The sequence below is a fragment of the Cetorhinus maximus genome, chromosome 4, assembly GCF_964194155.1.
Source record: "Cetorhinus maximus chromosome 4, sCetMax3.hap1.1, whole genome shotgun sequence".
NCBI classification, from domain to species: domain Eukaryota; kingdom Metazoa; phylum Chordata; class Chondrichthyes; order Lamniformes; family Cetorhinidae; genus Cetorhinus; species Cetorhinus maximus.
Genome location: NC_135882.1, coordinates 155,304,032 through 156,333,367, shown reverse-complemented (window position 1 = coordinate 156,333,367; position 1,029,336 = coordinate 155,304,032). Strand labels below are relative to the sequence as shown.

Genomic DNA, 1,029,336 nt, shown 5'->3' with positions numbered 1-1,029,336 from the left:
GGGATGGGGAGGATGAGGGAAGGAGGGAGGGGGAAGGGGAAGGAGAGGGGGAAGGATTGGGGAGGGCGAGGGATGTTAGTGGGGTGGGGTGGGGGCAAGAGTAGGGGTGCGGTTGCTCTGGTTGGCGTTCCATTCGTGTCAGCAAGGTGTTGCAACACTTGTCATTAAGATGTGTGCCAAGTGTGTGTGTGAAAATTGTGTGTTTGTGTCTGTTTCTGTGCATGTACTGTTCATCACATGACTTAAGCTGTGTGTGTGCTTTTGTAAAGTAAATTATATGTGTTTGGGTGTGTTAAGAATAAGGTGTGAACAGACTTTGGGAAGTCAGGAGGTGAGTTATTCAGCCCAAGCCTGGACCTTATCCAGGTCTCGATGCATCTGGGCACAGGCTGCTTTAGTATTTGAGGAGTCGTGAATGGTGCTGAACATTGTAGAATAATCAGTGAATATTCCCACTTCTGACCTTCTGATGGTGGGAAGGTCATTGATGAAACAGCTGAAGATGGTTCAAGAAGTTCAATGCCATAGTGACTTTGACAGCTATTGGCAGGGCATGGTGAATGGTACTTCAAGATGTTAGGTCTCCATAACAAGGATACAAACCTTTAAACAATTATGAATATAATATATATATGTATGAATATAATATATATATATTATATATATATATATATATATATATACGAATACATATCTCCAAGAACTATTTTTTTTTTAAAAATTGGAAGGACATTGAATTATTTCGACACTTTCTTGGAAACTGACCTGGATGTTTTTTAAAAGGTTGTAAGTTCACTTTGGACTATGAGCAAATTGCCTTTTCCATGAAGTCACATGACTTAAGCTAAATGACCAGCAAGGCACCTGAGGATATAAGAACTATTTATTTATTTGAACTTTAATTGCTAAAAGAAAGGTATTTTTGATTTCCCCCTTAATATGTGGTGGCATATTTTCCCCAACCCTTCAGTTTTTGGAGTGATCCAATTCTCTATTAATAACTTGACAGCAAACGCGAGATAGGGTAAAATCAGAGGGTTAGTTTATTTTACACATCCCGGTTGGGGTTGGGAGACATACATAGAAACTAGGAGCAGGAGTAGGCCATTCGGCCCTTCGAGCCTGCTCCACCATTCATTATGATCATGGCTGATCATCCAACTCAATAGCCTGCTGCCGCTTTCTCCCCATACCCTTTCGCCCCAAGATATATCTAACTCCTTGAAAACATACAATGTTTTGGTCTCAACTACTTTCTGTGGTAACGAATTCCACAGGCTCACCACTCTCGGTGAAGAAATTTCTCCTCATCTCAGTCCTAAATGGTCTACCCCATATCCTCAGAGTGTGACTCCTGGTTCTGGACTCCCCCACCATCAGGAACATCCTTCCTGCATCTACCCTATCTAGTCCTGTTAGAATTTTATAGGTTTCTATGAGATCCCCCCTCATTCTTCTGAACTCCAGCGAATATAAACCTAATCGACTCAATCTCTCCTCATATGTCAGTCCTGCCATCCCAGGAATCAGTTGGGTAAACCTTCGCTGCACTCCCTCTGTAGCAAGTGCATTCTTCCTCAGATAAGGAGACCAAAACTGCACACAATATTCTAGGTGTGGTCTCACCAAGGCCCTGTATTATTGCAGCAAGACATCCCTGTTCCTGTACTCGAATCCTCTGGCTATGAAGGCCAACATACCATTTGCCTTCTTTACCGCCTGTTGCACCTGCATGCTTACCTTCAGCGACTGGTGCACAAGGACACCCAGGTCTCATTGCACATACCCCTCTCTCAATTTATAGCCATTCAGATAATAATCTGCCTTCCTGTTTTTGTTACCTCACATTTATCCACATTACACTGCATCTGCCATGCATTTGCCCACTCACTCAGTTTGTCCAAATCACACTGAAGCATCTCTGCATCCTCCTCACAGCTCATCCTCCTCACAGCTCACCCTCCTACCCAGCTTTGTGTCATCTGCAAATTTGGAGATATTACATTTAATTCCCTCATCTAAATCAATATATATTGTGAATATCTGGAGTCCCAGCACCGATCCCTGCGGTACCCCACTAATCACTGCCTGCCATTCGGAAAAAGACCTGTGGTTATTCCTACTCTTTGTTTCCTGTCTGCCAACCAGACATCTCAAAACACTACCCCCAATCCCATGCGCTTTAATTTTACATGCCAATCTCTTATGTGGTACTTTGTTGAAAGCCTTCTGAAAGTTCAAATAAACCACATCCACTGGCTCCCCCTCATCAACTCTATTTTTACATCCTCGAAAAATTCCAGTAGATTTGTCAAGCATGATTTCCCTTTCGTAAATCCATGCTGACTCTGTCCGATTCTGCCACTGTTTTCCACGTTCTCAGCTATTAAATCTTTCATAATAGACTCTAGAATTTTACCCACTACCAACGTCAGGCTGACTGGTCTATAATTCCCTGTTTTGTCTCTGCCTCCCTTTTTAAATAGTGGGGTTACATTAGCTACCCTCCAATTTGTAGGAACCTTTCCAGAGTCCATAGAATCTCGGAAGATGACTACCAATGCATCCACTATTTCTAGGGCCACTTCCTTAAATACTCTGGGATGTAGATTATCAGGCCCCGGGGATTTATCGGCCTTCAATCCCATCAATTTCTCCAACACCGTTTCTCTACTAATTCTGATTTCTTTAATTTCCTCCCTCTCACTAAACCATGTGTTCCCCAACATTTCTGGTATGTTATTAGTGTCCTCCTTTGTGAAGACAGAACCAAAGTATGTATTTAGTTGGTCAGACATTTCTTTGTTCCCCATTATAAATTCCCCTGTTTCTGACTGTAAGGAACCTACATTTGCCTTCACCAATCTTTTTCTCTTCACATACCTCTAGAAACTTTTACAGTCAGTTTTTATGTTCCCTGCAAGCTTACTCTCGTCCACTATTTTCCCCATCTTAATCAATCCCTTGGTCCTCCTTTGCTGAATTCTAAACTGCTCCCAATCCTCAGGTCTGTTGTTTTTTCTGACCAATTTGTATGCCTCGTCCTTGCATCTAATACTATTTCTAATTTCCCTTGTAAGTCATGGTTTGGCCACCTTTCCTGTTTAACTTTTGTACCAGACAGGAATAAACAATTGTTGCAGTTCACCCATGCACTCTTTGAATGTTTGCCATTGCCTATCCACTGTCATCCCTTTAAGTAACGTTTCCCAATCCATCTTTGCCAACTCGCGCCTCATACCTTCATACTTTCCTTTATTAAGATTCGGGACCCAAGTCTCAGAATCGACTACGTCACTCTCCATCTTGATGAAGAATTCTATCATATTATGGTCGCTCATCCCCAAGGGGCCTCGCACAACTAGATTGCCAATTATTCCTTTCTCATTACACAATACCCAGTCGAGGATTAGGAGCAGGAGTAGGCCACCCAGCCCCTCAAGACTGCTCCACCATTCAATAAGATCATGGCTGATCTGAATGTAACCCCAACGCCACATTTCTGCCTACCCCCGATCTTAAAGGTTTCAATTAAGTTGCCTCTTGCTCTTCTAAATTCTAGTGGATACAAGTCTAACCTGTCCAGCCTTTCTTCATAAGATAAGCCGCCCATTCCTGGTTTTAGTCTAGTAAACCTTCTTTGAATTGCTTCTAATGCATTTACAACTTTCTTTAAATAAGGAGACCAGTACTATACACAAAACCCCAGATGTGGTCTCACCAGTGTCCTATACAACTGAAGTATAACCTCCCTACTTTTATATTCAATTGCCCTTGCAATAAATGATAACATTCTATTAGCTTTCCTAATTACTGTACCTGCATGCTAGCCTTTTGTGATTCATGCGTTAGGACACCCAGATCCCTCTGCATCTCAGAGCTCTACAATTTTGTCACCATTTAGATACCACACTTATTTTTTATTCTTCCTGCCAAAATGGACAATTTCACATTTTCCCACATTCTGCTCCATTTGCCAGATCTTTGCCCACTCAACCTATCTATGTCTCCTTGTAGCTTCCTTATGTCCTCTTCACACCTCACTTTCCAACCAAAAGTCCCAATGCAACTCTTAGATGCATTATAAAGCAAAATTTGATACCGAGCCCCTTTAAAAGGGAGTACAGAGATCTTGGAGTTTATTAAGGCTGGAGGAGATTACAGGAATCATTCCCCTTACTTAGGTAAGTGGCAGCAGGTGTCGAATAACCACCCAATTTTGGTGTGGCCTGCTGCTGCTTCCCATCCCAATTCCCGCCTGATCTGAGTGAGAGGTGGATCAATGACCTTAACGTGTAGCCAAGTGGGAAAGTGACTAAACCAGTTAAAATCCACCACCCTTCTCCACTATATATAGAACCATTGATCGTGAGGATACAGGTCTAAGTTCTAAACCAATTAAATTTTTAATTCTTCTTTAACTGAGTCCGGAGGTGACAATGCACGTCAATTTCTTCATCTGCTGTGATTGGTGTGAAATTTTTTTCTAACAGGAAAATAACTGAAATCGGTCATGGAAACTTGGACCAAACAAACATCAACCAAACAAAGGAATGGTTATTTGTATACTGTTGAATTGGTTTGCACTAAAACACAATACAAATTATTTGGTTTCATGTGGAGAGAACGGCACTTTTGTGTCTGAATAATGAGAGGAATTCTGGTTGCAAAAGACCATGGTAAATTAGTCTTAATATTAAATTACCCCATAAGTGACCAATCAGATGAATTGCAGTAACTACAACGGAAACTAACAAATGGGTAGATAAATTAACAAGTGCTGTTACGACCGATGCAGTTGGTAAAGCAGAGTTATTTAAAAATCCCAGATGGAAACTTTAAACAACTGTCATAACCTATAATTTTACGTGTTATGTTTGAGATGCAGGAATCAGATCATAGGTTCTCGAGGCTTTACGTTAAACTAATTGAAACATTTTATTAATTTACACAGGTTAAATTATATACACATGGCTACAAATTACTACTATCATAGCTTTTAACAAATTCCCAAACTAATCTCCATTAAGGCAACAGCAACCCATAGACTTAACCAAACACCAGGCAAAGTGTTTTCACCTTACGAATTCAAAATGAGGTTCTTTTCACTGTGGAGTCAGTTGGAGGCTTGCAGCTGCCTTTTGATCTTACATTTCCTCTGCCTGCACACCAGAAAACTACTGAAGTTATACCTACCACCACTGATTATCTCACCAGCCTCTTTGAACTTCATCTTTTAACAATGAATCCCCTTTCAGAGTACCAATTTTATTAGTAAACATATGGCTTGGTAGCTGCTAGATAGGCATCAAGTCTTCACCCCGCCTCTTGAATGCTCTATTCAAAAAATGCAAATAGACGCTATTTCTCTTACATATCAAAACTTGTACATATCAAAGCACCCAGACTAGCTGGCTTTAATCCAAGGTGGGGGCTGCGCGCCTGCTGAACTGTCAAAGGCCTATTAAGGCCATTAACAAAGTAATTAAAGCTGTTAAGAATGCTGCCCATCCAACCTTAAGGTTGGTGGGTAGGTGAAGAGCCCAGGCGGACTTCGCATTTTTCATGAAACCTCATCCACGGGCAGGGTGAGGTTTCATGAAGGGTTTATTAATTACATAAAATTTTTTGAAAAAAATTAATGGACATGTCCCAGCTAATGTGATAGTTTCACATGAGGGGACATGTCCTTAAAATTTTTTTTACCTTTATTACAAATTTCAAAGCTTAAGCTAATCTCCCTAGATTTCTGTGCTCTTTCGCACGCAGGCCCAGACTCAGGGAATCCCCCCTGCCGCCCCGCCTGTGCAGAGAAAGCTCAGCGCTTCCGGGTGTGCGTCATGCTGGGCGCCCCCCCCCCCCCCACCCCAAGTAAAATGGCGGCGTGCCCCCAATCGGGGGCCGCGGTCATGTTCGCATTCACTCCATCCCACCCCCCGCACAACCCCCACGACGGGGGGAAATTTCTGCCCATTCTTTCTGCCTTTTTATTCTTGGGACCAAAGTGAATAACTCCACATTTCCATAGCAGTTGGTGAAATTTAAATTATCAGTAATGGTGACCATGAAACTATCTTTATATAAAAGCAAAAACTTGCGGATGCTGGACATCCAAAACAAAAACAAAAATACCTCGAAAAGCTCAGCAGGTCTGGCAGCATCTGCGGAGATGGACACAGTTAACGTTTCGAGTCTGTATGACCCTTCAACAGAACTAAGGAAAAATAGAAGAGAGGTGAAATATAAGCTGGTTTAAGAGGGGGTGGGACAAGTAGCGCTGGGTAGAGGCCAGTGATAGGTGGAGATAACCAAAAGATGTCATAGACAAAAGGACAAAAAGGTGTTGAAAGTGGTGATATTATCTAAGGAATGTGCTAATTAAGGGTAGAAAGCAGGACAAACAAGGTACAGATAGCCCTAGTGGGGTGGGTGGGGTGAAGGAATCGAAAAAGGCTAAAAGGTAGAGATAAAACAATGGATGGAAATACATTTAAAAATAATGGAAATAGGTGGGAAAAGAAAAATCTATATAAAATATTGGAAAAGAAGTTGGGGGGGGGGCGGATTGGAAAGGGGATGGGGATGGAGGAGAGAGTTCATGATCTAAAATTGTTGAACTCAATATTCAGTCCGGAAGGCTGTAAAGTGCCTAGTCAGAAGATCAGGTGCTGTTCCTCCATTTTGCGTTGAGCTTCACTGGAACAATGCAGCAGGCCAAGGACAGACAATTTCTCCTTAAACTTCTCTCACTTCCTCCAAATAAAAGGTGTGGCTATGGGTACCCGCATGGGCCCCAGCTTTGCCTGTCTCTTTATAGGGTATGTGGAACATTCCTTGTTCCAGTCCTACTCTGGCCCCCTCCCACAACTTTTTCTCCGGTACATCGATGATTACTTCGGTGCTGCTTCATGCTCCCGTCTGGACCTGGAAAAATTTATTAATTTTGCTTCCAATTTCCACCCCTCCGTCATTTTCACATGGTCCATCTCTGACACTTCCCTTCCCTTCCTTGACCTCTCTGCCTCAATTTCTGGTGATAGACTGTCCACCAATATCCATTACAAGCCTACCGACTCCCACAGCTACCTCGACTACAGCTCCTCACACCCCGCTTCCTGTAAGGACTCCATCCCATTCTCTCAGTTCCTTCGCTTCCGTCACATCTGTTCTGATGATGCCACTTTCAAAAACAGTTCCTCTGACATGTCTTCCTTCTTCCTTAACCAAGGTTTTCCACCCACGGTGGTTGACAGGGCTCTCAAATGTGTCCGGCCCATCTCCCGCGCATCCACCCTCACACCTTCCTCTCCTTCCCAGAAACATGATAGGGTCCCCCTTGTCCTCACTTATCACCTCACCAGCCTCCGCATTCAAAGAATCATCCTCCGCCATTTCTGCCAACTCCAGCATGATGCCACCACCAAACACATCTTCCCTTCACCCCTCCCGGCGGCATTCCGCAGGGATCGTTCCCTCTGAGACAGCCTGGTTCACTCCTCCATCACCCCCTACACCTCAACCCTCTCCCACAGCACCTTCCCATGCAACCGCAGAAGGTGCAACACCTGCCCCTTTACTTCCCCTCTCCTCACCGTCCAAGGGCCCAAACACTCCTTTCAAGTGAAGCAGCATTTCACTTGCACTTCCTTCAATTTAGTCTACTGCATTTGTTGCTCCCAATGCGGTTTCCTCTACATTGGAGAGACCAAACGCAGACTGGGTGACCACTTTGCAGAACACCTTTGGTCTGTCCGCAAGCATTACCCAGACCTCCCTGTCGCTGGCCATTTCAACACTCCACCCTGCTCTCATGCCCACATGTCCGTCTTTGGCCTGCTGCATTGTTCCAGTGAAGCTCAACGCAAACTGGAGGAACAGCACCTCATCTTCTGACTAGGCACTTTACAGCCTTCCGCACTGAATATTGAGTTCAACAATTTTAGATCATGAACCCTCTCCTCCATCCCCACCCCCTTTCCGATCCCCCCCCTTTTTTTTCCAATAATTTATATAGATTTTTCTTTTCCCACCTATTTCCATTATTTTTAAATGTAATTCCAACCATTGTTTTATCTCTACCTTTTAGCCTTTTTCGATTCCTTCACCCCACCCCACCCCCACTAGGGCTATCTGTACCTTGCTTGTCCTGCTTTCTACCCTTAATTAGCACATTCCTTAGATAATATCACTACCTTCAACACCTCTTTGTCCTTTTGTCTGTGACATCTTTTGGTTATCTCCACCTATCACTGGCCCTCTATCCAGCTCTACTTGTCCCACCCCCCAGTTAAACCAGCTTATATTTCTACTGAGTTCTGTTGAAGGGTCATTCGGACTCGAAACGTTAACTGTGTCCCTCTCCGCAGATGCTGCCAGACCTGCTGAGTTTTTCCAGGTATTTTTGTTTTTGTTATGAAACTATCATCCTTCTTCAGCTCTGAAGAAGAGTCATACGGACTCGAAACGTTAACTCTGTCTTTCTCACCACAGATGCTGTCAGACCTGCTGAGTTTTTTCCAGCATTCTTTGTTTTTGTTTCAGATTTCCAGCATCCGCAGTATTTTGCCTTTATGAAACTATCATTAATTGTTATAAAAACCCATCTGATTCATCCAGGCTCTTTAGGGAAGGAAATCTGTCGTCCTTAACCAGTCTGGCCTACATGTGACTCCAACCCACCATAATTTGTGGATTACTCTTAACTGTCCTCTGACTTGGCTTCGCAAGTCACTCAGTTCAAGGGCAACAAATGCTGGCCTTGCCAGCAACGCCCACATTCCATGAAAGAATAAATATTTTAAAAATTCTGTTTGACTTTGGATGTTATCCTTTTACGTGCTATTTCAAGCAATACAAAACGCATGTTAAAAATTCAAGGCAAATAACATTTATTGTCGTAGGGCAGAATTTTGACCTTGGTGAGCAGGCACGGGAAGCCCGCGATTGGGACCGGACCGCAGTTTCATGCTGGCGGACCAAAACACGAGTGGTGGCGCTCAGCACTGCCTGTGCGGGGGAGGGGGAGGGCAAGCGGGCCAAGCGCAAACTTCACCTGTGCGTGTGAGTGAGCGCTTCATAATCTCCCTGAGGCACAGCGCTGCCTCAGGGAGATGAAGTGTTGTTTAAAAAAATAAATAAAAATGTAGTAAAACATCTCCCCTCATGGGACTCTGTCCCATGAACAGGGACATGTTATTAATTCAAATTTAAAACTTTTATTTGCTTTTGGAAACATCATGCCGCCCACGGATGAGGTTTCCAATAAAAAACGCAAAGGCCGCTCACCAACCGTTCGGCTGGACCGGCAACAGAAAATTTAAGTTAATCGATTATTTAATGGCCTTAACAGGCCTTCTAATTGTCGGCGGGCACGCTGCCGACTCTGGCACCGCCTGGCAACTGAACAATCACGTGACTGTGTTGACGTTGGCACGCTTGCCCGGGGGTTTGTTAGGGTGGCCACCGGGAGGATGTTTCCTCCTGTGGGGGAGACTAGAACCAGTGGACACAGTTGGCACGCTTGCCCGACGTCAATACGCGTCATTTCACATTCGAGCAGGTCGGGCGCACACCTGCCCGCCAAGTGAAAATTTCTGCCTGTAGCTTCTTAAAGGAGTTTTCAATGTTTGAAAACGTTGATATTTTCACTTAAAAGCTCATTTTGCTGCATTTAATTATAACATTACTTTCTGTTCCCGTATACAACCTGATGCTTTTATACCATGAAACATTCAATTGGAGATAACAACACCTTGCATTTAGGTAAAAGCAAAATACTGCGGATGCTGTTCTTGTACTTAGCTAGTGCCTTTAATATATTTGTAAAATGTGCCAAGAGTTTGTGTCAGACTAAAACTGACGCCAAGACAAAGAATGAGGCATAAGAAGAACAGGTATCCAAAAGCTTGGGCAAAGAGATGTTTTTTAACAAGCCTTTTGAAAGAGGAGAGAGAGGTGAAGAGGCAGAATGGATTAGGGAAGGAATTGCAGATTTTAGGGTCTAGATGGCTGAAGGGACAGCGGCTAATACTGGGTTAAAGGAAGTTGTGGGGGGAGGTGCGGGCGGGTGCACAAAAGGCTAGAGTTGGAGAAATTAATTTTTGAATGGATGGAGAAGGTTAGGTGGGAAGGGTGGAGGCCATGGAGGGATTTGGATTTCAGGTTGAGAATTTTAAAATCAAATGGATGGAATGGAAGGTCAATATATATCAGCGGGTACAAGCATAAAGGGACTTAGTCCAGATTAGATTATCGGTGGCATGGATGATGTTGCACTCTACTCATTGCAGCTTTTTCTTTCTCTGTGTCATTGGAACATAGGACTTAGGAGCAGGAGTAGGCCATTCGGCCCTTCAAGTCTGCTCTGCCGTTCAATAAGATCATGACTGATCCGATTGTGGTCTCAATTCCACTTTCCCGTCAGCCACCCCATAACACTTGACTCCCTTGTCTATCAAAAATCCATCTAACTCTGCCTTGAATAAATTCAATGACCCAGCCCCACTGCTTGGCGGGGAAGAGAATTCCATAGACTAATGACCCTCTGAGAGAAAAAATTGCTCCTCATTTCCATCTTAAAAGGGAGACCTTTTATTTATAAACTGTGTCCACTGGTTCTAGTCTCCCCCACAGGAGGAAACATCCTCCCGGTGGCCACCCTAACAAACCCCCTCAGGATCTTATATATTTCAATAACATCACCTCTCATCCTTCTAAATTCCAATGCACATAGGGCCAACCTGTTCAATCTTTCTTCATTAGATAAGCCCCTCATCCCAGGAATGAATTGAGTGAACCTATTCTGAACTTCTTTGAATGCAATTATATAATTTTTCAAATAAGGGGTCTCACCAAGTCCTTCTACAGCTGTAGTAAAGCTTCACTAAAATGCCTAACATTCTATTTGCCTTCCTAATAACTTGCTGTACCTCAATACTAACTTTTTGTGATTCATGTACCAGGACAACCGGATCCCCCTGTACTGTGGAGTTCTGCAATCTCTCTCCACCTATTTAGTAAAGCCCTTTTTAATTCTTTCTGCCAAAAATGGACAAGTTCAAATTTTCCCACATTATACTCCATCGGCCAATTTTTTGCCCACTCACTTAACCAATTTGCAGACTCTCTAACTCCTCTTGACAACTTTCTTTCAAACCTATCTTGGTGTCATCCCATTTGGTCCCTTCATCCAAGTCATTGATGTCCCAACACTGATCCCTGACACTCAACTAGTTATATCTTGCCAACCTGAAAATGACCTATTTATCCCTACTGTCTGCTTCCTGTTAGCTGACCAATCCTTTATCCATGCTAATATATTATCCCTACATCATGTGTTCTTATCTTTTGTTGTAATCTTTGATGTTTTTGGATGCCAGGAGAACACAACAAGGCATTATTAAATGGAAATTCTTTCCTTACATGATGAAAGTGAATCATTACAAATAATTCAGATCAATGTTTCTGGAGATGTTTCAAATTCATCAGCAGCCCAGATCCCGGAATGAAAGGATAATGTCCCAGCAAGTGTCTAATCGAGTTCCAAAGTAAGTTATTACTTCAAAATCAACAATATCTTTATTAAATGTTAGCTATTTAATTGCCCATCCCTAAAAAAAATCCGCATTTCTAATTCTGGGGGATGAAGCCGTGCAAGTGGCTGAGGTGGTGGTGGGGGAGCATTTTAGCGATAGCGACCACAACATGGTACAATTTAAGCTTGTTATGGACAAAGAAATAGACAAGTTGCAAGAAAATGTTTTGGATTGGAAGAGAGTGGATTTTAGTAAAATAAGGCAGGATCTGGCCAAGGTAGACTGGGAACAGCTACTTGTGGGGTTTTCTGCAGAAGAGCAGTGCGGGGGGGTGCATTCAAAAAGGAAATGGGGCGGGTACAGGCTCAACATGTTCCCTCTAGGGTGATAGGAAGGAGTAACAAGCCCAGAGAACCATGGATGACCAGAGATATTCAGGTTACGATGAGAAGGAAAAGAGAGGCTTTTAGCAGGTATAAGGGGAGCAAATCAGCAGAGGCATTAGTGGAGTACAGAAAGTGCAGGGTGGAGCTTAAGAAAGCAATTAGGAGAGCAAAGAGGGAATATGAGAAAGCTCTGGCTGGTAAAAGTAGGGAAAATCCCAAGATATTCTATAAGTATATCAATGGGAAGAGGATAACCAGGGAAAGAATAGGGCCCATTAGGGACCAAGGGGGCAATTTATGGGTGGAGCCAGAGGACATCGGTAGGGTGTTGGACGAATACTTCACATCTGTCTTCACCCAAGAGAATGAGGATGAAGGTATCAAACTCGGGGAGAGAGACTGCGAGGTTCTGGAGCAAATTGATGTAGGGAGTGACAAGGTATTGGAGGTGTTGGCAGGCTTAAAAGTGGACAAATCTCCAGGTCCGGATGATTTGTGTCCCAGACTGCTGAGGGGGGCAAGGGAGGAGATCGCAGAGGCTCTGACCCAAATTTTTAATTCCTCTCTGGCCACAGTGGAGGTGCCAGAGGACTGAAGAACAGCTAATGTGGTTCCGCTATTTAAGAAGGGTTGTAGAGGTAAGCCAGGGAACTACAGGCCAGTGAGTCTCACATCAGTGGTAGGGAAACTATTGGAGAAAATTCTGAAGGAGAGAATCTATCACCACTTGGAGAGGGATATGATCAGGGATAGTCAGCATGGCTTTGTCAGACAGAGGTCATGCCTAACAAATCTGATTGAATTTTTTGAGGAGGTGACCAGGTGTGTAGATGAGGGTAGTGCAGTTGATGTCGTTTATATGGATTTCAGCAAAGCTTTTGACAAGGTCCCATATAGAAGGCTTATAAAGAAGGCAAATGCACATGGGATACAGGGTAATTTGATAAGGTGGATTCAAAATTGGCTTAGTTGTAGGAGATAGAGGGTGATGACAGAAGGATGCTTTAGTGACTGGAAGCCAGTGTCCAGTGGCGTACCACAGGGATCTGTGCTGGGGCCCCTATAATTCGTCATTTATATAAATGACATAGATGACTATGTGGGGGGTAGGATTAATAAGTTTGTGGATGACACAAAGATTGGCCGGGTGGTTAACAGTGAGGTTGAGTGTCTTGGGCTACAGGGAGATATAGACGGGATGGTCAAATGGGCAGATAAGTGGCAGATGGAATTTAACCCTGAAAAGTGTGAGGTGATACACTTTGGAAGGAGTAATTTGACGAGGAAGTATTCAATGAACGGCATGACACTAGGACGTTCTGAGGAACAAAGGGACTTTGGCGTGTGTGTCCACAGATCTCTGAAGGCAAAGGGGCATGTTAGTGGGGTGGTGAAAAAGGCATATGGAACACTTGCTTTTATCAATTGAGGCATAGATTACAATAGTAGCGATGTCATGTTGGAGTTGTATAGAACCTTGATGAGGCCACAGCTGGAGTACTGTGTGCAGTTCTGGTCGCCACATTATAGGAAGGATGTGATTGCACTGGAGGGGGTGCAGAGGAGATTCACCACAATGTTGCCTGGGATGAAACATTTATGTTATGAAGAGAGGTTGGATAGACTTGGGTTGTTTTCATTGGAGCAGAGAAGACTGAGGGGCGACCTGATCGAGGTGTACAAGATTATGAGGGTCATGGACAGGGTGGATAGGGAGCAGCTGTTCCCCTTAGTTGAAGGGTCAGTCATGAGGGGACATAAGTTCAAGGTGAGGGGCAGGTGGTTTAGGGAAGATGTGAGGAAAAACTTTTTTACCCAGAGGGTGGTAACGGTCTGGAATGTGCTGCCTGGGAGGGTGGTGGATGTGGGTTGCCTCACACCCTTTAAAAAGTACCTGGATGAGCTCTTGGCACGTCATAACATTCAAGGCTATGGGCCAAGTGCTGGTAAATGGGGTTAGGTAGGTAGGTCAGGTGTTTCTCACGTGTCGGTGCAGACTCGATGGGCCGAAGAGCCTCTTCTGCACTGTGTGATTCTGTGATTCTGTGATTTTCAATAGTAAAAGGCTGAAAAAAGTTGATGAATTCTTACCAAATTCTAGTTTTATTTTTATTGAATCTAAGGTGTGGTGGTGTGTTACAGTTCACTCAGGGAGTCTGAGTTGCTGTGGCAACATGCACTTTTAGATGCATGTTGTAGTCTGGATCCATGAAATTCAAGATGTAAAACAGATCAAAATTCACATCAATGGGTGAAAGTTTAGAATATCAGTCCCCTGCAATGGGAACAGATTAATATCCAGGCAATGCTTACACAACAGGAATAAGATTGGAGATTCAAAAAATTCTTTTCATAATCTACTTGATTGACCTTTAAATAATACGTGTGAAATTTGATTGTGTGGTTAAAATATATGTGGTTAATTGTCTCCAGGTATGGAATTTAGTCCTAAGCATTTTTGTTATAGTTACAGTTACGTGACTACAATTGCTAACAACATTTCCCCATTGCATTTATAAAGGAGGATTACGAGCATTCCCCCAAGTAGCGAAACAAGATGAAGACTGTTTTATCACTTCTGTTTATGATTTACCTCTTTGCTCGTCCAGGTAATATTTTCTTTTTTACAAATTCAGAATTGAATTTAATATTGTACTTCTCATGATTCAGTAATTTAAAAATTAATCTTTTGGTGCTTTACAAATATGTTTTGAGAACACTGAGCACTGGGGATAGATATGAGGGACAATCGAGCAAGTTTTCTCTGCAGTTGGGAACCTCACGTGATGGGTGTTCATATCAGGAACTCACCTCCTGGTGCTCCTATCCATCTGTGTGATCATTCTTAAACTCAACAGGGATGCCCTCCTCCTCCTCCTTTGCTATTGGTATAAGTGATTAATCCTTAGCATTAGTTAGGACAAACTCAGACTAGCTGAGTTTCACTTTCTCAATGACTCGGGATATAGGATAGTTTATGTGGATGATGTATTTCATGGGGGGAGATTTTCATGCTATTGTGCTGAATCGTCTGGACACAGCACATTGAGGAAAATCGAGCAGCAAAGATTGCATGCCCTCAAAGCAGTCGATTCAATTTTCTTCATGCATTGCACCCAGGTTTACCTGCCCCCTTCCAGTTAGCTCCTGTTGCCTCTGGTGGCCACACCGAGGACATGATTTTGCCCTTGGTGGGGGTGCTTGGCGGGGGCGGTCGCAAAGCCAACTGCCACCCGCGATTAGCACCACACCGCGATTTTACACGGGCTGGCCAATTAAGGACCGCCCAGCGTGGAACGTGAGCAGCAGCGCTCAGCGCTGCCTGTCCAGGCGGGGCGAGTGAGCCTAGCGCGAACTTCGTGCATACACGCGGAAGAGCACTTCAATCTCCCTGAGGCGTGGAGCTGCCTTAGGGAGATGAAGCGCTGTTTTAAAAAAATAATGAAGGGAATAAAATTGTCATAAAACATGTTCCCTCGTGACTCTATCACATGAGCTGAGACGTGTTATTAATTCAAAAATAAAATTTTTATTTGATGTTTATTTGCTTTAGGAGACCTCATCTCACCCGTGGACGAGGTTTCCTAAGAAATGTAAAGGTCACTCGGCCTTTTCACCTGCCAACCAACCATTAGGCTGGACGGGCAGCGTAAACTTGAATTTAATTCGCTTCTTAATGGCCTTAATAGGCCTTTTAATTGTCAGCGGGAGAGAGCGCCCACCGAATAAAATATTGCGAGAATGCATGATGACGTCGGAGTGCTTGCCTGATGTCATCGTGCGTCATTTTATGCTCAGGCGTGTCGGGTGCATGCCCACATGCGCGTAATATTCTGCCCCAAAATTCAGCTCCCTAGGCCCTAAGCTCCGGCATTCTCTCCCTATACCTCTCCTCCTCTTTACCTCGCTTTCCTCCTTTAAGACGTGCATTAAAACCTACCACTTTGACCAGGTTTTTGGTCATCTGATTTAATATCTTCCGTGTCTCCGTGTCAAACTTTATTTTACAATGCTCCAGTGAAGCGCCTTGGGAAGTTTTAATCCTTTAAAGACACTATATAAATATAAAAACAGAATTACCTGGAAAAACTCAGCAGGTCTGGCAGCATCGGCGGAGAAGAAATCAGTTAACGTTTCGAGCCTTCATGGCCCTTCGGCAGAACTGATTTCTTCTCCGCCGATGCTGCCAGACCTGCTGAGTTTTTCCAGGTAATTCTGTTTTTGTTTTGGATTTCCAGCATCCGCAGTAGCTTTTAGCTTTTTGTTTTTAACTATATAAATATAAGTTGTTATTGTTGATAGAGAATGTTTGTAGGTGTGTGATGAGGGTGTGGTGAATTGAACAGTAGCTGAGGCTAGTAGTAAAGCTGGTAAGATATGGATTTGAAGATGCACTCACTGACCTTAACTATTCGTTTAATGTCATTGAATTTCTTGTGACACTGCATCCAAGTATTGGAGGTAACTTCTGGCATTGACCTCCAAGATTATCTGTTACCCACTGTCTTTTGAGTGAGTGTCTGGAGCACCACTGTGGATACAGAGCATCTTTTCTGCACAACTACCAACACCTGCTTCAACCAGTGCAGCCTAGCCTTACCTGAAGCTAGGAAGTTACGATTCTGGGTTGTCTGCTGATACATGCAGCCAGTGAACAGCATGGTCAGCCCTGGCTGCGTGCAGTAATCATGCAAATTTGCAGGCAACAGAAAGTTGCTGCTTGCATTATATTGTACAGATGTGAATGAATCATGCATTGTAATCACCTCGCCTATTTCCAAGAGCAAACCAATTCACCACCTCCCCCCTTCACCCAATATAGTTTCCACATTATTCTATTTCTTTCAGGCATTCTGGCACCTTTTTTTTTTACTGGAATTGCATAGTCTGAGAGTGTGTTGGAGACCATTCAGTTGTGGCTTTCAAAAGAAAATTGATCATTATCTAAAGAGGAAAAGTTTGCAGGGCTATTGGGAAAAGGCAAGGGAGAGGCAGGAGGTGACTTACTCTTACAGAGGGACAGCACAGACAGAACTGGCCGAATAGCCTCCTTCGGTGCTGTGACCAATCTATGATTCTATGATTCTCTGTTCCTTTTCTCAGGGTATATTCCCCACTCATTGCCATATGGAATTAATGGATTCCATTGGGAATGGGAAGACTCCAAGAGTCACATTTCAGTCTTAAAACCAGCACAAGGTTGGTCTTTCTGAATTTCCTTCTGTACTTCTGAGCAGCTTTATATCAAGTGTTTAATATGAAAACAGCAGCATTTACCATTTAATATTTTTTGTTCAGGGATTGATGATGCAGAAGAAATGGTTAGGATTCATTACCTAAAAGATATTAGAAGGGTAAAAGTTATCAAAATTATTATAGTTGGATTAGAGATACATTCTTATGCTCACTGGATATGAGTATAAAGTGGGGAAACCTGTTATATACTCACACCTATATCTTCTTCCACTAAAAATATCAGGGCAAAAGATGTGCCATGATTTAAAATCCCACAATCTGACCTGTAGAAGATGTTGGGATCGAATTTCCATGGGAGTTCTCCCTAACTTTGGCTGTTTGGCCAAATGGCTGTTTATATCATTTCTCCAGGGTTTCTGTTGATCTCCAAGGCGGGAAATTGGAAAATTTTACCTGGAAATCCCAGGCACTTCTTCATAGGTGAACTTTGAAGGTAATGTAAATTGCATTTTAACTTGAAAAACCAAAGGCCTGAATTTCACGTTTAGCGTGCGCACCAAGTTGGCGGGAGCAGTAGCGGATGTGGAATCCTCTCCCAGCCACAGTCGTATTGCAAATGCGATTTCACGCTGGATGACCAATTAAGGTCTGCCCAGTATGAAACACGCCCTCTCAGTGGTCCAGAAAGACCGGGTGGGGACGGGAGCCTGTTGGGTGCCGGGTCCAATGGCGACCCAGCGGGCACTTTAAAACCAGCAGAGGCAGCTCCCTGAAGGCTGCCAGGGGAGAATCTTTGGAGTCTGTCCAGGAAACCATTTCTCACCAGTGGCTGGAAACATCAGGCAGGAGGGCAATTTGGGTGGGCACTCGGCCCCCCTTATTTCTTGGATGAGTGCCTCGCGGTCCTTGTGGAGGAGGTCAGTGTCAGGCAGGACACTCTAGTACCCAGCGATGGAAGGAGGAGGCCACTGCACCTGACCAAAAAAGCCTGGGAGGAGGTAGCAGCCAAGGTCAGCAGCCACAACATTGTGAGGGTGCACATGGGTGCAGTGCCGCATAAGGTTCAATGATCTGCTGTGCTCGGCAAGAGTGAGTACCGAGCTGGCATGGATCAGTGTGGAGAAGTGTTAAGGGCTAGCCGCCCCCCTGTGGAGCTCAGGGGTGTTACAGTCTGAGTGCCAACTGTCAATGACGCCAGAGCCGGCCAAGCGGGTGAGCCCTGGCTGCTTGGACTGAGTGCCTTGCAGGTTGAGGGCCATGACTCGGACATGCCCTGCAAGGTGTCCCAGAGGTGGGGGGTTGCCAGGCTGCAATGGTGCTGCATGCATCCTCTGTTATTTCAGGAGAAGAGAAGCCATAACACCAATGAACGAACGAGGTGGACACCTTGGAGCTGGAGAGCAGCCACCCACCCTCGGTCAGCTGGTTGTGGAGAGGCAGGGGTCTCTGACAAGGGTAAGAGTGCAGTGCACAGAGGTGAGAGTGTTGGATTGTGCAAACATTCCTGTGTATTCTCATCATTGATGGGAGCCTCAAACCTGGAGTCCCCATTGATCATTGAAAGACAATGGCACCATGATGCAGACTCCATTGGTCACCAAGGTGCTTGGCATGCACAGTGACAGTGTGATGACTAAAGTAATGACATGTTGTTGTTCTCCCCTAGAATCACCAGCTCGCCCTCAAACGCTGGACCCCGAAGAGCCATCCTTGACGTCAGAGGACCACTGGGCTTTAGATGCACCTGCATCACACCCCCTCTCTGAACCAGGCACCAGCACCAATACCAGCGCCTTGGTGGGCATTAGATCCTCAGTTAGAATGTCGGTGCACAGCAGTGAGGGCACTTCACACTTGCTTGAGGAGCAGGTGGAGGGAGAGAGTGCCCAGGGTACCAGCAGTCGAAGACCAGGATGATGCTGAATCAAAAGCAGATGATGAGCTTCTGGAGTCATCCATTAGGCAGCAGATGCTGGATGTTCAGTGGGATGTGTGGGAGGACCTGACAGAGATCCATGAGGGTCTGCGTGCCATGGTCTCTGTTGTGGAGGAGTCCGTGCGGAGCATGAGCACTGCGTTGACCCTCATTGTCGAGCGCACTGTCTCCTCCTTGGAGAGAGTGGCCACTCTCATGGACAGGCAGCTCCAGGGACAGAATCAGGGGTTCCTGGGGTTAAGCTCGGACATGCAAGCCGTCAATACAGGCAATGACCTTAGGAGCTCAGTGCCAGTGTGGGGGATGGAAGAGGCACCCAGTATCACAGCTAAGTGCCTGTCCATCACTGGTGAGCAGGGAGGTCTAGAGCGACCTTACATTGGTACACAAGCTGCCTGTCATCTCTGCAGACTCTTCTCAGGACACTCTGGATAACGGCTGCAGCTCCTTTGTGCCTCTGCCAGTGACCGTGGCATCTGATGAGGCTGCGACAACTGGGGAGATGCCAGCCGTGGCACTGGCTGCTCCCACCCAGGCAGGGCCAGCACAGGCTCCACTGGCCAGAGGACGACTGCCAAGGTCATCAAGGCCAACACAGTCAGCAGGCTGTCTCCAATGCCGCTGCCAGCGAGGGTGTGGGGGGTGGGGTTGTTGGAGGGGCAACAAGACATAGCATTCGCAAACGTAAGTTTAAGGCACCATGAGCACAATCCCTTCCTAACAGCACTGTGGGTGCACCTACACCACATGGACTGCAGTGGTTCAAGAAGGCAGCTCACCACTACCTTCTCAAGGGCAATTAGGGATGGGCAATAAATGCTGGCCCAGCCAGTGATGCCCACATCCTGTGAATGAATAAAAAAAGAGGGACTGTTCACAGGCGATCTTCTGTTCTGCCATGTTTGGCTAATATGTTTACTGCTGTGACCATTAACATCGTTTGTTATGTTCATTTGATGTGAGTGCCGACATGATATAAATTTTGCTTTTATCGTAATGACTTGAGTATGCTTCACTTGTTTTGTAGGTGCAGGGCACCCCAGTATCCCATGCTGGATGTGAGGGGCTCTAAACTTTATTGTACAGGCACTGAGTGGACTTTGGGTTCAAAGGAAAGGGCCATTTCGGACATCCAGGATGGAGGCAGCACCCCTGGCATGAGGTGGAAGCAGATCTTTAGCAACCTAGCCGAAGGAGCATTGGATCAAGGCGTCCCTGAGTCCCTGAAGGATCGAGAGGTCTGCCTCCACGTCCTTGCTGTTCTCCTCACCGGGCTCCTCTTCTGACTTACCACTGTATTCATCCCCTGTGGACTTTGGAGCTGCCTCAAGATCCTCCTCCTTCAGTGAGTCCCCCCTTGCAGAGCCAGTCTATGGAGAGCGCAGCATGCAACCACTATCAGTGTCACCTGCACTAGGGGGTATTGTAGTTCTCTCCCTGAACGGCCCAGGCATCAGAAGCGCATCTTCAGAAGGCCTATGGTCTTCTCTATCACCGCCTTTGTGGCGGCATGACTCCTATTATAACGCTACTCTGCCTCTGTTCTTGGATGGCGGAGAGGTGTCATAAGCCACCTTTTCAACAGATAGCCCTTGTCACCCAGCAGCCATCCATCCAGTCGGGCTGGAGCACTGAAGAGCCTCAGCACCTGGGAGTGTCTGAGGATGTACACATCTTGGGAGCTGCCAGAGTACCTTGCACAGACTTGCAGAATCTGCATCTTGTGCTCACAAACTATTTGGATGTTCATCGAATTGAATCCCTTCCTGTTGACGAAGGCACCCGACTGACCCGCTGGCGCCTTGATGGCCACATCTGAGCAGTCGATTGCACCCTCGATGTGGGGAATCCCAGCAATCGCTGCAAACCCTCTGGCTCGCTCAGCCTGGTTGGCCTCATCCGTACGGTAATGAATAAATGTCCTTACCCGCCTGAACAGAGCATCAGTCGCCAGCTTGATGCAACTTGGACAACTGATTGGGAGATACAACAAAAGTCCCACACTGAACCCTGGAAAGAGCCAGAGGCAATGGAAGTTGAGGGCCACTGTGACCTTCAGCGCCACTGGCATGGGGTGTCCAGCCACACAGTTGGAGGTGATCTCAGGCCCAATTATCTGACAAATGGAGGTCACTGTCTCCCTTCAGCATTGCACCTCGGACATATTGAGGTAGTTGCATCGCTGACTGTAAACACTGGCAGCAGGATAGTGGTGCCTTCTGTGGCCCCTTCCGCCTTGGACAACCTGCTGGCCCTGTGCCCCTTGTGCCTGCGTCTCTCTTCGCACAGGTCACTCCCATGAAAGCTGCATAGGGACACCTGGCCTCCTCTCCTTTCTGCCTCTCTCTTCCACCTCAGAGGAGGTACCACCATCAGTGAGCACAATCCCCATTACCAGGGTAACAAAAGGCTGTCTGGTGCCTAGAAGGGTCCACACAGACAAAATCCTCTGGGGGCCTTGGAGACACCAATGAGTCCTGAAATGAAGCCTAGAAATGCCTCCTAAGCTCCTCAGTACTCACACTGGCAATGCTGCAGACCCTTTTTATCCCACCCTTGGATGAGGTTTCATTAAAAGTGGGCTTGTTTTGCCCGTGCAATGAGTGCTAAATTGCGTGGGCAACATGAAATCGGGATCATTTGCATTTTTAATGGCCTTAAGTGGCCCTTTAATTGTTGGTGGGCGCAGCTCCGACACCCACGTGTGCCTGCTGACCTGAAGATTGCTCGTGTGCGGGATGACGTTGGGGCGCTCGCCTGACGTAATCTAGCGCTATCTCATGTTCGTTCGGGTTGGGCGTGTGCGCCTGACCGCGCAACGTAAAATTCTGGCCAATGTATTTTTCAATAGATGTACAATTAGTGACCTAAGATGATTAAAGATCCCAATGTTATGCGTATATGTACAATTAAATATCCGGTAATGGAACATTTTGTGTTTCAGGCTGCATCATCAGTCACCATTTAATCATGATATTCGATTTATACCACGCCAATAGTAACCCAATTTTTTTTAATTGCTAATCATTTTATTTTGACAGTGACTGTTAAAATCATAAATGATCAATGTTTCATCTTACTTCAGTTACTTCATGTTAGGAGAACTGGATGGTGTTATCTTTTAACTCTGGGAACCAGCCTTAAATTCCACTCTGTCTAAATGGGCGAAAAGTCCTTTCACTGTCGGCTGTAAGAGTCCTACTTGGAATAAGTTTGGGCTGTCTCAGTTTATCTTCTTATTTATTTGTCCACAGGATGTGGGCATCACTGGCTAGACCAGCATTAGTTGCCCATCCTTAATTTCCCTTGAGAAGGTGGCGGTGAGCTGCCTTCTTGAACCGCTGCAGTCCATGTGGTGTAGGTACACCCACAGCGCTGTGAGGGAGGGAGTGCCAGGATTTTGACCCAGTAACAGTAAAGGAACTTAGTGGGTCACAGGACATAATTGGATATAAGAATCATATTTTCCTTTTTTTTTTAACTAATAAAATAATCTCCCTGCTTTATACTTACATTTACTGTTTCACTAAACCCAATGAACAGAGAAAAACTGTCCCTAAATTGCCAATCCCATTCAATCAGCTGACAGGATGAATGATGTGGGAAAGGAAAAAATGGTTCACTAGCATAGAGGGAGGGGGGAGGTGCTTTTGAGATTGGGGGTAAGGTACATTGCTTGTGTGAAGAAAGTCTTACTATGCGTATAACTGTACTATACGTGACCTGGAAGTGCTGGATGCCCAAAACTGGAAGTGTTCCATTCTCTAATATCCCTCTAATATTATATAGTCAGAGATGTAATAGGTTTTGAGCAAGGAATAGGTGGGACAAGGACAAAAGGAAGGTCCATGATAGGGTGGAAGACAGGAGAGATTGAATAACAGAAGAAATGATATCTGCAGCTTGTGCATTTGATAGATCCTGCAGGTTCTTCTCTCTCTAAATGTTATCTTTCCATGTGACTATACACTGACATGCTAGATTCTTCCAGTCACCTAAGAGGCTTTTCATTGTTGTTTTGTATTTAGCCTAGACCCTCACAGTAGAGAGCCACAGCAGCCTGATAATTGAGTGCACTTTCTAAAAATACATCCCGAGTATTTTTTACTTATATACTTCAAAAATTTGTTTCAAAGTGAAAACATTTTGGAGCATCAGTGTGTGGCACTTAATCTGCAAAGTTCTGAAACTGCAGGGCAGTGCCAAACAGGAGCCAGGTGCCATTACTATTGTTACGTGGAAAATTGAAGGAATATTGCCAGCTTTCACAAAACCCTTGGCAGCCAACTAACAGCAGCTTTGGCAGAGTCCCGAGAACTGACTGATTACCCTTTGTTCTCAGGCAACGGGGGTCCCAGAAACTTCTCTTAACTCCTCACAACATTGGGGGAGGAGTCAGAGAAAGTAAACTATTGGGAGTAAATAAATAAATGTATGATCCTATTGGGATCTAATTGGGAAGACAGCCAATCCAAGTTTAAAAATGTAAATGGTAGTTCATTTCAAAGAATTTTATAATAAGCATTTCCTTTAAGAATACTATTAGTTCCCAATTATGCCTCAATTTGTATCTTCACTGCCAACAACAATTATAATGTGGCTTTTAACTTAGTTCACAGGAGCCTGTCCATCATCTACAAAGCACATGTCGGAAGTGTGATGGAATACTCTGCCCTTGCCTAGATGAGTGCAGTTCCAATCATGTCTTCCAAGAGAAGCAGCCCACTTGATTAGCCTCCTATCCACCACCTTAAACATTCACTCCCTCCACCTTTTAGGTGACAGGAAGAAATGAGTATGTCTGCGTATAGTCACAGGGAGGGACAACATTTAGAGAGAGAACAATCTGCAGGATCTATCGAATGCACAGCGCAACAGTGTATACCATCTACAACATGCACTGCAGCAACTCACCAAGTCTCTTTCAAAAGCACCTTCCAAACCTGTGATCTCTCCCACCAAGAAGGACAAGGGCAGCAGACACATGGCAACACTATGTGCAAGATCCCTTCCAAATCATATAACATCCTGACTTGAAAATACCTGATGGGTTGCATCCTAGGATATTAAAGGAAGTAGCTACAGGAATAGTAGATTCACTGGTAGTAATCTTCCAAGAATCCTTAGATTCTGGAAAAGTCCCAGAGGATTAGAAAACTGCCAATGTAACACCCTTATTCAAAAAGGGATGGAGACAAAAAACACGTAACTCTAGGCCAGTTAGCTTAACATCTGGGAAAATGTTAGTCCATTATAAAGGATGTAATAGCAGAGCATTTAGAAATGCATAATTTAATCAAGCAGAGTCAGCATGGCTTCATGAAGGAGAAATCATGCCTGACAAATTTATTAGAATTCTTTGAGGAGGTAACAAGCAGGATAGATAAAGGGGGTAGATAAAGGGGAACCAGTAGATGTAATATATTTGGATTTCCAAAAGATGTTCAATAAGGTACTGTACATTAGGCTAATTAATAAGAGCCCATTGTATTTGGGGTAGTATATAAGCATGGATAGAGGATTGGCTAACTAATAGAAGACAGAGAGTTTGGATAAGGGGGGCATTTTCAGGATGGCAACCTGTAACTAGTGGAGTGCCACAGGGATCAGTGCTGGGACCACAATTATTTACAATGTAAATGACTTGGATGAGGGAAGTGAATGTACTATCACCAAGTTTGTGGGTGACACAAAAATAGGTGGGAAGGCAAGCGGTGAGGATGACACAAAGAGTTTACAGAGGGATATAGACAGGTTAAGTGAATGGACAAAAACTTGGCAGATGGAATATAGTGTGGGAAAATGTGAAGTTATGCACTTTGGCAGGAAGAATAGAGGAGCTGAATATTATTTAAATGGAGAGAGACTGCAGAAAGCTGCAGCACAGAGGGGCTTGGGGTCCTTGTGCATGAATCACAAAAAGTTAACATACAAGTTCAATAGGTAATAGGAAAGGAAAATGGAATGTTGGCCTTTATTTCAAAGCTAATGGACTATAAAAATAGGGAAGTCTTGCTACAACTATACAAGGCACCAGTTAGACCACACCTAGAATACTATGAACAGTTTTGGTCCCTTTATCTAAGGAAAGATATACTGGCATTGGAGGCAGTCCAGAGAAGGTTCACTAGGTTGATCCCGAGGGACTTTCTTATGAGCAGAGGTTGAGTAGGTTGGGCCTGTACTCATTGGAGTTTAGAAGAATGAGAGGCGACCTTATTGAAACATATAAGATTCTTAGGGGGCTTGACAGGGTAGATGGTGAGAGGTTGTTTCCCATTGTGGGGAGCCTAAGACCAGAGGGCATAATCTCAGAGTAAGGGGTCGCCCATTTAAGACAGAGATGAGGAGGAATTTCTTCTCTCAGATGGTAGTGAATCTGTGGAATTCTTTAATGCAGAGGCCTGTAGAGGCTGGGTCATTAAGTATATTCAAGGTTGAGAACAGATTTTTAATCAGTAAGGGAATCAAGGGTTATGTGGAAAAGAGGGGAAAATGGAGTTGAAGATTATCAGACCAGCCATGAACTCATTGAATGGCGGAGCAGACTCGATGGGCCGAATAGCCTACTTCTGCTCCTTTGTCTTATGATCTCGTGGTCTTAAATTTATCGCTGTTCCTTCACTGTCACTGGGTCAAAATCCTGGAACTCCCTCCTTAACAGCACTGTGGGTGTACCTACACCACATGGACTGCAGCGGTTCAAGAAGGCAGCTCATTGCCAACTTCTCAAGGGCAATTAGGAATGGGCAACAAATGCTGGCCTATAGCCAACAAAGCCCACATCCCATGAACAAATAAAAAAAAGGGACCTACTTCTGGGTCTGGTACTCGGTTTGGTGAAATCTATCACACACAGAAAACCACTCCGAAATCACAGGGAGTGACTGAAAGACAAAACCACTCCGAAATCACAGTGAGTGATTGACAGACATAACCACTCCAGACTCGCAGGGAGTGACTGACAGACGGATTCACTCTAGACTCACAGGGAGTGACTGACAGACGGAACCATTCCAGACTCACAGGGATTGACTGACAGACAGAATCACTCTAGACTCACAGGGAGTGACTGACAGACGGAACCATTCCAGACTCACAGGGATTGACTGACAGACAGAATCACTCTAGACTCAGAGGGAGTGACTGACAGACGGAACCACTCCAAAATCACAGGGAGTGACTGACAGACGGAACCACTCCAGACTCACAGGGATTGACTGACAGACGGAATCACTCTAGAATCAGAGGGAGTGACTGACAGACAGAACTATTCCAGACTCATGGAGGGACTGATGGACTGATCCTGATAACAGAAACAGACTGAGAGAAGGTGGTTTGGCCTTTATCACTAAATCATAATTTTGCTGCCTCACTTTATAAAAAATGCATTCTTTCGTGAGATGTCAGCATTGCTGGCCAGGCTAGCATTTGTTGCCCATCCCTAATTGCCCTTGAACTGAGTGGCTTGCTCGGTAATTTCAGAGGGCAGTTAGGATTCAAACACATTACAGTGGGTCTGGAATCACATGTAGGCCAGACCGGTTAAGAATGGCAGATTTCCTTCCCTAAAGGACATTAGTGAACCTGATGGGCTTTTACAACAATCAGCAATAGTTTCATGGTCACCTAGAACACATTCTCCTCCTGCAATCTGCACGTTTTGTTCTATCCCACCTTACTTCCTCTTTCAAAATATCTGATAGCATACCTGATGCACAACAGGTTTTCCCGTCCATCACTAGATCCAGCTAGACCACATCAAGGATTATTTTGTCTCATTATCTTGTCAAAACAATCTCCTACTCCTGAGTCATTATGAAGAGCAAAGATAACCTTTGGCTTCTCTCCTCCACTATCAGCCATCTCCTTAAACAATAAATCTGATGTAGGGTCATCAAACTGAAATATTGGGCAGAATTTAATGATCTCCCTGAGGTGAATTTTGAGGCAGGGGGACATTTAATCAGGGGTGGGACCCCGTCTCCTTTCCACCTCTGTCCCAAGTAAGTAATCAACCAGTGGTGGGCGGGGAGAGGCGCCACCCAGGGAACCCGAGAAGCAAAACCCTGTCGGGCTCGCTTGCGGAATCCCAGGGGATCCCTTGTTCAGTGACTGGTCGAGGGACCCATCAGTGGGCCTCTGAAGTCCAGCCCTTCTTCCCCTTCCTCTTTCTGCCCTTCCACCAGCCAGACCCTCTCCCCGCGATCCCTAGCATTCCCTCAACCAGTGGCCTGGGTCCCTCACTGATCCTAGGCCTCGGGTGGGTGCGTTGCCAAGGCTGCCATTGCTCCCTGTGGCACAGCCTGCAGTGAAGCAGCTGTCCTCTGATTGGTCGGCAGCTTTCAGGGGCCAGGTCTCTGATCCTGGGGAGGCCAGCCACTGGCCACTTAAATGCTTGATTGGTGCTTAATACAGCAGGCCTTCCCCAAAGAAATCGATGCAGGCCTTTCATTGCCTGGATTAAATTCCTCCCATTAACCCTGTTTCTCCCTCTCTGCAATGGTGCCAGACTTGCTGCGTACTTGCAGCATTTTCTGTTTTTATTTTTAGGGGAGCTTTTCTTCTCAGTTCCATTCATTTTTGCACCTGTGACGTGGAACATTCTCATCTCTGCAAATTGTTTTGTTTCATTGTAACTTCAAATATTGTATTGAAGCACGATTAAAGCACTTCACACAATTAAAAAACATCATGAGGACAGCTAAGGTAGAAATAACATTTTTACGACAGGCAGGAAATTTGCTTTGTATATGAAGTGCTAAGATTGTTGCTGTGTTTATTCTATTTGCAGTTATCGCTTTACAATGTTACTCTTGCAACAATGTGGAGAGCAATACAGTCTGTAATCAGAAGACACCTCAAAACTGCACGGGTAATCAGGACAGGTGTATGGTATCTAAGGTCACCACAGAGATCTGTAAGTTTACATTCCTAACTGTTCTATCAAAGTGCTGCAAAATCTGCCATTTAAAATCCATTCTTTCTAATGTTGAACCTCATGAGACGTCCATCAATGTTGTAGTTTTTTGTGGCTTCAGATTGTTGCATCAACCAATTATATAGAGAGGTTTTTCAATTCCAGTAGAATATACAGAGGTGCATGAGGGAAATAGGGTTCTATTGGAGACAATTCTGGTACTTGAAATGGTTAGATACAGGGAAACAACCCATAACATCCTCACCTTCACCATCATTGTCTGTGCCTGTTCTGAATATATTAAGGGAATTTTAAACTCTACAGATTAGAAATTTGTCTCAGGCCAGGGTGCAGAACAGGCTGCACGTTACACACAGCAGCTCATAATCAGTTCCACTCTACTGCAATGGAACTGAATATCAGGCTTTGTGTATAACGGGCAGCCAATACGATACCGTGTGTTTCGCTCCACTGTCTGAGATCAATTTCTGGCCTTTTAAGTGTTTTTCCTTTTGGCAACATAGATAATATTCAACAAACATCAAGAGGATTGGTGATTGTCTACAGTACTGAGTTTAACTATAAACTCTGATTACTAATGTAAATTTTTTTATTCATTCATGGGGTGTGGGTGTCGCTGGCTAGGTCAGCATTTATCACCCATCCCTAATTGCCCTTATTCATTGCTGTGGGTCTGGAGTCACATGTGGGCCAGACCAGGTAAGGATAGCAGATTTTTTTCCCTAAAAGGCATTAGTGAACCAGATGGGTTTTTATGACAATTAGCAATGGTTTCATGGTCATCATTAGACTTTTAATTCCAGAATTTTATTGCATTCAAAAATTCCACTATCTGCCATAGTGGGATTCGAACCCAAGACCCCAGAGCATTACCCTGGGTCTTTAGATTACCAGTCCAGTGACAATACCACTACACCATTGCCTCTCCCTAATATTAAATTATACAACACAATAAACTTCCAAAAAATGTTTTATATACTCTCTCCATCTCTTCTTGGCACATAATAACCTTGAGTGGAAGGTGAATTGATGGCCTGGTCTTATGCTTCTGCTAATTATGCCTTTTAATTGGCCACTGGACAATGCAAGAAAGCAGCCATAGTGATTTATTGCAGCATTCCTGTCCATCTCTGTGGCACAGCACCCAAAGTGCCCCTGGTTATTCTCCTAACAGCAAGGCTAAGATCAATAATATTTTGTGAGAATCATATGTGTAAACCTGTTTCCTGCTACTCCAGGTCACCTGTTTTTGGAACTTCCATCCACAACCAAGAGCAGTCTGATAGTGTACAACCCTGATTAAAATATTAGCATGAGTGATGCTTGAAAGCTAACAGGAGTTTAAATTATTTTCCCTCCCCATCATTCAGTTGGACAACAGATAACTACTTTGAAAAAAGGCTGCATTGAAAGCTCGAAGTGTACTGGATCCATCAGCGTCATATTCATCAGTGCTGGGACTGAATGCTGTGAGACCGACTTATGCAACGTGAATGGCTCAGCTACTTTCAGTGAAAGCAAATTGATGCTTATAGCTTCTGCAAGCTTCCTTTACATAATCCTCAAGTTGGTAAACTAGTTTGAGTTTTAACATGTAGAATGCAGCATTTGCTTGAGCAATTTAAATACAATTATTAATTGCATACCATGTTACTGATTTTACTTACAGCTCAGGTCCATCATCAAAATTAATTGATTCATGTTGAAGTTTCTATCTTGGTATTCATGCTATGGCTTACGACAATGATCCCATATTAACCAAAATGCACCCACATGTCACCAAATGCTTACAATTCTGTTACACAACAGACAAAACAAAACAAAGATTAACAAAATAAGTTAAAGAAGCCCGGGTATAAACTGAACACTTACTGTCCTCATGATCATTATCACTCATGATCATGGCCAGGAGAACTCAACTTGTAACTTTGGATAAGAGTTAAAGTGGGTGTTATTATGGCACAATTAAAATAAAAGACTTAAAGCTTCCACTAAAATAGCATAAGGACAAATTTAATATTAGTATTTGTACAAGACATCACTGGCACAAATATTTATCTTCATTTTATTGTAGAGACATGATTGCATTCAATTGTAATGTAAAAAAATTGTACATCACTATAGCATGCTATGCATTTGTCATTCTTTATTAGAACTGCAATTAAAAACATATAATTCTCCTGTTTGTGAAGGATCTTTTTTATCAATTTTACTAGAACTATCAATATAATTTACTATGGTTATAACGTGAGGGAGAAGCTAATGAAGATGATGTAATAGCCTTGCCCATCCCTATTCTGTAACGTTCTCCAACCTTACAACTCTCTGAGAACTCTGCATTGCTCCAATTCTGCAATTTTAGTCAGCTGCATAGGCCCTAAACTCTGTCATTCTCTCCCTAAATCTCTCCACTTCTCTACTTGTTTCCTTTCTTAAGACATTCATTAAAACCTATCTCATCAAGCTTTTGGTCATCTGTCCTAACATCTCTTCATGTGTCTCGGTGTCAAATCTTGTTTGATAACACACTTGTGAAGTGCCTTGGGATGTTATATTACGTTAAAGGTGCTATATGAATACAAGCTGTTGTTATTTTTTGGCAATAATTAATAAACACATAACAATAGCTTTGAGTGGTTTTATTCATTTTAAGTATTGAATGTATAAAGTACAGAAGAAGCAAAGGGCCACTAAGGCCATTCCCTACACAAGCCATATACAATTTGTCCTATTGCAAAAATATTTGACCAACTCCTGATTAGGTTGCAAAGGGTATTGGGTATGGTAAAAATATTAAATGAGTACTTTTCATTGGTCTTCACTCTTGAAGCTGATGCTTGACTATTAGAATTGAATGATTTTAATAATAAGACTAGTAATATTAAATTAGATAGACATATTGTTTTGAATAGAATTGAGCATTTGAAAACAGATAGAATAACCAAGCCAGATGATAGCCACCTGAGGGCCTATGTTTTTAATAGTTCACTGCTCTCTGAGATGATTCCTGTAGATTGGAAGGAGGTTAATGAAATTTTCATCATTAAAAAAGATGACAAGAAGGTCGCAGGTCACTATAGGTCCATTAACTTGACACCTGTAGGAAAAAGGATTGAGGGAATCATTAGACTAGACTTAAAGGCTTTCCCCCGTCTAAGGACATAAGAAATAGAAGCAGGAGTAGGCCATTCAGCCCTTCGAGCCTGCTCCACCATTCATAGCTGATCTACTTCAACCATCTTCCTGCACTATACACAAATCCCTTGATGTTCTTAATATGTAGAAATCTATTGATCTTAGTCTTGAACATCCTCAACAACTGAGCCTCCACGGCCCTCTGAGTAGGAAAATTCCAAAGATTCACCATGCTCTGAGTGAAGAAATTCCTCCCCATATCAGTCCTAAGTGGCCTGCCCCTTATTCTGAGAATGTGTCCCCTGGTTCTAGACCCCCAGGCTGGGGAAACATCCTTCCTACGTCTATCCTGTTGAACCCTGTAAGAATTTTGTATGTTTAAATGAGATAATCTCTCATTCTTCTAAACTCCAGAGAATAAAGGCTCAGTCTATTTAACCTTTCCTCATAGCACAGTTCCTCCATCCCAGGAATTAGTCTGGTAAACCTTCACTGCACTCCCTCTATGGCAAGTATATCCTTCCTTAGGTAAGGAGACCAAAACTGCACATAATACTTCAGGTGTGGTCTCACCAAAGCTCTATATAATTGCAGTAAGGCATCTTTACTCTTATACTCAAATCTTTGTGTAATAAAGGCCAACATACCAGTTACCTTCTTAATTCCTTGCTGTACCTGCCTGTTAGCTTTCAATGACTCATGAACAAGAACACCCAAGTCCCTTTGAAGCTCAACACTTCCCAGCCTCTCACCACTTAAGAAATACTTGGTATTTCTATTTTTCCTACCAAACTGGATAACTTACATTTCTCCACATTATATTCCATTTGCCAAATTGTTGCCACTTGCTTAGCCTCTCCAAATCTCCTTGAAGTGTCTTTGCATCCTCCTCACAACTCACTCATCCACTTCCATCCAGTGAAACATGAGGCAGATAAAGCACATGCTTATGTCTGTTTCCATGGCTAGTTCTTCCTGGAACAGGTCGCCAGCCTTTCTCCAGAGGGAATCATTTGGAGTGCAATGATTGTTTACATAGAGACAGAAATATTAGGACAACAAACATGGCTTCATAAAATGGAAGTCTTACAAATCTAATTATATCTTTTGAAGTGGTTACAAAAATGGTGGAAAAAGGAAGCACAATAGACATGGTCCAAACTCGCCACCTCAAAGGCCTTGCTCTTATGCTATTGGAATTTTGGAATGGGAAGCTGGTGGAGCTCCCTCTTTGGGAGAGGCCATGGTAATGCCACCTCTGTTCTGTTTGCCAATTGAATGTATGTGTCAGCTGTGGCTCAGTTGATAGCTCTCATGCTGATTGAAACTTACAGAATACTGAAAGGCCTGGATAGAGTGGACGTGGGGAAGATGTTTGCATTAGTAGGAGAGACTAGGACCTGAGGGCACAGCCTCAGAGTAAAGGGAAGAGCTTTTAGAACAGAGATGAGGAGACACTTCTTTAGCCAGACAGCGGTGAATCTATGGAATTCATTGCCACAGAAGGCTGCGGAGGTCAGGTCATTGAGTGTATTTAAGACCGAGATAGATAGGTTCTTGATTGGTAAGGGGATCAAAGGATATGGGGAGAAGGCGGGAGAATGGGGTTGAGAAACTTATCAGCCATGATTGAATGGTGGAGCAGACTCGATATGCCGAAGGGCCTAATTTCTGCTCCTATGTTTTATGGTCTTATGCTGCTGCATAATAAGGTTCTGGGTTCAATTCTTTATCTGGTAGTTGAGCACAAAAATCAAAGCAGTATTGAGGAAGTGCTGCAATGTTGGAGATAGTGGGCTGTATTTTACATGCCCCCGCCGGGTATGTTTTGGGAGGGGGAGGGCATGTAAAATAGGGTGGGTGCCCAACACAGCACCTTCCCGCCTAGTCCCGAGCTCACCCCATAATACGGTGGGTGAGTGGGCATCAAAATCGGCATTCCACCCACCATATTCAAATAAGTAATCAAGGGTCAATTAGGCTTGTTATCAAGCCAATTGACCCTGATAATATGCCATCCATGCCACATGCCATAAAAGGTTTGGCATGGGCAGCTGGGCAGGAGTGGGCAGCCCAATTTTTAAAAATTCTTCAAAGGGCGAGGAGCAAGGGGGTGGAGGGGGGGGGCCCAATCTTCAGGCAATTGGACAATCATCAACCTGAAACATTAACTCTTCTTCTCTCTCCACAGATGCTGCCAGACCTGCTGAGTATTTCCAGCAGATTTCTGTTTTTAACGAGATAAACTGATGAATTGTTTATTGTTTAATCTCTGGAAAAAAATGGTTATTTAACGTATTTTCTATCAGCACACAAATAGTAAGAGGGTGGTAAAAGGAGGAGTAGGGCCGATTAGGGACCAAAAAGGGGATTTAGACATGGAGGCAGGGGGCATGGCTGAGGTATTAAATGAATATTTTGCATCTGTCTTTGCCAAAAAAACAGATGCTACCGAGACCATGGTGACAGAGGAGGAAACTGTCACTCAAAGGGTTCAAAATTAATAAGGAGGAAGTGCTGGATAAACTGTCGGTACTTAAAGTTGACAAGACACCAGGACAGGATGAGATGCGTCCAAGGATATTGAAAGAAGAGTGGAAATTGTCCATAATCTTTCAGTCTTTCCTAGACTCAGGGGAAGTGCCAGAGGACTGGAGAATTGTAAACATTATGCCCTTGCTCAAAAAAGGTTGTAAGGATAAGCCCAGCAATTACAGACCAGTCAATTTAGCTTCAGTGGTAGGGAAGCTTCTAGAAACAATTATTTGGGAGAGAATTAATAGTCACATGGAAAAATGTGGGTTGATAAGAAAGAGCCAGCTTGGATTTCTAAAGGGGGAATCGTGACTAATTAACTTGCTGGAGCTTATTGAAGAGGTAACAGAGAGGGTTGATTAGGGTAATGCTGTTGATGTGCTGTACATGGACTTTCAAAAGGCATTCCATACAGTGCCACACAATAGACTTGTAAGAAAAGTTATAACTCATGGAATGAAAGGGACAGTAGCAATGTGGATTCAAAATTGGCTGAAAAATAGGAAACAGAGGCTGATGGTCAATGGATATTTTTAGGGCTGGAGGTAGTGGAATTCCCCAGGGGCCGGTACTGAGACCCTTGATTTCCCTGATATATATTAATGATCGAGATCTAGGTGTGCAGGAGACAATTTCAAAGTTTGCGGGTGATATGAAACTTGGAAGCATTGAAAACTGTGAGCACAAGTTGGCGGAGTGGGCAGATAAGTGGCAGATGGAGTTTAATGTGGAGAAGTGTGAGATGATGCATTTTGGTAGGAAGAACATGGAGAGACAATATAAAATAAGGGGTACAATTCTTAAGAGGATGCAGAACAGAGGGACCTGGGTGTATATGTGCATAGATCATTGAAGGTGGCAGGACAGGTGGAGAGAGCAGTTAATAAAGCATACAATATCCTGGCTTTTATTATAGGGGCACAGAGTACAAAGGCAGGGGGGTTATGTTGAGCTTATGTGAAACGCTAGTTAGACCTCATCTGGAGTATTGTGTACAGGAATGATGTGAATGCATTTGGAGAGAGTGCAGAAGAGGTTTACAAGAAACTTCAGTTATGACGATAGATTGGAGAGGTTGGACTGTTCTCCTTGAAGAGGAGAAGGCTAAGAGGAAATTTGATAGAGGTATTCAAAATCATGAGGGGGCTGATGCACTGTCAGATTCAAAGCAGGGAGAAGTGAAAGATTTTTTTATAAGGTGAAAATCTTGGTGCCTAGGGGAATCATGCACCACACATTTCCTCTTATTTGGCAGTTTGGCCACTTTTGTATGCTGGGGTTAGGCTGCTGACCATAAGACGTAGGAGCAGAAATAGGCCATTCGGCTCATTGAGTCTGCTCTGCCATTCAATGAGATCATGGCTGATCTGATGATCCTCAACTCCATTTTCCTGCCTTTTCCCCATAACCCTTGATTCCCTTGCTGATTAAAAATCTGTCTATCTCAGCCTTGAATATACTTAACAATTCAGCCTCTACAGCCCTCTGCACCCTCCAAGGTGCTGCCTGCTCTCTTCTGCAAGGCAGCAGGCTCCATCGTGGCTGTTGTCTGCCTTTGCCGCTTACCCTCTGCAGACAGCTAACCGCTTCCTGGAGATGTTGGGCGCCACTAATTCAGCACTGAGCTGAATTGCCTTTGGTCCAATTAGGGCATTTACATTTCAAAATAGAGTCGCATAGGTGACACAGTTGAAGCATGGTGTTGGTAACTTGGAAATTATCTGAGGATCGAATTCCCAATTCCGAATTAAAAATTAAGCCTGTTTGCAAACTGGCAATCTTTGCATTGCTTGCTTGAGTTTTTTGATGAGATAACAGGGAGGGTTGATGAGGGTAATTCTGCTCTTGTGGTGTACAAGGACTTGCAAAAGGCATTTGATAAGGTGCCGCACAAGAATTGTGAGTGAAGTTACAGCCCATGGAATAAAAGGGACAGTAGTAACATGGATACGAAATTGACTGAGTGACAGGAAACAAAGTGTAGTGGTGAACACTAAGATAAAAGCAAAATACTGCAGATGCTGGAAATCTGAAACAAAAACTGAAAATGCTGGAAAAACGTAGCAGGTCGAACAGCACCTGTGGAGAGAGAAACAGAGTTAACGTTTTGAGTCCGTATGACTCTTCTTCAGAGCTAAAGAGAAGTAAAAATGTGATGAAATTTATATTGTTTAAGGGGGGTGCAGTAGGTGAAGATGGATAGAAGGCCAGCGATAGATGGGAGCAAAGGAGAGATTGACAAAGCTGCCATGAACAAAAGGACAAAGGGGGTGTTAATGGAAGTGGTAAGGGCTAAAGGAGGTACTGATAGTGGCATTAAGGTAAGAAAGCAGAATGTGATAATAGCAGGACCAGGGTAAGTACTCTGAAAAGAACAACATGAACAAGTGACAGATGGCTCTTGTAGGGGTGGAGTTGGGGGAGGGGACAGTGGTGGGGGAAAAAGACCGAAATTAGGATAAAAGGTGGAGATAAAACAATGGGCAGAATTTAGACCTTGGTTGGCAGGCAGGCCCCAACGGCTCAGCGGTGGGCGGGCAGCCAAACTCCGCCGCCGAAACAGGGCCCGCTGCCATTTTGAGTGGGCGGGCCAATTGCACTTCCTGTTCTGGTGGGGGAGGGAATCCCCAACTGTCAAAGTGCACTCTTTCACGCATGCGCGTGAAAGAGCACACTGCTCCCTGAGGCAAGGTCCTGTCTCAGGGAGTTTAGTGAAAGGTAAGTAAAGTCAAAAAATAGAGACATTTTAAAATTATTAACATGTCCCCCTCATGTGCCAATGTCACATGAGATGGGACATGTTGATAACAAACTCATAAAATTTATTAAATTTGTACAAAACGGGAATGAAACTTCATCCCGCCAGTGTTTCATTAATAATCTACAGGCCGCTGGGGGCTCCTGGCCTGCCCGCCAGCCTTAAGGTTTTTCTGCCCCGCCATCCCCTCCCCCAACCCCACCCCATCCCACAAGGGCCATCTGTTTTTTTTCTCCACAGGTGCTGCTAGACCTGCTGAGTTTTTCCAGCATTTTCTGTTTTTGTTGTAGTGGTGAACAGTTGTTTTTCAGACTGGAAGAAACTTTTAAAAAAATTATTTCATGGGATGTGGGCATCACTGGCAAGGCCAGCATTTGTTGTGTACAATACAATTCAAATATGTACATAAATCACTGAAACTCTCTTTCGAGTTATCAACGGTCACAGATTGTAATTCTTTCGAGTACAATCACAGTTCTTGGTTTCCCGGGAGTGGGACATGAACCCACAACCCTCTGATTCAAAGGCGAGGGTGCTATGGACTGAGCCACAGCTGACAACTCTGTAACCATGCTACGATGTTGCTCAAATAAGTTATCAGAATGATTCATAACAATCTGCTCAATGAAAACCCCGATCCCTGCACCCAATAATATTCCATTGAAGAGGACGCTCTCCCGGCCGGATGTGTCGTAGCACTGACCCAGACGTGACCAGGAGCTAACCCGGAAGTGAGTGAGGTGACCGGGAAGTGACGCCGATGATCCCTCTATATAAGGGGCCTCCCCGGCCTTCAACTTCCTCTCCTTGCTCTGCCCGGTTCGGAGGTGCTCGGTTCTTCTGATCGAAGCTAAGGCCGAGATTCCCCCCGGCGACTAGCACTATCGGACCCGCAGAGATTCAGCGCCATGGCCTCCACCTCGGAACTCGCCTGTATCTACAGCGCACTCATCCTGCACGACGACGAGGTCACCGTGACTGTGAGTGAGGCGGCCCCGGGCCCCAGCGCCATCTTAGAGCCGGCCGGGTGGGCGCCATCTTGAGGGAGCCACCTGGCGGGAGAGAGAGAGGCCCCGGGGCGGGGGGAGGAGAGAGGGAGGCCCGGGAGGAGGAGGAGGGGGTGGGGAGGAAGAAAGGGGCCCGGGAGGAGGGGGTGCGTGGAGAGGCCGAGCCGCGTGAGGAGGCGGCAGCAGCCCCGGGCCTCGGGCTGAGCCGGAGCTCTGCACACGTGGGGCGGGATCCAGGTTGTTTCCAAGTTTGAGCAGCGAGTTGGGAGCATGTCTTTGGGGATTGTGAGGGGGGGATATTACCCCTCATACTGGGCCACTTCCAGAGATCACCCATCGGGAGGAATCCGCCCATCACTGATCTGCTTTGTCTCCAGAAAGGCCTGTTCATGTTGGTAGCCAGTTTCCACATCACACGCTGAGATTTCTAACTCGCTTGGTGACTGTTGGCTGAAACTAGTGCTTGTGCACCTCTGCCCCTGATCATCTCCTCGTCCGAGTTGTGATCTAGCTTCCAGCACTCAACTAATTTATCCAGATGCTCACCTCAGAATACTTATTTTCTGTAATGTCTTCGGGGGCTGGATTTTAAAATCCTTAAAAGTCTTTTCCAAGCTGAACTAGTTGTGCTCCACTGAACTGACACCCGGGTGGATCATCTTTGTTTTCACTATTCCACTCTTGACATGGGGCATGTCCTATCTGGACTTGGAATTCCCTTGTTTTTGAATGAACTGCTCCTTCTGTCTGCGGCCGGTGTATTAATCACTACATCCATTCTAACTGTCACATTGACCATTCCATTGCTACCTTGCCCCAGATTTGCCATTTCATTGTTCTTTGATTTGTAAATGTGCTTTTATATGGCTACTTAAAATTAGGTAAAATTTGCGCAAATAAATAACCAGATCACGATTGTACTATTGTGCTAACAAGTATTTACTCTTTTTAGGAAGACAAACTCAATGCCCTGATTAAGACGGCTGGTGTAACTATTGAGCCTTTCTGGCCTGGTCTGTTTGCCAAGGTAATATCAAAATTCTTGCTGGCAATGTATTAACTGATCGCTTCTGTTAATTTGGCCCAGGACAAACTGACACCCTGCAAAAATAATTCAAACTTTTTGGCCTTGGTATGGACAAAGTGTATTTACATTTATATAGCACTTTTCATGATCTCAGAACATAGCAACTTGTAGACTGTTTATATTGTCTTTAATGAAAGGTCCCTCAAAGTACTTCACAGAAGCATTGAAACAAAGTGACAGTGAGCCACAGAAGATTATGTAAGATGACCAAAAACTTGTCTTAAAGGAAGAAAGTGACAGGATATTCCAGAGTTTGGGGCCTAGTTGCTTGAAGGCATTGCTGCACCATTGGTGGCTATTAGAATTGAGGGTTTATGCTATGACCGGTGAGACTCTGGAAAGTACTGAAGATCAGGGACCTTTGTGTGCATGTCCACAGATCCCTGTAGGTAGCAGTGCTGGTAGATAAGGTGGTTAAGAATGCATATGGGATACTTGCCTTTATTAGCCGAGGCATAGGATAGAAGAGCAGAAGGGGGTTATGCTGGAACTGTATGAAATGCTGGATAGGCCACAACTGGAGTACTACATGCAGTTCTGGTCACAACGTTATAGGAAGGATGTGATTGCAGAGGAGACTTACCAGGATGCTGCCTGGGCTGGAGGGGGGCCTGAGCTATGAGGAAAGATTGGATATGCTGGAGCAGTGCCAGTTGAGAGGGGACCTGATTGAAGTGTATAAGATTGAGGGGCATAGATAGGGTGGATAGGAAGGTACTTTTTCCATTAGTAGATGGGTCAGTAACCAGGTAAGAGGTAGAAGGCTAAGAGTGGAGTTGAGAAATTTTTTCATCCAGAGGGTGGTTGAGTCAGAAACTTGACATTAAATGTTTAGATATTCACTTGTATTGCCATAGCATCCTGGGCTATGGAAAATGGGATTAGTGTAGTCAGATCTTTGTTGACTGGTGCAGACGCGATGGGCCGAATGGTGATCTCGTGCTGTAAATACCTGAGTCCCCTGAGGATGCCCAAGAGGCCAGGATTACAGGAGGGTTCTGGGTCTGAAGGAGATTAGAGATGGGGAGGTGAGGGGCCTTGGAGGGATTTGAAAACAAGGGTGAAAATTTTGAAGATGTTCTTTGACTGGGAGCCAATGTAGGTCAGCAAGCAAAGGGTTGATAGGGAAATGGTTCGTGTTGTGAGTTTGACATGGACAGTAGAGTTTTGGATGACCTCCAGTTTATGGAGAGTAGAATGTGGGAGACCATCCAGGAGTGCATTGGAATTGTCGAGTCCAAAGGTATTGAAGCAATAAATGAGGATTTCAGCAGTAGATGAGTTGAATCAGGCAGAGGTGGAAATAAACCATCTTAGTGATAATTTAGCAACAGTCTTGCCTATGTAAACACTAACTTACAATTTTTTTTTAGGCATTGGCTAATATTGACATCAATAGTCTGATCTGCAATGTTGGTGCTGGTGGGGGTGCGCCAGCTGCTGCAGCAGCTGTTTCCACTGCTGCCCCTGTTGCTGGTGAGTGTTTTGAGAAACATTTAAATTCTGAGTTGTGGGACTATGAATTACTTTGGAAGCAATTTGGAGAACAAAGTTACAGTCATTGATGGTAGTGTGCTTGTAGAATATGTTGTTGGGATGTGTTCCTTTAACCTTCAATTGCCTCAGTACTGTATGCTTTAATAAATGTCTACCTTTTGATGGGTGAGTGGTTGAGGCTTGTTAATTTTACTCAGTGCTGTGCAGGTTTGTACTGAAGAACTAAAATCACTTTTCTGTCCTGCAGTTGAAGAGAAAAAGGAAGAGAAGAAACAGGAAGAATCTGAAGAGTCTGATGATGACATGGGCTTTGGTCTCTTTGATTAAATGTACCATGCAACATGACTTTTACAATTAAAAAAAATATATAAAAATTGAATATGTTTTTGTTTCCTTATTACTAGAGTAAGGTCCAGCAGCCAAGCTTTTTCCCCTTTCTATGCCACTGCTACCCAACATCCTTCTGTGGTCCAAATTTTCACCGGTCTGCTTGCCAGCTAGTGCATCATCTTTAGATTGTCACAGCAGTCAAGATTTTTGGGGGATTGGTTAGTCAATATAAGCTGAGCAGATGCTTTTTACAATGCTCAGCTGATAGTTACTGCACTTATTTTTGATTGCTCCAGTGGGTTGTGCCTAAGCTCTGGAATTCCCTCCTTCAACCCCCCTATCTGTCTTGGTGAAAAATTTTATACTTAAAATGTACAACAATACTATATAAGACGACAAAAGTCTGAAATAACAATACAGGAAGCACTCAGCAAGTCTGGCAACATATGTAGATAGCATATCATTTCCAGTGTCCTTAGTATTTTGCTTTTGTACGTGAAGCTGATGTTCTCCATTCAGAATCTATAGAAAACTGAGCCTAAAGTAGCAGAGCACTATTAGGTAGTAAATAGAAGCTCCATTAATTGTGCTTCAGGTTCCTGCAATATATGATGAAATTAAGACCTAAACAAATAATTTACTAATTTACCTTGTATAAGTTGACGTGGGTTTTTAAAAAAAAAAAATACCAGTCTCTGATTTTGGAGCTAATTTGTTCAGCAAAGTACAGATAGTTATAAGTTTTAACACTGTCTCACAACACTTCAAAGCAAAGTGCATGCAGGAGAGACTGAGGTGTTTAACTGGTGGAAGTTGCAGCTCATCCTAGACTCCACCTTGGACAAGCAACCTAACAAAACAGGTTCCAGAGAGATTGAGCTGGTGGTGTCGAGGCAGGATGTGGATGAAGTGGGAAACCAAGGTAATGAAGGATGCCTTAAGCACAAAAGCAAAATACTGTGAATGCTAGAAATCTGAACTAAAAATGAAAAATTCTGGAATGCTCAGGTCAGACAGCAACTATGGAGACAAACAGTTAACGTTTCAGCTTGCCTTTTCAAAAGAACTGAAAAGTGTTTTTTTAAGCTTATAGAAGGATGGGAAGAACAAAATGGAAGGTTTAATAGGGTAGGAGAGATTAACAAAAGAATGCATGAAATAGAAAGTGAACCTTGAAGAGCAGAACTCAAGTTGGGGGTTCCTAGGAGAGAATAGCAGTGATTTTAACATTAACAAAAGCAAAATACTGTGAAGAGGCAATGTCAACATAGAGCTATAGAAAGGGAAGCTAGACATGAAGCAGAAGCTTGAAGGACAGTATTTTGAGGAAGGGGTGGTGAGGAGAGGTTGAGAACCACTAACAGTATAGGCTGTCATGGGGAGTTTGGTGATCAGCAGTTTAGTGGGAATAGGGCACTACAGCAAATCATTTTCAATAGCACCTTTCAAACCTGTGACCTCTACCACCCAGAAGGACAAGGGCAGCAGGGGCATGGAAACACCACCGCCTTCAAGTTCTCCAAACTACACACCATTGTGACTTGGAACGAGATCACTGTTGCTGGAAAATCTTCAAAATCCTGAACAGCACTGTGGGTGTTCCTATAACAAGCTACAGTGTTTAAAGATGGTGGCATCACCATCTTCTCAAGTGCAATTAGAGATGGGTAATACATGCTGACCTAGTCAGTGATGCCCACATCCCATGAAAAAAAAATCTTGGTGGATGGCTAAACCAATTTCAGCCATATCCATTGAAGTCTGCACCCCTTGGACATGAGGAAACAGATGAAGGCTGCACTAGAGAGAGCTCTTTTAAGGACTCAGGCATCAAAGGTAGAACTGAGCATGTGGTTGAGCAAATCAGTAGCAGCAGAAATGTGACTTTGGAAGTATAATTGTAAGTGAATTGGGAGAGTTTTCTCTAGGGGAGGGAAGAAATAGGGTTGGGATGTGGAAGTGGGGTGGATGGAGAGTGATACAAGGAAGTGATCATAAATAGTCTTGCCTGTGGTTGGGTGTAGCAAGGCTATGTGAGAGCAAGGTCAAGGGTGTGGCCATAAATATGGGTTTGGGAGTTTACATGTAGGGACAGATTTAGGGAAGATAAGACAATTAACTGGAGGGAATATGATCAGTTGAGATGGATGTTGAAATCACTTGATCAGAAATCATTTGGTGCAGAGGGAGGAAAACTGTAAAGATATCTTAGTGAGAATTTTTTATTGTGTTTGGCTGGGCATGGAAACAAGGATTTTTAACAGGTGAGTGGAATAAGGTGACATGCTCAAAGAAGGAGAAAGTTGCCAAAGGAGCAGGGAAGTCAGACCAAGGTTGTGAGTTGGTGTTAAGAGCTACATGGGGAAGGGTCGCTGTCTAAGACCTTTCTACCACAGCGCACCGAGAGACTGGGAACTGTTTAGAGCCCCTCGGGCTGTACAGATCAAAATGAAAGGCTGTAAATGATTGTAATATTGTTTGTACTGATGCACCTGGTGATACATTTTGTAAAAGTGTAACCTGGATTGTACCCTTGTAATGTTTTTGAAATGGTTTGGAATGTGAGTGAAGATATTTTATGAATAAAGTATATTTTTACAAAAAAAAAGTTAAGAGCTACATGGCCACCATGATGGTCTTGGTAGGGCAGGTATAGTGAGGCTTTGTTTAGAGAGATTGTAAAATAATGGTAACGAATAATATATGCCGTATTCTAAAATTAATTCATGTGTTGAAATGCTAATTATCCTAATCAGCCCCACTAGGTGGTGCTAATACTCTTGAAAATTAAGATCACTTACAACAATAGCAGTGCTGCCACAGTTAACTTTTCAAAGGCTTAAAAGACTTATAGTCATAGAGGTCTACAGCACAGAAAAAGGCCCTACGGCTCAATGGGTCTGTGCCAGTCAAATAAGTACCTAACTATTCTAATCCCATTTTCCAGCACTAGGCCCACAGCCTTGTATGCTATGGCATCGCAAGTGCACATCCAAATACTTCTTAAATGTTATGAGGGTTTCTGCCTCTACCATTCTTTCAGGCAGCGAGTTTCAGATTCCCACCATCCTCTGGGTGAAAAATTTTTTCCTCACATTCCCTCCAAACCTCCTGGCCCTTACCTTAAATCTATGCCCACTGGTTATTGATCCCTCCACCAAAGGGAAAGTTCCTTCCTGTTTACCCTATCTATGCCCCTCATAATTTTATACACTTCAAACATGTCCCCCTCAATCTCTTCTGCTCCAAGGAAAATAACCTCAATCTATCCAATCTTTCCTCATAACTAAAACTCTCTAGCCCAGGCAACATCCTGGTAAATCTCCTCTGCACTCTCATGCAACCACATCCTTCCTATAATGCGGATTCCAGAACTGCATGCAATACTCTAGTTGTGGCCTAACCAGCATTTTGTACAGTTCCAGCATAACCTCCCTGCTCTTATATTCTATGCCTCGGCTAATAAAGACAAGTATCCCATATGCATTCTTAACTACCTTAACTACCTGTCCCGCAACCTTAAGGGACCGGTGGACATGCACACCAAGGTCCCTCTGATCCTCAGTACTTCCCAGGGTCCTACCATTCATCGTGTATTCCCATGCCTTGTTTGTCCTGCCCAAATACATCACCTCACGCTTATCCAGACAAAATTCCATTTACCATTGATCAGCTCATCTGACTGGCCCGTCTATATCCTCTTGTAATCTAAGGCTATCCTCCTCACTATTTACCACCCCATCAATTTTCCTGTCATCCGTGAAATTATTGATCAACCCTCCTACATTCAAGGCTAAATCATTTATATATACCACAAACAGCAAGAGACCCAACACCGATCCCTGTAGAACCCCACTGGACACAGGCATCCAGTCACAAAAACACCCCTCGACCATCACCCTCTGCTTCCTGCCACTCAGCCAATTCTGGATCCAATTTGCCAAATTGCCTTGGATCCCATGAGCTCTTTTGTTATCAGTCTCCCATGCGGGACTTATCAAAAGCCTTGTTGAAGTCCAAGTAGACTATGTCAAATGCATTGCCCTCATCTACACACCTGGTCACCTCTTCGAAAAATTCAATCAAATTGGTCAGACATGACCTCCCCTTAACAAAACCATGCTGACTGTCCTTGATTAATCCCTGCATCTCCAAGTGTAGATTAATTCTGTGCCTCAGAATTGCTTCCAATAGTTTCCCCACCACTAAGGTTAGACTGACTGGCCTGTAGTTTCCTGGTTTATCCCTTCCTCCCTTCTTGAATAACAGTACCACATTGGCTATCCTCCAGTCATCTGGCATCTCTCCTGTGGCCAGAGAGATATTGAAAATTTTTGCTAGCGCCCCTGCTATCTTCTCGCTTGCCTCACTCAACAGCCTGGGATACATTCAATCCGGGCCTGGAGATTTATCTACTTTTAAGCCTGCCAGACCACTTAGAACCTCCTCCCTTTCTATGCTAATTTATTTAATTATATCACAGTCCTTCTGCCTGATTTCCATACCCACGTCATCCCCCTCACTTGTGAACACCGACACAAAGTATTAATTTAGAACCCTACCTACGTCTTTTGGCTCCACACACAAGTTACCACTAGGGTCCTTAATGGGCCCTACTCTTTCCCTAGTTATCCTCTTACTCTTAATGTATTTGTAAAATAACTTTGAATTTTCCTTTATTTTACCTGCCAATGTTTTCTCATGCCCCCTTTTTGCTCTCCTAATTTCCTTTTTAAGTTCCCCCCAACACATTCTATACTCCTATCGGGCTTCCGCTGTTTTGAGCCCTTGGTATCTGCCATAAGCCTCCCTTTTTCTCTTTATTCAATCCTGTATATTCTTCAACATCCAGGGTTCCCTGGATTTGTTAGTTCCACCCATTACCTTTACTGGAATACGTTGCCCTGTACTCTCCCAATTTCTTTCTTGAATGAGTCCCACTGCTCTGACGCAGATTTACCTAAAAGTAGCTGCTCCCAGTCCACTCTGGCCAAATCATATCTGATCTTATTAAAATCGGCCTTCCTCCAATTTAGAACTCTGATTTCTGGCCCATCCTTGTCCTTTTCCAAAACATCCTTGAATCTAACAGAGTTATGATCGCTATCTGCAAAATGCTCCCCCCACTGATACCTCTACCACTTGCCTGACTTCATTCCCTAAAATTAAGTCCAGGACCTCTCTTGTAAGACCTTCTACACACTGGCTTTAAAAGCTCTCCTGGATGCATTTTAAGAATTCCGTTCCCTCTAAACCTATCACACTATGACTAACCCAGTTAATGTTGGGGAAGTTGAAATCCCCCACTATTACTGCCTTATTATTTTTACACTTCTCTGAAATTTGCCTACATATCTGCTCTTCTATTTCTCTCTGACTGTTTGGGGGCCTATAGTACACTCCCAGCAACGTGATTGCTTCTTTTTTGTTTTTAAGTTTTACCCATATGGCTTCATTTGAGGAGCCTTCTAAGATGTCATCCTTCCTTACTGCAGTTAATTTGTGCCCTTAACTCATCTGCCTTATTCGTCGTTAAGACTCCTTGCATTAAAATAAATACCATTCAACCTTGCCAAACTCCCTTGTGCTTTAACTGGCCTATAATTTCTATGCCTTCCAGACTCACTTGCTCTCTCTTCTAATTTTGGCTGTACATCTCCGCCTGCTGAACCTCCTGTCAGGATCCCATCCCCCTGTCAAGTTAGTTTAAACCCTGCCCAACAGCACTAGCAAACCTCCCCGCAAGGATGTTGGTCCCATTCAGGTTCAGGTGCAACCCGTCCGCTTTATACAGGTCCCACTGACCCCAGAAACAGTCCCAATGTCCCAGAAATCTAAAGCCCTCCCTCCTGCACCATCTCTCCAGCCACGCATTCATTTGGACTAACCTATTTCTATATTCACTAGCGCATGGCACTGGAAGTAATCAAGAGAATACTACCCTTGAAGTCCTGTTTTTTAACCTGTTTCCTGTCTCCCTAAATTCTACTTGAAGGACCTCATCCCTCGTTCTACCTATGTTGTTGGTACCAATATGTACCACGATGTCTGTCTGTTTGCCCTCCTCCTTTAGAATGCACTGCAGCTGTTCAGTGACATCCTTGACCCTGGCACCAGGGAGGCAACATACCATCCTGGAGTCACGTCTACGGCCGCAGAAACGTGATTGCTCCTTTTTTGTTTTTAAGTTTTACCCATACAGCTTCATTTGAGGAGCCTTCTAAGATGTCATCCTTCCTTACTGCTGTAATTGATTCCTTGATCAATATTGCGATACCCCCTCTTTTACCTCCTTGCCTGTCTCACCTGAAGACCCTATATCCTGGAATATTTAGCTGTCAGTCCTACCCCTCTCTCAACCTTGTCTCTGTGACAGCAATGACATCATACTTCCATGTGTTAATTTGTGCCTTCAACTCATCTGCCTTATTCTTCGTCAGACTCCTTCCATTAAAATAAACACCATCCAACCTTGCCAAACTCCCTTGTGCCTTAACTGGCCTATAATTTCTATGCCTTCCAGACTCACTTGCTCTCTCTTCTAATTCTGGCTGTGCATCTCCGCAGTCTGTTCCCCTTACTATTGAGTCTCCTACCACTATTGCTCTTCCCCTCTTTTTCCTCACCCCCTGTGCAGCTGAGCCACTCACTGTGCCACGAGCGTGGCTGCACCCCCCAGGGGAACCGTCACTCTCACCGTTTTCCAACACAGAAAAACGGTTCCCAAGCGAGATGCACCCTGGGGATTTCCTGACTACCTGCCTGACACCTTTCTTCTGACTGATGGTCACCCATTTCCTCTCTGTCTGCACTTCCGTAAGCTGTGGGGTGACCATGTCTAAAAACGTGCTATCCACGAAACTCAGCCTCGCAGATGCACCTCAGTGCCTCCAGCTGCCGCTCAAGCTCCGAAACTCGGAGCTCAAGTAGCTGCAGCCAGTGGCACTTCCTGCACATGTGGTCGGTCAGAGCGCAAGGAGCATCTAGGACTTGCCACATGTTGCAGGCAGTACATAACACGGGACTGAGCTGCCCTGCCATGCCGATAGTTGAAAAAAGAAACCCTTACTTTAAGTATAGTAAAAAAACATTAAATTATTTATGTACTTTAAATAAAAACTAGAACCCTTATGTTTCCTTAGCAATCTATTTTAAACTAGAGAAAAGCACTTACCCACTACTCACCAATCAGCTCTCACCTTTGTACTGACGTCACTTTTTGAAGCTTCCCCACACTCGCGCTGGTTCTGATCTCTCCACTGCTCTCTTGCGCTGTCTTGTGATGTCACTCTTGGTTATTTTCAACAAGAACTGACTGCAGGACACTCTTCCCAGACTGCTTCACCATGATGCTGACTGCAGGATGCTCTTCCCAGACCGCTTCACCACGATGCTGGCTTCAGGATGCTCTTCCCAGACCGCTTCACCGCGATGTTGACTGCAGGACGCTCTTACCAGACTGCTTCACCGCGATGCTGACTGCAGGAAGCTCTTCCCAGACTGCTTCACCACGATACTGACTGCAGGACACTCTTCTTGAAGTTATGTTACCTATCCCTTGATTTACAAAATTCAGTTAATTTGAATGAGACATTGAACCTCTCAAGTTCATGCAAAAGATCCCACAACACTATTTTGAAGAGGAGTAGGGAAGTTCTGCCCGGTGTCCTGGCCAATAATTTATCCAGCAGCCAACACCTAGAAACAAGTTATATGATCATTCTCACAATGCTGTATACAAATTGGTTGCCATGTTTCCTACAGTACAATAATGAATATACTTCAAAAGTACTTCATTGGGTGTAAAGTGCTCTGGGACTTCCCGCAGCTGCGAAAGACTCTATAGAAATGCAAGCTTTCTTTAATCAAATGCAAGCTTTCTTTAATCAATTGCCAGCTTGTTGAAGAGTGGTTAGTTGAGTTGCTGCCCAAGCTACGACTGCACAGCATTAACTTCTTTCATCACCACATCAAGATTAATACGGAAAATAAAAGCGCATGGTGTAGCGGTAACACATTAGCATGGATAGAAGATTGGCTGGCTGGCAGAAAGCAGAGAGTTTGCACAAATGGGCCTTTTTCTAATTGGCAGGATGTGACGAGTGGAGTCCCACAGGGGTCTGTACTGGGGCCTCAACTTTTTACGATTTACATCAATGACTTAGATGAGGGGAGTGAAGACATGGTAGCTAAATTTGCAGATGACACAAAGATTGGTAGGAAAGTATGTTGTGAAGAGGATATGAAGAAGTTGCAGATGGATATAGATAGGTTGAGTGAGTGGGCAAAGATCTGGCAAATGGATTTTAATGAAGGAAAATGTGAAGTTGTTCACTTTGGTAGGAAGAACGAAAAAGCGGAGTATCACTTAAATAGAGAATGGCTGCATAATTCTGAGGTGTAGAGGGATCTAGATGTTCTAGTACATGAGTCACAAAAGTTACTATGCAGGAACAGCAAGTAATTAAGAAAGCTAATGGAATACTATCCTTTATTACGAGAGGGATTGAACATAAAAGTAAGGACGTTATGATTCAGTTATATAGGGCATTGGTAAGACTGCACCTCGAATACTGTGTGCAGTTTTGGTCTCCTTATTTAAGGATGTAAATACATTGGAGGCGGTTCAAAGGAGGTTTACTAGATTGATACGTGGAATGAGTGGGTTGTCTTAAGAGAAAAGGTTGGACAGACTGGGCTTGTTTCCACTGGAGTTTAGAAGAGTGAGGGGTGATTTGATTTAAGCATACAAAATCCTGGTCGGCCTTGACAAGGCAGACCTCGAAAAACTTGCGGGCGAGTCCAGAGCTAGGGGGCACTGTTTTAAAATTAGGGGATGCCCTTTTAGGACAGAGATGAGGGGAATTTTTTTCTCTGAGGTTTGTGCGACTTTGGAATTCTCTGCCTCAGAAGGTGGTGGAGTCGGGGTCATTGAATATTTTTAAGGTAGTGGTAGATAGATTCTTGGTAGGCAAGGGAAACAAAGGTTATCAGGGTTAGATAGGAATATGGAAATTGAAACACAAGTTGATCAGCCATGATCTAATCGAATGGCAGAGCAGGCTCGAGGGGCCAAATGGTCTACGCCAGTTCCTATTTCTTATATTCTAAGCCACTCAGTTGTACTTAACAGCAATGCTTGCAGTGGTTCAAGAAGGCAGCTCACCCCACCTTTTCCAGGTCAATTAGGGACAGGCAATAATTGCTGGCTTTGCCAGTGATGCCCATATCCTGTGAGTGAATAAAAAAACACTGGCAAGACAATGTCACCTGACTGTTATCCACTATGTGGCAGTCTACTACGATTTTCAAACACTACCTAAACTGTTGTTAACTCATTCCAACTACATGCCTTTGTCACGGGATCCTGGCCCGATTGACATTGGTTCCCCCCACTCTTCGATGAGTCAGTTTTTAAATCATTGTACTCATTTGCAAATCCCTCTACAGATTTGCTTCTTTCTTTCAGCTGAACCTTATTCATGCCTGCTCACAACATCTGCTCTTACAGCCCTGTTCCCAAAACTTCCAAATGTGTTTCAAAGTGGTGTAATTGGAAATAGGAGGGGGCGATCAAAAATTTGTGTCGATTTACTGAATTTTAAGGAAGGTCATAAAAAAAGTGACGTCAAGGGGCTTAGGCAGGAAATCCAGAGAATGGGTCCAGGTGGCTAAGTCTCTGTCTACACTGTAAAATCCAGGCAAATGCACCCCATTAGAATTGAGCCTCTGCAACGCAGAGCTGCCATGCACAAACATCTCTCATGAGCTGTATTCATTCTTCCGTGTCAGACTGGCTCCTGGGATCATGAACCAGACCCTCCGCTCAGACATGTAGCAAAACATGAAATAGTCAATATATAATCCACCACCGTCCATTTGCTACCTTGTCTTTACAAATTGCTGCTGGCAGAATGCTCGGTTCCAGTCCTTACAGAAAATCACAGAACCTATATAACTGATCTAGCCATTGCCCACACACAGCACTATGAAAATTCAATCTGCTGTTGGAAAGCCGAGGATTAGCCGCTACTTGCAAGTTTGGCCAGGGTTCTTGCCCAACAGGAAGATCGAGAAAACTTTTCTCTGCTTTGGCACCACTCAACGCAATAAACAAGTGTGTACATAGATTGCAGGAAACATCAGAGGATTCAGGCACCTTGGCTACAGACCAACCTCATACCACCAAGCCACACTGTAGCCTCTTAGTTTAACTGCTGCTGAAACCGGCCCCAGTACTCTGCTCAATCTCCACAGGGGCGCGCTGCTGCCACCTTAACATCATGCAACGACTCGTAACCCCTCCCCTGTGATCACCCAGTAATGGTAACTAGGACTGACTGGTTCTGCCATTGAGTACTCCTGCTTTAATATATCATAGAATCATAGAAGGTGGCCTTTCCCCCATCATGTTTGTGCAGGTCTTTCAAAGAGCTATCCAATTAGCCCTCCTCTTCTGCCTTTTTCTCCATAGCCCTGTAAATTTCTCCTGGTAAGAGCTATGTAGCTGAAAGTACCATGTAATCTCTAATATAAGTGTGTGATATTCTCTGTATCAAACCCTGACTTGAGAAAGTATGTGAAGTTCTTGTAATAAACATTTTTGAAAAAATACCTAATCCTAACAATTATTTTTGGTCCCAGTTTACATGTTCATCTGCTGCATTACACCAACCATTCAGCATTTTACCCAAACGCCCCTGAGAAAGGAAATAAATGCTATGCAAAATAACATTGCAATTGTGATGCCCTTTTCCTAAACAACTATGGTTTCATGCTTCATTATGAATTAATTTTCTTCCACAGAAAAAGATTCACGAGAATGGTTCCAGGGATGAGGATTGAAGATAGGTTGGAGAAGTTAGATAAAAGCAAAAAACTGCGGATGCTGGAAATCCAAAACAAAAATACCTGGAAAAACTCAGCAGGTCTGGCAGCATGACTCTTCAACAGAACTAAGGAAAAATAGAAAAGGGGTGAAATATAAACTGGTTTGGTGGGGGGAACATAAGAAGAGCTGGATAGAGGGACACTGATAGGTGGAAATAACCAAAAGATGTCACAGACAAAGGGACAAAGAGGTGTCAAAGGTGGAAGAGGTTAGGACTGTTTTCCTTGAAGGAGGCTGAGAGGAAATTTGATAGAGATATCCTGGGGTCTGGACAGAGTAGGTAGGGAGAAACGGTTCTCATTCGTGAAAGGATTGAGAACAAGAGACAAGGGTTTAAAATAATTGGCAAAAGAAGCAATATGAGGAAAGATTTTTTCACGTAGTGAGTGGTTAAGGTTAGAATGCAATCACTGCCTAAGAGTGTGGAGGAAGCAGGTTCAATCGAAACATTTAAAAGGGAATTAGACTGTTATCTGAAATGGATGATTGTGCAGGGTAATGGGGAGAAAGCAGGGCAATGGGGTTACGTGATTTGCTCATTTGGCGGCTGGTGCAGACACGATGGGCCAAATGGTCTCCTTCTGCTTTGCAACGGTTCTGTAATTGTGACTTCTGAATTGTAAGCAGCCCATTGTTCTGAACTGAAAAGACTGGACCAAATCAACATTGGTGACAAGAACAAAATACTGCGGGGGCTGGAGATATGAATGTTATTATATCTCTAACTTTTCCCAATTCTGAGGAAAGGTTACAGGTTTGAAATGTTAACTCTCCACAGATGCTGCTTGACCTGCTGAATGTTTCCAACATTTTCTATTTTATTAATAATGTTCTTTCTCATTTTACAATAATTTTGGAATTGATGGTTCATCATAGCAATTAATCTCTATCAATTAGTTTACAAGAGATCCAGACATGAGGTAAGAATATTCCCCAGTGGTGAAAAGCTTTGGGAACCATGGGTCCAAAGTTACCTCTCTCCCAAGCATGCCGCACCTAAATCGTATCTCAAATTACTCATCTACTGTATTCCAAAATAGTGTTTTCTAAAAAAAAGGTACAATTTGCACTTAATGAATCAATTATATCGTCTTTCACCATCCCCTTAGAGATTTCAGACTCACTCGCTGAAATAATGTTAATTTTGAATTGACCCCCACTTTGAGTGCAGGCTATTTCCTCTGGCTGCACTGTTCTGGATAAGGTGATGCAGCATCATGGTAAAATTGGCAAATCTCCAGGACCTGATATTTTTCTACTCTGGATGGTACACTAAGGAAACAAAGAAATCAAAGTGCAATAGTCATAATTTTCCAAAGCTCTCTAGATTCAAGAATTGTGCTTTTGGAATGAAAACTTACAAATGTCATTCTATTATCTAAAAAAGGAGAGAGGGGAAAAACAGTTAATTATAGACCCATTAGTCTAACATCAATTGTGGGAAAGTTACTGAAATCTATCAAAGACAGAATGACTGAGCATTTCAATAGTATGAGCTGTTCAGAGAGAGTCAGCATGAATTTGAGAAAAGTAGGTCCTGTCTGAAAAACTTAGTTGATTTTTTTTTGAGGGCACTAGCTTGGTGGATAGGGTAGTGTTATCTATATGGACTTCCAGAAGACATCTGGCAAAATTCTACACAAGAAATTATTAGCAAAATACTCATGTAATTGGAGGTAACCTTGTGACCTAGGTTATTTAATTGGTTGGGAGGTAAGAGACAGAGGATTAGACATTAGTATGCATTGAGCTCACTTACCAAATGCAAACCAGACACAAAGCATATCAATTTAGTGCTGGATCAGCCCACGCCAATTTGTGCAGGCATTGGTTCCATTGCTAAATTCACAAATGATACCACATCTGGAGTACTGCATAAGGTTTTAGTCTCCATACTTGTAGTATTAGGGTATTTGAGACTAAGGATTAATGTGGGACTGGGGAAACAGTACTGCCCAAATTATGATGTACAGAGTCACATGGGAACAGTAGTGTGTAGGAGTGAGTTTGGTAGAAGTTGGCATGAAGATAGGCTACAGTCCTCACTAGGTGCTATGTATATAGTTATGTTTCATTAATAAACAGTTATTGTTCAACCATACAAGCCTCTAGACCTAAAAAAAGATATACTTACCTTAGGGACAGGGTGCAAAGAAGGTTAACTGGATTGATTCCTGGAGCTTGAGGTTGTCCGATGAGGAAAGATTGAATAGAAGGGGCCTATGAACTTAGAAGAATGAGTGGTAATCTCACTGAAACACAAGATTCTGAGAGGTCTTGAACAGGGTATATGCTATGAGGCTGTTTCCTGATTAGATAGTCTAGGACTAGAGGGGTGGTCTCAGGACAAGGGGCCTGCCATTTTGGATTGAGATGAGGAAAGATTCTTCCCTCAGAGGGCTGTGAATCTTTTGGAATTCTCCATTTGAGCGGGCAGTGGATGCTCAGTTGTTGAGTAAATTTGAGGTGGAGATCGACTTTTGAACTCTAAGGGAAACAAAAGACATGGGGACAAAGGTTGAAGATCAGCCATAATCTAATTAAATGGTGGGTTAGGCTTGAGGGTCCGAATGATCTACTCCTGCTCCTATTTCTTATGTTGTTAGGAAGTTATGAAGGGGCACAGACAGAGTGAGTGAATAGACAAAACGATGACAGATGAATGTGAGGAAGTGTGAGCTCATCCACTGTGGATTTAAGGAAGACAAATTAGAAATTTTCTTAACGGTGAGAGACCAAGAGCTGTGGTGGAGCAAGAGGATTTAGATGCCTCGGTAGACAAACCACTAAAAGCTAGTGCAAGGGTACAAAATGTAATCAAAAAGGCTAATGGAGTGTTGACCATTATCTCAAAAGGATTGGAATACAAAGTGTACAGTGCTTTCATCAGACTCCATCTGGATTATGGTGTTGGAAGGATATAGTGCAGATTCACTAGAATAACATCAGGGTTTATTGGATTAAATTATGAGGACAAGTGCATCAACTGGATTTGTATTCCTTTGAGTTTTGAAGGTTGAGGGCTGATCTAATTGAGGTATTTAAAATTATAAAAAGATTTGATGGAGTAGATGGAGAGAAATTACCTCCCCTCATGGCGCAATCCAAGACAATAGGGCTATATTCTTAATACTTGAGCTAGACCATTTAAGAATTAAATCAGGAAGCACTTCTCTCACACAAAGGAGATTTGGAACTCTTTTGTCCCAAAAACTGTAGATTGATAGATTTTTGTTAATTAAGGGTTTCAGGATATATGGAGAAAAGCTGATAAAAAAGAGTCAAAGTACAGATCAGCCATGATCTAAACGAATGACAAAATAGGCTCCAGAGGCTGAATGGCCCGTTTCCCATCTTCAGCTGAAATGCAGCTCCTGAAGAAAATTAGGGCAGCAATTTTCGGTTTCTTGGTTACTTTTGAAATATTTAGAAAACTCTGCAAAATTACAACGCTGTTGTTTCATCTTACAGTGCTCAAATGTCCTGAAGAAATCTTTTCCCAAAGCTATATTGCTTAGAAGCAGCAACATAGTTAGGATATAGGAGTCACTGAAACCAGACTCAACAAGGACATCCATGTTCAATTATACAACCTTCAGAACGCAATCCATGTAGCGACAGAGTTGTGCAGATACTGAGAGATTTCACCTACTCTCCAGAGGACAAAGAGAAACACAAGGTGAAACAGACAAAAAGATATATGTTTGTAAATCAAAAAGTTGTTGAGGATGTTCAAGTTCACAATTTTTTTGTTCTTGGGACGTGAATATAATTGGCAAAGTTACATTTATGTCCCAGAGGGCATTAAGAGTCAACCACACAGTATGGGACTGGAGCCACACAGTGTGGGACTGGAGCCACACAGAAGCCAGCTTCCCTTCCCTTTAGGGCAGGAGGATATTCGTGAATCAATTGGATTCTTAAGCTCTCGTGGCCAGTTCTTTTGGTGTCAGCTCATAAATCATTCACAACTTTGGGTTGCTTGTCCAGTCCTATGTTTAAGTATGATTTCTAATAAAAATGGAAACGCGGTGCAGGTGCATGTCAGATAATCTGCAGAAAACATTACAAGGTCATGTTTTTTGTTAACACCTTTTTAATAGGTCAAATAACTGTACAGTTCATTATATTCTTCCTGAGAATAATTTATACCCCAAAATGAAGGAGGGAGTTCCAGAGAACAGGTAATACATATGGAAAATAGAAATAAACATGTACCACACCTGCATACTACGCTGTTCCCAACAAACTCCTAGACAAGCCAGAAACAAGATGGTTAGTAACTATTTTGTTTTTAATTGTGATCATGGCTTTTGTTTTAAATAATTAAAAAAAAATGAAGTTAAACAATGGTAGAAGAAATATTAATACACAGCACTCAATTTTGCTGCATCTGCAAATGCAGCACAATCTGTTCCAGGTGTCCTCTAAACAACTGGCATGTATTTCTGCTTGAAGCAAGATACAGTCTCAGGTCTATTCTACATGCTAGTCTTTTAATTAACACTTCAGAGTGTTGCTGAAATACAGGAGCACCTCCATTCTCCACATGAGGTGGTGTAACGAAGAAAGGTTTTTTTTGTTACCTTAAATGACTTCAGTCTGAAAATATAACATCTTTGTTCAAATCCTGGTTGATGTATTGCAGCTAAATATTGGTCTGTTTCTATTCAGTGTGTTCCAGTCTGGAGTTCCTGTACTGTGGAGCAAGAATTCTCAGCCCTCGGGTGTCCCGGAATCCTCGACTTGACAGTACTTGTTCTGCTTTTTATACATATCTAGATATATAAAGTTTTTTTTGGCTCTTTGTAATTCCACATGCTGGTGGTAGATTTGATCACATGATCATTTCAAGAACCCCCAGAGCAGGCTTCGGATGGCTAGAGGGGTCTAGGCTGACCTCCAATCATTTTCAGTCTGGCTTGGTCAATAACATCGAGCAAGTTTTTGGCATCCACGGCCAATGCATGCGCAGCTGTCAGCATCTGCTTCTTATATTCCTGCTGGAGAGTTGTCATCACATACTGTTGGGCCAGCTTCATTTTCCCAATTAATTCCGCTAGGTCGGAGTTCAATAGCTTTTGTGCCATCTCAATCTATAGAGGAAAAATAAGGATTAGAGGTTTCCACAACCAAATACATATTTAAAAGATAAACCGTGATATATGAGCATAATTGTAAAAACTGGTATCAACATCTCAATGATTATATGAACTAAGCAGTATTAAGTTGAATGAATAAAATTCATCCTTTGCATATGCTAAGATGGGAGCATAGTTTGTAATATGTTAATAATAATGTGCTATTATAATGTTAAACCTAACAGATGATCAAATAAAAACTTGAATTTGCAAAAAGAAAAAATATCAAGAAAAGAATGCAGTCAAACATAGGGCAGCATTTTCCCGTCGGCGAGTGGGGGCGGGGCCTGCTTGCTGACACGTAAAATGATGCGTGGTGACGTTGGGTGGGCGTCATCGCATGTCATTCAGATATTCAGTTCAGCGGGCACACAGCCGAGTCGGCTGCACACCCGTCAAACTGTCAAAGACCTATTAAGGCCTGTTAAAAAGTAATTAAAGTAATTAACAGAGCTGCCTGTCCAACCTTAAGGTTGTCGGGCAGGCAAAGAGCTCAGGCGGCCTTCGCATTTTTCATGAAACCTCATCCATGGGCGGGATGAGGTTTCATGAAGGGTTTATTATTTAAATAAAAAGTTTTGAAATAAATAATGGACTTGTCCCAGCTCATGTGACTATTTCACATGAGGGAACATGTCCTTAAATTTTTTTCCCCATCTTTATTCAAATTTCCATAACTTAAACAAATCTCCCTGAAGCACCTCAGTGCCTCAGGGAGATCTCTGTACTCTTTGGCGTGCATGCGCGAAAGAGTGCAGGGAACCACTCAGGGAATCCCCCCCACCGTCCTCACAAGGAGCGCTCAGCGCTTCCGGGCGCACGTCATGATAGGCGGGCCTTAATTGGCCCGCCACGTAAAATGGCGGTGTGGACCTGATCGGGGGCACTGCCTCTGCACAACCCCCCCCCTGCCGACAGGGGGAAATTTCTGGCCATAAGATCGATAGAATTTGATCTAATGGCAATCTTTAAAATGATGAAAGGTTTTGATAGAATGGATACAGAGAATGTTTCCTCTAGTCAGCAAGAAATCCAGAATTCAGTAGAAACCTCTTCACCCAAAAAGTGGTAATAATGTGGTACTTGCTACCACAAGGAGTGGGTGAAGTGAATGGTATAGCTGCATGTAAGAGGAAACTAGCCAAGCATCTGAAGGAGAAAGGAATAGATGCAATGGCAGATTTAGATGAGAAAATATAGGAGGGGGGCTCAAGTGGAGCATAAAAACCAACTTGGATTGGTGAGTCCAAATGGCCTGTATAATCTATGAGTTACACAATAGATGAGCCCTTGGGGCTTTTGTTTTAAGGCTCCATTTAACTAAAGAAAAATTAGGCCAAATCTTCCTGGAAAATCAATGACGACTCCATGGATGCATGCCTTTACTAATGCGTAAATTAAGCACTGAGTTCAGGCAAAGAGGAGTTAATAATGAGCTGCAAATCTACATAACTTTCTGATCGATTTACACCGCTCCAACCTTTTCCTCACACAAACGGCAGCTTACCCTGCTCCTGTAATTTATTTTTTAAGAACTTGCAGGATTTACACATTAATTGGCGATTATACTTTGTGCAGAAAGTTAGGACTTGCCCTCAAAAGTGCAGGTATCCTTTTAACTGTTTTAAAATTGTTAATGCAAAACCAATTAACTTATTTAACCAGTCGAGTCTCATTCTCACATACGGACATACGAGTTAGGAGCAGGAGTAGGCCACTCGAGCCTGCTCCACCATTCAATAAGATCATGGCTGATCTGATTGTAACCTCAACCCCACACACCTGCCTACCCCGATAACCTTCCACCCCGATCAACAATCTATCTAGCTCTGCCTTAAAAATATTCAAAGACTCTGCTTCCACTGCCTTTTGAGGAAGAGAGTTCCAAAGACACACTACGCCAGAGAGAAAAAAATTCTCACCTCTGTCATAAATGAGCGATCCCTTATTTTTAAACAGTGACCCCTAGTTCTAGATTCTCCCACAAGAGGAAATATCATATCCACATCCACCCTGTCAAGACCCTTCAGGATTTTAAAGATTTCAATCAAGTTGCCTCTGACACTTCTAAATTCTAGTGGATACAAGCCTAACCTGTCCAATCTTTCCTCATTAGACAGCCAGCCCATTCCTGGTATTAGTCTAGTAAACCTTCTCTGAACTGCTTCTAATGCATTTACATCTTTCCTTAAATAAGAATACCAGTACTGTACACAATACTCCAGATGTGGTCTCACCAGTGCCCTGTACAACCGAAGCATAACCTCCATAATTCTGTAATCAATTCCCCTTACAATAAATAATAACATTCTAATAGCTTTCCTAATTACTTGCTGTACCTATATACTAGCCTTTTGTGATTCATGTACTGGGACATCCAGATCCCTCTGAATCTCAAAGCTCTGCAATCACTCACCATTTAGAAAATAAGCTTCTTTTTCATTCTTCCTGCCAAAATGAACAATTTCACATTTGCCCACATTATACTCCATTTGCCAGATCTTTGCCCACTCACTTAACCTATCGATATCCCTCTGCAGCCTCCTTATGTCCTTTTCACAATTCACTTTCCCTACCTATCTTTGTGTCATCAGCAAGTTTAGCAGGCATTCCTTCGGTCCTTTCATCCAAGTCATTTATATAAATTGTAAAAAGTTGAGGCCCCAGCACTGATCCCTGTGGCACATCACTCGCCACCTTCTGCCAAGAAAAAGACCCATTTAAGCCAACTTTTCCTTCCTGTTAGGTAGCCAATCTTCTATTCATGCCAATATGTTAACCCCCCTACGCCATGAGCTTTTATTTTCCACAATAATCTTTGATGTGGCATATCAAATGCCTTCTGGAAATTTAAGTACAGTACATCCACCAAGAACTCAAAAAAACTGGTTAAACATTTTTTCTCTTTCACAAAACCACGTTGACTCTGCCTGATTGCCTTGAATTTTTCGAAGTGCCCTGCTATAACATCTTTAATAATAGCTTCTAACATTTTCCCTAATGACAGATGTTAAGCTAACTGGCCTGTAGTTTCCTGCTTTCTGTCTCCCTCCCTTTTTGAATAAAGGAGTTACATTTGCTATTTTCCAATCTAATGGAACCTTCCCTGAATCCAGGGAACTTTGGAAAATTAAAACCAATGCATCAACTATCTCACTAGCCACTTCTTTTAAGACCTTAGAGTGAAGTCCATCCGGACTTGGGGATTTGTCAGCCCGCAGCCCCAACAGTTTGCTCAATACCACTTCCCCGGTGATGGTAATTTTCCAGAGTTCCTCCCTTCTATTTCCTGATTTACAGCTATTTCTGGGGTGTTACTTGTGTCTTCTATAGTGAAGACCGAAGCAAAATAACTGTTTAATTCATTCACCATCCCCCTACTTTCCATTATCAATTCCCCAGACGAACTTTCTATAGGACCAATGCTCACTTTGTTAACTCTTTTATTTAAATATCTATAGAGACTCTTACTTTCAGTCTTTATATTACTAGCTAGCTTTCTCCTGTGCTCTAATTTTTCCTTCCTTATTTGTCATTTGCTGTTCTTTATATTCTTTCCAATCTTCTGACCTGCTACGCGTCTTTGCGTAATCATATGCTTTTTCTTTAAGTTTGTCATAAGGTTTATGACAGGTTTAAGGTTTAAGTCCTAATTTCATTTTAGAGACTTACATTTAAAAAAAATATTTTTCCTTTCTGCCTCGTTTCCCGCTTAATCCAATCTCTCTATTTTTCTTTCTGCGTCTGATTTGATTGTAATTCACCCTATTTCTCAGCTGCTCTTACATTTCTTTCTCAAACCTTAAATGTAATTGGTTAAGGAGATAACACTAAAATCCCTGGTGCCCCATTACCCTTGATGTGTCATTTCAGCTCACACTTCCAGCAACGTAGGATGCAAATTACATTTGAGCTGAAGAGTGCATTGAAAAGTCCAAAGGTGCACACCATGAATGCTCCAGCCCTGCAAAATTTGACCCATTGACACACAGGAATTGAGGAGTTATAGTGATTTACAACAGTACCCCTTTCACATTGCTGATGCTACTAAATGAGGGCATATGTTGTACACTGTCTAAGAATGCAGGATGACACAAACAGGTTAGCAGAGTGGTGGCAGATGAAGGTCGACGCATAACATTTTTGAAGTATTACATTTTTGGAAATAGAACAGCGAAAGCATGTACCACCTAAATGGTAAGATTATTGACAGAGTGGAGAAACAGAGACCTAGGAGGCGAGATACATAGATTGTTAAAGATGGGACTATAGGCACAAAAGATGATAGAAAGGCAAATACAATTCTGAGTTTTATACATAGGGCTATTTATGATAAAAACAAAGAAGTGATGTTGTATTTGTAACAAGACACTGGTTAGGCCACAGTAGGAAGATCTGGGCAACTCATTATAGGATGGATATTAACACTATAGTAAGGATTGATTATAATATCAGGAACAAGGGGTTACAGCAATGAAAGATGACTTGAACAAATGGTGCGTTAATATGTCAGTAAAATATGAGCAATGCCAGAAAGGTCTCATTTGTTGCCCATTCTTTACGACACTCCTTAAAACTTACCTCTTTGACCAAGGTTTTGTCATCAAGCCTAGCATTTACTTTTGTGGCTTGGCTTCATACTTTGTTTTATAATCCTCCTGTGATGCGCCTTGGGGATTTTCATTATGTTAAAGGTGCTATATAAATAAGTTGTTGTTGTTATCCCTGACTGGTCCGACGCTGAGTGGATTGACATTCAATCACAATGTGGGACTGGAATTAAATGCTAATCAGGCAGAGCGGGGTTAGCAGATTTCCTTCTTCGAACATCATTTCTTTTATTGGAGTCAGAGATCATTAAGGGTGGGCGGGGGTCAGACTTAATAGAGGTTTTTTAAAAATCTAAAAGGGTTTTAGGAGGATAAGCACTGATTGTTTGTACTAGCTGGAGATTTGGTAATCAAAAGGAATTCACAAAATTAAATGACAGAAGAAATGGGAAAGTTTGGAGTAATTTTTTTAGGGTTATTAGAGCTTGAAATGATTTATCACCAATGGCTGTGAGGCAGACTACAACATCATTTAAAATGGAATTGGATAAGTCTTTGAAAAGAAATGACAAAAGAATATAGAAACAGGCAAGGGACTGGGATTATAGTCAATAGGTCCATTTGAAAAGCTAGCAACAGCAGTTATGATGGGCTGAATGTTCTTCCGTGTTATCTGTGATTCTACTTTTGTGATCAGCTGAAATACAACATGCACTAATTGAACTAACTATCTATCTAATAACTTCATGTGAAATTTGTCTGAGTATTCTTAATCTAGTTTATGATGCATAATTCCTAGCACCAAACAGTCCACTGATGGGCATTAATTTGTCTTTTCAATTATAGAGGCCAAGTACCAGGCACATGAGCAACAAATATCAATGCTGGTTCAGTAAAGACTCTTCTGCACGTGGGGTTAAGACATATTGGTGACAGTTGTGTAAAAGGAGGTTTACCCCAAATCAGAACTCAGCAACCTTAATAACAAGAGGAGCCATTTTAAAAATCTATTCAAAAATATTTTTAATGTTTAATATTTTAAGAGCCACAATGCTCAAATGTCAATAATAATGAAAAACAAGACCGAGGCACATTTCAACAACGTTTTAAAGGTTTTTGCAAAAAAGTTGTTAATTAAATGATACTTTCTCAAAAGTACAATGTTAATAAAAGTTCAAAAAAATGTAACAAGCCATCTAATTACCATTAAAATGGGTTTCATCAATCAATGTCGGGAGCCGTACGAGCCCTTAAAGAGCCGCATGCTCCGGCGTCTCAGGTGCAGACCCCTGGACTGCATCTAACAGTTGCCATATCTGTCTGCAATGTGCTCGATTCCAAGAGTAAAAACCAGAGCATGTTCTAAAATTTACACCTCAGCTGCATATTTTTTTTTTTAAAAAAAAGCTAGAGGTTATACTAGAATTACCAGTCACCTATGATCGTACACACAGGGAGTCAGTATATTGTGTTGTTTTCAATTGAAGCAAGGTTAGTGGTGCCACAAACGTGTAATTATGATATTACAGGTTTTAAGGACAACTGTTTTAAAGGTACATTTCTGTTTTCAAACCTTTAAACTGAGTTTAAAAGCCTTGTTCAAAATGGAAGTATGGATAGACAACCTGGCATCTTTCTGTTTGTTCAAACTTGTCAGACACTTATCTCTACAGCTGGCTATAAAGATGAGTCCTTAAAATGCAAAGACTCCTCGAGGGATGTCCATTGAATCTTCTAAAAGGCGTGAAAACCTTTTGGCTTCTAAGGGAACAGGACAGGAAGGGACTTAAGAATCTCAACGTAATTAACTTCTTTAAAAAACTCAGCAGGTCTGGCAGCATCTGCGGAGAGGAAAACGGTTAACGTTTCGAGTCCGTATGACTCTTCAACAGAATTAAGTCATACGGACTCGAAACGTTAACTGTGTTCCTCTCCGCAGATGCTGCCTGACCTGCTGAGTTTTTCCAGGTATTTTTATTTTTGTTTTGGATTTCCAGCATCCGCAGTTTTTTGCTTTTAATTAACTTCTTTGTTTGTTTGAAACAGTGACTTATTGAAAATTAACATAGAAGCCATTTTGTTTTTTAAATTATATAAAGCAGACTGTAAGGAGCCATTTTGTGTGGCAGTGTGCAGGGAACCCAGAAGACCTCAGGAAGTCAGTTCCAGCCCTCAGCTCAACTAACTGTGAACACCATGTGAAAGCTGTGTTTCTCTCTGCTACTGGGAGTTACAAAGTAAGGCATCCAAAAAATGATCCCTGGTCTGCAGAGGCAAAAAAAAGGCAATCTTCACATGTCGGTAACGGCAGTTTCCCCAGGAAGGAAAGGAGCCTACCTCCCTAGTTCACCTACGAAGGAAAACTCCAACTCTTTGACTTTACAAGCTATCGCAACTGATAAGCCAAACATCAAGTTTCAACCCCTTCACTTCGGGAAAGAAGGAATTCAAGCTACGGGCCCGCAATGATATCTCACAAAGATTGATTTGAACTCTCATCTTTAAGCATATTTTTTCCTTTATCTGCATTTTAATCTTTGTATCTGTACTTTAGATAATGACTATCACTTTGACTTAAGTAACTTTCGGCAGTAGTTTTATAATAAACTAATCTTTGTCTTGTTGAAGATTAAAGCTTTGCCACTGGTTATTTTAAAGTTATTTTTGGAAAAGAAATATACTTTATTCATAAAATATCTGAAAGAACATTACAAAACATTTCAAAATGGTCATTACAGAAAGTGCAATGATATCCAAATTTTCTACATCGATCATGTTGCACTCTGAGGTGCTTCAATACAATTGTGATACATGTAATAAATACTGTATACATTCAATGTGAGTCATACAACCCATGGAGTTCAATACAATTTCCAGCCCCATGGTGTTCTATGGCTGAAAGAGCTTGGACAGCGACCTTTTCCCCATTGTGCCTCTGTGGCGGCTGCCTCAAACTTTAGTGCAACCCTCAGCACATAGTCCTGGATCTTGTAGTGCGCCACTCTGCAACACTCGGTCTTTGCACTGGAAGACCAACAAATTTCGGGCAGACCAAAAAGCATCTTTCACCGACTTGATGATCCTCCAGCCGCAGTTGATATTTGCCTCAGTGTGCGGCCCTGGGAACAGCCCGTAGAGCACAGACTCCTGCATCATAGAACTGCTCAGGATGAACCTCATCAAAAACCACTGCATCTCTCCCCAGACCTTCTTTGCAAAAGCATGTTCCAGAAGGTGGTGAACAACGGTCTCTTCTCTACCACAGCCACCTTGAGGATGGGTGAGATTCCAGGCGCGTAGGAAGGATCTGATAGGGAGGGTCTTTCCCACAACCAGCCAAGCTACCTCTGGGTGCTTGTTTGTAAGTTCTGGCAATGAGGCATTCTGCCAAATGATTTTGACAGTCTGCTCAAGGAACCACCCAACAGAAACTACCATCTCCTTTTCCTATAGTGCCTCTAGGATGTTACGTGAAGATCACTGCCTGATGAACTTGTGGTCAAAGGTGTTTCTCTGCACAAACTTTTCCAAGATGGATAGGTTGTATGGCATGGTCCGATCGCTTGAGTCTTCACAATACTGGGGACAGGTAGAACCTCAGCATGTAGTGACACTTGGTGTTTGCGTCCTGAGAGTCTACGCACAGCTTGATGCAACCACACACAAAGGCTGAGGGCGCTGTTGGGTATGTTTGATTCCCCCTTTATCCAGGAGGTTTGTACATCGTGTCCCTGTGAACACGGTTCATTTTTGAGCTCCAGATAAAGCAGAAGATGGCTCAGGTGATCATCACAGCGCAGGAGTGAGGAATGGATCAGACCTGCGCCACGTACAGCAACACCAAGAGTGCCTCACACCTGGTGACCAGATTCTTACACATAATGGTGAGAGAGCGTCACTTCCACATGCCCAGTTTTTGTCTGACCATGGCGACTCACTCCTTCCAGTTTCTAGTGCATGCTCCAGTCCCTCGGAACTTTATCCCCAGCACCTTCAGGCAGTCTGATCTGATAGTGATGGGGACAAAGGATCGGTCAGCCCAGTTCCTAAAGAACATGGCCTTGTTCTTGCCGCGATTTACCTTGGCTCCCAAGGCCAATTCGAACTGGTTGTGGATGTTCGTCAGTCTGCGCACCAACAGCGGATCCAAGCAGAAGACGGTGACATCATCCAGGTACACCAGGTACAGGGAGGCTTTGACCTGAGTGCCTCCACCGTCTGGGAGTGTCACTCCTCTTTTTCCAGAATCCTTCCTGATGGACTCAGCAAAGGGTTCTATGTAACACACGGACAAGACAGGGGAGAGAGGGCAGCTCTGCCTGACTCCAGATTTAACTGGAAAGCTTTACGATTCCCACCCATTGATTAAAACTGTGCTACTGATGTCTGTGTAGAGCAGTTGGATCCAATTGCGGATTCTCTCCCCAAATCCCATTTTGGAGAGCACATCCATCGTGTGTGCGCGATATTCTGTCAAAAGCCTTCTCCTGGTCCAGGCTGATGAGGCAGGTGTCAACACCCTGTCCCATACATAGGCAATCGCTAGTTAAAAAGTGGGTACATACAAACCCACAAAGGATCTTAGCTCACGGACCACATTGAGGAAACGCCTTTTACGTGGTCGTGACAGCAGGCCAGTCTCCCTTCTGATTTACTGTCATCATCTATTTTATCCTGACTCCGTGTGCACTTTGATAGGTGACTGACTGTTTTCTAAATAATACACATATGAGTAGGTCCTTTGTGTTATAGTGATTTTCATTGAAATTGATTCATTAGTAAATTCCAAGAATGTGGTAATTCTAGTAAAACATGTTTATTTTCCCCATCATAAACTCTCATTGTCCACAATCATAATGGTTGCAACTGTGCAATTAATGTTCCTGCCCGATGGTAGTACTGCACTTTTTCCACTGCAGTTGGGGGAGGCAGGAAGGAGAGAAGAGAGCGTGTAGTTGTAGGTTAACACGTTTACACAGGCAGTTTCCTTTATAAATATTGACGTAAGAAACGATAATGAACATGCTGACAAGAAGTGAGCTCAGTTGCATTTTATATATATACAAACACAGACACACATGAGATTTACTCATCAAGTAGTAAGTGTTGCTTTGTCAGTAGCAATCAATTTGACCAATCAAACACTGAAATATGTATTCGCTTACCTCTCTATGGGTGCTTGCTGGAAGTGAAGGAATGGTTTCATCCACTGTAGCCAATAAAGTTCTTAATGCCAAGCCAACCTCCTGAGAATATATTTACTAGAATCAAAGCACTGCTGACAATATACTGATCAATTTCGTACAGGACATGAACAGTAAGACTCTCACTTCTTTATCCTTGTTCAAATTTAATTAAATTGAGCGGCGTTTGGCAGACCATGATTCAATAAACATTTTATTCTTCACATAAACATCACTGATTTGTGACATACTCAAGCATTTTATTTAGCTAATCTCATTTTAATTGCTCTTCAGCATGGTGAGCTGAGAAGAAACAACTGCAGAATCCCCTTCTATTCATGGTAGCAAGCTGATCATATTTGGTTACTTTTCATTCCACTTTCAGAATGGCATTATGTTTTGACAATATTTTAACACAAATGATCTCACTACTCTGGGAAACATTACAGAATCATTAAAGTTCTGTGGTTTATGGAAATTAAAAATTTGTAACATCAATATTTCATAAATGAATACAAATGCCACATTTTACTGAAGACCACAAAATTGCCTTGAATCAGCTCAACAAACAATCTCTCAAACTTTGGGAGTCGAGTGAATTTTAACATGAAAAAGAAAGTTAGGCTTCCTGCCAAATGAACTAAATCAGAAATCCTTTTTTTGCATTTATCTCTATATAGCCATGTAGAAGGGGTGTACTAGCAAAAGTCTGAGAACAGCACATTTGGCAGGCAATTTGGAGATGGATAACACTGAATTGGTAATTACCCCATCAATTTTTGCTTTTAATGTTCTAACCCTCTTTAAAATAATTTTACATCATTTCCCATCAGAGTGGCTTGGGCTATTTTTGCTTTTTTCTGTTAAAAATGTACGTGACATTTTCCATGTCTTTCTATGTGAGATTGTCAATTCAGTGCCAATTAAGTGCAGTGTTGTGCTTGATAGGAAATGCCCAAATTCATTTCACAAAGGACCCTTACAGTCAACAGATAGTTTCCAACCATCAATCTGTGTTTGATTTGATCCCAGAGTTGAAAGGACAGTGTCTGATTTTTTTGTGCTCATCAATCATGCTTGTTTATACTTTTTCCAGAGACTTAGTGCTAACTGCAAGTGTAAGGGTATCCACAGTACCAAATTTAAAAGTACTTCTCACCTTTACCATTGGTATGTATTCCTCTGGAGGTGCTGGCTGGATTTTACTAGACATTTCTATCACAGCCTTTACTAATCCAGTTACATTTTCATACACTTTGTCATTGGAACGGTCCAGGTTTGCAGTGGGTGGAGGGCTTATTTCTTGTGGTTGAATCTGGATTACAAGAATCAAGCTGGTTAGCATCATATTATAATCCATTTCTTCAAATTACAACATATCATCACTGATTGTCAGGTAAATAAATCTTCTTAGCTTCATGAGAATCATAGAATATCATTGATTCATAGCATATGCTGGACAAAATAATTCTCAGCTGTTAAATACATTTCATTTCTAAACAATGCCACAATGGTTGGTCTCTTGTGTGAACATTTTCACACATCAAGGACTTGTCAGTCAGCCTTTGTAAAGAAGTATGCTGTAGCACACCATAAAACTAGAAAGACTGCCCTCACTACAGAATTAATTGTGAATAACAACACAATTTCAAGGCTGTAATTTAATTATGGGGTTCAGTTGATCATTACATATCTCGTCAGCATTGCTCACATAGCCCACAGCACCGTCTCCTCTTAATGAGATTACAATTATCACTCTCAATAATCCATTATTCTCAAAATACCCATTCATTTGAAAAAGTGCATCAATGTTTCAAGATTACACCAAATGCACTTGGTGTGGTGCTGGGACCCCAGCTATTCACAATATATATTAATGATTTCAATGAAGGAACTAAATGTAATGTCTCCAAATTTGCAGATGACACAAAGCTGGGTAGGAGGGTGAGCTGTGAGGAGGATGCAGAGATGCTTCAGTGTGATTTGGACAAGCTGAGTGAGTGGGCAAATGCATGGCAGATGCAGTATAATGTGGATAAATGAGAGGTTATCCACTTTAGTAGCAAAAACAGGAAGGCAGATTATTATCTGAATGGCTATAAGTTAAGAGAGGGGAATATGCAACGAGACTTGGGTGTCCTTGTATACCAGTCGCTGAAGGTAAGCATGCAGGTGCAGCAGGCGGTAAAGAAGGCAAATGGTATGTTGGCCTTCATAGCTAGAGGATTCGAGTACAGGAGCAGGGATGTCTTGTTGCAATTATACAGGGCCTTGGTGAGACCACAGCTGGAATATTATGTGCAGTTTTGGTCTCCTTATCTGAGGAAGGATGTTCTTGTTATCGAGGGAGTGCAGCAAAGGTTTACCAGACTGATTCCTGGGATGACGGGACTGGGATGAGGAGAGATTGACTTGGTTAGGATTATATTCGCTGGAGTTCAGAAGAATGGGGGGGGGGGTCTCATAGAAACCTATAAAATTCTAACAGGACTAGACAGGGTAGATGCAGGAAGGATATTCTCGATGGTGGGGGAGTCCAGAACCAGGGGTCACAGACTGAGGATATGGGGTAGACTATTTAGGACTGGGATGAAGAGAAATCTCTTCACCCAGAGAGTGGTGAACCTGTCAAATTCGCTACCATAGGAAGTAGTTGAGGCCAAAACATTGTATGTTTTCAAGAAGGAGTTAGATATAGCTCTTGGGGCGAAAGGGATCAAAGGATATGGGCAGAAGGCGGCAGCAGGCTATTGAGTTGGATGATCAGCCATGATCATGATGAATGGCGGACCAGACTCGAAGGGCCGAATGGCCTACTCCTGCTCCTATTTTCTATGTTTCTATTTATCACTCACCACTTGAAGATCCATTGTAAGTTAACAATCAGGCTTGATACAGAAATCAGTTGCCATATTACTTTGGTACAGTTGAAACATTTTACATTGATGAATTGAAACAGAAAATTACTTTTAACTCTCACCCAAAACTGAACCAAAACTAGGAAGATGATTTTTAAAATAAATGGGAATTCTTGCAATTTGTAGGACTAAATAAGCTTCATTAACTTTCTTGAAAGCTCAGAAGAAGAGCCATACGGTCTCAAAATGTTAACTCTGTTTCTCTCTCCACAGATGTTGCCAGGACTGCTGAGTTTTTCCAGCATTATTTGTTTATGATTCATTAACTTTCTAACTCATCAATTTAAAACTTTTAAACACTGGAGCTTAATATATTGAGCATTAGGAAAAGTCTCAGATAAGCCAACAAAAAGGGATGACATTATAATTAGGTGAAAAATAATGAATAATCTAGAAGAATATACTTTATAAACATTTAACTTAAAGCATTAATCCCTTGGGGACTAAAGTTGTCTCTGCATTTCTCCTGCCCCATCTCCAAACTCGCAAAATTATGCTAAATTTAGAACTATTCACAGCACAGAACTTTCAACTTCAACCAGTGGTGTTGTCCATGATAGTCACCGTTACATAGAGTCTCGAAATTTAATTTTAAAAACTCTCGAGAATGTAGAGGGATTTTCCATCCAAATAATAACGTAAAAACTTGATTTTTTTTTAATAAGTAAACTTGTCTGTACATTTTTCTGCTCATAGAAATAAGTGCTAGAAAGTTGAACTCTCATAACTTTTAGCACCAAGTGCCAGGAACAACACCATTCTTGAATTAAGGGCAGCAAGAGTCAGTTGTAGAGAAAAGATCCTCTGTGCCAGTAGTGTGCTTCAACTCCTATCTCCATGCAGTTACCAGACCAATTTCTTAATTTCCCATGCAGCTTTTTTTATTGCTGCAGAGTAAAACCATAATTTAGTACCAATGAGTGATAAAAATAAGGGTGTAATTGAGCTGAATTTTCAACAAAACAGTCTGCCAAATCACATTTCATATAGGGCTCTCTCAACCTTGAAACCATTTTCATCTCTGGATTGGGCTGAATTTAAACAGAAGTTGAAAAGGTGTTGTGTTCTATTTCATTGCACCACCCAGTTTCTCACTGACTGCTAATTTTTATGATGATCTGTACTTGAACAATACATCTTCATTGGAGACATGCAGAATTCTGCAGTAGGCAGATAAATCGGTTTGACAATTTAGAACTTTATCAAGCAGAACAGACAAGTAAAGAGAAAGGTTTATAACTTCTATCAATGTAATATTCATGTAAATAATGAGACAAATTCAGTAAGAAAGGTTAAACAAGAACAAAACATAACCACACTTAAACTGAATAAAATGAAGAAGTCTCTGTCCCACCATAACTTTGGAGAAAACTCAATAACCATGTGCTTATGTGCAGCAAATGGTTTTAAGTCTCAAATGATAAATAAACTATATGACTCTTCTATATGAACTGGTTAAGTAAAAGTGGAAAAGTTCATTCAATATTATGTAATTATAAGCAAATGTTCAAATCAAGCATCCTGAGCTCTGCAGTAGACAAATAAACTTTGCAAAACATCTGCCACCTACCTGAAAAGTTTGACATCATTTGCATTCAACAGTGTTCATTTGCACTCATTTGATACCAATTGTGCTCAAGAGCAATCATTTAGCTATCATTTAACATTAATTATACTCAAAAGCAATTATTTAACATCAATTATACTCAAAAGCAATCATTTAACTATCATTTAACATCAATTATACTCAAAAGCAATCATTTGACATCAGTTGCACTCAAAACCAATCATTTAGCTATCATTTAACATTATATGTTCCATAACTGACAATAATGTAATCAAAGTAAAAGCAAAATACTGCAGATGCTGGAAGTCTGAAACAAAAACAAAAAATGCTGGAAAAGCTCAGCAGGTCTAACAGTATCTGTAGAGAGAAAATCAGAATAAATGTTTTGAGTCCTGTATACGTTAACTCTGAAGAAGGGTCATATGGACTCGAAAAATTAACTCTGTTTTTCTCTCCACAGATGCTGTTAGATCTGCTGAGCTTTTCCAGCATTTTCTATCAATGCCATCAATTGCCCCAAACTACAGCACTCAAACATTTGCAATTAGCAATATCACTTAAGCATTTAGACACCAAAAATGATCATAAAATTTATTTCCATATTTCTGAATTTCGATATCTTCAAACATCATAAAACTGAGCTACCTTAGAAAAGCAGATCCTTGTTTGATACGGTATTTTTATGTTTTTCTTTATAACCTACAACTTGTGCAGCACAACCCTGCCCACTGCCACCCCCATCCACCCCACCAAACCCCTGAGCTGCAGCAGTTTTCTCCTGTCAACCCTCCCAGAGCAACTTTCTCCCCCATAACCCCGACGAGCAATTTTTGCTCCCCATAAACCATTTTCTTCTGCAACCTTGCCCCCCCGCCGCTGCCCTCAAATCACCCCCGAGCAATCTTCTTCCTCCCCGCTGAAACTTTTAAGGTAGGATGAGCCAACATAAGGCAGTATTAGGTCATATGACCAAAAGCTTGGTCGAAGAGATAAAACGGGTTTCAAAAATTCAGGGAAAATCACGGACCCCCTAGGTTGCCCAGGTTCTCTTCCTTCCTCTCCACACCCACCTCTCTCTCTTTCACTCCTCCTCCTCTCTCTTTCTCTCCCCACCATTCTTCCCCCACTTCTCTTATTCTCCTCCGCCCTTATTCCCCTCCCCATTCCCCCTTATTTCCCTCCCCTTTCCCCCTTATTCCCTTCCTCCTCCCCCTTTCCCCCATTCTCTCCCAATTACCCTCTTTCTCCCCACAATTCCTCCGCCTTCACCGTCCCCAATAAACTGAAGATCTCAAGGGGGCGGGAGGAGGCGGGAGTGTTTGGAGGCTGGAGGGAGAGGGGAGGGTTTGGAGGCTGGAGGGAGAGGGGAGGGTTTGGAGGCTAGAGGGAGAGAGGGGGAGGGTTTGGAGGCTGGAGGGCGAGAGGAGGAGGGTTAGGAAGCTGGAGGGCGAGAGGAGGAGGGTTAGGAAGCTGGAGGAAGAGAGGGGAGGGAGAGAGGGGAGGGACAGAGGGGAGGGAGTTTGGGGACTGGACGGATGGAGACAGGAGAGTTTGCACCCTCAGACTGGAGGCGAGGGGTGGGACGGGAGAGTTTATACCCTGAGACCTTGGGAGCGGGTGGATAGAACTTATAGATCCTGAGACTAAAATTAATCAAGAACTGATGGAGATCCACCGTGGTGCTCTCAAGCATGTACTTTATAGCGGAACAATTTTTTTTGGGCTAATTGAAAAACTGAATAAATTCAGATATTACTGAAGTAATTAATTTCCTTGTAACTTTCAATGCAGGTTGTTGAGTGCATCTGATAAAGCTATCCAGCTCACGGAAAGCTGAGTGCGCTGGTTATAGTTTTGAGCGTACTCGATAGCTTTGAGCACACTATCAAAATTCATTCCTAATTAGAACCATTGATGTCAAATTGTAGTTGAGAGCATTGAGTACACTTGAAAGCAAAAATGATGTTCAAATTTTTGGCTAGGGCAAGCCCCATGCTTAATTCATTTCTTACTTGTATTTTAGTACGCTACATATGGAATCTCATTCAAGTAACACGTTCTACCAGCAATTCATCAAAACAAGGCCACAGAACATTAATAAAAGTAGTTTACCTAGTAAGTGATTCAAAATCAATGTAAAACATGTTAGTAAAAGGGTGATTACAACCACACAAGTAATTCAGTTGAATGTGTTGTTAAATACACAACAATTATGTTTAGTTACAAGGTCAGAAGGTGACTAGAAAAGGGAGTATCCATTTTCTGCAAAAATGATGCCTAAATTGATCTCTAACTTTTTATTAAAAGCTTAATTTCATTATTTATTTCACTTGTAACAAGGTACGTTTGCACAACATTTCGTAAAGTACATGTTATTGTGGAGCATAGAATCTTATGGTTATTTTTGAATTATGTGTTATTTCAATACATCAGACATGTTTGTCACATGGTGACAGATTCTATGGCACTTTCCCTTTAGGTTAGAAAATTAAATACTAAAAAGCGTTTTGTGAAGATTATTCAAAAAGTTGTACAAACTCCAAGATGCATAATGCCTGAAAAGCTGTCAATGTAAAGCAATATGAAATTGTTTTGCCTTTTTTAGTATTTGTACTTCAAAAAAGTGCACAGTTGTGCTAATATCATATAATTTGACAACTGTTGATATGCTGAAAATTGAGGGGCTTGGATGAACCAAGTTATAACCATACCAATTTTAAAAAAATGCCTGGGAGGAAATCATTTATAACTTTGAGTTTAAAATTTAATGATACGTTAACTTCAGATTGCAATGTCATTGTCCATAAACTCATGCTCATCTGCTGGTATAGTTTTCAGTTCACCTCTGAGTGACAAGAATGTTATTAGAAAAACAATGTGGCATTCACCTACACAGACAGTCAGAATTTGACTATTCATAGCAGGTCTGTTTTTAAACATATTGCATGAAGAAAGGAAATTACTAGTCAAATTCGGTGAAAATCCCAAATTTATTTATTTTTTGGTCAATTTACTTTGTCTAGGTTTCTCTCTCTCTCTCTTTCTCCAGTCCATTGTGGTACACATAAAGCTTGAACAAAAATGCCAAGGAGGCAAGAGAATGGTCCTTGTCCTTTGTCTCTTTCACCTGCAGCAGCTCAAGTTAATCAGTTAATTAATTTTTTTACTTCAGCAGAAATACCCAGCCATCCCAAATGACATGGATAAGATGGAGACCAAAAAGTGCCGGATTTTACCAAAGCAAAATATTCGGTATTCCTAAAATACAGTTTTTAGTTTCAGGTGATAAGACTACTACGTAAAATACATGGCAATAAGGACCAATGATGGTTCTAAACATGCTTACTTTCAAAGTATCTGATGAGAAGAGGGTCAATGAGTGCAAAGGTCAGTCAAAAGCAATATTATAATCACCAGAAAATTTTATAACTTGTGCTTGGCCGATTTTTTATTTGAAGTGGGAAATATGGAGCGTAATTAATACACAATAGAATTGTTCTGCACATGAAGTAAAGCCAAATAATCTTTCCTTGCTGATTACCAAAATAGCAATTTGTTCTGCGCCTTCTTATCGCTGGCTCCATTTTAATTGTCCATGATCAATCATCCAAGCTAGGAGGACTGTAAAGCTCATGCGACCAACACTATGGTTGTTGTGCAGTTACAAGACGATTGCCAATGCACAGAGCACCAGCAGTAATGAACTGAAATTCCTGCTTTGATTGTGTCCAGTGCTCATCACCAAATTCACAAATTTCATTTCAGAATTTTAGCAGTGAGATTACAATCCTAATTAGTCGTTGTCAAACTAACATAATTTGGTTACTGTTTGGCCATTAATTTCTGATATCTAGGATTCTAACATGGCTGTTTAAATTTCAAATGTGGTATCATATGAATTTTTACACGGACATATAAAGCCATACTGTAACAATTTTTCATTTAAAAGCTTTACTGAAGCCCAAAGTGCACAATTAACTGAACCAAACAGATCTTTCTCATCCTGTCCTTCAACCATCTGGAATGTACTGCAGGAAAGGGTGCTGGAAGCAGGTTCAACAGTAACTTTCAATGGGAATTGGATATAATATATACTTGAAATAAAGCAGTTCAGGGGTTTTGGGGAAGGGCAGCACAGTGGGACCATTCAGGCAGCCTTTTCAAAGAGCCAATGTAGGTACGATGGCCTGAATGATCTCCTACTGTGCTGTATATTTCTATGAACCACTCTTTTTTTAAACCCTTATTTATTCAAGCATAGATTCTGTGGGAAAGTGCACTACTACTATAATAATCGAAATGTTTAACTGTTTTCAAAGAAACATGTTGCAATCATACAGCCCTTTTCATGTCACCTTGAAGGAACAGATACAATAATTACAAGTCAGACAAAAATTAAAAAGAAATACACATATTATTTGCTTACCCTCCATGGCTAGTGGTGAACACAATGTGAAGGTTAAAGCAATTTACCAAAAGGGGAAAAAAAGGAAAACAATTATTAAAAATGCAGCAAGCAAACCAATAATGCAATGTGCAGTTAACAAAACGATGTTAAAAGCTGTGAAGAAAATGGCAGCCTAAATATATCATGCATCATCAAACTTGTTAGAGTGCAATTTAAAAGCTGCCGTGTACATAATTACATTTTAAGAGGTTATTTTGTTGAACTAAAAGCATTATTTAAAAATCATGCAAATCAAATCACTAGACCATACCAAACAAATAATAAAGTCCATCCCTTGGTTAAAATTAAATAGTTTTACTGCATAGAAAAGAACCATAAAAGCAGGAAACTGGATGAATGTTTGACTTCATAATGAAGGCAATAAAAAATTGCAGCAGCTAGCAATACAACCCAAGAGATAAAAAAAAACTCAAATGAGGTAGAAGGAGAAACTGTAGACACAGATTTGTGCACGGACAATCACCCAAGCTTACTGTTATACAATGGTATGTCTAAATTCACACCAACAAGTTATTTCTTATTTTTCTTTTTGCATCTACCAGTAGAGGTGTGAAGTAGGGAAATTCTGCTTTTAAGAAACACAGGAAGGACATTCAAAGAATTCTCTTCCCCAGAAAGCAGTGGAGGCAGGATCATTGAATATTTTTAAGGATAAGTTAGATTGACTCCCTTGTCAATCAAGAATCTATGGTTATAGGAGTAGACAAGAAAATAGAGTTGAGGTCACAAGCAGAACAACCATGATCTTATCAAATGGAAGACCAGGTTCAGTGGCTGAATGGCCAACTCCTGCTCCTAATTCACATGTTCGTATGCAAGTAGAAAATCATATGTTTTTATGCCCTATGTTAAACTGCTTCTGAAAATATTTAAACTAAATAATCTTCTAATTTTTTTGCACGAAACCCCTCCAATTTAATCTTTAAATTTATTTTCTAACCTGTTTGTACAAAAGTGCCAATAAGAACCCATTCATCCTTTGTTAATGCCACCTCTTCCCATTCACTCAATGACATTTCTATGATCTTTGCATACTTGTTTCATTGGAATTAAAAAAAAATCTTCTACCTCTACCCTGTGTCACTTGTACAGGTAAGATTACTTACTGCTAGGATATTTATATAAAGTTTCTAGTTTTGGCTTTTCTCACAAACAAAATAAGCATCGCTTTGCAGACATTTGATCATGATTTAGAGGAAGATTAAGAGTGAAATGTGAACTCACTCTGACATGCACAACTTAAAAGAAAAATGTAATCAAAACAGATAACCTCACACCAACCCAAGGCTTGCAGGTCAACATATCGGGTTATATTGTGGAGTCATACGAGTCATAGGGTTTACATGCCTATCTGTACCATGCTTCATTGCCCGAGAGGACACCCTTATGAGTCATTTTGTATTACATATCATGCTTCTTTAAAATACAGAATAACACGTAAGGGTATATGCTCAAGCAGGGAAAAATTAAAATTTGGAATGACATTGATAAGTAAATTATCAGAAAGTACATGTGTGATTGTGGCACATGGCTTAGAATAGTCATATTTAATTGTGCAACTCAAACTGTGGTGCCCATGTAGTTTGATAGGTAAGCATACTGTACATAAAATAGGCCAACTTCTAAATCCAGACAAGAATTATTATTTTTGTGGAAGCTGTTTATATAATCAATTCTGCTTTCTAATGCATTCACCATTGCGAGTTATTAAATCATTCAATAATAGTCTAGTTCCCACTTCTTTACAATAGATAGCAGAGTATAAGTCGAACCGGCGTAGACGACAACCCTTGTTTTTGGATGCCAAAATGCATGTTTAGGCCTATGCTCGGTCGACCCCCCCCCCCCCATTTTTTTAGCTAATAAATGCATGTTTTAGGGCTATACTCGTATTAGGAGTTGGCCTCAATTTTTCAGATCAAAAATACATGTTTAAGGTTATGCTCACTATACAAGTCGGCACATGGGATCAAGCAGGCGATATCAAGTGTAGCCAAGAAGATGCGTAGGAGTTTAAGACGCGCCCAAATAGAGCAGACAGTGCATGGCGACTGAACAGAAATTTTTCTCACATTTTCAAAATGGCTATCTTCTACACCAACACCGGCAGTTCACATTTATACATGGGAAGAATTTTTCGAAGCTCCAAAGGTTGACTTATATGTTTTGATTTATGGTAATAATAACAAATTTACCCTTCAAGTCAGAAGTTTCAAAATTTTAGAAAATATGTAACACCATATGGGTGAATTATAAAAATTTACTGTGGCATGGTAATATAAAAAGTACAAAATTGAAACATGTGCCTAGAGTTGTGAGATATGGGATATTTAACTAGTGCTACTACTTCAGAGATAAGTACATCATTATCAGATAGGTCCAATCAAAATGGAGATCAAAAAAAGTTAATATTTAAGGAATTGAGGGGAAAAAAATCCATAACATTTCTTTGCTCAGCCAGCCTTCCTACCAATACAATGCAAAAGTGAAGGCTAGTTTGCTTCATGAAGTGGTTGTTTGGAGAATCTGACTTTCAGGCACAATAATTAGGTCAACAATTTTGAACTATATTTTTGCTTCACTGGTACAAAAAGAAAAATGTACAAAGGAGCACAAGTTTGCCCTTTTAGGTAACGTTAATATGCCCTTTCATCAAATTCCTGTACAAAGTACTTGTCATAACTTGATGAGTTGATCGTTTAATTGTTAACATTGATTGCAAGGTATTTTACTGTAATTACCTAACTATTTTAAGTTTTAATTACTTAAAATATCAAAACTGCAAATTAAATTGAAGGATTGTTAGTACAATAAAGTGATTGGGACTGGTTTTAGCGCAAGTTACAAAAGGAAAACTAAAATCTGAAGCTTGGTAACTGTAAGGAGCATAACGGAAAAGACATCACTAAATACCTTACACATTAGCAGTTCAGTAGACTCAAGCATATTGGATGCGGATCAAGCTAAACAAAAATAGATGGTACTGATGATTAAGTTCATAAGGGGATTTTAAGAATGCCTTTCTTCTTTTATGTAATTTATTCTTGGGAGCCACTGCAAGGCCAGAATTTATTACATTCTAGTTGCCTGAAGGTCGTGGTGGGCCTTCTGCTTGAACTGCTGTAGTCCATATTTTTTGACTGGAGTTTACAGTTGTAATGACAGCAAAACTGTCAGCCTTCAAAGTCATTACTCAGGAAACTGATACCAACTTCTGGCATCCACGCAAATGTAATTAAACGTGGAAATCCAAAAGTTGCTGTCAGTGATCTCCTGCTCTGGCACAGGGAATGCTGTTGAAGTCCCTGCAAACGGCAAATCTTTAGAAATGACTGAACTGATGAGAACCTCGCCTTTTACACTGTAATATCATTGTTAAAACCTCCAAAATAATTACACTTTGTTAATGAGGTGTAACTGGGTTTTTAACAGTATACTAAATCATAACTACTGAACTCTTGGCCCTTGATATTTTTGTAATGTCAATTTTTTCCATTATAATAAAATTCCCATCATTTTTAATAAAAGGTTTTTAAAGTTTATGATATTATGTTGGAAGTTTGAGTCCATGATCTCATATTTCTAATCTCAGGCACATCACAACCGAAATATGATGGGGAGTCAGTTGCTTCTAATGAAAAAGGATGAGGGAAAAATCAAACAATTCCATTCCTAGCCTTTGCTCGCCTATTCAATAGCAAATGGTTTAGCACCATTAAGTACCACTCAACAGAGCTTGTATGCCAGATGTTCCAGCCACTTGTACAAGAAAACTGTGTCGGGGTACTACAATTTAAACATTTAAATAAGGCTGCTGCCTGCTTTGGGCAGGAATATTTTGACTGAAAATTGAGTTGGGTGACCTTGATCATCCAACGGGTGAGATTTTTTAAAAGGGGGCTTTGCCTGCTGACTGTCCTGACTTTAAGCGTGATTGGGGCAGACAAAAATAGCCACCAGTGAGTGAGTACTGGCGGGTCTGAGCCTTAGCTGAGTTTTTTTGCTTCCTTTTCCCACTGAGGCCAATTGGAATAGAGACCAATTAAGTGTCCACAACTGTTAGCCTGGCTGAGATCAACTTACTTTACACAGACCTGTAAGTGATTTTGGGAGCTTAAGATCTTTAAACTTAGTGCTAGGCTGGGTGTTGCCTATTCCCACTAGAAAAATTTGAAGAAACAAATATGGAAAAGCTGGATAAGTTGAATAGCATGATATTTTAACTTAGTGTGGTGAAATAGGCCATTTCACAGCAGATAAAAAATGGCAAGACTCTTCAAAATTATTTTAAAATGTTGTTTGTTCTCAAAACTGTGCATCTCTCCAGGATAACACTCTTAAAATAAAAATGTTTATTTTGCTCCCTGATGGTGCCTTTAAGTACACTCCACTCATTATATACTCCATGGGAACCAAGCAGTTTTATTTATTTTCATGGAAGAGCCACAGTCCATTTTCCATACAGCTGCACAGAATATACCACATAAACCCCAGTATTCCAAGTTTCAGTACAACCATCACTGACAGCTTTTAAACAGTGATTCAATTCCTTGATGCTTGTTCCCTTCCTCCTCATTGCTTATTTTTATTTGACTGATATGTGAAAGTAACTGCTGGTCATCATTCTTGATTATTGGCACAGCTGTGTAACGAAACACTGGACCATGGCTGTTTCATGTTTGTTGATTCAGGTTTATGTTGTTCAGTTTTTGTGACAAAGGGTTGGGATTCAGCATGTTTGAAACGGTCTGAAAGCAAAACTTCAATATTTACAGCTTGTCCTGTCAAAACATCTAAAAACATACACAGATATTTAAAAGCTGCAACACAAAACTAGGCCCTTTGGCCTAATCAGTCTGTCAGCATTTACTTTCCTTCAAGCAAAGAGTCCTAATCATATTTACCGTATGTTCTCAAATCATCTCGTCCCTTTTCCCTTCATCCACCTATCCAATCTAATCTTGAATGTTGACATAGTTTCTGGCTCAACCACTAACCCTGGAAGTGACTTCCGCAGCCTCATAACTCTCTACATCTTGCCGTCTGTTTGCAATCATTTACCAGGGTCCCTCATTATAGACCCTTCAATCGCTGAATACAGACCAATTTTATGGGCCTGAACTTCTGCAGAGTGACAATCAGAGTCTGATTGTCACTCTGCTCCTACATTTTTAACCTTTAAATCTTCTCGATCCTGTCTCACCTGACCTTCTGGCTCAGTCCGGGCGAGAACTGTGAAGTGGGGCATACTCCTGAGGCCTTCAGTTGAGCGCTGCTGCATCAGAGGGAAGGAGCCCATGTCTCCTTTTTTTATGGCATTAGCTGCTGTAAAGCAGGTAAGTTTAAAGATCCAGCCAGATTTAAAGGTCTTTGATAAGCCAGGAAGAAAGGGGGTGTGGGGCCGGGTCAGGTCTGGTAGGGCCTTGGGGATGGGATGAGGGTCGACCCTGGCTGGAGAGGGGGATGGAGGTGAAAGTCAAGAGTCAGGTCGCGGGGTGGGTGGGGGGTGGCGGTAGGTCGTAGAGAAGGGTTTCATGTGGGGGAGGGGGATTCCGTGGGGGTGGGGAGTCCCCATTGGGGAATAATCGGAAGTTAGGGGGAGGCCCATGGGGTGGGGGGAGTCCTGTAGGGGATGGTAGTTGGGGTCCCTGGGGTTTTGGGAGTGTTGGGGTAGTCCTGTGGGGGCTTGGTGTGGGTCTGTGCAGTAGTTACCCAGAAATTAGAAGTGGTATTAATTCTTCTAACTTTTTCTAGGTAACTATGGATGTAACACAGTCGGAACCATCTGAAGTTTCCGACTTTAAACCGCATTTTTGGATGGTTCCCAGTGCAGGGCAATTGCCCATGAGAAATTTGCACTTCCCAGGCAATTACTGTGCAAACCTTACCGGGCAAGTTCCGGGAGGGTGGGGTTCCCCAGTGCTTCTTTGGGGTACCCCCCCCAGTTACACTGCTTTGGATCTCAGATGTTATGGCCCCATCTATCCTGTCTCATCCTTTCATAATTTTTAACACTTTTCCCATACTGTCCTGTAATCTGAGTTGTTCCAGTCTTTCTTTATGTTTGTGTTTCCTTACACCGGACAGCATCCTAGTAAATCTGCTTCGCATCCCTCTAAAGACTCAATTTCCTTCCACACGTGATGTACAATACTGCACACAGCAATATAAAACTTAAGTCTTATTATTTTAATATATAGCTTCATCATCATCTCTCGGCAATTGTATTCTGTATCTCATGATTACACTTAGAAATCTATCTTTTTAATGGCCTTATCAATCTGAGGTGCGGCCTTTAATGTCCTGTGTTGTGACAGGTCATCTCCAAATTATTTTGCTCACGGACAGCATCAAATCTGCTTCCATTCAGACAATTATTCCTGATAGTTTTTAAAACAAAAATGATCACCTTACTCTTACTGGCACTGAGTTCCAAGAATTAACAGTTCCTATTTTGGCATGTTCTGCAAATTTTGAGGCAACTTCCTCTCGGCCTTTTCTATCTCCACTCCCACCTTTAAGATCTTTATAACTGCATTCTTAGATCTTTTTTCCTCCGCTCGCGTAAGAGCCAGAAACAGCCAAGGAACAAAGGACAAATCTATTTTATGCCAAAGAAATGGCTGTGGGAGGAATATTGGCTGGGACACAGTAAGAAGTTCTGCCTCGTCTTCACATATCATGCATTTTAAAATCTGTCTGAACTGGCAAGGACATTCATTTGACATCTATCCAAAGGACAGATCCTTGAACAATTCAGCACTCCTTCAGCATTGCAACAGAACGTCAATCTAGATTATGGCCTTGAGGAAAAGCAACGAATGCTAAAATGTACAACAGGTCCACAGGCATCGGAAAGTGGATGAGTGCAGCTTCCACAACACTCAAGAAGCTTGTCCAGGACAAAGCAGCCCGCTTGATTGGCACCATATTCACAAACATTCACTCCCTCCACCACCGACGCACAGAGGCAGCAGTGTACACCATCTACAAGATGCACTGCAGGAATTCACCAAGGCTCCTTAGGCAGCACCTTCCAAACTCACGACCACTACCATCTAGAAGGACAAGGGTAGCAGATAGATGGGAACACCACCCCTCCAAGCCACTCACCATCCTGACTTGGAAATATATTGCCATTCCTTCACTGTCGTTGGGTCAAAATCCTGGAACTCCCTTCCTACTAACACTGCAGATATATCTAAATCGCATGGACTGCAACGGTTTACGAAGGCAGCTCACCACCACCTTCTCAAGGGCAACTAGGGATGGGCAATAAATGCTGGCCCAGCCAGCAAAGCCTACATCCCATGAATGAATTAAAAAAAAGGAAAAGGGTTAACATTTTGGATGCAGATCCTTTTTCAAATGTCATGAAGAGAGATTAGTGTCTATAAAATTATTGGAATTTTTTTTTTAATTGGAATTGCAGTAGGATCTGTGTCTATATGTGTGTCTGTTTGCGGCTTAATTGGATTAAAGCCAGCTAGTCTGGGTGCTTTGATGTTTTGAGATGTTAATTAGATAAACGTAAGGAAGTTAAAAGGTAAAGTGTAAATTTGCATTTGTTGAATAATGCATTCAAGAGTGGAAGTAAAACCTTACACCTAGCTGGGAGATGCCAAGCAATATTACTAATAAAATTAATGAGATGAAAATATTATTGTTAGAAGATGCGACATTAAAAGCCTAGGATACAATGGAAAATTTACATTCAAAGGGAAAGCTAGGTATAAACAGAAAGGAGTTTGTGTATGTCAGGCAGAGGCATTTAAGATCTAACCAGCCTGTAAGCCTACAACTGTGTTTGCAAAGGAACAAATTGAAAGGAACCTCATTTTGAATTTGTATGGTCAAATGCGCTTTGGTGCCTGTTTAAAGTCGATGGGTTACTGTTGCCTTGGTGACGATTTACCTGGGAGTGATTAATTTGGGGATTTGTTTAAAAGTTATTATGGTAGTAGTTTGTAGACATGTGTATGTGTTTAATTTGTTGTTAAATTAATAAATGTTTAATTTAGTTTTATATAAAAAAGCCTCTGGAAGCTCGGTTTCATTTCTGAATTCAGAGCTGCATCTCAAACATACCAATTGAAAATATAGGTTATGACAGTTGTTCAAGTTCCCCTCTGTGATTTAAACAACTCAGCCTTTACCAACTGCTGTGTCATAACACAGAAGCAGGTCCCATACCCAAAAACCTTAACCTATTCTTCAACTTTCCAGCTGCATTTGTAGAACGTGTGTTTTTTAAAATTTTGAATCACTGGGCACAACTTCCTGGTGTCATGATACATTGGGTTGCATTTAATGGGGAACCTTAGTGCTCAATACCCCAGATAAAAAGTTGGGGATTCCCACAGCTGCCCATCACAGATTTAACAGAGTTGAGGTGAGACTTTCCCTCCTCAGCAACAGCAAGTCCTGCCTCAGAGAGCTTCCAGACAGAGGCTGCCAGCTCTCCAGTACTGGCAGTGCCACTGAGAGCAGTGGCCATCGACAGTACTGTAGTGAGGTCCATGAGGAGGCATGCTGTGCTGGATCCGGGATTTGAGGTCAGTGTGGCAGGCCCTGGCGAGGAGGGAAGGGGGTGGGTGCCGTGGTGGGAGGGATTGGGGGGGGAGTGGACCCTGGGGAGTGTTACACATTGGGAGGACCCTCCAATGGGTTCAGGGGGCCGTTATCCGTTAGAGAGGAACTCCCCCACTATTTGCTGGAAAAAATGCTTGGCGTGGGCCTTTCCTGCCGCTGGTTAAATGCTGGCAGTGGTGGGATGAGGCCCTCAGGTGGGCATTAATTGCTCACTTAAGGGCCTCAATTGGACAATGGGCAGGCGGGCTACACAACAAGCTGCCCTGCCGCTGGTAAAAGTGCAGCGGGGCAGGGGTGAGTAGGTAGGCGGCGTGCACAGTGCTCGCCAGATTTAACATATACCCCCCACCCAACCTAACCACCTTCAAACCTGCCAGCGGGGAAGCTTGCCCATTAAGTTTGTTCCCAGACTGTCTTTAGTCAGCAGTACAATAATAAAAATAAGTGACTGAAAGGCATCAGTAATTTTAAATACCTCCCTTTATATTGTTGAAGAATGATGAAACAATTCAGTACCCAATGCTTCCACCTTATTTAAGTAAATCATTAAAATTGTAGCACATGCAACAGACCAAGACCACCCAGTCCTTAAGAAGTATCATTACAGAATTAGCTTCCTGTAAAATCAAATACATGATCTAAAAAAGAGTGAATCTCCCTGATGACTCAGTGAATAGCTGATTAGGTTTGGCCTCGATGCACCCTGAGGCAAAAATAGCTTAACAAATGTCAAGGTTCATAAATGAATAAGAGCAATATATCAGAAGTCAATTGGTACCCACGAACCAAATACCAGCAAGCAATCAGCATCTTCAGGAGGGGAGAAAATAAGTGTTAACAGTTTACAACAGTATACATGGGCAGACAATACAGAGAAAGAGCTCCAACTCTTTCACCATGAAGTGCTGGTAAAAGTCTGTTCAGTTTTCCATAAGGGCACAGGATCTCTTTATTTTCCCTCCTTTTCACACTATTGAGGCTTGCTTCCAAAAACCAAAAGCGCCAAACTGCTTAGCAACTCCCCATAGCTTAACTGAGAATTCAGTGGAGTTGGAGATTGAAATCAATCTACTCATCACTTACTAGTATCCATTTGCAGGCCAACACCACACCAGGACTTGAGCACAAAAATCCGGACTGACACTCCAGTGCAGTAATGAGGGAGTACTGCGTTGTTGGAGGTGCTATCTTTTGGATGAGACATTAAACCAAGGCCCTGCCTGCCCTCTCAGGTGAACATAAAAGATCCCATCTTGCACCATATTGAAGAAAAGCTGGGGAGTTACCCCCGAGTCCTGGTCAAAATTTATCCCACAATCAAGGTCACAAAAACAGGTTATCTGATCATTATCACATTGCCATTGTGGGAGCTTGCTGTGAGCAAATTTGCTGCCGTATTTCCTTTACAACAACAGCTACACTTCAAAAGTAACTGGCTGTAAAGTGCTTTGAGATGCCTGGTGGTTGTGAAAAGCTGCTATATAAATAACAGTTCTTTCTTTCTATTCTGGTGATGGCTGTAGAAATTGTTCTGAACACAGGGACTTAGAAACAATACATATAATTTAAAACCACAAGGAAAGAGATACTTTATTAAACTATATGGCAGTTTGAGGGAGCAATTATGTGAATCAGCTTTCTTCTTCCTGGTTCTCGCCAACTTATTGTACAATTCAAACATTTTCTGCTTTTATATTATAGTGGTTAGAAAACCATTTGGTTCCCAACTACCAAAGCTTTTATAAGAATTCACCTGCAATCTCATAAAACTATCAGCTCCTACTCAAACTATTGTCTCAAATGAAAAATGCATATAATTATTATTTCAGACATGATGGCTCATTGATTAGAGGTGCAAGCTTTCATATAAATGCTAACCTTCACTCCTTCATTGTAACTGTCAATTGGACTGTTTAGGCTGGCGATGCTTCCTCCATGGCTAGGGGCACCGGGTCGAGGCGGCTTCTTTGGTGGTGCTGCATGCTCTATTGGACAAAAAGATAAAACAGAACAAAGCCCTTATTTATATTGATTGTTATGAGACTGGCAACTTGGAAATAGTACATCTCTGCAAAAATGAAGATAATGGATACTCAATTATAAATACTTTCACAGAATGTAGGATAGACTTCTTCAGAGAGCGGATGTTGTGCATCTGACCAGTGGAATGCTCGATTGCCACAGTACGAGGCCTGGTCAATTGAGGACTTGGCCTCATTTGTATTGACACCATCCAGGACAAAGCAGCTCGTTTGATTGGCGCCCCTATTCACCAGCTTAAGCATTCACTCCTTCCTCCACCAGCACCCCGTGGCAGCAGTGTGTACTATTTACAAAATGCACAGCAGCAACTCACCAAGGCTTATTTGACAGCACTTGGCAAACCCGCAAGTTCTACCACCTAGAAGGACAACAGCAGAAGCAGGTGCATGCGAACACCACCACCTGCCAGTACCCCCCAAAGCCACACACATCCTGACTTGAAACAATATTGCCATTCCTTCATTGTTGTTACATCAAAATCTTGGAATGCCTTACCTAACAGCACTGAGAGTGTACCTTCACCACAGAGACTGCAGTGGTTCAAGAAGGCAGCTCACCACCACCTTCTCAAGGACAATTTAGAATGGGCAATAAATGCTGCCCTTGCCAGTGATGTTCATTGCATAACTGCATGAAAAAACCCCATAACTTCTAAGCTTTTGTACTTTTGCCTCTATTTATAAAGCTCAGGATTCCATATACTTCATTAGCTACTTTGTTAACCTATCCTGCTACTCAAGATTTGCACCCAACCACTCCCATATCTGTTTATGCATCCCTTTTAAAATTGTACCATTTAAATTTTATTGGCCCTCCTCATTCTTCCTACCAGAATGCATTGCCTCACACTTTCCTAAATTGAATTTCATCTGCCTCCCTATGTCCTCCTGAAGTCTATTATTGTTTTCCTCACTTGATTTACGACATTTCCGTTTATGTCATCTGCAAATTTTGAAATTATGCCATGCACCACCATTGTGGATGGATTTGTGTTGGTTACATTCCTACAATTGGTATGAAGACAGTTTGTGCATCTGACTGCTTTATGCCTCAGTTCTCCTTTATGTGCTTAACTTTCATGAGAATCCGATCTCTACTGCCATAACCTCGTTCACCACCCTTCAATGCTGCCTACTTCAAGATATTAATGTGCCTCCCCTTTCCATGTTAAACTGCTCATTTAATCTGTCTCCAAAGACATTGGTACCAATTTAGGTTAGTGGAAACCCATTTCATTTGAACAGCTTTCTCCTGCCTCAGACTTGTCCCATTGATTTAGGAATCTTCAACCTCAATCCAAGTGTGACATAGCTAATTGTGCCCCTTACTGCTCCTGACTGTGGCATTGAAAGTAATTCTGTTACTTCACAAGTCATTGTTTTTTATTTTAATCACAACACTTGACTGTTTCCCCTCGCCTTCTTAAGTTTTCTATCAAACTAAGTTTCTTCCTCTGATACAACGTTTGGGACTCCTTGCTGTGGCTACAAATCAGGCTGCTTTTACATTTTTTAAAATCATAATTGCTACTGAAGACTATCAAAGCATTTGCTCTTTTTGTGCTGTATCGAAAGAGTGAAAGGGGAAAGCATGTATTTTATCAAATACCATAGTGATGCCAGCATGAGTTTTATTTGGTTTCTCTGGCGGAAGCACAAATATAGGATCTGAAACCAGTCATTAAAATTTTATTCTAAAATCTATCCCCATTTATTGAGCAAAAAACACGAACTTTGTGCGGAAGGTAGACTTCAATTCTTACCTTGTTTACCCACAGGCTGATATATGTGTTGATTGCCACTCTACCGAAAAAAGGAAAAGAATGAAAATACAAACATTGTCATAATAGAGTCTATATATCTGATTGGCTTAATTACATTAATTAATTACATTTAATTGCACTCCTTAACATAATTAATTTTTTAATGCTAGCTTTTAATAGCAGCTCTTTAAAAACAAGATTGAAAGTTATTCTTGCAGCTTCCTAGGCAGCAAAAAGCCCAGACATTTTTTTTTTGTCCTTTCAATTTTAGGTAGCACATTATTATCCTAGAGGTGGACAACTTGCATTTCATCTTTGCCACTCTGACCATTTAAGCTGTGGATGCCAGAGAATTTTACAATTGGAACAAATTTGTCTATCTTAGTGTCCCCTAGAATAGTCCGGGCAACAATTCAGGAATCTCTGGGCCAAGATCCCATCATTTTCTTAACATATTGACCTGCTGTGATCCACCAATAGCCACATCCAGGTGATATTTTCAAGTTGCTTGAAAAGTATTTTCTGAATTCTGCAAACTCATAAGCTTAACACTATAGGATGCAATAAAAATGATACATGCACATAAATTTAAACAACAAGAGTAGAAAATTTGGAAGTTGTGCAAGAAATGCTAATGCACAACACTGTAGGGTAACTGGCAAAGGCATTTTAGTGGGGAAGTTGGTTTGTTTATAAGACTGATTTGGTTTTTCCAATCAAAACTTCTGTTTAAGTCACACCATGCATATGGCAACTTCAAACAAAACTCCCACATCATATCCTGTGTAAACTTACTGGTAAAAACCATCTGTGATTAAAATTATAAACAGGTCACACATCTTTCCCTCCCATGATCAGAGTAAGAAGGTCTACTTGTGCCACAAACAGCGTACTACAAAAACTTACTGGATCCAGGAGACCACCGTCATCTCGATCAACATTGTTTCTCATGGACCTTGGATCGGGTTTCTGAAAAGGGAATTAAAAGGTAGAGATTAACATATGCAGACAATGTTAGCCTTATATTTTTCTGCTACACAGACTGCAGTGAAATCAATTCAGCAAAATCTAAATGCAAACAATTTAAATTCAAAAGTGGTTACTTTACCAATTTTCCAACACATGACCTGAAAACCTCCATAGTATAATATTTGTCTGTGAGCGACACTGCCGCCTATTTTCCCCTCGCAGCAGAAATTACATACACAGGCTAAGGATAACATGCATTAATCCCTGTTTCCTGCCAGAGGAAGGCTTACTTTGCTGCAGAGATACAGAAAAAGCATTCAATTACAACTTACAGACACTGCACTAAAACCTTTTAAAATTAAACTGATAACTTGTTAAATTCAACAGGCTCTTATTTAGTTAAGAAATGATGATGGTGCTTCACTTCATCAGTGTGGGAACAGTAAAGATCAAAGTGCAGTGAAAGAAATAGGGTCAATTCTAAATCCTAACTTGAGTTCTTTTTGTACTTCTGACATAGTCTGTAATCAATTTGTCCCAAGCCTCATCCCTATGGGAATTTCTTGTTTGTGATCTATTAATTATTTGCCTCTTCTTTAAACTCATACTTTAAATATTTGGTTTGTGACCAATGTCTTTATTTGGATCAACTGTTTTTCCTTTCTATTCCAAATGTGCTGACATGAATACAGTTTTAAGAGCGATTAAACTATGTACTTGAAATTGATTTCAAGCAGAGTTAGAAATCTCCATTCTTGCAACAGCTTGGTATATTGAGATTTGCTACAGTTTGTCATACTTTTTTTTTTACAAATCTTGGTTGACACTCCTAACCTTATAACGGTACTTATGTACCGAAAGAGAGGCCATTTCTCTATAGAATGGGGAAGAAATTCAACTTGTGCTGAGATGCACAAAGAGAAAGGTTGCCCAAAGGCATCAGAGGCCCAATCGAAAATGGGCCTTGGGTCTCATTTAGATTAAACAGGTAAGCCTAGATGCTATTCTGGCCAGCTCCAACATTGATCTAGCCCCCAGTGGGTCCCAGGGTAGTGGTAGGGGTGCAGCCAAGTTAAGTGGGGCATGTGTGGGTGAAAGCGCAGTACTTTTATGGAGGTAGGAGCAGCACTCCTACTCCTCCAGGCTCCACAAATTAAAAAGAAATTCTGTATGTTTTATCAGCAGCTTCCACAGTCTCTTTACCTAGCCCTGGATAGACTGAAGATGTGGAACAACTGGCAGTACTTGTGTGACACAACTGCAGACCAATTCTGAATGGCGTCCAAGAACTGGTGTTAGGACACTGATTTGTACATGCAAGATACATAGTGCTCATTACAGGCGAATGACTTGCGGAACTACAAGTCACTGGATTTCAACGTGGTCTTCGGTGCACTTCCGGGAGATCAGGCGCAGGAGATCGCTATTGTTTTAATATGCACAAAATGAACATAATGATGTTAAATTTCTGTGCCCGAAGTTTCTGTGAGGATGATGGAGACATAATTAAAACTACTGAGGAGATGGCATGAAGATACATTAAGAAAAGTATCATATTGTTCGTGTTTACGTTCCTTGAATTTGTATGAAGATGCCTGTAATGCTGCTTTTGCACTGAATTTTTGGAGCATTGTCACAGATGCTGCCTTTTGGGTAAGATCTTCAACCGAGGCCCTGTCCATCCATTGATGTGGATTTAAAAAGTTTTGAAGAGAAGCATGTTGTTCTCCAAGCATCTGTCCTTCACATTCCTTCCTCATCAAAATCATAAAACATGCTTTAACTCGGCATTCGTCTCATTTGCTTTTTGTGGGACCTTAATATACAAAAATGTCTTGTTGTGTTGGTCTACATAATAACAGTTCAAAACTAATTAAATAGATGTGAACACTTTTTTATTGCTTGAAGGGCACTATGAAATATTATATAAATACAAGCTCTTCCTTTCTGGAGTAATTGTTTTTTGAATAGACATGTGGATATCTGGCTTCCTCAACTTCACTGCAATGCTAGTGGGAACACTGTAAATGTGGCTTTGCACTTGTATTGCTGTGACTTAGTGCAGTAAACGGGTGATCTAAATATTGCCAACAAAAGCTCACCTACAATTCCAAAGTTTTCAGATCATTTCGAAGAAAGCCCTTAAGCAATAAGCAAAATTTTATCAACTTTTGCAATAGCCGACAAATCAATTATATAATCACACTCTCCACATGCCACACCCATTTGCCTGGCAGTGTCAGCTCCTGTATTCTGTGCATGTCTTAACTGTAAAGTGGTTAGCACTGCCATTTCAAACGAGCTTCAGACAAGAAAATATGGTTAAAGATTGTGTCATTAACTTTGGTCTCCAATGGAACTTACTGGTCAGTTGGTTTCTGTATTTCTCATATTCTGGGATACAGGACAATACTTTCCGCCCAAGATTATAATCCAATTATGGTACAAAACTAAAGTAGAATTAGCCCCCTCTTTAAATGCACAAAAATACATGCAATCATAATAGAAAACATCTCAAAAGGTGTATTGGTTGCATTAAGACTTCACTATAAGGAACCATTTTGTGGCTGGAATGGTCTGGAGAACCCGATGTACCATTCAACAAAAGACCATGATTTCGACATTTTACAGAAAAATTTGTGTTATCTGGCACTCTACCGGGATTCTCCACTAACCAGAATTTTTGATGTTCCCCTAATATGAATTGTTACTTTACCAACCCAAAGCAATTACGAAGTTATCCAGAATCCGTACCTGTATACTGTAATTATTTTATACTTTATGTTTTAATGTAGTTTTGAAGATTAGAAGTAAAAAGAATACTGTTCTTTACTTCCTGAGTACTTGCATATTAGTTCATGCTGCAAGTATTGTGCTGTATCTATTGCACACTGGTAAATGGAATAAAGCTACTGAGAAATTTACACCCGAAGATTCGATTGATACGGGGACTGCACTCTTATGTCATCTGGACATAACTCACTTGTCCGAATCCGGAAAGTTTAGGTTCAGATTAGCTGAGAACTAAAGCTTATCAAATCCCAAATGTGTATAAGGATACTGTGAGAGCTTAAGCAGATAAACTGCATTGGTACAGAGTACTGCAAACTTGCTGTCATGTCACTCCTTCTATGACAATCTCTAACCATTTCTCTTTCTGGAGGCCCAAATCAAATAATTAATGATAATTTCTTTAAGATGACAGTCGCAGTATTGCAATCTTCCTGTTGCATGTCCAGCTGTGATCACCTTCCTTTCGAACACTGGCTTCCTGGTTTTTCTGAGGCCAAGTGGGAGAAATCTTGGCCATCCACTGACAGGTCTATGCTAGCAGCTCAATACTGCATATGTTGTCAATACCACAACTATCATCATAAAGAAATTAACTTTAATTATTTGATTTATGCTTCCAGAAAGATAAATGTTTAGAGATTGTTATAGAAGGGATGACATGATTGCAAGTTTGCAAGAAATACACATTTTTCACAAAGTGCACATTTTTCTTAAAACCAGACATCGGACTCCAGTTTTATGAAACACATAGATAGATAATACAAAAACATGGTTATCTTGGCCCTCGACCGTGTCTGTCCATTTTCCTGCATTACTGCTCTCAGCCCTTCCCTTCCTTCCGAGAACCTCTATAGGTTTCTCCTTGACCATTTCCAACTCCACCAGATCCCACATTCAATGCCCCATTTCCGCTACCTAAATGTGATTCTGCCACTAAACAAATCTTCCCATCCCTTTTCAGCATTCTGAAGGGACTCTCTAAGGAATTCGCTAATCACCCCAACACCCCCTCCCTTTCCCATAGCATTTCCCCATGCAAGCAGAGGTGTAACACCTGCCCTTTTACCTCCTCCCTTACCACTGTCCAAGCTTCAAACATTCTTTCCAGGTAGAACAGTGGCCGGTATTAAGTGTTTCTGGCAGGGGCCACACTGAGGGGCCCAAAAGCGCGGGGGGATGACCCCATTTTAACAGTCAGTGGGACCTGAGGCCTCACCTGGTCAGCAGCGTTGAGGTAGCTGTCCCTACAAAGGCTGGGCGAGCGACTCACCAACCTCAACAGTGACCATTGATGGGGCTGTACCTGAAGAAAGAAGAGGATGTAGCGATGGACGTGTGCCTCATTACCAGGTAAGTGGGATCTGGTGACCCTGGGGCCAGTCAGGCAGGTCCAGTGAGACGGGGGGTTGGTAAGGGAAAGTGGGACCATTGCTGTATGGACAGTCATTTCCGGCAGGTGGGGCCCTACATGGGGTCAAAGAGTTCCTGTAAACAAGGGTACCCCCTGGAGCCTGCCAGGATTTGCCTAGAGGCCACCCCGCCCCCCCCCAAAACACTGGCTAAATGCCAGTGGAGGCGGGAAGAGGCCCTTAACTGGCCACTTCAATGGTTCAATAGGCCTCTATATGGGAGGGCTGTCTGCCAACTTCCCCACTGCTGGCAAGTTGGCATGGCAACGGGAAGACAATTGGCACGCCACAAACCCCTGCCTTCCCATGCTATTTTATAGCCCCTCCCCAGTAGGCTCGTAAAATCCAGGCTAGTGATTTGCTATTACAATACTGTATTACTGGGGGCACCAACACAGATTGGTTCAGTCTGCAAACATGACCTTGGGCTTCCAATTACCTGTCATTTTAAATCTCCGCCTGACTCCCATTCTAACCACTCTATTTTCAGCCTCCTACACTATTTTAATCAAGTTCACAGGAAGTCTGAGGAACAACACCTCATCTTTCGATGAAGCATTCATGCTCAAGGACTCAATATTGAGTTCAACAATTTCAGGTCATAACCACTGCCCCATTGTTTCGGGCAGCAGCTGTTGCTAATGATTCTGCTATTCCCATTTACACCTCCTTTAGACCATTATTTCTTTACTTGTCCCTTTTGGTTTGCACCATCATACCTTTTGTCATTTAATCTCTCCTGCCTTCCACGCCACTATGGACATTCCCATTTGGCTTTTCCTCCCCTCACCTCTTTCCCTGCCTCTGTACTTGCTTAAAAGCCATTACATCTCTCCCTTTTTCCAGTTCTGATGTTGCAATTCTAAATTTTTTCAGGCATCGACCTGAAACATTAAGTTTTCCTCTCCACAGATGCTGTCTGACCTGCTGAGTATTTCTAGCATTCTCTGTAGATAAATGATAGGTTTCTGCAGCAGGATTTATGTTATGTTTTAACCCATTATCAACAAACCTGTCTCCAATCCAGAACACTCTGCCAGCCAGATGTGACCACACATTCCAAACTAAGACAACATCTTATTTTGCCAAGATAACTTGTCAGCACAGTTGTATTTCTGGAAGTAGCACTTCCAAATAGGGAGAAGTTGGGCATAACTAATCTTCGACATTTCAAACTTTCCTCACAATCTGGCATTTCCAGATTGCATTTATAAGGAAAGTAAGTTAGAATTTGTTTAATTGTTGTGGTAGTGAAACCATAAACTGAAAGTCATAATCTTTTTTTCCATCCAATCTGGAAATAACATTGGTACAGGTAAGAAATATAATTTTATATATTAGAAGCCAGTTCAAGTTAATAAAAATGAAAATCTGACAAAAGGGAAGGAGTATTTTACTAAGTATTTACAGATGTTGTGAGGGACTATAATTTTTGAGGATATTTCTCAGCATATTTTCCAGGCATAATTCCAAAACCCATAAAAGTCTGTGCGTAATTTTTAGCTTTGGCAGTTAAAATGTGTACAGAAAAGATTGGGTTTATTTAAAAAAGAAAAACTTTTTAATTATAGGTACCCCAACCATTAACACCCAATGTACCTTGTTTAAAACCACCACTTCTCAACAAGGTACAGCTGGTCTTTAATCTAATACAGTAATCTATTAATATTTTTGTTGAAAGGTGAGACTAGTTTTAAAAAATAGGGTAAAATAATTTTCTTGCTCCTTTATGTTCAGGCAACCTTCTATTCAGCTGAAAAAGATTTGTGTTCGACTTAATAGTGCCATACATATTCTTATATGCAAGTGGTCTAGAAACACCACAACCTTGCTGCAGTTCCTCTCTTATCTCAATCCTATGAGAGTCACCTCTTACTTTTCTGATCCTCTTTTCACTTAATTCTTGATTATCTAATTTCCTCTCCTATGCCAGACTCGCCGACACTATTCCACTTCCCTTGAAAACTGCTTTCTCAAAAAGCTCTCTACCCTTCTGTCTGCCATTTACTGCTTCATCTTTAAACTCCACTTTCTTTCCAACATCTCTGAATGTGTCAACACCTCTCAGTTGCAGTGACACCTACCTCTCCATAACTCCCAGCTTGAATCTCTCCAGTCTGGTTTCCATGCTTCTCACAGCACAAAATGACCTCAAACTAAAATATGACAGTGTTGCAGTATTCCTCCTCATTCAATCTTCAGTAACTGATACAATTGGCCATTTTCCTCCAATACCTCTCCTTGTTCAACCCTTCTTGGGGCTGACTATGCATGGTTTCATTCCTATGAAATCAGTGCATCTCCAGAAATGCTTCCCTTTTCCTCTCTCCCAACATCGCCATTTCAGAGCCTTTCCAGAGCCTGGCCTTAGTTTCCACTCTTACTCACTGGTCTTGGCAATTTGATCCACAGACAGAAGGTCACCTTGCTCATGTAAGCCAATAGCACTCAGCTCTCCTCTCTGCTACATGTCTGACTGCTTTATGCAGTCTAGTCAGACTGACTGGCTGTCAGCCAATCTTGTAATGCATCACACTCAAGTTCTTTGTTTAAAAGGCTGAAGCCATCATTTTCAGCCTCGCAATTCCAAACTGTTACCACTGATTTCATTCTCCTCCCCAGCTACATCTCAGGTTCAACTAAAACTGTTGGAAATTTTGGCATTCTGTACATCCCTCAGCCTAGCTTCAGACTCTACATCCTTTCCATCTCAAATGCCACTTATTCCGCATTTACTTCCCCCACATCAAGTAAACATGAACGTGTTGGGCTTCTGCAAAAACCCAACTGGTTGGCTAAAGCCCCTCAGCAAAAGGAAACATCACTCTTAACTGGCTTAGAAAGCCACTCAGTTGCATTTATAAAGAATATAGACAACAGGAGGAGGCCCAACAGCATCTTCTCAGGACAACTAAGAATGGGCAATAAATACCAATCTTGCTAGCAGCACCGACATTCAGAGAATATGAAAAAGAAAATTATTGGTGCAGAGCCTCTAGCCAGTGTGTCCTGAAATTCCCTCAAAATTCTCTGCCACACCCTTTTATCCTTTGATAAATCTTTTCAAAACTCATATCCTTAGTCAAGCTTTTGACAGTTCTTCCTAAACCCTTCTCCTTCTAGCTCAATGTTTTAGTTAGTTAGAGTTGTATGTGAGCACTTTAGAAATTTCTTTCGAAGGCAAGTTGTTGTTCCGGATGATACTAGATGATTTAGGTGACCCGTTCCTAGGCCTGAAATTCCAAGAAGCAGATCTGACTTACCATCTCGGATGTGCTTAACCTCTGCTCAGCACTGCTTACTAACTCCTAATAGTACAACTGAGGTCAGGAACATGCTGTACGGGAATCTGTGGCCACAAATCTGCATCTGCAACACTGTGAATTGGAGAACACATTGTACCAACCAATTCTAATCCTGGCTTTTGGTAAGAAAAAAATGCATGGAATGTCCTCAATTGTGTTGGTGACTTAAGTCTTAACTATTCACTTAATTTAAACCACAGAATCTTCAAACGCATTACATCCACAATTTTTCTGTTTTTTAAAAAAAAAGTCACGTCAGTATGACTTTGGAGATTTTAAAGTTTCTAGTAATCCAAAACTTTGTTAATTTTTGGGGGAAGAATTACAGCATAATTGAAGTAACTGATTAAGTAAAAAAAATAGTAGTGGAGAAGGACTCATACTTTATTCTGATCACGGTTTTAATAGAAATTCATCTCCTCCGTGCTGAACAATAAAAAAACTACACTCCTTTTGAGAAACAAAGCATTAGACCTGACAAAAAACTGATAATTTGATCTTCTGTCAGCTTTAGCTGGAGATCAAGTCATCAACCACCTAATTTGGTATTTTCTGGCACATGAACTAATGAAAGGCAGCCTGCTAAACAAGCCCTGGGGAATGCACTCAATTAAGGTCACCCTGCCCTTTACAGAATGTGATCTCTGTGCTGACAACATAGAATCATGCAGCAGAGGAGGTGACCATTTGGCCCCTCATGCCTGTGCCGGCTCACTGAAAGACTATCTAATTAGTCCCAGTTCTTTGTCCTTTACTCGTAGCTGTGCATTTTTTTCTTTCTATTAAGTACTATTGAACCTGCTGCCGCCACCCATTCAGGCAATGCATTCCAGATCATAACAGATTGCAGGCTAAAAAAATATTCTGGTTACCAATCATGCTGTCAGTGGAAATAGCTTTCCCTTATCAACTCTATCAAACCCTCTCAATTTTGAGCACCTCTATAGAATCCCACCTTAATCTTCTCTGCTTTAAGTGAAACAATCTCAGCTTCTCTTTCATCCTTGGTAGCATCCTGGTATATCTCCTTTGAAAGGCTTTGGCATCACTTCTAAATTGTGGTGCCCAGAGTTGATTCAAGAACAGAAGTAGATCCAACAGTGAGTTTATGAAAATTAAATGGACCAGGGATTTATCTGACAGTTAAAAACAACTTAGAGTCAATCCAGTTGCCACGGGTTATATCCGAAACATTAGCATTAATTTCATAAATGAAAAGGGTCAAAAGTTCAAAATCATATTGCCCTGTATCTGCGAGGTCTTTTATGTCAATCTGGCTGAGGGTGATCGTGTGGCCTGCTCCAAAGACCTTCCCACCCACTCATTTAGAGCCAAGCACCAACACCAGTTTTTAAATAGCCTGTTATTTGTTTTGATTAATTATTTTGGTTCTCTTTCCCAATGGTATGATCGAATCAGACATTTACCACACAGGAGGGCATGTGGCCCACTGCACCCATGGTAAGGGATTACAACAGCCCACACTGTAAGAAAAATATCTCCCAACCTCTCTTCATTCTTTTGATAATGATCTTACATCAACGTCCTTTAGTTATTGATTCATTAAGGAGTAGATGAGATTTTTTCTGATTTACCTTATCAAAATTTCTTAATTTCAAAAAACATTACTAAATCTCCTAACTTTTCTCCTAATGAAAACAGCCCCAGTTTTTTCTAACTTTGCAGAACTAAACCCTCTAATCCCTGGTATCATGTTTGTAATTTCTCCTGCCCCCTCCCCATAATCCTTCCTAAAGTTAGGCATTCAAAACCAGGAAAGTCCCAACTGTAGTCTAATTAATGATTTCAATAGGTCCAAAATTACCTGTTCATTTTTGTCCTCCAAATCGCTATTTTTAAAACCTAAATGTTATGTATGTTTTTTTCTTTACAGCTTTATTAATCCATCATGGAATTTTTTAAAGATCAACGTCTCTCTACACCATTTAGAGTATATCTCCTTTCCTTATCCTTCCTCCAAAACATGTCACCTCAAATTTCTCTGCATGAAACTTCATCTGATATCCACTTCTCCATTACACCCTGGCACAATGTCTAAACTCAAGAAGCTTGGAAATGTTACAGTCAACAGCTCAGATATTTCTCCTAACTTCCTTCAGTATTTTACTGAAGATGTACTGCAGGAGTCACCAAGCCTCCTTAGACAGCACCTTCCAAACCCACAACCACTACCATTTAGGAGACCAAGTGAATACCACCACCTGGAAGTTCCCCTCCAAGCCACACACCATCCTGACTTGGAAATATATCGCCGTTCCTTCACTGTCACTGGGTCAAAATCCTGGAATTCCCTCCCTAACAGCACTGTGGGTGTACCTACACCAAATGGACTGCAGCGGTTCAAAAGGCAGCTGCTCACCACCACCTTCTCAAGGGCAATTAGGGATGGGCAATAAATGCTGGCCTAACCAGCGATGCCCATATCCCATGAATAAATAAATATTTATGGCGTTATTAGGACCCAGGACTTTTCAACTAAGTTCCACTATTCCTTTTCAGTACCACTTTCTCAGCTGTTGTTCATTCTTATTACCATATTCTTCTATGAAAACTGAGAGGAGAGGCACAGAGACAGACAGGAAACCACACAGAAACAGATTGGAGTGAGAATTTTTTTTGTTTACACCTTTCAAGGGTGGACTTGTGTGAGTGAATCGAGGATGAAGATAGCCTTAAATAATATTAAAACATGCAATTCTGTTCCTGAGGTTTGGGTTTTCCTCAACAAAACATGCCTTTGATTTCACTTAAATGGCTTAAATCAGAAAGAAAACCAGATTACAGGAGAAATATATTCCACTATCAACAAGAAAAAAAACTAGCCAATATAAAATGCTCTGAATCAATAAAGAGATAAAAGCAAAAGTGAAACAAAGGAGAAAGGCATAAACTAAATGCGTAGGGGACGAAGAAGTTAGGAAAGTTGTCGAAAACACAATTTGTAAAGTAAAAAAGAATTATAAAATTAAACCAAGGAATTTAAAAAGAAAGAGTAAAGAATTCTAGGGGCACATAAATAATTCATAAATAGGGACAAGAGTAGAGTCACTAAGGTATAAACAAGGTGAGCTCTCAGATAATGATGGTGAAACTGCAGAGTATTTACCAGGGAGACTAACAATAGAAGGGAAGAATGAAAAAAAAGTTAATATAGATAGTGGTGGGGGGAGCGGATAATTGATAAAATAATCAAACAGAGGATAAACCATCTGATCCAGATGGATTACTTCCTCACATATTAAAAGAAGTTAAGGAAGAGATAGCAAAGGCACATCACATAAATTAAGCTCGACAAACCTAACTGAGTACCGTGAAGTAACACAGAGTAGACAGGGTAATACAGTAAATGTAATATATCTAGATTTTCAAAAGGCTTTCAGTAAGTTACTATTGCACAGTGGACTCATGACTAAGGTTAGATCATATGGTGTTTGGTGGGGGCAGGGGAAGGTAACAAAATAGATACCAAGCTGGCTATTGAACAGAAACAGTGAGAGGTTAAGTGTTGCTACTCAAGACTACGAAAAAAGGGGGAAATGACGTTCCACAGGGATTGGTGCCGGAATCACTGCTGTTCACAAATTACATTAACTATCTGGTCTTGGGACGTGGAGGCAAAATTTGAGGACAACACCAAAATTGGGAGGTGCAGTTAACACAAAGGAAGAATGTGACAAAATACAAAAGGATATGAATAAACTTGCAGAATGCACATCTAAATGACAAACGAATTTTGATACAGATATGTAGGAGGTGGTACATTTTGGTAGGAAGAATTGGGAGGCCACTTTCTACCTGGACAATAAAAATGCAAATTGGGTAGGGGAACAAAGGGATCTAGGGCACACATTCACAAATCGCTATAAGTAGCAACTCAAGTTAGCAAGGCCCTAAAGTACAAATCAAGCTCATTGGTTTTCTTGAGAGATTGAATTGAAAAGCAAAGAAGTTATGTTAAGCGTGTACAATCCTTGGTTATATCACACTTGGCAGTACTGTGCACAGTTCTGGTCTTCATATTAGGATACATATTAGGAACATTTTCTCAAATTTACCCTATCAAACCTTTTCAGTATCTTAAAGACCTCTATCAGTTCACCTCTCAGCTTTCTGTTTTCTAGAGAAATAGAGAAACCTGTTCAATCTTTCCTCCCAGTTCTGGTTTCATTGTTGTGAATCTTATTTGTATCTGCTCCAAGGATACAAATAAGAGGAGAGGATACAAATAAGATTCACAACAATGAAACCAGAACTGCGAGGAAAGGTTGAACAGGTGTCTTTATTTCTCTAGAAAAGAAAAAGCCGAGAGGTGACCTGATAGAGGTCTTCAAGGTACTGAAAAAGTTTGATAGGGTAGATTTGAGAAAATGTTCCCACTGTGGGGGTAGGATAGTCACTAATAAATCCAATAGGAAATTCCTGAGAAACTTTACCCAAAGAGTAGACAAACAGTATCACAAACAGTTGGGAGGAAAATATCATAGATGCATTTCAGAGAATACTAGATAAGCACATGAAGGAGAAAGGGATAGAAGGATAGGCTGATAGGTTCAGCTGAAAGGAGGCTCATGTGGAGTATAAAAGCCAGCATAGACAAACTGGGCCAAATTGCCTCTGTTTTGAAGACTCTGTGCAGCTATATAAAATGGGTACAAGACATACCATATTTGTGGCTTAAGCATGGTATAGACAAACATTCAGTCTTTATTTAGCAAAATGCTGTGCCATTTCAGTAGCTTAAATCATTCTGATACAACTCTCCTGCCAATTTCAGAATGCTTGACTGTGCTCTTGGTTGCCAAAATAAAGTCCTACAACTGCCTTTGGGTATGAAAGACTTGAAATACACAGTTCACTGGAAGGTTACTACAGTGCATGGGAAACAGCAAAGTTGGGAACTGACCACCAATGCTGTTCTTGTTGTCAGAGACTATTTGAACAAAACACAAAAAAACACTTTCCCCTCATTGTAATAGAATCATACTGTGTAACTGAAGACTCCATTAAGTTCTGAATAAACATGAAAATCACTCCATTCATCACAATCATCCAAATAAACTTTCAGAGTCTTCAGTTTCCTCAAAGATAAGTGGAAGAAGCATGGAATTTACAAAAATATAAAAAAGCAAGCAGTTTGAACATCTACATATTGAAAGCACAATGCAAGCTATTCACCTCCTGCCCATATCCACATCTGTACATTATGTAGTTTTTCTCAGCATGCTGCACTTCCATTAAATTCTGTTTCACCCAATCTCAGGGCGAGCTAAAATTATCCCAAGCTTGAGCACATCAGACTAAGGAGGAAAGAACTTCCATTTATGTAGCACCTTTCACAACATCAGGGCATTCCAAAGCACTTTGCAGCCAGTGATGTGCTTTTTGAGTGTGGTCACTGTTGTAATGTAGAAAACATTATGCCCATATGTTCACAGCAAAGACCAAGAAACAGCAATGAAATAATAATGATAATCGGTTTGTGATGTTGGTAGAGGGATAAATATTGGCTAGGACACCGAAGTGACAGCTTTGCTCTTTAGGACAATAGAGAGATTAAAGCATCTCATTTTGATTCCAGTAGGGAAAAAGAACACTCAATTCTTTGCCTGACTCGATTCCATAAGACCATAAGATGTAGGAACAGAAGTAGGCCATTGGGTCCATCGAGACTGCTCTACCATTCAATGAGATCATAGCTGATCTGATAATCCTCAACTCCACTTTCCTGCCTTTTCCCCATAACCCTTGATTCCCTTACTGATTAAAAATCTGTCTATCTCAGCCTTGAATATACTTAACAACCCAGCCTCTACAGCTCTCGGTGGTAAAGAAGTCCACAGATTCACTACCATTTGAGAGAAGAAAGTCCTCCTCATCTCTGATTTAAATGGGTGACCCCTTACTCTGAGATTATGACCTCTGGTCCTAGACTCTCCCACAAGGGGAAACAAGCTCTCAGCACCTACCCTGTCAAGTCCTTTAAGAGTCTTATAAGTTTCAATAGTTCGCCTCTCATTCTTCTAAACTTCAACGAGTACAAGCCCAGCCTACTGAACCTCTCCTCATATGAAAATCCCTCCATACTCCTCCTGGCTGCTGACTCAGGTAGCCAAATAGTGCACAACTCTAGTATTTTCAACAAAGTTGAACTTCAAACCTCTCAACTTATCCATTACCAAAACAGCTTATTACTAATTTCTACAAAGGCAGAGCTGGGCGTTGTTTTGTGTCACTCTGTAACTGCTGAAACCCATATCTATGCTTTCATTTATCTACAGATTTCTTTTCTGGAATGTTGATCTTGCTGACCTCCCAAAATCCACTGTACGCACATTCAAACATTGCCAAAACACAACCTCCTACATTAAGTCCCACTTGTCCATCGTCTCCTTCAAAGCACTGAAATCAAAATCTTTATTACTCTTCACGAATCTCTCCATTTCTTTGTCCCATACTACATTTCCAACCTCCTCCAGCAATATACTCTAGCTTGGTCCTTCAGTCCTCTAAAAATAGCATTCTGTGAATCCTCCTGTTGTCTACTACATTCCACAAGTGCTCGTCTAGCTTTCAGTTGTCTTGACTTTATTTCTGGCTGGTCATCTCTCCCACATTATTTTTCAATTGCTTGGCAGCCATCTCTTCTCGAGGGACATTAGAATGTTTATTAAGTTAAAGAAAATTGCTGTTGTCACATAGTAACCCATTTCAAAGGCACATAAAGCATGTACTATTACTTAAACCAAATAACCAAACATAAATACGTCAGAAATACAGGAATGTCCAAGCGTAGAAATTAAACTGTGTAACATTTACACAATGCTTCAGGGTATCACTTGATGTTATTTTTTTCATCAACTGTTTTCCATTGCAGCTTTTTCTTAAACAGCCCGAAAACAGGTAACTTGATTAATTGGGATGACACACAATCGACATCTATAGATTCTATGCAGTTTCATGCTAACTGCTGAAAATACCCCACATCAATGTATCTGATATATGTCATTGCACAGTATGTTTGGCTAAAGACTGAAAAAGATAGCACATAAATGAGCTTACCAGAAACTTCTCTTCCTGTTCAAGCCATCGTTGATCCTCCTCCATTTCCTGCTGCTGCCTTATCAACTGTTCTTCCATAACATTTGCTGGGAGCATCTGTCCCATTCCACGCATGTCCAAAGAACTAGAATCCTGAAAATTTAATTAAACTCTTACATGCCATGCCATAACAGTTCTTACTCATGCAGTATAAGATTATTTTAGATATTGACTGAAGCATTAGAGCACTGTTTTCTTTTATTCATTCATGGGATGTGGGTGTCGCTGGATGGGCCAACATTTATTGCCCATTCCCAATTGCCCTCGAGAAGGTGGTGGTGAGCTGCCTTCTTGAACCGCTGCATTCTATGTGGTGTAGGTACACTCACAGTGCTGTCAAGGAAGGGAGTTCCAGAATTTTGACCCAGCGACAGTGAAGGAACGGCAACATATTTCCAAGTCAGGATTGTGAGTGGCTTGGAGGGGTACTTGCAGGCGGTGGTGTTCCCATGTGTCTGCTGCTCTTATCCTTCTAGATGGTAGTGGTAATGGGTTTAGAAAGTGCTGCCTAAGGAGGCTTGGTGAGTTCCTGCAGTGCATCTTGTAGATGGTACACACTGTTGCTACTGTGCGTTGGTGGTGCAGGGGGTGAATGTTTGTGGATGGGGTGCCAGTCAAGTGGGCTGCTTTGCCCTGGATGGTGTCAAGCTTCTTGACTATTGTTGGAGCTGCACTCAGCCAGGCAAGTGGAGAGTACTCCATCACACTCCTGACTTGTAGATGGTGGACAGGCTTGGTAAAGTCAGGTGGTGAGTTTCTCGCCGCAGGATTCCTAGCCTCTGACCTGCTCTTATAGCCACAGTATTATGGTAACCTCCAGGATGTTGAATCCCCCACCATCAACAATGGTAACGCCAATGAATGTCAAGGGGCGATGGTTAAATTCTCCTTTGTTGGAGATGGTCATTGCCTGGCACATGTATGGCATGAATTTTACTTGCCACATGTCAGCCCAAGCCTGGATATTGCCCAGTCTTGCTGCACTTGGACCTGGACTGCTTCAGTATTTGAGGAGTTGCAAATGGTGCTGAACATTGTGCAATCATCAGCAAACATCCTCACTTCTGACCTTATGATGGAAGGAAGATGATTGATGAAGCAGCTGACACTAGGACACTACCCTGAGGAACTCCTGCAGTAATGTCCTAGAAGTAAGATGATTGACCTCCATCAACCACAATCATCTTCCATTGTGCTAGGTATGACTCCACCCAGCTGAGGGTTTCCCTTGATTCCCATTGACTCCAGTTTTGCTAGGGCTCCTTGAGGCAACACTTGGTCAAATGCTGCCTTGATGTCAGGGGCAGTCACTCTCACCACACTTCTACAGTTCAGTTTTTTTTGTCCATGTTTGAACCAAGGCTGTAATGACGTCAGAAGCTGAGTGGCCCTGGTGACACCCAAACTCAGCGCCAGTGAGCAGGTTATTGCTAAGCAAGTGTTGCTTGATAGCACTGTTGATGACACCTTCCATCACTTTACTGATGATTGCGAGTAGACTGATGGGGAGATAATCGGCTGGGTAGGATTTGTCCCGCTTTTTGTGCACAGGACATACCTAGGCAATTTTCCACATTGCTGGGTAGATGCCAGTGTTGTAGCTGTACTGGAACAGCTTGGCTACGGGCGCGACAAGTTCTGGAGCACAAGTCTTCAATACTATTGCAATAAAATTGTCAGGGCCCATAGCCTTTGCAGTATCCAGTGTCTTCAACCGTTTCTTGATACCGCCTGGAGTGATATTGGTGCAAAATATTGAAACACTTGCATTTTTGTGCAATTTCCACCCCTTTCCAAATGCTTAATCTAGCTGGAGCCAATATAACTTCAGATCCTACATCTGAAAGATCAGTAACACCCCTTTCTTTTACATTAACATTCCATTTTCAAAATCTATTACATTACCACTGTGAACCAACAAAAAAATTGAAATTTGGCCCATGCTGTAATAAAGTTAATTAACAAAACTACATATTACAAACAGTCTGATAAATGAATTTAACACAGTAATCAATCACAGCACTCAAGGTGATAATATCATCTGAATTTAGAGATTATATTATTGCTTTACAATTCAACCTAAAATATCCAATACTTATTTTGTTTGGATCACATTGTGAAGGATCTCAAATCTTCAGTTCTGTCAAATTCAAGAGATATTTTGCTGGGATCTGGATTAGAATGGATTTATATTTTTTCCAAACTTTCTACCATGAGTTGATGATGGGTTTTTCGAAGTAAGCATCAATAATCACTGCAATGTTTGAAGGACAACTATTGTAAGCTATCAGTATTATTCCAATTAAGCTTCACTGCATTGGATACCTTGTTCACACAACTATATTACCTCCATATTTTGTGGCCAAATTGGAATATCCTGAGGCCTATGGTGATTCCAGGAATCGTGAGCATCTAGTACACTTGCCTGTGCAGTATAAATACTTCCAGGCATGGACGAAATTCCATGTGAACCAGTATATCCAGAAACCTGTTAACAAACATAATTGACTGGAATGATCTTCAGTAACTACATCTACAGATTAGTTTAATTCTGAATTGTCAAGGGAACATGGAATTTTAAACAGTGGATTCTAGAATTTAATACTAGAGTTATATGTTTAGTGGGCTGCAACAAATTTTAAACAGATTGAAGTAGAATATATAAAACATACACACTCTGAACCCCTTAAATTATACTGAGCCAATCGTTTCTTCTCCTTAAGGTCTAATGTACAAGGTATGTAACATAATAAACTTTTATTATGTTGGTAACACACTACAATACTTCCATTGTAATTAGTGGATGTATGAGATTTTCTTTTATGCGTCCTTAATAAGTAAAGGACAGTTAGTGCTGGAAAAAGATGCTTTTTGCCTAGTATTCTGTGGAAACCAATGTTAAGATGACAATATATCATGACAAGCAACATCAAAAGAATGGTTATTGCCAAAATAAAATACTCTTGGTCCATGGCCTCTCAAGTATTAGGTGCTACATTTGGGGAAGTTTAGAATTCCATGTTATACTTATCTCTGCTTTAGACTAGATTAAGATACCACAACTGATCCACTCACATTTTTTCATCAATTTATCAAAATAATCACCAGTCTCAATGAATTTGGAATTAGTTCAGCTGAAGGGAAGTAACAAAGTTATAACGTTACGTGCTCCCTAACTAAGGGGAACAAAATTTCTACTTTATTTTATTACAAATATTTGGTACCTTAGTTTAAGACAATATACAGTGCTTGTTATTTACCTGATAATGATTGTGTTGTACCATGTGTTGTGGACTGGGGAAAAAACCATCACTGGATCTTGGACTTGGGTAGCCTGGTCTACTGGGCTATTGTAGAAAAAGAAATGAAGAGAAATGCATTCTAAGTATCATCCATTGTTACAACTGAGCACAAAGAGACAAGTACTTTCACTGTACAGATAATAGAGGAGGTTAGGTACATGATGTGTGCATTAAGTATGAAAGAAAATTGGTTATTTCAGACAGTTGGCTGGAATATTCCATGTTGGCTATAAGGTTCAAGGTTGATTCGTACTTTTAACTTTCAAGTAAATTTGACTATGAGTCATAAGTCAAATTTTTATCAGATGCAGTTAAAGTGGAGAATTGGCCCTTGCAGGAAAACAGACACCATCTTCTGCAATTATTCAGTGCAGTGGTAGGCAAATTTAACCCTGTTAACTGCAGTAATAATTGCTCGTTCAAACTAGAGACCAGTGACAAGGGTCAAAAAAGATCATTTTTCGACTGTGCTGTCTTTAATCTGTTTACCTGCTGAAGGATACTTTGGATAAGAAAGGATCTGTTTTAAGTAATTTTATTAAAACAAACATACACTTAGAATGTATGTGTTTTAATGTATCATGCAAGGTATTGAATAGTTTCTTTCAGCATGCTAAAATATCATTTACTACTGAGGTAGCCTAAAAAGGTAAAAGCAAAAAACTGCGGATGCTGGAAATCGAAAACAAAAACAAAAATACCTGGAAAAACTCTGTAGGTCTGGCAGCATCTGTGGAAGGGAGCACAGTTAAAGTTTCGAGTCCGCATGACTCTTCAACAGTTCTGTTGAAGAGTCATGCGGACTCGAAACGTTAACTGTGCTCCCTTCCACAGATGCTGCCAGACCTGCTGAGTTTTTCCAGGTATTTTTGTTTTTGTAGCCTAAAAAGGCCCTTGAAAGAAGCCTATATTTAAGCAAAAACATGTTACCAGTAGTTTTTTCAAAGAACAGGATTCTCATCTAGCCATGTTTCAATTGCTGCAACGCTACTAAATTAGTCTTAACCACAATATTTTGGCTGTCTGTTTAACAATACAACAATAACTTCCATTTATAAAGCACCTTTAAATGTATCACTGTGTCCCAAAGCACTTGACAGGGGCATAAGTAACAAACATGAACAGCAAGCCATAGAACAAGAGATTAGGAGTGATCAAAAAGCTGGTCAACGATTTGGGTTTTCAGAAGTAGAGGATGAGAGGTTTAGTAAGGGATTACAAAGTATAAGGTCCAGGCCACAGGAAGCATGGTTGTCAATGTTAAGTGAAGGAAGGAAAAGATGCACAAGGCGGCAGAGTCACGGTGCAGAAGGCAGAGCCAGGGGAACAGAAAGGTTTTGTGGAGGAGGTGGAGAGGGGGGCGTTATAGCTGATGGAAGTTACAGAGATAAGGAGAAGGAAGACCATCAGACACTCAAACATGAGAATTCTAAACTGGAAGATTGTGACCAAATGTGATGTTATAGGAGTAGAGTAGACAGTATTTGATATGGAGAGGATATGGGGTTGGTAACATAGCTCAGAATCAAATAAGGATACCAAGATTGTAAACATTCTGGTTCAGCCAGCAGTGGTCAGGAGGGAAATGGAATCAGTGGCTAAGGTATGGAGAAAATGGCAGAAGCGGAAGACGATAGTTTAGTCTTTCCGACGTTTAACTGGCAGAAACTGCACTCATCTAAGAGTTGATATAACTGCATACACAGTGAAGTCTTAACTGGTCACTGTGCTGCTAAAACTCTAATCTGACCACTGCCAACAACTTCCAAAAACCTAGTGAGGGAGGGAAGGAACTTACATTTATAAATCCTCAACATATCCCGAAGTGTTTAATAACCAATTCTGGAAGTGTAGTCACTGTTATGTCGTGAATGCACCAGCCAAATTGCTCAAAGAAAGATCCCACAGCGAAATGGTAACAAATAAATCAATAATGGCCAATAACAAACATTAGGTGATTTACTAAAGTCATCTCAGCCCTAAACACTAAATGTATTGCTAGAGTTTGTTGATGCAATGTTATTTTCTCTGGCAAGTTTTCTTTTTTGTTTAACATAGGAAAGAGGAGCAGGAGAAGGCCATTTGGCCCCACAGGCCTGCTGCATCATTAATTAGATCATGACTGATCTTCTACCTCAACACCATTTTTTCGTACTATCCTCATATCTCTTGGCATCTTTAATTTCTAGAAATCTTTTGATCTCTGTCTTGAATATAGTCAATGACTGAGCCTCCAACAGCCCTCTGGTTGTAGTTATCATAAAACAGTAACAGACACAAAGCAGTGCTGAATAACCAGCTAACCTGAAGTTAAGTGTCATTCTATCGCACGAATTTACCCCATATCACAAGGAGAACTGAGCACCATTAGTCAAAGCCAATGATTACATTAAAGGCTCTAGGGTTTCATAAGCAATACTAGCAAAAGCTTAAAACCATAATTATTAAATTCTTCTTCCATGGCAATGCACAGAGGGTGATTAGAGGGAAGAATTGGGTAGGAAGTAAAATGGCCAGCTTATTTGTTACCACTTCACAGAATCACACAGTGCAGAAGAGGTCTGCACCAACACGTAAGAAACACCTGACCTACCTAATCCCACTTACCAGCACTTGGCCCACAGCCTTGAATGTTATGGCATGCCAAGTGCTTATCCAGGTACTTTTTAAAGGGGCAGCCCGCCTCCACTACCCTCCCAGGCAGTGCATTCCAGACCGACACCACCCTCTGGGTAAAAAAGTTTTTCCTCACATCCCCCCTAAACCTCCTGCCTCTCACCTTGAACTTATGTCCCCTTGTGGCTGACCCTTCAACTAAGGGGAACAGCTGCTCCCTATCAACCCTGTCCATGACCCTCATAATCTTGTACACTCGTCGTCCCTCAGTCTTCTCCGCTCCAACGAAAACAACCCAAGTCTATCCAACCTTTCTTCATAACTTAAATGTTTCATCCCAGGCAACATCCTGGTGAATCTCCTCTGCACCCCCTCCAGTGCAATCATATCCTTCCTATAATGTGGCGACCAGAACTGCACACAGTACTCCAGCTGTGGCCTCACCAAGGTTCTATACAACTCCAACATGACCTCTCTACGTTTTTAATCAATGCCTCGATTGATAAAAGCAAGTGTCCCTTATGCCTTTTCCACCAACCCACTAACATGCCCCTCCGCCTTCAGAGATTTATGGACACACACGCCAAGGTCCCTTTGTTCCTCAGAACTTCCTAGTGTCATGCTGTTCATTGAATACTTCCTTGTCAAATTACTCCTTCCAAAGTGTATCACCTCACACTTTTCAGGGTTAAATTCCATCTGCCACTTATTTTCCCATTTTACCATCCCGTCTATATCTTCCTGTAGCCCAGGACACTCAACCTCACTGTTAACCACCCGGCCAATCTTTGTGTCATCCGCAAACTTACTAATCCTAACCCCCACATAGTTATCTATGTCGTTTATATAAATGACAAATAATAGGGGACCCAGCACAGAACCCTGTGGTACGCCACTGGACACTGGCTTCCAGTCACTAAAGCATCCACTTGTTCTGTGATCCTGCTGAAGTATCATATCAAATGCTGTCATCAGGTTAAGGGGATTGGAGAAAGGAGCTAATTGGGACAGGGCAGGCAGATGGAATTCAATTCCCAGTTAAGTCATGCATTTTCTCCTAATTTTAATATTTCCATTATAAATGCTTATGTATACAAAGTCAGGCAGCAATTACATCCTCCGTCAATTGAGGTTTTTGAAACAACTCCACTGGCAGAACACCAATGATAATATGTAAAACTTACTTGGCTCTGTTCCAATATAAATGTGCACTCAGGGATTTATAATGGTGCAAGGCAACAGAAAATGTATACATGGACTTAAGATTTTTTAATTTTCATTGGTTGCATGAAAATATTTACACAATAGCATACACTTTCCTGCTCCATCTGTGTCAGCACGCACACCAACTTTCACTTGGGGCAGGATCTTCCGATCGGCGAGCACCCTGCTTCTTTTCTGTTTTCAGGTGGGCGGGGGCGCAGCCGAGTCAGCCGTGTGCCCGCTGACCTGTCAACTGCCTATTGAGGCCATTGAAAAACTAATTAAGGTCGTTAATGGACCTGCCCATCCAACCTTAAGGGCGGGATGAGGTTTCATGAGGGTATTTAAAATTTTAAAGAAAGGTTTCAATAAAACTTAAGGACATATTCCAACTCATGTGACACTGTCACATGAGGGGACATGGCAGGGAAAATTCTTAAACGTGTTCATTAAAAGTTTTAAATTGGAGCTGATCTCCCTGAGGCAGCTTTTAGCCTCAGGGAGATCTGTGCACTCTTTCGCGCACATGCGCAAAAGAGCGCGCTGCCAGCTGAGGGAATCCCCCCCCCACGCCCGCACAGGGAGCACATAGCACTTCCTGGCAGACATCACGCTTGGCGGGTATTAATTGGCCCGCCCATGTAAAATGGCACACCCCCGACTGGGGCACCGATCGGAGGCGCGCCCGCTCCTGCGCTTCAATGTCAAAAATCACCTGATTAGGTAAAGTCACCTGTCAAGGTTGAAAGTCTCCTGCAACATTCATGGTTAGCAAATGAGGTGCAGAGATGCTTAACGTTATAGTTTTGAACTGAAACACAAAATGGTGCCCTCTGGTACCTCATCCAGGCTAATTTATCATCCTTTTAGTTTGAGGCCAAATGCTCAATGATGGAAGGGCACTTGACAAATTGAGAGCACTGCAGCAGAATCCATCCTGTCCTCACCTAACATCCTTGAGTGTTTACCGTCCTTGAAAAGATGGATAGCAAACAGAAGTAGGAGAATCTTGGTTGATTTCCACCCCTTGCCCCTTCTTAATGAAGAGCTGCTGAAATCCATTTCAACATCACAATCATCTTTCCATTTAGGATCAGCTGATTCTGCATAGACCACAACTACTTCCCACCAACTGATTTTAGCAGGCAAATGAACAAACACGGATGCTCACTGATAACATTAAGTACAGGCTGAATGCATTGCTTAGAATGATAAAAAAGTTATAAAGGGTATAATAAGATAAATACTAACTGAAGTTCAGAAAAGTAGATTTTTGGTGTTTAGTTTTTGCTAAGCTTCATGTTCTCTCATTCATTTCTTTAACTTTCAGATAAAACATTTGCTGTTACAATAAATAAGCTGTTACCAGTATCTGACTCATATGTAGAGAAAGAAACTCCATTATACCGTATTTATTATACACATGCACCACACATCATGGCATGGCAATAGCTTTCATGCTAGTAGATAAAAAATTATCAAGTTGCACATGTGAAAACACCAATTCAAGTGAAAAATTATTGCCATCGGTTTCACAGGATCAGAAAGCAGGAAGAAATGATGTAAAGATATATGGATGCACAAAAAGACAAGCAATTAAAAGAAAGAGAAAATTACCAATCTTACAACAGGTTCTCTGTGAAAGGGAGAGCTATAATCGACATGCTGGGTTAGACTGAACACTTAGTTCACTCACTGCATTCAGGAAGAAATAATAGTTGGCATGGACATTACTCAAAAAGCTGATAGTTTTCATAACTTCCGTCAAAAAAATATTTTGTCAATTGGTTAAAGTTGTGGCCGCATTATCACAACAGAAATATGATGTGCCAAGAAGCGGGTTTATGAATTTCCTCAAAAGCACCCTCAAATCTATTGAAGAGTGTGTGAATTTCATCCTTAAGGTGAAGGATGTAAGTGCCATTCATTTTGAGCACTCCAGGTTATGTGTACCACAATTAATTGTGGAGTGAAGTTTTTTCTTTTTTTTATTCATTCATTCATGGGATAGGGGTATTGCTGTTAAGGGCAGCATTTATTGCCCATTCCTAATTGCCCCTTAAGATGGTGGTGGCGAGCCACCTTTTTAAATATCAGCAGTCCATGTTGCGAAGGCACTTCCACAGTGCTGTTAGTTAGGGAGTGGATATTCTTTACTGCTGCAAGAGTGTGCCTCATCACCAGCTTCAAAGCAGTGCAACATTTTACCATTTTCCACATCAGTTGTTTTGTCACTTGTCAATTTAATACCAAACAGGGGTAGTTACCTGGCTAGGCCCACCAGGAAACAGATCAATACTACGAAAGGTGATTTCATATGGAGCACTTAGTGTTCAGACTGAGGAGATACACATCCCATCAATCTGGGCTGGATATGAATCCAAATTGGAGGAATGAAAGGCCAGCGTTGAACTCAGCTGCACCACCCGGTCATTCCCAAAGATGTGCTAATGATCTATTTATTGTTTGGAGAACTTCTTGTTAGTGCATTTTGAATGCAGAACCATGTGTAGCCAAAAAAAAGGGTGTACTAATTGCACTGTGTCAGAGAGTGGTAACAAATGAGTTTGCATCCACAATTTCACCACATAACAGCCATCTATGGAGATGTCATATAGAGGTGAAGTGTTTCTCTGCAGAGAGTGAGGGGAGAAGATTCTTCTGAGATACCCTTGTGACATCTGGGCTTAAAAAGGAAAAAATGAGCTAAAAAGGTGATTTTTCAATTCAATACATAAGGTTGGTGTTAAAGTGCATTACTCCTACCCAGTATGTGCATCAGGTGTAGAAGTTAAAGTGCACCATCATTTAACAAAATTTAGTTCATTTATGTTCATCCTTAACTGGGTGACAATGTGTGTGTTGTTGTTTTCTCCCTTTGCACAGTGAATCCTAACCATTGCATCTCCCTGGGCTCTTCTCCATTTTTCAGGCACCAGTTGTTGTTGCAGATTTACGTTCAGCCTGTCAAAATAAAAGGGATGCAGACGAGCACTCTGTCGGTATGCTGAAGGGGGCAGAGAAGGTCTGCGCCGAGGACACATAGGAAGAAGCCTGTCAGAAGCAGACGCAGTGAATGGATGCTCATAAGCTTTTGATGGCTGTTCTAGACATAAACAAAACTTGGTGTTGCGCTGGGAGAACTCAGGAAAAGACAGACTGTCCAAGCTAAGACTGTGTTGCAAAGATGGCCGACGGGCTGGCTGCAGACAGACACAAAGCAGATTAAAGCAGAAAAGCAGCATGAATCAGTGATTACAAAAATGCGATTCCAAATATATGTGATTACTTTTATGATCATATGATTATTATGGATGACCAATAAACAACGCAAACCAAAATCAAAGACATGCTGCATCAAAAGCATAGACAGCAAACTCAGCTTCATATTGTACATTTAAATAAAGATTGTATTCCACAAATAAAATTTAACACCATAAGCATTAGATATTCCTAGAAAAGAAGGGACTCAAAGCTCCACCCTCTTTTTATCCTAAAGACAAACAGTTAAAATTTTCAATACATACTATTAACATCACAAATGCAGTAGAGGTTTGGCCATTTGGATTTATATATAAAACACACAGATCACTGAAAGGCAAGTTATTTCATGGTACAAGAGTGGTCATTAGTTAAATTAGCTTTGTTGAATAAAAGATCAAAAGAAATAGATGTATCCTGAACCCTGGTAAGGAAAACCAAGCCCGAGAGCAGAGCCGGACCAGGAGGCAGCGAGAGAGGAGTGGCAACCTTGGTCAGATTTAAAAGGAGCAGGAGCTTGAGAGTCAGAGCAGAGATTTTTTTAAAAGTGGGAAGTGAGAGACCGGAGATTTAAAAAGAGCAGGAGCTAGACTCGGGGCTGAAGGCGGCACGAGGACAGAGCGAGAGTTCCGGGGAGACTCGGGGCTGAAAGTGGTGTGACGATGTCACAATTCAAAAAGTTACGCGACGCAGAGGAGGTAGCTGATTGGTAAGTAGGGTCAGGTGAGTACTTCTACTTTTTATTTTAGTTAAACTGCTGCAGTCCATTAGCTTAAACAAAATAAAGCGAGGACTTTGGACTGCAGTGGAAGTGTGTGAAGTGGAATAAGGCCCCTAGCATAATTAGTATTCTTTAAAGGGAGCAACTAATGAGCTTAATCTAAAGGGAAATCATGGCAGCAGAGCTTGCACCCGTGATTTGCCCCATCTGCACTATGTGGGAAGTCATGGACACTTCCAGTGTCCCTGGTGACCATGTGTGCAGGAAGTGTGTCCAGCTACAGCTACTGGCTAACTGTATTTTGGAGCTGGAGCTGCGGGTGGATTCACTGGGGAGCATCCGCGATGCTGAGATTGTCATGGACAGCACTTTCAGTGAGGTGGTCACACCGCAGGTAAAGACTGAACAGGGAGAAAGGGGATGGGTGACCATCAGGCAGACTAGAGGAAGGCAGGTAGTACAGGAGTCCCCTGTGGCTGTCCCCCTCTCTAATAGATATATTGTTTTGGATACTGTTGGGGGAGATAACTTCTCAAGGGAAAGCAGCAGGAGCCAAGTCCACGGGTGGCTCTGCTGCACAAGAGAGGAAGAAGAAGAGTGGCAGGGCTATAGTGATAGGAGATTCAACAGTAAGGGGAACAGACAGGCATTTCTGCGGCCCAAAAGAGATTCCAGGGTGGTATGTTGCCTCCCTGGTGCCAGGGTCTAGGATGTCTCGGAGAGGCTGCAGGGCATTCTGAAGGGGAAAGGTGAACAGCCAATGGTCGTGGTACATATTGGTACCAATGACATAGGTTAAAAAAAAGAGGTCCTACAAGCTGAATATAGGGAGTTAGGACGTAAATTAGAAAATAGGACCTCAAAGGCAGTAATCTCAGAATCAGTGTCACGTGCTAGTGAGAGTAGAAATAACAGAATATATCGGATGAATATGTGGCTGAAGAAATGGTGTAGGGAGGAGGGATTCAGATTCCTGGGACATCGGGACCAGTTCTGGGAAAGGTGGGGCCAGTACAAACAGGACGGGTTGCATCTGGGCAGGACCGGGACCAATGTCCTCGGGTGAGTGTTTGCTAATGCGGTGGGGGCGAGTTTAAACCAGAATGGCAGGGGAATGGGAACCTGAGCAGGGAAACAGAGGAGGGGGAAACAAGGATAGAAACAAAAGACAGAAAAGAAGCAAAAGTGAAAGGCAGAAAAAACAAGGGCAAAAAACAAATGGGGCCATGGTGCAAAATAAAGCTAAGGTGACTAACAAGGTTAAAAAGACAAGTCTAAAGGCATTGTATCTTAATGCATGGAGCATTCGCAACAAGGTAGATGAATTAACAGTGCAAATGGATATAAACGGTTATGAGATAGTTGCAATTACAGAGACATGGCTGCTGGGTTACCAAGGATGGGAACTGAATAACGAGGGGTATTCAATATTTAGGAAGGACAGACAAATAGGGAAAAGAGGTGGGGTAGCACTGTTAGAAAAAGGAAGAAGTCAATGCAATAGTGAGGAAGGATATTGGCTCGGAAGATCATGATGTGGAAAAGGGTTGACAGTGGATAGGCAATGGCTAATATTTAAGGAACATATGCACGAATTACAATTATTTATTCCTGTCTGGCACAAAAATAAAACATGGAAGGTGGCTCAACCATGGCTTACAAAAGAAATTAGGAATAGTATTAGGTCCAAAAAGGAGACACACAAAATTGCCAGAAAAAGCAGCAAGCCCAATGATTGGGAGCAGTTTAGAATGTAGTAAAAGTGGACAAAAATATTGATCAAGAAGGGGAAAATGGAGTATGAGAATAAAGTTGCAAGGAACAGAAAAACTGACAATAAAAGCTTCTATAAATATGTGAAGAGAAAAAGATTAGCAACGACAAACGTAGGACTCTTACAGTCAGAAACAGGGGAAATTATAATGGGGAACAAAGAAATGGCAGAAGAATTGAACACATATTTTGGTTCTGTCTTCACAAAAGAGGACACAAATAATTTCCCAGAAATGTTAGGGAATCAAGGGTCTAGTGAGAGCGAGGAATTGAAGAAAAGCGGTATTAGTAAAAAAACATGGTGCTAGAGAAATTAATGGGGTTAAAATCTGAAAAATCCCCAGGGCCTGATAATCTACATCCCAGAGTACTAAAGGAATTGGCCCTGGAAATACTGGATGCATTGGTGGTCATCTTCCAAAATTCTACAGACTCTGGAGCAGTTCCTACAGATTGGAGGGTGGCAAATGTAACCCCACTATTTAAAAAAGGAGGGAGAGAAAAAACAGAGAATTAAATATCAGTTAGCCTAACATCAGTAATGGGGGAAATGCTAGAGTCTATTATAAAAGACGTAGTTACAGCACACTTGGAAAGTATTAACGAGATTAGACAAAGTCAGCATGGGTTTATAAAAGGGAAATCATGGTTAACTAATCCACTGGAGTGTTCTGAGGATGTCACTAGTAAAATAGATATGGGAGAACCAGTGGATGTGGTTTATTTGGATTTCAAGAAGGCTTTTGATAAGGTCCCACATGAGAGGCTAGTGGGCAAAATTAAAGCACATGGGATTGGGGGTGATATACTGACATGGACTGAGAATTGGTTGACAGACCAGAAACAGAGAGCGGGAATAAAAGGGTCTTTTTCCGAGTGGCAGGCGGTGACTAGTAGTGTACCACAGGGATCAGTGCTTGGGCCCCAGCTATTCATGGTATATATAAATGACTTGGATGAGGGAACCAAATGCAATATTTCCAAGTTTGCTCTTGACACAAAACTGGGTGGGGTTGTGAGGAGGATGCAAGGAGGCTTCAAATGACTTAGACAAGTTGTGTGTGTGGGCAAACACATGGCAGATGCAGTATAACGTGGATAAATGTGAAGTTATACGCTTCGCTATGAAAAACAGAAAAGCAGAGTATTATTTAAATGGTGATATATTGGGAAATGTGGATGTACAAAGGGATCTGGGTGCCCTTGTACACCAGTCAATGAAAGTAAACAGGCAGGTGCAGCAAGTAATTAGGAAGGTAAATGGTATGTTGGCTTTCATTGCAAGAGGATTTACGTTCAGGAGTAGGGATGACTTATTGCAGTTATACAAGGCCCTGGTGAGACCAGACCTGGAGTATTGCGTGCGGTTTTGGTCTCCCTACCTAAGAAAGGACATTCTTGCCATAGAGGGAGTGCAGCGAAGGTTCACTAGGCTGATACCAGGGATGGCAGGACTGTCGTATTAGGAGAGATTGGTTCGACTGGGCCTGTATTCACTAGAGGTTAGAAGAATGAGAGGGGGTCTGATTGAAATGTATAAAATTCTAACAGGGCTAGACAGGCAGGGAAGATGTTACCCCTGGTTGGGAAGTCTAGAACCAAGGGCCACAGTCTCAGGATACAGGGCAGGCCATTTAGGACTGAGATGAGGAAAAAATTTTTCACTCAGAGGGTGGTCAACCTGTAGAATTCTCTATCACAGAAGGTTGTGGAGGCCGGGTCACAGAGTATATTCAAGAAAGAAATTGATAAATTTTTGGAAATTAGGGGCATCAAGGGGTATGGAGAGAAAAATGGCGTTGTGATAGAGGATCAGCCATGATCATATTGAATGGCGGAGCAGGCTTGAAGGGCCGAATGGCCTACTCCTGTTCCTAGTTTCTATGTCTCTAACTTTCTTTGTACTATCACATACTGGTCAGTTTTGATTTTTGTTTTCAAATTAATGAATTCAACCAAATAAATTAGGCGCTTATTAATTTCAAAGCTTCAAAATGGTGGTGCCCTCTCTCCAACTTTTTAAAATTTAAATTCAAGAATTTTGAGGGGGGTGGGTGGTGGGAGGTGGTGCATGGGTGCAGTGCAGTAGTGAAAAGCAGGGTAGGGGGTTCCTCTTGGGGTAGCCTTCAGACGTTGCCTCTAAGCCTGCCTGCAGTGCTGCCCACAGCCCACCCCTCTCCCCCAAATGTAATCTGCTGCCTCTCAGCGTTAAACTGGTCCCAGTCAGCCCCATTCAATTGTCTTTAATAAGCTGCTAGCGACCTAGATTGGCTAATGCCACGTGCGGGCAGGTAGCTCTGTCATCCAGAGACCCCCACCCCATCCTGCCTGTCTAAAATGACCCATGAAACCGACACAGGCAAGCAGAGTAATTTTTAACTCCTACCCATCTCTATTCCTGGCCCCAGAATTTCTGAAATTAAAAATCGTGTGCAAATAGGGCCAGTGGCTCGTTATTGTTCTGCCCTTGCATCAGCTCATTTGCTGCTGAAATCCTCATGCATTGTCTTGCTACTCTAGGCTTGACTATTTCAATATCCTGGCTGGCCTCTCATCTTCCACCCTATATAAACTCGAGGTCATCCAAAATTCCGCCGCTGGTATCCTAATTTGCATTAAGTCCTGTTCACCTATCAGTCTTGTACTCACTGGCTAACATTGGCTCTACTTCATCAATACCTCAATTTCAAAATTACCATCTTTACCTTCTTTTCAAATATCTCCATGGCCTTGCTCAATCCTCTCTCTAGATTTACATCCCTCCTGAGATCTGTACACTTCAATTTTGGCTCTTGGGGTCCCTGATTTTAATTGCTCCACAATTAGTGGCCATGTCTCTAGCTGCCAAGGTCCTAAGCTCTGGAATTTCCTCCCTATTCTCTCTGCCTCACTCTCCCTTTTAAGTTGTGCCTTAAAACCTACCTCTTTAACCAAGCTTTTCGTTAGTTGTTATAATACCTCCCTTCTGTGGTTCAGTGTCAAATTTTATTTGGTAACTCTCCTGTAAAGTGCCTTGGGTCATTTTACTACATTAAAGATGCTCTATTAATGCAAGCTGTTGCGCCTACTGATTTCATAAATACAAACCTATCCAAATATAAAATGAAGTTTTGGAGAAATGTTATTTCATATTTTCCCACCACTCATAGTCAAACCTGAAAACAAATACTGTAGGGTATTTTCTTCCATTGTGGCAAATGGAAAGATAGTTACAATTATCCTATATTATTTACATCCGATCCATCAACGGTAACAAACATCTATTTGCAATTGTAATAAACATATCATTTAATCAATATTTGCACATAAACCATTAAAGTGTTATGGCTTGAAAAGATGCATTATGTCAAACAGGTAAATGAACAAGCAACCAAAAAACACTGCACGATAGATGAATCTTAAGACAATTAGATGTTTTTAAATAGTACAGATAGCTAGTTGGGTTGAATGCGCATGATACCTTCGGAGGGGCTTCATCTGATCCTCCTGAATCCCAGGAAACTGTGATCTGTCGTCTCTGCTCCATTCTCATTCGCTCTTCCTGCTGCACTTTCTCTTCTTCTAATATTGTACTGAAAGAAAGATGATAATATTTATTTTATCTCATATCAGGAAAACAACATTTCCAAGCAAAATCCAGACAATTCACAAATTATCATTTGCATTCTTGCAAACAAATAGCAAATAATGGTGCTAGGAAGCATGAAGTGACCAAATTACTGTTATTTAGCATCTTTATCATATAAAAGCATCTCAAGATGTTTCATAGAGTTGTAATCAGACAAAAATAGACATGAATCCAAAGAATGAGACATTATGAGAAATGACCGAAAATTTGGTTGAAGAGGAAGGTTTTAAGGAGGGTGGTACAGGAGGTAAATTTAGGGAGAGAATTCCAGATCGTGCAACTTAGGCAGTTGAAGGCACAGCTTCAAATGTTGGGAAGTGGCTGATGCTCCCTCCTAGGTGATAGCTTTGAAAAAATTTATTAAGTTTCAAAAAACACAAAACTGTATTATGCTTCGTGACATCACCCTATTAATTGCTTGAGCTCAAAATGGGATTTTGCAACAGTTTTCATCGAGTCACTAAACCCAAAACAATTTTGGAGCAATTCACCCCGAGTTCCAATTGAAAGGAGCATGCATATGCCCTATGCAAACCAAAAATAATCTTTGCACGGACTGATCAACAAAGTGACTTGCACTTTTTACAGTTACATAGCAAAGATAATTAGGCCAGAAAATTGTTTAGGGCCTCTTTTTCGGATGTTATAAAGTGATGTCCTTGAGAGTATAAGCCAAGAGAAACAGGGTCATCCAAAAATGGGCCTCATCAGCATATTCCCAATCGGGGTCCTGAGGCAGTTTGCTGGCTTGGAGAAGGATTACATAGGAATTACAGCATAGAGGCAGGCCATTGTGTCCAACTAGTCTTTTTTAATTCTCTTATGGTATGTGGGCGTCGCTGTCTAGGCCAGCACTTTTTGCCCAACCCTATTTTCCCGCGAGGTGGTGATGGTGGGCCGCCTTCTTGAACCATTGCAATCAAAGTGGTGTAAGTGCACCCACAGTGTTGTTAGGAAGGGAGTTCCAGGATTTTGACCCAGCAACAGTGAAGGAACGATGGTGATATGGTTCCAGGTCAGGATGCTGTGTTGGCTTGGAGGGAAGCTTCCAGGTGGTGGTGTTCTCATACATCTGCTGCCCTTGTCCTGGGTTTGGAAGGTGCTGTCAAAGGAGGCTTAATGAGTTGCATCTTGTAGATGGTACACACTGGTGCCACCCTGTGTCGGTGGTGGAAGGAGTGAATTTTTAAAGTGTTGGATGGGGTGCCAATCAGCAGGCCTGGATGGTATCGAGCAACTTGAGTTTTGTTGCAACTGCACTCATTCAGGCAAATGGAGAATATTCCATCACACACCTTAATACTGTCTTGTAGATGGTGGACAGGCTTTGGGGAGTCAGGAGGTGAATTACTCACGGCAGAATTCCCAACCTCTGACCGGTTCTTATAGCCACAATACTTATATGGCTGGCCAGTTCAGTTTCTGGTCAATAGTAAACCCTAGGGTGTTGATAGTGGGGGGGTTCAGCAATGGTAATGCCAAACAGTAATGCCAAATACATTGGTGTTTAACTGCACCTGGACCTCCTCCCACCCTACTTCATTTAACCCTTTCATCCTAACCTTCAAAGGGAGATTTACGTTGTATCTAACACCTCTATTCAAAAAAGAAGTCAGAAAGCAGGTAACTATACACCAGTTAGCCTAACATCTGTCATAGGGAAAATGCTTGAACCCCTTATTAAGGAGGTAATAACAGGACACTTAGAAAATCATAATACAAGGACATTTAGAAAATCATAATACAATCAGGCAGAGTCAACATCATATTGTGAAAAGGAAATAGTGTTAGAAATTTATTAGAGTTTTTTATGGAAGAAAGGAGCAGGGGAATCAGTAGACACAGTGTATTTGGATTGCCAAGAGGCATTCAGTAAGGGATAAATAACAAATACTAGCCTTGACAGCGATGCCCACATCCCAATAAAAAAATAAAATATAAAGTGCCACATAAAAGGTTACTACACAAGGTAAGAGCTCATGGTACTGGGGAGTAATATATTCGCATGGATAGTGGATTGGTTAGCTAACAGGAAGCAGTCAGGATAAATAGGTCGTTTTCAGGTTGGCAAACTGTAACTAGTAGAGTGCCACAGGGATCAGTGCTGGGGTCTCAACAAATTATGATCTACATTAATGACATGAATGAAGGACCGAGTGTATGCTAAATTTGCTGTTGACACAAAGGTAGGTAGGAAAGGACAGGACCAGATCTGGTGAACCAAGCAGTAAGATCTCGGTCAGAGATCACTTCTAAGCGTCCGACAGTCATCTCAGATCAATCGCCTAAGTGATAACTATGTGATTCAAAATTGTTTTGTTTAAAATTCTCAATAAAGGTGCTGGATTTGCTGTGGGATTGTGTCAATTGTAATTCTTGCTCTTCGAATCAAAGGAAGAGGTCATCACCTATAAATGATTTGCAACATCCAGTTCTAAGCTTGATGAATTCTATTTCTTCAAAACCAAAAGTACAACCACAAACCAAAGCCGATACCCAAATCTGTCAAGTAATTCTCATTTTGAAAGTGTGCCAGAAAATTCACCAGTAAATTATATAACAGCTGAAACATTGTTGGAAGTTGGTATCAGATTCAGTGCTCGCGAACCTTTTGTCTTACATTTGGATTGATCAGGTTCACAAACAAATAAGATGGTCCTGGAGTTTAAATCACAAAGACTAAAGGATCTATTTTGGATGAATGGATCTGCCTATCAAAGAGTTAAAGCACAAAGAATGCACAGAATAAACAGAAAGGTAGATTATGGGCTGAATTTATGTTGTGATAGTTTTAAGGTGTACAACAGTTCAAGGAAATGCGCCACACTGCAAGCCTGACTGACAATCTTAAATTGGTTGTCAGTGTAATTTTTCGCACACTGAGGATTATTTAGCGAATGTTGTCCAATCATGGAATCACATCTAATGTTGGACACTGTGTTTTGAGTTTTGGAAGCACGGGCTGGTTGGGTATGGTCTGTACCTTGCCCGTAGCGAACAGCAGAAGGGACATGCTGCTTGATATGATCCGCATTCTTTGGGACATATGGCCTACATACCTAGCATCATACTGGCACTGAAACTCATATGCACATTACTCATTTGTGTGTACTGGAAGCTACATATATTAATACACAGGGCCCTGTTCTTTGCAAACAGAAAGAACATGTACACACACTGCGCCTGTTTCAGCTTAACAAAATAAGTGATAGCCATTCGTTGGTTCATTCTTCAGGGAAATGCCTTGACCAATCAGAGTCAAACTGGTTTAAATTTAAAACAATACTTGGCAGTTAACTGTCAGTCATTATTAATTGGTGCATTCTCCATGACAACGCCTCTATCAATTAGCTTCCACTTGCCAACCAATCAGCACTCTTTTTCATACAGTAAAAAGTTGTTGCTTCCTCTGACATTGGTATTCTTGCAACTGTCCTGATGGGGGCAAGACAAAAAGCTTTGACAAAATGTCTCTTTTCAACAATACTAAAGTGAAAAATGTCAAGATATTTTAATCCAAGGTATCTGGTAGAATAACTATCAATGTGTTTATTCTTTTCAAAATCTACCTCCTTTCTGAGGTAATTCTACTTCCTACTAAACATTCAGTTCTTTACAAATTTTCTATTTCATTACTGTGACAGCTAGCCTCAGGAGCTGCAATCTGGAATATTTTTCATTTTCTCGCCTAATGTTCTCCCCTCGTCTCTGCAAGGTACTGACTCGCACAGTTACACAGACACTAACGCCCTCTGCTACCTCACCCAAATCATCATTCTTGATGTTCAAGCCAAAACAACGAACAGCTGCAGGCTGTTCTGCAATAAGGGCGTCATAACCAAGCTCGAACATGACATTTGCACAAACATTTTCTAGCAGTAGTCACTGGCTAACAATTGACAGTAGGAAAAGTAGCTGATTTTATTCTCTCTCTTCCAGCACAAAGGCAACAGTAACACCTAGGATCAGCTAACTTGGGAATGTATGACTCAGAACCACAATATGTGACTCATTTACAGAGTCTAGAGCACAGGAACAGGCCAGTATGTCAACTGGTCAGTGCCTGGTGTTTATGCTCCACATTGGCCTCCTCCTAAACCACCTGCATCTAATCCTATCAGCATATCCTTCTATTCCTTTCTCACTCATGGGTTTTATCTAACTTCTCCTTAAATGCATATAAGCTATTTGTCTCAACAACTGCTTGTGGTAGCACATTCCAAATTCTTATCACTCTTTGGGCATAGAAGCTTCTTCTGATTTCCTACTGAATTTATGAGTGGCTTTCTTTTCTTTATTACCAAACAGTAATCTACAGCCAGCTGAGCACAGGAACCTGCTCCACAGCACCTCCCAAATTTAGATTTAAAGACAATCTGGAAGCCAACCTGTGGGCTTGCAAGCTGGATCCTTATACATGGGAAAAAAACCCCGGACAGACCCAAATGAATGTTTTTTTTAATTAATTCATGGGATGTGGGTGTTGTTGGCTAGGCCAGAATTTATTGCCTATCCCTAATTGCGCTCGAGAAGGTGGTAGTGAGCTGCCTTCTTGAACCGCTGCAGTCCATGTGGTGTAGGTGCACCCACAGTGCATTAGGGAGGGAGTTCCAGGATTTTGACCCAACGGCAATGAAGGACTGGCAATATATTTCCAAGTGAGGATGTTGAGTGGCTTGGAGGGGAACTTCTAGGTGGTGGTGTTCCCATCTGTCTGCTGCCCTTGTCCTCCTCTATCCTGAAATGATTTTGACATTTTAGGAGAACAGAGTCAAATGCCTTGAGGACAAGCGAGCGCAGTGCTAAGCCAATGCCTCCACCCATCCCTCCATATGCAGTATTTGCAATCGGTTATGCAAATCAAGACTTGGTCGAACGTCACACATGAGATGACACCAATCTAGACTGTAAACTGTACTTTTTAAAAGCTTGCATCCATCAAAGCGATGGGAGAATCCATCATCTAGTTTTGGACTCCACCCAAGTGTTTTTATATTTTTGAAGTTTATCAGCTTGTGTTTCGGGACTGTATCGTTAAGGTAAAATGAAAGGGGGGTCATGTGACCCTCTTTTGAAGTTTGTCTGACAGCAAGCCTAGGTGGTGCGATTGTTAAAGATTAAAGGGGGCTCAGAATATTTACTGGGAAGAATATGCAAAATGTTTGCACTTGGAGACAAAGGCAGAAAGCTGTGTGCTAACAGTGGATAGGCAGAGTCGCCAAATCCCAGAAAAGTGTTGAGAAGGTCAGGTTGCAAAATGTTGGGCTTTAAACTTTCTATTTAGTTCCAAGATAAAAGAAAGTTGGGGTCTCACTGATAGCTAACCAGCATTTCTACCTTTCTACCTGGACACAAGGCTCATGTGATTCACCTTGCTGTGGAAATGAACTTTGAGAAGGGAAACGTTTCTAAGATATCCCTGAAAACTCTGAGACACAGTTGGTCTGTCAGAATCCCGGAGAGGGAGAGTGGCTATAGGCAGCGAGGCACTGTGGTTCACCGTGCAGGAATGTGGGTGGGAGCTCGTGCTCGGATGGAAAGACGAAATTCATGGAGAGTTAAAGTGAGGCTGCAAGATTTATGTAACTTTAGCTAGAGGGAGAAGTCTACAGGAAAATTTTCACCAAGATAGACAGTTCTGGAGTTAAAAGTTTCCTGGCAAGGAAAGGAAAGGATCGAAAGCAAACCTTCGGCAGCTAAGAATCATTTTGAACTGGCTCTGGGACAACTGAATGTCTACTTAAAGGAGTGTTACATAAACCAGATAGCAGTTCTTTTTCAGTTATGTTAAAAGTTCTGTTCTGCAGTTCAAAGTTCTGCAGTTCAATTAGTGTTTAGTGAATAGTGCTTTTAGTTTGTTTGTTACATTAAGTGTCTTAAAACATGAAATCTTGTGTCATCTGTTCAGCTATTAGCTGAAAGTTCGAATTTCTTTTTTAAAAGTTATCAGTTTCTACGGAGGTCATAAGAGCTGAAACATTTTCCTTGTGCCTACCCTATCAAATCTTTTCAGCATCTTAAAGAACTCTATCAGACCACCTCATCAGCCTTCCTTTTTTTCTAAAGAAAGCCTTCCTTTTTTTCTCCCAGCCTGTTCAGCCTTTTCTGATAAGTGCATTCTCTCAGTTCTGGTTTCATTCTTAACAAATTTATTTCTGCACATTCTCCAGTGTCGCTACAGCCTTTTTGTAATATGAAAACCACAATTACATATAGTACTCCAAGCATGGTCTACCCAAGGTTCGACTTCACTACTTTTCAATTCAATCTCTTTAAAAATGAATCCCAGTGCTAGATTTTATTTTTAATAGCCTTATTAATCTGCGTTACTACTTTGTGATTTGTAAATCTGTGCCCCTAGATCCCTTTTCTCCTCTACGCCATTGCACTCCTATTATCCATGCAATTTGCGGGCTATTTATTTTCTACCAAAATGCACCACCTCACACTTGTCTACACTGACATTAATTTGCCAACCAGGCGCCCTTTCTCTTTTAAATTTTGTCACATTCTTCCTTTGTATTATCTAAACCCCCTCAATTTTGGTGTCTTCAAAGTTTGAAATTATATTTCTAATTCCTGAACCAAAATCCTTAATGTAAATTATGAACAACAATCATCAATCCCTGTGCAAACCACCGCTCACCTTTTCTCAGTCTGAATGACAGCCCTGAATCCTAACTCTTTATTGACTGTTTTGTGGTCAGCTTGCTATCCATTCTGCTACCATTCCCTCAACTCCACATGCCCCGCCCCTAGTCATGAGTTTATGATGTAGCACGGAAGGTCTTTTTGAAAATCCTGCTATATGAAATAGAATATTAGAAAGAATCATAGACTGATCTTAGACATCTTATACATTACACTCAACTACTCTGTCAGTTCTTATACAAAAAATTCAATAAATTTGCTTAGCATAACTTTCCCTTTTGAAAAACCGTACTGACAACTTGAGTATATTTTTAGTTTCTGGGTGTTTTTCAGGTATAGTTTGAGTAAAGATTCCATTACCTTTCCAATACTGACATTAAGCTAACTGGTTTATAGTTCTCTGGATTTGTTCTGACTCCTTTTTTTCCATACCAGTTGTCTGCCAAACCTTTGAAACTAATCCATTTCTAACCAACATATTTAGTGCCTCTTCTAACCCTTCCCTAACTTCTATTAAGTGTGGGTGCAATCCATCTGGACCAGGGGTTTAATATTCTCTAAGCTTGATTAGTTTATCTATTGTCTCTTTCCTTTCTATCCTAAATAATTGGATAACATTTTTGCTTTCTTCTAATGTCATGCGTACCGTGTTAGTCTGCCTGGTAAATACTGAGGCAAAGTAACTATTCAATATTCTTGGCAGCATCTGCGGAGAGGTATACAGTTAACGTTTCGAGTCCGAATGACCCTCCAGTGTTCTGTTGAAGGGTCATTCGGAGTTGAAACGTTAACTGTATTCCTCTCCGCAGATGCTGCCAGACCTGCTGAGTTTTTCCAGGTATTTTTGTTTTTGTTTTGTTTTGGATTTCCAGCATCCGCAGTTTTTTGCTTTTATTCAATATTCCTGTCAGTTTGCAGTTATTAGCGAACGTTTATCTTGTGCATCTCTTAGTGACCCTAACATTATCCTGATTTTTTGAGTTATTAAATGCCTGTAGAACAATTTATGATTTCTTTTTACATTCATTGATAACTTAATTCCCTAGGTCCTCTTTGTTCTCTCAATTCTTTTGACTTCTTTCCGAACATCCTTGTATTTGCTTTTGCCATCCTGTTCTTAATGTCCACCTATTCAGAGTGTGCCTTATTCTTCAGTTTTCATTTTACCCATGCCTTTATTCATCATTGTATTTCAATAGAGGAATTTATTTCTCTGGAACTCTAATGATCTCCATTTTAGATATTTCTCATTGCTATTCTCTCTCTTTCTCTGTCATTTTTTCACCAGTTTTCCTTCTCTAGTTCCATTTCCAATCTTTCAAAATTAGCTTTTTTTCCAATTTATTACGTTGGTCTTTGCCTTACCTACTGAGTCATCAGCACAGCTCTTTGCAGAGATCTGTTCACACACAAGTATATATACATGCTGCAGCAAGGCTGATAGCGAATGCAATTTTCATTCCATAAATAAGAGTAACTAAGTAATTCATGAGAAAGTTATGCAGCTCTCTGTCACAGGTACAATTAAAAACTACTATTTAGTGCTTCTGGTTACACAACCAATAATTAAAGAAAACTTCATTTCAATAGAGGAATTTATTTCTCTGGAACTCTATTGATCTCCATTTTAGATATTTCTCATTGCTATTCTCTCTCTTTCTCTGTCATTTTTTTCACCAGTTTTCCTTCTCTAGTTCCATTTCCAATCTTTCAAAATTAGCTTTTTTTCCAATTTACTACGTTGGTCTTTGCCTTACCTACTGAGTCATCAGCACAGCTCTTTGCAGAGATCTGTTCACACACAAGTATATATACATGCTGCAATTTTCACTCCATAAATAAGAGTAACTAAGTAATTCATGAGAAAGTTATGCAGCTCTATGTCACAGGTACAATTAAAAACTACTATTTAGTGCTTCTGGTTACACAACCAATAATTAAAGAAAACTTCATATCATAAGACATCAGTTTTATACTGTGGCTCATGTTCACGGCCATGTCAAGCTCCGGAGGCCTCACTTAAATTGAAGGCAAACTATTTTTCATGTCTTATGAATATAAATAATCGTGAAATGAAGAGAGCCAATTGTCTCACCGAGTTCAATCCTTCCAATGAGCCAAGCTGGGACTGCAATTTAAAAGTCTCCTCCATTTACTGAACACAGTGGGACTGGGGGTCTGAAATGCATTTGTTTCAATGCGAGAAGTATAACAGGCAAGGCAGATGAGCTTAGAGCTTGGATTAGTATTTGGGACTATGATGTTATTGCTATTGCAGAGACTTGGTTGAAGGATGGACAGGATTGGCAGATAAACGTTCCAGGATTTAGATGTTTCAGGCAGGATAGAGAAGGATGCAGAAGAGGTGGGGGAGTTGCACTGCTGGTTAAGGAAAATATCACAGCTGTACAACAAGAGGACACCTCCAAGGGCTCATGCAGCGAGGCAATATGGGTAGAGCTTCGGAATAGGAAGGGTGCAGTCACAATGTTGGGGGTTTACTATAGGTCTCCCAATTGCTGGCGGGAGATTGAGGAACAGTTATGTAGGCAGATTTTGGAAAGATTTAAAAGCAATAGGGTTGTTGTGGTGGGTGATTTTAACTTTCCCTATATTGACTGGGAATCACTTAGTGCTAGAGGTTTGGATGGTGCAGAATTTGTAAGGTGCATCCAGGAGGGCTTCCTGAGACAATATGTAGATAGTCCAACTAGGGAAGGGGCAATACTGAACCTGGTATTAGGGAATGAACTCGGCCAGGTGGTCGAAGTTTCAGTAGGGGAGTATTTCGGGAAAAGTGACCATAATTCAGTAAGTTTCAAGGTACTGGTGGATAAGGATAACAGGAGTCCTCGGGTTAAGGTGCTTAATTGGGGGAAGGCTAATTATAACAATATTAGGCAGGAACTGAGGAATCTAGACTGGAGGCAGATGTTTGAGGGCAAATCAACAACTGACATGTGGGGGGCTTTCAAACGTCAGTTGATAAGAATTCAGGACCGGCATGATCCTGCTGGGATGAAGGATAAGTATGGCAAGTTTCAGGAACCTTGGATAACGAAGGATATTGTGAGATTAGTCATAAAGAAAAGGGAAACATTCATAAGGGCTAGAAGGCTGGGAACAGATGAAGCCCGTGGAGAATATAAAGAAAGTAGGGAGGGCTAAAAGGGGTCATGAAAAGTCATTGGCAACCAGGATTAAGAAAAATCCCAAGGCCTTTTATACATATGTAAAAAGCAAGAGGGTAGCCAGGGAAAGGGTAGGCCCACTCAGGGACAGAGGTGGGAATCTGTGTGTGGAGCCAGAAGAAATGGGAGAGATACTAAATGAGTATTTCTCATCAGTATTCACCAAAGAGAAGGACTTAGCAGTCGATTTGTCTAGGGAAGAGTGTGTAGATAGCCTGGATCATGTTGAGATCAAAAAAGAGATGTTAGGCGTATTGAAGAATGTTATGGTGGATAATTCCCCAGGGCCAGATGGGATCTACCCCAGAGTACTGAGGGAGGCAAGGGAGGAGATTGCTGGGGCCTTGACAGAAATCTTTGTATCCTCACTGGCTACGGGTCAGTTCCCAGAGGACTGGAGAATAGCCAATGTTGTTCCATTGTTTAAGAAGGGTAGCAGGGATAATCCAGGAAATTACAGGCTGGTGAGCCTTACGTCAGTGGTAGGGAAATTATTGGAGAAGGTTCTTCGTGACAGGATTTAATATCATTTGGAAGCAAATGGGCTTATTAGTGAGAGGCAGCATGGTTTTGTGAAGGGGAGGTCGTGTCTCACTAACTTGGTCGAGTTTTTCGAGGAAGTGACAAAGATGATCGACGATGGAAGGGTAGTGGATGTTATCTACATGGATTTCAGTAAGGTCTTTGACAAGGTCCCTCATGGCAGACTGGTACAGAAGGTAGTAAAGTCGCATGGGATCAGAGGTGAGCTGGCAAGATGGATACAGAATTGGCTTGGTCATAGAAGACAGAGGGTAGCAGTGGAAGGGTGCTTTTCTGAATTGAGAGCTGTGACTAGTGGTGTTCCGCAGGGATCAGTGCTGGGACCTTTGCTGTTTGTAGTATACGTAAATGGTTTGGAGGAAAATGTAACTGGGCTAATTAGTAAGTTTGCAGACGACACTAAGGTTGGACGAGTTGCAGATAGTGAAGAGGATTGTCAAAGGATACAACGGGATATAGATCGGTTGGAGATTTGGGCGGAGAAATGGCAGATGGAGTTTAATCCGGACAATTGCGAGGTAATGCATTTTGGAAGGTCTAATACAGGTAGGAATTATTTAGTAAATGGCAGAACCCTTAAGTGCATTGACGGGCAGAGGGATCTGGGTGTACAGGTCCACAAGTCACTGAAAGTGGCAACGCAGATGGATAAGGTAGTCAAGAAGGCATATGGCATGCTTGCCTTCATCGGCAGGAGTATTGAGTATAAAAGCTGGGAAGTCATGCTGCAGCTGTATAGAACTTTGGTTCGGCTACACTTGGAATATTGCGTGCAATTCTGGTCGCCACATTACCAGAAGGATATGGAGGCATTGGAGAGGGTGCAGAGGAGGTTTACCAGGATGCTGCAGGGTCTGGAGGTTACTAGCTATGAGGAGAGGTTGGAGAAACTCGGATTGTTCTCACTAGAGCGATGGAGATTGAGGGGCGACTTGATAGAAGTTTACGAAATTATGAGTGGCATGGACAGAGTAGATAGTCAGAAGCTTTTTCCCAGGGTGGAAGAGTCAATTACTAGGGGACATAGATTTAAGGTGAGAGGAGAAAACTTTAGAGGAGATGTGCGGGGCAAGTTTTTTACGCAGATGGTAGTGAGTGTCTGGAATTCGTTGCCAGGGGAGGTGGTGGAAGCAGGTACGATAGTGGTGTTTAAGAGGCAGCTTGACAAATACATGAATAGGATGGGAATAGAGGGATATGGACCCTGGAAGTGCAAAATGTTTTAGTTTGACAGGCCATATGTTCGGCGCAGGCTTGGAAGGCCGAAGGGCCTGTTCCTGTGCTGTACTTTTCTTTGTTCTAATTTATTTGTCCCTGCCATAGAGTTTTGATATTTAGCTAAACTGTGCTCCCTATAGCCTGTTCCTTTAGGGTCAATGTGCTCCCTATTGGGTTGTGGTCTAAATAGGTAACCCAGGATTCAGAGGCTCGTGCATGAGGGAATTTCCTTCGTTAATTGGCACTTGCCTATAAATCCTCAGTTCTTCCCTTGTAAGAGAAGGCAGGTTATTAGTAAAACAAGCACAGTATCCTAGTGGTCACGTTGCTGGCCTAGTAATCGAGGGGCCTGGACTGCTGACTCAGTAACATGAGTTGAAATTCAACCACAGCTGTTAATTAATTAAATCTGGAATAAAATGCTAGCAACAGTAATGGCAAGCAGGAAATTACTAGATTGTCTTAAAAACCCATTTGGTTCACTAATGTCCTTTAGGGAAGGAAGTTTGCTGCCCTTACCCGATCTGACCATACGTGACTAGACTCTCAACAATGTGGTTGACTCTTAACTGCCCTCTGAAATGAGTTAGCAATCCAACCACCACCTTCTCAAGGGCAATTGGGAATGGACAATAAATGCTGGCGGCCATTCCAGCAATGCCCACAGACCATGAATGAATGAAAAAATCACGGTCAGAAGAATTATTGGTTACTGGTTTTCATTTCTTAAAAATAACAGTGCATTGTCTAAAGTGTCAAGGACACAAGTTACATAAATCAAACTAACTGTAAAATATTGAAATCTTTCTCTAAACTCAAAAGAACAGGAGGAAACGAGGAGCTCTGTTTATCCCAGTGTATTCATTAACCAGCCTACAGGCCAACTTAAAAGGAGGAACATTTATATAAGACCTTTCACGCTACAGAACATCCCAAAGTGTTTTACAATCAAATGAAGTAATTTTGATGTCTAGTCACTGTTGTAATCTAAGAAAATTGGCAGTCGATATGTACATAGCAACTTGTAAGTGAGCAGATCATTTGCTTCAGCTGTTGGTTGAGGGATAAATGTTGGCCAGGCATCAGGACAATGAAAATTTTATTGAGCGCAAATTAAATGATTAGCCTATAGACATGGAATTAAGGTAGATGCTGAAATATTAGAAACAATTTTTTAAAAATTTCTTTGATACGAGTTTTCTTCACAATGGAAAAAATTTGACATGACACAAATATAAAATTAATTTTTCAGGACCAGTAAGGGTGGTTTAGCAGTAATTATGAACTTAAGATAAAAGCAAAATACTACAGATGCTGGAAATATGAAACAAAAACAAAAAGTGCTGGAAAAACTCAGCAGGTCTGACAGCATCTGTGGAGAGAAAGACAGAGTTAACGTTTCAAGTCCATATGACTCTTCTTCAGAACTAAAGAGAAGCAGAAATGTGGTGAAATATATACTGTTTAAGGTGGGGTGGGACAGGTGAAGCTGGATAGAAGGCCAATGATAGGTGGAGGCAAAGGAGAGATAGCAAAAGATGTCATAAACAAAAGGTCGAAGGGGTGTTGATGGTGGTGATACTGGCTAAAGGAGGTGCTAATGGTGACATTAAGAGTAGAAAGCAGGATGAGCAAGTGACAGATGGCCTTAGTAGGGGTGGGGTGGGGGGAGGGGACGGTGTGGGAGAAAAGATCGAAATAGGCTAAAAGGTGGGGATAAAACAATGAATGGAAATAAATTTTAAAAATAATAATAGAAATAGGTGGGAAAAATATATATATAAATTTAAGAATAAATATTTGAAAAAAGGGGATCAAAAAGGGGTGAGGGTGGAGGAGAGAGTTCGTGATCTGAAGTTGTTAAATTCAATGTTAAGTCTGGATGGCTGTAAAGTGCCTAATCAGAAGATGAGGTGCTGTTCCTCCGGTTTGCATTGAGCTTCACTAGAACATTGCAGCAGGCCAAGGACGGACATGTGGGCATGAGAGCAGGGTGGTGTGTTGAAATGGCAAGCGACAGGAAGGTCTGGGTGGCATGAGAGCAGAGTGGTGCTTCACTTGCACTTCCCTCAATTTGGTCTACTGCATTCGCTGTTCCCAATGCGGTCTCCTCTGCATTGGAGAGACCAAACGCAGACTGGGTGACCACTTTGCAGAACATCTTTGGTCTGTCCGCAAGCATGACCCAGACCTTCCTGTCACTTGCCATTTCAACACACCACCCTGCTCTCATGCCCACATGTTTTATCAGAGGTACTCTCACCAACCATTGGCTGTTTAGCCAGATGTTACAAGATTGTGAAACTCGCTGTACTTCCATATCGTACTGCATTTTGATGACTAACTCAGGGAACTGTATTGAAATATTTTTTCAACTGTGTGATGAGAAACAACCTTTAATAGATCAGAACAGGCAAGATGCTTCTGTATTGCAGGACAATGAATGGCTTTACATCCTGTCAGGAAGATATAATAATTTCCATAATGTTATTGGAATTTATTGTAAAATAGGGTAATAGCAGGTGGGGGGGGGGGGGGGGGGGGGGTGTGTGTGTGTGTGTGTGTGTGAGTGAGTGTGTGAGAAAGAGAGAGTGAGTGAGTGAGTATGAGTGAGAGAGAGAGACTTAATTGGATTAGATCTGGGTGCTTTGATGTAAGAAGAGAAGTTAGATTTGAAATGTTAATTAGGTAAACATGTGGAAGTTTTAGAATGTGAAGTGTAAAGGGAACATTTACATTTTTAAACAAACTATAGTGGCTTGAATTCAAAGGAAGTGATGTAATGTATACCTAGCCAGCAGATGTAGTAAGAAATAGTGTGTTTATTTATTTTTCCCAAAGACTACTGGTGGAATTGATACTATGATAGATTTTTTTTTATTAGTAGAGAGGTAAAATTCAAAAGACATAATGAAACAATGGGAGGAAAATATGTATAAAGGAGAGAAAGCTGTTTGTATGGGAGGTAGTTTAAGATCCAACAAGTGTGAAAAGCCTGCAGCCTGTATGTACCAAACTGTTCCTCCAGGGACTGAAGTTAAGAGAACTCACTTTGAATCCAACAGTTCAGGGTATTGTTTACTTTGCCTACATCTTTTAAAATCTGTGTGTCTTACTGTTGCCTTAATGAAAGTGTAACTGGGAGTTAAATTAATTTGGGGATTTAAAAGTTATTATAGTAGTAACTTGTAGACATGTGGATGTGCTTATAATCTTTTCTTTTATTAATAAAAGTTTAATTTAGTTTTATGAAAACCTCTTAAGACTGGTGGTCTTATTACTGAATTCAAAGCCCGCATCTCGAAACATACAAATTGAAAATTAGTTGTGACAGTTGTTTACCTCTGGGATTTACCATCAGCTCAGCATTTACCATCTGCTGTGTCATAACAGCCCTATATTTGATGGTGCATATTATGGAGCATCTGAACTCCCTTAATAGAGGAATGTAGGAGCACAACCAAATAGTGGCAGGATACTGTGACAATATCCAAGCCTTTAAGAATAAGCTTTAGTTGTGGGTGAAACAACATTCTCAAGCACGTTTTCTCATCTTGAAATCACCAGGTATCACTGATAGTGCTCAATGTGTTGGCATCAAAAAAGGATAATTGGGAAAAATTACTGAACTGAGAAGAAAATTTCAAGAACAATTCTCAGATTGCAGAAATCATGAAGAAATCCGTTCAAGGCAAATTTATAATATTGGGGTGAAGGTGAGCACAGAACTATCTCAAATTGAAATATGTGTGGCATCATGTTTGTGAGTGTGAGTCTGTATTCGTCCTTCAAAGTCAAAGATGACCATGACATCAACTGGAATTCATCCAGTTATGTTTCAGGTGCGATGTGTTCGAAGATGATTGATCAGTCTCATTTGAGCACGAAAAGATCTGTTGTATGCTGAGCACATGCATATTGTTGGTGCTGAAGATGTGCTAGTGACTCTGAACTTGCGAAACTCGCATTTCCTGTTGGCCAGTGTGACTCTGTTCTGTTCATAGGAGCCTTTGCTGATGAGACTGCGCCATATTGTGAGATCCTGTGACAGGTTCTCTTATGTCTCAGGGGTGATGTTGAAACCTCCAATGAGACTTTAATGGTGCCCTTGAAGTACATTTTCTGGCCAACATATGAACATTTCCCTTCAATTGACTTGGAGAGCTTTTTTTGGAAAGCGCTCATCAGGCATTCTGGCAACATGTCCTGCCCATCTTATCTAATCTCTTTTTAGCAGAGTATGGATGCTTGGTATGTTGGTCAGGAAGTGAATCTCAGCATTAGGAACCTTGTCTTGTTATCTGATCTCGAGTAGTCTCCAAAAGTAGATCATGTGAAAATGGTGTAGCTTGTTTGTGTGCCACATACAGGTTTGAACAAGTTGATATTCATGGCTGGTAGTACAAGTTTAAACCACTTTCTCAACTCTGACAAACCTGAAGTCGATACTCAAGACATCCTCAGTCCAGTCATTCGTTCCAAATGTTGATGTAATGATTTAGGCTAAGAGGTGCCAGGTATTGTGGTGCTGCAGTAGCAGTAAATAAAATCTAAACGCAGGTTTAGTACCAGTAAGGTTTGTCTTTATTTCTATTTAAATAACTTCTGGTGAATGCGACCCTTGCCAAAAGCAAGATATTAGAGCAGACCACCATTTAAATGAACTCAACACTCTGGCAAACATACATGGTACAGGAGATAAAAAAAAATGATAATGTGTCTATTGGTGATTTTTGACTTTTGAGGGGGAGGGCCTTGTGCGATACTAAGTTTGGGTGTGTGGGGAGGAGTCAACATGGATGGTGAAGTTAGAGGAGGAAAGGAGGGGAGGTAATGTAAGATAAGTGCAGACTGTGACTAGTTGTTCAGACCAAGCTGAGTGATGACAGAAGGGAGTAAATTTTGTTTAATCCTCTGAGTAATAATTTGTCAAGGCAATTTACATTACATGAAAATTTTGAGTTACCACAATTACAAAATATTCTTACCAATTATACTGTTGAAAACTACAGTAAAATTAAAACAAGATTTAGATATTGTGCCTTAGATGATTTCCAATTGTGATGGGAAGAAAAAATCAAAATGCTTTTCTAAATGTTTAATGATATAGTTTGACACAGGAAACTGCATTTAAAATCAATTGATTTAAAAGCCAATTTAAAAAGGTTGAAATGCAAGATGGCTTTAAAGAAGACAAAATAAAACGAATGAAGGGAAGTATTCTTCTGTATAGGGTTATGTTAAATTACATTGCAGCTTTTAACTGACAGCTAATTTCCAACACTTAAAACAGAATTGAAGAATTCAGACTTGCATGAAAGGTATACAAGTACGTTAAAAATAGAAAATGTTTGAACTTATAACACTGATTTTTATCCACTTATAAGCTCTAAGCCTACACAAAAGAAATAGTGAATATTTACTAAAGAAACAGTAATTGAGATCTCCTTGATCTGTCACCTCTGCTCCTTTTCAATTTGCATCAGCAACATATATTCCAAATGATTATGTACAATCTATTCTATTCATAGACATAAATCTCAGCTGAGTTGAAGACATAATGAGAATGCAAAAGGCCTTGGTCAGTTAAAAGCATTTCTATGAGGGTTGTTACAAATTTAAAGTACACCAAAACACTTAGTACTGGAGTTCAACCTAATGTAATAAGATGGAAAATATGTACATATATTTGAAGTTACACAATTAATGTAGTAGATTCAAAGTAAGCGTGTGCAAGGTAATAAATGCTGTTTCAGCTGTGCCAGCCATATTTCAGTTAGTAGCACTCTTGCCTCAAACTAGAAGATTGTGGTGGTTTCAAATCTCATTCCAGAGACTTGAGAACAAAAATGTAGGATGACATTTCTGTGCAGTACTGAGGCAGCACTGCACAGTTAGAGATGCTGTCTTTTGGATGGGATGTTAAACTGAAACTTCTCAGGGAGACATAAAAGATCCTACGGTACTATTTCAAAGAGCAGGGGAGTTATCCCAGTGTTTTTAAATCAATAGTTATCCCTCAATTAGCATCACTAAATCAGATTATCTGGTCATTATCACATTGCTATTAGTGGAAATTTGCTTTGTGCAAACTGGCTACTACACTTTCCTACATTATAACTACATTCCAAAAGTATTTAATTAGCTGTAAAGTGCTTCAGTACATCCTGAGGTCATGAAACGCACCATATAAATGCCAGTCTTTCTTTTTTTGCCCCTCAATACCGAGGGAGTCCTGCCCCCATATCCGGTAGATCCCTATTTCGCTGGTAGGAGAAATGGGGTATGGGTGTGAAGCTCATAGGCGCAAATTATGAATTGGCTGTGTCATTTAAACTCAGTGCACAGGACAAGCAGACCAGATTTTTACTTCAGGAATGGCCTCAATCCACAGTGCAATTTCCACAACTTCATGGTGGAGGCATAAATGCTCTCAAAGGGGGATTAATTTAATTTATTCTTTTACAGATGTGGGTGTCACTTGCTATGTCAGCATTTATTGCCCATCCCTAGTTGCCCTTGAGAAAGTGGTGGACTGCTGCAGTCCATGTGGTATAGGTACTTTCACAGTGCTGTTAGGAAAGGAGTTACTTGGTACTAATTTGGTACAACTGAGTGGCTTTCTCAGCTATTTCAGAGGGCATTTAAGAGTCAGTCGCATTGTTGTGGGTCTGGAGTCACACATAGGCCAGACCAGGTAAGGATAGCAGATTTCCTTCCCCAAAGAACATCCATGAACCAGATGGTTTTTTTACGACAATGGATTCATAGTCATTATTAGTGAGACTCACTTTCAATTCCAGATTTAATTAATTGAATTTAAATTCCACCAGTTTCCAGTGAGATGGTGACGCAGTGTAATGTCACTGAGCTAGTAATCTGGGATAAGGTATGTAGAGCTGTCGAGTTATTTAAATCTTCTGCCCTTTAAAATTTCAAAAAAATCTGCCTGCCTGTGTTTGTGAATAAAAAAAAATCTGTTCTAGCAATTCTAATATCTGTTTGTTGACATAATCCTAAATTATATTATTACAGCACAGTTTGACTGTTTTTCAAAACCTATCAGCATCACAGTAGAGGGCTGTAAATTCACAATTTTGTGACAGCTTAAACAAGCTGTTCAAGGATTAGCTGTCTTTGATGTGGGTTTATGAATAAAATGTTTCTTTTTAAAGGGATTAAGCACTGAGACATTAGCTTGGATGGGGCATGGGGATTTTGGGGAGGCAGTGGCATAGTGGTATTGTCGCTGGGCTAGTAATCCAGAGACCCAGGGTAATGCTCTGGGGACCCGGGTTCAATTTGAATTTAATAAAAACTCTGGAATTAAAAGTCTGATGATGACCATGTAACCATGTTGTCATAAAATGAATGGGGACTCATTGGCTGTAAGGGACCATGGGGGTTTGTGGGGGGCATGGGTTGGCATGGATGGGGCTTGGGGAGTGGGTGGGGGTTTGTGAGGGATGAGGGCTAGAGGGCTTAATATTTAATGAAATAACTGGGACAAAGTCCCAGAAAATTGAGGTGGGCCATTTAACTAGCCCACCTTGGCACTCTGCAGCCCATGGCTGCCTCCAATCTGTGTCTGGGGGCACTGGCTCACCTCCATCCCACCCCCCCCACCCCCCAAAGCAAAAACTGTGTGATCCAGAGCATTTATTCCCATTGCAGTTGTGTCGAGCTAGGAAATTTCCCAACTTGAGCTACCTCTCTCAGAAGCGAAAATCCGGCCTATATTGCCAGATATCTGATACCTAGTTTCCGACAAGTCTGCTTTCTGCACTATTATGTGACCAGTGCTGCTAATATTGGCAATTTACCATGGTCAAACTGTTCAGAATCATCATTATAGCAACACAACATTAAAATATTCCTGAATGATACAACTACTGGTTTGTCAGAGCACAATCTATTTAAATTAGATAACCATTTCAAAGTGAAGCTGAAAAACTGGTTAATTCAATTAAAACAGTCAACTGCTTTAACAACGATTTTTTAATTCATTTACGGGATGTGGACATCTCTGGCTAGACCAGCATTTATTGCCCATCCCTAATTGCCCTTGAGAAGGTAGTGGTGAGCTGCCTTCTTGAACTGCTGCAGTCCCTGTGCTGTAGGTGCACCTACAGTGCTGTTAGGGAGGGAGTTCCAGGATTTTGACCCAGTGACAGCGAAGGAATGGCAATATACATCCAAGTCAGGATGGTGAGTGGCTTGGAAGGAATCTTGCAGGCGGTGGTGTTCCCATTTATCTGCTGTCCTTGTCCATCTAGATAGAACCACAGAACACTTATGGTGCTGAAAGAGGCCATTCAGCCCGTCGTGTCTGTGCCGACCAAAAAGAGAAAAAAGAAACTAGCTGCTCATTTTAATCCCACTTTCCAGCACCTGGTCCGTAGCCTTGCAGGTTACAGCACTTCAGATACAGATCCAGGTACCTTTTAAATGAGTCGAGCGTTTCAGCCTCAACCACCAACTTAGGCAATGAATTCCAGACACCCATCACCCTCTGGGTGAAAAAGTTTTTCCTCATGTCCCCTTTAATCCTCCTACCAACCAACTTAAATCTATGTCCCCTGGTAATTGGCTCAACAGCTAAGGGAAACAAGTCTTTCCTGGCTACCTTGTCTAGGCCCCTCATAATTTTGTACACCTTAATTAGCTCACCCCTTAGCGTCCTCTGTTCTAAGGAAAACAACCCTAGCCAATCTCTCCTCATAGCTGCAATTTTCAGGCCCTGGCAACGTTCTTGTAAATCTCCTCTGCACCCTCTCCATAGGAATTATGTCCTTCCTCTAATGTGGTGACCAGAACTGTACACAAAATTCCAGCTGTGGCCTAACCAGTGTTTTATACAGTTCCATCATTGCATCCCTGCTTTTGTATTCAATACCTCGTCCAAGAAAGAAAAGCATTCCATATGCTTTCTTGACCACCTTGTCCACCTGTCCTGCCACCTTCAAGGACCTGCAGACATGCACTCCAAGGTCTCTCACTTCCTCAACTCCTCTCAATAACTTCCCATTTATTGAGTACTCCCTTGCTTTGTTTGCGCTCCCAAAATGCAATACCTTACACTTTTCCGGACTGAATAGATGGTAGTGGTCATGGGTTTGGAAGGTGTTACCTTTGAGCCTTGTCCTGCTTACTTTTGGTCAGACATGTCTGGTCTTTTGCATTGTTGTTGCAGAAATGATCAGGAAGGGTGCCAAAGTGGCATTTTTGTTGCAAATTTTAATACGCACAAACGTACATATGAATTAGGGGGAGTAGTAGCCCACTCGGCCCCTCAAGCCTGCTCCGCCATTCAACAAGATCATGGCTGATCTAATTTTAACCTCAACTCCATATTCCTGCCTAACCCCGATAACCTTTCACCCTTTGCTTACCAAGAATCTATCTAGCTCTGCCTTAAAATATTCAAAGACTCTGCTTCCACCGCCTTTTGAGGAACAGATTTCCAAAAATTCTCATCTGTCTTAAATGAGCGACCCCTTATTTTTAAACAGTGACCCCTTGTTCCAGATTCTCCCATAAGAGAAAACATCCTTTCCATATCCACCGTGTCAAGACCCCTAAGGATCTTGTATGTTTCAATAAAGTCTTATACTTCAAATTAATACTTTACCAGAGAGCAGGAATCTTGTACAATTTACCTCACAAAATAACTAAATAATCAACAGCAGCCTTACTCAACTTAGGACAATAATTCTGACATGGTAAGCACTACATTAGGTGCATTACTGGCAGCAGTATTAAACCTCTGAATTCCTTTCTAAGGAGAGTTTTGGGTCTGAATGTCAAATTTTACTGCATTTGAAGACATCAGCTCTCACTGTGAAAGCTTTAGCAATTAAGTATAATAATAAATGGCATGATTGCTCAATAGCAGGACACTGCATCTCAGGGAAGAAACATCACAAAAATAAAAATAAAAATACCTGGACAAACTCAGCAGGTCTGGCAGCAGCTGCGGAGAGGAACACAGTTAACATTTCGAGTCCGTATGACTCTTCAACAAAACTAAGTAAAAATAGAAGAGAGGTGAAATATAAGCTGGTTTAAAGGGGGGGGTGGGACAAGTAGAGCTGGATAGAGGGCCAGTGATAGGTGGAGATAGCCAAAAGATGTCACAGACAAAAGGTCAAAGAGGTGTTGAAGGTGGTGATATTATCTAAGGAATGTGCTAATTAAGGGTAGAAAGCAGGACAAGCAAGGTACAGATAACCCTAGTAGGGGTGGGGTGAAGGAATCGAAATAGACTAAAAGGTAGAAATAAAACAATGGATGGAAATACATTTAAAAATAATGGAAATAGGTGGGAAAAGAAAAATCTAGATAAATTATTGGAAAAAAAAGGGGGATCGGAAAGGGGGTGGGGATGAAGGAGAGAGTTCATGATCTAAAACTGTTGAACTCAATATTCAGTCCGGAAGGCTGTAAAGTGCCTAGTCGGAAGATGAGGTGCTGTTCCTCCAGTTTGCGTTGAGCTTCACTGGAGTAATGCAGCAGGCCAAGGACTGACATGTGGGCATGAGAGCAGGGTGGAGTGTTTAAATGGCAAGCGACAGGGAGGTTTGGGTCATGCTTGCGGACTGACCGAAGGTGTTCTGTAAAGCGGTCACCCAGTCTGCGTTTGGTCTCTCCAATGTAGAGGAAACCTCATTGGGAGCAACGAATGCAGTAGACTAAATTAAGGGAAGTGCAAGTGAAATGTTGCTTCACTTGAAAGGAGTGTTTGGGCCCTTGGACGGTGAGGAGAGGAGAAGTAAAGGGGCAGGTGTTACACCTTCTGCGGTTACATGGGAAGGTGCCATGGGAGGGGTTTGAGGTATAGGGGGTGATGGAGGAGTGGACCAGGGTGTCCCTGAGGGAACGATCCCTGCGGAATACTGCCGGGGGGGTGAAGGGTAGATGTGTTTGGTGGTGGCATCATGCTGGAGTTGGCAGAAATGGAGGAGGATGATCCTTTGAATGCGGAGGCTGGTGGGGTGATGTGAGGACAAGGGGGGACCCTATCATGTTTCTGGGAGGGAGAAGAAGGTGTGAGGGCGGATGTGCGGGAGATGGACCGGACACGGTTGAGGGCCCTGTCAACCACCGTGGGTGGAAAACCTCGGTTAAGGAAGAAGGAAGACATGTCAGAGGAACTGTTTTTGAAAGTGGCATCATCAGAACAGATGCGACGGAGGCGAAGGAACTGAGAGAATGGGATGGAGTCCTTACAGGAAGTTGGGTGTGAGGAGCTGTAGTCGAGGCAGCTATGGGAGTCGGTTGGCTTGTAATGGATATTGGTGGACAGTCTATCACCAGAAATTGAGACAGAGAGGTCAAGGAAGGGAAGGGAAGTGTCAGAGATGGACCATGTGAAAATGATGGAGGGGTGGAAATTGGAAGCAAAATTAATAAATTTTTCCAGGTCCAGATGAGAGCATGAAGCAGCACCGAAGCAATCATCGATGTAACGGAGAAAGAGTTGTGGGAGGGGGCCAGAGTAGGACTGGAACAAGGAATGTTCCACATACCCCATAAAGAGACTGGCATAACTGGGGCCCATGCGGGTACCCATAGCCACACCTTATATTTGGAGGAAGTGAGAGGAGTTTAAGGAGAAATTGTTCAGTGTGAGAACAAGTTCAGCCAGACGGAGGAGAGTTGTGATGGATGGGGATTGTTTGGGCCTCTGTTCGAGGAAGAAGCAGAGAGCCATCAGACCATCCCGGTGGGGGATGGCGGTGTAGAGGGATTGGATGTCCATGGTGAAGAGGAGGCGGCTGGGGCCAGGGAACTGGAAATTGTTGATGAGACGTAGGGCGTCAGAGGAATCATGGATGTAGGTGGGAAGGGACTGGACAAGAGCAGAGAGAATGGAGTCAATATAGCAAGAAATAAGTCCCGTGAAACATCACAAGTTCAGCCTCACTTCACAATAGTGCACTACCTCTAACATAGTAACCAATGTGCAATTTCAATTATCACCGTTAAAATTTGAGTGAGATACAAGGTGGATAGGAGAAAGCAATAGACAAGTTCCTGGGGTTCTGAGGGGTGCTATGGAGAGTGTAAGAGAAGAATAAAAGGAGAGAGAATAGCGGAGTAATTTTTGCGTTATTGGGATATGACAAAATTAAGGGAGCTTCTGACGAGTGCAACATCCACGCACTTAACTGTTCAAGCAGATCAATTTGTTTCCAGTTTTGCACAAACACAATATTTTGTATTATAAAATTAGCACAGCTTTGGATATGTAAAGCTTCACTTGGTTAAAAAATGAAATAAAACAATAGAAGCTCTGCTTTGTGATTTTTTTTCTCTCCCCTGAAAATTCTACCTTTACTCCTCATCTGTTGAAGACAGTCAGTGAAGTGGAAGTGACAAATAACTGATGACAATGTGGTTATTGAAGTGACAAACTTGATAATCGCAACACTTGTCAAGAACCTAAATAAAAATGTTGCATTTCCTCAACAGAAGGAAACTAACAACTTGTATAAGCAACTCAAAACTTTACTGCAACTCAAAAATAATACATCAATCTCCACCCACATGTCTCAACGGTCACATTAAATTTTACAACTGCTTTTAAACACACTCATTGGCAGTTGATGCATTTCTGCTCAGCAGTTTCTCAAAATAAAGAAGCTTTTTTTTTGTGAATTAAGAACGCTCCTTCGACATGCACTTTAGGTCACGGGTGACTTAAGAAAATTACACAGTCTGATCTAACTAAGTCAATAGAAGGTACTTACTTAGAGTTGGTGAACTGTGCTTCATGTTTATCAAAAAGTTGCTTGACTTTACGCTTCCACTGCATTATCAGCATTTTAAAAAATGGCCCACAATTTTTCTTTTTTGAAAAAGAGTGCAGAGGAAATAAACCAAGACTGATTGAAGTAAAGTTGCTTTGGGAACATTTATGTCATCATTAGGCAACTAAATGTCTCACTGGAAACATGGTTCCGAAAAAGCAAAAGATTTTCTGTCCTGCTGCATGATTAAAACTGAGAGCAAAGAAAACCTGGGAAGCAGTTGAGCGATAGCCACATGCATTACAACTCACCAAACCCATTATGATGAAACAGGATGTGCTAGCGGCTGGCAGAATGAGTCATTTTAATGGAAAATTATTTTTTTTTGAGGTATGCAAGTTTACAGCCCCAAGCAAATCCAAGTGCTGACTCCAATCTTGCATCCAAGGAATGCCTAAATGACAGCACTTCCAATTCAAATTCATGTTTAAAGTTTCTCTTTCACTGTGGGAAACAGATGCAAAACTGCACCAACGAGGGGGACGCAGTGGTGTAGTGATATTGTCACCGGACCAGTAATCCAGAGACCCAGGGTAATGTTCTGGGGACCAAGCTTCAAATCCCATCACATCAGATAATGGAATTTGAATTCAATCAATAAAAATCGGGAATTAAAAATCTAATGGTGATGATGAAATCATTGTCCATTTTCATAAAAACCTATCTGGTTCACTAATGTCCTTTAGGGAAGGAAAACTGCCATCCTTACCTAGCTTGGCCTACATATGCCTCTAGGCCCACAGCAATGTGGTTGACTCTTAAATGCCCTATGAAGTGGCCTAGCCACTCAAAATTATAGAATCTTTACAGTGTATAAGGAGGCCATTCAGACCCATCAGGTCTGTACTGGCTCTCTGAAAGAGCATTCTACCTAGTTCCACTCCCCTGCCTTATCCCTATAACTTTGCACATTCTTTCTTTTTAGATAGCTATCCTATTCCTTCTTGAATACCTCGATTGAATCTGCCTCCACCACCCTTTCAGGAAGTTCATTCCAGACTCTACCCACCCTCTGGGTGAAAAAAAATTTCTTCACATCACCTTTACTCCTTTTGCCAATTATTTTGCATCTATGCCCTCTAGTTCTTGATACTGTCTTGAGTGGGAACAGTTTCTCACTATTTAGCCTATCCTTACCTCTCAGAATCTTGAATGTCTGTTTCAAGTCTCCACTCAGCCTTCTTTTCTCCAAGGAAAATAGTCCCAACCTCTCCAATCTATCCTCATGGCTACAGTTCTTCATCCCAGGAATCATTCTTGTGAATCTCCTCTGTACTCTCTCCAATGCCTTCACATCCTTCCTCAAGTACAGTGACCAGAACTGGACGCAGTACTCCAGATGAGGCTTAACTAGTGTCTTATACAAGTTCAACATGACCTCCTTATGCTTGTACTCAATGCCCCTATGTTTTATTAACCGCACTCTCAACAAGCCCTGCCATCTTCAATGACTTATGTACATATACACCGAGATCCATCTGTTCCTGCATCACATTTAGAGTTTCTCTCTTTATTTTATATTGTCTCTCCATATTCTTCCTGCCAAAATGAATCACCTCACACTTCTCTGCACTGAACTTCATCTGCCACTTGTCTGCCCAATCCACCAACATGTCTGTCCTTTTGAAGTTCAGGACCATCCCCATCACAGTTGACGATTCCAATCTTCATATCATCTGTAAATTGTGAAATCATGCCCTGCACACCACCCTGGGTCATTAATACATATCAGGAAGAGGAAGGGTCACAACACTGACCCCTGGGGAACTCCACTACAGGCCTTCCTCCAATCTGAAAAACAACCATTTATCACTACTCTGTGTTACCTGTCACTCGGCCAATTTCTTATTCAAGTGCCTATTTTCCCTTTTATTCCATGAACTAGAATTTTACGCAAATCTGTTGTGTGGCACTGTATCAAATGCCTTTTGAAACTCCATAAACACCACATTAACAGCGTTTCCCTTCTCAACCTCCTCTGCTACCTCCTCAAAAAACTCCAGCAGGTTAGTTAAACATGATTTTCCCTTAATGAATCCATGCTGGCTTTCCTTAATTTCCTAAGTGGGTCAAAATCCTGGAACTCTCTCCCTAACAGCATTGTGGGTGTACCTACGCCACAGGGACTGCAGTGATTCAAGAAGGCAGCTGACCACCACCTTCTCAAGGGCAACTAGGGATGGGCAATAAATGCTGGCCCAACAGCGAAGCCCACAACCCATGAATGAATAATTAACAAAAAAATTATCCTGCACTTGTCTAAGTGACTATTGATTTTGTCCCAACTATAGTTTCCACAAGTTTCCTGACCATTGAAGTCAAACTGACTGGTCTGTAGTTGCCAGCTTTATCCTTCCATCCCTTTTTGAACAAGAGTATAACATTTGCAATTCTCCAGTCATCTGGCACCACCTCTGTGTCTAAGGAAGACTGGAAGATTATCACTAGTGCTTCTGCAATTTCTACTCTCATTTCTCTCAGTACCCTTGGATGCATTTCATCCTGTCCTGGTACCTTATCAATTTTAAGTTAAGATAGCCTTTCTAAAAACCTCCTCCTTTTCAATTGTAAATTCTTCTAGAGTGCCAGTTACCTCTTCTCTCACCTCAGCCTGGGTAGCATCTACCTCCTTTGTAAAGACAGATGCAAAGCACTCATTTAATACCTCAGCTATTTCTCCTGCCTCCACTTGCAATTCCCCTTTTTTATCCCTAATCAGTCCTACTCTCTTTTATCACCCTTTTATTATTTGTATGTTTCTAGAAGATCTTCAGATTCCCTTTTATATTATCTGCCAGTTTCTTTTCATGTTCTCTCCTTGCTTTTCTTATTAGTTTTTTTCAATTCCCCTCTGGTCCTTTTGTATTCAGCCTGATTTTCCATCGCATTTAGCCTGATTCTAAATTGTATTTTGTACCTGACATCTGTCATATTCACACTTCTTCCTTTTCATCTTTACCTCTATCTCTCTCGTCATCCAGGGCGCTCTGGATTTATTTCCCCTTTAAGGGTATATACCTTGACATTACCTGCAATAATTTTCCTTTGAAGGTAGCCCGTTGTTCAGCTACCGCCTTTTCTGCTAACATTTGATTCCAACTCTCACAATTCTCATCCCATCAAAGTTGACTTTCCCCCAATGAATTATCCCTGCTTTGGATTGTTCCTTGTCCTTTTCCATGGTCAATCTAAACCTTATGATACAATGACCCCTGTCCCCTAAATGCTCTGCCAATGATATCTGATCCACTTGGGCCAACTCATTCCCCAGAACCAGGTCCAACAGTGCATTCCCTCTTGCTGTATCAAACCACTAGAAAGCCTATAAGGAATGAAGCTGGAGGGACCACCTGGCATCAACTTAGGTACTGGAAATGACCATGGCAAACTCAACCTTGTCGATCCTGCAAAGTCCTCCTTGCTAACATCTGGGGGCTTATGCCAAAATTGGGAGAGCTGTCCCACAGACTAGTCAAGCAACAGCCTGATGGTCATACTCACAGAATCATACCTTACAGATAACGTCCCAGACATCACCATCACCAATTACGGATATGTCCAACAGCAGGACAGACCCAGCAGAGGTGGCGGCACAGTGATATACAGCCGGGAGAAAGTTGCCGTAGGAGCCCGCAACATCGACTCTGGAGCCCATGAAGTCTCAAGTCAAACATGGGCAAGAAAACCTCCAGCTGATTACCACATACCACCCCAGTCAGCTGATTAATCAGTGCTCCTCCATGTTGAACACCACTTGGAGGAAGTACTAAAGGTGGCAAGGGTGCAGAATGTACTCTGGGACTTCAATGTCCATCACCAAGAGTGGCTTGGTAGCACCACTACTGACCATAGTGGCCAAGTCCTGAAAGACATAGCTGCGAGACTGGGTCTACGGCAGGTAGTGAGGAAAAGAACAAGTGGGAAAAACATATTTGACCTCATCCTCACCAACCTGCCTACCGCAGATGCATCTGTCCATGACAGTATCAGTAAGAGTGACCTTGTGGAGACGAAGTCCCATCTTCACATCGAGGATATCCTCTATCATATTGTGTAGCACCATCACTGTACTAAATGGGATAGATTTCGAACAAATCTTGCAACTCAATACTGGGCATCCATGAGGCGCTTGGGACCATCAGCAGCAACAGAATTTTACTCAACCACAATCTGTACCCTCATGGCCCGGCATATCCCCACACTATCATTACCACCAAGGGGATCAGCCCTTGTTAAATGAAGAGTATGGAAAGGCATGCCAGGAGCAGCACCAGACACACCACAAAATGAGGTGTCAACCTGGTGAAGCTACAACACAGGACTACTTGCATACCAAACAACATAAGCACCATGTGATAGAGAGAGCTAAGCGATCCCACAGCCAATGGATCAGAAGTAAGCTCTGCAGTCCTGCCATGTCTAATCATAAACGGTGGTGGACAATTAAACAACTCACTAGAGGAGACAGCTCCACAAATATCCCCATCCTCAATGATGGGGGAGCCCAGAACATCAGTGCAAAAGATAAGGCTGAAGCATTTGCAATAATCAGCCAGAAGTGCCGAGTAGATGATCCACCTCAGCCTCCTCCGGAGGTCCCAGCACCACAGATGCCAGTCTTCAGACAATTCGATTCACTCCACATGATATCAAGAAACGGCTGAAGACACTGGATACTGCAAAGGCTATGGGTCCTGACAATATTCCAGAAATAGTACTGAAGGCTTGTGGTCCAAAACTTGCCGCGCCCCTAGCCTAGCTGTTCCAGTGCAGCTACAAAACTGGTATTTACCCGGCAATGTGGAAAATTTCCCAGGTATGTCCTGTACACAAAAAGCAGGACAAATCCAACCCGCCAATTACCGCTCCATCAGTCTACACTCCATCATCAGTAAAGTGATGGAAGGGGTCATCAATAGTGCTATCGAGTGGCACTTGCTTAGCAACAACCTGCTCGCTGAAGCTCAGTTTGGGTTCCGTCAGGATCACTCAGCTCCTGACTTCATTACAACCTTGGTTCAAACATGGACAACGGAGCTGAATTCCAGAGGTGAGGCGAGTGTGACTGCCCTTGACATCAAGTTAGAATCTGACCGAGTATGGCATCAAGGAGCCCTAGCAAAACTGGAATCAATGAGAATCTGGGGGAAAACTCTTCACTGGCTGGAGTTATATCTAGCACAAAGGAAGATCGTTGTGGTTGCTGGAGGTCAATCATCTCAGTTCCAGGACATCGCTGCAGGAATTACTCAGGGTAGTGTGCTAGGCCCAACCATCTTAAGCTGCTTCATCAATGACTGTCCTTCTGTCATAAGGTCAGAAGTGGGGATGTTCGCTGATGATTGCACAATGTTCAGCACCATTCGCAACTCATCAGATACTGAAGCAGTCCATGCCCAGGTCTTGCTCTATTTGGACAATAGCCAGGCTTGGGCTGACAAGTAGCAAGTAACATTTGCACCACACAAGTGCCAGGCAAGACCATCTCCAACAAGAGAGAATGTAATCATCACCCCTTGACATTTAATGGCAATACCATCACTGAATCACCACTATCAACATCCTGGGGGTTACCATTGACCAGAATCTGAACTTAGCTAGCCATATAAATACTGTGACTACAAGAGCAGATCAGAGGCTAGAAATCCTGTGGCGAGTAACTCACCTCCTGATTCCCCAAAGCCTGTCCACTGTCTCTAAGGTAAAAGTCAGGAGTGTGATGGAATACCCTCCTCTTGCCTGGATGAATGCAACTCCAACAACACTTAAGAAGCTTGACATCATCCAAAGCAAAGCAGCTGCCTTGATTGGTACCCCATCCACAAACATTCACTCTCTCCACCACCAATGCACCGTGGTAGCAGTGTGTACTATCGACAAGGTACACTGCAGGAACTCACAAAGGCTGCTTAGACAGCTTACAAACCCACGACCACTACTATCTAGAAGGACAAGGGCAACAGGTACATGTGAATGCCACCTGGAAGTTCCCCTCCAAGCCACACACCATCCTGACTTGGAAATATATCGCTGTTACTTCACTGTCACTGTGTCAAAATCCTGGAACTCCCTTCCTAACAGCACCGTGGGTGTACCTACACCATATGGAATGCAGTGGTTCAAAAAGACAGCTCACCACCACCTTCTCACGGACAATTAGGGATGGACAATAAATGCTGGCCCAGCCAGCGATGCCCACATCACATGAATAAAAAAAAAAAATGTAAAAGGAGGAGAATGTTATGGAGCCTTTAAGAGTGGGAAAAGTGTTGTGAGGGGTGACTTAATCAGGCAAATTGCGAAATCCTGATTTCCTGACGGCCAGTTGACATGCAGAGATAAAGGCAGTGGTGCATTTGCAGCATTTCAAGCCTCTTGCTGGCTTGTGGCGGGTTCATTCTTGTAATACATATGCATGCCATAAATATTCATTTGAATAAAATGTTTTTTAATTATGTCCTAACGTCAAGATAAAGTCAGCAGCACATGAGAATCTCATGGCACCCAGTTCACGTTTATTGAAGGTGCTGTGCATTAGTTGGCTTTGTGCGGTTGCGAGTAAGATCATCGGTTTTTTTTTGTTTAACTCTATGGCACAAGGGAGGGGAGCAGGAGAATGGCAGCTTGCATGGAGGCTCGGGACCGACAAGGGAGAGTAAGTGGTGAGGAGAGGGGGTTGCAGTGTGGAGTGGGGTTTGGGGCATGGAGGGGTTGAAGAGGGATCCATGGGAGGACAGGCGGTGGGTTTGGGATCATGGAAGAGTGAAGTGCGAAGGGCCTTATGTCCTGGGTGAGGTGGGAATAGTCAGTCAAGGTATGAAAATGAGTGGCTTAAAGTCAGTGTAATTACTGTCCAAATGAGTGTCGATCTCAATGTGTTGGCTATCAGTGTCCTTACAGGGCTTTGGGTTCACCTACATTTCAATTATCCCCACTGAGAGTGATCTTGGGCAATGTCCTTTACAATGCATAGAAGGGAGGGCTGGCTGACTCTGCAAGTTCAGCCATGTCCCACAGAGTAACGAGTATAACATGGACATTCAATAAAGAGTGAACAGGAGAATACAATGTTCTTTCTTCCACAATAAAGGAAATACCCCTAATTCCTCCATAAGCATAAATGCACTCCAAACATGAGGAGTGCTAATACATTAATCACTCAAAAAATAACGACGATTCACCGATGAATAAAGTGAAACCAATGTAATATGAAATATTTACAAGTGAAATATAATATTGAAAGGCCATCTCTCAAAGTCTTATGTCAATGGCAATGGAGTTGGGCAGAAAAGTTGTGGCAGTGATGAAAAGCCTCCCTGTTTGTCCAGGAGGCTCTTTTATAGCCCAACCGTAGCTGCAGCATTGTCAGCTGATGGCGGGTTTCACCACTGAAAACCTGCCCATCGCAGAATTGCATGTGTCTCCAGTACACAACACTGGCGCTTTAAATTCAAATTGTAAGCGCTTGAGGAACAGGGAAAAATCAAGAGCATGGATGCCTCACGTACTTCTGGTTCCATCTTTGGGAACAATACGCCATTGACAAAACTCCACGCCAAGGGTCTACAGCACAGAAACAATCATTCTGCACAATTGTTCTATGTTAGTATTTATGCTCCACATGAACGTCCTTTTCATGAACCACCCCTCTTCATCTAATAAGTAGCTAACACTCAGCTTAGTTATTGAGAAATAATCTATTGAGTTGACAATACCTATTAGTAAATTTAATGGTAACTTCTTACAGAGAATCAAAGTTTTCAACAATTACTTGAAGGTGGAAAAACAGCTCAATATGTTGGTGTGTAACATTCTGTGCTTCTGATAGCACCAGGATTCATATGCATGACTTCTTCCTATCAAGTTCATTTCACATATGCCATCGGCACGGATGTCGAGAGGAGGCACTTCCTTGCAAGGATGGGATGAGGATGAAAACAAGAAAGGACAGATGAGCCATCTATCACACTGACCTCTTTCACACACTATGAGAAGGCAATGAACTGATGGCAGCAGATAAAGCAGCATTTTCCGGGTCAGGAAATTATAAAAACAGTGCTCACATGTTCAAGAGTGAGAAAATTAACTTTCAGGGTTAAAAAAAACTTGCAGAAAAGTAGATAGAAGAGTGTTGTTTCAACAAACTTTTGATGCAAGACCCTTCTCCATTGTGTGCAATTTTTGTTGGTTCGTGAAAATTTTCTGTCTCATTTCTAGATTGTAAAGGACATCTTGTAGCATTGTGGATAGAGTTGCTACCTCTGAGCCAGAAGCTCCGGGTTCAAGTCCCACTCCAGAACTTGATGACCAAGAAAAGTGCGTTCATAACATGGCCAAACAGGTTGAGTATCAACTTGTAAAACCATACATACGCCAATATATTCAATGGCAGGTGGTAAGAGCAGGAGACATTCCTGGAAAGCCATGTGATGGAAAGAAATTGGAGCCTCTACCATTACTATTCATAGCTCCGGATTGCAACATGCATATAAATCGGGGGCATGGGCTGGTGTGAATGAAATTGGTGCCAACAGCATGGGGTTCAATCCCTGTTCTGGCTGGGGTGGATTCAGGACCTGCCTCCTTGCCCTACCTACAGTGGAGACTGCTGGCTTCAGGCAGGGGGCTTAAGAATAAGATCATGATGATTCTAGAGCGGAAAATGTTTATAGATTTTGCTCTTTTGTTTCATGAGCACTGAAGAGTTTTATAGAATGAGGTAAAAATCAAATCAAAAGATTATAAACACTGTGCGAGTTGGATTATTTAAAAAATTCCCTTGCAATGATTTTATACAAAGAACATGAATGGGGTGACTGCATGTTTGCCTCCTTCAGAAGCTATGCTTCATAGTTGGAAGAAAATTAATATATTCCTTGCTCATTACAGTCATAAAGCTGAAGTTGCCCAGGCAACTGATAGAATTACATCATCTAAGGGATGAACAGTTATGCAAGTTCTACTGTCAGTCACTGTTAGCAAAGCCCAACAAACTGGTCTGTATACTGTCAGTTTAACCTCCAAAGTGACCAGCATGTTCATCAACTGAACAGAACCATATTCTGGATCATTTTTTCACTTTGGTTAAATTTAATAAGGTTGCATCTCTATCCTTAATACTCACAGATGTGGAAGTTTGACTTTTTTAGGTGGGAAACGGAGATTCTGCACCCCCTCCCCTTCAATCATTTTCTTCCATTCCACTTTCTGCAGTTACAGCATAGCATCTTACTAAATAAAGAACAACTGTTTTCATTTTGAGCTTTTCTAATGTAGTGAAAAATTCTTAAGTTCTGATTTTGCTGAAGGTCAGAAGTCATCACCCTTCACACATTCCCTTTCAGTGCACAAGTTAAAACATCTCACTCTCCTTTGACTCAATAAATCAATAGATAACGCACAGTGCAGAATTACCTCATTAACTTTGGGAATTTCCAGTTTAGACACACCTTTATTTAGATCCTCCACAGCCTTTGTTTCCAAGTTTTCCAGAGTAAAATGACTTCTGCATCAGTCACCTCTTTGCAGACGTCAATGTCATTATCCACCAAAACAAAAAGATCAACCCCTGCTTCACTCAAGCACCCAGGAATCCAGTCACTTCCCTCCTCCACTGGGGTCACTACATTCCAAATCTACTGTTTAAGTGCATAGCACCCATCAGACTATAGTTTTTCATAAACTGTGAAACGCTGTTTCCTCAGTAGAATCTAAAACAGACCATGTGCAGAAATTGCTTGTGTTTCTTAATACTATAAATAATACATCCTCTAGTCCCTGGAACCAAGTAAGTAATATTAGATTACATTAAATTTACAGCACAGAAAAAGGCCATTCGACCCGACTGGTCTATGACAGCATTTAAATAACAAACAAGCCTCTTCTCACCCATTTTCATCTGACCTCAGCATAACCTACTATTCTTTTCTCCCTCATGTGCTTATCTAGCTTCTCTTTAAATATGCCTATGCCACTTGCCTCATCTAATACTTGTGGTAGTGAGTTCCACTTTCTTGCCACGCTTTGGATAAAGATGTTCCTTTTGGTTAAAGATAAAGAGAAACATAATATCAAGCGACATTCTCTATCAAAAGCACCATGTAGTGCATTCTCATCCTGGCATTCAAAGATTGTAGCTGTCTTCCAAAAACTGTTTGCATCCTTTCAATCAGTTGGTCAGGTTCTCACATTTTTTTAGTCATGACAGTTTGTGTTTTTCCTATCTCAGGAGGTTTCCACTTGCCCAAACTCGCACAACAACATGGGGCACTCTTTCCCCAGTTTGCTACCGTTCATCTTCTCTCCTTCGTTTGCAAAGATTTGATCAGTAATGACATGACAGAAAACATGGCTTATTGCTGTAATATGTTCACAGTCACTCTGCTAACAAACCTGGCAACACTTCCTCCGTCCGTGCATCTGCGGCTAGGTTGTCACTCTGTATTTTCACCAGACAGCTTGTTGTATTCAAGGTTATGTCTCTTTCCAGCAGCACAGGAATCCATTTGCTGCTTCAAAGCATTCTATGCTGAGCTCACTAGCTTTCAACAGGCTGCCACAAAGCAGGATTTTCAGAGCTCTCGTGATTAAACCACCTACACAGTGCTTCCTAACGCTGGCCATCTTATTTTCACACTTTGGCTTCCTAGTTCAGTTCTCATTTCTCGCCCAGTTTTTTCAAAATGTTTGAACTTATCAAAATTCTAGAAACCGGAAATTCATAATGCCAACTTCTAACTGACCAGCTTTTGAATCTCCAATCCAATCTAATTGTTCAAAGTATCTACCTGCTCATGAAGCAAGTCATGATGCTTTTCTGACTTCTATTTCTCCTCACCCATATAATGCGAAAAAGAAAGTGGAATTCAGGTCAAACTGGTTCTTAAGCATGTTAAATACTTGACCCAACCAAATTGAGAGGTAAGAGTCCTAGATGCTAAAGTGTCATGTCACATTAAAGCAACTTTTGTGGGAATCAAATTTGCAAACAAACAGGAACTGCAATAAATGGAACTGAAATAAGAGGAACTTTTCACAATTGGGAGGATAGGGGGGAAAAAAGGATCTTAGAAATGGCTGTGGGAAAACATGAAATACAATCACAGATGTTAATCTAATTGGCCTGTAATTATCCAAATTGGCTTATTTTTCCTTTCAAAAAATGTTAGGTCACTTTCCATTTATCTGGCACACTTCCTGGTCCCTGAGATACAATTTCTGCAATTTCTTCCCTCAGGATCAGACACTTGTGCTTTTTCTTCTTATAGCTGAATTAATTTATCCAAAATATAATTTGCATTCATAATATTATTCAGCTTACTCAGTCATATCAGGATCTGTATCCTCTTCCATTTAGTAAAAACTGCTACTAAGTACTTTTTAAACAACTGTACCATTTTCTGATCATCATCTGGTCCTCTCAAGGATGCCACTCGCTTTTAACAATCTTCTTTCAACTGACATACTTGTAAAATACTTCAGTGTTGGTTTGATATTTTTAAAAATTCCTCATAGTCTTTAGCTTTCCCAACCCACGAATAATCTTGTGTGCCCTGGGCTTTACTGGGTCCCAACATAGTCACCCGCCCCGGTCAGAGTTTAGCTGGAATATCCTATTTGCAAAGGAGTAAAATCACTGATTTCAGCAATCATTACATTTGAGGTTCTACCAGGAAGTGATGTGGATATTGAAGCTAAACGCTGGACTATTTAGCAGAGATGAGACAAAGACTGCAAAGGGAGAACGCAGGTTCTGTTAACCCAGCACAGTCATCTATAGTAGGTACTGACATCATGGCACAAGAATCACTCACCTGACCAGTGCCAGGCAGCAGCATGCTCTCAGGCAAGGAAATAGAGCAGAAACATGTGGAGCAGTGACAAGTCATGTGCTTAATAGGTGGTCTAGGAAAACCAAATGGTCAGACCAGAGTAGAGCTGAAGGAGGTACAGCCTTTTGACCCCACCAGTGAGATGGCAGACAGAAATGTAGGCAGAGACCTCAGAAAATAGTTCAAGCTTAGAGATGCGCTTTATACATTGAAGTGTTCGCCATTTACTTTGGTCCATGAAATGGCACAGAAAACAAGTCACCACACCTTGTACTATACAAGGTAAACTTGTGCGTTATATTCAAGGGAAGGATGCATGGTCCAACCCCAGTACAGCTTTGGTGGTAGGACAGACCCTCAGGGACAGGTAAAAACAAAGCTTATGTGTAATATATAGCCTCTGTCAATGAACAGAGTTAGTGGATTAAGAAATTTGTCCAAGAGGCAAATGTGGCAAGATGGTGTCAGCCAGGCAAAACTCGCATCCTTTGTTATGCAATGCAACATGACCATTGCAAAATCAAGTACAAAGGGTGCAGGCACAGGGGTGGCATGTCTGTCAAACAGCTTTCCACAGAGCCCATGGAATATTAAAACTTGGGAGTGTTTGCAGCCATTATGCTGTGCTAAGTATGTGCACACAGCCCTCAAAATAAGGCACTGGACTCGTACAAGAGGAAGCTTTGGAAGTGGCAGTCAGAGGGAGCTGATGTGACAGTGCCAAAGCACACTTGTCTGTGATGGGTTAGTTTATTGGACCTTACCAGATGATGCACTTGGTGTAAATCATATACATTTACTTGCAAGGCATGACCCTTTGAAAAACTATAAACTACAATATAAACAGGGATTAATGACCATCAGTACAGAGCCTTAGCAATATTCTATCCAGCAGGTGACAGACGTCTGACACAGTGCATATTCTTCTACCCATCAATAATAGAGGGATTGCACAGCAGCACATTATTCCAGTAAGATGGAGAACAATGACAGAGGTTCTCTGATTGAACTCCAAGGCCTACTTTGCTTACTCAGATATTGGACAGCTTCTTCAGGAATGAAAGATCTGCTCATGGGAGTGACACTGAAATCAAGGAAAATAATTTCTGCAAAAATTCAAGTGAGGAATTAAACAGGAGAGGACCAGATAACCCTTTCTGCTTTTCAAAACACAGTCCTATAGCTTTTATACAATCTCCAAATCTTGCGAATAATCAGATTACTTCTCACAAGGTTAAGCAACATTAATGTTTTCATTGGCTAATAAAGGAGACTAAGTTCTGGTTCATTTCAATTTTCTGTACAGATCAATGCCAATTTAGGTTTACTTAGGAAAAGGTTGAAAGAAAACATTTTTCAGTGAGTCAGCAATGAGTTTCTTTGGCATATTTTGACTGATGCCAAAAAATTAGTTACTCAAAAGTCAAAAGCAGTACATCATAAGTTAGATGCAGGGCTTATGGAGAATCAAACTGAACCACAAGTATAGACATAATAAAAGAAAATTGTCAGCACAACTCTTTGCAGTTTGGAGTTTTATTAATGGTTTTATTTATATTATCCAAAATCAGGCTGTCCGAAAGCCAGAATGGTCTGAAAACAAGACGTTTTTGATACTCTTTTAAATTGGTGATGACTCGCCTGTTTTGTAGGTGTCCAACAAGGCAGGCAGTGCAGACACATTCTAAGGCAGACTTCTGTATGCAATATTGGTATTGGCATCAAAAGAGGCATCTAGGGCCTGTGCCTCAAACAGGCATGAGCGTCTTTGCATCTACCAATAAGATGCCTAATGTCTATTTTATGCTCCACCCTCCTCATATGCAATTGGTTTGCTCTAACTGCAGTTGCCAAGGGTGACAAACAGCTTAAGCAACATTCTTTAAAGGGACCATTGCGAGTATCTATCAGAAAAGGTAAAAATACTTGCCTGAATACAAAACGTGGAGGTGAAGGAGTACATTGAAAATATGGCTGCTGTTGGCCACTGGTCGCCCCCATTTCTGATCGCTACCATCACCTCCTTCCTGGTCCCCATTTCCAGGCCAACCCTGTCCTCCAACACCTACCCAAGAGTTAGAGTGGCCTAAAATTAAAATAGTCTTCACTGAGCTGCCTGGGGATACACAGCAGGCATGTGCAGTTGGCCGGTCTGATTAAGGGTCCCATCTCCAAAATCGGGAAAACCATCCAGAATGGTCTCGGTTCTGATTTTGGACACTGGACCTGTGAGCGAAGCAGCCCTCTTCTGTGACTGTCAATGTCAAAGATCTAATGCAAGCTTTAATGCAAGGTTAATGCTTTTCTAAATAAATACATTTTGGTTCTTCACAACTTCAAAACAGGGCACATTTGAGATTTAGGCCTTCTAAGTTTAAGTGTCTTGGTGATTTTTTAAATTACACCCCTTTAAGTAGGCAGAAAAATGCAATGTAGGGCTGTTAACAAAAATGAGGGTACATGAAACTGGAGGCATCCTATTGACATGCGTACAGAATTGATGACAGAGAGTTGGGGTAAAGTGCTCAAATTGAGAAAAAGTGACTAGTGGTGCCCCCCAAGGTACCTGTACTGGGGTCTCAATTTTTCAGTACATTTATAAAAGATTTGGATGAAGGAAGAGAGAGCCATCTATCCAGGTCTGCTGTCGACATCAAGTTAGGTGACATAGGGATATAGATCGGTTGGAGACTTGGGCGGAGAAATGGCAGATGGAGTTTAATCCAGACAAATGCGAGGTAATGCATTTTGGAAGGTCTAATACAGGCAGGAATTATACAGTAAATGGCAGAACCCTTAAGTGCATCGACGGGCAGAGGGATCTGGGTGTACAGGTCCACAGGTCACTGAAAGTGGCAATGCAGGTGGATAAGGTAGTCAGGAAGGCAAATGGCATGATTGCCTTCATTGGCAGGGGTATTGAGTATAAAAGCTGGGAAGTCATGCTGCAGCTGTATAGAACCTTGGTTAGGCCACACTTGGAATATTGCGTGCAATTCTGGTCGCCACATTACCAGAAGGATATGGAGACGTTGGAGAGGGTGCAGAGGAGGTTTACCAGGATGCTGCATGGTCTGGAGGTTATTAGCTATGAGGAGAGGTTGGAGAAACTCGGATTGTTCTCACTAGAGCGATGGAGATTGAGGGGCGACTTGATAGAAGTTTACAAAATTGAGTGGCATGGACAGAGTGGTTAGTCAGAAGCTTTTTCCCAGGGTGGAAGAGTCAATTACTAGGGGACATAGATTTAAGGTGAGAGGAGAAAACTATAGCGGAGATGTGCGGGGCAAGTTTTTTTCGCAGAGGGTAGTGAGTGTCTGGAATTCGCTGCCAGAGGAGGTGGTGGAAGCAGGTACGATAGTGGTGTTTAAGAGGCAGCTTGACAAATACATGAATAGGATGGGAATAGAGGGATACGGACCCCGGAAGTGCAAAATGTTTTAGTTTGACAGGCAATATGATCGGCGCAGGCTTGGAGGGCCGAAGGGCCTGTTCCTGTGCTGTACTTTTCTTTGTTCTTATAGTAAGTAGCACATAGGGCAAGAAAGTTATGAAGATGATTAGGTGAGTGGGCAAAACTGGCAGATAGAGTTAAATGTGGAGAAGTACAATGTCATCTACTTTGGCTACCTTTCCATTTCTGTTTCAAAATGGTTAACTGACATAGAATTAAGCGTTTTTGCTAAATTCCTGTTCCACATATGCGTCTCTCTGCAGATTTTAATCTTGAGTCTCAGTTAATGCTGGCTAATCTCTGCATCAACTTGTTTTGTGATCACAGACCAAGTTAATTAGCCTTCTTATATTGATAACATCATTTTGTAAATGTTTTACAAATAAACCTGGATTATTTTCATCTCAATTCAGTTATTCCTTCTTTGTAATTTAGAGCACTGCCCTTCTCTAAACTTTCTTTGTATCATCAGCGGGGATAATTTTGAACTTCGCAATCTGGGTGATAATCTGGCAGACCACACTGCCAGCATTTTAGATCACATTCCATGTTGATTCTGTTGACTTCAATGGGATAAAAATTGGACAGATTATACTTTTGATGGTCAATACTTTTCCTTTCATACTTGTGCTAAATATACTCCCATTCATGATTCTGCTTCCAATGTGCATTATCTTCCATTTATTAATATTAAAATCCATCTCAATTCATAAGCCCATGTACTATAATCAATTGCTTCCCTACCTGAAGGGAAATAAATTAGTTGTAAAGAACCAAAATGTATTTATTTAGAGAAGCATTGACCTTGCATTAGATCTTTGACATTGACAGTCACAGAAGAGGGCTGCTTCATGAACAGGCTTTCAACTCGAGTGTTGGTTGGAAGGGATAAGATGTTCTATCAATAACACTGATCCACATAACTGCATTAGTGCAATAAATTGTAGTTCAATGAACAAATGCAGGGAAGAGTACTGTAATACAAATCCCAAGTGGATCTATAAATCACTTCACAATGAATAGAACCTGTTAAGGTAAACTGCTGAAATAAATCATAATTTAGTGATACAAGTTTTCACTTAATTATTTTGCAAGGTGATAGCAATACAAGGGCAGAACTTAAAACTATTTTAATTTTCTCTCTGGTACGGTGACAGGCTACATGCTACTGTGCTCTCATTACACTGGTTATAAATACAACATCCAAATACTATAATTGCTGAATCAATGCTATTTGACATTCTAAGAGCAAAATGCCATTCCTCTCATTGGTTTTAATTATATAGAAATACCAGAACCCTTCGAGAGTTCATGAATATATTTCAAGAATAAAACATTGATTACTACTATTCCTTTGGAATGTCAATACACCCTGTAGTCTCTTTTTAAACTTGCACCCCTTATATTTGTATGGTTGCCAAATAATGAAAATTCTAAATTTCAAATCATCAGGTTCTACACATCGAAGGCATGAAGCATGACATTACAAAGTGATATATGATTAAACTTTCCCAGTGTCTTCACTAGCTTATTTAGCATGCAGCTAATGGACAAAGATTACATGATCGAGGAAGACATTCTAATGAACAGAATGCACAATATAAAAAGTTGTTTTGAACAGGGATCCGTTTTGCTTCTTTTATTCAATGCAGGGCTGCACCCTTATCAGTCACTGTCTCATTTTTGTATTCCTCTACAACAGACTTGTCCAACCTTTTCCTTGGGGGTGGGTGGGGCACATCTGCATTTTTTTCTAACTCAAGATGCTGACGAGCAAATTTCGGAAAAATAAGATTTGGCACAATAAACTGAATTTCAACAAAAAAGTTGAGGTATTAAGAAAAGAAACAACTGCTGAGCAAAAGTAGAAAAAGAGTAATTAAGAAAAATGACCAGAGTGTGAGAGGATCAGTGTGTGCGTGTCCAGCTCACTCCCAGTCTCAGGTTGCGCGCTCACTCACCCTCTGTGTGTGGGTGTGTTTGCTTGTGTTGGTGTATGATGCTGAGATTGAGTGAGAAACCTGAGGCTGGGAGTAAGGCAGACACACACAATCTGCCATGCGGGCTCACTGACTCTCCCCTACTCACACACTCCCTCCCTCTTGTATGCTCGTTCAGTCTCGCGCGCGCACGGCCACGCCTGCCCCACACTCTCTCACGGCCTCGCCCGCCCCACACTCTCTCACTGCCACGCCCGCCCCACACTCTCTCACTGCCACGCCCGCCCCACACCCTCTCACTGCCACGCCCGCCCCACACCCTCTCTCGCTGCCACGCCCTCCCCACACTCTCTCTCGCTGCCACGCCCGCCCCACACCCTCTCTCGCTGCCACGCCCGCCCCACACACCCCACTCTCTCTCACGGCCACGCCCGCCCCACACTCTCTCTCACGGCCACGCACGCCCCACACACTCACGGCCACGCACGCCCCACACTCTCTCTCACGGCCACGCCCGCCCCACACTCTCACTGCCACGCCCGCCCCACACTCTCTCACTGCCACGCCCGCCCCACACTCTCTCACTGCCACGTCCGCCCCACACTCTCTCACTGCCACGCCCGCCCCACTCTCTCACGGCCTCGCCCGCCCCACACACTCTCACTGCCACGCCCGCCCCACACTCTCTCACTGCCACACCCGCCCCACACTCTCTCTCACTGCCACGCCCGCCCCACACTCTCTCTCACTGCCACGCCTGCCCCACACTCTCTCTCACTGCCACACCCGCCCCACACTCTCTCTCACTGCCACGCCTGCCCCACACTCTCTCTCACTGCCACACCCGCCCCACACCCTCTCACTGCCACACCCGCCCCACACTCTCTCTCACTGCCACGCCCGCCCCACACTCTCTCTCACTGCCACGCCCGCCCCACACTCTCACTGCCACGCCCGCCCCACACTCTCTCTCACTGCCACACCCGCCCCACACTCTCTCTCACTGCCACGCCCGCCCCACACTCTCTCACTGCCACGCCCGCCCCATACTCTCTCTCACTGCCACACCCGCCCCACACTCTCTCTCACTGCCACGCCCGCCCCACACACTCTCACTGCCACGCCCGCCCCACACTCTCTCTCACTGCCACGCCCGCCCCACACTCTCTCTCACTGCCACGCCCGCCCCACACTCTCTCACTGCCACGCCTGCCCCACACTCTCTCTCACTGCCACACCCGCCCCACACTCTCTCTCACTGCCACGCCCGCCCCATACTCTCTCTCACTGCCACGCCCGCCCCACACTCTCTCTCACTGCCACGCCCGCCCCACACTCTCACTGCCACGCCCGCCCCACACTCTCTCACTGCCACGCCCGCCCCACACTCTCCCTCACTGCCACGCCCGCCCCACACTCTCTCTCACTGCCACGCCCACCGCACACTCTCTCACTGTCACATACGCCCCTCTCTCCACACTCTCTCACTGCCACACCTGCCCAATCTGTCCCTCTCACTGCCACGTCCACCTCGTCTCTCTCACGCCTGCTCTCTCCCTCTCTCTGCCACGCGACCCCTCTCTCACTCTGCCACCCGCCCTCCGCCCCCTACCTCTCACTGCCGCACCCAACCCCCTCCCGCTGCCACACGTACCCCCTCCCTCCCTCGTGATCCCCCTCGGCCTCTCCTTGCCCCGCGCGCTCCGCCTCTCCCTGTCCCGCGCGCTCCGCCTCTCCCTGCCCCGTGCGCTCCGCCTCTCCCTGCCCCGCGCGCTCCGCCTCTCCTTGCCCCGCGCGCTCCGTCTCTCCCTGCCCCGCGCGCTCCATCTCTCTTTGCAGTGCGCGCACAATCTCTCAGCCACGGGCGCTCAATCTCTCAGCCACGGGCGCTCAAGCTCACTTTCTCTCTCTGCCATGCATGCTCTCTCTCTGCCACCGTTAGAGCAACAGCAACAAAATCTGGCCATTTGTACTACCATCCACCTCATCCGTCTCTGAATTTGATACAATAAATGTGTGTTGCATTTATATTTTCTGTTTCATAAGAAAAAAGAATGTGCATTTATAATATGCCTTTCATGAACTCAGTACATCCCAAAGTGCTCAAACAGCCAATGAAACATTTTAAAGTCTAGTCACTGTCAATGCAACAGCTTGTTTATATGCACTCGTATTCTGCAAACAAGAATGTGATAATAACCTAATAATTTGTTTGTTTATTAATGCTGGGTGAGGGATAATCATTCAGCAGGGCTCCATAAGAACTTGCCTGCATTCCTTCGAAAAGTACAATGGAAAATTTTATGTCCACCTGCAAAGGCAGACAGGATCTTGGCTTAACATTTCAACTGAAAGACGTGACCTCTGACAGTGCAGCATTTCCTCAGTGCTGCACTAATTGCCAGTCTAGGTTATGGGCTCCAGTCAGAAAAGGAAGAGAAGTCATAACTGCAATTTATTTTGTTCAAAAGAAAACGGGAATTGCTTCCTACCTGAGCTGCTGTTTCAGTTCATTGAACCGTGGTCTTCTGCTAGGGTCATACGCCCAGCATTTTGTCATAAGGCTGTAGAGCGTTGGAGGGCAGTTTGGAGGCATTGGCAGCCGCTCACCATTTTCAATTCTACCAATTACATCGTTATTTTTTACTCCTTGAAATGGTTTCACTCCATACATTAGAATTTCCCACATACAAACGCCTAAAACGTAGAAATAAAAAAAATTAATAGCAGAAAACATTTTAATTCAATATTAAACTAGTGTAGCTTAAAAGTGAACTCTCTTTACAGTAGTTTGTCTAGAGAATTGAACTACATAAATCATATCTGCCAAAACTAAAGCTTACAAGGTGCAAGGATTTTTTAAAAATTCATTCATTGGATGTGGGCTTTGCTGGCTGGGCCAGCATTTATTGCCCAACCCTAGTTGGCCTTAACTACACCTCCCAATTTTGTGTAGTCTGCAAATAATGAAATTGTACTTCTGATTCTCAAGTCCAATTTGTTAACATATACTGTGAACAACTGTGGTTCCAGCAGAACCTCCATGCAACGCCACTTCCCAACCTTATGTCCGTCAGAGTAGATATCCTGAACTGCTGCTACTCAGTTTTCTGTTTTGTCGCCTGCTTGCTGTCCATTCTGCTACCTATCCCAATTCCACATGCTCTGACCACAGCCATTAGTGTGGTGCCTTATTGGAGGCTATTTGGAAATCCAAAGATCGTCGATCTTTTTTTGTCATTAGGAGTTTGTGTTGAAAAGCAGTACTACTATAGTAACATGCATCAGGCTGGCTGGAGAGAACTCAGTCAGAAACTTCAAATGAATGGGTTGACGTGACCCCTGAAATTTTCTGAAAGGATGTAACCAGCAAGTTACATCAAAGGAGGGTCTTAAAGGAGAGAGGTGTGGAAATGCAAAGTGTTTATGGAGGGAATTCCAAAGCGTACATCGCAGCCATCAAATGGTTGCACAGAAGGTGAGAGTCCCAAAAATGTGAACCTTCATTGGGTTTGGAGGGGTGACGTGGGTTAAAGGGCAAGGCTGTGGCCAAAAAGGAATATGAACACAATGATGAGATTTTAAAATTGGGAGCACTGGGGCAAACAGGAGCCAATGTAGCTTAAAACACACAAGGGTTTGAGATAAGGAGCAACTGGTGCAGTATAAATGTGTGCAGCAGTTTTGGATGAGCTGAATGAACACAGGGGACTGATCATCAGGGCACTGGGGTTGTCAGGGCTGGAAGGAAGAATGAAGGTTTAAGCAGGGAGTTGAGGCAGGGGTAGAGATAGGCAATGTTAATGGCGATATACCCCAGTGTTCTTTATTATGAAGAGCATGAAATCAGTTTGAGATTGAAATGGAAGAAGAGATTGTGAACAGTCTGGTTTGACTCGAAGCAATGGAAGCATGCATCAGTGGGAAGCTAGAGAAAAGAGTGGCAGCATGGGTCAAAGACCAAAGCTTCCGTCTTTCCTTCATGTTACCTGGAGGGCGTTGTAGCCCCACCAACACTGGATATCGGCCTAGTACTCTGACAACAAAGCGACAGCAAAAGGATTGAGACAGGCTGTGGAGAGGTAGAGCTGGATGTTATTAATGTACATGTGGAAGTTGACCCCATGTCTCAGATATTGTCACCAAGGGGCAGCATGTAAATGAGGACATAACTAGAAACAGATCGTTGGGGAACTCCAGAGGTTATGGTGCAGGCCAGGAAGAGAAGCCATTTCTGGAAATGGTCTGGCTTTAATCAAATTGCTAAGGGTGGAAGCAAGTGAGGGGAAACATATCTAGATGAGCAATGGAAGAAAGACAGTTGAAAAGAATGTTGTTGTTAGCTAGGTCAAAAACTACAGAGAGGTCAATGAGGGATCATGCATTCTGGTCACAGTCATGGAAGACGACAGGGATGGAACCCTGATTGTAGTAATTGCAGGAAAGATGGACATGAATTTGGGGATGAGGCAAGGGAAGTAGAATTTTCAAGAGCTTTGGGAGGTTTCATTCACTTGATATGTTTTCCTTTCGTTTGTATGGTTATTGGGTGGTCTGATCAACATCTTTCAAATGATAGAGGGATTTAACAGGGTGGGTATAGAGAAACTATTTTCTCTGGTGGGAGAATCTGGAACAAGAGGCCTTAATCCTAAAATTAGAGTTTGGCCATTTAGGAATGAAATCAGAAAGCACTTGTTTAACCACAAAAGGATAGTGGAATCTGGAACTCTATCCAAAAAGGCTGTAGATGCTGAATCAATTGAAATTTTCAAGCCAGATATTGGTAGATTTTTGTTAGGTAAGGGTATTGGGAGATATGGACAAAAGGGGGTTAAATGGAGTTGATCGAAAAGAATGATAGTACAGGCTCCATATGTTTGAGATGGAGCAACAGTAAGGACAGGGAGGGCGGGGTTCAAGGTGGGTCTTGAGCAAGGAAGGAGGCGGCTGGTGATGCTGGCCATTTTGAAAGGGAGGGGGACACTGCCTGAGAATAATGAATGAATTACTATGTCGGTTAGCATGGAGACCAGAAAGGGAAGTTGCACAGTCAGTGATTTAGTGGATGATATCAAGAGAGCAGGTGCTAAATCAAATGGATGATGAGCTCGGGCAAGAAGGTCAGAGAGAACATAGGAAAATAGGATTCAGGCTGGGGAAGGTTTAGGTTGGTGGGCAAGGGATTTTAATTCAATATATAATTAATTCAATATAATTCAGTTTAAAGAGAAGTGGAGGGGAAAACCTTAGAGGCAGTTGAACAAGTTGTCTGAATCTTAATGATACAGTCGTCCTTGATCTTCTTGCACGCCTTGTTGGATGTTAGGGTGTAAAAGGTATGGGAGAGGGGTTTAAAGGAGACAACTATATTTCATTTAGGCAGCAGCAAAATGTACATGAATGGAGTCAAAACAAACTTACCAAACATCCATACATCACTAGCTGAGGTAAACCGGCGGAAGTTGATTGATTCAGGAGCCATCCATTTGATGGGTAGCTTCCCTTTCGAGGCTGCCAAGAGAAGGATACAGGTTCACAAATAGTACCATCTATGACTTAATTTCTGTATCCAATCCTGTTCATCAATTATACAAACTTAAAGTAAGCCCTCACAAAGCAAGATAGTGCAATCCACGTGCACAACAAAAGGTCTGAGTTTCTGTTTGGAGTGCAATCGGGAAAACGCGTCTGCTATTGGTTGGTTCCAATGTTGGTTTTGCTAAGGTGAAATTAGTTCCAAATTTCTGCTCAAGCTCCATTGCAGAGGCCAGAATGTAAAATCTCCCTTCAATCAGCGCAATTGAAAAGCGTTATTGAATGTAATTCATTATTGACTGGAACAGGGGTACAAGTAGCATAGTGGTTGTTATTGGACTAGCAATCCAGAGGCTTGAATAAATGATACATAAACATGAGTTCAAATCCCACCAAAGCAATTGGAGAATTTAAATTCAATTAAATAAATATGGAATAAAAAGCTACTATTAATTAAAGTGACCATGAAACTAATGGATGGTTGCAACAACCCATCTGGTTCACTATCTCCTTTAGGGAAAGAAATCTGCCATCCTTATCTTGTCTGGCCTGGCCAATTTGTGACTTTGGACTTGCTGCTATGTGGTTGCCTCTTAAATGCCCTCTGAAAATAACCTAGTAAGCTACTCTACTGTATGCAAGAAGGTAGCTCACCATCACCTTCTGAAGGGCAATTAGGGAAGGGCAATAAATGCTGGCCTTGCCAGTGGCACCCAAATCCCATGAATGAATTTTTTTTTTAAATGGCCAATGAGGCTTCAAGATAATTGAAAACATATTCAAGTAATTCAAGGTCTTGCTGCAGTTGGAGAAACAGACTGCTGGTCACAGTTCTCATGTACCAAGGACAGATCAATTAACTGAATTTGAACTCATTTAAACTGAACTTAAAATTATCATAGCAACAGAAATAGACCTGTGTGAAATTCAAATGATGGACCACTGGAGCTACAGGTCATCGGTAATGGATTAACATGACCACAGGTGTCTGTGCACCTGAAATTCTGGATGTAATGTGATAAACACCCCTGAATGGGTACAATGGACATAAACTTGTCAAGCCAAACTGGGGGTGTGGTCAATTTTGAGGGTGGAGACAACCTTGGTTGAACTGACTTTTGAGCCAATGCAAAAGGTTGTGGAACCTCACAGTGGTTATGAGCATAACTCACTTATATTTTAAGTTCTGCAATCTTTTAGGTTATTTCAGTTGTGTTTATACCTGGTCAGCAAATATGTGGAGATTCCAGGCTATTGTACTTACTCTGAGGACAAAGAAAACGCAGGTCTTCCTTTTTCAGGCCATATGCCATGATGCTGACATAGTTTTACTGGTAATAATGTGACTCAGGTGTTAGTTTAACATACCCGTAATAAAACTAAGGTCCAGTTACTAAATTGATGAGATTTTTTGCTATTCTGCCAAATGTTTCATCTTCAGGCTCCTCACATCTTCATTGTGCAATAATTACTTACAAGGACCACACAACAAGAACTGAAAATTACTATGATGTGAACAGCCAATAGTACTCTACTCGCATTTGCATACTTGTAGAGATGGAGAATGTATTCTATGTAAGATGAGTGTTAAAGCATTTCAAGTAAATGGTTAAAGATTTGATTCTGTTGGACCAGTACTAAATCAGACAGGTTTACAATCTGTTGTGTCAAAAATCTAATTGTTTTCAAAACACTTCATATTTCAAAGGACTCACACAGATTATCAGAATGTTATTTACAGAGTAAGAGCAAAATACTGCAGATGCAGGAGATCGGAAATATAAAACAAAGTGCTGGGAAACAGCAAGTGTGGCAATATCTGTGGAGAGAGAAACAGAGTTGATGTGTTGAGTCCAATATGACTCTTCTTCGGAACAGTTCCAACTCAAAACGATAACTCGGTTCCTCTCTCGCAGATGGTTGCTGAGTTGTCCAGCACTACTTATTGCTATTTACAGACACTGCCGTATCGAACCTTTATAGTTTTGTTTTTAATATGATCCCCACCTTTGTAGTAAGTGCTGTCTTCCATGTATCTCGATAAACCGAAGTCTCCTAGCTTTACACAGTCCAATGAGGATACCAATACATTTCTGGCAGCGATATCCCTGTAAGGAAAAAAGAAAGTATAGATTAAAATACTCAAATTGTTCCTCTGAAGAGAAGTTGCTGATTTGGTCAGATTAATCCTTTTCAATTCTTTCAGGTGAAAGTACCATTCATATTATTATTTTCATGATGATAATGATCTTTATCTCTATGTAAATTGCTTTTCAAATGCAAGGTTTCTCTTTGCTTGTAAATTTGAGAATGATATTAACACAGGAGTCAAGATCCATCAAACTAAACACCCATAATTTACTGAATACAATTTGCTGCAATAGAACACAACTTAACATAAGCCTCAGTGAACAGCCTTTACTGCTGTCCTTCTGCTCACAAACCACTAATTCCACTGCTCATGGGCTAATTCTACCTTCTACTTTTAGTTTATCTCCTTTCATTTGCGACAATTGTTACTGTCTACCAGCTCTGTTAGACGGCATGTTCTTTCTCATCACTGAAGAGCATGAAACAAGCCATTAATAATTTTACTTACATAGCAGAAAAATACATTGGTTGGATGAGTCACACAGAGAATTGATTACAACTCATCTTTTTCTCTATTTTTAAGGAAAAACTCATCCTAGTAGTAGACTGTTGCTATGTAATATTTATTAAATATACCTCAGTGAGTGCTTTGCATTGCCTTGATTTTAGTGCTAAGAATAATTCTCAGAAAAGTACATTTTTAAAAATAAATTGCCTTTAGCATTTTGTAAGTAACGAAGAAAACAAACAAGAGCACAATATAACACAATTTGATGAACAGTTTCTTTCCAATCATTGAACATATGTTATGTAACGATAATGAGGTTTTAAAAAAGCTACAAAACAGTTCATTTTACCCGAGACAACCCAAAACCACAGTGGAAAGATCAGAAACACTGCTATCCAGCTCTCTAATTAAAGGTAACTGCTACTAAAGCCTCAATAGCGAACAAATCAGTGATTTTACAGCAAAATTAAGTTGACATTGAGTGACCTTTGTCAGAAGGGTAACTTCTTTCAATTCTTGGTAGCTCCCAGAATCTAATCTCCATCTCAATGGCTACTGAAGGGTTTTTTTAAAGACTTTATTTTCTGTTAGATTGCTCATAATTCTTTGTGCATTTTATGCTGCTCACTTATTTAAGGTGATGTCGCCAAGAAGCAAAGATTAACTTTTTCTGTCATTCATCTATAATCCAGCAGGTGGCACTCTTATTCCAAAAGGTAATTTGTTTTCCTTCATACGTAGGGATATGCAGTCTTAGGTTAAATTATGTTTATTATTTTCTTCCCATTTATGTCCTCCCATTGCTTTTTACTAGGAAAGATAAGCAGACTGAGGGGTAAGCATGTGGTTTCCACGCAAGCATCTATTAATGCTGAAGATTAAGTAAAGCGTGCAACATTAAAAATTAAGGCTGCTCATCTCTGCCAGTAGTCAAGCACTTAGCATATATTCAGTGTCTCAAATAGAAAAAAAAATCTGAGATTTGGAACATGCCACGTAACAGTATGGTACACAGCACTTCTTTCAAACAACCTTAGAATCCAGGAGCACTTTGTTTCTAGTTCAAACACTATTATATCCACTTTTAATAGTAAATGGTCAACAATGCCAGCGATACCCACATCCAAATCAACATTCCTACAGTATCCTTTCCCCTAAACAACTAGACTAAATTGCACATTCACTCACCGATGTACAAATCTCTTACTCTCCAGGTAAGAGAGCGCTGTGCTGAGCTGGTAAGCATACAGAATTAAGGAGGCCAAGTCCAAGTTGTATTTTCTTACTTGTAAAAATGACCGTAACTGAGTGCAAAATAAAATCCAATTAAAAAAAGTCACTTTTCTGTTAAAAAAGCAATTCTAAAAGTATTATTCTCTTGACAAAGACCAAAACCAAATATATTGTCATTGCATCAGATTGTAAACCTTCTGGAAAATCACTTCTTCGTATTTTGTGCAGGCTTAACTCCAAATTAAGAATTTTAAAAAGTCTGAATCTCATCTCGTTATGGCATATGTTACTCTTCAATCCACGTAAATCTCTTTATAATCTACAAACAGCTGATCAAATTAAATGACTGAACATAGGTCTGACGAGAAGTCATGAATTTTAAATGATAGAAATCACTGGTTACATCATATTTAGGATACTGTACTGTGTCCAATTTTGGAAGACTTACTTCAGGAAGGATGTGATAGTTATGGAGTGGGTGCAGAAAAAATTCACTGAGATGATGCCAAGGCTGGGGAACTTTATTTATGACAGTCGAGAGAAACTGTGTCTTTTCGCTAGAACACAGGAGGTTAAGAGAAGATCTAATAGCAGTATTCAAATTTTTCCAGATTTGATAAAAACAAATTGTGAAAAATGTTTCCATGAATTCACGAATCACTAAATCTTTATGGTTTAAGGCAGTCTTCTGTCTTGTAAGATGCTGGTTTGCGCCGTGGTGGTCAACTCTGTGTTAAGCATCACCTGCTGTGACTCAGGAACCCCACTCTGACATGGCAGTCGCTGCTGCCTTGCTGCAGATGAGTAGAGTGGCCTGAGAAGGTGCACAATTCGCTGGCCTCAGTTTTCTCTGAACCCTCTTCTTGGCCAGCAGTTCTTGTTTTCTGTGAGCCTCTTAAAATGCTTTCCAAACAGTCAGCCTGCAGAGGGCATGACCATCAGCGACTGTCTCCCAGTTGTCAGTGTTAATTGTCTGCTATCTTCATATCTTGCTTGCAGGTGTCCTTGTAGCAAAGGTAAGGGTGCCGAGGAGGTCATGACCCCGTGGCCAGTTAACCGTCCAGAAGGTCTTCAGGTATCATCCATCTGATGAACATGGCCAAGCCAGCACAGACATCGTTGACTTAGCAATGAGTGTATGTTGATAGAATTAGCATGCGCCAGGGCCTGAGTTGGTGACCTTGCCCTGTCAAGAGATGCCGAGGATACGTCTGAGACAGCAATGGTGGAAACTGTTCAGTTTTCCTCCTGTCTAGCATATGTTGTCCAGGTCTCACCACTGTAGGTGACTGCAATGAGGATGCAGGCTCGGTAGACTTGGAGTTTGGTGTTCAGAGTCAGGTTGCTGCTGTTCCGCGCACACTTACTTGGCTTGGACATTACAGTTGCAGCTTTTGTGATGCGCGTGTTTATTTCAGCATTAAGTGACAGGTTGCTGGCAATCGTGGAGCCTAGATATGTGAAGCTATTAAAAAACTCCAGCGTCACACTGTCAATGCTGATAGTTTTCAGCATTGCAATGTCCTGGACCATGACATCTGCCTTCCTGATGCTGATGGTCAAACCAACTCTTTATGGTCTGAGAGAGTCCGTCCATTTGCTGCTGCAGGTGTGCCTTGGTTAGGAATACTGGTAAAGCATCATCAGCAGAGAACAACTCTGATGAGGACTTGGCATACCTTTGTCTTGGATGTCAATTGAGCAAGGCTAAACAGTTTTCCATCAGTTCTGCTATGTAAATAGGCACCTTCTGTAGATGACTTGAAGGTATAGGACAGCAGCAAAGAGAAAAATATGCCAAAGAGTGTGAGTGCCAGAACACAACCTTGTTTGACCCCGCTGCAGATCACAAATGATTGCAATGTTGCCCCATCATAGCTGACCTTGCTCATTACATGGAAAGAGGAAAGAGATCATGTCAAGCAGCTTTGGTGGGCAGCCAAATGGACCTGTTGCCTTTTTGATCCCTTCATGCATATCCCTAGCATTCTGTGTTAAAGGACATCTGGATATTCTGGCAAAGTTGTAACCAGTAGTCATTGGTGCACCACCTAGCAGTCTGTTGGACTTAACTTCGAGTGGCTCTTAGTACATTCAGAGTCTTCTCTACCAGATCAAAAACAGAATTACCTGGAAAAACTCAGCAGGTCTGGCAGCATCGGCGGAGAAGAAAAGAGTTGACGTTTTGAGTCCTCATAACCCTTCGGCAGAAGTTCTGCCGAAGGGTCATGAGGACTCAAAACGTCAACTCTTTTCTTCTCCGCCGATGCTGCCAGACCTGCTGAGTTTTTCCAGGTAATTCTGTTTTTGTTTTGGATTTCCAGCATCCGCAGTAGTTTTTTGTTTTTTTCTTCTCTATCAGATCCCTCTTGTAGTTAATGACAGCAGACTGCTTGGCTTCAATAACTGGTTACCAATCAGCGGTTTTCTGCTCCTGCTTCCCATATGTTAAGAGTGTGGGGTTGTGAGAACACACAAGAAATAGGAGAATTAGACCATATGGCCTTGCAAGCCTGCTCCACCATTCAATATGGTCATGTTCGATTTTGGGCTTCAATTCCATTTCCCCGTGTGTTCCCATATCCCTTAATTTCTTGAGACACCAAAAACCTGTCTAGCCCAGCCTTAAATGTATTCAACGATGGAGCATCCACAACCCTCCGAGGAAGAGTGTTCCAAACATTCACAACCCTTTGATTGAGTGAAGTAATTGCCCCTCATCTCAGACCTATATGATCGGCCCCTTATCCAGAGACTGTGCACCCGCATTTCAGATTCCCCGACCAGCGGAAACAATCATGTAAATGGTGTCTCGAAATATTTTGCATCTGTACCCTGTGTTGGAGTGGCTTAGAGTGCCTGTTCAACTGAGTTGAGGAACTGTTGATTTTTACCTGGGCAGGTAGGATAGCTGATGTTGATATGAGGACATCATTTTAGTTTGAATGAAAAAACTTCAAAGGTTACATTCCAACTCAGGTGTACACCAGGCAGTGATCTGAATCAGTCAGCGCTATATCGGCTCTTGGTGTGTTAAGAATGCTGTTTAGAGTCGTCTCTGGTGATGATCAGATCCAGCTGATGCCAATGCCTGATCTTGGATATCACCTGAACACCTTGTGACATGGCTTGTTCTGAAAGGTGTTAGTTACAGAAAGCTCATGGTAGCTGCAAAATGCATGTAGTCTTTGTACATTCTCATTTATCTTTCGCAGGCCATGATGTCTGAGGCAGGAAAATAAAACCTAAGAATACATCAGTAGTCAAGATTAGATGTTACAAGGATAACAACAAGACAAAATTAAAGGTTCTGTATCTGAATGCGCACACTGAAGTAAATAAATGTGATCTGATAGCCATTACGGCGGCATGGCTGCACGATGACAAGGACTGGGTTCTGAATATTGAGGAGTATATAACATTCAAGAAGAACAGGAAGCTAGGTAAAGGTGGAGGGTAGCACTGTTGACCAAGGATGGGATTTGTGCAATAGTTAGAGATGACTTTGGTTCAGGAGATCAGGATGTGGAATTGGTTTGGGTGGAGATGAGGAATAGCAGGGGAAAGAAGTCACTAGTGGGAGTGGTCGACAGGCCCCCTGCCACAATTTAAGATGAAGTGTACAAGAAGAGATATTGGATGCTTGTGATAAAGGGATGGCAATAATCATGGGCGATTTTAATCTATATATAAACTGGAAAAATCATATTAGCAGTAATAGCCTGGATGAGGAGTTCTTAGAATGCTTTTGAGATAGTTTCTTAGAGTAGCACATTCTGAAACCAACCAGAGAGCAGGTTATTGGTATTGTGTAATGTGACAGGATAATTAATGACCTCAGGGTAAAGGCACCCCGAGGTAGCAACCATCACAATATGACTGAATTTTACATCCAGTTTGAAAGGGAGAAGAGTGGTTCTAAGACTAGTATTTTAGACGTAAATAAGGGTAACCATGTGGGCATGAAAGCTGAGCTAGATAAAGTTAACTGGGATACTAGGCTAGGGAATAGATCAATAGAGAAACAATGGCAGACATTGAAAGGGATATTTCAGAATAAACAAATTCCTACTATAAAGAAGAATGCTAAAGGGAGGACCCACCATCTGTGGTTAACTGAAGAAATTAAGGAAGGCATCAAACTTAAAGAAAAAGCATATAACTGCGCAAAGATGAGTGGCAGGTCAGATGATTGGTCAGAATGTAAAGAACGGCAGAGAATGACTAAAAGGTTAAATCAGGAGTAAGAAATTAGAGTATGAGAGGAAGTTAGCTAGAAATATAAAAACAGATAGCAAGAGTTTCCACAGGTATTCAAAAAGGAAGAGATTAAGGAAAGTGAGTGTTGGTCCTCTAGAAGACCTAATGGGGAGCTAATAGTAGATAATAAGGAAATGGCAGATGAAATGAACAAATATTTTGCTTCTGTCTTCATTTTCTTGTACAGGGTCTGAATCTTTGCATCACCCTGGGGCACTGCCCCCTCTTTCCAGTAGAGACAGAGAAGTTTGTGCAGATGCTCCAGGAGTGTTGGTTTCCCATGCTTGATGAGTTCTGGCAGTATATTACCAGCACTTGGATTAGGGGTCAGCTCTTTAGGACAGAGATGAAGAGAAATTTTTTCTCTCAGGAGGTTCACAGAATCTCACAGTGCAGAAGAGGCCCTTCGGCCCATCGAGTCTGCACCGACACGTAAGAAACACCTGACCTACCTACCTAATCCCATTTACCAGCATTTGGCCCACAGCCTTGGATGTTATGACATGCCAAGTGCTCATCCAGGTACTTTTTAAAGGATGTGAGGCAACCCGCCTCCACCACCCTCCCAGGCAGTGCAACCAGGCCGTCACCACCCTTTGGGTAAAAACATTTTTCCTCACATCCCCCATAAACCGCCTGCCCCTCACCTTGAACTTATGTCCCCTCGTGACTGACCCTTCAACTAAGGGGAACAGCTGCTCCCTATCCACTCTGTCCATGCCCCTCATAATCTTGTACACCTCAATCAGGCTGCCCCTCAGTCTTCTCTGCTCCAACAAAAACAACCTAAGTTTATCCAACCTCTCTTCATAACTTAAATGTTTCATCCCAGGCAACATCCTGGTGAATCTCCTCTGCACCCCCTCCAGTGCAATCACATCCTTCCTATAATGTGGTGACCAGAGCTGCACACAGTACTCTAGCTGTGGCCTCACCAAGGTTCTATACGACTCCAACATGACCTCCCTACTTTTGTAATCTATGCCTCAATTGATAAAGGCAAGTGTCCCATATGCCTTCTTCACTACCCCACTAACATGCCCCTCTGCCTTCAGAGATCTATGGACACACACTCCAAGGTCCCTTTATTCCTCAGAACTTCCTAGTGTCATGCCGTTCATTGAATACTTCCTTGTCAAATTACTCCTTCCAATGTGTATCATCTCACACTTTTCAGGGTTAAATTCCATCTGCCACTTGTCTGCCCATTTGACAATCCCGTTTATATCTTCCTGTAGCCCAAGACACTCAACCTCACTGTTAACCACCCGGCCAATCTTTGTGTCATCCGCAAACTTACTAATCCTACCCCCAAAGGGTTGTGCGACTTTGGAACACTCTGCCTCAGAAGGTGGCAGAGGCGGGGTGATTGAATATTTTTAAGGGACTATAGAGGATAAAAAAACATTCCAGTAATAGCTGTAAATCAGGAGGTGGAAGGGAGAGGGGAATTTGGTGAAATTGCAATCACTTTGAAAGTGGTATTGGGCAAACTGATGGAGCTGCAGGCTGACAAGTCTCCAGGTCCTAATGAACTTCATCCTCGGGTCTTAAAAGAGGTGGCTGATGAGGTAGATGTGTTGGTGCTAATTTTCCAAAATACACTAGATTCTGGAAAGATTCCATCATACTGGAAATTAGCAAATATAACCCCTCCATTCAAGAAGGGAGGGAGCCAGAAAACAGGAAACTATAGGCCAGTTAGCTTGACGTCTGTTGTGGGGATGGTGTTAGAATCGATCATTAAGGAGGTTACAGCTGGACGCTTAGAAAAACACAAGGTAATTGTGAAGAGTCAGCACGGCTTTGCAAAAGGGAAATCATGTTTAACCAACTTATTGGAGTTCTTTGAAGGAGTAACATGCGCTGTGGATAAAGGGGAGCCTGTAGACATGCTGTACTTGGATTTCCAGAAGGCATTTGATAAGGTGCCACATCAAAGGTTATTGCAGAAAATAAAAGCTCGTGGTATAGGGAGTAACATATTCACATGGGTAGAAGATCGGCTGGCTGGCAGAAAACAGAGAATATGCATAAATGAGTCTTTTCCTGATTGGCAGGACGTGATGAGTGGAGTCCAGCAGGGGTCTGTGCTGGAGCCTCAACTTTTTACAATTTATATCAACGACTTAGATGAGGGAAGTGAAGGTATGATAGCTAAATTTGCAGATGACACAAAGATAGGTAGGAAAGTATGTTGTGAAGAGAACATAAGGAGGTTGCAGACAGATACACATAAGTTGAGTGAGTGGGCAAAAATATGGCAGATGGAGTATAATGTGGGAAAATGTGAAGTTGTTCACTTTAGCAGGAAGAATAAAAAAGCAGAATATTACTTAAACAGAGAATGGCTGCAGAGGGATCTAGGTGTTCTAGTGCATGAGTCACAAAAAGTTAGTATGCAGGTACAGCAAGTAATTAAGAAGGCTGACAGAATGTTATACTTTATTATGAAAACATAAAATTAAGGATGTTATGCTTCAATTATACAGGGCAATGGTGAGATCACATCTCAAATACTGTGTGCAGTTTTGGTCTCCTTAATTAGGGAAGGATGTAAATGTGTCGGAGGCTGTTCAGAGGAAGTTTAGACAGACTGGGTTCGTTTCCACTGGAGTTTAGAAAAGTAAGGGGTGACTTGATTGAAGTATATAAGGTCTTGAACGGTATTGACAATGTGGATGTGGCAAGGACGTTTCCTCTTGTGGGTGAGTCCAGAATGAGGGGACACGGTTTTAAAATTAGGGATCGCCCTTTTAGGACAGAGATGAGGAGAAATTTTTTCCCTCAGAGGGTTGTGCGACTTTGGAACACTCTGCCTCAGAAGACAGTGGAGGCAGGGTCATTGAATATTTTTAAGGAGGCGGTAGATAGATTCTTGTTAGGCAAGGGAATCAAAGGTTATCGGGGGTAGATGGGAATGTGGAATTTGAAACACGAACAGATCAGCCAGGACCTTAATGAATGGTGGAGCAGGCTCAAAGTGCCGAATAACCTACTTCTGTTTCCTACTTCATATGTTAGTGAGGCAATCCTTTCCCACACCCGTTCTTGTGTCGAAAGCCCCCAGTAGGTTCTGATTAGGTATTCTTCTGATAGCAGCTTCAAGCTCCTCAAAGAACTCGTCTATCACCTCTGTAGTGGGGCATAGCGCTGGAGCATAGATACTCTTGAAGTTAACTGGCACTGTTATAAGTGTTTTGAGTCGGGGATGGGGGGGTGTAAGGAACACATTGTTAAACATTTGTGAAGGGTTCTATCATTGAGAGTAGAGAGTTCCTTACAGTGAAGCCTACACCTTGTACATATGTTTGCTCTGAACTCTTCCCCTGCCGGATGAACATGTAGTGGTTTTCTTTCAGTGATCCACTCTCCGTGAGACTGGTCTCTTGTGGGGAAGCTATGTCAATGTTCTGCCTGTCATGTTCACATTGATCACAGCTGTCAGGCACACGTTATCAACCAGCTGAAGTCATCCGTCAGTTCCGTGCACATGGTCCTGACATTCCAGTTTACCAATCGAAGAGTTGGCATTTTCTTTCTTCTCATTTGTTTTGTTTGTTTGTCTGGTGCAATGGATTCTGTCCATTTGTTGAGCAGAGACTCTTGAAGCTCCACACATCCATTGAAGCAGATGGACGATGGTGAGTCACTTTACTAGTCAGGGGCTGCCCAACTTGAGATGGACAGTGGTTGACCATGGGGTCATGATGGTTCCTCCCAATGTTAGAGATAGCCCATAACACCCATTCTCTATGCCAATCAAACTAGGCTTATCACTCATAACTGCTGTCTCCTGTGTTGTGTTAACGCTCCAGCGAAACTGGGCCGTCCTCTCCAGGGTGCAAGTGTCGGCAAAATTTATGTAGACCCTGGACTGCCCAAACGTCAGTGTCTCCCTCTTGACCTCCCCGGTTGAGCCCAAAGGAATGCAAAGAGTTGCCGGAAAGATGATGTATTTAGATGTCAGTCTGCCTTTGGGCTCCACTCCAGGTTTTTTCTCAGGGTTACTCCCTTAGCTTTCAACTCTCCCGAGGTAACCAAAAGGCAGTGAAGCTATTTACCCATAGCTGGGAGTTTGGTTCATGAGTGTCAAGTGTGTGCACATGCCAGTGGACCTGCACACTGCATGCCTGGGTGCCAAAACATTCAGAATTCCTCTGATGCTTTAACCTGGGGCCACATGGGATCCAGTTTCCATGTGTCACTACGAGGAGGCACAGCTGAGGACTTGCCATCGGAGAAGTCATACTGACAGGGAAAGACTTACACATTTGGTTCTCTTTTTTGCATTACTGCTAGCCAATGATATGGGCTGAAAGTGAGAAGCAAAGTAGCACACATAAACAGAAAGCATGCTAACTTTCTTCACCCACACACTAGACACATTGGCCAGTTGGATAAACTTCACTAAATCACTAAATAAGGGGGAAAAAATTTAAGATCACATCAAAAGAACAAAGGGAAAGGGAAAGGCTATATTTCTTTGAATATAGGACATGGAATACATTACCAGAAACAGTGGTAGATAAATACTTGAATTCTTTAATACCACACGCAATGTCAATCAGCCACCTTTGTAGCACCTTATTGAATGTCGTTTGATAATTTAGGTACACATCACGCACTGAGTAATCTTCATTAATTCTCCAGTTTGTCAGTCATCACTTTTTACAAATACATGCTGGCAATACTGAACTAACCCATGTAATTCTAAATGAATTCATGATAAAAAATACAAATAGACTCTATCATAAAATTCACATGTTCCCGATTGCATTTGTCAATGCATATGATCATACCTCTCCAAAGGTACACAGTTCCATTATTATCCAGACCGGATTTTCTGTAATTACGCCAATCAGCTTCACTATATGAGGGTGGTCAAACTGCCGCATCGTCACTTTAAGAAAATAAAAAAAGAATTTGTTATTTTTTAGTGAAGGCATTTTTTGTTAACTGAATCAAAGAGGAAGGCCAGAACCCTAGCAGAAACATAAGATCAAGAGCAGGCTATTCAGCTCCTTGAGTCAGTTCAGTCAATCATTTAGAATGAGGATGATCTGTATTTGAATTCCACTTATCTGCCTTTGCACTATGTACTTTGAAATCCTTCCCTAACAAAAATCTATCAATTTCTGTCTTGAAAGGTTCAATTGACCCAGCATCTGCAGCCTTTTCAGGGAGAAAGAAAGACTAAAAATTAACCAGTGCATACTGGCCTAGAAGTCTATATCAATCAGTCTATATCAAATACTGTACTATATAATGGTAAAGTATCTGTTTGCCCCAACACAGTTCTTGTCATCATCAATATCTATATTCAGCTGAGCCAGCAGGAAAAATTGCCAGAAGCCCAACTATTCCCTCACAAAAGTACAGGAAAACAACCTCCATTCAAATCAGCTGAATTTGCTATTCTATGCCTAATCAGAGTGTTCAAACCTAGCCAAAAACAAGAGACTGCCTGCATGAACGGCACATCAAATGTTGAAATATGAGAATAATTACTAAATGTATATGCAAATGGAAATGTAACACTAAAGCCAGTTAAATTAATTTGAACAGTCAGTCAGTCAGCTATTTAACCTTTGTGATACAAAAAGTTGGCCAAACTAGGAAGAATTTATTTGGTCAAAACAATCTGAGCATTTTTTTGTAAACAATTGTTAACAGCTGAATTACAAAGTCAAAACAAAATTCCAGTGAAGTGACACTATCCCTACCATTATATAAATGCATCTCTCAAGCGAGTGCCCTGGATTGATAGAGCAAAATCTGTTTTAATAATTATGAAATGACAACTGATGTAACTGTGCCTATAGGACAATACTACTACTACTACTACTACTACTGCTACTACTACCTAGTGTCATGGAGTGATCAAACACAAGTTCAAATGCTAAAGAGAAGGTACAGCATCTCCCAATAGGGAAAGTGGGTGAAACTAGACCACCTGGGCAATACATTTCCCCTTCTAGGGCTAAGCCAATTAGTGAAGTACCTCTGTCTGGTAGCGGAGCCAATCTTTACTCAGTCTTACATTTATCTACAGAGTGAAACATTACAAGCATACACCTTCTAACTCAGCCACACCACAGTTTCAATAAGTGTCTCTTAATATGTGCTTAAGTGAAACCCCAATTAATGCCCTCATTTGCATATAATTAAACAAAACTGAAATGCCATTAACAAGGGGGTGGCCAGCAATGAAAGTCTGGGGCAAGTTATTTTCAATAGTGTATGAAATATTTGTTTTCTTTGGTATTATTAAACAGAACTAATTATAGCCTATATGATGTGACAATGTAGAGAGCAGAGTGTAAATCCAAAAACCTGTTCTGTACAAAAAAAAATGCACGATTATAACGAATCCTATCACATCTCCAGGAGATCCCCAAGCAGATCATAATTTTTGAAATAGGATTACTTACACAGGCAAATGTGGCAGCCAATTTGTACGCTACAAGGTACAGCAACAGCGCACAAGAAGTTACCAATTGATCTGTTTTGGGAGGAATGTCAGCCAGAGGGCACTTTAGGTAGCTTAATGGGACCTTTTACATCCACCATGGTATAATGCCTCACCAAAAAGATCCAACAGCAACAATGAAGTATTCTTTTCGTATTTATGAATCAGATTAACTTAAGTGTGCTTAAGTGCTGAAATAGGAGGCTGGGTTTTATGCTTTCCTACCAGTGGGTTTGAAGATGAGCGGCACGTGAAATCTAGCACAAGGCCTTCCAGTCACATAATTGTCTGCCCAAAGCCTGAAATTGGGGTTGGCGGAATGGGAGTGGCGTTGTAGACATTGGGCAGCCTGCCCATCCTTAGGCCTATTGCCTCCCACTGCTATTTTACCCACGCCAGATAGGAAGAAGTCCGTTGGGGGTCTCCTGTGCCCATCAGAGGCACACTCCCACTCCTCAAGATCACACTTCTCACTTATCCCCTCTGGCTTCTCAAACCCGGCCCCCCAATCCCCTTACCCTGGCAAAATCTCCCTCCACCAACCCCCACTTCCCTTGATGTCTGCCCCTAGTGACAATCTCTATCTTTGCCATAAAGGCCAAGACAAAATTTGCTTTCCTAATTGTTTGCTGTATGAATGTTGCCTCTCAGGTGCCAGGGAGGGGATTATACAACAGATATGTGAGTTTGGAGGGTGAAGAGATACAGCCAAAAGTCTTGGTTCACGTTTGAACCAATGGCTGATGAAGGAATAAAACTGTGATCTTCCAAAGGAAATTTCAGCAATTAGGAGCTAGATTAAAGTTAGATTAAAGAAAAGGATCTGTAGGATAATAGTCCAAGGATTACTCCTGGTGCCATGTTTAGGAATTGTTAATTAAGGAAACTAAATGAGTAGCTACAGAGATGACATATGAGTGAAGGGTTGAGGTTTCTGGGATACTAGAACCAATTCTGGGGCAGGAGTGGCCTATACAGGTGGACAGGCTTTACCTGAACAAGGCTAGAAGTAATGTCCTTGCTAACTAGACTAACTAGAGTTGTGCCTAAGGATTTAAGATAATATGGTAGGGGAAAGAAAAAAACAAAAGGTGGATTAGAAAGGAAGGCAAAAGTGACAAGGAGTGTAGGAAAGATAAGAGAAAAAGATCAGAAGGAGGGCAGTGTAAAATTGCTAAGAGAAAAAAAGAATGTGGGGGCAAAGGGCCAGGAAAGGACCATAATGGACGAAGTATTGTCAATTTGACCAATGAACTCTCAGCAAAAATTACGTAGAAAGGGCATGATGTAATAACATTAATGGAGGAAGCATTCTCCCTGTGAGTCAGAAAGTTGTAGGATCAAGTCCCACTCCAGGGATTTAAACACAAATTCTAGGTTGACACTTCAGTGAATCACTAAGGGAGTGCTGCACTGTTGGAAGTGCTGTGTTTTGGATGAGACGTTAAACCAAAACCTCGTCTGCTCGTTTAGATGAAATAAGAGATGGCATGGTGCTATTTCAAAGATGAACAGAGGAGATTTCTCCCATGTCTTCACCAATATTTATTCCTCAACCAAGATCGCTGAAGTAGATTATCTGATCATTTATTTCATTGCTGTTTGAGGGGCATTGCTATGTGCAAATTGCCTACCATATTTGTTATTTTACAATAGTGAGTACACTTCAAAAGTACTTCATTGGTTGTAAAGGGCTTTGTAAAGCCCCGGCCAAGAACCGCACTGTATATATGCAAGACTTTCTTTCTTTATTCTTGAGCATTGTTAAATTAAATTTAAGTCTTGGTATCCATCTTAAGTTAATCACAATGGACACTCATAATACAGCTAATTTACAGTCCAAAAAAGCAGGTGGCAAACTCACTCACATGCCGCCTCGTTCAACATAAATGATAATAATGGAAGGCCTGTGACTTTAAATTTTTGACCATGGTTTATGTTGATCTCAACATTTGCAACTCTTGGCAATAATGTTTGGAGAAGGTATTGGGATTTGACTTTTTTTGCAAAAAAGTAGGACTTCAGCATAAATGGGTTTTAGATACGCGGGTAGCAGTACATAGGCGACTAGTAGAAAAGCAATAGAAGAGATACAAATCAAAAATAATGCACAAGGTCCAAAATACTTTAATTGGATAAGAGTAATCTTAGCAGCAAAGAAGAGGAAGAGTTTCTACAGTGTGTTCATGATAGTTTTTTAGATAAGTAAGGCATCTGAATGGGAGCTTCTGAACAGAAACCATCATTCCAACATGACACCCAAATGCAGTTAGTAAATACAGGACTAGTAATTCCAAGGCCTGGATTAACAATCCAGATAAAGCAAATTCAAATCGCACTATGGCAGTTTGAGAATTTGATATCAATTTTAAAAGAACTCCAGAAATAAAAAGCTGGAATCAGTTAAAACGACCGTGAAGCTCCTGGGTTGCTGTAAAAACCCAACTGGTTCATTCATACCTTTTAAGGAAGGAAACCTGTGCTTATCTGTGACTGTGACTCTAGTCACATAACAATGTGGCAGTGACTCTAGTCACATAACAATGTGGCTTGACTCTTAACTGTCCTGTGAAGTGGCCTAGCAAGCCATTCAATTTTATCAAATTGCTATGCAGTGGTTCAAGGACACAACCCCACCCAGCACTTTCTCTGGGCAAGTAGGAATGGGCAATAAAAGCAGGCTTTGCCACTGATGCCCATGTAAAATAAACCTTGGCCTCAACCCTCCCCAGCCCATGCTGATCAAAACTTTACTCAGATATAGAAAATGATTTGCGCAAAAGCTTCACATGGAAAAAATTATTACCTTGTTAGATATAATTCATCGTGCACTTCTGAGTCTCAGAATAATATCTGGCACAGTATATGAATGGCTGTGTTCTCCATTATAATTTTAGGCTCGCCACAAGATATTTCCGTCTGTATATTTTACAGACTCCTGCTTAGCTGAAGGCAGTTTTTGTTAAGAAACCAGAAGCTTGGGGCTGCTCCCAGTCAAAGAAACACAGCACCGTAGAGAAGGAAAAAGCAGGCCTTGTTAGATTGCATGATTCTTTTCTCTTACCACATCTTTGCTATAAAGACATCAAAAGCAGCCTCACAGTTAAAAAGGGGCCACAAGATTTTCAACAGTTGTATTAAAGAGCAGACTTGCTACACAGCAGTTTGCCTGCCCAGCTTTTGAATAATGCTTTCACTATGCTAAGTTGTTGGCTTAAAATCCCAACTCTCAGTTTCTTCACCAGTGCTAGCTTGAACATCACGTTATGGTGAAAATAAGATGGAGTTAGGTGTTCAGTCAAATGTTATTTCAAACCTCTAACTGTAACAAACTGTCTCTGTAATCATAAAATAAACAGTCACAATTGTTAACACAGCAATTCAAATTGTGGTGAGAACTCTTCATTCAAGAGAGCTCTTAATGAGGTAGCATGCCATAAGATATGTTATTGACAAATGCAGGCAGCAAGTCCCAGATAGATAAATAAGTAAATTGATCACCTGTACCTTTCCCAATCGTGAGTTGGAGAAAATAATATTCCTCAATGACGGGAGTTTTCCATCATGTAATATTTAGCCTATTCAGATATAGTTTGAAATACCCAATAAATATTACCTTTCTAAGGCTGAGAATATATACGTAGATAGGAGGCAATATGGAATAGGTTGAAGGTTATATACCTCTCAGGGAGGTGCTATAACATGAGCAGTTGAGAAACACAAGGAGGGACTTGAGATCAGACAAAAATGGACTGAGGAAGGGTTGCTGCCAGGTCAAAGGTATTGAAGCTGAAGTGTGCGAGAGAATCATAGCTTCAGGTAGAACAGGGGTCAGGGGGAAATGTTGAATGTCGGAGTAATCAGGCTTTGAACATTTCTCTCTTTTCACCTACCTCCCCAGATTATTTGCAGTCTTCATGCTGGCTTGCTCACCAAGCCAGTCTTTCACGTATGGCCACTCGAACTGCTTCCTAATCTACCTTATCGCAAGAATGTATATACAAGATGTTGTTGTTTATGCAATTTATGCTTCTTAAAGCAGCAAGATTTTTATTTTTTGTTTCAGATGCAATCTTGTGTTGCTGACCCCTGTATCGCTTCCTTGTATACTTACTACACCCAATCAACAACTGAGCAGTTTGAACAATTCCCACACTACCTAACCAGCTCATACTTAGGCCGTCCTAGTGTAATATACAAAAAACGCAAGTTTATTTTTTTTTAACCTTCAAGGCATCATGGCCAGTTTACAGTATTGTTATATCCCATGACTTGACAGGCTTACCAATAGCAATTTCTGTATACCCTGTGAATGACCTGTCAACACCCAAAACAATTTCCAGGGTAATGTGTATATTTGCCTGCCACTTCATCCATTCTCTCTGGTTAAGATTGATGCCTCTGGAAAAGTCCTAACAAGGTACAGATCATAGCTGTGCAATAGGAGTGTTGTATGTGGACTGTAAAAACAAATAACCAATTGAGGACTGGTTTATTTTAAACTACTTTTTAAAAAACAATACTTTTGAAATGCATGTTCTTCTGACAAGACAGAATTTTTGCCTATTCGTAGTTGTCCTGAAAGCACCAAGAGACATTCATGTAAATTGAACTGGAGTCACAGTGTAGGCTAGGCCGAGTATGCGTGACAGGTTCCCTTCCTTGAAGCAGTTTAGAAATCAATTGCGTTTTCATCACAACCTGGGAGCTTTCTCTGTTATTTCCCTGGTTATACACCCACAAATGTTCAGATTTATTGAATTCAGTTTCACTTTGTTGAACTCATGACCTCTGGCCAGTACCATAACAATTTTGAACCTTTGGTGTAAAAATTATGATGGGCATATGTACTTAATGGTTGAAAATCTGTTCCATTAGAAGATGGAACGAGCTCCAACTGAGAAATGAACCCACTTTGCAGAGCAAAAGCTGAAATGGTGTGACCATATACCAGAAAAGTGGAACTGAAGAGTAAATATAGGTAGATTGCTGTGTTGCTAACAAAGAATGTAACAAAAAGATCTTGTGACTATAGTCAGCATTATGAAAAGGTTGATCATGGTTATTAACTCCTTGCCAAGATAAGGTTCCTTGAACTTTAGTAACTCTGCATTATCTCATCCAAATGGTCATTACCCATGAGTATCAGTAGGCTATTCAACCAAGTGAGGAATCACAGCTCAAATAGATCCTATCATCATCCAACATATAAACACATGTTACCAGATAGTGATCAGGAACAGAAATATTCCCCCCTATCTCTGAAGCACTAAAGCCAGTTACAACATGGCAGGCTGGCTGAAATCAGCTAATCTAGTTAAAGGATGGTGATTAAACTTTGGAGACCAGTGAAGCTCAGATTTTCATTGGGTAAGCCCTCAGATCCATTGAGACAGCAAGTATGGTCCCAAGCAATCTCAAGCCTTAAATGGGTCAGTCACACCCATCATAAATTTAAAATAGTAGCACACTTAGCATGCCAACATCAAAGTAATAGAGCCCTTATAAGTGGGCAGATAATCAAGCAGGATATCTAGAATGATGATAGTACAGGATTGCCCCCTCACCTATATTTTCTAAATATAATAAAACAATTATTAGTTAAGAGTAAGGTTTTAGAACTCTTTTCTGATGCTTCCCCCTGAGAAAACAAATTGAGAGAATTTGAAATATCAAGATCTCACCTTTAGAATCTTATGGCAACAGTGACGTGGAGTTGACAAAAGTAGCACAATTCTAACTGTAGGTGTACAACTTGAAATCTGTTAAAGGGTTATGGGAAGTCCTCTTCTTCTGTCGGTAACAGACCAATAAAGTTAATTTATCACCAGGAGCCTAAACGCCAAGTAGAATCCTTGGCAATTTTATCAAAGGATAAGATCAAAGCCCTGCAGTCCTGCTACATCCAGTCATGAATTGTTCAGTGGTGAACAATTAAACAGCAAGTAGGAGGAGGTGGCTCCATGAACACCTCCATCCTCAATGACGGGGAAGCAAAGCACGTCAATTCAAAAGTCAAGCTTGAAGTACATGTAATCATATTCAGCCCTAGGGGCCGAGTGTATGATCCATCAAAGCCTCCTCTTGAGGGTCCCCTTCCATTGCAGATGCCAGTTTTTGCCAATTCTATTCACTCCATGGTCTCTTCATCTAAATTATTAATATAGATTGTAAATAATTGAGGACTCAGCACTGATTCCTGTGGCTAGTTACAGTTTGCCAACCTGAAAATTACCCATTAATCCTAACTATTTCTTGTAAGCCAATCCTCTATCCATGCTAATATATTACCCCCAACATCATGCTCTTGTCTTGTGTAGTAACCTTTTCTGTGGCACTTTTTAAAAATTATTTTTATTGGAATGTGGGCACCACTGGCAAGGCCAGCATTTGTTGCCCACCATGCCTTTTGGCAATCTAATTATACCCCATTTATTGATTCCCTTTCTCCACCCTACTTGTTACATCCTCAACGAATTCTAATAAACTTGTCAAATACAATTTCCCTTTCATAAAACCAAGTCCTGCTACTACCTCCTTAATAATGGATTCTAGCATTTCCCAATGAGATGTTAGACTAACTGGCCTCCAGATTCCTGCTTTCTGTCTCCCTCATTTCTTGACTATAAATGTTACATCTGCAGTTTTCCAGTCCAGTGGGGCTTTTCCACAATCTAGGGAACTTTGGAAGATTACAACCAATGCATCCAGAATCTCTGCAGCCATTTCTTTAAGGACCTTAGAATGCAGGCCATCTGGGGACTTGTCAGCTGTTAGTCTCATTAATTTTCTGAGTACTTATTCTCTTGTGATAGTGATTGTTCTAAATTCCTCCCTCCGTTTTGCCCCATTATTTTCTCTTATTATTCAGATACTTTGTTTTCACGATAGAAGACCCAAAAGTCTCTGCCACTTCCTTGTTTCCCATTATTAATTCCCAGTCTCATTGTCTAAGTGACCAACATTTACTTTAGCGACCCCTTTCTTTTTTTATACTTGTAGAAGCTCTTATTGTCTACTTTCATATTTCTTGCTAATTCATGCTCATATTCTAATTCTCACTCTTCATTGCTTTTTTTAAAGCCATCTTTTGCTAATTTCTAAAATTTTCCCAATCTTCTGGCCTACCACTAATCTTTGCAGCATTGGACACTCTTTCTTACAATTTGATACCATCCTTAACTTCCTCAGATGGTGCATCCTTCTCAAAGGACAAGGGCAACAGGTGCATGGGAACACCACCAGCTCCAAGTTCCCTTTCAAGTCACTCAGCATCCTGACTTAGAACTACACCACTGTTCCTTCACTGTCACAGAGTCAAAATCTTGGATCTCCCTATCTAACAGCATCTGGGTCCTCTAACATCACATGGACATGTGGTTCAATATTTGACTCATTATCAACTTCTCAAGGGCAATTAAAGATTGGCAGTAAATGTTAGCCTTGTCCCACAAATAAAAAAAAGGTTGGTCTTATGTATTTGAAGTTCTGACCATCATAAACTTATAACTGAAAACATAGAAAATAGGAACAGGAGGAGGTCATTTGGCCCTTCAAGCCTGTTCCATCATTCGATATGATCTTGGCCGATCCTCTCTCTCAAGGCCACACTCCCACACTCTCCCCATACCACTTGATGCCTTTAGAGTCTAGAAGTCTATCTATTTCCTTCTTTAATATATTCAGTGATTTGGCCTACACAGCCTTCTGTGGTAGAGAATTCCACTGAGTGAAGAAGTTTCTCCTCATCTCAGTCCTAAATGGCCTACCCCATATCCTGAGACTGTGAGCCCTTGTTCTAGACCCCCAGCCAGAGGAAACATCATCCCTGAATCCAGTCTGCACAGCCCTGTTAGAATTTTATACGTTTCAATGAGATCCGCTTTCATTCTTCTAAACTCCAGTGAATACAGGCCTAGTCGACCCAATCTCTCCTCATACAACAATCCTGCCACCTGCCAATCAGTCTGGTGAACCTTCCCTGCACTCCTCTATGGCAAGTATATAATTTCTTAGGCAAGACCACCAAAACTGCACACAATACCCCAGGTGTGGTCTCACAAGGCCCTGTACAGCTGCAGTAAGGCATCCTTGCTCCTGTACTCAAATCCTCTCGCAATGAAGGCCAACATACTATTTGTTTTCTTAACTACTTGCTGCACCTGCACGCTTGCTCTTAACGTTTAGCGTGCAAGGACACTCAGATCCCTTTATACATCAACATTTCCCAATCTATCACCATTGAATTAATACTCTGCCATTCTGCTTTTCCTACTGAAGTGGACAACTTCACACTTATCCGCATTATACTGCATCTGCCATGTATCTGCCCGCTCACTTGTCTAAATTGTCTTGAAGCCTCAACATCTTCCTCATCACTCACATTCCCATCAAGTCTTGTGTCATCAGCAAACTTGGAAATATTACCTTTGGTTCCCTCATCCAAATCATTGATATATATTGTGAATAGCCAGGGACCCAATCCCTGCTAATCACCACTACCCCAATAGTCACTGCCTGCCACTCCAAAAAAGACCCATTTATTCCTACTTTGTTTCCTGTCTGCTAACCAATTCTCAATCCATGCCAATATATTACCCTCAATCCCATGCGCTTTAATTTTGCACACTAGCCTCTTATGTGGGAATTTATCAAAAGCTTTCTGAAAATCCAAATACACCACATCTACTGGCATTCCCTTATCTATTCCGTTAGTTACGTCCTCAAAAAACTCCAGTAGATTTGTCAAACATGATTTCTCTTTCATGAATCTATGTTGACTTTGTCTAATCCCATTGATATTTTCCAAGTGTCCTGTTATCACATCCTTTATCATAGGCTCTAACATTTCCCCTACTACTGAAGTTAGGTTAACCAGTCTGCAATTCACCGTTTTCTCCCTCCCTCCTTTTTTAAATAGTGGAGTCACATTTTCCACCCTCCAATCTGCTGGGACTGTTCCAGAATCTACAGAATTTTGGAAGATGACAATCAACGCATCCACTATTACCATGGCCACCTCCTTCAGGCCCTGAGGATTTATCAGCTTTCAGTCCCATTAATTTCTCCAGCACTTTTTTTTTTAGTAATACTAATTTCTTTCAACTGCTCCTTCTCACTAGACCCTCGATTCCTAGTATTTCTAGGAAGTTATTTGTGTCTTCCTCCGTGACTGTTTAATTGCTCTGCCGTTTCCTTATTCTCTATTATAAATTCTCCCATTTCAGACTGTAAGGGGCCTAAGTTTGTCTTCACTAATCTTTTTCTTTTTACATACTTATAGAAACTTTTACAGTCTGCTTTTATGTTCCTTCATCTCCAACACTATTGCTCTCCCGCTCTTTTTTCTCACCCCCTGTGCAGCTGAGCCACTTGTGGTGCCACAGACTTAGCTCTTGCTGCATTCCCCTGAGAAACCATCTCCCCCAGCAGTATCCAAAACGGAAAATCTGTTAGAGAGGGAGATGGATCCAAGGGGCACTACCTGCCTAGTGCATTTACTCTGCTTGACGATCACCCATTCCCTTTCTGCCTGTCCCTTCAAGTCAGTTTTTAATGTGGATTTTCAATGTACATATTACACTGACCCATATTAGTCTGTTGCATCATGAACCAAATTAGCCAAAATGCATTGCTGAATTACAATTAAATATTTGGAAGGATAGATATCACTCAAAGAATTACTGAAATTACAGAACAGGAGGCAGTCATCCTACCCACAGCATCTTTGCTGAGCTACCTCTTCAAATCAAATCATCTGTTCTAATCCCACATACATACAGCAGTTGTTTGAAGTGTTACATTTAAACTGCAGAATAAAAACATATTTTATAAACTTACAGGCTTCCTGTAGGAACTTCTCTCGCACACTATCTGAAGTGGAGTTTTTGCATGTTTTGATGGCAACTGCCATTGCAGGGTTTTCCTGTAAGGAGGAAAAAATACAAGTAGTTACCAATGCATGCTAAAGTAGTTTGAACTAAACACAGAGCTATACTGTGCCATTTAAATTGTTTAATAATCCTGATCCAAACAGATAAACAGACAATTTCTGGGTAAGCCTATTATAAATTACACAAAATTTCATTAAATGTAGACAGAAATACTCTTCAGTTTAAAAAAATGTATTCATGGGATGTGGGTGTCGCTGGCTAGGCCAGCATTTATTGCCTTTGAGAAGGTAGTGGTGAGCTGCCTTTTCAGTTAAGACCTGACTTGGCATAAAACTGATAAAGACTATCTCTGTATTTTCTAAATTTCTACAGTATATTCACAAACATTTTTAAGCAATGTGTATGGTAATGCATTGAGCAAGGCCAGTGTTTCAACAAAGCACAACCTCTGCTGATGCCACTGCAAGTGCAGTCTTTAGCCTTTACGATTAACTGATACCCCTGGGGTCCCGTTGACAGGGCAGACACAGGACAGTATGTGGTCAATGTACAAAAGTGTAGTCTAGATCATATAGTATATAAAAACAGAAAATTCTAGAAATACTCAGCAGGTCTGGTAGCGTCAGTGGAGACAGAAACAAAGTTAACATTTCAGGCTGCAACCTTTCATCAGAACTTCTCTTTCCAGATCAAATAGTGTTGGCCCTGTACTACGTGCAGCCTGTGCATCACTCATGTTTGTTGTGCGGTACAGTGTTACAAAACATCAGTAGAACTGACTGACTAACTAAACAGAACAGGACAAGTAAGGTATCTTTGTATCGTCTGTTCCATGTTCCTTACCAAGATCCTGCCAACCTTGACTCAGTTGGTACCACCCTCCAAAGAGTCAGAAGGTTCGTGTTTCAAGCTCCACTCCAGGAATTGAGAACATAATCTAGGTTAACACTTCAATGAAGTGCTAATATTGCAAACATTGGCAGAGATGCCATCTTTCAGCAAAGACATTAAACCCAGATCGCATGCCTGATTTAGTGACTCAAGTAAACACTGAATACCCACGGCACTACTAAAGGGTGATCAGGAAGTTCTCCTGGCTGCCTGACAATAATTTTTCTTCAATTAACACAACAGATTGATGTCATTTTTGTTACTGCTCTTTGTGGGATTTTGTTGTGCACAACATAGATGCAACTTTTGCCTACACAAAATAAACTCACTGCACCAGGGAGTGCTCAATTGCATGCAAAACACTTCGACAGTTATGAGCTGTCCTGAAGAACTAGGTAAATGCAAACCTCTGAAGCAGTTTAGTCTTGTAGTGTCACCTTCAAGTTAGGTGAAGTACTTGGGACCATAAAAAGCCACTTGCAGCCTCATTCAATCTGCTTCATTACACATTGTGCAAATTTTGATTTAAGAGGAAGTCTAACATGATTTTCAAATGTATCCAGACTTTCTGACTGGTTCAGCTATGAAAATGACACCTTGTTGTTTTTTGAATGAAACTAACAATTACGAATTTCATACCAAGCCCTGGCTATAAAAAGGAATGAACATTTAACAGATCTTATAGTGCAACTGCAAACATGTTTAGATCTTCACAGAGGAGCAGGCAGATTTCAGCAGGCTCTCAGAACTCAGGGACAAGGAGGATAGAAGCTTCTATATTGCTTTCACACATAAGCTTGTTAATTGCAACATTATCATTCACTATCTTGTCACCGGATAATTGCATTGACATCATAGCTTTGATTGAAATTTGAACACTTGTTCACAGGTGGAAACAAAAACTTGCCTTTTGCTGAAGCCTCCCCATCTGGTTATACTTATCATCATCAGCCCCACCCAAACTGTATCAATGATGATCTGGCTAGTTATGGTAGAAAAGTGTGTGTGGACTGGACTAGTAATCCAAAGACCTAACTTATGATCTGGAAACATGAGTTAAGACCCCACCAAGGCAGCGTGGAATTTAAATTCAATTATCTAAACAAATCAGGAATAAATCAGTAACAGTGACCATGAATCTACTGGATTGTTCTGTTTATTAATATCCTTACCAAGTCTGACTTGAGATTCAATGCAATTTGGTTGACACTTAACTGTCTGTAATATTCTGAACGGTAATGAGGGATTGGCAATAAATGCTGTCCTTCCTAGTGGTGTCCCCACATCCCATGAATCAATAAAATAAAATCACCAAATCACATCATGGTTTCTTCCCCTACTTTGTTACCTATAGACTTGGCTATTCCAACGTATTCCTGGCCAATCTCCCACGTTCTTTCCTCCATAAACTTCTGGCCACCCAAATCTCTGCTGCCTCTCTTTGTAAGTTCTAACAAGTTCTGTTCGGCTATCAACCCTATGCTCACTGACCTACACTGGCTTCCAGTTAAACAACACCTTGATTTTAAAATTCTCATCTTGTTTTCAAATACCTCCATGGTTACGCCCTTCCCAATCTCCTTCAGTCCTACAACCGCCTGAGGTGTCTGTGCTAGGATTCTGGTCTTGAGCATTCCCAATTTCAGTTACTCCATCAGTGGCGGCAGTGCCTTCAGCTGCCAAAGCTCAAAGTTGTGGAATTCTCTCCCTCAACGACTCCACTGCTCCATTTCTCTTGCCTCCTTTAAATCCTTTCTCCATAAAGCATACCTCTTTGATCAAGCTTTTAGTCACTTGTCCTCATGTCTCCAGAAAACAGGTTACCTGATCATTTATTAATCACCGTGGGACCTCACTGTGCAGTAACTAGCAGCTGCGTTTTCTTATAACAGTGGCTACAATTGAAAAGTACTTTGTTGCTTCTGAAGCACTTGGGTACATCCTGAGATCATGAAAAGTATGTTGTCCTGGTTAGCATTCTTCCTTAATGGTTGTTCACTTCACTGCATTTTTGTGGAGTTTTGCTGTGCACAAAAAGGTGTCATCTTTGCCCATACAATAACATTCACCGCATCTTCAACTACTCAAAATATGAAATGCTTTGAGATGCTTCAGAGAGTGGCGCTATATAAAGGCTAACTATTTCTTGGATCTAACAGGGTACATAGACCATAAGACACAGGAGCAGAAATTAGGCCAATCGGCCCATTGAGTCTGCTCTGCCATTCAATCATGGCTGATAAGTTTTTCAACCCCATTCTCCCGCCTTCTCCCCGTAACCTTTGATCCCCTTACCAATCAAGAACCTATCTATCTCGGTCTTAAATACACTCAATGACCTGGCCTCCACAGCCTTCTGTGGCAATGAATTCCATAGATTCACCACTCTCTGGCTAAAGAAGTTTCTCCTCATCTCTGTTCAAAAAGGTCTTCCCTTTACTCTGAGGCTGTGCCCTCGGGTTCTAGTCTCTCCTACTAATGGAAACATCTTCCCCACATCCACTCTATCCAGGCCTTTCAGTATTCTGTAAGTTTCAATCAGATCCTCCCTCATCCTTCTAAACTCCATCGAGTATAGACCCAGAGTCCTGATAAGATCTATTTCATTCAGACTAAAACGCTAAAATTCTGAGATTGAGAGAGGATGCCCACCACTCTGCAGTCTTGTGGAGATGCTGAATCAAAGTTAAGTACTTATCCAATGGGAAGGAGGTAAAAACTCAGAGCAAATTTCCTAGGCACTCACCCAACCGAATTACTGGTCAGAGTGTAGCTAAATCAGACCAATTTGCCAAACTTTCACCTGGGAACAAAATGTAGTGTGCAAAGCCCCTAAAAATAACTGAACATTTTTTAACAAGAAAACTATCAATCCAGAATGCTGAATGTTTAATTCTTCTCATTTCAATTCATTTTAAAATCAACATCATCACCAGGGGTTTCTTGAAAATTGCAGAAGTGTGTTCTGATCTTCACAAAGTCTATTACTTCAGGCAGTACAACTTTTAAGATTATAACACAATCACTGGAAGTTATTCACTGAAGATTCTTTTTTCTCAAATGCAGCAAGTGAAACAATGAAAATTAGTTTTAAAAAGGTACAAAAATATTTTTCTTAAAAATGTAGCATGATCCAGACATGACAGATGCCATATGCATTACCTTGTGAGGGACAGTTTCATTCACATTTCAGTTCAGACATGTACACAGCATTCATTATTAATTTCACCAGCACACACTCTGTGCTGAATCTATTCAGAGCTTTATCCAAAGTGTAATTTTTAATTCATCTGACAATTAAATTGCTCATATTTTGTGTTGATTTAACATGGAAATGACAAACAAACCTGCTCGAGTACTGACATTAATAAATCAGTCTCGGGACACAACAGCATATGAATACAATGGCACGGGAACAAGAAAAGACTGCTTCTGTTTGCCCATTTCTGTTTCTGGACCTCTGGTCGCTTTTTTCTACTTATACTCAGCCATCTCCTTATTGAAGCAGAAACTGATCTGATTCCCTATCAAATGTTATAATTTAACTAGTCATTATCGTATTTTGTGCTCTCTCTTTCATGAATTAATGATCTTGTAAGGTCAAAGTTATTGCTTTGGTGGTGCAGACAAATGTGGTTCACCTTTTAGTTTTTGTCATCATTACAAGATAAACACTTGCAACATTTGAAATAAATGTAAACAATAAGGGCTGGATTTTTGTTAAGTCAGGCTGATTCTGGAGGCCTTTAAAAATAGCAAGCAGGACCCGGATGCCCCCATTTCCAGCAGATGCCATTTCTGCTGGTGGGGTGAAGGGGCGGGGCATGGATAATGTAGGAGAGAAACCCAAACTCAGCAGGGCCATTTGAAATTAGTGCTGAGTTCAAACAGACTCCATTTTGGTTGCTCCAAGGGACTTAACCTGCAGTGTGGCAGTCACCATTTTCAGAAGACATGAGTGCTCTTGAATGGCAGAGGAGATCTGTTAAGTGTCATCATCTGAAGTTATTTAATTCCCCAGCCCTTTAAAGAAAAAGAACAGGCTACAGCTGTCAGTTAAGTGTAAAAAAAAACACACGCAGTTGGAGTGCATTGGTTGTCAGGGCATCTGGTTAACTTAGAAAAAAAGCATCATCATCTGTTTCTACAGTTTCAATAGACTTCATTGTTGACATTTCCCAACACTGTTTTAACAGCTAAGCTCATTATGAATTCTTGTCTGAGTTTCAAAAGCTCCAAAGTCACTTATCTCAGCAGGGGGTGCTGAGTTCATATTTTGATTGACAGTTTTAAAAGGCTATTAAAGAACTGTCAGTTCTTGATGTGGTTAGTGAATAGAAGTTTGTGTTTTTTTAATGGACTGACCACCTGAGGGGATTAAAAATCTTTTAATGGGTTTTAAGGAATGAGAGTTTTTTTTAGCATCAAGTGAGCAGGAGTAAGAGCTCTCTTAGATTGTAAGAAGTTTAATGTTTTTTCATCCCACATGGTTCCTGAGGTCTGTCCATAATGGATACTGAATGAGTGGTTATGGAGGTGGCACAGCAATATGAAGTAACATGGCAAAGCATGGAAGTGACATGTGGGAGTGTGGAGGTGACATGTAGGTGGCATGGGGTGACAGAGGAGTGAGGGCCAGGGGGTCCAACAGCCTTTTATAAAACTGGGCCAAAGTCTCAGGGAAGCAAGACTGGCCTTTAACCAACACACTTTGGCACTTGCCCATCTCGGTAGCGCCCTCTAAACTGCCCTGGTGGCAGCTGGCCAGACTCGGTCATGACCGCACCAGAATCCGTTTGGGTGGAACTCAGAAACAGGAAGGGGCAGCAAACATCGGTAGGAGTTGTTTATAGGCCACCAAATAGTAGTGGTAATGTTGCGCATGGTATTAATCAGGAGATTAGAGAAGCATGTAGCATGGGTAATACAATGATCATGGGCGACTTCAATCTGCGTATAGACTGGGTAAACGTAATCAGCAGTCATGCTGTGGAGGACGAGTTTCTGAAGTGTGTTGGGATGGTTTTGTAAAGCACTATGTTAAGAAATTGACTAGAGAACAGGCTATTTTAGATCTAGTATTATGTCACAAAAAACGGTTAATTAATAAATTTGTTGTAAAAGAACCTTTTTTTTATTCGTTCATGGGATGTGGGTGGCACTGGCTAGGCCAGCATTTATCTCTCATCCTGAATTGTCCTTGTCCAGAGGGCATTTTAAGAGTCACATGTAGGCCAGACCAGGTAAGGACAGCAGATTTCCTTCCCTAAAGGATGTTAGTGAACGAAATGGCTTTTTACAACAATCAACAATGGTTTCATGGTTATCATCAGTCTTTTAATTCCAGATTTTTATTAAATTCAAATTTTACCATCTGCTATGGTGAGATTCAAACCCGGGTCCCCAGAGCATTATCCTGGGTCACTAGAATACCAGTCCAGCAACAATACCACTATGCCACCACCTCCCCCCTGCAATTAGGGATGAGTGATCATAATATGATAGAATTTTACATGGGCCGGCACCCGCCACAGGAGATTTGGCGGCCCAGCCAAAAGTCCATCAACTTTCGGAGGGACCAGATGATCCCGGTGGTAGGCGAGGCTGGAAAATCACGCCCATTATGTTTGAAAGTGAGGTGATTCAATCCGAAGCCAGGATGTTAAATTCGAACAAAGGAAATTATGAAGGTAGGAGGGGTAAATTGGCTGAAGTGGGTTTGGAAAATGCATTAAAAGGCATAATGGTACATAAGCAATGAATAGTCTTTCAAGGATTATTACATAGTTTACAACAACTATATACTGCTTCAAGGCACAAAAGCCCAAAAAAAGCCAGTCAACCATGGCTAATAAAAGAAGTCAAGGATTGTATAAGATTAAAAGAAAAGGCCTAAAAAGTTACTAGAAATAGTAGTAAACCTGAGGATTTGGAGGATTTTAGAATACAGCAAAGGAGGACCAAGAAAGGGAGAATAGAATATGAATGTAAACTAGCAAAAAATATAAAAACGGACTGTAAAAGCTTCTACTGGTACATAAAAAGGAAACGTTTGGCAAAGACAAATGTGGGTCCATTACAGGAAGAGTCAGGAGAATTTATGATGTGGAATAGAGAAATGGCGGAGAAGCTAAATGATTGCTTTGTGTCTGTCTTCACAAATGAAGATGCAAGAAATGTCCCAGAATTAGACATCCAAGGGACTAGGGAGAATGAGGAATTGAAGGAATTAGTACTAGTAAGAAGGCTGTGTTGGAGAAATTAATGGGACTGAAGGTTGATAAGTGCCCGGGACCAGAAATTCTACATCCCAGAGTATTGAAGGAGGTAGCTATGGAGATAATGGATGCATTGCTGATCATCTTCCAATATTCTATAGATCCTGTAATGGTTCCTGCAGAATGGAAGGTAATAAATGTCATCCCACTATTTCAGACAGGAGGGAGAGAGAAAACAGGGAACTACAGACTTTTAGCCTTATATCAGAAGTAGGGAAAATGCTATATTCTATTCTAAAGGATGTGATAAATGGGCACTTGGATAATAATGATCTGACTGGGCATAGTCAGCATGGATTTATGAATGGGAAATCAGGTTTGATAAACCTATTGGAGTTTTTTTGAAGATGTTACTAACAGAAGGGGAGTCAGTGGACGCAGTATACTTGGATTTTCAGAAGGCTTTTGATAAACTCCCCTCCAGGAGGTTGGTTAGAAAAATTAAAGAACATGGGATAGGAGGTAATATACTGGCATGGACTAAGGATTGGCTAACAGGCAAAAAACAGAGTAGGAATAAATGGGTCATTCTCACATTGGCAAGCTGTGACTAGTGGGATACCACAGGGATCAGTACTTGGGTCCCAGTTGTTCACAATATATATCAATGATTTGGATGTGGGGGCCAAATGTAATATTTCCAAGTTCGCGGATGACACAAAGCTAGGTGGGAATGTGTGTTGTGAGGAAGATGCAAAGCGGCTTCAAGAGGAGTTGAACAGACCAGGAGTAGCAAAGTCCTGCTTCAATTGTATAGAACCTTGGTTAGGCCGCACCTGGAGTACTGTGTGCAGTTTTAGTCCCCTTACCTTAGGAAGGATATTATTGCGATAGTTTCTTTTATTCGTTCATGGCTAGGCCAGCATTTATTGCTCATCCCTAATTGTCTTTGTTCAGAGGACATTTAAGAGTCAACCACATTGCTGTGGGTCTGGAGTCACATGTAGACCAGACCAGCTAAGTACGGCAGATTTCCTTCCCTAATAGGCATTAGTGAACCAGATGGGTTGTTACAACAATCAACGATGGTTTCATGGTCATCATCAGATTTTTAATCCCAGATTTGTTTTTTTGAATTAAAATTCCACCATCTGCCTTGGTGGGATTCGAATCCGGGTCTCTGGAGCATTACCCAGGGTCTTTGGAATGCCAGTCCAGTGAACGATGGTTCACCAGACTTGTTCCCGGGATGACGGGACTGTCCAATGAAGAGGGATTGGGAAATCTGGGCCTATATTCTCTACAGTTTCAAAGAATGAGAGATGATCTCATTGAAACCTAAAAAATATTTAAAGGGATAGACAGGGTAGATGCAGTAAGATGTTTCCTGTGGTTGGGGAGTCTAGAACCATGGGACACAATTTCAAAATAAGAGGGAAGCCACTTCGGACCGAGTTGAGGAGAAATTTTTTTGCTCAGAGGGTTGTGAATCTTTGGAATTCTCTACCCCAGAGGGCTGTGGAAGTTCAGTCATTGAGTATGTTTAAAGTAAAGATTGACAGGTTTCTAAATACCAATGACATAAAGGGATAGGGGGACAATATGGGAAAAAGGCACTGAAGTGGATGATCTTCACGATTGTAGTTAATGGCGGAACAGGCTCAATGGGCTGAGTGGCCTACTCCTGTTCCTATGCACACCCTCCCCACACCACTCCCAGAGACATTGCAACTCGAGCTTCCTGCCTCCATTGCAAAACGTGGCCCAAAGTTTCAGCACTTATTGAAAAAGATTTTTGTCATTAGAGGAATCCATTTTATGAACATAAGAACACACCAGGAAAATAATGCTAAAAGGTATTCTATTCAAATTCCCTTTCTTTTTGGCTCCAGAATGTCCTTAAGCTGTAAGAGTGGATATTCTGGCAATAAGACAGCCTCCACGGTGGCTGTCAGGAGACATTTTCCAAGGTAAGATATTTCACTGCCAATACTTTTAGCCCTGCAATTTGGGGCCTCTTCAACAGGAGACTTGATCTTATGGTCCACTCAAAAAATTGACCTATTATGAATATGAGGCAAAGCTGGAATTTGAAGCTGATGTTCCCTAATGAGATTCCACTCTCCCACTGGAACTACTGGGCTGCTGTTCACATCAATTTTCTGTTCGACCATATTGTCCTTAACCTTGTCACAAAGCTTTAATTTCTGAATTACTCACAGGGCTCGTGTAAATTCCTTGGTGCACATCACCGAACTGCCCCTCTCCAATGCAGCGCCCCAGTTCAATTCTCTCCCTCTGTATCTCATAATCCCTGGCTGTAAAGAGTGAAGATAATTAGTTATTAAATCAACTTTAGTGACAAATGGCTTTTGCTTTTTTTTAAAATGAGAAAAGGTTACACACTAAGTGACAAACAACTTGGCACGATTATATTCATCCAACAGGCAGCAAGCACAATAATCAGGCAACAATTAATAAACAGTTTCATTACCTTCATCTATCCCATAGCTTTCTGCATTGCAATTGGGAATAGGGGAAGAAAATCAAAAAGTAGTGTACATTACAGTTTCTGTAGTGAAATACGGAACAATGCAATTTATGTAGCATGGTAGTGCAATGAATGCTGAACAATGGATTAAGCCATTATTTCTTCTGCGCAGAAAGCTAAAACAATTAAACGAAAATAACAATTTAGTGTAAAATTTTTATGTATGGAAAAATTGAAACAGTGCTTCTCACTCCTTACAAATTGGTAAAGAGAAAAAAGAAACACTTGCATTTACACAAAGCTTTTCACAATGTCAGAATGTCCCAAAGTGCTTTACAGACAATTAAATACTTAGGAACTGTTGTAATGCAACAAACACAGCAGCCAATTTGCATACTGCAACTTCTCGTGAACAACAATGTGATAATGGCCAGATAATCTATTTTTCTGATGTTGATGAGGTACAATTATTGGTCAAGACACCAAGAATACTCTGCTCTTCTTTAAAATAGTGCCACAGGATCTTTACGTCCACCTGAGAGAGCAAGTGGGGCCTCGGTTTAATGCCTCATCCTGAAGATGGCACGTCTGACAGTGCAGATAGGGAAAAGGAATTGTGTTTGGCACAATTTCACTAAGTGATTTTTATTTATTGTTAAATTTATAAAAGCTTCATCAAACTTTGAGCTTGAATACTGACCAAATAGTATGGTGTTAAGGGAAAAATCCTTCTGTGGAATAAAACAAAAATCGTAGAAAAAGCAGACAGAATAACAACACTCACCTATGTTAATATATAGTGTCTTGAATATAATAAAACAATCCAAGGCACGTCACAGAAGCAAAATAAAACAAAATATGACACTGAACCACATAAGGAGATATTAGATCAGCAACCAAAAGCTTGGTCAAAGAGGTGAGTTTTAAGGAGTTTCTTAAAGGAGAAAAATGAGATTGAGGCGAGGAGAAGGGTAGGGGGAGATTTCCAGACCTTGGGGCATAGGCAACTGAAGGCATTGCCACCAATGTTGGAGCAATTATGATTGGGGATGCTAGATTTATAATTGAAGGGGTTAGAATTAGATGAGCACAGATATATTGGATAGTTGTGAGGCTATAGGAATAGGGAGGGGTGAGTCCATGGAAGAATTTGAAAACATGAAAAGAGGATGAGAATTTTAAAATTGAGACTTTGTTTGAATGGGAGCCATTGTCAGTCAGTGAGCATAGATGTGATAGGTGAACGTAACTAGGTGCAAGTTAGGACACAGGCAGCAGAGTTTTGGATGACCTCAACGTTACAGAGGGTAGAATGTGGCAGACCAGCCAGGACTGCATTGGAATAGTCAAGTCTAGAGGAACAAAGGCACGAATAAGAGCTTCAGCAGCAGATGAGCTGAGGAAAGGGCAAAGTTGGACGATCGAATGAAGGTGTAAATAAGCAGTCTCAATGATGGTGCAAATATGTGGTCAGAAGCTCACGTCAGGGTCAAAAGCACATCAAGGCTACAAACAGTCTGGTTTAGTCTTAGGCATTTAATTATGAGAAGGATGGAGTCAGTAACTAGAAGTGGGACTGAAAACAATGGTTTGGATGTTTTATTACGCTAAAGGTGCTATAAAAAATGTAAGTTGTTGTTTAGTCTACGCATTATTTAATTGGAGGAAATTTCTGCTCATCCGGTACTGGATGCTGGATAAGCAGTTTGATAATTTAGCAACAGTGGAGGAGTTAGAGAGATGGTTAATAATAAAACCATACCGCAAAGTCACATTAAATGATTTTCAGCTTTGGCAATTAACTATTCCAACAGAAAATCTTCCAAATTTGTCAAAACACTATATATTTAAATAAATCTGTTCACCAAAAGGAGGGTGTTCTGCATATGCTACACAGAAAGAAAGTCTAATGAGGAAGTGGAAATTAATGCATAGCCTAAAGACAGAATGGTACAATATTTAGGTTAGATTATTAGAGCAGACAGTTGGCAGAGACAATTATGGGAAGGGAAGATCGATGGAAAACATAGGAGACGGAAGCAGAGGAGAAAATAGGTGATGGATATAATGGACTGGATGCAACTGACTTACGTTGAATGTGTAAGGACAGTGCAGGACAGACAACGGTGGAGATCCATGGCAGTCAACCTTCTGGTAAGAAGACGACACCAAAGAACGAACAAACAATCACCAAATATTAATCGAATGGACACTGCATTAGCAATGCTGTAGAATTGCAGAATTAGTGTAGAATTAGCAGACACCAATCTGCATCTCTTTCAACAAGAAAAACATGAAGTCTTCACTTGAAGTCTGAACTTGGATCAATGTCCCCTCTTCGGTGCTTAGGGAATCAATAGTACACGGAGTTTCAGAGGTCTGGGGTCAAAGGAGTCAAAGGGTGCATCATGAAAGTATTAACATTAATTTTAACTGTAACACAGAATGATGCATTTAACCAATTTTCATTGTGGGCATTTGGATTTTCCTCAATTTGTATGCAAAACTTCAATTATCTATCTTCCATTTATCAGGAAAGTCTACTCTGCCTTAATGTAAAAATGTGCCTAAAGTTACTTCTAAAGAGCATTTTGCAATTTAGGTGAATTGGACCACATGATTGATGTATTCTTCCAGAATTCTAAAACAGAGGCTGTTAGAAGGTAAAAGGACACATGGGGTTTGGAAGATAAAACCTAAGGTACCAAAGTGGGGTACCTTGTGGCGCAGTGGTAGTATCCCTACCTCTGAGCCAGAAGCTCCATGTTCAAGTCCCACTCCAGGACTGGATGGCCACAAAGGTGCTTTCATAATGTGGCCAAACAGATCGATTATCAACCTGCAAAATCTTGCAATACACTTATGGTAGGCAGTAACAGCAAGAGAGTCTCCTGGTCAGAAACTACAGAAGGCAACAGCAAACTACTGCAGTACCTTGCCAAGCATAACCATGGACCACCACATGGAAGTCCATGGTTGCCAACATCCTCTAAGGGCATGGTACCTGAAGAGAGAAACAGAGAGAGTATCCTGACCAACGTGCTCACATCAGAGTCCCTAACTCTACATAACTGACATAAGTAGTAAATTCAGTCTTCAGCAATGGTTTTCGGCCACGTCAAAAGACAGGTTTAACTGAGTGGAGATGAGAGAGACGATTGTTATATCTGTGGAGTGTGAGGAGCTTTCCTGGTTTCACCAAATGCATATTGTTGGCTGCTGTTTCCCACATTACAACTGTGACTGCGCTTTGAGAGTACTTCATTGGTAGTAAAGCACCGTGGGACATCCTGACATCATGAAAAGGTTATATATATGCACACATGCAAGTATCTCTTTTTTTAATGTCTTTCAGTTCTTCCTGCCTCCTCTCCTTCATCGAGCACCCATGCCTTCCCCTCCCCACTGCCAACTTGATCGCAAAATACTCCTATCATTACACTTTTATTCACACTTGGCAACTCCCTTCCCCCACATCTGCTCACCATGATCCCAGTGCTTTCATAAACTCTCACACACCATGATTGCCCCAATTACTGCAATATCCAACACCCCTCTGCTAGTTGAACTAGATCTTTATAGCCCTTTCCATATCACAAGTGCAGTAACTACCGTTCCAAGTGGTCTGACATACCACAATTTCCATCTCAGTTCTCCCAGGGCTTTGTACCAGAAGCAATGTCCATGACCAGCTCGCAAATGTCAGCATCACCTTCCAGATTCCAGAGACTTAGATAAACCCCCAAATCTCTAATTATATTATATGCTGGTCCTATAGCCTACTATCTATTTATCTGCAACAATTCTCATAGTATTTCCCCTGAGTTTCTTTATATATAATGAGGTAAAATTAATAATACAGGGTAGTTAAATTAGTTTAATAGCAATCATGGATTTAGTTTTAATGCAAATATACATATATTTGAGCCAGAAAAGATCAACAACATTCCTACTCTGTTATGAAATAGTTTAACTTAATCATTGTAAATCAGTGGCTCACATATAATACACTCCATACAATAAAACTACATACTTGCCACTTCACTGTACATCACAGGCAGTTAGCATATATGTAAAGAAAAAGGTGTCATTTTTCCCACCTTCTTCTTTTCCTATGAGCTCATTGATGTGTACTGATCATATGATCATGAAGCCTGGGCTTCATTCATTCATTGATACTTGCTTCTAATTGGCTGCTGCTAAGCATGTGCTTGGTAAGAACTATCAGATGCTTGGCCTAGGACACCACTAGCCCTGTTCACCATCATGAATTGGAATAACTAACTTACTGGGAGGCGGTAGTGTATTGCTAACGTCACAGGACTAATAACCTAGCGGCCGAGGCTAATACTCTGGAGGCACTGGTTCAAATCCCACCACAGTAGCTGGTGGAATTTAAATTCAATTAATTAACACATCTGGAGTCGAAAGCAAGTCTCAGTATCACTAACCATGAAACTATCAGCGATTGTTATAAAAACCAATCTGGTTCACTAATGTCCTTTAGGAAAGGAAATCTGCTGTCCTTACCTCATTTGGACTATATGTGACTCCAGACCCACAGCTATGTGGTTGACTCTTGATTGTACTCTGAAATGGCCTAGTAAGTCACTCAGTCGTACCAAACCACTACAGAAAAATTGAACCAGATGGGTTGTAGCAGTTCAAATCTCAAGGAGAATTAGGGATAGACAACAAATGCTGGCCTTGTCAGCGATGCTTACATCCCATAAAAGATTTTTTAAAAATTATTTCTGAGTAAATTTGGAACAAAAATAGAACTCAGAAAAATGAACACCAGTAATTTACTTATATTACATTTCCATCTACCTTTTACTGGGCCAATAACATTGAATCCTTAAGAATTAAAATATATGAGCTAAGGAGACAACTGCTCAATGATACAGGTAATTTTTTTTCTATCTAGCAACAGGTTCACAGGAGGTCAAATAATTATAGATAAAAATTAAACATATGCTAAAAATCTGAAATAAAACACAGAAAATCAGAGGTGGTCAGTCAATATGAGAGCACAAATTATATTTCCATCCAAAGCCTTCACCTCACTTCTTCATTCACGCACTGACTGACTTACTCTACATTTTCAGCTTTATCTTTTTCATTTATTGCCAATTTATGATCGCTCATGGCAACTGTTTGAGATTGAAGCAAACATATAATACTGGTATGTTTCAAATCTTTACAGACTCTTGCTCCTCCCAATCTCTGTAATCTCTTTCAGCCTTACAACCCTTCAAGATATCTGCACTCCCTCAATTCTGGCCTCTTGAGCATCCTCGATTTTAATGACTTCACCATTGGCATCTGTGTCTTCAGTTGCCAAGGACTTAAGTTCTGGAAATCAGCCCTTGCCCGCAGCCCCTCCCCCTACCTCAACACCTCTCTTTCCTCCTGTAAGCTGCTCCTTAGAGCCTAACTCTTTTGTCCTCATGTGGCTCAGTGCCAAAATTTGTTTGGTAACTCCCTGTGAAACACCTCAGGATGCTTTAATTCATTAAATATGCTACAGAAATACAACTTGCTGTTGTATACTGTTTGTTATGAGGGACTGGCATAACACTGCTTTTTCTCCAGCGGACATCAAACATTTGATAAATTTTCCAATGGACTATGTGGCAATATTGATCTGTCTCAGAAAATACATCAATACTAGTAATTAAATAATATAATAAACTGAGAAGCCAATAGGGGATTTTAAACTGTCCCATGATGATGCATTTCTTTTTCCCTTGCATCACTCATGCAGAATGGCCAGTCAAGTTTCACACTAGATGCTACCATTAATAGATATAATAAATATATTTGAGGGAATTTAATACCTCAAATACCAGGGTATATTATGGAAAACACTACCCACCAAAATTCAGTTCACAATTGTAGCCAAATCTACTGTCATGCTTCATATAATCTGAACTATTCAATTAGTCTAGTCATAAATGACTTCCAAGTATCCATTATCCATTCATCACTGACCAGTGACCACTGTGAAATTTGGATGAATCACTGAAGAAATTCATTCACCCTCAGTTTTCCCATGATCAATACCCTATTACATCAATACTGCAGTGCTAGTCACACAACAACGGTCTTTCATATTTTAAGGACTCGGTCCAAAGAAAAAACATGGAAACAGAAAAAAGGAACCAAATAGCAAGCACTGTACTGTACCACGGGCTTTGAAAAGAAGCAAATGTTAACAATTTATCAAACGTCACTGGATTAAATATTAACAAAACTAACCAGCTGTGAGTAATTTCATTCAAACCACACAAGCTTCAAGTAGTACTCAGTACAAGAAGCAAACAGATTCCTAAAGATTTAGCTTTTGAATAAGTGACTATAAAATTGAATGACATGTTCTATACAACAGCATTCTAAGTATTCCTAACAATGTTAGAAACTATTTTTAAGCAAGTTAAGCTTTTTCCCCGCTGTAAATCCAGCCAGCATTTGGACATCAACTAACTCTGAATGCCTCAGATCAGACGCACTTGTACAAACCTGATGCTTACGTAAACATTTACTATTCAACAGACATTTAAATATGGGGCCCATATAGCCATTACACAAGATCAAATCTACTTACTGGAGGGCATGGTATATGTGTCCTCTTCATCTATGATCTCTGCATAGTCATCGGTTTCTGCAAGTGAAGAACCACGCATTTTAGTTGAGTTTGCTCAAGGCACAAACCGTTTCTAATTAAACTTAGACACACAGCATAAGGAAGGCATTAGAAGATGAATGTCCCCTTTCCTTTTAGACAGGGCTGAAGCCCACGCTTTTGAAAAAAAACTACTCTTAGGTTTCACTCAACCGCTATTACAGAAAATGACGTCTGTGGACAGCCAGAATGCAAAGCTATTTCTGGAGAATAAGATGACATCATCCAATCATAAGTACAGCCTTCCCTCTAGAAAAAGGAAGATCAGCAAGTAGGGGGATGACCCCTGATGGGATGGAAAAAGCATCAATAAATCTTGAACAAAATAGGAAAGCAGTGACCTGTGTTTGAAACACACTGAAGCTTAATTAAAGAAACTCAACATATAAAGTCTGTATGCCACGGCAAGCTCAAAAATTGCAAAACCCTTTCTGCTGGCCCCCTGTGATTTACATAAAATGTCAAGGCTCTATCTGGCCAAGGTTATTATCGAGCAGTACAACACAAGGGAAAACAAAGGTGGTCTTTGCCCAGAATTCAGTTCTGATGACTTCCCACACATTAAAATTTCTGGCACTTTGCCTTGTAACTATGGTTAAAAAGAAGCATTTTATTTGGAACATTTACGCTGGTTAAATGTAACATAACTTAAAAAAATAGATATGCATGGATTTCCTCAGGATTCATTATTTTTAAATACGCATTCTGCAGTGTTTCAGGATTTAAGTAAATAAATTTACTTCCCAAAAAAATCTAAGTATAAAATCTATCACTTGACGTGCATTAACAACTTGCACTTACGTAGCTGTTTCAAAGCAATAAAATGTCCCAGCCAAAAATCATCAGGCTTAGAGTGAGTAAAATAGCAAGTTAGGGTTAGTATACAAAAATTAGATGAGAGATAGATTTTGAGAAGTTTTTGAAGCAGGGGTAGCAAAGTAAGGCGAGGGTGGTTAAGAAGAACATTCTGAAATATACGGCTGAAATGGTTCTGCAGTCGAAAGTGGAGTGAAGAGGGAACGCAAAGTGAGTCACAGGGCAAAATTTTACGAGTTGGCGAGTGGGGGTGAGGCCCGCTCATCGACACATAAAATGACATCGGGGGGGAACACCCGACGTCACCGCGCCCAATTTAAATTTTCAGGAAGGCGGGAGCGCAGCAAAATCAGCTGCGCGTCCACCGACCTGTCAATGGCCAATTAATTAAAGGAACTGCCCGACCAACCTTAAGCTTGGCGGGCAGGCCAGGAGTCCCGGCGGGAACTAGAAAAAACATTGTCACATGAGGGGACACGTAAGGGAAACTTTATTTTTCTATTTTTTTTACACGTACAGCTAATCTCCCTGAGGCTGCACTTAGCCTCAGGGAGATGAGTGCGCCTTTTCGTGCGCATGTGTGAAAGAGCGCACTTTCGATTTTGGGAATCCACCCCCCCCCCCCCCCCAAGCCTGCAGAGAGAGAGCATAGCGCTTCCGTGCAGACATCACGCTGGGCAGGCCTTAATTGGCTCACCCACGTAAAATGGCACCGTGCCTCCGAATTGGGGGCACCGATTGGAAACGCGCCTGCCCATCAACTTCCCCCCCGCCGACGGGGGGAAAATTCAGCCCATAAGAATGAACGACACGTACAGGAACAGAATCTGAATGAGGTGGAATGATAGGAAGTAGTGAGGCCATGGAAAGAATCTGCAGACAAGTACAAGGATTTTTAAATCCATGCATCAACTGAAAAGGAGCCAAATGAAAGCGAGTAAGCACAGGGGCAAAAGGGCAGCACAGCAGTGCAGGATGGGATGTGGGTGGTGGAGTTTTGAACAAGTGGCAATTGGCGATTGAGGACTTTTCAGTGGTGCCACAGAGGTTTTTTTTATTGGGAGTGGGCAAGGTCAGCATTTGTTGCCCATCCTTAATTGCCCTCGAAAAGGCAGTGGTGAGCTGCCTTCCTGAACACTGAAGTCCATCTGGTACAGCATATATAACTCAGATGGTACCATAAAAATCGATGGTGTTGCCATAAAGTAGCACGAAAATGGGAAAAGAAAAATTAAAGCCTGGGGATACATCTGATGAAATGTCCAGGGCACTGGGGCAAGCAGGATGGAACCAAGGTATACTGTCCGCATTGGTCAGATGGTGGAGGCTGTGTTTAACAGTCCAGAGTGCTCAAGGAGAATATGTGACTTCAACCATGGCAACCTTGATGCTGTGAGCAAAAAGCAAATTGAAGGGAGTCAGGAATCCAGTATGGAGTGTTGGGAGAGGCAAGTACTGAGCTGAGTGTTGACAGCTTTAGTAAACGCCTTAGGGAGGACAAGGAGGTTGGTGATAGGATGTTCTGTGGAGAGCAGGGCAACGGCACTATTGTGGGAGAGGGTGCACAGCTTGAAGAGGGGAAGAAGTTGGTGTCATTGAGATCAGCTTTGTGACAGCGTGGCGAAAATAGAGAAAGAAGCTGTAAGATAATTATGCGGTTAGGGCAAAGGGATGGATAAATACAGAACAGTGGCTGGGACGGGTAGAGAATGAGGCAGTTGAGAAAGCTGAGTTAGTTAATCTCTTTCATGCAGTTTATAAGATTAGTACCAACTCTGAATGTATCATTCTGCATGAATTTTTCTAATGCTTTACTTTCATTGTCTTTATTCTCCTTCCATTAATACCAGACAGAGGGCAGGATTTTATGGTCCCCCGCTGCAGGTTTGCATTGGGGGGTGCTGGAAAATTCCCCATGTGGCCCTCCCACTGCCCCAGGCCTGTCAGAAATTTTACAGAGGGCGTGGAAGGCCTAGGGCTGTCCACCCACCCTCGCCCCAACTGAGGCCCTTAAGTGGCCACTTCCTGCTCTGCTTCAATCTTGAAGCTGAGGAGAGGAGTTCATGGGCCGGTCAGAAGCCCAGCAGGTCACCCTGCTCAGGCCTAGAGTGGGAAAAGGGCATCAAGGGCCCCCTTTCCATATTGGGCGCACTACTCCCGCCCCCGCCATGGGTGCTCTCTCCCCACTGTGGTTTCCACCTCCCCACGCCCCGCCAGCCTCCCCTCCCCATCTGCTCTCCAGGACTTAGAAGCTGTGGCAGCTGCTGGGACTGCAGAGCTGCTGGCCAATCAGATCTCTGAGGCAGGACTTCCGACCAAGTGAGGGAGAAGTCTCATGTCCTGCTAATTAGCTTTCCTTCAAGTGTTAAACGGCATGGCTGCCATGATCTGTGGGGTGCTCCACCAACCAAGTCTTTGGGTGGTGGAGCGGGAATCCCACTATCCGAAAAGTCCTACCCATAGAAATATTGTGCCCTAACAAAGTCCTTATACTCATGTGCTCAACAGTCTATTTTAAAATGCTATAAATTTATAATGCATGAATTCAGAAACTTAGACCAGAAAGACAAGCAAAATTATTGTAAAGGTTCCAGTAATTTGTGTGGTCAGGGCTCCTGTGTGAGCACCATTGATACACATAAAGGTAGTATTAAGTTTGCATGTGAAGTTAGTAAAATATTTTTAAAAGCAGGCAAAATTCCACCTGCTCAGCAGTTTGTCCTAGCTACAGTAACCTGGACGATTTTCACTACAGCGACAACTTTCCAGCGACTAAATAAAGAAATATTTAAGAGGCATGAACTATCAACCTGTACTTACGATATTTTATTAATCCATTACTGTGCAAATAAAAGGAATAGGTTTAAACTTCAAGTTGAAAAATCATAAAATTGCTACTCAAGTTAACCCTTTTGTGTTGAGAATAAATGAGTTACAAAACCCATAGATCTAGAAATTCCTCCCCTTTCTCCACATCTCTGCTATGCCTATACAACCTGAATTCCCTATGTTCACTAGTGTACACATTTTGCCTATCTCTCCAGACCATAGATCATTACTTGCATCTTTTTTGATTTCTTTGCCTCTCTCAAATCTTCCACTGTTGTTGCCTCCCACTACTTATACTCACTCATGTCACCTTTCTTTCTTCCCTCCCTAAAAAGTTGCTCCTTCAATCTTTACCCTAACCTATCATTCCTTTGCTTTCCTACTCACCTTACAGGCTTGAATCTCTTGAAGAATGCTGCAGATAGCTCTGTGACTTTCTAAGAATTCTCCAAAAGGCCCATTGAAGCATCAGTTTCTGCCTCCTGAGCAGGATTTCTAACTGCCCATTCTTCTCTTGCACTGACCTTGACTAGTTGCAGTACACCCTGTAGTTCTTAAACACTGCTCTAGCTGTTGCAATATTTATGTGGTTGGTCCAGATGAATTTCTAGTCAATGGTGATTCACATGATGTTTATGGTCAGAGATTTGACAATACCACTGAATATCATGGGTAAGTGGTTAGGCCCTGTCACAAATATTACTTGCCACATATTGGCCCAAGTCTGGATATTGTCTAGGTCTTGCTGCGCGTGGCCTGTCTCGCTTTGTCTCAGCCTTGTCTTGTGCAGTCCCATGCTGGGATCTACCATTATGGAGGAAAGAGAGAGCTACTACTGGAATGTACTCCACTTAAGCTGGATTGGGAACAGTGTCCTTACGAATTGAGTAACTAGGACATTAGAAAGACTTCAAACTAATAAGGGGGAGGGAAGCTTCAGATAAAGGTTCACCTTTAAGTCTGAAGAAAAAAATTCAAGGGTGTAGAGAAGAGTAGCGATTTGGAAAAAATCAAGCAGATGCTTAAGGAAAGGAAAAAGAACATTTGCTACTAAGGTCACATCAGGGGAAAATAATAAGTTAAAATTAAAGGTGCTAAATTTCAATGCACAAAGCATTCATACCATGATAGGTTAATTAATGGCACAAACAGAAATTTGATCTAACAGCCACTACTGAGATGTGGTTGCTGGAAGACCAAAGCTGTGAAATAAATATTCCACAGGTCTTGACCATTGGAAAAGATAGGCAAAATGGAAAATGAGAGTAACTCTGATAACAAAGGATGAGATAAAAGCTGTATGGAAAATCAGGTGTATCATCAGTATGTATGGAGCTAAGAAACAACAAAGGTCAAAAAAACACTGATGGTAGCAGTTCATAGGCCCACAACCTTAATTCTGTTTCTACAAAAGCTGCCAGACCTACTGATTATTTCCAGCATTTTCTGTTCATATTCAAAAACATTATGTCGAGGAACCCACAAAGGAACAGGCAATTTTCGATCTAGTATTGTGCAATCTGACGGAGTTAATTAGTAATCTCACAGTAAAGGACCCTCTGGGAAAGGGCGATCATTAAATGATGGAATGTCACGTAATTTTCAGTATGCATACTAATTCAATTTCCTTGCATGGTTCATCCCGAAACCTCAACACTCACTGTTCAAACAAAATAATAAATAGAAATAGAAATGGAAAAGAATTATTAATAACTATTGGGCATGGCAATTTAGAACATTGTGCCTGCATGTCTAACCTGGATACTCGGTGATATATGGCAGCGGCATGTGTCATGATGAATCATTCAATGCGAGTTGGTACGAAACTGTTTCTATATCGCAGGTAGCAACATGATTTTTAAAAATTATATAAATGCTCCTACAATAAGGTTTATCACCTAAACCACTTGCATGAGCCTTGAACTACATCATTCGCGTGAACAAAACAAAATGTGAGAGAAATTAGAATTGCTTGTGCCTATTGTCTCGTGAGTTATAAGTGCCCCAAGAGCTTCAAAAGAGTGCCCACATCATAAGCAACTGTTTTGGGGTGAATCACAATGGTCACCATATTAGTGAGGGCATGGCGGGCGTAGAATAAACTGTTGCAGGGAGTACGCAGCACAGGCAGATCATGACAACCAGCATGCAACACTAATCTGACAGCACTGGTACCATTTTGTAGTTCAACATCCCAGCTAAATCCATATCTTAACCTCACACAACTGAACAAGGGTTCGCCAACAGGTAGGAGCCCCACCAACTCTATTTAAATGGATCAACAACTACTTAAAGGAGATGCTAGATGCTTTCTTATAGCTTTTATTTTTATTCTAAAAGTGTTTGGTGCTTTCTATACTTGTTTAAAGTTGCAAAAATTTACAAGGAGTTGTGTGCCAGGTGCTGAAGCGCTTTCTGCTGACTTCAAGGTTTCTAGACAAACCAGTTGCTTCCTTGGAATACAGCATGATTTGGAGAATGGGCAAAGAACCTCAGAGTAGGACAAGCTGCTCGAAGAGAGGATGGAGAGAAAGAGGCCATATCCACCCAGTGAGCAACTCTGCTACTTGAACCCCAGCCACGAACAATGGGCTACAATTTACAGTCAACGGCAAAGCAATTGTGCTTTAGAATGACCTCAAAGATCTAGCAATCTCTATAGCATGGGCATCTGCTTTCCTGAAGGCAGTTTAAATCTGCTACCTATTCAAGGGATCTCCAAGTGTACAGCAACAGTGATATCAGCAAGCTGAGTAAGAAACCAATCACATTGAAGTATTCTCACAGACAGCAAACCAGGAAATTAAAATGCACTTAAAAATTTTCTGATAGCAAAATAAATGATACCGATTGGACTCAGATAGAAGATAAAACAAATGAACTGAAGGAAAAAGACATGCAATTTATATTATATTATTTCATAGATAAATGAGGCATTCCACAAAAATAAAACAAGTTTTTTTTGAGCAAGTGAGGGTATTTAGCAGCAAATATGAAGTCAGTTCACCATTAAAAACGCAGTTACATCTCATTTAATAAAGTGCAACTTTTTCGAGCATTCTTACAGTGAGGCTAACAGCACAAAAGTGGAAGTTTTCATTAGTTTACTGATTGCTTAGGGATTGCAGTCTGGTCAACCTCAACCTATGAAGGAACATAGCATCACTGACAGCAACAGCTGGAATTCTGTGTTATTCCTCAAGTGTATGGGCTCGCAGAGTTTCTGTCAGTTTCTGCGGAGTAATGTTGCTAAATGTTCATAGTTTCAACACCATTACCACTGAAAAATCCAGGCCAACATGCAAGACATCGGCACTTCACTAAGGACATCCTCACTTATATCTACCACCTCAGTGCAGGGCAAGAACCACGTTGCCATTTGGTACTGCAATTTTATGCATTGGCTCTTGCTAGACTGGAGCTGGGGGCATTTCTAACATCTTGCAGTTTCCTATTCACTGTTGTGTAAAGGAGGTCACTGAGACTCTATCCTCAAAGAAAGCTAACTAGATGTAGTGAGCACACAGCTTTGCTAGGACTGCAGGTTTCCCCATAGTGCAGGGTGACAATAGAATATCAGGATATAGGGATATCTTCAATGGTTTTAACCACTCCGCTGGCAACAGCATCAGCAATAGCTATCCCAATAATGACCAGCACCATCTCCTCCATGGGGTTTAGGACAAGTAGGCATGACTGTCCCAGAGTTAGCTCCTGCTGTCTCTGGTTGTGCACCATCTTGTCCTGCAAAAGAGAAGTGTTTTAGTGAGTATGGCTCACTATCTGTTCTGTTGAAGGGTCATGAGGACTCGAAACGTCAACTTTATTCTTCTCCGCCGATGCTGCTAGACCTGCTGAGTTTTTCCAGGTAATTCTGTTTTTGTTTTGGATTTCCAGCATCCGCAGTTTTTTGTTTTTATTTATGGCTCACTATCTGTTTGGTGATGCAATTGGCTAACTGACAGTGTGTGCAAGCTGAGAGATATAGGGGTGAGCCGCGATGCTAAGTGTTTTGGGAGCAGTGAAGCAGATGAATGTCAGACATGAGTCATGATTGATAGGTATGTGAGTGATGGGGGTGTGATGAATTGAGCTGCATCTGAGGCTATTGAGGAATTTGGTAGAATATTGCATTTGACGATACACTTACTGACCTGAGCCACTTGTGTGATGTCACTGATTGTCTTTGAACTGCTTCCAAATCCTCTGAGTTTGACTCCTGCCAATGACCTACATGGCTATCTGCTCCCACTGCCTTCTGAGCAGTGTCTGGAGAGCTCCCTGGTCCCCTGCAGATACAGAATCTCTCTCCTCATTTCCATCTCATCCAGAAAGCAGCATCCAAAAACTTTGCAGTCTGCTCTCTCCCATGTTGTGTCATTCTCCAATGTTTCCTAAATCTTCATTCCTGTACGACTACCGGCATCTGTTCTTGCAACATTGCACTTCCCTTGAAGAGAGGCAAGCTGGTTTTAAGTCATGCTAGCCTATGCTATTGGCCCTCCTCATGCATTCAGCCAATTGACAGCGTGGCTAGTGCTGGCTGGATGCATGAAGTTGGCCTGCAGCCTGCACTGTATTCAATGGGAGGAGGTTAGTTGTGCATCATGATCCCCTGGCCCGTTCTCAGACATTATCAAATTCAGCCCCAATGAGGGGAAGGGCTCAGAAACATTAATATGGACTCAAGTAATTTGAAGGAGCGACTGTATCAATGTCAGGGTGCCAGCATCATTCAGGTTAATGGTGCACTCTGGTCCTCCCAGCTATTTGCTGGGCCTCCCAGCTATTTGCTGGGCCTCACCTCCCAAGACCTCACAACCCTGCTTTTTGGTGCACCTCACTGTTTGAGAACCCCTTTGATTTAATGACTGCAAACAATATAGAAAAGCGTTTTGACTTATTTTGTTGCAATATGCCTTGCTAATGGGAACATATTTAAACCTACGCAGTCCAACCTGTTTTTGTGACAATTTTATTATTAAGGTTGCTTATTATTCCCTAAATTCCTCCTTTGATACATATGGAATATCATTTTTTCAAGCATTCACAGCCTGTAATGATTCGGTGCCTAACAATTATACATTGTGAAAGAACATAGTCACATAATTCTTTCAAATGTTCTGATGATTTTTAGGCACCTGAAGTTAGCAAACACATGTTAGGTAAAGCATAGAGAAATGTGAAGTAAAACTTAAGCTATCCAAAAATAAGCCTCAGAAAAATTTGCCCAATGCAGTATTTTTACAACTTATCTTGCATGATATCTTGGCTGGAATGAGATTGCCAACTTAGTGCCAAACATGAACCAATTTTGTACTATGCTCTGAGCCGACGAGGAACTGGCTCAAGATTGCTCAAACTTTTCCACCAGGGCCATTCAGCTCCTGACCTCATTACAGCCTTGGCCCAAACATGGACAAAACAGCTGAACTCAAGAAGGCAGGTGATAATCACTGTCTTTGATATCAAGGCAAGCACTGGCAAAATTGAAGTCAACAGGAATCAGGGGGAAAATTCTCCACTGGCTGGAGTCATACCTAGCACAAAGGAAGATGGTTGTGGTTGTGTGAAGTAAATCATCGCAGTTCCCAGGGCATTGTTGCAGAAGTTCCTCAGGTAGAGTCCAAGGCCCAATCATCCTCTGCTTCTTCATTAATGACCTTTCTTCCATTGTAAGGTCAGAAGTGGACATGTTCTGTACCATTCACAACTCCTCAGATACTGAAGCAGTCCTTGCCAATATGTAACAGGACCAGCACAACACTCAGGCTTGGGCTGCTAAGTGTCAGGTAACATTTCTGTCACACAAGTGCCAGGCAATGACCATCGCTAGAGAGGATCTAACCATCTCCCCCTGACATTCAATGGCATGATCACTACTGAACCCCCCACTATCAACATCCTGAGGGTTACTATTGACCAGAAAATTAACTGGACCAACCATATAAATACTGTAATAAAAACAGAAAATGCTCGAAAAACTCAGCAGGTCTGGCAGCATCTGTAGAGAGAGAAACGGAGTTAACGTTCCGGGTCTATATGACCCTTCTTCAGGAGAGAAGTAAAACTGTGATGGATTTTATACTGTGGGCCAGTGGAGCAAATTAGAGGGTCAGGAATAGGTAGGAACTCAGGAGAGTTTGACAAATATGTCATGGACACAAGACAAAGGGAGTGCTAATGGTAGTAATGAAGACTAAAGAAGGTGCTGATAGTGGCATAAAGGTAAAATAGCAGAATATATTAATATTAGAACAAGGGTCAGCACTCTGAGAAAGCACAACATAGAAACAAGTGACAGATGGCCCTGTTTGGGGGGGGTGGGTGTTGGGGAAAAATATTTTAAAAATTAAAAAATAGAAAAAAGATGAATAAATAATTAAAAATTGGATTAAAAAGGGGGCAAAGATGGAGGGGAAAGCCCATGGTCTGAAGTTGTCAAACTCAATGTTAAGTCTGGAAGGCTGTAAAGTGCCTAATAGGAAGGTGAGGTGCTGTCCCTCCAGTTTGTGACGGGCTTCACCGGAACATTGCAGCAGGCTAAGGATGGACGTGTGGACATGAGAGCAAGATGATGGTATGTTGAAATGGCAAGTGACAGTAAGGTCTGGGTCATGCTTGCGGACTGAGTGAAGGTGTTCCACAAAGTGGTCACCCAATCTGCGTTTAGTCTCCCCAGTGTAGAGGAGACTGCATTGGGAGCAGCGAATATAGTAGACCAAATTGAAGGAGGTGGAAGTGAAGAGCTGCTTCACCTGAAAGCAGTGTTTGGGGCCTTGGACAGTAAGGAGGTAGGAGGTAAAGGGGCAGGTGTTGCACCTTCTGCGATTACATGGGAAGGTGCTGCAGGAAGGGGATGAGGAGTTGGGGTGATGGAGGAGTGGACCAGGGTATGACAGAGGGAGCAGTCCCTACAGAATGCTGACAGGAGGGTGAGGGGAAGATGTGTTTGGTGGTTGCATCATGCTGGAGTTGGTAGAAATGGTGGAGCTTGATCCTTTGAATGCGAAGGCTGGTGAGGTGAAAAGTGAGAACAAGGGGGACGCTATCATGGTTCTGGGAGGGAGGGGAAGGAGTGAGGGCAGAGGTGTGGGAGATGGGTCGGTCATGGTTGAGGGCCCCGTAAACCACGGGGGGAAACTTCGGTTAAAGAAAATGGAAGACATGGAAGAAGCGCCATTTTGGAAGGTAGCATCATCGGAAAAGATGCGACAGAGGCGGAGGAACTAGGAGAATGGGATGGAGTCCTTACAGGAAGCAGGGTGTGAGGAACTGTAGTCGAGGTAACTATGGGAGTTGGTGGGCTTGTAATTAATATTGGTAGACAGTCTATCATCAGACATGGAGACAGAAAGGTCAAGGAAGGGAAGGGAAGTGTCAGGGATGGACCATGTGAAGGTGAGAGAGGGGTGGAAATTGGAAGTAAATTTGATACATTTTTCCAGGTCCAGATGAGAGCACGAAGTGGCACCTATACAATTATCGATATACTGAGGTGTTTGAAACGGGGGGGGGGGGGCGCTGAGTAGGACTGGAACGATGAATGTCCACATACCCCACAAAAAGACAAGCATAACTGGGGCCCATGCAGGTACCCATAGCCACACCTTTTATTTGGAGAAAGTGAGACAAGTTAAAGGAGAAATTGTTCAGTAAGAGGATAAGTTCAGCCAAATGGAGGAGAGTGGTGCTGGATGGGGATTGTTCAGGCCTCTGTTCAAGGAAGAAGTGGAGACCCATCAGATTGTCCTGTTGGGTGATGGGGGTATAATGAAGAGGAGGCGGTTAGGGCCAGGAAACTAGAAATTGTTGATATGATGTAGGGCATCAGAGGAATCATGAATGTAGGTCGGAAGAGACTGGACAAGGGAAGAGAAAATGGAGTCAAGATAGGAACAGGCTGACATGATGGGTCTACCAGGACAGTCCTGTTTGTGCATTTTGGGAAGGAGGTAGAAACAGGTTGTGTGGGCTTGGGAGACTATGAGGTTGGAAGCTGTGGAGGGAAGATCTCCAGAGAAGATGAGGTCAGTGACAGCCCTGAAAACAATAGCTTGATGTTTGGTGGCGGGGTCATGGTCCAGTGGAGGTAGGAAGAAGTATCTAAGAGTTGGCGCTTAACCTCTGCAAGGTAGAGATCATATAAATACTGTGGCTACAACAGCAGCAGCACTGTGGGAGTACTTGCATCAGATAGACTGCAGCAGTTCAAGAAGGTGGCTCACCACCACCTTCTCAAGGGCAATTAGGGATGGGCAATAAATGCTGGCCTTGCTTTTATCCCACATCCCATCAAAGAATTAAAAAATAAACTCCTCCTAGTTTTAAACTATGTTTCAAAAATGATCACAGATAACACTAGAAACCCAACAGACCAAGACCAAGACCACCTGCATTGGACCAGTTTGGGCTGGAATGAAAGTAAAAGGGCAGAGTGCAACTCACTGTGGTAGCCACGGCCTCCTTATTTACTTCATTAATTTTGTGGAACTTCAAAAGCAATCATAATCCGACAAAAATAAACACTAAACATGCCTCCATATTTCTTTGAATTACTCAATACTACGATGCAAAGTTTGTTGCATTCATTTACTTTTGGTGCTGTCGGACTTACAGCTACAACTAATACCTTAAACTTATTTTAGATTAGAAACTTTGAACCTAATCATATCCAGATTGGTTTACATTTATAGCTGTTCATTGACAAAGAAAATTGATTAACATAGCTCAGTAATTAATCAGAATTGGAGGACATTTCATTCTTCCTCCCAGTTAAGTAAATTGGTAAATATTTTAAAGTAAATAAAATACCAGGTCTATGCGTTAAAGCTCCATTCCATGATGGTCATGATTACACATAATAGTCAGATGTCATTTATCAATGTCAGAAATAATCCAATAGCCAGTGTTAATTTTGATTAAGGCACAATTTCACATGGATGGCACAGCATGCTGAAGTCACTAATGGTGGTATTTTGAGGGACCACACAATTGAGCTTCCTAATCAATGATGTCCCAATTTCAACAATATTGTTATGGAATGCTGTTGAGCTAAGACCAGACACCTTTCAGGAAGAGGAAAGGCATGAATGGCTGCCCTAGGTCATTCTCACACACCATTAGTAAATGGCAGCATTGTCAGAAGGCTGACATAAAAATGGTCCTCCTGACCCAAAATATGGTACAAGGAAACTCAGCAAGCAAATAACATAACTAATGCAAACAACATCCAAACAATACTGTGGCATTTCTTTTGATAGCAGCACTTACATTGAGAAAGCAGTTAGTACATCTTATTTACATGCAAAGAATGAAAATTTTGATTGTAAATATGCTAGACTTTTAGTTTAAAATAAGTTTTTGAAGAATAGTCTGCTGTGAGACACATATGCAAAAGCTGGGCTGTACATGTTCCTAATATCTAAACTAAAACCAAAAACTTCTAAAACATGAATTAAATGTTGTTAGCAAGTTCAAATGTTTGTAATTTTAAGCATAACAATTACCGTCCCCACTAATTTCATCTGTGAATCCAGGCAGCAAGAGAGAAAGAGAAGAGAAACAAGGAGGGAAAAAAGTGGAAACATTGCATTATTATCAGAGGCAAGAAACAAAGGCAACAATCAACTTTCAGGAACAAAAGGAACAGAAAATGCAAGAAAATATGAATTCCGTGTGATGGCTACAATAATTTAAAACTGACTTAAGGGTTGGTTTAAAAGTAAGTCTTTATAAATCCAATAAGACTCTTAATGTTTCATTTTCCCATCCTTAAATTTTGGATGAATTAGTAAAGATGTTAATACTGGAAATTAAACCAATTTCCACAACCAATTTCCACACTTGGCAGCATCTGTCAACATCAACCACTCACTCCTTCTTCAAGTACAGCGTGCCCAGATACAGAGTAAATCGCTACCTTGCCTATCAATAAATTTGAAAGCAAGACGAACCTTGCTGTCTCAGAATGTTTCATACTCATGTTGACCAGCTTTTATGCTGAGGATTCACATCCATCAGAATGACAAAACCAAAAACCAATAACTTGGGACCCAGAAGGCAGCAGAAAGAGGAAACGGACATTCAATTAGTTTGGGCTGGATTCAAACCCAAATGTTGAACAATTGCAGTGTGCTGAATATGTTGGCCAGGTCCCTCAGGGAAGTAATATGATGCATTCTAAGCAGCAAAATCTGGGCTCAAGTATGCAAAGGAAAAAACAAATTGAGCAGCATGTTGCCATGGGTTTCTATTGTGCAACCTGTGATTACCCCAACAGCAGCATTGGAAAATCTTTGGAGAGGGCCTGAAGCAGGAACTGGACCAAGCACTTAATCAGGAATAATCATTTGAGAAACTTTGCAAAGTGCATGAAAATTTTGTCCATAAAGTCCTTATACTTGAGGTAGGGAAATTATTCAGAACGTGTTGAATGCTCTCAGTGGATTCCTTATATTAAAAAAACTGGGCATACCAGTCATCACATTAGTTTGAGTATCCAAAATGATTTTTTTTTAAAAGTACAGCAAGATAATTTTAATATTGACAAGTTTCTATGAGCTCGCTTTGGTTTGAAAGGAATAAGCATTGCTAAAATAACTCCAAAGTATCAGTACATTAGTTAAAAAAGGTTAGAAAAAAAAACACGGTAATAAATCAGTTGGCACTTTATGACATTTTGCTCTACTTTCAACTTAAAATGGAAAGGGGCATTAAATACAGAATTTTTAATTCCATATTTTCAATAAAGATCTTATCACTAAATATAAAATTCTCAAATTCCCTCCAGGAAATATGAATCTAAATGTGAGATTGAACAATTTATAGCTGAAAAAGCAGAGTGAATGCAAGATATAGTATTAGTGGACAAGCAAAGTATCATAAGTGCACTAAAATAAAAGCAAAATACTGCAGATGCTGGAAATCTGAAATAAAAACAGAAAATGCTGGAAAAACCCAGCAGGCCTGGCAGCATCTGTGGAGAGTTAATGTTTTGAGTCCATATGACTCTTCTTCAGAGCTGAAGAGAGGTGGAAATGTGATGGATTTTATACTGTTTCAGAGGAGGTGGAGCAAAATACAAGGTGAGGGATAGATGGGAGCTCAGGAAAGATTTGACAATGATAGCATGGACTCCTCACTTCCTCCAAATAAAAGGTGTGGCTATGGGTACCCTCAGAGGCCCCAGTTATGACTGCCTTTTTGTGGGGTATGTGGAATATTCCTTGTTCCAGTCCGACTCAGGCCCCCTCCCACAACTCTTTTTCCGGTACATCAATGATTGTATCAGTGCCACTCCATGCTCTTGTCTGGACCTGGAAAAATTTATTGATTTTGCTTCCAATTTCCACCCCTCTCTCACCTTCACATGGTCAATCTCCAACGTTTCCCTTCCTTTCCTTGACCTCTCTGTCTCCATTTCTAGTGATAGGCTGTCCACTAATATTCATTGCAATCCCACCAACTCAACTACAACTCCTCATACCCCGCTTCTTGTAAGGACTCCATCCCATTCTCCCAGTTCCTCCGCCTCCGTCACATCTGTTCTGATGATGCTGCCTTCCAAAATTGCGCTTCTGACATGTCTTCGTTTTTCCTGAACCGCGGGTTTCCCCCCACTGTGGCTGACAGGGCCCTCAACCATATCTGACCCATCTCCCACACCTCTGCCCTCACCCCTTCCCCTCTCTCCCAGAACCATGACAGGGGTCCCCTTGTTCTCACTTACCACCCCACCAGCCTCCGCATTCAAAGGATCATCCTACTCCTTTTCTGCCAGCTCCAGCATGATGCCACCACCAAACACATCTTCCCCTCACCGCAACCCCCCCCCCCCCCCACACACCGTCAGCATTCTGTAGCAACCGTTCCCTCTGTCACACCCTGGTCCACTCCTCCATCACCCTCAGCTCCTCAACCCTTTCCCACGACACCTTCCCATGCAGTCGCAGAAGGTGCAACACCTGCCGATTTACTTCCCCCCTCCTCACCGTCCAAGGCCCCAAACACTCCTTTCAGATGAAGCAGCACTTCACTTCCACCTCCTTCAATTTGGTCCACTGTATTTGCTGCTCCCAATGCGGTCTCCTCTACATTGGGGAGACTAAACGCTGGGTGACCACTTTGTGAAACACCTTCATTCAGTCTGCAAGCATGACCCAGACCTCCCTGTCACTTTCAACACACCATCCCGCTCTCCTGCCCACATGTCTGTCCTTGGCCTGCTGCAATGTTCCAGTGAAGCTCAATGCAAACTGGAGTAACAGCACCTCATCTTCCGATTAGGCACTTTATAGCCTTCTGGACTTAACATTGAGTTCAACAACTTCAGATCATGAACTATCTCCTCCATCTTGACTCATTTTTTAATCCATTTTTTTCCCCCCAAACCCTCAAACCACCCCCACCCCCACAGGGCCATCCCATCACTTGTGCTTATGTTTTGCTTTCACAGAGGACAGACCCTTGTTCGGTTATTAACACATTCTGCTATCTTACCTTTGAGCCACTATCGGCACCGTCTTTAGTCTTTAACACGACCATTAACACTCACTTTGTCTTGTGTCCGTGACATCTTTCTCAAATCTCTTCTGAGCTCCCACCTATTGCTGGCCTTCTATTCTGCTCCACCCCATCTTAAACAGTATAAAATCCATCACATTTCTACTCTTTAGTTCTGAAGAAGAGTCATATGAACTCAAAATGATAACTCTGTTTTTTACTCTCCACAGATGCTACCAGACCTGCTGAGTTTTTCCAGTATTTTCAATTTTTATTATACTAAGTGCATGTTGGAAGTTAAGCTAAATCAAAATGCTGTGGTTACAGGAAATCTGAAATATTAGCAGAAAATACTGGAAATACTCAGTAGGTGTATCAGCACAGGTGGAAAGAAAAACAGGTTAATGTTTCAGATCAATGCCCTTCATCAGAATTGGAAAAGGTTAGAGATGTGACAGGTTTCAAGCAAGTACTGAGGCAGGCAAAGAAGAAAGCAAAAAAGGGAAGTCTGAGATGGAGCGAAAGGCAGGAGTGATGAAGTGACAAAAAGGATGGCAGTGAAAAGCAGAAGATGGTAAAGGGGCAAGTAAAGAATCAAAAGATGGGTCTAGAGGCGATGTAAAGGGACAAGCAGAACCATCACCGACAGCTGCTATCTGAAAAGAAAACCAAAGAAAACACAAACAGAAAAAATAATAGAAAATGGGGGCAAAGGATACGATCTGAAATTGTTACACTCAATGTTGAGTCCAGGGGGCTGTAAAGTGCTGAAAGATGAACCGACTCCGTCCCTCTCCCTGACAACAATCTAAGGCTAGTCGGTTTGCACCCTGATATCACATTTGATGAGATGCACTTCTGGACCTCATATTCGTGCCAAACAAAAACTGCTTATTTCCACATCCGTAACATCGCCCAACTTCACTCTATGCTGCTGAAACCATGATTCCAAAATTCGTTGCCTCTAGACTTGACTATTTCAACACATTCCTGGCTGGTCTCCCACATTCTACCTTCTGTAAGCATGAGGTCATCCAAAACTCTGTGGCCATGTCTTAACTCACGCTAAGTCCCGTTCCTCTATTGCCATGTGTTCGCTGACCTACATTGACTTAGTTTTAAAAATCTCATCCTTGTTTTCAAATCCCTTTGGGGCCTCGCCCCTCCGTCTCTGTAATCTCTTCCAGCCCCATAACCATTCGAGATACCTGCGCTCCTCTAATTCTGGCCTCTTATGCATCCGGATTTTAATCGCTCCACCAGTGGCGGTTGTGCCTAAGTCACAAGTTCTGGAATATCCTTCCTAGACCTCTCTACCTCACTTTCCTCCTTTAAGACACTCCTAAACTGACATCTTTGACTAAGCATTATATCATTTGACCCAATATCACCTTAGGGCCTTGGGACATCTTATATTTATATGCTTCCTTTAACATAAAAAGTTTTGCTGTTGTTGATGAGCTACTGTTCCTTGTGCTTATGTTGAGTTTCATTGGAACAATGTAGGAGGCCAAGGACAGAGAGAGATCAGGTTGGAGTGGAATGGGGAATTAAAATAGGTGACAGGAAGCTCAGGGTTATACTTGAACTGAATAGAGATGCTGCACAAAGTAGTCACTCAATTTGAGTTTGGTCTCCTTGTGCAGAGGGGATTACATTGTGAGTACAGTATACCAAACTGTAAGAGTATAAATAAATTGCTGTTTCTCCTGGATGGGATTTTGGGGCCTTGGAAGGAGAGAAGGGAATAAATAAACACCCCACCTCCATGCCATCGACCTGAGACATTAACTCTGTTCCTATTTCAACAGATGCTGTCTGGCCTGCTGAGTATTTTCAGAATTTTGTTATCAAAATATTATATTATTGATATTATTGCTAGTTGTACTACCAGGCCATCAACTGTAAGCAATTGCAAAACAAGCAAATATATGTTACTTGAAGGTGATTTAACATTCCTGCACTACATATCTCCATGTTTCTGATGACACTGGTCATATAATTATTTAGTCTTCTCTATTGCAAGAAGACATATTCTTTTTCTGTTTTAAGATTTCTCCTTAGCATTTATCAGTAACCACCAACAGTAAAGTTCAGTTTTTGGAAACTAGACAAACATTCGTAAATAACTGTTTAGGCCATCCATCTATAGAAAAAAATGCATCCCTTTATATAAATCACCTTTCAATAAAAACATCGCATTCAATTTTATTGGATGAATAGCGCTGGTTGATCAGACAGGTTATAAGGTACAAACGCCAAATAATAATTTGCATAAACACTACAAATAGAAGTGCTGTTTAAAGACTAGTGCAATCTCAATCACAAAGCTGAGGTGTTAGACTGCAGACTACAATTAAATTCATCAAGGCAATGGTCTAGATTTTTCATGAAGTTAAACAACAATCCAGTACCCTTGGGTGTATGATGAGAGCAGAGGATGAAGGGGAGAAAGCGTCTGGCTTTTTTAACTCTGGGCTGCCAATGATTCATTCCTTCAGTGGTGACATGAATAAAAGGAAAGATTGGAGATCATGATGAAATACAAAATATTTTCAAGCTGGAAATTCATTGAACAAAGAAATCTTAAACTTTTATGAAATGACCAAAGTTTTCAAACGTCATTAAGAGCTGCTTCAAAGACATTAAGCAACAAAAACACAGAATTACTTTCATGGCCTTTAGCTTGAGATGTATATTTTCACTTCAACAGTGCTGTCCTTTACCGGTAAGCAGCCACTCATAGTTGCGAACAACTGTATCCAAAGCTAGATCTTCACTATTACTGAAAAAAGACATGCTGTCAAAGCTATTCGTCTTGCACTCAATCAGGTTAGATGCAAGAAAAGGGATGCTGAATCTCATGCAGTATAAATTGTTGTTCCCTTTGAAATTTGGCACTCTTGAATCTGCTCTGATGAGTGCAAGGCAAAAACTTTGACAGCATGAATCTTTTTCAGCAATACTCAAGTTCTGTACTACCAATAGACTATTTCTTCACTCCCTTCCTTACAGCCACTTCAGTAAAACATATTCCAATAAATTTTTTCTCTTCAATGTTCCATTTATACATCTAGCAGCTATAAATTTTGATTATTCTTTTCTATTTTTAAGTGGATTTTTGCCTGAAACAAAACATTTATATTAGTCCTTTCCTGATCTCTGTCCATCCATGTTCATCACTCTTTCCTTCCCCTTCCCAATCTCTGCAATCATAATCTTCCCTAAGAGGGTACAACACAAAATTCAGGCTCAGAGGATTGGGGGTAATATATTAGCATGGATTGAACATTGGTTAAGGGACAGAAAATAGAGTAGGAATAATTAGGTTATTTTTGGATTAGCAGGCTGTAATAAGTAGTAGGTTACCAGAAGAATCAGTTATTTCCAATCTATACTTATGGGTTAGATGAAGGTATCCAAGCTGGTTGATAATACAAAGTTAGGTAGAAAGCAAACTGCGAGAAGGATGCAAAAAGGCTGTAAAAGGGACATAGGCAAGTTAGGTGAATGGGCAAGAACATGGCAAAAGGAACATAATGTGAAGAAATGTGGGGCTGGATTATAGGATGAGGACAGGCTCCCCGCAGCCTGAATTTTGGGGTGAGCTCACCCCACTTGGCCGCCTTGCCCCACTTGAACTTATCAGACATCAGCCTTTAGTTAGTATGAGGCAGGGCTTCCTCTTGGAGATGGATGGAAGCCCTGCCTCAGGACTGCCAGACAAGTGGAAGCTAGCAGCTCTGCGTCACAGCAGGAGTAGTTACCACTGCCATTATTGCAGGATGCCCGAGAGGCCGATGTCCCCAAACCCAGGTAAATCCAGAATCTCACCAGGGTCGGGTTGGCAGGCCCCAGTGAGGAGGGTGAGGTGGCATGTTGGGCAAAGGGGGGAAAAACTGTTGCCGTCAGTGGAGGGCAGGGGGGGTGCTCCGATTGGCACATGGGGCCCAGGATGGAGGCACCCCCGCCCTTTCACTGACCAGTACATCACAGGGTTAAAGCCGTCAAGTTACATGTTGGACGCAGGCCTCATCCGCTGTCCGTTAAATTGGAGCGGTGATGGAATGAGGCCCTTAATTGGGCATTAACTGCCCACCTAAGGGCCTCGACTGGGCCATGGGTGGCCCACCTGACACCGCCCCAGCCGCCAATAAAATTGTGGCAGGGGCAAGGGTGGGCGGCTGGCAGTGGGCATGCTGCTCAAATTTACAGGTCCATTTTGCTGTCTGCAGGTGGCTCATAAAATTCAGTCCATGAATTTTTCCACTTTGGTAGAAAAGACAGAAAAGCAGGATATTTTTAAATAGTAAGAAATTGGGTAACTCAGAGAGACCTGGGTGTCCTTGCCACAAATCACAAAGTTAAACATGCAGATAGAGCAAGCAATTATGAGCGCAAATGGAATGCTAGTCTTTATCACAAAGGGATTTGAGTTAAAGGTAAAAACGTTGTACTGAACTTAGATAGCATCTTGGTGAGAACACACCTGAAGTACAGTGAACAGTTTTGGTCTCCATATCCAAGGTTGGACATGCCTGCCTTAGACACTGTGCAATGAAGATTCACTAAGCTGCTTTCTGGGGTGCGGGGATTGTTTTATGAGGAGAGGTTGAGTAGACTGGTCTTATATTGCCTAGAATTTAGAAGAGGGGTGATCTCATTGAAACAAATAACATATTGACAGAGTCGATGCTAGATGTTTCTCTTGGCTTAGAGGTCTAGAACTAGGGATCACAGAATAAGGGGTCAGTCATTCAGGATCAAGATTAGGAGAATTTTTTTCGCTCAAAGGGTTGCGAATCTTTGGAATTTATGACCCCTGAAAGCTGTGGATTCTCAGTCATTAAATATACTTAAGCCAGAGATCGGCAGATTTCTGGATAAGAAGAGAATGGGGATAGCATAGGAAAGGTGGAAGATCAGTCATCTTCTTGCTGAATGGCAAAGCAGCCTTAAAGGGTGGAATGGCCTATTTCTGCTCCTCTTTCTGATGTTAGATTCTTATGACTCATTTACTTGGAAGGTAGGACTTGTGGACAGGCCAATGTTGAAAAACATGCTGCATCTTATCAAAGTGTCATGTAACATCATTTTGCTCACAAGAACCTTGAGTGTCTGAGGTTTTCTTTCCTCTTTCAACAGAGTTAATTAATACATATTATTTACTAAATTAAATGACCCAACTAGTTTAATTACTCTGGAATGTGCTACACAAAATTACAATCATTTGTTTTATTCAAGATATGTATTTGCAGCTTTCCCCTGGAAAAAAACTACCCCCCAAATTTAGTTAGGACTGATTCACAAAATTCTAAAGGGACTAAGGTTTAGCCCTCTATTCACCATGACATTTCTGCAGACACTGATTAATTCAACCACACTCACAGCTCCACTTTCAATGCTTTAGTCTCCAGTAAAACATGACTGTCGCTGACCCTGGCTAATCCCCTAGTACAACCACTCCCTTAAATCCATGAGGTGCAGACTTGAATGGTTATGGGTGACAGCTTGTTTAGGCATTAACCTAAGACCTAATTAAGATCTGGCTGGATCATTTTAATCACTGTTGGGTTCTGCTCTCATCTGTGAAAACTGCTTACTATTCCAAGTCATCACTGAATACAAAGTTAAATCCTGGCTTCTTTTCTCTATTGCAAACCGGATTCTTAAGCCCCTCTTTGCTGTCTCCTCCACTCCTCTCTTCCAACATGTGTGAGGAGCTCATGAACTTCTTTGTCACCAAGACTGAGGCTATTTAATCAGCTGTCTCTGCCACTTCGCTCCCTTCCTTTAGCCCACTGGGCCAAACTTCCTCTTAGGCTCCCTTGCCCTCATCCTGACCTTGTATTTTTCTCTAGTTTCTCTCCTATCTCCCTAAATTTGAACAAAGGAAACTATGAAGGTATGAGGGGCCAGTTGGCTAGGGTGGATTGGGAAAAAGCAATGGCGAGTAGTTAAAGAAATGTTACATCGTCTACAACAAATATATATTCCTCTTTTTTTTGATTCATTCAAGGGATGTGGGCTTCGCTGGCTAGACCAGCATTTATTGCCCATCGCTAAATGACCTTAAGGTGGTGGTGAGATGCCTTCTTGAACCGCTGCAGCCCATGTGGTCTAGGGACACCCACAGTGCTATTTGGGAGGGAGTTCCAGGATTTTGACCTAGCGACAGGGAAGGAATTGTGATATAGTTCCAAGTCAGGATGGTGAGTGGCTTGGAGGGGAGCTTGCAGATGGTGGTGTTCCCCTACATCTGCTGCCCTTGTCCCTCTAGATGGTAGAGGTCAGGGGTTTAGAAGGTGTTGTCGAGGGAGGCTTGGTGAATTCCTGCAGTGCATCTTGTAGATGGTACACACTGCTGCGACTATGCATTGGTGGTGGAGGGAGTGAATGTGTAAGGTAGTGGATGGGTGCCAATCAAGTGGGCTGCTTTGCCCTGGGTGGTGTCAAGCTTCTTTAGTGTTGTAGGAGCTGCACTCATCCAGGCAAGAGGAGAGTATTCCATCACACTCTTGACTTGTGTCATGTAGATTGTTGACAGGCTTTGGGGAGTCAGGAGGTGAGTTCCTCGTCACAGGATTCCTAGCCTCTGACCTGATCTTGTGGCCACATTGTTTATATGGCTAGTCCAGTTCGGTTTCTGGTCAGTGGTAAACCCCAGGATGTTGATAGCAGGGGATTCAATGATAGTAATCCCATTGAATGTCAAGGGGCGATGGTTAGATTCTCTCTTGTTGGAGATGGTCATTGCCTGGCACTTCTGTGGTGTGAATGTTACTTGCCATGGGTCAGCCCAAGACTAGATATTGTTGAGATCTTGCTGCATTTGGACATGGACTTCTTCAGTGTCTGAGGAGTCGCGAGTGGTGATGAACATTGTGTAATCATCAGTGAACATCCCCACTTCTGATGAGAAGGTCATTGATGAGACAGCTGAAGATGGTTGGGGCCAAGGACACTACCCTGAGGAACTCCTGCAGTGATGTCCTGGAGCTGAGATGACTGACCTCCAACAACCACAACCAACTTCCTTTGTGCTAGCTATGACTCCAACCAGCGGAGAGATCCCGATTCCCATGGACTCCAATTTTGCTTGGGCTCCTTGATGCTGCAGTCAGTAAAATGCTGCCTTGATGTCAAGGGCTGTCATTCTCGCCTCACTTCGGGAGTTGAGCTCTTTTATCCATGTTTGAACCAATGAATTAAGGAGCCCAACTCAGCATCAGTGAGCAGGCAATTGCTAAACAAGTGCTGCTTAATAGCATTGTTGATGACCCTTTCCATCACTTTACTGACGATCGACAGTAGACTGATGGGGCGGTAATTGGCCAGGTTGTGTTTGTCCTGCATTTTGTGTACAGGATGTACCTGGCCAATTTTCCACATTGCCGGGTAGATGCCAGTGTTGTAGCTGGACTGGAACAACTTGGCTAGGGGTGCAGCAAGTTTAGGGTGCAGCAAGTTCTGGAGCACAAGTCTTCAGTATTATTGCCAGAATATTGTCAGGGCCCATAGCCCTTGCAGTATTCAGTGCCTTCAGCCGTTTCTTGATATCACATGAAGTGTATCAAATTGGCCGAAGACTGGGATCTGTGACACTAGAGGACTCTGGAGGAGGCAGAGATGGATCATCCACAATGTCAGGCTGTTGCTTGACTAGTCTGATAAGCTCTCCCAATTTTGGCACAAGCCCTAGATGTTAACAAGGGGAATTTGCAGGGTCGAAAGGGCTGAGTTTGCTATTGTCGTTTCCAATGCCCAGATCGATGCTGGGAGGTCCGACTGGTTTTATTCCTTTGAGACCTTTTAGTGGCTTGATACAACTGACAGACTTGCTAGGCCATTTCAGAGGGCGTTTAAGAGTCAACCACATTGCTGTGGGTCTGGAGTCACATGTAGGCCAGGCCAGATAAGGACAGCAGATTTCCTTCCTTAAAGGACGTTAGTGAACCAGATGGGTTTTTACGACAATCGACAATGGTTTCATGGTCATTATTAGACTTTTAATTCCAGATTTTTATTGCATTCAAATGTCACCACCTGCCATGGTGGGATTCGAACCCTGGTCCCCAGAGCATTACCCTGGGTCTCTAGATTACTAGCCCAGTGACAATACCACTACACCTCCTCTAAGACACAAAAAAACAACAGGAAAGGTGAATCAACCGTGGGTAACAAAATAAGTTAAAGATTGCATTAGATCAAAGGAAGTGGTTTACAAAGTTGCCAGGAAAAATGGTAACCCTGAGGGTTGGGAGCAATTTAAAATCCAGCAAAGGAGGAAAAAGAAAGAGAAAAGAGAAAATGAATGCAGGCTAGTGAGAAACATAAAGGAAGACTGTATAAGCTTTTTTAGGAATAAGACCATAAGACAAAGGAGCAGAAATTAGGCCATTCGGCCCATCGAGTCTGCTCTGCCATTCAATCATGGCTGACAAATTTCTCAACCCCATTCTCCCGCCTTCTTCCCGTAACCTTTGATCCCCTTACCAATCAAGAACCTATCTATCTCGGTCTTAAATACACTCAATGACCTGGCCTCCACAGCCTTCTGTGGCAATGAATTCCATAGATTCACCACTCTCTGGCTAAAGAATGTGAGAAGGAAAAGGTTAGCAAAGATAAACGTACATCCGTTACAGGCGGAGACAGGAGAATTTGCACTTGAAAACAGGGAAATGGCTGAGCAACTAAACAATTACTTTGTATCTGTCTTCACAGAGGAATATACAAAAAAGCTCTCAGAAATATTAGTGAACCAAAGGGCTTGTGAAAACGAGGAACTGAAAGAAATTATTTTAATAAAGAGGCAGTATTTGAAAAATTAATTGGATTGGTGGTGATTCCCTGGGCCTGATAAGCTACATCCCAAAGTGTTGAAGGAGGCAGCTAGGGAGATAGTGAATGCATTGGTGGTTATCTTTCAAAATTCTATAGATTCTGCAAAGGTTCGGCAGACTGGAAAGTAGCAAATGTAACCCCACTATTTAAGAAGGGAGGGAGAGAGAAAACTGAGAACTACAGACCTGTTTGTTTGATGTCAGTAGTAGGGAAAATGTTAGACAAACATGTGGTATATTTGGATTTTCAGAAGGCTTTTGATAAGGTCCCACATAGGAGGCTGGTAAACAAAATTAGAGCACATTGGATTGGGAGGTAATATACTGGTATGGAAATAATCATTTGGTAGTACAGAACTTGAGTATTGCTGAAAGAAGAAGACATGCTATTGAAGCTTTACATCTTGCACTCATCAGGACAGTTCAAAAGAACACCATTTGTAAAGGGAACAATTTATACCATATGAGAAGCTAATTGGTTGGCAATTGGGCTCTGATTGGTAGAAGCGTTGCCATGGAAAATGCACCAGGGAACAGTTAACTGCCAAGCTTCTGTCCAAATTCAAACCAGGATGTTGTTCCCTTTATAATAAGTATTCTTGGGAACTGTCATGATAAGTGCTTCGACAGCACATCTCTTTTTTCAGCAATACTGGACTGAGAATTGGTTAACAGACAGAAATCAACAAGTAGTAATAAATGGGTCATTCTCAGGATGGTAGGCTGTTACTATTGGGGTACCACAAGGATCAGTGCTGGGCCACAGCTGTTCAGGAAATATAAAAATGATTCGGATGTGGGAACCAAATTGGCTGATGATACAAAACCAGCTTGAAATGTAAGTTGGCTTCAAGGGGACTGGATAGGCCAAGTAAATGGACAAGAATATGGCAGATGGAATATAATGTGAAGAAGTTGAAGTTATCCACTTTGGCTGAAAAAAAAGAGAAAGACAGAGTATTTCTTAAATGGTGAGGGGTTGGGAAGTGTTGATGTTCAAAGGGACCTGGACATCCTTGTCCATAAGTCACTAAAAGCTAGCATGCAGGTGCAACTATCAATTAGGAAGGCAAATGCTATGTTGGCCTTCATTGCAAGGGGGTTTGAGTACAGGAGTAAAGATGTCTTACTGCAATTATATAGGTGAGACTGCACCTGGAATATTGTGTACAGTTTTGGTCTCCTTATCTAACGATGGATATACTTGCCATACAGGGAGAGTTTAGAAGAATGCGAGGTGATCTCATTGAAACTTACAAAATTCTTACAGGTCATGACAGAACAGGTGTAGACAGGATGTTTCCCCTGGCTGGGGGGGTCTAGAACTAGAGGGGACAGTCTCAGGATAAGGGACAGGCCATTTCAGATTGAGGTGAGGAGGAATTTCTCCATTCAGAGGGTGGTGAATCTTTGGAATTCTCTATCCCAGAAGGCTGTGGAAGCTCAATCATTGAGCACGTTCAAGACAGAAATCAACAGTTTTCTGGTATTAATGACATCAAGGGATACGAGGATAGCACGGGAAAGTAGCATTGAGGTAGATGACCAGCCATGATCTAATTGAATGGTGGAGAAGGCTAAATGGCCTGCTCCTACGTTCCTATGTTTCCATCATGCCTTCTCCAAGCTTGCCTCGTCCACCTCCTGCTCTCTCACCTTATTCCCACTAAACTACTGACCACCCAACTTCCCTTCCTGCCTCTCATGTTGGCTGACATGGTTAACCTTTTCTCTCTCTCTCCTCAGAATCTGTCCTTATCTCCTTCAAATCTCTCATAATCCCCCATTCTTCCTCCTTGGAAACTACTGCACCCATCTTCAACCTCCTTTCCTCTCCAATGTCCTCGAATGTGTTGTCACCTCCAAAGTTCATGCCCCTCTTTCCCAGAACTCCATGCTTGAATCCCTCCAATCAGGTTTCTGCCCTGCCACAGTACTGAAACAGTTCTTGTCAAAGTCACAAATGACATTCTTTGTGACTGTGACAAAGGCAAACTACCTCCTACCTCCTCTTCTCAACCAATCTGTAAACTTTGACATTGTCTGAAAAAACAGCACCAGTTTCCACAAGTACAGTGACGATACCCAGTTTTACTTTACCACCACTCATTAACCAATGACCTACACAGGCTCTTGGTTAATCAACACCCCTATTTTTAAATTCTCATCCTTGTTTTCAAATCTCTCCATGATCTCACCCCTCTCTATCTATAATCTCCTCCAGTCCTACAACCCTCCAACATATCTTCATTTTTCTAATTCCCGTCAATTCAGCATCCCCAATCTTAATTGCCCCACCATCGTTGGCTGTGCTTTTAGTTGCCTGGAATTCCTTCCCTACACCTCTCTGCCTCTCCACCTCACTTTCCTCTAAGGCACTTCTTAAAACCTACTTCTTACACCAAGCTTTTGGTTACCTGTTCTAATGTGGCTTGGTGCCATATTTTGTTTTACAATGCCTCTGTCAAGTAATAAAACGTACAAGACACTTCAAAGATGCAATATAAGTATAAGTTGTTGTTACTAATGCTGTCAAAGCAATTAACAAATGAATACTTTAAAAAAAATCATATTTTTACTCTCATTCTTATTTTTTCCTTAAGCTTCACAAGCTTTCCTGATTGTTTTTGAAGGAGCTTTACAGGAAAGGAACTGAGCAGTGGTATATTGCACTCTGATGAAAAAATGAAAAAGCAGGAAATGATCTCACAAAAATATTTTTACTTGACTAATTAATAATGGTGATTAGAACAAAGCAATATACTCAATTAGTTAAATGCCAATGCTTTCAATTAGTTTTTCAGCACTATCTTATCAAGTCTGTTCTGTACTTAGAATCACCCAAGGTAAATCAAAAAAAGCTAAACACTGCTGAAAGGAACTGAACTACTCTGATTTTCAGCTCCTCCCAACTCTGTAGTGCCAATATAGTTAATGTGGCTGATTGAATACCAGTAATCCTTGCTAACAACATGTGAATTTAAGTCATCAATATGCAATCGTAAGTTTGGGAAATTATTTTAATGCTGCTGAAATTTTAGAAGGATACGAAAGCTGATTTCAGTAAAAATGGTTAATTAATTTTTGAATTGTAATTTTATAGAATATAACAATGTAATATATTGGGGGAGTCAGAGAGAATACTTCTGTTGGGCATCTGAAGCAGTCCTTTCTCCCTCTAAAATGAGGCCCTTCATTTCAACAAGCCAGCTTTTAAATTGTAATTCATTTGGAACAAGGTCAGACCAACCTGGTGGTGGAAGTCTCACCCTACAGCATTTCTCCATGGCAGAGCAAGGCTCCAGGATTTTCAGACCCAAAACTCTTATTGCAGAAACATTACTCAGAACTTGCTGAACAGAATTTAACAAATCATACAAATTTTCCACCCCAGTCGAGAAAAATCCAGAATCATGCTGATATACAATTGCATGGATCTGTCAGAAATCCAGTAAGTCACCCAAGTGGCCATTGCTTGTGTGTGAGCCCTGACAGTGAATGTTGCCAGGTAATTTAACCACTGGCGTTGGAGGCAGTACATTTCAGTTCAGGTCCTATCCTCAATAAATACCTGCACTCTCCAGGAGCAGTTATTGAATCGAAGTCATGGACCCAATATTGATGAGGCGGTTGGGAGCTCAAAATAATTGAAGAATCCGGCAAGTTCAGATACATGGTCATGTTGAGCTGAATGGCAGGGCCTTATAGTGTAACCTGGACTCCCACCTGTCAACAAACCAGTTGGTCAACCTGGCCAGGTGGAGAGAGAACAAGGTAGTGGCAGGAGGCCATTGCCAGGGATCTTTAGAGGCTATTCTCCACAATCAGTGGTTGGGGGGTTAATTGGTGGGGGGGAGGATGACAAATGGGTGAGGAAAGAAATTCCAGTTGGGAAATGGTGAAGATAGGAGGATTGAGATTGTGAGGGCTAGGGGCTGGGTGAGGCCGAAGGGTTCCTTGAGGGGCCTTGGGGTGGGGGTCGGGGGGGGGGGGGGGGGGGGGGATGTGACAGGAGATGCATTTCTGCTCCTCTTGGACCACAAGGAATGCCCAGAGCAGCTCCCGCCTCCATTTCACTGTCAAGTTTCTAAACCCCTGGGGAAACCTGTGCAGCACAAGTTAATTTCAAATCAGGCTCACAATTGCACTGCAGGAGCTTCATTCAAATCAGTTAATAAGTACTCAGTTTGTCTACAGTGGCCATTCAAGACACCACAATACATGTGTAAAATAGGTGGCAGGCACTTGCACATCAGGGTCAGATTACATGCATTTCTATTCCCCGCTCCCTCTTCAAACGTCCCTCTGCCCTCTGGGGGGCGGGGGGGAGGAGGCAGTGGCATACTTAAATTCTTGGAAGTGTTGACAAATTCTTTTCCCTTCTTAACTGAGAAGTATTGGGGCCAATTGCAGCACCCATCCTGCCACACAGGCTGAGAGTAGTACAGATCAGGAAACAACTTTTTATCCTTACTGGCCTGTGCGCCTCACTGCCATGGATGGAATAGGGAAATGCAGAACCAAATAAAAGATTGGTGCTGGTGAAGATACACAAGCAAAATAAGTTTGGAGAAAGTCGATAAAATGTGGTTAATAATCTGAAATGATCTTTAAACATCAGCAATGTTACTTAAATATAGATCTAAACTCTAGTCAAGAAAAGTAATTCAAGATTGGGCTTCTGCAGAGAAAATTAATTTCTCAGGCTTTTGCTGGGGAAAATTCATTTACTAAACAGTCATCCAGAGGTCACTCGGTCGGTAGAGGGCCAAGCACCGCCATTAATAAACTCTAGCTGGTCATCACAAATCTGAACGGCATGGCAGTAACAAGCCATTGGGCTGCAGAACAGCCAGGCAGGCAAATGACAAGGCAGTATTACTGCAAGAACAGCAATGTGTGAGTGATTCAGTGAGGGGAGCTAATCAGCGGCGGGCAGAATATCCCAGCAGCTGTGGCAGACATTTAACAAACAGGCGTAACAGTAGCAACAGCAATGCTGCTGTTGAAAAGGAGGATCTGGCAAGACAGCAAACTCAATGCTAGCACAAATAGGAGCGGAGGGAACACTAAAAGACGGACGTATGTCAGGCCAGCAGACTTGCCTTTACTTACCTTCAGCAAGATGTCACTTTTCCACCAGGCAGTGCACCACTAGAGCGCCATCCTATGGTGAATGTTAAGTAATGCCATTAGAATTTACATGAGCTTCAGTTCAGTTGATGGACAGTCATGTAATGTGAGGTGGCAGAACATAATGCTCATAATGTCACTAAATGAAATACTATTAGAATATTAAACCAATCGCCATTTTATATAATAGGCAAACTGGTCAATTGGACAAATTTGTCAAACTGGATCTTTGGCTTCATAAATCAAGGCATTGAGGACAAAAGCAAAGAAGTGATGCTAAACTTTTATAAACCACTAGTTAGGCCTCGGCTGGAGGATTGCATCTAACTCTGGGCATCACACTTTAGGAAGGAAGTCAAGGCCTTGGAGGGGATGCAGATGAGATTTCTAGAATGCTACGAGGGAAGTTGGATTACAGTTATGTACAGACTAAAGAAACTGGGATTGTTTTTAGAAAAGAGGTTAAGGCAAGATTTAATAGGGGTGTTTCAAAGTTATGAGGGATTCTGAGTAAATAGGAAGAAACTGTTTCCACTGGCAGGAAGGGGGGTAATCAGAAGTGACAGATTTAAGGTAATTGGCAACAAAGCCAGGGGAATAAGAAAACTTTTTTTATATATACGAGTTATAATCTAGAATGTATTGCCTGAAATGATGGAAGCAGATTCAAGGGTGACTTTCAAAAGAGAATTGGATAAATACTCAAGGGAAAAATAGCAGATTTATGGAGAAAGAACAAGGAAGTTGGACAAATTGGATAGTTTTCACAAAGTGCTGGCATATAATTACTAGGTTGAATGACCTCCTCCTATGCTGTAAAATTTTATGACATATAATGACACATTGGTATTGTGGTGGCTAGGCGCTCATATTTCCACAGAACTGTTAAAGGTGCTAAAGGCTGCCCAACATTTGAATGACCGCCTGAGTTTTCCTGTTGCTCATATGGGTCGAATAGTCAGTATTCTCTTGAGCTGTTTTTTAAAAAAACATTTCAAAGTAAGAAAACCAATCCAAAAATGCACATTTCCAGGTATTAATCACATCTGCTCTTGATTCAGTTGGTTATACCAATGCTGCAACTATTGACAGCTTGTACCTCACTCATCTGATTTTCAAATTTTCTAGATCTTCTGTCAAGGCAAAAACCTTTCAGAGTGGTCTAAGTGAAATTTTACTAAAGATAGTTCAACAGAGACTAAGATGCTTTTTCAGTGTTGCGAATTCTCTAAGAATGCAGCAGCTATTTGTGAAATCCGCGATTATGATTTGCAAATTATATTTTGCCTCAGCTTGGCACAGGATAAACGGCATGGGTTAAAACAGTTGAGATTTGGTACCTACTCCTGTGGAACTCCTAAGGAGGAAATCTGAAAGCAATTCCTACACAAGAAGTTCTTTCACATCCAATAGTAGGCCTCATCATCATCTTACCACTGAGGTCACAATACACAGCTCACTCTGTGCTTTGACTGAAATTTCAATAAACTTCTATTTGTCCTCAGTAGCCTGGCATTTAACATTCATCTGTGATCGACCTGAAAGTAGGATGGAGCCCAGTGACATTCAAAAGAATACTTTTTATGTTGATTGCTATTCAACAGAGCTAATTTGGCCTATGGCTTATTGAGTCCAGCCTTTGTGAGAGCTTAGTCACTGTATAGCAGCAAGTAGTTCAATTATGATCAATGCAATTTTCCACATCATAATTATATGGGTATTCATTCTGCCATTCTATAAAGCACAAAATCAATGAAGCAGAATTAAATGTTGCAACAATTTCATAAGAGTAAATTAAGTTAAAAATTGTAGTCCATTTTCTTTATTGGTAAAAACAGCTGGTGAAATGAGTACCAACATGCACGTGTTGACGAGCTTAAAAATATCAACTTGTTATTGTTCAATTATTTAAATGTTCTATTTATATATAAAATATAACATTGTACAATGAAAGCCTCCTAATATTATATCAGATTTTAACTCATTTTTACACACTGGTTGCCACAAATCTGGATTTCCTCATTCCCAAACCTTTTTTAAAAGTGTTTTTCAATTTTTTACTCTATATTCCACATTTGATAAATGTGATAATTTCAAGGAAAATAAAATAATTGCAACTGATTAACACTTAGGAGTTGACATCACACCAAGGATGTATTTAAAATGAGCACAAAATACTATTAGTGATGCACCAAGAATTCCTTTAGTCATTTGCTAGACATCATATATTTAATGAGTGAAAATGTTAACATTATACTATCATCAATGGATTGTCAATTAAAAGTGGTAAATTATAATTAATAACCAATGTATACTTTCTTATTTAAGTTGAGAATTTTTAAATGCATAAAATACTGAACTGCTTAAGTGTGGATTCTAAAAGACAGAATAAAGAACCTATTTTCTTTTAATAACAAAAACAAAGATCTGGAACAGGAATTTTCCATATCTAAAAATCCTCAAGTGCAAAAGATCAACTTTGAACAACTGACAAACAATGAAAGGAAAATATACAATTGTTCCCTCTGCACAGGTCACTATTTTCCATTAAATTTGAAGGTTTTAGAAAGTAAAAACATTTTCCTAACCCCAGAAAGTCCTACCTGAGACTGAGACGGTTCGAGTCCTCAATCCTTGCTTTTCACTGTTTGACAACCTGAAAAATGAATGTGAGAGATGCTGAACGTTATACATTTTCTGCAATGTCTACTATGAATTCATTGCTTCCACCCAATGGCTGCCTACAATAATTAGCAGGTTGTACCATTCCCTTTTTGGCATAGGGAGATTGCTATGAATAGGAGCTACTATATGAAAGTTTTGGAGGGTGGATAAAGAGAATGCACCATATGTATCAAAGCAAACATAGACATTCAACATGCTTAAGCGAAAGCTGAACACATTTGTGTCAGGTTGTAAACTGAATTTCTGATCTGCAGGCAAGCGTTACAACTTAACACAAAACTGTGACTCAATCATATATCCTGTAAATGCAAGGGGGAAAACATACAGAAAATTACTGACTGAGGATCATTTGCTTGCACTGTGAGCAGACAAAAAGTTGACTGCAATATAAAAAGCCAAATAGGAAGCATAAACCAGTTTCCAACTTTTGTTGTGTTGAATAAAAAGTAACTAGTTAGTTCGCACATACATTGACAGGAAAGAAAAAAAAGTTACAAGCACAATCACCATAATGAGCCCCCCAGGCTCTACTTTGAAATTATTGTCTGAACGTACTGCTTGGCGACCTCCCTATCTTCCTTAAAGACCCTCCCAAACCTCACCACTTTGACTAAGTTTCCAATCACCTGTTTTTTTCCCTCATGCCTGTGTGAAACGCCTACATTAATGCAAGTTGCTGCTGTTTTGTATACTCTTTTAAAAACAACGGTCAAATTGGGGTAATATTGGGAGTGAAATTTGTGATCAGAAGAATTGAGCCTAACTGCAAATCCTTCTAAACTTAAGAGTGAGAGACATAAAAATAGGTGACATTTTTGGACCAAACTCAAAATCAGCCTGCTTTTAAACATGGAAGTGGAATGTGCATGCTGAGTGAAGTAGGATTGGAGCAGGCAAGGAAAACTAGTACTGGTCATAACTTTCTGTAGGAATGAATTAACAGCATTTTCCGTTAGTTATACTTGCCCTTTGCCGTTTAATCTTGATAACCCCGCATTGCAAGTGGGAACAGTGAGGGAAATCAGACAGTTTGGACCAAAATGAACAGGGTAAGCACCTCCATACCTCTTCAACCAATCTGAACAATTGTGAAATGAACAACACAAGGACTGATAAGGAAGTATAGCGTGCGTAAATTCAATGTTAATTAAGGTGCTGAAAGAGAAATAATAAGAGGCAAATAAAGACTGGGTCAACAGAGAGAGAAAAAAGAAAAGGGGAAAATTAAAAATGAATTTAACTTTAAATTTCATATTTTAAAAATATTCAGTTAAGTTCTGAAGGTATAAGACCCCTAAAATGAGTTAATTTTCAGGGCCAAATACTTTCAGTGGCAGTAATTAGCACATTGTTAAAAGAATCTCTGACAGCTAATCCAGGTTTAATTAAATGTGCACAGTTGGTAAATAGTTCCAAAAGAGGCTCCTTGCCTCACTTCAGACCAGCTCTAACATTCTGTGGTTTGTATCTACCAATCAAGTACGGTAACTTCATGACATTCAACACATTCCAATCATGAGTCAGCAGCACACAAGGGAAAGCAACTTTTTGATTTCTGCAATTAGTCGGGTATCTGCCCGTGCCTGAAGCTACTGTAACATGCTAGCCAATAACAAAGAGCACTATTAGCCTCACCATTATTTTAAAATAATGGGCTATTAAAGTAACAATTTACCTCCAGACAAAATAATGTATAAAATATTTTAGAGCGGTATTTTAGATGATTCCATCATGTCTGCTTTGCTCAGTACTACCATAAATTTCAGAAATTGCAGAAAACATAGCCCCAAGCTGGATTTTCCTTTTTTAAAAATGACAAGTGCCTACTTTATGGTGGCACATACAGCACTATCTACTGTATTTTAATATAATGAGGGGGAAATAAAGATTGGGCTAAGAGTGGAAAAAAGACAAAGGAAAAGTAACTACTGTAGTGTGATAGATGGAATAAAAGAGGAAACAGCAGCATGGATACAAAATTGAGGGGGAGGGAAAACAGTGCAAAGGTGAATAGCTGTTTTTGAACAGGAGGGAGGTAAGAAATATTGTTCCTCAGCGTTCAGTACAAGAATCACTACATTAATTGCTTGGACTTGGGGACTTATGGCACAAAGTTTCAAATTTGGAGATGATATGAAACTTGGAAGCGTAGTAAACAGTGAGGAAGACAGTAACAAACTTCAAGAGGTAGGCTGTTGAATGGGCAGACACAAAGCAGGAGAACTTCAACACTGAAAAATGTGATATATTTATATATGTAATATATTTGGGTTGGAAACATGAAGAGAGACAATACAAGCTAAAAGGTTCAATTTTGAAGGGGAGCAAGAACAGACAGGCCTGGGAATGTTTGTCCACAAATCTTTGAAGGTAGCAGAACAGGTTAACAAAGCAGTGAATAAAACATATGGGATCCTGAACTTTATAAATAGTGGAATAGAGTACAAAAGCCAGGGACTTATGCTAAACCTATATAAAACACTAGTTCAGCCCAAACCAGGGTATTGTGTCCAATTCTAGGCACCATACTTTAGGGTGGGAAGGTTTTGGAGAGTGAGTTCTCAACATCGACCTCAAAGCACTAGAGAGGTATCATCAGCAGTGTCTTTACAAGATCCTCCATATCCAATGACAAAAAAGGTGGACAAGAACAGCAGTATTCTCTTCCAAGGCAACTTGACCAGTGTCGAGGCGCTAATCACTCAAAACTAACTCTGCTGGACAGGCCATGTCGCTCATATGTCTGACACCAGACTCACAAAGCAACTGCTCAACTCAGAATTCGGTCACGGCAAGAGACTCCCAGGGGAACAAAGGAAACGCCTTAGGGATGTTCTCAAAGCATCCCTGGAAGAGGTCAAATGCACCGTTGACTCATGGGAGACCCTGGCTTCTGACTGGCCAACATGGAGAAGGCTCATTTGGGAAGGCACCAAACACATCGAGAGACTCCGTCGGGAACTCGAAGAGGTGAAGTCGAAACTTGGGAGGGAGCAAACAAGCCTCCTAACGACCCTTCAAGCATTACCTTCCCCACATGTGACAGAGTCTGCCGATCGCACATTGGACTTAGCGGCCACTACAGAGCTCACTGAACTGGATTGGAAGCAAATCATCCTTGACCCCCAGGAACTGTCTAAGAGAGAGATGGATTCTGCAAACTTATATATGATTATCCAAATTTTTTTAAAAATCATCCGGCAACTGTTTTAAAAATTTGCCCATTGGCAAATGAATGTATTTATATGTACCATTCTCTTGTCCTCCACACAATGGTAGTACAATAATATGTTGTGCAATACATCTATAGCAATTGAATAAGGTTATCATAATAGGACAAAAGTTAGCTTTTGATTGCCCAAAATTATTTGCTATGATGCCAGTTCTTGTCAATTTTGCGCAAACAAATAAAGGAAGAGCAGAAACCAAATATCTTAAGTGAAATAACAAAATAATCTGAATTGTTTCCACTGGCAAGAAGGTCAGTAGCCAGAAGACACAGAGTTAAGGTAATTGCCAAAAAAGCTGGGGGGAGTGGTGGTGGTGGTGGAGGGGAATGAGGATGCTTTTTTAATGCACGAAGCTATAATGATCTGAAATGTACTGCTTGAGAGAGTAGTGAAAGAAAATTCACTAATAACTTTGGAAATGGAACTTGAAACTGAAACATTTGCTGGGCTATGGAGAAAGAGCAGGGAGTGGGACTAATTGGATAGCTCTTTCAAAGACATGGCACGAGTATGACAGGCTAGCTTCTGTGTTGTATCATTCCATGATTCTATGAATTAAAGCATGATGAAGAGTAAGGTTAACAGATAGGCCTCAAGTTCAAATTCTTAATACTCTGCAAGCACGGGTACAGGCAGGTAAGGCCAGAAAAAAGCCAACAGCATTTTACCTTTTATAAATGGGGTTGAACTCCTACAAGCAGGAGCTGAGCTTGTTTCTGGCTGGAAGGGGCTAGGGTGCAGGTGATCATCTCGTACAAAAGGTAGGCACTGCATAATATTATCCAGGGCCAAAGTGATCCCATAGAAAAATTTCAATCGCCTTAACAGATCACAAAATAATTTCCTGGATCTCACCCGCTGCCTCCCCTCTCCCCTCGAAATTGGCCTGGGTTTTTAGCTTTTTTTTTGCCAGAAGCAAAAATATATCAATACGTAAAAGTGTACATATTGCCTTTTCTCCCACCACCAAGCTCCTATTACATGAATCACTGACCAAGGTGAAATTGTCCTCTAGGATGATTGATACATTATCAATAATATATTATATATATATTATATCACCATTTTGCATGCAAAGTTCCTAAATGATTCTACACTTTATGTTTTTGTCAATATTAACAGTCATGCATTTCAAAAGATAATTGTTGTGTTAAGTACATTGCAGCTTTTGACAAGACAATGAGCTATAGAAATGCAAAAACACAATAGCTATCCTTGGACATGAACAGTAAAAACAGAAAAAAACAATGTCTAAGATTTTGGAGTAGGGAAACCAGTGAGGCCATCAGTGCTCACAATTATTATGGACTAAATCAGACATGAACTTTCAGGGTCTTCACATGTGCATTCAAAACAAGAAGATGCTGTCTGCGTTGCCCCACTCTTCTGCAAGTTTCGCTCTAACAGTATCTTGCCGAGATATTTAGCATTTAAACAAGCGGATGCGCGTGAAGTTGCAGTATTTACCTAGTAAGCATGCCAGAGCACGTTAGGGCTTGCCAATCAAGAGCAAGTGAATTTTCACAGAGTTAAGTAGCAGCTTTCTGTCTCCAAGACAGTGGTTTGCACTGTGGTGGTCAACTCTGTGTTAAGCTTGTTGTGGCTCAGGAGCCCACTCTGGCAAGGCCAACTCTGCCACATTTGCTGCAGATGAATACAGTGGGTTGAGAAGGTGCACAATTCAGTGGTCTCGGTTTTCTCTGGGCCCTCTTTTTGGGTAGCTGAGCTTTTCGTTTCCACTCTCCTTTTCCAATGCCCTTCCAAACAGTCAGCCTTCAGAGGTCATGGCCATCAGCGACTGTCTCCTTGTTGTCAGTGCCAGTGTTTGCCATCTTCATATCTTGCTTGCAGGTGTCCTTACAGTGGAGGCATGGATGCCCGTGAGGTTGTGAACCAATGGTCAGTTCACCATACACAGGGTGTTTGGATGTACAAACATCATGCATCTGATGAACTCCCTCACTTCCCAAATTCCTAGATTTAAGCATTTGGTCTCGCTGCACTCAACCTCCACCTGCACCTTTGTGTGACTTCACCAATGGTCAATACGAGGACCACAGATTTTTTGGATCTATGTTAATGACCTAGATTTGGGTGTGCAGGGTAGAATTTCAAAATTTGCAGATGACACAAAACTCGGGGGCATTGTGAACTGTGAGCAGGATAATGACTAACTTCAAGTTGACATAGGCAGGTTGGTGGAATGGTGGACAAGTGGTAGTTGGAATTTATTCAGGGAGGTGTCAAGTGATACATTTTGGTAGGAAGACTGACAGGGGGCAATATAAAATGAAGGATACAATTCCAAAAAGGTGCAGGTGCAGTGGGACCTATGAGTATGTTTGCACAAATAATTGAAGGTGGCAAGGCAGGTTGATCAAATGGTTAATTTGGCACCCTAGGATCCTGGGCTTCATTAAAAAGGGGCATAGAGCACAAATTACAATGAACCTTTATCAAACACTGGCTCGGCCTCAAGTGGGGTATTGTGCCCAATTCTGGGCACCACACTTTGAGGATGTGAAGATGTTATAGAAAGGGTGCAGAAAACATTTCCAGGGATGAGAAACTTCAGTCACGTGAATGATGGGAGCTGTTCTCTTTAAAGAAAAGGTTGAAAGAAGATTTGATTGAGATCTCTAAAATCTGGACAGAGTAGATAGGGAGGAACAGTTTCCAATGGGAGAAGGGTTGTGAACCAGAGGACGCTGGTTTAAGGTGAATGGCAAAAGAACCAAAGACGACATGAGGAAAAACTTTTTTAAGCAGTGAATGGTTAGCATCAGTAATGCTCTGACTGAATGTGTGGTGGAGGCAGATTCAATTGTGGCTTTAAAAACAGAATTAAATAATTACCTGAAGAGAAAAAAGAGCTACAGGGAAAGGACAGAGGAATAAGACTAGTTGAATTGCTCTTAGAGAGAGTCAGCATGGACGCAAAGGGAAAAATGGCTTCCTTCTGTGCTGTAACCATTCTATGATTTCACATTATACTCCACGGTTCAGAAAAACATTTCGTTCTTTCAGCAAAAAGGAACAAAACTACAAATTATTCTTAAAACATAATTTAACTTAAATGATGCACTGCTAATTACTTGAAACTCTTACGTTTACTTACTTGGGTAAGGAAGGCAAGGCTCGCTCTCCTTCTGTGGAAACAAGAAACAACAAATTTAAGCAGATTATCAACATTTCTTTCTTAGAGCTTTTATTAAATTAGCGTGCATTGTTTTAAAGCAAATTATAGGATCAAGAACTCCATGAAACATATGTAAATGATTTATATCTATCCAAAAACATTCTGCAACCACCAGGATATCCAAACTAAACAATAAATGCATCATGGCCAGTTGAACCCACGAACGTGACGTAGCACATCATGGGTTAATTCGATCTTCTGAAGCTTGAATGTGTTTATTATTAAACTCATTCAATTATTTTTTAGTTTAATGTTAATTCATTCCTAGTTCTGTAAAGATGACCGGATATAAATAAACAATTTCCATCAAACAATTCTCAACTACATAACTTACTACAGAAGGTTGAAAGTATCACTTACAACATCAGAGGAACAGAATAGGTTATGGCCTTGCAAATAGTGTTAGCTCTCTTAATTAGGCTTGGGTGCCATATGCAGATTTGCTGTTCTATGTGCATTTCAGTCTTTGAATTGCAGTCTGCTGACTCTGGGATTCCAACTAAGCTGATATTCATTTTCAAACTCTTTATATGTAGAAGTTGAAACAGGAATCATAGAACTGAGCAGCTGTTTCAGCTACAAACAGCAAATGTAGGGGTCCCATTAAAATAAGATGGTTGGCTCTAGATATTTGTTTTATCCTCTGTTTTCCAAATTCAGTGCTCACCAAGTAATAAACCATAAGCTATCGGTTGTCGGAAGACATGAATATATATATGTGTGTAGACCCATTCCTAATTGCCCTTGAGAAACTGATAATCTGCCTTCTTGAACTACTGCAGACAGGGTGGGGTAGGTACACCCACAGTGCAGTTCGGGAGAAAGTTAGAGGATTTTGACGCAGCAATGATGATGGATCAGTGATATGTTTCTAAGTCTGAATGGTGTGTGACTTGGAAGCAAACTTGGATTGGGTAGTGTTTCCACATGCCTCCCGCCTTAGTCTCCGAGGCAGCAGAGATCACAGGTGTGAAAGGTGCTGTTGAACAAGTTGCGAGTTGCTGCCGCGCATTTCGTGGATCGCACAGATTGCTGCCATTGTGCATCAACGGTGGAGGGAGTGAATGTTTGAAATGTGAGTGAGGTGCCGATTAAGCTCATAATGCTGTATATTAGTGCAATTTATTTACATTGCAGCAGTTGTCGCCCCAGATTTTAAAAAAATTTTAATATTTTTTTCCACCATGATCCTGTTCTAACTTCCCAAGGCTGGTTATTGCTCATCCTTGCTTTTGGCCCTGCTGATTCACACTTGTTTCCATAATAGCATGTTTCCTCAGGCAAACAGATGGATACATTATGGATAAATTTGAGATGGGAAGGATCGCAACCAAAGATTGAGTCACAGAGTAAAACAGTTTATCCCAACAGCCAATAATTTGGATTTTTTAAAAACCCTTTTTAATTTGGAGCAGATTGTGATTGTTCATGCATTTAAGTGTTTAACCAAGAAAGGAAGACATATCAAGACAGAATATTTAAAATCTAACATCTTGTGATTTCTGCCCTAAAAGTGCCTAATCAAAAATAGAGAGAGCGCATGAACAAGAGCAAGATACTGAAGGTTACTGTAGTCTGAACCAACCACAATCAGCTGTTGTTTCTTGACAGCAAAATCATGGTCATGGTGCCACTCATTCCCCCAAGGAGTAGCAAGAAAGTGAATTATAGTATTTCAGATCCAAAAATATCAAAGCTTATCTAAAGAAACTACTCACGTCAGAGAACTGTTCTCTCTATATATCAATTATAGTTCAGGCGGTTTGTTATCAATGTTTAAAACAGTGTTGAGAGTGAGGAGGCCTATTAGAAATACTCAGGAAGTCTTTATGAAGATCTGTGTTGAAGATGGTGCAAGCCAAGGAATTTCTCTTGTAGAAGGTGAATAAGCTTCAATTTCAGAGAATAGTAATGGTAAACAAGAAACAAACAGAGGTTAAGGCTCCATGAACATCCTAATCCTCAATTATACCAGGGCTACTCAGCTCCAGACCTCATTACAGCCTTGGCCCAAACAGAAAAGAAAGAGCTGAATTCCATAAGCAAGGTTGCAGCGAGACAGCATTTGGTTGAGGGTTACACCAGGAAGGCCCAATAAAACTGAAATAATGGGGATCAGGGCAACTCCCTTCCTAACAACATTATGGGTGTACCTACTCCACATGGACTGCAGCGGGTCAAGGTGGCAGCTCACCACCACTTTCTCAAGGGCGGTTAGGGATGGGCGATAAATGTTGGCTTACCCAGCAAAGCCCACAGCCCATAAAAGAATTTTTAAAAACACCATCCACAACAAAGTAGCCCGCTTGATCGGCACTTCATCCAACACCTTAAACATTCACTCCCTCCGCCACCAGCACATAGTGGCTACAGTCTGTACTTTATACAGGGTGTAATGCAGCAACTCACCAAGGCTTCTTCCACAGAGCCTTCCAAAGCCTTGAACCCTACCACCTAGAAGAACAAGGGCAACAGACACATGTGAACACTAAGTTCCCCCCCAAGTCACAAACCATCCTGGCTTGAAAATTTTTACTATTCCTTTGCTGTCGTTGGGTCAAATCCTGGGACTCCCTCTGTAACAGCATTGTGGGTGTCCCAACACCACATGGACTGCAGTGGTTCAAGAAGGCAGCTCACCACCACCTTCTCAAGGGCAATTAGGGATGGGTAATAAATGCTGGCCTTGCCAATGATGCTCAAAACCCATGAATAACAGAAAATGACATTCGTGACTTTGGTATTGTGGCATGAATGAAAGCCTGATTGGAGAAGTTCTATCCACTTAAGTTACAACTAACTTGTTGCAATATTATTTACCCTGTTCACCAACTATTTAAAAATTAGAACAAGTTTTTCAACTTTCAGTGATTAAGTTATTCTCGTTCACCGAACTACCACTGTTCATCAATGGCACCAAAACAGATCAACTGAATACTTATTACATTTGATGTGTACCTTGTGAGCAATTTAGTTATGACATTCACCCATATAACAGCAGCAATGACAGTTCAAGGTAAGGTAATTCATTGGATGTGAAACTGTTAGGGAAAGCCTGAAGATATATAATAAATTATATAAACGCATGCTCTCTCTTTTTCCAATACTGAGTAGATACTCAATGTTGTACAACAAACTGTAAATTGACAGCTGCAAAATAGCACCATAGTGAGGCAGTGTGAGCAACTATGTCCTTCACTGTTCTCCTGAAATGTGACAGAATGATCTGTTTTTCCGGATTTCAACACAAGTAGCAAAGACAGATAGCTTAGAACATGTCACTTGGATCAGATATATATGTAATCAATTTTACTAAAACATATTTCTAGCTAGATGCATGTTTCTGCAAAACAAGTCTTGAACGTATTCCTCAATTTTAGATTTTCATGAGAAAAGACAGTTGCTGAACATCAGAGCTTCTCATTAAAGTCTGAAATGCAGCTGCCAGATGGCACATGTGAGAAAAAAAACAAGAACTTTGTAGGAAACCAAAACCTACCTTTCTGGGATCTAATAATGAATGACTGCATGATTCCATTCACTAGGCGACAATAACCATCTATCAAGTCTGCCATGTTCTCTGCGATGTTCAGTGATGGAGTTGTTATTGTCAAAGGCTGAAAATAAGAATGTAACATTATTGCCATAACTTGTCCCAGCTGCCAATTCCCATCAGGACACTTGGTCCCATTCTAAACAAGATGCCCGGGGTCAATACATCATCACGAACAGTCAACAGGGGATGACACTTGTCTAACTGCAGTTTCTGTTTCTTGTGTACAAGTCATTGACAACTCAGGCTCAATGGTTTGACAAAAAGGAAACAGATATAAAATGAAAAACAAATTTCAAGTTTATTTTAATAAGACAAATAGTGTTACAGGAAGAAATTTAGCAGAAAAGGTTATTTTGAAGATCAAACACAAACTAATCACTTTTGCTTATGCAAAAATATAGTTACTTGCAGTGAAACAACAAAATGTGCCACACAAAATCAACAATTGGGATCTAGGATCTAAGTCTTCTTCATTATCCATTATCCTGCTGATTACTAGGTCAATGAGCTCTGAAACACTGATAAGTTACACACATTTATGCATACTGTTAAACTATAAGAGAGCATAGAATATTTGAAAAAAAAAACTATTAAAATTCCAAATACATTATTGTGAATAAGTATAGTATGGGTTTACAATACAGTGGTACTGAAACATCAGGGGTAGAAATCAATCCTTGCTGTGTTCGTTTTCCAGTGGAAAACTGGGTGTGCACAGAATTATCAATGTCCCAGGGCCTTGGCCCCCAAAAATACCTGAAATATGGCCAATACCATTTCAGGGGAGATGGTGGTGGCAGCATAGTGGTATTGTCGCTGGATGAGTAATTCAAAAACCCAGGGTAATGCTCTGGGGACCTGGGTTCGAATCCCACCATGGCGGATGGTGGAATTTGAATTCAATAACAATCTGGAATTAAAAGTCTAATGATGACCATGAAACCATTATCGACTGCTGTTAAGGGAAAGAAATCTGCCGTCCTTACCTGGACTGGCCTACATGTGACTCCAGACCCACAACGATGTGGTTGATTCTTAAATGCCCTCTGATCAAGGGCATTTAGGGATAGGCAATAAATGCTGGCCTGGCTAGTGACGCCCACATCCATGAATGAATTTTTAAAAAAAGCTTCAAGACAACAAGCTTAAACAGGGGCCCTTGTATGTCAATGAGGAGCTTAACATCTGTTTGATAGACCCCTCAGCAAAAGTCATTGACACGGAATGAAAAAGGCTCCACTCCTGCCTGATTGCTGCAGTAATTTCTTTCTATTTAAGCTTGGAGGACCAGCTCCACTGAACTCTTGACACACCTGCATCTCCTAGCAGGACTTACCTAGGATCAGTGCTGGTGAGACAAATTGGGTCTGGCTATATGGGAGAGCTGGCCAAGTTCAGACTAGCCTCAGGGCTCGCGGTTCAGGTACATGCTGTAAATGCATCACCAGTTATAGGCCCGAAAATGGATTATAAAGAATTTCAACCCGATACATTTCAGTGATTTGATAAAATGCTTATCACTATTGTACATAAAAATAAGAATCTAAGAACATTTCCCATTCTTCCATTCACTAAAAGAATATGTATGTTACAAAAGAATCTGGAGTTGCATGAGCCAGCACCATACACGCCAAATTGGAAAAGCTGATGAATAACTTCCATAAAGTGGACACAGCCTCCAAAATGCTGACAACACAAACGAAATCATATAACTGAAAACAGCGCTGAATAAAGGTCTGGGGCCAAAACCATTGCTTTATAACAATTTTCAAAAATTAGATTGGATTTGAGGATATTTATTGCTACTTTGAGATCCCAATCATATTTTCATTTAAAGTTCTGAGAAACTAAAACCTTTGGAATTGAAAGCTAGCCTCAGTAATGGTACCATGAAACTATTATTGATTGTCATAAAAACCCATCTGGTTCACTAATGTCCTTTAGGGAATGAAATCTGCCATCTTTACCTGGTTTGGCCTACATGTGTCTCCAGACTCAATGTGGTTGACTCTTAACTGCCCTCCAAAATGGCCTAGCAAGCCACTCGGTTGTCAGTTCAAGGCGACAGCTTACCACCACCTTCTCGAGGGCAATTAAGGATGAGCAACAAATGCTGGCCATGGCAACAATGCTCACATCTGATGAAAGAATTTTTTTTAAAAGTCTTGGTCGTGAACAGGAGTTTCAAAGCTCCTAAAGCAGAACAAAAGGTCTTTGACACAGACACCACTGAGCAGTAATAACTCCATTCGTAGGTATGATATAATTAGCTTACTTAGTTTTTTTTAATGTTAAAAGCCCTATATAATTGCCAATTTTGTTGTTGTCTCCCTTCCCGAGTTTTTGGTGCAGTTCCACTGATGGTGAGATCTTTCAAGATCACATTGCAATCACTAATGGCTCTATTTTCTTCTTTTTCACAGGTTTGCATTCCAGGATTGAGTTGAAAAAGCACACAAATGAAATGCATATTGTCCAGCTGACCTTGGAGTACTGACCTCCTCATCTAGTTCATGTTAAACTTGCTCAAGAATAACGTGCTGTTACATCAGATGGTTTGACCCAGTCTTATAAGGATTCATTAATAATAAAATGCTTGTTGAAATGCAAATTCTTCAAGATGATTTGATCTTCTGTACTGAAACAATATCCCAATGAAAGCAATTTTTTCAGAAACAGAAAACAAAAATAAAAATAAGTTCAGGATAGCTGACATTCAACAAAAAATGATGTTGGACCTTACCTCTGCTGCTCCAGCTATTTTTAACTGCAAAGTTCCTTTTCTGTCTTTATCATCACTGTTTGAATACTGAATGGTCTGTACTTGATTAAAATTAGCCAGGTGAGTTGGCTGTAAAACAAGAATAGTGTTCTTTAGTAAATAAAAACAATAATAAAGACTAAACTATAGTGTGTCCTTTCACCCCATCAAAAAATGTCAAAGTGTTGCATGTTATACTGTTTAGGATTACATTTTCCACATACCAAACAAGATTCTTCTAAATTTTTTTTAAATTTGGAATATAAAATGTGGGCAGCTCTCAAGTGTAATCAGAAGACAGACAGGTACAAATATATAACTGAAGATTGCAGCCCATGACTCACTACCAACATCCTCAAGGGGATCCAAGGTTGCAGACGTGGATAATTCCCAGAAGATTGAATAAAATTAAACAGATTGGATACCGTAATAAACTTCAACATTATTGCTCTGATGAGCAGCTATAGATCAACATTGTCAAACATCTGGGAGGTCATCTATCGCACTTGCTGCACGGGAAACACAATCATCTAAATTTACGCTTATATATAAATACATACATTACTTATTAATAAATGTGTGGGTATGTACTATATAAGCCATCTCAATTATAAGTATCAAGAAGGTTAACATGAGAATGAAAAAAATTGGTAAAGCTGCAGTGACTAAAGAGATACCAAACCTTCTAAATCACTTGCATTAATCGAGACATACAAGTTTGAAACAAGCTACCATTTGGAGAGCTGGCAATATAAAGGATGAATCGTTAGTACAGGGCTAATGTCAAGCAATCACAAGAGGTGTGAAGTGGGAAAGAATGGCTTTTTTTAAAAAAAGCCTTTTGATTCTTTCTTGCCAATCAATGGAGAAACTTATTTTTGTAGAGTGCCTTTCAAGACCTCAGGGAGTGAAATAGTTTTGAAGTATAGCCCTGTAGGTGAAAGCAGTAAGCAATCTGCACACAGCAAGTCCTCACACACCAAGAAGATAACGACTCGATCTTCCGTTTAAGTGATGTTGTTTGAAGGTTATGGCCAGGACACTGGGAGAAATTCCTTACTTTATCCACCAAAAAAATCAGACGTTCAGTCTAAAACTTTGGACTGAATTAGCCACCCCGGCAAAAAAGTCAGTGGGGGCAGGAGGCCAGAGCCAATTGGCTGTTAATAGGCTGGAGGCGGAACTTTCGCTCTTCAGGATCATGAGGTTCTGCCTCAGAGAACTGTCAGCCAATGAAGGCCAGAAGCTCTCCAGCACTTCAGGACAGAGGTATATAGGATTAACATGTGTTGCGACTGCAGAATGTGAATGAGGGGGAAATTTACCTGGACATTTTATTCCAGGAATGGTCACACCCCTTAGGATAGGGCCATCTGATTTGGTCAATGGTCAGGGACAGGAGGGTGTGACTGTGAGTGAGGCAGGTAGAGAGATCAAGAGGTAGCAGTGGAAAAGCCTCATCTCTTGCAATTGTCTAACAGTTTCAAGGTTATTGCAACTTTTGTGAATGTGAGCGGGAGCTGCAAGATGGATGACAAAACTGACCATGGCACCGTGGTTCGGGAAGCCATTAAGGCAGGAGGAGTTAACAAGAATAGAGTGGTAGTAGGAGCAGTATAGTCAGATGGATAGACACCGTTCTCTGCAGCTGAGAGTGAGAGTCCAGAAGGTTGTGTTGCCTGCCCGGTGTCAGGGTTCGGGGACATCTGCTCGGGGTTGGGGAGGAACATGCAGTGGGAGGGGGGAGGATCCAGTTGTCATGGTCCAATGATATAGATAGGACTAGGAAAGAGGTTCTGCTTTGGGATTATGAACAGCTAGGGGGTAAATTAAAAAGCAGAACGCTATGTGAGCCATGAGCAAATTGGCGTAGGGTAAGTAAGATTAGAGAGGTGAGTGTGTGGCTCAAAGATTGGTGTGGGAGAAATGAGTTTCGATTCATGGGTCACTGACACGAGTTAGGAGGAAAGTGGGAGCTTTCCTTTGAAACGGTCTTCATCTGAACCGTGCTGGGACTAGTGTTCTGGTGAGTTGTATAACGGGGTGGTAGGGAGGGTTTTAAACTAAATAGTTGGGGGGAGGAATCGTATGAGAGGAGATGTAGTAAATGAAAGGGAAACAATGAGATGGAGTAGAGTAGTTCATAGGAACAAGGAGCAGGAGTAGGCCATTCAGCCCCACGAGCCTGCTCTGCCATTTAATAAGGTCATGGTGGTAACCTGAAATCTGTATCCCACCTACCCCCTGATAAAATACCACCCCCTTGCTTACCAAGAATCTATCCACCTCTGCCTTAAAAATATTCAAAGACTCTGCTTTCACCACCTTTTCAGGAAGAGAGCTCCAAGTACTTACAACCCTCTGAGTGAAAAAATTTCACCTCACCTCTGTTTTGAATGGGCGACTCCTTATTTTTAAGCAGTGACCCCTAGTTCTAGATTCTCCCACGAGAGGAAACATCCTCTACACATCCAGCCTGCCAAGACCCCTCAGGATCGTATATGTTTCAATCAAGTTGCCTCTTACTCTTCTAAACTCCAGCAGATACAAGCCTAATCTGTCCAACCTTTCCTCATAAGACAATCCACCCATTCCACGTATTAGTCTGGTAAACCTTCTCTGAACAGCTTCCAAAATATTTACATCCTTCATTAAATAAGGTGACCAATACTGTACACAGTATTCCAAATGTGGTCTCACTAGTGCCCTCTACAACTGAAGCATAACCTCCCCACTTTTGTATTCAATTCCCCTCGCAATAAATGATAACACGCTATTAGCTTTCCTAATTATTTGCTGTATCTGCAAACTAGTCTTTTGTGATTCAAGCACTAGGACACCCAGATCCCTCTGCACCTCAGGTCTTTCACCATTTAGGTAATATGCTTCTCTCTTATTCTTCCTGCCAAAATGGACAATTTCACATTTTCCCACATTACACTCCATTTGCCAGATCTTTGCCCACTCACTTAACATATCTATGGCTTTTTGTAGCCTCCTTATATCTTCTTCACAACTTACTTTCCTACCTATCTTTGTGGCATCAGCAAATTTGGCAACCATCCTATCCATCCCTTCATCCAAGTCATTTATATAAATTGTAAACAGTTGAGGTCCCAGCTCTGATCCCTGTGGCACACCACTCGTTACATCTTGCCAACCAGAAAATGACCCATTTATGCCTACTCTCTGCTTTCTGTTAGCTAGCCAATCTTCTATCCATGCCAATATGTTACCCCCTATACTTTCTGCAATAACCTTTGATGTGGCACTTCATCAAATGCCTTCTGGAAATCTAAGCACAGTACATCTACCGGTTCCCCTTTATCCAAGGCACATCACTTGCTCATCCTACTTTCTACTCTTAATGTCACCGTGAGCACCTCCTTTAGCCAGTCTCACCACCATCAACACCCCTTCAACTTTTTGTTTATGACATCTTTTGCAATCTCTCCTTTGCCTCCACCTATCCAGCTTCACCTGTCCCAGCCCCTTTAAACAGTCTATACTTCACCATATTTCTACTTCTCTTTAGCTCTGAAGAGTCATATAGACTCGAAACGTTAACTCTGTTTTTCTCTCCAGATGCTGTCAGACCTGCTGAGTTTTTCCAGCAATTTTTATTTTTGTTTCAGACTTCCAGCATCTGCAGTATTTTGCTTTTAGCATAATCATCTTCCTTTGTGCTAGGTATGACTCCATCTTCCAATGGAGAGCTTTCCCCTTTATTCCCATTGGCTTCAGTTTTGCTAGACTTCCTTGATGCCATACTCAGTCATATGTTGTCTTGATGCCAAGGACAGTCACTCTAAATTCACCATGAGTTCAGCTCCACTGTCCATTTTTAGACCAAGGTCGTAATGAGGTCAGGAGCTGAGTGGTCCTGGCAGAACTCAAGCTGAATATCAGTGAACAAGTTATTGCTGAGTAAGTGCCGCTTGATAGCACTGTCAACGACCCCTTCCGTTGCTTTGTTGATGATTGAGAGTAGACTGATGATGCGGTATTTGGCCAGGTTGGATTTGTCTTGCTTTATGTGGACAGGACATCGCTGGGCAATTTTCCACATTGCCGGGTAGATGTCAGTATTATAGCTGTACTGCAACAGCATAGACCAAAAAATAAAATAGTATTCAGGTACATCAAGTGATTAGGGAAGCAAATGGAACATTGGCATTTATTGCAAGCAGAATGGAATATAAAAGTAGGGAGGTTTTACTGCAGCTGTACAGGGCCTTGATGGGACCACATCTGGAAAACTGTGCACAGTTTTGGTTTCCTTATTTGAAAAAGATATACTTGTGAGAAGCAGTTCAGAGAAGGTTCACTCAACTCATTCCTGGGATGAGGGGCTTATCTTATGAGAAAAGGTTGAACAGGTTGCGCCTATACCTATTGGAGTTTAGAAGAATGTGAGGTGATCTTATTGAAACATGCAAGATTCCAAGAGGATTTGATAGGATAGATATCAGGAGGCTGCTTCCACTTGTGGGAAAGATTAGAACCAGGGTACACAGTTTAAGAATAAGAGGTCTTACCATTTAAGATGGAGATTAGGAGAATTTTTCTCTCTCAGAAGGTCGTCAGTGTGTGGAATTTTCGTCCCTGCAAAGTGGTGAAGGTTGGGTCCTTGAATTTATTCAAGGCAGTTACATTTTTGATATGCAAGGGAGTCAAGGTTATGGGGGACAGACGGGAAAGAAGAGTTTAGATCTAAACCAGATTAGCCATGATCTTATTGAATGGATGAGCAGGCTCAAAGGGCTGAATGGCCTACTCCTGCTCCTAAGTCCTATGTTCCTATGGATCAGGGGCTGGGGTTTGAGTGTCCATGGAGGAGAGCAATCTGAGCGGCTAAGGAGGGGTTCCATCCTGCAAGTGGAAAAGCTGGGTTAATCACTTGGCATCGGCCTCTCCCACCACAAGTTAAATCCAGGGACATGGGGAGGTGGTGGCATAGTGGTAATGTCACTAGACTAGAAATCCAAAGGCTCAGGCTAATGTCCTGGAGACATGGGTTCAAATCCCGCCATGGCAGCTGGTGGAATTTAAATTCAATTAATAAATTGAAAGCTAGTCTCAGTAATGGTGAGCATGAAACTATCAATTATCACAGAAACCCATCTGGTTCACTAATGTCCTTTGGGGAAGGAAACCTGCCACCCTTACTGGGTCTGGCCTACAAGTAACTTCAGACCCACAGCCATATACTTGACTCTTAACTGCCCTCTGAAATGGCCGAGCAAGCCCCTCAGTTCAAGGGCAATTACAGATAGGCAACAAATGTTGGTCTTGCCAGCAACATCCACACCCCATGAAAGAATAAAGAAAAAAAACGAGACCCTTCAGTGGACATCAATTGCTCACTCAATGGCCTTATTTAGCCCACTGGCGGGCAGGTCGCCTACGCCACCCCTGCTGCCAGTATAATTTCAGCAGGGCAAGCCACCCTCTGAATTTAAGGACCCCCTCGCCTTCAAATCCATCAGTGAGGAAGCATTAAATCCAGCCTCTTATTTAAAGCTGTGAAGCTATCGCTTATGACACATTTTACAAATCAAATAAATCCATCTTCAGATGAGACATTTGTTTAATAAGCAAATGAAAAGATAACCTCAAATCATGCTTGAAAATGCACTAAAATTTCTTTGAGGAAATCTTGTTTACAATATGATAGTTAAAGACCAAATGTATTTCAATAAGTTGGAATGGTATTTTTTCCATTTTAGCAATAATCAAATTCTGCCTAAGGAAAACATACTAATTAACATGTACTGAGATGCATTTTACCACAAACACATTTCTCTGTGGAGAATTCAAGTGAACTTTCATTCAGATGTGTGTGTTTCAATCCACTACAATGATACAAAACCAACAGCAAAACCTCACATATCATACTGCTGTCAAAACTCTGCACTGTCCCAAAATGGCTATGTCCTTGAAAGTAAGCATTTTTAGCTTTAGAAATGTTTTAAAAATTCATTTACGGAGTGTGAGCATCGCTGGCTAGGCCAGCATTTATTGCCCATCCCTAATTGCCCTTGACACTGTGGTGGTGCGCTGGTTTCTTGGACCATTGCAGTCCTTGTGGTGCAGGTACACCTCACCTCACAGCGCTGTTAGGGAGGGCAAAAGGATAACATGTTTAGGCATTCTCCTTGCACTGAGGTCAATGTCACTCTATTTATTGCACAAAGAACCATCACCCTATTATCAGCAGTTGGGGTCAAGGACAGAGGCTTCCCTGAACAGTAAACAGCTGAACAGTTTCCCTGACTGGAAACCAGGACTTAAAAGGTGTAAGCACATTATCACGAGAAGCCAGATAAGAATGAAATTCACTTCCTACAATGATATAATGCTGTATTCCTGCAACCTGCACTGCAATTATATTTTTAACTAAAGCCTGGGGGAAATCAATGTATGTTTTGCTGAAGAAATCAAAACATCGCCACTCAAAGTGATTCCTTCAAGTTGGACGGCTGTATTACAAGCAATAGTTTTTTTACAGCCATAAATAAAATGCTCCACGGGGTGGCACTGCAAACATAATAGTGTGGTTGTGGTTGGAATTGCAATTGCAAATTAAGGATAAAGAATAGACATTAAAATACCCACTACTCGCTGTGATCTTTGAATAGCTCTATTCGTGCAGTAAGTTTACAGTAAACATTTCGTACTTTAGAGAATTTAATGTCAGATAGGCCTTTCACACAAATTAACTGCAGGAAATGTCTAGAGATGTGGTGGACTCTTTCTAAATGTGAATAAAGCTTTCTTTTTAAATGCCATGGCCATTTTGTTTGATTCAACTGTTTTTGAATTAAAGTAGGACAAAATAAGATACAATCCAACGGGACCACTGTACTGACTTTAATAAAGATGGGATTTCTCTGTATTGCAATGGTGATAGAAATATCACATAGGCCTGGAGTTGCTGCACACTTTCAGCCCAGATATCTGGACAGAACTGACTGAAATAGAACAAAATTAAAATCCCAGGATTTAAAATGCAAATGAGTTAAACCCATAGCCATTCATGCCCAAGTTTCCATGATCTTGTACAGTGGTCCATCCACCCAAAGTAGTCCCCGTCCACAAAGCTGACCACGTTCCCAGCTCGGCATGCCAATTGTTGACTGTCTCCCTGTTCAGGGGTGCTCACTGTACTGAGCCCAGAATTTCGAGTACACAGGCACCAGTGGTCACATTGATCCATCATTAATGACCTGCAATTGCAGTGACCAACTATCAATTGAATCATGCCTGTTTCTCAGACTGGTGCTACAATTATTCCAAATTCAGTTTAAATGACTTCAAAATCAAATTGATCTTCCTTTGGTATTTAATATCTGTGATCAGCAGCCAATTGAAATCACTGGTGCTGCCAGGTTTCTTCAGGTGCAGCAACTGCTTGAACATATTTTCTGTAAGAATGAGTTTAATTCTGTAATCTTCAGGCCCCACTGACCACGTTCTAGTTAATAATCAATTACAAAATCGCTTGGATTCATGGGAGATTTTACATTCAGGGTTAGGCAAATGAGTTTGAGTGGAAACCTGTGTGTCACTTCACTTTGGTAAAACCGGCACAGGGTCCAGTGCATTACAGGCATATTTTCGTGACTGCACGCCTGGCAGAAATTGTTTTAAATTGCCAAGTTTAAACATTGGAGGGGGCAGGAAAAAATAATGCCTAATTAAAGCAAAGAATTTTTTGCATGAATTTCATGATAAAAATGAGAGAAGAGGCTGTTTTTGACTTTGCAACCTACCAAAGTCGGACACCAGAGCGAGATGCTCTCGAGTCAGAGAGACGCATCCTGCAGCCTTCTACAGATCCCGGAAGATTCGCCCTGGCATGCCCAGGAGGGAAGAAAATTCATTGGAACAGGCTTTACTGTAGGCAGTGGATTTAAGAAAATCGCCAAAAACTGAAGAAAGAGCTGGAGATGGTCACTTGGCAAAACAGTGATAGGGGAACCCATTAGAAGTTGGGAACAATTGTGGACTGCTTGCTGTAAGGACTAATTCCGTGGAAAGTACTATGTATAATAAGTACAGCAAGTTACTTCTTTTGATGTAAAGTTTGTCTTCCATTTGGTAACTGAAGGGTTGCAGCCTTTGCCATAATCTTGCATACTGCTGTGAAAGAATGGAAGACCACATGAAATGACAAGGAATACAGCCAAAGCCAAGTCCACAGTACCATGGGTGGCTCAGCTGTGCAGAGTAGGGGACAAGGAAAACCATGGAGGCAACAGTGGTAGGAGATTCAATAGTAAGTGAGGCAGACAGATGTGTCCACAGCTGCAGATGTGACTCCAGGATGGCATGTTGCCTCCTTGGTGCCAGGGTCAAGGATGTCACTGACTGGCTGCAGAACATTGAAAGGGGAGCATTGTGCCTCATTTTGGGAGAGGTGGGGCCTATTCAAGCTGGGCACTTGGTGTGGAGGTTTGTTAGTGTTATTGGGAGAGTTTAAACCTGTTTGGCAGGGTGATGGGAACCTGAACACATAGTTAGAAGGAAGAGAAGCAAAACTGGAAAAATGCAGAAAATTAGTAAGCGAGCATGGAAGGTTGAGGAAACAAAGGCTAGAAAATGGACAAAGGACTTGGTCAGTGATTAGTAGCATCTACATCATTGCAAGGAGGGAGGTGGATAAAGCAAATGAGCCAAAGGCACAGATAGACAGTTGGAAGTATGCAGAATTCTTAGAATGCATTCAGGACTTATTTTTAGCCAGAAGGTAGCATGCTCAACAAGAAAAGCAGCTCTTCTGGAGTTTCTGAACTTAGTTTTAAGGAACCTATATAGGCAGTTGGAAGTAGTATTAGTGGGAGAGCATCTTAGAAGTAGTGATCATATTTCAATTAGATTCAATGTAGTCACGGAAAAGGATAGAAGTAAACCAAGAGTAAAAAGTTGTAAAAGTGGAGAAAGGTCAGTTTTACTAAGCTGAGATGTGATTTGGCAAAAGTAGACTAGGAACAGATCAGTGTCAGTGCAGTATGAAGCATTCATAGAAGAACTAAAGAGGATTCAGAACAAATGTTCCACAAAAGAAAAGGGTGGGAATCACAAATCAAAACAGCTACCTCCCCAACTTGCATGTCTAAGCACATAGACAGTAGGATAAGGCTGAAAAAGAAAGCTTGCATCGGATGGCAAAAGCTCAATACTGCAGAAAGCTACAGGTGTATAGAAAGTGCAGGGGTGACACTAAAACGCAAATTAGGGAAACAAGTTCAGGGGAAAAATCAAGGAAAACACAAAGACGTTTTATAAATACATAAAGATCAAGAGGAAAGGTAAGGGCCAATTAGAGACCAAAAAGATAACTCGCATGTGGAGCCAGAAGACACGGGCATCTTAATTAATGCTTTACATCAGTTTTCTCAAAAGAAAGAGAGGGATGAAGCAGAAATTGTAGTTAAGGAGGAGTGTGAAACATTGGCTAGGATAATGATAGAAGGGGAGGAAATATTGAAGTGTTTCGCATCCTCAAAAGTAGATAAATTACCAGGCCCAGGCTCCTAAGAGAAGCAAGGGAAGAAATAGCAGAGGCTCCGACCATCATTTTCCAAACCTCTCTAGCTACAGTTGTGGTGCCAGAGGCCTGCTAACATTGTATCATTGTTTAAAAAGGGATAGCCTGAGTAAGTATAGGCCAGTCAGCCTAACCTTGGTACCAGTAAAATTATTGGGGAAAATTTATTTTGAAAAACAGCATGAATCATTCAGAGAGGCATGGGTTAATCAAGCAGAACTGCGCAAACTGGAGGAACAGCACCTCATCTTCTGACTAGGCACTTTACAGCCTTCCAGATTGAATAATGAGTTCAAGAATTTTAGATCATGAACCCTCTCCTCCATCCCCACCCCCTTTCCGATTTCCCCCCCTTTTTTCTCCAATAATTTATATAGATTTTTCTTTTCCCACCTACTTCCATTATTTTTAAATGTATTTCCATCCATTGTTTTATCTCTACCTTTTAGCCTTTTTTATTCCTTCACCCCATCCCACCCCAACTAGGGCTATCTGTACCTTGCTTGTCTTGCTTTCTACCCTTAATTAGCACATTCTTCAGATAATATCACCACCTTCAACACCTCTTTGTCCTTTTGTCTGTGATATCTTTTGGTTATCTCCACCTATCACTGGCCCTCTATCCAGCTCTACTTGTCCCACCCCCACTTAAACTAGCTTATATTTCACCTCTCTTCTATTTTTACTTAGTTCTGTTGAAGGTTCATTCGGACTCAAAACATTAACTGTGCTCCTCTCCACAGATGCTGCCAGATCTGCTGAGTTTTTCCAGGTATTTTTGTTTTGGATTTCCAGCATCCGCAGTTTTTTGCTTTTATCTGAGAATTGGTATGGATTCGTTTAGGAAAGATACAACTCCTGCCCTTTTACTTCCTCCCTTCTCATAATTCAAGGCCCTTAACAGTCCTTCCAACTGAAACAGCAATTTACTTGTACTTCTTTCAATTTAGTACACTGTTTCACTGCTCATGATGTGGTCTCCTCTATACAGGGGAGACCAAACTCAAACTTGGTCCGCCTTTGTGGAACACCTTCCTTCAGTCTGTGAACATGTCCCTAGGTTTCCTGCTGTTTGTCATTTCAATTCTCTCCACAGATGCTGCCCGACCTGCTGCGTTTTTCCTGCATTTTCGTTTTTTTTTTCAGATTTCCAGCATCCGCAGTATTTTGCTTCTTTTAAGGGAAGGTCATGTCTAACTAACTCAATTGAATTGTTTGAGGAGGTAGCAAGAAGAGTCGATGAAGGTAGTGGCTTTGATGTCTACATGGAGTTTAGCAAAGCTTTTGAGGAGCCATATGACAGACTGCTCAGAAAATTAAAAGCTCATGAGGAAAGTGGCGAGTTGGACCCAAAATTGGCTCCATGGCAGGAAGCAAAGGTTTCTGATTGATGGGTGTTTTTATGGTTGGAAGGTTGTTTCTAGTGGGTCTGTAGAACTCAGTACCTGGTACCTTTCAGTTCATGGTATATATCAATGATTTCAACTTACATGTCGCGAGTACAATTGAGAAGTTTACAGACAATATGAAAATCAGCCTTGTGGTTGGTAGTGAAAGCTGTTAACTGCAGGAAGATATCAATGGACTGGGCAGTTGGGAAGAAATGTGGCAAATGAAATTCAAATTGCAGACATGTCAAGTAATGCATATAGGGAGGGCAAACAAGGCAAGGGAATGCGCAATAAATGGTAGGATACGAAGTAGCGTACAGGAACAGAGGGACCTCGGAGTGTACATCTACTAATCCCTGAAGACTGCAGGACAAGTAGATAAGGTGGTCAAGAAGGCAGAAGACATACTTTTCTTTTCTGGCCAAGTCTAAAGTTAAAGAGCAAGAGTATAAGACATGGGTTAGACCACAGCTAGAGCACTGGGTACAGTTTTGGTAACCACACGACAGGAAGAATGCGATCACATTAGAGGGAACACAAAAGAGATTTATGAGGATGTTTCTAGGAAGGAGAATTTTAGTATGAGGAAGGATAGGCTGGGAATGTTTTCTTTGAAATAGATGAGGCGAAGGGAAGATTGATTGATTAATTGAGGTTTATAAAATTATGAGGGGCCTTGACAGACATGCCCAGCACCCTCTGGGTGAAAGAAAATGATCCTCAACTACCCTGTAATCCTTCTACCAACTGATTTAAATCTATGGCCCCCCTATTGACCTCTCTGTTAACAGAAAGTCAATTTAGCATCTCACTACTGCAGTCTTAGCACCCATGCTATTTTAATGTACAACTCTAGGTTTTATTTTTTTTAAGTGCTACTGTTTCTGGTAAACATGTGACATTCTTATATTTTTAAAGGAAATATCATTTTATTATTAAAAGAAAACTAATTGCGGGACAAAGCGCAAGCATTTGGCGATGCGAATCAAGCTCTTAATGTCTCAACATATCTATCAGTCAAACTACTAAATGAAACCTAGCACAGCTGATTCATCTCACTTCGAAGAAGAATAGAGAAAAACTATTGTCAGACCAGTATCAGATTGCAGAAGGACATCTACAAACTGATCAAAACCATTAACGGTGAGTAAAGAGAAGTATTACAGTTATACCAATAAGCTCAGTGGGTCATGATCCATTTTGAGCCCTACGGATTCACACTCTGCTGAAGCAGAAACAATAAGTGCCACAGATACAAAGTAATTCCATTAGCATTTGTAAAGATAAAAGATGGATTAATATCTCAGATAAAACATGTTGCCAGCACTCAAAACAGCCAATCTTTTCACTTTATAAATACTGACAGAACTGCTTTTCTTTTGCCCCCATCAGTTTACCTCTGCCAGCAGAAACAGTTTATTTTCATTTGCTCTTATCAAAATCACTAATAATTTTGAACACCACTATTAAATCTCCCTTAATTATCTCTGCTTCAAGGAAAAAATTCACAGCCCTTCTAGTATCTCCAGATAAATCAATATGAGCAAGAACTCACCAAGGCTCCTTACACAGCACCTTCCAAACCCACGACCACTACAATCTAGAAGGACAAGAGCAGCAGGCACATGGGAACACCACCACCTGGAAGTTCCCCTCCAAGCCACACACGATCCTGATTTGGAAACATATCGCCGTTCCTTCACTGTCGCTGGGTCAAAATCCTGGAACTCCTTCCCTAACAGCACTGTGGGTGTGTCTACACCACATGGACTGCAGCGGTTCAACAATGCAGCTTACCGCCACCTTCTCAAGAGCGCTAGGGATGGGCAATAAATGCTGGCCCAGCCAGTGATGCCCACAGCCCGTGAATGAAAAAAAAAGAAAGCCTTTCCTCCAGAGTATCATTCTATTAAATCCCATCTGTGTCTTTTCCAAGACTTTCACATCCTTCAAAAAGTGCGGTACCCAGGAATGAACACAATACTTTATCTGGGACCAAACCAGTTTTTTTAATACAAGTTTAGCTTTATTTTCTGGCTTTTGTGCTCTATGCATCAAATAATAAAGCCAAGGATTCCATTTTTTCAAAAGTTTTATCATCTTGCCGTGCCACTTTCAAAGACTTGTGGACATGACTCTTCACATTTCTCTGTTCTTGCAGTCCTTTAAAATGGTTGAATTGGTTTATATCCTCTCCAAATGCCTTATTTGACACTTCTCTGCATTAAACTCCATCTGCCATGTGTTTAATTTCACCAGTCTATGTTCTATTGAAGTCTGCCCCCATCTTCCTCACTGTTTACTATATTTGCAAGTTTGTGTCACTTGCAAACTTTGGAATTAGGTACCCTATGTTAATTGTATGCAGATGGTGGGCATTAACTGGGCATTCACTTTAGCTCTTATAAATAGACTCAGATTAGAACTGTGATTGGTTAGGAGATATATGTTTGTAATGTGTAACTCTGTCAATAAATACTGAAGTGTATAAAGATTGGCTCCAGTTCTATCCTTCACCAACAGGCTTTTTGCAAGAGAACACCCTGCACTCAGGTCCAATTCATTAATATATAATCATTAAGTGTTGCAATACCAATCCTGACCCCTAGGGACACCATTGTTTACTTCCCTTGGACCCCGCAAACCGAACCTTCCCTCCCAACCTGTCTGAAAAACAACTGTTCACCATTACTCTCTACTTACTGTCTCTTAACAATTTCATATCCAAGCTACCACTTTCATCCCTTGGGCTTTTATTTTGCCAATAAGTCTGTATGTAACACCTTACCAAACACCTTTTGAAAGTGTTAATAACATCAACTGTATTTTCTTCTTCAATCCTCTCCATTAGTTCACTGAAGATCTCATTGCAGCTTGTCAGGTATTATTTGCCTTCATAAAAACCGCATTGGCCGTAATTTACAAACCCATGTTTTTCCAAGTAAATGTTAACTTGAAAATACTACAACTTCATTTTGGTGAGGAGAAAGAAAGGAATACATATACTATTTGGGTGAAACAAATAATATGAAGATATGTACCATAGAGCCTTTGTCTGTAAGATAGCTGATGCCTTCTTCGGGTCCAATTGCTAATTCCACCGAAATTATCCAGCTTGACTGTTAAAGATTGAAAATAAAACATAAAATTGAATGATAGGAACTGCAGCATTTAATGAATTCTGTTTTAAACCATGCATATTACTAAATTAGGCTCTTCAAATACCAAAATAAATTATACGTTCACAAAATCATTACATATATTAAGTATTCCACAACTATAATGGCAACACAGATAGATCCACTGTGACATTACTTTTAAATTCCAAATTAAATTAAAACTGTAGGATCAAATACTCGATCTATTTTACCAATTAATACTTGACTTGCCAATCCTTTTCTCTTCAAATCTATTTTGTCCCGAGTCTTAAAAATAAATTGCTGACTACATTAAAATTTGGAGACATGGTATTTGAAAGAAAGAACTGCAGCTTCAAATGCAGGTTCAAAGCATGTTCAAAGATGTTCACAGAAATTGAACCCCGACTGTTTGCATCACTTAAGCTCACCATTTATTACAAGTTTTGCCTTCAACTAACTCAACCTGTATCATTGTGCCATAATTTGATCCAAAGAAGCTGTTAGTTAATTCTAAACGAGAAACATTAAGCAGACAATACATTTTGGCCACTTTAATGCCTATCATTAACAGTGAATCAAGGAAGGGATCTTACTTCTACAACATGAATTCAGTCACTTTCCTAATAATGTTCAGTGCACAATTGTGTCCAATCATCACATTTATACTGCAATGCATGTTTTGTTATCAAATATATTCTCTGATAAATTCCATATACCAGAGAAGACCTTCTAAAGTCCACATATTACAAAAGAAGAGGTTTATAATATTGCCAGGACGAATAAAGGACATTAAACAAACATTTTGTGCCTGTTTTCACAGCAGAAGACATAAAAACAAAACAGAAAAAGTGCAAATGAGGGTGTAATAAGCTTGAGAAACTTAAAATATTCAACATTAAAGACAAAGTACTGAAGAAATTAGTGGGACTAAAAGCTATTAAATCTTCTGGACCTGATTGTTTACATCCTAAACTGCAGAGGTAATGAATACACTGACTGTGATCTTCCAAAATTCCCTCAATTCTCATCGGATTTGAAGGCAGCAAATGTAACACCACTATTCAAGGAAGGAAGGAAGGAAAAGGAAACAGGGACTACACAGGCTAATTAGCCTGACCTCAGCCTTCTGGAAAATATTGTAATCCATTATCAAGGATGTGGTAACAGGTTACTTAGAAAATATGATTAGGCAGAATCAATATGGTTTTATAAAAGGTTTGAGGATGTAACTGCAGGTCGAGTATCCTTTATACATAAATCCAAAAACTCAACACATTGAAGACCCCACTTTCTTTGAATCTCATTGGTCTTTAGCATGGGAAGTCTGTGACCCAAGCTGACATGAACCTCGCTGACCGCACCTAACCTTTAGCATAGGGAGTCTAGTTGTTCATCTGCACTGTTTACCTTGCAATTTTTGTCTGCGCTGTTTACCTTGCTCCATGGGTGAGAACTTATTACAGGTAACGTGTAATTACTATTCAGTGGTACATCTTATTTTTCTAGCCAGTTTATTTATTATAGCTGATAGCTAGCCCAGGCTTCAGCCATTGTAATGTAAGTAGGCTTAAGGCTATATATGGTATCCAAAAACTGAAATGATCCGAAATCAGAAACGCAATTGACTCCGAGGGTTTTAGATAAAGGATACTCGACTTGTAGCAGGGTAAATAAAGGAAAACCAGTAGATGTGGTATATTTGGATTTTCAAAAGGCATTCAACAAGGTGCCATACAAAAGACTGCTGCATGCAAGATTGTGGGTAGTATATTATGGATAGGGTATAGCTTAAGGGACAGAAAACAGGGAATAGGAATAAACGGAACTTTTTCAGGTTGGCAGACTCTTACTAGCAGGTTGCTGCAAGGAACAGTGCTGGGTCCTCAGCTATTCACAATCTATTCAAAGATGTAGGTGAAAGAACAAAGTGTAAAGAATTCAAATTTTCCGATGATAATAAAGCTAGATGGGAAAGTAAGCTGTGAAGAGGACACAGAGTCTGCAAAGAGATATAGATAGGTTAACTGAGTGGGCAAGAATTGGCAGATAGAATATAGTGTGGGGCAAGGCAAGGTTATTAATTTTGGTAGGAAGATTAGACAAACTTTTTTTTAAATTGTGAGAAACTATAAATGTTGGTATTCAGAGGGATTTAAGGGGGTCTTTGATGCAAACTACAAAGTTAGCATGCAGGTACAGCAAGTAATTAGGAAGGCAAATGCTATGTTGGTCTTTATTACAAGGGGGTCAGAGTATAAGTGTGGAAGTCTTGCTACAACTGTACAGTGTTTGGTGAGATCACATTTGGAGTACTACGTATAGTTTTGGACTCTGTACCAAAGGGGGTTAATACTTGCCTTAGAAGGGGTGCAACAAAGCTTAACTGGGTTGATTCCTGGGGTGAGAGGGTTGTCCTATGAGAAGAGATCGAGTACAATAGGCCTATATTCTTTGGAGTTTAAAAGAATGAGGGGCAATTAAAATGAAACATAGAAGATTCTGACATGCTAGATGCTGAGAGACTGCTTTCCTCAGCTGAGAGAGTCTAGAGCTAGAGGGCACAATCTCTGGATCAGGAGCTGGCTATTTAAGGCTGGCTTGAGAAGAAATTTCTTAACTCAGTTGTAAATCTATGGAATTCTCTAACCTATGTTGTGATATGAGATACATGCACCTTTAAGGGGATGTATCTTAAACTATTGTCAATCATTATGCATATCGACAGGTTGTGATGTATTAATCCCACGAAATGTAGGCAAGCAGCAGGGTAGAGGTCAGATGTACCATATTTAGCCTCCCAGTGAACATCACCTGTAAATAGTCTTATCTTCGAATAAAGAACTCATTTTTTTCACCAATCCTTGTACATGATTGGTACGGTTACATCGAACAGAAGAACATATGATGGCAGGGTGGCAGCACAGTTTTTGAAGATTTGCCTAAGCAAACCTCAATCCTTCACATGCAGAGCAAAATAACTGGTGTGAAAGTGAAACAACCATCAAGCCTCATCATGTGTAAATGATTCTGCAGCTTTGTAGGAATCCCTTCATTCTGGGATCACACCTTGCTCCAGCCAGGAGGCTTTGGGTCCTGGTGAGATTGTTCAAATTTGGAAGAGCTTAATTAGTAAAAGTTTAACTGCTGCAAAGTTCAATCAGGAGCAGAAATTAAACAGTAGACTGCAGGTAGTTTCACTTTACGTAGACAGACAGGATAATTCATTATTGCTGAAGCTAAATACTGCAGGCTGGGCTGGGAAAAAGAATCCATCCAGTAACAGCTTCTAGCAAGCAGAAGAAGCTTACAAAAAAGCTTTTTTCACTGTTTATTTTCACTTTGGAAGCCCTGCAGCCATGTTCCTAAGGAAATCACTGTTTTATGGGTGGAGCTTCAAGTTAAAACCAAGAAAAATAAAAAGATCTACAGTGCCCCCATTGCAGTCAAGCAGTAACCTATGACCAGCTATGGCAGTGGCCACTATGAGTACTGCAACTTTGAGCTAAATTAACACTAAAAGAACTATAAGTAACTTGAATAGACATTAAAAGCTCTATAAAGCATTAAAAATGCTGCAAAATGGTAAAAGATGGCCACAAAGTTTCCAACACTTAGGCAATGGATCTCCTATCTGAGTTTAGTTTGTTCTGATAACACGTCAAGCTGTGTTTTCTGGGCCTCAATATTTCCAAACCAAATAAACAAGCCATAAAAATCAAAATTGCTACAAGCAATGAAAGGCCTCCACAGACTGAATATGTCAGGTCTAACTGAAGGCCACCTTAAGAATCCAGATAAAATATGGTCAACACTCAAAAATAAATTATGTGTAAAGCTCAACTTCAGAATACATCGTTTGGAATTCATGTCTTTGAGGCAACAGCTGACAAGGACCACTGAGCAATTCATAAGTAGATGCAGGGACAAAAGGCATGATTGTGACTTCACAGGAGCAGAGCCAGCTGACAGAATAATTGAGGTTGTGATAGCATCTAGCCCAATGGAAGCGTTCCAAAGAAATCATAGACCAACCTAAAAGTTACATCTTCAAAGCACTAGTACAAAGCGGATGTAAGTAAAAAGCCATATTAACGGGTAGACAGTCCACAGGCTATGCATAATTTGTTCACCATTGGCACCAAAGCCAATGCAGGCAAGCCTAGCAACCAATGCGGGCTGTGTGGCCTCACACACACACACACACTCAGAAATTGTCCAGCTTTTAATGCTGTTTGCAAGGCATGTAGCACCAGAGGACATTGTAAGCGCCAATGCAGAAAGCAAAGGCAAAAACAACTGGTTTGATGGCACGAGAAACCACAACCGGAGACCAGACAGGTACACCATTCTAATCAACCAAGAGTGTGTACCAAACAGCACAAAGGCAAGATCCACACAATGTCCAGCCAAGCTATATGGTCAAATGATGAAGATGATCAGATCGTCGACACACAAAGTAAGCCAACATTCAGCATGGTGAACATCAAAAAATGTATTGATACAGTGGTTCAAAAAAAGCCTTTAGCACTGTCCAGATTATATGCCCAAAGGTGAAGGGTCAGCACAACTTATCTGCAAGACTGGATACCAGTGCAGTGAAAACATCCTTCCACTTGCACACTGAAATGCATGCATTCATCGAAGTGGTAAGCAATGATTCAACCAACCAATGCCAAACTCAGCACCTCAATTGACCCCGAGATTCCATCCCTGCGATCCATAACATTTAACTGTCGCTACAAGAGCTCACTCTGGTCACCCCAGATATTTTATATTGTGAACACCACAGGTCCAGTTTTCGCAGGCCTACTAGCGTGCAAGGACTTGCCCTAGGTCACTATGCATGGTATCATCAAGACAATGACAAGGACCAGAGACCACAAGGAGCACCACCTGGAAAAACTGTGCTTACATTGGGAGAGCATCACCTAACTCTGCAACGTAAATCATCAGCCAACAGATAACATGTCACTGTTTGAACCAAATACGTATACCCTGACATGAGTATAATAATTTTCATAATATTTTTTCTGGTTTATTGTAAAGTAGGTTTATGGGGATTGTGTTGTTCTGTCTGTGTATGTGATTTCATTACATTTTGTGGCCAAGCAGACTGCGAGTTGAAGTTATCAAAAGAATGAAGTGTCTTTTGTAAAGAACGTATCTTTTTATTTCTGTTAGACTGTTGTAAAGAACATAACTTTTTATTTTCTGTTGGACTGTGGATTAGAATTACAATGACTGCAGGCTGAAAGACATGTCCAGGATGAGGAATATATACAATGTTGCAGTCCTGGAACAGAGTGTACCATGAATGACAGGATGGTGCTAGAAAGGAGCCCTAGACTAAGGGAGCTGCCTGACAACAACGTTTTAATTGGTTCCTGACCAGGCGGCCAGGTTTTGGGTGAAAAATAGTGCAGCTGAATAGCTCCTAGCCTGAAAAGAACAAGACCTAAAACCTCTTCCTCCTTTGTGTGGAAGACTCAGTAATTCCACAATAATAGCTAGTTGGCTTTTTCTTCTCATCTCTCTATATCCTGCTCTCTCTCTCTGAAAACCCCTGTCAAGAGGCAAAGGGGGAAATCACTGTTAGAGACATTGAATGGCAAGTGCTCAACCAGTGAACTAAATACTGAAAGTGCTAGACAGCCATCTCGTGTCATCAACAAGAACTGAAAGGAATTTGGGAGACATTGATCAAAATCAACCCATCAAATCCTGTATTCCGGAAATGGTGCTACTGAACTGTTTTATCCCACCCTTAGAATCCATGTTTTTGTGTGTCTTATGCGTTTTGTATGTCTATGTACAGTGGTAAAGTTTAAGTTAGAAATTAGCAGTTCATATTTCTTTCTTTTGTCACTGGTTAATGACAACTTGTTCAATAAACAGTTACTTACTCATTTACAAACCTGGTGCTCGTATTCTGTTAACCTAAATTAAACAGTTAAGTAGAATTGGGGAAATCTGGTAGTTCGATCAAATTTTTTCACATTTGTCGCGGCTCAGGGAACAGTGGGGCTTAATACCACAGCACACTATCCCCAGTGATTCGTGACACTTTAATATGCTAATGAGTAAGCATGGTTGGGGCCTTAGCATGAAAGGTGTAAAGGGAATTTGCATTTTTTAGTAGATGAAGGGGGATTTAAATTTCAGAGGGGTTAATGAGAATAGTAGCAACATGAAAAGATCTATATTATGTGAAAGGTAAAAGTTCCAAAGACATATGGAAACAATGGAATTTACATATTAAAAAGGGAGAAATGTATATAAAGGAGAATGAGGCTATGTGTCAGGAGAAGGCATTGTAAGATCTAACAAGAGTGTGAGAAGCCGCCAGCATTTATGCATAAAACTGCTATCTACAGAAACCGGAGCTGGAGAGAGCCATTTTAAATTTCACTGTGCAGGGTATTGTGTTAATTTGCTGGATCTGTTTAAAATCTAAAAATCTATTTTGGACCATTGCCCTAAAGGGGCTGTAGCTGGGAGCCAGGTTAATTATGGATTTTAGGAGTTACTATAGTAGTAATTTGTAGACCTATGTATGTGCTTGAAAGCTCTTCTCTTGTTAATAAATATATTATTTTAGTTTTTTAAAAAAAATCTCAAGTCTTGGTGGACTTATTACTTCTGAATTCAGGGCACGCATCTTGAAATAAATACAAATTGCAAAACCATTGTGATAGGGCGATCATGTTTCCATCGTGGACTTGATCCGCCTGGTGAACATCATCTGCCGTGTCATAACAGCCCATTGTTATGAAACTCAATTTACCTTAATCTTGAGTGCGGAGGTTGGAACTCCAATTCCCAACACACACACATACTGGCACTTTTACTTTCTTTAGGGCTCAGTGCGCCTGCACTCAGAAAAAACCGCTCAAAAACCTGTGTTAGGTGGCCAGGTGCAGAGCGCCATAGCTGGCAAGTGTGCCAGGTAGGGAACAGGGAGAGGTCCCAAACAGGGGAGTGGGGACAGGGAGAGGTTCCAGAAGGATGTTCCAGGTAAGGGACAGAAACAGGAGACTGTAACAAGTCCCAGTTCAGTTAAGGAAAAAGAGAGGAGCAGAGAAACCCTCCAGCTTACAGAAAGGGCTGCAGGGAGCAGGCCTTAAGTAAAGAGGGCTCAGAAGAAGCCCTGGTAATTGAAGAGGGTCACTGGGGCAACGGTGCCCCTTTGTAGCAGTAGTATTCTGCTTGGAGTAGCTGAAGAATTGAAATTATGCTTGTAAGTTATGTTTGATTATACTCAGGAATCCAGGGGACTGGAATCTCAGAAGGTGAGATTGAAACCCTGCGAGGTGGGCTGTCATTTAAGCTGTCCGAGTCTGGCAATTGAAAAGGGCTCAGAAGAAGCTCTGAAGATCCAAGAAGGCAGCCTAAGGATGGTGACCCCGTGCTGCAGTCCACTGGGGCAAAGATACCCCTTTGGAGCAGTAGTTTTTGCTCACCGTGGCCGAAGAGCTGAAAATGTGCTTGCAAGTTGATATTTAAGTGTATTCAGGAATCCAGGGGAACGGAATCTTGGAAGGCGAGATTGAAGCCCTGCGAGGTGGGCTGTTGTTGAAGCCGTCGGAGTTGGAGCGACTTTTAGAGAGAATGCCAAGGCAAGATCTTCAATAGTGATGACTGGAAACTCTCGTGAGAAACAGAGTTTCAGTGAGATTGGCTGACTTAGTGTTACTGATGTTGGGGTAGTCTGTTGGGAAATCCATGGAATCTGTTTTGGCTATATTTGGCATTTATTGTGCAATGTAGTGTGTTCGACCACAGTTTGCCAGTCAATTCACATGTACCGCATGTTAACCTTGAATGTTAGAGTATAGGATAGACATTGTAAATTGCTTTATCTTTCTTAACAGTGGAATCTCGCAGTTTTATTGACTTGGGAAGTGTCTTAAATCTCAAACTTTGTCTACCTTAAACAAAACGTAATTGGTCCCTAACCAGATCCCACCAACAAGTTGGAGGTCTGGCTAAGGATCATAACACATTTCAAACTTGCAAACATTACAATGCCGAACCAATGCAGAATTGCTAATGAGCAGGGAAGTCTGAACAAACCCCCCCAGTCATCACTCATCAATCCTCCCAGGAGTACATGATGCATTCCCCGAAAAACAGGGGAAGATGAAAGGAGCCCACAACCAGCTTGCGGGTAATGAACTACCCAAGCTGAACATCAGACAGAAAGTTTGTGTACAACACCCAACTGATGGTACCCGGAATCCAGCCAAAATCGTCAGCATAAGCCAAGAACCAACATCGTTTCAGATACAAACACCAAATGGCATGATAGTGCGACAAAACAAAGCCAAATAAGAACAATACCAGAAACCCCAAGCAGTCCCATTGCCATGAGAACATGGTCTAATACACAACACGAACAAAGCAACCCTAACTAGCATTCTGGAAACACACAGCAGCTTCCTGCAAAGATCACCATAACTAAAGCTGGACAGATAAGCAAACCACCTATAATTTTCAAACACTTGTAAGTTTATTGCTCTGTGATAAAGTACATTCAGAGGCAATGTTATTATGCTTTGCTGTTATGTGACTAATTTGATTCTTTAAAAGTAAACTTTTAGTTAGAAAAAGGGGATGTTGTGATTGATGTACATACACCTCTAACTATCTTGAATTAGTGTTAGTCATTACACACCTAAACAGTACATGACGCATTAGTCCCATGACTTGTAGGCAGTTGGCAAGCAGCAGGGTAGAGATCAGATGTACCATGCTTAGCCTTGCAGTGAACATTATCTCTAAATAGGAGTTGAAATTGGAGTTGAGGCCACAGTCAGATCAGCCATGATCTTATCAAATGGTGAGCAGGCTCGAGGGGCCAAATGGCTTACTAATTCGTATGTTCATCCAATGAGAGATTTTCCTAAGGGAATTAAAAGACGTGAGATTGGGCAATAAAGTGGAGTTGAAGTCGAAGATCAGCCATTATTTTATTGAATGGCAGAGTATGCTCAAGGAGCTGTTTGGCCTCCTCCTGTTCTATTTTTACATGTACATTCAAGCAGTCTTGATACAGATCTCAGAAGAGTGAAGCTATTGCTATGAAATCTGTAGTATTGTTGTGTTACAAAGAACACTGACATAAAAGGGGAAAAAACAGTCCTTTGTTCAAATTGTCAAAAAAAACAAATGGACATGGCTGAAGCAATTCTGAGCTACACTGCTAAATTAAATGCTTGATGAAGCTAATCCATTGTGACTGCTCCATTTTAGTGTGATTCTCAAGCATTTTCACACTGTGGAATTGTTCCATTGTCTTTTGGTATTTATTTATTAGCTGTTTATTAACCTGCTGGTCCTTTCTGACATTTTTATTGCTTACTTTCAGCATTTGTGTTTTTCATTTTGTCAATTTAATATGATGTTGTATAAGGTCATTACAATGGGCCGTAACTTCCGAGCTCCAGGGCATCGTATTGGGAGGGTACCCCTAAGATGTGCTGGGACCACACTACCCCGGACTTTCACAAGTGAGGTTTGCACGGCAATTGCCCAGAAGTGCAAATTTTCCCTGGGCAATTGCCCTGCACTGGTAACCATCCGAAAGTGTGACTTAAATCGCAAACTTTGCATGGTTCCAACTCGGTTACATGCACAGTTACCCAGAAAAAGTTAGAAGAATTTAAACCTCTTCTAACTTCTGGGTAACTATTGCATAGACCAGGCTTGTCCAACATATGGCCCATGAGCCCAGGAAGTCCTTGCGGCCCCACCGGAGCCCCAGTTTTCAAAATTGCAGTCATCAACAGATGAGTTTCAATGGAAGATTCTGCATTGAGCTGCTCCTCCAATAAGAGGCTGCTTCTCTCCCGCGTTTGCTGCTTATAGACTCACTAGTCAGCTCATCAGCAGCAAATGAGGGAGAGAAACAGTCGCTGATTGGAGGAGCAGTGAATGCCAGAGTTGGTGTGTGCTGAGGGCTGTCAGGCCAAGGAAGTGAGGGGGCATTGGGGCATGGGCCTGGGCAGCCAGGTGCGTCGGGGCTTGAGCCCAGGGAGTCATGTATGTCGGGCCCATGGATGGTGAAGTTTTGGTGGCCCGGGTGGGGAGGAGACAGATCGTGGCATGACCGTGTCGGGGAGAGCAGGGGGGACTTCAGCTGAAAAAGAACAGGGGGGACTTAATGTGAGACCAGGGGCGGAGTCACGTCACGAACCATGACCTGATGTGAGTGCAGGGAAAGCAGCTGATTGATGAGTAGGATTGGTGAGTATTTCTAGTCTTTAAAAAGGACTTGACTTTGTGTTTAGGTCTCTGTCTTTTTTTTCCCTCTTTTCTTAAAAATAGCTTGTTAATGATAAAATACGATAGTGATGGCATGACCAGTGATGTGTGGCTGCTGCAGCATGTTGGACCTGCTGGACACCAAGGTGATCCAGAGCGAACACATCTGTAGTAAGTGTTTGCAGCTCAATGAACTTTGGATCCGAGTTGGGGAGCTGGAGTCCGAGCTGCAGACATTGTGCTACATCAGGGAGGGGGAAAAGTTACCTGGACAATTTGCTCCAGGAGGCGGTCACACTCCTCAGATTACGTAATCCAAATTTGGCTTTTGATCAGGGACAGGAGGGTGTGACTGCAGGTGAGGCAGGTATGGGGGCCCAAGGAGACTCAGCTCCTGCAATTGCCCAACAGTTGCGAGGTTCTTGCCAGCTGTGTGGATGAGAGTGGGGACTGCAAGGATGATGAGCGATCCGACCATGGCAACATGGTACAGGGAGCCATTCAAGTGGAAATAGGAAAGTAGTAGTGGTAGGGGACAGTATAATTAGGGGGATAGATACTGTTCTCTGCCTGTCCAGTGCCAGGGTTAAGGACATCTCCTCAGGGCTGGAGAGGAACTTGGAGTGGGAAGGGAGGGATCTAGTTGTCATCATCCACGTTGGTACCAACGACATTGATAGGGCTAGAAAGGGGGGTTCTGCTGAAAGAATTCGAACAGTGAGGAGCTAAATTATAAAGCAGAACCTCCAAAGTAATAATCTCGGGATTACTGCCTGAGCTACAGGCAAACTGGCATTTAATAAAGTCAAGGAATTAAATGTGTGGCTCAAAGATTGGGAAAAATCAAATTTGCAGAGGTAGCCACAGTTAAAAATTCAGAGTACATTCGGGACAGTTTCCTAGAACAACATGTTGTGGCTCCAACCTGGAATTAGGCAATTTTGGATCTGCTAATGTGTAATGAGGCAGGTTTAATAAATTATCTCAGAGTGAAAGGTCCCTTAGGAAACAGTGACCATAACATTTAGCATTCAGTTTGAGAGTGAGAAACTTGGGTTGGAAAAAACTGTGCTAAACTTAAATAAAGGTAATTACAAAGGAATGAGTGCAGAGTTGACTGGAGTGGACTGGGAAAGGAGTTTAGCAGAAAAGATGGTTGATGAGCAATGGCAGACGTTTAAGAAAATAGTTCATGACTCACAACAAAGGTATATCTCAGTGAAGGAGGAGGATTCCAGGAACGGGGTAAACCAACCATGGTTAACCAAGGAAGTTAAGGATATTATCAAATTAAAAAAGACATACAATGTGGCAAAGATTAGTGGTAAGCCAGAGGATTGGGAAAGGTTTAAAAACCAACAAAAGATGACCAAAAAAATGAGGGAGAAAATAAACTTTGAGGATAAACTAGCAAGTAATATAAAAACGGACAGTAAGAGTACTTTAAATATACTAGGAAAACTAATGGGGTTAAAGGTCAATAAGTCCCCTGCACCTGATGGGTTGCATCCTAGGATATTAAAAGTATCTGCTACAGAGATAGTGGATGCACTGGTAGTATTCTTCCAAGAATCCTTAGGTTCTGGAAAAGTCCCAGAGGATTGGAAAACTGCCAAAATAACACCCTTATTCAAAAAGGGAGGGAGATGAAAAACGGGTAACTATAGGCCAGTTAGCTTAACATCGTCATTAGGAAAATGTTAGAGTCTACTATGAAGGATGTAATAGCAGAGCATTTAGAAATACATAATATAATCAAGCAGAGTCAGCATGGCTTCATGAAGGGTAAATCATGCCTGACAAATTTATTAGAATTTTTTGAGGTAGTGACAAGCAGGATAGATAAAAAGGAACCAGTGGATGTAATATATTTGGATTTCCAAAAGGTGTTCGATAAGGTACCACATATAAGGCTACTTAATAAGATAAGAGCCCATGGTGTTTGGGGTAGTATATTAGCATGGATAGAGGATTGGCTAACTAATAGAAGACAGAGGTGGGATAAGAGTGGCATTTTTAAGATGGCAACCTGTAACTAGTGGAGTGCCACAGGGATCAGTGCTGGGGCCCCAATTATTTACAATATATATTAATGATTTGAATGGGGGAAGTGAATGCACTGTCGCCAAGTTTGAAAAATAAGTTTGAAACAAAAGTAGCTGGAAAGACAAGTGGTGAGTATAACACAAGGAGTCTACAGAGGGACATTGGCAGGTTAAATGAGTGGGCAAAAACTTAGCAGATGGAATATAATGTGGGAAAATGTGAGATTATGTACTTTGGTAGGAAGAATAGAGGAGCTGAATATTATTTAAATGGAGAAAGACTGCACAAAGCTGCAGCACAGAGGGATTTGGGAGTCCTCCTGCATGAATCACAAAAAGCTAGCATACAAGTTCAGCAGGTAATAGGGAAGGCAAATAGAACGTTGGCCTTTATTTCAAAGGAAATGGAGTATAAAAATAGGGAAGTCTAGCTAAAACTATACAAGGCACTAGTTAGACCACATCTAGAATACTGTGAACAGTTTTGGTTCCCTTGTCTAAGGAAAGATATACTGGCATTGGAGGCAGTGCAGAGAAAGTTCACTAGGTTGATCCCGAGTATGGAGGGATTTTCTTATGAGGAGAATTTGAGAAGGATGGGCCTGTACTCATTGGAGTTTGGAATAATAAGAGGCGACCTTATTGAAACACGTAAGGTTCTTAGGGGGTTTGACAGGGTAGATGCTGAGAGGTTATTTCCCCTTGTGGGAGAGTCTAGGACCAGAGGGCATAATCTCAGAGTCAGGGGTCACCCATTTAAGACAGAGATGAGGAGGAATTTCTTCTCTCAGAGGGTAGTCAATCTGTGGAATTCTTTATGGCAGAGGGCTGTAGAGGCTGGGCCGTTAAGTATGTTCAAGGCTGAGATAGATGGACTTTTAATCAGTAAGGCAATTAAGGGTTATGGAGAAAAGGCAAGAAAGTGGAGTTGAGGATTATCAGATCAGCCATGATCTCATTGAATGGCAGAGCAGATTTAATGGGCTGACTGGCCTACTTCTGCTCCTACATCTTATGGTCTTGTGAGTGAGAGAGTGTGACTGTAGGATGGGGGTGGGGAGTGAGATAGTGTGACTGAGTGATGGTGTGTATGTGGGGGGAGTGAGAGAGTGAGACTGAGTGACTGCGTGTGTGTGTTGGGGGAGTGAGAGTGTGTGACTGTGTGTTTGGGGCGCGGGGGGGAAGGGGGGGCAGGAGTGAGAGAGTGGTGCGACTGAGTGACAGCATGTGTGTGTTGAGGGGCAGTGGGAGAGTGCAACAGAGTGACTGTATGTGTGGCAGGGTGGGAAGCGAGAGAGTACAGCTGAGCAACTGTGTGTGTTTGGAGGGGGAGTGAATTACTGCGTGTACACGTTGGTGGGCAGTGAGAGTGCATCTGAATGACTGTATGTGTTGGGGGAGAATGAGTGTGTGTGACTGTGTGTGTTGGTGGGGAGCGAGAGAGTGCAGCTGAGTGACAGTGCGTGTGTGTGTGAGACGGAGGGGACGGTGGAGTGCGACTGAGTGACTGTGTGCGGGAGGGGGCAGGAGTGCAAGAGACTAAGTGTGTGTGCTGGGAGGAGTGCGAGTCTGCCTTGCGACCAGTTTCAGGTTTCTCACTCACTCTCACCAACACATACGTATGCACCGACTCTCAGTGGGTGAGCACTGAGTCTGGGAGTGAGCCAGGCACACACAATCTGACCCTTTCACAGTCTGGTCATTTTGATTAATAACTATTTTTTAAATGAACAATTATTTGCTCTGACATTGCTGTACTTTTGCTCAGCAGTTGTTTCTTTCCTTAAAATCTCAACTTTTTTTTGAAGTTCAATTTATTGTCGTGCCAAACCTTGTCTTTCCAAAATTTGCTGATCTGCCCCTTGAGTGAGAAAAATATGCAAATATGGGCCTCCGAGCAGAAAGCTTCGACATGCCTGGAATGGACCCACACCAGGTTTCGCCTGGCCAGAGTCAGAAGGTCTGGCGAAACAGGATTTCGGCTAAGAAACTAGGAGCTAAGTGGCAATCTGACATTGATTGCCACTCCGAGGAAGTTCAATGACGTGAGAAAAAACTTTTTCACACAATGAGTGGTTCGGGTCTGGAATGCACTGCCTGGAAGTGTGGTGGAGGGAGGTTCAATTGAGGCATTCAAGAGAACATTAGATGATTATTTGAATAGGAACAATGTGCAGGGGTACGGGGAAAAGGCAGGACAATGGCATTAAGTCATAATGCTCATTTGGAGAGCAGGTGCAGACACGATGGGCTGAATGATGTCCTTCCGTGCCATTACAATTCTGTGATTCTGTGAATGTATTATTAGATTGGTGCTGCCTTCTAACAGTCATAGAGCCATAGAGTCATCATGACACAGAAGGAAGTCATTTGGATTAAAATCATATCATGTTCTTCCCCATTTGTAAAATCACTAAATTACTTTGGCTGAAAAGATCATCACAAAGCTATTACAAATTTAATATGACAACTGAGATTGCAAATTCAAAAACATATATATACCTTGCGTCTGGGGTCTAACCCACTCTCACAATATATTTGTGCTATATAATTTTTCAATAATTCCCTTATAAAATAGATTTATACCTGAAACATTAAACTTCCTTTGTCTTTCAATAATCTTACTAGCTCTGAAACAGGATAACATATGCTTAAGGGTCTACATCTATATGAGGGAATACTCTTTGTTATTTTAACACAATCAAAATTTCTAATATTGTGCAAATAAACTGCAGCACTTGGATTCTTTTATTGAAACATCTTACTGCATCTGGAAAATGTTAAATTCTTATTTTAGCATATATATTTAATGTCTGAGTAATAAATCCCCAGATAGAATTCACAATGTTAGCTCATTGAAAAATGTAATATAATTGTAAACTAATAGCTTAGATTGATACAAATCTGAAGACTAGAACTTTTACTCAACCAATAATTTACCTGCTACATTGTCACTCTGTCACCAAGAATCATGATACAGGGGGGCAGGACAGCGGGACAAAGATATAAATCAGCAGAAATATTCACAAAACACAGTTAATTAACACAAGACCCCAAAAGGTTCCAAGTGGAATGACTAATACGCTGAAGACATGGCAGTTTTCAGTTGCATAGGGGGAAAAGAATTAATCGTAATAAAAGTTGATGAGTTATAAATGTCCAATGATCTTAATAATCTGAAGTTATTGAATCCAGTATTACGCAAAACTCCCTTCTTGAAGTCATTTTTTCTGTATGTTGTTATTGGCTTACTAATTATCACAATGTGAAAGTAACCAAACTAAACCCTGAACTCAGCCCTGCCTCTTCCGGGGACATGGATAATTTACATTCACGTTAGAAAACTTTTTCAGAATTCATTTACAGGATGTGGGCGTCGCTGGCTAGGACAGCATTTATTGCCCATCCCTAATTGCCCTTCAGAAAGTGGTGGCAAGCTGCCTTTTTGAACCACTGCAGTCCCTGTGGTGTAGGTACACCCACAGTGCTGTGAGGAAGGGAATTCCAGGACTTTGACCCAGTGACAGTGAAGGAACAGCGAATTGTTTCCAAGTCAGGATGGTGAGTGGCTTAGAGGGGAACTTCCTGGTGATGGGGCTCCCATGCATCTGCTGCCCTTGTCCTTCGAGATGGTAGTGATCTTGAGTATGGAAAGTGCTGCCTAAGGAGTCTTAGTGAGTTCCTGCAGTGCACCTTGTAGATGGTACAAACTGCTGCCACTGTTCATCAATGGTTGAGGAAGCGAATGTTTGTGGATTGGGTGCCAATCAAGCAGGCTGCTTTGTGCCAGATGATGTCAAGTTTCTTGAGTATTGTTGGAGCTGCACTCATCCAGGCAAGTGGAGAATATTCCATCACAATCCTGACTTGTGCCTTGTAGCTGGTGGGCAGGCTTTGGGGAGTCAGAAGGTGGGTTACTCGCTGCAGGATTCCTAGCCTCTGACCTGCTCTCGTAGCCACAGTATTTATATGGCTAGTCCAGTTCCTGGTCAATGGTAATCCCCAAAATGTTGATGGTTGGGGGTTCAGCAATGGTAATGCCATTGAATGTCAAGGGGCGATGGTTAGATTTTCGCATATTGGAGATTGTCATTGCCTGGCACTTGTGTGGCGTCAATGTTACTTGCCACCTGTCAACCCAAACCTGGATAGTTGTCCAGGTCTTGCTGCATTTGGACATGGACTGCTTCAGTATCTGAGGAGTCGTGAATGGTTGCTGAACATTGTGCAATCATCGGCAAACATCCCCACTTCTGACCTTTTGATGGAAGGAAGGTCATTGATGAAACAGCTGAAGATGGTTGGGGCTAAGGCACTACCCTGAGGAACTCCTGCAGTGATGTCCTGGAATTGAGATAATTGACCTCAAACCACCAGAACCATCTTCCTTTGTGCTAGGTATGACTCCAAGCAACGGAGAGTTTCCCCCCTCCGATTCCCATTGACTCCAGTTTTGCTAGGGCTCCTTGATGCCACACTCGGGCAAATGCTGCCTTGATATCAAGGGCAGTCACTTTCACCTCACCTCCGGAGTTCAGCTCTTTTATCCAAGTTTGAACCAAGGCTGTCATGAGGTCAGAAGCTGAGTGACCCCGATGGAAGCCAACCTGAGCATCAGTGAGTAGGTTATTGCGAAGCAAATGCCGCTTGATAACATTGTTGATGAACCCTTCCATCACTTCACTGATGATCAAGAGTAGACTGATGGGCGGTTATTGGCCGGGGTGGATTTGTCCTGCTTTTTGTGTACAGGACATACCTGGGCAATTTTCCACACTGCTGGGTAGATGTCAGTGTTGTAGCAGTACTGGAACAGCTTGACTACGGGCACGCTAAGTTCAGGAGCACAAGTCTTCAGTACTATTGCCGGAATATTGTCAGGACCCATAGCATTTGCACTATCCAGTGCCTTCAGCTATTTCTTGATATCATATGGAGTGAATTGAATTGGCTGAAGACTGGCATCTGATATGCTGCAGACCTGTGGAGCAGGCCGGGTGGATCATCCACTTCGCACTTCTGGCTGAAGATTTTGTTGCAAATACCTCATCTTTGAATGATATTCGAAGAAGAAATAAGCAAATAAAATGAGAAACATAGCAACACAAGCAATGTAAAAGAGGAAAATTGATCAATGACTCGCTATTGATGAAGGTTTGTGGTGACAATATAGACAATGGGATCTACATAAATGAGAGACAGGAAATTTTTAATAAAAAGATTGTAGATTCACCTGTGCAACTTTTATTTGAGAATTATTCTTTCATTGTTTCACGTACGTGATTCAGCTCATATGTTGTAAGTTGAAATTTATTAAAAGCATTTCACAATCTATAGTGTGGACAGAATTAATTTCTGTACAGTGAACAGTTACTCTCTTTCTCACAGTGAAGTTGTGGGAGGAATGAAATTAACCAAAATAGCACAAGCTGAAGCAGCAAAAATATTATACATGGATAAGGAATGAAAAACACAAACCTGAATGTGTTTGGCAGAGGAATTCAAAACCAAATCAGTCTTCTGCTACATGTAAAGTATTCATCTACACTAGCATTAGATCAAAGTAAACATGAAAGAATATCGTCCATTTTGGTAAATTATCAAAAAATCAGTGTAAAAGCTTACCCCAAGGGCACATTTGAAGCACTCCTTGTCAAATCGGTAAACTGGAGACAGAATCTCAAAGAACTTCAGAACACTTTGCTCTTCATTCAAATTGGCAAACTGTCGAAAAGACTGCTGTATCAACTTTCTTAGCGTTTTGGCCTAAAACAGAAGTTGGAATTAGTTAGATTGATCAGGAAAATCTAGATTTCACTTGTCCAATTCAAAAATGTGGCTGCCGATAAAGTTTGTTTTTCCTTTAAAGATGTTATTGTCATCCTTTAGACTTTGCCATCCTAAGAGTAAGAAATGTGGGCTCTTAACGAAAAATTATGTCCCGTTATTCCAGTTAGTGAAAGGTACTCAGAGCTTGACCTGTGCATTCGGTCAGGTCTTTAAATTTTCATACAGATAATTACCAAGGATTTGTCAATTGATTTTGAATGAGAAAATTATTGGCTTTTAGTTACAATCATAAACAAACAAGGCAAAGATAAGATTGAAACCCACCGAGTTAACAGAATTGAAAGGTATTTAACATAAGAAGTGGACAAATCAATTACAGTTCTCAAAGCACTATTAGCAATTGAAGAATTGGGAAAATAAAAAAATCTTCTTAAAGACTACTTTTCAGGATCATGTTTTGGCATCATGATAAAAATAACGCTAGTAATACAGAAGAAAAGCAGCTGAAAACGGCAGAAGAGCAGAAGTGCAAATAAGGGGGATTAGAAGGCCGATGACAGAATATGATAAGGCTGGCAAATTGCAAAGGGCAACAGTGCCTAGTACAAAGGAAAATGCTACCATCCTTATTTAAAACAGATAAATCTTAATAAAACTATTAGCATTGGAAAACAGAAAAAACGTAAATTTCCATCAGAATTAGAAAGCAAAGGTTTAAGACCCCTCAATTAAAGAGCAAAACAGAAAATGATGGTGAGTCAGAAACAGTGATGATATCATCTAGAGGCAGTTAATGGTTTCACGGCTGGTAAATCGGTTTATGGAAGAACTGATAAGCAGTATAAACTGGCGGATGATATAAAAATATCGTCCCAGTGAAGCAATGAAACAACAACTTGCTTTTATGTAACACATTTAAGGAGTAAAACATCCCAAGATGCTTCAAGGAAGTGTAATTAGACAAGAATTGACGCTGAACCAAAAGAGGTGACATTAGGGCAAGTAAACAAAAGTTTCGGAGAAATGATGGGTTTTAAGAAATGTCTTGAGGAGAAGAGGGGATAGGGAGGGATTCTAGAGTTTAGGACATTGGCAGCTCATGACACAGTCACCAATGGTGGGGTGAAGCAAGTGAGGAATGCACAAGAATTGGAGGAACACAGCATTCTTGGAGGACTGTCGCCAGTTACAGAGTTAGGGAGCAGTAAGGCATAGATTTGAGGTTGGTCAGGAGAGTACTGGAATAGTCCAATCTCAAGGTAACAAGTATGGATGAGGATTTCAGTAACAGACTGGTTGAGGCAAGGGCAGAGACTGGACATGTTATAGAGATGAAGTAAGCTGTCTTGGTGATGGAAAGTATATTGCTCATAAGGCATTGCCAAGGAGAAGCATGCAAATGAGAAAAAGCTGTCAAGGATGAATTCTTGAAAGAATAGTGAGGGAACAAGAAGAAAAGATTCTCAGACAACTACTGGATAGGAGAGTTGCAGGGCCATTCAGCTGGATAAGAGAAGAGGCATTGGAAGAGGATGTTAGTGTACACCATGGTTACTGTCACCTAGGATGATGCATGACTTTGATCAGGGTTGTTTCAGTGCTGTGGCAGAGAAGAAAGCTGACTGGACAGGTTCAAAGATCAAGTTGAGGGAAGATGGACACTGATTTGGGAGGTGACATGTTTAAGGACTTTGGGGAGGTAAGGTAGGTTGGAAATGGTAGGGTGGTTTGCAAGGAGAAACGGGTCAAGGACAGGACACTAGAGTATTGTAGAAAGGTACTGACAGCAGATTTGAAAGGCGATAACCAGGTTCGTGGATTAAGGTAACCTGATAGCCCCTGTCAACTGGCCTTTGGAAAAGCTTTTTGCAAGAGGCTTTTCTACAAGATAGGATGGTGGCATTAGGAATAATCTGTTGTGCTGGATTGAGGACTGGTTAAATTTCCAAAGGCTGAACGTGATTGTCAATGGATTTAATTTGTAATGATTGTTACAATATCTAAAGATTACAAGTTTTCAATTTGGCTGCCTTCCTCTCTTCCATAATACAGTGGTGCAGATTAAATGAAGCTCTATTCCAAATTAGTCACGGGTAAGGGAAACTTCGCTCATTTTCAAAGCTTGTTTTGATGCCATTTACAAGTGTTACTCATTCTGCCTACAAATACCTATTACAGGCGATAATGTATGTGTTATGCTGTTAAAAATCTGCTGGAAGTGGCAGAATTGACATTCTGCAATATTACAATTAAACAACTACAACCCATGTTCCCTAAACAGACTTTCCAAAGGACAAAATGTAATTTTCAGCATATCAGCTACTTTTAGCTAAAAGTCAGATCTTTGATACACTGTATCGCATGCCTTCTAATCACTTACCATGATTAGCACTTTATTAATTCACATTTTTTTTGATGATTTATCAGATAGTCACTGTTGATTTGTTAGTTTGGGAGACTGGGATTTACTTGGAGGTTCATAGAAAGGGTATTAGCTTATTTCTTTACTCATCTGTCATGTCTGCATTGATACACAATAAGTATTACTTTGTTCTCAGATCCTTGTTTGGCATAAACTCCATAATTTACACAGTATAGGTATGGTAGTGTAGTGTTCATGTTACTGGACCAGTAATCTAGGGGCTCGTTCAAATTCCACCATGACAGTTTCTGAATTGAATAATTCTAGAATAAAAATCTGGTAATAGTGACCATGTAACTCCTAGATTGTCATAAAAATCCTGCTTGGTTCACAAATGCCCTGTAGGGGATTGCTGCCCATCCAATGTTGACTCTTAAGTGTCCTCCGAAATGGCTAAACAAGCAATTCAGTTGCATCAAACTGTTATAAAGAACAAACTGAACAGCCCACTGAGCTTCAACATAGCGTTGGATTCATACACGGCAAAGGCACACCCAGCCCACCCTGCAAAGTCCTCCTCACTAATGTTAGGGGACTTGTGCCAAAGCTGGGAAAGTTTCTCTACAGACATGTCAAGCCCCAACAGCGTACTCGTACTCAGAAACATACCTATCAGCTAATGTCGGAGGTGGCAGCACAGTTTCAAGGAAGTGGCCTTGGGAGGCTACAACATTGAGACTGGATCCCATGAAGTCTCATGGCATTAGGTCAAAAATGGGGAAGGAAAACACTAGTTGATTACCACCTACTACCCTACTGCAACTGATGAATCAGTATTCTTCCATTTTGTTCATGACTTGGAAGAAGCACTGAGGTTAGCAAGGACATAGAATGTTATGTGGGTGGAGGACTTCAATACCCATCACCTCGAGTCACACAGTAAAAACATCATCACTGACCAAGTCTAATCTGTCACAGATGCACCTGCTCACATCCGTATTGGTTGAAGTGGTCACCGTCCAGTCCCTTTGGAGACAAAGTTCTGTCTCAAAACTTAGCCTACATTGTGGTGTGTGGCAATGCCACCAAGACTTAGATAATGGGATAGAAAACCACATATCCATATTTGCTAATGATAGGTGGCATTGCAAGCAGCGTAGATGGAATCATAAAATTACAGAGAGAAATTCATAGTTTAAGTCGACAAGCAAAACTGGCAAATGGATTTCAATGTAGACAAAAATGAGGTCATTCAGTAAAAAAGGACCAAACAGGGTACTTTCTAAATGGAGGAGTTCCAAAGATATTTGGGGGTTCTAGTACCTAGATGACTAAAATGCCAGAAGGTAAAGAGCATAAAGAGAAAATAATCAAAACCGCTAATGAAATGCCAGCCTTCATATTTAGAAGACGAGAAAACAGGGGGATAGAAATCATGCCTCAGCTATACAAAGTCCTGGTTAGACCATACCTGGAATACTGTGAGCAGTCCTGGACACCACACCTTAGGAAGGAAACACTGGCCTTGGAGTAGAGGCAGCATAGATTAACAAAAATGATATCTGGACTCCAAGGGCTAAATTATGAAGTATTCCCTGGAATTTGGAAGGTTAAGGAGTGGTATTAAGGGATATGGGGCAGCGACAGGTATGTGCACTATGTTCGTAGATCAGCCATGATCTCATTGAATGGGAGTACAGGCTCTAGGAAAAGTAAATGCCTTTTTAAATTTCTTTCATGGGGTATGAATGTTGCTGGCAAGTCCTTCCCTAATTGCACTTGTGAAGATGGTGGTGAGCTGTCTTCTTGAACTGCTACATTTCATGGCGTGCGGGTACAATGATAGTGCTGGAGTTACAGGATTTTGACCCAGTGACAGAGATGGAACTGCAATATGGTTCCAAGTCAGGATGGTGCGTGACTTGGAAGGGGGCTTGCAGATGGTGGTACTATCATATGTCTGCTGTCCTTGCCCTTCAAGGTGATAGAGATCAGGGCGTTTGGAAGGTACTGTCAAGGGAGGCTTCGCGAGTTGCTGAGGTGCATCTTGCATATGGTACACACTGCTGCCACTGTGCTTTGATGGTGAAGGGAATGAATGTTTATTGCGGTAGATGAGGGGGGGGCAATCAAGAGGACTACTTTGCCCCTGATGGTGTCGAGCTTCTCGAATGATGTTGGAGCTACACTCAGCCAGGCAAGTGAAAAGAATTCCATCACACTCCTGACTTATGCCTTGCAGATGGTGGACATGCTGTGGAGAGTCAAGAGGTGAATTATGCAAAATTCTCAGCCTCTGATGTGCTCTTGCAGCCATAGTATTTATGTGGCAGGTGCTCCTATTTTAACATTCCAATGATAGACAAAAAGTGGTCATCCATGGGGTGCTGTGGATCAGTGACACAGTTGTAATCCACCACTACCTGTAACCTCATGGCCTGGCAAATCTCTCGTTCTACCATTCCCATCAAACCAGGCAACTAGCCCTGGTTCAATGAGGAGTGTAGAAGAGCATGCTAGGAGCAGCATCAGGCGTACCTAAAAATGAGGTATCAACCTGGTGAATCTACACAGGACTGTATACATGGTCAACAGCTGAAGGAGCATGCCATAGGCACAGCCGAGTGATCTCACAAGCAACAGATCAGATCAAAGCTCTGCAGTCCTCCCACATCTAGTCATGAACGCTAGTGGACAATTAAACAATTAAATTAACAGGAGGAGGCCCAATGAACATTCCCATCCTCAAGGGGATCAGAACCCAGCACATCTCAATCATTGGCAAAATGATGGAAGGTGTTGTTGACAGTACTACCAAGCAGCATTTACTCACCAATAATCTGAATAATCTGCTTGCTGATGCCCATTTTTGGGTTCTGCCAGGACCACTTGACTTCAGATCTCATTACATATAAACATACACAATAGGAGAAGTAGGCTATTCAGCCCCTCGAGCCTGTTCCACCATTCAAGAAGATCATGGCTGATCTGTTTCCGTTTCAAATCCCACATTCTCATTTATCCCCCATAACCTTTGATTCCCTTGCCTAACAAGAATCTATCTACCTCTGCCTGAAAAATATTCAATGGTCCAGCTTCCACTGCCTTCTGAGGCAGAGAGTTCCAAAGTCGTTTGGTCCAAACATGGATGAAAGAGCTAAATTCCAGGAGTGAGATGAGGGCGAAGATTTAACATTTAGGCAGCATTTAACCAAAAAATTAAACCCAGGTAAAACTGAAGACTATATGGATGCGGGGTGGGTGGGGGGGGATCTTTTCATTGGCTGAGCCATCCCCATGCCGAGCGCAGACGAAAACTGGTGTGGTTGTTGGTGGCCAAGCATCTTAGCCCAAGGATATCTTTGCAGAAGTTCCTCAGGGTGGTGTCCCAGGCCCAACCATCTTCAGCTGCTTCATCAATGACCAGTCAGAACTGGGGATGTTCACTGATTATTGCACAATTTTCAGCATGGGAACACACCACATGCAAATTTCCCTCAAGTCACACGGCATTTTGACTTGGGACGTATTTCGCCATTTTCTCATCGTGACTGGGTCAAAAACATGGGCTGCAATACTTCAAGAAGGCAGCTCATCATCACCTTCCCTCACACAACTAAGGGTGAATTCCTATTCCATGCAGCAGACTCAGAACTGAATCACAACAGTTGATAACTGAACTGACCCAGCAAAACTAAGGACTCAAATGTGTCTAGATTACATTTATTTTGGTACACATTGAGTCAATTTTACATTTCATCTACAGGTCTACAGCAACATAGTTTTTTGATTTCATGCACAAGTAACACAATATATGCTGTTTTATTAGTGAACCTACTTAAGATTACTCACTAAATATTTAAATTGTTTTATAGAAACATAGAAAATAGGAGTAAGTCATTAAGCCCTTTGAGCCTGCTCCGCCAATCAATATGATCATGGCTGATCCTCTATCTCAATTCCATACCCCCCGACGCCTTTAGAGTCTAGAAATCTATTTCCTTCTTAAATACATTCAGTGACTTGGCCTCCACAACCCTCTGTGGCAGAGAATTCCACAGGTTCACCACCCTCTGAGTGAAGTTGTTTCTCCTCGTCTCAGTCCTAAAAGACCATTAGGCAGAATTTTGATATTAACCTTAGGAAATGTATTATTTTTCAAACAACTGACAGGGCTAAGTTAGTATCCTTCAAATTAACTGATTTCGAAGAATGAGCAGTTACTGTAGCCTGTTGTACTGCCTTTCACCACCTCAGGATATCCCATAGCACTTCATAGCCAATGAAATACATTTGAAGTGTCATCTCTGTAGATGATTATGAGACCTACCTTTAAAAATAAAGCACAAGCAATGAACTGCAAAAGGAACACATTAGCCAGATCTTCTGCGCCTGACTTGACTGTTGCAGAATATTGTGAATAAGGAGCATCCCAAAACAGCTCCAGTGAATGCAATAGCTTAAGGCTAACCAGAAAGCCAATCAAGAACTGCACGACCTTAGGAAGTGATGCAGGCAAATTGATGTTTTGCACTTCTGGCCGCCAGTGTGGTTTCATGGTTGGATGGATAAGGTTGGCTCTCAGGTCACGCCAAAGTCCAGACTGCTATTGTTTTCAATGAAGCTGCTACAGGACATTCTCATGAAGGAAATTTCCATGCAGGGAAACCATAAGACGTAGGAGCAGAACTAGGCCATTCAGCCCATCGAGTCTGCTCCATCACTCAATGAGATCATGGCTGATCCGATAATGCTCAACTCCACTTTCCTGCCTTTTCCCCATAACCCTTGATTCGCTTACTGATTAAAAATCTGTCTCCGCCTTGAATATACTTAATGACGCAGCCTCTACAGCCCTCTGCGGTAAAGAATTTCACAGGTTCACTGCCCTCTGAGGGAAGAACTTCCTCCTCATCTCTGTCTTAACTGGGCGGGCCCCTTACTCTGAGGTTATGCCCTCTGGTCCCAGGCTCTCCCACAAGTGACAACAACCTCTCAGCCCCTACCCTATCAGGCTCCCAAAGAATCTTGTGTGTTTCAATAAGGTCGCCTCTCATTCTTCTAAGTTCCAATGAGTACAGGCCCAATCTACTCAACCTTTCCTCATAAGAAAATCCCTCCATATCCAGGATCAACCTAATGAACCTTCTCTGCACTGCCTCCAATGCCAGTATATCTTTCCTTAAATAAGAGGACCAAAACTGTTCACAGTATTCTAGGTGTGGTCTATCTAGTGCCTTGTATAGTTTCAGTAAGACTTCCCTGTTTTTATACTCAATTCTCTTTGAAATAAAGGCCATATTTCCATTTGCCTTCCCTATTACCTGTTGGACTTGTATGTTAGCTTTTTGTGATTCATGCACAAGGACTCCCAAAACCCTCTGCGCTGCAGCCTTCTCCAGTCTTTACCCATTTAAATAATATTCAGCTCCTCTATTCTTCCTGCCAAAGTGCATAAACTCACATTTTCCCACATTATATTCCATCTGCCAAGTTTTTGCCCACTCACTTAACCTGTCTATATCCCTCTGTAGGCTCCTTGTGTCATTCTCACCATTTTCCTTCCCACCTACTTTTGTCTCATCTGCAAATTTGAGTGATAGTCCATTTACTTCTCTCATCTAAGTCATTAATATATTATATATATTAATATATATATATAGTAAATAATTGAGGCCCCAGCACTGATCCCTGTGGCGCTCCACAATAGGTAACTATAGGTCAGTTAGCTTAACATCTGTCATTAGGAAAATGTTAGAATCTATTATAAATGATGTAATAGCATAGCAACTTGAATTACATAATCTAAGGCTGCCTTCCTGAAAATGACCCCCCTTATCCCAACTCTCTATCCTCTATTAGTTAGCCAATCCTCCATCCATGCTATTACATTACCCCCAACACCATGGGCTCTTATCTTATTAAGTAGCATTATGTGTGGCACCTTATCAAACGCATTTTGGAAATCCAAATATATCACATCTACTGGTTCCCCTTTATCTATCCTGCTAGTTACAGCCTCAAAGAATTCTAATAAATTTGTCAGGCATGATTTCCCCTTCGTGAAGCCATGCTGACTCTGCTTGATTAGATTATGTAATTCAAATTGCTATGCTATTACATCTTTTATGATAGATTCTAACATTTTCCCAATGACAGATGTTAAACTAACTGGCCTATAATTACCTGTTGTTCTGTCTCCCTCCCTTTTTGAATAAGGGTGTCACATTGGCAGTTTTCCTCTGGGGCTTTTTCAGAATCTAAGGATTCTTGGAGGATTATCCACTATCTCTGTAGCTACTTCCTATAGTACCCTAGGATGCAACCCATCAGCTCTAGGGGGCTTATCGGCCTTTAGCCCCATTAGTTTCCCTAGTGATAGTTATTGTATTTATTTCCTCTCCCTCTTTTGTCCCATGATTATTTAGTATTGGAATGCTATTAGTGCCTTCTACTGTGGAGACCGAAGCAAGGTATATATTCAACTCCTCCACCATTTCCTGGTTCCCCATTATTATTTCCCCCACTTCATTCTGTAAAGGGTCTATGTTCACTTTGTCTCTCTCTTCCTTTTTATACATTTAAAGAAGCTCTTACTGTCCGTTTTTATATTACTTGCTAGTTTACCCTCAAAGTTCATTTTCTCCTCAATTTTTTTTGGTCATCTTTTGTTGGTTTTGAAAACTTTCCCAATCCTCTGGCTTACCACTAATCTTTACCACATTGTATGTCTTTTCTTTTAATTTGATATTATCCTTAACTTCCTTGGTTAACCACGGTTGATTTATCCCCTTCCTTGAATCCTTCTTCCTCACTGGTTTATATCTTTATTGTGAGTCATGAACTATTTTCTTAAACGTCTGCCATTGTTCATCAACTGTTTTTTCTGCTAAAATCCTATCCCAGTCCACTCCAGCCAACTCTGCCCTTATTCCTTTGTAATTACCCTAATTTAAGTTTAGCACAGTTATTTCCAACCCAGGTTTCTCTCACTCAAACTGAATGCTAAATTCAACCAGTGATGATTTAAAAACTCTCAAATCCTTTACAGCGATATCATATCTAAAATTTATATCAGCACATCTGATCAACTTTTTCTATTATATATTTGTATATCCATATCTATAATGGAAACTGCTTACTTGCCGTATTGTAATTACACTATTCTTTTAGTGGAGATGGTGCGTCACCACCATTGCTGGGAGTGTGTAATTACAGTATGACAAGTTGACAGAGTCAACTCCTTAAACAAATAAGCCTAAAAATCAAAAATAAAATTGAGATCAGACTGTTTGATTTCAAATGTGAACTGAATTACATCAATGCACGAATGGATATATACCAAAATTACTTTGAATTAAAAATAATGGCTCTTTTTTTTTTAATCTGTTAAGGTTTTTAAAGCTGAAATCAGTCTAAAATCTATAATTTTAATTTCCTAATTAAAGCATTATATTTTTAAAAAAAAACAAGTGCTGTATCCTGCAGGTGCTGGAAGATGGGATTAGAATGGACTAAAACATTAGAATGTTTTCCAATTTTTTTTTTACATTCGGCGCAGACATGATGGACTGAATCTTTCTGTGCTGTAACTTTTCTATGGTTCTAAAATCTTTTTTAAACCAAGGCGACAGTAAAACAAATAGTGATAGCGTCAGCAGAATATCATCCATAATCTGGACTACACATTAGAGGTATAATATGCTGTACAAAATAAATATCTATGCAAGTCCCATACCGAACTACCAATGCCAGGGATTCCACTGTGGGCAAGTATAAGAAACCATATGCTTCCCACCAGGGATTGAGGAGAAATTGGAAGTGCAACTCACCTGAGCCCAATCTGCATTTCAATGCCACTAGATACACAGCGATATTAGCTGAGCCATCGAAGCAAATTGCAAGTCTATCAGTTACAATTCGTATGTTGCATGAAAACCAAAAAAGCTTATAAAGCTTACTCCTTTGCTCATTTGTTTAAACACTTCCAATCAATTTAACTAACAATCTCCTTTTTTTAGATTTGTCAGTGCCATGTTAGCAACAAATCTTATAATTTTCCAGGCAGAACCTTTTTTCATGCAATTGAACTATCATCAGGGAGGTGATGGCATAGTGATATTGTTGCTGACTAGTAATCCAGAGACCCAGTGTAATGCTCTGGGATCCTGGGGACGCAGGTTTGAATCCCGCCACGGCAGATGATGGAATTTGAATTCAATAAAAATCTGGAATTAAAAGTCTAATGATGACCATGAAACCATTGTCAATTGTTGTAAAAACCCATCTGGTTCACAAATGTCCTTTAGGGAAGGAAATCCGCCGTCCTTACTGGCCTACATGTGACTCCAGACCCATAGCAATGTAGGGATGTAGGGGCAATTAGGGATGGACAATAAATGCTGGTCAGCGACACCACATCCCATAAACAAATTTTAAAAAAGGATAAGAGCAGAAAATCCATGAAGAGCACCGAAAGAGCAATCAGCATCTCAGTCAGAACACATCCAAAACCATATAGAAGCAACAATTTGATAATATGTATCTTGCACATCTTAGCAAATAGTTGAATTCTAAATCCTCATTGAGATATTTAATTTATTTTTTTGAATTTTAATCCATAAACATTGAGCACATGTGTGAGTATCAGATAATGATGATGCACAGACTCTACCAAGAAGAGAAACTGCACTCAAACTTTAACCCAAAAAGCCTTACCTTTACTGAATCCAACAAGCTCTTGGGAAAGAATCTCTTCAAACCCACATCCTTCCTGTTCAAAATAAAATGAAATGTGTACATAATTCTTAGTACAATTTTAAAGACTCTACTCATTGACCAACAACTAACAAAAACAGGTGTTAAAATAAATATTCCACAACCAACAAAATTGAAGTTTAAGTATTTTTTCTGTAAATCATGTCAATAACATCACACAGTCCTTTTTGTACACAGAACTGCATGCATTCCTTCGTACATATTGCATCAAACAATGAAAGGCATCACATGTGGTGCTACAGTCCACAGGAAGAGTCCTCATCATTCCTACTCAGCTGCAGAGCATTTGTAATAGAACATCCCTGTTCAAAAGACTGCTCGCTACTTGTTAAGGAAAAGGAAATCCATGGAATTAAGAGGAATGTGGCAGCATGGATACAAATTTCTCAGTGACAAAAAGCAGAGAGTGATGGCAGATGAATGCTTTTCAGGTTGGAAGGCAGTTACAGCAATGTTGCTCAAGGGTCAGAATTGGGTCCAGAACACCTTTCAACATTGTATAACTGACCTAAACACAGATGTAGGGAGCAGCATTATTAAGTTTGCAAGTGGTACAGAACTTGGCATCTCAGCAGACAGGCATGGGGGTAGTTGTGATTTCCAGAAGACATAGACAGGATGGTTGTGCTCCTCTCCGCAGATGCTGCCAGACCTGCTGAGTTTTTCCAGGTATTTTTGTTTTTGTTTTGGTAAAATGGGTAGAAGCAGATGGAGTTCAAATTGAGGAGTGCAAATTGGTATACTTTGGGAGGACTATTACAGAAAGACAGCATACTATAATTGTTACAATCTTGAAAAGGAGAGATAAACAGAGGGATCTTGGTGTCTATTTACACAAAATTTTGAAGGTTCCAGGGCAAGTGTGATAAAGTGTGAAGTGGGAAAAAACCATATGGGTTACTTGGGTTCACAAATAGAGGAATCAAATGTAAAGAGAAAGCGATAATGTTAGGACTCATAAATCAGTATTTAGGCTTCAGTTGGAGCAGTGTGGAGAATTCTGGGCACCACACTAAAGCAAAAGTGTGAAGACTTTAGAAAAGGCACAGAACAGGTTTACCAGGATACCACGGATGCAGAGTGGTTGAAAATGATAGGACTGTTCTCCTAGAAACAAAAGGCTTAAAGGTTATCTAATAGAGCTTTTCAAGATGATGATGGGTTTTGAAAGAATAGATAGAGGATCTCCCTCTGGTGAGAGGGTTAATAACTAGAGATCATGGATCTAAAATATTGATAAAAGATGCATTTGTTTTAATTTTCCAAAATTTCCTTGATTCTGGAAAGGTCCAAATCAAATTTAATCCTCTATTTAAGAAAGGAGGGAGACAGAATGCAGGAAACTACCAGCCAGTTAGCCTAACATCTGCCATAGGGAAATGCTGGAATCTATTATTAAGAAGGTTATAGCAGGAAGCTTTCTCTCAGACACCTTCCACGCACTCTCTCTCACCGACTCAGCCATCAACAGTACCACTGCTTCACATGCCCATTGCAAAGAGTTACACACTTTCAGTTGTCTCTTTGGACCTTCTCGCCCCTTGCAAGCTGCTCACTTTAAATCTGCTTTCTGAAGCTTTTGTCTCTTTAAACCTGACGCTTGGAGCCTTTCTCTCTGCCCCTCACTCTTAACTTCACTTAACAGGGCCTTTTCCAGGTTCCTGTCCTTCCTTTTGGCTAGAAAGTCTGCTTGGGACTTTCCCCTATTCCACTCCCCTGGATTTTGGGTCTTTTCTTTAGCTTCGGCCTGGCTATCTATCCCCTTTTGCTCCAGTTTCTCTCTCTGGCAGCTACTTTCGACCAACTTTAGCTTGGAACTGGCTATCTGCCCCTTGTAGGCTGCTTCTCTGCCAGCTATCTTCAAAACCAGCTGAACTCCAACAGCTTCCAAAACACACTGCTGTTTCTAGATTTTCTGTGTGTTTGTGGGAGGGACCTGCCTCTCTGGACCCCTGTTGCTAGGCAATGGCCCAATTCTTCTACCCTTATTTGCTTAACTTAGTTTAAGTCGTAAAACTCTCATTAGAATTGCAGGCACCTTTTTAAAAGTGAAGCTAAAACTCAATTTGACTTTTTTTTAAAAACACAGATACAGAAATACAAATCAAACTTAAACTTTAAAGCTAAAACTCATTCCTAACACCCAAAAGTACAAATATAACTTACTTAAACTATCTCTAGTTCCTAACAATTGGCAGAAGGATTAGAGGGGACATGAGGAAAAACCTTTTCATCCAGAGGGTGGTGGGCATCTGGAATTCACTGCCTAAGTTGGTGGTTGAGGCTGAAATGCTCCATTCATTTAAAAGATACCTGAATCTGCATCGGAAGGTGCTGTAACCTGCAAGGCTACAGGCCAGGTGCTGGAAAGAGGGATTAAAGTGAGTGGCTCGTTTCTTTCTCTTTTTGGCCAGCACACACACGATGGGCTGAATGGCATCTTTCTGCACTATAATCTTTCTGTGGTTACTGTTCTATGAGCAGGTTAGCTCATTCTACTTCCCTGCCCTTTTTGTGTAGCCCTGCATTTTTTTCCCTTCAAGTGTTTCTCCAATTCCCTTTTGAAAACCACAACTGAATCTGACTCCACCTTTTCAGGCAGTGCTTCATCAGGGTCACACAACAGTACACCACAGAAGAGACCCAGTCGGCTCATCGAGTCAGCAATCCAGTTAGTCCCACTCACTCACTCTTTTCCCACAACCCTGCAATTTTCCTTCTTGAAGTGTCTACCCAATTCCCTTTTGAAAGGAACTACTGAATCTGTTCCCACCACACTATGAGGCAGTGCATTCCGTATCCTAACCACTTGTTGCGTAAATCAATTTCTTTAGCTTGGCAATTTTGCTGGATTGTTCCAGCTGTGCTTGTTGCCCAACTTGTTTATGCTACATATTAATGTTTATAAACAACATAAGTGAACATTAGTTATTAATAATAAAGTGAAGTATTTAACATTTGTTGCTCTCTACTTAATTTTCTAGTTTAAATGAAACAGCAATTCTTGGTCTGGTCAACTGGCTCTATTGGTAACACCCCTGTCTCCAAGTCAGCAATCCACTCCATGAGTTAAGCATGTGTGCCGACACACATTCAGCACTGAAGGAGTGCTGCAGTGTTGAAGGAATCATCTTTTTGATCAAAAATGTTAAACAAAGGCTTTGTCAGCCTGTTGAAATGCTCTGACTGTACTTTTCATATTTTTCCTGAACATTTGCCCACATTTATTTTGGCACACTGTACATGCCATAACTCCTCTCCCCATGCCCCTGATCCATCTCCACATAACTGTTTTAACTAGGGCGCCATTCAAATAAAAGAGAGTGCTCCTGCTGTCCTGACAAACACTGTTTCCTCATCCAGTGCCATTTGCGGGGAATTGCAATACATAAATTGGCTGCTGCCTGGACTTCAAAAGCTGTGAATTCACAATTCATTTACTGTATATGAAGCATTTCAGAACATTTCTGAAAGGCTTCACACTGAATAACTGCAAGTTCTCGTATTTTTTTATAAACCTAAGCCACAAGAAGAAACATTAGCAGACTACTGACCTACATGGGCATCAGAGCTACTAGGCTTTATCCCATATTCATCCTCATTCACACACTTCCTAGATAATATTTTTCCGAATTCAGTTTTATTTTCCTTTCCAGCCTTCTAATTTTACATTCACACATTTTTCAAATGTTTCTTCAACGTGTGTCTACATTCTTTTTGGTTCGAAAACCTGATTGCTTCCTTTTGATTATCACAAATTGTTGATTTAACTAATGCCTCACAAAGTCATTTGTGCTGATATAGGTGATGATATGGCTCATATTCAACTGCCACACTTGCTTAATTTTCCTTTAGTGAAGTGAGCATTTCTCTTTATGTTGTTACTTACAATAGGAATCATACTTTCTCATGAGGCAATTAACAACTTGTATTTATATAGCATCTTTAACATAACAGAATGTCCCAAGACATTGCACAGGAACGTTAAAAAGCAAAATTTGACGTCAAGCTACAAAAGGAGACAGATGATCAAAAACTTGATCAAAGTAGTAGGTTTTAAGAAGCTCCATTGAAGAGTTGAGATGTAGTGAGGTGGAAATGTTTAGGGAAAGAGTTCCAGAGTTTGGGGCCTTGGCAACTGAAGGCATGGCCAATGAGTGGTGCAACAATTAAAATGAGGGGTGCTCAAGGAAGTCAAAATTAGAGGAGCACAGATAACTTGGGAGGGTTGTGGGGTTCAGGCTTAGGGAGGTGCAAAACCATGGAGGGATTTGAAAACAAGGACAAGAGTTTTAAAATGGAGGCATAGATTAACCAGGAGCCAATTTGATTAGCTGTCAGCAAACAAAGAGGTGTTGGATGTCTGGAACTTTGCACGACTAAGCACTCAGGCACCTGAGCTTTGGGTGACCTCATGTTTACAGAGAGTAGAATGTGGAAGGCTGGCCAGGAATAGTCAAATGTAGAGGTAACAAAGACATGGATGAGGGTTCAGCAACAGACAAGCTGAGCAAGGGCACAGTGGGGTAATATTATGGAGGTGGAAATTGGTGGTCTTAGTGATAATGCAGATATGTAGTGGGAAGCTCACCTCTGGGTCAAGTATGACACCCAGTTCAGCCTCAACAGCTGCTGGGAAATAGATGGAGTTGATGGCTAGGGAACTGAGTTCGTAGTAGGGAGTGAAGACAATGGCTTCAGTCTTCCCAGTGTTTAACTGAGCAATTCCTTTAATAGGAAACATTTATTTTCCAGCTGCAGCCAACAATTGTACTTGAAATGTTACATCAATGCTCCAAAGCTATATTCAGACATGTTTTTCACCCAACATGTACGACAGACATACAGTTTCAAAATTGTATCTTTTTCATAGCTGCTCAACGCATCTGCCCATTTCCTTCACCAAAACACTTATTGTTCTGTTTTTAAAGATTTTACAAATGATCATACTTTGAAATATCTCATTCGTGCACAGCATTGGTTCAAGTTCTCATTTCTTGAATCACTAAAATCTCAGTCTTTGACTAGCTATTCATTAAAACCCCGAGGAAATGCACTCATGCACAATGTATGATTAAATACCATGATATTCACCAAATGCTGGAACATATGCAATTTCAACAGCCACAGGGGCAGATCCACTTAAAAAGAAAGCAAGCTTTGACATCTGACATCCTGAGAACAGTGGGTCAGCTTAAGGGAGAACATTTATCTACAAGCCACAAAACAGATTTCAGAACCATCTGCTGATATAGTGTGAAAGTGTGTCTAACAAAAAAAGACAACTGGCAACGTTCCAAATCAAACTGGTACAAATTACAGCAATCTGACCCATAGTCACAATTGTGCAAACTCTCAGGAAGTTCAACATTATAGCATTGTTTCTTAAAAAGCCTTGCAGAATTTGTACTAGAAAAATGTTAAGCTAGAAATAATTTGTCTTTCTGCATACATCCTTGAAACTCCAATCCAGAATACTCAGATTCCTAACTTCTTGACAGCTGTAATATTTCATTATGCAATAAAGACATCACAAAGTAGCACACATATTCGGGCTTCACAACTAGGCAATGTTCTAGGCAGCCTAATGATTAAAAAAAATACACTAGCTGCAGAATAATTTTATTCAGCATGGAAAAAATATCTTTTGAATCTCAAGTTAAATGGTAAAAATTGGGGGTGAACAGGACCAACTCTGTCACGTGAGGAATCAGTAGAAACTAGAAGGAAGAATTGAGAATGTTTATAAAAGGCACCACGAAAGTAGTTGGAGTCATAACAAATAAGCCTGGGGAAGTGGTGCATAAATAACTGCACTGCACCTAATAGATTTACAAAAGATCAAGTTACCAATAGAAACATAAAGGTTCTATAACTACTAAAAATGCAAGATGAACTACCTTTGAAACAAGATTTCAGGAAATTAAAACATCAAGTGGAGCATAATCATCGTTTGTCTGCAGACACCTGTGTTGGGACATTGTAGTTGGCCCTTTGCTAAAAGAATGGCTGCAGCATCTATGATTCTCATTAAATGTTACACCTTTGAGAAACCCAAGAAAAATCTATACTTTCGTTTTAAGAAGAGAAAAGCTTGAAATACTCAGCCAGTCAGGCTGTGGAGAAAGATAAAACACCCAGTTAACCTTTCAGGGCTGCGATTTGGAATTGTTGGGATAGCACAGTGTGCAAGAACTAGAGGTATGCATTTCACCCACACTTCATAGAAACAAACATGATTGTATGCATTTCTTTGCCTGTCATTATCCTTGATCCAGAGAGAGTACAGATTGAGGTAACCAACTGGATTAAGGCAGTTTCATTTTATTTTTGTTATAAATACCTCATAGACAAAGGCAATAAGGACAAGACATTTTTAAAAGCCTAGCAGTGATAAAATGTTGCTTTTTCAACATCAACTAAATGAACATACATGTAACAAAAATCCCAGTTTGTCCACCACTTAGTCAATATTTGTAAAATCATTACGTTTACTCTAAGGCAGCTTGTCTGTTCAAATCTATTAAGTACAACAGGATTCCATACTGAACGTGTTATCCATACCACCCTGGGGGACTGTGCAGATTCTAATTAGCAAGCGTATAGAATGGATGGTAATCTGATTTGCCTTCTAATTGACCAACTTGACCATTATTAATTAGTGAACATTCTCCTGCTGCTGATCATTTAGTTCCTAAAAGCTACTCTAGGGAAGGCATAAGGTATCGCATTGACCATCTGGTGAATAAAATGCAAACTGGACTTTACATCATTGCAGGTCTTTCTATTAATGAAAGGAATAAATTTAATTTGGTTCAGAAATCAAAAACTATACACGACAGTTACTGCATTGTTGAAAATATCTGGTCATCCAGAAATAAAGATTATTTGGAATCTCTTCACAAAGAAATGAAGTAATACTCAAATTTTATGAACAGGGAGGAATTTTTTGCATTCTCTGGCAATTCAACTGTACAAGGGAGAATTGGTGTATTCTCCAATTTACAAACCTTGTTTTATCAATAATATTACCATTGCAGTCTTATGCAGGTTTATGACCTGATTGTAATGCAAAACAATGTCCCACTGATTACAAGTCTTTAACGATTTGATTGGGCTGCATAATTGTAATCATTAAACAATGTTCTTCATCACACAATTGCATCTGTATTGTACATTTGTTAACTCATAAAAAACCAAACAAATCCGATACACCAAAACAATTGAAGATTCCTCTATCAAGGCCTAAGGTGACAGGGAAAGAAGCAAAATACAGAACAGAGGAAAGACATATCAGTATATCTACATATAAGACATAGTGAAGACCATTTGCTTCAAAAAGCAATGCTAGTGACAAATAAAAGATGCTAAGTGGCAAGAATACTACACCCACAGATTAAAACTTCATCTTCAACCAGTTATTGGCAAGAATATATTATTTTGGACTCTTGTACTTTAGATGTATCCACATTTGTTTTTGTACATTTCAAATATACTTTCATGGTGCATCTCAAATTCACAAAGCATGTGGACAAGCTTCCTGTTCAGATGCAGCCAAATTTCTACTGTGTAAACATTGCCTATATCTGAACAGGAAATATGCATTCACATGTGTATCCTCGATTCCAAGTTGCATATATTATTCTAAACTTAGGAACTGCAGCACAATTTTAAAATTTGCAGACAACACCAGGTAGTGGTTGCAGTTAATACACAGAAAGAGACACAATAAAGGAAGATGTTAATAAACTTGCAAAATGGGTATGTGATTGGCAAATGATCTTTAATAGGATATATCACAGGAGCATTATAAAGCAAAATCTAACACCAAGCACATATGAAGTATTAGAGCAGGTGACCAAAAGCTTGATCAAAAAGATATATTTTAAGGCAAGTCTAAAAGAAGGAAACCAAGATACAGAGGCAGAGGTTTACAGAGAGAATTCCATAGATTAGGACCTAGGAAGTTGAAGGCACAGCACCAACGGGGTTGGGATGAGGGGTTGTGATTAAAATCAGGTTTGCTCAAGAGGCCAGGTTTAGAGGAATGCAGACATCTGAGGGTTGCAGAATGGAGATTACAGAGAGTTGAGGTTACATGGAGGTTTGAAAAAAAAGATGTGAATTTTAAAAACCGAAGCATTGATTAAACAGGGAGCAATGCAGGTCAGCAAGTGCAGCGGTAATAGTGATTAAGACCTGGTGCGAGTAAGGACATGGGCAGCAAAGCTTTGGATGACCTTAAGTTTACAGAAGAATGTGAGAGGCAAGTAAGAAGTGCTTTGAAATAGTCAAGGCTAGAGGTGTATAGATAAGTGTGAGGTGGTAAATTTTGGTAGGCAGAATAAGGAGACCACATACTCCTTGGAAAATGAGTGTCTGAATGGGGGAGAGGAGCAGAGGGATCTGAAAGTGCAAATACAGTACCACAACTAAGTAAAAGTATTGATGCAGGTTAATACATACAAACATAGGGCCTAGGAGCAGGAAGGCCATAAAAAGAAACAAACAAGGCACTGGGGTTCATTTCTAGAAGGATTTATTTGGAAAACATTAAATTTGGAAAAACCTTGGTTACACTACTTAGGACAGTTCTAATTTCCATATATATAAAATTGTAGAGGCACCAGTGAAGCTGCAAAAAATACTTTAAGAATGATACCAGAATTCATAGCTTATGTCTGTCAGGAAAAAATTTAGGTTAGGGTTCTTTATATAGAGTATTTGTAGAGCATCTGCTTTTACTTGTGGGGGAGACCAGAACTGCGGGCCACTAATAAAGATGGCCACCAATAAATCCATGAGGCAAGTCAGGAAAAACTTTATCCGGAGAGTGATTAGAATGTGGAGCTCATTGTCGCCAGGAGAAGCAAATAGCATAGATTTAAGTGGAAGCCAGATAAACACAGGGAGAACAAAACAGAATAATATGTTGATGGAGTTGGATGAAAGAGTGGGAGGAGGCTCACGTGGTGTATAAACATCAACATGGACCTGCTGGGCCAAATGGCCTGCTTCTGTACTGTGGATACTATACAATAATACAATATAAAATAAAATGCCATCCTTCTGAAGCAGCACAGAAGTATTTTTTTTCCAATGAACAGTTTTGTAAACACTGGGTCTTAAAATCTAAAATTGAATAGCTAGCAATAATTGGTCTAATTTTTACACCTATAAACTAAATTGAGTTTCTTTATAGGCTGACAGAAATCAAATTTATTTAGATCCAATTTTCTCATAAGATTTCAGAATAAAAAAGAAATAATGAATCCCACATTATAGCTTGTACCCTTCTTGAAATATTTCAAGACAAATTGCAAATCAGCTACTTATACACTGAAATAAATACTTGCACATTAAAATACAACATGCTAGCCCTTAGTACAGGAACACTTAAAAGTAACTCACTCCAACAATTCATAATTGGATTTCTTTTCCAAGGCATTTCCCCGCATTTCCCTATAGAATCTCCTATTAAAAAAAGGAATAAATTGTTAAATCAAACTATCTCAAAACAGTAAGATAAAAGCAAAAAACTGCGGATGCTGGAAATCCAAAACAAAAACAAAAATACCTGGAAAAACTCAGCAGGTCTGGCAGCATCTGTGGAGAGGAATACAGTCAATGTTTCGAGTCCGTGTGTTCTGGTGAAGAGTCATACAGACTCGAAACGTTAACTGTGTTCCTCTCCGTAGATGCTTGTCAGACCTGCTGAGTTTTTCCAGGTATTTTTGTTTTTGTTTTGTACCTCAAATCAGTGATGTGTTAATTAAACTATTATGCATTTGAATCCATATTGTACTGAAAATGATTACAACCATAGAAAAATATGAACTTTAGAAGAAAATGATTTACATGGACTGCAATACACAAATGTGGACGGAATGAACACAGTAATACAAGAATAAAATCAAGACATTTCTATTTGTTAAGGGTATCGAGGGATGTGGATCAAAGACCAGTAAGTGGAGTTGAGGTACAGGTAAGCCATGATCTAATGGAATGTTTTAAAAGGCTCAAGGGGCTGAATGGTCTACTCCTGTTAGCATAGGTAATATTGGAGATTATTTTTCCAATGCAAAGTTTGCTGCATTTAAATATAGTATGAAGGTCTGGATATACATATTCAAAATCATAAAACACATCCAGCTATCTCCAACAAAAGCATCAGAAAGGATTGAACAAGCTGGAGACTCTTCTCAGGAGGGAGGGGGTTGAGAGAAAACCTGTTAGAGATCTTCAGGACTTAGACAGCTTCAACCGAATGGACGTGGAGAGGATATTTGGGAGAAGTCCAAATCTAGGGGCTATGAACATGGGATGGTTACTGATGGATCCAATTGGGAATTCAGGAGAAACTTCTTTGACCAGAGAGTGGTCAGAGTGTGAAACTTGTTGCCTCATGTAGTGGTTGAGTCGAAAGGTATATGGTTGAGTCAATGGGAGGAAGCTAGATAAGTACACGGATGATAAAGGAATAGTTGGATTTCAAGGCCGTATACACAGTAATGTGGTTTACCAGGAATGAGGGAGATAAGTTCTGTAAAACACTATTTCAGCACAAACATCATCGATGTGGTCAGTAAAAACGATACAAGGGCAGCCTAAAAAAGAACCTTACAAACCTCTGCATTGCAGACCACCTGTCTTGGCAAAACACTGCAACCAACCTGCCCATATGGAGGCAAGCGCTAAAATTTGGTTCAGCATGCTTTGAGGACCTTCTACATCAAACTCAATATTCAACATGTCCAGAAGGCCAAAGGTGACGCAACTGTACAAGTTCTCCCAAGCACCAATGACAATATGAACTACTAATTCTGTGGATGTCCATGGTGATCTTGTGTTGGACTCTTCAATCATGAGGGGACCCACAGGAGACGATGAAGTCACTTACAGCTTGGACATACTCGAATAATGAAGAGTCTATCACAAGCTCAGTGCCAGCTGGAGTAGTGGGTCCAATTCTGAACACCAAACTTCAAAAGAAGGACATGAAAGTTTTGGAAAGGGTACAGAAGATATGTACTTGAATAGTTCCAGGGATGAGTGATTATGGTTATGTGGGTAGAGTAGAGAAGCTGGGATTGTTCTCCTTAGAATAGGAAAGGTTAAGAGGAGATTTTACAGCGGTGTTAAAGGTTTAGATGGGGTAAATAAAGACAAAATCTTTCCAATGGCTGGATGGCTGATGATGAGAGGGTTCTTTGAAAGAGCCAATGCAGACTCGATCGGTTGAATGACCTTTTTCTGTGCTATACTATTCTATATTTTTATGTTCTTTTGGGAACTACAGAACAGCAAAACACAAAAAGGCTAAACTCTTGACAGGCTTTGTGGTGTGTTGTGTCATGTACTAAAAGCCTCAGAGAGGAATTCTTTCTTGAAGTCTCTATGTAACTTAGAAACTCTTGACCATTAGATTTCAGAAAAATCTGTATCATTTTCAGGTACCTCTTAAGAACTGGTTCAAAAGATTTTCGGAGAAAAATCGGGAAACTGATTATTTGCTATCCACTCAGCTTGTAAATAAAGCAAGGATACTTAACGTGGGCAGAGCAAAAAAAACTAAATAATCACAGATTGGTTACAGCACAGAAAAAGAGTCCATTCAGCCCATCATGTCCATACCGGCTTTCTGCAAGAGAAACTTAACTTGGAACACTGTCCCACTCATTCCTCATAGCCTGCAAATTTTCTCTCTCCAATTTTCCCTTAAAAGTCACAATTGAATCCACTTGGAAGATGGGAAGCTGGGAAAACAATATAATGACCGAGTTGAGGCAACGAAAGCATGAAAGTTTCAGTGGGAGATAAACTGAGGGAGAGGCTGAGATGTACAATATTGTGGAGGTAGAAGTAATCGTTCTTTCTAATGGAAAGGATATGAGATCAGAGCCTTAACTCAACATAAAACAGGAGATTGAGGCTTTGAACAGTCTGATCGGCCTGTGAAAGTGGCGAGGGAGCAGGTGGAATCAATGACAAGAGAAGGGGCTCACGGTGGGGGCTTTAGAGAGTTAAATGGCTGAGGGGCTACCGATTTTAGCAGGGATACATTCCTCAGGAATCCCAACATCTGAAAAATCATGCTTACTACATGTGCAGATCCCCTATTTGGTCCCCTATTTTGTAAAAGGGAAATCATGTTTATCCCATTTATTGGAGTTCTTTGAAGGGGTAACATGCGCTGTGGTGAAAGGGGAACCTGCAGACATGCTGTATTTGGGTTTCCAGAAGGCATTTGATAAGGTACCACATCAAAGGTTATAACGGAAAGTAAAAGCATGGATAGAAGATTGGCTGGCTGATAGAAAACAGAGAGCATGCAGACTGGCAGAATGTGATGAGTGGAGCCCTGCAGGGGTCTGTGCTGGGGCCTCAACTTTTTACAATTTACATCAATGACTTAGGTGAGGGCAGTGAAGGCATGATAGCTAAATTTGCAGATGACACAAAGGTAGGTAGGAAAGTGTGTTGTGAGGAGGACATAAGGAGGTTGCAGACAGATATAGATAGGTTGGGTGAGTGGGCAAAAATCTGGCACATGGAGTATAATGTGGGAAAATGTGAAGTTGTTCACTTTGGCAGAAAGAATAAAAAAGCAGAGTATTACTTAAATGGAGAATTTAACGGCTGCAGAATTCCGAGCTGCAGAGGATCTAGGTGTTCCAGTGCATGAGTCACAAAAAGTTAGTATGCAGGTACAGCAAGTAATTAAGAAGCCTAATGGAATGCTGTCCTTTATTGCAAGAGGAATTAAACATAAAAGTAAGGATGTTATGCTTCAGTAATAAAGGGCATTGGCGAGACCACATCTTGAATACTGCGAGCAGTTTTGGTCTCCTTACTTAAGAGAGGAGGTAAATGCATCGGAGGCAGTTCAGAGGAGGTTTACGAGATTGATACCTGAAATGAGCAGGTTGTTTTATGACAAAAGGTTAGACATACTGGGCTTGTTTCCACTAGAGTTCATAAGAGTGAGGGGTGGCTTGATTCAAGTATATAAAGATCCTGAGTGGAATTGACAAGGTGGATGTGGAAAGGATGTTTCCTCATGCGGGTGAGTCCAGAACCGGGGGCACTGTGTTAAAATTAGGGGTTGCCCTTTTAGGACAGAGATGCGGAGAATTTTTTTCTCTCAGAGGGCTGTGTCACTTTGGAATTCTGTCTCAGAAGGCAGTGGAGGTGGGGTCATCAAATATTTCTAAGGCGGAGGCAGATAGATTCTTGCTAGGCTAGGGAATCAAAGGTTATCGGGGTAGATGGGAATGTGGAATTTGAAACACAAGCAGATCGGCCATGGTCTTAATGAATGGAAGAGCAGGCTCAAGGGGCCAAATGGCCTACCTTTGCTCCTATTTCTATCTTCATATGACCTCTAACGTCCCGTACATACTATTTATATGCCTTAAGAACACATGTGTATTCTCTTTTTATGTTAGCTGCCATAAATTACAAAGACAGCATTTGGGATAAAATTATTTTATAAAATGACACTTCATTGTGCATTCTCCCTTTTAAGTTTAAAGAATAAAATAAGAGCATTCAGGATCTGTGACAGAATCAATTCAAGCTCAATTCAAGGTCAAAATGAGCTCAATTCAAGGTCAAAATGGGGTAACAAAGTCAAATTGAAGTCAAAACTAATCAAGAGAACAACACCTCGCATTTATATAGGATGCTTAATGTTATAAAATATTCAAGGAATTTCACAGGGGCAATATAAAACAAAATATGATGCCGAGACACATGAGGCGATATGAGGGCAGATGATCAAAAGCTTGGTCAAAGAGGTAGAATTTAAGGAATGTCTTATGAACAAAACAAGGTAGAAAGGCAGAAAGATTTAGGGTAATAATTCCCAAGGTTGGAACCCAGGCAACTGAAGACAAAGCCACCAATGATGGAGCAACTAAATGCAGGAATGCAAGGCCAGAAGTAGATGAGCAGGGATGCCTTGGAAAGTTGTAAGGCTGGACAACATTAAAGAGATAAAGAGGGGAAAGGCCATGGAGGGACTTGAAAACAAGGTTGGAAATTGAAAAATCAAGGCGTTACTTAACCAAGAGACATTCTAAGTCAGCGAGTACAGGGGCGATGGCGAACAGGTATTGGTGCAAGTTAGGACAAGGTTTTGGATAACTTCAAGTTCAGAGGGCAAATGTGGAAGGCCACCCAGGAGTGTGCCAGAGCAGTCTAGAGGTAACAAAGGCATGGATAAGGGCTTCAGGAGCAAATGAGCTGAGGCAGCGGCAGAGTTGGACTATATCACAGAGGTGAAAATAGGCAGTCTTAATGGTGGTATTGATATGTGGTTGGAAGCTCATTTCAGGGTCAAATACAGCACCAAGGTTGAGAAAAATCTGGTTCACCCTCAGTCAGTTGCCAGAGAGAAGGCTGGAGTCAGTGGCTAGGAAACGGAGCTTGCGGAAGGGACCATAAACAATGGCTATGGTCTTCCCAACACTTAATTAGAGGAAATTTCTGCTCACCCTTTACTGAATGTCAGGCAAGCAATCTGACAATTTAGAGAGTATCACCAGTATCGTGTTGTAGATGAGAAATAGAAGGGGACCAAGGGTACATCTTGTGGGAGGGCACCAGAGTAACTGTGCAGGATTAAGAGGAGAAGCGACTGCAGGTCATTCAGCTACGTTAGATAGATAAGAATGGATCCAAGCGGGTGTAGTCCCAACGCAGCTGGATGACAGTGGAGAACCATTGGAGGATGATGGTGTGGTCAATCATGTCAAAGGCTGTGAAGAGGGATTGTTTACATTTTGTCACAGGTCAGTGCTAGAGCAGGAGGGAGCCTTAGGGGAAGTCTGGACCAATGGGACAGTGGAAAGGAGGGAAGCATAGAGGCAGCTGATTGGATGGCCTAAATCTTACAAAGAAATCCATGAACTCCTTACATGTTGTTGGAAACGAGGGTGGAGGAAACAGGGGAGAAGAGTTTAAGAAGATGGCTTGCAGTAGAGAAAATAAATCAGGGGTTACCTTTAGATTCCAGGATCCCAGAGCTATGAGCAGTTTTCACACACGAGGTCAGGGCCCAAGAGTGCTCTATGTGGTTCAACCTGATCCGGCAGTGGATGACTAAACCTGTCCATCATATCCATACATGTCTGCATCCCTTGGACTTAAAGGATTGGTGATGAGGGCCGTACAGGGGGAGTGGCCAGGGTCACAGAGATAAACAGTTTTAATGGAGACAAGTGGATCAAAGATGAAGCTGGAATTGCGATTGAGTAGATGGTTAGCTGTAGAAATGTCAAGTTGAAAGGAGGACCAAAGGCTAGGTTGTCAGGATTTCGAATGTGCAGTTGCAAATGATTTGGGGGAGCTTTTTTTTCCAAGGGCGGACACAGAAGGAAACAGGGTTTGGAGGGGGAAGTGGGATGGGGAGATGTCTTATGATAAGCATGTTTATATCATCTAAGTTACATTACACCTTTACTTGATGCTTGCAATTGCCTACAAGGGTTCAAAAATCAAGCTTCTCAACCACATCAATGAAACATCAAAATGTAAATTGGTTCAGGTCAAGGCTTGACTTGCGCAAGGCCATACAAAGTAAGCTTGCAATATTGTTTAATATTAATTAGTTACGGTTCTTCACATTATGAGCGACAACAGAGGCTTGACTATAAGTAGTAACTAAGTTCAAAATCAAGAAGAAAAATAAACGTCAAAAATGCAACAGTCGTCATGGGCAGAATTTAATGCCCTCCCCCAAAGAGAGTTTTCATGGTTGGGAGTTGGCATTTATCAGGCATGAGGTTGGGTCTATACTCATTGGAGTTTAGAAGGATGAGAGGTGACCTTATTGAAATCTAAGATTCTGAAAGGGCTCGTATGGGCAGATGCTGAAAGGATATTTCCCCATGTGGGAAACCTAGAACCAGTAAGCATAATTGAAAAATAAGGGGCTTCCCATTTAAGACTGAGATGAGAAGAAATCTCTTCTCAGATGGTAGTTGGTCTAAGGAATTCTCTTCCCCAGAGAGCAGTGGAGGCTGGGTCATTGAATTAGAGTTAGACATATTTTTGATCTACAAGGAAGTCAAGGTTATGAGGGGCAGGCAAGAAAGTGGAGTTATGGAGGCATTCAAGAGGGCATTAGATGATTATTTGAATAGAAACAATGTGCAGGAGTACGGAGAAAAAGGAGGGCAATGGCACTAGGTCATAATGCTCATTTGGAGAGCCGGTGCAGACTTGATGGGCCGAGTGGCCTCCTTCTGTGCCGTTAAAATTCTGTGATTCTGTGGAGTCCGCAATCAGATCAGCTATGATCTACTGAATCACAAAGCAGGCGCGAGGGGGCGAATGGCCTACTCCTCTCTTATTTCTTATGCTCTTATTAGATGGTGGTGGAGCAGTAATGTCACTGGACTAGTAATCCAGAAACCCTGGCTAATGCTCTGGGGGCATGAGTTCAAATCGCATCACGGGAACTAGTGGAATTTGAATTCAATTAATAAATTTGCAAGTGAAAGCTAATCTCAGTAATAGTGAGTACAAAACAGTCATCGATTGTCATAAAAATCCATCTGGTTCACCAATGTCCTCTAGGGAAGAAAATCTGCTATCCTTATCTCACTCCAGACCCACAGCAATGTGGCTAACTCTCAACTGCCCTCAGAAATGACCTTGCAAGCCACTCAATTTAAGGGCAATTAGAGATGAGCAACAAACAAGAACATAAGAAATAGGAACACGAGTAGACCATTCGGCCCCTCAAGCCTGCTCTGCCATTTAATAAGATCATGGCTGATCTTCTTGTGTTTCGATTTCCACATTCCCATCTAACCCCATTGATTCCCTTGCCTAACAAGAATCTATCTGCCTCTGCCTTAAAAATATTCAATGACCCCCACCTCCACCACTTTCTGAGGCAGAGAATTCCAAAGTCGCACAATCTTCAGAGAAAAATTTCTCATCCCTGTCCTAAAAGAGTGACCCCCAATTTTAGAGCAGTGCCCCCTTACCAGCGAGGCCCACATCCAGTGAAAGAATAAAGAAAAAGAAAATTATGAAAAATAGCTACAAATTCACATGTCCCAAGCTGTGTAAATTCTAAAAGCCATATCAGTAAGGCTGGAATTACTGATTTCTTTAATAATTTGAGGGACAAAACATTTATTTTCAATTGGTTCATGTGCTGATTAGGCTTTAGTTTATTTCATTATATTTGAATGAACATTTCCACAATGCCCAATTAAGTAACAAACCATCAAGTATAAAATCTTTTAAATGTATTTTTTTATTAATTCATGGGATGTGGGCGTCGCTGGCTAGGCCAGCATTTATTGCCCATCCCTAATTGCCCTTGTTTAGAGGGCATTTAAGAGTCAACCACATTGCTGTGAGTCACATGTAGGCCAGACCAGGTAAGGGCAGAAGATTTCCTTCCCTAAAGGACATTAGTGAACCAGATGGGTCTTTACAACAATCGACAATGGTTTCGTGGTCATCATTAGACTTTTAATTCCAGATTTTTATTGAATTGAAATTCCACTATCTGCTGTGGTGAGATTCAGACCTGGATACGCAGAGCATTACCCAGGATCTCTGGACTACTAGGTCCAGCGACAATACCACTACCACTGCCTCCCCGTATCAATATAGGCAAGGTTACAAAGATAGGCTTACCTGATCTCAAGGCAGCCCAGCTTCAGTGCAATATCCTGGTCCACTTGATCTGCTATATCCATCATATAGTCATTCTTAACCTAAACATGAAAATACATTCACTAAGAGCAAATATTTTGAGATTTGCCCTGCAGATTAACCATATGACATCTAATGGTAAAACTGTTTTGCATAGCCAGAGATCTGAAGCTAAAACTTACATATATTTAGGCATAATTAATAAAAACATGTAATGTGTGTAATCTCACTTACACAATCAATTTCAAGGGCAAAGAGTTACGCATAAATTTCCATATAACATAGAATTCTTAAAACCCCATTGGGCAGAATTTTACGGCAGCGGGATTTTACGTTCCCGCTGAAGCCAATGGGGTTTATAATGGCTCACCGCATTTTACGGCCCCGACCCCGCCAAAACGAGGCCGTAAAATTCTGCCCATTATATTTTCCATAACATCTTCCTAGGGAACAATAGTAGATTTAACTAGCAAGTAGTCATTAATTGTTTCTTTCCTGAAATGATTAAAGCATGGCACATCTTCCAATTCGCTTTATAATATACTGCTCCAGAACTTTTTTCAGTAATCAACAAAACTACTAAAATCAATTCAATCTAAGGCTTGTTGTACACCATCATTTGTGAGCTCAGAACTCAAATGGCCAAATGGAACTACAACTTGTAGTACTGCTGGACGCTGACCACGCTGCTGATGCAAGAGCACGTAATTTGCCTTGGCTGAAGTGCACATCTGCACTTTTTGGCCAGAAATATCCAGCACCCTTTTTGGAGTCTAAAATAAAAACAAAATACTGATGCTGGAAATCTGAAATAAAAACAGAGGTTGAAATAAGTAGTCCATCTGTAATGTATCAGATGTTTGGTTACAGGCCAGGGAGCATGTATCTTGCCAAATGCAGTCTCACATTCTTGCTTTAAGTTTGCAATAGTACAACAGTTCATATTAAAATATTTATATTGTTTACATTTTATGTTAAGCTGAAGTATTAAACTGACTTTTTAGATCAGCAACTAATAGGTTGGCATTTGTAAAGATTAGCTTTGCACTGTGTGCAAAGTTGTATCTGTTGTTTGAAGGAAACTGCGAGTTTCACACTTAGTAAGCTTTCACAAAAGCAAATAATGTGATGAAAATGTAACTGACAGCAATTGGCTTAAGCCATATTCCCCGCAGCCTGAATTTCTAATTATGGTTACATCATCAAGTCACAGGGGCCAGAGTCCAAAAAAGCAGAGAAACAAAAGAGAAAGCAACTTAAACCACTCTCTAACAGTAGAAACTTTGGAATGCTTACATAGCAGGTTTTTAAAAGGGGGGGGGGAAGAGAATGGGGGAGGGGCATGTAAATATATAAATTACCTAATTAACACTGAAATTGCAGGGTTCAATAAAGAGAACCCTTGCATTTCTGGTCCACAGAACAGGGTTTTAAATTAACTTTGAAGTCCATTGGGGAAATTTCCCTGGGTCTGCACCCAGGCATATTGGATTGTCTGGGTGTAGCGAATATCAGAAATCAGGCAGATGAAGCACATTCAATGATTCTGGGTGGATTTCTTCACAGGTATGTCCTCATATTCATCCAATTTTGATATTCACTATGCTCAAATAATCCAATGTGACTGGAAAATCTCTTTTTATTTGTCTTGGGAAGTGTAAGCCTTACCAACAATGCTAAGTGTTAGCCAAGTGTATTTTTGGCTTAGTTACATGATATTATTAATAAACTAATTTTTTTAAACCTGGAATTATTACCCTACACGTTTAAATGCATCTCATCCTTTTGTGAGAGATGCTCCAATGTTTTGATCAAAGCGGAAGAATACTCTTCTGATTTTAAGCTGATACAGTCGAAGTGCACTTCTGAAGCACAGCTACACCATACAATATACACCAGTGCAATAAAACATCCACAGTCTAAACAAAAATGTGCACATACATTTGGGATCATGCAGTCATTAATCTCCACAGGTCAGCAACGTTTTAACACCATTAGGTCATGAGAACAGCAGAGGAAGTACAAGACAAATCACAAAAAAAAAATCTGTTGTCAATAGCAACGTTGGCAGTTTGCAGCATATGGTTGACCTTATCGACATTCGATAGAGAAAATCATTCCCCTCCCACTTTATTGGATAGAAATATGCTCTAATTAATGGTTATAATTACAAAGTTTTCTGTACTTTTAATGCACCTTGTGCACCTGTGTTTTGTGAACCAATTATTTATTTGTATAACCTGAATACTGCAGGTTATCTAAGTTTGAGGGAGGCCTTGTAAAGCAGTGGGTAGCATCCCTGCCTCTGAGTCAGAAGCTCCAAGTTCAAGTCCCACTTCAGGACTTAATCGCCAAGGAAAGTGCGTAAGTGCATTCATAACGCGGCTAAACAGGTTGAGTATCAACCTGTAAATCTTTCCAACATACACCAATAGCAGGTGGTAAGAGGAGAGATTCCTGGGTAGCGACGTGATGGAAAGAAAATTGAAGCCTCTACCATAGTTCCAGGCTACAACATGCATGTACAAGTGCAAGTTGCCACCAACTCAGACCGGGGTGGGGGGGGCAGAATTGGTTGGCTCATTTGGCTGGACGGCTGCTGTGGATCAGATTGGTGTCAACAGCATGGGGTTCCATCCCAGTTCCGCTGGGCTGGATTTGGGATCTCCCTCCTTGTCCTAGCTGTGGTGGAGGTTGTGGCGCTATGGATCAGACCTGCTTCAGGCAGAGAACTGAAGAAGAATTTAAGTTAGCACATTATTTCTGTAAATATTTAAGCAGACTATTTATTTCTTTTCCCCAACCCCTTATAAATAGGAAGGATTTCATGTTCAAAATTTCTGAGAACAGCACTGGCAAATGTTAAATAAGTTAATATGACTTAAAAGCTTTAGTGTACCATGCAATTAACATTGTTATAAGAAATAAGAATAGGCCATATGGCCCTTTGAGCCTGCCTACCACTTAGTTAGGTTACTTTTCTGCCCAATCCCCATATACCTTAGAAACCAAAAAGTCTATCGATCTTAGGCTTGAAAATGCTTAATGACTGATCACCCATAGCTCTCTGGCATAGAAAACTCCAAAACTTCATAACGCTTTAAGTGAAGCAATTTCTCCTAATCTCCATCGGAAATGGTCATCCCCTGATCCTGAAACCATGACCCCTAGTTCTAGATGCTCCAGCTAAGAAAAACAACCTCTCAGCATCGACCCTGTCAAGCCCTCTCAGAATATTATATGCTTCAGTGAGGTCACTTCTAATAAAAGGGTGGTAACAGAAGGAGTTGGGCCAATCAGGGACCCAAAAGTGTGTTTACACCTGAGGCATGGGGAATGCCCGAGGTATTAAATGAGTAGTTTGCATCTGCCTTTAACAAGAGGATGCTACCCAACATATGATGGACGAGGAGGTAATTCAGACACTAGAAGGGTTTAAAATTGATAATGAGGTGGTGTTTGATAGGCCATCTGCACTTAAAGTTGATAAGGCACCAGGGCTGGATGAGATGCATTCAAGCACATTGAAGGAAGTGAAAGTGGAAATTGCTGAGGCACAGACAATAATTTTTCAATTTTCCTGAGACTCAGGGGTGGTGCTAGAAGACTGGAAAATTGCAAACGTTGTACCCTTGCTCAAAAGAGGGTGTAAAGATGAGCCCAGCAACTACAGGCCAGTCAGTTTAACTTCTTTTTGCTTAACTTCTAAACTTTTAGAAATAATAATTCAGGACAAAATTTAATAGTCACATAACACCATAAGACATAGGAGCAGAAGTAGGCCATTGGGACAATTGAGTCTGCTCTGCCATTAGATGAGATCATGGCTGATCTGATAATCCTCAATTCCATTTTCTTGCCTTTTCCCCATAACCCTTGATTCCCTTACTGATTAAAAATCTGTCTATCTCAGCCTTGAACATACTTAACGAATCAGCCTCTACAGCCCTCTGTGCTAAAGAAGTCCAGATTGACTACCCTCTGAGAGAAGAAATTCCTCCTCATCTCTGTTTTAAATGGGTGACCCCTTACTCTGAGATTATGCTCTCTGGTCCTAGACTCTCTCACAAGGGATAACAACCTCTCAGCATCTACCCGTCAAGCCCCCTAAGGATCTTATATGTTTCAATAAGGCTGCCTCTCATTCTTCTAAATTCCAATGAGTACAGACCTAACCTACTCAACCGCTCCTCATAAGAAAATCCCTCCATTCCCGGGATCAACCTAGTGAACCTTCTCTAGACTGCCTCCAATACCAGTATATCTTTCCATAGATAAGGAGAGCAAAACTGTTTACAGTATTCTAGGTGGGGCCTAACTAGTGCCTTTAGTTTTAGCAAGACCATTCTATTTTTATACTCCATTCCCTTTGAAATAAAGGCCAACATTCCATTTGCCTTACCTATTACCTGCTGAACTTGTATGCTAGCTTTTTGGGATTCATGCACGAAGACTCCCAAATCCCTTTGTGCTGCAGCTTTCTTCAGTATTTCTCCATTTAAATAATACTCAGCTCCTCTATTCTTCCTGCCAAAGTGCATAACATCACACTTTCCCACATTATATTCCATCTGCCACGTTTCTGCCATCACTTAACCCTGTCTATATCCCTCTGGAGACTCTTTGTGTCATCCTCACCTTCCCACCTATTTTTGTGTCATCTGCAAACTTGGCGATAGTATATTAATTTCCCTCATCCAAGTCATTAATATATATTGTAAATAATTGAGGCCCCAGCACTGTTCCCTGTGGCACTCCACTAGTTACAGGCTGCCATCCTGAAAATGCCCCCTGTATCCCAACTGTCTTCTATTAGTTAGCCAGTCCTCTATCCACCCCCATCACCATGGGCTCTTATCTTATTAAGTAGCCTTATGTGTGGTACCTATCGAACTTCTTTTGAAAATCCAAATATTGGTTCCCTACTACTGGTTCCCCTTTATCCATCCTGCTTGTTACCTTCTCAAAGGATTCTAATAAATTTGTCAGGCATGATTTCCCCTTTATGAAGCCATGCTGATTCTGCTTGATTAGATGATGCATTTCTAAATGCTCTACTGTTACATCCTTTACAATAGACTCCAACATTTCCCCATATTAAGCTAACTGGCCTATACTTAGCTGTTTTTTTGTCCCCTACCTTTTTTGAATAAGGGTGCTACATTGTCAGTTTTCCAATCCTCTGGGACTTTTCCAGAATCTAAGGACTCTTGGAAGATTACTACCAGTGCATCCACTATCTCTGCAACTATTTCCTTTAATATCCTAGGATGCAACCCATCAGGTCCAGGTGACTTATCATCCTTTATCCCTATTAGTTTCCCTAGTAATTTTTCTCTAGTAATAGTTATTGTATTTATTTCCTCCTCCATTTTGCCTCATGATTATTTCGTATTTTTGGTATGCTATTAGTGTCTTGTACCATGAAGACTGAAGCAAAGTATTTATTCAACTCCTCTGCCATTTCCTGGTTCCCCAATATTATTTCACCAGCCTCATTCTCTAAGGGGCCTATATTGACTTTGGCCTCTCTCTTCCTTTTCATATATTTAAAGAAACTCTTCTAAAGAAACTGTCCGTTTTTAATATTACTTGCTAGTTTACCCTCAAAGTTTATTTTCTCCCTCTTTAAATGCGGGTTAATTATGAAAAGCCAGCGTGGGTTTCTTAAAGGAAAAGCATGTTTAACTAACTTGAAGTTTTTTGAAGAGGTAACAGAGAGGGTTGATGAGGACAAAGTTGTTGATGTGTATATGGACTTCCAAAAGACATTTGATGCAGTGCCACACAACAGGCTTTTGAGCAAAGTTATAGCTCATAGAATAAAAGGGACAAGAGCAACATGAATACAAAATTAGCTGAGTGACAGGAAACAGGGAGCAGTGGCTCATGGATTTTTCTTTGGGCTGAAGAAAAGTTTTTGGTGGAGCTCCCCAGGGGTCAGTGTTGAGACCCTTGCTATTCCTGATGGCTCTTAAATGGACCTAGACCTTGGTGCACGGGGCACAATTTCAAAATTTGAGGCTGATATGAAACTTGGAAGCATTGTGAACTGTGAGGAGAATAATGTAAAACTTCAACAGGACATAGCAAGTTAGTGGAATGGGTGGATAGGTGGCAGATGAAGCTTTGGGCAGAGAAATGTGAAGTGATTCATTTTGGTAGGAAGAAAATGCAACGACAATATAAAATAAAAGGTACAAGTCTAAAGGGTGTGCAGGAGCAGGGGTAACTGGGTGCATAGGTAATTGAAGGTGGCAGGGCAGGTTGAAAGAGCAGTTGATAAAGCATACAGTATCCTAGGCTTTATTAAAGGGGCATACAGTACAGGAGCAAGGAGGTTATGTTGAACTTATCTAAGATACTAGTTCAGCCTCAGTTGGATTATTGTGTCTAGTTGGGTGCCACACAATTTGGGAAAGACGTAAAGGCTGAGAGGTTGCAGAAATGATTCTCCAGGATGAAGTTCTTCATCTCTGGGACCAGTTATGAAGATATTTTGGAGAAGTTGGGTTTGTCTTTCTTGGAAAAAAGGCTGAGAGGAAATTTGATAGAGGTATTCAAAATCATGAAGGGTCTGGACAGAGTAGACAGGGGGAAACTGTTCCCAGCCGTGAAACAGTTGAGAACGAGAGGGTACAGATTTAAAGTAATTGGCAAAAGAAGCAAAAGCAATATGAGAAAAATTTTTTTCACATGGTGAGTGGTTAAGGTCTGGAATGCACTGCCTGAGAGTGTGGTGGAGGCAGGTTCAATCAAAGCATTCAAAAGGGAATTAAACTGTTACCTGAAAAGGAAAAATGTGCAGTTATGGGGCGAATCGCATGAAGTGAATTGTTCATTTGGAGGGCCAGTGCAGACATGATGGGCCAAATGGCCTCATTCTGCATTTTAACAAATCTATAAAATCTATTGTGATCCTTCAAGACAAGTATATTCTCTCTTTATTATGGAGGCCAAAACCCTATACAATTGTACTAAAACCCTTGCAATAAAGGCCGAGTAAAATAAGCAATTTAAGATTCAAAAAATCATCTGAAAATCAATTGAAACCCAAAGTGTATTTTTTAAATTCTTACAATTAATTACTAAACAAATCAATCCAGCAAACTTCATTCTGACAAACAAAATAGGAAAATATATCACAAATAAATACACTGCTTACTGCCATAACACTGCATCTTGCAAAATCTATACAACCCTAATGGAAAGTGTGAATGGAAGAGTAATGATACCTCCTTCCCTCAACTAAAGTGCATCAAATCTTCCACTTTCCATAACATCTCAAATACTGTTGTGTTTTCTATCAAATCCTTTGACCTCAACATTGAAGATCATTTTTTTTGTTGATCTGGCCTAATTTAATCCCAATATTATGCATTTGCATAAATATTATAATGAGGAATCATTTGGTTAATTTTAGAAAATAAATGTCACAATTAAGAGGTTTAAAAATTGACCGCAATGAAACCTCTGAGTACAAAAATGTAAAAGCAGAATTTGGCACATTTACATGTAAACCTTTGCATTTTCAAGTCAAATTCTTATTTCCAAGGGATGCAGTAAAGACCAACCGAACAAAACTGTTCATTCTGGTAGACTGCACTTTCTGTAGGATGCTGAGTGCAGAAACTAGTGCAGAATCTCTGTACCAACAAGAGTTCATCTGCCATTGTCTGAATTAAGGTTCCATGGATGCTGAGGATGCAGATAATCTGAAGTGTCAACTCCTTTTTACATTGTGCTTCATGTAATCAGCTGGAAGCATTTGTTTGATTTCAATTGTTTTTCTAATTAAATCTAAAGCTTTATTGACTAGATCAGTATTACACTGAGTTTTTGACTTAAAAAACACTTAATTGCTCCCAACTGATTTCCTACCACTCACTAACCGAAGGGCACAGAGACTAGTTTTAAGCATCATTATCCCAACTGAGAAAGTTAATTCAGCACTGACAAGTAATTGAACTTTGGTCCTTCCTTGTTTGTATGGTTGGAAATCAATGTGAGAAGGGTTGACGGTGGAAAGTGTTTTATACTAATGTTTAAATTGTTATATAAATGTTCCAAGAAATAATATTTTATCCAAGACAAGAGGATTTTGCATATTTTAGTCATGAAATTAGAAGTCCAGAGTTCACACACTAAATAAAACAGTATTCTGTGACTGCTCAGTGGTAGGCCTGTGCCTGAATGGATTTTTCTAACACGATGGCTATGGTGTTAAGGCCAATTTCCTTTAAGACTACAGGAATAACTATTCAAAGATTTGTACATGATAGTGTTTACCCAATAGTATTCAGGGTGGCTGGAGCTGGAGTTGGAGTTTCTTAAGGACTTTTCTTATGCATTTAGAGGTTTAAAATACACTCCCATTGCACTTCTACCTAACCTACTTCACAAGAATGACTGCATTTCTGGAGTACGTCATTGCTGTGAAGTACTTGGAGATATCCTACAGATGACTGCTCTATGAATACATGTTCATTCTTCTTTTTCTTCTTACATTCAACGGTGGTCCCCTACATGGTAGGATTTTAATTTATCACACAGCATAGATTAATAGTTATGCATAACTGGCTCACCAGTTAGCCAACCTGGGTGAGGAATGCATTTGAAGTAAGGTTTATTAAATCATCTCATATAAGTCAGCAAGTTGCCACAAAAATATTTCGCAAATTCTTATTTCCTAGAGGTGCAGTAAAGAAGCATTTTCAGAATGTATGGCAACCTTTGGATCCCTTGGACCTAGAGAACTTTATCCAGCAAGAAACCAACAAATTGTACTTTGTGGCAAAATCTTCAAAAGGCATTCAACAATCTGAACGGAGTATAATTTTCATAAGGCAAGCACCTTACTTCATTCAATGCATTCTCAGCAACTAGTAATATATGGATGAGGTTGATTCAGTGAATTTTTTCCATAAATTCTATTCTCTATCCCAAAAAATGGCTAACAGGTACCTGTTGGAAAGAAGGTAACACTGGTATTCAGAAGAAGTTACACTTAGTCACTATTATAAAAGGAAGCTGTGATGGATTCTGCAGGCAGGGCAGAGGATACAGCTACTGATTATGTTCTAAATTGTGTTAATAGAGACGAATACCAAAGATGAAAGCTCCAGTTTTCACACAGACTGATTCTATTAGCGTCAGTTGCAGCAAGGAGGCTTTCCGGAAGTTGCAAAGGATATTATTCGCAAAGATCAGAAGTTGTAATCCTCCAAATCCAAGTTCAGTCTCAATTTATCTTTAACCTCTCTTCCGGTTGCTTAATTTGAGCATGTATTCCACTAACTCACCCAAGCATCAAATAGAAAATCTCTTGTGCTGCATTCAAAATAACTACAATCAAGTAAAATTAACTGGTGGAATACCTGAGCTAAATCAGTCAACCAGCAAAAACTACAAGGACATTTATTTTCTCAGTTGATATAACCATACATGCTGCACTGAAAATGTAAACAATTTGCCGATGAAGCAGAATTTTTTTTTGCTAGTTCCTTATTCAGTCTTATGGTTTTAGAAATTTCTCTAAAGTGCATACAATGTCATTCATAATCACTATATGCAGGAAATGTTTTCCAACTGGAGATGAAACCTAACAGTTACAAGATGTTAAATCTGACCTAGTTTATCAGTCTTGACAATATTTTGATCTATACAAACATGCCTACTGATGCAGAAAAATCACCAGAGTCCACCCTGCTCTAAACATAATATAAGGGTAACCAGCACAACCCTTTTCAATTTGAAATCTGTCTCGCATCTTGGAACCACTCTGGAGTATGTCTAACCAAATTTAATTTGCAGCTGTACCTATCCATAAGATTGGCCATTCATCTGTTGACATACAGCGTGTCAAAATGATGGAAACCACAGAACGGAACTAAACAATCTAAATTACTTTGAAGGAAGTGAACATTCAAATAAAAACTGTACCAAAATTTAGATAAGAGTTCCCTGAAATGTTTGAAAATCTTTACACCCACAGGGTCTGGCAGTTTTGCTATCAAGGTTGTCAATTGAGACGGCATTTCCACTCACCTGATGGTAAAAGTGACTTTACATAATGGTAAAGTCACCAGGAAACAATTTGGGTGACAAACTAGTTTTCAAACATAGATCAGCAGTGACACAAGAAATGTTTTTAACAACTCAGAATGCATAAACATGCAGTTAGGTATTAAACAATGTGTAATTCCTTAAGTTGTTAAATTTAATTGTAAAAAATGATCAACATTTTTCTGAATGACACACGAGCTGAAGAGGATGCTGTGCTCACCAACATCAGCGATTACATTTAGTTTTACTATTTATAACTAGGACAAAACTGTGGTACTTGGACAACAAATTGCATAACATTAGTGAAGTGCTGTTATTCCCAGGTCTTGTCCCATTGCATAAATTTTATTGTCTTCTTATAGCTGTTACATTTTGAGTTGTAAAATTAACTGAATGAAGTGATATTAGAGAGACTTAATATGTTAACATCTTAAAAACTTTGATGAAAGTCTGTTAACTGTCAAGGAAGTGATTCTTGTACAAAAAGAATTCTTTATAAAACAATGGAACAATAAGCAACTGTCGATAATTTATATCAATAGCATCAAACACAAGAGGCTTGTGCAAATACAACAATACATCTGTGAGCTGCCACCCAAAAATTATATTATTCATTTCCCCCAAGGTGCCACTCAGCAAGCTTTCAAGTGATAGCTTTCAAATCAGTCTGACTAAATGCTTTGATGTTGGCTCTAACCTGGTGATTTGTTGCATAAGTGACAGGATCATAGTGACAATCAAAGTTAACAACTTGGTGAAGTAAACGGACTAGTACAGTAAGCTCTTCAATAAAGCTATGCTGTCATAGCTAAAAAAACACTCCAAGTAAATTTATTAAGGTGCATTAATAAAATCAGTATCAAAGATATTGAGGTTCTTGAAAGAGCATAGCAGAGCACTACAGATTAATGCTGAGTTATCAGATAGACAGAAAGGGTCTGTATAATTTGGAAAAGCAATGGCTCAATGGTTTGTTGACTGAAGTTCAAAAAAACATGAAGGGGGTAGATTACTTTAAAATGTCTAAAAGAATTGGAGAACAATTTTCCAGACTTTCCTTTATCTAATTGGCCTTAGTTTGAAAATCAGGCTTTTTACTTCTCTCAGAAGATTCTATGGCTTCAGGCAGGTGAGAATTATCTGATACACTAGCCATTCTAACTGAGTGTGACAGGCTGAATGGAGCGGAGAAGCAGGAACAAGATAATTAAATAGAAGGATGGAATAATTAAGTTATGCATACAGTAGTTACTACATACACGCAAGTACAATAAACTCAAGCATAAAAGCAAAACACTGCGGATGGCGGAAATCTAGAACAAAAACAAAAATACCTGGAAAAACTCAGCAGGTCTGACAGCATAAGTGGAGAGGGATACAGTTAACGTTTCGAGTCCGTATGGCCCTTCATCAGAACTAAACAATATAGAAATGAGATGAAATATAAGGTGGTAGAGGGAGGTGGGAGGGACAGGTAGAGCTCGATAGGGCGACAGTGATAGGTGGAGGCCAAGAAGAGACTGCCAAAGAAATCATAAACAAAAGAACAAAGGGGTGTTGACGTCGGTGATATTATCTAAAAGATGTGCTAATGGGAGCATTTAAGGGTAACAAGCAGCACAAGCTAGTGGCAGGTGGCCCTAGTGCGGGTGGGGTGGGGGGAAGGGATCGAAATGGGCTAAAAGGTAGAGATGAAACAATAGATCAAAATAAATTGAAAAATAGGTGGGAAAAGAAAAATATATTTGTAAAAAATGTATAAATTATTGGAAAAGGGGGGGATCGGGAAGGGGGGTGGGGATGGAGGAGAGAGCTCAGGATCTGAAATTGTTGAACTCAATATTAAGTCCGGAAGGCTGTAAAGTGCCGAGTCGGAAGGTGAGGTGCTGCTCCTCCAGTTTGCGTTGAGCTTCACTGGAACATTGCAGCAGGCTAAGGACGGACATGTGGGCATGAGAGCAGAGTGGAGTGTTGAAATGGCAAGCGACAGGGAGGTCTAGGTCATGCTTGCAGACAGACTGAAGGTGTTCCGCAAAGTGGTCACCTAGCCTGCGTTTGGTCTCTCCAATGTAGAGGAAACCGCATTGGGAGCAGTGAATGCAGTAGACTAAATTGATGAAAGTGCAAGTGAAATGCTGCTTCACTTGAAAGGAGTGTTTGAGCCCTTGGACGGTGAGGAGAGGGGAAGAAAAGGGGCAGGTGTAACACCTTCTGCGGTTGCACGGGAAGATGCCGTGGGAGGGGTTTGAGGTGTAGGGGGTGATGGAGGAGTGGACCAGGGTGTCCCGGAGGGAACGATCCCTGCGGAAAGCCGCCGGGGGGGTGAAGGGAAGATGTGTTTAGTGGTGGCATCATGCTGGAGTTGGTGGAAATGGCGGAGGATGATCCTTTGAATGCGGAGGCTGGTGGGGTGATAAGTGAGGACAAGGGGGACCCTATCATGGTTCTGGGAGGGAGAGGAAGGTGTGAGGGCGAATGTGCGGGAGATGGGCCGGACACGGTTGAGGGCCATGTCAACCACCGTGGATGGAAAACCTCGGTTAAGGAAGAAGGAAGACATGTCAGAGGAACTGTTTTGGAAAGTGGCATCATCAGAACAGATACGACGGAGGCGAAGGAACTGAGAGAATGGAATGGAGTCCTTACAGGAAGCGGGGTGTGAGGAGCTGTAGTCAAGGTAGCTTGTAATGAATATTGGTGGACTGAGAAATTGAGACTGAAAGGTCAAGGAAGGGAAGGGAAGTGTCAGTGATGGACCTCGTGAAAATGATGGAGGGGTGGAAATTGGAAGCAAAATTAATAACTTTTTCCAGATCCAGACGAGAGCATGAAGCGACACCGAAGCAGTCATTGATGTACCGGAGAAAGGGTTGTGGGATGGGGCCTGAGTAGGACTGGAACAAGGAATGTTCCACATACCCCATAAAGAGACAGGCATAACTGGGGCCCATGCGGGCACCCATAGCCACACCTTTTATTTGGAGGAAGTGAGACGAATTTAAGGAGAAATTGTTCAGTGAGAGAACAAGTTCAGCCAGACGGAGGAGAGTAGTAGTGGATGGGGATTGTTCGGGCCTCTGTTCGAGGAAGAAGCGGAGAGCATTCAGACCATCCCAGTGAGGGAGGAGGTGTAGAGGGATTGGACGTCCATGGTGAAGAGGAGGCGGTTGGGGCCAGGGAACTGGAAATTGTTGATATGATGTAGGGCATGAGAGGAATCGCAGATGAAGGTGGGAAGAGACTGGACAAGGGGAGAGAGAATGGGGTCAAGATTGCAAGAAATGAGTTCCGTGGGGCAGGAACAGGCTGACACAATCAGTCTGCCGGGACAGTCCTGTTTGTGGATTTTGGGTAGGAGGTAGAATCGGGCCGTCCGAGGTTGGGAGACTATGAGGTTGGAAGCTGTGGAGGGAAGATCTCCAGAGGAGATGAGGTCAGTGACAGTCCTGGAAACAATGGCTTGATGTTCAGTGGTGGGGTCATGGTCCAGGGGGAGGTAGGAGGAAGTGTTTGCGAGCTGACGCTCAGCCTCTGCGAGGTAGAGGTCAGTGCACCAGACAACAGCACCACCCTTGTCAGCGGGTCTGATGACAAAGTCAGGGTTGGACCTGAGAGAACGGAGCGTGGCAAGTTCAGAAAGAGACAGATTAGTGTGGGTGAGAGGAGCAGAGAAATTGAGACGACTGATGTCACAATGACAGTTCTCAATGAAAAGATCAAGAGCAGGTAAAAATCCAGAGGGAGGGGTCCGGGTGGAGGGAGAATATTGGAGGCGGATAAAAGGATCTGACGAATGGGGAGAGGACTCCTGTCCAAAGAAGTGAGCACGGAGACGAAGGCGGCGGAAGAAGCATCGTGCCGAGCCTGAAACTCAAGCATAATCTCACTGCTGCATGCAAATTTGGCTGCCTCGTAACCTACATTACAACAGTAACCACACATCAAAAGTAATTCATTGGCTGTAAAGTGCCTTAAAACATCCCAACGTTGCTACAGGTGTTACATAAACACAAGTCTTTCTTTTTCTTTCTAGATCCCAATGCATTGTCAACTGAGAAATAATTTGAGAAACAATACTCCACTTTTAAACATATTCTAACTTTCAGTCCAGACCACATAGCAACGTTATTGTTATATCCATCAGTTCCCATCTGTGCACTTAAATCTTGGGCAGTGCAAGATGACTTTCATAAAACTAAGATACTTTGACGACTTAGAAGAACAACTGATGCCATTGAATCGGAAAACACATCCAAGGCAGACCCAAATTTGTAACAGCAAGGATGGAACACAATTCTGTCACTCGATTATTTTGTTTCATTGTTAAGAGTTTTAAGACTTGTGTGCTGCTTGACCTTTGTTGATTGCAAATTCTATTGATCATAGGACAGCACAGTGGGTGTACCTACAACACATGGATTGCAGTGGTTCGAGGCAGCACAAACACCTTCTCAAGGGCAATTAAGGATGGGCAATAAATGCTGGCCTAGCCAATGACACCCACATCCCATGAAAACACTTTTTAAAAATTATTTGTTGACTGTGTGTTAGACAAATTTTCAAATTTCTCGTCAAACTCATTTCCAGCCCTCACCAAGCTCATTTCATGCTCCCTCAACCAAATTCCTGGCAACCCAACTTCCCTTCCTGCCTCCTAAGTGAGTTGATGTTATAAATTTTTGTGATAAATAATCTCTCCCCTCAGGAGCTGTCCTTCTTCCTTCCAAGCCACCAGTCAGAATCTCCCTCCCCAAAAACCGCAACCTTGACCCTCTAGCTCATTAACCCATTGCAAAACCTTCTTTCCTTTCGAAAGTCCTTGGATATATTGTAATTTCCAAGATCTGTGCTCATCTCTCCCACAAGTCCATTTGAATCCCAACAAATTCAGACTCTGCACTGCCAGAAACTGAAACCTAATTAGTGTCACAGGCACTATGACTGATACACATAGGAAACTATAGGCCAGTTAGTTTAACGTCTGTCGTTGGGAAATTGTTGGAATCCATTATTAAGGAAGCAGTAATGGGGCATTTGGAAAGTCAAAATGCAATCCATCAGAGTCAGCATGGTTTTATAAATCGTGTTTGACTAATTTGCTAGAGTTCTTTGAAGATGTGACAAGCAAAGTGGATATTGGGGATTCTGTAGATGTCGTACATCTGGACTTCCAGAAGGCCTTTGATAAGGTGCCGCACAAAAGATTAATACACAAGATAAGATCACACGGAGTTAGGGGTAATATATTAGCTTGGATAGAGGATTGGCTAACCAACAGAAAGCAGAGAGTCAGGATAAATGGGTCTTTTTCTGGAATGGCAAGCTGTAACTAGTGGGGTGCCACAGGGTTCGGTCCTTGGGCCCCAACTATTTACAATCTATATTAATGACTTGGATTCAGGGATAGAAGGTACTATAGCTAAATTTGCAGATGACACCAAAATAGGTGGGAAAGTAAGTTGCAATGAAGAAATAAGAAATTTGCAAATGGATATAGACAGATTAGGTGAATGGGCCAAATTTGGCAGATGGAGTTTAACGTGGATAAGTGTGAGGTTATCCATTTTGGTGGGAAGAATAAAAAGGCGACTTATTATTTAAATGGAGAGAAACTTCAGAATGCTTCAGTGCAGAAGGATCTGGGTGTCCTTGTGCATGAATCGCTGAAAGCTGGTATACAGGTACAGCAGGTAATAAGGAAGCAAATGGAATTTTGGCATTCATTGCTAAAGGAATAGAGTATAAAAATAGGGAAGTGTTGTTGCAACAGTATAAGGCATTGTGAGACCGTACCTGGAGTACTGTGCACAGTTTTGGTCCCCTTACTTGAGGAAGGGTGTAGTTGCATTGGAGGCAATTCAGAGGAGGTTCACTAGATTGATTCCAGAGATGCAGGGCTTGTCTTATGAGGAGAGATTGAGCAGTTTAGACCTATACTCGCTAGAGTTTAGAAGGATGAGAAGAGATCTAATTGAGGTATATAAGATGCTAAAGGGGGGCGAATGTTTCCCCTTGTGGGGAAAGGCCATAGTTTCAGGCTAAGGGGTGGTAGATTTAAATCAGAGGTGAGGAGGAATTACTTTTCTCAAAGGGTCGTGAATCTGTGGAATTCAGAACCTCAGGGTGCAGTGCATGCCGGGGCGCTGAATAAATTTATGGAGGAGATAGACAGATTTTTAATTAGTAACGGGTTGAAAGATTATGGGGAGGGGGCAGGAAATTGGAATTGAGGCCGAAATGAGAACAGCCATGATCGTATTGAATGGCGGGGCAGGCTCGAGGGGCTGAATTGCCTACTCCTGCTCCTAGTTATGTTCTTATTATCCTTCCTCATCCTCTCAGCAGATTTTGACTCGGTTAACTTCATCATCCTCTTCCAACACTTTTCTGGTGTTTTGGGTCCTTGGAACTTCTTTTGCTTGATTCCATTTTTACCTATCCAGTTATTCCAATGTTCCACAGCATCATTAGCAATGGTTCCTCTTCTCATCATTGATTTACCTCCAGAATCCCCTGAAGGTTTATTCTTAGTCACCTTCATCTACATGCTACCCTTGAAGACATCATTGCATATGTTTGATGAGCTTACAGTGATGACAGCCTGCTCTACTCTTGTAACCCATCCACTGCTTTTGTGCTCCTTGTCCAACCTCTTGTTCTGGATGGGCCACCACCTTCTCCAGCTATCACTACGAAGAATAAAGCCATCAACTTTGATCTCCACCACAAACTCCCTTCCCTCTCAACAAAATCATCCCTGGCCACCACCACAGGCTGAAACTGACTATTTGTAATCTCAGTGTCCTGATTGATCCCAAACCAAGTTTCCACCTTATATCCTTTTCATGACAAAGAATGTCCATTTTCTTCTGTAATATTGCCTGCTTCCACACCTACCCCTCCCCATTTTCCAGAGGCATTCATAAATGCTTTTGGCATCTCCTGCCCCAATTATTATAATACTCTTCGGGCCAGTCTCCCATCCTGCACCCTCCATAAAAGTCAGCTCATGCAAAGCTGTGCTACCCACATGCCATCCAACTTGATCATAACCCCTCTCTTTGTTGATCATGTTAGCATAGAAGTAAATGGAATACAAGTAAATTGTCTCAAAATCGGCGACCTTGGGACTGAGTCCATGTTGGATTTCGGATCTTGCCGGTTTTCAGCTGGGGCCAGGCATCTAGAGTGTTGAGGGCACATTTCTCAAGAAAGGAACGCAAATGACAGCTTTGAAAGAAATCGAGGCAGTGCTGCAAGATAAGCCAGGAAATTCTTTGGGGCTGCTTTAGGTCAGTCAGTTTTACTTTCCTGGAAGCGTGGCAAAAGCTCCGTTTATGCATGCAAACAGTGTTCCCGCTGCACTCCAATGAAGTGTTGGTGGTAGAGTGGGAGCAGCTCTAAAGAGTTTCCCAACCATACATATAGAACAAAGATGTCGGTGAGGAGGGAAAGGCAGTGACGGCAGCTTAAAAAAATGCCAGGTTTTCTCACATCGTTGGTTTTCGGATAGCCAGATTTGAGACACTACTTTTATATAGCACAGAAACAGGCCATTTAGCCCAACTAATCAATGATGGTGTTTATATACCACATAAGTCTCCTCCCATTCTATCTATTTCATTTCAGCCATTCAGTATATCTTTTACTCCTTTTGCTCTCATGCACCTTCCAGTTTCCTTTTGAAAGCATCTGAGCTATTTGCCTCAATCGCTTCCTGTGGTACAGAGTTCCACATTCCAATCACTTTATGTAAAGAAATGTCTCTTTATTTCCAAAATGGATTTATCAGTAACTGCTTTGTATTCATGGTCCCTCATTTTGGATTGCCCCACATTTACCAAGTCCAACCTTTACCTAATTTTAAAGGCCTCTATCAGGTCACCTCTAAATCTTCTGTTTTTGAATTTCCTCCAATGTGAAACACTACCTTTTAGTCCTACTCTTTGCTTTCTTCTGTTTTTTTAGCCAATTTGTGTTCCATTCATTTCACATGCAGTAACTATTGTCAAGAGATCCCAATACCTTCAGAGGTTCAAATTTACTATTCTTATCCTTGTTTATCAACTCATCAATCAGCTTATCCTGCAACCCATCTCTAACATTCTCCAATCCAAAAGAACTGCGCCATATCTCCTTCCTAAAAATGCTTAACCTTCTGATATCAATGCATTGCGCACTTCTTCCTTCCTATACTAGACACTGAGTACATTACCATTTACATCCCACAATGTGTAATTTCCTCACTTACCCCTCTTTTTTAAAACATCATTCTTTGCCTAGGTTTTTGGGCATGACTCCTAATCTCCCTTTCTTCAGCGCGCGTGTGCGTGCATGCGTGTCCATTATTAATTAAACTGGGGGGTGTTAGTAACGACAGCTCGTCAATGGGAACTGAGAGGTGAAAGGTAAAGGTGCTAGGTGCAAGAATTTGTAATGAGAGGCTAGTGAAGTTGGAATTACAAGTAACTAGGTTGGGTTTTACAATTTGCATTAGGTGATAGATAAGGACTTGATTTTTCAGCAGCTAACTTTCAAAGGGAGTTTAAGAGACTTTTACAACTTAAAGGTTTCATAAGTAAACAAGGAAAGGTTATTAAATTTTATTTGACCTGAAAGTGGAGGCAATCGGAAAACAAAAGATTTTTATATTTTGGAAAAGCGAGTTCAAAGAGGTGCTTAGGACAATGGAGTCGAGGATGAAATGGGAAAAAAGATATTTAAGGAAAGATGTTTAGTTGAGTTGAGGTGGCTGCATGGGCAAGGTGTCCTGAGACCAGTGCTGTGCTGAGAAAAGTTGTGAATTTGAAGCAACCATCCAGTTTCAAGCCAGAAAAGCCTTTGTTTTCAGAAAGTAGTCTGTTTTTGAACTTACTTTGGATTTCCACAGCAGAGTGGAAGAAAGTGAAAAGTTGTGGGGTATACTATATTAGAGCAGCAGCAGTTTTTGCCTTGGGTAATATTAATGGATTTTTATGGTTAAAAATCTATAAGGGAGCTGGTGCCAAGTCGTTTACCTGTGTGTTCTGACCAAGTGGGGTTTTTTTGGGGAATGTTTTAGAAGGCTGTTTCAACTGTGTAATTTTAATCTTGCATGTTTAAGTTTTTTTTTCCTTCTTGTTAATAAATCTTTTAATTTTAAAATCCTATAAGCATTACTGGGATTCTATGCTTCTGGGATCAGTAGTTTTCCCCTCATTTTCAAAATACAAAAAAAAATTATGATCAGTAAGACAAGCTTCTCTCTAGGATTTGGCTTGCTCAGCAAATAACATCGGCTGCAGTTGTACTAACATAGAAAACTTTGGGCGATCATTTAAAAAACTAAGCACTTCGATCTTCAGTGCACCTGTAAGGCTGAGGAGGATCTAGTTCATCGAAAAAATACAGCAGTTACCAGGAAACATTAAAATCAAAATCTGCACACAGCACTAACTGCACTTGTCACAATTTTGTTTGGGAAAAGATACTAATTTGAGAATAAATGCAGATCTTTTCCACCTTTAAATTCATTGAGATCCCAAAAAGTTATTCAAACATCCTCAGCCCACATAAAATGCATATTTCAGACATTAACTCACCTGTTGATAAAAAAAATGTAAACATGGTTTGTCTTCATTGAACTCATTCAGGAATCCTTTAGGTAGGTATCTGATTCGTAACTCATATCTGTAAGGAGATAAGAAAGCATTAATTAGCTGTTGATTTTAAAGCAAACAACACTGTTGAATACTTTTTAATTCACATTTAAGAAAGCATTGTCAAACCTATTAAACATTGAATCATCAAGTTGGAATGAATTAGCATTTTAAAATCTTATTATTGTTATTTATGCTCAATGAAGAGTTCAGGAGGGCATGCCAGGAGCAGCACCAGGCATACCTAAAAATGAAGTGTCAACCTGGTGAAGATACAACACTCAAGAGCTTGACACCATTAAGGACAAAGCAGCCCGCTTGATTGGCACCCCATCCACAAACATTCATTCCCTCCACCAATGATGCATGGTGTGTACTATCTACAAGATGCACTGCAAGAACTCACCAAGCGTCCTCAGACAGCACCTTCCACGTCCATCTAGAAGGACAAGGACAGCAGACACATGGGAACACCACCACCTGGAAGTTCCCTTCTAAGCCACTCACCATCCTTCCTTGACTGTCATTGAAATCTTGGAGCTCCCTCCCTAACAGCACTGTAGGTGTACTTACACCACATGGACTGCCTCATGAAGGCAGTGCAGCGCCATCTCTTCAAGGGCAATTAGGGATGGGCAATAAATGTTGGCCGAGCCAGCAATGCCCACATCCCATGAATGAATTTTTAAAAAATGCACGTGGCTTGCTGCATTGAGAATAAACACGTGATTTACAGCAACTACTATCTGCATTTATATAGAGCCTTTAAAACATTCCAAAGCACTTCATAAGGCAAGAATCAGGCAAAAGACAGACGTTCAGCCAGAGGAGGAAATAATAGATGGGGTGAATAAAGGCTTTATTAAAGAAGTAGGTTTTAAGGAATGACTTAAAGGATAGGTAAAGAGGCAGAGATATTTAAGGGGAAATTCCAGAGCTCAGGAACTATTATGAATAAAAGAATGGCCCCCAAAGAGTGGGGATAGGATCAGTGTCCACAGAATTGTTACTGATCTGATGTAACCAAGTTAATTAACTGCCTCGAATCAAGAGCAAACCTCTGTCTCTTCCTGACCTCAATTCCAAATTTCATTGTCTGGTTTACAGGAACTTCCCAGCGTCTATGCTTCATATAATAGTGCTGGAAGGACACAGATCTAATGGATCTATGCTTTCATAGGGATTTTCACCTTTGAACACCAGACCCCATGTAGTCCTTCATTGCTCATGTTGCTAAGCTGATTTTCCTCAGTTCTTGTTCACTACGCCCATCTGATGGCAGTTTGCTACCTGGGTGGATGAGATTGTTTACTACCTCCATAATTTGTCCACAACACAAGTTGAATGTCCTGTACCACAACTTTGAGCGACACAATAGGCTTTTGCCTTTGCCCATGAAAACAGTAGCCTAAAGGTGGCTGCCTCACAATGTTAACAACTTGACTTGAAGTAATGCCAATATTTGCAGAGCTGTGAACAGGAATCAAATTCACCGCAGAACAGAACAGGTTTGAGATCAGAAAGCATTTCTGTCTTCCTCCATTGCTTGCTGGATTTCAATCTTAGGACACTATCTGTGGCTTCTCAGATAGCTGTGCTATGGCTGTCCAGGTTGATTCTATGCTGTCTGGTAGAGTATCAAGTGCACCAAATGTGCTTGCACTGTGACAAAGCACCTTTTGGTAAGTTTTAAATTTTCACAGACACGTTTTATGTCAGGTGTCAAAAAAGGTACACAGTCAGGGTGAAATCGAGGGGCAATTGTTATTCTTGCAATAAGAAGTTATGATGAGTATTGACTGGTGCTTCTGTACCTCAATAAAAGCAATATTATTTTAACTATGTTGCCATGATACAGTCCAGCTTCTTTCTTGGCTGATCATCATTGGACATCAGTTGCTTGATGGATGTTACAATGTCTGAACCAAGTATCTGTGATAGTAATGTTATATGATGCACAGAACAACGACTTGCACTTATATATCATCTTCAGCAAATTACTCCAAGGCGCTTCACCGCAGCATCAACAAACAAAATTTAACTCCAAGCCACATAAGGAGCTATTAGGATAGGTGGTCAAAGAGGTAGGTTTTAAGAAACGTTTTAATGGGAGAAGAGAGAGGCAAAGAAGAGGGAAGGGAAAGGAGAGATTTTGGGAGAAAATTAGAGTTTAGGGCCTAGGCAGCTGAAAGCACAGCCACCAATGGTGGAGTGATTAAAATAAAGGATGCGCAAAAAGCCAAAATTAGAGGAGGGTAGGGATCTTGGAAGGTAGGACTAGACAAGGTTCCAGGGACTGGGAGGAGCGGGGTCATGAAGGAATTTGAAAACAAGGTGAGAATCTTCCAACTGAGTTAATGTTTCAGAGGTAAATGTGCCAAAATTAGTTTTGATGCAGTCTGATGTGGCAGTCATGTCATCAGGTGTAACCAGCAAATTAACAATTTCATATGTATTCATAGTCCATGTCCTTTTTTTTGTTCTTTGGATGTGGGCATTGCTGGTTAGGTCAGCATTTATTGCCTATCTCTACTTGCCCTTCAGAGGGTGGTGGAGTCACCTTCTTGAACACAACTGAGCGGCTTGCTCGGTCATTTCAGAGGGCATTTAAGAGTTAACCACATTGCTGTGGGTCTGGAGTCACATGTAGGCCAGATCAGGTCAGGGTGGCATATTCCCTTCCCTGAAGGACATCAGCAAATGAGATCGGTTTTCACAACAATCCAGTAGTTTCACAATAATTATTGAGACTTCCATTTTATTCCAGGTTTCTGATGGGATTTGATTTAATTAATGGGTTGAACTATACAAGGTGCCAGATCCCCACACCCTCCCATCTGGTGGCGGAACCCTCTGAAGGAATCTGGCTGCTCTACACATTCAAATCTGTCAGCGGGGAGTGTAAAATCCAGCCCATATATCTCTGAAGCATTAGTCCAGGCCTCCGGATTACTCGTCCAGTAAGATTATCACTACACTACCATCCCCTCATGATATGGATAGTAAAATGGTTATGCTGTGCTGGTGGATATCTAATTTAGTTAAATATCCAGTTTGAGGTACGTTAGTCTCAGTTCAGTAAATCCAGTTTAATTTGGAATTGCTTTGTTTGAATCTGAGATTACAGGGATTCAGCAGACACTTTAAAACATGTTTGTATTCATTGCCTGCTAACATGATACTCCAGTGCTTATTTTCTTGGAAAATCAATAGCTCTAGCTTTGTCAAAGCAAGATTTACTTTTTTTTTTTACAGATCAGGGCTCGTTCAATGTGGATCAGGGTATAGTACTTCTATGTATATTACAAGTATTCGTAATTTCATGAGATTATTACATTTGCTTTTAGTTTAACAGCTTCATGGTTCAGTGATCTGATCAATACACTGATTTGTGTTTCTACCTGCTTGATTGTTCTTAATATATGAAATATTCCTCAAATTTTAGGATTTTTATTGGTGAACAGTTTGCCTGCTTCAAATTAATTATTTCATTCAGTGTTATATCTGTTTCCATATCAAGTCTTACGATATCCATATTGTTTTATCATTACTAATTCAGCATTGTCACCAAGGAACTACCTTGTTTCTTCAGCGATAAAAACAAAAAGCTAAAAGCTACTGCGGATGCTGGAAATCCAAAACAAAACAAAAACAGAATTACCTGGAAAAACTCAGCAAGTCTGGCAGCATCGGCGGAGAAGAAATCAGTCAACGTTTCGAGCCTCCATGGTCCTTCTGCCGAAGGGCCATGGAGGCTCGAAACGTTGACTGATTTCTTCTCCGCCGATGCTGCCAGACTTGCTGAGTTTTTCCAGGTAATTCTGTTTTTGTTTTGTTTTGTTTCTTCAGCTCCTATTCCAAGTCACAATACTTCAATTAAAGTTTCTAAGGGCCCAATGCCAGGCAATTTCAATTACAATTACTGTACAGTGGCTGGAAAACATTTTGAACTATTATTAATCCCAGTGTCCCAAAGCAGCTAGTTTAAATTCTCCATTCTGACATTCTAATTAACCTAAAAGAATTTGCACTGACAGCTTCGTGCAGATTAGTGAATGTTTACTTCACTATATTTCCATTAAATACAAATGCAATAAAGGTCAGCAGTAGGTGCACCCTCAACATTTGTAAACTCTAAAAGCCTGCTGCAGATTCTTTCCACTTTGTCCTCTCCTTTCCTGGCAGCAGTGACTCATAATGGAATGTGTTTCACACACTAGAGATGGGAGGGGAAGGGAAAGGATGATATCATTTCCAACATTGGTCTGTCATCACCGAGTATGATGTTCTTCACATTTCTTAACAACAGTCACAAGGCAGAATCCAAAACAGGAACCACTGCTGTTCCGCACCCCTTCCCCACCTTCTGCCACCTTCCCTATTCCAGGAATAATAAACTGCATCTCTGCTACTGACAACCCAGCTCTCATTAACTAACTTGGTACAGTCTAGCAACAAACCAGTAGCTTTTCTGCTTTGGAATGACTCAATATCACATTGAGCAAAACCGATGGACTGCCTTAAATTAATTTTCAATTTAAATTTCCATGTATCAATGAACATTCACATTACAAAACAACACAAATTTTATTTATTTGGATTCAGCTCGATATAAATTATTCCTTATGCAGAGTGAAGGCAAAACTCATGTAGATCATTTTCATACTGAGCTGACGGTACTGTACTTAAGATTGGCTGCACAATAGTCATATGTTTATACAAGTTGGTTTTAGGGGTGCAACAATATATAAAAGTGACCAGTGTAATCCAGATTACCCACTGCATAGAAACCATAAAATGTAAAGTAAATATCATCAAAATTCAAACTCATTTACCCCATGAAGTTGTTTTTAAAAAAATACTAATTTACTTCTTTGATGAGGTAATAGCAAGGGTTGATGGGATTAGTGCAATTGATGTTCTACATCTGGACTTTCAAGAGGTTTTTGACAAAGTACCAACAAAGCTGTTAGCAAAATCAAAGCCCATGGGGTTAAAGGGACAGTGGAAGAATGGAAAAGTGGCTAAGCGACAGAAAGCAAAGAATAGTAGTGAACAGTTGTTAATCAGACTGGAATGGAATATATAGTGGTGTTCCCCAAGGAGCTTTGCTCTTTTTGATATGTATTAATGATCTGGATTTAGGTACACAGAGCACAATTTCAAAGTTTGCTAATAACATGAAATGTTGTAAACATTAGGGAGGATAATAACAGACTTATTATCTCACAGATACACTGGTGAAATAAGAAATTAAATTTAACACACAAGTGTGAAGTGGTACATTGTGGTAGGAAGAACGAGCAGAGGCACTGCAAACAAAATTGTATGACTTGAAAGGGCTGGTTCAGGAACAGTGTGACAGGGAGATGCATGAACACAAATTTATGAAGATGGCAGGAAGGTTGTTATAAAGATGTTACTGATCCTTGGCTTTTATTTTTATTCTTTCATTGGATGTTGCATTGCTGGGAAGGCCAGCATTTGTTGCTTAGGCAAGATACCAAGAATGCAACTTTGAAACTGTACTCTAAAATGGAGTCAAAACCTTCAGTAAAGGCATAGTGTGAAAGAAAGAAGATTGCAGCAAAGAAAGAAAATTCCCAAGAGTAATCCATTGTATTTAAGAAGCTTCTTGTAAGGCTGTTCAACATGAAATTGAAGACACTGGTGTTAGTATTTAGGCTTTCTCCAACACATTTTCACCTAATCAGTTTGAAGGTGAAAACTATCATCAAGTTATCATCAACTTTATTCAAACTGAACTGACGGTCAAAGTTACTCAAGCCTAAAACTTAGAGACTAAAGCAAACATAGAAAATAGGAGGTGTAGGCCATTCAGCCCTTCAAGCCTGCTCCACCATTCATTAAGATCATGGTTGATCATCCAACTCAACAGCCTGCTCCCGCTTTCTCCCCCACATCCTATGATCCCTTTCGCCCCAAGAGCTATATCTAACTCCTTCTTGAAAACATACAATGTTTTGGCCTCAACTACTTTATTTCTCAAACACATAAGCCAAATAATGGATAACACAATACTTGTGTGAGAGAACTGGACTTATGTGAAATGCACTTAAAATTTGTCTACAAGTACCAGAGTAATGCCACAGTTTCTATGCAAATCAAGCAGCAATTACTTAATACAGCTTATTTATTTTGTTCTAAAATCTATCAAATTAAGGTAAAATGAACATATGTAAACAACTGTGGTTGTCATTTAGCAGGGTTCAGGAAGCCATTCCTCAATTTGATAATCTTGGATCAATATTGGGACACATTCTTTCTAATTTTATTGCTCAATTTTCAACCTTAAAGGGTACACCAGCTATATTCCAAATAGCATGACCCCAGTACCCCAGTTCTACCTTGATGTAACAGTTTGCATGAAGATGACTCCTTTGTAATTCTGTCAATCAATCAGAACATCCAAGAATTAGAGCCAACTTTGAGGAAGGCTTAGCCAAGTTCATATTATCAAAATGGTTAGCGATTTGTCAGGTATTAGTTTTGTTCCTGAACAGGAAGCTCAAATTAAACATTTGGCAAAAGTAATGCAAGTTGTTGTATTGTTTATTGTTGCTGTTCATCTTTTATTTTGATGAATGTTTAAATCCCAAACCACAGGCTGATAGGATTTGACCTGCTGTTTCTTGGAAATGCAAACCAAATACAGTAAACATTTTTGTACCCGACTCAACTCTATATTATGCAGGTGAAGTCACATTTCATTTCAAAAAGAGCAAGGTCTCATGAATGGGAGCAGTCAGCACAATGCATAAGAGAAGGATTTGCCAAAAATCGAACAATGAACAGTCTACAAGGAGTTAATTTGCAGTTTTCAAAATTAAGTATTCTGTTTTCTTAGTTTCTGAGAATGGAAGTTTTTTTTATAAAACAGATGAACCTTTGCTTATTTGTGGGCACAGTGTGCAGTCTTGAAATAAAATGGTGGAAAACATGACCCAAAAATCCTCTGACCACCACCCCACCCCGCCAACCTTCCTCTGAAAAAGAACAATTCTTTTTGAAGTCATCAAGTAAATAAATCTTCAAATCTTTAACAGCATTTAAATTTGCAAAAGCGAACAGGTAAAATGCCTTACAATTACAATAAAAAATAAAGATATTGCATTTTCTCTTAAATTACATTCATCCACGCAAATCAAAAATGCAGCATTCATACACATCCTAGAATACTTAATCTATTAGGCTGATATTTACAGAACAATTCCAAATCTTTTATTGTTACACGCAAAATGCATAATAGTATCCACATCAAGAAGAATCAGTAGGCACACAGTTTGCTGAACAATTACATTTTATCATTCATTCCTGAATAGCATTTTAATTGACATATTCTGTCATTTAACAGGTTCTAATGAGTAAATCTGAAAATAGTGCTTTGTGATTCCAGCAAATCTGTCAGTAAATTTATCACCTCCAAATTTGGCATATCATTTGTGAAATAGTACACACACTAACATAAGCCAGATGGAATATTTTAACAATATGAAAGCACACTACTGATGCCATCTAGAAATATCTTTGAAATTTGAATTATTCAGATCACCTCCACAAATACACAGGTAACATTTGTACATTTTGTACATGTTCTTGTAGCAAGTAGCCCTTTGTGTTGCAGTGTGTTGGGATGCTAGAAGCGGATAAGGCATTAAACTTCCTAAAATGTTCAGCACAGGAGGCCATTTTGCCTAACTGGTCTGTGCACGTGCTTATACTCAGCACAAACCACTTCCCATTCCATCTATCTGATCTCAGCCTTTCGGCGTAACTTTCTGCTCCCTTTTCTCTTATAGTGTTGTTTTGTTCCTTCTGAAAGCATCTATTTGCCTCATCCACTTCGTGATGGACTCCCACCACACCACCCCCATCCCCAACCCCGCACACACAAGTTCCTGTTTAATGTCGCCCCATTTTATGTTGCTTTGCTTTCATGTTGGTCATTTAATGGGTCTTGTATTCTCCTTTAGCACACAAGTTTCATTTTAAAGTCATTTTGTGCCAGTCTGACTAAGGGTCACGTGACCTGATCGGCGCCATCTTGGAGTGGCCTCTGCCGCTCCCTAACCCTCCCTCTCACTGTGAGCGAGGGCTCTGGAGATTAATGGGGCAAGCAGGAAGTTGGGGGGTGGGGGGTTCGGCAAAAGGAAGGATCGGGGACGCCTTCTGTCTTCCTGGCTGAATCTTCTCCATTTTAGCCAGTCACAAGCCACGGATTCCAGGAGCTGGTGGGGATGTTTGACCTCTTCGAGGATATCTCTAAAGTGTTTCCTTTTTCCTCCTGGGAGTCTCCTGCCATGACCAAGTTCCAAGTAGAGCAGTTGCTTTAGGAGTCTGGTGTCAAGCAAACGAATGACATGGCCCAACCAATGACCAATGGAGCTGGTTTTGAGTGAATACCACCTCGATGCAGGGCACATGTCTATCAAATCACCAAGTGACCTTAGCATTTCAGTATTCAATGCAGTTAGTGCATGTAATACAGGTTAAAGTCCATAATAACAACAGAATGCGACCTTGCTGGATTATGTACATGCAAAGCAATGCACTACGGACAGTGTTTCGCAAACTATTTTGCAATGTGACCTCATTTTAACTCGCCACCACTTTGTTAAGGGCAATTTGAAATGAGCAACAAACGCTAGCTTTGCCAGCAATGCCCAATCCCATGAACAAACATATAAGAAAAAAAATCGAGACACCAACAAAAATACAACAGCAATAAAGCAGCTTAGCAACATTCAGTATATGAAGCACACCTATTATAGATCAACATATAATAATACATCATATAATTAAGAAAACCTGTGTTTTTGGAGTACTTTGAAAAACTATTATTTTATGTGGTTATGTAGGTTTCAACCAAGCTCTCTGTATTCCCTGGTGACAGAAGACTCTAAGGCCCTTCTCCCCCCCCCATCTCAGGCGCACACACACTCAGCAGCCCCCCTTCCCAAGCCCACTCCCCTCACTCACTCAACAGCCACTCTGCCCAAACCCTCTCCCCAAAAACTCACTCAGCAGTCCCCTTTCTCAAACACGCTCCCCTATGCATTCAGCAGCTCCTCTTCCCAAACTGCCCCAGTAACTCAGCAGCCCCCCTTCCCAAATGCCCTACCTACCCACACACTTACTCAACAGCCCCTTTCCCAAACCCCACTACACCATCTCTCTCACACACTCTCAGCAGCCCCTCTTTTCAACTTTCCTGCCCCCATTCACTCAGTAGCCGCAGCCCTTCTTCCCAAATCCCCTCCCAACTCACTCACTCAACAACCTGGCTTGTCCAACATATTACAGCAAAATGAGCTGCCATGTGAGCCTAAAGACCCCTTCATGGCCAGGCCCCTCTTACTAAAAACCAGTGTCAATTTAGGACAACCAGCTGAGACTGAGCTGCTCCCTCCTCCTCCTGCCTGCCGAAACCCACGGCTCCACCAAGTGGCCAGCAATAGAGCACACCCTCCTGGTGGGATGAGTGATGGCAGCCAGGTCCAGGCATGAGGAAAGCAAATGGCATTTTGGCCTTTATTGCAAGGGGATTGGAGTACAAGAATAAAGTCTTGCTACAGTTTACAGGGTTTTGGTGAGACCACCATGTGTGCAGCTTTGATCTCCACATTTAGGAAAGGATAAACTAGCACTGGAGGCAGTACAACATAGGTTCACTAAATCAATACCTGGGATGAGGGGGTTATCCTTTGATGAGAGGCTGAGTCAATTGGGCTTTTCTTCTCTGGAGTTTAGAAGAATGAGAGGTGATCTCATTGAATTCTACAAAATTCTGAAGGGGCTTGATAGGATGGACACAGAGATTGCTTCCATTGCTCGGGGAATCTAAAACATGGGGGCACAGTCTCATGATAAGCAGCCAATCATTTAGGACTGAGATGAGAAGAAATTACTTCACCCAAGTAGGCTATGGTCTACTCCTGCTCCTGTGGCACAAGTTCTTATGGCTCTCTCGGGCCTTGCTCCTTGCCTCATTATTGATGGGAGATTTTCCAGCCTTTCTCAGAAGGCCACATTGAAGGCTCCGAGATGGAGGCAGATATCGAAATAAAGTTAAACGGTTGGAATTCCGGGGTCCAAAAATCATATTTCTACCAAACAGTGGAAATTTCTCATTCCTGATGATTACAGGGCATTTAGAAAATCATGACATGATTATTATTACACAGATTTATGAAAGGGAAATTATGTTTGACAAATGAGTTTTTTGAGGATGTAACTATTAAGTGGCTACCAGTGGATGTTGTGTATTTGGGTTTCCAAAAAGCATGCAACAAGAGGTTATTACACAAAATTAGGACTCATGAGATTGGTGCTCATATATTAGCATAGATCGAGATTTGGTTAATGGCCGGAAAACTGACAACAGGAATAAACAGAGTATTTTGAGGTTGGCAGTGTTCTGCATGGATCAGTACTTGTCATCAGCCAACTATATTCATGACATAGATGAGGGGACCAAGTGTAATGAATTCAAATTTGTTGACAATGCAATGTTAAGTGGGAAAGTAAGCAGAGATTAAGCAAAGAAGATACAGAGGGATATAGACAGGTTTGCCATGTGGCAAGAATATAGCAGATGGAATGCAATATGGCAAAGTGTGAAGTTATCCACTTTGGTAGGAAAAATAAAAAGGCAAAGTATTTTTTGAATGGGGAGAGACTGGGAGGTATTTCCATTCAGAAGGACCCAAGTGTTCTTGTACATGAATCACAGGAAGTTAACAATCAGGTACAGCAAGGAAGGTAAGCTAGTTTTTGGTGCAAAGGAGTTAGAGTACAAGTGCAAAGAGATCTTACTACAATTATACAGGTCATTGCTGAGACCACAGATGGAGTATTACGTGCATGTTTTGATCGCTTTACCAAAGGAAGGTGTTACGATCCCAGCTGATGTTACGCTGGGCAAGTCAAGTTCCAGAGTGTAACCTGGCTTGATAGATCCGAACTACTATTTTTCTTTAGAAACCGTGGAGGTGAGTTACTGAACAAATTCACACTTATAACAGAAAGAATAAAACATTTATTAAACAAGAAAAATGAACTGTATTACACCAGGCAAAAAGATTGGGAAGATCTCAATACAAACACAAGAAAATGATTTAAATATTCACAATTCCTTCACCCTAGCTATATCTTTACAGACACACAAAAACTTGGAAAGAGAAAGCAGTTTTCCACATAAATCTTACACTCTGATATTCAGAGTAAGTATGCGATACATGTCAACCAACTGGCGAATAGTGGTCAGTAACAGATACGACCAAAGCAGATTCTCTGGGTTTTTCACAACAGCCCACTCAGATGCTTGTCACGCCATGAGCCAACCGGTTTTACTGAAACTCCGCCTTTCTCATGACGGTTTCCAATCTCCACATTTGAAGAACTTGCCCTGGAATTCTCTTCAAAAGTCACTCCCACTCAGCCGGCTTCCATAAGGAGCAACCTCCAGGGTTTCAATCATAGCTTCCAAGATTCCTTTCCTGTGGATCGCCGAGTACACTCAAGCTTCACCTTCCAAGCACATGTTAAAATCTTTGGCCATGTCAAGCAGAACACCACTGCTCCAAAAGGGTACCTTTGCCCTCACAGCCGGCAGCACAAAGTCACTAACCTTTAGTTGCCCTCTTGGATCTTCTGGGCATCTCTCAAGCCTACTTCGCATCAAGTCTGCTCCCGGCAGCTGTGTCTTTAATTTAGAGCCTTTTCCTCTGCTCATGTCACTTATCTCTACTCAATGGGGTCTATCTCTGATTCCTGTCTTTGTCCTTTACCTGGAACTGTCTTCTGAGATCCTTTCACAGAATCACGGAATCTCACAGTGCAGAAGAGGCCCTTCAGCCCATCAAGTCTGCACTGACACGTGCGAAACACCTGACCTACCTACCCAATCCCATTTACCAGCACTTGGCCCATAGCCTTGAATGTTATGATGTGCCAAGTGCTCATCTAGGTACTTTTTAAAGGATGTGAGGCAACCCACCTCCACCACCCTCCCAGGCAGTGCATTCCAGACCGTCACCACCCTCTGGGTAAAAAAGTTTTTCCTCACATCCCCCCTAAACCTCCTGCCCCTCACCTTGAACTTATGTCCCCTTGTGACTGACCCTTCAACTAAGGGAAACAGCTGCTCCCTATCCACCCTGTCCATGACCCTCATAATCTTGTACACCTCCATCAGGTCGCCCCTCAGTCTTCTCTGCTCCAACGAAAACAACCCAAGTCTATCCAACCTCTCTTCATAACTTAAATGTTCATCCCAGGCAACATCCTGGTGAATCTCCTCTGCACCCCCTCCAGGTGCAATCACATCCTTCCTATAATGTGGCGACCAGAACTGCACACAGTACTCCAGCTGTGGCCTCAGCAGGGTTCTATACAACTCCGACATGACCTCCCTACTTTTGTAATCTATGCCTCAATCGATAAAGGCAAGTGTCCCAAATGCCTTTTTCACCACCCCACTAACTCCGCCTTCAGCGATCTATGGACACACATGCCAAGGTCCCTTTGTTCCTCAGAACTTCCTAGTGTCATGTCGTTCATTGAATACTTCCTTGTCAAATTACTCCTTCCAAAGTTTATCACCTCACACTTTTTAGGGTTAAATTCCATCTGCCATTTATCTACCCATTTGACCATCCTGTCTATATCTTCCTGTAGCCCAAGACACTCAACCTCACTGTTAACCACATGGCCAATCTTTGTGTCATCCGCAAACTTACTAATCCTACACCCCACATAGTCATCTATGTCGTTTATATAAATGACGAATAATAGGGGACCCAGCACAGATCCCTGTGGTATGCCACTGGACACTGGCTTCCAGTCACGAAAGCAGCCTTCTGTCATCAACCTCTGTCTCCTACAACTAAGCCAATTTTGAATCCACCTTATCAAATTACCCTGTATCCCATGTGCATTTGCCACCTTTATAAGTCTCCCATGTGGGACCTTATCAAAGGCTTTGCTGAAATCCATATAAACTACATCAACAGCACTACCCTCATCTACACACCTGGTCACTTCCTCAAAAAATTCAATCAAATTTGTTAGGCATGACCTCCCTCTGACAAAGCCATGCTGACTATCCCTGATCAAACCATGCCTCTCCAAGTGGAGATAGATTCTGTCCTTCAGAATTTTCTCCAATAGTTTCTCTACCACTGACGTGAGACTCACTGGTCTGTAGCTCCCTGGCTTATCTCTACAACCCTTCTTAAATAGCGGAACCACATTTGCTGTTCTCCTGTCCTCTGGCACCTCCCCTGTGGCCAGAGAGGAATTAAAAATTTGGGTCAGAGACCCTGAGATCTCCTCCCTTGCCTCCCTCAGAAGTCTGGGACACAAATCATCCGGACCTTAAGATTTGCCCACTTTTAAGCCTGCCAACACCTCCAATACCTTGTCACTCCCTAAATCAATTTGCTCAAGAACCTCGCAGTCTCTCTCCGAGTTCCATACCTTCAACCTCATTCTCTTGGTTGAAGAAGGATGTGAAGTATTCGTTCAACACTCTACCGATGTCCTCTGGCTCCATCCAGAGATTGCCCCCTTGGTCCCTAATGGGCCCTACTCTTTCCCTGGTTATCCTCTTCCCATTGATATGCTTATAGAATATCTTGGGATTTTCCCTACTTTTACCAGCCAGAGCTTTTGCATATTCCCTCTTTGCTCTCCTAATTGCTTTCTTAAGCTCCATCCTGCACTTTCTGTACTCCACTAATGCCTCCGTTGATTTGCTCCCCTTGTACCTGCTAAAAGCCTCTCTTTTCCTTCTCATCGTATCCTGAATATCTCTGGTCATCCATGGTTCTCTGGGCTTGTTACTCCTTCCTATCACCCTAGAGGGAACATGTTGAGCCTGTACCCGCCCCATTTCCTTTTTGTACACCCCCCCAATGCTCTTCTGTAGATTTCCCCACAAGTAGCTGTTCCCAGTCTACCTTGGCGAGATCCTGCCTTATTTTACTAAAATCCACTCTCCCCCAATCCAAAACAATTTTTTGCAACTTGTCTTATTTCTTTGTCCATAACAAGCTTAAATTGTACTGTGTTGTGGTCGCTATCACTAAAATGCTCCCCCCCCCACCACCTCAGCCACCTGTCTGGCTTCATTCCCCAGAATTAAGTCCAGCACTGTGCCATCCCTTGTTGGACCCTCTACATATTGACCTAAAAAGTTCTCCTGTACACATTTCAAGAAATCCACTCCATCCAAGTCCTTAACACTATGTCTATCCCAATTAATGTTGGGAAAGTTGAAATCACCTAATATAATTACCCTATTGTTATTGTTTTTACACACCTACGCGAATTGTGCACATATTTGCTCCTCAATTTCCCGCTGACTGTCTGGGGGTTTATAATAAACACCTAACAATGTGGCTGCCCCTTTTTTTATTCCTAGGCTCTACCCACAAAGCTTCATTCAATGCCGAAGCCTCCACCAAGATATCGTCTCTCCTTACTGCAGTAACTGACTCCTTAACTAATAATGCAATGCCTCCTCCTCTTTTACCCCATCCCCTGTCTCGCCTGAAGATTCTATATCCAGAAATGTTGAGCTGCCAATCCTGTCCCTCCCGCAACCACGTCTCTGTGATGGCTACTATATCACGATTCCACATGTTCACAATTCCTTTCTGTCCCACTCCCTGGTTTGGGGCCTTATTCGTGGTATGGGACCTTCTGTCCCCCTGCCCAGGATACCTTCGCTCAACTGCCACTTCTATTAAGGTCACCTGACCTGCAGTTTCCCTCTGTTTCACTCCTCTCCCTTCTGTGCATCTGCACAGGGCCAGTTCCCAGCTTAAAGACGATGAAATCAGCCAGCTTCACATTTGTGACCCTTTCCTGTCCGGCACATGCATGAAAAGCCCGAACTACATTATAAAAAATGAACTGCCATTTCCCGGCCAGCACACGCGCAGAAGGCCCATTGCCCAGTGGGAGCTAGAGTTTCCAGCCTCCAACTACCAATCTAAAACTAAGATAAGTTTTTTGGGTTTCCCAGGCTGGCCTCGAAGGGAGTGCAAGAAGCTTCAATAGACTGGTTTCCGGAATGAGGGGGTGACCTGAGGAAGGATTGAGTTGATTCCTCCCTGGAGTTTAGAAAAATGAGAATTGATCCAACTAAAACTTATAAAATTCTTAAGCAGCTTGAACAGGTTAGGTGCTGAGAAAACGTTTCCCCTGGTTGGGCAATCTAGAACATGGGGGGACGGAGGGGAGTCACAGTTTTAGAATAAGGATGGGCCATCAAGAAATTTCTTCACGCAAAGGGTTGTGAATGTTTGGAATTCCCTATCTCAGAGGGTTGTGGATGCTCAGTTGTTGGGCACATCAAAAGCAGAGGTTGATATATTTTTGGGTGCTAAAGGAATTAAGGGGTGTAGGGATGGCGCAGGAAGGTGTAGTTGAAGTATATCAGCCATCCTGTTGAATGGTGGAAGCAGGCTCAAAAAACCTTATTTCCTATGTTCTTACACATTGTTCAATTTAGTGTAGCTGGGTTTTTAATGATGTGATTAATAAAATTTGATGAGCAGAACTGGCCCTGTAAAAATAATTATATAACCGTGGAATACTGTTGAATGCCCAATTCGTGGATATGAGGTAATTTTTTTTAAAAAATATTTTGGCTTCTACCTTCATCCCATGTGTTTGCCCAAATCTTTAACTTGCTCACTAAAAATTTTTACAAGTGATTTCATTACAGTGCTTTTTGTTTCCTGTTTGGGGAGCTGTGAAAATCCTTTAACGTGACTGGCTACTCGGGCAGCCTGATGACATCACCCCAGCTTGGGAGTGCTCAGCACTGAAATCAGTAGCACTACAGTGTTAAGGTGAAATTCCTGACAGGGATATCTCTCAGCAAGGCTTATTGAGAGGTCAGCGTCAAGGACCCATGCTTCACCGCGAACTATAAATTCCGGGCCAACATCAAACAGGAGGAGAAATGACGAAACTGGAAAACTCAGAGATAGAGATAGCAATTGACAGGAAGGCTGCTACTTACTTTTGTTAGCATATCAAAATCGTTCAAAACCATGTGGATATTGAAGTTAACTGATTGTTTCATGTGGCACAGAATCATATGATCCAATGTGACAATGCTGTATCTTTGAAAGAGCTATTCAATTAGTCCTACCCCACCAGCCCTGCAACTTTTCATTTGCAAGTGAACAATTCTCTCCTCCCACTCACTAAAAAAAAGTAACCAACAAACAGCAATAAGTCAACTACAACTGAGACTAACATAAATGAGGTAGAAATGAAAACGAGTAGATACTCAGAAATGGATAAATTACCAGACAAATTTACTGAGCCTACAAGTGAACAGTATAGTTATAGCAATTAGAAATTCTTACTAATTTACTCTAAGTAGCAGAAGAAAGAAGATACATTTCCTGAACTAATCCTCAAAAATAAAACGATTGTCAAGACACTTGTAACATGGCCATTTAATACCATAGAGCTCTATGAGGCTAGTAGCCAGGTGGCTTCAGTCTGACGAGAGATCTGAGCATAGGCGGCCAATATAAAGATACGAATCAGTATCTCTTGTCCCTGTTCCCCTTTCAAACCTGATTTTGATCTCAATAAATATTTACTTACCAATTAAACTTATTACTTTCATCAGATTGCTAGGATGAAGCTTGAATTGATCAGCTTGCCCTGTTTCTGAAACATCTCATGATCTGATGCGGTTCCCCTTTCAAACCTGATTTTGATCTCAATAAATATTTACTTACCAATTAAACTTATTACTTTCATCAAATTGCTAGGATGATGCTTGAATTGATCAGCTTGCCCTGTTTCTGAAACATCTCATGATCTGATGCGGTCACTTAAATCAACCTATGATTTCAAGATCTCCACCAACTGCAGCCAGTCTTAAGGACCACTGATAGACAGAATAATACTAATGGCTGTATTCAAGAAATTTTGCCAGATTAAACTATGGTTTGTCCACAGGGACACAGCACTGATACATATTGAATGCATTGGCATACCAGACCATGAAGTATATTTCTGTACAGCTGCTATACTGTAAGATGCTATGATAACAGCAGTACAATACAGAAAGAAAGGCCAGAAATGACAGCTATAGGATGTGCAGCACTATTAAACAAAATGCTTCTTGTCCTACAATGACAACCTAGTTCTGATTTTTAAACAAGGGCAAGAATGAAAAACCTAAAAACTTCCAACTATGGTCCCATTAGTTTGATTTCAGTGGTCGGTAAGATCATTAAAAGTCATCATTGGAACTGCTCTATACCACACATAGACAGAGAAGGTCTCACCAGGAATACCTGACAGCTTCTAAAAAAAGGATGAGTTTAAATCACGAGGTGAAATGAAGGGAATTAGTGGCAATGTGCTGCAATAGATTTACAATTTTCTGAATGTTGGTCAGCAGAATGTTGCAGCCAAAGGTTTTGGATTCTCTCAGAGGCCAGTTACCGGAGTTTTGTTTTATTTCTTTGTTCACAGGATGTGCGTGCCACCAACTAGGCCAGATTAATTGCCCATCCCTAATTGTCCTCAAGGTGGCGGTGGTGAGCCGCCTTCTTGAACCGCTGCAGCCCATGTGATGTAGCACCCACAGTGCTGCTAGGGAGGGAGTTCTTTCCTTTTAGACTGTGGAGCAATTTGATACAGTGGCTTGTTAGGACTTTCAGAGGGCAGTTAAGAGTCAACCACGTTGCTATGGGTCTGGAGTCACATGTAGGTCAGACCAGGTAAGAACAGTAGTTTTCCTTCCCAAAGGAACCAGGTGCTTTTTTATGACAATTGATGATAGTTTTCTGGACACCTGGACTGAGACCAACTTTATATTCCAGATTAATTAATTGAATTTAAATTACAGCAACTGCCATGGTGGGATTTGAACACGTGTCCCCCAGAGCATTAGCCTGGACCTCTGATTTAGTAGTTCAGTGACATTCAACCCATCTGGTTCACTGATGTCCATTAGGGAAGGAAATCTGCTGTCCTTATCTGGTCTAGCCTACATGTGACTCCAGACTCACAACAATGCAGTTGACTCTTAAATGCCTTTTAAAATGGCCTACCAAGCCATTCAGTTGTATCAAACTGCTAAAAAGTCTGAAAGGAATGAAACTGGACTGACCACCCGGCATTGACCTAGGCACCGGAAATGACAATGGCAAGCTCAGCCCTGTCAACCGTGCAAAGTCCTCCCTACCAACATCTGGGGGTTGTGCCAAAATTGGAAGCTGTCTCACAGACTAGTCAAGCATCAGCCTGACGTAGTCATACTCATGGAATCATACCTTACAGATCATGTCCCAGACACCGCCATCACCATCCCTGAGTATGGTGTGTCCTGTACAACCAGCAGGCCAGACCCAGGAAAGGTGGCGGCACAGTGGTATACAGTCGGGAAGGAGTTGCCCTGGGAATCCTCAACATCAACTCCAGACCCCATGAGAAGTCTCATTGCATCAGGTCAAACGTAGGCAAGGAAACCTCCTGCTCATTACAACATACCGATCCCCCCACCTCAGCTGCTGAATCAGTGCTCCTCCAGGTGGAACACCCATTTGGAAGAAGCGCTGAAGGTGACAAGGGCACAGAATGTACTCTGGGTGTGGGACTTCAATGTCCATCACCAAGAAGGGCCCAGTAGCACCATTGCAGACTGAGCTGGCCAAGTCCTAAAAGACATAGCTGCTAGACTAGGTTTGCGGCAGGTGGTGAGGGAAACCAAGAGGGAAAAACATACTTGATCTCATCCTCACCAACCAGCCTGCTACCGATGCATCTGTCCATCACAGTATCGGTTGGAGTGACCACCACACAGTCCTTGAGGGGACGAAGACCCATCTTCACATTGAGGATACCCTCCTTCGTGTTGTGTGCCACCACCACCGTGCTAAATGGGATTGATTTCGAACAGATCTAGCAACTCAAGACTGGGCATCCATGTGGCACTGTGGGCCATCAGCAGCAGAATTGTACTCAAACACAATCTGTAACCTCATGGTCCAGCATAACCTCAACTCTACCATTACTACCAAGCCAGGGCATCAACCCTGGTTCAATGAAGAGTGCAGGGGGGCATGCCAAGAGCAGCACCAGGCATACCTAAAAATGAGGTGTCAAACTGGTGAAGCTACAGCACAAGACTACTTGTGTGTCAAACAGCGTAAGCAGCAAGTAATAGCCAGAGTTAAGCAATTCCACAACAAAGGATCAGATCTAAGCTCTGCAGCCCTGCCAAATCCAGCTGTGAATCATGGTGGACAATTAAACAACTCACTGAAGGAGGAGGCTCCACAAATATCCCCATCCTCAATGCTAGGGGAGCCCATCACATCAGTGCAAAAGATGAGACTGAAGCATTTGCTACAATCTTCAGGAAGAAGTGCCAAGTGGATGATTCATCTCAGCCTCTTTTGGAGGTCCAAAGCATCACAAATGCCAGTCTTCAGCCAATTTGATTCACTCCACGTGATATTGAGAAATGACTGAAGGCACTGGATACCGCAAAACCATGGGTTATGACAATATTCCGGCAATAGTACTAAAAGCTTGTATACCAGAATTTGCCACGCCCCTAACCAAGCTGTCCAATACAGCTACAACATTGGCATCTACCCAGCAATGTGGAAAATTGCCCAGTTATGTCCTGTACACAAAAAGCAGGACAAATCCTCACCAGCCAATTACCACCCCATCAGTCTACTCTCAATCATTAGTAAAGTGATGGAAGGGGTCATCAGTAGTGCTATCAAGCAGCACTTGCTTAGCAAAACCTGCTTACTGACGCTCAGTTTGGGTTCTGCCAGGGCCGCTCAGCTCCTGACCTTTTTACAGCCTTGGTTCAAACATGGACAAAACAGCTGACCTCCAGAGGTGAGGTAAAGTGACTGCCCTTGACATCAAGGCAGCATTTCACCGAGTGTGGCATCAAGGAGCCCTAGCAAAACTGGAATCAATGGGAATCAGGGGGAAAACTCTCTGCCGGTTAGAGTCATCCCTTGCACAAAGGAAGATGGTTGTGGTTGTTGGAGGTCAGTCACCTCAGCTCCAGGACATCACTGTAGGAGTTCCTCAGGGTAGTGTCCCCAGCCCAGCCATCTTCAACTGCTCCATCAATGACCTTCCTTCCATCAGATGATCAGCAGTGGGGATGTTCGCTGATGATTGCATAATCTTCAGCACCATTCGTGACTCCTCAGGTAGTGACATGCATGACCATCTTCAACAAGAGAGAATCTAACCATCGCTCCATGACATTCAATGGCGTTAACATCACTGAATTCCCCCACTATCAACATCCTAGGGGGTTACCATTGACCAGAAACTGAATTGGAATAGCCACATAAATGCTGTGGTTACAAGAGCAGGTCAGAGGCTAGGAATCCTGTGGCTAGGAATCATGAGTCACCTCATGACTCCTCAAAACACGTCCACCATCTACAAGGCACAAGTCAGCAGTGTGATGAAGTACTCTCCGCTTGCCTGGATGAGTGCAGCTCCAACAACACTCAAGAGGCTCAACACCATCCAAGACAAAACAGCCCGCTTGATTGACACCCCATCCACAAACATTCACTCCCTCCAGCAGCAGTGTGTACCATCTATAAGATGCACTGCAGGGACTCACCAAGCCTCCTTAGACAGCACCTTCCAAACCAACAACTGCTACCATCTATTAAGGACAAGGGCAGATGCATGGGGACATCACCACCTGTAAGTTCCCCAACTACACTGTGGGTGTACCTAAACCACATGGACTGCAGCGTTTCAAGAAAGCAGCTCAGCATCACCTTCTCCTTCTAAAGGGCAATTAGGGATGGGCAATAAATGCTGGCCCAGCCAGCGACATCCACATCCCATGAATGATCAAAAGAAATGTAGCACGACACCACCATCTCTATTCGGATGCCACAGGCATGAATACTAGAATATTTGCTCTTAATTATCTGCATTAATGAGCTAAATATCCTATTTCTCTATCGGCATGCTACCTCTCAGCAACAACAATGAAAACACAGCTTCAATTTCCACACATCGCCAATGGCACAGCGTCATCTATCCCACTACCACCTCTGTCAACTCCTCCACTGTCTCCAAATTGTCAAACTGCTTGCCCAACCTCTGGTATTGGATGAGCAGGAATTTCTTTCAACTAAATATCGGGACGATCAAAGCCATTATCTTCAGACCTCACTACAAACTCCGAGAGAGGCTGAACCAGACAGTTCATAACCTTGGTACCATAGCTGAGCCCAAGATAAGCTGCCATAGCCACTCCATCCCTCAGACCACCTATTCCCATTTTCACAACATTGCCTGACTCCACCCCAGCCTCAACTCATCTGCTATTGAAACCCTCATGCATGCGTTTGTTATCTCTGGGCCTGGCCATTCCAACATACTTCTGGCTGGCCTCCTACTTCCTCCCCTTCACAAATGTAAGCTCATTCAAAACTCTACTGCTCATGTCCTAACTCGCACCAAGTTTCATTCACTGATCACCCCTTTCCAACTGATCTAGACTGGTTCCCAGTCCATTCCCAGTCCTATTTTAAAATTCTCATCCTTGTTTTTAAATCCCTCCACACCCTCAGCCCCTCCTTTTCTCCGTAATCATTTCCAGCATCCCTACGTTCGTTCAATTCTAGCTTCTTGCACATCCAGATTATGATTGTTCCACCATTAGCAGCAGTCCCTTGGCTCTGCAATCTCTCCACCCTTCTTTCCTCCTTTAAGACACTCCTACGTTTTTGGGTAATTTGTCCTAATATCAATGTACGGGGTGTCAAATTTTGATTGATAACTCTCCTGTGAAGTGCCTTGGGATGTTTGACACTGATATTTGTTAGAGGCACTATATAAATGCAAGCTGTTGACTACAAACAAAGACAAAGGTCATAGTGGCTTTGTATCTTCATGATTTGATGACTACTTTGTCACTGTTACACTGTATCCATTATATTGTGTTTCTTACCTCCATTCCTCTGCAGGATGATGCTGTTCAAATTTTTCACGCACATGTGAAACGCCCATATCTGGATGCAGCCAGTGGACTTCTTCTGAATGCATATGACTGAGTCGAATTCCAAAGCATGCCACATTCTTAACTTTGTGAGAGTCTACAATCTTCTGAATAATACCCTGAAATGTGACATAGATATGCAATTAGAGTGAATTATCCAAAACAGCCACAAGAAAAAAACAGCAGCGGTAACTGCCTAGCTTACATATCAATTTTAAAATCAACTTATTTAATTTTCTGCCTAACATACTTGTCAGAAAAAAATAATCAGGTTGTGGCCCTTTTCTTTAGGTAAGAGAGGTCTGAGAGGTGACCCAATATGATCTTTAAAATTATGATGGGGTAGATGTAGGGAAGATGCTACCGCTTGTAGGGGAAACAAAAACAAGTGGTCATCAATGCAAGATAGTCACCAATAAATCAAATAGGAGATAGGATTCAGAAGAAATTTTTCATCTGAAGAGTGGTAAGGATGTTTAAGAGGCACATTGCATAAATGCATTTAAGGGGAAGCTACATAAGTTCATGAGGAAGAAAGGAATAGAAGAATATACTTATAGAATAGAAGCAGAGGGGTGGGAGGATTAAGACTAATATCTGTGCTGTAGACACTACACAGGACTAAGTGGTTGACAGTTGCATTTGCTTAGTGCCCCCTTCTACCCTATATAGGCAGGATGGTATCTTCCTTCCAATCCTTCAGAGCAGAAATTTTGTAGAGTAACAGTGGTTAGGAAACAGGATGCAAAGTTAAGTCTAAAGTTAGTAGCATATTTCATCGTGTGCAGTGGAGTCAGCTCCAGTTGCCTTGGCTGTTTTGTGGGAGCTTTGATTTCATCCGCTTTGGATGAGGATGCAGGCACACCCTGGGAGGAGGGACGTCCAATATGTAACACAATGGAATAGCTTGTGCAGGCATTGAAATGCTCTGCCATTTTTGTATGGTTTCTTTCTCTGATGGACTGGAAATCTGAAGTTTAATTGAAACAAAATTTAAGTTTGTCTTGGGATCCTTCCAAATCCTCCTCAAGTAAAGTAAGGCAGGCTTTAAAGCTGTAACTGTACAATCACTGTTGCACTTGAGTTGAGAGTTTATTGTTGCGGTCTTCACTAGCTTTAGCTCAGAAAATGCTTCTCAAAACTTTGTATTATCATCCAACCTTAATGGAGCAATTTTTTGCACATGAACAAAACATGCACCATTCAACATGTCAGTTTGTTTTATGTTTGATTTCCTAGACTGCTTGTAATTTCACAGAATGTTGTCCATGCTTCTTCATGATAGTCTGGGCAGTTACTGAGAGCTTTGAATTTTTGTACCAACCACACTAATTTTGAACATCACTGATAATATCCTATCCACTAAATGTTTTTGCAGTTTACAAAACCGAACTGACACTTCACAGAACATATCCAACACATACCGTACAAAACAAAGAATTTAGCTTGCAAGTGTAGTGGCAGAATTAAAGGTTTCAAACATCACTGCTACACTAAATTTATTCTCCTGATTTAGATGATCCAAACAGCTTGTTTTAGCTCCTATTTACAAGTTTTCTCCCGAGCACAGTGCGTATTATTTTATATGCACTTTACAAAATATAATTAGATCACAGCTTTGTTCATCTGTTTTTACAAAGAATGCATCATGCTGCAGTTAAGAGTCCACCCTTTTTTTAAAAAAACAATCTACTTCTACAAGAGGCTACACTAATTCCCACATCAACTACATCAATTAAATCACAGGCTAAATCAACAGAAAATTAAGTTCTTTGTACAGAAATAACATTCACAAAACACAGGAACATAGAAATTGCTAGATGAGAAAAAGCACCAGAGCCTATTTAGCCTTCTACCATCCTGATGGTTGCATGATTCAATGATAGTATAGTTTGTTGATTAAAAACAAAGTTTTTTTTCTTGATATCTCCATCAGTTGACTATTATTGTTCAGACTATGAAGAATGAGGTAAAATATAATTAATCATTGTAATTTTTTAAAAATATATTCTAGGGATATGCACATTGTTTGCAATGCCAGCATTTATTGCCCATGCCTAGTTACCCTTGAGAAGCTGCTGATAGTTTGTTATGGACAGGGTGAGAGAACTGCCAAAATCCCATTCTTTCCCAACTGTCCACAATCAGGAAACTTTTGAGAGTAAGATCTCTGTTTTTTCTAAACCCCTGACTGTGTGAACAATTCTAATTACCAGGAGCAAGCTTTTTGTGTGTTTAAATAAATAGGATCATTTATTTACACGAACACCCTGAAATCTAACCCTACGGCACTCACATAGTCACACACGCTCAAGGAAAGTACAGTTGAAGAGAATAGTGCACTTTTGCAGGTAAAAAGCAAAAGAATAGTTCATAATTCAACGTGATTGTCTTGTTCTGGAAAACACATGTTGCAGGTCTGATGAAGAAGACGTCTTCACTCCTATAGGATAGTTTAAGCGAATTCAGCAGCCGAAATCGTATGCCAAAATTCAGGATTCTCTTGAAGGGACAGACTTTCTACAGGTCACAAAGTTAGTTGCTTCTAGTCTTGTTACCCTGGTTAGTTTGCTGTAGTGGTGGACTCTAAAAGGAACAAGCTTGGAGACCTTATAATGTTACAGCCTAAAGATCTCATAAGGCATAAGCGTCACTGCCCTTTCTGCTGCTGCTGTCTCTTACTTTCTGCAGTCATCACTTAAAAATTACAAAGGGGCAAATATGGCTGCCTTACCATGTGGCTCCGCACAATGGTAGTTCATCTTACAAATATGTTCTTGAGTTGATTAGCCACGTCCTGGTTTCTTGAGGGGGGTGGTGTGGTTCCTCTTGCCCTTCTAGGTGATAGAAGTTGCAGGTTTGGGAGATGCTGTCAAGGAAAATTGGAATTGTTTTCATTCGTTCATGGGATGTGGGCGTCGCTGGCTAGGCCAGCATTTATTGCCCATCCCGAATTGCCCCTTAAGTGGTAGTGAGCTGCCTTCTTGAGGTGCATGGGGTGTAGGTACAACCACAGCGCTGTTAGGGAGGGAGTTCCAGGATTTTGACCCAGCGACAGTCAAGGAATGGCGATATAATTCCAAGTCAGGACGGTGAGTGGCTTGGAGGGGAACTTCCCATGTATCTGCTGCCCTTGACCGTCCAGATGGTAGTAGTCATGAGTTTGGAAGGTGCTGCCTAAGGAGGCCTGGTGACTTTCTGCAGTGCATCTTGTAGATGGTACACAATGCTGCCAACGTGTGTCAGTGGTGGAGGGAGTGAATGTTTTTGGATGGGGTGCCAATCAAGTGTGCTACATTGTCCTAGATGGTGTCGAGCTTCTTGGGTGTTGTTGGACCTGCACTCGCCCAAGCAAGAGGAGAGTATTCCATCACATTCCTGACTTGTGCCTTGTCGGTGGTGGACAGGCTTTGTGGAGTCAAGAGGCAAGTTACTCGTCGCAGGATTCCTAGCCTCTGACCTGCTCTTGTAGCCACGGTATTTATATGGCTAGTCCAATTCAGTTTCTGGTCAATGGTAAACACCAGGATATTGATAGTGGGGGATTCAGTGATGGTAATGCCATGGAATGTCAAGGAGCGACGGTTAGATTCTCCCTTATTGGAGATGGCCATTGTCTGGCACTTGTGTAGCACAAATGTTGCTTGCCACTTGTCAGCCCAAGCCTGGATATTGCCCGGGTCTTGCTGCATTTGGACATGGACTGCTTCAGTATCTGAGGAGTCATGAACATTGTGCAGTCATCAGCAAACATCCCCACTTCTGACCTTATGATAGAAGGAAGGTCATTGATGAAGCAGCTGAAGATGATCGGGCCTAGGACACTACCCTGAGGAATTCCTGCAGTGATGTCCCGGAACTTAGATGATTGACCTTCAACAACCACAACCAGCTTCCTTTGTGCTAGGTATGACTCTAACCAGCAGAGAGTTTGCCCCCCTGATACCCATTAAGTCCAGTTTTGCTAGGGCTCCTTGATGCTACACTCTGTCAAATACTGCCTTGATGTCAAGAGCACTCACTCTCACCTTACCTCTTTTGTCCATGTTTGAACCAATGTTGTAATAAGGTCAGGAGCTGAGTGGCCCTGCTGGAACCCAAACTGAACATCAGAGAGCAGGTTATTGCTAAGTAAGTGCCTCTTGAGAGCACTGTTGATGACCCCTTCCCATCATTTCACTGGTGATCTAGAGTGGGCTAATGGGGTGGTAATTGGCTGGGTTGGATTTGTCCTGCTTTTTGTGTACAGGACATGCCTGGGCAATTTTCCACATAGCCGGGTAGATGCCAGTGTTGTAGCTGTACTGGAACAGCTTGGCTAAAGGTACAGCATGTTCTGGAGCACAAGTCTTCAGTACTATTTCCGAAATATTGTCAGGGCCCATAGCCTTTGTAGAATCCAGTGCCATCAGGCACTTCTTGATGTTACATGGATTGAGTCGAATTGGCTGAAGACTGGCACCTGTGATGCTGGGGACTTCCAGAGGAGGCCAAGATGGATCGTCCACCTGGCACTTGTGGCTGAAGATTGTAGCAGGTGCTTTAGCCGTATCTTTATCTAATAGAATGTATTACACACTAGATTTTACAGTCAGCAGTGTAGCCATAAGGTTCATCACTGACCTTGAAGTAAGCTACATTCAAAAATCTAGTGATCTCTGTGGCATGGATTTCATCTTTCCCAACATTAATTTCATTCTATAGGATATATCTGACATTCAGCAATAATTATGTCATCATGTAGGCCAAGCAGTTCACCACAATGAAGAATTCTCACAAATAGCAAACCATAGCAAAAAAGCACCGATTGTAAAATGATTAGAAAGCAAAGGACAGAGTGAAATAATGATTGGAACATACGCATGGGGTTAAGGTAGAAGCTGAAATATCAAATAAATCTACGGAACATTTTCAGCATAACAGAGAAACTGATATTACAAACAGATTATTTTTTTTAACAACCAGAGAAATTGCACACTACGTCGCTGGCTGTAAATTCTGGCAGCGATTATAACTTAGTATACTGTTAAAAACCCAGATACAGCTCATTCAAAAAGGTGTTACTTTTTCAAGGGTCTTCAAAGGAAGACGAAGGCTGTGAAGAGTGGAAGTTCACATCAAATCAAGTCATTTATAAGATTTCCATCTGTGAGGACTTCCACAACGCACCCTTTGGAGGAGTGGGAATTCAGTGACAGCCAACTTCTGGATTTCCATATTTATGCATGTGCGGACGCCAGAAGTTGTCAGTCTGACGGCATAATGTTGGCCAGTGCTAACAGTTTCTTGTCATTACAATTGCGAAATCCCACTTATTACATTAGATAAAGATGTAGCCAGAATCTAATGTTTTGTAAGTCACCAATTTATTACGTCATTCAAGTGTTTCCGATTTCTCTGCTCCTTTCTTCTTCAGGTTCCCAAACCTCTCAATCTTTGCCAGGGCAAACCATAGCAAAAAAGCACTGATTGTAAAATGATTAGAAAACAAAGGACAGAGTGAAATAATGATTGGAACATACACATGGGATTAAGGTAGAAGCTGAAATATCAAATAAATCTACGGAACTTTTTCAGCATAACAGAGAAACTGTTGACCACTATGACCAGAAGATGATCTAACATAGTTTGGATTTATTTGGGTTTTCTTTCACTTTCTTCTGGTCAGTGCTTTGGTTCCCCACCACCAACAACTTATATTTATATATCACCTTTAAAGTAATAAAATGTCCCAAGGCGCTTCACAGGAACAAAGTATGACACCGAGCTGCATAAGGCAACTTTAGGTCAGATGACCAAAAGCTTAGTCAAAGAGATAGGTTTTAAGGAGTGTTTTAGATGAGGAAAGCAAAGGCTGGGAAGTGTAGGAAGAAAATTCCAAAGTCTGGGGCCGAGGAAACTGAAGGTTGGCCAGCAATTAAAATCGTGTATAATCAAGAGGCCGGAATTAGAGTGCAGAAAACTGAGAGGGTGGTGAGGCTGAAGGAAATTACAGAGAAGAGGGGGCGAGGTCATGGACCTATTTACAAACAAGGATGAGAATTTTAAACTCAAGTTGTTTATTTCACTGGAAGCCAATGTAGGTCAGCGAGTACAGGAAAGGGAACTTGCTGCGAATGAAGACATGGGGAGCAGAGTTTTGGATGACCTCAAGTTTACGGAGGGTAGAATGTGAAACACCAGCCAAACAGGAGTTTGAATAGTCAAGTCCAGAGATAGCAATGGCACGAATCAGCTGGCTTTCAGCAACAGATGAGCCAAGATGGGGTGAATACAAGTAATGAAGACAAGTGGTGGAAATAGGCATGCTTAGTGATGATACTCAAGTTTGTTTATTTTTTGTTGAGCAAATTCTCAAATCCAAATGGTCTCTGCAAACCATTTGAGCAAGGTCAACCACAAGTCATTCAGAATACAATCTGGAATGCTACATAAACACAAATTATTTTGATGGATTGGTCACTGAAAAATGAAAAACTTAAAAAACATTACAAAAGCATAACTATGACTATTTTAATTAACATAATTTGTTCCCACTATGATGATTATGAACCATAATAAGGCAAACCAAAAAAGTAAAAACAACCTTGCGAATGGACTAAAAGATCTTATGTTCAGGGAAAAAAAACTTATATTCTAAGACAAAATATTAAATTAAACTTGGGCATGAATGGCCACCCTCCTGTATAAAAATTTCTATGACCTTTATTTGAAAACATAAACACACATTATGCTGTTGAAAATTGTACGTGAACTGATATGATTTTTATGTACTCATCCATAAAAGGTTTCTAGCAAATCATTTGCTTTAAAATATTTTATACGCTTCAACACATTCCCCCTCGACTGCTTTAAATAAAACTCTGGGCTATAAGAAATAATTCAAAATTGGTAGCTTATCAATGATGATTCAAAAACTTAACTTTATACTCTGACAATTTCTACAAGTGTTACAACTGGGATGGGAGGAGTGTGCGAATTACCAAACCCCACTACTCCGCAGGCCATACCATTAATTTAAATGTTTAATTTTCTCACCAAAATGGCCAATACCTCTAGCGCCCAGAAGAAAAGAAATTGACCAGGCTTCTTTCAAAAACTCAATGGTTAATTTATTTTAAAACAAAACTCATTTTAACAAGTTGTGAGCACTGGTTAACACACAGCTGTAATTGGCATGTGTAAGTAACTATCTCTTCCCAAAGAATTCCCCCAGCACACAAAGACACACACACACAGACAAACAAAGGGCAAACAGATAGAGTCTCTCCACAGAGATGGGCTTTGGAGGGTGGGCATAATTATACAAAGGATCAAGTCCACAGGGTCTCGACGTTGTCAACCTGGAGTTCTCTCATGTGAAGACGGGCTGCTGGTCCCGGTGGATGCCTGGAAGTTCTTACCAGCTTGGCACAGCTTTGCAGGTGCAAATGCAGACGAGTTACACTCAGATGAGGTTCTCTGGCTACAGGTTGATAGCCACACAATTTTAGGCAAGGTAAAGAGATGGAGCCAGTCAAGGTAGCCTTTTTTCCTCAGCTTGCTCTCCAACAAGACTGCCTTCAAAACAAGCAGGTTCAAAACTTAAGTTTTTCCCTCTCTCCCATGTGATTGCCTTTTTGTCTCCCAGCTTTTCATTAATTAAAATTCTTTGCAGTTCAACGCAAACAAACAACGCCTTCTCAAACAGCATCTTGGAAGAGGCCTGCTTGTTGACAGTTCCAAGGAGAAATTTTGACCTTTTTAAAAAAAAAATCCCAGGTTAGCATCCAGGTCATGCCATGTCCTGCCCAAAAGAAAACTTCAGGCTTGAGAGATACGTTTCTAACTGAAGCAAGCAGAAATGTAATCGATAGCACACAATGAGATCAGACTTTTTCCCAGTATTTATATATGAACATATGAACAGTGCTATCAAGTGGCACTTGCTTGGCAATAATCTGCTCACTGACATTCAGTTTGGGCCACTCAGCTCCTGACCTCATTACAGCCTTAGTTCAAACTTGGACAAAAGAACTGACCTCCAGAGGTGAGGTGAGAGTGACTGCCCTTGACATCAAAGCAGAGTTTCACCGAGTGTGGCATCAGGGAGCCCTAGCAAAACTGGAGTCTATGGGAATCAGGAGGAAAGTTGTCTGCTGGTTAGAATCATACCTAGCACAAAGGAAGATGGTTGTGGCTGTTGGAGGTCAATCATCTCAGTTCGAGGGCATCGCTGCAGGAGTTCTTCAGGGTAGTGTTCTAGGCCCAACCATCTTCAGCTGCTTCATCAATGACCTTCCTTCCATCCTTCCATCATAAGGTCAGAAGTGGGGATGTTTACTGATGATTGCACAATGTTTAGCACCATTCGCGACTCCTCAGATGCTGAAGCAGTCCATGTCCAAATGCAGCAAGGCCTGGACAATATCCAAGTTTGGGCTGACAAGTGGCAAGTAACGTTCGTGCCACACAAATGCCAGGCAATGACCATCGCCAACAAGAGAGAATCTAACCATCGCCACTTGACGTTCAATGGCATTACCATCACTGAATCTCCCCACGATCAACATCCTGGGGGGTTACTATTGAGGAGAAACTGAACTGGACTAGCCATATAAATACTGTGGCTACAACAGCATGTCAAAGGCTAGGAATCCTCTGACAAGTAACTCACCTCCTGACTCCCCAAAGCTTGTCCACCCATCTACAAGGCACAAGTCAGGAGTGTGATGGAATACTCCCCCCTTGCCTGGGTGAGTGCAGCTCCCACGATGCTCAAGAAGGGTGACACCATCCAGGACAAAACAGCCTGCTTGATTGCCACCACATCAACAAACATTCAGTCCCTCCACCACTGACGCACAGTAGCAGCAGCGTGTACCATCTGCAAGATGCACTGCAGGAATTCACCAAGGCTACTTAGACAGCACCTTTGAAACCCATGACCACGGCCATCTAGAAGGACAAGGGCAGCAGAGAGATGGAAACACCACTGCCTGGAAGTTCCCCTCCGAGCCACGCAACAACCTGACTTGGAAACATATGACCGTTCCTTTAGTGTCACTGGGTCAAAATCCTGGAATTCCCTTCCTAACAGGACTGTGGGTGTACCTACACCACATGGACTGCAGCAGTTCAAGAAGGCAGCTCACCACCACCTTCTGAAGGGCAACTAGGGATGGGTAATAAATGCTGGCCCAGCCAGCATAGCCCACATCCCGTGAATGAAAAAAAAATGCAGATAATGTTTAGTGTGATTTGTGTAGTTTGTCATCTCCCTTTTAGTATATCAGGAAAAATCTTTTCTAAACCTAAATAAAACGTCAAACAATTAGGAACAATATTTGAGAATGAATAAAATTAAGAGCTGTATGCTTTGCTGATTTTTAAAAAACGTAGAGACTTCACCCCAAAATGCTTCCTAATTTTAAAAAAAAAGCTTAAAATCAAAAACTTGCATTTTTATCATCAATGTATAGTATTCCAACAAATTTCAATTGAATTACTAACTCACCCGGACATCGGTGGCATCACCATGCCTGATGTTCATGGCCCAGGTTGAGGGCTCATTATTGCTCTCAAAATAATGGAAGACCTTCAGCACTCGTTCCATGGCACCCGGGGACCGTTCCATACTCAAACGGGACTTGGCTCCTGAACCTGCTGTGTGGTTCAAGTTTGGATCAAGGTAAGCAGCTGCCATGCTTCTGCGGGATGCTATGTGTCGGTCATATTCTGTGGAGTAAGAAAATGAAAGTTAGATGCAAAAATCTATACTCGAAGGAACCACAAAGGTTTAGTTTGATTTTTGGTGTCAAATGAGCATTGGAACAAAATATTTTGGTGTACGTGACAGGAAAAATTGAATTTCAAGTAAAGTGTTCCTTGCTGCTCGTCATCTCCATAAACATTCCACTGTTTAATTATTTCACACGCAAATGTTGTGCCAACTATAGGCTTGCAGCAAAATGGCCCACACTCAAAATACAAACAAGACCTGAGTATATCTTGTGCCTTATTTTATCAGCTATCAGCCATTGCCTCACTGGTAGCAGTTTCAGATGAATCAGCTGTGGGTTCAAACTCCACTCCAGAGATTAGAACACAATTTGTGTTGACACTTCAATGCAGTACTGAGTTTTTATGCAGGTGTTGTCTTTCAGATGAGATGTTAAACCAAGGCTCCATATGCCCTCTCAGGGGGAAATAAAAAATGCCATGATTCAAAGAAGAACATCTATGCCCTGACCAAAATTTATCCCTCCTCAAAAACACAACAAAGCAGATTATCTGGTTATTTATCATTTCCCTTCTGTGGGACCTTGCTGTGTGCAAATGGTTATAAGGTAGGCCACTGCAGCAGCCAATGACTGCATTTAACAAATATCTGATTGACTGCAAAGTCTTTAGGTCATCCTCAGATTGCAAAAGGTACTAAATAAATGGACACATTTTTCCTTTCTTCCCTCTCTTCTTTCCACAGATGCTGCTAGACCGATTAAGTGCTTCCAGCATTTTTTGCTTTCATTTCAGATCTTCAGCATTTACAGTTTTTTGTGCTGTCTTACTTATTTCGAATCGTGTGCCGCCAATGGTTAATCTAAGCTGATCTGAGACAACTAATGTTTTATAGGTCACTTTGTTAAGACCACACTCCTAGTCTGTTTTTCACTCTACAGCCAGTCCATTGGCTCCTACCCAACCTCAGCTTCAGCTGTCCCACTGGCCAAGCCCCTGTATCTGCTTCTGATAGGTAAACATCCCAAGTTTATCTCCCATCAAAACAAGTTACTGCACCAGCTGCTGCATGTGGTGTTTTTATTCAGGTTTATGGCTGCTGATCCAACACATTTGGAAGACAATGTGATACAAGGTCCATCATACTCCAAGCCACAGGTCTCTGCTTCTTCCCAGACCCAGGCCCCTTTTCTCTTGCAGCCAACCCAGCCTCAATCCCATTGTCCCAATCCGTGATCCACTAATGCCTTTTTCCCCTTGTCTTACCAAGAGAGAGACAATCATTTTTACGAAGGGAATCAGGGAATTAGATCCCAGAATCAAGCTAACTATCTCCACAAGTGAAAAACAGACATATAGCAAGAGAGAAACAGAATGAGAACGATACTCAATGGAAGATGAGGCCCTAAGACATAGGAGCAGAAGTAGGCCATACGAGACTGCTCCACCATTCAATGAGATCATGGCTGATCTGATAATCCTCAACTCCACTTTCTTGCCTTTTCCCCATAACCCTCGATTCCCTTACTGATTAAAAATCTGTCGATCTCAGCCTTGAACATACTTAATAACAGCCTCTATAGCCCTCTGCGGTAAACAATCCACAGCTTCACTACCTTCTGGGAGATGAAATTCCTCCTCATCTCTGTTTTAAATGGGTGACCCCTTTCTCTAAGATTATGCCCTCTGGTCCTAGACTCTCTCACAAGGGAAACAACCTCTCAGCATCTACCCTGTCAAGGCACCTAAGAATCTTATATGTTTCAATAAGGTCGCCTCTCATTCTTCTAAATTTCAATGAGTACAGGCCCAACTTACTCAACCTCTGCTCATAAGAAAATCCCTCCATACCCGGGATCAACCTAGTGAACTTACTCTGGACTGCCTCCAATGCCAGTATATCTTTCCTTAGATAAAGGGACCAAAACTGTTCACCGGTGTGGTCTAACTAGGTGTGGTCTATCTAGTACCTTGTATATTTTTATTCTCCACTCCCTTTGAAATAAAGACCAACATTCAATTTGTCTTCCCTATTACTTGCTGAACTTGTATGCTAGCTTTTTGAGATTCATGCATAAGGAACCCCAAATCCCTCTGTGCTGCAGCTTTCTGCAGTCTTTCTCTATTTAAATAATATTCAGCTCCTCTATTCTTCCTGCCAAAGTACATAACCTCACATTTTCTCACATTATATTCCTTCTGCCACGTTTTTGCCCACTCACTTAACCTGTCTTTCTCTCTCTATAGACAGTGCCATCCTCACCATTTGCCTTCCCACCCATTTTTGTGCCATCTGCAAGCCTGGCCATAGTACATTCATTTTCATCATCAAAGTCATTAACATATATTGTAAATAATTGTGGCCCCAGCACTGATCCCTGTGGCACTCCACTAGTTACAGGATGCCATCCTGAAAATGCGCCCCTTATCCCAACTCTCTGTCTTCTATTAGTTAGCCAATCCTCTACGCATGCTAAAATACTGCCCCAACACCATCTTATTAAGAGGCCTTATGTGTGGTGCCATAAAATATCCAAAGAGTAAAAGACATAAATAGGGAGAAACTGTAATACATAAAACAGAACCAAAGAAGATAACAGCAAATATGACAATCTGGCCCATAATGTCTGTGCCAGCTCTTTGCTAAAGCATTCCAAAGCTAATCCTAATAACGTATGTTTATTCTCAAAATGAGACACAACGGGGCTGAGTAATATCGGGGTATGGGGGAAGTGAGGGGGCCGACACGCTCCACGCCGACCCGCCCTTCAGACATGAAGTGCTGCGGGGCTGATTAACAAGGGCCGAGTGGGACCTCCACCCCCTGGAGCTGCCAGCCAATCCAATTAGCAGGCAGTTCCATCAGTCCCAGCAGCACTCCCAATTCGTATATTCGTATGAAAGGTATTGTTCAGAGCTCACATCAATCCATAAAATTCCGAAAGTAAAATAACTTCAAATTGTGCAATAGTCTCCAAGTATTGATCTGAAAAGGATCAAATAATAAAAACGGTCAGGCTATGAAACATCAGCTTCAGACAAAAATAAGGACAACAAAGCATTTACATTTGTATCGGTGCAAACTACAGTCTTTAAGGGCTGAAATAATTAGGAACACAGATGCTGTTTATCTGTAACCTTGACATTATCATTCCTCTTTGATTTCCCAGTGTGTACAGATTTCATAATGCCAAGCAACTGAACACACTTCAAAAGCACCATGCATCGAAACAGGTTTGCATCCCACCTATAAGTTGGTGTTGACCATACCATCTGCCTCCAAAGTCTTGTTCCTGTTGTCCAGCTGAGTAACACTGCCATTGCCTCAGTCCACTCATATTATGCAGTCTTTGCCAGATAAATCCTGCAATAGTTTTTCTTTCATCTCCTGCACCATTATTTCTGGAGACTCCAAGGATCTATCTATCCTTGGCCCATTCCAATTTCTCATCAACATGCTGCCCCTCTGAAACACAACATCAGTTTCCACATATATGTTGACTACAAGCAGCTCGACCTCACCACCAACCTTCTTGACCTCCCCATTCCCTCTGCATGATACCCATGCACACTTGAACCAGAATTTCCATCAATTAGATGCCAGGGAATCACAGAATCACACAGTGCAGAAAAGGCCCTCCACCCCACCGAGTCTGCACCAACACGTGAGAAACACCTGACCTACCTACCTAGTCCCATTTACCAGCATTTGGCCCATAGCCTTGAATGTTATGACGTGCCAAGTGCTCATCCAGGTACTTTCTAAAGGATGTGAGGCAACCCGCCTCCACCACCCTCCCAGGCAGTACATTCCAGACCTTCACCACCCTCTGGGTAAAAAAGTTTTTCCTTACATTCCCCCTAAATCTCCTGCTCCTCACCTTGAACTTATGTCCCTTCGTGACTGACCCTTCAATTTAAGCCATTATCTTCAGCCCTTGCCACAATCTCCATTCCCAGCCACTGATTCCATTTCCTACCTTGGCCAAACCAGACTGCTTCCAGCATCAATATCCTATCTGATCTAGAGCTGAGCTAGAACCCCATATCTTGTCCATCACAAAGTCTATCTATCTTCTATCTATGTAGTATCATCTGTCTCCACCCTTTTCTCAGCACATCAGCTGTTTACTTTTTATTCATTCATGGGATGTGGACTTTGCTGGCTGGGCCAGCATTTATTGTCCATTCCTAGTTGCCCTTCAGAAGGTGGTGGTGAGCTGCCTTCTTGAACCACTGCAGTCTTTGTGGTGTAAGTACATCCATGGTGCTGTTAGGAAGGGAGTTCCAGGATTTTGACCCAGCGACAGTGAAGGAATGGTGATATATTTCCAGGTCAGGATGGTGAGTGACTTGGAAGGGAACTTCCAGGTGGTGGTGTTCCCATCTATCTGCTGCCCTTGTCCTTCTAGATGGTAGTCGTCGTGGGTTTGGAAGGTGCTGTCGAAGGAGCCTTGGTGAATTCCTGCAGTGTATCTTGTAGATGGTACATACTGCTGCTACTGTGCGTCAGTGGGGGTGGGGAGGGGGAGTGAATGTTTTTGGATGGGGTGCCAATCAAGTGAACTGCTTTGTCCTGGATGGTGTCAAGCTTCTTGAGTGTTGTGAGAGCTGCACTCATCCAGGCAAGTGGAGAATGTCCCATCACACTCCTGACTTGTGCCTTGTGGACAGGCTTTCGGAAGTCAGGAGATGGGTTACTCGTCACACTATTCCTAGCCTCTGACCTGTTCTTGTAACCACAGTATTTATATGGCTAGTCCAGTTCAGTTTCTGGTCAATGATAACCCCCAGAATGTTAATAGTGGGGGATTCAGTGATGGTATTACCATTGAACATCAAGGGGCAATGGTTGGATTCTCTCTTGTTGGAGATGGTCATTGCCTGATACTTGTGTGGTGCGAATGTTACTTGCCACTTGTCAGCCCAAGCCTGGATATTGACCAGGTCTTGCTGCATTTAGACAACAGCTGCTTCAGTATCTGAGGAGTCACAAATTGTGCTGAACCTTGTGCAATCATCAGCGAACATCCCCACTTCTGACCTTATGATGGAAGGAAGGCCATTGATGAAGCAGCTGAAGGTGGTTGGGCCGAGGACACTACCTTGAGGAGCTCCTGCAGTGATGTCCTGGAGCTGAGGTGACTGACCTCCAACAACCACAACCATCTTCCTTTGTGCTAGGTATGACTCCAACCAGCAAAGAGTTTTCCCCGATTCCCATCGACTCCAGTTTTGCTAGGGCTCCTTGATACCACACTCTGCCAAATGCTGCCTTGACGTCAAGGGCAGTCACTCCCACCTCACCTCAGGGGTTCAGCTCTTTTGTCTATGTTTGAACCAAGGCTGTAACAAGGTCAGAAGATGAGTGGCCCTGGCGGAACCCAAACTGGGCGTGAGTGAGCGGGTCATTGCTAAGCAAGTGCTGCTTGATAGCACTGTTGATGACCCCTTCCATCCAAACATTCGTTCATGTTTTTATAACTCCAGACTTGACTATTCCAATGCTCTCCTGGCTGGTGTCCCATCTTGCACCCTCCATAAACTTAATTTCATCCAAAACTTTGCTGCCCATATTCTAACGCACATAATTCCCTTTCAGCCCATGCGCATGAATCCCTATGCCCCATTTAAAAGTTTTCATTTAAATGCCCTCTCATTGAAATGACTCGATGGTTTCATTGTTCTTTATCATCGTAACTTCTTCCAGCCCTAAAACCCTCTTATATCTCAGTGCTCCTCCATTCTGGCCTTCATCCCACCATTCATGGCAGTGCCTTCAGGTATTAAGGCATTAACCTTTGGAATTCCCTCCTGAAACCTCTCTCTCCTCCTCTGATGCTCCTTCAGCCCTATCTCTTTCACCAAGTTTTTCATCACATCTTTATACTTCCTTCTTTGGTTTGCTCTAAATGGTTGTCCAATTACACTCCTGAAGCATGTTGGAATGCTTTATTACATTTAAGTTGATATATAAATGCAAATTGCTGTTGTTTCATTCTTAATTTTAATCATTCATTTCATAAGGACACGTAAATTCTTGGATGAAAATAAAAAAAGTTAATCAGGTTAGGCTTGTACCATCCGGTAGCTGTATTATGCAACAATAATAAAGTTGTAAGTGAATCACGGCAATTAATCTCTCTTCATTTGTCTACAAAAGACCCAGATATGAGGTAATGAAAGCCTCAGTGGTGGAAAGCTTTAGGAATCAAAGTCTACTATTTCTCTCAAACATGGTACTCGTTCATTATGCCATATCTCAAATTACTCATGTACTATATCCCAATTTTTTATTTAGTTCCTGGGATGTGAGCATCACTGGCAAGGCCAGCATTTGTTGTCCACCCCCAATTGCCCTCAAGAAGGTGGCAGTGAGCTGCCTTCTTAGAAGCGCTGCAGTCCATTTGGAATAGATGCACTACGGTGTTATATATCTAAAAGAAATCTAACTGACAATTGAATAAAATCAAAACTATCTGCTTCCATCTCCCAAGAGCCTGACATAGATTTACCAGTCCCTCAGTGAAATTAATGTTCCTTTCCTCTTGCTCTTTGTTTTCAGTTTTTCTTGATCTGCACTATGGGAGTGAAAATAAGAGAAAATGAATTTCTGTTGACTGAGCTACAGAAAACCTATAAATGAAACAATTTGGTTATTACTATAAAGTTCCACCCTAAAGGTCTAGGCAAGTAATTTTCTGTGGGGAATCACTAATTCCCCACTGTAACTTCAAAGGAAAATTGAAAGAAACCCTTAAGAAACAATGTAAGCAGCCTTTTATATAATTTTTTCATCATAATGTCAAATTAGAATTCCTGTATAAGGCAACATTCTTGGATTTTAAGCTTTCAGTTGGAATTCTCAATCTTATGGCTGTGCCAATTGGTGCTCATTAAAAAGGTAACAGCAATAATTTATTAAATGTTTTATAACTGAAGTATTTCATTAAGCCAAGCATACATTATGAATACAAAAACAATTTAAAATTTTCCTGATAAATTTATGAGAGACAGACTTAATTTTGAAGAATCTCTGAACATTCATTTAATTAAAAAAACTTGCGATTATATAGCACCTTCCACAACCATAGGACATCCTAAAATTACCACTTTAATGAGGCGTGATTACTCTTGTATTAGCAGCCAATTTGTGCATAGCCAAGTTCCCACAAACAGCAATGTGATAATGACCAGATAATCTGTTTTGTGTGAAGTTGATTTGGGGATAAACATTGGCCAGGACACCAGGGATAACTCCCCTGTTATTGTTTAAAATTGTGCCAAATAGGATCTTTTACATCCATCCTGAGAGGGCAGACAGCGCCTGTCGGAGCCTCTGACAATGCAGAACTCTGTCAGTACTACACTGGTGCATCAACCTTGATTTTTGTGCTGAAGTGGGATTCAAACCCACAACCTTCTGACCTGAAGGCTAGAGTGCTACCAATTGGGCCGCAGCTGACAAAATTGTAAAAGTATACCGAACCAATAAGTCTCATGTGCATGGGACAACAAAATTATGTTACACACTCAAAGAACAGTCTGGATTTGTACCAGAAAATTTATTGTATAAATAAGAATGAGATTAATGAAGATGCCACACTTGTCTAACATTTGATGATGATGAACTAAACAACATGCCATTATAACTTTATGAGCTGTCAAGGCTTTCTTGCTCACATAATACATTCTTTCCTCCTTTTTCCCTCAGCATATATTTAACTGCACATCATGTTCTATGTGCAAAACAACAAACACTCTCAAGATGCGACACAAAACAGAAAATAATTTGCATTACTACCCCTTCTCTCTGTATAATTGTAATGGAGGACTGTCATTAAGATTATTTGGTGCAATTTGTTCAAACAAACCATTGGCAAAATTTAATAAAACCAATCAAGTGTTATTCTGCTTTATATATTTTGAAATTCGGTGATGGTAGGGGAGGGGTAGGGCAGGGGGTAGCTCACTGGTTTTAACCTTATTGTTTTCTGAAGGGGCCATAAATATCAGGATCTTAAAATTGCATTCTAACTTATTGAGACATCATTTATTTAAGTTTGCGGATGACACAAAAATGGGTGGGGAGGCAAGTGGTGAGGATGACAGAGTCTAGAGGGATATAGAGAGGTTAAGTGAATGGGAAAAAACATGGCAGATGGAATATAATGTGGGAAAATGTGAGGTTCTGCACTTTGGCAGGAAGAATAGAGGAGCTGAATATTATTTAAATGGAGAAAGAATAAAGAAAGCTGCAGCACAGAGGGATTTACAGGTCCTCGTGCGTGAACCCCAAAAAGCTAGCATACAAGTTCGGCAGACAATATGGAAGGCAAATGGAATGTTGGCTTTTATTTCAAAGGGAATGGAGTATGAAAATAGGGAAGCCTTGCTAAAGCTATACAAGGCACTAGTTAGACCACACCTAGAGTACTGTGAACAGTTTTAGCCCCCTGTCTAATAAAAAATATACTGGCATTGGAGGCAGTCCAGAGAAGGTTCACTAGGATGATCCTGGGGATGGAGGGATTTTCTTCTGAGGAGAGGTTAGTAGGTTGGGCCTGTACTCATTGAAGTTTAGAAGAATGAGAAGTGACCTTATTGAAACATATAAGATTCTTAGGGGGCTTGACAGGGTAGATGCTGAGAGGTTGCTTCCCCTTGTGGGAGAGTCCAGGTCCAGAAGGCATAATCTCAGAGTAAGGGGGTGCCCATTTAAAACAGAAACAAGGAGGAATTTCTTCTCTCAGAGGGTAGTCAATCTGTGGAATTCTTTACCGTAGAGGGCTGTAGAGGCTGAGTCGTTAAGCATATTCAAGGCTGAGATAGACTGATTTTTAATCAGTAAGGGAATGAAGGGTTATGGGGAAAAGGCAGAAAAGTGGAGTTGAGGATTATCAGATCAGCCATCATCTCACTGAATGGAGGAGCAGACTTGAAGGGCCGAATGGCCTATTTCTGCTCCTAAGTCTTATGGTCTTAAAGAACACACCAAAGGCCAAATGTTATTTTCACCATTATTTGTCCTTAGTCTTAACTGACATTAAAAAATTAATATTCAATTGATCCAAGAACATAAGAAGATGGCAACACCTCATGTAAAAATCTTAATTACAGAAATCTTGTTGCAACTAGACAGCAAGAAAGGCTTGTAATGCAGAAAAATTTTCCTTCCACAATGCATTTTGAGAATATTTGTCCCCTCAATTCCATGAGCCGGTTCTGCTATTTAGTTTGTTTAGGCTGACCTGCAGCAACTCCATTTTCTGCCACATTCAACATTTTTTGATATCCTTAACAAACAACAATCTAGTGATCAATATTCAAAAAAATTGTCCCATCCTCCGCCTTCTGGCTGAGTGAATTTCAAATTTCCACTTTTTTTATATGAAATTATGCTTCTCGATTTCGCCACTTTTGCCAAGTTCTAATTTTAAAATTACATTCTCTACTTCCTGACTCTCTCACCAGAAGAAATAGTTTAGGTGGTGGCATAGTGGTTTGTCACTGGACTGGTAATTCAGAGACCCAGGGTATTGTTCTGGGAACCCGGGCTCAAGTCCCACCATGGCAGATGGTTGGGATTTGAATTCAATAAAAATCTGGAATTAAAAGTCTAATGATAAGCATTGTCGCAAAACCCATCTGGTTCACTAATGTCCTTTAGGAAAAGAAATCTGGTCCTCACCTGGTCTGGCCTACATGTGACTCCAGATCCACAGTCATGTGGTTGACTCTCAATGCCCTCTGAAATGGCCTTGCAAGACGCTGAGTTGTATCAAACTGATAAAAAGTCAATAAAAAGGATTGAAGCTGGACGGACCCGACATCGATCTAGGCACCGGAATCAACAACGATAAAACCAGCACTGTCAACCCAGCAAAGTCCTCATTACTAACATCTGGAAGCTTGTGCCAAAATTGGAACAACAGCCTGATAGTGTCATACTCACTGAATCATACCTTACAGATCATGCCCCAGACACCACCATCACCATCCCTGGGTATGTCCTGTCCCACCGGACAGAGGTGGCGGTACAGTGGTATACAGGAGGGAGTTGTCCTGGGCATCGCCCTGGGAGTCCTCAACATCGACTCCGAACCCCATGAAGTTTTATGGCGTCAAGTCAAACACGGGCAAGGAAACCTCCTGCTGAATACCGCGTGCCTCTCACCCCCACCCCCACCCTCAGCTGATGAATCAGTACTCCTTGTTGAACACCACTTAGAGGAAGCACTGAGAGAGGCAAGAGTGCAGAATGTACTCTGGGTGGGGGATTTCAATGTCCATGACCAAGAATGGCTTGGTAGCACCACCACAGACTGAGCTGGCTGAGTCCTAAAGGACATAGCTGGGTCTGCTGCAGGTCTTGAGTGAACTAACAAGAGTGAGGTCATCCTCACCAACCTGCCTGCCGCAGATGTATCTATCCATGACAGCATCAGTAGAAGTGGCTGCCGCACTGTCCTTGTGGAGAAAAAGTACCGCCTTCATATTGAGGATACCCTCCATCATGTTCTGGAGCACTACCACCACACTAAATGGGATAGATTTCGAACAGATCTAGCAAATCAAGACTGGGAATTCATGAGGCACTGTGAGCCATCAACAGCAGCAGAACTGTACTCAACCAGAATCTGTAACCTCATGGCCTGGCATATCCTTCACTCTACCATTACCACCAAGCCTGGGGAGAACCCTGGTTCCATAGACAGTGCAGGAGGGCATGCCAGGAACAGCACTAGGCATACCTAAAAATGAGGTGTCAGTCTGGTGAAACTTCAACAGAGGACTACTTGCGTGCCAAACAGCATACACAGCAAGTGATCGACAGTGCTAAGCGATCCCACAACCAGCGGCTCAGATCTAGGCTCTGCAGTCCTGCTACATCCAGTCGTGAATGGTGGTCGGCAATTAAACAACTCACTGGGGGAGGAGGCCACTCCACAAATATCTCCATCCTCAATATAGAAGGAGCCCAGTACATCAGAGCAAAAGGTAAGTTTGAAGCACTCGTAACAATCTTCAGCCAGAAGTGCCGAGCGGATGATCCATCTCAGCCTCCTCCGGAGGTCCCCAGAATCACAGTCGTCAGCCTTCAGTCAATTCGATTCACTCCACGTGATATCAAGAAATGGCTGAAGGCACTGGATACAGAATCTTAACAGCACAGGAGGAGGCCATTTGGCTTATCATGTCTGCACCAGCTCTCCAATGAGCATTATGACCTAGTGCCATTGTCCTGCCTTTTTCCTCTGCCCCTGTACCTTGTTTCTATTCAAATAATCATCCAATGCCCTCTTGAATGCCTCGATTGAACCTGCCTCCACCACACTTCCAGGCAGTGCATTCCAGACCCAAACCACTCATTGTGTGAAAAAGTTTTTTCTCACGTCACATTTGCTTTTTTTGCAAATCACTTCAAATCTGTGCCCTTTCATTCTTGATCCTTTTACCAGTGGGAACAGCTTCTCCCTGTCTACTCTGTCCAGCCCCCACATGATTTTGAAAACTTCTATCAAGTCTCCTCTCAGCCTTCTCCTCTCCAAGGAAAACAGTCCAACTTCTCCAATCTATCCTCACAGCTGAAGTTTCTCATCCCTGGGGCCATTCTTGTAAACCTCTTCTGCGCTCACTCTGTGTTCACATCGTTCCTATAATATGGTCCCCAGAACTGTACACATTATTCCAGCTGAGGTCTAATGGAGGTCTTAAATAAATTCAGCATATCCTCCCTGCTCTTGCACAGTATGCCCCTATTAATAAAGCCCAGGATACTATATTCTTTATTACCTGCTCTCTCCACCTGTCCTGCCACCTTCAATGATCTATACACATATACACCTAAGTCTTTCTGCTCTTGCACCCCCTTCAAAATTCCACCCCTTGTTTTATATTGTCTGTCCATTTTCTTTGTACCAAAATGTATCACTTCACACTTCCCCACATTGAACTTCACCTGCCACCTATCTGTCCACTCCACCAACTTGTCTATGTCCTCTTAAAGTTCCACATCATCTTCCTCGCAGTTCACAACACTCCCAAGTTTAGTTTCATCTGCAAACTTGAAAACTGTCCCCTGCACACCAAGATCTAGATCATTATATATCAGGGAAAGCAAGGGTCCCAATGCCGACTCCTGGGGAACTCCACTACAAACCTTCCTCCAGCCCAAAAAACATCCATTGACCATTACTCTCAGCTTTCTATTTTTCAGCCAGTTTTGTATCCATGTTGCTACTGTCCCTTTTATTCCATGAGCAATAACTTTTCTCGCAAGTCGGTTGTATGGTACTGTGTCAAATGCCTTTTCAAAGTCCATGTACACCACATCAACAGCATTACCCTCATCGACCTTTTCTGTTACCTCTTCAAAAAACTCCAAGTTACTTAAACATGATTTCCTCTTTCGAAATCTACGTTGGCTCTTCCTTATCAACCTATATTTTTCCATGTGACTACTAATTCTATCCCGAATAATTGTTTCTAGAAACTTGCCCACCACTGAAGTTAAACTGGCTGGTCTGTAATTGCTGTGCTTATCCTTACAACCTTTTTTGAACAAGAGCGTAATACTTGCAATTCTCCAGTCCTCTGGCACCAGCCCTCAGTCTAGGGAAGGCTGAAAGATTAAGGCCGGTGCCCCTGCAATTTCTAATCTCACTTCCTTCAATATCCTTGGATGCATCTCATCCGGTCCTGGTGCCTTGTCAACTTTAAGTACCGACAGTGTATTCAACACTTCTTCCTTATCAGTTTTAAACCCTTCTAGTGAAAAAGTTTCCTCGTCTGTCACCATGGCCTGGGTAGCATCTACCTCCTTGGTAAAGACAGATGCAAAGTATTTGTCTAATACCTCAGCATGGCCCCTTCGTCCATGTGTAAATTCCATTTTAGGTCCCTAATCTGCCCTACTCCTCCTTTTACCATCCTTTTACTATTTATATGCCTAAAGAAGGCTTTGGGATTCCCCTTTATGTTGGCTGCCAGTCTTTTCTCATTATCCCTCTTCACTTCCTTAATATGTTTTTTCACCTCCCCTCTGAGCCTTCTGTATTCCTCTTGGTTCTTAATTGTATTTTCCACCTGACACCTGTCATAAGCGCATTTTTTCTTCTTTATCTTAATTTCAATCTCCTTTTTCATCCAGGAAGCTCTGGACTTGTTTGCCCTACCTTTCCCTTTCAATGGAATATACCTTTACTGTGCCCAAACCAATTCTTTTTTGAAAGTAGCCCATTGTTCAGCTACAGATTTTCCTGCCAATCTTTCATTCCAGTCTATCTAGCCCAGCTCCATTCTATCCCCATCGAAGTTGGTTCTTGTCCAGTTAATTATTTTTACTTTGTATTGCCTATTGTTCTTTTCCATCATCATCCTAACATGTACAAACAATGATCACTGTCTCCTAAATGTTCCCCCGCTGACAATTAAACTACTTGGCGCACCTCATTTCCAAGAACCAGGTCCAACAGTGCATTTTTTCTTGTTGGATTGGACACACTGCTGTAGACACATACTGCTAAGGCTATGGGCCTTGACAATTTTCAGGCAACAGTACTGAAGACTCATATTCCAGAGCTTGCTGACAAGTGGCAAGTAACAAGCTGGTCGTAGTTGTTGGAGGTCAATCATCTCAGTTTCAGGACAATCACTGCAGGATTTCCTCAGGGTAGTGTCCTAGGCCCAACCATCTTCAGCTGCTTCATCAATGATCTTCCTTCCATCATAAGGTGAGAAGTGGGGATGTTTGCTGATGATTGCACAGTGTTCACCACCATTCGTGACTCCTCAGGTACTGAAGCAGTCCATGTCCAAATGCAGCAGGACCTGGTCAATATCCAGGCTTGGGCTGACGAGTGGCAAGTAACACTTGCGGCACACAAGTGCCAGGTAATGACCAACTCCAAGAAGAAAGAATCTAACCATTGCCCCTTGACGTTCAATGGCATTACCATCACAGACCCCCCACTAACATCATCCTGCGGGCTACCATTGACCAGAAACTGAACTGGACTAGCCATATAAATACTGTGGCTACAAGAGCTGGTCAGAGGCTAGGAATCCTGTGACGAAGAACTCACCACCTGACTCCCCACAGCCTGTCCATCATCTACAAGGCACAAGTCAGGGGTGTGATGGAAAACGCTCCACTTGTCTCCAATAACAGTCAAGAAGCTTGACACCATTCAGGACAAAGCAGCAATCTTGATTGGCACCACATCCACAAACATTCACTCCCTCCATTACTGATGCATAGTAGCAGCAGTATGTACCATCTACAAGATGCACTGCAGGAATTCACCAAGGCTCCTTAGACAACACCTTCTAAATCCACGACCACTACCATCTAGAAGGATGAGGGCAGCAGATAGATGGGAACACCACTATCTGGAAGTTCCCCTCCAAGTCACTCACCATCCTGACTTGGAAATATATCGCTGTTTCTTCACTGTCGCTGGGTCAAAATCCTGGAACTCCATCCCTAACAGCACTGTGGGTGTACCTACACCATATGGACTGCAGCGGTTCAAGAAGGCAGCTCACCACCCCCTTCTCAAGGGCAACTAGGTTTGGGAAATAAATGCTAGCCCAGCCAGCGAAGCTCAGATCCCATGAATGAATTCAAAACTCCTGCCCAAACGGTATTTCTTCATTCCAGGAGCAGTCTTTATATTGCACACACAAAAAATGTGAGGATTGGAATTCCAGTAAAACTTATCACAAGATCAAGAATTGCAGGCAACAAATGCGACCCCTGAGGTAAAGCAATAGCCACATGAGCTGAAACTGGGACTAGCAACGAGAAGGGCCTAAACAACTTGCATTTATATAGCACCTTTAAAATCGCACAGCATAAAGGAAAACAAAATGATCCATAGACAAAGGAGGAGTGATTGAGAAACATCCAAAAGCTTGGCCAATGCTGTTTTAAGCAAAGTCAAGAAGAATGAAGTGAAATGGGTTTAGGCAAAAAAATTCTAGATTGATAGCTAAAAACACAGCTGCTAATGTTGGAGCTAAAGGAGGAAGGGGTTGCAGCACTTGAGAGGGAAGGATAATGGTTAAGGACATAAAGGGCAAGGCCATGACCAGACATGTGAGTTTAAATTTGAGGCACTGGAGGACCACAAGCCAATCCAGGTCACTAAGGACATGGGTGATTTGACAGCTGGAATCTGAGTGGGATATCCAGTCGGCAGCAAATGCGCAGTTGCATTGTGAGGTAATGTTGCAACAGGTGATTTTCCAAGAGAACAACATGTACATATGCAGTCTGTTGGCATGCTGAATGCCTTCAACACAATATCAGGTTACTTGGAGAGGAGGAACACTTCATAATTGATTTACTTTGATATGGACTTTAATAACAGAAAGAAACCAACATTTAAAATAAACTCTCATTCATTAACCCAGGTGCCCAACAAACCCCGATTTGGAAACAATGCTCGTAAACTCAATTTAACCTAGGACTGAGGGCATGAGGTTGTTGCATAAGAAAGTCTAAACTTTTATTTTGTTCCAACTTAACTTAGTTTGTAGTTGGCATTAAACTGAAATCTATAGTTTAAATTCAGTAGTTGCCAGCCTTAAGCAGGGTTTTTTCAAGGGTTCCAGCTAAAGAGCAGCTTAATTAAGAACCAGCTGAAACGGGATCCTCATTAAGTAACTAAGATAGGCTTTTTGTGTTAGGAGCCAACTTTGTGCAACTGAGGTGTCAGCTAGCCCACTACCTGATGGTGTAGTGGTATTGTCACTAGACCAAAGACCCAGGGTAATGTTCTGGGGACCCAGGTTCAAATCCTGCCTCATGGCAGGAATTTGAATTCAATAAAAATCTGAGGTGTCAGCTGTGGCTCAGTTCATAGCACCCTCACCTTTGAGTCAGAAGGTTGTGGGTTCATGTCCCACTCCAGGACTTGAACAAAAAAAAAATGCCAAGAACTGTGAATGTACTCGAAAGAGTTACAATAGACTGCCGGAGTTGAGCACTTCAGGGAGTTTAGTGGAGGAAGGCAAAGAGGTGTTTGGTTGCTTTTGCCTAAACTTTTTCAACTTCCAGGAATTGATTCTTGCTCTGCTACAGGAGAAGAAGCTGATTCATTGGTGAGTATCTGGTAAGTGATTCAGGTTTATTCTATTCCTAAGGCTCAAAATAGTTTACTTTGAGTGAGAGGTGAGGAGAGGATAAAAGATGTGGATCGAGAGGCCTACCTGCAGTGAGACCAGAGGCGGAGTGACGTCATGAACCACAATGTGTCACGTGTGCACGGAAAGCGGGTGATTGGTGAGTAGCATTGATGAGTATTTCTAGTCTTTAAAGTAAAAGTAAGGTCTTTTGTTTGTGTTTAGGTCTCTAGTCTTTTTTTCCCTCTCTTTTTCTTAAAAATAGCTTAAGGATAAAACGATACTGGTGTAAAAAAATTAATTGCAATAAAGTGCAAAGAGCAGGGATACTAGAGTAATTAATTAATAAATTAAATAAAATATGATAGTGATGGCAGCACAGGTGATGTGTCGCTGCTGCAGCATGTGGGTCAGCTGGACACCAAGGTGATCCAGAGCGAACACATCATTACTAAGTGTTTGCAGCTCGAGGAACTTCGGATCCAAGTTGAGGAGCTGACGTCCAAGCTGCAGACATTGTGGCACATCAGGGAAGGGGAAAGTTACCTCGACACTTTGCTCCACAAACCCCTCAGATTAGGTCATTCAAATCGGATCAGGGACCCTAGGAGGGTGTGACTGCAGGCGAGGCAGATATGGGGACCTAGGGCGTAGAGTTCGAGGAGCCTTGGCCCCTGCAACTGTCCAACAGTTACAAGGTTCTTGCAAGCTGTGCAAATGAGGGCGGAGATTGCAGGGAGAATGAGCAAACTGACCACTGCACCGTGATGCAGGGAGCTATTCATGTGGGGGGAGGAAACAGGAACGTAGTAGTGGTAGGGGACAGTATAATTAGGGGGATAGATACTGTTCTCTGCAGCCGTGAGCTTGAGTCCCGAAGGCTGTGTTGCCTGCCTGGTGCCAAGGTTAAAGCAGGCAACACAGTCACTTACACTTAACAGTCAATGAATGGCGGACCAGACTCAATTGGCCGAATGGCCTACTTCTGCTCCTACGTCTTATGGTCTTATATCGCTGAGTAAAGTACGAACAGTAGGAACGAAGGCCTGACAGGATTGCCCTGGCAACAATTGAAGGAGAAGCTGTGGATAAATCAGACGAGCAAAAAAGAAAAATCAAATGGATGAATAACATTGAGGTGTAGACTGGCGGAAGCTTGTAGAAAGCCAAAGAAGAAGCAAGGTGATGCCACTAAGGCTATGGTGACAACGAATGAGAAGACGAAAGTCTGTGAACTTGGTTCCCTGGATTAAGTGTATGCAAAATTTCTCAAATAATGCAAATACAGTATTCAACAATAATCACAATCTCCAGCTGAATATAAAAGATATGCATAGGGATGAAAGGGAGTTAATGAAATGTACATCAATGCCCCTTAACAGCATCAAACTATGCAACGGATGGGTCTTAAATTTGTAATACACAGTCACAGATAACTGATCACAAGACTATATTATATATTATGAAAAGCAAGCCAAAACTGGAAAGACAACTTAACTTAAATTAAAATGTCATCACTGTAAAATGTCAGTGGCTGAAACACATTCTCGTCCCATTCCAGTGCCCATTGGTCACGGAAAACCTCAAGCCGAAGAGGTGGGCACCACATGCTCCCTTCAACAGGCACAGAGGCAACCAAGGTTAAGAGGCAGCCAGTCAGGCGACGGAACCCCCCTCAACTATCCGCTGCCTGGACCTGTTTTTAGCCACCTTGGCCAAACCTAGAGCAGTCCAACAAGAAGGTCCTCTGATCTGCTCGTGCCCCGCTGCACCGGGTGGCCAAAGGTCAGGAGCATGGGACTTAAGTGCAATCTGAAATTGAGGAGCAGCCTCTTCAGAGAAAGGAAAAGCGACTGCAACTTCTCACACACTACATAAATATGTAACGCAGATTCTTCAGGCCGCAGAAATTACAGGTGACCCAGGAGTCTATGAATCAACTTAACACTCTATTGCACAGGACTGCTGTATGCAACACCCTCCACACCAAATCCTCAATGGTCAAAGGAACCTTCCACCAGGGGCCCTCACCCCCTCCAGACAGCAGGATAGATTGCCATGATGTGTCCAGGCAGCTGACAAGGATGAGAAAGTGGAAGAAATGCAAGAGCAGCCCAGACAGAAAACCCTTCTAACAAGGCTGTATGCAATCTAAATCTTAAATATTAAACAAAGTCATAAATCATGGGTGGAGAGAGAACACTTTCTAACCATGATTTGAATCTATGGATTACACAACTGTTTTCCAATTCTACATGTTACTGTTTACACCATGTAAGTCTTGATTTTTAAATTTGTGTTTTTAGCACTGTGCTCTAGCATTTCTGTGCTACTATAATTAATTGTGATGGCACAGATATTCAGAAAAAATACAGCTCTATTTTTTTGCTGATTTATCAAGGAACAAACATTAATGGGGTACCTAAGAAGTATTTGTACAAAATTTGAGAATGGACATCGTGATTACAGGACTATTAGTCGACTACAAAGCAGTGGACTGCAGATCTGCAGAGTGCTTCCTCGCAGTGACGAAATGCATGGGTCAATAAGCGTGCTGTCAGCTAGTACCACACAGGGGGCCATTCAGCCCATCTAGTCTGTACCAGTTCTTTCAAAAAGCAATCCAGTTAGTTCACTCCCGCTCTTGCCCCATATTGCTGCATTTCCTTTCTTCCTTCAAATATTTATCCAATTCTCTTTTGAAGATTGCTATTGCATCAGTATCGAACGCCCTAGCAGGCAGTGCATTTTAAATCCCAACCACGAGTTGCATAATCAAGTTTTGCATCAGGTCATCTCTGGCTCTTTTACTAATCACCTTAAAGGCTTAAATCCATGCCCTCTGGTTATTGACCCTTAATTCACTGAAAACAATTGCTCTTTATTTACTATATCTAAACCCTTCGTGATTTTAAACATCTCCAACAAATCTTGTTTTAGTCTTCACTACGCTAAGGAGAACAGCCCCAGCTTCTCCACTCTCTTCACTTAAATGCAACCCCTCACCTGTGGAACCATTCTCAGAAATGTTTTCTGTACCCCCCATGAGGGAGTATTCACAGCCTGCCTAAATAAACTGTGTTGCCTAAAATTGCTCACAATACCCCAGCTGGGGCCAACATAGTGTTTTATATAGGTTTATCATAATTTCCAGGCTTTTGTAATCTTTGCCTCTATTTATAAAGCTCAGGATCACAGAGTTATAGAGGTCTACAGCAAAGAAAAAGGCCCTTCGGCCCATCGAGTCTGCAGCCGGTCAAACAAGTACCTAGCTATTCTAATCCCATTTTGCAGCACTAGGCCCATAGCCTTCTATGCCATGGCATCACAAGTGCACATCCAAATACTTCTTAAATGTTATGAGGGTTTCTGCCTCTACCACCCTTTCAGGCAGTGAGTTCCAGATTCCCGCCACCCTCTGGGTGAAAAAATTCTTCCTCAAATCCCCTCTAAACTTCCTGTCCCTTACCTTAAATCCCCCTGGTTATTGATCCCTCCACCATGAGGAAAAGTTCTTTCCTGTCTACCCTATCTATGCCCCTCATAATTTTATACACCTCAATCATGTCCCCCCTCAATCTCCTCTGCTCTAGGGAAAGTAACCCCAGTCTATCCAATCTCTCCTCATAACTAAAACTCTCCAGCCCAGGCAACATCCTGATAAATCTCTGCATTCTCTGTAGGATCACATATGCTTTATCAACTGTTTTGTCAACCTGTCCCTCCACCTTCAAAGATTTCTGCACAAACACCCGCAAGGTCTCTGTTTCAGCACCCACTTGAAAACTGTACCACTTCGTGCAATTGTCTCTCCTCATTCTTCCTACAGGTTGAATATCCTTAATCTGAAACCCTTTGGGCCGATTACGTTTTGGAATTCAGATATTTTCCATTTTCGGATTACTGCCTAGGCCTACTTACATTACAATAGCCTAAGCCTTGGCTAGTGATTGTCTACAAATACTAGGCTGTTTCTCCACCTGCCAACTCTCACATGCATGCTCTACTTCTTAGCTGTTTACACACTTATTACACCTGTAATATATTATTACATTGCTTTATTAACATACAAATTAAATGCATAGCCATTCAAAAAAAGTTTGGTTTTTGGATGTGTTGGATGTACAGATAAAGTATATTCAACCTGCACTAAAATGAATCACTGCCACTTTTCTGTGTTAAATTTCAACTGCCATACGTCTGCCCCCTTTCACTTGCCTAAGTCCTCCTTGCTGTTTATTACATTTTGGAGTTTTATATCATCTGAAAATTTAACTGAAATTATGCCCTGTATACCCAAGTCCAGGTATACATCAAAAAGAGCTGTGGCCTTAAACACTGGGGAACACCACCGTATACTTTCCTCAGATTGAAAAACAATTATCCGAAAGACAGAGATGAGGAGGAAATTCCTCTCTCAGAGGGTCATTAATCTTTAGAGTCTCTACCCCAGAGAGGTGTGGAAGTTGGGTCATTGAATATATTCAAGGCTAAGTTAGATGGATTTTTGATCTACAAAAATGTAATGAGTTATGGGGAGGCTGGGGGGGGAGACAAGAAAGTGAAGTTGAAACCACAATCAGCCATGATCTTACTGAAAGGTGCAGCAGGTTCCAAAGGGTCAAACGGCCTACTCCTGGCTCCTACTCTTATGTTCTTAATCCTTATATTCATCTACCACTACGCTTTGCTTTCTGTGCCTTAACCAATTTTGTATCCATGCTGCGACTGCCCCTTTAAACGCATGGGTTTCAATCTTGCTAACATGTCTATGATACTTAATGAAACACTTTTGGAAAGTCTAAGTACACAACACAACGTCAACCACATTAGTTTCATCAAACCTGTACTTTACTTCAAAGATCCCAATCAAGTTAGTCAAGCACAACTTGCCTTTAACAAAACTGTGCTGGCTAACACTAATTACCTCTATTTTTCCAAATGACAAATAATTTTGGCCTGGATTATTTCCAAAGCAGCATTCAGTTTAGCTTGTCATATGAACCCCAAGATATATGTGCTCATTGTAATTACCCATTCTGAACAAACTATCAGAGAAAAATATTAACCAAAAATTATTTCACATTGCCATCAATTGGGATCGCATCTCTGCTCCCCATAAAACCCATTAGATGCCTTGGCCAACAAAGATAACAAGATATTTTTTTTCAGTTGGTGCATTACAAATTCTATGCTGAATAACAAAATTCATAATATAATCTGATTATTAGAGCTTACTTTGTAGCGGAGAAAAGAAAATCAATCCTCAAGTATTGCAGAAGAGAGAGACATGTTGCCAAAGCTGTTCATCTGGCAATCATCAGGACAAACACAAGAATGTCATATTTCAAACGATCACAACAATTTACGCGACGGGAGAAAAGGGCACTGATTGGTTGGCAAGACGACTCTGATTGGCTGAGGCGTTGTCATGGAGAAAGCAGCAGAGAACGACAGGTAAATCAAAAAAGCTGCAAGACTTGAACACATTCCTTTAGCTTGCAGAGAATGGGTCCCTGCATATGAACATATATCACTCGTAGCAAAAATAAATGACCCACACTACAAGCTCGACTGTTTATCTTAAATTGGCTGTTAGCGTAGCTTTTAATGTATTCAGAAATATTCAGAAAGTGCTGCCCAATTACAGAATCACATCTAACAGATGTTTGGGTTTGAAAGAACAGGCTGGTTGAGAATGGTCTGCACTCTGCCCATTATGAAAAATTGAAGGAACATGCTGTTTGATTCATTTGCCAATCGCTTGGACAGAAGGCCCATGTATCTGGCATCACACCGGCACTAAAATGCAATGCTTATATAAGCGGCATTTTCCACTAACAGGATGCTGCCATCAGTCCAAAAAGACATGCTTCCAACCATGCAATTGAGCAATGCTCTGTATGAATTTCAGAGCCAGGTTGGAGTTGTCACGCATTTACACCTATCCTTGACGCATGAGCAAATTAGGCATGTTGTGATTTGCAGGGGAACACCATGAAAGAGTGTCAAAACTTTTATGACCAAAGGTGAATTCATGTACATCAGAAGCACTACAGGAGCAGAAAATAGGCAGCAGCTGTTGCACATCCTTCCATAAAATACCACAACATTGTACGTAGATAAAATAGTTTTGTGTTCTTCCATTTAGTTCTTTAGTTTAGTAAAGATTACTGAACATCACTACCACATTTGAGATTTTAAAGATAGATTTATAGAGGTCAAAAGGCCAGCTGCAAATTTCCAATCCTCAAATAAGAAGTATATGTGGCCAAGGTGAGGTAGCCAGCCCCCTTCAATGGACTGAACACAAGGAATGGACCCGAAGTGCCACTAAATCAGATTCAATCGCCGTTGTATCATCAGTGGAAGAAACCATGAAAAAGAAATCATCTTTCTACTTAGTGGAGGGAAAAGTAATGCCATAAATCTCTCAGCAGCTGGTTCAATCGGAAAGGCTGCCCCCACCACACCATCAATTGGTTGGGGGAGTGCTGGTTGGGCTACAAGCCAAAAACATCTTTTAAAAACTGATACAAAACATTGTCAGAATGTCAGTTTTACTCCGCCCTCAATATACGGCTGAATAATTAGATTCAACTTACGTCTTAGAACAGAACCTTGAACTAGCCAATTTTTTAAAAATTAAGCGATGTTTTACAACGTAGTGAAAATCCTGCTAGTTACAAGAAACTTTCTAAACATGACCAAGTCCTACGTAATAATACCTTCTGCCACGAGAGGTTTTACTTCTACCTCATTTCTTGTTCGAGCACCCCAGCAAATACATGGTATGTAGGATTCTGAGGGGGAAGGAGGATCCTTCTCAGCAACAATCATAGATAAAATTTAGAATAATTAACTTCACTTTTAAAAATAAATCAACAGGCCACTGAGTTTTCTTCTTGTCGCGTTACATTCTCACAGTCAAACTATTCATAAACCAGCCAAACATGAATCATTGTAACCTGGAGCTTTTTAAACAACGTCACAATTAGTATACTTCCCTAGTTGTAACACTGTCTGCATGTTTGACCACAATTTTACAGTGGCGGCATTCGCACATCCCAGAGAGAACGCCTCCAGACTACGAAGACATTGCACTTTAGTAAGTATTAGGTTGCACCATATGAGTATTTGAAGATCTGATTGGTTGAAACGTCACTAAAATAAATAGGGTTGCAATACACAGGAACTCCTGCCAAATACAATTCAAAGAGGTGGGGCACCACAGGAATGTTTAAGTGTTAATCTCCTTAACCCTTTCAGGGCTTCTGCAGCAGAACAAAATATAAGGCAATTTGTTTTAGCTGGGTCAGCTCTCAAAAAATGCATATTTCCCATAAGATAACCACGGTATTTAAATTTTTAAAAAAGGACCAAAAAGATTTGTAAACAGTTTTCAAAATGGATGGAATGGAATCAATGGCACTTCATCGCCTAGTCCTTTAATTATTTACTAAATTAACTCTTATATGTTTTCACATTATCTATCTCTGCTGTCCCCTTCGAACAGTCTACACTGCATTCACTCCTCTAAGCTCGAAACCACATTCAATGGTTCTAGAATTTGTGGCAATTTCAACCATCTTAATTGGGGTTTCATTTATTTACTCAAAGAACTGAAAAAAACAAATGCTGCAAATTTAAAACAAAAGAATAGAAAATTCTGGAAACAGTTAAGTCAGTCAGCATTTGTGGAGAAAAAAGACAATCTAATACAGCAGTAGAAACTCACCCTCACCATTTTCTTAATCCCCCTGACGTTTTTATATTTGACCACCATGCTACCCATAAACTTATACTTTCAGAAGCAGTCCATGTCCAAATGCAGCAAGACCTGGACAATATCCAAGCTTGGCATGATAAGTGGTAAGTAACATTCGTGCCACACAAGTGCCAGGCAATGACCTCCAACAAGAGAGAATCTAACCTTCACACACTGACATTCAATGGCATGACCATGACATTCAATGGCATTACCATCACTATCAACATCCTGGGGGGTTTACCACTGATCAATAACTGAATTAGCCATATAAATACTGTGGCCAGGAGAGCAAGTAAAAGATGTGAGGGATCTTGCAACGAGTAACTCACCTCCTGGCTTCCCAAAGCCTGTGCACCATCTACAAGTCACAAGAGTAATGGAATACTCTCCGTTTGTCTGGATGAGTGCAGCTCCAACGACACACAAGAAGCTTGACACCATCCAGGACAAAGCAGCCTGCTTGATTGGCACCCCTTCCACAAACATTCATTCCCTCCACCACCAACACAGTGGCAGCAGTGTGTACCATCTGCAAGATCCACTGCAGGAACTCACCTAAACTCCTCAGGCAGCACCTTCCAAACGCATGACCGCTGCCATCTAGAAGGACAAGGGCAGCAGATGGATGGGAACACCATCACCTGGAAATTCTCCTCCAAGCCACACACCATCCTGACTTGGAAATATATCGCCACTCCTCACCATTGCTTGGTCAAAATCCTGGAACTTCCTCCTTAACAGCACTGTGGGTGTACCTTCACCACCTGGGCTGCAGCAGTTCAAGAATGCAGCTCACCATCACCTTCACAAGAGCAATTAGGGATGGGCAATAAATGCTAGCCTAGCCAGTGATGCCAACATCCCATGAATGAAGAAGAAAATAAGGTTTTTTTTGCCTTTTATTCCCAGAATTACTTAATTGTTACCCTCCTTTTCATCTGTTACCCTTCTTTCTTTCAGCGCAGTGTTTGTCTTCTGGCAAAGATTCAGTTTGAGTCGTATATTTCAGAAGACAATAAAACTAAATCATACCAACTTAATCTGGTGTCAAATCAGCACACTATTGTTAAAAAGCAAAAACAAAAATAAAAATACCTGGGAAAACTCAGCAGGTCTGTCAGAATCTGCGGAGAGGAATACAGTTAACGTTTCAAGTCCGTATTAGTCTTCAACAGAACTGAGGAAAAATAGAAGAGAGGTGAAATATAAACTGGTTTAAGGGGGGGTGGGACAGGTAGAGCTGGATAGAGGGGCAGTGATAGGTGGAGATTGCCAAAAGATGTCATAGACAAAAGGACAAAGAGATGTTGATGGTGGTGATATTAGCTAAGAAATGTGCTAATAGGTGACATTAAGGGTAGAAAGCAGGACGAGCAAGATACAGATAGCCCTAGTGGGGGTGGGGTGGGGGGAAGGGATCGAAATAGGCTAAAAGGTAGAGATAAAACAATGGATGGAAATACATTTAAAAATAATGGAAATAGGTGGGAAAAATAAATATAAATTATTGGAAAAAAGGGGAATCGGAAAGGGGGTGGAGATGGAGGAGAGAGTTCATGATCTAAAGTTGTTAAACTCAATATTCAGTCTGGAAGGCTGTAAAGTGCCTAGTCGGAAGATGCGGTGCTGTTCCTCCAGTTTGCATTGAGCTTCACTGGAACATTGTAGCAGGCCAAGGATGGACATGTGGACACAAGAGCAGGGTGGCGTGTTGAAATGGCAAGCGACAGGGAGGTCTGGGTCATGCTTGCAGACAGACCGAAGGAGTTCCGCAAAGCGGTCACCCAGTCTGCGCTTGGTCTCTCCAATGTAGAGGAAACCGCATTGGGAGCAGCGAATGCAGTAGACTAAATTGAGGGAAGTGCAAGTGAAATGCTGCTTCACTCGCAAGGAGTGCTTGGGCCCTTGGACAGTGAGGAGAGGGGATGTAAAGGGGCAGGTGTTGCACCTTCTGCGATTGCATGGGAAGGTGCCGTGGGAGGGGGGTTGAGGTGTAGGGGGTGATGGAGGAGTGGACCAGGGTGTCCCAGAGGGAACAATCCCTGCGGAATGGCGCCAGGGGGGTGAAGGGAAGATGTGTTTGGTGGTGGCATCATGCTGGAGTTGGCGGAAATGGCGGAGGATGATCCACTGAATGCAGAGGCTGGTGGGGTGATAAATGAGGACAAGGGGGACCCAATCATGGTTCTGGGAGGGAGAGGAAGGTGTGAGGGCGGATGCACGGGAGATGGGCCGGACACGGTTGAGGGCCCTGTCAACCACTGTTAAAAAGCATGCTTGCAATAGATGACTGTATGCAAAATCAGAGACAGTTGGTCAGAGTAATCACAGTTAAATATCTTGTACTGTGGACTTGTTTGACTATAGCTTAAAGGGTGCAAATTCCAATCAGCTCAATCGAATCATTCTGAACATTCTTGCTCAGATAAAGGTTCAATATGGCTTTTAGCTCAACCCACTGTTTAAAATAAAAGGCATTTGGTCTGCAATTCCTAAATGGATACTCATTGAAGTTTTGTTTTAAACAGGAAAACATATTTACTGGCAAAGGAGATTTCACGCAAGAAACATATATTATACAGCAACTAACATATGGAGGGCACACTGTCAATTCCAGCTCAGCAAAGATGCAGAGCTAGTAGAAAAATAACATAAGACCGTGTGATATATAAATGTATGTTTAGAAACAAAACAAAGCTTTTGAAATCTAAAAAAAAACCACAAAATTCTGGAAATTGCTGTGCATTTCCAGCAAGGGGAAAAAAGTGGGCAAAAATTTAGTCTGTCGTCTTGTACGCAAAACATTAAGGCCAGGATTTTCCCGTTGGCGATTTGGGGGCGGGGCCTGCTCGCCAACAGGAAAATGACGCGGGATGAAGTTGGGAGGAGCCCCCGACGTCATCCCGGTCCCTTTAAATTTTCAGGAAGGCGGGCGGACAGCGAAATCAGTTGTCTGCTCGCCGACCTGTCAATGGCCAATTAAGGCCATTGACAGGCTAATTAACATTGTTAAAGACCCTGCCAATCCAACCTTAAGACTGGTGGGCAGGCCAGGAGCCCCAGCGGGCTCCTGATAATACATGAAACTTCATCTACTGGCGGGATGAGGTTTCATGTCCGTTTTTGAAAAGTTTCATAAAGTTTGTGTGTTTCTTACTAACATGTCCCATCTCATGTGACATTGTCACATGAGGGGGACATTTTAATAATTTTAATATTTTTCTATTATTGGAGTTTTTTTACCTGTCAGTAAACTCCCTGAGACAGCACTTGGTCTCAGGGAGCAGTGCGCTCTTTCGCACGCATACGCGAAAAAGCGCACTTTGACAGCTGGGGGTTCCCTCCACCCCCAACACAGGAAGCGCTTCCCGTCGGGCAGCCCGCCACCGAACCAGTGGGGCCCGCCCGCCCACCAAGGGCAAAATAAATGAACAAATTAAACCAACTGCCATCTGTTGCTTCTTCTACACAATGCAACAATAGATTTATATTGCAACATTGGAAGCACCTGCAATTATCTTCAGTCAAGTCAGAGCACCAGGAAGCAGCAAGGGCAAGAGCCTGCGCAGATATCAAGTGATTCTGGAACTCAATAAATCTGCGATTCTAGCATATGCACCAATATTCTGAAGTTTCAGCTAAGCATTGCCAACATTGCTGTTAGCATGCAAGGAGACAACCAATAGTGCATGCCATCTGGGTTGCAGCACTGAATTGTACTCAATAACTTGCTACTTTACATATTAGCTTGGCCCATGGAATATACATGTCCCACCCCGACTAGTTCAGAGCCTTCTAATGCTAATGTAACGTATTTCTAAGAACTGTGGATTTTCATGGTCAGCAGCAGAGATGGCACTCGTCACTGACTTTAAAGAGAGCTGCCCCACAAAGATCAAGTGATCTAAGTGGCATAGATTTCACCTTCCCAGACTTCAATTTGGATTCAGGGTCAAATCAAAAGGCTTCCAGCAACAGTGATGTCATCAAGCAGGTTATGAAGCCAATTATACTGAACTACTTTCACAGACAGCAAACTAGGAAGTAAAATGCAATGATTATCCTGCACCTTATATAAATCTTAGAGGGCAAAATAAATTATTGGGGCATAAAAATGGGATTAAAGTGAAGCTGAAATATCAAACAAACTTTAAATTTTAAGTGTGGAATTTATTTTATCATAATGGAGAAATTTGACGTTCCACAAATATGAAATTGGTTTTTCAGGGCTAGTGAGGCTGTTTATCAATACTTATGAACTCAGTACTCCATTAAAAACTCAGTTACAGCCCATTTAACAAGGTATAACTTCTTTAAAGGGCTTTTACAGTGACACTACACTAGTGTAACACTAATGTTAAAGGACAAGTTGATAGCAGTTCAGTTATTTCTAATTGATTGCTGTCTGGGATTTTAGCATTTAATTGCATTGTGTGTGGACTCTAGAATCTGGAATTTAACTGCTCGTCTCAGAGGGGTAATGATGGCAAGTGCTGGCCACTGTGTCGTCATAACTATCACAAAATCTCAACACATGACCCATTTTGTACCAAACTACATCGCTGCGTAGTCATGCCTGTGTTCTGTAACATCTTGTTTCTATCTTTTCCACCCCCATTTCTTATTTTCTATTTGTCAACGGCCCAAATCTTCCAGTCTCCGGATCAGTGGAGATAGGACACATGTTGGGAGATGCACATCAGGACTGTTACCAACCAACCTGTGCTTGCAAAACTCAAAACATAGTGTCTAACATTAGATGTGATTCCGCAATTGGACATTTGCTAAATAATTCTCAGTGTGCTAAGAACAACCAACTTAAGATGGTGAGTCGGGCTCGCAGTGCAGTGCATTTGCATGTACTGGATATATATTAATACACAGGGCCCTGTTCTTTGCAGACAGGAAAAAAATGTATACAACATTGCGCCTGTTTCAGCTAAACAAAATAAGTGACAGCCGTTCGCTGGTTCATTCCCCAGGGCAATGTCTTGACCAGAGTCAAGCTGCCTGGTTTAAATTTCAAACAATTCTTGACAGTTAACTGTCAGTCACCATCAACAGGTGCATTCTCCATGACAACACCTCTACCAATCAGCACTCTCTTCACATACAGTACAAATATGTTGTTTCCCCTGACATTGGTATTTTCTTACGAATTGTTCTGATGAGTGCAAGACGAAAATCTGCAACAAAAAAGTCTGTTTTTTCAGCAATACTCAAGTTCTGTACTATCAAACGACTATTTAAAGTAAAATACTTCTTGATAAATCAAGGCTGAGATTTAATGGCATTCAAAGTCATCACCAGCAGAACTAACCAGTATATACTGAGTCAGAGTGTCAGAATCCAAACAGTCAATGTAACGTTCGGTTATAGTTTTAATTAATTAAGGATGTGTCAGCCAACTTGGCAAGCTTAGCAATCCAAACGATGAACTAATTGTGCTTACCCCCAGGAGCAGGACAGCTTTTTGGCATAAGAATGAATGAAGTGCCATACACTGCTGCACTGATGAGGGTGCTGTCTACTCAATAACAAACTGTGCAAGCATCCTGTGACTTAGCGCTGATGACAGGAACGGATGTTATAATAAAACGGTTTGTTGGTTGTGATGTTGAATCCAAGGTGAATAACCTTAAACTGTTCCTGTTCGGGCAGGAAAAAATAACCAGTTTGGTACCTGTGAAAACATAGGTCATGATAAATCACAACCTTTAGTAGGATGGAAACTTAGGAGGGAATGAGTCATAAATAAAGGTTGAAATATAGAAGATACTTTAATTCTTAAGTGGAGCAAGAAAAACAAGGCAATTACATTCTGAAATTAAACAGAAACTGTTGGAAATACACAAAAGGTTCAACAGCATCTGTAAAGGCAAGATAGAGAACAACATTTGAGCTAAGGATCCTTTATTATTATGAATAGCTTACACCCAGAGCATTAATTGTTCTTTTTCTTTTCATTGATGCTGGTAGCCCTATCTATTTCCAGCAGATTTTTGTTTTATTTCAGAGTTCCAGCATCTGTGGTTTCTTTATTTGTACTGAATAGATCCTGTATCAATTTTATAATTCTGGACAGCACACTAAGCTCAAGAATAATACACCATTAATTAAATTAGAAATTTAGCTTTTTTTTGGCATAGAAAATATTTGCCACTTTCCTGAAAATTGTTTAAATTCTATATGCCGTGGTGCAAACTGAGGACAGATATTGAGCCTAATTATGACCTGAGCCAACAATGAATTCAAACATAGTAGAGTCTTAAGTTCTCTGTACAGATGATTATTCAGGGTCCAGGGTCAGTAACTCCACCAACTCGACAATTGTCAAAATGACTGGCATTTAAATGAACACAAAATATCAACATCATTAATATAAACACAAAATTGTTGATATTAATGATCTTTGGATTAAGGACAGTAGTTTTTAATATGTAATGCAATTTTACAGTAACCCACTATACATAATACTATGATCATATACCTTTCTTACCCTTACATGATCTTGGCTTTAATTAGTACACTTAAGATAATGTCAAAAATGGACAGAATGTTATTTATAAATAAACGTAGGTACAACATAATGTCAAAAAGTAGCTGGTAGCAAGCTTCAGTGGTAACTCAATCCTTTCATTCAGCAGTCATTCCACTCCAGCTTTGCTGTTCGTTTTGCACATCCATGGAACTCACTGCTAGATATTTTGTTATCCAATCTACATTAATATACCACATAATAAACATATCACTTGCTTTCTGATGGGAAAAAAGCTAGAGTTTCTACATTACAACAGCCAATAGAGTGGTAGGGTAGGTTGGCACATCAGGTAACCAAAATACCTATGCAACCAATAAATAGAATTCAGATTTCTGCTTCAAAGTTCCTAGATAGGACCTTCATGAATTGAAATATGTAAATAAGGAAAGATGCCCAGGATGGAAAAAGAAACTCAGGCTCTTTGCAAACTTTCTGAAAGCCAGTTACAAAGAGCCAGAGGTCATGGTGATATCTACGTAACTATTTTTTTTAAACAGAGGGACTTGTGGTACAAGTTCCAGATTGGTGAAAAAGTGGGAACCAGGAGCAGTGGTGAGCAAAGAAAATGATGGGTGAAAGAAAACACACACAAGAAAAATAATCTCTCCACTTACTGCCCATGGTTTTTAAATTTAAAACAACTCTAATTTACCTAGCCACAAAAGTGTTTTCCAATACAATCCAGTCACGTATGTATCTCCATAAACCATTCAACATTCGAAACTTTTTTAGTAATACAATTATGAAAGAAGAGAGCTCAAAGCCTTGAATCTGAAGTCCTCCTTACTAAAATCTGGGGGCTAGTGCCAAAATTAGGGGGGCTGCCTCACAGACTAGTCAAGCAGCAGCCTGACGTAGTCATACTCACAGAACTGTACCGAGCCTCCCCCCCCACCCACCAAGCTGATGAATCAGTGCTCTTCCATGTTGAACCCCACCTGGAGGGAGCACTGAGGGTGACAAGGGCACAGAAGGTACTCTGGGTGGGGGACTTCAATGTGCATCACCAAGAGTGGCTTGGTAGCACCACTACAGACCGAGCTGGCCAAGGTCTAACAGACATAGCTACTGGGTCAGGTTCTGAGGTAACCAACAAAGGAGAAAAACATACATGACCTCATCCTCACCAATCGGTCTGCCACAGATGCATCTGTCCATGACAGCATCAGCTGGAGTGACCACCGCACAAAGGAAGACAGTTGTGGTTGTTGATAGCCAATCATCTCAGTTCCAGGATATCACTGCAGGAGTTTCTCAGGGTAGTGTCCTAGGCCCAACCATCTTCAGCTGCTTTAACAATGACCTTCCTTCCATCATAAGGTCAGAAATGGGGAAGTTCACTGATGATTGCACAATGTTCAGCACCATTTGCAACTCCTCAGATACTGAAACAGTCCATGTCCAAATGCAGCAAGACCTGGACAATATCCAGGCTTGGGCAAGTGGCAAGTAACATTCATGCCATACAAGTGCCGGGCAATGACCACCTCCAACAAGAGAGAATCTAATCATTGCCCCTTGACATTCATTGGCATTACTATTGCTGAAACCCCCACTAACAACATCCTGGGGGGTTACCATTGACCAGAAAATGACTGGACTTGCCATATAAATACTGTGGCTACAAGAGCAGGTCAGAGGCTAGGAATCATGCAGTGAGTAACTCACCTCCTGACACCCCAAAGCCCGTCTACCATCTACAAGGCACAAGTTAAGAGTGTGATGGAATGCTCTCCACTTGCCTGGCGCGTGCAGCTCCAACAACACTCAAGAAGATTTGCACCATCCAGGACAAAGCAACTCACTTGATTGACACCCCATCCACAAACATTGACTCCCTCCACTACCAATGCACAGTGGCAGCAGTGTGTACCATCTACAAGATGCACTGAAGGAACTCACCAAGGCTCCTTAGAGAGCGCCTTCCAACCCCACGACTGCTATCATCTAGAAAGACAAGGACAGCAGATGCAGGGGAACACCACCACCACCTGGAAGTTTCCCTCTAAGCCACTCACCATCCTGACTTGGAAATATATCACCATTCCTTCACTGTCACTGGGTCAAAATCCTGGAACTCCCTCCCTAACAGCGCTGTGAGTATACTTACACTGCATGGACTGCAGCGGAGGCAGCTCACCATCACCTTCTCAAGGGCAATTAGAGATCAGCAATAAATGCTGACCTAGCAAGCAACGCCCTATTGTATGAATGGATTTTTAAAAGTCGTGGCACAGTCTGAAATTAACTATGCAAACACCTTTTCAATTATAGCCGACTGTCCATTACAAACTTGGCAGGTAAAGTGGTAAAATTTTGAGGTCATTCAGAGATTGTATAAATTAGTTCTTCTATAATGTACCTAGAAATTGTATTTTTGTTCTGTTCTCATTGATACCGCGTTATGATAACTTTACAGTAGCTAGTGCCTACAGGACTTTTGAGATACCAAAGTAATTTTAGTCACCATTTTATCTATTTGCCTTGTGCAAACACTTAGCAAGAATAAGTTCATTTTTCACATAAGTAATACTGCAGAAAGGCAGGTCCATTTAACATGCTGTAATCGATTTCCATCAACAAACCAAGATGCATCGATTCTGAGGGCAAACCACTCTGTTAACTGCACTGTTGCTACTATACAGGCCAACTACCATATTGCTATCAATGACAAATGCAAATTAATTGCGCTTTAAAATTCTTTTCATTCTGAAAAAAGTTTAGCAAATATTGGCAATGTAACTCATAATTTTGTTCTAATAGTTTTGAAAAGCTCCTTCTCTATATGTATTTAAACCAAATGCCTTTCACATTTTACATAAATGGCATCACAAATTTGCAATGACTGGCACAGCCAATACTTGGAAGACTCAAGATTTGCATTAAGCATTTGTCCAAGAAAACTGGGAAGAAAATGACTAAATCTAGATGATGCAATTAAAATAAAATCTCAACATTACTGGTATTCAAAACGCAAGTATCTGTACACTGAAGTCACATTCAGCCAGTTAACAATATGGAGTCCCATCAGAATACTTGATGGACTTAAGGATAACATGGCTTGACCAAAACAGTGCTATCAGCAGGCACAAAACAGGTCATAAGGAAAACCTAAACTAAACACTGGAAAAGTCAGTGCACAGGCTTCCTTAGCACAGGTAAAATAAGTAGAGAAAATATGAGAGAAAAAAAAAATTGAGTCTTATTTTGGGTTGAAGTTCGAGAAACAAGTAGGGTGGAAAGTGGCACTCTCTCTTTTAAAAAAGGACTTTCAGTCATTTTGTTTGCTTTCCAAGGGAACAAAGATAATGCGGAGCTATTCTGTTTCTGTAATGAAGAACATAAATAAAGCAACTTTCCAGAAACAAGTCTTTGATTAAAAGTCAACTTCAGTTCCATCAAGGTATTCCAACTCTTTTTGCCTGTGATTATGACAGTGTAATTTCCCTCAATTCCATTCATCTCCTGTTTGATAAAATATGGATTTAAAAAAAAAAATCTTACTTTAAAAAGCAATTGGAATTGTAAAGAACATATCTTTTTATTTCTGGTGGACTGTGGATTAAATTGACATTGACTGCAGTTTGAAAGACATGTCTACTGGAACAGTGTGAGAGATAAATACAATGTTGCTGTCCTGGGACAGAGTGTGCTAAGAAAGACAGGATGGTGCTGAGGAGGGGTCCAGTCTAATGAGGAACTGCCTGGCAACAACATTTTAATTGGCTCCTAACCAGGTGACCAGGGTTTGTGTGAGAGCAATGCAGAAGGAAAAAAAACTGAGCCTGAAAAGGGAAAAGACCTAAAATCTCTTTCTCCTTTGTGTGTAAGATTCCCAGTAATTCTACAATAATAGCTAGCTAATTTTTCCTCATACCTATATAACCTGCTCTCTCTCTGAAAAACCCCTATCAAGAGGAAAATCACGATTAGAGACATTGAAAAGCAAGTGCTCAACCACTGAACTAAAGACTGAAAGTGCTGGGAAGACCACTTCATGTCATCAACAAAGAACGTAAAGGAATTTGGAAGACATCGATCAAAATCAATCCATCGAATCTTGCAGTCCGGAATTGATGCTAGATAACTGTTTTATCTCACCCTTAAAATCCATGTTTTTGTGTGTCTTATGTGTCTTGTCTGTGTGTGTGTGTGTGTGTGTGTCTGTAAGGGATTTAAAAAGGGGTAGAGTTTAGGTTATAGGGTTAGAAGTTAGCAGTTCATATTCTTTCTTTTGCCGCTGGTTAAAAATAAGTTTTTCAATAAACAGTTATTTACTCATTAAGTTTACAAACCTGGTGCTCATATTCTGTTATCCTAAATTAAACAATTAAGTGGTTCGATCAAACTTTTCACATATGTCGCGGCTTGGGGAGCTGCGGGGTTTGATATTGCAGTGCGCTATCCCCAGTGAATTGTGACATAATAAAGTCACACATGAGCCAAAAACAGGAAACATTTGTCAAAGCAGGGAAAAAAGACAAATGCAACATTAAGTTACATAAAAATCCCCTTTCTTGATGTTTTCTTCACCTGAGAATCATAGGTTAAATTAATTAATCACCACAACACAAATGGAGCTAAACGTTCAGTGAAATTTCACTCATCCCCAGATGCAGAATGAGCTTGATACTCTTCTCATCTTACCACAATTCAGTACATACTTTGATTAATGCATAATAATTGTTAAATGAGTACTTGAACTTGAAATGACAATCTAACATTGTAGCAAATTTACTTTGTGCCTATTCTGCCAATATAGCAACTTGACTTCATTCATTGCATTTATACAGTGAGCAATGAAATGCTGTTTTCACAAAGCTCATGGCAGATTTATGTAACTTGGACAGCAGCTTCTGCATATTGGCATTTAAATACATATCTGCTCCCCGCCTGAAGTGGCTGCACTAATTGCATATAAATGATGAGGAGCACCATTTGCTTCACCATTATTTTGAGAGCAAAATCTGGCCCATTAAATATTCTCATCTAAATAAACTTACCTCAATAACCACTCTAAGGAAAAAGTATGGTGTAACTGTTAAATCCACACATTAACTGTGCCCTACTTAGGAACTAAAAAAAACCCCAAGAAATTAAGCATCATTTTACTATTAATATTTAATGGCCTGTAATTAGCTACAAATTAATCTTGCACCGTTTGGACTCTTCAGCAGTATACACAGGTATCTGTTGCTTCAAGTGAAACATAGTAATATAAAACTGTCAGGGGGCTAAGACCTCACTCTATATTTTTATAAAACATATGTTTATCATCATGGCTAATCTATGAAATTATGTTTTAAAAACTGGACAAAGGCTTTAAACTGACTGAAGCCATGACTCATACCAAAAGAATTCCTGACCTACATAACAACAGCAACCTCGTTATTTCTAAAGAGGCACTAATGCCCCTGCGGCTGCAGAGACCAAATCCCAAGGAGTTGTACAAAGACTATTTACATTTCTAAAGCAAGGCTCTGGCCAACAGAGACGATCGGTCTGCCAGGACAAAGGATGCTGAAACCTCTTTTTTAATATTATTAATGTATGAACCATTAACTATCTCAAGGATGCAGACAGGGAATTGTCCAACTAATGGTGCTGAAGTGAGAGTCATGTGACACCCTCCCGAAGCTGTTGGAACCTGTAATATTGCCTTATGGAGCTGAAAACGGGTAGACTGCCATTTTCCATCTCGTTAGCAGCAGCAAAGGGCTCTGTCAAGATTTCTGAATACCTGGCTCCCCACCTACACTGTTTTTCTACTGGAACTTTCAAACTTCTGTACCGTTGCCTGCAAGACTAATTCATCCCTATGGGCCTCGCTCATCGTAGAAGTCACTTCTACTGGAAAAGAGGATTATACATCTTCAGCCTGCTGACTCCGTGAAAGAATATACCATTGCACTATGATTCTGGGCTCACGTGAAACAGCAATTCTTATATCAAATGGTTTGTCCATTCAGAATTCTGTGGAGATGAGACCGCCACTTAAAACTGACTACAACTGAATGCCATTAATGTTCATCAACAGCATATACTGAATGGAGCTGAGCTACTACAATCAAACACGGTCATGCAGCGACTCTCTGCTCTATCAGATTCATCTCATCGGCCACTTCCTTACTGCTGCAAACAGGTTTTCAAAGTAGAATGTGTTATCAAGAACAAACCATCAGATACAGCATACAGCAGCCAGCACAAGGCATTTTTTGTCAAACCCACAATTCTGAAACCTAAATAATTTTTTTTAAAAAGCAACTCCTTCACTAAAGCTCATTTTATCGCAGCGTATGGGCTCATTTGAAGCAATTGTTTAAAGTTGGGATAATTTACATTAATACTCTGCATTTCAAATCCAAGTAATACTGATTTTTCTTATCCCTATTATACTAAACATAGGGAAACCTCCAGCGCTTCCTGCATTGGTCCAAGTCAGTGGTTCTCAAACTCTGGTCCGCGACTCACTGCTGGCCTCATTGGTGGATGACCTGGGCAATGGGCCAGGGCATTGTGTTCAAGAGCAAATGTATGAGCAATGGCTGAAGGCATGCTCTGCCCCCCATCCCATAATCCTGAACTCCCTCTGGTCCCCAATGCTTTCTTCCCAGGCCCCGCCTCTCTATTTTGCATCTCCCCCAGTGTTCCTGCTCTCCCACTCCTCCCCTTGTGCTTTTGCCGTATCCTGCTGTCCTCCAGGCTCCTGCTCTCACTAAGAATAAACAAATGCTGCGGTGTGAAACAGGCGAAGCCATATCTACACACCTGTAAGCAAATAACTGTTTGCTTAAAATAATTATCAAAACAGTCTTCACTTGCAGCACTTTCTATTCTAAGTATTATAATGCAGATGAGGCTTTGTGATTAATAATCTAATTGAAATGGAGTCCATCAATAAAAAAGTTAAAGTATCACTGGTCTAGGCAGTTGTGGCGATCAGGGGCATTTATTCAGTAAACTCAATTTCATCACTGACTACAATGAAAGATCTTCTCTTGGTATCCATCCATCTCAGGAGACGATGACTGAACATCGTCTGTTGTGGCTGTAGAGGCCAATTTGTGAGTGGCAGTTGCACAGATGAAGAGAGTTGGCCTGAGGTTGACTGATGTTTCTTTCCTTCTGGCAGGCTCTCTTTTCCGCCATCTGGTCATTTATTTTGTCCTCTGCTTTTCCCATGCTGTTCCTGATTTCTTACCTCCAAGCACTTGAGTCAGCAGCGAGGACATCCCATGCATCAACTCCAATCCCAGTCAACCTAAGGATTGCTTACAGATGTCCTTGTACTGCAGATATGGACAGCCTGTTGGTCTCATGCCGATAGCAAACTTGCCAGAGAGTATGTCTTTGGGGATGCTGCCATCAACCATTCCCGTTCACATGACCCAGCCAACAAGTCACCACTGACTCAAGACAGTTAACATGCTGGGGATCTCTGCATGCTGGTGTACTTCCGTATTCGGCACTCTTGGCTTGTTTTGCCAGGAGATGCCCGACATTCGTCTGAGGCAGCGGATGTGGAAGCTGTTCAGCCGTTTTTCTTGGCTTACCTAACTTGTTCATGCTTTGCTACTGTAAAGGAAGGTGCTGAGAACACAAACCTGGTACACACAGTGCTTTGCATTTTCAGTTACTTTACTGTTGGTTCACACTCAACTTCTCAACTTTGACAGGACAGCTGGCAATTCTGGTACTAATTTCAGCATCAAAGGACAGGTTTCTGGTGGTTATTGATCCAAGGAATGCAAATCTATTGACGACCTGCAGAATGAGGTTGTCCATGTTGATGGAAGGTGGAGCTTTTACATTCTGGCCCATAACTTTGGTCTTCCTGAAGCTGATTATTAGTCCAAACTCTTTGCAGGCCCAGGAGAACTAATCTACAAGCTGTTGCAAATGACCTTCAGTATCTGACGCCATCATCCCTAGAGCTAACAGTAATTCATGGACTAGGACATTATGCACTTTGGTCCTGGCGCACACTCTTGCCAAGTTGAACAGCTTGCTGTCAGCTCTGATAGGTTGACACCCCCATGTGAGTCACCAAAAGCATGCAATTTTTCTCCATGCTGCTAGAGAGTTGGTGCCAGGACGCAGCCCTGCTTTACCCTACTGCTGACCTTGGTGTTGATCTACTGCAACAGATGGAACTGTGCATGTTCTTGTGGAAAGAAGAAATGATGCCCAGGAGTCCAGGCAGGCAGCCTATTTTCCACAGTAGTTTCAAGAGTCTGTCTCTGCTGACTAGGTCAAAGGTCTCAGTGAGGTCTATGAAGGCATTGTAGAGTGGTCTGCTCTGTTCGCAGCACTTCTCCTGTAACTGCTGAAGTGAGAAAATCATGTCAACTGTCAATCTACCAGCTCCAAAGCCACTCTGAGACTCAGGGTAGATGCATGACACCATAATCTGCAATATTGTCAGAGCAACGTGAGCAGAAGTTCATGGGGATGCTGCAACAGTGTCACTTTTCCACACTGGTAGAAGGTGGAGCTATGATAATTAGTTGCTCCAATTTTAATGACAGAGTAGAAAATTACGGTGAGGCACATGCAATGGCATTACGCACTTGGAATTTCTGCACTATAATACTGACATATGTATGTTCTACACAGCATAATGATCTTTTCTTTAATAAAATACATTATGACTTAATGTCAGCAATGCAAACAGGTGATTTACATAGACGCACAGGACTGTCAAGTGACTTATAATATTAATCATCTTTAATCATGCAATTAAAAATGTTAATCTCAGTAAATCATGGTTTTAAACATGTACACACTGATACCATTGTCACCGGCCTTACTAAGCGTTTACATGCTAGCTTTACCTTTTTTAATTATCAGCTAGGTTGCTTATACTGGTGTCTGTGCTGGCCTGTGTCAATGTGTCAGTCTTGTCTGTTTGAAAGGGCGATTTTGCCTGACGGGGTTTATGTTAATTAAAAACTAGCTAAATTAGTACAAGGGGCAATGCTAGGTATACATGTTAGAAGGAACTTCATAATACAGGAACTTAAAGATCTCAGGTAAAAACTAAAGGAAAAATAATGGTCAGTTACTTTGCAAGTCATTCAAAGCCTTTGAGTAGATGCTCAACCTTGAACTCTGCACTTCCAAGTGACTCAGGCTTTCTTTGTGGTCTTGTGCTACTGCCTCCTCTCAGATTTTCCTGCCCAGTAATATGATCCCGTTCTATTCCCTCCTCTCTCAAGTTTTACCTTACTAATATGCTGCTCCTTCTCCCCAACTTTCTTTCCAAGTATATCAACCCCACCCTCACCTTCCCCCTCCTCTCTGCAACTTCTGTGATCAATACAGATCAAAAATTTATTTACCAAAAAATGTTAACTGCACTGGAAGCCCTAACAAATACAGATACATAAGTATAGAAGACAGGCCACGAAACCTACCAATGTTCATTTTCAAGGCTCGTACATTAATGATGATCAAGATATAATGATACGTCTATATACAACCTTAGTGCATCAAGTGTACCGCAAGCCATTTGGCTCAACTGGTCTACGCCAGTGTTTATGCTCCAAAAGAGCATCTTCATACCCGACTGCTTTAATCCCATCACCATAACCTTATGAACTCATCTCGTTTCCCCTTAAATGCATATATTCTATTTGTCTCAGCTATTCCTTGTGGTAGCATGTTCTATATTCGTACCACTCCTTAGGTAAACAAGGTTTTCCTGGACTCACAACTGAATTTATTAGCGACCATCTAATATTTATGACCTCCAGTTATACAAGTGGAAACATTTTCTCGACATCTACCTTATTCAACCCTCAATTATGTTAAAGACTTTTATCAGGATGCCCTTCTATTTTCTCGACAAAGAATGCAAGCCTATTCAGCCTTTCAAAGAATCACAGAATTGTTAAGATGTAGAAGGAGGCCATTCGGCCTATCGTGTCTGCATTGGCTCGCTGAGCATTTTAACTTACTGCCTATCTCCTGCCTTTTCCCTGCAACTCTGCACGTTGTTTCTATTTAAATAATCATTCAATGCCCTTTTGAATGCCTCAATTGAACCTGCCTTCACCACATTTCCGGGCAATGCATTCCACACCCTTCTCACCGTATGGAAAAGTTTTTTATCACCTCGCATTTGCTTCTTTTGCAAAACACTTTAAAATTGTGCCTCTAGTTCTCGATCTGTCTACGAGCAGAAACAGTTTCTCCCTATCTACTCTGTCCAGTCCCCTCATGATTTTGAAAACTTCTATCAAGTCTCCTCTCAGCCTTCTCCTCTCCAAGGAAAACAGTCCCAACTTCTCCAATCTTTCCTCATAACTGAAGTGTCTCATTCCTGGCATCATTCTCATAAACTTCCTCTGCACTCTCTTCAATCCGTTCACATCCTTTCAATAGTGTGGTGCCCAGAACTGCACACAATACTCCAGCTGAGGTCTAACGAGTGTCTTATATAAGTTCAACATAACCTCCCTGCTCTTGTACTCGATGTCCCTATTAATGAAGCCGAGAATACTGTGTGCTTTAGAAACAACTCTCTCTACCTTTAATGACATATGTACATATACACCCAGTATCCTTTATTTTATACTATGGTAAAGTGCATCACCTCATACCTCTCCGCATTGAACTTCATCTACCCACTCCGCCAATGTGTCAATGTCCTTTTGAAGTTCTACACTGTCCTCCTCACAGTTTACAATTCTCCCAAGTTTTGTGTCATCCGCAAACTTTGAAATTGTCCCCTGCACATCAAGATCTGGATCATTTATATATATCAGGAAACGCAAGGGTCCCAATAGCGACCCCTGGGCAACTCCACTACAAGCCTTCTTCTAGCCCGAAAAATACCCATTAACCATTATTCTCTGTCACCTATCCTTCAACCAATTTTGTATCCACGTTGCTACTGTACCTTTTATTTCATGACCTATAACTTTCCTCAAGTCTGTTGTGTGCACTGTATCGAATGCCTTTTGGAAGTCCATATACACCACATCAACGACCTTGCCCTCATCAACCATCTCTGATACTTCAAAAAATAACAGCAAGTTAGACACAATTTTCCTTTAACAAATGCATGCTGACTCTTCTGAATCAATCCACATTTTTCCATGGGACTATTAATTCTATTCAGACTAATTGTTTCTAGAAGCTTCCCCACCACCGAAGTTAAACTGACTGGTCTGTAATTGCAGGGCAGGTCTTTACAATCTTTTTTGAAGAAGGGCGTAATGTTTACAGTTCTCCAGTCCTCCGGCACCTCCCCTGAATCTAGGGAACATTGAAAGGTCATTGCCAGTGCCTCTACAATTTCCACTCTCACTTCCTGATAAGTATAGCCTCACAGTTCTGGTATCATACTTGTGAATGTTTCTTGCACCTTCACCAATACCTCCACTGAAGTGGAAAGTGCAAGATCGTGAGGCATGGAGAAATGATCAAAAGATCTGTCATTGGGCAGATCATATCTATATTACATCTCTCTATCCTTTTGGTAATACGGAGCCTAGAACTGTACATTGCACTCCCAAGTGCAGTCTAATCAGAGTTTGATATGTTTAACATAATTTCTCTAATTTTCAGTTCTATCCCTCCAGAAAAGAACACAAGTTTTTTTATGGCATATCAAATTACGTCACAACTTTTCATGATTTATGTATCTGTACCCCAAGATCTCATTGCTCCTCCAGCTCATTTTGACCCTTATTTTCCACGAAGCATATGGTTTCACGTTATACTTTGTGTAACATCTGCAGTTTGGGCTTCAATCTAGAGTAAGGATGGTGAGGCAATAAAAATGGTATAGTTCATATTCACTACGATGGCACCTGGTGAAAGTAGAATGCAAATATTATTACTTGGAAAATTAATTTTACTGTCTTTGTTAAATCAGAGGTGACTACAGAAGGATTTGATAGAAGTATTAAAAAGTTTGAAGAGATTGAATAGAGCAGATAGAGACACAGACCCAGGTCTTCTGGTCAGCAATAATGCTGGGTGCACTGCTGCTGCCCATGAAATTTTCTGTGCCCCAACCTTTTTGCACATTGTCAGGTGGGACATCCAATTCCGGCTGCTGCAGCAGCAATGATTCAGCACAAACTCTGCAAGGCAAGGCCAATGAGCAGAGGGGAATATGAATGAAGAGAGGGCATGCCCCTTTTTTTTTACATTAGCTGCCCTATTCAGTTAGGTTTTTAAAGGTCTCATGTATTTTAGCAGGTGGGTGAATGGGTGTCCTCAGGGTAGTCAGGTAAGGGGTTTGATCGAGGGTTAGTCAGATCAGGTCAGGAGGTTGGTTGGCTATGGGGCTCTGTTCAGTTACGCTAGCTAATCACTGAGTTATACCAGAGATTAACCAGCATAACATTTCCAGGCCAAGTATCCAGCTAAGTCCCATGCATCTGGCCCAAATCTCGAACACTCAGATCAATTTCGGAGACTTTTGCAGAGAGTCCTGGGCAGTGCAAATCAGCCCATCAGGAGTTCAAACTTTCCGAGCAGTTACAATGCATGTGTGTGTGTGCCAGGACTTCCGCAGGATCCCAACATGCAACACAGGCTTAAGTACATATTTCACTGCTCTGGATATCAGAAGACTCGGGCCATGGTTTCCAATGGTTGAGAAAACTAGAATCAAGGAACTTAATTATTAGATTAAACGCAAGAGATTTACAACAGAGAAATGGAGAAATTGTTTCGCTCATTAAGATTGAGAGGCCATGGAATGCAGAACTGGTATAATTCGACATGATAACGTTATTGGCAACCTCTTCACATAAAAAAAATGAATAATGCACTGTATAAGCTTCTGAGTTCAGGCACGGAGAGAAAAAAACCCCTACATGTCAACATTTAGTAATAGATCAGATGGGTGGTTGAAGGAAAAAGGGATAATAGAATGTGGCATTAAGGTGTGCACTGCAGGGGTACCTATACCAGATAGACTGCAGTGTGTTAAAGTTGGAATCATGAAGCAATAGACCGCATGCTTAAATTGGTAATTAAGAGCAGCTGCCCCGAGTTGGGGCAAGATTAGGGAATAATTGCAAGAGTTTGAAAACCAGTTCACACTGGGTGTTGGGGGGAAACGAGAGGAATCTGCCAATTCTCTGTAGTCTTGGAAATAAACTTGGCTTAAGGAAAAGATTGCTTTTAGATTCATTCTTTTCTCAATATGTGATTAATGATATTAAACAGAGGTTCAAGAAAGCAGTTCACCACCACCATCTTAAGGGATTCAGAGGCAATTAAGGATGGGCAACAAATGCCATGCTAGCAATGCTCATATCCCATGAATGAACTTGAAAACATCATGCAATTAGGACGCCTGCTTTTATGGAGATTGAAAAGCAAGATGGACTGTGTCAAAGTGCCTGTTTCAGTGTTGCAATTTCTATGTAATTCAATGTGATGAGGTATCAGAGCATGATAAGTGGCAATGGAAATGATACGACAACAAGCAGTCAAGAAAGGAGAATGAGCCATATTTGCTGTGAAAACTGGCAAGCAAGAAAATTAAAATAGATGGCATTACAAGATGGATTAGAAAAGGGCCACTTGGCCAATCTTACCTGATTAAAAATCTACAGTTCCCGATGTCATACCACCTGCTATTTAAATAATTCAAGGGGTTTTTTCCCTCCGTGCCTGAACTCAGAAGCTTATACAGTGCATTATTCATTTTTTTTATGTGAAGAGGTTGCTGATATCAATTACTTTTCCCTTCGGCCGTTGGAATTTATGTTGCATTTCCCCCCTGTTGTTGCTTAATTTGAATTAATGCTCATGATGTCTGTATTGTTTACTATTTTATATATAGCTCTGAGATTGTCTGTCAGTTACCTCTTTCTAAGTCTGACAAGTTCAAATTCCTTCTTTCATAATTCAATTGCTGACGAGAGATCAGTCTTGTGGCCCTTCTCTATACCATTTCCAGAGGCTGAATGTCTGCATTGTGTCTTGGTGACCGGAGCTAGATGCCAGTCAAAGTTTGCAGTCGCCACAATACATTAATTTAAGTACGGCTTTTTCTGAATTCAATTCTACTCTTATTGGCGATATATTTCAAAACCCTGTGAATAGAGAAGCAGAGTTAATGACCTGAAATGTTAACTCTTTTCTCTCTCCAGAGATGCTGTCAGGCCAGCTGGGTATTTCCAGCATTTTCTGTTTTTATTTCAGATTTCCAGCATACACGGTATTTTGTTTTTGTATTTCAACAGTCTATTTGCTTTGTTGATTATTGCTGCACAGTGGTTTGAAGTGTCATGTGCTTTTTGTTCAACTACCAACCCACCAACACACAACTTTTCCCCTTCTTTGAAGACAATAAAGACTTGTGTACAACTGCAAGCTACAGCCACTGGCAAATGATCCAGGTGGGCTATGTACCAGATTCTTCGAACATGTAGATTAGAGGCTTAATCCAATTCTGCAATTTGTCAAATCCAATCAAGTAAAATTTGAGCAGGGAGTTCTGGGAGAGCAACTGGAACAAAAAACATGGTTAATTTTCCCCTCAGACTAGGGATGCTTTGCCAATTATAATATCCGTTCTGCTGCAAGTCGGGTAGATAATTTAGCATGGATCTGGACTTAATGCGAAACCTTCTTTGTCTGCATGATTTACTTCCACATGAGGTAGTATACTTACAAATAAGGTCATTAGGGCTATTGGTCAATTCTTGTGTTGTGCAGTGGGAATGACCTCGTTCACATGGAAGCTACTGGGAAATTTCTCCAATAAATGGATCTGGACAGTCGAGGAAGCCTTCCCCAGGACATGTTGCACAAAGGGGAAGGCAGCTATGTGATGCAGCAACAAAAGTGATTATTTCACACTCTGGCTGCTTCTCATCTATTTTTAACATGATTAAACTCCTGCCTACCTATTAACAGGTTTACTGTTGCAATTTCATTATTTACATCCAAGCTTACTTATATGTGGTACTGCTAATACGAAATATCCTCTGAAACATCAAAGAATATGAGGATACCCCTGGCCGGGGAATCCAGAACAAGAGGGCATAATCTTCAAATCAGAGATAAACCATTCAAGAGTGAAATCAAAATGGAACAATGGGAGACTTTTTTCAAACTACGTAGATTCTAGAAATATTCCAATGGAAGCAGTCAACCAACATGCTGAAAGTTAGCAGAGTCCTAAAAATTTGCGTAGCATGGCAAATAGGCCACTTGCTTTGAATCTTATGTCAATATACCTTCACTACTTTAAAGCTTATTGAGATCAAAAAATGGACAAATCTATTTGATAATTCACTGATTTTTTTTCAGCAACGTTTTGCACATGTTTCAAAAAGTTGAAATAACAAGATGCAGTCTGCAATTATCCTGTAGAGTTCATATAAATAGATCCAGGTGATCTTGGTTCTGAGAACTCTGAGGAGCAAATTTCAGTGACAGCAAGGTGAACTGAACTAAATTGTAAATTGAATGGTCTGAATACAAAACTATTTTATGCATAATTACTAGCTTTTCTCTGTGGGGAATTTTTCTTTTTATTTGAATCACAAAGCAAGTGAAAAGACTTCAGGCAGTGGGATTGGTCAAACACACCCCTTTTACAGCTTCTGCCTATCACAGCAGATTAGTGTTATGTGGCTTATTCGTCTCGTGCTTATCACCAAACACTCAATACTTTTAGTGATCAGCACAATTTCACACCTTGATTGGTTGACCCCACCTTGAAATGAATATCTTTTCTTTCTCATCCAGACGTCCAAGTAGCAGTTCTACAATGTGCGAGGGCAGCCCAAAATGTGAACGCCACCCAATTAGCAGAAATAGGAAAAAGAGTGCATAGTTCAGATTTTCAGGCTGTAGATCTTTCAGCATGGTCAGTCAAAAAAGTAGCAGCCAGCAATAGTTGGTGATATGACTGCTTCCACAGTAATATTGAAAATCATTTCCTAAACTGGCTACTGCCTCCACTGCCAGCAGTAGTTCCATCTCATTTCTATTCCAATGCTGCCAAAATCAGAGCTGCGAATAAGCAGCAAAACTGAGGCATCAGCTTTCAACTCAATAATAGATACATCCCGTTTTATTTTTGGTAATCAACTACAAACCAGCACTAAACGGATTTACGCCAATGTCACAACAATTCATTCTTGACTGAGGGGACATTCTGGTTCAATGATGTGGAGAACACTGGCTCTTAAGTCTATTTTTGAATCTGTCACAAGGGAGTAGAGGAAAAAATGTAAGATAAAATAAAACTGTTTCATCTTTCCACAAACTATTATTTTATAAAAATGAAAAGCATTTAAGGGAGCAATTTCAACCCAATAATCTTATTTGGAACTCGATACCATATTTTATTTGTTCATAAGCTTCATTGTCATTGTGATTGTCATGAGTCCCTTGATGTGAGGCGGTGGCATAGTGGTATTGTCACTGACTAGTATTCCAGAGACCCAGGGTAATGCTCTTGGGAGCCAGGTTAGAATCCCACCACGGCAGCTGGTGAAATTTGAATTCAACGAAATCTGGAATTAAAAATCTAATGCTGACCATGAAACCATTTCCGATTGTCATAAAAATCCATCTGGTTCACTAATGTCCTTTAGGGAAGTAAGCCTGTCGTCCTTGCCTGGTCTGGCCTACATGTGACTCCAGACCCACAGCAATGTGGTTGACTCTTAAATGCCCTCTGAACAAGGGCAGTTAGGGATGTGCAATAAATGCTGGCCTAGCCAGCGATGCCCACGTCCCATGAACAAATTTTTTTAAAAGTAGAAGAGTTAACAGCCTGCCGTCAGCCCTTTGGCACAAATGAACTTTTCAACTTAAGTCAATGAATAATAATCAAGAACAGGAGCCCAAGCTGATTTTTCCATACCTAATCCAGAAAACTAAAGCGATCTGCAGTGCCCATCCTCCATCTCCCAAAATACCATCCAAAATAGATTAGGATTTGATGTAGCTTTTTTTTTTAAAACAACACATCATGGGTTTTAGTGCCATACCAAAGAATGCCTGCAACCGCTAAGCCAGCAATAAAGTGAAAAGTAATTTTGCTTGGGAATGATAAGATTATGTGGGGAAAAACTCAAATTTGAACATAACATTTTGGGGAAATCATATACCAGGTTAAACAAGATTCATTTGCTCCACTAATTAAATCAAGAAACTAATCAGTTATATGGCATTTCTTTATCTTGGTTTATTTCTGGTTTTGTAAAATGACCATTTGATCTCAACTCTGAGTTACAATAATAAATGATCATGAATAAAAATCCTCACATCTTGGGCTAATTAAAATCCTGCTGCTGTGGGAGCTAAAATGATTTCAAAAAAATTGAGCCCCAGATAATGACAAGGCAGCAGCTGACACTGATTATAGAGAATAATGACTTGCTTGGGTTGTTACCATACCGGCCAATGTATGGATGCACAGCTCTAAGGTAGATAGGAACCAGAGAGTGATAATTTTTATTTTAATCATATTTTTCATGCACCCAAGTGATTTTATGAATGGATGTGTATTTTATTTCCAGACACCTACTCAGTTTTATAACCTTCCTTGCTCAAATAAAACATTTTTGAAATAATCTTAGCATTCATATTCATTCTCACTCTGTCTGAAGTAACTGCAAGTGTTGCATTTCGCTAATTACTTCTTGGAAGTGCACATTGTCTTATTTCTCTCAGAGCGTTGAGCTGGTTAGGAATTCTCTTCCTCAAATGGCAATGGAAGCAGAGTCTTTGAATATTTTTAAGGCAGAGGCAGAGGGAGGCGGATTCTTGATAAGCAAGGGGGTGAAAAGTTATCGGGGATAGGTGGGAATATGGAGTTGAGGTTGAAATCTGATCAGCCATGATCTAATTGAATGGTGGAGCAGGCTCAAGGGGCCAAATGGCCTACGCCTGCTCATGCTCCTACTTCGTATGTTCATATGTTCAGCAAATGTGGCAGTTATTATGTACCAGCAACATTTCACAAACAACACCAAGATCAATGCCCAGTTAATCTGATTTTTGTTTTGGTTAATAGAGAGGCATATTGGCCAGGACATCAATTAATTTTCTGCTTTTCAATTACGGCCATGATCTGAAATATCCATCCAAAAAGGCAGACAGGAGCTCCCTGTTCAGTATCTCAGCTGAAAATGACACTCTGACAACTGATCACTTGCTCAGCAGTGCACTGGTAAATCAGTCCAGATTATAACTCCTATTATTGCGTTGAATCCATAAAATTCCAGTCTAGAGGTGAGGGGATGACCAACTGAGTGAAGCTGATGCCATTTAAGCAAGAATTTTGCATCAAACTCAATGTGTGCTTCAAAATGGTTTTGTAATTTGGCCATTAAGAGGCACAACATTTCTATAATACAGACATCAACAATAAATGTTTTTACAAAACTTCAGTTTTGGTTACAGGGAAAACCCATGATTCATCAGATGACATGGTGCATCAACATGAAAAATGTATGCAATTGATTTAACATATTAAGGAGACTTGAATTAAAACTTCAGAGAGGCATTATCTACTTGCTAAATTGCTATAAGTTTAACTTTTTGACAAGGTCTTGCGTCTGAGTATGTTTCTAGAATGCTTTGCACAGCAATAATGTAGACATATAAAGCAACTAAAAGATACACTCAAACAGCAGCTCAAATATTTGGAAGCTTGACTCTACTTGTTCACAAAGTGAAGATTTCAGCTATTTATCATTGAAACTCATTTTTCTCCTTCAGGGATAAATTTGTTCTTATTCAGTTTCTTTACATGTAGCACTAAACAAAATTGTTTGCATGAGAGGAGGTAAGTTGGATAATTCAATCCACATTATTTGAATCAGCTTATGCCTGCCTATACAAATCAGTACAGAGGGGAATCATTTAGAAGTTCATGACCCAGTTTATCCTATTTGGGTCAGAACCATCAACAAGGAAGCATGCAACTATTCCACACCCCCATCATACTAAAACATCTTTCATCTATTTGCTTATTTTGGTAAGAATCTAATTAGTAACTCAGGAAAAATACTCAGGTATTTGTTGCAGTAGAAAATAGGCAACTTGTTTTGTTCTCTCCATTAGAGACAGATATTTATCACTGTGTCATATGAAGAAATTGAGAACTGCCTCAACATTCTCTCAGTATTGTACATGATGCTGTGAAGATGTTATGTGACCAAGTACAGTGGAGCTGAACAAACAATACTTGACAGTCCCACTGTCCCGAGCCTGAACTCCCCTTTCCTGCAATGGTAAGTAGTTGCTGGCAAGATTACCTGCAAGAAGTTAAGTTTAAGCATTGCTGTACAGTCCTGCCCCAGTGCCCAGAGACTAAAGCACACTAAATGTGCACATCAACAAATATTGACAAATGTTAATTCCAGGATGTCCCAGACCCCGTCAACAGAGCCTCATTTCCAACTCATTAATCCCTTTCTCCCTCATCCTCTTGTTCACAACGCCACACAAATTCACCCTTCCCTCAAAGACTAACAATTCCAGAATCACAAATGCAAAATAATGTGCCAGAAATTTGAAATAAAAATAGAAACGAAAAATGCTGGAAATACTCAGCAGTTCAGGCAGCATCTGATGAGAAGCATCTGATGAGACATAGAATTAATGTTTCAGCTCGAAATGACCTTTCATCAGATCATCTCGACCTGAACATCTCAGTTGCTCTCCACACATGGTACCTGACCTGCTGAGTATTTCTAACATTTTTTAATATTTGTTTTTAATTCCAGAATGAGCCCCTCTTCCACAGAGCAACACTTCTAGTTGGAAGACTCCACCTGCTCAGCATCTGGTCCACAAATTCTGCACAGCCCACTCCATTTTACTCTGAAACTTGGAGAACTCTTCCTCTCCAACTCTTACTCCTTTTCCATTCCTATCCCCAATTATCCCCTCGAAAATCACTTCAACTAAAAAAATATTTTCATATTGACTCCGTGTGTATGCCATGGGAAATCAACTTATTTTTTGTTTTAAAGAAAGGGTGAATATTTTGTGTTCAGAAAGTTCAAGGATGCTTTCCAGGGTGGGTCACAAACTTCAAGACACAGTGCTATTACCTTTTTTTTTTAAATGGTGGTCACCGTATAATATCAATGCAGCAAATGTCAACATGAAGCATTCCCAGCTAATTATAGCCCAGCTCTCAACAAAGAAAAGTCCTCTCCAGTCTGGCTCAAATGGCAAGCCTTCAGTTTAAGCAGAGAGGAGGGCCTCCCTTACTAGACTGCTCTACTTCTCTCACTAACCATTCTTCCAAATACTGTATTTGGACTGAGGTTGCACACTGCTGCTGAATAAAAGTTTGATCTTGTGAGCTTGTGTCCATTAGAAACTGGATTTGAATGCAACATTCACTTCAAATGGAACCCTTATAGTTTGCATCTAGTGTCAAAAATTGATTTAAGCACAGGCCCCAGCACCAGAATAGGAGTGTGCTCATCTACAGCAAAATACCTGTTTGCTGCTGCTGGTAGCTACCACTGCGAAGAGATCTGCTATCGTGGTATGCCACACTTGTCTGTCTTGCGCTATCCTCACACAGCCATAGTAGCTCATCTGCACCCACTCTGTGCCATCCATCATCCAACTACACCTAGGCTAGCCCTTCTCTCTGCTGCACTCCACTTTGCCCTCTAGAAGAAATCTGTGTAGCTTTTCAGCGCTGTTCAAATGGCTGAAATCCTGACCTTTTTTCCAAGAGTCCTTTTAGAGTTCTTTTTGCTCTTGCAATTTCAAGTACATCTTCATTTCTCTTATGGTCCGCAAATGGAATTTTAAAATACACCCACATTTCAAAGGTCTCTATTTTCTTCCACAGATCTTTACTAATTATCCCGATTTCCGAGGCATAAAGGAAAGTGGATAGGATGTAGCATCTTATGAGTTTTTTGCCTTGTTACAAGCTTGAGCCTGCTTCCTGTTAACACATCCTTCATCTTCATGAAATTACTTCAGGCTATCTCTCGCCTTCTTCTGACTTCAGTGTCAGAGCAGCTATCTTCTGTTATCAGCTAAGATAAAAGCAAAACACTGCAGATGCTTGAAATCTGAAACAAAAACAAAAATTGCTGGAAAAACTCAGCAGGTCAAAAGCATCTGTGGAGAGAAAGACAGAGTTAACGTTTCGAATACGTATGACTCTTCTTCAGAATGGACTCAAAACGTTAACCCTGTCTTTCTCTCCACAGATGCTGTCAGACCTGCTGAGTTTTTCCAGCAATTTTTGTTTTTGTTTCATCTTCTGTTATCATTTGTCCTAAGTAGACAAACTTATCTACTTGTTCCAGTGCGACACCATTCACTTCAATGTTCACTCTAGTTTCTTCTCATGTATTCCTTGTAACGACCATTGTTTTTGATGTTTTTGGTGTTCATACACAATCCATATTCTAAGCTCCTATATTTTATTTGATCTACAATACCTGGCGACTGTAATATTTTTAAACTTATCCTCACAATCTAATAGTGGTCAGACTTTAAATGAACAAGGGCTTTCAACCTATTTTACCTCATTCTGCCAGAGTACCAACCCTATTTTCATCCGACGACAGCAACCATCTGTTTCTTTAATAGCTACCAGTCACGTGATCAATCGGGAATCCAGATTTACATAGGAAGATAGGACTTCGGAGCAGGCCATTGAGCCCTTTGAGCCTGTTGCAGCATTCAGTAAGATCATGGCTGATCTGGTTGTCGTCTCAGCTCCACTTTCCTGTCTGCACCCCATAACCCTGGACTTCCTTGTCTAAACCTAATTAACTCAGCCTTGAATAAATTAAAGATCCATCCTCCAATACCTTCTGGGGTGGAGAATTTCACACTCTAATGACGGTCTGAGAGAAAAAAATTTCTCCTAATCTCTTTCTTATTCTTAAACTATGTCCCTGAATTCTAGTTTCCACCACAAAAGGGAACATCCTCCGGTGTCCACCCTATTCAGTCCCCTCAAAATCTTAAATGTTTCAATAAGATATAAGAACAAACGAACATACAAACTAGGAGCAGGAGTGGGCAAATCAGCCCCTCAAGCCTGCCCCGTTATTCATTGTGATCATGGCTGATCTCATTTCGGCCTCAACTCCAATTTCCCGCCCTCTCCCCCATAACCTTTCAACCCATTACTAATTAAAAATCTGTCTATCTCCTCCTTAAATTTATTCAGCGTCCCGACATCCACTGCATTCTGAGGTAGTGAATTCCACAGATTCATGACCCTTTGAGAAAAATAATTCCTCCTCATCTCTGATTTAAATCTACCACTTCTTAGTCTAAAACTATGGCCTCTGGTTCTAGAATGCCCCACAAGGGGAAACATCTGCTCCACGTCTACTTTGTCTATCCCCTTTAGCATCTTATATACCTCAATTAGATCTTCTCTCATCCTTCTAAACTCTAGCGAGTATAGGCCTATACTGCTCAATCTCTCCTCATAAGACAAGCCCCACATCTCTGGAATCAATCTAGTGAACCTCCTCTGAACTGCCTCCAATGCAACTACATCCTTCCTCAAGTAAGGGGACCAAAACTGTGCACAGTACTCCAGGTGCAGTCTCACCAATGACTTGTACAGTTGCAACAACACTTCCCTATTTTTATACTCTATTCCTTCAGCAATAAATGCCAAAATTCCATTTGCCTTCCTTATTACCTGCTGTACCCTGCATACTAGCTTTCAGCGATTCATGCACAAGGACACCCAGGTCCCTCTGCACTGAAGCATTCTGAAGTTTCTCTCCATTTAAATAATAAGTTGCCTTTTTATTCTTCGGACCAAAATGGATAACCTCACACTTATCCACGTTAAACTCCATCTGCCAAATTTTGGCCCATTCACCTAACCTGTCCATATCCATTTGTAAATTTCTTATTTCTTCATTGCAACTTACTTTTCCACCTATTTTGGTGTCATCTGCAAATTTAGCTATAGTACCTTCTATCCCTGAATCAAAGTCATTAATATAGATTGTAAATAGTTGGGGCCCAAGGACCGAACCCTGTGGCACCCCACTAGTTACAGCTTGCCATCCAGAAAAAGGTCCATTTATCCCGACTCCCTGCTTTTTGTTGGTTAGCCAATCCTCTATCCAAGCTAATATATTACCCCTAATCCCAATAGTTTGCTCAGTACTTTTTCTCTCGTGATGGTGATTGTTCTAAGTTCCTCCTTCTCTATATCCTCTGCACTACCTGTTACTTACTATTGGGGTGGTACTTGTGTCCTCCACTGTGAAAACGGAGGCAAAATATTGATTAAGCATCACTGCCATTTCTGCATTCCCCACTATTAACTCCCCAGTCTCGTCCTCCAAGGGACCAACATTCACTTTAGCTACTCTCTTTCCTTTTATCGACTTGTAGAAGCTTTTGCCATCAGTTTTTACATTTTGTGCTAGTTTTCTTTCATAATTTACCTTTGCTCTTTTTATTATTTTTTTTGTAACCCTTTGTTGATCTTTAAAAGTTTCCCAATCTTCCAGCCTGCCACTGACCTTTGCTATTTGGTATGCCTTAGTTTTTGCCTTTAACTTATCTTTAACTTCCTTGCTTAACCATGGATGCTTTTTCCCCCTCTTACCATCTTTCTTCCTCATTGGGATATATTTTACTTGGGAGGAATTGAAGATCTCCTTAAATATCTGCCACTGTTCATCAACTGTCCTACCTTGTAGTCTTCCTGCCCAGTCCACTAGGGCCAGATTAAAACAAAGATTAAAACAAACAGCACTAAGTTTCACAACTGAATTTGATGATCATCAAATTTTCAAAATTGTAACAATCAACAAACAGTCACCTCTCATTCTTCTGAACTCCAATGAGGAAAGGCCCAACCTGTTCAACCTTTCTTCATAAGATAAGCCCTTCATCCTAGAAATGAACCTTCTCTGAACAGCTTCAAAAGCAATTATATATTTTCTCATATAAGGAGACCAAAACTGTACACAGTACTTCAAATGTGATCTCACCAAGGCCCTGTACAGCTGCAGTAAAACTTCCCCACTTTTATATTCCACTTTTTGCAATAAATGCAAACATTCCATTTCTAATCACTTGCTGTATATGTATACTAACTTTATGTGATTTATGTACCAGGACTCCCAGATCCCTCTGTACCACCGAGTTCTGCAATCAAACAGGATGCTGCCATCAAGCCAAACAGATGCTCTGCCTATCACACAAATGAGTAATGTGGTTTATTTATGAATTTCAGTGCCCATGAGATGCTAGGTATGTGCGCTGTGCATTCCAAAGACTGATGGATTATATCAAACAGCATGTCCCTTCAGCTGTTCGCAATAGGCAAGGTACTGACTCTACCCAACCAGCCCGTGCTTGCAAAACTCAAAGACATGGTGTCCAACATTAGATATGATTCCGTAATTGGACAATATTTGTTAAACAATCCTGAGTATGCTAAGAATTACACTGACAACCAATTTAAGATCAGTCGGGCTGGCAGTATGGCGCAGTTACACGTGCGAGAAGCTACATATATTAATACACAGGGCTTTGTCCTTTGCAGACTGAATGCTGACCAGGTCTTGCTGCATTTGGACATGGACTGTTTCAGTACTTAAGTTGTCACGAATGGTGCTGAACATTATGCAAACTGCAGTGAACATCCCCACTTCTGACCCTGTGATGGCAGGAAGATAACTGATGGCTGGGCTGAGGACACTATCCTGAGGATGTAGTGATGTCCTGGAACTGAGGTGACTGACCTTCAGCAACCACAGCCATCTTCCATTATGCTTGGTTTGACTCTAACCAGCCAAGAGTTTCCCCCGCCTTCCACCAATTCCCATTGACTTCAGTTTTGCTAGGGCTCATTGATGCTACACTCGGTCAAATGTTGCCTTGATGTCAAGGGCAGTGACTTCCACCTCACCTCGGGAAGTCAGCTCTTTTGTCCATGTCTGAACCAAGGCTCTAATGAAGTCAGGAGCTGAGGGGCCCTAGCGGAACCCAAATTAATGCCATTATTGAACTTAACGACAGCTGTGCTAATTTTTTTCTTCACAAGCTTTAAATCTGTACTCTCGCAGGTTTTGTTACCTCACCACATCTGCAAGTATTGTTTTGGTTTTACTTTAAAGTGTTCTTTATTTTAGTTTCCATGAAAAAGCTCTTCGGGGCAGTGCAGACCTGGTTCAAGTTATACTTCATTGCTCTTGTGAGGCAAGGGAGGAGGTTGCAGGAGCTCTGACACTAATTTTCAAATCTTCCCTGGCCACAGGAGAGGTGTCAGAGGATTGGAGGGCATCGAAAATAGCACCATTATTCAAGAAGGGTAGTAGGGATAAACCAGGTAATTACAGGCCAGTGAGTTTAACATCAGTGGTAGGAAAACTGCTGGAAAAAATTCTGAGGGACAGGATTAATCTCCACTTGGAGGCGCAGGGATTAATCAGGGACAGCATGGCTTTGTCAGGGAGAGATCATGTCTAACAAATTTGATTGAATTTTTTGAGGAGGTGACTAGTTTTGTAGGTGAGGGTAGTGCAGTTGATGTAGTCTACATGGACTTCAGTAAGGCTTTTGACAAGGTCCCACATAGGAGAATGGTCAAGGAGGTAAAAGTCCATAGGATCCAGGGCAATTTGGCAAATTGGATCCAAAATTGGCTTAGTGGCAGGAGGCAGAGGGTGATGGTTGAAGGTTGTTTTTGCAATTGGAAGCCTGTGACGGGAATTGGTGCTGGGACCCTTGCTGTTTGAAGTGTGCATTAATGATTTAGATGTGAATATAGAAGGTATGATCAGTAAGTTCGCAGATGACACGAAAATTGGTGGTGTCGTAAATGGTGAGGAGGAAAACCTTAGATTACAGGATGATATAAATGGGCTGGTAAGATGGGCAGGGCAGTGGAAAATGGAATTTAAGCCTGAAGAGTGAGGTGATGCATTTTGGGAGGACTAAAACAGCAAGGGAATACACAATGAATGGTAGGACCCTATCTGAATATTTCCTATTTGAATTTTCTATTTCCTATTTGACCCTATTTGAATCTATGGAATTCATTGCCACAGAAGGTTGTGGAGGCCAGGTCATTGAGTGTATTTAAGACCGAGATAGATAGGTTCTTGATCGGTAAGGAGATCAAAGGTTACGGGGAGAAGGCGGGAGAATGGGGTTGAGAAACTTATCAGCCACGATTGAATGGCGGGGCAGACTCGATGGGCCGAATGGCCTAATTTCTGCTCCTATGTCTTATGGACCCTAGGAAGTACAGAGGATCAGAGGGACTTTGGTGTACATGTGTCCATAGATCCCTGAAAACAGCAACACAAATAGATATGGCAGCATATGTGATACTTGTCTTTATTAGCCGAGGCATAGAATATAAGAGCAGGGAGGTCATGTTTGGAGCTGTATAAAATTCTAGTTTGGTCACAGCTGGAGTACTGTGTGCAGTTCTGGTCGCCACACTATAGAAAGGATGTCATTGCACTGGAGAGGGTGCAGAAGAGATTCACCAGGATGATGCCTGGGCTGGAGTGTTTCAGCTATGAAGAGAGACTGGATAGGCTAGGGTTGTTTTCCTCAGAGCAGAGAAGGCTGAGGGGACACCTCATAGAGGTATACAAAATTATGAGGGGCACAGACAGGGTAGATGGGAAGAAACTTTTCCCCTTAGCGGAGGTGTCAATAACCCAGGGGGCATAGATTTAAGGTATGGTACAGGAGGTTTAGAGGGGATTTGAGGAAAAATTTTTTCACCCAGAGGGTGGTTGGAATCTGGAACACACTGCTGAGGGGTGGTAGAGGCAGGAACCCTCACAATATTTAAGAAGTATTTAGATGAGCATTTGGAACGCCAAAGCTCTATTGGTTGGACAGCTGGTTTGTGGTGCAGAGTGATGTCAACAGCGCGGGTTCAATTCCCAAACCGGATGAGGTCATCTTTGAAGGCCCCGCCTTCTCAACTTTGCCCCTCGTCTGAGATGTGGTGACCTTCAGGTTAAACTCACCGCCAGTCACCTCTGTCACTCTAATGAGAGAGCAGCCTATGGCCCTCTGGGACTATGGCAACTTTCACTCAGGAAGCGCTTCACCAATGCACCAAATGTTCAAAGGCATTACCACCACTGAATCCCCCACCATCAAAATCCTGGGGGTTACCATTGACCAGTAACTGAACTGGACTATCCATATAAATACTGTGGCTATAACAGCAGGTCAGAGACTAGGAATCCTGCGACAAGTAACTCACCTCCTGACTCCCCACCTACAAGGCACACGTCAGGTATGTGATGGAATACTCCCCACTTGCCTGGGTGAGTGCACTTCCCACATCGCTCAAGAAGCTCAACCATCCAGTACAAAGCAGCCCGCTTGATTGGCAACCTATCCACAACATTCACTTGCTCCACCACTGACGCACAGTAGCAGCAGTGTGTGCCATCTACAAGGTGCAATGCAGGAATTCACCAAGGCTCCTTAGACAGCACCTTCCAAACCCACAACCACTACCATTTACAAACAGAAGGGCTGCAGATTGATGGGAACACCACCACCTGGAAGTTCCCCTCCAAGTCACTCACCATCCTGACTTGGAAATATATCACTGTTCCTTCATTGTCACTGGGTCAAAAGCCTGGAACTCCCTCCCTAACAGCACTGTGGGTGTACCTACACCACATGGACTGCAGCAGTTCAAGGCAGCAGCTCACCACCACCATCTCAAGGGCAACTAGGGATAGGCAATAAATGCTGGCCTAGCCAGCGACGCCCACATCCAATGAATGAATTAGAAGAAATGCTCCAACCAACCCATGTTAAACACAGCTTACTGAATTTGTCCGTAGGAATATTTTATTGGTATCCTGAGAGAGATTCTACCAATAAAAATTTAAAGCAATGCTCCAAGTCATTTTTTAATATTTTAAAATCATCCATACAAGAGTTGAATCCAGCTTGAATTGCAATTGCTTGGTCAGTTGTGAAAATGTAGTATGGGCCATTAGACGTGTCACAATCAGTGTTCACGCAGACCCAATATTAAACTAAAACTCAACAACACTGGCAAAATTACGTAGAATTACAAAGAAATTGCAAAACAGAAATGAAAGCCTGCCTAGTTGTTTACCCCTCAAATAGGTCTACTCCCTTGAGTCAAAAATGTAGTTTCAGTTTATTACTAAAGCAGTAATTATAACACCATATGCAAGCACCTAACTCTGCTTAATCTATTTAGGGCACCTGAATGAGAACCAAAATAGAACATACATGGTTACGCTATAGTCGTAACCAAAAAAAAAGCGAGGTCCTTTTTGAAGTTCTTATATCATCTGACTGTAAAAAAACCCACACATTTAGAGGTAAGGCAATAGTTGCTATCTCATCAGTTGGTTTGTCTCCTATTTAACTTGACATTACCCAGAGACTGGCAAATTAAGATTTTGGGAGCCAGGCCAACAACTGATTCAGACTATTTATAGTCCCAAAGAATTACATGCATTCGCTAAATTACCAGGTAACACCAACACATTTTTAGAAAAGTGAAAGTAGTCAGTCAGCTACAACAATCTGTGTGAAGTTTGAAAGAGAATTCTTTATTTTAATTTTTGCCATTCTCTGGCAACAATGGAGCCAGATGAGTGGAGTCTGATCTAGCTGGACATTCGTGGTGAGACACTCAAGTTGGATGGCAAGGTCAGACAAAGGCTGAAGACAGGGTGAGGGGGGCAGGGAGGGATAGTTTACCTTTATCACAGTCACATTGGACGTCATTTGTTACTTTGAAAGGAAATATTTCAGTAGTATAGTAAGGGTGACAAACTGATTGGAGGGATTCAAAATTGGTGTTCCAGGAAAAATAAGAACGGCTAGGAAGGTGGCAACACATTTGAGAGGAAAGGAAGATCGAAGATGGAGCTGTTCAAAAGGACAATGGGGGCAGGGTTTGTTTTTTTGAGGGGAGTGATGATGACAAATTTAAAGAACGGTTGGATGGTACCTGAAGAGAGAGAACCGTTATCAGCTCACTTGTGGTCCAGGAAGGAAAGTAGGTGATCAGCAGTTTAGTGGAATTAGGGTTGAGGGTACAGGAAGTGGGTCTCATGGACAAGATGAGCTTAGAGAGAGCATGAGGGGAGATAGGGCAGAAGCTAAAGAAAGATGCAAGTCTGGGGCAAGGTTGGAGGGAACTTTCAAGCAAGTTTGGCCCTGTAGGGGGGAAGCGGCAGAGGCAGCTGATCAGATGGTCTCAATCTTAGTGACATAAAAGTGTTATTGACGAAATAAGGGACAAGGTTTCCAGTGGCAGAGGGATCAATAATGGGAAGAAACAGATTTAAGGTAATTGGCAAAAGAACCAGAGGTGACATGAGGCAAAAAGAATTGCACAGTAGTTGTATGATTTGGAATGCACTGCCTGAAAGGGCCGTATAAAAAATACAATAATGATTTACAAAACACAAGGAGTAGGAGTAGGAGGCCATTCAATGAGATTACAGCTGATCTTCAAAAGAATTGAATAAATACTTCAAGTGCAACACTTACAGGTCATGGGGAAAAGGAGCAGGGGGAGTGGGTGGGAATTGGATAACTTTCAAAGGGCCGACATAAGCACGACAGGCCAAGTGGCCTCCTGAGCTGTATCATTCAATGATTCCATGATCTAGTCATTCGCTTCGTGGCTTTTCGTGCGACCTCGTGCGAAATCAGTCACTGTATTTCCCAACATGACAACAGTGACTATACTCTAAAAGCACTTAATTAGTTGTAAAGTGCTATCTATGGGGCACCCTAAAGGTGTGAGAGGTGCTTCATAAGTGTGAGCTCTTCTTTCTTTCTGACCAGAAAACAAAATACTCAGATTTGATCACCAGTCTTTGCTGGGTTAGTTGATTTAAGTCACGACAGAGGTTGTGACGTTGCAATTAGTTTCACTAACGCCTGTTGAGTAAATTGGAAAATCAAAAATGGAAATGTTCCAACTTGAAATTAATATCTAGCGATTAATGCTGCAAAATGCCATGGTTGGTGTTTGATGTAGAACCAATTCTCACACTTAAAGCTGGTACAATTGAGAGATGAGAATGCCTGCCCTTAATATCAAGGCAGCTTTTGACCGAGTGTGAACTCAAACAGCTCATGCAAAATTAAAGTCATGGGAATCAGGGGGAAAACACACCACTGGCTGAAGTCATACTGAACACAAAGGAAGATGGTTGTGGTTGTTGGAGACCAATCAGCTTAGCTCCAGGACATAGCTGCAGGAGTTCCTCAGGGCAGTGTCCAAAGGAGGGTGACCAACTGCCCCAGATTTTCTGGGATTGTCCTGGAATTTGCCCTCTTGTCCCTCGTCAACAACATCAGCTAACACAGACAAAGCCACAAGGGAGCAACACTGCAGCACTGGCCTCTCCTCCTGGCTTCGACAGGTGGAGGTTGGGGGTGTCTGGGAAGTGGCTGGGGTTGGGGAGGGCATCCAACTCTGTACAGGTAGGTCCACTTTGGTGTTGGCACTCAGGCCCGACTCGGGGGTTAGGGGAGTGCTCCAAAATCAGTTTCGGCAGCGCCAACCCTCACAGGCCGAATGCAGGGGGATGGGGTATAGGAAGGTGTCTGGCAGGTGCAAGGGGGGGTGGATGGGTGGGGTCCAGACAGCTCACCTGGACTTGTCAGCAGCCGCCACCACACCCTCCTCGCCTCCTCCAGCCAAGTCTCCCTTTTATTCCCCCTACCCCCCAAACCCAGTGTTGGTCACTCTGGTACTAAAAGCCCTGTACCTTCAGCTGCTTCATTAATGGCCTTCCACCCACCATAAGTGGAGACGTTCACTGATGATCGCAGTGTTCAGTACCATCCGTGATTCCTCAGATACTGAAAATGTCTGTGCCTGAATGCAGCAAGACCTTTACAACATTTAAGCTTAGGCTGATATGTGGTAAGTAACATTCACACCACACAAGTGCTAGGCAATGACCACCTCCAACAAGACAGAATCCAACCATCTTCTCCAGACATTCAACAGCATTACCACTGCTAACTTCAACAACCTGGAGGTTACCACTGAGCAGAAACATAACTGAGCCAGCTATATAGATATTGTGACTGCAAGAGTAGGGCAGAGGATGGGAATTCTGACTCCCCAAAGCCCAAATCAGGAGTGTGATGGAATACACTCCATTGCCTGGATGAGTGCAGCTCCAACAACACTCAAGAAGCTCAACACCATCCAAGACAAAGCAGCCTGCTTGATCCACTACATAACATTCACTCCCCCCAACATCAGTACACAGTGGCAGCAGCGTGGACCATTTACAAGATGCACTGCAGCAACTCACCAAGGCTCTTGCGACAGTACCTCTATCATCTAGAAGGGCAAGGTCAGCTGACACATTGAAGCACATCAACCTACAAGTTCCTCTCCAAACCACATACAATCTTGACTTGGAACTACATCACTATTCCTTCACTGTCACTGGATCAAAAACTTGGAACTCCCTCCCTAACTGCACGATGGATGTACCTACGTTACATGGACTGCAGTGGTTCTATATGGATGCTCACTACCACCTTCTCAAAGGCAATTAGCGATGGGCAACAATATTGGCTTTGCCAGTAATGCTCACATCCCATGAATGAATATAAAAAAGTTGAAACAATTACTGCAATCAGGTACAAAATGCCTTCAGACCGGTTGAGAGAAGAAAATGGAAAATTCACAAACAAATCTCCAAAGTTGTGGGTACACTTATGTTTGGCTGTCACTTGTGTCTAGGACAGTGATGACCAGCACAGTCTAATGTGTAACGGCATCTTAAATTAAAAGCATGATATATCACCACTACAAACTTATCATTACTGTAGTTTGCAATTGAGTACCAGGAAATGTACATACATTTTCAAAGGTCCAACCTTCAGAAATATATTGTATATGCACTGGTCCATTGCTCTATTTATTAATCAATCATGCACAAGTTGTCAGTTTTCCCCATATTTTGCTAAAAAAAAAGTATGCATGAAAAGAGATTTTAGCTTCAGTGCAACACTTTCCAGGGGAAATATGTTTTAATGATAAGTAAAACCCTGAGTAGTTGGAAAATACATAATTGTTTTTTTCGCAATATAATCAACAAATCAGCAAGTTGGCATGATTTAAACAAGTGAAGAAGGCACCCAGTAGAGCACATAGCTCCGCTACACTTTATTAACTCAGTTATTACAATTACACAGTTCTTGCTTGAGACTTTTCCCTGACTGGCTGATACTCTGTAATTACAAAGCTGAAAAAATATTTTAAGTGCTTCCATCTCATTGAGGAGGCTTCAGGCCAATCCAGATCCAAGAACCTGCTTTGAAAACTCTGCTCACATTTGACAGCTGTGACCAATTCCACCACAGTAGCTGAGACAATTCACAACATTGTAAAGCAATCAGCAACATTCTAAATAAAACTCAGAACATTCTGAAAAATTTAAATTCACCCTATCTCTCAACGTCAACAGATCCTTAAAAAAAATCCAGGATGCTGATCTGTATCTTTGCCAAAAACTAATTAGTATTTCCTTGGGCCATACCTTATCTGTGTACCAAGTTTCACTGAAATCTATCCGTTCGTTTTTTAAGATATATTGTTTACAAACATAAACAGACTAAGGCAGGGGCGAAAAAGAAGTAGTCACAGGTACATGTGTATGTATGATCATAAAAGACTGAAATATCTAAATAAAAACATATGAAGCCTGAAATATTGTGTAGCTAGTGGACATTTAATAAAATAGGGCTGGCTGTGAAATGTAAGCTTTTATATAAACACCCATCAGTATTTACTCATCTGTTTAGATAGCCAATAATTTATGAAATTAAATGTTGACTTTTTAAACTGTAGATAACAGAAAGAGTTAATCCAAATATGAAGCAAAAACAGTGACAAATGCCTGCACCTTGGTACTTTCATTGTTAACAAAATGAGGAGCACTGTCAGATTGTATTTACCTGCTATGACCTGACAAGGTACAAGAGCACAAATTAGCTTTTCATAGAAGTGCTTTTAAAAAAAACTGCACCAGGTAAATGAATTGTCAATTATCTGTGTTTTAAATGATTTTTATCAAACAAGGTCAAAGTAAGCACAACAAACCAGGAAACAGTTGTCAAATAACAAAAGATATTTTCCCCCAAAGGCGATTAAGGAATCATTCTTTTTAAAAACAAATGAAAATTTATCTAAAATATTTAAGATTTTTTCAACATTTGCAACGTCAATTTCTTCTCTCTGTTCTTTAAATGGGTAGGAATTTCTTAATCTGTCAATACCTCTGGCCCAGCATACTGGGAATGGACTGCAGCCGCTCCTCTCCATGCAGACGACAACTGCTTCTTGGAACAGGCCTTGCTGCCTTGGCAGCAGCGTACACGCTAGCTAGGCCACTGCATACAATGTCTCAATTCAACACTGTCAGTATGGGCTCCAGCAGGGGGCTGGGAAGGCACTTCAGTGTGTTCAGTCCAACACAAAAACCCTGCTTCCTTTCATATGCGCCTTCAGATTAGTTCTCCTATTACAGGTTCCACAGCGGTGTAGAACAGCATACGATTTCTTCAGCAAAGAACTGCACCAAATCTCCTTCAAGTTTTAGATTCTCCTCATGTTTCTCGTATACCCGAACCATCCTTACAAACTGCTAAAAGGCACCACTGTAGCCTGCAGCCAGCTCCATTTGGAGTTGATTAGCAAGCACCTTATTAATATGCTAATCTCACCCGCAGACTCCTGTTTACAAAACTGACAAGAGAATTCAACCGATGCCTCACTGCAAATCAAATCTGACCCAGGTCATGACTATATGCCTTCAGATGTGCCTCTGGCATTCTGTGGTTGTTTTTACCCCTTTGTTTCATTTGAAATTAGCCGAAGGTCAGATAATAAAACCACAAAACTTCTGCTCAATCTTGCCATTTTCTAACCATAAGAGGAGTGTGCCCTTTTTTTAAAATCATAACCTACTCAAAACAGCATTGGAATCTGAGCACGCATTGCTTGGAAACTAGGGCAGTACTATAATAACCTATCAGTACCACAGCTAGCTCCTGGATCCTCGAAGGCAGCTCCCATATTTTCCATATAGCTGGCAAGAATGATGATTGACTATATTCTTTCGGTGCATATGCCAACTACATCATTGTATTTCATTCACCATATTCCTAGAATGCTGTCAGGCATTGTCGAACAGCATTCATCAGTCTTGTTAAAATGGTACATGCTTGAAATTGTGTGTTTTGACTTCAAAGTATTCTTTGTGCATCTGAATTATTTTAATTCATGAACTTAGGCCAGTGTTAAACACAACATAAATGTGATTACCATGAATCCTATGTTTACATCACACATTTTGCACATTCCAAACTGAATGCAATGTAACTTGATACAAGTACAACGTATACAGTGATCAAATTTACTATTTACAATGATCAAAAAATTCCCTTTGGGATGCTAGAGTCCTTCTAATGCAGTACTGAGTGGATGCTGAGGGAGTACTGCCCTGTCAGCGGTGCTGTCTTTTGATAATGAGTAAAACTGAGACCCTGTCAGCCCTCTGAGGGGATGTGAAAGGTCCCATTACACTGTTTGAAAATAAAGGGGCCCCTCCCACATCTGGCCAATATTTATCACTCAAGCAATATCACTAACATCTGTTCATTGTCACAATTGCTGCTTGTGGAATCTTGCTGTGCACAAACCGGCTGCTGCGTTTCTTACCTTATAGCAGTAATTGCACTTCAAAGAGTACTTCATTGACTGTAAAGCATTTTGGGACAGCCTGAGGTCATGAAAAGCACTCTACAAATGCGCAAATCTATTTTTCCCAGACAGTCTTAGAATCCTACAGCACAGATGGAGGCCATAAGCAGCAGGTACATGAATATTTTGCTTCAAAATGACAACAAACCTGTGGCTGATTTACCTTCAACATCTAATAGGCCAAACAGCAGTGGAGACAGTGCTCGTTCTCATTCATCTAATTAAAGAACCCTTGACAACCCTTTGACAAAAGGTTAGCAAACATTATCACTAGTAGCTTGAATCCAGCTTCATAATTCATTCTTTTTGCAGAATGACCCATTTCTGTTCATTGCCAAGCATGGTATGCTCTGTTTGGGCGTGAATTAAACTCCCGTGCATCTTCTTGGCAACAGGGACATATCACCTGCTTGATCTCATGCACTGGCTTAGAAGGCGAGTATAACTTTAAAGTTGAGCTGAAAAATTGAGGCTGACCCCATACGTAAGCATACCCAAAACATGCATCTATTGGCTGAAAAATGGGGGGTTTACTTATATCTTGAATTGAGGCCTAAACATGCATTTTGGCACTGAATAAATGGGGTTGTCTTATACACTGCGCTGACCGCTGATTTATACACCACAATCTAAGATAGCAGCTTTCATGTAGACAACCATCACAAGCGACTTCATGGAAGCGTAACCAGACAAAAAATTGGCACTAAGCCAAAAAACTTGGTCTTTAATAGCTTGGACAAAGAAGTTGGTTTTAAGGAGGGTCTGAAAGATGCAGAGAGGTGGAGATGCTGAGAGGGAATTCTAGAGTTTCGGAAGCAGATGGGCAAAGGCATGACCACCAAGAGTGAGGCAGAGTGAGGGATGTCTGGGAGAATAGAATTGGAGGAATGCCAAGTTACTGATGGAATGCAGGGCTGCAGGGATGTGCCAAGATAGAAAGATGAGTCCCAACAGGGATTTGAAACCAAGAATGAGACTTCTAAATCTGAGGCATTGGTGCACAGGGAGTCAATGTAGGTCAGCAAACATAGGGGAGATGTGTAAGCAGATTAGGATGCAGGCAGCAGACTTTGCAAGAGCTCAAAACCGTAAGCATAAAAGCATTAAGACGTAGGAGCAGAAGTAGGCCATTCGGACCATCGAGATTGCTCTGCCATTCAATGAGATCATGGCTGATCTGATAATCCTCAACTCCACTTTCCTGCCTTTTTCCCCACAACCTTTGATTCCCTTACTGATTAAAAATCTGTCTATCTCAACCTTGAAAATACTTAAAAGACCCAGCCTCTATAGTAAAGAATTCCACAGATTCACTATCCTCTGAGAGAAGAAATTCCTCATCTCTGTCTTAAATGGGTGACTCCTTGCTCTGAGATTATGCCCTCTGGTCCTGGGCTCTCCCACAAGAGGAAAACGGCCCCTAAGAATCTTATATGTTTCAATAAGGTCACCTCTCATTCTTCTAAACTCCAATGAATACAGGCCCAACCTACTCAACCTCTCCTCATAAGAAAATCCCTCTATACCCAGGATCAACCTAGTGAACCTTCTCTGGACTGCCTCCAATGCCAGTATATCTTTCCTTAGATATTGTTGACAGTATTCTAGGTGTGGCCTAATTTGTGCTTTGTATAGTTTTAGCAAGACTTCCCTATTTTTACACTCCATCCCCTTTGAAATAAAGGTCAACATTCTATTTACCTTCCCTATTACCTGCTGAACTTGTATGCTAGCTTTTTATGATTCATGCACGAGGACCCCCAAATCCCTGTGCTGCAGCTTTCTGCAGTCTTTCTCCATTTAAATAATATTCAGCTCCTCTATTCTTCCAGCTGAAGTGCATGTCTTCACACTTCCCCACATTACATTCCATTTGCCAAGTTTTTGCCCACTCACTTAACCTGTCTATATCCTTCTGTGGACTCATGTCATCCTCACCACTTGCCTTCTCAAATATTTTTGTATCATCCACAAACTTGGCAATAATACATTCATTTCCCTCATCCTAGTCATTTATATTGTAAATAATTGAGGCCCCAGCTCTGATCCCTGTGGCACTCCACTAGTTACAGGTTGCCATCCTGAAAATGCCCCCCTTATCTCAACTCTCTGTCTTCTATTAGTTAACCAATCCTCTATCCATGCTATAATAAATACCCCCAGCACCATGGGCTCTTATCTTATTAAGTAGCCTAATGTGCGGTACCTTATCGAACGCCTTTTGGAAATCCAAATATATTACATCTACTGGTTCCCCTTTATCTATCCTGAAGATTACCTCTTCAAAGAATTCTAATAAATTTGTCAGGCATAATTTCCCCTTCATAAAGCCATGCTGGCTCTGCTTGATTGGATTATGCACTTCTAAATGCTCTGCCATTACATCCTTTATAATGGATTCTAACATTTTCCCAATGACAGATGTTAAGATAACTGGCTTATAGGTAACTACCTGTTTTTTGTCTCCATCCCCTTTTGAATAAGGGTGTTAGATTGGCAGTTTTCCAATCCACTGGGACTTTTCCAGAATCTAAGGATTCTCCAAAGATTACCACCAGTGCATCCACTATCTCTGTAGCTACTTCCTTTAATATCCTAGGATGCAACTCATCAGCTCCAGGGGACTTATCGGCCTTTAGCACCATCAGTTTCCCTGATACTTTTTCTCTAGTGATAGTTATTGTATTTATTTCCTCCCCACCTTTTGCCCCTTGATTACTTAGTATTTTTGGAATGCTATTAGTGTTTCTACCGTAAAGACTGATGCAAAGTCTTTATTCAACTCCTCTGCCATTTCCTGGCTCCCCATTATTATTTCCCCAGCCTCATTCTCTAAATTCATGAAGGGCATCCTGAAGACCATTGTAACAGTTGAGTTTGGAGGTAATAAATTCATGTATGAGGTTCAGCTACAGGTGGGCTGAGGCAGGGGAAGATAAGAAAGTGAAAATTAGGAGGTGTACACTATTTGGCCCTCATGAGCCCGACTGCCTATCAATAAGATCATGTTTGGTCTGATCTTTGCCTCAGATCCACTTTCCTGCTTGCTCCCCATAATCCTTGATGCTCCTGTATCTCAGCCTTGAACATATTCAAAGGGCCATCTCCATCTTAAATAGGAGTCTCTTTATTCTGAAACAACACCCCCGTGTTCTAGATCCAGGCAAGGGAAAGCATCCTCTCAGCATGTTTCCTGTCAAGCCCCCTCAGAATCTTATATGTTTCAATCAGACCACTTTTCATTCTTTGAAAATCCAATGGATATTGCTCCAACCTGCTCAACCTTCCCTCATAAGATAGCCCCTTCATCCTAGTAATCAAGCTAGTAAACCTTCACTGAACCGCCTTCAATGCAAGTATATCACCCCTAAATAGGGAGGCCAAAACTCAAAGCAGGGCTCTCGGTGTGGCCTCACCATCTACCTGTACAGCTGTAGCAAGGAGGTGGAAATAGGCATCTTTGTGCTGGGGAGGACTTGGGGTCATTTACAAGGGAATGGAGTTTGTGGAGTAGAATGGGGTTGGGGTTGGGGGGTGGGGGCAGGGAACAAAGGCAATGCTTTGCTCTTCACAATGATTAAGAAAACATTCGTGGAAGAATTTGCAGCTCACCAAGGAAACAAGGTCAGATAAGCAGTCTGACAACATAGAGGCAGTGTCGGGGTCAAGAGAGGTGGTATAAAGGTAGAGCCATCCACACATGTACCCTTCACTAGCAGGGGTTACTGACTAGCAAGAATCTGAGACAAATTTCCACTCCCTAACCAACTGGTGCTGAGGACAACTGCAGTGCTATTACCACACACCTATACTTTCCCAGGCTGAGACCAGACTCTTCAGAATAATCCAATGAGCAAACTTTGTAGTTTTTACAGCTCACCTATTCAATGGATAAACTCGTTGATCACTGAGGGAATCCTTTATCATGCTTCTCAAAATGATACAAAGTATCAAATAACATGGCAGGAAATATTCAAATATATTTCTCAAATAGTAGCTTTAACATTCCATGAAATGATGGAGGACACGTGGGAATCCAGTGAAGTGCACAGTAGTTAGCATCTTGAATAAGCTTCATTGAAAACATTTTCCACCAACCTTATTCATAAAATTATATCAGGCAAAATACACTGCAAATTGTATTCTCAAAATTTGTTTGTGAAGGAAAACTTATAATGAACCTGGACGATAACGATGAGTAATCAAAATAAATGTAATTAGAAAGTAGCAACAAACTAATATTTTCAAACACTTTTTATATGAGCAATACATTAGGAGATTATTTGTAAAAAGAAAACATCTTTTGGATTATTAATAATGACGTGAGTACATTTTTAAAAAATATATTTAAGGGACCATGTAATGAATCCGTTTTCAAGTTATCTGCCCTCAAGTTTAATGTCAGAAATATTAATTGTAATACACTGTAGTTGCATTTATATAGTGCCCCATTACATTGCTGACATCACAAAGCATTTATACACTGAATTACTTGTGGCACAACTAATTTATTCTTTTCTCCCATTCAGTGCGTGGCCAATATAACGAGAGTACAGCATGAACAGCTTTGACACAGTAAATAAAGAGAAACCTTTTCCAGAGACAGAAGAGCCTGTAAGCAGAAGGGTACAAATATAAGGTAATTGGCCTAAGAGCCAGAGGTGAGATTAGATTTTTTTTAAATACAGCGAGTTGCTATGATCTGGAATGCACTGCCCGAAAGACGGAAGAACATTTTCAATAGTGACATTCAAAAGAGAATTATATTAATACTTTGTAAGAAAAAATATTACAGGGCTTTGGTAAAAGAGAAAGGGGAGGGCTATTTAGATAGCTCTGCGAAGAGTCAGACACGCAAAATGGGCCGTATGGCCTCCTTCTATACTATATCATTGAATGGTTCCATAAAGAACTATTAAAAATATGGTACTCAGCGATACAAGTAAAGGTGACCCTGCAAGAACACTGCATCTTGAATCCAACGAATGTCATTACCAGATAAAGATGTTTAACTTATAGTGAAAATTGCAGTTATTTGCTCAGTCATCCCTTCAGACCAGTTAAATGCCCTGAAACCATAACACATTAATCTGGCTGCAGCTAACAACTCTAGCAGAATAATGAAAATTTAAAATTTAAGAATTTGTAGAAAATCCCAATTTAGCAAACATACAAATAAAATATTTAAGACATAATCTCAATTTTAAAATACCTTATAAAGTAGCCTGCACTCATTTTTATGTTGCAGAAAGTTTCTTTAATAATAATGAACTTTTCAAACCAACCAATCAAAATTCATTCCCATTCATGGGCTTGTATTTTGAAATGTGCAAGTTGTTGTATTTATTTTACCATGATGATCATTCCAGATCATAATCAGGGTATACCTAAATTTTTTCCTTTGCATGTTTATGAAACTGAATATAGAAAATAAGTTACTTTACTTAAAAGTAAATAGAACAAAGAAGAACAAAGAAAAGTACAGCACAGGAACAGGCCCTTCGGCCCTCCAAGCCTGCACCGATCATATTGCCCGTCAAACTAAAACATTTTGCACTTCCGGGGTCCGTATCCCTCTATTCCCATCCTATTCATGTATTTGTCAAGCTGCCTCTTAAACACCACTATCGTACCTGCAAATAATTATGAGTTATTTCACGGTTTTCCAAGAGCTCCAAAGTGTTACTAGTCCAACCACAGATTATTATTAGCTCAGTATGCCGAGTAGTTTAGCTCAATTCCACGAAAGCTTCACACACACATAATTTTGGTTCACAACTCTTCTAATGTCCCAGTTTTCAAAGCACTCCAACATGCTAATGGACTATTAATGGAACACCATTATAAATCCTTCTCAAGTCTGATTTTCCTATTCGCTTCCCAAATAGAGAAGCCAGATAAAGACATACACAGAACGTGTAACAGTGTCTGTTAAGGTGCAAATCTGAACATTGACCAGACCCTTTACCAAATGCAATTTTAGCACAATGTCCCAATTTTACATGTTAATTCTTAAGGTGACTTGCTGTTTAACCTTTGGGGTGGCATTTTCAATTTTGGAGTATTTCAGATTCACTGCGTTCACTATATAAATATTGTTATTTCAGACTATTGAACTCATTCACAACAATCACATTCCTTTAGTTGGGCTTCAAAGCGACTGATTTCATATGAGGGTTCTAAAAAATTCTCAATTAATTTGAGCTGATCTTGTTCGGTTCATTTCTATAAAATTTGTGTTTTCAGATTGTTAAGTCAGATTCAATTTCAACAACAATTTATATTTGTGCAATAGACTTAAAGTAATAAAATGTCCCAAGGTGCTTTGCAAAGGCATTATGAAACAAACTACGAAGCTATGACTAAAAGCTTGGTCAAAAGGATATGTTTTAAGAAGTGTCTTAAAAGGAGGAAAGCAAGGTAGAGAGGGAGAGATGTGGAGAAGGAAGGGTACTCCAGAGCTTAGGACCTAGGCAACTGAAGGCATGAACAACACTGGAGCAATTAAAATCAGGGATGACCAGGAGGCCAGAATTCAAGGAGTGCAGATATCTTGGAGGGTTGTGAGGCTGCAGGAGATTACAGAGAATAGAAGGGGCAAGGCTATGAAGGGAGTTCAAACAAGGATGGGAATCTTAAAATGAAAGACAGTAGGCCAAAATAGGCCAGTGAGCACAAGGGTGACAGGGGAACGGGACTTGATGCGAGTTAAGATGCAGGCAGAGTTTTGGATGGCCTCACGTTTACAGGGGGTAGAATGTGGGAAACCAGCAAGGTATACTTTGGAATTGTCCAGGCATGAATGGAGGGTTGATGATTTTGACATCCATGCCATACGATGTTTCTCTCACAATGTTGCTGAAGTCAGGTAGCTTCTGTAAAACCTTAATTAAATTTCTTAACTTTGCCCCTTTCTATTTCTCCCAAATCAATGTACAATACTAGATCCAAATGGCATACTGGGAGTCTACTCCCTAGCCTCTTTAAGTACCATTGTTGTCTCAACTATTTGCAGATACAAAGTACTTGCTGTACTATATTAATAATTATAGTCTTTATGTCCTCCCCAAAGATTTTTCTGAAAAAAAGTTTCTTCCACAAATGTTTCAGAATGAAATGTTCCCTGTATCTTTCAAAAATACAGCAGAGTCAATTTTAAAAATGATCTTAATTATTGTTCTCATTTTAAAAATACATACATAAATATATTTTTCTATATTATATTTATCCACTTTCCCCCTTGTGCTACTCTAGCATAATTCCTGGATCCGAGAACACAACCTGAGAACGCAATCTGAGAAGAGTTGGCACATTTCACCAATAACACGTTCTGATGAAAGGTCTTCAGTGTGAAACATTAACCCTGTTTCTCCCCACTGATGCTGCTTGGTCTGCTGAGTATTTCCGACATTTCCTGTTTTTAATTCCAATTTTAATTACTAGACTAATCTTTGTGGCAGGTTTAATGGGCAATTAACGTGTAAACGCAACAACTTTGTGAAACTCACGGGGAGGTTAACCACAAGATATTATTTTACAAAGCAAATAGTGGGAGTGACACAAATCACCTAAAAACTTGTGACGATTTGCAATTCATGAGGTAACTCCACCTTGTGACAAATTGCTGACTAATTTGCACATTAATGACAGTGTGCAACATGGGGAGCAGTGAGGATGAAAATAAGTGGGAAGGGAGGGGGAGAATGGAGAGAGTGAGGCAAAAAGAAAGCAGAGGAGATCAAGAGGAATAACAATGAAGAGGGACAGAGAAAGGGAAAGAGATGTGGGAGGTAGAAAAGGAGGTAGATGAGAAAGGTAAGGGCAGAGAAGGGGAGTGGAATGGAATGCTGAGGAAAGGGAATTCAGCATTAGTAGGGGGGTGGGGCAATGGGGAAGAGAAATACAGCCAGTGAAGAGGTGGGGATTGCTGTTGTGGGGCTGGGGAGGGTGCAGGCATTGGATATTTCAGGGGATAGTTGACAGCCAGTGGATAGTTTGAAACTAGAAATTCAACCGAGAAGGGTGCATCAGAGGAGGTAAAGGTCAAAACCTTATTCAGTGTTGGGGCGGGTTGAGCTTTTTTCTGTATTTGTATTTTTCCATCAGGTTTCATTTCTTGCAAAGGGAAGCGGTGGCATAGTGTATTGTCACTGGATTAGTATTCCAGACATCCAGGGTAATGCTCTGAGGATGAGGACCCAGATTCGAATCCAACCATGGCAGATGGTGAAATGTGAATTAATCTGGTCACAAAACCACGGCTGATTGTAAAAACATCTGGTTCATTAATGTCCTTTCGTTCTGGCCTATATGTGACTCCAGACCAACATCAATATGGTTGACTCTTAAATGCTCTGTGAACAAGGGCAATTAGGGATGCTGGCCTAACCACCTCAGGAATCTGTAATTTTCAGCACAAGCCTTTTGCCTTTTTTTTTAAATAGAAAGATAATTTGACGCCTTTTCTCATATATTCTGACAATTAAATTGGGTTCCTTTTAAATGGCAAACAGTAGTACAAAAGGGGTTGGGGCAGGGGTAGCTAAGTTACGCCTTAGATGGAAGCTTATTTTTCATGCAAAAGTGTTCCAAATCATACTCAGTCAACAACAATTCCTATTTATAAAGCACCTTTAACATAATAAAAAGTCCAAACTCAGACTGGGTGACCGCTTTGCGGAACATCTCCAGTCAGGCCACAGGCATGACCCCAATCTTCCGATTGCTTGACACCTAATTCACCACCTTGTTCTCTCGTTCACATTTCTGTCCTCAGCCTGCCACAATGTTTCAGTGAAGCTCAATCCAAGATTGAGAAACAGCACCTCATCTTCTAATAAGGCACTTTACAGTCTTCTGAACTCAACATTGAGTTCAACAACTTCAGACCATAAATTCTGTCTTCAATTCTGATTTGTTTATTTTTCCAATTGCTAGTCTGTGTCTTGATTCCATGTTTTTGCTTTCAGACAGTTCATTATTCTGTCATTAACACTCACTCTGGACCAATGCTTTGTTTCTTTACTACAATCACTTCCTTTGCCTTTTGTTCCATGACATCTTTGTTATTTAATCTCTCCCAAGCTCCACCCTATCCCAGATCTTCCCTTTCGTTCTTCCTCTCCCTGCTGGCTTTGAAGAGCATAAAACCCATCACCTCCCTTCAGTTCTGAAGGCTCATATTCAATTCAAACATTAACTCTGTTTCTCTCTCCACAGATGCTGCCAGATCTGCTGAGTATTTCCAGCACTTCCCATACTTGGCAGCCACCTCTCTCAAAAGGCGACAATTGACAAGAAGATCAAATAGCCGATCAGCTGTGCCAGCTCAGCCTTCTACAAATTATGGCAGCGAGTGTTTGACAACAAAGACCTCTGCAAATCCTAGTGTACAGAGCAGTTGTTGTCATCATACTGCTGTATTGCAGTGGGACCTGAACTGTATATCAGGTGACACATAGAATCAAAGAAATTTACAGCATGGAAGGAGGTCATTCAGCCCATCATGTCCACTGAGGCCAACAAAGTAGCAATCGAACTTAATCATATTTTCCAGCTTTTGGTCTGTAGCCTTGTAGGTTAAGGCACTTTAAGTATATACCCAAGCATTCTTTAAATGTTGAGGGTTTCTGCCTCTATCACCTTTTAAGGCAGTCAGTTCCAGACCCCCACCGCTCTCAGGGTGAAAAAGTTTCCCCTCGCATCCCCTCTAAATGTTTTATCCCTTAATCTAAATCTATGCCTCCTTGTTATAGACTCCCCCAACCAACGGGGAGAGGACCTTCTTATCCAGTCTATCTAGGCCGCACATAATTTTATACACTTAAATTAGATCTCCCCTCCACTTCTACAAGTTACTACAATTCCTCAGTCCAGGCAACATTCTCGTAAGTCTCTGTATCCTCTTGAGTGCAACATAAGAGCCCGAGAAAATTCGATCAATATCTCCACCGCATCCTCCAAAGTCTACGAGAGGGCTGTCAAACAAACACTAGTGTCTTTTTTGAAACCAGCTCCACAAGAATTCAGGCAAAACTCCTGAAAGATCAACTTCCATGACTGGTCTAAAAACAAAAAACTACTGCGGATGCTGGAAATCCAAAACAAAAACAGAATTACCTGGAAAAACTCAGCAGGTCTGGCAGCATCGGCAGAGAAGAAAAGAGTTGACGTTTCGAGTCCTCATGACCCTTCAACAGAACTGTCTGTGTTCTGTTGAAGGGTCATGATGACTCGAAACGTCAACTCTTTTCTTCTCCGCCGATGCTGCCAGACCTGCTGAGTTTTTCCAGGTAATTCTGTTTTTGTTTTCCATGACTGATCGTTGTGTCCAGATGGCCAAAAAGCATCTCCCCCACCAGGTCCTACTTTCTCCATCTCAAATGGCTAACATTGCAGGAGAGAACAAAGAAACACTCCAAAGACACTTTGAAGCTCTCCTTGAAGCACGGCAGCATTGGCATTAATGACAGGGAGGGGCTTGCTCCTAATCATTCAAAATAGCGACAACTTGTCCATCAAGCTGCATCACGCTTTGAGTCACAACATCATAATCATGAGGCAGAGAAGGAAAGAAAAGGAAGCAAATCCTGCACTCCAGACATCCTGCCCCATATGCCCAAAGTTTGTTTCATTAAAATACCCAGGCTACCACTATTCAAGTACTGCTCACTTCTGTCAGTTTCCTCTCTGGCATTCCATGCAGTTGAAAAGATTTCCCTTTACAAAGAACAGCAAGGCTATTAAACATATTAATCAACTTCAAATTTCCTCTGTATCATATCCTTCATCCCGTAAAATGATGACTTCACCTCTGTTCACATGAAGTTTACATCCTTTATAAACTTCCTTTCCATTGGATAATCATCATTACACTACAGAGTGACTTCAACGCAGTGGTTCCTCCATTTAGTTATCTAGTATGAAGCAATTAGGCACTTTCATTTTCCAAATAATGTAATCTCCATTTTTTGGTCCAGTGCATTATTATTTCTCCAAAGTAGCAGTGTCATCAAACTCCTTTATCAGTCTCCACACTGCAAATTCAATGGCTTGTAAACAACATCAGTGTCATAGAGATTAACAGCCTAGGAGACGACCATTTGGCACAGTGCTTCGGCGCCAGCTCTTTTCTCGAGTCAAGATTCAAGTGTAACCACAGATCACAATGTTAACTGAATGCATTGTGAAGTCAGACATTGAGATTTTACATTTCCTTTTCATGGAGTTTCTCCATATATTCCAATGGCTGCCTTCTTATTCTCTTCTCATACCCTCCATGCATGACACAGACAGTAAACTGCGACAGAGAAATGTGAGAGACAGGTGGAAAGGTCAGAAAATCCATGCTGGGTGTTGCCTTTCTTTTCCAAAGAAAAGATGTTACCTATAAATATAACAGTCGAAGTGGAAGGCTGTGAAATTTTGTATTACTCTAGGCGATAATGAAAACAATGAACAGAGTTGGTGCTGTTCCTCACCATACCAAAATATTTAAGTGTCAATTCAATTTAGTATTGTGCCAAAATTCCTCACAAGTGACAGTAATACAATTTCAGGTGATGAATTAAAAGTAACAATACTTTACCCATGTGTTAAATAGTGCATGCATCAATAAGTTTTACTTGCATTCCAGTAACATCACTAAAACTAAAACTTGTATCAGAAGATAAAATAATGCACACTTACCTGTCGGATGATATGTACTGGAAAGGTCTGTAAGAAAGAAAACATGAAATCTATTACTTTTATCACATGTGCTTTATGACTTTGTCGGGCTTCTTTCTAACACACAAAACAGAAAGTAAATAATTACTAAGGGGATGTAGTCAGAATGTAGAATCCTTTGGCTCAAGCAATTGTTGAAGTTAGGTCCTTCATTTCTAGTGAAGCGGATTTGAATAGCTGACTGAAAAAAGAGGAATAGTAAAGGTAACAGGGAGTGAGCAGATGTGGTTCAAAGAAAATACAAAGGTGGATCTGCCGGTGTTTGTACTCAAACATTCTATTCAAACTATTCAGTCGCACCCCTCCATATTCCATGTCCAAATACTGACAGAATGTCCAAGTTCCACAGAAACAGAGACACCACCCAAAACTATAATAATTACATCAATATTTCTGCTATAAATGAATGAGTGCACTGCTTTCTATAAAAAAGGAAATACATGCATTTATATAGCACCTTTCACACCCTCATCCCAAAGTATTTCACAGCCAATGAAGTGCTTTTGAAATGTCATACTGGAAAACACGGCCATAAATTTGTACATTGCAAGATCCCACAAATTAGGTAAATGATCAGATAATAAGAATATAAGAAATAGTAGGGGTAGGCCATTGAGCTCCTTGAGCCTAGTCTGCCAATCAATAAGATCATGATTGATCTTTGACTGCAGCCTCACTTCCACGCCCAATCCTCATAGCACTTGATTCCCTTAAAATTCAAAAATCTATCAATCTCAGCCTTCAATATATTCAATGATTGAACATCCATAGCCCTCTGGGGCAGAGACTTCCAAAGATGAACAACTGTCTGAGTGAAAAAAAAATTCTCATCGTCTGACATAAATGGCGAATCCCTTATCCTGAGATTATGCACACAATTCTAGACAGGGAAAAAACCTCTCAGCATCTACACTGTCAAACCCTCTCAAAATTTCATATGAATGAGATATCTCTTATTCTTCTGATCTCCAGATTATAGGCCCTTTCTATTCAATCTCTCTTCCGAGGACAACAACCTCATCCCAAGAATTAATCTCGTGAACCTTCAACGCACTCTCTCCAAAACAAGAATATTCTTCATTTGGTATGGAAGCCAAAACTGCACAGAATTCCAGGTGTTGTTTCACCAAAGCCCTGTACAATTACAGCAAGGCACCCTTCTTGGCCATTTAATTAATACCTCTTTTGCAGGCTCTTTGTCTTCTTCACAACTTAGTCTCCCACCTAGCGTTGTATCATCAGCAAACACATTAGGCTGGGCCCCTCCATCCAAGTCATTAATATAGATTATAATTAAATGAGGACCCTTCACTGGTTCTTCCGACACCAACTAGCAACAGCTTGCCAACCTGAAGATGACCTGTTTATTCCTGCTCTGTTTTCATCCTTCAACCAATCTTCTACCCATGCTAAGATATTACCCCCAACGCCATAAGCCTATATCTTGTGCACCAACCTGTTGCGTGGTACCCTATCAAACATGTTTTGAAATATATTACATCCACTGGTTCCCCTTTATCAATGCTGCCAATTGCATCCTCAAAAAAACTTATTAGATTTTTCAAACACAATTTCCCTTTCATAAAACCACTTTGTCTAATCATAATATAATTTTGTAAGTGCTCTGTGACCACTTCCTCAATAATGGGTACTAGTATTTTCTAAATGACTGATGTCAGGCTAACTGGCTTGTTGTTCCTCATTTTCTCTCTCCCTCCTTTCTTGAATCACGGAGTTTTATGTTTGTTACCTTCCAATTCACTGGGACTGCTGCAGCATCTAGGGAAGTTCACAACCAGTCCATCCTTGCAGCCAACTCTTTTAGAACCACTGCATGCAAGCCAGGGGATTTGTTAGCTTTCAGTACCATTAATTTCTCCAGTACTTTTTCTTCACTCATATTAATCATCTAAGTTCATCACTCTCATTCAGCTCTTGGTTTCCCACTATTTCTGTTATCTCCTTTAGTAGTGTTAATTGAAGGATGAACATTGACCAAGATACTGAGGGAACACTCCTGCTCTTCCTCAATTAGTGACATGGGTTCTTTTATGTTTACCCAAGAGGGCACACAGGGCCTTGGTTTAGCATTTCATCCAAAAACACTTCCAGCGGTGCAGCACTCCCTCAGTATTGCACTGAAGTTGACAACAACACTTTATGCAATTAAGTCTTTTGAATCAGCAGGTCACAGGTTGAAGGTCCATTCCAGAGGCAAGATCATTCCACTGATCTAACAGGGTTAATTAGTAACTGAAGTACGGTATTGACTTGGGGTGATTTAAAATTGTACTGATATTAACCATCATTTGGCAAGTGTGATTCTTAAATTGTAATGTCTTATAATAGCACAAATAGTTTCACTAAGTAAGTGGTCAATGTACAGAACAGACTCCCAAGAGAGATGGTGGAAGCAGATCATATTAATTAATTCTAATGCAAATTAGATAGACTTCTTTCAGGAGATAATTTTTTGGGATTCATTGGGTAATTTAAAACATGGCAAACGTACATGCTTGGGACAGGGACAGGTAACTTTGGACCCATCGGTTAACTTATGTTTTCCTTACCTAAAGTCTGGGTCTGTTGGAGATTAATTGATAGAGACTGATACCTATGATTATTTAACAACTCCATTCTCATCATATCATTCAATTAATAGGAAGGCTGAAGACTTTGCAAAGTGGTCATTTTTCATCTTTCAATTCCGACTTTGCTGTGTAGAGCAACACAACAACTGTATGGCAGTGACCACTGAGCTTATTGCAAACTGACCCTTGCAGCATCAGTAGTTAATTGGAGAGTTGCGATTCCCATGTTTGAGAGAACTATAACACAAATAATTGCAAAACCAGAAACTTGTGTAAAGTATTTTTTTTAAATTAACACTTAAAAGAGGCATAGTGCCATCCAGAAATAGTAGAAAATCGAAGACACGCCAACAGTGACAAGTTCCACTTGGCAGAATATCAATTGCAGGCAACGAGATAGGGGGTTATACCGATCTCTTGAACTCAACATAAGTAAAGTTCATTCGTGAGGAAATAAGTTTATAAATTTAATTATTGATGAGACATTAGTTCTTGTTAGCAACTTAAATGGAATTGTTTCTAACTTTTGGTCACATGGAAAGGGAAAGATGTGTATAATAAATGGTGAAATGATGAGAATTTAGGTTCGAAAGCGCAATCAATCTGAATACTGAGCTCAGAACTGTAACATGTTGAAACCCACAATCATCAGGCATGACAGTAAGAACAATATGATTGTGCATGCTTAAATACTACTGAACGTACTTCATAAACGTGTGAGCGCTTGACCTACATGTTTGTCAAGCTTTACTGGTTTTGAGGAAGATGGACCATCATCTCATTAAAATTAATCTACGAACACTGAGCCAAGGTTCATAACTTTATAAGTACAAATGCAACTAAAAAGGTTTTGGCATTTAAATCACACCTTTCATGACCTCAGACCATCTGAAAATACCTTGCAGCCAATTAAGTAGGGGTCAGTGTTGGGACAACTTTTCACTTTATACAATAATGATCTAGATAAAGGAACTGAGGGCATTCTGACTAAGTTTACAGATGATACAAAGATAGGTGGAGGGACAGGTAGAATTGAGGAAGCGGGGAGGCTGCAGAAGGATTTAGACAGGTTAGGAGAATGGGCAAAGAAGTGGCATATGGAATACAACGTGGGGAAGTGTGTGGTCATGCACTTTGGTAGGAAGAATAGAGGCATGGACTATTTTCTAAATGGGGAGAGAATTCAGAAGTGCAAAGGGACTTGGGAGTCTTAGTCCAGGATTCTCTTAAGGTTAACTTGCAGGTTGAGTCGGTAGTTAGGAAGGCAAATGCAATGTTGGCGTTTATTTCGAGAGGACTAGAATATAAAAGCAGGGATGTGCTGCTGAGGCTTTATAAGGCTCTGGTCAGACCACATTTAGAATATTGTGAGCAATTTTGGGCCCCGTATCTCAGGAAGGATGTGCTGGCCCTGGAGAGGGTGCAGAGGAGGTTCACGAGAACGATCCCAGGAATGAAAGGCTTAACATATGAGGAACGTTTGATGACTCTGGGTCTATACTCGATGGAGTTTAGAAGGATATGGGGGGATCTGATTGAAACTTACAGAATACTGAAAGGCCTGGATAGAGTGGATGAGGGGGAAGATGTTTCCATTAGTAGGAGAGACTAGGACCTGAGGGCACAGCCTCAGAGCAAAGGGAAGAGCTTTTAGAACAGAGATGAGGAGAAACTTCTTTAGCCAGAGAGTGCTGAATCTATGCAATTCATTGCCACAGAAGGCTGTGGAGGTCAGGTCACTGAGTGTATTTAAGACCGAGATAGATAGGTTCTTGATTGGTAAGGAGATCAAAGGTTACGGGGAGAAGGCGGGAGAATGGGGTTGAGAAACTTATCAGCCATGATTGAATGGCAGAGCAGACTCGATGGGCCGAATGGCGTAATTTCTGCTCCTATGTCTTACATCTATGTCTAAGTACTTTTGAATTGTAGTCACTGCTGTAATGTAGGAAATGCAGCAGTGTCGCGATCCAGGTAGGGGCCATTCACATTTCAAGGGAACACTGAGCATACACTGAGAAATTAACTAACAGAACTATGCCACAAGGTTTCTTTTCTTTTAAGCAAAACAAACTTCATTGCATTTATTAAGAAAATTAAACAAGGCAGGTAACACTAGCTTAACACTATAGTTTACAAAGACATGTTATAAACTCAGTTCTACTCTTTACTTCCCACGAAAGTTTCCTTACACGTTCCAAGAATCTTGAAGGGTTCACTCGCTTCTTCTGGGACCAACAGGTTTACCACAGGTCTCCAGAATTTACTTCAGTTCTCCTCAGTATTCCAGGCTTTCTCCGAGATTAAAGATTTATGGGGATCCTTCCATTAGCTTTTGGCTAAGAGACCCTTCAACTTTTCCCCAAAGACCTCACAACGGTGGACTCCTCAGCTCCTTGTCCTAGCTGCTGGCAGATACCCAACTGCCTTCTCAGAGCCGTCCAAACAAACTCTGCACTGTTTTCTGCCACAAGGCACTGTGAGGGCTACTACAGATTTCTCTTGCCTCTAGCTTCAAACTAGGCAAATCTGCCTACTTCTTTTCCCCTCCCAAATTCCAAACTGAGCCCAAGCTGCCACCTGTGTTTCACGTAGTGAATGATAACGTTAGCATTCTCTCCACTTCAGTGCAGGCCTGACTAACATTCGTCTCCGTTCGCACGCCCAACTCAATGAATCTCAGCCTACAACAAACCAAAGCTGCAACTGCCTGCTTTCTCTGAGCAATCACTCAGATAATTTAACCAGAAGAACCTTCCAACTACCCACAGCCCATGTCCTGGACAACATAGCATGTTTTGGGGTGGTTCAAACAGAAATGCAATCTAATTATTTTTACCTTCAACACAACTCTGATTCTGTAACCCATTTGAACAATTTTTTTTTTTTAAATCGCTAATCGAGTTTTACGACTCCATCTCGCAGAATTTCTGACCCTGTTAAGGAACACTCTTGTTTACCATGATCTTTCATCGCCTTTTCATCGGGGAATGGCATAAACAATTTAAATATTTTATTGAAGAAAGTGCATACCTTCTGGTTTGACTACAAAGTTAGATACGGGTCATTCGTTGTTTAATTTTTCTCACTGCTATATTTGACCTTGTAAGATAAACACAGGTTAATTAAACCTAGGCTCGTTTGATTTGTTTACATTAGAATTGTTTATCAGTTTCTTCACCAGGCTTTTCCAATTATCTTTTTAATCCCTAACCTATATGAAACTAGATGATGACAGCAGCCAATTTGCATACAGCAAGCTCCCCAAAACAGCAATGCGGTAATAACCAGAGAACCTGCTTTTGTGGTGTTGATTTGGGGGTGAATAATGGTCAGGATAACTCATTTGCTCTTCTTCGAAGCAGTGCCATGGGATTTTTTTTTTTACTTCCACCTCTGAGGGCAGATGGGGCCTCATCTGAAAGACGACAGTACGGACCGTACTCGAACCCCCAACCTTCTGCCTCAGGCACAAGTGATAATAACTGAGCCATGGCGACACTCAGTTCGTAAGAAATGTAGCCACTGTACTCAAGCTGGTCTTGCAAATATCTGATTCATATGTTTTAGGAAATAAATTCAATTCCTAAACTAAAAGTTGAATGTAGATAAATGAAAACGCTTGGTTGAGAAACTGGTAAAAAGCCCTGGGGTAACAACAATTCCAAGTGTAAACCTGTGTTTATATAAGGTCAGAGTTAGAAATGAGAAAACTTACACACACAATGGATGACCCATCTCTGAGCTTTTAGTCGGGACAGGAAGTCTACAATAAGGGATTTAAATTATTCATGTTGTCCCCAGATCTATGAAGCTAAAAGTGCCTTTTGTAAACAAGGGGGCATCTCGGTGGAACCAGCAAGTCTGGAACGAGGCCAGTTAACTCCATTGGAGATATAAATTATTCATGTGGATCATGGACTCAATGGATTGTTTTGAAGGTAAAAGATAATTAGCTTGAAGTATCCCAAAGTATGCCACATTGTCATGGAGATGGGCTATGGGGAGGGTTAGGAAAGTTCCTTGATTTTAATTTATCTGTATGTGTTTGCTCACAGAAAACAAGCAGTTCAGCTTGGGAACAGGCAGAGCAAGACAGAGTCTGCCAGAAGCTGGAAAGCAACTGTGGAGCCAGGAGCTGCAGAAGAGCTGTGGGAGCAGACTGGGCGAAAGCAGCCCGTGTCTGTCCAAAGCCAGGACAAGGAGTGTAGAGGTCATTAGGAACCAACAGCATTCCTGATTTTTAACTCACTAAGCATGAATGCAATGAGGCCCAAGCTTAAATTGAGGAGTCCACAGTCATGGGGTTTAGATGAAAAGTTGGAGGGTCACTTAACCAAAAGCTCATGGAAGGATCCCCATAAAATCTCGTACTCGGAGAATAGCTGGAACACGGAGGAGAAATTAAACTGCACTCCGGAGAGCTGTGGTGTACTTGGATTGCTCCTCAAAGGAGAAGTGAATGAACCCTCAAGGTCTCATAGCATATAAGGGCTCAGGTGGAACTAGGAAATAAAAGAGGAATTAGATTTACACTCTAATTCTTGACAAACTGTATTAAATTTGTTTTGAAAAAAAGGCATCTAATTTAATATAATTTAATAAAAAACTTTGTTTTGAAAAAAAGGCATCTAAGTTTTTTTAATTTAAAATTGAGAAATCTTGTGGTGTAATTTCTTTCAGGTAATAACTGGGTGTTCAAATTTCTCTTTAAACATTGAGGTCTCTATAAGGATTCTAACACTGGACACAATTAAAATGATTTGCTCCATGAATAATCTCACATTGATCTACTCAGAAATGGGAAAACTCAAATCCCAAGTAAAATGGTAGTGGGGAAAAGTCTAGAGTCCATTATAAAAGATTTAATAGCTGAGCACTTGGAAAACAGTGGCAGAATCCGACAGAGTCAGCATGAATTTACGAAAGGGAAATCGTGTTTGACAAATCTACTGGAATTTTAGTAGCGTTGATGAGGGGAAGCCAGTGGATGTGGTTTATTTGGGTTTTCAGAAGGATTTCGACAAAATCCCACATAAGAGATTAGCGTATAAAATTAAAGCGCATGGGATTGGGGTTGGTGTATTGAGATGGATAGAAAACTCATTGGCAGACAGGAAACAAAGAGTAGGAATAAACGGGTCTTTTTCCGAATGGCAGGCAGTAACTACTGGGGTACCGCAGGGATCGGTGCTGGGACCCCAGTTATTCACAATATATATTAATGATTTAGATGAGGGAACTAAATGTAATATCTCCAAATTTGCAGATGACACAAAACTGGGTGGGAGGGTGAGCTATGAGGAGGATGCAGAGATGCTTCAGTATGATTTGGACAAGCTGAGTGAGTGGGCAAATGCATGGCAGATGCAGTGTAATGTGGATAAATGAGAGGTTATCCACTTTAGTAGCAGAAACGGGAAGGCAGATTATTATCTGAATGGCTATAAATTGAGAGGGGGGAATGTGCAATGAAATCCGGATGTCCTCGTACACCAGTCGCTGAAGGTAAGCATGCAGGCGCAGCAGCGGTAAAGAGGGCAAATGGTAGGTTGGTTTTCATAGCAAGATAATTTGAGTACAGGAGCAGGGATGTCTTGCTGCAATTGTACAGGGCCTTGGTAAGACCACACCTGGAATGTGCAGTTTTGGTCTCCTTATCTGAGGAAGGATGTTCTTGCTATAGAGGGAGTGCAGCGAAGGTTTACCAGACTGATTCCTGGGATGGTGGGACTGACATATGAAGAGAGATTGAATTCGTTAGGATTATATTCACTGGAGTTCAGAAAAATGAGGGGGGATCTCATAGAAACCTATAAAATTCTAACAGGACTAGACAGGGTAGATGCAGGAAGGATGTTCCCGATGGTGGGGGAGTCCAGAACCAGGGGTTACAGTCTGAGGATATGGGGTAGACCATTTAGGGCTGAGATGAGAAATTTCTTCACCCAGAGAGTGGTGAGCCTGTGGAATTCACTACCACAGAAAGTAGTTGAGGCCAAAACATTGTATGTTTTCAAGGAGTTAGATATAGCCCTTGGGGTGAAAGGGATCAAAGGATATGGGGAGAAAGCAGCCGCAAGCTACTGAGTTGGATGATCAGCCATGATCATGATGAATGGCGGAGCAGGCTCGAAGGGCCGAATGGCCTACTCCTGCTCCTATTTTCTATGTTTCTACGTTAAAATTTTATTTTCTCTAGCAAAATGCAACGTCAGGAAAATGAGTTTCAACTTATAAAGCAAATAAACTAACCAATTAACCAGATCGCACATCTTTAGACTTTTTATTCATATAACATGAATCTTGAAAATCTATAGATCAATTTCATAAACAAAGTTTGTGCAGGAAACTTATGAATGGGCAATAAATGCTGGCCTTGCCAATAACGCTCACATCCCAAGAAAAAAAATTAGAAGTACACAAGGATCGAAGATAACAGTCACAACCAAGGAGATGAGAAAACAGCAAGTTGGCAGTATGGGTGAAGCAAGTATGGTTGAAGGCTGGAGCATTTCAGCTCAACTTCCAGTCATATCATCAGTTAGAATTGATTTTCTTGCAGGTAATTTTGCTATTTATACCCTTTAGACCACTACTAGAATGCAGAGTTTTCTGTTAAATGCTCTTTTGCCTCCAGCTTTTGAGTGATGCCAGATGGACTGCATACTTTTCCAGTCTTGCACTCTCTTATGGTTTCACAGTTCCACAGTACATCATATGGATGAGGCCACGCTCAAACTTGAAAAGCAGCAATTAGACAAAGACAGGAAGTGGAATTTTGCACAATAAAAATACGAATGGTGAGAAAACTCCAAGGAGCAAATTAATTCTGTTTTGTGATTGTGGCTCACCTTTTAAGGATACAAATATCAGATGCAAGAGAGGCTTGCATCCTTTATAAATGATAACTCCTACAGTCAACATTGATACTATTTATATGCACTGTACCATTCTTAACCACATCTCAACCTCCCATATTTTGGCTTTGGGATTCTCAATTTTGTCTCCAATCGATCCTCAGGATTCCTTGATATTCAGCTGCTATAAAGTTCATATAGAATTTCAAGAATAAGATACAATTAGATTTTTAAATAAATTAAAGCATACATATCACATATATCACAACAGAAAAATAACAGCACAAACATCTGTAATAGGCATTCCTGTGGAAAACATTCTCTTCCATACAACAACGTGCAAACATCTGGATGTGACATCCACAGGGACCATGAAGTAATGGCTTCCATATGGAACCTCTTAACCTTCTCTTAACTAGCTGTGCCATCAGACTGACAATCAAACACTAACGTGGATGCATCAGAATTTTTCCCAATGGAACATGAGAAAATAAAAGTTATTATTTCTGGCTATCATCGAAAACTTTGCTCACTAGCCAGTGACTCCATCACACCAAAATGAATCACTATTCACAAATGGTGTTTTGTATCACCTGTAAATGAACATCAATCTCCATATCTGTCCAACACAAGACCACTTAGATCCCGCCCTATTGAAAACCTCTTCCGCATCTTTGTTACTTCCAGACTCTGGTCCTTTTATACCCTCCTTGCTGGTTCCCAACTTTCTCCCCCCCCTAAATTTAAAAGTCACATTTTCACAAAAAAATTTGTCAATGGCCTCCAACATTGCAACCTCCATTAGCCTACCAATGCTCTAACTGTGATTCACTGGTCCTTCCATTCAACCAATGACAGTCGAGGTTTTAGCCATCCTCACTGGAACTGCCAAAAACCTTTGGAACCTCTCTATTTCTCTTCTTCCCCCGTAAAAGTCATTTCTTTCAGCAAGTCTTAGGTCAGCGGCCAGGGTTAGTACATCTGTTTTTCCCTTCTGCTGAAATATTTTTCTACCTTATTAAATGGGGTATAAAAATGAAAGCAGTTGTTACTAAGTGGGTTGCAACTCATAACACAATCTTTACAGTACAGGAGGGGACCATTCGGTCCATCAAGTCTGCACTGGTTCTCTGAAAGAGCATTCTGCCTTATTCCTGTAACACTGCACATTATTTCTTTTCGGACATCAATTCAATTCACTTTTGAAAACCTCTATCGAACCTGCCTCCACCACCCTCTCAGGAAGTTCATTCCAGACTCCAACCACCTTCTGGGTGAAATTTTTTTTTCCTCACATCACTTTTCCTCTGTGCTCCCTCGTTCTTGATGCTCCTTTGAGTGGGAACAGTTTCTCACAATTTACCCTGTCCATACCGCTCAGGATCTTGAATATCTGAATCAAGTCTTCACTCCATCTTATTTTCTCCATGGAAAACAGTCCCAACTTCTCCAATCTATCTTCATTGCTGCAGTTCTTGACCCCTGGAGTCATCCTTGTGAATCTCCTCTGTACTCTCTCCAATGCCTTCATATCCTTCCTCAGGTATGGCACCCAGAACAGATTTTGGAACAGTCCTGGCAGATTGGAGGGTGGCAAATTTAACGCCACTATTTAAAAAAGGAGGGAGGGAGAAAACAGCGAATTATACACTTGTTAGCCTAACATCTGTAGTAGGGAAAATGCTAGAGCCTATGATAAAGGATGTGACACTTAGAAAATATCAACGGGATTAGACAGAGTCAACAAGGATTTATGAAACAGAAATCATGTTTGACAAGCCTACTCGAGTATTTTTTTTAAGGATGTAACCAGTAGAATAGATGAGGGAGAACCAGTGGATGTCATAAATTTGGTTTGCAGAAAGCTTTTGATAAAGTCCCACTTAAGATGATAGTGTGCAAAATTCAAACACATGGGATAGGGGGTAATGTATTGGCATGGATTGAGAATTGGTTAATGGACAGGAGAGAAAGTAGGAGTAGATGTCTTTTTTTAGAGTGGCACGCAGTGACCAGTGGGATACCTCAAGGATTATTGCTTAGGCCCCAGCTGTCTACAATATATATCAATGATTTGGATGAGAGAACCAAATGTAATATTTCCAAGTTTGCTGTCGACACAAAACTTGGTGGGAATGTGAGCAATGAGGACGGTTTTAAGAGGCTTCAAGGCAAGTTAAACAACTTCAGTTACTGGGAAAATACATGGCAGATGTCATATCACGTGGATAAGTGTGAAATTATCTGCTTGGGTAGGAAAAGCTGAATGGCAGAGTATTACTTAAATGGTGACAGAATGGGAAATGCACATATATAAAGGGACCTGGGTGTCCTTATACACCAGTCACTGAAAGCAAGCATGCAGGTGCAGCAAGCAGTTCAGAAGGCAAATGGTATGTTGGCCTTCATTGCAAGAGGATTTGAGTACAGGAGCAAGGATGTCTTACTGCAGCAGTATAGGGCCATTGCTGGAATAGTGTGTGCAGTTTTGGTCTCCCTACCGAAGATAGGATATACTTGCCATAGATAGAATGGCAGGATTGCCATATGAAGAGAGAGTAGGCTGACTAGGCCTGTATTCACTGGAGTTTAGAAGGATGAGGGGAGATCTCATTGAAACGTCTAAAACTCTGACAGGACTGGACAGATTGGATGCAGGGATGGTGCTTCCCCTGCTTGGGATGTCCAGAACAAGGGGTCACAGTTTAAGGATATAGGGTAGGCCATTTAGGACTGAGATGAGGAGAAATTTCTTCACTCAGAGGGTAGTGAACCTGTGGAATTCTCTACCAAAGGCGGCAGTGGAGGCCATGTCACTGAGTACATTCAAGAAGGAAATAGATTTCTAGAGACTAAAGGCATCAAGGGATAGGGTTTTTTTTTTGGGGGGGGGGGGGGGGTGGCATTAAGTTAGAGAATCAGCAATGATCATATTAAATGGCAGAGCAGGCTCGAGGGGCTGAATGGTCTACTCCTGCTCCTATTTTCTATGTTTCTATGTTTCCTGCTCTCTCAACATACCCTGCCATCTTCAATGACATAAACACCTGAGGTCCCTTTGTTCCTGCACCTCCTTTAGAGTTTCTCCTATATTTCATCCTGTCTCTCCATCTTCTTCCTACCAAAAAGAATCACTTCACACTTCTCTGCATTGAACTTCATCTGCCATTTGTATGCCCAATCCACCAACATGTCTATGTCCTTTTGAAGTTCAGGACCATCGTCATCACAGTTGATGTTTCCAATCTTCATATGATCTGCAAATTTTGAAATCATACCCTGCACACCAGAGTCTAAGTTATTAATATATATCAAGAGCAAGGGTCCCAACACTGACCCCTGGGGAATTCCACTACAAACCTTCCTCCAATCTGAAAAACAACCATTTATCACTACTTCCAGTTTCCTGTCACTTAGCCAATTTCTCATCCAAGTGCCTATTTTCCCTTTTATTCCATGAGCTAAAATTTTGCTCACAAGTCGGTTGTGTGGTACTGTGTCAAATGCCTTTTGAAAATCCATATATACCGCAGCAACAACATTTCCTTTATCAACCATCTCTGTTGCCTCCTCAAAAGATTCCAGCAAGTTAGTTAAACATTATTTTCCCTCAATGAATCCATGTTGGCTTTCCCTAATTATCCTGCACTTGTCAAAGTGACTGCTGATTTTGTCCTGAGCTTTAGTTTCCATGAGTTCCCCTACCACTGAAGTCAAACTGACTGGTCTGTAGTTGCTGGCTTTATCCTTGCACCCTTTTTGGTCAAGGGTGTAACATTCGCAATTCTCCAGTCCTATGGCACCACCTCTATGCCTAAGGAAGACTGGATACATGTAAGAAATGCTTCCACACTAAGTAGAGGCATAACTCATTGCAACATTAAATATCATCAGAAAATTGCAGGCTCAAATCAGCTATAACAGCAGTTGGTGTGCTGCAATTAATGCAGTGAAGGTTTTTTTATTCATTCATGGGATGTGGGCGTCACTGGCTAGGCCAGCATTTATTGCCTATCCCTGACTGCCCTTGAGAAGGAGATGGTGAGCTGCCTTCTTCAACTGCTGTAGTCCATGTGGCGTAGGTACCCACAGTGCTGTTAAGAAGGGAATTCCAGGATTTTGATCCAGCGGCAATGAGGGAACGGCAATATATTTCCAAGTCAGGACAGTGAGTGGCTTGGAGAGGAATTTCAAGATTGTGGTGTTCCCTTGCAGCTGGTGCCTTTGTCCTTCTAGATGGTTTTGGTCGTGTGTTTGGAAGGTGCTGTCTAAGGAGCCTGGCTGAGTTTCTGCAGTGCATCTTGTAGATGATACACACTGCTACCACTGTGTGTCAGTAGTGGAGGGAGTGAATGTTTCTGGAGGGGTGCCAATCAAGTGAGCTGATTTATCCTGGATGGTGTCAAGCTTCTTGAGTGTTGTTGGAGATGCATTCATCCAGGCAAGTGGAGAGTTTCCATAACACTCCTGACTTTAGCTTTGTAGATAGTGAACAGGCTTTGGAGAATCAGGTTGTGAGTTCCCCACTGCAGGATTCCTCGCCTCTGACCTGCCCTTGTAGCTGAAGTACTTATGTGGCTAGTGCAATTCAGTTTCTGGTCAATGGTAATATCCCAGGATGGTGATAATGGGAGATTCAGCGATGGTAATGCCATTGAATGTCATGGGGTAATAGTTAGATTATCTCTTGTTGGACATGGTCATTGCCTGGCACTTGTGTGGCACGAATGTTACTTGCCACTTGTCAGCCCAAGCCTGGATATTGTCCAGGTCTCAGTGCATTTGGATAAGGACTGCTTCAGTATCTGAGGAGTTGCGAATGGTGCTGACCATTGTGCAATCATTAGCAAACATCCCCATTTCTGACTTTATGGTGGAAGGAAGGTCATTGATGAAGCAGCTGAATATGGTTGGGCCTAGGACACTACCCTGTGGAACTTCTGCAGTGATATCCTGGAACTGAGATGACTGACCTCCAACAACCACAACCATCTACCTTTCTGCTAGGTATGTCTCCGACTAGCAGAGAGTTTTCCCCCTGATTCCCACTGACTCCAGTTTTGGTAGGGCTCCTTGTTGCCACACTCAGTCAAATGCAGCCTTGATATCAAGGGCAGTCACTCACCTTGCCTCAGCTCTTTTGTCCATGTTTGAATCAAGGCTGTCATGAGATCGGGAGCCAAGCAACTCTGGCAGAACCCAAACTGAGCTTCAGTGAGCAGGTTATTGCTTAGCAAGTGCCGCTTGATAGCACTGTTGCTTCCAGCAATGAGAGTAGACTGATGGGGCTGTAATTGGCTGGGTTGGATTTGTCCTGCTTTGTGTGTACAGGGCATAGCTGATTAATCTTCCCAATTATTGGGTAGGCGCCAGTGTTTTAGCTGTACAGGAACAGCTTGGCTAAGGGCGAGGCAAGCTCTGGAACACGTCTTCAGTACTGTTGCCAGAATATTGTCAGGCCCCATAGCCTTTCAAGTGTCCAGTGACTTCAGCCGTTTCTTGATATCATGCAGCGTGAATCGAATTGGCTGAAGACTGGCAGCTGTGATGCTGGGGACCAATGGAAGAGGCCGAGATGAGTCATCCACTCGGCACTTCTTGCCGAAGATTGTTGGAAATGCTTCAAATCTTTTCTTTTGCACTGATGTGCTAGGCTCCCCCATTATTGAGCATGGACCCTCCTCCTCCAGTAAGCTATTTAATTGGCCACCACCATTCACGACTGGGTATGGCAGAACTGCAGAGCTTAGATCTGATCCATTGGTTGTGGGATCGCTTAGTTCTGTATATCATATGCTGCTTAAGCTGTTTGGCACTCAAGTGTTATAGCTTCACCGGGTTGACACCTCATTTTTTGATATGCCTTGTGCTACTCCTGGCATGCCCTCCTGCACTCTTCATTGAACCAGGGTTGATCCCCTGGCTTGGTGGTAATGGGGGATATGACAGGCCATGAGGTTACAGATTGTGGTTGAGCACAATTCTGCCTCTGCTGATATCCCACAGCACCTCAAGGATGCCCAGTCTTTGAGTTGCTAGATCTGTTCGAAATCTATCCTACTTAACACTCTGATAGCGTCAATACAATTGAGGGTATCCTCAATGTGGAGACGGGACTTTGTCTCCACAATGACTGTGCGGTGGCCACTCCTGCTGATGCTGTCATGGACAGATGCATATGCAGCAGGCAGACTGGTGAGGATGAGGTCAAGTACGTTTTTCCCTCTTGTTGGTTCCCTCACCATCTGATGCAGACCCAGTCGAGCATCTACATCCTTTAGGACCTGGCCAGTTCGGTCAATAGTGGTGCTGCTGAGCCACTCTTTGTGATGGACATTGAAGTCCCCCACCCAGAGTGCATTTTGCTCCCTTGCCACCCTCATTGTTTCCTCCAAGTGGTGTCCAAAATGGAGGAGCACTGATTCATCAGTCCAGAATCGATGTTGAGGACTCACAGAGCAACTCCCTCCTGACCGTATACCACTGTGCCACCACCTCTGCCGGTGGGACAGAACATACCCAGGGATGGTAATGGTGCTGTCTGGGGCATTTTCTCTAAGGCACGATTCTGTGAGTATGACTGTCAGGCTATTGCTTGACTAGTAGTGGGACAGCTCACCCAATTTTGGCACAGACCCCCCAGTCTTAGTAAGGGGGACTTTACAGGGTCAACAGAGCTGACTTTGACGCTGTCGTTTCCGGTGCCAAAGTTGATGCCAGGTGGTCCTCCAGTTTCATTCCTTATAGACTTCGTAGCGGTTTCATGCAACTGAGTTGATTGCTAGGCCATTTCAGAGGGCATTTATGAGTCAACCACACTGCTGTGCGTCTGGAGTCACATGAAGGTCAGACTAAGTAAGGACGGCAGATTTCCTTCCCTAAAGGACATTAGTGAACCAGATGGTCTTTTCCAACAATCAACAATGGTTTCATGGTCATCATTAGATTTTTAATTCCAGATTTTTTATTGAATTCAAATTCTACCATCTGCCACGGTGGGATTTCGAACCCAGATCCCCATTACCCTGGGTCTCAGATTACTAGTCCAGTGACAATACCACTGCGCCACTGCCTCACCTGTGGTTCACAGGGGTTACGTTCCGGCAAAACATGGCAAATGGCGAAATCATGAACAAATAACATGTTTTTCAATGGGAGTCAATTAGATAGGTTCCAGCCATGCAAGGGCGGTATTGTTTTGGGCTGTTACTCTACAGCAAATTGAGGTGCAGTACCTGTACACAACAGACAGAGGAGCCTCTGAGCATTACTGTACATCGGTGAAGATTTCAAAATTTTTCAGGCTGCACTTCAGCTCCCAGGATAATCATCACTTGACCAAACTAAATGCCTCAATTTCCACTTTCTTTCAGAAAAAGAGATAGGTGAGAACAGCACCGCTGTGTCGCCTCCATTGGGAAGCTTCTTCCCACCTGGATCAACACACCATCACTGAGCACCTGCCAAAAGCCATTTGTAAAAGAAAGTCAAGTGAGCATCCGTCCGTGTCACACGATCCCGGCATTGGAATGTAACCATTGCCAGGAGAAGGAAATGCAGATGAGTGAACGTTGCTCACGCGATGGGCAATGCAGTGTACCAAGTGCAAAGCGCAGGTATGTGAAAACGCGAACAAAGGCGCGAAAAGCTGGACCTGACTGAACCATTACACAGTTTTAGAGCATACTTGGTCATTCATTTCTCCCTTTCCCAAAAACCCTTTCCTTAAGTTTTTTTTTTCCTTTTCTAACATTTATTTATCTTTTAAAAGTTATCTTGGATGCTGTTTTGAGCACTATTTCTGGTGCAGCATTTTATGCCCCCTTTTTTATTTATTCTTTCATGGATGTGGGTGACTCTGGCTCGGCCAGCATTTATTGCTCATCGCTAATTGACCTTGAGAAGGTGATGGAAGAGAGTTCCAGGATTTTGACCCAGTGACAGTGAAGGAACAGCAATATAGTATGTTGTAATTTCCAGTCGTTGCCAGGCAATCTGAACAATTTCATTCAATTTTTTTACTTTTTTTGTCCAAGTTTGATTGAGTGGCATGCTAGGCCATTTCAGAGGTCAGTTAAGCGTCAACCACATTGTGTGGGTCTGGAGTCACACGTAGGAGATTTCCTTCCCAAATGGACATCAGAGAACCAGATGGGTTTTTAGGCTAGCTTTCAATTCCAGATTTAAATTTTAAATTTAAATTCCATCAACTGTCATTATGGGATTTGAACCCATGTTCCCAGAACATTAACCTGGGCCTCTGGATTACCAATTCAGTGACATTACCACCTCCCCCTGCATTAACCTTCTGCATTGAAACAATGCTCTATTCCTATTCCTTCAGTTTCTTGGTTGAAATCTTAAATATATGCTCTCTGGTGGAAATACAGTGGTACCCCGCTCTATGTCCATTTGAGCAACTTAATTTTGCTCAAGAGTCGCTGAGACAAAGGGGAGCACTTTAAAGTTACAATGTTCATTATATGTACGTGGGTATTGACTTCTGATTTCTCCAAGGAGGGAAATTTTGAGAGGGTCAGGGAAGGAGAAGGAAAGAAGAAAAAACATTCTTTCTTCCACAGAAGAGAGCATTCTACACCAAATTTACTTTATGAACAGACCGCTGGCATTTTAACTGAGGTAAGATTTGCCTCAACAACAGGTTATTTTGGAAGAATGCCAAATTATTTCACAAAATACTATTCATTGTTAGACAGTATTTTGAGAGACTAGGCCTAGGTGACTATTACTTTCTTGCTTAAACAGGGGAGGAGGGAAGATAAGACATTTGCATTCCTAAAAAAGTATAGAGGCCCCTGCATATCTTCTCCATAGCTTCACTCAGAAAGTTAAAAATACCCTGTAAATGGAAAGAACAAATTTTCTCTGGGAAAGTCCCTACAGGTATTGAGGTTATTTTGAATCACAGAAAAATCATCTGGCATTAATTTAAATTTATGCAGTATTTCTTTTATATTTAGTATTTTATTATATTGTATAAATGCATATTACCGTACAAGAAAGATACAGTATTTAAACTTGTATATTGTTTTTTCCAGGTGAGAAACGTCTGAAAGAACCTAACTCTGGTTTTAACATCAATTCCTATGAGAACCTAAGATTCACTTAAAGTTGTGATTTCAGAGAAGGTAACTCAGATGTCAAGTGAGGAATTACTGTACCTTTTCCCAATTCACCCTACCTAATCTCCATGCTAAAAAAAATTCAAATAGTGACTAGGAGTTAGCCTGGGCTTCTGCTCCTAAATGCTACCTAATGACTCTTAATGGAAATTATACATTGGTAGCTATCAGGCAGAAATAGGAGCAGGCTGGGATGTGATGGCTTCACTTCTAAAATAGCAAATCATTATTTGAGTCTTACAACCTGGTGTCACTCACACAGGGAAGTCCAATTAAGAACCAGTGCCTTCACAAAAGGAGGAAGGAAAAAGCATGTGACTTGAGTGAAAACAATACTCAGTTGCTTGAATCTACTCATTCAATTTGGAAGTGTTTTAATAAATAGCTAGTGACAAAGTCAAAGTAGCAATTCTATAATCATCTTAAAGAAAGCTTAATGAACATAAAACCATTATTTTTCACCCATTGTCACAGTGCCAGTCCTTTCTTCTGGGCATCCCAGTGATAGCAATGAATGACTGCCTCTCCACAGTTTACTAACCACATGGTTTCTCGTTAGTTAGGCAGCCACCCTGGAGAATTTGCATTAGGTTGGACTTACAAACCTTCAGGCCTGTAAAAACTAAATTCCTATCAAAATGTCAAAAAACTGATTATATTTCCTTCTTTAAAATGAAGAAAATACTTAAAACAGGATGTACTTCTTCCATCATTTGCTTCCTCTTTAACCAGTGATAGATAATAGGTGTAGAATAGTTAATATCATGCTTACTACCAACTGTTAACTTAAAAATAATTCTTATCTTTCCTCCTCAGCCAACTATCCCCATTTTCCACCATCAGCTATTTAGAAGGTGTAGTTTATGGCATTGTTTATCTCTTAAAAAGCTTTCACACAGAGTATCTAGTTTCCTAGTTAGGGCTACAACCTCCCTCATGTCCCTAAGGCTCAGCACCTAGCCTCAGCTGCTCCAAGCATTGCCTATTTAGTTCTTTAGTGCTCCGAATGAAGCAGAAGGGACTACTGAGGGCCAAGGTTGTGAAGTGACCTTGTGTTTCTTCATTCCGGACTGGAAACGATCTGAATTTATTTTTTTGACAAATACTCAATTAAACAGTCTTTGTACACTTCAATTCTTGAAATGTTTGAAGGTGATTGCTCAGCCCAAACCCAAGATGAAAAATAGTTAGGAGTTATTTTTCTTTTCCAGATTTATTTCTACTACTCATGGGGGCAGCTGAATCTTTTGCTGCAAAATCTAGTAAAAATCAGAACATAGGAACATAAGAAAGTGGAGTAGGCCATTCGGCCCCTCAAGCTTGCCTCACCATTCAATAAGATCATGGCTGATCTACCCCAGGCCTCAGCTCCTCTTTCGTGCCAGCTCCTCATAGCCCTCAACTTCCCGATATTTCAAAAATCTATCTACCTCCTCTTTAAGTGCTTTCAGTGATCTAGCCTCCACAGCTCTCTGGGATAGAGAATTCCAGACATTCACTCCTCTGAGGAGAAAGGATAGTGAATGTCTGGAACTCTACCCCAGAGAGTTGTGGAGGCTAGAGTTTTATGAAATAACAGTTCTCTGAATTAGCAATAATTTAGCAACTATCCTCAAAGTTATCTATCTGCCGTCTTTTTTCTTAAGAATACTGCCATCTAACACAGCTCTCAACTCTATGAACTAAACTGTCAGTAATGACACTGGCAGCAACTGACTTCCCTTTCTGCTCTGAAATGCAAAAAAAACATCATTGCCTCATCATTTCTCTCTGGGTTACCTATTCATCTTCATATCCCTTGATACTTGACATTTCAAGTAAAACTTTTGACAAAACAACATCTGTACAAAAATCACCTAACATAGGCTCTGAAAAAACTGTTTCCCCATGCCTCATCATTCTCTGTACCACACCTAAAGCAATTAAGAATTTCACTTTGGCCATTTTGAATGCCTGTCATTTTAGGAACAAAGAACTCTAGCTGAAACTAAGTTTCTGCTCATGCTATGGGGATATAAACTGCTCATCAAATGTTTCAATATTAAATAGCAGTCCTCAATCTATTAGGCAAGCATAAGATGAATACGTAAGAGGGAGCAATAATCTGAGAAAACTTCAAGCATAACACATCTGGCAACCAGCAAGCAACAGATTTCAGCATTAGGATTGGTCCTCTTTGAGTGAGTCAGTCAAAATAGGTTTAATTTTAGAAAGTCATTAACAATCCAAACATTCACATGACAAGGCAGAATTTTTAATTGTTACCTGTCTACATTTCAACAGTAATACCAAGTTCTCAAAATAGCAAAAATTATCTTCACAATACTTGTCCTAGAGGCCCAGGCTAATATGAATATATGAAATAGGAGAAGTAGGCTGTTCGGCCCCTCAAGCCTGCTCTGCCATTCACTTAGATCATGGCTGAACTGCTTGTGTTTCAAATTCCACATTCCCATTTACCCCCGATAACCTTTGACTCCCTTGCCTAACAAGAATCTACCTATCTCGAAAACAAACATACAAAATAGAAGAAGTCGGCCATTCGGCCCTGGGTGACACATGCTCTGGGTGACAAAGGTTAAATTACACCAGCTGTCATGGTGGGATTTGAAGTTCAATTAATAAATCTGGAATATAAAGTTGGTAATGGTGTCTATGAAGCTATAATTGATTGTCATAAAAATGCATCTGGTTCCTTTAGGGAAGGCAATCTCCCATCCTTGTCATTCGGACTCGAAACATTAACTATATTCCTCTCCGCAGATGCTGTCAGACCTGCTGAGTTTTCCCAGGTATTTTTGTTTTTGTTTTGGATTTCCAGCATCTGCAGTTTTTTGCTTTTATCCCATCCTTACCTGGTCTGGCCACATGTGACCACAGCAATGTGGTTGATTCTTAACTAGCCCCTGAACTGGCTGAGCAGCCACTCAGTTAAAGGACAATTAGGGATAGGCAATAAATGTTGGCCTTTCCAGCGATGCCCACATCCAACAAAAGAATAAATCAAGACGTGAAACTCAGTCACTATTCCAACAGTTGATAAAATTGTTCCAAATGTTGGTAAAATTTGGTTAACTGCAACAAAGTTAACTTATGACTACCTTAAATAAATGATCCATTCCAAGTAAAGATGTAGAAGCATTTAAGCCACACATTTCATTTTGAGCAGCAGATAAGACATGTTGTATTCAAAATTCCAGATAGCACTGTGACATAAGCAAATCACAATTTCAATTCAAACTGCAAAATCTCAGATCTTTTTCAGCTCAAATTTTAGATGGACCAAAATAGTGAATTTAAAATGAAACTAGCTACTTTCTTAAAGGAATTCAGTTGCATTTGCATGATAAGAAATTCAAGTAACCGCAAAAATATTTTCTAGGCAGATATACATTCCTGCAGGTGTTATCTCGCTGGTGTTCTGGGGCAAGTTATTACAGGTTAATTGAATTAGGATTACTCTTGTTTCAAATGTTGGATGTACACAAAGATTATTGATGCATACTGGTCATAAAGGCATTTTCTCAGAGCCAAACCATTTGAAATCATTTCATGATATTAACGCATGTTATTTTCTTTCAGAATCTTTACACAGCAAAAATACCAGAAACAGTATGCAGCAATTAGCGAAAATATTTGATTGTTAAAAATGCAGTCCTTTCAAGTCACAGTCGTTACAATCTGTTAGGATCAGTCATGGGACTGAAATTTCAGCAAGAAACTTCAGCAAGATTCCACAGCCACTCACCACCCTGACTTCCTTCACTGTCACTGAGTCATATTCCTGGAACTCCCTTCCTAACAGCGCTGTGCGTGTACCTACACCACATGGACTGCAGTGGTTCAAAAAGGCAGCTCACCCCAACTTCTCAAGGGCCTAGCCAATAACTCCCACATCCCATGAATGAATTTTAAAAATGCTTGATTAGTGCTTTAACCTACTGGAAATAATATTTGATATCAAGTGTGAAAAGTAGATACAAAGCCCATCAACTTCAGAAAACTGCAGTTTATACCTTTCATAGCCTGAAATGTGAAATTCATGAAAAATCAATTGCTTGATGTGTGGAAAAGGTCTCTTGTGTGTGAGATAGAGAAATCGTATAATAGCTGGGAATTTATTGCTTTCTCTTGTTTCAACTGATCATTTCCTCATCATTGTAATGACATGGAAGACATAAAATAAAAGTGCATCTATTTTAAGATCTTCAAAGGCCGAGTTAAATTATTCTGAAGTGTTAAGATCTTTGGACATTTTCCCATTTAAAACAGCTTAAAGTCATGTATAAATTAAAAATTTGCACTTCTGACAATTATGCTCAATACCTTTTGCTTCTATTTAACTAAATAGGATATAATAAATTTGAATAGTTTCGCATCAACAATGAGATCTGACTGCGTGGTGTGTTCCAACTTTCAGGAAGGGCAAGAGTTCTGGGTGGGCAATACATGGTGCAAAATATTTCGGTAAAAGTCTAATTGTTCATTCAGTGTCACACTACCTTCATTCAGAACACATGTATGAGTGCAAGTTACAGATTATCACGGTTCGCGCACAAGAAAAGCTGACATTAAAAAAAAGTATTGGGGAAGTACCCGAATCATAACAGAACAAATTTACGGTCAGACAGATTTTTAAACAATTTTTTTTTTTGCCTGGTCTTACACAGCAACAATTACTCACAAACCAACTTTAGGAAGGTTACAAAATCTATGCACAAAGTTAACCTCAGAGAAAAATAATCCACTGTTATGAAAAATTTCAGGTATAAAATCTGTTGTACCAAATTGGTCCATTTTCTCATAGAAAAGCAAAATGCTGCAGATGCTGGAAATCTGAAACAAAACCAGAAAATGCAGGAAAAAATCAGCAGGTCTAGCAACATCTGTGAAGAGAGAAACAGAGTTAACGTTTCAAGTCCGTATGACCCTCTTCAGAAGAAGAGATTTTCCAGCACTTTTTGTGTTTGTTTCATGTCTATTTTATCTTTCTATTCCTTTTGAGTTGAATTTTTTTTAATCAGAAATGATTTTCCAGCATATGGACTGATCCTCATAATGACCATTGGAGATGTGCATCTCTGGTTTTTGTTGTTATTTGCTTGTTGCTGCAATTGAACCACAGTGACACAAAACTATTCAGCTCAGCACTAGAGAGCAAGAATGAGCTTTTCTACCTAGGATCATGGAAACATTGAAAATACGAAGTGCAGGAGCAAGAATCAGCTGCCCATCTGGTCTATCCCAAAAACTAATACCTCTTAATTGCTCTCAAACACCAACTGCTTCCTTGGACACCAATTAATAACCTTCAATGTAAAGTTGTTAAATCTAAACCACATGTACTTTCCCTCTTCTAATCATGAGCTTGTGTCTCCTGTACCTAAAATTTGTGGTAATCTCAAACATGCTATTGGCATCCCATGCAACTATTCCTTTAACAATGTTCTATATTTGAATATTCTCCAAATTCTTCAACCTCCTTACACATCAGAATCTACATGTAGAAGAGTAGTTTCTCTTTCCTGCACTGGTTCCAAAGCTGGCATATCCTTGCCACACTATGACAGCCAGTACTCCAGAAATACAATACTGTGCTTACAACTGCATCCTGATTCCTAGATTTGTGCTCCAATTATAAATCCTAAAATCAGATAATCTTTTTGTACAGTTGGTGTTATACTGTTTGTTTCAGTGAGCAATGCCTTTGCAGCTCTCTCCTGCATTGTGTCCTACGTGCACCTATTTATATTCCCACTGTTTACTTCACTTCCCTAGTTCCATGGCTTTGTATAGAATCAGAGAACCTTTGAGCAGAAAAGGATGCAATTCAGCCCATCATGTCTATGTGGATCTTTGAAAGAGCTGTCCAATTAGTCATATTCATCTTTCCCCAGAACCCTGCAATTTGCTTTTCCTTTACAAGTATATATCCAATTTCTTTTTGAAAGCTATTATCAAATCTGTTTTCATCACGCTGTCAGATAGTGCATTCCAGATCATCACCACTCACCATGGTTCTCTAGAACAGTATGTTGAGGAACCAACTGAACAACAGGCTATTTTAGAACTTGTATTATGCAATGAGAAAGGGCTAATTAATAATCTCGTTGTAAAGATGCCTTTAGGGAAGAGTGACCTTAAAATGGTGGAATTTTACATTGAGTTTGAAAGTGTAGTTCAATCCGAGACTAGGGTCTTAAATCTAAACGAAGGAAACGGAGGGGAAAGTTTGCTATGATAGATTGGGAAACTACATTAAAAGTTATGACAGTAAACAGGCAATGGCTAACATTTAATGAATTAATTCATATTTACAACAAATATACATTCCTTTAAGGCACAAAAACTCAAAAGGAAAAGTGATCTAACCATGGCTAACAAGACACATTGGTGGTCATCTTCCAAAATTCTACAGAATCTATAACAGTTCCTACAGTTTGTAAGGTAGCAAATGTAACCCCACTGTTTAAGAAGGGAGGGGGGAGAAAACAGGCAACTACAGACCTGTTAGCCTGACATCAGTAGTACGGAAAATACTAGAATCTATCATAAAAGACGTGATAACTGGACACTTGGATTGGGCAGAGTCAACATGAATTTATGAAAGGAAATCATGTTTGACAAATCTATTGGAGTTTTTTTGAGGATGTAACTTGCTCAGGGGAAACCAGTGGATGTGGTGTATTTGGATTTTCAGAAGGTCTTTGCTAAGTTCCCACAAAAGAGATTCGCGTACAATATTAGAGCACATGCGAGTGGGGATAATATGCTGGCATGGATTGAGAATTGGTTAACAAAGAAAAAACAGTAGGAATAAATGAATCATTCTCAGGTTGGCAGGCTGAGACTAGTGGAGTACCGCAAGGATCATTGCTTGGACACCAGCTATTCACAAACTATATCAATGATTTGAATGCGGGAATTAAATGTAATATTTCCAAGTTTTCTGGTGACACCAAACTAGGTGGGAAATTAATTGTGAGTAGAATGCCAAGAGGCTTCGAGGGGATTTAGACAGGTTAAGTGAGTGATTAAGAATTTGGCAGATGGAATATAATGTAGAATAATGTTTAATTGTCTACTTTGGTAGAAAAAACAGAAGTGCAGAGTATCTCTTAAATGATGAGAGATTAGGAAGTGTTGATGTCCAAAGGGACCTGGACGTCCTTGTTCATAAGCCACTGAATGCTAACATGCAAGGACAACAAGCAAATAGGATGGCAAATGGTACGTTGGCCTTTGTTGCATGAGAATTTGAGTGAGATGTCTTGCTGCAATTGATTAGAGCCTTGGTGAGACCACACCTGGAGTACTGTGTGCAGTTTTAGTCTCCTTGCCTAAGAAAGGATCTACTTGCCATAGAGGGAGTGCACTGAAGGTTTACCAGACCAATTCCTGGGATGGCTTATGATGAGAGATTGAGGAAACTGGGCTTACATATTCTCCAGAGTTTAGAAGAATGAGAGGTGATCCCACTGAAACATATCAAGTTCTTATAGAGCTCAACAGAGTAGATGCAGGAAGGATGTTTTGACCCTGGGTGAGGTTTGGGGGGTGGGGTTGTGGTGGTACAGTCTAGAACCAAGGGACAAGAAAAAAAAGACAAGGAAATAGATAGATTTCTGGATTCTAAAGGCGTAAAGTGGTATGGGGAGAGCACAGGAGTCGAGCGTTGAGATAGAGGATCAGCCATGATACACCGAGTAGTAGAACAGTCTCGAAGGGCCGAAACACCTACTGCTCCTATTTTCCCCTGAGAGCTGTGGAGGTGAGCTCAGTTATCGAGTATATTCGAGACACAAATCAAACAGATTTCTAGGTATTAAAGACATCAAGGGATATGGGGATAGTGTGGGAAAATGGCATTGAGGGATCTATGCAGAGCAGGCTCGAGGGGCCAAATGGCCTAACTCCTGCTCCTATTTCCTGTGTTGCAATGGGAAAAAACATCCCATCTTAGCTTTTTTTTTTGGTGAATTATCTTAAATTATGTCCTCTGCCTAACAATGCTCCTGCCAGCGGAAACAGTTTCTCCCTATCTATCAAAACACAACTTCTTTCAACTTCTTCAATCAACTGGTGACCACTTTATCAAAAATTTCTATTTATTTCAGAAATCCTGATGCTCCCACTACAAACTTCCACTACCCTTTGAGTAAAAAAGTGCTTCCTGATGACGCTCTCAGCTTTTGGTCACCTGTCCCAATAAGGCCTCATGTGGCTTGATGTCACATTTTGTTGGATAACATTCCTGTGAAGCACCATTTACTACCTTCAAATTGCTATATAAAAGTTAACTTTGTTGCTGTTATCGAATGGGCTGGTTCTAATTTTAATATCATGTCTCCTTGGATTCCGTGACCAGGAGAAATACTTTCTTTTTATCTGCCCTATCAAATCCTTTAATCGTTTTAAACCTCAATTAGAACACCCCTCAATTTTCTATGCTCAACGGAATTCAAGCCAAACTCATGCAACCATTTCTCTTAATTTAAGCCTTCCAGCCCGAGTATCATTCTAGTGAATCTTAGCCCAAGCCAATACATCCTTCCTGAAACAAGTGCCCAGTACTACAGATGGCATCTGACCAAGGCTATGTATAAACAAAGCAGAACTTCCTCCCCTTTGTATTTAGACCCCCTCGAGATAAGGGCCAACATTCCATTAGTCTTTTGGACTGCATTTTGTTCCAGTCTACTAGCTTTTAGTTATTTGTGTACATGGATACCCAGTTCCTAGTTTCTCACCGTTTAGAAAATTTTCAGATTTGTCTTTCTTGGATCCAAAGTGGATGACTTCACAGTTTCTCACATTTCACTCAATGTGTCACAGTCTGGCCCACTTAATCTCTCATTGTTTAATCTATGTCTTTTTGTAACTTCTCGCTTCCACCTGCACTACTTAATGGATTTCCAAACTTAGTGTCATATGCAAGTTTCATCTCCTCTTCCTTCATCCATCTTATTCATATAATGAAAAGCTGAGGCTACAGTCCACATCCCTGGGGAATGAAAACAAAAAACTACTGCTGATGCTGGAAATCCAAAACAAAAACAGAATTACCTGGAAAAACTCAGCAGGTCTGGCAGCCATTCCCTGGGGAATGCCGCTTGACACATTCTGCCAAGTAGTACCCTTTATACTCTTGTCTCCTACCTCCTCATTAACTTCCAGCCTTGCCACAAGGTTGCCCCAGTTCTATATACTTTCATTTTTGCCAAAAACCTCTTGAACGGAATCTTATCAAATGCCTTCATGGAAGACCATATTGGTAATATCTATAGAAACTCCCTGATCCATAATTGGTGATCGTGTCAAAAAAAAAAATCAACCACATTAGTCAGACGTGACACCTTTCACAAAGCTATGCTGCCTCTCTCTGATCACCACAAATCTTTCCTATTGCTCAGTCACTCTTTCCCAAATGAAGATTCTGGCAAATTCCCCACACTGACTGGCTTATAGATACTTAGTTCCTCTCTCCCATCCTTAATAAATAATTCTCCTGCATGAAAACAGGAAATAATGTATTCCGTGTATTTGCTACCTCATCACTTGATACCTAGCCGCCATTACAAGGCCCCATGTTATGATGTAGAGATCAATAGCCTGAAAAGAAAGGAATCCCCAAATAATTCCAACAAAAGAAATCAATGGACAAGATTTCACCTTTGAAAACTTTTACTGTTAACAGTCAAATCCAAAATCAACAAAATTAAGCATGCATTAACAGACAAATTTCACCAGAAACAATGAATTTCACTTTAATAGCTGACACAATAAAGATACACCTCGTGAAATTGCAAGCACTTGCATCAATCTCTGCACAATGTGGCACAACATCCAATCTTACTGTCTTTCCAACTCGGCCTCTAGTACGTAGGATCTCTCACTTTTCCCACCCAATAAATTTGGCTCTCAAGTAGCTTATATTGGCAGCAATATTCGATCAAAGGTTACCGGACGCAATTAACACTGACAAAGCAACCGGCTATAAATGCTCTCTCACTCGAACCTGATGGCTTAGCTTTCCAGAGGTCCTCGAGTCCACCAACCAATACCACCTGGATCACTGTCTGGTTCTCTGACAGAAACATTTAGCTCGTTATCATGTCTGAGTTATTCTCAGCACTCTTAGGATTCAGTCCCTTTCACTCACTCGTATATTGCCTCAGCAAGAGGTTCTGGAGTTCTATTTTTCCTGACTGCCAAACAGAAAACTGACACTTTGAGAGAGATTTGCTTCTTCCTCATCACACAAATTTAATGTCCCATAACTGTATTCTGCTGCAGCAGTGGGGAGACGGTGGTGTAGTGGTATTGTGACTGGACTAGCAATCCAGAGACCAAGGGTAATCCTCTGGGGACCCGGGTTCGAATTCCCACCATGGAAGATTTGAATTCAATAAAAATCTGGAATTACAAGTCTAATGCTGATCATGAAACCATTGTCGATTACTGTAAAAACCCATCTGGTTCACTAATGTCCTGGTCTGGCCTACATGTGACCCACAGCAATGTTGTTGATTCTGAAGTGTCCTCTGAAATAGCCTAGCAAATCACTCAGCAGTATCAAACCACCAGAAGTCTAAAAGGAATGAAACTGATGAACCACTCGGCATTGACTTAGGCACCCAAAATGACACAGCAAACTCAGCCCTGTCGACCCTGAAAATGTCCTTACTAACATCTGGGGAGAACTATCTCAGTTCTTACAAGCAACAGCCTGACATACTCACGAAATCAAAACTTATAGACAATGCCCAGACACCACCAGCAGGACAGTCCCAGCAGAGGTGGCAGCACAGTGGTATGCAGTTGGGAGGGAGTTGCCCTGGGAGTCCTCAACATCGACGCCGGACCACATGAAGTCTCATGGCATCATGATATGGGCAAGGAAATCTCCTGCCGATTACCGCATACCTGCCTCCCTCAGCTGATGAATCAATGCTTCCTCCAAGTGGTGTTCAACACACAGGAGGGTGGCGAGGGCGCATAATATACTCTGGGTGGGGGACTTGAATGTCCATCAACAAGAGCAGCTTGGTAGCACCATTACAAACCAAACTGGTCGAGTTTCAAAGGACACAGCTGCAAGACTGGGTCTGCAACTATGTGCTATGTGAGGGAACCAAAGAGAGGGAGACATAATTGACCTCATCCTCACCAATCTGCTTGTTGCAGATGAATCTGTCCATGACAGTGTCAGTAGAAGGGACCACCACACAGTCCTTTTGGAGATTAAGTCCCGTCTTCATATTGAGGATACCGTCCATCGTGTTGTGTGGCATACAACCGTGCTAAATGGGATAGATTTCAAACAGACATAGCAACTAGAGACTGGGCAACCATGAGGGCCATCAGCAGCAGCAGAATTGTACTCAACCACAATCTCAGCAATCATCGCTCAGCATATACCTGAATCTACCATTACCATCAAGCCAGATCATCAACCCTGGTTCAATAAAAAGTGCAGGTGGGCATGCCAGGAGCAGCACCAGGCATACCTAAAAATGAGGTGTCAAACTGGTGAAGTTACAACTCAGAACAAGTTGCTTGACAAACAGCATTAACAGAATGCAATAGACAGAGCTAAGCGTTCCGACAACCAATGGATCAGATCTAAACTCTGCAGTCCTGCCACATCCAGCCATGAACGTTGGTGGGCAATTAAACCACTCACTGGGGTGGTACTGAAGGTTTGTGCTCCAGAACTCTTCATGGCCCTAGCTATGTTGTTCCAGTACAACTACAACATTAGCATCTACACAACAATGTGGACAATTGCCCAGGTATGTCCTGTACACAAATAAAAAACAGGACAAATCCAACCCGGCAAATTATCACTCCATCAGTCTACTCTCAATCATCAATAAAGTGATGGAAGGGGTCCTCATTCTCATCAGATTGACGGCTTCATTTATCTGATTTTATATGCATCTTGGTCGACTGTTTTGTCTGTAGTTTTATAGTTTATGAACAATTGCTTTTTCTCTGCTAATCCTACTACTTCCATTGATGTCCACATTGATCTGTTCTCCACATTACACTTCTTCATGTTAAAATGTATTTCTTCAGTGCTCTGTCCAACCTACTTTTAAATATGATTCATATTGCATCCAGGATATTTTTGTTTCCAGTGTACCCTTTATAGATTTCTCAATTTATCAACGATAAATTGAAGTCATTCATAACAACTGCACCTATCCCTGTAACAAATTTCTCTTACTTGTCTATCAAGTTCTTGGGCCAAGACTCCTCCTGCTCAACTGGTTTATAGAAGAACCCAATTGATAAACTCCCACACTACATATGACTTGTTTCTATCCATAGAGTTTTCACCTTATCCATACTCAGATGATAAAAAGATCATCTCCATTTTAAGCAAATTTTTGTTTCTTGAAGACAAGACCATTCAAAGCTACAGCTACTGATCCAAAACAAGTTGCTTACATCCCTTTTTAAAGAGTTTACAATAATTACCAATCTCCTAATGATTGGTGCCCATCCTGTCCTTACTAGAAAGTGTTACTCAAAATTTACCTTCCCATGCCTCTGTACTCATCATTGATGTCAAAAACTGTGTATAATAATTACAACTCATCCTCATTTATGTGGAAATCATTCCACCTGCTAAAGCATTGATTTGCTATAGGCCATGAAGAAGAACTATAGCCCGATTGGCAAGTCCACCCCTTCAAAGATGCAGAATAACCCATCAATCAACCCATAGAGCCTTATTGCAGACATCCTGACTGTTTTTGAAGGGACTTATACTGCATTTACTTTAAACAACGCACCATTGGAACTAGCCCTATAATATTAATTTATTACTAGTTAAAGAATGTGACCTGTGCAAAATCAGAGAGTAAATTTGAAAAAAGGCAGTTTGCTTCCAAAGTTGGTTGCTGTTTGTGGCTTAAGGAAGGAAAAAAAATTGCTTTCATACTCAGCTTTTCACATTCCTCGTACATCCAGAAGCACTTCATAATCAATGGTATATATTTTAAACACAGTGACTGTTATGCAGGCTAATGTGGCAGTCTATTTGCTCACAACAAGGTCAAATAAACACATCAGCTGAACAATAAGTTAATACATACTTTGGTGATTCTGGCTGAGGGAAAATATTAGCCAGGGCACGAAGAGAACTCTCTGCTGTCCTTTGAATCGTGTCAGTGGATCTTTTATTGCCTGAATATTTCTTAGTTTAACACCTCAACTGATAGATGACATCTCCAACAATGCAGTCTGGCTAACCATCGGACTAGATTATGCACTCAAGTCCTGGAGTGGGGCTTGAAGCCACAAGCTTCTAACTGCAAGGAAAAAGAACAGCTGAGCCAAGCTGACTACAAAAATGAACTCAACCCCCATGAGCAATTCTATTCTAAGTAATTTTACCATCTGAATTCTCAAAATCATCAGCATGATTATGCCACTAGCCACTTGTGCTTCATTAGTTTGACACATTCAAGGGTTATTTCATTAACAAGCTACGCTAACGTTGGAATCATTTTCCCCTTTTCAGAAAAATCACTGAAGTTTTCGCTCAATTATGCTGTTTCTTTTTCAGCACAATTTCTGTGATTTTGGTGTAACTGCTGCAAAAGATCGTGGAATTTTAAAAATCAAGTACATTAGGCACAATTCCAGTTGCTGCAACCTTTTGCACAAGTTTTAAAAACATCTCACTCAAAGCATTATTAGATGGCTAATGCTGCTCAATTCTGGGAGTCTGACATTAAATTTGGGGGCGGCGGCATAGTGGTATTGTCACTGGTCTAGTACTCCAGAGACCCAGGGTAATGCTCTGGGGACTCGGGTTCAAATCCCACCAGGGAAGATGGTGAAATCAGAATTCAATAAAACTCTGGAATTCAAAATCTGATGATGACCATGGACGCACTGTCGATTGTCATAAAAACCCATCTGGTTCATTGATGTCCTTACCTGCTCTGTGACTCCAGACTCACTGCAATGTGAGACTCACTTTTAAATGCCCTCTAGACGAGAGCAATTAGGAATAGCCAATAATGCTGGCCTAGGCAGCGATGCCTACATCCCATGAATGAATATATTTTAAAAATGGCCTTCTGGTTTACAGAATGTAAAGCTTTGTGGCAGAAAATTGCTCTATTAGCTAGATCGAATCGAAATCATAGGACATTTTAGGACAACATCTGGCATCCAGAATTTAATTCACAACTGCAAGATGCTCAACTGCCATTGCAGTGCCTACAAAACTGGTCATGCTCCCATTGGGACTTCCTGCTAAATGCATGTATTTGCCAGCTTTTGAGAAAGCCCCAAAAATTAAGATGGAACTTTGAAAGTAAAGGCCCAAATGGGTAGAAAAGGTTTTGAATTTTCTCTAATTTACTAATGAATTCATCATTGTACTGAATCACATAATAATCTGCATTTATGTAGCACCTTTAACATAACAGAACATCGCAATGCATTTCACAGGAGCATTGTCAAGCACAACTTGATACCGAGCCACATAAGAAAAAAAAAGATGACCAATGAGCAAAAGCTTGGTCAAAGAGGTTGGTTTTCAGGAGTGGCTGAAAAAACGAAAGAGAGGAAATTCCAGAGCCTCAGGACTTGACAGGTAAAGGCATAGCCACCAACAGTGGTAAACTGAGAATGCTCAAGAGATTATTTTGAAGAGTGCAGATATCTCAGAATATCGTGGGGTTGGAGGAGACACCAAGATAGGGAAGGACAAAGCCACAGAGGGATTTTAAAACAACAATGAGAATTCTAAAATTGAAGTATTACTTAACTGATAGCCAACGCAGATAAGTGATGGATGAACTGGACTTTGTGTAGGTTAGGATACAAGCAGGGTTACAGATGACACCAAAATTACAGCACAGAACATAAGATGCTGACCATAAGGTGATGAGGGATGTGGGTGTCACTGGCTGGGCCAGCATTTATTACCCATCCCTAATTGCCCTTGAGAACTGAATGGCTTGCTAGGCCATTTCAGAGGGCATTTAAGAGTCAACCACATTATTGTAGGTCTGAAGTCACATGTAGGCCAGACCAGGAAAAGATTTCTTTCCCTAAAGGACATTAGTGAACCAGATAGGTTTTTATGACAATCAACAAAGGTTTCATGGTCCTCATTAGACTTTTTAATTCCAGATTTTTCATTCAATTCAAATTTCACCATCTGCCATGGTGGGATTCAAACACAGGTGCCCAGAGAATTACCCTGGGTATCTGGAGTACTAGTCCAGTGATAATACTACTACACCACTGCCTCCCCTGGTTGCTGTGGAGTGGAGTTTATGACCAGGCCGAAGACAATGGCTTCAGTCTCACAATACATTCTTGGAGGAAATCTCTGCTCATCCAGCTCTGGATGTCGGAAAAGCAATCTGATAATTTAAGAGACAGTAGAGAAGTCAAGAGACATGGTGGTAAGGTAGAGCTTTACTGTTGTCAGCTATGAATTCTTTCAGGAATTTAAAATTGGGTTACTCAGGTGCTGCATCAACATTGATTTAAAATGTATCAAAATGTTGCCGAACTGTGCTGATTCATAGCAGAATTTTTGTTCAGTGATAGTGCAAATGAGTTTGAGCAGGAACTTGAGAGGTGGAAGAAAATAATTTATAAAACAGGAACAATTTTGGGGAATGAGAGAAATGGCTGTTTTTTGTTTAATATTTCTGGGGAATATTGTGTTATTCTGTGGAAATCTGTGTGTATGTGTATGTATGGATGATTTAATTAAGTTGGACAGAGATTAAGAGGAGACAAGTTGTCTGAGGAGGTTGGAACATGAAAAGGAAAAAGGTGTTAGGTTTGAGGTACAGGTAAATTGGTTAAATCTAATATTTGCATTTTCAGATAAGTTGAGTGTTTGTTTGACTATCAAAGGGGAGTCAGAGGTACAAAGAAACACCTTTGCATATTGCCGGAGTTCCATAGGTAAATAGAAGGGGGGGGATATTATATTTTATTGACCCGAAAGCAAAAACGAGATAGACATGAAAGATTTTATATTTGGAAGGATGATTTTCAAAGAGGTGTGAGAACAATGGAACCGGAGGTGAAAAGGGGAAAAAGATATTTTAGAGTTACTGTGGAGAGCTTAGGGTAGCAATAGCTGGAGCTGCTGTTTGAGCTGTGAGATGAGCAGTTGGAGCTGTTGAGTTGGGGACTCTGGGCTGGGAGATGATGCAATTTGAACCAGCCATCCAGTCAAGCCAGAAAAGTCTTGGGCTGCAACAAGCAGCTTTATTCTGAATTTTGGATTCCACAGCAGAGTGGGAGAGAGTTGAGAGGTCACGTGATATTCCTTTATTAAAGCTACAGCAGTTTGCATTGGGAAATATGACTGGATATCTTATAGTTAAACATCTATAAGGGAATGTTGCCTGGAATGTGTTTACTTGTGGGTCTAACCAAGTGGAGTGCCTTTTTGGGGGGAGTGTTTCCAAGATCAACCTTAATTGTGCAATAGTAGTTTTGTGTGCTTAAATTTTCCTTTGTTCTTGTAAGTAAAACTTTTACATTTAATTTTCAAAACCCAAGTGTTACTTGGCCGCTTACTGCTGTGATCAGTATGTCTTCTTTGCGTTTTCAGGATACAAAAAAAAAGGGTATGGCCCATGAGCCAAGTTTCCCTCTGGTATTTAGTTTGCACAGCAAGTAACACCAGCTGTGGTCATAACAGGGAGTAATTTTAAACAGAATTAACGACTGTGTCCAAATTGAAAACTATCTCTTGATGGTTCCTTATCATCCCCTTTCAAGTTGCCATGATCTGTTATCATGGTTTTATCTTGGGATTCATTAGCTTCTTACTCTAGAAGAGATCTTGCTGGAGGCAGTGGTCTTTTGTTAAAAACACATTTCTTTAACTACTAACAATTTAGAAAGGTTAAGTAAGGCCAAGAAATAGCTAGTTATTCTCTCAGATGCTTCTCAGTCATCTTCTCTCAGTGAGTAACATCTGCGACACAAGCAGGGGAGAGACCTCATCCTGAGTGAGACAAAGCCAGAATGAGTGTGGGTATTGGCAATTTGGTGCAGTGGGAATTGAACTGGTAAGTCTTTCTCTTTAATTTTTGTAAGCTCAGCAGTCTGGTTAAAAGGTTGGTAAGATAGCTGACTGTGTGACAGTTAACTGTCAATCACCTGAAGCATGATTAGGGCCTGAATAGGTGTTGATTACTAATTGAAGCTTAACTAGTGTGAGTCATCTCAGCTCACCTCAGCTCTATTTAAGTGAGACACAGCCAGAGTGAGCGTGGGTATTAGCAATTTGGTGCACAGTGGGAATTCGGTGCAATGGGGAAGAGGTGCTCTTTGCAATCCAACTTCTTAAAACGTCAGAGAGCGGTCTTACCCTGCTGCAGCAGCAGAGGCTACAAGGGAAAGGAATGACTGGTAAGTAGTGGGTAAGGTCAGGTAAGTATTTACTACTTTTATCGCTAATAGGTTAAGGTCTTTCTGTGGTTTACAGTTTGTATATTTGGTAGTAACGAGGATCAGGAAAGAAGGGCCCTAGTGTAATTGAATTAAAAAGTTTAATTTAAAGGGATAAGTCATGGCAGAAGAGCTCACAGCTGTGTTGTGCTCCTTGTGGGAAGCCGGGAACATTTCCAGTGCCCAGGACCAGCACGTGTGTAGGAAGTGTGTCCAGCTGCAGCTCCTGGAAGCTCGGGTTTCAGAGCTGGAATGACGGCTGGGGACGCTGTAGAACATCTGCGAGTCTGAAAGCATTGTGGATAGCATGTTTAGAGAGGTGTTCACACAACAACTGAAGGGACTTAAGGAAGGGAATGGGTGACCACCAGGCAGTCCAAGAGAAACAGGCAGGTAGGTCGTCAGGAGTCCCCTGGGGTACCGCTCACAAATCAGTATTCCATTGTGGAGGAGGATGAGGGTGCTGGTTCTTCCAGGGAGTGCAGACAAAGCCAAGCTTCTGGCAGCCAAGCAGCCTGTCTGTACAGGAGGGGAGGAAGAGTAATAGTAACATGGGATTCTATAGTTAGGGGAACAGATAGGCGCGACAGTGACCGTCACTGTGACTCCAGGATGGTGTGTCGCCTCCCTGGTACCAGGGTTCGGGATATCACTGAACGGCTGCAGGGCATCCTGAAGGAGAAGGGTGATAAGGCGGAGGTCATGGTACATGTTGGTACCAATGACATAGGTAGAAAGAGAGATGAGGTCTTGCATCAAGAATTCAGGGAGTTAGGCAGTAGACTGAAAAGCAGGACCTCTCGGGTTGTAATCTCTGGATTACTTCCAGTGCCACGTGCTAGCGAGCACAGAAATAGGAGAATAGCACGGGTGAATACGTGGCTTAAGAGTTGGTGCAGGAGAGAGGGTTTTAGATTCCTGGATCACAGGGACCATTTCTGGGGAAGGTGGGACCTGTACAAGCGGGATGGTCTACATCTGAACCAGAACGGGACTAATATCCTTGCGGGCGGGTTTGCTTGTGCTGTTGGGAGGAGTTTAAAAAAACTTGGCGGGGGAGGGGACACAATGTTAGAAGAATAGGGGCACATCATAATACAGTAAAACAATCAAGTCAGAGGGAGTACAGCTCCATTAAGTTTCAGGAGAGTAAGGCAAGGCTGGATGGCCTCTACTTTAATGCCAGGACTATTACAGGTAAAACGGATGAGTTCAGGGTGAGGATTGACACGTGGAATTGTGATATAGTAGTCATCACAGAGTCGTGGTTGAGGGAGGGACAGGATTGGCAGCTCAACATTCCGAGATATAGAATCTCCAGGTGAGACAGGGGAGGGGGTAAAAGAGGAGGAGGCATTGCATTATTAGTTATGCAGTCAGTTACTGCAGTAAGGAGAAATGATATCTTGGACGGGGAATCGAATGAAGCTTTGTGGGGAGAGCTTAGGAATAAAAAAGGGGCAGCCGCATTGTTAGGTGTTTATTATAGACCTCCAGATAGTCAGCAGGAAATTGAGGAGCAAATATGTGCAGAGTTTGCAGAGGTGTGTAAAAACAATAAATATAGGGGAATTATATTAGGTGATTTTAACTTTCTCAACATTAATTGGGATAGACATGGTGTTAAGGGATTGGATGGAGTGGATTTCTTGAAATGTGTACAGGAGAACTTTTTAGGTCAATATGTAGAGGCGCAGCGCTGGACCTAATTCTGGGGAATGAAGCCGGACAGGTGGCTGAGATGGTGATGGGGGAGCATTTTAGTGATAGCGACCACAGCATGGTACAATTTAAGCTTATTGTGGACAAAGAAATAGACAAGTTGCAAAAAAATGTTTTGGATTGGGGAGAGCGGATTTTAGTAAAATAAGGCAGGATCTGGCCAAGGTAGACTGGGAATAGCTACTTGTGGGGAAATCTACAGAGGAGCAGTGGGGGGTATTCAAAAAGGAAATGGGGAGGGTACAGGATCATCATGTTCCCTCTAGGGTGATAGGAAAGAGTAACAAGCCCAGAGAACCATGGATGACCAGAGATATTCAGGATATGATGAGAAGGAAAAGAGGCTTTTAGCAGGTACAAGGGAAGCAAATCAGTGGAGACATTGGTGGAGTACAGAAAGTGCAGGATGGAGGTTAAGAAAGCAATTAGGAGAGCAAAGAGGGAATATGAGAAAGCTCTGGCTGGTAAAAGTAGGGAAAATCCCAAGATATTCTATAAGTATATCAATGGGAAGAGGATAACTCGGGAAAGATTAGCAGAGCCAGAGGACACCAGTAGAGTGTTGAACGAATACTTCACATCCATCTTCACCCAAAAGAATGAGGATGAAGGTATGGAACTCGGGGAGAGAGACCGCGATGTTCTTGAGCAAAGTGATTTGGAAGTGACAAGGTACTGGAGGTGTTGGCAGGCTTAAAAGTGGACAAATCTCCAGGTCTGGATGATTTGTGTCCCAGACTGCTGAGGGAGGCAAGGGAGGAGATCGCAGGGTCTCTGGCCAAAATTTTTAATTCCTCTCTGGCCACGGGGGAGGTGCCAGAGGACTGGAAAACAGCTAATGTGGTTCCACTATTTAAGAATGGTTGTAGAGATAAGCCAGGGAACTACAGACCAGTGAGTCTCACGTCAGTGGTAGAGAAACTTTTTGGAGAAAATTCTGATGGAGAGGATCTATTTCCACTTGGAGTGGCAAGGTTTGATCAGGGATAGTCAGCATGGCTTTGTCAGAGGGGGGTCATGCCTAACAAATTTGATTGAATTTTTTGAGAAGGTGACTAGGTGTGTAGATGAGGTTAGTGCGGTTGATGTAGTTTATATGGATTTCAGCAAAGTTTTTGACAAGGTCCCACATGGGAGAGATATAAAAAAGGCAAATGCGCATGGGATACAGGGTAATTTGATAAGGTGGATTCAAAATTGGCTTAGTGGTAGGAGACAGAGGGTGATGACAGAAGGATGCTTTAGTGACTGGAAGCCAGTGTCCAGTGTTGTACCACAGGGATTTGTGCTTGGTCCCCTATTATTCGTCATTTATATAAACGACATAGATGACTATGTGGGGGGGCAGGATTAGTAAGCTTGCGGATGACACAAAGATTGGCTAGGTGGTTAACAGTGAGGTTGAGTGTCTTGGGCTACAGGGAGATATAGACGGGATGGTCAAATGGGTAGATAAGTGGCAGATGGAATTTAACCCTGAAAGGTTTGAGGTGATACACTTTGGAAGGAGTAATTTGACAAGGAAGTATTCAATGAACAGCATGACACTAGGAAGTTCTGAGGAACAAAGGCATGTGTGTCCATAGATCTCTGAAGGTGGAGGGGCATGTTAGTGGGGTGGTGAAAAAGGCATTTGGGACACTTGCCTTTATCAATCGAAGCATAGATTACTAAAGTAGGGAGGTCATGTTGGCGTTGTATAGAAGCTTAGTAAGGCCACAGCTGGAGTACTGTGTGCAGTTCTGGTCGCCACATTATAGGAAGGATGTGATTGCACTGGAGGGGGTGCAGAGGAGATTCACCAGGATGTTGCCTGGGATGAAACATTTAAGTTATGAAGAGAGGTTGGATAGACTTGCGTTGTTTTCGTTGGAGCAGAGAAGACTGAGGGGCGGCCTGATCGAGGTGTACAAGATTATGAGGGGCATGGACAGGGTTGATAGGAAGCAGCTGTTCCCCTTAGTTGAAGGGTCAGTCACGAGGGGACATAAGTTCAAGGTGAGGGGCAGGAGGTTTAGTGGGGGATGTGAGAAAAAACTTTTTTTTACCCAGTAGGTGGTGACGGTCTGGAATGCACTGCCTGGGTGGTGGAGGCAGGTTGCCTCACATCCTTTAAAAAGTACCTGGATGAGCATTTGGCACATCATAACATTCAAGGCTATGGACGAAGTGCTGGTAAAAGGGATTAGGTAGGTAGGTCAGGTGTTTCTCACTTGTCGGTGCAGGCTCGACAGGCCGAAGGGCCTCTTCTGCACTGACAGATTCTGTGATAGCTCCTTATGCACATGCTCAGTAGCTATTATTAGAGTTAATCCTTTACTATACAAGGACTACATCAACAATTATAAGGCAAGTTTCAGCACAGTCAACTTCTCCTGACAAGATATGCATTTTAGTCCCAAACACACAAGAGTCTCTGACTGCACTAGCCAGCCATTTCAAATTCCCGCAACATCTGTCGATCCTGGTTTTAGCTCTGAATATGGCAGCCAATTTTGTGCCAAATTAGGGGCAATTGCTTGTTGTGACTACAAACCCACAAGGAACTGCAAAATAGCTCAATCCCATTCTGCCTCCATCAGCAGCAAACAGAACATTTGATCCCAGCCCCCTGGTGCAGATTCAAATATAAAAGTCCCAGCAGTAAAACGGTAATGTGCTAATCCACTAAACTGACTGGATCCATAGGCAATGTTTAACTCTTCAAATCATCGAATACCGTCTTATACCTTGTATGTATAGATCGTTGTGAAATTTTCCAGATGTGGTAAATGCTGCAATCCACCTATGTTTTCTACAAAATGCATTCAGAGAAGCCAAACAGTTGAGAGCAATCTGACCTCTGCGAAGGTCAACAGCCTGCCAACATGCAGCTTCAAGGTTCAGATATGAATAATGGCTACATGGGCACACAGCAACCATTGATCACAGCATAAAACAAAAACAGAATTACCTGGAAAAACTCAGCAGGTCTGGCAGCATCGACGGAGAAGAAATCAGTTAACGTTTCCAGTAGCTTTTAGCTTTTTGTTTTTATCATTGATCACAGCATGCCCAGCAAAGACTCAACTACTTAATCATATTAAAGTTCCTCTATAAATAAACTTTGCTATTGTTAATGAACCAAAGTGCTTCACAGAAGATGAATAAATGCTGGGTAGAAGGAATGGGTGGTCAAAATCGTAGCCAAAGAGGTTTTAAAGAAACTATTAAAAGCAGGGAAGCATGTAACAAAGGAGTTGAGGGAGAAAGTTCTAGGCTGAGACTGCCAATGAAACTACTATCTGCACCAAAGTTTGCAGATGAGGAGCAGACAGGATTGGGGTGGTGGTGGAGCAGGAGTACTGTTGTTGTTGAAAGGTTCAAAGAAGAATGAAGAGGAGGAGGAAAAATACACACACAAAGTTTTAAGTCAGATCCAGTAACTTCGGGCTGCTTGAATCAGAGAAATGGTGGTCGAAAAAACATCGAGTCTGGAAATGAATATTCTAATTCTTGAATTCATAATGATAAGTGAACATGATTCTGCAGGACATTACTGAGATAATAAAGGTTTGCATGAGATGGAATAATGACAACTTACATTAATATAGCATCTTTTAATAGCCAAAGACACTTCACACCAGTGAAGCACCACAGGATCAAAAACAAAAAAATGCTGGAAAAACTCAGCAGGTCAGACAGCATCTGTGGAAGAGCTCTGAAGAAGAGTCATACGGACTCACATCGTTAACTCTGTCCTTCTCTCCACAGATGCCGTCAGACCTACTGAGTTTTTCCGGCACTTTTTGCTTTTGTTTCAGATTTCCAGCATCCGCAGTATTTTGCCTTTATCCAAGCACCACAAGATGTTACGGGATGAGGATAGATTGGATGGACCAGGTTTGTATTCCCTCGAGTGAAGACGACTAACGCAGACTTCTCGTCTCAGCGTGCTGTAGGGTTGAAGGAGGTTACAGGGATGGGGAGCAATGAGAACAGTGAGGGGTTTGAACACCAAGGTGAGAATTTCAAATTTGAGGTGTTCATGGGCTGGGAATCAATGTCAGTCAGCAACCACAGTGGTGATGGGTGAGCAAGACTTGGTGTGGATTAGAACACCAATGCAGTCGATATTCAATAGAAGGATCTCATAGGTAACAATCTTTGGCAAAATTGATGTAAGATCATCAACTTTAACTGTTTCTCTCTTCAGAGATTCTGCCTGACTTGCCAAGTATTTCCAGCATTTTCTGTTTTTATTTCAGATTTCCAGTATTTGCAAAACTTTGCTTCTATATTCCCTCGAATGAAGCAGAATGAGAGGTGATCTAATTGAAACATATAAAATTCTTAGGAAGTTTGACAGGGTAGATATTGGAGGATGCTTCCACTGGCTGGGATGTCTAGAATTAGGGGTCCCAAGATTAAGGGTTGGCCATTTATGACAGACATGAGGGGAAATATCTACACTAAGTGGCTCTTTGGAATTCTCTACTCCAGTGAGCTATGAATATTACTGTCATTGACTATATTCAAGCCAGAGGTCAATAGATTTTTAGATACTAAGGGAATCAAAGGATAGGGGGACAGTGTGGGAATGTGGAGTGAGGGTACAAGATCAGCCATTATTGAATGGTGGAGCAGACTCGAAAGGCCAAATGGCCTAAACTTGCTCCTATTTCTTATGATCTTTTGTGTCAAGATAGGGGTGATGATTGGAGGTGAAAGTAGACAGTCTTTGTCAAGGAGAGAATATGGGGTTGACAGCACAGCTCAGAGCCAAATAGGATGCTGGGATTTCAAACAGTCCGTTTCAGCCTGAAATGGTGCCTGGGGAGGGGAATACAACCATTGGTGAGGGCATGTTGTGGCAGGGACATCAGGCAATGGCTTCAGCCTTCTCAATGTTTAATTAGAGAAAATCATGGCTCATCCAAGAATGGATGATGGACAAGCAGTCTTGTACCACAGAGGCAGTGTCGGGCTCGAGAGGTGCTGATGAACTAGAACCAAACGTTGTCAAACCACATGTGGAACTGGGCATCTTGTCTTCAGATGATGTCGCTGAGGCAAGCATGTAAGAAAAGAGTCAGTTTACGGTAGCAACTAGAAGAGGCCATCAGTCTACCAGGAGTCAGAATGATTGGTGAGGAACACCACTTGGGTTAGAGGGAGTCCAACAGTCCCAAAGGAAATGGAGTCGTGTCCCAGCAGAGACAAAACTGCCATCTGATTGCAAAAATCTATTATTTTAAATTAGTATGTTTTTTCATAACATGACTAACAAAAAACAAACATCCATGCATTAATTTTAAGCAAGCTTATTCATTATTGATTTAAAAATGTTTCTTTCTCTAGACTTAGTGAAAGAAATGGAATTAAGAAAATAATGTTTATTTTGTATGAGGACATGCGAATGTGCCTTATTTGGAGAAAATGATTCTAAGTAGCAGTAGGGGACAGCTTGATGGGAGACACAACCTATGTTCCAAGGCAGCATAAAGGCTGTTAACCTGGCATAAGTCCAAACACCTGCCAGATAAGCTGCTTTACTACAATTGAATGAATTTTAAATTGAATGGGTGGTGTAGACTTCATAAAGCTTGCTGTATTTCAGGTTCAGGCCCAATACACAGGCTAACCTGCACTTCCCGAATTATATATTAAGTTGGAAATTAAGATGTCAGATTTATAGAGTATAATTTTACAATGCCTAAACAGAATTTAGAGAATATCTTACATGGTATTTGAAACAAGATTATAAACAAAGAAGCAGACATAATCAATATTTATAGTTTTGAATTACTAATCAAGTCAGAATGAAAAAAATTCAGTGGAGCACAAAGGAGGCTGGAGTTGCAGCTTGTCCCCAGTGGCCAATAAGGTATCACCTGACCTCAGGCCTGATGGTCAGCTGTTCACAAGATCACATGATGCTTATTTATGAAAAAGGTCATTTGGCACATCTTTGTTCTTTCAAACATGAGGAACCTCAAGTCCCCCTTTACAATATCCAAGGTTTTCACTTCTGATGATCCATAAATCTATTTCTTCCAGGTGACCAAAAATGTGGACATTACACAATGTGTGGACATAACATCCTGTGAAAGAGCCGAGGATCATAGATTTCATTTGTAGGGCCAAGAAACACTTGTGAAAGGGTACTTTAAACCAGGGTGGAATATCTCCCCCCTTATTTTTAGCATAATTAAAAAACACACTTCACAGGGATATGTTACACTTTCCTTTATGTGGACTTTCTATTCTCCCAAAAACAGTCCGAAGTGATTCTTAGCTCCCAAGGGTTTATATCTGTTCCTTTCCTTTCTCAGCCTGGTAACTTCTAACTCCAGAACTGTCCTTCATGGTGAGGGTATTACTGGAGATCCTCCCTTGAGCTCAAGCTAGGAGAATCTTCCAGCTTCGTTTTAACTCCTCACAAATTTGGTCTTTTCAATCTGAGCACTAACTCTTGTGAAAGGGTATTATCAAAAATCAAGTTCTATCTAGGTAAATGCAATGAATGAATACAATTTAGAAATCCTAAACGTTACTGGCTAGATGATGATGCACACTGGCATGAGTTGACCAGTTCCAGTTGCAAGTCTCCAAACTGAAACTGGTAAGTAAGCAACTAATTGTTGGAAATCATGGAGAAAATAATAAGCTTCACTGTTCTGCCATGCAACACATTACTGCAACACAATTAGCCATTAAATCTGAACAAACTGTTACTGAATTACTGTCACAGCTAGCTTTACTACCAGAACATTGTTCCTTTCCATCAGACACTGATTAATATTGTCACATTATTCTTTAAAAAAAAATTGTTCTATCACAGGAGGCAGATGAGAAATCTGCCCTTGTTGCATTTAAAACATCACCTATCGATGATAAAACAACACTTTTGAATGTATTTAGAATATCGTCTCTGGGTTGAAATTAATCAGAGAATCGTCTGCCTTCTCAGGTGGACATTAAAAAATCCAATAGGATTGGAAGATGACAGTTTGGCCTGGTATAATGGCAAATAGTTATCCCTCAACCACTATTCACTAAAAAAAAACTGGTCATTTTCATTTGTGAGGCTTTCCTACATACAAATTGACTACTGTGTTACCTACGTTACATCAGTGACTATACAAGCATAGGCATGACTTAGATATGGATTCACAGATGTGAGACAACTTCCATTCTTTGCCCACAGCCATAACTTGTGTGTGAGTTGAGGCAGCTCCACCCTCAGTTAATATTCACATGTGCACGATACTAACAGTGACCACTCAGTAGTATCTAGGTCAGATACGCAGTAAAAATTAAGCTTCTCTCGATCAATAATCTGCCTTGGACTCAGCTACTGAGCAATGTGATGAAACTCATATACTTACTATCTTTAGTTCGTAGGTCAGCAACTCTGGTTCTCGATAAACCTCAAAACTCTTGCGAATGCACCAGCCAGGAAACAGCCGCACACATGCAGTTCGGCTTTTTTAAAAAATATTCTTCAGGCTGGGGACCAGCCCTGCACACTTCCACAGAAGGGAAAAGAAAAAGGTGGCATGAAAATGCAGATCAGACTACCATATAAGGAGCACCATTATATTGTAGGTGTCCCAGGGAGAAGGTCCCAAACCAGTGAGGGAGCAAGGAGAGGTTACAAGAAGTAGTCCCAGATAAGGGAAAAGCCAAGGGGACAGAAATAGGTCCCTTGAATTCAATCAAAGGAGTAGAGGAATAGGCTCCAAATTCAAGAAAAAGTCTGCTCCCTGCAGAGCTAAGCAAAGTGGGCACAAGAGAAGCCCACCAAAGGTTGATGACTCCTTGTGGCAGACCGCTGGGAAAAGATACCCCTTTGGAGCAGTAGTGTTCTGCTTGGCACGGCCAAAGATTTGAAATTGTGCTTGGAAGGTGAAGCTTGAATGTACTCAGCGATCCAGGGGAAAGAAATCTCGGAAGGAGAGACTGAAACCCTACGAGGTGAGCCACTGTTGAAGCCATCCAAGTGGGAGTGACTTTTGGAGAGAATTCCAAGGTGAGATCTTCAAAGGTCGAGATTGGAAACCCTCAAGAGAAGACAAACTTTCAGTGCAATTGGTTGGTTCACAATGTGACAAACATCTAGGTGGGTTGTTGAGAAATCCATGAAATCTGTTTTGGTCGCATCTGTCATCTGTTGTGTAGTACCGCGTGTCCGACGACAGTGCACCTGTTAATTCACATGTACCTCATACTCTAATATTCAGGGTAAGTATAAGAATAATATTGTAAATTGTTTTATCTTTCTGAATTTGTAAATTATTTTATCTTTCTGAACTTGTATGATGTTTATTTTTGTTCGTTCAAAACCCACGGAATCTTGTGACTTTATACACTGAGTAAGCATCTTGAATCTCAAACTATCTACTTTGAACAAAACGATATTGGTCCCTAATCAGATCTCCCCACACGACTCCAGGTCTGCCGAAGGATCATAACACCAATCATATTCATCTCAAATGTCGTTTACAAAAAAAATTGTCTTCACGATTCCTGAGCAATATTACTAATTTAATCACACTAAGTGCCAATTTTACATACTCAGATCTACCAAAATCTGGATGAGGACTGGCTAGAATTATTTTATTATACATAGGAATTTTTCAGCTAGTGAGGAGACTTCCAAACCAAAGTCAAAGACGAACTAAAATGTAATTAAATATATTGAAATTCATCCCTTTAGTCCTCAAACTCCATCTTGTTACAGCACTGCACTTGGAAAGTTCCAAATATTCATGATTCCTATTCCTAATGCGTCTCCACTACCCTGCCTGAATGATTACGCCAAACTTTCAGCATTCTGAAGGAAGTTCTTGGCAACATACCTTTTAAATTTACTTTACACTGCTTTGAATTCATATTCTTTGGACCTACCTTCTCATTTAACTTCATCTATATTCTATTTAATATTTCTAACAACTTGGGGTCCCTTCTCAACAAAGCTTTCCAATTCTTTATTGAAAACTCATCCTATTTACAGTTGCAAAATTTATTGCACTACTCTGTAGTTATATTTAATGACCAGGATTTATAATAGTAATTATAGACACTTGAGGAACAGAAGTGGACTCTCCAGCCTGTTCCACCATTCAATTAGATCATGGCTGATCTGTCCCTCAACTCCATTTACCCACCTTTACTCCATATCCCTTGATACCCTTACAGAACAAAAATTGAAATATGGCCTGGCTAATGCATTGCAAAACATTCAAATCATCACTCCAGACATGCACACTGCCATTCTAGTTCAAACCCCCAATCATCAATTAGTTTTTTAAAAAAAATAGTTTTATATTACCTAAGCAGTTAAAGTGATGCCTCTACACTGTCAATTCCATTCATTCTATCCTTGATATTTTTTACCAATGTATGAGAATTTACATATTTCATGTAATTTATCTGCCCAAGTAGAGAACCGATCTAAATACTCACTTAAATCTTTAGTTGCACACTATCTTTACTGCTCTTCCTATTTCATATTCCTTTAACTTTGAGTCCCTCAGCTACCAATTCATAGTCATTCTGCCACCTGCAAACATAGCATATAAGACTGAATATGGTTCAGCCCAGCTACAACACAGAACAACTATTGGTTTTTTAACAGGAGTGCAACCAATTTTTGAGAGAATACTAAAACACCAATGCAAACCCAGACTTTCATGGATCTTTCATTTGCTATCAGATGAATTTGTTCCTTTAGAGACCCATTAAACAGTCGAAGTGATGCATCACAGAAGGTAACATAAAACAATGTAACACCAATTGTGCACTAACACACAGAATAAGTTCAACATTGACTTCAAGATCTTTCAAATCCATTTTGCCCATCACTTCATGAGCAGGAAATTGAGTGAACAATCTTTCACACTAGTTATTTTGTAATTTGCCAATATTCTTAATTGGGTTCACTGAAGTCAGAGTTAGAGTATGGAAACCAATTTTCTTAGTTTTATGAATCATTTTACTGTTACAATCCAACGATAGGGAATAGGGGTTTTTTTTTGTTCGCAAGATGTGGGCTTTGCTGGCTAGACCAGCATTTATTGCCCATCCCTAATTGCCCTTGAGAAAGTGATTGTGAGCCACCTTTTTGAACCACTGCAGTCCATGTGGTGTAGGTACACCCATTGTGTTTTTCCAGCATTTTACCCAGTGACAGTGAAGGAACGGTGACATAATTCCAAGTCAGTATGGTGAGAGACCTGAGGAAAACTGACAGCTGGTGGTGTTCCCATGAATCTGCTGCCCTTTCCTTCTAAGGTGGTAGAGGTTGCAGGTTTGGAAGGTGCTGTCTAAGGAAGCTTGGTGAGCTCCTGCAGTGCATCTTGCACATGGTTCACACTGCTGTCACTGTGCGTCGGTGGAGGGAGTAGATGCTTATGGTGCTGGATCCGGTGCCAATCAAGCTACTTTGTCCTGGGTGGTATCGAGTTTCTTGAGTGTTGTTGGAGCTGCACTCATCCAAACAAGTGGGGAGTATTCCATCACACTCCTGACTTGTGCCTTGTAGGCAGTGGACAGGCTTTGGGGAGTCAGGAGATGAGTTACTCACCATAGGGTTCTGAGCCTCTGACCTGCTCTTATAGCCACAGTATTTATATGGCTAGTCCAGTTCAGCTTCTACGTCAATGGTAACCCCTAGGATGTTGACAGTGGGGGATTCAGTGATGGCAACGCCACTGAATGTCAAGGGAAGATGGTTGGATTCTCTCTTCTTGGAGATAGACATTGTCTGGCACTTGTGTAGCGTGTATGTTACTTTCCTCTTATCAGTCTAAACCTGAATGTCACCCAGGTCTTGCTGCATATGGGCACGGACTGATTCAGTATCTGAGAGGTCACGAATGGTGAACATTGCGCAACTATCAGATAACATCCCCACTTCTGACCTTATGATGGAGGGAAGGTCATTGATGAAGCAGCTGAAGATGGCTGGGCCTAGGACACTACCCTGAGGAACTCCTGCAGTGATTTCCTGGAACTGATATGACTGACCAACAACCACAACCTTCCTTTGTGCTAGGTATGACTCCAACCAGTGGAGATTTTTCCCCCTGATTCCCACTGGCTCCAGTTTTGCTAGAACGCACAGGTGCCACACTTGGTCAAATGCTGCCTTGATGTCAAGAGCAGTCACTCTCACCTCACCTCTTGAGTTCAGCTCTTTTTTCCATGTGTGGACAAAGAGCCAGTGCTGTAGCTGCACTTGAACAGCTTGGCTAGGGGCACCCTTAGCTAGTTCTGGAACACAAGTCTTCAGTGCTATTGCCGGAATGTTGAAAGGGCCCACAGCTATTGCAGTATCCAGTGCGTTCAGCCGTTCTTTGATATCACGTGGAGTGAATCAAATTGGCTGAAAGCTGGCATCTGTGATGCTAGGGACCTCAGGAAGAGGCCAAGATGGGTCGTCTACTTGGCACTTCTGGTTGAAGATGATTGCAAATGCTTCAGCCTTATCTTTTACACTGATCTGCTGGGCTCCCTCATCATTGAGGATGGGAGTATTTGTGGACCCTACTAGGGTGGTTAGCAAATTTAACAAGCTTATCTTTCAATTCAATATGCAGGTAATTTAGGTGGATTAAAAATAAGCATCAACTGCTCTGGGTCACACTCAACACCCCCACAAGTGTGTCATTGCATATCTTGAGCCCTCAGTTTCTCATTCAGCTTCGTGCTGCATCCTATATCCTTGGGATGATGGATCTTTCACATGGACCTTAGCCAAAAACACATAGACAAGATTAAGTTAACTATATCATTGGAATCCTAACAATTTTATCTGTAATATTCTCAAAGGAAGTCTGCTAAATACACAAACGTTGCCTTTCAAACTATTGCCCGTAACATTTTGGTGCACACGAGCTTGTCTTCTAACCTTCCACTCAAAATGCCTTCCATGACTGAACCTCTTATTTTTGACAACAGGCTCATGGGTCTGCAGCTCTCCTGCATCCTTCAGTCTGGCTTTTATTTCTATTCAGGTCATAGGGGTGAAAAGACTGTTACTCTCACTTTCCAAACTTGTGAAACTTTTAGAATACACAACAGCAGGGTCACTGTTTTAGAGTAACTAATTAAGTCCAATCCTGTTTTGATTGCTTAGGATACAAGGTTTTTCCCGTATAACATGGGGTTGAATTTTTAACAATTCTCCCAGGGTGTCCATGAGAAAAGAAAAGTAGCGATTCATTCATGCTAGAGGATGGGAGGTTTGCACACAAGGGCCATAAATTTTAAATGAGAAAGTTGATGCATAAATTTTGTTCACATTGTGGGAACTGTTCTTTTTCAGTATTTGTTTTTCAAAACAAATACTTAATTTGATTGTGACATGGCGGTTACTACACACATTTGTAGAGGGAGAGACAGTGGCATTGTGGTAATGTCACAGGATTCGCACTCCAGAGGCCCAGACTAATGCTCTGGGGACACAGCAGTTGGTGGAATTTAAATTCAATTAATAAAATCTGGAATTGGAAGCTAGTCTCAAATGGTGACCATGAAACCATTGATGGTTATAAAAACCCATCTGGTTCACTAATGTCCTTTAGGGAAAGAAATCTGCTGTCCTTATCTGGCCTGACTTACATGTAACTCCTAACTGCCCTCTGAAATGGGCCTAGCAAGCTACTCAGTTCAAGATTAATTAGGGATGAGCTACAAATGCTGGCCTTGCCAATGACGTCCACACTCCATGAAAGAATAAAGAAAAAAAGTTGACAATATATCGTATGCACTGTAAATCTTGATTGACTAGTGCATAAGCTGCTGAGAGCTACTCAATGAAACATGCAAGCAGCTACAAAACTCAAAGTGCTAAATTAACAGGTCATACAATCGAGTAACAATCCTCCATATGGCACACATGGGACTGGATTTTACCAACCCTGGAAACTGGTCTGAGGGGAACAAAGTGGCAAAGGAAGGCAGTGGTGGAATGCCCTTATGAGTCACTCAAGTGTCTAATTAAGGGCCTTGCTCCACCGTTGGCACTTTACCAGTAGTGGGTGGGCCCTCCATGCCATGGGAGACACCACCTGGGAACACTGGCAGCCTTTCTGCAAGCACTGCCAAGACCGATTAGCTGACGAGCTTTGGATTAGCCAGCAGCCCTTGAAGACAGGCCCTCATCCTTTGAAGAGGCAGAAGCCCAGATGGCCAAAAATGTGCAGCCAGGAGTTCAACAAACAGCTGATGCAGGGCTGCCCCCAGCTTTCAGGCCTGTCATCTGGGTCCCCACCACTCAGACAAAATTCTAGCCCTCTTTAAACCTTAATTTTTTTCTCACAATTCTGAGTCATTCTTATGAAAATATTTATAATAGAAACCACACAGGAACAATATTTTGAGCATCCTACCTTGACATCACTCTTTGAATGGTTAAATCATGCAACAATAATTGTGAAACCGGTTTTGGTTGCTGTCTTTTTTCTCTGTTGCTAAAATATTTAATTACCACATATTATTTGTCATTTTTGATGCATTCATTAACATTTTATTTAAATGCCTCAATCCTTCCCAAAAGCATGGGCTTGGAGTAATATTTTTTCCCAGTGCGAAGACATCATTCGCCAAAGGCAGATCCTGCAGTCTGAACGTGTGCAGTATGTTCAATTTCCCTGGATGCATCTGGGCCATTTCAGCCAGCCAAATGATGCAGAGGAGCAGTCTAAAAAATTGTTTGGCTGTCTTTCAAAGTTATTTAGAGGTGATAGGACACCAAAATCAGCACTCAAGTTAAATGTGTGTACTTTGTTTAAAAATAAACTGTCTTTTTGTGCATGAAAAAAAAACTTGACCAACAGTACTAAGCACACCTGCTGCCAATTTTTTTGGTTTCCAATTATAAATGTTCTATAATCTTCAGAAAGTGTATTCAGCTGGAAGAGAGATACACACACATACAGGGCCAGGGAGTTTTTCCACATCCTAATTTAAATTTAAAACAAAATTCAATTGACAGCAATGTCTCTAATTATGGCACTTATAGCAGCTATAACATGTGTTATTGCAGCAGATATTAATTGCTAAGCAATTTGAGTGGTCCCCTTACTTCATGACCATACATTAACTCAGAAAGACTAAACTCTGTTGACTCATTAGGGGCATCCCTAATAGCAAACAACAAGAATGGAATCCTTGGTCGCCTTGCTCATGAAGTTGGTTGGAAATACCAGGCAGTTACAGACACTCTTGAAGAGAAGCTGAAAGAAAAAGCCAAGCTTCACTATGAGAAAAAGAAGAAAATTTTAAAACTGAAGAAGGTAGCTGAGAAGAATGTTGAAAGCAAAATTGCCGAGTACACTGCAGTGTTGAAACAATATGGTGTTCTTGTTTAATATATTCACTCAGAGGCATTAACAATAAAAGTTGTAGAAAAAATTTTTTTTAAAAATGGAATCTCACAATCCCAATCATGTGAACTGTCCTGGCTATATGCTCTAATCATAGTCTTTAAAGTCTGATGCCATTGTTCTAAGGCACCTTGTGATTCAGGGTGATAGGCTGACAACCTAAATTGCTTCATTCCTATGCTGTTCATTACTTCTTTAAACAGCTGTAACATGAAATTCGAACCCTGATCCAAGTGTCTGTTGAAGGGTCATGAGGACTCGAAACGTCAACTCTTTTCTTCTCCGCCGATGCTGCCAGACCTGCTGAGTTTTTCCAGGTAATTCTGTTTTTGTTTTGGATTTCCAGCATCCGCAGTTTTTTATTTTTATTTTTTGCTCTACAACCAACCTTGCCGCAATTTTTCTTGAAGGGATTGCTTCTGGAAATCTCGTGGACACATCCATGATCATCAGTAAGTCCTTTTAGTCTTAAGGAGGGGTCCTACACAATCATTCAATCAGGACCCTGTTAAAAGGTTCCTCAAATGTTGGGAATCAGAATTAAAGGTGCAGGTTTAATTACTGCTTGAGGTTTGCCTATCACCTGGCATGTGAGACATTTTTGACTACATCTTTATGTAGTCCAAGCCAACAGAAATGTTTTTGTATCTTTTCTTGAGCTTTCCTAATTCTTAAATGTGCAGTCATTGGGATTTCATGAGCCGCTCAAAATTTAATTTTGGTACCCAGATGGTATCACTACTTGGTGCATTATTGCCAACTTTTCATCTGCCGGAACATGAGGCGGATTCCATTTCCTCAATAACACATTGTTCTTAATGTAATAACACTCTGGAACGTATTCTGCTTCTGTTCCCGAATAAGCTGTCTGGTATAACTGCTTTAATCCTGCTGATGTAGTTCCACTAACTTCAATGAACTAAACCGCTCAGATTCATCATCTCTCATCTTCTCTTCCTGAGTAATCTTTTCAAAAATTGACTCAGCCAACTGAATTTCAGCATCCTCCCTCTGTCTTTTAGATTCTTCCTCTTCTTGTTTAAACTTGTGCGTGTGGCCTCATCACACACAATCTGGAAACAATCCAGGGTGCTCTTTCTGTAAAATCTCTGTTGGTTGTGTCTCAACAGGCTGCCCTACTATAGTAGGCATGGCCAATATCTGCAATCCAGCGATATCATTTCCTAGAATAAACTGAACCTCTGAAATGGGCAATTTCTCGACCACCCCAACAATCACCTCTCCTGTTTTCAAATCACTTTTTAAATTTACTTCAGAAATTGAAATCGGTGACTCCTCCATGAATCCCACAAATTAATAGTTTCTCCTGCAATAACCCTTCTGGACAACAGATGGCACTATGCCATAACATTAAGGACTGGTTAGCCCCCATGTCCCTTAAAATTTTGACATCTGTTCCTGCTCTTTCCCATAAACATGGATATACTTTCCTTTTGCATATAAAATCTTCAAACATCTCTGTAACCTGCCCTTCAGAACTCCCCTTGGGTAGGCTGTGAACACATTTCCACTTCTCTAGCTATTACTGATTCTTCCTTCTCCGCCTGTACGAAAGCTATTAGTTTATCTTGCCCCTGGATCTCAAAGCTCACAGCACCCCTACTTACAGAATTCGTCTGAGTTCCTATCATTGCAATCGGACTTCCATTTAACCTCCAACAATTTGATCTCGTATGTCCAGCCTTATTACAATGGTAACATATCAGTTTCCTTCTTTTAACTCTACTTTCCACCATTTCATCTTTAGTAGACTGGCATCCTTCAGCTTGATCCTTATTACTAACACTGTTACCATCACTAAGTTGACTATATCTCAGGTTTCCCTGCCGATTTCCATATGACCCTTTTTCCTACACTCAATTGTGTGTGTGTGAAATACCACATGTATCAGCTAAAACAGCAGCTTCCCTGATCAAGGCAAAATACTGCGGATGCTGGGAATCTGAAACAAAAACAAAAAGTGCTGGAAAAGCTCAGCAGGTCTGACAGCACCTGTGGGGAGAAAGACAGAATTAATGTTTCGAGTCCGTATGACTTCTTCAGAACTAAGAAGTAAAAATATGGTGAAATATATACTGTTGAAGGGGGGTGCGATAGGTGAAGTTGGATAGAAGGCCGGTGATAGGTGGAGGCAAAGGGGAGATTGCAAAAGATGTCATAAACAAAAGGTCGAATGGGTATTGATGGTGGTGATACTGGCTAAAGGAGGTGCTAATGGTGACATTAAGAGTAGAAAGCAGAATGAGCAAGTGACAGATGGCCCTAGTGGGGGTGGGGAGGGGACGGTGTAGGAAAAAAAGTCAAAATAGGCTAAAAGGTGGGGATAAAACAATGGAAAAAATGGAAATAAATTATAAAAATAATAATAAAAACAGGTGGGAACAAAAATATATAAGAACGAAAACATAAATAGTTGAAAAAAGGGGATCAAAAAGGGGTGAGGATAGAGGAGAGAGTTCATGGTCTGAAATTGTTGAACTCAATGTTAAGTCCGGAAGGCTGTAAAATGCCTAATTGGAAGTTGAGGTGCTGTTCCTCCAGTTTGCGTTGGGCTTCACTGGAACATTGCAGCAGGCCAAGGATGGACATGTGGGCATGAGAGCAGAGTAGTGTTGAAATGGCAAACGACAGGAAAGTCTGGGTCATGCTTGCGGACAGACCGAAGGTGTTCCGCAAAGCGGCCACTCAGTCTGCGTTTGGTCTCTCCAATGGAGAGGAGACCACATTGGGAGCAGCGAATGCAGACGACCAAATTGAGGGAAGTGCAAGTGAAGTGCTGCTTCATTTGAAAGGAATGTCTGGGCCCTTCGACAATGACGAGGGGGGAAATAAAGGGGCAGGTGTTGCACCTTCTGCGATGCATAGGAAGGTGCCATGGGGGGGGCGGCAGCATTGAGGTGTTGGGTGTGATGGAGGAGTGGACCAGGGTGTCCCGGAGGGAACAGTCCCTGCAGACTGTGTGTGTGTGTGTCTGTCTGTGTCTGTGTCTAGGGATGATGTGTTTGGTGGTGGCATCATGAGGAGGGGGTTGGCAGAAATGGCGGAGGATGATCCTTTGAATGCGGGGGCTGGTGGAGTGAAAAGTGAGGACAAGGGGAACCCTATCATGGTTCTGGGAGGGCCCACTGGGGCCATCAGTCACTTGCTCATCCTACTTTCTACTCTTAATGTCACCATTAGCACCTCCTTTAGCCAGTATCACCACCCTCAACACCCCTTCAATCTTTTGTTTATGACACCTTTTGCGATCTCTCCTTTGCCTCCACCTATCACTGGCCTTCTATCCAGCTTCACCTATCCCACCCCCCTTAAACAGTATATATTTCCAACATATTTTTACTTCTCTTTAGTTCTGAAGAGTCATACGGACTCGAAACATTAATTCTGTCTTTCTCCCCACAGGTGCTGTCAGACCTGCTGAGCTTTTCCAGCACTTTTTGTTTTTGTTTCAGCTTCCCTGATCATTTTGCTTTGTCTTTCATCTAAACATGTCTTGATATTTACTGGAATGCTATTTCTGAATGCTTCCATAATCATAACCTCTCTGACATTTACATAGTCTGGTCTAATTTTAATGCCCTAAACCATTGATCCCAGATAATTTCTTTTTCTCTTACAAACTCTACAAAAGTCGGAATAGGTCCCTTTCTTTTTCTCCTAAATTTCAACTGAGCTTGTCAAAGGCAAGCTCAAATATTTAATATTGCTTTTTTTAAACTATCTCCTAGTTTGCAGATTGTTCCTCTGATAAACTTGCATACACATTCATTGCTATACCTGACAAAACACTAACATTATAATCCAAGCATCTCTTGGCCAATTCAATTTCATAGCTATCTCATCAAATGAGGTGAAATATCTTTCAACATCCTCTGTAAATTTAGGCACTAACTGAAGATTCTCAGTTAAATCAAATTCCTCAAAGGAATCAAAGTCACTATCTTAATCACAATCTCTCCTTTCTTCCTTTATTTTAAATTTCACTTTAGTCAATTCATACTGTCTGGCTTCCTTCTCTCTCTGAAGCACTCTATCTCTTTCACTCTCGTTTTCCTCACTTGCTAACTTCTTTCTCTCAAGTTCAAACTTTCACATTTCCATCTCCTGCAACCTCTTTTCCTACTCTTCTTTTTCCCATTGAAGTTTTTTAAAATTCTATTTCTTTTAGTCTATCCTTTTCTTTTTCAAGTTTTTTTTTCATTTTCTCCTTCTTTCTCTTTTTCTTCTAATTCATGCTTTCTCTATCTCTTTCTATATCACACTGCTTCATTTACAACTGAAGTCTTACTACCTCTGGCTATGAGACACTAGTTTCACGTGTCCCTTCCTCCAACCTTAAATGTTGGGTAAGTACTTTAACCATATCAGCCTTACAAAATTCTGCCTTTACATCTACCTGCACTTCACCTGCTAACTCTCTCAAGCTGAGTTTTAGTCAGAGATTTCAAATACTCCACAGTCACATTTTCCACTCCCAGAAAAGTTTTAGCAATAGCCAAAGCTATTTGCAGTCCCACCACTAAAATCCCTCAACACAAAACTCCTGAGTTCAATGTTCTTCTCGTACTCGTATCCCTTGGATTCACAAACTCCAACCCAATCAAGGGATTTTAAATCCCTCAAAGAGCCCCCAAATTTGTTATGACCACAGCAGATGTGAACTGCTAAGCAAGCCAAATCCCAGAGGGAAACTTGACTTACAGGCCATACCCTTTTGTTTTTGTATTCTGAAAACAAGAAGAAAACGTACTGATCTCAGCAGCAAGTCCAGTAAAACTTTGGGGATTTTAAAAATTAAGAGTAAAAATTTTATTAACAAGAAGAAAGCCTAAGCACACAAGATTAGAGTTACACAGTTAAAATTAGTCTTACAAACATTACCTCAAAAGACCCACAAGCAAACACCTTCCAGGCAACACTCCCTTATAAATGATTAACTATAAAAATCCAGTAATATAAACTGCTGCAGCCTTAATAAAGGCATACCACACAACCTCTTAAACTCTCTTCCACTCTGCTGTGGAAACCCAAGACTTCAAAACAAGACTGCTTTTTGCAGCCCAAGACTTTTCTGGCTTGACTGGATGGCTGATTCAAACTGCATCATCTCCCTGCCTAGAGCTGTTTCCAGGAGATCATCCTCACACCACCAATCGCCAATAGCCAATCCCTAAGCTCTGCACAGTAACTCCAAAATACCTTTCCCCCACTTTCATTTCAGGTTCCATTGTTCTCACACCTCTTTGAAACTCAAATCCTTCCAAATATCAAATCTTTCATGTTTCTATTTTGTCTCTGCTTTCGTGTCAATAAAATGTAATATACCCTCTTCTGTTTACCCATGGAACTTCAGTAAGATGCAAAAATGTTGCTTTCCACCTCTGACTTCCGTCTGATTTTCAAACAAACTCTCAACTTATCTAAAAATGCAAATGTTAGATCCAATCTATTTACTTGTTCCTCAAACCCACCATAATATCTCATTACAAATGCCTTTATCCTTTCATGTCTTACCTACCTGACAACCTGTCTCCAGTAACTTTTCTCCAGCTTAAAGAAATCATTTAAACACACAGATTTCTTCACACAATAATACTCTACTCCCCAAAAATATTTCAAAAAATCCATTCTCACACGTACAGATAATATAATTTACGATGCCCCGCAAAAACAGATGGCATATTGAACTCCATATTTCACCCCTCCAAATTTTGCAAAACCTCAGGAGTCTGGCCACAGTTCTGACAGGCCAAAGAACCAACACCAATTGCAAATCCCCAGCTGCTTCAATGCAGTGCTGGAAAACTCCAGGGCCCCCAAACACAGTTCTGCCATTTCCCAGGACCATCTCCCATGGCTACCAGACTCAAGATTAATCCATCTTTCCCCCCCCTCTCCCCTACCAGTGTTGCTAAATATTGAGGTAGAATGTCGCCTAAAGTTATGAGTTTGTGTCCTCTCAAAATCAGCTGTCACTTTGCATACCATCTTACCATTTTTCCCTCAGCTTTACTAAAAATCAATTAAGGAATTTATTTTTTTTAAAGTAAAGTGCACTTATGATTTTCACAGAATAATGAACAGTTGTGGAATTCAATGCTCATGGGTTAGCAAAACCTCAGAATAGTAATTGATGCAAATGACAATGAAATCGGTGGCTGTGTTATTATCTCCTGTAATGCACCAAACAACCATATTCTTACAAAACAGATCAAAAAGTAACATGGAAGATTAGTAGTGATTTTAAATTTTAAAGTATATGGAGTCCAAAGCTCTAGTGCAATTTAGAGTTGACTGTTTTGAACTAGCAACATTTCACACTTATGGTTCACTTTGCCTTGTAAACTTCTTGGTCAGAATATAGACTGGCAACTCACTTTTCTGTTAGTGCTATCACTTGCTACTCTCCCTAATGGTAAAGGCAGCAATGGTGGAGGCCTCTGCATGACGAAAAATATCATCTAAATTAATCACTAAATGTAGCTTAAAACCTCAAGGGAAACAAAGAGTTGAAGTTGCTGTTGGACCTGCTTCATTTTCCTGGTAGTTTGAAGCAGTTGACCTTTAAGAATTCTGTTGCGATCTCCATAGAGACCGATAACTTCAAAAGAAATTTGAATGTCCAGTTAATAGCTGAAATGAGTTATAGTCAGAGTCATAGAGTTATACAGCACAAAAACAGGCCCTTCGGCCCACTGTGTCCATGCCGGCCATCAAGCACCTATCTATTCTACTCCCATTTTCCAGCACTTGGCCCATAGCCCTGTATGCTATGATGTTTCAAGTGCTCATCTAAATACTTCTTAAATGTTATGAGGGTTCCTGTCTCTACCACCCCCTCAGGCAGTGCGTTCCAGATTTCAACCACCCTCTGGGTGAAAAAGCTTTTCCTCAAATCCCCTCTAAACCTCCTGCCATTTATCTTAAATCTATGCCCCCTGGTTATTGACACCTCCGCTAAGGGGAAAAGTTTCTTCCTATCTACCCTATGATAATGATGACACAAGATTTTAAGACTTTACTGAAACAAAGTATGAAAAGCACTTCTGACTAAACACTATCTGTGTGGGCAATTTATACTTTAAACCACAGAATGGGATATCACCACCCCACCCCAACTTCTTACTTTTAGCACCATTGAAAAACACACTTCACAGTTATAGGTTACACTGTCCTTTATGTAGACATTCTGTTCTCCCGAAAACAGTCCGAAGTGATTCTTAGCTCCCAAAGGTTTACATCTGTTCCTTTCCTTTCTCAGCCTGGTAACTTCTAACTCCAGAACTGTCTTTCACGGTGAGGGTATTACTGGAGATCCTCCCTTGAGCTCAAGCTAGGAGAATCTTCCAGCTTTATTTTAACTCCTCACAAATTTGGTCTCATCAATCTAAGCACAAGTTTCCATTTGCGTCCAGTGTGATGAAATGTCTCCAACTGCTCTCTCTCTCTCACTCCTGGATTTTGGCAGATAACTTTCCTGTGAGGTTCAGCGATATTTTAGGAGAGCCTCAAACCCAATCTTCACAAAGGCTTCCTCTGCAGCCTTCTCCATGGCAACATGAATCATATGGTCCTTGTATTGATGCAGAAATGCTGGTTAGCTATTCTTCCGACTCTATCCTATCTTGGAATCAAATGGACAGTTCAAAGCATATCCTTTTATAGCCTGATATTCTTAACACTCTCCTGGGGCTTGGAGACTCTCAATCTGTCCACCAACGTCATAGTGACCTTCGCCATTGTCTGCAAGTGCAAGACCTTGCACCTTTTTCCCCAGTAAAGCAATCTTGGCCTTCCTTTAGTCTTTACCAGTCCCATTACGCAGGCCGGTTGTCAGGCAGATTTCAGTACAGGTCACATGAGCCTCTTTGCTTTACCCTAAACTTACAAGGCACAGTTCCAAAACATCATTCTCATGAACCCCATAATTGTAAAAATATCCCAGCCACCGTAAGCAGATACACAGTTAGAAGATGTGTTCAAATATTAGATAACATACATATCACACTTTTCTTGCATATGATAATGCACACATTAGATACCAGTTCACTGCTTTAAAACCAGCAAAAGTTGAGATTATGACAGATGCTACCAGCTTAATTATTTCATTGTAATTTTGTGCTCAAGGACTTAAAATAACAGCCAACAGGAATTTAGGAACACCCTCCAATGTGTCTATTTAAAAATGTACTTAATATTCATCAAACCTTTCTGTTCATGAACGAACAGCTTAAAAACAATAGAGCCATGTGTTATTTTCATGCAAACAATAAGTTCTGGTAACATAATTGTAACAGACACAGTGGTATTGGAGTATGAAGCTTTAGCAAACCAAATATCTCCATAAATCGTCCATCTCTTTCAGTAACAGTATGGAATAATAGTCAAATGTATGCTGCAGAATTATATTTCAGTAGCTAACCACACTAGTGGGTCTTCTGCAATGTAACTGTATCTTAATGAAATAAATAACGGTTATGACTAATGGATTGAAAAGAATGCTGTCTTATCAATATTTTGAAAAGGGCACATCTTCATAGTGTGAAGCTGCATTCACCTGTTCCACATGCACCACCACTTAACAGGCTGCTATGTGAAAACCAATTAATTTTCCAATGAGGCCTGACAGATTCCAAGTCACTGCCTCCAGTAACTTCAAACAGATAAACCCAATGGTGTACTGTTTCATGCAGACCAGGGTCTCAGCTGGCCAGCAAAGGACAGTCTGGAGTGGGGAGGGAGCAAATTTATTCATAACCACATGTCCCCAAAACAATCAGGCAGTTTTCAAAAGTATAGATACATCAGTGCTAAGTGAATTGCTCTCTTCATGTATTGTGGAAAGTTAGGCTTCAATTTCACTTCATGGTCCTTCCGCTGTACCAACATATCATGTTTATAAAGTTTTGTTAAACTATGAAAATGCTGCCCTTCTCAAAATATTTTGATAATAAAACAACCCTTTCAATCACCAGTTAGCATCTTTATTTATTCCATTAAGATGCAGTTACATTGTACAAGACCCACTTTAGTGTGATTAGCTACTGAAATACTGTAGCACTGACAATAAATTAAATGTAAAACTGTTAGAATTATATCTCTCAAGGCTAAAGTTTTCTTTTGCAAAATGGAAGGATTTGGTATGATCTGGACATGTAGTGGCTAACCTGGGATTTTTTTTTAAAAAGGTCATAAGTTCACCTTGGAACTGTAAACAAGCAGACCTCTTTGAAGAAATCACCTGGCCTATATGGTACTTCAGAAGGAGTTGTTCGCTTGTGTTGAACTGCCAACCACTTTAATTAATGAGAAGCTGGGAGGCAATCACATGGCAGAGGAACCTGCTTGTTTGGAAGGCAGTCTTGTTAGAGAATAAGCTGAGGAAAGAAAGCTATCTTGACTGGCTCCCTCTCTCTAACTTGCCTAAAACTGTGTGTGGCTATCAACCTGAAGCTACAGAACCCTCGCTTGAGTGTAACTAGTCCGCATTTGGACCTGCAAAACTGAGACCGGTGGTGAGAACATCCAGGCATCCACCGGGACCTCCGGTCTATCTTTGCATGAGAGAACTCCAGGTCGACAGCGTCGAGACCCTGCAGACTTTATCCTTTATTTTATAATGCCCATCCTCCAAAGCCTATCTCTGCAGAGAGACTACCTGTCCTTTGTTTGTCTGTATGTGTGCACGCTGGTGGCATTCTTTAGGAAGAGGTAGTTATACTTCCCGATTACAACTGTCTGTTAACCAGTACATGCAGCTTGTTAAAAGAAGTTTTATTTTAAAATAAATTAATCATTGAGTTTTTGAAAGAAACCGGGTCAGAGTCTCTTTTCTTCTCGGTAATACGGGTATGGGTACACAATTGGCCATTTTGGTGAGAAAATTAAATATTTAAATTAACGGTACAGCCTGCACACTCCTCCCTTCCCAGTCATTACAACTGACAGGGCAAATATAGCCCAAAAAAAAAGTGGTGCAAAGACTCACCATTAAGTTGTACTGAACACTTACCATACTCCCAAGCAGATGTTCAAACATACATCCGAAGCAGTTATTAATTCTAGCTGCTCCATCATGTTGAACTGGTTAATCAGTGCAAACAGAGATAGTTATTTGATAAGGAAAATAAAACTATCCAGAATCGATATTGCACACATACAGATGACAAAGTGGCAGCTAATGTGACCAAGGTAAAATGAGATGCATTGGCAGGAAGTACATTCAGATATATTCAGGGGTAATTTTGGATCCAGGGTGGAGGTGGTGATGATTTGGAAACTTGAATAGGGTATTGAAGATGACTCGGGTTTGAGGACTTGCATTGGGGTTTGACTTTCAGAAACACACAAGATCGTTTCAACAAGTAGGACCACATTTGGGAAGCTTAGGGTGCATGCAGAAAGAAGTTTCTTGATGCCCAACATAAATGCCTAAAACTTCAAAGAGGCATTGAGCAACAACCTAATCAATGAAGACAATAGCAAAAAATTATTGCGGTTAATTCCCAAGAAATAAGTTCCAGAACAGAGGGAAATACAAGACTGAGGCTCCAAAAGACATGCCGGCCTTTAATATGGCAGTTGATGAAAGGATTTGCAACATGGAACAGAAATGTTTACGTTAAAACAATTATAAAAGAGTATAATTGAAGTTTGACATGTTTACAGTGTTGCAAATTTTAATTTGGGGTGGGGTCCATTATGAACATACAAAACAGGAGAAGAAGTAGGCCATTCAGCCCCTCAAGCCTGCTCTGCCATTCAATAAGGTCATGGCTGATTTGTTTGTGTTTCGAGTTCTACATTCCCATCTACCACAAATAACCTTTGATTTCCTTGCCTAAAAACAATCTACCTCTGCCTTAAATATTCTGTGACCCCACTTCCACTGCCTTCTGAGGCAGAGTTCCAAAGTCGCACAACCCTCGGAGAGAAAAATGTTCTCCTCATCTCTGTCCTATAAGGAAGGCGAGCCCTAATTTCAAAACAGTGCCCCCACCACACCCCACCCACCCAGTTCTGGACTCACCCACAAGTGGAAACATCCTTGTCAAGGCCATTTAGGATCTTATTTACTTCAATAAAATCCAATGTAAACAAGCCCAACCTACCAACCAGGTTATCATAAGATAACCTGTTCATTCCAGGTATCAATCTAGCAAACCGCCTCCAATGCATTTACATCCTTCCTTAAATCAGGAAACTAAAACTGCACACAGTATTCGAGATGCAATCTCACCAATGCCCTGTATAACTGAAGCATAACATCCTTACTTTTATATTCAATTCCTTTTGTAGTGAAGGATAGCATTCCATTAGCCTTCTTGATTACATGCTAACTTTTTGTGACTCATGCACAAGAAAACATAGATCCCTCTGCACCTCAAAATTCTGCAGTCATTCTCCATTTAAGTAATACTCTGCTTTTTTGTTCTTTCTGCCAAATGAACAACTTCACATTCTCCCACATTATACTGCATCTGCCATATTTGTAATGTTACATTGTTGTAATATGACCTCAGATCCAATCATAGGTAGGGAAACAAAGGTGCTGATTTCAAGCCAGTGTTTGGTTAAGTTTCAAAACACGCCACCAATCTTCAACACAAGATGTTCAGATATGACTAACTAGGAAAGTGCTCCATACATTACACATTGTGTGGTTCTCTGCCTTTCAAATCAACCAGCCTAAATTATAAGCTGTTTTATCATTCCAGACGCATTGTTGGCATATCTGTCTCATATACAAGGAGTCAACCATTTTAAAGACCTTTTCACATTTCAATTCTAAAAGCTGAAATCCAGCTATCCATGTTGGTGTGATTTTAACAAAATCCTTCATGCCCCTTTGACAGCCACCAGTACAAGGCATTCTCCTAAGTGTGTCAAAATAATACATTTTTATATAGATTTTAAATCACAAAACATTAGGGTCTCGATTAGGGTCTACAATTACTAATAATTTGTTCTGCCAATAATATTGCTTCACCAGATCTATAGCAAACAATTGCAAATAAAATCAAAGTGTTTTCGTGGAAAATATGAACAATGCTTCCCAAATTTGCCTCCATACAACTGAAAATTTGAATTCAAGTAACCTCTGAAGTTGACTCAACAAGGTAACCAGAAAGCACAAGAGGACTTAACTCACCATAATATTTAATATTCAGCTTCCAATTAAGAAAATCTTCCATATAAACGAAGAAGCTTGCCAACTGTAATAGTTCTACAATACTTATAATACAATTTCTGGAACGAACGTCTCAGATTTGCAGCAAATCAGCAGCACATCGGCAGTTCAACGGATCACAGGAAAAAGAAGCAGAAAATGGCTCTAGACTGCATTAAAGCACTGACTCGTCTGCACCATGGTATACACTGACGCGAGTCTTTTGTTGTGGCACAGCACCCAGAAGCTGCAAATCAGGAACAATACACATCAATCACTACAGCCCATAAGCATCAGCAGACTCGACAATTTTGTCTCGCAGATGGGTACGATCCTTATAATTTAATCTGCTGTAGAAAATTAAGCAGTTGTGTTGCTAATGATTAGTTCAATTGTCTAGACACAAATACAGTTTCAGTTAAAGATGTGATTACTGCACTGAAATTCAATACTGGGGCCAGATTTTTTTTTGTGAAAGGCTGTATTTATGCTCTTGGTATTGGTAATGCAATAGATTTAACTATACAAAAAAATCTAAGATACACATTTAGCAAATTTTAACTCCTGATATAGTTCAAAGTAATTTATTGAGCGTCAACTGCTGATACAGGAGGTGCTTTTGAAATGTGAAAATGTTTTGATAATATATTTTTGAATTCAACACACAAGATGAAAATATTTTAGGGTTATTACTGGAATATAATCAGGCAGATAAATTAGGACAGAGTATAATTTAAAAAGGAATCCTTTACATAGTGCCCTTTGTCTAGGTCTCCTCCTTCAAAGTCAATCATGCTGTCACCACTTCACTGTTTACGGTTCATGTATTTTTGTAACTTTCCCCCCACCCTACATATCCCAGGGGTCTACATAGTAATGTACCAGCTGAGCCCTGCATAAACAGCCTCTCTGACATTGTAGTACATTGCAAATTACACCATAGACCCAAAGTTCAAACAAAGGTACACCAATGAAGAGGCATCACTCATTTGAAGCCTGCACTGGCCTCAAAAGACAAATACATCAAAATATTACAGTACATTACTTGATAGCGAAATGTGTAAATATACAGTCAAAATTAAATACCATAAACTAATTTTTGCAATTTCAGTACTGATATATTCAAACCTGAAATTTGTTCACCACCTCATTAGAATATGAAATGGCCAATATAGCACACGCTTCTTGCGAACAATGGTAAAATTTGGACTGTAATTTTCTGCAATTATAAGCCAACCTCGCATACATAATCAAGACTAAAAGGTACACGTTACTGATGTTACAATGGTGACATCTTTCAAATAACAGAATCAAAACAAATAAATTAAAACACACAAAACATGTGTATTGCTAAAGAATTAAATGTTCTTGATATTTTTACATTTTAAATTCTCCTGGTGTCCTCCATCAACTCCATGGTTAAGAGGTTGATCCAATATCCTCAACCAGAATCTTCAAAACAGCACTTAGACAATGCACGCGTGGCCATGCATTTCCCATTCTTTTCTTCTGCTCCTCCCATGTTGCGTGCTATGAAATTGAACTTGGGCAAGTGTCAAAGTTTGGTCTATCTAGTAAATAACAACTTGTATTTACATTGCACCTCTAGTTAGAGTGGTCATAAAAGGAGTGAATCAGAGAGTGCAAAATTTGGGAATTTGGTGAGAGTGGTAATTCAGCGTATAGGGGAAAGAAGGAAGGTGCTGCTTATTGCCTCCAATACTTGTAATTTTCTTTTTACTTCATTCATGGGATGTGGTCATCAACAACTGCCCTTGAGAAGGTGGTGGTGAGCTGCTGCCTTCAACTGCTGCAGTTCATGTGTTATAGGGATACCCACATGGCTGCAAGAGAGGGAGTTCCAGGATCTGAACCAACAATAATGAAGGAACAGAGATATAGTTCCAAGTCTGGGTGGTGTGCTGTTTGGAGAGGAACTTGCAGGTGGTGGTGTTCCCATGTACCTGCTGCACTGTTCTTCTAGGTGGTAAAGGTTGTGGGTTTGCAAAGCACTGTTGAAGGAGGCAAGTTGCTGCAGTGAGCCTTGTATATGGTACACACTGCTGCCACTGTGGGTTGGTGACAGAGTGAATATTTAAGGTGTTGGGTGGGGTCCCAATCAAGGGGGCTGCTTTGTCCTGGATGGTGTCAAGCTTCTTGAGTGTTTTGGAGCCATACACATCTAAGCAAGTGGAGAGTATTCTATCATACTTCTGACCTGTGCCTTGTAGATGGTGGACAAGTTTTGGAGGGGTCAGAAGATGAATTACTTACCACAGGATTCCTAGTGTCTGGTCTGCTCTGGTAGCCGCAATATGTATTTGGCTAGTCCAGTTCAGTTTCCGGTCAATGGTGACTCCCAGAATGTTTATGGTAGGGGATTCAGCGATGGTGATAACATTGAATGTCATGGGGAGATGGTTCGATTCCGTTGTTGGCTTTGGTCGTTGCCTGACAATTGTGTGGCACAAACATTACTTGCCACTCATTAACTCACAGCTGAATGTTGTCCAGATCTTGCTACATGAAAGCGCGAACCACTTCAATATCTGATGATTTACAAATGGAACTGAACACTGCGCAATCATCACCAAACATCACTTCTAGCCTTGTGATAGAGGAAAAAAGGTCATTGATGAAGCAGCTGAAGTTGGTTGGGCCCACAATGTTGCTGGAGATCCTCAGGGCAGTGATGTCCTGGGCCATGAGATGAGTGGCCTCTAACATTCACAACCATCTTCCTTTGTGCTTGGCATGACTCCAACCAGTGGAGAGCTTTCCCTTTGATTTCTACTGACTTCAGTTTTGCTAGGGCACCTTGATGCCACTCTCGGTCAAATGCTGCCTTGATGTCAAGGACAGTCACTCTCACCTCTGGAATTCAGCTCTTTGGTCCATATTAGGCCAGGGCTGTAGTGAGGTCTGGAGCTCAGTGGTCCTGGTCGAAACCAAACTGTGCTTCATGTTACAGGTAAACATTTAATTAACTACCCACAACTTAAAAAGATCAAGTAAATTAGTTAAAATGAAAAACTCAGTTGATAATAAAAATAAACTTACATTAATTTAATGAATAAAGTTAGATAGGGAAGACTGTATAGGTGATGGACCACAACTGCAGAATGGCTGAGTTTGTGGAGAGCATTGTGACCCTGGACAACCACATCTGCACTAACTGCCTGCATATCAAGGAACTTTAGCTCACAGTTATTGAGCTGGAATCAGAGGTGCAGAAATAGTTACCTGACAGTTCAGTCCTGAAGATCTGTCGCAGCCCTTAGGTTCCGAAATGGTACAGAGCTGGTCAATGGTCATGGACAGGAAGTTATAACTCGAAGTCAGGCAGGTAAGGGGATGCCAGGTGCAGTACTGGAGGAGCCTCAGTTTTGCCCTTATTCAACAGGTACAAGGTTCCTGTCTGCCTGCATGGATGAGGCAAAGACTGCAGAGTGGATGAACTGACCATAGCACCTTTGTACAGGTCGTCATTCAAGTGAGAGGAATGAAAAGCAAATGTGGAAGTGAAAGTGACAGCATAGTCAGGGATTTGATGCTGTTCTCTGCAGCCACGACAGAGTTCTAAAGGTTGTGTTGCCTGACCAGTGCAGGGTTAAGGACATCCACTCGTGGCTAGACAAAAACTTAGAGTGAAGAGGAAGGATCCAGTTGTCACTGCTTATATGGCACCCAATACAATAGCTAGGAGGAGGAGTAAAGTTCGGCATAGGGCAATTGAAGAGCTTAGATACAAATGAACAAGTATGCATGGCTCAAAGATTAGTGAGATAGATGCTGATTGGTTAATGGAGTGCTAGTAGTACTGGGGAAAAGAGGTAACTGTCCCATTGGGACAAGCTTCACTTAAGTCAGGCACTTAACCAGTGCACTGATAAATAGGATAACTAGGGCTATGGAGTGTTTTAAACTAAAAAGTGGAATGGGGTGCCCGGGGGGGGTGAAGGGTTTAGGTAAGGGGAAATGTTTCCATCTAAAGAGAAAAGTCAAGGCCATAGAACAACATAGCAATTTGGATAAAGATAAGCAGTGTCATATTAAAGGATAGAGTTTAACACTAATAGTGTGGGGCTAAATCAAGGAAAAATGGCTGTTAAAGTTAAAGGTGCATTATGAATGCACGAAGCATTCGTAACAAGATAGATGAAATAATTGCACAAAAAGATAAATCGGTTTGCTCTAATACCCATTACAGAGACGTGGTTGTATGGTCACCAAGGCTGAGAGCTAATTATTAAATATTTTGAAAGACAGACGAAATGAAAAAATGTGTGTGGGGGAGGGGCAGGCGGGTAGCCTTGATAATAAATGATGATATAAAGACAGTGGTGAGGAAGGATATTGGCTTGTAAGAACAGGAAGTAGAATCAACACAGATGGAAATGTCATGGATCCAACCAAAGGAAGAGTCTATTTTGCCTCTATCATGTCTTGCGTAATGAGACAGGGTTAGAAATACGACATTAAGGGATACTCGGGGGAACAGAGATCAAACTATTAGAAAAATTCACATCAAGTTCAAAACTGAAGCACACAAATCCAAAACTAGAGTTAAACTTAACTAAAGTCAATTACATAAGTATGATATAGATGAGTTGGCTATGGTAGGTTTGGAAATTAGATTAAAAACTAAGACAGTAGATAAGCATTGGCGAATATTTAAAGAAGCCTTTCATAATTCTTATTGAATATACATTCCTTTGAGAAGTAAAAACTCCATGGATAAAGTGATCCGTGGTGAACTTAAGCAGCTATGGATAGTATTAAAAGCAGAGGTTTCTAACACTGACAAGAGTAGTGAGCCTGAGTGAGGATTGGAAGAATTTAGAAACCAGCATGGAAATCAAAAAATTGATAAATGGAGAAAACAGAATGAGAGAGTAAACTAGCAAGAAATATAAGAACAGATTGCAAGAACTTCTACAAGTATGTGGAAAGAAAGGACATAGCAAAAAGAACCACGAGTCCCTTAGAGGCTGAGATATGAGAAATTATAATGGGGAATAAGAAGATAGCTGAGGTGTGAAGAAAATATTTTGTGTCTGCCTTCACAATGGAAGACAGAAAAAAAAACAGAAATAGTGGGAGGCAAAGGTCTAATGAATGAGAGTGAGAAACTTAAAAGTAATTAATGCTAGTAAAGAAACGTATTGGAGGAATTAATTGGACCGAAAGCCAGCAAAGTCCCTGGACCTGCTGCTCTATATTCTAAAAAAAGTTGGCCACAAAGAGAGTGGATGCACTAGTTGTGATCTTCAAAAATTCTGTTGATTCGAGAATGGTTTCAGTGAATGGAAGACAATACATGTAACCAATATTCAAGAAAGTAGGGAGAGAGAAAGCAGGGAAATACAGGTCAGTTAGGGATGGGCAACAAATGCTGGCCTTGCCAACGATCCCCACATCCCAGAAACGAATAATACATCTGCATGGATCAAGATTCTTTAAAGGGCAGAAAACAGAGTAGGAATAAACAGGTAATTTTTAGGTTGGCAAATTGGTACTAGTGGGGTGCCACAAGAATCAGTGCTATGTCCTCAACTATTTACAATCTATTTTATGACTTAGATTAAGTATTCAAGTTGCTGACCACACAAAGCTAGGTGAGAAATTAAACTGAGGAGAACACATAGTCTGCAAAGGGATATAGTTAATGAAGTGAACTAGAAGGTGGCAAATTGAAGTATCATGTGGGAAAATGTGAGGTTATTCAGTTTGATAGGAAGAACAGAACAGAATATTTTATTAAATGGCATGAAACTATTAAATGTTGGTTAAACTAAAACTAGTATGTTAGTCCTTATTGCATGGGTGTTGTAATACAAGAATAAGGAAATCTTGTTCAACTACAGAGATTTGGTGAGAGCAGACCTCAAGTACTGTGTATGGTTTTAGTCTCCATACCGAAGGAGGGAGAGGTGGGGTGGTGTAATGCAACAGATTTTAACAAGCTTGATGCCTTGGATGAGTGAGGTTGCCCTATGAGGAAAACGAGCAGAATGAGCCTATACAGAGTTGAGAAGAATGGGAGGTGATCTCACTGAAACATTGAGACACCATTGAGGAGTATGGATATCAGAAAGTGCTATTCAGGGCAAAGTTCATTCTTACTGAATATTACAGCAGACTCAAGTGGCTATGCACCATTCTCCTGCTCCAACTTATATTCATATGTTAACATAATAAAACAAAGTCCCAAGGCGCTCCACAGTAGCATTAAAGAACAAAATCTGACACCAAGCAAAAGGAAGAGATCTAACAGCAGGTGACAAAAAGCTCAGTCAAACAGGCAGGTTTCAAGAAGCATTGCAAAAGGCCCAGAGAGGGGGAAATCATTTGGCAGAGAATTCAAGAGCTTAAGACCTTAGCAGCTGAAGGCATGCCCACAAATGTTTTTTCTTTATTCATTCATGGGGTGTGGGCGTTACTGGCTAGGCCAGCATTTATTGCCCATTCCTAATTGCCCTTCAGAAGGGGGTGATGAGCTGCCTTCTTGAACCACGGCAGTCCATGTGGCGTAGGTCCACCCACAGTGCTGGTAGGGAGGGAGTTTCAAGATTTTGACCCAGCGACAGTGAAGGAACATTTCCAAGTCAGCGTGGTGAGCAGCTTGGAGGGGAACTTGCAGGTGGTGGCGTTCCCATGTGTCTACTGCCCTTGACCTTCTAGATGGTAGCAATCATGGGTTTTGAAGGTGCTGCTTAAGGAGACTTGGTGAGTTCTTGCAATGCATCTTGTAGGTGGTATACATTGCTGCCACTGTGCATTGGTGGTGCAGGGGGTGAATGTTTGTGGATGTGGTACCATTCAAGCAGGCTGCTTTGTCCTGGATGGTGTCGAGCTTCTTGAGTGTTGCTGAAGCTGCACTCATCCAGTCAAGTGGAGAGTATTCCATCACATTCCTGCCCTGTGCCTTGTAGGTAGTGGACAGGCTTTAGGGAATTCAAAGGCAAGTTACTCTCCAAAGGATTCCTAGCTTCTGATCTGCTCTTGTAGCCACTGTATTTATATGGTTAGTCCAGTTCAGATTCTGGTCAATGGTAATCCCCAGGATGTTGATAGTGGGGGGTTCAGCGATGGTCATACTATTGAATGTCAAGGGACAATGGTTAGATTCTCTCTTGTTGGAAATGGTCATTGCCTGGCACTTGTGTGGCAAGAATATTACTTGCCACTTGTCAGCCCCAGCCTGGATATTGTCCAGGTCTTGCTGCATTTCAACATGGATTGCTTCAGTATCTGAGTCGTTTCGAATGTGCTGACCATTGTGCAATCATCAGTGAACATCTCCACTGTGGCCTTATGATGGAAGGAAGGTCATTGATGAAGCAGCTGAAGGTGGTTGGGCCTAGGACTACCCTGAGGAACTCCTGCAGCACTATCATGGAACTGAGGTGACTGACCTCCAACAACCACAACCATCTTCCTTTGTCCTAGGTATGACTCGAACCAATGGGGAGTTTACCCTGAGATTCCTAGTGACTCCAGCTTTGCTAGGGTTCCTGATGCCACACTCAGTCAAATGCTGCCTTGATGTCAAGGACAGTCACTCTCACCTCTCCGCTGGAGTTCAGCAACTTGGTCCATGTTTGAACCAAGGTTGTAATGAGGTCAGGAGCTGAATGACCCTGGTGGAACCCAGACTGAGTGCCAGTGAGCAGGGTATTGTTAAGTAAGTGTCGTTTGATAGCACTGTTGATGACCCCTTCCATCGCTTTATTGATGATCGAGAATGGACTGATAGGGCTGCAATTGGCCAGGTTAGATTTGTCCCCTTTGTTGTGTACAGGACATACTTGCCCAAATTTTCCACATTGCCGGGTAGATGCCAGTGTTGCAGCTGTACTGGAACAGCTTGGCTAGGAGCGTGGCAGGTTCTAGAGCACAAGTATTCAGTACTATTGCCAGAGATTATCAGGGCCCAAAGCCTTTGCACTAGAAACATAGATGTGGATGTGGCAGGACTGCAGAGTTTAGATCTGATCCGTTGGTTGTGGAATCGCTTAGCTCTGTCTATTACAGCTTCAGCTGTTTGGTACGCAAGTAGTCCTGTGTTGTAGCGTCACCAGGTTGACACCTCATTTCTAGATATGCCTGCTGCTGCTCCTGGCATGCCCTCCTGCACTCTTCATTGAACCAGGGTTGATCCCCTGGTTTGGTGGTAATGGTAGACTGGATGGTATGCCAGGCCATGAAGTTACAGATTTGTGTTCAAGTACAGTTCTGCTGCTGTTGATGGACAACCATGAGGCGCTGTGGGTCAGTCTTGAGTTGCTAGATTTGTTCAAAATCTATCCCATTTAGCACAGTGGTAGTGCCATTCAACATGATGGAGGGTATCCTCAATGTGAAGATGGGGCTTTGTCTCTACAAGCACTGTGTGGTGGTCACTCCTGCCAATACTGTCAAGGACAGATGCATTTGCATGGAACGATTAAAATCAGAGATGCTCAAGAGGTCAGAATTAGAGGTGCATAGATAGCTTGCAATTTTAGTTCAGATTTTTAGGTGGTGGGGGTCTTTTATTTTTCAACTACCAGGAAAACAGCTAGAAATGCAATTCAACTACTCCCATAAACTATACTTCTATGTATTACTGAAAACAAAGTTAACTATGTTGTGCTTTAAGAACCAACATGAGGTTTTGTCTTTTATCAAACATTTGTTATATGCATGACTTTCAATCACCAGAGGATGATTGTTCTCCCTTCCAAATTCACTGTTTTTGTATCACCCCTTCACATATTCCTATGTTGTCTGAAATGTGCTCTTCAAAAGAAACCAAATTATACCATAGCGACTTGCTACAAAGATAAAAATGTTCAATTTCTTGAATTTTGAATTTCTTAGCTTAGAGAAGTGCAACTTCTAATTTCCTGGAAAACAAACTGTTTAATAGAATTGCTTTTTTTTAAAGTTATCCCTTCTACCGTCCTCCGACTTCACCTGGAGAGATGTAACAGTCTATTGTTGAGCTACAACATAATCAACCAGTAGGAGGTGCACGTGAGCAGGGTTAAGTTGGTTTTGAATTTTCCTCTCATTGCTTGCTCCACTGTCGCCCATCACACAAAAACAGCTCACTTCAAAGTTGTTTTCCATAAACAAAGAGAAAAACATGTTAAACAATGTATAATGTATAGCTGATGGAAGTTGTGACAAGCAATCCTTGGATTCACAAGGATAATCTGTTGATTGGAAACCATGTACTTAAACTGCTCAGGCTATGCCTAAACGAACATTTGGTGCAACACAAAACCTCAACTTATATTACAGATTGTCACAAAGAGATTTATGACACAGCCATTTGAAGTATGATAATCAAATGCTCAATACATAAAATTGCTCCATTATCCCACTCCAAAATTGTAAGTGAAGTGAGATGGGGGGACTGAATGCAAGGTATCCAGTCTTGTGACGAAAGGGTTTGGCGGGAAACTAAGTGGTGAGGAAAGTGCAAAGAGGCTGCAGGTGGGGTATAAACAGATTAAATAAGTGGGCAAGAACATTGTAGATGGGATACAATGTGTTGAAGAGTGAAGTTATCCACTCTGGTAGGAAAAATTTTAAAAACCAGAATCATAGAATGGTCACAGCACAGGTGGCCGCCATTTGGTGAGCGATTAGGAAATATTTACTTTCAAAGGAACTTAGGTGTCCTTGTACATAAATCAAAGTTAACATGCAGGTACACAAAGCAGTTTGGAAGGCCTTTATCTTTTGTTGCAAAGAAATTGGGGTAAAAGAGTAAAGTCTCTAACTACAATTATGCAGGGCATTGCTGAGGCCACTGGACTGGTTCCTGGGATGAGGGTATTGTCCTGAGGAGACATTGTGTAGACCATGCCTATATTTTCTACAGTTTATAAGAGTGAGAACATGATTAAATTGAAATAAACAAAAATCTTAACGGTAGATGTTTCCCCTGGCTGGGGGATCAAGAACATGGGCCACAGTCTCAGATTAAGGGGTCAGCATTTTAGGACTTAGATGAAGAAGTTTTGTTCTATCAAATAATCACAGATTTGCATACGAACATATTAACTAGGAGCAGGAGAAGGCCACTTGGCCCCTCGAGCCTGTTCCGCCATTCAATAAGATCATGGCAATCTCATTGTCACCTCAACTCCACATTCCTGCCTACCCCTGATATTGTTAATCAATAATCCTTCTAGCTCTGCCTTAAAAGTATTCAAAGATTCTGTTCCACTGCCTTTTGAGAAAGAGTTCCAAAGATTCATGACCCTCAGAAAAAATTCTCCTCATCTCTATCTTAAATGGGTAACCCCTTATTTTTAAACCGTGGCCCCTAGTTCCAGATTCTCCTACAAGAGGAAATAGGATCTTGAAGATTTCAATCAAGTTGCCTCTTGCTCTTCTAAACACCAATGGATCCTTGCCTAACCTGCCTAACCGTTCCTCATAAGGCAACCGCCCATTCCTGGTATTAGTCTAGTAAACCTTCTTTGAACTGCTTCTAACACAATTACGTCTTTCCTCAAATAAGGTGACCAATACTGTACACAGTTCTTCAGATGTGGTCTCACCAGTGCCCTGTATAGCTGAAGCATAACCTCCCCACTTTTGTATTCAATTCCCTTCGCAATATGCAATAACATTCTATCAGCTTTCCTAATTACTTGCTGTACCTGCATACTAGCCTTTTGTGATTCATGCACCAGGACACCCAGATCCCTCTGAATCTTAGAGCCCTGCAATCTCTCACCATTTAGATATGTTTCTTTTTTATTCTTCCTGTCAAAATGGGCACTATCACATTTGCCCACATTATACTCCATTTGAAAGATCTTTGCTCACTCACTTAACATGTTTATGTCACTTTGTAGCCTCCTTGTGTCCTCTGCACAACTCACTTTCCTACCCATCTTTGTGTCATCAGCAAATTTAGCAACCATACCTCAGCCCCTTCAACTAAATCATTAATGTAAATTGTAAAAACTTGAGATCCCAGCACTGATACCTGTGGTACAACACTCATCACATCCTACCAACCAGAAAATGACCCATTTATGCTTACTCTGTGTCCTGTTAGCCAGTCAATTTTCTATGTCAATGTGTTACCATTGTGAATCATTTTCCACAATAACCTTTGATGTGGCACCTTATCAAATGCCTTCTGGAAATCTAAGTACAGCATATCCACCGGTTCCCCTTTATCTACAGCACATGACTCCTTCAAAGAACTCAAATAAATTGGTTAAACATGATTTCCCTTTCACAAAGCCTCTGCTGACTGCCTTGAATTTTTCTAAGTGCTCTGCTATAACATCTTTAATAATATCCAATGAGAATCCAACCATCTCCCCTTGAAATTCCATGGCATTAGTATTGCTGAATTCCCCCACTATCAACATCCTGGGGTTACCATTGACCAGAAACTAAAGTGGACCAGCCATATAAATACTGGGGTTACTAGAGCAGTTCTGGGGCTGGAAATTCTGCACAGAATAACTCTCCTCCTGACTCCCCAAAGCCTGTCCACCATCTACAAGATACAAGTCAGTAGTGTGATGAAATACTCTCCACTTGCCTGGATGAGTGCAACTCTAACAACACAAGAAGCTGAACACCATCCAGGAGAAAGCAGCAAGCTTGATTGGCACTCCATCCACCACCTTCAACATCGACTCTCTCCACCACCAACGCACCGTGGAAGCAGTGTGTACCAACTACAAACTTCACTGCAGCAACTCACCACGGCTCCTTCAACAGCACCTTCCAAACCCATGACTTCTACCACCTAGAAGCACAAAGGCAGCAGATGCATTGGAACACCACCACCTGCAAGTATCCTTCCAAGTCACACACGAACCCGACTTGTAACATTATCACCGTTCCTTCACTGTCACTGGGTCAAAAACCTGGAACTTCCTTGCTTACAGCACTGTACCTACACCACATGGACTGCAGCGGTTCAAGGAGGCAACTTAGCACCACCTTCTCAAGGGCAACTTGGAATGAGCAATAAAAATGTTGGCCTAGCCAGCAATACCCACATCCCATGACAGAATTTTTAAAAATCACCTTGTGCCATTCCCCTGCTATCTCCCCGTAACCCTGCAGATTTTTCCTTTCCAAATAACAGTAATTCCTTTTGAATGCTTCAGTTGAACTTGCCTCCGCCACACTCTCAGGCAGTGCATTCCAAACCTCAACCACTCGCTGTGTGAAAAAGTTTTCTCTCATATTGTTTTTGCCTATTTTACTAATTACTTTAAATCTGTGCCCTCTCGTCCTTGATCCTTTCATGATGGGAGCAGTTTCTCCCTGTCCACTCTGTCCAGAACCCTCATGATTTTGAATACCTCTATGAAAGCTCCTCTCAGCCTTCCCTTCTCCAATGAAAATAGTCCCAACTTGCCCAATCTATCTACATAAGTTCCTCATTCCTGGAACCATTCTCATGAATCTTTTCTGCACTCTCTCCAATGCCTTCACATCTTTCCTGAAGCACAGTGCCCAGAATCGGACGCAATACTCCAAGCTGAGGCCAAACTAGCATCTGATACAAGTTCGACATAACCTCCTTGCTCTTGTATCCTATGGCCCTATTAATAAAGCTCAGGATACTCTATGCTTTATTAACCCTCTCTCAGCCTGTCCTACCAGTTTCAATGATTTCTGCACCCAGGTCTTTCTTCCTCTGCACCCCCTTAAGAGTTGTCCTTTATTTTATATTGTCTCTCCATGTTCTTCCTACCAAATGAATTAATTCACATTTCTCTGCATAGGGCTTAACCTGCCACCTGTCCACCCATTCCACCAACTTGTCTATGTCCTATTGATTTTCTACACCATTCTCTTCACAGTTCACAATGCTTCCATGTTTCGTATTCGCCACAAATTTTGAAATGTGCCTTATACGCCAAGATCTAGGTCACTAAGAGCTATCAGGAAAAGCAAGACTCCCAACACTGACCCCTTGGGAGCTCCACTACAAATCTTTTTGCAGCCCGAAAAACAACCATGAATCACTACTTTCTGTCCCTGTCACTCAGCCAATTTCATATTCATGTTGCTACTGTCTTTTTTATTCCTTTGCTCACAAATCTGTTGTGCAGCACTGTATTAAATGCCTTTGAGAAGTCCATGTACACCACATCAACAGCATTGCCCTCATCAACCCTCTCCAGTACCTCTTCAAAAAAACTTAAGCAAGTTAGTTAAACCTGATTTCCCATGAACAAATAGGTGTTGGCTTTTCTGAAATAACCCACACTTGCCCAAGTAACTATTAGCTTTGTCCCAAGTTATTGTTTCTATAAGTTTCCCCACACAGTTAAACTAACTTGCCTGTAGTTGCTGCGCTTATCTTGATACCCTTTTTGCAGTTCTCCGGTCTTCTGGAACCACTGCTGAGTCTAAGGAAGTCTGCAAAATTATGGCCAGTACCTCTGCAATTTCCTTGGATGCATCTATCTGGTCCTGATGCCTTATCAACTTTAAGTACAGATAGTCATTTCAATTTCTTTCACCATGGCCTGGGGTGCATCTTCTTCCTTGGTGAAGACAGATGTGAAGTATTCATTTAATGTCTGAGGTATTCCCCCTGCCTCCATGTGTAAATCCACTTTTTGGTCCCTAATCAGCCTAACTCCTTGTGTTACCACCATTATTCTATTTACATGCTATATTTATTTATCAACATCTTGGGGGTTACCATTGACCAGAAACTGAACTGGGCCAGCCATAAAAATACTGTGGCTACAAAAGCAGGTCAGAGGCTGGGAATTCTACAGCAAGTAACTCACCTAATGACTCAGAATCACAGGCAGAATCACAGAATCTCTCATCCCATCGAGTCTGCACCGACCTACCTACCTAATCCCATTTACCAGCACTTGGCCCATAGCCTTGAATGTTATGACGTGCCAAGTGCTCATCCAGGTACTTTTTAAAGGATGTGAGGCAAATAAGGCACAAGTCAGGAGTGTGATGGAATACTCTCCACTTGTTGGGTAAGTGTAGCGCAACACTCAAGAAGCTTGACACCATCTAGGAAAAAGTAGCCACTTGATTGGCACCCCATCCACCACCTTAAATATTTACTCCCTCCACCATTGACACACAGTGGCAGTAGTGTGTACCATCTGTCAGATGCACTGCAGCAACTCACCAAGGCTCGTCTGACAGCACTTCCCAAACCTGCGACCTCTACCACCTAGAAGAATAAGGGCAGCTGATGCATGGGAGCACCATGCAAGTGACTCCACCTGTAAGTTTCCCTCCAACTGACTTGGAACTACATTGCCATTCCTTCACTGGTGATGGGTTAAAATCCTGAGACTCCCTTCTTACAGCACTGTGGATTTACTTATACCACAGGGGCTGTTCAAGAAGGCAGCTCACCACCACCTTCTCAAGTGCAATTAGTTATGGACAACAAATGCTGGACTAGCCAGCATTACCCACATCCCCTGAATGAAGTTTTAAAAATATGCCCACTGAAGACTTTGGGATTCCCTTTTATTTTAGCTGCCAGTCTCTTTTCATACTTTATCTTTGCTTCTCTTATTTGTTTTTTCACTTCCCCTCTGAAACTTCTATATTCAGTCGTTTTCCATTGTATTATCGGTCTGACATGTGTCATAAGCATACTTTTTCTTCTTCATCTCCATCTTTTTTGTCATCCAGGGAGCTCTAGATTTGTTTATCCTATCTTTCCCTTTCAGTGGAACATGCCTTGACTGTGGTCAACTCTCTCTTCTTTGAAGGTAACCTATTGTTCATCCACCATTTCTCTTGCCAACCTTTGTTTCCAATTGTCTGCCAGGAATGAACTGAAACTGATCAGTAATTGCTCTAACAAATCCCGGATTATTCTGAAAGTTTCCTGTAAGCAACAAGCACTGAACTCAAATGTCAAGTTTCCAAACAGCAGGAAATTTTTAGATTTGCCTCCAAATTACTGCTGTGTTTCTTTTTCGTTTGCTTCAGATTTGCACAAGAGTTGTGTCTTTCCTTGCAGGCGGGTCCGCAGCATGGAGTTGTCGGGTTGGAGCACCGACTCTCTGGGAAATGCTTTGGGCCTGCATTACCATTTCCTGGCATAAAGTACTCATGCAGAAACACCACTGGTGGTTCAGTCCTTCACCTGCTTAATTCCCATTGAAGGTCTGGCTCAGTTCATAGCACCCTCGCCTTTGAATCAGAGGGTTGTGGGTTCATGTCCCTCGCCCGGAAACCAAGAACTGTGATTGTACTCGAAAGAGTTGCAATCTGTGACTGTTGATAACTCGAAAGAGTTTCTACCATCCAGAGATTTTCATGGGGGTGGACAGCCATTGGGAGCTGTGTAAAACTGAACAGCTGGAGTGCATGTGGGGAATAGGGTCAGCAACGTTAAAAAATTGACTTGAAGGTCACTGACCATCAGTCTGGGCTGTCAGATATAGATCAACAGTCTCAGCCTTAAAGGTTCACTGCGGACAGCTCATTCAAGTGCTGAACATGGCAGCAGTGAGTGGGGTGGTAACACAAGATATGGCCCTATTGGGGTGGAAACATCATTCTATTTTAAAAGCTCTTAAAGGATTCATGTACCAATGCAGTTGAATTCAACTCTAGTGTTAGGTTGGTCCAGTCTTCAGAGCGGGAGAGAAAGAGAAAAAACAATCAAAATAAAGAACTTACATTGCACCATCTCAGGGCTAACTTGCACAAGTTCCTTTGACCTACTTCTTTTCCCAGTCAAGCAACTGCTGGATTTCAAAATTCTCATCAAATAAACTAATAAAATAGTCTTCTCATTTGAAGCTTTTGTTTTGTTTTTTAATTAATAGCAAGATAAATTTCTAATGCCTTATCTTTCCAAAATTTACTCACCAGCCCCATGAACGAGTAAAAAATTGAAATGTGGCTCGTCACTAAAAAGTTTGGTCACACCTGATCTATACTCAAGTAGCAATGTCTAAGCTTTGGGAATTTGGATGTACTCTGACTTCCATATTTAGCAATTTAAGAGCAAAGAAAACTGAGCCACCTGAACATGAGAAATTTTGCATACAAAAAAGGATATTTGTAAATTGATACTGTTATAATGCTTCTGCATCTGTTGCAGCTATTCTCGATGGGTTTTATTTTCCCAAGCGAGGAAGACTAGTCCTTGACCATTGTTATCCTTGCGGCTATGAATTGCAGGAAGGGGATAATCAGCACACAGGCTACATTTACGTCATGTACTTAATGCTCTCTACAAGGTGAAAGAGGTGTGGCACTTTGCTTTTGCCTGACTAATTTCCGTTAACTAATGTGGATGGGATCATGGAGGTCTGACTTAATTGCTTTTTTAAAACCCCAGTTTTGTTCAGGATGTTTAAAATGTGCAGGAGTTAACTCAGTGCATCAATGTATTTTCCATTAGCATAGTTAGATTTTTGCTTTCAATCACAAAAAGAAATTGACAAGAGTGTTTTTTTTAAACCTTAATACAGTCAATGAGAACACACAATATAAGAACAAACGAACTAGGAGCAGGAGTAGGCAATTCAGCCCCTCAAGCCTGCTCCGCCATTCATTGCGATCATGGCTGATCTCATTTCGGCCTCAACTCCAATTTCCTGCCCTCTCCCCATAACCTTTCAACCCATTACTAATTAAAAATCTGTCTATCTCCTCCTTAAATTTATTCAGTGTCCCGGCATCCACTGCATTCTGAGGTTGTGAATTCCACAGATTCACGACCCTTTGAGAAAAGTAATTCCTCCTCATCTCTGATTTTAAATGTACCACTTCTTAGCCTAAAACTATGGCCTCTCATTCTAGAATGCCCCACAAGGGGAAACATCTGCTCCATGTCTACTTTGTCTATCCCCTTTAGCATCTTATATACCTCAATTAGATCTTCTCTCATCCTTCTAAACTCGAGCGATTATAGGCCTATACTGCTCAATCTCTCCTCATAAGACAAACCCCGCATCTCTGGAATCAATCTAATGAACCTCCTCTGAACCGCCTCCAATACAACTACATCCTTCCTCAAGTAAGGGGACCAAAACTGTGCACAGTACTCCAGGTGCAGTCTCACTAATGCCTTGTACAGTTGCAACAACACTTCCCTACTTTTATACTCTGTTCCTTTAGCAATAAATGCCAAAATTCCATTTGCCTTTCTTATTACCTGCTGTACCTGCATACCAGCTTTCAGCGATTCATGCACAAGGACACTCAGGTCCCTCTGCACTGAAGCATTCTGAAGTTTCTCTCCATTTAAATAATAAGTCGCCTTTCTATTCTTCCAACCAAAATGGATAACCTCACACTTATGCACGTTAAACTCCATCTGCCAAATTTTGGCCCATTCACCTAACCTGTCCATATCCATTTGTAAATTTCTTATTTCTTCATTGCAACTTACTTTTCCACCTATTTTGGTGTCATCTGTAAATTTAGCTATAGTACCTTCTATCCCTGAATCTAAGTCATTAATATAAATGGAAATAGTTGGAGCCCAAGGACCGAACCCTGTGGCACCCCACTAGTTACAGCTTGCCATCCAGAAAAAGGCCCATTTATCCCGACTCCCTGCTTTCTGTTGGTTAGCCAATCCTCTATCCAAGCTAATATATTACCCCTAATCCCAATAGTTTGCTCAGTACTTTTTCTCTAGTGATGGTGATTGTTCTAAGTTCCTCCTTCTCTATATCCTCTGCACTACCTGTTACTTACTATTGGGGTGGTACTAGTGTCCTCCACTGTGAAAACTGAGGCAAAATATTGATTAAGCGCCACTGCCATTTCTGCATTCCCCACTATTAACTCCCCAGTCTCGTCCTCCAAGGGACCAACATTCATTTTAGCTACCCTCTTTCCTTTTATATACTTGTAGAAGCTTTTGCTATCAGTTTTTACATTTTGTGCTAGTTTTCTTTCATAATTTACATTTGCTCTTTTTATTTTTGTAACCCTTTGTTGATCTTTAAAAGTTTCCCAATCTTCCAGCCTGCCACTGACCTCTGCTATTTGGTATGCCTTAGTTTTTGCCTTTATGTTATCTTTAACTTCCTTGCTTAACCATGGATGCTTTTTCCCCCTCTTACCATCTTTCTTCCTCATTGGGATATATTTTACTTGGGAGGAATTGAAGATCTCTTTAAAAATCTGCTACTGTTCATCAACTGTCCTACCTTGTAGTCTTCCTGCCCAGTCCACTAGGGCCAGGTTAAAACAAAGATTAAAACAAACAGCACTAAGTTTCACAACTGAATTTGATGATCGTCATCATTTCAAAATTGTAACAATCAACAAACAGTCCAAAGATAAAAAGGTAAGTGAAACATTGTGGCCTTAAGTAGATGTAATCAGGAAGCCAGCAAGTCAACTGGACGCGTTCAGCCATTTTGAACATTATCCCATTTCTATCAACCTTTCACATAAGCTGCATAAACACTGATGAGTTCTATAACCTTGGCTCCCTGCTTGATACTCAGCTTCTTGCTCCTTTAGGGATGTCAAGTTGACATCAAATGGTGCTCTTTCAGGTATTTCCATAAATCAGATCGAAACCTGGCAAGTCAGCAGAAAAAGTGTGCTCTAAACAGCATTTAAGAAATTGGTCTCTGGTTCAACAACAATTCATATTTATATAGCATTGTTAATGTAATAAAATGTTCCAAGACACTTTTCCAAGAGGCTGTCAAACAAAATTTGAACTGAGCCACAAAAGATACTTGTGTAGATGACCAAAAGCTTGGCCAGAGAGGTTGGCTTTAAGGAGTGCCTTAAAAGAGGGAAGATACCTTAGAAGGCAGAAACGCTTAGGGAGCGAATTCCAGAGCTTAAGCCCTCTGCTGAAGGGAAGGCCACTAATGGTGGAGCAATTTAAAATTGGGAATATTCAAATGGCCAGAATTAGAGGAGCGCAGAGATCACAAATGGCTGGAGATGAGAAAGATAGGGATGGGCAAGACCATGGAAGAACCAAATCAAGGGAACTTCAAAATCAAGGCATGGCTTAAAAGATCAGCGAGTACAAGGTGAACGAGACTTTGTGCAAGTCACAATAAGGGCAGCAAAGTTTTGGATGACCTTAAGTTTACAGAGGGAAGAATGCAGGAGGCAGGCCAGAAGTGTATTAGAGTAGTCAAGTTATAGAGGTAATAAATGAGGGCTTCAGCAACAGATGAGCTGAGGCAGGGGTGGAGTTGAGCAATGCGACAGAAATGCAAATAGGTGGTTTTAGTGATGGCACAACAAGGTCAAAAGCTCATCACAGAGTCAAATATGACATCGGAGGTTGCAGATGGTTTGAGTCAGCCTTAGACAGTTGCCAGGGTGAGGGATGGAGTCAGTGGCCAGGGAACAGAGTTTGTGGCAGACTGAAGATAATGGTTTCTGGCTTCCCAATATTTAGCTGGATAAAATTTCTGCTCATGCAGGACTGGATATCAGACAAGTATTCTGACAATTTAGAGACAGTGGAGGGGTCAAGGCAGGTAGTGATGAGGTAGAGCTGGTTGACATCAGTGTACATATCAAAACTGATGCTGGGTTTTTGGATGGTATCGCTAAGGGGCACTATTTAGTTGAGAAATAGGAGGAGCAAAGGACAGATCCTTGGGGGTACCAGGAGAATTGGTAGAGTATTGGAAAGAGAAGTCATTAGAAGGGATATTCTGGCTACATCTGATAAAACAGATGGGCGAGTGCAGTTTAATCCAGCTGGGCAGGTTAAGTGACTTTGGAGAAGGATTGTGTGGTCAACTATTTCAAAGGCTGCAGACAGGTCCTGAAGGCACCAGAAGGAATTGTTTACATAGAAAATAGGAGGAGTAAGACATTCAGCCCTTCAAGCCTGCTCTGCCATTCATTATGATCATGGCTGATCATCCAACTCAATAGCCTGCTCCCGCTTTCTCCCCAAATCCTTTGATCCCTTTTGCCCCAAGAGCTATATCTAACTCATTCTTGAAAACATACAATGTTTTGGCCTCAACTCCACTCTGTGGTAGCGAATTCCACAGGCTCACCACTCTCTGGGTGAAGAAATTTCTCCTCATCTCAGTCCTAAATGGTCTGCCCCGTATCCTCAGACTGTCACCCCTGGTTCTGGACTCTCTCACCATCGGGAACATCCTTCCTGCATCTATCCTGTCTAGTCCTGTTAGAATTTTATAGGTTTCTATGAGATCCCCCCCTCATTCTTCTGAACTCCAGCGAATATAATCCTAACCGACTCAATCTCTCCTCATATGTCAGTCCGGCCATCCCAGGAATCAGTCTGGTAAACCTTCGCTGCACTCCCTCTATAGCAAGGACATCCATCCTCAGATAAGGAGACCAAAACTGCACACAATATTCCAGGTGTGGTCTCACCAAGGCCCTGTATAATTGCAGCAAGACATCCCTGCTCCTGCACTTGAATCCTCTCGCTATGAAGGCCAACGTACCATTTGCCTTCTTTACCACCTGCTGCACCTGCATGCTTACCTTCAGCAGCTGGTGTACGAGGACACCCAGGTCTCGTTGCATATTCCCCTCTCTCAATTTATAGCCATTCAGATAATCTGCCTTCCTGTTTTTGCTACTGAAGTGGATAACCTCACATTTAGCCACATTATACTGCATCTGCCATGCATTTGCCCACTCACTCAGCTTGTCCAAATCATTCTGAAGCATCTCTGCATCTTCCTCACAGCTCACCCTCCCACCAAGCTTTGAGTCATCTGCAAATTTGGAGATATTACATTTAGTTCCCTCATCTAAATCATTAATATATATTGTGAATAGCTCGGGTCCCAGCACCGATCCCTGCGGTACCCCACTAGTCACTCTGCCTGCCATTCGGAAAAAGACCCGTTTATTCCTACATCTCTTATGTGGGACTTTGTCGAAAGCCTTCTGAAAGTCCAAATAAACCACATCAACTGGCTCCCCCTCATCAACTCTACTAGTTACATTCTCGAAAAACTCCAGTAGATTCGTCAAGCATGATTTCCCTTTCATAAATCCATGCTGACTCTATCCAATTCTGCCATTGTTTTCCAAGTGCTCAGTTATTAAATCTCTTATAATGGACTCTAGAATTTTCCCCACTACCGGCATCAGGCTGACTAGTCTATAATGCCCTGCTTTCTCTCTACGTCCCTTTTTAAATAGTGGGGGTACATTAGATACCCTCCAATCTGTAAGAACTGTTCCAGAGTCCATAGAATCTCAGAAGATGGCCACCAATGCATCCACTATTTCGAGGGTCACTTCCTTAAGTACTGAAGTTTATCTTTGGCATAGTCATATAGAATGTCATCTGTGACTTTGATGAGAGCTATTTTGGTAAAGTGGCAGGGGTGAAAACTGACTGGAGAGTTTCAAACAAGGAGTTTCAGGAAAGAAAGGTTTTGGATTTGGGAGGCAACAACACATTCAAGGACTTGGAAGAGGTAAAGGAAAGTTGGAAATGGGCTGGTAGTTTGCAAGGGCAATGTTCCCTTTTAAATTTTGTTGTTGTGCATACCTAGTTATAGAATATATTTATACAACAGTACGGCACAGAAGAACAGCATTTGGCCCATCAAGCTTGTGTCAGCTCTTTCAAACAGCTATTCGGGTATTGCCAGTCCCCTGCTCTTTCCTTACATCCCTGAAAATTTATTCTCCTTCAAGTATTTATCTAATTCTCTTTTGAAAGCTAATGAATCTGCATCACCCTTTTATCAGGCAGTGTATTTCAAATTCTAGCCACTCGTTGTAAAAAAATATTTTTTCTCATGTCATCTCTGGTTCTGTTTTTCAACGTGTTACCTTTTGAATTTTTATGCACAGCCATGCACATGGAGTATTTAACTCTGAACAAAGCCTGTGCTGTATCTTTCAGGCTGCAGTGCACAGGTTAACGGGAGCTTGGGTCAAGGAAAGGGGTTATGATGGTGTTTTGAAGAGGGCAACAGTACCTGAGGAGAGAGGACCATTAACAATACTGGCTAACATGGAAGCCAGGAAGGGAAGTTGAGTGGCCTACAGTTTAGTGGGAATGGAGCAGTTGGTGTCTCTCATGGTTAAATTTTTTTTAATACTGTGCACCCCTATGGGCATCTTCACCCAAACACACTGACGCACAACTTCACTCAGTAATGATGATAATCTCTGGAACTCAGAGTGCTCAACTCCAGTCCAGTGGTTACCAGTTCTCTCAAATATCGCCCTTCACTCTATTCAATGCGACACAGCAACACACAGAGAAATAACTGTCTCAGCAGCAAGTTAGACTTCCCCATCCATAGAGACCTTTGAAACCCCCCAACTGGCCATATGGTTCTACGAAACCAACTGTGAATACGAATCAAACATCTCCAACTCCATAACACTGATAAAGCCTGAAGGAAAGCTTGGGGTAATGACGGCACCCCTTGATCCCCCCACTGTAAAATCCAGCCATAGATTTTGCTATCTGCAGAGGAACAGTTTTCACTCTTTTAATACAAGGGGCATTCAAACTAAAATGTCAGGATTTGAGGTTAACAAGTTAACTCACCATCACTTTGCTACCAAGTCCCATCTTTTCCCCCCAACTGATTTCAAACACACTTGGAGTTCCATTGAAACCACTGGAGGTAATCCTAGCCCCTGGGGTGAAAGGCAGCCTAGTAATCGTTCATACATCCTAAATCATTCCTGTTGCCTAAATGGACTCTAGAGGTTCCACATGAAAAACTAGAAAACATTTAAAATTTTAAGTGAGTGACATGGATTAAGGGGAAATATTTTGACCTGTATATTAAACATGGCCCTAATACAGTATCTTTGTTGTACTCATCCACAGAACCTTAGAAAAGTAACAGTGCAGAAAGAAGCCATTCAGCCCATTGTGTAGGTACAGACCAAAAAAGAGAAATAAGAAACTAGCCATTTTAATCATTTTAATCCACTTTCCAGCACTGGTCCATTGCCTTGCAGGTTACAGTCCTTCATATGCAGATCCAGGTACCTTTTAAATCAGTTGAGTATTTCAACCTCAACCACCAATTTAGGCAATGAATTCCAGATGCCCACTACTCTCTGGGTGAAGAAGTTTTTCTTCATGTCCCCTCTAATCCTTCTACTAATCACGTTAAATCTATGCCCCCTCAGCAAGTCTTTCCTGTCTACCCTACCTAGGCCCCTCATAATGCTGAGAAGTTCTACAAGGTAGACAACAATTTAAGACATTCTGGCAAGACTGGATGCTGTTTGAACATAACTCTTAATATCCGAATAAATACCAATGAGGTCCAGGAACTAAACCACTGAGCACAAATGCTCCAGTGCCAAAATAAAATTGATCCACAGGCCAAATCATTGCGACAGAATTCAGTTCTGAAATTAATATTTTCCACTGGCTTTTTCAGAATAAATCCAGGAACCAAGTGGTCCCAAGGATCAAGTGAAAATATATTGAAACAAAATTAGTGTTTCATTCAATTCAAAGGAAGGCTAACCAGCGTTTCTATTGATCTAATTCAGTTTTCTAAAAAGTGAATAATGTACAGAATCTTTTCAAGTTATTATATAACTATACTAACTTATAAGAGGAATTGAAATGGTATTTTGAAAAGTAGCCCTTCTGGATATTTTACTCTTTCACATTGTTAAACTTATTGATTTTTTAAAATAAACTTTGGATTCAGGCAGTGCACTCTAAGTTAAGCCAGTTGCAATTAAAATCAAGATTCTTTTGGGCATTGTCATGTTGTAATACTGGGCCAGCAGGAGCCACTAATTGGAAGGTTAACTGGACCAGTTATATTATTACAACAGGAGCACATCAGATGCTAAGCAGTCTGCAACAAATTACTCTTCTCATGGCCTCCCAAATTTGTTTCCTATCAAGAAAACACAAGTCAGGAAGGCAAAGGGATACTCATTATTCCTTGGATGAGCATAGTTGCCACACTTAACTAAGTCAACACCTCCAGTACACAGTATCCGCTATCTGACTCACTGACATACTATCGTTGTGTTGTCCATAGAATGCATTGCAACAACTTACTTGGATACTAGCTTCTTTTCCTGCACCCACACCACCACCACGAAGATCAAGGCAATGCCTTGTGAACACTATCTCCAAACCACACAACATCCTGACTTGGACATTTATTGTCAGGCTTTACTCATGATTAGACCAGAATCTTGGAATTCCCTACCGCACACCATCATAGGAACATCACCTCAAGACAATGTAATTCAAGGATAATTCCAATCACCTTTCGAAGGAAGCATGGATGGACAATAAATTTGGCCCTGAAGACATTAGCCACATGCCAAAGACTAATTAAAAGAGTTCATACACCTCAAAGAAAAACCAGCATCTTAGGGGTGCAATAGCAAAGAACTGAAGACAGACAAATGGCATCCTTTAAATTTTAAAGTCAAATATCTCAATAAACTCAAAGAACTGATCTCCCGAGGTTAAGTGAGAGTAACTGCCTTGACATCAAGGCAGCATTTAACCGAGTGTGACGTCAAGGAGCCCTAGCAAAACTGGAGTCAATGGGAATCAGCGGAAAAACTCTCCATTGGTTGGAGTCGTACCTAGCACAATGGAAGATGGTTGTGGCTGCTGGAGATCGATCATCTCAACTCCACGACATCACTGTAGGAGATCCTCAGGGTAGTGTCCTCAGTCCAACCATCTTCAGCTGCTTCACCATAAGGTCAGAAGTGGGGATGTTTGCGATTGATTGCACAATGTTCAGCACTATTCGCAACTCCTCAGATGCTGAAGCAGTCAGTGCCCATATGCAGCAGGACCTGGACAATACCCGGTCTTGGGCTGACAATAAGTAACATTCGTGCCACACAAGTGCCAGGCAATGACCATCTCCAACAAGAGAGAATCCAACCATTGTCCCTTGATGTTGAATGGCATTACTATCACTGAATCCCCCACTATCAACATCCTGGGGGTTACCATTGGCTGAAACTGAACCGGACTAGCCGTATAAATACTGTGGCTCTGAAAGCAGGTCAGAGGCTAGGAATCATGCGACGAGTAGCTCACCTCCTGACTCCCCAAAGCCTGTCCATCATCTACAAGGCAGAAGTCAGGAGTGTGATGGAATACTCCCCACTTGCCTGGATGATTGCAGCTCCAACAACACTCAAGAAGCTTGACACCATCCAGGACAAGGTAGCCCACTTGATTGGCACCACATCTTCCACCACCAGTAGTAGCAGCAGTGTGTACCATCTACAAGATGCACTGCAGAAATTCACCAAGGCTCCTTCAACAGCACCTTCCAAGCCGACTACTGCCATCTAGAAGGACAAGGGCTGAAGATACATGGGAACACCACCACCTGGAAGTTCCCCTCCAAGTCACTCGCTATCCTGACTTGGAAACATATCGCCGTCCCTTCACTGTCGCTGGGTCAAAATCCTCGAATTCCCTTCCTAACAGCAGTGGGGATGTACCTATGCCACACGGACTGCAGTGGTTCAAGGAGGCAGCTTGCCACCACCTTCTCAAGGGCACCTCAGGATATGCAATAAATGCTGGCCCAGCCAGCGATACCCACTTCCCGTGAATGAATTTTAAAAAAATTAATCTCACTCCTCTGACTTAATTGATATATAACTTCAACATCTTTTGGTCATTCCTTCCATGAAATAAGCATGGAAAGTTCCATTGCAATTGAAATGGACTAGCACCCATAGACTACGAGATCAAATCCCACTCAGAAGTTACAAAACTGAATTCAAAATATCTGGTAATTGTGGGCCAGCAATGAGTGAAAATTTCAGATTGTCCTAAAAACCCAACTGGTTCACATGACCTTCAGGGAAAGGAGCAAAGGAACAGGACTAATCGAATTAGCCCCTCAAGCCTGCTCACCATTTAATTACATCAGGGCAGATCTGCCCCTCAACTCCACTTAGTCACCTTTACTCTATACACCGATACCCTTATGTAACAAAATCTATCTATTGCAATCTTAGAAGCCTCAATTATCCTTGAGTCTACAATTGATTTTGGGGGCGGGGGGGAGAGAGAGAAGTGGTGGTGCGCGCGTGTGTGAAGGAAGTGGTCCTGATTTGCAGGAACCTGCTGACCCTGCCTGCCTAATCTGATTTATGTGACTCCAGTCCCACACTGACTAACCCTGCTTGGCACTGACTCAATGCCCTCAACATAACAAATGCTGCTTTACCAATGTGCTCTAATCCACATCTAAAATGATAATAAAAATGAAGTAGCCATCCCTTGATGCAAAAATCTTTGAAATGCTGTTCCAAGGATCCTTATCCCACAACTTCTTCCTCTGTAATCTATGATCGTATGCTACATAAAATTGCTATATTCTCTGAAAGCAGACTTCTAAAAAGCTATTAACTTGAATGCCATGAAAGATCTTATGAAACAACGAAGCAATCGGTGGAACTGGGCTTCTTTCCTGGAAAATTATAAAAATATTAAGCACACTCAATCCATCTTTTGCTCCGTATCGCTTCCTCACCGCTCTGCTTTGGTGTCCAACAGCACAAATTGTCAAGAAAAAACGTTTCTGTGCATGAAATATTCAAAGACCACGTAGGTAGCTAAATGCCAGAAAAACACGCCAGCTCAAATTTGGTGACAAGGCATCAAAACAAATGCACAATTTCTCACAATTAACTGAGAAGTCAACTTCAGGCAAATCTAAAAATCTGTCAGAATACTAAATCAAATAGGGTTGATCTACTACACTCTTTGGAGATTTCCATTCAAAACGTTCTAAGCATCCCTTTCAATCTATTTGAATGGTATGTACATGAATTGTAAAACCGTTATGGCTCTCAGTTTAGAGCCTAATTGGGTACAATTTCGACACTGATTGCTCCTGTATTTTATGCAAACTGTGTCCCCTTAACAATCCAAATGCAACTGGCCTAACATTAAGACCATAAGGCGTAGGAGCAGAAATAGGCCATTCAGCCCATCGATTCTGCTCTGCCATTCAATGAGGTCATGACTGATTTGATAATCCTCAACTCCACTTTCCTGCCTTTTCCCCATAACCCTTGATTCCCTTACTGATTAAAAACCTGTCTATATCAGCCTTGAATATAATTAACAACCCAGCCTCCACAGCCCTTTGCGGTAAAGAATTCCACAGATTCACTACCCTCTGAGAAGAAATTCCTCCTCATCTGTGTCTTAAATGGAGGACCCCTTACTCTGAGATTATGCCCTCTGGTCCCAGACTCTCCCACAAGGGGAAACAAACTCTCAGCATCTATCCTGTCAAGCTCCCCAAGAATCTTATATGCTTCAATAAGGTCACCTCTCATTCTTCTAAACACCAATGAGTACAGGTCCAACCTACTCAACCTCCCCTCATAAGAAAATCCCTCCATATCTGGGATCAACCTAGTGAACCTTCTCTGGACTGCCTCCAATGCCAGTATATCTTTCCTTAGATAAGGGGACCAAAACTGTTCACGGTATTCTAGGTGTGGTCTAACTAGTGCCATGTATAGTTTTAGCAAGATTCCCCTATTTTTATACTACATCCCTTTGAAATAAAGGCCAACATTTCAAAAATGTTGCCTTCCCTATTACTTGCTGAACTTCTATGTTAGCTTCTTGTGATTCATGCACAAGGACCCCCAAATCCCTCTGATCTGCAGCTTCCTCCATTTAAATAATATTCAGTTCCTCTATTCCTCCTGCCAAATAGCATAACCTCTCATTTTCCCACATTACATTCCATCCGCCAAGTTTTTGCCCACTCACTTAACCTCTCTATATCCCTCTGTAGATTCTGTGTGTTATCCTCACCACTTGCCTTCCCACCCATTTTTGTGTCATCCACAAACTTGGCGATAGTACATTCACTTCCGTCATCCTAGTCAGTAATATATATTGTAAATAATTGTGGCCCCAGCACTGATTCCGTGGCACTCCGCTAGTTACAGGTTGCCACCCTGAAAAGGCCCCCCTTAACCTAACACTCTGTCTTCTATTAGTTAGCCAATCCTCTATCCATACTAATATACTACCCCAACACCATGGGCTCATCTTATTAAGTAGCCTTATGTGCGGAACCTTTTGGAAATCCAAATATATTATATCTACTAGCTCCCCTTTATCTATCCTGCTTGTTACCTCCTCAAATGAATTCTAATAAATTTGTCAGGCATGATTTACCCTTCAGGAAGCCATGCTGACTCTATTATGATTATATTATGCTTGCTATTACATCCTTTATAATAGATTCTAACATTTTCTCTAACATTAGACAATCTTATGTTGTGGGTTACTTTCCTGGGCTCTGGATTAACTTTTTTTTTAATAAGGAAGCATCGGCAACAATAACTTGCATCATATATTACCCTTCACATGGAAAAACATCCCAAGACACATCAATAGCATACTCAAAAACAAAATTGAGCCAACAAATGAGCTATTAAGTAACCTGAAGCTCTATGAAGACGGTTTTAGCAGGAGTGGGTGTCTTAAAGGAGAAGAGGGAGTTGGGAGGTAGGCTGAAGGAACAGTTGCCAAAGATTGGGCAAAGGGAGTACACAAGCAGGCCAGAGTCAGAGGGACAGAGATTTCAGAGGGTGGGTTACAGGACTGGAATAAATTACAAAGGTAGGGACGATAAAGCCATTAAGGAATTTAGAAATGAGGTTCAGAATTTAAAATCAGAGCCAATATAGGAGATTGGGATCACAGGTGAACAGGACTTGGTGCAAGATAGGTTGCAGATGTTTTGGATGAAGCTGAAGTTTATGGAGGCTAGCCATGAGAGCATTTGAATAGCTAAGTCTTGAGGTGCAAAGGTATGAATGAGGGAGGGACAGAGACAGTGAAGGTAGGATACACCGGTGCTTGAACCTCCATTGTATGTAATGGAAAGAATATGTAGCATAAGCTGATGAAAATGTCTTTTGTCCTCTCCATATATAATTGGAGGAAACTGGGGTTGTTGGACAAGCAATCTCTACAACCACAGACACTGGAGAGAGATAATGAAGCTATAAAACTGGGCATTTTCAATGTAAATGTCAGAGTTGACCAAATGACTTTGAACATGGTCACCAAGTGACAGAACGGAAATGAGGAAGAAGGAGAGATGTTTCAATCCAGAGGCCAATGGTGTGGATTCAGGAAGTGATACATACAAAAGGTATCCAAGTCAAACCGATATTGTAGGTATTCCAAAATTATAACATATAGGGCGAAACTACATATTAGAATAATAGTGGAAAGCATCTTTTTCCACTCGGTTATAACATATGTTTATGGCTTCTGCGCTGGATCAAGTCTAAGTATCTACAACAGTCATCAGGGGACCCAATTTAACAGCTAAGACATTTCAATAGCCAAGGCATTCAAACAGATTCTAGGCTTGCATGGCAAATTTAACCCACCAACCATGAAAGGAAATCCCTCTTGCAGGAATTGGGATCCTGCCTTTGCTCAGTGCTGTGATGTCCGGGAATGGTCATTCATCAACACTCAGTAATTCAGCTTTTGAGCTAATTAGGAATTACCATCAGCAGTTTCATTTTGTCTGTTGATATCTTTGAAAATACCTACAGAACGATGTGAAATACAGAAATGCATGAAATAAATCTGTCTGTCCATAAAAAGGCAACTCTATCCATCCTAGAGGCCAACAGAAGCAGGACCACAAAAACTGATGGCTGCTCCTCAAGGTTAACAAAGTCTAATTCTGCACACTAAAGTTACCTTAGAATCTATGCTTTCATTGTTCAATCACAAAAAACAAGTATTGATCACACTGCTGAGTCCAGGGCATTGACTGCTGGTTCCTGCAATCAATGCTGCATTTTGGACTTTAATAAGAGACAGGAACGGAGTTCAGGAAACTCTGTTTGAAAATCTGCTTCTCCTTTGGCCACAAGTCATTCACAACGGGTTTGATAAAACCCCACCTGAATCTGATTTGACCCTCATTGGTAAATTAGTCAGCCAGTTGCATTCAGACTTGCACTCAGGGGAATTTGTCAATAGTCTCATACAGGGTACATTTTTCACAGTGAGAAAGGACCTAACTTACAGCTTCGGAGCCTATGGCTGCTTGCTATACGAGTGTTTCTGCTGAGAAGCTGTACGCTATTTGAAACTTTAGTAAGTTTTGTTAAACAAAAAATTCTCACTATTTTGTCACATTAGATAAGCGATGTTCAGCCCCAGATGAATAACATATCTTCTCCTACAGTTAAAGGAGAGAGGAAAGAAAGAAATCCAGCAAATAGAGAAAAAAAAAAATCAGAAATGCAACAAACTTCAGGATGTCCCAAAGTGCTTTACAGTCACCCTGGTGACTTTCACCACAGTAGGAATATAGGAAAATGCAATCAAATTACACAAGTCCTACAAACAGTAATTACATAAATTGTCAATAATCTGTTTTTACTCATGATGGTTAAAGGATAAGTGTTGACCAAGGGAAATCACCTCCTCCACTTGGTGAATGCTGTTGTGGCATTATTTCTGCCACCTGAGGAGGCAGGAAGGGCCTTGATTTAATATCTCATCTGAAAAATGTCCCTTTTGACAGTATAGCGCTCCCTCACTATGATACAAAGTATTAGCCAAGCTTATCTACTCAAGGGTCCAACATGGGTTTTGGAAAGGAGAGCTTTCCAACTGAGGTGAACATGCTACCACTAAGCCAAGGCCTGATCCAGGTTATTTGCCTCGTTAGAGTTTCAAGGAAAAAAACTTAGCACAATGTTTTAGCATTTCTGATTTCAGTTACCTTCCTTCAGGAGATTAAATTTGTGAATCAGTAGATAAGTTGTGTGCTTGGTAATGTCTTGGAACTTGCTGCCCACAAGGTTGGTGGACGGAAGCAATGATTCCTAAGGGAAATTGGATGGGCACTTAAAGGAAATAACTTGCAGGGGTAGAGCAGGGACAGTGGAACAAGCTGGATAATTCTGCAAGGAGCTGGTGAGCCTAATGGCCTCCTTCTGTGACTCCATGACGCTTCCCAATCTATTCTTTTTTAGCTCGTGCTCTGGGCTGTGCATTTGATGAGAAGCGATCGAAGGCTGTGAGAAGAAAGCCTTGTAACTGAGTGAAGAATTGGCAGAAATATTTGTATTTTGTTGGTTTTACAGAGGAATATGACAGTGAGGACCTGAGGAAGGTGGGGGAAAGCTACTTGTGGAACTAATTTGTCAAAAGGAAACGTGCTTTAAAAAGTTAAGGGGCTAAGAAAAAAGCAAGTTACCAGGGCACAGAGTGCATCAACCAACCATGTTTTGCAACTCTATCCTTTTCCATCTAATTTTCCTCCACATTTATTCATTTACAGGATGTGGGCGTCGCTGGCTAGGCCAGCATTTATTGCCCATCCCTAGTTGCCCTTGAGGTGGTGATGGTGAGCAGCTTTCTTGAACCGCTACAATCCATGTAGTGTAGGTATACCCATAGCACTGTTTGGGAGGGAGTTCCAGGATTTTGACCCAGTCACAGTGAAGGAACGGTGATATATTTCCAAGTCAGGATGGTGAGTGGCTTGGAGGGGAACTTCCAGGTGGTGGTGTTCCCATGTGTCTGCTGCCCTTGTCCTTCTTGATGGTCTATGCGTTTGTCCCTTTTTTCTCTCTCTTAATCCAATCTTTCTTTTCTTTCTGTACTGTACCTCATATGACATTGAATTGACCCACGCCAATTCATCTTCTTTCGCATTCCTTCCTGTTTATTTCTCAATCCTCAAATCTTAATGGTTAAGGAGATGGACTGACCCATTGTTCACCAAGATCCCAGAAACTCTTTGCCCTAAGTGCCATTAACAGCTCGTACTTCTAGTACTCTGAAGCCTTGAAACGTTTTTGCCCAACGTGCTTCAACAACTGTGACTAACAGGACAAGATGAAGGATGCCTTGATCCAGCAAAATCTGGCCTATTGTATCTACCTCTGAGACACAAGCTATAAGAAAAAGCTTTATTCCACAAGGTCGAGGCCAGTTGTTTGGATATGCAAATCAATTACAATGTCAAGTACTCACTCCATGGCCAATCAGATTATACCCAATCAAAGCATTAGTTTGGCATTAGACACTTGAATTATTAATTGACTAGTGCTCAAGGTATTTCACAGTGTTTCTGCTCTGGCATGAATGGCTGGTCAAGCTCAGAGGCGAAAGTATACAACATATTTTGACCATTTCTTAGGTCCAATTTCAGCTGTATCTAAAGTAACACTGAGGAATGAGGTGGATCATATACCATTACAATATGTAAACATTTATACTAGTCTTGCTATTTATTGAACAATGCTAAAAACATGCTCTGAACAAGGCACACTGAAAACTTTGCGGGCGAAACCAAAGCCTTGTTTTATTTTAAATATAGTTTTATTGCCAGCCTGTAAGTGCGTTATTTGCTCTGGGTGAACTCAATGCTTCCAAATAAATCCAACTTGTAGTTTTAGCATTAGTGATACCGTCTGAAAATGTAGAGTTGTATCCCATATTGGAGAACAGGAATGCATGGAACCTTTGGTGCAAATATCCCAGTTTAAAAAAATATTGCTTGCCTGAAGCACACTGCTCTCATTTGTGGCATATTCAAGCTTCTAAGTTTGACATCATTGAAAACTGCTTCTGAAAGCATGATTAAAGAATTGGGAAAAAACCAAAATTCCAGCTATATTGCAATAAGAAATTGACACTTGAAATGCTATTAGAAATAGTCAGCTTTGTCAGTACTTGAGAATTATTTTAAATCTTGATGATGGCAAGAAAGCTATTTCAATGTGAACATTGACACAAGTACGCATCAACTTGCGTATATGCAAACCATGACAGTGTAAATTTTAACCCTATCTACACAAATTTTCCTTGCATAAGTCTCATTCAATACCTTAAATGAAATTAAGAGTGTCAGAATTCTCTCTAGATCGACAACAGTAGTTCTTATAATAATGCTAATCTGACCAACTCACGTGGGGAAAATCTTTTTCAGATATGAACTTTACAATTTAAAAATCACAATGCAAAAACAACAGGCTGAAAATGTATTAAGCCTGTCTAAAGAATAAAATGGGGGAGTTGAGTGACTGGGTTTTAAAGCCAAGACTGCTTTCTATTAAATCATCAATTTCTCCAGGGCCCCTGCTCCAAGAAAATCATCTCCCTCCTCTTCCAAAGATGCTGATTCTTGATGAGACTGAGCTTACTGGCACTACACCGTACTAAATAGGATAGATTTTGAAAAGATTTAGCAACTCAAGACTGGGCATCCATGAGGCGCAATGAGCCAACAGCAGCAGCAGAATTGTACTCAACCACAATCTGTAACCTCATAGCCCAGCATATACCCCACCCTACATTACTGTCAAGCCAGGGGATCACCCCTGCTTCAAATGAGGAGTGCAGGAGGGCATGCTAGGAGCAGCACCAGGCATACCTAAAAATGTGGTGTCAACCTAGTTAAGCTACAACACAGGACTACTTGTGTGCCAAACAGCATAAGCAGCAAGTGATAGACATAGCTAGGCGATTGCACAATGAATCATATCGAATCTCTGTGGCCCTCCCACATCCAGTTGTGAACAATGGTGGACAATTTAACAATGCACTAGAGGAGGTGGCTCCACAAATATCCCCATCCTCAATGATGGGGGAGCGCAGCACATCAGTGCAAAAGATAAGGCTCAAGCATTTGCAACAATCTTCACCCAGAAATGCCGAGTGGATGATCCATCCAAGCCTCCTCTGGAGGTCCCCAGCATCACAGATGCCAGCCTTCAACCAATTCGATTCACTCCACATGATATCAAGAAACGGCTGAAGGGACTGAATACTGCAAAGGCTACAGGCCCTGACCGCATTCCAGCAACAGCACTGAAGACTTCTGCTCCAGAGCTTAGCATGCCCCTAGCCAAGCTGTTCCAGTATGACTACAACACTGGTATCGACCCAGCAATGTGGAAAATTGCCCAGATATATCTTGTACACAAAAAGCAGGACAAATCTAACCAGGCCAATTATCTATCAGTCTATTCTCGATCATTAATAAAACGATAAAAGGGGTCATCAACAGTGCTATCAAGCGGCACTTGCTTAGCAATAACCTGCTCACTGATGCCCACTTTGGATTCCGCCAGGGTCAATCACCTTCTGACCTCATTACAGCCTCGGTTAAATCAAGGACAAAAGAGATGAACTCCAGAGGGGAGGTGAGAGTGACTGCCCTTGACATCAAGGCAGCATTTGACTGAGTGTGGCAACAGGAGCCCTAGCAAAACTGGAGTCAATGGGAATCAGGGAGAAAACTGTCCGCTGGTTGGAGTCATACCTAGCACAAAGGAAGATGGTTGTGGTCGTTGGAGGTCAATCATCTCAGTTCCAGGTCATCACTGCAGGAGTTCCTCAGGGTCGTGTCCTCGGCCCAACCATCTTCAGCTGCTTCATCAATAACCTTCCTTCCATCATAAGGTCAGAAGTGGGGACATTCGCTGATAATTGTGCAATGTTCAGTACCATTCGCGACTCCTCAGATACTGAAGCAGTCCATGTCCAAATGCAGCAGGACCTGGGCAATATCCAGGCTTGGGCTGACAAGTGGAAAGTAATGTTCATGCCACACAAGTGCCAGGCAACGACCATCTCCAACAAGAGAGATTCTAATCATCGCCCCTTGATACTCAATGGCATTACCATCGCTGAATCCACCACTATCAACATCCTGGGGGTTTTCATTTGACTAGAAACTCTACTGTACTAGCCATATAAATACTGTGGCAACAAAAGCAGTTCAGAGGCTCGGAATCCTGCAGCAAGCAACTCACTTCCTGACTCCCCAAAGCCCGTTCACCATCTACCATGCACAAGTCAGGAGTGTGATAGAATACTCTCCGCGCATCTGGATGAGTGCAGCTAAAGGGTCTTAACACCATCCAGGACAAAGCAGTGCCCTTGATTGGCACCCTATCCACAAACATACATTCCCTCCACCACCAATGCCAGTGGCAGCAGTGTGCACCATCTACAAGATGCATTGCAGGAACCCACCAAGGCTCCTTAGGCAGCACCTTCCAAACCCTTGACAGCTACCATCTAGGAGGAATAGGGCAGCATATACATAGGAACACCACCACCTGGAAGTTCCCCTCCAAAACACTCACCCCATCCTGACTTGGAGATATATCATTGTTCCTTCACTGTTGCTGGATCAAAATCTGGAATGCCCTCGCTAACAGTGCTGTGGGTGTACCTAACATCACATGGACTGCAGCAGTTCAAGGAGGCAGCTCACCACCACCTTCTCAAGGGCAATTAGGGATGGGCAATAAATGCTGGCCTAGCCCACATTCCATGAATGAATAAAACAAAACCTCAATTTGTATTTAAATAACTTTTCATTAAACTGGTGGTGGCACCGACAAGCAGCGTTCGCCAGGGATTGGTCCTAGGGCTGCTGCTGTTTCACTGCTCCGATTAATGGTGTGGACTGTGAATTTAGAAGTACAGTCAGCAAGCTTGCAGATGGTACTAAATTCTGTGCAAGGGTAAAGACAGTAGAGGTGTGCAATCTATTACAAAGTGATTTAGATGCACTGAGGAATGGGCCATAAAATGGCAAATGGCATTTAACCTAGAAAAATGTGTCATGTGTGTCGGTAGGATCAACGCGGAATACATTTATCATTCACAGCACACAATAGTGAAAACGGTTGAGAAAAAGAAAGAAGCTATGTTATTCTGCACAGATCACTGGATGTTCATCACCAATGCAGAGGAGCTGTAGCCAAAGCTCACAAGGTGCTGGTTTTATCAATAAAACCCATTCCTTACAAATAGAACATCAGCATTCTGAGATTATACATGTCACTGGTCAGACTGCATCTTAAGTATTGCACAAAGTTCTATACCACTGGCATGGTGGATGACATTATAGCCCTGGAAAAATTTCATGTGAGTGATGAGAATGCTTCCTTTTTTTGAAAAATTCGGTGATGGGTGAGGCCAGCATTTATTGCCCATCTCGAATTGCCCTCGAGAAGTGAATGGCTTGCTAGGCCATTTCAGAAGGCATTTAGGAGTCAACCACATTGTTGTGGGTCTGGAGTCGCATGTAGGCCAGACCAGGCAAGGACAGCAGATTTCTTTCCCTAAATGGCATTTGTGAACCCGGTGGGTTTTTACAACAATCAACAATGGTTTCATGGTCATCACTACACTTTTAATTCCAGGTTTTCTCTTAATTCAAAGTTCACCATCTGCCATAATGGAATTTGAATGAATCCAGGTCCCCAGTGACAATGCCACTAATACCGCCACCTCCCCTATCTTATGGAATTAAGTCTACTTACTTACGAGCAGCATAGATTTAGAGGCAACCTGACACAGAAAATTACAAAATAATTGAAGGGCTGGATACCATGCCTAATGATCGATTATTCCAGTTCGACAGATTGGGGAGGGTATGGTGACACAGGTTTAACCTACACAAAACTGGTCTGCACTGAATGATGAGCAGCTTTTCTTTAAACTTTAGGATGAAAGGCTGGCTGATGTTGACCTTCTGCAAGTCTTCAGGAGGGAGATAATCCAGTTCTTCAGTGGGGTAGAGATCATATCATATAGAGAGCAAGAAGTTTTACAGATAACTACATGGTTCACATGATCATCTGGACTGGCTTCAATTATCTGTGGAGGTCAAAGAGGAATTTTCCAGAGGATCTTTTTCCCATATTGACCCAAGGTTTTGCTCTCTTTTCTCTCCATGAGATAGCAACACAACTTTTATTACATAGCACTTTTAACATACTAAAAGTGTTCCAAAGCACTTAACAAGACTACTATCAAAAATATTTTACACATAGGCACATAAGCAAATACGAAGGCAAATAGATTAAGTAGCACCTTAAAAGACTAAAGAGACAGAGAACTGGCGAGGTTTAGGAAGGAAGTTGCTGAATGTAGGCCTTAGACAGCTGAAGGGTGTGGAAAATGAGGGAAATGGGGATAGACATGTGAGGTGAGCAATATTTTCTTTTAAATATACGTGTGCACAGCAATTTGGAATGTACTGACCATTGAAATAAACAGGCCGTTCACAACTTTGTGACTTTTGAAATTTAAGTTGCCATGGATAAAAAAAGTAGCACTCAATCTGCCCAGTACCTTAGTGAATCAGCTGCCTTTACTGTTTTACTGTCCTGTTGCCCACCGCTCCAAACTTCCTTGAAGGTTCCCACCTGGCCTAGCCCTGAATTTCTCTCCTATCTCCCCTCACAGCCACTTCAAGCTCACCTTGTCCACAAGACCCACCTTCTGTTCCCTCAACTCTATTCCCACTCAATTGCTGACCACACAACTACCTTTCATGGCTCCCATGTTAACTGATATTGTTAACATTTCTCTGCTTCAGGCGCTGGCCCCCCGCACTGCCCTCTCCCAGCCCCTTTGCATACCTTCCATCATCACCACGTTCTCAAAACCATCCATTGGCTTCTCCACCTTTGCATCATCTACAATTTCCCTTTCCTCTCCAAAGTCCTTGAGCATGTTGTCACTTCCCAAATTTGTGTCCATCTTTCTCAGAATTCTATGTTTGACTCCCTCCAATCAGGTTTCCAACCCCATAACAGTACCAAAATGGCTCTTAAAGTCACAAGTTACATTTCATGTGACTATGACGAAGGTAAACTATCCCTCATTCTTTTGGACCTGCCTGTAGCCTTCAACATAGTTGACCACCCAACCTACCTCCTCTACCATTGTCCAGCTGGGTAGGATAGCACTCATCTGATTCTATATCTAATTGCAGCTACATAATCACCTGCAGTGGCTTGTCTTCCTGCTCCTACACCATTACCTTTGTTCTCTGGACACCCCCCCACCCCCGAAGGATTTACCCTTGGTATCTCCTATTTCTCATTCAGCCCATCTCCCTCCTTAAAATATAACTTTGTCCATTTTCTGGTCAGCTATCCTCATAACTGCGTATCTGGCTCAGGTCAATTTTGTTTTCTAACGCTGCTGTTGAGCACCTTGGGACATTTCATTCCATTAAAACTTGTTACATAAATACAAATTGTTCTTGTTATTGTCTTCTATCATTTAACAGGTCACGGTGCTGTCGAAGGAAAAATGTTAAGAAGTTTCAGTCAAGGAAATCCAGTCCAAAACACCTAGATGCATAACAAACACTGCCTTCCTTTATTAAGTTTCAGCAGATATTTCTGGATAGTATTAGTATGCACACTGCATATCAGTACTTTTAGGACTAATGATTCAACAACTGTGTGTGGAAAAAAAAAATCAAATATGGGTCATGTAAGTCAATGAAAAAAAGGTTCCCTTACATAAATAGCAGGAAATAATTTGCTCATCTTTTGAGTCATCCAGATTGGCATCTCTCCAGTCTGTAAGCATTACAAACAGTCACCAAGGTTTACAACCTACTCACAAGTACATTTTTTTCTAAACTTAATTTCTAAAGCTTCCAAAATGGATGTCTTTCATCAGAAAATTTCAACAATAAAATACTGGCCATGAACAGTATCTAAATCAGCACCCATGGAGTCATCATAATTATGGCTCTGTACTAACTCCCAGCAGAAATACAATTACTCCCCTGAACAACTTCAACAGAAGTCAACTGTCTCAACTGATTAAAAAGCATAAACACAATTACAAGTTTATGAAGAAATACAGTCTTAAAAGTTCAAATGTTGTTTTATTGCACATCAATTTAATAAAAGGTTTATTACCACTAACTTCACACTACAAAAATGCAAAAACAGGATTCTCAAGCAGGATACTTGAAGTTACTGAGTAGGAGGTGCCAGGGAGGATCAAGGACATGATAGAACAGGAGAGTATGTCAAAATACTTTTGAAAGATAGCATGGCCAAGTGTTTTTAGGAACGGCTTCACAGGATCAGGGTCATGCTGGTTCGAAATACAGGTGCAATGGAACAGAGGAAGCTAGAGACCAATAATAATCTAGAGGCAATAAAACGCACAGCTAAAGAAAAATCAGTTTGGAAAAAAGCAAAAGCATGTATTTTGGGGGGAAAAAAAGGATAATTTTAAAATGATTCTCCCCGGGCAGGGACCCAGTGTTAAATATTGGTGTAAAGGGTAAGCAGGAGGGGAATAGGCTGAAAAGTTCTTGTTGAACTGAAGGCTCTGAACAATGCAGCCAAGGAATATCAGCAAGGAGAACATTAGGGAAATAAATATTTGAGGTGATTAAAGTATGAGTTAGGCAAGAGCGGAGGTTGCAACTAACCAGACTGGCCTAAGGACAATTTAGAAGTTCATGCATACTGCTAAGGCTGTGCACCACCTGATTCAACAGGGCAGCTGAGGATGTCTTTATTTTTACGAATGTTGGGCTGAAGAAATTTTAGCTGAAGCAGAATTTCATGTTGGAAACTAGTTATATAGTATGGCCTTCAGAGTTGATGGTGGTTTAAAAGGGCAGAAATGACCATCACCTGTAAACAAGTGTATGTTAGTACAGTGTTTGTAGATAGTGTTGTTGAGTAGAATGTTATGGCAGTGAAAAATTGTACTTCTAAGCTGGTCAGTTGCCGTCAGACATTTCAAAATGCTTTACATTAAGGAGGAATAAACAGTAGATGCCAAGTAGGAGGAAAATTTATTATGCAGATGATGAATAAAAGATGATGCTTCAGTACACATTTCAAAAGACTGTAGGCACATGAGATTAAGCTGCTTGAGTACATTTTCTAGCTGTAGCATGATGGGTAGAAGTAGAACCAGAGTATTCAGCCTTTCACGCAGACCACAATGGAAGACTACATAGCAGTTGACAATTGTTAATTGTTTCAGAAATTGAGAGGTTAAGGAGCAGAAAGAGGGCCATCATTCCGCAGTAATCATCATGGGGGTGGGGTGGCATTGTGATACTATCACTGGACTGGTAATCCAGAGACGTGGGGTGATGCTCTCAGGACCCAGGTTCGAATCTCACCACAGCAGATGACAAACCAAGCCCAGTCTACCCTGCAAATCCTCCTTAACTGCTGGGGCTTGTGCCAAAATTCAACAGACTAGTCAAGCAACAGCCTGACAAGTCATACCCATGGAACCACACTTACCATCCCTGGTGGGATAGGACAACCCAGCAGAGGTAGCGGGAGTGGTATACAGTCAGGAGGGAGTCCTCAACATCGACTCAGAACCCCATGAAGTCTTATGGCATCAGGTCAAACATGGGCAAGGAAACATCTTGTTAATTACCACATATCACCCCCTCAGCTGATGAATCAGTGCTCCTCCATATTGAACATAAGAGTGGCAAGGGTGCAGAGTGTACTCTGGATGGGGGGGTTTCAATGTCCAACACAAAGAGTGGCTCAGTAGCACCACTATAGACTGGGTTTACAGTAAGCAGGGAAAAACATACTTGACCTCATCTTCACCAATTGGCCGGGTGCGGTGCTGGTACTGTCATGGCAGGCGTGACCACCACACAGTCCTTTTGGAGACAAATACCCATTTAGCATGGTGGTAGTGCCACACAACAGTGGAGGGTAGTCAGGATTTCGGACAGATCTAGCAACTCAAGACTGGGCATCCATGAGGCGCTGCAGGCCATCAGAAGCAGCAGAATTGTACTCAACTACAATGTGTAACCTCATGGTCCCATGGCCATATCCTCCATTCTACCTTAACCACCAAGCCAAGGGATCAACGAAGAGTGCGAAGGGAATACCAGGAGCAGCAACAGTCATATCTAAAAATGAGGAGTCAATCTGGCGAAGCTACAACGCAGGACTGCTTGCATGCCAAAGAGCATAAGCAGCAAGCAATAGACAGAGCTAAGTGATTAAACAACCAACAGATCAGGTCAAATATCTGCAGTCCAGCCACATCCAGTCGTGAATGGTGGTGGGCAATTAAACAACTCACTGGAGGAGGCGAGTCCATAAATATCCCCATTATCAATGCTGGAGGAGCCCAGCACATCACTGCAGAAGAGAAGACATTTGCAACAATCTTCAGCCAGAAGTGCTGAGTGGATAACCCATCTCGGCCTCCTCCAGAGAGCCCCAGCATCACAGATGATAGTCTTCAGCCAATTCGATTCACTTCACATAGTATCAACAAACAGCTGAAGGCACTGGATACTGCAATCTTCCTGACAATCTTCCGGCAATAGTACGGAATACTTGCACTCCAGAACTTGCTGTGTCCCTAGCCAAGCTGTTCCAGTGCAGCTGTAACACTGTCATCTACCCGGCTATGTGGAAAATTGCCCAGGTATGTCCTGTACACAAAAAGCAGGGCAAATCTAACCCAGCCAATTACTGGCCTATCAGTCTATTCTCGATCATCAGTAAAGTGATGGGAGGGGTCATCAACAGTGCTATCAAGCGGTACTTGCTCAGCAATAACCTGCTCGCTGACACGCAGTTTGGGTTCCAACAGGGTCACTCAGCTCCTGACCTCATTACAACCTTGGTTCCAACATGGACAAAAGAGCTGAACTCCAGAGGTGTGGTGAATGTGACTGCCCTTGACATGGAGGTAGCATTTGACCAAATGTGGCATCAAGAGTCTGAAAAAAACTAGAGTCAATGGGATTCAATGGAAAACTCCCCAATGGTTGGAGTCATACCTAGCACACAGGAAGGTGATTGTGGTTGCTGGAGATCAATCATCTCAGCTCCAGGACATCACTGCAGGAGTTCCTCAGGGTAGTGTCCTCGGCCCAGCCATCTTCAGCTGCTTCATCAATTGCCTTCCTCCCATCATAAGGTCAGAAGTGGGGAGTGTTTGCTGATGATTGCACAATGTTCAACACCATTTGCAACTTCTTAAATTCTGAAGCAGTCAAGGTCCAAATGCAGCGAGACCTGGACAACATCCAGGCTTGGGCTGGCATGTGGCAAGTAACCTTCGTGCCATACAAGTGCCAGGCAATGACCATCTCCAACAAGGGATTCTAACCATCACCCCATGACATTCAATGGCATTACCATCGCTGAATCACACACTATCAACATCCTGGGGTTACCATTGGCCTGAAACTGAACTGGGTGAGCCATATAAATACTGTGACTACAACAGCAGGTCAGAAACTAGAAATCCTCTGGCGTGTAACTCACCTCCCAACTCCCCAAAGCGTGTCCACCATCTTCAAGGTAGAAGTCAGGAGGATGAGTGCAGCTTCAACAATACTCAAGAAGCTTGACACCATCCAGGACAAAGCCTGATTGGCACCACTTCCACAAACGTTCACTCCCTCCACCGACAGTGGTAGCAGTGTGTTCCATCTACCAGATGCAGTGCAGAAACTCACCAAGGCTCCTTAGACATCACCTTCCAAACCCATGACCGCTACCATCCAGAAGGATGAGGACAGCAGGTACATAGAAACATCACCACCTACAAGTTCCCTCCATGCCACTCACCACCCTGACTTGGAAATATATCACTGTTTCTTCACTATCGCTAAGTCAAAATCCTGGAACTCCCTCCCAGTAGCACTGTGGATGTACCTACACCACAGGGACAGCAGCAGTTCAAGAAAGTAGCTCACCCGATCTTCTCACGGGCAATTAGCAATGGGCAATAAATGGTGGCCTAGCCAGCAATTCCCATGTCCCGTAAATGAATAAAATAAAACAAGATACTGTTCATTTTGACAACGCTATTCAAAGTTGTAAGTGAGATAGAAGCCAGGTTGGAGAGGTTAATTCAAGTACTGAAATCTGTGAAGTATGACAAACTCTCAGCCTTCAGATCTTCCAATCATTTCTTTTAAATAGATAATATAAAGTATTAATAAATCCTAGACATCTATCATACTGATTTGCAACCTTAAGATTGCTGTTACTTTTCAAACCCTATCATGAGTTTTGCTTCCAATGTTTGAATATAGATTCCTTTTTATTCCTGGACACTTAGATAACCCTTGGTTCCTTGGTTTCTCTGCAACACCAGCCACAGCTGAGTAGGCAGATGGTCTCATAGGGTGCTCTCAATCCCATTCCGAAGCCATTTTATGACAACACTCTGCAGTTCCAGTACAACTGCAACATAGAAAAAGCAAAATGCTGCAAATGCTGGAAATTTCAAAGCACAGAAAACGCTGGTAACTCTCAGCAGCATCCATTTCGGGGCTTATGATCTTTTGCCAAAACTCAAAGCATGGAAAAGAGTAATCAGCATGCAATTGTAAAGGAAAAGATCAATAATAAAGTTACATGCCAGGAGTTTTTCCAAAAAAAAATGCAATCAATATTCAGGAAACTTTGGAAATGCTTCATTGCTGAGCATGGACAATGAAATAAGTCAGAGTACAATATGGCACTATTTTTACTTTAGAAATAAATAGGGTAATCAAAAATTTCATAGTGCAAAAAGTTGTACTTAAGCTTCGTTATAATGATAACCCAGATAGAGACAGAAATAAAGAAATAAGAACAATTATTTTTCAAGTTGTTCTTGTGATGTGGGGAACACTGACAAGACAGCATTCATCCTATTTGTCCTGAGGAGTACTGGGTCAATTGTGTGCGACATTAATCACACATAGACCCTGTAGAAAGGAGTGGTAGGATCCCTTCCCTGAAGGACACTGGTGACCTAGTTGGATCTTATCTTAAAAAAAACAACAATCAAGGCAGCTTTCAGGCGTTTTGGTGTTTGCATGTAAATTACCCGATTTATTTACTTCAATTTCACAACTTGCCACAGTGGGATTGAACTCTCAACTTTTGTGCTGCAAATACAGTACCATAGCACTAAGCTACCAAACACAGAAAAAACCTCTGGTTATGTAAAATATATATTTTGGGCCAGGGCATCACAAGCACAATTATTTTTTTCAGATGATACCAAAATATGAAAAAAACTAAATGCTGTATATACGCATGTAAAAGTCGGATTTTTGAGACTTTCATTTAGTTAGGGGCTCAAGTTTTACATGGGTAATGATTGAGGGCCTTACTTTCAACTAAAAGGTCATGGGGGAAGCCATCGTTGAGATGTACCAAAGCACCCAATCAGCAGTCTCTTCATTTGGTTGTATAACAATGAATAGTTCTAAACCATGGAACTTATCTTTGCTTCCAAATGTGTTGCTTGGGCTTAATAAATCCTGTGTACCAGATAGCTAACCTATCACTATGATGATTCTTTTTCCCAGTCTCATGAACTTTGAACTGCACATGGAGCTCCCAGCCTTTCAGGTAGCATGGCACTCAGTTCCAGATTGATCTGTTGACTACAGTCGTCGGGTGTTAGGCGAACGTAATGATCCAACAACATGGTGCTCCCAAAGAGGCGTCAAACTTAAGCTTGTTCCCTGATAAGGTTTCATTATGCTGTGCTCCTGCTTCAGAGCCTCCCTCAAACTCCCACAGCCTGGGAGAGGAAGTCGCAGGATTAGCTGGGCCTGTGGTTTCAATGCTGTTTGGGTGTTTGGGGAAGGGAAGGAATGGGAAGGGCTGCACCAATGGAAAATGTCACGTTGAACAGCTCCCAGCTCTAGACATAAGCCTTGGTGCATGGGGATTGCACCGGGTTGGCATTCGCAAGCACTGTTTTAATGAATTATGAATTGAGGTATATGAAAAATTAAGGAATTTTCAGCTATTACTGAAGTTTATACAGCAAATACAAATGTGGACAAAATTACTGGGATTTACACTTCTAAAGCATCTGGACTACCAAGTAGTATTTGCCATTCTACAATCAGCAGAGCAGATCAAACCTACCCAATCTATCACATCTAGTCATGAACTAGAAGTGAGGGACAACACAGCAACTAACAGGAAAATCTGTGACTATCCCTAATCATGACTCTGGCAGAGACAACATGTGAATGCAAAAGACAAGGCCAAACCTCTCAGTAATAACATTCGGTTGAGGTGGAGGGGTCACCATTGACCTGAAACTCAAATGGACCAAACAAATACTGTGGCTACGAGAGTAGGTCAAATGCTGGGTATTCTGTGGCCAGTGGCTCAACTGCTCAAAGTCTTGCTACTACCAACAAGCAGAAATTAGGAATATGATGGATTATTCTCCTTTTGCCTGAATGGGTGTGGCTGTAATAATACCCAAAAAGTTCAGTACCATTCAGGGCAAAAAAGTGATCAGCACGTCATCCACGAACCTAAACATCAACCCGCTCCAACACCAGAAAATTGTGGGTTACACTGTGTGCTATTGACAAGATGCACCACAACAACTTGCCACAATTCAGCAGCACCTCCTGAACCAACAGCCCACAACACCAGAGCAGCAAGTGCACATGAACACTATCGCTTCCAAGTTGCACACGATCCTGGCTTTGACATTTGACACTGTTCCTTGATCATTGCTGGGGTCAAAATCATGGAACTCCTTACCTTCCCATATTTTGGGAGCAACTTCACCACATGAACATCGCTGTCAAGGTTTGCCTTTTTTGCCCATTCCTAGTTGCCCTTGAGCAGATGGTTGGCTGCCACCTTGTACTGGTGATGTTCATGTGGTGAAGTTGCTCCCAAAATATGGGAAGGTAAGGAGTAAGCAGCCAACCATCTGCTCAAAGGCAACTAGGAATGGGCAAAAAAGGCAAACCTTGACAGCAATGCCCATATCCAGCAAATAAATAAGAAAAGTAAACTTAAAAGGTAACAAAATGCTCCTAATTGAATAGCACATTAGTTTGTGCTGAAGGTAGCTTGTGAGGCCACTGAATACAGTACTCAAGATTTCAAGTCTGGAGGAGATGAAGCATGGATGAGTATTTCATCTGCTACAGGAGTGAGAGATGGATGGATGTAAGAAACACTGCTGAACTTGAAATAAACAGTTTAGAGAAGGACAGGTTATGAAGACTAAAGCTCAGCTCAGACACAACCAGAACGTCAAGGTTACCACTATTTTCTTACATAGAGGGTAAATGCCAGTACAGATTGGTTGTGTGGAATGGTTGTTTTCAAGCTGCAAATTATATGTATTTTGTCAAGCAATTTACAAAGTATGATACATGCAGGGCCAGGGTGCAGAAGAAATAAAGAGAGAAATACAATGTAAAGCAAAATATTACAGATGCAATACATAATATAAACAGACAATGCCAGGAATATTCAGGTCAGGCAACATCTGTGTAGACAGAAACAGAGCGTACAGACCATACCCAACCAGCCCATGCTTGCAAAACTCAAAATAGTGTCCAACATTAGATGTGATTCCACGATTGAACAACATTTGTTAAATAATCCTCAATGTGCTAAGAATTACACTGACAACCAATTTAAGATTGTCAGTCGGCTCACAATGCGGCATATTTGCGTGTACTGGAAGCTATAATATTAATACACAGGGCCCTGTTCTTTGCAGACAAAAAGAACATGTACATACACTGCGCCTGTTTCAACTAAAAATAAGTGACAGCCATTTGCTGACTCATTCCTCAGGGCAATGCCTTGACCAATCAGGGTCAAGCTGCCTGGTTTAAATTTCAAACAATGCTTGGCAGTTAACTGTCAGTCACCATCAGTAGCGCATTCTCAATGGCAATGCCACTTGCCAACCAATCAGCACTCTCTTCACAATATAAATTGTTGTTTTCCCCATTATGTTGGTATTCTTGTGAGTGTCCTGATAAGCGCAAGACGAAAAGCTTAGGCATGTCTCTTTTTGCAGCAATATTCAAGAAACAGAGTTAATGGCCTGGATTATGTCGTGGAACTCTGCAGCACATCCAAAATGACGCAAGGATCCCTGTTCCAGAAGTCACAGAATCTCAGAATCACAGAGTGCAGAAGAGGTCCTTCGGCCCATCGAGTCTGCATCGACACGTGAGAAACACCTGACCTACCTACCTAATCCCATTTACCAGCACTTGGCCCATAGCCTTGAATTTTATGACGTGCCAAGTGCTCATCCAGGTACTTTTTAAAGGATGTGAGGCAACCCGCCTCCACCACACTCCCAGGCAGCGCATTCCAGACCATCACCACCCTCTGGGTAAAAATGTTTTACCTCACATCCCGCCTAAACCTCCTGACCCCTCACCTTGAACTTGTGTCCCCTCGTGACTCAACGAAAGGCAACAGCTGCTCCCTATCCATGCCCCTCATAATCTTGTACACCTCGATCAGGTTGCCCCTCAGTCTTCTCTGCTCCAACAAAAACAACCCAAGTCTATCCAACCTCTCTTCATAACTTAAATGTTTCATCCCAAGCAACATCCTGGTAAATCTCTTCTGCACCCCCTCCAGTGCAATCACATCCTTCCTATAATGTGGCGACCAGAACGGCGCACAGTACTCCAGCTGTGGCCTCACCAAGGTTCTATACAACTCCAACATGACCTCCCTACTTTTGTAATCTATGCCTCGATTGATAAAGGCAAGTGTCCCATATGCCTTTTTCACCACCCCAATATCATGCCCCTCCGCCTTCAGAAATCTATGGACACACAGTCCAAGGTCCCTTTGTCCCTCAGAACTTCCTAGTGTCATGCCGTTCATTGAATACTTCCTTGTCAAATTACTCCTTCCAAAGTGTATCACCTCACACTTTTCAGGGTTAAAGTCCTCATCCATATCCAGCAGAAACCATTTTCACTTAGGAGTGGGAGGACCTGACTCCAACATGTGGGAAACTCAGCAGAGCCATTTGAACTTAGTGCTGAATTCAAAGAGACCCAATTTTCACTGTAGGTGGGAGTTATGAATCTTTAAAGTAATCGCAAATGCTCCTGAAGGGCAGAAAAGGTATGTAGAACCATCAAGTTATCAAGTTATTTCAATGGGCAGCCCTTTAAAAATTAATAACAGCCTGCCTGTGTCTTTGTGAATTGGAAAATATTTGTTCTAGCAGTTTCAATAGCTGTTCGTTGACCGAACTCCAAGTGCGATCATTGTAGTATTATTGATGCTTCTCTGCTTTCCATAAGCTATTATCACAACAGTTTGATTGACAGCTCCAAGAGGTTATGAAACAATTAGCTGTCTTTGATGTCAGATTATGAATACAACTGCTTTTGCATGTTTTAATAAGGGATCACGTTCTTGAGGGGATTTAAATGCACTGAATGGGCTTTCATGAATGGGACTAACTTTTGATATATATAGTGATGGCTGTAGTAGATATTTAGAACATTATTTTATTTCATCTCAACATGGCTCCTGAGGTATGCCCATGGTGGACACTGGGTGAGTTGGCATAGATTGTGTAAGGAAAAGGGGTGGTAGGTAGGTTCATGGGTTGGCATGAGTTGGCATGGATGGGGCATGGGAATGGGTGGTATGAGGAGTGAGACTGGAGGGCCTAAAACATAATCAAACAATAGGGATGAAGTGCCAGATAACCAAGGCAGGCCTCAAACAGCCCACCTCAGAAAAAGTGGAAACGCTGTCTCCAAGATCTGAAATTGATGTTGAGTTCAGAAAGTTGTCAAGTACCCACTCAAAACATGCAGTCTCGTGCTTCGAATGTCCACTGAGCTTCATGAAACCAACAGGAATAGGAGCAGGTCATTTGGCCCCCTTGAGCCTGCTCTGCCATTCAAATAAAATCATGGCTGATCTCATAGTGCCTTCATGACACTTTCATTTCTGTCACCCAAACCCTCGACTGCCTTGTTGATCAAAAATCTGTCTAAATCAGCCTTGAATATATTCAATGACTAAGCTTCCACTGCTCTCTGGTGGAGTCAAGGATTCCAAAGATTAATCAGTCAGAAGAAATTCCTCCTCATCTTCATCTTGAATGGGAGACGCCTAGCTTCAGATTCCCCATTGTAACGTATTCTCTCCGATCATGATATTCACTGAAAAGGGATGATATTACTTCAAACTAGTGCTCAGGATGGTTATCCCCCATCAGTACACAGCTGGTGAGACAGTCTGCATTCTTGTCACCTGTTTTTCTCCTCCACCAAACTCCCAGGCCACTTTGCTCGATTTTTCACATATCCCTCCTCCTCTGTTAATCTGCTATGGCCATTGACACATCTTCTATTTCTTTCATTATCCTCTTCTTCTATCACAATATTATCATGTCTGTTATTTAATGATCTCCTGTCCTTCACTTAATCACTGACCAAACATTCCTCTTCTGTTTTTTATCCCCTGGCTCTGTTCATTTTTAACATCTCCCAGTTCTGATGAAGGCCATCAATATGAAAAATTAACTTTACCTTGCTCTCACCACAGATACTGCCTGACCTTCTGAGTGTTTCCAGCATTTTCAGTTTGCATTTCAGATTTCCAGCATATGCAGCAATTTGCTTTCAGTTTAATTTTTTTTCCTCTGGCTGGTATTTACATGAACAATACAATTCACAAAAGAACAGGAATCAAATAGCCAAGTAGGTTTTTTAAATACAGGGCCTGCTATTTATTAACATAAGTCATGTTTAACAATTCAGCACACCTCAGGTCATAATGAACAAGCTGTACTTACAGCACCAAACGTAAAAATGAAGAAATGCAAGGCTCTTGATTATGAAATTTAAGTTTGGTATCTCACGTACCTCCACCTGCACAGTTCAAAAATTCCAAAAATTGCATTTTTCACTGTAGAACATAAATCTTCTGTACAGGGAATCGGAGCCTGTCCACTGTTCTGTTATCAAATACAAATCCTCTCTTGATTAGCATTCCACCATGTTTCAGGAACATCGTGACTGCAAGACAGATCAAAACATGTCCCAGTACTGCAGGAACATTTTTCCAAGTACAATCGATTCCTTTGGCGTGAGTAATCAGTAGGAATAATTACGTTTTGCATCTGATTAGTTACTTGCTTCTGATTAGGTGGTAATTCTTTTATCAGATATATCAGGAAATCCCAGTGATCATACTGCTGCTCCTTGCAAAATATTTTTATAATGTACAATAACCCAAGGACTAAAATAAATTTTGAGTTTCCGGTCATACAGTACAGCCACCAGCACTAGGGAGGGATGAACAGAACATTGAAAACACAATAAGTCCATGATATAGCAAAATATGTAAATTACAGCTAAGGGAATAGCATAAGCTGTCATTTTTTTGCACTTGACCTTATTTTCAATATGGTCATTGTGTGCACTATACATACAGCATTTTTAGCCAGATTGTATGAAGATGGTCATCAGTTGGTTAGGCAGGCTATTCATATGGTACTTGGCTAAATGATTTTTACTGGTAAATACTAATTAATCCAAAAACAACAAATTTCTTATTCAGCAGTATTCTTATTTTCATGCAACTAAAATCACACTGTACATTCATCATTCATTATTTAAGAGTCACTTGACAAGCTAGTCAGTGATTGATGCCTGGACAGTATTGCCTTTTACTCTACGTAGCAATCGGTTACACTTTGCAGGAAAACAACTGTTATAGCTTTTGTGGGAGACAAGTAACTGATCTTGGACATTACGGAAAATACTTCTTGGAATGTGAGAACTTCTCATATGGGGTCAGTTGCTTGCTCGCCTTCTGCATCATCATTGTCATCAACACAGGTTGTGGCACTTAGGCGAGAGTAGGAGTCAATGAAATCTTGTTCTCAGAACTCAGTTCAATTCCTCAATAGGAGCTTCACTGTCAAAGGGGACAAGCTGACATGGGAATGGACAGGGGAGAATGATCAAGTATGTCAGCTGACTCCCCAGTTTCTTCAACACTGACAAGGAAGCTGCAGTTGGTGAAGGATTTGATGACAGCAGATGGTTTGACCTGTAGTGCAGGGGCAATCCAACTGCAGAAGTCAGGCAATTTCACTGGAGGATGATTAATCTTGCAGGCTGGATGCAGATTGTGAAATGATCTTCATATCGACAGAGTTTAGGAGATAATTGCACTCATGGGTTTTCACAGTTTTGATTATAGCTTTGCTGAAGAATGGAAGTGGTTTTGAGTTGGAAGAACACAAGACTGACAGTGGAAAGACAATAATCAGCATGGATGCTCACAAACAGAATGACCAGAGGTTTTGGCTGTGCATTTCACTGTAGTCCTTACCCCATTAAGTTAAAAACACACTGGTCTATCTCAGATTTCTAATTATGCTCCCAGGGGTGTGGAAGGATGATTATGTTCAGGAACTCCCTGCCTAACAGCACTGTGGGTGTACCCTACAATACATGGACTGCAGCTGTTCAAGAAAGTGGTTCACCACTAACATCTCAAGAGCAATTGGGGATGGGTAAAAAATGCTAGCCCTACCAGCAACACCTCCATCCCAAGAATGAATCTAAAAAAGCTACAAAAACACCTGGGTTGAACAGCAAGGTTGAGAGCCAGAGACTTGGTGAACTTCCCCACAGCTTTGCAGAAGTCAGTGTGTGGCTGTGTTTACACTGCTTTCTGAAGATGGTGAGCCAGCAATGACCCAGAAGTTGGGCAAGGCACAGAAAAACATGCTGGTCTCATCCATGTAACAGACGTTCCTTGGTTCATATATTTCAATCTTGGATGCCAGACATTGCTTCCAGTCACTGACAATAGCGGGGTGACGATGGTACAATCACCTGAAATGACTTGAAAGGAGATGGCGTGATAATTGCAGAATGAGTCCAGCCACCCATTTGAAGCCTTGATCTTGGTGATACCTAGAGGCTTGGCATCCTGGGTGGCTTTTTTGTTGACAGAGTGGGCTGGAGGTGGGGTCAGATTGTGACCGAACACACAGAAACCACTCCCATAATGTGGACTTCATTATGGACAGGTCATATATATAGCAGGAATGCTTTCTCCTAAGATTCATTGCTACATACCAGGAATACGATTATGCTTGGGTTTAGCAACCATTTGCTCAAATCTTTCCTGGTGAACATTTTCCCAATAATCTTGCTCAAGAACCTATTAAGATTATAATCAGTGCCTAATCACCTGCAAAAATGCTAAGAACTTCAATTTGGAAGCAGAAATAACAACGAAACTCATAGGCCAAATACAGTAACTGTGCATTGGAACCTGTTCTTCACAACATTCTCAAGACAACAGACGAATGAACTGTGAGGGTGGTCGGATGCATATGTATCTTCTGGGTCCAAGTGCAGTCAGTTGCTTGCACAACTTCTGCCATGCATTATTTTTGAAAGCAGGGACAGTAGCTGCAGGGGCAATTCAAGCCCCAATATCAGCAGTAAAAGCAACTGCAGCAATGATTCAAACTCCAATTGGTAAAGACAGCAGCTGCAGGGGTAATTCAAACCCCAATACCAGCATGAGCAGCTGCCATGGGGAGATGGGGAGTTGGAATTCATAGCTCAGGTACAGGCAGGAATTCATAAGTCATCATGACTCAGACTCAGATGAAGTACATACTGCTGAATCTAAATAGGGTAGAGCAAGAAAAGGATCTGGGTGCACAAATATTCAAATCATTAAAGTAGCAATGGAGGTCAATAAAGTTTAAGGGAAAAAAAAGTTAATCAAGCACTAGGGTTTAAAAAATATAGTTACCATAGAGGTAAGTGAAGTGAATAGTATATGTGCATTTAAGGGGAAGCTAGACAAACAAATGAGGGAGAAGGGAATAGCGATTTATGCTAATAGAGTTAGATGAGAAAAGATGGGAAGAGGCTCAAGTGAACATAAAACACCAGAGACTGGTTGGGTTGAAAGGCAGGTTACCTGGCAATTGCTTGAGGCAGAACCAGACTATTCACAGACTATTGGTGTCATATTTGACCTGACAATGAGCTTCTGAACACATATCTGTGCCAGCTCCAGGATGGTCTTATTTCCAACCCAAAACATCATCCAACTCTACCACTACCGCAGTTTATCTGCTTCTGGAAGCTTACTCCAAGCCTCCGAAACCTCTAGACTATCCCAAAGCACTCCTGACCACTTCCCACATTCTACTCTGTGAGCTTCAGGTCATCCAAAACTCTGCTGCCCATGTCCCAACTCACACCAAATTCCCTTCATCCATCATCCCTGTGCTTGCTGACCTATATTGGCTCCCAATTGAGCAAGGCCTCAGTTTTAAAATTCTCATCCTTGTTTGAAATCTTTCCATGGCTTCGCCCCTTTCTATCTCTAAAATCTCCTCCAGCCCTACAACACTCTGAGATATCTACACTCCTCGAGTTCTGGCCTGTTCAGTATCCCTGATTTTGATAGCTGCACCATTGGTGGTTGTGCCTTCAGCTGCTGAGGCTCTAAGCTTTGGAATTGTCTCCTGAAACCTCTCCACCTCTCTTTCCTCCTTTAAGTCCTTCCTTAAAGCCTTCCTCTTTGGCCAAGTTTTTGGTCATCTGTCCTATTATCATCTCATGTGCTTCAGTGTAAAGTTTTGTTTGATAATGCGCCTGTTAAGATAATGCACCTTGGGGGGACTGTTATAGGTGCTTTATAAAAACAAGTTGTTGCAACTCTATGTAGCATTCTGAACTGTGATCTCAGGCCATGTCCCACGTTTTAAGGTGTATAGGTGCTGGCTATAATTCGTAATTTGCAAATCTTCCATGGTTTCAGAATGCCCCTTGTATCTTTTAGGATGCAAGTTATTTGGCACTGTCAATAAGCGTCCATCTTTTGTAGCTGTCCCGCCAGGCACAGTTTCACGAGAAGTATGCTGACATTTCACCCAAAGTGTAAGCCATGACACTGAGTGTTGACAGGTTTTCAGTTTACCAATAACATGATATTCAAGGATAATTGATACATGCATAGCAGGTAGGATTGATGTTCAGTGAATCTTGACCAACCTTTCCTTCAGAAGCACTATAACAAGTTTATTGCTCTCAACACCTGACCCAGATGAAATACAAGATGCCCATACTGAAACTACTGACACATAACGACATCAGAAGAACTCATCCAAATGTTTGAAAACTGAGGGAAGGAAAAAGAGAAGCCCTTGCAAAAAAAGTGAAATTTAACAATATATGTTAGCTAAAATAAACCACTTCTACCTTAATAGATTTGCATGAAAAACAGGCCAAAGTAGTGCAGCATTTAGCCAACATACCAAAAGGCCACAGTTTTGACTGCCAGTCTCTATGAAGTTAACTAATCTCAATATGGGGCAGCCACTTAAACGGTCTCAGCGCCTCTGTGCATGGGAAGTAGGGGAGTGAGCAAAATAAAGCAGGGTGCATAATCCTGTTTTCTAGTGATCCTTACTAGAAAGTGCTCTTGTATAACTCAGTTGCAATGTCCTCTATGATGAAGTTATACAGCAAAACTTGAATGAGCTACATAAGGCAATATTCTGGCAAGTAACCAAAAGCTTAAATCAAGAGTTGGCATCCAGCATTCAATTTGTGAACTTGCACAAGTTTCCACTACTGCAGAGTTACTTAAGGCCTGCCGCCACCCATAAGAACCTTATTTCAGCAAGAGTCATCAGCTCCGAGAAAGAAAAAAAAGAAAAATTGGGACAGGAGAGAGCTAATTCACTGGCATATTTTTAAAGAAAACTCTTCATACTGGATATATTTTGTTAAGTTCTATTTACATGGTGTGATTAAACAGGATAGGATATGCAGTATTCTACAGACAAGGTCGAAAGTTCCATCACGTCTTCCTGTAAATATTTTACTTTGTTATACTTGTAACCAATAAACCACAGCTGTGTATTTCTCCCTTTGCAAGTCTCCTGCTAGCATGAACACTTTCCTCTTACCAACTGCTGTTGAAGTCTCAAATGCAACATGTTTCAAACTTTTCTTAATACAAAAGCAAAGTACTGCAGATGCTGGAAATCAGAATTAAAATAGAAAATGTTGGAAATACTCAGCAGGTCAGGCAGCTGCTGTGGAGAGTAACAGAGTTAACATGTATCCACAGCTGCTGCCTGACCTGCTGAGTATTTCCAGCATTGTTTTAATTTCAATCTTTTTCTTTCTTTGAAGACATGAGCAGTCATTTTTTAAGACTGGTCATTATTTTGATTGACTGAAAACTGTTTCATTAGTTTAGTTACAAGCAAGAGTTGCTTTTCACAGTAAACATTGTCAATCAGATATTTAACATGTAACTAACAAAGTAATGCAGGTAAATTGCACCCAAGTCCATCAGTTACTCCAACACATATCATGATATTTCCATTGCACTTCGAATTGAACCCATCACCTGTGACAGACATAACTGGAGACTCAAAATGCTTCTTCAGATACAATAAAATTTTCGAATAGAATCTATATTTATGCTGTCCTTCCCAGGTCAAGCTGTACAAAAATTTGTATGCATTCACAATTTTGCTTCAATTCCTTGAGACAACATCAATTGGGTATTACAAATAATACCATGTGGTTATGCAGGTCAGCAAACCAATTCCCCAGCATCTTAGTCATTGTTCATTTTACCATTATAGCCAACTGATCATGCTTTGCTTTCGAAGGAAACATTTGCCACTCAGTTACAACACAAAAACAATATGTGGGGGGAAAAAGTAGCCTTACTGCATAATTTAGCTAAATATTACTGAAGTGATCACAGGGTTTGTTTACAGAAATAAGGAAATGAAGGCTGAACTCCACCCAATCCTGGCACATATAACCTCAATCGGGCAGTTTTTCTTACACAGACACACGTCAAAAAAAGCCTCACTTCAAAATACAGTTTGATACATGCTCTCTTTATAGCAAGAAAATGATGACTACTTCCATCTATGTAATTCTATGTAACACACTTTGATGGTTAAACCACAAAATTGTATCACTCTCAGTCTTACATAAAGTGCCAGAAACTGTTTCAAGCTACTTTGTTAATGAGCAAAGGGCTACATACGACTATGTACATAAAAAGTTTCAGTCAAAGGTCAGGGCCAGGAATAGTGGTGTCAGATTAGGCATTGATAAATCTTTTCCTGGGGTGAGAACAACACAGGCAATTACCTATCCCTAGTTGGCCTGAGTTATTGAATCAAACATGCATTCGCTCCCCCGAAAAGCATTCAGAAACCAGATTTTTTTTTTAAGGCTGATTCCATGGTTATTTTCTGAACCTAACCCACACACAACCAGCTTTATTGAATTCAGTTTCATAAAATGCCACTGTAAAATTTGAATTCATAACCAGTAGGTTGGTACTCTAGCACTGCAAACACTAAGCTATCATACCCATATTTCTAGCCTTCTAAAAGATTGTCTAGAAGATTGCTTTCTTTCTGTTGTCTCTGGCTACAAATCAGCAACAGGAAGCTGGACTGAAGTCATGCATTGGGAGGGAGAATTGCTGATTAATCATCACAGGGCTGGAGGAGCAAATGTGCTTGGGTGTTTCCCCTGATTTAAAAATCAGATACAATCCACCAAGATTTTAAAAAATACAGACATCTTAAAAACAGTAAATTTAATCAGGAAGAGGGGCATCATTTAAATATCAGAAAGCTAGAACAGCAAAGCAGAACAACTTACACTAAGTGTGTAGAATATACTGGTCATGAAAGAGAAAATATGTGGACCAATGAATGCCGACATGAAGGTACAAATTTTTGTAAATGTAAATTTCTTAATATTGGTCTTCACCGTTAAGGAGTGCTAAGACTTTTTTTTAGTGGAGGGGGAATGGGTGGGAGTCATCTTATACTCTGGCATGCACAGTAGTTTGATGTGCATTTTATTCCAAGCACATTCATAACCGACAACACACTTCTGACTTAAACAGAGAAGACAAAATCTAATCATTCCTAGAACCAAAAGTACTTGGCACACACTAACTGTGTAACATTCCTGGCCCAAGCATAACAATTAATTATATCATCTCTAAGGAAAACATTAATGCTGCAATTATGTTGATTCATCAGTATAAATATCCAGGATGCAACAAGTAAAGCCCAGCTTTTCAAGTGTTAGATTTAACAGATATACACAGGACAAGAAAGTTATCTTGCTCAGTCAGTCATTCATTCACCAGATGTGGGCATCACTGGCAATGCCAGCATTTACTGCCCATCCCTAATTACCCTTATATACGGACATACAAATTAGGTGGAGTAAGCCACTCGGCCCCTCCAGCCTGCTCCGCCATTCAATACGATCGTGGCTAATCTCATTGTAACCTCCCACCTAACCCCGATAATTTTTCACCCCCTTGTTAATCAAGAACCTATCTACCTCTGCCTTAAAAATATTCAAAGACTCTGCTTCCGTTTTTTGAGGAGGGGAGTTCCAAAGACTCACAACACTCAGAAAAAAAATTTCTCCTCATCTTTGTCTTAAATGAGCAACCCCTTATTTTTAAACAATGAGTCCTAGTTTTTGATTCTCCCACAAGAGAAAACATCATATCCATATCCACTCCATCAAGACGCCTCAGGATCTTAAAGGTTTCAATCAAGTTGCCTCTTACTCTTCGAAAGTCCAGTCGATACAAGCCTAAACTGTCCAACCTTCCCTTATAAGACCATAAGAACTAGGAGCAGGAGTAGGCAATTCAGCCCCTCAAGCCTGCCCCACCATTCATTGCGATCATGGCTGATCTCATTTCGGCCTCAACTCCAATTTCCTGCCCTCTCCCCATAACCTTTCAACCCATTACTAATTAAAAATCTGTCTATCTCCTCCTTTAGGTTTATTCAGCATCCCAGCATTCACTGCACTCTGAGGTAGTGAACTCCACAGATTCACGACCCTTTGAGAAAAGTAATTCCTCCTCACCTCTGATTTTAAATCTACCAGCCCTTCGCCTAAAACTATGGCCTCTCATTCTAGAATGCCCCAGAGGGGGAAACATCCATTCCACGTCTACTTTGTCTATCCCCTTTAGCATCTTATATACCTCAATTAGATCTCCTCTCATCCTTCTAAACTCTAGCGAGTATATGCCTAAACTGCTCAATCTCTCCTCATAAGACAAGCCCCGCATCTCTGGAATCAATCTAGTGAACCTCCTCTGAACCGCCTCCAGTGCAACTACATCCTTCCTCAAGTAAGGGGACCAAAACTGTGCACAGTACTCCAGGTGCAGTCTCACCAATGCCTTGTACAGTTGCAACAACACTTCCCTATTTTTATACTCTATTCCTTTAGCAATAAATGCCAAAATTCCATTTGCCTTCCTTATTACCAGCTGTACCTGCATACCAGCTTTCAGCGCTTCATGCACGAGGACACCCAGATCCCTCTGCACTGAAACATTCTGAAGTTTCTCTCCATTTAAATAATAAGTCCCCTTTTTATTCTTCCGACCAAAATGGATAACCTCACACTTATCCACCTTAAACTCCATCTGCCAAATTTTGGCCCATTCACCTAACCTGTCCATATCCATTTGTAAATTTCTTATTTCTTCATTGCAACTTGCTTTCCCACCTATTTTGGTGTCATCTGCAAATTTAGCTATAGTACCTTCTATCCCTGAATCCAAGTCATTAATATAGATTATAAATAGTTGGGGCCCAAGGACCGAACCCTGTGGCACCCCACTAGTTACAGCTTGCCATCCAGAAAAAGACCCATTTATCCCGACTCTCTGCTTTCTGTTGGTTAGCCAATCTTCTATCCAAGCTAATATATTACCCCTAACTCCGTGTGATCTTATCTTGTGTATTAATCTTTTGTGCGGCACCTTATCAAAGGCCTTCTGGAAGTCCAGATATACTACATCTACAGGATCCCCATTATCCACTTTGCTTGTCACATCTTCAAAGAACTCTAGCAAATTAGGCAAACACGATTTACTCTTCATAAAACCATGCTGACTCTGATGGATTGCATTTTGACTTTCCAAATGCCCCATTACTACTTCCTTAATAATGGATTCCAAAAATTTCCCAACGACAGACGTTAAACTATCTGACCTATAATTTCCTACTTTCTGCCTCCACCCCCTTATTGAATTTTGGAATATTATAGCCCATTCCTGGTATTAGTCTAGTAAACTGTCTCTGAACTGCTTCTAACGCATTTACATCCTTCCTTAAATGAGACCAATACTGTACACAGTACTCCAGATGTGGTCTCACCAATGCCCATAACTGAAGCATAGCCTCCCTAGTTATATATTCAATTCCCCTCACAATAAATGATAACTTTCTATTAGTTTTCCTAATTACTTGCTGTACCTGAATGCCAGCCTTTTGAGATCATGCACGAGGACACCCATGCCCTCAATCTCAAAGCTCTGCAATCTCTCACCATTCAGATATTATGCTTCTTTTTTATTCTTCCTTCCAAAATGGACAATTTCACATTTTCCCACATAATACTCCATTTCCCAGATCTTTGCCCACTCACCTGGCCTATCTTTGTCTCTCTGTAGCCTCCTTATATCCTCTTCACAACTTACTTTCCTACCTATCTTTGTACCATCAGCAAACTTAGCAACCAAGCGTTCGGCCCCTTCATCCAGGTCATTTATTTAAATTGTAAAAAGTTGATGCCTCAACACTGATTCCTGTGGCATATCACTTGTTGTATCCCGCCAACCAGAAAATTACCTATTTATGCCTCCTCTCTGTTTCATGTTAGCTAGCCAATCTTCTATCCATGCCAATATGTTGCCCCCTGCACCATGAGCTTTCCTTTTCTGCCATAACCTTTGATGTGGCACCTTAAAGGTGAGAGGAACCCGTTATTGAAAAATTTGAAGGACATTCAATTTTGGACATTCTGCCTTCTGGGTTTTTTTTTGAAGTTTGCAATATTAATTTGGGGCTGTGACTATGTAATTCTTCAAGAAATCACGGGTCAACAGAGATGTCCAGCGGAGAAGGCCTGGAGAGAGAAGAGATACTTTGCGTATCTATGTTAACTGCTGTTGCCAGGCTAAAGACTCTTGTTCAAAAACAAAAATACCTGGAAAAACTCAGCAGGTCTGACAGCATCTGCGGAGAGGGATACAGTTGACGTTTCGAGTCCGTATGGCCCTTCATCAGAACTAAAAAATATAGAAATTAGATGAACTATACAGGGGAAGTACCGGAGGACTGGAGAAATGCAAACGTAGTTCCATTGTTTAAAAAGGGATCAAAGGAAATGCCAAACAATTATAGGCCAGTTAGTCTTACATTGGGGGTGAGCAAATTAGTAGAATCAATCCTGAGAGATAGGATTAACTGTCATATGGAAAGGCATGGACTAGTCAGGGATGGTCAGCATGGATTTGTTAAAAGGTCTTGCCTCACAAATTTGATTGAATTCTTTGAGGAAGTGACAAGAAGGGTTGATGAAGGTAGTGCAGTGGATGTTGTGTACATGGATTTTAGCAAGGCATTTGACAAGGTCCCACATGGCAGATTGGTCAGGAAAGTAAAAGCCCATGGGATTCAGGGTAATGTGGCAAACTGGATAAAAGGTTGGCTTTGTAACAGGAAACAAAGGGTAATGGTCGATGGATGCCCTTGCGAATGGAAAGCTGTCTCAAGTGATGTTCCACAGGGCTCGGTGTTGGGACCCTTGCTGTTTGTGTTATATATTAACGAATAGGACGTGAACATGGTGGGCACGATTGGGAAATTTGCAGATGACACGAAGATTGGCCGAGTAGCGGATAGTGTAGAGGATAGCCATAATCTCCAAAACGATATAGATGGGTTGGTGGAGTGGGCGGTAAAGTGGCAGATGGATTTTAACGTAGAGAAATGTGAGGTCATACATTTAGGGAGGTCAAACAGTTATAGGGATTACAAAATAAATGGGAATATACTAAGAGGGGTAGATGAAGTGAGAGATCTTGGTGTACAAGTACACAGGTCCCTGAAGGCAGCAGTTCAAGTAGACAAGGTTGTAAAGAAGGCATATGGAATGCTCTCCTTCATTGGCAGAAGTATAGAATATATAAGTAGGATATAATGTTGGAATTGTATAAAACATTGGTGAGGCCACAACTGGAGTATTGTGTGCAGTTCTGGTCATCACATTAAAGGAAGGATGTAATAGCTCTGGAGAGAGTGCAGAGGAGGTTTACAAGAATGTTGCCAGTATTAGAAAAGTGTAGCTACAAGGAGAGATTGGATAGGTTGGGGTTATTTTCCTTAGAACAAAGAAGGCTGAGAGGTGACTTGATTGAGGTGTACAAAATTATGAGGGGAATAGATAGAGTGGACAGGATAAGATTGTTTCCCTTGATGGAAAATTCTAGAACCAGGGGACATAGATTCAAGATAAGTGGTGGAAGGTGTAGGGGGGACATGAGGAAAAACTTTTTTACACAGAGGGTAGTGGGTGTCTGGAATTCGCTGCCCAAGTTGGTGGTAGAGGCAGAAACTTGGATCTGCACCTTAAGTGCTGTAAGCTGCAGGGCTATGGGCCAGGTGCAGGAAGGTGGGATTAGAAAGGGCACCTGGGTGTCCTCGGGCTGGGCCAAATGGCCTCCTTCTGTGCTGTAACTTTTCTATGGTTCTAAGCTGGTAGAGAGGGGGTGGGACAGGTAGAGCTAAATAGGGGGCCAGTGATAGGTGGAGGCCAAGAAGAGACTGCAAAAGATGTCATAGACAAAAGGACAAAGGGGTGTTGATGGTGGTGATATTATCTAAAGGATGTGCTAATGGGGGCATTAAGGGTAATAAGCAGGACAAGCTAGTGGCAGATGGCCCTAGTGGGGGTGGGGTGGGGGGGGAAGGGATCGAAATGGGCTAAAAGGTGGAGATGAAACAATAGATCGAAATAAATTTTAAAATAGGTGGGAAAAGAAAAATATATTTGTTTTAAAAAAAAATTATAAATTATTGGAAAAAGGGGGATCGGAAAGGGGGTGGGGATGGAGGAGAGAGTTCATGAACTGAAATTGTTGAACTCAATATTAAGTCCGGAAGACTGCAAAGTGCCTAGTCGAAAGATGAGGTGCTGTTCCTCCAGTTTGCGTTGAGCTTCACTGGAACACTGCAGCAGGCCACGGTCGGGCATGTGGGCATGAGAGCAGGGTGGTGTGTTGAAATGGCAAGCGACAGGGAGGCCTGGGTCATGCTTGCGCACGGACCGAAGACTCTTGCTGATTGGTCTAAGAGAAGTAGTCTTTGAACATCTTAGTCTTTAAAACTCTCAGGCAGAGAGGGGTGTGCCTTCAAAGCAAGCTGCAAGGAAAACACTCTGTCTCCCACCTTTGTGTTAAACGTTCCTCAGAAACGTCTCATCAGAAGTAGTCACAACACAAAGTTGTGATAAGAAAGTGTCATCAAGGACAGTTTCACGAACAAATCCATCTAAGAGAACTTCCAGATCTATTGTGACCAGAATTCTGTTTGATCAACAGCGTCAAGTTCTCTTCAAATTTTATCCTTTTAAAAGAAACATTCCCATCCTCCAGCCTCTGCAGGGGACTGTGTTTGTTTTGTATATTTGTGTGAGTGTATGTCTCTGTAATGGCTATCAGATCATACTTATTTATTTTTATTTGCACACTCGGTTCAACTGTTTTATTACAAATGCTACATGCATTTAGATAAAGCCTTGGGTTTTGTCCTATTATTTTTCTAACCTCTAGTCTTACCTGATGTACTCCTAGCTTTGTACTCTATCTATTCCTGTCACAGTTTGTTTATCATTTCCCATATTAATACCTTTCTCTCTTGCCTTGTCTCTACTATTTGATTTACCACATCTTCCCAAATTTGATCCCTTGCCCAGAGTGTTTAGTTTAAAACTCTCTCTACTTCCCAAGTTGTGCAGCTTGCTAGAACGCTGGTACCAGCACAGTTCAAGTGTAGACCGTCCCAACAGTACGGATCCCATTTGCCCTAACACTGGTGCCGGTGCCCCACGAACTGGAACCCACTTCTCCCACACTAGCCTTTGATCCACGCATTCATTTCCCTAATCTTAATTGCCCTATGCCAATTTGCACGTGGCTCAGGTAATAATCCAGAGATTATTGCGTTTGAAGTTCTGCTTCTTAATTTGGTGCCTAGCTTGTCATACTGACTATGCAGCACCCATTTCCTAGTTCTACCCATGTCATTGGTACCTACATGGACCACGAGGACTGGATCCTCCCCCTCACACTGCAAGTTCCTCTCCAACCCTGAGCAGGTGAACTGAACCCTGGCACCGGGCAGGCAACACAGCCTTCTAGTGTTTTTAACCAGCAGCAAGAGCCTTTAGCCTAGCAACAGCAGTTTTTTGCTACAGACAAGTGTCAAACCCCCTCACTATACTGTCCCCTCTATCACTACATTCCTTTTGCTCCTCCCAGTTGAATGGCCTCCTGTACCATGGTCCGTCAGCTCATCCATCCTGCTCTTATCCAAACAAGCTGAAAGGACCTTAAACCGATTGGACAAAAGCAAAGGCTGAAGCTTCTGCCCTCTGGGTCCCCTTACCTGCCTCACTCGCAGTCACACTCTCCTGTCCCTGACGACTAACTAAATCAGAAGGCCCTGTCCTAAGAGGTGGACTGCCTACTGATACAAAGCATCCAGTTAACTTCCACACACCCCCCGCCCCAGGCACGACACAGTATCTGCAGCTCAATAACTCTGAGCCGAAGCTCCTTAAGCCGCAAACATTTACTGCAGACACGTTTGCCCTGCATCCAGGAGCTCCCACATTCTGCTGACATGACATGACCTGTCCTGCCATCCTTAATGTGTCCTTATTAACTGCTTAAATTATTTTATTCAATTAATTATTTGTATTTTTCAATATATTTTATTAACCTTACCAGCAGTTTGTATATTATTTTAAACCTTAGGAATAGAATAGACCATAACCAGTTACCACGTACTCACCAAAGAGCTATCTTCTACCCGTGTAGTCGAGCAAGGACCAATTCCTACAGGGTGAAAAAGTCAGAAAAGGCAAAAACAAACGAACACCTGCTTCCTCTTCTCACCTAACTCCTTTAATCACCAAGCTCCAGCACTCTGTTCAAAGTCGCACTGAAATGTCTGTTTAAATATTCTTCTCAAACTATTGAGTAAACTGACCCCAGTTACAGAAAAACTGGTTTGAGCTGCTTTCCTTAATTAGCTAACCTCAGCTGCTCTTCCAACAGAGCCCTGAAACCCTGCTTAATGCTGGGAAATTTCAAATTTAGACAGTAAATATTAATTAAATGCTAAATACAAATAAAATTAGATTTTTACAAAGAAATTAACACTCTCTTACCCAAACTGTAGCAATCAATGCCTTAAGATGCGTTTAAAAACAAAACAATACAAGTCAGGTAGGTCAATGTGGTGCTGCTAATGCCAAGGTCATGGGTTCAATCCCCATGCAGGCCATTCACTTCATTTCATGGTGGTTCAATTAGTAGCAAATTCCTTTCTTGAGTGAGAAGGTTGTGAGTTCAAGTGCCACTCAAGGCTGACACTACAGTACAGTACAGGTTTTTCAGATGAGGTGTTAAACCGAGGCCCTGTCTAGCCTCGCAGGTGGATGTGTTAAAGATTCCACGGTACTCAAGATGAGCAGGGATGTTATCCCATGTCCTGATTAATAGTTATCTCTCAATCATCATAAAAAAGAGACTATCTGATCATTATCACAGTGCTCAGCTTCTTGTGTGCAAATCGGCTGCTGCATTTCTTACGTTACAACAGTGACTAGGCTTCAGAAGTACTGCCGTGGTTGTAAAGCACTTTGGCCAGGACTTTCTGACCCCGTCATGACAGGAGCCGCCATGGTAGGTTCAACAGCCCAGTCAAAAGTCCATTGACTTTTAGTGGGACCGGACGATCTCGATGGCGGGCAGGGCTAGAAAATTCCGCCCTTCGAGACATCTAGCGGTCATGAAAAATGCAATATACAAGTCCCCCAGCTGCAATCCATATCATGAAGATGCTCCCACTGTGCTATTCAGTAAAGGATACCAGGAATTTGACCCTGCTATAATGAAGGGACAACAACATACTTCCAAGTCAGTATGGTGCGTGACTTGCAGGGGAACCTGAAGGGGGTGCCATTTCCTTCTAGGTGAGAGAGATCACAGGTTTGACAGCTGCCAAAAAGGTCTTGGCAAGTTACTGTAGCGCATCTTGTAGAAGGTACACACTGCAACCACAATGTGGAGGGAGTGAACTTTTAAGGTGGTGAATAGGTTGATCAAGTAGGTTGCTTTGTCCTTCATAATGTCAAGCTTCTTGAATAATATTGGAACTGCACTCATCCAGGCAAGTGGGGAGAATTTCATTACATTCCTGCTGTGTGCCTTGTAGATGGTGTAAAGACTTTGCAGAATTCCCAGCTTCTGACCTGCTTTTGTGGCCATAGTATTTATATGACTGGTCCAACCAAGTTTCTGGTCAATGGTGAGACCCAGGATAGAGCTTTTGAATGTTATGGTTTAATTCTCTTTCATTAGAGTTGGTCACTGCCTCACACTTGGCTGACACAAATGTTACCTGACACATCAGCCCAAGCCTGATTGGTTGTCCAGGACTTGTTGCATTGGGCACAGACTGCTTCAGTATCTGAGGATTTGTCAATTGAATCATGAACTAATATCCTCAGTTCTGATATTATGATGAAGGAAAGAGCATTGGTGGAGCAGCAGATGATGATTGGGCCTAGGACACTCGAGGAATTCCTGCAACAATGTCCTGGGACTGAGATGATTGCCCACTTCCCTGTCACCCCCTCCAACTGCTACTATCTTCCTTTGTACTAGATATGACTCCAGCCAGTGAGAGTTTCCTTCCCTGATCCCCATCAACTTTGGTTTTATACAGCTCCTTGGTGCCACACTTAGTCAAATGCTTCCTTGATGTCCAAGGCAGTCACTCTCACCTCACCTGTGTCATTCTGCATTTTTGCCCATGTTTGAAACAAAGCTGGAGCCAGGTGCTCCTGGCAGAACCCAAACTGGCCACCAGTTAGTCAGTTATTGATGAGTGAGTGGCAATTGAGAGCACCATCGACAACATCTTCCATTACTTCACTGCTGATTGTGAGTAAACTGAAGAGGCAGTAATTAGCTCAATTATTTTGTTTCTTGTGGACAGCAGATATATTTCCACTTCATCATCTAGATCTCAGTGTTATAGCTGTATTGGAAAAGCTTGGGTAGAGGCGCAGCTAGTTCTGTCTCTTGGATCCATACAAAGTGGAATTTTTAAAGCACTCTATGCAGATTGGGCTCAGCACAGAGATTTACTCAAGGAATGTCATGCAACCACTAATTACATTTTAATAAAACCAAATTACTAAAAAGTCTAATGTTAACTATATGGCTAACACCAAATGTGACAAAAATGCAATTTTGTCTGCATTGGATTTTGATTTGAAATTCATTGCAAGGAGTAATATACAAAGGGTTCAATATTTTTTCTGCAAAGCCCAGAAAATAGGCTTCATACTACGATACAAGTTCAACTTAATTGCACAAGTCTGTCCGCAAGCATGACCCAGACCTCCCTGTCACTTGCCATTTCAACACTCCACCCTGCTCTCGTGCTCACATGTCTGTCCTTGGCCTGCTGCATTGTTCCAGTGAAGCTCAACGCAAACTGGAGGAACAGCACCTCATCTTCCGACTCGGCACTTTACAGCCTTCCGGACTGAATACCGAGTTCAACAATTTTAGATCATGAAGTCTCTCCTCCATCCCCACCCCCTTTCCGATCCCCCCCTTTTTTTCCCAATAATTTATATAGATTTTTCTTTTCCCACCTATTTCCATTATTTTTAAATGTATTTCCATCCATTGTTTTATCTCTATCTTTTAGCCTATTTCGATCCCTTCCCTTCACCCCACCCCACCCCACGCCCATTAGGGCTATCTGTACCTTGCTTGTCCTGCTTTCTACCCTTAATTAGCACATTCCTTAGATAATATCACCGCCTTCAACACTTCTTTGTCCTTCTGTCTATGACATCTTTTGGCTATCTCCACCTATCACTGGCCCTCTATCCAGCTCTACCTGTTCCCCCCCCCCCCCCCCCTTTTAAACCAGCTTATATTTCACCTCTTTTCTATTTTTACTTAGTTCTGTTGAAGAGTCATACGGACTCAAAACGTTAACTGTGTTCCTCTCCGCAGATGCTGCCAGACCTGCTGAGTTTACCCAGGTATTTTTATTTTTGATTTCCAGCATCTGCAGTTTTTTGCTTTTATCTTAATTGCACAAGTGGTGGTTTCTGTCCAACAAGGGTGTTTTCATTGCTCATGCAGGCTGAGTGCAGAGAAATTAATTTACCTTATATATTTTATAGTGAGCTGAGAGAGAGAATCCAAAATGCAAACAGGGAAACAATTATCCTTGCCAGTGTCCATAATTATTTATCTGTTTAATAAGGGATTGCAGTCCTTTAGAGTCTTCTGTTCAGACATGCAGAGGTAATCCCAAACTACCTTGGCACAATTCAAAGAATTAGACTCAGCCTGCATAGTGAGTTTGAATGATAGCCATATTTGAAACATTTGAGAAGGGGCAATATCACTGATTGGCAGTGGTTTTCTGACCACAACAAGTGGACAGGAGTCTCTAATCATAGGATTATATTGGGCTTTGTGTGCTTAGCTTTTATTTTTCCCGAAATAGAATGCTGTGTTTCAAGTTTGTGCCAGTTCAGCAGGGATGTTAAGTCAGACTGAATCTGCAGGAAATTTCACAGCTTTTGTTTCAAATTCTTATGCATAGAGAGAAACTGTATGTCCTCTTTTAGGTATCGAGGAGGAGAGTGAAGCTGTGACATTAATATACAGTAAACTGTTCACTTAATTATTTTTTCTTTAAAATAAAACTATCATCTAGTTTAGTCCACCTTCAAAACGGAACAAAATGGCAACAAATTCCTGTAGCCAATATACAGAGTTCTGTCATACAAACCCTGAAACTCACTATCATTTCAACAAAAATTGGTCAGGTTCAGACGCACTCCAAGTCAAAGGGGCAGGAAGTTTGTCTATGGGAGTGATCTGCAACACTGAACCAAACATTCAGCATGAAAATCCACGAAAGGAATATCAGTTTTAACTCCCAGCAATTCTCCTCATGCAAGTAAAAATCCAGCTTTCTAACAAGCTAATTAAAAAGAAACGAGTCCCGGTTGTTACCTTCAATCTATGCAGCTCCAGTGCGTGCATGCCGATTGAAATATCCTATACAGAAATTTCTTCTACAAAATTGAGTTGAACATGGCATTGCCTAGTGGCACACTGCAGTCATCTACAATCATGCATTACCATCGCAAAACATTAAGCTGCAGTGTCTGTCAAAATGGCTATTAACTAGCAGGTATACAATAAACACTGCTGATTTGACATTATACAATTCAAATGGTGCTCGAGTATTTATTTAAGACCTTTATTTCAGCAAAACAGAATATGTGGATTTAAACTACATTTTAAATGCAGACAGAGCCTGAACAAAACTGTAGAAAACAAACAAATAAAAATTAAGAACACAACACCAAACAAAGAAAATCTCTACATTTTCAACAGAATGGCTCTCTGTAAATTTAGTTTCATAGATCAGAGAGAATCCTCCCACAAGACAATAATATACAGAATCCTAAAAATCCTCAAACAACCTTGTCAATACCCAGGTTATAGGAACAGTTGAACTGTATCCACTTTGAAATAATGTGATTCTCTGGATGCTTTTCAAAAGCAAGTTTTCTTTTGATTGCATTAAGTTAAATACATTACTGTGAGAATGTCATTCTGAACTTTATGAAGCTCTGGTTAGGCCCTAACTAGAGGGATTGCATCCAGTTCTGGTCGCCACACTTTAGGAAAGAAGTGAAAATTCTTGAGAGGGCCTAGAGGAAATTTACCAGAATGGTTCCAGGGATAGGGGATTTTAGTTACAAGATTAGGTTGGAAAGGCTGGGTTTGTTCTCCTTGGAACAAAGAGATTGAGGGGAGATTTGATAGAGGTGCACAAGATTATGACAGGCTTCGATAAGGTAGACAAAGAAAAGCTTTTCCCATTAACTGATGGTGTAAGGAATAGGTGACACAGATTTAAGATTTTGGGCAAGGGGTGCAAGGGGAATGTGAGGAAGAACTTTCTTACGCTGCAAGTAACAATGATCTGACACACTCTGCCCACGCGGGTGATGAAAGTGGAAACAATCAATGATTTCAAAAGGAAATTGCATGGGCATTTGAAGCAAATAAACTTACAGGGCTGCAGAGATCGAACGGGGCAGTGGGGCTGACTGGAATGCTTCAGGAAGCGGCATTGCCTCAACGAGCCAAATGGTCTCCTTCTGTGCCGTATATTTTTCAATGACTCTTAAGATGGTACTATGCAACCCGTAATATCAATTTGTGCTAATTAAAAACTCCATTACCTATCTCAGAGTCAAAAAAGACTAACATATAGGAATAAAAATAAAACTAATACATTTATGTCAAAATTACCGCACTTTTACCATCAATGACTACCACAATCTAATTAACATGTAGTGTTCACCTGTTAGCTCTATCATGCTCAAATATTGATTGAGAAAAGAGCTTCATTGGATGTTTCATGTCCCTTTTCAATTAGTACACTGGAATGCAGGATTCTTATTTGAAATAAACTAGTTTCAATGAGTTCATTGAGATTATTGAATCATACAACAGGACAAGAAGTTCCACGTTCAACTGTTGCATTTCTGAATTAATTAATTAATTTCAACTGAAGTATTAGAACTGACCTCATAGATGCTAACTCGGATACTGTGATACAAAAGCAAAATACTGCGGATTTTGGAAATCAGAAATAAAAAACAAAAAACGCTGGGAAAGCTCAACAGGTCAGGCATCATCTTTGAAAAGATAGAGTTAATGTTTCAGATTGATGACCTTTCATCTGGACTGAAGATAGAAAGAAATGAGAGACTTATTAAGCCAGTGGAAGGGGGGTAGTTTCTTTATTACTATTTCAACTCTTAGGCTGCTGTGTCATGAAACCTTCTGCTATTTCATCTCCCCTGGCTGCTACCCTATCACAGACCTTTCCTCCGTTCTTCCTTCTCCCTCCCCTCTTCTACTGGCTTAAAAACCCTTACATTTCTATCTTTCTTCAGTGCTGACGATAGGTCACCAACCTAAAACATTAACTCTGTTGCTCTCCATGGATGCTGCCTGACCTGCTGATTTTTCCAGCAGTTTTTGATTTTATTAGGGATACTGTGAAGCTGATAGCAACTTTTGCCATCCGCAATACGCATTTAAACAAGGAAAGCTAAAAAATGCTGTCCATAATATCCTACTCCTCCAAAAGGTACACTGTTGAAATCCCCACAGACAGCATTCTTCTTGAAATCACAGCACTGATGAACACTTCCCTTTTTATGCTATAATGTCACTGTTAAACATCCCAAAAAAGTTACACCCTGGAATACTCAGAAATCCTGAGCTCAGCTGGAGCAGCTGGAGAAACTTCCTACACATGTGGTCACCCAAGTCATGTAAAAAGTGTCCTGAAGTTCCCACATAGCACAGGAATTGCAAGCAACAGGTCTCAGATGCCCATCCATAATGAAAAAAATCTTTTCCAGTTAGTACCCTGGTTAAACTATTAGTTTTAATGAATACTTATAGACCTAGTGTGCTTATACACATATTAATTCACTTACTTTTATACTAACCCCAACTGAAAATTTAAATTTCTCAACTCCGAATTTGAACAAACACCTGAGCTTGAAGAAAAAGAGAAAAATACTAACTGGTCAATCATTTACCATCTTCTGTGGAATGTTACACTTCGACTTTCTTTAGAACGCAGTCAGCAGGCTTTGAACCCACAGGTTGTCTCGCACTGCTCCATCTCAGGCTCACTCTTTTATTCTCCTGCTGCTCTCAGAGGATAAGCATTGACCACAACAATGGAAGAACTCCCCTGCTCTGCCTCAACTAATGCCACTGGATCTTTAACATCCGCCTGAAGGGACAAACTGGCATTGTTCCAACGTCTCACTCCATGAGACAGCACTTCCCTCATCTTTAATTACATGCTAACGCATCCAGAGTGGGGCTTTAATCCATGACTTTCTGATTTGGGGCGTTAAGTGCTACAACTGAGCTCAGGGTGACAATAAGATTGTAATTTAAATATATTAAATAATTTCTAATATTGCCATGAAAATGCAATTGAAAAATATCCTACTAAGGTCTTTATTTAAATATATTTTAAAGGTTTATCATCAACTTTTTCATTTTTAATTTATCTGTCAATTTTTCAACAATACTTTTGTTTTAACTGATTACTGAAAGTCAAGAAAACTGGCTCAGAGGTTAATTTTACAAATTAGTTTATTTTTCCCCTTCCCTTTATAAAATATCCATGACATGCATGGTTCCCTTCTACAAGCAGGAAACCAGCCAAGTCTTTGAGAAAGATGAGGCGTTCAAGCTTCTCTTCTGTGGGTCGAACAGCTGGTCTCCGTTTGCTCTTCCTCCACAATAATTTAACTTTGATTATAAAGTATACTGTGAATTGCCATATCAGGTATTTTACTGGCATACTGGAATTTTAATCCATTGCATTTTACACACTGTCAAGCATAGATAATTATAATTGGAAGATTATTAAAGCAGCCTGAATTCATTGTAATTTTTACTTATGTTAACTTAATCCCATGATTAAGCAGATGAACATCTCCAAGCTACTGTATTTTTCCTGCTGACAAACGTAGCAATTTATACTGAATTCCTGAAAATAGCAGCTTTGAAATAGTAATAAGGATATTTGCACTTCATCTGCATTAAAACCTCACTTATTCTTGGATATAATATGACCATAATACATTTCTTTACAAATGGGTTCATGGATGTCTGCCCAAGAGATTTTTTTTCCCAGATTGTTAAAAATCAAGTAATCAAATAAATGAACCATCTTTAGTTTTCCAATTTGCTTTCAAGTCCAACCATTTACAGAAGTAACAGGAAAACTTAAATTTTAGACTTGTGTATCTCCATATCTGCACAAAAATGTCTCCTTGCACCAAATAATCTATAGTAGCTAATACAAAGAGTTCAAAACGGGAACCAAAATCAGCTCAAAAATCACAAAATGAATTTCAGAACATCCTTATAGATACTTAATCGCCACAAAATGTCAAAGACTATCCTTAAAGTTTTCTGCAAGCAAAAAACTAATTATAGCCTAAAGTTTACTGAACGGTAATTAGAACTCAGGACATAAACAGGAAATATCATTCTTTTGAAGCAATGCCTAACTGAACAGAAACACTGGTATTCTCTTCAGGGGCCCATATGTACTACAATTGCACAGAAATCAAATTTGATCTTGGAATACAGGCATGAAAGCAAAAAAGCAAATTTGTATGGAACGTGAAAGGGCTACAAAAACTATCCAACTTTCTATATCACACCTTTCGTTTCAAGTTAATACATTTTTTGAAAAATGACTTCAAAACCGGAATCAAAACTGAACATTGGCAGAACTCTATCAATTTAATACAATGTAAAGTTGAAAGGCAAAGCACTCTATATTAGTTTTTTTCCATCAAACGTTAAGATCAAAGGTAAGAGAAGCCTATCCCCCATTAATCCAAATATTTTCATTGCAAGCCAGGAGGGACAGTAGCACATTAGTAATGTTACTTGACAAGTAATCCAGACATAAAAATGAAAAGTGCTGCAAAACTCAGCAGGTCTGGCAGCATCTGTGGAGAAAGAAACGGAGTTAACGTTTCAAGTCCAATATGACTCTTCGTCGCAACTCCATATTTCGTTTCCAATCTCCAGCATCCATAGTATTTTGCTTCTATTTTAATAATCCAGACACCTGGACTAAGGCACCAGGGACAGAAGTTCAAACACCACCATGGCAGCTGGGGAATTCGATTAATTAATAAATCTGGAAGAAAACGCTAGTCTCAGTAATGGTAATCATGAAACTGCCAGATTGTCATAAAAACCAATCTGGAAGGAAATCTTACCATCTGGCCTACATGTGATTCCATATCCATAACAACGTGGCTGACTGTTATGAAAGCCAGACTTATCTTAGAAGTCAAGAGCGGGACTCGGGAATGCCAAGTCCTGACAGAACTAGGAGTCTCCGCGCATGCGCAGACTGGGTGCAGGCTGCACACGTGCAGTTCAACATTCTGAATTATTTGGGCCAAGGATGGGCCCAGCAAGCCTGGGCAGAAAGGGAAAGCCATACGAAAACCCAGGTAATGCAACCGGGAACAGAGCGCCATTGCAGGGAAGTGTTCCAAGCAAGGGACAGAGAGGGGTCCTAAAAGAGGAATCCCAGACAGGAGACAGATACAGGTCCCAGTTAAGGGGAAAAAAAGGAGTGGAGAAAAAGGCTCCAATCAGAGAAAGGACTGCTGTTAGCAGACTTTAAGTGATGAAGGCTCAGGAGAAGCCCTAGGATTCAAAGGATGCAGAAGATTGGTGACTCTGTGCTGCTGGTCACTGGGGCAAAGGTACCCCTTTGGAGCAATAGTGTTCTGCTCGGCGCGACCGAAGAGCTAAAATTGTGCTTGAGTTAGTGCTCGAGTGCATACTCAGCCATCCAAGGGAATAGAATCTTGGGAGGCAAGACTGAAACCTGTGAGATGGGCTGTCATTGACGCTGTCCAAGCTGAAACGATGTCTGAGAGAAATCCAAGGTTAGATCTTCGAAGGTGAAGACTGGAAAGCCTCATGAGAAGAGAGAGTTTCAATGAGATTGGCTAGCTTACAGTGTTTACTGACATCTGAGTTGGCTGTTGAGAAATCTGTCAAATCTGTCTTGGTTGCATCTGCCATTTATTGTGCAGCGTGGTGTGCTTGACCTCAGTTCATCTGTTAATTCACATGTACCTCATATTTACCCTGAATGTTAGAGTATAAGATAAATATCGTAAATTGTTTTTTCTTTCTGGCCCTGTATATTAAAGTTTATTCTTGCTTATTCAAAACCTGTGAAATCTTATGGCTTTATTCTCCTAGTAGGTATGTTGATTCTCAAACTTTTGTTTACTTTAAACAAAACATTATTGGTCCCTAATTGGATCTTACCAATACCTTGGCGGTCTGGTCTAGGATCATAACACTGGCTCTTAATTGTCCCAGTAAGCCATTCGGTTGTATCTAACCGCTCCAGAAAAGTCTAAAAAGAATAAAACTGAACAGACAACAAACATTGAGCTAGGCGTCGTAAACAACAATTTAACACGCTGCCCAGTAGATCCTGCAAAGCCCCCCTTACTAACATCTGGGACTTATACCAAAAGGGGAGAGCTATCCCACAAGCAAAAGCCTGACACGGTCATACTCACTGAATCATACCTTACAGCAAATGTTCCAGACTCCTCCACCACCATCCCTGTGCATATCCTTTTTACGATCCCAGATGATGTTACCACTGGACAAAAACAAAAAATGCTGGAAAAAACCAGCAGGTCTGGCAGCATCTGTGGAGAGAGAAACAGAGTTCACGTTTCTACTCTGACTCTTCTTTAAACCAAAGAATCATGCGGACTCAATACGTGAACTCTGTTTCTCTCTCCACAGATGCTGCCAGACCAGCTGAGTTTTTCCAGCATTTTCTGTTCTTATTTCAGAATTCCAGCATCTGCAGTATTTTGCTTTTGTATTGGTGTTTATTTCACTGACATGTCTCTTCCAGGAATGCACACCTTGAAGAAATTCTTCTCTTCTCCCAAATTAGATTTCTAATTGTCTCTTGATTTCAAGATGAAAGGTCACAGACCATTAATGTTTAACTCTGTTTCTCTCCCCAGGGAAGTTGCCAGGCCTGCTGAGCACTTCCAGCAAATTCTTATACCAAAGGTGACTTTGTGGGCATAGAAGTAGCAACTAGAGATGTACTGGCTGCATTGAGACAAGTAACAAAGAAATCAACAACAATAAAACAAATATGACCATGAAGAAGGATGGCACAGTAACCCACATCAAAAGCCAGAGAAAAGTCAAGAACATGAGAAAGGATAACACACCGTCATCGCAGTCACATAGAATGTTGTTAGCAATTGAACACAGTCCAAGGATTTTGGGTGAGACAGAACTCAAATTGAAAGGATGCAAATATGGAATGATGGGTGTATGCTACACCTTCCATTATCCTAAAGTTAAAAAGATCATAGCAAGAAACAGTAGCAATGACTGAAGTCACAATAGTTTAGTACATCCCATTTGTCTGCTCTCTAAGACAGCTTGCATTTCTCGAGGATTTTTTTTTAAACTGCATTCTTTAAAAAGTAATTTTCATTGCAAATGAACACAGGAAGCACCATGGAATATAATCTGTTTATGTTCTGTTCCAGAGGCTGGGCTTGACAAAATAATCCCAATTTTTTTGTTTTGATTAGTATTTCTCTCCCTCTTTAAACTTAACCCTCAAATTTTCAATAACTGAACATCAATATTTCCTATGTCATTGACATTTTTTCCTAACAAAAGCATTAGTAATGCACCATCCTGACGTGATCAGACACCTTTCCTTCATCGGTCCTCGGTCAATATTCTGGAATTCCCCTCCAAACACAAGCATAAAAGCACCTGCACCATAAAGATTCAAGAATGCTGCCCACCAGTACCTTCTAAAGCAACTGAGAATGGGCAATAAGGGGAGCCCTGTCAGAATCATCCCATTCGAAGGACAAATACAAAAAGGCAAAGAAATAGAACAGCCAGGTCCAAGCAGAAATGTCAACATGTTGCCTACATGCATTTTATAATTTGATCCCTGAAAGACTAACTGTACCAAATTCAATTAAGGTATAAATTTTGTTAATGATTATTAGCATCGATCACTGCGTGTAAGTTGACCTGGCAAGAAGACCACCTCATTTTTCCAGCCCCAAAAATCATGCCTTTTGCATACACAGTATGTAGTTCAGCCACAAGATACTCTACTCACATTTGTGGTCATCCCCAATTTTTCACCACACAAATGCACGTTATGACTGGGTGCAAATGATCAAGCAGACAAAAAAGGCTGTGTTACAAAGATGCAGGGAAACTTAAGACACACCCACACAGAGCAGACTGCATGTGGCGAACAACGCAGAAAATCACTCCTCCAAAAATATGAAGTATGAAACTGGTTTCAAGCTAAATGTTATAACATTTGCTAACTTGTCAAAAAAAAACTGTGCTGCCGCAAGGGAATTTGGTGTTAGTGAAAAACTGGTTTAAGATTGGAAGAAATAATCCAGACTTAAGATGCCCAAGATCAAATATGCAATGAGAACAGGGACCAACCACTGGCCTGATCAAGAAGCATGTATCAGAATGCGTCCACAAAAATTGCCAGAAAATTGCAAAATGCAATGTGCATAAATGCACTCAGGTGAGCCAAATCAAACCATGAGTCCAAAGATTTCAGAACAGCAAGTTGCTGAAGCTGTTGGAACGAAAACGTGCAATGTTATGGCAGAAGACCAAAATTGCTCAAAAACAACCAAAAGACCTCGATGCCAAAATGACCAGTTTCCAACGATTCATCATCAGACAGCGGCAAAAACACAAGTATCCATTACACCACATCAGCAACATGGATGAAACATCAATGAATTTCAACGTGTCCAGAAACCGAACGGTCGAGTGGAAAAACAGTTCTACTGAAAACCACAGGACATGAGACACCACCTTCAAGTTCCCCTCCAAGCCACACACCATCCTGACTTACTTTTTTTTTTATTCATTCATGGGATGTGGACATCACTGACTAGGCCAGCATTTATTGCCCATCCCCAATTGCCCTTGAGAAGGTGAGCTTTCTTCAACTGCTGCAGCCCATATGGTGTAGGTACACCCACAGTGCTGTCAGGGAATGAGTACCAGGATTTCCACCCAGTGATAGTGAAATACTTGGCACTATATCACCGTTCCTTCACTGTCGGTGGGTCTAAATTCTGGAACTCCCTTCCTAACAGCACTGTGGGTATACATACATCACATGGACTGCAGCGGTTCAAGGAGGCAGTTAGGGGGGAAAATGGTGGCATAGTGGTAATGTCAACGGACTAGTAATTCAGAAGCCCAGGCTAGTGTTCTTGGGATATGGGTGCAAATCCCACCATGGCAGCTGGTGGAATTTAAATTAAATTAATTTTTAAAAATTCTGGAATTGAAAGCTTGTCTCAGTAAAGGTGCCATGAAGATCATCAATTGTTGTAAAAACCCATCTGGTTCACTAATGTCCTTTAGGGAAGGAAATCTGCCATCCTTACGTAGTCTGGCCTACATGTGACTTCAGATCCAAAACAATGTGGTTGAGTCTTACTGCTCTCTGAAACCACCTAGCAAACCACTCAGTTCAAGGGCAATTAAGTTTGGACAATAAACTTTGGTCTAGCCAGCAACGTCCACATGCCGTGAATGAATAAAATAAATTTTTTAAATGATGCAATTCAGAGTAGTACTAGCCTGCATGGTTGACAGAATGAAATTAAAGCCGATGGTAATTTTCAAACGTAAAACCATGCCGAAAATCAGGTTCCCTGCAAGAGTTTTTATGCATGTCCATTCAGTGATTGGATGGAGGAGTGAAGTTGTGGATCGATAACATGTGGAATAGTCATCCCGGTGGCCTACACAGCTTGTTCGTATGGGACACATACCGATCCCAAATAGCTGATGAGAGGAAAAAGCGCCTGCAAAGAAATAACAGCCAAATTACAGTTATACCAGCGGATCTGACATCCATAGTTCAACCGTTGAACGTGAGCCATGACAAGCCATTCAAGGATTGTCTCCACGCCGAATGGAATAGGTGGATGGCTGACGGAGAAAAAAAAATTCAAAGAGTGGAAATATGAGTGCTGCCCACTTGATGTTTCGTGTGGTTTTGTCATCAAATCGTGGGATGCTATTTGTGCACAAAGTGTCATCAGATTATTGAAAAAAAAATGCAGAATATCCAATTTGATGGATAGAGATGAAGATGGTTTGCTGTGGAGGGGTGATTATGAAACCAAAAGTGCCATATTTGATCCAGAGTGGGATCCTTACGATGATGACATAGCCAAAGCGATTCAATGATCTTGATTAACTCTTTACATCAGATGCTGAAGACAATTAATTTGATGGTTTTTAAAACACTTTGATTGTGGTTAAAGGTACCTTTGTAAAACTGATTCATTCAGTAAGCCATGCCACATTAATTTAATATGAATTACTGGTGTTATTTTTTCACATTTCAAATTTGCGATCACCAACACCGGTGGCTCATGTTATATGAGCATATAAGTTGACCCCTTGTTTTGGAAGGATTTTTGGACGCTTCAAAGGTGGACAAACGCCACAATCTACACTAAGCTCTCTGGCCTTCTATGAGGACCATCTGTAATCGAATTGTTGTGTAAAAAAGGAGCAGTGCACAATATTCAAGTTTAGTTTTAAAAAATGAACAGATCATGATGTTAATTATATATGTTTTAATTTCTTGGGCTACTGTCTCATGAACTTCAGCTAGTCATGCTCAAAGAACAGATGACTCGAACATTGAGCTAATATACAGATCTCTTATCATCACTAATCTGAGAAGCTTTTTGCTGAAACCCTTTTCATTTTTTATTTGGCAAGTAGATATGTATTTTGTACTTCAATTAATGTGTTATCTAAATTATTGTATTGTTTCAGTTCCCTGAATGTCTTCTTGGAGTTCAGAATTTGATCTAATTTAGTCAAATAAAAGCTCTTTTTCATGACATGTAAAATGTGGAAGGAAAATATGCGAACAGGTCTTCATTATAGTCACTCCTTCATAAGGAACATGATGCATCAAGCTCTGTTGGGAACACACTACTACTGGATTCCAAAGTTGTGGATTTGCTTCAGCCCTTGACAGTAATTAAATCAGACAGATATTCAATACAATTTTTCCTGTTAGAATTAGTCACTCATCAATATTTATCGCCTTCAGATACCACTGAGTTTTACACCATTTTAATTTCCAAGATATAGCCAAGTGCTCATTTCTAATCTGTTGCTACATATAAAATTTGCATTCATAAACATCTGAATGAGAGAATGATATATTTATATAATGAAATTACCAATTCTTTGGTTTAAAAAAATTGGTATTTTAAAGCTATAAAGACTTTTCTACAAGTTTATATAGATCTCAAAAATAAAAAAAAGATTGGTTTTCCTTTTCAAAGTAAAAATGCATTAAAGGCACTTCTCAAAGCCCCACATATCATTGCAATATTCAGATAAATTTTACTGGTAAAATATTGCATGTTTTCAATCCTAATGACAAGAGAAAGAAAACTAGAGCCTTCTTTCGTTAACTGTTTGTACACCAAGACCATCCGTGGGGCCATCTTAGCTAAAAGGAATCTTGGACACAGACAACACACTTCACATAAAAATCATAACGGCCACGTGAACATTGGTTCAGAATAAATTAAAAATTTCAGGAACACACAACAATAAAAACTGTTCAATTCAAACTAACAAATGCCTCGAATGAATATTATATTACGGTTCAGTAAATATAACGCATTAATGAGACTATTCACACTTTTGGATTTCTCAATCTATGATATAGAACACAAATAATTCGTGATACCATTCTGCAGTATACCACCGCTTGGTTGAAGGTTAAAATGCAGTGCAGATTGCAAATTGAATCAACAGACATTCATACCAAGCAAGGCGAAAAAATTGTTGAAAATTCAAAGGAAAACATTGAATCAGGTGTACGTGTGCCACTGCAGCGGGTGGCTTTGGATTGTCGGGGGGGGGCGGGGGGGGCCGAGGAAGGAAGTGTGTTCACATAATTTCGAAAAGCAACTAAAATGAAACTCAACCCAGGACACTACCTAAAAATACAGATTTTGCACAAGGCGCGAGGAAAAGAGCAAAACCCTCGTCTGTGAAGAAATAAAACCTCAGGAGAAAACAGGTAGTGGGAGAAAACAGCCGCAATTCTCCACTGCAAACCCTGTTAACTGAAATGTGTACACAACAAAACGAGGCAAGCAGCAGATTTATTACACACGCATTTTCAACTGATTGCAGCCCTCGTAAAATGCAGTAAAAGTGCAACAACGATGTTAACTCACACAAGAGATGCATAAACTCAGGCCCAAATACAACAAAACCACAACACTTCAAAGGAACACCTCTGGTGGATTTTTTTTTTGCCCACGTCCAGAATGAACTTTGTGCCAAGGAGGGAGAAATACACACACAAAAAAAATTACCAAAAAAAAACATTAGACTTACATCTGTTGCATTTTTTTGAATTGCAAGAATAAAAAAAAAATGTTAAAAGAAAGTCCTTCCCGCTCCCCACCCCACTCTTTCCCTTCCTAGAGGGCTGGACAGAGAGAAGAACAAGGACTGCGGGGCGACAGCCGGCGCCACTCTCCATCCTCGCCTGAGAAACTTCGCCACTCGGAACAGGATCGACCGTCAGTTATCAAACACCCTGCTCACTCCCACCAACCTTAAAGTCTGAGTGGAAAGGAGAGACTTATCCCCGTACGTTTTTTTTAAAAATTTATAAAAAATAATACACTTACTTTCTGCCGAGTTAGATGGGGGGGAAAAAATCCGTTGCTCCTGTAAACGATTCGGTCTCTCCCTTCACACAAACACACACACACACAAACAAACAAAGCCAATAAATTCAGCCCGCCTCTTTTTATTGTTTTAAAAATTTTAAAACAGCCAGAAAAAAAAAGAGGAAAAATAATCTGGTAAGGAAAGGTTTAGATTGTGGCCGCGATTGATGATTAGCGGCTGCGTCTGACAGACAGACACTGCGAAGAAACGGCGGACCTCCCACCAGCAGCAGCAGCACCATCCCCCCACCTCTCTCCCTATTGCTCCCTCCTCCCGCCTCTGCCCCCAACCCCCCCTCCCTCCGTCCGCCGGACCCAACAAACTGCCGGCCGCACTGCCTGCCGGGAGACATGCTTAGCATCCCAAGATGGCGGCGTGGAAAAGGGAGAAGGAGGAAGAGAGAGGGACACACGCGCGCGGCACACACATGCACTGAGAGAAACGGAGTCCCAACGAGCACAGTGGTATCACAATGTTTGCTCAGTGTTTTCGGCGATCAAATGTCACCCTCTCCGGACGTGTAACTAAAATTTAAAAATCTCTTTGGATAGTATGCACTTGTTTACTTCAGATTTCCCACTGTTCGCCAAGAAAGGAGCCCCTTATTTGTTTTCTTTTAAATCTTATTTAAACATTATTAATCTTTACATTCTTATTTGTTCAATAGCGAAGACCTTTACACCCCTCCCACTCATCAACTTTTGTGTTTTTTTGCTCTGGTGGTTGTAACTGTCAACAAATTAGTTTTTTTTTAAATATTGTCATTCGTTGTAATGGGGTCCCCAGGCTATTATTCTCATTGACTGTACCCCAGATGATGGCATGGATTTGGAGCCCCGTTACATTGGCCCTTGTTTCTTGTGAAACTTTTGTGTGGGGGAGACCACACAACATGAGGTCCACATTGTGAGAAATTTGAACCATGATAAACAAAATGTATTTCCTTTTACTTACTGTGGACCTCCATAGAAATGTGTTACTAATATTTAATCTGACAACTGTACGCATTTTTCTTTGTATACCTAGCAATTATGGATCTAAAAATACCTTGCATACAGCACATCCTTCCTATCCACAGTCTTACTTCCTCTGTCACAATTTTGAGTCATGCTTTTGTGTTAACATTTAACATTGGACTTTTCTATGTAAACATTTATAATGCAGTAACCTGAGAGGAACAGGTCAACAAGTCATCACCAAGAGAGGCAGAGGGATTTTATAATCTGAGATATAGGCATCTTAAAGGCACAGTGAGGCATAAAGAGATGAATGTACAAGAGACCAGACCCAGAGAAACAAAGGGTGGAATTTTACACCGGTGGGATTTTACAGCCTTGCCAAAGTTAATTAACTTTTGAACAGCCCGCTGCAGTTCCGCCCAGAATTTTGAGGAGTGCCAGGTTGTAGGGCTAGAAGAGGTTATTTAGATATGGAGGGGTGAGACAATGGTTACAAACAAGGATAAATCTGAAGCATTGTGAAAGGAGTTGGTGCATACTATATCGCCGTTCCTTCACTGTCACTGGGTCAGAATCCTGGAACTCTCTAACAGCACTGGGTATACCTATACCACATGGACTGCAGCGGTTCAAGACGGCAGCTTCCCAACACTTTCTCAAGGGCCATTAGTGATGGGCAATAAATGCTGGCCTAGCCAGCGATGCCCACTCCCATGAATTAATACAAAAAGGTGGATGAGTTTGGGGCTTTGATAGCAGAACTTGGTGCTGGTTAGGATTTAGGCAGGAGAGATTCAGATGAGCTCACATTTATGCGGGGTGGAGAAAAGCCAGTCAGGGGACCAATAGAGTGATTGAGTCAGTGGATTATAAAAATAATGTAAGGGTTTTAGCAGCAGATGGTCAAACTTACCAGAATGTTTATTTAGTTTAAGGGGAAGCAATGGTGTAGTAGCATCATCGCTGGACCAATAATCATGCTCTGGGGACCTGGGTTTAAATCCCACCATGGCAGATGGAATTTGAATTTAAATTCAATAAAAATCTGGAATTAAAAGTCTGATGACAGCCATGAAACCATTGCTGATTGTTGTAAAAACCCATCCGGTTAACTAATGCCCTTTAGGGAAGGAAATCTGCTGTCAGCTTACATGTGACTCCAGACTCACAGCAATATGGTTGACTCTTTTAAAAAAAACCCTCTGAACAAGGGCAGCCAGGGATGGGCAATAAATGGTGGCCTAGTCAGTGATACCCACATCTCATGAATGAATAAAATAAAGTAGATTGTGTGACTGGGGAGTGGGGGCTGGATGGTGGTTATGCTGTGCTTAAGTTGCAGCACGACAATGGACAAGTTGGCTTTTTACTGACTTTAAATTTTGTATGTTCACAATGATTTTTGTGAATTAAGCATCCATGAATGCACTAACATGCTTTGTCATAAACCCGTAAGAAACAGAATTTCCTTGAAAAGTATCCCACATGGTGAGTTTTCTGGTTAGAAATGGCAGAGCCTTGCAAAACTGATTAGATGGCCAGCTTCACTGCTGAGCACAAAAAGGATATATAAAAGTAGAACTTTGTCATAGTAGAGATTTAATTATGATTAGATAACAAAATTATGTAGCTTAAACATTTCATTAATATCATCATGTTACAAGAAATGTTTTAAAATTCCAACATAAGAACAAAATTAGTAAGTCTAATCACAGTAGTATTTTGTGTGTCTAATTCCATCAGAGTCAAATTGTGGGGAAATATGTAATACTCAACTTCCAAAGTAAGATATTTTGCAGAAAAGGGTGTGGCAGTGAATAATCCTGAAGACCAGGAAGATCCCAAGTTTATTTGTTCTAAACTGAATTTGACAATTTCTGTGGATCCACACAGGAGTACAAATAACCACTTCAGTCCATCTCATCAGTGCCCGAGTTCCTAAAAAATACAGTTCAAAACTAGAGGGGTTTGCACTATAGAAGAAGAACTATCATTTTCTTATCAAAATTAATAATACTCAAAATGAAAGTATGAACTTTAGTCACATGGCTTCCTTTAGGATCAGGTGATGCCAAGAGCCCTTTAAAAATGCTAACAAATCTCTTCTTTGCTCTAGTGAAAATAGTCACAGTTTCTAAAGTCTGTTGAAGCATAAAATTAGACCATTTATCTTATTGTTTCTATGCTGGCTCTTTGCTAAGGCATTTAAAAATTACTGACCTGCTCAACCTACAACACTGTACCTTCCTCTGCTTCAATTATTTACCTTTAAAAGGTGCAATAGTCATTGCTTCAATTCTGTATCAAAGCATTCCATGTTTCTACCCTCTGAGTAAAGACATATTTCTTAATCATATTCTTCATCCTCTTAGTGATAATATTAAAATGATGACCCCTAGTTATGACTCCCCATCCAGAGGAAATAGTCTTTACCTGTTCATTAAAACCCTTCATAATTTGACAGAAGTCTAGGAACTCTCCTGTTTTTTTTCTCCGCTCCAATGGGCATGGTCGAAGAATCTCAAGTATTTCCTCAAAATTATAATTTTTATTGTGGAATCATTTCTGTACACTCTCTGAATTTAATCTTCTTTCAACAAAATTGCATCCAATGTACACGGTTCTCAAACTGTGACCCAAATATTGCATCATTGCTGTTAACCATATAACCCTATCTATAGAACCTAAAATGCCACTACCATTTTTATGCCATAATCCACCTGCACTCACACTTGGTGAACTATGTATTTAAATCTGTAGATTTCTCTTTTCATCTATTCACTTCAGGATCTTTCCATTGTTGAATAGTATCCTTCTTTGTTTTTCCTCCAAAAATACATTATTTTACATTTATCTATATTAAACTGCATCAACCACCAAACTAGCCATTGGACTATCCTTACCTGTTTCTTCCTGAAATCTTTAATGGTCCTATTGTATTTTGCCAAACTCCCTACTTGTGTGTCATCAACACATTTTAGTATGGTGTTCCTTATGCTCACACCTATGTTATCTATCTGTAGCAACAGCAAAATTGACTGAAGGGGTAGACTACTTCTGACCTTTCGCCAATCCAACCAACACTCATTTATCCTAACTGGTTGTTTCTTGTCTTTCAACTAACTTGCTGTACAAATTGCTCTTGGAGCATATGCCTGAACTTTTATAGCAATGCTCCTGTAGATAGTTATCAAATCTACCTGCACACATTCTCTTTATCTATTCAATTAGTCACTTCAGGAATCTCTATCAAATTTGTCAAAGACAACTTACCTTTAACAATTCATAAAGGCTGTCCTTGATTGACCCATGCATTTCTGAAATTGCTCACAATTTTATAGGTTTTAAGAATTTGCCAATATTAGACTCTGTCCTGATTTTTCATTGGTTCTGATGAAAGATCATTGACCTGAATTGTCAACTCTGTTTCTCTCTCCACAGATGTTGCCCGATCTGCTGAGTATTTCCAAAGTGTTATTACAGACGTTAAACTAACTGGTTGATTGTTATCCAGTTTATCCTTCTCTCCTTTTTAGATCAGAAGTATTACATTGTCTATCCTCCAGTCTTGTGTCCAAAGTTGCCTATCTAATGAGGATTTAATTTTTTTCAAAAATATATTCATAAGTACCGAAAAGCACTTTCCAAAACATTTCAAATTGGAACTTACGGAAAGTGCAATAATATTCATCTTTTCTCCATAGAGCATTTTGCATGCTTAGGTACCTCAATACAATTGCAATCTGCCATCCTTACCTGGTTTGGCCTACATGTGACTCCATACACACAGTAATGTGGTTGATTCTTAACTGCCCTCTGAAATGGCCAAGCAAACCACTCAGTCAAGGGCAATTAAGATGGACAATAAATGATGGCCTTGCCGGTGACACCCACATCTCATGAAAGCATTAAAATCAAGTGGCCATCAGGATGATAGTGATGTTGGGTACGTTTCTCCCCCCCTCTGTCAAGAGCTCTGTACATTTTGCCCATGTGGACACAATCCATCTTTGACCTCCAGATAAAGTAGAAGATGGCTCAGGTGACTGCTACGATGCAGGATTGGGGTATGGGCCAGACCTGTGCCATGTACAGCAACGCCAAGGGCACCTCACACCTAATGACCAGGTTCTTAGCTGCAATGGAGAGGGAGTATCGCTCCCACATGCCCAGTTTCTGTCTCACTTTGGCTAGATGCTCCTCCCAGTTTTTGGCTCATACCCTGGCCTCTCCGAACAATATACCCAGCACATTCAGGTAGTCTGACCTGACAGTGAAGGGGACAAAGGATCAGTTGGCCCAGTTCCCAAAGAACATGACCTCGCGCTTGCCATCATTTAGCTTTGACCCTGAAGCCTATTTGAACTGGTCACAGATGATCATCAGTCTGCACACCAACAGCAGATCCGAGCAGAAGACAGCGACATCGTCCATGTACAGGGAGGCTTTCACCTGCACACCTCCACTGCCTGGGATTGTAACCCCTCTTATGTCCACATCCTTCCTGATAGACTCTGCGAAAGGTTCTTTGCAACACACAAATAATGAGCATTTTAAAAATTGAGCAAAACCTCTACTATCATCACTTCAACTTCCTCCAACAGTCCGAGTTATTTGTCGACATGGTGTAAGGACTTAGCCATCTTAAGGTCTGCTAATTTTTTCAGAGCCAATTCTGTTTCCACAATTTTCTATTGCAATTGTTCCATATCCTGTTGAGGTACACCATCATTCTCATTTCCACCATCATCAGTGAAAAAATACAAAATCTATAATAATATAGATTTATTCTGTTCAAACAGCTTTGATTGGTCAGTTTAAGGAGTGCGTCAGTTGGTGGGTTTATTTGGTGAGCGGCACGTGGATACACTCAGTACCCAAATGTTACAATAAAGGTTTAAAATAATTAACCAACTACCACCCCTCAGGTGCAGAACAAGAGAGTTTTGCAGAACAACTGCATCAGAAATGAAGCACTCCTGGTGTGGGGTTGGGGGTAGGCGATGGAATGGCATGGAAGAGAGGGGTGAACAGCATGGGGGGAATGCTAGGGAGGTACGGAATAGGAGAATTGGATGGGGATGACAAAGAAGATGGGATGGAGATAATATGAGAAGGATGAATGGAATGTGTTGGGTATGGCAACAGAGGAATGACATGGGAAAGATGTGATGGGGATTTAAAGAAGTACTATTGCCATAAAGATAATAATTTTGCTGCAAATATTTAGGTCGGAAGGTAAAGGGAGCCCAAAAACAAAGCTACCCTGGCTGGAGGGGTCGTGGGAGAGGGTGACCTGGTGAGGGAATGCAATGCGAGGATGGAGACATGGGGGGATACATGGGAGGGGGATGGGGGATGATATGGGGGAACCGCATGGGAGATGGGGTAGCATTGGGAGGGTGGCATGAGGGGTGCGGGCAAACCATGTGGTGGGATGGCAGAGGAGAGATGAAAGGGGGATGAAATAAGTGGGATGAAAGGAATGGATGGGGATAGCATGAGAATGATGAAATGGTACAGGATGGGGATTTGAAGAAACACTGTGGCACCTCCTCAAGGACAATGAAGGATGGGCAATAAATGCTGGCCTAGCCAGCGACACCCACAGCCTGTGAAAGAATTTTTTAAAATTGAAAATAATGTAAAAATTGTAAATGTTTTTGTGGGCCTCTGCTAGTATTCTTAATATCTCTGTCACACCTTCATCTTCCACATCTAGATTTCTCTTCATCTGAAAGAAGTCATGGCCTCTTTTAAACTATTCTTTTACTTAAGATATGCTTGCAAAAGCTCTTATTATCTCCTTTAATATTGTCACATCCAAATTTGGCTCATAGGACTCAAATTAAATGTAATTCTTATTTCCCCAGTGTTTATCCAGAGGGCAGTCCAAAATCATTTCATGTGCTGGGAGGTACTACATTACCTGAATGACACACACAGATTTTTGATTAACAGTTAAAATCCACAGGAGATTTCTGTCAGCTACTTGTACTTTTGATGCAAATCTTTTTCATCATAGTCAAACAAAGGCAGTATGCAACACACATCATCTAGGCAGGTCAAAGTTGCATTTATTTTCACAAGAGTTTTTAAATTGACAGATTATTTTCACAAATGTAGTTTTAGGGTGAGGGCAGAGCATAGATATGAATAAGTTTCTTCAGAATTTTGTCAGTTTTATAATGCACGCTGCTGATGAAGTAATTTGTGAATTCCAGTTTTTATTCATTTAAAAACATTTTTTTTGGTTACTTAGCTTATTACACTGTAAAGGTTCAAGACTCAGTGGCACTTCATTTTTCCCACTGAAAGAATGGGAGTACTAGCTTCAAATCTGGTAGAAATCAGAACAACACTGAAAGGAATGAAAAACAACCAAATAGTAGGACCAGATGAGATACCAGCGGAGGTGTGGACCTGCCAAGGTGAATATGGAGTTCAGATCCTGATGTCAAGGAATTATCATGTTTTTCCTAATATTATTATGGGATATTTTAAAGCAGGTTTGTGTGTGTGTGGTTCTGTGTGTGTGGCTGATTTAATTGGGCTGGAGACGGGTAGACTGCAAGGTTTAGATTATCAAATAAGTCAGGTATAAAACAGGCATTTGAAATGAAGATGAGAAGAGCTAGGGTGAGGTCAGCAGATATGGCGTGAATGAAATTTGCATTTTTAGTTAAGTGGAGAAGTGCTTGATTTTCAAAGGGACGTGGGAAATGTTTACAACTGGCAAAATAAATAAGGCAAGGTTATTATGTTGATTTTTCCCAAAAATACCTGCCAGTGTTAACGTGAAAGATTGTTATATTCTGGGGAAAGTACCTTCTAAAGACAAGTGGAAACAATGGGATTTACAAATCGAAAGGGATGAAATATATTTAAAGAAGGATGGAACGCTTTGTGAGTTGTGGCTGTGTGAGATCTGGAAAGGTGACTGCATGAAACAGACTTGGGGAAAAAGTCTCTAGCCACCCTGCAGAAGTTTGCTGTTCCAGTAACCAAAGTTGTGTAAAAAGCCTTTGGAAGTTCATTGTCCAGTGCATGCTTGCGGATGACTTTATAAGTTTGGAATCTATTTGGACTGTTGTCTTAAAGGAGGTGTGTAGTTGAGAGTTTGGTTAAGTAGAAATTTTGGGAACTGTTATAACTGTGTAACTAATCTTGTGTGTGGGTTTACGTTTTTTCTTCTTTTGTTAATAAATGTTTTAATTTAGTCTGTAAGATCTCTAACAGTGGTAGTGGACTGATGTGCTCATGGAATAAATAGGACAGTAGCAACGTGGATACAAAATTGGCTGAAAAATAGGAAGCAGAGAGTAATGGTCAATGGATATTTTTTGGGCTGGAGGAAGGTTTATAGTGGAGTTCCCCAGGGGTCAGCATTGGGACCCTTGCTTTTCCTGATATACATTAATATCTAGATCTTGGTGTGCAGGAGATTAATGTGGAGAAGTGTGACATGATGCATTTTGGTAGGAAGAACATGGACAGACAATATAAAATAAGTGGTGAAATTTTGAAGGGGTTGCAGGAGCAAAAAGACCTGGGTGTATATGTGCATTGATCATTGAAGGTGGCAGGTCAGGTAGAGAGAGTAGTTAATAAAGCAAGTAGTATCCTGGGCTTTATTAATAGGGGCATAGAGTATAAGAACAGGGAGGTTATGCTGAATTTATAAAAGACACTTGTTAGGCTGCAGCTGGAGTATTGTGTACAGTTCTGCACACCACATTATAGGAAGGATGTGAACACATCGGAGAGAGTGCAGAAGAGATTTAAAAGAATGGTTCTAGGGATGAGAAACTTCAGTTATGAAGATAGATTGGAGAGGTTGGGACTGTTCTCCTTGGAGAGAAGAAGGCTAAGAGGAGATGCTCGAAATCATGAGGGGGCTGGACAGAGTAGATAGGGAGAAGCCGTTCCCACTCATAAAAGGATCAAGAACGAGAGGGCACAGATTTAGAGTGATTTGCAAAAGAAGCAAATGTGACGTGAGAAGAAAACTTTTTCACACAACATGTGGTTTGGGTCTGGTATGCACTGCCTGGAAGTGTGGTGGAGGCAGGTTTAACCAAGGCATTCAAGACGGCATTCGATGATTATTTGAATAGAAACAATGTGCAAGGGTACGGGGAAAAAGCAGGGCAATAGCACTAGGTCATAATGCTCATTTGGAGAGCCGGTGCAGACACGATGAGCCGAATGGCCTCCTTCTGTGCCATTAAAATTCTGTGATTCTGATTCTGCGGACTCATTACTTCTGATTTCAGTGCACAAACCTTCTCATAATAAATGCAAATTGCAAAATTGTTGTGATAGCGTGGCCTAGTTTCCCTTGTGGATTTGGTCAGCCTGGCAAATACCACCTGCCATATCATAATACTGACAAAGTTACTCAATTGTCTTATAAAAGAGAAAATCACAAGGGCTTGGAAGCGTAGCATTTTGGTACCAGTACTCAAAGGGAAGGGAGACATCCAGGATTGCAGAAACTACTGAGGTATTAAACTGCTGCCACATATCTTGAAGTTTTGCAAGACATAGGAGAACAGGGAGGCCATTTAACCCTTTGAGCCTGCTCAGTCATTTGATAAGATCATAGCTGACCTGACCTGACCTGTGGTCTCAACTCCACTTTCCTGTCTGTCCCCCACCCCACCACCTCTGCCATCCTCCGCCCCACACCCCACCCCATAATCCTCGACTCCTCCAGAGAATGAGAGAAATAGTGAAAATTCACGAAGGTCAGTTCAGATTCATGCCCAGAAGATGGACCACCGATGCCCTTTTGGGGAAAGTGAGTAGTTTCAAGTACCTGGGTTGATAGTGGCAGAAGGTGGAAATTGAAATTAAGCAACGGATTAGCTCTGGTTGGAGTAATTGATAGAAGTGCAGTGTAGTGTTATGTGATAGAAAAGTTTCGATGAAACTGAAAAAAAGAATCTACAAGACAGTTATGAGACTGGCCTTGTTATATAGTGCAGAAACATGGGCAACATCAATAAGAGAGGAACAACAGCATTGAGATGCAGATGCTGAGATGGATGTGTGGAGTAATAAAAAGGACAGCATCAGGAATCAGTACATCAAGCGGTCAGTGAAGATTGTGGAAGCATCGAAGAAAGTAGCTGAGAAGAGACTGAAATGGTATGATCATGTGTTGCGGAGAGAGAGAGGACATGTTGTGAGGCAAGTGATAGAGATGGAACCACCAGGAAGAAAGAGAAGAGGAAGGCCTAAGACTAGATGGAAGGATGTGGTGGCAAGAAACTTAAACACAGCAGGAATGGAAGAGGAATGGGTGACTATGCCTCCATGACTGACAGGAGGAGATGGAGAAGGGTGATCAACAACCATTGTGGCAGCCCCAAGCAAAATGGGAGAATCTGAAAGAAGAAAAAGAAAAGTATGGGAGTACAGTTACATAGGACTGTCTCTTCCCCTCTCTCATCCTCTGAGTTGCTTCTTAAAACCAATCTCTTTGACCAAGCTTTTGGTCACCTGCCTTAATATCTCTCTATGTGATCTGGTGTCAAATTCTGTCTGATAACGCTCCAGGAAAGCACCTTGGGGTGATTTTCTATGAAATAATAGAGGAATGCAGGATAGAGCTTCACCAAATGATAGGATCAACCACTAGATCAATTACTTTTCCACTGGGGCCCACTGACTGTTAAGAAAAAGATTTAGTGATAAAGGGGAATGTGGGCCATTAAAGTCGGATATAGGTTAGACAATAAAGAGATCAACTTCTTAATTATAACTTTGTATCTGTTTAACAATGGAGGATATACATTGTATAGAACCAATGAATGTTACAATGACAGTAGGATGTGTAAAAAAACCTTTTACAAATAGTCTTTCATTGATAACTTTCTACTTTCTCAAAAAAAACCTTCTATACCAGGCCAATAAAAGAGTCAGTCATACAGACCCTTTTAAAGTGTCAGTAGCAGGAGCTGCAAGCGCTTGAAACCTCTTCAGCTTGTTTAAAAACATTGCGCAATTGACAGCATAGATCAGACAGCCAGAGCTGCTAATCAAACACTGACCCTGGGGCTTGGGTGTTTCAACAGGCTAATGAATTTCTGGGATCTCAACCAAGCCTCATTGTGTATTTTTGGCTATATTCCTCATTGGTTCTAAACAGTGTATATTGGTTGAATGGGCATGGAAGTGCCCCAATGAGGCCCCAAAGTGCCGACTGAGTGCCCTGCCCAGTGTCCTCCTGGGTTGACAATGTCTGCTGCAGGGGACCCAATGCACCGAAGGGAATGCCCTACAGTCTGTGGGGCCCAGCATCTGGCTCCTTGCGGAAGTTGGCACACCAAGGTCCTGCTTAACTCCCCATTACATTAAGGTCAACAAATATCCAAGATCAGATGGTTTCCACACCAGAGTATTTGAAAATAGTTTAAGAAATTCCAGGAGTTGTAATCATAATTTTCCAAAGCTCTTCAGGAATTGTGCCTTTGGATTTAAAATGACAAATTTCACTATTATTTAAGAAGGGAGAAAGAGAGAGATCTGATAACTACAGACCCGTTGGTTTCACAATGACCACAGAGATGTTATTGGAAATTATTATCGGAAACAGAGCAATTGAGCATTTGGGCAAGTATGAGTTGGTCAAAGAGAGTCAACAAGGACAAATGAAGGTTAGGTCATGTCTGGCTATTAAAGTTGAATTTTTTTTAAGACGCCACCACCAACATGGTTGTTGGTGGATGTATGGAACTCCATTTGGCACTTGATAAGGTTCCAAATGTTTATTTGCAAAATTGAAAGTGTATGGAGTTGGAGGTAACTTTGGGTAGACCGTGAGTTGGTAATTGGTTTGAACATGGGAGAGAGCAGAGATAATGGAAATGTTCTCTCACTACTGGGATGTATCAAATGCCATGGACGAATGAACAAAAAGATGATAATTCAGTCAGGAGGCACTAAGTAACTGATTGCCATGTTGCAAACTAACCAATCCTCTTAAACACAAAAAACAAAGAACACACATACTCTGGGAGACAAAGCTTATTACAAAGTGGCTTTATTGCACATGTATACACAGAAAGTGTTAAGTATCTTTTTTAAACCACTGTATCCTTTGTGCCACGCTGTTCCTAAATCTATCCAGGTACTGCACCACGGTGATATCTGAGTGCCAGGAAGATTAGTGGTGCTTGACTGTGATGTACCATCATGAGCCTTTTGTGGCTAAGGTGACTGTAGAAACACATTCTGTAAGGCGTCTTAGTCAAACAAAACAAACTTTATTTACACGAGAGCTTCTGTGGCTGCTTGTATCCAGCCAGCCCCACATACAGCCATTTTCCCCTAGGATCCCCTCTCTAGAATTTATTCCACGCGCTGCCACACATTGGTTGAACAAATCACGTGACCCCTACTCAGTTGAATTGATCTTAAAGTGACAGTCATCACAGTGACCCCAATCTCAGAGCTTCTGTGTTCTGGTAAAACTCTTCAGTAGGCCTGGATAACATTCTCTTCTACTCTGAAACCTACAAGAGATGAATTTTCTCAAATTTTTACTGGAATTTGTCAATGGTCCAAAATTAAATGTTAATGATCCTTAATGAAATAATAGTTTTATTCTGAAAATTATTTAGGTAGCTGTCAACACTATATGACTGCTTCCTAGAAATTAGATCGTTTATAGTGCATTTTGGTACATTATACAATGCACACAATCTCTAATGTTTTTTAATTATAATGTTAATTTATGTAAATATATGTTGAACATTGCTATGCCTTTTTAAAACTTTTTTTAAATCACAAAAGTGGCTTTTGCTTTTGTGTCCAATTGGGACCTGCTGATTTTTTTTTAACATCAGTATCGCAACAATTCTCCCATTATATTAAATGTTCTTGAGTGGGAGTTAAGGGAGTTTAGTTACAGATATTGCCAGGACAAGTTTTAAAGTCATGCTCTGGTAATTCTCCCCCCTCTCCTTTCCAGCCAACTTCTTCATCTTCCATAGACAAGTAAAATTCACATTCAAGGATGAGGTTATGCGTGGTTATCAGGCAAGAATAATGCATATCTTTTTGACAATTCCAGCTATTCAGCAATATAGCAGGCATGGGAATGAAAACACACAGCCTGATTATATGCCTCTTACCACGTTTTCCATCTGATTGTATTCCATACATTCATTTTAGACAAACTTCTGTGAAACCAAAGAATGTAATTGAAAGATAATCTGAAGGAAACAAAACCAAGAGGGCACATAGAGTTGTTTACAACATCCACTGTCAAAACTGTGGATTTGGTAGGTTTTTTGACAGCCCACTAGCATCATGGCAACTTTTATTGATACCAGATTTTAAAAATTTTTTAAACTGAATTCAAATGATCAAACTACTGTGGTAGGACAAAGGTAAAATAATCTGAATTATTAGTCCAGTAAAATAACACTCCTCTATGTTGCAGTAGAATTAATTATTTGAATTGGGAAAATTGGCCATGTTAACTGACATGTCAGAATCAAAAGCAATTAAGACGCCAATCAGTCAACTCACTTCAACAATGTACGCCAGCTGTAAGGCTTATTGTTCTATTTTTAAAGCCTAGGAAAAAAATGGACGACTTCAGTAACCCTGTTATTCAATGTAAAAGTATGACAAGCATCCATCTGAAGGTCCTCTGAGCCTGTTAGCAGAATTTCGTAGGCAGGATGTACAGCACAGGAAGCTGTCATTCAGAGAAGCAAAATGCACCAGACTTGCAGCTCCAGATGCCTAACAATTGAACTTAGCAATTAGAAAGGTCTCCTGGACACACCACACAGCAACAAACAGCAGAACTACTAACATTGAAACAATCCACAGTGTGAGATTTTCAATCATGTGGATAAACCTGAAGCATTTGCTCATGACAAAAACTTGAACATGGCTAAAAGTGGCAAGTTACATCTGCCACAATGGCCTGCTCTTTCTTTCCCCTATCATTATTTTCTTATTCTGCATTTTTCTTTATCCACACACAGTTGTGGGATTGCTTCTTTTTTATAATTCATTCACGGGATGTGGGCTTCGCTGGCTGGGCCAGCATTTATTGCCCATCCCTAGTTACCCTTGAGAAGGCGGTGGCGAGCTGCCTTCTTGAACCGCTGCAGTCCATGTGGTGTAGGTACACCTTTTGAACAGAATAAAAAGCAAGGGAGTACTGTAAATGGAGAAATATCTTTGAATTCATGCTACTGTTCATTGCCCTTTCTGAATATGACAAAGCCTGTAGTTTTAATGCAGAACTTTCCTTATTTCTGTGAATGCAGAGGTAGCCATGCCTGCCTGTTGCTTGTTTAGTTGGCTGTTCAGCATTTTCTTTCTTCCCCTTCCTCTCCAAAACAGCTAGGTCCAGTTGAGTCACAGACAAAGGGTTATTTTTCTCCGGTATCTCTTCCTGCAAAGATGTTTGTTTAGTAAGCTTTGTCAATATTCAGAATCAGAAGTTCCCTCCTTCCTGTGAGTTTATCCAGTAGATATTTATTCTGACCAGGAAGCCCCTGTTTTTAGTCAGTGCCCGTTTAGCTGATCTCAGGCTTTATTGCGCTGTATCAGAGCAGGGAAAATTAGCCAGGCTGCCTACTTTTGATTATGTTTCACTGAGCCCTTTTGGGGCTTCCACATGAATAATGGCCCACAAGGGATATATACTGCGAGTGGCTAGTAGAAGGAGGGCCATTCCTCAACTTTTTCAGGGTGGAAGGCAAAGGGGAAAACTAACATGAATAAAAAGAAATTGATGCTGCAAATTGTGAATATAACATTTTGCACTCAAAGTAAATCATGTGTTAGAATCACGTATTTCTAATCATGCAAATTATTTTGATTTTACCAATCTTTCAGTTGAGATGTTAAAACGGGGCCCATTTTGTCCGCTCAGTCGGATGTAAAAGATCCCATGGCATTATTTTGAAGAAGGGCAGGGGAGTAATCCCTGGTCCAATATTTATCCCTCAATCAACATCACAACAAAGAAGCAGATTATCTCATCATTATCATATTGCTGTTTGTGGGAGACTGCTGTGCGCAATTTAGCAACCATGTTTCCTGCATTACAACAGTGACTCCACTTCACAAAATAGTACTTCATTGGTTGTAAAGCATTATATAAATGCAGATTTTTATTTTACTTTATTTAAATGTTTGAAATTTCTTCAACTGGAATTTAAATTCATATTTCATCAACGACAAATACCTGCATTTATATAGTGCCTTTAAAGTAGAAAGACAGCCCCAAGATGCTTCTGAAAGGCATCATCAATAAAAATAGATGTTGAAATGTCAAGAAGGTTGATCAAAAACTTACTTGTACAATAACAACTTGTGTATATATATTATCATATTTATTAACATAATAAAATGGCCCAAGGAACTTCACAAGAACATTATAAAACAAAATATGACATCGAGCCACTTAAGGAGCTATTGGGTCAGATGACCAAAAGCTTGGTCAAAGAAGTAGACTTTAAGGAGTCTCTTAAAGAAGGAAAGCAAGGAAGAGAGACTGAGAGATTCTCTGAGGGAATTCCAGAGCTTAGGGTCCAGGCAACTGAAGGCACGGCCACCAAAAGGTGGAGCGATTGAAATCTAGAATGCTCAAGAACTCAGACTAAGAAGAGTGCAGATATCTCAGAGGGATGAAGGGCTGGAGGAGGTTCCAGATAGAGGGAAGGCCAAGGTCATGGAGGGGTGTGGTCATGGAGGGATTTGAAAAGAAGGATGAGAATTTTAAAATCAAGACATTGCTTGACTGAGAGCCATTTAGGTCAGTGAGCACTAGAGTGATAGGGAACTGGACTTGGTTCAAGTTAAGACACGGTAACAAGATTTTGGATGACCTTCAGCTTATGGAGAGGAGAATGTGGGAGATCAGCCAGTATTAGTCAAAGCTTAGTCAAAGAGACGTGCTTTAAGGCAATAGTTTTTTAAAAATTAATCCACAAGATGTGGGCCTCTCTGGCTAGGCCAGCATTTATTGCTCATCCCTAATTGCACTTGAGAAGGTGATGGTGAGCTGCCTTCATGAACAGCTGCAGTCCATGTGGTATAGGTACACTCACAGTGCAGTTTCCAAGGGCGATCCAGGATTTTGACCCCGCGACAGTGAAGGAATGGTGATACATTTCCAAGTCTGGATGGTGAGTTCCCATGTGTCTGCTGCCTTTGTCCTTTGAGATGTTAGTGGCTGTGGGTGTGGAAGGTACTCTTTAAGGAAGCTTGGTGAGTTCCTGCAATGCATATTGTAGATGGTGCACATTGCTGCCACTGTGTATCGGTGGTGGAGGGAGTGAATGTTTGTGGAATGGGTGCCAATCAAGTGGGCTGCTTTATCATGCTTCTTGAGTGTTGTTGGAGCTGCACTCGTCCAGACAAATGGAGAGTATTCCATCACACTCATGACTTGTGCCTTGTTAACAGGATCTGGGGAGTCAGCAGGTAACTTACTTCCCACAGGATTCCTAGCCTCTGACTTGCTCTTGCAGTCACAGTATTTATCTGGCTAGTCCAGTTCGGTTTCTGATCGATGGTAAACCCCAGGATGTTGATAGTGGGGGTTTCAGCGATGGTAATGCCATTGATTGTCAAGGGGTGATGGTTAGATTCTCTCTTGTTTGCCTGGCACTTGTGTGGCGCAAACGTTAGTTGCCAGTTGTCAGTCCAAGCCTGTATATTGTCCAGATCTTGCTGCATTTTGACATGGACTGCTTCAGCGGGCAGAATCGTCCACACCTGCTGGCATCAGGCGTGTTCGGTGGCATGAGCAGACAATATGGCGAGATGGACAAAAATCGGTTTCACATCATGAAACCAGTTTGCGATCATCTGCTTCACCTGCCAATGATGGGCTGCGTTTGCCGCCATCAGATGTCGGGAACCTCATTGTAATACATCTGCATATCATTATAAGCCCAGCCCACCGGAATCACATCCCTCACCGCTGGATTGCATGCCGACATGTTTCACAACAGCATATAAAAGACATTTACTTGGCAGGCTGCACTTTGAGGAGAACTCGGAGGTGATTAAACAGTGACATTGCAGAACACTCGCTCAAGTCGCCTGGGTTGAGGCATTGTAAGTGGAGGGGGAGACGCAAGGGCTGCCCTGCAGTTGAGGCGGGTTGGGGGGGGGGGGGGGGGGGGGCAAGGGCTACCCTGCGGTTGAGACGCTTTGTGTGGGGGGGACAAGGGCTGCCCTGCAGTTGAAGGTAATGCACAATCACGTGCGGGGTGGCGGGGGGTGGGTGAAGGAAGCAGCCACACATTACGGAAACCTTGTATAAAGGAGATATGATTGGAGTCGAGCCTCTAGCTTCTCTGCCCATTCAAGCAATGCAGAAGCATCAAAGCGGCACCAAGTGCTCCAGAGCTTTTCACCCCTTGGGCACAGATTGCAAAGCAATGAACGTTTTAGTTAGCGGAACAGTTGGATGACCGGGTACGTTGTACAACCTCCTTGCTAAAGCTGCCCGTGGAGCAGTCACTGGTGGAGGAGCCCCTTGCAATGTCAGCATTCCGCTTTGGACCAGTCCCCCCGATAGTTCAAGCTAATGCAGCCTTGCAGCATGGATTTGGAGAATGCCTGTGACTGAGCTGAGAGCACAGCATGCAGTCCAATGGGCAAAGCTGCTGCCAATCAGTCGGGTAGAGTGGGGCTGAGGTGGGTGGGGTTTCGGGCAGCCATGCAGCGCACTAATCTCTGGCCATCCCAGTGGTGGCCAGCATTCTCTGTGATGCATTAAGGGGCCTTCAGATTTAACCAAGACAGGTTTTAGTACACCCATGCTTACCCACGTGTCTCTCTTCTTCATTCTGCAGGAGGAGTACATCAAGATCATGGAACCTGGTGACCTAGCTGTATGCCTCGTGGCTGGCAGAGACCGAAGACGATGGAGCAGGGAGCGACTGAGGCTCCTGGCTACGCAGAGGGAGGAGCAGCACCCTCTGGAAGAAGGGACGGCTGGGGCTCCCGCACACACTGCCAAAGAGCCACAGCCAGCTGTCGCTGGTCGGCGCCTAGCGAGACCTAGGGCCTATAGACGCCGCCTTTCATTCCTGCAGATGACCAAGAGCCAGTGTCGCTGAAGGCTGCCTATGTCTAGGGAACTGGTCGGTCACATCTGCCGGCTACTGCAGGATTTGGCGCCACAGGGACATGGAGGGCATGCACTGCCAGTGGCTGTGAAAGTGACTGAGATGCGCAATTTCTATACCAGTGGCCCTGTTCAGAGCTCCACAGGTGACCTCTGTGGGATATCACAAGCCTCCACCCACGAATACATCCATGAGGTCATGGACGCCATCTTCACGAGGGCGCACAACTTTGTGCATTTCACCCAGGACCAGGACAGCCAGGATGCAAGAGCGATTGGATTTGCCCAGATCTTGGGTTTCCCAAAGGTGCAGGGTGCCATCAACTGTACTCACATGGCGCTCAGATCTACGTCAACGACAAGGGATTCCATTTGCTGAATGTGCAGCTGGTATGCGACCACCACAAACGCATCCTGCAGGTTTGCACACAGTTTACAGGGACTGTGCATGACTCCTACATTCTCAGTTAGTCATGGATCCCTGAAGTTTTCCAGGGTCACAGAAGCTACAGGGATCTCTCTTCGGGGACAAGGCCTGCCCACAGAGGACATGGCTGATGACACCCATGTGGCGGCCTCAGACTGCAGCAGAACAAAGATATAATGAGGCTCATGCTGCAACTCACAACTTGGTGGAGCAGACCATCGGAATGCTGAAAATGAATTTCTGTTGCCAGGACTGGTCTGTGTGGAGCCCTGCAATATAGTCCACAGAGGATGCCACTCCGATGAGAAGGACACCGACGGAGATGAGGGTGAGGAGGCCCCCGAAGGCAATGATGACAGGGATGAGGCCCTCACACTGGCCAGACGAGGCAGGCGCACTCGGAAGGCCCTCATAGCTGCTAGATTTATGGACAATGATGACGATATGCAGTGAGGAGGCACCACAGATCCTCACAATGCAACTATGAACATTTGACTCCAGTCTGGTTTATGGCAATGCACATACCCTCTGTGATAATGCTCCTGTCATGGAGACGCAGTGGAGGGCCTAATAGTTGCTCAGTTGCAGGAGGATAATGATGACATGCAGTGAAGACACTCCATATATTTGCAAATAGCCTCTGAGAATGTCTGACTACTGTCTGGCCAAGGGCAGCTCACTTGTCTCTGTGATCAGGGTCATATCATAGAGACACAGCCATGAAACTTTAAAAGCATCTGATCCTTTGTCCATCTTCAGCACCTGACCCCTTCAGGAGCACAGTGTCACTGGTCACAGATCCTAAAAAGATGGGGGTCAGGCCCACCTTAAAGGTGCTGAGAGCACACAGAGAGAATGACGGAACTCTGTGACACCTGCCCACAACATTCTGACAGCAATGACAAGCACCATCAAGGTGCAGGCATCAGTAATGTGTCCAGGGAGTGTGAGGCTGGAACATCACTTTGGTCTTAAGTTTGTACAAAGAACAGGGAAGAGGTCCTGGACTGAAACACCTGCCTTTATTGTGTGCAGAAAGGTTTCACTTTTAGTGACATGAACACTGCTCATCAGAACAAGGAGCCATAGGCAGGGAGACATTCTTGGAGGTTTATTGACATTTGTGAACAGTATGTACAAGGGATTAACACCCGTGGCGTTAGGCTCTGCAACTACATCTTCTTAACTTTCCGAACTCTGCCGCTACATCTTGGTGCTTCCCAGCTATCACAAGGGAGGTGGAGGCAGCCTGCTGACTGCTATGCCCTGTTTGTGATGGTCTTGGCAGGCGTCCTCTAGAGGGCCAAGATCTGGAGGGTCCCAGCCTGCTTTCAGGGTCCTGCTGGATGGCAGTGGCACCCTCCTCAGCCTGTGGAAATGGAGCTGCTGAGGTCACAGGAAGAGCAGATTCAGATGGGCTGGACACTCCCAGAGTCACTGGATGGATGGCCCCGAGGGGTACATCTGCTGATCCTCCTCCCTATGGGTGCCCAAGGGCCCATGGCTGACTCCTTGACCAGAAGGGGTAGCTGGAGTAAGATTGAGCTGCCCCGCACCCCTCTCCCGTACACACTGTTGGAGGCCAACTATGGCGTCAGCGCTGGAGTTGAGCCCGCACAGCAGTGTAGGACTGATGTTCTGGAACAAGGACTCCGTTGTGGTTGCCATCCGACCAGTGTTGACCTCAGGGCGTTGGCATGCCGGTGCTATCACCCCCATCTGAAGGTGGACAGATTCCTCCATTGTGCCTTACAATCTGAGGAGTGCAGCGGACATCCATTTCTGATATTTCCGATCTTGCCTTTGTAGCTCCAGCAACTGTGACATGACCAAGTCCAGAGGTTCAATATCTGACTCAGATTCAGCAGATTTCTGGCCTCTAGCAGTCCTCCAAGTGCCAGATACCTGGTAAGTCCCTGCCACCAACTGCTATGGATCAGATAGTGCGATGTGCTCACCAGATTGTGATCCTGAGGCTACTCTAAAGCTAGGTCCCACCGAGGTGTGTGTGACTGTGCTGGTGGAAGGTATGGGTGAGCGCTGTAATGGGACTTCAGGGAGGATGCCTCCAGATTCCTCTTCAGAGGTTTCTTTGGGGCTTGATTGGAGGCCCTGGGTCATGCACTCCGTCGGCTGTTTCCCAGATGTGCCTGCAGAAGCAAGGGGAGATAATTAGAGCATGGCAGTGGCCTGTGAAACAGGACACATCAGTTACAGTATGGTTGTCTGATGGATGTTGCACTGTTGGATCCACGCTTGGTGGAGCACCGCAACCTCACCGGCAGCACAGGAACAATCAGATCCATGCCGGCCAGCTTGATGGTTCTGTTTTCAAAGCCTGTGAGGACCTTGATTTTAGTCATTCCTCCACCAGTCTGCGACGTCTCTCTCTTGTATACCAGCTTGTTCTGCATGAATAGAGATGGAGAGAGTGTAAGCAGGGCAACTGTCAGTTCAGATGCTAAGTATGCCTGGCATGTGTGGGTGGTGAGTGGTCACATGGACTGGATGAGGACAATGAAGGTGTGTGTGAGATAGTGAATGGTGATGTCCCTTGAACCAGCAGCGAGTGAGGGCCCTGTGGATGTGTGATGGGTTTGTGAGTGTGTGAGTTGAGAGTGATGAGAAGAGTGGCTTATCTCAGCGGAGCAGAGAAGATCATTCATCCTCTTGCAGCTGTGGGTGGCTACATACTTTTGAAGGACGTTGGGACTGACCACCGCTGCCACTGCCTCCCAAGCCGGATTAGTGAGGTTGCTGTCCATCCTGAGGCCAGAATGAGGACAGAGGACTTCACAGTAAGCCTCCGCTGCATCCAAAAGGCGCTCGAGGGACGCGTCATTGAACCCGGGGGCTGCAGTCTTCTTGTCTTTCAGGGCCATGGGCTGGAAGCACTGAGAGATGTGTGTGGGGCTGGACTTTAATCATAGCACCCGGTGTGCTGAAGCTGCGAGGTGATGGTGTGGCTGGCGAATGAAACCCTGCCCACCATGGAAACTGCATGTTTCCCGGGAATGCATAACTAATGCGGCGGGTTTGGGACGATACGACATGAAAAGCCACCCTTGCGGCCAGCCAGTAAAATGTATTACCCACCTACGACCGCACTTAGTGTAAATCTGGGATGATCCCGCCCAGTATCTGAGGAGCCACAAATGGTGCTGAACATTGTGCAATCATCAGCCAACACCCTACTTCTAACCTGATGATGGAAGGAAGGTTACTGATGAAACAACTGAAGATGGTTGAGCCTTGGACCCTACCCTGAGGAACTCCTGCAGTGATATCCTAGAACTGAGACGATTAATCTCCAACAACCACAACCTTTGTGCTATGTATGACTCCAACCAGTGAAGAGATTTCCCCGATTCCCATTGACTACGGTTTTGCTCCGGCTCCTTGATGCCACATTCGGTCAAATGCTGCCTTGATGTCAAGGGCAGTCACTCTCACCTCACCTCTGGAGTTCAGCTCTTTTGTCCATGTACTGATTCATCCGCTGATGGTGGTATTACGTGGTAATCAGAAGGAGATTTCTTTTTCCATGTTTGACTTGATGCCATGAGACTTCATGGGGCCCAGAGTTGATGTTGAGGACTTCCAGGGCAACTCCCTCCTGAATGTATACCACTGTGCCGCCACTCTGCTGGTACTATCCTGTCAGTAAGGTGGTGATGGTGGTGTCTGGGACATTATCTGGATGGTATGATTCCATGAGTATGACTATGTCAGGCTGTTACTTGATTAGTCTGTGAGTCAGCCCTCCCAATTTTGACACTAGCCCCCAGACGTTGCCAGGTTGACAGGACTGAGTTTGCCATTGTTGTTTCCAGTGGTCAATGCCAGGTGGTCCATCCGGTTTCATTCCTTAATGGCTTTCTAGTGGTTTGATAGAACTGATTGTCTTGCTAGGCTTTTGCAGACAACATTTAAGAGTCAACCATATTTCAATGGGCCAGGAGTCACATGTGGGCCAGACCAGGTAAGGACAGGGGCAGCAGTTTTCCTTCCCTAAAGAGCATTAGTGAACCAGATAGATTTTTACAACCATCGTTTCATGGTCATCATTAAACATTTAATTCCAGATTTTTATTGTATTCAAATTCCACCATCTGCCTTGGTGGGATTCGAATCCAGGTCTCCAGACCATTACCCTAGGTCTCTGGATTAATAGTCCAGTGACAATACTACTATGCCACCACATCACAGGATCTTACCTGAGGCAAGAGAGTCGGAGACTCAAAGAGGATTATGGAGGGAATTCTAGGGTGTGGGGCCAAAGAGGCTAACAACGTGGTCATCAATGTGGGACAGAATGATGGAAACCTCAAGAGGCCAGAATCTGAGGAGGTGGGGTAGGGGGGAGAGGCAAGGAATGAGTAATGCCACTAAAGCAGGGAAGTCTATGAAGAGATTTAAACATGAGGATGAGAATTTTATATTTCAGATATTGGAAAATTGGTAACCAATGTCGATCAGCAAGGATAGGTATGGTGGAATTGTGGGTTTTGATGCAGGATATGATAGGTATAGCAAACCTTTGGTTGAGTCGAAGTATATGGAAGGTAGAGGACAGCAGGCCAATAAATAAAGCATTATAATCTATTAATAACAGGCATGGGTGGATTTCAACCACAAATACAGTGAGGTAAGGGCAGAGGCAGCCAGTGTTAGAGGAAGAAATAGGTAGTCTTTGTGATGAAGTGTCAGAATCACAGAACACTTTAGTGTTACTTTGACAAATACAGAATTATAGGGTTTAATTTTACCAGCTACCTGCAGGTTGGAAAGCTGGCAGACAGACCCATAATAAGGGTGCCATGACATCGGCAGTGTACCGGCAGCTTGCCCACCCACCTCTACCCCACAGCAATTTTACAAGTGGTGGAGAAGGCATTGGGTGGGCTGACTGCCCTTGCCCCAATTGAGGCCTTAACTGAGCAATTAATGCCCACTTAAGGGCCCCATCCTGCCGCTGCTCTGATGTAACAGACAACAGGAGGAGCATGTGCCCCAAGTTTAGCTTGGCAGGTTTGACCCTGTGGGCTGGCGGCCAGTCAAAGGGAGTTCCTCCTTTTCAGCCCCTGGTTCCAAATGGATCCTCCCCCCAATAGTTTTCCCTCCATGTATTTACCCTCCCCCTCCCCAATCCAACATACCGCATCACCTCCCTCTCACCCCCCTTACTGTGGCCTGCAACAGACTTGTCTGTAGGTCCGAGTTTACCGCTAAAGGCCTCCTCAATGTTCTCAGGGCAGTACCAGCAGTGGTCACCACTCCTGGTTCTGCTGCCAGTACTCCAGATCTACCCGCCTCCGATTGGCTGGCAGCTTTATGAGGTGGGACTTCTCTTGACGAGGGGCAGAGGTCTCACCTCATAATAATTAAAGCCCCATCAGCTGATAAAGGGGGGGGTGGGGTGAGCTGGCCAATTGGAGTTAGGCTCACCCCCCGCCACATTTATGCTTAGTTGCAGGGAGCCTGTCCCCAGAAATAAATCCAGTCCATAGTATCTACTGATGATACCTTATCTTTGCTTCATCTTACAGCCCACTGGCAAACACATTTGGAAAGGTGCAAAAAAACCTTGCATTTATATAGCTCCTTTCAGAACCTCTGGACATCCCTAAGTGTTTTACAGCCAATTGAGTACTTTTTGAAGTGCTGTCACTGTTGTAATGTAGGAAACACGGCAGCCAATGTGTACAGCAAGCTCCTACAAGCAGCACTTGCTGATGACCAGCTAATCTGTTTTTCTGTAGTCATGTTGGTTGATGGATAAATATTGGCCAGGCCTCGAAGGATAACTCACCAGTTCTTCAAAATAGTGCCAGTGGATCTTTTATGTCCACCTTCAGTGCGGACAGTGCCTTTGTTTAACACCTCATCTGAAAGATGGCTCATCCGATGGTGTAGCATTTTCTCAGTACCGCACTGGAATGGCAGCCTAGATTTTTGTTCTCAAGTCTCTGGACTCAAATGAGAGTGCTGCCAACTGAGGGATAGCTGGAGGATTTCATATACATGAGCATTAACTTAAAGGAGACAGTAACTTAAATAATTAGTAACATGCGTAACATCAAACAGAGAAAATAGCAAGCTTTGAACCATAGCAAAATCTGCTTATGAAAGGGAAATTAAACATTGAAGGGAAACTGTGCTCATTTGGCCATCTGCCAATAATGTTTCAAAGCTAAAATAGAGTTACGACATAATTTCAACCCATTCTGTCCTAATAGAATGCTGGCTCACATTATAGGAGAATTTGCAGCAAATTTTATACTACAAGCAATTTTGCCCCATTTTATTTATACAATAGAGATCAAACTTGCTGCTAGGATAACCAAAAAGATTTAAACAGAAGTATTGTGAAACAGCCAATGGCGAATGCGGAGTTGTTCAAATCCCTGAAGGAACTTGAAACAACTGTCATAACCAAATTTTGTAATTTGTAAGATTTGAGATGCAGGCTTTGAATTCAGTTATAATAAGACCACCGAGTCTAAGAGGTTTTTATAAAACTAAATTAAACATTTATTAATTAAAAGAGATATATATGTCGACAAATTACTAGAATAATAGCTTCTAAAAAAAATCCCCTAATTAATCTGACTCTCAGTAACACCTTTGTTAAGGTAACAGTAAAACACAGATTTAAATAGACCCCTGGCAAAGCACACTCTGGACAGTCACATTCAAAATGAGTTTCTTTCAGCTCTGGGTCCTTGCAGACAACGGTTTGAGGCTTACAGGCTGGAGGCTTTAGATCTTAGAATTCCTCTCTTTGACCAACAGCCTTTTCTTCCTTTATACATATTTTCCTCTTTGAATGCAAATTCTCATTCTACCACTAGGCTTTTTGAACTTTACCTCTTCTAACAATGAAGCCCTTTCATAACACCAATTTTATTAGTAAGCTTTGGAAAAAGTAAACACATTGTTTGACTTCTTCTGGCTTGGTGTAACATTTCACCCATTCTTTTGAATGGTTTATTTAAAATTGCAAATTGTCCCCTTTACACCTCACCTTGTAACTTCCCACCTAATTAACATTTCAAACCTACTTCTCTTCTATACATCAAAGCCTCTAGACCAGCTGGCATTAATCCAATTAAGACACACTCACATACACACACATAGACACAGACACCACTAGAACTCTTTTTAAAAATAATTTCCAATAACATTATACACATTATTATATCTTCTTGACAAGAAGAAGATAGACTTGCATTTATAAACATGTATTTATTGATCACACTAAACGTGTTGTAATTGTTCAAACAATATTGGAACTTGGACATAGTTTGTCAGGAATGGTTAGAGATTTTATTTTCAGTTCTCTGCAGATATGAAGAGTCTTGCAAAAAAGTAAATCACTGTTCCAGCTAAAATGTATCATGTGTTTACTTAATTGGAATTAAGACTTTGATAAACAGATTGATCATATTTCACAAAGAAATAATTAAATTCTGAATAACTTAAGCTATTGTTGTACATGGGCCAGCTTGAGTTCTGCTCCAACCGTTTCTGCTACATCTGGACAGCATGGCTCCAGTGGCACAAAGCATTGGAATTTCCAGGACACCACCCCTTAAAACGCCTAAATGTGCATATTAATGAGGTTTGTAGCACACAACAGCTCAAATTTTATTTGCCTCTAGCACAGCCCCAGTGGAAATCTGGTGTGAGAATATTTCCCCTGGTTTTCTGTTCCTCCTCTGCCTTTTAAAAGGGCGCCTGTGTTGCTGGTGCACAGAAGTAGAATTTCAATCCTTTGAATTACCCCTAAAAAAATGAAAAGTTGCAGTCATTATTGTTAAATGTGAAGAAAAAAGCATATGTGAAGTCTGTGAAGGAAAAAAGATTTGCTTTTATATGGCACCTTTCATGACCTCAGGACAACCCAAGGTTCGTTACAGTTAATTAAGTATTTTTCAAGTTTAGTCACTGTTGAAATGTAGCTTTGTGTTGCTCTTTGTGTTTTGAAATCAACCCTGCAATATAGCTGGGGCAGTTTGCAGAATAATTAAAACTAATAATTAAAATTAAAATTTAGCGAAAGGCAATTTTTTTTGCACAGGTAAAAATAAATCAACAGATAAAATAGCAATGCTTCACATTCTCTGATATATTAAACAGTGTTTTGAAACCAAAATAATAAAATTAACATACAGCCCTATCCATATTACCATAAATAAGTTTTAAAAACCTACCCTGAATGCTTCTAACTCTATGGAGTTCCATTTCACTGCAGTCACTTGAACGTGCAAGTGAGTTAAACAGCTCAGGAAATGAGCATAATTGCACAGAGCAATCAGATGAATTTCAAAGACACAAAGTTAACAATTCATCCAGGCCTCGCATTTCTAAGAACTGCTAAACATTGTAGAAACGTAGAAAATATTGTACCTTTAATAATTAGTTACCAGATTTGCTTTCTTGTAGAAAGAAAATGGCAATAATCTTTATCTTTAAAATTATACAGGAAAAATACATAAAGACAAGTTATAATTTGCAGGATGTAGCTAAGTTTCCATCACATTGCCATAAGATGTATTCAGAGGAAGTGAAGGCAGTCACAAAGGCCTGATTAATACTTTGTTCACCATCCAACTCTGAAAAATAGGAGCGTGTTGGCATCCTTCCATCTACGAGAGATGATGGACATGCAACAAACAATCCATTTTGGTGTGTCTTCACTCAGTGCACATTTGCTGTTGGCTGTGAAGCTCAATCTTTGAGAGGCAGGTTCTGCCACAAATGCTGCACATGAAGCTGCCAAGTGACATTGTGGGTTGTTGTTTTTGGCGCTGGCACCTGTTGCCAAGCTGTGGTGGCTACTAGTTATTGTGGTAGTTCACAGGAGGTGTAGCCATTTCTCTCCTTCGCCAGCTGGTGACTCCTAGGTACGATAGTCAATGTTTAGGGCCTTCATGGCATGTTTGCAAGCATCCTTGAAGCAGAACCTTTGGTGCCCCATTGGTCAACTGGCTCCGGCTACTTCACCATACAGAAGGTCCTTGGGTATTGGACCATCTTCCATCCTGCAGACATGTCCGATCCACCGAAGCTGCCTCTGATTAATTAGTGCCAGACTTGGGAGCTTTGCCTTTGGGAGGACTGCCGCATCTGCGATTTTGTCCTGCCAGGATATACCCATAAAGCGCTGCAGACAGCAAGGATGGGCAGCTGTAAGTTGCCCATGTTTCACAGCCATACAGCAAGGTGTTGAGAACACAGGCCTTTTAAGTTTGGTCCTAAGGGTAAGCTTGGTGTTATCCCATGAAGGTTTTGCGCATCAGCCAAAGGTGGTAGTGTGGTGGCCTAGACAACTATAGGGAGCCCGCTCAGTATAGAAAGGGTTCAAGTCCCCTGGAGGAAAAAAGTAGTAGTAGTATTCCCAGGGGTTTGAGTCACCTGGAGGAAAAAAGTAGTAGTATTCCCAGGGGTTCGAGTCCCCTGGAGGAAAAAAGTAGTAGTAGTATTCCCAGGGGTTCGAGTCCCCTGGAGAAAAAAAGTAGTAGTAGTAGTATTCCCAGGGGTTCAAGTCCCCTGGATGAAAAAAAGTAATAGTAGTATTCCCAGGGGTTTGAGTCTCCTGGAGGTGAAAAAGTAGTAGTAGTATACCCAGGGGTTCGAGTGCCCTGGAGATGAAGAGTAAGTAATTTCTGTGTTTTTTTTTGTGTATATTATTAAGTAAAAATGGGAAATTTGGCATAAAAGAAACCCCAGGTTCCTCCTTTGAAGGGAACCTCAAATGCTTATATGTATGTGCATTACGGTCCTGAAATTGTCCAATATGTTTTTGGTTGGGTTAAATGGACTCAAGGTAAAGGACAGAGCTTCCCACCAGCTGGAACTTTTAATCGGGACAGAATTGAGCGCTTATAATATGTTTTAAGGGAGGTAGATAGTCCGCTACTGAATTTTCTGTAACTTAAAAAGTGAATAGATCTAAGTTAGAAGAGCTGTTTGTGCTGAAGAGAGAGAGAGAGAAAGGGTACTCCTAGGGGATTAATGAGCAATTGACAAGCAGCAGCAGAGAAAATGTGAGCTTTCGTCAGTTTGAAGGTCCCTATAGATGGAGCCTTCAAGATCCCTTTATTCCTCCACTGCTACTCGAAGCTTCATTTAGAGTTAAGTTCAATATTTTAGGAGTATCGATACATACTTTTATCTATGTATTTGTTTGTGTACAATGAAGCATTTGTATGTGAGCTTTGATGTGTTTTCTTCCCTGAATTGTCTTTTGTGTGTGTAGTTGGGCACTTTAGAGTCGAAAGCCCCATATTAAATTAAAGGAAAAGTTTATTCAAATATTCCAAAGTTTTGCATATAAGGTTTGAGTTGAGATTTCTGGCAAAAATCGTAATTTGAAGGTAGTGTAAAGATAAAACAGGGCTTGCCTTTGTTTGAGATGAACCAATCCTTGTACCACCCCCTTGCAGACTAGTAGGAAATAACCCTCATCATCAGCTTCCAAACTGATTGGGATTAATACATACGAGTTCGTATTCTGAGGAAAAAAAATTACTTGAAATTCAGAAAGATTCTAGGAAAACCAAAAGACATAAACACAAGGCCTAGGTGGTTCCAATGGGTAAAAAGGGGTTTCTTATGAAGAGATGAATTAAATATTAAAGGAAATCTGTTTTCCAAAAGCACTGGAATTTGAATTTGGGACGATCTTGAGATGTAAAGTGCAGTGTAATTTAACAGGTTACTTTGAATAACGAGGATGCTATCTAAGATAAAGAATGTGTCGATAAACATATGGAAATTATAACTTGGATACAAATTGTTACACGTGAAAAAGAGGTTGTTTTAATTTTGATAGTGTAAATTACAGTTCTTACAAAGTTTAAAAATTTGAGGTTTGGTTCTTGATAAAGTTCTCAAAAGGGAATTTTCGTTTTAAAAGGTTTGACAACAATTGGCACTAATTTAAATGCTGCAAGCTTTTGTATTTGTCAGTCTGTTCCCAAAATGTGAAGTTAAGCTCAAGACCTTGACAAAGTTTGGCAGAAATCCATTTTTTGGCCAAGTTAATGAATTTGGGATAATGCAAAAAAAAAGTCAGACATAATTTAGTGGGACAATAAGATGTTGTTTGAGAAGAAGATAAGGAAGCAAAACATGCCAATGCTTGATTTCTGTTTTAAAACTGTAATGAGAATACTTTATTGGACTGTAAAGTCTCTTCAGACAACCTGAACAAGATAAGATGGTAGCTGTTGCATGTGTAAACTGGTATGAGGAAAGTAGGAGAAAGAGTTAGGGAAAGAGGACATAATGTACAAACTGTTTTAAGGGAAATGAATTTGATAATGTGGCCATCAACTGAGGCATTGGAACTGCCTAAAGAGTAAGGAAACATTTTAAACAATCAAGACAATAGAGAAACTGACTTCAAGAGAATCAAGATGATCATGGTCAAAAAAAACTTAGAGGTAAAACTATGTGGAATCTGTAGTTCAGGAATTGAAATGTAAGGAGAAATAATACTTAACAACAATTTACCACAAGATGGATACAGGTAAAGGGAAAGCTGGAAAAAGGCTAAATAGATGTATTACTGATTATATTAATGTGCCTGTGAGCTACAAAAAGTAAGACCACAGGATTAACATCTTGATGACAGGCAGAGTTAAGCGGTTCCCAGAGAGAACCATCACTGGAAGTGAAGATACTGAGCCATTGAAAGATAGGATAAAATGGTGCATTGTAGAGTTGTTTAAGGAATTGAGACATGAGACAGCAGCAGGAGAGAGTAAACTGGAAGGAGTGGGGGTGCTTATCCAGGTGGATTCAGAACAGGGAACTCATTTCACAGGGAGAGTCATTAAAGAAGTGTGTGATCTTATGGAGATTAAACAGAAATTCCATATTCCTTACCACCCCCAGAGTCCAGGGACGGTGGAAAGAATGAACTGAACTTTAAAAAACATCTATAGCCTAAGCAATTCAGGAGACAGGCAACAACTGGGCCACAGTATTGCCCAGCATTCTAATGTGCCGTGGGCTACCCCAAGCAGGACCACCGGGTTCACCCTATTTGAAATGATAACAGGAAGGGCCATGCAATTACCTGAAGGCATTATAGTAGGAGGTGTAGGGCCACTGAAAGGAAAAATACAGGACAATGTAAAGGAATTAAGCAGGCAATTACGTGAGTTGAGAGAGGAAGTTAGAGACTGACAGATGATTAAGGATATGGAAACAGGCAAATCCAAAGAGCAACAACAGACCCCCCCACGTGGGGAATAAGGTGATGGTCAAGGTGAGCTCAGAGCGAAGAGGCATGGACCATACGAGGTAATTATGACAGGTGATACATGCGCACTTGTAGATATGAGAACGAGAGCCAATGTTAATGTCTCCACAGATCTACGATCCTGGTCGTGGGCGTATCAGTACTGGCAACAAGGTCAGGGATCATCACTGCTCATCCTGCACCGTAGGAGGAATTTTGGTACAGCATGGACAGTGCCGAATGCAACACGCAACAGGGAATGATAAATGTAACAGTAGGAGAACAAGTGCTTTCAAATTGTAGTAAGGGTTTGCTTCAGATTGGGCATGGGAGGTCCGCCACTACCCAACCACCTCCCATCTCTACTTTCACAGTCCGAGTAGAGATAATTGAAGACCCTCAAACCACACCGACTGACCCATCTTGTCCGACTATGCATCTAAGACCGACAAATCGTTTGGTACTGGTTAATCAGAAGTTTTATATGATAATGTACACCATGAGCTGGTACCCGTAGTCTTGAATGTATCCGGTGTTGTCCTGCCCCAGTGGTGCTCAACCCATACCCAAGCACTCTATACGGCTCTGACGCACCAATTGATGACTGAAACAGTTCAGTTCAATGGCGAGATGCGATCAGGCTTGGGAGGGAACCGTGTTAAGCGCAGCCTGATAAATGATGCCACTATGATATTCAATATAGGGACATCATTGGTTAATCCAAAGCCTGGCTACCATGCTTGAAAGTCATGTGGGGACTATCAATAAATTAATTGAAATAGGGAAAAATATTTCAGACGAAGCGAGCAGAAATGATGTATGCAGCAGCTATGGACAAGAATCATGACTTGACCGGTTGCCAGCTCAGAGGTTTAACACGTGTAAATATAATGAATGTTGAATGTATAGTGAATAGTAATATGTTAATAGGCGTTATATTAGTAATACCTGTCATACCTATGTCAATGACATAACCCAGGCAAGACGTCCACAGTGACTGCTGGTACAGGACCCCAGCCATGGGGCCCATTTGTACACCTACAAATGGACTTTATACAAGTGCCTAAATGTATGGGATATAATTATGTTTTAGTTCTAGTATGTTTGTTCTCGCGATAGGTGGAGGCGTATCCCACCCAACGAAATGATGCTGTTGTTGTTGTAAAATTATTGTTGCGTGAATACATATCCAGATTTGGGATACCAGAGATTTTATCAAGTGATAATGGGCCTCATTTTACCGCTAAAGTGATAAAGGAACTGTTGAAGGCCTTACAATGCAACCATCACCTTTCCTGCCCATACCACCCCCAGTCTACTGGGGCGGTGGAAAGACAAAATGGTATTCTGAAAAACAAACTAGCTAAATTATGTGAAGAAACTGGTTTGAAATGGCTTGAAGCTCTACCCTTGGCACTCATGACTATGCGCTCTCACCCTAACAGTACCACCTCCCTCTCTCCTTATGAAGTTGTAATGGACCATCCTATTCACCTCCCAGTGGCCCCACCTTTGTCTGCTAGGGAAATGGACATCCACGCTATGGATGAGGGAATGATTACATACTGTATAGCACTCACTAATCTCTCAAGAGCTTGCAAATACAGGTAGCAGAAGCTCAGAAAAAGCCCACCATTGAAGATTGCCATTAATACCAGCCCGGGGACCTAGTCCTGGTAAAGACCTTCAGGAGAAAGAACTGTTTGGAACCTCGATGGGAAGGGCCTTTCCAAGTCCTGCTCACTACCCATATGGCCGTGAAGGTTGAAGGACGACCCTTGTAGATCCACGCATTGCACGTCAAGCGGACGCTGACCTCGGATGGAAGTGCTTGTGCAAGAACTTTAACTGAGCCGTCAGAATGCTGACTCTGATTTGGATCCTGTCCTGCGTGGTCCTTGCGGGGGCATGGACTACCAATTCTGCGGTTCAACGAATGCAGGCCGTAGCCTTGCAAGTTAATCGGACTAAATGTTGGATTTGTACTCATTTTCCTGTTAACCCCTCCTCCTCAGAGATGCATTTTTTGGCTTTCCCCTCAGATTCTACATGGTCCCTAGTTAATACAGGGGCCCTCTTTCATCGAACGCCCATTTGGAGACGGGAGCCCACCTTTGTGGTCATTAAGGGCCCGGCTTGGCTATGCGTCAGGAGAAATTATACCAAGGGTAGTACTCGGGTGGGTGAGTTGCCATTGGGTTCCTGTGTCTACCTTGCTGATTCAAACCAGCTATCTATTCCCTCCCTCTCCTCAGGGATCAAGACCCCTCTGAGGATGAAGCCAGGCGGCTAGGTACATAGAACTTGGCTAAGGGTGGTGGATCGTCCTTTTAGGACAAAAGTGGGGGAAGTGTGGTGACTGAGACAACTATAGGGAGCCCACTCAGTATTGAAAGGGTTAATGGAGAAATTGAATTAAATGCTTAGGCCTAAGAGAAAAACACTGCAACCTTGAAGAACAATACCATCTTGTCTGACTACTGTAGGATGAGCCCTGAGACATTCCATGTCTCTCTCTCTCGGGCCAAATGTAATCAAAGTTGTGATAGCCAAATTATAAACAACTGCACCTGCGGTGTAGGAATGGAAATTAACTAAAACATGGATTGGTTAGTTAACGTATGCAAATAAGTGGATTGAGATGTGCAAAACTTACTGATTGGTTGTAAAATGCTTTTAAGCAAGTGTTTGTGTATTCTGCTTTGAGACGGTACAATAACTCTCGCTGTATTGTTGTCCCTTGTGCACAAATAATAAATGGGGTTTCTGTGATGCCTCTGTGTGATTAATCTCCGACCGTAGCTGTAGCAGAAGGATCTGGTACATTAAGGGTTAACCTGGGACTGAATACAGTACCGCCCACCGGTGATGTAAGAAGACATCTGACCTAGAGCTTAGGGGTCAGCAGTGTAGAGCTAGATAGCAACATGTAAGGACATGCCATGGAGTCCTCTCCATTCCTGTGCCCTCTACTGTAAATATGTACATAGTCTAGTAATGTTAATAAAGACTTCTTGGTAACTTCTACAAGACTGCTGAATGGTGTCTAAGCAGTACACATCATGGGTAACAACAGCCCAACAAAACATGGTGGCAGTTCAAGATCAAAATCCACATCCTCTGCAAAAAGACTGAAGAAATCAAGAAAAACACATCAGCAAGAATTTCTGCTCCGAAAGTCCCTCACACATAAGCAAGAAGCTGAGAAAACTCACCTGAAAAACTCCAAAGACAGAAGATCCTGGCAGCAGAAAAAAAGGCAGAAGTGAAGCTCAAGCTAAAATCTCCATTGGATCCCTGTGGAAGCAGCTTCAAAAAGCAGAGCTGGCAGCCTGCAGGGTGAGATACAATCTTTTTTAAGTTTCAGGGAAGTCAATCCTGTGAACTATTTCTTTTAAAAATCAGTCAGTCAGAAAACCCAGTTGCACGTTCATCACTCGCCTGACCTCCAACTTGGCGCCCCCTCCCCGTGGCCCCCCCAAGTCTGGAGTGCAACAAAAGAGAACAAAAACATCGCAGAACAAAAACGCAGAAACTCCCATTTAAACGAAAGCCTAAGAGCTTCACAAAATTTTTGACCTCCTGGCCAGCAAGACTTCCGCCTTCCTGACCCAGACCCAACATGGCAAGCTAACGCTGTTCGACTGACCCACAGTTGCAACCCGACCCGTGGCCATTTTGCAGCTTCTTTCTCCTCCCGGTCCATTGCTGCCATTTTAAAAGTCGCTCCAAAAGTCTGAAGCGCGCCAAAATCTTCTCCTTGGCAATACCGGCAGTGCCATTTTGAAACTCTCTGATCTCTTAATGGGATACCCACACTTGAAAATTTTTCAACCATGGATCACAATTCTTCATTGCCACCCCAAATTTGCCTTACCTATGCCCGGACCAATCTCACAATTGTAGTTATTGGAGAAAAAGTTTCTTGAGATATAGCACAACTGGAAGATTAAATAAAAAGTTGGAGGCAGAACAAGTTAGCACATTTCTTTATTCAGATTGTGCTGATTGCAGAAGATATCATCGCCACACAAGCCATTGATGAATTCACCTAAGATTGAAGATGTTTTAAAAATTTTTAACCTCTTTTTCAACCTGTGATCCAACAAGATCTTGGAATGCAACAAATTTAAAAGGAGAATCCAGCAGCCTGGGGAGCTTATCAATTCCTTTACCAATGACCTCTACTGTATGGCAGAAGGATGTGAATATGGAGATCTGAAATCAGAACTCATCTGAGACAGATCATGGTGGGTATTGTGGATGATTTGCTCTCCAACCTTCTCCAAGCCAAGGAAGACCTCAATCTCGACAAGGCGGTCCAGCTAGTCAGGCTGTCCAAGCTGCGAGCCAACATCAGACCATTCTTAGAGATGAGAGCATTTCAAGGGAAGAAACCACACCTCAGTCCACCACATCCGGCTATAGAAGCACAGAGACCGTCCGAGCTATGGTAAGCCAAGCCCCAACCACCCTGCCCAATGACCGTGCCAGCGCTGTGGGGCGAATCTCACCCAAAGGAAGGACCAATGTCTGGCCAGAGCTGCTAAATGCTTCCACTGTCACAGAAGGGGCACTTCAGGCTATGCTAGTCACGCCCTCGGCACTGTGCAGACAATCCGAGAACCGCCCATGAAGCCGGGCCACCGGCCCAGAAGACACACAGCCCTTCTTCCTGGATGACTTCAGACAATGCTCCTGCTCCTGCTCCTGGAATGCAGACATCTCAGTAAAAGGCCATCTAACCAATTTCAAGTTAGATTACAGTGCCAAAGTGACCGTCTTATTCGATGAAGAACCGTGACTCCAAGGCCACTGAGTCCAAACCACGGACACCCCACTATACGGTGCAGGGGAGTCCAACTCCCAGTCATTGGCATGATTCAAAAGCCGTTAAGGTACGGTGACAAACAGATCAAAGAAGTTATGTACGTCATGCAAAATCATCCTTTTTCACTCCTCAGTTGAGGCACCTGCATAGTTCTCAACCTGCTTCAACCGGCAGAAGATGTGAAGACAACAGTTCCCATGCAGCCAGAGACTTGTCCTTCCAAAAGCCCAAATACAAAGCAGCAAACCAATGTTGACTTTGTTTTTAACATCTCTTCCCTGTTCACAGAGCAGGCCTGTTCTACTTTTCTGGTCCCTGAACGGAACCAAGGGCCAGACTAACCCACAATGCAGGAAGTTACCACAGCACTCCCAGTGGAGGTGACACCAGAGCCAGAATGACTTCCGGAAGAGCCTCTACCTCCACCAGTGACCCTGGTGTAGTCGGTTGAGATGATGACCTACACATGGCCCCAGCAACTACCAGTCAGTGTGATGAAACCACAGACTTCACTGGAACCAGCCCGGCGCAAGCAGTACTCAACAAAGGTGATGCCTCTACACTCTTCTTCCATCCACAGGACGGCTCCCCCTCAACTCCAGAAGGCTTCCAGATGACAGAAAAGGCAGAAGAAGAAGGGACACAACCAACAGCTGGACGGTTACCACTCCCGTCCTCCCAGAAAGAAACGACCACCAATCAAGGTACCAAACCACCACCACAGCAACCCAACCAATCAGGCATTGTACAACACTTGCCAATAGAAAAAGCACATGAAGCCATTCCTGCACCCGACTCCAACCAATGATCCACCACCAAGATCAACGTCCCCTAGATCCTGCCACCTTTCCAACTGGACGGCAAATGAGACGTGGCAGGGGTATAGATAGCCTTAAACTCTGATTTCAAAGGCATGAAAGGGGAAGACGGGGTAGATGAACTCTGTTAATGCATGCTGTTAATGTAATGTTAATCACAAAGCAGTAAGAGTTAGAATAGTTATAGTTACAACACTGTAGTTAAGTACAGAAGCCTTATGACAGCACAAGACTTGAAACAAACTGGAATTAACTACTGCCAATCTATATCTAGGAGATAAAGACTTGGGGGAGGTGTAGTCGAAGAATCTGGTACATTAAGGGCTAACCTGGGACTGAGTACAAAATCACCCACTGGTGATTTTTTCTTATTCATCCGTAGGATGTTAGCATCGCTGTCTAGGCCAGCATTTATTGCCCATCCCTAATTGCCCTTGAGAAGGTGGTGGTGAGCTTCGTTTTTGAATCGCTGCAACCCATGTTATGTAACCCACAGTGCTGTTAGGGAGGGAGCTCCAGGATTTCGACCCAGCGATAGTGAAAGAACAGCGATGTATTTCCAAGTCAGGATGGTCTGTGGCTTGGGGGGGGTTACATCCAGGTGGTGGTGTTCCCATGCAGCTGCTGCCCTTGTCCTTCTAGATGGTAGCAGTCATGGGTTTGGAAGGCGCTGTCTAAGGAGGCTTGGTGAGTTCCTGCAGTGCATCTTGTAGATGGTACACACTGCTGCCATTGTGTATTGGTTGTGGAGGGAGTGAATGTTTATGGATGTAATGTCAATCAAGCGGGCTGCTTTGTTCTGGATGGTGTCAAGTTTCTTGAGTGTTGTTGGAGCCGCACTCATCCAGGCAAATGGAGAGTATTAAATCACACTCCTGACTTCTACCTTGTAAATGATGGACAAGCTTTGGGGTGTTGGGAGGTGAGTTACTCATTGCAGGATTCCTAGCCTCTGATCTGCTCTTGTAGCAACAGCATTTATATGGCTAGTCCAGTTCAGTTTCTGGTCAATGGTAGCTCTCAGGATGATGATAATGGGGGATTCAGCGATGGTAATGCCATTGAATGTCAAGGGGCAATGGTTAGATTCTTTCTTGTTGGAGATGGTAATTGCCTGACACTTGTGTGGTGTGAATTGCCACTTGTCAGCCCAAGCCTGGATATTGTCCAGGTCTTGCTGCATTTGGACATGGACTGCTTCAGTACCTGAGGGGTCAGGAATGGTGCTGAACATTATGCAATCATCAGCGAACATCCCTACTTCTGATCTTATGATGGAAGGAAAGTCATTGATGAAGTAGCTGACCTAGGACACTACCCTGAGGAACTCCTGCAGTGATGTCCTGGAATTAAGATGATTGACCTCCAACAAAAATAACCATCTTCCTTTGTGCTAGGTATGACTCCAACCAGTGGATTCCCATTGACTCCAGTTTTGAAGGGCTCCTTGATGCCACACTCAGTCAAATGCTGTCTTGATGTCTTCAGCAGTCACTCTCACCTCACCTCACCTCGGGAGTTCCTCACCTTGGGAGTTCAGCTCTTTTGTCCATGTTTGAACCAAAGCTGTAATGAGTTCAGGAGCTGAGTGATCCTGGCGGAACCCAAACTGAGCATCAGTGATCAGAATATGTCTAAGCAAGTGCTGCGTAATAGCACTGTAGATGACCCCTTCCATCACTTTACTGATGATCAAGAGTAGAGTGACAGGGTGGTATTTGGCTGGGTTGGATTTGTCCTTCTTCTTGTGGACAGGACATACCTGGGCAATTTTCCACATTGCTGGGTCATGCCACTGTTGTAGCTGTACTGGAACAACATGTCTAGGGGTGTGGCAAATTCTGGAGCACAAGTCTTCAGTACTACTGCCGGAATGTTGTCAGGGCCCATAGCCTTTGCAGAAGCCAGTGCCTTAAGCCGTTTCTTGATATCACGTAGAGTGAATTGAATTGGCTGAAGACTGGCATCACTGGCATCTATGATGCTGAAGACCTCCGGAGGATCATCCACTTGGCACCTCTGGCTGAAGATTGTAGCAAATGCTTCAGCCTAATCTTTTGCACTGATGTGCTGGGCTCCCCCATCATTGAGGATGGGGAAATTTGTGGATCCTCCTCCTCAGTAAGTTGTTATATGTCCACCACCATTCACAACTGGATGTGGCAAGACTGCAGAGCTTACATCCATTGGTTGTGGGATCACTTAACTCTTGTCTATTGCAAGCTGCTTACACTGTTTGCACGCAAGCTTCACCAGGTTGACACCTCATTTTTACATATGCTTGGTGCTGCTCCTGGCATTCCCTCCTGCACTTCTCACTGAACCAGGGTTGATTCCCTTGCTTGGCAGTAATGGTAGAGTGGGGGACATGCCAGGCCATGAGGTTATAAATTGTGGTTGAGTACAATTCTGCTGCTGCTAATATCCCACAATGATGTCATGGATGCCCAGTCTTGAGTTGCTAGATCTGTTCGAAATCTATTCCACTTTGCATGGTAAAAGCAAAATACTGTGAATGCTGGAAATCTGAAACAAAAACAGAAAATGCTGGAAGAAGTCAGCAGGTCTAACAGCATCTGTGGGGAGAAAAACAGAGTTAACGTTTCAAGTCCGTATGACTCTTCTTCAGAGCTTAGCATGGTAGTATGCCATACAACACAATAGAAGGTATCCTCAAGACGGGACCCTAAGCAGGCAACGGACCTAGAGCTGAGGTCAGCAATTTAAAGCTAGGTAGCAAGATGTAAGGACATGCCTTGGAGTCTTCTCCATACCTGTACCCTCTAATGTAAATATGTACATAGTTCAGTAATGTTAATAAAGATTTTTGGTGTCTTCTGCAAGACTGCTCAAATGGTGCCTAAGCAGTAGACACCACGGGCAGCAACAACCCAACAAAAAGTAGTTGCTTTCCCTATGTGTATCTCGAGCTTTGCATCAAGGGACAGATTGTCTGTCACTGTGGACCCGAGGTAGCAGAATTTGCTAACCACATAGTGTGATCATGCTGGAGATGCAACACCTTGTCCCATGATCATGATTTTCTTGACACTTGTAGTCCGGGGGAGAAACTTACAGGCATGAGAGAGACAGTCCAAGAATCTTTGTCGCCGAGTTGCCGTGTGGGTGATTAGCTCACCATCGTCAGTGTAGATGAGTTCTCTGATCAGGTAGTGATGCATTTTTGTCTTCATTATCAGCCATGATAGATCATAGAGCTTGCTGTCTGACTTAGTGTGCAAATAGACTCCTTCCATATCTTCAGGGAAAGCGAAGGTCAGGAGCATGGAGAGGAAGGTACCAGAGTGGGGGCGAGGACACATCCCTGTTTCACTCCATTCTTCATTTGAAATAGTTGGAAGTGGAGCCATCAAATTGTACAGTGCAGCACATGTTGTCATGGAAATTCATCCCTAGGAAGAAGAGGCATACTAGAGGGAGGACGAGGCAACCATGGCTGACAAGGGAAGTCAGGGACAGCATAAAAGCTAAAGAGAAAGCACACAATGCGGCGACGAGCATTGGGAAACCAGGGGATTGGGAAGCCCACAAAGACCAACAGAGGACAACTAAAAAAGAAATAAGGAGGGAGAAGATTAGATATGAGGGTAAACTAGCCAGTAATATAAAAGAAGATTGCAAGAGTTTTTTTAGATATATAAAGGGTAAGAGAGAGGCAAAAGTGGACATTGGGCCGCTGGAAAATGACGCTGGAGAAGTAGTAGTGGGGAACAAAGAAATGGCAGAGGAACTGAATAGGGTACTTTGCGTCAGTCTTCACAGTGGAAGACACGAGTGACATCCCCAAAGTTCAAGAGAGTCAGGGGGCAGAGGTGAGTATGGTGGCCATTACCAAGGAGAAGGTGCTAGGAAAACTGAAAGGTCTGAAGGTGGATAAATCACCTGGACCAGATGGATTACACCCCAGAGTTCTGAAGGAGATAGCTGAAGAGATAGTGGAGGCATTAGTGGTGATCTTTCAGGAATCACTGGAGTCAGGGAGGGTCCCAGAGGACTGGAAAATCGCTAATGTAACCCCCTTGTTTAAGAAGGGAGTGAGGCAAAAGACGGGAAATTACAGGCCGATTAGCCTGACGTCGGTCGTTGGTAAGATTTTAGAGTCCATTATTAAGGATGATATTTCAGAATACTTGGAAGTGCATGGTAAAATCAGGCAAAGTCAGCATGATTTCATCAAGGGGAGGTCATGCCTGACAAATCTGTTAGAATTCTTTGAGGAGATAACAAGTAGGTTAGACAAAGGAGAGTCAGTGGATGTTATCTACTTAGACTTCCAGAAGGCCTTTGACAAGGTGCCGCACAGGAGGCTGCTCAGTAAGATAAGAGCCCATGGCGTTAGAGGCAAGGTATTAGCATGGATAGAAGATTGGTTGTCTGGCAGGAGGCAGAGAGTGGGGATAAGGGGGTCCTTCTTAGGATGGCGGCCGGTGACTCTTGGAGTTCCGCAGGGGTCAGTGTTGGGGCCACAACTTTTCACTTTATATATTAATGATCTAGATGAAGGAACTGAGGGCATCCTGGCTAAGTTTGCAGATGATACAAAGATAGGTGGAGGGACAGGTAGTATTGAGGAGACGGGGAGGCTGCAGAAGGATTTGGGCAGGTTAGGAGAATGGGCAAAGAAGTGGCAGATGGAATACAACATGGGGAAGTGTGAGGTCATGCACTTTGGTAGGAAGAATAGAGGCATGGACTATTTTCTAAATGGGGAGAGAATTCAGAAATCTGGAATGCAAAGGGACTTGGGAGTCCTAGTCCAGGATTCTCTTAAGGTTAACTTGCAGGTTGAGTCGGTAGTTTGGAAGGCAAATGCAATGTTGGCATTTATTTTGAGAGGACTAGACTATAAAAGCAGGGATGTGCTGCTGAGGCTTTATAAGGCTCTGGTCAGACCACATTTAGAATATTGTGAGCAATTTTGGGCTCCGTATCTCAGGAAGGATGTGCTTGCCCTGGAGAGGGTCCAGATGAGGTTCACGAGAATGATCCCAGGAACGAAAGGCTTAAGATATGAGGAACGTTTGAGGACTCTGGGTCTATACTCGATGGAGTTTAGAAGGATGAGGGGGGATCTAGTTGAAACTTACAGAATACTGAAAGGCCTGGATAGAGTGGACGTGGGGAAGATGTTTCCATTAGTAGGAGAGACTAGGACCCGAGGGCACAGCCTCAGAGTAAAGGGAAGACCTTTTAGAACAGAGATGAGGAGAAACTTCTTTAGCCAGAGAGTGGTGAATCTATGGAATTCATTGCCACAGAAGGCTGTGGAGGCCAGGTCATTGAGTGTATTTAAGACCGAGATAGATAGGTTCTTGATTGGTAAGGGGATCAAAGGTTTTGGGGAGAAGGCGGGAGAATGGGGTTGAGAAACTTATCAGTCATGATTGAATGGCGGAGCAGACTCGATGGGCTGATTGGCCTAATTTCTGCTCCTATGTCTTATGGTCTTATGGAAGAAGCAGATAAGACTGAGGAACTTTGGTGGATAGCCAATTTTTGCCAAAGTCTTGTACAGCCTTCCTCTGCTGACAGTGTTGAACATCTTAGTGAGATCTACAAAAGTGAAGGGGTATACCCTGTTTACTACACTTCCATTGAAGCTGACGTATAGGGAAGTTTATGTCCACAGTACATCTGCCAGCATTGAAGCTGCACTGTGCTTCTGGGTACACTTGGTCTGCAAGTTGATGGAGTCTTTTAAGTGTGACCCTAGCAAAGATCTTCCTTGTAACACTAAGGAATGTGATGTTCCTATTGCTGTTGCTGTCTCCTCTGTCACCTTTATTTTTGTATCATGTGATAAGTTTGGCATCTCACACCTCCTGTGGAATGGAGTCTACCTTCCTGCAGAGAAGGAGAAGGTCATAAAGGTGTGACAAACAGAAGATTGTATTAATATTACATTAATTTGTAAACATTGCTTTAGTATGAGTAACAGTTGTTGATAAGGCAATGTTTTCTTGATAATTATCTAGCTTCTGCAAAGATCATACCATAGTAACACCATCTGTCAGCTTACTTACATATGTTCCCCATAATGTAGTGTACGTCTAACTTTAGCTGTGCTGTTTTTAGGATGCACACTTCAATCTTAATATTTTTTTGCTTCCAAATCCTTCCAGGGTGCTACTGGAGACATTCAGCATCTCCCAGTCAGCTGAACATAAATGTACTGATGCGTTGTTTGATAAGGCCGGTAATTACGTCAGTTTCGTCTGTAATTATGTTAGACAGAATGAGTGGGTGCCTGAGTTTGCATTTCTAGCTTCCCACAGGTGCAGCATGTCACCAACTGCACACACATGGCAATCCCAGCATGTCCACATTTCCCAGGGGTATTTGAAAACTGCAAGGATCCATTCCATCAATGTTCAAGTGTTAGATTCTTGGGAAGCAGCCATGATGCTTTCATCCTGTAGTAGCCCAAGCTCCCTCAACTAAGTGTATTTGCAAGCAGACCAATGAATGAATGCCAGGAGCCAAATGATCCCCTCTTCAAACTTGACTGGTGACCCCATGAGAAATCCAACCAATAAAGCCCAAGAGCAGTACGTTTAAAGCCATATGACAACCTGATGTATCATTGAGCAAGTTCAAAGATGTGCTTAAAGTGACAGGACAGATCTGAAAGCATCCTTTGACAATTGCCATCTTGGGTCTCCAGAATGATTGCGGTGTTTTTTAAAATTCATTCACGGGATGTAGGCTCCGCTGGCTGGGCTAGCATTTATTGCCCATCCCTAGGTGCCCTTGAGAAGGTGGTGGTGAGCTGCCTTCTTGAACTGCTGCAGTCCCTGTGGTGTAGGTACACCCACAGTGCTGTTAGGAAGGGAGTTCCAAGATATTGACCCAGCGACAGAGAAGGAACAGTGATATATTTCCAAGTCAGGATGGTGAGTGACTTGGAGGGGAACTTCCAGGTGGTGGTGTTCCCATCGATCTGCTGCCCTTGTCCTTTTAGATGGTAGTGGTAGTGGGTTTGGAAGGTGCTGTCTAAGGAGCCTTGGTGAATTCCTGCTGTGCATCTTGTAGATGGTACACACTGCTGCTAGTGTGTATCGGTGGTAGAGGGAGTGAATGTTTGCGGATGTGGTGCCAATCAAGCGGACTGCTTTGCCCTGGACGGTGTCCAGCTTCTTCAGTGTTGTGAGAGCTGCACTCAGCCAGGCAAGTGGGGAGTATTCCATTACATTCCTGACTTGTGCCTTGTAGATGGTGGACAGGCTTTGGGGAGTCAGGAGGTGAGTTACACGTCACACGAGTCCTAGCCTCTGTGACCTGCTCTTGTAGCCACAGTATATGGCTAGTCCAGTTCAGTTTCTGGTCAATGGTAACTCCTAGGATGTTGGTCGTGGGGGATTCAGTGATGATAATGCCATTGAAAATCAAGGGGCGATGGTTGGATTGAGCAGGTTCTTGCTAAGCAAGTGCTGCTTGATAGCACTGTTGATGACCCCTTCCATTACTTTACTGATGATCGAGAGTAGACTGATGGGGCGGTGATTGGCTGGATTGGATTTGTCCTGCTTTTTGTGTACAGGACATACCTGGGCAATTTTCCACACAGCTGGGTAGATGCCAGTGTTATAGCTGTACTGGAACAGCTTGGCCAGGGGCACAGCAAGTCCTGGAGCACAAGTCTTCAGTACTATTGCCGGAATGTTGTAAGGGTCCAAAGCCTTTGCAGTATCCAGTGCCTTCAGCTGCTTCTTGATAGCATGTGGAGTGAATCGAATTGGCTGAAGACTGGCATCTGTGATGCTGGGGACCTCCGGAGGAGGCCGAGATGGATCATCCACTCAGCACTTCTGGCTGAAGATTGTTGCGAATGCTTCAGCCTTATCTTTTGCACTGATGTGCTGGGCTCCTCCATCATTTAGGATGGGGATATTTGTAGAGCCACCTTCTCCAGTGAGTTGTTTAATTGTCCACCACCATTCATGACTGGATGTGGCAAGACTGCAGAGCTTAGACAGATCCGTTGGTGTGGGATCGCTTCGCTCTGTCTATCACTTGCTGCTTATGCTGTTTGACATACAAGTAGTCCTGTTTTATAGCTTCACCAGGTTGACACCTTATTATTAGGTATGCCTGGTGCTGCTCCTGGCATGCCCTCCTGCATTCTTCATTGAACCAGGGTTGATCCCCTGGATTGCTGGTAATGGTAGAGTGGGGGATATGCCGGGCCATGAAGGTACAGATTGTGTTCGAGTACAATTCTGCTGCTGCTGATGGCCCACAGCGCCTCATGGATGCCCAGTCTTGAGTTGCTAGATCTGTTTGAAATGTATCCCATTGAGCACGGTGGTAGTGCCACACAACACGATGGAGGGTATCCTCAATGTGAAGGTGGGACTTTGTCTCTCCATTGACTGTGCGGTGGTCACTCCTACTGATACTGTCATTGGATAGGTGCATCTGCGGCAGGCAGGTTGGTGAGGATGAGGTCAAGTATGTTTTTCCCTCTTGTTGGTTCCCTCACCACCTGCCACAGACCCAGTCTAGCAGCTATGTCATTTAGGACTCAGCCAGCTCGGTCAGTAGTGGTGCTACCGAGCCACTCTTGGTGATGGATATTGAAGTCCCCCACCCAGAGAACATTCTGCACCCTTGCCACCCTCAGTGCACAACATTGCACAGCAGTGAGGATTGGACTTACAGGAGGAACAAGGTGCTTAGAACATGTTGTTTGTGTATGATTCAGAAGAGAAGGAGAAATATGGTGATCCCAATGCAGCTTCAGCCATTCACACTGCTGCCCCGGATGCCAGGGATCCCCTTCTAGCTGTGTGGTCAGTTCATTACTGCTACTGAGCTGATGTAACAATCACATCCAATGGTTATTCCCCTCCCCTGCCCACTCATCAATCCCACAGACACAAAGTGGTCCCATGACCGTTCTGATGAAAGATCATCAACCTGAATCCTTAACTTTGATTCTTCCTCCACAAATGCTGAGTATTTCCAGCATTTTCTGTTTTTATTTCAGATTTCCAGCATCTGCAGTATTTTGCTCTTCTATAACCAACTAAACAACAACTACACATATCCTCATTGGTCCCCATCAATTCAAGTTTTCCCAGTCATCAAAGAGCAACTGAAAAGGTGAGCTGCTACCCAACAAGCAAGAATAGACAATACAGGAAAGCGGTGCAAATAAATAAATTTCATATGATCCTACTAAACAATGGAAACTTAACAATATAATATTTTCTCACACACCCTTCAGATACACTTACAGAACTAGAAAGGTTTCCTCTTCCTTTTCCTGCCATTGCTCAGTGGTATGATCCCTTTGGCTTGAGTAGAAGGAAAGGCAGCCGGTTCAGATCCCTGCTCCGACTGTTGAAATGCTCTTGGCTGGCAATCTCTGAATGTTGGAGCCTATGAGGGTCCCATCAAAGACTGCTTCAACTATACCTATGCAAGAGCAGACTCTGCTATGGGGAGAGGAAACAGCATGTTGAGTACGGATTGAGGGAGGCAATGGGTGAGAAGCGGAAGCACTTTGAGTGGACTCCCTATTGCCATGTCCTCTTTCACCGTCAACCCTCTCACGAGCCAGCCACATGTCATTCCTACCACTCTGCTGATGAGCAACTTGGTGCAGATCAGTGACATGCTGCAAGATGAAGCTAAAATACCTGCCATCCTCTTCATGGAGCCAGACACATTGGTATCTAAAGTCTGCATGTCCGTGGTAAAGCTTTGCATGGACTTATTTTGTTGCTTTGATTGATGTGCCACTAAGTTGGCCACTCTATCCATGGAAGAAGATATCTTCACAATGCCCTGCAATATCAACTCACTCATGCTTGAACTGGATTCCTGCATTCTCACTGCAATCATGAGTATTGTGCATGGAGCACATGCCAGTATGTCACTAATTTTCTACCATATCTCAATGATTACCCTTTTCATTGATATTCATTGCCCCTGGGTACAGTATCTGTGTCCAGCATAAAGGAGCTTGGAAAGGCCTGAATTCTCCAACGTGGATTCCGCACAGCTGTTCCTTATGCTACTATATGTTCTTTGCTCACTTGTGAACAGGTGAAAGCCCAGCTATCTGTCTAACCATACTCACCAAAGTGCAAGCATCTGAGCTGGCGCATGACAAGTCCAGTGACAGCCCATCCTCAGAAGGAATCAGCTCTTCTTAGAACACGTTATTCAGGAAGTTCATCAACCACTGTTGAGTGGAGAGAAAATATATGAATTAGTATTGACAAAGGAAGAATATTTCAATTTATCATTACAATGTGAGCTGAATGGATGATGGCTGCATCCCCAAAGACATCCCCTATAGTGAACTTGCTATGGGCGCAAAACCAACAGGTCGCCCGCATCTGCAATACAAGGATGTCAGTAAACAAGAGTTCAAGATGACCAGGATCGGAGTCGATGCACGGGAAATCCTTGCTGCTGACCGGAGTGCCTGGAGACAAGCAGGCAGGAGGGGTGTGGAAAAGGCAGAGGTCAAAAGAAATAACCAGATGTTCGAAAAGAGAGCCTGCTGAAACGAAAAAAAAAGATTCGACCTCAGACCAATGCCATTCATCTGTGTCAGCTGCGGAAGGGACTGCCACTCACAAATCGGCCTCTCCAGCCACAACAGATGAGAGATAGTGTGTGCGAGCGAGTGTGTGTGGAAGGGAGAGTGTGTGTGCATAACCTCAGAGTAAGGGGGTGCCCATTTAAAACAGAGATGAGAAGGAATTTCTTCTCTCAGAGGGTAGTCAATCTGTGGAATTCTTTACCGTAGAGGCTGGGCCGTTAAGTATATTCGAGGCCGAGATTGACAGATTTTTAATCAGTAAGGGAATCAAGGTTTATGAGGAAAAGGCAAGAAAGCAGAGTTGAGGATTATCAGATCAGCCGTGATCTCATTGAATGGCGGAGCAGACTCGATGGGCTGAATGGCCTATTTCTGCTCCCTCGTCTTATGGTCTTAAATCCAGAAGTGACATACATGGCGGGCACAGTCCATTGTCTCCCAAGATGGACGAATGCCAAAGATCAATATAATGATAATCATATTTCATTCACTGTTGAAATTGCTGTTGTATATGATATAAGGGTCACTAATATTCAGCTTTGTTACCAGGTAGTTGGGAGACCTCAATCATGCCATCTTTGAATTGTCAGGGGTGCTAAAATGCTACTGGTTTCTAGCCCTTCCTTCTCTGGGATTGTCAGTTGGGAAATCTGTGCAGGGCCACTTCTGGTTTTCTTTCTCTCCCCAGTGTTCTGCATTCTCTTCTGCATTGGGAGGAAAGAACTGACACATAAGCGACTGTAATAGCATGTATTACCCCCAATAGATACAATGCCTTTGCCAGGGAAAGGCATCGAATTGAGTAAGATTCAGGGTTAGTGCCAGTGATGAATGGAAAGATAGGGATGTGAGAACATGCGCAGAAAGGTAAGCGCATGTGTGGAGCGATGTGATGGAGGAGGCTTAACAAGGCCAAGTGGGAATGGTGGTGGCGTGCACAACAGAATGTAGGTGACTCACCTTTCCTGACCTGCTTAGGCCATTAACCCTCCTGCTGCTGACCTCCTCATCCACCCCTAGCCATGCTTTTCTTGTGTAGAAAGTAGTAGAAGGTTTCTTCCTCCCTTTGCCGGGGGAAAGTATCTCATCCCAACTCCTCACTGCACCTAGCAGTGCATCAAGTGATGCATCATTAAATCTAGGCACAGGCCTTGAACATCCTGAATCCATGCTGAAATTTCACTCTCTCTTGGTTCAAACACTTATCTCCACCAAATTCTGTCTTCGGATTGGCCCTTTAAATACTCCAGTTGAGGACACAAAATGTATGTCTGCACCAAGCCCACTGCCATGCATTTGACACCAAACCCAGAAGTAATATAACTGGGTGGGTGCATTAAAATGCCAAATACAAACATCCTGAAAGTTCTTCCAGGTCTCCACCCAATATCACGCCCCACTCCAAATGCACCACCAAGCTATTGGGGTTTAAGTTTCTCAGTTATATTGCTGCTCTAAGATCCTTGTAAGTATAAGGATGTTAATGTTTCTGGAGTTGCTGAAAGTTGCAGTAAAATTCTGCATTTCAGCACCTCTTTTTTCTGTCTACTTTACTGGTATTCTATCTGTGAATGTAAATGTTCAACTTGGGCAGTCTTGGTTCAAATGCATTGAATTTCCAAAGGCAGTGGCATAGGAAGATACTAAGAGTAACCATTTTCCAAATGGTTTAAAGGAACGCCTGTAGATTCATCCTATTAATGAAATGCAAAACCGAGTTGCCTATTTAAATCATATACCTGTACTTTATGGTAAATGCCAATTCTATAAAAGCAACTCTGTAAATATATCCCAACTTCATTCATCAGCTGACCCATTTCAAGATTTTCTGGAAGAGTATCCTGAATTACTGCTAAATCACAAATCCCAGGCATTGTTGCTTTCCTGATGCTACTCCTTTAATGCCACAAAATCAAAACTGCTGGTGCAAAACTGGGGCATTTGATATTAAAGTGAGATGGCATCTCAAGAAGAGTATTTTATATTCTTTTTACTTTCTAGGATGAACTATGAATTGGAATTATATTTTCTGTGAATCCCTTTTCACTCTCCTCACCTATCATGATATAGTTGCTTCATTTATAAAAGAACAAGATAACATTTTGGAGAGACAGAAATGTGGGGCTGGATTTAGTAGAGCTGCTGTGAGCAGGCTAGGTGGCAGGTGGGCCTGAATAATCATGGGAGGCTGTGCAGCTCATTGAGGGAGTGCTGCATTGTTGGAGATGCTAACTTAGAGTTAAGATGTTAAACCAAGGTTCCATCTGCCACTCTTGGATGGAATAGTGTGAAGATCGACGTTAATATTTTAATATTTTGGTAATATTGGTAATAATTGTGGTATTCTGTAAAGAAGGCTGTATGTGTGTGTGTGTCCATGATTAATTAAACTGGGGGGAGGTTAGTAAAGACAACTTGTCTGTGGAAACTGAGAGATGAAAGTTAAAGGTGTTAAGTTCATACATTTGTAATGAGAGGTTATGGTGAGGTTGGATTTACAAGCAAATAGATTAGGTTTTAAAATTTGCATTAGGAAATAGATAGGGGCTTGGCTTTTCAGCTGTTAAATTTCAATGGGGAGTTTAAGATACTTTTACAGCTTATAAAGGTTTCATCAGTAAACAAGGGAAGGTTATTAAATTTTATTTGACCCGAAGGTAGAGGCAATGAGAAAACATGAAAGATTTTTATATTTTGGAAAAGTTGAATTCAAAGAGGTGCAAAGGACAATGAAATCTGAGGTGAAAAGGGAAAAAGATATTTAAGGAAAGGAGTTGTGTGGTATACCTTTACTAAAGTAACAGCAGTTTTGCTTTGGGGTAATATTACTGGATTTTTATAGTTAAAAATCCATAAGGGAGTTGTAGCCAAGTAGTTTACGTGTGTGTTCTGACCAAGTGGGTTTTTTGGGGGATGTTTTGTAAGACTGTTTCAACCGGGTAACTTTAATCTGATGCGCTTAAGTTATATTTCCTTCTTGTTAATTTTTCTTGTTAATTTTTTAACGTTTTAAAATCGTAAAGGTGTTACTGGAGCTCTATGCTTCTGGGATCAGTAGCTTTTCCTCCTTGTTTTCAAAATACAAAAAAAAGGGTTATGATCAAAAAGACAGGTTTCCCTATGGGAACTAACTTGCTCAGCAAATAACATCAGCTGTGTTGTAACAATAGCACTATTTCGAAGTAGAGCAGGGGAAGGTATCTTGGCCTATATATATATATGAAATATGTATGTCTTAATCAACATCACAAAACTGATTTACTGGTCAATTGCATTGCTGTGTGTAGGACCTTGTAGTGTGAAAATTGGCTGCGGTGTTTCCTGCATTACAACACTATTGATTGTGAAGTTACTTTGAGACATCACGAAAGGCACTTTATAAATGCAAGCCTCTTTCTCTTTCTCAGTCCAGAGGTAACAAAAGCATGGTTGAGGGTTTCAGCAGCAGATGAACTGAAACAGGGGCAGAGTAGGGCAATGTTACAGAGATGGAAACATGTAGCCTTAATGATGGCATGGGTTTGTAATCTGCAGCTCATCTGGGCATCAAATATGACACTAGGGTTGCTAACAGTCCGGTTCAGCCAAAGGGGGAAAGATGGAATTGGTTGCTTGGGAATGAAGTTTATGGTGGGGAATGAAGACAGTTGGTGGAATTGTCCCAGATTTACACTAAGTGCAGTCGCAGGCATGAAAAAAACTCATTTTACCCACCGGCCACAATGGTGGGTTTTCGCGCCATATCGTCCCATTCCCAGTGTGCCCCATGTCATTAATAATGCACTCACAGGAAACACTCCAGATCGCTGGCAGGTGGACTTGGATTTCCCCACCATACCTCGCTCTGGGTGCCATATTTAAAGCGCAAAGTGCGCAGCCTACTCCATGTCTTCAGACCAGGACTGCTCCAACTGAAAGATGGCTCCGAAAGCAAAGAAGACGGCAGCCCCCAAATTTTAGTGACAGCTCTCTGGGACACCTGTTGGATGCAGTGGAAAGCTTCCACAATGTCCTCTACACCCGCTTTGCCTGCAGGAGGTCCACCAGAGACACCAGTCTGGCCTGGGATGTGGTGGAAACGGCAGTCAGCATCACCGGAGCACAGAGGAGGTCGGCAGTCCAGTGCAGGAAGAGGATGAATGCTCTCATCCGTTTTGCCAGGGTAAGTCAACCACCTCGTAACACTCAACTCGCACGCTCCCAAACGCATCACACATCTACAGGGATCTCACACCTAGGGACAACACCAGTAACCCACACACACTCATCTCCATCAGGCTCATCCTCTGGAGCTCACATCCTCATCTAGTCTATGGCTCTGCTCACCATACAAACATTCCAAGCAGTGCCATGCATACTGCTCACACTCTCTCCATCTGTTTTCATGCAGAAGCTGGCTCACAACAGCAGGGAGAGGTCCCAGACTGGGAATGGATTGGCCCATGCTAGACCCCTCATTTTGAGGAGCCGTGCCATCATGCTGACCTTTGAGGACGTGGACCGTGCCTGCGGCGATGGTGAAGTCAGCGGCAAACACCCACTTGAGGATCTTGCACCACATCATTCATCTCTCAATGCAAATGTGTGAGTGCTCTCTCACCTGCTATGGACTCTGCTGCCATGCACTAATTACCTCTACTTTGGTTCACAAGGAGCTCTGCCAGGCAACCGACACCCTCAGCCAGCTCCATCCAGATCCTCACCTCCAGCCAAGAGGACACCTCCTCCATTGAAGAGCTGGAAATGAGCAGCCTGAAAGACCCATCATAGAGATTACTCACACCCTACACCAACGCAGACACCCCACCTCGGTGGGACCTAGATCTAGAACAGGCTTGGGTTCACAATCTGGTGGTCACAGCACGGACACGTGTCCATAGCATGAGGAGGCAGGTTCAGCCGAGCTCCCCATACTCGGAGGGCTGCTGGGGAAGAGGCCTCTGTGAAGTCCGAGTCAGATGACGAGCCTCTGGATTCGGCCTTTTAACTTATAGTGCAGAGTCAGCAGAAGGCAGAGGAACATCTCACAGAGCTGTTGGAAGCCCTCAACAGAGTGGCACGTGAGTCAGAGGAGTGCGTCTGCTTGCCCTCTGATGAAGTAGTGCCCACATATGCACGCACTGAGGTGTACATGCGAAGGATGGTGTCCCTGGTCCAGCAGAACGTGGAGATGTGCGCAGACCTGCACTCTATCGCCGTATCCATGGGTGAGCTCCTGCAGTGGCAACGTGAGAGGGAAACAGGGCACCTTGATGTCCCTCCAGATGCTCCTTCCGCTCAAGTAGTCAGGCTGGGACCCGAAAGGAGGAGGAGTGGCAGCTGGACACCTCTGGGTCACCCATTCAGGAATCTCAGAGGCTGTCTGCTCCCTCCGAATCTCCTTTCCCACTTGACCCCCTCAACCTCATCCTCTGTCACCACAGAGGGAGCAGCTGGCCCACTGGAAGACAGTCAAAGCAAGCCAGGGCCATCAAGACCTCAGCTCTCCACAGGACGTATGCCAAAGTTATCAAGGCAACAGGGACAACCATTGCACAGGCTGTCTCAACTCCTCCTCCCTTCGGATGCCCGAAGGGCCCGGCCTGACTCCTTGTGCGGAAGGAACATCTGGAGGGACATCAAGGTGCCCCGTTTCCCTCTCACGTTGCCACTGCAGGAACTCACCCATGGATACGGCGATAGAGTGCAGGTCTGCGCACATCTTCACGTTCTGCTGGACCAGGGTCTCCATGGCGTCTGCCATCCTACTGTGATTGTCAGGGCAGTATCTAGAAGAAGTGGTAGGCCTAGATAAGTTAAGAAATTCTGATCATTTGGTTGCACAGGTGAACGCATTTTGTCACTTTATAATCTGAAAATGTATTCACTTTCACTGAATAATGTGCAATGTTGTCTTTCAGCTTCATTGACAGGCTTCACCAGTCCTCCTGTATCCCCCCAGCTCCCCCCGACTAGCAGTTCAGCTGCACGCAGCTAGACCATGAGTGATTCTGAAGTGTGTGTATGGTAGGACCTTTTGGAACCTCATGCGAGCAATCTCCCATGCACGTAGAGCCTTCATCCATCACACTCATCTTACTTCCTCAAGCATTTTCAATTCTGCCTGCTGGGGTTCTCTTTCAGTTGTCCATCTGAGCTGACCTGCATCTCTGCCCACCCACTGATTGCACTCCACATGCAAGTCCAGCACAGGGCTCTGCTCACTTTTGATTTCTGTGAAATGGTAGTTGTCAAGTTTATCATGAGCTCCCCTGTCCTTTCCCCTCCCCCACTCACCCATGTCTTTTCCCCCATCACTGTCGACCCCCTGGCGTCACCTTCCCCCTACCCACTGTCATCTACCAACACGAACTCTTGTCTTTCCAAGATGTCCAGCTGAACGTGCACATTCCCTACCTAGCTGGGAATCCCAACCCCATCCACATTGACGTCCCCGACCTCTTCCTTCCCACCCCCAGGGTCCGTGTCTGCCTCTGAGTCCCCACCAACCACCTTCGGCGTCCCTTCTACTGCTACCAATTCCCTCTGCCCCCTCTCATACTCACCATTCCCTCCAACCACGCCCGTCTTAAGTGCGCTCCCTGGAAGCAGTCATTGACTCCATTGCAGGTTCACCTAGACATCTCCCCCTTACTCCCTCCTCCACCCTTCCTCCCCCTGGACACCTTCCCTCCGCTGAACTCCTTGCCCCCTCCGAATCCTTTGACCCCCCCCCGAATCCATGTCTCCCGGACACCTTCCCTCCTCCAAACTCCTTCCCTCCCTCAGAACTCCCTCCTCCCCTAGACACCTTCCCCCCTCTGAACTCCCTCCCTTACACCTACCTCCCCCTTACACTACCTCCACACTTGCTGCATTCTCCCCGTTACACCCTCCTCCCCCTTCCAACCTCACCACCTGACACCTTCTTCCCCCTCCAAACCTCTCCCCCACCAAGGTACATGTTCCTCCCCCACTCATACCTTGACCTTCCTCTCCCCGCTGCTCATCGATCATCCCTAGCAGCCCATGGCCAAGGCCATGATGTTCCGAAGCAGACCCGAAGCAACTTTGGAGACCTCCCGCTTCCATAAGCTGCTTCGTGGTGGTGCCATGTCCATGAGAATCCAGCATGCGATACATGTGTTCCTCCAGGGTCCAGTTGCTATGCGGCTCCAACATCTTCTCCTCAGATGTCCACAAACTGAGCAAGGCCCTAATGATAAGTCCTGACTTCTGCACGTCACACTTGTCCAGACGTATTCTGGGCTAGTGTGTTTTCCCACTGGCACAACGGTAGATCGGACGGAGGGGATGATTCCAGTCAGGCCTTACTTTGCATCCCATTACCGGGATGCAAATTGGGTTCATGTCGGCCTCCAGTGGGATTTGCATTCCACCATGGCAAACACCATTGGATGATCCTGCTGGGCTTTCATGCGGCATGAAACCAATTTCTTCCCCTCACGTCGAATTGTCGCCCCCAAGTCCCCCAACACCAATGAGACCAGACGATTCCGCCCAGTGGCTTTGTTAAAGGAAGTTTCTCCTCATCCAGCATTACGCTGCACCTTCAGCAAAGCTTAATCTTCTCCTGACATCTGTCAACATGCACTTCCTAGGAAAGGTCATTGGCCAATGATCAGCAGTGAGAATTGAAGCTGTTCCGTCCTTGCTCACTATCCCAGGAATGCTAACCAATTGGAATAACCATATTCCTGTCTCAGCTGAAATGGGCTATTTCAGTACAGCCAATGATCAAGTATCAACTGATTAGTTCAATATCAAGCAGTGCATTTACCAACCGAGTCATTTGGGGATAGCATAGAATACAATTTGCAATAGAATTTGAATCAACAAATTTTCCCACATACATATGTGGAACAGTATCTTTATCAAATTTCTAAGATGTGTGCAGAGCAGGCAGTTTTATTTATGCAATTACTCTGCTGGGAAGAAGGAAAGAAATCCTATTGAGTTGCTTTATGGAATGTGCTGCCATAGAGCATGCGGAATACAGTACTAATGCAGCTGGACTAGTCAAAAAATATTTTTTTTCCCCTCTAATTCAGAGGGAGCTCTGATCTGAGTTTTAATTTTGCTTCCAAAACTAAATTTAATTTACAAATAAACATAACATTTCCTCCATGTGACTGAAAAATATCAATTTGATTTTTAAGATTTGTAATCCCTGTAGGTAGCTTCAGTTCCTGAATTGATATATTATTCATGTTAGCTTCTTCCACTAATTTCACTGTGGTTCATTTTTGCACTTGTGTTTCCACTGTAACCATTATCTGTGGCTAATCTCAGTTTCCTCTGTCAAAAGATTGTGACCGCAAACGTCCGTTGTGGAGCCATGAAAGGAAACCATTATCTTTGCTGGCCTTTTCAGGTGGAAACAATGTAATTACAATGCACATTTTTTTTCAAAAAATAATATACAAAGCAGCTAAAAGTTACTTTCCACACATACATTTTTTAAAAAAGTAACGTTCTGATAACTTCTACGTGTACAAATAATTAAACAGATACAGAGAAATACTTCACTCTTGATTGACCTTCCCCTCCTGATCTCAAATGCAGAGTCATGAGTTGCGTCTCAACCACTGGTCTTATGCTGCAAGCATTATAAATTGGCATTGTCAACAATCTCCAAGATTTTCTTTGAAAAAAAGGTTGCGAAAATTTGTTTCAAAGTTTAATCGAATTGCAGTGTCTGGCAATTGGCACGATAGTTGAACTGCTTTCATATATGGTAAATTGAATAATTAGCAGACCCGACCCTCTCTTGGAAGATTATTTTTTACGTTTTCCTATTTGTTTCTTGGCTGGGTTTGGTGACATTGCAGCTGTGGATCTCATTGCAATGCATATGACGTCAAAGCCAGTGATATCCTGCATCAAAGATGGTGCACCTGGGGGAAGTGCAATGACTGTATTTATCTCTTATTTAGACTTGAGCAGAAACACAGATAATAGTTATCGTTGCATTAAATGCTCTGTTTTGCAACTTGGTGACGGGGTCACAGCAGAAAAAAAATTAAACCTCATTGGGGAGGCAGTGGCATAGTGGTATTATCGCTGGACTAATATTCCAGAGACCCAGGGTAATGCTCTGGGGACCTGGGTTCGAATCCCACGTCAGATGCTGAAACTTGAATTCAATAAAAATCTGGAGTTAAAAGTCTGATGATGGCCATGAAACCATTGCTGATTGTTGTAAATACCCTGGTTCACTAATGTCCTTTAGGGAAGGAAATCTGCTGTCCTTACCTGGTCTGTCCTACATGTGACTTCAGACCCTAAGGAATGTGGTTGACTTTTAAATGCCCTCTGAATAAGGGCAATTAGGGATGGGCAATAAATGTTGGCCTAGCCAACAATGCCCACATCCCATGAACGAATAAAAAAAAACTAGAGACAGTGCTTCATCAGTTTTCGGTGACTGGAAATTTAACTCTGCCAAATGAGACATATGTTATTGTGAAGATGCAACTGCTGTTGATAGTAGTTTTTATGCCACCAGCTTGAAATGAAATTTTCATTCAAAGGCCTAGATTTTAACCCAGGCAGGTGGTGAGAGAACCAACAAGAAGGCAAAACCTACTTGACTTTGTGCTCACCAATCTACCTTTCACAATTGTATCTATCCATAACAGGTTGGTAGGAGTAACCACAGCCTTGTGGAGACAAAGTCCCAGCTTCATGCTGAGGACAGGATTGTGTCATGTGGCATAATCAGTTAATGGGATAGATTCAGAAGAGATTTAGCAGTTCAAAACTGGGCATCCATGAGGCATTGTCTGCCATCAGCAGCAGCAGAATTGTATTCCACCACACACTCTGATGTCATGGCCCAGCACATTCCTCACTCTTCCATTACCATCAAGTCTGGGGAGCAATCCTGGTGCAGAAGAGTATACAAGGAGCAGCGCCAGGTATACTGAAAAATGAAGTGCCAACCTGGTGAAGCTACAACACAGAACAATATGTACGCTAAACAGTGGAAGTAGCGTAGTGTAGGCAGAACTAAGCGATCCCACAACCAACGGATTATTTCAAAGCTCTGCAGTCCTGCCATATCCAGTCATGTATGGTGCTGAACAATTAAACAGCTAATGGGAGGAAAAGGCTCCTCAAATATTCCCATTCTCAATTATGGCAAAGCCCAGCGTATCAGTGTAAGATACAAGGCTGAAGCATTTGCAACCACCTTCAGCCAGAAATACTGAGTAAACGATTCATCCTGCTTGGCCTTCTCCTGAGGTTCCCAGCATCATAGGTGCCACTCTTCAGCCAATTCAATTCACTCCACGTGATATCAAGAAATGGCTGAGCGTACTGGATACAGCCAATGCTATGGGCCCCGACAACAAGACCTTTGCACCAGAACTAGCCATGCCTCAAGCCAAGCCAAGCTGTTCCAGTACAGCTACAACACTGGCATCCACTCGACAAATTGTCTCGGTATGGCCTGTCTACAAAAAAAAGGGAAAATCCAATCTGGCCAATGACTGTCCCATCAGTCTATGCTCAATCATGAGCATAGTGATAGGAGGTGTCATTGGAAGTCTATCAAGCAGCCTTTACCAAAAATCTGCTGCTTACTTTGGTTCTGCCACTCAGCTACAGATCTCACCACACTGTTGGCCCAAACACTGTCAAAAGAACTAAACTCCAGACCTGAGCTGAAAGTGACTTTCCTTGATACCAAGGCGGCACTTGACCGAGTGTGACATCAAGGAACTCCAGCAATATTGAAGTCAATGAGAATCAGAGGGAAAACTCCCTACTGGTTTAATTCATGCCTCGCACAAAGACAGATGGTTGTAGTTGTTGGAGGCCAATCATCTCAGGCCCAGGACCATAAGACCATAAGGCCATAAGACATAGGAGCAGAAGTAGGCCATTCGGCCCATTGAGTCTGCTCCACCATTCAATGAGATCATGGCTGATCTGATAATCCTCAACTCCACTTTCTTGCCTCTTCCCCATAACCCTTGATTCCCTTACTGATTAAAAATCTGTCGATCTCAGCCTTGAATATACTTAACAACCCGGCCTCTACAGCCTTCTGTGGTAAAGAATTCCACAAATTCACTACCCCCTGAGAGAAGAAATTCCTCCTCATCTCTGTTTTAAATGGGCACCCCCTTACTCTGAGATTATGCCCTCTGGTCCTAGACTCTCCCACAAGGGGAAACAACCTTTCAGCATCTACCCTGTCAAGCCCCCTAAGAATCTTATATGTTTCAATAAGGTCGCCTCTCATTCTTCTAAATTCCAATGAGTACAAGCCCAACCTACTCAACCTTTCCTCATAAGAAAATCGCTCTATACCCGGGATCATCCTTCTGAACCTTCTCTGGACTGCCTCCAATGCCAGTATATCTTTCCTTACATAAGGGAACCAAAATTGTTCACAGTATTCTAGGTGTGGGCTAACTAGTGCCTTGTATAGTTTTCGCAAGGCTTCCCTATTTTTATACTCCATTCCCTTTGAAATAAAGGCCAACATTCCATTTGCTTTACCTATTTTACCTCTTGAAATTGTATGTTAGCTTTTTGGGATTCATGCACAAGGACTCCCAAGTCCCTCTGTGCTGCAGCCTTCTGCAATCTTTCTCCATTTAAATAATATTCAACTCCTCTATTCTTCCAGCCAAAGTGCATAACCTCACATTTTTCCAGATTATATTCCATTTGCCAAGTTTTTGCCCACTCACTTAACCTGTCTATATCCCTCTGTAGACTCCTTATGTCATCCTCACCACTTGCCTTCCCACCTATTTTTGTGTCATCCGCAAACTTGGCGATAGTACACTGCAGGAGCTCCTCAGGGTAGTGTCCTAAGCCTAACCACCTTCAGCTTCTTCATCAATGGCTTTCCCTCCATCATAAGGTCAGAAGTGGGTGTCAATGTCTTATTAATTACATTGTTAAAGTTTAATGGCAATTACATTGTTACGGTTTAATGGCATTTACATTGTTAAACAAGTAATGGGGCTAGAATACTGGTGGGTGGAGTAGTATTGACTTTGAATGAAGTCAGTAAACTCTCTCCAGCAAAGAAAGCTGCTGCGTCCTAGTTTTAACTACACCAACCAGCGTGGATCCAATTAACATTGGTGGCAAAGGACGATTGGCTTAAAGGTGAAGATTGGAAACTAAGATACCTTTTCATATGGAAGATTGTTATCGGAGTTACTTTTGAGAAGAATGGCTGAAACCAAGTGTAAAGTATCAGGGTATGATTTTCCACTGTTGTTCTGTGAAGCTGAACCTTAAGACCAATGGAAGAATGAAGTGATATATGGACACGGGTTATGTCCTTACCAAAGAAAACGTATGGCTTTGGCGCTTTCACTTCCCACCAGAAGCAGGATCAGGAATTCACCAAGGTTCCTTAGACAGCAACCCACAACCACTACCATCTAGAAAGACAAGGGCTGAAGATACCTGGGAACACCACCACCTGGAGGTTCCCCTCCAAGTCACTCACCATCCTGACTTGGAAATATATCGCCGTTCCTTCATTGCTGCTGGGTCAAAATCCTGGAACACCCTTCCTAACAGCACTGTGGGTGCACCTACACCACATGGGCTGCAGCGGTTCAAGAAGGCAGCTCACCACCACCTTCTCAAGGGCAACTAGGGATGGGCAATAAATGCTGGCCCAGCCAGCGAAGCCCACATCCCGTGAATGAATTTTTAAAAAAGGTGCCAAGTATTTTCAGAGCTAGAGGCTTGTCATTTCGACATTGAGGAAGGTTTGGATAATTTCTTAAAATTTATGGACAAAATTTATAAGAAAGATGACCTGTTAAATGCATAAGAGGCACGGTCAGATTTTGACAAATTCAGAAGGATGGATGATTATTTCATAGAAGAATATATCATGGAATTTAACAGGTTATATAACAAATCGCAGAAATTTGATTTGATCCCAAAGTTAGTGCTTGTCTTCAAATTGTTGGATTATATCGCCATTCCTTCACTGTATTGAACATGGATAGGCTCTTGGTCTTGACTGGAGTTAGATTCTCAGAAAGAGATATGCTTTTGGATCAAATGTCTGAAGCTTTAAAAAAAAAATTCTGGAAAAACATTCATTTCCAGCCACTTTCCTGGCACCAATGGAACATTCGGCGGTGACAGAAAAGATGGAGGATTCAATGCTGGCAGCATTTTGAGACCGTCCAGGTATGGGGCACAAGCATTAATACGAAAGAAGGACACAATCAAAAGAAATAAGAATAGAGAATCTTTTGGTAGTTCTAACAGACGACAGAAATTGGGTAACTATGGCAGGAAATTAACTCCTGGAATAACCAAAGATTGGCATAGAGGTTCCAGATATGACTCAAAATATCATTATGCAATGAATTATCCAAAATGGAATAATAGAGTTTTTGAAATGACACATGACAAGGAAGGATCAGAAGGGGAGGACAATGATACTGATCAGTCAGAAGGAATTGTACTGGTCACCAGAAGCTTTAATCTGATGATGGGTGTTCCAGTGGCGAACTCATTCAATTGTGCTGATGACAGTAGGAGTACATCCACAGTATGTGGAGTGGATTGGTTAAAGTGATCCCTGGATCCTCTAAATAGTAAAGACTGAAGTAAGGTTACGGAACATGGAAGTGCTACTGACTTCAGGTTCGGAGGACGATAAGACATTTAAATCACGAAAGAGAGTGGTGATTCCATGTAAAATAGCTGGAGTAAACCATTTTATCAGCACAGATGTAGTATCCAGTGAAATACCCTTATTATTGAGTAAGCCATCTATGAAAAAGGCTCAAATTAAATTAAATATGGAACATGATAAGGCAATTATTTTTGGGAAATCTGTAGACTAAGAGTTTGTGCGATCAGGGCATTATTGTATCCCCTTAACCAGACCTAACATTTCGAAACGCATTGTTAAAGAAGTGTTGATGACATCTGGGGGTAGGAGTTTAAAGGAAAAAAGGAGAAATGTTTTTTAACTACATCAGCAGTTTGCCCATCCATCTTGTCATAGGTTAACAATTCTATTAAAGGATGCAGGGTTAATGGATGATGAATATACTAAACTTTTGAGATCAGTGAGAAATGCAATATAGGAAGAAAATATAGGCCTCCACCATCACGGCCTGTATTGAGTCCCCCATTAGCAAAAGACTTCAATGGAGTTGTAGCAATGGGCTTGAAGGTATTGGATAAGAATGAAAACATTTTTCTCTTGCAATTCATAGACATGGCAATTAGATTCAGTCTGTCAACAGTAATATATAATAAAGACAAAAAGGTAATTGTGGACAAGATAATGGAAGAATGGATTGGGAACCCTGCTAAATTCCTAATTGACAATGGGAGCAGTTTGCCAACAATTAATTTAAATTTAAAAGTATGTGTGAAAATATAAACATTGAGGCTTTTTAAAAATTCATTTACAGGATGTGGACATTGCTGGCTAGGCTAGCATTTATTGCCCATCCCTAATTGCCCTTGAGAAGGTGGTGGTGAGCTGCCTTCTTGAACCGCTGCAGTCCACATGGTGTAGGTACACCAACGGTGCTGTTAGAAGTTCCAGGGTTTTGACCCAGCAACAGAGCAGGAACAGAGAAGGGAGGAATATATTTCCAAGTCAGGATGGCGCGTGGCTTGGAGGAGAACTTCCAGGCGGTGGTGTTCCCATGTATCTGCTGTCCCTGTCCTTCTTGGTGGTAGCGGTCATAGGTTTGGAAGGTGCTGTCTAAGGAGGCTTTGTGAGTTTCTGCAGTGCATCTTGTAGATGGTACAGTTGCTGCCACTGTTCGTCGGTGGTGGAGGGAGTGAATGTTTGTGGAAGGGATGCCAATCAAGCGGGCTGCTTTGTCCTGGATGGTGTCAAATTTTTTGAGTGTTGTTGTGGCTGCACTCATCCAGGCAAGTGGAGAGTATTCCATCACACTCCTGACTTGTGCCTTGTAGATGGTGGACAGGCTTTGGGGAGTCAAGAGGTGAGTTACTCACCACAGGATTCCTAGCCTCTGACCTGCTCTTGTAGCCACAGTATTTATATAGCTAGTCCAGTTCAGTTTCTGGTCAATGTGGGATGAACACAGCAATGGAAAGTCCCTTTAATAATGGGAATCGTGAAAGAAATCACACAGTAATTGATGAGACGCTTCACAAAATCTTAGCTGATCAACCAAGCTGTAAGCTGATATCTGCCCACATGTGGGCAGTTCATAAGAGGAATTCATTCATTCCAGATGGTTGGGACTACAGTCCCTATCAATTAGCTTATGGGAGAAACCCAAAAATACCTTCGTTCATGTGGGATCATCCCCCAGTCTTGGAAAGGACTACGATGAGTTCAACTTTTCCTGAGCACTTGAATGTCCTGGATGCAGGGAGCAAAGCATTTATTAAGGCTGAGATTTCGGAGAAAATTCGGTGAGCCTTATGGCACCACATAAGGTCATCAGAAGTACATTTTAATCCAGGGGACGTGGTTTATTACAAAAGAGAAGGGCCGAAAGAATGGAAAGGAACTGGTAAGGTCATAGGCAATGATGGAAAAACAGTAATTTTACACATGACAATTAAGCTGTTAGGGTAAATTCCTTGAGGCTAATTGGTACTGATTATAACCTTTAGAATGATCTACCTAAACAGAGTTAGTATATTTGGTGACTGTTTTGGTGCCTTCGGAGACAGCGTGTTTGGCCAGTTCCCCTTGCAGCATGAGGCAGACAGCATTCTGGATCTCCCTGGCCGAGATGGCGTTGCGCTTGTTGTAGTGAATGAGGTGTGAAGCCTCGGAGGCTTCACAAAATGTTGACAACGAAGGAATTCATAACACTCATGGCCTTGGACGAAATCCTGGTGGTAGGGTGGACCTGGGTCAGCACCCTGTACACGTAAGTGGAATAGCTCTGCTTGCGAGATTTTCTCTGCTTCTTAGGCGGCTTCTTGGTGACTGTTTTGACGCCTTGCACCGCCCTTCGCCACAGCTGCCACCTCAGGCATTCCACATGACTTGGACCAACTCAAGTCAGTTGATGGCACTGATTATACATGTACAGAATCTGAACAGAGAATAGAAAGTGAAGAGGCACCAAGCACCTCACATATGCATATGTTGGACAATTCGAAGGAGCAAATAAAGGGATGACTGAATATGAACAAAGTGACCCTGAAGCACAGGAAAAGGCTATTTATCCCAAAGGACAACAACCTCAAGCTGGCACTAGAACAACAAATTTCCAGAAGGATACCAGCATAATAGGGAGAGCAGGAAAAGCCACTGGCAAATACAAACATTGGCTGAATGTGCAAGATGAGGGACAGGAGATAAGACTTATGGATTGGAAAAATGGGGTTAAGCTGTGGAAGGCAGAAAATGCAGTGTGAGTCCTGAAAGTGGACTGGAAAGTGATCATGGCCCTAGGAAAAGATCATGGACTTGTGAAAGGGACTCTGATCATAGGAGGGAGAGATTGTGTAGCATTAGTCCAGAAAGAGAGAGAAGGGCTAGTAGATGTCGTGGTTTGACAAGAACAAGGACTATTGGACAGGCTAGCAATGCCACTAGAAGTAGAAGCCCTCATGTTCGAGTGGTTTTAGTGGTAACTGACAAATTAGAAGATAAGTTGATAAAGGATGCCAAACAAAAAGTGTTGGAAAGAATTTGGTGTTTGCACTGAAATACCCGACAGGGGATAGCCAGCCTTATCACACAGGTGGATATGCACATAAAGGTACTTCCTGATGGCACACATAAGGCTAAAGCTAGACTAATAGCTCAGGGTTTTGAAGAAAGACTTGGTGATCAAGATGTCAGGGTGGACTCCCCTGCTGAAGGAAAAGTGAGCTTGAAGATTTTCTTAGCTCTTTTAGCAATATATTCCTGGGAATATAAATCGATTGATTTAAAAGCTGCATTTTATAAGGGAGATACTTCAAAGGGAAGCGTTTTTTGAAACCACCTAAAGAAGCTGGCGATATGGAAGGAAACTGGAAATTGGACAAGTGTGCTTATGGGTTGAGTGATGCAACAAGGCTGTGGTTTCTCAGTTAGGTCTGTCCTACTGAAAACAGGTTGTCTTCAGCTAAAGGCAGACCCAACAATGTTCTATTGGTATCAGAAGGAGAAACTAGCAGGCATCTTTGAAATGCATGATGCTGATTTTCTGTGGGGAGGTTCTGCAGAATTTGAGCAATGAGTAATAGATAAAATCAAGAAAGAATTTAAGGCTGGAAGTCAGCTTTTGGGGGCCTACAAATATGGCTGGACATTAAGCAGAATACATTGGGAGTGACCTTGAATCAACAGTCTTATTTAGAAAATGTCACTTGCATCCCAATGAATCGGGTCGTACTCACAAAAAGAGGATCCTACATCCTAGGAAGAAATAGGCCAATTAAGAAGTTTGATTGGGCAGCTGAACTAGGCTGGACCTGATGCCAGTTATGATGTACTGGAACTGAGTACTATGATGAAATATGCTACAGTTGAGGAAGTTCTGAGAAGAAATAAAACATGAAAGAAATTAAATTCAGAGATACACACTCAAGTTTCCAGCCTTGGGTGATCCTGAAGATATGCGATGCTTCACATGCCAATCTTTCAGCACAGCAGGGTTAATCATATTCTTGGTGGGAAAGAATAATAAATGTTGTCCATTGGCCTGGGAAGCAAAGAAATAAAAAGGGTAGTTAAAAGCACCTTCCCTGCCTGAAAACTTTAACTTAATTTTTACTTGCAAGTGTACTCAACGCTCTCAATTACAATAGGACATCAAAAGCTCGTGGAATGAATTCAACATCAAATTTGATAGTGCACTCAAAGCTATCCAATGCACTCAAATGTATATCCAATGGGCTCAAAGCTATCCAGTGAGGTCAAAGCTATCCAGCGCACTCAAAGCTATCCAGCGCGCTCAAAGCTACCCAGCGCATTCAAAGCTACCCAGCACGCTCAAAGCTATCCAGTGCGCTCAAAGCTACCCAGTGCACTCAAAGCTACCCAGCGCGTTCAAAGCTATCCAGCACGCTCAAAGCTACCCAGCGCACTCAAAGCTATTCAGCGCATTCAAAGCTATCCGGCATGCTCAAAGCTATTAAATGCGCTCAGCAAAAAATACAAGAAAATCAATTACTTAAATAATATCTGAATTTAATTAAGCCAGTCGGGAGTGAGTTGCCCTGGGAATCCTCAACATGAACTCCGGGCCCCATGAAGTCTCATGGTATCAGGTCAAATATGGGCCAGGAAACTTCCTGCTGATTACCACGTATCACCCACCCCTCCCTCCTCAGCTGATGAATCAGTACTACTCATGTTGAACACCACTTGGAGGAGGCAAGGGTGCCTTGAGTTGCTAGATTTGTTCAAAATCTATCCCATTTAGCATAATGTATCTCCTGGTCTGTTCAGCCATACATCTAGCTGACGTTTTCCAACTCAGCATTTCTGCACACATCTACTCTTTCTTAAGAGTAAGTTTCTCCTCTCTCAGTAAACTTGTTCTCATTGTCAGATCTCTTATGCTTATGACAGTTCTATCTTTAATGAGATAATTTTTTAGTTGCCCAAGTTTGCATGATTCTGTGAGTTGTGTTACTGTAGTCACATACTGGTCAATTGACTGCTTTTCACCTTAAGCCCTAACTGTTCAACACATACTGTTCATAAGTTACATTCACTTTGGGTTCAAAGCATGCCTTCAACGCTTTCAAAATTTATGCAGACTGTTTTTTCTGTTCTTCAGACAGATTTAGGGTGAAATACGATATATAGCGGTCTCTTGCTTGCAGGAGATACATTACGCTGAGAGACATTCCACGCCAAAAGAGCAGAACAATTGCAGACAAAAGGCAGGATGCAAATACAGCGGAAGACATTATAGAAAGGAAAAGAAGGATTGTCCAGTGTGGGGAAAGCAGTGTTTTAACTGCAAGAAGCAGTTTCGCATACAAGTGTTTGGCTAGAAAGAAGCAAAACACGGTGCAGACACGATGGGCTGACTGGCCTCCTTCTGTGCTGTTAAAATTCTGTGATTCTGTGAAGCCTATATAGATGGCCACTGAAGAGATATCAGTAGAAGAGTCTGATGAAGCACTCTGCATGATACAACAGGTTGGTTCGTCAAGTCTATAGGTGATAAATGATTTTTGACTGTTAGAATGATGACCGCAAGGAGAGTAGCAAGTGACCAAGAAGTTTCAGATAGACACGGGTGTGTCATGACCTTTACAGACCTGTGCGAAGTGGCTCAACATGGTGATCCAAAAATGAAGCCCTCAAAAGTAAGGTTATATGATGGCATGATACTTATACCAAGAGGACAAATTAGTCTGAGAGTCCAATCCAATAGCAAGAATGAAGATCTGGAGCTCCAGATCATAGACGGTACATAACAATCACTCATGTCAGCTGGAGCAAGTCTAAAGCTTGGACTGGTAATGCTAAACGTTTCAACAGCAATTTACAATGTGTCGCAGCACACAAAACCATTGACTGCTGAACAGATTCTCGAGGAGTACAAAGCTGTGTTTACAGGCTTTGGATGTTTACCTGGAGAATATCATCTCAAAGTAGATGAGAGTGTAAGACCAATTCAGCATCTGCCAAGAACAGTTCCAACTGCCCTCAAGTCAAGCCTAAAAAACAAGATAGAAGAGCTGGAAAAGAAGGGAGTAATTAAGAGAGTGACAACTTCTACAGACTGGATTAGCAGCATGGTAGCAGTGAAACAATCTGGAAAGCTGAGAGAATGCTTAGACCCAAAGGATCTAAATCAAGCGCTGGTGATCTCACTACTCCATGCCAACTATCGAAGGAATTTTGCCACGACTTGCGAAGGCAAAGATCTTTACTGCCCTAGATGCAAAAGATGTTTACTGGCAATTGAAGCTGGATGAAAGCAGCAGCTTTCCAACTACATTCTGGACGCCATTCAGGAGATACAGATGGCTGTGCATGCTGTTTGGCATTTCCATGGCTCCATTTCCTATTCCTACTCCTAATTCATGTTTCTTATGTTCGTACGTAGAAGAGTATGAATGCAGAGAGCATGAGATAGTCAGGGATCTTCCCGAAGTGGAAGCCGTGGTGGATGATCAGCTAGTCTATGGATGTGGAGACACAAGAAAAGAATTCTTTATTTAACTTAGACAATCGTTTGACTAAAATGATTACAGTTGGCTCTCGTGCCAATAAATGTCAAACAAGGCAAGAGGCATACAGGTTCAATATTGCAAACTAATTTTTTAAAATTCTAGATTAAGCTGGAAAATCTGCATTATGATCAATCCTTCAGGGTAGCGGCTCTTAAACTGTGAGGCAGGTAAGGTATGAGCTCAGATGTTAGAAAATAGTGTAATCACACTGAAGTACAAGATGGATGACATGAGTTAACAATTAAACAATGAACACATTTATAAAGAAGCTCTTCTTTGCTGTATTGGAAGATGATTCATTTACATTTTTATCATTTAAAGAAATGCAAATATTTTCTATTGCACCAGAGAGAAATAGAACAACAAAAAGAAACAAAGAGTAAAACATGGGCACTTGAAAATAGTTTCTCTGTGAAACATTAACTCAAAAAGCATTGTGAAATTATGGGAAAAACAAAAATTGCTACTGTCTGAAGACAAATACATTTTGAGTTACGAACATACGAACAAGGAGCAGGAGTAGGCCATTCAGCCCTTCGAGCCTGCTCCGCTATTTAATAAGATCATGGCTGATCTGAGAGTAAATCTGAAATCTGCATCCCATCTACCCTTGATAACCTATCACCAACCCCTTGCTTACCAAGAATCTATCCACCTCTGTCTTAAAAATATTCAAAGACTCTGCTTCCACCGCCTTTTCAGAAAGGAAGTTCCAAATACTCACAACTGTTTTAAATGGGCGACCCCATATTTTTCAACAGTGAGCACAAGTTCTAGATTCACCCACAAGAGGAAACATCCTCCACACATCCACCCTGTCAAGACCCTTCAGGTTCTTATATGTTTCAATCAAGTCGATTCTTACTCTTCTAAACTCCAGCAGATACGAGCCTTGTCTGTCCAACCTTTCCACTCATTCCAGGTATTAGTCTAGTAAACCTTCTCTGAACTGCTTCCAACGCATTTACATCTTTCCTTAAATAAGGTGACCAATACTGTACAGAGTACTCCAAATGTGGTCCCACTGGTGCCCTCTACAACTGAAAGCATAACCTCCCTACTTTTGTATTCAATTCCCTTTGCAATAAATGATAACATTCTATTAGCTTTCCTAATTACTTGCTGTACCTGCATACTAGCCTTTTGTGATTCATGCACGAGGACACCCAGATCCCTCTGCACCTCAGAGCTCTGCAATCTCTCACCATTTAGATAATATGCTTCTCTTTTATTCTTCCAGCCAAAATGGACAATTTCACATTTTCCCACATTATACTCCATTTGCCAGATCTTTGCCCACTCACTAAACCTATCTATATCTTTTTGTAGCCTCCTTAGGTCCTCTTCACAATTTACTTTCCTACCTATCTTTGTCTCACCAGCAAATTTGGCAACCATCCCATTGATCCCTTCATCCAAGTCATTTATATAAATTTTAAATAGCTGAGGTCCCAGCACTGATCCCTGTGGCACATCATTTGTTTCATCTTGCCAATCTGAAAAAGACCCATTTATCCCTACTCTCTGCTTCCTGTTAGCCAGCCAATCTTCTATCCCATGTAACCCCTATACCATGAGCTTTTATTTTCTGCCATAACCTTTGACTTGGCACTATATCAAATGCTTTCTGGAAAATCTAAGTACAGTACATCCACTGCTTCCCCTTTATTCACAGCACACCTCAAAGAACTCCAATAAGTTGGTTAAACATGATTTCCTTTTCACAAAACTATGTTGACTCTGCTTGATGACCTTGAGATTATCCAAGTGCCCTGCTATAGCTTCTTTAATAATAGCTTCTAACGTTTTCCCTATGACAGATGTTAAGCTAACTGGCCTGTAGTTTCCCACTTTCTGTCTCCCACCCTTTCTGAATAATGGAATTGTTGCATTTCTCAAACCATGTAAGGTAGAAGATTCTCCACATTGCACACATTCAGATATACACAGACATAGTTGTTAAGTCACCAAATGAAAACTGAAACTTAACTCTGACAAACTAAAATGTTTTCAAGTAGATGGTTTATAAAGATAAAGGATAACTCTGGACAGCTATGGTGTGTTTATACTTTTAGAGTGAAAACAGTTTAATTAATGAGCAATGTAAGTAAGGGAAAACAGGAAAAGAGAAAGTTGGAACCTTCGTCAGGAAAAATGTTTCAAGTGTTGCTAACAAGGCGCAGACCTCCAGCTAAGGACATGTTGCCTATCATTTGGCTGTGTACCCTTGACTTTAAAAAGGTGAGATTAAAATTAAGCATACTTATAAAGGAATACATAGAAATAATCTAGACCGGTAATATATTGCTTTCAATGAAAAATGGACAGGATTGCAGAACTTAATCCTAGAAATATGAGTATAACCCTATGTAATAAAAATGCAACTTCACTTACTGAATCATCTTGAATCACTGGCACTGATACTATTTGATGGATTACAGTGCAGAACATTCCTATTGTCAGAAATTGAGAGATTAGTAGTCAGGATATCAACAAATATAAGATGGATAGACCTTAAAACAAGATATATTGTATATTAAATATAAGGTTGAAAAGCAGCATATCAAACGATTTAAGTTCCATTGATAAATCAAGATTAATGTTTAAGAGGAAGTAGGTAATAAGGGTATTTATAACTATATGACCCACACTAAGAAAACGAAAACCTGTGGGATAAAGGTCTGACCACTCCGAATGAGTTGAAAACCACAGGCGTCAGACCTGGCAAACGTATTGGCGGATAAAGAATAAGGGACAAAAAAACATTTTTTTTAAAGCTAAAACTGCCAGAACGTGATTTTTTTGATTAACCTTACGCTGGTCTGCCCTTCAGATCAGAGCAAACATTTGGCTACCAATTTTACTTAAGGCTTAAGGTTCCTTTAAAAAGTCAGCGGTCAAGGAATGACAATGAACAAAACCATTCATCCAATTCCTTTGTCCGCCCGGTCACATTATTGTGCTGTGGTCAGCAACCACTAGAGGGTGAAAAGCATGTAGTCTCTCTGCCCCACGACAAGACGGCGCAGTCCCTTTCAGATTTAGCTTCAACTACCTTTAAATCTGAAATGCATTGAAGCAGACGAAGAAAAATCAGAGCCCTCCACCTGGAGGGAAGGGGAAAGTCACTGGGCTCCGACACGAGAGGCACCAGCTGTGTTTCCAGGGGTCAAACTCTTGTGTGTTTTAAAGCCAGTGATGTTGCAGATGCTCCTCGAAGCGTGAAACAATCCTGGAGCTGGGAATGAAACAGAGAGCAAACTCAACCCGAGAAAGTATTTTTTTTTTGGTGTGTGTGTGTGTGTGTGTGTGTGTCTTGGATTTAATTTTGTCCTTACGATGTTGTTAATTTTATTTTAGACAGACAGCTTATTGCTCATCATTCCGCGGGTGGAAGTTTGACCGCCAGCTACTGCGGAGCTGAGCAACCCAACGAACAATGAATCAGACAAAGTGATGCGCAGGGAATTCCTGCTGTGGGGTTGCAAAGCACAAGTCCCATCCTCTCCATGGAGTGCTGCCAATGAAGAGGAGGAGGAGCAGCGCCGGATATCCTGCTTGCGCTTTGTTCTTTGCTATGCGTCAGTAATGCATTCAGTGCAGAAGCAGAGCGATCCACAGGAGTGTTGGGGGGGCGGGGGGGTTATGTGGCCCCCCGCGACATCCCGGCTGTCAAAGGAAACCACATTTCCGTCGGTGCTCTGGACAGACATTGCCAACATTATTATTTTTTTTGTTTTGTGTTGCAGCCAGGGCAACCATAGGCTGCTTTTCGATATTGCATCCGACATGGCACTTCTGCCGAGCAGGCGTCCACGTTGCATGCAGAATGCACAGCCGCCGATGCACGTCTGAATTTTTTTTTTTTGCAAAAATATACTTTATTCATAAAATATCTTCAACCACATTCCAAACCATTTCAAAAACACCATTACAAGGGGTACAATCTGGTTCAACTTTTATAAAATGTATCACCAGGTGCATCAGTACAAACAATATTACAGTCATTTACAGCCTTTCATTTTGAGCTGTACAGCCCGAGGGGCTTTAAACAGTTCCCAGCCCCTCGGTGCGCTGTGGCAGAAAGGTCTTAGACAGCGACCCTTCCCCATTGCTCCTTTGCGGCAGCTGACCCAAGCTTTAGTGCGTCCCTCAGCACGTAGTCCTGGACTTTGGATTGTGCCAGTCCGCAACACTCGGTCGGGGACAACTCTTTGTGCTGGAAGACCAACAAGTTTCGGGCAGACCAAAGCGCGTCTTTCACCGAGTTGATGATCCTCCAGCTGCAGTTGATGTTTGTCTTGGTGTGTGTCCCTGGGAACAGCCCGTAGAGCACAGAGTCCTGTGTCACAGAACTGGTCGGGATGAACCTCGACAGCAACCACTGTGAATTATTTAGATTGCCTGGAAACTCAATCCGCGGGTGCTTTGCAATTTTCAGCGGCGTGGGATTGCAGAAATTCAAGTCCTTCTAGCTGGCTCAATGAGGAACCAACAATTGAAAGGACTTTAAAAAATAGGCGGGCAAATCGTTGTAGGTGGCAGTACAGGTTGAGACAGTGATGAAAAAAGACATTCGGCTCCTGGGCTTTATAAATAGAGAATAGAATGCAAAAGCAAAGAAGTTATTATGAACCTTAATAAAAACACTGGTGCTGCCTCAACTGGAGTATTGTAAACCAATTCTGGTCACCACACTTTATGAAGGAGGCGAAGGCTTTAGAGAGGGCGCAGAAAAGATTTATGAGAATGGTTCCAGGGATGAGGGACTTCAGTTACCTAGACAGGTTGGAGAAGCTGGGTTGTTCTCCTTAAATAAAAGGTTGATAGGAGAGTTAAGAATGTTCAAAATCATGAAGGGGTCTAGACAAAGTAGATAGAGACCTCTTTTAGAAATCCCACTGCTGGAATAGTTGAAAGTGTTATGAGCTCAAAGTCTTTACAGTGTAGTGTGGTTATTGAACTGACTATAAGATGGCTGCCTGCAGGGAGTCCATCATGGCAGAGGTCACATGACTATGGTAAGCCAGATAGGACATCTAGTGATGATCGCATTTCAAAACCCAATGACCCCCCTTTTCATAATGAACAAAAGACACAAACATCCCCCTTTCCCTAACAAACAAAAGACAAATTTGCGTGCACCGTCTTGTGTAACTGTGAGTTACCCAAGTCACCCGCTATACCACAACTGTTCTCATGCATCAATAAACTGTTCACTACTCACGTCAATCACTGCACATACAATGCATACATAGTCGTTAAATCATGCAGGTCTCTTAATGGTACATGTGCACGTTGTCATTGGCTGTTCGTCCGGGTGACGTTTCCTCTCCACGGAGTGTCGTTCCCATGGTACTCGTTGCTGTTGTTGTTGTTGCTGTTGTTCCATTTGCGTTGTTGGGACCAGTGTATCCCTGGAAGTGATGGTCATTCTGTACTCTGTGCTGCTGGTGAGATCCCATCTTCCTGACCGGCTGCCTTCAGTGAAGGAACAGCTTCTCTAGTTGTTCATATATGTCTGCGGTTGCGCCACTATCTTTGGTCATTCACTTCCACTGCGTACGATCGAGGTAACAACTGCTCTACGCATGTCCCAAATTGCCACATGGGCTGATTCCTATTGAGAGCATTGAAGGTTTGCACCTTGACTGGCTCTACAATACTCAACTCTGGTAATGGTTTGGTAGTCTTGTCAAAATGAAATTTGGCTTTCTACCATTTCACCTTGATTTTTTTCCATTCACACCTGTTACCACTTCTGGGTTCAGTAGTTTGTTTTGCTATTGGAAGAGTAGTTTGCATATGGCGTGACATTAGTCTTTGGACTGGACTGCTTTCCATTCCTCAGTTGGTGTGTTTCTCCACTGGAGGACTGCCTTGTATACATCTGTGCCAGAGTTGCTCTATTTCTTGATGGTTCTTTTGGCGATTTCCATTGCCACATGAGCCTCTCCATTTGACTATGGATAATGCAGAGATGATGTGTAGTGTTGAATTTCCAAATCCTTTGTGAAACAGTCGAATTCTTCACTCATGAACTGAGGACCATTGTCACTCATCACAATGCCTGAAATGTGTAACGACTGAAGTGTGCTTTCAAGCATTCCACTATCTCTCCTGTCGTCGTTGAAGTCAGCTGGTCTACTTCCCAGTAGTCAGAATAGCAGCCTACAGTTACAAGATAAAGAATTCCTGCTATAGTAAAGAGGTCCACGCCCAGCTTCATCCATGGTCTGTCAGGGATGCCATGGGTCATCAATGGCTCTCTAGCTTGTTTAGCTTGGTACTCATTACAAACACTGCACTGGCCAATGTGGTCTTTAATTTTATTGCTCATGTTGGCCAATAGAGCACTTCTCTTGCTTTCCTCAGACTCAGTTCAATTCCTTGGTGGCTTGCATGGATGTGCTTCAGCATCTCTCATCTCCAATGGGGATGATGACTCTTTTATTTTTACAAGATATTGGGTTGTCAATTCATCTTGATGGGCCCAATATGCTCTTGTGACCACAGGTGTGTGCTTGATGCTCTCAGGCCATCCTTTCATCACTACTTCTTGCAGCGCTTGGCGAGATGCATCTTGTTGGGTAGTTCAGTTGATTTGAGCGAGGTCAGATTCAATGTCTCTGCTAGATTGATGACTTCCAGAGCATGTCAAGCTGCTGCTTCATGTTGAATCAGGAAGAATTCAAATTCTGTTGTAGCATCCTCAACATTCCTCATGGGGAGTGCTGCTCTTGACAGCATGTCAGCGATGTACATCTGTTTCCCTAACTTGTCATGTCTAGATGATATCCCTGTAAATGAAGTAACATTCTTTGCAGACAATTTGGAGCAGACAGTCGTGGTTTGAGAAAAATACTGTGAAGTGGCTTGTGGTTGGACTCCATTGTTACTTTGTCTCTCCCAAGCAGGTATTGATGAAAATGTTCACAAGCAAAAACAACTTTTAAAAATTCATTCATGGGATGCAGGCTTCACTGGCTGGGCCAACATTTATTGCCTATTCCTAGTTGCCCGTGAGAGGGGGTGGTGAGCTGCCTTCTTGAACTGCTGCAGTCCATGTGGTGTAGGTACACCCACAGTGCTGTTAGGAAGGGAGTTCCAGGATTTTGACCCAGCGACAGTGAAGGAACGGTGATATATTTCCAAGTCAGGGTGGTGAGTGACTTGGAGGGGAACCTCCAGTTGATGGTAATCCCATTTATTTGCTGCCCTTTTCCTTCTAGATGGTAGTGGTCGTGGGTTTGGAAGCTGCTGTTGAAGGAGCCTTGGTGAATTCCTGCAGTGCATCTTGTAGGTGGTACACACTGCAGCTACTGTGCATCGTTGGTGGCAGGAGTGAATGTTTGTGGATGTGGTGCCAGTCAAACGGGCTGCTTTGTCCTGGACGGTGTCAAGCTTCTTGAGTGTTGTGGGAGCTGCACTCATCCGGGCAAGTGGGGAGTATTCCATCACACTCCTGACTTGTGCTTTGTAGATGGTGGACAAGCTTTGGGGAGTCAGGAGGTGAGTTACTCGTCGCAGGATTCCTAGCCTCTGACCTGTTTTTGTAGCCATGGTATTTATATGGCTAGTCCAGTTCAGCTTCTGGTCAATTTTTTTTTTTGCAAAAATATACTTTATTCATAAAATATCTTCAATCACATTCCAAACCGTTTCAAAAACACCATTACAAGGGTACAATCCAGGTTAAACTTTTACAAAATGGTTCACCAGGTGCATCAGTACAAACAATATTACAATCATTTACAGCCTTTCATTTTGAGCTGTACAGCCCGAGGGGCTCTAAACAGTTCCCAGTCTCTCGGTGCGCTGTGGCAGAAAGGTCTTAGACAGCGACCCTTCCCCATTGCGCCTTTGCGGCAGCTGCCCCAAGCTTTAGTGTGTCCCTCAGCACGTAGTCCTGGACTTTGGATTGTGCCAGTCCGCAACAATCGGTCGGGGACAACTCTTTGTGCTGGAAGACCAACAAGTTTCGGGCAGACCAAAGCGCGTCTTTCACCGAGTTGATGATCCTCCAGCTGCAGTTGATGTTTGTCTTGGTGTGTGTCCCTGGGAACAGCCCGTAGAGCACAGAGTCCTGTGCCACAGAACTGCTCGGGATGAACCTCGACAGCAACCACTGCATCTCTCTCCAGACTTTCTTTGCAAAGGCACAATCCACAAGGAGGTGAACAACGGTCTCTTCCCCACCACAGCCACCTCGAGGGCAACGTGCAGAGGGGGTGAGACTCCTGGCGTGTAGGAAGGATCTGACGGGGAGGGCCTTTCTCACCACCAGCCAAGCCACGTCTTGGTGCTTGTTGGAAAGTTCTGGCGATGAGGCATTCTGCCAAATGACTTTGACAGTCTGCTCGGGGAACCATCCCACAGGGTCCACCCTCTCCTTTTCCCTCAGGGCCTCTAGGACGTTACGTGCTGACCACTGCCTGATGGACTTGTGGTCAAAGGTGTTTTTCTGCATAAATTTTTCCACGAGGGACAGGTGGTACGGCACGGTCCAACTACTTGGAGCGTTCCGCGGCAGCGTGGCCAGACCCATCCTTCGCAACACCGGGGACAGGTAGAAGCTCAGCACGTAGTGACACTTGGTGTTTGCGTACTGAGGGTCTACGTACCGCTTGATGCAGCCACACACAAAGGTGGCCATCAGTATGAGGGCGATGTTGGGCACGTTTTTTCCCCCTTTATCTAGAGGCTTGTACATCGCGTCCCTGCGGACACGATCCATTTTCGACCTCCAGATAAAGCGGAAGATGGCTTGAGTGATCGCCATCGCGCAGGAGTCTGGAATGGGCCAGACCTGCGCCACGTACAGCAACAGCGAGAGTGCCTCACATCTGATGACCAGGTTCTTACCCGCAATGGAGAGGGAGCGTCGCTCCCACATGCCCAGTTTGCTTTTCACCATAGCCACTCGCTCCTTCCAGTTTCTAACGCATGCCCTGGTCCCTCCGAACCATATCCCCAGCACCTTCAGGCCGTCAGCCCTGACAGTGAAGGGGACAAAGGATCGGTCAGCTCAGTTCCCAAAGAACATGGCCTCGCTCTTCCCACGATTTACCTTGGCTCCCGAGGCCAGTTCGAACTGGTCGCAGATGTGGATCAGTCTGCGCACCGACAGCGGATCCGAGCAGAAGACGGCGACGTCGTCCATGTACAGGGAGGCTTTTACCTGAGTGCCTCCACTGCCTGGGATCATCACTCCTCTTATGCCCGGATCCTTCCTGATGGACTCGGCAAAGGGTTCTATGCAACACACGAAAAGAACAGGCGAGAGAGGACAGCCCTGCCTGACTCCAGATTTAATCGGAAAGCTATCTGTTTCCCACCCATTGATTGAGACTGCGCTACTGATGTTAGTGTAGAGCAGTTGGATCCAATTTCGAATTCCCTCCCCAAACCCCATTTTGGAGAGCACATCCACCATGTAGGTGTGCGATATTCTGTCAAAGGCCTTCTCCTGATCCAAGCTGATGAGGCAGGTATCCACACCCCTGTCCTGTACATAGGCAATCGTATCCCTGAGCAGCGCGAGGCTGTCAGAGATCTTCCTGCCTGGCACAGTGCAGGTCTGGTCAGGGTGAATCACCAATTCCAGAGCGGATTTGACCCGATTGGCGATGACCTTGGACAGAATCTTATAGTCCACATTCAACAGTGAAATGGGTCGCCAATTTCTAATTTCCTCCCTTTCCCCCTTGTGCTTGTAGATGAGGGTGATGATGCCTTTCCTCATGGATTCTGACATACTACCGGCCAGGAGCATACTCTCGTACACTCCTAGCAGGTCTGGGCCGATCAAGTCCCACAGAGCCGAATACAACTCCGCCGGCAAGCCGTCGCTTCCGGGAGTTTTACTCTTCTCGAAGGACTCAAGGGCCTTAGTCAGTTCATCAGGAGTTAGCGGTTTGTCCAGGCTCTCCCGGGTACTGTGGTCTAAGACCTCCGTGATAGAGGACAGGAAGGACTGGGAGGCCGTGCTGTCCGTGGGCTTCACGTCATACAATCCGGCATAAAAGGATTTGCTGATCCTCAAAATGTCGGACCGTGATGACTTTACTGAGCCGTCTTCTTCCTTCAGGCTGCTGATCACAGAGCTCTCTCTGTGTACCTTTTGGAAGAAGAAACGTGAGCACGTCTCATCCTGCTCCACGGAGCGGACTCTGGAACGGAAGATGATCTTGGAGGCCTCCGAGGCAAAGTGCGAGGCTTGCTGGCTCTTCACCTCTTGGAGCTCCTCCTTGACATCGACCCCCATCGACTGCAGCCGGAGCAGATTCTGCATGTTTTTCTGGAGTCGGGACATTTCCCTCTGTTCCCTTCTAGCTTTCTGGGTGCCTTTGAGGATGAAAAACCTCTTGATGTTTCCCTTGATCGCTTCCCACCAGTGTGTCAGGGACTCAAAGAGGGGTTTCACGGTTCTCCAACCTTTGTAATCCCTCTTGAGCTCCTCAATGTTCTCTGGGGTCAGCAGTTGCACATTTAGCTTCCATGCCCCCCTGCCCACCCTCAGGTCCTTCTCTAAGTGGCAGTCCGCCAGTAGGAGGCAGTGGTCAGAGAAAAACACCGGCTTGACGTCAGTGGATCTGACTGTGAATGCACGGGACACAAACAGGAAGTCTATCCTGGAACGAATGGACCCGTCTGGCCGCGACCAGGTGTATCTACGCTGCGCTCCGTCTGCAGGGTTGCTGAAGACGTCGTGCAGCTTGGCATCCTTAACTGTTTCCATCAGGGATCTGGACGTAGCGTCCAATCTGCTGTCGGCCCTGCTGGATCGTCCAGCCGCATCGATGATGCAGTTGAAGTCACCGCCCAGAATGACCGGCCTGGAGGTCGCCAGCAGCAGTGGGAGCTGCTGAAAAACCTCCAGCCGCTCGGCCCCTTGTGCCGGGCCATACACGTTAATTAACCGGAGTGGAGCGTTCTTGTACATTACGTCAGCTTCTGGTCAATGGTAACTCCCAGGATGTTGTTAGTGGGGAATTCAGTGATGGTAATGCCATTGAACATCAGGGGGTGATGGTTGGATTCTCTCTTTTTGGAGATGGTCACTGCCTGACACTTGTGTGGCACGAATGTTATTTGCCACTTGTCACCCCAAGCCTGGATATTGTCCAGGTCTTGCTGCATTTCTTTCTCAATCTGAGTGTAGCATCATTTAGTTTGTGTTAGTGCCCTAGATGCAAATGTGACTGGTTGTCCTTGCTGCATTAGAGTTTCTCCAAGACCTGTCTCGCGGGTGTCACACTGCAAAGTGACTTCATCATTGACATCGCAGCACTTCAGCACTGGCGTTGTCATCACTAATTGTTTGATTTTAGTGAATGTTGATTCTTGTTCTGTGCCCCACTACCACTACACATCCTTGGCTTGCGTAATGGTTCACACTCTGAAAACAAATTAGGCAAAGATTTTGCTAAATAGTCCACGAACCCAACAAATTGTTGCACTGATTTCACATCTTTTAGTTGCTGCATTGCTGCTGCAGCTCTCACCTTGTCAGGATCCAGGCGAAGACATTTTGCTGTCAGTACATTTCCTATGTTCTTGGCTTCAGTCATCTTCAGTTGTAATTTTTTCTTGTGCAGCGTCAGGTTCACATGGCGAGCTCTCTCTAGCAGGTGTGCTATTCTTTGAAAAGGTTGGCTTTTGGTTCATATTTTTTTCCTTCATACTAAAGGATTGTTGTAGCTGACTATGCTGTGTTTAGTTTTCTAGAAGTATGTTGGATTTATTGAAAACGTAATTCTTTTGGACAACAAAAAAGCCTGAACTCAGCTGTTGAAGTTTTGGTCTTTTAATGCCTGGGTGATGGTCACAATAAGTTGGAAACAAATAGCCAGATGATGTTGTGAATTTGCAAAACAAACTGTGGGAGGGAATGGGTTTTCAGTTGAAAGGTACAATAACTACAAAGTGGACCTGATGCTTTTTTTAAATATATAACCACACATTCACTGTTTGTCCAGCTTTAGCTCTCATTCAGATGCCCTATATAGATCAGGCGGAGTTAGGTGCTCACAAATGGTTATACATTTATTACATTAGTAAGAACCTGCAGCTACATTTTGGGCACATGGGATTCAGATAATTGTTTATGTGGAGGGCTGGTTGGGCCTGAAGGGTCTGTTTCTGTATTGTAATTTCTATTTAATTCTATAATGAAATGCAGTTTAAAATTGCTCTATTTCTGCCATCAAGTGGTTGGAAGTGGTTATTACAAGATAATAAAACTAATTTTAGATACTCGTCAGAACTACAATTTGACAGAAGCAATTTTATTTGGGAATGTGTAATTTGTTAATTCATAGAGTCATTACCGCACAGGACGGGGCCATTTGGCCCATTGAGTCCATGCCAACTCTCTGTAGAGCAAACCAGTCTGTCTCATTCCCCTGCTTTCCCCTTGTTTATTTTAGTTTATTTATCTCAACTGCCCAAACAATTTCCTTTTGAAATCTTTCATCATCTCCACTTGCATCCTTGTAGGCAATGAGCTCCAGGTCATTACCACTCGCTGCGTTAAGAATTTCCCCCTCACAATTCCTCTGCAATTGTTGCCAAGACCTTAAAACTGTGTCCCCTAGTCCTTGTAACATCAACTGTTAGGAACAGATTTTCTTTGTCTACCTTATCCAAGCCTGCCAAAATCTTGTATGCCTCTATAAAATCTCTCCTCAATCTCCTTCATTTCAAGGAGAACAACCCAGCTTCTCCAACCTACCCTTGTATCTAAATTCCCTCATCCTTGGAACCATTCTAGTAAATCTCCTCTGCAGTCTCTCAAGGGCCCTCACATCCTTCTTAAAGTATGATGACAAGAGCTGGATGCAATATTCTAGTTGTGGTCTAACCAGAGCTTTATAAAGGCTGAGCATAGCTTCCCTGCTTTTGTGTTCAATACCTCTATTTACGAAGCTCAAGATCCCATATGTTGCTAACTGCACTCTCTATATGGCCTGCCATCTTCAAAGATCTAAGTACATGAACCCAAGATCCCTCTGTCCCTGCACACTCTTTAGAACTGTGCCATTAAGTAGTCTACATTGCCTTTCCCTATCTCTTCTGCATCATCATGCCCCCACCCCACCACCCCCCCATCACTTATCTGTATTAAATTCCATCTGCCACTTGTCTGCCTGTTCTGCTAGTCTATCATTGTCTTGTTGCAGTTAATTGGTATCATCCTCACTGTTTGTTACACTTTCAAGTTTGGTATCATTGGCAAGTTTTGAAATTTTACTCTGTATTGCAATATCCAAGTAATTTATATATATATATAAAAAATACAGTGGTTCAAACATTCAGCCTTGGGAAACATCACTGTCTACCAACCTGCAGAATGAAAAACAACCATTTACCAGAACTCTCTGTTTTTGTCCTTAAACCAATTTTTATCCAAACTGACACTGACACTATTCCATGAGCCTCAGTTCTGTTAAGCAGCCTTTTATAAAGTACTTTGTCAAATGCTTTTTAAAAGTCTAGGTAGACATCTTACATTGCACCCCTATCATTTGTTACTTCATCAAAACGTTCAATTAGATTAATCAAGCTCTCCTTAATTAACTCAAACCTGTCCAAGGGCCTGCTAATTTTTTCCCCCTGAATATTGTTTCTAAAACCTCACTCAAATGTTAAACTGACTGGCCTGCAGTTCCTTGGAATGTCCTATCACCCTTTCTTGAACAAAGGTGCCTCATTTGTTGCTCTCCAATCCTCTAGCATCTTCCCTGTATCGAGGGAAGATTGGAAGATAATGGCAAGCCTTTCCACTATCTCCACTCTCATTTCCCTTAGCAACCGAGGATGCAAGCCATCTGGCCCAGGTGACTTATTCACTCCAAGCATAGTCAGCCTTTCCAGCACATCCTTCTTATCAATTTTCATCCCACCCATTACCTCTACCATCTCCGCTTTTTCCTCTTCCTTAGTTAACACTGATACAAAGTTCTCGAGTCATCTGCTGGAAATATGTGATTTAGGCCTCATGGATCATTTTGCCATTTTAGCGATGGACTCCATTTACTTTGCCTTGAAGTTGCTTATTCCGGCAGCATCTGGAAGGCCACAGTTACTCAATAGAGGGGAAATGGCCAATGCATTCTGGAGCACCCACTCTCCAGCTTGCCCTAGTCAAGGATTATCATTTCGAGGCTTCCTCTAGCATTTTCTGGATTCTGAGGAGAGCATGCTTATCTCCATTTTCAGCCTTAGGCTTTGGAGAATAGCCTGATTCCAGGCAGTGGCTGGAACTTTGTGTGAGCCAGGATATTGGCAGCAAGGTTTTGAATGAGCTCAAGTTTATAGATAGGCAAAGTGTGGAAGACAGAGAGAGTGATACAAAAGTAGAGATATGTATGTAATTTTTTCACGATTGGTGTAGATGGGGCTGAAACTTTGTGTTGTAGGTTTTGCATCTGTCTGATCCTTATCTTCTGGGATCAGTCCTACTGTGAGTTTTATTTTGTTCATAGGACGTAGGCATCGCTGACAAGACTAGAATTAATTGCCCTTGAGAAGGTGGTGATGAGTCACCTTCTTGAATCGCTACAGTTCTTGTGGTGTAGAAATGCCCACAGTGCTGTTAGGGAGGGAGTTTGACCCAGTGACAATGAAAGAACTGTGATAAATTTCCAAATCAGAATGGCATGTGACTTGGAGGGGAACTTGCCTGCTGCCCTTGTCCTTCTAGGTCTTAAGAGGTCACAGGTTAGGACGATGCTGTTGAAGTAGCCTTGGTGAGTTGCTGTTGTGCATCTTGTAGATGGTACAGGCTGAAGCCTGTGATGGTGGGAGTGAATTTTAAGGTTCAAGGTTGAATGGGTGCCAATCAACTGGGCCGCTTTGTCCTGGATGGTGTCGAACTTCTTGAGTGTTGTTGGAGCTGCATTCATTCAGAAAACTGGAGGGCATTCCATAACGCTCCTGACTTGTGCCTTGTGGATAGGCTTTGGGGAGTCAGGAGGTGAATTAGTGGCTGCAGATTTACCAACCTCTGACCTGCTCTTGTAGTTTTATGGCTGGTCCAGTTAAGTTTCTGGTCAATGGTAATTCCCAGGATGTTGATGGTGAGAATTCAACAATAGTATTGCTGTTGAATGTTAAAGAGAGATGGTTACATTCTCTCTTGTTGGAGATGTTTGTTGCCTGCCACATATATACAGCAAATATGGATTGGAGAAATATGCCAAATTTTGGGCCATGGTATCTTAAAAGGAGTGTGCACAAAAAAGTCATCCTGCCAAATATCAGTTGCATTATGCATTTTCATGTTCTCACAGTTATATATTGGGTTGCAGAATGGGCACTGGAGTGTCACCTTATGTTTTGTATGGCAAACCGGATCAGACAAGACCAATTGGAGGGGGTGAGGGAGGAGATAATAGAGGTACCTGCATGCATATGGGGTTTCATTGGAAAGGAGAAAAATACCAGAGGACCAATGGGCAACTAATGTGATAGCTTTATTTAAAAGGGGAGATAGAACAAGTCTAAGGAACAATAAAACAGTTAAATCAACATTGGCACTCGGAAAAATAATGGTTTCTTTACTGAAAGATGTAATAAAAAACATCTTGAAACTATAAGTATAATAAAGAACAGTCAGCATGAATTTCAAAAGGGAAGATCATGCTTTATCACCCTAAGTGAATGCTTTGAAAAGGTAACATAAAGGCTGGAATTGTCCTAGATTTGTACAAAGTGCAGTAGTGGGTGTGAAAAATGCTTTTTAACCTGCTGGCCGCAATGATGGATTTTTGTGCCATATCATCCCCTTCCTGTTGCGTTCCACCTCGTTAATAATGCATTCACAGGAACCACACCAGATGCTGGTGGGTGGACTTGGATTGGCCCGACACGCCGTGGCCTCAGCGCTTTCTCACTCCGGCCGCCATATTTAAAGTGCACTAGAACACAGCCTACTTCATCTCTACAGGCCAGGACTGCTCCAGGTGACAGATGGCCCCAGAAGCAAAGGTGACGGCAGCCCTCAAATTTAATGTAGGGCGCCTGCTGGATGCATTGGAAGGCCGCTGTGATGTCCCCTACCCCCACTCTGGCCGCAGGAGGTCCACCAGAGACACCAGTCCGGCCTTCGGTGGGGGGACGGTGGCAGCAACGGTCAACATCAACCAAGCACACAGGGGGTCAGCCATCCAGTGCAGGAAGATGATGAATGGTCTCATCCGTTTCACCAGGGCAAGTCAACCACCTCATCACTCAACACACACTCCTAAAACCATTACACATCTACAGCGATCTCACACCTCAAGGGAAACACCGCTAACTCAAACACACACTCTCACATCTCCATCAGGCTCATATGCTCTGGAGCTCACGTCCTCATGTCGTCCATGGCTCCGCTTACTACCCAAACATTCCACGCAGTGGCATGTGTCCCACTTCATGCAGGAGAAGCTGGCTCACAATGGGAGGGAGAGATCCTAGAGCGGGCGTGGAGTGGACCACATTAGGTCCCTCACTCATTTTGAGGAGCATGCCATCACGCTGACTGGTGAGGACGTGGACCATGCCTGCAATGATGATAAGGTTGGCCGCGAACACCCATGTAAGGATCCTGCACCAGGTCATCCCTCTCTCAATGCAACTCTGATAATTCTCTCTCCTTTTTTTGACTCCGCTGCCATACACTAATTACCTCTACTTTGGTTCACAGGGAGCGCTGCCAAGCGGCTGGTGTCCTCAGCTCTATCCAGGTCCTCACCTCCAGCGAAGAGGACACCTTCTCCATTGAAAGGCTGGAAATAAGCAGCCTGGAAGACCCGTCACAGCACTTACTCACATCCTTCACCAGCGCAGAGACACACACCTCAGTAGGACCTAGAACTAGAGCAGGTTCAAGTTCACAATCTGGTGGCCGCAGCACGGACACGTGTCTGCAACAGGAGGAGGCAGGCTCAGCTGAACTACCCGGCACTCTGAGGACTGCTGGGGAAGAGGCACCTTTGAGGTCTGAGCCAGATGATGAGCCCCTGGATTTAGCCTTCCAACTCACTGTGGAGAGTAAGCAGAAGGGGAAGGGGGAACATTACACAGAGAATTTGGAAGCCCTCAACACAGTGGCACACAAGTTGGAGAAGTGCATCTGTCTGCTCTCTGATGAAGTGGTGCCCACATGTGTGCACATGGAGGTCTCCATGGGAACGATGGCAGACGCCATGGAGCCCCTTGTCCAGCAGAATGTGGAGATGGCTGCAGACCTGCACTCCATCGCAGTAGCCATGGGTGAGTTCCTGCAGTGGCAACATGAGAAGGAAGTGGGGCACCTCGACCTTCCTCCAGGTGTTCCTCCCCCTCAAGGAGTCAGGCTGGGGCCTTTGGGCACTCGATAGGAGAAGGAGTGGCAGCTGGGTTATCCACTCAGGTATCTCAGAGGCTGTCCGCTCCCTCTGAGTCCCCTTTGCCTGTGACCCTCTCAACCTCATCCTCTGTCAGGATCAGCTGGCCCACAGGAGGACAGCTAAAACAAGCTGGCGCTCCCAAGGCCTCAGCTCTCCAGAGGACACACGCCGAAGTCATCAGAGGCAATAGGGCCAATGATTGCAAGGCTGTCTCTACCCTTGCTGTGGATGTCAGGGCAGCACTTAGTGGGCCTAGAAAAGTTAAGAAATTCTGATCACAAGTGGTTGCACAGGTAAACGCATTTTGTCACATGAAATTCTGAAAATATATTCACTTTCATTAAATAATGTGTAATGTAATGTTGCATTTCAGCTTCATTTACTGGCTTCACGAGTCCTCCCCTTGCATCCCTCCCCACTAGCAGTTCAGTTGAATGCAGCCGGTCCACAAACGATTCTGTACGTGTAGCAGGACCTTTTGGAGCCTCAGGCAAGCACTCTTCCACACACGCGGAGCCTTCATCCATCATACACATCTCACCTTCCTGAGCATTTTCAATGCTGCCTGCAGGGGTTCTCTTTCAGTTGTCCATCTGAGCCGACCTACATCTCCGCCCAGCTACTGATCATACTCCCATGCAGCACCTGTGCCCGTCCAACACGAGGCTCCGCTCACTTTCGATTTGTGCGAAATGGCCATCGTAAAGTTTTTGATCAGCTCACCAGTCCCTCCCACAGTCACCCATGTCCTTTTCCCCATCACAGTTCTACCCCACCTGGCATCACCTTCCACCTCCTCACTGCTACCCGACAGCTGGAACCCTTGTCATTCCAGGATGTCCAGGTGAACGTGCATGTTCCCTAACTTCCTGAGAACCCCACCCCCATCCACACTAACCTCCCCAACCTCGTCCTAGCCACCCCCAGGGCCCGTGTTAGTCTCCAGGTCCCCACAAACCACCCTCACCGTCCCTTCTGCTGGTAACGATGCACCCTAACCCTCCCACCCTACTGGCTCCCTTTGCCCGCTTTCACGCTCACCATTCCTTCCTACCACGCCCACCCTGAGTTCGCTTCCGAGGAGGCAGTCACTGACCCTGCAGACCCCTCCCTTGCACATTCACCTGGACATTTCACACCCCCCCTTACTCCTTCCTCCAATCCTTACTCCTTCATCTAACCTTACTTCCTCCTTCCCCCATACTCCCTCCTCTTCCGAACTCCCCCCAGGCACCTTCCCTCCTCCGAACACCCTCCTCCCTCCACGCCTGGACACCTTCCTCCCTCCAAACTCCCTCCTGGATGTCAGGGAGTTCATTTTACTATATCTGCATATCATTATTAGCCCCGCTTGCCGGAATCATCACTCCACGTCAAATTTACCACCCAAGTTGGTGGGAAAACACGCCTGTCAAAACATGTCTTGACAAGTGTGACATGCAGAAGTTGGGACTTACCATCAGGGCCTTGCTCACATTGCGGACATCTGAGGAGAGCAGATCTTGGAGACCTACAACAACCGGACCCTGGAGGAACATGTGCACTGCATGCTGGGTGGATTCTGATTTTCTTTATTCATTCATGACATGTGGGCTTCGCTGGCTGGATCAGCATTTATTGTTCACCTCTAGTTGGCCTTGAGAAGGTGATGGTGAGCTGCCTTCTTGAACTGCTGCAGTCCATGTTGTATAGGTAAACCCACAGCGCTGTTAGGAAGGGAGTTCCAGGATTTTGACCCAGCGACAGTGAAGGAATGGCGATATATTTCCAAGTCAGGATGGTGAGTGACTTGGAGGGGAAATTCCAGGTGGTGGTGTTCCCATCTTTCTGCTGCCCTTGTCCTTCTAGATGGTAGTGGTCATGGATTTGGAAGGTGCTGTCTAAGGAGCCTCGGTGAATTCCTGCAAAGCATCTTGTAGATGGTACACGTTGCTGCTACTGTGCGTCGCTGGTGGAGTGAGTGAAAGTTTAAGGATGTGGTGCCAATCAAGCGGGCTGCTTTGTCCTGGATGAGTCAAGCTTCTTGAGTGTTGTGGGAACTGTACTCATCCAGGCGAGTGAAGAGAGTTCCATCACACTCCTGACTTGTGCCATGTATATGGCAGACAGGCTTTGGGAGTTAGGAGGTGAGTTACTGGTTGCAGGATTCCTAGCCTCTGACCTGCTCTTGTAGCCACAGTATTTACATGGCTAGTCCAGTTCAGTTTCTGGTCAATGGTAACCCCCAGAATGTTGAGAGTGGGGAATTCAGTGATGCCATTGAACGTCAACGGGTGATGACTAGCTTTTCTCTTGTTGGAGATGGTCATTGCCTGACACTTGTGTGGCGCACATGTTACTTGCCACTTGTCATCCAAGCCTGGATTTTGCCAGGTCTTGCTGCATTTGGACATGGACTGCTTCAGAATCGGAGGGGTCGCCCATGATTCTGAACATTGTGCAATCATGAGCGACCATCCCCACTTCTGACCTTTTAATGGAAGGAGCTGAAGATGGTTGGGCTGAGGACACTACGTGAGGAACTCCTGCAGCGATGCCCTGGAGCTGAGATGACTGACCTCCAACAACCACAACCCTCTTCCTTTGTGCTAGGTATGACTCCAACCAGTGGAGAGTTTTCCCCCTGATTCCCATTGATTCCAGTTTTGCTAGGGCTTCTTGATGCCACACTGGGTCAAATGCGGCCTTGATGTCAAGGTTGGTCATTCTCACCTCACCTCTGGAGTTCAGCTCTTTTGTCCATGTTTGAACCAAGGCTATAATGAGGTCAGGAGCTGAGTGGCCTTGACAGAACCCAAAATGAGCATCAGTAAGTAGGATCTTGCTAAGCAAGTGCTGCTTGATAGCACTGTTGATGACCCCTTCCATCACTTTACTGATGATTGAGAATAGACTGATTTGGTGGTAACTTGCTGTGTTGGATTTGTCCTGCTTTTTATGCACAGGACATACCTGGGCAATTTTCCACATTGCTGGGTAGATGCCAGTGCTGTAGCTGTATCAGAACAGCTTGGCTAGGGGCGCAGAAAGTTCTGGTGCACAAACCTTCAGTACTACTGTCGGAATATTGTCAGGGCCCATAGCCTTTGCAGTATCCAGTGCCTTCAGTCATTTCTTGATGTCATGTGGAATGAATCGAATGCATCCACTTTTGGGGAGACCAAAACTAGAGGCCATAAATATAAGATAGTCATCCATAAAATGCAATCAGGAATTCTAGAGAATCCTCTTTACCCAATGTGGTAAGAATGTTGAACTCACTAGCACAAGGAGTAGTTGAGGCAAATAGCATAGATGAATTTAAAGGGATCTAGGTAAGAACATGTGAGAGAAAGGACTCGAAGCATATGCTAATAGGGTGAGATTAAGTAGAGTGGGAGAAGGCTTGTGTGGAACATAAATGCCAGAATAGATCAGTTACACCAAATATCCTGTTTTTGTGCTGTAAATTCTATGTAATTAATCTCCAGATTGCTTTCTCACTTGTAAACCAGGCCCTCACTATCCAGTTTCATTGTGGTTCACTTGGTCTAGTTGCGGGTCTCCGCTCTTTCTGCTGCTGGCCTGCTTTCAGGGCAGCCTTCCTCTTTGGGGTGCTCTCAGGTCTTTTATCCCTCCTTGGGTTGCTCTCAGCATTCAATTAAATATTTAGTGTTGAAATAGAAATGGAATCAACACCAATTAAATTAAATCTTTAAGTGCATATGGGTGTGCAAAAAAACTGTTATTTGAATCATATTAATTTGAAGTTTATTTATGTTTTATAATTAATTAATCTTAGCTTGAAACTGTAGAACACTATTTCCTTATTTATTTAGTAAATAGAGTACAGTGGAACATACAAGTTACAACTGACTGTCCCAAGCAAGTGAAACCAAGGGAAGTGGTACTTAAGACTGCCAATGTGCATTTGCAATTCTTCCCACTTCCCCTGCCATGTTTCTGAAACTGATACCGACAGCAAACTTGTTGCTTTGTATCTGTGGCTTTGTTCTAGACCAGCTTGGTTTATCAGGTGTAGCACCATTTCCTCTTTAGACAGAAAGCAAAGTAATCTGGGAGGATGCAGACTACAAATAAATATTCTTAACAAAATTGATGATTCTATTAAAATTAAAAGTGCAGTCGTTTGAAAAGTTCCTTCTGCAGTTTCTGGGATAGCCATACTTTTCGATAGCATGCTCTTGGTCTCTGTCAGCCTAAACCTGCCTTTTCATCTGTATCAATGTCTTCTTGCTGCTTTGTTGCTGACGGAAGTAGCTTCGTATTGTATATTATTTGATTATTTGGTAATTCTCAAGTAGTGTGGATTTCGTAAACAAATGTAAATAGACTGCAACAAAAACTCTATTCCATTTTTTACTGTGATAAAAAAGGAAACCAACATATATTATCAGTAATGAAGATAATTCCTTATCCTCCCCTTTTGCAAAGTTGAAAACCATATTTTTAAGAGCATGTGGGGCCACATTTTCCACTGGGTGTGGAGGTGTGTTTTGGTAACCATATGGTCAAACTTAGGATGGAAGTTTACGGTCCCCTGCTGTCGGTTGTGAAGGGGGGCTCGTAAAATACAGTGCGTGGCCTGCCTGCCACCTACGTGCCCACCCTCAGTCTATCCGGGTGCCATAGAGGCATTGGACGGCCGGCTCGCCCTTGGGACTATTGAGTCCCTTAAGTGGCCAATTAATGGGCACATAAGTGTCCCATCCTACCCCCACTGCTATTTTACAGGAAACAGGGGGATGCCTTTGCCAAGCAGGGAGTGCGGCAGCTCTAGCTGTCTGGGCTGTTCTCAGTCAAGGAGGGGGTGTAGGTACCTCCTTTGGGTGTACCCTGTCCCCGCAAGGTCATAACCCCCTTTTTACTTTCCCCCCAGCCTCTCAAACCTGGCTCCCCCAGACCCCTCACTCTGTTTGCTGGGGCCTGCCAGCCAGACCCTGCCAATACTCTGGACTCCAGCCTGGCCTCCATAACCCCGTCTTCTTCGAGGACTGGCTGTCTAGCTATGGCTACCATTTGAATCTGGTGCTGCCAGGGCGACAGAGCTTCTGGCCATTTGATTGGCCTATAGATCATTAAGGTGGGACTTCCTCCCCAGTTGGTGGTGGAAATCTCGCCCTTAGCCAATTAACGTTCACCCCCCCCTCCCAAAACGTTAAATGCCTGTGTGGCAGACGGTATCATTGGGATGTATTGCCCACAGACTCTCCATCCGTGCTATCCAAAAAATCCGGCCCATGGGTTTTTTTTGGAGGAAATCCTATTTTCCTCTGCTTTACTGACCCTGCACCATTTTTTTCCGGCCTTCTTGTGACTCGGGAATGCCTAGTGTGTACCCCGCTGTTTTAAATGGGCAACAAAAATTGGATTTCCTCCCTGACAATATTTTCATCTGGTGGTGTGAGGTTTTGGAAGCCTATTAAATGTGTTTTCGTGATTCATCATAGGAATCTGTCTTTTAAAGTTAAGTTGATGCTTATATTGACCTGCTTGTTCACGTGCATTATAGGGGTTTTCCAATGGAGAACACAACATAATGCAGTGAAAAATCTTACAAAATGTCCTGTCAGCTTGTGCTGCCATCTTTAACCACTGTGATTTCAATGGATCTGTCTGATTAAAAATCAAGAACTGATTTTGACACTTGAAAAAAATCTAACCACCTGCTCTCTTACATTGATTGACAGGCACTCTACTTTGAAATTGAACTGAAACACCTGTTCTTTCCTTCCATGGAGCAGTTTATTGTTTTGACAGCTGTGGCCATTATTAATACTTGGTTGATTTTGAAGCACTAATGGGTTTCAGCACAGTAGGTGTTCCACTCATCTGAGAATAAATGTCAGTTTCAAGAAGTTATAATAACATATTGGCCCTTTGATGTGGTTTCTCATTGACATAAGCTAACAGGATTACACATTTTTTCACATGGCAGAATGCATTTTCTCTTACCATCAATGATATGGAGGCTTTTATCAGATGGAGAGAGGTTTATTTTCTTTCCAAGGAATGTATAATATTTTCTATTGATATTGCATGGAATCTGAGGACTATACATGGTGCCTACTGGGTGAGTGGCTATGGGGGATACATGGGAGACATAGAGGTAGCTTGAAGGGGCATAGAAGATACATGGGAGTCATAGAGGTGGCATGGGTGATATGTGGGGTATGGAGGATATGTGGGGGGCATTGAGGTGGCAAGGAATGCCATAGGCAATTTGAGGGGGCATGGGCTGGCACTGGGGGCATGATGGGGGGGTGAAAAATTAGATTTGTGGGGCCTTCAAACACTGTTGGGAGCTGGGATACCATGTTGGAGAACCAAGGCAGCCCTTTTAACTGGCCTGCCTCTGCACCCACACTCCTCACATACTCCAGCACAGCTCACTGTGAAAAGATAAAAAATAGCATATGAAGTCACACATGTGTTTATGAACCATGTAAGTACACTGGTTGGGTTTTTCCCAAGCCCATAGGAAGATTTGGCCCATGTGGTGAGAAATTCTTGCACACTTCTTTATTTTCAAACCTGGTAACATATATCTTGTAGAAAATTAACCAGACTTCAAAGTTTTTTTAAATTGGTCTTGTGTTATGTTAGTGCTGCTGGTTCTTGACATATAGAGGTTTTAATGAGGCTTTATGTGAATGATTGATCATTAAGCATGAAATGTTGATGCAGCATTTCAGATGTATGGATTAATCTGGAGTATTCTGCAATACAGCTCAGGCAAGGTTTCTTGTAGGAAACTGTTGACTGAACAAATTTGCCCTGCAAAGAGGCGTCGTCGTAGATGTCCAGGAGGGAGGCCCCTACTCACAGCAAGGAGCCTACATCAGATACAGAAGGAGCTCAAAGAGGCTGCAAAACAACCTGCAAGAACCATTCAGAAAGAAGACTTTTTTTATTTTAAAATCTTGCCGCTGCACCAACAATCCTGTTTACAACACCCTTAATTCCTCCAAAAATATATACTTACCAACATTACCTTACATACTCCCAGTGACTCTCAAATGTCACATTTCTACCACCTAATTTTTTGAAAACCTTTTTGAGAACCTCTCTACAAACAAAACTGCAGTGCAACCAAACTTCTACTCACAGCCCATATTGTGTGTCGTTGCTTTATGTTTTCTTCCACGGTATGAGAAATCACTGCCTAATTACCTTAAAAAAAATCTTAAGAAATGTATTGAATATTAAAGGATTGACATTATGGATTGACAAACACAGGACAGCATAGGCCGTTATCTGTCAAGGACATCTCCCTAGCACAGGCCCTGAAGCAAGACAAACCTCATAAGTTTGGGTGCAGGGGGCAGTGGAGGTGGGGGGAATCTCATGACCCATATATAAACTAGCTGTCTTGGTAAAGGGTTAAACAGGATGTCCTAGCAAGCGATGAGCCATTAGATAACTTCATTTGCTTCCAACGAACATAGGCTAATTACCTTTAAGTTCTTTCCCTTGCTAATGGTCAATCGAATAAGTGATTGACAAAAGGCCCTCAGAAATAAGGTATATAAAATGACTCTCAAGAGGGAAAAATCACTTCATACAAGAATTAATGCTGGCTCCAGCCTAACACCTTAGCTAGCTCAAGAAGACTTTAGACAGGAAAGAGCTCTCAAGGTGGACCAATACTGGGTCTGATCTAAACCTTGGTTAGGCCAAGAAGACTTTGGACAAAAGCTTCAACCTAATACTTTGGCTAGCTTAAAAAGACTGAAAATGGAAGACACTTCTGCCTTCAGCCATGGAGATCAGCTTCAGCTATCTGTTTATCCAATCCAAGACCAGTAAACCATTCTGAAGAGACTGCTGCTGCCAGCCATGGAGATCAGCATCCCCCAATTCCCCTATCCATTCCTTCGATCCGGGATTAGTAAACAATTCTCATTTGTTACAGATTGTCTGTCTTTTCTGCCAATGTATCATATCAAAACTGTTACTTCTTAACAAGCTGCTTTAAAATCACCTGTGACTTCGACCCCTTTTATTCAGAAATCTGTGACTTCTGAACCCAAATCTTACAACAGTTTTTCTCTTGGTGACAGCGTGTGATGTGCATGCTCTTAAACCTAGGCTGGTATTTTATGTACAATCTCTGTACGAGGAGAAAATGGTGTTATTTGCTCTGTGTACATAGAAATCCCTTGGGATTGTAGGGCCCTTTAAACTGATGACCAAAATGAACCTGCCGCAGTCTGGAATATTTTCTCCATCACCATGGGCAGCTTGGCCCTGTGTGCTTTCAGCGACATATGCAGACATTAGACTGTGGTGCCAGGAGTGATTAGATGTGTTGATATCATCAGGAATACTTTCATCATCCATATCCCTATCAGTCATGTTGCTGCTAGATGCTAACTCATGAAGACTATTGATCAGCATGACAGCAGTTCAAATTGGACTGAGAATACTGTGCTTTTAGTCCTTTCTAACCAAGTTAGAGTCTATTGAAGCCAGGCAAGATAACTAGGCATAAGAACAGAAAATGATGAAAAAACTCAGCAGGTCTGGCAGCATCTATGGAGAGAGAAACAGAGCTAACATTTCGAATCCGTATGACTCTTCTTCAGGGCCTTCTTCTCAAGAAGTCATATGGGCTCGAAACATTAACTCTGTTTCTCTCTCCACAGATGCTGCCAGACCTGCTGAATTTTTCCAGCATTTTCTGTTTTTATTTCAGATTTTCAGCATCCACGGTATTTTGCTTTTAAGATAGCTAGGCATCTGTATCAGCAGGGGAACAGCACAAAATACAAAAAGGAGGAGGAAAGGGGTTAGAAGGCAGAGGGGGAGAGGAAGGAGGGAGAGAGAGAACAATGAGGGAAAGAAGTGACTAGGATTAGGGTTGAGGTTTGGGAGTATGAGAATGAAGGGGAAAGGGAGAAGCTGGTGAGGAGGAGGAGGTTTGTTGGAGAAGGAGGAGGTTTGTTGATGGAGGACACAAGAAGGAGGGGTAGAGAGCATGGAGATGTGAGAGGAAGGGAGAAAGGTAACTTTATTACCCTGTTCTTCTCTTTCCTTTCTTCTCCTTTGTTCCTTCTTCCTTCAGCTCCTTTCAACCCTCTTTGATCTCTTACTTAACAGCTCTTCACATCTTCCCCTCCTTTTCTCTGTCTCCTCTCTCCTTTCCACTTCTCCTCTCCTTCCGTACCTCTTTTCCCTCTCATTCTTGCTTCTCCCCTCTTCTTCTCCATCATTCCTTTCCCTTCCTGCCTCTCTTTTCCCTCTTCTCCATCACCTCCTTGTTTCCTCTTTACTGCTTCTTCCTTTTCTCCTATTTTCAGTCCCCACCCCCCCCATCTCCACATATGCTTTACTGGTTGCTCTTATTTGGAGTTTGGGAGGTTAGAATGCATCTGTTTAAAAATAAAATCACTGTGAGAGTGCTTGAGAACTTTATGCGCAAATATGAAATGCTGCCAATTATGCTCAAGGACCGGAAGGTCACTTGAGAACCTGGTCAATAGGGAGTGAGTGGGTTGTTTGAGATTCTACTCAGTGAGGTACAGTGGGATGTGGTTAAGAGGTGGGGGGAATAACTTAAACATTTCTTTCAACTTTAAAGCCGCAATTATACAGTTTCGTGGCCTTAGCATTGTAGAATCATAGAAATTTACAGTGGCCTTGTGCTATATAATTTTGGTCATGACTTTGATCATTTACCTTCTGCGGGATGACTTGGGTGGGGTACTGCCTGCATTGTGGGGGGATATATAGATTGAACTCTGGAGGGGGAGGCCTTTTCCTTGGATCATTTTATTATGGCACCTAACATTCCAATTGGATTATTTATAATGATTCAACAAGATTAGGCTATTTTGTACTTTAGAGAATATCTTGATACACCAATTCTTAGATCACCACTGACTGATATGGATATGAAGGGAGATTATTTGATTTCAACTTGAGGGGTTAAAAATATTAACAATTTAGGTTTTAAATGATAACAATACTAAAAGTATAAACATTTTGTATAGTAAACTAAACTTCTCTTCAGAATAATCCACAATAGTGACTGAAGGCTATGTTCTCCCACCGTCTCATTCTTTGCACCAGCCCACACAACAGAATGCATATTTCTGCCCCTGCCATTTCTGGCTTTGAATGTTTGGCCTTGAGCCATCATCTACCACCCTGCATCTGGCAGTTTTGTCATAATGGGCGATCTCTATTCTGTTAGGGTTGCCAACTCTCTTGGATGAACTTACTCTCCAGGAGTCAAATGTTAATTCTTCTGGACACTGCTGCAAGCAAAAATCATGGGGCATTAAATTCTGCAAACTGTGCGTTTTCTTCATTTTCTATGAAGCTTTTGTTTATTAGTGATAATAAAATTGGAAATGGGGAAAAAGGACTGTCACTGACAGTGAAGAATTATCCAGTTGGGTAATGGAGCAAAAACAAAAAATGCTGGAAAAACTCAGCAGGTCTGACAGCATCCATGGAGAGAAAGATAGAGTTAACGTTTCAAGTCTGAAGAAGAGTCATAGGGACTCGAAATGTTAACTCTGTCTTTCTCTCCACAGGTGCTGTCAGACCTGCTGAGTTTTTCCAGCCTTTTTTGATTTTGTTTCAGGTTTCCAGCATCCACAGCATTTTGCCTTTATCTGGGTAATGGAGTCTGTTTGCTTTACAATTGGTGTGGGATGGCAGTGAACTGCGAGGAAGGACGTTTCAGGCAACCAATGGCAAGAGCATAGGGTTGAGGCAGTTGGAGATCATACCTTGCAGAATCTATTCACTTGTGCTGGCAATCAAAAAACCCGCTCCTAGTCCCCTAACTGTGCCAGAGTTTTCATGTTGTTTTAATGGCTGACGCATTCTCCTGTAGTATCTCATGACTGAGTTGCAATAAAAAAACAAAATGTTTTCCAGTCCAGTGCTGGTAAACTTGGTTCAGGTAGTAGGATTGAGGCAGGAAGCAATAATGTTATTAGAAGGATCAGAAAGATGGAAAATAACAGAGAGACAGAAGACCAGGACAAAGAATCACAAAAGAAAAAGACAGAAGGGAAAGAGAAACCAGAAAATAAAACAGAAACAAAAGATGAAAGGTCCAAAGACAACAGAGGCAGGCAAGACAGGGACAGCAATATTATAACTTTTCATGAATGAAAATAATGTTCTTTCATATTTACCAATGAATATTTGAAGAACAATACCATTAACTTGTTATCCTTTGCTTCACTGCTACAGCCTGAATGGGTCAAAATTCTGAATTCCCTTCCTGAAAGCACTGTGGGTGTACCTACACTACATGGACTGCAGCGGTTCGAGAAGGCGGCTCACTACTACCTTCTCAAGGGCAGTTATGGATGTACAATAAATGCTGACCTAGCCAGCGATGCCCACATTCTGTGAAAGAATAAAAAAAATTAGCCTTGAGGACCATAGATAGCTCTATCCACCAGAGATGATCAGTTGGGCTGTCTCTCTCTTTGAGATCTCCTTCTGCCAATTTACGGGAACTTCTTTCTTCGACTGCAGGTCTCCAATGAATTCAAGCTTTTATATCCTTTTTCAGGGGATAGAGTTAGTTTATTATATTGACAAGCATACTGTCCTATGAAGCTTCTTTTAAAAGCACAATACCCAATTATATTTGGCAGCCTTTGTTTAAACTATGATTTGTATCTGCCCAGGAAGTTATCCATCTTTCTTTTGCTTTCTCCCATAATTTTCCATTATGTTAAGCCCCTTATAATTAATTTTCCAGGAAAATGTATTTATATTTTGTTGACTGTTGACTGTGGCCTTATCTTGATTCAAGGCCTAGTCTTCATAACTAAAACACTAGTGTCTCTGATTGGCGTAATATCATCTCTCTTGTTTCCCTAGATAGAATTTGTTTCTGTTTCTGGGCTTGGGGAGACTTATTTTAGGAAAAAACTGCACAAAAATTGTTTTCTCAGTCCAGATTATTTCATTGCTAAGTGTGATGGGTAGTATTGTCAATCTTTTGTCCTGAATCTGTTTAAAAGTTTTTTTTTGCCTATAAACCCTCTCTCAAGTGTCTTAATGTGATGCAACACAATGTGACACTCTTAGCAGGTGTTTCTTTTTGACTTTTTCATCACTTTTTTCCTGATACTGTTATAATCTTGGTTGTAGTAATTTTTTTTTTACTCATTCATGGCATGTGGGCATCGCTGGCTGGGCTAGCATATATTGCCCGTCCCTAGTTGCCCTTGAGAAGGTGGTGGTGAGCTGCCTTCTTGAACTGCTGCAGTCCATGTGGTGGTAGGTACACCCACAGTGCTGTTAGGAAGGGAGTTCCAGGATTTTGACCCAGTGACAGTGAAGGCATGGCGATATATTTCCAAGTCAGGATGGTGAATGAATTGGAGGAGAACTTCCAGGTGGTGGTGTTCCTATGAATCTGCTGCCCATGTCCTTCTAGATGGTAGTGGTCATGGGTTTGGAAGGTGCTGTTTAAGGAGCCTTGGTGAATTCCTGCAGTGCAGTTTATTCCAAGCAGGGCTGGAATGTTATGACCAAATTCAATAGCACATTTGGAAAAGTTGGATGTAAGTATATCACTTACAAGCACTGTGACAGCAAGATGCTCTAACAATATTCAAAAGTATTTTAACGAGTGAAAAACATCCTGATCTCACTGGTCAGATTTGAGGAAAAATAAAACTTGTAGTGATATCTGACAAGTATTTACTTGAGGATTTCTTTCTGTTCAGCTCTCTGCCACAATTTGAAAAGTGGTTTTTGTTTTATTTTCCAATTTCTCTGTATGAAGTCAATTGACAGAAATACTACAATAATCAAGTGGACAATTAGCAGAATATGTGAAATAATTGTTATCCATGGGTGGATTTCAATGGTCATACCAATATCCCACCAGGAAGAATTGTCCTCCATCTCAGGGATTTCTTTCTAGATTTTGTGATTGTTCTGACTCATAGTGTAATAATGTATTTGAAAGTGATTCATCATTCATTCTGTTAAATATTCAGGCAAAAGAGGCATATCATATCTGAATTTAGCGATATATTGATTTAATTACTGCTTAATTCATGGAGGCCTGTCTCCTCACTTTGCCCCACACTTGTGGAGTGGTGCCCCTCAAGCTACATTTAACTAATTGCCTCTTTATGAAGAGGAGAGCTGTCTATGGTCCTTTGTGGACCAGGGCAAATTACTTATTTACTTACTTAAGTTCATTCTGTACATGAATAGTAAGCTGATCATGCGAATATATATTTAACAGAACCCATGTTCCAACACTTACAGACTTGGTTGGAGGAAAACAAAATGTTCTTGATACAACAGGAAAGGTTAGATCACCGTACTGGTACTCCCAGTGTATAGCAGTGACACAATATTCACCCCTTCCCCGATTATGATGATCTTACTGGGCATTGTTCTCCTCAGGTTACCTGCATGGTACATTTCAATTCAATATGGTCCCGCTTAAACCCATAGGCAGAGGCAGTATGTTCTGTTGTGTCATAGGGGCAATCAAATGTGTCTTGAATCTGAGTGCACCCAGAGGTGTCTGGGACCACCCATGTAATGCCATTCACTTGGGCCACATACTCTGGTGGTCTATGGTATTCAACCACATGCCTCCCTCTGTATATTTTCTATGTGGAACAGGGATTGGAAGTTGTACCCTCCTGCAAGACTTAACAGAGTAGTATCCTTCCTATTAAACCAATCGCACTGATATCTCACTGGGTTTACCTGTACCATTCCTCTAACCTGACACATAGTCAAATTAAATTGGCAAGTGGACATAGCTTTCAGGTGTTGGTCTGTTACCCACGAGGGAAGCTTTCCCTCAGCGAATCGCTTTTACATCTCTCTGGCTTGTTCCACCAATGAAGATCCATATGTTATACATACAAAATTTTTAGTAACATCGTCCAAAAAAAGTTTTACTCTCCTTAATAATTTGATCGATCATTTCTGCATGAGTTTCTAGATACCTGATTATATCTTGTAAGTGTGTAGTTAAGATATCATCCTCTTTTAACTCTCCATTTTCCAAATTATTAATTTTGTCCAGAATATCTCTCAAGCAGTTTCTAACTGATTTCACAGACCCTTCCAAGGTAGTTAAGTCAATGGTATTGACAAATGAGATGTTAAAAATGGTCAAAACATCATTCTTATATCCCGTTGCTTTTTGACATTTTGGATATTATTATCACCCTTCTTGATGGTGTTCTATCAGAGGCTTATTTATCTGGGGGTTTCATAAGAAGCACGTAGGGGTTGAGGTTCCAGATGATTATGCCTAGAGAATGCTGAGGGGGTTTGATCCTCCTTTTTAAGATCCTCCTGATACAGTACCTGTGGTATGGGTGCACTTTTTACTTCTTCTTCTTCATCCAAGATCCATGGCTTACTCCTCACCATGTACATTATGGTCCTGGTCCTTCCAGAATTCTTCACCTGTGTTTCTGGGGGTCTCAGCTTCATTTGGTTAATATGAAACCATGACTTTTTTTAGGCAATTGAACTGCACACACTTTGGACTTGCCTGATCCGCTCTAGTGTTTCGTCCTTTATAAAGGGGTTCAAACACACTTAACTCTTGCACAGTTTCTTACTATTGCTTGGTCTCCAATATTCCACTGTGATTTGGATGGGGCTAATAGGAGCCTGTTACTGGGATGCATCTTGCAATTTTGGTGGCAGCATTCAAGTAAAGCTTTGTCAGGTTTTCCCATAAATTGTTCAGGAACTTATTCCTGGTTATTTCTCTAACTTGCTTTTCAGTAAGGGCAGGAACCAACAAATGTGTGGGAACCAACAAATCCCTGTTACCAAATCATGAGAAGAATATCTCACACCTTTCAATTCTTTACTCCTGATACTCAAGAGAATCAGGGTAAGTACTACATCTCACTTGCTGTGCTGTTTGTCCAGTTCTTTTCCATGGGCCAGCTTTAATGTGTGGTTCATTTTTTCAACAATTCCCAATGATTGTAGATTGTGGGCTACATGCCATCTCCCTTTAATTCTCAACATTTTCAGGGTGGCTTGCATTACCTTGCTTGTAAAGATGGATTCCCCAATCTGATTCTACTTCTCTAGGTAATCCCCACCTGAAGAATACTTCAGTAACCAATATTTTTGCTGTCCCCAATGCCTTTGCTGATGTGCATGGAAAGGCTTCCACCCACTTAGTGAAATTGACTCCCAGAACTAAACAATATTTGTTTCCTTTCTCAATAGTGGGTAAAGGTCCAATAAAGTCCATTTGGATACACTACCATGATCCTTTAGCAGAACATGTGTGTCCCAGAGGAGCATTTTACAGTTTGGGTCTGGGTTGTTGGCTGCACATATTAGACATGTCCTACAAAACTCCTCTATATCCATTTTTAGGTTCAGCCACCATGCAGTTGCTCTATTCTCTTCCAGGTATTCTCAAGTCCCGGGTGGCCTCCCCCTGGACTTCCACATGCTAACTGAAGAAATTCCTCCTGGTATCCTTTAGGAACTATCCATATATCCCTTTAGAATAACATTCCTTCTTTAATTCTTACACCTTTGTGCCTCATATTGTCCTTCTACCTCCGACCCTTCCTCTTTTGCTCTCAAGATTGCTTTTTGCACCATGTCTTTCAATTGAATGTTCTTAAGGTATGATGGGAGGGGCATCTCCTTTTAGGAAGTGAGTCACAAGATTCACTACCCTGATGGATAATGGTCCTAGAAAATTCCTTTCTCTGCACGCTTCTTAGCCAATTCATCTGCCTTACGATTGCCCTCCCATCCAGTTTCTCTTTTTAAACCTTTACCTTGTGAATATAATATATGTGGCCCATATCTTTTATAGATTCTAATATAGTTGCTAACATATGAGCCGTGATCATGGAATTTCCATCTGTCGATGTAAAACCTGTTCTACCCCATATGGCCAGTTACTCTGTACAGGAATTACAGTTGAACATAGAGTTAGAAAACAAAAACAAAAAAAGCTGGAAAAACTCAGCAGGTCTGACAGCATCTGCGGAGTGGAATGCAGTTTTTGACGTTTCAAGTCCGAATGACTCTTCATCAGAACTAAGAAAAAATAGAAAAGAGGTGAAATATAAGCTGGTTTAAGGGGGGGCTGGGACAGATAGAGCTGGATAGAGGGCCACTGATAGGTGGAGATTGCCAAAAGATGTCATAGATGTCCTTTTGTCTATGACATCTTTTGGCAATCTCCTCTATCCAGCTCTACCTGTCCCAGCGCTACCCCCCCCCACCCCACCTCTTAAACCAGCTTATATTTCACCTCTTTTCTATTTTTCCTTAGTTCTGATGAAGAGTCATTCGGACTCGAAACGTTAACTGCAGTCCTCTCCGCAGATGCTGTCAGACCTGCTGAGTTTTTCCAGATATTTTTGTTTTTGTTTTGGATTTCCAGCATCCGCAGTTTTTTGCTTTTATCATAAAGTTAGAAAAGATGTATTCGGAGAGGGAAACTCAGTAGAGTGAGTGACCATGTAAGTTATCGCTGCTAGCTCTGTCTGCTTGGGACTTATAATGGAGGGGAGAGATATTGCTAGTTCAATCTCTCTTTGTGGGTCATAAATCCTACAGCCTGTTTTCCATTTTCCCTAGAGCCATCCAGTTTCCCAAATGACTTCCGCAATATAGGTGTGTGGCTCTCCTTGATAATTAAGGTCCACTGCTAGTTTTGGATCACTTATTCTTTCAGTTAATAAATTCCTTCCTTGCAATGTTCCAGGGAGCAGAGTCGGAGGGCGGAGTTCCAGAGAGGTTAGTATAAAACCTTACCTCAGGGATCCGTGGCCTAGTTCCAGGGAGCAGAGTCGGAGGGCGGAGTTCCAGAGAGGTGAGTATAAAAACCTGACCTCGGGGATTCGTGGACCTCGGGTCTTAAAAAAAAATTAAAAGTGGCATCAAGGTAAATCTGTGACCTGATTGGCTGGTAGAGAATCTACACTGAATTTGAAACTAAAACATTGTTAAACTAATTAAACCAAATAAATTAATCACTTAATTAATAAGTAGAGGGTATCTAGACCAGAATTAGGTGATTACTGTTCTTAGAATTTAGCATTTATAGTAGAAATCTAGCCCTAGGGAACGAATAGTTAATAAGGAGCCAAGAAGCAGTTATTAGATTTAAATTAATTTATTAAATTGTTCTAGAAATGGCAGTTGCTGAGGTGAAGTGCTTCACCTGTGGGATATGGGAAATCTGTGACGCTTCAAGTGTCCCCGACAACTACATCTGCAGGAAGTGCACCCAATTGCAGCTCCTCACAGACCGCATGGATTGGTTGGAGCAGCAGTTGGATACACTTAGGAGCATTCAGGTGGCGAAAGCGTCATTGACAGGAGTTTTACAGACGTGGTCTCACCCAAGGTACAGACAGATAGATGGGTGACAGCTAGAAGGGGCAGGCAGTCAGTGCAGAAATCCCCTGTGGCTGTCCCCCTCTCTAACAGGTATACCATTTTGGATACTGTTGGGGGGGATGGCCTATCAGGGGAAAACAACAGCAGTAGCCAGAGCAGTGGCACCATGGCTGTCTCTGTTGTTCAGCAGGGGGGTCAAAGCACAGAAGAGCAATTGTCATAGGGGACTCTATAGTCAGGGGCTCAGATAGGCACTTCTGTGGTCATGAAAGAGACACCAGGATGGTATGTTGCCTCCCTGGTGCCATGGTCCGGGATGTCTCTGATCGGGTACTGGACATTCTGAATGGGGAGGGAGAACAGCCAGAGGTCGTGGTACACATTAGTACTAACAACATAGGCAGGAAGAGTGACGAGGTCCTGCAGCGGGAGTTCAGGGAGTTAGGCAGAAAGTTAAAAAACAGGACCTCTAGGGTTGTAATCTCAGGATTACTCCCTGTGCCACGTGCCAGTGAGGCTGGAAATAGGAAGATAGTGCAGCTGAACACGTGGCTGAACAGATGGTGTAGGAGGGAAGGTTTCCGATATCTGGATCATTGGGATCTCTTCCGGGGCAGGTGGGTCCTGTACAAGAAGGACGGGTTGCATCTAAACTGGAGGGGCACCAATATCCTGGCTGAGAGGTTTGCTAGTGTCACTTGGGAGGGTTTAAACTAGTATGGCAGGTGGGTGGGAACCAGAGCAATAGGTAAGCAGGTGAAATAAAGGACTGGGAACCAGTGAATATGGCCAGTAGGACTAAGAGGAAGGGCAGGCAGGGAAAAATTACTGAACGCAGTGGGACTGGGGTCTGAAATGCATTTGTTTCAATGCGAGAAGTATAACAGGCAAGGCAGATGAGCTTAGAGCTTGGATTAGTACTTGGGACTATGCTGTTATTGCTATTACAGAGACTTGGTTGAAGGATGGACAGGATTGGCAAATAAACATTCCAGGATTTAGATATTTCAGGTAGGATAGAGAGGGATGTAGAAGAGGTGGGGGAGTTACACTGCTGGTTAAGGGGAATATCACAGCTGTACGACAGGAGGATACCTTGTTGGGCTCATGCAGTAAGGCAATATGGGTAGAGCTCCGGAATAGGAAGGGTGCAGTCACAATGTTGGGGGTTTACTATAGGCCTCCCAATTGCTGGCGGGAGATTGAGGAACAGTTATGTAGGCAGATTTTGGAAAGATGTAAGAGCAATAGGGTTGTGGTGGATGATTTTAACTTCCCCTATATTGATTGGGAATCACTTAGTGCTAGGGGTTTGGATGGTGCAGAATTTGCAAGGTGCATCCAGGAGGGCTTCCTGAGACAATATGTAGATAGTCCAACTAGGGAAGGGGGATTTCTGGACCTGGTATTAGGGAATGAACCCGGTCAGGTGGTCGAAGTTTCAGTAGGAGAGCATTTCGGGAAAAGTGACCATAATTCAGTAAGTTTCAAGGTACTGGTGGATAAGGAAAACAGGAGTCCTTGGGTTAAGGTGCTTAATTGGGGGAAGGCTAATTATAACAATATTAGGCAGGAACTGAGGAATCTAGACTGGAGGCGAATGTTTGAGGGCAAATCAACAACTGACAAGTGGGGGCTTTCAAATGTCAGTTGATAAGAATTCAGGACCGGCATGTTCCTGCTAGGATGAAGGATAAGCATGGCAAGTTTCAGGAACCTTGGATAACGAAGGATATTGTGAGATTAGTCAAAAAGAAAAGGGAAGCATTCGTAAGGGCTAGAAGGCTGGGAACAGATGAAGCCCGTGGAGAATACAAAGAAAGTAGGAAGAAACTTAAGCAAGGAATCAGGATGGCTAAAAGGGGTCATGAAAAATCACTGGCAACCAGGATTAAGGAAAATCCCAAGGCCTTTTATACATATGTAAAGGGCAAGGGGGTAGCCAGGGAAAGGGTAGGCCCACTCAGGGACAGAGGTGGGAATCTGTGTGTGGAGCCAGAAGAAATGAGAGAGATACTGAATGAATACTTCTCATCAGTATTCACCAAAGAGAAGGACACCCTGGTCCACTCCTCCATCACCCCCTACTCCTCAACTCCCAACTATGGCACCTCCCCATGCCCACGCAGAAGATGCAACACCTGCCCCTTCACTTCCTCTCTCCTCACCGTCCAAGGGCCCAAACACTCCTTTCAAGTGAAGCAGCATTTCACTTGCATTTCCCCTAACTTAGTCTACTGCATTCATTGCTCCCAATGCGGTCTCCTCTACATTGGAGAGACCAAATGCAAACTGGGCGACCGCTTTGTAGAACACCTGCGGTCTGTCCGCGAGAAAGACCCAAACCTCCCTGTCACTTGCCATTTTAACACGCCACCCTGCTCTCTTGCCCACATGTCTGTCCTTGGCTTGCTGCATTGTTCCAGTGAAGCCCAACGCAAACTGGAGGAACAGCACCTCATCTTCCGACTAGGCACTTTACAGCCTTCCGGGCTGAATATTGAATTCAACAACTTTAGATCTTAAACTCCCTCCCTCATCCCCACCCCCTTCCCGTTTCTTCCCCCTCCCTTTTGTTTTTTCCAATAATTTATATAGATTTTTCTTTTCCCACCTATTTCTATTATTTTTAAATCTATAACTGTAATACCCTGTCGTCAGTCTTTCCACCCCACCCCCACTAGAGCTTTACCTTGAGTCTCCTGCCATCCATTCTTAATTAGCACATTTTCTTAGATAATATCACCACCTTTAACACCCCTTTGTTCCTTTTGTCTGTGACATCTTTTGATTATCTGCTCCTATCACTGCTTGCTTGTCCCTACAACCACCCCCCACAACTTCTCTCCCCCCACCCCCCCCACCCCGCCAACCAACCTTAAACCAGCTTATATTTCACCCCTCTCCTAACTTTACTCAGTTCTGCCGAAGGATCATGAGGACTCGAAACGTCAACTCTTTTCTTCTCCGCCGATGTTGCCAGACCTGCTGAGTTTTTCCAGGTAATTCTGTTTTTGAGAAGGACTTAGCGGTTGATTTGTCCAGGGAAGAGTGTGTAGATAGCCTGGATCATGTTGAGATCAAAAAAGAGGAGGTGTTAGGTGTCTTGAAGAATATTAAGGTGGATAAGTCCCCAGAGCCAGATGGGATCTACCCCAGAGTACTGAGGGAGGCAGGGGAGGAGATTGCTGGGGCCTTGACAGAAATCTTTGTATCCTCACTGGCTGTGGGTGAGGTCCCAGAGGACTGGAGAATGGCCAATGTTGTTCCATTGTTTAAGAAGGGTAGCAGGGATAATCCAGGAAATTATAGGCCGGTGAGCCTTACGTCAGTGGTAGGGAAATTATTGGAGAAGATTCTTCGTGACAGGATTTACTACTATTTGGAAACAAATGGGCGTATTAGTGAGAGGCAGCATGGGGAGGTCGTGTCCCACTAACTTGATCGAGTTTTTCGAGGAAGTGACAAAGATGATCGATGATGGAAGGCTGGTGGATGTTATCTACATGGATTTCAGTAAGGCCTTTGACAAGGTCCCTCATGGCAGACTGGTACAGAAGGTAAAGTCGCTTGGGATCAGAGATGAGCTGGCAGGATGGATACAGAATTGGCTTGGTCATAGAAGACGGAGGTTAGCAGTGGAAGGGTGCTTTTCTGAATGGAGAGCTGTGACTAGTGGAGTTCCGCAGGGATCAGTGCTGGGACCTTTGCTGTTTGTGGTATACATAAATGATTTGGGGGAAAATGTAACTGGGCTAAGTAGTAAGTTTGCAGACGACACCAAGGTTGGAGGAGTTGCAGATAGTGAAGAGGATTGTCAAAGGATACAATGGGATATAGATCGGTTGGAGACTTGGGCGGAGAAATGGCAGATGGAGTTTAATCCGGACAAATGCGAGGTAATGCATTTTGGAAGGTCTAATACAGGCAGGAATTACACAGTAAATGGAAGAACCCTTAAGTGCATCGACGGGCAGAGGGATCTGGGTGTACAGGTCCACAGGTCATTGAAAGTGGCAACGCAGGTGGATAAGGTAGTCAGGAAGGCATATGGCATGCTTGCCTTCATTGGCAGGGGTATTGAGTATAAAAGCTGGGAAGTCATGCTGCAGCTGTATAGAACCTTGGTTAGGCCACACTTGGAATATTGCGTGCAATTCTGGTCACCACATTACCAGAAGGATGTGGAGGCATTGAAGAGGGTGCAGAGGAGGTTTACCAGGATGCTGCCTGGTCTGGAGGATATTAGCTATGAGGAGAGGTTGGAGAAACTTGGATTGTTCTCACTGGAGCGACGGAGATTGAGGGGCGACTTGATAGAGGTTTAAAAAATTATGAGTGGCATGGACAGAGTAGATAGTCAGAAGCTTTTTCCCAGGGTGGAAGAGTCAATTACTAGGGGACATAGATTTAAGGTGAGAGGAGAAAACTATAAAGGTGATGTGCGGGGCAAGTCTTTTTCGCGGAGGGTAGTGAGTGTCTTGAATTCGCTGCCAGAGGAGGTGGTGGAAGCAGGTACGATAGTGGTGTTTAAGAGGCAGCTTGACAAATACATGAATAGGATGGGAATAGAGGGATACGGACCCCGGAAGTGCAAAATGTTTTAGTTGACGGGCAATATGATCGGCGCAGGCTTGTTCCTGTGCTGTACTTTTCTTTGTTCTTTGTTCAATAGCATGGTTCACCACCTTAAATATTCACTCTCTCCGCCACTGGTGCATAGTACCAATAACAAGGTGCACTGCAGAAATTCTCAAGCCTTCTTCAACAATACCTTCTAAGTCAGCGACCTCTACCACCTAGAAGGACAAAGGTAGCAGATGTATGGGAACACCATCACCGCAAATTCTCTTCCAAGGCACTTGCCATCCTGCTTTGGAAAAATATCGATTTCACTAAGTAGGTGGAAGCCTTTCCATGTAGATCAGCAAAGGCATTGGGGATGGCAAAAATACTCTGTCACTGGGTCAAAATCCTGGAACTCCCTAACAGCACTGTGGGTGTACCTACACCACATGGACTGCAGCGGTTCAAGAAGGCAGCTCACCGCCACCTTCTCAAGGGCAGCTAGGGATGGCCAATAAATGCTGGGCTAGCCATCTGCAACACTCACATTCCACAAAATAAATAATATAAGAAAGTGACTGAAGGGGCTTCCCCAACCATTTTCACCTGCGCTCAAGACATGGACCTTGACCAGCTGGTGAGGTGCGACTCTCGCGCATGCGCTCTCCCTCCGTTGCTGGACCAGCCGCGCGCAAAGTCATTTGAATCCGTCGCTCGAGGGGGCGGGGATGAGCGCACATGCGCGGCTGGCGGCGGTTTGAGGGAGGCGCGGTGTCCCTGCGCAGCAGGAAGGGGTTCGCTCAGGACGTGGCGAATCTAAGCCAAAGAAGAAAGTTCGTCGCTCACTGCTGGCGAGCGAAAGTAAGGCAGTCAACCTGCGTGTCGAGTTAATTGTCGAATAGTTTCGGATGGAGAGTCGGGAAAGCTGCCCAGTCAGCTCTTGACGAAAGTTGTCCTTTCGGTGTTAAACGGCGATGGTGCAATTAATTTGTTGACTGTGCTGCAATTTTCTTGATGTAAAGTCGCCTTTGTGTCCTGTACTTGGGTATTCGCAACCATTTGATACAGTAAGTATTTAATTCGGTTATAACCTCCGTGTACTTCCATGCTCTTCATGTTTTCCCGATGTTGTACTCTGCATTTTTGATCTGAAATTTCTCTTGAGCTTCTTTGCGACGCACAATTTGCTGACTTGCATTCCCTCACCCCTAAAATAAACTCATTTCCTCTTTTCGCCAAGCCTTTAATATTTCATCTTTTCTGGGAATTGTTCGAGCAAGAGATTGAAATCTCTTCCTTCCCAGAAATAAACAAAGTTAATGCCGCTTTTAAAAAAAGATTTCCGATTGTTTTGTGTTTGTGCTTTACTTTCAAAATCCGACCTGCTAGATAGATGCAAAGATATTTATGTGTGTGTCTCTTCTGAAATGAGCAAATGAAGTGAGAAAACAGAGTTTGCTGTCCTGTTGCATTGCCGACTTTGCAATAACCTGCTCACTGACGCCCAGTTTGGGTTTCACCAGGGCCACTCAGCTCCTGACCTCATTACAGCCTTGGTTCAAACATGGACAAAAGATCTGAACTCAGAGGCAAGGCAAGAGTTTACAGCCCTTGACATCAAGGCAGCATTTGACCGAGTGTGGCATCAAGGAGCGCCAGCAAAACTGGAGTCAGTGGGAATCAATGGGAAAACTTCCTGCTGGTTGGAGTCATACCAAGCACAAAGGAAGATGGTTGTTGGAGGTCAATCATCTCAGCTCCAGGACATCACTGCAGGAGTTCCTCAGGGTAGTGTCCTTGGCCCAATCATCTTCAGCTGCTTCATCAATGACCTTCCTTCCATCATAAGGTCAGAAGTGGGGATGTTCGCTGATGGTTACACAATGTTCAGCACCATTTGTGACTCCTCAGATACTGAAGCAGTCCATGTCCAAATGCAGCAAGAGCTGGACAATATCCTGATTTGGGCTGACAAGTAACATTTGTGCCACACAAGTGCCAGGCAATGACCATCTCCAACAAGAGATAATGTAACAGTCAATGGCATTACCATTGTTGAATCCCGCACTATCAACGTTCTGGGGTTTACCATTGACCTAGACTAGCCATATAAATACTGTGGGTACAAGAGCAGATCAAAGGCTAGGAATCCTGCAGTGAATAGTTCATCTTGTCCTGACTTTTCAAAGCCTGCCCACCATCTACAAGGCATAAGTTAGGAGTATGATGGAATACTCTCCACTTGCCTGTATGAGTGCAGCTCCCACAACATTCAAGAAGCTTGACACCATCCAAAAAAAAGCAACCTGCTTGATTGGCACCCTATACACAAAAAAATTCACTTCCTCCACCACCGACGCACAGTGGCAACAGTGTGTACTATCTACAAGATGCATTGCAGAAACTCACCAAGACTTCTCCCATAGCACCTTCCAAACCCACGACCTAGAAGGACAAGGGTAGCAGACACATGGGAACACCACCACCTGGAAGTTCCCTTCGAGGCACTTGCCATCCTGACTTGGAAATATATCACTGTTCCTCTACTGTTGCTGTGTCAAAGTCCTGGAACGTTCTCCCTAACAGCACTGTGGGTGTACTGACACAACAAGGACTGCAGCGGTTCAAGAAGGCAGCTACCACCACCTTCTCAAGGGCAATTTGGGATAGGAAATAAATGCTTGTCGAGTCAGGGATGGCCACATCCCATTAAATGTACAAAAAAAGTATAGAAAGAGGCCATTTAGCCTTCTGTGTCTGTGCCGGTGCTTTGTAAGGGCAGTCTAGCTAGTTCATTCCCCTGTCCTGTCCCTGTAGGCCTGTCAATTTTTTCTCTTCAAGTACTTGTTCAATTCCCTTTTGAAAACCCCAGTGGAATCGTTCTCCACCACCTTTTCAGGTAGTGCATTCCAGGTCATGACCATTGACTGAGTAAATAAGTTTTCCTAAAAATAAAATACTGCGGCTGCTGGAAATCTGAAATAAAAACAGAAAATGCTGGGAAAACTCAGCAGGTCTGGCAGCATCTGTGGAGAGAGAAACAGTTAACGTTTCGAGTCCGTTTGACTTCAGAGCTCTGAAGAGTCATACCGACTCTAAACGTTAACTGTTTCTCTCTCCACAGATGCTGCCAGACCTGCTGAGTTTTCCCAGCATTTTCTGTTTTTATTTTAAATAAGTTTGCATGTTGCCTTAGATTTATGATGATTGGTAAAATAATCTGTCTCTTCAGATTCTCAACCCTTCTGGAAATGGGAAGTTTCTCCCTACCTGCTCTGTCTAGACCCCTCATGATTTTGAATACCTTTTGTACTCTGTAATTATAAAGCCCATGATCCTGTTTGCCTTTTAATCACGTCCTTGATCTTCCCTGCCACCTTCATCGATTTGTGCATGTATATAGCCAGGTGTCTTTGTTCTGTGCCCCTTTGTAGTTCCCTTTAGTTTTGAATGCCTCTTGTCTTTCTTTCTACCAAAATAGACCACTTCATAATTATGTTACATTTCATCTGGCATGTGCCCTCCCATTCCACCAGCCTGTCTGTCCTTTTAAAGTCTTATCAACATCCTTCTCCCTGTTCACTGTATTTCCAAGGTTTGTGTCATCTGCAAACATTGAAATTGTGTCTTGTGCACCCAAGTTCAAGCCATTAATGTATATCAAGAAAAGCACTGATCCTAGTACTGACTCCTGGGGAATCCCACTGTATACCGTCATCCAGTCTGAAAATCAACCGTTCGCTCTGTTTGCTCTCCTTTAGCCAATATTGTAACCATGCTGCCACTGCCACTTTTATTCAATGGACTTCAACTTTGCTGACAAGTCTACCATGTACATTAACTGCATTTCCCTCTTCTACCCACCCTGTTACCACCTCAAAAATCTCAATCAAGTTAGTTAAATGTGAATAAAAACAGAAAATGCTGGAAATTCATCAGATCTGGCAGCATTTGTGGAGAGAGAATATTTCAGTTCTGTGATCTTCCATCATTGATTAAATGTAATTTCATCTTCAACAAATCCATGCTGGCTTTCCTTAATTAATCTACACTTGCCCAAGTGATAATTTTGTTCAGGATTACTGTTTCTAAAAACATTTCTACCACTGTGGTTAAACTGACTAACTTGTAGTTAGAACTCTGTTCTTCCTCGAACAGAGGCCCGAACAATCCCCATCCACCACTACTCTCCTCCGTCTGGCTGAACTTGTTCTCACACTGATCAATTTCTCCTTAAACTCCTCTCACTTCCTCCAAATAAAAGGTGTGGCTATGGGTACCCGCATGGGCCCCAGCTATGCCTGTCTCTTTATGGGGTATGTGGTACATTCCTTGTTCCAGTCCTACTCCGGCCCCCTCCCACAACTCTTTCTCCGGTACATCGATGATTACTTCGGTGCTGCTTCATGCTCTCGTCGGGACCTGGAAAAATTTATTAATTTTGCTTCCAATTTCCACCCCTCCATCATTTTCACATGGTCCATCTCTGACACTTCCCTTCCTTGACCTCTGTCTCTCAATTTCTGGTGATAGACTGCCCACCAATATCCATTACAAGCCTACCGACTCCCACAGCTACCTCGACTACAGCTCCTCACACCCCGCTTCCTATAAGGACTCCATCCCATTCTCTCAGTTCCTTCACCTCCGTCGCATCTGTTCTGATGATGCTACCTTCAAAAACAGTTCCTCTGACATGTCCTCCTTCTTCCTTAACCGAGGTTTTCCACCCATGGTGGTTGACAGGGCCCTCAACCGTGTCCGGCCCATCTCCCGTGCATCCGCCCTCACACCACCTTCTCCCTCCCAGAAACATGATAGGGTCCTCCTTGTCCTCACTTATCACCCCACCAGCCTCTGCATTCAAAGGATCATCGTCCGCCATTTCCGCCAACTCCACATCTACCCTTCAGTCCCCCGGCGGCATTCCACAAGGATCGTTCCCTCTGGGACACCCTAGTCCACTCCTCCGTCACCCCCTACACCTCAACCTCCTCCCACGGCACCTTCCCATGCAACCGCAGAAGGTACAACACCTGCCCCTTTACTTCCCCTCTCCTCACCGTCCAAGGGACCAAACACTCCTTTCAAGTGAAGCAGCATTTCACTTGCACGTCCCTCAATTCAGTCTACTGCATTCGTTGCTCCCAATGCGGTTTCCTCTACATTGGAGAGACCAAATGCAGACTGGGTGACCGCTTTGCAGAACACCTTCGGTCTGTCTGCAAGCATTACCCAGACCTCTCTGTCGCTAGCCATTTCAACACTCCACCCTGCTCTCATGCCCACGTGTCCGTCCTTGGCTTGCTGCATTGTTCCAGTGAAGCTCAATGCAAACTGGAGGAACAGCACCTCATCTTCCGACTAGGCACTTTACAGCCTTCTGGACTGAATATTGAGTTCAACAATTTTAGATCATGAACTCTCTCCTCTGTCCCCACCCCCTTTCCGATTTCCCCCCCCTTTTTTTCCCAATAATTTATATAGATTTTTCTTTTCCCACCTACTTGCATTATTTTTAAATGTATTTCCATCCATTGTTTTATCTCTACCTTTTAGCCTTTTTTGATTCCTTCACCCCACCCCCACTAGGGCTATTTGTACCTTGGTTGTCCTGCTGTCTACCCTTAATTAGCACATTCCTGAGATAATATCACCACGTTCAACACCTCTTTGTCCTTTTGTCTGACATCTTTTGGTTATCTCCACCTATCACTGGCCCTCTATCCAGCTTTACTTGTCTCTCCTCTCCCCCCCCCCACCCCCCCCCCCCACCCCCCCCACCCCTTAAAGCAGCTTATATTTCACCTCATCTATTTTTACTTAGTTCTGTTGAAGGGTCATTCGGACTCAAAACGTTAACTGTGCTCCTCTCCGCAGATGCTGCCAGACCTGCTGAGTTTTTCCAGGTATTTTTGTTTTTGTTTTGGATTTCCAGCATCAGCAGTTTTTTGCTTTTAACTTGTAGTTGAAGTGCTTTTTCAACCAAGAGTGTAACATTTGCAATTCTCCTGTTTTCTGGCATCATTCCAAGAGGATTGGAAGATTATGGCCAGTACCTCCATGTTTTCCACCCTTACTTCCCATAGCAGCCCATCTGTACAGGGTGACTTACCCAATGTAAGTACAAGCAGCCTTTCCTGTATTTCCTTTTTATCAGCTTTTAGCCTATCCAACCTCTCAACTACAAGAACACAAAAGCAAAATACTGTAGGTGCTGGAAATCTGATATAAAAACAGAAAATGCTGAAAGTACTCAGCAGGCCTGTCAGCATCTGCAGTGAGAGAAATAAAGTTAACATTTCCGACCTGTGAGCTTTAATCACTTGTATTATCAATTTGACATCTGTCATATACACCCTTTTTCTGCTTCATCTTACTCTGTCTCATTCGTCACTGAGAGAGCTCTGGTTTTGATTGCCTTAACTTTTTCCCCTTGTGTGAATCTACCCAAACTGTGTGTGAACCATTCCTCTTTAAAGGCTGCCCATTGTTTGATTACATTTTACTTCCTAACAATTTACCCGGGCCAGACCTGAACCAAACCACCTGAAATTTTCCCTTCAATTGAGTATTTTTACTCTAGATTGTTCCTTTTCCTGGTCTAAACTTATGATACCATGATCACTGTTATCTGAATTTTCTTATACTGAAAGTTGCTCCCCTTGACCCACCTCATTTCCAGAGCAGCAAAGTCTCCTTCCTCATTGGGCAGAAATGTGTTGATGAAGAAAATTGTCCTCAACACATTCCAGAAATTCTTCCCGCTTTCAGGCCTTTACGTTATTATCCCAGTCTGTATTAGGATAATTGAAGTCCCCACTATTGCTATTTCATAGTTTTTGAATCTCCTTTGTAATTTTTTCTTGCTGCTTTGTATTCTTCTCAACATAAATTTTTAATACCTAACCCTGCCATTTTTGGAACCAGGTCTCTGTTATTGTGTCTCACATTTCCTCGTGGCTATTTACGCCTGCAACTCACCAACCTTAATTACTATGTTTTGTGCATTTACACACACCCACTGCAAACTTATCTTAAATCTTGTGGAGAGATCTTATTAATACTAATTGGGATCAGACTATTTCTTAATCAAGTGCCATCTGTTTCTCCCAATCCTCCTGAAATTCCTAGCCTTGTTTTCCCTTTCTAATTCTGTACCTAGTGTGTTAATTGTATATTATTGTGTTCAATTGTATGCAGGTGGTGGGCATTAACTGAAATTCACTTGTCCACCTTTAAACAGGAACAGACTGAAACTGCGGTTGTTAGGTTCAGATGTGATGTTTTATAATGTGTATCTTTGTAAATAAAAGCTAATAAAAGTGTTTAAAGATTAGCTCCATTCCTGTTCCACCCTTCATCACTGTTTTTTATATAGTGGATAGTGAGGACATTGGAAGCAGTTCTGGGAGAGGTGGAGTCTGTACAGCTGGGATTATTGCCCCAGGAATCTAAAGCCCTCCCTCCTATACAAGTTGTCCTGCATTTATGTGCTCTGTTCTCCAGTTTCTGTACTTACTAGTGCATTGCAGAACTGAATGCTGGTTAGAATGTGTGATGCTTTCAAAGGTCTCCTGCACTCCCTGCCTGGTCCTCCTTGTCTGGAGGTCACACATTCCTTGTCTGCCTGCACACTCTTCAGCTGTGGGGTGACCACCTCGAGAAATATGCTATCGATGTAGTTCTCAGCCTTGCAGATGCACTGCAGTAATGCCAGTTTCTGCTGAAGCTTTGAAACCTGGAACTAGAGCTAGACCAGAAGATGACACTTCCTGCACATGTGGTTGTCTAAGATATGAACAGCATCCTGGAATGCCCACATGGAACAAGGAATGTAGTGTCCTGCCATGTCTCTGTTTATTAGACTACTAACTGAACTTATCAAAAGTAAAGAGGAGGCAGTGGCATAGTGGTATTGCTACCAGACTAGTAGTATAGAGACCCAGTGTAATGCTCTGGGGACCTGGGTTCGAAATTCAATAAAAATCGGAAATTAAAAAGTCTAACGATGACTGTGAAACGATTGTCGGGAATAACCTATCTGGTTCACTAATGCCCTTTAGGGGAGGAAATCTGGTGTCCTTGTCTTGTTTGGCCTACATGTGACCACAGCAATGTGGTTGACTCATAAATGCCCTCCTGAAGTGACTGAGCAAACCACTTAGTTGTATAAACCCACTAAAACAAGTCAATAAGGAATGAAACCGAACGGACAACCCGGCTTCAACCTAGGCACCAGAAACAACAATGGCAAACTCAGCCTTGTCGACCCCGCAAAATCCTCCTTATTAACATCTGGGGCCAGTGCCAAAATTGGGAGAGCTGCTTCACAGACAAGTCCAGCAACAGCTTGACCTAGTCATACTCATGGAATCACACCTTACTGACCATGTCCCAGACATCACCATCCCCATCCCTGGGGATGTCCAGCAGACATGGTGCCTAGTGGTATGCAGTCAGGAGGGAATTGCCCTGGGAATTCTCAACATTGACTCCGGGCTACATGAAGTCTCATGGCATCAGGTCAAACATGCGCAAAGAAACCTCCTGCTGATTCCCACATACTGCCGTCCCTCAGCCGATCAATCAGTGCTCCTCCATGTTGAACACCACTTGCAGGAAGCACTGAGGTGGCAAGGGCGCAGAATGTACTCTGGGTGGGGGACTTCAATGTCCATTACCAAGTGGCAAGGTAACACCAGTACAGACCGAGCTGGCTGAGTCCCAAAGGGCATAACTGCTAGACTGGGTCTGTGGCAGGTGGTGAGGGAACGAACAAGAGGGAAAAACATACTTGACCGCATCCTCACCAACCTGCCTGCTGCATATGCATCTGTCTGTGACAGTGTCGGTAGGAGTGACCACTGCAGAGTCCTTGTGGAGACTAAGTCCTGCCTTCACACTGAGGATACCCTCCATCATGTTGTGTGGCACCACCAGCATGCTAAATGGGATAGATATCGAACAGATCTAGCAACTCAAGACTGGACATCCATGAGGCGCTGTGGGCCATCAGCAGCAGCAGAATTGTACTCAACCATAATCTGTAACCTCATGGCCTGGCATATCTCCCACTCTACCATTACCACCAATCCAGGGGATCAACCTTGGTTCAATAAAGAGTGTAGGAGGGCTTGCCAGGAGCAGCATCAGGCATAACTAAATAATGAGGTGTCAACATGGTGAAGTTGCAACACAGATCTACTTGTGTGCCAAACAGTATCAGCAGCATGCAAAAGACAGAGCTAAGTGATCCCACAACCAACGGATCAGATCTAAGCTCTGCAGTCTTGCCACATCCAGCTGTGAATGGTGGTGGACAATTAAACAACTCACTGAGGAGAGCAGTATATCCACAAATATCCCCAACCTCAATGATGTAGGAGACCAGCACATCAGTGCAAAAGATAAGGTTGAAGCATTTGGAACAATTTTCAGCCTAAATGCCGAGTGGATGATCCATTGCGGCCTTCTCTGGAGGTTACCAACATCACAGATGTCAGTCTTCAGCCATTTCGATTCACTTCACGTGATATCAAGAAACAACTGAAGATACTGGAAACTGTAAAGGTTCTGGACTCTGAAATATTCCGGCAAGAGTACTTAAGACTTGTGGTCCAGAACTTGCTGTGCCCCTAGTCAAGGTGTTCCAGTACAGCTGCAACACTGGCATCTACCTAGCAATGTGGAAAATTGCCCAGGTATGTCCTGTACACTAAAAGCAGGACAAATCCAAGCTGGGCAATTATCGCCCCATCAGTCTACTCTTGGTCATCAGCAAAGTGATGGAAGGGGTCATCAACAGTGCCATCAAGCGACGCTTGCTTAGTAGTAACTTGCTAACTGAAGCTCAGTTAGTGTTCTGCCAGGGCAGTTCAGCTTCTGACCTCATGTGGACAAAAGAGCTTAACTCCAGAGATGAGGTGAGAGTGACTGCCCATGACATCAAGGCCGCATTTGACTCAGTGTGGCATCAAGGAGCCTTAGCAAAACTGGAGTCAGTGGGAATCACAGGGTAAACAGTCCTCTGGCTGGAGTCATACCAGCACAATGGATGACGGTTGTGGTTGTTGAGGTCTGCCCCCTCAGTCCCACGACATCACCGCAGGAGTTCTGCAGGGTAGTGTTCTAGGCCCAATGAAATGTATAAACGAAATAGATGCAGGAGTAGGCCATTCAAACCCTGAAGCTTGCTCCGCTATTCAAAAAGATCATGGCTGATCTGTTAGTGTTTCGAGTTCCACATTCCCATTTACCCCAATAATCTTAGATTCTTGTTAGGCAAGGGAATCAATGTATCTCTGCTTTAAAGAAATATTCAGTGACCACCCCCCACCACCTCCAATGCCTTCCAACGTTGCACAATCCTCAAAGAGAAAAAAATTTCTCCTCATCTCTGTCTTATGAGGGAGACTTCTAATTTTAAAACCGTGCCCCCTAGTTCTGGACTCAGCCACAAGAGGAAACATCTTTTCCACATCCACCTTGTCAAGACCATTCAGGATCTTGTATACTTCAATCAAGTCACCCCTTAGTCTTCTCAACTCCAGTGGAAATAAGCCCAGCCTGTCCAACCTACCCTCATAAGACAACCCGCTAATTCCAGGTATCAATCTAGGAAACCTCCTTTGAACTGCCTCCAACACATTTACATCCTTTCTTCAATAAGGAAGCCAAAACTGCACATAGTATTCGAGATGTGGTCTCACTAATGCCGTATATAACTGAAGCATAACATGCTTATTTTTATGTTCAATTCCTCTCCTAATAAAGGTTAGCATTCCATAAGCCTTCTTAATTACTTGCTGTACCTGCACACTAACTTTTTGTGACTCTTGCACGAGAACACCTAGATCCCTCTGCACATTAGAATTCTGCAGTCGTTCTACATTTAAGTAATACTTTTGCTTTTTTTATATTTCCTTGGTGTTACTTGCCACTTGTCAGCCCAAGCCTGGATATTGTCCAGGTCTTGCTGCATTTGGACATGGACTGCTTCAGTATCTGAGGAGCCGTGAAGGATGTTGAACATTGTGCAATCATCAGCGAACATCCCCACTTCTGACCTTTTGATGGAAGGAAGATTATTGATGAAGCAGCTGAAGATGGTTGGGCTGATGACACTACCCTGAGGAACCCCTGCAGTGATGTCCTGGAGCTGAGATGACTGACCTTCAACATCCACAACCATCTTCTTTTGTGCTAGGTATGATCCCAACCAGCAGAGAGTTTTCCCCCGATTCCCATTGACTCCAGTTTGCTAGGGCTTCTTGATGCCACAATCTGTTAAACGTGGCCTTGATGTCAAGGACAGTCATTCTCACCTCACCTTGGGAGTTCAGCTCTTTTGTCCATGTTTGAACCAAGGCTGTAATGAGGTCAGGAGCTGAGTGGCCCTGGCGGAACCCAAACTGGGTGTCAGTGAGCAGGTTATTGCTAAGCAAGTGCCGCTTGATAGCACTGTTGATGACTCCTTTCATTACTTTATTGATGATCGAGAGTAGACTGATGGGGCGGTAATTGGTTGGGTTGGATTTGTCCTGTTTTTTGTGTACAGGACATACCTGGGCAATTTTCCACATAGCTGGGTAGATGCCAGTTTTGCAGCTGTACTGGAACAGCTTGGCTAGGGGCACGCCAAGTTCTGGACTTTTGCCGGAATATCGTCAGGGCCCATAGCCTTTGCACTTTCCAGTGGCTTCAGCTGTTTTTTGATATCACGTGGAGTGAATCGAATTGGCTGAAGACTGGCATCTGTGATTCTGGGGACATCTGGACGAGGCCGAGATGGATCATCGACTCGGTACTTCTGGCTGAAGATTGTAGCAAATGCTTCAGCCTTATCTTTTGCACTGATGTGCTGGCCTCCTCCATCATTGAAGAGGCTCCTCCTTCATTGAGGATGGGATATTTGTGGAGCCTGCTCCTCCAGTGAGTTGTTTAGTTATCCACTACCATTCGCGACTGGATGTGGCAAGACTGCAGAGCTTAGTTCTGATCCGTTGGTTGTGGGATTGCTTAGCCCTGTCTGTCACTTGCTGCTTATGCTATTTGGCAAGTAGTCCTGTGTTCTAGCTTCACCAGGTTGACACCTTATTTTTAGGTATGCTTGGTGCTGCTCCTGGCATGCCCTCCTGCACTCTCCATTGAACCAGGGTTGATCCCCTGGCTTGATGGTAATGGTAGAGTTGGGGATATGCTGGGCCATGAGGTTACAGATTGTGTGTTCGAGTATAATTCTGCTGCTGCTGATGGCCCACAGTGCCTCATGGATGCCCAGTCTTGATTTGCTAGATCTGTTTGAAATCTATCCCATTTAGCATAGTGGTAGTGCCACACAACACAGTGGAGAGTATCCTCACTGCGAAGGCTGGAATTCGTCTCCACAATGACTGTGCGGTGGTCACTCCTACCAATACTGTCATGGACAGAAACGCCTGCGGCAGGTAGGTTGGTGAGAATGAGGTCAAGCATGTTTTTCCCTCTTGTTAGTTTCCTCACCATTTGCGGCAGACCCAGCCTAGCAGCTATGTCATTTAGGACTCGGCCAGCTCGGTCAGTTGTGGTGCAACCAAGCCATTCTTGGTGATGGACGTTGAAGTTCCCCCACCCAGAGTACATTCTGAGCCCTTGCTACCCTCAGTGCTTCCTCCAAGTGATGTTCAATGTGGAGGAGTACTGATTCATTAGCTGAGGGAGGGGCGATATGTGGTAATCAGCAGGAGGTTTTTTTGCCCATGTTTGACCTGATGCCATGAGACTTCATGGGGTCCAGAGTCGATGTTGAGCACTCCCAGGGCAACTCCTTCCCAACTGTATACCACTGTGCTGCCACCTCTGCTGATTCTGCCCTGCCAGTGGGACAGGACATATCCAGGGATATACAAATAAAAGTTAGGATCTATCAAGCTGGGTTCATCCTGGGATCAGGCTTGTCCAATGGTAACATCCAGTTGTGGATCATGTCCTAGCCCCAACCATCTTCAGCTGCTTCATCTGACCTTATGATGGAAGGAAGGTCATTGAAGTGCGGATGTTCACTGATGATTGCACAATGTTCAGCACCGTTTATGACTCCTCATACTGAAGCAGTCCATGTCCAAATGCAGCAGGACCTGGATAATATCCAGGCTTGGGCTGACAAGTTGCAAGTAACATTCGCGCCGCACAAGTGTCAGGCAATGACAATCTCCAACAAGAGAGAATCCAACCATCGCCTCTTGATGTTCAGTGACAATACCATTATGGTATATATTCATACCCCCCACTATCAACATCCTGGGGGTAACCATTGACCAGAAACTGAACTGGACTAGCCATTTAAATACTGTGGCTACAAGAGCAGGTCAGAGGCTAGGAATCGTGTGTCGAGTAACTAGCCTCCAGACTCCACGAAGTCTGTCCACCATCTACAAGGCACAAGTCAGGAGTGTGATGGAATACTCCCCACTTGCCTGGATGAGAGCAGCTCCTACAACACTCAAGAAGCTTGACACCATCCAGGACAAAGTCCACTTGACTGGCACCACATCCACAAACATTCACTCCCTCCATGCACAGTAGCAGCAATGTGTACCATCTACAGGATGCACTGCAAGAATTCACCAAGGCTCCTTAGACAGCACCTTTGAAACCCACGACCACTACCATTTAGAAGGGCAAGGGCAGCAGATACATGGGAACACCACCACCTGGAAGTTCCCCTCCAAGTCACTCACTATCTTGACTTGGAAATATATCGCCGTTTCTTCACTGTTGCTGCGTCAAAACCCTGGAACTCCCTTCCTAACAGCACTGTGGGTGTACCTACACCACATGGACTGCTGCGGTTCAAAAAGGCAGCTCACTACCACCTTCTCAAGGGCAACTAGGGATGGGCAATAACTGCTGACCCAGCCAGCGAAGCCCTCATCCCGTGAATGAATAAAAAAATCACTTCTCGTGCAGCATAAATTGTTGTTTCCTTTACATTTGATATTTTTGTGAATGTCCTGTTGAGTTCCAGAGAGAATGGTTTGACATGGGTGATACTCAAGTTCTGTGCAACCAAATGACCATATGTCATCTTGCATTTTATTCCATTTTACCTCAGTAATAGCTAAATGCCCCAGTTGGATGCCATCTGCAAACTGTGGTATTGAACTAATTATTTTCAAATCCAAATTATTGATGTAAATTATACTGAACAATGGTCCCAGCACTGATCCTTGTGGAACACCGCATTTTACTTTTCTCCAGTCTGAATAATGACCCTTGTCTTATTCTCTGCTTTGTATTTTTTTAGGCAATTTGATATCTATTCAGCTATTTATCCCCTCACTCCACATAATTTAACCTTTGTCATGAATTACTGTGTAATTCTCTTCACGATACTGATGAGTATTCTTTATTCCTATGCACCAGTAGATTTTTCTGTGACATTGCTCGTAGTGAGAAGGTTACACTTGGGGACATGATGCCATATAATGTGCTTAGTCATAAATAACAAAATACTGTATGAAAACAGAATTTAAGATTTTTAGCAATATGCTAGGTTTGTACCTCAGAACTCATATAACGTTATGCTGTGAGATTAAAATGTATATCATTCTTATATTTAAATTAATTCATAATGCACATATGTTTATGTTAATTTAAACTTTATACCACGAAAGAATAAAATAAATATATTGAAATATCGAATTCAGGAATTAATTAATTACCTTGGTGGGATTCACAAATTAGAAATAGCCTTAGCAGAGAATTGGGTGAAATGAAATGCATACAAGAACACAAGGGATAGGAGCAGGAGTAGACCCTATGGCCTGTAGAACCTGCTCCGCCATTCAGTACAATCATGGATGATCGTGGGCTTCAGTTCTGCTTTCCCGCTTGCTCCTGAGATCCCATGATTCCTCGAGAGACCAAAAATCTGTCTATCTCTGCCTTAAATATATTCAACAATGGAGCATCCACAACTCTCTGGGGTTGGGAGAATTCCAAAGATTCACAACCCTCCTCATCTCAGCCCTAAATGATTGGCTCCATATCCTGAGACTGGACCCCCGTGTTCTAGATTCCCCGGCCAGCGGACTCAACCTCTGTGTCTACCTGGTCAAGCTCCTTCAGAATCTTGCATGTTTCAAGGAGGTCACCTCCTATTCTTCTACACTCCAGAGAATATAGGCCCAGTTTACTCAGCCTTTCATAGGACAGCCCCCTCATCCCAGGGATCAATCCAGTGAACCTTGGCTGTACTGCCTCCGATGCAAGTATATCCTTCCTTTAAAAATGAAGACCAAAACTCCACTAGTGTGGTCTCCCCAAAGCCCTGTACAATCGTAGTAAGACTCCTTTATTTTTGTATTTCAATCCCCTTGAAATAAAGGGAAACATGCCATTTGCCTTCCTAATTGCTTGCTGTATCTGCATGCAAACTTTTTATGTCCCTTAGACAAGCACGCTCAAGACTCTCTGAATATCAACATTTATAAGTTTCATGCCTTCTTAAAAAAAAACTTACTTTTCTATTACAACCAAAGTGAATAACTTGACACTTCCCCACATTGTACTCCATCTGCTGCAACGTTGTTGCCCACTCACTTAACCTGTCCATTTCTCTCTGCAGCCTCTGTGTCCTCCTCACAGTTTACATTCCCATCTGGCTTTGTATCATCAGCAAACTTAGCTACGTTACTCTCTGTCTTTTTGTTGAACTCAATATTGATTCAATAAATAGGCGACATTGATGAGCTAAAAATAGCCTTACCAGAGAATTGGTGAATTAAAGCCTGGAATTTCTGCATGATTTCCACCTTGATGTACCCTTAATGGGAGCACAATCAAATTTATTTATGATAAAGTCTTGGAATTTTAAGCATGAACGGGTTGCGGCCATAACCACTTTACACTGGTGTATTCCTGACCTTTTTAAGCTGATTCTAAAGTTCATACAGACAAGGCAGTTCCAACCCACAGAAATGGCTACACTTAGGTCGAAATGGCATGTATCTGCTGATTGTGCTCAACGAGGGGTGTTCACCCAGAACCTTGGGTTCACAGGCATCCACTGTTAATGTTGCAAATGCTGTGAGTGCACAGTTTAGTTGTGATTACAAGCAGCTGATATTAATTGGGGAAAAGTTGGGGCATGTATATTGAGCCATTTCCACCTGTTGCGGGGGCTGTTCTGTGGAAGGAAAGATTTATCTGTAGTTGTATTATACTGGGTTTTGTGAATAAACCTGTGTTGAAGACAGATTGGCTCCAGCTTCATCCTTTGATAAAAACAGAATTACCTGGAAAAACTCAGCAGGTCTGGCAGCATCGGTGGAGAAGAAAAGAGTCGACGTTTCGAGTCCTCACGACCCTTCAACAGAACTGAGTATAGTTAGGAGAGGGGTGAAATATAAGCTGGTTTAAGGTGGGGGGGGGGAGAGCGAAGTTGAGGGGGGGGGGTTGTGGAGGGGGGGTTGTAGGGACAAGCAAGCAGTGATAGGAGCAGATAATCAAAAGATGTCACAGACACAAGGATCAAAGAGGTGTTGAAGGTGATGATATTATCTAAGAAAATGTGCTATATAAGAATGGATGGCAGGACACTCAAGGTACAGCTCTAGTGGGGGTGGGGTGGAAAGACTGACAAGGTATTAGTTGTAGATTTAAAAATAATGGAAATAGGTGGGAAAAGAAAAATCTGTATAAATTATTGAAAAAAACAAAAGGGAGGGGGAAGAAACGGGGTGGGGATGGGGGGAGGGAGTTTAAGATCTAAAGTTGTTGAGTTCAATATTCAGCCCGGAAGGCTGTAAAGTGCCTAGTCGGAAGATGAGGTGCTGTTCCTCCAGTTTGCATTGGGCTTCACTGGAACAATGCAGCAAGCCAAGGACAGACATGTGGGCAAGAGAGCAGGGTGGAGTGTTAAAATGGCAAGCGACAGGGAGGTTTGGGTCTTTCTTGCGGACAGACCGCAGGTGTTTTGCAAAGCGGTCGCCCAGTTTGCGTTTGGTCTCTCCAATGTAGAGGAGACCACATTGGGAGCAACGAATGCAGTAGACTAAGTTAGGGGAAATGCAAGTGAAATGCTGCTTCACTTGAAAGGAGTATTTGCGCCCTTGGACGGTGAGGAGAGAGGAAGTGAAGGGACAGGTGTTGCATCTTCTGCGTGGACATGGGGAAGTGCCATAGGTGGGGGTTGAGGAGTAGGGGGTGATGGAGGAGTGGACCAGGGTGTCCCGGAGGGAACGATCCCTACGGAATGCCGCCGGGGTGGTGAAGGGAAGATGTGTTTGGTGGTGGCGGAAATAGCAGAGGATGATCCTTTGAATGCGGAGGCTGGTGGGGTAATAAGTGAGGACAAGGGGGACCCTATCATGTTTCTGGGAGGGAGGAGAAGGCGTGAGGGCGGATGCGCGGGAGATGGGCCGGACACGGTTGAGGGCCCTGTCAACGACCGTGCGTGGAAAACCTCGGTTAAGGAAGAAGGAGGACATGTCAGAGGAACTGTTTTTGAAGGTAGCGTCATCAGAACAGATGCGACGGAGGTGAAGGAACTGAGAGAATGGGATGGAGTCCTTACAGGAAGCGGGGTGTGAGGAGCTGTAGTCGAGGTAGCTGTGGGAGTCGGTAGGCTTGTAATGGATATTGGTGGACAGTCTATCATCAGAAATTGAGACAGAGAGGTCAAGGAAGGGAAGGGAAGTGTCAGAGATGGACCATGTGAAAATGATGGAGGGGTGGAAATTGGAAGCAAAATTAATAAATTTTTCCAGGTCCCGACGAGAGCATGAAGCAGCACCGAAGTAATCATCGATATACCAGAGAAAGAGTTGTGGGAGGGGGCCGGAGTAGGACTGGAACAAGGAATGTTCCACATACCCCATAAAGAGACAGGCATAGCTGGGGCCCATGCGGGTACCCATAGCCACACCTTTTATTTGGAGGAAGTGAGAGGAGTTAAAGGAGAAATTGTTCAGTGTGAGAACAAGTTCAGCCAGACGGAGGAGAGTAGTGGTGGATGGGGATTGTTCGGGCCTGTGTTCAAGGAAGAAGCTAAGGGCCCTCAGACCATCCTGGTGGGGGATGGAGGTGTAGAGGGATTGGACGTCCATGGTGAAGAGGAAGCGGTTGGGGCCAAGGAACTGGAAATTGTTGATGTGACGTGAGGTGCCAGAGGAATCACGGATGTAGGTGGGAAGGGACTGGACAAGGGGAGAGAGAAGGGAGTCAAGATAACGAGAAATGAGTTCCGTGGGGCAGGAACAGGCTGACACGATCGGTCTGCCGGGACAGTTCTGTTTGTGGATTTTGGGTAGGAGGTAGAAGCGGGCCGTCCGAGGTTGGGCGACTATCAAGTTGGAAGCTGTGGGAGGAAGATCTCCAGAGGAGATGAGGTCAGTGACAGTCCTGGAAACAATGGCTTGATGTTCAGTGGTGGGGTCATGGTCCAGGGAGAGGTAGGAGGAAGTGTCTGCGAGTTGACGCTCAGCCTCCGTGAGGTAGAGGTCAGTGCGCCAGACAACAACAGCACCACCCTTGTCAGCGGGTTTGATGACAATGTTGGGGTAGGACCTGAGAGAACGGAGTGCAGTAAGTTCAGAGAGAGACAGATTAGAATGGGTGAGCGGAGCAGAGAAATTGAGACGGCTAATGTCACGCCGACAGTTCTCAATGAAAAGATCAAGAGAAGGTAAGAATCCAGAGGGAGGGGTCCAGGTGGAGGGAGAATATTGGAGGTGGGTAAAAGGATCCGTTGAACGGGGAGAGGACTCCTGCCCAAAGAAGTGAGCACGGAGACGAAGACGGCGGAAGAAGAGTTCAGCATCATGCCAAGCCCGAAATTCATTGAGATGAGGACGTAAGGGTATGAAACTAAGTCCTTTGCTGAGCACTGAACGTTCAGCATCGGAGAGGGGAAGGTCAGGGGGTATAGTGAATACGCGGCTGGGGCTGGGATTGGAAGATGGGGTGGGGACGGAGGGACAAGCAGGGGTGGAGGGTCCCAGATGGGTGTTGATGTCGATGAGTTGTTGGAGCTTGCGTTCCTTAGCACTTGAGAGAAAGAGAAAAAGTTTCTTGTTGAGGCGTCGGATGAGGCGAAGAATAAAATGAAACTGGGGGCACACGCAGCTTTGAAAAAGGGTGCGGCGGTGCTGCTGGAGGGAGAGGTCGAGTGTGTTCATATGGCGGCGCATGGCACTGAGTGTGGATCTCAGAATGCGACGGGAACAGCAGTCCGAGAAACGTTTTATGTCCCGGAGATACCTGTAATCCTGGGTGGGTTCGAAACAAGAGGGATGGAATTTCAGTTGAAATCCACGTGGGGTGAGTCGGAGATGGAGACAGTCACTGAGAAAGGAAACATGGCTGTGGTGGTGTGTTGGTAAAAACCTTGTCAAACACCAGGAGAGAAATGGAAAGCAATGAAGGTGAACAAGGCAGAAGAGACAGGCGGAAATCCTGTCGGAGAACAGAGCAATACTTCTTCAGGGAAGGCATTTCTTGAAGAGAAGTGGCAGTCAATTAAACACAGAGATAAAAACAAAAAACTACTTCGGATGCTGGAAATCCAAAACAAAAACAGAATTACCTGGAAAAATAGCAGGTTTGGCAGCATCGGCGGAGAAGAAAAGAGTCGACGTTTCGAGTCCTCACGACCCTTCAACAGAACTGAGTATAGTTAGGAGAGGGGTGAAATATAAGCTGGTTTAAGGTGGGGGGGGAGAGAGAAGTTGAGGAGGGGGGTGGTTGTAGGGACAAGCAAGCATCCTTCCTTTGACAGATGGATGTTCAGCAACTTAACATGGTAGCAGCGGGTTAACATTGATCTGTGGAGGTTGGAAGCTGAGTAAGGGATTTTTGTCTCTCCTGACAAAAGTATTGTTCCCAGCAGCCTCTGGCACAAAATGGTGAGGCCCCAGCTAAATTTTCAAGCTTTGCTTATCTGTTTTTTTCGGAGTCTGAACCACATAAGCAGTGGTAAAAAGAAGTGGAAATGTTAATTCAGGTTACTTTGTTATCCAAGAGGAAGCAAGATATGGCTTTGCTGTTGTCGCTACCAGGAAAAAGTAAGGTTTAGAAGTAAAGCATTTTCAAAGCTGGATGTGGATGACTTGGATACCGAAGAGGGATTCGCTTTTCTGTTAAACTTTATGGATAAGGTTTAGAAGAAATATGATCTGCCGGAAGCCTACAATGCATGGTCAACCTTTGAAAAGTTTAAGCAGACAGACAATCAGTCCATTGAGGAATATATCGTGGGCTCTGATAGATTGAATAAGAGATTGACAAAGTTTGACCTCGAGACTCCCGAGTCGGTGCTTGCATTCAAATTACTGGATTGTGCACAGATTTCACACCTAGGTTTCTGGTATTGGCAATGGTTCAATTACATGGAGCAGATTCTCTTTTAGACCAAATGGCTACTGCCTTAAAAAAATTTTGGGAAAGCAATCGTTTCCAGGTCACAACAGACCACCCTGCAGTGTTCAAAAAATAGAGGACTCCATGGTTGCTGAATTTCGAGACGTCCGAATACTAGACGCACGTGTTAGTACAAAAACAGAGTTGTTGATTGGCAATCTGAGGAGGTGGATCAAGATGGAAAGCAGGACTGGGATGACGACCATAGGTGCATGAGCACTAGAAATGCATGGGCAATGATTAACTGTTGTTTTCGTTGTGATTCCAAATATCGTTACGCAATGAATTGTCCGAAGTGCAGAAATTGAGCCTTTGAGGTAACGCATGATGCAGACAATTCTGACGCTGAGAACGATAAGCATGACTGGCGTGAAGGAGATGTATTGGCTAATGAAAGCCTGAGTCCAGTGATGAGTATTTTGGTCGCTGTTTAGTTCAACTGTGTGGTATTGGATAGTGGCTGCATTTTTACAGTAAGTGGGGTGGATTGACTCAATTATTACTTGGAATTTCTTGGCAAGGAAGATCGGCATAAGGTTAAAAGTATGAAAGTTCCACCTGCTTTAGGTTTGGGGACGAAAATATACTAAAGTCTTTAAAAAGAGTGGCCATCCTATGCAAAATGGCCGGAATAGTCTCTTCTTTTGCTCTGATGTGGTCTCCAGTGAGATACCTTTATTGCCGAACAAGTCCTCAGTGAAAAAAGCACAGATGAAGCAAGAGATGGAAAATGACAAAGCACTTGTAAATCCACGGCTTTCCCAAATACATTTCACTTGATCAGGGCATTATTGCATACCATTGAGGAAACCAGATGTTTCTCATCAAGAAGTCCAGATGGTCTTGTTTACTTAAGGGGATAAGAGTCTGACTGACAGGAAAATAATTATTTGGAAATTACGTAGACAATTTGCACACCCTTTGTCACAGAAATGAAAATCCCTGCTGAGGGATGCTGGAGTAGTCAATGGCGAATATGAAACTCTAATTGAGCGAGTTATGTCTCAATGTCAAATACAGGAGGACACCAACACATCCTGTCTTCCACTGGTCTGAGAATTTAATGATGTTAGTGACATAAAGATATGGGGTCAATTAGCATTATTATATAATGAATAGAAAAGGTCCTGCCAGATGGAGCTCGAGGCTAAAGCAAGGTTAGTGGCCCAGGGTTTTGAAGAATTCTTAGGAGATAGAGGTCAGAGTGGATTCGCCCACAGCGGGAAAGGTAATTTTGAAATTTTTTTTGGCTCTTTTGGCAATGTTTTCTTTGGGATCTAAGTCAATAGACGTAAAATCTACATTTCTGCAGGAAAGCCACCTCCGAAGGGAAGTGTTTGTCCACCCTCCTAAGGAGGTGCCAGATGTAGAAGGAAAACTTTGGGCGTTAATGAGTCTGTCTGTGGTTTAAATAATGCTTCCAGTTATGGCACTTTTCAGTTAGGTCAGTTTTGTTATAGTTGAGCTGTCTCCAACTGAAAGCAACTGCTGCCATGTTTGTTTGATTGGTACCATGGCAGGAAACTCTCAGGCATTTATGATGCACAAGTTCGTATGGGGTGGTACTAGTGAATTCAGGGGAAAATGTTCTTGACAGGTTTAGAGCAGAATTAAGATCAGCAGTCAGGCTTTTGGGGCCTTTAAATATATTGGTTTGGAAATGAGGCAGTATGGGTCTGATGTGACTTTGGATCAACAATCTGACTGAGAAAATGTTAACTCTATCACAGTCAATCATCCCAGGTCCTCACGAAAAGATGCAGCTGCTTCCAAAGCTGAGGCAGAGCAGCTGCGAAGTCTAATTGGACAATTGAACTGGCTGGATACACAAAGACGAGGCCCAATGCAAGTTTTGATATCTGAGAACTAAGTACTGTAATGAAACATCCAAAAGTCAAGGACATTTTACAGGCAAAAATATTTTTAAAAATTAAAGGAGGAGAAATGTTACTGAAATTTCCATTTTTGGGGTGACCCCGAGAATATAAAATTGATTATATTTAGTGATGCCTCCCATGCAAACCTTTGTGATGGGTTTTTGAGCATAGCTAGTTTTATAATATTTCTTATGGGAGAAAGTGGGAAATGTTGCCCCTTGGCTTAGGACGTTAAGAAAATAAGGAAAGTAGTACAGAGTACTCTGGCTGCGGAAACTGTTGCATACGTTGAGGCAGTTGACATTCTTTGTATCCAAGATGTTAGGGGAAATTCTATATCAAGGGGATGCTGGGGAAATCCTACCTATTGAGTATTATATGGACAATCGTTCCCTTTGAGATAATGTGCACACCACGCAGTGTGTGAATAAGAAGGGATTAAGAACTAATATCACGAGTTTGAAACAAATGATGAAAAAAGAAATCTGCAAACCTAAACGGGTAGATACAAGCCATAACTGCTTGACTGTATTACCAAAAGGGACACTTCCAGTGAGAATTTATTGTGAGTTTTCGAAGGACACCTCAAGATGTAAGTCTTGGGAGTGTAAGATTTATTTCTCTCTTCAATTTAAAAAATGTTTTGTCTGTAAATGTGTACTTGTTAATTGTTTTTCTTTTTAAAAAAGAAGGAAATCTGTAAATGTTGCAAATGCTGTGACAATTGAGAGCATGTTCTAATTGTGATTAAGAGCAACTGATACTAATTGTGGAAAAGTGAGGGCACATATTCAAGAACTTCTGGTGGGGGCTGCTGCATAAAAGGGAAGATGAGTCTGCACCTGGGTCTGTTCACAAAATCCAGTATAACATGCTGAAGACAGATTGGCTCCAGCTTATTCCTTTGCTAGATCGATGTTCAGTGACTTAACACCCACGGCCGTAAGAATCCAGTGTTAACCACCAGACCTGCAGTGACTTGGACAGTAAATTGAAGCCTGATCCAAATCTTTTCCCCTGCTCCTGAAGCTACTTAAAATTGATCTGCCTTTGGCATTAAACTCTCAGAATACTGAAAGGCCTGGATAGAGTAGACGTGGGGAAGATGTTTCCATTAGTAGGAGAGACTAGAACCCGAGGGCACAGCCTCAGAGTAAAGGGAAGACCTTTTAGAACAGAGATGAGGAGAAACTTCTTTAGCCAGAGAGTGGTGAATCTATGGAATTCATTGCCACAGAAGGCTGTGGAGGCCAGGTCATTGAGTGTATTTAAGACTGAGATAGATAGGTTCTTGATTGGTAAGGGGTCCAAAGGTTACGGGGAGAAAGCGGGAGAATGGGGTTGAGAAACTTATCAGTCATGATTGAATGGCGGAGCAGACTCGATGGGCCGAATGGCCTAATTTCTGCTCCTATGTCTTACATAAGACCTGTGACCAGGCAGTTAAATGAAACAGATTAAGTGGTAAAACGAAGAGCATTTTATCAGTTAGTTGATTTTTTTTCTGCCCTGATGCAGATCAATTTGTTCATTTGAAGATTGGCTTGTTTCTTGGTAATCTCACTCCTCTTCCTCTGTGATGCTAGAGGATGCCTTGTTTCAGTCACTGATTGATTACACTGCTTGGTGATTCATGGAAGATTTAATGTTCGAGCCTATGGTGAAGAATTACTGGAGAAACATCAGTATGACTTCACCTAGGCAAAACTGCCTCAGTGTCCAGTGCATTCTTGGTGTAATTTGCCTGTTGCATCTCTAGCAGAAACTCCACACTGAAGTAAGTGAAGCGTAGTATAAAATTGGCAATTAAACTATATATAAATTTCAGAAATTAACACTGGCCTTACCAGCAGAGATGTAAGGACATTTTAGATTAGAGATCAAAGTGATGAGTTATTTCTTGGAAAATTTCTCATGAAAATTTGGTCTGCTAATGTATATAAACTACATTGGATGAGCTGTATTTATCATAGAATGGTTACAGCACAAGAGAAAGCCATTGGCCCATTGTGTCTGTGCCGGTTCTCTGAAGGAGCAATTCACTTAGTGCCAATCCCCAGCCTTCTCCCTCTAGCCTGCACGTTCTTCCTTTTAATAATTCAGTTTCCGCTTGAATGACTCAGTTGAACCTGCCTCCACCACACACTCAAGTGGTGCATTCCAGACCCTAACCACTGACTGACTGTATTTAAAACAAAAAGGCTTCTTCCTCCCCATTACTTCTTTTGCCAATTAGCTTAAATCTGTGCCTTCTGAGACGGCATGGATTCTTCTTCTGCAAGATTTAGTTTAATCAAAATTGAGACATAATTTTAAAGTGTGTCATGGGTAAACATAGGAAATGTATACCATAATGGTGTAACACTAATTTTAGTTAGAGTACCTGAAATGTGCAGATCCCTGTTTGCTCTTGAACTTCTTAAATGATATTATTCCCAAACTGAAAATGTTAGAATTAAAATTGCACCATCATGATTCAGTTTTTACGGGATATGGAAAAGGGCTGGAAGAGAATGGGTTAAATACTGTGAAGAAAAATGGAATCAAGAGAAATGGCAACAAATAAATTGATGCAAATTGACAATGACGTGAAAGGTAGGGCAAGTAGGTGGACAGATTTCCATGCACCAAGATCTATTCCAGGAGCTTTTGAGTTGCTGCCAAAGTTGAACAGATAGTAAGAGCTCGATTGGGAGTGAGTGTGAGGATTTGAAGGCCAAGATTAGAATAAGTGGTCAGAAAGCTCCTGGGGTGAGAGGGGAGTGAGGAGCAGAAAAAAAGGCAAGTCTATCTAGGACAGAGAACCTATAAGGAGAGGGAGGGAGGCAAGGTAACCTCATGAAAAGGCAGGGCAGTGCAATATCTGGGATATTGGTTGTGGGAAGTGTAAAGGGAGAAAAATAAAAAGAAGAAAATAAGAAACATTTTGAAACTAATAAATGCTTTAATAAAACACTTATGTTTATTATTTTCCAAAAGTTCTTCCTCTTCCTGAAGATTCGTCTTGCTGAAACCAGAGTTTCGTAGTCCAAATGCCAGCCCTTCATCCATGACTCCAGCTGGTGTCAGTGCAAAGGGAATATCATAGCTGGAGTAATATTTCTCTGGCCCACTAGTTCAAGATACAAAAGGCCACAGGTCAAGTGAGATGCTGTAGTTATCTTATAACTCTAAAGAATTTTACCTAAAATTCAGAAACAGCAGTTTTTACTCAAAGTGAGCACAACTGATATGAAGGGACAATCAAATCCTTTTCCTTGTGAGATGAGGATGTTGCTTTCTTATGCTGTCTTGATAAAATGCCAAATTAGTTCTCCTAAAAGTCCATGCAATTCCTTTATGAATAAATATTTTTAGAACAGTTCTTCAGTTCTTGTAGCTTCTATTTTTACGTCTTTTCCAAGTTTCTTGCTAGGCACAATAGGATGTTGTTTGTGACAGTTTCTCACAGTACATCTGCCCCTTGTCCTTGTGTACAGATGGAAGACAGTCTCTCCCAAGACAGTTTGAAGCAAGAAAAAGCCTATGATGCCTTTTTGAACTTAGTCAAGTTTAACAACAGCGTGCTTTCTGATTTTGTTCAAGTTCTCATTTCATTTGCTCCAGTGGTATTTCGATATAGATGATCCATTCCTCGGTGGGCTATCAATCCCAAATTAGTGTATCTGTAATTTTTTTCTCAATTGTAATGACAGCACATAGAATTATCCTTCATTTTTTGTTCGTACTTTTCATCCATTATGCTCTTTTACCATTCTCTCCATTCCCGAGACCAAATTCTTCTGAGCATTTTTTAGTTGACCCTTGTTATTTGAAAGAAAAGATTTCTGTAAAGCAGTTAACGTGAATCTTATTTTCTTGCTATTTTTCCATAAGGGTCAAAAGAGAAAAAAAAACATTACCAGCTTTTTCCTGACACTTGGAGTTTGAATTCTTGTGAGATACTGGCGATGCCAACATTAGAATATTTTCATAGCACTATTGAATGTTTGCAGCTTAACATCCATTCGGCCCGTTGTGTGGCTCCCAACAAGAGGAACTCAGCTCGTCCTACTCCGCCACCTTTTCTCTCTTGCCCTGAATTTTTTTCTCTTCAAGTTCTTATCCAATTCTCCTTTTGAAAGCCACGATTGAACCTGCTCCACCATACCCTCTGGCAGTGCACTTCAAATCCTAACTGCTCATTGAATAGAGAGAATGACAAGCAAAGCTTATTTGTGTATTAGTGTTTTTCATAGCCCTATTATATGACTGAACTGCTTTGTGGCAAGAGTAAACAATTGCATTCTCAAATTGTATGTGCAATTTCTACAAACGTGAGTGTTACGTTACTTATGTAGCTCATGTGAGATTAAGTGCATGTGCAGTTCATGCAGAAGTGCATTAGTGATTTTGCCAGCATAACTAGACCTCTTTGAATATTGGGGTAAGATCAGTACAAAACTATAGATGGACTGTCAAAATAGTTGTCTTGTGAGTCGATCCACTGTGGCACACCTGAGCTGTGACGCATGTTTGCAGAAGTAGGTTGGGTTGAAGGTACCAAGGAAAAGCCTTATTTCAGAACGTTTGCATTGTCCTTAAAGAAAAGAGTGTCAAGTTCTTGTTAGTGAACATTTGGAGAACGAATGATTTTAACATGCACTGAGCTTTTCATTGTCATCGGTATGTGCTTTAGATTTTGATGATATATAGCACAACCTTGTTTTCCTTATATAATATAAAATACGAACAAAAAGTGCTGGAAAAACTCAGCAGGTCTGACAGCATCTGTGGAGAGAGAAACAGAGTTAATATTTCAAGTCCAATATGACTCTTCAGGGCAGACTCTTCTTCCTTAATACTGGATCTGAAGGTGGAGTGATGCAGCATTTCTTCCTTTCAATTGAACCTCTCCGCTCCTATATGCCAAAAGCACTTGCCTTTCAAATTGGTCTAATCAATATGAATATTTCTGCTGTGGATAATTTCTAATTAAATATATTCTGTTTTAGGTCACCATGCATCTTATATGACTTGAATTGAAAATGTGTAGAATGACTTGAATTGAAAATGTGTAGAATATTTTGAAAAACAGAGAAACCACAGAGGCTTACAGGACAGGGAGAGGTCATTTAATCATTTTGTAACTGCCAACTTGTTGCTTGAGCAATCCAGACTTTATCCCTGGCTTAAAATAAAAACAGAAAATGCTGGAAATACTTATCACATCAGGCAGGAACTGTGGAGAGAGAGAGTTAATGTTTCAGATCAGTGATCTTTAATCAGAACTGGAACAAGTTAGAAACGTAATAGGTTTTGGGCAAGTGAAAAGGAGGAGGATAAGAGAAAGAACCAAGGGAAGGCCCTTTGATAGGGTGGAAAGATAGGAAAAATTAAATAAGAGGGGTTGGTGGTACAATGCCAAAGCGAGTTGTAAAAGGACAAGGAAGGATGTGACTAGAGGAGGTCTGAAGATCAGAATGATGAACAGCTCCTGTGGCTATAAAAGTAGTTCAGAGGCTAGGAATCGTGCGACGAGTAACTCACCTCCTGGCTCCCCAAGGCCTGTCCACCATCTACAAGGCAAAAGTCAGGAGTGTGATGGAATACTCCCCATTTGCCTGGATGTGTGCAGTTCCCACAACACTCAAGAAGCTTGGCACCGTCCAGGACAAAGCAGCCCACTTGATTGGCGCCACATCCACAAACGTTCACTCCCTCCACCACTGATGCACGATAGCAGCAGTGTGTACCATCTACAAGATGCACTGCAGAAACTCACCAAGGCTCCTTAGAACAGCACCTTCCAAACCTACGACCACTACCACCTAGAAGTTCAAGGGCAGCAGATATATGGAAACACCACCACCTGAAGGTTCCCCTCCAAGTCATTCACCATCCTGATTTGGAAATATATCGTTGTTCCTTCACTGTTGTTGGGTCAAATCCCTGGAACTCCCTTTCTAACAGCATTGTAGGTGTACCTACACCATGTGGACTGCAGCGGTTCAAGAAGGCAGCTCACCATCATCTTCTCAAGGGCAACTTGGGATGGCAATAACTGCTGGCCCAGCCAGCGAAGCCCACATCCCATGATTGAATTAAAAAAAGCTGCCTTTTGAAAGCATAAGAGAAAAATGAGTGTAAAACCAAAACCGGCAAAGAAAATGGAAACAATATTGGGGCAGTGGTTATGTCTGAAATTGTTGAATTCACTGAGTCCACACGGCTGTAAAATGCCTGATCGAAAGATGAGATGCTGTTCCTCTAGCTTATGTTGAGCTTCATTGGAACACTGCAGGAGACCGAGGACTGAGAGTTCAGCATGAGACTAAGGTGGAGAAATAAAAAGGCAGGCAACTAGAAATTGAAGTCACGTTTGCAGACTGAATAGAGATGTCCTGCAAAATGGTCAGCCAATTTGTGTTTGGTCTCATCATTATAGAACAGACCACATTGTGAGTGGAGAATCTTTTCTCCTCCCGCACCTACTGGCATATGAGGCAGACAAAACGTGCTTACATCTGTTTCCACAGCTAGTTTTTCCTGGAACAGGTCAGTAATCTGTCATGAGAGACTGTAGCATCAAGCATTGCTCCCGCTCTTACCACCTGCCATAGATGTATTGGAAGAAGTTACCAGTTGATAATCAACCTGTTTGGCCATGTTATGAATGTACCTTGCGTGGACATTGAGTCTTGGAGTGGGACTTGAACCTGGGCCTTCTGGTTTAGAGGCAGAACATTACCCATTGTGCCACAAGACCTCTATAAGCAGTGAATACACTATACTAACTTGTATGAAATACATTTAAATCACAATTTCACCTGAAAGAGTTTGGGGCTTTGGACAATGAGGAGAGAGGAGGAAAGGGCAGGCGTTGCATCATAAGGCAAGCATCAACTAAGCTTAGAATGCGGAATAATGTCAAAAAGACAAAGGGCACACTACCTGAATGCATGCAGCATTTGCAACAAGGTAGATGATTTAAAGGCACAAATAGAGGTAAATGGGTATGATCTAAACGTGGCTACAAGGTGACCAAGACTGGGAACTGAATATTCAAGGAAATGCAACATTTAAAAAGGACAGGCCAAAAGGAAAGGGAGGTGGTGCTGTGCTGATAATAAGGGATAGGATCAATACATTAGTAAGGGAGGATTACAAAATATGGAATCTGTTTGGGTGGAGCTAAGAAACAGAAAGGGACAGCAAACATTGGTATGAGTTGTTTCTTGGCCACCAAACAGTAGTGCTAGTGTGGGGCATGTTATTAATCAAGAGATTAAGAGATGCACGTAGCAGGGGTAATACAGTAATCATGGGTGACTTCAATCTGCATATAGAATGGGTAATGAGCACTAATGCTGTGGAGGACGAGTTTCTGGAGTGTTAGGGATGGTTTTCTAGAACAGTATGCAGAGGAACCAACTAGAAAACAGGCTATTTTCAATCTAGTATTATGAAACGAGAAAGGACTAATTAATAATGTAAAAGAACTTTTGGGGATGAGTGACCATAATATGGTAGAATTTTACATAATTGAAAGTGAGTTAGTTCAGTTTGAAGCCAGGATGTTAAATTTAAACAGACGAAATTATGAAGGTACGAAGGGCAAATTGGCTGAGGTGGATTGGGAAAATACATTAAAAGGTATAATAGTACATAGGCAATGGATAGTCTTTAAAGAATTATGACGTAATTTACAGCAGCTGTACAGTCCTTCAAGGCACAAAAACCCAAAAAGACAAGTCAGTCAACAGTGGCGAACAAAGGAAGTTAAGGATTGTATAAGATTAAAAGAAAAGGCTTATAAAGTTGCTGGAAATAGTTGTCGACCTGAGGATTGGGAGAATTTTAGAATACAGCAAAGGAGGACCAAAAAACTGATAAAGGGAGAATAGAATATGAATGTAAACAAGCAAAAAACGTAAAGATGGACAGTAAAAACTTCCATAGGTATGTAAAAAGGAAATGTTTGGCTAAGACAATTGTGGGTTGCAGGCAGGATAATTTATCATGGGGAATAGAGAATTGGCAGAGAAGCTAAATGATTATTTTGTATCTATCTTCACTGAGGAAGATGCAAGAAATCTCTCTGAATTAGTGATCCAAGGGACTAGCGGGAATGACAAATTGAAGGAAATCAGTATTAGTAAGAAGGTTGTATTGGAGAAATTAATGGGACTGAAGGCTGATAAATCCCTAGGGCCTGATATTCTCCCTCCCAGAGTGTTGAAAGAGGTAGCTATGGAGATAATGGATGCATTGATGATCATCTTACAAAATTTTATAGATTCTGGAATGGTTCCTACAGATTGGAAGGTAGCAAACGTCATCCCACTGTTTAAGAATGGGGGTAGAGAGAAAACACGGAACTACAGACCTCTTAGCCTTATACCAGTAGTAGGGAAAATACTAGAATCTATTCTAAAGGATGTGATAAATGGACATTTGGATAATAATTGAGCATGGTCAGCATGGATTTATGAGTGGGAAACAGTGACGAATCTGTTGGAGTTTTTTTTTTGAAAAAGGGGAGTCGGTGGATGTTGTTTACATGGATTTTCAGAAGGCTTTTGATAAAGTCCCCCACAGGAGATTGGTTAGCAAAATTAAAGCATATGGGATAGGAGCTAATATAGTGGCATGGATTAAGAATTGGTTAACAGGCAGAAAACAGAGTAGGAATAAATGGGTCATTCTCGTGCAGGCAAGCTGTGCCTAGTTGGGTATCACAAGGATCAGCACTTGGGCCCTAGCTGTTGACATACATATATCGATGATTTGGCTGTGGGGACCAATTGTAATTTTCCAAGTTCGCAAATGACATAAAAGCTACGTGGGAATGTGTGTTGTGAGGAAGATGCAAAGAGGCTTCAAGAGGATTTGGATAGATTGGGCAAGAACATGGTGATGGAATATAATGTGGAAAATTGTGAGGTTGTCCACTTTGGTAGGAGGAACAGATGCGCAGAGTGCTTCTTAAATGGTGCGAGATTAGAAAGCCTATATGTACAAAGAGACCTGGGTGTTCTCATTAATAAATGACTGAAGGCTCACATGCTGGTGCAACAAGCAATTAGGAAGACTAATTAGCCTTTATCACAAGAGGATTTGAGTACAGAAGTAACCAAGTCCTGCTTCAATAGAACCTTAGCTGTGGCTCAGTTCATAGCACCCTTGCCTTTGAATCAGAGGGTTGTGGGTTCAAGTCCCACTCCCGGAAACCAGGAACTGTGATTGTACTCGAAAGAGTTGCAATCTGTGACTGTTGATAACTCGAAAGAGTTTCAATAGAACCTTAGCTGTGGCTCAGTTCATAGCACCCTCGCCTTTGAATCAGAGGGTTGTGGGTTCATGTCCCACTCCCGGAAACCAAGAACTGTGATTGTACTCGAAAGAGTTGCAATCTGTGACTGTTGATAACTCGAAAGAGTTTCAATAGAACCTTAGCTGTGGCTCAGTTCATAGCACCCTCGCCTTTGAATCAGAGGGTTGTGGGTTCATGTCCCACTCCCGGAAACCAAGAACTGTGATTGTACTCGAAAGAGTTGCAATCTGTGACTGTTGATAACTCGAAAGAGTTTCAATAGAACCTTACTGAGGTGTCAGCTGTGGCTCAGTTCATAGCACCCTCGCCTTTGAATCAGAGGGTTGTGGGTTCATGTCCCACTCCCGGAAACCAAGAACTGTGATTGTACTCGAAAGAGTTGCAATCTGTGACTGTTGATAACTCGAAAGAGTTTCAATAGAACCTTGGTTAGACCGCATCTGAAGTACTGTGTGCAGTTTTTTGGTCCCCTTACCTTAGGAAGGATATTGTTGCCATAGAAGGAGTGCAATGAAGGTTCACCAGACTTGTTCCTGGAATGGCAGGTCTGTCCTACGGAGAGAGATTGGGGAAACCAGGTTCTCCTGAGAGGCATGAATAGGGAGCAGCTGTTCCCCTTAGTTGAAGGGTCAGTCAGAAGGAGACATAAGCTCAAGGTGAGGGGCAGGAGGTTTAGGGGGGATGTGAGGAAAAACTTTTTTACCCAGAGGGTGGTGACGGTCTGGAATGCACTGCCTGGGAGGGTGGTGGAGGCGGGTTGCCTCACACCCTTTAAAAAGTACCTGGATGAGCACTTGGCATGTCACAACATTCAAGGCTATGGGCCAAGTGCTGGTAAATGCGATTAGGTAGGTAGGTCAGGTGTTTCTCACGTGTTGGTGCAGACTCGATGGGCCGAAGGGCCTCTTCTGCACTGAGATTCTGTGATTCAAAGGATGAGAGGTGATCTCATTAAAACCTACAAAATACTTAAAGGGATAGGCAGGGTAGATGCAGGTAAGATGTTTCCCCTAGTTGAGGAATTCAGAACCACGGAGCAAAGGGGGAAGCCACTTAGGACCGAGATGAAGAGAAATTGTTTTACTTGTGAATCTTTGGAATTCTCTAACCCAGAGGGCTGTGGAAGACTAGTTGTTGAGTATGTTTAAAGTAGAGATTGACCGATTTCTGAATACCAGTGACATAAAGGGATATGGGGATAGTGTGGGGAAAAAGGCATTGAAGTGGATGATCATGGTCGTATTGAATGGCTCGACAGGTTGAATGGCCTACTCCTGCTCCTATGTTTCTATCTTCTCTGTTTGTATGGAAAGGTGCCATGGGAAGGGGAGGTTATGAAGGGGGTGATTGAAGAGTGGACCCGGGGTGTCATGGAGGGAATGGTCCCTTCAGATTGTTGAAAGCTGGGAGAGGTGTTTGATGGTGGCATCATGATGGAAGTGGCGGAAGTGAAGTATGATCCATTCAATTCGGAGGTTGGCAGGATGTTACTGGTAAGTGTTCACAACCCTCTGGAAATCTTCCCTTTATCCTATTGACCTGGCCGGAAATTATCTTATTTTTTATTCAATGAATTGTCAAGTTAATTTCTCTGCAGAGGAAAAGGTTTCACAAAACTCACTCAGATGGAATATCACCTGCAGTTGTATGTGTTCTAGTTGATAACATGTCCTGGCTAATATTTATTCCTCAGTCGACTGGAAAGATTAACTGTCATTATCACGTTGCTATTGGTGGATGCTTGCTGTGCTGAATGCCCTACATTACAAAGGGAACCGATGTTGGTTCTGGGAGGAGGAAGGCTGAGAGCAGAAGTGTGGGAAATGGGATGGATATGTTCAAGAGCCTCATTTGAGGAAAAAAGGAGACTTCTATCATGTCAAGACGGCATGAAGAAAATAATCTAAAAGAAATTTGTTTCTCTTCCATATTCTCTTTAAATTCTGTTTTTTTTAAAAGCATGAACAATTGCTCAGCTGATAAATTGGCCGCCACTGGTCACATGCTGATAGTTCTGGAAGAATCTGAGCAATTTCTTAAAGTACATCTTTGACTCAACCCGAAACCACACTGTCACAGGACCGAGACTTGAGCTGTTTGAATTGCTTTAATTATACAGCTTTTGGATTCTGTCTTGAGTTGTGATTTAACCTCAGAAGAGAAAACTGGACTGCAGGCTAGTGGTCTGCTTCTGAGCTCCATCTCTCTCAAAGTCAGATCCTCAGAAAGAATCCTGTATTTTGCCGATAGAGTGAACTAATTCCCAGAATACAAGAATACTGCATCTTCAACCTGCAACCGAGTTCCTAGGATCAAGACCAGGAATTCTGCCAGACAAAGCCATCTGAAAGAACTTTCATTGGATATTGGCTTACTGGACTCTATTCACCTGAATTAATGCCAATTCCTTTTGACATTTTTAAGTAACTCACAATTTGTAACTTCTTTCGCTTTCTTTTCCTTTCTACCTTGTATGCTTGTGAGGGTGAATGTGTGTCGTGATCCATCCTTCAGGTTTTGAATGTGTTAATATATCCTAGTTTTGTTTAACCTGAAAGAATTTGCTGTGGGTTATTTTTAACATTGGACCTCATAAACTGGGGCTTGGGAAACACACCACGGCCCATTTCAACAAGGGAAAGAATACAAAGGGAAACCAATTAAATTAGAAATTAAAGCTATCACTGTCACGGGTGGAAGGGTGGGCAGTAATAATAATTCACTGGCATTATTTGAATACTTACTTTCTTTGGCTGTGGACTATAAAATTGGTTAGTCAGCTTCACCCAAATGTGCTCTGATTATTGCTTTTTTCATAACATTGAAGCACCCAGTTTGATGCGAGCAAAAAATTATTTAAAAAAATATCCAATAAATACACCTGAGATTAATACTAAACAATTAGCTTGACATTTTGTGTTGTTGATAGGCATCCTGATTTCTTCTGACATGCAAACTCTGAAGAAGAGTCATACAGACTCAAAATGTTAACTCTCTTTCTTTCCACAGATGCTGTCAGACTGCTGAGTTTTTCCAGCATTTTTTGCTTTTGTTTCAGATTTCCAGCATCCGCGGTATTTTGCCTTTATCTTAGTGTTTAATTCACTGCTACTTCTCTTCCAGGAATGCCTACCTCGAACAAGTATTGCTCTTCTCTCTGACAGGATTTCCGCTTGTCTCTTTTGCCCTGTTCCAATTATGCCACTTTCCAAAACAGTGCTTCTGACATGTCTTCCTTCTTCTTAAACCACGGTGTTTGACAGGGCCCTTCAACCCATATCCAACCCATCTCCCGCGCCTCTGCCCTCACACCTTCCTCTCCCTCCCAGAACCATGATAGGGTCCCCCTTGTCCTCACTTGCCACCCCACCAGCCTCTGCATTCAAAGGATCATCCTCCGCCATTTCCGCCAACTCCAGCATGATGCCACCACCAAACACATCTTCCCTTCACCCTTGAGCTCTGAAGAAGAGTCGTACGGACTCAAAACGTTAACTCTGTCTTTCTCTACACAGATGCTGTCAGACCTGCTGAGTTTTTCCAGCATTTTTTGTTTCTGTTGCAAGTTTATAAAGTTTGGCTTTTATGGTGACTTTGCACAAACACTTCTTAGTGCTTCATAATTCATAATAATTATTTTTCAATTATGTGCAAATTTTGTGGGAACTTGTGAAAAACTATATCATTGTCTAATCTTGTACTTGAATGAAGACTGTGAAACACCCCATCTCCCTTGAAGGCACAATTTGGTGGAATGGAAAATCATGTCCTAATCGATTTGTTGTTGTACAAGTAAAACAGTCTCAAAATGTATTAAACATAAAAAATGCAGTTCCCACCTGATGATGCTGAGCAGCTGCAAGATCTTTTTCTGTTCCATGCTTCCTAACTGGGCAATATGATTTGATATATTAATGAATTCCTCCTTGTGGCAGAGTTTGATTTCAGAATAAGTCAGTGACATCAGGCAGCAAATACTGTCATGACAGGCTGTAAGAGATTAATTGGGGCAAAAGTACCTCAATAAGAACAGAAGACATGGGAGCAGGAGTAAGCCATTCAGCCCTGTGAGCCTGCTCCATCATTCAACAGGATCACGGCTGATCCTCTACCTCAACTCCACCCTCTCACACTATCTCCATATCCCTTAATTCCCGAAAGAATCTTTTTGTCTCTTGTCTTTTTCTTTAATAGCTGAGCATCCATAACTCTCTGTGGTAGAGAATTCCAAAGATTCACAACCTTTTGAGTGAAGAAATTTCTCTTAATCTCTGTTCTAAATGGCTAACCCTTATTGTGAGACTGTGTTATAGATTCCCCTGCCAGGGGAAGCATAATCATCTACCCAACAAGCTCCTTAATAACTTTGTGTTTCTATATATCATCTCTCATTTTCCTAAACTCTGGGACGTGGGCCAAGGCTACGCAGTGTCTCACCAGGACAATTCCTTCATCCCAAACACCAATCTAGTGAACCTTTGTTGCACTCCTTCTAAAATAAGTATGTCCTTCCTTAGGTAAGGAGACCAGAAATGCACACAGTACTCTAGGTGTGGTCTCGGCAATGCCCTGTACAATTGTACTAAGAGCTCTTTACTCTTTTGTTACAAAGGGATTGAAATATAGCATGGTATTTGCCTTCCTAATTGCTTGCTGTTCCTATGTATTCATTTTCTGTGATACATGTACAAGGACACCCAAATCCCTCTGAATACAAACATTTCCCAGTCTTGGCATTCAAAAAAGAAATTCTGCTTTTTCACTTTTCCGATCAAAGTGGATAGCTTCACACGTTGCTGCGTTGTATTCTATCTGTCAGCTTCTTGCCCACTCACTTAAGTGAGCCCTCTGCAGCCTCTTGGTGCCCTCCTTTCCACTTATTTACCATACTAACTTTGTATCATCAGTAAACTTGGATAGTCTCCTCATCTAAGTCATTGATATAGATTGTAACTAGCTGAGTAATCCTTGTGGTGTGCCACTAGTTACGGCTTGCCAACTTGAAATGTGCATTTTATTCCTACTTTGTTTTCAGTCCATTAACTAATCTTCAGTCCATGCTAATACATTATTCTTAATCCTTCGGTCCTAATTTTGAGTAATAACCTTGCGTGACACTTTTGAAAATCCAAATACACTACATCTGTTGGTTCCCCCATCTTACTAGTTACATCCTTGACAGATTTGTCAAACATTATATCTTTATTATAAAGCCATGTTGACTCTGCTTAGGCATATTATGATTTCCTTAGTTTTCTCAATGAACCTGTGGAAGAGGGAAAGGACATCTCTGTGATCTGAAGGAAGAGGTAAAGTGTTTGAACTGGGAGGGAGCGTAGCACCAACATTATCCTTGCCAGAGTCTTGCATAACGTTTTATGTGGCTCTTACTTTTTCCTATTCTACCTATGGCACTTGTCATGACACATAAGATGCCTTGCTGCAATTATACAGGGCCTTGGTGAGACCACACCTGGAACATAGTGTGCAGTTTTGGTCTCCTTATCTGAGGAAGGATGTTCTTGCTATAGAGGGAGTGTAGCGAAGGTTTACCAGACTGATTCCTGGGATGGTGAGACTGACATATGAGGAGAGATTCAGTCGGTTAAGATTATATTCGCTAGAGCTCAGAAGAATGAGGGAGGATCTCACAGAAACCTATAAAATTCTAACAGGACTAGACAGGGTAGATGCAGGAAGGATGTTCCCAATGGTGGGGGAGTGCAGAACCAGGGGTCACAGTCTGAGGATACGGGGTAGACCATTTAGGACTGAGATGAGGAGAAATTTCTTCACCCAGAGTGTGGTGAGCCTGTGGAATTCTCTACCACAGAATTTAGTTGAGGTCAAAACATTGTATGTTTTCAAGAATGAGTTAGATATAGCTCTTGGGGTGAAAAGGATCAAAGGATGTGGGGAGAAAGCGGGAGCAGGCTATTGAGTTGGATGATCAGCCATGATCATAATGAATGGTGGAGCAGGCTCGAAGGGCTGAATGGCCTACTCCTATTTTCTATGTTTCTATGTTAAAAGGAAGGTATGATGTGTGTTTCCAGGATTCTGTCAATTTTGGGGTTAAGGTGTAAGTTTGAGCAGTTTGGATTTAAACATGTATGCTCGAGTTTATTCTCCCTCTGCTCTTGTGGTGAGCATGTCATCTCTTAGTCTGGGGGAAAAAAAGCTACCTGGAACTTAATTTGAGCAATAGTGAACATACTTTTCAGCCATATTATTGTACTACATATCCTGGAATAATAATATAACACATGACTGCAGAGCTTGTGTAGTTATTTTGCTTGGGTGAAAGTTTAATTTTGTTCATTCTGTAAGAAAAATTACTGGATCAGTCAGAGAATTGTTACAGTGCAGAAGGAGGCCGTTGGCCCATCGCGCCTGCACCGGCTCACCAAATGAGCAATTTATCTCGTGCCATTCCCCTTAATCCTGCATATTCTTCCTCTTTAGATAACAGCCTAATTTCCTTTTGAATGCCTCAACTGAATCCTCCACTACACTCTCAGGCAGTGCTTCCAGACCTTAACCACTCACTGTGTGATAAAGATTTTCATGTCGCTTTTTGCTTCTTTTGCCAATTACTTTAAATCCATGCCCTCTTGTTCTTGATCCTTTCATGAGTGAGAAGTTTTTCCCGATCAATCCTCATGATCTTGAATACCTCTATCAAATCTCCTCTCAGACTTCTCTTCTCTAAGGAAAACAGTCCCAACTTCTCTAATCTACCCACGTAACTGAAGTTCCTCATCCCTGGAACCATTCCTGTGAATTTTCTCTGCACACGCTCCAATGCCTTCACATTCCTCCCAAAGTGCAGTGCCCAGAACTGGCTGTAGTACTTCAGCTGAGGCTGAACGAGTGTTGTATACAAGTTCAACATAACGTCTTTGCTCTTGAACTCTATGCTCCTATTAATAAACCTAGGACACTGTATGCTTTATTAATTGCGCTCTCAACCTGTCCTGCCACCTTCAATGACTTATGCACACCAGGCCCCTCTGCTCCTGTGCTCTCTTTAGCATTGTACCTTTTCTTTTATATTGTTTCTCCATGTTCTCCCTACCAAAATGAATCACCTCACACCCCTCTGCACTGAACTCCGTTGCCACTTGGCCGCTCATTCCACCAACCTGTTTATGTCCTTAAGTTCTACACTATCCTCCGCATTCTTCACAGACTTTTCAAACTTCATATTGTGCCCTGTACACCAAGGTCTTGGTCATTAATATATATCAGGAAGAGCAATGTAGTTCTCATCCAACGTTTTGTATTTTGAACAAGATTTATACACTGATTAAATCATCAGTGGCAGATCATTAAAGATGTTAATTAAAATTGAATACACTGCAAACAAGATTTTAATGTTACATCTTTCCCTCCTGTTTAAATCTTCAATTAAGAGTGTTAGAAGTCAAGGCAATCATGGTTGATGTCCTACCTAATGCAATATTGGAAATATGTGTCGTCGTGGGAGCATCTAATGAAAAACTGAAGGAAATATGCCAGGTAAGTGTTTTATAACAAAAAAAAATCTCTTTCCTGTGTCTACTGTTTATTAATGCAGTATCAAGGGTACATTCTAAAATGTGTCGCTTACCTTTCTGTGCTGTCATTCTTAGTAAAAATATTAATTAAGCTTTTCTTCTTGTTTAATTAAATTTCAATTAAACTGTTGCCCTTCCCCAGTGCTTCAAATTTCCATTCTAGTTAACTCCCTAAAGTATCACAACTAAACCTGATCCTGTCTTTGCTAAGTCCACAAATGTACACTTTCTATGAGAGAAACATAATTGACATCAGTTACATAATGTAAAATTGGGGTTAAACCATTGATTTTCTAGTCTATAATGGGTCAGGTTTGGTGCTTTATTGTATAAACCAGCAGAACCTTAAATGGTCATTTTGAGCTCGAGTCTTACTAAAAATTCAAGCCTATCTTTAGTTCATAAAATGTATAATTTAGTCTGGAGCAATTTTTTGATTTGTAGGTATCACCACAAAGTGCAAATTAAGAATTTACTTTACTTGATTTAATATTAATGTTATGGCACAGCGGATGGTAAATGCTGAGCTGTTCAAATCCCAGAGAGAAACTTGAAACAGTTGCCACAACTGTTTCGCAATTTGTACTTTATTTAGAGATGCGGGCCTTGAATTCAGTAGTAATAAGTCCACTGAGTCTTAGAGGTTTTTTACAAAACTAAATTAAATATTTATCAATAGAGGAAAAGATTTTAAGCAAATACATAGGTTCTGCAAATTACTACTATAATAACTCCTAAGTCCCCAAATTAACCTGACTCACAGTTACACCTCCGTTAAGGCAACAGTACAAAATAGATTTTAACAGACCCAGGCAAGGTGCACAATACCCTGGACAGTGATATTCACACTGAGTTTTCTTCAGTTCCTGCAGACAGCAGTTTGATGCATAGAGGCTGGAGGCTTTTCACACTTGTTAGATCTTAGAATGCCTTCTCCCTTATACATAACCTCATCTCCTTTATACATGTTTCTCCCTTTTTAATGTAAATTCCATTGTTCCAATATGTCTTTGCAACTTTACTTTTTCCAAAATAGAAACCTTCCGTAGTTCTCATATCATCAGTAGCCTTTGGGAAAAATAAACACACTGTTTGACTTAACTTCCTATGGCTCAGTGTAACATCTTACCATCTCTTTGAAATTCAAGCTTCTCTGGTTTATCTAAAAATGCAAAGTTTCCTCACACTTCACATTCTAAAACTTCCGCCGTGTTTACGTATTTAGCATTTCAAACCTAGCTTCCCTTTTGATCACTCAAAAGCTCCAGACTAGTTGTCTCTAATTCACTTAAAATCCCCCACACACACATCCACACAGAGAAACTAATCCAAACCCCACTATTAACCCACCTTTACAATAAATTACAATAATATTATGAATATTATTACATTTTCATGACAGTTAGCAATGTTCATGTTTCTGAGAATACACTCACTATCAATTATATTTTTGAGTAATGCTTGTGTACAGCATTGGTTTGTCTGTTTCTTTTTTAGGCAGTCCATAAAGATCGTGCTCGATCATATACTTGTCTTAGCCCAGAGGTTCGGTCAGTTCACGTTCCTCCATTTGTTACCAAAGAGGACAGTCAGTCCGGTTATTTTGCTCAAAATTTTACCAGAACTCCAAGGCACCGCTCATTTAGAAAGCAAAAGGAATTCAAGCATGCAACTCCTGTCTCAAGCAATGCAAATACAAGTCACAAAGAGCCACAGACTGAAGAATTTAGCATTCCAAATAATATAGATCTTCAAGGATTGCCTCAGTTATGTTTCCCAGGTATGTTATTTCTATTTGAAAATCACTTATTTTTCCCCTTTGCACACTCAACCAGCAGATCACCTCATACTAAATGTGGCTACACATTTTTCAGTTGTCTTCACTGTTTTGTCATGAGTTCTGAATATGGCATGCTTAGATTATATGTATTTGTGTGTACCTACAGGAGGGAGACACCTGCTTAATCAGCTTGGACTAGGAGAAGGCCTTTGATAGAAATCTGAGTCCATTGCCTGGCATTAGAAGGGTGATGATCCTAGGCAGTGGAGGTCAAGGCATCCCAAAGACTCTTTTGCTTAAATCTGTAGAATGACAGCAAATCTATGAGCATTTGCGACCAGTTAGACATGGCAGAGATACTCAGATCCTTAGTGAAGTGCAGCAAAAGCAAGGTCATGTTCTTTGGTAGCTGACCCAACTGTTAATTTGTTGCCTTCACTGTCAGGTCAGTTTCTGAAGGTGTTAGAAATGTGGCTTGGAATGTGGTAAGAACCTGGTCATCGGTGTTGCTCTATGTGGAGCAGGTCTGACTCGTACTCAATTTCTGTACTACAACAGTCACTTGAGTCATGTCTGAAAATCAAAAAGGACTGTGTCCCAGGGACATGTTGTACAAGTTTCTTGAAGGGGCAATAAAATACCTAATGTCGCCTTCATCCTGAAGACCTTCGGTATACAAACACCAAGTTTCGCAATATATTGAGGTTCCGTTTGTTCCTGGTGTTGGGAAAAATGAGTTTGGCTACATTGCCACGAAATACTGTATTCAGTTGTACTGTTTCTTACCACAGTCCTTTGTAGCAAAGCTTGTGCAGAAAAGTACATTTGACCATAAGTCAGGGAATAGTCGAGGCCCTATAGGGTAAAAAAGGAGATGGTGGATCCCTGTTGGATGGTCCCTGAGCCGACCTTCAAAGTTATTTGGCAGAATACCTTGTTGGTAGAATTTACAAACAAGCACCAAGATATAGATGGGCTGTGATGAAAAAGGCCCTCCCTGTAAGTTCCTTCATGCACACCGTAGGTGGGGAATAGACTGCTGCCCATCTCCTTTTGGAATATGTGTTCACAAAGAACAGCTGGAAAGAATTAGAATTGTTTTTTGGGGAGATTCATCCCAAGCAGCTTCGTAACGTAGGATTTTGTGCCGTTCCTAGGAACTCTGCAGAGAGAAACATCAACTGCTGCTGGAAGGGCATCAACTTTGTAAAATATGCCCTTTGGACTGCCTGAAACATGTTGGTCTTCCAGTGCAAGGAACTGTCCTTGGCCAAGTGTTGCAGGATGCCACATTACAAGGTCCAGGACTACGTGTTCAAGAGATGCACCGGAACTTGTTGCGGCTGCAAAAAAGGAGCAAAATGAAAACTGGATCTCCTCAGGGCTGTGTACTGACACTTTTTTTTACTTTTCACCCTCTTTATGAATGATTGCTGATCAGAGTACGATGACATAACGATCCTGAAGTATGCTGATAATATGGTACTTGTGGATCTCATCAGGAATAACCAAGTAAATTATAGGAACTTGGTGGAGAAGTCCTTAAAATGGTGTGGTAACTGTTCTCTTGAATGAACGAAAACAAGACAAAAGAACGGTCATAGACTTTTGGAAAAAGCCAGTTAATTTTGTTCCTGTGAAGATCTATGATGTGGACACTGAATTAGTTACTAACCACAAGTATCTCGATGTCAAAGTAGATGACAAATTGAATTGGAGGGAACAGTGCACAAATGTGGTGGCCAAGGGATATACGCTGTTATACTACCTCAAAATTGAAATCCTTTTGAGTAGATCCTACAGTCGTGAAACTTTTCCATATGACTGTAGTTGGGAATGCTGTCCTTTTTGGATATCTCTCCTGGTACTGTTGCCTTAGGCAGGCTCTTTAAGGGTGCAGAGATTATTGAACCAGGCAGATCTTTCTTGATGAAACCTGCTCTCAAAGAATTTTGGTGAAAGTAAAGAGTGTCACGAACAATGAGAATTGCCCCTTGTCTCAGTATTACTGCTGGTCGCGTTCAGGAAAAAGGCTACAATTCCTCAGATGCAGGACAAATCTGTTCCTGAACTTGTTTATGCCCTTCTCTCTAAGACTTTGAATAGGGGTTTGATGTATGGATGAGGATATGAACTCTGCGTGGGACTCACTGATTATGTTAGTGCATTGGAATAGTTTTTAATACATATTTTAATTAATAGTTAGATGTGATAAGGTAATTTTCTTTCTTTTATTGTTATTATTTATACTTTTTTTTAAACAAACGCGTTAGGTACCCAAAATGAATTTCCATATGGACGATAAAGTGAAATTAAATTGAATTGAATTAAAAAGGCTCAATGGGGAAAGACCACAATTTAGGGCTTTCTCAGAATTGTACACTGGTTGACAGGAACCAGTGTAAAACCCATTGGGCTGTATGCATGACAAAATGTTTCAAATCATGTAAATGTGGATGCAATCTGCAGCGTAAGTGGAGCAGAGCATCTCAGTGTGTTATGCACTGCATTAAGTTTATTTTTTCTGTATTGCACTGTGAACTGTGGCATTTATATTGTCCTGCCATGTATTTTCATAAATCTTAAGAATAAAGTATATTTATTGAAACAGAAACTGTTTAAACCTTCAGGTTTTAATATTTCTTCCACTTGATCATTCTGCAGTTGAAGGCACAGTGTTGTTTTTGTTTGCATTTAATTCTGAAGCATTTTGAAAATAACTAACTTGTCATTGTTTCTGTGACATTTGCTATCGTTCACTAAATTTGTCATTTTTCAATGATGTTTGGAAAACATGGGGCATAATTTGATCCGAATGAATATGTCATATGGTCCTAGTTACGCCTAGTTACGCCAGTTTGATTTGATAACTGAAGTTGAATAATAGGCAGAATTTTAATATCCCTCTGGAGACAGGGACCTGTTAATTGGGCAGGAAGGTGTGGGCTGGAGACCCCGTCTCCCCTCAAATAAGTCTGGGGCAGGAAGGCCCCAAGTCCTTTTTTGATCCTGGAAGCCAGTTGAGGCCCTTAAGCGGTGGGAGGGGGCCACGCTATGCGGGCAACCCGAGAGGTAAACTCTGGCAGGCATGCCTCTGGCCTGTTTGGGTGGAGGGTGAGCAGTCCATGTCCAATGGAGGTGCCTGCCAGAGGCATGGGTGAAAATCCCTATCTACCATAAATACTTAACCCCCTCCCTCCCCACTTTCTGGGGCCAAGCATGGAATGGCTGTGGCGCGGTTGCCACCAGATCTGCAGCTGGTGGAGGGGCCCACACCTCAAGCGTTCAATTCCGCTCAATAAAACATTTTACGTTCTGCTTTAATAAACTGAATTTAAAATGGAGCATTAAAGTATCCTTGAATTCAATTTTGTGTTATTTTGGGGGAATATAAACCCATTATTTGTTAGCATATATGTAATATAATTGTACAGTGAAATTTTTACTGTTCATGTACAACATTAAAAATCTCCACAAAAAATAATGCAGTATTTTGCACAATATTGTTTGCTTGATTACAGGAGAACTGCAAATACAAACTGAACCAAAAGAAGACCACTATCATTTCTTGGTGTTCACCGATGTTTTTGGAACAAGAACCTACGGTGTGGCAGTGCAGTTCTACAGACCTATTCAGGTGTATAAAGTTTACAATAATAATTTGAAAAGGCAGTGTGTAGATTCTTGCCTGTAGGTTTGCACAGAAAATGTAAATCTTCTGCAATCTGTCCTAATTCGGTTATTGCTGGGTGAAAGTGCTGAGTTTCTGCCGGTGCTTTTCTCAAACTGATGTGCTAATTGTTATAATTTTTTTGGCCTGATAACTAATACAGGATGCTAACCATGTGTCAGAAATTGATGGGGGGTGGTGGGAAAATAAATGTGTGCCAGCTAATGCAGTAACCACTTGCAGACAGGTGCATGATTTCCTTGCAGAGAAAAGGATAACTGTGGGAACTTTCCCCCTTAAATACTTGATGACTTTTACAGAAAGAAGATAGAATTTTACTGAATGTGATTTTAAGTGTGTTAGCTTACCAGTGTACTTAGTAAATAGTGAGTTTGAGTTTCTGATGAGACTGTTGAATCAAAGTGTCATAGAAGGAGGCTATTTAACTCATCATACCTGTGCAAGTGCTTTGAAAGAGCTGCCAATTAGTCACAGTACACCTGTTCTTTTTCTATGCCTTTTTAGATTTTTTTTCTATTTCCAATATTTATTCATTCTGATGCTTCCACCACTGTTTGTGGTCAAGCATTTCATATCCTAATGATTTACAGGCTTAAAAAAAAAGCCTGAATTCCTCTTTGTTCTTCAGTTAATCTTAAAATTATGCCCTCTAATTACCGAGTTACTAACTGGAGAAAACCTTTTTTCCTGATTTCCCTTCCTAAAACCCCTCATTATTTTGAACATGCTTAGCAGATTTTCTGATTTTTTTTGGTTTTTATTTGCAAATCTCTTGTCTACTACTTAACAGTCCACCCTCTCTTTTTGAAAAACTTCTAACCTCTGCTTTTTGGTGGTCTGGATTTATACTCTCTAGTCATCAGCTTCGTAACCTGTGGAAATAGTTTTTCCCCAATAAAACATCATCATAATTTGAACATTGCTATCATTGGGAACACCACCACCTGGAAGTTCCTCTCCAAGCCACTCACTATCCTGACTTGGAAATATATCACCATTCCTTCACTGTCACTGTGTCAAAATCCTGGAACTCCTTCCCTTATAGCATTGTAGATGTACTCACATCACATGGACTGTAGTGTTCAAGAAGGCATCTCACTACCAAGTATGGGCCTAGCCAGTGATGCCCACATCCCATGCATGAATAAAAAAAAAACCTTAACTATTTTAATTGTATTTTGGCTTCCCCTTCTATTATTTATAGTCTGCTTGCCACCTTTTTTGATTAATATCTTCATGATAAGCTGCAGGATTTGAATATAATTGAGAATTGGAAAGACAAAGGGAAGGTGAAATTCACTGTTGAAAAATGCAAAATACTTAAATGGGGACAAAATAAATCTGGTAATGTGTTATTAGTAAATTGAAAGAAAACTGTATTTGTGAAAGTATAAAATTTGGCGATCTCTATTGATAACTTGAATTAATCACAATAATGCTTGGTGGCAGTGATTAAAGCAAATCAAAAGGGATGTAGTAGAGTATAAAGTCAATATTGAGCTGAAATAGTAAAGCAATTCTGTGAATTAATAAACCATTAATGCTACCTGCACTACATTTCTGATTGCTGCAGTACAAAAAAGGGTATTGCAGCTATTGAAAGGATACAGATGAGGCCACCCAGGTGACCAAATGGATGGTGGGATTATTGAGGAGAGATGACATTAATTGGCTACCTTCTCACTAGGAAAGAGAAGGTTGAGAGGTGATAGGATTCTAAAGAGACTGGATAATGTAGACCATGATAACCTGTTTCAATATGTCAGAACATTACAACCAGAAGGCGTGGCCTGCATTTGAATAGCGGGTGTGTTCAAACTAACCTGTGGAAGTATTATTTTAATGGACGAGGGGGTTACTTCTATGGAATAGGCTTCTGTGATATGTTGGAAACAAGTAGTTTTGAAATCTCTAAATGATATAGCGTGTTGTGTGGCACCACCGCCGTGCTAAATGGGATAGATTTCAAACAGATCTAGCAACTCAAGACTGGGCATCCATAAGGCGCTGTCGGCCATCAGCAGCAGCAGAATTGTACTCAAACACAATCTGTAACCTCATGACCTGGCATATCCCCCCACTCTACCATTATCATCAAGCCAGAGAATCAACCCTGGTTCAATGAAGAGTGCAGGAGAGCATGCCAGGAGCAGCACAAGCATACCTAAAAATGAGGTGTCAACCTGGTGAAGCTATAACACAGGACTGCTTGTGTGCCAGACAGCATAAGCAGCAAGTGATAGACAGGGCTAAGCGATCCCACAACTAACGGATCAGATCTAAGCTCTGTAGTCCTGCCACATCCAGTCGTGAATGGTGGTGGACAATTAAACAACTCACTGGAGGAGGCAGGTCCACAAATATCCCTATCCTCAATGATGGAGAAGCCCAGCACATCAGTACAAAAGGCAAGGCTGAAGCAATTGCTACAATCCTCAGCCAGAAGTGCCGAGTGGATGATCCATCTAAGCCTCCTCCGGAGGTCCCCAGCTTCACAGATGCCAGTCTTGTGCCAATTCGATTCACTCCACGTGATATCAAGAAACAGCTGAAGGCACTGGATACTGCAAAGGCTATGGGCCCTGACAATTTTCCGGCAATAGTCCTGCAGACTTGTGCTCCAGAACTTGCTGCGCCCCTAGCCAAGTTGTTCTAGTACAGCTACAACACTGGCATCTACCCGGCTATGTGGAAAATTGCCCAGGTAAGTCTTGTACACAAATAGCAGGACAAATCCAACCCAGCCAGTCACCGCCCCATCAGTCTACTCTCGATCATCAGTAAAGTAATGGAAGGGGTCATCAACAGTGCTATCATGTAGCACTTGCTTAGCAATAACCTGCTCACTTATATCCAGTTTGGGTTCTGCCAGGGCCACCCAGCTCCTGACCTCATTACAGGTGAGGTGAGAGTGACTGCCCTTGACATTAAGGTTGCATTTGACTGTGGCATCAAGGAGCCCTAACAAAACTGGAGTTAATGGGAATTGGGGGAAAACTATCCACTGGTTGGAGTCATACCTAGCACGAGGGAAGATGGCTGTGGTTGTTGGAGGTCAGTCATCTCAGCTCTAGGACATCACCGCAGGCGTTCCTCAGCGTAGTGTCCTGGGCCCAACCATCTTCAGCTGCTTCATCAATGACATTCCATCATAAGGTCAGAAGTGGGGATGGTCGCTGATGATTGCACGATATTGAGCATCATTCACGACTCCTCAGATACTGAAGCAGTCCACGTCCAAATGCAGCAAGACCTGGACAATATCTAGGCTTGGGCTGACAAGTGGCAAGTAACATTCGTGCCACATAAGTGTCAGGCAATGACTATCTCCAACAAGAGAGAATCCAACCATCGCCCCTTGATGTTCAATGGCATTACCATCACCGATTCCCTGACTATCAACATCCTGGCGGGGGGGAGGTGGGGAGGGGTTACCATTGACCAGAAACTGAACTGGACTAGCCATATGAATACTGTGGCTACAAGAGCAGGTCAGAGGCTAGGGACTGTGTGACAAGTAACTCATCTCCTGACTCCCCAGAGCCTGTCCATCATCTACAAGGCACAAGTCAGGAGTGTGATGGAATACTCCCCACTTGCTTGGACGAGTGCAGCTCCCACAACACAAGAAGCTTGACACTGTCCAGGACAAAACAGCCTGCTTGACTGACACCACATCCACAAGCATTCACTCCCTGCACAGTAGCAGCAGTCTACCATCTACAAGATGCACTGCAGGAATTCACCAAGGCTCCTTTGACAGCACCTTCCAAACCCATGACAACTACCATCTAGAAGGTCAAGGGCAGCAGATAGATGGGAACACCACCACCTGGAAGTTCCCCTCCAAGTCACTCACTTGGAAATATATCGCCGTGCCTTCGCTGTTGCCGGGTCAAAACACTTGAACTCCCTTCCTAACAGTACTGTGGGTGTACATACACCACATGGATTGCAGCAGTTCAAAAAGGCAGCTCACCACCACCTTCTAAAGGGCTATTAGGGATGGGCAATAAATGCTGGCCCAGCCAGCGAAGCCCACATCCCATGAATGAATAAAAACAAAATCCTATTTTCACATACTCCTTATCTTCTCTTGCCCTATTTCATATTTGGAATTGGCACCCTTTAGCAAATTATTATTTTACTTTTTTCTATTTCAAACCTCTAGCTATGTTTATTCTATTTAGTGTCTATGTGTCTCTAACATATAGATCTATGCTCCTTCCTTTTCAATGAATTCCATTTTTCCCCCTCTTTATCTTGCTGTGTCATTTCTGCTCCATTTATTGTAGTAAGTCATATTTTGATTCCCCAGCGCTTTGATCACCTTCCTCAGTAAGTGACTTAATATGACTTTTTTCCCCTTGTGTATCCTTGATACTTGACTCCTAAAGAAGGTTGGATCCAGTATTTCTCCAGGCGATAGTGAATTCCTTCTAGTTTATTGGTGATCCTCCAATCCTGTATTTGCAATGTATCAGATCTAGTTTTCTCTCTGCCCTTCTCCATTTTAGTGTCCCCCAACCATGATCTATTTTAAAATTATCTTGCAGTGGATGCTTTTATATTCTTTGCTGATCTTCAGATTCTTGCATTGTTGATGTGAAACCTGTCTTTACTTCAAAAAAGCATTTATGCAGCACCTTTAACGTTGTAAATTGTCCTTAGACGCTTCATGTGGTGTTATCAAACAAATTTGACAATGAGCCACATGTTGGGGAAGATGACCAAAAGCTTGGTTGAAGAAGCTGGTTTTAAGAGGCATTTTAAAGGAAGAAAGAGGATTTTAGGGAGGGAATTTCGGTGCAGGATCTTCTGGTTGGCGAGCGGAGGCAGGGCCGCTTGGCGACTCGTAAAATAATGTGGGATGACGTTGGATGGAACTCCCGACATCATCCTGCGTCATTTCCATTTTCAGGTCGGCGGGGGCGCAGCCAAGTCAGCTGCATGCCCGCCGACCTGTCAACGACCTGTTGAGGCCATTGAAAAACTAATTAAAGTCATTAATGGACCTGCCTGTCCAACCTTAAGGATGGTGGGCAGGCTAGGAGCCCTGGTGGGCTTCGGAAAAAGCATGAAACCTCATCCCACTCGTGATGAGGTTTCATGAGGATATTAAAATTTTTATTAAATGTTTCAGTAAAAGTTATGGACATGTCCCAACTCATGTGACAGTGTCACATGAGGGGACATGTCAGGGAATTTTTTTTATCATTTGTATTACAAATTTTAATTCCGAGCCGATGATCTCTTAGCCTCAGGGAGATCTGTGTGCTCTTTTGTGCACATGTGCAAAAGAGCGCACTCCTCGCTGAGGGAACCCCCCCACCCACCCATGCCCACACAGGGAGCACATAGCGCTTCCGAGTGGGTGTAATGCTGGGCGGGCCTTAATTGGGGAGCGCCGATTGGAGGCACTCCCGCCCGATCCCACACTTACCCACCTGACGGGGGGAATATTTTTCCCTTGGAGTTTCTGGCCTCGACAGCTGAAGGAAGAACCAATAATGGAGGGATTAAAATCATGGATGCTCAAGAAGCTAGAATTAGAGTGTACATATCTCGAAGGTTTGTAGGGCTAGATTTCCTTAATCTGAAAACAGTCTCAAGTCATTTGTAAATGGCATCAGTGCTTTTGTATTTGGTCAGAATTTATAGAGTTTCTGCTTGGATACTCTTGAAATGGCACTTGAAATTGTGTTAATTGTAGTTCAAGTTTTTGCTAAAATTTATGTTGCAAATATAAAACCTTAATTGAACCAGCTTAATCGGGCAACATAATTGACGGTAATTTTTTTCTATTAAAAAGTATTTCTTAATGTATTTAAGAGGGCAGTTTTGTTAATACAGTTGAAAATAGGTTTATCACCAAAACTAAGCATTTCTAGTAAGTGTCCAGTCCTCCACTTGAGAGTAACCTGATTTAAAATCACTGAAAATGACTTTCTGAAAACTATACTATTTACCTGTTTTACTGATGTACTCAAACTGGTTTATTAATAAATATTAATATTACTAAATATATTATTTGTTAAAAAATACTTATAAAACTTGCCTTCTAGTGCCTGTGCACCTAACAACATAAGTTCAGTGAGTGCAATTGGAAGCGCTTTGCCTAACCAGCACAATTGGATGAACTTCAATATCAACCTGGTATTTGGCCAGTTTTCTGGACCGGATCTGATTTGAGGGAATTAAATCTCAAACTAACATTAGAAAGTCATAGAAAACACAAGTTACTGGTTTTGGACAACTCTTATTGAACACCTTCTGATCTTTTGTGTAGGTTTGGCTGATCTCATGCAGATTTTGCTAATATTATTCTTTTTTTAGTAAACCTACCTACTTTGTCAAATACCAAAAGCGTGATTGAAAATTTGATATTCCCTATTAAGTTTTGAGGTGATTCGCTCATCTGTCTTCGGTCATGATTTGACCCTGTATTGTTATTTCTAGCACCATGGTTTGTTTCATTTCTGTTCTTTTCAGTCGTTCTGTTCTTTTCTCATTGTGCACTGTTGTAGCTCCAAGGAAGCAGCTCACTGTCTTTGACAAACAGTGTCCAGTTTTATTAGCACAAATGCCTGACAACTGGTCCCCTCAGTATGCCTCACTTACTACTTCCATGCCCTTTCCAATTTATTTTCTGTCATTCTGCCAGTCTTTTCCCTATGTTCTAATTTGTCCTTCGTTATGATAGGAATCTGATATGTTTGTTGCAGGAACATCTTGAGTCACCTTATTTTCTTTCCTCTCTTGAAATGTCTTTTAACTTTGATCCACCAATTTCCCTGTTTTCTTTTCTTCATCTTCGGCTTTTCTTTTTCACTGACTAATGTCTCAACTATTGAATCTAACATTAGCCAATTTCTTATATTTAGAGGAATTATCAATCAGCTCTCTGCATAAGTAGATTGTCGGTTTGGTGGATATTTTTCCTGTATTTATATAAGAGTTACTTGATTGGGGAGTGGCTAAGTAGCTTATACAGTTTACAAATTCAGCTACAGGAAAAATCTGCATCGATTAGTTTTACTACAAAGTATAAATTTCAATAAATCCTACTTTTTAAGATGAGTATTACATTTTTTTTATTCACAGGAAGGAAACAGTTTCCAAAATGGACAAGCACACTGGGATATAGCTGTGCATAAACCGAGAATGTCTTTATATGCCCCTTTCAGTATTTGTGTGATATCTAAATTTCCTTATTATGCAGCCTTTAAGGATTCTCTCTCCTGGTAAGCACCAGCATAAGTTTGTGTTTTTGTTTGTTTGAACTGAACTCGTATAGCCTGTGCATTTTAACTGCTTGTAATTTACTTTGTGTTGCGAGACAACAGTTACTTCCCCTGTTGGAGTTTGATGGAAGAAGGCTAGAAAAGGTTTTTGAAGGGATTAGCATCATAATTTCTTAGTCTTACTGTTTTACAGGTGAACGTCCATTAATCGAATCAGGCAGCTGAAGACTTTCTGTGATTCACAACTGTTTTATTGTTAAATTATAGCTCAATACAAAATACAAAGAGTTTCCACTCTTCCCTTCTGGATCCTCTCCTTCTCCAGAAGCAGCCCTCTAATGGGGAAAAACGCTGCTCTTAAGTACAAACTCTCAATTCACTCTGAAGCTTGTCCTGGTTTACCTTTAAAGGGACCTGCATTTCTAACATTGTCATGAACTACTTTTTTTGTTCAAAAGAAATTGTTCAATTTTTTTTTTTTTTTGCTCCAACAAAATCATTGTCTGGCAACACAGACTCTCCTTGCCCCTTGACTTGCTAGTAATTGAACTTGGGTAGTACTAGTTAGTCGTTTATGGCACAGAATAAGGCCATTTGGCCCATCAAGTCCATGCAGCTTCCTACGTAGCAGTCCAGTCAGTCCTTCACATCTTTCCTAACGTGTGATGATCAGAACTGGATACAATACTTCTATAGGTTTAGTATAAAATCTTGCTTTTGCACTCAATGCCTCTTGTCATAGCTTCACAGTCAAAATCACTCGTGTGGTCAACATGGCGGTCAGCAACAGAGAACTAGTTTATTTTGTTTTTTCCTTCTATACTTAAATAGATGAATGGCCACAAGAGGATACAATTACACATCTTCCCCTTTAATGATTTTTGAAACATTTCACATTTGTGTTCCTTCACCGGAACTGCATGCTTTTCCAAATGTTGGAGCACCTCTTTCAGTCTGTCATCTTGGGTCTGCCTGTTTGGAGCCAAAATAAGTATGTCATCCAAATAGGATAATTTGGTTCATTACCCCTTGGAAACTTCCCGGGGCTGAAGAAATGCCAAATGGCAGCCTGTGAAATTGGAATAGACCCTTATGTGTATTGATAGTCAAGTATGACTTAGACTCATGACTAACATGAGTTAGTTAGATCTAACTTTGAAAAAAATTGACCACCTGACAACATTGTGAACAGAGCCTTCATGTTTGACAAAGTATCAGGTGGATTGCATTCCAGTATCTGATTTACAGTTACCTTAGAATCCTCTCATATTCTTACACTACCGTCTGACTTTGGTACTACCACTATGGAAGGAGCCCAATCACTCTGTTGTACCTTAGAGATAATGTTCTCAGTCTCGAGCCCTTTCGGTTCTTGTTCTACCTTCTCTCTTAGAGAATGGGATGCTGAGCGTGGCCGAAATGAATTGGTCATGAGTCCCTCTGAGCATGTATGTTAGCCTTGTATCTTTGAATTGGTTTGCTGGTTTCACGAAACACCTGAGGGTATTTGTTGATTGTGCAGTCTTACAATGTGAATTTTGCTTAAAAGTGAAAATCCTTGCTCCAATTTAGCTTAAGGGCTGCTAACCAGTTTCTTCTTAACAAGGCTGGATTTTCACTGAACACCACAATGATGGACAATTTTGCACACTGCTTGCTTTATGTGACCGGAACCAACACACTTCTAAACATAGGAATTTGCTTCCCTTCACAACTATGTAACTCTATTTGTGATTTTTCCAACTGATGTTGACTCAGTTTTTCATGATACAGCGATTCACGAATCACAGTAACTGTTGCACCTGTGTCAACCTCCATCTTTACTGGAGCTTCATCCAACGCAATTTGGACCATGATGTCCTGCGAATTCCCACAACTCATGCTTGTGCTTCTGATTATATGGATCTTAACAGACCCCTCAACAGCCTGCTGCTGCTCAACAACTGTGTGCAGTGTCTGTCCTTTCTTCCAGCCAGCTGTTTACCTGAACTCTCTGTTTACCTTCTTGCAACATGCCTTTGCAAGATGACTCTTCTTCTTGTAGCTGTGGAGCTCTGCCTTCATAAATAGATAATTCTGTGCCCACTGTTGACCTAAGCACTGGTAACAAGGTCTTGTTGTACCACTGATACTACTACCTACCGTCGTTTGGGCAGCTTGCTCATCTGCAGCTTATTTTGTCTCCAACTGCACAATGACTCTCCTGTTCCATAATCCTCAATTTTGTTAACCATGTGATACCTTGTCAAATGCTTTCTTTAAATATATATAGATGTCATCCACTGCATTCCTTTCATTGACTTTCTCTGTTACCTCATCAAAAAATTCAATTAAATTAGTTCCCTTTGGTAATTATCTATTGACTAGTCAGTAACAGGGAAACTTAAGCAGAAGCGAAGAAAGTGATTCTATTATATGAAATACAACTTTGCCCTAAGGTAGTAAATGTCTTTTATGAGGTTGTGACCAGGACCTCAGTATAGATGTGTGCTGTTCTGGTTGGCATACTATATTTTGTGTTGATAGTGTTCCCATGATGGAGTAAGGTAGAGAATTTCAGAATTTTAACTTGGCATTGCTTGAGGAATAAGACCAAGAAAACAAGGTGTGTGATTTGGAAGAGAACTTAAAGTTGGTGGTATTCCCATTATTTTCATTCTCCTCTTCTCAATGGTAGAGATTATATCGTTGGGAAATGGTGTCAGAATAGTTTTGTAGAGTTGCTGGAGTGCATATGATAGCTGATGTCTACTGCATCCACAGTACACCAATGGTAGAGTGGGCAGATATAAGTTCAAAGTTGGGTGCTGTTCAAGTGGACAGCTTTGTCCTGGAAGGTATTGAGTTGCTTGAGTATCACAGCAGCTATACCCATCCTGGTAAATAGGGAATATTCTATCACACTTCTTACTTGAGCATTATGGAAGTTGGAGAGGTATTGAGGGATCAGGAGGTGATCCGCTTGTTGCAGAGTACAGAGCCTCTGCCTTGCTCTTGTACATGTTGTGCACAGGCTGGAGCAGGGTTAGCAGCCTTGAGCAGCAATACTGGCCGACTCCCCTCTCTATTATCTTAAGTGTTGCAAGAGGTCAGCCAGCTTGGCACAATCCTGGAATTGGACTTAATTTTCAAGTGTGAATTTCTCAGCTCATCATTCTATGATGTTGTTGACCAATAGTTTTTAGTTTCCTTAAATCTATTATTTTGTCATTGTAAGTGCACTTTTAGGAGGTATTAGAAATTGTGTGGTTTTGTTCACATTGTTTACAAGGTTTGTGGTCTCTTTTTCAGTCTGACAGCGCAGGTGAAGTCATGTTGTGAGGTTGATTTTGATGATGAAGTTAGACGATTTGCAGCAAAATTAGCATTGATGTCCAGTCCACCACCTGGAACCCTCCATTTGGTAAGATGGCATTTATCATAAATTTATACTTCCTAAAATAAGATGGACTGAGTTTTCTAAATTTTCAAATGTGGTATTGGAAATTAATATACTTGTTGTGCATGTGCGCACGGCACATAAACATTAAGGTTGGGGGGGTGGGTGGAGTTGGAAAAGATGGAGTTTTTACAACTGTGGATAACAGCACTGAAAGAACTACAGATATGAACATTAGTTCACATGATTTCCAGAGTCTGAGAAGCCAAAGTCCAGAGGCTGTTTCCTTCGTGGCAGAGTTCATTCTAGTTGAGTTTCAGGTTGGAGACAGCAGCACAAAAATTCTTGAAACGAATGATGATGCAGCATGATGGGGTTTCTGTGCTTAGACTGCTTGGCAGGCAGTGATCAGGGACTTTTAAAATCAAACAGGCTTCGAGGAGTTGAGAGATGGTGGCTGGATGCTTGGTCAGCCAGGAGATCTGCTGGAGTTCTTTCCAGTTAGTGTTAAATCAGCAGACTGAGCTGTGAAGCTAGATATGTAATATTAAAGCAGTCCAAAAGGCCACAAGTATGGGGTTACGTGATGTGGCCTATTAATGAACTAATTATGGCCTCTCAAGCAGTTTCAGTGCTTCTGGCCAAAATCCATCGCTTCCCTTAGGAGCGAAATGTTAGCTGTTAACTCCTCTTCAGGTATAACAAGTTTCGATGTCTCTGTCTTTGTTATCGTCCTAACTGGAGGGAGTCAGTTTGTCTGTTTGTAATCATCAAACTAGATGACTATGGGGTGTGAGACTCCAAAACGATTTTGTCCTTGTAATCTTTGTTGGAAGGTTCCGGAACAGATGGCCAATGAGTCATATGACCTGTAGCAGCAATTTTGTGGTTCAGCAAAAGTTTATTTTAAAATGGGGAAAAAAGAATGATTTTGATGCACACCGTTTTGATTTCTTTTCATGTCTTATTGACATGACAATAGTAACAAGTAAGCCCCAACTTTCCTGCTTTTCTGCTATTCTTGCAACAGAGCTCAAAATTAGTTAGCGAGGAGAACTGAATGAGTTTAAAGGGTTAAGTAATGAGGAAAGATTGTAGAAATGTGACTTGTATTCTTTGTTTATATGATTGAGGGCGATAATTGAAGTGTCTAAAATGATAGTGATTTGTTAGGGTAGATACAGAGAAACTGTTTTCTCTGGTAGACATGCAGGCACATTTTTAAACTTGCAGTAAGGCCGTTCAGAAGTGAAGGAGCAGTTTTTCATAGTAAAGGGTGGCAGAGTTCTGGAATTGCCCTCCTAGGGGGAGATGGTGGCGAAGTGGTAATGTCACTGCCCGAGTAATCCAGAGGCCCAGGCATATGTTCTGGGGGAACAAATGTTCAAATCCCACCATGGCAGCTGGTGGAATTTGAATTCAACTAATAATCTGGAATTGAAAAGCTCATCTGAGTAATGGTGGCCATGAAACCATTGTTGATTGTTGTAGAAACCCACCTGGTTCACCAATGTCCTTTAGGGAAGGAAATCTGCCATCACCTGGTCTGGCCTACATGTGACTCCGGACCAACAGCAACGTTGTTGACTCTTCACTGCTTTGTAAAATGGTCTGGCAAGCCACTCATTTCAAGGGCAATTAGGGATGGGCAGCGAATGCTGGCCCTGTCAGCGACGCTCACTCCTTGTGGAGACAAAGTCCTGCCTTCACACTGAGGACTCCCTCCATCACATTGTGTAGCGCTATAGTGGGCGATACAGTTCCAAATCAGGTTGGTGAATGCTTTGTCCTAGATAGTGCCGAGTTTCTTGTATGGTGTTGGAGTTGCACTTATCCAGGCAGGTGGAGAGTATTCCATCACACTCCTCACTCATGCCTTGTAGATGGTGAACAGATTTTGTGGAGTCAGTCGGTGAGTTCAGTGCAGTTCCCAGCCTCTGACCTGCCCCTGTGGCCACAGTATCTAAATAGCTGGCCCAGTTATTTCTGGTCAGTGGTAAACCCCAGGATGTTGATGATAGGGGAAACTCCACAATCGTACTGTTGTTGAACATCAAGGGGAGACGGTTAGATTCCCTCTTGTTGGAGATGGTCATTTCCTGGCACTTGTGTGGCTTGAACGTTACTTGCCATTTATCAGCCCAAGCCTGAATATTGTCCAGGTCTTGCTGCATGTGGGCATGGGCAGGTTTAGTATCTAAGGAGTTGTGAAGGGTATTGAACACTATACAATCATTAGTGTACATACCCATTTCTGATCTTATAATGGAGGCAAGGTCATTAATGAGGCAGCTGAAGATGTTTGGGCCTAGGACATTGCCCTGAGGAACTCCTCTGGCGATGTCCTGGAGCTTAGTTAATTGGCCTTCAAGAACCACAACCTCCTTTGTTTGTACGAGGTATAACTCCAGCCAGTGGAGAATTTTCTCCTTGCTTCCCATTGACTTCAATTTTTGCCTGAGCTCCTGAATGTCTCACTTGATCAAATGGTGTCTTGATGTTGAGGACAGATACTCTCTCCTTATCTCTGGAATTTGGCTCTTTTGTCCAAGTTTGGTCGAAGACTGTAATGAGGTCAGGGGCCAAACTAAGTATCAATTAGCAGGTTATTACTGACTAAGTACTGCTTGGCATCGGTTCCCACTGATGATTGAGATTAGAACTTTGGGGCAGTAGTTGGCCAGATTGGATTTATCCTGCTTTATAAGGACAGGACGTACTTGGGTAATTTACACATTGCTGGGTAGACGTCAATGTGTAGCTGTACTGGAACAGCTCGGTTGGGACAGGCCTAGTTGTGGAGTGGAAATTTTCAGTACTACAACCGGGATGTTGTCAGGACCTATAGCTTTTGCTGTAACTAGTGTGTTCAGTAGCTTTAAGGAGTGTCTTATAGGAGGCAAGCAATGTTAGAGAGGCAGACAAGTTTAGGGAGGGAATCTCAGAACTGAAGGCCGAGGCAGCTGAAGGAATAGCTCCCATGGTGGTGTTATTAGAATTGGGGATGCTCAGGAAGCAGAAATTAGAGGAATGCAGACATCTCTGAGGTTTGTAGGACTGGAGGAGATTACAGAGATATTGAGGGGCAAGGTCATGGAGAGCTTTGAAAACAAGGATGCGAATTTTAAAATTGAGACATTGCTTAACTGGGAGCCAATGTACAGTCTATGAGCACGATGGGTCTGCGTACACAAGATGAGCTGCTGCGGTTGAAGAAGGCAGCTCACCGCCACCTTCTCAATGGCAATCAAGGATGGGAAACAAATGTTATCTTTGCCAGCAATGGTCATATACCATGAAAGAATTTTAAGAAAGACTGCACTTCAAAAGTATTACTTTGTCTGTTAAGCACTTTAGGACATCCTGAAATCGTGAACTTACAAATGCATGGTCTTTGTTTCCACAGCATTAATTCTTGGTATTTGGTATTTGAGTGACTGTTTTTGCAACAATATATAGTGTTGAATCCTTTCAAGTTCAAGATCTATTCACTTTGTTCCAAGATAACACTCCCTTTCCTGTTGATTCTCCAAAATATTTAATTACTTCTTATGTATAAGTAAGAGAACGTTTTTGATGTTTTCTCAGGTATTTCATTTGAAACCTCTGGAGATTGTGTTGCCTTCCACAGAGGATCCAAAATACCCCATAGTAGATTTGGACCTTCACAGCCCTTTTCTCTGCTTCAAACCTGAATGTATCCTTCAGGTAACTACTACCCCATAATTTTGAATAGCACTTGTCAATTTGAGCTTCAGTCTTTCATTTATGCACTTAGTCGTCTTAGCGTCAGCATTTTAAGGTAATAGCTCTATTATTTATTTTATTTTCCTAAATCTTCTCCTCCTCTACATCCTCCTTGCCCTGCCTCTCCCCTCACTTGGCTCCTTCTTAGCTCCCTCCTCCCACTCCCACCTCAACTGCTGCTACTCCCCCATTATCTGCTCACTTATAGCCAGTCACTGTCCATTCTTTTTGTCCTATCCTTCTCCCTTCCATCTGTCCTACTCATCTACTTGACCTGTCTTGATCCAGTTATTATTCTGCCTGCTTTATCTGAATAATACAAATACAAAATACTGTGGATGCTGGAACTACTTAAATCTTGCTGCATCTCTGGAGAGATAAACAGAGATAACGTTCTCATTGATCTGAAATGTTAACTTTGTTTCTCTTTCTACAGATGCTTCCAGACCTTGAGTATTTTCAGCATTTTCTGTTTTTATTAACCTGAATAATGCATTGGATTTCAATTTGTGCAACACCAAATAAGGACTGACAGGTGTATTATTGCAATCAGTATACCTTTAATTAAAAACTCCTGTGTAAATATCTCCTATTGGGATTTAACCATTTTAAATATGTACACACCTCCTTGTATGTGTATGCGCTGGCGTAGTGGTATTGTCACTGGAATAGTAATCCAGAGACACAGGGTAATGTTCTGGGGGACCTGGGTTCGAATCCCACCCCCATGGCAGATGGTTAAATTTGAATTTGATGAAAATCTGGAATTGCCGACCATTGTCGATTGTCATTTTAAAAAAAACATCTGGTTCACTAATGTCTCTTAGGGAAGGAAATCTGCTGTTCTTACATGATCTGGCCTACATGTGACTTCAGACCCACAGCAATGTGGTTGACTCTTAAATGCAACTCACTCAGTTGTATCAAACCGCTAACAAGTGTAAAAGGAATGGAACAAAAACAAAAATAGCTGGAAAAGCTCAGCAGGTCTGACAGTATCTGTGGAGAGGAAGACAGAGTTAACGTTTTGAGTCCATATGACTCTTCGTCAGAAATAAAGAAAAATAGAAATGAGGTGAAATATAAGCTGTTTGAGGGTTGGGACAGGTGGAGCTGGATAGAGGGCTAGTGATAGATGGAGGCAAAGAAGAGATTGCTAAAGATGTTATAAACAAAAGGACAAAGGGGTATCCCTCGCCGCAGATGCTGTCAGACCTGCTGAGTTTTCCCAGGTATTTTTGTTTTTGTTTAACATAACTTACTTACTTTTTTACTCTAAGCCATTATTAATAAAGCCTAGTATGCTATATGCTTTATTAATCTATCCCTAAACCTGTCCTGCCACCTTCAATGATTTATGCACTTATCCACTTAAGTCCCTTTGCTCCTGCACCCCCTTTAGAATTGTACCCTAATAGTCTCTCTGTGGAGGAGGGGGTGGGAAGTGGGGGAGGCAGGAAGCAATAAGGGGGGGAGAAGAGTAGGGGAGGGGGTGGCACGGAGTGGGGGAAGGAGTCCAGTGGGGGCGATGATCTCAGCCAGAAGTCATTTCAACTCTTTTTCTGGGTAACTATTGCTGTAACAGTCGGAACCATCCAAAATTTGCGATTTAACTCTCATTTTTGAATGGCTGCAGGGCAATTGCCAAATGGAAGTTTGAACTTCACAGGCAGTTGCCATGCAATCCTTACCTGGGAATTTCAGAGGGGTGGGGGGTCCCCAATGCATATTTAGGGTGCTCCTCCAGATACTCTGCCCTGGAGCTCAAAGGTTTTGGCCCAATAATTTGGGGTGGAATTTTATAGCCCCTCCCACCAGCAGGATTTTACGGTCCCGCCGAATTCAATGGACTTTTGAATGGCTCTTCACATTTTATGGCCTCACCCCTGCCGCGATAGAGCCATAAAATTCTGCCCTTGGTTTTCTTTTGAAGAAAAAAACCGAGGGCTGAATTTTGTTGCTACAAGATCCTATGAAATGTACAGTTGACGTGATTTAAATGCTTTCTTAATCAGAGTTTTGAATGTTTCCTGCATGGCAGTCAGCTTCACCTGCTACGCTCGCTGATTTCCCTCCAACTCTACCTCATCTGTCAGATGGGACAATCTATAAAATACAAATTATGGAGTATGATCAGCCTAATTTTATTCCAGAAAATGTGAATGTTGATTAATGTGTGGAAGTGAATAGATATTAAGAATAAATAAAATGTTGAGGGGGATAAATGCCAACAGTTAATAATTATCTCATTTTCTTTTTACCTCAGATCCTGACATGCATTTTAATAGAACAGAGGATAGTCTTTCTGTCAGCTGATTGGGCTTTGCTGACACTCATTGCAGAATGTTTTATTCTCTATCTTCACCCACTCCAGTGGCAACATACCTATGTGCCTGTTTTGTCTAAAGGGATGGTGGATTTTCTGATGGCACCAACAGCTTTTCTGATGGGCTGCCATATTGATTACTTCAATCAAGTTCAATCTGTAAGTATTGTATCATGTAACTAAAAACTAAGCACGATTAGCGGACTCTCAAAAGATTTATATTTCTTTCTGTATTCCTGATATCCATGAGAAATGGGAAACCAGCTGGAGTTAAGGCTGGGTACCATATTTTGTTAACTCACTTCTGTCCTGGTCCAGTCAGCAGGATCAGTTGGGTCAAAGTTTCCTACAGGGGCTTACTTGGAACTGCAACTGTCAGAAGTTCTCCTTGATACCATTCCTGGTCTCCTGGGGTGACAGGCAAATGGAATTTTTGCTCACTTCCAATTATCCTGTGTGTAGCATTAATACTGGCAACACTGCTGAGATTACAGTAACACGTTGCTGAGTAGTCTAAGTGTAAAATTACTGATTGGTAATGATGGTTCATATGTACCCTATTTATTGGCACAGAGGTGCTTTTGCAATTTTTTTGAAACCTGCAGTCTGCGTTTGGGGATAGCTGCTGCGCTGTTTCTTTGGCACTCTCCACTGTATGGGAGTGATGATGGAGCACGGCGTCAAGAGAGCAGCATTTTACAATGTTTTACTTGAGTATGATGGCTCGAATCAAGAGCAAATGCAATGGAGGAGCATCAAACTCATTTATTTGTTGTTCAAGCTGTTAGCTGATTGTACTGCTCGGAGCAAGAAAATGGAGAATGTTCTGCTCAAGTGAGCTGAGGAAATTTGAGGAACTGTATCTCAATTAAAAGTCAGAATAGCAATTGTAATTTGGAAATTCCTGATTATTTGGATAAATTTCCATTATCTATGAGAGAGGTCCCTATAAGCAATTAAAGTTTCTATGTATTGAAAATTAAGATTGCAGGATATGCTGAGGAGGATATGCGATCCATCTGAAATAGATAACCCTAACAAACTTTTCTTGTTCTTAAAGGCTAGTGTTCTCTAATTAAAAAAAAACAATGATAGAAAAATGTAAACTATTGCAATATAGAAAATGTTTAAATTTAATTACACTGATTTTTAATTCTAAATAATATATGTATCAATAAAGCCTAAAAGTAACCTTGTTTATTTGCCTCTGATTATACAGGAAGTTGAAGGCTTAATATTGGTGAACATTGATGAAGGGACGATTAAATCCTCAAACTTTGCAGATATCAAACCAGATATACCTGAAATTCCTGTAGAAGCTGCAGAATGTTTTACACAAAGGTAAATGTAAATGCAGTATATTCAACAAACTTTCACTGAGCACATATGCAGCATTAATAAATCAGACAAAATTTATAATGCTGTTTTCAGATTGATGAAACAAAGATTTTGGAAAGTATTGTTCTATTTTTAGTAGACATAACTCAGAGCTTCCGAACTTGAGGGAGGGTCATACCACAGATGATATGCTGGGGGAACCCCTGCCCTACCCTGCCCTGGAACTCTGCACGCAAGAACTGCATGGCAATTGCCTGGGAAGTTTAAACTCCCAATGGGCAATTACCCTGCACTGGGAACCATCTGAAACTCAGCTTTAGATCGGAGATTTCGGATGGCACCAACTCTCTCTTTGCAGAATAATTACCAGGAAAATTTAGAAGGGTTAAAACCTTCTCCTGGGTAATTATGCTACTGGACGCCCCAACCCACTTCCAACTCCCCACCCCACCCTCCCACCGCCAGCTACCCTCACACCCCCACGAATACCCTTGCACCCCCACCACCCCAACAACGGTCCTCCTACCCTCCACCACCTGTCCCCCCCCCTGACTACCCTCCCACCCCCTGACCACTCTCTGGCTCTTCCCACACCCCTCAACTATCCCACCGCACCCACCCTCTCCCAGGCTATCCTCCCACACACTGTCACACACACATCCCCGAATATCGGCCCACCCCCAACTATCCGCTCACATCCCGCCCGACTACGCTCCCAACCACCCTCCAACCTCCCCCCCGACCCCGTGCAACTACCCTCCCAGTCATCCCAACTACCTCCAACACCCCTGCCTGACTATCCACCGGCCTCTCCTCCACCCCGACTACCCTCCGGCTGCCCTCCCCATCACCCTCCAACCAACTAGCCTTGGGGGCCCCCCCCTGTCTGACTAGCCTCGCACCCCCCACCACCGACTACACCCCTGGTCACCCTCCCCCACCCCACTCTCCCTCTCCGTTCTCCCGTCTCCCCCGACCCCTCCCTCCCCTCTCTGACTGCCCCGACTATTATCCCAATCACCCTTCCACCTCCTCCCTCCCTCCCACCCACTGCAACTACCCTCCCAGTCACCCCAAGCTGCCCCTCCCCGCCCCCTCTCTCCGCTTGCTCCCTTTCAACACACCACCTGACACCCTAAGACCTGTTCATCGTCTACAAAGCACAAATCAGGAGTGTGATGGAATACTCTCCATTTGCCTGGATGAGTGCAGCTCCCAACAACAATCAAGAAGCTTGGCACCATCTAGGACAAAGCAGCCTGCTTGATTGGCGCCCCATCCACCACCCTTAACATTCACTCTCTCCTCTAATCATAATCCCTTGAAACATACAACATTCTTAAGGGAGTTTGACAGGATAGATGCTGGGAGGCTCTTTCCCTGCCTGGGAATTCTAGAACTAGGGGCCACAGTCTCAGAATAAGGAGTCAGCCAATTTAGACTGAGGAGGAGGTGAGGAGGAGCTTATTCGCTCAGATTGTGAACCGTTGGAAATCTCTACCCCAGAGAGCTGTGAATACTCACTTGCTAAGTATATTCAAGTCAGAGACTGATAGGTTTTTAGATACTAAGGAAATCAAGAGATATGGGGCCCTGTCTCTTGGGCAGTCCTCAGGATCAAGGTTGACTGGTTTCCACTACAGTTTGATGGGTTCTGAGACGGCCACTAAATCCAATGCGCAATCTACAGATTCTGCTACATGCGGGCAGATGGTGCTTGAAGGGTTGGGTAGATAGGCCATTGAGATGGGGTTAATGTAGGAATATATAGCTGAAGTAGACGATCATATTTAAATGGCAGAGCAGGCTCAAAGGGCTGGATGGCCTATTCCTCCTATTTCTTATGTAAATAATTTCAGACTGATGCAGTCCCCCAAAGACATTTTAAATTTTTCACATGTTCATTCTCATGCCATATCACTGCACTGCTACAAGGTGGAAATTAATTTTTAATCTCTGTTATAAGCAATTGAGCAAATTTGGCACCCCAGTGCAGGAAAAACTTCATTTTTCTGTGTGCTTTTTGTTTTACTGATAAGTTTTGCCTTTTTCATTTTTAATGAGTTTGCCAATGTAAGTTAAAAGCTTGAAGCAGTTGCACTAAATGATTGAGGTCTAAGAATGACAGACTTGCATTTATATAGCCTATTTCCTGACCTCGGGATGTCCTGTATTACTTTATTACTGTAAAGCACTTTGGAAGTTTTTGTCACTGTGGTACACAACATGGTCCTACAAATGGCACTGTGACAATGTCTAAGATAATCACTTTTAGTGGTACTGGTTAAAGATAAATATTGACCTGGATACTGAGAAGAACTGCAACTGTTTGTGGATGACACAAAGATTGGCCGGGTGGTTAACAGTGAGGTTGAGTGTCTTGGGCTACAGGAAGATATAGACGGAATGGCCAAATGGGCAGATAAGTGGCAGATGGAATTTAACCCTGAAAAGTGTGAGGTGATACACTTTGGAAGGAGTAATTTGACAAGGAAGTATTCAATGTACGGCATGGCACTAGGAAGTTCTGAGGAACAAAGGGACCTTGGCGTGTGTGTTCATAGATCTCTGAAGGCAGAGGGGCATGTTAGTGGGGTGGTGAAAAAGGCATTTGGGACACTTGCCTTTATCATTCGAGGCATAGATTACAAAAGTAGGGAGGTCATGTTGGAGTTGTATAGAATCTTGGTGAGTCCACAGCTGCAGTACTGTGTGCAGTTCTGGTCGCCACGTTATAGGAAGGATGTGATTGCACTGGAGGGGGTGCAGAGGAGATTCATTAGGATGTTGCCTGGGATGAAACATTTAAGTTATGAAAAAAAGTTGGATAGACTTGGGTTGTTTTCGTTGGAGCGGAGAAGACTGAGGGGCGACCTGATGGAGGTGTACAAGATTACGAGGGGCATGGACAGGGTGGATAGGGAGCAGCTGTTCCCCTTAGTTGAAGGGTCAGTCACGAGGGGACACAAGTTCAAGGTGAGGGGCAGGAGGTTTAGGGGGACGTGAGGAAAAACCTTTTTACCCAGAGGGTGGTGACGGTCTGGAATGCGCTGCCTGGGAGGGTGGTGGATGTGGGTTGCCTCACGTCCTTTAAAAAGTACCTGGATGAGCACTTGGCACGTCATAACATTCAAGGATATGGGCCAAGTGCTGGTACATGGGATTAGGTAGGTAGGTTAGGTGTTTCTCACGTGTCGGTGCAGACTCAATGGGCCGAAGGGCCTCTTCTGCACTGAGATTATGTTTTTCTTCAGTTAGTGCCATGGGATCATTAACATCTACCTGAGAGGGCAGACAGAGCCTTGGTTGATCACCTCATCTGAAAGACGACACCTCTGACAGTACAGCACTCCACATTATTGTTGTATCAGTTCCTGTAATGTCTGACCCCTTACATAGATCATTAATCATAGATGTTCTTCTGAAGTAGTATTGTTGGTTGCCAACTATAAAGCTAGAATTGAGTTTCCTGCTTCTACTACAACTTCAGTTTACGTTGGGCCTGATTTTGCCTCCCTGTTTAAAAGTTATCTTATAGAGCGTATCTATACCATCTGGATACTGGATCCGTGCTCATGATAGTGTTGAAAAGATTAGGCTTGTGACCCCCCATTTGACATTGGTGTTATTACAAAGATCAGACTAGTATAAGTAAAATTTAACTAAGTGGTTCTTGTGCATTTAATTAGTTGAAAATGACATGTGTAAGTTTGAAGAGGTGGCACATGTCTGTCTTTTCTTATTTTTGGGTTGCTCCTGAATGACACTGTCTTAAGGCAAGATGGAAAATATTCAAAGGAGTAGGATGCCATTCCTTCATGCGTTATTGCAAACCCCATCCTCCTTTCTAACGCATTTGGTTTGGCTGAGGAACTTTTCCCCACTCTGGTACTTCCAAAATTGCTAATAATCATGATAATTTCACATAGATTGAGTGGGACAGAGTGTTTCCATCTTCTGAAAGTTGTCAGAAATTGACGATGTGTTCCTCTGGGGGTCAATAATTTTTAATCATATGGTGACAGGAAGTAGAATTGCATGTTTTCTTTCTATACTTGTAGATTTCTGTTTGACCTTCCTCAAAGGCAGTAGACTTTATTGTAAATTTCTTTGCTTCAGTAGTAATTGGTATTTGACTATAAGCGACGGTTTTGGGATATAATGTAGATATTATAACAGATAACTTATTCAAAATTTTATGGTATACGGTATTAACTCCGTTGCTTTTGGGAGCTTTTTTTCCCTAGAGTTTACAAAAGCAAAAATTCAGAAACTAAATCTTGATCTTGATGACCATACTAACTTCTCAGACACTCAATCATTGAAAGGTCAGTCTTTTGACCTGGCTCCTCCATTGAAATGAAGGCTTTAATCCAGACTAAGCAGGCCCTCTTCTGTTCCTTTTGATAAGGCTTACTTGGAATTAACATTCTTTGTCATGAAATGGACAGTTCCTCCAAAACCTCTCCTAAGGTCTTGCCTTGAATTTAAAAGCTCACTTTATTTGAATCCTTTGTGTTCTTGTGATTTTGGGATGAATTTTAGTCCCCAGCCAGGATATTTGAAGGTGGGCGTGGCTTGTAAAATAAGACGTGTGGCCTGCCTGCCACCTTCCTGCCCACTTCTGACCTGATGACCTGTCTCATATTTTGCAGCGGATGGGCAACACATCAGGTTGCCAACCGACCCTTGGGCCTGTTGAAGCCAATAAGTGGCCAACTAATAGTCCCTTAAGGGCTTCATTCCAACTCCGCCACAATTTTACTTGCGGCCGAGGGAGGCAGGTGGCCTGACAATTTTCACTACACAGGCTGCTGTTGAGCAAAAAGATGGGGGGGGGGGAGAAAGAGGTGGTGGTGTCTCCATGGGGTATCCCCTATGCCCAAAATACCCTTTAGTTCGTCCCTGCCCCGCCTCACCCGAGTCTTTGGCACTTGGGTGTTTAATTATTCTAATGGATATCTGGGCTCTCAGCCAAGAATACATAATGAGGTTTGGCTGAGAGCCCAGAAATCTATTAGTCTGCCAAAACACCTGGGCTCCAGAGAAAACATTACTTGATTCACAGCTCTGACTCTCTGACCTCTGCTGTCAATTGTACAATGTTTATTCACACAAGGTTATAAGGTTTCCAGTGCTTGCAATTTCAACTATTGAAACTTCAAAGTGTCGGGGTGATTGACACACTTTTATTTCCCTGTAATGAAAAGGAATTTTTTTAACATAGTGGAAAGTTAAGAATGATTTCTAAAGCTGTTTTTTTACACATCCTATTGTCACTACAGGGTTCATTGGTTCTATACAGTGTTCAATGGGCATGTAATTGCCACAGCTTAACATGGAGTCAATGGGTGTTAGGTAGAGGGACATAGCTTGGTAGAGGGGGCATGACAGACCATAGGGTGGATGGAGGGGCATAGCTTGGCATGGTGGGTGAGTGAAGTGCATGCTTGGGCATAAGGGCCATAGGGGATGGGTAGTGGCCAGGAGGTGGCGTGGATGGTGCATGGGGAGTGTGTTAGGGACTGGAGGGCCTTTTTGTGTTTATTTTAACTGGGACAAAGTCTCTCAGCACTGAGGGGGGCATTTTAAACAGTCAGTTTCAGCACCCGACAGACCCTGTGGCTGCCTCCAACCTTTTTCTCGAGTCTGCTGGCCCAACTCCAGCCTGCACCTGTCCTCTCCACAATGGGAATCCCGACCTTGTGGGGACTTTTCCCTGAGGCAGGCGGGCTGAGCCGGGAATTTTCTTAATTCCCGCTACCCACCTCAATCCAGGCCATCATCTCAAAATTAAGACTGACAATTGGTATCAGAATACACATGATGAGGATAACATTGGACAGTAAACTTATCTGTATAGAATTGTTTTAAATTAATAACTTGCATTATTTACTGTTTGACTTTGTTTTGCTTCCTGTAGGCTAATATTATTTATTTGGAGTGGGAGAGAAAGGTTGTATGCAAGACATCACAAATGTAATAATCTTAAATAATCTGCATCTTTTTGTGTATTTCACCATTGCCAAACTGAGCTTGTACCTGAAGCATCTGAAGGAGGCTGTGTTATAAAGTCGATCTTAGAAAGCTTGATTCTATTACTAAAAAAAAAATTATTAAAAACATCTTGATTTTTTTTTCAGAGTTGAAAGCCTGCAGTTGCATTATGATCTGGAACTATCCCACTTGGGCTCCTGCACAGATATTTCAGATTTACGAATACGCAGAAGGGACTGGCAGCGAAATTTAAACTCTCAGATTCAGGAAATATCTTTGGAACTGATGGTTAATATCTTCAGGTATGAACAACAATTTCAGGGGCACTTTACTTTTGGAGCTTACCATTGGGCTTTCACAACCTTTAGATAGTGTTCAAAAATTAAAAATAAATTTGAAACATCTGGCCTATAAACTATGATTCTAGTCCGTGCAGTGGGGTGAGACTTCCACCCATTTTTTTCCCCCTTGCCTTGAGTTGCAAATGATTTGAATATTAAAAGGCCATTTATGTTATTAATGGCGTTACTGAGGTGTTCATCCTATGGTCTAGTGGGATTTTGGGTCAGCACCCTGCTACTTGGTTGTGTGGTATGGGTGTATGGCTAAGGCCAGTCAACCATTTCAATGGTGGGTAAGTAAAAATGGTTGGAGATTATGCTCACATGATCTGTTGCTATTTTTGCTTCAGGTAAGCAGTATCTTGTGTGAGCTAGCCTTTATTGATGGACTCAGTCCTCAAAGGACTGGTAACTGTGTCAGTGTACTGTTGTCCTTGCCCCATACCAAAGTAGGAATTCTACAACCTTCTGAGATCTCTGTGCTCCTCCATTTCTGCTTTCTTGTGTGTCCCCTCATTTTATATTAAATTGTTATTGAATGAAGGTCTGAGGTTTGCTGCAGTAAAAAGACTGTCGTTTTCACAGCAGAGCTCGAAGATTCAGGTCCCTTCTGATTGCATGGCCTTCATTTCTTTCCCTTTCGAAATCTGATCCCAGAGATGAGAATGCATCTATGATGTCAGTGTGATGTTTCCAACGCACATGTGTATGTGGTCGTCACAAAAGGCATGCATCTGTGTCCCTGGACCTGATTTTTGCTAAATAGACAATCAAGGAAGTTCATATTTTGCCACAAATCCAGAAGGAGATTCTCTTTTTTTCTTGGTAAATTCATCCTGTGAAAAAAAAGGGATTTTATTGGTGGAAATTAGTTAAAAATTGATGTTAATAATGGCTATATGTTTTTCATAATTATCATGGCAAATTAGTTGGTTGAGAGTACTCCTCATTATTATCTGTATGGGAAACCTTTGTGATAGTGAGGTGTCACTCCACCAGATCTCTCTTTCATATAATTCACTCATCGATAAGGCAACTACTCAACTGCAGTGTTTATTCAGTACTACCAGATAGAACAACAAATTGGTAGCCCTGGTCAGCTTAGATACTCTGCCTTCTTCTTTGTTAATACAGGTTCAGATTCCTGCAATACATGTGGGATGCTGGAATGAAGATATTTTGATTATTTGTTAATGAGATCTTGGCTTCTTTAAATGGAAGCAGCTTCTTGCATACTAAGTTTACAGACATCTTCATTCCCATCCCTTGGAAATAGAAATGATAATTGTGTCTTTTGTTGTGGAGGAAAAATATGACCATCAGCTTGTGAGAGTGCCATGCTTGAGAAACCAAGATCATTTCAGTGTTGTCACAATCGCTTAAAATAAAGTGGTTGCCTCTAAACTGCTTTACTACAAAAAATTGAAAAGAACTTCCTCTGGTAAATCGACGTGGAAAAATACAAAATAATGTTGTGGCATTGTGCAGAGTAGCTCTGTTAAATTTCTGACGCTGCAGTTTTCCTCTGAAATTGCAGTGCTTATTTATCTAAGACAGAGTTAGTATTTATTTAAAAAAAACTTGTATTGGTTATTCTTTGAAATATTTTGTATCCATGGTCCATAATTTTAATTTCCATTCTGGGTACCAAAATAATGCTGATTCATTAAAATTTTAAACTGTTAAATTTTAACTGCAGAATTCAATAATGCCATTATTATCACAGGGAAGTGTCAGACCATCTTAATTATGAATATCGCGTCTTCAACAGTGAAGAGTTTTTGAAGACCAGAACCGTTTCTGATCGGCCTTTTTACAAAAAGGTAATCACTTAAACACGGTTTGTATATATGAAAATTATACTGATACCATGGATACATACAAATTTCAGCTGGAATGGAAACCCTTTGGTGCATTCTTACTGTGCTGTCTCGTGCAATGAAGTTATCTGCTCTAATCTGATTTCACAGCTGTTTCCCTGCCCCTTCTAATATATCTTGGAAGCTTTATCTAATTTCTTCTTAAATGTCGAAAGTGACTTTCTGCAATATCTGCTTGTGATAATGAATTTCATATTCTAAAAGACCTGTTGCAGAAAAGAAGTCCTTGTGAGCTTCCCCTTTATTTCTCTAGTGCTAATTTTGAATAACGAAGCTTATGCTGATTGTTGTAATTTCACTGATGTGTAGAAAAATCTTTCACTATTTTGCATTCTGAAAGTTTCCATAATTTCGAAGCTTGGATTTCTTATTTTTCCCTGTTCTTCGCTTAATTGTTGCTGTTCGTTCTAGTGAATCTACATTTCACCGTTTTAATGGCTGCAAGGTGCTTTTTATAATGTGTGCTAAAGACTGCACACAGCGTTCCAAACAGTGTTGCCTAGTGTACCTAGTGCTCAGATATTTAAAATCTATTTGCTCTTTCACACCATCAGACCAGTTTTTTTCAATATGTATTCACATTCCTAGATATTTCTGTTCCTCTACTCCTTTTTATTATACAATTTTTATTATACAATTTAGTGTATCTTAGTTTTGCTAGTTTTTTTTGTAGAATGTAGCTCCAAACAAAACATGATGAGATTTCCTGTACTATTATTCAAAGTGTTTTAAGTTGAAAATGTTCTACCTTCTACAAGAATAAATCTTTTTGATACTGTTTGAAAGAAACAAGAATATAATGGGGATATGATCGTTTTATTAAATTAATGAAGGGACATGAGTTGAACATGGACATGCTTAATGCAAATCAGGTTGTTTAGTGCAAAGAACATGGTAGAAAAGCTGAGGAACGATTGTGTTGAGGAAACAAAAAAACTTAACTTGGTATATGGAATCACTGTTTCATTTATAATTGAGAATGTAATGTTACATAGGGAATGTTCTTCTTGTGTAATGAAATTATAAAAAATGGAATCACAGTTTTACTACATATAGTTTTTAGTGAAGTTTTAGGTTTCAAAAAGTAATTGGATTTTTGTTTAACTTTCTCGGATCATAAATTTCCAATGTTTCTGTCAAGGCTTTTCTCAAATGCCCCTCTTTTCATGTCATGTGCTCCCTTCATCTTTATTTAAAGGAAAATATGGATTTGAAATGGGCATGAAGAGGTACTAAGCAATGAAAAACGATGAGACAGGGTGCTGGATAATAACTGGGCTTGTGTTTTTAAATCTGATATTTAAGACCTTCCTAGCTCTAGCTTTGTCTTAGAACTAGATATGCTGTTCGCTTATTCAAGATGTACATAGATAAGCTGTTGTATTATTACAAATTCTAGGTATTGGAGACCTATATATTCCATTCCTTCCTCAAAGATCGTTTGAGTGGAAAGATGGATGCTTTCGGCTGCATGGAATTCTGCATTTATTCTGAGAATGACAGGTAAAACTCTGAAGGGACATCATGTTTTAGAAACTGCAATTCTTCCAAAAAGATTATGTAGAAAATTGTAGGCTGTTAAAGTAAATTCTAAATTAACTGTTAAATTGAAAATAATTGAGTAATATTCTGGCGGTTCTTGTAGCAGAGTGTTGAATTCCCATCCAGAGAGCCCTGAATAGGGTTTCAATCACAGCTGTTATTTATACAGGCTCTGCAAGTTTCTGCCAGATAGTGGGATGAAGTATTTCATTTAGGTGTGAGTTATGTCATTCAGATGATCTCTCCTGTCTGATTAGTGATAGTAATGAAATTTATGCCAAGATATTGCCCTTGTGTCCAAAGAGTAGGGAGCTTAACAGTGATGAAAGCGAATGAACTTCACTCTGTAAGCTGCACAGATGTGCTATGCAATTTATTTGAGGGCAATTATGTTTTGTTTCTTCATTTTTCTATGCATCAAAATTAAGAGTTGATTGCTACAGAATTATTGCATTTCAAGTTTATGTTGCCTTCAATTCATTTTCTAAGCTATTTCCTCCGAGTTGCTGCCAATGATACAGGTGACTTTTTTCTTTTCTCCCTTCCCATGGCAATTTCTTGGCCACTGTATGGAACCTATCTATGGCATTGTTGTTAATAGGAATTTAGCTTCTCTGAAATTATGGTCGTGAAATCATTTCCTTTCCTTTGAGATAGTGCACTGTTGTTGCAACATGTCACTATTATGACAGTTAAAGACTCCTTGGAGTTTAAAATTGAATGTGCTGATTTACCAGTAGTGCATTCAGCTGCTCAGGTAAGAGTGACATTCCACAGTTATGAATAATGAACTGCATTGGTGATTCTAATAATTTTCTTTATATTGTCACAGAAACTAATTCTTGCATGGTAATTTATCATGAACTGCTTCAGAAAAAAGAATAGTTTTTTTCTCCACTGTCTTTTACTCTTTTCCGTTCCAGTAGGAGGATGGGGCTTAGGGTCCAGCTTTCTGCAACAGGATTGGTCTAAATCACTGTCTGCACCTTCAGTACCCGAATAACCTCTGACAACTTTCTCTTCCACTTCTCCTGTTCATTGCTTTCTCTACTTTTTCCAGGTTGTTATCTGGTTATGAAAAACATTCATTTTTCACACTAAACCTTTTTATAACAAAGTGATATCCATTTTATTTTGTTCAGTTTTGGGGATGAATGTAATTATACTGTTGCACAAATTGGGCATTTATTTCTTGTTCAGTTTGCTTTCAAGTCCATGTTATTGTCCATTCAGTACTCATGTAACATTTTTGTAAGTTGAAATGTTTTATCCAAGAGTGGCAATTACCTTTTTTTCTTTGAATAATGCACTTGGCATCGCATGATTTGGAATGCTAGCCCCGGTAAATTTCTAACATAATGGATATCTTCCTGCTAATGTTCTAAATTTCAATATCCCATGATATAACTGTCATATGTTAGGAACTAGAGATAGTTTAAGTAAGTTATGTGTGTATTTCTGGGTGTTAGGAATGAGTTTTATCTTTTAAGTTTAAATTCAATTTGCGTTTCTGTATTGGCATGTTAAAAAAGGGGGGAACTTGAGTTTTAGTTTCATTTTAAAAGATGCCTGCTCCTAATCAGGTTTTATGACTCTTGAAGGGAAGTTAAAACAAATACAAGGTAGAGAAAAACTGTGCTGTTGCCTAGTAACAGGAGTCCAGAGAGAGGGACCCACAGAGACAAAGAAAAACAGACACGTAGTTCCTGTTCAGCTGAAAGGAGCTGCCAGGAGAAATAGCATAGGAGAGGGACAGATAGCAAGTCCCAAACTAAAGAAGAAGCTGAAACCAGGCAGTGGAACAGGATAAAGGTTCCAAGAAGCCCACTTAGTTAAAGGAAGAACAGGAATCTGGAAAAGGTCCTGTTAAGTTAAGTCAAGAGTGAGAAGCAGAGGAAGGCTTCAAGCTTAAAGGGAGAAAGCTGCAGGACGCAGACTTAAAGCACAATAGGCTTTCAGAAACCTGAAGACCCAAGGAGATAGCCAAAGGTTGGTTACTCCTTACTATGGGCATGTGAAGCAGTGGTGTTCTGTTGGCACGGCTGAGTATCTCAGGGACAGTGCATGGAAGGCAAAGCTTGAATGCATGTGGCGATCCAGGGGAGAGGAACGTCGGAAGGAGAGATCAAAACCCTGGAGGTGGACCCTTGTGGAAGGCTTTTGGGAGAAGATTCCAAAATGGGTTCTTCGAGAGTGGAGATTGGAAACCCTTGTGTGAAAGACTGAGTTCAGTGAGACCAATTGGCTCATGGTGTGACAAGCATCTGGGGGGAGTTGATGAGATATCCATCGCATCTGTTTGGGGTGGCATCTGTCACTTGGTTTCATAGTGTGGTATGTCTGACTGTGTACTTACTGTGAACATTAGAGAATAAGATTGTTTTAGTAACTTATGTTATCCTTACAAATCTGTATATATCCGTAAAGGCATAGTTGTGGGCGAAGGAGTATCGTAATATAGTTCATATTTTCTTGTTTAATAACTGTTTATTCTTTTGTAAAAAGTTAATCAGCTGACTCCTGTGACCGCACTCTACGTTTCTAAACAAAAAATTAAAGTTAGGATCTATCAAGCCATGGGATCTGGCTTGTCCAGTGGTAACATCAGCTAGGATCGTGACACATAGAAAACTGAATAATTTAAATAGTTTAAAACACACAATCGTACGGTTCAGTACAGCAAAATCCTACATGATAAATCAAAATCTACCAATTTTTTCTTGAGTTGTGAGGGACCAATGAAATGCAGAAGGCCAGAAGAGTATAGAGTTGGCCTTCAGCAGTGACAAGAATTCTTAAATGTTAACTTATTTGTATATTATGTTTACTTTAATTTACTTCACTTTAGCAGTGCAGTACTGCTGTGAGTTGAAAGTGCTTTTTATTTGGTGCTTTATTGTGGGCTGGTTTGAGCCATGAATTGGTTACATATGTGTTGTAATTAACTGTTGTCTGCCTATTTTCTCCTTTAGCATTTAGAGTATTGTCAGTTGAGGCAGGATAAATTTGAGTTATTAGGGTGAGATTAATCTTGAGCTTAAGGTCAGTAAGAGCAAAGTGTAGTTTCAGCAAGTATGCTGTTTTAAGAGAGTACAGTCTTGAGGTTCACTTGGCCTCAAAGTAAATATTGTTTTTTTGTTCAACTCTCGCAGCACCTTGTATTTATATAGCACCTATAAGGTAATAACACACCTCTGGATGATTCACAGGAGCATTATTGAGCAATGTTTGATACCAAGCCACAGGGTGAAATATGACACCAGTCTGATTCAGGCTCAGACAATTGTTAGGAACTGGGATGGAGTCAGTGGCTAAAGAACAAAGTTTGTGGAGGGGAATAAAGATGGTGGCCTTGGCTTTCCTAATATTTCTACTCATCCACTAGTGGCCAAGAGAGGTGACGTTTAGCTAGGTGTCATCAGTATATATGCAGAAACTAATTATTTTTGGATTATATCTTGGAGGGTTAGCATGGACATGTGAAATAGGAGGAGGCTACGGATGGATCCTTGGGGACACCAGAGGTAATGGTGTGGGAACAGGAAAATAAGTTATTGCAGGTGATTGGAGTGCAAACCAAACCATTTGGACAATGATGTGGAGGTGTTGGAAGTGGATGGTGTGGTCAACTATGTCAAAGGCTGCAGACAGGCCGTGAAGGATGGGGAAGGATAGTTTGTCTTTGCCACATTCACATAGGACATCATTTGTGACTCTGAGCCATTTTAGAACTGTGGGAGGGATGGAAAACTGGTGGGATTGAAATGCGGAAGTCTGAAAAAAATGGCTCGGATTTGGTAGGCGACAGCATGTTCAAGGACTGGGAGCAATGTCATCACTGGAAGAGTAGTTTGAACATTGAAGGGTGGGGGAAGGCAGGTGATAGGTGAGGCAATCCCAGACTGTCACTAAAATAATTTACATACATCTCCTTACCAGTGCCCACTATGTACGCACTTTATCCTGCTGAAATCATAATTGATAATTTCATCACCTAGAGTTTTGAAAGATATTTGAACCTTCAACATAATCTCTATGTTCAACAGTTTAATGTTTTTGAAAAGGCTAGTTTTGACCCTTTTTTGATTCCCCATGCCATATTTCCCTTTTGATGTGCGGAGACTAAGTGGCGCACCTTAGTAACTGTTGCTTTGTTTCTGCCAGTGTCATTCTGCAAAAGTCTAGTTGCATCTTCACTAACACAGTAGATTGACTCAACCTTTTATTTTGTCTTGTCTGTGAGAAAGCATCATATTTGTCAATTGCAACAGCTAAGCATCTAAATGACTCGAATGTGGAATTGTGGGCTTGCACCCTATTCTATCACTGTGAGGCACAGCATATGGATAAGCGTGTGTGCTACAAGACTGGCCAAGATGTGAATGATGATTCTTGCTCTTATTTGATTGCTATTCCATTCTTAAATCAGTTTTTTCTGTTGCATCAAGTCACTAATCCAAATCTTTAAATCTTTTACAGGGTAGCTAAGTGTACTGGATGTTGGTGTTTTCTTTTGGTACAATTTTCAAAATTACTTCCTGGGTTCCATCGCTTCAGAATATGTCAATCTGATGCATCACCACGCCATGTATTCTGATTTGTTAAAATCTGTTGGCCTTACCTCAGAGGAAAGATAAATGATTCCACTTTTGTTATTGTATTCATTAGCATACAGGCTTGTAAATATCCTATTGTTGTAAGCATTAGTTTTATTGGTTGATGACATTCTTCTAGGATGAAGATGCTAGATAGCCCACGAAGGCCCACAATGGAAGAGATGGCTTCGAGGAAAGAACGCACTGCTGACTTCTTAATGATTAAACAACTTGCTGCAAGCATGCCAAATCTACCAGTGGATTTCCTGCATGATTTTTCGATTGACCATCCGTCTGTGAAGAAGAACAAGCTTGAAAATGGTAATAACTATTGGTTGAGATTAATTTCAAAGTTATATTATTCCTTTACCAAAGTTTGCTGTTCACCTATATAAAGACTGATTTTTTTCTTCTTTAAATAGCTTCCTGTCTTGAAGGTATAATAATTTTCATAATATTTTTAAAGTAGGTTTTTAGGGGTAAATAGTTAGGTCTATCTGTATGTGTGATTTAATTACATTTTGTAGCCAAGCAGACAGTAAGTTGAAGTTATCAAAAGAAGTAAGGTGTAGAAGTGTCTTTAATATGCTAATGAGTAAACATGGTTGGGGTCTTAGCGTGTAAGATGTAAAGGGAATTTACATTTTTAGATAGATGAAGGGGGATTTGAATTTCAAAGATGTTAATGAGAATAGTAGCAACATGAAAAGATTTATATTATGAGAAAGGTAAAAGTTCCAAAGACATATGGAAACAATGGAATTTACATATTAAAAAGGGAGAAACGTGTATAAAGGAGAATGAGGCTGTGTGTCAAGAGAAGGCATTGTAAGATCTAACAGAAGTGTGAGAAGCCTCCAGCATTTCTGCATAAACCTGCTGTCCACAGAAACCGAAGCTGGAGAAAGCCATTTTGAATTCCATTGTCAAGGATATTGTGTTAATTTGCTGGGTCTGTTTAAAATCTAAAAATCTATTTTCGGACCATTGCCTTAAAGGAGGTGTAACTGGGAGCCAGGTTAATTAGGGATTTTAGGAGTTGTTATCGTAGTAATTTGTAGATCTGTGTATGTGCTTAAAATCTTTTTTTTTATTAATAAGTATCTTAATTTAATTTAAAAAAAATCTCAAGTCTTAGTGGACTTATTAATTCTGAATTCAGGGCATGCATCTTGAAATAAATACAAATTGCAAAACCGTTGTGATAGGGCGATCAAGTTTCCCTAGTGGATTTGATCCGCCTGGCACGTATCATCTGCATTATGATATTCCCATTTATGTTCCTATAATAATTTAATCCTAATGGCTTTTCAGTTAACTCTTGGCTGTCTTTTTTATAAACTAGTACCTTGAGATTCTACTTCGTGCTTTGGATTAAGTTCCTGCCTTGACAGGCATTCAAACTTGGCTATCCTATTTGTGTCTGTTTTCATGTGGCTCCTTGGATGCCAATTTTGCAGTATTGGATCATTCTATCTTTGGCTGATACTAGCAGCTAGTCCCAAAACTCATTACCAAAATATCCTGTGTGACTCAGGTTGTCATCTACTCTCCTTGCTTGAAAGGGTGGAGGAGTAGTGAATTGTAGGTAAGTGTATTGGTTATTGCAATGCGAATTGCTGGATTGCAGCATTAATTTAGGTTACCAGTCTTAAACCAATATCTATGGTGTATGATGTAATCAGTGGAGCATAGTTTTACTGTTGATTGCCCTGAAGAGTCCCCTGCAATTTAATGCCAACGCACCTTTTCGATTGGCCTTTACTAGTTGCGGAGATAATTTAATATTAGCAGAAGGGTATTTGGCTTTTCCTCAAGATTTGGTAAATTTGTTCGAATTTATTAGTGTGCAGGACACCCATCCAGCTATCATGGATGCAAACTGCTACATTTTTTTTATTCATTCACAGTATGTGGGCATCACATGTGGTTAGGTCAGTATTTATTTCCCATCCCTAATTGCCCTTGAGAAGGTGGTGGTGAGCCGCCGTCTTGAACCGCTGCAGTCCATGTGGTGCGGGTACAGCGCAGTGCTGTTAGGGAGTTCCAGGTTTTGACCCAGCAGCAGTCAAGGAACGATGATATAGCTCCAAGTCAGGGTGTTGAGTGGCTTGGAAGGAAGTTGCAGGTGGTGGTGTTCCCATGCATGTGTTGGGCTTGCCCTTCTAAATGGTAGCAATCGTGGGTTTAGAAGGTGCTGTTTAAAGAGTCTTGGTGAGTCGCTTTAGTGAATCTTGTAGATGGTACACACTGCTGCCACTGTGCGTAGGTGGTGGAGGGACTGAATGTCGAAGGTGGTGAATGGACTGCCAATCAAGCGGGCTGCTTTGTCCTGGATAGTTTTGAGGCTCTTGAGTGTTGTTGGAGCTGCACTGAACCAGGCAAGTGGAGAGTATTTCATTACACTTTTAACCAGTGCCTTGTAGATGGTGGACAGGAGTAAAGAGATGAGTTTCCTGCTGCAGAATTCCTCACCTCTGACCTGCTCTTGTAGCCATAGTATTTATATGGTTGGTCCAGTTCAGTTTCTGGTCAATGGTGACCTCCAGGATGTTGATAGTGTGGCTTCAGCGATGCTACTGCCACTGAATGTCAAGGGGAGATGATTAGATTCTCTCTTGTTGGAGTTGATAATTGCCTGACACTTGTGTGACACAAATGTTATTTTCCAGCTATCAACCCAAGCCTGAATGTTGTCCAGGTTTTGCTGCATATGAACACAGACTGCTTCAGTATCTGAGGAGTTGTAAATAGTGCTGAACGTTGTGCAATTATCAGCGAATATCTCCACTTCTGATTTTATGATGAAGGGAAGGTCATTGGTGGCGTCACGAAAACATACTTTATATCAGATAATGATTTTTGAATCCGTTGGCTGGAATCCCCTAATTGAATATTAGTTTTTTAAAAAAAGACTAAAAACCACATTCCAGTGATTGAGCTTGCCGCGAAAGATGGCTACACAACCGCTGCCCGTGATCGGCTCTGCAGTGCGATTTTACACGGGCCAATTAAGGCCCGCCCAATGTAAGATGCGACAGCGGCAACAGCAAGAAGGGGCGGGCGGGGGTGGGAGCTCAATGTCCGCTGGGTCCAATGGCGACCCGGCCGCCAATTCAAAAGCAGCAGCCACGCGAAGGCTGCCAGTTAAGCACACGCACCTCGTCATGGAGCCTGTTACTGGTGAACACGGCAGGTGGTAGGGCAGGCCAGCGGGGCAGTCAGCCCTGCGTTTTTCTGATGAGTGTCTCGCTGCCCTCCTGGAGACGGCAGCATGGAGAGAGACCCTCCTCCCCAGGGATGGGAGGAGGAGGCCTCCCCACCTCACCAAAAGTGCCTGGGCGGAGATGGCAGGCATCCAGGGTGGTGAGGTGCACATGAATGCAGTGCTGTAAACGGTTCAATGATCTCCTGTGATCGGGAAGGGTGAGTACTGTGTTGGCATGGGTCACTTGGCACAGCAGTTAGGAGCTGCCCCCACCCCCCCCAACCTCGACCTCAGAGGTCTTAGAGTGTGAGCGGCAAATGTCAAGAAGGGAGCTTCTGGGCAAGGGGGTGAGCCCTGGCTGCTTGGAATGAGTGTCTTGTGGCTCCAGGATCACGAATCGGCTGAGCCCTGCGAGGCATTCCTCAGGTGGGGTTGGCCAGCCTGCAATGGCAACGCAGGTACAAGGTGGACTAATCAATGCACCTCTGTTCTTTCAGGAGAAGACATTCCATAACAATGCCAAGAGGTTGCGGACTGGTGGAGGACTGCCCCACCTCCTCATCCTAACTCAATTTGAGCAGGAAGCCCTAGAGCTGGAGAGGCGCCATGCTCCTAGGTCACCCGGCCATGGTGAGGTTGGGGTGCTGCAGGGAGGTAAGAGTGCAGTGCACTGAGGTCAGAATGTCTGTAATAGCAACCATTCCAATGTAGTCTCTTTATTGATGTGAGCTTCGAACATGAAATCCCCATTGATAATGGAAAGATGAGGGCACCCTGATCCGGGTGCCAGGCATGCACAGTAACGGTACAATGACTTCAACTAATGTCATGTCCTTGTTCTTCCTTTCAGGCTCACCAGCAGCCCACTGGGGTGAAGAGCCTGAAGGCCCACCACTGACCCTAGAGGACAGCAACCATGGAGACACAGGTGTGTCACACCCTCTTAGCCAAGCAGGCACCAGTGCAGATACCAGCACCTTGATCGGCGGCTAGTATTTCGGAGCACATTGGCGAGGGCACTTCACACTTGCTTGAGGTGCAGGCAGAGGCAGAGAGTGCCCAGGGCGCCGGCAATCAGAGGACTGCTGGGGACCAGGAACATGCTCAGTTGGTGGCTGATGATGTGCCTCTGGAGTCAGCCCTTGATGCTGCAAGTCCAGGGTATGCGGAAGGATCTGGCAGAGATACATGAGGGAATGCGTGCCATGGTCTCTGTTGTGGAGGAGTCCTTGCAGAGCATGAGCAATGCAATGACCCTCATGGCCGAGTGCACTGCCTCCTCCATGGAGAGAGTGGCGACTCTCATGAAGAGGCTCCTCCAGGAGCTGAATCGGGGGTTCCTGGGGATGTGCTTGGACCTGCAAGCCCTCACACCGGCAGTGACCTCAGGTGGTCGCTGTCAGTGTGGGAGATGGATTGGGCACCCAGTATCTTAGCCAGGTGCCCATCCATCAATGATGAGCAGGGAGGTCCAAAGCGATCTCACGTTGGCGCACGAGCTGCTTGTCTCTGCAGGCTCCTCTCGGGGTGCTCAGGATGATGGCAGCAGCCCCTCTGCCAGTGACCGTGGCATCCGATGAGGCTCCGGAGACTGGGGAGATAGATGCCAGCTGTGGCACTGGCCGCTCCCTCCCAGGCGGGGCCGGCAAAGGCTCCACGGGCCAGAGGACGCCCGCCAAGGTCATCAAGGCCAACAGGACAGCAGAGTGAGAAGGCTGTCTCAAATGCCAGTGCAAGCGAGGGGGGAGCACCTAGACATGGCACCTGCAAGCGAAAACTTAAAGCACCTTAAGCACGGGCTTTTCATTGGTGATATTTTTTGCTCCCACTTTTACGTTAAATGTTATTTGGTGTGATGGACAACACCTGTCAATTTCATTTGTATTATGTATGCCAGGCATCATTTCATTAAATGTGCTTCTGTTCAACAAGCCTCTGGGTGCTTCATTAGTTCTGCAGGTGTAGGGTAACCCATGATGTTATGAGTGACTTGTTTGTCATTGAACTTTATTGAAATGGCACATAGTGTATGTTGTTCACCAAAGCAAATGTGCCTGTCAAGAATTGAGTATAGAGTCTGTAGCCCTGGCATGTGGCGGTGGTGGTTCTTATTTGGTAGGCTAGCTGAAAGAGCGTTGGATCAAAGCGTCCTGGGTGTCCCTGCCTCCCTGGAGGTTGCCCAGATCAGCGTCAATCCCCTCAGCATTCTCCTGACTGTGCTCATCCCCGGACTCATGACTGGACCCATCGTCTGTTGCCAGAGCAGGTGTGTCAACGTCTATTTCCTCCACTGCATGCCCCCTTTCCAGTGCCAGATTGTGGGGCGCGCAGCATGCAACCACTATCAATGACACATGATCTGGGGGGTGTTGCAGTGCGCCCCCTGAATGGTCCAGGCATCGGAAGCAAATCTTGAGAAGACCTATGACTCTCTCTACAGCCGCCCTTATGGAGACATGGCTCCTTTTGTACCGCTGCTTGGCTTCTGTTCTTGGATGGCGGAGAGACGTCATGAGCCACTTTTTGAGGAGATAGTCCTTATTCCCCAGCAGCCATCCATCCAGCCAGGCTGGAGCACTGAAGAGCCTCGGCACCTGGGAGTGTCTCAAGATGTAAGTGTAATGGGAGCTGCCTGGGTACCTTGCACAGACATGCAGAATCTGCACCCCATGGTCACACACTATCTGCTCGTTCATGGAGTGGAATCCCATCCTGTTGACGAAGGCACCCGGCTCGCCCACTGGCGCCTTGATGGCCACATGTATGCAGTCGATTGCACCCTGGATGCGGGGGAACCCAGCAATTGCTGCAAAGCCTTTGGCTCGCTCTGCCTGGCTGGCCTCGTCCGTGCGGTAGTGAATGATAGTCAATGCATGCCAGAACAGAGCATCTGTCAGCAGCTTGACACAACTGTAGACAGCTGATTGGGAGACTCCACAAAGATCACCCACCCCAACCCCTGGAAAGAGCTGGAGGCATAGAAGTTGAGGGTTACTGTGACCTTTAGCGCTGCTTTCATGGGGTGTCCACCCACACAGTTGGAGCTGATCTCAGGGCCGATCATCTGACAGATGGAGGTCACTGACTCCCTTGAGAGGCGGAGCCTCCTTCGGCCTTGCACCACAGACTTATTGAGAGAGCTGCATTGCCACCTGTAAAACCTGGCAGCAGGATGGTGGCGTCTGCTGTGGCCCTTTCCGCCTTGGACTTCCTGTTGGCCCTGTGCCCCTTGTGCTTGTGCTCGTGCTCATGCTCCCACAGGTTGCTCCCCTGGAGGCTGATAAGGGACACCTGGCCTCCTCCCCTTTCTGGCCCTCTCTTCATCCTCATAGGAGGGGCCTCCAGCAGAGACCACAATCCCCACTCCCAGGGTAAGGGAAGGCTGTCTGATACCTGGAAGGACCCAAGTGGTATGACTCCGAAGTCCTGAACTGAAGCCTCTTCTTTCTGTCAAAGCAGCTCTGAAGCAAAATGAAGATGTCCTGTTCACACAAGCAAGCAGCAGCAACTTATAAGCCAAAGTACAAACAAGTCGCATTAGCAAGCCCACTCACCCCTCTTATCCTGCCCATGGATGAAGTTTTTAAAAATGTGGTCTACCCGCCTGCCCATTGCGCCTGTGCGACGCCCTGAAAATCGCACGGGCTACATAAACTACAAGACAGTTGGTGTCTCAAGGGCCTTAACTGGCCCATCAATTAATGGCGGGCGCGCCTCCGACTTCATCACATGCCCACCTAGCGAAATATCGCAAGGGTGCGCGGTGATGTCGGGACACACGCCCGACATCATCGTGCGTCATGTTATGCTCAGGCATGTTGGGCGCACGCCCAACGTAAAACTCTGCACATAGATTAGGAGTAATCCTTGTATGGCAGATAAACATCAACACACTGAGGGAGATGAATACTCTCTTTTTCCGTGTTGCAATTTCTATATAATTTCACTATAATTTCAACTGCATATTAGTATAGAAGTGATGGACAATTGCACCCAAAGATTTAACTTACAAGGGAGCGATATGATTCAAATATTGTATGCGTAACTAATTCTAATTTAAACTAAATTAGCTTCTTAATTGAATGCTTTTTCACACCCCTATAAGACTAAAATTTTGTCACTCATGATTAGATTAACATTTCTTGAATAGATCATATGGAAGAGATAACGAATAAAACTGTTTCCTGGATTAGGGTGGTTTTTTGCGCAACAATGGTGCTTCTACATTCAATCTCCAACAGTAGATATAGATTAGTTTTGATATTGTTTCGTGAATATGAAGCAGTGAAATTGACTGTTGTCTTCAATTCTTTTTGTGGTCAATGAGGTGAGTGGTATCAATAATACAGATAAACAGACAATGCTAGAAATACTCAGCAGGCTAGGCAGCAACTCTGGAGAGAGAAACAGATGAAATGTTAAGGTCAGTGACCTTTCGTTAAAAGAAATTCAGACACCCAGACATCATGGTATCTCCCAGATACAAACATAGGAACATACAAATTAGGGGCAGGACTCGGCCATTCAACCTCTTGAGCCTGCTTCGCCATTCAATAAAATAATGGCTGATCTGACTATGGCCTTGAAAGGAAGATATAATAATTCTCAGAATGCTATTGTAATTTATTGTAGAATAGTGGTGTGTGTGTGTGTGAGTGAGAGACTTAATTGGATTCAAGGCTTTGATGTAAACATGGGGGAAGTTTAGAATGTAAGGTGTAAAAGGTTATTTGCATTTTTAAATATACGAGACCAGATTGTTTTCAAAGGAGGGGTGAAATGTGACACCTAGCCAGGTGAAGTTTAGAAACAAGTGTGTTTATTTTTCCCAAAGATTACTGGTAAAACTTAGTGCTATGAGAGGTTTTTATTATCAGGAAGGTAAAGTCCAAAGACACGGTGAAATGTTGGGTATTTGCATTCAAAAGGGAAAACATATATAAAGGAGTGAAGGCTGTGTGAAAGGGTAGGCAATCTAAGATTCAACAAGTGTGAAACGCCTTCAGCCTGTATGTATCAAACTGCTGTCTCCAGGTACTGAAGCTAAGAGAACTCACTTTGAATTCGACTGTTCAGGGTATCGTTTACATTGCCTGGGCCTTTTAAAATCTGTGTGTTTTACTATTGCCTTAATGGTGTAACTGGGAGTCAAATTAACTAGGGATTTAAAAGTTATTGTAGCAGTAATTTGTAGACATATGTATGTGCTTACAAGCTTTTCCTTTATTAATAAATGTTTAATTTAGTTTTATAAAAACATCTTGAGACTTGGTCTTATTATTACTGAATTCAAAGCCTGTATCTCAAAACATACAAATTGAAAATTAGTTGTGACAGTTGTTTCAAGTTGTTTCTGGGATTTGAACAGCTCAGCATTTCCCACCTGCTGTGTCATAACAGGCCTCAACTCTACAGGCCTACCCCCTGACAACCTTCGATTCCCTTGTCAGTCATGAATCTATCAACCTCCCGCCTTAAAAATATACATTGACCCTGCCTCCACCTCTCTCTGAGGAAGAGAGCTCCAAAGATTCACAACCTTCTGAGAGAAAAAAATACTTCTCTAAAATGGGAGACCTCTTTAATTTTATACTGTGTTTCCTAGTTCTAGTCTCCCCACGAGAGGAAACTTCCAACATCCAAGAGGTACTTCCAGCATCTACCCTATCAAGTCCCGAAGGTCAGATGCAACAGGCAAATACAGAATAAAGTTCCCTCTACTCTGCAACATATGCCTCAGCCCCAACCTTGCAGTATTCCAACTGCATCAATAAACTTTTGGAGATATGCCTAAACATTATAAATGTACAGTACTAGCATGTGGGATTTTTCTGTTTCCCACACAACTCACCCTTGGGCTTCCTCAGTGATCTACCCAGTTAGGGTTGCCAACCTTCTAGGATTGGTCCCTAGTCTTGAGGATTTGAAGATTAATCTCCAGAGCCCTGCTGTGTGCAATCCTGGAGAAAAATCATCGGGACATTAAAAAATATTTGTTTTTTTGTCATTTTCTCTGAACATTTCTCTTTATCAGCTATAAAAATATTGAAACTGGGGGGAAAAAAGGCTGTTTGGCTGACAGTCAAGCATCATCCAGTTGGGTAATGAGTCTTCTTACTTTCTAATTGGCATAGAAAGGCAGTACATCACAAGAATAGTTGTTGAGTCTTTCTGCAAAAAGACATTTTGTCAAAGCTTTTTGTCTTGCACTCATCAGGACCATCACAAGAATACCAATGTCAGGGGAATTAACAGCTTTATACTGTATGAGAAGAGAGTGCTGATTGGGTGGCAAGTGGATCCCTTGTAGAGGTGTTGCCATGGAGAATGCACCAGTTAATGGTGATTGACAGTTAACTGCCAAGCATTGTTTGAAATTTAAACCAGGTAGCTTGACTCTGATTGGTCAAGGCATTGCCCTGCGGAATGTCCTGGTGAGTACAAGATGAAAAGCTTTGACAAAATGTCTTTTTTCAGCAATACTCGAGTTCTGTACTACCAAACGACTACAAGAATGGATGTTTTGGCTGACCAATGGCTGGTGTGTGGAAGCTAGTCATGTAATGAAACCTCCAGGAAAACATTTAATCACAGTTGGCAACCCTATTCTCAGTTAATGCTTAATTAGGATGGTTGTATGCTTGGGATCATTCCCATCCAAAGCTTAATTGAGACTGTTCAAACTCTAAGAAGGGCACACTTTTATTTGCTTGACATTGGGAAATCCTTAGTTGTGTATTTAAAAAATGCTTAGGATTCTAAAGTCAGCTGATGGAAGAAACTTTTTGTCAACTATCTTTTCCGAGAACTGTTATCATATTGCAAAATGCTAGCACTGTATATTGATAATATTTAGGCATATTTCCAAAAGCTTATATGTCTTACGAGACAACTGCGTTTAAGGTACTTGTCCATCATACAGTCTCAAGTTGTAGTTTAAATTAAATGAGAGCAATTTTCTAAGATTAGAGTACTTTTCAATTAAGAAGCCTTCACTTCAAAGATTTTTGGGTATGCAAATGATTAATAAGTTCATAGCAAAATTAGATGCAGTGAGATGAGAAATACTTAATAGACATCATATTGAATGATTTCTGGTCAATTTATATTGTATTTCTTTCAGCTTTAAAAAGAAACACAAAATCAACAAGAAGATTCAAGCTGCCGGAGTTTAGCTGTCCACTTACTTATTCCAGTGTGATTGCATGGTATACAGATTCCATCAACTTGCTGAGCAGAGCCATAAATTCCACAGGACCTGAAAGCTCAAGTCTATTGGCACGATATTACTATCTCCGTGGATTGGCTTATTTGATGCAGGAAAAGTTTCAGGAGGCACTTTTGGACTTCCAGAACCTTTACAAGACTGACCGTGACATTTTCCCCAAAGAACTTGTAAAGAAGGTGATAGGTGCAATGTCTCCAGATCAACGCAAACATGCAAGTCGGAAGCCAGAACTAAAGCGACTTATTAGCATAATGTTAGAGAAAGAAGGTGATGTGACTGCACCTGATGAACATGTCAAAACTTTTCAGCTGCCTAAAACGCACATGCATCAAGAAGATTTTATGAAACGAATCCAGGAATCTGGAATTGTGAAGGATGGTGACACCATTCTTCGGCTGTTTGATGCCCTAACGATCGGTTAGTGATACATTTTTGATAAATGTGTCTCTTGTTCATATATTTTTCACATGGTTAAAAAATGGAGTGAATTGAAGCTCCCTGCTTTTTGGTACCCCTATTTTAACTAACTGAATATAACTCGACTATTGGGATATCCTTGGGTTTCAAGTAGGATCCCTGATTCAATTAATCAAGAATTCAGCAACTAAAATCAATGGATGTGTTATGATGAGTATGACCACTTGATTAAAGGTTGCAGCTCCATTGAGTAAAATAGCACTTTTAGGATTTTATGGTCTTTGCATTCCATCATCAAATTTGGAAACTTATCTGGATTGTCCAGATGCGAGCCTAATGTTTGTACCTATTTTTGGGTAGTTTGTGATGATATTGCTATGAATTAAATTCAATTCACAAGAAACTAACTCCCAGAAAAACACAAGTTATTCAGGATGCTATTCAAGATATTCACAGGGTTCGGTCCTTGGGCCCCAACTATTTACAATCTATATTAATGACTTGGATTCAGGGATAGAAGGTACTATGGCTAAATTTGCAGATGACCCCAAAATAGATGGGAAAGTAAATTGCAATGAAGAAATAAGAAATTTCCAAATTGATATGGACAAAAATCTATCTATCTCCTCCTTAAATTTATTCAGCGTCCCTGCATCCAATGCACTCTGAGGTAGTGAATTCCACAGACTCACGACCCTTTGAGTAAAGTAATTCCTCCTTATCTTTGATTTAAATCTACCATCTCTTAGCCTAAAACTAGATGAATGGGCCAAAAGTTGGCAGATGGAGTTTAACATGGATAAGTGAGAGGTTATCCATTTTGGTTGGAAAAATAAAAAGGTGACTTAATACTTAAATAGTAAGAAAATTCAGAATGCTTCAGTGCAGAGAGATCTGGGTGTCCTCGCGCATGAATTGCTGAAAGCTAATATGCAGGTACAGCAGGTTATAAGGAAGGCAAATAGAATTTTGGCATTTATTGCTAAAGGAACAGAGTATAAAAATAGGGAAGTGTTGTTGCAACTGTACAAGGCATTAGTGAGACCACACCTGGAGTACTGTGCACAGTTTTGGTCCCCTTACTTGAGGAAGGATGTAGTTGCATTGGAGGCGGTTCAGAGGAGGTTCACTAGATTGATTCCAGAGATGTGGGGCTTGTCTTATGAGGAGAGATTGAGCAGTTTAGGCCTATACTCGCTAGAGTTTAGAAGGATGAGAGGATATCTAATTGAGGTATATAAGATGCTAAAGGGGATAGACAAAGTAGATGTGGAGTGGGTGTTTCCCCTTGTGGGGCATTCTAGAACGAGAGGCCATAGTTTTAGGCTAAGAGGTGGTAGATTTCAATCAGAGATGAGGAGGAATTACTTTTCTCAAAGGGTTGTGAATCTGTGGAATTCACTACCTCAGAGTGCATTGGATGCAGGGACGCTGAATAAATTTAAGGAAGAGATAGATTTTTAATTAGTAACGGGTTGAAAAGTTATGGGGAGAGGGTGGGAAATTGGAGTTGAGGCTGAAATGTGATCAGTCATAATCGTATTGAATGGCGAGGCAGGCTTAAGGGGCTGAATTGCCTACCACTGCTCCTAGTTCTTACGTTTTTATGTAAGATAAAGTTACTGGAATATCATATGTTTTACAATTGTGTTTCTTGCATACAAAATTAGTTTGAGGCAATGGAAATTCTTCTGCATCTACTAGAGAGTTTTGCCCTTCTGTTTGATTGGACGCCAAAAGGAGTCTTGGCTAAACATCCTATGGTGGACCTACCAGTGGAAAGCTGGAAAACGGTTTGAGGTTATCGTTTCCGTGTGACTCTTAGCCACTCAGCATGAAACCGAGGGGAGTGGATTAACCTCCTGTTTTACTTCCCACCTGATTTTACATTTTACCCCTCGATTTCAATTTCTTTCTTACCATCTCTGCCCTTTGACATCTCTGTCTCTCACCCTTTTGTTTAATGCATGTAAAATAAATATTTTCCATTTTTTTTAGAGAAGTAATCTAAAGTGCAAAAATCTGAATTGCACCTCAGCTGCTATCTGGGAGGTAGAGGCTTTGATTAATTAAGTTTGGATGTTTGGTTATATGGTCACGCAATAAAGCACAAATTAACATTAGTTGAAAGTTTACCAGTGCTTTTGTCAAATGTAAACTGATGCTTTAGCTGTCTTTTGAGTAAAATTGTTTAGTTTTAAAAAAAAACTGAAATTATGACTTAGATTTTAGCTGTACTTGAAATTTTAATACTTTCATAAAAAGAATGTCTGAAATAATTTGACAAGGAGGAGAAATAGACACTGAGCAAAAGTGTTGGTGGCACTGGGGTAGCTGGAGATGGGCGTGCTTCTTGTAGGCTGGGAGAGAAATATCAAGACAAAGTGATCTTCTAGAGGATAGGGATCTAATGGCTGAAGAATCAGCTTTTGATGATATAATCATCCTGATGAGGGACAAATATTTATTTGAATGCTGAAGGAATTGTGTGTAGCTTGGATATATGACAAAAGATTTCCCAGGAAGAGTTCCAATCCCATGCTTTTCCAAGCAGTTTTGCTTACAACTTGAACTTCAGTAGAACCAACTCATTGTCATTGTGAAAATAATATTTAGCTACATTATCAATAACATATCCTCTATCAGAGACAGTAAAATTAGTTTCCACTTAAGGATGAGAATTTAACAATCAATATTAAATCTTGTGTTGATTTATTATTTGGAATCTGTTTAGCACCCTTTGAAAGAAGAATTCTGAATTTACAATTTTCATTTATTGTTCTTAAATTGAAACAATAACTCCTTGTTCTGGATTCTTATGCACCACACATTAAAAAGTCTAGATCCAAAACCTCCAAACCAATCAATCTTGATTGTTTACCTGTACTATTGATTTTAGTGACTTGTCCATCCAAAGACCAGGATCTTTTCCTTCTCACACTTTAAGGATGTTTACATTTGATGCAAAATCCACACTATCCTTCAGAATGGGAAAATCAAATTGGTAAAAGTGGTTTGGAGGATGAGTTCATGAAATGCATTCAAGACTGTTTTCCAGAACAATATATTGAGAAACAAATTAGGGAAGAGGCACCTTTATATTTAGTATTGTGTAATGAGATGGACTCAATTAGTAATCTTATGGTAATGGATCATCTGGGCACGGGTGATCATAATAGTTTGATAGTGATGTTGTTAAGTCTGAAAATTTGGTCTTAAATTTAAGCAAAGCCAATTACAGAAGCTTGAGGGCTGAGGTAAATTGGGAATTAGGTTTAAAAATGTGATGGGAGATAAACAATGGCAAACATTTAAAGAAATAATTCATTATTCTCAATGAACATACATTCCCCAACCGATTAAAAACACCATTGAAAAGTGGTACAACTATAGCTTACTGGAGAAGTTAAGGAAGTATTAGATTAAAGAATAAGCTTACAATGTTGCCAAGTGTAGTAAGCTTGAGGGTTTGGAAAGTTTTGGAAATCAGCAAAGGAGGACAAAAATATTGATAAAAGGGGAGAAAATAGAATGAGCCTAAGTTAGCAAGAAATGTCTAATCAGACTGCAAAAGCTTTTGAGTGTTAAAAAGGAGATTAGTGAAAATAACTGTGGGGCCACTTCGAGGCAACAAGGGAACAAGGAAATGGCAGTGATGTTAAGTAGATATTTTACGTTTGTCTTCATGGTAGAGGACGCATTGGAAGTTGTGGGAACCAAAGGTCCAATAAGAGTGATGAACTTAAATTAATTCATATAGGTGAAGAAAAAGTACTGGAAAACTTGATAGTTGTGGGGCTGATAGCTGACAAATCCCCTGATAGCCTATATCCAAGGCTTTTAAAGAAATAAAGATAATGGATTGGCTGTGCAGATTTCCCTAGATTCTTGAGCAGTCCACATAGATTGGAAGGTAGCAAAAGTAATCCTATTGTTCAAGGAAGGAGAGTGAGAAAAAACAGGACTCATTCACTGGTTAGCCTTGCATCAGCCGGAGGGAAAATGATAGAATCTGTTATTAACAGATTTGTTTATTCACTAGATTGATTTCAGAGATGAGGGGCTTGTCTGATGAGGAGAGATTGAGCAGATTAGGCCTATACTCGCCAAAGTTTAGAAGGATGAGAGGATATCTAATTGAGGCATGTAAGATGCTAAAGGGGATGGACAAAGTAGACGTGGAGCAGGTGTTTCCCCTTATGGGGCATTCTGGAATGAGAGGCCATTGTTTTAGGCTAAGGGGTGGTAGATTTTAATCAGAGATGAGAAGGAATTACTTTTCTCAAAGGATCGTGAATCTGTGGAATTCACTCCCTGCAGTGGATGCCGGGACGCTGAATAAATTTAAGGAGGAGATGGACAGATTTTTATTCAGTAACGGGTTGAAAGGTTATGGGGAGAGGGCGGGAACTTGGAGTTGAGGCCGAAATGAGATCAGCCATGATTGTATTGAATGGCGGGGCAGGCTCAAGGGGCTGAATTGCCTACTCCTGCTCCCAGTTCTTCAGTTCTTATTAAGTATGTGATAATAGGTCACTTGAGAAAACACTTAGGCCCGTAACTTCCAGGCTCTGGGGTGTTGTAACTGGGGAGGGAGTTCCCCAAAGATACGCTGGGGTACCCCCCAATCCGGAAGTGCCCCGGTAAGTATTGCCTGGGAAATTCAAACTTCTGTTGGGCAATTGCCCTGCAACCGGAACCATCCAATAATACGATTAGATTGCAAATTTCAGATGGTTCCAACTGTCTTACAGTAATAGTCACCCAAGAAAAGTTGGAAGAATTAAAACTGCTTCCAACTCCTTGGTAAATATAGTACTGACTTTCCCCCGACCTCCCGCCCTGGCATCCCCTTCCCTTCCTGCCCCCCTGCTGACCACCCAACCCACTGACCACAGAGCACCACAGCACCTGCCCCCCCGCTGCCCCAATCCTGCCCACTTAACTTAGAAACCTACCTTCGCCATGGCTTCTGAAAGTGGCTGGACCCTTAAACTTACCTGTCTTACGGCAGCTAGTGCCACTAAAAAAGTGGGTGCGGCTTCCTTATCTCCAACTCTGCAGCCCTCTACTGAAGGCCTCAGTAGTGTGCTTGCCCTACACCATTCTAACCTGGCCTGATTCGGAATGTTGGGCGAGAAAGGTTCGGCTGGATTTCCAGTTAAGTAACTAGGAGTGGAGTGGCAATCTAACTCTGATTGCCACTCCGCGGAAGTTCAGGCCCAACATGATGAGGCAGAGTCAGCACGATTTTATGAAAGTAAAATTGTGTTGACAAATTGATTTAGTTGTTCGAGGGTATAGGTAGCAGGATAGGTAAGGGGGAGTTGGTGGATTTTGAAAAACCTTACAAAATTCAAAATATACTAAGGTACTAAACAGAAGGTTGTTTACAGGATTTGGGGCATAAAATTTGGCTTTATGGGATTGCAAGGTAATATATTAGTATTGGTTAATGGCGAGAAAATGGATTAGGAATAAACAGGTCAATTTCAGGGTGGCAGAGTATAAGTGGTGGAGTGCAGCATGGATCAATGCTTGGGCCTCGACTATTTACAAGAGTTTGATTTTTTGCTGGGTTTGCTGATGCTAGATGGGACATTAAGATGTGAGGTCAATTCAAAGGGATAGGGGCTGGTTAGTGAGCAAGCTAGTAGGTGGCAGATGGCGTGTAATGTGGGGAAATGGGAAATTATCTACTTTGGTAGTCGGAATGGAAATATAGAATGTTTTTGTAGAAGGAGGGAGAATAGTACAGTCAACTCCCGCCGTTTGCGAACCCCTCTATCGCGAATTTGTATACCCATGTGATTTTGTTTGTACATCGATTGTGGTTCACGGCCCCAAAACTTTGCTCATCTACAATTTAGAGTGTTAAACTTCTCACCTTTTCCACATCTTTGCCATGTAGAAAGCACGCGCTGCGCATGTTCGCCATTTGCGATTTCACCCTTTGAGATTTTGCGGGAATGGAACCCCCACAAATGGTGGGACTTTACTGTAAATGTATTCAGAGGGATCTTGGGGTCCTTGAACATGAATCACAGGAAATTAGCATGTGGGTACAGCAAGCAATTAAGAATGTAAATGTTTGTGTGCTTTATTACAAAGGGTTTGGAGTACCATATTAAGGAAGTCTCTCTGCAATTAAAAAAAGGCTTCGGTGGAACTGTACCTGGAGTATTGTGCACAGTTTGGTCTCCTTACCTGTGGAAGGATATACTTGCCTTAGAGATTTATAGATTGGATCAGACTGATTCCTGGGTTGAGAGGGCTGTCCTATGAGGAAAGATTGAGTAGAATAGAATGGGTCTATATTTTCTGGAATTTAGAAGACTGAAAGGGGATCTTATTGAAACATATAAAATCCTGGGAGAGCTTGACAGAATTGATGCTGGGAGGCTGTTTCACACATGGAAATTTTAGAATTAGGGATCGTAGTCTCAGGATAAGAGGCCATCATTTAGGACTGAGCTGAGGAGAAACTTCTTCACTCATGGCCGTGAGTGTTTGGAATTCTCGACTCCAAATGGCTGTGGTTTATCATAATGCCTATTCTTGATCCTATTTAATATAGTCTTATTCCCTTGCATACTATTTGGAAATGGGTCTTTCTTAACAAATTCAAGAAATTTTTTCCTACATGCAGACAGTGTGGAATTTACATCTCAATCCATTTGAGTAATTCTCATCTTGAATTCTTGGGCGATAATCTGGTGGAATGGATCGTCCGCCTGCTAACAAATCTGCCTGGTTTTAATTACCACAATAGAAATAAGAAATGGCGTGGATTCTACAATGGAAGACAATCCACATGCTGGTTTAGTCCACAGATAATAGTGCAGATTGCCCCATGTTGGGAAGATTGGAAACCCCTATGATCATCTAGCACCCATCTGTTCAATGGCTTCTCATTCGCCACATTTACCTCCTTTTGGGTTGTCTGGTGCATTTTTTAAATGATAAATACTTTTTTGTTAAAAGCAAAAATAAAAGCAAAAAACTGCGGATGCTGGAAATCCAAAACAAAAACAAAAATATCTGGAAAAATTCAGCAGGTCTGACAGCATCTGCGGAGAGGAACACAGTTAACGTTTCGAGTCCGTATGACTCTTCAACAGAACTATTCTATTTCTATTCTCCAACTCAGACTGCAAAGTATATACTCTTCATTTGCTTTTTATGTCGTAGTTGTCTTAATTCCTCTGAAGGTGCAACATGTATTGGGATCTCATTATCAGTTAATTTTCCTTTCTTCAGTTGAAAAAAGTTGGGTTCCTTCATTCTTGTTAGAATCATAGAATGAAAAAATAGAACAAATGTAATTTAAATGGTGACTTTCACAATCTCAAAGTGCTTCATGGCCAATTAAGTACTTTTCAGAGTAAATATGAGGAGATACAGCAGCCAATGTGCACACAATCAATTATGAAATGAATGATCTGCTCATTTGTTTTAGAGGTTGCTTGAAGGATAAATGTTAGTCAGGGCACTGCGAGAACTCGAACAAGACCCCATCCCATTCTGCAGAAAATAACAGAGAATTGTCCGCTACAAATGTTGGATTATTCTATAAACTTTGCAGATCCAAGCCTGGTTTCCTCTGTGTTTTAGATAAACTGGTTAATGTGGTTAGGGGATTGTTAAATGATGCAAGGCTGCACCATTTGATAGAGCTAGCTGTATAGGCCTGATGGTCTTTTCTTATGTGTTTGTAGATGAACCAAGAAAATAGGAGGTCTTTCAATGAACAGAATTATATAATCTAGGTTGGTTTTTAAACTGACCATTTCATGCTTTTGGTATTCCAACACTGCCATCATCTGCTGTCATCTAGTGGTAGTAGCCAGTTTGTGGATCAAAAATATAGGAAACGCACCATTAAATTATGCCCAAAAACCTACATGCCTAAACGGTTCCTTTTTATTAAAAAAGATTCTTTGCAGTGATTAATGCACTATTATCTATGCCTTGTCAGTTGTTTATCAAGGATTTAGACCCAAACACTAATGTTTCAAATGAAGTTTTCAAAATATGTCAGCTCAGGGCAGGCTGTACTAATTTCGTAATGGGCTGGGCACTGATCAAAGTATGATTGAATTTGATGGTAGCTTTGATAAGACAAAACATTTATTAAGATTCTGGATTTTGATAAGGCTAACTTTATTGGGGTGAGATGAATGACAGCAAACTAGTCAAAACTATTATGGCCTGAAAGCGTAGATATAAGACAAACATATACCCCTGTAAAGCAACCATGGTAACCATAGGTAAGAAATAACATGAAACTAAAGGAAAAAGCAAGTAATAGTGTATCTGTAAATTCAGGGAGCTGGGGGGAAGAGAAAGCAACTTCACACACTTGATCTGTTTGGATGCTTAGCTTCTTGGTGAGTATGGTGTAGCAAAGCTTGTGGAAGAGCAGGGCAAATTTAACAGCACCTTTCACATTTAATTGCATGTGTATGGATGCCAGAAGTTGCTGTCCGATTTATTCCATAATAAAGGCTAGGGCTAATAGCTTCCCCATTATTCTGACTGCAAAATTCAGGCCAATAATAATTTTACTAGCCTATGGCTTCCAGGTACATCTCTCCACCCTTATCAGTTAAAGCTTCACTAATGTCAGTTCCCACGTCCTTTAAGTTGCATAAATGTTGATTCCTAAATGTTGGCCTGAGGTATTACTAAAAGTTAGGTCCAGGCCAGCTTCTGTTTGCATTGCTTATTCAACAGCTAAGTAAAGAGATAATCCTTCACCCAGTTCTAGAAACGTGCAGTTTTCCTTTGTTTTACCTCTATTATTTTCCCTCAGTCAAATCTGAAAAGAGCCACCTTAGTTATCGTGACATGACATTGGAGCAGTATCCAACGCCTAAAGTGGTTTCAAGATCAGTATTTTATTTATCGGCTGAGACTGGTAAGCAAAATGTAATGCTGGGCCATCTCCAAACACTAATAATTCTACATCCGTATTAATCCCTTTTTACTTTTTAACAATATTGTCATGTACAGATTGCTGCAGAAACTTCACAAAGTTATCTAATGTTGTAGAAGTTAAATTTTCTTTTATTCATTTTCATTTTATGGGCAGCATTGGCAAAGCATGCATCTATTGCTCATTCCTGGTGAACCTTAAGGTAGTGGTGGGGTGCATTTTTGAACTGCTGCAATCCTTGGTGACAGTAAACCTGTAATGCTGTTAGATAGTGAGTTTGAGGAATTTGCCCAAGTGACTATGAAGGGCAGCAATATATGTTCAAGTAGAGATGGTGTATGACTCTAAGTAATGGTGTTAACATGCACCTGCTGCCCTTATCCTTTGAGGTGATCGAGGTTGCGCATTTGAGAGAAGAGTTGGCGACTTCATGCTGTGTATCCTTTAAATAGTACACTGGTGATGGAGGGAATGGATGTTGAACTGGTGAGTGGGGTGCTGCCCAAGAGAATGATGTCAAACTACATGAATGTTGTTGCAGCTGCACCCACGCCATGGATGTTTACAGCAAATAAAGTGGCCATTCAGCCCACTGTGTTTATGCTAGATCTTTTAGATACTAATTGAAAACTAATTCCACTGCATCATTCACTCGCCATAGTCCTGTACCACCTTTGCTTCAAATACTTATTGAATTTGCCCTTCAAAGTTGCTACGACAAAGCATCCCATCACCCTTCTGCAAAAATAATTTTTTAGGGAAGGAATTCCAGAGCTTAGGCAATGGAAAGCACAGCTACCAAAGATAGAACAATTAAAATCAGGGTTGTGCAAGTGGCCAGAATTAGAAGAGTGCAGAGATCTTGGCGGGTTGTAGGGCTGGAGGTGATTACAGAGATAGGATGAGACAAGGCCATGGAAAGATTTGAAAACAATTATGAAAATTTCAAATTCGAGGCCTTGCCAAACTGCAAGCCAATGTAAGTCAACAAGCATAGGGGGAATAAGTGACTGTGACACTGTGCGAGCATGAAGCAGTCCATGTCAGCATGTAACAAGATCAGAACAACATCCAAGCCCTTGATATTCAAAAGCATTACCAAATTCCTCACAATCAACAACCTGGGGTTTATCATTTTATCATTGACCAGAAACTCGACCGAAGCAGCCACATAAATACCATGGTTACGAGAGCAGTTCAGAGGCTGAGTATTCTGCGGCAAGTGGCTCAATGCCTAACTCTGCAAAGCTTTTCCACTACCTTTCAGTCTCAAGTCAGGAATGTGCAAGAAACTCCACTTGCCTGGTGGATGCAGCTGCAACAACATTCAGTAGCTTGATCAGCAACCCATTCACCAGTTAAATGTTCATTCCCTTTATCACCAGTGCACTATGTATATGTACCACCTAAAGGATGCATGATTTTATGATTCTATATATCACACAGATCTGTATGTTGACATTCAATACAGTTTTAAATATCAATCTAATCTGATTCTTCACTCCTGATACGAAATGGGCTCTGTAATAAGGACAGACTTAACAAATGTAAAAGTTGACCAAGAAAGTCTTAGTGAAATTTAAGAACCTTGGGGGTGAAACAAGGTCTGGAATTTAATGCCTTCTCCCATGGCGAGTTTGGTGGCTGTGGGGTACATCTAATCAGGCAGGAGGGTGACTGGTGGGGACTCCCCATGCCTTCCTGCCTCCACCCAGATCAAGTCCATAGTGGGAAGGCCTACTTAAAGGCCTCATCACACTGATGCTGGCCACACCAATGTGGAAGGCTCATCATGGGGGAAGCACAACAAGCAAACTTGTGTGGCTTGCTTGTAGGCTCCCAAGGGAGGGGGTCGTCAGTCATTCAAAGGCACACAGTGCCTGATTGAGGCACCTGGCATCGAAGGAGGGGGTTGCCTGCTGACAGGGCCCCTGCCCTTGTTACCGACCCCCTCCCTTATCACTCACCTGTAACCTGGGATCCAGTGACAGCACTGGACCTTGGATGGGTGTTGTATTGGCAGCAGCCACCGCCTCCCTAGCGACACTGCTGTTTAGTAGAGCTGCTGGCTTCTGAATGGCCAGCAGCTCTCGGCAGATGGGACTTCTGTTCCTGGGGTCAAGGATCCTATGGAAGGCCCACTGCTGTCCAGTTAAGTGCCTGAATGGCACTTAATTTGGTGAGCCTTTCTTAAAAAGGTTCAACGTGGGGCTCCCGCTCTCCAACCGGTGGGCGACAGCTCACCTTCCCCACCCCAGACCCCCATCACCTCCAATAAATCCAGCCCAAGGGGAGAGCCCTGTTATGGGCTGGATTTTGGTTACTAAGTCAGGGAATCTTCTGACCCACTGGACCTGCCTCGGTCAAAAAGTGCCCCAAATTGTGATATTTTTTTACTTCGAAGGGTGGATGCAGGATGAAGTTGGGGCTCAGAAGATGATGTTAAGAGGACACGGGTGTAGATGAATGCTGAGGTGGGCTGGTTAGGAGGCACACCTCATTCCTCTGGGATTTGGTCCCAGTTGTTTTAGAAGATTTAAAGCTCCCTATCCCTAATTCCTCACACCCGTTTGCCCTTCCCGCATGGGCCCTCATACCCCATGCCAACTGATGCTTCCACCCACCACCCCATGGCCTCAGATACCTTCATGCCAACTCATGCCCCCCAGCTTCTCATACTCTCCATGCCAACTTAATGTCAGTTCACTCAGTATCCACCATGGGTAGATCTCAGGAGGCATGCAGAGATGAAAAAAAATAACTGAGACATGGAGCTGGATTTTTGAGAACCTGGGAAGACTCCACGGACCTTCAAAAATGATAGGCAGGTCCTGGGTGCCACATATGGACTTGATAGTGAAAAGAACTGCCATTCATGAAAGCATCAAAGCTTTTAAATCTCAAGTGGTTAATCTCTTAGAAAAACAAACTAACTTATGTTCATAACCCTTAATCCATTAATAGCCTTTTTAAGCTGTCAATCATACTGTGAACTCAGAACACCCTGCTGAGATAATTTTAGCTTTTGAAACTCAACCAAGTATTAGAGAAATATCAACATATAATTCTATGAAACTGAACAGAGGCTATACCAGCTCGCCTGCCAATCAGAGCAGTCCAGCAGAGGTTTTTTAAACAAATGCTAACAGTTGCAACCAGTGTTTTTTTTTAACAGTTTAAAGAGTGGGGGATTTAAAAAAAAACTTCAGATCGACTGTTAAATAGACCGGTTTGATCTTTCAAGAACATTTACGTCAACTGCATCAATTTGAGACTCCCGCACTGTGGGTTAAGATCCTTGAAACAGCCAAAATAGGGTCTGTTGGAACTCAACACCAAGTTCAAATGGTCCTGCTGAGTTCAGGTTTGCCTCCTGTGTGATTTGCACCCTGCCCCCTTTTCCCTACTGATAAAAATGGGATGTGTCACAAATGGGGGTGGGACTATCGCATCCGGGTCCTGCCCATCATTTTTGAAGGTCCATGGAGCCTTCCCGGCTCTGAAATCCCAGCCCTATGTCTCAGTGATAGGCTGATTGAAAAATGATAACAGGGAGATTATAAGTTTGATCCTGCCATAGTAATTAGTGTATTTCCATTGATGAGTAGTTATAGTTCATTATGTTTTTGAGTTGAACAGGAAATGTGAAAAACTAAAATGGCTGAGTTGAAATCCATGAATTTTATGGAGGTCAATGACCATTATAACTATCTTAGTGATGATGGTTAAGGGATAAATGTTAGCTAGGGCACCAGGGAGGACTCTCCTGCACTTCTTAGATCTTTTGCAGTTGCCTGATGGCCGACAGACCCTTGGTTTAACCCCTCGTCCAAAATATGGCACTTGGACAACTGCAGCAAACCCTCAGTATTTCACTGAAGAGTGAGCCTAGATTTTGTGCTCAAGCATCTGGAATGAGACCTGAACGCATGACTGCCTGACTTCAAGGCAGAAGTGCTTCTCATGAGCCAAGGCTGACACCCCAGAATTCTTCAGAAACATGAATTTAACAGAATTGACACATTTTGAGTATCCTAGTTTTATTAAAGCAAAGTGTTTTTACACAGAGGCAGAAGTGTATAAATAAAAAAGAAAACATGTATAGGAATGTAAGCCACTTAGCCCCTCAAGCCTATTTCGTCATTCAGTGAAATCGTGGTTGATCTGTGACCTAAATCCATAAACCTGCTTTAACCCCATGTTCTTCAATATCCTTAGTTAACAAAAATCTATCAAATAGTCGTTTGGTAGTACAGAACTTGAGTATTGCTGAAAAAAGAGACATGTTGAAGTTTTTCGTCTTGTACTTAACAGGAGACTTCGTCATTATATTGGCATCCTTGTGAAGTGTCCTGATGAGTGCAAGAAGAAAAGCTTTGACATGTCTCTTTTTTTTTTCAGCAAAAATCGATCAATTTCAGGTGTAAAATTTACAGTTGATCAATGGAGAATGAGATTAAGTGGATATTGTTTGAAAGATCTGGCTCAGGAACAGTGGGCTGAATGGACTGCTATGTTGTATAATTGTATGATTCTACACATAGGAATTGTAGTTAGTTATTTAGGTTTCAGATAGCCCTTAAGGCTTCTACTGTTGCTTGGCTTGATCTAATATTTTCTTTTCCTGCTTGTGGGGTAGAGCTGATTTGCATTTGGTAGCCTTGCACAGTCATGCAGTAAATTTGATAATTCAGTGAAGGAGGATTCACTCAAAGTCCTGTTACTTCATGAAACGCTGCCTTGATGCTTCAACTTGCTGTACCAACGTACCACAATATTTCATTGCCAAAAGAATGTATTTTTTAGGGTCAATTTTATGAATTTGAGTATTGCCTACTTTAAAACATGTTAAGAAATCTTGGTGCTTCGCACAATTTTGTATCCATTAATGTGAATGAAAATCTTGTAGTGAATGCCTCCTTTGCCCAGAGGTGAGGATTTCTGCTGGAAGCACACATTTGGAAAGTCAGTCCTTATTTCTTCCCCCAAATTTGCTAATAACGTAAATGTGGAATAATCAATCAAGCTCATTTTCACAGATGTTTTGAGTATTGTGTCCAATAAAAACTAAGATTGACTTGACTTTCTTGCTTTGTGTGAATATTATCATAAAAGACCACATTGCTGTTAAGATTTCTTTTAGTTTCTATTTAGAAGGAATCTTAATTTTTGAAACAAGTGCTGGTTCTCGGTTTTTTATTTAATGCGAGTTGTGCGATAAAGTTTAATTTCCTTTTAAATATAAGGACATCTGAAACAGATTGATCCCGAGACATTTAAAGACTTTTACAACTTTTGGAAGGAATCTGAGACTGAGGCACAAGAAGTTAATCTGCCTCTGGAAGTGATAGAGCACCTGGACAAAAATGAAAGTGTCTATAAATTGTCATCATCTGTGAAGACCAATTATGGAGTTGGCAAAATTGCATTGACACAGAAGCGACTGTTCCTTCTTACAGAAGGAAGACCTGGCTATGTTGAGATTGCCAAATTTAGAGACATACAGGTAATGCTTTGGAATAGTTCATACGACTTAAACTTTTCTGCATGCTTTGTAACCCTTTGCTCTACACAAGTAATGCTTTGTAACCTTTTCCTCTATACAAATAATGTGAAACAGGAAACCAAAGCAGCGTTGCTGCCCAATTATATAAGTCCATGTTCTTCCTACACCACAGTTGACCAGTTATTTGATACACAAATCATTCAAGATTTCACAGCTTTGTTCTAAAGGGATAATTATTTAATTAGTGGTCCGTGAAAGAACAATGTATATTCTATCTGTAGGATCTAGCCAGACTTTTTAAAGATAAAAGTATGGGCTCTTGTTCAAATCAAACACTGAATTTGTGTTAGAAATGGTTGACCATTGAGATCCTTTGATCTTCATTAGATAAAAATTTAATTGAATGGGAAGTTTAAAAATAGTTTAGAAATCCTCAATCATCTTTGTAATTACTTTTCTTTGGATGGAAGTGAGAGGAGGAGGTCAAGCACTTGCTTTGATGCTTTATTGTCCTTTTATATGATTCTTGTAACACAAATTAACACTAGCTATACTTCTAAACTGTAAGTCACCTCTAAAGTGTTTTGTTTCTCATTGTCGATATTTTTCTTCTCGATTGTTAGGAACTTGAAAACATATCAGTGATGTTTTTCCCACTTCGAATCCCTGCTCTAAAAATTAAAACTACTCTGAAAGAACCGTTTATAGGAAACCTGAAGAATGAACGTGATCTTTGGCAATTAATTGTGAAGGAAATGTGGGCTGGGAAAACAATGGCAGATAAACATAAGGTTTGATGGTGTTTTTAAAACTCTTGCTATTTTAAATGTGTATTATGGCTCTTAAATAATCCAAATTGCTGATTGACCAACTTTCTTCATTTGACAAAAATCTTAACGGAAATTATGATCTTTTGACTGGTCTTATGGCCTCTTGCCAGCACGTTCTGACTTTGCGGTATTATTTTGCACGAGAGAGACAGTAATAGGCTTTTTATTAAAAGAGAATCCCTAGTCACAGTGGATGCAAGACTGTGGATAGAGTTAAAGCTTAATACAAAGATCTTAAAATTGATTGCTTTAGAGGGCAGGGAGACAATATAGGCAAGCAATGACTGGTGAAGCTGGTGGATGAGGAAGATTTTAATTTAGAACAGGTGACAACATCTGTATCTTGGGCAGGCAGGAGCTTATGGAGTCTGAATGATGGTAAGTCAGCAAAGAGTACGAGTAATTAAATCTGGAGGTGACAGAATCTAGGGTGTTCATAAGTTTTCAGTAGCAGAAAAGCTTGAGAGAGGTGAAGTTGAGCAACATTACAGACGTGGAAGTAAGCAGACTTGAAGAGGGTGTAGGGTATGAAGCTCTGACAAGGCAAAACATGATGGTGAGGTTGTGCATGGTTTAGTTTCCCAAAGCAAGTTCGTGAGGAGTTTAGTAGCAAAAGAGTGGAACTTGTTGCGGTGTTTAAAATGATGATCATGATGCTGAGTTGGAGGAAGTTGAGACTCATCCAAAAAAATGTCAGATAGGCAGTCTAACAGTGAAGAAATGATTGTGGAATTGAGAGAAGCAGAGGAGCATTAAATGAGAAGAGAGTTAGTTAGGTGAGACACAGGGTACAAGTGACCTGCAGCCAGGTTGGAGACATAGGTGCTAGCTGCTCGGAGGGCTGCTGCAGGGGACTCAGATGAGGACTTGGATAGGAAGGTGTATAGAAAAAGGCTGATGGGTACTGTTATGAAATCCTTTCTTTCTGTGCCTCTCTATGCTATGTTAGCTTGTAGTCTGTGGAGATTGTAACATTTAAAATATAGGATGTTCCAATGCTTGTTAGATTGATTCCTGCCTAGTAACAAAGGCAGGACCCTCCTGGGAACGTTTTGATAGGTCACCAGATCAGTTCAAGGCTCAGTGAACAGCAGTTCTGAGGCAGTTAGTTTCAGTCAGTCATTTTTTACCAGAAAAGAGTCCCAAACAAAGGACAGGGACAGGAAGAGGAAGAGGTCCCAGTTACATTAGAAAGCATGGAAAAGGCTGCAGGTGGCAGTCTTTAAATGGAGTGGGCTCAGGGGAATACCTGGCAATTGAAGTGAGCTCAGGAGAAGCCCTGAATATCCAAGGAGGTAACAGAAGGTTGGTGACTGCATGCTGTGGGGCAAAAGTATCCCTTTGGAGCAGTCGTGTTCTGCTTGGCAGGGCTGAGGAGCTGATATTGTGCTTGTAAGTTGATGCTTGAGTGTACTCAGGAGAACGGAATCTTGGAGAATGGGATCAAAACCCTGCGAAGTGGGCTGTAATTGAAACCATTCGAGTTGGAGTGACTTTTGAAGGGAATTCCAAGGCAGGATCTTGGAAGGTGAAGATTGGAAACCCTTGTGAGAGAGACGAAGTTTCAGTGAGATTGGTTGACTCAGTGTTACAGACGCCTGGGTGGGTTATTGTGAAATCCATGGAATCTGTTTTTGTCGCATTTGGCATTTGTGCAGTGTGTTGTATTTGACTGCAGTTGGCTTGTTAATTCACCTGATGGAAGATGAAAAGCTTCAACAGTGTGTCCCTTTTTTTCAGCAATACTCAAGCTCAATACTACTAAGCGACTATCTATTATGCCGGTAGTAGATTTTGTTTTCATGCTAAAGATTGCTGTACTGTGTGACACAATATCTACTAGAACCATCAGATTCCTACAAATCATTCAAAATGTGTTCTGAATTTCTTTTCATGCACTACCTTTGTTAACTGAAATAAGTCCAAAATAAGTGAAAAAAATCTTTTAAAAGCTGCATATTTCATAAGGTGATTACATTTATCAATTTTTGTGTGTCTTTTAATACCTCCTTTAGAGATGTTAGTTGAATTCCTCAAGTTGAAACTCTCTCCCAAAAGTACTTACTCTGAATGATAGGGTGCAAGATAGATATAGGCCTGTAACTTCTATGCTCCCCAGCATCAGATTTGGGGGGTACCCACAGATACGGTGGGGAATCCCCCTGGCAAGTTCCCAGTCAAGGGTTTGCACGGCAGTTGCCCAGAAGTGCACACTTCCTCTGGACAATTGCGCTGTGCTGGTACCATCCGAAAACGGGATTTAAATCCCAAGCTTTGATGGTTCCACTGGGGTTAGACCAACGGTAACCAAGAAAAAGAAGAATTAAAACGCCTTCTAAACTCTGGGTAACTAATGTAAAGACCCAGATTTACCCCATGGGACCCCCCCCCCCCCCCCAAAAGTAGACCTTGAACCGCCAAACCTCTGACTTCTGTCCCCACAACCCCTAGACATCCCCCTCCCCCCCAGACCTACAGATGACCCTGCCCCACCTCCAGACGGCACCAGCCCCTGGACTCCACACACCCGATCTTGGACTCTCTGGCCTCCGGAGCCTCCAACAAACCCGACCTCCGAATGCTCCACACTCGTGCCCCGCCCCCCCACCCCACTCTTGCTCCCCCACCCCACTCTTGCTCCCCCCCACCACTCTTGCTCCCCCCCACCACTCTTGCTCCCCCCCACCACTCTTGCTCCCCCCCACCACTCTTGCTCCCCCCCACCACTCTTGCTCCCCCCCACCACTCTTGCTCCCCCCCACCACTCTTGCTCCCCCCCACCACTCTTGCTCCCCCCCACCACTCTTGCTCCCCCCCACCACTCTTGCTCCCCCCCACCACTCTTGCTCCCCCCCACCACTCTTGCTCCCCCCCACCACTCTTGCTCCCCCCCACCACTCTTGCTCCCCCCCACCACTCTTGCTCCCCCCCACCACTCTTGCTCCCCCCCACCACTCTTGCTCCCCCCCACCACTCTTGCTCCCCCCCACCACTCTTGCTCCCCCCCACCACTCTTGCTCCCCCCCACCACTCTTGCTCCCCCCCACCACTCTTGCTCCCCCCCACCACTCTTGCTCCCCCCCACCACTCTTGCTCCCCCCCACCACTCTTGCTCCCCCCCACCACTCTTGCTCCCCCCCACCACTCTTGCTCCCCCCCACCACTCTTGCTCCCCCCCACCACTCTTGCTCCCCCCCACCACTCTTGCTCCCCCCCACCACTCTTGCTCCCCCCCACCACTCTTGCTCCCCCCCACCACTCTTGCTCCCCCCCACCACTCTTGCTCCCCCCCACCACTCTTGCTCCCCCCCACCACTCTTGCTCCCCCCCACCACTCTTGCTCCCCCCCACCACTCTTGCTCCCCCCCACCACTCTTGCTCCCCCCCACCACTCTTGCTCCCCCCCACCACTCTTGCTCCCCCCCACCACTCTTGCTCCCCCCCACCACTCTTGCTCCCCCCCACCACTCTTGCTCCCCCCCACCACTCTTGCTCCCCCCCACCACTCTTGCTCCCCCCCACCACTCTTGCTCCCCCCCACCACTCTTGCTCCCCCCCACCACTCTTGCTCCCCCCCACCACTCTTGCTCCCCCCCACCACTCTTGCTCCCCCCCACCACTCTTGCTCCCCCCCACCACTCTTGCTCCCCCCCACCACTCTTGCTCCCCCCCACCACTCTTGCTCCCCCCCACCACTCTTGCTCCCCCCCACCACTCTTGCTCCCCCCCACCACTCTTGCTCCCCCCCACCACTCTTGCTCCCCCCCACCACTCTTGCTCCCCCCCACCACTCTTGCTCCCCCCCACCACTCTTGCTCCCCCCCACCACTCTTGCTCCCCCCCACCACTCTTGCTCCCCCCCACCACTCTTGCTCCCCCCCCACTCTTGCTCCCCCCCCCCACTCTTGCTCCCCACCCCCCCCACTCTTGCTCCCCACCCCCCCCACTCTTGCTCCCCACCCCCCCCACTCTTGCTCCCCCCCCCCCACTCTTGCTCCCCCCCCCACTCTTGCTTCCCCCCCCCACTCTTGCTTCCCCCCCCCCACTCTTGCTCCCCCCCCCCCCACTCTTGCTCCCCCCCCCCACTCTTGCTCCCCCCCCCCACTCTTGCTCCCCCCCCCCACTCTTGCTCCCCCCCCCCACTCTTGCTCCCCCCCCCACTCTTGCTCCCCCCCCCCCACTCTTGCTCCCCCCCCCCCCACTCTTGCTCCCCCCCCCACTCTTGCTCCCCCCCCCCACTCTTGCTCCCCCCCCATCTTGCTCCCCCACCATCTTGCTCCCCCCCCATCTTGCTCCCCCCCTACTCTTGCTCCCCCCCACTCTTGCTCCCCCCACTCCTCTCTCACCCCCACTCCTCTCTCACCCCCACTCCTCTCTCACCCCCACTCCTCTCTCACCCCCACTCCTCTCTCACCCCCACTCCTCTCTCACCCCCACTCCTCTCTCGCCCCCCACTCCTCTCTCGCCCCCCACTCCTCTCTCGCCCCCCACTCCTCTCTCGCCCCCCACTCCTCTCTCGCCCCCCACTCCTCTCTCGCCCCCCACTCCTCTCTCGCCCCCCACTCCTCTCTCGCCCCCCACTCCTCTCTCGCCCCCCACTCCTCTCTCGCCCCCCACTCCTCTCTCGCCCCCCACTCCTCTCTCGCCCCCCACTCCTCTCTCGCCCCCCACTCCTCTCTCGCCCCCCACTCCTCTCTCGCCCCCCACTCCTCTCTCGCCCCCCACTCCTCTCTCGCCCCCCACTCCTCTCTCGCCCCCCACTGCTCTCCCGCCCCCCACTGCTCTCCCGCCCCCCACTGCTCTCTCCGCCCCCCACTGCTCTCTCCGCCCCCCACTGCTCTCTCCGCCCCCCACTGCTCTCTCCGCCCCCCACTCCTCTCTCCGCCCCCCACTCCTCTCTCCGCCCCCCACTCCTCTCTCTTCCCCCCCACTCCTCTCTCTTCCCCCCCCCAACTCCTCTCTCTTTCCCCCCCCCCACTCCTCTCTCTTCCCCCCCCACTCCTCTCTCTTCCCCCCCCCACTCCTCTCTCTTCCCCCCCCCCCACTCCTCTCTCTTCCCCCCCCCCCACTCCTCTCTCTTCCCCCCCCCCACTCCTCTCTCTCCCCCCCCCCCCACTCCTCTCTCTTCCCCCCCCCCCACTCCTCTCTCTTTCCCCCCCCCACTCCTCTCTCTTTTCCCCCCCCCACTCCTCTCTCTTCCCCCCCCACTCCTCTCTCTTCCCCCCCCCCACTCCTCTCTCTCCCCCCCCCCACTCCTCTCTCTTCCCCCCCCCACTCCTCTCTCTTCCCCCCCCCCACTCCTCTCTCTTCCCCCCCCCCCACTCCTCTCTCTTCCCCCCCCCCCCACTCCTCTCCCGCCCCCCACTCCTCTCCCGCCCCCCACTCCTCTCTCTTCCCCCCCCACTCCTCTCTTCCCCCCCCCACTCCTCTTCCCCCCCCCACTCCTCTTCCCCCCCCCACTCCTCTTCCCCCCCCACTCCTCTCTCCACCCCCACTCCTCTCTTCCCTCCCCCCACTCCTCTCTCCCCCCCCACTCCTCTCTCCCCCCCCCACTCCTCTCTCTCCCCCCCTCTCCTCTCTCCATCCTCCCCCCCCCACTCCACTCTCCTTCCGCCCCCCCCCCACTCCACTCCACTCTCTCCTCTCCACCCCACCACTCTCCTCTCCCCTCCCCCTCCTTTCCCCCGACCCCCTCCTTTCCCCCGACCCCCTCCTTTCCCCCGACCCCCGCCTTTCCCCGACCCCCGCCTTTCCCCGACCCCCGCCTTTCCCCGACCCCCGCCTTTCCCCGACCCCCGCCTTTCCCCGACCCCCGCCTTTCCCCGACCCCCGCCTTTCCCCGACCCCCGCCTTTCCCCGACCCCCGCCTTTCCCCGACCCCCGCCTTTCCCCGACCCCCGCCTTTCCCCGACCCCCGCCTTTCCCCGACCCCCGCCTTTCCCCGACCCCCGCCTTTCCCCGACCCCCGCCTTTCCCCGACCCCCGCCTTTCCCCGACCCCCGCCTTTCCCCGACCCCCGCCTTTCCCCGACCCCCGCCTTTCCCCGACCCCCGCCTTTCCCCGACCCCCGCCTTTCCCCGACCCCCGCCTTTCCCCGACCCCCGCCTTTCCCCGACCCCCGCCTTTCCCCGACCCCCGCCTTTCCCCGACCCCCGCCTTTCCCCGACCCCCGCCTTTCCCCGACCCCCGCCTTTCCCCGACCCCCGCCTTTCCCCGACCCCCGCCTTTCCCCGACCCCCGCCTTTCCCCGACCCCCGCCTTTCCCCGACCCCCGCCTTTCCCCGACCCCCGCCTTTCCCCGACCCCCTCCCGACCCCGCTCCCCCTTCCCCCCCACTGCTGTGTCAAAACCCGTGGACCTTCTGGCTTTATTTACTTGGTATGTGTCTTGGATCTCAAACTTTGTGTACTTGAAACCAGATGTTATTGGTTCCTAACCAGATCTCACCAACATGTTGGATGTCTCCAATGACCATAATATTATGCTTAGGATTTTTTTTATATTAGTTCACGGGATGTGGGCATCATAGGCTAAGCCAGCATTTAATGCCTATCCCTTATTGACCTTGAGAAGATGGTGGCGAACTGTCATCTTTTACCGCTGCAGTCCATGTGGCGTAGGTACACCCACAGTGCTGTTAGGGAGGGAGTTCAAGGATTTTGACCTACTGACAGTGAAAGAATGGCAATATTGCTCCAAGTCATGATGGTGTATTACTTGGAGGGGAACTTGCAGGTAGTGGTATTCCCACTCATCTGCCCTTGTCCTTCTCGTTTAGCAAAGGTTCGGAAGGTGCAGTCCAAGGAGCCTTGGTGAGTTCTTGCACTGCATGGTACACTGTGTGTCAGGGTGGAGAGTGTGAATGTTGAAGGTGGTGGATGGAGTGCCAATCAAGCTGGACTGCTTTGTCCTGGATGGTATCGAGCTTAATGGGTGTTGTTGCAGTTGCGCTCATCCAGGCAATTGGAGTGTATTCCATCACATTGCTGTTTTGTGCTTTGTAGATGGTGGACCAGCTTTGGGAAGTAAGGCACTGAGTTACTCACTGCAGAATTCCCAGCCTTTTACCTGTTCTTGTAGCCACAGTATCTATGTGGTTAGTGCAGTTCGGTTTCTTGTCAGTGGTAACCCTAGGAAATGGATAGTGGGAGATTCACTATGCCATAGAATGTCAAGGGGAGACGGCTGGATTCTCTCTTGTTAGATACATAGAAAATACCTATCTTTTCCTGGAGATCAATCAACAGCATGGCTCCCAAACGTTTCCTGCCCTTCCACACAAACTGCTAGGAGCAGGAGTAGGTCATTTGGCCCTTTGAGCCTGCACTACCATTCAATGTGATCATGGATGATCCTCTGTCTCAATGCCATACTCCTGCTCTCCCCATATTGACACCTTTAAAGTTTAGAAATCTATCTAATTACCACCTTAAATATATTCAGTGACTTGGGCTCCGCAGCCTTCTGTGGTAGAGAATTCCACAGGTTCACCACCCTCTAAGTGAAGAAGTTTCTCCTCATTTCAGTCCTAAATGGCCTACCCCATATCCTGAGACTATGACCCTTTGTTCTAGACCTCCCAGCCAGAGTCAGAAGGAAATAGATAGATAGATTTCTGAACTCTTAAAGGTATCAAGGAGTAGGGGGAGAGAGTGGGAGCAAAGCGTTGAGATAGAGGATCAGTCATGATCATAATGAATGGCGGAGCAAGCTCGAAGGGCTGAATGACCCACCCCTGCTCCTATTTTCTACGTTTCTATGTTAACTAACAATGCCACCCCACTTTCTTTCCCTTTTTGCCTGCCCTTCTTAAATATTGAGTACCCTTGGATATTCAGTTCCTGGCCTTGGTCACCCAATGGCCATGTCTCTGTAATCGCAGTCATATTGTACCTGTTTACATCTATTTGAGGTGTTAATCTGTCTATTTTATTGTGAATGCTTCGTGCATTCCAATATTGTACCTTTAGACTTGTCTTTTTAGCACTTTTTTTGTACTATATTCCTATTTGCTGCTAGCCCTTGTTTTCACTGCATTCCACTTTTGCCTTCCACTTTTCTCTCTTTCATTCCTATCTTTGTTTCCCTTTCTTGTTTCCCCACTCAGGTTCCCATCCCTCTGCCACTCTAGTTTAAACCCTTCCCACATCCCCACAAACACCTACAAGGATATTGGTCCCGGTTCTGCTGGGGTGCAACCTGGCCAGCTTGTACAGGTCCCATCATCCCCAGAATCGGTGCCAGGAATTTGAATCCCTCCCTCCTACACCATTTCTCTAGCCATGCATTCATGTGGTGTATTCTCCTATTCCTGATCTCATTAGCTCATGGCACTGGGAGTAATCCTGAGATTTCTACCTTTTGAGGTCCTGCTTTGCAATTTATTTCCAGTTCTCTCTATTCTACTTTCAGGACCTCATCCCTCTTTTTACTTATGTTGTTGATACCAATATGGACTATGACCTCTGCCTGTTCTCTCTCTCTCCTTCAAAATGTCCTGCAGCCCACCAGGGACACCCTTGACCCTGGCACCAGGGAGGCAACATATCATCCTGGTATTATGTCTGCGGCTGTAGAAACGTCTGTCTGCTTCCCTGAAGAAAAATCCCCCATCGCTATTGCTCTCCCACTCTTTCTCCCCCAGCAGTATCCAAAACAGAAAATTTGCTAGAGAGGGAGTTATACCCAGGGGTCTCCTGCACTACCTATCTAGTACTTTTACTCAGTCTGGCAGTCACCCATTCCCTTTCTGTCTGTGCACTCTTTACCTGCGGTGTGACCATTCACTGTATATGCTATCCATGAAGATCTCATCCTTGCGAATGCTCCATAGTGACCCTAGCCACAGCTCCCAGCTCTGAAACGTGGATTGCAAGTAGCTGCAGCTTGAGACACCTTCTGTATACGTGGTCGCCCTGAACGCTAGAAGCTTCCCTGACTTCCCACATCACATAGGATAAGCATTCCACTTGGTCAGGCTGCCCTGCCATGACTTACCCTTAAATTACTCCCTTTACTTTTACTTCCTCTAGTTTAGAGAATACTAAGGACAGAAGAAATGCTTACCAAGGCCGTTGCTCTTCTAATGAGGAAAGGTAGAAAATGAAAGGATCCATCCTTCCCTCTTCTCTGAACTCCCTCTCTCACCAAACTCTACCTTAAGTACTCTTATGCCTCCCAAACCAGCACTCCAGTGTAGACAAAAGCAGCACCGTAGATGGCCTGCTTTTATACTGTCTAAATCTAGCTTCTGAAAACCTGTTTAAGCCAGTTATCTAATTAACTAGCTGCAGCTGCAAGTAGAGCCTGTATAACTCCTGTTTTAAAACTGGGCTAAAAGTCACCTTCACCCAGCCCAAGGGCCACTTTGTTAGTTGCTAAATTAAAGAAAAATTAGACTTTAGATAGAAATTAACCCTTAAAAGTCCCTCTCTCACCAAACTCCAACTTAAGTACTTTAATGCAGCCCAAAGCAGCACTCCAGTGTTGTTGGAGATGGTCATTGCCCAGCACTTGTCAATCCATCAGCCCAAGCCTGAATGTTATGTAGGTATTGCTGCATGTGGACATGGTGTGAAAGTTGACTCCATTCCAGAGATAATATAATCAAAATGAAGTGTATTGATGAAATAAAAGGGCACGGGGCGGGAGGTTTGGGGGGCATGGGTAGACAGCCTTGACTGATTCTTTGGGACTTGCAAGATGATGGTGCCTGGGAGACAGGAAGTGCAAATATCGGTTATATGCTTGCTTTGTCCAGATAACTAAGAATGGAACCATGCATGTGCAGACATAGAGCTGGATAGTTGAGGAGGATGGTAGAGTTAATTGTGTTAAACATTGGGGAGAGATGTTGGAGGACAAGAAAGGAAAATGCATGCCTGTTGCATTCACAATAGTGGCAGATTTCAATCATGACTTTGCTATGAGCACAAAGTGGGTTAGTTATCAGACTGTTGTGTACACTATCAATTCTATGCAGAATTTGGTCTAACTTGACTGCACCTTGTTTTCGAGAATGTTTTTTTGTCACAATTGTGCTAAATCCACATTACGTACTTTTTGAAAATCCTTTTCACTGTATAACAATCAGCAATTGCAGGGAAAAGGGCACAGGAACATTTCACTGTTTAGGAATGCTAGAATTAATGGGAGCTCATAACATAGATTCCAGACCTAAGTATTTTTTTTCTAAAATCCAGACCTTGCTCATTTCAATAGCCTAGTGAATTATAATGGGAGCCAATATTATCTCAACATTTACAATACTTCAGCAATGCATCAATGTTTAATTTGCCAACAGAGGTAAATTTTTCAACTTCATTTTTAGGACCCACAGTATATTCAGCAAGCATTAACCAATGTTCTATTGATGGATGCTGTGGTTGGATGTATGCAGTCACCTCGAGCAATTTATGCAGCTTCCAAGTTGGCTTATTTTGACCAAATGAAGAATATGGGTAAGAATAAGGAAATCTTTGTTATTTCTACTGATTTTTAAAATGGTCTTTTTTACAGACATGAGGTAAACATTAATTGCCTATTACAAATTAAATATAAATATAAATACAAATATTAGCCAATGTTGACTTCTTTAAAGACTACTATGATAGCGCAGTGCACTGCAACTCATGAGTAAACTGAACCCATTTTAATTACCTAACTTACAAAAAATTTCAACTGCTCGATTTAAAACAAAAACAAAAAATTCTTGAAATACGCAGCTGGTCCATGCAAAGAGACCAGATAGTTAATGGCCATTGGCATAGAGTTTTCATGTGTTCAAATTCAAAATATACCCAAATTTTTGTTTTCCCATTACAGACGTTTACTAATTTGCTGTTTATTGCCAGCATTTTCTAATACTAGACTTTTGTGCCTAAAGTTGGTTGTTTTGTGAATTTATTCTAGTGGTTCCTAAAACAACTTCAGAGACTTTAAAACACAAGATTAATCCTTCTGCTGGTCAAACTAGTCGTCAGGCTGTGAATGTGCTCCTGTATACACCAGGTAAGAAAATAATCAATTGTTTTGGTAACTAGTTACTGCATATAATGCATTAGTGTGTTTATGTATTAGCCTGGATTTTTCAGTGGCAGTGACTGAAACATTTGCTGTCATTACTCCTCTGAAAGTGACAGCATATTTATAGAATAATGCGGAAATTCAGATGCTGCTGTTAGTGATTCTATGCTTCTCCTAGAGGGTGCGCTGCTCAGGTGCCCCAGACTGCAATCAATAGGAAACCTTTGAACTGATGCGAACTTCCATTCTTCGGCTAGCTGCAAAAGTCTGAAAATTTACACATTGTTGAATCTTAATCATCTTTTATTTTGCTATTTTAAATTAAAAGTGATGGGTGAAGTGCTTTTAGCTTACTGGTTTGCTTTCTGAGAATGCTTAAATGGGATTAGCTGTTTACCTACTTGCTGACATCACAGCTGCTGCATGCGAGGAGATCCCCGCTTGGCTTGGTACTAGATTTGAGCTACAGTTGGGAAATGGGAAGTCTGCATCACAGAGATCACTAGTCAATGCTTCCCAAACTTTTCCTCCCACCCCCTGCCCCAACTCTGGGGTCACACCAATTTTCCAGCATTAAGATGGGGTCAGTGGGAAAGAGTGTATGGAGGGTGTGAAATATCGAGAAAGAGTGTAGGATGTGAGAATGGAAGGGTGTAGAGCTGTGAGAACAGGGGACAAAGCTGTGAGAGCAGGATGGGGGCTTAGAGCTGAGCGGGGGGTGCTTGGAGAGTAGACAGCAACTTCACCACAGTTTCACCTACCGTTTTGCAGGCTCTGTTCAATACAGCGATTGGACCTCTGAGCTTATTTCCTTAGGACATGCCCACCGAATCATGGCAAGAAAAAAAAAATGTGCGTCTGCATGCCACCAGGCCTGGAGCTGATGCCAGGGCTGACCTAACAGTGCAAATGCTCCACAGTCACCATTGTTGCCTTGCATGAGAGGGAGCTCGCAACCCCAATTGTTCGTCCCTCTGGGAGTTGAGATCCATAGTTTGGGATAGCTACACTAGGTCTTTGTGAGCAGCTTTCTTTGAGGTCAGCATGAGTGCCATTGCTTTGTTGCTCACCAAAAAATCTGGACCAATAATTTTGTGTCAAACCTTCTAAAATTGAACAGGTTTATTTTGCTTTGAAGGGCTGTCATCTGTTTTATCTTCAAAAGTATTAAAAATCATGAAATATAGCAAATCAGTGATGACTAAAAGAAATTACTTTTAAGCTTCCCCATCTGTATGGCTCTTATTAGTGAAGATGTAATAAATACACTCAGTTGCTGATCACTATTCAACCTGTTTTTTCAAGTTTTGTACGCATCCATTCGGAGAAAGAGTCATATTGGCTTCTCACTGTTTCCCTCTCTACAGATGCTGCCAAAGCTGCTGAGATTTTCCAGAATTTCCTGTTTTTATTTCAGCATCCGCAGTATTTTGCTTTTATATTATTATTGGTTGGACTTGGTTATTGGCCTTGTACAGTGAGGATATCCAAGCAGTATGTTTACTTAAGTAAAGGTGATGTGCAAAATAGTTATTGACACCAATGAATCCCAGCACATATTCCTGCCTTTAGGATAGAATGGAAAGGAGGAATAAATGTTAGGAGGGATAAGGAAATTCTACTACTGTACAGTTTGGGCTAAATATCTTTCTTATTTTTTATGGATCTCAGTTTTTAAAATAACTAAATTGAGAAGTATTTTCAGCCAAATATTTGCTTAACCACATCCTCATCTCCACACTTGATATCCTAGACCCCAATAAAGCCGTTACTCTTTCTCACTCTGCTGTTCCCCTGGTATGACCCTCATCTCCGTTCCCTTAGTTGAAGGGATGTAGACTTGAAAGCATATGGCAGACAACTAGTTTAATGTTCACCAGCAGATCTGGCTGGACCAAATTAAGCATTGTCAGGCCCTGTTCTTGTCTGCGAAAACTGGTCACTGTTTCAAGAACATCCTCAAATGCAAAGATAAGGTCTGGCTTCATTTCTGTACTGCAAACCATCTTCCTAAATCACTGTCTCCTGTTTCATAGAACCATAGAAAAGTTACAGCACAGAAGGAGGCCATTCGGCCCATCTTGTCCATGCCAGCCCGAGGACACCCAGGTGCCCTTTCTAATCCCATCTTCCTGCACGCCCATAGCCCTGCAGCTTACAGCACTTAAGGTACAGATCCAGGTACTTTTTAAAAGAGTTTAGAGTTTCTGCCTCTACCACCAACTTCGGCAGTGAATTCCAGACACCCACTACCCTCTGCGTAAAAAAGTTCTTCCTCATGTCCCCCCTACACCTTCTGCCACTTATCTTGAAACTATGTCCCCTGGTTCCAGAATACTCCTCCAAGGGAAACAATTTTATCCTGTCCACTCTATCTATTCCGCTCACGGATTGAGATCAGTTCCCTCCCTTCCAATAGCCGACTGGGCCAGACTTCCTCTGGGTGGGGGACTTCATGTCCATTATCAAGAGTGGCTCAGTAGCACTACTACTGACCAAGTGGCCAAGTTCTAAAGGAAATAGCTGCTAGCCTGGATCTGCGGCAGGTGGTGGGGGAACCAACAAAAGGGAAAAACATACTTGACCTTAGCCTCAACATCCTGCCTGCCGCAGGTGAAATCTGTACATGACAGTATCGGCAGCAGTGACCACCGCAGAGTCCTTGTGGAGACGAAGTCCCGTCTTCACACGTGTGGCAATACCAACGTGCTAAATGGGATAGATTTCGAACATATATAGCAACGCAAGACTGGGCAACCATGAGCTGATGTGGGTCATCAGCAGCAGAATTGTACTCTACCACAATCTGTAAACTCATGCCCCAGCATGCCCCCCAATCTACCATTACCATCAAGCCAGGGGATCAACCATTTTTCAAAAAGAGTGCAGGAGAGCTTGCCAGGAGCAGCACCAGGCATACCTAAAAATGAGGTGTCAACCTGTTGAAGCTACAACACAGGACTACTACTGTACCAAACAGCGTAAGCAGCATGTGATAGACAGAGCTAAGTGATTCCACAACCCACAGATCAGATTGAAGCTCTGCTGTTGTGCCAGATCCAGTCATGAATGGTGGTGGACAATTAAACAACTCACTGGAGGAAGAGTCTCCACAAATATCCTCATCCTCAATGATGGAGGGGTCTAGCACAGCAATGCAAAAGATAAAGCTGAAGCATTTGCAACAATCTTCAGCCAGAAGTGCCGAGTGGATGATCTAGTAGTGGAGGTCCCTAGCATCATAGATGCCAGTTTTCAGCTAGTTTGATTCACTCTATGTGGCATCAAGAAATGGCTGAAGGCACTGGATACTGCAAAGGCTATGAGCCCTTCCAATATTCTGGCAATAGTACTGAAGACTGGCACTCTGGAACTTGCTGGACCCCTAGCCAAGTTGTTCCAGTACAGCTACAACACTGGTATCTCCCTGGAAATGTGGAAAATTGCCCAGGAACATTATATACACAAAAAGCAGGACAATTCCAACCTAGCCGATTACTGCCCCATCAGTCTACTCTCGATCATCAGTAAAGTGATGGAAGGTGTCATCAACAGTGTTATCAAGCGGCACTTGCTTAGCAATAAGCTGCTCACTGATGCTCAGTTTAGGTTCCACCAGAGCCACTCAGATTCTGACCTCATTACAGTCTTGGTTCAAACATGGACAAAGGAGCTGAACTCCACAGGTAAGGTGAGAGTGACTGTCCTTGACATCAAGGCAGCTTTTGACTGAGTATGGCATCAGGAGCCCTACCAAAACTGGAGTCAATGGGAAACGGAGAAAACTCTGCTTGTTGGAGTCATACCTAGCACAAAGGAAGATGGCTGTGGTTGTTGGAGGTCAGGCATGTCAGCTCCAGGACATCACTGCAGGAGTTCCTCAGGGTAGTACCCAAGGCCCTACTATCTTCAGCTGCTTCATCAATGATCTTCCTTCCATCAGAAGGTCAGAAGTGGGGATGTGCAATTATCAGTGAACAATGTTTGGCACTATTCGCGATGACTTAGATACTAAAGCAGTCCATGTCCATATGCAGCAAGACCTGGACAATGTCCAAGCTTAGGCTGAAAAGTGGCAAGTGACATTCGCACCACACAAGTGCCAGGCAATGACCTTCTCCCAATAAGAGAGAATCTAACCTATCTAATCTCGCCCCTTGATGTTCAATGGTATTACCATTGCTGAATTCCTCCACTGTCAACATCCTGAGGGGGTTACCATTGACTAGAAACTGAACTGGATTAGCGATATAAATACTGAGACTACAAGAGCAGGTCAGAGGCTAGGAATCCTGTGGCAATTAACTCACCTCCTGACTCCTCAAAGCCTGTCCACCATCTACAAAGCACAAGTCAGGAGTGTGACAGAATACCCTCCGCTTGCTGTGAAGCAGTCTGGGAAGAGCGTCCTCTGCAGTCACTATCGCTGTGAAGAAGTCTGGGAAGAGTGTCCTCTGCAGTCACTATCGCTGTGAAGAAGTCTGGGAAGAGTGTCCTCTGCAGTCACTATCGCTGTGAAGAAGTCTGGGAAGAGTGTCCTCTGCAGTCACCGTCGCCGTGAAGAAGTCTGGGAAGAGTGTCCTCTGCAGTCACCGTCGCCAGGAAGCAGTCTGGGAAGAGTGTCCTCTGCAGTCACCGTTGCTGGGAAGAAACTACCTATTCTAAGTTGATTTCAGATTAAAGGTGACTACTGAGGCCCAGGATCGGAAGCCTAACACTTCAGCTTCAACTCAGCAGAGAGAGCGAGTTCCAGCTGATTTTAAAAAGTGTATTTTGAATCTCTATTCTGACTTGCTTTCGGATTAAAGGTAAATAGGAGAAATATTTTACAGATTGATAAACTAAAGACCAGTAGGAAATTTAAAAACAAATTCCAAAACTAATTAAATGAAATAGAGACGCAGGGCCAGGCGATGTGTTGTAGCTGCATGATGTGGGAGCTGGTGGACCCCATTGTGGTTCCTAGTGACCACATCTGTAGCAAATGTTGGTTGCTTGAGGAACTCCGGCTCAAGAGTTGACGAGCTGGAGCCTGAGCTTCAGACACTGTGACACATCAGGGAGGGGGAGAGTTACCTGGACGCTGTGTTTCGGGAGACAGTTACACCCCTTAGCTTAGCTACCTTAAATTCGGCCAGTGGCCAGGGACAGGAGGGTGTGACTATGCGTGAGGCAGGTAGAGGGATCCAGGGAGTAGCACTGCAGGAGCCTCAGCCCTTGCCCTTATCTGACAGGTTCGAGATTCTTGCTCCCTGTGTGGACCAGAGCGGGGACTGTAGGGAGGATGAGCAAACTGACCATTGCATTGTGGTACAGGGAGCCATTCAACTGGGGGGAGAAAAGAGAAATGTAGTTGGATTCAGGGATAGTATAGTTAGGGTAATAGATACTGTTCTCTGCAGCCAGGATAAGGTAATTATCTCCGGATTACTACCTGAGCCACGAGCTAATTGGCACAGGGTCAATAAGATTAAAGAGGTAAATGTGTGGCTCAAAGATTGGCGTGGGGGGAAAGAGGGAACTATTCCGTTCGGACGGGCTCCACTTGAATCATGCTGGGACCAGTGTCCTGTTGAATCGCATAACTAGGGTTGTAGATAGGGCTTTAAACTAAATAGTTTGGGGGGGAGGGTTCAGTTACAGGGAAATATAAAAAATCAAAGTTTAAGGAGAGGTTAAGAATGCAGGTTAGTGACTAGGCTGATTGTTACCAAAAAGTGAAAGGAAGGGACAGAATGCGTGAACGACATATTGCACCAAAGAATCATATAAGAGTAGGGAAAATTGACAATAGGCAAACTTAAAGGCTTTGTATCTGAATGCACGTAACATTCGGAATAAAACTAATGAGTTAACAGCGCAAATAGAGGTAAATGGGTATGATTTGGTGGCGATTACTGAGATATGGTTACAGGGAGAACAGGTTTGGGAGTTGAATATCCAAGGGTACTCAGTGTTTCAGAAGGATAGGCAGGAAGGAAAAGGAGGTGGTGTAGCTTTGTTAGTAAAGGAAGAGATCAGTGCCAAAGTGAGGAATGATATAGACACTGGAGTCCAAGACGTAGAGTCAGTCTGGGATGATATAAGAAATAGCAAGGGAAAGAAGTCCCTGGTGGGAGTAATCTATCGGTTCCCAAACAGTAGATCAGCAGTAGGGCACAGTATAAACCAGGAAATACTGGGAGCATGTAAGAAAGGCAGGGCAATAATCATGAGTGATTTTAATATGCATATAGACTGGACTAATCAAATTGGCAAGGGTAGCCTTGAGGGAGAGTTCATATGAGTGTATTAGAGTTTGTTTCTTGGAGCAATATGTTGTGGAACCAACCAGGGAACAGGCTATTCAGGATTTGGTTTTGTGTAATGCGATTAATTAATGATCTCATAGTAAAGGACCCTCTAGGGAAGAGTGACCATAGCATGATAGAATTTCAAGTTCAATTTGAGAGTGAGAAATTTGAGTCCCACACTAGTGTTCTGGAGTTAAACAAAGGTAACTACATAGGCATGAGGGCAGATTTGGCCCTAGTGGATTGGGCAGGAAGACTACAAGGTAGGACGGTTGATGAACAGGGGCAGATATTTAAGGAGATATTCAATTCCTCCCAAGTAAAATATATTCCAAAGAGGAAGAAAGATGGTAAGAGGGGAAAAGGCATCCATGGCTAAGCAAGGAAGTTAGAGATAACATAAAGGCAAAAACTAAGGCATACCAAATTGCAAAGGTCAGTGGCAGGCTGGAAGATTGGGAAACTTTTAAAGATCAACAAAGGGTTACTAAAAAAATAAAAAGAGCAAAATTAAATTATGAAAGAAAACTAGCACAAAATGTAAAAACTGATGGCAAAAGCTTCCACAAGTCGATAAAAGGAAAGAGAGTAGCTAAAGTGAATGGAGGATGAGACTGGGGCATTAATAGTGGGGAACACAGAAATGGCAGAAATGCTTAATCAATATTTTGCTTCAGTTTTCACGGTGGAGGACACGAATACCACCCCAATGGTAACAGGTAGTGCAGAGGATATAGAGAAGGAGGAACCTAGAACAATCGCCATCACTAGAGAAAAAGTACTGAGCAAATTATTGGGATTAAAGGGTGACAAGTCCCCAGGACTTGATGGCCTACATCCCAGGGTATTAAAGGAAGTGGCAGTGGAGATAGTGGAAGCATTGGCTATAATATTCCAAAATTCCCTGTATTCTGGAAAGGTTCCAGTGAATTGGAAAAATGCTAATATAACGCCCTTATACAAAAAGGGGGGGGACACAAAGTAGGAAACTATAGACCAGTTAGTTTAATGTCTGTCGTTGGGAAATTGTTGGAATCCATTATTAAGGAAGTAGGAATGGGGCATTTGGAAAGTGAAAATGCAATCCATCAGAGTCAGCATGTTTTTATGAAGAGTAAATCGTGTTTGACTAATTTGCTAGAGTTCTTTGAAATGTGACAAGCAAAGTGGATTATGGGGATCCTGTAGATGTAGTAAATCTGGACTTCCAGAAGACCTTTGAAAAGGTGCCGCACAAAAGATTAATACACAAGATAAGATCACACGGAGTTAGGGGTAATATATTAGCTTGGATAGAGGATTGGCTAACCAATAGAAAGCAGAGAGTCGGGATAAATGGGTCTTTTTCTGGATGGCAAGCTGTAACTAGTGGGGTGCCACAGGGTTCGGTCCTTGGGCCCCAACTATTTACAATCTATATTAATGACTTGGATTCAGGGATATAAGGTACTATAGCTAAATTTGCAGATGACACCAAAATAGGTGGGAAAGTAAGTTGCAATGAAGAAATAAGGAATTTGCAAATGGATATGGACAGGTTAGGTGAATGGGCCAAAATTTGGCAGATGGAGTTTAACGTGGATAAGTGTGAGGTTATCCAGTTTGGTTGGAAGAATAAAAAGGCGACTTATTATTTAAATGGAGAGAAACTTCAGAATGTTTCAGTGCAGAGGGATCTGGGTGTCCTCGTGCATGAATCGCTGAAAGCTGGTATGAAAGTACAGCAGGTAACAAGGAAGGCAAATGGAATTTTGGCATTTATTGCTAAAGGAATAGAGTATAAAAATAGGGAACTGTTGTTGCAATTGTACAAGGCATTGGTGAGACTGCATCTGGAGTACTGTGCGCAGTTTTGGTCCCCTTACTTGAGGACGGATGTAGTTGCACTGGAGGCGGTTCAGAGGAGGTTCACTAGATTGATTCCAGAGATGCGGGGCTTGTCTTATGAGGAGAGATTGAGCAGTTTAGGCCTATACTCGCTAGAGTTTAGAAGGATGAGAGGATATCTAATTGAGGTTTATAAGATGCTAAAGGGGATAGACAAAGTAGACGTGGAGTGGGTGTTTCCCCTTGTGGGGCATTCTAGAATGAGAGGCCATAGTTTTAGGCTAAGAGGTGGTAAATTTAAATCAGAGATGAGGAGGAATTACTTTTCTCAAAGGGTCGTGAATCTGTGGAATTCACTACCTCAGAGTGCATTGGATGCCAGGATGCTGAATAAATTTAAGGAGGAGATAGATAGATAGATTTTTAATTAGTAACGGGTTGAAAGGTTATGGGGGAGAGGGCGGGAAATTGGAGTTGAGGCCGAAATAAGATCAGCCATGATCGTATTGAAATGTGGGGCAGGCTTGAGGGGCTGAATTGCCTACTCCTCCTAGTTCTTATGTTCTTATGTTATGATCGTAGCTCCAACGACACTCAAGAATCTTGACACCATCCAGGATAAAGCAGCCTGATTGATTGGCACCCCATCCGCAAACGTTCACTTCCTTCACCACTGACGCACAGTGGCAGCAGTGTGTATCATCGACAAGATGCACTGCAGGAACTCACCAAGGCGCCTTAGACAACACCTTCCAAACCCACAACCACTACCATCTAGAAGGACAAGGGAATCAGATGCATAGGAACATGACCAAGTTCCCCTCCAAGCCATTCACCGTTCTGACTTGAAAATATATCGCTGTTCCTTCATTGTTGTTGGGTTAAAATCCTGGAACTCCCTTCCTAACAGCACTGTGGATGCACCTATGCAACATGGACTGCAGCAGTTCAAGAAGGGAGCTTACCACCACCTTCTCAAGGGCAATTAGGGATGGGCAATAAATACTGTCCTAGCCAGCAACGCTTACATCCTAGGAACGAATAAAAAAAGCTGGTTGGGACTGCTCTCACCTGGTTCCATTCTTATCTATCTAATCACATCCAGAGTATCACTTACAATGGCTTCTCTTCCTGCTCCTGCACCGTTAACTCTGGTTTCCTCGAAGAATCTATCCTTGGCCCCCTCGTTTCTCATTATGGCAACATCATCCAAAAGTATAGCATTAGTTTTCACATGGACACTGATGGCACCCAGCTCAAACTTAACATCACCTCTCTCAATTCACGGAATCAGAGAATCAGACAGTGCAGAAGAGGCCCTACAGCCCATCGGGTCTGCACCGACATGTGAGAAATACCTGACCTACCTACCTAATCCCATTTACCAGCATTTGGGCCATAGCCTTCAATGTTATGACGTGCCAAGTGCTCATCCAGGTACTTTTTAAAGGATGTGAGGCAACCCTCCCAGGCAGCGCATTCCAGACCATCACCACCCTCTGGGTAAAAAAGTTTTTCCTCACATCCCCCTAAACCTCCTGCCCCTCACCTTGAACTTGTGTCCCCTCATGACTGACCCTTCAACTAAGGGGAACAGCTCCCCTATCCACCCTGTCCATGCCCCTCATAATCTTGTACACCTCGATCAGGTTGCCCCTCAGTCTTCTCTGCTCCAATGAAAACAACCCAAGTCTATCCAACCTCTCTTCATAACTTAAATGTTTCATCCCAGGCAACATCGTGGTGAATCTCCTCTGCACCCCCTCCAGTGCAATCACATCCTTCCTATAATGTGGCGACCAGAACTGCACACAGTACTCCAGCTGTGGCCTTACCAAGGTTCTATACAACGCCAACATGACCTCCCTACTTTTGTAATCTATGCCTCGATTGATAAAGGCAAGTGTTCCATATGACTTTTTCACCACCTCACTATCATGCCCCTCCGCCTCCAGAGATCTATGGACACACATGCCAAGGTCCCTTTGTTCCTCAGAACTTCCTAGTGTCATGCCATTCATTGAATACTTCCTTGTCAAATTACTCCTTCCAAAGTGTATCACCTCACACTTTTCAGGGTTAAATTCTATCTGCCACTTATCTGCCCATTTGACCATCCCGTCTATATCTTCCTGAAGCCCAAGACACTCAGCCTCACTGTTAACTACCCGGCTAATCTTTGTGTCATCCGCAAATTTACTAATCCTACCCACCACATAGTCATCTATGTTGTTTATATAAATGACGAATAAATACCCTGTGGTACGCCACTGGACACTGGCTTCCAGTCACTAAAGCATCCTTTTGTCTTCACCCTCTGTCTCCTATAACTAAGCCAATTTTGAGTCCACCTTATTAAATCACCCTGTATCCCATGTGCATTTGCCTTCTTTATAAGTCTCCCATGTGGGACCTTGTCAAAGGCTTTGCTGAAATCCATATAAACTACCTCTACACACCTGGTCACCTCCTCAAAAAATTCAATCAAATTTGATAGGCATGACCTCCCTCTGACAAAGCCATGCTGACTATCCCTGATCAAACCTTGCCTCTTCAAGTGGAGATGGATTTTCTCCTTCAGAATTTTCTCCAATAGCTTCCCTACAACTGACGTGAGACTCACTGGCCTGTAGTTCCCTGGCTTATCTCTACAACCCTTCTTAAATAGCGGAACCACTTTAGCTGTTCTCCAGTCCTCTGGCACCTCCCCCGTGGCCAGAGAGGAATGAAAAATTTGGGTCAGAGCCCCTGCGATCTCCTCCCTTGCCTCCCTCAGCAGTCTGGGACACAAATCATCCGGTCCTTGAGATTTGTCCACTTTTAAGCCTGCCAACACCTTCAATACCTTGTCACTCCCTATAGCAATTTGTCTCTCTCCCGAGTTCCATACCTTCATCCTCATTCTCTTGGGTGAAGACGACTGTGAAGTATTCATTCAAAACAATACTGATGTCCTTTGGCTCCACTCCATGGGCCCTACCCTTTCCCTGGTTATCCTCTTCCCATTGATATACTTATAGAACATCTTGGGATTTTCCCTACTTTTACCAGCCAGAGCTTTCTCATATCCCCTCTTTGCTCTCCAAATTGCTTTCTTAAGCTCCACCCTGCACTTCCTGTACTCCACTAATGCCTCCGCTGATTTGCTCCCCTTGTACCTGCTAAAAGCCTCACGTTTCCTTCTCATCGTATCCTGAATATCTCTGGTCATCCATGGTTCTCTGGGCCTGTTACTACTTCCTACCACTCCAGAGGGAACATATTGAGCCTGTATCTTCCCCATTTCCTTTTTGAACCCCCCCCCCCCCCCACCTTTTGCTCTTCTGTAGATTTCCCCACAAGTAGCTGTTCCCAGTATACCTTGGCCAGATCCTGCCTTAAATTATTAAAATCCGCTCTCCCCCAATCCAAAACATTTTTTTGCAACTTGTCTATTTCTTAGTCCATAACAAGCTTAAATTGTACCATGCTGTGGTCGCTATCACTAAGCTCCTCCCCCACCACCACCTCAGCCACCTGTACGGCTTCATTCCCCAGAATTAGGTCCAGCACTGTGCCATCCCTTGTTGGACCCTCTACATATTAACCTAAAAAGTTCTCCTGTACACATTTCAAGAAATCCACTCCATCCAAGCCATTAACACTATGTCTATCCCAATTAATGTTGGGAAAGTTGAAATCACCCTATTGTAATTGTTTTTACACACCTCTGCAAACTGTGCACATATTTGCTCCTCAATTTCCCGCTGACTATCTGGAGGTCTATAATAAACACCTAACAATGTGGCTGCCCCTTTTTTATTCCTAAGCCCTCCCCACAAAGCTTCATTCCAAGATATCATCTTGGAATATCATCTCCCTTCCAAGATATCATCTCTCCCTACTGCAGTAACTGATTTCTTAACTAATAATGCAATGCCTGCTCCTCTTTTACCCCCTCCCCTGTCTCGCCTGAAGCTTCTATATCCCGGAATGTTGAGCTGCTAATCTTGCCCCTCCCTCAACCACGTCTCAGTAGTGGCTACTATATCTCAATTCCACGTGTCAATCCTCACCCTTAACTCATCCGTTTTACCTGTAATACTCCTGGCATTAAAGTAGAGGCCATCCAACCTTGCCTTACTCCCCTGAAACTTAATGCAGCTGTACTCTCTCTGACTTGATTGTTTTACTGAATTATGGTGTGTCCCTATTCTGCTAACATTTTGTGTCCCCATCCCCTGCAGAATTAGTTTAAACTCCTCCCAACAGCACTAGCAAACCCCCCCGCAAGGATGTTAGTCCCGCTCTGGTTCAGGTGGAGACCGTCCCGCTTGTACATGTCCCACCTTCCCCAGAAATGGTCCCAGTGATCCAGGAATCTAAAACCCTCCCTCCTGCACCAACTCTTAAGCCAAGTATTCATCTGCGCTATTCTCCTAGTTCTGTGCTCGCTAGCACGTGGCATTGGGAGTAATCCAGAGATTACAACCCGAGAGGTCCTACTTTTCAATCTGCTGCCTAACTCCCTGAATTCTTGATGCAAGATCTCATCCCTCTTTCTACCTATGTCATTGGTACCAACATGTACCATGACATCTGCCTTATCACCCTCCCCCTTCACGGTGCCCTGCAGCCGTTCAGAGACATCCTAGACCCTGACACCAGGGAGGCAACACACCATCTTGGAGTCACGTTGGTGGCCACAGTAGCGCCTATCTGTTCCCCTGACTATAGAATCCCGTATTACTATTGCTCTTGCTCTCTTCCTCACCTCCTGTACAGACAAGCTGCTTGTGGTGCCAGAAGCTTGGCTCTGTCTGCACTCCCTGGAGGAACCAATGTCCTCATCACCCTCAAAAATGGAATACCGATTTGCGAGCGGGACCCCAGAGGACTCCTGAACTACCTGCCTGTTTCTCTTGGACTGCCTCCACTGTTGCTAACTTATTAGGATCTTTTTCTGACATCGAACACTGAATGAGCAGAAATTTCCTCTCATTAAATATTGGGAAGACTGAAACCATTGTTTTCTGTCCTTGCTCCAAACTCTGTTTGCTGGTTAACGCACCATCCCTCTCCTTGGCAACCGTCTGAGACTAAACCAGTCTGTTTGCAACCTTGGTCTCATATTTGGCCCTGTGATGGTCTTCCAACCACATATTATTGTCCTCATGGAGATTGTTTATTTCCACCTTCGTAACATCACCTGACTTCACCGCTTTTCAGCTCATCGGCTGCCGAAACTCTCATGTCTTTGTTAACCTCTTGACTTGATTATTTCAATAAACTCCTGGCTGGCCTCATACATTTTATCCTTAAACCTGAGGTGATCCAAAAACTTTGCTGCTCATGCCTTAACTCGCACCAAGCGCCGTTTGCAAGAACACAGGAAATAGGAGCAGGAGTCGATCACATGGCACAACAGGACTACTTCGCCATTCAATGCGATAATGGCTGATTTTGGGCTTCAACTCCATTTTTCTGCGTGCTCCCCTATCCCTTAATTCCTGAGAGATCAAAAAACAAAAAATATATTCAACAATGGAGCATCCACAACTCTCTAGGGCAGAGAATTTCAAGGATTCACAATCCTTTGAGTGAAGAAATTTCTCCTCATCGCAGTCCAAAATGATGAGCCCTTATCCTGAGACTGTGTGCCCGTGTTTTAGATTCCCTGACCAGTGGAAGCAATCTCTGTGTCTACCCTCTTCAGAACTTTGTAGGTTGCAATGCGATCGCCTCTCATTCTTCCAAACTCTAGAGAATATAATTTACCCAATTTACTCGGCCTCTCATCACGGGACAACCCTCTCATCCCAGGGACCAATTTAGTGAACCTCTGCCGTACCACCTCAAATGCAATATATCCTTTCTTAAATGTGGAGACCAAAACTGCACACAATACTCCAGATGTGGTCTCACCGAAACCCTGTACAACTGTAGCAAGACTTATTTATTCTTGTATTCCAATCCCCTTGCAATAAAGGCCAATTTGCCTTCCTAATTGCTTGCTGTATCTGCATGTTAACTTTCTGCTTTCTTTGAACATCAACACTTGTAAGTTTCTTACCTTTTAAAAAATATTCTGCTTTTTCATCCTTATGACCAAACTCCACACTTCCCTATACTATACTCCATCTGCAATCTTGTTGCCTACCCACTTAACCTGTCTATATCTCTTTGCAGCCTCTGTGTCCTCCCCACTGCTTACCTTTTCACCTAGTTTGGAAGTAAACCTAGATACATTACCCTCTATCTCTTCATCTAAGTCATTAATATAGATTGTAAATAGCTGGGGCCCCAGCACTGATCCTTACGGCGCTCCACTATTCACTGCCTGCCAACTTGAAAAGCCCGGTTTATGCCCGCTCTCTGTTTCCTATCTGTTAACCAATCCTCTATCCATGCTCATGTATTACCTACATCTCCATGAACACTTATCTTGCCTATTAGCCTGTTGTGCAGCACTTTATCGAATGCTTTTTGGAAATCCAGGTATAATACATCCACTGGTTCCCCTTTATCGACCCTACTAGTTACATCCTCAAAATTTGTCAAAGAGGATTTTTCTTCAGTAATACCTTGTTGAGTTGTTCTAATCATGCTATGCTTTTCTTAGTACATTGTTCAGACTTCCTTAATAATAGATTCCAGCATTTTCCCCAACAAATTATGTTAGGCAAACTGGCCTATAGTTCATTGGTTTCTCTCCCCCTCCTTTCTTGAAAAGTGTGTAACATTTGCCAACTTCCAACCTAGTGGGTCCATTCCCAGATCTAAGGAATTTTGGAAAATCATAGCTAGCACATCCATTAACTCTGCAGCTATCTCTTTTAGAACCTTAGAATGTAGGCCATCAGGTCCCAGTGATTTAACAGATTTTAGTCCCTTAAGTTTCTCCAAAACTTTATCTCTGCTGATATTAATTTCCCTAATTTCCTCACCTGCTGAGCCCCAAGGCTATTGTCGATTTATGGTGTGGAATTTATGTTTTCTACTCTTACTATCAGATCAACCACTTACTATCAGATCAGCCATGATCTTATTAAATGGCGGAGCAGGCTCGAGGGGCTGAATGGCCTACTCCTGCTTCTTATGTTCGTAAGACAGACATGAAATATTTGTTCAGTGCATCAGCCATTTCCTCATTCTCCATTATAACTCCTCCTATCCTTGCTTCTAAGGGACTAACATTTACTTTAGCTGCTCTCTTGCTTTTTACATACTCACAAAAGCTCTTACAATCTGTTTTATATTTCTGGCTAGTTTATTCTCCTATTCTATATTTTCCCTTTTTATCAACTTTTTTGTGGCCCTTTGGTTTCTGAAACACTCCCAATCCTCAGACTTGCTAATGTTTTGTTGCAAAATTGTAAGCCTCTTCTTTTAATAAGCCTCTTCTAATACTATCCTTAACTTTCTGAGTGAGCCACAGGTGGGTCCTTCTTGCTGAATTTTTGTTTTTCAATGGAAAATATTTTTGTTGAACATTTTGGATCGTTTCTTTAAATGTTTCCCACTGTTTATTTTCCTCCATACACTTTAGTCTATTTACCTAATTAACTTTAGCCAGTTCTCCCCTCACAGCTATGTAATTGGCTTTGTTTAAGATTTTTGTTTGTGATTGGAATACATCACTTTCAAACTTAACATGGAATTGAAAGATATTATGATCACTATTTCACATATTTTATTATGTTCACCTATCACCACTGTGCTTGCTGACCTACATTGCCTCCTGGTTAAGCAGCATGTTGATTTTAAAATTTCTCATTCTTGTTCTCAAATCTCCATGGCCTATACCCTCGCTATCTCTGCAATTTCCTTCCCACAACCCTCCGAGATATCTAATTCTGGCCTCTTGTGCATCCCCAATTATAATTGCTCCACCATTGTTGCCTGTAATAAGTTGCCTGGGCCTAAGCTTTGGAGTTCCCTCTCTACACCCCTCATTCTCTTCACCTTACTTTCCATCTTTAAAACTCTCCTTAAAACCTACCTCTTTGACAAAGCTTTTGGCAATCTGATCTAATATACCCTTATGTAGTTCAATGTCATATTTCATTTTATAATGCTTGGGACTTTAAATTTTGCAAAAGGAGTTATATAAATATAAGTTGTTGCTGTTGTTCAAAATCCTTGTTCATAACAGTATTGTAGATGACAGCAGTATTGTCAAAAATCAAACCAATTTGTATTGCTGAAGTGACCTTGTGACTCTCGACATGATGAAAGAGGAAGCAGGAATAGATTCACTTCAAGTGGAAGAAATTCAGCAAGCCATAATCAAACTGTATGGTGCTCTGGTCAGTCCATTATACAGTATTGAACGGCATAGGGCACTAACTGGACTGAAATCATCAAAGGAAAATCGAAGTACAAATGTACATAGTCACCACTGGGATGCTAGGGATTTTCCAAAAAAATCATAACTCATTTTTGTTCAGGGCTCCATTATTTTTTTTGACACCTACAGACTCTTCAGGGGAGGAAGATTTGAGGTAACAGAAGCTAATATAATGCTCTCCTCCAGACATTACAGTGGAAACTTCTATAAACTAATCTGAAGGAAGTGATGGTGAAATTGATAAGAATTATAGTTCCTTCAATAACAGAGCAGAGTAAACATCCATAACCATTGGAAATATGGGTTTTCTTAAGTGCGTCTCTGCTACATGAAAATGATAGGGAATAGAGTTCATCCAAGAGAGAGAGGATGATAATCTGTCACTATCAAGACTGCACATTTTTAGACCCCAGATCCAAATGCAGCTGTTTAAAGTTAGAGACACCTTAAGCCTCAGTAGTTCCAGGGCTCCTTGTCCTTGGAGTGGGAGCTTTCTTCTGGATCTCGCGTAGACCAAAGTGGGCAGTTTTCATTAGATTCCTTATGGCCACATCTCTGGACAATGGTCATATCTATTGCTTTTATATGGTGAAGGCTTAAGCTAGTGGCAGTGGCTGAAAACCAACTGTGTGTTTGCCAGCATTCACTAAAGTTAGCAGCTTGGACGACTTAACAACAATGGTTTTGCAGAATTCTGGTGAGTTTATTATTATTTTTTGCAGTCTATTACACACAATCTTTGCATTGTGATCTGCTGCTGCTTACATGGTCATAAGAACTTAAGAAATAAGAGCAGAAGTAGACTGTACAGCCTTCAAGCCTGTTCCCCCTTGGTATTGGCACAACGTGAAAGCAGCTAAGGTTTTGATATATACAGGTTGTGAACATCTAACTAAAATAGACAGGAAGTACAAGGTGTGTAAAGACTCAGAATCCGTGTGCAACATATTAGTCACAGACTGAACAGTTGTACTTCAGGTCTTCTGGCATTGGACACTTATTATCAAGATGTAATTCTAAGCCTTACTAGATATGCTCAGTGATAAACTTAGTAATATCTAGGATGGCATGCTGCCAGGTTTATTGCCCAGGATTTGTTCACCAAAGGGACATGCAGCACTAGTCAGTTTCTGCAACTGGTCAGAGCATTGTCCAGAAGTTAATTAAAGCAGGACTGATTTATCTTATCTGCTTGCCAGCAATATCTTAAAGCTTAATTGTTTGACTGTTCAGACTGTCTTAGCTGCCCTTCGTGATATAGAGCAGTACTTTTTAGGGACATGTAGAGGAACTGCTGAAATCTTAAGAAAATCCAGAAGAAAGTGTTATAATATTAAGATGTATAATAACTTTAAGATACTGGGTCTTTCTTAAGAACTTTCTCACTCAACAGTCTGTAGCAAAATCTTAACAATTGCCTAGAGGTCCTGGGCATTCTATCTTCAAACACTTCCACTTTCTAGTATACCTACCCCAGAGATCTGCTTGCTGTGGATCTGAGTCATTGACTTACTACAAATTCCCCTTCCAGCTTCTAAGAGAAAGTATCACCTCAAAATATGCATCTATGATAAAGAATTGCTCCAGACACCTGGGTCTCAGGAAGTATGAGAGAGCTAAACCCTTAATTTCACAAACCTCACCTCTGTTGGTGTGGTGGCTAGATCGGATGATTTGGATAAAGAAGTTGTTCTGTTATCACTATATCTGCTGCCACACAAGTCAAAATTGAAACTTGTTTTCCACTATTTAAACACTTGCAAATGCCTGATAAATTAACACGTATTTTCCAATCATTTTTACCTTACACACAGGCGAAATTGAGCTAGATAATGATGCAGAATGCCTACCTATTTAGCACCGTGTCCATGTTACTGACACCAAGGGTGGAATTTCATCCATGAAGTGACATCGGGGGGAGGGGTGGGCCTTGCCGGAGGTGCTTGGGAAGCTGTCCGTGATCGAGGCTGGAAGGCAATTTCAAGCTGGTCGGGCTCAGCGTGAAACGCGAGTGGCAGCGCTGCCTGTGCAGGCAGAGTGGTGGGTGCGCAGTGCGAGCCGGGCAAGCGCGACCTTCATGCATGCGCTTCATAATCTCCCTGAGGCACAGAGCTGAAGAGATATGAAAAAGTAATTTAAAAAAATGTAATGAAACACATCCCCTCATGTGACTCTGCCACATGAGCAGGGACATGTTATTAATGAAAAATTAAAGTTTTTATTTTATTTTTATTTGCTTTTAGAAACCTCATCCCGCCCGTGGATGAAGTTTCCAAAAAAGGTGCAGAGGCTGCTTGGCTTTTTCACCTGCCCGCCAACCATAAGGTTGGACAGGGAGCGAAAAATTTCTTTCAATTAACTTTTTAATGGCCTTAATAGGTCTTTTAATTGACCGAAATATCGCACGTCACTTTATGCTCGGCCGGGTCGGGCGCGTGCCCAATCGCCGAGCTAAAAGTTTTACCCCAAGTTTAAGCAGCCTGGAAACCTCTGCCAGTTCATGGTTTGGATCTGCGCAGGTGAAGTAAAAATGTTTTCTATTATGCATGTAAACGACTCTCTTCATAGTACACAGTAGTGTGCCTTCCTTGGAACTGTGCTTTTTGTTTTACCAAAGTAGCTTAAAGGTTGGTTCAAGAATTTGATGGATTATTTCTGCAGTTATTCTTGTTTTTTTTTATTGAAGCTTGGGTTGTGAGCAGCCTTCAGAGTTACTCAGGCCATACCTATTTCCAACTACTGTAGTAGCACAGTGATAGTAGTGAAGGGACAGCCAAACTTGTAGGGGGTGGCTACTGGAGTGCTCTGTTATGTTAAACCTGAGGCATTTATCTAGCAATGAAGGAAAAAACTAGATTTGGAGAGGTTGAGGGAGGTTTGGTTTGGGTAAGGGAAAGGAGGAAGCAGAGAAAAATGGATCGAAAGAAAGAACTTGCTTTTCATGATCCCTATGCCTCATAGTACTTCATGCCAAAGAAATAGTTCTGAAATGTATTCACTGTTTAGTATCAGGATAGTATAGTATCTGGGAGGCATTTATAGACTCAGATGTTTACAACACAGAAGGAGGCTATTCGGCCCATCGTGTCTGCGCCAGTCAACAAAGATCTGACTACACTAACCCTATGTTCCAGTGCATGGCCCATAGCCCTGGAGGCTATGGCAATGCAAGTGAATATCTAAATACTAAAATGTTACAAGAGTTTCTGATTCAACTACTGTTTCAGGCAGTGAGTTCCAGACTCCCACCGCCCTCTGGGTGAAAAAAATTTCTCCTCAACTCCCCTCTTAGCCTTATACCTCTTACCTTAAACATGTGCCCCCTGGTTATTGACCCTTCCACTAATGGAAAAAGTGCCTTCCTTATCCACCCTACCTATGCCCCTTATAATCTTATACATCTCTATCAGGTGCCCTCTCAACCTTTGCTGCTCCAAGGAAAACAACTCCAGCCTATCCAATCTTTCCTCATAGCTCAGACCCTCCAGCTCAGGCAGCATCCTGGTAAACCTCCTCTGCACCCCTTCCAGTGCAATCACATCCTTCCTATAATGTGGTGACCAGAACTGCACGCAGTACTCCACTTGTGGCCTAAATAGGGTTTTATACAGTTCCAGCATAACCTACCTGCTCTTGTATTCTATGCCTCAGCTAATAAGGGCAAGTATCCCATATGCCGCCTTAACCACCTTATCTACCTGCCCTGCTACCTTCAGGGATCTATGGATATGCATACCAAGGTCCCTCTGATCTTCAGTACTTTCCAGGGTCCTACCATTCATAGTGTTATCGTTTGCCTTGTTAGCCCTCCCCAAGTGTATTACCTCACACTTTTCCCGGTTGAATTCCATTTGCCACTGCTCTGCCCACCTGACCAGTCCATTGATATCCTCTTGCAGTTTATGGCGCTCCTCCTCACTATTTACCACCCCACCAATTTTGGTGTCATCCGTGAACTTCTTGATCATAGCCCCTACATTTAAGCCAAATCATTTATGTACACCACAAACAGCAAGGGCCCCTGAACCGAGCCCTCTGGAACCCCACTGGAAACAGACTTCCAGTCACACAAATATCCCCCTACCATCACCTTCTGCTTCCTGCCTCTCAGCCAATTTTTGATCCAACATGCCACTTTGCTTTGGGTTCCATGGGCTCTTACTTTCTTGACCAGTCTGCCATGAGGGACCTTCTCAAAAGCCTTGCTAAAGTCCATGTAGACCACATGAAATGCATTACCCTCATCAACACTCCTGGTTACCTACTCAAAAAATTCGATCAAATTTGTCTTACACAACCTTCCCTTAACAAATCCATGCTGACTAGCCCTGATTAATCCATGTCTTTCCAAGTGCTGATATACTCTGTTCCTCAGAATTCTTTCTGGTATCTTCCCACCATCGAGGTTAGACTGACTGGCTTGTAATTTCTTGGTCTATCCCTTCCTCCCTTTTTTAATCATGGGACAATGTTAGCAGTCCTCCAGTCCTCTGGCACCTCACCTGTGGCCAGAGAGGATTTGAAAATTACTGCCAGGGCCCCTGATATCTCTTCCCTTGTCTCCCTCAACAGCCTAGGATACACCTCATCCGGGCCTGCGGATTTAACCACTTTTAAGGGTGCTAAACCTGTTAGTACCTCCTCTCTATATTAATTTCCTCTAATATTTCACAGTCCTCCACCCTGATGTCTATACCTGTGTTATCCTTTTCCATTGCGAAGACCGACACAAAGCATTCATTTGAGGTCTGTGCCCACGTCTTCTGGGCCCGCACACAGATTACTTCTATGGTCCCTAATTCGCCCTACTCTTTCCCTAGTTATTCTCTTGCTCTTTATATATTTAAAAAAACCCTTTGGTCAGTCACCATCACTGGTGCATTCTCCATGGCAGCGCCTCTACCAATCAGAGTCTGCTTGCCAACCAGTCAATGCTCTCTTCACATACAGTATAAATTGTTGTTTTCCCCTTATATTGGTGTTCTTGTTAAGTGTCCTGATGAGCGCAAGACGAAAAGCTTAGACACGTCTTGTTAGCAAAACAGAAGAAATAAAGCAAATGAAGGGAGGCAGACCAACTAACACAAACTTAACACTATATAGTATTTCCTATCCGTTTGGAATATATATTAAATGTCTTGAGATTAAATTTTTAAAACTTTGCAATGACGTAGGTTGTTCCTTTTCTCATAAAGGACACGTTAAAATTCAAGTGTTGAAAAATGTGTCATATATAAATTCACTTTTTAAATCAAATTCATGGAAATTACTCTTCATTGAAGAAATTCAATGGTTTCATTTGTTTCTCGGTAGTTCATATTTCAAAATCTATTTATATTTAGAATGCAATTTTTTTGTTCAAATATGTTGACATCATATGCACACATATAAGGATAAGGTTTGGATCAGTTTGTATTACCAGATAGTATAAATCCTATCCAGCGACATGACTGTTAGGTAGATTGAAATATTATTTGCCGCAAAACTACTAAGTGGAAGAGGGAAAACAGTGTGTGCTGAAACAAAAGGATGGATAACATTATTTGTTTTAAACCAGGCTTTGTTTTAAGCCATTTAATTTGTAGGCATCGAAATGAAAGAATTATCAGGTTTCTGTTTGAATTTGTATTTTTTTTACAATCTGTCGGTACTGCACTGAGTTGCAAATGACACACTTTGCTGTGCTAGGTCATCTGATACAACAAGAAGAGGATGAGAATGCAAATCCGAGACTATGGTGTGCATTAAGTGAAGGAAAAGTAGTGCTCTTCAATGCAACATCTTGGTTTATTCAGCAGCACTGTATTCAAGTCGGAAACTCAAAATTGGTGAGTTCAAAAATCTTTTAAAAAATTGAGAGGACATTAAAGGCAGGTGAAGTACAATACGAAAGGAAATTTGGACAAATGCAGCGTAATCCATTGATGGTGTATAAGGTCATAAACTGCACAATCATGTTAAGATTAGCGGAAGAATGAACTTTAATGTCCTTGTTTACCATAGCTTGATGTTACCTTATAAACTTGTGTTAAAGCTGATTTTGTGTAAAAGTCAATTCTGTGATTTTTGGCCTGAAAAACTGTTGTATTTCCATATGCCTCTTGTAGAGGTCGACCCTGGGTTTTCATGGATCAAATTCCGAACATTTCAGACCCAGAGTATAATCTCTGCAGTCACATCAAAACCTCCATTCATTATTCATGAGAAAAGTTACACTTGGTTCCTTTCCTCCCTTTCTAGTTGTCAATAAAAACAGGAAGAATGTTGATCAGTTTTGATTTTTGGGGGGAGAAACTGACAGAACGGAGAAGAGAAACAAACAGCGCACATGGAGACAAGATGCAGAGGCCAATGTCCAGAGCATAAATGAATGCCTGAGCCCTGTGTCAACCATCAGCCTTCCCATGGAGAGGGTGGAAGGCTTGGGCCTTGTCACTTGGGCCCTTACAAGTGCTGACTCTGCAAATCCCTTGCACCAAGGCCTAGGTCAAGGGCTGTGCGTTATCACAATGATATTTTCTAATGGCTCAGCCTTTTTTCTTTCCTTTCCTTTCCTTCCCTTCCTCTGGTCCCCAACAATTCAATAATATTACCTGTGTATAAGTTGACCCCTTAATATTTTGCCTAAAAGAAAGTCCCAAAAAATTGACTTTTACAGAAGTATATTTGGTAAGCCAATTAATGGGGTACATAAACTCATAGACGTTTACAGCACAGAAGGAGGCCATTCGGCCCATTGTGTCCGCGCCAGTCAACAAAGATCTGACTACACTAATCCCATTTTCCAGCACTTCACCTATAGCTCTGGAGGCTATGACAACGCAAGTGTATATCTAAATACTTCTTAAATATTACAAATGTTTCTGACTCAACCACCTTTTCAGGCAGAGAGTTCCAGACCCAAAACCCTCTGGGTGAAAAAATTTCTCCTCCACTCCCCTCTTAGCCTTCTACCTCTTACCTTACATCTATGCCCCCTGCTTACTGACCCTTCCACTAATAGAAAAAGTGCTTCCCTATCCACCCTATATATGCCCCTTATAATCTTGTACATCTCTATCATGTTCCCCTCTCAACCTTCGATGCTCCAAGGGAAACAACCCCAGCCTATCCAATCTTTCCTCATAGCTCAGACCCTCCAGCCCAGGCAGCATCATGGTAAATCTCCTCTGCATCCTCTCCAGTGCAATCACATCTTTGCTATAATGTGGTGACCAGACTGCACGCAGTACTCCACTTGTGGCCTAACCAGGATTTTATACAGTTCCAGCATAACCTCCCTGCTGTTGTATCCCATGCCTCGGCTAATAAAGGCAAGTATCCCATATGCCGCCTTAACCACCTTATCTACCTGTCCTGCTACCTTCAGGGATCTGTGGATATGCATACCAAGGTCCCTCTGATCTTCAGTACTTTCCAGGGTCCTACCATTCATAGTGTAATCGCTTGCCTTGTTAGCCCTCCCAGAGTGTATTATCTCTCACTTTTCCGGATTGAATTCCCGGAAAGAGAGCGCGAAAGGAGCCAGGAGTACAGAAAGAGCGCGAGAGGAGCTGGAAGAGGTTATAACAGCGAGAAAGAGAGGAAATATTTGATTTTATTTCATGCTATTGGGAGGTAACATTGGAATAGTGAGAGAGATTTTGGAAACTATAGGGTAAGATCTGACTTCGCTAGGGCTGCAAAATGGGCAGCATTGCATCTGCTGTGTGCCTGCTTGATATTGTTCCTGAGGGTTGGATGGCTATTCATTGACTATCAAGTGGTTCTAAACTTGGTGCCTCATTCTTTTGAATGAAATTCCTCTGGTATAAGTAGTGTTGAAAACATTACAGAGTAATTGAGCAGGGAGGGGGACCAGGCTGATACTGCGGAGGTGAGAAAATTGATTAATTTTCATAAAAGTCCAAAAAATAATTTTGAAATGTGGTAGTACTTTGAACAAAATTTACACCCTTAGACATGGTTTCTCATTTAACAATGCTCTAATGAATTGTGCTATAATGCAGTATTTCTAGTAGTTGAAATTAGCTGCTGATGTTAATCATTTATTTTCAGAACTGTATGTTGGGAGTGGAGTTCAGCCAAGTTTGGGTTGGTTCACAAGATTCCTCTATTTATATTATAAATACTCTCAGCATGTCCTGCAACAAACAACTGACTGAACACTGCACCGATGTCACTGACATGGTCCTTGAGGATCAGGGCTCAAAGCTCAGGTATAGTACCTGGAACAAGTATGTTCTGACTGCCTGGAGGTTAGTTTTAGAGCTGTGAAATTTCAATATTTGAAGATAAGATTCAAATAATGTATGAATTAATACAGGATGTCATAGCATTTTAGTAGGCATTTGTTGATCAGTTTGTATTAGATAATTAAAGTTTTATTGAACTGAAAATTCTCCTGTATTTCTAGTCAAAAACAAGTGCATTCATGCAGTCTAGATGGAAGAATCATTTGCTGGGATGTGAAAACATTAGCGATAAAGATGAATTTTCAGTTGCCTGACTGCCACAAGCTAACTGCTATTAAACTTCACAATTCTATGCTCTGGTGTTGTGAGTATTAACAATACTTTTATTTTTGTTAAACTTCTCCAGTGTTTTGCATCAAGACAAATTGAGGATATGTATAATATATATATTTAAATTGCACAAAAGATCCAAGTATCTAATTACAGATCAGATGTATTTTCTCGATGTTATACAACTTGTTTTATTTAATAATTGTACATTACATTTTATTTAAGTGTCCATTTAAAATTGTGATGATGGGATGTTTTCTTACAAACTATGCTTCACATGATTTCCACTTAACCGTAGAATGGTTGCAGCACAGGAGGCCATTCGTCCGTCATGTTGGTGTGGGCTCTCTGCAAGAGAAATTTAGCTAGCCCCACTCTCTGGCCCTTTTCCTGGCAATTTTTTTCTCCCTTCTGGTACTTATGAACATTGCAGTTGAATCTTCTTTCATCACCCTTTCAGGCAGTGCATAACTACTTTGGCTACAAGAGCAGATCAGAAGCTGGGCATTCTGTGGCGAGTAACTCTAGTCCTAATTCAGAATTACAGAATTTACAGTGCAAAAGGAGGTCATTCAGCCTATTGAGTCTGCATTGACTCTCTGAAAGAGCATTCTACCTAATCCCACTACCCTGCCTTATCCCAGTAACCTTACGCATTCTTTTTGGGTAGCAATCCAATTTTCTTTTGCATACCTCGATCGAACCTGCCTCCACTATCCTCTCAGGAAGTTTGTTCCAGACTCCAACCGCCTTCTGGGTGAAAATATTTTTCTTCACGAAAGCCTCCCCAAAGCCTGTCCACCATTTACAAGCACAAGTCAGGAGTGTGATAGAATACTCTCCATTTGAATAGACAAGTGCAGCTCCAACAACACTCAAGAAACTCGACACCATTCAGGACAAAGCAGCCTGCTTTGATTGGCACCCCATCCACCATCTTCAACATTCACTCCCTCTACCACGCACAATGGCAGTTGTGTGTACTATATACAAGATGCATTACAGCAGCGCGCGAAGGCTCCTTCAACAGCACCTTCCAAACCTATGACCTCTATCCCCTAGAAGGCCAAGGGCAGCAGATGCATGGGAACAGCACCACCTGCAAGTTCCCCTCCCAAGCTACAAACCATCCTGACTTGGAACTTTGTCACCATTTCTTCACTGTCGCTATGTCAAAATCCCTCCCTAACAACACCATGGGTGTTGACATGACATAAACTACAGAGGTCCAAAAAGGTGACTCACCAGCACCTTTTGAGGGCAATTAGGGATTGGCAATAAATGTTGGCCTAGCCAGCGACACCTACATCCTGTGAAAGAATTTTTAAAATTCCAGATTGTAACTCGTTGCTGCTTAGAAAGATGTTCCCTCATATTGCCTTTGATTCTCTTTGTCAATCATTTTGCCAATCCTTTGGTCTTGAACGTTCTGCCAATGGGAACAATTTCTCTCTCTCTACTCTGTCCCTCATGGTTTTGAACACCTCTATCAAATCTACTCTCCGCCTTCTCTTTAAGGAAAACAATCTCAGCTTCTCCAATCTATCCACGTAATTGAAGTCCACCATCTCTGGAATCATTCTCGTAAATCTTTTCTGCACCCCCTATAAAGCTTTCACATCCCTCCTAAAGTGCGGTGTCCAAACTTTAACATAATACTTGTTGTTTTGTTAAGGTTTATCATGACTTCCTAGCTTTGAACCCCAGTGTATGCCTCCTTCCAGTTCAAAGAAACAACTGTTTACCACTACTTTTTCCCTGTCACTCAATCAACTTTGTATTCATGCTGCCACTGTCCCTTTTATTCCATGGACTTCAACTTTGCTTACAAGCCTGTAATGCCTTATCTAATGCCTTTTGGAAGTCCACATACACCACATAAACTGCATTACCCGCATCAACCCTTTCGGATACCTCATCAAAAAAGTCAGTCAAGTTAAATGTTTGTCTGTAGCATTAATACTTCAAACATGTCTGCCCTGACTCTACTAGGTGTAGGAGATGCACTGCTGGAAGTGAAAAAAAATGGGCAACTATTACGAAAGGTGATACTGGAAAAACCAGAAGGAAACCATGTCTATTTTAGCTGTTTCCTTGTATTTCCTGAGGTAAGTTTAAAATAGTGAAATAATATATTTCTAATTAGCTACTTCTGGTTAAATATTTTTATTTGTTTTATTTTTAATAAAATAAAACCTTTGTCTGATCTGGAAATAAAATAATTCATTTTTCTTTTAGAAACAGTTCCAAAATGTAAAGAAAACGTTTGCTTCTGTATGGTAAACAGAACCCTCTTCTTTGGATGAAAATAATTGAGGATTTCACCTCCATTTGTAGACTTATTTAACACATTATCCTTTCAGTTGAGTTACTTGCAAATTCAGTGGGTGTGCTGTTGGGAATAGAAATGCTTCATGCTTCTGTACATGGGTGTCCCAGATGGTTTTCTCCACTGGAATGGTGGTAGTACGTATTTGATTGGTGGCTAATGTTAAGTATTGCAGAAAAATGTACAAATATGCCTATTGTGTACTTTGCCATTGTTCTTCATTCCTGTATCAGTCACTGATAGATTTGTTGACAAGAGATATTTTCCCTTTTACAACTCAATACACTGCATCTTTTGCTCACTCTGCACTTCATTTTCAGTGTGTATATAAGAATTTTTAAGAACATGAAAAGATTATAGATCAACAGGCTTTGTTGTGCTCTGTTTTCTATCCTTAAACCAACTTCACATCCACGCTGCCAACTTCTCTTGAATACCTTATTTTTATCAAAAGCTTTCTATACAAAATCAAGTGTATTTCCAGAATTTGTACCCACAGCATCCACTACTTTTTTTTTATTGATGCCATCTTTATTTTCCTTCAAGAGCTCTGTCAAATCCAAGAACTGAAGGCTTAAATGCATTTTTTTCCCTTTATTCTTTCAAGGGATGTGGGTGTTGCTGGCAAGGCTAACATTTGTTGCTCATCCCTAATAGCCCTTGAACTGAGTGGCTTGCTCAGCTATTGCAGAGGGCAGTTAAGAGTCAACCATATTACAGTGGACCTGGGGTCACATGTAGACCAGACAGGATGGTAGGTTTCCTTCCCTGTAGTGAACCAGCTGGGTTTTTACAATAATCAATGATAGTTGCCATGGTCATATTACTGAGACTAGCTTCATGTTCAAGATTTATTAATTGAGTTTAAATTCCACCAGTTGCCATGGTGACATTTGAACTCGTGTCCCCAGAGCATTAGCCTGGGGTTCTGGATTACTATGACATTACCACCATGCCACCATCTCCCCACAACTGATTCAAACATCCATCTGGGTCACATTAACCGCTATTGTCTCTCATCTTTCAAAACAATCCGTACCCTCTGAGCATCCTGGAGAACAAAGTAAAATAGCGGTAATGCTCCCTTTTATTTGAAGACCATTGTCATTGCTGCTTTCCCAAAACTCATAACTTTCACTCCTTTATGTTTGCAAACTACAGTACTTCTCCAAAGCCCATAAATTTGCTGTTGCCTGTCAGATCTGTACCCATCTTTCCTGAATGAAGTGCCTTACTATACTGAAGATTCTATACAAATGCAAGTTGTCATTGTTAGACTCCCTGCTTGAATTTCTCCTATCAGGTTTCTAACCTGCCAAAGCACTGAAATGGCCCTAACCCAAGTAACAAATGAGATCCTTGGTGAGTTTGACAATGCACAGTATCTATTCCCATCCTCCTTGACCTCTCTGCAGTCTTTAATGTGGTTGACAACACCATCCTTCTCCAAGGCCTTTCTCTATTGTCTAGCTCTATAGGATTGTCCTCACTTGGTTCCATCTTAGCAATTTGATCACAGCCACAGCATCTCCAGCAATGGCCTCCGCACTGTTACTCAAGTCCCTTAAAGATCTAAAGATCTATCCACAGCCTGCTCCTCTTACTTATTTGTATGCTGCCCCTTGGTGACATTATCTATAAAAATGCAGTCAGCATTTTTATGATGATACACAGCCTTACTTCATCTGTCTTAAGCCCTCTCATTCCTATGTTGTCAAAGTGATTGTCTTGAATGAACTGTAATTTCCTCCAGCTATACTTCAGAAAGATAGAACCCATTGTTTAGTCCCTATTACAAGCTTAGTACCCTTGCTCCCAATTTCATTCCCATCTTTCTACCTTGATGAAACATCACAGACCTGAAATGTTAACTCTGTTTCTTCCTTCACAGCTGCTGCCAGTGTCCCCACCATTTTCTGTTTCTATTTCAGATTTCCAGCATCCCCAGAATTTAGCTTTTGTATTAGAAGTACATATTCTAGTTGTATTTTAATTGAACACTGCATATTTTATTCAAGAAAAGAAATGAATAAAATTGTCAATGTTGGGAAAAGAAGCCTTGCAAATAATATTAGTTTAGATGTGTAAACTTAGCAATGTTGTAAGTATTTAATTGAAGAAAATAACATACGTTTGCAGCAGCCAAATTATGGGAAAAGTACATCATCCTATGGGCCAGTCAATGAAGGTGACGCTTCTAGATGTACACATATGCATCACATTTTTGGATTACTGGGCTAGTTGCAACAGAAGTGGTTGTCTTGTACTAGTGCTTTATGAGACTAACCTGATATTTTTAAGTTGCATTAGCCAGTACCAACTAAGTATTGTCTCCTTTTGAGATTTTCTTTATATATTCTCCCATTAGAAAAATCAACTTGTGACAGCATGTGGTGATAATGGAGAAGTTTGTATTTGGGATATGAAGGATCTTTCAAAACCCAGTCAAAAGATTCAGCTTCAGGACTGCAAGAGTATTGGTTGTATGATACTTGTTAAAAATCAGGTAATATCATAACTTCTTTTTCAAGTTTATTTAACGAATGGAAAATGTATAGTCATGGCAGTATTATTTCTCAGTAACACAGTGAGTCCCAGCTATTTCAGTGCACTTTCCTCATTACTATTTTGTTGACTCATCAGAACTACTGTTGTCAACCATAAATGCCGCAACTTCTTTCCTCGGTTGTAATGAACAAAAATTGACACGTGGTGGTTAATCTGAGGTTCCTCAGTATTTAGATACTTGACCACTTGTAAGAGCTAATTATAGAGTTGGTACTAATAGTCCACTATTTGGTTTTGGTGTTTGTTTACAGGCTCATTTTGCATTGAAAGTAATTATCAAGCACATTTAATTTTTGTAAAAGTATATTAAATCATATTGTAAAATATTAGTAACAGGTTTGTTTTCCACAGGTTTTTATTTTTAGTAAGTATTGATTGTGTTTTGGATTTTTAAAATTAAAAAAAATATTTTTGTCTAAATGATATTAGAAGGCTTGCTCGGTTCTGCCATTGCAATATTTTCATGATCTTAATTTATTTGTATGTTCTTTCAAAAATGTATTCATTTAATGATTACCTTCAAATAAACATTAAACATTTAAATAGCTGTGGCAACACAAGATATCCTGTGCCAAATTTGCAAGGCACCTTATACTGGTCAATTATATTTTGAATAATAACTCACCTCTTGACTTCCCAAAACCTGTCCACAGTTGTGCCACAAGGCACAAGTCAGGAGTATGATGAAACACTCTCCACTTGCTTGAATGAGAATGGCTCCAACAACACTTGAGAAGCTCAATACCATCCAGGACAAAGCAGCCCACCAAGGATGCATTGTGGCAGCAGGATGTACAATGTACACAATGCACTGCAGCAATTCGCCAAGGCTCCTTCAGCAGCATCTTCCAAACCCATGACCTCTACTGTCTAGAAGGACAAGTGCAGGAGATGCATGGAAACAGCAGTAAATTCCCCTTTCAAGTCACGCATCATTCTGACTTGGAACCGTGTTGCTGTTCCTTTGCTGTTGCTGGATCAAAATCCTGGAACTCTTTTCCTAACGGCAGATCCAAGAGGTAGTCCAAGGCGGAAGGGGCCACAGAAGACGCCACTATCCTGCTGCCAGGGTATATGGGTGGTGAAGCAGCTACCTCAATATGTCTGAGATGCAGTGCTGAAGGAGGTTCCGTCTCTCAAGGGAGGCAGTCAACTATATCTGTCAGATGATTGGGCCTGATCTCTCCACGAACTGAGAGAGTGGACACTCCATGCCAGTGGCTTTAAAAGTCACAGCTGCCCTCAACTTCTATGCCTCTGGCTCCTTCCAGGGGTCGGTGGGTGATCTTTACGGTCCACACTTGTGTCAAGCAGGTTACAGATGCTCTGTTCAGGCGTGCATTGACCTTCCTCCTCTACCGATGGGACCAGGCAAGCCAGACACAGCGAGCCAGAGGCCTTGCGGCCAATGCTGGCTTCCCCCGCATCCAGACTGCACACATGTGGCCATCAAGGTGCTAGCAGGTGAGCCCGATGCCTTCGTCAACAGGAAGGTTCTTCCACTCCATGAACATGCAGATAGTGTGTGGTCACAGGATGCTGATTCTACGAGTCTGTGCAAGGCACCCAGGCAGCTCCCATGACACCTACGTCCTAATCCACTCCAAGGTGCCGGGGCTCTTCAGTGCTCTGGCTCGGCTGGATGGATGGCTGCTGGGTGACAAGGGCTATTCCCTCAGAAGGTGGTTAATGACACCTCTCTGCCATCCAAGAACAGAAGCTGAGCAGCGGTACAATAGGAGCCACGCCCTCACCAGGGCTGTGGTGGATAGAGCCATTGGTCTTAAGAAGCGCTTCCGATGCCTGGACCGCTCAGGGGCCGCACTCCAGTACCCCCCAGATCGTGTGTCGCTGATAGTGGTTGCATGCTGCGCTCTCCACAATCTTGCGCTGGAAAGGGGGGATGCTATGGACGATGAAGACGTAGACGCATTGGCCGCGGCTGCACACGATGAGTCCAGCAGTGAGTCCGAGGTTAAACACACACAGGGAAATGCTGAAGGGGTAGATGCTGACCCGGGGCGCACACCAGGGAGGCAGGGACATCCAGGAGGGTTTAATCCAATGAACCTTCAGCTAGCACACCACGTATGGACCTCCAGGACAAGCCTGGGCTGTATGCTCCATATTTGACACCTAAGTGCAAAATCTGCCTGGTTAGGAACATTAACTAAGGTCCTTGAAAATAAAGCTGCATGTCCCACAAAACACTCATTACATTATTGGAAACCATCCACCTGCAGTACAAAAGAGGCAACCTCAGCCATGGTGACATGTCTGTATTTAATATTGCGACCAAAGAAACTTAATGAAACAAAATGAAAAAGGTGTTCAGCATCACACCAACTCATAAAGACCTCTCTGCAGGCCAACACAAAAGCACCAGTGATAAACCCGTGGTGTGCCTAAGGTGCCTTATTTTTACGTGTTCAGGTGCTACATCTTGGTGGTGACCCCTTGCTGGAGTGGCGTCTGAGACAGCCTGCTGACTCTGCTGTCCTGTTGGCCTCGATGACCTTCACGGTTGTCTTCTGGCTCATGGATCCTGTGCTGGCCCCGCCTAGGAGGGAGCTGCCAGTTCCATGGCTGGCATCTCCCCAGTCGTCGCAGCCTCATCGGATGCAATGGTCACTGGCAGAGGGGCGGAGGAGCTGCCGCCCTCTTCCAGAGCGCCCTGAGAGGAGCCCGCAGAGACAACAGGCAGCTGCTGCGCCGTTGTGAGGTCGCTTCAGATCTCCCTGCTCACTGTGGATGGATGGGCACCAAGCTGGGAAACTTGGTGTCCAGACCATCTCCCACACTAGCACCAGCTGAGGTCAGTGCCGATGTGAGGACTTGCAGGTCTGAGCGCATCCCCAGGAAGCCCTGATGGGTCTCCTGGAGGACCCTCTCTATGAGAGTCACCACCCTTTCCATGGAGGACGCTTGGCACTCTGACATGAGGCTCATTGCTTCGGTGATAGTCCGGTAGACTCCTCCATCACAGACACCAATTTAAGCATAGCCTTATGTATCTCCCTCGATGCTCCCGCACACCCGGCCGCATTTCCTGCGCTTGCTGTGTCGCAGATGACTCCAGAGGCACATCATCAGGCACCGAACGAGCATGTGCCTGGTCCCCTTCATCCTCCGACTGCTGGCGCCATGGGCACTTTCTGTCTCTGCCAGCTCCTCCAGCGACTGTGAAGTGCCCTCGCCTCTGTGCCCCAGGATACGAGCTGATGTTCTAATTCCCACCGAGGTGCCAGTATCTGCGCTGGTACCTGCCTGGCAGAGATGGTGTGACGCTGGTGAGACTTCAGGGCCCTCAGGTGTGAGTGGGGGCCTCTGCTGCTGCTCCTCCTGGCCCTGCTTCGCTGATGCTGAAAGGAAGAACAAGGACGTTGGATCAGTTAACATGCATCCCTGTCCCCTGGATCATTATGTGCTCATCCTTCCATAAGCAATGGTCAAGCCATGTTGCAAACTTCAATCACTGAACATTCAGCACTGGGTGCTGGGCAATCATACCTGCCCATGGCACCCCAGCCTCATCAACATTGGACCTGCGCGCATGGCGCCGCTCCAAATCTAGGGCCTCCTGCTCGAAGTGGCTGAGAATCGCTAACTGTGTCGGCCGGCTGCCAGTCTTTACCTGCTCGGCTGCATTATGTGCATTCTTCTCCTGAAAAGGAAAGAAGAGCATTGATTAGTCTTAAATGTACCTGGACTCTCTTGGTGGACGGCCCATCCCAACCAGACTGGGACATTGCAGGGCTCCAGCGTCTTCTCACCCTGCTGCTGCTGAACACTCACAAAGGTGCTAGGCCTGTCCCCATCCCCCCACCCCCTTGGCCAAATGCTGCCTACATCACATTAGGCACCACATAGTCTAACCTTCCATAGCAAGGAGGAGCAAGCACGTGGAGCGCAGAGGACAGCAGATTGATCAGTGCCACGCCACCTTGAAGCTCCCCTCCCAGCATGTCATCACCCTGACTTTGGCATGTCCTGGAGTTCCAGCACTGCGCCTAGGTGCAGCTCCTCCAGGCTGCCCCCAAAACAGTAACGTGGGTCTCAGTGTACCAAATGCTGCAGGAGCAGAACCCATCTCATCACCACCCTCTCAAGCATGGGCAATATCTGTTGGCCTACCCAGCGAAGGACACATGCCATCAATGATTCAATGCAATCACTACACTCAGACTTTTGGGGGGGTGGTGGGGTGCACCGGGAGGAAAGCTTACCTGCTGGGTTAAGTGACCAATGCCAACATGGTACTCACCCTTCCTGAGCGTAACAGGTCGTTGAAGCGCTTGTGACACTGGACCCAGGTGAGCACCGCACCACGTCGTGGGAACTTGCCACCTCCTCCCAGGCACATTTGATCATGTCGGGGGGCCTCCTCCTCCCGTCCTGGGGTACCAGGACCTCCCACCATGCTACCACCTCCTCGAGGAGGGCAGCAAGACAATCATCGGAAAAACGAGGGGCACAGTGCCCCCCTGCCCTACCTTCCTGCCTGGCCTGCTCACCAGCTCTGGGGAGCCCTTCCACTTGCCATGATTTGCAGTCTTTGAAAGGCTACAGCAGCTTTTTTTAAACAGGCTGCCAGGTTGCCATTGGACCCGGTGGTCATTGCAGTCCTGCCGCCGCCCATCCACTCCTGCTGTCCTCGGGAGCCACGATTCACGCTGAGCGGGATTTAATTGGCCCTCCTGCGTAAAATGGTGGCGCGGACCCAATTGCGGGCGGCAATCGGGCCCGCTCCCGCCCCCACCAGTCAGAAAATTCTGCCCATTATGTTGGTAGGTTTCCATTTACTGGTTTATCTTTTATCAGCTGACAGGTGTCTTCCAACATTGCTTTAAGTTGGGCCTTGTGGGAGTCAAATATCATCTGGATACCACATGTTTACCCCAGCCCATTAATGGTTTTCCCATTGTTTGGCGAGAAATATGTTTAACTGCTTTAGATTTCCTTGGTGTGTGGAAGTAAGTTTCTTTTCACCAGTTTCAAATAGGTAAACATTTGTAGGATGAGATATTTGATTATTTTCTGCATGCTAAATACTGCTCAGCATGATGACATCCACAATGAATCCTGTTAAATGACATAAAATCACAATTCTTCGACAGAATAGAGTTTAGACATTGCTAATGATTTTCTGATGGAACAGGTGTTTACTTAATGCGTTGGTTATATTCAGAGGAAGAAAAGTGGTTAATACCAATATATTTTTAAAAATTCCTTTCAGCTCTGGATTGGAGGCAAAGGATCAGACAAAGCCAGAGGGAAAATCTACGTGGTAGACACATTCAAGTACAGTGTGGAAAAGGAACTGGTGGCTCATGTAGACATGGTTCGAGCATTGTGCTGTGCTGAAGACAGATATGTTCTTAGTGGTGCTGGCAGAGAAGATGGGAAAGTTGCCATCTGGAAAGTGGAATAATTTATTTTCTTTGCTATAGCATTGAACTTTGTTCACCTAAGGTTATATGCAATGTCCTGTACTTTGGTGCGGCTGTTAAATAATGTTTCTCAAACAAAAACAAACTTATCTGCCCAAGAATTAATTATTGCTTCTAACAGTAATACCTGTTTGTTCTACTTCATTTTGAAAATACAGAGCGATCAGGAATTTGCACTAATACAGAGCAGTCTTGGTGTCCAGAGAGGTGAAACATTTGATTTGCATTTTTCACTTTGATTTCATGCAATTGGTACAAGATACCTGTTGGAGTTAATTAGTGCAGATAAAAACGTATTTAAACTTGTGCAATAGTGAAATGACCTGGCAAGGCAATCTTGAAATGTCGTGTTTCCATTGTACAATTGACGATAACTTATTTGCTATTTTCTCACTTGATCTGTTCATCAAATTACACATGTCCATTACTTACCTTTGCATATATCAGATTAACCAAAGCAATAGTAACCAGATTGCCAAATATGATTGCAACTTTCTGAAGCTCAGACAGCATCTGTAGAGAGAGAAATTGTGTTAACGTTTCAGGTAGATGACCTTTCATTAGATCTGAAAGGTCATTGACCTGAAATGTTGTTCTGTTTCTCTCCGCACAGATGTTGCCTGACTAGCTGAGTATTTCCAGCATTTCCTGTATTTATTGCAGATTTTCAGTATCTGAAGTATTTTGCTTGTATACAATTGCAGCATTTCTGCATTCTGTTTGTGGTTTAAATGATTAATCAATCACATTTTTTCTGTATTCAAAGTTGCTATATGGATAAGTACTATCGCAGAACTGCAGGGCGATTGCATTGGGAGGTCACCCTTCAACTATATTTTAAAATGGATTGGGGAATAACCTAAGGAAAGATTTAAAATGAAGTTAACTTAATTTAAGAGCATAGAAGCAAACTTGGCCTTGAGTATTGAATGGAATAGCTGCTACATGTATTTTTAAAAAAACAAGTTTGTGGTGTTAGAAAATGGAATGTATAGGACTGGAAAAGACTATTGTGGTCTATCTGGTCAATCCCAGTGCATAGGAAATATCATCCCAATACTTTTTGCACAGTAATTTGAAAGCTTCAAAATGCTCATACAATTTCTAGCAACTTGTGAAACTTTGAACCTTAACCACCAGGTTGTCTATAGCCTGTGATTTTACATCACTGCCCATAGTATATGCTTAAATAACCTACATCTATTTATATAATTGTATAAACGTTAAGATGCTTGATCAGCTACAAGTTTATATTTTAAGTAATTTGTAATGTAAGCAAATAATGCAGTTTTGCATTAATTAATGCTAACATTAGTCATGATGGAAATCATCTAGATAACATTTTATCCATGGAATAACTGTTCCTTTTTCTTTGAAGTGATTACTGCAAATTTCTTACTAATTATTAATTATCATTTCAGATAGTTAAGCCATGGAATAGATTTTTAAAAAAGTAACACAAGTGGCCTTTTAAAGCCAGCAGTATTGAGTGGACATGATAAAAGCCAAAAGAAGACGGCAAATGTTCAGTGGAGTGTATTAAAAAGTGTTTTGTTTTTGCAAAAGTTAAATTGAAATTGTTATATGAATGCAAAATTTGATCTTTGTACACTACTTTTTCTTTAAAAAATGACATCCACAATGCAGCACAACAGATATATTTCATATAATTTTATAAGTTATATGTTTCTCAGGTGTTGCATAATTTCAATAAATGCTATTTTTTTTCTTTAAAACGTGTAAAATTCTATCTTTTTTAATACCTTCCCTTCAGAAGAGAACCTTTCTTTGTGAATTTCTGGTGTATTAGCAATGACATTTTGCAGAATCCCAAGTGGGATGATTTTGGTTGATCTAAAACCTTAATGTGCTTTTTCCATTAGAATTATAGAATAGTTATAGCGTAGAAAGAGCCACTCGGCACATCACTGTCCATGCTGGCTCCCTGCAAGAGCAACTCAGACCCACTCTGCCTCCCCCTTTTCCCATTGCACTGCATTTTTTTTGTCGTCAGTTGCTTATCCAATTGTGTTTTAAAAACCCTGATTGTATCTGCCTCCACCACACTCTCAGGTAGTGGATTCCAGATCCTAATCACACACTCAGATTCTGGAAGGATCCCAGCGGATTGGAAATTAGCAAATGTAACACCCTTATTCAAGCAAGGAGGGATTTAGAAAGCAGAAAATGATAGGACAGTTAGCCTAGTCTTGGTGAAATTGCTGGAATCCATTATTAAAGAGGCTATAGCAGGATACTTAGAAAATCATAACGGGATCAGGCAGAGTAGTTTTGAAAGAGAAAACTAATTTGTTAAGAGTTCTTTGAGGAAGTAACAAGCTGAATAAAGATGTCGATGTGGTGTACTTGGATGGATTTCTGATAGGCTTTTGATAAGATGCTGTATCAAAGGTTACTACACAAAATAAAAGTTCATAGGTGTAGTGGATGACACATAGCATGGATAACGGACTCGGTAGCTAACAGAAAGCAAGAGCAGGGATAAATGGGCCTTTTTTGTGTTGGCAAGCTGTAACTAGTGGAGCACAGTGATCAGTGCTGGGGCCTCAACTATTTGCAATCTATATGGCAGCTAAATTTGCTGATGACACTGAGCTATGTAGGAAAGTAAGTTGTCAAGAAGAGGTAAAGAGTCTACAAAGGAATATAGATAGGTTAAGTGAGTGGGCAAAAATTTGGCAGATGGATTATAATGTGGGAAAATGTGAACTTGTCCACTTTTGGCAAGAAGAATTGAAAAGCAGTATATAATTTAAAAGGGGAGAGATCGCAGAAGTTGGTGGTCAAGAGGTACATGAATCACAAAAAGTTAGTATGCAGATACAGCAAGTGATTAGGAAGGTAGATCAAATGGTGTTCATTGCAAGGAGTATGGAATATAAAAATAGATAAGTTTTCCTGCAGCTGTACAGGACCTTGGTCACACCTCATCTGGAGTACTGTGTACAGTTTTGGTCTCCTTAGTTAAAAAAGGATATAATTGCATTGGAAGCAGTGCAGAGAAAGTTCACTTGACTCCATTCCTGGGATGAAGAACTTATGAAGAAAGGTTGAACAGATTGGGCCTTAACCCATTGAGTTTAGAAGAATGAGAGGTGATCTTATTGAAATGTATTGGATCCTGAGAGGACTAGACAGGGTGGATACCAGGAAGATGCTTCTTGTCGGGGAGACTAGAACTGGGGGACACAATGTAAAAATAAAAGGTCTCCCTCTTAAGACCGAGATAAGGAGAAATCTTTTCTGTTATCCTGTGGCATTCTCTTCCTCAGAAAACAGTGGAGGCTGGGTCATTGAATTTATTCAAAGCTGAGATAGATTTTTGATTAACAAGGGAGTCGAGACTTATGGGGGGCAGATAGGAAATTGGAGTTAAGATCACAATCAGATGAGCCATGATCTTGTCGAATAGTGGAGCAGGCTTCAAGGGCTGGCTGGCCTACTCCTCCTAAGTCCTATATTCCTCTCCATAAAATTTTTTTCTACTATCGTCATAGGTTTTTACTAATCACCTTAAATAAGTGTCCTCTGGTTCGCAACAACCTGAAACACCTTGGATTGTTTTATTCTGTTAAAGGTGCTATATATGTACAAATTGTTGTTCAAGATTTACACTGCCTTTTTATGAAAAAATATTTCCTGATTTTTACTCCTGAATGTCCTAGGTCTGATATTAAGATTCTGTTCTCTTCTTTTGCATTCCTGTACTAAGGAACCAAAGTCACTATCCAACCTATTGAATCCCTTTATTCTAAATACCTTGATTAAATCACCTCACAACATTCTAAACTCAAAGAAATACATGCCAAGTTTATGCAACCACCTTTTAACTCCCAGTATTGTTCTGGTGTATCTGTCGAGTGATTACATCCTTCCTGTGATGTGCTCAAATGGAGACCTTTGTACTCCGATCCCATTGAAAAAGTAGCCAACAATTCAATATCCACCTTTGATTACTTTTTGTATCTGTGCACTATCTTATTCTACAGGACTTGACAGACAGATTTCTGAAGGTGCCAACACTGTGACAACAATAAAGAGCACAAATAGGATCTTAATGTGGTGATAACCTGGAGGGATAGAATCCTAATCTCAGGAAGTGATTCTCAGTATGTACAGAAGGCTGGCCTGATCCCATCTGGAGCACTGTGTACAGCTCTTGATAACCATGTTATTAGAAAACCATCTAGGCGTTGAACAGGGTTCAGCAAAGAGCAACTATATTGACAGGCTGGGCTTATCCATTGAGTTATAAGCAGAGTCTGCTGCAGCTTGGAATGTTTACACTGGAGGAGGCAATGCTTGGAGTGTTCTTATTAAAATATTCGAGAAATGTAAGTATTTTAGTTGTAGATTCTAATAAGCCGTAACCATAATTTTTTTTTAGCATACCTTCACGCACTTTTTTTCCCCTTTGGGGAATAGTGGGAAGGTGGTGGAAGGATTCCTGAGCTGATTACCAAGCCGTGAATGCTCCTTCTGTGGCCAACAAGTCCTGGTGTCGTGCTTGAGCCTGGAGCTTTTGGCCTAGAGGTAAAGATGCATTTTCCCCCTGATTCCCCTGTGTCGCAAGACCTCCTAGCCATAAGCTATGAAGAGGGAGAATGAAAAACAATTAGGTAAATGTGAAAAACAATTAGGTAAATATAGCTCATCCGCCTGAGAAAGTATTGGACATTTCGAGCTTAGATACCCAACCTGGGGGTTTTATGGCTTTGAGTACAGCCTGATAATATTATCCACATATCTCAGCTGCCCTATATACATCATGACAAAGGATCAGGTGGGTCAACAAAACACATTATTGTTGCATTAATGCTGTTAGTCTGGATAGAGGCATATGCAAGATGCTTACTCTGATGGGTTTTTGAATCCTCGCCATTATGGCATGGCAAAGAAGTTGCTGGTATGCTCACCACAAGTGGATTCAGAGCCTGACATGAGAAGTGCGTCGAAGGTAGGAGCTTTGCAGCAATTAATGGATAGGTTTTGCCTCAGCCAGAGGACCTACAGTCAAATCAAGCACTTGCTTTAGGAGCAAGCAGTGTTTCACAATGTTTTACAAGGAGCCAATTCCTCTAGCACTTCTCATTCTTATCAATTGTTTTGCCACAGGTGGAACTGCTGCTTTACAACTCGACCATTTATAAATTGGAAAAGAAAACTGCAAATGAGTGATAGTGATGATTGGCCTAGGGACTGGTTCTCTGCCCATTTTCTTCTTGCCTTGTGGTCCTGTGCTTTTTTACTTCATTTGTTTGGAATTGAAAATGGGAGGCTATTACAATGAGTAATATGATTAGAGAAAAGAATACGTGTGTTGTTTCCTGTTCCTTTTCTTTGTGAGCTTAAAGGAAGCACATCCCTTCCCAAAGGATCCTCCACCTGTAAGCAACCATTATCCCTTGAGGTTTGAGGTCTTCTGTCATCATCAACAATTCACTGCTCCTGCCATGACATAACCCCGAGCATGGGATCCTTAACTGGGCCTGGGGCGACTTCTGAAAGGGCAGGGATGACCACGCCCTAAATTCTCAGATGACTCTGCTACCCCATATCTGAGTGCTAGTGCCTGAATGGCAATCAGAAAATGTTGGAGTTGTGCGGCAGATCAGTCAACATCTCAATGGGAGCTGATGAATTTTTCAACTATTGTGCTCCCAACTATAATAAAGGTGCAGAGATCAAAATTTTAATTTTGGTTATATTTTTGCAGGATCAACTTTATATTCAGAACTGTATTCCATCAATCTGCACCAGAGGCATAGCTGGTTTTATGTGCCCAACTCTGCATGTGAAGCTTGAATTTCTAACCAGCTTAACTGAGTACGTGACGTGCTGACGTGCTAATCGGATAGTGGGTTTGTATTCTTTCTTGGGATTTGGATGTTGCTGTCAAGGCCAGCATTTATTGTCCATCCCTAATTGCCCTTGAGAAGGTGATGGTGAGACGCTTGCTTGAGCTGCTGCAGTCCATCTGGTGCGGGTACACCCATAGTACTATTACGTAGGGAGTTCCAGGATTTTGACTCCGTGACAGTGAAGGAACAGCAATATAGTTTCAAGTCAGGATGGTGTATAGCTTGGAGGGGAATTTACAGGTGCTGTTAAAGGAGCCTTGGTGGGTTGCTGCAGTGCATCTTGTAGATGGTCCATACTGCTGCTACTGTGTCGGTGGTGGAGGGAGTGAATGTTTAAGGTGATGAAGAGGGTGCCAATTAGTGGGCTGCTTTGTTCTGGATGGTATTGAACTCTTTGAATGTTGTTGGAGCTGCACTCATTCAGGCAATTGGAGAGTATTCCATCACACTCCTGACTTGTGCCTTGTAGATGGTGGGCAGGCTTTGGGGGTCAGGAAGTGAGTTACTCACCACAGAATTCTCAGCCCCTGACCTGCTCTTGTAGCCATAGTATTTATATGGCTGCTCCAGTTAAGTTCATGACCAGTAGTAATCTCCAGGATGTTGGAGGGTCACAGTAGTGCCATTGAATGTCAAGGGGGCATGATTAGATTCTCTCTTGTTGGAGATGGTCATTGTCTTGCAGGTAATGTAGCACGAATGTTACTTGTCACTTATCAGCCCGAGCCTGAATGTTGTCCAAGTCTTGTCGCATACGGCTATGGACTGCTTGAGTATCTGAGGAGTCACAAATGGTGCTGAATGTTGTGCAATCATCAGTGACTGTCCCTTCTTCTGACCTTATGATGGAGAAAAGGTCTTTGAAGCAGCTGAAGTTGGCTGGCCTAGGACACTACTCTGAGTAACTCCTGCAGCAATCTCCTGGAACTGAGATGATTGATCTCCAACGACCACAACCATCTTCCTTTGTGTTAGATATGACTCCAACTAGTGGAACATTTTCCCCCTGATTCCAATTGACGTTTGCTAGGGCTCCTTGATGCCGCACTCAGTCATAGAGGTCTACAGCACAAAAAGGCCCTTCAGCCCATCGAGTCTGCACCGGTCAAACAAGTACCGAAATATTCTAATCCCACTTTTCAGCACTAGGCCCATAGCCTTGTATGCCATGGCATCGCAAATGCACATCCAAATACTTCTTAAATATTATGAGGGTTTCTGCCTCTACCACCCTTTCAGGCAGTGAGTTCCAGATTCCTGCCACCCTCTGGGTGAAAAAATTCTTTCTCACATCCCTTCTAAACCTCCTGCCCCTTACCTTAAATCTATGCCCCCTGGTTATTGATCCCTCCACCAAAGGGAAAAGTTCCTTCCTGTCTACCCTATCTATGCCCCTCATAATTTTATACACCTCAATCATGTCCCCCCCTCAGTCTCCTCTGCTCCAAGGAAAATAACCCCAGTCTATCCAATCTCTCCTCATAACTAAAACTCTCCAGCCCAGGCAACAACCTGTTAAATTTCCTCTGTGCACTCTCTAGTGCAATCACATCCTTCCAATAATGTGGATTCCAGAACGGAACGCAATACTCTAGCTGTTGCCTAACCAGCGTTTTATACAGTTCCAGCATAACCTCCCTGCTCTTATATTCTATGCCTCGGTTAATAAAGGCAAGTATCCCATATGTCATCTTAACCACCTTATCTACCTGTCCCGCTACCTCAAGGGACTGGTGGACATGCATACCATGGTCCCTCTGATCCTCGGTACTTCCCAGGGTCCTACCTTTTATCGTGTATTCCCATGCCTTGTTTGTCCTGCCCAAGTGCATCACCTCACACTTACCCGGATTAAATTCCATTTGCCACTGATCAGCCCATCTGACCAGCCCGTCTATATCCTCCAGAAATCTAAGGCTATCCTCCTCACTATTTAACACCTCACCAATTTTCATGTCATTTGCAAACTTACTGATCAATCCTCCTACATTCAAATCTAAATCATTTATATTATACCACAAATAGCAAGGGATCCAACACCGATCCCCATGGAACCCCACTGGACGCAGGCGTCCAGTCACAAAAACATTCCTTGACCATCACCCTCTGCTTCCTGCTACTCAGCCAATTCTGGATCCAATTTGCCAAATTGCCTTCGATCCCATTGGCTCTTACTTTTGTTATCAGTTTCCCATACGGGACCTTATCAAAAGCTTTGCTGAAGTCCAAGTAAACTACGTCAAGTGCATTGCCCTCATCTACACACCTGGTCACCTCTTCAAAAAATTCAATTGAATTGGTCAGACATGACCTTCCCTTAACAAAACCATGCTGACTGTCCTTGATTAATCCCTGCCTCTCCAAGTGTAGATTAATTCTGTGCCTGAAAATTACTTCCAATAGTTTCCCCACCACTGAGGTTAGACTGACTGGCCTGTAGTTCCCTGGTTTATCCCTTCCTTCCTTCTTGAATAACGGTACCACATTGGTTGCCCTCCAGTCCTCTGGCACCTCTCCTGTAGCCAGAGAGGTATTGAAAATTATTGCCAGCACCCCTGCTAAATCCTCCCTTGCCTCACTCAACAGCCTGGGATACATTTCATCCGGGCGTGGAGATTTATCTACTTTTAAGCCTGCCAGACCACTTAGAACTTTCTCCCTTTCTATGCTAATGTCTTTAATTATATCACAGTCCTTATGCCTGATTTCCATACCCACATCATCCCTCTCACTTGTGAACACCGACACAAAGTACTCATTTAGAACCCTACCTACGTCTTCCAGCTCCACACACAAATTACCACTATGGTCCTTAATGGGCCCTACTCTTTCCCTAATTATCCTCTTACTCTTAATGTACTTGTAAAATAACTTTGGATTTTCCTTTATTTTACCTGCCAATGTTTTCTCATGCCCCCTTTTTGCTCTCCTAATGTTCTTTTTAAGTTTCCCCCCTACACATTCTATACTCCTCTCAGGCTTCCGCTGTTTTGAGCCCTCGGTATCTGCCATAAGCCTCCCTTTTTCTCTTTATCCAATCCTGTATATCCCTCGACATCCAGGGTTCACTGGGTTTGTTGGTCCCACCCTATGTCTTTACTGGAATATGTTGGCCCTGTATTCTCCCTATTTCCTTCTTGAATGAGTCCCACTGCTCTGACGCAGATTTACCTAAAAGTAGCTGCTCCCAGTCCACTCTGGCCAAATTATATCTGATCTTATTAAAATCGGCCTTCCTCCAATTTAGAACTCTGGTTTCTGGCTCATCCTTGTCCTTTTCCATTATAACCTTGAATCTAATGGAATTATGATCACTATCTGCAAAACGCTCCCCCTCCGATACCTCTACCACTTGCCCGGCTTCATTCCCTAAAATTAAGTCCAGGACCGCCCCCTCTCTTGTAGGATCTTCTATGTAATGGCTTACAAAACTCTCCTGGATGCATTTCAAGAATTCTGCTCCCTTTAAACCAATCACAGTATGCCTAACCCAGTTAATGTTGGGGAAGTTAAAATCCCCCACTATTACTACCCTATTATTTTTACACTTCTCTGAAATTTGCTTACATACCTGCTATTCTATTTCTCTCTGACTGTTTGGGGGCCTATAGTACACTCCCAGCAATGTGATTGCTCCTTTTTTGTTTTTATTTGAGGAGCCTTCTGAGATGTCATCTGTCCATACTGCTGGAATTGATTCCTTGATCAATATTGCGATACTCCCTCCTCTTTTACCTCCTTCCCTGTCTCGCCTGAAGACCCTATATCCTGGAATATTGAGCTGCCAATCCTGCCCCTCTCTCAACCATGTCTCTGTGACAACAATGACATCATACTTCCATGTGTTCATTTGTGCCTCAATTCATCTGCCTTATTCATCAGACTCCTTGCATTAAAATAAATACCATCCAACCTTGCCAAACCTGGTCAAAAGATGCCTTGATGTCAATGGCAGTCGCCAGCACCTCATTTCTTAAATTCAGCTCTTTTGTCCATGTTTGGACCAAAGCCTATAATGAGGTCTGGAGCTAAGTGCCCCTGCCAGAACCCAAACTGAGCATCAAGCGAGCAGATTATTATTGTATAAGTGTCACTTGAAAGCACTGTCGACGACACCTTTTATCACTTTGAAAGTAGACTGATGGGTGGTGATTGACCAGATTGGATTTGTCCTGCCTTTTATGGATAGGTCATAAATGGGCAATTTTCCACATTGTCAGGTCGATGCCAGTATTGTCAGTGCCAGATTTATGCACAAACTAATTAAGATACAGCTTAGGGTCTCTCATTATGAGAGGCTGTAAATGTGAAAAAAAAGACTAAATTTCAAGTTTGACATAAGTGGTTAAAAAATAAAGGAGATGGGAAAAATAGACTCTCTAAAACAGATATTTTGGTTCTGATATGACAAAAATATACTTATGTGGCTACACAATTATTTCTCATAGTTTATAAATCTGCGCAGAAATAACTATAATTCATATCTGTGGTGCCAGACAGTGCCGGCCTTTCCCCTGACCTCCAGCAGTCACGTGATTCATTTAGACGTGTAGATCTACTACACAAAAGTGCCTTATATGGTTTTTTCAAGACAAAAAATATAGAAGTGTTTTTTATTCAAAAAATTCTAAAAACTAATTTAAGTGTGAAAAACACGTGATGCAGTCGTAATCCGTGATACAGTTGTCTTCTGAAAATTTTGAGCAGGCATTTCCCCCCTCCTTGACACCAGGTGAATATATATATTATTGAAATACATGTATTATATTTTTTACTTCTACTTGTAAATTTAAAGGACTGAGTTCAAAGAATTTGCCTAAGGTTAATTGTCTTTTTATTATAGAGAGACCTGTTAAAAATGAAAAGAACTTTTAAAATTGGATATCAGAAGAGAAAAAAGAAGCAGCAGCTTGAAGGGTGGGTAAAACAATTACCGAAAGTTATTTAGTTCACTTATTTCACTGTAAGAAAAAGAGGAGGAACCTCGTGCTCGAGAGTCAGCCGGGCCCACAGCAACCACAAACATCCACCCCTTCTACTAAGATAGATGATACAAATGTGAAAGTGACAACTACATCTGAGAATGTTACAGAGCTTGAAAACCCAGCTGAAGGAAATAGATACACAAAGTCCGATGATCTTGGTCTCTGGGGTATCTTGACTGAGGATGATCTTTCATTCTGAACACTGAAAGGTCCGTCAGAGTGCCAACATTGGAATGACCCATTTGAGAAATTGAAAAGGTCATTCAAAAACCAAATTAGATATTGTTCAAAGGATCTAGTTCATTCAACGGAAGATAATGGTGAAAAATACAATTGAGAGTGGCTAGTATACTCACCAGCAACTGTTTGTGTTTACTGTTTCATCCGCAAACTCTTCTCAACATCATCGACAGCACTGGCCAGTGATGGGTTTAATGACTGGCGAAACCCTATTGGAATTCAAAATCATGAGAACCCTGAGGATCATAGAAAAGCTTTGTTTACGTATTTGACGAGGCAACGTGGGTTAACCTTAGATTCGCATCTTAAGGAACAGATAAAAAAGGAGCAAGTGTACTGGAGGCATGTACTTGAATATGTTATTGCAGTTGGGTGCACATTAGCAGAATGTGGACTAGCTTTTAGGGGAGGCAATGAAAAGTTTGGCTTGCCACATAACAAGAACTTTCTTGGCTTGATAGAACTCATTGCTAAGTTTGATCCATTTCTTGCCAGCCACATAAAACATGAAAACAGTGTATTAGTGAAGCAATCATACTTGTCTAAGACAATATGTGATGGTCTCATCTGACTTACGGCTGAAAGGTTAAGAGGATCTATTTTGGATGACTTGAGAAAAGTCCGGGTGTCACCCTTTTAAAAAAAATTCATTTACGGGGTGTGGGCTTCGCTGGCTGGACCAGCATTTATTGCCCGTCCCTAGTTTCCCTTCAGAAGGTGGTGGTGAGCTGCGTTCTTGAACCACTGCACTCCATGTTGTGTAAGTACACCCACAATGCTGTTAGGGACGGAGTTCCAGAATTTTGACCCAGCAACAGTGAAGGAATGGCGATATATTTCCAAGTTAGGATGTGAGTGACTTGGAGGGGAACTTCCAGGTGGTGGTGTCCCCATCTATCTGCTGCCCTTGTCCTTCTAGATGGTCGTGGTCATGGGTTTGGAAGATGCTGTCTAAGGAGCCTTGGTGAATTCCTGCAGTGCATCTTGTACATGGTACACACTGCTGCCACAGTGGTGGAGGGAGTGAATGTTTGTGGATGTGGTACCAATCAAGCAGGCTGCTTTGTCCTGGATGGTGTCAAGCTTCTCGAATGTTGTTGGAGCTGTACTCATCCAGGCAAGCGGGGAGTATTCCATCACACTCCTGACTTGTGCCTTGTAGATGGTGGACAGGCTTTGGGGAGTCAGGAGGTGAGTTACTCATCACAAGATTCCTAGCCTCTGACTTGCTCTTGTAGCCACAGTAATTATATGGCTAGTCCAGTTCAGTTTCTGATCAATGGTAACCCCCGGGATGTTGATAGTGGGGAATTCAGTGATGGTAATGCCATTGAACGTCAAGGGGCAATGGTTAGATTCACTCTCGTTAGAGATGGGGTTATTTTCTTTGGAGCAGAGGAGGTTGAGGGGGTACATGATTGAGGTGTGTAAAATTATGAGGGGCATAGATGGGGTAGACAGGAAAGAACTTTTCACCTTGGTGGAGGGATCAATAACCAGGGGCATAGATTTAAGGTAAGGGACAGGAAGTTTTAAGGAGATTTGAGGAAGAATTTTTTTCACCCAGAGGGTGGTGGGAATCTGGAACTCACTGCCTGAAAGGGTGGTCGAGGCAGAAACCCTCATAACACTTAAGAAGTATTTGGATGTCTACTTGCGATGCCATGGCATAGAAGGCTATGGGCCTAGTGCTGCAAAATGGGATTAGAATAGTTAGGTACTTGTTTGACTGGCGCAGACTCGATGGGCCGAAGGGCCTTTTTCTGTGCTGTAGACCTCTATGACTCTATGGTCATTGCCTGACACTTTTGTGGCATAATGTTACTTGCCACTTGTCAGCCCAAGCTTGGATGTTGTCCAGGTCTTGTTGCATTTGGACATGGAATGCTTCAGTATCTGAGGAGTCGTGAATGGTGCTGATCATTGTACAATCATTAGTGAACATCCCCACTTCTGACCTTATGATGGAAGGAAGGCCATTGATGAAGCAGCTGAAGATGGTTGGGCCGAAGACACTACCCTGAGGAACTCCTGCAGTGATCTCCTGGAGCGGAGATGACTGACCTCCAACAACCACAACCATCTTCCTTTGTGCTAGGTACGACTCCAACCAGTGGAGAGTTTTCACCCTGATTCCTATTGACTCCAATTTTGCCAGGGCTCCTTGATGCGACAGTCAGTCAAATCAAGGGCAGTCACTCTCACCTCACCTCGGGATCAGCTCTTTTGTCCATGTTTGAACCAAGGCTGTAATAAGGTCAGGAGGTTTTCCCGATGACGGTTTTCCCATTGAATGCTTTCTAATCTCCTTGAATTAGAAAACTATAGTGATGAAATTATAGCCAATATGGCACTGGATTATCTAGGTAATGACTTCAAATTGACTTCAGTAAGTACAGAGGACAGTCATCTGATAGCAGCAGGAGCAAGAGCGGCCCTGGGTGAAAACAGCGCGGAGAGAGTGTGAATAAAGAAGAGAGAGAGAGGCCCCACTATCAGCGGCAGGAGTGAGAGCGGGCCAGGGTGAACATATTGGTTTTCATTTGAGTGTACATTAATGATTTTGAAGTGGATATAGGAGGTATGATCTGTAAGTTTGCAGATGACATGAAATTTGGTGGTGTTGTAAATGGTGAGGAGGAAAGCCTTGGATTACAGGACAATAGAGATGGGCAGAGCAGTGGCAATTATGGTTGCCACACTATTGGAAGGATGTGATTGCACTGGAGAGGGTACAGAGGAGATTCACCAGGATGTTGCCTGGGCTGTGGCTTTTCAGCTATGAAGAGAGACTGGATAGGTTGGATTGTTTTCCTTAGAGAAGAGAAGGCTGAGGGGGGACCTGATAGAGGTGTACAAAATTATGAGGGGCATTGATAGAGCAGATAGGAAGAAACTTTTCCCCTTAGTGGAGGTGTCAATAACCAGGGGGCATAGATTTAAGATAAGGGGCAGGAGGCTTAGCGGGGATTTGAAGAAAGATTTTTTTCACCCAGAGAGTGGTTGGAATCTGGAACATACTGCCTGAGGGGATGGTAGAGCCAGGAACCCTCACAACATTTAAGATGTATTTAGATGAGCACTTGAAATGCCATAGCATACCGGGCTACAGACCATGTGCTGGAAAATGGGAGTAGAATAGATAGGTGCTTGATGACCAGCACGGACATGATGGGCCAAAGGGCCTGTTTCTGTGCTGTATGACTCAATGACTATGGCAATGCAGCTAACATGGCAGGAAAACATAATGACATGCAGCAAAAACTTCTAGAGAAAAATAAGTATGCTATGCATAATCCATCTGCTGGACATTTATTGAATCTTGTTGGCTGTGTTGCAGTTGATTGCTGCCTAGATGCAGTAAATTTTTTTGCTGCTATGCAACAAATATAAACATTCTTCTCTGCTTCTGAAAAACGCTGGACAGTACTTAAATCATTTTTGGGTCCCGATTCTGCCGTGCCAAAACATCTCTCTGACACTAGGTGGGAAGCCATATGCAAAGGCTACTTCAGCCATAGCTGAGAGTTATGGTTCAATTATTGATTCTCTTACTCATCTTCATACTGATGACAATGAAAAATGTGACACAAGGAGAGAAGCTGGCATTCTGCAGGAGAAAATGGAGGAATTAGAGAATTTGTGTTCATGTTATAACTTCGGAATTGTTTGTTAGATCAGTTCCACAAAGCCAGCCAGATCTTACAGGATCCACTTCTTGAAGAAACCTGAGAAAGTTTTGATGAAATCGAACTCAAAATAAAAGCCTGATGTAGACTACAAGTGTGCCAATAAAAGGAAAAGAATGAGAAAGAGAGAAGTCAATGATGGTAATGCATCAAAATGCTGATGAAACGCTTTTCTCCAAGAGACAAGTTTTGAGTGAAATGCTTTATTTCTCTGATGAATGAACTTGAAGAGCAATCATGTACAAAAACGCTGCAAACAATTTTTCATTTTTGGTTGACTTAGATGCCTTGGAAAAACAGCTGTGTGTAGCTGTAAAGCTTCTGATGAAAAATTATCCCAACAATGTTAATATTAACCTCGTTGGAGAAATAAAGCACTTCCAAGCTGATATCAAATTATTCAGATAGAGGAACTTTATGCCACCAGGACCTGTATCAAGTCGTCATCCAAGGTAAAATTCCCTAATGCAGAAGCAATATCGCAGCTCTTTTTGTCTAATGATAACACACTGCTCAGGAGAAAGGTCATTTTCGCACCTGAAAAACATCAAGAATGAACTGCACACAACAATGCTGCAAGAAAAGCTGCCTGCACTAAGCATTATGTGCATAGAAAATGATAAACTTTGTGGCTCATCATTTGAGGACATCATCAGTGACTTTGCTGCCCAAAAATCATGAAAAAAAAAGTTTTGATTTTTGTGCAGTTTGTATTGCTGCTTCCCGACTGACATCAGTGATGCTGGGGACCTCAGGAGGACGACGATGAAATGGATCATCCACTTGGCCTTTGTGGCTGAAGATGGTTTCAAATGCTTCAGCCTTATATTTCTTCATTATTGAGGATGAGGATATTTGTGAAGCCTCCTCCTCCAGTTAGTTGTTTAATTGTAGAGCTTTGATCTGATCTGTCGGTTGTGGGATTGCTTAGCTCTGTCTATTACACACTGCTTCTGCTGTTTGGTATTCAAGTAGTCTTGTGTTGTACCTCATCAAGTTGACACCTCATTTTTAGATATGCTGGTGCTGCTCCTGGTATGTCCAATTGCACTCTTCATGAACCAGTGTTGATCACCAGGGTTGATGGCAATGACAGAGTGAGGGATATGCTGGACCATGGGGTTGAATCTAGTGCCTCACGCCCAGTTTTGAGTTTCTGTTCTGAATCTATTCGATTTAGCATGGTTGGTATTGCCAAATAACTGGAGGATATGCACAGCATGAAGATGGGATTTCATCTCCACAAGGACTGTGTCATGGACAGATGCATCTGCAACAGGTAGATTGGCAAATGCGCAGTCAAGTAGGCTTTTCCTTCATGCTGGTTCCCTCAATCCTGCCACAGGCCCGGTCTGGGAGATACATCCTCGAGGACTCAGCCAGCTTGGTCACTCTTGGTGGTGTACATTGAAGTCCCCACCCAGAGTACATTTGGTGCCATTTCTACCCTAGTGCTTCTGAAGAAGTCATGATTCATCAGCTGAAAGAGGGTGGTAAGTGGCAGGTGGCAATCAGATGGAAGTTTCCTTGTGCCATGTGACTTCATGGGGTCCTGAGTCAATACTGAGAACTCCCAGGACAACTTCATCCTGACCAACTGGGCCTGGGTCTATTCAGACCTACCCAGAAATGGTGGTGATGAAATCTGGGACATTGGCTATAAGGTATGAATGATTCAGTGAGTATGACTATGTAAAGCTGTTGCTGTGGGGCAGCTCCTCCAATTTTGGCACAAGCCCAGAGGCTAGTAAGAGAGGCTTTGCAAGGTCTATTGCGCTGTTATCATTTCCATTACCTAGGCTGATGTCCATTAGTTCAAGAAGGCAGCTCACCATCACCTTCTCAAGGGCAACTAGGGATGGGCAATAAATGCTGGCCCAGCCAGCGAAACCCACATCCCATGAATAATAAAAAAAAAGAGTGGCTGTTCCCATTTTATTCCTTTTCCACTTTTCTGTAGTAGATTGGCAGAGCTGAAATGGCCTAGCAAGCCACTTGGAGGGCAGTTAAGTGTCATCCACATTGCTGTGGGTCTGGAGTCGCATGCAGGCCAGACTGCAGCCCAGGTCAGATTTCCTTCCCCAAAGGGCATTAGTAAACCAGATGGTTGTGTAGTCACCATTACTGAGACAAAAACAGAAAATGCTGGAAATACTCAGCAGGTCTGACAGCATCTGTGGAGAGTGAAAAACAAAGTTAATGTTTCAAGTCCATGTGAGAAGGGGCATATGGACTCGAAACATTAACTTTTTCTCTCTCCGCCGATGCTGTCAGACCTTTTTTTCATTCATTCATGGGATGTGGGCTTCGCTGGCTGGGCCAGCATTTATTGCCCATCCCTAGTCGCCCTTGAGAAGGTGATGGTGAGCTGCCTTCTTGAACTACTGAACATCAACCTAGGTAATGGAAATGATAACAGCGCAATAGACCTTGCAAAGCCTCCCTTACTAGCCTCTGGTGGTGGTGAGCTGCCTTCTTGAACCGCTGCAGTCTATGTGGTGTAGGTATATACACACTGCTGTTAGGAAGGGAGTTCCAGGATTTTAACCCAGTGACAGTGAAGGAACAACGATATATTTCCAAGTCAGGATGGTGAGTGACTTGGAGGGGAACTTCCAGCTGGTGGTGTTCCCATCTATCTGCTGCCCTTGTCCTCTGGATGGTATTGGTCGTGGGTTTGGAAGATGCAGCCTAAGGAGCCTTGGTGAATTCCTGCGGTGCATCTTGTAGATGGTACATACTGCTGCTGCTATGTCCTGGACAGTGTCAAGCTTCTTCAGTGTTGTAGGAGCTGCACTCATCCAGGCAAGTGGGGAGCATTCTATCACACTCTTGACTTGTGTCTTGTAGATGGTGGATAGGCTTTGGGGAGTCAGGAGGCGAGTTACTCATCACACGATTCATAGAAACATAGAAAATCGGAGCCGGAGTAGGCCATTCAGCCCTTTGAGCCTGCTCCGCTATTCATTATGATCATGGCTGATCATCCAACTCAATAGCTTGCTCCCGCTTTCTCCCCTTTCATCCCTTTTGCCCTAAGAGCTATATCTAACTCATTCTTGAAAACATACAATGTTTTGGCCTCAACTACTTTCTGTGGTAGCGAATTCCACAGGCTTACCACTCTCTGGGTGAAGAAATTTCTCCTCATCTCAGTCCCAAATGGTCTACCCCATATCCACAGACTGTGACCCCCTGGTTCTGGACTCCCCCACCATCTGGAACATCCTTCCTGCATCTACCCTGTCTAGTCCTGTTAGAATTTTATAGGTTTCTATGAGATTCCCCCCTCATTCTTCTGAACTCCAGCGAATATCATCCTAACCAACTCAATCTCTCCTCATAGGTCAGTCCCGCCATCCCAGGAATCAGCATGGTAAATCTTCGCTGCCCACCCTCCATAGCAAGAACATCCTTCCTCAGATAAGGAGACCAAAACTGTACACAATATTCCAGGTGTGGTCTCACCAGGGCCCTGTATGATTGCAGCAAGACATCCCTGCTCCTGTACTTGAATCCTCTCGCTGTGAAGGCCAACATACCATTAGACTTCTTTACCGCCTGCTGCACCTGCATGCTTACCTTCAGCGACTGGTGTACAAGGACACCTAGGTCTCGTTCCACATTCCCCCTTCTCAATTTATAGCCATTCAGATAATAATCTGCCTTCCTGTTTTTGCTACCAAAGTGGATAACCTCACATTTATCCACTTATACTGCATCTGCCGTGCATTTGCCCACTTACTCAGCCTGTCCAAATCACACTGAAGCATCTCTGCATCCTCCTCACAGCTCACCCTCCCACCCAGCTTTGTGTCATCTGAAAATTTGGAGATATTACATTTAGTTCCCTCATCGAAATCATTAATATATATTGTGAATGGCTGGGGTCCCAGCACTGATTCCTGCGGTACCCCACTATGCACTGCCTGCCATTCGGAAAAAGACCCATTTATTCCTACTCTTTGTTTCCATTCTGCCAACCAGTTTTCTATCCATCTCAATGCACTACCCCCAATCCCATGCGCTTTAATTTTACACGCTAATCTCTTATGTGGGACTTTGTCGAAAGCCTTCTGAAAGTCTAAATAAACCACATCCACTGGCTCATCGTCATCAACTCTACTAGTTACATCCTCGAAAAATTCCAGTAGATTGGTCAAGCATTATTTCCTTTTTGTAAATTCATGCTGACTGTGCAATTCTGCCACTGTTTTCCAAGTGTTCAGCTATTAAATCTTTTATAATGGACTCTAGAATTTTCCCCACTACCGACATCAAGCTGACTGGTCTATAATTCCCTGTTTTCTCTCCACCTCCCTTTTTAAATAGTGGGGTTACATTAGCTACCTTCCAATCTGTAGGAACTGTTCCAGAGTCCATAGAATCTCGGAAGATGACCACCAATGCATCCACTATTTCTAGGGCCACTTCCTTAAGTACTCTGGGATGTAGATTATCAGGCTCTGGGGATTTATCGCCCTTCAATCTCATCAATTTCCCCAACACCATTTCCCTACTAATACTGATTTCTTTCAGTTCCTCCCTCTCACTAAACCCTGTGTTCCCCAACATTTCTGGTATGTTATTTGTGTCCTCCTTTGTGAAGACAGAACCAAAGTATGTATTTAATTGTTCAGCCATTTCTTTGTTCCCCATTTGTTGGATAGACTTGTGTTGTTTTCGTTGGAGCAGGGAAAACTGAGGGGCGACCTGATTGAGGTGTACAAGATTATGAGGGGCATAGCCAGGGTGGACAGGGAGCAGCTGTTCCCCTTAGTTGAAGGGTCTGTCACAAGGGGACATAAGTTCAAGGTGAGGGGCAGGAGGTTTAGTGGGGATGTGAGGAAAAACTTTTTTATCCAGAGGGTGGTGACGGTCTGGAATGCACTGCCTGGGAGGGTGGTGGAGGCGGGTTGCCTCACATCCTTTAAAAAGTACCTGGATGAGCACTTGGCATGGCATAACATTCAAGGCTATGGGCCAAGTGCTGGTAAATGGGATTAGGTAGGTAGGTCAGGTGTTTCTCACGTGTCGGTGCAGACTCGATGGGCCGAAGATTATAAATTCCCCTGTTTCTGACTGTAAAGGACCTACATTTGTCTTCACCAATCTTTTTCTCTTCACATGCCTACAGAAACTTTTAGTCAGTTTTTATATTCCCTGCAAGCTTACTCTCATACTCTATTTTCCCCTCTTTAATCAATCCCTGGGTCCTCCTTTGCTGAATTCTAAACTGCTCTCAATCCTCAGGTCTGTTGTTTTTTTCTGGCCAATTTGTATGCCTCTTCCTTGGATCTAATACTATCTCTAATTTCCCTTGTAAGCCATGGTTTGGCCACCTTTCCTGTTTTACTTTTGCGCCAGACAGGAATAAACAATTGTTGCAGTTCATCCATGCGCTCTTTGAATGTTTGCCATTGCCTATCCACCGTCATCCCTTTAAGTAACGTTTCCCAATCCATCATAGCCAACTCGTGCCTCATATCATCATAGTTTCCTTTATTAAGTTCAGCACCCTAGTCTCAGAATCAACTACGTCACACTCCATGTTGATGAAGAATTCTGTCATATTATGGTCGCTCAACCCCAATGGGGCCTCGCACAACTAGATTGCCAATTATTCCTTTCTCATTACACAATACCCAATCTAGGATGGCCTGTTCTCTAGTTGGTTCCTCAACGTATTGGTCCAGAAAACCATCCCGTATACACTCCAGGAATTCCTCCTCTACAGTATTGTTACTAATTTGATTTGCCCAATCTATGTGCAGATTAAAGTCACCCATAATTACACATGTTCCTTTACTGCATGCGTCTCTAATTGCCTGTTTAATGCCATTCCCAACATCACCACTTCAGTTTGGGGGTCTAGAAACAACCCCCACTAATGTTTTTTGCCCCTTAGTATTTCTCGGCTCTACCCATACAGATTCCAGATCGTCGGAGCTAATATCTTTCCTCGCTATTGCGTTAATTTCCTCTTTAACCAGCAATGCAAGTCCACTGCCTTTTCCTTTTTGTCTGTCCTTCCTAAGTACTGAATACCCCTGGATGTTCAGTTCCCATCCCTGGTCACCCTGTAGCCATGTCTCCGTAATCCCGACTATATCATACCCGTTTACATCTATTTGCACGGTTAATTCATCCACTTTATTGCGAATGCCCCTCGTGTTAAGGCTTTGTCTTTTTAACATTATTTGTCCTGTTCCCACTATTTTTCACTGAGGCCCTGTTTGATTCTTGCCCTTGATTTTTCTGCCTATCACTTTTCTTATTCCCCTTTCTGTCTTTTGTTCTTGTCCTTGATTCCCCCTCCTCTGACTCCTTGCATAGGTTCCCATCCCCCTGCCATTTTAGTTTAAATCCTCCCCAACCACTCTAGCAAATATTCCCCCTAGGACATCAGTCCTGGTCCTGCCCAGGTGTAACCAGTCCAGTTTGTACTGGTCCCACCTTCCCCAGAAACAGTCCCAATGTCCCAGGAATCTGAAACCCTCCCCCTCACACCATCGCTTCTGCCATGTATTCATCCAATATATCCTGCTATTTCTACTCTGACTAGCACGTGGCACTGGTAGTAATCCTGAGATCACTACCTTTGAGGTCCTACTTTTCAACTTACTTCCTAACTCCCTATATTCTGCTTTTAGGACCTCATCCCTTTTTTCACCTATGTCGTTTGTATCAATGTGCACCACGACCACTGGCTGTTCACCCTCCCCCTTCAGAATGTCCTGTAGCCGCTCTGAGATATCCTTGATCCTAGCACCAGGGAGGCAACATACCATCCTGGAGTCTCGTTTGCGGCTATGGAAACGCCTATCTATTCCCCTTACAATTGAATCCTCTATAACTATTGCATTCCCACACTTTTTACTCCTCCCCTGTGCTGCAGAGCCAACCGTGGTGCAACGAATTTGGCTGTTGCTGCTTTCCTGAGAGGCCATTCCCCTCAACAGAATCCAAAGCAATATATCTGTTTTGCAGGGGAATAGCCACAGGAGATTCCTGCACTGCCTGCCTGGTCCTCTTGCTCTGCCTGGTGGTCACCCATTCCCTTCCTGCCTGTGGACTCTTAGCCAGCGGTGTGACCATCTGTCTATACGTGCCATCCATGATACTCTCTGCCTCGCGGATGCTCCACAGTGTCCCCGGCCGCCACCCAAGCTCTGAAACCTAGACTTCCAGGAGCTGCAGCTGGAGACACTTCACTCACACATGCTGGCCCCTGGCATTGGAAATGTTCCCGGCTTCCCACGTAGAGCAGGAGAAGCACACCATGGCTTTGAGCTCTCCTGCCATGACTTACCCCTTTAAATTAAATCAAACCTTTTGGAAGATACTTAATATCAAATAATATCAATTACTCTAGGGCCCTTCTTCCCTGCTCCTCGTTGTTACAGAATATAGTCCTTTCAAACGCTGAACCACAAAATAATTCCTTAAAAACTTTAAGCGATAAAAGTAGTAAATACTTACCCGATCATACTCATGGTACTCAAAGAGTCACGTCTTTCCTTCCTCACCGAACTCCCTCAGTCACCAAACTCCAACTTAAGCACTCTACTGAAGCCCAAAGCAGCACTCCAGTACAGACCTCAAATTTCACCATCTGCAGTGGCAGGATACCTAGTCTCTGACCTGCTCTTGTAGCCACAGTATTTATATGGCTAGTCCAGTTCAGTTTCTGGTCAATAGTAACCCCCAAGATGTTGATAGTGGGGGATTTAGTAATGGTAATGTCATCGAACATCAAGGGGTGATGTTTGGATTCTTTCTTGTTGGAGATGGGCATTGCCTAACACTTGTGTGGCGCGAATGTTACTTGCCACTTATCAGCCCAAGCCTGGATATTGTTCAGGTCTTGCTGCATTTGGACATGGACTGCTTCAGTATCTGAGGAATCACGAATGGTGCTCAACATTGTGCAATCATCAGCGAACATCCCTACTTCTGATCTTATAAGGGGATCAAAGGTTACGGGGAGAAGGTGGGAGAATGGGGTTGAGAAACGTATCAGCCATGATTGAATGGCGGAGCAGACTCGATGGGCCGAATGGCCTAATTTCTGCTCCTCTGTCTTTTGGTTTTATAATAAAAGGAAGGTCATTGATGAAGCAGCTGAAGATGGTTGGGCTTAGGACACTACCCTAAGGAACTCCTGCAGTGATGTCCTGGAGCTGAGATGACCAACAACCACAACCATTCTCCATTTGTGCTAGATGTGACTCCAACTAGCAGAGTTTTCCCCGATTTCAATTGACTCCAGTTTTGCTAGGGCTCCTTGATGTCACAATGCGGCCTTGATGACAAGGGCAGTCACTCTCACCTCACCTCGGGAGTTCAGCTCTTTTGTCCATGTTTGAACCAAGGCTATAATGAGTTCAGGAGCTGAGTGGCCCTGGCAGAACCCAAAGTGGGCATCAGTGAGGTTATTGCTAAGCAAGTGCTGCTTGATAGCACTGTTGACGACCCCTTCCATTACTTTACCCGTGATCGAGAGTAGCCCGATGGGGCGGTAATTCGCCAGGTTGGATTTGTCCTGCTTTTTGTGTACAGGACTTACCTGAGCAATTTTCCACATAGTCGGGTAGATGCCAGTGTTGTAGCTGTACTGGAACAGCTTGGCTAGGGGCACGGCAAGTTCTGGAGCACAAGTCTTCAGTACTATTGCCGGAATATTGTCAGGGCCCATAGCCTTTGCAGTATACAGTGCCTTCAGCCATTTCTTGATATCACATGGAGTGAATCAAATTGGCTGAAGACCGGCATCTGTGATGCTTGGGACCTCCGGAGGAGGCCGAGATGGTTCATCCACTCGGCACTTCTGGCTAAAGATTGTTGCGAATGCTTCAGTCTTATCTTTTGCACTGCTGTGCAAGGCTCCTACATCATTGAGGATGGGGGATATTTGTGGAGCCTCCTCCTCCCGTGAGTTGTTTAATTGTCCACCACCATTCATGACTGGATGTGGCAAGACTGTAGAGCTTAGATCTGACCTGTTGATTGTGGGGTCGCTTCGCTCTATCATTTGCTGCTTATGCTGTTTGGTACGTAAGTAGTCCTGTGTTATTGCTTCACCAGGTTGACACCTCATTTTTAGGTATGCCTGTGCTGCTTCTGGCATGCCCTCCTGCACTCTTCATTGAACCAGTGTTGATCCCCTGGCTTGATGGTAATGGTAGAGTGGGGGATATGCCAGGCCATGAGGTTACAGGTTGTGTTTGAGTACAATTATGCTGCTGCTGATGGCCCACGGTGCCTCATGGATGTCCAGTTTTGAGTTGCTAGATTTGTTTGAAATCTATCCCATTTAGCATGGTGGTGGTGCCACACAACTCGATGGAGAGTATCCTCAATGTGAAGGCGGGACTTCGTCTCCACAATGACTGTGCGGTGGTCACTCCTACCGATACTGTCACGGACAGATGCATCTGGGGCAGGTAGGTTGGTGAGGATGAGGTCGTGTGTTTTTCCCCCTTGTTGGTTCCCTCACCATCTGCCGCAGACAGTTGAGCAGCTATGTCATTTAGGATTCGGCCAGCTCGGTCTGTAGTCTCCCACCCAGAGTACATTCTGCACCCTTGCCACCCTCAGTGCTTCCTCCAAGTAGCGTTCAACAGCTGAGGGAGGGCGGTACTTGGTACTCAGCAGGTTTCCTTGCCCATGTTTGACCTGATGCCATGAGACTTAATGGGATCCAGAGCCGATGTTAAGGACTCTCAGGGCAACTCCCTCCCGACTGTATACCGACTGCAGGACATACCTAGGGATGGTGATGGTGGAGTCTGGGACATTATCTGTAAGGTATGATTCCATGAGGATGACTATGTCAGGCTGTTGCTTGACTAGTCTGTGAGACAGCTCTCCCAATTTTGGCACTAGCCCCCAGATGTTAGCAAGGAGGACTTTGCAGGGTCGACAGGGCTGTGCTTGCCATTGTTGTTTCCGGTGTCTAGGTTGATGCCGGGTGGTCTGGCTGGTTTCATTCCTTTTTTGTTACTTTGTAGTGGTTTATTACAACTGAGTGCCTTGCTAGGCCATGTCAGAGGGCATTTAAGAGTGAACCATATTGCTGTGGGTGTGGAGTCACATGTAAGCCAGGCCAGGTAAGGACAGCAGATTTCCTTCCCTAAAGGACATTAGTGAACCTGATGGGTTTTTACAACGATCGACAATGGTTTCATGGTCATCATTAGACTTTTAATTTGGATGCTTTACTACTTCCATTTTTCAGTGTGTCTCTACACTACATGAGATGCATTTTTCTGCTTTGCCACTGGAGGGAGACATTGTTGCATTGATACTTTATAATATTAACAAAATAAATGATCAGAGAGCCCCCTCACATTCTTTTCTATCATTTTTTCCTGGTTAATATATAGTTTTCTCCATCATGCATTTACAACTTTTACGTAATTAACACAGGAGAGTAGTGACAAAGGGAATGTTCTCTGGGATGCAACAGATGATATTCCCCAAGGATCTGTACAGGGACCTCAGCTTTGATGATACTAGGTTAGGAGCCACAGTAAATTCTATAGATTGTAATCTCCAGCTCTAAAGGGACTAAGCGAATGGTTAAAACCTAGGCAGATGGTTTTAATATGAAATGAGAGATCATTTACTTTGGGCCTGAGAAAAGCAAACCGGAATATTTTCTTAATGGTGAGTGATGTGTAGGAGCAAACAAGCGCATGTGCCTATTAACACAAATCCTGAAAAGCTACTGCCTGGATACTATAAGTAATTAAAAGTTTAGCGATAAAGGCCAAAATTCCATTAGTGGGTTTTCAATTCAAAAGTAAGGAAGAGATGTTTCAGTTGTACAGTGTCTTGGTTAGATCCCATCTGGAATACTGTGCTTTGTTTTAGGCACCTCTGGGAAGTTATAATGGACTTGGAAGTGTTGGGGTATTTTTGCAGGGGGCAGGGGAGTGAGAGCGTTGCAGGTAGGATTGGAGGTTTTTAAAAAGCTTTCCCAATACAGCTGTTAACCATTGTCAAGCTAGGTCCTATGCCTGAGATTAACAGTGGAAGAAAATCGGGGCAAATTTCTGCATAAGTATAGGTCATCAAGCCCATGTCTCTGACACTAACGTCAGTATTGGAGACATTCTCATAAAGGTGCCAGGCAGCATAATTGTGCCCATTACCTATGGGATGGGTTGGGACCTCCTCAGGCTCCTACCACACATCTCAGTGAGCATCTCAACATTTGCCCCTGTTGCTATCGGAAGATCCAAGTCAATATTTCTTCTGGTGGGGAGTCCAAAATAAGGAAATAAAAGAATGTACGAAATAGGAGCTGGAGTTGTTTTTCTCCTATATTCCTTAAAATTGAAATGAAAACAAAAGTGTTGGATAAACTCAGCAGATCTGGTAGTATCTGTGCAGAGCGAAACAGAGCTACTGTTTCTGACCCTTCTTCAGAGCTAGAAGAGCTTTTAGCTCTGAGGAAATCATATTGGACTCTAACCATGAACTTGGTTTCTCTCTCCACAGATGCTACCAAACCTGCTGAGTTTGTTTTCGTTACAGATTTCCAGCATCTGCAGTATTTTCCTTTCATCCCTTAATATTGACTTCTGTCCTGAATACGTTTGGAAATGAAAACTGGCACAGCCTTGGTTCAATAAACACTTGGAGAAATTCAATAGATAGCTTACCTGTTCTTAACTTACCTCTTATGTTGCTGATATCCCGAATTTGGTCTTTGTTGTACCTCTGTCTCAGGTACACAAATAGTCGCTTGGTAGCACATATTATCCTGGAAGGGCAAGGTTTCTGAAAAATTTTGAGCAACAGGTGAAGCTAGCTGTTTCACGCTGCGACTATGCAGTAACAACATGAGTGGTATTTACCACTAACAAGCTGCTGCTGTCAAGCCAAAAAGACGTACTGCCTATCACATAAATGAGTAATGTGGTGTATGAATTTCAGTGCCAGTGTGATGCTATGGTATGTATGTAGACCATATATCCCAAAAACTGGTGGATCGTATCAAACAACATGTCCCAGCTGCTGTTTGCAACAGGCAGGGTACAGACCGTACTCAAGCAGCCCATGCTTGCAAAAGTGTCCAACATTAGATGTGATTCCACGATTAAGGATTATTTAGCAAATGTTGACCAATGTGCTAAGAATTACTTAACAACTTAAGATTGTCAGTGGGGCTCACTTTGTGGAACATGTGTGTGTACTGAAAGCTACATATATTAATACACAGAGCCCTGTTCTTTGCAGACAGAATATGTACAAACATTGCGCCTGTTTCCTCTAAGCAAAAGAAATGACAGCCATTCACTGACTCATTCCTCAGGGCAATGCCTTGACCAATCAGGGTCAAGCTGCCTGGTTTAAATTCCAAACAATGCTTCGTAGTTAACTGTCAGTCACCATCACTGGTGCATTCTCCATGGCAACGCCACTTGTCAACCCATCAGCACTCTTCACAAACAGTATAAATTGTTGTTTTCCCCCTTATATTAGTATTCTTGTGAGCATCCTGATGAATGAAAGACATGTCTCTTTTTTCAGCAATACTCAAGTTCTGGACTACCAAATAACTATTCATATGCTTTAATTAGATCACCTCTCATACTTCCAATATTCCCTAGAATTCAGAATCCCCTCATTCCAGGAACAATAAATTAGTGATGGACCAATTAATAGTGAAGTCCAGGACCCACATAGGGAAGAGGAAATATGTAACCTTATGAAAAAAAAACTGACTCCTGGGGTCAATTGATAATTTTCAAGACTGAGCAAGTTAGATTTTTTTTGTTAAGGATATCAAGGGATAAGTAGCAAAAGCCAGTAAATGGAGTTGAGATACAGGTCAGATATGATTTAATGAATGGTGGAACAGGCTTCAGGGTGACTGAACGGCTTACACCTGTTCCTAACCCATTAGCTTGGGGTCTTGGCACAGATGATAACATGGAACAGTGTGGATCATCACATTGTAATACTTTGGGGTGTTACAGTTTTTTGCTGATACAACTGGGTTCTATAAAGATGTCCAGAAAATTTTAAAGGATCTGCCCTCCCTCACACAGCCTCTAACTTTGCCATGACTGAAGCACTTCATATGCAATCAGGCAGGTCGTGCTGTGTCCCGAAGAGAATTTTAGTTGCGTTTTAATTACACGTTGAGCCATGCCTTAATTTTTCTAAGGTGAGTACTCAAACAAGTTTGTTAATGCTTTATAAATGGAATGACTGAATAACCAAAAAAATCAGTAAACCAGAATTTGACACACCTTGATGTTAAATTGTCCATCCCACATCATTGTGTAAGACCATAAGACGTAGGCCATTTGGCCCATTGAGTCTGCTCTGCCATTCAATGAGAACATGGCTGATCTGATAATCCTCAACTCCACTTTCCTGCCTTTTCCCCATAATCCTCGATTCCCTTACTGATTAAAAATCTCTCTCAGCCTGGAATATACTTAATGACCCAGCTTCTATAAGCCCTCTGCGGTAAAGAATTCCGCAGATTCACTACCCTCAGAAAAAATTCCTTGTGTGTCTTAAATGGGTGACCCTTAACTCTGATATTATGCCCTCTGGTCCTAGACTCTCCCACAAGGGGAAACAATCTCTCAGTATCAACCTTGTCAAGCCCCCAAGAACCTATGTTTCAATAAGGTCGCCTCTCATTCTTCTGAATACCAATGAGTACAGGCCCAACCTACTCAACCTCTTCGCATAAGAAAATCTCTCCATACCCAAGATTAACCTAGTGAACCTTATCTGGACTGCCTCCAATGCCAGTATATCTTTCCTTAGATAGGGGGACCAAAACTGTTCAGTATTCTAGGTGCAGTCTAACTAGTGCCTTGTATAAAAATAGGGAAGTCTTGCTAAAACTATACTTTATTCCCTTTGAAATAAAGGCCAACATTCCATTTGCCTTCACTATTACCTGCTGAACTTTTATGTTAGCTTTTTGTTATTCATGCACAAGGACTCCCAAATCCCTCTGCTGCAGCTTTTTCTATTTAATATTCAGCTCCTCTATTCTTCCTGTCAAAATGCATAACCTCACATTTTCCCTCATTATATTCCATCTGCCAAGTTTTTGCGATAGTACATTCACTTCCCTCATCCAAGTCATTAATATATATTGTAAATAATTGTGGCCCCAGCACTGATCCCTGTGGCACTTCACTAATTACAGGTTGCCTTCCTGAAAATGTCCCCTTATCCCAACTTTATCTTCTATTGGTTAGCCAACCCTCTATCCATGCTAATATGCTACCCCAACACCATGGGCTCTTATCTTAAGTCATCTTATGTGTGGTACCTTAAACGCCTTTTGGAAATCCAAATATATTACATCTACTGGTTCCCTCCTCAATGAATTCTAATAAATTTGTCAGGCATGATTTCCCCTTCATGAAGCCATACTGACTCTGCTTGATTATATTACACATTTCTAAATGCTCTGCTATTACAACCTTTATAATAGACAAACATTTTCTCTAACATTGGACAATCTTATGTTGTGGGGTTGCTTTCCTGTGCTCTGGATTAAGTTGTTATAAAATAATGAAGCATTGGCAACAATAATTTGCATCATATATTACCCTTAACATAGAAAAACATCCCAAGACACAGCTCAATTTTGTTTTTCGAGTATGCTATTGACAACAAATGAGCTAGTAAGTAACCAGAAGCTCAGTGAATGAAGATGGTTTTAACAGAAGTGGGTGTCTTAAAGGAGAGGAGGGAGTTGGGAGGTAGGCTGAAGGAACAATTGCCAAAGATTGGGCAAAGGGAATTGTGAGTATACAAGCAGGTCAGAGTCAGAGGAACAGAGATTTCGGAGGGTGGATTACAGGACTTGGAATAAGTTACAGAGGTAGGGACGGTAAAGCCATTAAGGAATTTAGAAATGAGAATTTAAAGTCAGAGCTAATAGAGGAGATTGAGATGATAGGTGAACAGGACTTGGTGCAAGATAGGTTGCAGATGTTTTGGATGAAGCTGCAGTATATAGAGGCTAGCCAGGAGAGCATTTGAGTTGCTAAGTCTCGAGGTGCAAAGGTATGAATGAGGGAGGGACAGAGACAGTGAAGGTAGGATACACCGGTGCTTGAACCTCCATTGTATGTAATGCAAAGAATATGTAGCATAAGCTGATGAAAGTGTCTTTTGTCCTCTCCATATATAATTGGAGGAAACTGGGGTCATTGGACAAGCAATCTCTACAACCACAGACACTGGAGAGAGATAATGAAGCTACAAAACTGGGCATTTTCAATGTATATGTCAGAGTTCACCAAATGACTTTGAATGTTGTCACCAAGTGACAGAATGTAAATGAGGAAGAAGGAGAGATGTTTCAAGCCAGAGGCCAATGGTGTGGATTCAGGAAGTGATACATTATTGACTATGCTCTGCTGCAATCAGTTGGTAAGAAAAGATCCAAGTCAATATAATTCCATTATTTCTCAGTTCAGGGTAAAGGAATAACAGGAAGACAGTGTGGTCAACCATGTCAAAGAATTATACAGAACTGAGGATGATGAAGAGGGATAATGAGCAATTGCCACAATCAGACATTGATTTGATGCTTTGACGTGGATGGATACCTGATTAAATTTCAAATAGGAAAGATGGACACGGATTTGTCAGTTGACATGTTTAAAGACTTGAGGGGAAGGAAGTTGAAATTGTGTTATAGTTTTCAAGGGCAGAAGAGTCAATAGTGTTTTTTTTGTTAAGGGAGGGGCATGAGTTTTTTTTGAAAGGCCAGGACTGGTACCTGAAGGAAGGGAACCATTTACAATGTTAGCATGGGGTCATAAAGTGGTGCTTTCCAGTTTGCTGGCAGGCCTGAGTCAGGGAAGGTGGGGCAGGGAGTGTCTGGCAGCAGGCTCGAATTGGGAGGTAGTGCCTGGTGCGAACATTTGGTGGGAGGGGGTTTTCAGGAAAGCAGCTTCTAAGTATGTCTGTCAGGGGAAGGGAGTTGGGTAGTTGGAGTCACCAGATTGTTATATTGTTTAACAACCCATAGTCATAAACAATTGGCTCAGATAGTTCGGTCTTAATACTCTCAGGGACATTTGATTGCGTTGTTTAAAATGAAGGATCCAGATTGTCTGCACGAAGCCTATTTGAATTAGAAAGGTTAGGGAGAGCTAGCTTTGATGTCATCAGAAGCTTTCCTATTCAGAGAGGGTCATTAACCTCTAGAACAAGTTCTCAGCTTGTGCAATTCACTATGATTGTGCAATTCATTGTAAGCATTCAGAAAGGAGAATCCGGAATTGGCTGGGGGTTTTATTTTGTTTCATTCAGGAGCTTATGGCGGTTGGTTGGTGGGGACATTTTTAAGGACAGTGACTAGGTAAGAGGAACAAGGGTAGAGGCAAATATACACTGTCGAGTTAGATGCAAGATGCAACCCAAAGAAAGTATTGCTAGATCAAGGTCGAATTTTTCTGGGGGTGGGGAAGAGGGCATATTACTCTCCCTCACACCCCTCTGCGGGTGGTCTTAACTAACAGAGTGTGACCTCTGCCCCTCAGTGGAAGGATGTCCTGCCCTTGAGTGCTGCCAGCCAATCATATTGGCCAGCAGCTCTTGCAGTCCCGTGAAGATCATAGATGGACACCGGATCCAGCAAAGTCCCAGCTTTTTGGGTGGGGAGGCATTAGGGAGGGCGACACAATCTTAGGGGTCCCCAATGTGCACAGGACATCCCCCTTTCTTCTTGCCCTTTCACCAAAGTTGGTAAAAGAAGGCCTTTTCATCCTCATCTGCCTTCCACTGCCAAGTGTTTATGGCAGTGGTGGGATTTAGGTCCTCAAGTGGCCACTGAAGGGCCTCAATAAGCCTAAGAATGGGTGGGCTAGTGTATGCCTTAACCACCCATCATGTTATGTGCCACCACTGTCCTTGTCTGCCAAAAACATACCTGGCAGGTGTTTGTTTGGGGTGGGGGGGGGGGGGGGGGGGGGTGGGGGGGAGAGAGGGCAGAGGAGGCATAAAATACAGCTCAAATTTGGTGACTTTACCCTTTGCAAGAGTCAAGATACAAGATGAAGCCAATGGAAAGAGAACATAGGATGAGGAAGACAATGCTTGCATACAAACAGGGGAGAGACCTTATCGTGAGTGAGACACAGCCAGAGAGTGTGGGTATCGCCAATTTGGTGCACAGTGGGAATTTGGTGCAGAGGGGAAGAGGTGCTCTTTGCATTTTTTCTTTGCTATCCAACTTCTTAAATCTTCAGAGTGGTCTTGCCCTGCTGCAGCAGTAGAGGCTACAAGGGAAAGGAATGACTGGTAAGTATTTACTACTTTTATCGCTTATAGTTTAAGGTCTTTTTGTGGTTTATAGTTTGTATATTCTGTAGTAACAAGGATCAGGAAAGAAGGGCCCCAGAGTAATTGATTTCAAAGCTTTAATTTAAAGGGATGAGTCATGGCAGGAGAACTCAAAGCCGTGGTGTGCTCCTCGTGGGAAGCCGGGAACATTTCTAGTGCCTGGTACCAGCATGTGTGCAGAAAGTGTGTCCAGCTGCAGCTCCTGGAAGCTCAGGTTTCAGAGCTGGAATGGCGGCTGGGGCCACTGTGGAGCATCCACAAGTCTGAGGGCAATGTGGATAGCACAGAGGTGGTCACACCGCAGCTGAAGGGACTGGAGGAAGGAAGGGGAATGGGTGACCACCAGGCAGTCCAAGAGAAACAGGCAGGTTGTTCAAGGATTCCTCTTGTGTCCTGCTCACAAATCGGTATTCCATTTTGGAGGCTGATGAGGGTGTTGGTTCCTCCAGGGAGTGCAGACAGAGCCAAGCTTCTGGCACCACAAGCAGCCTGTCTGTACAGGAGGGGAGGAAGAGAAGAGCAATAGTAATAGGGGATTCTATATTCAGGGGAACAGATAGGCACTCCTGTGGCCATCAACGTGACTCCAGGACTGTGTTGCCAGGAGTATTAAAGGTAAAACAGATGAGTTAAGGGTGAGGATTGACACGTGGAATTGTGATATAGTAGCCATCACTGAGACATGGTTGAGGGAGGGGGCAGGATTGGCAGCTCAACATTCAATATAGAATCTTCAGGCGAGGCAGGGGAGGGGGTAAAAGAGGAGGAAGTATTATTAGTTAAGGAGTCAGTTACTGCAGTAAGGAGAGATGATATCTTGCTTTGAGGGTAGAGCTTAGGAATAAAAAAGCGTCAGCCACATTGTTAGGTGTTTATTATAAACCCCCAGATAGTCAGTGGGAAATTGAGGAGCAGAGGTGTGTAAAAACAATAACAGGGTAATTATATTAGGTGATTTCAACTTTCCCAACATTAATTGGGATAGACATAGTGTTAATGGCTTGGATGGAGTGGATTTCTTGAAATGTGTATAGGAGAACTTTTTAGATCAATATGTAGAGGGTCCAACAAGGGACGGAACAGTGCTGGGCCTAATTCTGGGGAATGAAGCTGGACAGGTGGCTGAGGTGGTGGTGGTGGGCGAGCATTTTAGTGGTAGCGACCACAACACAGTACAATTTAAGCTTCTTATTGACAAAGAAATGCACAAGTTGCAAAAAAATGTTTTGGATTTTGGGGGGCGGTGGGGGTGGGAAAGAGCAGATTTTAATAAAATAAGGCAGGATCTGGCCAAGGTAGACTGGGAACAGCTACAGAGCAGTAGTGGGGGAACGTTCAAAAAGGAAATGCGGAGGGTACAGGTTCAACATGTTCCCTCTAGGGTGATAGGAAGGAGTAACAAGCCCAGAGAACCATGGATTACCAGAGATATTTAGGATATGGTGAGAAGGAAAAGAGAGGCTTTTAGCAGGTACATGGAGAGCAAATCAGCGGAGGCATTAGTGGAGTACAGAAAGTGCAGGGTGGAGCTTAAGAAAGCAAAGAGGGGATATGAGAAAGCTCTGGCTGGTAAAAGTACGCAAAATCCCAAGATATTCTATAAGTATATCAATGGGAAGAGGATAACCAGGGAAAGAGTAGGGCCCATTAGGGACCAATCTATGGGTGGAACCAGAGGATATCGGTGGAGTGTTGAACAAATACTTCACATCCGTTTTCACCCAAGGAAATGAGGCTGAAGGTATGGAACTCGGGGAGAGAGACTGCGAGGTTCTTGAGCAAACTGATATAGGGAGTGACAAGGTATTGGAGGTGTTGGCAGGCTTAAAAGTGGACAAATCTCAAGGACCGGATGATTTGTGTCCCAGACTGCTAAGGGAGGCAAGGGAGATCATCGCAGGGGCTCTGACCCAAATTTTAAATTCCTCTCTGGCCATGGGGGAGGTGCCAGGGGACTGGAGAAGAGCTAATGTGGTTCCGCTATTTAAGAAGGGTTGTAGAGATAAGCCAGGGAACTACAGGTCAGTGAGTCTCACATCAGTGGTAGGGAAACTATTGCAAAATTACGAAGGAGATAATCCATCTCCACTTGGAGGTGCAAGGTTTGATCAGGGATAGTCAGCATGGCTTTGTCAGAAGGAGGTTATGCCTAACACATTTGATTGAATTTTTTGAGGTGGTGACCAGGTGTGTAGATGAGAGTAGTGCAGTTGATGTAGTTTATGGATTTCAGCAAAGCCTTTGACAAGGTCCCACATGGGAGACTTATAAAGGTGGCAAATACACATAGGATACAGGGTAATAATAAGGTGGATTCAAAATTGGCTTAGTTGTAGGAGACAGAGGGTGATGACAGAAGGATGCTTTCGTGACTTGAAGCCAGTGTCCAGTGGCGTACCACAAGGATCTGTGCTCAGTCCCCTATTATTTGTCATTTATATAAACGACATAGATGACTATGTGGGGGATAGGATTAGTAAGTTTGCGGATGACACAAAGATTGGCCATGTGCTAAAGTGAGGTTGAGTGTCTTGGGCTACAGGAAGATATAGACAGGATGGTCAAAATGGGCAGATAAGTGGCAGATGGAATTTAACCCTGAAAAATGAGAGGTCGATACACTTTGGAAGGAGTAATTTGACAAGGAAGTATTCAATGAAAGGCATGACACTAGGAAGTTCTGAGGAACAAAGGGGCCTCGAAGTGTGTGTCCATAGATCTCTGAAGGCATGTTAGTGGGGTGGTGAAAAAGGCATATGGAATACTTGCCTTTATCAAAGGAGGCATAGATTACAAAAGTAGGGAGGCCATGTTGGAATTGTATGGAACCTTGGTGAGGCCACAACTGGAGTACTGTGTGCAGTTTTGGTCACCACATTATAGGAAGGATGTGATTACACTGGAGGCGGTGCAGAGGAGATTCACCAGGATGTTGCCTGGGATGAAACATTTACGTTATGAAGAAAGGTTAGATGGACTTGGGTTGTTTTCGTTGGAGCAGAGAAGACTGAGGGGCGACCTGATCGAGGTGTACAAGATTATGAGGGGCATGGACAGGGTGGATAGGGAGCAGCTGTTCCCCTAGTTGAAGGGTCAGTCACAAGGGGGCATAAGTTCAAGGTGAGGGGCAGGAGATTTAGGGGGGATGTGAGGAAAAACTTTTTTACCCAGAGGGTGGTGACGGTCTGGAATGCGCTGCCTGGAAGGGTGGTGGAGGCGGGTTGCCTCACATCCTTTAAAAAGTACCTGGATGAGCACTTGGCACGTCATAACATTCAAGGCTATGGGCCAAGTGCTGGTAAATGGGATGAGGTAGGTAGGTCAGGTGTTTCTCACAGACTCGATGGGGGAAGGGCCTCTTCTGGACACTGAAAATGGGGGACGGGGGAGAAGGGAGAAAGAGATGATAGGAACAGAGTGCAAAACAATGTCTCTGTCAATGAACAGCTAGATGAATCATTAACTGCTGCACAAACACCAGCAATTTAAAACAAAATTAAATGACAAGAAACACAATTACGATCACAGTGCTTAGATAACAAACCAAATGGAACCAGTCAATAACTACAATTTGAACTTCAACAGCCTGCAAATTATTCCAGGTTATACTATACAGGCTCTAATGTTATGTAATCAGGTCAACTGTCAGTACATTTCCATGTCATTGCACAATGCTGTTGACGCTTCAGCTACAAATTTATCAAGTAGTGATTTACAGGTCAGCAATTCTTGATTTTAAGGCTAATCTGCATTGGACAGGGATATAATAAATTAACAGAAAGAGATACACTGCAGTAAAAATAAGTGCAAACAGACAAAAATAATTTCAGAAATGTTTATTCTTCATGAAAGATAATATATTGAAACACTATAATGGAAGAATAGAACTTTTTTCTAAATTTCTTTTAAAATCAATTGAGTACACAGTTAAAATGGAAAGTGCTGAACAAAGTCACTGTTTCATGCAATGACTCATTTTAAATCCCTCCAACAAAAAAAAGCTTGAAAATATAGAAATAAAGTCTATGCCATTAAGTCACTCATATCATTCTTTGCTTTCATCCCTTTTTAAAAACTAAAGCATGTGTTTAACACATTTAATATTTCCACTCAGCAAGAGCTACTAGTGCCCCAACTTAATAAGTTGATTAAAAAAGCAGTCGTCTTTTGGCCGGTTCACTACGGAACCATATTTAAAATGAGATGCTTTTGTATAACCATTGGTATAAATTTGAGGCATTTGATGTATTTCCTCTGCTATTCCATCTAAGTGCAGTTCAATAATTACAAGGTGACAGTAAAGCCTCCTAAAACCATGGATCTATTAATATAGACAATTTTGGTAATCCTTAAATATACAGAAAAGAAACACCATGTACATGCTGTGCAAATTGGGAGCAATCACTGTCATTTTGGCATATTTCAGTTGTTGATGGATGGGTCAAATGTGAGATCTTTGCTGCATGTTAACAAAAACTAGCAAGCAACCAGGCCATTCTCCACAATTGAGGATTTTTTTTCAAACAAACAGACAGACATGCTAAAAGTACAATTGCTTTAGCTGTAGATCTGAATGTGCAGAATACACAAAACATCACAATCATATTTGCAACCTGTTCACATATCAGTTATACATTGATCATTGTCAACTAGGCACATCTTACAAGTGATGTGGCCAGGCAAAATTCTTTGCATTAAACAAAGTGAACAAGTCATACCATTAAAACAAATTAAGATCCTGGTCATTATCAAGATAAATAAATTTAAACGTGTTTGAATAGCTTTCCCCGTGCAAACCCTCAACCCACACCCCCATTGACATAGAACAGATGTCACAACAAATTGCATTGAGTATTCAAAATACTTCACATTCCCATTACCTTCATCCTCAAAGTCTATCATAGTATTTTTGTTTAAACAGTTAGTAGTTCCACTTTTGTTGGGCATGGGTTAGCAATAGATTTAAAACTCTTGACAAGCTCAAAATCAAAGAATTACATTTTGATTTTTTTCCTGTACAAATATAAAAAGGAAATTTGAAACTTTAAAAATTCTTGAGGGTAATTGTCTTATCACAAGAGCTCAGATATAAACTGTACCCAACACAAGCTGACATTGTTTGAATGGATTTGCTAAGTTCAGTAGTATTTTAAAATACAAAAAAATTCACAATATAATTGCAAAATAAATAGGACCTTGAAAAACATTTTAAAGTCTTTCTTGATGTACAATTGTGTGCAATTTTTTGTTGGATTGCCATAAGCATTCAAGAACCAAGCATACTACATTCACAGAGTTTTGCTTCAGTAGTCAACATCATGATGGTATAGAACCAATGTGTTGAACTACAGAATTTTTGCAAAGTCCCTTCCTTTGTCATTTATTGATATCTATTTGCTTTGGCTAGATGGTGCTTTTGTTCCAAACACATGTCCTTGCACTGCATCCACACTTCAAGTATTAATAATGGATTTATGATGGACTTCAATAGATTTTACATACAATGCCATTATTATTTTCCTGGTGATGACACAGCACAGTTTCTTCATGCATTCAGAAGTCTATTTTACAGCAAAGGTAGGTAAATAAATTATTGCAACATTTGTTTGATTCGTCTGCACGCGACAAAACAAAAACTCAGTGGTTTGTCTCAGTTTTCCTTCTTTCTCGGCACATTGTGAAAATCATTCTGAATTACATTTCTCAATCTAAAACCAGGCTGAGTACGGCCCAGACTAATCCTGGAAATATCAAGGCTTTGACAAGTAGTTCTCACTCACTTCAGCATTAAGAGCTTTTGTGCAGCAGAAATTATTATATGCTGCATTCTGCTGTCTTGTCCTGATAGCAACAGGCAAAGCTTAAGCAACTTCAGAATTGTATCTATAAAAACAGGCCATATTTAGTTTCAGGCTTCTTTGGCCCCAGCTCAAATTTCAAAAGAATGACACTTGAACTTACATCTGGTAGTAAAATATAATCCTAATTGTTGCTCAAATCTGTTTTCCTATAGCTGTCATTTCGGGGGTGTTAAAACAATTCCCTCCATAGTAGATGATTTTCTAACCTATTACTTCAAGACTAGAGTTTTAGGACTGTCAATTAGAAATGCCTCAGTCAGAATTGCAGTCTCAAACAACATTAAAACTCTGAATCCACACTGGGAGAGGTGAAACAGTTTTGATAGTCTGAAAGATGGAAGTTTGTTCCTGCAGAGGGAGAACTAGCAGGACCTGCCCCATCTTGTAGAAATGTGCCTCATCATGAAGAAAGTCTTATATGAAAGAGAAAAAAAAATACAATTGGACCATATTTAATTCAGCCAACAACCAGGCAAAGAAGAGTACAGAAAGTTCAGCATGAAGATAGCAGATCTTTTACACAAATCAGTGAGGATCTTTTAAGAATTTGTAAGCCATTTGTATTTTCAGGGCAAGTTCTCTATTTAGTCTTTGCTGATTCAATCAATTATGTTAGCATTCACATCAGATGTTTTGTTCTTCACTTTTTCAGGTGAAGATATGAAAGAAATGAGCAAAGTTGACATTAAAACAAATTTCTGCTTTTGAACTCTCAAAGGAAAAACCTGGACAGTTGCTATCTAAAACAAATAAAGGTACTTGATAGGATAGGTTCAAATTACAAGAGGCCAACATTCCAGTTGAACTGGACACAAGACAATTCTCAGATATTTAATCTTGGCTTATTAAACCTCCTGCCTCAGCAGGTTCTCTTCTCACAGCTCTATTGGCCAACGCTGAAAGGGCGGCCAAAGCAAAAGGTATAAGGATACGCTCAAGGTCACTCTAAAGCTTGGAGGCATAAACACCACTGACTGGGAGGAGAATGCTGCCGATCGCTTGGCATGGCACAACCTGGTCCATCAAGATGTAAGCTCAGTGACTCAACAGTGAGGCGGAATGGTGGCTGCAGAGAAAGGAGAAAGAAGCCACCCTGGAGCTGCAGTTTCCACCCCTCCGTGCCCTCACTGCGGAAGAACATGTGGATCCAGAATTGGGCCTCTGTCATCTGAAGTCTCACCAAGCCTGATGGATGTCAGTCTAGACTCTGAGAGACCGCTGATAATTATAGTAAATTCTCTCTTGTCTAAAGACGCTGTCCATTATATATAACTTGTTTTTTGTAATTAGCTTACCACAATAGTTAACAGATAAAGCCAATTAACGATATGCATCTGACATGATAAAATTCAGCTGCTCATTTCTTCCTATATTTATAGAGTCAGCAAAGAGTTCATGGCCTACCTGGATGAGGATAGCATACATAAAGGAGAAAAATTTGGCATAATGCAGTTTGAAAACAAATTTAAATTCCCCAAAAGTAGATTGTTACCAATTGATTTTTAGTGTGGAAATGTTCAATGGCATCTTCGTGGTCAAAATTGCAATTTCAACATTCCAATTATGTTAAGATAGGCCATTTTAAAAAAAAGTTGTGGGGCCTTTTAGGAAATCAATTGTTGCAACAAAATAGAAAATCTTTACTAGCTACAAAATGCCATGTTTACGCAGTAGATCAAGGCGACTTTTTTTTTGAATGGGTCAAAAATCTGTCTAGTCACTTGATGCCTCACTGTAGCCTTTGGTACATAAAAGCAGCAAAACGTTCTGAAAATATTCACTGTTTAAACTGGTTTAAAAATATGTTGCTTATTGTGAAACAAACCATTATGTCTCTGGGGCAGACTTTTACCAGAACCTAATGCGGTTAAGTTTTTGCCTTTTTTTACCCTACAAGGTGGGTTAAAGACTACAGAAGAAAATGGAGAACAGGAAATTTGTTGCGTACTTCTGATCACAAATTTCTGGAATGTTTTGCTGATGTGTCAATTCACAGAGCTGATTCGATCTCCACTTCAGAGATGGTGCCTTTACGAGTCAGCTTCAAAACAACTGGCTTCTCTGTATTTTTCCCACCGCTTTCTGAAGATGCCATCAGAGTCTCTCTATTCTCTTCCTCCCCTGGATCTTCCTGGTTCTCAGGATATATCACAAGAAACAAGGCAGACAGAAAGCCAAGAAATGAACCAATGGATGCCACAATAGGGATGACTCGAACTGAACCAACTGCTTCCACCACACTGCCCAGTGCTGATGCTACCAGTATTTGGGAAATATAAACTTGGCAAGATAGGATTGCGCAATCTATACCAAAGCCTCTCTTGGAGTTTCCAGGACTGTGATTTCTATACTGCAAAACAAAATTTAAAAAAGTTTGACTAGACTGGAAAATGAAGATTCACCTTTTAATAAAACATACAATACTCAGTAATTATAAAATTAGAATTAAAAATTAGGAACAAAGTCAAATACGTTAAATACTGGATGGCTCTTAAGCCCACCAACTGTATAATTTACAAGAAGTGAGAGTACCTTTCCCAAAAGCACACAGCAGTTTAGATTAGTGGGTTATTGGACATTTAAAAACATCCAAACACAAATGTCCAACTGTTTTTGTGCTTTTCATTTAAGTCACAGGTTCAACTGTTCAATCATGATACATGCCATTTAGTACATCTAGATAGGAGAAGTGTGTTCCATTACAACACAACACCCAGAATGCTCAACTGACACTCCTGGAGTAAGGATAACCAGTTCTCAAAATAATTGATTAGGTAATTATGCAGTAATTTAGATCCCATCTTTAGTCTACATAATTTTAGAAAGAATTTCTGCTACCAAGTACTGCAGTTTTAAAACAGTGGTAACAAAAAGAAAACCTCAAACATAAAGCTTACCGTTTTCATTTCATGGTATTGTCCAAGGAGAGCATAAGGACAGTACGAGATACTCATGGACACTATTCCCATTGTACTGATCATTATCATTGCCACATAAACATTTGGAAAAATAGCCATCACTGCAGTACCAATCGAAAATCCCAGTGTTCCCAATATGTAGATAACCTTAATGCTCAAATCATAGTTGTCCAGGTACTTCTGCAAAATGGCTGCCAGAAAAAGAAAAATAATTGAAATTTATGAAAAAAAAAATCACTGATTTAATGAGATACTTCTATAATTTTAATCAAGAGCTACCAACATCTTAAAATAATTAAAATCACTATTTTTCCAGCAGGTAATAATTTGGTTTATTTTAGTCCAACATTCTGACAATACACAAGCTCACGTGAAGTGAGCTCTCCTGATTTGTGTACACAAACCAACTTAAACAGGGTGGAGGAAAAGGGGAAATTGCCTAATCTACCTCCTTTGCAGACTTCAGTTTGTTACCTTGTAATATATATGCAGCAAACTGAATTCATATGAAGCTATCCAAAAATGCAGGGGCACATCCACATTCCAACACTAAATATTAGATTTTGCCTTCTAGCTGTTAATCACTTAACAGTACAGGTTACTGTTTGAAGCAGAACTACTGAACGTACTGACATTTTACATTACTTCTGAAAAGCTGGCAGTCAATTACAATCACTGAAGTTTGAACTTTTTTTTTAAGAAAGCAACACTTTACCCCTTGGTAGTACAGGACTTGAATATTTCTGAAAAGAGACATGCTGCCAAAGCTGTCTTCCACTCATCAGGACAAACGCAAAATGTCAAAGGATCACAACAATTTATACCATAGGAGAAAAGGGTGGTGATTGGTTAGCAAGTCAACTCTGATCAGCTAAGAGGTTGTCATGGAAAACCCAACAGGAAACGTAGGCTCCCTAAGCTCCTGGGCAAGGCACAAAGCTTGAACATATTCCGTTTGTTTGCAGAGAACAGGTCCCTGTGTACTAATGTACGTTGCTTCCAGTAAGTGTAAATGAGCCATGTTATGAGCACAACTGATTATCTTAAATCGGTTATTTAGCTATTTGCACACTCAGAATTGCTCAGCAAGTGCTGCTCAATTGCTGAATCACTTCTAATAGAAGATGTTTTGTTTTGAGTTTTGCCAGCTTGGGCTGGTTGAGTACGGTCTGCACGCTATTTGTTATTAGCCTATAGTTTCCCATTGCTTTCTCTGTGGCAATGCCTCAGCCAGGGTTAACTTGCCAATCAATCAGTGCCCTTTTCTCATTTAGTATAAATTGTTGTGATCATTTCACATTTGGCCTGATGAGTGCAAGACGAAAAAGCTTTGGCAACATGTCTTTCTTTTCAACATGTTACCCTATAACACAAGGAGGTGCTTTATCCAATATGATCTCTCCAAAACATCTTACTCAATTGGAAAGTTTAGCAGTTCCTCACTGATAGACACTTCTGATGAACCAAAGAATTATGGCTAAGTTATAGGCTCTTCCAGAAGCATTGTACACCCCCATTCAGTAATCTAGAATTTCATTTGATCTTCAAATTCCTCATTATTCTGCATCAGAGCTTTAGCTGTGAAGTCAAGAGAACAGGACTAACAAATTCAGAAACTATATGCAAAATATACACTAATGCTAGTGAATTAGATCAGTACAGTACAGGTTTTAGTACTTGGCAGCTCTTTGCACCAAATTGACCCATGTTGCGCTAAAAATCAAACCTCTTTGTTCATTGCTACATTAAAACATCCTCTTTAAAAACACTTTTTTTTTAATGGCTCCCAAAAGCAGTATTACATAGACAAAGGGACAGTCTACTGTGCAGTTATGAAAACATTTGGATATCATTGTGTCAGTACTAAAGAGTACAACTAATCTCCGTTCATGACCTGCACATTGTTGCCTTGTGACCTTTCACCTACAGCTAAAGCATTTTTCTTTCCACATTGACAGCAGTCTAACTACATGAAGTATTAAAATGCTCTTAAAACACAATACCTAGCATAATCATACAATTGATTACAGCAAGTGTGCAGGAAAATCTTGGGTTTAACACAAGAACTAGATTTTATGGTAAACTTCAGCCTGGATCTGGCACAGTTAGCCTCAATACTAACCCGAACAGATGGCAGCAGTAACAGCATAAATAACAAGTCCCCAGCATCCCATCTGTACACCAGTGTTATAGTTCCAGAGCTCAGTAGAATTGGAAGGACCCTGGGGCGGGGGGAGAAAAAAAAAAATCAAGAATTTTGATTAGGCCAACATGAACACTAGTGACAAATATTGCCATTTGTAGTTCAATAACTGCTAATATTTGCTATTAATATTTCAATATACTCCTGGTCATGGTGGGTGGGGAAGGGGAGGAAGGGGGGATAGAGAGAAAAGGAATTATGCCAGAGATGTAGACACAATCAACTTGTTAATAGTTGAAAAATGTGGAATTTTCAGAGGATTCTGCTGTAAGGTTGGATTATCAGTTGGGACCAACGTTGAAAGTATGACTGAAACCTAATGCAAGAAGAAATTACTATTCTCTATTTTTAAAAGAGCTACTGTCCTTGCTATGCATTTTGTTTATTCATAATGTTTTATTTTGGAGATAGAGACACATACACTATCCAGTTTTTATTAGTCAAATTTTTTTCTTTGGAAACTCAGCCCTCATAGGTATCCATTTGTGTTGAGTTTCTCTGGTCAGTGGCAAATGCTTGTGTATAAGAAATTATTATTTATACCAACCCCTTTGCAATTAATGATTGCAGGCTGAGTTTGAGGAATGGATGTAAAGGAATTGGGCAAACACTTGTCAACAAATAGAATGCTCTTAGAAAACACTGATTTCCCTTGCAGGTCTTTTCCAAGGTTTCAGCTAGAATAATCGGCGAATGCAATTATGTTAGTGAGTCACTTGTTCTCTTACTTTCCTGCTTTGAATAAGTCAGTCAATCTGTAATGCTCATTAACACCTCCTCAAGCTGCCACATCATTCCAATATCCAAGATGGCCAAGGAGATATCACTGCTGCTTTCTCAGTTCAGTAATTTAGCCTATGCTCTGGCTTGTGCCATGTGGTGAGGGGGGAGAAAGGCCAAGGAGAGAGAAAACAAATGATCAGGCCCTTTCCAGTGAGTGAATCATTTCAGATATTCAGATTCAAGTATGTTCCCTCCTCTTAAAGGAAAATTACAACGTGCTGTATACAGCAAGATGCGACTTGAGAACCTCATTTAAAAAAAATAGTTTTGCTTTCTGCAAGAAAACAGATCAAGGATGCTGTGCGCTAAAATGAAAAATTGTGTACATCTAATGTGACTGAGCACAAAGTTTACCCATTAATTATTTTACAGTTCATTTAGTTGATGTTTTAAGAGCTTGGATATTGTTAGAAGTAAAAGGTCAAGTCACACATTTGCATTTCATCCTGTTTTCTTAAATCATGGCTGCTTCATACTCTGGCTTTCCTTATCCCGCAACATTGGCGATAATAGAAGCTAAAGGATTAGTCACTGGTTACAAAAACAAACCTAGTGAGGATGGAATAATACTATCCAATGTATTTGTACCAATACTGAATTGTGGTCAGAAGAACCTTTAATCATCTGGATACAGTACTGAAATATTCCAAACCCGATTTTACAATTAACATTTTAGCTTCAAGTAAAGTTGAACTGGAAAATTAAGCAGCCATTTCTTTTATCTGCACCATCTTTGTTAATAGTTCTGATTAAATTAAAACATGGTATGTCTAGCAAAGGGGAACTAAGTCACTGACAAAGAATATAAAGAGATACAAGGTCAAAGAAACAGAAGTAAAGTTGATCACTACAGTTAAAATGCTAGCTATAGCATAATACTTGCGTCCTTCCATGCTGTCATTGCTAGAATTCTCATCTGAAGTCAATCGTCCCTTCTTTGGATAACACACCCACTTTTCCAGCAGATTCTATGCACATTATACTTACTATAAAACTTCATACCATTCAAGAATCTCAACATTTAATCTATTCCTTTCTAAACTTATGTACAGTGTGTGGAATTTCATTTGACTTATTCTCAGTTCCAAACTCGCTGCAAAAATAACCCAAGATTTCAATCTGGAATTATGCAACTTGATTTAAACCAAATTCTATTTAAAGTACAGATGAGTTGACACCTGGCACCAAGCTGTAAAGGTGATGGGAGTTTCAGCAAGGACTAAACAGCATATTATAAGATATTTTTTAATCATCACCTTCTTCCAAACAGTGAATACCATTGAAGAATACTAACACATAAGCAGTCAATTAATAAACTCCTTCAGAGGATGATTCTACAGAGGAATAAGACTAAGTGAGTGGCTCTGTTCAAAGACAGCACAGGTACAATGTGCTGTACAAAAGGCCTCTTTCAGTGCTTAAATTTCTGATAGTCACCTGGATTTCACTATCTGATAAACAAAATTGAAAGTTATAAGATAAATATCAATTATAGTATAGCTCATGTCGCCGAAAATATGGAATCATCTACAGAGCCTAGTCAGGGTCACCCTAATCTAAATAGGTTAAAACTTTCTTTGTGAGTGGACATTAAACAAGGCCAATTGGTTTTAAATTCCACAATACTGAATATTCTGCCTCATCTGTTGGAGGAAATGGGTTTAGTGGGTGCACCTTACATAATCAAAAGATAAGAATGAGAACAAAGAAAATGGTTAAACTGAAAATAACTTACTTTTGGATCTCCTCCATAGATAACCTGCCCCATGAAGTCTGTGTAGAACACTGCAGCTCCAATCACTGCAAACCAGGTTACCAGGTGACACACACACAGTCTTAATAGCTCCTTTGGCATTTTCAGCATTGACAACCATAGAAGTTTCACAGTAGTCTCAGTCTCTCCTTCCTCGCTCTCAGTATCACTGCTGGAATTGGTCACACCACTCCGGTTACGTTGTCTCTGTCGCTGCCTTTGTCTTTTCTGCAGATCGTACAGGTCATTCATACTCCGTGAGGATTTGATTAGGACAATGGCATTGGCACGACGGAAGCGGTAACGGTGGGAACCAATCTTGCCATAATATGAAAAAGTGTGAGATGGCTGCCGGTAGAACATGTGCCTCCGCCTACGCATGGAGCTGCAGGTCGTTGATTGTTTAATTCCAATTCCGCTTGTGTCATGGTTAATATTACCGTTACTGAGGTCATCAGCACGTCCATTTGCCACTTTGGAATCAGTCTTCAGATCATTCTGTGAAAAACCTTCAAACTCATGTTCCCTGAGCAAAGCAGATACTTGGTTGAACCTGGTTATAATCTCCTGGTTGTTACTTTTGGGTAAACTTGATAAAGAGTGACACATGCTATCACATTGGTCCTGAAAAATAGAAGGTTCAATGTCCTGCAAAAATAGCAACTCTGATTCAATTTCTATTGTTGCATCAGGCATGTGCAAAACTGAGTCACTTTGGCTCCGTCCAATGTTTACATCCAGGAAGTCGAGGTCGACATCTTGCGCAGAGTAGGTTTCATTAGGGAAGACTGAAGCAGAGTAAGGTCCTTCCTCGTGGAGCAAGTCAAGCCGTGGGACTGGCGGGAGGCTGTCATTTAACTTAACAGTACCACGCGGCTCAGTTTCCTCGTCAATTCGATCTTGTTGAGGGTTATATTCCTCTTCTTCAATGCTGAAGAGATGCAAAGCAACAGACACAGAAAAGATGATGGCTGCAAAGAAGAAGAGGACCTGTTGTTGGGATCCGAAGATCTGGCCCAAAGTGGTCTGTGTCCAATCTAAACCACCTAGCATATAGCCAACAGCTCCACCCAGACCTAGGGAGAAATTAAGAGGTGAAAACCAATTTAGATTCTCAATCTGCAGCTATAAACCATTTACCTTATTAAAAAGATTTTAAACGCAAGTTCTAGTTAAAATTATGAGCTGTCTCCTGATACAGTTTTAAAAAAAAGATAAACTATTTTCTTCTTTTGTGAGATGTGGGCTTCGTTGGCTGGACCAGCATTTATTTCCCATCCCTAGTTTCCCTTAAGGTGGTGGTGGTGAGCTGCCTTCTTGAACTGCTGCAGTCCACGTGGTGTAGGTATACCCACAGTGCTGTTAGGGAGGGAGTTTCAGGACAACAGTGAAAGAGGGCAAGGAAGCCCCAGATCAGCCACGCCCCATAATGAATGGCAGAGCAGTCTCGACAAGCCATATGATCTACACCTTCATATCTCTTATGTTTGCGTATTCAGGACTTGAAAAGATCATTGTGATCCAGCCCAAAAGTACAATAAAGACTTTAATATCCAGTTAAATAGACAGCTGTCTCCTGAATTAGCTAAGGCTACCATATATACAGGCAATCTGTTCCATAACTTTTCCACCATGTGTGAAGTAGTTACATTTAAATTCACTTCTAAACTCAAGTCATTGGCCCCAGGTTGATAACATTGCAGTTATGTCTGATAATTTATATTGGATTAGTCTATCAATACCCCTTTAGAACTTTAATGAAATCTCCCATGAATCTTTGTTTACTGTGGATCTTCAACTACCTCAAGTTTCCCCTTGGAGCTCAGGTGCCCAATTCCCATCTGTCCTATTGTCCTTCTTTGCACCCACTTTAAAGCCAGGATATCCTCCTAACTGCAGTAAGGTGATCAAGATGTAGACAGTACTTCTAGCCGGGGCTAAACAAATGTTCTATACCCTCTGCCATTGAGCATGGATTTTACTAACTATCTGATGCACTAATACGCCCACAATATTTATAATTACAAGCTTATTTTAAAAAAATTTATAAAGTACATCAAATATAAAATTCCTTTAGAAAAGCCTTCTCATGCATATTCAACTAAAAAGCAAATTGGCCAATGGCCTTTAAAAACAGAGCAATTTAACAAAAGGTATAGGAACATTCTCACCCAAGGATAGCTGCACTTTAAAATCATACACATACTATTTTTTACACCCATTTACATAATTCACGTCAAAAACCACAAGTTTTAGCAAGGTCTCCATCCTTTCGCATTTTACAGAGGTAAATTTAAAAAGAAAAATAAACTAAATGAAAACAGGTTACAGACCTGCAGAAAATGCATGGATATTGAGTGCCATATCTTGCTCTTCAGTGTCTGCTACATCCAGCAAATAAGCTCGGATTGGTCCCTCTGTTGCATCTGCGCAAAAGTCCAATATTACTACACCTAAAACAGTCAGGACTATGCCAATTGGCTGATGATCCGGGATGTCTCCGATGGCTAGACCTGAGGAACAGAATTTCTAAAAATAAAACAGGACCGCCAGAAACATGTTTGCACTAAAGCTACTACACAACTTTCAGGGTCCCAAAATGGATGCATTTCAATTCCAAGCTCCACTATCTCAAAACATCATTGTCTTGTTTTTAAGCCTTTTGTATTGTCATGATAATGAAGCAAAAAAACACCGGAAATATTGGGCTTTAAAAATAAGACCCAAATTTTTAAAAAATGCACACAAGCCGCAGGCTGGAATGCTGCAGGGTGACTCCCTAAGAGGTAATGGAACCCCACCCTGTTGCCAGACAAGGTACTTTCAAAGACATCCAGAAAATAATTGCTCCCTCTGGTAGAGGCAATGGGAGATGAGAATCATCTCATTAGAAATCTTGCGAGTAATGCCCAGACAGATTTGCGAATTTGCTTCCCACTTGGAGTATACAAAGAAGGGGTTAAAAATGATCTGAAAAGTTGCTCCGGTGTCTGTCTGTTGGTGGGTGTTCTGAGAGATCAAGTGCTGCACGTTTGACTCAGAAGTAACAGCCACACTCGGTGCCCCTGCAAATCACCATTTTTCAGACATCCTGATCTATCTCCCTCCCTACTGAAGTCAACTCTACCGGAACTGACTATTCGTCTACCTGAGGTAACACTACTGGAACCTTGAAACTGACCATTTGCCAATTCTACTGGAATTTTGAATTGCAACGGCTGCAACGCTCAATCACCTACTCCCCATGAGTCAAGGACTGTTCTGTACGTGTTCACTTACTTCAAGCTAAATTCTTACTTTTAACCCGTATGGCTGTATATGCATGTGTTTTATCCTTTCTTGCCTTTAGTGGTTAATAAACTTACTCTTACCTTTAACTCAAGAAAGTCTGATAAAATTGGCTCCTTCAAAACCAGAATGATCAGGTCTGGGAAAAAGGTATCTGCCAAAGCTATCCTTTTTAGATTAAATCTTGTTGCGACCAACAACGGGGGAGTGGGGCAGGGGGTTGCGCTGAATAAGGACAGGGAACCAGTTCATCTCTCCTCACCCGGAGCATAACAATTTGGGGGTATCCCAGCCAATGACAAAGACAAATTAAGGGGTCTCACCTGGGTCAACAACTTTGGGGAATCTCACCTCGGGGTGGGTCGTAATAAATTGAAGTGTTCGTTCGGGATTTAAACAAATTGGGGGCTCGGAGTCTGGAATATTCTTTCCCCCATAGAAGAAATGAATGAATTAGGAGTGGGGAAGATAAATTGTCTTTCTGAAATCAAATTTTTTAGGAACTGCAAAACGACTTTGAGTTCATACTACTGAAGTGTTAAAAGGTCCACTTCGATGCCAGTACCTTTTTAGCAGAACCAGAAACAGTTACTTTTGAGGATCTAAAAGTTAGGTCCCTCACACAGTTAAAAGAGTTAGCCAGGCATTTAGGATTAGAATTTCGACTGAAAACCAGAAAACCTTAAATTTTAAAAGGGGCTAATGGTCTACAGGTGGAAATTGAGGACGATGAAATGGATAGCATAGCAGTGGAGAGATTAAAATTGAAGAAATGGAAATTAGAATTTCAGGAGAGAAAAGGGAATTTCAGGAAAGGGCATGAAGAGACAGAATTTCAGCAGAGAGAAAAGGAAAAGGGAGTTTCAATCAAAGCTTAAACCGAGGAGCATGCATCCTGATGGGTCCCTTGAAGACACCGCTAGCTCAGACTTGAGGATTGAAGCAACCCGGTTTGCTCATCTAATCCCCAAGTTTGATGAAGCAGAGGCAGAAGCCTTCTTTATATCTTTTGAATGGTTAGCACAGTAGTTAAAGTGGTTAATCCAACAGTGGCCCCGATTACTGCAGAGTGAGCTTTCAGGGAAGGTTCATGAGGTTTACTCCCCCCTGACTGAGGTAAACGTCACTGACTATGAGGCAGCAAAAAGGGCTATATTAAGTGTGTACCAGTTAGTGCTGGAGGCGTACCGTCAGAAATTCCGTACCCTCAGGAGACAGCCTGACCAGACGTACCTGGAATTTGAAAAAGGATCAAGGAACTTGCTCGGAATGATTGGGTCGGGGAAACAAGGTGTCTGCGAAAGGGATCCTTTATAGATTAAATTAAATTATTGCAACCAACTGAGGGGGGCGGAATGCTGAATAAAGACATGGAGCTAGTTCATCCTCCCTCACCCAGGGCATAACAATTTGGGGTGTCCCAGCCAGATGGTGACAAATTGGGGGCTCTCGCCCAGATCAACAACTTTGGGGAACCTCACCCGGGGATGGGGCGTGACAGTATAGCAAAATAGTTTGGTCAAAGGATTTCTTAATTCAGCGTGTGAATAACAAAAATGTTCCGCATACTTAAATTCCAAGCTGAGTTTTACTTTTAACAATGGTTAAAACACAAGTGAAATTACCTACCCTCATACTGACTTCAAATTGTAATTTTACTTTTCCACTCAACTTAATCCATTCCCTTTCTAATCTTCTCCCCTTGTCCCCACAACCCCACACAAAAAAAACGTCAAAATCCTGCACTTCCCTCCTAAGACTCAGATTACTGGGATGTGGGAGCAATGTTTGGAGATAATATGCCAGTTATGCTCTGCAAATACAAAATGTACTGTATGTTGAGGATTTCTGTAGTTGCATCTTGTTAAAGGTTTCAATTCCGAAATCAACATTACATATCTTTAGTTAGCTTACCAGTGAAGGAAACTGGATCTTGTGAATTGGTTACAACCACTTATTAATTTCATCTTTAGCAAATCTAACCCCTTTGAGGATAAATCTTTATCAAAGAAATAGAATTACAATGGCCCAAATTTTGCTGTGAAAATAACAGTGAGGTTACTGTTATATATGTGCAAATTGGATAACAACTTCTAGTGACTGCTGTCCAAGATGCATCCCACTTCCATAAACTGTGTGAAAAATGGCACCTCATTGTCTGGCTCCCCATTCAAATGTATTGAGTACCATGAAGTTCTTGTACTTCTGTTTTTGATCTGGACTAAAATTGCCACCAAAAGTTAGGCAAGTCTGATAAGTACCTTTTAAATTACTGTCAAACAATCTCTCAAGCACTGAAAGTTAACTTTAATAGGTGTGGAGTCTCATTCTTTTAACTTTTAATTATTCCTGGAATTTAAAAAATACATTAAAAATCATCTCTTATTGCCCTTTTTAATCCAATCCTGCTTTTCCTCTATTTTGTTTTCTGTACCCGAACTGACACAGAATTTATTATAATTTACATTTCCTGGTTCAGACCCTGTGCTGATCATTAGTGGTTCTTCAATCTGATTGTCCATTTTCTTCACCAATTTCCTGTGCTGCAAAACTTCATAAAAAGGCAATGGACTGGTGCTGTTCATTTACAGCTCACAGAAAAATCTGGTTCATTAGGTTCCAAAAAATTGATGATGTAACGAGTGTCAATCAATATCCTCATGCATTTACTGACTTTTCTACATAACTTCCATTCTCATTAAACAATTTCTAATTTCATCTTGCGTGCTTTAGTTTTTTTCCCCTTGTTGCAATAGAAGTGCAATGAAATCTATGAGAAGGTGATGTTCTATTACATTTTAAACTTACCTTTAGGCTGTCTTAAATTCGGTAATTTCTTATTATATATGAAAATTTATACATAACTATTCTATCAAGTCTTTCATTTACAAACAATGTCAAAACTGTACCAATCAGGAAACTGCATAAAACTAAATTATATTCAGTAGGCATGAGGAACTGTGTAAAGAAAATATTTTAATTTTTCCTTGGACTGTGGCTTTAAGATTGGACTGTGGCTTTAAAACCTACCATGGCTGCATTTTAAAAGGGATGTTTACTAGAGCAGGAAGAAGAAAATCTACAATGTTGTTATCTCCTAGAACAATGTGTGCCAGATTGGACAGAATGGTGCTGGAAAGGAGACCTGGTTTAAGAGGGAACTGCCCAACGATGGTGTTTTGATTGGCTCCTGACCAAGTGGCCAGGTTGTGTGTAAGGATAGTGCAGTAGATCAGCTCCTAGCCTGAAAAGAGGAAAGACCTGAAACCTCTCTCTCCTGTGTTTTGTAAGACTCCAGTAATCCTGCCGTAGTGGCTAGCTGGCTACTACTCACATCACTGTATCCTGTTTTCTTTGAGAAACCCGTCAGGAGGAAAAGGGGGGGAAAAATATCACCAGTAGAGACATTAAAATCAAGTTTCAACCAGAGAACCACAGGCTGCATGTGCTGGGAGACCACGTTGTGTCAACCACAACAACCTGCAAGGAATTTGGAAGAAAGCAATCAAAGTCAACCCATCTAAATCCTGAACTCCAGATTGGTGCTATTGAACGGTTTTATCTCACCCTTAAAATTCATGTTTTTGCCTGGCACGCGTGCATGTAAGGAGGGATAGAGTTTAAGTTGTAAGTTATCAGTTCATATTTCTTTCTTTTGCCATCGGTTACAGACAATTTGTTAAATAAACAGTTATTTATTTGTTAAGTTTAGAAACCTGTGTCATGGCTCAGGGAGCAGTGGGGCTTGATACTACAGCACACTATCCCCAGTGAGTCGTGACAACTGATGGAAGAAAATTAAAGAGAAATGAAACACATGTTATGGTTCTTTGTAGCTTAATTTGTAGCTTAATTAGTTATAATTTTGTTGGTACTGAATAGTACAAAATCTTACTAACAGTTAAACATGGAAAGCATTAAGGTCTCATTTGCCTGTGTGATCGTGCCACCTGCATGCTAAAGTGTGACAATGGGTCAAGAAATTCACAAGCATACTTTAGCAATTTCTTTGCCCACTTTTACATTGGCACAAGTGAAAAAGCTAGCCCCAGGAAGATAGTGCTCTGATTTGTTTATAATAATTACCCTCTTTTCTGTGAGAAGACAATGTAAGGTGGCTTTGGGGACAAGCAGAAAAATAGCATTTCTTTGAAAGCATTTTGTGTTTTATAAATTTAAGGCTATAGCTACAGACATCAGTATAGTAAAAACATTTCTTTGGGGGAGCAGGGGATTTAGAATAGATAAATATTTCAGTACTGCCATTCACACCTCAGCACATGAAAGAAAAAGGGTCTAGTGTTAACTTGATTCAAATGATAGAACTCTCACCTTTGAGGCAAAGTTTATGATTCAAATCCCCCTTCAGGACTTGGGAACATATTCTGACACTTCAGTGCATGACTGTCTTTCAGATTACCTAAGGGGTGCCTGACTATTCACCAGGAAAGAAGACCCCCACGCCTCCCCAAGAGTCCTCAACCAAAGTGGATTAACCCAATTAGGTGTCTCAGTTAGGACCTTGCAAACTGGTCGTCACTTGTGTACCAAAACACGATTGATTACACTTCAAAACGCTATTCACTTGCTCTTTAGATGTTCAATGCTTTGGATCATTGATGACTTGAAAAGGTGCAATATAAAATAAAAGCCTAAATCTTCATTTTAGTTTAGCTTAAAAAGTTCAAGTTACCCACATCCTTCAATATTTACAGAATTCTTAAGTATGAGCCCACAATTTTATGCCTAGACTGACAGCGTGAAACTGAGCCCAATAGTATATGCTGCTTTTTGAACATGTATATTGCGACTATACTTTGGTCAGTAGTAAATTTCAATTGTTTCCACTTCTGCCTCCTTAAAAGGTTTGTAAACATGAGCCCCGCGTCTGGAGTTTGTACCCATCCTTAAAATAACACCATTTAGATTATGCTACCTCACCATGTTGTTCCTTCTGAATTGCATCACTTCACACTTAGCTGCATTAAGTTGCATCTTCCATGTGCCTACTCATTTCACCAGTCTGTCTATGCTACTATCTGTTAAATTGTGTGTCATTCATAAATTTCAAAATTGTACTTCCTATTATCAACGTATCAGTAATTACATTGCTTTTTTTCCTCCTTCACTGTTTAGTTCCTTGCCCGGTTCCCTCGGGGATGCTCTCAGCTCCTGCCTCTTGTTCATCTTCCTGCCCACCAGCCGAATCAGCGTCTGGCACCGGCTCCTTGGCCGCTTTCCGGGGCTGCCTGCCCAACCTCCAGATGCTGCTTCCCTTGGCGGCTTTTCTCCGGCCGGCGCTGCCCTTCCTCCGCCCGGCTTCTTCTCCTTCACCCTGGACAGGCTCCTCTTTATCTTCACCTTGCAGTGGGTGGCCATTCTCTGCTGCCAGCCCCAGTGTTTGGGGGTGGAGGCAATGGCTGGGCAACTCTGGCCCTCCACCCGCCATTTGCAGCAGCGAGCCCTCGGTGACCAGCTCTGGACTGCCTGGTTCACTCGTGAGATGATCTATAGCATGTTGTAGCCAGCGGCAGACAGCGGCTCTTGACACCAGCCAGCGAGGTGCCAAGGTGCTCCCAGGAAGGCAATGGACTTAAAAGTATGGGACAAGGATAGAGTGTTTCCTACGATATTGAGCCCCTATCAAAACTTCAGATATGGAAACCAGATTTAGCCTATCCACTGTAATACATAGTAAGGACAAATGGACCATTGTTGATAAGGTCATGGAGAAATGGGTAGGAACAGGATCAAGAACACCAACAAAATTTCTGACAGATAATGGCGGGGAATTTGCCAATGAGTAATTTCGAGACATGTTCAAATTTTCACATCATTGTTTATGCATACTGCGGCTGAGAGCCGGTTTAGTAACGGTTTCTGTGAGAGAAACCACGCAATGATAGATGACATGTTACATAAAATATTGGCCGACCAACCAGATTGCAAACGGCATTGGTATGAGCAGAGCACGCAATGAACTCTTTGCAAATGATTGGGGGATTCTGTACCGGTTGGTGTATGGAAAAAATCTGAAGTTGCCTTCGGTGCTACCAGATGCTCCCCCTGCTCTAGAAGGGACTAGCATTAGCTCCACCTTTTCTGCTCATCCGAACGTTTTTCATGCAGGCAGAAAAGCTTTCATTAAAGCTGAGGTTTTGGAGAAAATGCAGCAAGGCTTTTGGCACCATATCAGGTGTACAGTTTAGGCACGCACGCGCGCGCACATATGACAGTTATGAGGAGCCGACTACAGCAGATAGAGAGTTGACTGATGATGAACAAAGTAACACTGAGGTACAGGATAAGGCTATTTGTTCTAAAGGGCAACTACCCAAAGTAGAAACAAAAGGTAACATGCATTCCAGATGGGGCTAGTGTGTGGAGGGTTACCACCATCATAGGGAGAGCAGGAAAGGTCACTGGTAAATACAAACATTGGCTAAATGTGAAGGATGGAGGACAGGAGATAAGACCCCTGGATTGGCAAACCGAGGTAATGATGTAGAAGCCCAGAAAGCACAGTGACCAAAAAGTGGTTGTCACCCCAGGGAAAGATCACAGTCTTGCAAAAAAGGGGAATGCGAATAGAGATCACAGTTTGACAAGGACGAGGACTTTAGAACAAGCTAGGAATTTCAATAGAAATAGAAGTCCTTATGACCGAGGTTTTAGTAGCTGCTAATAAATTGGAAAATAAGCGGATAAAGGAAGCAAACAAAGAGATGGAAAGTATTTTGCGTATATACTGAAATACCTGTAAAGGGACAGCCAGATATATCGCACAAGTGGATCTGTACAGAAAAAGGTACTTCCAGACGGCATGTACAAAGCGAGATTTGTAGTTTTGAAGAAAGACTTGGGGATCAAGTAGTCAGGGTGGACTCCCCTACTGCAGGGAAAATTAGCTTGAAGATTTTAAGCTATTTTAGCATCACATTCCCGGTAGTGCAAATTGATTGATTGATATAAAGGCTGTGTTTCTGCAGGGTGAGAAGTTTCAAAGAGAAGTTTTTTTTTCAAACAGCCTAAAGAAGCTGGCAATATAGAAGGAAGGCTGTAGAAATTGAACAGGTGTGTTTATGGATTGAATGATAAGTCGAGAGTATGGTATTTTTCTGAGGTCTGTCCTGTTGAAAATGAGTTGCATTCAGTTAAAGGCAGACCCTGCGATGTTCTACTGGTATCATAAGAAACTAGCAGGAATATTATCTTTAAAGATGATGATGATTTTCTGTGCATGATGGTGATTTTCTGTGGGGAGGCTCTGTAGAATTTGAGCAATGGGTAATTGAGAAGATAAAGAAGGAATTCCAGGTTAGAAGTCAGGTGTCAGGGGCCTTTAAATACATAGGTTTAGACGTTAAGCAGGACAAGTCAGGAGTGACACTGAATCAATAATCTTATCTAGAAAATGTTAATCGCATCCCAATAAGCCGGGTTAGATCCTCACAAAGAGAGGATCCTGCAACCAAGAAAGAAACAGACCAATTGAGAAGCTCGATGGGGCAGTTGAACAGGTTGTGCACTCAGACCAGACCCGATGCTAGTTATGACGTGTTGGAGCTGAGCATGATGATGAAACATGCTACAGTTGAGGAACTTCTGAGAGCAAATAAAACATTAAAGAAATTAAATTCAGAGAGATGCACACTCAAGTTTCTAGCCTTGGGCGAACCAAAAGATGAGGTTGGCATGTGAAGCATTGCTAAAAATTACCAATCTTCCAGATGGATATTCTAGCACAGCAGGGTTCATCATATTCTTACATAAAAGCAAAATACTACAGATGCTGGAAATCTGAAATAAAAACAGAAAATGCTGGAAAAACTCAGCAGGTCTGACAGCATCTGTGAAGGGAGAGGCAGAGTTAAGGTCGAGTCTGTACGATCTTCAGACCTTTCTGAAGGGTCATACAGACTCGAAACATTAACTCTGTTTTTCGCTCCACATATACTGTCAGACCTGCTGAGTTTTTTCAGCATTTTGCTTTTATTTCATCATATTCTTGGTGGGAACGAATGATAAATGTTACCCGCTGGCTTGGGAGACCAAGAAAATAAAAGGGTAGTGAAACGTACCTCAGCAGCTGAAAAACTGGCATTAATGGAAGCGATAGATATGGAGGCTTACTTATCTAATATACTGGCAGAAATACTATACAAGAGGCAATGAGAGCAGTTGCCCCTCGAATGCTATGTTGATAACTGGCCTCTTTGGGATAATGTTCTTTTAACAAAAAGTATCGTCGAAAGGCTAATAGACCCAGCTAGCATAAAAAATGTTAGAGAGAAGAGAGATCTCTAAGATATGATGGGTTGACAAGCCACCAGCTATCAGACTGTTTTACGAAAAGAAATGCCTGCTCCATGATATTACTAAATTATGACAAAGGTAAAATCTATATATTTTTTGCTTTATAATTGTTTATATATATTTGGTAAAGAAATGTGGGATCCATAAATGTGAAAATGCGTGACTGTTTGTTTCGAGAAGAATGTTCTTTAATTTTTCAAAAGCTTTAATTTAAAAAGAGGGGAATCTGTCAATGTATCAGTAATTGCATTGTTATTGGACCTTGACAATCATCTTCTTGACTGACTGACTGGCAATTAAATTATTAAAGACAACTGCTTGTTAAAACGGGTGATGGGCATTGGTTCATACAACAAAATACTATAAATGGGTACACCAGCTGTAACACTGGAAGTGGGGTGGAAGTGACTAGGAAAGTCTGCTACACTGAAGAGCTTTCTGGAGAATAAACCAGCTTGAGGTAAAAGACTAGCTTTGGACTCATTCTTTCATGACAAGCACTTATTGTGAGTAACACCTATACCCATTTATATCAAGGAAAAACAATGACCGCAATACCTACCCCAGGGGAAATCCCACTGCATACTTCTCTCTAGTCAGAAAAAACATGTTCACCACTATTCTTTGCCTTCTATCCAATAGCCTTTTAACATACCAAGTTACCACTGTCCCTTTAATACTATGTGCTTCTACTTTCTGAATATTATTCATTTTCAAGCAATTATTTCCACTTTAAAAAAAATTTATTAATCAGAGATGGTTAGCAACATTCTAAGCAACGTTTTTAAACTTTGCCTTTATCCAAGGACATCTTTATACCTATAGGGATAGGTCTATATCCTTTTAAAATCCTGTTTGGCTCAATATATATATTTAATAAATATGTATTAAATATTGAACACATACATATACATATTTAATACATACATATATTAAAATATTATAAAAATAATCTCACACAGCATGTGTATATATCTGCCAATCTAAGATTTGCTGAATTTCAGTGCACATGTGAAAAAGCGTTTACTTGTAAAGAAATTAGTTATTTCTTCTGAAGACCATAACAGGAGGCAGTGTAAAGATTTGGACCTGATATGAGCAGAGTGTTCCAATAATAAAGGATGTGGACTTGTACTCCTCTGACAACTGCTTGAGAATTCTTTTATTAAAAGGAAAACAACAGGAAACATTTCCTATGAATTGCTTCCTACTATTTTTCTCATGTGAAAGAGGCTGGATTTATGGAATTCTCAAAGCCTGTGAATGAATCAAACTGAAAACTACCAATTCTAAAATTAAAAAAAATGATGCATTGTATTTTTTTAATGAAATTAACCACAAAGCATTGTGTGGTGTCGGTAAACTTGCTTCCACTCGTGAGAAATGAGCATGTTACTGATACTTTAAATACTTAATTCATTTCCTTTCTGTGGAAATTTAATGTTTTGAGTGGCTCCATTACACTGTGGGTGTATCTACACCCATGGGCTACAACCTACACCACATGGGCTGCAACAGTTCAAGAAGGTGGCTCACCACCATCTTAAGGACAGTTAAGGATGAGCAATAAATGCTAGCCTAGCCAGCAATACCCACATCCCAGGAAAGAAAAAAATTAGTTGCTACGGGAATAGGTGCTTTGGACTAACTCAAAAGCAGAGTATCCAGCAATAAAAATCTCTTTTTCCAGGCCATATCTGGATTAAGTTTCAATTTTAGGTGAAACAAGATTCCCCATAAAAACAGAAAGATATATACTATGGGTGCGAGCAGGGATCCAAAATAGGGATCCAGTTACAGCACAAGGACCTATAAAGGGAAAAGATGGTGTCTTCCTTATATGAGGAGGAATGGCAAGGGCATAAAAAGACAGAAGTTTTCGTCTGTTTCTAATCTCTGAAAAGAATTGTGACAAAATTCATGTCAGTTCTCAATCAAGGATAATCAAACTTTGACTTAATTCTTAATAGTATCAGTACCTGTCTAGACTGAATTGATGCTATTCAAATTCCCAAAGTATAATTGCCCACTGAACCAACTTGGTTGTGTATTGAAATTCCAAAATTTAAATGAATTATATGCTCTGGTGAAGTATTGATCAGAATAACCCATTTTCTACCAGCAATAACAAAATTAAGCTTTGACAACTATTTAGTCTAAACATTTCTTAGTAAGTCCATGGTAGAGGGTTACACAGATGATGCAAGACACTTTCACTTCTTTATTAAGGTTTATTAATGTGAAAAAGTTAATTTGCTTATTGGTAAACTGCAGGTAGTCTACAGAGGTAATCAGTGTATAAACTTGACTGCCACGTTGTATCTAACGGTTTAATTCTTGTACAGTGAAAACAAGCAGTTCAACAGTTGAGAAAATATTGATTTACGTATCTTGTTTTCTCTACACTGGTGACAATTTGCTGACTGGCCTGCTGTGTATATACAACAACTTGTGTTAGTATTACATTTCATATTGTAATTTAACAATTAGAATATTGATCAAGTACTACCTATTTGGTTCATGATCTGTTGTAATTAACCTTTACTCAGATCCTTGGCAGCCATAGGGAAAGTTAGCTCAGATGTCTGGGGCAGGTGGAAGCCCAGAAAAGGAACAAACAGTCAGGTCAAGAATTTTGAAATTACTTAACATAACCAAAAATCAAGGTATGGGAAGATATGCAAAATTATAGAAATTTTGACTGGTTTTGTCTTATTCAGACTCTCAGATACTGCAAATCTTTGGAAAAAACAGGTTTCATGATAACTTCCTTACCATTATTGTTTTGAAAAAGCACTTGCACTTTTTACGTAGCAGAGAGCGCACAAACGGGCATTCAGCTCAGCTAGTCTGCTGGTATTTATACTCCACTAGTCTCCTCCCATTCTATCTACATTATCTCAGCCTTTTGCCATATTTTTTTTATACTCTTATGTTACTCATCTAGTTTCCTTCTGAAAATATCTAAGCCATTTACCTCAACCACCCTGTGACAGCGAGTTCCACTTTCTAGCTGCTGAGTAAAGAAATTTCCTTGACATCTACCCGGCAACGTGAAAAAATTGCCCAGGTCTGTATTATCCACAAAAAGCAAATCCAAATCCAATTATCAAGCTGCAATTGCACAGCAATAACCTGCTCACTGAAGTTCAGTTTGGGTTCTGTCAGGGCCTCTTGGCTCCTGACCTCATTAGCCTTGGCCCAAACATGGACAAAAGGGTTGAACTCAAGAGGTGAGGTGAAGTGAGAGTGACTGCCCTTGATATCAAGACAGCATTTGACTGAATGTGACATCAAGGAACCCTGGTAAAACTGAAGTCAATGAGAATCAGGGGGAAAAAACTCCCCACTGGTTGGAATCATACCTAGCACAAAAGGGAGGTGGTTGTGGGAGGCCAATCATCTTCAGCTGCTTCAATGACCTGCCTAACATCAGAAACGGAGATGTGCAATCATCAGAGAACAATGTTTAGTATCATTCGCAGCTCCTCCAATACTGGAGTGGTCCATGCCCATATGCAACAAGACTTGGACAACATTCATGCAAATAACATTTGTGTCACACAAGTGCCAGGCAATGATCATCTCCAATAAGACAAATCTAATCATCTCCCCTTGACATGCAATAGCATTACCATTGCTGAATCCTCCACTATCAACATCTTGGGGTTACCATTAACCAGAAACTGAACTGGATCAGCCACATAAACACTGGCTACAAGAGCAAGTTAGAGATTGAGAATTCTGCGGAGAGTAACGCACCTCCTGACTTCCCAAAAGTCCGTTCGCCATCTACAAGGCGCATGTCAGGAGTATGATGGAATATTTTTCACCTGCTTGGATGAGTACAGCTTCAACACAAGAAGCTCGATACCATCCAGGACAAAGCAGTTCATGGCAGCAGTACGTACTATATACAAAACGCACTGTAGCGACTCCAAGGCTCCTTCGACAGGACCTTCCTAACCTGTGACCTCTACCACCAAGAAGGACAAGGGCAGCAGAAGCATGGGAATTGCACCACCTGCAAGTCACACACCACTCTGACTTGGAACTACACTGCCATTCTTTCTGTCACTGGATCAAAATTCTAGAACTCCCTTAACAGCACTGTGGGAGTACCTGCACCAGTTCAAGGCAGCAGCTCATCATCACCCATGGAGGGCAACTAGGGATGGGCAACAAATGCTGGCCTAGCCATTGACACCCACATCCCAAAAGAATACAAAAAATGGAAACATTCTCCCCACATCTACCCTGTCCAACCCATTCATAATGTTAAAGATCTAGCGGATTACCTTATCTTAAAAAAAAAGCCCCAACCTGTTCAATCATTCCTACAGCTGTAAATCGCTCAGTTCTGGTATCACCCTTGTAAATCTTTTTTGCACTTTCTCCAGTGCTTCTGTGTCCTTTGTACAACATGGAGGCCAGAATGGCGTACAATGCTAAATGCAACCTCACAGGGTCCTTTAGGACTTGTTTTGGATTGTATACTCCTAAAAACAAATCCCAGTTCTTTTTGTCAAAGTTTTAACTGCTTTCCTGATTGGCAGTGCTGCTTTCAATGATTTGCTCACCTGTGTCCCTAGATCCCTTTGTTCTTCCAACCCATTTCAGTTTCTTATTTCTAACGACGTAGATGGTGTTTTTCTATTTTGTTCTACCAAAGTGCATCATCTCCTATTTACCTATAGTAAAGTTCATTTGCCACTTAACTACCTAATCTACAGTTTTCTAATGTCTTCTTGCCCTGGTGGCCCAACATAGACAAAAAATGTGCTTTCAGAATATTGGAAAATCTGTTTTATTTTGAAGTTATTATACGACAACCCCAAGACTTGGTTTGGGATGTCTCTCTGGAGTCTCTACATCAAGGAGCAATTTATCCTTGGAATTTTTTTTAGATAATTATTTCCCCTGTCCAGAGGCTTCTCCATCCTCACTACACACCCACTATTACTTGAAGGGGTACGATCATTGATAAGGCTATCTTGGAGCACTTCCTAGTTCTCCAAATTTGACCCAATTACCTAAAGCCCAGACTACAGTATTTAAATTAATTAAATTATGCATATAAGAATCAGAGGTTGCTCCATGGTTTTGAAACTCTTTCGAGTTATCAACAGTCACAGATTGCAACTCTTTTCGAGTACAATCACAGTTCTTGGTTTCCGGGAGTGGGACATGAACCCACAACCCTCTGATTCAAAGGCGAGGGTGCTATGAACTGAGCCACAGCTGACACCTCCTCCATGGTTTTGAATGTGGATTACAACACCCATCATCTTAACCACTTGAAGCTGCCTGGAGGTTGGTTAGAAGTTCTCATTTTTGTTACTAAAACATTCAACAAGTGGACAACTGAGATTTTGCACTTGAATATTTTGTTACTTATTAATCCACACTGCATTCACAAACACAGTTGCTTGTGGGATTCATAAGATATTCTTTAGCTTCATGTACACAACAAATCAAATAGATTTCCAAGAGGAAAATGAGTGTTACACTACTTCTGAGGCTTCTAATCAGTGACATTCAGGCATTCCTAAATTGAGTTATAATTTGAAGTCAAGTTACTTCCAAATTATTTACAACACAAAGAAATATTACTTGCGCTGTAACTAAATTAACTGAAAAATTCCATATTTACCTATAAGGGAGCCATTTAAGAATAGTGCAACCCCAAAGAGAACTCCAATACAAAGAGCAAGAATGAAAGGCCGCCGGCGGCCCCAGGTCAAGGTGCAGCGGTCACTTGCCGAACCGATCAGAGGAGTGAAGATCAATCCCAGGATTGGGCTAAGGAACCAGGTGAGGCTGTAGTATTGTTCTGGAAGACCTGCAAGAACAAATGTGAATCTTCAGGTGATGATAACTTTAAGTGAAAATAAACTATTCAGAGTTAATTTGCAATAAGTATTCTCATTACAATTCAGGATTCCTTAAGCCACATACTGAAGTTATATGCATATAGCTCCCAATTTAATGGAAGTGCAAGATAAAGATAAGAATTGAGATTGAAGTCTGGCCTTAGTAATTGACTTTATTAATTTCAAAATTTAACTTTAGTATCAACTTACATTATGAGGGATATTGGTAATACAAGATGGGTATGTTCAATTCTGATTGTGGGTGGATGGAAGATAAGTTTAAAAAAAAATCATCCACGGGACGTGGGCTTCGTTGGCTGGGCCAGCATTTATTGCCCATCGCCAGTTTCCCTCAAGGTGGTGGTGGTGAGCTGCCTTCTTGAACTGCTGCAGTCCATGTGGTGTAGGTACACCCACAGTGCTGTTAGGGAGTTCCAGGGGAACTTCCAGGTGGTGGTGTTCCCATCTATCTGCTGCCCTTGTCTTTCTAGATGGTCTTGGGTTTGGAAGGTGCTGTCTAAGAAACCTTGGTGAATTCCTGCAGTGCATCTTGTAGATGGTACACACTGCTGCTATTGTGCATCAGTGTTGATGGGATTGAAGGTTGTGGATGTGGTGCCAATCAAGCAAGGCTGCTTTGTCCTGGATGGTGTCCAGCTTCTTCAGTGTTGTGGGAGCTGCACTCATCCAGGCAAGTGGGGAGTATTCCATCACACTCCTGACTTGTGCCTTGTAGATGGTGGACAGGCTTTGCGGAATCAGCTACTTGTCGCAGGATTCCCAGCCTCTACCTGCTCTTGTACCCACAGTATTTATTTATATGGCTAGTCCAGTTCAGTTTCTGGTCAATGATACCCCCCAGGATGTTGATAGTGGGGGATTCAGTGATGGTAATGCCATTGAACATCAAGGGGCAGTGATTAGATTCTCTTTTGTTGGAGATGGTCATTGCCTGACTCTTGTGTGACACGAATGTTACTTGCCACGTGTCAGTCCAAGCCTGGATATTGCCCAGGTCTTGCTGCATTAGGGAGAAGGCTTGACTGATTTGGAGACCCTCCACCAGACCACTATAGTGCTGGTGGGGTAACCTATACCCTTGTTACAAGCCTGCTTATTTCTTTAGATTGCTGGATTCTATTCTAATTTGATAGCTTTTCTTTTCCTCCCAGCACCCCACAACCTCAGCTATTCACAGTCTGCACCTTTTTCATGTTATCCTTCTTCCCACCATCTTGTGTATCTGCTGCTACTTAACCATTACCTGAATTCCTTTTATGCACTTTATAGTTCATTCTACATCGTGTGTTCACTCCTTCCCATTATCCTCTTTCTTTCTAAATGCAATTAATCAGCTTTTCAGTTCTGATGAAGCATTGTGTCTGAATGTTACCTCATCTATCATAGGTATCAACTAAAGACAAACCCAAACGCTCATCAACCCACAATTCTGCCTCCATAATAATATTAAAAACCAACTAAACCACAGCTGCAGGATTCAGCCCCATGGCCATAATAGCCTATGGCTAAGTGCTATGTTGTTGCAATTCATATAGCAGATTGGAGACAATTGTGCTCAAAAAGAAAACTCTTCATGGTTGGAACCATTCTGGATACAAAAGGAAGATAGTGATAAACTTTTGTCTAAAGGCAATTTGGAAAACAAATTTATCACCCAAGATGCAAATATACAAAAAAGTACATTCTCATGCTTCATAACTAAGAGCCAAAAAAAAAGCTAATGCATCACTCATGAGTCAAGAGATGCAAATACTATAAATATAAATTCTTATAGTCGATGAAGGCTCATTACTGAATTCGCAACAGACCTCCTTTGAAGTGTCCATGAAGGTTCCAGGTCAGCTAATAACTTAATTAACAGCCAAATGAGTTCCGCCTAATTACATCACATGATAGGTCCATCCATGAAGATGTACTTATAATTTAAAAAATTCCTGATCTTTTAAAATAAAATTAGAATAAGCACAACTTTAATAAATTAAAAAAATCCAGTGTGAAGAAAGAGTGTGACAAAGTTGTAAACGAACTTGAAAGATGAAGAAAATAAGGTGTATTTTCTAAATGACTTTGTCCAAATAATCATTAAAAGGCAACAAGCAAAATTGTTTAATCTCCTCAATAACCTACACAAAAAATGACTTCAATATAAACGAGATGGATATGAGAGTTAAAAGGGCTCAAACGAAAAACAGATGACATTCATTGTAGAGTGCTAGGATAGAGATTTGAGAGGCATGAGGGAGTCAGTAGACACTGGGGTGGTATTGGTAAGTTTGGAAATGGGATGCAGTTTATATTCAGAAAGTGAAAAAATAGATCATAATTACAGAAAAATTATTCCTGTATAGAAGAATGCAATTCATTACTGAAGCATTACAATTTAGTAAATCGTCATTAACATGGTTTCAAATGCAAAGATCCTGTCTAATCGATTGCTGACTTCTTTGAAGTGACAACTCTGAAAAACTCAATTAATAGCAAGTTCCACATGAAAGGTTACTGGGTAAAATTAAAGTTTTGGGATTCAGGTTAAATCTTGGGAAGTGACGAGGAGCCAAGATGGAGGGCTGAAAATAATAACTACCTGCAATGCTGTTGTGCAAGGTTACTTGTTCATAACTTTGTGTTGGCCTAGGATTTTAGGATTTTTTTTTCAATTTAGAGCATGAGCTGAACGTATGTGAGTTATCAAGTACATTCTACATATTAATGCAGCAGCTTATCAAAAACGTATTTTTTGAAAATCTTTCATGGTAATTGTGCATAGTAATTTGATGGAAATGGAGCATTCAAAATGATCACACAGAATCAAAGGGAAAGTCTAATCTTTTACTACAGCAGGAAAGCAGTGGGATTTAGTTGAAATAGCCTTTCTCACAACACTATACACAGGATAAATGACGGTATTGAGCATCAATTCACTGATTGAAAACAATAATGTCTGTATAAATTCCATGCTGCAGGAAAACGTTCATTGTTTCTCTCCAGGTCAAAGAATGACTCGAGCTCAAACTGCTCAACAGCCTACTCATTACAGAAGTAAAGTTTGCTCATCCACACAGCTTAGTCAGAACAATGACGTAATTTCCCTTGGCCACAAGAAAAGTTACTTTTCCTGTTGGCCCCTAGATAAATGGCAGGTGGATAGTTCACTCCTACTGGCTATCAATGCAACTAATAATCTGAACAGGAAACAGATGGATGCACCTGCTAGTGTGATATACAATGTGGCAGAAAACAGAGCATTAATTAGAGATAAATTATCTACATTAAATTTAATCTGTTTACTTAAACCGAATTAAATTTTCTCTCCCTTCCCCATTCATTTGCTTTTTTTGGGGAATTATAACTTATTCATATCTCCATTTTTAATGGCTTTTTTTTTCTTCTTTACAGATTGTCCAGCATATTCGAATGAAGAAACCCGATATATTCAAGTGAAGGCATAGGGTGTGCTTCACGCAAGTCTTCGTTTGGAATGGCATCAGTTCTTTTTGAAGACTAATCAAAAATGGTTCGATAAGACTGAGGAAAGAAACAGGAAGGTCTGGGATAGCATGAAGGCAGGAGAGATTAAATGAAAAAAGAACAATGGTGCAATGCAAAAGGTGATGGCATGTGACAAGTCAAGAAACAAAAAGGCCTAGAAAGTGCAATGTGGAGTGATAGAGCTCAACAATTCAGATCATATCCCCTGCCTCCATTGTCAACAGCTACTGCACAAAAGAAAATGATTGTTTTCCCATTTACACCTCCTAAACCCACCTTTCATTCCTTTTCTTGACAAATTACAATCTACTTTTATCTTGTACCAACATTCCTTTTCACCATTTAAGCTTACTTTCCACCCCAATAGAGAGCTTCTCTTTTGTTCTTCCACTCCTCCCTTCCACCTACTACCCTTATCCCATTGCACCACACCCCTCCCACCCCCCGCCAACACACTCTCCTCTGTACTTGCTCAAAACCTACTACTCTAACTTTTCCCAGTTCTGATGAAAAGTCATTAACATCAACTCTTTCTCTTTACAGATGTGTGACCCGCAGTGTATTAAGTAGCTTATTTATTTCAGATTTCTAACACTGTATTTTGCATTTCTGTAAGTATTCATTTAGCCCATTAAATTATAGGTTACAATTCTCATTACTTGCCACCCTCCACCAAAAATTGCTGGAAGTCAAAAGAGAATGCTGAAAACAGTTTGCAGTTGGTATTTTTGAAAACAGATAAGGCGCAGATTTTCCTAGAGACTTTCACCTCACTATGGTGTGGGGACCCTTAATTGGCCTAAAAATTGATGTTAATATTGCAACAACTTGTATTTACTTAGCAGCTTTAATTTAATAGAACATTCCAAGGCACTTCACAGGACCACAATAAAGCAAAATCTGCCAAGTCAAGACTATATTAAGATAGGTGGTGAATAATTTGGTCGAAGAGGTAGGTTTTAAGGAGCATCTTAAAAGAGGAATAAAGGGAATTCCAAAGCTTAGGATCTAGGCAACTGAAGGCATGGCCACCAATAGTGGAGCAATTAAAAAAATCAATATGCTTATGAGGCCAGAATTAGATGAGTGCAATATGAGATTTGTGGGGCTGAAGGAGATTAGAAATAGGGAAGGGCGAGGCTATGAACTGATTTGAAAGCAAGGCTGAGAATTTTAAAAGAAAAACAAAGTGTTGCTCAATAGGAAACCAAAGCAGGTCAGCCAGCTAAGGATGTTGAATGAATTGGTGCAAGTAAGGACACAAAGTTTAGCGGGTAGAATGTGGGAAGTCAGTCTGGAGGGCTTTGGAATAATCACGTTTGGAGGTAACAAAGGTGTGGATGAAGACTTCAACAGCAGATGAACTGAGGGGTGGAGACGAGTGATGTTACAAAAATGGATATGAGTGGTTTTAATGATGGCACAGATATGTGGAAGGAAGCTCATCTCGGGTCAAATATGACAGCAAGGCTGCAGAGAGTCTGCTTCAGCATCAGACATTTGCCAGGGAGAGGCATGAATTTCGTAGCAAGGGCCAAAGGCAATAGCTTCGGTCTTCCCAATGTTTAGTTGAAGGAATTTTCTGCTTATCTAATACTGAATGTCTAACAATTAACGTGAATTTAACTGTGGAGGCATTGAAAGAGGTGCTGGTGGTGGTGTGTTGTTAGTGTATATGTGAAGACCAGCATTCTGGTTTCAAATGCTATTGCTGAAAGGCAACATGTAGGTAGATCCTGAGGGACAGAGGCAACAGTGCAGATGCAGGAAAAGAAGCCATTACAAACGATACTCTGGTTACAATTAGATAGGAATGAAACCAGGCAAGTGCAGGAGGCTTTGGAGGAGGACGGTGTAGCCAAATGTGTGGCTGTATATGTTGAGGACAAAGAGGGATCAGTTTATTTTTGTTAGTCAGATAGGATGCCTTTTATGAATAAATTTCTTACATTACGATAGCAACTACAGTTAAGTATTTCATTTACTGCGTATCACTGAGATGTCCTGTGATCATGAAAGGTGCCATATAAAAGGTCAGTCTTTTTTATAATTTTATGAATTGTCTGGATTTTGCAGTTGTAATGTCAAAACTCATCACTTGCAGTCATTCCAACTGTGATACTGACAGCAACTTCTGGTGTCTGCACATGTGCATTTAAATGTGGAAAACAGAAGTTACTGTCAGTGAGTCCTGCTCCTGTGGAAATCTTTTGAAATCACCGAGTTAACATGAACTTTATCTTCCATGTCATTAGCCTTGCTATAAAAGCCGTTAGAAATTTACAACTTGTTGAATAAGGTGTAACTGAGTTTTAGTGGCATAAGAAATTCATAATTCAAATTGTGAGGAGGCTACAAAGAGTCTTCAAACGGACATAGATAGATTAAGCAAATGGGCAAATTTTTGACAGATGGTGTATAATGTGGGAAAATGAGGCTGTCTACTTTGGTAGCAAGACTAGAAAAGCACAGTATTATTTAAATAGAGAGGCTGCAGATTGAGGTGGTACATAGCAATCTGGATATCCTTGTACATCATTCACAAAAAGCCAGCATTCCAGTACAGCAATTAATTAGAAAGGCAAATGGAATGTTGGCCATGTAGGTAAACATCCTAAATTTGACTTTCACAAATCTTTGGAAATTCTCTTCTCCCTTCCCCTCCTGACTTCTTCATGCCTCTTCTAGAATTGATCAAGTTATGTATAGTGTTGGTTCCATGGGTGCCAACAGCTCGAAGAGCTGTTTTTTTTTTCCTGGCCAGCGCAGACACAATGGGCTGATGGCCTCTTTCTGTGCTGTAACTTTTCTACAGTTCTTATTTCAAGGGGGATGGAGTATAAAAGTAGGGAAGTCTTGCTACAACGGTACAGGGCATTGGTGAGACCACGACTAGTGTACTGAGAGAACTTTTGGTTACCTTGAGGGATACTTTTGTGGTAGTTCAGAGGTTAACTACACCGCTTCCTAGGATGAAGGGGTTGTCTTATGAGGAAAGGCTAAACAGGTTTGGAGTTAAGTAGAATGAGAGGTGATCTTATTGAAACACATAAAGGTCTTGAGGGGACTGGATAGGGTAGATGCTGAGACGATGTTTCCTCTTCTGGGGAAATCCAGAACTAGGGGGCATAGTTCAAAACAAGGGTCTCCCATTAAGATGAAGATGGAGGAATTTCTTCTCAGAGGGTCATCGGTGTTTGGAATTCGCTTCCCCAGCAAACAGTTAAGATTGGGTCATTGAATATACTCAAGGCTGAGTGCGACAGATTTTTGATCGATAAGGGGCTCAAGGGTTATGGGTGACAGGCAGGAAAGTGGAATTAAGGCCATATCAGATCAGCCATGATCGTACTGATTGACAAAGCAGGCTTGAAGGGCCAAATGGCCTAATCCTGTTCCTATTTCTAAGTTCTTACATTAACCAAAAATACGACTCCAAGATGGTACGTTGGCAACTGTAGAACATTGCGTGGCGGAGGTGGGGTCCTGTAGTCCTCATACCAACAGTTAATGAGTACAACTTTTCTTTGGTTGACTTTTTCTAAACTTGTAAATCTTACTCGCCTCTTTTGAAATGCCTCTCAACCTCCTTTGCACCAAGGAGAACACCCCCAGCTTCTCCAACCTAACCTTGTAACTAAAATCCATCATCCCTGGAACTAATCTGGCAAATCATCTTGTCCCCTCTTGAGGATCCTCGAATCCTTCTTAAAAAGAGTGATGATCAGAACAGGATGCAATACTCTAGTTTTGGCCCAAGCAGAACTTTGTAAAGGTTCAGTATAACATCCCTGCTTTTATACTTGATACCTCTATTTATGAAACTCAAGATCCCATGTACTTTGTTAACTGCTCTCTCAATGCGTCCTGCTTCTTTAACAGGAAGGTGTACGAGTCCCAAGGAATGCCTGAAACAACTTGAAAAAAACGAAGCGAGTGGTAATGACCTGGAATTCGCTGCCTACGAGGGTGGTGGAAATGGAAATGTTCAATGACTTCTAAAGGAAATTGCATGGGCGCTGGAGGAAAACAAACATGCAGGGCTTCAGGGATTGGGGGGGGGGGGGGTAAGAATGGGGCTGACTGGATTGCTCTACAGAAAGCCAGTATAGATTCGATGGGCCAGATGATCTCCTTTGCTGTAAATTACATCATGACTCAATTACCTAGTATGTAATGATTTCATGTGATGATTTTTGATCTGTGCCATTGCATACGACCTTCCTTAATTAATGTTTTATAGTTGCTGGACGTAACATATTGACATTAATAGCTGTATTCAAATATGCAGTAGTACATTCTCATTTTTACTGAAAATTGCACTAATGCTGCCATGAACAAATGACCAGACGATGGGATGAACAATTTCATACTAGTAACATAAAAATGGATATGGATAGTATTATGGGTATTGAAAGACCACAGAATGTTACATCACAGCAGTTGGCTTGTCAGTAAATTGCGAAACAATACTACCCGCATTAATCCTATTCCACTTAATTTTCCAGGAGAGGAGGGGGAAACAAAAGCTTTTCAATATTGTTCACCCCTTCTCTATTGTTGAAATGCGATAGGTCAGGGCAACCCCATTCCATAAACATGTCAGCACAGTTACACTGAACAATACTAGGAACTAGATCCTCTACTTTTCCCAGGACAAGGCTGAAGAAATTTAGGAGGGTGGCCTTATGTATTTTCACATCTCAGCTGAGAATCAACAATTTAAGACTATATCGTGCAGGTCTTCGTACACCCGAAACACATTTAGATACGAGGAAGCTCTGGACAAATTTGTTTACTTTAGCATATGCTGTTTTGGAATGTTTTGCTTGAGCCAACTTAACAACAGGCTTAGGAGGCAAACACGTAAATAGATGATTGCTTGATAATGGGAGAAAGCAATCTAAGTTATTTCAGTTTGTTTTTAAAAAAGTGAAAAAATTACACATGTAAACACATTTTTGAAATGCCAGTTTACCAGATGTTGACAAAAACAAGAGTGGGCCAAGAGCCAAAGGATCACTATTCAAGAGGCTGCAAGTGTTTTTTATAAAAAAAAAGACATGGAGTTGGTGACAAACTTGTCAGCACAATTACAGACCCAACTCTGCAATTGACAGGCAATGTAAAAACAAGTCAATGCCTGGGTCATAACGGAGTTTGAACACAGTGGGCTTAACAAGATAATAGCTAGCTTAAAAAAAAGTGTGCACGAAAGGATGTCAAAGCAAGCAAAAGTAAGCAAAGGAAATAATTTAGTTAGAATCATATTGTAAGTGAATTCACCCCGGTATTTTTCCCCCACCCAAAAAATGTGTTAATGGTTAATTATTAGATGAGAGATTGCTTTATCACAATTCCAAATTCAAGATGCTACATTTTTTGCAGCATTATTGGGTTATTTAAAGAAAATTCTCTGCTGTATTCATAAGTTCTGTACTACCAAAAAGGATCTTGAATATTACTGAAGAGAGGCATGTCGCCTTGTCTTGCATTCAAAAGTAAGAATTCCAAATTTCAAACAATCGCAACAATACTAAAGGATAAAAAGGGAGCTGTGGTGGTGCGATGCCAGGTAAATAGGTTGTACGTCCCAGCGACTGGCTGGTCAAATCAAACAGGATGTTCCTTCGTTTGTTCATGATAGGTAGAGCAAAAACCATACTCAACCAGCCTGCGCTTGTAAAACCCAAAACAAAATGTCTGTTAGATGGGATTCTGCAATTGGGCAGCACTTGCTGAACAATCCCGAGTGTGCTAATAGCTACACTAACAACCATTTAAGATAATCAGTTGAGTTTGTAACATGGCTCATTTAAGCTTGCTAGAAGAGACATACATTAGTACACAGGACCTCTTCTTTGCAAACAAATGGAATATGTTTATGCTTTGCATCTTTTTAAAAAAAAATTACCCAGCAGTTTGGGGAACCTATTGTTCTGTTGTTTTCTCCATTGCAATGCCTCAGCCAGGGTTGACTTGCCAACCAATTAGCACCCTTTCCTTCTGTGGTATAAACTGTTGTGAGCGTTTGAAATTTGGCATTCTTGCGTTTGTCCTGATGAGTGCAAGGTAAAAAAATTTTGGCACCTTATCTCTCTTTTCAGCAATATTCAAGATCCTCTTTAATAATGTTACAAAGACAGCAATTGTGATTATGCCATTTGACTAAGTGAACCTGTCTGCTACTCCATCGTTTACATATCAGTTTACTATCAACAATCATCCAAATGTGAAGTACTCCCGGCAGTGTCAAGTCTTTTGAGGGCACTTCCTGTAAACATTAAGCTTTTGTTATATTTTAAATCACACTTCCCAACCTACCAATTTACTATTGGTTACAATATTGTGGAGTAAAGATGATCATCAAAATCCTACTACACACATTAAATTATGCAATATACCAGCTATGGGCACCAATATACAACTGACTGCAAGCTAGCAAACACTATACTGAAGATATGGGCTAATTTACTTCCATTAATATTTTCTCTTCTTGGTGAATTCAGTTGTTGTTTGTGCAAATGGGGGAAAATTTAGATATTCATCAGGAACTGTAAAGCAAATATATATTTATGAATAAATCATAACAAAGAGAGAAGTACAGTTATGATCTTTCCAACAGTGGTATTAGATTGGTTAGCACCTTCAATAGCAATCCAAAAACCTTGGAGGCATAAGTTCCATTCTTAGAAATTTTGATAAGTATTCTTATTCAAGATGGACTGGTCAGGTGGACGAAAAAGTGGCAAATGGAATTCATAGAGTCAGAGAGTCATTGAGGTCCACAGCACAGAAAAAGGTCCTTCGGCCCATCGAGTCTGCATCGGTCAAACAAGTACCTAACTATTCTAATCCCATTTTCCAGCACTAGGCCCATAGCCTTCTATGCCATGACATCACAAGTGCACATCCAAATACTTCTTAAATATTATGAGGGTTTCTGCCTCTACCACCCTTTCAGGCAGTGGGTTCCAGATTCCCACCACGATGAAAAAAATCTTCCTCACAATCCCTCTAAACTTCCTGCCCCTTACCTTAAATCTATGCCCCTGGTTTTTGATCCCTCCACCAAGGGGATAAGTTCCTTCCTGTCTACTCCATCTATGCCCCTCAATTTTATACACCTCAATCATGTCCCCTCTCAACCTCCTCTGCTCCAAGGAAAATAACCCCAGTCTATCCAATCTCTCCACATAACTAAAACTCTCCAGCTCAGGCAACATCCTGGTAAGTTTCCTCTGTACTCTCTAGTGCAATCACATCCTTCCTGTAATGTGGATTCCAGAGCTGCACGCAATACTTTAGCTGTGGCCTAACCAGCGTTTATTTATACAGTTCCAGCATATCCTCCTTGCTTTTATATTCTATGCCTCGGCTAATAAAGGCAAGTATCCCATATGCCTTCTTAACCACCTTATCTACCTGTCCCGCTACCTTAAGGGACCGGTGGACATGCACACCAAAGTCCCTCTGATCCTTGGTACTTCCCAGGGTTCTATCATTCATTGTGTATTTCCTTGCCTTTTTTGTCCTGCCCAAGTGCATCACCTCACACTTATCTGGATTAAATTCCATTTGCCACTGATCAGCCCATCTATATCCTCCTGTAATCTAAGGCTATCCTCCTCACTATTTACCTCCCCAATTTTCGTGTCATCCGTGAACTTACTATTCAACCCTCCTACATTCAAGTCTAAATCGTTTATATATACCATAAACAGCAAAGGACCCAACACCAATCCCTGTGGAAACCCACTAGACACAAGCATCCAGTCACAAAAACCCCCGTGACCATCACCCTCTGCTTCCTGCCACTCAGCCAATTCTGCATCCAATTTGCCTTGGATCCCATGGGTTCTTACCTTCGTTATCAACCCAATTCAACCTAGAGAAGTGTGAGGTGATGCACTTGGGGAGGCCAAACAAGGCAAAAGATTACACAACAAATGGGAGGATACTGAGAGGTTTAGAAGTAGTGAGGGACCTTGGAGTGAATGTCCACAGATCTCTGAAAGTGGCACGACAGATTGATAAGGTGGTTAAGGAGGCATAAGAAATCCTTTAATTCATTAGCCGAGGCATAGTATATAAGAGCAGGGAGGTTAAGCTCAAACTATATAAAACATTAGTTAGGCTGCAACTAGAGTATTGTGTGCAGTTCTGGTCACCTGACTACAGAAAGGATGTAATTGCATTAGAGGGTACAGAGGAGATTAACAAGGATGCTGTCAGGACCGGAAAATTGTGGCTATAAGGAAAGATTGGATGGGCTGGGGTTGTTCACCTTAGGACAGAGGAGGCTAAGGGACGATTTGATTGAGATATAGAAAATTGTGAGGGGCCTAGATAGAGTGGATGGGAAGGGCCTATTTACTTTAGCAGAGAGGCTAATGACTAGGGGGCATAGATTTAAAGTAATTGGTAGAAAGATTAGAGGGGAGACGAGGATTTAAAAAAAAACCCCAGGAGGTTGTGGGGGTCTGAAACTCACTGCCTGAGAGGCTAGTAGAGGCAGAAACCCTCAACTCATTTAAAAGGACTCTGCATATGCACCTGAAGTACCATAACTTGCACGGCTAAAGACCACATTCTGGAAAATGGAATTAGGCTGGGTGGCTTCTTTTTTGGTCAGTGCAATTGGAATGGGCCATGTGGCAGCCTTCTCTGTTGTAAACTTCTATGATTCTCTGAAGATGTAAAATTCGATTATTAAAAAAGTGTTATGCATATTTGCTGTAGTGAGGCTGCAGAGCTTTACTGTATTATTAACATAGTTGTTCTATTAAGTAATGCTTAAATAGTCAGTGTGGGTGTATATAAATAGGCAATGCATGGATAAATAACTCAATGAGAGCACACTGGCTTAGTTCCAGTGTTTTGGTCCTTATACTGGTCTGTCGCTGATCTGAACTATAGAAAAACTTTTGCAGAGGCATTTTCTAGTGTTGTTTAGATTCTTAGCACTCACCTATCTGTAACAATACTGGTGTTACCAAGGCAGTTTCCATTGCATAACAGAACTCTCTGCCAAACATCACTGCACCATGCATCACCCATAATTTGACGGGAATGCGATCGATGGACCCCTCACTAACTGTTTCATCACCATTCTCCTTGTCGTCTCTTTTCTTTTTCAATTTGGTAGGTAATTCTTGTGCTTGCATAGATTCTGTGTCGTCATTCTGAGGAGCCATTGCAGCCATAAGTGTGCACACACTTTTATTGGGGAAAAATGCTTAATCAAGATGTCTTCCTCAGTTGTTTTGTACGCTTGGCACTTTTCTTCCACAATTTCCTTCAAATGTATTCAAAAACCAAAAGAAAGCTATTTGGTAGAAACTTTGGATTATGGCTTGTTTATTGTCTATTAAAAATCCATATTAATTGCCATTCAGTTAATACTAGTTTCATTATAGAAGAGGTGTTTTCTTTGCAGTATAGAGTTGGGAAGGCGACACAAAGAGGTGGTCCTCTGTTACTCCCCATCGAGCGACTGTTCTGAAACACAAAATGGGAAAAAAAGGATGAAACTCTATCATAGTACCAAAGGAAACTATTCAGCCCTTCATGTCTGCACTGGGAGATCTGTAGCTTTTATTTTGAAAGTGATGCCTACGTTAAAATATTACAAAATTAATTTCAAGGCAAACTAGAAGCTACTGAGCACTTTTTCCATAAGATTAACCAGATGTTAATTATAACCAACTATAATAAGGACAGTGCTGTTAAAATTTGATTTAGGTCATTGGATAGTTTCTTATGCCTTATCAATGGTTTCCATGAGCAAAATCAGACATTTTCATTTCCCAAAGTGTGCTCCAGCAATTTTTGCAAAGTTTCATTTTATATTTGCACTTCAGCATATAGGGACCCTCCAAGACTGTATTTTGGTAGAAAAGCTCCAGTAGTAAAGTGTAGTTTGTACAGCTTCATTGTAGATTCACAACATAATCTTCATTAAGAGTTGCATAGGTTGTCTACATGCTGCTATTCTGTGACATCACCTGGAAACACATCAGGTTCCACATGTACACTGACAACACACTGCTCCTTCACTCCCCTCTTGACCCTTCCAAAGTTTGATTTGCCTTATTGCTTATCTATTATCCAGCTTTGGATGAACAGAAAGTTCCTCCAACTAATTACAGGAAAGGCTGAAGCCTTGTCTTTAGTCCCCACCACAGGTTCCATGCTCTGACTACCGTGTCCATCCTGATCCCTGCAACTATCTGATACCAAGTCAGGTCATTTTCAACCTTGAGCATTCACTCACGTATCAGTTCAATCACCAAAACTGCCTACTTCCCCCTCTATATCATCCAACTCAGACCTTGTCTCAGCTCATATGCTGCTAAACTCTCATTCATGCCTTCATTACCATTAGTATTATTATTCCAATGCTTCCCTGATGGCCTCCCATTTTTTTTACCTTTTATAAACCTATGCTCATCCAAAACTCCACTACCCATATCTTAACTTGCAACAAGTCTCATTCATTTATCACCGTGCTTGCTCACTTCTGCCTATCTAACCTCATACAACCCCAGGTGCCTCTGTGATCTTTGCACTCCTCCAATTGACCTCTTGGCATCTAATTTTCAAAATCTCACCGCCCGTGGTCACTGTGCTTTGAGCTACCTTCTCCCCAAACTCTGGAATTCCCTCTCTAAACTGTTGATCCTTTAAGATGCTTCTTAAAGCCTGCCTCAGAGCAAGCTTTTGGTCATCTGCCCTGATATTTCATGACTCAGTACAAATTTTTTAAAAAAACTATTGGTAGCGTTAAGCATCTTAGGATATTTTGCTATGTTAAAGGAGCTATATATTTACACATGCACACAAGCTCTTGCTGGATGCAGATTGATAATATGAACTCTTTCTACACCACATATGCATAATCTGAACACTAAATGAAAACTAACTCTAGGAGTAAATTCCATAGCCTCACAGCTTTGAAAGCTCTCTTATTCTCTGTTGCAGATCTCACATTTAGTCTTTTATCTATTGCTCCACATTCTAGACCTCTCAGTTACTGGAAACTATCTACCCCGTCTCTTTTCAATTTAAATCTATATCATCATCCCACAATCTGCACTGTATTATTGAAAAGAGCCGTAACTTTTTCCTAATCTATTCACAGCAAGCAGCATTGTGCCAAATCTGCATTGTGCACTCTTTAAAGCCTCAAGACTCTCCCTATAGTGTGGACTCCAACACGGCAAGTCATTCTAGTTATACCAAGCCCTGTGCAATATTGGGGTCCACATTCTAGGGAGAATCGTGAAGCTTTAAAGAGTGCACAATGCAGATTTGGTACAATGCTGCTTGGTGAACAAATTTGGAAAAAGTTATATAGCTTCAATATTTATTGTTTCATACTTCCCAATAAAATCTAGATTCCCAATTTAAGAAATAGCCTGATCAATATTTATGTTTAATTAACTTGTATATCCATATCCTTCTGTACTTTCAAAGTGAAAAATTATTGCATTTTTCTTTTTAAAACCTCATTCTTACTGAATTTCATCTGAAATTTTTAGCCCTTACCCCCATCTCAATACTCCCCTGCCCTATCATGTGAGGCACTGTCTTAAGTAGACTTTTATGTAGGCTTGAGAGCGAGGAACTGCTGCTGGCAGCAGCTCCAGGTGAGCAGGCAGGTGGCTTATTGTGCACTGTGGTGGCAGAATTTCAGAAAAGGGCAATGAAACGAACTAGCTAGCTTGGGGGCAGGGAGCGCAGAAATGGTAAGCATGTTTGTGCCCAGGCTACAAGATCAGGGAGAGCGACGGAGGTTAAAGATGTGCATAAATTAGGAACAAAATTCAAGAAAAGAATCTCGCTTCCTTGCCACCATTTGCTTCCTGGTTCATCTACCCTGATCCTGCTTGCAAGTTACAACAAAATTAGCTATGGACAAGAAAACAAAATACAGAGAGCAGAGGGTTCCATTGTCATGGCGACAGGTAGGCTTGGTTAGGCATGTTAAATAATAAACTACAGTGCCTGTTTTGGCATTAGTTGCAACACCACTCCTCCAGGCCTGTATCCAGATAATTGATACATACCAGACATGGCCCTTTAAACTGAATTCAGTGGGACATTATTGCTAACCTTTATACAAAAAGCCCAGCTCCAACTCAGTTTTCTCCCTTCTAAATTTAATTCCTGTTTTCTATGCTCCTCTTAATTTCACACCATAGTTTTGTCTACTAATCATCCAAGTGGTGTTTTGTCAAAAGCTTTCCTGAACTCCACTGCATCTTCCCGCATTCTAAGAGGTTTCTCAAACACAATTGTCTCACCTGTTTTGGCTTCTTTTATTTACTCTATATATGCAGTAATTTATTTTTAAAGCTTTGATATTTTTCTTCACCACCACTGTTAAGCTAACTAGGTTCTAATTAACCAGAATATCTGTATCCTTTTTGAAAATGGGAAATGATATTGGACAGTACTCAATCTTTCAGCACATAACCAGCTCAACAGGACCCCAAAATACAATTTCTTGGTTCTTTGCAATTTCCTTCCTTGTCTCCCTCAGGAACCAGAGATGTATCCCATTGTTTATTGGTGTTGTGTCTTCCTCCAGCCTAGTTTAATTATGTAGAATTTCAGTTTTATTTATTGTAATTGCTCAAATAGGGTTCACCTATTTTCTGGTATCCATCTTTGCTGACTGTAAAGTGTTTTGTGATGTCTTGAGGTCATGCAAGGTGCGATATGAAAGAAAACCGATATGAAGTATAACTAAATATCCCTAATAATTATTTTGATCATCTTTTTCATTCTTGAAATTTGAGAGTCTATGCTACATTCCCAAATGAAACGAGGCCTGAGCCATCTCAGGTTCGTTGGTGCTTTTCATGGTCCTCCCCATAAACCTCATAGCAAGTTACAGCTTCAAACCTGAGAATAGGAGCTCTGAATATTCTTGTTCTAAACTCATTTGTGCCTTTCCCTACCTCAGATAGTCACCATCTTTCACCCTCCATCACTCAGCAATGTGATTACCCTTGCAAACCCTTGTTCAAAACCTTTCCCTGCTGTGTTGGATTGTCTCCATTTCCTTCTTAAATTGAGACTAAGCTCAAGCAGAGATGGTGCTAACTCCCACAACTGTACTTGCCCAAGTCAAAGCCATATGCTCAAAACTCACATCTAGCAAGAATTGCACTGTTCCTTCCTGTGCTGCCATTTTTGGGTTGTTAGGTTGGTTTACTTTAAAGTTTCACACTTGAATACAATATCATCTAGCCTACTTAGCACTTTCTTGCTGCTCTGCACTCAATTCCAATACCTAAAATTTCACTTCAGAAGTTCTTACACCATTCATGTATTTGATATCCCTTGTCCAACTCCAAATTCCACTGACAGCATTCTCAACGCAGATGGATAAAGTACTTGCTCCCAGATTCTAGATATAGGTTCACGTTATATTTAAATTATACCATACAGCATAAGAAATGTTCTATTCTAAATTAACACATAACTGGAGTAAATTTAAATTTTACTATATGTAAAAGTTGATGAAAATCATCCAATTTCTAAGCTGCAAAGTTTGGTTATTTATTTTTTTTAACCAAGCCTTAGACTTTTGGTGACTCACCAACACAAGCTCCAAGCTAGATTCAGAAATGCATGCCAGTGGAGAATAAATGTTGATTAAGACTTTACTTCTGCAATAATTTTCATTCAGAAAGATATTCTAAATAAATTTATACTTTGCATATCTTCCTCAAATCAGCTGTGTTGAAATAATTACTAAAATCTATGGTAAGCAGAAGTTTAAAGTTAAGACCAAAACCGTAATGAAGTTGGCAGGTTGGGCTTATGACTGACAGTTTCCTCTGCTAACATTATTATTTCCAATAACCCAGTGTAGCTTTCACAGCATTTCCAACATAGCCAAGCTTCACTTCTGTATTTGAGGATTTTCTAGTCATTTGGATCAGCAGTCATATGCAAAAAAAATTACCACAAAACTTCTGCCAGTGTACAGTTCTCTCCAGCAATCTAAAATGTCACAGGTTTCATAGCAATCAACACTTCCTAAATGTTTTCAATGTGACATCAAGTAAACCCTAGTATGGCATATTTCTTCGGCTGTGCTTATGTGCTCACTTTTAGATCATGTTCCTATGATTAAAGAAAAATGTATCTTTTTAGAAAGTATATAAAATACAACTTTCAGCAGACACCACATTTATTAGGCCAATTAGTGCAGAAAGCATTGGTTGAGACTGAATTTTCTAACAATTGAGATATGATTCAAGATGACAAAGTTTCACTAAACCGAAGTTTGACCAAAACCATGGTACTTCGTTTGACAAGTCAGTTTACACAGCATCCGGATTCAACTGCAAGTAGTAAACAAACCTAGCTTGGGGCTTCTATTGCCGAGTTATTGAAAGCCTGAACCACAGGAATGAACAAGTGTTGCAACATGAAATCTGCCCGATTTTATTGACTATTACATTCAGCAACACAGCAACATCGAAATCTAGTCCAGTTAAACAAATTTAGTCCTTCTGCAAAGAATAAACATCCATCTTACTTGGCAAGCACTTGTGCCATGATTACCAACTACTAAAATGTTGGTTTTGTAACAGATTCCTGTTGCTTCTGTGAGACGTATAAATGTAATTGTAGTTAGCATACATTTACATAGAGCGCTGTTTTTTAGTCTACAATAAAAAGAATCATTTTTGTTTGGGCTGTTTCAGTATTGTGGCAGGGATAGAAGCCTTATTGGAGATTTAAACAGGGAACTGCAGGAAAGATGAGCATTGATTTGAGAGAATCAAAGGAAACACATTGAAGGCTTTGAGAAGGAACCACTATTTCTAACAATGCTACTCTTCCAATACAATTATTTCTGCTTTACATGCTGCCCCTTGTAACTTCCAGATACAGGGTCAGCTTCCTGCGAGATCCACCAGTCTCAAACCTTCCACTGGAATGATAGGAAGGGCAAGCGTAGAATCAAGTGAGTTCAGGACTACTGAGCCGATAAACAGAGGGGAGGTGTTGGAGAAAACTGACATGGTCTACCAGGTTAAAGGCTGTGTGAAGTTAAGGAGGAACAATGCACCATGACCACATTCTAAGCATGTTGCAGTAAAGATAGGCGCAGACAGGTCTGGGGGGATGCAAAGGATGTTGGGGATGCTGGGCATGGGGGTGATTAGATTCCAAAGATGGATGGGCTGGATGAAAGACTAAGGAAACCATTTACACCCAGTTTGGGAACTAGTTCGATAACCTGTGCAGACAGCTTTGAATTTTAATATACAATTCAAATGACTGAAATGGACTGTTTTCCAAAAGAAATTGGTGCACATTTTTCAGTAATGAAGGGGAAATTTACATAAGAATGCTGGAGATGGGGTCTGCAACATTGGAATAAAATTAGCATAAGCTAATTCTGTTGAAGTTCTGTTGAAGGGTCATGTTGGACTTGAAACGTCAACTCTTTTCTTCTCCACCGATGCTGCCAGACCTGCTGAGTTTTTCCAGGTAATTCTGTTTTTGTTTAGCATAAGCTACTCTGTCATAAGGAAATTTTGCACAAAAGATCTGATAGACTTGGAGCAGACCTCGAGCTAGGGTTGTACAAATCAATATGGGATCTACCTAGTTATCTGAACTTAGCTTGAGTATGTATGTCGGTATAAGTATCACTATCCAACAACCCCCAAGTAGAAGTTTACATCTGGTGAGCATTGAAATCTGTTAAGCAGATCTTCAAAGAGCTTGCGACCAGTCTTTTTAGGCTTACATTAGAAGACTATCAAATTGGGCAAGCTAACAGATGTCGCTTCCCAGTTTTCATCCAACATTACAGCAAATCATATATCCTTAACTATTTCCATAGGATTATAGGCAGTCTACATGTTGGCTATATGTGGAAAATCAGCAGGCCAACTTTCACTTACTATAGTCGAATGATAATCAGCATTAAGTTTTACATTACCAGTTATTAAAAAAATATGTAAGCTTTTTACAGAAAAAAGTTAAAGGAAAAAGCTAAACTTACAACAGCATCGGCTTGAGCCTCCTGGCCAAATCACATACCTTTCCTTAGCTGAAATGCTTAGACAGCCTTTATCTGATTAAACATTCAAAACACTAATACTCAGACTCCAGGACAGCTTGAAAATTTAAAACGAAGGGGCTGGAAAACAAAACATTCCACAACATACTCAAGTTTTGCTAAAAGGCCAGCATTTTCTCAATTATATAAATATTTATAAATAACAGAGCTAGTAGGTTGCTGTAGAACTGTAAACCCCCACTAAGAGTTTTAGATTACAACCTTGGGGCCTTAACCTAATCTAGTTGCAAAGATGAAAGACAGAGCTGTGAATGCACTGGAGCCAACAAGTTCCTAGTATGTTTTCATACATATCATCATTGCAGGGGTCTATTAGCAAACACATAAGCAGCATTAGAGGCTTAAAGGGACCAATTTCTGGGCTCATGGTAAGCTGATCAGAGACACTCTGATCATTTAGTTATGACATTGAATTGTAGACTGACAGTCTGAAAAAAAATCACAATGAATTCCTTGCTTGTACACTTCACTAATCCTAACCAAATTATAAAGCACTAGTACTTATAGGAGAATGTTGAAAAGTTGTCTAGATATATTGTATCTACCCAAATTGAGTACAAATCTAACCCAGCCAATTAGCCTTCCCTCAAAGTGATTACAGAAGTAAGAGTGCCATTATGTATCACCTAATTACCAGTTTGGGTTCTACAAGGAGTGCTTAGTTCCAAACCCAATTACAATTTTCATCCAGGCCAAGACACACAAGTTCAATGTAAATGGTGCAAGAATAACAGTCCTAAAAAAACTGAAGCAGCAAAACCAACCTGAAATGTTTGCTAATCTGTTCTCTTTACAGATGCTGATTAGATTAACCTGTGTGTTTGCAGCATTTTGCTTGTCAGCTACATATCTATTTTTTGTTCTCAGTACATGAGATACCCAGGCAAGGCAACTTTACTACCCATCCCCAACTGTGTTAATTTAGTAGCGGGTTTTCTCCTTTCAGTTGCTAACCTTACATTGATAGTGGCTCAAGGATGATTTAACCAGAGAATTCCAGGATATTAACCCAACAGTGAAGTAAAGGTGATGTAGATCCAAGTCAGGGTTGTGAAAAATTTGGAGTTGATGGCATTCCCATACAAGTTGCAGGGGAGGGATTTATTGCACCGCATCCTGTACATACTGCAGTTACACTGTGGATGCTGAGTTTAAGTGGTAATTGCACCAAATTCTCTGTGAAACTCTTTCGAGTTATCAACAGTCACAGACTGCAACTCTTTCGAGTACAATCACAGTTCTTGGTTTCCGGGAGTGGGACATGAACCCACAACCCTCTGATTCAAAGGCGAGGGTGCTATGAACTGAGCCACAGCTGACACCAAGATGCACATCATTCTGGTTTAGGCAAATGCCTGCACTTTCATCATTGCTCAGTCAATATCCAGCAATCACTAACCCAACACCATGCTGGAAGCACCACCACCATTGGGACTACAGCAGTTCAAGGTGGTCCACCATAACTGTTAAGGGTAACTAAGGTTTGGACAATAAATGAAGACTTGTCAGGTGCACCCCTATCCCATTACTTAATTTAAAATAAAGTTACCCATGAGTACAGGGAACTGATACCAATTACAACATCCCATGTTAGATGAAAATCTCTTTCGATAGCATCAAGTAATTTAGTCTTTTAAATTACATGTATGCAGATCAAGACAGGGCAAAGCTTAACATAAGGCAAAGCTCAACATGATGCGCTTTATGGTGCCAATGGCATGGCCAGCTGTGTCAGATGAAAGAAATCGAATATCCTACATAGTCTAATGCACTGCATTGCTCCAGGTATTTGTCCTTCCATTTTGGTAATCCTTAGCAATGCAATACAGCTATAGAATTCTTGATGTCATGATGGGAAAGTGTTATCAGGCATATTTCCATTACTAACCTACAATTTATATATTTGAAAAGCATATGAGAAGGCATTAAATATCTGCTATTATTTGAGTGGAAAATCTCAGATCAGCTATTTCTGCTGCAGCATTTAACAGAAGAATGCTTTTTCAGTAATAATGCTCACTTCAAATCATTGTGTTGGAAGTGGGCAGGGAGGAAAATCAGGTTGGGGTACAATTATTTTGTAAGAGGCAGTTGATGGTGAACAACAGCTAGAATGGCTCCCTGGCACAATTTCCACTCACCCTGAATTTGGCAGAATAGTAAAAGGAAATAGAGGGATCAACAACATTTGGTTATAAAGTATTCCAGCCAAAGTCTTAATGCAAATTTACTACATACTTACAGAAATTATATCAAGGTGCACTTAGGATTGAGCGTGATCAAAGTAGAAAATATTGAATCAACAACTGTGAACTCTAGATTTTGCTGCTTTGTGAACAGACATGGTACACCTAAGTATACAGATTTCAAGCTCAGACAGTACATGGGCCTTAACACCTCAAAAACTGCCAATGGCTTAGAAAAATTATCTCTTGCAGAATATGAATTTAACAATTGCATCTACTGGGAAAAACCATCACTTGGGTAGACAAGATATTCCTGCTATCATGAACCTGAAAATCATCCTTGATTCACCAAGTTCTGGAGTAGAATATCTAATGAACACATCAATTAATTAGCACAATCCTGGCTCAGCACAACTTACTTAAGTAGTCACTGAATGACGTAGGAAGCAAGTCTACTTCAATTATACTGTGCTTTGCCAGAAGGTAAAACGGAACTTAACCTTCAGTAATTTATTTTCCATTCCACAGATCATGTTGCTTGCTCAAGCAGAGTTCAATCCCTTTATATTGTGCCGCATCTTATTAACCATGTTAAATTGCGTATTAGTTAACGTTCGAGTTAAACAGCATACATTAAACTACCTCTTCAAATTGCACATTTAAGGAATTTTCTTTAGCAAGAGCCAGAACAGACCTGTGATACTAGAATCACTCATCTACACCTGCCATAAAACAAAACATACATTTCCATCATGGGTTATTTACAAATTACAGTTTTAAATAAAAATAAAAAATACACTAGTATATAAGTTACATCATCAGAATATAGTACCAGTATTGGAGATGACACACCATTAGGTTCAGAGAAATTCAAGCTAAAGACAGCCATTGCATATGAAAGTGCATCCAGCCTATCTAAATCCATATTATTTTTATGTTCCAGTTGATGATCCATAAATTTGAAAAGGTTACAAACTGCAACTCAGTTTTGCCATCACAATTTAGATAATCAGAACCCGTCTTAAATCCTTGTGTTATGGCACAGCCGATGGTAAATGCTGAGTTGTTCAAATCCCAAAGGGAAACTTGAAACAACTGCCACAACTTGTTTTGCAGTTTGTATAAATTGATATGCATCCCTTGAATTCAGTAGTAATAAGACCAAGTATTATGGGTTTTTACAAAACTAGCTTAAACATTTATTAATAAGAGAAATGATTTTAAACACATATAGACCTACAAATTACTATGATAACATCTAAATCCCCTATTTAATCTGACTCCCAGTTACACTTTCGTTAAGGCAACAGTAAGATGCAGATTTTTAAAAGACCTAGGCAAGGTAACACATGATACCCTGAACCAGTCGAATTCAAAGTGAGGTTTCTTAACTTCAGTTCTTTGAAAACAGCAGCTTGAGGCACAGATGCTGAAGGCTTTTCACACTTGTTAGATCTTAAAAATGCCTACCCTTACACAGCCTTCGCTCCTTCATACATATTTTCCCCTTTGAATGCAAATTCCCATTGTATCACTATGTCTTTGGACTTTATCTTCCTGATAATAAAAATCTCTCATAGCACTAAGTTTTATTAGTAATTTTTTGGAAAAATAAACAGTTTCTAAACTTCACCTGGCTAGGTGACAGATTTCACCCCTCCTTTGAAAACAATCTAGCCTAGTTTATTTAAAAATGCAAAATGTCCTTTTACACCTTGTATTCTAAACTTCCCCCATGTTTATACCAAAGCCTTCAGACCAGCTGCCGTTAATCCAATTAAGTCTCACACACAGACACCACTATTTTACAATAAATTCCAATAACATTGAGAATTATATCTTCTTGACACTCGTTAACATGTACTTCTATCTGCCATGTGAAAAATATACTAATTCAATGTTTCTTAAAATATATCTGCAGGTTTTCCCACTTGTGCAACTTGCTAGCTTCAATTGGTCTTTCACACTCATTCTTTATTTCATGTCTGTTTAAAGTGAAAGGCTTGCATTTATTTAGTGCTTTTTCACCAGACTTTCCAAAGTTCTTTACAATGAAGTGATTTTTGAAGTGTAGTCATTTTTGTAATGTGGGAAACACAGCAGCCAATGCAGCAAAGCAACTTCCCACAACCAGCAATGTGGTAATGACCAGATCAGTTCTTTTTGTGATGTGATTGAGAGATAAATATTGACCAGGACACTTGGGGTTAATTCTGCTGCTCTTCTTCAAAATAGTGCCATGGGACCTTTTACATTCACCGGTGCAGGCAGCTGAGGCCTCAGTTTATGATCTCATCCAAATGACAGCACCTCTGGCGGTGCACTTATGTGTCAGCCTTGATTTTTGTGCTCAAGCCCTGGAGCGTGACTGGAACCTAGAACCTTGTGACTCAGAAGGCAGAGTGCTGCTAGAAAGAAGCCACAGCTGATGGTGCAAAATTTGCAAGTCAGCTGCTACTCAGTAAGTTCCAATCTTTTAAAAACCTTAATTTCTTGAAATTCAACAATTAAGCCATGCATATAAGATTGGGTCAAGAGCTGCAATAAATTAATGTCTCTACTCTTATTTATAGACGCTGACTGACTCATGCATATAAGAACATAATAAATAGGAGGAGTAGACAAAAGAGCTGAAATCCCAAGGTGAGGCGAGAGCGACTGCCCTTGAAATCAAGGCTGCATTTGACCCAGTGTGGCATCAAGGAGCCCTAGCAAAACTGGAGTCAATGGGAATCAGGGGGAAAACTCTCCACTGGTTGGAGTCCTACCTAGCACAAAGGAAGATGGCTGAGATTGTTGGAGGTCAGTCATCTCAGCAGCAGGACATCACTGCAGGAGTTCCTCAGGGTCGTGTCTTCGGCTCAACCATCTTCAGCTGCTTCATCAATAGTCTTTCTTCCATCATAAGGTCAGAAGTGGGGATGTTCGCTGATGATTGCACAATGTTCAGCACCATTCACAACTACTCAGATACTGAAGCAGTCCATGTCCAAATGTAGCAAGGCCTGGACAATATCCAGGCTTGGGATGACAAGTGGCAAGTAACATTCGTGACACACAAGTGCCAGGTAATGACCACCTTCAACAAGAGAGAATCCAACCATTGTCCCTTGACATTCAATGGCATTACCAACACTGAACCCCCACTAACATCATCCTGGGGGTTACCATTGACCAGAAGCTGAACTGGACTAGCCATATAAATACTGTGGCTACAAGAGCAGGTCAGAAGCTAGGAATCCTGCAATGAGTAGCTCATCTCCCGACTCTCCAAAGCCTGTCCACCATCTACAAGGCACAAGTAGGGAGTGTGATGGAATACTCTCCATTTGCCTGGATGAGTGCAGCTCCCACAACACTCAAGAAGCTTGACACCATCCAGGTCAAAGCAGTCTGCTTGATTGACACCACATGCACAAATATTCACTCCCTCCCCCACTGACACACAGTAGCAGCAGGATGCACCATCTATAAGATGCACTTCAGGAATTTACCAAGGCTCCTTAGACAGCATCTTCCAAACCCAAGACCACTACAATCTAGAAGGATAAGGGCAGCAGATAGATGGGAACACCACCACCCGGAAGTTCCCCTCCATGTCACTCACGATCCTGACTTGGAAATATATTGCTGTTCCTTCACTGTCACAGTATCAAAATCCTGGAACTCCCTCACTGACAACACTGTGGATGTACCTACACCACATGGACTGCGGCAGTTCAAGGAGGCAGCTCACCGACACTTAAGGTCAACTAGAAATCCGCAATAAATGCTGGCCCAGCCAGCAAAGCCCACATCGCATAAACAAATAAAAAAATAAGACCACATGGCCCACCAAGCCTGCTCTGCCATTCAATACGATCGTGGTTGATCCTGGGCTTCAAATCCATTTTCCCGCCTGTTCCCATATCCCTAGATTCCCTGGTACACCAAAACATCTGTCTATCCCAACCTTAAATGTATTTGATCATGCAGCATCCACAATCCTCCGGCGTGGAGAATTCTAAAAGATTCACAATCCATTCAGTGAAGAAATTTCTCATCTGTCCTATATAGTAGGCGCCTTATCCCGAGACTGTGTCTCAGTGTTTTAGATTCCCTGACCAATCTCTCAGCATCCACCATATCAAGCACCAATTTCTAATTTTGTTTTGCTTTTGTTTCATATTTCTAGTTTTATTTTACTGGTAAAGGTAGGCAATTTTTGGCCAAAATAATTTGGGGAAAATAAATATGCTGACTAAGCCATATATAAACAGCTAATGTCTGTTAAAACTAAACTTTAATCAGCAAATTAGAGATTATCCACAGAGATAATCATACCTGAATTGACAGACCACAGAACATCCCGACTTGAAACGATATCACTGGGTCAAAAAACCTGGCACTCCCTTCCTTACAGCATTGCAAGCACACCTACGCCACAATGACTTCAGCAATTAAGAGGGTGGCATATCACCACCTTTTCAAGGCCAATTAGGGATGAGCAACAAATGCTGGTCTTGCCAGTGATGTGCACATCCCTGAGAGAAAGAAAATCATTAACATTTTCACAAATAGTAAAATGAACCATCAGGCAGGATACCACGGCCTCAACATACGTACAAACATAGGGATTAGGAGTAGGAGATCTCGGCCTCCCTAGCTGCTCCATCATTTGATAAGTTCATGGCTGATCCGATTGTGGCCTCAACTCTACTTTCCTGTCTAACCCCTATAATCTTCGACTCCCTTGTCAATCAAGGATCTATCCAACTTAGCCTTAAAAATATTCAATGACCTAACCTCCACTGTTTTCCAGGGAAGAGAATTTCACAGACTAACAAACCTCAGAAAAATTTATCATCTCTGCATTTAAGTGGGAGACCTCTTATTCTTAAACTTATTTAGCATTTAACTGAAATTTACTGTCTAAATTCCCCAGCCTTAAGCAGGGTTTCAGGGCTCTATTGGAAGAGCAGCTGAAGTTAGCTGATTAAGGAAAGCAGCTTAAATCAGTTTTCCTGTAACTGGGGTCAGTTAACTCCATTGCAGAAGGATATATAAACAGACATTTCAGTGTGACTTAGCACTGGGTGCTGGAGTTGGGTGATTAAGGAAGTTAGGTGAGAAGAGGAAGCAGGTGTTCCTTTGTCTTTACCTTTTCTAACTTTTTCACCCTGTAGGAGTTGCTTCTTGCTCCACTCTAGGGAAAGTAGTTAGCTGGTTAGTGAGTATATAGTAAGTGGTTAAGGTCAATTCTATTCCTAAGGCTTAAATAATATATAAACAGGTGGTAAGGTTAAAATAAAATAATTTTGTTAAATAAAGACAAATTAAAGATGGCAGGACAGGCAATGTCACGTAAACATCATGTGGGAGCTCTTGGCTGTAGGGCAAACACATCTGCAGTAAGCGTTTGCAGCTCGAGGAGCTTCACCTCAGAGTCATTGAGCCAGAGACCAAGCTGCAGACACTGCGATGCATCAAGGAGGGGGTGAGTTACTTGGATACTTTTTATTAGGAGGCAGACACTCCTCTTAGGACAGGTTTTCTGATGTGGTCAGGGGCAGGAGTGCGAGACTACGAGCGAGACAGATAAGGAGACCCAGAGGGCAGGAGTGCAGGAGACTCAGCCTTTGCTTTTGTCCAACAGGTCTGAGGTTCTTTCATCTTGTTTGTACGAGAATGGGGGCTGCAGGATGGATGAGCTGACCAACCATGGCACCGTGGTATAGGAAACCATTCAACTGGAGGGAACAAAAATGTAGGGGACAGTATAGTGAGGGGTATTGACCCTGTTCTCTGCAAAGAGCAAGAATCCAGAAGGCCATGTTGCTTGCCCCGTGTCAGAGTTTAGAACATCTGCTCAGGGCTAGAGAGGAACTTGCAGTGGAAGGGGAAGGATCCAGTCATCGTGGTTCCTGTAGGTACCAATGACCTGGGCAGAACTAGGAAAAAGAGATTCTGCATTGTCAGTTTGAAGTGTTAGGCACCAAATTAAGAAGCAGAACCTCAAAGGTAATAATCTCTGGATTATTACCTGAGCCACGTGCAAATTGACATAGGGCAAATAAGATTAGAGAAATGAATGCGTGGTTCAAAGACTGATGTGGGAAAGTTAGTGGGGCACTGGCACCAGTATTGGGGAAAGTGGATCTGTACCACTGGGACGGTCTACACCTGAGCAGTGCTGGGACCGGTGTCCTAGCGAGCCACATAACTAGGGAAGTAGAGGGTTTTAAACTAAACAGTGAGAGTAAGGGATCAAATTTGGAAGATGTGGTAAATCAAAGGGTAGAGACAAGGCAAGAGAGAAAATGTATTAATATGGGAAATGATAAACAGGCTGTGACAGGAAGGGATAGAGAATACAAAGCTAAGAGTACATCAGAAGGTAAGGCTGGAGGTTACAAAAATAAAAGGACAAAACTATAGGCTGTGTATCTGAATGCATATGATATTCGTAACAAAACAGATGAAATGAGCATGCAAAGAAATAAATAATTACAATCGGATAGCAATTACATAGACACAGCTGCAAGATGACATAGATTGGGACCTGAATATTGAAGGGTACATGACATTTATGAATTGTCAGGGGCTAGGAATCTTGCAGCGAGTAACTCACCTCCTGACTCCCCAAAGCCTGTCCATCATCTACAAGGCACAAGTCAGGAGTGTGATGAATACTCTCAACTTGCCTGGATGAGTGCAGCTCCAACAACAATCAAGAAGCTCAACACCATCCAGGACAAAGCAGTCTGCTTGATTGGCACCACATCCACAAACATTCACTCCCTTAACCACCGACACACAGTGGCAGAGTGTGTACCATCTACAAGACGCATTGCACAAACTCATCAAGCCTCCTCAGACAGCAGCTTCCAAACCCACGACCACTGCTATCTAGGAGGACAAGGGCAGCAGGCAGATGGGAGCACCAGCACCTGGAAGTTCCCCTTAAAGCAATTCACCATCCTGACTTGGAATTATATCGCCATTCCTCCACTGTTGCTGGGTCAAAATCTTGGAACTCCCTGCCTAGCAGCACTGTGGGTGTATGTACCTACACCACATGGACTGAAGCGGTTCAAGGCAGCAGTTCACCATCTCAGGGGCAATTAGGAATGGGCATAAATGATGGCCTAGCCAACGATGCTCACATCCCATGAACGAATAAAAAAAGCTAGGAAAAGATGGAGGGTGGCTCTGCTAATTCATGTTGGTATTGACACAATAGAGAGGGATGACCTAAGTTCAGGAAACCAGGATGTAGAACTGGTTTGGGTAGAGGTGGGAAATGATAAAGGCAAGGAGTGGTGTGCAGGCCTCCTAACAGTAACCACATGGTAGGGAGGAGCATAAGAAAGAAATAATGGGAACTTGTCAGAAAGGTATGGTGATTTTAATCTACATATAGACTCGATAAATCAAATGGGCAAAGATAGCCTAGATGAGGAGATCATATGAGTGTTTAAGGGATAGTTTCTTAGAACGCCACATTCTGGAGCCAACCAGAGAACAGGCCATACTAGACCTGGCATCGTGCAACGAGACAGGTTTAATTAATGATCTCAGTTAAGGTGCTCCTAGGTAGCAGCAATCATTATATGATTGAATTTTACATTCAATTTGAGGGAGAGAAGGGAGAGTCCAAGACTGGTATTTTAAACTTAAACAACAGCAATTATGAGGGCACAAATGCAGAACTAGCTAAAGTGAACTGGCAAATGAAGCTAAGGGACAGGTCAACAGAGATTCAGTGGCAGACATTTAAAGGGATATTTCAGAATACTCAGAATAGATACATTCCAACAAGAAAGAAAAATTCCAAGGGGCAGATCCACCATCCATGGTGAGCTAAAAAGTTAAAGATAGTATTAAACTTAAAGAAAAAGTATATAATTGCACAAGGATGGGTGGCAGACAGAGGCTGCACAGAATAAAAGGACAGCAAAGAAAGACAAATATTAATGAGGGAAAAATTAGAGTACAAGAGAAAACTAGCTGGAAATATAAAAAGATAGTAAGAGTTTCTTTAGCTATTAAAAAAAGTGAGTGTTGGTCTGAAAGAAAAAAAGTGAGTCTGGGGAATTAATTGTGGAAAATAAGGAAATGACAGATGAATTGAACAGGTATTCTGCATCAGTCTTCATTATAGAGGATACAAGTAACATCCTAGAAATAGCTGTAAATCAAGAAATAGAAGGGAGGGAGGAATTCAGGAAAATTACAATCACCAGGGAAGTAATATTAAGCAAATTTTTGTAGCTGGGGGCTGACAAGTCCCAGGTCCTGATGAACCTCATCCTAGGATCTTAAAAGACGTGGCTAGCGAGATAGCAAAATTTACTCGATTCAGGGAAGGTTCCATTAGATTGGAAATAACCAATGTTACTTCTTTATTCAAAAAGGGAGGGAGATAGAAAGCAGGAAACTACAGGCCTGTTACCTTAACATCCGTCATAGGGAAAATGTTAGAAGCTATTATTACAGACTGCATAGCAGAGCACTTAGAAAAATTCAAGGTAATCAGGCAGAGTCAACATGGTTTTGTGAAAGGAAAATCACGTTTAACCAATTTACTGGAATTCTTTGAAGTAGTAACATGTCCTGCAGATAAAGGGGAACTGGTGGATGTACTGTACTTAGATTTCCAGTAAGCATTTGATAAGGTGCTACATCAAAAGTTATTGCAGAAAGTAAAAGCTCATGGTGTAGGGTTAACATATTGGCATGGATAGAAGAACAGCTAGCTAACAGGAGACAGTAGGTATAAATGGATCATTTTCTGGTTGGCAAGAAGTAATGAGTGGTGTGTTACAGAGGTCAGTGCTGGGGCCTCAATTTTTTGCAATTTATATATATGACTTGGATGAACAGTCTGAAGGTATAGTTGCTAAGTTTGCTGATGACAAATATAGGTAGGAAAGCAAGTCATGAAGAGGACAGAAGGAGGCTACAAGGGAATATAGATCAGTTAAAGTGAGTGGGCAAAGATCTGGCAAATGTAGCATAATGTGGGAAAATGTGAAATTGTCCATTTTGGCAGGAAGAATTAAAAAGCAGCATATTATCTAAAATGGTGAGAGATTGCAGAGCTCAGACAGAGGGATCTGGGATTTCTAGTGCGTGAATCGCAAAAGCCTAGTTTGTACATACAGTAAGTACTTAGGAAGTAATAGAATGTTATTGTCTATCGCAAGGGGAATTGAATACAAAAGGGGGGAGGTTATGCTTCAGTTGTACAAGACACTAGTGAGACCACATATGGTATACTGTACACAGTACTGGTCTCCTTATTTAAGGAAGAATGTAAATGCATTAGAAGCAGTTCAGAGAAGGGCTAATAGACTTAAACCAAGAATGAGCAGGTTATCTTGTGAGGAAAGGTTGGACAAGCTAGGCTCATATCTATTAGAGTTTAAAAGATTAAGAGGCAACTTGATTGAAACATATAAGATCCTGAGGAGTCTTGCCAGGGTGGATGTGGAGACAGTGGTTTCCTCTTGTGGGAGAGGTCTAGAACTAGAGGTCACTGTTTAAAAATAAGGGGGTCGCCCATTTAAGGCAGATGAGGAGAAACTTTTTCTGAGTCGTGAGTCTTTGGAACTCTTCCTCAAAAGGCGATGGAAACAGTCTTTGAATATTTTTAAGGCAGAGGTAGATAGATTCTTGATAAGCAAGAAGGCGTATCAGGGGTAGATGGAATGTGGAGTTGAAGTTACAAGCAGATCAGCCATGATCTTATTGAATGGCAGAGGTTAGGGTGGCCTACTCCTGCTCCTAATTTGTATGTTTATAAGCTGTGTCCCCTAGTTCTAGTCTCTCCCACAGGGGAAACATCCTTTCAGCTGCTACCCTGTCAAGTCCCCTCAGGATCTGAAACATTTTAATAAGATTGCCCCTCATTCTTCTAAACTCTAATGGATACAGACCCAACCTTTCCTCGTAAGGTAACCCCCTTCATCCCAAGAATCAGTCAATGAACCTTCTGGCATAGTTGGATGTCACTGAACATTGGAGCCTAGTCTAGAATAACAAAAAAATAATAATCAGACTCAGACCAATTTGACCTCAAATCCTATAAATGTTTTAACAATTTAATCAACTGCACATAGTTTTCAGATCTGTGCCATAAAACCAGTAGGTTCATAAACAGATCTCACGATATGCCCTACCAATACACTCCTTTTCCCATTCCCTCACCATAATAAAAAGTATGCATACAGGAATAGAACATGCATTTTTATGGAACCATTCACATTCCTTTCTCAGAAGATCTTACAGCATCATGGAACAGATAGTAAATTATTCATGAAATGTTGTAATGTATCTATCTTGAAACAGATTAATGTTTAATGTAAAAAAAGGCTTACATTTATAAATGCACTTTTCACTACCTCAAGGTTCCAAAAGCATTTTACAGCCAACTAAATGCTCAAACATGTTGGTATGAGACAAGGGTCACAGGCTTTTTCCTCTTTTTCCCCAAAAATATACTTTTTAAACAAATTTTAACAAGTAAATTACAGACAGTTCATTTCTTTCAATACAGCACATGGCATGAGGTTATTTTAAGTGTAGTGAGGCACATTTACTACTTACATTTCATTACAAACAAACATACATTCTGAGATACATATACCCCAGAGCCTTTATGCAAGTTCTAGCATGGGCTCTGATATGTTGCTGGCCAGAAGTATACCCATGTACACTTTAAACAGGTCTTGGTCAACCCAGTTCCAGAGTTGAATACAAATCAACCGTTAAACTATTGAAGCAAGTAAAATTCTCAGAAGCAAAAAGGATTTCATCGCTTTTGTTAGCTTGCCTAGAGTTAGGGGTTTTTCCAAACTTTCCCACTTTGTGTCATCTAAGAACTCTGCATAAAGGAAGGGAGGAGGCGATGCTGTATGACGCAACATAAAATCAATCAGTCTGGTACATCTCACTGCTATGTTACTAAGTCACCTGATCAAAGCTCTGCATAGCTTTGGAAGAAGAAACCAGAGTACTCCTCAGCCTGCTCCATGGAGCGGACTCTATAAATGGACAATGATCTTGGAGGTCCGAGAAGCAAAGACAAAGCTTGTTCTTAACCTCCTGAAGATTCTGCTAGACATCAACCCCCACTGACTACAGCAGAGGCAGATTCTGCATGCTTTTTTGGAGTCTGGATGAAGAACCTTTTGACGTTTGCCTTGATTCCTTTCCATCAGTCCAGAGACTCAATTAAAATATTTTACAGTTTTCCAAAAAGAGTCACAGATAGACCAGCAAGGTCTTCCTTCCCTACACGATATTAGTGAGCCAGTTGGGATTTACAACAATCCAATAGCTTCATGGTCACATTTAATGATTCCAGCTTTTAATTTTCTTTTTAAAAAGAAATTTAAATTTGCAAAGTGTCATGATGGAAAATGAACTCATGATCTGGATTATTAACAAGGTGATTAACTTGGGTTATTGATTACTTTCTTTGCAAACTACATTTCAAGCTGTGAATTCTACATTCAGAAAGGCCTGCTCATTGAAACATGATTTCTAAAATAAAAATTAACACTGACGGCCACTTCATTTCATTAGCAGCTAAACTTTGATAGTCTAGAAAAGCAGACATCTTGATTTATAGTTTGATCAAGATTGACCCTGTATCCCATCATGGCATTTGAGCAATGTCACGAAGGAAACGAAGTTACAATGACTGTACAATTAACAATAAATAAGTGCCACCCCAAACCATCCAGCAAGTATTTGAGTGACTACCTAAAGACGACTTACCTAAATCTATCAGGAGATAACTTATATGCACAATATAAAAATGATTGCTGGAGGCTGGACCACTATTATGAGACAGAGTATTAATTCTGATGGAAAGACTGCAGAGAGCATGAGCCAGTCACAGTGGATTCAATGTGTAACTTTGATTAGGGGCATTTCAGTATTGTGATATCCTCAGGAGGATATATTTGCAAATACATCCAATTCAGAAGAAGGGGATTTGAGTGGGAAACAACTCTACACACAAAGGGTCATAGAAGTTTGGAACTCTTCCACAAACAGTAATGGTTGTTAGGTCAATTGTTAACTTTAAATCTGGGATTGACAGATTTTTGTAAACTAAAGGTATTAAAGGATTTGGAGCAAAAGTGGGTATATGGAGTTAGGTTACAGACCAACCATTATTTCACTGAATGCCAGAACAGGCTCGAGGAGCCAAAGAACTCATAAGACATAGGAGCAGAAATTAGGCCATTCGGCCCATCGAGTCTGCTCTGCCATTCAGTCATGGCTGGTAAGTTTCTCAACCCCATTCTCCCGCCTTCTCCCCAAATCCTCAAAGGCTGTCAGGGGTAGGTGGAATGCAGAGTTGAGGCCACAATCAGATCAGCCATGATCTTACTGAATGGCAGAGCATGCTCAAGGGGCTGAATAGCCTACTCCAACTCTTAACTCGTAGGTCCTATTAAGTGTTAGGCATTGCTCAGACACAGAACAGGCAGAAAAGCTCCTCATTAGAAAGGCCTTGGAATTAACTAACCTAATATACTATGCAACTATAATTTACCCATTTATACAAATGCTCAAAATAATAGTCAAAAACTCAACTTAGTTCTTGGCTAACTGAATTAAATGGTTTTTCCTGGTGGCTCAATTGTGTTGCAAAATAATTTTCCTAAACCTGATGCTGCATAATTGCCAGAGACTTCAATGACTTATTAAAACAGTGATAGAAAATTTAGTACAAAAGATAAGGGGAAGAGATCCATAGAGTTAAATAGCTTATCCTTGGCTTAAATATACAAGTTTGCTGCATCTAGATAACGGCAATAATATTGTTATTAAACTCAATTGCTGCATCGTTGGCTTTGATTCTTTAGGTATTAGAAACAATCTTATCTTGGAATGGTACAACAACAACTTGCATTTTTACAGCCTTTTTTAAATATAGGGAGTGGGTGGGTGGGAAGGAAGTAAAAGGATAGTGACTAAAGCATGGAGATATGGTTGAAAGCTTGATAGATGAGCTTAAGATGCTGAAAGGAAGTTTCAGAGAATAGGACTGAAACAGCTGTATTAAGTGGCACTGCAACGTGCAGGTGGAATACAAAAAAAGAGTTAAATAACTAAACAGTGGGCTGGAATAGAAATAGCTGGGGTGAAACTGAGGAGGATGCAGGGTGGTGTTTTTTAATTTAACAGTGTGGGATACGATGAGAATGAAAGTAATTTCTATATGGACTGTTATCTTATATATAAGGTACGGCACAGAAAGAAGCCAACTGGTCCACCTCAGTGTTTATGCTCCATGCAAGCCTCCTTCTATTCAACATAACTTTTTTCCTCTTACATTTATATATCTTTCCCTTAAATGCATCCACTTTCACTAGAAAAATAATCTAGTACTGTCATTCACAACCCAGAATTAGCAAGTCAGCAGTAGCTCAGTGGTACCATGCTCTTCTGACTTTGAAACTTCTTTAGTCAGAAGGAAGCCTTCAAGGAGGAAGTGAGGAGGCGATGGCATAGTGGTACTGTCGCTGGACTGGTAATCCAGAGACCCAGGGTAATGCTCTGGGGAACTGGGTTCAAATCCCACCATGGCAGATGGTGAAATTTGAATTAGACTTAAAAGTCTAATGACTTTTAATGATTGTTGATCATTGTGAAAACCCACTAATGTCCTTTAAGGAAGGAAATCTGCTGTCCTTTCCTGGTCTGGCCTACATGTGACTCCAGACCCATATCAATGTGGTTGACTCTCAAAAATGCCCTCTGAAATGGCCTATTCCACTCAGTTGTTTCCACCACCTTTCAACAGCAACCAGGCCCAGCCAGCAAAGCCCACATGCCAGTGACAGAAAAAAATAGTTCAGTTGAACACAAGATGCACATTCCCATAAGGGGGAAAATAAGGCATTGATAAAAATGAAACAAAAATATAAAGCATGTAAAATTAATATAAACTGAAGGGTAGGCAGAAGAAAAACAAATGGTACATGCCTGTTCAAAAAAGGGGGAGGGGACTAAACGTAGTAAAGGCCAGTCAGTCCGAGACTAATGGTGGGGAAAACGGAGTCATTGACTGGCACCTGGAAAAATATGCATTAAATGAAACCCAGCATTGATGTTAAACCAATTTTTTTTAAAAAACCAACCCAATTACCCTCATCCACTGAAGAAGAAACAATTTGCTTGATGTGTGCAACATCAAGGTAGTTGCACAAACTTTCGTAAACTGCTATTTAGGCCCTAGCAGAGCACTGTAGTCAATTCTGGGCACCATACTTTAGGAAGGATGTCACAGCCTTAGAGGATGCAGAAGAAATTTACCAGAATGCTACCAGGGATGAAAGATTTGGAGAAGAGAATAAATAAGGGTATCAGGCTTTCCAATGGCAGAAGGGTTGGTAATCAGAGGACACAGATTTAAGGCAATTGGCAAAGTACCTGCGGTGGGGGGAGGGGGGGAAGGAAACGACAGCAAGTAATGTTGACCTGAACTGTACTGCCTGAAAAGAGTGGTGGCAAAGAATTAAATAACTTTCAAAGGGAATTGGAAATTACTTGAGAAAGATTTTCAGGGCTATAGAGAAAGATCAGGGGAATGGGAATAATTTGCCTTTCAAAAGCTGGCATGGGCACGATGGGCTATCTGTCTTGTATCATTCTATGACTCTATGGCAGTGAATTCAAATCTTATTCTAGGAGACAAGTACACAAATCTAGGCTGATAGTGCAAAACTGCTTCAGTGTTGTGTTGGGGTGTATTTCAAGATATTAAACCAAGGCACGACCTGTTCCCTTGGTTAGATGTAAAAAAAATCCCAGTTTTTTCCCCCCTGTTATAGCCAATATTTATACCTCAACAAACAAACATTACCTGGTCATCATCATATTGCTGTTTGAGAAAGCCTGTGTGTGTGCAAGTTGACTGACATGTTTCCAACATTAGTAACTTTACTTCAAAAGTACTTTGTTGGCTGTAAAGTATTTTGGGGTGTCCTGAGGTTATGAACAGTACTACATAAATGCAAGTCAGATATTATTACTCTAATTATTGCAACTTATAATCATCAACTTTTGCATTAATATTTTTCAATAAATACTTCAACATTGAGTGCAGATTGAAGAGGTTGCATTCCAATACTGAGGAGGAGTAATCATTGCACATTCAGCATGTACCTTGGCTTGTGACCAAATTCCCAAAAGAAACACGTGTAGAAAATTATACAATGGTGGGGGAAGAAATAATCTAAGATCTTATTCCAAATGGAAGATACATAATAGGGCGCTTTTGGCTCATTTCATGCCTTATAAAAATGATAAGTGAAGGTTGACAGTTTATATTTTGGACACATGGCTGATAACAACACAACCAATCCAGGCCAATAAAGAGCACGCAGCAAGTTATTTTTCATACAGTCAGGAAGGATAAAGTGCATCTTATAACTTTAGATAAATTGTGCATACAAATTATTGCCACATGTTTTGAAAGCCAATCAGCATCATTAATTTTGCTAGTCTTCAGCCACATTTAAGCATTAAATCTACATACGACACTTTAACTTGACAGGAAACAGAACCCCCCATTAAGTGGCAACAGTTGGCTCACGAGCTAGCTCAAGCTTCTGGGACATCTAAGTTATGTGGAAAAGAGTGAACAAACAAGTGAAGTCTGTAGAGACTGTCTTCACTGTACACTGGCACTACTCCAATCACAAAACTAGCAACACTGTAGAATAAATGAAAAACCAAGTACAGCAGCTGGTGTCCATTAATCGAATTGATTAAACTACTCATTAAGAATCAATATGCACGGTATACTTCTAAGAAATTTTCTAGTGTTCCTTGAATTAATGAAAATAAAGTGCAAGATAAATTGTAATTTTACTTCATTTATGTAAAGTGCTAGATGCAATTTTTTTCCTAAAAAGCAGCGTCCAAAGCTATGTCACCTCGCAAGAATTAGTGTACAGGTGTCTCTAACTATATTTTTCATATACCTCAAATTCACGTAGAACAGAAGGCCACTGGTTGCTCAAAGCACTGGGGAAAAGAAACTTGTTCCAAGATAACAAAATAAGCCAAATTTCCCAATTTCTAATTAATGTTCTGCAGCCCTAGCACAACAAGGCATTAATTTCACCTTTGAATTGCCAAGGAACAAAGTGCTAGGCAATAATTTCAACAGTAGTAGTAGCCTGCAGACAAGGGAAACAATACTTCCATTATTCCAAACTTCTGGATTTCTACGCAATACTGAGGTGCAGTTGTAACAACTTGCTTTTCTAGCACAAACATGGAAATCTTGAGCATTACTACTCCAATCTTCTGAAGGACATACCCTGTACAACCCAAAAAGTATTGGTGTTGCAGAGGCACATTCTAGGATTGAATATATACTGGGGTATTCAAACTGTGACCCATGGACCACCTGCCACCCTCAGCCCTTTTACTTGTTTGTTTTATTTGAACTTGATGATTTTAGCTGTTCTTAACTCTATAGCTTCACTGGCAGTCATTAAACCTGAATCAGAATATAAATCAGCAATTTGTTAAAGATAAATCATGTCAGAACAACCTGGTTGAGGTCTTTGATGAAGTAATAGTGTTGATAAGACAGTACAGCAAGTGTTGTACATATGGACTTACAAAAAGGCAGTTAAAGTACCATATAACAAGAATATTGTTTAACGAATATTTGAAATCATAAGATGTGTGGAATCATGGATACAACAGAGTCTTGGGGGGGAGGGCAGTTTGATGGGTGGTAATGTCCAAGATTATTCAATTATTTTAATGAATTTTGTGAATTGAAGAACCAGGGGAGAGAGGATGTTCCACAGGGGTCAAGGACATAATCTCTCTGGAATGAAAAAGGTGTAATAACATTGATTGGTGTGGTATACAGACGACCAACTAGTGGAAGGGTTTTTGGAGAACAAATTTGTAAAGAAATTATGGAGAGGTGCAGGAGTTATAGAGTAATCATAGTGGGGGATTCAATTATCCAAATATAGACCGGGATAGGAATAGTACAAAAGGACAAGAGGGGCGAGAGTTCCTGGAATGTGCTCAAGGTAATTTTCTACAGCAGTATGTTTCCAGTCCAACAAGAGGACATGCACTTTTGGACCTGGTTCTGGGGAATAAATTGGCCCAAGTAGATCAAATATCAGTGGGAGAGCCTCTAGGAGAGGGTGACCATTGTATCTTAAGGTTTAGGTTAATCATGGAAAAGGACAGAACAATCCAGGGCAAGGATAATTAATTGGGGGGAAATCCAACTTTGATGGGATGAGAATGCATCCAAGTCAAGTGAGTTGGAATTAAAAATTGGCAGAAAAGACAGTGGCTGAACAATGGGCCACCTTCAAAGAAAAAGTATTGCAGGCAATATCAAGGTGTATTCCCTTGAAGGGAAAGGTGGGACAAGTAAATCCACAGCACCCTGGATGACAAGAGAGAGATAGAGGTAAAGATGAAAAGGATGAAGTGTGCCTGTGACAGATGTCAGGTAGAAAATACAATGGAGAACCAATCAGGCTGAATATAGAAGGACCAGAGGGGAAGTGAAGAAACTAGTAAGAAAAGGAAGGAGAGAGCATGGAAAGAGGCTAGCAGCAAACATAGAAGACCTTGGGATTCCCTTTTATAAGCATGTAAATAAAAGGGTGGTAAAAGAAAGAGTTGGGCCGATTAGGAACAAAAAAAGGGGACTTGCATGTGGAGGCTGGAGAAATAGCAGGGGTGTTAAACAAGTACTTTGCATCTATCTTTACAAAGGAAGATGCTACCCAGGCCAAGGTGAGAGAGGAGGTAACTGGTACACTAGAAGAACTTAAATTGAGAGGAAGGTGGTGTTGGAAAGGCTACCTTTACTTAAAGTAGATAAGGTACCAGGACCGGATGAGATGCATCGAAAGGAAGTGAGATTGGAAATTGCAGAGGCATTAGTGATAATTTTCCAGTCTTCCTTAGACACAAGGGAGGTGCCAGAGGACTGGAAAACTACAAATGTTACACTTGTTCAAAAAGGGATACAAGGATAAAGCTGGCAACAACAGGCCAGTCAGTTTGACCTCTGTGGTCGGGAAATTTCTGGAAACTATAGTACAGGATAAAATCAATCACTTAGACAAGTGCAGGATAACTAAGGAAAGCCAGCATGGATTCATCAATGGAAAATCATGTTTAACTAAGTTTTTTGAGGTGATAACAGAGAAGGTTGATAAAGGAAGCACTGTTGATACGGTGTATATGGACTTTTAAAAGGCATTTGATATAGTGCCACACAGGCTTGTGAGCAAAATTCTAGGTCATGGAATCAAAGAGAAAGTAGGCACTTGGAAAAGCAATGGGTAACTGGCAAGAAACAGAGTAGTGATAAATGGTTGTTTTACAGATTGGAGGAAGGTTTGTCGTGGAGTTCCTCAGGGATCAGTGTTGGAACCTTTGCTCTTCCTGATATATATTAATGACCTAGATTGTGGTGTGCAGGGCATGATTTCAAAATTTGCAGATGTTACGGAGATTGGAAATGTTGTCAACTGTGATGGAGATAATCTTGAACTTCAAAAGGACAGGCATGTTAGTGGATTGGGCAGGCAAGTGGCAGATGAAGTTCAATGCAGAGAAGTGTGAGGTGATTCGTTTTGGCAGGAAAATATGGAGAGACAGTTTAAAATAAAAGGGAATGTTTCTAAAGGAGATGCAGAAACAGAGGGACCTCAATGTATATGTACATAGGTCATTGAAGATGGCAGGGCATGTCATGAGAGCAGTTAATAAAGCATATAGTATCTTAGGTTTTATTAATAGGGGCATTGAGTACAAGAGTAAGGAGGTCATGCTGAACTTGTAGGAGACACTAGTTAGGCCTCATCTGGAGTACTGTATCCAGTTCTGGGCGCCATACTTGAGGAAGGATGTGAAGGCATTGGAGAGAGTACAGAGGAGATTCATAGGAATTGATTCCGTGGATGAAGAACTGTAGCTATGAGGATAGATTGGAGAGGTTGGGGCTGTTTTCCTTGGAGAAATGGCGGCCAAGAGGAAACTTGATAGAGGTATTCAAGATCTGAGGGGTATGGACCGGCTAAGTATTGAGAAACTGTTCCCACTCGAGAACATCAAGAACTAGAGGACATAGATTCCAAATAATTGGCAAAAGGAGTAAATGTGATGTGAGGAAAATTTTTTCACCCAGAGGGTGGTTGGAGTCTGGAGCAAACTTCCTGAAAGGGTGATGGAGGCAGGTTCGATAGAGGTATTCAAAAGGGAATTGGATTGCTACCTGAAAAGAGAGAATGTGCAGGGTTACAGGGATAAGGTAGGGGAGTGGGACAAGGTGGAGTGCTCTTGAGAGGTTAAGACCATAATGCAGAACACAAAGTTGAAAGAGTAAAACAATTAGGTAAATTGGGACCCATGGATCAGGTGATTCCAAGTTCATGTTATAAAAGCCTGAAGATTTAAGAGGAAAAACAATCTGAAGGGGAACTCAGTTTTGAAAAAGATGAATGAGGATGACACTGATGCATAATACCACCACAGGGATTTGGTGAAGAGTCACACGGACTCGAAACGTTAACTGTATTCCTCTCCGCAGATGCTGTCAGACCTGCTGAGTTTTTCCAGGTATTTTTGTTTTTGTGAAGAGGAAGAACATAATTGATGCCTAGAACAATCAAGGAAAATTCAGAAGGTCACTAACCATAATGAAGATGTTAAAATTCAGCATTCATGTGGCTGATCTGTATAAATGAGAAGTGGTGATCTTCAAATATCGCAATGGAATCACTGTTGCTCACCATTTACACAAATAATTTTGACTCCGTACAATTTCAAAATTTATGGATGACACCAAATATTTAGGGGTTGGCAAATGTCATGCTCAGTACAAGCATGAGGACTGGTTACTGCATATTGTAAGATCATACTTTGTGAAAGTGGCCACAAAATCTGTTAAGATGGCTGCAAATTAACATGTGACTATGGACATTTAAATTCTAGACAGTATTCAATTCTATAGCCAATACTTACTTAAACATGGGCCTGAATAAGAGTATTTTGCAGCCACCTGTGAAGTTCACACATCTCATTGTTTAAAGATGAGACAGTGTTTGAGGAATTTGGGATCTCTAGAACGTTGGTCTCCGAGTGCCATATTGAACAAAGGAGAATATTCGAGCACAACTTGGGGCAGAGATAAGAGTGAATGACCATTGTATTATGATGGTCTGGACCCTAGAAGTGTTAACTCTGCAGTTATGTGACTAAAGCTAACTTCTGCAGTATAATACAACCTTAAAGGGAGAGAAACATCGGAAACAGCTGAACCATCGTAGCTGAAAATCCTCTCATGCAGCCAAAGTACCGTACTTGATCCAGCTTCCAAGTCTACCTAAGAACCAACCTCCTATTCGAATTCAAGAGGATTTGCAGCTTCACGAGAATCTTGTTTCTAAAAGACCTTCACTCCAATTGAAAATCAACTCGACTAAGATGATATCAGGCCGACATCAGAGAGACAGTTATAAATTCCATTCTTATAATTACAGCTTTAACTTCATCTGTATCTAATCTTTGTATGTGATAACATGAGTGTGACGAGTGATTGAGATGGTGTGCTTCAAACATCCAGGGCAAGTATGTGATAATAAATAATTTTTATTTTTAAAATCACCAAAATTCTGCTGCTGGAATTTATTTTAAATTAGGAAAAATCACTGAGGGTAAGGAAATACACACACCTTACAAATAAACATCTTGATTAAGGACTGGAAGGGACCACACAATTCTGTCTGTAAAACATAGTTAATACTGAGGAAGTCTGACAAAATACAAGATGTTAAACTTGCAGAATGGATGTGCAATTGACAAATTAATTTTAATATTGATAAGCATGTGATGTGATACATTTTGTTAGAATAAGGCCACATACACCTCATGTAAAAAGCATAAATAGAATTAATGAAAGATATTTAAAAATACATATACACAAGTCACAAAGCAGTGATACAGGTTAATAGGGCCATTACAAAAAAAGCAGAGATTCATTTCTTTCTCCATTGATCAGCATCTGCCAACATCCATTTTGCCAAGCTATTTAGGTCCCTGCAGTCTTTCCTGAACAAATTTGCCAAATTGGGACATGAACAAATTTTGATTGTTCCCTCAAACCTGAAGCCTAGATTATTTGTTTGCAATTAATTAGTGTGGCTCTAATAAATACCTGTGGAATATCACACCACAGCCTTTCATTACATTAAGATTCCTATTATGTCTATCCACCCTTCAATCACCTCTTTATCCATGTAGCCACACTCCTTTTTTGATGATGTTCAGGCTCGTGTGGCAACTTATTAAATGCTTTTACAAAGTCATGTAAATGTACTGCATTACCTACATTCATCTTCAAGGTTAGTCAAGTGCAGCCTGCCTTTCAAAAATGTGCACTTCCTGGCCCTGATTAGCTTTCAGTTCTCCAAGCAGTTACTAATTTAATTCCATATTATTAGGCACATAAGCCACCAAACCCCAGAGATTTTTCTATCTCAAGTCTCAACAATTTCAGACCATCTCTATATATAAAATTGTTGTACAACTTCCATAGCCAACACTTCTGTTAAGAGACAGGCTACTCATCTAGTATTTTTGCCACCACCTCATTTTTCAATACAAGTTTGATTATCACATTTGACATGCCTTAAAGAAAACTATATTGCCTTTTGTTTTTTTCTCCCCCATACTAGTTTAGGACTTTTTTTTTTAACTTTTGCCTTATTTTATAAAAAATGCATATGTGGAGAAATATATATTTTATATTTCAAATTTCAACTGATTGCCCTGTACATCTTTGGATGCACTCACTTTTCTCCTTACTGGATATATTTGATTTCATCTGATGTAAATATTTGCTGATTTACACAGTTCCTACTTGCCAAATTTCCTCTTATTTAATCCAGCCATGGTACTTTTTTCAAACCTTGTTATTTCCATTCCCACAGTTCAAAGGAGAATCTTTGTCTTGACTTGGTGATTCTTGCATTTACCCTAATTGTACGGTGGTCACTACTTTCTAAACGTTCCCCTGCTTTAGGTCACCTACTGCTTAGGATCATTACCCAAAATGAGACCAAGTAGCACTTACTTCCTAAAACATAAATTTAACTTCTAAAGCATCTGTCAAATCACTCTTAAACTTCTTACCTCTAGTTTGGGTGCAGGGATATTAAACTCCTGACAACTAATTGATGAAGGAAGGGATCAGAAGTTAACCTGTACTTAGTTTTAGATTTATTCACGAAGTGAAACATTGTAAGTGTATAACTCCTAATTATATTCCACATAAAGTCAACAAGAGTCTCTTTATAATGTTTCTATCCAGTTTTGAACCGGGAACCTTACATGTTCGAGGTAAACGTCAAAACCACTACACCACAGAAACAGGGGCTTAAAATTTCACCATCTGCCAGGCTGGGTTTCGAAGTTGTGATCCCAGAGAATTTGCCTGGGTTTCTGGATCACAAGGCGGAACTCACTGCACTCCGTTCTCTCAGGTCCAACCCCAACATTTTCATCAAACCCGCTGACAAGGGTGGTACTGTTGTTGTCTGGCGCATTGACCTCTACCTCGCGGAGGGTGAGCGTCAACTCGCAGACATTTCCTCCTATCTCTCCCTGGACCATGACCCCACCACTGAACATCAAGCCATTGTTTCCAGGACTGTCACTGACCTCATCTCCTCTGGAGATCTTCCTCCCACAGCTTCCAACTTGATAGTCGCCCAACCTCGGACGGCCCGCTTCTACCTCCTACCCAAAATCCACAAACAGAACTGTCCTGGCAGACCGATCGTGTCAGCCTGTTCCTGCCCCACGGAACTCATTTCTCGTTATCTTGACTCCCTTCTCTCTCCCCTTGTCCAGTCCCTTCCCACCTACATCCGTGATTCCTCTGACACCTTACGTCACATCAACAATTTCCAGTTCCCTGGCCCCAACCGCTTCCTCTTCACCATGGATGTCCAATCCTTCTACACCTCCATCCCCCATCAGGATGGTCTGAGGGCCCTTAGCTTCTTCCTTGAACAGAGGCCCGAACAATCCCCATCCACCACTACTCTCCTCCGTCTGGCTGAACTTGTTCTCACACTGAACAATTTCTCCTTTAACTCCTCTCACTTCCTCCAAATAAAAGGTGTGGCTATGGGTACCCGCATGGGCCCCAGCTATGCCTGTCTCTTTATGGGGTATGTGGAACATTCCTTGTTCCAGTCCTACTCCGGCCCCCTCCCACAACTCTTTTCTCCGGTACATCGATGATTACTTCGGTGCTGCTTCATGCTCTCGTCGGGACCTGGAAAAATTTATTAATTTTGCTTCCAATCTCCACCCCTCCATCATTTTCACATGGTCCATCTCTGACACTTCTCTTCCCTTCCTTGACCTCTCTGTCTCAATTTCTGATGATAGACTGTCCACCAATATCCATTACAAGCCTACCGACTCCCACAGCTACCTCGACTACAGCTCCTCACACCCCGCTTCCTGTAAGGACTCCATCCCATTCTCTCAGTTCCTTCGCCTCCGTCGCATCTGTTCTGATGACGCTACCTTCAAAAACAGCTCCTCTGACATGTCCTCCTTCTTCCTTAACCGAGGTTTTCCACCCACGGTCGTTGACAGGGCCCTCAACCGTGTCCGGCCCATATCCCGCGCATCCTCCCTCACACCTTCTCCTCCTTCCCAGAAACATGATAGGGTCCCCCTTGTCCTCACTTATCACCCCACCAGCCTCCGCATTCAAAGGATCATCCTCCGCCATTTTCGCCAACTCCAACATGATGCCACCACCAAACACATCTTCCCTTCACTCCCCCTGACGGCATTCCGTAGGGATCGTTCCCTCCGGGACACCCTGGCCCACTCCTCCATCACCCCCTACTCCTCAACCCCCACCTATGGCACCTCCCCATGCCCACGCAGAAGATGCAACACCTGCTCCTTCACTTCCTCTCTCCTCACTGTCCAAGGGCCCAAACACTCCTTTCAAGTGAAGCAGCATTTCACTTGCATTTCCCCTAACTTAGTCTACTGCATTCGTTGCTCCCAATGCGGTCTCCTCTACATTGGAGAGACCAAACGCAAACTGGGCGACCGCTTTGCAGAACACCTGCGGTCTGTCCGTAAGAAAGACCCAAACCTCCCTGTCGCTTGCCATTTTAACACTCCACCCTGTTCTCTTGCCCACATGTCTGTCCTTGGCTTGCTGCATTGTTCCAGTGAAGCCCAATGCAAACTGGAGGAACAGCACCTCATCTTCCGACTAGGCACTTTACAGCCTTCCGGGCTGAATATTGAATTCAACAACTTTAGATCTTAAACTCCCCCTCTCCCCATCCCCACCCCGTTTCTCCCCCTCCCCTTTTTTCTATAATTTATATAGATTCTTCTTTTCCCACCTGTTTCCATTATTTTTAAATCTAAAACTAAAACTTTGTTAGTCTTTCCACCCCACCCCCACTAGAGCTGTACCTTGAGTGTCCTGTCTTCCGTTCTTAATTAGCACTTTTCTTAGACAATATCACCACCTTCAACACCTCTTTGTTCCTTTTGTCTGTGACATCTTTTGATTATCTGCTCCTATCACTGCTTGCTTATCTCCACAATCACCACGCCCTCAACTTCTCTCTCCCCCCGCCCCCCCACCTTAAACCAGCTTATATTTCACCTTTCTCCTAACTATGCTTCAGTTCTGCCAAAGGGTCATGAAGACTCGAAACGTTAACTGATTTCTTCTCCACCGATGCTGCCAGACCTGCTGAGTTTTTCCAGGTAATTCTGTTTTTGTTTCTGGGTCACAAGTTCAGTGACATTACCACTACACCACTGTCTCCTCAAGCATCTCTTGATATGTGCTCAAGTAATCATTCAATTAATGCCCCCCACTTGTATATACTTAATGTTAAATTCACTGTTAATTGCATAAATTAAGGTTAACAAAAGTGCCACAAAGTGGTCCATTCAGGATTATTTTCTTCAAAATTGATGCTACCAAGTTTTTCAAAAGAAAACTATGCAGACACGAATGACACCAGTGGTGCAAATGGAAGGAGATAGTCTATCACGATGTCACTGTCAAACACACTGACAGGTGGAAAACAAATCTGTTTTAATGCCTTTCAACGGACAAGTTTAGAATCAGTCATCTCCAAAGATATTACAACATGGAAACAAGTTGGTGGGTCCAACTTGTCTTGGTTGATGTTACCTTCCAATCCAGCAATTAATTTACATTCACTCACTCTGCTGACATATCCTTTCATCTTTTTTGTCATACACCTAATCTTGAACGTGACAGTTACAATTTCAACCAGTAACCCTGAAAATGAATTCTTCAGCCTCAAAACTCTAAATAATTTATCTTGCTTTCTATTCAAAACCATTTGCATTCAATCTTGCATCTACAGTTCCTCATTCTTGACACCTCAACTTTTAATCTACAATGTCCCATCCCTTCAGAATTTTAAAAACTTATCACCCCAATAATCTACATTGTTCCAACAAAATCTTTTTCAATAAAAACATATAGTAGAAGGTGAAAAGGTCCATGAGACACCGCAAGCAAGTTTCTTTCAATTTTTTAGGCAGCCTTCATCTCATGAGATGGTTTGTGCCATGGTGGTCAACTAAGCATTACCTGCTGTGGCTCGGGAGCTCTACTCTGACATGGCAGTCTTTGCTGCAGGTGAAGACAGTGGGCCGAGAAGGTGCACGACTCACTGGCTTCGGTTTCCTCTTCAAGGGCAGCTGAGCTTTCTGTTTCTGCTTGCTTCTTCCAAAACATCAGCCTGCAGGTGTCACGGCCTTCAGTAACTGTCTCCCAGTTGCCAGTACCAATGTCGGCTATCTTCATATCTCGCTTTCAGGTGTCCTTCTAATGGAGCTACGGACACCCAAGAGATCATGACCCAGTGACCAATTCACTTATGCTGAAGTTTTTGGGTATAAGGCTGTCACCTATCTGATGAATATGACCAAGCCACCTCAGTTGGTGACCTTGCCTTACCAAGAAATGCCAGGGATTTGTCTGAGATAGCAAAGGTGGAAACTGTTCAGCCTTTTCTCCTACCCATGTTGGCCAGGCTTCACCACTATAGAGGAGTGCACTAGGGACACAGGCTTGGTAGACTTGCAGATTGGTGTTCTCAGTCAGATTGCTATTGTTCCACACGCTATTGCTCTTGGACATAACAGCTGCAGATTTTGCAATGTGTGTATTAATTTCAGCATCAAATGACAGAATGCTATCATTTGGGGCCTAGAAATGTGAAGCTATCAACAACCACCAGTGTCAAATTGTCAATGTTGCTACATGGCATGGCAACATTCTGGACCATGATAGTTGTCCTCCTGATGCAGATGGCTGAACCAAACACTTTACAGGCGTGAGAAAGTCTGTCCAATGCCACTGCATGTGCTTGTCAGTATGGAATGTTAGTGTAGCATCATCATTGTAAAGCAACTGTCTGATGAGGATTTGACACACCTATATCTTAGATCTCATGCAAGCAAGGTTGAACAGCTTTCAGTCAGTTCTGAGTTCTGCTATGCAACATGACGACCTAAAGGCATATGACAGCAAAAAGAATATGCCAGAGTGTCAATGCCAGAACACAATCCCGTTTGACCCAACTATGGATAACAGGTTCCAATGTTGCCTAGTCATTGCTGACCTTAACCAACATGTTGTCATGTACAGATTGTTCCATTTTTCCTACCAAAGTGCTTCACCAACGGGAGTTCAGCCTGAGAGCAATGTACAGAATTAAAATGACAGGCGACTGAAAGTTTGGGGTCATGCTTGCAGACTGAATGGTGATGTTTGGAAAACGGTCACTGAATCCGCATTCGGTCTTCTCAATTCCGCAATACAGCCTGCTCTACATTGGGATCAGTGAATACATATACTAAATTGTGTCCAACAGTTCAAAGTGATGGGTCTAGTGTGGGTGAAGAGTGGGTGCAGTATGCTAAAATGTCATTGTAAATTATGTGCAAAAGTCTCATGGTTTACACCTCTACCAATCACAACAGTCCACTCTATACATTGAGCGCACAATTTGCATGCCAATGCAAAGTTAAACTTTAAAAAAGATACCCAAGAACATAAGAGTAAGAGTGCCTCAATCACTCCAACTTAAGCAAAACTTTATATCCCACTAGTCCCTCACTGTGCCAGTCTCAAATGTCACTCCTCAAATTCATTGAGCCCATGGTTGCTTTAGGTGCTACCTTATATAAACTCAGATTCAATTCATTCCTCAGTTGCTTATTCTGGCTGTAACATGTTGATGCATGATCCACATCCTGTGCCACTGAGCTTTAGGCACTTCTGGGCATAATTACTCTGATATTTTTGCCAACCTTCTGAATTCCACCTTGCAAGATGACATTAGAAAACTTGTAGGCTAGGTAGCAAACAAATAATTGTGTGGTGATAGATTTCAGCAGGAAAAATAGAATCATTTACATCTTAGCAGATAAATTGAATGGAATAGAAGCAAGGGATCTAGGGATAAAGAAAAACATTAAAAGCAGCATCCCAGGTTAGCAATTACAATTCCTAATGAAGTGCTGCTATTTATTTCCAGGAATATAGAATTCAGAAGTAGTGAAGTTATATTAAGCTTGTATAAGGCTGTCAGATCCAAAAGACAGCAGTTTGAAATGCAGAATGCTTCAAAAGTGTACTAAAACATCAGTGTAGATTATGTATTCAAGTTCTGGGATGGGGCATGACCAACAAGCTTCCCAGTCAGAGGCAAATGAGCCAATGTTAGAAATGCTAAAATAAAAAACTGAAGATTGGATACCTGAAATAAAACACAAAAAATGCTATGATTACACAGCATGTCAGCAACACAAAAATGTTTATGCTGCGAGAGGGACCCTTGAGCAGAATCAACTGAAACATCATGGATGATAACCCAAATAACAAGCCGTCTCTTTCAGATGCTAACTGACTAGCTGTGTATATATAGTGTTAAAAGTAAAATATATTGAGCTTTTTAAAAAATACTTTAAAAGGTAAACCTTGCATGCAGTGCTACTACGTAGATTTATAATTCTCATAACAAAGAGCCTAAAACTCACTGACACAAGTAAGATTTTAATGCTGTTATGGTTACAATTTCTGAAGGGCATGTTTTTTCCCCCCACTATTGCATATTTTCCAGATCTGTCCAAAAGGTTCAGTGGTACAAATATTCTTGCTAAAATGTCATGCAGATAACGCAACGTCTACATTAATCTCTTCAAGGATTACTAAAGGAATTGCCTTAAGCTTGAATAAAAAAGGTAAATACAATTTTAATTAAATCAAGTAATTTATTGTCAATATATCAATACTTACCAGAAGATACTGCAATTCCCAGTTTTAGGGTCATTTGCAGACAGAAGCTCCAGGGATTTTATTTTGCGGTGAAATCTTTATCATTCATCTATAATCATCAGGCACAATGAAGCCCTTGTGCTCTTCTCTGAAAGGCAGTTCCCCATCTCAGGAAACACCAAATATTTATTCAGTGTAGCACGTCCAAAGAGCTAACCCAAATTCCTTAAAAAAGCCTTCCAGCCTTTTTCGGGCAGCAACCAAAAAAATTAGCATACTGTAACTAGTCGAGTTTAAGTGGGGCCCACATAGGTTTTAAAAATGTATATATGGTCTCTAAAGCAACGTCCATTAGTTAATCCAATGTGGTTCTAAATTAATGTTGATTATATAACGACTGATTGCACTTTTTTTTAAGCTTACCAGCTTACAGTCTGCAGAGACACCAAGATGAAAATGTGTCCAGTTTAAAGACAGGGAGAATGCAGTAGAATAACGAAGGCACTTACAACTGAAGCACCCAAATAGACACTGCCCGTAATAAACATTTTCCTCCTAATTGTATGCATTTTAATTAAAATATAATAGAAAATGATTCAGGCATATTTCGCTTGCATAGTTACCCATCTCACCTCCGAGAAAGTCCAGTTTGCTTTAAAATCTCACACTTGCAGTCTGCAGTACGTAACTAAGACTTGGAACCAGGAAAGCCAATCACGGATAGTAAATGGTCATGCGACCGTAAATGCGATATTATGTATTCGTATCCTGACCTTTATGGCTGAATGATTAGGTTAAGCCAATGCGGCACCATTAGGAAAAGAGCGAAATTCGCCAGCGGAACCGTTGAAAAAAAAGACATTTAAAAACATACCTTAACGAGTAAATGAAATTACGCCAGCTCCATGAAATGAAATAATTTCTTCAAGCTTCAAAAAAAGCACTCACCGCCAACATACTTCCTTGTCACTTTCATTTTAGGTGGCATAAAAGCACATTAGCTGCCAAATCTTATGAGATTCTGGTGACGGGAAAATGCAGGTTTCAATGTACCCTCGTGACAGTGCAATCATCACACTTGCCTCTACAAAACAGGGAGAATAGATACAGATCTCGGGGCCGAAGTCACCAAGATCCTTTTTAGCAGACTGATACGTACAGAATCCATGGATAATCAGGAAGCAAGAAAGTCCAGTACAACAAACCAGAACCAGAACCAAAACCACACATGGGATCAAAAAAGAATCAAACAGAAGTAAATGGGCTAAAAGAAAAAAGTGACAACCTATTCATAAAAACCAAATCGGAGCCTTTACTACCGTCCAGGGGTCAAATAATCGAGTGAATTGCCCTGTATGGGGGTCATGTTTCAATTGTAAACTTGCAGTGCCCAACATAAACTGTAACAGGCGCAAGAGCTCATTGAAAATCCTACAATAAACATGTAGAGTTTACAAACAGACACCTATTCCAAATGCATCATTTCGCTAGTGGACAAATCTGCACCTGCAACAACATTTAACTAGTGCAGACACGAATCTGACCAATATGCTTGTTAAAAAAAATATACAAATATCCGTATTAGTTTCACCCAGCTCCCCCTCCCCTCACACTGCGGCCCCAGCCAGACCGGCGGCGAGGGTCTCCGTGCAGCATCTCTACACCCGCCCAGGACAGTGCGCACGGCGCCAAAGGTTGCGGCATCGCTGCCGGGGACCGGCGGCACATCAGCCCCGCAGCGGGTGCCCGGTACAAACTGTATACCGCCTCCCCCCCTCTCTCTCTCTCTCCACCGTCCCGGTATAGCTCCTCCGGGCTACAGCTTTCCTCATCGAGAGCTGCTATGTACCAGCCTCCCCCTCCGGTCCCCGTGCGGGGCTGGGTAGGCGACCCCTCCGAATTATCCCCACTCCCCGTCTTCTCTCACCTTTCCCCGCAGACCGGTTGCTGAAGCGGGGCCTTCGGCAGGAATGAGTGTCCCGCGGTCCGGGAGTAGTTGGGGTTTTATCAGGGGCTGAGTGTGCAGTGTTTTTTTCCGGCGTGCGTGCTCTTGGAGGCCGGGCCGCTCTCTCACCATTTCCCGGGAGGGAGGCGGGGTGGGGGAGGGGAAAGGCTGGATGGGGGGGTGGGGGAGGATTTTTAAATTGAAGAAACAGCCGTTAACGACAACTTCCGGTGACGGCGCCTTCAAGACACCGCGCGCCACCCAAGCGCATGCGCCTCCACTCATTCCCCCCCCCCACCGTAACCCCCTCCCATTACCCCATCCTCCCGCAAAACCTTTCCCCACACTCCCATCCTCCTCCCCACAGTCCCACTCACCCCCATGCTCCCGCAACCACCATCCCCCTCAAACCCCTCCCCACAGTCCCACTCACCCCCATACCTCCCCAATCCTCCCCCTCAACCCCCTCCCCACAGTCCCACTCACCCCCATACCTCCCCACAGATCCACTCACCCCCATACCTCCCCAATCCTCCCCCTCAACCCCCTCCCCACAGTCCCACTCACCCCCATACCTCCCCAATCCTCCCCCTCAACCCCCTCCCCACAGTCCCACTCACCCCCATACCTCCCCACAGATCCACTCACCCCCTCCCCACAGTCCCACTCACCCCCATACCTCCCCAACCCTCCCCACAGTTCCACTCACCCCATCCCCCCTTAACCCCCTCCCCACAGTCCCACTCACCCCATACCTCCCCAATCCTCCCTACAGATCCACTCACCCCATCCCCCCTCAACCCCCTCCCCACAGTCCCACTCACCCCCATACCTCCCCACAGTTCCACTCACCCCATCCCCCCCCACAGTTCCACTCACCCCATCCCCCCCTTAACCCCCTCCCCACAGTCCCACTCACCCCCATACCTCCCCAATCCTCCCCACAGTTCCACTCACCCCATCCCCCCTCAACCCCTCCCCACAGTCCCACTCACCCCCATACCTCCCCAATCCTCCTCCTCACAGTTCCACTCACCCCCATCCTCCTCCCCACAGTTCCACTCACCTCCATCTTCCCTCAACCCCCTCCCCACAGTCCCACTCACCCCCATCCCCCTCAAACTCCTCCTCACATTCCCCATTCCCCACATCTGAAATGGCCCAACAAGTCATTCAGTTGTACCAATGCACTCTTGAAAAGTATAATAAGAGCAGAACCAGCCAGGATCACACAGCATCAATCAAGGACTCAGATACAACAAAGACACACTGAGCCCAGTCAACCCGACAAAGCCTTTCTCGCTAGGGACTTTCTATCTAGGGACTCGTGTCAAAATTGGGAGTGCTGTCCCATAGACCAGTCAAGAAACATAACCATACTCCAGATGGTCTGCAGCAGTTTAAGAAGACAGCTCATCACCATCTTTTCAAGGACAATTAGGGATGGGCAATAAATGCTAGCCTTGCTTGCAATGCAAATCCACAATTTGGAAACCATGTTGGCTGCTTCAGATTATGTTCTCATCTACATCTTTAATAATTGAATCATTATTTAAAGATCCATAATTTTCCCTACTACAGGTAATAAATTAGCCAGCTGGCCTTTATTTACCTCTCTAATTAGCTCTATATTCCTTTTTGAAAATGGATATTATATTGGTTACTCTCCAGTCCTCTGGCACTTATCCACTCTCAGCAGAACCCTGAAATAAAGGGTCACCGGCGAAAAAGTCAGGGGAGAGCCTGTGCCTGCTCTAGATGTTTGCCCCACAAGCTTTTAACAACCGTCAAGCCATTAATTGATTTAGGGCAGGTCTGGGAAAGAAGTCCTGCCTCCAAAAGCTGCCACCCAATCAAAAGTCCGGCAACATACCCATCCCAGCTGTGCCACTTGGAATGATGGCCACTGCTGAGACAGTATCCAGTCATGGATACCATGACTGAAGCCAAGGAGCCTCAATGACAGGGAAGGGGAGGGTGGGGGGGGGGTGGGGTGTGCATTTTAGTGTTTTGGTAGCGCCGGTCTAGAATGCCCTGGCGAGGGAATCAAGGGGAGTGGGAGGGCCAGAGCATACATGCCATGGGGGAGGGAAACTGGCAGTGGGGAAAGATCTGGAGGGGGGCCTCCAATGGGCCCAGGGGCCTGTTAAGGAAGCAGCCACCATTGCTCACCCCCTTGACCACAGACTGCACAGTGAAAACTGCTGGGCTGGATCCTTTCCAAATTCAGCTGGAATCTAAGTAAATCAACTAACTAGTTTCATACACGTAAATAATGTCCATAATCTATAGACAATTAGGGCTGGTTTCCTGGGGTTGGGGGATGGTGATTCTGCTTGACCACCTGACCAAAGCAGCACACCAGCTCTGCTAGATGGATCAGCCCCCTTATTTATTTGGGGGTGGGGGTGTCGGGTGTCGGGGGGGTGGGGTAGGAGGGGGTTTCAGGCTCATTTGCATGGAGTGAGGATGTGCTGGGTACTTTTATTAATTGCATTGTGTGCATATGCTGTTACTTGAAGTTGCTGTGTTGCAGCAGAATGTAAAGGCCTGTAGCAGCTTAAAAAGGCAGTGAATCTGTGCCGGGTTGGCTTTGCTCCAGGGTTGTTTTTTTTCCCATTCCTACGGTGTTGTTTTTCTGCAGTTTCATTCCATTTTGTAAATGCATTTGTCAGCATTTATTGTTGTCCTGAGTTAGGAAGTGGGTTGTTATGTCTGGTAGCATTTCAGAAAGAAGTCGGGCGCCTTGTTTTGAATGGAGCACAATAGAAATGTTATTGCAGGAAGTGGAGAAGCAGAGGGAAGTCCTCCTTCTTTCCTATGGCTTAAGAGGTGCGAAAGGTTGTGACATGAAAAGCATGCTAGGAGGTGGCCCTATCAGTAAGTAGCAACAGCATTGTCCAGAGGACCTGGTTGTCATAATCAATGGCCTCACCAGGAGGACAAGATAAGTAGTTACCTGGCCTTCTTATTTGATCTCCATTAACTGTGGGAAATATGACCTAGCACCTCCTTTTATTCCTTGGGAATTAAAGCTGGATGCCTTCTAACTGCCCCGCAAAGCAAGTAACATATAGAATGAAAAAATGCATGCGCAGAGCAATTGGAGATTGTCAGACTACCCATATTACGAGCGCAATTATTAAGAATCTCTCCAACTTCCATGGGTTGCCCATGACCTCCACCCTACATTTTCCAACACCTCCCTCAATCTCCCTTTAGCACAAACTGGCCTAAAATAAGCTGGTAACAAACCTTCCATTACAACCTCCTGCATCTCTGCCTTCAGTATCCTGCGGCAGTTGGCTTTTACATATAAGATTAAGCAGATTTCTGCCAGCATTTGGTACCTTCTTTAACCCTGTTTCTAAGTTATAGCAGAGATATGTGCACATTTGAAGGGAGAAAGCCAAATCCGGAAGGGTTCTTGTGACAACTCACAAGCTAACACAACTTGATGAAAACAGGGAAACACGTTCACACACGTTGAATTACACCTCCTCCTTCAAGCACAAACATACAAGCTGACAACAAATGGAGCGCCAGGTCAGGTGCCAGCCTAGGGCAGTTTTATACTAAAATATTCTGAGTTTCTTTTCCTAACCATAGATTCTTTCTGCCTCTACAGGCATAGCAGAAGAACCAGCAGGTCTCTCCCAGAAGCAGTCACAAAACTGGCACTGCATCACTACTTTTCACACTCCCAAGTAGCACAGATGCATCAGCTCACCAGGTGATACACAGAGCACATGACAGGATCAGCTGGAAGTGGAAGAAGAGGAACAGGAAGTAGTCTACTGGAGAAAAAGGATGCTTCCCTCCACAGCAATGCCGTCAATGCATCTGTTCTCTGGGGCCTAAGAACAGCCTTCTGAGCATGAGAGATTATTGGAGTCATTAAGGAAGGAGAAAATATTGCAGTTCAAGATCTGGCTGCAGGCTGAGTATTCAGGAGAGATTGGTGCAACAGCCTCTGCATTAAGGGCAGTGCTGCAGATGGCCTTTGATCTGCCCTTTGTTCCTAGAATGTCTGCATGTTATTGATGCCTTCTGCAAACACTTTGCACATGCAAGTTGTGAACTCCTCCACTCTGGGCACCATGAGTTGGAAACTGCAAATCACTTTCCTCAATGACTCCAATAATTTTTCATGCTCCACTCAGTTTTTGCCCAATTTGGCACTAGGATCCTGAAATAGGCATAATCAAGGGACAAAGCACTGCTTTAAGCAGATGGTTGGGCACTCAGAAATGAAGCCAGCTGCCAATTTGCCAGCCTGTGCATTACTGTGGGGAGAGGGCATAAGACAATGTCACCCAAAACTGGTCCCCATGACTATGATTTTGTGCCTATAAATTGAATGTAATACATGCCAATTTTTACCCCAAGAAGCCATTTCAATGCACACAGAAGTATTTATCAATAGACAAAGCGCCAATCCACAAATTTATACCAGCTACTCTGAGTTATTGCTGGGTCATTCACCTTGCTTCACTTACTGGTAGTAGTCCATTACGTACATTACCAAATTATTCAAGAGATGATGAACTTATTTCTGAACAATTTTGGGATGATCACTGATATGAAATTAAGTCATGTAGCAAATGAGGCCGTTATGTGATTGACAAAATCCTGAATAGCATTGGTCCAAAGCAGCTAACCATGTGGTCAGTGACCAAAAATGCCATTGATCTGCCCAAAGTTTGAATCTATTGTCTCGCCTGAATAGAATGTCCTGCAGTCCAGCCCCTCGCCTCCCGCCAATGAGGTATGTTAAATATCCATCATGTGCTGTCTCCTGTATAATCTGGCTATACGTTGTGGCTTTAGACTGGACATTGGTGCTTTAACAATAGTGAGTATAGAATTACAACTGCCTGTTTATGCATTTGATCCCTTTGCACCACCCAGGGGAACAACGGAAAACCTTAATCTGGTGTATTTTTCCTAAACCATGACAAAAGTAGAATTAACATTAATATCATGGACACTTCAATAGTTTTTGAAAACTTGGAGATAAAGGGATGATTTGATCCAAGCAATCAAGATATTAAGGGGAAAAAGACATTGGAAAAAAACTATTTCTGCTGATTGGGAAGTCAAGGACTAGCAACATAATCTAAAAATTAGAGCCAGACCTTTCAGAAGTGAAATTAGGAAACACTTCTTCAGTTGGACCATAATGATCTTTTCTAATTCTGTATTTTGCACTGTCTGTAATCCTTGTTTCTTTCTGGAACTCTCTTCTGCAAATGGCAATTGATCCTAGATCAATTGTCAGTTCTAAACCTGAGATTGATAGGTTTTTGTCAACCAAAGGTGTTAAGGGACATGTGACAAAGGTGGATATATGGAGTTAGGTCCCAGGTCAGCCAAGGAAATATCCTTCTCCGGCTGAGTCTCAGCACATTATCTACATCTGTTTGTTCCATATGTGACCTAGAGGTCTTGATGCTTGCTTGAGTACATAGGTCAAAAGTGACTCAATTTCTCATGCTGGCCTCTCTCAAGCTGAAACATTAGTAAATCAGAGCATACAGTCTCCCTCCTGGTTCTGAACCTATCATTAACCAATTTTTATCCATGTCTTGATGTCATACTTTAACTTGAAATAATTCACTCTCATTCATTTTCTGTCAAGGCTCATTAGTCCAATATTTTCTAACCTGCCCTCACGACTGAGTCCTCTACCACTAAAGATCAGCCTTCTTGTCCTTTTCTGTGCAGAGCATGTGATCATAACTGAGCACAGTATGCAAGGTGTAGTTTAACCAAGAAAACTATATAACTTTCCTCTTGATCCTTCTTCTCATTCTTATATCTTTCCTTCTTTATGCAGGAAGTGGTCAATGTATGTAATGGACTACTACCGACAAGTGAAGCAAGGTGGGCTGAAACCAGAAAATTCAAGGGAGAGTTAGATAAACGTCTAGAGAAAAATTTGAAAAGGGCGTGAGAGGAATTGTGCAATATGATATTTCTTTGACTTGTTGGACTTGTTTGTGTGGTAACTTCACATACTTTTTTCCCTTTGAGGAATAGTGGTGAAGTATTGGGACGATTAGCAAGCCAATTAGCAATCTGCTTGAACCACATCATGAACTCTCATTCCATGGCCAACAAGTCCTGGCGTGGTGGTGCTTCTAGCTCAGAGGCAGGGGCACTATCTACTGAGCCACAAGACCTCCTCCAGTTGGACCATAATGATCTTTTCTAATTCTGTAGTTTGCACTGTCTCTAATCCTTGTTTCTTTCTGTCAAAGTTAAACAAATCTATTTTTCTAACTTTTAAACTTTGAAACATTTGATTTCCCTCTTCATGACTCTCACTGTCCATTTTGCGTACCTTCATTGGGTCATAGATCATCTAGACATCATAGATCACTGAAAATCTAATTATCTAAACAATATCTCCATTACAGTACATAATTGCTAATAACCAGAAATCTGAACTCACAGGAATATGTATAATGCTGTGTCAGTAAGGGAGATGTGGTAATTTACAATAAGTCATTTCTGAATCCTGCCTCTGTGTTCTTAGCAAACATGATCATCAGCATTTTCAAAAAAATATTCCCATGATGTAAGAACTGTTCTCAGCTGAAATAAGCAAAACGTAAAGTTCAAGATTACTCCTTGAACTACAGCAAATGGTGTGAAAATTCTTTTCTTCTTGAAAGCACGGCAAGCCAAAAAATCACTAAAAGGTGACATAATCAATGTTGTGTTAAGCATACTGATGCAACTATTATATAAACACTGCTGGAGCTCTGCTTATGGCTCAATTGGTAAGCATTTTGACTCAACAGTGACTACACTTCTAAAGTATTGAATTGTTTGTATAGCCTTTTGGGGCATCCTGAGGTTGTGAAAAATGCCATATAGGGGCCAGATGGAGCAGTAGCATGGTGGTAATGTTACTGGACTAGCATTTCAGAGGCCCGGACCAATGCTCTGGAGACAAGAATTCACCACGGCAGCTAGGGGGATTTAAATTAAATTAATTAAATTAAATTTGGAATTAAAAAGCTAGTCTCAATAATGACAATCATGAAATTACCAGATTGTCATAAAAACCCATCTGGTTCACTTACATCTGTCACCCTTACCCGGTCTGCCCACTTGACTCAGTCCCACAGCAATGTCTTCTGAAACAGCCTAGCAAGCCATTCAGTTGTATCAAAACCACTACAGAAAAGTTGAATAAGAATAAAACTCAATGACCACCTGGCAATGACCTAGGCACTGGAAAGGACAAAGGTACACCCTGCCTGGTCGACCCTGCAAAGTCCTCTGGGGGCTTGACCACAGTCATACTCACTAAATCATACCTTACAGCTAATGTCCCAGACTGCTCCATCACATCCTTGGGTATGTCCTATCCCACCAGAGGTGGCGGCACAGTACACTATGGTCGGGAGGGCAATCCTCAACATTGACTCCGAACCCCATGAAATCCCCATGGCCTCAGGTCAAACATGGGCAAGGAAGCCACCTGCTGATTATCACCTACCACCTTGCCTCAGCTGCTGAATCAGTGCTCTTCCATATTGAAAAGCACTTGAAAGGGGACAAAATGTACTGTAGGTGACTTCAACGTCCATCACCAAGAATGGCTCAGTAACGCCACTATTAATCAAGTTGGTCAAGTCTTGAAGGACATATCTGCCAGTCTGGGCCTGCAGCAGGTGGTGAGGGAAGCAACATGAGGGGATAATCTGCTTGACTTCATTCCTATGATGATACCTGTCACAGATGCACCTGTTTATAACAGCATCGATAGGAATGACTATCGCGCAGTCCTCATTAAGACAAAGCCCTGTCTTCACACTTGGGACACTCTCCATCGTGCTTTTTGGCACCACCACTATGCTAATTGGAATAGATTCAAAATGGATCTAACAGCTCAAAACTGAACATCCATGAGGCACTGGGCCATCAGCAACTGCACAATTGTATTTCACCACAATAGGTAACCTCACTGCCTGGCACATCCCTCATTCTACCATTACTCAGGATGAACTCTGGCTCAATGGAGTGACAGGAAGATATAATTATTTCTTTATGGTTATTGGAATTTATTGGAAAATAAGAGTAATAGTGGGATTTGTTTATGTGTGTGTGTGTATGTGAGACTTAATTGAAGTAGAGGCAGCTAGTCTGGGTGCTTTGATGTAAGAGGAGAAGTTAGATTTGAAATGTTAATTAGGTAAACATGGGGAAGTTTAGAAATATAGGTGTTAAGGGAACATTTGCATTTTTAAATAAGCCAGACTAGATTGTTTTCAAAGGAGGGGTGAAATGTGTCACCTAGCCAGGTGAAGTTTAGAAACAGTGTGTTTATTTTTCCCAAAGATTACTGATAAAACTTAGCGCTATGAGAGATTTTTATTATCAAGAAGATAAAGTCCCAAGACAAGGTGAAGCAATGGGTATTTGTATTCAAAGAGGAAAATATGTATAAAGGAGATATCTTACAAGTGTGAAAAAGCCTTTAGCATCTATGCCTCAAGCTGCTGCCTTCAAAGAACTGAAGTTAAGAAAACTCACTTTGAATTTGACTTGTTCAGGACAGACATTCAAGATGATGGCCCACTATCACTTTCTCAAAGACCGTTAGGGGTGAACAATTAATCCTGGCCTTGCCAGTCACCCTCACATGCATGAACAAATAACAAAATATATAAATGTAGTTCTTTCTTTCCTGTAAGGATAATGTATACAAACAAGGAAGGTCTCAGGTTCGACCCCTGCTATGTTGGGCCTGAACTCCCTCGGAGTGGCTATCAGCATCGGATTGCCACTCTGTGCCGAATTTCTTACCTGAACCTTTTTTCCCAGCCTGTCTCACCCGACCTTCCGACTCAGGCCAGGCGAGATCCAGGCAGTGCAGCGTGTCCCCAGGGCCTAGCATCAAAGTGCAGCTGAGTTGAAGGGAAGGAGGCCAACCCCCCTTTTTACGGCACTAGCTGCCATAAACCAGGTGACTTTAAAGGTCCATTGAAATTTAAAGGTCCCTGACAGACCAGGGAGAAGGTAAGTGTCTAAGGTAAGTGGATAGGATTTGGGGAGATCAGAGATCTGGCAGGGGGGAAATCAGAGGACAGGGGTTGTCAGGCCTTGGTGGGGGGGGCGGGGTGAGGCCTTGGTTGGGGGGCAGCGGGTCAGGCCTCGGATAGGGCTGGGCCTGAAGTGGGATGGGGGGAGGGTGTCAGACCTCAGGGAGGGGGGAGGGTCTTGGGTCGGGTCGGGCCTCTGGAGGGTGGGAGGGGTGGGTGTCGGTCCTCGTCAGGTCAGTCAAGCCTGGGACAGGGGTGAGAGACAGGCCTGGTGGGTGCGGGAGGGTGGAATTCCGGGGGGGGAGTGAGTAACTGTGATGTGGGAGGAGACCCTGGGGTAGTCGGGAGGAGGTGGGGGGAGTCCCGGTTGGGGGGGGTGGGGGGGCGGGGGTGGGGGGGTGTCGGGGGTGTGGAAGGAGTCCTGGGGGAGGGGCAATAGTTACGTAGAAGTTAGAAGTGGTTTTAATGTTTTACTCCTTATCACTTTTTCTGGGTAACAATTGGTGTAACACAGTCAAAATCGTCCAAAGTTTGCAATTTAATTCACATTTTCGGATGGTTCCCGGGCAGGGCAATTGCCCAGGGGAAGTTTGCACTTCTGGGCAATTGCTGTGTAAACCTCACCTGGGAACTTCTGAAGGGGATCCCCCAGCACATTTTTTGGGTACACCCACAATTCCTAGCAGCTCAGAAGTTACGGCCCGTTAAGTCAGCAGATGTCAGGTGGCAGGGCCAAAGGGCACAATAGATGGCCTGAAGAATTATCTAGGATTCCTGCACCGGATTGCTATATACTTACTATACTAAGACATTAGTATATTAGGTGGACATTAGGTGAGGACAGATTAGGCATGGTTGTGATGTCACCCTTTCTCCCTTTCTCCATTTCTCCATTTTGGATTAGCCGATACTCACTGTCCCGTTTCATCACCAAAGAACTGCCATATAGGAAGGTTCTAAGGAGTGATCGGCACTGTGCAACCTTTCCACAACACAATTCAATTCCTTCAGGAGGGGAGAAAAGATAAAGAAGGGCCGGGATTTTCCAGAGGCTTTGGTGGGAGGTAGGACCTGGGGCTCCATTTTACGGGTGGCAGCCAATTAAGCAACTGCTGTTCAATTAAAGATACCCCAAGAGGCATTTCAGAGGGCCAGCTCTCAACACCCTCAGCAGTGCCACAGGGGATAGTGGCCACTACTTGGGCTGCTCCTGGAGGAAGAGGACACAGCAATGGATGCATGCCCCCACAACCAGGTTAGTGGGGTCTGGGGGGTGCTGGCGTCAATCAGGCAGGCACTGGCTAGGGAGGTGGAGGTTGGTGATTTGGTGATGCCACGGACACAACCATTGCTGTTAGGGTGTGCCCTTCATGGGCCAAAAAGCGCCCAGAAAAACCTGCTAGGAAGCTGCCAGTGTTTACCTGGCAAGTCACCCGACAGAACAAATATCTCCCACCCTTCTGCTGGTAAAAAGCCAGGAAAGGTGAGAAGAGGCCCTTAATTGGCCACTTAAGTGGCTCAGTTGGGCTCTGGGTGGCTTCACCTTTCCCTCAGTGGCAAGATGACCACAAGAAAAGTCCCATCTCCAACATGTCCGCAAAGGCCCTGTTAAATCCAGCCTAAAGTATTTGAAATTTATAAGATTAGATACATTTCAGAACTAGTCTGAGGATTTGTTTTACATTTGTTGAATTCAAAATGATGCATTAAACATGATATGCAATCACATACTCCCACATGTTCCTTCTATTGTTTCAGTGCTATCCATTACTTAAACAATTAGCAGAGACCATCAAGACACTTGCAGAGAAATTAGTATATTTATTGCAACTGCATTCTGTAAACCCCCATCCCATGCCAATCCTTCCCATGCCCTCCCTTTCTTGCCATACCCATCCCATTCCTTTCAACCTTCTCATATCATCCCCATCCCATTCCCATATCACACCCCTTCTTCCTATGCCACCGCCATTCTATGCCATCCCATCCCACATTCCACACCCAACATGAATTTAGCCCCATTCCATACCATATCCACCATACTCCCCATGTCATCCACTCATCCTTGTCTATGCCGTTCTGCCCAATTCCCATGCTGCTTCCCTTGTTCCTAATTCCTCCAACCTTTGTCGCTGATCTCCCCTACCTTCTGCTGTTTGTTTTCTCCATCAATTCCCCCCAACACAGCGGGCACCACCAAGCATCCCTCGCATGCTGGGCTTATCCCCCAGTGTCTGGGTTGGTGTAGCACTGATGGGAAACTTGCATTCACTGTGGGGAAATACTGATCTCTGTTCGACTCACTGACACTACTGTTAAGTTCCTGTGCGAAGAACTGGGCACCACTAGGTGCCTTGTATCAGGTGGATCAAAAAAATTTGATAGTACACGCAGCAGCCGAATTTTGCAATAATGTTTTAAAATATCTAATTTTAAAAAATATTTATTTGTTCATGGGATGTGGGCATTGCTCAAGCCTAATCGCCCTTTTTTCAGAGGGCATTTAAGGGTCAACCACATTGCTGTGGGTCTGGAGTCACATGTAGGCCAGTAGATTTCCTTCCCTAAAGGGCATTAGTGAACCAGGTGGGTTTTTATGATAATCAGCAATGATTTTGTGGTCATCATCATTAGACTTAATTCCAGATTTTTATTGAATTCAAATTTCACCATCTGCCATGGTGAGATTTGAACCTGGGTCCCTAGAGCATTCCCCTCGGTCTCTGGCATACTCACCTGGTGCTACCACCTCCCTCACCTTTATCCCACAGGGGCAGAACAACAGTTTTAATTCAGCCCGCTGACCAATCAGACAAGTGTTGGAAGATAAAATCTCTGTACTTTTATTATAAATTGTTTGATCTTGCAGATTTAATGGCTGCAATAACTCTGACCACAATGCAGCCAAATCTTTGCCACAGGGTTAAAAATGTTACAGTGGTTGCCTCTTCCATATTAATATCACTTAAAAGCAGCTGAATCTAGAGGTGAGAAAGTTAAATAAATTTTGACATAAGCACATGAGAAAAATCTGTTAGCCTGGAAATGAGTGATGTCACCGTATAAATAGTTGATGTATCACACTTCTCTCACCATTATTTTATAGGAAGCAGTTTGAAATAAATTGTGTCAGGTGTTCACATGATAACATCGCTCACAAAATTTACAGGATATAAGGAAAAAGGACAGGGAACAATAAACATTTAACCTGAAACAGTTTCATTCTTTTAAAAGCTTCATTTTCTAATAATAACTGCACTATAACGCTGGTGTGGACCTCTTACCATACTTGAATGCATACACCCAACAAACACTATTTGTCTGACAGTGGTTCTGCAGTGAACACGAGTTCACTGAGGATAACTGTGGCTTATTGGTGGGTTAGAACTTTCAGGACTCCCTTGGAATTTGATGATGGCACTGAGAGAAGAAGCACCATAATTGAATTTAGTCAGTGGTTACTAAGGTGACTAAGTGGAGTGGGAAGCTGATCTTGAATTCAGCTGGGATGTTTTAGGGGGTGTACATAAATTAAAGAGATTCTGATTATAAATGTCAGTTTGGTTCACTTGATATGTTCTTGCCTTTGAGCGATGAAGGTTGCGGGTTCCATCCGTTCCAGGAACTGAACACATAATCTAAACTGACACGGCAATTGCTGTATTTTTAGAGGGTGTTGTCTGTCTGTTTTTCTGGATGAGGTGTTAAACCAGGGCTTTATCTCTTTATTCAAGTAATCCCATCGTACTATTCAACGAAACACAGGGAGTTCTTCTGGTGCCCCCAACCTCCCCCATCAACTGACCACCCCCTTCCCCCACCCATCAAAAATAAATTAACTGATTATTTATGCCGTTTGGTCTCTCTTGAATCTTGTTGTGTGGACATTGGCTGCTTTGTTTGCTGAGCATCAGTAAGTCCTTTAAAATAATACAATAGGTATGAAGCACTCAAATATCCTGGTAATGCGATAGAATGCAAGCTCTTTGTTTCTGAGTTATAAGGGAAGCTCATGTGGGAATTGCCAGATGTATTTTCTTGGCAGGGATTTTCCAAGACCTGGCGGGAGTGCAAAGACAGAACGAGAAGCAGGTGGGCGAAGGCCCTCCCCTGCCATCTCTGTTTGCGGCATGATCTCGCACTGACTGGCCTATTAACCGCCAGCGGATGGAGTGGTCGAGCACACAGTGTCTGGAGGCAGGCTTTGAGGCTGCGGTTGCATTGTCACCTGTCACAGGTAAACTTGCTGGCGCCATGTTTAATGGACCACCAGCACCTGAGCCCTGATCAGAATGGAGGCCTGCAAGAACCCAGCATCCTGCGACCTCCCAGCAGCCAGCAACCTTCCAACAGCTGGCAGCCTGTGACCATCCCAACAGCCTGCGATCCTGCCTATGAGCCCCTCGCATCCAGCAGCCAATCTGTCCCCCATCAGCCAGCAACATATCAGCACATTACATGGCTGTGTCTACGGCCAGAAGATGGTAAAAAGCTAGAGATAAGACAGTGCTAAATAAAATGCCCAAAAATTCACAGGCATGGCATCCCCAACCTCCATCTGAGTCATAGCAGTCCCTGTTGAATCATGATTGTCCAACATCCAATAGTGGGTGAGCAGAAATTTACATCTACTAAATAATGGGAAGACCAAAGCCAATTTCTCTGGTCACTGCTACAAACACCATTTCCTAGTCAACAACTACAACATCACCCTGCCCCCCCACTCCCCTTGACCACTGTCTGAGGTTGAACCACCCAACTTGGGTGTCCTATTTGACCCTAAGTGAAGCTTCTGACCCCATATCACCTCCATCTCTAAGGCTGCCTATTTCCACAGCTGTAATATTGCCTGTCTGCACCCCTACTTCAACTCATCTACCGCTGAAACACTCATCCACGCCTTTGTTATCTCCAGATTAAACTTTTCCAATGCTTTTCTGGCCAGACTCCCACCTACCACCCTCCGTAAACTAGAGCTCACCCAAAATTCTGCAGTCCATATCTTAACTATCATCAAGACCCACTCACCCATCACCACTGTGCTCACTGACCAACATTGATTCCTCATCAATCAATAACTTGATTTTAAAATTCTCATCTTTGTGTTCAAAAACCACTATGGCCTCACCCTTTCCAATTTTTGTTATCTCCTCTGACCCTCCAAGTCTGGCCTCTTACACATCACTGGTTTACTCCTGTCCACCATAAGTTCTGGATTGCCATCCCCAAACCTCTCTGCCTCTACCTCTCTCTCTCTCTCTCCTCTGAGTCACTGCATAAGTATTCGGTCACCTGTCCTAACATCTCTTTATGCGGTTCAATGCCAAATCTTGTGATTATCTTATGAAGAAAGGTTAAGTAGATTGGGCCAATAACTATTGGAGTTTAGAAGAATGAGAGGTGATCTTATTGAAATACATACAATTCTGAGGGGGCTTGATAGGGTAGATGCTGAGAGGATGTCACCCCTCGTGGGGGAATCCAGAACCAGGGAGCAGTTTCAAAATAAGGGGTCTCCTATTTAAGACAGAAATGAGGAGGAACTTATTCTCTCAGAGAGTCATTAGCGTTTGGAATTTTCTTCCCCAATGAACAGTGGAGGCAAGGTCATTGAATATATTCAAGGCTGAGTTAGACAGATTGTCTGAATGACAAGGGCAGACTCAAGGGGCTGAATGGCCTACTCCTGCTCTTATTTTTTATATTCTTACAACACTCCTGGAGAGCACCTTGGAACATTAAAGATAGTATGTAAATGAATTTGTTATTGATTATATTTCCACTTTGGCAGCTTTATCAACAGGAACAGATAGGACCCTGGAAGTGGGTACGAAGAGGAGAAACTTAGGATCAGCATTTTGAAGGATAGAGGTACAGTGCCAGCGTGGAGAGGTAAAGAAACTTCCAACAATTCAGCACTGGGTGGAGGGAAACAGAGCCAACATTGAGATGGAAGCATGAAATGGGAACACAAAGATACTTTTACAGCACAGAATGGGGTGAGAGGAGTACAATAGCAGCATGGGTAAAAGAGAAACAGTGCCAGCATGGGCTTCAGTATGGTGGGAGGGCCACACTGATAATGTATCATGGGGATGAGGAAGAATTTATTGCTAGCCTTAGGGGGACAGATACACACACCATCAGGGTGTGGAGAGGCAGAAGACATTGTAGACATCGGGTTAGGAGTGAAAAATGCCAGTATCAAGTGAGGGAAGGAAAATGAATGGTATGGGGGTGAGGAATCAACGTTGGTCAGTAAGCACACTGGTGATGGGTGAGTGGGCCTTGGTGATAGTTAAGATATGGACTGCAGAATTTTGGGTAAGCTATAGTTTATGGAGGGTGGTAGGTGGGAATCTGGCCAGAAACGCATTGGAAAGGTTTAATTTGGAGATAAAAAAGGCATGGATGAGTGTTTCAGCGGTAGATGAATCAAAGTAGGGGTGCAGACAGGCAATATTACAGCTGTAGACGGCCTTAGTGATGGAGGTGATATGGGTGGTGGTGGTGGTGGCAGTGAGCAAGCAATTTCTCCAAACTCTCTGTCCTTTCTTCTTGTAATCTTTTGAAGATCCCATCCCACACTGGAAAACAGGTTTTAGATATTGTCTTGGATGTTTACTACAGCTCCGAAATTAATGTAAGGGTCGATGGGAATCTCACTGGCCTAATTTTTCTTGAAAGAGAAGTAAGGTAAAGTCATCAACTGTCACCCATCCATCGATGATGGTATTGGATGAAATGGGCATCACAAGGGATAGTCTGAGACATCATTAATTTTGGCAGGGATTGTCTGCTCCATCTGTCTTTAACCCCTATTTTGCTGGGGTTACTCGCAGTTCTTCATTGTTCCAAACTCTTGGATACATGGTAGAAGACTTAGTGAGATCAGGGAATGTGGAGAAAGGGGCACAACTAATAGAAAACTTAAACAGAAACAAAGGAAACTTCAATCTTAAATAAAACCAATTACATTATGGTGCCCACCAATAATGGAGGCATTAAGCATACCAGTTGTAATGAACTCCAATACTTACCTTAATCAGCAGTCAGAGATCAGGTGTTTGGAGGTCAGGGCCTACAGTTCCCACCGGGCCTCAGGGCCTCTGTGCATGCACTGGCTGGGAAATGGCCACACATATGCAGTTCATGTTTTCTTTATGATCTTCGGGCCTTCTGTGCATGCACCAGCCGGGAAAGGGCTGCACACACGCAGTTAGTCTTTTTTACGTTCTTTAGGTTGGGAACTGGCCTTGCGCACATTGAAGAAGGAAAAAAGAAAAGAAGTGAAACAGTGTGAGCTGGGATGACCAGATGACTTGGACAGGAGCAGCATTCGAGAGAAGGTGTCTCAGTGGAGCAAGACACAGGGAGGGGGACAGGGAGAAGGTCCCAAACCAAGAAGAAGGTCCAAAACAAGGGAGTGGGACAGAAAGTGGTCCTAGAAGACAATCCCTGGTAAGGGACAAGGGCAGAGATCTGAAACAGATCCTGTTAAGTAAAGTTGAGAGACAGGAGCAGAAAAAAAGGCTCCATGTTAAAGAAAGAGCTGTGAGGGGCAGACTTGAAGCGAAATGGCTTGAGAGAAGCCCTGAAGATCCAAGACAGCAGCTAAAGGTTGGTGACTCTGTGCTGCTGGCTCTAAGGGCAAAGGGACCTTTTTATAGCAGTGGTGTTCTGCTTGGCACGGCCGAAGATCTGAAAGTGTGTTTGGAAGGTGAACTGAAGCTTAACTGTACCCGGAGATCCAGAGGAAAGGAGTCTTGCGAGGCGAGATTGAAACTCTGGAGGTGGATCCTTGTTGAAACAGTCCAAGCAGGAGCAATGTTTGAAGAGAATTCTAAGGCGAGATCTTCAAATGTGGAGATTGGAAGCTCTTGTGAGAAAGTCAGAGTTTCAGTGAGCCCGTGTGACAAGCTTCTGGGCGGGTTGTTGAAAAATCTATAGTGTCTGCTTTGGTCACTTCTGTCATTTACTTTGGAGGGCGGAGTGTCTGGCCACAGTTGGCCAGTTGGTTCACATGTACTGCATACTTGCCCTGAATATTAGAGTATAAGATAGATATGATAAATTGTTTTAATCTTTCTGCATTTGTATGTGTCTGTAAAGATATAGCTGCGGCGAAGGAATCATGAATATTTGAATTATTTTCTTGTGTTTGTATTCAGGTCTTTCCAAACTTCTTGTCTGGTGTAATATAGTTCATTTTTCTTGTTTAATAAATGTTTTATCCTTTGTGTTAGAAATTTATCAGCAGACTCCTGTGAATTTGTTCAGTATCCTACCTCCATGGTTTCTTAAAAAAAAAAGTTATGATCTATTAAGTCAGGTTTCACTCTGGGATCTGACCTGCCCAGTAGTAACATCAGCTGGGATCATTACACAATGAATGCCATGTACTCATTACTGAGGATCACCTAGACACAGACAAGGCTGCAGAAGAGAAGAAGGCAGTCAGAGCAACCACACCAATGGGTCATATTCAACCAGGGCCTGTGGATGGCCTGCCTTTTTAAAAATTCATTCATGGGATGTGGGGATCACTGGCAAGGCCCGGCTTTATTGCCAATTCCTAACTGCCCTTGAGAAGATGGTGCTGAGCCATCCTCTTGAGTCCCTGTAGTGCATATCATCTAGGTACACCCACAGCACTGTTAGGGAGGTCAAACTTACCTGGTTTACGGCAGCTAGTGCCATAAAAAAAGGGGGTGTATCTTCCTTCCTTCCGATGCTGCAGCCCTGGACAGAAGACTGTAGGAACCCACTGTGCTACACAGCCTGGCCTGACTTGGAAGGTTGGGCGAGATAGGAGCAGTTGGATTTCAAGGTAAGTAATTATAAGCAGAGTGGCAATCCGAGTCAATTTCCACTCCACCGGAAGTTATGGGCCCATATATTGCAGGCTTATTGCACATGGTGGGTTGATAAATGGCAAGTAACATTTGCACCACACAAGTGTCAGGCAATGACTCTGCCCAACTAAAGATTGTCTAACCACCTTCCCTTGATATTCAGTGATATTACGGTTGGTGAAAACCCACCATCAACATCTTGGGTAGGTCACCATTGACCAGAAACTTAACTGGACCAGCCAGATAAATATTGTGTCTACAAGTGCAGGTTAGAAGCTGGATACTCTGCGACAAGTGACTCTGCTCCTGACTTGTCAAAGCCTTTCCACCATCTAAAAGGCACTAGTCCGGAGTGTGCTGTGCAAGTCCAGCTCCAGCAACGCTCAAGAAGCTCAACATCATTTAGAACATTTGATTGGCATCTCATTCACTATCTGAAATGTTCACTCCCTTCAACCATCAGCACTCCATGGCTGTCGTAAGACCATCACAAGATGCACCGCAGGAAGACTTCTTTGAAGGCACCTTCCTCACCCACTATATCAACCATCTAGGACAGTAAGGCAGCAGCCGCATGGAAACACGACCATCTCCAAGTTCCCCTTCAAGTCACGCACCATCCCGACTTGGAATTACATTGCCATTCCTTCATCCTTGCTGGGTCAAAATCCTGGCACTCCCTCCGAAGGTGTTCTGCAAAGCGGTCACCCAGTCTGCGTTTGGGTCTCTCTGCAGACTGGGTGACCGCTTTGCAGAACACCTTTGGTCTGTCCTCAAACATTACCCAGACCTCCCTGTCGGTTGCCATTTCAACACTCCACCCTGCTCTCATGCCCACATGTCCATCCTTGGCCTGCTGCATTGTTCCAGTGAAGCTCAACGCAAACTGGAGGAACAGCACCTCATCTTCCGACTAGGCACTTTACAGCCTTCCGGACTGAATATTGAGTTCAACAATTTTAGATCATGAACTCTCTCCTCCATCCCCACCCCTTTTCGATTTTTCCCCTCCTTTTTGTTTGTTCCAATAATTTATATAGATTTTTCTTTTCCCACCTATTTCCCTTATTTTTAAATGTATTTCCATCCATTGTTTTATCTCTACCTTTTAGCCTTTTTCGATTCCTTCACTCCACCCCATCCCCACTAGAGCTATCTGTACCTTGCTTGTCCTGCTTTCTACCCTTAATTAGCACATTCCTTTAGATAATATCACCACCTTCAACACTTCTTTGTCCTTTTGTCTGAGATATCTTTTGGTTATCTCCAACTATCACTGGCCCTCTATCCAGCTCTTCTTGTCCCACCCCCCACCCCCCTTAAACTAGCTTATATTTCACCTCTTTTCTACTTTTCCTTAGTTCTGTTGAAGAGTCATACAGACTCGAAATGTTAACTGTGCCCCTCTCCGCAGATGCTGCCAGACCTGCTGAGTTTTTCCAGAAGTTTCAGGGAGTTAGGGGGGTGTGAAGGCATGAGAGGGGTGCAGAAGTAAGGAGGTGAGGAAGTGAGGGGGATTTGAGGGATGAAGGGATTTGAGGGGTAAAGGGGTTGAGGAAGAATGGGGCTTGAGAGAGAGTGGAGTATGAGGGAGAGTTAGGTGTGGGTGGGTGAGAAAGGTGTGAGGGAGTGAGGCCACTGTGAGGGAGTGAGGAGGTGAGGGAGTGGGTTGAAGGTTGTGAGGGAGTGAGGGGGTGAGAGGGAATGCTGGGGTGTGAGAGTGATGTAAGGGCTGAGGGGGTTGTGAAGGGTGAGGGGGTGTGAGGGTTTGGGGGTTGAGTGTGTGAGGCAGGTGTGAGGGGGTGTGTGAGGGGTCAGGGGGGGTGTGAGGGGTGAGGGGTGTGAGGGGTGGGGGGCATGAGGATGAGGGGGTGTGAGGGGTGAGGGGGGTGTGAGGTTGAGGGGGTGTGGGGGTGAGGGGGGTGTGAGGGTTTGGGGGTTGAGTGGGTGAGGCAGGTGTGAGGGGGTGTGTGAGGGGTCAGGGGGGTGTGAGGTGTGAAGGGTGCGAGGGGCGGAGGGCATGAGGATGAGGGGGTATGAGGGGTGAGGGGTGCGAGGAGTGGGGGTGTGAGGATGAGGGGGTGTGAGGCGTGAGGTGGATGTGAGGGTGGAGGGCATGAGGATGAGAGGGTGTGAGGGGTGAGGGGGGTGTGAGGGGTGAGGGGGTTGTGAGGGGTGAGGGGGGTGCGAGGGTGTGGGGCATGAGGCTGAGGGGGTGTGAGGGGTGAGGGGGTGTGAGGGTAAGGGGGTTATGAGGGGTTGAGGTTACAGAGACAGGAAGCCTATGGAGATACAGAGGCTCTGGTGGGATTGGGATACAAGATGAACATTTTAAATTTGAGACATTGCTGGATCTTGAGCTAATTAATTCATTGTGCAAAATATTTTTTAAACACATATTATGGGGAAATGGTGGCATTGGTAATGTCACTGAATCCAGAGGCCCAGGCTAATTCTCTGTGGACATGGGGTGTGAGGGGTGACAGGGGCTGTGAGGAGTGAGGCGGTCTCATGGAGTAAGGGGATGTGAATGTGAGAAGGTTGGGGATGTGAAGGAGTTAGAGGGGTGAGGGAGTGAGGTGGCTGAGGGGTGAGGAGGGTGTGAGTGATGAGGAGGGTGTGAGAGGTGATGGGGGTGCGGTGTGATGGGGTGTCAGGGAGTTTGGGGTGTGAAGGAGTGAGAGGTGTGAGGGGGCTTGAGGGGTAAGGAGGTTGGAGAAGAATGGGGGTTGAGGGACAGTAGGGCTTGTGGGAGCGTGTGGTGTGAGGGGTGAGAGGGTGTGGACGGTGCGAGGGATTTGCGGGGGTGTGAGGGGTGACAGTGGTGTGAGGGAGTGAAGGTACTGCGAGAGGGTGAGGGAGATGAGGGAGTTGGGGTGAGGGAGACGGGCATTGAGGGAGTGGGGGGTGTGAGGGAGTGAGGGATGTGTGAGGGGTGAGGGGATGTAAGGGCTGAGGGGGTGTGAGATGTGAGGGTGTGTGAGGGAGTGAGAGGGGTGAGGGAATGGTGGGGTGAGGGGGTGAGAATGGTGAGGGGGGTGTGAGGGTTGAGGGGTTGTCAGGAAGGAGTGAGAGGGGTGAGGGAGTGACGGGGTGGGGCGTGAGTGGGTGAGGAGGGGAAGTGAGGGGTGAGGGGGTGTGAGGGGTTAGGGAGTGAGGGGTTGAGTGGGTGATGGGTTTTGAGGGGAGAGGGGATGTGTGAGGGGTGAGGGGAGTATGAGGGGTGAGGGGAGTATGAGGGTGAGGTGGGTGTGAGGGTGATGGGGTTGACAGGGTGAGGGGTGTGAGGGCACAATGGAGGTTTGAGGAGGATAGGGCTGTGAGGGTGGTGTGAGGGAGTCAGGGGCATGAGGAATTGAGGGGTGTGAAAAAGTGAGGGGTGAAGGAGTGAGGGGCCAGGAAGGGCAGGTGTGAGGGGGAGGGTTGTGAAAGGAGGGTTTTGAGGGGACTGTGAAGGGGTTTGCAGGCTAAAGGATGTGTGGGGAGGTGGTGAGGTGTGTGTGGGGAGGTGGTAAGGGGTGTGTGGGGAGGTGGTGAGGGGTGTGAGGGGAGGTGGTAAGGGGTGTGTGGGGAGGTGGTGAGGTGTGTGTGGGGAGGTGGTGAGGGGTGTGTGGGGAGATGGTGAGGGGTGTGTGGGAAGTCGGAGGGGTGTGTGGGGAGGTGGCGAGGAGTGTGTGGGGAGGTGGTGAGGGGTGTGTGGAGAGGTGGTGAGGTGTGTGTGGGGAGGTGGTGAGGGGTGTGTGGGGAGGTGGTGAGGGGTGTGTGGGGAGGTGGTGAGGGGTGTGTGGGAAGTCGGAGGGGTGTGGTAGAGAGAAGGTTTGAGGACAATGAGGTATTTGTGGGGAGGGGTTTGGGCACCAAAGGATGGGGAGATGAGGGGTGTGAGTAGGCTGAGGGTTAAGGATGAGGCATGAGTGGGGCTGGGGGAGGGGATGTGAAGGGTCAGGGAGGGTTGAGGGAGTCTGTGAGTGGGAATTTGGGGACGGTGTAAGAGGTGTTGAGGGGAGTAGGTGTTTGAAGTTGGGGTGGGGGATGGAAGAGGGTTGAGGGTTATGTGGGAGATGGGATAGGTTTGAGGCACCTTGAGGGATTGGAGGGTTTTGAGGAGGCAAATTGAATGTTGGTGTATATTATAAGAGGAATGGAATATAACAGAATCCTGCCTCACACGTCTGAATCATTAGTCTAGGTCTCCAGATTACTTGCTGTCATCATTGTCAGTCTCTTGAAATGAGGATGACATCTGCCTGGCTTCATGATTTGTGTGTCCTCAGGTGACTCAGCAGGCCAATCCTGGAGCTCCAGGTCTTTTGGGCAGAGAGGGCAAGAGTTGCCATTAAGAAGGTGGGGGGAGGGAGGCGGTCCCTTGAGCCAGGGTTCTGCTCTCTCTCCTTCCACTTTTATTGCTTCTCTGCAGTAGAGTTTCTGCAGTCAGTTCATGGCTGAGATGCAGCTTGTTGGATGAGGTGACACCCCATGGCACAGTCTGCAGCAGTTTCCTCCCATGCACCAATGTCAATTTATTCCCTTTTCAATGATGCCTTTAGAGTCTCCTTAAATTTTTTTCTCTGTCCTCCTTGAGATCGGCTGTTATCCTTAAGTTGTGAAAAGAAGATCTGCTTCGGAAGCTGATTATCTGGCATGCGGATGCTGTGTCCAGACCAACGGATCTGATATCACATGACCGTGATTGTGATGGTGGAAGAATTGGTTTCGGTGAGAATGCTGGAGTTTGTTTGCCTGCCTCCCCACTTGACTTTGAATATCCCATGGAGACACCACTGGTGGAAATTCTCTAGTGTCCGGAGATGCCTTTGTGGCCGTAGTCTCACTGCCATATAGAAGGGTGGTGACAACAGCGGCTTTGGAGACTAAAGCCTTTGTTCTCTTATGGAGATCTCTATTGTCAAAGACCCAGTCATATCTAACACAAAGGAAGATGGTTGTGGTAGTTGTAGGTCAGTCATCTCAGCGCCAGGGCATCACTGCAGGAGTTCCTTAGGGTAGTGCCCTCTGCCCAACCATCTTCAGCTGCCTCATCAATGACCCTTCTTCCATCACAAGGTCAGAAGTGGGGATATTCCCTGATGATTGCACAATGTTCAGCGCCATTCACGACTCCTCAGATACTGAAGCAGTCCATGTCCAAATGCAGTAAGACCTGGACAATATCCAGGCTTGGGCTGACAAGTGCCAAGTAACATTCATGTCAGACAAGTGCCAGACAATGGCCATCTCCAACAAGAGAGAATCTAACCATTGCCCCTTGACATTCAATGGCATTTCCATCACTGAATCGCCCACTATCAACATCCTGGGGGTTGCCATTGACCAGAAACTGAACTGGACTCGCCATATAAATGCTGTGGCTACAAGAGCAAACCAGAGGATAGGAATCCTGAGACGAGTAACACACCTGATTCCCCATCTTTTTAAAAATGTTTTTTTATTCGTTTATTCATTCATGAGATGTGGGCTTCGCTGGTTGGGTCAGCATTTATTGCCCATCCCTAGTGCCTACAAGGCACAAGTCAGGAGTGTGATGAAATACTCCCCACTTGCCTGGATGAGTGCAGCTCCCAGTACACTGTACCATTTACAAGATGCACTGTAGGAATTCACCAAAGCTCCTTAGACAGCACCTTTCAAACCCACAACCACTACCATCTATAAAGACAAAGGCAGCAGACAGATGGGAACACCACCACCTGGAAGTTCCCCTCCAAGTCACTCACCATCCTGACTTGGGAATATATCACTGCCCTTTCACTGTCGCTGGGTCAAAATCCTGGAACTCCCTCCCTAACAGCACTGTGGGTGTACCTACACCACATGGATTGCAGTGGTTCAAGAAGGCAGCTCACCACCACCTTCTCAAGGGCAACTGGGGATGGGCAATAAATGCTGACCCAGCCAGTGATGCCCACATCCCATGAATGAATTTTTAAAAAGTTGCACAATTTTTGGAAGGCTGCAATGGCACAGCTGATTCTGTGCTGAATCTCCTTTTTGATGGTGACCTTCTGAGAAAGGTAGCCGCTGAGATATGAGAAGTGTTCAATAACTTCTAAAATCCAAGGGAACTGTCTGGAACAACGCAAAGCGCTCTACGTAGCCTTTATTGATCTATCAAAGGCCTTTGATTCCATCAACCCTGAAGCCTTTTGGGAAGTCCTCAAGAAACTTGGAGTCCAGCAAAATTTGTTACTATCCTGCAACTCCTGCATGATGGTATAACAGCAACCATCCTTTGCAATGGATTGGAGACTGAGTGTTTTTGTATTTGGACAGGTGTCAAGCAAGGCTTTGCAATCGCACCCTCTCTTCACTATCTACTTCAGCCTGATCATGGAACTCATTCGTGACTAATTTCCACAAGGGTTCATGATTGAGTTAGATTCGATGGGAAACTTTTCAACCTCAACGGGCTAGGGGCCAAGAATAAGATGACCTTCCAACATACCCATGACTTGCAATATGCCAACAACTGTGCAGTTGTGGCCCACACTGCAAGTGCTTTTCCGACTACACTCAACCCCTTCAAATCCTGCAAAAAAAGGGCTGAGCTCTCACCAATCATCAGCAAGTCCAAATCCTCCACTAGCCCTCCCCCCGGTCAAGCACCTATACCTCTGCATTTCTAGTCCAGTGATATAACCATTATACTAATGCATCTGAACTTGAAGCAGGTGAAAGATATGGTGGCCAGAAGAAATGCCATGGACTTCATAAATCCTTTGGCAAAGTACAATTTGGGAGACTGTTGGAGAAGGTTAAGGGGTGTTGAATTCGGGAAAGGGTTGTAAATTTGATTAAAACCGGCTAAAAGGAAGAAAACAGACTAAGAGTTGAGGGCAAATTTTTGGACTGGATGGAAATGGTTTCTAACAGGTCCTGTTCTGAACATGCAAATTTGTTGTTGACTTCAGAACTGGATCTGACCCACTCTACATGATTTATTCCAGATGGTTGAATACCATGTATATGTTCTTATTGGTTTCTTAGTTGCATGTTAGCAGTAATGCATCTCGCCCTGAAAGATGTGCGCTAAGTATGGTTGTGTGATGTGGTAAAAAACAAAAACAAAATTAAATCCCATTTTGAGCACAAAGAAATTCATTGCCATTGTGCTCTTAATAAAGCCCCAAAGTTTTAGATTGCTCCTTTGATTTTAAAATCTAAAAATAGCTTGGTTGCAGAACCACATCTATACTGGCACAAAAGTAGATTACTGTAGTAGAAATAATAGAGGAAATTGGATTTAGAAAGCACTGACTTTTACAATTAATTTCTTTTTATTTCGATGATGCTGATGCACCTTACTCTTAAGGTGTAGATTTTAACCAACTTGAGTTTCAGCTAGGGGGTGGGGCAAGTGCAAGATATACTCACAAGCCTAAGTTTGAGGTCTGGGGTGTTTACCTCCCAGGTCACATCTGCATGCAATTGGCCAGTTCAACACTGGTCAATCCAATTATTTGAAACTGGCAGAAAATGGCAGCTGGCAGAAGGCCAGGAAGGGGTGGATGCTTGGGTGACCAGTCAGCAAGCAGGTAAATCGTGGGAAGGGAATGTTGAATGGGTCTAGCAGGTTGGAAAAGAGGAGAGGCTCTGGGCAAGGGAGGCCGCAATTTGTTGCTTAGCTTGGAGAACCTTTTTTGTCCCTCCCAACAGTTGCTGACCTGATTTGGGACGGGAAGGTGGGAGGTCAACAGTTTAGTGGGATTTGGGTTAAGAAGCAGGCGATGGATAAGATGAGCTCAAAGAGGACAGGAGGGAAGATGGGAGTGAAACTAGAAAAAGATGTGGAATCAGGCCAAGGGCAGGGTAAAGCTCCAGGAAAGATTTGGTTTGATGTGTAAGGGCAAGGGGAGAAGCAGCAAAGACAGGATTTTCGCAGTGTTGGGCAGACTCTGGAGCCATTTAAAAATGGTGGGTAGAACCCGATTCTGGAACTCCCTGCCCCATTCCCGGCACCAGCAGTTTTCGCCGGTGGGGGGATAAGGGTGCAAGTAGCAAGCCCGCACCCTGCACTCCAGACTGGTAGCGAAACTCCGGCCCATAGCCTCATTAATATCAGGGCCCTTGCCTCTAATAATGGGGAAAAGGGAAGATGTGAGGAGCTCATTAACCTCTTTGAACCTGCCAAGGTTAGGGATTTGGAGACCATGTCAATTTTAATGGGAAATTGTGTGGGAGAAGACTCTGGGCTGGATTCGGGGTGGGACAAAGGGGGCAGTTTCAGCGATTGAGGTTACAGTGGGGACAGGATGGGAGAGTTTCAGTCATCAGGGCCACAACTAAGGTGGGGGAGGCAAAGTTTCAGAGATCAGGGCCGTGATTGGTGTGGTGGGTGGGTGAATTTCAGAAATAAGCAAGGCGATGGAGTTGACATACAGATCAACCATGATCTAGGCGAATGACAGAATGGGGTTGAGGGGCTGACTAGCCCACTATTGTTCCTATGTATGTACCAAAGCTATCAATTATACATTGCATATTGAGTATGTGGTCTGCTGAAGTATGGGTATAAGATCCTGTGTAAAGGCTGTAAACTTGCTATCGGGGTTGGTGGGGGGAGGTTGCCATGAACAAGCACAATGGAACAAGTTGACAGGCTACACTTTATGGCCTTTGACCTGGTAAGTGGCACTGCTTACATAGTCACTTTCCCTTAAATGTTCTGTCTTTTCCTGTTCCTTGTTCCCTGTTCTGGAGCTATTGTACAGATCTGGATTCCATCTGACTGTCTGCTGACAGTCACAATGCTGCCCTCTGGGGAGGTTCCTCTGGAGTGTTAAACAGGGCATTGCTTTTTGCATGCACCTTATGCAGCAGTATTCCTGCTTTTCTAGCCATCAAATGGGAAAGGGTTGAATACTCTCTAATGGCCACAAATTTAATGTTGTGCCTCCACAATGGGATTCCTTTCACTTCACTCTTTCCCACATGCTTGGCAACGACTGATAAATATTTAAAACCCATTCTGAGCTTTATAAAAAGGTGGAACGATATCTACTCTCATATGCAGCCCTCTGCCTTTAATTTTGTTTAAATTCGAGCTGTGAGCCAGATCCTCCATGTTTCCAATTAGGCTGGCTTCCAATACAAGCTCTGCTTGTGGAGCTCATGCTAATTATTCAATTGAGTTGACCCCTGAAGGTTGTGAGCAGTCAGCTCCACGTGATTTTGGCCAGCTTTGTGTTGTGCTACCAGCTAACCATTCAGGCTCCATTTCACTGAGACTGCAAAGAACACCAGGCCATATATCTTCTGGCATGAATCTTTTCAATGTATTAAAATATTTTGTATTGGCTATTATTTCAATGTATTGTTAAACATTAGCAAAAGGTATGATTGTGCTGCAATGAGGTTTTTTTTTGAAAAATATACTTCATTCATAAAATATCTGAAAGAACATTACAAAACATTTCAAAATGGCCATCACAAAAAGTGCAATCATATTCAACTTTTACACATGGATCACGAGGTGCTTCAATACAATCAATGAACATTACAGTCATAAAAACAAAAAACTGCGGATGCTGGAAATCCAAAACAAAAACAGAAACAGAAATGCCTGGAGAAACTCAGCAGGTCTGGCAGCATCAGCGGAGAAGAGTACAGTTGACGTTTCGAGTACTCATGACCCTTCAACAGAACTAAGTAAAATTAGGAAAGGGGTGATCGGCAGACCAGTCGTGTCGGCCTGTTCCTGCCCCATGGAACTCATTTCTCACTATCTTGACTCCCTTCTCTCTCCCCTTGTCCAGTTCCTTCCCACCTACATCCGTGATTCCTCTGACACCTTACGTCACATCAACAATTTCCAGTTCCCTGGCCCCAACCGCCTCCTCTTCACCATGGATGTCCAACCCCTCTACACCTCCATCCCCCCACCGGGATGGTCTGAGGGCTCTCTGCTTCTTCCTCGAACAGAGGCCCGAACAATCCCCATCCACCACTACTCTCCTCCGTCTGGCTGAACTTGTTCTCACACTGAACAATTTCTCCTTTAACTCCTCTCACTTCCTCCAAATAAAAGGTGTGGCTATGGGTACCTGCATGGGCCCCAGCTATGCCTGTCTCTTTATGGGGTATGTGGAACATTCCTTGTTCCAGTCCTACTCCGGCCCCCTCCCACAACTCTTTCTCCGGTACATCGATGATTACTTCGGTGCTGCTTCATGCTTTCGTCGGGACCTGGAAAAATTTATTAATTTTGCTTCCAATCTCCACCCCTCCGTCATTTTCACATGGTCCATCTCTGACACTTCCCTTCCCTTCCTTGACCTCTCTGTCTCAATTTCTGGTGATAGACTGTCCACCAATATCCATTACAAGCCTACCGACTCCCACAGCTACCTCGACTACAGCTCCTCACACCCCACTTTCTGTAAGGACTCCATCCCATTCTCTCAGTTCCTTCGCCTCCGTCACATCTGTTCTGATGATGCCACTTTCAAAAACAGTTCCTCTGACATGTCCTCCTTCTTCCTTAACCGAGGTTTTCCACCCACGGTAGTTGACAGGGCCCTCAACCGTGTCCGGCCCATCTCCCACGCATCCGCCCTCACGCCTTCTCCTCCCTCCCAGAAACATGATAGGGTCCCCCTTGTCCTCACTTATCACCCCACCAGCCTCCGCATTCAAAGGATCATCCTCCGCCATTTACGCCAACTCCAGCATGATGCCACCACCAAACACATCTTCCCTTCACCTCCCCCTAGTGGCATTCCGTGGGGATCGTTCCCTCCATGACACCCTGGTCCACTCCTCCATCACCCCCTACTCCTCCTCCCATGGCACCTCCCCATGCAAACGCAGAAGATGCAACACCTGCCTCTTCACTTCCTCTCTCCTCACCGTCCAAGGGCCCAAACACTCCTTTCAAGTGAAGCAGCATTTCACTTGCACTTCCCCCAACTTAGTCTACTGCATTCGTTGCTCCCAATGCGGTTTCCTTTACATTGGAGAGACCAAATGCAGACTGGGTGACCGCTTTGCAGAACATCTTCGATCTGTCCGCAAGAATGACCCAAACCTCCCTGTCGCTTGCCATTTCAACACTCCACCCTGCCCTCTTGCCCACATGTCTGTCCTTGGCCTGCTGCATTGTTCCAGTGAAGCTCAACGCAAACTGGAGGAACAGCACCTCATCTTCCAACTAGGCACTTTACAGCCTTCCGGACTGAATACTGAGTTCAACAATTTTAGATCTTGAACTCTCTCCTCCATCCCCACCCCCCTCCCCGTTTCTTCCCCCTCCTTTTTGTTTTTTCCAATAATTTATATAGATTTTTTCTTTTCCCACCTATTTCCACTAATTTTAAATGTATTTCCACCATTGTTTATTTCTACCTTTTAGTATTCCCCCACCCCCATTGGAGCTATCTGTACCTTATCTGTCTTGTCTTATACTCTTAATTAGCACATTCCTTTAGATAATATCACCACCTTCAACACCTCTTTGTTCTTTTGTCTGTGACAGCTTTTGGTTATCTCCTCCTATCACTGGCTGCTTGTCCCAAACCCCCCTCCGCCCCCGCCCCCTCTTAAACCAGCTTATATTTCACCCCTTTCCTAATTTTACTTAGTTCTGTTGAAGGGCCATGAGGACTCGAAACATCAACTGTACTCTTCTCCGCCGATGCTGCCAGACCTGTTGAGTTTTTCCAGGTATTTCTGTTTTTGTTTAACATTACAGTCATTTCAATATGGTCATTACAGACAGTCAGACAGTGCAATGGTATTCGAGTTATTGACGTAGATCATGTTGCACTCTGAGGTGCAATGAGATTAGTGACAAAATGCTTTTGCTGATAATTTCATCATGACTACCTTAGCTTGCCTGCACACTTCACCTGGACGTTGATGCTCCTACTGTTGGGTGATGCCACCCGATTTGGTGCAAAACGGGAACGTGTTCCTACGACTTCTTTGAGCTATTTTAAGACCCTCTCCTATTTGCATAGATCCGACACCATGTGCATTTCAATCTGGTATTGTGTTAGAACATGCTGGTTAGGGAAGGCATGTGATCAGCCTGCCTCTGTTTAACATTTCATCTGAAGGACAGCATCTCAAACAATGCAGTATTCCCTCAATAAGTGCAGTGGAGTACGGACCAGTGCCAACATAGACTATGAAATCCAGGATCTGAACCTTTATGACTGGTTTCCAGAATACTCAATCGATTGTCTCACTTAATCAGAAAATTGCAGCCTTTTTCACTCCAGGGATTTTTTGGGGGATGATTTTAGTCTTATCTGCCCAGCATAACATCTGCTTATTTACCCCTTCCACCACTCCACCCCCTCCCACCCCCCCTCCAAACCGCCTTTCCCAGAGCTCCGGTTGCTCACTGACTACGATTTTAAATTGCACAATTGAACACCATCCAAATCAGGTGGCATCCTTTTTAGCATGAATGTTGTGTCTCGGAGCAGCAGGTGAGTTTGTTACCCACACCACTGAAAAGCTGGGCCAGAGTTAAAATCCAGCTGAGGCTTGTGTCCTTGTGAGGAATAATAAAGCAGAGAATGTTTAACAGTTTTTATTTTCTTTCGGTGATGGAAGAAATTGACCCAAAGTGACTTCCCGCACATCTATTTACTAAAACGGAAAATAAATTTAGTCATCAAAAGTTCACTGTGAAGTCATCAACTGTTCTGGATGTATTTGTATGTAAAATGCGTCAGGGTAGCGTTTCAGCTGATGACTTCTTGTATTGTGCAGAATTGTTCAGGTCAGCATTTTTCACAAAGACCTCTCATAACATCAGCCCTACATTAATTGGTGCACTATCCAAATGTATGAAGTGATCTCAGGACAAGTTAAACAAGTTACTTTTTGAGCCTTTCCTCAGAAAACAAGAAATAATTTCAACGTGACTTGATTGTACCATTTTTGTGACCGTGGGAACTAATAATTTCAACTGTATTCAGCAGAACATCCTAGGCTACCTGCCCCGTCTCAAAAGAGAAATTGCTACTGTATTCAGACCTTGCCATCCTCCCTATTTTGAAATTCGATTTTTCCATTGCATTTTATTAAATCTTACATGTCAACTTAACCATACTTAGTGCTAAGTGATTTGAATAAAAATTATTGGCAAACGCTAGAGATTAAAATGCAGAGCACGTCACTCGCCATCGGAAAGAAAACGATAAATTAATGTTTCAGGTGAGGTCTTTCAGATAGATCTACATTGTTCCACTAGATCCATAACCTTTTCCTGTCAGCTCTGCACTTCCAACGTTTTCTGTCTGAATAAAATGACTTTGTAATCAGTGTATAAAATGAAACACCCTTTAGTTCTAGACTCATTTTGTATAATGCTCCCTTGTCAACCTCTCCACTTTCACCTACAAATGATTCGAAATGCTGGCGTACATCCTCACTTGCATAATAGCCCATGACCTTCATTGCCCATTTATTGTCAAACTCCAGAGGCTCCGATTTTACTTTATACGATCCTAGACTTCAAATGCAGCTTGTGAAGGCTGCTTGTCAACTATTCCCACCATGATTTGCTGGGCATATTCAGGAAATGCTGTTTCAGTTCCGGATGGGCAACAATTTCACAAAAGGTTCCAAATTCAGGTGCAGGTTCCTTATTAACAGATTTTAGCACTAGGTGGCCACTAGGGATGCTTACCTAGCGCCCTAGCCAATGTAACTTTGGGTGCTCTTCTGACAGAAAGACATCATGCTGCATAAGTCCTATTGGTGACACCTATTTTGGACCAGCAAACATACAAAATGCACACCAATTTCCACCAAGGGTGCCCAAACATATTTTATGATGACCCGCATCAGTTTGCTCCAAATGAAAGATGGAATGGAACAGGTAGGAAGCTTCATGTACCTGGATGTAAATTATACCAAGACTGATATAGCTTTCCCCTCCTATCGCTTCCCTGCCCCTCCAACTGATCTTCTTGCCCTGTTCATTGCCCCTGCCACCCCTGCCCCCTTAACCCTTTCCATCTCCAGTTTCTCTCTGTGGGGCAGGTCAGTAAAATTTGTGCTTAATATTTCAGGTCCATGACAGTTTATCAGCACTTGTTAAGCTCTTAGGCACATCTTTTAATTCTTTTCCTGAGGCATTTACCACTCCCTTTGATCTTGCACCATGAAATCTTTTGTCATTTAATCTCTTTTGCCCTCCACCCTATTACAGACTTTCTCTTTTGTTCTTTTTCCCCACCCTCTTTCCTTTCAGTTGCCCAAAATCTGTTACATTTTTCACTTTTCCCAGTTCTGCTGAAAAGTCAGAGCTGAAACATTAACTGTTTTTCTCTCTCCTCAGACGCTACCAGACCTGCTGAGTATTTTCAACATTGTCTGCTTTTATTTCACGGTTCGAGTCACACAATGCTTGGTGAAAACCTCAAGAGGAAAACTTGCTGTATTATGTATTTTAGTGTCATTTACATCAATGGTTTACAAACCTTTCTGTGTGAGGGAAATCCCAAAAAGTGTTAACACTATCCTGAGAGACTGGATCCTAACTTTTGACAAATAACGTCAGTGTTAGTGGGTCATTCAGTTAGTTGGCAGCACTCTCCCCTGAGCCAGAAGGTTCAGGGCATGAGCACAAAATTCAAGGCTGAAACTCTAGAGCAGGAAGTGCTGCATTGATGAAGGTGCTGTCTTTTGGATGAGACATTAAAACAAGGCCCCATCTTCCCTCTTGTGTGGATTTAAAAGACTCCACAGCCTTTCTCCACTGCCCCTGCCCCCGACCCCGACCAAAAAGTCAGTAGGGAGCTTGCCCAACAAAAAGCCAGCTTTACCACAGCCATTTTGTGTTGCAATTGCCTAAGGTGCAATCTGGGGATGAAGTCTCACCCTAGAGAGCTGTCAGTCAATCTGATTGGCTGGCAGCTCTGAAGTCCCAGCAGTGCCAGACTCGAGCGGTGGCCACTGTTGAGACTGCAGGCAGTCCCCAAGCAAGAGTAGATTATGGGGCAAAATATTACCTTCGGCGTGCAGGCGTGTGCCTGACACGCCCGAGGGTAAAATGATGCGCGATGACATTGGGCGTGTGCCCCGACGTCATCACGCAGTCTCGCAATATTTTGTTCGGCAGGCACGCACCAGAGTTGGCTGCGTGCCCGCCAATAATTAAAGTAACTATTAAGGCCATTAACAATCGAATTAAATTCAAATTTGCGCTGCCCGTCCTACCTAATGGTAGGCAGGCAGGTGAAAAGGCCAAGCGGCCTTTACATTTTTTTGGAAACCTCATCCACGAGCAGGATGGGGTTTCCTAAAGCAAATAAACATTAAATAAAAACTCTATTTTTGAATTAAAATAGAGTCACATGAGGGGACATGTTTTATTAGATTTTTATTGTCTTCAATTTTTGTTTACATAGCGCTTCAGCTCCGTGCCTCAGGGAGATTGAAGTGCTCTTTTGTGCACATGTGTGAACTGCACGCTAGGCCCGGCTCTCCCTCCTCCCCCCGCCCACATAGGCAGTGCTCAGCCCTGCCGCTCGCGATTCATGCAGGTTGGGCCTTAATTGGCTCAATCGCATTAAATCACGGTGTGGAGCCGATCGTGGGCGGCAGTCGGCTTCCTGACCGCCCCCACTGAGCACCCCCGCCAAGGGCAAAATCCTGTCCATGGAGTTGGACCTCAAGTTAAGTCCAGGGTATTGGCGGGGCCTGGCTTGCAGGCCCCAGTGAGGGGGGGGTTAGGAGGTTGGATTTGAGAGCCCGGGAAGGAGAGTTAAAGAAGCTGAGCTGGGGGTCAGTGCTTCTATTGGACAGAAGGGACCCCCAAAGGAGGTCACAGAATCATAGAATTCTTACGGCGCAGAAGGAGGCTATTTGTCCCATCCTGTCTGCACTGCTCTCCAAATGAGCAACTCACCTAGTACCATTCGCCCACCTTTTGCTTCTTTTAATAATTATTTTACTTCTTGCCCGACATCAGCAGTAAAAGCTGGTGGGCTACCCTAGAAATGCCTTAGGTAAAAGAGTGTTGGAGGTGGAATGAGGTACATTAATTGGGTCAAGGGCGAGCAGGTTTCCTGACACCTACCCCCATCCACTGTAAAATGCGAGACTGGTCACATGCAGGCAGGAAGGTGGCGGGAAGGTGGCAGTGGAGCCGGGGGGAGGGGGGGTGACATAAAATCCAGCCCCATGGCAATACATTGCCACAGAAGGCTGTGGAGGCCAGGTCATTGAGTTAAGACTGAGATAGATAGGTTCTTGATTGGTAAGGGGATCAAAGGTTACGGGGAGAAGGCGGGAGAATGGGGTTGAGAAACTTATCAGCCATGATTGAATGGCAGAGCAGATTCGATGGGCCGAATGGCATAATTTCTGCTCCTATGTCTTATGCTCTTATGGTCTTATTTTGACGAAGAACAAGGGTGTTAGCCCTGTTGTCCTGGCCAATATTCATTCCTCAATCAACATGATAAAATACAGACTATCTGGTCATTATCACATTGCTGTTTGTGGGAGCTTGCTATGCACAAATTGGCTGCCCTGTTTCCTACATTACAACATTGACTATACTTCAAAAGTACTTAATAGGCTGTGAAGTGCTTTGAGATGTCCTGTGGTCACAAAGGGTGCTATATAAATACAAATCTTTTCTTTTTCATAAATGCAAGGACAATAGCAACAGCATTGCACTTAAAGCTATTTTTATTAAATTACATCTGTTAGTAATATTTTGATGTCATGCCTATCATATATTGCTTCAGTAATTAGACTAACAAAGGACTGGTAAAGGATGGCAGTAATCATCAGAAACTGCACTCCAGTGCCTGGAGTGTATTGTCACAGGAGATCAACTAATGTGTACCAATTATTACATTTTTAAAAATTGTTCTTGGGATGTGAGTGTTACAGGGGAGGCCAGCATTTATTGCTCATCCCTAATTTTGTTCTTGGGATGTGAGTGTCGGTGGGGAAGCCAGTATTTATTGCTCATCCCTAATTTCCCTCAACTATAAGCATTTTATTGGCTTTGTAAAGGCACATTTCGGAAACTAAGAGAACAATATTTGTGTCACCGTATTGGGTGTGCTTACAACACTACTTTCTAAATATTACACTTTTCCAATCTATGTTTGTATTTATACTCCACGCAAGCCTCCTCTTAGATTACTTCTTGCCATCCTGTCCCATATCCCATATTCCCATCTCTCTCATGTATGCACCAAGTCTCCCTTAAATGCTATCTGTTTCAACCTCACCATGAGCTGAATTTTCACCCCATATGGGGCAGCAGGAGTGAAGATTCTCTCCGATGACCTGGTTGGTTTGCTGGCACATCTCACTTCCAGACCATTTTCCTGGAGTCAGGATGGAGGTCGTCAGGTCTACCCATCCACAAGCAGCGGGAAGCCAATTAAGCAGGATAAACGGGCCATTGATTGCTATTGTCAGAGGCCAACCAGAAATCTCCAGTTGGCCTGCAGGCCACAAGGTGTCGGGGAACACCCCAGTTGCCTGGAGACAGCCTCCCAGAGGAAGAATTATTGCTGCAGGCTGTCCTGTGGAAGGGGTCCCCCAACACAATGGCTGCTGGGGGCAGTTTTTAATGTAAAAGTTAAAAAAGTTGGAGAGAGGGCATCTCAAGATGTAGGCGCCTTCTCTCTCTCTCTCTCTTTTACCTGAACTGCAGAGTTAAAATTCCCCTCAAAATCACTGTTAGACCTGTTTATGTGTTTTGGTACTTTTCATCCCATGGGGATATAAGCAAAGGTTGACACATCCTTACAGCCTCCTATTCATCATGCACTCCACACCCACACCCCCCACCCCCCAATTCCAGTGGATCCTCACAGACTCCTTGGAATCCTGTGTCCCATCTTAAAAACCTATGCTTTATGTGGCCCATTTCATTTGCCTTGGAATTAACCAGACAAATCATGAGATAAAATAGAAATTCTAAATTGTAGTTAAACTGACTGTTTACTGCAGCTAAAGTAATTATTATTTGTGTGTACATGATATTCTCTCTATTGTATTTTCAGTTTCTCATTCTCATTCTCTTCCCCTCTCCCATTGTGATTCCCATTTGCCCATTGTCTGATAAAGTGAGAATTCTGGCACATTACAATGCTACTGGCTCAAAGCCACATCTGACTATCAGCTTGCTGTTGTGTCTTTGTGCCAGCTCCTCTCTCCTTGGGAGCCCATTTCTGTCACGTACTTGGCTGTAGGGACATTCAGATGTTCCTTCCATCAAATCGTATTGACAAGTTGTTTATCATATGTATTTATATGTATTACCAATTGGAGGATGTCAACAATAGACTGACATTTCTAAACTATATCAACCTTTAAAACTTTCTGAGATATCTGAAGAGCTGTTTGCCACAGGGGTTGATACTTTGAATAAAAAGATTGAGGTAGACCTCGACCCATTTAAATACATTAAACAGTGTTTATACTGAAAGAAACAAAAGCTATTTACATAATAAGCATCTCCTCATCTTCCGACTAGGCACTTTACAGCCTTCCGGACTTAACATTGAGTTCAACAACTTCAGATCATGAACTCTCTCCTCCATCCCCACTCCCTTTTTCCAATAATTTATAATTTAAAAAAATATATACTTTTCTCACCTATTTTTAAATTAATTTTGCTCTATCATTTTATCTCCACCTTTTAGCCCATTTTGATCTCTTCTCCCCATCCTACCCCCACTAGGGCCATCTGTCACTTGCCTGTCCTGCTTTCTACCCTTAATGTCACCATTAGCACATTCCTTAGATAATATCACCACTGTCAACACCCCTTTGTCCTTTTGTCTATGACATCTTTGGCAATCTCTTCTTTGCCTCCACCTATCACTGGCCCTCTATCCAGCACTACCTGTCCCACCCCCTTCAACCAGCTTATATTTCACCTCATTTCTATATTTCCTTAGTTCTGATGAAGAGTCATACGGACTCAAAACGTTAACTGTATTCCTCTCCGCAGATGCTGTCAGACCTGCTGAGTTTTTCCTGCTATTTTTGTTTTTGTTACATAATATCACATTGAACCAGACTGTTCTCATCCTTGGCATCCTATTTGACCACTTGCTCAGCTTCTGACCCTGTATATTCTCCATCACCTACATCCCAGACAGATGTTGGCATAGTAGTAATGTCACTGGACTAGTATTCCAGAGGCCCAGGCCAATGTTCTGGGCACAAATCTGGGTTCAAATCTCTATATGGCAGCTGATGGTATATTCAATGAATAAATCTTAAGGTTACAGGGAGAAGGCGGGAGAATGGGGTTGAAAAACTTATCAGCCATGATTGAATGGCGGAGCAGACTCGATGGGCCGAATGGCCTAATTTCTGCTCCTATGTCTTATGGTCTTATAATCCGGAACATTAAGTTAGTCTCAGTAATGGTGACCATGACAACTACCATTGACTGTTGTAAAAACCCATCTGGTTCACTAATGTCCTTTAGGGAAGGAAATCTGCTGTCCTCACCTGGTCTGGCCTACATGTGACCACAGACCCACCTTTCTCTGGTCTGATTGGAATAATAACATCTGATATTAACTACAATGACAACAGCCATTTATACAGTACCTTTAATGTGAAAGGTTTTTCGCTGTATATCTCAGATAGACTTGTGGGAAACAGGTGCTGAGCCTGGAGGATGACACAAGAAGTGCGGCAATAATTGACATGTTTGAGCTAGATCTGCTATGTGATCACTGGGACAGCTGTGATCAAGATATATTCACGGTTGCTGGAGTCAAATGGAAAATATATTAGGGTGGGCAGCAGGCCTGGGGGAAAATCTTGGGAACAAGGACATTGGAGATAGAGGTAAGGGAACAGTTAAGCAATTTGACAATAGCAGAGGTATTTGGAGGGAAAACATTAAGAGGATTGGGAATTTTTGAGTGAGTTTGTGAGAGAATAGGTGAGAGCTTTTCCCATTGACAGATGTTGAGAGATGTGGGCTGAGAGGCAGGTAAGAGGATGCGGGTGATAAGTGACAATTATTGGCCTGTCATAGAGCCTTTGAGAAGAAAGGCTGCAAGAGATGGCAAAGCTGAGGGTTGGCCCAAAATATGGATAAGGAAGCTTATATTAAGAGTGAAATTAAGAGAAGACAGCATGATGGTGAAGTCAGAAGAGATAGACAAAGGGAGTTGAGGTGAAGTGTGAAATCACTGAAGATGAGGACTCATTTGGTTGAGGGGCTGTGGGAAAAGAGAGGATAACATTTTGGTAAGTAAGTCATAAGAGCAGAAGAGCAGAAGAATTAGGAGCAGGAGTAGGACATTCAGCCCCTCGATCTTGCTCCACCATTGGATAAGATCATGGCTGATCTGACTGTGATCTCAACTCCACCTTCTTGTCTGTTTCCCATAACCCTTGACTCACTTGTCTATCAAAATCAGCCTCAGCCTTGAATATGTTTGATGACCCAGCCTCCACTGCTCACTGGAGAGGTCAATGTGGCCTGGGAGGAGGATGTGAAGATGGATGTTATCTTTTTAATATTTTGGGGAATATGGTGTCTTCTGTAAAGAAGGCTGTGTGTGTGTTTGTCTGTGTGTGTCCATGATTAATTAAACTGGGGGAAGGTTAGTAGACACAGCTTGTCTATGGGAATTGAGAGATGAAAGGTAAAGGTACTAGATGCATGGATTTGTAATGAGAAGCTCGGGTGAAGTTGTAATTATAAGTAAATAGGCTTGGCTTTAAAATTTGCATATGGTGATAGGTAAGGACTTGACATTTCAGATGCTCAATTTCAAAAGGAGTTTAAGGGACTTTTGTAACTTACAAAGGTTACATATGTAAACAAAGGAAGGTTATTAAATTTTATTTGACCCGAACATGGAAGCAATAGGGAGACATGAAAGATTTTTATATTTTGGAAAAGTTGGGTTCAAAGTTGAGTTCAATAGAGTCTAAGATGAAAGGAAAAAAAGATATTTAAGGAAAGATGTTTAGTTGAGTTGTTGGCTGTGTGGGGGAGATGACCCCAGCCCAGCTCTGTGCTGAGAAAAGTTATGAATTTGAAGCAGCCATCTAGTTTCAAGCCAGAAAAGCCTTTATTTTCAGAAAACAATCTGGTTCTGAACTTGTTTTGGATTTCCACAGCAGAATGGAAGAGAGTGAGAAGTCGTGTGGCATACCTTTTACTAAAGTGACAGCAGTTTTGGCTTGGGTACTATTGCTGGATTTTTATGGTTAAAAATCCATAAGGGAGCTGTTGCCAAGCAGTTTACTTTTGTGTTCTGACCAAGTGCATTTTTTTGGGAGAATATTTTGTAAGACTGTTTTAACTGCAATTTTAATCTTATGTGTTTAAATTTTTTCTTCTTCTTCTTAATAAATCTTTTAATTTTATAATCTTAGAAGTGTTACTGGGATTCCATGCTTCTGGGATCAGTAGTTTTCCTCTCATTTTCAAAATACAAAAAAAAGGTTATGATTAGTAAGACAAGTCTCCCTCTGGGATTTGGCTTTCTCAGTGAATAACATCAGTTGCGGTTGTAACAAATTTGGGGGCTCATTGCAGGATTTAGAATCCCTTGATTGATTTGGGATTTGTGAATTTAAAGGATACGAGTACGAGGAGAATACTGAACTCAGGAGTTTTGTGTTGGGGGATTTTAAAGTGATTGGACTGCAACATGGCTTGGCAGTAACTAAGACTTTCTGGGAGTGGAAGATGTGACTGTGGAGTATTTGAAATCTCTGTCTAAAACTCAGATGACAGCATTAGTAGATGAAGTGCAGGTAGAAATAAAAATGGAATTTTGTAAGGCTGATATGGCTAAAGTACTTACTCAGCATTTAAAGTTAGAGGAGGAGATGCCTGAAACTAACGTGTCACCACTGGTGGTAGTGAGACTTCAGTTGCAGATGAAGCACCTTGATATAGAAAGAGATAGGGAAAGGCAGAAACTTGAATTGGAAGAAAAAGAAAGAGAAATGAAAAGACTTGAAAAAGAAAAGGACAGATTAAATGAAATAGAAATAAAAAACCTTGAATGGGAAAGGAGGAACAAGAAAAGGAAAAGAGAAGATTGCAAGAAATAGAAATGCGAAAGCTTGAACTTCAGTTTCAGAGAGGGAAGTTAGTAAGTGTGGAAAGAGAGAAGAAAAGAGGTAGAGAGCTTCAGAGAGAGAAAGAAACCAGAAGACATGAGTTGTCTAAGGTGAAACTTAGAATAAAAGAGGAAAGGAAAGATAGTGATTCAAATGGTGACTTTGATTCCTTTGAGGAATTTGACTTCATTAAAAATCTTCAGTTAGTGCCTAAATTTACAGAGAATGGAGTTGAAAGATATTTCACCTCATTTGAAAAGATAGCTATGAAATTTAATTAGCCAAGAGATGCTTGGATTATAATGTTACAGAGTGTTTGACAGGTACAGCAATGAATGTGTATGCAAGTTTATCAGAGGATCAATGTGCAGACTACAAGGTAGTTAAAAGAGCAATACTAAATGCTTATGAGCTTGTTGCTGAAGCTTATCACTGGAAGTTTAGGACTGTAAGAAAGAGACCTAATCAGACATTTGTAGAGTTTGCAAGCGAAAATGAAACTCTCTGGGATCAATGGTTTAGGGCACTAAAGTTAGACAAGGCTTTTGAAAATATAAGAGAAATTATGTTTATGGAATGTAAAAGATGGGGGAGGATGCTGAGCCTCAGCTGACTGGATTAATCTTTGAAAAGATTACTCAGGAATAGAAGATTAGAGATGATGAGGTTGGGGTGTTTAGTTCCTTGAAGTTAGTTGAATTATACCAGACAGCTTATTTGGGAACAGAAGCAGAATACATTCCAGAGTGTTATTACCTTAAAGACAATGACCAGGATTTCCTGGTTGGCGAGCGGGTGCAGGGGCCCACTCGCCGATGCATAAAATGACGCAGGATGACGTCGGGCAGAACTCCCGATTTCAATTTTCAGGTCGGAGGGGGCTCAGCCGAATCAGCTGTGTGCCTGCCGACCTGTCAATGGCGTATTGAGGCCATTGACAAAGTAATTAACGTAATCAGTGGACCTGCCCGTCCAACCTTAAGATTGGCGGGCAGGCCGGGAGCCCTGGCGGGAATTGGAAAAAGCATGAAACCTCATCCATGGGCGGGATGAGGTTTCATGTAGGTTTTTAAAAATTTAATAAAAGTGTAACTAAAAGTGATGGACATGTCCCAATTCATGTGACAGTGTCACATGAGGAGACATGTCAGGGAAATTTTTCTTTCTCTCTGTTTTTAACATTTTTTAATGTGGAGCCAATCTCCCTGAGGCAGCACTTAGCCTCAGGGAGATGAGAACTCTCTTTCACCTGCATGCGCAAAACAGTGCACTCTTGGCTCAGGGAATCCCACCCCCCCACCCGCACAGGGAGCGCATAGCCCTTCCTTGTGGACGTCACGCTGGGTGGGCCTGAACTGAAACTCCCACTTAAAATGGCGGCATGCCCCCGATTGGGGGCGCCGATCAGAGGCGCGCCTCCACGCACCCGCTCCTGAACTTCCCCACCTAAGTGGGGGGAAAATTCTGTCCAATGTGTTAATGAGGAAGTGGCGACTGCCTCATGTTTCTGCAGATAAGAAGTGGGTGATAGCGCACCATGTAGCGATACCACCTGGGTACAGGAATGAAATTTTAAAAGCAGCTCATGAAGTCCCAATGACTTTACATTTGGGAATTAGGAAAACCCAAGCTAAGACACAAAAACATTTCTATTGTCCTGGACTGCATAAAGATGTAGATAAATTCTGGCAAACATGCCACATATGTCAAGTGATAAGAAAACCTCAAGCAGTAATTAAACCTGCCCTTTTAATTCCAATTCCAGCATTTGAAGAACCTTTAGCAGAGCCCTGATTCATTGTTAAGGACCACCCCTCGCACCCCACCCCCCCTCCCCTCCCGCCTCAAGACTAAAGGCGGGAATCAGTATTTACTGACAATCATGGATATGTCCACAAGATTTCCAGAAGCAATATCTTTAAGGAAAATTACAGAATGGCTGACTGTAGAAGAGTTGACCAAGTTCTTTACAAGATATGGGATACCAAAATAAATACATTCTGATCAGAGTTAAAATTTCATGTCACAGCTGTTGAAAGAGGTAATGAACAGCCTAGGAATAAAGCAATTTAGGTCATCAGCCTATCACCCTGAATTACAAAATGCTTTAGAGAGGCGGCATCAATTTTTAAAGATTATGATTAAAGCATATAGTCAAGACCATCCAAATGATTCCGATCAAGGGATTCCATTCTTGTCGTTTGCCATTAGGGACATCCCTAATGAGTCGACAGGGTTCAGTCATTTTGAGTTAATTTATGGTCATGAAGTAAGGGGACCATTCAAACTGATTGAGCGGAAATTAATGAATCAAAGTTCTGAAAAAACTCTCCTGGATTATGTGACGAAATTCAGTCAAAGATTGAGTAGGGCATGTGAGCTAGCTGGGGAACATTTAAAGATATCTCAGCAAATTATGAAAGCAAATATGAATAAAAGGGCAAGGGCTCGTAGTCTTGTGGCTGGGGAAAAAGTGCTAGGATATTGCCAGTGTCAGGTGAACCCGTTAAAGGCAAGGTTTAGTTGGATATACCAGATCGAAAAGAGACTTAGTGAGGTTAACCAAGTAGTAAGTACCCCAGATAGAAGAAAGAGTCAGTGAGTGTGCCATGTGTACATGCTAAAAAGGCACTTTGACAGGGAGGATAAACAGAAGGAGATACTGGTAGTTGTAGGTAAAGAGGAGGAAACAGAAATTAAAGATTCTGAAATTGACCTTCCTCTGATTAAGTTTAACAATGAGGAAGTGTTTAAGAATCTAAATGTGATATTAAGTTACCTGCCAGAAAATTGTTGAAGTGATTTACAGTAGCCGTTGCGGTCACGCAATGCATTTTGTGGAAATAGACCAGGGAAGACAAATTTGGCTTTGCATGCTGTTGATGTGGGGGATCCAGTTTAAGTAAGGCAACATCCATGTAGATTAAATCCAGTAGAATTGGCTTAAGTATGGAGAGATATTGAATTGAATTTATGAAAAAGTCACCATAGAGCCCAGTCACGGTAATTGGAGTTCACCCATTGTAATGGTGCCAAAACTGGATGGATCACAAAGACTATGTATTGATTATTTTTTATTCATTCATGCGGGCATCATTGGCTAGGCCAGCATTTATTGCCCACCCCTAATTGTCCTTGTTCATATTAAGATTAAGAGTCAATCACATTGGAGTCACATGTAGGCCAGCAGACTTCCCTCCCTAAATTGGTTTCTGCAACAATCAGCAATGGTTTCACGGTCACCATCAAACTTTTATTTTTTTAAATTATTGAATTCAAATTTCACCACCTGCTGTGGTGGGATTTGAGCCTGGGTCCCCTGAGTATTACCCTGAGTCTCTGGAATACTAGTCCAGTGACAATACCTCTGTGCCACCGCAGTAGCAAAGGCGGATTCATCTCCTATCCCATGATTGGAGGATTGTATTGAGAGTAGGCCAGTCAGCATTTATCATAAAAATTGACTTACTGTGAGGGCACTGACAAGAGATATCAGCTTTTGTGATGCCGAATGGTTTATATCAATGCAAAGTAATGCCCATTGGTATGAAAAATGCACCAGCAACATTTCAGAGACCAACCAACAAAGTGGTTGAAAGACTAAGCAATTGTGCTGTCTATATTGATTACTTAGTGGAATCAGTCAAACCTGGGAGGAACATCTATGACATTTAAAGGAACTGTTTGACTGACTACAGGAAGCCAATTTGGTTGAAAGTGAATTTGCGAAAGCAAGAGTTACATATTTAGGCCACACTGTTGGACATGGTCAAGTGGCCCCATGAGTTGTGAAAGTAAAAGCTATTGTAGAGTTCCCAGTGCCTACAACGAAATGGGAGGTTTTGAGATTTCTGGGCATGAGTGGATTTTATCAGAAATTCGTGCCAAATTTCAGCAGTGTAGGTGCTCCACTGACTAGATTATTGAAAAAGAACAGGAGATTCCAATGGGCACAGGAGGGTCAGACTATATTGGACAGCTTGAAAGCTGTACTAACCACTACACCTGTTCTAGCAGCACCTGATTATACAAAGCAGTTTAAAATGGCTGTTGATGCCAGTGATGTGGGTGTTGGTGCTATGTTGCTGCAGGAAGATGAACTGGTACTTGAGAAACCAGTGGGGTATTTCTCATGGAAATTGAATGTGCACCAGGAGAAATATTCAATTATGGAAAAAAAGACTTTAAGTTTGGTTTTAGCTTAGCAGCATTTTGAAGTGCATCTTGCAATCAACTCTTCAGAGACAGTTGTATATACGGACCACAAACCTTTGGGGCTGAATTTTGCCCCCATTGGGGGGGAAGTTGATGGGTGGGTGTGTACAGGGCTTCCGATCGGCGCCCCTGATTGGGGGTGCGCCACCATTTTACGTTGGCGGGCCAATTAAGGCCCGCCCAGCGTGACGTCCGCACAGGAGCACTGTGCACTCCCTATGCAAGTGGGGGGGTGGAATCCCAAAATCAAGAATGTGCTCTATCACGAATGCGCACAAAAGAGTGCATTCATCTCCCTGAGACTAAGTGCTGCCTCAGGGAGATCGGCTGTATATGTAAAAAAGATAAAAATAGAAAAATAAAATTTCCCTTACATGTCCCCTCATGTGACAATGTCACATGAGTTGGGACATGTCCATAATTTTTACAAAATATTTATTAAAATTTTTTAAAGCCTCCACGGGCGGGATGAGGTTTCATGTTTTTTCTAGTTCCCGCCGGGACTCCTGGCCTGCCCGCCAACCTTAAGGTTGGATGGGCAGGTCTTTTAATTACTTAATTGACCCTGTCAATGGCCTCAATTGGCCATTGACAGGTCGGTGGGCGCGCAGCTGATTTCGCTGCACTCCCACCTTCCTGAAATTTTAAATCGGCCACAGTGACGTGAGGAGTTCCCCCTGACGTCACCGCGCGTCATTTTACGTGTCGGCGAGCAGGCCCCGCCCCCACTCGCTGACTCGTAAAATCCTGCCTTTGAAGTTTTTGGAAACGTTTAGAGATAAAAACACCAGTCTGTTCAGGTAGAGTTTGCTATTGCAACTGTTCAATTTAAAAATGACACGTGGCTGGATGGGAGAATTCAATTGCAGATGTGTTGTCGAGAGCTTAAATTCAAAAAGGACTTGGATGTTGGGAAATGGAGAATGGACTGGAATGAACTTTATTCTAACAAAAGAAATATATATATTTTCCTGGTTTATGCGTGTCCACCATAGTTTTTTTTTAGAGAAGTGTAATAAGTAATGAAGTTGGTTGAGAAAATGAAAACTTCTTTTTGAAATATGACATTTCATTTTCCATTGAGAAGATGGATGTTATCTTTTTTAACATTTTTGGGAATATGATGGTCTCCTGTAAAGAAGGCTCTGTGCGTGTGTATGTCCATGATTAATTAAACTGAGGGGAAGGTTAGTAGGATCAGCTTGTCTATGGGAACTGAGAGATGAAAGGTAAAGGAGCTTGATGCATGCATTTGTAATGAGAGGCTATGGTGAAGTTGGAATTACAAGTAAATAGGTTGGGTTTTAAAATTTGTATTAGGTGATAGTTAAGGATTTGACTTTTCAGCTGCTCAATTTCAAAGGTTCTTTAAAGGACTTTTACAACTTACAAAGGTTTCATATGTAAACAAGGGAAGGTGATTAAATTTTATTTGACCTGAAAGTGGAGGCAATAGGGAGAAATGAAAGATTTTTATATTTTGGAAAAGTTGAGTTCAAATCGATGCTGAGGACAATGGAGTCTAAGACGAAAGGGGAAAAAAAGATATTTAAGGAAAGATGTTTAGTTGAGTTGTTGGTTGTGTGGGGAAGATGTCCTGAGACCAGCTCTGTGTTGAGAAAAGTTATGAATTTGAAGCAGCCACCCAGTTTCAAGCCAGGAAAGTCTTTGTTTTCAGAAAGCAATCTGGTTCTGAACTTGTTTTGGATTTCCACAGCAGAGTGGAAGAGAGTGAAAATTCGTGTGGCATACCTTTTACTAAAGTGACAGCAGTTTTGCCTTGGGTAATATAACTGGATATTTGGATATTTATGGTTAAAAATCTATAAGGGAGCTGTTTACTTGTGTGTTCTGACCAAGTCCGTTTTTTTTGCAGAATGTTTTGTAAGACTGTTTTAACTGTGTAATTTTAATCTTGTGTGCTTACATTTTTTTTCTTCCTGTTGGTAAATCTTTTAATTTAAAAATTCTAAAAGTGTTACTGAGATTCTATGATTTTGGGATCAGTAGTTTTCCTATCATTTTCAAAATAGAGAAAAAAAAGGTTATAATCAGTTTCTCTCTGGGATTTGATTTGCTCAGTGAATAACATTGGTTGCGGTTGTAACAAGGAGGTAAACAACAAGGATTTTGTAAAAGAGATCAGAGGGGCTCAAAGGAAGAGTAGATGCTTGAGGAGTAGGCGATATCTGCAACCTCTGATTTTTAAAAATTCTTTCACGGGAGGTGGGCTTCACTGGCTGAGCCGGCATTTTTATTGCCCATCCCTAGTTGCCCTTGAAAAGGTGGTGGTGAGCTGCCTTCTTGAACCGTTGCTGTCCATGTGGGGTAGGTACACCCAGTGCTGTTAGGGAGGGAGTTCCAGGGTTTTGACCCAGCGACAGTGAAGGAACGGCGATACAATTCCAAGTCAGGATGGTGAGTTGCTTGGAAGGTAACTTGGAGATGGTGGTGGTGTTCCTATGCTTTGCTGCCCTTGTCCTTCTAAGTGGTAGAAGTCGCGGGTTGGGAATAATAGCGACAATCTCAGGTTTTCACAACATATTTAGTGATATTTCAAATCTAGCAATACAAAAAGAATTACAACATTGAAGCCATTTCACAAACTAGCACAGTGCCTGTTTCAGCAATGCACTTTCTCTGCTGTAGTGCTTATGGACCTCGCTTACAATTCTTTCCTCCAACTGACAAGTGCTGATAATGTACTATTTCTGGGTCTGGTTGCTTTTAGGCAAGATCAAGAGTGCATCTGAGTGACACACAGTAACCTCATTGAAAACAAGCATAGGCTGGAATGGTGCCTCAATGACCTTCATGCAGCCATTCAATGAGAAATAGTAGGGCGATCAGATGCTTTGCTATGTATTGACCATAAAACAAATAAACCTGATGAAGTGTGCTTTTTAGGGACAGCACATTTTATCTGAGCGTTCTACTTGGTTTTTGCCCACCCATCTTTCAGCAGCTGGGAGATTCCGTGAGAGGCATATTTCCACTCTTGCTAGTTTGTTGCTTTCAGGTTAATAACCTGTTTAACTTAATGAGTCACATTTCCAATCTCTTATTCCTAGATATGTGGATTATTTTAGGAATCTTTCTTAAAAATACCACCTTGCCATAAAGGGATAATCACTGTTGCACGTGATCCCATCATTCTTGCTGTTTACGAGATTAGTGGTGTGACTGTACTTGCTGATTCATTGGGCGTGGCACTTTCACTACATCACCAGCATTGAAAACTAGGCTGAGTGACACATTCAGGCTGTTAAGGCAGTATATTTGTCTAATTTGAAAGAACAAGTTACACATTACCAGTAGCATTCCTGTCTCTAAGTTAAAAGGGTGTGGGCTCACATCCCATATCAGAAACGTGTGCATGTGGTCCACAGAACTGTTTTTTAGAGGCAATAGGGAGTCCAAAGTGGATGACTTCACATTTGCCTGCATTGAAATCCATTTGCCACAGTTCTGCCCATTCATTTAACCCATCTTTGCATAATTTTACGCTTCCATTTACAACTGCCTACAATACCACCTATCATTGTGTCACTGGTAAATTTGGATATGATCTTTCTATCCCATCAAATAAGTTATTAATGAATACAGTGAACAGAGTTAACATTTCAGGTTGAGTGACCTTTCATCAGAACTGAATAAAGATAGAAATGTAAGAGTTTTTAAGTCAGGGGAAGTCGGGGGAAGAACAAAAGGGAAGCTTTATGATGGGATGGAGGGCAGGGGAGATTAAATAACAAAAGATTTCATGATGCAACAGCCAGAGAGAACTAATAGACATTTCTATCTTTATTCAGTTCTGATGAAAGGACATTCAGCCTGAAATGTTAACTCTGTTTCTCTCCACAGATGCTGCTTAACCTGCTGAGTTTTTCCAGCATTTTAAAAAATTTATTTCGGATTTCCAGCATCGGCAGTATTTTGCTTTCATACACTGAGAAAAACTTTGGTTTCCAAATAACATATTCAGCTACTGGTTGAGTATCCTAATATCCTCACTCCAATTCTGATATGGCTGCATTTGTTGGCAACGCTGTGCAAACGCACTTCTAGTGTTTCACTCCGTTACGTTATTGCAAGCAACAGAGTGGGCAACAGTCAGCATCTGTAGTGTATACCGATCAAGAAATGATTTTAATGCACAACAACTCATTGCCTGTCGTGTTTACTTTAGCAATGTTCATTGTCATTTTATTTGTAACCACACAATTAGAAATTAAAGGGCCTGAATCGTCCTCATAAAATACTTGACCATTTTGTTTATTTATTTATTGTCCATTCATGGGATGTGGACGTCGCCGGCTAGGCCAGCAATTATTGCCCATCCCTAATTGCCCTTGAGAAGGTGGTGGTGAGCTGCCTTCTTGAACCGCTGCAGTCCATGTGGTGTAGGTACACCCGCAGTGCTGTTAGGGAGGGAGTTCCAGGATTTCAACCCAGTGACAGTGAAGGAATGGTGATATGTTTCCAAGTCAGGATGGTGTATGGTTTGGAGGGGAACTTCCAGGTGGTGGTGATCCCATGTGTTTGCTGCCCTTGTCCTTCTAGATGGCAGTGGTTGTGGATTTGGAAGGTGCTGCCTAGGTAGTCTTGGTAAGTTCCTGCAATACATCTTGTAGATGGTACCCACTGCTGTCACTGTGCGTTGGTGGTGGAGGGAGTGAATGTTTGTGGATGGGGTACCAATCAAGTGGGCTGCTTTGACCTGGATGGTGTGAAGCTTCTTGCGTATTGTTGGAGCTGCACTCATCCAGGCAAGTGGATCACACTTCTGACTTGTGCCTTGTAGATGGTGGACAGCCTTTGGGGAGTCAGGAGGTGAGTTACTTGCTGCAGGGTTCCTAGCCTCTGTTCTTGTAGCCACAGTATTTATATGGCTAGTCCAGTTCAGTTTCTGGTTAATGGTAATTCCCAGGATGTTGATAGTGGGGGACTTAGGGATGGTAATGCCATTGAATGTCAAGGGGTGATGGTCTTTACCTGGCACTTGTGTGGTGTGAATGTTACTTGCCACTTGCCAGCCCAAGCTTGGATATTGTCTAGGTCTTGCTGCATTTAGACATGGACTGCTTCAGTGTCTGAGGAGTTGTGAATGGTGCTGAACGTTGTACAATCATTAGCGAACATCCCCACTCCTGACCTTATGCTAGAAGGAAGGTCATTGATGAAGCAGCTGAAGATGGTTGATGTGATGATACCGCTTTAGAATTCAGCCCTGTCAGGAGACAGGGAGAAAAAGTACATTGTCACCTTACTAATAATATCACCTCAATGATGGTGTTGGTACAACAACAAGACTTGGGGTACTTCCCGCACGCCCCCAACCCCAGCCCCCAGCAAACTAAAATGGGTTTCCCCCTGTAATATTATCAGTGAAGGGCCGCATCACCTGTTCCGCTATGTGTAACACTACGCAGCCTCCAAAACAAAATCCAAGGCTGATTAATCTGGCTAAAAGCTAAGAGGGAAAGCCACTGTTGGATAAAGAGAATGTGGATCATAAACCAATCATTTAGAGAGAAACACCCATTGCTACAACTGCTGCATCCTAAGTCAAAGTCACTTAATTCAAGCTGCCAACAATTCAAAATGGTTGGCTCCAATTTACATTGCTTAATTCACATTACCCAAGCATTCACGTTTTAGCACAAAATGTGGTAGCTTTGGCAGGCTGGGCACAGCGGAATGATGTCATTGATTGTTTGCGCATGTGCAGACGGGAATCAACATCTATCTTGTGCGGCCACCTTGCGTTGGCAGGATACAGTGTTCTGTACTCACAGGCAATTTCCAAGAAATATTGATTAAACAGATCATTAGCTGCTTGAGAAGTGTGAAACTGACCATTAGTTCAGGCCTACTTGAACACCAGATTCAATTGAATGGAATTAAATAGGATGAGAAATATTCTGAACATAAACGAACACCATAATACTAACAGTTGGTGCACTATCCATATAGAGACATGTGAAGGACATATTGTAGGCATTAGTTCAAAGCTATTTTAATTACTTTATTCAGACCACAGTACATTCAGTTGGCAAAGGAAACACTAATGCATTATTAATGAAAAATGGAATTATGAATTGAACATTCAAACAGTAGATGGCTTTGGATTTATTCATGCTTATATTTTCCTTTGAACAACCTCCAAGATACCTGATTTGCGATTATAAATGGATTAGAGTCCTAAAACTGGTGTTTCGAATCACATTAAATATCCATTCCTTGTTTTTATTACATATTTTCTGTTAAGACCTTTGGTGAAACTTATTGAATTCTGTGTTCAGAAGCACTATTTGCTTTGGATAAATCCTGCCTGTGGAGCTATTGGAACTAGAAGAAACAATTTGTTTGCGGTGAGATACTTACAATTAAGTTCTTTCCTCACCCACTCATTTTCTCTTTCTTTCCTGAAGAGTTATGTTGGGAGTATTGTTCTAAAGAACCTGGCTGTTTTCTAGTATCTCGCTCAAGTGGCCATTCTTTATGTGTGAGTCTAGACATTGGCACTTGCAGGGTATTATACTGTGGGTGCGACACAGTACAGTCTATCCAATTTAGCCAATTGATCCCACTCTTACTTTCCAGTGGGGTGAGGTGTGAGTTCCTGGCCGATATTTTGTTTACTTCCCTAACTCTAGCAGTGAGGCCAATTGTAGCCCCTCACCACAGCCCCATTGAGATGAGACATATCATGGTATCTTAGAGGTCAGAGTAAGCAACTTCCTGGTCTTTGATGCATATCATATCAGGCAATGCATCTACTGAGACAAATAAGTTCTCCTTATTGATGTGCTCAGTGACGTTTTTCTAGGAGGGTGAGGCACAAAGTTTAATTCTTGGGAAATATTTTTTGTCCAATGCAAAATCTTGGAACACAACTTGTCAACATCCTTTGATGTTACTAACAGATAATCTCCTATTTTATAAGGACAGCAGTGTTATGGCATCTAAAACAAGTGCATTATTCTGCTGCTAATGCTCAGCTGTTTGGTGTGCCCTTTTAAGGTGGCAAGGAATATTTGACATGCATTCTTGAAGCCTATTAGAAACTGATTATTCTTAGTTGATGTTCCTATCAATTAGATATTAGATTGATCTTCTGTAAAATTGTGTGACCCTTGAAGTCAATTAACTAATTTTTTGTTGCTGGGAACTTTTTCTGTGGATTGGAAATATCTGGTTTTCTTTGAAAGGCTATTTTACGCCTGCAGCCAAGTGTAATATTTTGTACAGCTATTTGTATTTGTCCGCATTAAATTTTATTTGCTATTGTTCTGCCCACTTACATATCTTGTCCAAATCATTTTGCAATCTCTGGGCTGCAAGTTCTATTCCTATTGTCCCTAATAGTTTGGTATCATCTGTAAATTTGAAATGCATTGCATTTCTGATGTTGTTGATGTAAATTAGAAACAGTGTAGGCCCAACAAAATCCTTAGGGTGAAGCTAAGTAATGGGTTTTCTTCCTGCTCTGGCACTGCTACCTTTGGAATCCCCAAGGAGCTAACCTTATCCCCCTCAGTTTCCACCTACATGCTGTTTCTAGGTATCATTATCCAAAAACATAACAAGTTGTACATGTACGCTGATAACATACAGCTCTTCCTCACCACCACTTCTCTTGAGCCATTCAGTGCTTCTGTGTTGTTAGGCTATTTGTCTGACATTCAGTTCTGAAGTTGAGCAGAAATTTCCTATGGTCACAGACCGCATGTACTGGTTTTCTCTGCCCTGTGATCAATATGTTTGTATGGAAAGAGGTGTATATTTTCTTACCTTGGGAGTGTGTATTTCAATGAAATAATTCAGCAGCAAGCCTTTGTGAGTTTTAAAAATAAAGGTTATTTAATCTTACCCGAAGTAATACAACATCACACAGTTGGTCTCTCGCTCTCAAACACAAACACACATACAAAGATTGGATACAGATAAAGATAGTGCACATTCACAGATTACAATTAATTTAGTCTCTCATTTATGATTTCAAGTCTCCCAAGTAGCAAGCCTGTGGTTTCTTGAAGGGATTCAATGATTTAAAGTTGAAATGAAGGTCTTGCAAAATGAAGGGCTCACAGCAAGTTGCACAGTTTCTTGAAGTCAAATATCTAGGCGGTTGTTTCTCTGGTGAACGTTGAAATTGGAACAGGTTGGGTACTTTGGCTGGTTGTCTACTGGTTGTTCTGAAAAGTCAAAGATGGCACAGCCTTTCTCTGCAGCTGTTGTCTTGTCGGAGTTCTACTGCAATCTGCCCTGGTCTCTTCTGGGTCTTAGGATAATAAAATATTTCAGTATTAGAAGCCAATGTTGGTCAAATGGTCAATGGTCATTGTCAAACCAGAATGGCTTAAATCTGAAAAGCCTTTGATATAAACAGAAAATAGATGTTCTGATGAGAGTTCTGATGAAGAGTCATACGGACTCGAAATGTTAACTCTGCCTTCCTCTCCACAGATGCTGGCAAACCTGCTGAGTTTTTCCAGCAGTTTTTATTTTTGTTTCAGATTTCCAGCATCCGCAGTATTTTGCTTTTATAGAAAATAGATCTAGGTACTTAACTCGTGTACATTGGTCTCATCAGCTTTCCTTTGTTCAGTTGCAAACCTGGAGACATAGGCCGGGATTTTCCGGCCCCATTATGGCGGGACTTGCTGCGGAAGATTCGGCAGCCTGACCAAAAGTCCATTGATTTTCAGTGGGACCCGACGATCCTGGTGGCAGGTGAGGCCAGAAAATCCCACCCATAGGGTCTAGGAGTCCATTGACTCTGTGATTTGAGTAAGTTTTGATCAATTGTAGGCATAAATTCCATAGATAACATTCATCTTGTTGTGTCATTCCGGGCTCCCCCCCAACTCATGATTATTCAATTCGGAACTTTCCAGAAGCTTAATAGTCTGTGTTGAATAAGCAAAGGTCACCTGACTCCCTTGGCAGCCATCTTAACAGTTCATCAGTGTCATTTTTTAAAAAAAAGACAGCTCTAGAAGCTTCCACACAAGCTCAGTCCATCTATAAAGTTATGAAAATGACATGCCTTTACTGGGAATGACAGTACAATAACAAAAATATGCATTTATTAAATGTTTATTATTAAATTTATTATTATTAAATAATGCTCTGCCATAAACTGCATTCTGTGCCTCTTTCTGTCTCCTGTCTCAGGCTGAACAATTCTGCTCACAACCTGGTGTCCTATTTGATCTTCAGCTGTGTCTACTTCTATTTCTGTAATTGCTTGTCTTCACCCTGCCTCAGCCCACCAGTTGCTGAAACCCTCATTGTGCTTTTGTCACCTCCAGACTTGACTATTCCAATACTTTCCTGGCCAACCTTCCATCTTCCACCATTCATCCATGTAAGCTCACCCAAAACTCTGCTACTCATATCCAAACTCAAATCAAGTGAGCATCACCCATCACACCCATCCCCCCGAACTAGATTGGCTCCCAGTTCAGCAATGTTATGATTTTAAAATTGCTATCCTCATGTTCAAATCCCTCCATGGCCTCAATCCACCTTATCTAGGTGACATCCTCCAACCTTACAATGCTCTGAGGACTTTGTGGCCGGAATTTTCCGGGGCTGTTTGGAGTGGGTTAGAGGCAGGGGGTGGGGGTAGTGTATGCATAAATCAGAGCAGAAGGTGTTAGTCTTCCAGTCTGGCATCTTCGCATAGCTTCCGCATTTTACTGATGTCAGCTGAGAAGGAGGGCGGATTTCGCACATCATTGAACTCGGCAACTCACACAATTGAGTTCAGTTTTAACGACACCATGTATGCCCAAATAGATGGTGCTGCCATGGGATCCCCTCTAGACCCAGCTCTTGCAAAAATCTTTGTTGGGTGAAATGAGAAACGTGTCTTCGATGGAATGATACCTAACTTCCTACCCCTCGCATATTTCCGATATGTGGATGATATGTTTGCTATATTTAAAACTGCAGAGGCATGTAATAATTTTCTTACATGTCTTAATGGGCTCCATCCTGCACTCAAATTCACCTTTGAAATGGAGCAGTCAAATGAACTCCCCTTCCTTGAAGTACTAGCTGAGAAATCTTCCAGGGGGTTCTCTACCACAGTTTATTCCAAGCTTACCTTCACTGGTCAATGTACATGTTGGGATTCTTACAGTTCCACACACTATAAGATTGGTCTTATCGGCAACCTTGTAAATAGGGCCCAAGCCATTTGCTCACCAGGCAAGCTTGATGCTGAAATAGGGCGCATCCTCCATCATAATGGCTACCCTGATCAGGTCATTTTGCACTGTATTTCACACAACCTCATGAACTGGCCTAAGGCCATCACGTTCTGCCCTGAAAATTGCCCAGACTACCTCAGATTACCCTGGAAGGGCAAGATATCTCAAAAATTTGAGCATTAGGTGAAACTAGCTGTTTCACGCTGCTACTATGCATAGCAACACGAGTGATATTCACCACTAACAGGATGCTACTGTCAAGCCAAAGAGATATTCTGCCTATCACACTAATGAATAGTGCGGTATATGAATTTGAGTGCCAGTGTGATGCAAGGTATGTAGGCTGTATGTCCCGAAGACTGGCGGATTGTATCAAACAGCATGTCCCTTCCGCTGTTCACAACGGGCAAGGTACAGACTGTATCCAACCAGCCCATGCTTGCAAAACTCAAAAAACAGTGTCCAACATTAGATGTGATTCCACGATTGGACAACATTTGCTAAATAATTCTCAGTGTGCTAAGGATTATGCTGACAACCAATTTAAGATTGTCAGCTAGCTTGCAGTGTGGAGCATTTGTATGTACTAGTAGCAACATATAATAATACACAGAGCCCTGTCTTTGCAGACAGAAAGAACATGTACAGACATTGCATGCCTCAGCTAAACAAAATAAGTGACAGCCATTCGCTGAGTCATTCCTCACGGCAATGCCTTGACCAATCAGGGTCAAGCCGCCTAGTTTAAATTTCAAATAATGCTGGCAGTTAACTGTCAGTCACTATCAGTGGTGCATTCTCCATGGCAACGCCTCTACTAATCAGAGTACACTTGCCAACCAATCAGCACTCTCTTCACATAGAGTATAAACTGTTGTTTTCTCCTTATATTGGTATTCTTGTGAAGTGTCCTTCTGAGTGCAAGGTGAAAAGCTTTGACATGTCTCTTTTTTCAGCAATATCTAAGAGGTTGGTTTTTAGGTGAATTTTGAAACTGGAACAGGTTAATTACTTTGGCTGCTTGATGACTTGCAGCTAGTTTCAGAGTTTGGTTCTCAGATTGGCTGGTGACTGATGACTCTGATGTATCTTTTGGGTCCTGGGGTAATAAGGGTATAATCCCTGAAACCAGCTTAGATCACATGACCACTGGGTTACAACTTCTGAGGCCTACCCAGTTCAGTTTATATTGGGAGGTCATCGTGATAGAATGGGAAATTGATAGTGGCCATTGAGTTTCAACCTCCCTTTTAGTCCAGTATGAAACATGGAGACAGACAGTCTAGAGGCTCCATAGTCTTTAGGTGTTGGCCCATTCTTAAACAATGAAATGTGTAAAATACACAAATGGCTGTGAATTATCCATACATATTTAATTAGGTATTCGCCGGAGACTTGGTACTATCTATAGTCCAATTGCCAGAAGTCATATGATTTGTGACAGCTATCTTAACAGCTTTAATATTGACTGAAAGTTCATAATATGACATACCTGTACTGGGCATGACACAAATAACATTCGCATGACACAATGACTGGTAATGACCATCTCCAGCAAGGGAAAATCTAACCAGCTTCCCTTGACATTCAACGGCAATGCCATTTGTCAAGATGATGTAATAATTCTCATAATGTTACTGGAATTTATTGTAAAATAGAGTAATAGTGGGATCCATGTGTCTATATGTGTCTATGTGTTTGTGTGAGATTTAATTGAATTAGAGGCAGCTAGTCTGGGTGCTTTGATCTAAGAGGAGAGGTTAGGTTTGAAGTGTTAATTAGATAAAGATGGGGAAGCTTAGGAACATGGGTATCAAAGGAACATTTACATTTTGAAATAAATCAGACTAGATTGTTTTCAAAGGAGGGGTGAAATATGTTACCTAGCCAGGTGAACTTTAGAAAGTCGCATGAGGGGACATGTGTAAATGATTTTTACCTTTTCTTCTTTTGAAGTTTGCCTCCGTGCTGCAAGGAGATTTCTGCGCTCTTTCGCAGGCTGGGCGGGCCTTAACGTAAAATGGTGGGGCGCAGCCGATCGCAGGCGGCGATTGGCTCCACATCCGTTCCCAACTGGCCCGCCCGATGGGAATAAAACAGTGTCTTACTGTTGCCTTAACGAAGTGTAACTGGGAGTTAGATTGATTCGGGGATTTAGAAGTTATCATGGTAGTAATGTGTAGATTTATGTATGTATTTAAAATCACCTTTCTTATTAATAAATGTTTAATCTAGTATTATAAAAAAAGCCGATAAGACTTGGTGGTCTTATTACTACTGAATTCAAGGCATGCATCTTGAAATTTATACAAATTGAAAATTGGTTGTGACAGTTGTTTAAAGTTTCCCTCTGGGATTTGAACAGCTCAGCATTTACCATTGGCTGTGTCATAACACATTACTGAATCCCCACCATCAACATCCTGGGGGCTACCGTTGACCAGAAACTGAACTGGACTGGCCATATGGCTACAACAGCAGGTCAGAGGCTGAAATTTCTGCAGCATGTAACTCAGTTCCTGACTCCCCATAGCCCGTTCACCAACAAGGCACAAGTAAGGAATGGAATAGAATATTTTTCACTTGCCTGGATGAGTGCAGCTCCCGAAGCTTGATACCATCTAGTACAAAGCAGCCTGCTTGATTGGCACCCCACCCAACACCTTAAACATTCATTCCCTTTATCACCAATGCACAGTGGCAGCAGAATCTCATAGATTGTGTACCATCTACAAGATGCATTACAGCAACTCACTAAAGTTCCTTTAATGGCATCTTCCAAATCCATGACCTCTATCATTTTTTCTTTATTCTTTCATGGGATCTGGGTGCCACTGGCAAGGACAGCATTTGTTGCCCATCCCTAATTTCCCTTGCACTGAGTGGCTTGCTAGGTCATTTCAGAGGGCAGTTAAGAGTCAATGACATTGCTGTGGGCCTGTGGAGCCACATGTGGTTCAGAACAGGTCAGGATGGCAGATTTCCTTCCATAAAGGGCATTAGTGAACCACATGGGTGAAAGAAGAGTAAGGGTAGCAGGAAAACTACCATCTTCAAGTTCTCTTCCAAGCCTCACACCATCCTGACCTGGAACTATATCGCCATTCCTTCACTGATATTGGGTCAAAATGCTGGAACTCTTCCCTAATAACACTGTAGGTCTAGCTGCACCATTTGGATGGCATGGTTCAAGAAGGTAGCTCACCACCACCTTCACAAGGGCAATTAGGCATGGGCAACAAATGCTGGCCTTGCCATGAACAAAAAAAAAAGCTAACTTCTGACTTCGTTGTTGTAAAGATAAAGTAAAGAAAGAATATCTCATGCTGTACCCTTTTTGAACTCAATTAACAGGCTCCCTGGTGTATTTTTTGTGCAGTCTTGCTAAGGGCATCCTCTGACTATTGGTGTCAGAATCTCTCAGGTGTCTTTCTAACATTTCCTTCCGTAATTGAATTTTGGGTAGCCTATTGCAGGGAATGTTATGGCACAGTGGCTGGTAAATGCTGAGCTGCTTAAATCCCAGAGGGAAACTTAAAACAGCTGCCACAGACAACTGTTTTTGCAACTTGTATTTTTATTTTGAGATGTGTGCCTTGAATTCAGTAGTAACAAGTCCACTGAATCTTAGGGGTAGAATTTTATGGCCCCGTTTTGGTGGGGACGGGGCCGTAAAATGTGGCGGGCCATTATTAATCCCATTGACGACAGCGGGAACTTAAAATCCCACTGTCGTAAAATTCTGCCTTAGAGGTTTTTTTACAAAACTAAATTAAACATTTATTAATAAAAGAAATGATTTTAAGCACATGCGTAAGTCTACAAATTACTACCATGATAACTGCTAGCTTCCCTAATTCATCTGACTCCCAGTTACACCTCCATTAAGGCAACAGTAAAAACAAATACAGTTCAACAGGCCGAGGCAAAGCACACAATATCCTGGACAGTGATATTCACAGTGAATTCTCTTAGTTTCGGTTCCTCTAGACAGCAGCTTGCTACATAGAGGCAGGAGGCTTTTCACACTTGTTAGATCTTAGAATTCCTTCTTTCCTTACACATTACCTCATCTCCTTTATACATGTTTCTCCCTTTTTAATGTAAATTCCATTGTTCCAATATGTCTTTGCAACTTTACTTTTTCCATCGTATCAATGTTCCATAGTACAGATACTACCAGTAATATTTGGGAAAAATAAACACACTATTTGGCTTAGCCTCTGTTGGCTAGGTGTAACACCTTACCACCTCTTTGAAATTCATTACTCTGGTTTATCTAAAAATGCATATGTTCTTCATACCTCACATTCAAAAACTTCAGCGATGTTTACGTATTTAGCATTTCAAACCTAGCTTCTCTCTGATAACTCAAAAGCTCCAGACTAGCTGTCTGCAATTCAATTAACCCCACCACCCCAACCCTCCCTCGCACACACATACAACCTCACACAGAAAAACTAACCCAAACCCCACTATTAACCTAACTTTACAATAAGTCACAATAATATTATGAAAATTATTATGTTTTCATGACAGGGAACAAACATTCGTTTCTCCATTAATTTCTTAAATCTTAGGTAATCTCCTAATTTTTCAGGTTCTCTTCCCATATCTGTATTTAAATGCTTCTCGTTGTTGTTGTTCATTACTTTTGGATTAGTGCACCACAGTCTGGGTTATCCAGTTCACCAAGGGATTCTTTTTTTTAATTCATTCACGGGATTGGGCTTTACTGGCTGGGCCAGTATTTATTGCCCATCCCTAGTTGCCCTTGAGAAGGTGGTGGTGAGCTGCCTTCTTGAACCGCTGCAGTCCATGTGGTACAGGTACACCCACAGTGCTGTTAGGAAGGGAGTTCCAGGATTTTGACCCAGCGACAATGAAGGAACGACGATATATTTCCAAGTCAGAATGGTGAGTTACTTGGAGGGGAACCTCCAGGTGGTGGTGTTCCCATCTATCTGCTCAGAGAAAAAAATGTTTTGCATATCATTTCCTTATTCTTTTTCATGTTTCATATTCAGGAACCCTGAGTCATTGCTACCAGATCTTCCAGAGGAATGTTATACTTGACCAGGCATACCTACGCTTACTGCTCTTACTACCCTTGTCCACGTTGACTTAAATTAGTTCCCAGTTAAGCATAACCTGGATTTTCAAATTCTCATTCTTGTCTTCAAATCCCTCTATGTCCTAACCCCTTCCCTATCCCTGTAACTTCCTCTAGTCCTGTATTCCTCTGAGATCTCAGCATCCCTCCAATTCTGGCTGCTTGGGCATCCCTGAATTCCATTGCTCTACTATAGATGCTCACAACTTCTTAGGCCCTCAGCTTTGGAATTTCCTCCCGAAATTTATCTGACTCTTCAATTCCCTCTCCTCCTTTAAGTCTAATAACTGTTTATGCAGCTTAGTGTTAGGCCAGAATTTTCCTGTCGGTAACTTGGGGGCGGCGCCCGCTCGCCGACAGGAAAATGACGCAAGATGACGTCGGGAGGAACCCCCGAAGTCATCCCGGTCCATTTAAATATTGAGGAAGGCGGGCGGACAGCAAAATCAGCTGTCCACCCGCCGACTTGTCAATGGCCAATTAAGGCCATTGACAGGCTAATTAAGATCATTAAAGATCTGCCCGTCCAACCTTAAGGCTGGCGGGCAGGCCAGGAGCCCCAGCGGGCTTCAGAAAAAACATGAAACCTCATCCATTGGCGGGATGAGGCTTTATGTCTGTTTTTAAAAAGTTTAATAAAGTTTATGTCCTTTTTATTAACATGTCCCATCTCGTGTGACATTGTCACATGAGGAGGACATGTTAATAATTTTTATATTTTTCTATTTTTAATGTTTTTTACACTGTCAGTGATCTCCCTGAGACACCACTTAGTCTCAGGGAGCAGTGCGCTCTTTTGCGTGCATGCGCAAAAGAGTGCACTTTGACACATGGGGAATCCCTTCACCCCCTGCACAGGAAGCGCATCGCGCATAGCGCTTCCTGTCGGGCAGGCCGCTGGGCGGGCCTTAATTGGCCCGCCCATTCAAAATGGCGGCGGGTCCCGTTTCGGCGGCGGAGTTCGGCTGCCTGCCCGCCGCCGAGCTCGTGGGGCCCACCCGCCCCCACCCGCCCCCACCCGCCCCCACCCGCCCCCACCCGCCCATCAAGGTAAGAATTCTGGCCTTAAAGTTTGCCTAATAGCACTTCTGTGAACTGTCTAGGGATCTTTTTACTTCATTAAAAGGTGCTATATAAATGCAAATTGCTGTTGAATTTGGAACATTCCAAGCTGCAGTTCTTATAAGGAGATTTGTTCAGGTTCCTGCTGCCAAAGCTCCATTAAGCTTTTGTGTTACACAGTGTGTCCAGGAAGGGGAAAAGATTTTACTGTAGCAGAGTTGAGGAATGACTCATCATTCTTACAGCAGCGATCAATTATTTTGTCTGTTTCCGTCCTTTTTCTGAGAATATGGGGGCTAAATTTGACAGCTGGGATCATGAGGCATGCCCATTGATTGCATTGCAGGCAGCACACCAACCTTATGCTGCCTGCTCATTTCAATGATTTCAGTGTCCAACCTGTGCTAACTGCACTGTTGATTGGCTGGACACATCAAAAGGGGACAGTATCGTGAGTGGCTAGCATCACCTAAAGCTAACCTGCACTGCTTAAAACTAGCTCACACCTCCTAAAGGTTGGGGTAGTCGCTGGCAGTCATGCAGAAAGTGCCAAGGCTGGGAAACAGCGAAGAATGGCACAATATGGGAGAGACTGGGCTCCAAGATCTTTGGATGCTGCATTGGAGGCCTTGGTGGAGGAGGTGGAAAGGAAAAGGAATGTCCTGCATCCTGGTCAGGAGGCCTTCTAGAAATGCTGAAACCATTGAATAATGTGTTCAGAAGGCAGTGGAGCAAATCACTGTGGAGGTTAATGCCAGGTGTCATGCACCAAGGACCTATAGGCAGTATTCAAGGTTAATGAACACATCTTCAAATATCATACATTAAATGCACCTCCAGCTTCATACACTTTTGTGATTTACAAGGGAGTCAAGGGTTATGGGGACAGGCAGGAAAATGAAGCTGAGGCCATATTCACAGCCATGATTTTATTAAATGGCAAAGAAGGCTTGAGGGCCGCATGGCCTACTCTTGCTCCTATTTCTTATGTTCTTCTTATCTTCGTATGCTCAATTCACCATCACCCCTTCACTCACCAACCAACATTCTCTGTCAAGCATGATTTGTAGCTGAAATTCATTTTCTGCACTGTACCTTCACATACTTGGTGCTGTTGCAAGCCTCACCTCACAGATTTCACACAGGTCCTGCTATTCAAGTGTGGTAGACACATCATCCAAACACATTGCACAACATCCACTGACACAATTTCCTTTCTTTTTGGAATAGGATGGTTCATAATGGATGGTAGCCGCTGCTAACTGGCAGAGGCAGGCGCGGCTGCATGAATTCACTGCCATGGAGGAAAAGGTGCTAGCAATCATTGGAGCAGCATCGCTGAGGCCATGGTCAGTGATGTTGCTGAAGCCATTGAAGATGACAGTATGTTCCTACCCATTGCAGCCTCTCAAATCCCACTTCACGCTCATCCTACAATTTGCTACGATGTACAAGCTCCGGATGGTGTAACTATGTACCTCTTGCTTTCTTCCTATTTCCCTTACCCCAGACCTTTCCTTGTGCATTTGTTCTTTCAGATAGCCAAGAACTGCTGCCAAGTCAGCCAGTGGTACCTGAGGATGAAGCCCTCATGGATGAAGGATGAAGGGAGGACAGAGAGAGGAGGAAGAAATCACTTGATCTCACACACTCAGCCATCAGCTCAAATACTGGCATTGTGCAAACTTTACAGGGTGGCATAGAGGCAGTCTTCAAATGGTGAGCCACCAGGCATGTCTGGGCTGCAGCTAGGGTAGCACATGTGCCAGCTCCTGGAGTACATGAGTTCTGTTTCTGAGGACTCAGATGGGATGGCATATAGGAAAGTGCAAATGGACATAATCAAAGAAATATTTGATGCATTGGCAGGCTTGCCAGAGAGCCTGTTGTCATTGTCATGGAACATGGAAAAGTCTGACTCCAATATGGCAGAGGGCTTCACGCACAACTTGGAGCCCATCCTTTCCAGCAAGGAAGTGGTGGATAACTCCATAAAAACACTTGCAGGGTGAACTGTGATGCAGTGTCGATGGTTGATGTCTCAGCTCCCATTGCAGCACAAGCAGAAGCAATGCGATGTCTGAGTGCTGCAGTGGAAGCTCAGATGGAGGCTAGAGATTTCTGTTTGCTGCCATGCACGTTCAGACTGCATCCACCATGGCTCTAGATACCAACGCTGAAAATGACTTGCACAATATCACAGTAGTTCAGCAATCTGTGCTCCAGCAAGTTACTGCTGAGGCATCATCCTGGGGAAGCGGCAGTAGCTGCTCTCTCAGGGTGACAGCATTCGTGCTCCCACCACTGTCACTCCGTCAGTGTCCTTGCTGTTGTCTGTCAACCAGTCAGCTCAGACTGCTGGCCCCATGCTGAGATGGTGCAGTCCAAAGTTGGGCCCTTCAAGGCCCAGAATTGCTCAAGGTCATCCTGCAAGGTCATCTGCAGCTTCCGCCACTTAAAATCAGCAGCCTTCTACATGAGCCAAGCACTAAGCCAGGCAAAGGCACTCAGGGTGAATGAATTATTGTATGAATATTGGATTTGCTGCTGGATAAAATTGGCATGGAATGGTTGTCTTGTGATATCTTTTATTTTAGGATTGTGGCCAAGTGAATACTCTGATGGTCTGTAACAGGGAACAATAAATGTTGAACAACGAGAATGTAATGTTTCATTCAGGGGAACGGGAGTCTGATGATTCACTCACAATCTGTTAGGAAGGCTGGCTGCCTTATCCCTTTCTCCTCCTTTTCCTCCTCTTCCTCCTTCTCCTCCTCTTCTGCCTTCTCTTGAGTTGATCGCAAAACCTGTGATGGCAAGGGCTGCACCCTCATGATGCCTAGGTTGAAAAGACGCAACAGACCACCATGAATTTGGACACTCATTCTGGCGAGCATGAGAGGACTCCTCCAGAGCGGTACAGGCTGCAGAACCGTTGCTCAGCACCTCAATGGCCTGCTCAATGATGTTCCTCGTGGTAGCATGGCATTCATTATACAACTGCTTGCCATGTGTGGTTGGGTTGTGGAAGGGAGCCATCAGCCAAATATAAAGCGGATAGCACTTGTCAGTCAGCAGCCACCTTTGGTCTTGACTGTGGTGGCTGAAAAATAATTAGCACAGTAGACTGGAATGGCATGAAAGCATCTGACTGCTGTCAGGATAGTGGGCATCCACCAGTATGGGTGTGGTCTCACACCAACTGCACATTAATTTGCAGTTGTGTTATATTTCACCATTTAGATGTGAGGGCGCAAAAATACGTATGTTCAACCAATGGCACTGTGCACCACGGGACAGCTCGCTATCCTGGTTAAACCATATTCATGCTCCTCCTGCTTCATTCTGTTTAGAGAGAACACAATGAAGTCCCATCTTCTGGATTCAGTGATGGATGGTGAACTACGAGATGTTTGCTATGTTGCCTGCTCTATCTGTAAAGATCCAATGGCAAAAATTCAGGGTCATGGTCACCCTTTTTTTTATTCATTTGTGGGATGCGGGCATTGCTGGCTGGGCGAGCATTTATTGCCCATCCCTAATTGCCCTTGTCCAGAGGGAATGTTTTTTTAAGAGTCAACCACATTGGTCTGGAGTCACATGTAGGCCAGACCAGGTGAGGACAGCAGATTTCCTTCCCTAAAGGACATTAGTGAAGCAGATGGCTTTTTTTTTAATGACAATCAACAATGGTTTCATGGTCATCATTAGACTTTTAATTCCAGATATTTATTGAATTCAAATTCCACCATTTGCTGTGGTGGGATTCAAACCCAGGTCCCCAGAGAATTACCCTGGGTCTCTGGATTACCAGCCCAGTGACAATACCACTATGCCACCACCTCCCTCTAACCTTGATGGCTACTGGCCGTGTTGTCCTTGCCCTATTCTGAGGCTGGTTCCAAAACTTCTTTGATGAAGGTAGGCAATGAACAGACTGCTCCTAGTTTAGGTGCAGGTAGGAGAACTGCACCCTGAAAACCATAGCTAAATAAAGTCTTCTTCTGGCCTCCTCCTCCCTCATTCCTCTCACTCTAGTAGCAACTTATCTTTGCTGCTTCCGTTCCATTTCACTCTGATAATGCAGCCCGATGGGACTAGGACTATAGCCCTACGACTGGAAGTGGTGTCCTCAGAGGCCTTTCAGTAACAATTAATCTCCAGCACAGCTTCCCGCAGACTTCCTCAACTTTTCTGAACTAGGCCAACAACCCAATACTCAAGTGTTGCTGAAAAAAAAGAGACAAACTGTCGAAGCTTTTTGTCTTGCACTCATCAGGGCAGATGTATGAATGCCAAATTTCAAAGGAAATGACAATTTATACTGCATGAGATAAGGATGCTGATTGGTTGGAAAGTAGACTCTGATTGGTCAAGGCATTGCCATAGATAATGCACCGGGGAATAATTGTATCCCATGCTTTTGTTTCATTCAAAAAAAGGCACAATGCCTGGCCATGTCTCTTTATCCTGCAGAGGATAGGTCCCTGTCTATGAATATATGTGCCTTCTGGCAAGCGTAAATGAGCCACATTGTGAGCCACATAAGGAGATAATAGGACTGGTAAGGGTGGGTTAGGATTATAAGGCATGCCTTAAAGGAAGGCAGAGAGGGAGCGAGGCAATCAGTCTTAGAGCAACTGCAGCAACAGGGTTAAAGGATAGCAACTCTGTTAGAGAGGTAGACAAAGATCTGTTGTATAATATTTTGGCAAATTATGACATATAGCTGTAACATTCTTTATTCCATTAAAGGAATGCTGTATTCTACAGCCGTGGTAATTGTAAATTCAGAGCCTAATCTGATCAGTTTAGCATGGAAACATTCTGGTTCCTGTGGTTTCTCATTTTTAAAACACAATTTCATTCATTTCAAATATCCCAATGTGTGATGGATTGCATTTTTAAGCATTCTTTGATAATTCATTAAATGTTGTTTCTTAGCAAGAATGCTTCAAAACATTTTCCACAGCTGATCCTACGAAAAAACACTCTGCAAGTACCTTAACACTGAACATCAGGCTGCCAGTAAAAAATGAAAGCTTTCTTGTTAATGATTTGGCGAGTATTTTCTTATAATGGTTTCAGTGCTTGTGTACTGTGGTAGGCAGAACTTTCAAAGACAGACCTTTCTCTTATACTTAATCTGAAAAATTATTCTTTCTAAATTGCCAATAATGAATATCACAACACAGAATTACAGACTTGTACAACATGAAGATTAAGGAATGATTACCTCAGCATAAGAGCTGTTAGCTTATAGCACGAACTGCCATCTTGTTAAAAGAAAGTGGACCATGGGTAGCACAGTCGGCTGGTTGTGTAGCATCGCAGCAGGTGGAAATGATCACAGGTTTGATTCCCCATGCGGCTGTGAATTCAACTGAGCAGCTACTGTATGGAGAGATGCTGAGCACAGGCTATGTATTCGTCCAAGGTGGGTGTGAGAGAGAGAGAGAAAAAGAGAGTTACCCCAGTTCTGCATTTAACCTTTAAGGTGGCCTGAATGCAACTTGCCAGCATTCCTTTACAAAAGCAGAATACTGCGGTTGCTGAAAACCTGAAATAAACATCAAAAATGCTGAAAATACTCAGCAGGCCAGGCAGCATCCGTGGGGGTAAAACAGAGTTCATGCCACAGGTCGATGACCCTTTGTCAGAACTGGGATAAGTTGGAAATATAGTAGGATTTAAGTTAGTGAAGGGTGTGGGGGGCTGCGGGGGTGGACGGAAAAAGAACACAAGGGAAGGTCTGTGATAGCATGGAAACCAGGTGACATTAAGTGATAAAAAATGATTACCCCTGTCCTCACCTTGCACCTCACCAGCCTCTGTATTCAACAGATCATCTTCTGCTATTTCTGCCACCTTCAGCTTGACGCCACAACCATTACATCTTCCCCTCCCTTTCAGCATTTCAAAGAGGCCTTTTCCTTCCTCAACACCTTGGTCCACTTGTCAATCACCCCCGACCGCCCTTCCCTTCCTATGGCACCTTTCCATGCAAGCGGGCTACCTTTCTAACCATTCTCTCCTCCCTGTCCAAAGCCAAGCACTCCTTCCAGGTGAAACAACGATTTACACAAGCTTCTTTCAATTTAGTGTACTCTATTTGCGGCTCACAATGCGGTGTGCTCTACATGGGGGAGATCAAAAGCAGGTTGGATGACGGTTTTGCGGAAATCCTCTATTCATTCTGCAAGCTTGACGTCAAGTTTCCAGTTGCCTGTCCATGGAAATCTCCACAGACCCTTTCACCTCATTATATTAGTGTTGTTGGAAATGTGCCTGCCCAAGGTTCAAGCCCTTTAGTGCTTGTTGGAGAAGCCACAGGAAATCCCCCGTGGCAACATGTGAGGACACAAATTCTGATTTGTGACACACTGTGCTAAATGGGATAGATTTCGAATAGATCTAGCATTTCAAGACTATGCATTCATGGGGCCATCAGCAGCAGCAAAATTGTACACAATCACAATCTGTAACCTCAGGGCACAGCATATCCCCCCACTCAATGATTACCTGCAAGCCAGTGGATCAGCCCTGGTTCAATGAAGAGTGCAGGTGGGCATGTCAGGAGCAGTACCAGGCATACCTAAAAATGAGGTCTCAACCTGGTGAAGCTACAACTCAGGACTACTTGCATGCCAAACAGCATAAGCAACATGCGATAGACAGAGCTGAGCGATTCAACAACCAACGGATCAGACCTAAACTCTGCGGTCCTGCCACATCCAATCGTGAGTGGTGATGGACAATTAAACAACTCACTGGAAGACGAGGCTCCACAAATATTCCCATCATCAATGATGTGGGAGCGCAGCACACCAGTGCAACAGATAAGGTTGAAGCATTTGCAAGAATCTTCAGCCAGAAGTGCCGAGTGGATGATACATTTTGGCCTCCTCCAGAGATCCCCAGCATCACAGATGCCAGTTTTCAGCCAATTCGATTCCACATGATATCAAGAAACAGCTGAAGGCACTGGATACTGCAAACGCTATGGGCCCTGACAATATTCCAGCAATAGTACTGAAGACTTGTGCTCCAGAACTTGCTGCACCCCTAGTCAAGTTGTTCCAGTACAGCCACAACACTGTAATCTACCGGCAATGTGGCAAGTTGCCCAGGTATGTTTCATCCACAAAAAGCAGGACAACTCCAACCCGGCCAATCATCGTCTCATCAGTCTACTCTCAATCATTAGTAAACTGATGGAAAGGGTCATTAACAGTGCTATCAAGCAGCACTTGCTTAGCAATAACCTGCTCACTGATGTCCAGTTTGGGTTCCACCAGGATCGTTCAGCTCCTGACCTCATTACAGCCTTGGTACAAACCTGGACAAAAGAGCTGAACTCCCGAGATGAGGTGAGAATGGCTGCCCTTGACATCAAGGCAGCATTTGACTGAGTGTGGCACCAAGGAGCCCTAGCAAAGCCAGAGTCAATGGGAATCAGAGGGAAGACTCTCCACTGGTTGGAGTCAAACCTAGCACAAAGGAAGATGGTTGTAGTTGTTGGAGGTCAGTCATCTCAGCTCCAGGACATCATTGCAGGAGTTCCTCAGGATAATATCCTAGGTACAGCCATCTTCAGCTGCTTCATCAATGACCTTCCTTCCACCATAAGGTAAGAAGTAGGGGTGTTCGCTAATGATTGCTCAACGTTCAGTACCATTCAAGACTCCTCAGATACTGAAACAGTCCATGTCCAAATGCAGCAAGACCTGGACAATATCCCAGCTTGTGCTTACAAGTGGCAAGTAACATTTGCACCACACAAGTGTTAGGCAATGACCATCTCAAACTAGAAGAATCTGACCATCTCCCCCCTTGACATTCAATCGCTGAACCCCTCCGCTACCAACATTCTGAGGCGGTTGCCATTGACCAGAAACTGATCTGGACTAGCCATATAAATTCTGTCGCTACAAGAGGGGATAGGAATTGTGCGGCGAGTAACTCACTTCCTGACTCCCCAAAGCCTGTCCAGCATCTACAAGGCACAAGTCAGGAATGTGATGGAATATCCTCCACTTGCCTGGTTGAGTACAGCTCCAACAACATTCAAGAAGCTTGACACCATCTAGGACAAAGCAGCCTGTTTGATTGGCACCCCTTCCACAAACATTCACTCCCTCCATCATCGACGCACAGTGGCAGCAGTGTGTACCATCTATAAGATGCACTGCAGAAACCCACCAAGGCTCCTTAGACAGCACCTTCCAAACCCACGTTCACTACCATCTAGAAGGACAAGGGCAGCAGACACATGGGAACACCACCACTAGGAAGGTCCTCTTCAATTCACTCACCATCCTGACTTGGAAATATATCACCATTCCTTCAGTGTCGCTGGGTCAAAATCCTGCAACTCCCACCCTGACAGCACTGTGGGTGTATGTACCTACACCACATGGACTGCAGCGGTTCAAGAAGGCAGCTCACCATCACCTTCTGAAGGGCAACTAACCAGCGATGCCAATATCCCATGAATGAATTAAAAGAAATTCTGTTGAAATGCATCTTTGATTCTTTTCCCTCTGCTCAGTTACCAGGAAAAGTTAAATGTCCAAGCACAGAGCAATGGAAAATTTACCATACCTCCTGTTATCATGGTATTTGACATTAATCAGATCAGGAGTATGTGGGAGGATCACATAGTATTTCTAATTCAAAAGAGTTCAATCTTCCCCCTGCATCCTGCTATTCCTGAATACTATGCACATAAGATGTAATTTCAGTTTGAAGGAAAAAATAACCTAGCAGTTCATATCGGAGCAAGGGTTTGGATCAAGCAAGATGATAAAATATCCAAAGTAAACTCAAATTGTAATAGCTACCTCCAGTACGTTGAGCGGCCTGTAGCTATGAATAGGACCAACTGGCAGCAGTGGTTGTCTCAGTTACATGATGCACACCACATGAAGGGTTAATGCCCTGCAGGATATCAGCACAATCCTGCAGCTATAGCCATCAAATTTATGCCTTCCAAAGTGGAAACTATAAGCACAGAGGGGACATACAATATCAAAACATTCACAGGACATGATGGTTTCAGTAAACATCTAGCACCTTGTCCTATACCCATTGGCATTTAGATGGATGTTAGGTGAATCTTATTGAAACATATTAGATCCTGAGGTGCCTTGATAGGGTGGATACCGGTAGGATGTTTCCTCTTGTGAGAGAGCCTAGAACCACGGGACACAGTTTAAGAATAAGGCAGAGATGAGGAAGAAATTTTTTCTCTCAGAGGGTCATTAGTCTGTCGAATTCTCTTCCTCAGGAAGCAGTGGAGGCTGGGTCATTGAATTTATTCAAGGCTGAGTTAGATCGATTTTTTATAGACAAGGGAGTCATGGATTATGAGGAGTGGAGCAGGTTCGAAGGGACGAATGGCCTACTCCTGCTCCTAAATCCTATGTTCTTATGTGGAGTTGTTTATGGGAAGATGGTGGCATCGTGGTAATATCACAGGATTAGTAATCCAGGGGCCCAGGTTAATGCTCTGAGGATGCGGGTTCAAATCCCACCATGGTGGATGGTGGAATTTAAATTCAATTGATAAATCTGGAATATAAAGCTAGTCTCAGTAATGGTGACCATGAGACTATCATTGATTGTTGTAAAAACCCATCCGATTCACTAATGCGCTTAAGGGAAGAAAATCTGCTGTCCTTATCCAATCTGGCCTACTTGTGACTCTAGACCCACAGCAATGTGGCTGACTCTTAACTGCCCTCTGAAATGGTCTAGCAAGCCACTCGGTTCAAGGGCAATTAGGGAAGGCAACAAATGCTGGCCTCCCAGCAATGCTCACATCCCATGAAAGAATAAAGAAAAAAAATGTGGCCTTATGTCTTGTCTTGGTGTCTAGAGCAACAACCTGCCAAACAACATCACTAACTCAGAAATTATTTCCTTCTCATTGCTTATCCTTGTCCTCATCACTCACGCCTTCAGGATTCTACACTTCATGCTCCACAGTGAAGCCACTTTATAAAACAAAGTGAAGATACATAAGCAGGTACAGGGTGACAACTCTTGGGATTGGGGATGGGTGTGTAATACTTTGTGTGCCATCTTCATGTGCAGACATTTGAAGTACTGCTTCAAGATCCCAATTGTTATGGTAGGTTGGTGTAGCTTCCCAGTGGTTATGATAGTGAACTAATAAGCTGGAGGTTGTAACGTTCAAATCCCGCCAGCGAAGGTACAGCGAAGGGAACCTCCTAACTTTGCCAATGCACGACTCCAGATCCACAATATGTGGTTATTAGTTGCATTTACTGGCCCCCCGAGAACATGTTGTCCACACCCTAAGAATAAAACTAGAAGAGTAAACCCTATAATTATCCCAGTGGCAAAGTATACCCTTGACACACTGCAAAGGTGCATTAGCCATGGCTACAAGGGTGTAGATTTGGTACTAGTCATCCTCTAACTTTTGTAGAAGGGATAGATGTAACATGAGAACATCA

The 1,029,336-nt window shown here is 42.1% G+C and overlaps 4 protein-coding genes across 18 annotated transcripts; 2 read left to right on the top strand and 2 right to left on the bottom strand.

Annotated features, from left to right (window-relative positions):
- The first annotated feature begins 37,212 nt into the window (after positions 1 to 37,212).
- On the top strand, positions 37,213 to 40,394 carry rplp1 (ribosomal protein lateral stalk subunit P1). Its single transcript, XM_078541004.1, has 4 exons — positions 37,213 to 37,401; positions 38,381 to 38,455; positions 39,889 to 39,991; positions 40,260 to 40,394. The coding sequence occupies exons 1-4, from the start codon at positions 37,330 to 37,332 to the stop codon at positions 40,337 to 40,339; spliced, it is 330 nt and encodes a 109-aa protein (XP_078397130.1). The 5' UTR covers positions 37,213 to 37,329; the 3' UTR covers positions 40,340 to 40,394.
- Positions 40,395 to 55,506: 15,112 nt separating this feature from the next.
- On the bottom strand, positions 55,507 to 587,319 carry LOC144679973 (focal adhesion kinase 1). Of its 8 annotated transcripts, none has more exons than XM_078540999.1 (33): positions 586,997 to 587,319; positions 442,422 to 442,448; positions 365,314 to 365,534; positions 355,770 to 355,936; positions 333,686 to 333,773; positions 314,022 to 314,101; positions 305,769 to 305,831; positions 296,298 to 296,352; positions 285,053 to 285,193; positions 267,021 to 267,098; positions 253,018 to 253,125; positions 250,218 to 250,335; positions 246,638 to 246,668; positions 240,208 to 240,260; positions 220,631 to 220,648; positions 207,399 to 207,455; positions 200,521 to 200,618; positions 191,139 to 191,223; positions 179,629 to 179,729; positions 170,522 to 170,637; positions 168,742 to 168,842; positions 166,621 to 166,710; positions 163,689 to 163,893; positions 119,389 to 119,500; positions 106,313 to 106,399; positions 105,400 to 105,540; positions 103,014 to 103,145; positions 88,364 to 88,426; positions 87,458 to 87,497; positions 85,531 to 85,637; positions 67,267 to 67,422; positions 66,090 to 66,170; positions 55,507 to 56,329 (listed from the first exon to the last, which is right to left on the bottom strand). In XM_078540999.1, exons 3-33 carry the CDS (start codon positions 365,500 to 365,502, stop codon positions 56,114 to 56,116), a joined length of 3,177 nt encoding a protein of 1,058 aa, XP_078397125.1. In that variant the 5' UTR covers positions 365,503 to 365,534; positions 442,422 to 442,448; positions 586,997 to 587,319; the 3' UTR covers positions 55,507 to 56,113. The 8 variants fall into 8 exon arrangements, with proteins under 8 accessions (XP_078397125.1, XP_078397123.1, XP_078397126.1 ...); XM_078540997.1 differs by lacking the exon at positions 586,997 to 587,319 and adding an exon at positions 556,247 to 556,351; XM_078541000.1 differs by lacking the exon at positions 220,631 to 220,648.
- Positions 587,320 to 694,279: 106,960 nt separating this feature from the next.
- dennd3a (DENN/MADD domain containing 3a) lies at positions 694,280 to 844,701 on the top strand. 3 transcript variants are annotated; one of them, XM_078540983.1, is made up of 25 exons: positions 694,280 to 694,548; positions 732,493 to 732,598; positions 734,134 to 734,416; positions 737,938 to 738,053; positions 745,212 to 745,351; positions 748,643 to 748,754; positions 752,319 to 752,438; positions 754,744 to 754,962; positions 756,023 to 756,144; positions 762,285 to 762,440; positions 764,206 to 764,302; positions 765,759 to 765,862; positions 770,636 to 770,817; positions 780,828 to 781,349; positions 790,165 to 790,269; positions 795,534 to 795,793; positions 796,417 to 796,584; positions 806,954 to 807,083; positions 807,535 to 807,633; positions 829,786 to 829,925; positions 832,156 to 832,316; positions 832,514 to 832,656; positions 834,615 to 834,730; positions 837,320 to 837,457; positions 842,756 to 844,701. In XM_078540983.1, the coding sequence occupies exons 2-25, from the start codon at positions 732,515 to 732,517 to the stop codon at positions 842,948 to 842,950; spliced, it is 3,912 nt and encodes a 1,303-aa protein (XP_078397109.1). In that variant the 5' UTR covers positions 694,280 to 694,548; positions 732,493 to 732,514; the 3' UTR covers positions 842,951 to 844,701. The 3 variants fall into 3 exon arrangements, with proteins under 3 accessions (XP_078397109.1, XP_078397108.1, XP_078397110.1); XM_078540982.1 differs by lacking the exon at positions 694,280 to 694,548 and having other exon boundaries at positions 732,472 to 732,598; XM_078540984.1 differs by lacking the exons at positions 694,280 to 694,548; positions 790,165 to 790,269 and having other exon boundaries at positions 732,472 to 732,598.
- Positions 844,702 to 878,935: 34,234 nt separating this feature from the next.
- Positions 878,936 to 958,433, bottom strand: LOC144679970 (solute carrier family 45 member 4-like). 6 transcript variants are annotated; one of them, XM_078540989.1, is made up of 8 exons: positions 958,243 to 958,433; positions 918,591 to 919,120; positions 905,890 to 906,078; positions 890,966 to 891,145; positions 888,615 to 889,708; positions 886,016 to 886,115; positions 883,873 to 884,084; positions 878,936 to 883,325 (listed from the first exon to the last, which is right to left on the bottom strand). In XM_078540989.1, exons 2-8 carry the CDS (start codon positions 918,823 to 918,825, stop codon positions 882,966 to 882,968), a joined length of 2,370 nt encoding a protein of 789 aa, XP_078397115.1. In that variant the 5' UTR covers positions 918,826 to 919,120; positions 958,243 to 958,433; the 3' UTR covers positions 878,936 to 882,965. The 6 variants fall into 6 exon arrangements, with proteins under 6 accessions (XP_078397115.1, XP_078397120.1, XP_078397116.1 ...); XM_078540994.1 differs by having other exon boundaries at positions 890,966 to 891,058; XM_078540990.1 differs by lacking the exon at positions 958,243 to 958,433 and adding an exon at positions 957,190 to 957,522.
- Positions 958,434 to 1,029,336: the final 70,903 nt, after the last annotated feature.

Coding starts and splice junctions, on each gene's coding strand:
- rplp1 (XM_078541004.1), top strand. CDS start 37,330: ATGGCCTCCACCTCGGAACTCGCCTGTATCTACAGCGCACTCATCCTG. Junction 38,456..39,888: donor GGCCTGGTCTGTTTGCCAAG/GTAATATCAAAA, acceptor ATTTTTTTTTAG/GCATTGGCTAATATTGACAT. Junction 39,992..40,259: donor CACTGCTGCCCCTGTTGCTG/GTGAGTGTTTTG, acceptor TCTGTCCTGCAG/TTGAAGAGAAAAAGGAAGAG.
- LOC144679973 (XM_078540995.1), bottom strand. CDS start 388,508: ATGATTGTTGCTGAGAAGGATCCTCCTTCCCCCTCAGAATCCTACATA. Junction 355,937..365,313: donor GTGATGCCACCGATGTCCGG/GTGAGTTAGTAA, acceptor GTCACATTTCAG/GGTATTATTCAGAAGATTGT. Junction 333,774..355,769: donor CATCCTGCAGAGGAATGGAG/GTAAGAAACACA, acceptor ATCTCCTTACAG/ATATGAGTTACGAATCAGAT.
- dennd3a (XM_078540983.1), top strand. CDS start 732,515: ATGGTTGATGTCCTACCTAATGCAATATTGGAAATATGTGTCGTCGTG. Junction 781,350..790,164: donor GTTTGATGCCCTAACGATCG/GTTAGTGATACA, acceptor ATTTTCCCTCAG/TCAAATCTGAAAAGAGCCAC. Junction 807,634..829,785: donor TGTGCTCCTGTATACACCAG/GTAAGAAAATAA, acceptor TTGCTGTGCTAG/GTCATCTGATACAACAAGAA.
- LOC144679970 (XM_078540989.1), bottom strand. CDS start 918,825: ATGGCTGCAATGGCTCCTCAGAATGACGACACAGAATCTATGCAAGCA. Junction 886,116..888,614: donor TCTATGGAGGAGATCCAAAA/GTAAGTTATTTT, acceptor CCCCCGCCCCAG/GGTCCTTCCAATTCTACTGA. Junction 884,085..886,015: donor TACTGCTGCCATCTGTTCGG/GTTAGTATTGAG, acceptor TTTTTCTGGCAG/CCATTTTGCAGAAGTACCTG.